At 47.3% G+C, this 1,054,701-nt stretch overlaps 22 protein-coding genes, 2 non-coding genes and 1 pseudogene across 112 annotated transcripts; 11 read left to right on the top strand and 14 right to left on the bottom strand.

The window, feature by feature from the left end:
* Positions 1-115,398: 115,398 nt before the first annotated feature.
* On the top strand, positions 115,399-151,979 carry CREB3L1 (cAMP responsive element binding protein 3 like 1). The gene is made up of 12 exons (XM_005898911.2): positions 115,399-115,987; positions 136,271-136,499; positions 139,664-139,848; positions 141,884-141,962; positions 144,401-144,558; positions 145,191-145,340; positions 145,580-145,638; positions 145,955-146,023; positions 147,878-147,977; positions 148,878-149,004; positions 150,784-151,051; positions 151,227-151,979. The coding sequence occupies exons 1-12, from the start codon at positions 115,886-115,888 to the stop codon at positions 151,261-151,263; spliced, it is 1,563 nt and encodes a 520-aa protein (XP_005898973.1). The 5' UTR covers positions 115,399-115,885; the 3' UTR covers positions 151,264-151,979.
* Positions 151,980-162,780: 10,801 nt separating this feature from the next.
* Positions 162,781-206,718, top strand: DGKZ (diacylglycerol kinase zeta). Of its 13 annotated transcripts, none has more exons than XM_070383443.1 (33): positions 188,437-189,561; positions 192,130-192,232; positions 193,521-194,285; positions 194,590-194,698; positions 195,085-195,180; positions 195,446-195,523; positions 196,729-196,785; positions 196,906-196,974; positions 197,741-197,812; positions 197,925-198,041; positions 198,139-198,210; positions 198,500-198,595; positions 198,828-198,910; positions 199,026-199,086; positions 199,179-199,292; positions 199,402-199,542; positions 199,969-200,047; positions 200,248-200,303; positions 200,464-200,526; positions 200,628-200,701; positions 200,790-200,901; positions 201,345-201,544; positions 201,711-201,811; positions 201,902-201,981; positions 202,071-202,140; positions 202,258-202,298; positions 202,804-202,943; positions 204,384-204,415; positions 204,667-204,710; positions 205,156-205,276; positions 205,357-205,390; positions 205,640-205,739; positions 205,998-206,718. In XM_070383443.1, the coding sequence occupies exons 1-33, from the start codon at positions 189,474-189,476 to the stop codon at positions 206,112-206,114; spliced, it is 3,585 nt and encodes a 1,194-aa protein (XP_070239544.1). In that variant the 5' UTR covers positions 188,437-189,473; the 3' UTR covers positions 206,115-206,718. The 13 variants fall into 13 exon arrangements, with proteins under 13 accessions (XP_070239545.1, XP_070239549.1, XP_070239551.1 ...); XM_070383445.1 differs by having other exon boundaries at positions 188,438-189,561; positions 195,449-195,523; XM_070383444.1 differs by lacking the exons at positions 188,437-189,561; positions 192,130-192,232 and adding an exon at positions 162,781-163,277.
* Positions 206,719-206,966: 248 nt separating this feature from the next.
* On the top strand, positions 206,967-209,892 carry MDK (midkine). 4 transcript variants are annotated; one of them, XM_070383456.1, is made up of 5 exons: positions 206,967-207,112; positions 208,278-208,354; positions 208,454-208,621; positions 208,717-208,878; positions 209,567-209,892. In XM_070383456.1, the coding sequence occupies exons 1-5, from the start codon at positions 207,087-207,089 to the stop codon at positions 209,590-209,592; spliced, it is 459 nt and encodes a 152-aa protein (XP_070239557.1). In that variant the 5' UTR covers positions 206,967-207,086; the 3' UTR covers positions 209,593-209,892. The 4 variants fall into 4 exon arrangements, with proteins under 4 accessions (XP_070239557.1, XP_070239559.1, XP_005898975.2 ...); XM_070383458.1 differs by lacking the exon at positions 206,967-207,112 and adding an exon at positions 207,342-207,360; XM_005898913.3 differs by lacking the exon at positions 206,967-207,112 and adding an exon at positions 207,382-207,534.
* Positions 209,893-210,569: 677 nt separating this feature from the next.
* On the bottom strand, positions 210,570-212,600 carry CHRM4 (cholinergic receptor muscarinic 4). Its single transcript, XM_005898912.3, has one exon. The coding sequence runs from the start codon at positions 212,598-212,600 to the stop codon at positions 211,158-211,160; it is 1,443 nt and encodes a 480-aa protein (XP_005898974.3). The 3' UTR covers positions 210,570-211,157.
* Positions 212,601-222,489: 9,889 nt separating this feature from the next.
* Positions 222,490-394,590, bottom strand: AMBRA1 (autophagy and beclin 1 regulator 1). 7 transcript variants are annotated; one of them, XM_070383439.1, is made up of 19 exons: positions 394,351-394,589; positions 362,881-363,134; positions 362,445-362,503; positions 361,781-361,964; positions 360,998-361,170; positions 359,945-360,011; positions 359,242-359,388; positions 357,935-358,971; positions 330,564-330,650; positions 326,248-326,427; positions 313,698-313,778; positions 313,143-313,243; positions 263,568-263,678; positions 252,493-252,681; positions 251,571-251,725; positions 238,430-238,569; positions 230,826-230,918; positions 229,378-229,571; positions 222,490-223,275 (listed from the first exon to the last, which is right to left on the bottom strand). In XM_070383439.1, the coding sequence occupies exons 2-19, from the start codon at positions 363,013-363,015 to the stop codon at positions 222,785-222,787; spliced, it is 3,624 nt and encodes a 1,207-aa protein (XP_070239540.1). In that variant the 5' UTR covers positions 363,016-363,134; positions 394,351-394,589; the 3' UTR covers positions 222,490-222,784. The 7 variants fall into 7 exon arrangements, with proteins under 7 accessions (XP_070239540.1, XP_070239536.1, XP_070239542.1 ...); XM_070383435.1 differs by having other exon boundaries at positions 357,935-359,388; positions 394,351-394,590; XM_070383441.1 differs by lacking the exon at positions 359,242-359,388 and having other exon boundaries at positions 394,351-394,590.
* Positions 295,941-297,246, bottom strand: LOC102268996 (transcription initiation factor TFIID subunit 9-like). The gene is given in 1 exon segment (XM_014479192.2): positions 295,941-297,246. A coding segment is annotated over 1 exon segment (789 nt). The 5' UTR covers positions 296,942-297,246; the 3' UTR covers positions 295,941-296,152.
* Positions 394,591-401,172: 6,582 nt separating the features above from the next.
* Positions 401,173-410,122, bottom strand: HARBI1 (harbinger transposase derived 1). 2 transcript variants are annotated; one of them, XM_005898917.3, is made up of 3 exons: positions 410,029-410,122; positions 408,228-409,040; positions 401,173-402,072 (listed from the first exon to the last, which is right to left on the bottom strand). In XM_005898917.3, the coding sequence occupies exons 2-3, from the start codon at positions 408,895-408,897 to the stop codon at positions 401,693-401,695; spliced, it is 1,050 nt and encodes a 349-aa protein (XP_005898979.1). In that variant the 5' UTR covers positions 408,898-409,040; positions 410,029-410,122; the 3' UTR covers positions 401,173-401,692. The 2 variants fall into 2 exon arrangements, with proteins under 2 accessions (XP_005898979.1, XP_070239535.1); XM_070383434.1 differs by having other exon boundaries at positions 409,945-410,063.
* A 182-nt stretch (positions 410,123-410,304) lies between these two features.
* ATG13 (autophagy related 13) lies at positions 410,305-452,306 on the top strand. 7 transcript variants are annotated; one of them, XM_070383430.1, is made up of 19 exons: positions 410,306-410,793; positions 411,175-411,287; positions 429,641-429,722; positions 430,692-430,772; positions 431,150-431,269; positions 433,220-433,266; positions 434,718-434,858; positions 437,752-437,792; positions 438,553-438,649; positions 438,993-439,091; positions 439,900-439,993; positions 443,052-443,150; positions 443,896-444,006; positions 444,416-444,552; positions 446,692-446,806; positions 447,334-447,411; positions 447,618-447,692; positions 448,240-448,368; positions 450,085-452,306. In XM_070383430.1, the coding sequence occupies exons 3-19, from the start codon at positions 429,654-429,656 to the stop codon at positions 450,160-450,162; spliced, it is 1,611 nt and encodes a 536-aa protein (XP_070239531.1). In that variant the 5' UTR covers positions 410,306-410,793; positions 411,175-411,287; positions 429,641-429,653; the 3' UTR covers positions 450,163-452,306. The 7 variants fall into 7 exon arrangements, with proteins under 7 accessions (XP_070239529.1, XP_070239531.1, XP_070239528.1 ...); XM_070383427.1 differs by having other exon boundaries at positions 447,531-447,692; XM_070383429.1 differs by having other exon boundaries at positions 410,314-410,793; positions 447,576-447,692.
* Positions 452,307-455,169: 2,863 nt separating this feature from the next.
* ARHGAP1 (Rho GTPase activating protein 1) lies at positions 455,170-474,852 on the bottom strand. Of its 3 annotated transcripts, none has more exons than XM_070383425.1 (14): positions 474,697-474,852; positions 470,785-470,966; positions 470,437-470,532; positions 468,886-468,915; positions 463,826-463,913; positions 459,618-459,749; positions 459,166-459,252; positions 458,875-458,973; positions 458,123-458,230; positions 457,967-458,043; positions 457,711-457,788; positions 457,240-457,368; positions 456,961-457,064; positions 455,170-456,818 (listed from the first exon to the last, which is right to left on the bottom strand). In XM_070383425.1, the coding sequence occupies exons 2-14, from the start codon at positions 470,915-470,917 to the stop codon at positions 456,630-456,632; spliced, it is 1,350 nt and encodes a 449-aa protein (XP_070239526.1). In that variant the 5' UTR covers positions 470,918-470,966; positions 474,697-474,852; the 3' UTR covers positions 455,170-456,629. The 3 variants fall into 3 exon arrangements, with proteins under 3 accessions (XP_070239526.1, XP_070239527.1, XP_005898982.1); XM_070383426.1 differs by having other exon boundaries at positions 470,785-470,984; positions 474,697-474,803; XM_005898920.3 differs by lacking the exon at positions 468,886-468,915.
* A 241-nt stretch (positions 474,853-475,093) lies between these two features.
* ZNF408 (zinc finger protein 408) lies at positions 475,094-486,409 on the top strand. The gene is given in 6 exon segments (XM_070383423.1): positions 475,094-475,254; positions 475,544-475,821; positions 476,690-476,751; positions 476,975-477,234; positions 478,313-478,653; positions 478,656-486,409. Coding segments are annotated over 6 exon segments (2,157 nt in total). The 5' UTR covers positions 475,094-475,205; the 3' UTR covers positions 479,823-486,409.
* A 1,967-nt stretch (positions 486,410-488,376) lies between these two features.
* F2 (coagulation factor II, thrombin) lies at positions 488,377-503,280 on the top strand. The gene is made up of 15 exons (XM_070383424.1): positions 488,377-488,789; positions 489,005-489,116; positions 489,461-489,624; positions 490,237-490,261; positions 490,491-490,541; positions 491,920-492,025; positions 492,123-492,259; positions 493,474-493,788; positions 494,084-494,218; positions 494,294-494,420; positions 495,401-495,568; positions 496,070-496,243; positions 496,486-496,667; positions 502,932-503,002; positions 503,137-503,280. Exons 2-15 carry the CDS (start codon positions 489,038-489,040, stop codon positions 503,278-503,280), a joined length of 1,878 nt encoding a protein of 625 aa, XP_070239525.1. The 5' UTR covers positions 488,377-488,789; positions 489,005-489,037.
* Positions 499,277-611,532, bottom strand: CKAP5 (cytoskeleton associated protein 5). 4 transcript variants are annotated; one of them, XM_070383421.1, is made up of 44 exons: positions 611,459-611,532; positions 572,132-572,205; positions 571,440-571,633; positions 569,452-569,658; positions 566,334-566,505; positions 565,603-565,735; positions 565,253-565,353; positions 563,311-563,424; positions 557,712-557,816; positions 553,772-553,861; positions 553,502-553,666; positions 552,880-553,008; positions 551,977-552,159; positions 549,228-549,341; positions 548,830-548,940; positions 547,760-547,852; positions 545,314-545,499; positions 544,728-544,822; positions 541,029-541,086; positions 540,819-540,944; positions 540,078-540,217; positions 539,791-539,965; positions 538,183-538,296; positions 536,996-537,124; positions 532,356-532,550; positions 531,842-531,977; positions 530,550-530,638; positions 528,352-528,477; positions 526,915-527,064; positions 526,404-526,607; positions 526,060-526,195; positions 525,445-525,638; positions 524,081-524,253; positions 522,730-522,903; positions 522,091-522,211; positions 513,442-513,621; positions 512,681-512,868; positions 512,098-512,173; positions 511,206-511,394; positions 510,988-511,125; positions 510,488-510,571; positions 510,247-510,406; positions 507,291-507,442; positions 499,277-507,144 (listed from the first exon to the last, which is right to left on the bottom strand). In XM_070383421.1, exons 2-44 carry the CDS (start codon positions 572,186-572,188, stop codon positions 506,899-506,901), a joined length of 6,102 nt encoding a protein of 2,033 aa, XP_070239522.1. In that variant the 5' UTR covers positions 572,189-572,205; positions 611,459-611,532; the 3' UTR covers positions 499,277-506,898. The 4 variants fall into 4 exon arrangements, with proteins under 4 accessions (XP_070239522.1, XP_070239521.1, XP_070239523.1 ...); XM_070383420.1 differs by having other exon boundaries at positions 572,132-572,225; positions 611,459-611,520; XM_070383422.1 differs by lacking the exon at positions 611,459-611,532 and adding an exon at positions 586,025-586,065.
* LOC138991026 (small nucleolar RNA SNORD67) lies at positions 525,843-525,953 on the bottom strand. Its single transcript, XR_011467074.1, has one exon. It is a non-coding gene; the product is annotated as a small nucleolar RNA SNORD67 (small nucleolar RNA).
* On the top strand, positions 542,596-542,668 carry TRNAE-CUC (transfer RNA glutamic acid (anticodon CUC)). Its single transcript has one exon. It is a non-coding gene; the product is annotated as a tRNA-Glu (tRNA).
* Positions 611,533-619,673: 8,141 nt separating the features above from the next.
* Positions 619,674-673,169, bottom strand: LRP4 (LDL receptor related protein 4). 4 transcript variants are annotated; one of them, XM_070383417.1, is made up of 39 exons: positions 672,941-673,169; positions 658,881-659,027; positions 657,370-657,486; positions 656,664-656,777; positions 656,167-656,283; positions 655,701-655,829; positions 655,339-655,458; positions 654,587-654,712; positions 653,863-653,988; positions 653,529-653,663; positions 653,034-653,159; positions 651,759-651,989; positions 650,759-650,915; positions 649,434-649,651; positions 649,097-649,273; positions 648,592-648,714; positions 646,522-646,730; positions 646,266-646,347; positions 645,386-645,491; positions 644,442-644,643; positions 642,792-642,981; positions 642,576-642,707; positions 641,526-641,666; positions 641,093-641,179; positions 640,815-640,986; positions 639,761-639,923; positions 639,442-639,667; positions 638,761-639,064; positions 636,869-637,087; positions 636,590-636,724; positions 635,459-635,567; positions 633,629-633,773; positions 633,242-633,355; positions 632,368-632,503; positions 627,627-627,694; positions 626,715-626,901; positions 624,958-625,099; positions 623,671-623,732; positions 622,044-622,178 (listed from the first exon to the last, which is right to left on the bottom strand). In XM_070383417.1, exons 1-38 carry the CDS (start codon positions 672,990-672,992, stop codon positions 623,688-623,690), a joined length of 5,529 nt encoding a protein of 1,842 aa, XP_070239518.1. In that variant the 5' UTR covers positions 672,993-673,169; the 3' UTR covers positions 622,044-622,178; positions 623,671-623,687. The 4 variants fall into 4 exon arrangements, with proteins under 4 accessions (XP_070239516.1, XP_070239517.1, XP_070239518.1 ...); XM_070383418.1 differs by having other exon boundaries at positions 623,671-623,729; XM_070383415.1 differs by lacking the exon at positions 623,671-623,732 and having other exon boundaries at positions 619,674-622,178.
* An 11,789-nt stretch (positions 673,170-684,958) lies between these two features.
* Positions 684,959-893,691, top strand: CSTPP1 (centriolar satellite-associated tubulin polyglutamylase complex regulator 1). Its single transcript, XM_014479182.2, has 9 exons — positions 684,959-685,119; positions 735,093-735,195; positions 773,999-774,129; positions 869,227-869,311; positions 887,595-887,680; positions 889,343-889,538; positions 890,404-890,513; positions 892,668-892,731; positions 892,958-893,691. Exons 1-9 carry the CDS (start codon positions 685,074-685,076, stop codon positions 893,130-893,132), a joined length of 996 nt encoding a protein of 331 aa, XP_014334668.1. The 5' UTR covers positions 684,959-685,073; the 3' UTR covers positions 893,133-893,691.
* Positions 808,494-808,563, bottom strand: LOC138991059 (U6 spliceosomal RNA; annotated as a pseudogene).
* Positions 893,692-895,196: 1,505 nt separating the features above from the next.
* ARFGAP2 (ARF GTPase activating protein 2) lies at positions 895,197-906,140 on the bottom strand. 2 transcript variants are annotated; one of them, XM_070383411.1, is made up of 17 exons: positions 905,574-906,066; positions 905,284-905,402; positions 904,724-904,796; positions 904,070-904,201; positions 903,899-903,979; positions 902,815-902,896; positions 902,459-902,515; positions 901,789-901,830; positions 901,394-901,446; positions 900,852-900,988; positions 900,619-900,750; positions 898,687-898,815; positions 898,473-898,607; positions 897,472-897,598; positions 897,228-897,321; positions 896,996-897,114; positions 895,197-896,516 (listed from the first exon to the last, which is right to left on the bottom strand). In XM_070383411.1, exons 1-17 carry the CDS (start codon positions 905,643-905,645, stop codon positions 896,496-896,498), a joined length of 1,605 nt encoding a protein of 534 aa, XP_070239512.1. In that variant the 5' UTR covers positions 905,646-906,066; the 3' UTR covers positions 895,197-896,495. The 2 variants fall into 2 exon arrangements, with proteins under 2 accessions (XP_070239512.1, XP_005898987.1); XM_005898925.3 differs by lacking the exon at positions 901,789-901,830 and having other exon boundaries at positions 905,574-906,140.
* Positions 906,141-906,418: 278 nt separating this feature from the next.
* PACSIN3 (protein kinase C and casein kinase substrate in neurons 3) lies at positions 906,419-915,666 on the bottom strand. 3 transcript variants are annotated; one of them, XM_070383412.1, is made up of 11 exons: positions 915,550-915,618; positions 912,247-912,318; positions 911,915-912,004; positions 911,601-911,757; positions 910,208-910,443; positions 909,934-910,089; positions 908,609-908,784; positions 908,324-908,444; positions 908,024-908,151; positions 907,532-907,653; positions 906,419-906,904 (listed from the first exon to the last, which is right to left on the bottom strand). In XM_070383412.1, exons 3-11 carry the CDS (start codon positions 911,966-911,968, stop codon positions 906,789-906,791), a joined length of 1,266 nt encoding a protein of 421 aa, XP_070239513.1. In that variant the 5' UTR covers positions 911,969-912,004; positions 912,247-912,318; positions 915,550-915,618; the 3' UTR covers positions 906,419-906,788. The 3 variants fall into 3 exon arrangements, with proteins under 3 accessions (XP_070239513.1, XP_014334675.1, XP_070239514.1); XM_014479189.2 differs by lacking the exon at positions 912,247-912,318 and having other exon boundaries at positions 915,550-915,666; XM_070383413.1 differs by lacking the exon at positions 915,550-915,618 and having other exon boundaries at positions 912,247-913,716.
* Positions 915,667-929,803: 14,137 nt separating this feature from the next.
* Positions 929,804-949,908, top strand: DDB2 (damage specific DNA binding protein 2). Of its 4 annotated transcripts, XM_070383404.1 has the most exons (10): positions 929,809-930,157; positions 931,295-931,428; positions 931,801-931,992; positions 945,204-945,349; positions 946,624-946,723; positions 946,815-946,992; positions 947,298-947,440; positions 949,126-949,290; positions 949,430-949,475; positions 949,769-949,908. In XM_070383404.1, the coding sequence occupies exons 1-10, from the start codon at positions 930,031-930,033 to the stop codon at positions 949,816-949,818; spliced, it is 1,281 nt and encodes a 426-aa protein (XP_070239505.1). In that variant the 5' UTR covers positions 929,809-930,030; the 3' UTR covers positions 949,819-949,908. The 4 variants fall into 4 exon arrangements, with proteins under 4 accessions (XP_070239506.1, XP_070239507.1, XP_070239505.1 ...); XM_070383405.1 differs by lacking the exon at positions 949,126-949,290 and having other exon boundaries at positions 929,804-930,157; XM_070383406.1 differs by lacking the exons at positions 949,126-949,290; positions 949,430-949,475 and having other exon boundaries at positions 929,805-930,157; positions 949,769-949,905.
* On the bottom strand, positions 946,504-957,654 carry ACP2 (acid phosphatase 2, lysosomal). 5 transcript variants are annotated; one of them, XM_070383408.1, is made up of 11 exons: positions 957,379-957,651; positions 956,712-956,807; positions 956,303-956,389; positions 955,237-955,416; positions 955,029-955,127; positions 954,861-954,950; positions 954,287-954,416; positions 953,420-953,502; positions 953,197-953,303; positions 952,897-953,072; positions 946,504-951,152 (listed from the first exon to the last, which is right to left on the bottom strand). In XM_070383408.1, exons 1-11 carry the CDS (start codon positions 957,490-957,492, stop codon positions 951,019-951,021), a joined length of 1,296 nt encoding a protein of 431 aa, XP_070239509.1. In that variant the 5' UTR covers positions 957,493-957,651; the 3' UTR covers positions 946,504-951,018. The 5 variants fall into 5 exon arrangements, with proteins under 5 accessions (XP_070239509.1, XP_070239510.1, XP_070239508.1 ...); XM_070383409.1 differs by having other exon boundaries at positions 953,197-953,276; positions 954,287-954,419; positions 957,379-957,649; XM_070383407.1 differs by having other exon boundaries at positions 954,287-954,419; positions 957,379-957,640.
* A 5,714-nt stretch (positions 957,655-963,368) lies between these two features.
* On the top strand, positions 963,369-970,590 carry NR1H3 (nuclear receptor subfamily 1 group H member 3). 5 transcript variants are annotated; one of them, XM_070383400.1, is made up of 10 exons: positions 963,384-963,593; positions 964,353-964,429; positions 964,957-965,145; positions 965,628-965,921; positions 966,289-966,497; positions 966,605-966,784; positions 966,967-967,066; positions 969,676-969,789; positions 970,009-970,103; positions 970,295-970,590. In XM_070383400.1, exons 2-10 carry the CDS (start codon positions 964,390-964,392, stop codon positions 970,439-970,441), a joined length of 1,368 nt encoding a protein of 455 aa, XP_070239501.1. In that variant the 5' UTR covers positions 963,384-963,593; positions 964,353-964,389; the 3' UTR covers positions 970,442-970,590. The 5 variants fall into 5 exon arrangements, with proteins under 5 accessions (XP_070239502.1, XP_070239501.1, XP_070239500.1 ...); XM_070383399.1 differs by having other exon boundaries at positions 965,625-965,921; XM_005898931.3 differs by having other exon boundaries at positions 963,388-963,593; positions 965,655-965,921.
* A 1,445-nt stretch (positions 970,591-972,035) lies between these two features.
* Positions 972,036-1,013,579, top strand: MADD (MAP kinase activating death domain). Of its 37 annotated transcripts, none has more exons than XM_070383363.1 (35): positions 972,036-972,161; positions 975,828-975,987; positions 976,595-977,191; positions 977,591-977,894; positions 978,602-978,733; positions 979,265-979,378; positions 980,517-980,597; positions 982,298-982,476; positions 982,832-983,067; positions 983,273-983,429; positions 984,025-984,128; positions 984,336-984,526; positions 984,915-985,165; positions 985,411-985,550; positions 986,394-986,495; positions 987,787-987,846; positions 988,202-988,304; positions 988,868-989,054; positions 989,145-989,295; positions 989,762-989,968; positions 992,663-992,763; positions 993,760-993,843; positions 994,190-994,348; positions 997,070-997,178; positions 997,462-997,524; positions 997,764-997,884; positions 997,987-998,092; positions 998,788-998,898; positions 1,001,302-1,001,409; positions 1,006,959-1,007,123; positions 1,007,362-1,007,434; positions 1,007,573-1,007,679; positions 1,009,639-1,009,708; positions 1,011,368-1,011,414; positions 1,011,731-1,013,579. In XM_070383363.1, the coding sequence occupies exons 2-35, from the start codon at positions 975,926-975,928 to the stop codon at positions 1,011,833-1,011,835; spliced, it is 4,887 nt and encodes a 1,628-aa protein (XP_070239464.1). In that variant the 5' UTR covers positions 972,036-972,161; positions 975,828-975,925; the 3' UTR covers positions 1,011,836-1,013,579. The 37 variants fall into 37 exon arrangements, 36 of the variants coding, with proteins under 36 accessions (XP_070239464.1, XP_070239489.1, XP_070239482.1 ...); XR_011466997.1 differs by lacking the exon at positions 1,009,639-1,009,708 and adding an exon at positions 1,009,733-1,009,815 and having other exon boundaries at positions 972,041-972,342; positions 1,011,731-1,011,803; XM_070383375.1 differs by having other exon boundaries at positions 972,058-972,342; positions 984,915-985,039; positions 993,760-993,831.
* A 5-nt stretch (positions 1,013,580-1,013,584) lies between these two features.
* On the bottom strand, positions 1,013,585-1,031,363 carry MYBPC3 (myosin binding protein C3). The gene is made up of 33 exons (XM_070383398.1): positions 1,031,285-1,031,363; positions 1,029,929-1,030,195; positions 1,029,252-1,029,365; positions 1,029,082-1,029,174; positions 1,028,843-1,028,991; positions 1,027,616-1,027,733; positions 1,027,069-1,027,117; positions 1,026,773-1,026,802; positions 1,026,540-1,026,593; positions 1,025,276-1,025,293; positions 1,024,852-1,025,006; positions 1,023,798-1,023,930; positions 1,023,333-1,023,457; positions 1,023,152-1,023,257; positions 1,022,892-1,023,058; positions 1,022,389-1,022,554; positions 1,021,308-1,021,414; positions 1,021,193-1,021,222; positions 1,020,170-1,020,309; positions 1,019,890-1,019,970; positions 1,019,119-1,019,278; positions 1,018,704-1,018,808; positions 1,018,422-1,018,610; positions 1,016,932-1,017,069; positions 1,016,639-1,016,806; positions 1,015,932-1,016,020; positions 1,015,627-1,015,822; positions 1,015,273-1,015,412; positions 1,014,927-1,015,086; positions 1,014,708-1,014,844; positions 1,014,257-1,014,443; positions 1,013,976-1,014,013; positions 1,013,585-1,013,867 (listed from the first exon to the last, which is right to left on the bottom strand). Exons 1-32 carry the CDS (start codon positions 1,031,307-1,031,309, stop codon positions 1,014,003-1,014,005), a joined length of 3,807 nt encoding a protein of 1,268 aa, XP_070239499.1. The 5' UTR covers positions 1,031,310-1,031,363; the 3' UTR covers positions 1,013,585-1,013,867; positions 1,013,976-1,014,002.
* Positions 1,031,364-1,032,856: 1,493 nt separating this feature from the next.
* On the bottom strand, positions 1,032,857-1,049,756 carry SPI1 (Spi-1 proto-oncogene). Of its 3 annotated transcripts, none has more exons than XM_005898946.3 (5): positions 1,049,465-1,049,756; positions 1,047,035-1,047,134; positions 1,035,114-1,035,301; positions 1,034,205-1,034,364; positions 1,032,857-1,033,856 (listed from the first exon to the last, which is right to left on the bottom strand). In XM_005898946.3, the coding sequence occupies exons 1-5, from the start codon at positions 1,049,507-1,049,509 to the stop codon at positions 1,033,537-1,033,539; spliced, it is 813 nt and encodes a 270-aa protein (XP_005899008.1). In that variant the 5' UTR covers positions 1,049,510-1,049,756; the 3' UTR covers positions 1,032,857-1,033,536. The 3 variants fall into 3 exon arrangements, with proteins under 3 accessions (XP_005899008.1, XP_005899009.1, XP_070239461.1); XM_005898947.3 differs by having other exon boundaries at positions 1,047,035-1,047,131; positions 1,049,465-1,049,754; XM_070383360.1 differs by lacking the exon at positions 1,049,465-1,049,756 and adding an exon at positions 1,047,824-1,047,937 and having other exon boundaries at positions 1,047,035-1,047,131.
* Positions 1,049,757-1,054,701: the final 4,945 nt, after the last annotated feature.

The following is a 1,054,701-nucleotide window of genomic DNA, read 5'->3' as shown; positions in this document are numbered from 1 at the left end:
AGAATAATGTACATTTATAGACACTTAAATAGAAAGCTCCCTAAGACAGAATGAAGTGCAAAAGTAAGTTGTAGAATATATATAGTAAAATCTTATTCGTATACATTTATAAACCTGTATACTTGCATATTTAGATTTATATGAGCATCAGTTCAGTTCAGTCACTCAGTCGTGTCCAACTCCTTGCGACCCCATGAATCGTAGCACGCCAGGCCTCCCTGTCCATCACCAACTCCCAGAGTTCACTCAGACTCACGTCCATGGAGTCAGTGATGCCATCCAGTCATCTCATCCTCTGTCGTCCCCTTCTCCTCCTGCCCCCAATCCCTCCCAGTATCAGAGTCTTTTCCAATGAGTCAACTCTTCACATGAGGTGGCCAAAGTACTGGAGTTTCAGCTTTAGCATCATTCCTTCCCAGAAATCCCAGGGCTGATCTCCTTCAGAATGGACTGGTTGGATCTCCTTGCAGTCCAAGGGACTCTCAAGAGTCTTCTCCAACACCACAGTTCAAAAGCATCAGTTCTTCAGTGCTCAGCCTTCTTCACAGTCCAACTCTCACATCCATACATGACCACTGGAAAAACCATAGCCTTAGACTAGACGGACCTTTGTTGGCAAAGTAATGTCTCTGCTTTTGAATATGCTATCCAGGTTGGTCATAACTTTCCTTCCAGGGAGTAAGCATCTTTTAATTTCATGGCTGCAGTCACCATCTGCAGTGATTTTGGAGCCCCAAAAAATAAAGTCTGACACTGTTTCCACTGTTTCCCCATCTATTTCCCATGAAGTGATGGGACCAGATGCCATGATCTTCATTTTCTGAATGTTGAGCTTTAAGCCAACTTTTTCACTCTCCACTCACTTTCATCAAGAGCCTTTTTAGTTCCTCTTCACTTTCTGCCATAAGGGTGGTGTCATCTGCATATCTGAGGTTATTGATATTTCTCCTGGCAATCTTGATTCCAGCTTGTGTTTCTTCCAGTCCAGCGTTTCTCATGATGTACTCTGCATAGAAGTTAAATAAGCAGGGTGACAATATACAGCCTTGATGTACTCCTTTTCCTATTTGGAACCAGTCTGTTGTTCTATGTCCAGTTCTAACTGTTGCTTTCTGACCTACATACAGATTTCTCAAGAGGCAGGTCAGGTGGTCTGGTATTCCCATCTCTTTCAGAATTTTCCACAGTTTATTGTGATCCACACAGTCAAAGGCTTTGGCATAGTCAATAAAGCAGAAATAGATGTTTTTCTGGAACTCTCTTGCTTTTTCCATGATCCAGCGGATCTTGGCAATTTGATCTCTGGTTCCTCTGCCTTTTCTAAAACCAGCTTGAACATCAGGAAGTTCACGGTTCACGTATTGCATAAATGCATAGAAATATGTCTGGAAGTATACTGAGCAAATTGTTAACAATGATTAACCTAAAAAGTGGTTTAGAGTTAATATAGTAAAGGAAGACTCACTTTTACTCCGTATACTTTGAAACGGTTTGCATTTTTCAAACAAAAATGCATCGGTGAATTGTTTAAGTTTTTGTGTTTTAATGCCCATGGAATGAAGGAACCTGGAGATTACTGGTGGTGAATTAGGCAGGTTGTCTCAGGGATAAGTGATGGGCGTGAATGCCATATTGGAAAGCTTTTCCTCTTTACTTCTGTGCTATTTATTCGACTATTACCCCCATTAGATCTGTGATAGCAGAGCCAGGCTCTGGCGGGGCTGTGGAAAGCACACGAGCTCAGCATTAGAAGATTCAGATGGAGATTCTGGTCCTGACCTGTACCAGCTGAGGCTTTTCTTTTCTGTTTGTTTTTAATTTATGTATTTTTAATTGGAGGATAATCGCTTTACAAGGTTGTGTTGGTTTGTGCCATATATCAACATGAATCAGCCATGGGTAGCTGAACCTTTTCTTATCTGTTTAATGGGAGCATTCATTGAGTTTTGTGAGGATTATACGAGATATTATATCACAGACACCATTCAGGTGTTTGTGAATTATATTACTATTGCACCAACCCTGGGGCCACACAGCTCATTTATTGTCTTGCACCTTGACCTCTTCAAGTGCTTCTCCCAGGCACTGGTTTGCCCAGGACCTGGTTTCATGTCAGCGAGTCCATACGTTACCAGTCTGTCCCAGCGGACTGGTAGCGGCACCTTGGGAAGCTATTGTGAGAAGGATGTCCAAGGCCAGCAGGCAAGTGCATCACAGTCTATCAGCAATGTCCAAGGTGGATGCAGGATGGAGGAGTGGACACACAGACCCAGACAGGCAAACAGACGGACACACACACACCTCCTATTTACACAAGGCAGTGAAAGAGATTTGGCCCCTTTTTCTTTCCACTTTTCAACCATTCTCTTACTATCAACTGGTTCTATCTAATCTTTTCTGAGGTTTAGCCTCTCTTTTGTCTCCCAGGGATATCTGTGTTCATGAAGGGCTTCTTGAAAACAGAAAAACCCTTCAAAATCTCCCAAAATGAATCTTTAACAGTGAACTACTAGCACAGTGAAAGGTAGTCATTGAAATCATTTTGAGCCCAGAGTTTTATCTCGAACTTTTAAATCACACCTCAAAGGAAGCCTCCTCTTCAGCTCCTTTTAAAGTCAAAAGGACACTCGAGCAGTGTGATGACTCCTATGACGGCATCCTCCCAGCGGGCCCAGTCAGGCCCCACGGCCTGCCTGGGTCCCAGGGCAAGTGTGACCTGAATACCACCTGGAAAAGCCCCATGGATGTCAGCCTTCGCCTTCCACTGCCTTCTCACTTCGTTTCTCTCAAACTCTCATCTCTTCCCCATAGGCTCTTAACAAACAAGACAGCGTATGGGCCATAAAAGGGTTTGTGTGCGTATTTAACGATGACGACAGTGACGGCAGCTTTCATGGGGGCCGCCTGGGACCAGGGTACAGCACCTGTGCAGCACTTGAGCCTTTTCTTTCCATCTTTCACCTGAAACAGTCCCTTCTCACACACCCTCCTTTCAGAGATTTCTTAATCGTAAAACTGACTTTCCCAGAAGGATGTCCTTTCATTTTGCCTCTAGTGTTAGACTTTTAAAATAATGATTATACATTATTTTTAAAAAGAGGCTATTGAGGACTTCCCTGGTGGCCCAGTGGTTAAGACTCTGAGCTTCCAAGGAAGGGAGTATGAGTTCGATACCTGGTCAGGAAACTAAGATCCCACGTGCCCCACAGTGCAGCCAAAAAATAGGAAAAAAATAACTTAAATCAAAAAAATAAAAAGAGAATTTTTTCCATGGGGAGAGGGAGTAGGAGGAACAGATTTTCTAATAGCTGTCTCTGCCTTCATCCTTTACAGCTAAGTCATTTCCCACTTACTTGAGTTTACTGGATGACAGCTACATGTGGTTTGAATATTTGTCCTCTTATCCACAGCATTTGGTATGATTAGTTCATTAGCATAACATACAAACAACTTTACTTACATTGTTTGAAAGGCTTTAGAGTGAGAAGGTAGGAACACTGAGTGGTAAAGTCCCAGTTAAGAAACCCTAAAGCTGGATAAGAATGGCATTTTGCATTTGTTTGGAAATGAAGCTATTCCATTCAGTTTGTTCTAAGCTGCCTTTTTCTTTGTTTATTGCTGTTTTTTTTTTTTTTTTACCATCTCTATTAGTTCTATTAGTTGCTGCATGATAAATGATCACAAATTTAGTGATTTAAACAACATAAATGTATAATCTTGAAGTCTCCCTAGCTGAGCATGGCTTAGCTGAGTCATCTGCTCAGGGCCTCCTGGATTGCAGGGCAGGTGGTGGCCGGGGCGAGGGTCTCATCTGAGGCTCAGGATCCTCTTTGAAGCTTATGTGCTGGTTGGTAGAATTCACTTCCTTACAGCTTGCTTCTTGAAGACCAGCAGGATCTTCTGTGATCTCGGTCAGTTCAGTTCAGTCGCTCAGTCGTGTCTGACTCTTTGCGAACCCATGGACTACAACACTCTAGGCTTCCCTGTCCATCACCAACTCCCAAAGCTTGCTCAAACACAGGTCCATCAAGTCAGTGACCCCATCCAACCACCTCATCCTCTGTCATCCCCTTCTCCTCCTGCTTTCAATCTTTCCCAATATCAGGGTCTTTTCCAATGAGTCAGTTCTTCGCATCAGGTGGCCTAAGTATTCAGTTCCAATGAATATTCAGGACTGATTTCCTTTAGGATTGACTGGTTTGATCTCCGTGCAGGCCAAGGGACTCTCAAGAGTCTCTGATGTCAGGGAAAACCTAAGTCTTCTTTTAAAGGGTTCACCTGCTTAGGTCAGTCCCACATAAGATCATCTCCCTTTTGATTAACTCAGAGTCGGCTGATTAGGAACTTGAATTACATCTGCAAAAATCCCCCCACCTCTGCCATATGTGTAACCTATTAAAGGAGTGGCAGCTGTCATATTCACACAGCCCACCTATACTCCAGGGAAAGGGATTATACAAGGGTCACTGGAGATCACTTTAGGATTCTGCCTATCACATCATATTTTTATACTTAGGCATCGCAGATAAATGAGAAAATACAAGTAAGCAAAAAGAAAAATACATTAAACAATTGGAAATTCTACCACCTAGAGATAACCTCTCTTGGCTTATTGACTTAGCCCTCGACACGTTTTCCACATGAATATGTATTTGTGGAATACATACCATTCTGTTACTAACTTTTTCTCACTCTAACAATGTCTTCAAACTATCTTTCCATAGCCACACATACATGTCTATTGCATCTACATCAAAGGATGGAGTACATTCCATTTCACGATGCAACTCTGATTTATTTAAGCAGTCCACAATTTGAGGGGGAGGTTAAATAAACTTTTCATATTTGAACAGTTATAGATTTACAGAAAAATTATGAACCTAATACAGACAGTTCCCATAGCCTCACACCCAGGCAAATAATAATTTCCCTCATTATTAGCATCTTACATTAGTGTGGCACCTTTGTTAAGATTAATGAATGCACATTGATACATTTGTTGTTGCTCAGTAGCTCAGTCGTGTCTAACTCTTTGCGATCCCATGGACTGCAGCACGACAGGCTCCCCGGTCCTTCACCATATCCCAGATGTCCATTGAGTCGGTGATGTTTATTGATACATTATTATTAACTAAAATCCATATTTTATTCAAATTGCCTTGCTTTTTGTAACCTAATGTCCTTTTTCTCTTCCAGGATCCCACGTTACATGTAGTTGTCATGGCTACTTAGGCTCCCCTTGACTGTGACAGTTTCTCAGATTTCCCCATGCTTTTGATGACCTTGACAGCCTTGAGGATAACTAGTCAGGTGTTTTGTAGAATGCTTCTCACTTGGGATAGTTTCCCTCACGATTAGATGGGGTACCGTGCTCGTGTTTCTCTCAGGATTAGATGGGGTAAGGTGTCGGGGAAGAAGGCCACGGAAGTAAACTGCCGTTTTCAGCACATCATGATGTCAAGGGTACAGACTATCAGCACAGCTGCTCACCACTAAAGTTGACCTTGATCATCTGGCTAGGCAATGTTTGTCAAGTTTCATCACTGTAAAGTTACGCCCTTTCCTCCTTTTCCATATTGCATTTTTTGGAAGAAAGTCAGTATGTGAAGCTCACACTTCTGAGGTGAGAAGTTAATACCCCTCCTTGAGGATGGACTACCTACATCAATTGTTTGTAATCCCTCCGCATGGAAGCTGTGTCTCTTCTCCTCCACTTATTTATTTATTCAGTTATCAATATCAGTATGGACTCAGGGGTATTTATTTTATCCTTTGGGTTATAATTCAACACTATTTTGTCCCTCAAATTGTTCCATTACAGCCACTGGGAGCTCTTTCACGTGATTCCTGCATTTCTTTGACCTTCCATCATGGTGGGTTTAGCCTGTTCTTGAGCACGTCCTTACTTTCAGGTGCACATGATGCTACAGGTTTATCTCATATTTTTCTTGTCTCGGTTCTAGAATCAGCATCAACTATTTTTTTGACACTTGGATCATTTCCAGGATTTTTTAAAATTTCTAAACAATAACACAATGAATATCCTTGAGAACCCATAAATAGGTGTATTTATCTGACGTTTCATTTGAGTTACAAAAGGGCAAAAGTTGGAACTTAGACAAGACCAGTGAAAGGATTTAGACCAAACTGTCCTCTGTACAGCCACTTTGAAAAATAGCCTGGCAGTTTCTATAAAAGCAAATATACACTTTCCATATCACTGGCAATTCCAGTCCTAGATATTTACCTAAGAGAAATGAAAACATGTCCATCAAAACACTAGCACTAAACAGTCACAGCGACTTTATTTGTAAAAGCCAAAAAGTGAGAGTCTAAATGTCCATCAACAGGTCACTGTATAAACTAACTGAGGTTTCTCCGGACAGTGGAATACAACTCAGCAGTGAAAACAAACTACCCCTCTGTGTAACAACACAGAAATATCTTAAACATATACTGAGTGAAAGAAGTCACGAAAGAGGATCTTCATTATGATTCCACCCATAGGGAATTCTGGAACAGATGAAGCTAATCTATAAGGATTCAGAAACAAACCAGTGCTTGGGGTGGTAGGGAATGGATGGGGGAGACTGACTGCAAAGTACTCAAGGGAACTTTCTGGGGCGATGTGAATGTTGTATGTAGTAGTGGTTACATGAATTTATACAGTTGCTAAGTGCACTTAAAACGGGTACTTTTTTGGTATGTAAATTATACTGTGACAAAGTTGATTAAAAGAAAACAATAGCTAAACTGACCAGGTTGCAAAAAGAACCCAGAGAAGAGGAGGTTAGGCAGGGAGGCCTTCTCAGGAAAGGGGACAGGCCCTTTCCTGACCATCCTTCATTATCTGTGCTGTGCCTAGTCGCTCAGTCGTGTCCGACTCTTTGTGACCCCATGGACTGTATAACCCACCAGGGTCCTCTGTCCATGGGGATTCTCCAGGCAGGAATACTGGAGTGGGCTGCCATGCCCTCTTCTAGAGGATCTCCCCAACCCAGGGATTCTTTAGCATCTGAGCCACCAGGGAAGCCCAAGAATACTGGAGTGGGTAGCCTAATCCTTCTCCAGGGGATCTTCCCAACCCAGGAATTGAACCAGGGTCTCCTGTATTGCAGGTGGATGAGCTACCAGGGAAGCCCCGTTATCTAGAGATGCTCATTCTGCTTCTGAAATGTGCCCCTTCCCATATCTCAGGGATCCCTCACCTGAATCAGCCCGGCAGCAGAGTCTGGGCTTGGAGAGAACGCACAGACATAGAGTGGACCCTCGTACCCAGCAGCCCTAAGGCTGGAGGTGCTTTGTGTCTTGTCTGCTTGCTGGGGTGCAGGGGAAGGGCTGGAATACGTTGAGGTTCAGGCAACTTTCCTGCAGGACACTCCCAGATAGAACTAGATGAAAGTCAGGGTGCCTCACTGCCTGTGCAAATGGGCGGAGGGCTGCTGGCCTGAAATTACCTCCGCAGCAGGGTGATACCCCCAAGTGGAGGCAGCATTAGGGGCCAGGTAGGACAGATGGTGCAGGTGACACGGCAGGAACAGCTCCTTGGAGGCTGTCAGTGAGACCAGGGTTTGTGGACTCTGGTCTCAAGAGACATGCCTGGGTGTCCTCCTCCACCCACTGAGAGGGGTGGTGAGTGAGGACCAGGACTTCTGGAGACTTCAAGGAGAACTTCAGCTGCATGGGAGAGTGAGACATTGGTCCCACTGTCAGTCAAGCAGAGTTTGAGATCCGAGGTATTTTTGTAATGTAAGTTCATTCATTTCCTCACGAATCTTTGTTTTGGGCCTTCAGTGAGTCAGATACTGATTAGTCCCGGGGTGTGGGGGAGGGCGGCAAATCAGAAAAATCCCTGCTATCATGGGAGTCACCTTCTCTGACAGTTCCATCCTGTCACTTCAGCTGGAGGTAGTGCTTTGAAGAAGACAAGGAAGGGTGAGAGGAAGGGGGAACCACTTGAGAACAGCCCTACGGACCCAGCGGCTGGAGAATCCTGGAATAGACTGGTTATCAGATATATTCCTAACCGCGCAATCTCTGGGTCAAAGAACATGAACATGCTAAGGCTTTTGACGAACGGTTGCTGTGCAGTCGCCAAGTCCTGTCTGACTCTACCACCCCAGGCACTATACGCTGCCGGGCTCCTCTGTCTGTGAGACTCCCAAGCAAGAATACTGGAGTGGCTTGCCGTTTCCTTCTCCAGGGGAATCTTCCTGACCTAGGGATGGAACCCACGTCTCCTGCATTGGCAGGCAGATTCTTAACCACTGAGCAACCTGGGAAGCCGCCTTTTGATAAAAAGGTACTGCTAAATTATTCTCCAGAAAGTTTCCAGGGTTGTCTTTTTAAAGAGAGGGGGAAATGCTATGTGTTTTAAGAGTGCTCAGAGAGTTTTAAAAATGTGTGTGTGTGTTTGTGTGTGTGTGTGTGTGTACGATGTCACCTTTTCCAGATGCCACTCCAGAAGGTATGGTTCAAGTCAGTTCAAGTCTGTTTCCCACTCATGTCAGACCTAAGATTTTATATATATTTTTTATATATATATATATATATATATATATATATATATATATATTTGCTGCCCAGGGTCCTGACTGCAGCACACGGGATCTTTCGTGGCAGCACGCAAACTCTTAGTTGCAGTGTGGGATCTAGCTCTCTGACCAGGGATCAAACCTCAGCCCCCTGCATTGGGAGTGCACAGTCTTAGCCACAGAACCACCAGGGAAGACCTGGACCTAAGATTTTAGAAGCTAAATATACGAGTAGTTGAAACGCAGTCAGAAAGACCTGCATGTGTATCCCAGCTTTAGCACTCACCGGCTCTGGTATGACTTTGGACAACTATTGCTGAAATATTGCTTATTACGTAAGCGTTGGTTTTTTCATCTGTAAAATGGTCCTTCTGATAACACTTAGCTCTAAGGGTTATGCCAGTGTCAGACAACATAAGTGAGGTGCTTTGCAGAGTACCCCTCACACAGTAGGTGGTCATGATTCTTTTCTCTGCAAGGTCAGCAGAGCCTCCTGGCCCAGGGTCCAGTGTTCCCACAGGACACCAACACACCAGAGGCCTGCTCTGTGCTTGCTTGCAGATACCAAATCAACGGTTGTCCTGTAAGATTTCCTATCTAGACAAAGTTCCCCACCCAGGTATGCGTAACCTGACTTTAAAAGACCCAGGATGATATGTATGTTTGTGTGTGTGTGTATAGCGTGATTTTTTTTTTTCCTCCCAGAAAAGAATAAGAATTTTTCCACACTCTCCTAAGCGAAACCAGATGAGCAGAGTTAGGTCAAACTTCTCAGAAACAATTCACCTCTGCACTTAGACCAGATATGGAATGCTTCAACCCCAAAGTATACTTGTGTCTGTGTGTGTGTCTGAGAAACCACAAATGGCTCGGAACAGGGTCAGAGTGAAATCATGGTGAGCCCAAATACCCTTAAGCTACAGACGTATAGACGTGATGAGTTTTAATGTTTGCTGGTGTTTTAAAACATAACACAACAAAGTCAACTGCAGATCCAGCCATTATTTTACCTAGAACTCAGACAGGGCAGTACTGCCTCCTCTTGAAAAAATGCGCAGCTCCTCACCCTCCACCTACCCCTCCCCACCTCAGGGCAAGGTGTCCACAGCAGGAAAGGAGCAGCTGGGACGCCCTTCTGAGCTGTCAACTGAGGGCAACAGCTCCCAAAAGCTCACAGCACCAAGTTTCCACTCATCCCTGGTGAGATAAGATAAATAAGAACAATGCAGAGAGGTTTTCATAAGACGAATGTATTTTTAATTCTTAAACTATGTCCTCTTTATTTATTTTTGCTTGCAAATATTCTTCCATAAAATTTAGTGACAAGAGATTAGTTGTGTTGTTTTATAGTGTTCTTTCTTGGCAAAAGAAAAAGTTGGCCAACTTCATGCTCATCACAATGTATTTTGAGATTTCCCTAGCCTACAAACCCCCAAAGTCTGGGGATCGCCTGGAGAAGGAGCCAAGTGCACAAACAGAAAAAAAAAAAATGCATGTGAACTAAGTACCTGCTCCATGCTGTGCTGAGATGACTCATTTCAGCCCATCCTTACAGCAACACTGCAGAGCGATAGTATTTCCATTTGATGGATCAGGAAGGCAAGGTTTCTAGAGATTAAGGGACTCGCTGAAGGTCACTCCAGTAGGAATGGGGAGCAGGGAGGCTGGGATCTGAACCCAGGCTGCATGAAACTAGATCCAGAGTGCCCTCCTGCACCTCACAAAGTCTATTCCAGAATGCACACCTGCAATAGGAGATTCAGAACAGCATCGAAAATTGAAGTAGGTGTAGAGTCTTATTCAGAAGCCACTGTGAGCAAATACATTCATAGATCAGGAACAACCCTGAGGGCTGTTGTGAGGGGTGGGTGGGGGGTGAACTATGGTATCCCGTGGTCGATGCACTTTCAATAAACACAATGGCTGGAATTATGAAAGTGTTAAGGGCTGACCAATCCATCAGTGACAAGCTGATTCATAATGGGAAAGGGCAGGGGCGGGTCCTGAGCACATTAACTGCCCTCTTCAGACCGCTGAGTCCCCAGAACAGGAACCGGACCTGGCAGCCGCTGCCTCATTACCAGACAAATGTAGAGAAAGTGACAGTTTAGGGAAAAACAAGAGTGATTAAGGGATGGAAGAATCCATGAGTAAAGATGAAGAAATAATTACGGCACAGCTCGGCTAACTCATAAATCAAGGACGATCATTCCATCTACAAACACCTGGCAAGGTGAAAAGCATCAAGGGGAGATGGGCTATTTAAGGTGCATTAAAAAGTGAAACAAGGGTTGGAATTAAGAGAGTGCTAGAACCTGAGAGTAAGGGACAAGTGGACTCGCTGTGAAAAGTCACCACCCCTGGGGTGGGGACGGAAGCGGCCAGAACCCCAGGGGGGTTGAGACACCAGAGACTGGACTCCGGGTCAGAAAAGGCTCAGGAGCGAGTGGGCCCCTCTGGGCTGAGAGACGTGACCTGAGTCTCCCCCGAGCCCGGCCTTCTTCTTACGGCTTCCACACCCACCCCCTTCACCTCAGGAAGGCGAGATGGCAATTTGAGGCTGGAAACGGTGTCAACAAATATCGCAAAGCGCAAAGCGTCATAACATCAGACCACGGCCCGCTTTTGAAGTAGGGCGGTGGCCGGGGCGCCGTAATTATCCCCAAGAAGCGGGTCCCGCCGCCCGGCGATCCCGCGCCAGGAGAGCCCCGCTGGCGGCCCCTGCCCTGGAGCCTGCAGGCCTCGGGGGCCCAGGCTTCTTTATCCAGAACCAGCTGTGTCGGGATTTACCGCGGGCTCGCGAGGGGTTCCCCCATCACCGCAGGCACAGGAAGGCGACGTTTGGGCAGGGTTTGGGCCTCTTCAGCCTCGGGAATCATCTTCTTCCGCCTGCAAGGGCCTGAGGACCGTCCCTGTGGCCCGGGAGAAGATGGAAGACCAAGGATTCTGTCTCCTTCCCACCGGGCTCAAAAGCAATTTTAGCCCAACCTGTGAAGAATGGGTTCTTGCCCTGAAATGCCTCCCTGAGCTTAGAGGACGCGAGGTCCGGGAGGCAAGTGTGGGTTTGGGAAGAGGCTCCTATTTAGCGGTGTGGAGGGAGCAGGGGAAGGGTGGCGCCTTCTTGGGAACACAGCGAATGCCAAGGAAAAATCCGGAAGCAACGGGGGAAACGAAAGACAGAGAAATCCAGAATTTGAATTACAAGCCCTCTGGGACCTAATTCCCCTGTGTCTTACATTGTCGGGCATATTACTGATGCTCCACAAAGGTTTATCATGGACACTGCAATTAAATAAACACAAGAAGCAAGGTGAGAATGTGGACTGTGGCCATTCCTAACTCCACTGTGGCCTTGAAAACCAGGATCCCGCAACCAAGATGAAAAAGAAAACCAGAAACAGCATGAGGAATGGCATGACCTTAGGAGCTCAGTAAGGCTTGTGGCATAAATTACAAGCTTATTGAGGGCAGGGGACTCTGTCTACAAATTCTCCAGTGTTTTCTCCCCACGGAGCTCCAAGCATTGAAGGGATAAATGGCTCCAGTTACAAAGTCAAGCATTTTAAAATAGTGACAACCCCCATGAGGTGAATTTCAGTCCTTTTTCAATTTCTCTCCTCAGTCTCTTAGAGATTTTTTTTTTCCCTCATAAAACGAGCAGTCCAAGTTTTTAGTCTGACATGCTTCTCAGAACAGCCTGTTGGTTTTAAATAAGCTAAAGGGAAGTCATATAAAGCCCTCGTTTGGAACATCCGGTCCAGCCATCGACGATGTGGCCACGTGGCATGGCTGGAGAGTCCTGGCCCCTGGCTCTCCATCTCAGGGGCCCCCTTTTAATGTTTACATTCATTGACCAAGCCCGGAGCCAGCAGGTATAAACGATGGGCAAGGCTAGGTACTGGCCTTTGGGGGAGAAACCAAAATACGCGGAACACAAGGAATGGAGGCCGTTGAGGAATGGAGAGGAAGACTGTTCTCTTTTTCCCCTTTCCCCTCAGTATCAACCCCTGGAAAAAGGACACTGCAAGCCACCACGAATGATTTACTACTCAGTACAGAGGAAGGCTCAGAATGAGGTTCGTGTAAGGGTTTTAGAGAAAGAGAGAATGAAAGATAGAGCCAGGAAGAGGGCATGGTACATAGAATGAAGGAGCACAAGGCAGAGTGAGAAGGGGAGCGCCCGAATGGGAAGACCAGAGGAGCCAAAGACAAGTCATGTAACTGCACAAATTCATTAAACACACACGCAAGACAAAACTTCCCTACGTGTCACCTAATGGAATCAAAAATAAAGTTACAAGCTCAGACCCTTGGGGGTGATCGTGTGCATGCAATTACACAGGAGGCAGAAAACTGTGACCAAATATCTATAACACAATGTGACGACTGTTACCCCAATAAAGTTAAAGAAAGGTGTGTGTGTGTGTGTGTGTGTGTGTGCTCAGTTATGTTGCACTCTTTTGGACCCTACAGACCATAGCCTACCAGATTCCTCGATCCATGGGATTTTTCCGGGCAAGAATACTAGAGTGGGTTTGCCATTTCCTCCTCTAGGGACTATTCCCGACCTAGGGAACGAACCTGCATCTCCTGCATTGGCAGGTGGGTTCTTTACCACTGAGCCACCTGGGAAGCCCTTAAAGAAAAGGATAATGGATGAACTTTTCTTTTTGGGGGGGTCACCCCACACCACATGTGGAATCTTCGTTCCCAGGGATCGAACCTGTGCCCCCTGCATTGGAGTGCGGAGTGCACCTGGACTACCAGGGAAGTCCCTGGATGAAATTTTAAAATGAACTGTGGATTAGAAAATGTATTTTTATCCATGATAAATACCCCGATTTTGATGACTATACTGTAAGCTCTGTAAGAGAATATCCTGATCTTGGGAAACAATACACTGAAGTAGTTCAGGGTTGGTTTGTTTGTTTTTAAATAAGATGTTTGTCTTTTTTCAATAGGCACATGTATACAACATCTGAAGAGCAGAGGATGAAAGGATGACTCCAAGCAGGGAAGGAAAGGAAGGAGGTGAGTAGGGAGGAGCTTCACCCAGCATTTGACCTTTGAGTACAAAGGAGATGATAGAGAAGGAGTTCATTTGGAGAAGTGTTTGGAGAGAGGGTAGGCTAGGAAAAGGTCATGGGAAAGGTGTGGCATGAAGCATGGAGGACTTGCCTACTCGGAAACCTTAAAGAGTGAAGCCTACCTAGAGTTCCCAACGTGTGAGGAAGAATGTGGATGAAAACACAGCTAGACAAGACTCTCTGGGCTGGTGACAGGCAGGTTCTGCAATTGGAAAGTCAAAAGAAATTCCTCATCTACTAAATAACCGCTATTTGCCTTGTGAGACAGAGCCTATGCCTGTAACATGTACAAAAAAACTCAAGACCAGTTTGGAAGAAGCATTTAAAAATCGGGGTCACCTAAGCTAAAAGCGCCAAGAATTAGGTTGCATCAGATGGTAAAAAATCTGCCCCCAATGCAGGAGACCCAGGTTCAATCCCTGGGTCAGGAAGATGCCCTGGAGGAGGGAATGGCAACCCACTCCAGTATTCTTGCCTGGAGAAGCCCATGGACAGAGGAGCCTGGTGGGCTACAGTCCATGGAGTCACAAAGAGTCGGACACAACTGAGTGAGTAATGCACACACTAAACTCGGTTTCATAAACATTTATGAGCAACGCCAGTGTGTAGCTGTTATACTGGATCTTGGAGTTATGGAGACAAAAAGATGTGGTCCTGCCCTCAAGGTAGATCACAGGCTAGTAATCAAGAGAGCTTCTCAGACAAAGTGAGTTTTGAGGGGAGAGAAAAGGATGTGAACTGACAACCAACCAAGGGTGTGGTTTCCTCAGGGCTGCCATTGACCTTCAGAGAGGTGTTTGGCCTCTACTGTGGTTAGTACCCAGGCATCAGTGCATTGATGTGAGGAGGGAAAACCAGAATGGGAGGGCCATTTGGTAGCCAGCAAAGGTTTAAAAAAAAGGCCTTCTATTAATAAATTGGAGCTAATTGACTTGTGCTTAGCCACAATGACAAAACTGTTGGAGGAATGTAAAGAAATTAAACAGGTCAAGAAAATTAGAGGCCAATCTCATTTCTTCACCTAGATGCAAAAATCCAAGAAATTGAATTCAGTAGTGTATAAAAAAGATAATGTATTGTGATCAGTTTGGGTTGTTGATCCTAGGAATACAAGAGTGATTTAACATTAGAAAAGCTATTAATATAATTCATATTAATGGATAAGGGAGAAAAATCATATAGTTATCCAAACAAGTGTAGAAAAAAATATTTGCTAAAATTTAAAATGAAATTTCCTACCTAATAAAGACTTTTTATCAAACAATTACAGCAAACACCATTCTTCAAGGTGAAAGTTTTGAGGGGTCCTTTTAAAATCAGGAACAAGACAAAAATGTCCACATCAGCTCTTCTTTCCATCATTGTATTGAAGTCCTATTCAGTGCAAAAAAAAAAATGTATAAGTTTTGGAAAGGAAGAAATAAGACTAATATCTTTATAGATAATATAATTGTTTATTTAGAAAACACAAAAGACTATAAGTTTCTGGAATTAAGTTTTAAAACTTTAACAATGTGGGTGGTAATATAAATTGATTGCATTTATATACTACTCCCAATAAACAATTAGACAGCATAATTTTTTTAAATGTTATGCAGTACTATTTACAATAGCCAGGGCATGGAAGTAACCTAAATGCCCATTGACAAAGGAATGGATAAGGAAGATGTGGTACATATGTACAATGGAATATTACTCGGCCATAGAAAGGAACAAAACAGCACCATTTGCAGAGACGTGGATGGACCTAGAGATTGTCATACAGAGTGAAGTGAGACAGAAAGAGAAAAACAAATACTGTATAATATCATTACATGGAAAACCTAGAAAAACGGTGCAGATGAACTTATTTGCAAAGCCGAAATAGAATTACAGATGTAGAGAACAAACTTATGGTTACCAAGTGGGGAAGGGGAGGGGGCAGTGGGGTGAACCGAAAAATTGAAATTGACATATGTACACCACCGTGTATAACACAGATAACTGATGAGAACCTGCTGGATAGCACGTATATCAGTGCTCTGTGGTGACCTAAATGGGAAGGAAACTTAAAAAGAGAGGGCGTATGAATACATATTACTACACAGCAGCAACTAGCACAACATTGTAAAATAACTATACCCCAATAAAAATTAATTTAAAAAATAAAAAAAATCAATACACACACAAAATTCAAAAATACAAGATGTCAGTTATTACAGCAACCAAAATAGGATACTTAGGAATAAACATGATGCAAGATAAGGCAGACCTTTAAAAAGAAAAATATTAACTTTATTGAAAGACAATATACAAGACTACAAACAAAGCTAGTGGAGGTGATGGAATTCCAGTTGAGCTATTTCAAATCCTGAAAGATGAGGCTGTGAAAGTGCTGTACTCAATATGCCAGCAGATTTGGAAAACTCAGCAGTGGCCACAGGACTGGAAAAGGTCAGTTTTCATTCCAATCCCAAAGAAAGGCAATGCCAAAGAATGCTCAAACTACCGCACAATTGCATTCATCTCACATGCTAGCAAAGTAATGCTCAAAATTCTCCAAGCCAGGCTTCAACAGTATGTGAAATGTGAACTTCCAGATGTTCAAGCTGGTTTTAGAAAAGGCAAAGGAACCAGAGATCAAATTGCCAACATCCGCTGGATCATTGAAAAAGCAAGAGAGTTCCAGAAAAACATCTATTTCTGCTTTATTGACTATGCCAAAGTCTTTAACTGTGCGAGTCAAAACAAACTGGAAAATTCTGAAAGAGATGGGAATACCAGACCATCTGACCTGCCTCTTGAGAAACCTGTATGCTGGTCAGGAAGCAGTAGTTAGAACTGGATATGGAACAACAGACTGGTTCCAAACAGGAAAAGGAGTATATTAAGGCTGTATATTGTCCTGCTTATTTAACTTCTATGCAGAGTACATCATGAGAAATGCTGGGCTGGAGGAAGCACAAGCTGGAGTCAAGACTGCCAATAACCTCAGATATGCAGATGACACCACCCTATGGCAGAAAGTGAAGAAGAACTAAAGAGCCTCTTGATAAAAGTGAAAGAGGAGAGTGAAAACATTGGCTTAAAGCTCAACATTCAGAAAACTAAGATCATGGCATCCAGTCCCGTAACTTCATGGCAAATAGATGGGGAAACAGTGGAAACAGTGGCTGACTTTATTTTTCTGGGCTCTAAAATAACTGTAGATGGTGATTGCAGCCATGAAATTAGAAGATGCTTGCTCCTTGGAAGGAAAATTGTGACCAACCTAGATAGCATATTCAAAAGCAGAGACATTACTTTGCCAACAAATGTCCATCTAGTCAAGGCTATGGTTTTTCCAGTGGTCACGTATGGATATGAGAGTTGGACTATAAAGAAGGCTGAGTGCCGAAGAATTGATGCTTTTGAACTGTGGTGTTGGAGAAGACTCTTTGAGAGTCCCTTGGACAGCAAGGAGATCCAACCAGTCCATCCTAAAGGAGATCAGTCCTGGGTGTTTATTGGAAGGACTGATGTTGAAGCTGAAACTCCAATACTTTGGCCACCTGATGTGAAGAGCTGACTCATTTGAAAAGACCCTGATGCTGGAAGGGATTGAGGGCAGGAGGAGAAGGGGATGACAGAGGGTGAAATGGTTGGATGGCATCACCGACTGGATGGACATGGGTTTGGGTGGACTCCTGGAGCTGGTGATGGACAGGGAGGCCTGGCGTGCTGCAGTCCATGGGGTCGCAAAGAGTTGGACACAACAGAGTGACTGAACTGAACTGAACACAAGACAAGTAGACAGAGAGATGAACTAGGTCTGTGGATAAGAAGTCATAATATGAAAATAATGTCGGCTCTCTTCACATAGATCTATAGAGTCGACCCAACTCAAATCTTTATCTAATTCCAAAATTTACAAGGCAGAGGAGAGTCCTAAGGATAGCCAGTGAGTGAAGGCGCTCAGCTGTGCCCAGCTCTTTGGGACCCCATAAACTGCACAGTCCATGGGATTCTCCAGGGTAGAACACTGGAGCGAGGAGCCTTTCCCTTCTCCAGGGGATCTTCCCGACCCGGGGATCGAACCCAAGTCTCCCACATTGCAGGCAGATTCTTTACCAGCTGAGCCACAAGGGGAGCCCAAGAATACCGGCGTGGGTAGCCTATCCCTTCTCCAGGGGATCTTCCCGACCCAGGAATTGAACTGGGGTCTCCTGAATTGCAGGTGGATTCTTTACCAACTGAGCTATCAGGGAAGCTGATAGCTACCCTGACATTCCTAAAATGTAGGGTAGCCAAGACATTCCTAAAAAAAAGAATAAAGTGTTAGGATCTTCTCTACTATATATAAAATCATATTACAAAGCCACAGTAAGTAATACAGTGTGATATAGGTATATGTGAGTGCTAAATCACTTCAGTTGTGTCCGACGCTTTGTGACCCCATGCACTGTAGCCCACCAGGCTCCTCTGTTCGTGGGATTCTCCAGGCAAGAATACTGGAGTGGGTTGCCATTTTCTTCGCCAGGGGATCTTTCCAACCCACAGATCGAACCTGCATCTCTTGTGTCTCCTGCATTGGCAGGTGGACTCTTTACCACTGTGCTGCCTGGGAAGCCGTGATACAGGTACAAGGACAGAAACAAATTGACCAATGGAACTGAACAGAATGCCCCAAAGTGGAGCTACATGTATATGGAAACCTGACATCACACAGATGGCACGGCCAACCACCAGCGAAAGCAGGGATTATCCAGTAAATGGTACACAATTGTTATTCACATCGGGCCAGGGGGTAGGGGAAGACGGATCCCTATCTCATGCTTCATCCAAAAGTAAATCCTTTGAACTAAAAGCGAAATGTACAAGTCAACACTAATATTTTTAGAAGAAAATAGAGAAGAATTTATCACAGCAGGAGAGAAGGATTTTTTATACAAGATACAAATTGTATTGGCCACAAAATATAAGATTGATCTAATAGATTATATTAAAAATAAGAATGTCTCTCATCAAACTACATCTTAAAGAAAGTGAGATGGCAAGCCACAAAGTGGGAGAAGATACCTGGAATGCATATAACTGATAAATGAATACATAAGAGAATTCTCCTACATCTGTCTGCATGCTCATTTCCTGGTCTCCTTCAGAACTTGCTCACATGTCATGTTTTTCAGAAAACCTTCCCTAATCACTGTTTTAAAAATTGCAAGCTCACTACCACTCCCTGTTCTGGCTATTGCCCTTGCCTGCCTTACTTTTAGCCATAACGTTTATCATCACCATACCTACTATGCAGGTTAAGGAAATGATGATTGCCTCCCACTCCGTCTCCTCAGAAGACTATAAACTCCTAGATGAGGTAAGGAATTTTGATCTATTTTATTCACTTCTGTATTCCCAGCGTATAGAAGAGCGCCTGGCACACAGCAGGTACTCTATAAATATTTGTTGGCTAAAAACTCCTACCAATCAATTATAAAAACATCAACAGCTCAACAGAAAGAAATGAGCAAAAGGCTTAAACAGGCATTTCAATAAAAAAACGAAAAATACAACTTGTCAATAAACATATAAAAAGATGCTCAAATGTACTGATTATTAGGGAAGTGCAAATTAAGACTGAAATGAGATACTGTTTTATATTTACAGACTGGCAAACATTAAGAATTCTGACTATACTAAGTCTTGGCAAGAATGAGGAACACAGGAAACTCTTAATACACCTGCTGGTAGGAATGGAAATTGTTTCTCTCTTTAGAAGACAAATCGGGATTATCTTGTAAAGGTGCGCATGTGTGTGGCCTGTATGTCAGTTTGTCTGTTCTTAGATTTATACCCAGAAACAGTGCTTCTGAAAATTCAGTCCACAGACTGGTGTCAGTTGTAAAGGAACGGTCTAAGTTACCATGAGACAAGTACAAAAATTGACAGTGAAGATTAAGAAAACTCGATAGCAACTTGACACTGCCGTCCTATATTTTTAATTTTTTAGACTTTTTTATCATGGTAAAATATATATAACTAAAATTTGACCATTTTAAGCATACAATTTAGTGGCATTAAAAAATACATTCAGACTGTTGTTCAGTCATCACCATCATCCATCTCTAGAATTTTTTTTTCATCTTTCCAAACTGAAATTCCATATCAGGACTTTGCTAGTGGCCCAGTGGCTAAGGCTCTGCACTCCCAATGCAGGGGACCCAGGCTCAACCCCTGGTCAGGAAACCAGATCCAGCATGTCACAACTAAGAGTCTGCATGCCATGACTAAGAGGTTCCTCACGCCACGACGAAGACTGAAGATCCTGCTTGCTAAGTCGCTTTCAGTCGTGCCCGACTCTCTGCGACCCCATGGCCTGCAGCCCACCAGGCTCCCCGTCCATGGGATTCTCCAGGCAAGAATACTGGAGTGGGTTGCACTTCCTTCTCCAATGCCATAACTTAAGAATCCCAATAAAAAAAAAAAATTTTTTTAATGAAATTCCATACCCATTAAACAATAGCTCCCTCTTCCCCCTGCATCCCTACTCCTGGCAACCATTTTTTCTGTCTATGAATTTGACTAAGTATCTTATATGAGTGGAATATTTGTCCTTTTGTGACTGGCCTATTTCACTTTAGCATAATGTCCTCAAATTCCACCCATACTGTAGCATGTGTCAGAATTTCTTTTCTTTTTAGGACTGAATAATACTCCACTGAATGGATATAACCTACACCCTTCTGTTTATCCAGTGATCCAGTGATGGACACTTGGCTTGCTTCTACCTTTTGTCTATTGTGAATGATCTCTCTACTATACTTATTAAAATATAATTTTTCTGTTGACTATAATAGTTAAAATTGGGCTTTATGTTAGGATGTCTTTGAATTTTTAATAATCTCATTTTCCAAGTAATTCATTTTTATGGTACTTTACAAAAATCATCTGTGACAGTTGAAAAATTTTCTAAATCCACCCACAGATAGTTCAAGAAGCACCACCCTGAAGTAGAGGCTTCCAAATTTTTATAAGATCCAAGAGTAAGAAAAACTCTTCCCATCATAACCCAAGACACATGAATACAACCGAAACAAAAGTCTCACAAAGCCATACTTAATCATTTCTACAGGACATGCACCAAGGTAGTTACTGCTTTGTTTAATTTTATTTTAATCCTCGTTGAATTATGGCAGAAAATGAAGAGGAACTAAAAAGCCTCTTGATGAAAGTGAAAGTGAAGAGTGAAAAAAGTTGGCTTAAAGCTCAACATTCAGAAAAGGAAGATCATGGCATCTGGTCCCATCACTTCATGGGAAATAGATGGGGAAACAGTGGCTGACTTTATTTTCTGGGCTCCAAAATCACTGCAGATGGTGACTACAGCCATGAAACTAAAAGATGCTTACTCCTTGGAAGAAAAGTTATGACCAACCTAGACAGCATATTGAAAAGCAGAGACATTACTTTGCCAACAAAGGTCCGTCTAGTCTAAGGCTATGGTTTTTCCAGTGGTCATGTATGGATGTGAGAGTTGGACTGTGAAGAAAGCTGAGCGCCGAAGAATTGATGCTTTTGAACTGTGATGTTGGAGAAGACTCTTGAGAGTCCCTTGGACTGCAAGGAGATCCAACCAATCCACCCTAAAGGAGATCAGTCCTGGGTGTTCATCGGAAGGACTGATGCTAAAGCTGAAACTCCAGTACTTTGGCCACCTGATGTGAAGAGCTGACTCATTTGAAAAGACCCTGATGCTGGAAGGGATTGAGGGCAGGAGGAGAAGGGGATGACAGAGGGTGAAATGGTTGGATGGCATCACCGACTGGATGGACATGAGTCTGAGTGAACTCCGGGAGTTGGTGATGGACAGGGAGGCCTGGCGTGCTGCAATTCATGGGGTCACAAAGAGTTGGACACGACTGAGCGACTGAACTGAACTGAACTGAATCTATTAAATTGATTTCACAGCCCACCAAAAATCGTGAATCCCAGTATGAAAGCCAGTGCTCTTGAGAAATTTCTGCATATGTATGTCAGCAGCCATGTAACAGAATGTTCCCAGTAGCATTATTCATAAAAGAAAAATAAAAACCAACCCAAATATCCATCAATAGGAAACTAAATGAATAAATTGTGATATATTCACCTAATACAATATTACTGGGGCTCAATCAATGTTTATTGAATGAATTAATAAACGGCTGTGAAAATGAAGTACAACTACCTGGAGCAGTTTGGATAAATCTTAGAAATACAATGTGCAGTGGACAAAGCAAGTCACAGTTGATATTATACTGAACAAAACCACTTTTTAAAAAGCAAACAAAAGAAAACACAGTATTGTTTGAGGACCCATGCATGTGGTAGAACTACCCTAAAAGTCAAGAGAACAATAAACACAAAATTCAGGACAGAAGTTACCTCAGGGGAGTAGGCAGAGGGTGGGATTGGGGAGATCCCAGGCAGCTAACAGAATTGGAAATGTTATTCAGTTGGGTGGTTTACAAATGTTCATTATTATACTTTGTACTTAGATATGCATTGTATATATTCTTTTATCTATCATATTCTTTTATCTATCACATTTCAGTCAGTCAGTCAGTTTGGTCACTCAGTCGTGTACGACTCTTTGCGACCCTGTGGACTGCAGCACGCCAGGCCTCCCTGTCCATCACCAACTCCCGGAGTTTACTCAAACTCATGTCCATTGAGTTGGTGATGCCATCCAACCGTCTCAACCTCTGTTGTCCCCTTCTCCTCCCATCTTCAATCTTTCCCAGCATCAGGGTCACATTTAAAATCTTTTAAAAGGTGGAAATGAAGTTGATGGAATTGGAGAACAAAGAATTCTAGCCACACTGAGCAAGCCATTGACATATCAAAATATCGGTAAAATAGGGCCCCTTGACTTTCTTCCAAGACTGTGAAAAAATAGCTGATAAACATTTTACCGAGCTGAAAAGCAGGGTATACAGACAAGGTGTTGAATTGGCTGTCGTTTCCCCTTGTAGAATAGCCTCCAGTTTCCTTATACTCATCCAGCAAACTCTCACCCCCTAAGTACTTGCACAAGCATGGAATGTTCTTCTGCATCCCTGACTGTTGGTTGATGTTAGAATTCTGAGTTAAGGGTCTTGGGTAGGCAATAGAAGAAGAGGGTGGAGGCCAAGCCTTATTCATCTTTACGCCGCTAACCTTCAGCCCAGTGCCTTGCAGAGTAAGTATCGGATAGCTGTTTTCTGCGGAAATGATTGAAGCACTGAAAGAATAAATGACTATTGCAGTTAGGCTAAGGATGCTATACCATTTCTGTCATTGCCGATATATGAGGTTATTTCAGGCTGTTCTGACTCATGATCTAAGCTGAGACATAGTAATGGGCGTGGCTTCCCCAAAGGTATTTATGAATTAAAGATCTGAGGGAGAAGGTAAAATGAGGTCATGGGATAAAAGTGGGGAAGCAGTCAGTTTTAAAATAAAGATGAGAAATCTTGGGAGTTTTCAAAGTCCAGTTGGGCATAGCAGTAAGTTGGTGGTTATCTTTTTTATCCCCACTTTAATTTTTATCATTGTTAATTACAAAGCATCCTGGAGCAGGGTGCAGTGGTTAAGACGATGGGATGTGGAGGCACTGTTTGGGTTTGACTCCTCCACTTACTGGGTAAGCTCAGGGAAATTACTTAACCTCCTTGTACCTCAGTTTATCATCTGTAAATAGGGATAGCACCAACCTTGGGATTTCCCCCATGGTCCAATGGTTAAGACTCTGCGCTTCCAATGTAGGGGGTGCAGGTGCGGTCCCTGGTCATGGAACTAATATGCCACACAGAGCAACCAAAAGGAAAGAAAACACCAACCTCATAGAACTGTGATGACAGGAAGTGATTCGGTGAGCAGATATTCATAAAGGGAACAGCACCTGGCGTGCAGAAAGCATCAATGTTGTTAAATAAAATCTTTATTGAGATTGACAATATACTTGTGTGCCCATGAGCTTCCTGTACTCTTTCTTTGGGTTAGCTGCTATGTGGGTACTCAGACTTCTATCACAGCAGAACAACTTCTGTGGCCTCTTCCATGGAAAGCCCTTGAGAGATTTCATCTTTATGGAGCTTTGCTATAGGATCCTCTGCTTAATCAGCACCCTTGCAATCTATTGTTGATATCATCTAAGGTCATTGTCTTTAATATACCTATATAGATTCCCGACAGTCTGCCTTCAGAATGCCTGTCCCATCGTTCTTTCTTTTCCATTCTCTCTCTCTCTCTGCTTCCTCTGCCCTCTTGGACTCTTGCAACAGCCTCCTAACAGATTTTACTGCCTCTAGTCTTTGTTATAGCCAGTTCATCCTTGGCCCTGGGGACACACTGAATCTTCCTCAAACAACCCTTTGCACGCATTATTCTCATTCACCAGCTCTGATCAGAGCCCTCCACTCCTTTGCCTCTGTTCAAATTCCTTAGCTTGACCATCAAGACCTCTCTAGTCGACTTCAGCCTCACTCTCCCACTTGATCTCTCGCTGCCTTTACTAACTTTTTTTTTGCAGCCAAATTAGCCTAGTAATTGCTCGATATTGGTCATGCCTACGCCCACCCGGGAAACATCATTTCTTCCACTCCCAAGCCTGGAATGCTCTTCTTGTGACTTCATAGCCTGGAGAAGACACTCAAAGAGGTGAGAGAAGGTCATCAAAACGGAGATTAGGGAATATCAAAAGCAGATTTTGTCTCCTTCAAAAAAGGCATAAAGCATGAGGGTTAAGGGTATGAGCTCTGGCTCTGTTATTTCCTGGCTGCACAAGGTGCCTCTGTGCCTCAGTTTTGTGCATCTGTAAAAGGGGTACCTTTTGGAGTGGATATGGTGATACATCACTCAGGTCCCTCTTCAAGGCTGAGATACATAGTCTCCGAGCTGTAAGAGTGTTGGCACTAACCCTCACACTGAATCCCCTCCAGGAATTGCCCTCAACCAAGGGAGACTGCAGGCTTCCCAGGTAGGTAAAGAATCTGCCTGCAGTGCAGGAGACCTGGGTTTGAATCCTGGATCGGGAAGATCCCTTGGAGAAGGAAATGGCAACCCACTCCAGCATTCTTGCCTGGAGAATTCCTCATGGACAGACAAGCCTGGCAGACTACCGTCCAAAGGGTCACAAGGAGTCGGACACGACTGAGCGACTACCCTAAAGGAAACCCATAAAATGCTGCCCTCTCCGGGGGGCAGCCTGCATCCAGTGCCACGTCAACAGGAAGTACCAAAGCCTGGCCTCTTTGCCTTGATTAGCCAGCTCTAAAGGGCCACTCCCACTTCTGATCCCCCCATAAAGTTCACTGAGGTCTCTGTCGTGGCTGCATCAGAGCCCAGCTTCTCTCTGCCCAATCCAGCTTCCTTTTCTTCCCCTCACAGCTGCTGTTCCCCCAAACAACTCCTCCATAGACTACACACATGCAAAATCTCTGCTTCAGAGTCTGTTTCCCAGGAAACCTGACCTACAATGGTTGGCCTAAGAAAGCAGTCCCCAAAATGAGATTTTGGAGCAGCATCACTTGCTGGCTGACTGGCACTGAGGACCTCATCACTAGTGGGAGTGGGACGCTGAGAGCACCGGGCATGGGGTTCGGGTGCAACTGCTAAAATTTTCACTGGTGTTGGCCTGGCACGGGACACAGTTGTACGTGAGTGCACCGGGGGTGGCAGATTACCAAGTGCTGGAGAGGTTCTGGGACGAACTCTTTGTAAACACTGTAGAATGAGATGGCTGGTGCTGGGGGCAAGGCGAGGGGCAAGGGATTGATTCACTGAAGAAAGACAACGAGAGGCCCAGAGTGATTAATCACCAACATAAGGCAAAGTGTAAAAGCCTTAGGGTGGCCTATATAAGGCAGAGTATAAAGAGCCTCTTAGCTCCTGTACCAGAGGGCAGAGGATCAGGCCCAGAACTTAATTATAAGCAGATTGAATTCTCAACGCTAGCAGATCTGCTGTGCTGAGGTCAGGGATCTGATTGGAAAGAATGGGCCCCCTTGATCTCAGGAGGCTGAAATCAAGATATTGGGCAGGGGCTGCAGTCATCTTGAGGTTCAGCTAAGACTGGAGCATCTGTTTCCATGATCACTCTCATGGCTTTTGCAGGCCTTAGAAGATCCTTTTCTAAGCTTATTCCTGCAATTGCAGGGAAGCCTTAGGACCTGGCCGTGTATCCTGAGTGTCCACACCACACAGCAGCTGGGGATCGGAGACAGAGAACCAGAGGGTCTCCCAAGACAGAACCCACAGCCTTTTTGTATGCTAATCTTGGAAGTACCAGCAGATCCACCAGCATTATCTTCTGATGCTAATAATCCTATGCATTAGAAGCCAGCCACGGACTTCCCTGGTGGTTCAGTGGATAAGAATCTGCCTTGCAATGCAGGGGACTTGGGAGTCGGATCCCTGGTCCAGGAAGATTCCACATGCTGTGGAGCAGCTAAGACTGTGTGCAGAACTACTGAACCCATGCGCCCTAGGGTCCCATGCTCCCCAACAAGAGAAGCCACTACAATGAGAAACCTGTGCATTACAACAAAGAATAACCGCTGCTCGCTACAGCTAGAGAAAGCCTGCACGCAGCAATGCATGAAGACCCAGTGCAACCAAAAATAAAAATAAATTTAAAAATAATTAAAAAAAAAAAGAGGCAAGCCACTAGGTCCAGTCCATCCATGAGGAGAGGAGAATACACACAGAGGGTGTGGCAGGACTCGGGGGTCACTGGGGAACCTCTTTGAAGCTGCTTCCCACAACCTGGCAGACCTTTGCAGGTTCTGGAGACAACGTGTTCTACACTGGAGGATACTGTTCTGACCCAATTACTTGATGACAAGGAAGACTGTCAGCTTGCAGTGGCGCCCAGAGCAAGAACGGGCTCTGCAGCAGGTACAGGCTGCGATGCAATTGCCTCCGTGGTATATGAGGCCTCTATGGTGCGAAAGACACTGTATGCAGTTTGTGACAAACTCCAAGAGGAATCACACCCTAGGCCCCTGGAGTTCTGGACACAGGCCATGTCATCTATAATAGAGAACTATACATCCCATTCAAAAAACAGCAACCAGTGTCGTACTGAGCTCTGGGAAACACAGAGCTTCTGATTATGGGACATTAAGTGATCTTCCAGCCAGAGTTGCCCATCACAAGACTCACCCAGTCATAGAGTCCCATGGCCTGAGAACTCTCCATCATCAGATAGAGGTGGTGTATCCAGATGCACTGTCCAGAGCAGAGAAGGTGTGGTGGGTACCAGAATCAATGGAGACGTAGCAAGTGGGGAGGGGGCACCCGGGAGAAAAGTCTCTGTTCTCTGTATGTTGAGGGTGGCAGCCATGAATCTCCCTTTAATCTACCAGCACCACTCCCCATTCCATCATAATTGTCTAATAACCTTGCCATTCATCTAAAACATGAGAGGGCTTCCCTGGTGGCTCAGACAGTAAAGCATCTCCCTGCAATGCGGGAGACCTGGATTTAATCCCTGGGTGGGGGAGATTCCCAGTATTCTTGCCTGGAGAATTCCACGGACAGAGGAGCCTGGAGGGCTATACAGTCCATGGGGTCACAAAGAATCAAACACGACTGAGTGACAAACACTTAAAATATGAGAAGTGCAGCCTGAGAGTGACATTGAAGCCCAGCTTTCACAAAGCTTGTTTGGCAAAGCAAAAATTGTTTTCCAAGTTGGGTCCCAATCTTCCTGCCTGGATAACTCCAGACATGGGGTTAAGACACCCTGAGTCTTCTTGTTTTCTCCTTCCCAAGTCCTTGAGGAGTATCTCAAAGTCCCCTTCCACCCACATTCCCCTCAACCTGACCCTTCATTTTCTTAAGAGCTTCACCGGGTCCCACATCCATCCAGGCTGTGAGGTCCCAGGGGAGAAGGCAGCAGGCTGGCACATACTGACCCAGGGACCGAGAAGAGCACCACAGTGCATTCACTCACCCCAGCTCAACTTGGCGGAAAAGGGCTCCAGTCTTGCTGCAGGAGGCTGATCTTCACATAATTCTTCCCTACTCCAGGCAGCAGTCTTTGGTTGCAAGCAACAGAAACAAACTTTGGCAGACTTAAAGCAAGGGGATATATTGACAGGATGGGGCCATTCACAGAATCAAGAGACAGCTGAGAAGGAGGCTGGAAGAGTTGGGAACAATGACAGCCATGACATCCTGGAACAGGAGCTAATTAACCAGCTTGTTAGAGGACTGCTTCGTGCACAGTGTTATCTGTCCTTCAGCCATTTTGGTCAAGAGCCCAAGTCCTTGAATCTGACTGGCTTGGCTTGAGTAAAATGCCCTCTCCTTTGCCACCCTGATTAACAACCCAACTGAGACTGCAACCACTGGGGTAGAAGCAATTGTCCAAAACAGAAATTGGGGCTCTTGCCAAAATAAGGGAGCAGAATGTTGGGCAGCCAAAAACCACATGTGTTCAAAACACCCCCAATCTCTCCCCAGTTACACAGTCTACTTGTCTACCAAGACTCCGGGTGCTGTATATGAAAAGCTGGCAGAACTCTAAACTAAAGCGAGTAATAGGCAGGATTGAAATCCATGGAAGGAAGCTCAGTTTGAGGAGAATTTGGGCTTTTTGGATCAGAAGATCCATATTCCAGTCCTAGCACTGCTGCTAATTGAGACCTCTGTTTGTTCATCTAAGCCATGGAGTGAGCAGTGATCTATCCGGTCGGTCATTATAAGCATCAAAATAGATAATGTGTTTGAAGGCACTTGGAAGGCTGTTAAACATGCAAACCTGAGGGGCTGTTATTGGTCATTTGGGTTTTTCTAATTTACTTTGCAGATTGCAGCATATCAACTCCTTAACCCGAGATTGCGTTTGGCCAGAAGCAGGCAGTTCTGACCTTAGCCGGCAGACAGGCTGCAGTGAAGCGAGATGAAGGAGAGAGAGCTCTGCAGGTAATGCAGTGGGCAGTCTTATTTCAGCCTATTTTGCAATGCAATGATCTTGAGGAAATATTAGGATGCAGTTCATAGAGAGTCCTCACTAACTCAGAAAAATCAACTCCAGCGAGAGCCAAGAAATAGAAAACTGCCAGAGTGTAGGAAATAGCCATTTGGAAGAACGCATCAGATATTCAATATTCAACACAGTGGCAGTGGAGCACAGTCGTTCAGAACACGAGCTTTGAGTCATGAAGCCCTGAGTTTGAACCCATCCTTTGCCTCGTCTATGTGAGTACAGTAATAACCCATTAAGCAAATGTTTATTGAGGACTTATTATACGCCAGGTATTCTTTGAGGCACTGATAAAACAACAGTGAGCAATACACATGACAAACCCCTGCTGTCCTCACAGGCTTCACATTCTAGTGCGAGAAGCAAGCAAACAAACAACCAAAAAAGGGGAAAATATGTGGTGTGTTAGGCAGTGATAATGGGCTTCCCTTTATCACTTAGATGGCAAAGAATCTGCCTGTAATGCGGGAGACCTGGGTTCGATCCTGGGTCAGCAAGATCCCCTGGAGAAGGGCACAACAAGCCACTCCAGTATTCTTGCCTGGAGAATCCCATGGACAGAGGAGCCTGGTGGGGTCATGGGGTCGCAGAGTCAGACACGGCTGAGCGACTAACACTTGCACTTTCAGATAGTGATAAATGTGGTGCAAAAAACAAATCAGAGAAGGAAGTCAGTGGGGTGATGGGGGAAGAGTTACTATAATCTATAGGGTGATTAGGTGGTAACGCCATGGTGACACTTGATGTCATAGTGACATTCAAGCCAAGCGTTGAGAGGGGCAGACTGTGCCAGGCAAGGGTCTGGGGGAATCCGAGCGGAGGGAACAGCGGGGGCAGTGGTCTGCCAGTGAGAGCACTCTTGGAAAGTTCAAGGAACATGAATGGGGCAGCCAGGATGGCTGGAGGGGACCCTGTAGCTGGAGAAAAGATGGAGACGAGGTCAGAGAGCTGGCGACAGGGCAGACGCCTGGGGCCTGGTGGGTCCAGGACTTTGGCCTTTACTCTGAAGGAGATGGGGAGCCACGGGAAGGTTTTGAGCAGGAAAGTAACACAATCTAATCTATACTTTAAAGTGTCATTTGAGCTGCTATGTTAAAGTGAGGACAGAAGAGGAAAACCAGTTAGGAGGCTGTAGCAAAAATCCAGGTGAGGGGCTTCCCTGGTGGCTCAGCGGTAAAGAATCAGCCTGTCAATGCAGGAGACAGGGGTTTGACCCCTGATTCAGGAAGATCCCACATGTCGCGGAGCAACTAAGCCCCTGTGCCTCAACTATTGAGCCTGTGCTCTGGAGCCTGGGAGCCGCAACTACTGAGCCCACGTGCCGTAATGAGTGACGCCCCTGTGCCCTAAAGGCCGTGCTCTGCAATGAGAGAAGCCCTGCACACCGCAACCAGAGTGTAGCCCCGTGCACTGCAACCAGAGAAAAGCCCATACAGCAGTGAAGACCCAGTGCAACCAAATATAAATAATTTTTTTTTTTTTAATCCAGGTGAGACTTCCAGTTTCTGGTCTAGCTATAAGGAGCTTGGGAGTTATCATTCTGTCCTAACAAGTAAAAATCTGAAAAACACAGACCTTCTTAGATTCATCAGAGAAGTGAGGTCTCAAGGCAAACTGCTGCCCCTCCAAGTCTGGACAGCCAGCCAGACCAATGCTTCGAGTCACCACTTACAGCAGAGATCACAAGCAGGAATCTCCAAGGGAAGCAGCACTGGGGCAGGAAACCCTGAACGGTCACTGACAAACTGCTGGGGGCTCAGTGTGCACAAGCCCAGAGTTAAAAACTCTGGGGAGGGGGCACCCAGTCAAGGAGAGGTGTCTACAGTTTTGTGAGTTTTATCTCCAGGGACTCAACCACATTCCCTTGGTGAATATTGCAGAAACACCCTTCCAGCTTTTGGTGTGGTTTAAGGAAAAGGAACCGTTTTGAAATATACTGAGCATTCTGCTCCTCTTAATGAGGCTTGCCCTCAAGAGAAGTTATTTTACCAGAGTTTAAACTACTGGGGAGCATAATACTAGAGATCATACTAGAGCATACTCAACATGGAGAAAGGGAAACACCCAACTCCAGCCCTCTCTAATTATCCTTTCCCATTTAAGGGGGAACGATGGGGGAAGAGGCTGAGAAGAACTTGTGAAATTCACAGTCCAGGGGTACAGACCCATTAAAGACTCAGACCTCATCATGAGACTATAGAATGCTTTCTTTTCCCAACACCTTACCCTATATCACTAAAGGCCTATTTACTGCAGTTCCTTTTACCCAATACATCATGTCCTGCTAACAAAAAAAAAACTTCAAGACTATCAAATAGCAAAAAAAAAAAAAAAAAATACACTTGCCTTGAAGAGACAGAACACACATCAAAACCAGACTCAGAGATGGCAGAGATGATGGAATTATCAGGCTGGGAATTTAAGACAACTATGATTAATATGCTAAAGGTTCTAATGGATGAAGTAGATACTGTGCAAGAACAGATGACTAATGTAAACAGATGGTGGTTACAAGAATGAGTCAGAAAAAAACACCCAGAGATCAAAAACACTGTAACAGAAATGAAGATTGCCATTAGTGCATTGACTACATGAAAGCCTTTGACTGTGTGAATCACAACAAACTGTGGAAAATTCTTAGAGATGGGAACACCAAACCACCTTACCTATCTCCTGAGAAACCTGTATGCAACTCAAGAAGCAACAGTTAGAACCCTACATGGAAAAACTGCCTGGTTCAAAATTGGGAAAGCAGTATGACAAGGCTGTCTATTGTCATCCTGTTTATTTAAATTATATGTAGAGTACATCAGGCAAAATGCTGGGCTGGATGAAGCACAAGCTGGAATCAAGATTGCCAGGAGAAATATCAACAACCTCAGATATGCAGGTGACACCACCCTTATGGCAGAAAGCGAAGAGGAAATAAAGAGCCTCTTGATGAAGCTGAAAGAGGAGAGTGAAAAAGCTGGCTTAAAACTTAACATTCAAAAAACAAAGACCACGGTATCAGGTCCCATCACTTCATGGCAAATAGATGGGGAAACAATGGAAACAGTGAGAACCTTTATTCTTTGGGGCTCCAAAATCACTGCAGATGGTGACTGCAGCCACAAAATTAAAAGACTCTTGCTCCTTGAAAGAAAAGCTATGATAAACCTAGACAGCATGTTAAAAAGCAGAGACATTACTTTGCTGACAAAGGTCTGTGCAGTCAAAGCTATGGTTTTTTTCAGTAGTCATGTATGGATGTGAGAGCTGGACCATAAAGAAGGCTGAATGCCAAAGAATTGATGCTTTTGAGCTGTGGTGTGGGAGAAAACTCTTGAGGGTCCCTTGGACTGCAAGGAGATCAAACCAGTCAATCCTAAAGGAAATCAATCCTGAGTATTCATTGGAAGGACTGATGCTGAAGCTGAAGTTTTAATACTTTGACCATGAAGAGCCATGGATGCAAAGAGCTGACTCATTAGAAAAGACCCTGGTGCTGGGAAAGTTTGAGGGCAGGAGAAGAAGGGGGAGGACGAGATGGATGGCATCACTGACTCAGTGGACATGAGTTTGAGCAAGCTATGGCAGATGGTGAGGAACAGGGAAGCCTGGGATGCTGCTGTCCATGGGATCGAGAAGAGTCAGACACGACTGAGAGACTGAACAACAACAATCAACAGGAGGGGGCTTCCTAGGTGGCTTGGCGGTAGAGAATCCACCTGCCAATGCAGAAGACACAGGCTGGATCCCTGGTTAGGGAATATCCATCCCTTGGAGGAGGAAATGGCGACCCGCCCCAGTATTCTTGCCTGGAAAATCTCATGGACAGAAGAACCTGGCAGGCTACAATCCACAGGGTCGCTAAGAGGCAGACACAACTGAGCACACACACAACCAATAGGGAAAAATCAACCAAACCAAAAGCTGGTTCTTTGAAAAGAGATATAAAATCGATACACCTTTACCAGGCCACATAAAAAAGAAAGAGGACACAAATTACTAAGATCAGAAAAGAAAGAGACAACGTTATGACAGATCCCACGGACACTGAGAGAATAAGCAAGGAACAGTATGAACAACCCTATGCTCACAAAGGTGATAACCTAGATGAAATGACCCAATTATTTGAAAGGCACAATCTGCCAAAAGTCTTACAAAAATAAGTAGACAATCTGAATAGACCTACGTATATTAAAGAAATTGAATCAATAATTAATAGCCCTCCAAAACAGAAAGTACTAAACCCAGATGGGTTCACTGGTAAATTCTACTAAAACTTCAAGGACGAAATTATGCCAAACCTATACAATCTCTTTCAGAGTATAGAAGCAGAGGGAATACGTCCCAATTTATTCTATGAGGCTAGAATTAGCATTACCCTAATATCAAAACTATATTTAGCTTTTATATAAAACTAAAACAATATCAAAACTAGATAAAGACATTATGAGAAAACTACAGACCAATATCTCTCTTGAACATAGATGCAAAAATCCTCAACAAAATATTAGCAAATCTAATCCAACAATATATAAAAAGAATTATACACCATGACCAAGAGGGATTCACCCAAAGTATGTGAGGCTGGTTCAACATTTGAAAATCAGTTAATGTAATCCATTACATGAACAAGCCAAGGAAGAAAAATCACATAACCATTTCAATAGATGAGGCGAAAGTATTTGACACAATGAAATACTCATTCATGACATAAAAAAAAAAACCTCTCAGCAAACTAGAAATAGAAGGGAACTTCCTCAACTTGGTAAAGAACATCTGTAAAAAATTATACTTGATATTATACATAAATGGTAAGAGACTGGAAGCTTTCCCACTAAGATCAGGAACAAGGGAAGGATGTTCCTTCTCACCACTCCTTTTCAACATCATCTTGGAAGCCCTAACCTGCAGTAAGACAAGAAAAGGAAATAAAAGGTACACAGATTGGGAAGGAAGAAATAAAACTCTCTTTGTTCGTACATGACATGATTGTCTATAAAGAGAATCTGAAAGATTCAACAACAACAACAAAAGACTCCTAGGATTAATAAGGGATTATAGCAAGTTTGCAGGATACAAGGTTAATATATAAAAGTCGACTCCTTTCCAGTATATTAGCAACGAACAAACAAAATTTGAAATTAAAAATACAATGCCATTTATGTTAGCACCACAGAAAATGAAATACTTAGGTATAAACTAATATGATATGAATAAGATTTATATGATATACATATATGAGAACAGATGGAAAGACAAGAAATACACCAACATAAATGTTGTCAACTGATCTTTGACAAAGAAGCAAAGGCAATACCGTGGAGAAAAGATAGTTTTTACAAAAAATAATCCCGGTACAACTGGACATTCACATGCAAAAAAATCTAGAAACTGACCTTGTACCTTTCACAAAAATTATCTCAAAATGGATCATAAGTAGTTTAGGACATTTGAAAAAATGAACCATTTCTTTACATGTACAAAGTGCGAAACTATAAAACTAGAAGATAACAAAGGAGAAAACTTAAATCTAGATCATAGGCTTTGGCAATGACTTTTTAGCTACAGCACCAAAGGCATGATCATGAAATAATTGCCAAGTTAGACTTCAGTAAAATTAAAAGCTTCTTCTCCGTGAAAGACCCTGTGAAGAGTATGAGAAGTCATGTCCTGTGGAGAATATATCTGCAAAACATATATCTGATAAAGACAGTTATCCAAAATATACAAACAGCTCTTAAAACTCTTTAAGAATAAGACGCTGAACAATCAGATTAAAAAACAGACCAAAGACTTCGGCAGACATCTCCCCAAAGAAGATATACATAAAGGGCAAAGAGCACATGGGAAAAGTATCCACGTTACAAGTCATTAAAGACATAAAAAGTCATTACTCATTAAAACAGTAATGAGATTCCACTGCTCAGCTATTAGAATGGCCAAACCAGATTACTGATGACAGCAGATGCTGCTGAGGCTGTGAAGCAACAGAAACGCCCCTTCACTGCTGGTGGGAATGCAAAGTGGTACAACCGCTCTGGAGGACAGTTTGGCGGTTTCTTAAAAAGCTAAGCAGGGACTTCCCTGGTGATCCAGTGGCTAAGACTCCATGCTCCCAATGCATCTGGATCCATCTCTACTCAGGGAACTAGATTCCACACGCCACAACTGAAAGGCACCACGTGCCACAATAAAGATCAAAGATCCTGCATGCTGCAACTAAGACCCAGAGCAGCCAAATAAATAAATATTTTATAGAAGCTAAACATGCTCTTAACATATGGTCCAATAATCACGGTCCTTGGTATTTACCCAAAGGAGGTGGAAACATCCACACAAAAACCTGCATGCAGATGCTTAGAGCAGCTTTATCCAAAATTGCCAAAACTTGGAAACAACCAAGATATTCGTCAGTAGGTGAGTGGATAAACAGTGATATTAGTACATCCAGGTAATGGAATATTATTTAGCACTTGAAAGATATGATCTACCAAGCCTTGAAAAGACCTGAAAGAAATTTATATGAATTATTACTAAGTGAAAGAAGCCAATTTGAAAAGGCTACATACTATATGATTCCAAATATATGAATTCTGGAAAAAGTAAAACTATGGAGAAAATACAAAGATCAGTGGTTGCCAGGAGTTGGAGGAGGCAGGGATGAATAGGCAGTGCACAGAGGGTTTATTTTTTTAGGGCAGTGAAATTATACAGTATGAACCCTTATGGGATACATGTCATTAAGCGTGTGTGCGTGCTAAGTCTCTTCAGTCTTGTCCCACTCTGCAATGCTATGGACTGTAGCCCACCAGGCTAGTCTGTCCATGGGATTCTCCAGGCAAGAATACTGGAGTGGATTGCCATGCCCTCCTCCAGGGATCTTCTAGACCCAGGGATGGAACCCATGTCTCTTGTGTCTCCTGCATTGGCAGGTGAGTTCTTTACCGCTAGCACCACCTGGGAAACCCTTTACATTTGTCAAAACCTACAGAATACACACCACCAAGGGTGAACTCCAATATAAACTATGGATTTAGGATGGTAATCATATATCGGTATGGCCTCACTGATTGTAACAAATGTACCCTTCTGGTGAGGGATGTTGATAATGGGGGAGGTTGGAAAGGGTAGAAGATATAGGGGCCCCTCTGAACCTTCCATTCAATTTTGCAGTAAACCTTGGTGATAGTTTAGTCACTGAGTTGTGTCCGACTCTTTTTGACCCTGTGAACTATAGCTTACCAGGCTCCTCTGTCCACAGGATTTCCCAGACAAGAATACTGGAGTGGGTCGCCATTTCCTTCTCCAGGGGATCTTCCTGACCCAAGGATCAAACTCAGGTCTCCTGCACTGCAGGCGGATTCTTTACTGACTGATCCATCAGGGAAGCCCCTTTTTAAAATGCTCTAAAAAAATCAAGTCTATTTAAAAAAAAAAAAAGTAAGAATTGATGGTGGTTTGCCAAGAGTAGCAGCTATAGAAGTGTGGAGAAGTGGTTGGATTATGGATTTATTTTCAAGAAGAGCCAACAGAATTGCCAGTGGATGGGATGTGGAGTATGAGGACAAGCAAAGGTTCAGCCCACAGCCTAGATGACATATGACAGTGACTGCACGCAGCGCAGAGGAGAACAAGAGAAAGGGGAAGACTAGAGACCTCTTCAAGAAAAGGAGAGACACCAACGGAACATTTCACGCACAGATGGGCTCAATAAAGGACAGAAATGGTACGGACCTAACAGAAGCAGAAGATATTACGAAGAGGTGGCAAGAATACACAGAACTATACGAAAAAGATCTTCATGACCCAGATGACCACAATGCTGTGATCACTCACCTAGAACCAGACATCCTGGAATGCAAAGTCAAGTGGGCCTTAGGAATCATCACTACAAACAAGGCTAGTGGAGGTGAAGGAATTACAGTTGAGCTATTTCAAACCCTGAAAGATGATGCTGTGAAAGTGCTGCACTCAATATGCGAGCAAATTTGGAAAACTCAGCAGTGGCCATAGGACTGGAAAAGGTCAGTTTTCATTCCAATCCCAAAGAAAACCAATGTCAAAGAATGCTCAAACTGCCGCACAATTGCACTCATCGCACATACTAGTAAAGTAATGCTCAAAATTCTCCAAGTCAGGCTTCAACAGTACATGAACCGTGAACTTCCAGATGTTCAAGCTAGATTTAGAAAAGGCAGAGGAACCAGAGATCAAATTGCCAACATCTGCTGGATCATGGAAAAAGCAAGAGAGTTCCAGAAATAAATAAATAATAAATAAATAAAGTTCATAGTCAATAAAGTTCTGCTTTATTGACTATGCCAAAGCCTTTGACTGTGTGGGTCACAACAAACTGTGGAAAATTCTTAAAGAGATGGGAATACCAGACCACCTGACCTGCCTCCTGAGAAATGTCTATGCAGGTCAAGAAGCAACAGTTAGAACTAGTCATGGAACAACAGACTGGTTCCAAATCAGGAAAGGAGTCCGTCAAGGCTGTATATTGTCACCCTGCTTATTTAACTTATATGCAGAGTACATCATGAGGAACACTGGGCTGTTGGAAGCACAAGCTGGAATCAAGATTGCAAGGAGAAATATCAATAACCTCAGATATGCAGATGACACCACCCTTATGGCAGAAAGCGAAGAAGATCTAAAGAGTCTCTTGATGAAAGTTAAACAGGAGAGTAAAGATGCTGGCCTAAAACTCCACTTTCAGAAAAGTAAGATCATGGCATCTGGTCCCATCATTTCATGGCAAATAGATGGGGAAACAATGGAAACAGTGACAGACTTTTTTTGGGGGGGGGGCTCCAAAATCACTGCAGATGGTGACTGCAGCCATAAAACTAAAAGATGCTTGCTCCTTGGGAGGAAAGTTATGACCAACCTAGACAGCATATTAAAAAGCAGAGACATTACTTTGCCAACAAAGGTCAGTCTAGTCAAAGCTATGGTTTTTCCAATAGTCATGTATGGATGTGAGAGTTGGACTATCAAGAGAGCTGAGCACCAAAGAACTGATGCTTTTGAACTGTGGTGTTGGAGAAGACTCTTGAGAGTCCCTTGGACTGCAAGGAGATCCAACCAGTCCATCCTAAAGGAAATCAGTCCTGAATATTCATTGGAAGGACTGATGCTGAAACTCCAATACTTTGGCCACCTAATGCGAGGAACTGACTCACTGGAAAAGACCCTGATGCTGGGAAAGATTGAAGGTGGAAGGAGAAGGGGACGACTGAGGATGAGATGGTTGGATGGCATCACCGACTCAATGGACCTGAGTTGGAATAAACTCCTGGAGTTGGTGATGGACAGGGAGGCCTGGCGTGCTGCAGTCCTTGGAGTCACAAAGAGTTGGACATGACTGAGCGACTGAACTAAACTGAACTGCACACAATGCCAAGCACACATTAGATATTTAGCAAATACCAAAATCCCAGAAAATTTTGGAAGAGATTATGGTCTTCAGCAAGGTAATATTTTAGTTAGATAACTCATAGGGTGGGGTTTAGGACACAGAAGAAAATCGAAAGAAGAGTGTGACCAAACGCTATTGTGTTAGTCGTTCAGTCGTGTCCGACTCTTTGCGACCCCATGGACTGCCACAGCCCACCAGGTTTCTCTGTCCATGGAATTTTCCAGGCAAGAATACTGGAGTGGGTTGTCATTCCCTTCTCCAGGAGATCTTCCCGACCCAGGGATAGAACCTAGGAATCCTGCACTGCAGGCAATTTCTTTATTGACTGAGCCACCAGGGAAGCCAGGCTCTAGTCAACTCTAATAACTCAATGTTTTCCTGTGGTCAGTAACTTAGTTCTAGAAATAGGAGATAAATGGAGTAGGAACAGAGAAAAACAAGAATGATTCATCCCAGGACCAGTACATAACAATAACTTCAAAATAAATAACAGGGATGTGATGTACAGCACAGGAAACATAGTCAATAATATTGCAATAACTTTGTATAGTGTGAATCTATAAAAATATCAAATCACTATGTTGTATACCTGAAACTAATATAATATTGTAAGACAACTACCCTTTGGTTTAAAAAAAAAGAAAGAAAAATAAAGTACTGTCTGACTTCAAAAAATGATAATAATGCCAAAGGTAACACTTACTAGTAATCACAGTGGCAATATTAGCTAAACATGTGGAATGTTGTATTTTGGGGAGCCTGTGCTAAGCCAGTCTCTTCACTGCAGTGCATTTAGCTTGAGGTAAATGAGGAATCATTTATGCTAAGGTGTGGGGGGCGGGGGGGAAGCAAGGATTAGTTCTCCAAACACTGTCAATTTCCAAAGGATACACTCTAGTTTAGTTGGAATGTATTTATCATTTTTTAACCCCTACTGTACATTAAGCACATACATTTTTCTAGTGCTGAAATCAGCCCAGCTGATTTCAAGGTATATATTATTGTATCCATTTTACAGATGGGAAGAGTAAGGCTTATAGAAGATGATCACTAGCTAAGGAGTCATGAACCTGGATTCAAACCCAAGGCTATGCATCTCCAAAGCCCATGCTCAGCCCACGATGCCTCACTTAAGTATTGTTAACAATGACCCACCTTCGCTGAGCACTTACCTCAAGCCAGGCCCCAGTGTTTCACAGCTATTAATATGGACTATTATCATCCCCATTTTAAAAATGAAGAAATTGAGGCCTAGAGAAATTAAGAAGCTCACAGTAGACCCCTCAGCTGGTAAGTCAGACAGTGTGGTTGTAAGTTGTAGGGTCCATCCCTTTATGTCTTTATAAAAGTACTTTTAAAAAATACAGTAGTAATATATATTCATGGTAACAACTTTAGAAAATACGACTAAGAAAAAAGAAAAAAAAATCACTATAATCCTACCATTCTGAGATAACCAAGATTATCATTTTAGTAGATAACATTTGAATCTTTCTCCTATACACACACACCCACACTGTTTTTTTCTTTTTTTACAAAAATAAGATTGTGGGACTTCTCTGGTGGTTCAGTGGTTAAGAATCCACCTTGCAATGCAGGGGATGCATTTGACCCCTGGTTGGGGAACTAAGATCCCACATGCCATGGGGGAACATAACTGGAGATCCTGTGTGCCACAGCTAAAACCCAATGCAGCCAAATAAATAAATATTAAAGATAAATGTTTTAAAAAATAAGATTGTACTATGTTGGCTTTTGACCTATCCTTCATCCATTTAATAATACGTTGTCAGCATCTTTCTGTTTTAAATATTTGCTACAATGGTGAATTGTTTTACTCTCTTGAGTCATGCACCCATTTAAGAATCTGTAAGAATTCTCCCTTTCACCCAAAAGGTGAACACACATAAACACAAAAATTTTACATATGATTTCAGAGACTCCCTGAACCATGGATCCTGAGAACTCCAGTTCTACATTATGTCTTCTTTTTTTTTTTTTTTTGAAGAGTCAGACATGACTGAGCGACTGAACTGAACTGATAGTTGATTTACAATGTTGTGTTAATTTCTCCTTTACAACAAAGTGACTCAGTTATACATATATATATATATACATTATTTTTCATTATGGTATATCCCAGGATACAATGTTATTTCTAATGCCTGAACAATATTCCATCATGGAAGGATGCCCTATAAGTTATTGAACCAACCTAAGTCAGTCCCCTAAGACTGGACATTTAGATTATTTCTAGTTTTCCACTATTATAAACAATAGCACAACAACTGTTCCTACGGATAAATCTTTGTGTGTAGTCCTATTTATTGCCTTGGGATCCATTCCAAGAGTACGATCACTTTTAAGGCGTTTGATAATACTTCCAAATTGCCCTCCAGAAAGGTTGTATCCATTTATGCTCCCGCCAGCAGCATCTAAGAGGGCCCATTTCCCCAGATCATTGCTCACATCTGGTCTTTTAAAACATTATATTCTGTCCCTCTTTAACCCTGGCTCAGAACTTTTCTTTCTATCTTGAAGGCAGAGATTTCTGGCTCAAGGAACTGGAAATATCAGTCTTTGGGGAAGACTCCAGGTTAGGAATTGCTATCTTTCCTGACTTCAACAAAACCACAAAAGCTTCCTAGGTTTAGCAGAAGACCCTTCCTTGCAAATCCCTTGTCTTTGGTAGAAAAACTGCTACCGGGTGAGAAGAAACAAACAGGCTAAAGTTTAAAAAAAATAATAATAAATCTTGGTTGATTTTTTTAAACCTTTGTATTATGAAATGTTTGTCCCCAAAGGAACCAGGAGGGCTCCTTTTAGTAGATCTTAAAATTCATAGACAAGTAATTCTGTAATGTGACTGCTCCTTCTCTCCCACTTTAGACAGCCAAATCTGGCTTCTGATGTATACAATTTACTAGGTAAAAAAAAAAAAACCTCAGTTTGGCTCGAGAACTCCACAAGCGTGGTTATAATGAGAAAGCTCTTGCATATAGTAGGCACTCAATAAATGTTTGTTGAATTGCACTGGAAGACTGTGACTTGCACCCTGGAGTAATAGGGGATTTCGTGTACGTGTTTAACTACTAAAGCTTTCATTAACTGTGGCAGTGTTAAATACAGCCGGTACTAATGAGGGGGAGTGGTGACCTGAATACACCAAAACAGAGGGAAATCCCAGATCAACTCTATTTAGTCTTGAAATACAGTCCATGATTTTTTTTTTCCTCCAACAAATGTACCTTTCCAATTCTGTTTGGCTTGAGCAAATATTACAATAAGCTTAACCTCCACTGTTGGAGAAGACTCTTGGGAGTCCCTTGGACTGCAAGGAGATCCAACAAGTCCATCCTAAAGGAAATCAGTCCTGAATATTCATTGGAAGGACTGATGCTGAAGCTGAAACTCCAACACTTTGGCCACCTGATGCAAAGAACTGACTCATTTGAAAAGCCCCTGATGCTGGGAAAGATTGAAGGCAGGAGGAGAAGGGGACGACAGAGGATGAGATGGTTGGATGGCATCACTGACTCAATGGACATGAGTTGGAGTAGGCTCCAGGAGTTGGTGATGGACAGGGAAGCCTGGCGTGCTGCAGTCCATGGGTTCGCAAAGAGTCAGACACGACTGAACTGACTATCCTCAGTTAGTCCACAGAGAAGGCCATGCTGGGACAGGCAGTTTGGGGACTAGATTTAAATGCTGGAAAAAAATTTTGACTCGTTAGATGATATAAAAGAATTGTTCATTGTCTTGATTATGATATCAATATTATTTTAGCTATGGAGGGATAGGTTCCTTTTTTTAAAAAAAGATACACCTTGGAATTGACAAATAAGTTATCACAGACCATCTACAAAAGAGATAATGAAGATTTGACTATATTATAACAATAACTACTGTTTATGGGAAGTGTTTTGTGCAAGCCAGTTCATTATATTCACTTGAATCCTACACTAAATAAACTTCTGCCAGGCAGGTATCACTGTCCCCATCTTTCAGATGAATAAACTGAAACTCAAACCAGTCAATCCTAAAGGAAATCAGTCCTTTAGGACTGATTGGGGAAGGACTGATGGGAAAGCTGAAGCTCCATACTCTGGCCACCTGATGCGAAGAACTGACTCATTGGAAAAGACCCTGATGCTGGGAAAGATTGAAGGCAGGAGGAGAAGGGGACGACAGAAGATGAGATGGTTGGATGGCATCACCGGCTCAATGGACATGAGTCTGAGCAAGCTCCAGGAACTGGTGATGGACAGGGAAGCCTGGCGTGCTGCAGTCCATGGGGTCGCAGAGTCGGACACGACTGAGCGACTGAACTGAAACTGAGGCTCAGAGGCAGTAGTGACTACCCAACTCTGCTTCAGGGACTCCCCTCTCTCGCTGATGAAACTGACGGCCAAAGAACCCTGCCCTCCTGCCCAGAAGTCCAGGACGCAGGGCTCCCCCGTAACCCCTGGCCTGCATGGAGTAAGGCTGGGGCCAGCACTGGTGAACACTCTGGCCCCTTCTGAGGTCAGGGACTGGGACTTTTCAGTCCATTCTGTGACCCTCACCACCTCAAGGCAGCCACAGTTGGTTTCTGTTTACGAAACCGAAGAATGCTGACCATCAGAGAACTATTTCTGACTCTCACCCCAGACAGCCCAGCTGGGAAATGGCAGCACAAGGATTTGGCCTCGGGCAATCTGATGTCAAAGCCTCATGCTGCTTCTCAAAGGACATCACAAGGGGTCAAGTTCATGTGTCTTCCAAGTCTCTGCCATCTGCGTCTTCCCTGTGAAACTCTTCCACACTTACTTCCATGTCTCCACCCACAGGGCGTGGCAGTGCATTGCTGCACTAATGTAACTACACCTCCACGTGGGGAACCCGGTGTTTAATTCAGCGATTAATGCATACTCCCCTAAATTAACCACCTGTTACTGCTACTCACGGCGCTCTTTGCAATGAGAAGAACACTGAACGGGAGACATGAATGGGTTGTCCGGTCCAAGCTCCTGTCTCAAAGGAATGCTGCGACAAATCAACAGCCTCAGTCATGTGACGAGGTCACTTTTGCCATCACCATTCAGACAAGTCAACCTTAAGAAGCACCACGTGCTCTTCTACTGTTGCTGCTGCTAAGTCGCTTCAGTCGCGTCCGACCCTGTGCGACCCCTGAGATGGCAGACCACCAGGCTCCCCCGTCCCTGGGATTCTCCAGGCAAGAACACTGGAGTGGGTTGCCATTTCCTTCTCCAATGCATGAAAGTGGAAAGTGAAAGTGAAGTCACTCAGTCGTGTCCGACTCTTCTCGACCCCATGGCCTGCAGCCCACCAGGCTCCTCCGTCCATGGGATTTTCCAGGCAAGAGTACTGGAATGGGTTGCCATTGCCTAAGAAAGCATAAGCCCGGGAAAGACAGCCTAGAAGAAAGAGGGACAGAGAGCCTCGGAGCCCAAGGGTGGTGGGAAGACTACAGCCTCTGCAGTCAGGGAGATGCATCTTGTACCAGGTGTGTGACCTTGGACTTCCCTTCCCTGAGCCTCAGTTTCCTCATCTGTAAAATGGGGATAAAAATAACAGTGCCCACCGCCCAGGTTCCTGAGAGGCTTGTATCAGATGACTGACAGAGTTAAACTGCCTGATACACTGTAGGCGCCAACCCTGTCGGTGCTTCCTTCCTAAAGAATTTAGGACAGTTGATCTCTTATTCCTATTTTTAAAGATCTCCAAGGAAGGAGAAACGATAGCATCCCTTGCTAGCTGGTGTCTGTGTTTCACAACCCACTTAGATGATGTGTGAATATAGCACAGAGGCCCACATCCAAGGAGGCCGGTGGAGGCTGGGAGGCACGCCAAGCAGTTTGCTGGACCGCCACCATCCTATCCCTTCCCCCACCATCGGCTCCTGAATATATATATTAGCTTAGCCATCCTTCACAAGCCAACCTCCTTTTGGAAACCCTCTCTGATAATCCCCTGGTTTGAAAGGTTTTAAGTCTTCTAATTGCTGCAACACCTGCTGGCTGTCAATTCTTCAGGCATTTACCAAAAACAGACTAGTACCGTAACTATTTACCTAATTGGTTAATTCAATAAATATATCAAACACTTCTACATTGCCAGACAGTGTCTTAGGCACTGGACACATGGAAACGAACGAGACAAATGTGGTCCCTGCCTTCGTAAAGCTCACATTCTAGAAGAAGTCAGGGGGACAGAAAATAGAGTATATCTGTTGCTCAAAAGTGCAACGGGGGGAATTCCCTGGCGATCCAGGGGTTAGGACTCCGTGCTTCCACTGCAGGGGGCTTGGGTTCAATCCCCGGTCAGGGAGCTAAAATCCTGCTCCCTGGTGAGCCAAAAAGGAAGACAGAGTGCAATGAAGAAAATTAAATCAGGGTTGGGGTATAGCTATTCCGCACAAGAGGAATGCCAAGACCTGGCACCTTCCCACCTCAGCCTGGCTTCCTCTCATTCCCTGGGCCCCATGGAATGGTCCCATTCACCACACTCAGCTTGTCCCATTCACCACACTCCTTCCAGCCCCAGGACCTTTGCACGCTCCTTTTGTCTGGAACACTTGTCGCTCCCTATCTCCCCTGGTGAACCCCTCTTTTAGATGAAGTGACATTTGAGTCAAGACTGGAAAGCAGTGAGGGGACTACTTACATATGTTTGTTTTCTCTGAGCAACTAGAAGCTCCTGGAGAGGAAGAGGAGGCACAGGAGAGCAGTGGGTAGAGATGTGCTTCTGGAGTCGGGCTGACCTGCTTCAAATCCCAGCACCGCCACACTCTAGCTGTGTGACAAGTTCCTAACTGCCCCAAGTCTGTCTCTTCTGGAAAATCGCATAAGAACAATATTTGTCTCATAGGAATATTGTGATGATTCAGTGAGATCATGGATGTACAGTGTTGGGCACCAAGGGCAGATATCCCCTGAAGCTAATGGAACTTCAGGAGCTCCTCTTAGAGGGGCCCCAGCAGTGGGTTCAAGTGGCCACGTGCTTCTGTCAAATACGCTGACAACAATCAGTTAAGACTGCTGTCTCGGGCTTCCCTGGTGGCCCAGTGGTTAAGAATCTGCCTGCCAATGCGGAGGACATGGATTTGATCCCTGATCTGAGAAGATTACACACGCCACAAGGCAACTAACTCCATGCACCACCATTACTGAAGCCCATACCCCTAGAGCCCGCGCTCCACAACAAGAGAAGCTGCCGCCACGAGAAGCCCCCACTCTCTGCACCTAGAGAAAGCCCACGCACATCAACGAAGACCCAGCACGGTCATGAACAAATATAAATAAATACATTTTTTAAAAAAAAAGCTGCTATCTCTTCCCACTTTGACACCCCTCTGTCATGAAGTGAAAACTGAAAGTGTTAGTCACTAAGTCATGTCCGACTCTTTGCGACCCCATGGACTATAGGGCCCCCAGGCTCCTCTGTCCTTGGCATTCTCCAGGCAAGAATACAAGAGTGGGTTGCCATGCCCCCCTCTCTCATACTTCTCCTCAAGTCAAATGGCACAAGAGAGGACACAGGACTTTTGTATTCACAATCCAGATGGGGAACTCAACCACTGCACCCCAGGAGGACAGGAGATTGGCCTTCCTGGAGAACGGCTGGGCTCACCACTGAGGATCCCTCCAGAGAGCTAGGGGCTCTGCCCCCTAGCTGGGAGAAGGAGGCTTGGGGAGCAGGACAATGCCGCCCCCATGAGATCTCCAGCTCCAAGCCTTCTGCTCAGAGCTCAGGACGCCCTGGGATCTTCCTGAGTTATCGCTCAGGAAGTGATAACTTCCAGCCAGCCCTGGGTTCAGGCACTTTGTATATTTAAGCTGAAAAGCTCCTGAAACTCGCACCCAGCTTGGGAATGTGCTGTTTCCTCCTTCTAAGGGTTGAAAACACCTCATGACCATCTTTCAGAGGAAAAACTTCTCCTTACTTTTAAAAGCAGTTATAAAATCATGTCTCAGCCTTTCATTTCCCAGCCAAATGATGCCAATTACTAATACCAAAGGGAATGAACGTGACTCATGGATGTTCCCAGTTCTGACAGCTGATTGCCATAAATTCCCAGATCCCTAGAGTTTGCTCCACCTTCTCCTTTCTGACTGGTCTCCAAAAATCATCACCCAGAAAGTCACGCTTCCTTCGTGCTTTTCTCCAGGAGACTTCTGAAGGGACCTCTGCAGGTCTGTTTACAAGAGCACACTCAGTCCCTTTGCCCATCTCCCAGCCAGACTCAGAGAAAGACTTGATTTTAGTGTCCTCATGTGTATTTTTGCATGTATGGGCATATGTTTTTCTAGTATCTATTAAACAGGTAATCTTTGGCCATCCTCACCTGCCCCCGGTCCTACTCACTGGCCACTCCTGCCTTCCCCAGGGCTGTGTCTGCCCGTCATAAACTCAGCGGCTCCGTCATCATCACAAGCCCATAGCACCAGCCGGCAGTGGCTTGCTAGCCTGGGATACATCACTGAAGCGGCATTCTACTCAGAAGGAAACGACCCCCTGATCCCTTCGCTCCCAAGAGCTCGAGCCTCATCCTTCTCTCTGCTTTCCTGTCCATCCCTTAGATGAGAGTAAGACTCTGGACTCAGAGGATCGCTTGCTTTTTCTGAGGGAAGGAGGGGGAATAAATTCGGTTGACCGTGAAATATTGTCATAAGGTATTGAACTCATGGCCCCACAGTGTAAGGACTCATGTTGCTCTAAAAATGCGATCATGCAGGACTTCCCTGGAGATCCAGTAGCTAAGACTCTGTGCTTCCAGTGCAGAGCGCACACTTTCCATCCCTGGTCAGGGAGCTAGTATCCCACATGCCACAGGCTGCAGCCAAAAACAAATAAACAAACAGTCAAAGTGTGAGCATGTTTTGGTGAGGATGGGCCAGGGGAAAGGAGAGCTCTCACTTACAGTAATATTTCCCCCTAACTTTCTGAAACAGGCATATTTTTCCTGAACTGAGGCAGTTTGTTTAAAGTGTAGTTAAATGTGATTGGAATGTATAGCTTTGTATAGACTCTAAAAAAAAAAAAAAGTCCTTTGTCAGACCGTGTGCCCTGATGTGGGATTCAGAAAACATGATCCCTGTAACAGGAGAACACTGTATCCTCAAGTCCGGGAGCTGCGTTGACGGGTTCAAGGAGCTGAAGGCAGGGTGGAGGACATGAAAATACTTTGTAAAGACCTTCCAAGATGCAGATGCAAGCGTTGCATCATCATCTTCATATCATCACTATTAGCAATAACAAGTGACTCGGGGGGACCTTTTCAAACGCAAATCTGATCACACTGTGCCTCCCCCCCCTTCCCCTTGCCCCCCCCACCCTTGCCCCCCCCACCCCCCCCCCCCCGTCTTAGGACAGAAGCCAGAGCAGCGCCGCAGCCCTCAGGCCCTGCGTGGCCTGGTGTCCTGCCCATCCACCCACTCCCTCACATTCCCTGGGCCCCCACGCAGGCCTTCTCTCCCCTTGAATCGACCACACTCCTCCCAGCCCCAGGACCTTTGCACACTCCTTTTGCCTAGAACTCCTGTCCCTCCCTCCTGGTTAACTCTCTCTTTTTGTCCCAGCATCACTGTAACCACATTTCCTCAAGGAAGCACTGGCCACCTCTCCTAGCTGGGTGAATCCTTCTCTCCTACAATCTCATCGAGTTGTATACAGCCATCCATCTGTTCGTGAATTCTTATTTCCTGAGTGTCTACTGTGGGTCAGACAGTACTCCGCAGGCTAGAAATATAGTGGTGAACAAAAGAAGGCCCTGGGGAGCTTCCATGCTAACAGGAGAAGAGACAACAATCAAATAAGCACATGCAGTGATCAGTGCTAAGAGGAAGATTAAGCTGGGTAAGGACTGGTGTGGCGTCAGGGGTAATTGGTGTCAATTAAAGCGGTAGAGAGGGACTTCCCTCATGGTTCAGTACTTACGAATCTGCCTTGCAATGCAGGGGACATGGGTTCAATCCCTCACTGGGGAACTAAGATCCCACGTGCCTCAGAGCAAGCAAGCCAGTTCCCCACAACTAGAGAGTACGTATGCCTCAAAGAAAGACCCCGAGGGCCACAACCAAGACCCAGTACATTTGAGGCAGTCAAATATACAAATATTAAAAAAAAAACAAAAACGAGTGAGCTTCCCAGGTGGTCCAGTGGTTACAAATCCACCTTGCAATGCAGGGAATCCACCTTGCAATGCAGGGAATCCACCTTGCAATGCAGGGAATCCACCTTGCAATGCAGGGAACACCAGCTCCATCCCTGACCCAGGAAGATCCCACATACAGCAGAGCTACTAAGCCTGTGACCCCAACTACTGAACCAGGGCTCTAGGGTCTGTGAGCCACAACTACTGAGCCCACGAGCTGCAACCACTGAAGCCCGAGCGCCTAGAGTCTGTGCTCCGAAACAAGAGAGAAGCCATGGCAACGAGAAGGCTAAGCATGGCAAGGAAGGGGAGCCCCTGCTCCCTGCAACCAGAGAAAGTCTGAGCAACAGTGAAGACCCATCACAGCCCCGAAATAAACAAATATATCTTAAACCAGAAAAGAGAGAGAGCTGCAGAGAAAGCCTTTTTGAGCAGATGACATTTAAAGAGAGCCCTCAATGAAATGAGGGAGCAAACCATGCAGAGGCGTGTGGAAAGACGACTCCAGATAGAAAGAACAGCAAGGGCAAAGGCCCTGGGGTGAACGTGGTGAGTTTGAAGGACAGCAGCCGGCCAGTGTGGCTGGGGTGGAAACAGCAAAATGGGAAAGTACTCAATGAGGCTGGAGGACTTGCAGACAAGCCTTTTGAGGAATTTTGCTCAAAACAAGGAGCAGAGAAATAGGTCAGGAGTCAGGGGAGCACATGAGCTCTATGGAGGGTGTTTCTGGTTTGTTCTTTTGTGATAAGATGGAGAGAACTACAGCCTATCTGTATGCTGAAAGGAAGGCTCCAGGAGAGACAGAGAGTCACACTGGCAATTCATGAAAGAGGAGATAACTGTAGTCAGTCCTTGAGTAGGTGAGGGTTCCCTGTAGCTCAAACGGTAAAGAATCTGCCTGCGATGCAGGAGACCAGGGTTCAATCCCTGGACTGGGGAGTTTCTCAGGAGAAGCGAATGGCAACCCACTCCAGTATTCTTGCCTGGAGAATTCCAGGGCAGAGATGGACAGAGAAGCCTGGAGGGCTACAATCCATGGGGTCGCAAAGCGTCAGACACGACTGAGCAACTAACGCGCACGCAAGCATACACACACACACACACGCACACACATCCTTGAGTAGGTGAGGAAGAAGGCAGTCCAGGGCTTAGGCAGAGAGCGTGGCATGACACGGGCACAGGGATGACTGGAAATTTGCAACAAGAGAGAGGGCAGAGCAAACGTATGGATGCGGAGGTCAGGAAGCTTAGTGGTGGGAAAAGAGCCTTCTGATGCCCTGTTTTGCCCTGTGAACAGGAAGATGAGGTCATCAGCTAAAAGCCAGACAGGAAAAGGGCAGAAGAGCTGGAGAAGAGAGGAGAAGGGACAGAGAGTGTCTTGGAGACTGGCAGGGTGACTGGACGCTGTAGCAGGGTCGCTGGGCAGGGCTGAGGCAGTCCACTTATCTGTGCACTTAAATGTAAAATAAAACCTGCCCAGGCTGTTGTGGGTGTTTTCTCGAGCCGTGCTCCTGCGCCCAGATGCAGGTGCAAAAGAGGTGCTCTGTTGGGTGTAACCAAGTTGGGAATTTTGGCAGGTGGACACAGCAGAGCAAGGGAGGTATGGAACAATCATACTATTGATACTAGGCTGCGGAGTCCAGGTTGGATGAGGAGGAAAGGGCAGGCCTGGGTCAGGGTTGGTAAAGGACTGTGAATACAGTGATCGAGAAATTGAAGCTCTCAATAGGATCAGAGAATTGTTGGAATGGGAGTCAGGAAAACTCAGCTTGGACAATGCATGGTGATGGTCTGACGGTTAGCATAGAAACTCCAGAGGTGGTGTAGCTGCGGCCAGGTGTGAGTGTGACTCTGTGGTTGAGGTGGACTGGGGGACAGGGATCATGGTATTGAGGCATCAGGAAATGAGAGGCAGGGGATAGATGATCATCCTGTGGCTCTTACAGTCACCGCGGACAGTGGCAGGAGGAGGGGCTCAGAGAAAGTCAGGGAGTCAGATGGCCAAACAGTCAAGAAGCACACAAACAGGAGGTAGGTGGGGTTAGCACTAGACACGGTCATGACAGGGTTCGTATTTTTCACATTGATATGATTATTTGACTGGTGTCAATCTCACCCACTACACTGGACATTTCCATGTTTGTGTCCACCAGGTTATCTGCAGCTTCTAGCTCGATGGCTCCCATGTAACAGGTACTCAGTAAAGACTTTTTGAACAAATACTATTCTCTGGAATTGGAAAAAGAGACAGGATGGGAGGCTGTGATGCAATAATTTGCCCTCCTCTTCCCATTATGGTTTCCAGTATAGTCCTAATTTTCAGAAATTTCGGTCAATAGTGACTCAACTAACGTTTAAGAAATCCCTGTGAAGTGCCAGTGCTGTGCTATGTGCTTCAAAGAAGAAGATGTGATTTCAGCTCTTGGATGTGTTTAAACTATATCCAGGCAGACTTGATACAACATGGATAGAAAGTGATAAATTCCATGCCCAGGCAAGAATACTGGAGTGGGTTGCCGTTATCTTCTCCAGGGATCTTCTTGACCCAGGGATCAAACCCTGGGTCTCCTGCCTTGTGGGCAGATTCTTTACCGTCTGAGCCACCAGGGAAGCCCAGAAAACTATAACGGTCTGAGCAAAATGCTCCAAGAGCCCTGAATCTGACTGCATGGGGGGAGAGGAGAAGGCTGTGGATTCAGATGGTATTTAGGAATGAAGATGGTCAGCAACGGAGACAAACGGAAGTCAGGAAAAGGACCAGCCTTTCCAAAGGTGAGGGTGAGAAAGTCTTGGTAAACTGAGCAGTCTGATGGAGCTAAAAACGTCATCTGACTCTTATATTTAGGGTCAGTTGGTTTGAAGTGAGTGTGCTAAAATAATTCATTGAGAAAAGAACAGTCTTTCTAACAGTGGTGGGACAACTGAATATCCATATGGAAAGAGTTGAAGTTGGACTCTCACCTCACATCACATACAAAGAGTAATTCCAAGTGGATCAAAGACATAAAGGTAAGTGTTAAAACTACGAAACTCTAAGAAGAAAACCTAAATGTAAATCCTCACGATCTTGGATTAGGCCAAGAAGTCTGAAATTCTAAATAATAAATAAAGCACAAAACAAAAGAAAAATAGATAAGCTGAACTTCATCAAATTTCAACTTATATGTTTCAAAGGAAACCATCAAGAAAGTAAAAAGACTACCCATAGAATGGGAAAAAGTATTTTCAAATTGTGTATCTAATAAGGAACCAGTGTCCAAAATATACAAAGAACACTTACAACTCAACCATGAGAAGACAAATAACCTCATTTTTAAATGGGCACTTTATAGTCACTAGGATTATTGTAATAAAAAAAGACAGACATTAACAAGTGTTGGTGAGGACGTGGAGAAATTAGAACCGTCATACATTGCTGGTAGGAATGTAAAATGGTGTAGGTGTTTTAGAAAATAGTCCCTCAAAAAAGTTAAACATTGAGTTATCATACGACCCAGTAATTCCATTCCTATATATATGTCCAAGAGAACTGAAATCATGTAGACACAAAAATTTGAATGAATATTCAAAGCAGCATGAAGCCCAACAGCCAAAAAGTGAAAACAACTCAAATGCCCATTATTCGATAAGTACAGAAACAAAATGTGGTATAGCCATACAATAGATAGTACTTGGGAATAAGAAATATGAAAGACCGATACAAGCCATAGATAGGTGAATCCTGAAATATTATGCTAAGTGAAAGAATCAGACACAGAAGGCCACACAGCGTATGGTTCCATTTGTATGAAATGCCCAGAATAAAGTATTAGAAACTGAAAGTAATAGATTAGCGATTTACAGTGGCTACAGAAGGGCAAAGTGAGGAGTAGCTCCTACTTGTTAACTCCTAACTGGGGGGTGGGGAGGGCGATGAAATATTCCAGACTTAGCTAGTGGTGATGGTTGTACAAGCTAGTGGTGGCGGTTGCACAACTTTGTGAACGTTCGAAAAACCAGTGAGTTGTACATACGGAGAGGGTGGATTTTATGGGTGGAATTGTGTGTGTGTGTCCCGTGCTCAGTCGTGCCCGACTCTGTGACCCCATGGACTGTAGCCCACCAGGCTCCTCTGTCCATGGGATTTTCCAGGCAAGAACACTGGAGCAGGTTGCTATTTCCTCTGCCAGGGGATCTTAACCCAGCTCGCTTACACCTCCTGCACTGGCAGGCAGGTTCTTTATCACTAGCGCCACCTGGGAAGCCCCAGTAATAGGCTATAATGCAATGTAATGCAATGTGTGTGTGTATACTGCAATGGTGTGAACTGCAGCTTGAGTTTTTAAAATGTCATCTGGTGTCCCTGTGGCATGTAGGCCACACTGAGGGATGCGAATTAAATCCTGAGGGCAATGACGAGTTTCTTAAGACTGTGTGTGTGTGCAGCTGTATACACACACACTCACTCTTTCCCACTATAATTGGAAAATCAGGAAGGCGAAATCAACAACAAAAATGCCATATGGTTCTGTCACCTAGAACAATCAGGATGAATGTTTGTTGTATTTCATTATGCTCTTATTCGTGTCTGTATCAAGAATATGTTTTATTTACAATTTGATATGCTGCTCTTTTTGGTCAGTTACCATACACTTATTCTAAGTGTTACTTAAAAATAAAAATTTTATCTAATTAGAATAGTTATTTATGGCAGAAACCTTGGAAAATATAGAAAATTATAAAGAAGAAAATTAAAATCATCCATAATCCTACCAGTTAGAAGTAATCATTTCTAATATTTTAGTTTATATTATTTTGTCTTACTTTTATATGAGTAAATGTCACTTTTAATGGCTGTATTATAGGCCATCCAGTACCATAGGTTACTTCTATTGTACTGTAGTTAGGTTATTTCCAGTTTTTCTTTATGTAAATAATGCTATAATAAATACCTTTGTGCATGAAGCTTTTTCATAGATGGGGCTATTTCCTTAGCTTCTCAGAAATGGAATCACTGGGTCAAAGACTGAATAGATTTAAGCTCTTATGCTGTGTCCTTACACTGCATTCCATAATGATTGGACAAAATGCATTTCTATTAACAATAAATGAGATTGCCTGTTTCACAGCCTCCTCATCAGCACTGAGAATTATACTTTTAAAAAGCTCTTCTTGCTGTTTTTATTTTTATTCTAGCAGAGGTTTAAGAAAGAAAGTAGCACGCTCAGGTCTGCGTTCTAGATGACAGAGACCGGGCTGAAAAGAGGTGGGAGTGGAGATCATTGAGGAAAATGCTGCGTTAGTGAAAAAAAAGAAATGACACAGCCAAGCAGTGGTGGGTTTAGACAGCCATCCGGGTGGGTTTAGAAGATGTTTAAGGTTAGGAAGACATTTCTAAGAAAGGATTGGTTGGATTTGTGACTGGAATGAAACTGGCCGAAGAGAAGCCAGTGGTCCAGTGGTTAGGGCTCTGCTTTCCAATGGAGGGGTGCGGGTTCCATCCCAGGTAGGGGAACTGACATCCCGCATGCCAGGGTGTGACCAAAAATTTTAAATAGATAAATTAAAAGTGTCAAGTTTCACTCCCAAGTGGAGGCAGAGTGGAGGGTGATGGCATTAGGCAAGACAGGGAGAAAGGAAGGAGGAAGGATCTAGAAGGAAAAACAAAGTTTCCTGTTTGCAACTTGTTACCTCCTGGAGGTCCAAGTGGAGTTGTCAACGTACCCATTAACAACCTGAGTCTGGAACTTGGAAGAGAGAAGCACACTGGGGATTAAAGCTGGGGAATCGCCAGTATGTAATTGGTGATGAGTGAGATCACTGGAGGATGAAGAATAAACTCTAAGGAAAACCTGCATTTGCAAGGCAGAAGTGGAATGAAGGAAGGAAAAAGAGCTGTTTAGGAAGTAGGCAGGAAACCAATAGACACCGGAGCCAAATGCCAGGGGGAAGTTCAAGGGTAGAGACCAGTGTTAAATGCCTCTGAGGTTACCAGGGACAGAAAAGGAAGGCTCCCAGGGAGGAGGTTAGGGAGGAATGGCTGAGGAGGAGGTCAAAGGAGGAGACCCAACTGGGGGTGCAGAGTTACGGTGAAGGCAGTTTGGGGGCGTCGGGAATGTGTGAAAGAGGGTGCTAACCTCAGTGGAAAGTCATTCTCAAGATTTTCTCTCTCCTTTCATCGCGGTGAAAGTCGTCCCGTGAGCTCACCCTTGACTGCTCACCTGAGGCACACCCGGGATGGACCGGAGCTGAGGAGGGGGCCGGGCGGCCCAGTCTCGGTCTTACTCTGCTGCCATCTCGCCACCTCTGATTCACCCTTGACCTTTGATCTGCTCACCTACAACACGAAGGAGTGGGTGAGAGCAAAGGCGCCTGAAGCTGGTCTTCATTCACTGTTTGTTCGCACCCAAGGTTTCACAGGACAGCAGTGAAACGAGAAGAAGGGTTTCTTCTCGTTAGGCCCTCAGGCCAGGGTTGTGTGTTTTCATGAATGACGTTAACTTCTTGCAATGTGAAAGACCATCCTTTATTCTGAGATTATGTCTTTCATATATATATAAATAATTTCAGGATAAAGGATGGTCTTTCACATCGCAAAAAGTTAACCTCATTCATCACTGTGCTAACAAAAGTCAGTATAGTCAAAGCTATGGTTTTGCCAGTAGTCATGTACAGATGTGAGAGCTGGACCATAAGAAAGCCTGAGCTTGGAGGAATTGATGCTTTCAAATTGTGGTGCTGGAGAAGACTCTTGAGAGTCCCTTGGATAGCAAGGAGATTAAACCAGTCCATCCTAAAGGAAATCAGTCCAGAATATTCATTGGAAAGACTGATGCTGAAGCTGAAGCTCCAATACTTTGGCCACCTGATGTGAAGAGCCAACTCATTGGAAAAGACCCTGATGCTGGGAAAGACTAAGGGCAGGAGGAATAGCGGGCAACAGAGGATGAGATGGCTGGATGGCATCAGTGACTTGATGGACATGAGTTTGAGCAACTCTGGGAGATAGTAAGGGACAGGAAAGCCTGGTGTGCTGCAGTCCATGGGGTTGCAAAGAGTCAGACATGACTTAGGGACAACGTCTCTCCTACTTTTCTGATGGTAAGCCATCCTTCTTTTGTGAAACAATGGTCTATGGGAGGTGGTATTTTCCCTCTAATGTTTCTTTTTCATGTCTTTTTTTTTGGTGGGGGGCAGTGCTGAGTTTTTGGAATGTGTTTTTTGATCCCCAACCAGGGATCAAACCTGGTCCCCCTGCAGCAGAAGCATGGAGTTCTAACCAATGGACTGCCAGGAAATTCCCATCTTTTTCATGTCTTTATTTAGCAAATAGGAAGCAGTTCACTCTCTGTGAACCCACCACATCAGCTTGAGGATGTTACTGATTTATGAATTGCCAAAGTGTAGGAATGATTGACCTAGATATTTTGTAGGGCTCTAACATCCTAAACTCCCTGCTCTCTGAAGATAGTCCTAAGAAGGAAAACAGAATGATGGAGCTCGGCCAGTGCTGGGTGGAAGGGACATCAGGGCTTCGCCCTACTGCCTCCCCAAGCACAAGCGCTTTGGTGTGGGGCCTTTGCCCCCTGATGGTACACTCCCAAGCTCTCTTTATCCCATGGTTGTCTGTGTGCTCCACAGGTCTGGCTATCCAGAGCCATGGCCCCCAGCACGGCAGCTTCTGCCCAGCGGGCAGGCTTAGTGCCAGGCTCATACCCACAGTAGATGAATTCCCATCTTATCCATGGGTAAACTAACTCATCCCCACCCTTCAACTCCTCGAGCACAGAGATATGCACCCCCCAATATGTGACAACATCCCTGGTGGGTGCTCAGGGTGTTTGAGATTAGTTATTTTCCTGACACCACTCTGCTAACATGCAGCAGAAACTAAATTTGAACCCACAATCCTTTCACTCCAGCCCATTACTCTCTTTCCACACCGTAACTGCAGAATGGTGGGACACCCATCACCAATAGGGATTTGAGGGTGGGACAGCCTTGCCAGGGCTCCTCAAATCACACTCAGCGAGCAGTATAGACAGGAGCCAAGTCTTACCTCTGGCCATGATTTTATTCCATTCACACTGGGTATGGGGGAAGGGGTGAATCTGAAATGTCTCAATGTGAGATACAGTTTTTAAACTTCATCTTTATTTTTCTCAATGTCACGACTGCTCCTGATTTAACAAGTAAAATTGTCCTAAATACAACTTTTAATGCAAAACAGCTCATCTTTGCCCCACAGGTAACCACTATCAGTCTTCAGTACATTTCCTTCTGGTATTGACCTTCATATGTCTAAAGAACAAGTGTAGAGGCTGTGTCCTGATCTGCCACATTTATCCATCATCTCGTGGCTAGCATGCTGAGGGAGGAATTAGTTCTTCTGAAGCACTACCTGTTGCCCTCTTCTACTCAGTGTAGTTCTAACTCTTGATGAACTTAACACCTAGTTTAGTTCAGTTCAGTCACTCAGTCATGTCCGACTCTTTGCGACCCCATAAGCTGCAGCACGCCAGGCCTCCCTGTCCATCACCAACTCCTGGAGTCCACCCAAACCCATGTCCATCGAGTCAGTGATACCATCCAACCATCTCATCCTCTGTCGTCCCCTTCTCCTCCTGCCCTCAATCTTTCCCAGCATCAGGGTCTTTTCAAATGAGTCAGCTCTTTGCATCAGGTGGCCAAAGTATTGGAGTTTCAGCTTCAGCATCAGTCCTTCCAATGAACACCCAGGACTGATCTGCTTTAGAATGGACTGGTTGGATCTCCTTGCTGTCCAAGGGACTCTCAAGAGTCTTCTCCAACACCACAGTTCAAAAGCATCAATTCTTCGGCGCTCAGCCTTCTTTATAGTCCAACTCTCACATCCATACATGACCACAGGAAAAATCATAGCCTTGACTAGACGGACCTTTGTTGGCAAAGTAATGTCTCTGCTTTTTCTAATGCTTATTTTATTATATTTATTCACCCAAACTAGATATGCTTCTTTTCTTGAACAACTTTTTGTTTACCCTTAAGTTAGTAATTGGTCTTCCCTGGTGGCTCAAATGGTAAAGCATCTACCTGCAATGCAGGAGACCTGCGTTCAATCCCTGGATCAGGAAGATCCCCTGGAGAAGGAAATGGCAACCCACTCCAGTATTCTTGCCTGGGAAATTCCACGGACAGAGGGGACTGGTAGGCTACAGTCCATGGGGTTGCAAAGAGTCGGACACAACTAAGCAACTAACACATTCTAAGTTAGTAAGTAGCTCCTCTTTTACATCTTATTTACCTATTTATTTATCTGTGGCTGCGCTGGGTCTTCGTTGCTATGTGAGGGCTTTCTCTGGTTGCCGTGAGCGGGGGCTGCTCTCCAGTTGTGATTCATGGTTTCTACAGTGAAGACTCGGTAGATGTGCTCCACCGGCTGGCTCTGTTGCTCCAAGGCATGTAGGGTCTTAGCAGACCAGGGATCCAATCTGTGTCCCCTACACTGGCAGGCAGATTCTTAACTACAGGGCCACCAGGGAAGCCCCTAGCGCTTTCTCATGTGCTCAGTATTCTCGATATCTAACAATAACTTTTCTTACACCTTCTTCTAGCAGCCTTTTAACATTTTCAGACACCGAGCAATCAGGTTACCACTCCTTCTGTTTTATCTTCTCAAAGACCCCCTTCCTGGAATCCTGTTTTTCCCCGTCCATTTGCACTGGTTTGCTTCCATTCCCATCATCCTGGAAGCTTCCCCGGCCACTGTCCTGATATAGACCCCCTGAATCCTACGTCACTCTCTTCGTTTATGCTAAGAAAGATAACCCTGCATGTCTAAAAATGCCTTTACTTCCCCTCAACACTTAATTGATCATTGAACTGAATACAGAATTATAGGTAGGAATCACTTTCCCTTGGGATGTTGGTATCTTGCTCTATTTTCTTCTAGCTTCTGATGTTTTTATGGAGCCACTTGAGGCAATTCTGATTGCTGAACCTTTATAAACGCCTACTTTTTTGTGTCTCTAGAGAAATTTTCAGGATCTTTTCTATATCTCTGAGGTTCTGAAATTTCACCATGATGTGCATTATGGGATCTTCTGTCCATTGTGCTGGATACCCAGTGGACCCTGCCACACTGGAAACGTATCTCCTTCAGTTCCAGGGAAACTTTTTCAGATTATTTATTTTAGTAATCTTCTCCCCTCCATTTCTGTTCTCTCTTTCTCAAATTAGGCAGAGTGAGGAGGTGGAGAGTAATGGGAGATACTGTTTTGGACAGAGTGGCCAGCAGAAGTCTCTCTGATGAAGTGACATCTGAGCAGAAATTGGAACAAGCACCTTCTCATCTATCTAGGGGGGATTGCTGTACTTTTCTTTCGTTCCTTGAATTGTCTCTTTTTCTTTTCGGTTTCTTCCATCCACCTCTCTTGATCCCTCTGTCCTGCCAGGAGGCTTTCCTGACATGTCTGGTGATCTTTGGCTGAGCAATCACATTGACAAAGAGACACTAAAAACTGGTGAGCAGCTGCCAGTATGACTGGGCTTGTCAGTGGTGACGGTCACTCTTAGGTGACCAGGAGGCACGTCGGCCTTTTCATTGGGGAGTTCTTTCCTCCGGGATTGCTGAGCCTTTCCAGAGAAGAATCTTCTAGTCTCCTGCCTGGAGGTGGTGAGGGGGAATGGCAGTGCCAGGGGAAGGCAAAGTCACACATCAGTCATCCACGCTTTCACTTAACTCCCCTCATGACACCTCAGTGGTTCCCTGGAGTTCCTGCGCCTTTCTGGCATTCTGCAGGGCAAGCTTTTTGTCTTCTCATGACCACCTCCCCCTGCAGGCTCTGCACTATCTGCTCCTTCATCCCCTTCCTGTCCACTAGGGTCCTCTTTGCCCACGCCGTTCATCCTTATCACTTCCATGGGATTTTAAGGCAGCAGGCAGGGACTTCCCTGGTGGCCCCATGGTCGAGAATCTGCCTTGCAATGCAGGGGATGCAGGTTCGATCCCTGGTTGGAGAACTCAGATCCCACACGTCCTGGAGCAACTAAGTCTGGTACCATAACTCTGGTACCCTGGCATTCTGGAGCCTGTGGGCCACAATTAGAGAGCCCAGGTGCCACATCTAGAGAGTTTGTGCACCTTAACAAAAGATCCTGCCTGACGCAATGAAGATCCTGTGTGCCCCAACTAAGACCCAATACAGCCTAACTTAATTAATAAAAATTAAAATCAATCCTAAAAAAAAAATGACAGCATGTAGGTAAACACTTGCTCAACCTACTATGTTTAACCAGAACGGAAGATCCACCGTGAAACAAATTCTAGCAAACAGATCACCCAAAGAATAATTTTGTAAAAAAGAAAAAGAAAATCCTTGCAGGGTGTCCCTCTACTGAGACCACTGTACTCGACAATCACGGACTTCTACGGGTAAAGTGACCTCAGACGTTATCTATTCTCAATGCTTCATTTTATAGACACAGAAAACGTAAACCCACGCAGCGTAAGTCTTGCCCAGAGTCACAGTAGAGAAAAGAGTATTTCTCTTTTCCACGTGTAATCCTATGCCTTTCACGCTCCCATTCGGCCTTCCCAGAAAAGCCCCTCAGGCAGTAGAAAGATTTTTCTCCTGATGGGGCTTCCAAAGCAAATGCCTTTTTGCCTTCTGGCCCATTCTGACCCTGATCCGTCCCATCTGGAGAAGGACCAGGACAATGAACTAGACACTGTTTCTCAGCAAAACCTGGGGTGTTCCTGGCATTTAAACAGAGATCGTCTCTTAAAGGACAGAGTCAAGATAATAAATCCACCTTAAAATAAACCCCAAGTCAGACCACCAATTAACACCTAAATAAATGTATTTAGTAGAAATAAGTTTAATTGACTAATTAATTTTTCACCAATTAAGTCCATTTTTACATGTTGCTTTTTACACTGGCTTGGCAATGAAAGTAATTGGATCCCTTTACAACCATTTTTCACTTCCTGATTTGCTAAGTAGTTCAATGCTGTTGTCTACAGAAAATATGCATCACATTGCAGTTTTCTGAAGTCCATAATGTATTGGGGGATGGGTGGGGCAAGGAGCTGCAAAGATGAAAATGACAAGATATTGTATCCAGTGGAAAAGGTGCCCTTGGTAGGCAGCTTCTAACACGGTCCCCAGTGATTCGCTCCTCTTGGTTTTCACACGCTTGTGAAGTCCCCTCCCCTAGAGTGTAAGACTGACCTAGTGACTCACTTCTAAGGAGTAGCACGTGCCTGAACTGATGTGATGGAATGTCACTTCTGAGATTAGGATATAAAGAATCCCATCTTGGTTGCTTTTTCTCACTTTTCCTTTTCTTCTGCTCCTCTCTCTCTCTCTCTCAGATCCCTCAGTCTGGGTAAAGCTATGTCACGAGCTGAAACTCCAGCACTTTGGCCACCTGATTCATAGAGCTGATTCATTAGAAAAGGCCCTGATGCTAGGAAAGATTAAACGCAAGAGAAGAAGGGGACGACAGAGGACGAGATGGTTGGATGGCATCACCCACTCAGTGGTAATGAGTTTGAGTAAACTCCGGGAGTTGGTGATGGACAGGGAAGTCTGGTGTGCTGCAGTCCATGGGGTCGAAAAGAGTCAGACACGCCTGAGACACTGAACAACAATGTCACAAGCATCCCTATAGACAGGGACTGAGGCCTCCTGCCAAAAGCCATGTGAATGAGCTCGGAAATGGAACCTCCAGTCCCTGCCAAGCTTTCAAACCCTGCAGTCCCAGCCAACAGCTTGAGAGAAAACTCTTGAGAGACCGGAGTGAGACCACCAGCTAAGCCCCTCCTAGATTCCAAACCGTCAACAACTGTGTGAGATAACAAGCATTTACTGTTTTAAGCAGCCAAGTTTGGTGGGCTTCCCTTGGAGGCTTAGATGGTAAGGAATCTGCCTACAATGCAGGAGGCCGGGATTTGACCACTGTGGTCAGGAAGGTCTCCTGGAAAAGAGAATGGCTACCCACTCCAGTATTCTTGCCTGGAGAATTCCATGGATAGAAGAGCCTGGTGGGCTACAATCCATGGGGTCACAAAGAGTTGGACACAACTGGGTGACTAACACTTTCACTTCAAGTCTGGGGATGATTATTTCACAGGGGAATTATTTGAAGGAAGACCTAGGTATGAGTTCTGACTTTCCTACTTCCTTGCAAAAGTTTCTTGTGTGTGTCCCTTAACTTCTCTTAATTATGACTGCTTCCTCATCTGTAAAAGGGGGATAAAGACATTACCTACTACACAGAATTGCTGTGGAGTTCAAGGACAAGGAAATTTTAAATGTTGGTGAGGCATTAGGCATTTTTATCTAAGCTATCTCATTTAATTTCTTCCAAATGGAAAAAAGCACATGTGAAACATAGCCAGTAAATGAGAACACCATGCTAGCACTATTAGAGCCAATTCGTTTTTTGATTTATTAAAACATTGTTTAAGCAAATATCAATTTTGGATCAACCTTAAATAAACCATATGCCTTTTAGAACTGATGGGTTTTAATTAGTTTCTTAATTAGCATGTGAGAAGTTTGTAAACCTGTTAGTTTTGCCATCAAATTCAGAAGAACAAGCTTTATACAGTTTCCAAGGGAGGTGCTCTTCGGAGCCAAGGCTAAGGCCACAGACCCTTCAGTTAATAGGGCACCAGCACAGCTCTCTTCTGCAACCCTCTTCTCAATAAGCTTCATTAATGACACCACCAACCCCCTAGTCACCAACCTGGAAACCAATGCCACTGTTTTCATTCAGACTAATCTCGTCCATGTTTAATCATTAGTATTCTTGTAACATTGTATAATTGTAATACAATTAACATAATGTTGTATGATTATGCTATTATAATAAATATTAATAAATACTATCTGTTGACAGTGCATTGTGTTTCAGAAGTTGAGCTCTGCATTGGTGGTCAGACTTGCAAAGGCCCACCCTTCACTTTTCCCCTGTCTTCATGGAGTTAATGGGCAGCTTCATTCATCTTGAAGTGAAGTGAAGTCACTCAGTCGTGTCCGACTCTTTGCGACCCCATGGACTGTAGCTTGCCAGGCTCCTCTGTCCATGAGATTTTCCAGGTAAGAATACTGGAGTGGGTTGCCATTTCCTTCTCCAGGGGATCTTCCCAACCCAGGGATCGAACCCGAGTCTCCCGCATTGTAGGCAGATGCTTTTACTGTCTGAGCCACCAGAGAAGTCTCATTCAGCTTTGCAAGGGCTAAACTCAAGGTTGAATTGGCTGCCTCAGTCTAAATCTTGGCTTTTTCACTTACTGTGTGCCCTTAGACAAGTTACTTGACCTCTCTGTGCTTCAGCTTTCTCATCAGGAAAACAAGGATAACAACAGGATGTACCCCACAAAGAATTAAGAGAATTAAAATATTTGAAATGCTCAGACCAGTGCCTGGCAACCAAAATATGTTAACTATTATTCTTTTGGTCCATATCATGTTTTTTCCACCACCTATCTCTCTGGAGGCTAAAACGTCCTTTTTCGAGCTGTCTGGCCCTTCTTCCTAAGAAACCATTTAACCAGGCCATTCACTAGCAAACAGGAGGAACATGGGCTGTGGCCTAGCCCACCTTTCCAGCTCACCCTCTACTTCTCCCCACCCCCAACCCCCACACTCCTGCCCACCGTATGTCTCACCAATCCCAAAACACACCACTCTGAGCCTGACTTTGGGTCTTCGTGCTAAGATACAGTGGAGAGAGGACAGCTTGATCAAGTGGTGGCAAAAACAGTACCCAAGATGGCGGCTGGATGCTCGCGCTTCTCTTCCAAGGTCTGTGAAGAAAAGTCCAAAGTGGGTTGGAACTGAAATACTTCTTTATGGCAGCGGGGTGGGGTGGGGAGTGGAGGTGGGGGTGGGCAGTAGCATAGGCCTTAAAATGGCCGGGGCAGGGGAAGTTTACCAGCAAGAAAAATCAGAAGAAAAGGAGTTCAACTTTTTCTTACCTTCCTTGGGACCATAGGACTGCTTCTGCTATCATCAGACAGAAGAGAAGAAAGCAAGAAAGAAAGAGCTTGGGTTTAAGAGTAATTGAGCTGCTGCTGCTGCTAAGTCACTTCAGTTGTGTCTGACTCTGTGCGACCCCATAGACGGCAGCCCACCAGGCTCCCCTGTCCATGAGATTTTCCAGGCAAGAGTACTGGAGTGGGGTGCCATTGCCTTCTCCAATGCATGAAAGTGAAAAGTGAAAGTGAAGTTGCTCAGTCGTGTCCGACTCTTAGCGACCCCATGGACTGCAGCCTACCAGGCTCTTCCGTCCATGAGATTTTCCAGGCAAGAGTACTGGAGTGGGGTGCCATTGCCTTCTCCGAGAGTAATTGAGACCTGGGTCTAAATCCGAGCTCGAGGGGCTTCCCTGGAGGTCCATCAATTAAGACACTGCCTTCCAATGCCAGGGGGATGTGGCTTTGATCCCTGATCAGGAAGCTAAGGTTCCACATGACTCATGGCCAAAAAACCAGAACATAAACAACAGCAATAATATTGTAACAAATTCAATAAAGATTCTAAAAATGACCCACATCCAAAAAATAATAATAATAAATAAAACTGAAAAGAATAAATCCTGGCTCTATCTCTAGCTAAAACAAACCCAGTACCCTCAGGTTCTTGGGCTAGAAAGTATGTGTGTATGTGTATTCAGTCGCTCAGTCGTGTCCAACTCTCTGTGATCCCGTGGACTGTAGGCCGCCAGGCTCCTCTGTCCATGGGATTTTCCAGGCAAGAGTACTGGAGTGGGTTGCCATTTCCTTTTCCAGGGGATCTTCCCAAGCCAGGGATCAAATCCATGTCTCTTCCTTTGGCAGGCGGACTCTTTACCACTGTGCCACCTGGGAAGAATAGGAATTCTAATCAGATAGGTACCTTTGCAGTGTTGCTGTGAGGATTAAATGAGAAAATGAGAAAGTGCATGCCAGGCTCTAGATTAACCGCTGCCCTCCCTTCTCCTCCTCTCGTGTTCTCTGGGTCTGTGACGGTCTCCCTGCTCCCCTGACCCTGCGTTTCTGATGAACTCTCAGGCCATCGGGGCTCAGCTCAGCTTCAGCCTCCCAGAGATGCCCTTTGCTGGCTGCCTCAGGTAGAGCTCACAGCTCCCGCCACTGTCTTCTGCCGAGCTGGAAACTCCTTTACAGCAGGAATCACTACTTTTAAACACCTTTGGAGCCTCAGAGCCTGGCATCATTCAAAAAATAAACGTCAGGTAGTGTTTTACGAGTTCCTTGTGAAAATGAAGTATTCTTAAGTGCTTTAAAATATTTTTATTATAGTAACTGTTTGTAATAGAGAAAATTGGGAAGTAGCATTCATGTCTAATAATTAGAGGTTAAGTAAATTATGGTTCCTCCTTAAAATGCGGTGGTATGCTGCCATTATAATCATCTTGTAGAAATGTGCTGTTGACATTAAAAAAAAAATGTTCTCAATATACATTGTGAGAGAAAGAAGCAGTTTTCAAAACAGTACTATGTACAGAATGATCCCGTTTTGTGATAAAAATATAAATGTTTGTGTATGCATAAAAAAGGTCTGGAAGGACCCAGTGGTTGTCTCTGGGTGGGTGGAATTTGCATGTTTCTTTTCCTTCCTTATGCTTGTATGTATTTCGTGATTTTTCTATAATGAGCATAAATTACTTTTGTAGTAAGAAAAAAATTTTTTTTAACTACCAAAAATTGTTTTTCTGATTGTAATGCATTTTCATTGTAGAAAATTTGGAAAGTCTGAAAACTATAAAAAAGAAAAGCTAATTATGCAAGTTGTTCTACCAAGGGAGTCTGTTAACATTCTAATATATTTCTTTCCAGTCCTTTTTTTTTAATGCACATATGAATTTTTTAAACTACTTGAGATCAAACTGATCTACAGTTTAATATCCTGCAATTTTTTATAAAATTGTGAACATTTTCAAAAATTATTACAAATTCTAAATATTAGATGTCTTACAAAAGGCTAGAAAAATCAGCTATCCTAGGAGAAAAAAAATATAGGGGAACTAGAAACAGGGTTAATGACATTTTAAAGATTTTCTCAGGCCCTAGAGAGGCCTTATGTTGTATAAAATACCTAAAATACTCCATATTAACAATTTTAACTATAAAATTCTTGAAAAGACTTTTAATACTTTTGCTACTGAATTTGGCTAAACATACTCATTTGATTTACAACTGGTGAACAACTCAATTTACAATTGGCAGTAATTCCTCAGTAACTATTGTGCATATTGGGGAACGCTTAGAAAGTAAACAAAATCCAACCTACAAATTGTTTTCAAATATAAAGAAACACTAAATTTTAACAAGTAATGAAGTTAACACAATATTACATTTTCAAGATTTTTAATTAAACACTTCCTGATCTTAGAGTTTGTTTTCCTATTTTAATACCAATCATGTTTTCCAGATTTCAAATTTTTCCCCAGGCCCTTGAAAAGTCCCTAGGCCTTGGGTTCTGTGTCTGCCCTGCCTCACAGAGGAAAACATCCTGCCTGAGACCCTTCAGCTGCTGGGCAGTCGTAGCAAACCAGTATCAGAAACTTCCAAGCAAGGGCAGAAGTCACTGCAAAAGCCAGCAATGGGAAAGGCCAATGTATGTAAGCAGAGTTGTTTTCTCTGTGCCAACAAACCAAGTACAAAGTGGGAAGGTTTGGGGGACTTCCCTCGTGGTCTAGTGGCTAAGAATCCAAGCTCCCAACGCAGGGGGACCAGGTTTGATCCCCAGTCAAGGAACTAGATCCCACATGCCTCAACTAAGAGTCCGCATGCCGCAACCAAAAAAGATCTCGCGTGCCACACCTAAGACTCAGCACAGACAAATAAATAAATACTTCTTTAAAAAACAAAGTGGGAAGGTTTGGACAGGGATTCCTCACAAGTTTTTGCTTCTCAAGTATAGCAGGTAAATTGGGGAGAAGGGGCAGAGTAAGGAGGGAGAGGCAGAAAAGGAAGAACAAGAAGGAGAAAGAGGGAAGGAGGGAGGGAGAAACAGAGGGAGGAAGTTGTCGTTCATTAATGGCTTGGCGCTACCCAGCACGGAGCTGAGTGGCTTACACACTGCATTTCATTCGGTACTCAGAACAGTCCTGAGAGGTTAAAACCTGTTGCCACTCTCATTTTACAGTTAAGGCTCCTGAGGCTCAGAGAAGTTAAGTCATTGGTCGGAGGTCACACAGCTTAGAAAACGACAGAGCTGGTCCAAGACTGTTCAACTCCATATCCCATACATTAACCCCTATACCACTTGGCCTCCCCAAACTCACCCTGTCCCATCTGGCCCTCCTCCTAGCTCCAGAAGGATGGAAATTAAACTGGAGGAGCCGTGTGAGACGGGCTCACCTTTCCCGTCTCTGCCTCTCCCGGAGCACTGCTCCCAAGGAAAGTTTTATGCCCTCTGCTGAGCCAGCTCCTTCCCCAGGGGCACCGTGCCTGGCCCAGGAAATGTGCTCAGGACTTGCGGGCTGAATTAATGAAATAAATAAATCTCTCATTTTGCTGAGAAGGAAAGCCAGAGAAGGAAATGTGAGGACTTCACAATGGGGGTAATTTGCCCGCGGTCATTGAGCACGGTAGGGACAACGGGTCTGGGATGAGAATCCCCACCCCTGCTTCTTGCACTGCTTTACCTGAAGTTGTACAGGGTTTCCCACTTGATATGCTCTCAGGTCATTCTCACAACAACCCATGTGATTATCATTGTATGTTGTCAGATCTAAGATCGCCAATAGGACACGCCACTATTTTATGTAACAAAAAGAAAATTTTTAAACATTTAAAAAACAGCACTGCCAAGCATCCCTGAGCAACATCAACCGTAAGCTTCATCCCTAGAATGTGAAAACCGTGTGATGTTATCCACCCTTTATAGACGTGGAAACACAGGCTCAGAGGCATAAAGCAGCACGGCATGCTCACATAACCATTAAGGGTCAGACGCATATGATTCAGACTAGTCCTGGGCTCTATTTACAATTGCACCTCAAGGCACAATGACCTGATGGTTGGTTTTTTTGTTTTGGTGTGTTGCTGCCATCTAAGTGTGAATCTTATTTACCTGATGACACTTCTGTCCCCTCCAGGATTGTAAGTGCTGTTTTCCCGGCACCTAGTACCATGGCTGGCCCCAAGCCAGCTACCAAAAATTATCTGAGAGATGGAGTTGGGGGTTCACAGTGTGAGGCAACTCAGAAGTCCAGAAAACAAGAGCCCGAGTTGGAAGTCCACCAGCCGAGGCCGTTCCTCTGCTGCTGACACCAGGGGAGGTAAAAGGCAGGGGCAGAATGAGAGTGGGCTGGGGTAAAGGCCCCCTACTTCGAATGAGTCCTGGGGTGGACAGGCCTGGTCAGAGACCAGCTTGACCAGACCTTGGGCGAGTTATTTCATCTCTCTGAATCTCTGTTTTCTTGTTGGTAAAATGGGAATAATGCAATATTCCCTATCATGTGGGATGGTGTGCAAATAAATGAGAAAAAAAACACAGAAAGAGTTTAGCACAAAGTCTGGCACGTGGAAACAACTGATCACAGGAAAGGCCATGGACACAAAGGAATGTCTTATGTCATCTCGAACAAAAAAGTCCAAGCTGGATGGTCACGGGGAGATTTCACTCTCTGGTACCCTCAGCTTCAGACTGGCTGTCTAAACAGGCAGCCTTGCAGTGGAAGATCCCCTATCAGTTTTTGAAAGAGTGAATACACAAAATAAGAATGAGAGCTGGAAACCACCATGGACACCAAACTAATTAATAAAATCATAAGCAGTAGGTTGGTCAACCCAAGCCAAAATGGTTAAAAGCCCTGGGTTCAATCGAGAATTCCCTAGGAACAGAGAAAATATTATGATGAATTTCAGGAGAGTTTTAAAAAATGTACTCCAAAAAAACTGAAATGAACGAAATACTATAGGATAAATTGAGGACTTTTCAAAGAACTATATCCTCCAAAAGTGTCAAGTCCAGACGGTTTCATGGGTGGATTCTACCTGCTATTTAAATTGTTCCAGAGCAAAGAGAAAGCAGGAAAACTTCCAAATTCTTTTTATGAAAGCTAGCATAACACGGTGTGAAATCTGACAGAGAGAACACAATAAAAGAAAGACTCAGGTGCTGACAGCTGTCTCTCTGCAAAGTCTGTAACTAGAAGCACTTCCTGTAGAGTCAGGAACAAGGCAAAGATTTCCACTAACACCATCATTATTAACACTGTTCTAGAAGCGCTGGCCTATACAATTAGACAACAGAGAGAAATAAGAAGTATTAAGCAAGAAAGGAGAAAGCAAAATTATCATTATCTTTAGATGATATGTCTGTACACCTAGAAAACACAGGATAACTCATTCAGAAATTATCAGTAAAATCACTCAAAATCAATAAAATAAGATGACTTTATACTACTAAGCAGGAGTGAGCAGCTTTCTTACATGGAGTCAGCAACCAGTCAGAAAACATAAAAAAAGATTCCACTCATAGAAGCAACAACACGAAATACAACTACTTCAATGTGTTAAATCAATAAGAAGAACGCTTTACAATGCTCCTGAAGGACATAATAGTCTGAATAAACGTAAAGACATATCCTGTTTCTGAATAGGAAGATGTACGGTTGTAAAGATGTCAGTTCTCACAAATCATTCATATATACAGTGATTCCAATTTTAAAAACATACAGAAAGAATTGCTTTTGGAACAAGATGAGCTGATTCTAAAGTTCACGTGAAAAAAATAAGCGTGCAAGAATAGCCCGGGGGGTGGGTGGGGAGGGAGAGAGAAAGTGGGGATAGACGCTTGGCCAAACGTAATGTAGCTTCTTAGATATGACACCAAAACCACAAACAAAAGGGAAAACTTGGACCTCGTGAAAATTAAAACCTTTTGTGCCTCAAAGGACACCGTTGAGAAAGTGAAAATACAGCTCACAGAATGGGAGAAAATATTTGCAAATCTGATAAGTGTCAAAGTATATGAAGAGTTCTTCAGTTTAGTTCAGTTCAGTTCAGTCTCTCAGTCGTGTCCGACTCTTTGCGACCCCATGAATCGCAGCACGCCAGGCCTCCCTATCCATCACCAACTCCAGGAGTTCACCCAGACTCACGTCCAGCGAGTCAGTGATGCCATCCAGCCATCTCATCCTCTGTCGACCCCTTCTCCTCCTGCCCCCAATCCCTCCCAGCATCAGAGTCTTTTTCAATGAGTCAACTCTTCGCATGAGGTGGCCAAAATACTGCAGTTTCAGCTTTAGCATCATTCCTTCCAAAGAAATCCCAGGGCTGATCTCCTTCAGAATGGACTGGTTGGATCTCCTTGCAGTCCAAGGGTCTCTCAAGAGTCTTCTCCAACACCACAGTTCAAAAGCATCAGTTCTTCGGTGCTCAGCCTTCTTCACAGTCCAACTCTCACATCCATACATGACCACAGGAAAAACCATAGCCTTGACTAGACGAACCTTTGTTGACAAAGTAATGTCTCTGCTTTTGAATATGCTATCCAGGTTGGTCATAACTTTCCTTCCAAGGAGTAAGCGTCTTTTAATTTCATGGCTGCAGTCACCATCTGCAGTGATTTTGGAGCCCCCAAAAATAAAGTCTGACACTGTTTCCACTGTTTCCCCATCTATTTCCCATGAAGTGATGGGACCGGATGCCATGATCTTCGTTTCTGAATGTTGAGCTTTAAGCCAATTTTTTCACTCTCCACTTTCACTTTCATCAAGAGGCTTTTTAGTTCCTCTTCACTTTCTGCCATTAGTGTGGTGTCATCTGCATATCTGAAGTTATTGATATTTCTCCTGGCAATCTTGATTCCAGCTTGTGTTTCTTCCAGCCCAGCGTTTCTCATGATGTACTCTGCATATAAGTTATGCAGAGTACATCATGAGAATATTATATGGAATATGATATGCCACTAAAAAGGGAATGAAGTACTGACACATGCTACAACATGAATGAGCCATGAAAATGTTACACTAAGTGAGAGAAGTCAATCATAAAATGCCACATACCACTTAACTCTACTTATATGAAATGTCCAGAAGAGGTAAAGCCATAGGAACCAAAACAGGGTGGTGGCTGCCAGGAGGTAGGGGCAGGAAGGAGTAGAGAATGACCGCTAATGGGTACAAGGTTTCTTTGTCGAGTGATATAAATGTTGTTGGACTGAATAACAGTGATTGTTACACAACTCTGTGAATATACTAAAAAGCATCCCATCCTCGTCGGCCGGCTTAATTTATGAGTGGCTTCGTCTGGGCTTCCCTTGTGGCTCAGCTGGTAAAGAATCTGCCTGCAGGACGGGAGACCTGGGTTCGATCCCTGAGTTGGGAAGATCCCCTGGGGAAGGGAAAAGCTACCGCTCCAGTATTCTGGTCTGGAGAATGCCATGGACTGTGTAGGCCATGGGGTCGCAAAGAGTCGGACACGACTAAGTGACTTTCACTCACTTCACTCACTGAATGGTATGCTTACAGGGGTGAATTTTATAGTATGTAAATTATATCTCAATAAATCAGTTATTTAAAAAATAATGGAGGGACTTCCTTGGTGGTTCAGTGGCTAAGACTCAGCACTCCCAATGCAGGGGCCCAGGGTCAATCCCTGGTCAGGGAACCAGATCCCACGTGGCACAACTGAGATCAAAGATCCCATGTGCCAAAACCACAAGCTGGTGCGGCCAGACAAATACACATTAAAAAAAAATAACTGAACAGCAGTCAGCTCAAAAGACCAGAAAAGACACAAATACCCACTAGAATTTAGTACATAGTCAAGATGGCATTTTCAATAAAAGGAAAGATGTATTCTACCGAAAATGATACTAGAACAACGGCCCTTGAGGGGTTACAATGTAGGCTGGGGGTGGGAGGAACAGCATTTGGAATCTTACCTTGCTCCTTTCTACTAAATATATCCAGATATTATATGTATCCAGGACTTATATGTAAAAATTAAAGCCATATAAACATGAGAATTAAACAGGAGAGTAAAATCTCAACGTGGGAAAATCAAGACACAAAACAAAAAAGGCCTCAAAAGAAAACTAAAGGCATAAATTTGACTTATAAATGTTTTAAATTTCAACATAGAAAAAAAAGACAAATAATAAACTGGACAAAATATTTATAAAAATATAACACAAATTTCCAATTTACTTGTTATATAAAAAGACTGTATCACTCACTAAGAAAAAAAAAAAGCAAGCAAGCCATTATTAGAATAAACGTGAACAGATCATTGCCAGGAATTAAAACATAAATATAAAAAGACGTCAAGCTTCACTTTTCTTTAAAGAAATGTGCATGAAAACAATGATTAGCTACCACTATCGTCTATCAGGTTAACCAAAATGAAAAAGCTTGTTAAAATACTGCATATTCACTATCGTTGATTTATATTGAGGTTTGGGCTTTCCTGGTGGCTCAGAGGGTAAAGCGTCTGCCTGCAATGAGGGAAACCCGGGTTTGATCCCTGGGTCGGGAAGATCTCCTGGAGAAGGAAATGGCAACCCACTCCAGTATTCTTGCCTGGAAAATCCCATGGATGGAGAAGCCTGGTAGGCTACAGTCCGTGGTGTCACAAAGAGTTGGACACGACTGAGCGACTTCACTTCCACTTTGACAGAACACAGCAAAATTATGTAAGGCAATTTTCCTTCAATAAAAAATTAATTAATTTTAAAAAATACTGTATATTCAAAGGTGTGAAAAAATTGGCACAGTTGAAAACTTATGTCCACACAAAAACCTGCACACAGATGTTTATAGCAGCTTTATTCGAAATTGCCAAATCCTGGAATCAACCAAGATGTCCTTCAGTAGGTGATGGAGGGTATGGCAATATAAACTGAGCTCCTCCATACAATGGGCTATTATTTAGCAATAAAAAAGAGCTATCAAGCCACACACACACACAGAAAACCACGAAGGGATCTTAAATCCATATTGCTAGAAGACAGAAATCAATCTGAAAAGGCGGTTATATCACATTCTGGAGAAGGCAAAACTAGAGAAATAGTAAAAATATCAGTGTTTGATGGACATGAGTTTGAGCAGGCTCTGGGAGTTGGTGATGGACAGGGAAGCCTGGTGTGCTGCAGTCCATAGCGTAGCAAAGAGTCGGACACAACTGAGCGACTGAACTGAACTGAACTGGGGTGGGAAAGAGAGAGGGATAAGTAAGCAGAATAGAGCGGATTTTTACCTCCAGCTACTGTGTACACTGTTATTGTGGTACGTGTCATTATACGTTTGTCAAAACCCATAGAATGTACAATGCCGGGGACTTCCCTGGCTGTCCACTGGCTAAGACTCCTTGCTCCCAGTGCAGGGGGCCTGGGTTTGATCCCTGGTCAGGAAACTAAACCCCACACGCCGAAACCAAAGATCCTGAGTGCCACAACGAGATCGAAGATCCACGTGCCACAGCTAAGTCCAGTGCAGCCAAATAAGTAAATAAATAAAAGTAAACGTTAAAAAAAAGGGAGGGGGGGGAGAATGTACAGTGCCAAGAGTGAATCCTAGTATAAACTAGTGAAGTGAAGTTGCTCAGTCGTGTCTGACTCATTGCGACCCCATGGACTGTAGCCTAGCAGAGTCCTCCCTCCATGGGATTCTCCAGGCAAGGGTACTAGAGTGGATTGCTATTCCCTTCTCCAGGGGATCTTCCCGACCCAGGGATTGAACCTAGGTCTCCCACATTCCAGGCAGACGTTTTAACCTCTGAGCCACTAGGGAAGCCCATAGTATAAACTAGGGACTTCTGTTAATAATAGTATCAACACTGGTTCATCAATTGTAACATACCACAGTAATATAACATGTATATAGCAGGGGGAACCATGGGAGGAGGTATGTGAGAACTATCCTTTTCGATCAAGTTTTCTGTAAATCTAAAACTCCTCTAAAATAATAAGGGCTACTAATTATTTTTAATTGCACTGGTACATGCCTATATGCATGCTAATTCGATTCAGTCGTTTCCAACTCTTTGCACTTCTATGGACTATAGCCCCCCAGGCTCCTCTGTCCATGGGATGCTCCAGGCAAGAATACTGGAGTGGGTTGTCATGCTCTCCTCCAGGGAATCTTCCTGACCCAGGGATTGAACCCGTGTCTCCTGTAGCTCATGCATTTCAGGCAGATTCTTTACCAGTGAGCTACCGGGGGGCGATCGGAAGCCCGCACTGGTACATAATAGATAATAGTTGCTATGTAAATTATTATAATCCCTTTCAAGTAAAATTTGACAATACCTTCCAAAGATTTTTTAAACACACACCCTTCCACATAGACACTGCCTCTCATATTTGATCTTACAATATGTACCGATTCACAGGTAAGAAATGATATTTATACAAGGACATTCATCAGTTCTGTTTGTAACAACAAAAGATAGGAAATAACCTGGTGGTAAGCAGAATAACGTCCCCCCCCAAAAAAAGTCCACATCCTAATCCCCAAAACCTGTGAATAGGCCTGGCAAAGGGGAGTTAAAGTTGCAGATGAAATAAAGACTGTTAAACAGCTGAGCTCAAAACAGGGAGCTTATCCTGGATTATCTGGGTTGGTTCAATGTAATCACAAGAGTCCTTAGACGTGACAGAGGGAAGCATAAAAGGAGAAGTCAGAATAAAGGGACTGGAGAAAAACTCTACCTATGGTTGCTGACTTTGAAGATGAAGAAAGGGGACACAAGCCAAGGAATGCAGGTCTAGACGTGTCTGGAAGCTAGAACGGACAAGGAAACAGATTCTCCCCAACAGTGTCCAAAGGAAAGAAAACCCTGCCAACGCTTCGACTTTAGCCCAGCAAGACTCATTTTGGACTTTCGGTGTACAAAACTGTAAGATAATAGATTCATGTTGTTTTAAGCCACTAAGCTGGTGGTAATAAATAAATAAATAAAACCAATACAGATCTAAATGTCTATCTGCAAAGGACTAGCTACGTAATTACAGTGTAATAGTCACAGCCTTAAAAAGAATGAGATAACCCTACATATCCTAATAGTGGATTACTTTCAAAATACATTGTTTAGTTTAAAAAAAAAAAAAGGCAAATTTCAAAATCCACAAAGAACCTTATACGATCCATAGCCCAGATCTGGAAGGGCACACCAGAGCCTGGTATTTATTGCCACCAGGGGAGGAGAAATTGGTGACAAGAGGCTAAAATGAGGGCATTTCCTGGCGGCCCAGTGGCTAGGACTCTGTGTTTCCACTGCAGGAGGCATGGGTTTGATCTCCAGTCAAGAAACTAAGATCCTATAAGCTGGGTGGCCAAAAGAAAGGGGGAGTTTTCAATGAGAGAGACACTCACTCTTCACTGAATCTTCTTTCATGATGTTGTGAATTTTGTTTTTTGGTTGGTTTGTTTGTTTTAAATCACATACAAGTATTAGTTTAAGAATAAAGAGGGGAAAACTTTTTTAAGCAAAGGGAGAGAGCTCTGTTCAGTCTTGAATTTGTAGTGTTTTCATCTCTTTCATGAGTACTGATTGAATCCCTTCCACAAGCAGCACACGGTCACATGCCTTTTCTTGCCTAACCTCCCTAACGACCCTGACAAGTGGGGATATTATTATTACCCCCCTCCCTAGCTGGGGCACTGGGGCTCAGAGACCAAACTGCCCAGCTGATAAGTTTGCAGCTGGATTTTAAAGCCTGGTCTGCTGGCTCCAGGGCTCACTTCTCCAACCACCACACAATCCCTGCTGGTTCCAACAGCCGCAATAGGGACGGGCTCCACCCTCAGACGTTAGGAAGCCGAGCTGTCAGACAAGGTCTCCCCAACGCTTTCTTTCGGGTCCTTTTCCCAGATCTCTGAAGTGAGGAGAAGGTGAGCCTCCAGAGGGCCCCTGCCTGGGCCGCTGTCTGGGTTCAGCCCACCTTCTCCTGTTACGTCTCTCGGCAAACTTCCTCCTGAACCTGATGTAGAGAGGCTGCTGCCCTCGGTCGCCGTGACTCTAATTGTTCTCTCTGGTGGGCTCGCGTTGCAGTGGGCCCGGTGCAGCCACCTGCTTTCCTCATGTAGAGATGAAACCCTAGAGATGACAGGCCTCCGAGTAGCATGACATCTTGATCAAATAAGGCTGCCCTGAGATGTCTCATCCCTGCGAGCTCAGGGCCGGAGATGAAGGGGGCTTCCCCCTGTCTGTCGGCAACCTACAACTCTGGACCGAAGATCCGCCTTCCTGGGGCCTCACTTTCTGGTAAAAAAGGAGATCAGATCCCTGAGCTGTTTGCACAGATGTTGCTGGACCATTTACCTATTGGGAGTGCTGTGTAAATACAGCCAAACTACCTTCCATGTCGAGGATCTCAAAGCATTTTAAAATGAGTAATTAATGAAGTTCAACCTCCAGAGAAAGCAAGAATTATTCTCTCCATTTTATAAATAGATCAAAGGTCACACAATCAATGGCAGATGTAGGAAACAGATGTAAGCCTTCCGCTTTGTCCCTGGCTGCAGTCACTAAATCCCACTCCCAGTATCACTGACAGACTCTTTTTTCTGCTCTCTGACTTCTGGCCAAAGATGTGGAATTGGCCTTTATATGTTTCCACTTAAAGGTCTGAATTCTATGTATGGTTCATATGCCTTTGATATGTCTGGAATTTATAAAAGAAAGGGAGAAGAATGATATTTGATGCTTTTCAGAGATCGTGTTGGGACTGAGCCTTCTATAGTGGGTCAAATGCCAATAGAGAGAGGGGAAAAAAAAAAAAAAAACTGCTCACCAGATCTTCAGGAAGTTCACTTTTATTCTCTCTCTCTGAAAGAACTCTATCTGTTAAAATTAAATAGTGCGTATCTTTAGTCACCAAAATGATTGTTCTGGGAATAATGAAAGTCACCACTTATTGAGCACTGACGGTGTGCTAAGCACTGGTCTACTTCCTCAAATATGTTGTATCGTGGGATTCGCACACACAGCTGAGATGGTTTTCATTATTCATTTTATAGGTAACATATGACTTAGGGATACAAGATGGGTTGAGAAGAAAGAAAAGAAAACTCAAAGGAAATTAAGCAAAAATGATTGGCTATATACCCTGTGCCAGAGGTGTTGTGATAGAAACAGAGACACAAAAAATGGATAAAAAAGCTCCAGATTCCTGCTCTCAAGGAGTTTATAGCCTTGAGGGTCACTGAAGGTGAGAGTTGAAGCGGGAGCGTGTAAAAGACAAATAATGTCAATACAAGTCAGTACAGGAATGTTTATTATTAAGTTCTTGGTATGTGTTAGACAAGCTTCCCAGGTGGCACTAGTGGTAAAGAATTCACCTCCCAATTCAGGAGACTTAAGAAACGTGGGTTAGATCCCTGGGTTGGGAAAGATCCCCTGGAGAGGGAAATGGCAACCCACTCCAGTGTTCTTGCCTGGAGAATCCCATGGACAGAGGAGCCTGGTGGGCAATGGTCCATAAGGTCACAAAGAGTCAGATATGACTGAAGTGATGTGGCTTGCATGCCTGCTTTAGACACTGCGTCCCTTGCAGGAGATGGTACCTCTTCAAGTGGAGTTTACAGTCTGGTAGGAAAGTCAGCCATTAATCAAACAATTACACAGACTGATTTAACACTGCACTTGAGTGGAACAGACGATACCAGACGGGCTACAGCCTGACAAAGGACTAGTACCCAGAATACATAAAGAACTCCTACTCATAATAAGAGAGAATCCAATGGAAGTACCGTCAAATAAACCAAGGGGGCAATTTAAAAAGACAAGAGGCAAATTGCCAATAAACAAATGAAAGTAAGTTCAGTCTCGCTTGTAAACAGGGAGTTGCGAATTCAAACACTGGAATACCATTTCACACCCACCAGCTTGGCAAAAGTTTTATAGTTTGACATTACCAGAGTGTTGTTGAGGAAGCCAAGCATGGGAACTCATATATTGCTACTGAGGTGTAAATTGGTACAACCGCTTTGAAAAACTGTTCATCCCCAGTAAAGCTGCCAATTCACACGGCCTGAGCCCAGCAATTCCATATCCAAGTATCTATCTGGGTGGCTACTTTCACACAAGGGGATGGGGAAAAAAAAAAAAAAGAAAATTAATTGTACCTTTGTTTCTAACAACAAAAAAATGTGAAAATTAGCTGAATGTCTTCCACAAGGAGATGAGTAAGGAGTGGTGAATGCATTCAATGGGACCCTAATCAGCAGTGAAAATGTATGATTTAGAATCACATGTATCAGTGTGGCTACATTTCAAAATCACAGTGCTGAGTGAAAAAAGCATTGAAAATGCTTTTTCAAAAGAAGAATGCCATTTCTTCAAAGTTTACAAGCATGCCAAACAATCTTATGAAGTGTTTATAGGCACAAATGTTTGTAAGAAACAAACAAACAAACAAAAAATACAAAAGCACATATGAGAATGATGAACCCGAAGTACAGGAGAGTGGGTACCCAAGGGAAGGGACAGAAATGGGTTCAGAGGGCACCACTTAGATCTGTAAAGTTTGTCCTTAAAAAAAGAGAAAAGACTTGAGGGAAAAGCTTGAGATTGACATATACACAGAGGAGCCGCAACTCCATAGACTGTAGCCTGCCAGTCTCCTCTGTCCATGGGCTTTTCCAGGCAAGAATACTGGAGCAGGTTGCCATTTTCTTCTCCAGGGGATCCTCCCAACCCAGGGATCAAACTTGAGTCTCCTGCATCTCCTGCATTGGCAGACAGATTCTTTACCACTGAGCCACCTGGGAAGCTCCAACTACTATACATAAAATCGATAACTAATAAGGACATACTGTATAGCACAAGGAACTCTACTCTTCAACCCCGTGGACTGTAGCCTGCCAGGCTCCTCTGTCCATGGGATCCTTGAGTCAAGAATACTGGAGTAGGTTGCCATGCCCTCCCTCCAGGGGATCTTCCCGACCTGAGATTGAACCTGTGTCTCCTGTGGCTCCTGCACTGCAAGCGGATTCTTTACTGCTGAGTGGGGAAGCCCACTATATATAAAATTGATAACTACTAAGGACCTACTGTAGAGCACAGGGAACTCTACTCAATACTCTGTAATGATCTATATGTGAAAAGAATCTAAAAAAGCGTGGATATATGTATAACAGATTCACTTTGCTGTACACCTGAAACGAACACATTGTAAATCAACTATAACCCAATCAAGGAAAAAAAAAAAAGATTTTAAGAAAAAACAGCAAATGTTAAACTTTGGCAAGGAGGTGGGTGCCAGGGGAGGGGTATAGAACAAACAGGTGTTAAGGATATAATCTCTGTAGGGTTTTTTTTTTTTCTAATATAATTTGATCTATCAAAGGAGAATTCAACTGAATGGGGGGGAGGGTGGGGTCAGGGAAGCGGTCTCTGAGGACATGATGCTTACTTAGGATGAGAGCCAAACACTGAGTAGGTGAGAAAGGACAGAAAGGTAAACCAAACGGAGAGAACAGGCTGTACGGAGATGCTGACATGGAAAGGTGAACATAGAAGCTGGTAACTGAGAGCCCGGTGTGACCAGAGCAGAGGGGGAAGCAGGTGGGGTGCGGGGTGAGGGTGGAGGGTGGTGCAGAGGCCATCTTGAAAGAGCAGGCCTTCGTGCCAAATATGACTCAAGCAGCAGGGACGGAAAGCTCTGGGGGTCCAGAGACACTTCACTCAGCCAGATAGCAGAAGCGGGAAGGCAGTCTTCAAGAGGTGACTCACATCTTAAGCGTTGGAGAATGAGTAAGAGGAGGCGGAGGGAGGTGTAAATTCCCTTGATCAGGCCCCACAGCAGTAAAGATACTGTTGGTCCCAGCAGGGGCCGACACCCAGGACTAGCTCCGGATAAAGGTGTCAGATAGAAAACGGCAGAGGAGGGTGTCCGTGAAGACGGAATGGGCTGGGGTCCCAGTCCGGGCAGCCTTAAGCGGAGAAAGGCATGGCCAGGCATGACTAGGTACCCGCTCTGGCGGGTGCAGAGGCTGGATTTGAAGGAGGCGGCAGTGCGGGGAGTGTGTTACAGCCAGTGGGAGAGGGACACCTGAACCAGGCTGCCTGGAATTAGAATGAAGAAATGGAGAGTGCCTGGAGAGGTGTTTAGAGGGGAACGCTAGGAGTCTAGTTTGATGGCCCTGCCATCACTGAGAGGGACAAGACGCGGCGAGTTGCAGATGCGTGCAGGGTAAGCCAAGTGGAACTGTCCGGCCAGGCCAGCGAAGAGACTGGGCGTCCCGAGGGCTGCAGATGGAGCTGGGAGTGGGAGGCGCCTCCTGTGGGTGGTTGCTAACCACTCACAGCAAACGAGTTGGTCCAGGAGGGAAGAGGAAGAAGAAAGTGAGCGGATCGCTGGGGACGAAAAGGAATCAGAAGGGCGATGCGGGGAAGCAGAGGACAGGAGGGGAAGGAAGGACCACGCAGACGCTGAGCGGCCGCTAGGAAGTCAGCCCTGCGCGGGACTGGGCGGGTCCGGGGCGCGCGGGGCTGCAGGCGGAGCCCGGGTGCGCCCGGGAGCCCGGCAGACGCTGGAGAGTCCGCCCAGGCCTTCCCGCTGCCTCGGCCGCCGCCGGGGATCGCAGGGCACTCGCGCGGCCGGGCCACCCGGGCCGTCCCCGGCTCCCCGCGCATCCAGGCCGCGCCTCCCCACCGCCCGCGGGGCCCGGCTACGTCACTGCGGCTCTGACGCGCGCTAACGGAGGCGCGGGCGGAGAAGGCGCGGGGCGGCGCGAGTGTCCTCGCGGGAGGTCCGGTCCTCGCAGCCCGCGGGCCGCTTTCTTGGCCCTTCTCCAGGGGAACCTCGATTTTTCCAAACTCTGGAAGGCCGGCTGTCCTTCGGCCACTGATAAGGACAGCTAGCACCTGGTAAAAGATTTTAACAATGCCCGCAAAGAAATAGCCGGACCCAGGAAAGACTAGTAAGAGCCGCCAGCTAGAGTTCTGCTCGTGTGCTCGGCGGTCCTAGGAACAATAATAACGACCACAACCACAGTAGCCACCATTTATTGAGCGCTTACTCTGTGCCAGGCACGGTGTTAAATGCTTTGCAGGCAACAAACCCTCGGAGGTAAGTACCGTTATTATCCCTATTTTGCAGGGATCAGGGCACAGAGAGGTTAAGTAACTTGCCCCAGGCGCACAGCTGGCTGATGTCCAGTGCCATAATTTCAGCCCAGACCGTCTGATCCCGTGTAATCGTCAGGTTAACCCGCCAAGGTCGGGATCATTTTCTCCATCTTCAAGATGAGGAAATTAAGGCACACGGAAAATATAAGTACCTTGCCCAAGGTCACCTAGCTGGAAAATGGATGAGGCAGAAAGCGAACCCAGGGCTCCTCTCAGTCCGCAGACCCCGCGGTCTTGGCCAAAGGCGATGCTACTTCCAAACCACCTCCGACAGCCCAGCAGGCTGTGGCCCCGGGTCCCCAGGGGCGCAGCCTCTGCGGGGTTTGGGTGGCTTCCCGCGGCCTCCGATCTCGGATGAATCGGATGTTTCCGAGCATCTTCTCTAATGAGTCCACAGGTGCCAGATAGAGATTCGCCTCCCGAAATCCGGTCGGGGACCAGTCGGCGAGGTCCTCTGAAGGGATGGAGCCGGGGCGGAGGTAGCGGGAGGGATCCCGGGTCCCACCTGCAGAGCTGCGTTGACTGGCGGCTTGCCCCGCGCGGCCGGCAGAGGGCGCTGCCGCACGCGCCTCGGGTCCCACGATCCCCAGACCCTGGGGCTGGCGGGCCTCCGCCTGCAGGCCCGGAGACTCAGAACCCCAAAGTGGGAGCCTTTTATTCCGCGTAGCTGGCAGCGCGCCCCCCCCCCTCCCCATCTGGCCCTTCGTCTCAGCCTTGGGCCTGCTTTTCCTGACCACTCTTCCCCATCGTGTGCGCTCCTTCCACCCCAACCATCTGCCTTCAAGATTTCCCCAGTCCCTGCACTGCTGGTGTGGTCAGCTCTTAAGAGGCAAGAACACCGATCCTATCCCATTAAAAGACATCCCATTATAAGTCAAACTCGGCCTTGTCTCCCTTCCTTTATAGACCCTCTGGTGATGCAAAATTGGCAAAAATCATCCATTGAATGATGAACTTGCTTTCCTTCTCCAAAACCGGAGAAGGAAATTGGTTAAGGAAGGAGCGAATAGATAAAAGGATCTATTTTTGTAATAGCGACAGTGTATTAAGTACTTGTTTTGTGCTGAGCCCTTTCTGCTTGACTCCTTAATCCTCATTACAGCCCCGAGAGGTGTGCATCATTACTCTCCTTTGACAGGTAAGGTCACAAGACTGCTAAGTAGCAATGCTGAGAATCCACCAGGAGTTATCTGACCTTAAAGCCACATTCCTATCACCCATCACCCAGAATGTACAAGCTGATACAGCTGAACAGAATAGTTAAGATACAAACCATGCAAAAACAAATCAAAATCTACTCTAAGAGTGCTCAGAAAAACCCCATGTGAAACAAGGGTTTCAATGCCTTGCTGAGCCCCAGTCTGAGACTCAATTGTCTGAAACAGGAAAACAAATCCTCAAGGTGCAGTGAGAGGAGAATAGGAATGAGGCATTCAGCTTTCCCTTGGAAGAGCATCCAGAGAGGCCCACTCACTTTCTGTGCCTGGGCTCTGAGGAAATAAAGGTGGTTCTAGGAAAATCTGAAAAGTATGAGAGGAAAAAAAAATCCCTTCTGTGGTTTTTACTTTAACCAAGCCTCATTTCGCTATTTGTGTTTTATTTTTAAACTAATGTGGCTCTCTCCACCCTTTAAATTGGCACGTAAATAGCAAAAACAGAAGGAAGGCCAGCTACAAACTTCAAATGTGGTGGATTTCTCAGGAAGGAGGTACCTGACTTGAAGTGGAAATGAGGATTAAATGAGGTGCCTTAAACATTTCAAAGACAGACTTTCCACAAGGAATTTAGATCATAAGTCTTTAGAACGGGAGCTTTGTCTAGGTTTAGGCTGGGGGTAGTGTTGACAATTTGTGAGCGAGCTCTCAGAAGGTGGAAAACGAATCACACTTTCAGTGTCCGCATCATCTAATCATCTGGGCTATCACTTTGCTTATGGCTTTAAAGGGTGGCTTCTGGGGGATTTTTCTGTCCTCTGGATCTCAGTCATACACCCTCCCTCAGACCCCTTACTTTTCCAGAAGTTTGCTCCGGGAATTCAGTTGAGATGAAGCAATAGTTGATGATGTCACAAGCTTGGTTTGAGATTGACTGGCCAACTCTGGACTCACCAACTGGAGATTTTTTTCCAAACTGGGAAACCAAAGCAGAAGGAACTTGTCGAGACTTGTCACTTAATAGCTGTGTCTCTCTTGCCCTATGTCTTTGAACTGGAAGGATTCCCCTCTTACCCAAAACAAGAAAGCCCTGAACATCCCAGGCTGCTGCTTGCAAAATTCTTGGACATTTTTGACCTTTTCTCTCTCTGCTGCTTCCCTCATTCTATCAGTGCATTCATTCTACAAGCATGCATCCAGGGCCTACAATCATAGATCCTAGCAGTACAGCAGAGACCCTAACATGGGCTGAGAAGTTTACCCTCTCCCGTTCCCACCTGTCTTCTGACCTCATGGTTCCAACTTCTGTGCCTGGAGAGGCCCAATAGTAGGAATGACTTCCTTCTCCAGGTGAGGACCGGTGCTCAGACACACCTGAAATTCTGTCAGCAACTCCCTGAGATTCCATCCTGTGACCCCAGATACCTCTGTGGTGACTCCATATTTGGTGGGAGGTTTGGGTCCTGATATACCTTCAGAAGCAAGGCTCAGGAATGCTCCAGCTTCACCACTAGCCCAGGTTCCTTCCATTTCCAATAGTCATCCCTTCAGTTTATAAGATCACTATTGACCAAAGTAGCTCAGGCCATATTCATGGAGCATCTGGTACAGTGAAAAATCCCAAAGTGCCATAATACCCCATTGTCCAAAGGAAAATGTTGGCTTAAACAGACATGTGTGATTAACTGGCAAAAGGATGTGTGGGATAATGCTTATGAGTCTTTTGGGTCTTTTTTTTTTTTTTTCATCTTGGGACTGAGTGATCCATAATAATGAGGGGAAGGAAGAACACTAGGCCTGTTTTAGCTTTCAAGATTATTCAAATGGAATAGATTTTCACCATCAACACCCTAGCAAAGACAGAATGCTGAAGGTAAATTGTCACTTTCTGTCTTTTTGGAAAATCCATTAATACTGAATGATCTTGGTTTTAATCCATTCAAAAATTCAGATTATGTCCCTGGAAATCCCTTTAGAAAGTAGATTCCAAATCAGTACTCATTCTTCTTGAATATCCCACTCCTTCCAGATACAGGAGTATTTTCTCTCCTGTTGAGGAAGGAGTGGGCCAGAGACCAGAAGACCCAGGGAGGGTTAAGGACTTTTCCATTAGCTGAGCTGCAGCGCTGTTTGGATCTAGAGAACGTGTATGCGTGTTGTGTCTGCACTGAGTTCATGGTTGTGCATTCTGGCTCATGTCCAAAGCCTCCATAACACGGGGGCTGAGATTTGCCAAAGAAGGCCGATCCGTAAAGAAGGACGTGTGTCCACTCACCAAGAAGGTTTTGATGGTCAGTGTCTGTGTGTCCAGCTGCTGGGGTGAAGAGATTTGGAAACTCCTGAATATTCCTGCGGGGATCTTTCCAAGCCCTTTTGGGAACCGGCAATAGAGCTTGTCTGGGGAAATTAGTTTTGCACTTTCATAGAGTGAGAGAAATTCCTCAGGGGCATTCTTGTAGTTGGGAAGAGAAATCAAACTCCGCTCATTCCTTCAGGGGCCGTGCCCCTACTAAAGCGCACCGAATCCAGTTCGGTTGGTCCAGTCTGGTGCCTTAAGTGGGGGGTGGGGGGGGAGGAGCAGCGAAGTTCAGCGAATTTCACCTGTGGCTAAGTCCCTCCGCCGACTGGAGCAAGCGTGAGATTTCAGGGGATCGTGTTACCAGTGTGTAAACACCTTGAGTGACGGCCAAGGCTCCCGAGAGACCACAAAGGATCTCAAACCCTTCCTATCTTCCTAGAAACCCTGGCGGCCCGGCCGGCTGCTTGCTGTCTGATGCAACAGTTTGCAACGCCGTTCTGGGAGCCGAGCCTGCCGCGGGGCGCGGGGCGTGCGGCCTATGCGCATGCGCGGGCCGGGGCCCGCCCCTCCGGGCAGGGGAGAAGCTTTTCACCAGATGTGCGGGGGGCGGGGCGGGCAGGGAGACCTTTGGCAGCTCGCGCCGGCGATCTGAGCTTAATTAAACTTCTCCCGAGGCATTGGCTGACTGATTGACCCAGTGATCCAAAAAAATCAGAGAGGCCCAAATCGCCCTAATGCCACAGAAGAGCGAAGTTGGGGAGTTGGCTTTCGGTGTCCAGAGCTCGGCTCCTCTTCCCTGAGCGCCCCCAATCCACAACGCTTTCGCGGCGGGGGGTGGGGGGGGCGGTTGCCAAAGCTCACTAGGATGTCAAGGTCTTGCTGGCCTGGGCCTTCCTACCGAATTCTCAAAGAGGGAAGGACAGCGGTTACAGAAGGGGAGGGGTGGGGGCAAAGTTTTGATAGCATCTACATCAGTTATCTGTCCTTCATTTCCCCACCCATGTGCCTTAGAAGGGTTTTTATAAGCAGAAAGGAACATGGCATCTAGATTATTTTCCAAGTTTGTGAGCCATTTAGGTATTGCCTGCATGATTTTCCTCCATACCCACATTCCTCCAAAGTTGTATATTTTAAATTGACTTTTATTAACTTTTCTTATTTTTAAAATTAACTTTAAATCGATTCCCTTTTTCTCCATAGTCTTGCCTGAAGCAACAACATTAGTGAAACCACAGCTTTGATGTGCTAGTCGTATATTTTAATACACTCGAAAATAAACTCATAACTATTCAAATTAAAAAAAAAATGTATGTGTTAGCTAAAAGTGTTTTGTCTGCTACATTTGAAAAAAAGCTCCAGAGGTAATAACAATAACTAACATATGCTGAGTGATTGCCAGTGTCCCAGGCACTGTTCTAAGATTCTAAGTCCTTAGGACACCTTAGAAGGTGGATGTTGTTTACATTTTACAGAGGAGAAAAGAGCCACAGAGAGGTTAGGTAACTTGCACGAAGTCATGGAGTCAGGATGCAAACTCGACTAACCTCACTCTAGACGGATACCGCTATCTATGTGTGCTAAGTCACTTCAGTCATGTCTGACTCTTTGCAACACTTCCAACTGTAGCCTACCAGGCTCCTCTGTCCATGGGATTCTCCAGGCAAGAATACTGGAGTGGGTTGCCGTGGCTTTCTCCAGAGGATCTTCCTGACCCAGGGATCGAACCTGGTTCTCCTGCATTGGCAGATGGGTTCTTTACCGCTAGATGCCACCTGGGAAGCCCCTGGCCTAAAAAGAGGCTAAGTTACTGCTGAAGATCCCCCAGGTGGTTAACATACTCCAGATTTGAACCCAAGTCTGACTGACTGCACAACTGAGCGTTTAACTGATGCGTTGGACTCTTTGGCCTGTTTTCCCCATTCTCACCTCATACAGCTTTATCTCTGTCTGCTTCCCTAGGAATCCAACCTGTGCTTCCAAGCCTTTCTCTCCTCACTTCCTACTGCTCCCCTTCCACTACCCCCTGGATGAGTCAAAGTTTCTCTTTTCTAGTGTTTTCTTCTTTTCTCTGAACTAAAGTTACCCATACAGCTCTGATTTCCTTGAGAATCCCTCCTCTGAAGGTCCTGTCTTTTTCACTGATCGTGGGACTGCTTAGAAAGTCCACCTATCAACATTGAAACTACATTTCCCAGGCTGCCATGCTTGCCTGGAATGAGAGCAAAACTCCTGTGTCAAACCATGTGGCTCCTATTTTGGGGTTGGAAAATCTGGTCACTAGCTTGGATAAAGATTGGTATGCCCATAGACTAATTCATCTGGCCCCAGGCAGACATGAATTTCCCAGGCCTCAATGATTGGGGGTAGGGGTGAGTTATTTCAGCAAACAGAACCTTCAATTAGGGACTTAAATGAAGCCTTGGCATAAGACTTCTAAAAGATGGCTGACCCCTGCCCCCAGAGATGTATTTTCTTTCTGCAACAGCCCTTGCCACCACTCCTTCCCTTTCTTCCCTCGCCCTTCTTCCAGATTCTTCTCTTAATTGTACCATCGTGCCACTCCCTTGTCCCCACCCCCACCCCCATGCCCACACCCACTCTTTAACTGTTTAGTATAAAATCCAGCCCACCAGACTGAGGTTTTCTTCGACCCAAATGTTATTTTCAGAAGGAGCCATTGAGGTTGGGGTGTAATTGCAGCGTTGGGCCTCTGCAAGCCAAGCTGAAAATAATCAGCGAGGCAGATGGGGTGGGAAGAGTGTGCGGTGGCCGCTTCCACCAAAGAGCAGAAGAAACCCAATGGCATGAGTCAGAGGGAGGTGAGTGCCAGGCTGGGCCTCCTGGGCTTACAGCCGGGAGCTGAGTTAAGGAGAAACTGCCCAAGGTGTTGGGTCTTTGTCTGAGGCCGATCCAAGGTGGCCCCTGGCTGCTCATCACGAGTCCATATTTTTTGTGTGACAGCTGCCAAGCTTCTCTTGCTCTTCCTCGATTGGGTCATAGCAGCCAGTACTCCACATGGGCACTTGGCCATCCAGTTGGCTCATCCATCTCTAGAGCAGGGTTTCTCAACTTGGGCACTACTGGCATGTTGGCCTGGATATTTCTTTGTTGTGGGGGACTGTCTTGCACATTGTAGGATGTTTAGCAACATCCTTGGCCTCTACCCACTAGCCTCAGTAACACACACACACACAAATGCACACAAGTCAGGGTTACCCAAAACGTCTCCAGACATGCCAAATGTCCTTGGCTGAGAAAATCACCCCTGATTGAAAACCACTGGTCTAGAGTGATCCAGGCCTATAAAAGGGGTCACAATCAACTGTCCCCATGGTGGCCTCATTGCTTCACACCTGAATGGGCCCTGGTGAAAACTATTGTCCAACTCCTATTTCAAAAGACAACTATTGAATATCTCAAACCCAGCACAAGTGCCCACAGTGTACCAGGCACTGGACAAGGTGTTGAGAATGAAGCCATGAGCAAGGCTGGTGTGGTCCCTCATGGAAATGACTGAGTGATTAAACCACCCTGATTGAGAGACTTGTAAAAAAAAGACCTGGGATACTATAAGAAAATTGAAGAGGGTTTCTCATCTAGGTCAGAGGGGGCTATCGAGAAAGGCTTTTAGGGGACTTTCCTGATAGCCCAGTGGCTAAGACTCCATATTCCCAATACAGGGGGCCAAGGTTCAATCCCTGGTCAGGGAACTAGATCCCACATGCCACAACTAAAGATCCCGCATGCTGCAACAAAGAGCGTAGATCTCAGAACAGCCAAATAAATAAATATTTAAATTAAAAAAAAAAAAAAAAAGGACAAGAAGAAAGGAAGTCTTAGAGGAAATGAGGAATTAGCCAGTTGGAGATTTGAGGACGAGGCAGTGTTCCATGGAGTAGGGACAGTGTTCAGAAGCCCTGAGTTAGGAAGGAATGTCATACTTTCAGGGACCCAAAGAAGTCTTCCATGGACCAGGCTCAGAAGGGTGGGTCATCGTTTTCTCCTCTCACCCCCAACGCTTGTTTTCCCTGTACTCCTTCTCTAGATGTCTAGCATAAGCATGTAGACTTAGGATCATATTTAACCACACCCAACCCCCTTCCTTATCCTTGCTCACCCCCCTCAGTCACCCAGTTACCAAGTTCTGTCAGTTCTGCCACCAAAATCTCCCTGCAGACTATCTGGTTGTCTCCCTTCCCACCACCACAGCCCGGCTGCAGGCTCTCCTCATTACTCAGCCAAATTTGTGAAATAGCTTCCTAACGAGTCATCTTCCAGCCTCTACCTCAGAGAAAGACGCATATCTCCCCATGTCTCTGCTAGCTCACAAACCCTGCGCGGCTTCCAGAGGCCTGGCAGCCAGGCCGCTGCCTCCCCAGGCTCTCAGGTGGCCTTCCTTCACTACCCTCAGCGTCCCTCCCACTCCCGAGCCACACCAGACCACTAGCCAGACCCCGTGGGCCTTCCCGTCTCTGTGATTTTGCTGTTCTCTGTCTGAAAGGCTCTTTCCCAACCAAAATCATTTGGGGGAATTCCCACATAGCCTGTAAGACTCAGAAAAAAATGAACTCATGATACTCTTTGTCCCTTCTGAGAAGCCTTCTCTTCATTCTTTCGGTTGTTTTCACTGGAACTTAGATATTGCTGCTCGTTTACCGTTTATCATGTTGGCCCATAGTGACCTATTTAAACCCATCCCCCTCCCAAAGTCAGAGGGCCTCAGAGGCAGGTAATATACTGGACCCTGCTGGTTGATTACCTAGCACCCATTCTTCCCTTGCCAGCTTCCTAAGAGATGCCAAAGAAGCGTTGGGTTGGCTAAACAGGTCATCCATAACATGGAGAAACCAAACGAACTTTTTGGCTGACCAGTACAAGACACAGTGTATTGTCTAGCAGACACGCTAAGCTGCCATAACAAGCAGACCCAGGATACAGGGGCTTAGGCAAGCCCATGTGCCTCTGTGGAAGCTGGTCCCTTGCCCAGGGGTGGGCCCACCACCCTTTCTAAGAACTGATTCAGGAATCTGTGCCTAAAATCAGTAAGCGGGAGACACTTCTCTGGTTCCACTCTCCTCTTCTCCAGTAACAGTATTCCTTGTTTGGGGCCAAGCAGACAGCTGCCTGGTAAGCACTACATTTCCCAGCCTCCCTTGCAGCTTGAATGGCTGTGAGTCTTAAGTTCTCACTAACAGACAGTGAACAACAGCCTACCACTTCTAAGTGTAAAAGTGAAAGTCGTTCAGTAGTGTCCGACTCTTTGCGACCCCATGGACTGTATAGTCCATGGAATTCTCCAGGCCAGAATACTGGAATGGGTGGCCTTTCCCTTCTCCAGAGCATCTTCCCAACCCAGGGATCAAACCCACGTCTCACACATTGCAGGCAGATTCTTTCCCAGCTGAGCCACCAGGGAAGCCCACCACTTCTAAGCTGTGCCCTCAAAAAGAATGTATATATGCTCCCCTGCCCTTCCCCAGCCCTTCCCCCTTTCTGAGAGGTGAGCAAAATTGAAGCAGTCTCCCTAGACCTAGAGAGGAAAGCCACATTTGGAGGATGGTGGAGCCCTCCTATTAGTCTTGGATGGCTTTCTTCCAAACTCTTCTGTGATATGAAAGAGACAGAAATTTCTGTTTTGCTTAGACTTCTGTGTTTGGAGTCTCTTAGACCTGTGATCTAGTCAGGGCCAAAGAGATACAAGGAAAGGTTTGATGGGGGTTTCTGGGGAAGAGCTCTCTGGTTTTTATGAAGCAACATCATGGAGCAACCTTCTCTCTTTCTCTAACTCTGGACATTCCCGGGAGTAGAACTGTGGCAGTGCTCTTGCTACCAGCCTTGGAAATAGGCTATACACAAGGAGAGCAGAGCTGACAGAATCCAGGGAAATGGAGTCATAGTTTCTGGACTAAACAACTTTGAAGTCCACTGTCTTGTCTGCTCGGGTTTACCTAACAAAATACTACCAACTGTATGTTTTTTCCAGTAGTCATGTATGGATGTGAGAGTTGGACCATAAGGAAGCTGAGAGCCAAGAACTGAAGCTTTTGAACTGTGGTGTTGGAGAAGACTCTTGAGAGTCCCCTGGACTGCAAGGAGATCCATTCAGTCAATCCTAAAGGAAATCAGTCCTGAATATTCTTTGGAAGGACTGATGCTGAAGCTCCAGTACTTTGGCTACCTCATGCAAAGAGCCAACTCATTGGAAAAGACCCTGTTGCTGGGAAAGATTGGGGGCAGGAGGAGAAGGGGGTGACAGAGGATGAGATGGTTGGATGGCATCACTGACTCAATGGACTTGAGTTTGAGCAAACTCTGGGAAATAGTGAAGGACAGGGAAGCTTGGAGTGCTACAGTCCATGGGTTGCAAAGAGTCAGACAGGACTTAGCAACTGAACAATAAAGGGCCTTAAGCAATAGGAATTTACTTTCTCATGATTCTAGAAGGCTGTAAGTCCAGAGCTGGTTTCTGGTGAGGCCTCGCTGGCTAACCTGCAGACAGCCGCCTTCTCTCTGTGTCCTCACATGGCCTCATCTCTGTGTGTGTGTGAGAAGAGAGTGCTCTGGTATCTCTTCCTTTTCTTATAAAGACACCAGTCTGAACGGATAAGGGTTCCAGTCTATGACCTCATTTAACCTTAATTATCCCTATCTCCAAATATAGTCCCCATTGAAGTTAAGGCTTCAACATACGAATTTGGGAGGAGGTCACAATTTAATCCAAAACACCCACCCTACCTCTCGGCTTCCAGTTGCGTGAGCCAAGAAATGTCCTTTTGTCGGAAGCAGCTCACACTGGTTTTCTCCCGCTTCTTCCCTTACGGCGTTTCACCCCTCTTCATCTCCCCCTGGAACCGGCACAGAAGGGGTCAATACATACTTGTGGAATAAATGTTCCATCGCTATTTTTCTTCTTTTTCCTGGAATGATGACCTCACAGATAAATTATAAGCATTTGCCTCTCTCTGCCCCAGCCTAAACACCTAAAGCAGTCACATGGCCCTCATCTCTAGAAAATTCTTCTCAGACGCACCCATGGCTACTTGCACGGAGAGCTGAGGCTTCAGCTATAAAATCGGAAGTTTGAATTAAACACAGTCCAGTGTGCCTTCCAGCAGAAACATTCCCTGAGTCCGTTCCAGTTCTAAGGTCCCACGTCTCTGCCTGAGGCTCTCGGCAGTAGTCGTCCTGTGTCCAGACCCGGGACCTTTCCAGCACTGACAATGTGCAGTCTATCAAGAGGGCCCTCTGGGCTCCAGCCCCCACTCCCTGATGGTCCAGGATTCTGTCTGAAGCTTTCTCAAGCTCTGGAGTCCCAATATTCTGTAACATTATGCTGAGCACAAGAAAGTTTTCTTTCATTTGTATTTTATTTTATTTTTATTTTATCTGGCTGTGCTAGGACTTAGTTACAGCACGTGGGGTCTTTTAGTTGTGACATATGAACTCTTAGTTGCAGCATGTGGGATCTAGTTCCCTCACCAGGGATTGAACCCAGGCATGCGTAGGGAGGCATCTTAGCCACTGGACCACCAGGGAAGTCCAAGAAAGTTTTTGATTGGCTACTAGGCCTCCTACCCGCCCGCCCCCACCCCCACCCCCCGCCGCCCCCAGCACGCAAGAGAAAGCCCAGGGGAGAGCCTGAACTCTAGCAACCTTGTCCTCCAGATGAGACCGGAGGTAGACTCTGCAGACAAACAGGCAGGGGGAGCCTCACAGTGCTCAGACACCCAGCAGGTCCTGCAGCAGGGACACTCAGCCTCCCTGTGCCCATCCATCAGCATCCAGACAGCCGTCAATGGTGCCCCAAACGGGGCACGTCCCAGTTCTGAGCAACAAACTTCCTTCTTCAGCCGTGAGAACTCCGCTGATGCAGACTGGGGAAAGGGCTGCCTCATTACTCAGCCCACTGGAATGTGGGAGAATCAGACCTCCGGGAAAATGACCAGTGAGTGGACTCTGGTCAGCCAGGACCTTCAAGGTCCAGAGGTGCTCCCTCCTGAGTCAGCAGCAACGCCAAGCCTTTCTTCCCACGCCTTTTGAAGTTACCATCTGGGACACTCAGCACATGCTGAGCACACAAGTTAGCTTATTTTCCCTTCACAACAGCCCTGCAGGTATGCATCGTTGCTAGCCCCGTTTTTTAGATAAGCAGATTAAGGTTTAGAGAGGTGAAACAGCTTTGCTTGGACTGACAAAGCTGGATTGGACCTGAGTTTCAGGCTTCCCTGGTGGCTCAGATGGTAAAGAATCCGCCTGCAATGCAGGAGACCTGGGTTCGATCCTCGGGTGGGAAAGATCTCCTGTAGAGGGGATGGCTACCCACACCATGGAGAGAGGAGCCTGGCGGGCTGCAGTCCATGCGGTCCCAAAGAGTCAGACACAACTGAGAGACTAATACTTTCACTTCTTAACCAGATGCTGGTGGGTGGCTTTGGAACTGGCAGCATCTCCTCTGGTCTTATAACTTGGGTGGGCCTTGTTGGGCCGGGAAGAATGGCGTGGTAAGACCCCAGATCACTGAGGTCTGTGCTGATGGGGAGGAAGTCAGGACCAGAGAGAAACACAGTCACCAGAGTGAAGGACAAGATTGGTGGAGATCACCAAGTGAGTCAAGTACACAGAGGGACACCGGCTCTGTCAGTTAGGGTCTACCAGACCCAACCGGGGTGACCAGAGATCCCCTACCATCAGCCTCCGGAGCCTTCCCATCCTCCCCAGCAGGAGCCCTCCAGCAGGTTGGGAGCTGGAAGCTGCCTTGGAACAGCCTATGTCCTGGTCATCTGTTTTTTCTTTATTGTCACATCCATTCCTTGTGGAATAAATGTTCCATCGTTATTTTTCTTCTTTTTCCTGGAATGATGACCTCACAGATAAATTATAAGCATTTGCCTCTCTCTGCCCCAGCCTAAACACCTAAAGCAGTCACATGGCCCTCATCTCTAGAAAATTCTTCTCAGACGTACCCATGGCTACTTGCACGGAGAGCTGAGGCTTCAGCTATAAAATCGGAAGTTTGAATTAAACACACTCTAGTGTGCCTTCCAGCAGAAACATTCCCTGAGTCCCTTCCAGTTCTAAGGTCCCACGTCTCTGCCGAGGCTCTCGGCAGTAGTCATCCTGTGTCCAGACCCGGGACCTTTCCAGCTCTGACAATGTGCAGTTCTGCTGCACATCTGTTCTGCTCAACATCTTTGGAAGGCAAATGACACACCCCAGACTCCCTGCCAACTGGCTTCTGACCAGGTTTACCCAACGAAAGGTATAGGAGAAAGAGAGGAGTTTGGGTATTGTCCCTACCCTCCACTTGACCCCCAGCTTCCAGGGACGTCTCCAGTCCTGGCTCCCTCCCCTCGTGGCTCCAGTTCCCAGTGGGCAGCCCCAGCCCCTGGGCTCAGGTACCACCCCTCCTCCCTTTATTCTTCCAGCCTCAGGGGTTGTGGCAGTTTCCTGAGGACTAGTTTCCCCCCAGCTCCCCATGTGCCCTGCAGCTCTTGCAACCATTCCCTCTACTAAAAATGTGGTTCTGTTCTCCTAACTGGGCCTTGCCCAGCCTGGGCTGGAAGGAGACAGTCAGCAACCTTGTCTCCTTCCCCAGCTGTGGATGGGGTCAGGGGCTCCCTGGAGAGAACGGTGATGCCTTAGTCTGTTTGAGCTGCCATCACAAAACACCACAGAGCAGGTGGCTAATACACAAGAGAAATTTATTTCTTTCAGTTGTGAAAGCTGGACATCCCAGATCAGAGTGCTAGCATGGTCAGGTTCTGGTGAGAGCCCTGTTCTGGAAGGGGCCAGGGAGCTCTGCGGGATCTCTTCTAAGAGCACTAATAGCATTCGTGAGGCTCCATCCTCATGATCCAGTGCACTGTAGCCCGCCAGGCTCCTCTGTCCATGGAATTCTCCAAGGCAAGAATGCTGGAGTGGGTTGCATTTCCTGCTCCTGGGGATCTTCCCAACTCAAGGATTGAACCTGAGTCTCCTGCACTGCCCGCAGATTCTTTACCATCTGAGCCACCAGAAAAGCCCCTCATGACCTAGGCATCTCCCAAAGCCCCCACCTCCTAATACTATCACATTGGGCATTAGGATTTCTTCATATGAACTTGGAGGAGACACAAACATTCAGCCCAGGGCAGACAGGAAACTCCCGAGCGTGAGGGTGGGCAGAAGATCCATCCCGCAGCTAGGACCCCGTGGACCCCTTGGGTGCCAAGTTAGGTGGCCATGAGCAGAATGGAGCAGTCTCCAGCAGGACAGCATGGATCCCAGACCAAGAGCCCTGGCAACCGGTGCTTCTGAGTCTTCAGGATGTCTTCTTGGTGCATCAAGATCCACTCTGCCCCTGTGTTCTCCCAGCCTCAAAACAATCTCAGCTGGGCCACTTCCATCGTGGCCAAGTCTTAACCCCTCTGGAGCTCAGAGTCCTCCTCTGTTTTCTGGGAAAAATACAGTATCCCCCCCTTGGGTTGTCACGACAAGGAAATAATGCCTGCTGCCCCGCCGGGCACAGAGCCAGTGGTCATTACCTGGGAGCAGCATCCTAATTGTTGTCAACAATAATCATCTGGGCAGCAATCATAATCAACCCTGAATATTCACTGGAAGGACTGATGCTGAAGCTGCAGCTCCAATACTTTGGCCACCTGATGAAGCGAATAGCCGGCTCATTGGAAAAGACCCTGATGCTGGGAAAGATGGAAGGCAGGAGAAGAGGGAGACAGAGGATGAGATGGTTGGGTGGCATCGCTGACTCAACGGACATGAGTTTGAGCAAACCCTGGGAGATAGTGAAGGACAGAGGAGCCTGGCGTGCTGCAGTCCGTGCGGTCACAAATAGCTGGACACGACTTGGCGACTGAACAACAATCACCTGGAGGAACTAGAGGAACTGGTGACCTGTCTGTGAGGATCTGCAGAGAGCAGGGGCAGAAGAGATAAGGTGGGGCCCAGTTAGGCCAGAAAGCAGTGGAATTTGAGGTTCTCCATCCAGGGGTCACCTGTTGGTCTCCCTCCTTTGGAGGCCCATTTTCTCTACCCATTTCCCTGGCATGTTAGATTCAGCCCCAATTCCTCCAGCTGGCCCTCAGACACTGTATAGCTGCCTCAGTCCTGAGCAGGGGAATACTCAATGCCTGAGAAGGGGATGGAGGTTTCATCCCTCCCTTGCCGCATCTGAGAAAAGGCCAGATCCCAAGAGAGGGCTCAGGATGGGAGAGGCCGAGAACGAGGCAAGCGTTAGGTGCCTCCACCAGCTGTTTGCTGCACGCCAGGTTCTCTGTGAAACACACAAACACTTCCTGTGTACTATTGGGTTTAATCCTCCAGCCACTAGAAGAGGAGGTATGTGGTCTGTTATCATCATCATCATCAACAAAAACATCCCCATTTGATAAAGGCATTGAACCTCGGAGAGGTTAGGGAACATGCCAAGATCGCATAGCCAGAATTCAGCAGAGCCAAAATTTCAACCAACTCCACCTGATAAAAGACTGCAGCCTCCCCAGGAGGAGTTAATGTGTGTCTTTCTTGGCCCACGGCGCTGGCATCAAGAAGGCACCCCTCCTGGCATTTGAGTCAAGGAAATAGGAGGCCCACAGGGAGATGGATCATTTACAGAGCTCATCCGTGACTCGGCCTGGGCCTCCAGGCCTGTTCCATCTTTGGGGATCTCTGCCGGGTGTTGGAGACAAGGGCAGGCCTGACAATGGTGTGCACTGGGAGGTTGCTGCTGATGCTTGTGTGTGTGTGTGTGTGTGTGCGCGCACACGCTGCCCACATACACACAGACACACGCGGACATAGCAGCCTGCCCCCAACCTTGGCCCAGGAGCAGACAGGGAAGGGATGTGCGTCTGGCAGGTGAGTGGGAAGGTCTAGGTGGCTCCACTCTCATTTCCCTCCCAGTTCTGGGGAGATGCTCTGATATTTTCCTGAAGAACTGGCTATGGGCCTAGAGGCTTTTGCTTTCCGTAAAGTCAAAAAGAAAGGACCCTGGGAAATTCCTTCTCCAAAATCAGTTCAGACTTGACCAGCCTCTCTGAGCCTCCAAGCCAGACGGTGGCTGATGCCCTTGTCGACTCACACTGAGTGAGAACAGGCTGCCTCAGAAACCTAATCTTCCCATCCCATTGCCTCCTGGAAATCAACCTCCAAATGACCCCAAGCCTTGCTCTAGGCCCTGAGTCATACTGAATGGCTGCCTCCTAACTGCACCATGACATAGCCTGATGTGACTGCAGGAGCATGAGCATTGGGGTCGTCGGAGTCTCAGGCTGGACTGATAGGAGCTGGGAGACCTGGGGCAAGTGACCCAACCCTTCTGAGCCTCAGTTTCCTCTTCTGTAAAATGGACATAATAACTACCCATAGAAGGTCGGGTAAATGTGAATGCTCCTGCCTCTTCCCTTTTCTCCCCCCTCCTCCCCTTCCCCTCCCTCCTTCTGATCCTTCTTAACCTCCACTGACCATTTGACCACCTAGCTGCTGGCCTCTGCTTCCGGCATCCTCCCAGCTGGGGGCCAGCCTCCGAGCCTCTCAGGAGCCAGTGGTTTTGTCGCCCTTTGCTTGTGGGCTGCCGTGGGCCAGCTCCCCTGAGAGCAAAGGCCTCAGAGCTGGGCGACCGGGGCCCCACCCTCCTCATAAACACTGGTTGGGCACCAACTGACCTCAGGAGGGAAGTACTCGGCCGGGACCCTCTTCTTCAGCCCTGCCGGCCACTGTATGCTCCAGGGGAAGCTCCAGGCCGATCTGGCACCCTGGTACCCAGGCCATCTCCATCCTGGAAATAGGCACTTGGAACCAAACCCTTGGCCGAAGGTGGAAGGAAGTGAATAGGCCTGAATGCCTCCGTCCTATCCTCCCACGGCCCCACCCTGGCTGTCCCAGACAGGGCAAGTTCTCTCTAATTTAAGTGTTTTTAGTGATCGTGATAGACATACATAAAGAGGACGTTACTGTTCCTCTTTGTTTCTTAAAAATAAAGACAGGAACTACGTATAACAAAATATTAATCATTTGAGCTCTGGGCAGTGGAGAGGTGTGTGTTTTACTGTTTTTTGGAACACCCCTTTCTGTATTGTTAAAATTTCTCTAAATAAAAACATTTTTAAATACATGAGCTTCTTACGGGTTTATGGGGGAAAAAATTTGAAAATGCCAAAAAGTAGAAAGAGAAAAATAAGAATCACCAAAATCTCTCCTTGGGAATCAGGCAATTTATATATTGGCTAATTTCCTCCTGGTTCTTTTTTCTAGTGTGTATTTATATAGTTTTAATCTTTTTCTAATGGAGATATAATTGGCATATAACATTGTGTTCCTTTTATATTCACTTTATTCTTTTTACCAAAAAACAAAACCCTAGAATTATACTGTTTAATAATCTTTTTCCCTCCCAACAATATATTTTAAACAGTTTCCCATGCCCTTGGAGATTAATATTTACTTTAGCATACTTCTTTTCAGCCTTTTTCCATGTAATCATGAATAAGGTATATATTTTATGATTAGAACCCATATGGATCATATATAGGGGTCATTTATACCTTTTATTATTTTTTCTTATTTAAAAAGAACTGCTTTTTAAATAAGTTTACAGGAAAGAACTTCTTTTTAAATAACTTCTGTTGTAAATCAATGGAAAATACAGATAAACAAAACTACATGTGAAAACCTTGTAGCCTCATCACTCTGAAATAACCTCTGCTGACATTTTAGTTTTTAACCTTCCCATCCACTTTTCTGCATACATATGTCAGTCAGTCAGTTCAGTCGCTCAGTTGTGTCTGACTCTTTGCGACCCCATGGACTGCAGCACACCAGGCTTCCCTGTCCATCACCAACTCCCAGAGTTTACTCAAACTCATGTCCATTGAGTCGGTGATGCCATCCAACCATCTCATCCTCTGTCGTCCCCTTCTCCTCCCACCTTCAATATTTCCCAGCATCAGGGTCTTTTCAAATGAGTCAGTTCTTCCCATCAGGTGGCCAAAGTATTGGAGTTTCAGCTTCAGCGTCAGTCCTTCCAATGAATATTCAGGACTGATTTCCTTTAGGATGGACTGGTTTGATCTCCTTGCAGTCCAAGCGACTCTCAAGAGTCTTCTCCAACACCTCAGTTCAAAAGCATCAATAGCATACATATGTAATATATGTAAACACACATTTGAAAATAAAATTGGAATCATACAATTCATATTATTTTGAACCTGCCTTATCTGTTTACTTAACCAAATATCTTACATTGATTATAATCGTTTCATGAGAAAACCCAAAGTTACAAGTTCATTACTCTCCCTAGGAAATGTCTGGAGGGAAGCAGCCCAGATTGGTACAAAGACTCTGTGACCATCAGAGACCCAGGCTCCTTCTAACTGGGGCTCCCCATCCTTAGCACGTGCTTCCCACTCACGACCTAAGACAGCTGCTCCAGGGGGAAGAAGCAAAGAAGGAGCCCCTTCTCCTCAAAGGACACTTCCTGGAATTCACACACATCACTTCCACTTACACCCTACAAGCCAGCACTCAGTCCCACGGCCCCTGGGAAATAGGATCTTTTCCAAGGAGGGCTTCTATTACTATGGCAAAAGGGGAGAACAGATACTGGGAGACCACTGGCCTCTCTGCCACATTTCACAAACATCTTTCCAGTGCAGGTAACTTTGTATTCTGTCTTTTTTCTTATTTTTGGGGTGAAGATTTTACTACGTCATTAAATATTCTTCAATATTCTTACTTTTCAACCACTGCTTAATAGTCCCTAATAGGCATATAGCATTGCTTATAGATCCAGGCCCTTGTTACTTGATGTTGGGTGGGTTGCTCTGATAAATAAGCCTCTCCTATGGTTAAAACTTGTCAGAGGAAGAGATCCCAAGCTTTCCTCTCTAACCTGTGGGTATCCACCCAAGACATTTGGCTGAGGAGTCAGGGTAGTATTTGCCTTGAAAGCTGGCTTATGTTTCTACACCCCCTGCCAGGGGAGCTTTATGGCAACAGATGTACCCTGCTGCTTCCACTGCAGGGGAAGTCACAGGAGTGAGCAGAGCCTAGGGGCAGTTCTGCTAGGGCAAGGGGTTGGGGTGAGGACATGGGGTGTGGGGGTGGTAGGGATTGGCTTAGGGGTCTCGACAGGCCCCATTTCATTTTCATTCAAATCCAACATACGCTTTCTGAGCCCTTGATCAAGGCCATGCCCTGAACATGCTCTGGGGATGTCTCAGTGAACACATGGTCCCTGCTCTCCAGGAGATTAGTCAACTTTAAATTCCCCAGTGTTAGAGCTCAACATGGAGAGTTGCCCAAAACACAGAATCGTAGGCCCCACACCCAAAAATCTGATGCAATAGATGTTGTTGGGCCTAGAATCTGCATTTCCTTCAGTCTCTCCAGTTGACCCCGATGAGGGTGACTAGGAAACTTCCGGGGGATAAAATACTAGTCAAGGCTCTTGGAGAAAGTCTCTTATACCAGGCAAACCTGGAGCCTCTATCTGCTCAGTCTGTGAAAGTGAAAGTTGTGTCTGACTCTTTGCGACCCCATAGACTGTATAGTCCATGGAATTCTCTAGGCCAGAATACTGGAGTAGGTAGCCTTTCCCATCTCCAGGGGATCTTCCCAAACCAGGGATCAAACCCAGGTCTCCTGCATTGCAGGCAGATTCTTTACCAGCTGAGCCACCAGGGAAGCCCAGGGATACTGGAGTGGGTAGCCTATCCCTTCTCCAGGGGATCTTCCCATTGAATCAAACCAGGATCTCCTGCATTGCAGGCATATTCTTTACCAACCGAGCTATCAGGGAAGCCCACGCTCAGTATGTACTTTGTGCCTTTACCGAGTTTTAGGCAATACTAAAATAATGAGGACGCCTGCCAGATACGCCTAGCCCAAACCCTACTTCCATCCTTTGGTAGCTGAGTGATCTCAGACAAATTCTTTGACCTCGCTAAGCTTCAGTTTTCCCATCTGTAAAATGGGGATAATCACAGTGCTTCCCATGGGAAAATATACATTAGTGCTTAGCAGAGAGTCCAACACTCAATACATGCTAGATATTATTATTAAACTAATTAAAATAAATTTATTAAATAAAATTGCCTGTAGAAAATTAATTACAGCAAGGGAGACAAGGTATATAAAGCTTCCTATACAATGCCTGACTCATGGTGGTAGGCACTCGATAAATGGTTATTATTATTATTAACATCCTCACATTCATTTTAATTCTAACTTTTATCATCTCTGAAGCTGTACCCACCACACAATTTTATCCTCCTGGTAGCAATGAGAAAACTGTTTTAAAATAGATAAACAGCTTTAAAATATGGGCTTCATGTCTGCCCCTAGGACCCCAGCATGAAAGAGACTTTCTCAGGTCCTTCTGGAAGTATGTCCAGGAGGCAGATAGGTAAGCATGAGTGGGAACCACAAGCCCCTACTTTCAGCTTTGAGGGGAGCCCAGGCCTGGGGCCATTCACGCAGCCCCAAGAGTCAGGGAGTGGTAGAAGCCCAGGGCTGCTGTGAGGTAGGAAGGAAGCCGCAGGTTGCTGTTGATAACTTCCTTTTCAAGTGCTCACGATGACATGGTTACCATGGTGATGCTGGTGACTCTGAGCAAGCTGTGGCTCTCTATTGAGTTGTGAGTCAGGTTCAGTTTTGTTTATTAAAAAAAGAAAACCAACACCCTGACCTGCAAAGGACAAAGCAGAGCTCCACATGGAGGCCGCAGCATTCACTACTGGGGGTGATTCAGCAGTGCTGCTCAGCGGCCACCGGTCTCCTGACATCAGCTGGCCTTACCGGCTACAGGGCCTGGAAGAGTTCACAGAGGTGAGTAGGGAGGCTTCTCACTCCGTGACCCAGGAGAGGCAGCACACGCAGAACCCACACTGCCACTGGAAAGCTCTTCCTGAGGAGCAGATTCCATTTTCTCAGCTCTGACCCAAGCGCCAGACTCCTTCAGGTGACTCTGCCTCACGCTGGTATGGGAAGCCACGGGCCCCAAGTGAAGGCCAGGGCCCGGTCCAGAGACGACCAGCGCTGGCTGAACCCCTGACCAGTGTGCACACACTGGCAGTGCCCTCCGTGAGGAACAGGGTCTTAGGAGGACAGGTGAGCCTGCAGAAATGTCCTCCCGAGGCCTGAACTGGGAGTGGGGCCCCTTTCTCAGCACTCCTGCAGGAAAAGAGGGGAAGGCCGTGAGGAGTCGAGCCACAGCAGAGACGTCTGGTGGAGCCTGCCTCGAGTCGGCACGCCATGGGGAGGCCATGGGGAGAGCACCAGGGACACACTGGATTCTTCCTGAGCTTGGACACTGTCCCAGAATCCCAGCCCTATGACTTCAGGGTTCTTCAAACCTGCTCATGTGTTTGGGCTCACTGTTGATCCAATTGACGACCGTCCTGGAGGGCCCCCCCTCCTGTTCAGCTCTGGACTCCAAAACCTTGTCTCCACCCACTGTCCTCAGCACTGAGCAGAGTACTGAGTGCTGATGTCAGGGTCCATGGACTTACGCCTTCCTTCTGCCACTTAGCACAGAACCAAGCCTCTGTGCCTCCGTCTGTAATACGGGGATGATAACCATAGTAGCACTTACTCCCAGGGCAGCTATGAGGATGAAATGTGATAATATTTGCAAGTATTTATCACAGAGCGTGGCTGGCACACAGTAAGCGCTGGAGAATGGTTGGCTGTTGTTAACTTTGCTCCGGATTTTATCACATCCGGCCCAGATAACAGCAGCAGCCTCATAACTCTACTTGCTGATCCTGCTCTCATTCACCTGCAATCTATTGTCCACACCATAGCAGGGTGCTGTATGGAAAAATGACAACCCCCGTCACGCCGTTTTCCTCTGTAAAATCCGCCAGGAGTTCCCGTTTGCCTTCAGGATGGCTCGTAGTGTCCCTTAGCGTCCCTTAGAGATGTCCTGTAGGACTGAGCACTTGGCTACCCTCTCCAGCCCTGCCCCTCACCACGCTCTCACTGCTTCCGACAACTTCAGCCGTACCCAGCTGTTAGCAGTGCCCCAGAGGCGCCGGGCTCTGCTGTACCTCCAGTTTTTTGCCATGCTGTCCCTTGAGCCCAGAATGCTTTTTTCCCTTTTTTTCACCTGGCAAACACCTGCTCATGCTTCAAGACTCACATCAAGAACCCCTTGTACTGTGAGATGTTCCTGTCCTCCCTTCAAATGTAGGGCAGACCACTCCCTCTTCTGAGCCACTTTGGTTCTCCTCGTAAAGACATTTTACCACTTTACACTGTAACTGCTGCAACTCCTGTCGGTGACACCTTTAAACTTCTTGAGGCAGCACTGATTTTTTTTTTAGCCTTTTCTTTTTTTCTATTTGCTGTGCTGGTTCTTTGTTGCAGCAGGCGGGCTCTTTGTGGTGGCAAACAGGTTTCTCTAATTGTGGTGCATGGGCTTAGTTGACCCGCTGCATGTGGGATCTTAGTTCCCCAACCAGAGATCAAACCCACGTACCCTGCATTGGAAGGCAGATTCTTAACCACTGGACCACCAGGGAAGCTCCAGCATCACTGATTCTGATGAATGTCTGTATCCCTAGAATATACCACGGTACCATAGCAGTCACAAGAGTTGATTGACTGAATGAATGCAGACAAAACCCCTGTTTATAGAAGAGAAAACTGAGGCCCACATAGGACCAGTGACTTGGCTAAAGGAGAGTCCAGAAGCCGTGTAACTCCAGGCCCTTCTGATGGCAGAGACTACGGACAATTCATTCATCCATCCATTACTACGAAGCATCCATCTCACACCGGACATTGTATCGCTTCCTGGGGTACAAAGAACAAGGTGTAGTCTCAGCCGACCCCCAGGAGCCCACAGGCAGGTGGGACAGAATGACAGGTGTACAGACAGTCCCCACACCTCTCACTGTGAGCTGGGACTGAGGCTACAGAAGGAGCTATGGGAACCCCAGGGGCCCCAGTACGGATGGGAGGAGGGAAGCCCCTGTTTCCAGGTCTTCCACACCCTCGCCCCAAAGTCTGGAGGTGAAGTTCTCATAGACCACCCAGCCAAGGCAGCAGCCCTCTAGTTTCTGTGACCACAAGTAACAGACTTGCACGCAGGCTCACACATCCCTAAGACAGGCGGCACAGGCGGGCCTTGCCCCGTGGGGCAGGACAGCGAGGAGGACACATTTGTGCTCTGAAGCAGTGACGTCAAGAGCTGTCCTGGGAGTGAGGACAGATGAAATCAGACGGCAGAACGTTTCCTGATACTTGCCAGGGCACAAAGCCCGTCTGCACGCCAGGTCTCATTGGACGCCCACCAGGAGGGGTCCTACAGACAAGACAGGAGTTATCTTCTCCCCTGTTTCCAGATGGACATGCTGACATTCAGAGAAATCTCAGTGACTTCCCCAACCTCATTGCCTGGCCAGGAGAAGTGCCACAACCGATTCCCAAGCTTTGCTGGGCCATCAGCTGTGCCAGGCCCTCTGCTGGGCACGGGGACACTGAGGCAAGTGGCACACAGTCCCTGCCCCTTGCAGGAGACAGCAGCATCCTGGGCCTCCTCAAGTCAGACAGAATCTGTGTTTAAATCTCCATGTCTAGTCATGCGAGTGGAGCCAGCTGCCAGCCCCTGCCACTTACGTTCTGAGTCCAGCTCATGCTCAACCCCAGTCGCTCCCATCACACTCAGAATAAGCTTCAAACTCCTCAGCAGACCCCATAAGACCAAGTTCCTGCTCCCTTACCCAGCGCACTTCCTATCACTGTCCACCTCTCATCCTATGGGCCTCCTGACTGTGCCAGAACAAAACAAGTACCTCCAACCTCTGACCTTTGCCCTTCGCTTCCTTAGTCACATGGCTAATTCCTTCCCTCTGCTCTGGTCTCTGTCTCTTCACAGAGGAGGACACTCTGAGTCCAAAACGGTTGCCCTGTCACTCCAGCCAGTTCTCTTCTTCAAGGCTGTATCTTGACGCTATATAACACGATACAATACGTATTTGACCATCTGTTAATGACCGGTCTCCCCGACTAGCGCAGTCGGGTAGCAAGGCGCCCGCTTTGCTCACTGGCACTTTCCCAGCGCCTGGAACAGGGCACATGGTAGGAACCCAATACATTTTTATGAACGTGAATAACCCCCAGTTTCCACCCCTTTGAAATGATACCCACAGCACATAGTTGTAAGGATTAAATGGTGTTTGAAGATGCTTAGCCTTGTGCCTGGCACTTAGTTGGCATGCAAGAATACTGTTCTTCTCCTTCTTATTTTAATGTGCGCAGTCTCATGGGGGAGACTAGTGTAAAAATAAACTTACACAATGTGTTAACCAAGCTCTTACTTCCGAGCCCTCTCCTCCACTTTGGGGCCCAGGCAGCAGCCCCTCCATCTGCCTCAAGGTCAAGGCCCAAAGCCCTTGCCCTGTGTGCTCAGGTCAGCCTGGGGTCTGGCCCTGATGGTTGGGGGACCTCTGGGCCCCGCCTGGGCTGGGGGCAGTGGGCAGAATCCAGACCAGGCCTCAGAAACCCTTGATTCCTCCCCTGGGAGCAGGCCCCACATCAAAGCTAATCTCAGAGGGGCGAGTCCTCAAGATAAATGGAAGATTAAAGAAGGCGAGGTCTCCACAGGCCACAGGGAGAGGCGGCCGGCAGGCGACCACAGCAAGGAGGCCCCCACGCGGCCCTGGCAGCCGCCATCTTGGGGGCAAGAGGCAGGAAGGGCTCTCAGGCCTGGGCAAGTGGACCCAGAGAGGGGGTACCTTAGCCCTGGCTGGCCCCCACCCCCACCCCCATCATTGCACCTGGGCAACCCTTGCCAGCGACTTCTTAACCCTTTCCCAGCCGGACAGCTGCAGTGATGTACTTTAGAGGAAACCCTGGGCCTCTCTTCGAGAGAGTTTGTTTGGCCATTGGGCTTGGTCATTGGGGTTTGTTCCCTCCAGCAAGTGAGCCTGTAATGAGGACCTCCTGGCCTTGGTCTTCCTCCCCAGGGAAGGTCTGTAATTAGTGCAGGAGGCGAGGCTGGGGAAGCTCAGACAATGTCATTTGAACCAGGATGAGACAGGGCTCAATTGCTAGTCTGTACTTTTTTTTTTCTGGTGCCATTTCATATACAAAACTCTGGCGAGCTTAACCCTTTCTTGGCTGGGCCCCGATGCTGGGGCCTGGCATACCATCCTTTCCTGTGTCTAATGGGCCATTCTCAACCCCCTGACATGCAGGTCTCAATTCAGGTGAGCCCTGGTTTCCAGCTGCGCTAACATCCAACAAGCCTTCACGAGTGTCACCAGATACGAAGCACCAAGTGGAGGGGGGCCCAGAGGAAAGTCTCCCATCTTGCCATCAAGAGATTACAATCCTCTGAGCAGCGGAGGCATGCGCACTAGAAACAGGCTGCAAGAAATGCACGGCAGGGTGCAGTGGATAAGAATCCGTCTGCAATTTGGGGGACACGGGTTCGATCCCTGGACCAGGAAGGGCCCACATGCTATGGAGCAGCTAAGCCCTTGCATCACCACGACTGAGCCTGTGCGCTGCAGCTACTTAAACCCGTGTGCCCTAGAGTCTGTGCACCGCAAGGAAGAGGAGCCCCCACTTTCTGCAACTAGAGAAAGCCTGCTCACCACAAAGATCCAACACAACCAAAAATAAAATAAATATACATAAATAGAAATGCACAGCAGGGTAGTGAGGACCACCACAGGGCAGGGAAGGAGGCTATGTGGGGGCGGGTCAGACAAAATAAGCTCAGAGAAGACTGAGCATTCTGTAAACAGGGACTGAGGGGGCCATCTTCCCAGAGCAGGGCATTTCCGCAGTCTGAGGGCTGGACCCACAGGGAGAAGGGAGGCAGGCAGAGCCTTGGCAACTCTGATCTAGCCCCGGGCGAATGCAGATGTCAGAGTCTATTGGGATATAGACAGTGCCTGTTGCTTCCTGCCACAGGCTCCTGAAGCACTCATTCTGAATCCCTGAACTACAGTTCACCTCCCACTGGACCACCATCTGTCTGATCACAGATGTGGTACCCCTACCGCACTTCCAGCAACCTGAGAACTTTGTCTATTCAACCCCTAGTTTCAGGCACCTAAGCACTGAGCCTAGCACTCAAAAGATACCCAGTGAAGGTTCCTTAAATCAATGGCTGGGCTTGGATGAGAGAGTGGAGGCATGTGGAAGAACGCACCTCCACAGCCTTTCCCAAAGGGGATGCCAACTGTGGCCCCGCTGTCCCTGCAGATCATATCAAAATCTCCCTGACGTATAAAGAACTCCTAGGAATCAGTAAGACAAGACCAGCCACCAATTTTTTAAAAGCCAACGAATACAACCAGGATCTACAGAAAAGGCAGCATTAATTGTTTGAGGACATCTCAAGAGACTCTCAACCTCATTAATGATAAGAGAAATGCAAACTGGAAACCATGCAAAAGCTTGATAATGTCCATCATTTGCAAGGCTGCGGAGAGACCGACAATGTCATATACTGCTGGTGGCAGTGTAAATCGATATGAAATGTTTACCAATATCTGTGAACATTACCGGCTTCCCAGTGGCTCAGCGGTAGAGAATCCGCCTGCAATTCAGAAGTCACAGGAGATGAGGGTTCGATCCCTGGGTCAGGAAGATCCCCTGGAGGAGGGCATGGCAACCCACTCCAGTATTGTTTCCTGGAGAATCTCATGGACAGAGGAGCCTGGTGGGCTAGGGTCCATAGGGTCACACAGAGTCAGACACGACTGGAGCACGCACGCACATAGACATCACAAATGCACATTCTCTTTGACCCAGCAATCCCACTACCGAGATTTTATCCCACAAATATACAGTGCCTGAACAAGACTGTGATTATAGCATTATTTGTTACAGGAAAAAACTGGAAACAATCCAAGTGTTCATCAGTTGGGGACAGGTAAATAAATTATGGTACAGTCACACTGCTGCTGCTGAGTCACTTCAGTCGTGTCCAACTGTGCGACCCCAGAGATGGCAGCCCACCAGGCTCCCCCGTCCCTGGGATTCTCCAGGCAAGAGCACTGGAGTGGGTTGCCATTGCCTCCTCCAACAGTCACACAATGGATAGCTATGTAACTATTGAAAAAAAATGAGGAAGTTCTCTAGGTACTAATGTGGAAGATTTCCAACACAGAGAAAGTGGCGGTGGGGTGTGGGGAGATATAGAATGGTGTATGCTCCTTTTCAGTTAAAAAAAAGAGAGAGAGAGAAGATGTATATAAATACACACACGCGCCACCCACAGAAGATGTCCAAGAAAGTAATAAAATTAATCATATGTTGGTTGAAGGGTGGGAACTTAGTGGTTAGGACATCGGATACAGGGAAGAGAGGATTACTTTTCATTTTTTTTTTTTTTTTTTTTACTTGTGATGTATTAGCTATTCAGCAAATTTAAAAAGACAAAACGAAAACCAAAAAACTCTTCTTCCTAGATATTGGGGGTTCTGGGTTCTCCCCAAGCTGATGGGTGGAGAGGATTTCACCTCAGCTGTCTGCTCCTCACTGTCCCTCCCGTCTCTGCCAGGGTTTCCTGAGGCCTTGGGTCCCCATAAACGGTGACTTTCCTCTGTACCTCAGCAACACAGACTGTGAAGTCAGACCAAGACCCCGCGTGACACTGGGCCAGTGTCTTCCCCTCTCTGAGCCTCAAGAAAACAGGGTAATCATGGTATCTGACTCCAAGGCTTGTGGGGAGGCTTAAATGAGAAGACACAGAGGCTGTGCTTAGCAGAGACCCTGGGACATGAGAAATGGTCGTGTATAAATGCACCAGACTCACTGTTCACATGCTTTGTCAATATTTTTATTGGATTGTTGGTCTTTGTCTTATTGATTTATAGGAGCTCTTTATAGATTCAGAAGATTGAGATACGTGCTGCAAACTGGCAGAGCGTGGAGGGGCAATGGGCCCACAAGAAATGGCAGTTTGTGAAAATCATTGTTTCTATGATTATTTCTCCTCCAGGCCATGCATGCTGGAGTCTGAAGGTGTCCCACATGGAGACTTCCAGGCTTATCTGGAAAGCCCTGAGCAAAGGCGTCTTTACTCACGGTCTCCATGTCGCTATCGGTGTGACAGTGTCCCCTGGGTTGTCCGACACGCATTCTCCACTGCGGCTTTCAGAATAACAGCATCCCTCCCCTAGATTTGGCTCAACCTTTGGGCCCTCCCCAGGGGTCCCCAGGTTTGTGGAGCACATGTGTGGTGCCGCCTCTGTAAGGAATGGATTCACTGGGATAGGTAAGTATAAGGCCTCCCCGGGGAATCCCAAAGTCTTCATCCAGGGGCTGCCCACAGGAGACACATCGCGGGTGGGCAGGTCCGAAGGGCTCTAGAGAGGGATCAGGATCCAGATGCAGAATATGCAGGCTTGGAGCTCCTTCCCCTGATCCTTGGGATGCTTGTTGCTTGCTTGTCATAAAGCTGAGAAAAAATGTGGCTCCCCTGGGCCCCCATCCTTTCCTTTTCTCCAGGGAATTGGTCCGTTCTTCAGCTCTGGAGGCTCCAGAAACATTCCTTGGAGCAACTGGAACGTACCTTTGCTTTCACTGGTGACTGCGACAGCCAGCTCTGCCGGTTTTCTGTTTGTTGTGTTTACTTATGAGGTCAGGGGCTGGTCCTTGCAGACAGGGGAATGCCCAGGATCCCCAGAGCCCCTTCTTTGACCTGGGACGGGAACCCCTACCTGAACCTGCTCCTGAAGGAGTGGAGACTGGATGAGGGCTGGTGAGAGTTAAAGGCTGAATCTGCAAAGACCTCAGGCTCCTCCCAACTCCCTGAAAGCCCCCTGATTGCTGTACAACTTGTCCAGTCCTAGAGTCTGGCTCAGTTAAAAGATTAAGTCTAACAGATCCAAGAGCAAATTCCCAACTCTCTAGCTTCATAGCTGTGTGACCTTGGACAAATAACATAACCTCTCTGAACCTCATCTTCTTCATCTATACAAGTAAAAATATCTTTGTATTTACACCTTATCTCTCTTCAAGGTGTATTAAAGTTACCTGAGAAACCTGACAATGTAATTAAATGGCTTTTAATAGAGGGAGGAAAGATATGGAGAAAGGGGGATTCAAAAGCTAAGAGGAAGCCAGGGATGCAGTGAGCTTGTGAAGTACATCCCCATGAGAGCCTGCTGCAAGAGGCTGGCCCCAGCAAATTCCTCTCTGAGTTTCCTGACACCCCAAGTGGAAAACGACATACAGTGAGTTACAAAGTCCAGAGTGTTCATTCGGTTAAAAATAGACCCACCTTTCAGAAGCAGCCAGTTTTTCTAGGCCCCAGACTCAAAGAAAAATATTCTCACCTGTATCCCCGAAAATGGCAAGTTGCAGAGGGGAGAGTTTGTGCGCAATGAGGGTGATGCTATTTCCTAGACCTTCGTGTGCTTGAAATGAAATAAAACGCCTGACGGTGACCCTTGGAGTGGCCAGCACTTGGCAGGTGCTTCAAACGTGCACACTTTCTTTCCTCCTACTCGGTTCTCCATCTTCTCCCAGGTAAGAGTATCTGTGAGATCTCTCATGCACACAAGCAGTCAGCTATTTAATCATTTGTGTCACGTTGAGTCTCTTTAGTCGTGTCTGACTCTTTGCGACCTGTAGCCCTCCAGGCTCCTCTATCCATGGGATTCTCCAGGCAAGCATACTGGAGTGGGTTGCCATTTCCTTCTCCAGGGGGATCTTCCTGACCCAGGGATCCAACTCACATATCTTATGTCTCCTGCACTGGCACGCAGGTTCTTTACCTCTCCTGCCCCTGGGAAGCCCCATTTAGTCATTCAGCCAGTATTTATTGAACACCTACTATGCTCCAGGCTCTGGAATAGGCAAAGATCGGAATCGCCTTAAACCTATTATCTTCCCAACTGTCCCCAGATCCTTGATCTCAGAACCTCTCTCCCTGCGCTGCCACCCACCCTGAAGGGTGTCAGGGCTCTACCTCCTCTCCAGTGTGCCTGTAAACCCCAGGGAACCCCTCTCCTGTGGCTTCTTCCTCATTCCCCACATAGCTTCAGGCTGCTCCCTCCGACCACCACATTCATGGAGCTCAGCCACGTGCAAAAGCACAATTAATATTCCACTCAGTCTCCCCGCACCGCCCACCCCAGCCCAGCTGCCTATTGGAAGATGAAAACCAGATTTGCAGCCGCATGCGCTGGCATGGACACGCACAGAGGGGTGGGCCCGCTCCTCCGTGTGAACGGCCGCTCTCTCCTCCCGAGGACCGTACATGCGCAGGGATGGCAGGAGCACCACGTGCAGGCCCACACCTCCAGACGCGGGATCACCCGCCCCGCGGCGGTCACACCACCGTGGGCGGCACACTCAGCCTCTCGCCAAATCGATGTCCGGAAAACACACGGGCTCCTCACTCACAAGGCCCATATTTCCTTTCTGGGCAGAAGGAGACAGAATCATAGCGGTTCAGAGCCGGTAGGATGGAATTTGAGAGACTATTCGGTCCAAAACCCTCCTCTGACTGGGAAGAATCTGAGGCCCTGGCTTAACCTGGACGGCGATCAGTCCCTGCTGAACTGAACCGTGCCTGGTGGCATTTTCGCAAAGCCTTTGGTTTAAACTCCCAGCGCTGCCTCTCCAGTTCCCCGTGACGAGCCATTCAGCCTCAGCAGGCTTGGAGGCTGGGACACCGAGGCTCTACACGGGGCGGAGTAGGGGTACTTGGCAAGGGCAGTATGTCATTGGCCAAGTCAAGCCTCTGGCTTTCCAGGCTTCTGCCCTTTCTCTGAGATCCACCGTCCCAGCTCTGTCAGCCCCCGGTGAAGCACGAGTGGCAGCGGAGCATCCCCGACGACACGATGGCTCCCTGAGGCCAAAGACTAGCCTTTCGATTTTTCTCCCTTGACTTTACACTTGGGAGAGAGCAGGATGCAGGACGATATGCCTGAGTGTAAGTCCTGGGGGCTGGAGCCAGCAGCCTGGGTGACAGAGGCATCTGGAAGCCCAGTGGGTGCAGGTGATTCGAGGTAGAAGAAAGAAGGGGGAGATCAGAGCAGGACCCTGAGCAGAGCAGGAAGCGGGTGGAGCCGTTCCCCAGGCCGCGGGGCGGACGCTGGGCCAAGAAGGGGCGGGCCTGCCTGTCGTCGTGGGATGGGACAGCGGAGAGAAATTCAGGGAAAGACAAGCTAAAATAATTACCAGGAAAAGGAGCTGGAAGGGAGACAAGTGTTTTCTTAGTCCTTAAGGAACTTCAGTCTTCAGAGAATTTGGAGAGGGGGAAAAAATTCTATCTTTAAGGCCGTTCTCCAAGGTAGGGTGGCCGGTGACTCACTGGCCGCTGAGGAAGGCCCTCCCCTCCGCGCCTGCCTCTCCCTAGTGAGCAAACCCAGTTCATCTGGGGTGAGTGGAAAGGGCCCCGGGTGAGGAGCCCAGAGGCCCGGATTTCAGTCCTATCTCTGTCTCACTGAAGCTGGCTGACCTAAGGAAAGCCTCCGAGGCCTCGAGGGCTTGGTTTCCTGCAAAATAAAGGACTGGTTAAGTCCGGTGAACTCTCTGAGCCTCCTTTTCTCATCTGCAGACTGGGGATGATAATAATATCCTGTTTCATCGAATCTAAGATGTTATAATCCTACGATTTGCCATTTGTTTGGCACCGTACATTAAGAAGGAAAAAAAAAAAAACTGTCCATTCAAGCATAACATGCTCCCGATTGTAAGACACTTTCTGATTTCAGAGATGTTTAAATGTGTTTCTCAGAATCAGTGAATACGATATTCATCTCCCCAGCGTGTTCCAAGAATTAAACGAGATAATACAAGTCAAAGTATTTAGTGCCTGGCACAAAGCAAATTCTCAACACCAGTTAGGTATTTTACGGTTTCCGGTGGAGCCGGGAAGGAACCGCAGGCCAAGATGATGGAGAGCTGGGGGTCTGAGGCACACCTCCACCCTCCTGGCAGGGTGCCACCCCAGGGACTCCACTTCCACCCCAGCAGGAGGTACAGAGGGGGCAGTCATGTGGCCCCTATGAGGGAGCCACAAGAGAACAAAGGGCCCCCATCTGTGCCCCGGAAGTCAGCCTAATCTCCAGGATGAATATGCTTTCATTTCTCAGAAGTTCCTGGTACAGTGTGCCAAAGCGTTTTTCCCTTTACAATCCAGGCAAACAAGGCAGGTTTACTTTGGGCAACCTTCTCACCACCACCCAGGGCCTGCCTGCCAAATGTAAACACCCAGCCTTGCACCCTCCTCGAGGCTCCAGGGCCAAAGCCTGGAAAATCAGAGCACTGGGCCTCCTAAGGAGGCAGGCCCTTCACCCCATCTCCCCCTACTCTCTACCATTCCTGGCCTGCTAAGGACACATCTGGAAAGTGCTTGGAGAAGACAGGACTCTAGGCATCAAGAATACCTCTCCCATTTGACAGATGTGAAAACTGAGACCCAGAGAAGGGCAGTGACTCTCTAAGGGTGTCAAAGTGTGGCAGTGCCCAGCCAGGCCCCCTACCCTCACACACTCGCATGCACACACACACACACACACACGCGCATGCACATGGACACACACCTTTCCTGCTCACAGCTCAACCTGGCAGATAGCTCTCTCTCCACCTGACCTACAGTGTCTGGGACAGGCAGGAAGCTTATCTCTGAACCTCTCTCCTGTGCGTCACTGCCTGGGTTGGGGCATCTTTATGCATTACGCTTCACAGCTGGAGCTGCTGCAGACAACACCAACCGGATGTTGCTGAGCCCACAACCGGAGGGGCTATGGTCTGTGAGCTTTTCCTGACCTGGAGCGTTTGGGGATGTTTGAAACACCAATCTGGGCCTCCTTTCCCCACCCCTTCAGATGTACAGAAGGGGCCTGAGATGTCTGGGTTGTGGGATCAGGCCTGGCCTCAGGACAGGCCTGGAGGAAGCAGACCCTCCCAGCTGGTCAGAGCCCAGACTGTAGACCCGGTGAGCTGTCTAGTCTTCTTTTCTGGAAAATCTTTAAGAGATATAGATAACGGGGTCTTCACTGGCGGCCTAGCGCTTAAGAATCTGTGCTCCCACTGCAGGAGTGCAGGTTCAATCCTTGGTTGAGGAACTAAGATCCCTCATGCCCTGCGGTATGGGAAAAAAAAGGAGAGAAAGGAGTAGATACAGAGGGGATGGCTGCTATAGAAGGCTTCAGGTGGGCCCTTGGATCTCAACAGGCATAGTTCTTTTTTACCACTTGAACAGTGTCAGTGTATATGTGCATATAGCCTCGGGATTTCACATTCATCTTCTCTCTCCCTTGTCACTGCCTGCCCCTCCCAGTCCTTCTCTTGCTTTCTCTTCTACTTGCTGTTCCCTCTATCTGGAATGCTTTTCCCTCCATTTTGCCCCAGAAATAACTTCAGTTCTCAGTTCACACATCACTTCTTCAAAAAAGCCTTCCTTACACTCCATCATACCACACTTATTTCCTTCACAGTCCTATCACTATCTGAAATGAACTATTTATTTATTTGTGTGCCCATTCCTTCCTCATTCACTCTAGAATATAAGTTCTGAATCACCACTGTACCCCAGGGCCAGGTCTAGGGACTGTTCACAGGTGCTCAATAACACCTGTAGGATGTGTGAAGAAACCCCCTGCCATCCTCACCTTGGCTGGGGACGTGCTAGGCTCTGCACCACCCATTCCTCTTCCCACTCTTCTCTCCTCCCCCCAGAAATTCTCCTGGGAGCTCCCCGCTTCTCAGACTCCACAGGAGGTGCCAGAACCAGAGTGTCTCCCCAGGATTATTTTCAATGGTGTCCTGGGGTGTTCACCTGGGTAAGAATCAGGAAAGAGAGGACATTCTAATCTTATTTATCTAAAACTATATAATCTTCCCCATCACTTAAGTGGTGCCTGTGTCTCTAATTACAGAGCAGGCTGGGAGGAACACAGGCACAATTTCCAGCCAACCTCAGGCAGAGGGGCACTTTTGCTCCTCCTGGGAGCCTGCAGAGACTCCAGCTCAGGAGCCAGGACTCCAGACACCTGTAGTCACAAAATCGCCCACCATGGACTGGCTTGTCCACCTAGCCAGAGATCACAACCTTTGCCCCCCTCCCCACGAAGGGTCAGTCAAATTCTCAGTGTCTGACTGCTCCCCAGTTGGCCAGATGTGACACACCTAGGGAAAACACCCACAGTCTCAGCACCCTCCTTCTACTTGCCACTGTTTAGAGAGTGAACTGATTTCTTTCTGGCCCAGCCTAACTTTCAGAGGGCTTCCCTGTTGGCTCAGTGGTCAAGAATCTGCCTGCAATGCTGGAGATGTGGGTTCAACCTCTGGGTCAGGAAGATCCCCAGGAAGAGGACATGGCAACCAACTCCAGTGCTCTTGCCTGGAGAATCCTGTGGACAGAGAAGCCTATACAGTCCACAGGGTCACAAAGAGTCAAACACAACAGAAGCGACTTAGCACATAGCACAGCTTCTCAGAGTTGCATTGCTGGTGAACTGGTCCCCAGAGCATGGGCTGTATTCCCAGTTTCTTAGGAACAAACTCTCCAGGAGGTCCAGGAGCTAATAGTCATATGACAATCTGGAGGGTCAGAACTTCATTCTCCAGAACTATGTCAACTGGATCAGGAGATGGGCAGAAAGCCACATGCCTCCCAGCCTACCCCAGGCAAGCAAACAGCTGCTATCTCAGCCTAGGTGTGCCCTTTCCCCACCTTGGCACTGAGAGAGCAATCTGGGTGACATCCCTGGCTTAACTGCAATGACATCTCCGCTTCTTAAAGGCCTTTTGGTTCCTGAGCTAATTAAAAGCTCCAAACAAGGAGGACACACTTAATCCTATTAATGACTTCTGGGCAGGAACCATGAGCCCAGCCCTCTGAGGGAGTGACTTTCTGGCCATATCCATTTGCTCAGGTGCCTGGTGATTGTTTATCAGCCCTTTCAAGAGATTAAGCTGTACTCTGGAGCGAGTCACTTAGATAATGGATCCAGGGGGCCTGGGAGTGTCCCGTGACCACGGAGCATGCAGCCAGCCCACATCTTGGCTCACACAGACTACATGGTCACTATTCTCCAACTTCTAGCTCTTCAGAACCATTAGGGGTACTTGATGAGAAGAGGGGTCCTTACCTCATCTCTCCTGCCACCCCCACCCCCCCACCCCACCCCACCCCACCCCACCCCCCCCCGTACCCCCCACCCCCCCCACCCCCGCCAATAACTTTCACGCACAGGAAAGTCGGATACAGTCTTTGCCCTAGGGATCTGAGTCCAGAGGGGTCAGAGATACCGGAGCAAACAATGACTATCAAGGAGGTAAGCACACCATATCCTGTGAATGTATAGCAATGGTAACTGCTTCAGTCTGGGGTCAGGGAAGGCTTCTTGGAGGAGGAGACCTGAAAATCCCCCCATTGAGAGGAGATTTGTGGAGGGGCCTGTGAGATGGAATTCCCTGACTTTGGACTTGGTTCAGACTCCTGCATAAGCCTAGAGGAACAGAAATAACTCAGCTCCCTCGTGAACTTAATGGAGTGTGGTTGGCAAAGCCTTAAGAAGCTGAGGTTCAAAGAACATGGTTACTGGAGCTAGGAAATATTTGCTTCAAGCCCCTACCTCGAGCAACAGAGATTTGCAAGGCTAGCTCGCAGCTGTCTCTTTAAAGGAGTAGGGAAATGATTGCCTAGACCACACCCCTCCTCATTAATATGAAATTATCGTGAATATTGATGTGGGAGGCGTGGCGCCTCGGCCAGCTGGGCTAACCAGCCCGGGGTTCCCGGCTTCGCAGAGAGGAAAAGTGACAGAAGCCGTGCAGAGGGAGACGCAGAGAGAGCGGAGCGCCCGGCAGCCACCCAGTCTCAGGGGGGAGCGCTCAGCTCCCCCGCCCCCGGCTCCCACCCTGTCCGGGGGGCTCCTCAAGCCCTCAGCCCCACTCCCGGGCTCCCCATGGAAGCCAGCTGTGCCCCGGCAGGAGCCAGCGGAGGAGGAGTCGGCTAGATGCCCACGGTGCCCACGGTGCGCCCGGGGCCCCTGAGCGCAGCCCGCTCTGCGCCGCTGCCCTAAAGGCCTCCGCGCCCCCCGCGCCCCCGACCCGGGGCCGCGCAGCCTCTGCCCGCCCCTCCCCCGGGGCTTCGCCCGGGACCTGCCCGCTCCCCCCTCCCACCCCGCCCGCTTGCCAACGCTCGGGCCGGAGCTCTGGGCCCGGCGCGCCGCCGCCCTGGAGTGAGGGGAAGCCCAGCCGTAGGGGGGTCTCCGGAGCCGGCCGCGATGGACGCCGTCTTGGAGCCCTTCCCGGCCGACAGGCTGTTTCCCGGATCCAGCTTCCTGGACTTGGGGGATCTGAACGAGTCGGATTTCCTCAACAATGCGGTAAGATGAAGGGTCTGGGCTTCGCCTTCCACCACTCCTTACGCCTCTTCGCGGTGCACCTGGGGCCTCCAGAAGAACGGGACTATATACATCACAGGGCAGAAGTGGGGGGGAGGGAGGCTCGGCGCTGGGTCCCCTTGAGAGACACGTACTTCGGGCTCTGAGATTCGGTGACCCGATCCCTCGACACTTCCCTGGAACCCCGAACCTGGACCGGAGCCTCCGAGCTTGCGCCAGTCCGCGCTCCTCCGGGGGGCTCCGGTCCGTGTGGATACACCGGCCTCGGCCTTCCAGGGGAAGGGAACTCGTCGAGGAGTCGGGGCCATCCGATCCCCGAATATGAGCTCAAGAGACACGGATTCTGCCCCTGCCCCAGTTCTCCTAGTCGTCCTCCAGCCCCGAGCCCGGGGTTCCGGGGCCAGATTGGACACAAAGTGGTGGCGCCCTTTCCTGCGCCCCCTTTAGGACCTCGGTGGCTCTGCCTCTGGCTCTCCGCTGGGGGGCGCACAGGGGAGTGTTCGAAGGGCCAGAGACCAGACGCCCATGGGGGCGGGGGGTGGGCCAGAGCCAGACCCCGATTTTGAGCCAGACTCGGAAATTCAGGGGTGCTGCCGTGCCTGCCCCCCAGGAAATCAGGCCAGAGATTTCCCCCAGGGAAGGACCTGACCCCCAACTGGTCGGGGGCAGCACAGGGTGATCGCTCAGGAGGAGGGAGGTTTTTCTCTGGGTCTGTTTCTCAGCCCCTCGAGTCTCTCTCCTTGCGGCTTGTAACTATCCGTGTCTCCGGGCTTATGCTTCTCTTCTGTTCCCCGCGCCCACCCCCGGTAAAGAAACGTGGCTTCTTTCTTCTTCCCTCCCTCCTTCTCTCGGGCTCAGCCTTAAGGCTCTGGGATTGGGGGTGGGGTGGGAGATGGGCTCTGTAAGGGGAGAAAGCATTGGGGTTCAGAAGGGCCTGCAGAGTTGAAACGTGGACAGCTTGAGGGTTCTGAGGGGATCCCCACCCCAGGCAGTGAACTGCCTCTCTCTCTCTCATGCACTCAGTAATCATCTCAAGGGTCTCTATTTGCTGACCTCTAACTCCTGGGAGTACTATGAATTTGGCAGACAAGAGTCAAGTGCACACAGATTTAAGGGATTGGGCATCTTGGACTTCCACCTAAACTGTCCCATGCTGCTGATGGGTAAACAAGCCCAAAGACAGGAACGCGAGTCAGGGAGGCACGGAGTGAGAGGTCCCCTGGTCCTCCATTAGGCAGCAGATCCAGGTCACCCTGCTGTCTGAGGAAGGTCCCGGGTTCCAGCCAGAGAAAGCACACTTCTGCAGACAAGGAGGAGGGGAGAGAGCTTGACCTGGTAGCAGGGAGACCGGAGTTCTAGTCCCGCCTCTGCTTCTGCTTCTCCCTGGGAGCCTGGGCTGTGGTTTCCCGCCTGCGCCTGTTTCTTCGTTTACAATACATGGAGAGGTTGGATCAGTCTTTCCAAGGATGCTGTGGCCCAGGGATCTGGGGTTCCACGCACTCCTCCTGAAGCTGGTGACAGACACTGGTCAGAGGGAGGGGGGCTTGCTGGAGCGCATGCCTTTGTTGGTGGAGCCCCCTGTGAGGTTCCCTGAGCCCGCAGCAGCTCCTATTTGGGCTTTCTTCTGAATGAACTCTGCTGCCTACAGCCTCCTGCTGCGGCTGCATTGAGCCTTGTGTCCCCCAGCTGCTCATCTGGGCCTTGGTCCAGCGCAGGAAAGGGTGCGTGATTGTGATCAGACAGTGATATCCAGTACTGGGCCTGGGGAGGAAAAACTCTGCTGAGGGAGCTCCTTATCTCAGGCCCAAGCAAAGCCAGGTGAGGCAGGGGGAGAGGAAAGAATTTCTAAGAGGAAAGAAAGCTCCTGGGATGGGAATCAGGAAACTGGGTTCTAGCTGTGCTTCTGCTGCCAGCCAGCTGGGCAGTTTAGACAAGTGACTTTTCCTCCTGTGGGCCTTGGATTCTTTATCTGAAACATGGAGCTATAGAGGGCTTTCCCGTAGTGTTATTATAGAGATTTAGTGAGAAAATTGAAGATTAATGTAGGATGATGCCTGCCAGGTAAGTTTCCATAGGTAGCATGCTCTGGAGATTAATGGAAATGAATGTAAGGACTACTCCGATAGGAGTTGCTGTGTGCCCCTGAGCAAGTTACCTTCCTTTTCTGGTGCCTCCCTTTAGATATCTAAGATCCCTCCCAGTTGGGAACCCATTCCAACCTCATCCCCAACTCCCTTTTCTTTCTGCATAAGGATAGGAAAGTGTTTCCAGGGTTAAAGATGGGAATGAGTGAGGTCTGTGTGCTTCTCAGTCTGGAAGATGGAGGGTAGGTTATTCACTATCCTTAAAAATCCAGATAAAGGCCATGAAGTCACAGTAGAAACCATATATGCTCTATTACTCTATTAAAAAGGCAAAACATCAAAAAGGATGTTCACCCTGAGCACATGTGTAAGAAATATGCATGCTCTTAGAGACAGGAGAATGAGTTTCATACTCTGCATAAGTCTTGTGTGCTTGGGGGTGGCCAGGGGTGCTGTATTTTTCCTTCTATGAGGACATCTTTATCCTGTGGCAATCTAGTCTATGTGATTCTCAGAGACATCCCTGGAAAGGAGCTCCCTTTCCTGCCCAGTGAGGGGGCTTCTCCTCCCATCCCCTCCCCACTCTCCCACAGTTCCTGATGTCTACCACTCCCCCCAACTACAGCCCTCTTCCCTGGGACCCCTCAACCCCTGGGCAGGTAGGAGAGAGGGCCTGGTGTTCAGAAAACTGGGATAAAGGACCAGAGGGAGAACAGGTCACGTCCCCAGAGAGACATACGTCCTCTGGCTCAGGGGAAAGGATGACTCTGGTTTCTCTAGAAGGAAATGGCTCTGGATCCCAGAGAAGCCCCACAGCTGGGAGGGTGTGGGGAGGAGGGGAAGGCGGAAGAAGAGTTCTGTTGTCTCCGAGGGGCGCAGCAGGAAGCTGCAAGGATGTTTGCCCAGCACACTCATTCACCTCCCTGCAGCTGGGGAGGCCAGGTGTGGGAATGACTGGGACCAGGGACCAGGCCTGGAGAAGAGGGGTGTGAGAGCTAAGGCTGATCATTGTCCCCAGGCCCCCTAGCCTGGCTTCTCCTGTGCTAAGCAGGGCCGCTACCATCACCACCCCAGCCTTTGGGGGATTTAGGGAGATTAGAGAAGTATGTGCATTTGGGTGTTTCTTTGTCTGTGTGTGGGCCTTTAACAGCCCTTAAAAGAGGAGGGGTGTGTGTGTGTGTTTCTCTTTAAATTTTCACCAACAGGAAAGAGGATCCAAGGAGGAAAGAACTCTAGTCTCCAAATAGAATCTACTAGAAAAAAACTAATAGAGAAAAGCTAATGGAGGAGCCCAAATCTCAGAACCCCCATTCAGGAAGGGAGATCACTCCAGACACCTCCTCTTCTTCCAAAATGCTGAGTTTGTTGTGGGCAGCTTTGTATTTTGTTTTCGCTCCCCCTCCGCCCAGCTAGGATGTGAGCTCCTTGAGGGCAGGTGTTTATCTGTCTTGTTCATTGCTGTATCCCCCCAGTGCCTAGGGCAGTGCTTGGCACAAAGGAGGTTTCAACCAACCACTGCTGATGAATGAAAGGGAACCCAGGCCAGGCCGCACGTTCTTTAGGGAAGAGTAAAAAGGATGCTCATCTCCTCCCAGCCATCAGGGTCCTGTGGCCCATGCTGTCTCTGAAATTCAGGAAGATTTCCAATAAATTATCATTGCCTTGAATCATCCCTACCCTCGGTGCAGACTGCCATAGCCCCTGGTCTAGGATGGTCTCCAGCTGACTGATCCACAGCATATTTGAACTTGTGGCTTAGGCCTCACCCTTGAGCATGGGTTAGCTCCAAGGCTTCCATCTTCCCCCGTTGCCCATTGTTCAGGTTGCTCTGGGACACCTGGATCCACACTCACCCAGCTTAAAACTAAATCTTTTCTAGTCCTGCCCTAGGGCCTATGTACGTGCTATTCCTGACCTCTAGAATGCTTGCTCCATCTCATCTTCCTCAGTTCAGACATCACCTTGTTAGAGAAGCCTTTCCAACCACCTTAAGTGACTCCCTCCATCATTTTGTTTCAGTTCTTTGTGGCTGTTGTTGGCCATATTGCATGGCTTGCAGGATCTCACTTCTCTGACCAGGGATTGAACCCATGGCCCCTGCAGCGGAAGTGTGGAGTCAGCCACTGGACCGCCAGGGAAGTCCTTGTTTCAGCCCTTTGATTTCTTCATAGCCTATATCCCAGCTTACAGTTATCAGCTTATTGTCCATTTCCTCTGTGAGTAAGCAAGTTCCCTGAGAACAGAGACCATGTCAGTTGTGTTCATCGCCATAAACCTAGCACAGTACCATGGCACAAAATAGGCACTTAATACAGTAAAACTCTGCCGTGAGACAATAAGCCGAGTGCAGGAATTTTCAATCATGTAAAATGTGGAGTTATGTTATTGTGGGATCAATGAAAAGTAGTACTTTTCAGATGGTCTGTACTATCACAAAAAAACACAAAAGTAAAGATGTGAAACCTCAGTACATGCAGCAGACCAAACTAAGGACATTCTAAAGGAGCACAAGGCAGCCACTTCTTTACCTGCCCACAAAGATAAGAGTTTTGCCCACCTTTATTTGAGGTGGGCCCCAGGTATAGGCCAGAAGCCAAGTCTGGGTCCTGTTGCAGTGTACTTTGCTCCATTTCAAGGGTTTACTGTATTCGTAGAGAAAATGACTGCAGATCAAGGCAGTCCTTGTAAGGGAAGGGGAGACAGTTTTCGTAAAGACAGGCCTGAGTGTTCAGGACGTGTACTGATAATTCCAGAGGGGGCCCTGGATTCTCGGGTCCTGGCCTGGCCAGCCCTGAGGGTAACGGGGATACTGGATCCCACGAAAATGCTGTCTATGCCCCGTTCTGCTGTGAGGGCCCTCCGGCTTCCCTGGCCTGGCCGGGAATTTGCTTGGTTATTCTTCAATACACACATCCCATCCTTTAACAACTGGGAACCAAATGAGCGCCAGTGCTGGTCACCGTGAAGAGTGACCTCCAGCCACTCACGACCGAGTGAGAGAGACAGACATGGATGTTGACAGAGTGGCACGGATGCCACAAGGGAGCAGGGCACCAAGGGAGCCGAGGAGGCGCCCCCAGCTGGGCTGCTGGTCTTGGAAGACTCAGAGGAGATGGCCTCCACTCCCTCCCTCTCCAATACCCCATCCCCTGTTGGCAAAGGAGTTATCAGGAGGCATTTCAGCAGGGAGGACTGGGGCTGTGTCCATTTTACTGAGCCTGGTATACGGGCATTATTGTCCCTTGTGAAGATGAGAAAACCAACACTTACAGAGGAGAGGAGATCTAAATGCTCTTCTCAGGGCAGGGTCCCATGGGGTCAAGGGGGAGAAAGCCCTGTCTTCTCTACCATTCTTGTTCTGATTTGAACTTTGCCTTCTAGGGCAAGGAACGTTTGAGATTGCAGATAGCAGAGGGGCCTCGCCTTCACCCTCACCTACTCCTATCTTTAGGGCACTGTGGATGCCTAGAGCCTTAAGGGCAGAGCCAACACATTGCCTGGCCTGTGAGAGGAGAGACCCCACGTCCCTTCCCCTACGTTCTCTTCATCCTCACTCCCTGGCCTACCTGGGATCTTGGAGCTTTGCTCTCTGCAGCCCCCAGGACTCCCCAGGAGGGTCTGGCTGGCCACTGTACCAGGACAGGGAAAGATGAAGGGCACCCCACTTTGTGTATTCCCCTCCCCCATATGGTGTTTCTCCTGCAAGTCCTGGTCCCAAGTCCTCTCAGAGCATCCCTCTGTGGGACATGGCTTGCCCTTGAACCTCCCTCAAGAAACCAGCTCCAGAAGCCAGAGAACAGGCTGTTCTTCTGGCTGGCTCGGCACTCCTGGGGGCAGGATGGAGGAGGAAGGTCTGGGTGGAGTTAAGTCAAGACCACGAACATTGCTCTGGCTAGAACACGATGTAATCCACTTCAGCAGGCAGAGTAGGTAGTAGAACCCTGGAGCAGGACTGGGGAGAAGGTAGGCTTGAGGATGTCTGGTTCAGGGGAAGCTGGGAGGGCGGGCAAGATACAGCCCAGATCTCTGACCGTGAGAGAAAACAGATCAAAGGGGATATCCCTGGAATGTCAAAGATCCCGAAACTTACAACCTGGACACAGCATGTCATCCGAGAGGCCAGCTTCATGGCTGGAGCAATACTGGGCTTCCCTGCTGCCGGGTTCAGTGTGCCTCGTCCCGCAGCTCTTGCAGGACAGAGCCCTCGCTGCAGCTGCCCTGACCCTTTGGTTCTGGGCCCAGGAGCCGCTTCACCCATCACAGAGCGGCTGACACATCTGGGCTGGGCTGTGTGGTCCGACCAAACAGCTGGACAGCAGCAGCAGCTGTCCCCCACTTCCCCCTTCCAAAAGAATAACAGAAATGAAAGCAACAGTGGAGAAAGGCAGGCTCTTCAGGCCCGCATGGAGAGCCAGGAGGCAGTTTGCTTTGCTTTTCCCTTTAATGCTCATTTACTTATTTTTGGCTGTGCTAGGTTTTCACTGAGGCGTGCAGGCTTACACTAGTTGGGGCGAGCAGGGACTCCTCTATTGTTGCAGAGCGTCGGCTCTAGGAGGGCAGGTTCAGTAGTTGGGACGCAGGGGCTTAGTTGCCCCACAGTGTGTGGGATGCTCCCCTCCCAAGCCCGGGCCAGGGATTGAACGTTTGCCCTCCGCATTGACAGGTGGATTCTTACCCACCGGACCACCAGGGAAGCCCCTGGCAGGCAGTTTTAAAGCAGCAATTGAGGGGACTTGCCAGGGAGGCAGGCAGGGCTAAGCCTTCCCTGTGTGCTCCCCTCTGCGGAACGTCCCCCCTGCTCCTCACCTCATCGCCCCAGCTCACTGTGTGACCTCGGGCAAGTCCCTTCCCCTTTCCGGGCCTCAGTTTGCTTGTTGCTGAACTGGACTGAGAGTTCTTGAGGGGAGGGCAATTATTTTTGTCTACTCCCTAGTCATGGCCACAGTGATTGAGTGCTCAGGAGATGTTTATTTATTAAATAGATGGAAGGAAGAAGTGAGAAGGGGTGACGGATGAACAAGGGGGTGGGTGGGTAATGGAAGAAAGGGTACTTCCACACGTCCAGCTTTGATGGTACTTCAGGTGGCTTTTGTTTATTTATCAAGTAGTGAATCTTCACCTAAATCCCACATATGCCTTTTACTCTATCATGGACCTTTTCTTTCTGTTTTTTTCCAAGTTTCATTGACATATACTTGATTTACAATGTTGTGTTAGTTTCGAGTTTATAGCCAAGTGAATCACTTATACATACATATATATATCCATTCTTTTTCAGATTCTTTTCCCATATGGGTTATTAGAGAATATTGAGTAAAGTTCCCTATGCTACACAGTAGGTCCTTGTTAGATCTACTTGATATACAGTAGTGTGTGTATGAATCCCAATCTCCTAATTATGGTGGCCTTTTCTATATGAAATATGTCACGCACATAAGAGAATATATATATACGCATATATATGAATTACAAAGTGTAATAAAATGGACACCTAGGCACTCACTACTAGCTCAAGAAATTGACCTAGGTCTCAATATCCTGGGATCTCAAAGTTGCATGAGTTGGAAAAGTTGAGCTGCAGACTCTAAATCCACACTCCACTCTGGGCAGATCCTGGATAGGAACTCTCCTGAGACCTGGTGCCTATTCCCAGACCCCACCTAACCTGACAGCAAGTCCCAGGTCAGACGGCAGATACCTCAGAAGCCCTGGGAAGCCAAGCCATACCCGAGGTGGGTGGGGTGGCCACTAGTGGTCGATTTTAGCCCTGCCCAGACCTGGGAGCAAACTGTGGCTCTCACCGCTCGTCATCTGGGTCAGTTTGGACGGCGCCTTAACCTCTCTGAGCTTATTTTCCTCATCCATAAAGGAAAGATGACTGTAGCACACAGGGTTCTTAAGAACTCAGTCAGATAACTCTTGCAGAGTCTAGCACAGCGCACGGCACATGGCAAGCCCCCTATAAACAAAACAGTAGTTGTTTCTGGTGTTTTTATCCTGATTGTCATTGTCAGAAAGGCAGGTCCCCAGCACCGGACAGCCCTTGGAGGAATGTCCCAGCTTCATCCCTTTGCCGATCCCTAACCATGGGGGTTTTATTTGCCTGTCTGTTTGACCTCTCTGAAGCTGAAAAGCTGTCTTCTTTGGGTAAAAGCAGAAGACCCCAGGCCCTTTCTTAGGGCTCTGTCTTCCAGGACATCAGGAGAGGGATGGCCAGGGGTGGGCAAACCCGGAAACCCGGGTGAAGACCCAGTGCATGGAATGGGGGCCCATATTTTGTGTCTGGCCCCGTACTAGGTGGGACTGGGGCGGCAGAAAAATCCACCACTCCTTCTACACCCAGTGTTGTCACGTGTCCTTAAGAGCACAAGCTCTGCAGCCAGAGCTTAGGTTCAAATCCTGGCTCAACCACTCGCTTACTCTCACTTCTCTGTGCCTCAGTTTCCTCAACTGTTAAATGGCAGTACTGATAGTACTTACCTGGTCTTCTGAAATTTGGATCAGGTACTGCATGGAAGGAGCTAGAACAGCTGTTGTTCAGTCTCTAAGTTTATCCAACCCATTGCGACCCGACGAACTGCAGCATACCAGGCTTCCCTGTCCTTCCCTATCTCCCAGAGTTTGCTCAGACTCATGTCCGTTAAGTTGGTGATGCCATCCAACCATCTCATCCTCTGTCACCCCCTTCTCCTTTTGCCTTCCATCTTTCCCAGCATCAGGGTCTTTTCCAATGAGTTGGCTTTTCACATCAAGTGTCCAAAGTACTGGAGCTTCAGTACCTGGCATATAAATATCAACTATCATTATTATTATTAGGTATACTATATGCCAGGCCTATGTGAAGCCCTGCAGTGGGTTCAGGATAAAATCCATCCTGTATCTGACCTTCAAGGTGGTTAAAGTTTAGAAGGAGAGATGGGCCCCATTGTGGATAATTAGAGTTCAAGGCATGATATTAACCAGTGACCTAACCGTCTATGAGTGCTACACTGAAGATGGATAGGATTCTTCCAGCTGGATGATCAAGGAAGGCTTCCTGGGGGAAGCAGCACCAAGTTGGACCTTAAAAGATGATAGGAGTTAGAATGAGGAGATAAAGGGTAAAGGCCTCCCAGGTACAGGGAATGATACAAGCAAAAAGCCCTGCAGCCATGGAGCTTCTAGCCTGTTTAAGGAGCCATCCAACTAGGCTGGAGGGAAAGGAAAGATGAGGCATTCCAGCTACAGTGGGAAGTTGAGATCAATCTGTAACAGACCTTGAATGCTGTGCTTAGGAACTGGGAGTGTTTTCAGCTGGCAGAAGGGGGCCAACGCAAGTTTTCAAACAGAGTTCTGAGCTGGACAGGGTGGTGGTCCCAGCTGTCCTGAACTGTCTCAGTGCTAGGAGGTCTAGCGTCCATTAGGATAACCCAGCTATCTGCCTGTCTGCATGAACAGGGCCTCTCCCACCAGACAGACAGCACCGTGGGCCCTCTCTGTGCCCAGAGCAGGCCGAGGCAGCAGCAGACCCCAGGGCCCTTCTCTCCTCTGATCTCTACCCCCTGCCCTGATGTGACTCGCACACTGGCCAAGAGCACCAGTTCCCTGCTGACTGCCTCATCCCCAGCACTCAGGGCCAGGCTGACCTGGGGAGGCCCAAGGCAGCTCCACCCTTGCAGAGATACAAGCTGTCCTAGCTCTGATCTGAACCATGTCCTGCCTCCTGGCCCAGCCCCAAGACCTTAAGGGGGTTCCCTTACCCCCACATTACAATTCAAGACCCTCCACTATCAGACCAAGTGTGTCCTTATTGACCTTGAAGGAACCTAGAAGGATCTGAGCCCTCCCTCTGAGCCCAGCCCAGCTTGGCACCTCCTCTCCTTGGCCCTCCCACCAATCAGCTGGGACAAGATACCCCTTCCATCACCCTCCCAGAGAGGAGGATCAACCCTGCCCTCTACCACCCCAAAGGCTTCACCCCTCTCTCTCCCAGGGCTGCAAATCAGTTCCACATTTGGGATCTGGCAGGCATTATCTGCTCAGAACTTTCCCCTCCCAGTTAGCTCAGTCTTCCATCTCCCCACCATCGGTCATGGTCAGCCCATGGGGTGTGCAGAAGGGGAAGGGCTTTTTAAAAATTTTTTGGCCTTTGGCAACCCCTTCAGAGGCCTGAGAGGGAGCTGGACTGAGGCAAGGTACCAGAGGGACAGTGGACGCGAGGTTCTCCCGGGGAGAGATGAAAGAGGAAGGGCAGGGGTTGGGCAGAGGCAGAGCTTGAGCAAGCAGATGAGGGGCTGAGGGGCTGGGGGTAGTGAGGGAAGGACCGAGGTAGTTCCCAGCTCAGCACATTCCTGAGACATCTGGACGTGCTGGAAGGGCCCCAGCTGGCCTGATGGCTGTGGCTCCAGCTTCCCCACTCTGTGATGTCAGGACCCAGCGTTTCCCCCTCCTCTCAGAGTCCCACTGGCCTAGGGTCCACCTCGGGGCCGCGTGCTGGACCTCTCACCCCCAGGGAGCAAGAAAGAAACCCTTGGGGCAGTGGAGTCAGAGGAGGGCCTGGCCTGAGGCAGGAGGCAGACATTAAAGACCCAGGGCTTTGCCCAAGCAACTGACTCAAGGAGATTCCTCCTCTGGGCTGATGATGCCTGCCCCTCCCTTCTCCTTGGAGGGGAGATGGAGACAGGGTGGAGACTCTGGGAACAGCTGCATACCTGGGGCGATGTGGTCCTGGGCAAGTCCATTCCCTTTCTGACTCTCCGTTTCCCTCTCCGTAATAATAACAATAATAATAACTACATTTGAAGGGAGCCTTCTCTGTATCCTGCACTGCACAAAGCACTTGGCAAGTGTGACCTCATTTGACCCTCACAGCAACCTCACCAGTGCTGGGGTAGGTATAAATACTCCTAGTTTATAGCTGAGACAGAGGCTCAAAGAGGTTAAGTAATTTGCCCAAGGCTACACAGCAGGCAGCAGAGCTGGGATTAGAACAGGGTCTGTCCGCTCATAACCATTAAACTCCATCGCCTCCACAAGGAAAAGGGGATGGACGTGATGATGCCAGAATTCCTTTCAACTCTTAAGATTGTAATGATTTCTTTTGGCTATCGTGGAGCTCTTCGAGAAGGGCAGGGGCAGGCATTAGTCACACACTGGGTGGGGGAAGGAGAGCAGAGGCCGCTGGCTTTGAAGCATCAGATGGGTCAGGCATCTTTGGAGGTTCCTCCTCCAGAGAAGTCCAACCCCCTCAGAGTCACAGCCCGATCCCCAGCCGAGCCCAGGGGTCCCACACCTTCCCTGAAGGAAGGGAGTAAATAAGGAGAGAGAGAATGCAACTTCTTCCAAAAATAAAACCTGAGGACAACTCAGACAGGCCGGGACCGCTGAGGAAGCCAGAGGCCAAACGCTGAGTGCACAGAGGAGAGGGAAGAGGCCAAGGGAATTCCAGCCAGAGCCCGGTGGCAGGCTCCGGCCCAAAAGGGCCTTCCAGCTGGCCAGGGGCCGGGAGAGCAGCCCAGCCGGCTGGCCACTGGGCTCCATTTATACTCTTGGGCCTGGCCTAAGTCTGGGGACAGTGCCTCCAGCGCTGAGTTGGGGGCTGTGTTCCCCGGGGACCCGGTCTGGCTGGGGCTTAAGAGAGCAAAGCCTTGGGAAGGAACAACCCGGAGAATGGGTACAATGGGCCCCACTAGGGAGGAGCTGAGGGAAGGTGTCCAGACACATGGAAACTCTGCCTGGAGCAGGAGCAAGCTGGCATCAGAGCGGAATTCAGGGCAGTTCATTCCTGGAGGCTCAGCTGCAGAAAAAAACGCCTCCGTCCCTTTGCTCCCTGGCTCTTTCCTTCATTCACCCACTCGCTCAGTCAGTCACTCGGCAAACAGCTGAGCACCTGTGATGTGCTGGGACTGGTGCTAGACTTTGGAGACACAGATGAGGATTGGACACAGCAAGACCCAGAGGTGACACGGCTGGATCATTTCAAGCGACACTAAGGAGCTTCTCAACTAACCTAAGAGCCAAAGGGAGTCATTAGTGGACAGTGAGCAAGGAAGTCGCATCGTCATATTTATGTTAGAAGATCCCTCTTGATGCAAGGTGGAGACTGTTCGAGAGACAGAGCAGAGTTCAAGCCTTGAACCTACCTTCAGAAATGGGTGGTCACACTGCTAGTCAGGAAGCCTTCTGTGAACAGGAACTGGGCTTAGTTCATCTCTGTGTCCGCAGGGCTGGTGCACAGTAGGTCCTCAGTAAACCCTGAACAAATGCATAAATGATGAATAAGTGGCAGGCGGGAACACTCACCACTACACTAACGAAGATAAATGATGAATAGATGGATGGGATTAGACGCCCTGATTCTCCCGCAGTCTCCAGTGCCAGTCCTGGCACTTAGTCTCCAGTGTCCTGAGCTGTCCCGCAGGGATCCTCTGGCCATTGCCTGTGGACCAACATCTCCAGCAGCCAGACCATGGGCTTCTGTGCCCTCAGTGGTGCCAGTCACAGCTAATCCCAGCCCTGGGCGGCGGCACTAACTGCCATCGCTTCCTCCTGCCCAGACAGTACCTGGCACCCGCCCCAGGGTTGGGCCACAGCACATGGGCCGCCTGGTTAGGAGATGCCAGGGGCTGGCTGGGAACCTGCCGGCCAGCTCCCCACTTTCCTGAGGGCCCCGTGGCCTGGCCAGGGATGGGCTCACAAAGTCAGGAGGGGGAGTTGGAGAGCCTAACAGGACAGGGGGAGCTGGAGAGACCGTGGCCCATTCTCTGCACAGTGGCAGCCCGTGGTGGGTACCAGCTGCCCTTCCCTCTCCCCCCTTCCTTTCTCTAGCACACAGGCACAGAAAAGCTCGTTCCCCATGCGGCGCCCTCTCCCAGCCCCAGGCCAGCCCAGGAATCCCAAGGCTCCCTCACTGGGGGGTCACATGACTCAGGCGTGTGGCTTGGCACAGTCGGCATTCGGTTCTGTGGTGGTGTGAGATGTTGTATGTGTTCCTGTAAGAATGTGCATGAGCACGTCTGTGACCGTGACTGGGGTGACCACACGTGTGTGTGTGCGCGCATGGGAGTCTATGTCTGTCTGATCACATATGAGGAGTGTGTCCTTGTTGGTTCTTAGTGGCTGCCGGTGTCAGCCTGTGTGAGCCCAGAGAGGGTATGTGTATTGATCCAACAGCACCTGTGCCGTGCTGTATAGAGAGCAGTCTGAATGTGTCTACGGGTAGGGATCTCGGGCTGCGTGGTCAGGGAGGTGGGGTTTCCCTGTGTAAGAAGGAACCTCACAGCCCACATCTGTGTAGCATGTGCACACGCGTACACGCATGCGTGCACGCGCACACACACACACACACACACACACACGGAAGCGTTTCTGCTTATTTGGACTTGGGCTCTGTGGTGAAGAGTTCGTTCGGTAGGGGGAAAATATGAAACCTCAGCAGCTGCCTTCCCGGGGCCTGTGGGGAATGGGGGATGAGAGTGAGGTTGGAGCTTGGAACAATGTGCTTCCCTTCACCCCCCATACCCTGCCAGGAAGGCTCAGGGAGGGGCTGGCTCCAGGGATGAGGAAAACCAGCTCCATCCCTTCATGATCCCCAGAGAGGCCAGGGCAGAGGAAAGAGCCCACTTTCTGAGGACTAGTCCACTTCACCCTGTGCCTGCCATCCCTGCCTTAATAGGAACACAGGGGAAACAGGCCTGGACAGAAGGCACCACCTGCGCCTGCCCAGATCTCAGAGCACAGCTGGATCTTGAACTGGGGTCTCCTGAGTCTGAGTCCAGGGCAGCCTTCCAGTCTAGCTCTGGGAGGATGCCTGGGTCTCACCTGCAGCCCCCTCCCCTCAAATGACTGGATGAATGTGTGCTAGTCGCTCGGTCACCAGGCTCCTCTGTCCATGGAATTTCCCAGACAAGAATATTGGAGTGGGCTGTCATTTCCTCCTCCAAGGGGTCTTCACGAATCAGGGATCGAACCGGAGTCTCTTGCACAGCAAGCAGACTGGTTACTGTCTGAGCCATCAGGGAAGTCAAATGACTGGAGAGTGATGCTAAAAGGCTGGGAGGGCCTGTTTGATAACTGTGTACCCAGGGGCCCACCTCCCTTCCCCAAGCCCCTCCCTGTTCTCTCTTGACCCTACCCCCACCCCACCCCCACACAGGGCACAACAGTGACTCAGACTGGTGGCCCCTCAGCTTGAAATAGGGGCAATTTTCTAGTGACCACGAGGCAAGTAACCGTCCGGGAATGTATGAGGGGGGTAGCCTGCGGGGGAGGGGAAGGGCTCTCCTCCCGTCTCTCAGCAGAGCTCACTCTCTCGGAAGGAATGTCCGGGCTCGGCATTCCCCGCCGCCCCCCCCTCCCCCCAATCCTTATCCCACAGCTCAGCCTGGACCCACTCCGGTCTCCTCCCTCCTTTCCCCAAACAGACTGCATCAGCCTGGACCCGGGGAGGGGCAGAAGCCCGTGATGGGGGCGCAGCCACGCCGACGTTCTAGGGGGCCTGAGAGAAGGGGGCGCTCTGAGGCTGCGGCAGCTTGAGTGGGGGAGACTCCTTTCCCATACACATCCTCAGCGGACAGCCGCGCCCCCAGAGCTTTCCCCTCGCTCTGCATCGACTCTCTAGAAGGAATTCGAGCTGGGGAACCGAGAGGAACCTCAGACGGCGCTATTACCGCCCCAGGAGTGTCTCGCCTCCCACCTCTCCCAGGGAAAGAGACCCCGCTCCCATCAGTGAGCCCCAAGCTAGGATGACTCCAGGAGGGAAAGAAGGAGCTGGAAGAGCCGCGAAGGAAGTTAAGAGTTGGGATCCAGCCTCCCTTTTTCGAGCTGGAGATGTCCGAGGAGACCCCCTCCGTCTTCACTTCCCCGTGCGGGGCTGAGGCCAGGCCAACTGATAAGGGACTCGGCACCGTAGGACTGCCAGGCCCATGGGCAAGCTCAGATGGGCCGTCTCTGCCTCTGCCCCAGGTGCAGGCAGGGACGCAAGACCAGACCCAATCCATACACTCCGCCCTTATCATCCCCGCGCCAACCGCGGAGGCCGAGGACCCTCCCAGGCAAAAGGCCAGGTTCTCCTCCCACCTCCTTGCCGCCGCTCCAGCGGCAGGCCTCGCGCAGCCTCCTCCCATTGGCCCAGACCTCCGCAGATCCGGCCAATGAGCAGGCTGGATTCCGGCACGGGGCGGCCCCCCGCGCACCCGCGTTAACTTCCCTTGGGCCAACGCTGGGCAGGCAGGTCCTGGTCCTTCTTTAATCTTAAAGGGCCGGCTGCTGAGACCCGGTCTCGGGAGGAGATGCTGCCTACGGGGAGGGGTGTGCGGGACCTCGAGCCCCGAGAGCTCGGGACCTCGCCTCCAAGAGAGTGGAACCGGCGCCGGCTGCGCGTGGCCGCCGAGAGGGAGCTTATGTTGGCAAGACTCTTGGAAAAAGTCTTTTAACAAGGAGGGAAACAAATCATAATATTTCCTTCTCTGGCTTCCCACCCTGGTTGCTTGGAAAGGCACCCCCATAAGAACGCTCACCCCCAGTAGAACTCGGTACCCCTCAGAACAGTAGGTAGGATCCTGCCTCCCACCCCTGTCGTGTCTGAAACCTGAACTTTCTGTGTGTGAACTGGAGGACGAGCTGGTTGTAGTTTTTTGGGGGGTAGGGAGGCGGGACAAGGAGTCTTGCTGGAGCTTAGGAGGCCTGAGATCTCCAGAGGGGGCCGTCTGGGGTTTGGGGTGGGGAAGGTGGTTACAGAGGAAGAGAAGAGGTCAAGAAGAAGTTGCTCCGCTATTCCTGTGCAGCCCCAGAGCTGTTGGTAACCCCTCCCTCAACATCACGGCCTCACTATGTGATGGTCATAGGTCCCTCTCTGGACCTTAGCTTCCTCATTAGCAAGTGGGAGGGGGGGCGTGGACCATGGGTTTTCTCAGGGCCCTTCTGCCTCTAAATTGATGGTGTAAACCATAACTGGCTGAGAGGCCAGGCATCAGATAGAAATAGGGGTGATGGGACATGCCCACCGTCGCCACCGGAGGTCCACCCAGCACACAGGGAAGTCCTGAGCAAGGAAGCCCTGGTTCTCTAAGTGTCCCCTGCCCCCTCCACTGCCTGACCCTTGGCCGCCCTCCCTTCCACTTGGCTCCCCCTCTGGAAGCTCTGTCCGGCTGGGCCTTGGCTGCTGTCTCCAGCAGGTGGGTGGGGGCCACTCACAAAGTGGGGCCAACTGAGCTCCCTCAGCAGGTTCCCTATGGGCACCCCATAAGGGGTCTCTGAGAAGGACTGGCTTATCTGCATGGAGCTGAATCCTTGAGGGACCCTGGCCCAGACTGGAGGAAGCCTCTCTCCTCTCCCAGGCCCCGGAAATGGGCTTGGCAAACCCTTATCGCCTGAGACGCAGCTGCTGAAGAAATACCTTAGCAGCTGACTCACTGGGCTCCTCACAGCCCTCTCCCACTGGGCCCCACATCAGGCCTTTGAGAGACCCTGAGAGAAAGAGAAGGAAAGAGAGAGAGAGGGCGCCCCCAGCTGGGCTGGCCCAGACCCCGCCAGAGGTGCGGCCCGCACCGTCCAGCCTGTGACTGTGTGTTTGGGGGGCCTGGTGGACGGCCTTCGGCTGGGATCGTTATTATTCTTAGAGACTTGTTCAGCCTCTGACGTCCAGGTACTACCTCACCCCAGGCATTGATGGATCATTGACACACTGGTGGTGTTGCCCTCTGGGGTACAAGGCCCTGTCCCTCCACCAAGAGTTGAGTGTCTGTCCTGGGCCAGGGGCTGGGACCCAGCAGGTGAACAAGTGCAGACCCTAGCTCAGGGAGTTCACAGTCCAGCAGACGAGCAATTCCTGACCAGGGGAAAGGCCGGTGCCACTGGGGAAGGACTGGGTGGTGGCGGGTTGTGGACCCTTCACTGCCTTCCTTGGCTCCCTGGGCCTCAGTTTCCCTATCTGCCAAATGTAGATATGCAACTTCCTTGTCTCTTTGGATAGTTGTGAGGATTATATAAGACGGTGCCTATGAAAGCACTTTGGAAAGTTAACATCACAAGACAAATGCAGGCTAGTGATCTTAAGTTCTGACAAGCTGGGGAGAGGTGAGAGTGCTTAAGTCAATGGATTTGTGAACTCATTTTATCCTGGATTCTCTGATTTGGGGGGGAGGACCAAACCACCTCCCTGCATTGGCTCCAGGCTCAGTTCACCTCAGGCCCAGGGTTAGGCTTTTCGTAAAACAGCAATTATTGAGCACCCACTGCATACGAGGCCCTGTTCTCAGTGTTATAGGTCTACTGTGCAGGTGTATTTGTATGTTATTTGGATACATGTGTTTCATGCATTTCCTCACTTTATCCTCATAATCCTATGAGGGTAGCATTAAGCACCTAATGCATATTTGATCCTCATAACAACACTATGAGGTTGGAACTATTATTTTCCCCATTACAGATGAGGAAACTGAGGCCTAGAAAAGTGAATTAACTTAGCAAGGAGTGAGCTAAAAGTCTTGAGCCCCTGAATCTTATTCTTACACCAAGGGCTTTTCTGATCATCCCTTCCAGACTAGGACAAGTGCCAATTATTCCAGGCCAGAAAGCTTCTTACCCATTCACCAGCTTGGACCCCCAGGGTCAGAAGCAAAACCCCAGCAAATTCATTCAGTCAGTGAAAAACGAATGAACAGGAGGCTTCCCTGTGGTTAAGACTCTATGGCTGCCATTGCAGGTGGGGGCAGAGGGGTGGGTTCGATCCCTGACTGGGGAACTAAGATCCCACGTGCAGCCCAGAGCGGCCAAAAAAAGAAAAATGAAGAACACTAACGTGTCCTTACATATTTATAATTTGCTGCAGTCCATGGGGTCGCTAAGAGTCAGACATGACTGAGACATTCACTTTCACTTTTCACTTTCATACATTGGAGAAGGAAGTGGCAACCCATTCCAGTGTTCTTGCCTGGAGAATCCCAGGGACAGGGGAGCCTGGTGGGATGCCGTCCGTGGGGTCACACAGAGTTGGACACGACTGAAGTGACTTAGCAGCAGCAGCAGCAGAGAGAAAAAACAAGAACTTCCTATGTACCAGCTGCTGCTGGATGCTTTATTAATAAGAGGTTTGTTGAGTAATTACTATGTACCAGGAACTATTCTAAGTGCTTTACATATATTAACTTGTTTAATCCTCACAATAACCTTAGCAGATAAGAACTATTATCACCCCCACTGTACAAAGGAGGAAATGAAGCATAGAAACATTGATCAACTTTCCTAGGATCACGGAGACCAGTATTTTTCAGACTATTTTGTTTCTGAGAAATATATTTTACATCCTTCTCATGAACATACACACACCCATAACTGAGATAAAAATTTACCACGTATTTAACTTCCCTATGTGCAGCCACCCTGGTATTTTTCTAATCTATTTTGTTCTGTTTTCTTTTTCCTTAAATTCTGGTCATGACCTGCTTCACAACCCACTACTGAGTCACCCCCTGCAGTCTGAACGGCATTGAGTCATAGCGAGGTCAGGGCCAGGATTCAAACCAAGTGATATGGCCCTGGGGCCTGATCTCTTGGCAGAAAGAATGTCTGGGAAAACGGAAACACTGGAGGCATGAGGACAAGTGAGGACCCTACCGATGAGGGGAGCAGCTGTTCAGTCACTCAGTTGTGTCCGACTCTGTGATCCCAAGGACTGCAGCTCACCAGGCTCCTCTGTCCTCCACTATCTCCCAGAGTTTGCTCAAACTCATATCCATTGAGGGGAGCAGAGTCCTCGATAATCTCCCCACCTTGCATTCCAGCAAAAGAGAATAGAATACAAAAGTCACTGATAACGCCTTCGGAATGCAAACTTGCTGGCGGAGGTAGAGTTATTCTTTAGTACTTAGTTCCTTAGTCTTCTTGTGACAGAAGTAGGGTGGGCTGAGAAGCAGGCTTGGGCAATCTAAGCGATTTGACCAAGGTCACAGGGCCAGAATTATAGCCGTGTGTCCTATCGCTTGGATTCTTTCACACCATCCAGGGCACAACCTTGAGGATACCGCCAGAGAGGTTGGGGACGTCAGTGGAGGTGGTGGTGACGGTAATGTGCTGATGCAGTAACAGTAGAGATAGAAAGGATGATAGTTGGGGGACTTACCTGGTAGTCCAGCGGCTAAGATTACCCCGAGCTCCCAATGCAGGGGGCCAGGTTCAATTCCTGGTCAGGGAATTAGATCCCTCATGCTGCAACTGTGGGATCCTGGCCACCTGGGTTCACGTCCCAGTCTGAGGTACACGCTTTCGGTGGGAAGAGTGATGGGGAGGTTGCAGGTGTCGACTAAAAAAGATGCACAACAGGAGAGTTGGGAGTTAAGTTTTATTTGGGGGCAAAATGAGGACTGTAGCCCAGGAGACAGCACCTCAGACAGTTCTGAGAAACTGCTCCAAAGAGGATGTGGGGGAAGATCAATGCATATGATTCTGGTGAAGGGGGCGTTCCCACTTAACTTACAAAAGGTGTTCTGCTAGTCATGAGGAGCTGATGTCACCAATGAAGAGATTTAGTGCTTGTCTAGATATGAGGAGATGCAAGGACTGGGATCATGAAATCAGTTGCTGAAAATATTTAACTCTCTAAAGACCTGTGTCACTCATTTTTCTGGAGCGTAGAGTGCCTGACTCTCCTCCCTGAACTCCCGTCAGGGCGTGTCAAAGGTCAACAGCTGCAGTAGCACAGCGTTCAATCTCCACAGATGGTGGTTTAGTTGCTCTAGTTGCTTTAGTTGCTTCAGTCATGTCCAAGTCTGTGCGACCCCATAGACGGCAGCCCACCAGGCTCCCCCGTCCCTGGGATTCTCCAGGCAAGAACACTGGAGTGGGTTGCCATTTCCTTCTCCAATGCATGAAAGTGAAAAGGGAAAGGGAAGTCGCTCAGTCGTGTCCAACTCTTAGCGACCCCATGGACTACAGCCTACCAGGCTTCTCCGTCCATGGGATTTTCCAAGCAAGAGTACTGGAGTGGGGTGCCATTGCCTTCTCCATTGGTTGCTCAGTCATGTCCAACTCTTGGTGACCCTATGGACTGCAGCCCACCAGGCTCCTCTGCCCATGGGATTTTCCAAGCGAGAATCCTGGAGTGGGTGGCCAGATGGCAAATAGCCTTGGTAAGCGCCCTTTTGTTGTTGACACAGGGACCACGGTGGATAAGCTGACCCCCTCTTCCCCCCTCTTCCTCCCCTAGCACTTCCCCGAGCACCTGGACCACTTTGCAGAGAACATGGAGGACTTCTCCAACGACCTGTTCAGCAGTTTCTTTGATGACCCTGTGCTGGACGAGAAGAGCCCTCTCCTGGACATGGAACTGGACTCCCCCACGCCGGGCATCCAGGCCGAGCACAGCTACTCCCTGAGCGGTGACTCGGCGCCTCAGAGCCCCGTCGTGCCCATCAAGATGGAAGACACCACCCAAGGTAAGAAGGGGTGGCAGGGCCCAGGACCCCAGACCCAGAAAAGCCACTCACAGCCACCTCTCAAGGGAGACCGTCCTCCATGTTTCAGCTCTTCCTCAGGTCCAACCCAGAAGGGCCCTTGTCAAGAGGCTCTTCCACTGACTTGATGTGCAAAGGGGCAGGTCCCAGACCAGCAGCATCACCTGGGAACTCGTTGGAAAGGCGGGTTCTCGGGTCCCACCCAAACCTGCCAGATCAGAAACCCTGTGGGGAGGGTCCAGGCTTCCAGGTGATACCGACTGATGCTTAGGTCCGAGAACCAGTCTTAGATGAAACAGCTGAGGGGCTGGGGTGGGGAGGATTAAACAGTACATATGAACAAGTTACCAAGACTCTAGAACCTTACCACCTCCTCCCACTGTGCAGTCCTCTGAGACGTTACCTGGGAGAGCCACCCGCACCCCACCTACTTCTACTCCGGAAGGCGGAGTTCCCTAAAGCTCTCCTCTGCCCACCTCTTCCCCTGTTATGCAAAGGACCCTTTGAGTCTTTCCTCTCAGGCGATCAACATTCGAGAACGCCAGCCTGCGCCCTCCCTAGAAATGGTCTCTTGGGGTGTTTCCTCAGATACAGGTGGTGCTGGCTCCTTCCTGTTTGGCTGGGTGATCCTGGACTCAGCCTTTATAAGCCTCAGTTTCTTCATCTCAAATGGGAATAACAGTAAATGTTTCGATAGCACTGTCCAGTCTACAAAGTGCCTTCCTGTTAATTATTTCGTTTATTTCTCACAACTCACAGGTGAGGTCAGAGTCACTTTAATCATACTCCCTATTTGTCTGGTAAGGGAAATGAGACTTCGGGAAAGCTGAGTTGTTTTGGTCACGCACATAGTAAAATGCAGAGCAGGGACCTGGGAGCAAGCAGGCCCCCTGGTTCTAAACCTCATACCCTTGCCACCACCACACTTGCCAGCCTTAAGGGGCAGTAAGGGGTACTGGCTTTGGTGTGCATCCCAGTGCCTCTACCAGCTACTGTGTGACCTTGAACAAGTTGCTTAACTTCTCTGAATCTCAATTATCAAACGAAGACATAAATAGCTTGAGAATTCTGGCTCATATATATATATATATATATATATATGGAAGTGAAAGTGATAGTCACTCAGCCATGTTCCAGACTTTGTGGACTGTAGCCCGCCAGGCTCCTCTGTCATGGAATTCTCCAGGCAAGAATACTGGAGTGGGTTGCTGTTCCCTTCTCCTGGAGATCTTCTGGACCCAGAGATCGAACCCAGGTCTCTCGCGTCGCAGGTGAATTCTTTACTGTCTGAGCCACTAGGGATGTCCCTATATAAATATATTTATGTGTGTGTATCTATATATACATTTGTTGTTATTTAGTCTCTAAGTGTTTCTGACTCTTTGCAACCCCATGGACTGCAGCACACCAGGCTTCCCTGTCCTTCACTATCTCCGTATGAATAATTTGTGGCTATTTCATTGTGTATATAAAGTCCTATTAAGACAATAGTGGCTAGAACCATGAACAGGGTTCCCTTCCCTTCAGAGGACAATGGTCTTAAGTGGAGTTTTTAAATTTTCTCATCTATTAAGTGGACAGAAGAGCAGTGCTGGCCCCCAGAGTTGATGGCAGGAATACACAAATTCATATGCATCGAGAGCTGGGAATCGGTCCCAGTGCACGATGTGTGAGCTGCTTCTGAGGGTCTTTGAGATTGCCCAAGGGCAGAGACAGGCCCTTATACCCTGCCCCATCCCCCCGCTTGAGGGCAGGGACACCTGCTGGGGCTTTAAGAGGCTCCAGGGCTCGTGGCTGTGGAGGTTCCAGCAGTGTCCCTACATGCCCTGACCTCAGCCCTGCCATCTGGAGGTCACCTCAATGGGGCGGCGGACCCCAGCCTGGGGAAGGGCAGCATGTGGGGTGCACCGCTTCCCAGCCGGGCAACTCCTCGCCACCCCAAGCCTATTTTTAGAGCAATTTGTCTGTGGGTCCTTTGCAGGGGGCAGCTTCCCGGAGGCCGGCAGGCTGGCCCTGTAATTTGGGAAGATTGTGGGTGTTCCTGGAGCCCAGGGGCGGGGGCCCTCAGGCTCCCTGCAGGGTGGGGCCTGGCCTCAGAGGTGGGATCAGGCGGCTGCTGACCCTTCTCCCCACCCATAACAGGCCTCAGAGCCTCTGGTCCCTCTAGCCCCTCCGTGCTGGCTCCTCAGACCTCAGCCTCACCCGAGCCAGGTGCCGGGCCACCAGCAGCAGAGCTGACTTGGAGAGGAGGACTGTAGGCACCCCTCAGGAAAGGGGGTGACGCCTTGCAGCCCTGTGGTCCATGTGAGGCCAGGAGGCCCACGAGGTGGGCAGGAGGTGGGCGCTGCCCTGGGAAGCCTGAGCATCACCCACTGTCCCATCCAGGCACCAGACGGCCGTGGAGCCTTCCTTCTTACCTTGCCTCCAGTATATTCTTCTCCACCCCTGCTGCCACTGCCTAAGCACATGCCTCGTTTCCTGTCTCCGGAAACAGCCTCCTGAGGGTCTCACCGCCTCTATCTCGCCTGCGGTCAGTCCAGTCTGCACACTGAGGCAGAGTGATCTTTTTTAACCTCACAACCCCGAGTGTGCTTAAAATCCTTCAGTGTCTCCTCGTTACCTTTAGGACAAAGTCACAGCTCTGAGTCCAGCCTCCAAGGCCAACCCATCCCTGCTGGCCCCTCTGACTCCGTCTTTGTGTTCTAACCGTGCTAAACTGCTCGTGACTCTCTCCAGACCCCCAGCACCTAGCATGGCACTCATTAGATGTTTGCTGAATAAATGTAATCATATTCACAGTGGCTGCCGTTTGTTGAACATTTACTTCTTGACCAGTACTTTTACAGGTGAGGAAGCTAAGGCTCGGAGAGGTTAAGCACCTTGCCTAAGGTCACACAGCCAGGCGGGAGGGGTCTGTTGTCCAAGCCCACTCTGTAAACTGCTGAGTGAAGAAGAGGCCTCTATCTGTTCTGGGCCAGCCCACTCTGCCCTTCCACCTCAGCAGCGCCGCCCCCCATGCCCTTCCCTTCCTGCTTCCTCGTGTACCCTAACATCCCTCCACGGCCCTGTCCAGCAAGGGGCCAGGAGGGGGGCCGAGCCCTCTGCTCTGGGAGTCGCCTGAGCCTGGGTCCTGCCCCCTTCCCTAGATGTGGAACATGGAGCGTGGGTGCTGGGGCACAAACTGTGCTCAGTCATGGTGAAGCAGGAACAGAGCCCGGAGCTGCCCGTGGACCCTCTGGCCGCCTCCTCGGCCATGGCCGCCGCCGCTGCCATGGCCACCACCCCGCTGCTGGGCCTCAGCCCCCTGACCAGGCTGCCCGTCCCCCACCAGGTGAGCCTGGGGTCTGTTTACAGGGGCTGAGGGCGGGAGAGGGGGGGTGGATCTCTGCAGGAAGGGCCATCTGAAACCCTGGGCACCCTGGGGCTCTGAGCAGGGAGCAGTGTGGCCCTGTCTCTGCCCCCACCTTGGGCCACCCTTTCACCAACCTAGAACAGACTCAGACCACGGGGGCCCTCACTGTGTGCGGAAGAAGACGAAGGCACCCAGGCAGGGCTGGGCATTGGGGACCCCACCCAGGGTCTCAGGGTAGGAGACAGCCCAGGCCACATAATTTTCTCAGTGTCCGGATTTTTAAAAACGAAGAAACACCTAAATGGAAATATAAAAATTATACCCTATTTCCATTGTTTATATTCATGAGATGAATATGTTTAACCTACACGCGCAGGCCGGCCCTCCCCCCATGAATGTCTAGATACCATCGCTCAGCTATAGAACCAAAGCGGACCTCTGAAGACCCTTCTGGGGCCGTGAGGCCCAGACTCCCGGCGCCTGGGAGAGGCCCTGCCTGGTCCCAGCTCTGCTCCCACTTGTGCTGTGGGCACGGTGCCTTCCTTCTTCATTCCTCAGCTTCCTTCTCTGTAAAATGGGAGCTTGAACTATGGCTAACGGGCTCCTACTCTTGCGTCTAAAACACGAGTTGTTGTTTAGTTGCTACGCGTTGTGTCCGACTCTTTGTGACTAGCCCACCAGGCTCCTCTGTCCATGGGATTTCCCAGGCAAGAATACCGGAGTGGGTTGTCATTTCTTTCTCCAGGGGATCTTCCCCACCCAGGGATGCGAACCCACATCTCCTGCATTGGCAGGAGCATCCTTTACCACTGAGTCACCGGGAAGCTCTTGGAATCCCTTGAGTCGGGGCTTGGCTGGCACTGCCCCCTGCTGGCCACATGGCTCACCTGCTCAAAACGCACGTGACCCAAGGGTTTCCCAGGTGGCAGCAGCGGTAGAGCCTGCCTGACAGTGCCAGAGATGTAAGAGACACGGGTTTGATCCCTGAGTCGGGAAGATCCACCGGAGGAGGAAATGGCAACCCACTCCACTTCAGCATTCTTGCCTGGAGAATCCCATGGACGCGAGAGAGCCTGGGGTCGCAAAGAGTCAGACACGACTGAAGCGACTTAGCCTGCACACCGAGGCAAGAAAGGGCAATCCTTCCTCCTCCACCAGGGACTGGAGGGTTCAGGGCTGGCTGCAGACGGAGAGGATCTTTGGGGACCATCTTCAGGGCTGGCTCTGTGACTCCTGAGGCCTCCGCAGAGCAGGAAGGGAAGACAGGATGGCCGTGGAGCCAAGGTCATGGAAGTTAGGCGCTGGGCTCAGGGGAGCCACGTCCTCTCCCCAGGTCTTCTGGTCTGTGTCTCGCCACCGCACCTCTGACACAGACTACACTCTGGACGCCCTCTGTGCGCACCGTTTCCGGATCTAGCCAGGCTCTGTCTGGGCGCTGTGCTTTCGCAGATGCTTTTTCCTCGACGTGGAGTGCCTTTCCCCTCACCCACATCCTGCCCCACCCTGTATCTGGAATACTGCTGTTTCTACTTCAGGACTCAGATTTCAGCTGCTCAGGGACGCTTGGGGACCTTTCTATAATGCCTCCTTCGTCGGCGTTGTGATTACCGTTCAGGGAATCTGGCAGTGTATCTGGCAGTGTAATCTGCCAGACATTACATTATGTGGGTCTCATGGCAACCCACATACCCAGGCCTGCATGGTGTTCACAGTCGGTGTAGGGTCACCCCCTCCGAAAAAGACAGTCCTGGCCTCAGAGGCCACAGGAAGCCCTTCTTCCCTGAACTCGGGAGCTAAACGATGCTCCTTGGCCACCACTCTCTTCCCTGAGGCCTGACTTGCCTTCTGCTTGAGGCATAAGAACCTGCCTCTGCTCTCTCTGGGATATGCCTGGAACCCTGAGCCCAGCTACTTTCTTAATGCAGTAGGGCAGACGCCCCCAGGCTCAGGGAGGGCGGGAAGTTGGTGGGGACAGGCCCCCGGAGCAGCTGACGGAGCCCTGCCTCTTCCTCAGGCCCCAGGAGAGATGACTCAGCTGCCAGTGATCAAAGCCGAGCCCCAGGAGGTGCACCAGTTCCTCAAAGTGACACCAGGTGGGTGTGTCTGGAGAGGGGCTCTTCGTCTCCAGTCTTGGACAGACCGCATTCCTTACCCCTCAGTTCAGCCCCTGTCTCCCTCGACACGTCCCTTTTCTCCCCATAACAGCCTCTCCTCCCTTTTGTGCCCGTTCCCTGCCTCTCCAGGCCCTTCCTGCTCATTCTACAGCTGTTGTCACTGTTATCACCAGTTTCTCATCCTGTTTTCCAGTTTCCCCTCCCATCATTCACTAACTGAGGTCCTCTCCATAGCCATCAGCTCATCCATCCATTCATCCATTTACTCATTTATCTGTCCATCTGTCCATTCTTCCAGCTATCCATTCATCCACCCATCCAACAAGAGTACATTGGGCCTCTCCTAGTTCCAGGAACTGGGGATGCACAGAGAGAAAACAGTCATTGTACCCAAGGAGCTCACACAGTAGTGAGGGTCACAGACAAACCACTAATTATACGGTTGTGTTGTGGGTTAAAGATGACAGATCCCAGGAAACACCTCCCCAGACCTGACAGGAGAGGACAGAGGGAGCTTCTTGGGTTGAGCAGGAGAGAGGACTAACTTAATCTTTCCAGTCCCACCGCATTCATTCATCCAACACTGACTAAGCATCAACTGTGTATCAGGCCCTGGACGAACCACCACAAGGTTTAGGAAGATGAATAAGGCCCAAGTTTCACCCTCAAGTTACTCACAACAGCCTCTGAGAGAAGACAGAATTAACTGGAGGTAGAAAGGGACCATCCCATGGATGGAGGACCCTGGTGGGCTGCAGTCCATGGGGTCACTAGGAGTTGGACATGACTGAGCGACTTCAATTTCACTTTTCACTTTCATGCATTGGAGAAGGAAATGGCAAGCCACTCCAGTGTTCTTGCCTGGAGAATCCCAGGGACGGGGGAACCTGGTGGGCTGCCGTCTATGGGGTCGCACAGAGTTGGACACGACTGAAGCGACTTAGCAGCAGCAGCAGCAGCAGCAGAAAGGGACCAGTGTGAAAACACCTTACATCATAAAGCATGGTCGCATCCATTAGCCCATTGCATCCTCCCAGCTCCATACAGGGAGTCATTTCACCCCCAGTTCAACAGGGAAGTGAGGCTGGGAGACGTTAAGTAAACATGAATATAGGTCACACTGTTGTGGGGTACAACAGTCAGGACTTGAACTCGGGTCTGACTCCAAGTTCAGTGGTCTTTACAGTACGGCATCCACGAGAGGCAGATGAGAGCCAAAGAAGACAGAGGGGACTCCTGTAGAGGCAATGGGGGGCAGAGCCCAGAAGCACGCAGTGGTTCCTCCTCCCAATCTCAGCCCAGCTCTGCGGTGCAGTGAGCTCCAGATTCCCGCATGTGCATGCGCGTGTGCTCAGCTGTGTCTGACTCTGTGCAACCCCAGGGACTGCAGCCTTCCAGGCTCTTGGTCGTCTGGGCTCAGCGCAGGCTTCTTCCTGATGCTGCGGCCAAGAGAGGCAGCAGGGAGGGCGTGCTGGGGAGAGCAGTGCTCTTGGCGCGTCTGCTGAAAGCTCAGTGCCTGCTGCCCTGTTACCCTGAGGTGGGAAATGGACACCCTGGTGTTAAATGGAAAGAAAGGGACAGAGGCTGTCGTTTGCCCTGTCTGATCCCCATGGGTATCGCTGTGGGCAGACTCCAGACATCTCCTGGGGTTGCCAAGTTGGAGGCTCACAGACCCTGAGCCCTATGAAGTCAGGGTTTAGTCACTAAGCTGTGTCCGACTCTTGCAACCCCAGGGACTGTAGCCCGCTAGGCTCCTCTGTCCGTGGGATTTCCCAGGCAAGAATAGTGGAGTGGGTTGCCATTTCCTTTTCCAGGGGATCTTCCCGACCCAGGGATCAAACCTGGATCTCCTTCATCGCTGGCAGTCTCCTGCATTGCAGGTGGATTCTTTACTGTCTGAGCCACCAGGGAGAGGAGCCCCGAGAATCCAGCCTCTGTGTTATCCCTGCCAAGTGTTAGTGTTAGTCGCCCAATCATTTCCAACTCTGCGACCCCATCCATGGACTATACCAGGCTCCTCTGTCCGTGGAATTCTCCAGTAAAGAACACTGGAGTGGGTAGCCATTCCCTTCTCCAAGGGATCTTCCCAACCCAAGGATGGAACCCAGGTCTCCTGCATTGTAGGGGGATTCGTTATCGTCTGAGCCACCAGGGAATTCCCACCAAGAATCGGGTTTAAAGGAGCTGGGCTTGGTGGAGTCAGAGAGGGCATGGCCCTCAGATACTGTCTTCTGGGATGTCAACTCTACTTTCTGACATACTAGGGTCTGGGGGGAGGGGGGTCCTGACGTTATAGGGGTCAAGGCCCGAGCAGTCTGCCCAGATGCCTTCGGACCGACTTAGGCCCGCGCTGTGCCGAACTCTGTCTGCCCAGAGCTGGGGCGCCCGGCTAACCTGGTTTCTCCTGCTCCCCACAGAGGACCTGCTGCAGATGCCTCCGACGCCCCCCAGCAGCCACGGCAGCGACAGCGACGGCTCCCAGAGTCCCCGCTCTCTGCCCCCTTCCAGCCCAATCCGGCCCATGGCCCGCTCCTCCACGGCCATCTCCACCTCTCCGCTCCTCACCGCCCCTCACGTAAGCAGCTGGGGCCAGAGGAACCCAGTGTCTGGGGGGAGCCCTAAGCCTGATCCCCACCCGCATCAGAACACAGGAGGTGCCTGCCCCGCAGATGGGAGTGAAGATTTTTTAATTGTGCTTGGGGATGAATAGGAAACAGGAAAAGTCCAAGAGGCCTGCTGAGCCCACTGGCAGCCAAGCTGGGCCTACAACTTGACATTCCTGACCTCCAGGGGGATAGCTCAGGCTGCCTCCAGGGAGCACTGTTTGCAGAGCAAAGTTCAGGAGGCCCAGAAGCCCTGGGATGGGTGGGGGACCCCTCAGGTCTAGAGGTGGTAGGTGTCCGAGGTGGGTGCTGTTCAGGGGGCCCTGGACAAGTAAGCTCTGAGGCTGTGGATTCCACAATGGGATCTAGGGACCAGCCCTTCCCAACACTATATTGAGGGCCTAACATGCCAGGCTGCCAACAACATCCTCAGAACTTGTGACATGTTACTGGATTTAATTCAGATCCGCCCCTTTTTCAGATGAGGAAACTGAGGTTCAGTGAGCTGGGTGCCTTGCCCAGGTCGTGCTGAGGGTAAATGGCCAAGCTCAGATTTGAATGCAGGGCTGTCTGGTTCCTAACTAGTATGTCCCCCTTGCCGCAGAAATTACAGGGGACGTCGGGGCCGCTGCTCCTGACGGAGGAGGAGAAGCGCACCCTGGTTGCTGAGGGCTATCCCATCCCCACCAAACTCCCCCTCACAAAAGCCGAGGAGAAGGCCTTGAAGAGGGTCCGGAGGAAGATCAAGAACAAGGTAAATCTCGAGGCAGACCCTGGCCCTGCCCTGGGGCTTCCTGGGGGGTGGGGGCGGGGCTCTGCTTCCCTGGCCATGCCAGTCCTGAAACTGGGGAGCCCAGGAACTGGATACGTGGCTTGGTAATTCCGTGAGGGACAGGGAAGCCTGGCCTACTGCGGTCCACGGCGTCACGGAGAGTCGGACACAGCATGGTGACTGAACAATAACAACTCCCGTTTGGGGGCTTTCCCCTCTAGATCTCGGCCCAGGAGAGCCGCCGTAAGAAGAAGGAATACGTGGAGTGTCTAGAAAAGAAGTAAGAGGCCTGGGGCGGGAGGACAGTCCGAGTGGCCTGGGCTCCGCTCCCCAACCTGGCTTCCTCTCCCACCCTCTCGGGGGCGGTGGGGGAGTGGCATGGGGAGTAGGATGCTGGTGGGCAGGGCAAAGCGGGCAGCAGAGAGACTTCCTTGGTGGTCTAGTGGTTACGACTCTGTGCTCCCAGTGCAAGGGGCACAGGTTCAAATCCTGGTCGGGGACTAAGATTCAGCATGCCACACCCCACGTGACCCCAAAGTGGGGGGGAAGCCAGGTCTGGGGGCTGGCGCTGAGCCTGTGCCTGCTTGGCCCCCCAGGGTGGAGACATTTACATCTGAGAACAACGAACTGTGGAAGAAGGTGGAAACGCTGGAGAATGCCAACAGGTGGGTGGTGCCGCCTGCGTGCCCCCTGGCCCCTGCCCTTCTGCAGCCAGTGGCTGGCTCTGGCATAGCTCTGGGAAGCAGGAGAGAGGAGAGGCCACTGAGCTCAGAGTAATGCAAATCCCAGAAGCAGGGGCCCTGCAGCCTGGGACCCTCAGTTTCCCTTCCTCCTTTATCCACTCAGAACTCTAAATACTGGACACGGCTGGCGAGATGCTTAAGTGAGGTAATACAAACCAGCAGCAGCCCCTGGGCACTTGTTAGAAATGCTTCGTGCTCGGGCCTCCTGCCAGCCCTGTTGAATCTGGGGAAGGTTCCACAACCTATGTGTTAACAAGCCCTCCTAAGGTGATTCTGAGGCACCCTGAAGTCAGACCACCGGTGTACATGGTGTGCATGCTTACTACTCAGAGTGAGTTTCTCAGACCAGCACATCAACATCAGCTAGGGGCTTGCAGAAGTGCAGAATCTCGGGCCTCTCCCCACACTTAACTTGAATCAGAATCTGCATTTCAGCAACACACTTAAGTCATTCACGTGCACGACTAAGTTTGAGAAACAGTCTGGAGCCCACACAGGGCCTGGCATGCGGTGGCCACAGAAAGTCACAACTCCGGGTGCTGTCTTTGTGATCCTGGGAAAACTGTCATGCATCTCTGGGCCCCAGTTTCTCTGTCGACATGGAGACGATGGAAGTGGTATCTCCCCGGATTCATGTGACAATGTGATAAGACCTAGCAAGAAAAGGGCCAGCACTCTCCTTGGCGTTTGAGAATGCTCCCTTCGTGTTAACTTTCCTTCTCTTTTTTCTTGCTGTTATTCTGAATTCTTGTTAGTGACCAGTCATGAGCCCACAGTAGGTCTTTAATAATTGTTCGCTGGGAGTAATTAAAACAGCACCCTGTTCTGTTGAGCAGGTGCTCAACAGAAGGCTCTTTCCTTCTTTCCTTCCTTCTCCCCCAGCTTCTCCAGCGGGATCCAGCCACTCCCCTGACTGACCTGGAGAATGCCCCTCTGACTCAGGGAAGAGGGGAGGGAGCCTTCGCCCCTCACCCGCTTCCTCTGGCCCAGATTCCTCTCTGGTCCCAAATAGGGCCAGGCCCTTGGAGCTATTTCGCCACCTGCTGTACATTCTGGGAACTGCAACCCCATGGACCAGCTGGGCGGGAGGGAAGAGATGGTTCAACATTTGTTCACCAAGGGTGGGCGGAGTCCTTGCTGGGGAGGACCCAGTCCCTGCCCTCAGGGAGCCCCCACAGTTAGCGAAAGAGACTGACGTCGTTGTTCAGTCGCTCATTCGTGTCTGACTCTTTGCGACCCCGTGGTATGACATACAAATTTGTGAATGAACGAAGTGTTACACGTGCTGTGACAAAATTAACAAAAATGGTAGCTTCCCCCCTCCTCCCCCCCGCCCGCACACTCACTCCTCACCATGTACCAGGCCGCTGCCAGACACGTCCTTCTTAGCAGCTCAGGGTAGAAGGAGGGAAGGTCGGTTTAGCTGCGGCTGCTGCGGGGTTAAAGAAAAAGAAAGTGACCTCAGCCCAGGTGGGCTAGGCCCGCCTCCAGTCTCCGCTTTGGCCAGAAGAAGCCTCACGGGGCTCCTCTGAGCTCCCACAGGGTGACCCCGCTATTCAGCGTGAAGCGGGTGCCAGGTGCCCCGGCCACGCCACAGAGGAGCCAAGCAGGAAGTGACCTTTTCTGCCTTGAGTGAAGCGGGCACCTGGTGTGGAAGCCAAGTCTAGAGCCAGCCCAGGTGCCCCCACCTGCACCCACACCCAGGGAGAGCTCCAGGAGGCAGAGATACCTGCCTGCTGGGTCAGAGCCGCTGGGTGACCGCTGTGCCCCCCTCAGGACTCTGCTCCAGCAGCTGCAGAAACTCCAGACTCTGGTCACCAGCAAGATCTCCAGACCTTACAAGATGGCAGCCACCCAGACCGGGACCTGCCTCATGGTAGGTCACTGTTCCTTCCCCACAGATCCGCAAGAGGCCCGCTCTGCCCCCAGGCCGGCTTTCCGGGGCCTGGGGGGTGGTGTGCAGAGCATTCAGTGCACTGGCTCCAGCAGACCCCCGCCTCTCTCCCCAAAGCCCATGGAACCTTCCAAAACATGACCTTCCCTGACCAGTTCTGACACGGTGTGGATGGTAGTGACTCACACGAACGCTGCTAGGGGATGACAGGCCAAGCGCAGTGAGGAGGCAGCCTCTGAGGATCCAGTGAGGGGATGGGCCTGGGGCGATGCGGGGAAATATGGACCTGTCTCTCTCTACATGCCTGGTGGGATGTCCAGGCTGTGGCCACAGCCTCTGCTTGCTCCTTTTCCACGTCCCCTGTAGCTGTACAGCCTGTGGCCTCTGGGTTAATCACTGTCCTCGGGCCCTCTAAGATCCTCAAGCTGTCAGGATCAGGTGGCAAAGCCGGAGTAGAGGCAGGTGTTAGTTTGGGCTCTGTGACTCTTAGCTCCCGGTGCTGGCCAGTCTTCCTGGGAGTCCTGCTGGGAATCTAGTGTGAAGATATGTCCCCGTCCCTTGCCCCAGCCTCAGTCTCCTCCAGCACCTACCCCTTCCTTCCTTTCCTGATTCCTTTCCACCCCAGAGGTGATAGCCACACTGGCCAACTCCCTCTCTTTTCTAGTGCTGCCTGGGGTGGCCCCTCTCCAATGGGCTGAGATGGCCTGACAGCCTCCACCTTCTTCTCCCGCACATGGCTCTGGGAGCAGATTTCCTGAAAAAATGATGAGCCTTTGGCCCCCAGTGGCTCATGGAGGGGGGAGGGGGGAGGGGCTTGGGGGTGGCCAGGGCTGCCGCCATCCCCTGGCCCAGCTCTGCCCACCACACTCTCTCCACTGCCAGGTGGCAGCCTTGTGCTTTGTCCTGGTGCTGGGCTCCCTCGTGCCCTGCCTCCCTGAGTTCTCCTCTGGCTCCCAGACTGTGAAGGAAGACCCGATGGCCACTGACAGCGTCTACGCCGCCAGTCAGAGTGAGTGCCCCAAGCAGGGCTGACCTCCCCCTACACCAGCCCCAACTTCTGGGCAGAAGACAGACGCAAGTGAGGAGCCAGGTCTGGGGCTGACACCGTCTCATTCTACCTTCCCATTTTGCAGATGGGGAAACTGAGGCCTCTCCCAAGGGTCTATGATTTGTTTGATGTTAGTTCTAGAATTAGAACTACAAGGCAGAGCCCCTGATTCCCAACCCACCCAGGAGTGGCTTGGCCAGGGGAGGAGGTTTAGGGAATAACAGGAATGTTCCCACCCTAGCCCCATGTATTATGGCGCCGGTTGGTAGGGCGCATCTGCTAAGCCACCATCAATATTTTACAACCGGGATAGCGAGTGAGTTTCAGCTCCAGGGCCATTTTCCATAAGATGTTAGTGGCTGCATGAAGCACTGCTAAGAAGGACTCTGAGGCCCCATTCAGGATCAACAGGAAGGTGTGGCAAGATCCACTGGTAATGTCTGTCCCGGGCAGAAGTGTGGGAGTGGTGGTGTGGACTCAGCTAGTTACCACCCCCTGGGGCTTGTGAGGACTGTTAGGAACATGGAGTTTCCCAGTCAGTCATATCTGCCACTCGCTAAGTGCGTGACCTCGGGCATGCGTCTGAAGCATGCTAAATTTTAATCTCTTATCTCGAAAATGGGAGTTACCAGTTCCATGCTTATTGAGCATGTTTGCTGTGAAGACGAAATGGCATGGTGCACGAAGGCTCTCGGTACAGTTCCTAGTACACTGCAGGCTCTACTAAACGAGAGCAGCAGTCGCTCCCTTTTGATGCGCTCACAAGAGGAGAGAAAAGACACAACACGAAGTGGCAAGGGGAGAACCGGCCCCGGGGGCAGCGAAGAATAGGGTGGATTTCCGGAGACAGAGGATACTTCAGACAGACCTCCAGAGGAACTTCCAGACGGTCCCTCATGGCCTCCTGGAGCGTGTCATCCAGCAGGGCAGGAGGAGGAAAAGGAAACAGATGGGAGGTCGGAGGGAGCGAGGAGCTGGGGGGAGTGAGTTTCACGAAGGAGGGATGCTGCAGGGAAAATGAGTTGGGCCTGCAGGCCCTTGAGGGGAGGGAGCGGCCGTGGGGTCAGGGCCCTGAGAGTGAGGAGGGTGCCGGCGGCTCCTGGAGTCAGGCGGGCCAGGGTCTGCAGCTCAGCTACAGTGCATCGTCCTTAGACTGGGACAACGTCCCTGACAACCTGGAGCCTCAATGGCCTGTTTTGTGAAATAGACCTAAAAATATCTCATTCTAAGAGTTTCTGTTAATGATTTGATATAGGTTAAAGGATGCCGACAGTGTCTGATAGGCATAGTAGATATCCAACAAATGTGTTTTCTCTTTTCCTCATCTCCCTGAGGGGTAAACTGGGGCCTCAAATGGGGAAAAGGTTTATTCAAGGTCTCACAGGAAGGGAGTGGTTCAGTAGGATGAAAACCCAGCTCTCAGATGCCCCAGCCCAGTGCCCTCTGCTTAGGGAGCACTAACTTGCTCTGAGTGCTGTTTCAGTTACTCTGTTATCTCATTTAAACCTCGCATCGACAGGAGGTTGGCCCCTAGTATCCTGTTTTACAGATGAGCAAGCTCAGAAAGGTGAAAGCAAAGGCATGGCTTGCCTGCAGTCACACAGCTGGGCATCATTTGAGCTGGATTCAGATCCAGGCCTGAAAGAGTCCAGGGCCCAGGTCCTTGACCACTGGGCCCTGAATGCGCCTAGACGGGGAGGGAGCCTTGGCACCATGGCTCACCCTGAGCTCCTTCTCCAGTGCCCTCCCGGAGCCTCCTGTTCTACGACGAGGGAGCAGGCTCGTGGGAGGATGGCCGCAGTGCCCTGCTGCCTGTGGAGCCCCCCGATGGCTGGGAGATCAAGCCCGGGGGGCCGGTGGAGCAGCGACCCCAGGACCACCTGCAACATGACCACCTGGACAGCACCCACGAGACGAGCAAGTACCTGAGTGAGGCCTGGCCAAAGGACGTCGGTGGGAACATCACGGGTCCTGACTTCTCCCACCCTAAGGAGTGGTTCCATGAGAGGTGGGTGGGTGGCCCCTTCCCTTCCTGGGGCCCCAGACTCCGCCCAGCCCTGGTCCCCATGTTGTCAGCCACACCCTCCCACGGCCCCATCCCTCCCAAGTCCAAACCCAGCTTGCAGACGGGCGAGAGGGTCCTTCCCGGACAGAGTCATCCCTAACTTCTCTTCTCTCTCCAGGGATCTGGGTCCCAACACCACCGTCAAGCTCTCCTAGGCCGTGCCAAGACCCAGGACACAGGGCGTACCCTCTGGTACTCAGAAGAGGGGTCGTCCTGCTCACCAACCCGGATCCGGCTCATACCCCTGCCCCCTGGGGTCCCCTCCCAGGAGAAAGGGTTCCGCTCCCCATCCCCCACCAGCCCCTCTTTGCCCCAGATCTTGACTGGGGCCCCCCCTCCCCCCACATTTGGACTGTTCCCTTGGGCCAACCACTCTGTTCTCACCCCCTCCCTCCCACAACCATCCGTCCTTCTCAGATAAACCACTCACTGGGTTACCCACCTCCTTTCTCATAATGACCAAGAGGACCACTGCCTCCCTGCCCCACCCCGACCACATACACACACAGACACATCAACAGACCGACCCACTAAGCCCCGCCCCGCCCCCCCTCACTGTACAGAGACCAAGAACAGAAATTGTTTGTAAATAATGAGCCTTATTTTTTATTATTGCCAGTCCCTAAGATATTGTATTTTACAAGTCTCCCTCCTACCTTCAACCCTCCCTAGTTTTGTATTTTATGAAGTTAGTGCGGGCTTCGCTGCTCCCTGGCCCAGGAGAGAGGGTCCGCCCCAACCCCTCACCTGGCCTCCCCCTCTGCCGCTGCCCAAGCCGCTGGGCCTTTTTAATTGCCAAACTGCTTCACCCATCAGCTCAGCACATGCTTTAAGAAGGCAAAAGTAAAAAAAAAAAATGATGCAGCATCAATCCCTGACTTTGTGCTTTTCTTCACGGTAGGGGTCGTGGTCGGGGGCGGGGGGGGGGGGCACTGAAGATGAAGGAATAAGAAGGTAAGTTTATCTGGGGGCTTCCCAGGTGGCGCTAGTGTGAAGAACCCACCTGCCAACGCAGGAGACATAAGAGATGCCGGTTCGACCCCTGGATCGGGAAGATTCCCTGGAGGATGGATGGCTACTCACTCCAGTGTTCATGCCTAGAGAATCCCATGGATAGAGGAGCCTGGTGGGCTATGGTCCATAGGGCTGCAAAGAGTCAGACAGGCCTGAAGGGGCTTAGCACACACGCAAGTTTATATTCTGATCAGTAGTGATCGTGGGTGAGGGGTTTGAGAAGGCATTTGTACTGGGTTCCCTGCTCCAGCCAGACACAGAATTCAAATCTGATGGCCAAAGAATTCTGCTGCAATCCCCATACCCCAAGGCTCCTCCCAGCTCCTCCCACTGCTGTGTGTGGAAGCAGAGAGGCATACAGGCCACCGGGTCGGCCTTTAAGGGTGGGATCTGTGAGCACTCGCGTCCAGGGTGGCCAGACGCTGCCGCAGGCACTGTACACACAGTACCCAGGCTGCTGCTCCTCTTCCCTGCCCACTTCTTAGTTTCTTGTATCTTGGCCTCATCTGCATTAGAGGAGCACACTTCAGAGGAAAAAGAGCTGCCTTTGGCGACTGGAACCGCCACTTGCTAGCCATGTGCAGTGGGCAGAATTCCAACATGGGCTCCAGGCATCCTGCACCCTGGGGTGCACACCCAGGGTCATCCCTTCCCCTAGGGTCTGGGGCGGGGGCGGGGGGGGGGTACCTGTGCGTGTCAGGGATGCCACTCCCATAGTTAGGTGACCTTTCAAGGAAAAAGTAAAGGGATTTTGCAGGTGTAATGAAGGTCCCAAATCAGTTAATTCTGAGTTAATTCAAAAGGAGGGACTTCCCTGGTGGTCCAGCGACTAAGACTCCGTGCCCCCAATGCAGGGGGCCCTAGTTTCGACCCCTGGTCAGGGAACTAGATCTCGCATGCCACAGATAGGATGTGAGGTGGCCAAGCAAAGAAATAATAAATAAAAAAAAATTTTTAAGGGAGACCACCCTGGGTGGGCCTGACTTAATCGGGTGAAAGACATTCAAAGAGGGACTGCTGCTGCTGCTGCTGCTGCTAAGTCGCTTCAGTGGTGTCCGACTCTGTTCGACCCCATAGACGGCACCCACCAGGCTCCCACGTCCCCAGGATTCTCCAGGCAAGAATACTGGAGTGGGTTGCCATTTCCTTCTCCAATGCATGAAAATGAAAAGTGAAAGTGAAGTTGCTCAGTCGTGTCCGACTCTTAGCGAACCATGCACTGCAGCCTACCAGGCTCCTCCGTCCATGGGATTCTCCAGGCAAGAGTACTGGAGTAGGGTGCCATTGCCTTCTCTGAAAAGAGGGACTGAGCCCTTCCCAAAGAGAAAGAGAGTCTCCTGCTGGCCTTAAGGAAGCAAACAGCCGTGTTTCGTACCACATGGAGAGGGCAGCCTCTAGGCTCTGAGGGCCTCACACTCCGGAGGCAAGGCACTGGATTCTGCCAACCACCTGAGCAGCTTAGAAGAGGACCCCCAGCTCCAGATGAGGCCCCCGCCCAGCCAACACCTGGGCAGCCACCTGGGGAGGGCCTGAGCACAGGACCCAGCTGAGCTGTGCCCTGAGCCACAGACACGGAGGTCACACCTGTGTTGTTTTAAGCCGCCGTGTTTGTTATAATTCGTTATGCAGTGCTGGAAACTAAGACGCCACGTAACCTGAACCTCCCTGAGCCTCCAGTGCCCCACCTGTAAGAAAAGAATATAAATAATATTCAGTGCACGAGGTTACGGGAATTCAGTGAGCTGTTTAGAACAGGACCCAGTGCACACTGACTCTGAGAAAGATTAACTGTGCCTTTAAAATATGTGTGTGTGTGAGTCGCTCAGTCAGGTCTGACTCTCTGACCCCATGGTCTGTCTATGGAGTTCTCCAGGCAAGAATACTGGAGTGGGTTGCCATTCCCTTCTCCAGGGGATCTTCCCAACCCAGGGATCAAACCCAGGTCTCCTACACTGCAGGCAGATTCTTTACCATCTGAGCTACCAGGGAAGCCCCTTTGAAATTACATATATATATATATATATATGGAGAGGGCAATGGCACCCCACTCCAGTACTTTTGCCTAGAAAATCCCATGGACGGAGGAGCCTGGTAGGCTGCAGTCCATGGGGTCGCTAAGAGTCGGACACGACTGAGCGACTTCACTTTCACTTTTCACTTTCATGCATTGGAGAAGGAAATGGCAACACACTCCAGTATTCTTGCCTAGAGAATCCCAGGGACGGGGGAGCCTGGTGGGCTGCCGTCTATGGGGTCACACAGAGTCGGACACGACTGAAGTGACTTAGCAGCAGTAGCAGTATATATATATAAACTAATTTATCTACTTATTTGTTTGTACTGGGTCTTGTGTGGCATGTGGCATGTAGACTCTTAGTTTCAGTATGTGGGATCTAGTTCCCTGACCAGGGATCGAACCCTGGCCCCCGCATTGGGAGCACAGAGTCTTAGCATGAGGAAGTCCCTAGCTGTGCCTTTAGAGACAGTATTCATACAATGGGCTAAGGGCCAAGCTAGGGGTGCTGTTACAGCACAGAAGAGGGTGCCTCCCCCAGACTAGCGGCAAGGGCTTCCCGGAGTAGGTGACACGAAAGACCATTGGAAGTAGGCAGGAGAGACAAAGGGGCATCCCAGAAAGAAATGGTGTGGGCAAAGCCCTCAAAGGTGGGAGAGAGAGCTGGAAAACTTCAAGAAAATCTCAAATAGTTCAGAATAGCCGGAAGGTAGACAGCAAGAATGCTGAGAACTGAGGCTGGATAGTGATCAGGGGCCAGAGCCAGAGGGCCTCAAATGCCTGGATGTCGAGGCTTATCTCACAAGCGTGATGCTTTCATACTCGGAAGCAGGGACTGTGGTGGGATGCCACCTGGGCCAGCTGCCCACCAGAAGCGAAGATGGACAAGACCAGACAGAACTCTAGAGCTTTGGAACTGGCCTTCAAGGCCCATCCTCTCTCCCCATTCTCCCACAGCCTCATCTTGACCACTTGATGGGGACCTCGGTGCCTGCTGCAGGGCATCAGTTTTAACTGCTAAGATATGCAAGCCTTTTAAAGCAAAGGCATTAAAGTCTGGGCTCTGGGCCAAAGCTGTGATTATTATTAACAAGAACTTTTAGCTCAACCCCCTTTCCTGATTGACTCATCCATTCCCTCTATTGGTCACTCAACAAACTGCTTTCAAAGGTCCCCCAGGATTGTGGAGGCAGCTGGGAAGTGAACCAGTCATCAGGCCCAGCGTGAGGGAGGGGTGCTAAGAAATACAGAAGAGTGTCATGTAGTTCAGATTCCACGGATCAGGGAGGGCAACTTGGAGGAGGCGACCTTTGACTGAGTCTTTTTTTTTTTAATATGTACGTATGTGTGCATTGGGCTGCATCAGGCCTTAATTGCAGCACTCAGGATCTTCGTTGCGACATGCAGGATATTTCGTTGAGGTGCATGGGCTCTCTAGTTGTGGTGCACTGGCTTAGCTGTTCCGCGGCATGTGAGATCTTAGTTCCCTGACCAAGTATCAAACTCACATCCCTGCATTGCAGGGTGGATTCTTAACCACTGGACAACCAGGAAAGTCCCTTGACTGAGTCTTATAGCGTGGCTAGGAGTCGGAGAGGTACCGAAGGGCTTAGAGCGTTTGGGGTGCAGAGAATATCATGCAGACATGTAGCCATGAAGAGCTGAGCTAGGACTGGGGTGAGGCAAAGGGGTGGTTAGGGTGCAAACTTAAGGAGGCCCTTGTACAGCCCTGGGAATGAGTACCTCCTTAAACGTGGCACTCTAAAGTGTCACACTTGCCTCAGCCTCCTCCTGGCCCTGATGGAAAGTATGGCCCTTGCAGGGATCTAAAGAGAAAAAATATTTTATCCTGAAGGTGATAGAGAGTTACTGAATGTTTTTAAACCAGAGAGTGAGATAATCAGATTTGCCTGTCCTGGGGCTCTACAGGGCATAGAGTGAAGATGAGACAGATTCCAGAGATAATTAGAAGGAATTATCAACAGGCTTTGACATCAAATTGGCTGTGGGGTGCAAGAGTGAGGCTGGAGCCTGGCATGACATTTAGATGTCTGACTTCGAGGCCATGGTGGTAGATAAGACCATTTGCTGAGACAGGGAATGCCGGAGGAGGAGCAGGTTTGGAGAGAAAAAGAATTCCTTTTAGCACATCTTGCATTTGAGCTGCCTGTAGAGTGTTCACATTAGCATGCAAGTCTAGGACTTGGCGGAGAGGGATCCCAGGCGGAGATTAGGAAATTGTCAGCGTCCAGGTGGTATGTTAAAATCTTGGATCTGCGTAAAGGGAAGAGAGACTTAGGGGCAGAACTACGGGGAAGGTGGACTTTAAGAGACAGTGGAAGAAGAGGAGTAAACAGGAAGGCTGTGCGGGAACGCACAGAGAGGGGAGAAAAACTGGGAGAGGTGAGTATCTCGGAAGTGGATGGAGAGAGCTTCTAGGAGCAGAGCTCACAGCTGTCAGATGCCGTCTGAGAGGCTGGGAAAGATCAGAAGACAAGGTGTCCATTCGCTTTGATAATGAGGTCACCAGTGGCTGTGACTGGAGCTGTGTAGGGGAGAACTGAGCCAGAAGGGAGACTTGGGTGGAGATGAGAACAGGTGGGATGGATGTGAAGACTGAAGCAGACGGGGGTGCAGTGAACACATGTCACTGAGGGTGGCATCAAGAGGCGGGTGTAGGGGCAATCAAGAGCACTTTGGGACTGCTCTTTCAGACAAGGGAGAGATGACCACGATTATTTCTAGAAAAACATCTTCTGCTTCATTGACTACGCTAAAGCCTTTGACCGCGTGGACCACAACAAACCGTGGAAATTTCTTAAAGAGATGGGAATACCAGACCACCTTACCTGCCTCCTGAGAAACCTGTATGCAGGTCAAGAGGCAACAGTTGGAACCGGACATGGAACCACAGACTGGTTCAAAGTTGGGAAAGGAGTACGTCAAGGCTGTGTATTGTCGCCCTGCTTATTTAACTTCTATGCCAAGTATATCATGTGAAATGCCAGGCTAGATGAGTCACAAGCTGGAATCAAGGTTGCCAGGGAGAAATATCAGCAACCTAGATATGCAGATGATAATACAGATAACACAGATATGCAGATGATAATGCAGAAATTGAAGAGGAACTAAAGAGCCTCTTGATGGAAGGTGAAAGAGGACAGTGAAAAAGCGGACTTAAACTCAACATTCAAAAAAAAAAGATCATGGCATCCAGTCCCATCACTTCAGGTAAATAGGTGGGGAAAAAATGGAAACAATGACAGACTTTTTTGGGGCTTCAAAATCACTGTAAATGGTGACTGTAGCCATCAAATTAAAAAAAAACACTTGCTCCTTGGAAGAAAAGTTATGACAAATCTAGACAGGTATTAAAAAGCAGAGACATCTCTTTGCCAGCAAAAGTCCGTTAGTCAAAGTTATGGTTTTTCCAGTAGTCATGTCTGGATGTGAGAGCTGGACCATAAAGAAGGCTGAGTGCCAAAGAATTGATGCTTTCAAACTGGTGCTGGAGAAGACTCTTTAGAGTCCCTTGGACAGCAAGGAGATCCAACCAGTCCATCCTAAAGGAAATCAACCCTGAATGTTCATTGGAAGGACTGATGCTGAAGCTGAAGCTCTAATGGTTTGGCCACATGATGCAAAGAGCCAAATCATTGGAAGAGACCCTGATACTGGAAAAGATTGAGAGCAGGAGGAGAAGGGGGCCACAGAGGATGGGATGGTTGGATGGCATCATCGACTCAATGGACATGAGTTTGAGCAAACTCTGGGAGACGGCGAAGGACAGGGGAGCCTGGCGTGCTTCAGCCGATGGAGTCACAAAGAGTCGGAGACGACTGAGCAACCGAACAACAACAATAATGTCTAGAAGACAAGGAGTCAACAGAGAGGGAAGGTGATGGCTGATGGGAGTGGGAGTGGAGGAAGGGAAGGGATCCAGGGAGCAGGTGGAAAGATCCACTTTGGCCTGGAGAGGCCTAGATAGAAATGGAGGGCACCATGTGACTGAAGACCATGGGGAGACAGGAAACTGAGGGAGACGCCCTGTGACTGTGAAGTTTGAGGACAAGACAACGGGGAGGGTGAGCATGGGGGTTGCACTGAGGGGTGAGGGGCAAAGTTTGAAATAGTTGCTCAGAGGAATGGGACCCACAAATATTTATAGGGTATCTCTTACATGCACGGAACCATGATGACCTTGGAGCACAAACAAGACCCAGTTCCTGATGGCAAAGGGCTTGAAATCTAGCATCCTCTCATTATTGATTTGTGACCATCTGCCAGGCATTGGACTGAGAACTTTACAAGTCCCAGTTAGGGTGAGCATTTTTACAACTGAAGAACGTGGGGTTCAGAGAGGTGAAATGACTTGACCAAGGTCATACAGCAAATAAGTGGCAAAGTGGATATTTGAAGACAGGTTTGGGGCTTTCCTGCTGGCTCAGCAGGAAAGAATCCACCTGCCAAGGCAGGAAACACAGGTTGGATCCCTGACCTGGGAAGATCCCACATGCAGAGGAGCAACTGAGCCTGTGAGCAGCAATTACTGAGCCCACACGCCCTTGAGCCTGTCCTCTGCAATACGAAGAGCTGCCGCAGTGAGAAGCCAGCACACCTCAAGTAGAGAGTAGCCCGCCACAACTAGGGAAAAGCCTTCACAGCAATGAAGACCCAGAACAGCCAAACATAAACAAAGAAAGAAAACTGCAAAAAGAAGACAGGTCTGTTTGGCTTCAGAGCTCATGTTGCCCCTCCGGCTCTCCAGCTCGCACCCCAGCACCCTTCCACCTTCCTTCCCCCTAACCCAGCTCTTAATCTGGCACAAGATCCAAGCACACTGGGGGGCTTCCTGGAGCCCAGGGTTTGGCAAGCGGGTCAAGGCGTGGTCATCTGCAGTCATTATGCCCATCCAGCCCAGACAGTCCTCCCCTCCTGTGCTGGGAAGCAGGATTACCTCCCTCATGCAAGCCACCTGTTGACTTCCGCCTCCTCAGCACTGCGTCACTGTCCCTGAGGGGGCCCCTCCCCAGGATGTCCCCAGTGATGGAGCTGCAGCCTTTGCACTGTATTGTCAGCCCTGGCAGCTGGCACTGCCACACACACACACACACACACACGTGGTGGCTTTCATGAGGTCAGTCACCCTGCTCAGATTGCCACAACAAACCCTTTGTTACACCTGGAAACCAAAGCTCTGTCAGCACGGAGAGCGGCTGTGAGTGATGCCCTGGAGCTGGGATGGGCTGGGGCAAGGCTCCAATTCCAGAGACTGGACCACCCCAGAAGCCATCTGACCAAATGGGCCACCTATTTGACGAGGGTAACAGGTGCCCGTTGGGGCACTGGGAGGGAGGAGACAGGCTGGGAACTCACCTCCAAGGAAGCCTGAGTCTCTTGGTCATTAGAGTGATAGTTAAGAGCGTGCGTCCGACGTTCCTGCTTCACATCTGTGCGTGACCTTGGCAAATGACCAAACCTCTCAAAGCCTCAGCATCCTCGTCTGTAAAATGGTACCCACCCTCATAAAACTGCTGTGAGGGATAACTGAAAGCTTGCCCACGAAGTTCTTAGCACAAGGTCAGTTAGGCAGTAAACACTTGAAAGGCATTAGCTATTATTTTCTGAGTGCAGAGGCGAGCAAGGAGCCAGCTGCAGCTGGGAGAGGCTGCAGAAGGTGGTCAGGCTGGTGGCGGGGGAGGGGAGCTTTCATTCTTCCCTTGGATTCTTGGGAAGAGGGCAGAGCCACGCAGCTAAAAAAATAACGCAGCAGCTGGTCCTACGTGGGGGAGGTGTGAGGACAGAGGGGAGAAGCTCTCATTTAAAAAGGATTGAGAGGGGCAAGCTCGGCAAAGAGTCGACCAAAAAAAACGACCTGGAACTCAGCAGCTAAGCAGCTGTGAGGGAATGTCAAATCCAGCAGAACGACCATAATTCTCAGTATAGGAGGCTACCCCGGGCCTGGCAGTTTGGAAAATTAGCAATCCTGGAGGCCATCTCAGGGGCAAAGATGTGGGGGCAGGGAGGAGCTCTCAAGGGCCTAACCCCCTCACTCCCTTCTACCCGCCTCCCGCATCCCCCTACGCAGCAACAGGACTTCTTTAGAACTTGGCTTTCCATTGCAAGCTCCCCAGTGGTCAAGATGCTTAATGCAATTCCATTTATTCCATTCATCCAAGGTGGAATTGATAGACCAGAAGAGAGGGGGAAGGCGGAATGGAGGCAGCTGCCTTTGGGGCATTTAAAGATGAGGGAAGCAGGCCAACGTGAGGCTGCTACTGTGTGGCAGGCAGCCCGTGGGGAGTGGGAAAAGGCATGAGTTCTGGGGCCAAAAGACCTAGATTTAAACCCTGGCTCGCCACTCACTCACCTCACCTGAGCCATCTTGGAGCAAATAAATCACTTGAATGACATCTCAGGGTCCTCATCTGTAACATGGAGGAAGCGATAGCATCTACCACCCGGGCTTGTGGTAAGAATCAAATGAGATGTTAGTTATTGTTAGAGGGTGAAGGGGAATGCCCGAAGAGGGGCCCAGGAAGCAGTTATAGGGCTGTAGGAGGGAGACAACGTCTGTAGTGGAGTGTCGGGGAGGGCCTTATGGGGGATGTGGCATCGGAGAATGGCCTTGACAGATGGGCAGGATTTCAGAAAAAGGGACATCCTACCGGCAATGGGAACAACATGAGCAAAGGCACAGAGCAGGACAGCCACTGTAGGGCTGGTGAGAGCCGGAGGAGCCTCGAGCAGTACAGCTCTGCCCCTCTGTAATCCGTTCTTTACCTCTGAGAGTCTGGTCCCTCCCACCTTCCGGGGCTCACAGACAGTGGGGAAAGATAAGACAAACTAGACTAGACACTGGGTGCAGAGGACAAGGGGGCCTGGGAAGAAAAAAGAGTGCCTTTCAGCTGGAGCCATCCAGGGAGACTTCCTAGAGGTGGAGGCATTTCAGCGCATCGAATTTGAAGTACAGCAACAGAAGATTTCAGATGAACGATGGTATACAAGGCTGATGCCAATTCCCAGAATACGGAACACAGATGAGTGGAAGGAAATGGATGGAACTGGAGGATAGGATGTGGGGAGGTGAAGGCAGGCCTTGAATGCCAGGCTAAGTACGGGTAAGGTTGGGGGGGGCACTAAATACTGCAGAGGGAGAGTAAATGCTGTGGTCAGAGTGAGGCGGGAGGTAGATCAGGTCCCCTACTCTCCCAGGGTAAAGCGATTGGAGATTCATTCCCTGTGGGCCGAAACTCCAAGAGGAGAATAGCAGGACAATTAAGAGAGGCAGCTAAGCCCTGCCCAGACCACATATTTCTCATTCTCAAGTCAGGAGACCTCTTAGACTGCACAGGTGCAGAAAAGGCTCCTTGGAGGTCAAAGGGTGAGTTATGTCAAGGGATGTTCTACCAACACCCTCTCCGTTAGAATCCACCTTGGCTTAGAGGAGCGTGTGTGCGCACATTCAAGGATCTTGAGATCTGCCAAATATGGACTGTGAACCAGGCAAATCAGAATGATTGGCCAAAGGAAACCCAGGAGAAACACCCCATACAAGTAATTCAAACTGCCACGGGGCACGACTCAGGGCCTCTTCCTCTAGTTTGCCTGTGTGTCTATTTACAAGTATTGTACTCTTTTCCTCTTAATAAATACTCCACTTGCTTCGATACTGTCTGTCTTGGGTGAGGGCCCTTGGCACTGATCATTGGTCTAGGGGCTAGGATCTGGTGCTTTCGCTGCCACAACCCAGCCCCAGTCTCTGGCTGGGAACCCAAGCCCTGCTCCAAGCCGTTGCAGGCCACCCAAAATCAAAAGATCAACTTCAGAGTCTAGGGTAGTAGATAGGAGGCGTTAGATCTGAGAAGTTACCCAGGGTCCTGCCATCATTCAGATGAAAGGTTCAAGTGCAGAACACCCCAAGGACAAGAGGAGATGCTGCAAGGAGGAACCATGGGATTTCCATGGGGAAGAAGATGAACCTCAAAGAGACCTCTAGTCTTTCCTTCCTGAGTTGGGTTCTCCCCTATCCCAACCCAGAGATGGATTCAATCTTCTGGGAGACCCTGGCCCAGGGCTTTCAGGGGACAGGCCACAGGAGGCTGCAGGCTCTCCATTCCACACCCACTGGCATCTGGGCAGGGTTCAGCAGAGAGCTAGGCCTAGAGAGCTAACACTTTACCTGCAATCAAGTCCATCCTCAAATTCAAGGCATCCTGGCCCATGTTGCCCTTCCTGCGCCCCTTCTTCAAATCTAATTGGGTCTCTCAAGTCCCATGGCACCGACGGGGTTAAAGCCAGCTCGTGTCACCGCCCCCGCCAACATCGCCCCCACCCCCTGCCCGCGCGGCGAATGCCGAAGCCGGAAAGCGCGGGCCGAGAGGGGTGCATCACTGCCTCTGAGTGACGGGCGGGCCGATGATTGGCAGCCGCCGGGCTGCGGGGTACAGGGGAGGGGGCTCGGGGGTGGGCTTTGGCGGGCGCCCGGGGCCGGGATCGTGCCCGCCGCGGCCGGGCCGGGCTCGCTCCTCCGGTGCCCGAGCCGGGCTGGCGGGGTGGGGCGGCGCCCTCCCCTGTACCCCGCGGGCGGGCGGGTGTCTCTAAGGTGACAGTCCGGGTGCGCGGCAGCGGCTGCGGCTGCAGGAGCGCGCTCAGCGCCCGGGCTCGGGCTCCAGCCGTCCGGGGGGCGCCCCCGGCGCTCACCACGCAGCACCCCGACACCCACCAGGACTGCTCCCCCTAGGGGCGCCGGAGGCTCCCAGCCGGCCCTTCCTGGGCGCGGCGCCCAGCCGCCGTCTGAGCCCCTGACGTCGGGAGGGACGTGCGGGACCGCGCGCTCCCCACCCCGCAACCCCCGCCTCGCGGCCCCGGGCTCAGAAGGAAGGGAGACTGAACTTGAGCAAGGAACCCCGAAAGGCCGCCGGAGCCGCGGGAAGCCGGGGGCCGCAGGATGGCCGAGGGGCCGGGCGGCGGAGGGCCCCGCGGGGACGGGGCTGGTGGCGGCCGGGCGGCCGAGGAGGAGGTGGTGCGAAGGCGCTGCCGGCGAGGCCAGGAGGCCGAGGCACCCCGGGACCGGGCCGCCGGACCCCCTGTGGAGGAGCGGTTCGGCCAGATGCACCTACGGAAACAGGTGTCTTACAGGTAAGGAGGATGCGGGCAGAGGGGATCCTGCTGCTTGGGACCACCCCCACCTTCCATCAAGACTCATCGAGCGCCTGCCTGGCACTGCTCTAGGCCTTGGGGATTCAAAATCAACTACCAGGGGGTCTCTGTTCTCTGTGTCCAGGGGGGAGCTTCTGTGGCCCTTCCTCTAATGGACAGTGAAAGCCCTATTCTTTCAACGTGGAGTTACCAATGCCAACTGCGTGTCAGGCTCTGTACTGGGCGCTGAGGGGGGAAAATAATCAAGATATGATCCTTACAAACCTCTGCTGCTGGGGAGACCCGGGAGATGCCCCCCGGCCCTTCTTCTTGGGGAAAGAGGGACGCCCCCCCCCATTCATTCAATAGGCCTTACTTGAGCTTTCCTGGGGGCTGACCCTATGCTAGGCACTGGCCTGTGGAAATGACTGAGATGGCGCTCCCTGCCACCATGGCTGAGACCCTGTTGCCTAGAGAAAAGGAAGGAATCCCTCCCCACCGTGGACCCCTCTGCCCACGCAGATCCTCCCTGGCATCCCGGTGGCAGACTGAAACTTGCCTTTCCACCCTACCTTCACCTGTGCCCGGAGGAATCAGCTGGAGCAGCGGGCCCCAGGGACCACTTTTCTGATTTGGGATGGGGCGCGGGGAGGACTGCCCCTCAAGTAAGGGTGGGTAAGTTACACAGGGGAGGGATCCAAGGTGGGTGGAGGCAGGGCAAGGACAGCCTTTACCATCCCCGTCTCTCCCAGACCACAGCCTCAACCAGGACTTGCTGCCTCTCTCAAAAGCCCCTGGCTCAGAGTGACCTTTGTGGGGTCCAGCAGGGACATGAAGGTATCTGCAGTCCTTGAAGCCATCAGCCTGGTTAGAGGGATCGCCTATCTGTTCACAACCCTGAGGACTTGAGATGTGCGAGGCTGCCCTGTTCCTCCCCAGGGCTTCTAAGAAGGAATATCCTAAAAGTGACCAGTCCTGGGAGCTTGAAGGACTCCAACTTTTTTTTTTTTTAATATATATTTACGTTTATTTATCTGGCTGCACTGGATCTTAGTTGCGGCATGTGAGGTCTAGTTCCCTGATCAAAAATCGAACCCAGGCCCCCTTGCTTTGGGAGCGCAGAGACTTAGCCACTGGACCACCAGGGAAGTCCTGGACTCCGATATTTGTAAAGGCCATGAAGCCATCATAGGGGGAGGTGAGAGAGGAGGGGAGGGGACTTTTCCACCACCATGAAGTGAGATGCTCAGAATAAATGGGGCAAGAGGTGAGGTTCCCATGGCTCTACTTTCACTGTCTGAGACCTATAAGGAATCAAAAGTACACTGGACTACAGTACTGAGTTCTTCTAGAACACCATGCTGAGAGAAGGGCGTCATCTCTCCCCTAGTTGCAGAGAGAGAGGCCCCTGAAAGTCTCCTGGGAGAGGAGAGAGTACGAAGAGAATGATGGGTGATGGGGCATGGAATGAAAGAAATATTACTCTGGGAGTCAGGAGGCCTGACTTGTATTCTCACTTTTGCCAGTGACTTGCGTGTCCTTGAACTAGACACACACTCTTTCTCTCTCTCTGGGCCTCAGTTCTTCACCTGTGACATAAGAGAGTGACCCAAGGTTTTCCTTAAGCCGTTGGTCAGGGCCGAGCAGCATCTGGACCTGAAAAGGAAGCCAGCGTGGAGTAGAGGCTTAGAGAGATGGAGGCAGGGAATAACCAAAGGGCTGAGAAGATGCTGTGCAGGAACACACACACACTCGGAGACAGACACAAGGGCTGGGATTTGCCCAGGGTGGCTCCTGAATGGAGGGCGCGCCCCAGCCCAAACTTGAGGCCTTTACTCACTAAGGACGCAGGGTCACCAAGCTGTGGCTCCCCTCTGGCTGTGAAAGGACCGGGGAGATGGGGAGACCTCTGAGTCACCTGTGTGAGGGCTGCAGAGAACAGCACCATGGTGGATTCCAGCTGTCATCACCCCTGGACAGATCAAGTGAGGCGCCCCCTCACACCTGGAGGCGAGGCCAGACATCTTGTCTTAGGACCAGGGCAGGGCAGAGCATCAGGGCAAGAAGGGTGGAGGAAGGCCTGAGAAAGAGACAGAGCCCGGGTCCGCCCACGGGACCCCAGTGGGAGGACTCAGCCCTCCCCCGTGACTGTCGTCCAGGCCGCTGGGGGCTGGCCAGAGCTCAGGCCCGCCGTAGGCCTTTCCACCTCCTCCGCCTGCCTGCAGTTCCATGCAGCTCTGGCTCGCAGCTAAACCTCCCACCCCGCTGTGAGGAGTTGCTAAGAAAAGCAGTTGAAAACCATTCACAGAGAGAAAAGGCTTTTAGACAGAAATGTGGGGGCAAAAAAATTCGAGGGCGAGGGGTGGCAGCGGAAGCGGGGTCGGGCCTGGCTGCCTCTGACGTCAGTGAGGACGGGGGTTTTCGGCAGGACAGTAGGAGCTTTTAGGGACGTGGGGGGTTCTGGGAAATAGGTTCCCTTCCACCCCGCAGCTCCGGTGGTGTGGGCTGGAAGCGGCCGTGGCAGCTGCTTCAGGGGGATGGAGAGGCGGCAGGTTTCTGGCAGGAGAAACTCTTAGCGGGGAGGGAAGTGGAAGGACACCTTGTTTCTGCATCTGGGCCTGAGGAAAACTCCCAGACACGCAAGGCCTGAGCTCAAGGCCCACTGGGGGTGGCCTCCAGCCTGGGAGAAGCCTGGGGTATGAGACACACTGGCTTTGGTCTGCAAGGACCAGTCAGAAGATGCGGAACTTGAACCTCTGGAGATGAGCCCAGCGGTTCCCAAACCCCAGATCAGCTGAGGATCTCTTTTAAAATCATTTCTAAAGTCCTCCCTAGAGATCCTGATACAGAGAGTCTGGGGTTGGGCCTGGACATCTCAACTTTTAAAAACCTTCCCCACGTGGGACTTTACTAGGTGGTCCAGTGGCTAAGACTCCATGCTGCCAATGCAGGGGGCCCAGATACAACCTAGGGAGCTAGATCCCACATGCTGCAACTAAGACCCAGCACAGCCAAATAAGTAAATAAATCAGATTAAAATAAATAAAAAGAATTTAAAATAGTAAAGTGGGTGGAAAAGAAAAACCTCCCCCAAGTAATTTTGATAGTCAAGTAGGTTTGGAAACCATGGGCTTTACCTATGGAGATGCTGGAGGAGAGAGACAAAAGGTAAAAAGTGAGCTGGATCACCAGGGACGTGGCTGGCAGGGGGCATCCCTGTACTGGGTGCTGTTGTGGCCCTCAGTCAGTCAGTTAGTTCAGTCGCTCAGTCCTGTCCGACTCTTTGTGACCCCATGGACTGCAGTGCGCCAGGCCTCCCTGTCCATCACCAGCTCCAGGAGTTTACTCAGACTCATGTCCATTGAGTCGGTGATGCCATCCAACCATCTCATCCTCTGTCGTCCCCTTCTCCTCCTGCCTTTAGTCTTTCCCAGCATAAGTTGTGGCCCTAGAAAGACCTTCAAGGAGCACCAGCACCTCTGTTTGGAGCTGACCCTGGGCCAGACACTGTATGAGATACAAGTATGAGATAACATTCTTCTCTTGACAAAAACATGATTCAGTCCAGGGCCAGGCAGTAAATAGTTCTAGCTTTGCAGGTCACGTGGTCCTGTAGCTCTGCTCTGCCATCACAGTGCAAAAGTAGCCGTAGACAATATGGAGACCAATGAGCGTGACTGGATTCCAGTAAAACTTTATTTATAGGCACTGAACTTTAAATTTCCTATGATTTCTACTGTCACAAATATTATTCTTTTCCTTTTTTTCCAACAAAGACCATTCTTAGCTCACAGCCACACAAAATCAGGCAGCGGGCTAGATGTAGTCCACTGGCCGTAGTTTGCCAACCCCTGATCCAGCAGATGGCATGAGACAAACACTTGGGAAAGACAGCTGATGGTGGGCATTGGGAACAAACCTGGGCATTGAGCACAGTGGTACATGCATTGCACTGAGAGAGACAGTGTGATGCTTGTGCATGCAGTCTTCAGGGTCAGAGAAACCTGGGTTCGAATTCCAGCTCTGCCCCTTCCTAGCTGAGTAAGTCACTTTCACCTCTGACCTCATTTCCTCTATGGAAAATGGGAACAGTAATACCTGTTCCAGAAGGTAGCTGGCAAGATGAAATAAGACGTGTAAAGTTCCTGACTTTTAGCAGGAGTGAGAAGCAAGTTAGATCTTCTACTCTCTCTAGCTGGATCTCCTTGTGGGTTGGGGGTGCAGGGCAGGCCAGGAAGGTCCCTGAACAAAGTTGGCCTGGAGTGATGGATGCTTGGTGAGACCTGGGAGAAAGAGTTCAACAAAGGGAGGGCTTCCCAGCTAGTGCTAGTGGTAAAGAATCCACCTGCCGATGCAGGAGACACAAGAGATGCGGGTTTGATCCCTGGGTCGGGAAGATCTCCTGGAGGAGGAAATGGCAACCCCCTCCAGTATTCTTGCCTGGAGACTCCCATGGACAGAGGAGCCTGGAGGGCTATTGTCCATGGGGTCACAAAGAGTCGGAGATCACTGAGCAACTGAGTGCAAGTGTAAAGCCTGAGCATGCGTGCATGTCCCCAGACTGCAGTCCTCCCCCTGCCCCCTCCGCCTCTACAGAGAGGCTCGAGGAAGAGCCCCGGGGCGCCAGCTGGCAGGGGAGGGTGCCCCCTGCTGTGGGCACGGGACTGCGGGTACAAAGCTCCTGAGGGAGGGGCACCTGATCCGACTCTCCCTGCTGCTATTTACCAGAAGCTAAAAATAACCCAAGAGTGACAGGGAGATGGGGCCGATTTGTAATTTAAATAGCAACAGGATAAAGCAAGGAGCTGCAAGAGATCACATTCTGTCCTGAATTAAAAATGCAAAAACCGGGGGCAGAGAGCTGAGCTGGAGCTGGAGGAGGGGGCCCACTGCCAGAGGAAGCCGGAAGCTGGGGGGTCTATCATTTTCCTTCCTTTGGGAAGGGCGGGGGCCCAGGCCCAGCCCGGAACTCCTTCCTCCCCTCAGGGACCCGAGGTTCTTGCTGACTAGTGAGTCAAAGGCCGGCAGGGAGGGCTGTGCCCAGAGGTGGGGCCAGGCTTATCGAGAAGGCAGCTGTGTCGGGATTGGGATTCCAGAAAGTGGGCCTTATCAGACCCTATTTTGGCTCAGGGTGCTTGAGACAGGCCCCCTCAGCATCCCATGTCCCCCACCTCTCGCACCAGCGGCCTTTCTGGAGGGGAGCTGGGAAGACCAGTTCCAGCAGAGCCATTGGAACAGGTTCTTCTCTGCTGTGCTGCTGAAAAGGCATCAGGAAGCCTGGGCTGGAGTCTCATTTTCACTTCTACCAGTGCCATTGCAGATCAGAGCATTGAGAGAAGCCCTCAAGGATCCAGGTCTCAAAGACAAGGTTAGCACAGGCTAGGGAGGAAACGTGTCTTCGAGGATGCCCAAAATGGGTAGAGAACGCATTGGGAACAGATTTGTTTTCTGCTGGGCCCCTCTGTGCTTAACCGGGGTTCTTGGCCTATGGATGTTTGGGGAAGGAAAGCTAATCAGGATTCATAGAGTGAGGGAGAATCCGAGGACCGCTGGGCAGCATCTTTCAGATGAGAAACTGAGCCTCAGAGTCGTTAAGCAATGTGCTAAGGTCCCCCAGTCAGTAACTGGGAGAGCCAGAATCCAGACTCAGGTCAGTTTCACTCCAAAGCCCTTTGCAGGCTCCCAAGGCCTGGACGTTCATCGTTAGGGAGCTTTCCTCCTGGCTCTGTACTAAGTGCACAGATCCCTGGGAGGGATAAAAGCAGAGGGGTGGGGGCTGGAAGGTGGTTCTGCAATCAGAGCTTGTGATCCAACAGATGGGGATGAGAAGCTTGAAGGGCCTGCTTATCTTGCCCTGGGAGGTCTGGTGCTACCATCCAAGCTGGAAGCAGCAGAAAGCTCCTGAGGGCAGATCCAGCTAACCCCAAGCAAGGGACAGACATTTAGGCTCCTCTCCCCTTCCCTACGCCCCCCTCCCCCAGCCTGGGGACCTGGGAAGTGCTGAAGGACAGTTTCCAAGAGGGATCATGGTTTGAGGGACCACCCATGACTCTGGAGGTACCCGTGCTATATTCACAGCTCTCTTGCCCCAGAGGGAAAGGGCCCCCAGGCCCTCCTCCAGATTTCCTCCCACACATGACTTTAATGAGGCTACCCAGAAGGAGCCTAATCAAAATTCCATCTGTCAGTAACCAGCAGCACCTGCAGCCCAGCTCAGGTACATCTGTCTCCTCTGTGGCTCAGCAGGTGCTTTGGGGCTCTAGCTTGCTCCCAAGGACTCCACCAGGTACCTGGATCACAGACTTAGCTGGCGGGAAGGGACATGGGCTCCAAAAATCCCCCATGTCTCACCACAGCCACTCAAGCAAACAGGAAGCCAGCTCCCTCCCTCTGCTCCGCTTGTTGGGCTCCTATATTCAGCTCATTTCAACTTCCATAGGAAGTTACTAAGCACATCCTATGCATCCAGCATGGAGCCAGAAGCAACACTGGGGTCAGGAATCCTGTAAGGAGATAAGACTTCATATGCAGAAAAGGTCATATAATGGAGGAGTATCTGGGGGAAAAAAAAAGATGAGTGTCATAGGGACATCAGTTAGGTAGGAGGACTGACTCTAAAACAGCATTCGACACTTCAGTTCAGTTGCTCAGTCGTGTCTGACTCTCTGCGACCCCATGGACTGCAGCACGCCAGGCCTCCCTGTCCATCACCAACTCCTAGAGTTTATTCAAACTCACGTCCATCGCGTCGGTGATGCCATCCAACCATCTCATCCTCTGTTGTCCCCTTTCACTTAGTAGGTCTTTATAAAATATGTGTCATATGAATGAATGAATGAGTGGAAACCTGAAGATCAGGGAAGGAGATTCAGATGAAACTGTCAGAGCTGGACAAGATCTTAGAAACCGTCTGGTCCAACCCAGAGATGTTAAGTGATTTGCCCACCATTGCACAGCAAGGGCTGGGGTTTGACCCGACTCTTTCCACCTTCCCGTTTTTTTGTTTTGCTTTGGGGACCGGGGTTTTGCAAGATGGAGGTTCAGATTGGCCAAGCTCTACGGGCAGATGGGGCAAGGGAAGCAGAATGGAGTGGCGGGGTGAGGGCAGCGTGTTAAAGGAAGTGTGAAGAAAGAGGGAAGAAATGCTTACTGAGTACTTACTAAGAGGCAGGCACCAGCATGGTGTGAGCTGAGAGCAAAATCTCTGCAGGGAAAACTTGGACCAAGAGGCCAAAACGAAAGGAACCAGAACATAAGGAGCCCTGAAGGTCAGGCCAAGGAGGTTGGCTTGGCTGGTTTTGAGAGCAGAGGCTGTCCAGATCGTGGCTTAAGTGTTTGGTGCCCTGGTACATTTCTTTTCCCCAGCTCCCACTTGCTCATCCAGGCCATGGAAAGTAGAACACCCCATCCTCTGGGGCCTCAACCAAGCCCAGAATAATTTTCTTACCCAGATTCCTCTTCCTGTGAGTATCTGCGTGGATTCTGAGGGGTCCCCAGATCCCCAGTGCTGGCACACCTTGTCCCAGGAACTGCCAAGGGCATTCTCCCCGGCCCTGTGCACCTGTCCCTTCCAGCCTCGTCCTCCCCACCCCACCTGCAAAGCACCAACAGCTTCAGTGAGTACAAGCCCAAGGGGGCCGTGGTCCACCGCCAGGCTGCTCTGCCTCTCAGAGTCCCCAGCCTGCCTGGCTTCCCCCCTCCAGGAGTCACATTTCCTGCTCTCTGCTGCTCCAGGGCTGCCAGAAGCCTCACTGAAAACAAGCCCAGCCCCATTTCCTCTGTTTAACTGTTCAAGCTACTTCCAGAATCCCTGGGGGGTGGGGGGGTGAAGACAAGGCCCTGCAACAGCCTCCTTCTAGTACAGGCCTTGGCCTGGCTGGCAGAGTCTCTGTTGGGGCTTTACAGCACACAGGACCTGCCTTGATTGAGGCAGGATGATGGGCTGGAGGTAGAAGCCCTGGGAAAGGGGGTGCCAAGACTCAGCGGCATTACCTGTTTCTGTTCCCAACCCCAGAGGGACAAGAGGATGTCTTTTTCACAAGCACCGACTCAGGGGTGGAAGTCTTATTTCTACCACTCACAGGCTGGGTCCCCTTGGACAAATGAGCTTAGCCGCTCTGTGCCTCAGGCTCCCCATCAGTCAAAGGGGGTAAATAACAAGATCTATGTCATAAGGTTGTCGCAGGAATTCAAAGGTTTGGGGCACAGTAATGTCCAAGAAATATTAGCTATTTATCATTATTATTATTACCAAGTATTACTTATTCATGACATAGCGTGATTTATGAAACAAATAGTTAATGAGAAATATTAAGTTCCAGTCATGAGGGCCACAAGGTGATTACAGCACCAGACGGAGGTTTCTTTTTTTTTTTAATTAATATTTGTTTACTTATGTATTTGGCTGTATCGGGTCTTCGTTGCGGCACGCAGAATTTTAGTTCTGACATGTGAGATCCAGTTCCCTGACCAGGGATCAAACCCTGGCCCCCTGCATCAGGAGCACAGAGTCTTAGCCACCAGACCACCAAGGAAGTCCCCAGATGAGGTTTCTAAGGGCTGGAAGGGCACGGTGTACGTTTCCTGTGTCTGCAGGTTCTGTAGTGTCGATATTTATTGAACTGAACTGAACTGACACCGTTTCTGTCCTCGAGAAATTTACAGCGTAACAAACACATATAGAGCTGAAGAACTAATTATAGAGCAGCGTGATTGAAAGAGTGCTTGAGGAAGGTATGATTTCCACCCCAGAACCAACCCTAATAATAAAGAGTAAGTGCATGCCTTACTATTTATTTAGCAAATTCTCAGAAACGGCCTCAACGTCCACCCAGTGTGGCCGTTTTGCTGTTCTTTAGACACATCCAGTACATTCCTGCTCAAAGGGCCTTTGCTCTGACTGCTCCTTCCACCTGGACTGCTGTTCTGCCAGGTAGTCACACCATTTGCTCTCTCAGTTCATTTGAATCTGTTCTCGACCGTTACCTCTTCAGGGAGGCCTTCCCAGTCCCCCTCCCTAAATAGCATCTCCATTATCCTCCTCTTCCCCCTTCACCTTGGCTTCATTTTTCTCTGTAGCTCATCTCATCTTGTCACCTGCCATTCTTTCATATGGGATTTGTTTAGAATAGAATTTAAGCAACATGAGGTTAGAGCGCTCATTCCTTGCACCCTGCTGTCTAGTCTGATACAGAGCCTGATGCACAGAAGACACTCAGTAACTGTTTATTGAATGAATTAATTTATAAACCCTTTTGCCTCTTATTTAATCCTCCTAAAACTAAGAAATGCAGGTTCAATCCCTGGGTCGGGAAGATTCCCTGCAGAAGGAAATGGCAACCCACTCTGGTATTCTTGCCTGGGAAATCCCACAAACAGAGGAGCCTGATGGGCTATAGCCTATGGGGTCGCAAAGAGTCGGACGCAACTTACCGACGAAACGACAGCAACAAAAAACTCCACGAGCTTAGTTATTACTAGTGCCCCCTTCCACGTTACAGATAAGAAAATCAAGGCTCAAAAAAGCTCCCTGACACGCGTGTTCCCTAGTCTATTCCCTACCTTATTCCTAAAAGGATTTCAGGTGAACTTGGAGAGACAGACCTCTCGGACCAGGGTACACAGCTGGTAAGGGGAAGAAACAGGATGTAGGACCACATCTTCTAGTTCCAGTCCTGGAAACTCCGCCACATTCTGTATGCCTGATCCTGTGTTAGGCGGTGTGGTGCTCACAGGGCTGAGTGGAGACAGAGCTGCGTGCAGGCTGGGCACAGGGCACCTGGTGGTGGCGATGAAGCGGGTGGCCTCGGCAGGACCAAAAGGTGAAGATCAGAGCTGTTAGGCAGAGAGGGAGGCCAGACGGGGGCCGAGGTTCAGATCCCAGCCTGGGCAAGCCTGCCGGCTGCCTGGCAGCCTCTGACTTGGTATTGTCTCTCGGCTGCTGGGCTGGGCTTGTCCTCACCTGCCTCTCGCCCTCTCGGGCTGGCAAGCCCTTCTTGCCCGCCAGCCTCCTGCCCTGGCCAGCGGAAGGCGTCTGTGAGGCCTGTGGTCCTCTCTGGGGCAGCCGGCTGGCCTCTCGCAGGGCCCCCGGGTCAGGAAGTGCCGAAAGAGGAAGAGAGTCGCCGGGCAGGATGAGCGCACGGGGGGCCGGCCGCAGTACTGGGGGAGGCTGCGATGAGGCTGCAGCTCTGGGCCCCGCGGAGCTTCTGGCGACCGAAGAAGGGGAGCGGCCCGGGGCTCTGAGACAGATGTGGCGCTACCGCTCCTGGGACGTCCCACAGATCCCAGCCGAGGTCCCCCAGTCTCAGTAGGTACTTGGGCGGCCTGAGAATGGGCACAAGGACCTTTGGCCCTCAATCCGTCCATGAGTCTTTTATCTGGGGTGGGGGAGTCCGCAGAAGTGGGGTTACCTCTCTCCCTGTGTCCAGTGGCTCTGCAGAGGCTCAGAAAAGGACAGAGGGCTTCTTGGCAGCGTAAGAGGGGCTCTGATGTTTGAATTGCTGGGGGGCGGTGTGGCAGGGGGCTGAGCTTGCAGAAGGCGGAGTCGAGGGAGCTAACAGCAATGGGATCTGGAAAGAGAAGCCCCCACAGGAATGTGGCTGTGCATGTCTTGCACAGAATCAACAGGGTCTTAGCTGCCTCTGATCTCCCCGCTCAGAGGTCCGTCAGAGCCATTGGGAAACTTTCCCAAAGGGTCCCAGGCACCCGAGGAGGACCATGTCCAGCCCCCTGGGGGATTTCACTGCTGCTGTGGCACCTGCTGCTGGTGGGAGCACTCCAGGGGGTGGTACCCCATACCTGGTCCAGGTCAGGAGGAAACTTGAAGGAAGCCAGGAGAAGGTTCTGAGCTTCAGGATGGTGACTGTTGGTTCCAAACGGCAGGCTTGCCCACATGTCACAGCTCCCAGCACTGGCTATATGTAGCTGGCTGAGGCTGGAAAATGGGCTGCCAGAACCCCAGAGAGGGTGAAAGTGAAGTGACACAGGATGTGGCTTTGCAGAGAGGAGTGCTAACAGAAACAGCGGGCACCTCATATGGGCATCAGGGTGGCAGTGCTGGAGGGAGAAGACCATACTCTCCAGCCGCCTGGCCTCCTCCCGTCAGCCCTGCAGGAGCTATCAGAGGCAACCCCTGAGCTGCTGATTCCCAAGTGTGTGTGTGCTGGCCTTGCCAACCACAGGTGACTGCTCTGGTTCCAACGGTTTTCCTCATCTCTAGAAGGGGACACACTTCGCTGTCTGAGGGGCTGTGTTTGTATGTCTGTGAGGTATATTTCTGGGTGAGTAAGGTATATGGAGGGAAGCCCAGGTGACTCAGTGCTAAAGAATCTACCTGGCAAGGTAGGAGTCACAGGAGACACGGGTTCAATCCCTGGGTCAGGAAGATCCACTGGAGGAGGAACTAGCAACCCCCTCCAGTATTCTTGCCTGGAAAAAATCCCGTGGACAGAGGAGCCTGATGGGCTACAGTCCCTGAAGTCACAAACTGTTCGATGCGACTGAGCACAAATGCACAAAATATACTTAAGGGGGATGCAACAACATGTAGCCATTGTCCTGGGTTATATTTGAGCATACAAGAAAGACCTTTGTGTTCGCTGACAGCATGTATGTTGGGGAATGACAGTGCAGTCCTTCCTTTTGTGTACGTATTTATGTGTGTGTAAGAGACGTGCAGGTGAGTCCTGTGGCATAAGAGATCTACAGGTCCCATCGCATATTGTGTTGGGAAAGTGCCATGTACCAGGAGTGTGACAGTGTTAGAAATAGCCTTGAAGAGCTGTGGAAAGATGAATTTGGGTAACAAACGTGTCACTGGTGTGCGCCAGGGTCCTTCAGTGACTTTGGTTCTCGTATAAAATCTCTTCAGTGTGAGAAACTGGGGGTGGGAAGTGTTCGACTGAGTAATGGGTAAGCGTGATCGTGTGTGAGGCGTGTTTGTTTCCGTGTGTACCGGGAGCGCCGTGTGAATTTTGTTCCCGTGGGCGTGATTTCGGAGAGCCGAGCGAGTAGGGGTGGAGCTGCCGTAAGTGGCCGTGACAGGCACCGGGTGTGCGAAAGAGGCGTCTACTCCCTGTAGACGTGGGAAGGGAGGGGGTGATAGCCCCCCTCGCGAGTGTTCACTTGTGAGCATGTGTGTGGTCCGGTGGGGGCGGGGGGAGCGGGGGCTGAGAGGAAGAAAACAAGGTTGCGCGTGTCCGGGTTCGCGCGCCGCGCGGGCGTGTCAAGCTGCAGACTCGATCGGATCCGGGCGGCGCACCCGCTCGGGCTAGTGGGCGGGGCAGCCGCTCGGGCTCGTGGGCGGTGGACCCGCTCGGGCTTGTGGGCGGGGCAGCCGCTTGGTCTCGTGGGCGTGGCCTCGGCGGCTCCACCCCCCCGTCCTCTCGGTCCCGCCCCGCCCTTCTGGTGGCCCAGGCGGCTTGCGTCTCGGCGGGCCGCCGGCAGAGGGCGCGGCGGGCCGGGCGCCGCCGCGTAACCGAGGGGGCGTGCTCGGCGGCGGGGCAGGCAGCGGCCCGGCCAGCTATGCGGGGTCCTGCGGCCGCAGCTGGCGGCACTTCCTGGAGCCGCAGCGGCCGCTTCCCCGGCACCTGGGCGTGGGGCGCGGGGGCGCGCGGCGCGGGGCGGGCGGAGTCAGCGCGCGCCATGGCCGAGGCGGGCGCTGAGGAGCCGGCTTGCTGAGCCCCGGCCGCCGGCCCAGCATGGGCGTCTCCCGCGGGCCCGCCGCCGGCCGGGGCTAGGGCCGGATGGAGCCGCGGGACGGCAGCCCCGAGGCTCGGAGCAGCGACTCCGAGTCGGCCTCCGCCTCGTCCAGCGGCTCCGAGCGCGACGCGGGTCCCGAGCCGGACAAGGCGCCGCGGCGTCTGAGCAAGCGGCGCTTCCCAGGGCTGCGGCTTTTCGGGCACAGGTGAGCGCGGCGGCGGCGGCGGCGGCGGGAAGCATCCCTCGGCCACCTGGTGCTGACCCGGGCGGGGTATCCCCGCGCGCTGGCTATCTGGGCTGTCTTGGCGTTGGGCTCTGCATGGGGGGCTCCGCCCCTGGCGTCCGGGCACTGTCAACGGGTGGGTGAGGGGTGTCATTCTCTGGCACCGGCAGCTCAGCGCGCTTTCCCTGGGGTACTGAGACAGGGGCGGCTTCTAGCTCTCCAGCAGAGGCAGAATCACCTAACTCCCTGGCACCAGCGGGCCGGGCCCCCACGACTAGTCACGCTCCCTTTTCTTGGCACTGATGGGAACCGGGCGCCCTCTGAGTCTCTTGGCCCCAGAGAGGTGGGCAGTCATGTCGTCGTCGTCACCCTGGTCCTCCGGGTGGCTGGGTTGCCTACCACCGCGGTGCATGGCATCCGCAGAACGTGGTCTCCTGGATCGTACTGTCACGACCCATGCCTGTCCCCGCAGCCCTGGTCGCCGATTTAATCGCTGGGCATTTTAAGCTGCTCTTTGGGGTAGGGGGTGGTCTGACCACCTGTTCTACACTGCTCTGAATTAGCAGGGAGGCCCACAACCTCTGCTGGGGAGTAGGCACATACCCCCCTACCCCCATCTAGTCTTGCTGGGAAGGGGATGGGTGCTGGTTCTTTCAAGCTCCGTCTCACCCCCTCCCCCAGCGCGCCAAATGTGACCATCTTGTGCCTGTGACAGGGCTTTGACCAGGACTCTGGGGGAGGGTGTGGAAAGATTGAGTGGAAGGCGGCCCGGGGCCTGTGTGCTGGCCCGGGAGCCGCTTCCTGCCCCTGCAGTCCGGGTGTAAGGTGAGAGGAGGTGGAGCCCAGTGAGTACTGCCACCTGGCTCCCTGGGTTTTCTCCTGGCTTACCCTGGCCTTCTCCAGCGCCGCGGAGCTTGCAGCCAATCAGCTCAGGACCCCAGCGCCAACTCAAATTGGACTCTGACCACTTGGAGTATGCCCAGGGCCTCCAGCTCGCTTGCCCTCAGTTGTCCAGGCTTCATGGTACTGGGGCCCCCCCACGCCCCGAGCTTTGGCCTGCCCCTTCCCCAGGGGTGACCTCACCCACCAATAACATGGGCAGCTTTTTCCTGTACAGGTTGGCGTCCCTGTGATGCGGACCTGCGCCCTTTGGCTGCCTTGCCCTAACCAGGGCCCTGCTCTTTGCCTCTGCACTGTGTCGCCAAGCCTGCAGGTCTGGATCCTCACACGGGCAGGTGGAGCTCCCTCCGTAGGCCCTTGGCAAACCGTGCAGGCTTCAGTGTCACATCAAATGGGAAAGGGTGCAAAGCGACTCCTGCCTCTGTCTTGTCACCCACAGCCCTGCAAGGGGGAGCAGTTGACACCCAGCTCCGCAGGATGTAGCCTCCAGTGTTCACAGGCTCGTAGGGCGGAGGGGGGGGCTCCGCCAGAGGCTTCCTGTCCCTGCCCACAGGGCACCAAGTGCCGGGCTCTTCTGGCCTGTGGCTGCGTCCCTCGTGAAGGGCACAGGCTTGCGCACATAGCAGCAACCCCTCAGGAGGAAGAAAAAGAAGCGGGAGAACGACCGGTACCTTTACATCAGTCTCTCAAATAACCAGGATGGGTATTAACTTCTCCCGTTTTTATAGATGAGAGGAACACAGGCTCAAAGAGATGAGTAGTTTGCCCAGAGTCACACAGCAAGTTTAAAAGTCATAGACAGAGTTTGAACTCTAGTCTGATTCCAAAACCCGCATCCTTTTCTCTCTACCAAACAGAACGTCACAGTGACCTCAGGACCTTTAGGAAGTACAGATTCCTAGCTCTTACTTGGGCATGTCTGACTCATCAGGTCTGGAGGTGGGACTGGGCATTTTCTACAACTTGCCAAGTGTTTCTAAAGTGCTTCCAAGTTTGAGAGCCATCGTATTACGTCCCTCTGGGGATGGTAAGCGATCTGATAGGTTAGTGAATGAGAAGAACCTGCAACAGCCCCTCTGGAAGCATGGCAGGAGTGTCCCTGCCTGGTAGCATTGTGCTCGGGCAGCGGGCATAAAGAAATGAATGTGTTTGGAAAACCCCGTAGAGTCGGGGGGGGGGCAGCCGGGGGCAAAGACTTCCTCCTGGCAGGCTTGGAGTCAGAGAGTCAGATGTCTCCCGGGGCTGATCTCTGTCCCCTTGCTCTGACTGGAGGCAGGGTGGGACGGGTAGTGGGAACGGTGCACTGCAGTGGCACCGCCTCTTGACAGTATCGCCTGGTCCTGCCCTCTTTCTGGTTGCCAGCCTCAGGTGAAACTCCCCAGTGCCCCCAGCTGAACCCAGTCCGCCGTCTTTCCTCAGGCGCTGAGCTCATCCTCAGCCCAGCTCTTGCTGCTCATTGGGCCTCCGCCCTGTGATGATCAGCCCCCACCTTGCTTTCCTCCTCTCCGCCCCCCGCCCCATACACACTTCAGGCCTTGGGACCAACGGTCCCGTTTCACGAATAGACCATGGCTGGGAGAGAGAATAGCGAATAGATTGGTGGTAGCTGCAGATGCTGCGCTGAGTCTTCTGCCTTCCGATCTTGGCTCGATGGTAGAGGTCTAGAATCCACTAGCATTCAGATCTTGGCTTGGTGGTAGAGGTCTGGAATCCCCTAGCATTTGGATCTGGCTCGATGGTAGAGGTCTAGAATCAACTAGCATTTGGATCTTGGCTCGATGGTAGAGGTCTAGAATCCACTAGCTTTCAGATCTTGGCTCGATGGTAGAGGTCTAGAATCCACTAGCTTTCAGATCTTGGCTTGATGGTAGAGGTCTGGAATCCACTAATACTCCGCCGTGGGCTTGGGAGGGGTAGCGAAGGTACATGGGCTGCGTGTTTACCATCTCTGGTGTGGTCAGGAGGAGGACGATCTCCGCCTGGCAGCCTCTTTGGCATCTCCCTTAAAGCCTACCGCAGCCTCTCACACCAGCCTCTCACAGGTTCACCGTCTGGAAGCTGGGGAGCAGTGTGCCACATCTCCTTTTTTATTTAGCCCAGGAAGACACATGGCTGAGCCGTGCTCCTCCCCAGCTCCATTCCACGTCTCCCTGTCCTTGCTGGGAACCATCAGCCTCTCCCTATGAGGAGGTGTAGGCCCCACCGTACTGGGCATCTGGGTTTTCCTCTTCTGACCTTTCAGCCTCCTGGCCTGAGGGGTGGTCAGTCGGAAGTAGGAGGGAAGCTAACTGCCTCCTCTTCCTCCTCTTCCAGAGCTCACCTCCAGAGGACGCCCTCCAGCTTCTGGCCCTATGCCAGCAGCCTGACCCTGGGCAGGTCACACAGCTGGTGGATTAACTGGTTTGGCACCCCAGGGGCATCAGAAATTACCTGACCGTTCACCCGTCTAGACGGAAGGAGCCTCAGCCCGCAGAGCCCATGGGAGCCCGAGCATGGGGTGTACCCGCCCTGCCCTTTATCCTGCTTAAAGTCAATCATTCCCGGAGGGCAGGAGGCACACCTGTGGGATGAGTCGGAGACAATAGGCCCCATTTAGAGGTGATGCCACACTCCGGGCCCAGTGAGCGTGAACCTGGAGTCCAGATGGCGGAGGCTGCCCGCCAGGCAGCCTGAGCAACAGCAGCCCCAGTTGGGGTTGGTTTTGCAACGGTCGGAAGGGACGTGTTGAGGGACGCTTCACGTTCAGAGGCAGGAGCCCGGACTCTGGCGCCCGGCTGTCTGGGTGCAAAAGGCGCCTCTCTGAGTGGTTTGTCTCGCTCAGGCTAATTCTGGGAGCGGCCCCAGGGGCCAGGGGAGGCCGGTGTGAGCCAGGGCCCCTGGGTTTGGGAAGAAAAAGGGGCCTTGGCATGTGAACTGCGGGTTGGCTCACCTGACCGCCCACTCCCCCACTCAATGCCGGGTGCCAGTGGGGGCTGGCCTGGCCGGGACCGCCCACTCCCCCACCCAACACCGGGTGCCAGTGGGGGCTGGCCTGGCCGGGCGCGGGTGTCACCCATGGTCTTCCCCCGCTGCCACACACGCAGCTCTGGCTTAATGGGCAGGGGAGGGGCGTGGGCAGCTCTTGGCACTTTTTTCCCCTCCATGCTGTCCTCCAGAAAGGTCAGATCCTAGGATGTAGAGCCACCCGGGACTGTCACTTGGCAAAAGAGAGCACAAGAGTGGGTGTCCTCCTCAGCAAGGACAGGGGAAGGGCCTAGTGGCCCTGGGAGACGGAGAACCAGGCCTTCCCTCCGCCGCTTTTGGAGCCCTCTCCAGGATCCACCAGTCACCCCCCGAGCAGAGTGGGAGGCGAGTGGGCACTTGACCAAGGCAAGCAGGTTCCCAGGTCCTCAAGCCGAGGGGACCTTTTTCCTGCAGTGTCGCCAGAGTGACACAAGGGGGCGACAGCTACCACCGAGGGCCGGGCGTGATGGGGACATCCCCTCGCCTGCTTTGCTCTGGTGCCACGGGCCTGTGGGTGGGCCCACAGAGACCCCTGCTGCTGACACTCTGGCCGCCAGGGCGCAGCTGGGCAGGAGGTGGCAGGAGACGGGCTGGGGGCGAGCCTCCATGTCACCTGACCCGACCCCCCTCCCTGCCTCTGAAGACCGAGGCCCAGGGCAGCGGCCAGGCTGAGGTCTCACAGCTAGCGAGGGGTCATCTGGGCCTCCAGTGCCGGTCCCCTGACGCCAGGATCATGTCAGTTTGTACCCCATGCCAGAACCCCGGAGGCCTCTCCGCTTTCTGAGAGACCCTCAATCTGGCACCTTCTGGCCTGCCCGCCCTCGCCTCCTCCCCGCTGCCACCTGAGTGATTCTCTCGGTGGGCCTGTGGGGAACCCCCCGCGCCTGCATCCAGGCTCAGCGTCTCCCTCATCCTGGGCGAGATCAGGGTGCATTTCCGGGGGGTGCCCCCACCAAACTGCTGCCTCTGAACCTCCGCTTGGGTGGGGCCCCTGGGGCCCTTCAGGTGTCAGCCCCACGCAGGGCTGCAGTGTGGTTCCCCACGCCCAGGGGTCTCGGCCCAGGGCCCCCCTGGCACTCCAGTCTCATAGGCAGGAGCCTGTGAAGGTGGTTTCAGGTGGCAGGGGGCAGGTCAGAGCAGCAACCACACAGATGCCTCTGAGGAGCACGCATCCTGCCATCTTTTTGGCCCCCTTCCTAGCTGAGACCCCAGAGGCAGGGTTCAGTGGCGGAGAGCAGGTCTGAGGCGACCTGAGGCTCTGGGGCCTGGGGGAGTGGGGAGGGCTGAGGAGACAAGCACGCCCGCCCCCCCCCCCAACCTGGACGCCAGGGATGTGCTTGCTCGTCCTTCTCCGGCGATTCACAGTTACCAGAAGGTTGAAAGTCCATCGTTTCATGTAATCCGCCCAACAACCTTGTAGTTGATTTCATTCCCATTTTACATACAAGACCCCATGGCTCAGAGAGGCCATCAAGGCTCCTGGCCCAGGGTCACACAGTTTATGCTGGAGCCCAGAGCCAAGTATCTTTCCAAACACCAGGCTGCCCTCGGACATACTGGCCCTCCCTACTTCTATTCTTTTATTATCCCATCACCAAACTGGTAGAGTCTAAGAAGGGGTTTGAGGGCTTCTTGAAAGCGAGAGATCTTTCCTGCGTGGGAGTGGAGTAAGACCTCCGCGTGGTCTGTGCCCCAGCCCCACGGGAGGACTGCCACCAGGATCCTCACTCCTGGGAGATCAAGGCCAGGCTGGGGCGGGCGGACCCGCAGGTGGAGAGACCATGTTTGTAAGTAGGAGGCCCTGTGGCTCCCTGGCTGGGTCCGGAGTGGAGGAGCAAGCCTGGGGCTTTTCATCTGGCCTTCAGAGCGCAGGGAACAGATGACTCAAGGGACACACTCAAGGAGCCCTGGGGGGTGGTCAGTGAGTGGCCTGTGGCCCGGGAGAGCAGAGTGCACCAGGCCTCCTGGGGCGAGGTCTGAGAGAGGTGGGGCCTGAGCCCTCTCGCCCCACTCTGGAACCTCTCCTTGCTTGCGCCTGGCCGGGCACCCGCTCCGAGCGCCCACTCGGAGGTCTCTCCCCTGCCAGGGCTGAGCCAAAATAGCTGTCTAGGAGCCTGGGCCCGCACCGCCCACGCCCCAGCATCTCGCGGGTTAACAGCTTGCCTGTCTCTCCACCCGCCCTTCCCCAGCTTGCTGACATTTTACTGAAGCGGGGGTGGTTGTGAAAGGGGGCAAGCTGGTTCCTGCTCCTGGCCCACACAGACACCCCACTGACAGCCTGTCACCCGCTCGCCCTCCCCTTCCAGGGGAGACCTCTCTTCCGGCCCCACCGACGTGGGCTTCCTACTGTGAGGCAGCGTGGGGCATGCTCAGGGTTCCACGCCGCGGCCAAAACCCATCCCTGCAGGACGGACCCGGGCAGCCCTCAGGAACTGTTCTCCCTCTGAGGGGTCTTTTTTTTTTTAATATATATATTAAAAAATCTGTAAAAAAATTTATAAAAATATTTTTTAAAACATTAAGTTTTTGCCACGAGGAAATTATACAGAATAACACCTACCAGTTAGCTTGGCTAGATCTTACCAACATACCGTAGATAGAGACGAAGGCCTCCCTGTCTCCCTCCCCAGAGGAAACCACAGCCCTGATTGGGGTGTTTAGACTCTCGTGCCTGTTTTAAGATATTTTCCCCGCGTATATACGCATCCATAGCAACACGTCGTACGGCTTGGTACGGTTTTGCCTTTTGAGTTAAAATGGTGTATCGTTGATATTCTGAATTTAGATTTTCCCCTCCATATTGTTTTGGAGATTTAACTGTCTTGAAACCTGAGCTCTAGCGTGAACCTGCTTTAATTGTTATATACTATTCCTTTTGTAACTGTCCAGCAGCTTATTTACCGTCTCCTGCTGATGGACATTTAGGTGGTTGGCAGGTTTTTTCCCATTGCAGGTAATCCTTCAGAGATGGCCCTGGCCCAGGGCTCCCTGTGTGCTCTGCCCACCGGCGTGCGTGTCGCGCGGTGCGTCTGCAGCTTTGATTTGCTGTTGTGGTTGTTTAGTCCCTTGGTCGCAGTCGACTCTTTGTGACCCCATGGACTGTAGCCCCCCAGGCTCCTCTGTCTGTGGGATTTCCCAGGCAAGAATACTGGAGCGCGTTGCCATTTCCTCCTCCAGGGATCTTCCCGACCCAGGGATTGAACCCACATTCGCTTAGATAGTTGTAACCAAATGGTGCTCCAGAGTGAGTGTTCTGAGTTTTAGGCCTCTGGAGTTACTTTCTGTCTTTAAAGTTTTGGCAAACCAAGGAATGGGTTACCATGAACACTTTTTCATTCAAGTCTGCAGTAGTGCCCCGAGCAAGACGAGATGGTGTTATCCCCCTTAATCTGTTGGGGAAATTGAGGCCCACCCAGGGTAAGAGACTTGGCTTGAGGTTGCATAGCCAGTCAGAGGAAGAATACATCTGGACCTTTTGAGTCCAAATCCTCAGAAAAGACCTTTGACCCTGGTAACCTCTCAGGGAGATTGTAGGTGCAGGAAAACAACAACAACAACTCTGTATGGAGTGCAGGAAGCCTGGAAAGTAGAGTGGGGCCCAGGAGGCTGACAGCTGATTCTAAGATCTTCTCATAGATGAAGGAGGAAGAAGCAGCGTGGTCAGAAGATTTCAGAGGAGTTAAATTTTGAATGAGGGATAAAGAGTGGAATGCTGCTCCTAGCAGATGGGGAGTGACGGCCTGCTGCAGACACAGGAGAAGGCGACAGGAGGGACCAGTCACAAGAGAAGAGGAAGGCGGGGGCCAGCAGGGGCTTCATAAGTCTCTCGGCAAGGCGTGGAGGGAGGCGTATCGACATCCCCATCGGGGATCAGTTTCACCCTGTGCCTCTGAGACACGAGCTCAGCCCACAGCAGCAACTGGCAGGAAAAGGGCTCAGGACCTGGCTGGCCACTGGGACACTGTGCCGGCCCAGAGCCCTGCCCTCTCAGCCTGACCCAGGAGGCTGCGCCTGGACCGTTCACTGTCCCCTCCGTTCACTCTTCAAACCACGTCCGGCGCTTCTGGACCCTGGGGATGCAGTTACGAGTAACGTGGTCCCGGGGGCACTTGGGCTAGTGGGGAATACTGAGTCGTAAACCAGCGCCAGTGGCCCAGAATAACCAAGGGAGGGCCTGAGCGTGGGAGCAGCTAGCCCCCGGGAGAGGAAGTTGGGGAGAACGTTCCGGCAGAGCCAGTATCTGAGCCAGCTCTGAAAGAAGGAGAGGGGAAAAGCTGAAGGAGAGCTTGCTGAGCAGAAGGGAAGGAAGGGTGTCCCAGGCAGAGAGGCTGCCAAGTGCCACCCGGACAGACAGGAAGAGACCCCCGCACGCTGACTGGCAGAAGCATCTAGAGGTGGAGGGAGGGGTTGAGAGCGTAAACCCAGAGCAGGCTTCTGGGTTGGAACTCTAACCCTGCCCCTTACTGGCTGCGTCACAAGCAAGTTATTTAATCTCTTTGTCTCTCAGTTTCCTGGTCTGTAAAATGTAGATAATATTACTTTTTATGAAGTGAAAAGAGACAGTATTTGTAAAACACTTAGGACCATGGGCTTCCCTGGTGGCTCCTGCCTGCAATGCAGGAGACCCGGGTTCGATTCCTGGGTCGGGAAGATCCCCTGGAGAAGGAAATGGCAATCCACTCCAGCACTCTTGCCTGGAAAATCCCATGGATGGAGGAGCCTGATAGGCTACAGTCCATGGGGTCGCAAAGAGTTGGACATGACTGAACGATTTCGCTTCACTCACTAGGACCGTGTCTGGTACATAGTGAGATGCATATTTGTCAAATAAAAGTATGAAGGAGAAATGGGCGAGGAGGCTGAGAAGCCAGTTGACGGCCAGACCCAGGTCTGCTTTCTGTTCCCTGGCAGTAGAGAGCCACTGAAAGATAGGTGGGCACTTGAAGGTGAAGTCTGGTGCCAGCAGGAGGATGGCTTGGAGGGGAGGCTCTGAAGGAATGAGACAGGCATTAATTCCACAGACGTTTGTCCAGGGCCTCCCAGGAGCCAGGCCCTGAGACGGGGACTCAGGATGAAAGGAGAGAGAGGCTGGGGATGGTTCAGCAAGGAGCTCAGAGCTGGGGTCCTGGCCTGGCCCCCCGACCTCTGAGGCAGCCAGTCTTCTTCCCCTCACCCCTTGCCCACATGCTCACCTTGTGACTGCATGGCACCAAACCCTGAGGCCAGGTCTCATCTTGGAGAGCATGGAGGGGGCACTGGCACCCCTTCTGGAGAGGAGCCCGGCTGTCACTGCCCGGGTCCTCTGGAGAGGAGAGGGCGGCAGCTGCTAAAAACAGAGGCTGCCACCATCCGCTTGGGCCCAGCAAAGAGAAGCAGCCAGCCCTTGTGGTCAGCCCTCGGGTGTGGTACCTGAGGTGGAGGGAGCCCTTCTCTTCCCTTAACTGGTCCCTCCCCCACGGAATTCCCAGTTCCTTCCTCCTCAGCTGATCAGTGGTGATCACTGCACTCGCTGCTAGGCACTGTGCTGGGCATGCCCAGATGCACTGGACCTGGCCCCTGCCCTCTCCCGACCCCCAGCCAGGGGCTTGTCCCGTGGGTGGGAGGAACAAGGCAGACAGATCTGGGCGAGTGAGGATCTCCCGGGGTCCCGTGGCAGGGCAGCCAGATGGGCACCGTGGAGTCATCAGTGGGAGTGATGCCCTGTTGGCTGGGGCAGCTGCGAGCAGGTGGGATTGTGATACGGGGCGGGGAAGGAGACCAGTGTTCCTGGCAGAAGGTGTGCCGTGGGCCAGGACACAGCAGTGAGCTCGAGCTCAGCCAGATAAGGGGGCAGTGAACAGCTTTGGGTAGAACCGAGGGCCGTGCTGGTGCATGGGAGGCTGCATTACTGGTGCACTGCAGAAGCATGCTTGCTAGGGTAACTGGAGTTAGGATTCATTCTGCATCAGGGCTTCCCAAAGTATGGTCCTGGGGGTTGCCCTCGACCCTTTCAGGGGATCGTTGGGATCAAAACTATTTTCATGATGTTACTTTCAAAGCTGCCCTGGTTTATGTCCTTTTCACAGTGTTGGCATTGGATTCATGGTAAGCAGCAGTGGTAAAACGTGGTGTAAAAGCAACGGTAAAACCACCGGAGCCCTGGCATATGCCAAGGCAGCGGCCCCAACATAGACGCACAGCCACTGTATTCTTCACACTCACGGCAACAGCACCAAAAATTGCCATAAATGTATCAATTTTATAAAGCCTGGGTCCTTGAGTGTACATTTTAAAAAATACTGTGTGAAGAAATGTGAAATACACATGAGGCACTTTTGCTGCAAACCGAACTTTGATGGTTGTCTTGAAAAGCACTTTTATGACTGAGTTGCAGGCCCTTTTAGTCACTTTTTTTTTTTTTTTAAGGAGCACCATTTTAGCTTGAAAGGACACCTGACAGACAAAAACCCTTTAAACTTGGATGTTTAGCAGACATTTTCTCAAAAAAGAATGCAGTGAGCTTGTCACTTCAAAAACAGTGTTGCTATTGATAAAATTTCAGCTTTTCAGCGAAAATTAGAATTTTGGAAACCTCGTTGCAGTATCTGGAGATCCACCTAAATCAGTAAACCAGTATATTCCAGTGACCAGTGCTTAATGTTTCAAAATTCAAAATGCAAGATAGACCAGTGAAAAGTTCACTGATAACATTTCGGATCCCACATAGCCACTAACCTTTAAGAAACGACCACTTGTGGTATTTTGGTATAGTAGCAGAGAAGAATATCTGTAATTGCCTGAAAGGGCTATTAAAATACTCTTTCCTTTTCTTATTGTCAGTGTGAGGCAGAATTTTCTTTGTATACTTCAGCCAAATTAACATATCACAACAGATTGCCTGCAGAGGCAGATATTAGGATCCAGATGTCTTCTATTAAGCTAGACATTAGAGATTTACAAAATTAAAACATGCCCCTCTTCTTGCTAGTTTTTTGTCTTGGAAGATAGAGCTTATTTTCCATAAAAGTCTGTTATTTATATTAACATACTGGGCTTATTGTTTTTAAATAGTATTTTAATATATTTTAAATGAATAAATAGTATTTTAAACATTTCTCAATTTTGATTTCTAATATGAAAAAGTGAAAGTGTTAGTTGCTCAGTCATGTCCCACTTTTTGCAACCCCATGGACTGTAGCCTCTGTCCATGAAATTCTCCAGGCCAGAATACTGGAGTGGGTTGCCATTCTCTTCTCCAGGGGAATCTTCCCAACCTGGGAATCCAACCCAGGTCTCCTGCATTGCAGGCAGAGGCTCCAGTCTTAGCCACCACAGAAGCTAATACGGTCAACGTTAATGGCTGTAACTCTCAAAGAACACCTTTTGGCAATCTTCAGTAATTTGTAAGAGTGTAAGAGGGTCCTTGGACCAGGATGTTGGAGAGCTGGTGCTCTAGATTCTGGGGGCCAGGGGTGTAAACCGAGGGTTGGCATGCTGGGCTGGGTGGGTGCAACGTGGCCTGGCTTCTTCTGGACCTGACAGGCCCCTGGCAGGGCTGCGAGGCCCGGATCAGCCCTTCCAAGCTCTGGGCACGACAGGCCTCCTTGAGCCTCAGGTGCCCTGGTGGTTCAGCTGGGACCGAAATGTCACTTGCACAGGGGGGGTTACAAGCCTCCTGTCTGGTAATCCTTGTGAAAAAGCGCTTTGTAAGTTATGAAACACTCCACAAGATATTTGTTTTTGTGGTTATTTTGTCTAGGGCCGGTGCTTAGCTGTCTCAGATGCTTTCCCCAGACCCCGGAAAAACCTGTTCATGGGGAGCTAGAGTGTGTATGGTGACCCCCCCACGTCTAACCCCCCCAGCCCCCTTGCCTTCCTGGAGCTGAGACAGGGGCTGTGCTTGTGACCGGGCTGGCTGGAGGGGAGGCTCCGGGGCTGTTGCCCTGCCAGCCTCTGGAGACGTTGGGAAGAGAAGCTGGGAAGCCAGGCTCGTGCCCATGTGTGCCCGCCCGGCCGCCCGCCCAGCAGCCGCTGCCTGCTTGCTCTGCTGGGAGAGGAAGTGCAGTCGGTTACCAATCGGGTTATTTTCATAACGGCTGTCTCAGGCTGGGGGGCGGGGAGGAAGGTTGGGAGGGGGAGGGGGCAGAGGAGCAGCCTCAGCGGCTCGCTCTCCAAACTAGGACTTGCTCAGCCGGAGGCCGGCAGCCCGGAGCTGGCGCTGCAGCAGTGCAGCGGGGCTCGCCTGCCCACCGGGACCCCGGCCCCCACCCGCCCGCTCTGCCTGCCACCTGAGGGCACCTCCCGCCTGCCACCCTGCCTTCCAGATCAGGTCAAAGGGGCTTCCCTCAACCCTCCCTTGCCTTCTGCTTCCTAACCCTCTTGGACCTGTCGGGGTGGGGTTGTGGGGTCCCCCACAGCGGTCCCCCAGGCACCGCTGTCCCCAAACCAGGCTCCTGGAGCTGATGGAAAGGGAATGGGAAGGGGTGGGGGTCTGAGCTGCTGTCCCCGAGCCAGGGCAGACCCCGTCGTGGTAAACATGACTGGCGTAGTCGCCCCCGTACCACGCAGCCCTGGCCCACCTCTCGCACTGTGAAGTTTGCTTCGGTTTGGTTTTGGCAGTCTCTTTTTAGTGAGTGGAGGCCTGGGCACCCTGCCTCAGCAGCCCCCAGGCAGGCCCCACTTCCAGCCGTCCCTACCCCCTTCCCTCGACCTCAGCCTCAGTGCTGTGGGAGCAGAGCCACCAAGGTGGCTTCTGACCCACAGGCCCTGCTGTGGGGCTGCTGGAGATGACCGCTGTGCACCGTTGCCAGCCTCAGCAGGACGCGGGGCGGGGGGCCCACTCAGGGTGGAATGGGCACTCTGGCTGAATCCCACAGGGTGGCCTGTGCGAGCACCCCGGGAGGCAGAGCAGTCCCTGGGGGCCCGGTCTGGTGCCAGGGGCAGAGGGCATTCGTCCCAGCATGAGCAGACCCCCCATGCATCCCAGGCTGCCAAGCTGTGTTCCTCATATGATGGGTGGTGGCCATCCTGGCTACTCCTGCTTCCCTTTCTGGTCTCCTACCTGCACCGTGCATGCATGCTCAGTTGTATCTGACTTTTGATGACCCCATGGACTATAGTCTACCAGGCTCCTCCATCCATGGGATTCTGCAGGCAAGAATACTGGAGTGGGTTGCCATGCCCTGCTCCAGGAGATCTTCCCAACCCAGGGATCGAACCCACGTTTCTTACGTCTCCTGCTTTGGCTGGCGGGTTCTTTACCACTGAGCCCCCTGGGAGCAGAGACAGACTCTGGTAGGTGGCACGATCCACATGCCCAGGTGTCTGCTGTGGATGTAGGCCCTGCGAAGCCCCTCCTCTCTGCCGGCTGTCATCAGGTACTTCGTACCGTTATGTCATCTGAACCTCTCTCATGTCAAAGCCTCTGGACTAGGTCGTTTAAGCCCTGTTTTGCAGAGGAGAAAATTGAGACTCCAAAAGGTTAGTTGATCAGCCCAGGAAAGCAGTGGCAGATACAGGATTCCAAAGCTTGAAGCTAACATAGCGTGCGCCAGTCTAACTGGGCGATCAGGAGTCCTGGCCTTTCTAGCCAGCAGCCGATGGAGCGGGGGCACTTGTGTCCACTCAGCCCCGGCAGCTGCCTGAGCCTAGCCACCTGCAGCCGCACCGTCTGCTGTTCACCAGGGTGCCCAGCCAGCCACCACTGAGCCCGTCTCCCCACAGACCCTTTGTCCTCCCCCCAGGCTCCTAGCAGCCAGCTGGACGTCGACGGGGCCCCCGAGTCCTCTCCCAGCCCATCCCCTTCGGGTGTGACAGGCTTCCCCCGCCGGGCCCCCGGCCAGGAGGCTGAGGCAGCCATTTGTGCTCTGCTGTCGGTGTCAGAACCCTGTGGGGCCTCCTCCGGTGACCTTTACACGTACTGAGTGTGGTGTGTGGGAGCTGACAGAGCGTGAGGTGAGAGGAAGCTGCCGCCCAGGGCCGTGCCATGAGAAGAGGCTGCAGGCGCAGGCAGAGGAGAGTCCGGGACAGGCCTGAGAGTCGGCAGGGCCTCAGAGCAGACCCAGGAGAGGCCTGGGCCGAGATAGGAAGTCAGGAGTCAGGCCTTTGCTGACCAGGGGACAGAGGTTTCTATGGCGACCAGAGGAACAGGAAGCCTGGGCCTGGGGGGAGGGGGTGTCGGAGTGCAGAGGCGTGGTCGCCTTAGAGGAGAGCAGGTCGTAAACCGTCAGATCAGCCAGCTGACGGCCTCCTCCGACCAACAAGGAAACTGAGGCCCAAGAGGGAGCAGCTTTGCAGGTCACACGGCACCGGCCTGCTCCGGCCCGGCCCGCCCCCGCTGGTGGTGACCGCCCCACCAGGCCACTGGGGAGACTCCGGGGCCGGGCCCGGCGGTGACCCAGGCGCGCGGGGAGCTCCTCTAAGTCGCCCCCGTGTCCTGCGGCAGGTGAGCCGCGAGGCCTCTCCGCCCCCCCAGCCCTTCTTGTCGCAGGCGTGGGCCAGGCAGCCGGCAGGGTCCACCCTCTCCGCCACCCACAGAGCGCCTGCCGCACCTCCCCCCTGGGACTGTGGCCTTTGTTTTCTGGGTGACACTCGCATCAGGCGGTGTGTTCGGGTGACTAATCTCCTCCACGCTGGGCAGCTGTCACAGGGCGGCCTGACCAGGCGGGCGGGGAAAGCTGACACCCTGGGACAGAGCTGGCAAGCCAGGGTCCCGGCGGCAGCGGGCTGCTGGGCCTCCAGGCTCCTCTGGCTGGTCGCAGTGCAGACCCTGCGTCAGGCGGACCTGAGTTCAGGTCCCGCTCCTGCCCGTGGCCAGCCGTGTGACCCTGGAGCCTGGGCCTGATCTCAAGCTGGTTTCCTCCTCTCTGTAACCTGCCCCAGGGGAGGGAGGTAGGCTCAAATGAGATGACGAGTGAAAGCGCTTGTCACGTAGTGGGCGATGGGTGAGTGGACCACTGTTGTCATTAAGGCACCTTAGTCCCAGCTCAGACCAGGCTTTGCCTCGGGTTGAGGTGGGTTCCAGCCCCGGCTCCCCAGGACTAGCTGTGCACCTTGGGCTGGTTATCTCCTCCATCTCTCTTCAGGAGCCAGGCATGATACAGTATCTATTCTTTAGGGTGCTGTGGTTTATAAAACGGTGCACATGTTTGCCAAGGACTTAGTATACTGCCTGACGTGTGTGGGCACTCAGCAAATGTCAGGTGGGACGGCATTGATTCTAGGAAGGAAACCAGGAGCTCTTCTGCCCTCCTCCCTGTCACCTGCAGAGGCTGGCAGATTGTAAACAGCGAGCCCTGGAGCCTGGCAGCCCCCAACACTGCTTCTGCAGGCATGGCTGCCTCCATGTCAGTATTCCTGCACCTATCCAAGGCCCTGGCCTAATGCTGCCTGCCCGGACCCCCAAGTGAAGTGAAGTCGCTCAGTCATGTCTGACTCTTTGCAACTCCATGGACTGTAACCTACCAGGCTCCTCTGTCCATGGGATTTTCCAGGCAAGAGTACTGGAGTGGGCTGCCATTTCCTCTCCTGGGGATCTTTCTGAGCCACCAGGGAAGCCAACCAGGGCAGTAGCAAATCAAGGTGGGAGGGGGAGGAGGAGGCGCTGGCTATGCAGCCCAGCCCGGATTCCTCAAGCCGTTCCTCCACGCTGTCAGGCCTGTAGCTGACAGAAGTGTCTCTCCTGTCAGCCCCAGGCAGGGGTCTCGTGGCTGTGACTCAGACCTCCCTGTGGCTGCCAGAGCCCAGGAGTACCTGATGGTGGACACACATGTCCTTAAGTGCTCTGGAGGCATGGCCCCCTTGAAGCACACCAGGCTCTGTGCCCTTTCCCCACCGTTAGGAGCAGGTAATAGTGCACGTGCTCCCCTTAGCCTGTGTAGACGGGGCGACGAGGCAGGTGAGCTGGTGAAGGAATTGGAGCCCGTGCTCGGACCAGGTCAAGGGAGGATGGCTCGAGCAAGCGTGGTCCCCGGGACTCCTGCAGGATGGTGCTCCAGGTAGCTTAGTGTTCGGATTCTGAGCGCTGGGGCTTTGGGTCTTGGCCCCCAGGTCAAGGTGCAGTTCACGGGCTCCCTCAGCATCCGGACGAAGGTTTTCAGACATCGTCCAGCACTGTCGTACATGGGTTGTCCATCCTGGCCTCTTCAGAAAGGTGAGGCCTGGGAAGTGCTTACCATCAGCCCCTCAGAGCCAGAGCGCACCCACAGAGCCCAGAGGCGCTCTCGTGGCTCTTTCGGCTTCCCGCACAAAGTCCCTCTGGTGGCTTCTCTCCCCGCCCTGTGCATCTGCTTCTCCAGTTCTCAGGCAGCCGGGTGGGGTGAGCTCCAAGCGGCCTTCCACCCGCGAGGCAGATGTCAGATCCTCTCCCTTTCTGGGGCCACTCAGCCTGGCCCCAAGTCTGGGGGTCATGGCAGGGCTGAATTTCCCTTCAGAGAGCCTCATTTTCTTACCATGGCTTGGTTTCTGCAGTGTCTCAGGAAGGGACACCTAAGCCTAACCTGCCCAAGGAGAGGAAAAACCTTGCCCTCAGACCCTCAGTGTCCTATCTTTTTGCCTTTTCACACTGTTCGTGGGGTTCTCAAGGCAAGAATACTGAAGTGGTTTGCCATTCCCCCTTCCACAGTGGACCATGTTTTGTCAGAACTCTCCACCATGACCCATCCGCCTTGGGTGGCCCCACACGGCATGGCTTATAGTTTCATTGAGCTAGAGAAGGCTGTGATCCATGTAATCAGTTTGGTTAGTTTTCTGTGATCGATTGTGGAAATCAACCCTGAACATTCATTGGAAGGAGTGATACTGAAGCTGAAGGTCCAGTACTTTGACCACGAGATGCAAAGAGCTGACTCACTAGAAAAGACCCTGATGCTGGGAAAGACAGAAGGCAGGGTGAGATGGTCGGATGGCACCGCCGACTCAACGGGCATGAATTTGAGCAAGCTTCAGGAGATGATAAAGGACAGGGAAGCCTAGTGTGCTGCAGTCCATGCGGTTGCAAAGTCACACAAGGCTGAGCAGCTAAACAACAGCCCCGCAGTCTGTCTAGGTTGACTCCAGGCTCCCAGCTTCCTTTCTCTCTCCTTTCCATCAGCTTCAGGCAAAGGACTTGGAAGTCCTTAAGGCCAGAGCTTTGTGGATCTTGGTGCCTGGACAGGGGAACCCAGAAGGGTAGCTGGCAGCCCCACTCCCCACTGCTCCTGTGGCTGCAGGGGGGTGGAATTGGGGAGCACCAGGGCGTCCAACAGCGATGAGTGTGGGCTCCCTGCTGGGTCTTCTGGTACGCCACCCACCCCGTTTAAGGGGCTCAGAGGCCACAGAACACCCCCATTTCCTCCCAAGTGTCCCTTCTCCAAGGGCAGAGGCTGAGACTGGGCTCCTGGGCCTGGGATGGAGCCTGGCCTGGCCCGGCTCCTGACTCTTCCGGTCTCTGTGCCCAACAGCCACCCGCCTGCCCCTGCCATGGAGACCTTCATTAAGAGACACTTCCAGCGGAAGGCGCCTGGCCCAGGGGAGGGGCCGAGGCGGCCCAGCGGTGTGGGGCTGCCCACAAGCAAGGCCCGGCGCCGCTCGCCCGCGGGGCAGGCCTCCTCCTCGCTGGCACAGCGGCGGCGCTCTAGCGCGCAGCTCCAGGGCTGTCTCCTGGGCTGTGGGGTAGGGGCCCCGCGCCCCGGCCGCCGCCGGCGCTCCAGCACCGCGCCCCCCGCCTGCAATCCCCGCTTTGCCGTGGAGGAGGTGCCCACCCAGCCGCAGCCAGCCGTGGTGGGGCCCCAGCTTTTGGTGGCACCCCTGCTGTTGGCTGGGCTCGTGGGCATGGAAGAGGAGGAGGGCTTGCAGAAGGAGGATGTGAGGGTCGCGTTGCCGAGCGCCGCCCAGCCGGGCTCCGGGACCCCAGGGCCATCCCCACCGCCGCCCCGCAGCGCGCTGCCCCTGCTGCCCGTTCCGCGCTGGCGCCGGCGCCGGGCCTCCTCCCAGCTGCTGCCCGCAGACGTGGTGAAAGACCACGGGCTCTGGGGCCTGCACGGTCACTACCGACGCCTCAGCCAGCCGCGGCCCGTGAGCCAGAACCCCACCCCAGGGGGTCGAAGAGCCTCGGGTACCGCAGCCGGCCTCGGGATGCCCGCCCGCGTGCGCCCGCTGTGCCGCCGGCGGCAGGTAGCCCTGCGGCGCAAGTCAGCCGGACCCCAGACCTGGAGTGCCCTGCTTGCGTAGGTATAGCTGCAGCCAGCAGGGCAGTGGTGTGACCTCCGGGGGGGCTGGCCCGAGGGTCCCCAGCTCGGCAGCAGCTCTGGGCCAGGCTCGGAAGCCAGCAGGGCAGCAAGGAGAGTCCAGTCTCCTCGGGGATCCTCTCAGAGTTGGGCGGGAGGGGGCGGGGGTTCTCCTGGGAGCCTCCTCTGCCCTCCCTGCCTTGACCCAGGGTTGAGGTCAAGGTGAAGGCAGAGATCCCAGGCGAGAGGAAGGAAGCAGGGGCGCTGCGCGCCCAGCTGGCCTCAGCCGTCTCCTCCTCCGCAGGAAAGCCATCACCAAGTCGGGCCTCCAGCACCTGGCACCCCCTCCTCCTGCTCCTGGGGCCCCGTGCAGCGAGCCTGAGCGGCAGATCCGGAGCACCGTGGACTGGAGTGTGAGTGGCCTGGAGCTGGGAGGGGTCTATGGGGACCAGCTCCCCGCTGGGGGTCGGAAGTACTGCGGGCGGCTGCAAGGGAAGCCCATGGACCTGTGGGGTCAGGGCAGATCCAAGCCTTGAAGCCAACAGTGGTGAAAACAGGATGCAGCGAAGTAGATTGTGGGGGCTGGAGCAGGTTTGTCTTGGGAGAGGGACAGTAGATGGGGCGCAGCAGGTTTGCACTAACCAGGAGGCCACGTTTGAGCCAAGCCTTAAGCCCAACAGACAGCCGGGGGGAAAGCAGGATGCAGGGAGGTAGATTGTGAGGGCTGGAGCAGGTTTGTCTTGGGAGAGGGTTGGGAGCAGAGCAGGCGTGCACCGAGCATGCTCGTCCCATCCTCCAGGAGTCAGCGACGTATGGGGAACACATCTGGTTTGAGACCAACGTGTCCGGGGACTTCTGCTACGTCGGAGAGCAGTACTGCGTCGCCAAGATGCTGGTGAGTGAGCGCGGTGCGGCAGGCCGCCCCCTGGTGGTGGAGCCGGGTCTCGAGCCCTGTAGGCAGGCACTTCCAGGGGAAGGTGGGAACGAGGCTCTCGCCTGAGCCACCCTGCAGGGGGCTGCCCCCCGGTGGCCAGAGGAATGGGACTGGGTCCTGAAGCCGGGACGGGGGCTCGACAATGCTCTCCCAGAGCAGCTGTGCCGGGGCAGGCGTGGGGTGGCACCCTGAGGCCGGTGCCTCAGGGACCTTCTGTTTCCCGCAGCAGAAATCAGTGTCCCGGAGAAAGTGTGCAGCCTGCAAGATTGTGGTCCACACACCCTGCATTGAGCAGCTCGAGAAGGTGAGCGTGGCTGTTCAGGCTTTCCTGCCCCTCCCCCTCGGGCTGCTGAAGCCCTCACGGCACTCCTACACAGGTCTCTGTACACGTGTGTTCACGTCACACAAACAACACCAGCCAGGGGTGCCTCAGTATGTATAGTGGTGAAAAAACCAAGGACCCTGGAGCCGCAGTGCCTGCGTTTGCATCCTGGTTCCCCCCTCATTTGCTGCTGTGTCCCTGCTGCCCAGAACAAGCCTGGCGCAGAGTGAGGTTCATAAGACTATTACTAGACAAGATGAAGTCATGAATGCTGGCTGAGATACCATTTTTATCAGTTCCCAAACTAATACTTAGAGGGGCTGAGCCTTTGTACCTCAGCGCTGTCTGGGCCAGTCCTGTGTGGGCCCTGAAGCCCGGCCCTGTCCCCTCCACGAGTGGAGAGGAGGAGGGCTGTAAAGACCTTTTCCCAGGGACCATTGTCCACGGAGCAGCTGCAGCTAGGGGCGCGTCTGGGCCCCCCGCTTCTAGGGAGGGAGGGAGAAGGACAGCTGGGTGAGTGGGTCCAGGCCCAGGGATTGGGGGGCTGCCGTGGCCCCGCAGGACTCCCCACCAGCAGAAACCAAGACCAGCGTAAGAAAAATCCTGTAGGACTAGGAATGGCTTGAACGAGGCTGACGCAGACGGCTTCCGCTACTCCTCAACTCATACAGTGAACTTTCCCTACAGTTTTCCTAGGGCCGAAGCAGGGGCCCTGAGGAAAAGAGACGCCTGTAGCCCCAAGTCCCGTAGATCCGTCACACCAGCCCCTAAGGTGATAAACCAGGACTCCACAAATGGGCTGACGGCTCCAGGGACCAGTCCACAAGCATGGGCTGGGTTGCCTGCAGGTGCCTAAGTTGGGAGAGCTGGAGGGCGAGGAAGAGTACAGGACGGGTCAGCCTTGCTGCCTTTTAGCGGGGAAGACGGATACAGAACTTGCTGTCTCCCTCATCCCAGAAGACTGGGCAGCGGAAGGGAGCTTCCTTCTGGCTAGTGGAGAGGAGGAGGGATGCCAGAGGGCCTCTGAGAAGAGGTGTCTGATGTTCTCAGGGCCCCCAGGATGCTGGGGGGCCTCTCCCTCCTTTGTGAGGACGCCTCCTGAGTGACAGCTTCTGAAGAGGGTGGCCATGTGCCTGACCCCACAAGGGGCGGTTCTGACATTTCGGCGGTCACTGCGTGTTTCACAGATAAATTTCCGCTGTAAGCCATCCTTCCGTGAATCGGGCTCCAGGAACGTCCGTGAGGTAAGTACCCGGGGTAGTTAGGGCCCCTGGTTTCCCAAGTGGGCCCCTTGGCAGTGACTCCAGAGCATCGCTGGGCTTCCGCCCGGCACTCAGCCCAGTGCTGCTCCTCTCCTCCGCCAGCCAACCTTCGTGCGGCACCACTGGGTACACCGGCGACGCCAGGACGGCAAGTGTCGGCACTGCGGGAAGGTGAGGCTCCACCCAAGCAAGCTGGCCCTGGTCCCGGCGACCCCCGCACCGCCACACGTGGCCCGTCCATCCCTGACTGTGGGCAGAGTCCTGGGCCCACTCTCTCTCTCTGCCGTGCCCGCTCAGTCCCAGAACGCCCAGGTCCCTGGGCAGAGCGGGAGAGCAGGGAGGAACGCCTCTCCTCCAAGAGCAGTGTGTCTGGACCGCTTGGAAGCTGTGAGCAAGCCCTTCAAGAAGCATGGAGGCTTTTTCCATCGCTAGCTCAGCCAGTGCACATTGAGGGCCCACTGGGTGCGAGCACAGCCCACAGCAGCCCAGGTTTCACTGACCCGTCTTGTCCCCCCCGCCCACCCCCCAGTAAGTTCAGGATCAGAGAGATCTAGGGGCCTTGTCCCTTCTCCCTCCATCTACCCTGAGTGTCCAGCACGTTGGGCACAGTAGGCCCTGCGATAAACCAGTGTAGGACGAACAGGGAATGACTGTGATGGTTACTGCACAGAGCTTTGAGAGCCTGGGTTGGGAAGGAGGGACTGGAGTTAGGCAGGAGTTATCTATGGACCCCTTTCCAGCAGATGGTGCAGTTAACTTCAGAGACCCAGCCTGGCTGAGCACCCATGACTTCAGGGACTCCTTTTATAGTTCTTTTCTTTAAAAAAAAATAAGAGTGCTCAGTTGCCCTGGGCAGAGAGATGTTGACGGCAGGAAGGGGCTGGGCCTGCTGCTCTGGGCCCAGCCCCAGGGACCCTCACCACCCTCTGCCTCCCAGGGCTTCCAGCAGAAGTTCACCTTCCACAGCAAGGAGATCGTGGCCATCAGCTGCTCCTGGTGCAAGCAAGCAGTGAGTGCCACTCCCCTGCCGGCCGGCTGTCCCCTGGGCTGCGCGGGGTGCGGGCTGCAGGTCTCGGCCAGGCCCAGCTCAGCTACGCCCCCCACCCCCCCACCCCCTCCAGTACCACAGCAAGGTGTCCTGCTTCATGCTGCAGCAGATCGAGGAGCCGTGCTCCCTGGGGGTCCACGCCGCTGTGGTCATCCCCCCCACCTGGATCCTCCGGGCCCGCAGGCCCCAGGTGAGTCCCACCTGCGCCAGGAAACCCTAACCCCCAGGGTCTGCCAGCCACCCTAGCCCCAACCATCTTGTCACCCACACCTCCACTTCCCTCGCAGAACACCCTCAAAGCCAGCAAGAAGAAAAAGAGAGCATCCTTCAAGAGGAAGTCTAGCAAGAAAGGGCCTGAGGTTAGACCGGGGACCAGGCGGGCAGCCGGAGGGGAACAGGAGAGGGGGGCCTGTTTCTTGGGGCACTGAGGCCCTCCCCGCCGCTGGAGCTGACGATGCGGCTGTCGCTGGGTCAATCTGGGCTCTGGAGCCCCCAAGCAGGGGGAGAAGTCCAGGTCCTCATCTGGGGCCAGGCCCACTGTGAGGTCTGACCCTGCGGTGATACTCACGGGGGCACCTGGGGCGCGGAGAACAGGGTGAGGGTCCCCCAGGGTGGGAACCAGCCTTACGGGCTCTCTCTGTCTCCAAGGAGGGCCGCTGGAGACCCTTCATCATCAGGCCTACCCCGTCCCCCCTCATGAAGCCCCTGCTGGTGTTCGTGAACCCCAAGAGTGGGGGCAACCAGGTACACACAGCCTCCAGTCTCCTCTGAGAGCCTTGGGGCGGGGTGGGGTCTAGCTCAGCCCCTCCCCCCAGCAGGTGTTCCCAGGTTGGCTTTGGCCCCACCCCTTTCTCCCAGGGATGCGGAGAAAGTCCCCTCCGCTCTTGCCTCTTCCTGGGCCCACGCGCTTCTCCCCACCTCTGCCCACCACCCTGATTGCCTCCCCTCTTCCCTGTCGGCTCCTGGTCTCCCACAGGGCGCCAAGATCATCCAGTCCTTCCTCTGGTATCTGAATCCCCGGCAAGTCTTTGACCTGAGCCAGGGGGGCCCCAGGGAGGCGTAAGTACCTTCCAGGGCTCTGTGGGGGCGGTGGCGAGGGCTGGCCTGGCGCGCTCTCGGGGCACAGCTCACGGGTCCTGACCCCTCTGACCCCGTTCCCACCCTCTGACCCCAGGCTGGAGATGTATCGCCGAGTGCACAACCTGCGGATCCTGGCCTGCGGGGGTGACGGCACGGTGAGTCCTCACGGCCTGAGAGGCTGGGCTGCCGGGGCGCCCGCGCCGACCTGGCCCGCACCGACCTGGCCCGCTCTGCCCTGCTCCTCCAGGTCGGCTGGATCCTCTCCACGCTGGACCAGCTGCGCTTGAAGCCGCCGCCGCCAGTCGCCATCCTGCCCCTGGGCACTGGCAATGACTTGGCCCGCACCCTCAACTGGGGCGGGGTGAGTGCCCACGGACGGGGCAGGGAGCCGGGGATGGAGGGGGGCAGGGTACCGGGGGAGGCCCAGACCCCAGAGGAGCTCAGTTCCCGCCGCCCCCCCCCCGCCCCAGGGCTACACCGACGAGCCTGTGTCCAAGATCCTGTCCCACGTGGAGGAGGGCAACGTGGTACAGCTGGACCGCTGGGACCTCCATGCGGAGCCCAACCCCGAGGCGGGGCCCGAGGAGCGAGATGAGGGGGCCACCGACCAGGTGGGTCCACTGTGGGGGAGAGCTGGGGGTGTGTGGGATCTGGGGCAAGTCTTTGTGTCACCAGACTTCGGCCTCTCCTTGGGAAGAGGGAATGGTAGTCCTCAGCTCACAGGAGAGTTGTCTGCAGCCTCTCAGCACATCTTACTAAGCACCTGCTATAGCCAGGCACCACTGGTTCTCAGCAGCACACAGAGCCAGGGCCTGGCGCGTGTGAGGCCCGTCAGGGAGGAGTCGTGTGTTGGGGGGCGGGCGAGGCCTGGGAAGAGAAGCCAGCTGGGCATAGGCCACTTTGGTGTGCAGGCGCTTGACGGGGCTCCCCGGGAGCTGAGAAGGCTGGGCCAAGGCCCCTTTTCTGCAGAGGTGGCTGTGGGGAAGCACAGGGTGCATGCGGGAGCCCCTCATTCCTGTCCCTTGGCCCTCCTCCAGCTGCCTCTGGATGTCTTCAACAACTACTTCAGCCTGGGCTTTGACGCCCACGTCACCCTGGAGTTCCACGAGTCTCGAGGTGGGCGCGTCTTTGCTGAGGAGGCCACCCGCGGGTGGTGGTGGTGGGGGGGAGCCCAGGAGGGGCCCCGAGATGGCCAGACCTTGCCCCTGCCAGTACAAGGCTTTCGTCCGTCATCAGCCATCCCGCCCAAGCCCAGATTGGAAAGCCCCAACAGGCTCAGAGCAGCTGACTGTCCCCTATTTCTTGTCACCACCCAGAGGCCAACCCGGAGAAGTTCAACAGCCGCTTCCGGAATAAGATGTTCTACGCCGGGGTGAGTCCGGGGCCTGCCGCTGCGCCGAGCCGTTGCCACGCCCACCCGTTCTCCCACCCATGCCCCCACCCACCCGTGTCCACCAGGCCTCAGGACCCCTGTACGGCAGCGGGAAGGACATGCCCTGTTACCAGATGGTGACGCCCTCTGTCTCCCACAGACAGCCTTCTCTGACTTCCTGATGGGCAGCTCCAAGGACTTGGCCAAGCACATCCGCGTGGTGGTGAGCGGGCTGTGCCCGCAGGCAGGGTGGGTGGGTCCGGCGGGAGGGATACCCCCTGGGTGCATATGCCCTCAACCCCGTCCGCCTGTTCCTGCCTGCAGTGTGATGGGACTGACCTGACCCCCAAGATTCAGGACCTGAAACCCCAGTGCATTGTTTTCTTGAATATCCCCAGGTGAGGAGGGGAGGGTGTTGGGTGGGCCCTGCTGTCCCTGTCCTGCACGCTCGTCCTCTGAAGCCCATGGCGGTGCCCTCCCCTCCAGGTACTGCGCGGGCACCATGCCCTGGGGCCACCCTGGGGAGCACCATGACTTTGAGCCCCAGCGGCACGACGATGGCTACCTCGAGGTCATCGGCTTTACCATGACCTCCCTGGTGAGTAAGCCAGCACGGGGCCCACCTGGAGCTCCAGGCCTGCCTTGCCCCTGGCACTGGCCCCAAGATGGAAGGGGATGCCTTTCCTGGTGGTCCAGTGGTTAAGAATCCACTTTGCAATGCAGGGGACGTGAGTTTGATCCCTTTGGGGGGACCTAAGTTCCCACATGCCTCAGGGCAACTAAGCATGTGTGACAAAACTGAGATCCAAAGCAGCCAGATAAATATAAAAAAATAAAAATAACGGAAGGGGGTCACCAAATTCCTTTTCATTGGCCAGGACTGGAGAATTCACCCTCACCTCCTTTCTCTGGCTGGGGTCTCACCCTCCTCTGCTCTCCGTCGGGTGGGGGATTACTCACTTTGTTCTCCAGCCTGGGAAAAGGAAAGCCTGCGGTCCTGCCGGCCCCTGGCCCCTGACCCTGAGCCTCCCGTGCCCACAGGCTGCGCTGCAGGTGGGCGGGCACGGCGAGCGGCTGACGCAGTGCCGAGAGGTGCTGCTCACCACGTCCAAAGCCATCCCGGTGCAGGTGGACGGTGAGCCCTGCAAGCTCGCAGCCTCACGCATCCGCATTGCCCTGCGCAACCAGGCCACCATGGTGCAGAAGGCCAAGCGGCGGAGCGCCGCCCCCCTGCACAGCGAGTATGTCCCCCCGCCCCGCCCACATGCCCTGGGCCCCAGAAACTGTGCCCCTCCCCAGCCTCAGTTTTTCCCTCTGGGAAGGAGGCTAACAGTACCCCGGGGCAGCTGGGGCGGGGGGCGGTACATGAGGGCCCTTGCCGAGCGCCACGTGGTCGCCTGCCTGCAGCCAGCAGCCGGTGCCGGAGCAGCTGCGAGTCCGGGTGAGCAGGGTCAGCATGCACGACTACGAGGCCCTGCACTACGACAAGGAGCAGCTCAAAGAGGCTTGTGAGTGGCGGGCGGGGCGGGGAGCGGGTGCTGAGGGGCGGGGCCCGGGCTGGGGTGCAGCCTGCTGCTGACGGCCGCCCTGCCCTGCAGCCGTGCCGCTGGGCACTGTGGTGGTCCCAGGAGACAGCGACCTGGAGCTGTGCCGCGCTCACATCGAGAGGCTCCGGCAGGTGAGGGGTGGGGCCAGGGCCTGCCCAACGGGGCCCCACCGGCCCAGGTCCTGGTGGCCTTCAGCCCCGGCCTCTGCCTCTCTTGCCAGGAGCCCGAAGGTGCTGGAGCCAGGTCCCCGATGTGCCAGAAACTGTCCCCCAAGTGGTGCTTCCTCGATGGTGAGTGGCCCCTGAAGGGCCGGGTCCCGCCCCGTCCCTTGGCAGTCCTGGGTGGGGCGGCTGGAGACCTGGGCCTGGATAGGGGGCCACCTTCCTCAGCTAGCCCTCTCCCCACAGCCACCACTGCCAGCCGCTTCTACAGAATCGACAGGGCCCAGGTAAGCACTCAAGGTCTGCTCCGAAAACCGCTGGCTCCAGGCCCCCATGTCACCTGTCCTGTTTGGCCACCCTGCATGGCCGGGCACACCCGTGTCCACCGATGGGCAGTGCACAGGGATGGTGCTGACAGTGAGAAGCTGGGCTCACGGGGTTGGGTTGTGGGGGAGCCTCAAAGCACAGGCATCTTCCAGCCAGACACTGAAGGAAAGGTGCTTTGGGTCAGAGACAGGGGCACCCGGTAAAGGCTTAGCCGTGGGAAGGGGCTGCAAGCTGGGGACCCCCTGTGTGAGGTCAGGGGATCTGGGGCAGGAAGGGAGAGGAGGGGGTGGGGTGGGGTGGGGTGGGGTGGGGGCTGGCAGGGCCACAGGCCTGGCTGCCCCATCAGTGTTCCACCTCACGGCCGCGGCTTTTCCAGGTCTGCTGGCCTGGCGTCCCCCTGCACCCCCCATCGGCTGCCCTGCAGGGCCCTGACCCTCAGCCCAACCTTCCCCCCCAACCCCGTAGGAACACCTCAACTACGTGACCGAGATCGCACAGGACGAGATTTATATCCTGGACCCTGAGCTGCTGGGGGCATCTGCCCGTCCTGACCTCCCCACCCCCACGTCCCCTCTCCCCACCTCACCCTGCTCCCCCACATCCCGGTGAGTCCCGAGCCTCAGCCAACCCTCCCCCCTACCATTGCCCCAAAGGACAGCCAACTGAAACCCCTCCTCCCCCACCCCGGCCGTGGCCAGGCCATGAGCCCTCCGCCCCACCGGCCAGCATCCGCCCCGCTGTGGTGGCCGGACACCTGGGCTCCCTCCTGGCCACCCGCACCCTCATCAGAGCGCCTTGCAGCCCCCTGGCCTCCTGCTCTCCCCCAGCACCCTGTGGGCACGTGCCCTGCCTTGCTCCTGGTCACTTCACCCTGGGCACCTGTGCCCTCCTCCACCACCACAGGGCAGCCCCGCTCACCTGTCCGTTCTTTGCCGTCTTGTTTGCCCACCTCTGGACTTGTCATTGCCTCCCTGATCTTCACCCTCCACTCACGTCTCAGCTTGGGTGTGCCTTCTCCGCAGTCTCTCGGGAGCCCCCCTGAAGTTGCTGTTCAATCACACCACCCAGTCTCCCGTTCTTCTACACTCCCTGTTCCAGAACACTGTGTTTACTCGTTTGTCTGACTTTGTCTCTCTGACTAGAATGTAAGCTCCCTGAGAGCAAGTTCTCCACCTGTCTTGTTCACGGCTGTGTTGCTGGTGCCCAGAACAGCACTTGACATGCAGGAGGCACTCAATAAACTGTTGAATGAAGCAAGGGTGCCCCGGGCTGGGGCTGGGGAGGGCAACAAGCTGGGCCTGTGCTGTAGCCACGTCACCCTGCCACATCTCACCCTGCCACACCCTGGCACATCTCATCCTGTCACCCTGTCGTTTCATGTCACCTTGTCACATCCTGTCACTGTCACATCTCATGTCACCTTGTCACAGCTCATTCTGTCACCCTCATCTCGTCACCTTGTCATCTCATCCTGTCACCCTGTCACATATGTTACCCCATCACATCTCATCCTGTCACCCTGTCACATATGTCACCTGTCACATCCTGTCACCTTGTCACATCTCATGTCCCTGTCACCCTCACCATCTCGTCACCTTGTCACCTCCTGTCACCCTGTCACATATCATGTTACCCCATCACATCTCATCCTGTCACCCTGTCACATATCATGTCACCTTGTCACATCCTGTCACCTTGTCACATCTCATGTCCCTGTCACCCTCACATCTTGTCACCTTGTCACAGCCTGTCACCCTGTCATATATCATGTTACCCCATCACATCTCATCCTATCACCCTGTCACATCTCGTCACCTTGTCACATCCTGTCACCCTGTCACATCTCATGTCACCCTGTCATTTCATGTCATCTTGTCACATCCTGTCACCCTGTCACCTCAAGTCGTTGTCACATCTCATCCTGTTACATCATCACATCTCGTCATGTCACCCTGCCACATCTCATGTCAGATCTCATCCTGTCACACCTCATGTCACCCGTCACATCTCATTATGTCACCCCGTCACATCTGCTCTGTTTGCAGGTCACTGCCAGGGGACGCTGCGCCCCCTACAGGTGAGGCCTCTCCCTGCAGGGCCCCTGCTTCCTCCCTGATCAGAGGACCCAGGCTCAGTGGGGTGGGGCGGGGCGAGGTGGAGCCCATACACAGCCTCACACCAACATAGCTATAGTCACGTTTGCCACAGCCCTCCGCACACGTGCCCCTCAGGCCCGCTTTGCACAATAATACATCACATACATGTTCATGCACTGATGCAAGCCAAGGCCTCCCGTGCCAGAGTGTAACAGGCTGGTGTTCCGAGCAGGTGAAGAGCTCATCGAGGCTGCAAAGAGGAACGATTTCTGTAAGGTACTAGTGCCAGGCTCAGGCTTCTTCCCCTTGGCAGCCCCAGCGGGGCCTGGGGAGTGGGGCCTCTGGCTGGGCCAGGAGCTGCTTGGTCAAGATGCAGTCATCTGTCATGACCTGGCCCTCTGGGGGGGTCTCCGTGTGATTGTTCCAGTCTGCCCCGCCCCGCCCACAATCATTGTCCCTCCTTAGGGGCTTCCTAGCTCAGTCCGTCTGTCCCCAGGGCACAGAAAGGAGCGAGTCTTAGAGGAACCACAGGCTCCAAGGCTCCCAGGGAGTCCAAGGGCACCTGGGATGAGAGATGCCCAATGTCTCTCCCTTGCACTCCCAAAAGACCCCTGGAGACCTCTAGGGAGCCTGGGGCCTGTGTGAGTTGGAGGGGCGTTTCTGTGGTGGGAAGGAGGGTGGTCTCGAGGTGCCCCAGCCTTGCCCTGCCTCCTGCCCCCAGCTCCAGGAGCTGCACCGAGCTGGGGGTGACCTTATGCACCGTGATGAGCGGAGCCGCACGCTCCTGCACCACGCGGTCAGCACCGGCAGCAAGGAAGTGGTCCGCTACCTGCTGGAGCACGGTGAGCTGTGCCCCTGGGGCCCCCGGGGCCGAGGGGAGGCTGCTGGGCCTCTCTAACCTCTTACCCCCACCCTTCTCCAGCGCCCACTGAGATCCTTGATGCCGTGGAGGAAAAGTGAGTATCTGGGCAGGGCAGGACCCCAGTTACCCTGGAAACCACCCAGGCTTCATCTAGCCCCTCCGAGTGGATCCTGTCAGAGCCCATAAAACCCTTCCTGGCCACATCTGTCGCCCTCTGGGCCACCCTCCCCCCCCCCCGCCCCGCCCCAGGACCCCACACTTCCTGCCCCTTCTGATGGCCCCCGAGGAGACAGGAGGGCCCAGAGGACTGGATGGGGTCCACAGCCAGCCCCTGTTCCCCCAGCGGGGAGACCTGCCTGCACCAGGCGGCAGCCCTGGGCCAGCGCACCATCTGCCACTACATCGTGGAGGCTGGGGCCTCGCTCATGAAGACTGACCAGCAGGTGAGCAGAGGGGCAGGGCGGGCACGGAGGAATCCACGCAGACACAGAGCCACCCTTCCCTGAACTCCGCCCATGGGAGAGGGGAGCCTGGGGGAGGGCGGCCTCGGGGGATTCAGAGCTGGCCTTCAACACAGCCCGAACCCCAAACTTGAGATCACAGAAGGCAGCTTCTCCCGAGGGAAGCGCCCTGCTTTCTAGTCTGTTGGGGCCAACAGGCTCTTGAGGTGATGGCAGCTCCCCGACCCCGCTCCCATCCAGGGTGACACTCCCCGGCAGAGGGCAGAGAAGGCTCAGGACACGGAACTGGCGGCGTACCTGGAAAACCGGCAGCATTACCAGATGATCCAGCGGGAGGACCAGGAGACGGCGGTGTGAGGGCCGGCCAGCCCCCTCCTGGCCTCCGCGCTGCCACATTCCAGTCAGATGGCCACAGAGGGACCCGGCCCCAGGGAAGGAGCCGTGTGCTGTTCCCTGAGGAGCTGCCCAGACCTAGGGCTGGACTCTGAGGAGCTGGGGGGGGTCTCACCCCGTCCCCTGAGGCCACAGCCTAACCCGGAGGGAGGCTCACAGGGGACCAGGAAACTGGACTGGGCTGGGCAGGCCTGGGGGTGGGGGCATGGCCCTGGGGGGGCCCACTGCTATGGGGGCCGTGGAGTTCAAGGGCCGCAGCCAGGAGGGCAGAGGGCCTTGAGGAAGCCCCCAGGAAGAGACTTCGTAAGCCTCCCAGCCCTTTGGGACTGTCACTCTGAGGCTCCTGGGGGCTCAGCCCCCTCTCCTGCCCTGACCCCCCACCCCCACCCGGGGTCTTCTGCTGCATCTGCCTGCCCGCCGCCCTGCTTAGCACCTCCCCTGTGACCCTCCTCCCAAACCCTGTCATTTCACCTCCGACTCCGTGGCCTGGGGGTTGGGATGGGGCTCCCTCATGGTGACATGTTTACAGCTGGGTGTGACTCAGTAAAGTGTATTTTTTTTTCCTTTCTGCTTTTCTTTTTTTTTTTGGGGGGGGGGGTCTTCCTGAAGCAGTGGGATCTGCTGGGTTACCCGCAGGGTTGAGGGACTGGATGCCATGAACGCAGACCCATTTCAGGGGGTCCTGATTCCTGTGTACGGGTGGGGTCTGAGGGCCTGCCCGGGACCTGACCTCGGCCAGGCTGCGGGGCTCGCAGGGGCTGGGGGAGGAGCCAGTTTCCTCCAGCTTCCCGCTTCCCGCTGGGACGATAACAATGAAAGTGAAAGAGGTGGGGCAGGGGCCAGGCCTGGTTTCTTGGGCCCGGTTGCCCTGTGGCTGGGCAAGCCCCCTCCCCCTGGCCTCCACCACTCTGGCTCCTACGGGGACCTGAGGAGGCGATGCCCGAGGACCCGGCTCACAAGAGGTGGGCATTTGCAGCCTTTGCAGGGCCGGATCTGGAACTTCTCAGACGGCTCCTGTCTGCTTTTAAGTCTTAACCAAACCCCAGCCTGCGGGCTCCTCCTTCCTCAACTCCCCCCGCCCCCCGCGCGCCCCCTCCAACTTGCGCTCCGAGAAGAGCGCACCCCACCGCAACACGGAGTAGAGCATCTCCCTGGACCCTTGGTGAAGCGATCCAAGGCGGGACTGGTGCTCCTTCCCCAGCATCTAAGGGTCGCTGAGAGTCTAGCGGGTCCTGGGAGGTGGAGGAGGGGGACGCGACGGGGTTCATCACTGCACCTTCCCGGGGCTCGGCGGACAGAGCCGCACACCGGCTCGAACGCGGGCCCCAGGCCGGGACCTAGGACACACCCGGGGCTCTGTACCCTCTTCTGGTCTCCACCTAAGGTTCCGTGGCCGTGGAGGGAAACGGGCGTCCAGGGGGAAAAGGGGACAGCAAACCGGGGCTGGGGCCGATGGAGCGCCAGATTGAGGCATGGGGAATGGGGTGCGGGGACCAGACGGAGGCCCGGGGCCGGGAGAGCCCGGGATCGGAGGATGGGGGGCCCAGGAGAGCCGGGTGTCTGAGAGCCGAGGGCAGAGGCCGGGTGAGGCGAGGGTGTGGGGCGAGCGGCGGAAAGAGGGGGGTAGGGGCGCGGGGAGGGAGGGGAGGCGGGGACGCTGGGGTCGGGGGCGGCGCGGGCTTGAGGGGAGGGGGCGGGGCAGGTCCTTCCTCGGTAGGGGGGAGGGGGCGGGGGCCCATGTGACCGGCTCAGACCGGTTCTGGAGACAAAAGGGGCCGCGGCCGGAGCGGGACAGCCCGGCGCGGGAGGGAGCGAAGCCGCGCGCGCGGGCAGCGAGCGAGTGAGCGTGCGGGGCTCCGGAGGGCGCGCGGCAGCTTCGGGCCCCCCAGCCGCTGCCCATCTGGGGTCCGGAGGCGGGGAGGGGGTCTGAGCTGCGTCCCGGGCTCCAGGAGGCCCCCGGGGAGATTCCTCCCGCTGTGCGCCCGGGCTGGCGGCGAGGGGCCAGCCCCCCCAAGTCCGCCGCAGTAGCAGCCCGACCCTTTGGGCCTGGCCTGGGAACTGGGGCAAAGTTGGGGGGTCCACGCCTGCGGCCCCCGGGGGGGACTCTGACCCGTGCTCTCCCCTCAGGATGCAGCGCCGAAGCTTCCTCCTCCTCGCCCTTCTCGCCTTGCTGGCGCTCACCTCCGCGGTGGCCAAAAAGAAAGGTGATGCGGCGGGAGCGGGGGACTGAAAGGGGGCCGGAGGCCAGGTGAGGCCAGACCACAGGAAGGGTGAGTCCTGAGCTCTGTTCCCCGGCGTTGCAGACAAAATGAAGAAGGGAGGCCCAGGGAGCGAGTGTGCCGAGTGGACCTGGGGGCCCTGCACCCCCAGCAGCAAGGACTGCGGCGTGGGATTCCGCGAGGGCACCTGCGGGGCCCAGACGCAGCGCATCCGGTGCCGGGTGCCCTGTAACTGGAAGAAGGAGTTTGGAGGTGAGGTGGGGTCCCCGCGGAGGGTAGGCGGGGGCCCAGCTTCAAAGACCCCTTCACAGGCTGCCCAGCCCTAACCTCCCGGGCTCTCCCGCCAGCCGACTGCAAGTACAAGTTTGAGACCTGGGGGGCGTGTGATGGGGGCACAGGCACCAAAGCCCGCCAAGGGACCCTGAAGAAGGCGCGATACAATGCCCAGTGCCAGGAGACCATCCGAGTGACCAAGCCCTGCAGCCCCAAGACCAAAGCCAAGGCCAAAGGTTAGCAAGGCGGGGTCGGTAGGGATGGGATTGTCACAGGTGGCTGCCCCCACCTGGGAAGGCAGTGAAGCTGCCGTTTTTGGATACTGGCCAGTGACTTCTTGATGTCTACACTGTCTTTCTATAGGCAGAGACCTTAGGTGGGTGGTACTGAGAGCTCTGCAGATGGAGTTTGGGAGGTTGAAACCCTGGCTCAAGTAAAGACAAGTCAGTGGTTCTGTTGGAGCCTTTGGCTTAGGATCCAGGGCAGTGGGCCTGGAAGGGCCTGGCTTTGTCATTTCCCGCAGGTGGGGCAGTTTCTAGCTGGGAAGGACTTCTTTACTGCCTCTATCCCTTAGCTTCCTTCCTGACTCCTGACAGTCCTGGAGGCCAACCAGGCAGAGGGGCATATGCCCACTTCCCAGGTGAAGGGACTGAGGCTGTGTTCCAGGGCTGCTGGGGCTAGGACTGAGACTGGGAACTGGGAGGTTTCCTGATTTCCCAACGGAAGTCTAAGCTGGCGGAGTGAAGAGCGTCCCAGGGCATCACAATGGCTGCCCTGGCCCAGGGGCTTCCTGGCGGGCTGATGGAGAACCACCAGGGGGCAGACTTTTGTTTTCTCTAATGTACGCGCTGCAGGGAAGGGTGGGGGGGTCTCCACTGGGTCACCCGAACCCTGCTAATGCAGTGTTTCTTTCTTGTTTTATAGCTAAGAAAGGGAAGGAAAAGGACTAGCGGCCAGGCCCGGATGCCAAGGCACCCCGGCTTCACTCGGAGGCCCGGCCCACGCCCTCCCTCCACAGGCTCAAGATGTTACCCACCAGTGCCTTCTGCCTCCTCGTTAGCTTTATCAATCATGCCCTGCTTCTTCCCTTTCACTTGCCCACATCACCCCAAGTGCCCAAAGTGGGGAGGGACAAGGGATTCTGGGCAGCTTGAGCACCGCCCCCCTGCAAAGGTATTTGATTCCCCTGTACCCACTTTTCTTTTTCCCCTACTGGATGCCATTACTAAGAAATAAATAAAATAAATATCTTTTTGTTCCCAATAAAAGCTTTTCTTTTAATATATAAAAGCCCCTTCCCAGGGAGTTTGCTGTGGTGATTTGTTGGAGGTGGGAGAATGGAGGAGAGAGAGGTATGGAGGGAACAGTGGCTTTTGGGGGTTTGGCGGTGAGTGCTTCTCCAGAGCTCATGGAGAAAGAACGGTTATGAACATTTCTTCCAGGGGCCCCTCTTGACCCCTGGAAGGGTGCCCCCGGTCAAGTCCCCTGAGCCCTTCAGTCCTGTTTCTCCAGGGCCAGGCCAGGGGTGGGAGGGAACCCGGGGGCGATAGGACTGACTCCCCCATCTCAGTTTCCCCCAGGTCAGGATCTTTGGGTCCAGCCCTGCCCATCCCCCCTGCCCCCATCAAGGAAGACTCTTGGGATCAAATCCACCCCACCTGGGGGTTTCTCCCTGGTGACCCACCGAAGCATCCCTCATACTCCGCAGAGGCCAGTGCGAATACCCCTCGCAGTCCCACCTTCACTACACATGACCCAGGACAAGCCCCCTCTTTGGGGAGAGGGTCAACTCCACAGAAGGATGGAACCGCTCAGCTCAGCCTTGGGTGGGAGGTGGCGGACCCCAGTTCCTGAGTGAACCCCTGATCTCCCCACTGGCCCATCCTGAATGTGACCCAGGCGTGCTATAAAGGGTATGTTCAGGGCCCACTCTGCCTGGCTTCCAGCCAGCCCACCCCCCACACCCACCCAACCAGAGCCTGGCTGAGTAGCTGCAGCAAGGGGAGTCTCTGCCCCTGGAGTGGCATTTAGGAGGAGGGGCCGAGCCTACATGCGGGACTGTCGGGGGCAGAAAGCACCGGTTACAGCAGAATAGGGGTCCCTCCCCTTCCATTCCCTTCCTGAGCCTCCTTTCCCAACCACTGGCCCTCTTGCTCCTCCCAAAGGAGGCTCTGCTCCCCTCCAGATGTCCCTTCTTTCAGCCATGCCAGCCAGTCACAGTGGGGCAAGGTGCCCAGGTAGGCCAGTGCCCCCCAGCTCCCTGAGGCAGGACAACAGAGATGGGTCAGACTGTCCGGCTCAGTCACCTTCTGGGGCTGATCCTCCTCGGCCTGAGCAGAGACCTGGTCTCGGAATCCTGCCAGAGCTTCTTCTGAGCCTCACAGGGTCTTGGGGACCTCAGTTCTCTTCGGAGAACCTGAACACTGAGAAGTGCCTCCAAATCTCTCCGGGACATCAGCTGAGCCACGTGGCCACCCGCACACGCACCAGCACCTCCAGCGGCACCCCTGCCTGCCTACCTGGCAGTGCCGATGTTTCGATACTGGCAGAGCAGCAGGTGCCGGAAGGTCTTTTTAAAGGTGGCGTTGCAGAGGGCGTAGCAGGCCGGGTTGATGGTGCTGTTGACGTAGCAGAGCCAGTAGCCGATGGACCACACCGTCTCGGGGATGCAGCTCTGGCAGAAGGTGTTCACCAGGACCATGACGTTGTAGGGCGTCCAGGTGAGGATGAAGGCCAGCAGGATGGCGAAGATGGTCCGAGTCACCTTGCGCTCCCGGGCCGCCATCTGCCGCTTCTTCCGCACCTGGCTGCGGGCGATGCTGGCAAACTTCCGGGCCACGTTGGCTGCCGGGCGCATGCCAGCCGGTGTGGCAGGCACGATCTCGATGGCCGTCACACACTCGTTGCCTGTCTGCTTCGTTACAATCTGGATCTTGGACCATTTGGAGGCCGGGTTGAGGGTCCGTGGCTGGAGGGGGGGTGCGGGTGTGGCCGGCGTGGTGGCCTCTGTGGTTGACAGCTCTGTGGGTGGGCGTTCCTTGGTGTTTTGGGTGGCGCTGCCCGAGCTGGACTCATTGGAGGTGTCCTTGTCGGCCATGGGGCGCGGCGGGGGTGGCAGCACAGGCGGAGGAGCCTCCTCTAGCTTCCCATTGCGCAGCTCGCCCCGAGCTGTGGTGTCTCCCGGGGGTGGCGGTTTCTTGACGCTCTGCTTCATCAGGGGGCTCTTGAGGAAGGCCAGGGTCTTGGCCTTCTTCTCCTTCGGGCCTTCGGGCCGGTGCTTGTGAACTCGGCTGCGACTGGCCAGGGAGATGTGGACGTAGAGCACCGTCATGATGACCACGGGCAGGTAGAAGGCGGCGATGGCCGTGCCGAAGGTCACCGCGGGGTTGGACAGAAACTGGATGAAGCACTGGTTGTCGGGCACCGTCCGCTTGCCCACCACGAACTGCCAGAACAAGATGGCAGGCGCCCAGAGCACGAAGGACAGGACCCAGGCGGCGGCGATCATCAGCCCCGCCATCTTGGTGGTGCGCCGGGCAGGGTAGGTGAGGGGCTTGGTGACGCAGAAGTACCGGTCAAAGCTGATGATGAGCAGGTTCATGACAGAGGCGTTGCTCACCACGTAATCCAGGGCCAGCCACAGGTCACAGACCACAGCGCCCAGGGGCCAGTAGCCCTTGATGATGTACACGGTGTAGAGGTTCATGGAGAAAGCGCCGATGATGAGGTCAGCACAGGCCAGGCTGAAGAGGAAGTAGTTGTTGACCGTCTGCAGCTGCCTGTTGACCTTGATGGACAGCATCACCAGGATGTTGCCCACAACCGTCACCAGGCTTAGGGAGCCTGTCACCGTGGCGATGAACACCATCTCCACTGTCTCATAGCGGTTATGGGTTGACGTGACCAGGCGCACAGACTGATTGCCCGAGCTGCCGTTGATCGGGGTGAAGTTTGCCATTTTGGACAGCGGCAATGGGCGGACAGTGTCTGGAACAAGAGAGGAAGGGGGTGAACTGTTGAAGCGCATGAGAGGCATGAGGTGAGGTGCCCTGGAGTCAAGGTGACAGAGGAGCAACATCGTCCTGCAGAACCTTAGAGAACCCGGTCCCATCACTTCCTCCTGTCTCCACTCACGCAGCATTTACTGGGTGCCTACTCTGTGCAAGGGGACGACAGAGGATGAGATGGCTGGATGGCATTACTGACTCAATGCACATGAGTTTGGGTGAACTCTGGGAGTTGGTGATGGACAGGGAGGCCTGGCATGCTGCAGTCCATGGGGTTGCAAAGAGTCGGACAGGACTGAGGGACTGAACTGAACTGAACTCTGTGCAAGTGCTGTTGTAGGCGCTGCGGTTACAGACATGAAGGAGACACACACAACCTCCCACTCTCATGGAGTTCACAACCCGATCGGGGGAGACATACAAACACATGGACAAGGAAAAAGCGCTAGAATGAAAACAAGGGCAGGTGACAGAGAATGAGTCAGAGAGGGGATGGGCAGTCAGAGCTGCAGAGAGTGGCCTCGGCGAGGGCGATGGCCGAGGCCCAGAGGCACGTGCGAGGTATGGACAGGAGGCCAGTATGGGTGGAGGGGTGGGGGCAAGGGTGGTCCCTGACACCAGCACGTGCCTCAGGTCAGAGGTATTCCTTTATTCACCCTCTTTGTCACTTCTTTTTTTTTTAGATTTTTAAATGTTTTTTTAATTAGAGGATAATCACAATATTGTGCTGGTTTTTTGCTATCCATCCACATGAATCAGCATTAGGTACATGTATGTCCCTTCCCTTTTGAACTTGGTCACTTCTTAACCAAAAGTTGCAGCGGGACTTGCCCACTAATCCCTACAGAAGGCACTGGGGACAAAGGCAAGAATATATACTACCAGCTAACGTGCATTGTCTACCAAGCACTTTCTATGCTTTTTGTAAGTATTAATTCATTTCATCCTCACAACAAACCTAGGAAGTAGACGCTGTTATTTATTTGTTTATCGGTCGTGAGGCATGGCATGTGGGATCTTAGTTCCCTGACTAGGGATCAGACCCACACCCTCTGCAGTGGAAGCATGGAGTCTTAACCACTGACTGCCAGGGAAGTCTCGGACATTGTTATTTCTGACTAACAGATAAAGAAACTGAGGCCATAACCTGCCCAAGGCTCCATAGCTCCTGCAGCTCCTGTTGCTGTCCCAGAGCTAAGGGATCTGGCAGAGGGAGGCCCAAAGAGCTACAGGAGCCAGTGGTCCCAGAGGTGACCTGACCTGATCATGGAACAGGTGGCATGGAACCGGAAATTCAATGAGGAGGGGACAGTGCCACTGTGGCAGCCCCTCTCAGAGCCCTCCCTCATCCCCAGGGTGTGGGGGTGCAACGCAAGGGTAGCTGGGGTCTGTCTGTGAAGAATCAGAAGCCGAAAGGGCCCGTCCGCTGAGGCAAGACTCCCAGGGCTTCCCGGGGGCCAGTGCCCGATGGCCCCTGGAGGAGGAGCAAGTGGCCCAGAGGGACTGTGGCAGGGGCACCCGTGGCCAGCCCCCGAGGGTGCGCCTCGCCTGCCAGTGCACACCGGGCGCCCTCGCCGGAAGCCCCCAAGCCTGGGGCCTCTCCCTGAAGCCTCTTCGCGTCCCCCCACCTCCTCTCCCTCCATGTGAGGGAGGCCCACGCCCAGCGCGCTGTGCCAGGGCAGCCGTTCAGCCCAGCCTCCTTCACACCCGCCAACACGCACACCATTACACACGCACACGGGCCCAACACAGCCCTGCCAGCCCCGCAGCTCCCTGGCGTATATACGTAGTTCTGTGCGTCTGTGTGAGAGAGAGGCGGAGGAAGCGGGGTGTGGAGGAAGGAGCCCATGCCCCGCAGCCCAGGCTCCTAGGGTCTTAGCTGGGTGGCCATGCGCAAGCCACCTCGCCTCCCTGCCCCTCCCGGTCTCCTTTGCAAAGTAGAGAGAGAGGCTGCCTGTCCTGGGACAGCCTCCCTTCCGGCAGCGATGCGGGTCAGCACCTCAACTGCCTCTCCAGCATGAACGTGCACTGGAGGCTGAAGCCAGGTGCCAGGGTGACCCCCCGTGCCCGCCCTCCCCTCCAAGCCCGGCTTCAGTCAGACGCCATCACAGCCCCAGCCTCCTGGCCTGGCAGTTTCAATCTTCACACCCAAATCCTTAGTTCACAGGAGAGGCTCAAAGCAGGGTGGTGCCACCCCCAAGGTGGCAGAAGAGTCAAGGGCAAAGACCAAGTACCATGCTCACAGACTCCAAAATAGAAGCTTGGGCACCACCTTCTGGGCGAGACAGGAGGCAGAGGCACCCGGCCTGGGGAGGCTGCCTTCTATAGGCACGTGCCGGCTGGCTGGCGAGGGCTGGGCCGGAATGGTTCATCCACCAGCCCCAAGGAAACCCTCACTTTAGACCTTCCCCCCAGCCCCCCGCCAGGGTCCAGACACAGGCCAGTGAGATAGGAATGGAGCTGGAGGTACCAAACAGGAAACACATAATAGCTCTTGTTTATTGAGTGTGAACTATGAGTCAGGGATCCCTCTGAGCTTTTTATATAGATTATCGGGTTTAATCCTAACAGCAGCCGAAAAAGGCAGGTGCTATAAGTGTCTTCATCTTACTGAGGTATCTTCTAACATGTGAGGATAATGTGAATTAACTTGCCTAAAGTCACCCAGTGTGTAAGGAGGGGTGGGGGCAGAATTAGAGCCCGGGAGCCACCTTAACCCCAAGGTGCTACAACAGCCTCTTGTTTTCCTCTACTCTACCCTGCCTCAGGTGGCTCAGCGGTTAAAAGAATCCATCTGCAATATAGGAGACACCAGAGACAGGAGTTCGATACCAAGGTTGGGAAGATCCTCTGGAGAAGGAAAAGCAACCCATTCCAGTATTCTTAGATGGAGAATCCCGACGGACAGAGGAGCCTGGCGGGCTATAGTCCATGGGGTCACAAAGAGTCGGACAGGACTGAGCATACAGCACAGGGATGGATCAGGGGAGGCCTGGGTGTAGGGTCTCTTCTCATTCCCTGTGGGTTCCCTCTCTTAGCTTTCCCAGAGAAAAACAGATCTCTTATCTCCATCTGAACAGCTTGTCTCCAATCAGGTGGCCAAGGGTTTACTCGCCCTGGACCTGCTTGGGGAAGCAGCCAGCTGCAGACAGGTCTAGGCAAATACTTTCCCCTCTTCCCGCCCCAAATATCTTTCAGGGGGTCACCCGCAGACATTCCAACGGCAGCCTCTGCTGGGGTGCCTCTCTGGGATTCAGGCCCCGCGGGAACCTGGGGAGCAGCCACCGCCCGGGGATGTGTGCACCGCTAGATGGCAATGTCGGTCCCTGGGTGCAGCTCCGGACCTAGAGCGGGTGGCCGCTATTCGCCCACCGCCCCCAAACTCCAAGAGCGACTGGGAATGCAGGGGAAGTCCCAGGCAGGGCCTCACAGGGGAGGGACTAGGGGCCCCTCGCCAGGCCCCGCCCCGGAGCTGCCTTGGGCTCCTCCAGGGGTTCCACAGTGGGAAGTTAAGGGCACCCGGTTCCATCCGGCACACTGTGAGGCATGGGTGGGCGGGAAGGCGAGTGCGAGTTCTGTTTGTGTGTGATCACTGGGGAGCGCGAGTAGAAGCTAGTAGCTGTCTGCATGTACTGTGTGTGCGCGCTGAGCCACGCCTGGATACCAGTGCGTCCCTGTGCGCGTGAGCATGCTCGCGCGGTGTGGACACGTGCATGTGCATGTCTGTGTGTGCCTGGAGTGCTGCGGCCTGGGGATGCACACGGTTCGGGTGTGCCTGCATCTGTGAGCCTGTGTACAGGAGCAAATGCCGGACCCACCGTGGGTCCTGTGGGTCCCGCCCCTGCCCGGAGGCTCAGCCCATACGTCGGCTGTCTGAGAAAGAAGAAGGTCGGCCAAGAACCCGGGTCTAGATCGCTCCCCGCCTGTGTATGGGGAAGCGTTCCCGGCTGCACCGCAAGACCGGACTACAATCTGAGTTGCCTGGGAGACCCCAGACGTGCGGGCGTCGTCTTAGCCCAGGGCCCCGCGGTGTCTGCGTCCCCGGCGTTGAGGTGCCAAGTCCCGGACTGGGACGGACTTTTGTCGAGGGGTTGCTGTTAGAGTCTCTCAACCTGACTTGCGGGACACTAGGTTCTGCTCATTGTGCCCACTGCGCAGATACCGCCAAAGGGCGCCCAGTCCGCGGGGCAGAAGGCTGCGAGAAGCACCTCCATAACTGGGAGGCCCGGCCGGGACTTGTGTAAGGCGTGTGTAAGACTCTTTCCCATCTCACACTCCTAACCCGCCGAAGAGGCACCGCCTGGCTCCAGCGGCTGGAGAGGGCATCCGGCCTCTCGAGCCCTGGACTGGGGTGGGCCTCGTTGGGAATTATTACTGGACCCAACTGGAGACCACGTCTCCCCGACTCCCTGGTGGTCGAAGGGGCCCTGGCTCCCCCGTGCCCCACCCTCCCCCAACTCCCTGGAACGCAGTTCCTGCAGCCTCTGGGCGTGGGCACCTTGCTTTCCTGAGTCCTGGAGCCCCCCTTTCCCAGGCGCGGTGGGCTCGCATTCCCTGTACGCCAGGGCCAGGGGGCGGTGGTGGTGAAGGGCGGGGGTGGGGGTGGGGTGAGTCCTCGATTCCTAGGCGTTCAAGCTAGGGCTCCAGGAAGGCTGTGGTCTCTGCTGTGTCCCTGGGGCAGGAGAGGAGACTCAGGAGTTGCGGGGAGGAAGAAGGGGCGCAGGGGATTTGGCACCGACACTGCGCGTGACACTTCCGCCATGGGGCTCGGGGCTTGGTGCTGGACCTCCCAGTCTCTGAGCCTGGGCGACAAAGGAGGGGAGTCTTGGAGGGGAGGGCGCCAGGAGAGGGCAGGGGTGTTTTCCGTCAGAGTTCAAGGTCGCTGATGGAGGATTCGGTGGACTGGAGTGGGCTGGCGGCGCCGGGGTGGCGAGGAGACGGGCGGGAAAAAGCCTCTTTGGGGCTTCAGCGCCCGGCGCCCGGAAGAGCTGCCAGTGCAGGATGAAGTGCGGGGTCCCGCCCCCGACGGCTGCCCCGGGCTCCTGAGGGGCTGCGGGCGGGCACACACACCATCACCACCACCGCCGCCGCCCGACCTACTGCCTGTCCATTCCTTCCCGGAGGCGCACCTGGAGAAGCCTCCGAGCCACACTCCGGGCCTTTCTTCCAGCGGGCCCCTCACCCCCAGGCCTTCTGCAGCTCCCAGCACCAGGCTCGCCCCCAAAGCAGCCTGGGGCCCTGTCCTAGTCGGGCCCGCCTCGGGGAGCCTCCGAGGGTCCGCGAGCCACGCGTCCTTCTCTGCCCACCGAGTCCCCCGCCCCCGCGCAGCCGCGGAGTCACTTACCAGACACCTCCGCCCCGTTCCCCTCGCACCTGACAGACGGCGGGACTGGGGGGTGGCCCCGCGGGCCGGCGGGCGGGGCGCGCGGCCGGGCCGCGGGCCGGGGGCGGGGACGGGGTGCAGAGGGGCGGCCCCTGCTCCGCCCGCAGCTCCCGGCGCTGTGGCTGAGACTCGCGCTCACGCTCGCACTTTTCCCTGAGCCGCGTGATGTCACGGGGAAGCAGCCAATCCTGGCGGGGCCGCGCCGCCCGCCCCGGGCCGGCCACCCAACGGGGACGCGCGGGGGGCACCACCCCGGGCGTCCGGGACCCCTACTACGCGCGCCCCTCCCTGGAGCCGGCCGGAGGCTCTCCACTCGGGCACTGTGGGGAGTGGGGCACCGCCTGCGGTCCCCAGCGCGGCTTAGCCGGGGGCGCTGCCCTCCCGGGAGCCTGGGGGTGGGGTGGGGTGGGGTGGGGTGTCCGCGTTGTCATGGGGACGCGGCGCCCCCTCGCGGGCTGGGAAGGGAGCTGGCAGCCCCGTCTGGCTGCGCTCCCGCCCCCGCTCTGACCAAGCACTGGGGACGGGGAGGGGGTCTCGTGCCCCGCCCGGGTCTCTCTCCTCACACCGCCCGGCTCGCAGTGGACCACTGGGGCGCGAGTGTTTGACCCTAACAGGAGGTTATGGGTGGGTGGGTGGGTTCCGTCGGGGCAAAGAGCCGAGGGCCGACTGTTTCGAGCCTCGAGACGGAGTATCGGCCGCCAGGCTGCCAGGGAAGAGGGGGCGCCGTCGGGGCCTGGAAAGGCGCTGGAGAGAGAAGCTAGGCGACAGTCCCTAGGGAGAGAGGAGCTGGCTTATCTCACGCAACCCCGCCCGACCCCCATTCTTGCCGCCCGGCTCCCTGCTCCCGCGCTCCAAGCCGGGGAGCGGGTGCGCGGCCTTTCTCCAGCCCCGGGGACGGGACGCGGCGCCCATCCGGCCTGGAGGGCAAGCTCTCCGATGCCTGTGAGGGAAATCCGAGTGCCCAAGGTCACCTGGGGTGGAACCCGGAACGAGACCCTCGAGGGAGAGAACTGCTGGTCTCTTGAGGTGTCCGGGAACCGCGCGGGCCGAAGCCCTGGGGCTCGGGGCCTTGCCTACCCCGGAGCGGGAGGGCCGGTTGGGGCGCTCGAGGGATGAGCGCTGGGAGGCTTCAGCACCTCGGAGAGCGCCACCTCTGCGCTGACCTCGGCGGCTCCGCTCCGCCTGCGGGGACCAGCGTTCCTGCCTCCCCCGAGACCGCCCTTCCTGCGGCCGGCCAAGGTCCGACTCGCCTCCTCCCCCCCCCCCGCCCCACCACAACGCCCGGGCCCCGGGGCTTGTCACCCCAAACTCTCTGAGCGCGAACATCCGATTAAACCTTAAGACGGATGGTTTCTTTGCTTGAAAAAACAATTCAAGTCCCGCCCCTCCTCCACGGGTTGGGCGGGGGGCTGTGTGCTGGGCGCGGGGAGGTGGAGGGCGTACCGCAGCGGAGGAGGCAGCAGGAGCTGCCAGAAAAGGGGCGGAAACTCAGGCAGGAGCCGGCCCCGTGGTGCTCTTTGTGTGGAGCCCTCTGTGTGAACCCGAGGGCTGCAGCTGGCGGCCTGGGCGAAAGTGAGAAGCAAGCCATCGTCTTTTACCTGAACGATCTGGTATCCCATGATTCCTATAACCAAAGGGTGGGAAAGGCCCTGATGTTCTTGCCCCCACCTCACAGAAGAGGAAACAGCCTTGGTTGGTTCATGTGACAATTAGATGGCTGTCTGCACTGGTTTCCCTTTTCCATGTCCCTCCTAGGGCCCTGGAGAGGGTGGTCCTTCTTTGAGGGTGAAAGCGTGTGTTTGTACACACATGCAGGTTGGGATGAACTGTCAGATGAGGAAACAAGGCCACTGGAGGCCGCAGAAACTAGAAAAGTCTCCTCCAACAACTCCCTTGAATTCCTCCAGAAGCTGTTGGGCAAAGCTGCTCACGTTTTTCCAAAATGCCTATGGTGGGGTAGGTAGGGCCTTGGGGCATCCCCCAATTCCAGATCCCACGTGAACTGTGGAGAGCAGAGCCAGGAACCAGGGGACTTGGTTTAGTCTTTACTCTCTATCTTTGATCCAGCTGGGTCCACAGGCATATTGAAAGTCGCTCAGTCACGTCCGAGTCTTGGTGACCCCATGGACTATTCAGTCCATGGAATTCTCCAGGCCAGAATACTGGAGTGGGTAGCCTTTCCCTCCTTCAGGGGATCTTCCCAACCCAGGGATTGAACCCAGGTCTCCTGCATTGCAGGTGGATTCTTCACCAACTGAGCCATGAGGGAAACCCATCTTGGGTCCACAGAACTGCTGGGAACCTGTTGCCTCATCTCCAGTTGTGATTGCTGAGCTCCGCCCCACTGACCCTGCAGCCTTATCATGATAAGCAAGGGGGCCCATGGAGGCTCTACCTATGCACACAAGGGCTTTCTAAGGAAAGGGGATGGTGTGGGGATGGGAGCTGTTGACAGGGGCCTCCAACAGGTAGGGGCTGGGTTCATGCTTGGCCAGTAAGGACAGAGGCAAGCCTAGGTAGGACTGAATTTAGGTCACTTCATCCACAAGGCCTCTTCATACCCCCTTTTCCCCAAAGTAACAGAGCACATCAGGGTCCCATCTGGGTTCAGACCCTGGCTCCACCAGTGAGCTGTGTGGTCTGGGTGTATCCACCACAGAGAGTTTAAGGTAAGGTCTGAGATGATAAACACTGAATCCTCAGCACACGTTCTACAATCAACAAATTCAGAGCCCCCACTCAGACCATGAAATTCTTCCTCCCTCTGAGGGGAGGACTGGGTGGAGGGCAGGCACTGCAGGGGGCGCCCTTCTCCTTCCATCCTTTAACGTGTAGCTCAAATCTCACCTCACCTCTCGGTCCAGAGCATGCTATAGTAATAATACTTTAAATAAAATTCGAGTGCTCCTCACCATATAATTCTTCACATGGTTTCATATTATTTGCTTTAATCTTGTGGTTCTCTCTCTGCTGGGGCAGAGCAGACTTCTGTATGCCCCACAGTGTCTGGGAGAAAGTTGAACACACAAAAGTTCCTTGAGAAGTACTTGTTGCTGCAAAAAGCCCTGGGGGTGGCTCTGATCTCCACGTCCCCACTGTGAGACAGTGGACAAGAACCCTTCCGCTAACTGGTTTAAAACTCAATGGCCAAGACCCATGGCCACAGCAGACCCCTGGGCCACTGCCCTGACACAAAGCAAAGGGAAACCCAAGCCCCCAGCACATGGCATCTTGGTTTGGGGGGGGGGTACCTGTAGGTGAGGCCCAGCTCCCTGCTGGCCACCCCAGACACCCATGACACGTGCTTTTCAGGACTGCAGGGGAGCCAGCTTTTTGGTCAGTGATTTCTTCTCTCCAGACCCATCATCCCAAGTAGGAAGCAACCAAGATGAGTGACCTCCCACCATTCTTACCCACCTGTTACCGTCAAGGGTGCCCCAAACCTCAGCAGGCCCCTGGAAGCAGGCAGTGGCGGGACACAGACGCAGCATGAAGCAGAGGTGGCAGCCCTTACCTGAGTGGCTTCTGCTGAGGCATCACGGGGCTCCCTGCCGAGGACAGCAGCACCGGAGGCAGTGCTCAGAACCGGGGCGGCTCAGCTCCACAGCCCCCACGCCCACCGCTACCCCCTCCCTCCAGCCGCCGTGGAAACAAACAGAGAGGAGACCGGTGAGGGGCATGTCATCATTTTAATGATGTAGATCTTTGGTGTTTCCCTCATTAGCAGTCAGACCATCCCCTCTCCTCCCACCACAATGTTTCTATGATGAGTTACAAACAGAAAAGTAATCACATTTTTCATACTAAAAACAAAATAATCAGAGCCTTGATTTCTCCACTAGAAACTACACGTACAGTTCAAGATTCCACATGCAACACCTTAAATCACAGACCAAGACCTCACATTCTGACCCGGAGTCTCACCCCTCCCCCAGCCTTGGGCTGGCTTTGGCCTAGGCTCAGCTAACACTGACACCCACAGGTGCTGCTCTGAGGGCCTTGGGGTGGTGGGGAAGGAGGAGCTTGGTGGACAAGCCCTGGGGGCTGGCCAGCCTACACCCCCGACTCCTGAGTGAGGACCTGCCCACTGTCCCTTGACTCCATCCTGTCTTGGGCAAGCAGGCTGCCCCCTCCACTCCATGGATGTCCCCCACCGGTGAGTGTGGAAGTCCCTGTGCTCAGGATCTGGGAGCCAGGCCTGACTCCTGACTGTGGTCTCTGTGGGGGAAGATGATCAAGAGGCTGAAGCTCTGGAAGGCTCAGAGACGGAGGTGGTTTCTGGGGGCCGGGCTGCTCCTCCTGCTTGAGGGCTCCTAGTGGCTCTGCCTGCAAGGTGAACAGGGAGAAGCTGCTCCACTGGCCACTGGCCAGGATGGTCGGGCCAAAATCTGGAAGACTGTTCACCCTCCTGGGGGGTCTCTGCCCAGGGCTGAGTCCCTTGAGCCTTGGTTCTAGAAGGGGCGGGGGGTACGTGGCAGGGATACCCACCTCCTCCTCCACTCGCAGTGAGCACGGCAGTCTGTGACTCCCCTGGGCCCCAGATCCTGGAAGGGTCTAGTCCCCGGAGGCAAGCCTGGCCCCTTGCACCGCCTCACTCCCTGCTGCCCCGGATGGACGCCCTCCTGACCCCCACCCTCGCGCTCCTGTTCCCTGACGCAGCCCGCGGCTCTTCTGCGCGCTCAGTTCCCAGTCAGCTGTGAGGTCCGGTTTCTGCTCAGCGGTTCCCGGGGAGGCACCAGGGCACGCCTGTCTCTACCTGTCCCGTGGCTCCCCGCTGGGGCCCGCCGCCTCCCCCCTGCCGCTGCCCCCGCCGTCAGGAAGGTGGTTGCTGTTGGTCAGGTCGCAGCGCGGCGGGGTTGGTCCCTCGGTGCTGGGGAGGGGAGCGGGAGGAGGGGCGGGGGAGGAGGAGGGCAGGGCGGGCTCCCGCCCAGGGGTAGCGGGCTGCTCCCAGGAGGCTGTCCGGGGGCTCAAGCCTCGCTCTACCAGCTGCCCGGCTTCCGGGAGCAGTTCCCGAGAGGTGGAGGGCTGCGGCGAGGGGGCGTGCGCGGCCCCCGGCTCCGTGCCCGTCTGGGAGCTGCGGTGAATGCGGTGGCTGACAATGATATTGTTTCCGAAGCCGCCCATGGAGGCCATGGTGGTGCTCTGCTCCCGCTGTACCACGGCCGTCATGCCCCCTTCAGCCATCAGCCGCTGGATCCTGCTGAGCGCGTCTTCCCCGCTGGCCCCGTAGTCCGAGCCCTCCCCTGGAAGGTAAAAGGCAGAAGGGAGGGAATCAGCTGCTGGCCTGGGCCTCTGAGTCAGGCAGGCCAGTGCTAGGAGGAGCGGGCGGATTCTAGCTACAGGCAGAAACAGGGCAGTGGCCAGCCCCTGGGTTCAGGAATCAACCAAGTGGATTTCAATGATTAAGGCTCTCTGCTTCCAATGCAGCAGGGGTACGGGTTCCATCCCCGGTCTGGGAACGAAGATCCCACATGCTGCACAGTGCAGTCAAAAGGGAAAAAAAAAAAATCAAGCCAGGGACTTGGAAGCCAGATAAGACGCCCCAAACAATCCTAATTTACACTTCAGCCTAGGGGGCTGAGACTGCTCAGCAGGTTAAGAGTGGGCCTGGACCTGAAGCTGGGAGTCTGCCTTTAACCCCTTGGACACCAGAGGTAGGCTGGTCTTGCATCCCGTGGAGGCGGCCCAGAGAACTGGTGGTGTCTGCCCCTCCCTGTTGCACACAGCCTAGTAGACCTGGGCCTGGGAAAGGGTCCACGCCCGGTGTTCAGAAAGCGAGGGCACTGCACAGGGTGTGGCTAGGAGACAAACGCTCTGCTCCGGACCTTTTCAGAGCTGAGTTCTCTCTCTTCATCGTTCTGTTTATGTCACTTTCTAAAAGCACACGAGGAAGATGATTTTCAAGGGTTCCTTCAAAGACATTCTGTCTCCTCTTATTGTCCCACGTTATTCCCCTCGTACTCTTCTTGCGGGGCTGGATATCTGATACCCTCATGTTTCCCTGGAGGCAGCCACTGCCTCGGCCTGACGTTTCAGTCTGCACCTTGAGGGACACAGAAGGTCCTGCTCTTTCCCCAAGGGCCTGAGCATCTCCTTGTAGGGGGCAGAGGACACTGGCTAAGATCTCGGTCCTGCCATTCACTTAGCTGTGTGACCGTGGATAAACCCCTCGCCACCCACATTCCTCAGTTTTCTGACTTGCAAAAGAGGGATGGAAACACCCAGCCTGCACAGTGCCAGGCGGAGGGAATGAGATGATGCCCGATAAGCACCTGGCCCACAGCGGGTGCCCCGTGCTGGCTGTCGTCAGGAACCCGGGCTCTGCAGGAAGAGCCCTACCCGAGGGCCTTTCTCTAGCTTGGGCTGCTCGCTTGTGCTCAGCCCTCACTGGGCAGTTAAGTGGTCTAAGCCCGTGGGCAGCTATGATCAAGGCTCTCAGGCTGCCAGGGCCGCTCCACCAAACTATGGACAGGCTTGTGTCCTTTGGCGATCTGATGGCCACCTGGGGACTCTGCAGTTTGGGCGGCTCTGATGGTGAGTTTTGAACTTTTGGCGCTATCTGTTGTCAGTTGCTATCTCCGCAAGACTTTCTCTGCTGCCGCACCGTCCAGCGCCTTGTCCCTGCTTGCCTGGTCAGAGCTGGGCGTCCAGGCACCGTCTGGCAACCCAGCTGTGCCGACGTCCCAGTAGGCCCCTCCGTCCTCGGTTGTGCGTGGAGGCGTGTGCTGGTGCTCCATCCTCGGGGAGACAGCACTCCCCAGCGCCAAGCAGGGGCTCCGCCGAAGCTTTTGCTTTTCTCCAGATTTTCTGGTAAATTCTACCCTCCCACCTCCAACCCCTCAAGACAGCTGCCTTTAGGCGCTTCCGCCTTAGGCAGCTCATGGGAAAAGCCGTCCAGCGGCAGGTAAGGAGTGGGAGGAAAGGGCACCCAGGGCCTCACTGCCAGCAAAGCGTCTACTCTGTGAGCCGAAAGGGCTGCAGGGGGAGGGCCCGGGGGACCCCTGCCCTCACTGCCACCCCTACGGTTTTCCAAGCGCTCCATGTACTGAGGCTCCCCAGCCTGGTCAGGGGTGTGCAGCGGGCTGGCCCACGGCCTGCTGGCATTGGGGCTCCCTGGCTGGGCGCCGTGCCCACTGAACACTCTGCTCTTTTCCCGTACCTCACTCTGGGGGCCGGGCAGGGCTGCTTGGGACCCTTAGGGAGCTGTCACAGTTAGGCCCCAGCACAGCTGTGGGCACCTGACTCTGGGCCCTTCTGTCTGTTCCCGCTGCACCGGTACCTGCGGTCCCAGCCGCCTGTCACTGCAGCTGCGACTGTTTGTCCGAACGGGTCTGTGGGCTTCTCTCCCCTTCCACCCAGCCTCCAGGCAGCTACTACTGCTGTCCTAATTCTGCTTGGAGCCACTGGGTTCTGGCCGAGTCCATACTCTTCAAAACACAGCAATCCCGAGTCCTCAAAGTGGTGAGGACGCTCACAGTCATGCTCACGGGCCTTCCGGTGGGGTCCCAGCTCTTTCCCTGACCACCCCTCTTCCCCCACCCCCAGACTCAGCACCGCCATGGGTGTGCAGACCCCTGCCCACACACACCGTGGAGGTCCTCCCCGTTACACACCGGCCTGCTGCCCAGTGGCCCAAGGCCACTTGTTCTCAAGGGCAACCCCCGCCCCTGCCCCGGGTCCTGCTGAGCATGGCTGCCTCTGCTCTGAGCCCCGCAGGGCCCGCACCTCTCCACAACAGAGTCTCTCCCTTCTCAGCTCCGGGTCCCTGATGGCCTCAGACTGCGTTCTGATCCCCTTTGGGCTCGCACTTGAAGTCTACCTGTTAAATGACTGTGTGGGTGACTCCAGGGCTCCCAGACAACCTACAGGCATTCCAGCCTTCAGAGAACCTCCAAAACTGGCCACGTGTTGCCCCTGCTCTGCGGGCGCACTTACACGTCTGTCTCCTTTCTGGACTTCAGGTGTGAGAGAAGAGGCATGGCTTCATCTCTGAATCTGATTCCCTCTGGATTCCTGGTGCCTAATTCAACACTAGTACTAAAAGTACTCAATAATTAAGATTGGATAGAAGTGTTTAAAACATACACACTAACGGTTTCCTCAGGGCTGGGTGCGGGGAGCTTCAGCCAGAGCTGTGAGCTGGGCCTCCCGCTTGGGAGCTCTGAGCCAAGGCTGACAGCCACAGTGGGCCGCCAGCACGTTCCTCCAGAGGAGAACACCCTGGGGCCTGCGGGGTGGCAGCTGCGGTCAGGGATCCAGGCTAGCTCCGGAAGCCGGGCGGCCACAGGACTTAGGTTTGCTGTCACCTTCCCTGCAGCAGAAGCATTTCTTTTTGTCTTTGAAAAATGGGAGACTGATTTTGTGTTGACAGAAGATCGTTTCCTTGGCAAGGTATATTCTGGATGCAGAGGCCAGGGTGGCGTCAGGAACTCCCCGTGGTGGCCGGTTCTGGGGCTTCCCCGCCCGGAAGAGGGGGGCCAGGCTGTGTCAGGGCAGGAGCTGCCCGTCCTGACCTCTGGGGCACCCTGTCCCTCACCCTCACGGTTGCTTTCCCTGATCCACGGACCAGGTTCCTACAGCCATACTATTGTCTTCCCCAGACAACAGAAAGGTTCAGACAACCTTTCCCAGTGGTCAGAGGCAGAGCCATGGGCTCCCCGAACAGTGCGGCACAGCCAAGCTGGGGGACAGGGCCCCGCCCCGGCTCATTTCATTTGTTCCACACTTGCGGAGGGCCCACTGCATGCCAGGCAGGCACAGTGGCAGTGCTAGGAGCAAGCACAGAGCCCAGGGATGCCTCCCCTAGCTTTTGGAGTGACAGGGCAGGGAAGCTTTAAAGCTGGACCAGCAAAAAAAGTCAACACCTGCCAACTCCCCCCATGGAGGGCTCCTCCGGGAAGTCCTAGACAGAACTGCATGGATTTTAATAAAATTCCTACCCAACATGAAGATGAGGAGTAGCTAAGAACCCTTCAGTGCTAGCCAATGGGAAAGGGCTCAGCGAGGGGCCACAGAATGGCAACTGCTGCAAGTGGAGTCAGCTGCCCACCCTAAGGTGCCTGGGCCCCTGGCATGTGGAGGCGTGCACGGGATATCCCCACGGGGCCCAGAAGAAGCGTTAACCAGCTTGATGAGCGGTTTCTTCCACGTGCTTCTGCAGACGTGGCCACTAGTTTGCTGACTGGGGGTGGGGGTGGGGGGGAGAGGAGGGGAGGGGAGATGTGTGTGTGTGTGAGTGTGAGAGAGAGAGAGAAAGCTGCTGTGCTTGCCTGTTAGATGGAAAAAGCAGACCAGGGAGGAAGTCTGAGCCCGAGGAGACTCCTGACTCCTGCTTCCCCTACCAGAGAGGCAGCAGCGGATGGCAGTCAGGGATGAAGCACCCCAGGACAAGGCTCCTGGCCCCAGCAGAGAAGAGGCTGGCTCGTTGGTCAAAGCCCCATGCATCTGCTCCCCTTTTTTCTAGGCATGGGTTTCTGCAAGGGACTATGACATTGTCCCTTTCAGAGCCAGAGGTCCAGAGGTCCAGAGCTCCAGGCAAAGGTCGCTAGGCCACAGAGATGCAGTGAGCTATCTGAGCTACTCGGCCACAGCTCCCCACCCGACTGCCCCTCTGAAGGGCTTGCCCTCCACCAACCACTCTGCTTTCCGGGGAGGAGACTGGGAGAGAATGAAGTTCTGGCTTCTGAAACTGGAAAAGAGACTCTCTTGCCTCCTGCCAGCCCATCCTCCCCACCCTCAAACATGAAGAAAGGCACTCACAATCATAATTGACTAGAGGTCAGAGAAAAGCTGATGGGATTGAGGAAATAATCAAGGCGTCCTTGGCAGGTGCAAACACAGGAGGATGCCCCTCTTCTCTGCTGCTCTTGACCTTCGGGGCGAAGGCCTCCCTCCCGAACCAGCTCCCTGTAAGCCGCCCTCGCCACGCGTGCAGCCTCAGTTCTCAGCGCGCTGACCAGCCACAGACAAGAGCCCGCAGCGGTCCTTGGTGCAGACTCTGGTGGTTTTGAGCTTGGCGCCTTGCAGCTGCCGCCCCTCCGTGAGCAGTGCCTGTTCTCTGCACCCCACTTTGCCTGGCGTTTTCTCCTCATCCTGGAAGGTCGCCTCCTCCAGGAGTCCTCCCCGAGCCCCACAGCCAGGTTGTGGCTCCCCCTCCTCTGCAGCACAGAGGTTCTAACCACGAGAAGTCACTACCCGCTGGGTGCCTGCCTCTGCTCTAGACTGCAGCTCCTCAGGGAAGCACCAAGGCCTGTCTGTCTCGGCACCTGCAGCAGCTGACGCCGGGAGGACAGGAAGGGGCCGCGCGATCGTGGCACAGGGGCCACCCAGACCAGGACTCTGCCCGGGGCTGGCGGGAGGCACTCACGCGCTCTCCTCCTCGGAGAGGCTCGGGCCGCTCTGCCCACACCGGGGGTTTCTACCCAGCAGATGGAGGAAGCGGCCGGGGCACAGACCGAAAGGGGGTGTGGCTGTAAGACGTGGCAGCTCGCGGCAGCCACGGGACAGTGCCCAGGGCAGGGCTGCAGCATACAGGCTATGCCCTGAGGGCACACAGGCAGATCTGCTCCTCTGCCTGAAGTACACCTGTCTTCTCCTGGTCTCTCCTGAGCAGGTGGCTTACCACAGACCTAGAGAAGACGGGGCTGTCTGGAGGCTGCCGCATCTGGAGCTGGGAGCAGCCAGGGGCTGGGGCAGGGGGCAAAGAAAGTGACCAGGTGAGAACAGCCTATTTAATAGAGCTGCCAACACACTCCGAAGGGGGCCCGAGCGCTGAGCGCTACGCAGGGAGGTGCTAATTGGTTCTTAGCAGTGTGAGGCCAGCACAGAGTCACGGCCCAGCCACGCCTGCCTTAGGTGAGAGGAAGGGGCTGATGGTGAGCCAGGTTGCAGCCCCAATGGCTGTGAAGGATGCGTGTGTGTAAGGGCCTCCCGACTTGGCTGGCCTGGAGAGGGGAGACACCTACCCTGGGTGGGGAGGGTGGGGGGTTGCCCTGGCAGCTGTCTGGCATGTGAGCTTGCAGCAGGGTGTCCCTCTTGCCTTTTCTGACCAGGTGACTCTCTGAGCCCTCCAAGTTTTAGAGGATAAGGAGATTAGGGTCCCTGGTGGGGGCTGGCCCAAGCTCTAAGAGTGGCCGGGAGGCTGCAATTGGTGGCCCAGATCAGGGAAGTGATACTTCTGCCCAAGGAGGTGCCACGGGAAGGGTGCCTGCCCTGGTGGCTGTGGTGCGCTCCCAGCCCCATCGGTCCGCATGGGGCAGGAGCCTCAGGGAGTGGCGAGAATGGTCCTCACCACCAGCCTCCCTCCTCCCTGGCTCATTCCCCCTCTAGTATTACACGGCTCCTACCTTCACCAGGACCTGAAGCCGCCACCCCCGGCTCCTGTATCTCCCGCTCCGTCTGGGTCTCCGCATTTTGCAGCTGCAGGGCCAGAGTTTGGGTGCCCTGAGACGTTACCGATGTGGTGGGGTTCCGGGGCTGCAGGCCGATGGCATTCATCAGGCCCATGTCTCTGTCTGTCCTCCACGTGGCTCTGCTGGTTCTAGCGACAGAAAGGCGGATGGAAGTCAGGCAGGGCTGGGGACAGCGGCCCCACAGAGCCCTGCCTGCTCTGCGCCCGAGCTCGGCACAGCCCGGACCAGGGCCTGCAGGCTGAGGCCCACTCCCACAGTGGCCTCCTGCTGCCAGTTAACTTGTACATGTCCTTCTCCTTCAGTTCAGTCCATGTCCTGGGATAGTGAAAAGGAGGTGGGAGAACCATCCATCTTTTGCAAAGACAGCTGGTCCAGTCACTCAAACCGTGAGGGCCTTTCTGGGGGTACAGAGATGGCTGATCTTAAAAGACACTTACTCAACATTCAGAGAGCCACCAGCTGAGTGGCTAGAAGCCATGGGTCCAAGGGTGAGCAGCCAGAAGTGGCCCTCTCTCTCTTTAGCTTTTCCTTCCTTCTAACTACATGCTGACAAGATTCCAGTTTAAATTCTTGGAACTTCCACTACATAGGACTCAACAGGACTCCTACTGAGGCTATAAAGGATCTTCCTTTACAGCCTTCTGAAAACAGACCCTAAGAAGCAGGGCGCACCAGCTGCCGATGCGTGAGGCCCAGGCCCGAAGCTAACCTCCCCTTCCTTGGGCATTTCCTGGGCATGGACCCTCAGCACAGCAAGGGGTGGCAGCGGAGGGAGCCCATGATGTTGTTCAGGACGGGCACCAACCCCTCCTGTCTGGAGCTGTTTCTGGAGACTGTGCCCGGCACTTCCTCGAGGGAGCAGTGACTGCTCTGGCTTTATCGCTGACCCAGCGCTTTGTTTTCTCAGGATGATTCTGTCTCCATTAATGAATTAAATGATGGGAGGACCAGCACCAGGTTCCTACTAAGTGGCCCCTGGGGAGGGTTTGTCCCTGGGCTGCAGCTCTGGGCAGCTTGGTCCCCGAGGCCTGGGTCACGAGGGAGGCTGCCCGTGAGCAATCTCCTAGGGAGGACATCCCTCTCCAGAGCTCTCTCTTCACTGAGGCTCCCCCTGGACACCACAGCCAGGACTGGGGGGCTGGATGGGGTCCTAGCTGGTCTTCAGTCAAGACTCAGAGGGCAGAGGTTCTATTCTGTTTCTTAGCCATGAAACACTTTTCTTGAACGAAACCTTGTACAAAAGCTCAAAGTGTGAAGCCGAGCAAAAGGGGTGATCTTGTTGAGAAGGGATACCCATGGAGCCCCCAGGCCAGGTCCGAGGGCACCGCTCTGGACCCCACTGGAGCGGGAGGGACGGCGGGCCGCCTCCTTCACAAACTCACCCAGGCCTCTCGCTGCTTCGGCTGCTGGAGTGAACAGTGAAGACCGTCTCGTTCAGCTGGTCCCAGTAGTACTCAACACCAGAGTTTGAGGCCCTGGAAATCATTTGGGAGGAGACAGAGTGGAAGGCGTTAGAGAATGGCCAGAACCCCTTGCTCCCTTTCCTTCCTTCCTCTCTCCTGGGACTGGGCTGAGGCTGTCCCAGTGGAAGAGACGGTCCATGAGGATGCTCAGTGCAGAACAGCCCGATGTTATCTCCAACAGCCCCGACGCCTGGAGTGGCGCCTTTAGCCTCTTCCATCGCCCAGAGCCTAACTGGCTCCTCTTGGGGGCTGAGAGAAGCAAAAACATAGACACACCAGTCACAGGCCGTGAGTTCTGCATACTCTTCAGCCGTACGAGGCGGGGGCTAAGATGGCCTTGGAGACGCCAAGTGCCACAGCCTGCCCTCTCTGAAGGGCATGTGAGGAGACAGCGAGAAAAGAGAAGGTGGTCGTCTACCAGCCAGGAAAGGAGTCCTCACCAGACTGCCCTGTCTGAAGGGCGCGCTCAGTGCTCAGGACATGAGTGGAGGCTCTCACCACTAGGTCTTCCCTACAGCCATGGGGCCAGGAGAAAGGCAAATGAGGGCAAGCTGATGTTCTTATTTTGCCTGGAGCTCAGAAGGCTAACAGGAAAAAGCTCCCACTGAGCCAGAGAGGCCCACATCTCGTTCTATTCTGGCCCGAGAGCCTCCTTTGCCAGGTAGAGGCTGGAAAAGCAATGAGAAGAGCTGAAGATGACCTGGGAGGGCTCACAAGATTCTCCAGGGGCTGGGGTGAGGAGAGGAACTCCAGCGGTGATAGGCTGGGCGGCTGATGGCAGAGAAAGGAGTTTCTGTCCATCGAGTTCTCCTGGCTGCTGGCCTGGCCCTGGCTCCTTCTTTCCCTGCAGTGGAGTGTCGGGCAGTTTATCACACTCTCACCCAGGCACAACTGCCAGGAGGGAAGCGGGGGCCTCTTATTTTTCTAGATTGACGTGCCTCCTCAGGCAGCAAGCCTGGCTGCCAGCGGTGGGTGCCAAGACACAAGACGCCTTTAATTTTAAAGATTCCCCACTGAAAAAGATGCTACCTACACCAGTCACAGGGCTCAGGGCGGGGTGGGGTGGGGTGGTGGTGAAACGAGAGGGTAAAGAGTTGGGAAAGAGGTGTTTTTGAGCCCTGTGATTAGCACTCTGTGTCCGTGAAGAGACTCTAAGAGACAAAATGGGCAGCTCTGCTCCGCAGAGGGCCAGGGCGCGCGCACAGTGGCCTGGAGAAGCTCTGCTACAGATGGAGCTCCCTCAAATTCACATGCTGAAACCCCACCCCTGAGAGACAGGGTCTTTAAAAGGTAATTAAGGTTAATAAATGAGGTCATAAGACTGGGACCTTAATCCGGAAGGACTCTGGCCTTATAAAGGAGAGAGAAAGACCTTACTCTCTTTCTCCATCATGTGAGGACACAGCGAGAAGAGAGAAGGTGGTCATCTACCAGCCAGGAAAGGAGTCCTCACCAGAGCTCAACCGTGGCGGCACCTGATCTCAGACTCCCAGCTTCCAGAACGGCAGGTGATTAAGTCACCCTGTCTGTGGTATTCTGTTATGGCAACTTGAACTAAGAAAAACTCCAACGAAAGCCTAGAGGCTTAGGTCACCATCCTAAATGATAACAACACAACTTCTTCAATAAAGAGCAAACAAACGGAAGTCAGAGGGTCGTGAGGATCAGCCAGGAAAAGATGAGTTGTTGGGGGTGATGCAGGGGTATTCCTTTCTAAATGTGAGGATTAGCTAGAATAGGCACCTGATGGGGCCTGCATGGTGACAACTGCATGTCAGGAGGCCACGCCACCTCAGGTGAGAGGGAGCAGGGCCCAACCCATCACCAGAGGGTCACTAAGGTTCTGGGGATGAGGCGTCACCTGTGGGAAAGAGCTGCAGCCACAAAAGGGCTCGTCCTCTTCCTGCTCTGGACTAATCTCACCCCCACCCCCACCCCTCCCACCTGCCAGCCCCCAGCTCCACTAAGAGGGCTGGTCTGCTGTGATCTTCAGACATGCCGTCTAAAAGAACATCAGTGAAGAATTAAAGTTCAAGGTAATGATACCTGGGGCTCCCCTGGTGGCTCAGTGGTAAAGAACCTGCCTGCTAATGCAGGAGACATGGGTTCGATCCCTGGGTTGGGAAGATCCCCTGGAGAAGGAAATGGCAACCTGCTCCAGTAATCTTGCCTGGAGAATCCCACGACAGAGGAGTCTAGTGGGCTACAGTCCACGGGGTGGCAGAGTCAGACATGACTGAGTGACTAAAACGAAAACAACGATGACACCTGCAGGTGCCTCTTGCAGCAGCCCGGAGGCCACGACCGCGGCCAGCGCCCGGAGCCCGGACACCTCAACCCGAGCGCCGGCCGCTCCCACAGACACACGGGGGCGGCGGGCCACGTTTCCTGGGCCTCAGGCAGCGGCTGTTTCTCCTCGAGGCTGCAGGGAGTTGAGTCACCAAATTCTCCGAGGACCTCTGCTTTTGACTTCTGGCCGTTTGCCTCTTCCCTCCCATCAGGTCCTCTCTTTCAAAGCAGAGGTCCACCACTACAGTCTCTAAGGAGCTGATCCGGGCTGCATGAGGTGCTATGTGAAGCCAGCTGCCATGGAGCCTGATTTACAAACTTGTCAAGATTTATTGACAAGTGGCGATACCATGTGGGTCCCCGCCAGATCCTTCCTCTCTAATTCATCTGAACCGCCTGCTACCCCGGGCTGGTGAGTGACAACAAACTGTTCACACCGAGCCCACACCAAACCACATCCTGGGTGACCAGGCCCCTCCCTTCCTGTCTTGGAGAAAAGGCGACCTGAAGGCACTCCCTGAGTGGCGACTGCCAGCAGAACACTGACCCAGAGCCCCTCAGACACTTCCGTCCAGCAGCCTGCGTCCTCAGAGCCCCTCAGACACTTCCGTCCAGCAGCCTGCGTCCTCAGAGCCCCTCAGACACTTCCCGTCCGGCAGCCTGCGTTCTCAGAGCCCCTCAGACACTTCCCGTCCGGCAGCCTGCGTCCTCAGAGCCCCTCAGACACTTCCGTCCGGCAGCCTGCGTCCTCAGAGCCCCTCAGACACTTCCCGTCCGGCAGCCGGCGTCCTCAGCCCCGAGCTGCAAACTGGCCGTCTATGCAGGCTGTCAGCTGCCAAACAGACCAGGGGCCACAGGGACGCTCGCTGTGCTGCTCCCAAGCCCCTCTGCTCCTCACCAAGAAGCCCAGCGCGAGCCGTCATTTGTTCTACCTTCTGGGGTCAGACCAGCTTGACTATGACAAGCTCGTGTGTTTGGCCGAAAGGCCAGGCACCGGACCAGGGAACAGAGTTGGAGATAACCCTCTCTGGCCATGGAAATGCCATTCAGTGCTCAATGTCACTTATTTCCATCTCTAAGCTGAGGAACGGCGCCAACCTTCTCCTCTCTCCTTGGTCCTCAGGGACGATGAGTGAGTCACCACTGTCTGCTCTAGGTCCTTCCTGGAAGCTAGACAAAGAGGGATGGAGAAGAGTGGGAAGGCCAGTCAGGGCCAGGCGTGTCAAACAGACTTCTGTTCAGCACCTGGCTGCCTCTGTGAGCAGTGCTTCTGGGCCTGGCTCAACGACCCCTCACGCCGCTCTCACACAGGGCTCTGGCTCCGAACATCCCAACTTCTAGGGTATAATTCCCTTTGAGGACATTCTTCTTTCATCTATCAGTGGAGGCCTGGAAAGCTCCACACGGCTTTCTCCTAGAAGGTCTTTTTTTGGAGGGAGGAAGAGGGGGCGCAGTCGTGCCATGCCGGGATCTCAGTTCCCTGAGCAGGGACTGGACACGGGCCCTCGGCAGTGGAAGAGCTGAGTCCTAACCACTGGAACACCAGGGGATTCCCCCCGGCCTCCTTTTCTCCTGACGTGAGTCTCTGAATTCTGCCTTCTGAGCAGACTCTGACACGCAGTGGTCTTCCCAGACGCACATCCCCACCCCCCCATCTGTAGGGCTGACCTCTGAAGCCGGAAGTGAGCAAGCAGCACCTCACACCAATCTGGCACTTCACACCCACTGCGGTCATTGGTGGGGGTGTCGGCTGGGCTGGTGATCAGCTAGAGGCACAGGAGTGGCTTGGGAGAAGTGGGGGGTGAAGCAAAGGAGAAAGGAGCCCCTCACTGCTAGAAAGGGGGGAGGGGGGCGGGCAGCCGGGCTATCGGCCACTGAAAGGGCTCTAGGCTGAAGGACAGTGGCTCGTCTCCTCACCTGTCCTGGGGAGACGGAGCGTTTCCTGAGGCTTTTTTCGCCTACTGTCAAGTGGGTTTTTAAAACCCATCAAGAGAAGCCCAAGAAGCTTGTTACCTCTGTCTTTGTGCTTGGAGAGCGTGTCAAGGCTAAGACAATGGAGGAGAAACCAGGAACAGGACTGAAAGCACAGAGCGTGGTGCAGCTGCCTGAGCCTGAGACAAAGGCAGACGACCACCTGGTGTGGAGCGAGGGCGGTCATCGTGGCCCAGCTGGCCGGCCGGCTGGTGTGCCCCTGGGAACAGGGGTGCCAGGGAGCTGTGTCACGCGGGGCCAGGCAGCCGCTGACAGCGCTGGGCCTCTACTTTCCTATTTGTTCTCCTCATCCTGGGCCGGAGAGCACTCAGAGTGCGCTCAAAAGACGTGCGTTCCCTGGGGGTCCAGTGGCTAAGACTCCTGCTCCCAATGCAGGGGGCTGCGGTTCGATCCCTGGTCAGGGACTAGATCCCACATACCACAACTAGAGATCTCGTGTGCCACAACGAAGGGCTGGTGGACCCAAATAAATAAAATATTAAAAAAAAAAGAAAGACGTCCGTGGCCTCACTCAGCCTCGCTCATTTCCTGCTGCCTCAGTCACCTGACCACTTAAACGCCTCCAGGTGATCTGGGGCTGCTTTCTTCACCCGAGGTCTTCGGAGAGTTACAGAGTTGCAAGTGGTGTATTTTTTCTGTGGAAGAGAGTATGTTGCTTTTGTTGGAATTCTATAGCAGTTTTTGATTGGAAAAAACGTTAAGAATCAGCTACAGGAAAGAGTTCTGGATGGCAAACTTAGGAAGCCTCATTCTGTCACTGATCCGCTGGAGACCCGTGGTGGGTCTTCACTTCCTTACCTGAATATTGTTCACGGTACTTCCTGCCTGGAGTACAGAAATGAAGGTGACGGAGACCTGGAGAGCCTTTGGACAACCTGGGACAAAGTCTTGCCCATCTTGATTTACCCTGAAATATCAGCCCTAAGGTATGGGGCGTTAACCCACATGACCCAAGACATCAGGAGCAAAGAACACCACCAAAAAGGCAGGCTTAACTCGCTCGGAGTCCAGCACAACTAGGTCTGGGATGGGGCGCTGCTCATTGTGTCAAACATAACTGCTCTCCTGCCACGGAGGAGACTTGACTTGCTGGTAGGGAAGAGAGCTTCCCAGGCTCCCCTGGTGGCTCAGTGGTGAAAAATCCGCCTACAATACAGGAGACACGGGTTCAACCCCTGAGTTGGGAAGATCTCCTGGAGGAGAAAATGGCGACCTACTCCAGTATTCTTGACGAGAGAATCCCGTGGACAGAGGAGCCTGGCGAGCTACAGTCCATGGGGTCGCAGAGAGTCGGACTGAGAGACTAAAGAGCAACAAACCACAAGAGAGCTCCCCAGGCAGCCCAAGATGGCTCCCGCCTGCAGAGACGCTGGATGCTGAAGACGACATATGGGGAGAAGAGAGGGGCCAAAGCCAGCTTTGCGTCTGGCTGAGGAGTCTGTGACTCACACCGAGCGTGTAGGCTGGGGTTTCAGATGTAAAAGCCTCAGTGGGGCCAGGACAAACCGGGAGTAGAGAGCCTGCCTCTGCTAAGAGCAGACCACTGTTGCAAGAGAGGCTGGGAGCCTTGGTGGGGCAAGGTGAGCAGCCGGAGCCAGAGACAAGACTGCAGCGCTGAGAAGGACGCCCTGCGGGAGGAGGGGCGCAAGGCCCGCAACCACGGGGCTGCTGAGGGGGGCCGCAACCCGGGGCTCTTGTCCAGTCTCGGGAGAGGCGCCTGGGAGAGTCCTCTCGTGAAGGACTAACAAAGGAGGAGGCATCAGACCACCAGCGCCATGAGCTCTGGGGAACGGCGGCAAGAAGGGTAAAATCGTCCAGGGCAGACAGATCCAGGACTACGGACAGGCTGGGGGAGGGCAGAAATGGACAGATCCAGTGCCTGAATTAACAGCGGCACAGTCGTGAAGACGAAGGCTGTGTTCTGCAAGGGCACCAGGAGCTGGTGAAAGGGCAGGCTCCACAGTCCTGGAGTCCAGGAGAGCGTGGCTGGCAAAACCAAGCAGCCCCTGGCGCCTGGAGCAGCCTGACTAGGTCGGGCTGAGCCGGCCGCCTCCCTGTGGAAGGGGCTCTGAAAATTCTAGGTGGGATCAAAGAGCTGTCGTCAGAAGCAGACGTTCTTTCTCCTGGGCCACTGACCTAGCTCGGCTGACCAGGGCTCAGCCACCTGTCCCTTGCTGGTCCACCAGAAGTGACTCAAACACACATTTTGGGAAGAATCACCAAGGGCCCAATTGAAAGGCAACGTGGACACACCCAACGACCAGAGACCCTAGCAGACCAGCCAGGCCACGCCTGCTCTGCACTCTGCAGCTCCCCTCGGACGAGGCTCCGCGCCCAATGCGAGGGCCTGGAGGCAGATGTGACACTTAATCGGCTGGACCCCTGCACTGGTCCACGCAGCCCTCAGCCTGGTCTGCACTGAAGCACAGAGTTCGAGTCTCCCCACCTGGCTGGCTCTGGAAGCGGATGACACACCTGGAGGACTCCCAGGGCTCTGAATGACAGGAGGCCTGAACCGACCTCTCTGCCCCAAAACACCAGAGGAGAGGGAAGGAGGTGTCATAAGGATGTAGGGCAGCAATGCTCTGGTTCCCCACTGCCCCCCCACCCTCTCCTTCAATCAAGACCAGTGAATTATCATTTTCATTTTAAACTGAGCTTTTCAATCTGCCTTCAGTGTTATGAGATGGAGGCCCAAGCAGAAAGGAAAACAGGCAGAACACAGATAGAGCCAGGCTGTCAGAGATCAGTGGCTTGGCAAATTAGGGCTTTAACGCTATACTCTTGGTTTTATTTCTTAAGTTAGGGTCTGTGGCATTTACACAAACCCAAGACCACCTGCTGAATTTTTCAAAAAGGGTTTAGAAAAGAACTGTTGATATCTATGCTTCTGCCTGCAGGGAAACTTGACTATCACTAGGAAACCAGAGAACAAGGGAAAACAAAGAAAAAAAAACAATACTGCCTTAGATTTAAGAGCACTTGGTAACTACACCAATCTTTTGAAGATTTCTGGAATGGAGAGCTACCATTCCCGAGGTAGAAAGGACACTTTAAGGAGTGAGGCCAAGAACGAGGCAGGCTCTAGCAAGGTTCGGATTTCCCCTCTGGAAGACCGCACCTCACCAGCCAGACCTACAGGTGAACGCTGCTGACCCCAGTCCTCCGCCGGGACGCCCCCCTGCACACCTCCCCCAGACGCCCCCTGCACGCCCTCCCCCCGGCCCCCTCCAGCCACTCACTCCGGTCGGCAGATCACCAGGTCTCCTTTGTTGGTGCCGTAGGCCAGGCCAAGCCCTGGCTCGGGCAGCCACCGGGCAGAATTGATGCTGACATGTCTCCGCTGGTCAGCAGGCATGGGGTAAAGGACGTTGAAAACTCTCTGGGTGGGGGAGAAAGAGGAAGAAAAGAGAATGGGAGGAGAAACAGTCTGTTACCAAGAATAACAAAATCCAGGGGGAAACCAAGTCCCTCGTATGGCCTGAAGCAAGTTAACCACAGGGAAGAAAGGAAATGGTTAGACTGGGAATGTATCTGAGAGCCTGGGGACGCACAGGGGAGGGCGGGACCCTCTTACCTGAGGTGAGGGCTAAGGACTGGTCAGGAAATCACAGGGCACATGTGGACTTCTCTGCGTGAAGCTTCGCTGTGCTCACCTCACAGCCTCTAACGTGTCTCACTTCATCGCTTTCACTTAAGCCCCTGGAAAGCCCCATGCAGAGCCCAGCACAGCAGGAAGCATTGCCCCGAACTTTCCTCTGACCAGACAAACCAGGGAGAGCCAAGCTCCCCTGGTAGCCCCGTTACCACGGAAACCACAGCACTCTCACAGCAGTGGGGAACTGAAGGTGATGGGGGGGCGGGAGGGGGTGATAACATCAGAGAACATTCTTAATTCACCTCATTAAGAGCAACGTTAAAACTGCTATTCTTAAGGAAAACGAGAAGGTGCAGTAAGATGTAGGAAGCAAGGCAGAGGGAACTCTTGAAAACACAGGTACATGAGTTCTTTCTAGCGTATATAAAATCACCATTAAACAGACCAGTTCCCAAAGGGAATCTCCTTTCATCGGTCTACATCTTTCCAAAGCTACTATTTTCTCAGGGGGCAGCTTAGCTCTGTCTCAGGTTGGGCTGAAGGTGAGATCTGGCTACTGATCGATACGATGTTCCAGAATCGACTTCAGTCAGAGGCAATGGAAGGGTGAAGGGCAACATTTTAGAGTCAGAAAGACCTGCGTCTGAGTCCTGACATCACTGCATTAACAATGTCTCTGGATCTCCGTTTCAACATAGACAGCTGCTGCTGCTGCTAAGTCACTTCAGTCGTGTCCGACTCGTGCGACCCCAGAGACGGCAGCCCACCAGGCTCCCCCGTCCCTGGGATTCTCCAGGCAAGAACACTAGAGTGGGGTGCCATCGCCTTCTCCAATGCAGGAAAGTGAACACAGACAGCACCAGCACTCAAATAATGGGGCAGATAAAGAGAAACTATGTACATAAAATACCTAGGCCAGGCTCAGAAATGGTAACTCTGGTTATTACAATATTTCCAGGAACCAGCATCTGGGGCTTCAAAAAAAGTCATCAGGGCCTATGAGAAGGACACAAAACTGAGAATTTATACACTAGAGTTTTAGTCAATATAAAGTTTTCTCTTTTAGCCTCTTTTAGGTTTTTTATAAGCTAAGGATGAACTTCATCTGCCTTTACCTGTCGCTGAAGGCTGACGGAAGGGGGAAAAATGAGAGAACAAAGGACAGTGTAGTTTAGAAAGCGATCTTAAAAATGAATCTAGGGCAGCATAATAATAATTGCTTTTCTCATCATCCTGATGAGAGACCCCACTCCTCCCAAAAGTTAAACACTGAGCTAAGGGTCGACACCATTTACAGAAATCAAGTGATAAGAAGCCCTGCATTTGGGAACATATGTTCACGTGCCTTGGGTGTCTATCTGAAAGGTCTTCAACAGGACAGTCTCTAGACAGGAGAACTCAGTGGCGTGTGCGCTCGAGGTAGACACACACACACACAGAATCCCGTTGTAAACATTCTCCAGCTTTTGTGGTGCTGAGGAATGTGCCTGGGCAGCTAGTAGCACGCTGCTGGACGGCGCTGCTGCGGTCCTAAGGTCAAGTGGGTCTGTAACAGACGAGGAACCGGCTCTGCTTTGAGGCCTAAGACCGGCTGCCCTGTGGCCGCTGCTGCATTAAGAATCTCCTATGCCCTCCCTACCTCACTTAACTCCAGATGTAAGAATTAACCAGGGCTCCTGAAATCTTTGGTCTGAGGCAACTACTCAAAAAGGGCCCAGTGGGGTCTATGAATTTCTAAACGAGTCACTGCCTTTGGGTAATCTCTTCCTTGCACGTACATGTCTGGTAGGAGCTGGGAAGGATCCACGGCCACTCCTCTCCACCAGCCTCACTAGGTGACTGTCCACGTGATGGCAGGGCCAGTGTTCTGCCCTTTGCACCTACGCAACTCTTCTCCTTCAAGTCAGGGGATGGGTGTGGTGCCTTCATCCTTTCTCACAGAGGTTTTCCCTTTTCCAAAAGATAATCAATAGTTTCTGTCCACCCTATCGGCTCTCTGGTAAATATGACTCGGTATATAAACTCAAAGGACAAAGTGGTTGTCATCAGGCAACTGTGGCTGGGATCTCTTAAAGTGTTCATGTTTCCTTCTCCAAAGGTCCGATAATTTAAGGTGGGGATACACCCAGAGTTCAGAAGGGATGTGTGTTCATTTCAGTGGGTGGATGAGGGAAGCTTCATTTTTCACCTGTGGCAGCTCTAATGGGCCTCACAAGAGTCTCCCCTAAAATCATAACGATTCATTATTGCAGGCAATGAGGCAGAAGGGCCAGGGAAACTGGTCTTGCAAGAAGGGGGACGATATGGTTTGGAAATTAAATGCTTTAAGGTCGTGCTGAGTGTTTTGACCGAGGGCTCATAAGAATAAGGGGACTCTTTTCTAGAAATGTTCCTAAGAAAGAAGCAAACAAACACCTCACAGGTCACAAATTTAGCTTTTATGGCCTGCTACTGCAGAGGGATTAACAAGCAAATACTATCAATTTGCTTTCAAGTACAGGAACTTGCTTAGGGGACAAAACTCTCAAGAAGCCAGTATGACGGGTGACCCAGCTTAGGCGTGGCAAGGTCAGAGCGATTGGAGAGAAGTAATTACAGGCTGAGACCCCGAGACCCTGCCACACGGCTGTTCACAACCTCCATGGCTATAGGAATCACGGGGCATCAATTTGTCCTCTGGCTATGGCACACCACCCCCCTCCCCAAGTCCTTAAACAGTGTTGAAAGGGCAGCTCCCAAGAGCCCATCTCCTCCAGCGTTTGGGTATTAGGCTAAATCCTGCTTTGTGGCAGGAAGCCAGAAAATGCCACGTGAAGATCAGCAGCCTCCAGAATTCCTGATAAGCACTTGCTTACTTATCACACTCTAATGTGGGGATGGGAAGAAGGGAGATGAGGGCAAAAAGACAAGGGGGGATAAGGGCAGAGAGGAGGCAGGATCCCTGCTGTAAAGGTTCTGAGCGGCCATCGGATCCAGTGCTTCTGTTTAACACATGCCTGGAACTAAAGGACCCTCAAGGAATGAGCATCTACTCCGTGTGGAAAACCACCGAAAGGTGGGGTTTCCATTCCTTTCTCTGGATGCAGTTTAACAGCTCAAAGCATCTCAAGGGCCGGGGATGACTCCTCACAATCGGCCCCATAGATAACTGAATACCTGGGCAGCAAGTTCCCCGATGCTGACAGATGGTTGGGTAGCTCTGGCTACTCCCAGATCATTTATGGTTCCAGCCATCAGTCTTTCCAACCCTGTGACTGGGTGATCTGTGGGTTCTCCTCCCACACTTCCAACAGGGCTTGGCACTAGCTCTGCAAACCCGAAGTCCATCAGCACCAACAAGAGAGAAGATTCGAGACAGCGCAAAGGAAGCTCTGGCCTTTATTTTAAGGCACCCCAAATATATCTCCAGTAGAGCCTTCCTTAACACTAGTCAGGTGTCTAGAAACTCCCTGCTGGATGTTAAGGACAAAGCCGGGGGCCTGCCAAAAATTCCTCCCCGTCTCTGACGAAAGACAAGCTACACCACCATTATATACTGGAGGAGGACGATCAGGTCCTGGGTCCCTCTGGGGAGCTGGACATGAAACCCAGCTGCTGAGTCACGTTTGCAGAGCCCTGGTTTTAACCTGTCTCTCCTGCAGGTGTTCCCTGCTAGACGACAAACACTGAGGGGAGCCTCCCCCGCCCCCCCCACCCCAAGGAGGCTGTTCTTATTTCTAACGTCTATGAGCGGAATGGGAATCAATAAGCCAGAAGGAACACACATTTCAGTCATTGCAGTCTCAGTGTGTCAAGAGGGGATGAGTCAGGTCTCCAGGATCGTTACAGTTCTGAGGCAGTGGGAGAAGACAAGGATTCTTCTACTTCTGGGGCCCAAGATGGTCTCTTGTACCACTCACCTCTCCATCCCTCAAACCCTCTTAACTAACAGGAAGTAGGAACAAAAGCAATCGGTTCCAGGATCAAAACTAAAAGGGTCCTGTTTCTTCTTCAAAGACAGACAGGAAAAGAATGAGAGGCAGCCAGAGGAACGCAGTGGGGAACCTTCCTCTTCATCCTTTTAAAATTTAGAGGAAAAATGAATTGCTGCCCTCAACAAGATGCTTTCTTTTCCACTGCGTGTCAATAAAGCTCAGACCATTAGTCCAAACAGCAAACTGCGCTGCTCACATCAGCCAAGAACAGAACTCTGTGCTTATCTTGCTTATATTTGGGAACCTCACCATCCTGAAAGCCAGGACCCTGACACAGCGGCAAGAGGTCAAGAACTGCCAGCAGGTCGCCCTTGTTTTTAACTAAGACAATGAAGGCCTCTTGAATGAAGGGGACAACCAGAAATGCGCGGAAAGGCCGTGGGAGGAGTCACCAAGCCAAAGGGGCTTCGGGGCAGAAAGAACTGTGAGGAGGAGAGATGCCTTCTGGGTGGCGACGGGAATCAAGGGCAGCTTTAAGCTCTTAGAGAGGGTTCCTAGAAGAGAATTAACTCTCTGGGAAGTGGGAGAAAAATCAATGGAAAGCAGATGCTAAGAGACAGCTGACCTTTTCAGTGGAAATGGATGGCTACACATCTTGTCACAGGCTGAGAAATGCACGTATCCCAGAGGAGGCTGGGGGAGGAATACTGCGGTCACCTGTTCCTTCTATTGGGCTGCTGATTTGCTTTAGACGCATGTATTATTTATTCAAGTTTCTTCATCCCTAGGAAAATCTGACTGCTTTTCAGAAACTTTCATTTCTTTGACTGTCTTCAAGCCTTCTTTATATACTACATTGGAGTTTAGAACTCATAGAATATTGGTTTTGAAGTGGTTATTTAAGAATAAAAACCAGAATACCAAGTCATTTACTCTTTACTCAGCTGAAGCAGGAACAAATCTCCTAGATCACCCGTGTTTAAACCAAAGCTCTCCTAGCAGAAAAGAAGAGCAAACAGCTCCTTTTCTTAACTCTTGGGAACCTGTTGCCCTCCTCTGCTCCTGATAAACCTGGTGCCTTGAAGTCATTTCCAGCCAATCTCCTGTGATTTGTGGAGACCTACAGACTTTGTCTTATTCACCTGTTCCTCTCAAAGGGATCCCAAGGACAGTCAGAGAACAAGAATTTTCTTTTTCAGTCGGCCTGATGCTTTCCAAAGACCATCTCTCAGCATTAGGACGGAAGCACAGAGATATCTGACTTCAGCTGAGGGATCCCGTTCTGTGCTGAATTGAATACCAAGGCATGCAGGACTCCTGGAACTTCCAGAAGTTAAAAAGAATTACTGCCTCCTGTGCCCACACCTCTGTGTACAGCACAAGTTCTTAAACTTTTCTTCAGTTTTCTAAATCTCAAAGGAAATGGCCAAATGCTTAGCTGTTCTAGACGTTCGGCTCAGATAAGAGAGTCTTTCAAATATATTCATATACTTTGCTAAGTTTGCGACCCTATGGACCACAGCCTGCCAGGCTCCTCTGTCCATGGGATTCTCTAGACGAGAATACTGGAGTGGATTGCCACTGCCCTCCTCCAGGGGATCTTTCCAACCCAGGGATGCAACCTGTGTCTCCTGCATCTCCTGTTCTGCAGGTGGGTTCTTTATCACTGAGCCACCAGGGAAGCCCTCATCTATTTCACTTGATCCATACTTTTTTGAAAGAAGAAAGTTCAAGATGGGGGTAACATTAATAAAATACTTTCGGCTTCTAGAGATGGAAAAGTTGGTTCTCCAACCAATTCTTAAAAAAAAAAATAACAAAATGGTTCGCCTTTCACTTCTGAAACATCCACTGGGAACCTCTCAGCATGTCTCAGGGCTGGGACTAGAGCCCTGAGAGACTCGCTGATGCTGGGCAGAACTCTGGATAGCGGCAAGACACCCCATTTACACGAGGATTCCATCTAACACTTACGTCCAATCGCCATCTCGTGAGGCACAGGCCAGGCGCACCAACGGTGCCGGTGCGTAGGGGTGTGTGTTCACACACGTGCAGGGCACACACGGCACACAAGACTTCAGAGCGACGTCGTTTCCCAGAACGAACGCGGAGTGCCTCCTGGGTGCCAGGCACAGTGAAGGCTGGGGATGCCGCAGTGACAAGGCCAATAAGAAGCCAGACGTTGAGCGTGTGTGCACCAGGACAGCAGGGACCAGATCCATTCTGTTCACTGTACTCCCAGACCCGAGTATCTGGCCCAGGGCAGGGGCTCAGTAAGATTTTGAGTGAAAAGAATAAAATGCAGCACAGGCTATGTTCTACTAAGAAGCCATGGAGGGGAAAAAAGAAAAAAACCTGTCAAAGTCGAAGGAATCTGTCATGGAAAAAATTCGCCTAAACGAATGGCTTTGATTGCAGCTCTAACGTTATTTTCAATTTTGTATCTTGCCCCCTCCCTACTCTGACAAATCACATCAGAGACACCCCTGACTTCTCCCATACCTCCTCCCCCTTTCCTACGATGTGCTGAAGAAAGGAACTTTCCGAGGATGGATGCTTTGCAACCACATCTCTGAAGTCAACTTTAAGATAATTGCAGCGGAAGCGGCTTTTAATCAACTGACAAGCAGCTTTAAGAAAATTAATGAGGACAAAAATCTTAGGAAGGAGTAAATCATTTCTGACAACAAAGCTGTCTCTCTTTTATCCCCATCTCTCCTTGAAGAAATAGTACCCTTCCAGGATACAAAAATAAAATCTCTTTATTTTCTGTGTCTGCCACTCCCAAGGCCAGACAAGATTAAGAAGAGGCTCAGTTCTCTGAAGATTTCTGGAGAATACTCTGGATTGAACTAGAGTTATAGGTCATGTTTGAATATCAGACTTTTAGAATCTAAGTAAGTGCAGATGATTGGATGTGATCACAGGCTAAATTCAAGGCAAGGAGGAAGCCTTGGTAAAGAGTATATGTTGAAGACTGGAGCAAGGACAGGCCAAAAGAGCCTACAGATGCTAGTTACATAATGCTTGTCAAGTGCTGACAGCACTGGCCACCCTTCCTGACCCAGGGTCTCTGCTCCAATTTAGTTATGACTGATTTGAGTACTCTGGATGCCAAGTCTTTTCTGTGGTCCATTTTAATGAACCTATGGTAATAATCATTATCATCAGTCATCCCTAGGCTGTTCTGTGAAGATGGCTATGAAATGGTATGAAACAAAGCCAACCAATGTTTCTTTATGACCAAGGTGACACTAAGATAGCCATTAATGGGTATCCCAGCAGCATCTCCCATCCAAGGACAACAGTAAGTTGAATGTTGGGAAAAGGAACTCAACAACTACTCCTTCAGATGGGGAAGGTCCTAGAGAGAAAGATAAAGCTGCTGCTTCTCACTTTGTAAGACTAAGAATCTCCGTATAACATGCAGGCCAACAGTCATGGGCCTGAGTGAAGTCAACTGTGGGCAGGTAAGAATCTTAATTAGAACTGGGAAGAAGGCCCCACAGCCTTGGTCCTTAAAGTGCCATCACTCGGATGCCAGCAGGATCCAGAAATACTGAGGGGAGGAGGTCCTCATCAATTTTTCAACTTCTTGACGGTGTCTGAGAGATCTGGCTAAAGGAGCCACAGAAATGAACCAGATGAGGTTTCAGAGACAGGAGGAGACAAAGTGACAGGAAGAGAACAAATAACAGGCTAAACTGACGGGTCTGACTAGAAGCTCCGTGCAGCTGACGGCTGGTCCTCAATCTTGACTCAGCCGTAGACTCGGCTGGAGGGCTTGGTAAAGCAAGGATGGCTGGGCTCCACCCTCAGAGCTTCGGATTCAGCAGGTCTGGGATGGGGCCGAGAAGCTGCGCTTCTGTTAAGTTCCCTGATGATGCGGACTCAGTCCTGGGAATACACGCCGAGACCGACTGCCCAGTTAGATATGAGTAGGTTGCAGGTCTAAAAAGCCTGCCTTCCTTTTCTGCTGCCTAGGAACTACTGAGAATGACCTGGGTGCATATCTTTTTTTTTTTTTCCCTTGGTGACACCCTGAGGCATGTGGGGTCTTAGTTTCAAAGCCCCCTGCAGCGGAAGCATGGAGTCTTCACCACTGGACCACCAGGAAAGTCCTGGGGGATGCATATGTGTGGAGCTGGAGCGCTCGAGGGAGCAGGTACAGCAGGGGACAGCCCAGCACAGAAAAGCAGAACTCTCAGGGTCAAGAAGGGGCGCGGGGCGGTGGGAGAGCAGAGAGGAAGGCGGTGAGTAGGGGAGAAGCAGGAGGGAGAGAGAGAGACAGCGGTGAAGGGAGGGAAGGGCAGGTTCTCTTCCCCACACCCCCTCCAAACTAACCATCTGTCTGGGTAATGGATGCTCAATCCTTGAATACAGATTCACCACATAGCCACAAAGAAAAAGCTTTCAATAAAACTGGCCCTTAAGTTATTGGAGGCTTTGCCTTACAGAGCACGATACTGTTTCGGGAGAAAGGAGGGCTAAACTGCTCTCCGTCCCAGGGCTTGTTTCTCCCCCTCAAGTCCCTCGTCCATCACTTCTGCCGCACCACCCCCCACCCAAAAAAAAACGATCAGAGAAAAGCAAACCAGCACGGCTGAGAGTCAGGCGGCCAGTGCCTCTAGGATAAGCATGGGTTATGGGATGAGAAGCCCTGTCAGTTCTTATTAAACCACTTACATGCCTACGACCCCCACCTGCTGTGGGGAGGGCTGGTCTATGCATCTGGGAGAAGAAACATAACACCTGTTAATTCCTGGGTGGAAACCACGAAATGTATTCTTGCTTTCCAGCTCAAACTGCCCTAGCACTGCCCCCCACACCCCCACCGCTGACTCCTGCCCCCATTCCGAGGTAGAACAGCACTTGTCACCCATACAAACTGGAAGAACGGTTTGCTGTATGACTACTTCTAGTTTCATTAGTAATTTTATATTCTTGTTATTTTATGCTTTCACTGGTTACAACCAAAGTTATTACACTGTGCAAGTTGCCACAATTTTAGAAAATTAATTGCTGTTTTCAGTTACAATATTGTGCTTTGTTCCAATTAGGAAATGAAAGCAGAGAAGGAACTCAGGCAGTTTAGTGTTTTGAGAATTCAGCAAAACTTCAGCTTGGCAATCCCTAAATGTCCAACTTAGAAACAAAACAGAAATTAACAAAAAGCCCCACTGGAGCAAGTGTGAGGGAGTCAGGCAGCAAGTGGGGCCCTGAGGCCTGGACAACAGCATATCCAGCCTGGAGGGGCCTCAAATGGACAGAGGGAAGGGAGATACAAAATAGGCGTCCAATCTTATTTCTCCTGATTTGCCAATGATACTAAGATTGGGAAGACTAAGCCTAGCCTTATTCAGCAGAGAAGGCAAATATCTGAGGACCCTAGATCCCAGAAACAAGGATAATAATTAAACTGAGCATGGGGAAGAAAAGAATTCAGCACACAGAGATATTCAAGGGAGAACCCTGGAAAGCAATTACAGCTGAGAAAGGATGGAGGTGAAGCACGGACAGCCAAAAAGCTAAGAGTCTGATAGGAAACAACACAAAGGCACTGTGCCTTCAACAAAATCAGCAAAGGATCAGAGCACCACACACAAAATCACGGTAGGAAGGGAACCCGAGACTGTCTCTGCCTTGCTGGAGCGGCTGAGGGCAGAAACCTAAAATGAAGAAAGCAGTCATTAAGAACAGCAGTTCTCAAACTCAAGTGCATATGAGATCATCTGGAAGCTTGTGTGACAGACACAAATACCTGGTCCCCTCCGCCCAATTCTTACTGACTTCAGGTCTGAAGTAGAGCCTGTATTTTAACCAGGACCCGGTGCATTCTAATGCAGGTTGTCCAAGGAGCACAGTTTGACAAGCACTGATCCACAGGTCTGAAGAACTGCTGTTAATAAGTGCACCCAGGCTAAGAGCAATTAGCAATTCATTTTCACAGTGTTCATATGGGATTGGGTAAGGAATCATCGCTTGGGGAGAGCCGGTCCCTCAGTGGGAATTAAAATAAGTCAATGTTCTTGGGGATGTTCTCCTAGGAACATCTGCTGGCCCAACAATTTCACCTCTCAACGTTAGCACAGTGACTTCCAAGAGCTAACCCCATGGAGAAGGGGGTCTGACAGGAGCTCCAGGACAGGCCCAGGACCCACAGGCCCTTCACGGACAGAGCCTGACACAACGGAGGGAGACACCCATCCACACTCACCTGTGCAAAGAGGGAGAGGCTCTACGGTCCCATTAAACCCTAGCTCCCTGTTCTCAGACAAAAATGGCACTTCTTGCCTTAAACGGTGGTACAGCACAGCTGTCCCCAAAAGCTGGTGTCTTCCCTCCCACCAGGGACTGAATTCAGGGACACGTGCGGAGCGCTTTGGTGCCTTCGGAGGTAAGGGGCAACCAAGACCTGGAAAACCAGAAACCTTTCTGTAGTAAGGGAGTTTACAGTCAGACTGGGTGGACACAGGGTGAGCAAAAACCTTGCTGAGAAGCCCGGATCCTGCCTCCCGTGTGAGGGAAACACTTCCCAAATGAGAGCTTTCAAATTACTAAGCTCCTCTCCTAAGCGGTGTGGACGTCCTCAGTCGTGTCCAACTCTTTTGCGACCCCATGGACTGTAGCCCACCAGGCTCCCCTGTCTACGGAATTTTCCAGGCAAGATTTCTGATGTGCACTGCCTTTCCTACTCTGGGGAGTTTCCTAACCCCAGCACCGAACCCACGTCTCCTGCATCGGTGGGTGGATTCTTGAACACTGAATCACCTGGGAAGCCCCTGTTAAGCAGCAGGTGGAGCCTGTTGAGAATCAAAAGCCTGACAAGCCTGGGAGGCCTGAGAAGCAGCTCTTGTTGTTATGCACGCAGCAGCTGGTGGGGTGTCCTGCGCCCCTCATCTCCACAGCAGACTTCAATTGCACCCGCTACGAGGCGGGCCCCATCTGTGACAGCATCTTGGCTTCTACCCTGGAGCTGTCTGCCTTCAGCCAGGTGTTTCTGGCTACTTATGGAAGGGAGGAACCTTGCTAGGATGGCAGACTGTGCCCAGAAGTTGGGCAGGAGCCCTGGCTTCTGGAAGAGGCTGGAGATGTCCATTACTGCTCCTGTCTCTTAACGATTAGAAACCATTATTTCATAGTTAGGCAGGAAGGGTAAGAAGAACAGCAAGGACCACGACTCTAGGTGGTGAGAAGCAGACGCCAGGTACTTTTACCAACCAAATCTGCTTAACATAAGAATACTTAAAGTTCACCTTCCATCCTCATTTCTCTAGGTAAGAAAACAGGCTCGATGAACTTCCTGCGAAGTCCCCTCCCAATCACTCAGTGTCAACCATTTCCAGTCACACGGAATTCAAGAATCAGAACCTTCCTGTCATTATGATGTCAAAAGCAGACAATGCCTCGTTTCTGCCCTTGCCAGAGGCATGGTGGTACATGAAGTCAGCCTTCACTGGTCCTGCTAGTGACAAGCTGGAAATGACAAGGATGCTTTTCTTAAGATTCTCTTCTATTTCCTCAGCTTCTCCTAAATATCAGGTTCCTTATTAGGTACTTGGACTTCACAAAGATGAACCAGACGGGGTCTTTATTCTCAAGGAGCCGAGAGAGGAGAATGACATGGAGATACGGAATGGCAGTTTGGTATGACGAGTGTTAACCCAGACAGGGTGCTCCCTACTGGGGAGTGATCAGCCCTGTTTAGAGGATTCCACAGCAGGGAAGCAGCCTGCATGCAGTTGGGTTTCAGGGAGAAGAGGGCACTCCAGGTAAAGGCACCCAGGCAGGAGAAGGCCTTATTCGTTCCAGGGGCTTGGAAAGTGGCTCAGCAGAGTAGGGCTTCTTCCCTGTAGAAAACTGCAGCGAGAAGAGGCTAGAGATACCACATCTGGTCACCCGCTTTCTACTGCTTTGTATATCATGGGTCCTATCTTTAGGATTTTTCTTTAAACCAATGCTTCAGATTCCAGCCTGAATTCCACAAGCATCCACATGTGTGGCACTAAATGAGCAGCCCTGGGGGATAAGCCCCTATGGAGCTTAACACTGAACCTAATTGGGTGGATTAAACAGACATACCACACAGCTAAAGAAAATACAAAACAACACATGAGCAAGAGCATAAACTATAAGTGGCCCAGCACACAGCGCTGGGGGAATTCACAGGTTCTTAGCTTGAGACAGAGCTTAAATACCATCTAATTAGAGAACCGTTCAAACGCTCAACTCCCCTTGACAAAACCCTGGCCAAATGAGCCCCCGTGGGATGTGGGAATCTCAGTCAGAAGCTAGACTGGTTGAGTCCAGGAGGCCACTAACCCCATGCCAGAAGCTTTTATGGCAATACACGGAGGATGGCTTCAGACAAGAGCAGGTCCTAAACACCACCTTTCCCTGCTGGTGAAACGGACGGGACAGTTAAGGGCACGGCAGCTCCGCAGAGTCCGCATCTTCCACTGTGATTACAACCTCAGGAGAGGAGCATTTCATAGTATACTACCTATCTCTTTCTGTAGCCTGCCTCCTCAAAAATTAAAAACAAAACAAAACAAATATTTCACTGGGTTCTTTATGTATCTCCAGACTATAGGCCTCAAGTTGAGGTAAGGAGGTATTCAGTTTGGTCTCTACCCCAAGATCCCTTCAGGCCTCTGGGGCCCCAGCTCATGATTTAGGGTATGAGAAAGACTGCCTTTGAATAGCCCAGAGCGTCCAAAAGTGAGGCCGGCTGGTCAGGACTGGGCCGGCCTGGAGTCCTTCCTGGCTCCTTATGGGCGTGACGCCTCTGGCCCTGCTGGGAGACTGCAGCTCTGGCCTGCATGGTGCTGCTGGGCAAGGCCTAGGAGAACCGCCACGCAAGGCACTCACCCGCATGGAGGTCTCACCACCGTGCGCCTGCTGCAGCCGGAAGACCTGGGCCACCATGTGCTCCGTGGAGGGGTGCAGCAGGATCCTCCGAGAGGCCAAGCCCACCATCACGTACCGGCCCATCGGGGACAGGCTCACTGAGATGGCGTTGGGACCTAGGGCCAGACGGACAGAGAGACGCTCCCTAGAGCTCTTGCTATTACCAGCAAATAATCTTCCTGTAGTCTTTTTTCTTTCTCCCTGGTCTTCATCTTTGTTTGCTCATCCTGGGGTTAATCTCACAGGATGGCAGTGAGGAGTACAATGAGAAGGTGTGTAAAGTACTAAGTCTAGCTCTTGACATATAAAAAGTACTTCATGAATGCTAACCCGTATTAGCACAGAATCACATTAAAAATTATCATACTGTAACTGCTATTTTGAAATCCACTTTTTTCACTTCATACATTACAAACATTTTTCACCATTAAATATCCCTCTGTAAGAGCGTTCTAAAGGCCAAGTGGTATTCTGTCTTGTCAATGCACCATCATTTATTTAAGCAACTCTTCAGAATTTGACATTTTTCTCTGTGACAAATAATACCGCTGTGAACACCCTTGTACATAAATCTATACAATGCCAGACTGGCTTGCAGCGTGTGAGTGTGCCCACTTCCCCGAGCCATGACCAAGAACAGAGCTCCTCCCCTACCCTCGCCCCTCACAATGGGAACATGCTGGTGATGCCACGGTGGTGGGGAGGACTCTTACTCTGAGACTCTCCTGCAACGCTACCAGCTAGGACAGAGCATCTTCCTCTGACCTGTGCCTGTGAAGCAGGGGGGTAGCGTGTGACCATCACTCCCACCTAAGCGGTGCTTCATCAGGGAATGCCCAGGCCAAGGTACTAGCGTCACTACGCTGGGCGTCCCATCCCTTACCAAATCGCTTGGTGTAGAGCATTTCGCCCAGGTTATGGGGGGCCAGGGAGTACACTGCCAGGATGCCTTCGTCAGGAAAGCCCCTCTGACTGCTAGGGATGAACGCTGCCAGGAGCTGGCCATCTGCAGAAATGTCACAGCTGGCATCATTGTAGATCTTGCAGTTCTGCACCAGCACATTCACGGAGGCTGCAGCAGACAAAGAAATAAGAGAGGGTAAGGGAGTCTGGAGTTAACGGTGTGGAAAGTGCTGGGTCAAGACATTTGGGGGCGCCTCCCTAAGGGCCTGAATCCGAACCCTCTCCAGAAATAATAAAGGCTGCCTTATCCAACTAAAGCCTTATCCAACTAAAAGGTCATGAAACAAGCAACACAAGACACCGAAAGATACGTCTCTTCTACCCCTGTAGTAGCAAACGAGAGTCAACACAACCACAACCACCTGCTGAGTCCTAGCTCACACCTAAGAGACATCATCTGAGAGATGAGATAAGGAGAAAGTTATTAAAAATTGTTCCTGGAGAGCCACTCACCAGCTGTTATTGTCCAAAAGATCAAAACTGAGATGAATAAAAATGTAAACCCGCTGATTCCAAGAAAAAGGTGATACAGGTAAAACTTGCTTGGGGGTGACAGTGCTACTCTCCACCTCTATGTGACCTTGGAGAAGGGAATCATCTCACAAATCTTTGTCTTATTTTCTCCTTTAAGAAAACTGGAGCATTTAGAGACTTCAGTCTTCTGGACAGCTCCTTGCTGACACTAATCCCTAATTTCACAGGAGAGCATAAAGGCTGGAGGGCTGGAACTGTGTTCACTCTGCTTGTCCCTCCAGCCACGCCAGAAGCCGATGACCACGGGCAGCTCCAGTCTGCACCTAGCACTTCCTGAGAATTATGCATGGTCAGGCGGGCTCAGCACGAGGGACTGGGTGGGGCGGGGTGCAGGACTGGCTGTCGGTGGGGAGAATCCATTCCAAGTGACAGAACTAAGGCGATGTTGGCCAGCTCTGGGACTGGGCCTGCATAGCTGTTTCAGTTTCCATTTGAACCCCTCTCTGAGGCCCACTGTGCACATCTCCGCCCACAGGAAGTGGTCCACCCTCGATGTGAGCCTGGAACCAGTGCATGAGCGGAACAGCACAACACATCCAAAGGGCATGGATGCACAGCACGTCCAAGCGCCTCTGGGCTCTGTCTCCTTTAGATCGACCTTACGTGCATGTGCAAAGAGACTGATTTACTTTTTCTCTCTCTCCTGTAAAAATTCTTCTTGGCTGCACCATGAGGATGTGGGATCTTAGTTTCCTGACCAGGGATCGAACCTGTGCTCCTTGCACTGGAAATGCGAAGTCTTAAACCATGGGACCTCCCTCTTTCTCTTATTGGAAGATTACTTAAACAGCCACTGTCAGAGGCATTATAGTTCAAACAAACCAACAGGCAAGCTCAAGAGCCCTCACCAGATTTCTGGGTGATCTACTCCAGGGAGCCAAACCCTTTGACCTGGAATGTCAAGGGTGAGTTTCCTCAGGAAATTACCCTAAGGAAAATAAAACAAAGAACTGCCTTCCAGGGGTGGGTGGAGGGTGTGTTGAGGTTTATCAGGAACTTGGGAGTGATTTCTACAGCTCTGTATTCATCTCCCTTTCTCTGTGTGTTGTTAATGAAGCCACAGAGATGACAGAGTAGATCAAAAAAGACATCCGAACACACTGATCGGCTGCTGTGCCAATTCTTGGGGGCTGACACCGACAGCACCATCACACGCGGCGCCGAGAAGGGACCACAAGGATGGTTCTGTTTGCCAACTAATAAAATAATGACATCCAAATGCTCAGTGCTACCACCATTAGGGCTCTGTGCCGCTCAACTTCCAACCCACCATCTGCTCGAGCCTGTACGGCTAGATCGATCCAGTTAGCACTGAGACCGTCTGCTCCTTACTCAGGGTCCCAAGCCTGTTGCCAGAAAGACGACAATCTCCTCCCTTCCCTGAATAGACACATCATTACAGTTGGGGATACAGAGTCAAAGGAACTGGGGGAGCTTTAAGAGTGAGTCCATCTTGGTTTTCTAACCTTGATGTTGGCACAGTTCTCAGAAAGGTAAAAAGAAACTGACCATCCAAGGTGGAGAGAAAAAGTAATCACAAATATTATGTAGGACATGAAAATAAACACAGAAGGAAATGGACTCTGTGGGCTTTAAGACAGCTTTGCACGGTTTCCATCTTTTCTACATTTAACATCTCAAAAATGCATGTGAGTATTTTATGAAAGTAGGCTTTTCTATCTTGTTGTTGTAGAGCTCTGGTTCATACGTGTTAACCTGCAGTTTAAACATACAGAAGCCTGCACTGACCCTCACAACTCACCACCAACATGAGAGAAGCACCACGAGACTGCTGTGGTTCAGTCACTAAGGCGTGTCCGACCCTTGTGACCCCGCTGACCGCAGTGTGCCAGGCTTCCCTGTCCTTCACTATCTCCTGCAGTTTGCTCAAACTCACGTCCGTTGAGCCAGCAATGCTATCCAACTTCCAGATTAATTTCTAAGGTGGGCTGGGGGTGGGGAGGATATTACAAGTAAGGTTTTTCTTCTTCTGAGAAGTTTGGCTCTAACTGCCTGAAAAACTGGGCATATAGACAAAAAGCATTCTGTGAGCCCCCAAATCCAAGCCATTGCGTTTGTGTTTGTACTGTATTAGGATGAATCCAATTCAATGGCCAGCTCCCAAATTTTGTCCCCTCCCCTCAACTCCACCCAATTTCACAACTGCTCCCAGTTCCTACAGTGAGCTCAGAGAGAGATGCAAATAACATGTGGAACAAGAATGCTGGAATTAAAGTTGAGTTTCTCCAGCAGCAGGCTCAATTTGGTATGTAGCTAGGGATCCAGGGTTTTACTTCTCCCCTAATGATGGCGACGTAGTAGGCAAAGAGTGACTTGGTAGTTTCAGCAAGCTCTGGGTGGTGTGTTTATAGTTTCATTAATATTTCAGAGCTCCAATTAGCAATTTACATTTGCTGCTTGTTGTCTATTAATTTCCCACATGGAAATGGAAATGTTCAGTTACAATGGTGAGTGGTCACTGCTTCATTTCGTTCATGCAGCTTCTTCTCAGAAGGCTGAAATTTTGATGAGTTAATTTACACAGGGAGAGATTTCCTGGCTCTCTTATTTGTTTTCTCAGGCCATAGGAAGGTAATGCACTAATGACAAGCACAGCTCATCCTTTTTGGACTCGAAAATAATGTAAGCAGGTGGAGAAAAAGGTGAAGTGAGACACAGCCTAGGATAGTGGCAACCCGCGCGCACCAGAGCCTTCCTTCTGCCTCCAGCCTCGCCTTACTACGGTGGTTCTCAGGTGGTAGCAGGCACCAGAATCACCTGGACTGACTGCTGCAGTGAGGCCTGAGGATCTGTATTTTGAGTGAGTTCCCAGGTGTCCCTGATTTAGGACCACACTTGAAAACTGCTGCCTCACCAAACACCCCTTGATCCCTGAGCTGGAGTTCCAGCAAACAGCCCTGCACAGAAAGGCAAGACACACATGGGAAATGATGATGGAGCAGTTAGCTGGGCAGCTGAGGATGGAAATGAGGGCTAGGAAAGCAAGGATTTTTCAAATCAGAACTGCTTCAGAGCTTCAGTGGGGCAGCTCCAGGGGGAATGAGAACGATGCAGGAAGACAGCAGGAAGCCATGTTCCAGGCTTTGCAGCATAATCGCCTCCTAATTATAAACTATTTCCAAGTGAAAATGCCCTAGCAGGGAATGGGAGGGGTAAGAAATACTGATGCCTGGAGGAACAGATGGCTCTGCCTTCCTATCAGCTCCATAAATTATAAACAAATACCTTGTACAAAGATCGATTTGCAGCCTGTTGCTGGCTGGCCAGATGAGGCCACAGGAGCGATTAGCGGCTGCAGTGCTTTTGCAAGTGCATTAGATCCTGATTTGGAAAACCCAAAGGAGTTTAAATCAGCAGGAAAATTTCCTTTTGGCTATCTCTGAGCCCTCAGATTTCAGAATAAGGCCTCCTGCACAGAGCTCCAGATGACACTATGTAAGCATGCCCAGCAGTGGCAATCACAACATCCTCTGTGGGTGTGTGTGCGCCCCCACCGCTCAGCCTCTGGGTTTCTTAAGGTCACCGGGGCACCCAGAAGACCAATGCTACTCACCGGTAAGAACTTACTCTTTAAACACCTAGTAAATCTAATGAGCTTTTTTTTCCCCATGACAGCAGTTTCAAAGTTATCTATGTTATACAAGGCCTTACTCACAAACTTAACTCTTTACAGATAGAAATTCATTAATACTACATCTCAACTAAGAGAAACAGGTGGTGAGACTCTTTAGCCTAATTCTAGAAAAGGGCTGAATTCAATGCAGATTAAGTCAGATGACACAGCAACACAGAGGCTGCTGATCACACATGAGTAAAACTGAGGGCCAGTGGCTCCCAGGTTCGTGCTGGGCCCAAGCCAAACGCTACCATCCTCTGGGAAGCAGGCAAGCTTCAGAAACGAATGCTACTGCATTCGTTAAGAGATCCCCAACTTAACTCTGCTGACAGCCGAATCTATCAAAACTGTAATGAGAGGTTATTCAGGCCAACCAAGAAAATCAGTTAATGACAGGAACCTCAGGTAAAAGTGACTGGCAGTCTAGAGGGTAAGACCAAGGCAAGGAACGTTGGCCACTAACAAACATATGAGCCCTAAACACCTGGAATGCCAAGTTTTCTTCCTAAGTAACTCTTGAGTAAAATAGGGCACTTTTAAGAAGCAGAATTCTAACACCACACAGGACTTAAATGAGGGGGACAGGTGAGCCAAGTTAAATGAGTCAATCTGGTTGTACCATAATGCTCTCTGATCAGCTCAGGTTTTACAACAGCCATGATCAAAGGAAGCAGGAAGGACCATAGAAGGAGAATGACAGGAAGCTGCAGTCAGAACAAGTGGAGGCTTAGACAAAGAACGTTAAGGACAACCAAAAAGACTGTGCTAGCAGTATGTCCAGGGCCTGCATTCTGCAGAATATTTGGTTTTTCTTTCAAAGAAAATTGTCTCCAACTGGGGAGAAAACAACATGCCTCAGAATGTTGGATCAGAAGCCAATTACAGATGAGCCAACAGGTTAAGACAGAATTATCTTCTTTACATGAACGTCACTCTCCAGAAGTACCTCTTGGAGTACCGAAAACAGGGCAGGGTGACTTTAGAATTATAGCTGTACTCTCAAAGAGTCATGGTATAATTCCCAAGAAAAAGACATGATAAAAAGAGCTAACATTTATTGACCATTTACTACAGTAAGTGCCAGATGTTGTTCAGAGTGCTTGATGTGTACTAATTTAATTCTTGTCACAGTCACATGAAGTTGGCCCTATGATGACCCTCATTTTATAGACAAGGAAACCAAGGTGCGGAGAGATTAATTAACCACGGCTACACTGCTAGAAGGCGGCTGAGCAGACCTGAGCCCAGACAGTGTGGCTCAAGAGCTCATCTGCTTAACCAGCATAGGGCAGCTGACAGAATGTTACTAAAGAACGACCTCTCCCTATGTTTGTGAACAAAAAAAAGGAAAGAAGCATCCGGCTCAGACTTTAAAATTATAAAAAGTACAAGTAATTATAATACTATTTAAACTGTTCCAGACAAAGAAAAACTTTATTCAAGGGAGGTAAGGATGGGTTCAATATTATAGAATCTATTAACATAATGATCACATTGTTAGGCCAAAGGAGAAAAAAACATATGGTTATCATCATAGATGCTGTTACGACATGACTGAATTTATTATCTAGTCTCTCTTTTTTGGCCACGCCACGCAGATTATAGGATCTTAGTTCCCCAACCAGGCATTGAACCTAGGCTTCAGGCAGTGAAAACATTTAAGTCCTAATCACTGGATCACCAGGCAATTCCCAGTATCTATTCTTGATAAAAATTAACAATAAAGTAAGAATAGATAGGGGTATCTGCCTGTAATGCAGGAGTTGTAGGAGATGAAGGTTTGATCCTTGGGTTGGGAAGATTCCCTAGCGGGCATGGCAACCCACTCCAGTATTCCTGCCTGGAGAATTCTATGGACAGAGGACCCTGGTGGGCTACAGTGCCTGGGGCAGTTGACTATAGTATATTACCCCTGGAGAAGGAAATGGCAATCCACTCCAGTACTATTGCCTGGAAAATCCCACGGACAGAGGAGCCTGGTAGGCTACAGTCCACGGGGTCACAAAGAGTCGGACACGACTGAGCGACTTCACTTCTCTTGACTGCAGCAGCGAGTGCACTTAGACAAGAAAAAGAAATCACAGGTGTACAACTTGAAATGGAGAAGGTAAAATTAATACCATTTACCGATAACATACCCAGAGACTGAACTGAATAACAACTAAAATTAGTAAATAAATGCAATAAAATAGCAGAATTTTTTAAAACGCTTTTAACAATAAACTTTGAAAATGTATAAAATTACATGAAGAAAACTTTAAGAACATAAGAGAGACTTGGAGAGACAGAAAATCATGCCATGTTCTTACATAAGAAGATACCACAAAAATACTGAATCTCCTTATTTCATATATTCAATGGAACCACACTAATTACACTGACAGGACTTTTTCAGGGCAGTGAAGGGAAGAAGCGAGGTAGTTTTATAGTCCATATAGACTACCAAAATGTTCAAGCAGGCAGGAAATTTTGGATTAAAAAATTACAAGAGAAGACCAGTCCTACCAGATACTAAAAGACAGGGCCTCAAACTTAAACCAATGTGATACTGTTATATGAATAATCAGACAGATTCCTGGGGCAGAAAAGACAGGAGAAATACATCTATATATTCACAGGATGCTAATAGGATGAAAGTGACATCCCAAATCAATGGGGACAAATGAATCTTTTTATAAACTGGTTGGGACAAAGGAGTGGCCACATGGGGGAAAAGCTGGGTCATACTCTGCTTATTTAGGACTGGGTTAAACTTCTGATGAATCAAAGATTTAAAGGAAAAAATTAAAATACAAAAGTACTATTTGATCTTCTGGATGCTGCCACAAAATCTAGGAACCATAAAAGGAAAGTTGGATAATTCTGACTACTTAAAATAAGTCCTATGACAAAAATAACCTTCAGCAAAAGACAAGTGACAACCAGGAAACTCCTCCTATGAGTTAATTTTCTGATTTTATAAAGAGCTCCTGTAGAACTGATAAGGAAAGACCAGCAACACACACACACACACACACAAATAGGTGAGCCCATGGACAAGCCAAGAAAAGGAAACACAAGTGGCTAAATGTATTAAGAGCCATATAACCTGGCTTATAATACGAGAAATACAAATTTAAAATATCAACATACTATATACATATTTTTTGGCCACACCACACGGCTTGCAGGATCCTAGTTCCCCAACTAGGGATTGAACCTGTACTCTCCACAGTGGAAGTTCAGAGCCCTAACGACTGGATCAAGAGAGAATTCCCACTTACATACTATTTTTACTATCAGATTTGCAAATACTCCAAAATATGACAGAACAATCTACAAGCAGGAGTTTAGGCAAACAGGCACTCTCATGAACCACAGGTGAGAATATACATTGGTATGCTCTCTCAGAGGGTGATTTAGCAGTACCTGCCAAAGTCACAGATCTACATATTCTTCCTCCCTACATAGGGTTCCATTTCTAGGAATTTATCCTATGATATTCTTGCACATGTGCAAAATGACAAACTGTGGCACAGTTTGTGTAGTCAAAGACTGAAAACAGCTTAAAAGTTCCTCAGCGGAACACTGGTTGAAAGATGGAATCTAGTGGGACTTCCCTGGTGGTCCAGTGGTTAAGAATCTGCCTACCAACGCAGGAGACACGGGTTTGACTCCTGGTCCGGGAAGGGCCCACATGCCCTAGAGAGACCGAGCCCCTGAGCCACAACTACTGAGCTTCTTCTCTGGAGCCCGGGGAGCCGCAACTACTGAGCCCACGTGCCTACAGCCTGTGCTCCACAGCAAGAGAAGCCACCACAACGAGAAGCCCACGCACCGCAGCAGAGAGGAGCCCCCACTCTCTGCAACTAGAGAAAAGCACACACAGCAACGAACACCCAGGACAACAACGACAACAAAAAGTAATCCAGAGGCTGCATTTGGGCAGTGGAATGCTGCTGCTGCTGCTGCTAAGTCGCTTCAGTCGTGTCCGACTCTGTGCGACCCCATAGACGGCAGCCCACCAGGCTCCCCCGTCCCTGGGATTCTCCAGGCAAGAACACTGGAGTGGGTTGCCATTTCCTTCTCCAACGCATGAAAGTGAAAAGTGAAAGTGAAGCTGCTCAGTCGTGTCCGACTCTAGCGACCCCATGGACTGCAGCCTACCAGGCTCTTCCGTCCATGGGATTTTCCAGGCAAGAGTACTGGAGTGGGGTGCCATTGCCTTCTCCGAGTGGAATGCTAGGCAGTCGATAAAAAAGAATGAATAAACTATATATGGATATGGAAAGATCATCAAGATATAAAGAAAGCAAAGTACAGACAGAAAGTATGTACACTGTGCTGTGTTGTTGCTGTTTAGTCACTGAGTGCCGTTCAACTCTCTGGGACCCCATGGACTGCAGCACACAGGCTCCCCTGTCCTTTACTGATCCCAGAGTTTGCTCAAATGCATGTCCATTGAGTTGCTGATGCTATCTAAACATTTCATCCTCTGCCAACCCCTTCTCCTTTTGCATTCACTCTTTCCCAGCATCAGGGTCTTTTCCAGTGAGTCAGCTCTTTGCATCAGGTGGCCAAAGTATTGGAGCTTCAGCATCAGTCCTCCCAATGAATATTCAGGGTTGATTTCCTTTAGGACTGACTAGTGTGATCTCCTTGCAGTCCAAGGGCCTCTCAGGAGCCTTCTCCAGCACCACACTTCGAAGCGTCAGTTCTTCAGCCTTCTTTACGGTCCAACCCTGACATCAGTACATGATCCTGGAGAAACCACACCTTCGACTACACACGGGCCTTCGTCAGCAAAGTGCTGTCTCTGCTTTTAATATGCTGTCTAGGTGTGCCACAGTTTTCCTTCCAAAGGGTAGAATACGCTACCACCTAGCTTAAACAGAGGTGGAAAAACATACATTTCCATGTACTTGTACATATATATATAATATCTTTGAAAAATAAACAGGAAACTACTAACTGTGCCTATGGGGTGGAGAGGTGTGTAGCTGGGAGCAGGGTTGGAAAACTTTTCACTGTATACCCTTTTATATTTTAAAAATCTTTGGTAAATGTATTTCAGATTGTAATTTAAAAAAAAAAATCAAATAGAATAAAGAAACAAAGTACCTGGGGAAAATTATGGCAAATAGGATCTGGGCCAGAGATAGGTAAACAAGCAAACAGTATTTAACGAGGTAAAAGGTAGACTGCATTTGATTTCTAGTGGGGTTAAAGAATAGATTATTGACCACGTGGCTTAAAAGCACTTGGGAAGAAAACGATTGCTACTGAGGCTTCACTAACATCAGGACATGAAAAACTGACCTCATTTTTATGGTCTCATAAGGATACCACAACCGGCATACTGGGAAACGCCACAGACAGAGGCTATCTTGACTATTTCAAAGCATCTGACAAGCTCTCACAATACCCTATAGACAAGATGAAAAATACGGGTTTCACGAGTGAAGAACCAAGCCCAGGTGCAAATTCATGAACCAAAATCAACAAGAAGGAAGTCCACAGGAACATAGCACGAGGCTTGGTGCAAAGTCCTGACGCACCACTTCTGCTAGCAATCCAAAGACAGGCAGAGAAAGCACGTTTATCAAATTAGAAGATGATGTAAACAAGGTTGGGGAAAAAAGACTGAATCAAAGTTTGAAAAGATGTTGAGAGGCAGAAACTAAGAAGTACAATTATTAGTACTTATTAAGTACACTACTAAGATAAAACTTAACAGAAACAGATATAATCCTTTGGTTTTTAAAATATTCGAATTGCACAAGTTAAGTACAGGATGGTAGAGTTCTGGTATTAACAATTATCGAGGAATTATAAGTGACTGCAAACCCAACAGTGGCTTCAGAAAAGGCTGCTGCAACACTGGGCTGAGCTGACGCTGCGCAAACCGCCACTGCGCTGTTTTGCACAGCTCTCACCTGGAGTGTTCTACTTTGTTGTGCCCCCCTCAAACGTAAAAAGGGGAATGAGCAGAACTGTCAAGGATCTGAAAACCAGATCTTAAAAGGAACCTCGGGAATTCTGGCCTAAAAAGAATGATTTAAAGCAAGTGGCAGTTTACTTTCAAACAGCTGAAGGACTGTCAGTCAGAAGAGACATCACCAGACTCACTCTGTGGAGGCTCAGAGGCAGACCCAGGGCCAAAGGGAGGAAGTGACAGCAAGGGAAATGGCGGCTGGGTATAAGAAAAAACATCCGAAAAGGAGCTGAGCAGTGGTGGGCTAGAGTTAACTTATCAGACAGTGACCTATCACTGCAAGTAGAGGCTGAAGCTCCACTTCTCAGGAATGTGTGAGAGTGCAGCATGAGAGAAAATGAAATGAGATGTCTAAGATGCTGTGATTCCAACTGAACAACTGGGACATGGGATTGCAGAGTCCTTTAGAAGCTGGGAAAATGGACTGTCAGACATTCTGCAAATCACACATCAATCAGGCCACTCCCTTTGTTCCATTCAAATCTAGATTAATATGAGTTTATCATCACTGTAGTCTTTCCTCAAGGGTCTGGCTCTCAGCTCCTATACTCCCTTCCCCTTCTCTTCCTCTCAGTTCCACCCAACCTCTAGGCTTGAGACAACGGACCTGGGGCAGAAACCTTCATTTTGGTGTTCACTTTCTCATTTAGTTCACTGCTCAGGGTGGGTGCTCAATAGACATTTGCTGAATTGCTTAGTGAGAGCTGAAGAACAGCTACAGAAATGGCATGGAGCCGTGAGCTACTTAATGAGGTGATGAAAAATCCCGTGCTATTGCAGGTCTCAGAGATCCGGCTCACCAGTGACAGACAGACCTTCCACCAGGATCCCCAGTTCTATGCTGGCTTACCATTACTGATTTCCGGGAGGTCAAACTTAGTGAAGTCCCACCACTGGAGCCGATAGGTAGTATTGGCAATGTTACTGGCCACGGCAGACTGTCCATCACCAATCACTGCCCCTGGTCAGGGAGAAGACAAAGAGAGCACGTTATAGATCTATCTATATATTTCCACTGCAAACAGGAGGCAAAACTGGGGTCAGGAGGAGAGGGAGAAAAGGCAGATGCTGAAGGCTGAAGACGGCTGACAAGTCCTATCTGTCAAGTCTCTATCTTAAAGAGAAACCAGACATGTTTCTCAAGAAGAATTCTGCTTGTAAATACCATATTACGTTATGGTATATTAATCAGCCCCCCTTTCCACTATTACTTAACACTGACTGACTGCCACCAGTGTGGCAACATACTATCTGGTAGGCTTAAAGAGACAATCTGAAAAGACAAATGACTTTTCATAAAAATGCTGGGAAAGAAACGTGAAAAATGAGAGGACACCGTTCACACAGAAAGGCCCCGCAGAAGAGCATTCAGTCCCTGATGTCTCTGCGGTGAGCGGTGCTCTTCCAGAGAAAGCCTCTCCTTTGTGTATGACCTTCCTCCCAGGAAAACGTCTCAAAAGGAGAGGCTTCCTCCAGGGAACAGGCAGCCAGCATTCGGCCGATTGGACAGACAGAGACAGTAAAGAACAAATGAGGTAATATTTGTTCATTTTTTCTGGACCCCTGGCATGTAACACAACAGAAATTTATGAGCCTAGCTTTTCCGCATCAGAATATTTTTATTAAGGCAATATTTTATAACCCTCCTGCCCGGCCCCACCCCTACTCCAGGAGAACTTCCTTGAATCCAGATTCACTTGTAAAATCTCACGGTTTAACTTTCCCTGAGATATACGCTTCTGTATGACATTTTTTACCTTGGTAACCAATTAAATAAAAAATGGATTTTTTTTTTTAAAAACAGGGTGACACTTTAATTTGCAGTTGTATTTCATTTTACATGAACATGTCATTTCTTCCTCCTCCTCCTTCCGAGGTGCGTTTCATACACAACCACCCTTCTGATCAGACAGAGCCAAACCCTCTTGGGAGAATAGAACGTTCGTATATGCTATACAAGCTAAACGGTGTTTTCTGCTGCAAATCAACTCCGATTTTGAGAAACTGAACTTGTTAGAGCTGACTGGCCTTGGAACAATGGACAACTCTACACCCAGATTCTTCCACATTCTTCCATCTTCCTCCTATGCATGTCACTGCAAGAAGTTTTTTTTTTTTACCCCCCTTCTCCTTTTAGAGAGCTTCATTTATTGCTCTGCTCCTCCTGGTATTTCCCTATTCTTTCCTCAGATGGTCAAGACTGTTCAGAGAAAAGACGATCTCCATACAAGTCATGAAATATAAGAACAGTACTCTGCTCGCTGCCCCCCAGGAACTGCAGGCCACTGCATGAGAACTCTTTTCGAACAGTAGTGAATTGGTAGACTCCTGTTTCAATTTGTTAAGAAAGGCACATACAACAATTCATTTCCAAGATGATGATACTTCTACCAATGGATTAACATATCCTCAACATGGGCAGTCCTGCCCCTGTGGGGGTGAAAACTAGTTCGGAGTCGGGGGAAAATCTTGAGAGAGTACAATCCCCAGGTTCCCATCAAAGTACTGCAGTATCTGAGCAGATATGCAGCATATCTGTGATATTAAAATTTCATGGGAGGGATTGATTAGGGGAAAAGTGTCTAAAAAGGCTTCTTCGGAGGGTAATGATAAAATAAAGGTTGAGAAATACTGTTCTAGATAAACCAATACCATCAAAATAATACGTTCCTTAAAATCTTGCAGATTCAAAGACAGTCCAAAATGGTCATGATTTCTCCGAAGGCCTAAGCAAGACAGCATTTGAGTGGTCTGTCAATGAGCCCACTGACCTCAAACCCCTACTGAGGGCCCTGGGGCATATCACTTCAATGAGACAAATACATGCCTTTGCTTTTAACCTTTATAGAAAATTCTGTAATGATGGTATCTGACTTGGGAAATTTTGCTGAACCTCTGGGTCCTGAGGAGGATAAGCTACCTATAGGACTTTCTTAATAGGAACTTTGTTGATTTCTCCAGGCTTCCCTGACAATGAAAATAATTCTTAAAATTCCAAGGTCCACTTCCCAGGAAAAATTACTTACTTTCACTTGGACTCAGGCTCAATTCCACCGAGTTTATGAATTGTTCCTCTGGTTTGGTTGATATCAACCTCTGACCACTAGTCTCTCTCAAATTACTTTAGTTCCTTAAAATTTCCTTCAACTTTTAGCAGACAAGCACATAACCCAAAATGGAAGAAGCCAAGTTGATTTTCTTGGTATATGATGAAAGAAATGCTAGTTGCTAATAGGGAAAAAAAAATCTGAAGAAACAAACTCCATATTGTAGGAGCTTAAAATCTGGGGAAGAGGACGAGAGCTACAAATAGGAAAACAGTTACAGAAAATACCAGATGCTTTAAGAGCACTGTGGCTCTATCTGCAACTGGAACGCAAATGACTGAGACTCCAACCCACAGCTCCAGAAGTACCCCACAGGTCCACGCCTCAAGAGACATCTTCTGGAGAATAGCTGGGCAATAAAACCATCATGCGTGGTCGGACTGTGGGGAAGAGACTGGGGAAGTATTCTCTGCCAGTGGTGCCAGACTGCTGAGGTGGAATGGAACCTGGCACCTGGGAGAGTTGATTTTCAGGGCCGTGTAAACACAGATTAGGGAGCTAAAGATGCTAGCAACAGATTGGAGTATCGTCACCAGGTTCTCTTCCATAAGAACTGCAGGCCAACTGAGCCTGTCTCTTGGAAACATCAGGAAGAAAAAGTATCACCTTATTAAAAAAACAGTAACAAAAAACCCCCAACCATTTAACAGGCCTCCGGCCGCTAAGCTGAAGGTATAGGCAAGGTGCCAGAGTGAATTAATGGACGGAGTTACAGCAAAGTATGTACAGAGGAGGCACTTAGCCTTGGTAACCAAACCCTGACAGCACGGTGAGGGTGAGGGCTCGAGGTTTTCTCAGTCACAGCAGAATGGAATGAGCCAAGACTCAGGGTTTCTCAACCTCCGCAACTGGTATACTGGGTCAGGTAATGCCGGGAGCCAGCGGGAGGAAGTCTGGCCGTGGCAAAGGTCATGAGGAAGGAGGCTCGGCATACGCAAAGACGGGATCGAGCCTCAGGAGTCCCCCTGGAAATTCTCGAGCATCTACCCCCAAAACCAGAGTCTGCCTACTTTCTGCTTTGTGCTCTCACTTACACCTCTGACTTTACGGGGGGCTGTCCCCCACTACCTCTCTCTGAAAAAAGAGTTAACTTACAGCTCCAGTTAATAAAGTTCCTGGGTGTGATAGTGTTTCAACCTACGAACTCCTTTGGAAGTCCTCTAGCCTGCCTGAATAGGTTCTTCCGGCCACATGTGATTGTTCAGAGCCTCCCAACTGTGAGAGGCATGAGATGTTTTAAACTGTCTAAATACAGATTCCTTTGAGCAGTTAAAAGATTGATTAGAAACTGTACTGGTGAAGGATTTTTCACTTGTTGGGCCAATGTTTGCTGCTAAGTCTCCGTATCCCTTACCTGCTGTGTCCCTGGCAGTGTATTGATTAATATAATTGGTGTAAGTAGTAGCTTTAATGTTTGTAACCTTGGACCCTTGAGTTAATTCTTTTCTTGTTGTAGCCCACCACACCTCTGCCCTGTAGGAATGCAACTTTATCTAATGCTTTTGGAGGGTGGTGCCTGACTAATCACCTTTAGAGAAAAATAAGTTTTCTGAAGAAAGGATCTTAAAATGTTGACAGGCCCCCTGGCCAGAAGATGATGTAATTCACCTCAACTTTTGCATATGATAAAGTTTGCAGGAAGAAAGCCTGGCTTACTGCTAACTCTACCCCTTCCCCCATTATCCTCCACGCACAACTTAAGGTATAAAACTACTTTGGAAAATAAAGTGCGGGCCTTGTTTACCGAAACTTGGTCTCCCCATGTCGTTCTTTCTCTCACCTTCTGGCTGAATTATTCAGCCTCTTTTCTCCACTGAATTTTCCTGCTGAGCTATCCTTATTCTATTACTCTTTATATCCTTAATTAACGTTTAATTAAGCAATTGTTTCCTGACCCTCGCCAATGCCGTCCCGCTTCGAATTCCCTGGAAGGTAAGCCTTCCTTTAGGGGTGGGGTGGGTCTTGTGCGTGCTGGGATGCTCAGGACTTGTGCTCACGGACTGCCAGGAGCACACCACCCCTTCACACCCAGCTGTGACCACCAACAATGTTCCCTGGGGATCAGAATCATTCCTGGCTGGGAAACTCCAAGTTAGATAAAACACAGCCTGTATTTTAACTTCAAGATCAGTGTTCACAGAAAGCAGTACTACTGGGATGCTCACTCACTGCTAAAGGCACCAGAACTGTCGGCGACACTGATTTTGGAGAGAAACTAACAAAAGGCACACAAATATTCCTTCGGCAAACTTCCAGTCTCCCGTTTTGGCCACGGATTAGAGTCTGCCTTGAACTGGGATCTTATGAGTTACCTGTTTTTAACGTGGTTTCTGAGAATATGGGCTTCAGAATCAGATGGGTCTGACTTTGACACTTACTGCTAGTATCTATATTTGTATGCCTCTGTAAATTAATCTCTCTGAATCTCAGTTGCCTTATCTGTAAAAAGGAAATAAAAATCCTTTCAATTTACAGGGCTATTTGGAAAACTCACTGAAAAAATACTTGTAAAGTGATGGCAAATAGTAAGTGTCTAATAAATGTTATTGTTGCTGAGTGGCTAAGTTGGGCCTGACACTTCCATGACCCCACGGACTGTAGCCTGCCAGGTTCCTCTGTCCATGGGATTTCAAAGGCAAGAATACTAGAGTGGGTTGCCATTTCCTTCTCCAGGGAATCTTTCCAACCCAGGGATGGAACCTACGTCTCCTGCATTGGCCAGGCAGATTCTTTACCACTGAGCCACCAGGGAAACCCATCTAATAAATGACTGCCATTAAAATTATTTTAATTATTTACACCAATCTCTACATGCTCTTCCTCTGTAGGTATGGCTCTGTAAGCAACAGCTCAGAGACAGGTTCTTGTGTAAGAGACGGGTCCAAATAGTGTGCCAGGACCAAGAAAGGGAAGCGCCTCATTTCAGAATTAGGAGCAAATGCGTAGGACCTAGATTCCTTAGGAACGTTCCCCTTGAAAGACAGCTCAAGCAAAGACAGTCCACATACTGGTCCACAAAACACACTGTAACAAATTTAAAAGGACTGAAATCATTCAAAACATGCTGTCAGAAATCAAGGAAATTAAACTAGAAATCAGTAATGGAAAGACAACTGGTAAATTCCAAAATACTTGGAGATTAAGCAACACACTTTAAATAACACATGGCTCAGAGAAGACATCTCAAGAGAAATTTTAAAATATTTTGAACTAAATGAAAATGAAAATACAGCTTATTAAAACTTGTTGAATGCAGCAAAAGCAGTGCTTACATGGAATATTACTGCTTTGAATGCATACCCTAGAAAATAAGATCTAAAATCAATAATTTAAACATCTAGTTTATGAAATAAGAAAAAGAGCTAGTTAAATCCAAAGTAAGCAGACGAAAAGAAATAATCAAGATTAGAGTAGGAATCAGTGAGACTGAAAACAGGAAATCAATAGGGAAAAAAAAAAAACCCAATGAAACCAAAAGCTGGTTCTTTGAAAAGATCAATAAAATCAACAAATCTTTAGCCAGGCTAACTAGAAAAAAAAAAAAAAAGAGAGAGAAGACACAAACTACTAATATCAGAAACAAAAGAGAGGCTATCACTACTGATTCCATGGACACTAGAAGAGCAGTAAAGAACTTTACAAGTAACTCAATGTCCACAAGTTTGATAACCTAGGTGAAATGGACCAGTTCCTGAGAGACAGTCTACCAAAATTTACACAAGAAGAAATAGATAACCTGAATAGGCCTGTATCTAACACACTGAATCAATCATTAGAAGGCTCTTAAAACAGAAAGTGCCAGGCTCACGTGGGTTCACTGGTAAATTCTACCAGACACTGAAGGAAGAAATTACACCAAATCTCTATAACCTCTTTCAGAAACAGAAGTGGGACTGCTTCTGAGGCCAGTATTACCCCAATACCAAAACCAAAGACAATGAAGAAAGAAAAGCTACAGTCTAACATCTTTTATGAATACAGAAGTAAAAATTCTCAACAAAATGTTGGCAAATAAAATACAATAATGTATATAAAAGAGTTATACAAAGGGGAATTTATCCCAGGTATATAAGGCTGGTTAAACATTTCAAAGTTAATATAATCAGTCACATCAACCTGATAAAGAGGAAAAATTGTACGATCACATCAACAGACGCAGAAAAGGCATCCAACAAAATCCAACACCTGTTTTTGACAAAAACTGTCATCAAACCAGAAGAGTGGGATATTTCTCGATTTGACAAACAATGTCTACAAAAAACTTGTAGCTACATTTAAAGGTAAGGAAAGATAGCTTGACCCTTGAAAAATATGAGTTTGAACTATAAGAGTCCAACATACACAGAGATTTTTTTCAACAAATATGTACAATGGTACTACATGATTTGCAGGTGGCTGAATCCAAGGGCATGGAAGAGCAGGTACGGAGAATTGACTAGAAAGTTATACATGGATTTTCAACTGTGTGGGGGTCCGAGTCCTTTTCCTTCACACTGTTCCAGAGTCAACTGTATATGCTTTCTCCCTAAGACTGGGAACAAGCACTTTTCATCCCTCCCCTTCAGCACTGTACTGAAAGCCTACTAAATGCAATAAGACAAGAAAAGCACATAAGAGGTATCTTGATAGGAGAGGAAGAAATAAAACTTTCTTTGTTCACAGGTGACATACTGTTTATGTTGTGGTTGTCATTGTTCAGTCCCCAGTCAAGTCCAACCCCATGGACTGCAGCGTGCCAGGCCTCCCTGTCCCTCACCTTATCCTGGAGTTTGCCCAAATTCATGTTTGTTGCATCAGTGATGCTATCCAGCCATCTCATCCTCTGATGTCCTCTTTTTCTTCTGCCCTCAATCTTTCCGAGCATCAGGGACTTTTCCAATGAGTCATCTGTTTGCATCAGATGACCACAATGCTGGAGCTTCAGCTTTAGCAACAGTCCTTCCAGTGAATATTCAGGGTTGATCTCCCCTAAGATTGACCAGTTTGATTTCCTTGCTGTCCAAGGGACTCTCAGGAGTCTTCTCCAGCACCACAGTTTGAAAGCATCAATTCTTTGGCGTTCTGCCTTCTTTATGGTCCAGCTCTCACAACCATACGTGACCACTGGGAAGACCATAGCCCTGACTACACAGACCTTTGTTGGGAGAATAACGTCTCTGCCTTTCAACGCACTATCTAAATATGTCATCGCTTTCCTGCCAAGAAGCAATCGTCTTCTGAGTTCAGGGCTGCAGTCAGCATCCGCAGTGATTTTGGAGCCCAAGAAGAGGACATTTGTCACTACTTCTACATTTTCCCCTTCTATTTGCCATGCAGTAATGGGGCCAGATGCCATGATATTAATTTTTTAAATATTTAATCTTAAGCTGGCTCTTTCATGCTCCTGCTCCTCCTTCACCCTCTTCAAAAGGTTCTTGAGTTCCTCTTCACTTTCTGCAATTAGAGTGGTATCATCCACAAATCCCCTTCATGGATCACTGCCTTGCTGTGGTGAAGGGGCTTGCATAACTGAATGAAGCTATGAGCCCTGCCGTGTGGGGCCACCCAAGACAGATGGGTCACAGCAGAGAGTTCTGACAAAACATGATTCACTGGAGGAGGAAATGGCAAACCACTCCAGTATACTTGCCGTGAAAACCTCATGAGCTCTTTAAGTAGAAAATCTCAAAAAATAAAAAACAAGCAAAAACAAAACAAAAAACTCCTGGAACTATGAAGGTTGCAGGATATAAGGGTGATATACAAAAAGTCAACTGCTTTCCTATATGCCAGCAATGAATAAATGGAATTGAAAATCTGAAGTTAAAAATACAATACCGTTTACATTAGCACCAGAAAAATGAAAACTTTACATATAAATCTAACAAAACATGTACAAGATCTATCTGATGAAAGAAATCACAAAAGATCTTAAAATATATGGGTGAGATAGTCCATGTTCATGGATAGGAATACTAAGTACTGTTAACAGATTGTCAATTCTTCCCAACCGGATCTACAGAATCAGTACAATCCCAGTCAAAATCCTAGAACATTACTTTGTAAATATTAGAAAACTGATTCTAAAGTTTATATGGAACTGCGAAAGATCTAGAATAGCCAACACAATACGCAAAGAACAAACCCAAATTTGGAGGACTTATCTAATGTCAAGACTCACTATAAATCCAGAGTCATCAAGATAGTGTGGCACTGGCAAAAGAATATGTCTATTCTAGACGTTTGTCTAGATCAATGAAACAGAAAAAAGAGACCAGAAATAAACCCACACAAATATAGTAAACTGATCTTTGACAGAGAAGAAAAGGCAATTCAATAGAGAATCAAATCTCTTCAAAAAAGCACTGAAACAACTGGATATCCATCTACAAGGTAGACAGACGCAAATCTTACACTTAAAAAAAATTAACTCAAATTGGATAGACCTAGATGTAAAACACAAAATTCTAACTCGTAGGAGATAATATAAGAGATAATCTAGGTGACCTTGAGCTTGGCAAAGACTTTTAGGATACAGTCCATGAAAAGAAAAAAACTGATAAATTTTACTTCATTAAAATTAAAAACTTTTGCTCTGTAAAAGACACTGTTAAAGAGAATGAGAGGACAACAGATTAGGAAAAGATCTCTGCAAAACACTTTTACTGATAAAGGACTGGTACCCAAAATATACAAAGAACTCTTAAAACTCAACAATTAAAAAAAAAAAAAACAATTTAAAAATGTGCAAAGGATCTGAACAGATACCTCACCAAAGAAGATATACAGATGGCACATAAGCATATGAAAAGATGCTCAAAATCATTCCTCCTTAGAGAACTGCAAATTAAAACAACAATGAGAAACCACCACACACTTCTCAGAATGGCTGAAATCCAGAACTCTGGTAACACCAAACGCTGAACAGGATGTGAAACAACAGGAGCTTGTCTCTCCTTGCTGGTGGGAATGCAAAGTGGTGCAGCCACTCTGGAAAACAGCGTGGCGGTGTCTTGCAGAATTAAACATACTCTGGCCATATGATCCAGCAGCCATGCTCTGTGGTATTTACCCAAATGAGCTGAAAGCGTATGTCCACACAAAACCTACACCGAGACGTTTACAGCAACCTTACTCATAACTGCCAAAACTTGGAATCAACCAAGACGTCCCTTAATAGGAGAATGGATAATTGTGGTACATCCATACAATGGAATATTACTCACTTCTAAAAAGAAATGAGCTACCAAGCCATGAAAAAACACGGAAGAAAGCATATATTACTAAGTGAAAGAATAAAAAAGTTGTATTTCACATGATTCTAAACTATATGTCATTCTGGAAAAGCCAAAACTATGGACACAGTAAAGATCAGCGGCTGCCAGGAGTCTGGCGGGAGAGAGGAATATATAGGTGGAGCGTGAGGAAACTTTTCTGGGGCAGTGAAACTATTTTGTATGGTACTATAATGGTGGATCATGTCATCATGTATTTGGCAAAACCCACAGAACTTACAACACTAACAGTGAGTCCTAATGTAGACTACAAACTTTGGGTGATGATGCTGGTTCCTGGATTATAACAAATGTACCACTCTGGGGCAGGATGGTGATGGTGGGGGAGCTTATGGATGTGGGGAGAAGGAAGAAAATATATGAGAACTGTCTGTACTTTCCATGTAAATCTGTAAACCTGAGACTACTCTAAAAAAGAAAAGTCTATTATTTGAAAGAGAAAGAGCCCCCAAGATTCTCATTCATGTTCTAGGAAACAGTGGAAAGAGGAGCTGTCCATAAGCATACTGTTAAGTCAGCAGACCACGTTCTGTTACAACCACAGAATTCTTCCTCCAGAACCTCAGAGCAAAAGAGTAAATGAGGATTATTCTGATGACAGATAATATTAGAGGAAAAAGAAACTTGAATCCAGTGATCCTGGCCAACCATCAGAAAACAATCATGGCAAAAATGAAGCTGCCAAGTCTCATTCTGAGTCAGGTCTTTAATACACAGGCTGGAAGCCTCAGGAATGTGTCTAGGGGTAAAACCTTAACAATCATGACAGTCATATGGTAGGTGAGCTCTACCAAGGCTGGTAGCCTGCATGCATCTCTGCTTCTGCTTCTCTCAGACTCTTCTCTCCTGTTGCTTGGAAAGGAGAATTAGGGACCTTTTGTTTCCCTAGTAAACAGCTTTTTAGCCTCTCTCCAAGATCTGTTCTAGGAGCAGGAATATGAAGAGTATGATTCAACAGTACAGTGAAAATATGGAACAATAGGAATCATTAGCAAATCTATCAGAAAAGCTAATTCGGGAGGGTAGAGAAGGTCAAGTTACAAAGAAGGAAACGATTAAATTATATTTCAGTCCTATAAAATTGCTGCATTTGAGGCTGCCTAATTCAGAACGGCTGTCTCTGAGTATGCTGCTGCTGGGAAGACAGAATAAGAATGAGGCTGGGGGTGCAAACACCCATCAGCCTGGAAGCACAATCACTCTCCTTCTGCTTGGTTGTGATATGAAGTTCAGAGCCAGCTTGCTAATTGGTCAGTAGAACTGACACCAGACCCCTCGAGGCAGATCCAACTAAACAACTAATCAACTTTTCAAAATTCTTCTTAGAAATCCAGCCACAAAAGACCACACACTGTATGATTCCATTTACATGAGATATCTAGAATAGGCAAAGCAACAGTCAAAAAGTAGATTAGAAATTGCCCAGGGCTGGAGTGGGCAGCAAAGCGGAGGGGGAGGGGGACGTGGCTGCTAATGGGTATGGGGTTTTTACAAGGTGATAAAATGTTCAGAAATACACAGACAGCGGCAAAGACTGCACGACTCTGTGAATATATTAAACCACTGAACTACATATACTTTATGCAGGTAAACTAGATGGTATGTGAATTGCATCTCAACAAGGCTATTATTAAAAACACTATTCAATACACATTTTGGTCACTTTATGAAATAAAATAAGGCAATTCCATTTTTGGTATCCTTTTGCACTTCTTTTATAATTTTAGAGTCTTGATGAGCATTTCTTTGTGCCATATTTGTTTACTGGCTCATTGTATTTCTTTTAGTGTGTGCTGCCTACCCACATATCTTTTGTGTATTTTCATGTTTGGTTATTTTTAAGTGTGGTGTTTTTTTTTTAATAGATTGAGTTCTTTGTAAATTAATAAACTGGTTTCTGTTCGTGAAAAATAACTTACAGCAATACAACACAGTATTATTTGGACATAAAAAGTATGCTTCCTAAGTATATACTGAATAGCATTCTAGGAAGAACACTTCTTTGCAGAAAGCTTTATTTAAATGCAGTCTTTAACTTGTTCTCTGAAGGAGTATATAACAAAGCACTCTCTAACACTCACTTTATCACATTATCACCATTTAAAAAGATCTCATCTAAGACCATAGTCAATTATTCTACAGCCGGGGGACCTGGGCAGAGTTCCTGGTGGCAGATGATAAGACTTTCTCCAAAGGCAGAGATTGCTTTTAGTTCTCATTATGGTTCTGACACAGAGGAGAATGACCAAACTCTATGCAGTTTGTTTACAAGTAGCAGCTTTATTATGATATAATTCACATACCATATGATTTACCTACTTAAGAGTATATAAGTGGTTTTAGGCTAGCTCATAGCTGTGCAACCATTATCAAAACCAAATTTACAAAAACCATCACAACTATCTAATTTCAGGCCATGTCATCATTCCCCACCTTCCAAAACACCTTACTCGTTAGCAGCTGCTCCCCTCCACCCTTCCCCACTTGCTCCTTTTTCCAAAGCAAGTGAAGAGATCAGTGGATCTATTTTCTGTCTACATAATTTTGCTTCTCCTGGACATCTCACATAAATGGAATCATATGATAAGTGGCTGTTTGCTTCTGGTTTCTTTCATTTAGCATAATGTTTTCAAAGTACATCCAGGTTTTAGCATGTATTGGTATTTCATTCCTTTTCATGGCTGTAACATGCCATTGCATGTATGTTTTTATAAATGAACCACAGGTTTGCATGAGAATAAGATAAGAGTTTTTATTTATAGGAAACACACTGCATGGAAACAAGAAATCATGAAAGTGCCGAGGGAAACATTTATTTCCTTTGGAAGGAAGAAGTATGTTTTCAAAGATCAAATCTGAATATACCATCTACAGCTGAAACAAACCTTCACTTTTTCCTGAGGCTAAAAAATAAGAGAAGTATTAGGGGACATAATTTTCTATAAAGACATAATATTTATGTATTTTGTTTTTTATATTCCACACGTGACACTTACATAATGTTATAAACCAATGTTAGCTCAATAAAAAATAAAACAAAATAAGGGCCTCAAAAATATCACTTGGGTGACTATAATTACAACACAGGAAATATTCTCAGTAAGGTATGTGGTCTTTCAGACTTAGACTGTTTGGTAACTGCTCTAACTGGTCACTGAAACTGATGTTGAGATCACTCATTATACAATAAAGGTTATAGACACACACACACACACACACACACACACAATTCTTTCCCCTCGCGTGTTCAGCTCGTGGGATCTAAGTTCCCCAACCAGGGACTGATCCTGCGTCCTCAGCAGTGGAAGCATGAAGCCTTAACGAATGGAGCACCAGGGAATTCCTTGATTTGAAACATTTAACTTCATTTAAAGGGTAAATATTTAGTAGATACAGATGTCATTGACTAGATGTGCTTCTTTTTTGGCTGTACCCTGAGGCTTTTGGGATTTTTAGCTCCCTGACCAGGATCAAATCCAGGAACTTGGCAGTGAGAGCAGGCAGTCTTAACCACTGGAGTGCCAGGGAATTTCTGACTATATGTGTTCTTAGCAGGAACTGGGCCCCTGCTGCTGCTAAGTTGCTTCAGTTGTGTCTGACTTTGTGTGACCCCATAGACGGCAGCCCACCAGGCTCCCCCGTCCCTGGGATTCTCCAGGCAAGAACACTGGAGTGGGTTGCCATTTCCTTCTCCAATGCATGAAAGTGAAAAGTGAAAGTGAAGTCGCTCAGTTGTGCCCGACTCTTAGCGACCCCATGGACTGCAGCCTACCAGGCTCCTCTGTCCATGGGATTTTCCAGGCAAGAGAACTGGAGTGGGTTGCCATTACCTTAAACCAACATAATTTTATTGTCCAGTAAACATGTAAAGGCTCTAAAGCTCCTGCTCATAAAAAACAAGGGTAGCATTAGTCCACACACAAATCCTGAACTTTAGGAGCAGACCCAAGAAAGATACTGTTGCAGTCTAAGGCATTAGATGAGGCCAACAAAGTAATAAATTATAGTCTGTGAACTCAACAAGGATCTTAGTAAGGCCTAGAACACAGACACTATGCAACGAAGAGAAAAGGAACAGCTGTGAAAGATTTCTACATATCACAGTGTCCTCAAAATTTTTCTCAAAACAACAATTCAAACCAGGATTATGTGGCCATAGCAGAGTCAGCTTTATAATAGGCCAAGAGAAGGAAGAGAAATTTAACCAGATGGTCATCAAGGCCAGAGCTGTGGATAGAACCTTCCAATCTGGAGTAAGCAGCACAAAGAATCTGATATTATGTTTTTTAAAAATTACGGCAAAAAGCACATAACAAAGTTCATCATCTTAGCCATTTCTCAGTGTACAGTTCAGTAGTTTTAAGTATATTCACGTTGTTGTGAAACCGATTTCTGGAAATTTTTCATCTTACAAACCTGAAACTCTACCCATTAAACAACAACTTCCCATTTTACTCCCTCCTCAGACCCTGGTAGCCACAATTCTACATTCTGTAAGTGGAAGTATGTGGTATTGGTTTTTTTTTTTTTTTATGCCACACCATGTGGCATGTAGGATCTTAGTTCCCTGATCAGAGATTGAATCCATGACCCCTGCCTTGGAAGTGCTGAGTCCTAACCACTGGACTGCCAGGGAAATCCTGGAATTAGTTTTTAACATGTCTTAAAAGACAGAATGCACACAAAGTCATTCACAGACATGGTGTGAAATCATAATCAAATTCAGACCTACAGGAGGTCATTAGGTCTGATGGAGGAATGTAACTTCTAGTCCTGGCATGGGTATTTTCCCTTAAAAAGCCATTCGAAGAGGTCAAACAGGGCACAGGGCTCATGTCATTAGACAGAGTTTCGGAAAGTTCAAAGGTCGAGGGGCTGCCATCAGGCTACTTTGCTTCCTAATTCAGAGACTGGCAATGATTCAATCAAGCTGCCTCAGTGGTACCAGTGTCAGCGGGAGTTAGCGATGCACCGCCAACCTCAAGCAAAGGAGTAGGCTGCTCTCCACTGGGTCCTCACTCCATCCTCCCATTCACATTAAAACTCAGGATTAATCCTGACTGTTGGCAGAGTGACTGGTACCTCCTAGCTCTCTGATGTCAAGCTAAGATGCTCCCGTGTGGGTAGATAAAGATGCCAAGGACTGTTTTCATCACCACTCTGAAGACCTGCCCTTCTTCGACATATATGTCCTAATGAAGCAATTATCTACACTTATACTAATGATGTAACTGGGACAAGTAATTATGAAAGCAGAACATCCATTTTCAAAGAAATGAATATCATTACGTTTCTTCTACCCACAGACATTATTGAAGACAAAAAACCAAATAAGCTCACAAGAACACAAGCAACTGAAAGATTAGGAGCAGCATTCCAGACCCGACGGTTCCAAACTCGATGGTTCCAAACCCCGACAGTGTCCAGGAGAAACAGAGACACACACAAAAGCCCAACAGCCCCCAAACAAAAGCAAACATCCCTGCACTGACTCCCTGCAGGCAGGAATCTCCTCAAAGCCTCTACTCTGAGAGAAGACATGCAGGTTGGATGCGAGTATGAAGATCATTCGACCTCCACTTCCACATGCCCTACAACCTGGCACTTCCTATCTTTAGGTCCCAGCAACCACTGTGCCTGGGAGGACACTGGGTCAGGCAAGTCCCCGAGAGAAGGCAGGAAGGGTGTCTGGAAAGTGGACATCATCCTCTCACTGCTGCAGATGGGGCTGCTGGCAGGGGCGCCTGGGCAGCAGAGGATGGGCAGGGACAGGGGACGTGGGACGGGGAAAGGGCTCAGGGAGAAAGAGGTGAGAGAGAAAAATAAAGAGAGCGATGACCGACTCCAGCAGTGCCCGGCCCTCACCAATCACCGGTCTCAGACTGCTGAGCTCCTGCCGCCTTTACTGTGTGCTGGACGTGCAAGTGAGAGGGATGGGACAGAGGGTCCTGGGCTTGTCAGCAGCAGGAGGAAAACAACCTTTACTGCTGCAAAGACGATGCAGATTTCAAAAGCCTAAAATCTGCAATGAAGGGAAATGGAAATGTGCTGAACGTGGGTTTGACTGGCAGCTTTCCTCATCTGTCGATCACAGGGTAATAAACACTGGGAGATGGCAGAAATGAAGACAAATGCTTTCAGCAGCACCAGTCCCCACCCTCCCCTCCTCTTCCGCCCCCACTCAGCACATGACGAGAGACTTACAGCAAGAAAATAAATCGGCTTCTTAACCAACTCTTTTGTTAAAACTTTCCTTACAGGCCACCTACACGTGAATTATTGCTCTATGAGCCCACATTCTCATTAGGGGGCCCAGTTTGTAAAGGGTGAAAAGCTCCTGTCAAATCACACCTGTACACTTCAGGGAACAGCACTACTGGGCTGAGTCAGTTGGGGCCAACGTGTAAGAAAGAGGCCAGGCTGCTCCCAGACGTGAAGGCGCAGAGGTCCCGAGCCTGTGACACTGTCTATCTCAAGCCTGGCTCACTCGATCTACAGGAGACGCTGGAGCTCCAAGGACAACACGGTGTCACTTCACTTTAATCACTGCCACATCACTATTTACCCAGGGACAGAAAGGCTGAGTAAGCTCTGAGGGCCAACAAAGATGCCCCATGGGCTTGGAGGGCAAAGGTGAAGTCTGATCTGTATCTGTGGATATAGAAGACCACACTCAAGTCTTGACTGCCAACTTCGCCATCACTTTGCAGTGCAGGAAACATCTATAAGGTGGATGACCTTATGGACTTCCCACAAGTAGGTCCAAGGGAAACATTGCGTATTTTGGGACTTGTGACGTTGAGATAAAGCATCCAGGCAACTTAGTTTTTGTTAAGGGACTAGGGCTGACCTAACAGAAGCAGAAGAGATTAAGAAGAGGTGGCAAAAATACCCAGAAGAACTGTTTAAAAAAAATCGGTCTTAATTACCCGGACAACCACAATGATGGGGTCACTCACCTAGAGCCAGACATCCTAGAGCGTGAAGTCAAGTAGACCTTAGGAAGTATTACTACAAACAAAGCTAGGAGAGGTGATGGAATTCCAGCTGAGCTATTTAAAATCCTAAAAGATGCTGCTGTTAAAGTGCTGCACTCAATGTGTCAGCAAATTTGGAAAACTCAGCAGTGGCCAAGGACTGGAAAAGGTCAGTTTTCATCCCAATATCAAAGAAGGACAATGCCAAAGCATGTTCAGACTACTGTACAATTGTGCTCATTTCACATGCTAACACTTCATGGTAAATAGAAGAGGAAAAAATGGAAACAGTGACAGATTTTATTTTCTTGGGCTCCAAAATCACTGTGGACAGTGACTGCAGATATGACACCAAAAGACACTTGCTCCTTGGAAGGAAAGCCGTGACAAATCTAGACAGTGTATTAAAAAGCAGAGACAACTCTTTGCTGACAAAGGTTCCTATAGTCAAAGCTATGGTTTTTCCAGTAGCCATGTACAGATGTGAGAGCTGGACCATAAAGAAGGCTGAGCACTGAAGAACTGATGTTTTTGAATTGTGCTGCTGGAGGAGACTTTTTAGAGTCCCTTGGATAGCAAGGAGATCAAACTAATTAATCCTAAAGAAAATCAACCCTGATTATTCACTTCAAGGACTGATGCTGAAGCTGAAGCTCCAATACTTTGGCCACCTGATGCAAAGAGCCTACTCATTAGAAAAGACCCTGATGCTGGGAAAGATTGAAGGCAAAAGGAGAAGCGGACGGTAGAGGATGAGATGTTTAGACAGCATCACTGACTCAATGGACATGAATCTTGGCAAACTGTGGGAGACAGTGAAGGACAGGGAAGCCTGGCGTGCTGGAGCCCAAGGGGTTGCAAAGAGTCAGACACAACTTAGTGAAAGAACAACAAAAGGGTTTTTTAAGTAAGGTTAAGAGGTTAGTAATTCCTAATCCATGTGGTGCAGTTGCTTATAGGAAGATGGCTGAGCATTCTGTCAAAACTACACCCTGATTCTGCTAAAGCAAACCTGACAAAAATCTTAGTAACTAGATTCTTTAAGGTTTTAAAAAAAACATTCTGCCCTACTGGCCCAGCCAGGCTGGTTTCCTTCAGATCCTGAAGAGGAAAAAAAAAGATTTGAGACCTTTGTTCTAAAGTGCAGGCACCAACTAGTGTAAAGTGGAGCAAAAAATAAGTGGGAGAAAGCTTGGTAAATGGGTCTGTTTCCAACCACAAACTGCTTAGAAATGCGAGCAGTCCCCAGAGCCATGCCTGTGCTCTGTGATCCTGGGAAAACAATACTTGTCACATGGAAACAGCTAATTTGAAATAGTTTCTAATTAAATTCACTGTTCAGACATTAATATCAGGCACAAAGTGGGAAAGCATTATTAACAAGCCCCATATTGAGACAACTGCTTAAAGGATGCAGTCAGGTTGTTGTCTACAATCCGGGTAAAATCTAAATAAAATCTCACGTCCTCTTGGAAGCTTCTCAGAATGAGAGAGAAATCCCTGCCCACACACTATTAGCCATTTCCATAACACAAAACATTCGTCATCTTGTAGGTTACCTGGCTCTAACTACATCAAATCTGCAGTGAGTTCAAGTGTTTATGTCTCTGTGTACACTTAACCATCAATTTTCAATTGGTATTGCCTTGGTCTCTTTCCTGCTTTAAGACAGAATTTCTTTAGAGAAGGAATCAACATTTCACTTAAATTTTGGATACTATACAGTATTAGTATAGTATCTAAATACTATAGATTTTTAAAAATTTATTTATTTTTAATTGAAGGATAATTGCTTTATAGAATTTTACTGTTTTCTGTCAAACCTCAACATGAATCAGCCATAGGTATACATTATCACCTCTCTTTTGAACCTCCCTCCCATCTCCTCCCTATCCCACCCCTCTAGATTGATACAGAGCCCCTGTTTGGGTTTCCTCAAACAGCAAATTCCCCTGGGTATCTATTTTACATACGGTAATGTAAGCTTCCCTGTTACTCTCTCCATACATCTCACCCTCTCCTCCCCTCTCCCTGTGTCAGTAAGTCTGTTCTCTATGTCTGTTTCTCCACTGCTGCCTTGCAAACAAATTCTTCAGTACCACTTTTCTAGATTCCATGTGTATGCGTTAGTATACGGTATTTATCTTTCTCCTTCTGACTTACTTCACTCTGTATAATAGGCTCTAGGTTCATCCACCTCATTAGAACTGACTCAAATGCATTCCTTTTTATGGCTGAGTAATATTCCATTGTGTATATCTACCACAACTTCTTTATCCATTCATCTGTCAATGGACATCTAGGTTGCTTCCATGTTCCGGCTATTGTAAACAGTGCTACAATGAATAATGGGATACATGTGTCTTTTTCAGTTTTGGTCTCCTCAGTAAATACTATAGATTTTTGACTTAGAATTTTGCCATTCATACAGTTACAAAAGGTGAGGAACACCAATGAGAGCAATAAGAAAGGTCACTGCCAGTCTTACGAAGTGCCCTTCCACAAGCAAGAAGATATGCCCCAGACAGTCCTTACTATCTATTATCCTATCTACAGGGACAGGCGGAATTATAAAGAACCAAATCACATGTTAATTTTCAGTCCAGTAATTACATCCAGGAATAGGAATAAGCAACACAGTTTGCAAAAGGAGCTTATCTTTAATTATAAACATAAACATCCATCAAGGAAAAAAAACAGTCTAACAAACTATAATCAATAGTACTATGGAACGCCAAGCAGCCAGTAAAAAGAATAAAGTAGATTTGTTTGTACTGATATAGAAAGATGTCCTTCATATATATTGTTCCCTATGAGCCCATCTCTATTAAAAACAAAACGAAGAAAACTATGTAAGTATAAAAATATACATATGTGTGTGATTAGGCATAGAGAACGATTTGGAAAGACACCTTCCAAAGATAGTGAACTCACTGAGAGTTAATCTTTTACTTAAATTTTAAATACTATACAGCTGTAGCACTTAAAATTCCCTTTGGGGAATGAGACTGAGTATAAGAGTGATGAGGAGAGACTCAAGCATTTTATAGTACCTATTTTGACACTGTCTAAATTACCTACAATAAATCAGTTTTAAAAACAAAATATAAAAGGAAAAACACAAAGAGTGAGAAGTTACCTTTATAATGATTTATGGCAAAATTCTGCATTTTATCATTTAATATCCCCTATATTCAACATATACATTTATTCCACATAGCTAGTTTGAGAAAAGCCTTGAGAAGACTCCTTGAGAAAAACTCCTTGATCCTGGGTTTGCAATAGAATTCACAAATCTTAAGTTTTCCATTTTTACAAAGTGCCAGTCAGGATGATAACTCTGAGATGCCCTTCAAGGATCTAAGAAGAGGGTTATGTCTTCAGTAGCCAATAAATCTGTGCTATTTGACTAAAAAAGGAGCCAAAACAATTCTATCTCTGGGTAAACATCTTACCAAAAAATGCCGCAGATGTTCACAAGGACATACGTCAAGAAAATTCAAGGCACACTGGTATAGTAAAAATCTAGAAAGTTTCATGTTCATCAATAGGGAATAGATAATGTGTATAAATGAATCTGTGTTAGTAGCTCAGTCGTGTCCCTCTCTTTATGACCCCATAGACTGCAGTCCGCCATGGTATCTGTCCATGGGATTATCCTGGCAAGAACACTGGAGTGGGTTGCCATTTCCTCCTCCAGGGGCTCTTTCCAAGCCAGAGATTGAACCGGAGTCTCTGGCCACTCCTGCTTTGGCAGGCAGTCCACCACTGAGCCACCTGGGAAGCCCATGGATGAATATTAGGCGACAATTAAAGGAGCAAGCGAAATCAAACTATGTCATTGTGGACTGATGAAACCAGGTAACACCGAATTTCAAAAGCTGTAAAAACGATACATACGGTATCATTTATTAAAATGCAACTCTTAAAACACAAAGCAATAACATTTTACTAATAGATTAAGTTATAAAAAAATAGACTGCAATTATATAAACCAAATTCATGATAGGGGTTTCCTCTGTGTAGAATAGGAAATACAATTATGGAGGTCAAAGGGAACTCTGACTTTATCTGAAAAGATTCTATTTTCAGGAATTAAAGGAGGAACTCCTCCATGGTCCATTGGTTATGGCTCCGCAATTTCACTGCAGGGGAACCAAGATCCTGCAGGCCACGAGGCTGCCAAAAAAAAGAACTGAGGCAAGCAGTGCAAACTATTAACAACTATTACATGCTGGTTGTGGAGGCACACAGGCTTGCTATATACATAGATGTGTGTGCCTGTACAGAGGTATTTATACTGTTTTATATGAAAGTTTCTCACTATTGAAAGGAAAAAAGGGATATGAAGGAAAGAGACAAACAAGAAGCTGGGGCACACAGTGAGGACCTTTAAATGTGTCCCCACAATCTCAGGGCTTGTCCAACCAAGTGTGGGTGAGACAGTAACTGGCAAACATGAAATACTCTGGGATATGGAGTCCCAGTAAATTCCAAAGGTGGGCAGAGATGGCCATATTCTGTTTACTTGGAATTCTTGACAAAAGATTTCTCCCACAGAAACACATCCTGTGTCTCCGTGAATCAAGTTTATACCATGTAAAAGCCTGAGCTACTGCACTGGTGAAACCACCCAGCAGACAGCTATCAATGGCACACGGGCACAAACTTCGCACTCAACAAAAACAAGGGTTCTTAAGGCCACAGGCTTCCTGGGTTCATCCTAGGAACAGTCTGTCTGCACAGATGAAATACACAGATGCCCCAAGCTTTTCTCTTAGACAGCACCTTAAAACATCTTTTCTTGAAGAAAAGAAAGGTTTAGTTTTAATGTCAGGTTAGATAAATTTCTGAGAAAGGCCTGAGGCAGAGTTCTAGGTTTTGAAAGAGATATTTCACAAGGGAAAGCAAAAGGAGTTTTAAGACGTTTTAGTCTCTTCCTTTCTGCCAGAGCTGCTGGATGCACTCCTAAGGAAACACTGGGTCTGCTATCACTCTTCAGGGAAGCCTGAAAACCAAGTACGGCGGTGCTTTTCAAGGCAAGCTCTGTCCCTGGTTGTCGTAAAGAATGCATGACAACCTGCAAACTTCCTGATAGGCTGCTTAGGGTGTGGGTAAGTAACAGCAAGGAGGTCAAACCAGTCGATCCTGAAGGAAATCAATCCTGAATAGACATTAGAGGGAGTGATGCTGAGGCTGAAGCTCCAACACTCTGGCCACCTGATGCAAAGAGCCGACTCCCTGGAAAAGACCCTGATGCTGGGAAAGATTGAGGGCAGGAGGAGAAGGTGATGACAGAGGATGAGATGGGTGGATGGCATCACCGATTCAACGGACATGGGTTGGAGCAAGCTCTGGGAGATGGTGAAGGACAAGGAAGCCTGGCGTGCTGCAGTCCATGGGGTCACAAAGAGTTGGACACAACTGAGCGACTGAACAACAAGCAACATCACCAAAGAATCTTGCGCTTATCACTAAGCTATGGGCCCTGCCCTTTACAAAACCACCTTTCTCCCTCCCCACTGTCCTCACCCCGATCCTTCTCCCAATCCAGACGGATGACTTCTAAAGCGAGCTTTGACTGCGGCACTCACCTTCTCCCGTCTCTAATGGCTCCGAGACGCTGAAACCAGACTCCTTGGTCTGTTACTCACGGCCCTCAACAGTCTGCCTGCCATCTACCTTTCTTGCTTATCTCCCACATTATTCACGTTTCTGGAAATATGCTTTAAATATATCTCCACTTTTGTACTTTGGTTCATACTGTTCCTACTCTCCAGGCTCCTTCCTCTCTCCTCTAACAAATGCTTCCTAAAATCCCCCAATCCCTGCCCCCAATCAAGGACTTTCTCAATCCTTTTTTACAAGAACTCTTTTCTGATCTCGTTAGCCTGACATGATCTTCTCTTTAGAAGCCCCAGAGCATTTTGTTTCTCTCTTGCTCTGTCATATTCCTTCTGCTCCATCTCCCGCCTTCCAGTCCAGGCAGGACTCTTGTCATTACTCAGTCCACTTAAGACAAGCACAAAATTCAGTCCACCGGAGGTCTAGCTCAAAATCTAGAAACTAAGTATATACTTGCTCTGTTCCTGCTCAACACTTTTCCCTGAACCTGAATCCATACAGGCCATTATAAATAGGTTCTTTTCCTTGTTTTGGCCTTGTCGTGTGGCTTGCAAGATCTTCATTTCCCAATGAGGGATCAAACCCAGGACCTTGAACGTAAAAGTACTGAGTCCTAACCACTGGAGCACCAGGAAATTCCTACAAATAGGTTCTTTTGATGGGAAGGAAACACATGATTTTCTCATCTTTATATGAAATATCTTAATGCTCCGCCACAGAAGCTGTGCGTTAAGTCCATACTAAACAGAAACAAAGAGTTTCCTCAATATGCACAGACTCTTACTACTCAACTGTTAACCCTTTAGGAGTAAGGGCTATCTTAAATCCCTCGGCTAGACTTAAGTACCTCTCAGTCCTTGTACCCTAGAAAGAGCACCCTGCACAAAGCACACGGCTGCAACTCAATTCATTGCCTTGGAGCCACAGTACCTCTGGCTTTGAGAAATATCCATCCAACCAGCAAAAGGACACCTCCAGAATGCCTAAAGCCATTTCTGTTTGATTTTTGAACTCTAGGAAACTACCCAACCTCTGGAATCTATAAAATACAGTACTCAGGGCACTAAGAAATTGATGGTTACATGCAGGGGAAACACACCAAGAATTTACTTCCTTCTTAACTGCAGCCAAAACAAAGCAGGGGTGGGCAGATTTTTGACTGCAAGTTAGTAAGGTTAAGAAGTTTCTCCTTCTGGCCTCTGGAGAATCCAAGCTGGGAGCACGCTGTCCCCTTTGTCTGCCTCTGCAAGGCTCTTGCCTTGAGGCCAGCAGGGTTAGCACAGCCATTTCATGCTCTGAAAAGTCAGAAAAGGCGAGATGGGGAGCTTTTCATTCGAGGAAATGCCTAGTAGTCAGAGCCGGTTCTGTTTCTGTTGCAAAGATAAGCGGGGATGCTGAGGTGAAAAAGCAAAATTTCCAACAATGCTTAATGAAAGGCTTGGAGACAATGTACAGAATTAGGCAGCGGGATAAACTCCAAGAAGAGAGAAGCAGGTGCCAGAGCAGAAATGCAGCAGAGACTCAGCACCAGACAGTTCATGCATCCAAAATTTTCCATGTATTTAAAATGTCATCAGGACACCCTGTGAGCACAGACTCGAGGCAGCAATTACGGGATACAGGCTTATCCTTCCTGGCACGAAATACCCACAAATAAGCTCCTAGGGTAAAAGTCAAAAGAACGTAGAAAGAAAAGCTTTACCATAAAAAAACTGAGCAGTTGCTACACTTTCTTGCCGAAATAGATAATTAAATACAGATCTTCTTGTGAAGAGAGTAGTCTAAAATCAACTACTATATTCAAAGGCACAGAGCTCCCAGGCCCATGCAGGGTTTTAAACCTTGCTTGGGTCTACAGACGGCCTTCGGAAGCTCCAAGAAACCACTGAAACTGCAAATTAAATTGTGTGTATGCGTGTGTCACTGGATGAGGCCATTTTTGTTTTTTACATCTTATGGTGCTTTGATATTTGAGGTCCTTGTGGACTGCCGGACTGCCCCTCTCCGGGTTAGCTAATTTCCAGAGACAGCAAACAACTGTCTACAAGCACGCAAACCAACCCATCCAGATCCCATTCCCTCCTGACCAATATACCCTCTGGCCAAAACCACTCCAGAGCCAGGTACAAACAACTGGGGACCATCCTGGGGTCTGTCAAAATTATCCGAACTGTCTGATCCTGAATTTATTCAGCACACTTACCTCGCCTCACCCATTCCTTCCCCTGAGAATATGGAGAAGGGCTCTGGCTCGGGCATTCCCTTCAGCTCCCCCTGCCTCCTGGCTGACCCTGACACTACCCCACGCGGCCCTGCATGGCTCAGTGAGTCCCCCTACTCTCAGAACTGTAAGTAATGAACCATCTTTTCGACTGACTATCCTTCTCATCTGCGGGCCTTATTGTACCTGAATAAAACCCAAATCCTGGTTACTCTTTATTACAGTTTTGCATATACCTTTTTTCTGAGGGGAGAGTCCAGGCTTTTAATACGCATTCTCATAGAAGTCACTGGCCTCCAGGAGATTAAAAACTAGCATCTCAGGTCACTCTGGGCTCTAGATTCAGATGAGAATCTATCACTGATGAAGCTCTGGAGGGCACCTGTAAAGGCCAGGTGGCTGTTCTTAGTGCAAAGAGAAAGCAGTGCAGACTGCAGAGGGCTTTGTTTCTGTTTTTCCTGGCTTTTTGCAGGACAGAGAATAGTGACACATGGGAGTTTAAAGGAGAAGGTTCGCAAATTCCCAGAGGGGTGACAGTAATGATAAATTAGCATTTCTCTCAAATAATACAAAACATCTGAAATGCTTAAGCATCCAAAGGGTTGGGGAGATTAGGAATTGTCCATGTTATGTTTTGTTAAAAACAACAGGCACACCATGACGATCAAAAACAGTATCATCCGCAAAGAGATAAACCTTTTGGCCTTCAGTCTCACTAAGGCTGACAGAGATAGAGAGATTTTTCAGGCCAAAGTACAGAGTCTTGAGACATGCCCAGAATAAAGAGTAGTGAACTCAAACCAGAGAGCTTTTTGATGGCTGAATGAGAAATGAATGTTAAATAGGTATCTATCAAACATAGCACAGTGGAAGATGTATATAAAATGGTAATAAGATGTCCTTTTTGCTTGGTTGGAGCCAATAATCCAGTTGGGGAGATAAGAATTCTGTCCAAAACATTACAAACAAGAAAAGCAACTTAAGTGTCTAATGAAAGGCACAGACCACGCGAGCCACAGCTGTTGAGGAAAGGCCACTGGACTTGGGGAGGGGAAGCCAGGAAAGCTTAGGGGAGAAACAGAAGCTAAGGCTTACAGGAAAGAGCGAACGGGTTTGGAAAGGAGGAGAGGAAGAAAACGGTTCAAGCCAAAAAGCAGCTCTAGCTGCTCAAGGTGGTTTAGGGTTCAAGGGCTAATATCAGTTCAGTGGGAAGCAGAGGCTCATATAAGGCAGAATATAAAATCAGGCTAAAAAAAGACAAGGAATTTGTCATCTGTACAGCAAGAAACAGAAATCCTTTGAAATTTTGTGAGTAAGGGAATTACAAAGTGGAGTGCTTTTAAATTTTAATTTTTATCAAAGTACTACATACACACAATTTTAAAAGTTAAAGAGTATTACAAGGCTAATAAAGTTAAACAGCAGCCTCCTGCCCTATCCTCTCCCTTGATTTGCTTTTTAAATCTTTTAGCTGTTTTTCTTCTGATAATTAACTGTCATATTTCTGCTGTTACTAATTTTTCAATTTTCACAATTATCTACTGGTTTCCTAAGACGGGACATGATTTCTCCTGCCCTTTTCTTCCCCACTCTTCCAAAGAAGTTATACCCCATTTTTACATTTAACATTATTTAATATTAATTATTTACAGTAATTTGACCATATATTCATAACATAAACAGTATAATAAATTTATATTTCCTTTCACATACAATTTTGCGTCTTCTGGAGAAGAAATGTTCCTGTCGTAATTTGCCAGTCATAACCCTCCTTTCCCCATGAGACGGATGAACGGGGAGTTTGGGATGGCTGGTGGGGACCTACTATATGGCACAGGGACCTATATTTATTGAATACATAGCTTATAATAGCTTATAATTCCTGGAGAAGGAAACGGCAACCCGTTGAGTATTCTTGCCTGGGAAATCCCATGGACAGAGGAGCCTGGTGGGCTACAGTCCACGGGGTCGCCAAGAGTTGGATACGCTTAGTGACTAAACCATCACCACCACCAATAGCCTATAACAGGAAAGAATCTGAAGAAGAATACACCCCCACACACATACATATGTATGCATTTTTTTATTTATTCATAACTGAATAGCTTTTCTGTGCACCTGAGACATTACATTATAAATTAACTACACTTCAATTTAAAAAAATGGTTTTAAAAAAAAGTGCTAAGAATTTGTGCTGGTAGTTATTATTATTATTATTTTTTTTTTTTCAAAAAAAAAGAGGGCCAGGCATCACTCTTAAGGAAAAGGAAGATGTAATCAAATGTTAGGTTTGGTTTATATCGATATTCATATAGTTGTAATACATTTTAACTGAAGTTGCCTCATGTAAAATGTGTTGCTGTATGTTGAACTCTCTAACTCTTAGAAACCTCCCTCCTCCAAATGAAACTACTGTTTGTTTTTTTTTTTGTTTTTTGGCCATGTTGTGAAGCTTGCAGTATCTTAGTTCTCTGACCAGGGACTGAACCTGCGCCCTTGGCAGAGAAATGCAGGAATTCCACTGCACTGCTGGAAAATTCCCCAAAACTCTGTTTTTATAACAGGATTTGTTTTATTACACTGAATGTCTTAGGAACATAACCCTTGCATTACAGCAAAGCAGGCCATAACAGAAGCACTGGGCACTAGAAATATGAAAAAAGACAAGGCTCTTGACTTGAGGAAACTAATAATTTTAGAGAGAGACACGAAACTTGTATACAAATATGGGAATACAAGGAAAAATATTGTAAAACCGTAAATACATTATACATCCTAGGTACAATTTGAATATAAGATACCTTGAAAGTAAAATAAGACATAGCAACAGGGGGCTTCCCTGGTGGCTCAGTAGTAAAGAATCCACCAGCCAACGCAGGGGACATGGGTCCAATCCCTGATCTGGGAAGATCCCACTCGCTGCAGAACAACTAAACCTGTGCCCACAAGTAATGAATGTGTACCCTAAAGCCTGGGAACCAAAACTCCGCAACTATTGAAGCCTGCACACCCAAGAGCCTGTGCTCCGCAACAAGAGAAGCTGCTGCAACGAGAAGACTGTGCTTTCAACTAGAGAGCAGCCCCTGCTCACCGCAACCAGAGACAAGCTCGTTCAACAACGAAGACGCAGCACAGCCCAAAATAAAAGAATAAACAACATTATAGAAAACAACACAGCAATAGTTTACATTTCGTATTTTTAAGTTGCATGCTATGTGCTTAGTCGCTCAGTCGTGTCCACCTCTTTGCGACCCCATGGACTGTAGCCTGCCGAGCTCCTGTCTGTGGAATTCTCCAGGCAAGAATACTGGAGCGGGTTGCCATGCCCTCCTCCAGGGAATCTTCCAAACCCAGGGACGGAACCCAGGTCTCCTGCACTGCAGGTGGATTCTTTACTGTCTGAGCCACCAGGGAAGCCCCACCTAATATCCATACATGGCATTCTGATATAACAACACTATGGGTTTTGTTCATTTTTCAAAAATATGTAGCAAGATGCTTCGTGTGCAATAATTGCTACTATTTTCTAAGTATTTATCTTGTACCAAGGGACACATTAAGTTCTTGTTTCATAAATGTTCCCATTCAATCTTCACAATTACCCAACATGAAGTCCGTTTATTCATTAGACAAATATATAGTGAGTTTCTACTACATGCCAGACAGTGAACAAAACACATAAAAATTCCTGCCTTCATGGGAATTACATTCTGGGGAGCGGGGAGGAAAAGCTACATAACAAAGACATGAGTTCACATAGCATGTTAAAATTACATTAAGTGTCACGGAGAAATATAAAACAGAGAAGAGGAATGGAAAGTACCAAGGGTAAAGTACTGGCAATTTTCAATAGGGTAGTCACTGAAAGGCTTTACAGAACCCCTCTTCTACAGACAAGAAAACTGAGGCTTAGATAAGTTAAACAACTTTCCCATGGTCACCCAGTTGGCAAGAAATGAGATGAAATTTGAGTTCAGTTGTCCTTAGTATTAAGCTCTATGGCATCTCCTCAAATCAAAAATAAATGACCCAATCAAAAAATGGGCCAAAGAACTAAATAGACATTTCTCCAAAGAAGACATACAGATGGCTAACAAACACATGAAAAGATGCTCAACATCACTCATTATCAGAGAAATGCAAATCAAAACCACTATGAGGTACCATTTCACGCCAGTCGGAATGGCTGCGATCCAAAAGTCTACAAGCAATAAATGCTGGAGAGGGTGTGGAGAAAAGGGAACTCTCTTACACTGTTGGTGGGAATGCAATCTAGTACAGCCACTATGGAGAACAGTGTGGAGATTCCTTAAAAAACTGGAAATAGAACTGCCTTATGATCCAGCAATCCCACTGCTGGGCATACACACTGAGGAAACCAGAAGGGAAAGAGACACGTGTACCCCAATGTTCATCACAGCACTGTTTATAATAGCCAGGACATGGAAGCAACTTAGATGCCCATCAGCAGATGAATGGATAAGTAAGCTATGGTACATATACACAATGGAGTATTACTCAGCCATTAAAAAGAATACATTTGAATCAGTTCTAATGAGATGGATGAAACTGGAACCTATTATACAGAGTGAAGTAAGCCAGAAAGAAAAACACCAATACAGTATACTAACGCATATATATGGAATTTAGAAAGATGATAACAATAACCCTGTGTACGAGACAGCAAAAGAGACACTGATGTATAGATCAGTCTTATAGACTCTGTGGGAGAGGGAGAGGGTGGGGAGATTTGGGAGAATAGCATTGAAACATGTATAATATCATGTATGAAACAAGTCACCAGTCCAGGTTCAATGCACGGTACTGGATGCTTGGGGCTGGTGCACTGGGACGACCCAGAGGGAGGGTAGGGGAGGGAGGAGGGAGGAGGGTTCAGGATGGGGAACGCGGGTATACCTGTGGCGGATTCATTTCGATATTTGGCAAAACTAATACAATATTGTAAAGTTTAAAAATAAAATAAAATTTAAAAAAAAAAAAATTCAATCACATAGGTTTGCTTCATCAGATTATTTCTTTAAGATTATGTTCACATTTTAGCGTCCCAAGGGGTTAAGAAATAACTTTATATTTTCAGGATTTGATGTCTTATTTCATATCTACACTAACTTTTGCAAAGGAGTAGAGAATGACCTAAGATCTTTGGTTGGCTTTATATCCCTGGAAAAACTGAGAAGAGATCAAAATAATAATTAGTCAAGGAGAGTCAAAGGATACTTCACAAACTACATTCAGTCTATGAGAAGACTATGCACAAACCCGAAGCAAGTCCTGCTTCCTCTTTCTGTTACTGTGACCACCTCTATTTAGTTCATCAGGAAGTATTTCTTTTCTGTCCCAAGGGTGCCTAGCACAACTCAGATGTGCTTCGGCAACTCCGTTTATTAAGCTGAGATGGGTTCTTTACAGCCACCTGAGCCTGTCTCTTAGCATCGAGGCGTTCCTGTCACCAGAACATCTAAAGTTGGTGATCTCGGCTTGTGCCAAGTAGTTCAGGTACTGCAAATAACCTGGGTGCTAAGGCAAATATCTACTTTTATTCCTTTTAATTTCAGGTAATACATTTTTCAAAAGAGTTAAGAGTGCTTTACCATTTCTACCCTCCCCCCCCAACTTAACTAATCCCTGGAAGGAACACGGAGGTAAGGCTAACCTCATCCTCACCTGTCAGAGACAAAGAGACCAGGTGACTCACTCAAATCACACTGTGAATTATTGAAGGAGCCTGAATGACAACGACCCGGCCGCCAATGTCTAGCGCAGATTCTAACACACAAGATCAGTAGCCCTCAGTGTTTTTTTGTGTCCGTAACATACCACTTGTGGGGGGGGAGGGCAGTATTTTTGAAGCGATTAGAAGACACAACACGGTAGTAAAGCCATTTTCAATAATGAAGGTGCTGCACCAGTTGAATAAGACAGTGACTCCCAGTGCCCATCTGACAGCCTTGGTGCTGCTCTGACTGCATACTCGCCACGCTAGCCTCTCACACTCTAGGGAACACGAGGTCTGTCTCCTACCAACTTATATCCTACTCTGAAACATAGGTGCAACTTCACAGGCCCAAAGTTAAGCTTACACTGCAATAACGATTTTATTTAGCACAACTGCATTTTACCAACCAGTCAAAACTTGGTGGATTACCAGTGTGTTAGGCCGTACACAAAAAACCCAATCTCCCTTCAGGAAAACAAAGCTGCTTCTTTGACTAAGAGGTCAACTTGGATTTAGTGGTTAATTAATACTTTATTGCAACATCACCAGGAAATCAGCAATTAACGATCAGTGCCAAAGACATTCATTAAAGCCTACATCCTCCTGTATCACATCAGAATGACAGCCACTCTGATATAATAATCAGGAATAAGGAATCAGATAAAATCTAGGACTTCTGGATACAGTAATTTAAAGCACTTTTGAAAAGGTATGAAAATAGTAATTGAACTTGAAAGTTAATCTATTTTTTTCTAGTAAAAATCCCCAGCGCTTAGCGTAGGGCCTGGCAAATTGTAGCACTCAAGTACATTCCAGACATTTCCCTTATAGTCCGGTGGTTAAGACTCTACACTATCAACGCTAGGGCTGCAAGTCTGATTCCTAGTTGGGCAATTAGGATCCACTGAATTCATAACACACAGACTTAAGAACACGACTATATTATCCGTCTGAATAATGGCAATGAGAGAAGTAGTAAAATTGGTCGGTTTTGGTATTTTTCTTGGTTGATTATTTTCATGATAAAGTTAATATATATTAGAACCACCAGAGGCAAATGGTTTTCAACGAATAAGGGAATAAGTGAACAAATAACTGTTCTGAGGTATACGATCAACACGAACAGAAGAGATCCATTCACATCCTTCTCATATGCAAAGAGAGACCCTAACTTTTTCTGTCTGTTCTAACGTAGCTCTGTTGCCTCCTGGACAGAGTGGGGGAACCTACAGAGGGCGTGTACTCATGCTGGACTTTCCCCATGCCTAGCAGATAAAGTGAGGCTCAAGGAGAGCAGTACAGTTCTAGTGCACCGAGGACATCTAATCACTGTCTATCGTCTAAGCAGACGCTGGACATGGTCTTCAGAGCAAGAGAGATGGTGGTGGGGCTGGGGATCGGAAGTCAAGAAAGCCAGAAGAGAAGTGACACAGAGTGGAGCTGAGAAATGGAAGCTGTAAGGTTCAGCTTGAGAAGGCCCACAGGTATCTACAGGATGAGGACGGTCACGCTATATTCCCACAGGATCAACCTGAGCACCTGGAGGGAAGCTGAGGAGAAGAGAAAACGAGTGAGGTGGACTGAATACGTTTTTAAATGGAAGAATAGTCTCATCAATAGCAAAAATTTTAAAATAAATAAAGTATTTTAGGTCCTTCTGAAAGTGGACCCAAATAGTTTTAAGTCCTGGTCAACTTAAATGGCAGGCAGCCTCCAAGGCCCAGTGCTAGGCATGATTTGGAATACAAAAGCTTAATTATGATTAAAAGAAGAATCCAAACCTTTGGCTTCTCACAAGAAAGCAGCTATGGGTGACTTCTTGGTAGTTCCTAACGTGCACCATTTATGAATACCGAAGCCAAGGGAAAACATAAGTGAAATGTTCATGTTTAATGTACAAGTCCTAGGCTGAGAAAGGAATGGGCATGGATTTCTCTGGGAAGTAGACTAGACCTTAACCTTGTCTGTCTTTGTTTGCAATATTCTTTGACGGAGTCTATCTATGCGCACACACAAAAAAACCCCTCCCATCACAGACTGCCCAATTAAGAAACAAAAAAGATTTCAGAGGAGCAGAACTCTTTTCAACATTCTCCTTCAGAGACAGGGCCCGAGGCCACTTCAAGTTTGATAGTTTGTTTCAGTTATACTCCCCACACAAAAGTTATGAGTCATGTAAAATTGTAAAATGTGAAATAGTCAACTTGTAACCAATACTGCTTAGCTCTTGCTGTAAGAATCCCATAATTTCTTTTTTTTTTTTAATGCACGAATTGCAACTTTATTTTTTACACTTAAAGGCTGAGGAGAAACCATTACTAATCCTATTAAAGAAAATCTAACACAACAGCTCAATCGAAAAGTATGGTAAGCATATTTACTCATTAAATACTATTTTTTCTAGAACACAACATGGAAACATCTAGCATGCATGTTTAATCTCAGTACAATAGATTCAAAACCAAGTATACATGTTACATGCGTCAAGGCTAGATTACAAATTATCATAGTCATCGTCGTCATCATCGTCGTCATCATCATGTTTTCTTTTCAATGCATTTGATGCTTCACTGGCAGTATTTTGTGATGAGACCATGTTAGTGGTAATAAGAATATTTTTGGACCCAATTAATGACAGATTAATTAGAACATTCTGAACTGCTGATGTTGCAGGAATTGAAGCTTTTACAGCTGGAGACTGTGAAGTGGGCATCTATACTGTGAACCTTTGCCCTGTGAGGGACACTGGAGTCCCTACTTTAGTTGAAATGGACATGGCTTGTGGGGTTGGTGTGCCAAGCGTGGGAGTACTTGGTCTGCTAGTAACTGAACCAACACTTAACTGTGGAACTATTATTCTTCCTGCAGAAGTAGATGTCTTTTTTTGTAAAGACTTAAGTCTATAATTTGGAGCAGTCAAGCAATACCTATCAGGTGGCAATCTAGGACCTGAGTAAGGCTTGATCAATGGGAAAGGGGTTTGATCTCTTTGCCTTGCAATATCCAATAAAAAATCTCTTGGTGGAGGAGAGGTAAAAGACTGGTCAGCACGACACTGCACTGCCAATCGCACATCATCTGCATCAACAGTAGCTTTCTTAGCATAACTTGAATAAATTTTTGCATCATCTAGAATTGTGGTCACATATCGGAAGGCAAACTCCAACATCTGATTTATAAGTCTCGGTTCATATTCTGTAATCCCCATATCCTTCAGGATTTGTGCCATCATCTGTGCATCTTTCGGCATGCTCTTGGGAGAAGCCATCTTGCCAGACTCCATGATATCCGGTGATCAAACTTCTCGAGCTAAATCACCCACATTAACGTATTTCAGTCCTGATCTTGATGCAAGTTCTTTGCCTAATGTAGTTTTTCCAACCCCTGGTGTACCAGTGAGCAGGATGTTCGGAAGCAACATGGTCCTCGCCGCGCTGGCTCCGCACGCCTCTGCACACGCGCTCTACACACTCCTGGGAGGGGCCAGCAGGGGCGGGCAACGGCAAGCGCCAGCGGCCCGGGGTACTCGAGGCCTGGAGGGGCACTCGAGACCCACCTCCGTCGCCTCGTCACCCACAGTTGGTTACCCGGCCCTCGAGGACACGCTTGCATCACAGGGTCCATAATTTCTTGCCTTATCCTTTTGACTCTTAACTTTAAAGGTCTCAGAACAGGAGAGAGGTAGAAGAGGGAAGTCTAGCATCCAAAATGAGGAGGACAAAGGAAGCAGGCATCTTTATTTTTTTTTAATTTTACCATGCTGTGTGGCTTGTGGGATCTTTGTTCCCTGACCAGGGATTGAAGCCTGGCCCTTGACAGGGAAAGGCTGGAGTCCTAACCACTGGACCGCCAGGGAATTCCTAGCAGGCATCTTTAAATAAAGGAGATCCCCAGAAACCAAGACTAAAATGATTTTTTTCAAGATTTCTATACTCATAACAATTTTTCTTCAGGTGTCAAAAAAGAGCACTGTCTCTACGCAGTACACTAGCCTTTCAGGAAAAAAGTCCCTCTCACATGCAGAAGAGATGCTAATAACACAAAGGAAAAGGTAGGCAGCTGCACTTCATGCCTGAAAATGAAAACTAACAGTAAGTCCACACTAATCAAGGTCTGTATAGCCAAAGCCATGGTGTTTCCAGTCGTCATGTATGGATGTGAGAGCTAGACCATAAAGAAAGGCTGAGCACCAAAGAATTGATGCTTTCAAACTATGGTGCTGAAGAAGACTCTTGAGAGTCCTTTGGACTGCAAGGACATCAAACCAGTCAGTCCTAAAGGAAACAATGAATATTCATTGGAGGGACTGATGATGAGGCTGAAGATCCAATACTTGGCCACTTGATATGGAGAGCTGACTCACTGGAAAAGACCCTGATGCTGGAAAAGATTGAAGGCAAAAGGAGAAGGAGGAGGCAGAGGATGAGACGGTTGGATGGCATCACCAACTCAATGGACCTGAGTTTGAGCAAGCTCCGGGAAATAAGGAAGGTCAGGGAAGTCTGGCGTGCTGCAGTCCCTGGGGCAGCAGAGAGTCAGACATGACTTAGTGACTGAACAACAACAAAGCTAAAACATGGTGTACTTAGAAATTACGGTAGAATGGGACAAAAAGTAAACCTGACTCTAAACATGTCCTTCACAGCTCTCACCTCCACATTCTCTGGCCAATTCCCTAGTACTTCCATCCAGTGGCAGCTTGAGAAATTCTATAAATGAGTCTTAGAGTTGGCAGTTCAATAGGTGAAGTGGGGACATTGAGGTCTTAAAGCTGCCAGCAGGGCAAGCTCACTGTTTTCACCTAGATGGTATTGTTTTCAAGGGCGGTTTGGCTTGCTTCATAGCAACAGAGGGGTATTAACCACTCCCAAGCTAACTCTTGGTGCTGGCTGCTTCTATCCCACAGGACTTTAGAGCTCTTCCTCGGCAAGACAAGATTAGAACAGCTGGAAAGTTCTTCAGATCAGGTGTTCTTAAGTTGTCCCTGTAGTCTCTCTATCTGGACCATGGGAGTGGAGGAACTGGGGTATTTGAAACAACTTATTTCAAGCTTTGCATTGGTATGTTCAGTTTTAATTAGTTTCCTAAGAAGCAATTTAACATTTTACCACTTTCCCCAGTCATCTCACTTCAGCAGAATCAATGAAAATATTTAGGCCAAGAAACACTTTGTGACTTTTATAAGCTCTCAATTAGGTCTTATGTTAGCTGTATTTGCTGTGCTGTAAAGAACATCAAGTTTAAATTCGGTGACCCATGATGGATAAAGGTCTAAAGGTAGGTGAGGAAGGGGACCCAAAAAGCAAAGGCAGAAGACAGGAAGGATACTGGCTGAATCCCATCACTACACATTCTAACTTCTTATCAGGAGAGAAGAGATAAGCTCTAGTTTTATTTGGTTTGGCGAGCATCTCTGCCTCTTTTAACAGTCTGTACATTTCCATTCTCAGCACTGTTCTTCCCAAGACATACTGCTGCTCCGTTTCCTCTTGTGAGTGGAATCTTCCCCAGTGCGGGCCAAGTTGCTTCTCTTCACTTTCTAGGAGCAGACAAGGCCACGCACATGCATTGCAAGCTGCAGCAGCGGCTCCCTGACTGCCTCACAGTCATTTCACGAATCCTGGCTGAGCTTTAAGGCAGAGCAGCGAGATGCTCAGGGAACACACTAAATCGCTGGGTGCCCTGCTGAGCTGGGTGAAGTTCTTGAGAAAGCCAGCTTAAATCTCCAATGAGAAGTACACACCTTTCTTGTACATAGGCCATCCTATTTTCGAACCCAACTGCCCAGTGCAAAATTCAGAGTTCACTAACAGCACAGCTTGCGTTCCACCAAGTTATGGAGATGCTTCTGAACATCAAGCATGTTCTGAAGGAATGACTAGTGAATATGACATTTGGCTCTACATGCCTGAGGCCCAGTCTGTGCCTTCGTATCTGGAGCCCATAAATTAAGTTTCTCACCAGTGTTATCAATAAGGCCAAGCAAAAGCTAACTCCTATGCTTGAGAAGAACTGAATTCTACCTCCTCCCAACAACTGCTCTAAGAAAGCATAATGTGCCATGGTCACTGGCCACGCAAAGACCCTCTGCCTTAGTTTTTAGGCACTTTTCTTCCAATTTGCTTCTGTTACAGAAGCTGCGGATTATAAATGATGCCATGGGCACAGGTTCACTTACAGCCAATTTAGTAAGTGCCTGCACAGTTAATCCTGTCAGTCTTGCTCCCACACAGAAATACACGTGGCCCCAAGGGGCCCAGCCACCCACAGAGCTCTTCTGCACATCTCTTACCCTCCAGCACACAGAAATAGAGGGCTGCATCCCAGAAAACAGAGAAAAAAGGTAGTTCTTCTGAAATGCTCTGTCTAGAAAACCAGGATCTAGCTTTCCATTTGGATGTCATTTCCAAATGCATGTCTCTCTGAATAAACCAAATAATGATTTAAACCATTTAAATAATGAAAAATCAAGACATTTCTCTGGAATTCAAAATCTATACATCGATATCCCTTGGTGTGCTGAAACTTTCCTTTCACGTATATGTAAGGACACTCTAAAAAGCAGTTTGCTGACAGTGAGTTACTAGGCTACTGCAGATCTCAAAAACTGACTTCATTGTGGTATGTCCCTGTAATGACCCCTCATGATTCAAGCCTCTCCTCTGAAACCATGTGCTTAGAGACAGTCCCCTCTTTGACTCTGGAGTTAGCCGAGTGGCTTTCGTTAGCTGATGGGATAATAACAGAAGTAAAAAAGCAGAGACTCGCCGAGTGCGCGTTGCGTTGGGGCCTGATGGCTCATTCTCTCTGGAACTGAGAGGCTTCTGAGGAAAAGCTGGTGAAGAGAGAAGAGACGAGCCACCACAGCCGAGGCCAGGGACGTGGGAAACCATCTGCACTGGTTTGCCGTGGCTACAGCCACAAATCACCACAAACTCAGTGGCTTAACACAAATGTACTAGTTTTCATTGCTGCAGGTCAGAAGTCCAGCAAGTGTCTCTTGGGCCAAAATCAAAGTGGTGGCAGGATTATGCTATTTTTCTGGAGGCTCTCGGGAAGGGTTTGTCTCCTTGCTCATTTGTCTTGGCAGAGTTCAGTTCCTTGCAGTTTTAGGACTGAAGTTCTGGTTTTCTTGCTGACTGGTGGCTGAGCGCCAAACAACTCCCATCTTCTTCCACTGCATCTCACTGACTGACCTATCTGCCTTTCTCCTCTGCTTTTAAAGGCTCATGTGATTAGACTGCGTCCACACAGATAATTCAGTGTAATCTCCCTATCCCAAAATCTCAATCACTTGTGCGAAGTTCAGTGATGTGGTGATCTTCAGCAGGCCACCGTCCTATCTGTTACATCAACTACGACCACCCATACCCAGTCAAGCCATCACCAGACACAGAGAGCCATCAAGCTCGCTCAGATCAGAGAAATATACGTTGGATCCACAGAATTGTAAGCAACAACACTTTTTAAAAGCCAGTGAATTTTGGGGTGGTTTGTGTGGCCAAGGCTACACCCCTCCCGAGGGGTCTGTGCAACCCTCAACCTGATAACAGGGACACTGTTCTCCTTTCTCTGCTCTAGTTCAACAAGCATGCCTAAGAGGTCACAGGCAGTTTTCTGTCCTCTGAATCATGAAACAAAACGATTAAATTAGGGTTATGTCTTCTTTCAATCCAGATCTAGGGATAACTGCTGAAATTTCACAAAAGTCAGCCTTATAATCTCAACAGAACCAGAGAGGGGCTTCCTGCTCCACAACTAGAAGCTATACACACAAGACATATATAATAGATGTATATACATACACACACTTGAATGTGGGGGAAAGATTTGAAGGAAGGACCAATCTCTGATAGAGCAAAAGCTGCTGGGGATGACAGGGAAATTTCACTGCTACCTAACTGCCTCTTCTTCAAGTACAAAGACCCATGAGGGCTTGGGGGCACACCTTCTAAGCAGGGGTCTCTAACCCTCCATTAGCCAAATACATTTCTTCAAATGGGCTCATCCTCAAATCTGCTGATACTTAAAGGTCTGGAAAGTGGTGGGAGGAAAACGCTAAGAGCAAGTTAATGTCCTCTTGGCTCTTTTGGCTGACTTCCCTGTGCCTGGGCCTTGCCTATTAATTGAATGCTATTCGGATTCCATCTCAAAAACAAATGAGGATGGAGACCAGAGGCCTGCCTTCCCCAGACTGATAAGAGCAGCACAGTGCAATTATACTCGAACAGCTTTGTTTTGGAATGTAATCACCGCCCCAGCCTTCTTCCCAATGGGATGGCAACAGTGTAATTACCGCTTCAGGAGTCATTGTTTGGGAATGTATTTCTTCTACAGGGCTCTTTCGAGGGGAAAGGAGCTGCAACAAGAATATAAGAGAATTTGCAGCCCGCTCCCCAGTAGCGGTTTCATAGGCTGAACAAATTATTTTTTGTTTTCTTACAGAAACACCAGAGTTTAACTTTTCAGCCTCTTTTTCTGCCAACAAGGCATCACCCTATACCCCATGACGGTTCTGTTTGAGAAGTCCCAACCTAAAGCTAGACAGCCTGAGTTCTGATTCCTACTCTGTCAAGTACAAGCTGTGGTTGTGGGCAAACTACTTCATCTGCTTATGCCTCGGTTTCCTTATTTGTAAACAGGAGTAATACCAAGGCATCACTGGAATACTGTGAAGACTAAGTGAAATAATATATGAACAGTGCTTAGAGCTCTCCCTGGCACTAGGAAGTGCTCTTGGGTCTTTGTTTTCAGCCCATTTGAAGCACTGCATTCCACCACAGTCACCACATTTTGCAAATATGATCTAACATCGTGCTCAGTCGTGCCCGACTCTTTGTGACCCCATGGACTGTAGCCCGCCAGGCTCCTCTGTCCATGGCATTTTCCAGGTGAAAACACTGCAGTGGGCTGCCATTTCCTCCTCCAGGGGATCTCCCCGACCCAGGGAGTGAACCCACGTCTCCTGCGTCTCCTGCATTGGCAGGCAGATTCTTTACCACTCCACTACCTTAGTTCATGGTACTAAGCTTGAGTTATTGCATTATTTCTGTCCACAACCCTTTTACCAGTTCAGCATGAAGACAAATGTTCTGGAAAATTTTAAATGCTGCTATAGACCTGTCACAGTCTCTAAGCTAATTTACTCTATTGAGTAAGAGTTACTAGATATGTCCATGTCAGTCCTCAGTTGTTTACTAGTCCAGGGAAATTACAATAAAGACACTGTTGTGAGCTTCCTGTTGGAAAAATGACCAAGTACTACCAAAGCTGCCACTGGCTGGCAATATGGCAAATTCGGAAGAAAATTCACCTTCTTAGGCAGATTTATTCATGAAAACGAATGCTGTTTTATTTTCCTCACATGCTTCCAGCACATCCAACCTCCCTGAAAGACTCTTATTGCCACTGGGAACCTAGACCTTTTACCTCCTGTCTGGTTTTCCCCCTGTTGCTTTGCAGCCTGGACCAGTTAAATTCTCTGCCTAGGAAGAACATTTTGGGGCATGAGCCATAAGAGTATAAATCATGAGTTTGAACATGTGTACACCCGTGGTGGATTCATGTTGATGTGTGGCAGAACCAATACAATATTGTAAAGTAGTTAGCCTCCAATTAAAATAAATAAATTTAAATTAAAAATAAAAAATAAAAAAAAGAAATAAATCATTAGTTTGCTTGCCAAGCAATTCCAAAGAATATAACCCCACAGCTCAAGGCACCAGTAGTGAAGCTGGCCCTTTCTGCATGGCACACAGCTGCACTGAGTCAGGCTTCAGACAAACACAGGGGTTCTTCATGGTGGCCCTGTAATATGAGACACTATTTTTACAGGCTGGAGTATGTCATTACAGGATAGCTTTCTGGCCCTGAGGTGACACCCCATGGACTGTGGCCTATCAGGCTCCTCCGTCCATGGGATTTTCCAGGCAAGAGTGCTGGAGTGGATTGCCGTTTCCTTCTCCAGGGGATCTTCCCAACCCAGGAATCGAACCCGGGTCTCCCATGTTGCAGGCAGACGCTTTACTGTCTAAGCTACCAGGGAAGCCTAAACACCTGACCAAAACAAACACCCCCCAAAAGTCTCAACGCTTCAAAAGGTCCCTGGTCAGCCTCGTGCAGGTGCCTCTCCACCTCATGACTTACACCAAGATATCTATCTGTGCTTGCTCTGGGCTTCCAGCTGAGTGCCACAAGGACCCTGGGGGAAGAGCCAGCCTTGTGGATCAGCAGGTGTTTAAGAAAGGAAATTAACACCCACAGGTTGGCTCTACTTTGGTAGAGAGGGTGAGAGGTGCTGTCTGCCAGCTCCCATGGCATTTCCAGCCAGTTTGGAATAAATGAGACTGCCTGAGGACATGAACTGAGAAAGGGAAAGAAAAGCCAATATGAGATCAGAGTTTTAAAAAGAAGGAGGTGGAGGGGTAGCATTCCTATCAAGGACTCAGATAGAAAATAATGGAGTAGATGGGATAACAAGGAAGACTATTTCAAGTCTTTCCAGAGTATGTATAAGATCTCTAATCTCAAACAAAGTGAAGACTGGCTACTGCCTCCACTGGAAAAAAAGGGGGGGCTTTGATCTCGTATTGCGCTTATTCTTTCCTCACGTCTCCTCCATAGCTTTCTGTATTGTTGTATCATGTGTTCTGAGGGGTTGCAAAACATATCAAAGCATGTACTAATCATAACCTAAGAAGACGGAAGTAAAAGGGTTCTGGCATTATAGTGGGTCCTTGGGAGATTAGAGGGCATCTTCAGTTGCATCTGCAAGATAAGAAATATTCCTAAGAAGTACACAAGCCACAAGACTCAGATGCTCAGCTCTCTGGGTCTAGGGAGGCCCCAGGCACAGAGAACTCACAGCACAAGTTACACAGCAGGTCCCAGCCCGGATACCTTGATGCCCACCTTCTCTTTCAGGAGGAAGAAGGGGGACTGGCAGGAGACTAGTTAGGAAGTGAGAAGAAAGGCTACAGGTCAACTTCGCCTAGGAAGAAAACTCCTAGCAGAGTCGACAAGAACCTGCGGTCCCAGCAAAAAAGCTTAATAGACTCCTATTTTCCACTATAGAGACACTGGCAGGTTCTGCACTCCCATGGCCAGTTTTTTGTGTATTCTTCTTTTCTGTGTATACACTTAGCACAAGATATACTGTCCTCTAGCCGTTTCTGAGTATGATGGGCTTACATAGTAGGTGGAAAGTGTATGGACAGCAGAGATCATGTCTTTTTCATCTGGGTACTATCATATACCTAACACTGTGCCACAGAAAAAACAGAAGCTCAATACATGTTTATCAAGTAAAAATTGATTATACGCCAGCTGAGCACTCTGCAGGCAATAACAAATTCATTCATTCCCCGCCCCGCCATTACTCATTACTCACAGCTCCAGATAAAGAAGACTTATATACCAGGGGCTCACCAGGACCAACGCATCTTAGATTCCGGGCACGCACACTCCTTAAATGTGTTAGCAAGTCGTCTCTTCCCATTTCTTCCTCTCTGCCTCTGTCCCTTGTTTTAATTAGTTAATCTAGAGCAGTTCTCAATTTTTCAAGTGCACCAGGATCACCTAGAAGACCATTTAAAACACAAATTCCTAAGCCCACAACCAGAATTTCTGCTTCAGTGTATCTGAGGTAGGGATCAAGAATTTGCATTTGGAACAAGATCCCAAATGACGCTGATGCTATTGGTCCACTTTGAGAATCCTATGTTGCCATGGTTACATAGGAGCAAGTACTTGGTCTGGAGAGTAGATGCTTATTTCATGAGAGCAAGTTCTGATTAGAGACAGAAAAGGGTTACTCAAATGCAAACTCTGTGACTCCTCTAATCTAACCCTCTTGGTTGACATGACTACAGGCAACAATGGATACATTAGGTTGTCAAACTATCAACATAGGGAACTTCAGGTTACCATCTGCTGGTGTCTTAGAGCACAAGTCCGAATTTTTTCAACTCACTGACCATAGCAAAGGGGAGAAAGCACTGCTTGGGACCCAGGAAGCGCACTGTTGAGGAAGACAGAAGAACAGTGAGAGGTCAGCAAGGTTATAATCAGTGCGGAGACTAGCACGGCTCTAACTCAATGCTGGCCCCAAAGTCTTACAGTCAAAATCCTAATGAAAATAGCTAGAGTCTACTGAACACTTACCGTGTGCCAAAAAAACCCCCAAACATGCTAAGTGCTTATATTAGCTCATTTAATCCTCAAAACAATTCTCTGAGCTAAATACTATTCTTATGCCCATTTTACAGATGAAGAAACTGAGTCCCAAGAAAAGATTAAATTAACCAAGATTACACTGTGAGGAAGTAGCAGCATGAATATCTGAACCTAGATAGTCTATCTCTGGAGCCCAAACTCTTGAATACTTTGCTCTACTGCCTCTCAAGCCAACTCTACAATGCAAGTAGCAGCTGTCATTTTTGAGCTCCACTCAGGCTCACAGACCCATGCAAAAGAGACATGGAGACACATTCCGAGTTACTTCAAACTGCATCAAAACTCATAAAATTCCTGGTTCGAGCCCAGGTTTGAGTTACACACACACACACACACACACACACACACACACACACACATCTATCAGGATTGGCAGTTAAAAGTCTCAGAGGAATTATTAAAATTTTAGTGAAGTCCCCCAACCCCGCCCCCTGCCCCCCAAAACACACACACACACAAAATATAGAAAACCAGGCTACTCCCTGGCTAGACAGTAAACTCTGCAAGGGCAGAACCATTAAAATCTTTTAAAAGACTGAAAGTGCTCTGGAAAATGCTAAGCTTTTAGAAAGTGGTATGTACATTTCAAAGTGACAGTACAGAAAGAGCACAGGTGTAAAGCATCAGCAGGGAGCTATCAAGAGGAAATTTCCTAGGGCCGAGAGAGACAGAGGCACAGAAAAACGTAGTCACACATTACAAAAGGAAGAGAAAAGTTCATCGACAAGGCCTGCTATTTTCCTCTAGAAAAGCCTGAAGAAGCAACAGACAAGCCAGCTTAGAAACTAGAACCTACATTCTTGACGAGCACACTTCTCACTAGTGGAAAAAGGAGATGCAATAAAAGGCTGGGGTAGAGACAGCACGGGTGCTCAGTGACTGATGGAAGCCAAATAAGTACAAGGCCCTTGGTGCTGAAAGGCGTCTGTGAAAGCTGGGTTCTCTGGGAGGAGTGCTGCATTTATTTCTCTGTTTCCCAGGCAACCAAGCCAGCCCCTTATTGCCTTTACTTTCATCACTGGAGCAGAATGAAAGGTAATTGGGTTAATTATTAAAGCGGTCCTAGCTAGTACCACCACCACTAATTGTCCATTTATCTGGGATTTACAAACAGCTGTCTTAATTGATGTTGAGCTGGAATGTGCCACTCACTTTATCAGCCTGGCTACTGGAGAGGTCAAGAACATGGAGAATGGACCAGCCAAGGAGATAAAGGGTCTAACACCAGAATTATCCTTCATTTCTGCTCATACTCATGTAAGTTACCACAATAGCCTTCAACTATATTCACTATTTTTAATCTTTCCCAGATTTGCCAATTCAGGTGAAGATATGGTATACAGTAATTAAGCTGTTTTATTAGGCAACTGCGATATCAAGTTAAGAAATTCAACTATTTTTTAAATGTCGGCACAGCCAGCAGCCCAGATATCCACTTAGTTGGCCAAACTAGACTAGATAGGGCTCCTAAAAGTAATTTCCTAACATACCAGGAAAGTGGGAAATATCTAGGAAAGTGGACCTGTGTTTTTAAACCAGTGTTTTCTAAAAAAGATGAGAGAGTCAGAAAACAACCAAAAATAAAGTTAACAAGAAAAGTAAATTCTTATAAAAGATGTATCCCAGTTGTACCCACAGCACACAATCAACAGAAGGATGCCTGGAACATGACATAACATACAATAATAGTTAAAATGATAACAATAGTTATAACAACTATAGCAATAGTTATAACACTGTACCATTGGGTTTATTATATAGACATAATATATATGGCAATAATAGCACAAAGCAGGACTGTAAGAATGTAGCTATAATGGAACAAGGTTTCTATATTTTACCAGAATCAGGTTTGTGTAAGTCTGAGGTAGATCCTGATACAGTTTAAAATCAAGAAAGGAATTAAAACAGCACATTAGAAGCTATCCACTCAATACAAAAGAAGTCAGTAAAGGAGAAATAGAGTAATAAAAAAAGACATTAGAAAGACAAAAAACAAGCAGCAAAATGGCAGGGAAAAATCTGACTACATCAATAACATTAAATACGAATGGACTAAACAATCTAATCAAAAGGCAGAGACTGTCAGGCTAGACAGAAAAATAAGATCCAACTGCATGGTTTCTATAGGAGACATACTTTAGATTCTAAGATATAAATAGGCTTAAAGTGAAAGGATGGGAAAAGATATATTATGCAACCAACAAACCACAAAAGAGCTGGAGTAGCTATACTGACACAAGGAAAACTAGACTACAGACAGTATTACTAGAGAATATAACCTTTAAAAGTGTGAATCACTGTCTTGTATACTTGAAACTTATTTAACATTGTATATCATCTATACCAGAAAAAAAAAAAGACAATCATTACATGAACAGAGGGACATTTTATAACAAAAAAGTTGCTTCATCAGGAAGGCAAAACAATTACAAACATATATGTACCTAATAACAAGGTCCCAAAATATTTGAGGCAACAACCGACAAAACTTAAGGGAAAAGTATACAATTCAGGAATAATGAGTAAAAATTTCAATATTCTACTCTTAATTGTGGGTAGAACAACTTGACAGAAAATCGGCAAGTGTACACAAAACTTGAAGAACACTATCAACCAAGCAGACCTCCCTGTCATCTATAGAACCCTCCACACAGCGACAAAAGAATACAGTCTTCCCATGCACACGAGTAACATTCTCCAGAATAGACCATATGCTAACCCATAAAACAAGTTTCAACAAATTTAAAGTAACTGAAATCATACAAAGCATGTTCTTTGATCACAGTGAAATTAAATAAGAAAGCAACAACAAAAGGAAATTCGTGAAAATTGGAGAACACACTTCTAAACTAATGGCTCAAAGAAGAAGTCCTAAGAGGAATTAGGATGACTGGGCACAAGGCCATCTCTAGCCCATGACACTCAACCAGGCCCCAATGACCTGTGGCTAGAAGCAAAAAAAAAAAAAAATCCCTGACACTTCCCATTGATTTTAATCAAAATACTAAATTAAATACATCAGGCTGACATCTGTTGAGAGCAGATGCTCATTAGGATGAAAGTCAAAAAGATTAGGCAGAACAGATAACTAATACCCTGCATTACCCAGGTCCCCATCCCTCAGAAGTTTTCCTTCCAGTAATTACCAGGAAGATGTCAGATGCAGGGCTTCTCATCTCACTTGTATGAGGCCTCAAGCATGCAGAAAAATATTACAGGCTGAAGAACCTTTTGGCAGATACTCCCTACTGAACTCAGGCAAAACACGGCACAGAAGACAGGACAGAGTTATTATGAGTAAAGCAGACAGACCTGGGCAAGCGACATTTACTTCTCTGAGCCTCAGCTTTGTCTCCTGCAGAATGGAAAACACACCATCTACTTCACAGTGCTGTCAGAATCACTGAAGGAGACAGTGTATGGGAAACCACTTTGGGCTGTACCTGGCCCACAGCAGGCAGTCACTGACTTCACTTCCTTCTCTGTTATGGACTGTTACTACACAGAGCTAGAGCTGTCTGCTAAAAGGTCAGCAGAGGGAGTTCCCCAGACTTTTGCAGGTTTCCCCCAAAATATACCCGTCAAGTTGCAGTAGCTTTAAAGGTAGTTATATCTCTTTAAGTACAGGTTTAGAATTTGTGTTGCTGAAGAAGGGGCTTGGTGTGGGTTGATGGGTGACTGGCAGCCACTGGGAACCTACGGAATTGTGGGAAAGGCAACAAGATAAGGCAGAAGAGATGAAGATTAACAGACTAGCAAAACACTTCTCTGTAGCAGCTTCTGTTTTATATTACTGCTTTCAGGCTCTTGTGGGAGGAAGTGGGCAGAATGGATCTTAATTTTCTGCAAATCCATTTTTGTTGATGATTCTGAATGGTTTTGGCTAGAGTCCACTGAAAACTCATTTGCCACTGATCATGTCTCCTAAAACTGCAGGTGTGTGGATATGCTTTGTCCCTCCAGATCTGCTAAATTTTCACGCTTCACCTCTACAAACAGCCACTTGCCATACAAAGGGTTTTGACTTATGTTTGGACCTAAGAACCAAACAGCATGATTAAGGTATGGCCAACCACATAGACTCTGAGCTACAGAAACACAGGGATCTTGTCTGTCTTATTCACTCTGGTAGCCCACAACACTGCCTGGCACACAGGTACGGAACAAACCTCTATTGAACGTAACTGTTCTGAGACCATCACAACCTCATTCCAATCATATACGGGAAAAGTGTCTTTCCAGGAAAACTCAGAGTGCTTACTGCTAAAACGCTAATTTGCCTTCACTTTGAAAGCCATTATTACAGCAGCTCTATTATATGATCACAAGTAAGTTTAATAAAAAGCAAAGCATCTGTGTCCAGGAGGGCACAAAGGCGCAGGGAAGGGGTTGTTATATAATGAGATTTTCCTGAGCAAGCAGCACCAGGTCATTAAAAAGCTATGTCTAGAATCCACTTAAAATGGAGGCATTAAAACAAACAGGAAAATCCCCTGAAGATCAGCCAAGTTCCCTGGGACCTCTTTCCCTCTTCCACATTAAGGACCTACAAGAAGAATGCTATTTTGATGCTTTGCACTTAAAAATAGCTGTGGGGAGACAGGCAGACTAGGAAACTGGAGTCCCACTGCCTGGTTCAGCTCCGGCTCCTTTACTTCTAGCTCCATCACTCTGGGCAAGTTAGCCTTCTGGGCTTCAATTTCTACCACTGTTAATTAGATAACAGCACCCATCTCATAGGATTACTGTGAGGAAGAAATGAAATAAGGCAAGGAAGAGCACTTAAAACACTCTCCAGCATACAGCAAATACTCAATGAATGTTAGGCTTTTGTTGTTGCTATTATTATTATTATTGGAATTTTCTCAAGAGAAGGAATAAAGAAACACAACCGTCATGGAATCTGGAGGGACATCCAAATATCTACAAATAATGAGGGCGTTTAAGAAAGGCCCGATGGAAAAATAAAAACAAATATATATTAATACATATATATATACAGAATCTAGAAAGACGGTATGGATGAAGCTATATGCGTGGAAGCAGTGGGAATGCAGCCATAGTGAACAGACATGTGGACACAGTAGGGGAGGAGGGGATGGGACGCACCGGGAGAGCAGCACTGGAACATAAACATTACCGGACGTGAAATCACCAGCCAGTGGGAATGTGCTGTATGACCGGAGAGCTCATAACCAGTTCTTTTGTGACAATGTAGAGGGAGGGGTAGGATGTGGTGGGAGGTGGGGGGGAGGTTCAAGGGGGAGGGGACATATGTATACTTATGGCTGATTCCTGCTGATGTATGGCAGAAACCAATATAATATTGTAAAGCAATTATCTTCCAATTAAAAAAAAACAACAGTAGGATAGATGCAAACTATTACACACAGGATGGATAAACAACAAGGTCCTATTCCATAGAACGGGGAACTATATTCGATATCCTGGGATAAACCATAATGAAAACACAGACAGGTTATACACATACGTGTATAACCGAGTCACGCAGCTGTACTGTAGAAAGTAACACAACACTGTAAAATCAAGTATGAGAAAATGAAAAAGACCAATGGACACTTTCTAACTGGTATCTTGAGAAAATGAAAGAAATGAGCTTAAATGTGAATGGAAACCATCCACTAACCTAACTCAAGACTGAACGTCTCCAAGAGTCTAGATTTTCTTATCCTTAGGGTACTTTGCAGTTTCTGTTAGAGAAGTTTTCTCAGTAGATTTCATACTTGTTAACAACTGCCTGCTGGAATATAACCCCTTTATTCAAAACTATCCATAAGTGAAAGTGAGCCATTTGGGGTCAGACCTTTGGACATAAAGAAGGGAAGAAGAAATAGAGGTAAAGAGTTATTAGATCAAAGGAGACAAAAAACAACACAGAGCTGTTAAAAAAAAAAAAAAAAACGAAATGCCAAGGAAACAGAGACTTCCCAGCAGTAGAGGAGCAGGAGCTGCTGTGTGGGGTGGTGGAGGCAGATGTCTGGAACAAAGAAGGGTGGAGAGGAGCTCTGTAGTACTGTCTGGCAGCAAGTGATTATCTGCTAGTCAGGAGCTTCCACGTGCCATTAGCCAGGCCACACAGAAGTGCCCGGTAAGGAGAGGCACAGAGCCGTGGGGTCTGTTCACCACCGCGGGCCATAACCCTCCTGAGTGGAGGCCATCAGGACACCATGGGGCAGTCTGCTCCTCTACCAAGCCTGGGCCTATGAAGCCCTGGCATCCAGCAGAGAAACCACCGAGGTTCCTAGTGGTTTCTAGGCCTTGACGCTGGCTCAAGAATACTGCTACTTAAAGGACGCCAGGTCCCACGGCCCACCCACCAGCTGTCACCACAGCTTGGTCAGAAATCACCTTCCTGCAGCTCGATGGTGCCACTGCCTCACACAGATCCCTCTCTACCTTGAACCACCACATGGCCCAGATTTTCCAAAACATATTGTCATTTGAATTTTTTAAATAAGGGTGCTTATTAAAGATACACCAAGATGTGGCTTGATTTTTATAGTTTTTAATGCCTTCACGTACATAAATTTACAAGTTGGCAGTGGAAGTGGGGGTAGGGCAGACGAAGAAGGGGAGGAAAGAGAAAAACCTTTTGTTGGAAAAAAAAATGCATCTGCTTTGTTTCCTTCTCTAGAGACTGCCCAGAAGCAGCAGGACACCCTGTGTCTCAGCCCAGTCATGTCATACATCTTAGGCCCCAAACACTGGTCACTGCTACTCAACCACCAGGTAACTGCCTCAGCCGGCTTGTCCAGCCCACTTTCTATTCTATGGAAATTTTTAAGCCAGCTCCTCCAAGGGTCTCTCTGCTTCCTCTGAAGACTCCACAGGGCCTGGGAACTCCATGTGCTGGCAGCAGACAAGGGTCAGAGAGGTGTGCCTTCAGCTCCTAATTAAATCAGAGGATCTGGCTCATGAGTTCCTTGCCAATAAAACATGAACAAGGCACCTTTATCATTCCATTTAAAAAAGTCTATTTGCTGGATTAAGAAACAAATGGTTTAAACAAATTAAAACAAAAAAATGTCTGAAGGAAGAGGGGATGGACAAAAAGCAGCAGCTTCCCTCCATCAGTAGCTTCCTGCCCTGAAGTAAGGCATCTGAGTACGAGACTTTCCACCAGATGCCAAGATGCCATCGTAACAACGCAGGTAAAGAAAGGAAAGCTCTCCTTGACTCCCTCTTCCTTTAAAATGTCAAAATCCAAAGAAACAACTCCTTCTTACCTGCCAGGACCCTGTTAACAGAAGAGTGAGTAGCCAAGCCAGGCTGTCCACGTTCATGAAAAATCCCAGCATAAGGCAAGTATTCAGGCAGCAAGAAACGCCTGTAAGAAGGAATCGCATGTTAAAAGCCTACTATCTTAAAACAAAGGACATACACCATCTACCAACCCTCAATCAAAGATAAGGGATCCACTAAGCCTAGGAATCCATAGAAACCTAGAGCAGAGTGAAATTTCTAAGACACATCCCTTAACACATGTCACATCTTCTTCCTGGATCGTGCTTCTAAGGTTTCCTGGGGCTTCTTTTCTTGGAGGGGTGGCGGGTGGGGGGCCTCCTATTCTTGAACAGGATGCTCCCAATGCCACTTTTCTATGCCTTTTCATTGTGGTTAATCATCTTCTGGGAAGTTTTTAGGTGGCAGGGCTTGACTGTAGGCTCCCTAGGACATAATTCCAGATATGGACAATCCAGACCAGGAAGTAGGTTTAAAAATCCCAGTCTCTCGTAAAGGCTCCTTTAGAAAAGCCTAAGAGCTGACTACCCGGTTCTTACCTTGGGACAAAGCGTCCAAGCGAAGGTGCAGACATGCGGGCATTGCGAGGAGCTCGGTGCCTGGATCTGTCACCACTGTCCCTGGAGAAAAAGAAAAAGACTGCACGTGAGAGAGTCACGAAAGCAGAAGCAGACACCAGCCCCAGAGACAAGACGCCCCAAACTAAAGTCCTGCCCTTCAGTGAGGGCCCCGGAGAAATCAGTCATCCTGGTTGCTTACTAACTTGAGTGGCACATTCATATACTGCATTTCTGGAGAACCTCGATTAAAAAATTTATGAGCATTTACTAACAGTTCAGTAAGAAGGAAGATTTTTCTTGGGTTAATGTGGTCTCTGAACTCTGCAGCGTCTGAAACTGAAATCAAGTTTAGATCTTCTAAAGGGATTTAGAATGGATATATATAAACTTTTTGTTTTCTAGATCAAAAGATGAGAGAAACTTTGGCTTTAGAGGATCCTGAAGGAAGAAAAATTCTCCCATTGATTTCATTCAACAACTGATTATCTCTAAATACACCTGTTTAGGTCTGTGGTATGGAAAAATTATTGATATGCGAAAGAAAAACAACACAAGAAAAAGACTAGGCAGTCCTTTCTTTTAGAGACTGAAAAGTTAACAATGATGAAGATGATCAGACAATGCAATCCTAAGCTAGGTCATTTTAGCAAAAAGAAAAAATGTTTAGTGTTTTCTTTATGGTCTGTTAGAATAACAGTAATAACCACCATTATAAAATAGCTACTAAGTCCTAATACAAAGATTATTAATTAATATGTTATTTCATTTAATCTTTTGAGTTTTCCATCAAGAATCATTAGACATGTTCTACAGATAAGGGACTAAGGGCCAGAGAGGGAAATGCCCAAGGTCACATAACTAGTAGGTGGCTGAGGTAAGATCAAGGAAGATCCATCTGACTCTAAAGCCCTGGCTCTTTTCACTATGCTTCACTGCTTCCTACAAGAGAAGAGAAGACAGAACCTTCATGTGGCTTAGTTTCCAATGCATGAAAGGAACAATAAGCCAAAGGGCACTGGCTAGACACAGTAGTTAATTAACTGCTCAATCAACTCTACAAAATAAATGAACCTCTTGAGAGCTTGATTTGGGGTATTTTCTGAATTCTTCCTTTGGATTATCTTCAACTTAATGAGATAATCTTCAAACTGGCCCTGGAATCAAAGTTAAGACAACACTTTGGCTTTCAAGGGCACTACTGAGAGCCTTACAAACCAGAAATGAAAGCCCAGGAAAATTTTTATATCTTGGTAGAATTGGATGCTGAGCATTTAGAGACAAATCAATATCAGGGATCTTGGAAGTTGATCCATTAAAAGTCAGTACTTGGTTTTTATCTTCCCAGAAGAGACAGCATACTGCTGTTTTCTTTAACAGAGCAAATTTCTTTGACTTGAAACTCTACAGATGAAGGGAGATGCAAGGAAAGAGAGATAAGATCATATGGAAAGTGAAAAGGGGATTATAAAGAACGAGATCAGAAGTTCCTGACCAGTAGACCGCAACTCTGGGGAACGCACAAATTATTATAAGGAGCAGCTTATTATCAAACAAAAAAGGCAGCTCCCAAACTAAGTATATTATTATTTTTCAATATGTAGATTCAAGTTGTGATCAAAGTACCAATTCAGTTAAAAGTACAAGGGAATTCATGACAGCTCTTCACATATTTTACTTATCAATGGGCACTGAAAGTGCAACTAATTATCATGAGAGGAGTTAGAAAATATTTTGAAGTTTTAAGGGTTCTAAGGGGGAAAAAGGGGTCCTAAGCCTCAAAACGGTCAAAAATTAAGTTACAGAAAGAAGCATCATGGGACAAATCCAATTACTTTATTCTACAGCTATGAGAGAGAGCTGGCCTTCCCAGAATCACAACGCGGAGCTGACAATTTACTTCTGAACAAGGGCCAAAGAGCCCTCTCCCTCTGGACAATAAACAGCACTCTATCTGGCATAAGCAGACTTGAAGAGCAGGAAAGGGGGGTGGGCAGTGCAGGAGGCAGCGGTTGTTGTTTAGTTGCCAAGTCATGTCTGACTCTTTTGCGACCCGATAGACCATAGCCTGCCAGGCTCCTCTGTCTGTGGGAATTCCCAGGCAAGAATACTGGAGCGGGCAGCCATTCCCTTCTCCAAGGGAACTTCCTGACCCAGGGGTGGAACCTGCCTCTCCTGCATTGGCAGGCAAATTCTTCACCACTGAGCCACCAGGGAAGCCCGTAGGAGACAGTACGAAACAGCAACTGCCAGAACCCAAACAAGACACACAGCCGGGTGAAAGGACATATGAAGATAACGCAGAAAGATGGACGAACACTGTGGCTGGGAGAAAACGTGGGCTCCTGTGACATATTTCCTATGGCTCTTTTCATTGTTATTAAAACCTAAAAACAATTAACTTCCTTCTGATTCAATTTCTCCTTCCATTTAAAAAAAGAAGGGAGGAAGGAGGACAAAACGTGGTCAGAGATAATGGCTTTATGTTACTTAGAGATTACTGGAAGATATATACAGATGTAACTATATATAGCTATATCTTCCAGTAATCTCTGAGTAACATATCATAACAATCTTCTTATATATATACACACACATAGAGAGAGAGGAAAATAAGATGCATACACAGGGAAATCAGCTGGCTCAGATACAAGCAGTCTCAGACTGACGGTTACATTAGGAACCACAAAAAAGGCAATATATTAAGTGATTGGAGATGTAGCTAACATTTTGATTAATGACAGAGAAGTCGGAGTTAAACAGCATTTCAATAAAATGTAGAGAAGACTTCAAATTCAAATTGTTGGGCACACCAGCAAAGAAGCAGAAATGACAGAACTGTACACAGACTGATTGGAAAAGTGGACTGTGGTGAACACACAAATGAGATGCTGCCTATAGAAAAAAAAAAAAATCACAAAGGCATCTGGGGGAAAATAGCCTGTAACAGTAACAACTCAAACATTTCCTGACTGGAAGAAACTTGAAAACATAAATGAGCAAGGTGGCAAAGGCCAGAATGCCCAACCAGTGGACAAGTTAAGCAGGAAGAGGGCACAAGACCCAGGTTTTCCTGCTGGCACACAAAAAACCTTGACTAAAGGCATGGTTCCAATAAGCGAGAGGTGAAAAGAGCAACTAATGACTCTAGCTGCTAGTTCTTCTATAGTTCAGAAAGGAGAGAAAATTCAAAATAAGGAGCTGAGATGGGGAAACATATTTCAATGTAAAGGACATTGGCAAAGGCTCGGCGGAGGGGGTGGGTAGAAGTGAGGGGAGAAAGGAAGAGTGGTAAGAGTGTTAGGAAAGGACAAAGAAATTAAAAAAAAAATACTTAACATGTTCAATTCAGAAAACTACAGACTCTGCCACTCACTTCAGTGCTGATACAAGATCAACATGGAGCAAGACTCCACAAGATGAAGGAGGCAAATTTAGGCAGAGACTGACGGTTAAAAAATGTTTGCCAGATGAGCAATGCGTGAAAGGTAGACCCAGAGAGGCAGTTCACGGAGGAATAATGGAGGGTGCTAAATACTGGAGACTAACATAACACAAGGGCTTCCCTGGTGGCTCAGAATCCGCCTGCCAATGCAGAAGATGCAGGTTCAATCCCCAGGTCAGGAAGATCCCCAGGAGAAGGAAATGGCAACCCACTCCGGTATTCTTACTTAGAGAATTCCATGGACAGAAGAACCTGATGGATGGACTACAGTCTGTGGGGTCGCAACACAGTTGGACATGACTTGGCGACTAAACAAGAAGAACAAGGACAACGTAACACAGACCATGCCCTTTTCAAGGAGGGGGCGGGGAGGGACTTAAACAAAAACAGTGAAGACCCGAGTATGCAAACATGCTGGCACTGCTCCTCTCACTGGAGGACTCTTTCTCACCAGAATCCTTTTCAGGGAAACACCTGAGAAATCCTCATCAATTTCCTCAGCCAGAAGCTGCCTTTAAGCCAGCGGGACAGAAGCTGGCTGAGTTATTAATGGCTTTCCCAGCTGTTGAACTCTGTGCATCTCTGATTAACTCTCAGAGGGGTATTTGGGAAGGAGAGAGAAAAAAAAATCAGACTTTCTTATAAAACATTTTATAAGGAAAAAAACACCCTTCAAACAATTAAGCGTCTAAGACGAGTGCCGAATACAAGAAAAAGCAATCTCTGGAACAAGGGAGAAACACAGCAGCTACCCTTGCTAAATGCCTGGGATTAATTGCCTCAGAGAGAGGCTATAATTTAAAGGAATGGAAAACACACCTACAGGCCGCCGTCTGAGTCCTGACCAGACAGGCGGGCTGCCATCACCCTCATGACAAACAGCTCTGACTTGGGCCTTTGTCAAGGCAGCTCTGGCAGCACAGAGCTCAAAAGGCCATTGTCTTCTTGACAATACACAGTTGACTCTGCTGAAAATTAGACTATTAAAAAAAAAAAAACCTGTTTCCCTGTGTTCTTCGGTTTCTACTCAATCTCCAGACAATAGAAGGCGTACTCCATCATTCCTGCCCCTGGATACACAGAGAGCTTGCCCCAGTCCTTTCCTTACTCGGGTGCCATTAGTGAGGCTCTAAGGCAATGGCACCCCACTCCAGTACTCTTGCTTGGAAAATCCCATGGACGGAGGAGCCTAGTAGGCTGTAGTCCATGGGAGCGCCAAGAGTTGGGCTTGACTGGGTGACTTCACTTGCACTTTTCAGTTTCATGCATTGGAGAAGGAAATGGCAACCCACTCCAGTGTTCTTGCATGGAGAATCCCAGGGACGGGGGAGACTGGTGGGGGGCCGTCTATGGGGTCGCACAGAGTCAACTTAGCAGCAGTAGCAGCAGTCTCTACTTTGAAGGACTGTGTATGTGTGCCAGGGAGAGATTTCTGGGAGGGAGGCACAGGCCCAGCAGGGATTATTCACAGGGGATATCTAATAGCAGAGGTCTCTTGGAAATGCAGAGCCTTAATTCTTCTCCAAGGAATAGTAATATAACAGATAATTACCACTTACAAATTCTTCTCCTCTCTTATTCTACCTTTAACTTCATCTGCATACATTATGCAAATCCATATTCCTATTGTGCATTTTATATTAAAAAATAAATACATAGCTCTAAGTGATAGTTACCCTCCTTTCCCTCTCTTCCCTCGTGGCTGTTTAATTCTTTAAACCCAGACATATTTCATTTTTCTCTTCCCCTAGCATTCCTTATAATAAATATTCATATGTATTATACTTGCCCAGAAAGAATACTAATTCTAAAGCTGCCAAGCAATATTATATATTTCTCAGCAATAGAAAAGAGCTGGAATTCTCAGGAAAGAGCTGGAATTCAGGCAGGCATATATTTTATAAATATGCTGGGGCTCCATAGGTACCAGATATCCTACTCCTAATCCTCAGGAGGGGAATCTGAACCCTGGTGGTTCAGATGGTAAAGAATCTTTCCTGAAAGGCAGGAGACCTGGGTTTGATCCCTGGGTCAAGAAGATCCTCTGGAGAAGGGAATAGCTACCCACTCGAGTATTCTTGCTTGGAGAATCCCACAGACAGAGGAGCCTGGCGGGTTACAGTCCATGGGGTCCCAAAGAGTCAGACACGACTGAGCGAATAACACCTTCACAATCCTCAGGAGGAAGTCTCCCCACTTTGCTGAGACTTCTCATTATTCTACGTCTGCTGAGTACAAGGTAAAGTCTTCTAAGACAGTTAGTTAGCTCCAACAAAGATCCAAGAGCTTTAGGGCTGAAATAAACTTCAGAGATTATCTAATCTGATTTTACAAGATCAGACATTGAGGCCTGGGGTAGGAGAGGGACTTGCCAAAGATCAAATAACAAATCACAGGAGTCCCTAGACGATAGGCGTTAGGCTCTGGGGACCAGCGGGCTCGCACAAGAGATCCTGGTTCCACTCACCGCTGCTCTGGGAGTCACTTGCTACTTTTATAAACTTAGTTCAAAATCAGTTCCAGTGAGAGTAAAAAAGGACTTGGGCAACACTGTGTGTGGAGAAGTAGGAAGTGAGACAGCGCAGCACTCAGGCGGCTCGTCTCCCAGGAACATTCACAAATAGGCCCCTGTCTTAGAAAACACCGAGGCCTCTCACACCCAATACTTAACATGCAGTCCTCATATGTTCTCGTGTGGATTTCGCCCACTGCTTTCTAACTGGTTTTCCTGCATCCGTATACTTGCAACTTGCCTAACCAGTGCTGTCAGAATTCACTGCCTAAAATACATATTGAATAATGGCTGCCCTCAGATAAAAATGAGGTCAAAATTTCTCAGCCAGGCATTTCAGGCCCTCCACAGCCCAGGTCTTTCTGATCTTCTCGCTCGAACACACCATTGCTCTGAAAAGTCAAAGTCGCTCAGTCCTGTCTGACTTTTTTTGACCCCGTGGACTGTACAGTCCATGGAATTCTCCAGGACAGAATACTGGAGTGGGTAGCCTTTCCCTTCTCCAGCGGATCTTCCCGACCCGGGAATTGAACCGGGGTCTCCTGCAAAGCAGGTGGATTCTTTATCAACTAAGTTATCAGGGAGCAACCTATTGCTTCCATTGCTCTAGCCACGGATCTCTGCAGAGTCTCCAAATACAGCCTATTAATCTTCCGTGTTTAGGTTTTTGCCTAAGCTACTCCTTTGTCAAGAGCCTCCTTCCCTACTCCCATCCTCCACATCAATCCATCAGAGTCCTCGGCCGTCTTCACACCCAGCTGAAATCCACGAAGCCTTCTCACATCTCCCCTAGCACCCTCTCCCATGTGCGTTGGTGGTATCGTGGCGAGCATAGCTGCCTTCCCAAGTACTCGCTCCTTTCACACAAAGCTGTCCTGTACTTCAGTTCAGCTCAGTTCAGTCGCTCAGTCGTGTCCAACTCTTTGCAACCCCATGAATTGCAGCACACCAGGCCTCCCTGTCCATCACCAACTCCTGGAGTTCAGTCAGACTCACGTCCATCGAGTCAGTGATGCCATCCAGCCATCTCATCCTCTGTCGTCCCCTTCTCCTCCTGCCCCCAATCCCTCCCAGCATCAGAGTCTTTTCCAATGACTCAACTCTTCGCATGAGGTGGCCAAAGGACTGGAGTTTCAGCTTTAGCATCATTCCTTCCAAAGAAATCCCAGGGCTGATCTCCTTCAGAATGGACTGGTTGGATCTTCTTGCAGTCCAAGGGACTCAAAACAATCTTCTCCAACACCACAGTTCAAAAGCATCAATTCTTCGGCACTCAGCCTTCTTCACAGTCCAACTCTCACATCCATATATGACCACAGGAAAAACCATAGCCTTGACTAGACGGACCTTTGTTGGCAAAGTAATGTCTCTGCTTTTGAATATGCTATCTAGGTTGGTCATAACTTTCCTTCCAAGAAGTAAGCGTCTTTTAATTTCATGGCTGCAGTCACCATCTGCAGTGATTTTGGAGCCCAAAAAAATAAAGTCTGACACTTCAGGGTACCTTATTACAGTCTGTTATAAGATACTATGTAAAGATCTGATCATTCAACAGCTTAAAACTCTTCAGTGACTCCCTCTCACCTACAGGGTAAAGGTCACCTCCTTTGCAAGGCACCTGAGACATCCCAAGATCTGGCGCCACTCTAACTCCCGGGCTCATCTCCTGCCGTATCTTGGACTTGAGAACCTGCCCATACTTGTCAACAAGGGAACCCCTGACAGACTCCAGAAGGTTTCATGTTTCTATGACTGTGCATTTATTTGCCTTTCTTCTAAGTATATTGGGAGGAAAAATCCTATTTTAAGGTATATACTTTGTCTTTTATAAACCCACCCTGTAAAAACAAGCAACCATCACAAAAATCAATTATGTGAAATTATTTAATACTCTGGTGAAAAAAAGGAAGTGAACAGTTTCTTATCTCATCTCAGTTTAAGGCCTGCTTCCACGTAACACCACCACTGGATAAATGTCCTAGGGTGCCTGACTTGACTGCTTTGGCAGGTTCCAGTCAGTAAAGAGAACAGTCACTTTACAGCATCTTCCCTCACAGTTTCTCTTGCACTTCTGATATCAAAGAGTTTACAGTCTGTAAGTCAAAGGGAGAGACAAAGGCAGCCTCATTTCAAAATGAATAGACAACTTTTTCCACTGAAGGTTCACCCTTTCCTTTCTTGGCTACAAGTAACGCATTTGTTATTAGCAGTCACCGACTCCCACGGGAGTCCTGGAAATCTGGCGCACAGAAGAGAGAACGGGGTAAAGCCACTGCCGAGGACACGTGGCTTCACTCGACTGCAATGCCTAGCCCTGAAACTGGACACGAGCTTGTGGGCCCCACAGAGCTGTCAGGACTTCATCTGTAGACGCAAGATGAGAGCAGCATGACTGGTTTTCTAACGTATGTTCTTGGTGTGACTTAATTAAATTTTAGTCACAGCAAAAGGGCAGATGAAGAATATTAAATTTCGAACTATAAAGGCAAGTAACTTCTCCTACGCCACACCCAATCAGACGGCAGAGCTGAGTGACAGCCTTCAGAACCCTCCTCAGCTATGTTATATATACTAAGAAGACCTTTCGATGACTTCCTTGCTAGAACTTCCCTGCGTCTGGCAAGGGGAACACGAAAGCCCGCAGGTTGAGGCTCCTCTGCACGAATGGACGTGGTATGGCGACAAACACATCATGCCAAACCGAGGAACCAGCACCCATCCTGAGCTCTCAGAAACGACTGTCAATCATTTCACAAGGAAACGGTCTGGCGTATTTACTCACAGCATGGATTTCTAGGTAAAAGGAGACCAAATACAACCAGATATATTGGAAGAGTTAATAAAATACATGCAACAGACTTAAAGAGACTTCATCTTAAGGCTGAAAGACTAGGATTTCTCACTGAGATGTTTTCCCAAAGTACAGCCCAGTGTCACAAGTGTGAATGAACGACTATTTCTCTCTGTGCTGGCAGCAACTCTTAAGAAGTTGAATATAATTTCCCAGTGTTGGGAGATATTTGTGACTGATCTAATCTGAAGCTTCTCCAGTTCTGACTGTCATTAGCACAGGGTATCTTTGCCTTGGAAGGCAAAGTAGTTACAAAAAGAGGCAAGAATCAGGAGATGATTCTGAGACTGTAATTACGTTTAGAATAACAGATAAAATGAGGAAGAGGAGCTGAGGATAGTTAAAACTACAGTCATAAAGTCACAGACACCACGTCTTTTGCAGGACTTAGGAACTACGGGAACACAGAGCTCAACCTGGGCTTCACAGAAGCCTCTCTCCATCTTTTTCCAAAGGGATGGTGAAAATAAAAATGTGTGTTTTCCTTCGGCTTCTTTGCCATCTACATTCTAGTGGGTGGTCTGAGCTCAGAAGCAGGCAGACAGCAAGGTCAGGGGCAGCCACATCCTGCCCCTGCTTGTGAGCATCTTTATGCAAAGACAGACGCTGAGGGCTTCAGGACGGACCTCCTGACAGCAGGTTTCTGGATGTCCTGTTTGTGCATTTTAACAAACACGGGGTGCCTGCAGTCTCAATCCTTGCTGCAGACAGAGACGAATGGTAAGAGAAAATTGCCTCCCTGGGAAGATGGTCATCAATCCAAATACAAAGAATGGAAAATTTAACCTGATGTTGACCAACCTTCAAAGCTATCCCCCATGAGCGATTAATCTAGACAGTCTTGTTCCCCCAGCAAGCTCACAGAGCTAGGACTCAAATATGGTTGTACATCATTTTTAAAGGGTTTTACATCTGCAGGACAATAAAGTCAGACACTAAATATGTTTGCTCCTGATCTCTAATCTTAGATATGCCTAATTTTGGTCAAGCTTCAGTATCCTTACTTTAAAAAAACCACACTGAAAGGAACTACTATCTCAGAGGGTTATTATAACGAGTAAACTAGATTTTTAAATATACAATGTTATGTCTGTTATTAACTAGTGTACATGAAAAATATGGTAGCTGACTGATCCCTTTCATTCGATGGAAGATTAAAGAGAACCAAAACAGAAGGGATATGGGGAATGGCTCCCTTTGTTTTTTGAGGCCACTATACACCTGGATGGGACATGCTGGAGAAAGGCAAAATGATCTCCGACTCCGCAAATGGGAGGAGAGAGAAGAGGTCATGCTGGAGGGGCAGAGGCAGGCACGCATTGTGCTGGGAAGGCGAGGAAGCCCAGCAGGGCAGTGTCTCTGAATGGTACTCTAAGTGCTAGGAGGATCCCAGGCCACACCTAACTTACCTGCGCCTCTGTACTTGAAAGAACTATAAATTACAGGTGTACCTTCCCTTCTGGTTGAGGAAAAGGATTGGGGAAAGAAATTAAAAGGCACAGTCCCTAACTCTCTCACCCTGTCCCCTCTCAGAGCCCCTGGAGACTAACAGAGGGGCAAGCACAAGCAGCCCTCGGCCTACAGCAGGGGAGGAGGGGGGAAGGAGAGGACGCACGAGCAGACGGTAACTGGGCCTCGAGCAGCCAGCAGTGTCCTGCACGGGAAGGCCTGGACGGCTAACACTGAGGTGACTGACCCACAGCTACTCTTAAAAAACAAGATCATGGTCTGCTCCAGCCCCCAAAGAAAGGCAAACGCCAGGGGAGGGGCTTTTGGAGGGACTGGAGAGAAACCAGTCCACCGTCACTAACCAGGGAGCCGTGTGAGACCCCAAGGGAAAACAACGGCTAAGTCAGTGCATGAAAGGTGAAGAAGGCGACGTAAATTCAGGCCGTGCTGAAGCCAGGGGGCGGCGAGGGCACAGGGGGACCGTGGGGAGCACAAGGAGGAGGCAGTCTGACACAGGGAAATGGGGGGAGGAAGGGGAGAGGGAGGAGGCGGAACAGAAGGAAGAGAAGGCAAGGTGGGAGCAGAACGTTTTAAACTAACCCAGAACTCCACTGTGAAGGACAAGTCACGAGGCAAGATACAGCTCAAAGGCACAAGTCCCACGTTTCACCACGGCGAAGAGATAACAGCCTTCCACATGTGCATGGAGAGAGGGCTCTGCAGTCTGCACTGACTCCCAGGGCTCCATGGGATTACCGAGGCTTCTCAGCAGCCCCGAGTCCTGGCAGCCTTGGCCTTGTACGCTGAGACTGCGTCGCTGAATAGCCCCTGGGGCTGGAAGAACACTCATTTCGGCAAGGGAACAAATCTCCCTACAGGTGTCTGCCTGGCTAAAGGCGGACTGGAGACTGTCCCTTCACTGCTGGGCCCACATCCACCCGCCCCCGCCAGCAGGGACTTAAGCCAGGAGGACACATGCCGAGAGTCCCAGAGCGGCTGGGCCCTTCTCGCCCCGCCACCTCTCCTCCGTTTGCCACAGCACAGCTGCTTCAGGGCATCCTTGCATTTCCTCCACATTTCCATCTTCTGCAGACAAGTGAACCTCCCACTGAGTGTCCCTTCTGCCTCTAAGCACACACTTGCTGCGTGTTTAAGGACTGAGTCACGAGGGCAAATTGGTACGACGGGCGTCCCCATCTTCTTGGTCCTTGGAGGCAAAGGTATTCCTCAAACACCTTAAAGCTCCACTGCAAGACGGCTCCTGGGGAGCTACCCATTCAGCTCACGAAAGAAGGCAGAAGGGAGGCAGGAACTCTCAAGATCCCAGACTTGACCAGGCCATGTCAAGATGAATGGGAAGAAAAAGGAAGATGACTGACAGGCTGTCCTGTTCCAGTACTGGCAGCAAAAGAAGATGCTCAGCCATCCTTCTCTCTTTCTTATTTTGCATGTTTTGAGAAAATCAAAATGTAGGAATCAAAGCAAGAGCCAAATGTCCAATTTGATACGAGCCAGGAAAACTCAGTTTCAGGATGGAAAGAAACACAAGAGGTGGCTAGAAAGGTCAGGTATGGCAGCTGAGAGATTGTAAAACCCGGCAGCCACACTGCGGAGCTTGACCCCACAGCCCAGGGCTGACACTGCTCCTTCAGTTCAACCCTGTAACCCAGCTGACCACTCGAAGAGGCTCGAAGACGGAGGAAACACCTCTCAACCCCCATATTAATCTGACAGGCCATCTCCAAAGGATCCTTGCTAGGGGTGGAGGGAGACAGGACACTGAGAGGCAAGGGACCAGGACCTCAAAGAAGCAGTGTGATCGAGGGTGTAAGAGAATTCTGTCTCCTGGGGAAATTCAAGACTTTTATTTTTAATCTCTATATCCACTTTTTTGTAAGAGAAAAAAACACCAACCCTCCTGCCTCCTGGATGGTGTGAAGTCAGTCCACATGAAGCATTTCCACAGTCACTGTTCATGCAAAAGGGAAGTAGAAATGTCGCCTGAAGTGCAGCGGCCCATCTTCTCCCAGCCTGGCCTGGGCCCCGTGGGCTGTCTCTTCCCCCAGGCGCCAGGCAATCAGCAGTGCATTGGCCAGAGGTGGGGAGTGCCCTGGGCATTTTAACCCTCTGTCCCTCACCCCATGCTACTGCTCGTAAGTAACAACTTAGGGGTGTGAAGCCAGAATGTCAACCACTGTTGCTCGGACAGTGGCCAACTTGGAAGTACTCATGACTTGGGAGGAGGGGGAAGAAAGCAAGCTGAACAGATACTTACTCAAAGTCCTCAAACTCCAAGTCGGTTCCCTCCACGGTTGGACCCTGGTTGTCTGAGGAAGAGGAGGAGGTGGAGGAACGGAGGCGGTTCTGCTGGTAGCGCATGGAGCGCTGGCGGATACTGTCTCTCCGTGACAGGTACTGGATCATTCTCTGGGCATAGTATGCAGCAGGAGATAATCTGAGAGAGACAGAGAGGAACAAACACAAACTAGCACTAATGCGGGGAGCACTGTGCAAGACAGTAAGTCCAGCTCTCCCGTCACATCTCCCTGAAAGCCAGGAAGCCCAGCTCTCCCTCACATCTCCCTGCCGAGGCGAACTCCGGGGACACGAAAGACAAAGGGCATTTAACTCCCCAGGAGGTTTGTGCTGCAGCGTGCTTATCAGACTGCCTTATCTTGGAACAGAAATACTGGTGGCTAAAGAGGCTGTGTAATCAGCCATCATCTGATCAACAGCTGCCCCCTCCCACGAGTTTAACACTGGACTTTTCTTTTTTAGTTTCTCAAGGGACCTCTTTTAAACTTCTCAGGGTGCCCTTTATAAAGACTCGCAGCTTTCCCCTAATCGTCCATACTCAAAATGTAAGACACGAAAGGGACCGCAGCTTCTTCCACTTTCCAGATGAGAGAACAGGCTGAGAGACGGTGAACCCAGGACGACTGAAGAAGGCATCTTCAGGCGTCCCCTTCACCAGGATTCCTTTCTTCTCCAACAAACATTATAGTTCCAGAACCGTCCTAGTTCCTTAGGATTATCTCTTTGAACTTCTTATCTCTCCTTTACAGATTATCCAGATATTTTAACACAGAGAAGATATTCAGGATAGAGACAGAGTACAATATACTCAGGAAAAACACAAAATCTGAAAGATTCGTCTATTTCTTAAGACAGAGCATCAGAGGCTACATGGGCACTGAGCAACACAGACGACAACAGTCACTCTCCTCCATACGGTGGCTGCTCTCATCTAGACAGACCTGCATTCTGACCCTGGGTCAGCACCTTCATACTCCTCCCTTACGATGGCTGCTCTCATGTAGACAGACTTGCATTCTGACCGTGGGTCAGCACCTTCACACTCCTCCCTACGATGGCTGCTCTCATGTAGACAGACCTGCATTCTGACCCTGGGTCAGCACCTTCATACTCCATGAAAATATCCATGTCCTATACAATTTGCATAGTCCCTTCTTTCTCAAGTTTTTCCTCTGTCTTTCACAACACATATAATTTGAGGCTGTGAATTGAGAAAGTGAAAGTAAACCAATATCAGAAAAATGCTTTATATATATATCTTAAGTGGATACTAAGCAATTTCAAGACTTAAAACCTGCCCAAGGCACATACGCTTCAATTCAGCAATTCCATTAGTGATTTTATCCCACAGAAACACACAAGGATATTGAAGATAAATATATAAATTGTTGGCATTAGTGAAAAATCAGAAACACCTCAAATGTCCATCAAAAGATTAAATAAATTATACCTATACAAAGAAACACTATGTAATAGTTGAAAAGAAAAAGTTATCCCTACATATGCATACCAAAAGCCCTCTAAAATAAAACTTTATGTATGATGTATGTGTGTGTATATATATACACACACACACAGATATATATATTTCTGTAATTAGAACAAAAAATAAAACACAGCAATCCTGATGAGGATTCCCGGGGACCTTAACTTCTACAATGTTTGAATATAAAAGGAAAAAAAGCATCTTCTTTAACAATGGAACTCTGGAAAAACTGATTGAGAATGGAAAAAGAAATACTTATATCCAAATGGTAGGAAAGTATTTACAAACATCTTGCTGCCCGATCTTTCATTACTCCTAGACAAAGTAAGACCCTGGGCAAATCCTCAGTAAATCTACTCACTCAGATCAAAGAAGATCCTGCAGTTAACACGAAATAAGGCTGCCTCAGAAATGACTGCCATCCCAGGTGGCGCCCTTCTGACCAGCCATCCAACAGACTTCCAAGGAGGCCAGGACACAGTCTTTGGAACTCAGAAGGCTGTGTTACGGAACAATATGCTGCCTTTGGTGCCTCTGATTCCAAATTATCTTTATACACTAGGTGGGCACGGAAGGTACAAAAGCCTTGGCCGAGATCATTAGAGTGTAAGAATTAACGTCTCAACTTGTGGGACATTCACTGTCTCTTTGGGCACCTGGTGCCATGCGTTTGGTGAGGATGAATCAAGAACCCTACATTTTCAACGGACAGAAGTCAATACTGTCTCTACCAAATACACAGAAATCTGCCAGCAGAAATCAACTGCTGTTGGTTAAATTCTCAAGTTAATCAGACTAGAAAGGAATGCAAAACTGAAGTTTAAAGAAAAAATAAAGTTTTAAGAGAAGAATGAAGATTCTTTTTTTAGAAATGATACTGAGAAGTGACCACAAAAACACTTGTTCCTCAGTTGACAACCTACCCTAATGGAAAACTCATATTAAGGTGAGAGAGGTAGAAATAATGCTGATGCTAACAATAATTAAATAAAGACTGTCCTTTTATGTAGGGGTAAAAATTCAGCACTAAGTAACCTCAATTGTTTAATTTCACCATTGAACAGGAATTCCCTAAGCTATGAAACTATGCATCAGTGGTAAAGAAAAATACTCTTGGCACAAGTCTTAAGTAGAAGTATATCCTAGTCTTGTCTTTTTAGGTATCCAAGGGAAGCTAAAGATCTGAATGCTGAGATGTCTCATAAAGGTTCTGATCTATACATATTATGCAGGGTGAAGTCTAAGAGGAAAAAGAAATTAAAGAGCTAATAATGAGGTAACAATCATCCTTCTACTTGAGAGCTTGATAATTATCAAACTCTAAAAATGTTCCAAGTGAATATTTTAAATAACTCAAGTTTTCTTCAGGAAGAATACTACCCCCCTCGAAAAAAAACCTACTTTACGTTTAAAGGGAAAAATGTAAAAATACAAACACCATAAAGCCTGGTGTTTCTGTGATAAAGATCTGAGTAGGAATAAACAACAAGTTTATTACATGAAAGGGGGACAAGTAATGGTCTTTATGAATCACTGTTAAACTTTGTCAGGTTAAAAATTCTGGGATTGAGATTCCCACTCTGTCCTTAAAAAAAAAAAAAAAACTGTTTCACAGCAAGAAGTTCTCTCAGTGTTTCAAAGAAATTGGTTTATGCAAAACAATTCCTTCTCTTACTGAGGGCTTATCATTTTCAAATATGACTACAGACTAACTTCCTTGTTTCAGTCTTTGTCAGAGTTGTCTACCCGTTTTAAAATCATAAACCCCCAGTTCCCTGACCCTTGGATCGGCTATTCCTGGGGTATGGAAAAGGAAGTAACAGGATGGTGGGGAATCTTTTCATTAGTGTCCTAGAAAGAATGCTCAGAATCATGACGTAACTGTGGTAACAACGAAATCGTTCAATATCCTTGAAATCAACTTGGTCTAAAGGTTCCAATCCTGACTTGAAATTCTTGATCTACAGCAAAGCTCACTTACTTAGCCTTTTCCGACCCACATTGTTACCTTCAACCCCACCATTATAAACTACCCTCTTCTTTCGGCAAAACTTCACAGTGTGTGTTCTGGAGTTGCTTAAAGAATGTGCAGGTTATCCCCCTTTTGGATCACTAACAGAATTATTAGGCCCAGCTGTGACATCCCCAAAGGGCTGCTCACCATAAATAAATATTATACATCAACTCAATACCCCATCCTTGGTCCTGAGTTACCAGCATAAAGGTGGGCCTTAAACTCATGAGAACTTTTTTTTTTTTTAATCTCTTCAAGATCTTTTCAAATGTCTGCTGATTGGTGTAAAGCAAGCTCTTTAATAACATGCAACTTATTTTACTCAGTTACCCTCGTCAGCCATCTCTTTCTTCACGTAGTCTCCAAAAAGTCAACATGTGAATGACCTTGATTTCTGCCTTATAATGTTCTAAAGTCTCTCTCAAATGAGGATTTTTTGGTTTGTTTTTAATTCGTTAAGTGATTTCCCTATTAATAAAAACTCTCATTTCCCTTTTGGCTGTCCATCTGAATGGTAACGGCAGAAAAGAAATATCCTAGGACTCTGCCAGGGAGCCCCAAAGGCTGAAGGCTCGGTCATAACCCTCTGCCACCAGAGGCGCTGTTCACTTACCTGGAACACTTCCCCTTCACCTGAACCACCTGTCTCAAAACTGTAACTGAAGAGTCCAAGAGCACCAGGACCAGAGAGGCACAGGACGGGCTTCCAGCAGCTCGGCGACCCCAAGGGCAGCCCCTCCCCCCCACCTGGTGCCATTGCTCACTTTAGCCTTACCTCGCTGGGTCTGGGTAAATTGGGTGCTCTCTGGATCCTGCTCCATCATAACGGGATAATGAAATGAGGGAAGACTCCAGCAGCCTCCTAGCAGAGATTAAAAAAATGGCAATAATCCCTGTCAATTACCAACTCAGAGGTCATTCATAAGGAAAAATGGGGGAGAGAGATAAATAACATCCCCCTTTGCAGCTAGCTAACACCTCTTGTCTGGGCTCGCATCCTTCCTACCAGCACTTAGAGGTGTAAGGATATGAAGCACTCCAGAGTGCCCACACTGGATATGGCCACTGTATGATCCTGAATACTGCTCTTCTGTGAGAAACGAACAAGTCCTTTAGAGACATGATCTTATTTTCATCTGCAGTACCTCCAGCAGACAAACAGGAGGTTGGGATCAACATGAGAGAGGAAAAAGAGGCATACCTAGAGATTACCATGGAATGCCAACATTTTACTTTGGTGTTCAGTTCCCCCATGTTATCCTCATCCACATCCCATTATCTTCTAGGCACTCTGCTCTGCCCACACCCTTTGTGTGAGTACCCTCTAGGGCTTTCTTTGGTGGTTTAGTCACTAAGTCATGTCCGACTCTGATCCCATGGACTCTAAGTCCTCCAGGCTCCTCTGTCCGTGGAATTCTCTAGGCAAGAATACTGGAGAGAGTTGCCATTTCCTTCTTAACAACTGATAAAAAAAAAAAAAAAACCTTCAATTATATAATCTAGCCCAGCCATCAGTTCAATGATCATATGTGTTAATTTACTGAGCATTTTTTAGTGCCGGGCAATACTAAGCACTTCCTTTAACCTCGCCGCAGCCTGGAAAGGTAAGCATTACTGCACAAAAAGGAGATCGACGGGCCAAGGAGTTAAGTGCACTGCATGGCAGCACACCACTCCTGCGCGAGAGCACCAGAACCCTAGGGAAGGCCTGAGAACTCCAAAATGCTTGCAATGACCATGCACACGAATTCACTGCGAGTCCAAACTGGAATGTGGATCCAGTATCACTGGCTCTTCCTATTTTTTAAAGGGATGCCAGAAATTTGGACTTTTGCACGAAGTCTCCTGTTAAGTTTTACTAAAACATTTTTCTTCCTTTCCGTATGGGAAGGACCAGTGAAAACCCATCTGATAAACATGGCTCGGGGCCCCCTAGTTTGCCGTGTCTGCCACACTGCTTCCCAACTCCAGTGTGCCTTGGCGGCCAGTCAAGCTCCTGCCATGAACGCGTTTCCAAGGAAGAGGTCTCAGGAAGAAATGCACACTGTTCCCCTCCGGCAGCATCTTGCCTGGCTGTCCCAGGAGCGGGTCTCCGGCTCCCTGCCAGACTCTTCTTTAAAGCAGATCTGTAGGGTAAGGACAGCAGCTACCAATCTTTTCCAATTGAGTTAATTCAACTCACTGTTATTAAAACCAGCTGGCTTTAGGTAGAGTTGTGTGCAGTCACTTTATCTGGGATAAAGTCGCTGGGCGACTGGCTCACTGGAGCATTTTCCCTAACAGTCTGGGGAAGAGAGAACAGCAGAGGCCTGTCAGCCTGGCTTCCCACCCAGGACAGCCAAGTGTTATATCATATTCTTGATCTACACAAGGCTTATCATCCCCACACTTAAGACAAGTTAAACAATCCCACCCCTGAAGGGAGCGAACACAGTGAAACCAATGAGGAAGAGAAGAAAGCAATACAACACTTTTCTGTGGCTGAAAACCTGAGTCTTCAATGATACCACTGTTTACAGCAGCAGACATTCTGTGCTTCATCAATTATAAGACATGCTTTTCCCCCCCACGTTTTAACATGTCTGAAGCAGGGATACATCTTATAATTGTGTGACGTAGTTTAATTGGCAGGATTTTTTTCTTTCATAGGCGCATATAAGATAACAGCATGTCTTTGAATCTTGAAATATGGGATGTTTCTGGGAGGAGGGGACAGTGAGAGGTACACAGACTGCAAAAAGAAGAAGAGTGGAATTTTGAGAAGTGTATCAATTTAGGCCATCGTATGAGGTGGTGCTAGTGGTAAAGAACACCCCTGCCGATGCAGGAGACACAAGAGACGCGGGTCCGATCCCTGGGTCAGGAAGATCCCCTAGGGGAGGGCACGGCAACCCACTCCAGTATTCTTGCCTGGAGAATCCCATGGACAGAGGAGCCTGGTGGGCTATAGTCTATAGGGTCGCAAAGAGTCAGACATGACTGAATCGACTTAGCATGCACGCATGTTCACTACTAATAAATTTGTGCTACAGGAATTAGGTGGGAGCTGAAGAACAGAAGTAAGATCTGGGAACAGCTGACTGCCTTGGAACACCCAGAAGCTTGTTCTATCCCAATGGGTTCTGGACTGAGTCTTGAGTATCACTGAGCCCTGCTGTGTTACCCTCCATAAGCAGAGGGTCTTTGACAAGGGGCATCGTCCAGGGTAAACCAGTGTATATCTTTCTTTAAAATGATCTTGCCAAATTAGGAGGCCAATGTTACCCCCTACTCTGCCAAGGCAGTGACAGCATTCAGAGAAATCAGATGAGTTTTTAGGCATGCTGTAAAGGAGATTCCTGAGCCAGAGGAGCGTAGGTCAGGTCATTTCCATTTTACTAGTTCTATTTTATAATCCCACAAACTCTACTCCCCACCCTAAATCCCGATCTTAATTAGGAAGACTTCTTAAAACAGAGTTACACCAAAATGTTAAGTTTTGTCTCTGGGGAGTCCCTGATGAGGTTCTTTTAGAAGATTTTCCAGTGGTCATGTATGGATGTGAGAGTTGGACTGTGAAGAAAGCTGAGCACCGAAGAATTGATGCTTTTGAACTGTGGTGTTGGAGAAGACTCTTCAGAGTCCCTTGGACTGAAAGGAGATCCAACCAGTCCATTCTGAAGGAGATCAGCCCTGGGATTTCTTTGGAAGGAATAATGCTAAAGCTGAAACTCCAGTACTTTGGCCACCTCATGTGAAGAGTTGACTCACTGGAAAAGACTCTGATGCTGGGAGGGATTGGGGGCAGGAGGAAAAGGGGACAACAGAGGATGAGATGGCTGGATGGCATCACCGACTCGATGGACGTGTTTGAGTGAACTCCGGGAGTTGGTGATGGACAGGGAGGCCTGGCGTGCTGCGATTCATGGGGTCGCAAAGAGTCGGACACAACTGAGCGACTGAACTGAACTGATACCTACTTACTAGAATCTGTTGGCACCATTTGCTCCCAGGCAATACAGTGGACTAGCAAGTCATACATACATGGTATTTTAACTCTAATACACAAAATCAGGAGAGCCAATTACTATGAAGAGCACCCCCAAACATGTATCACTGATGAAACATTAAGCTCTCTACAGTTACAACACAAACACTATCTGAAAGATTAGAAAAGACTGTTACAATTGGTGTTGAATAAAGAAAGAACTAGAGTGACTAGACAAGTAAATACCACCACCACTCCTAGGAAACTCAAAGAAAGATCTTTCTCTCCCGCAGTTAGCTTCCTGCCAAGAGCCATCAACGGGGAAATGATGCAAGAGATTGGAACAGAATGGCAGCTGAGTGCCTTCTGCTCTGGTGGCTACAAGTTTCACTTGACTTAATGGTTAATCAAGCAATTCAGTAATATGAAACCAGGTAGGACTTAGGAGGGCTCAGGCAAGTTGGTGGAAGTTGGAAGGTACCACTTCATTCTGACCTGTTAACTCCAGTTAGAGATGTTTTAAAGAGTCATTGAAGCTATGACAGAGGAAAGAAACTCTCCTTTACAAGGTTGCCTAGTTCATTCTCTAAGCCAGTGGTGTTCAAGCGAGGTACACCACGGGCTGTGCTATTGTGATCCACCGGAGAACAGGAAGAAAACATTACAACATTTGATTTAAATGTATAACCATAAAGTGTACCACACACACACACATACACACAAGCACAAGTGCTCAAAAGCCTTTTACTAACAGGAGTATTTCTTTTTAAGTCTAAAGGCCGCTGTTCTATCAAACTACACACTACTTTAATAAAATTCAATATTGAACACAATAATCACAAACATAAAATATTAAAACTAAACAAATAAAAGCATAATCATGTTCATATATAGATATAGCAAAAGAGAGAAAATAATACAGAAAATGTGGTAAAATGTTAACATACAGTGAATGTGAGTGAAGAGTATAATGGGAATTCTTTGCACTATTTTTGCAACTTTTCCGCAAATCTGAAATTATTTCAAAATTTAAAACATCAAATATACAAAATCTAAAAGTAAACCACTGAAAACTAAAGAGAAAACTACTCATTTGCAAAAGAATCACTCACTGCTTAAAAAGACTGTCTTCAAAATAGCAAATTGCCTCTAAAAAGCAGGTTTGGCAAACTACAGGCACTCGGCCAGCTGCCTGCTTTTATAAATAAAGTTTTATCCAAACACAGCCATAACCATTCATTTAAATATTGTCTGTGACTGCTTTGGAGCTAGGAAGGCAGAGTTGAGTAGTCTAGATAGGGAGGCCTATAAGAAGCCTCTAATACATACTGCCTAGCTCTTTACAGGGAGAAGGCAATGGCACCCCACTCCAGTGTTCTTGCCTGGAGAATCCCAGGGACGGGGGAGCCTGGTGGGCTGCCGTCTGTGGGTCGCACAGAGTCGGACACGACTGAAGCGACTTAGCAGCAGCAGCAGCCCTTTACAGAAAAAAAAAATCTGGCCATTCATGCTTTAAAGTAAAAGGTGGAGTCACTATGGAAAGGAACAGAAAAACTTAAAATCAAAGTATTACACACTAGAGTAAGTCATCAAAAATTAACGTTACGCCCTACTAAAATCATGTCAACAGGAAGACAATTTAAGCTACAAAATTCCTAACGCTTTATATGAATACAACTATTTCTTCCTGCCTTAATTAATACCCTGAATCTGTACAAGGGTTCCGTAGATCAGCTGTATCCTTTGATGACTAAGAAAACAATAAAAAATAGTAGAAGAAGAAAGCTCTGGAAAAGAACAAAGTTGCTGTCAGGGCAGATGAGACGGGTCATCCAAAAGGAAAGAACTTTCTTTCAAATTCACTGGATATTAGGATTGAGAAGCAGGAAGTCTGGGTAACAGTCTAGACAAAATAAACAAGCCAGGGACAACTCTTCCTTAATAAACAACTATATCCTAAAGATATGCTTTTAAACTGGTTGTCAGATCACACAGAAAATCAACAAACTAAAGCCAACAAACATGTACAGACTTCTCCAACACTAGAAACAATCAACTGCTAAAACTCTTATATACTGATAAGGACAACTGCTGCTGCTGAGTCACTTCAGTCGTGTCCAACTCGTAGCGACCCCATGGACTGCAGCCTACCAGGCTCCTCCGTCCATGGGCTTTTCCAGGCAAGAACACTGGAGTGGGGTGCCACTGCCTTCTCCACAACTGCTCCTAGGAGCTACTAATAGGACGCCACTGGTGCCCCACACCTAATGAGTAATTTCTCAGTCTGGCTCTGGTGTGTGGGTGACATCTGCTAGTCCAGTTCAGGGGAGCCAAGCTCAAAGGAATAACTCCCTCTGCTTAGGGAATAAACTCCAAATTCCTCAGCATGGCACTCAAAGCTGTGCAGTCCAATTTCTCATTAATTCTGAATGTACTATATGCTCTGGTCCAGTGGTTTTCAAACTTTTTGGTCTCAGAGTTCCTTTAAAACTTAAAAAAAAAATTTTATTGATCTCCAATGTTGTACAGTTTCAGGTATACAGCAAAGTGAACCAGTTATACATATATCCACTTTCTCTGATTCTTAACCCATATAGGCCATTACAGAGTATTGAGTCGAGTTCCCTGTGATACACAGTAGGGCCTTATTAGTTATCTATTTTATATACAGTTAACACTCTTAAAAATTATTGAGGACCCCAAAGAGCTTTTGCTTATATGGGTTTTATTTCCCAATATGTACTACATGTGTGTTGCAGAAGACTCTTGCGAGTCCCTTGAACTGCAAGGAGATCCAACCAGTCCATTCTAAAGGAGATCAGTCCTGGCTGTTCTCTGGAAAGACTGAGGCTAAAGCTGAAACTCCAGTACTTTGGCCACCTCATGCGAAGAGTTGACTCATTGGAAAAGACTCTGATGCTGGGAGGGATTGGGGACAGGAGGAAAAGGGGACAACAGAGGATGAGATGGCTGGATGGCATCACCGACTCAATGGACGTGAGTCTGAGTGAACTCCGGGGGTTGGTGATGGAGACAGAGGCCTGGCGTGCTGCGATTCATGGGGTCGCAAAGAGTCGGACACGACTGAGCGACTGAACTGAACTATATTTGAGATTAAAACTGAGAAAAATGGAATACACAAGCACAAAGAGTGAAACGGACAAAGAATATCTCAGCATTGTTATAAAGATAGTTTTGCCTTCAGGGACCCCAGGCCACTCTTTGAGAACTACTACTCTAGCTACACTAAACACACCCCTCACTATTTCACCCTTGTTTTCAGTTTGGCCATTCCTTCTTTCTGGAAAGTTCTTCCCCATCTCTGCCTATAAAAATCCTTCAAAGCTCAAATATCTGACTCCTCCGGTCAGAAGCTCCCCCTTGCTTCCCTCATTCCCCATAGCAGTTGAACCCTCTCTTAAAAGGCCTGTCCCCTGTCACTTGGTACTGCAGTTCCTTACGTCTTCTTGTTCCTACCACTGGACTACAAGCTACACGAAAGCAAGTACTGGATCCAAGTCATCTTTTTATCCCCATTAAAACTCATATCCTAATGAGCACACAAACTGCTAAGTCACTTCAGTCGTGTCCAACTCTGTGCGACCCCAGAAACGGCAGCCCACCAAGCTCCCCCGTCCCTGGGATTCTCCAGGCAAGAACACTGGAGTGGGTTGCCATTTCCTTCTCCAATTCATGAAAGTGAAAAGTGAAAGCGAAGTCTCTCAGTTGTGTCTGACTCTTAGCAACCCCATGGACTGCAGCCTACCAGGCCCTCCATCCATGGGATTTTCCAGGCAAGAGTACTGGAGTGGGGTGCCATTGCCTTCTCCGAATGAGCACACAAAAGGAAGCCAGTAAATATCTAAGGAGAGTAAATCAGCAAAACTAAGCAGATTTGGAAAAATAAGCAAGAAGACATATCTGATTGCCTGTCACTGACCCCGTGCCTTTCAGACAAGGTTCCTGGATGTCCAAAACCTCACACAGAAATTCCTGAAGGAACTAGTTTTTCGGAAATTGCTGACATCAGTCTTCACCCCTCGGGTCACTTCAGCCGTTCAGGTTAAAGTGCTGACATGTTTGTCCTATTAAACGCAGTGCAGCCTGGTCCCTGGGAGGCTTATTAAATCGTAAAGTCAGAGGCTGGCTACTTGCCTGGGAAACTACCACTGATTCTCCCCGACAGCTTATTGCCAAAAGAGAGCTCGCAGGGGAGAGAGGGCAGTGTTTTCAGGGGCAGTGAAGGGGTGGGAGGCCAAATAAATCTGGATACACTAATGCCTTCTTCACTTCTGCATCCTGCTCTGCAAGCCCAGGTCTCTGCCTCAGTGCATGCCAGGGCTGGGAGATGACAAGCCCTTATTCTTAGTAAAAAATAATTGTGTGTTCTGAAACGACACCTCTATTATGATTTCCAAATTGACATCTCTGCTTTACAGCGGAGGCATCCAAGCCTCCCCATCTCACACAGTGGCAATTATCATTTAAGTTATCCGACGATAGGCACTCATCTGATCCTTGTAGGGCCCCCGAGTTCTAGGGGGTGCGCTTACGGCACGTGATGCAGCTGCCAGCAGGGCCCGCCAGGCGATTCCTGCCCCTGCTGTGGAGCAGACCAAGGCAAGGCGGCACTGCCAGAAGGCTAACCTCGGGGAAAAGACAGACACGCGACAGAAAGAGCGCACAGCGCCTGTTGTGTGGCTCAGCCTTATTTTACCACCATCAAGCATAAACAATTCACAGGGCTCAAAATAAAGGCTTTTTACCAGAAAAGCTTGAAAACATCTTTACAAAACATTAACATATTCCTCAATGTCTCTCTGCAGTGAGCAATAGATGGCAAAACATCAGAGCACAGCATAGTCACAGACACCAAGAGGGAAGAAGCTGGAAACAATTCATATGGGATGTGCAACCGTGTGTCTAGCTGCACAAAAGTCTTTCCTGAAGAGTCAGCTAGATCCCTCTGCAAACATCTGAGCCTCTGCTGACTGTGAGGCCCTCAGGTATTTTTATTTTTAAATAAATTTTATTCTATATTGGAACATAGTTGGTGGGTTATTTTTAATACTTTTGTAAAAAGATTGGTTAGTGCTATACTTAGCTCCTGTGTATCCTCAACACATCACACTATAGGTATCAAGCTTCCATTTACAACAAAAACTCACTTTTGTGAATTGCATCTGAACTCAAAGGTCCAAGGTCATCTACATGGACATGTTTATGCTGTCCCGAATTCTTTCTTTGTGAGACTTGGGAGGTGGGCCCACAGATCAGACATTTTTAAACTAGGAATTTAAAAGAGGCTTTTCACCAAAGGATAAGTAGGATCCTATCAATGACAAGTTCCACAGCTGGTTCTGATATTCACACGCACATGTTCTAACAAGCCGCAGCCACGACCTGCAGGTGTGGACTTTAATTAAGAGGCGGGGTATCCTCCTTGACCGGTTTCCCCCCAAATCAAGAAGACATTTACAGAATTCAATAATCCTGGAATTCTCAGCTCATTTTTTTCAGAATAATAGATAATTCAAAAAAAAAGTCTACCTCTAGACCTACTAATACTATAAAGGCTGCAGGATATAATCCTTGACGGCTTCAGTAACAGCAAACCTTGTACATTTCTTCTCAGATGATTTTTCACATTCATATTCCTGACCTGAAATTTTAAAAACCCTCAACGAGGGTCATTTGTTCCACTGACCTGGGTATACTGCAAACACTATACTCTATAATATGAAGTAAAACCTTAGGGTCAACATCAGGATGGCAAAGGCAAGTTAGTAAATGAAGCCTAACAAGAGAATGAGGAAAAAAGGATCGCACAGTGAGCTGGGGCATTTATTAACCAGAGGCCAAGAGGCAGCCTTCCTGGCACATGTCTGTTCAAGTAATGAGGTTTCTGGAGTCTATAGAAATAGAAAAGAGGGCAGAGATTCCAGCTGGGCCCCCAAACAATCCACTGTTAGCCCTGGAGCTAACCCGAAGCTCAGAGTACAATCACTTTTCTTATATCCTGGGTTCACACTGAACTGCTTCTCTTAGTGACATTCGATTTTCACTGATTCGCCTCTGGGAGTATACTACTTGCCCTTCCACCCTGATCCTGACTTCAGCAACCTTCCTGATTCCCTCTGGACTGAGCATTTGACTCCACTGGGATAATCTCTCTACCATTTCTCTGTCTAGACAACACAAAATTGTCATAAATGACACCTAAAGTACAATTAGGAGAAAAACTGCAATTTCCACTCTCCACCCCCGTTTTCCAAAAGAACTGCACATGCACATCAATCAACTCTACCATGAGGATTAACTCCATGGAGTCTGGAAGCCATTTAATTCCCAATATGCTACCTCATATGCATCCCCCTCCCCTCCACTATAATCAGAAGATGCAAACTGCCTTCTTTCCACTAGCACCAATGGTTATAATCTCAGAGATGTAAATGCCTGCAGAATCGATACCTGTGTAACAAGTCCCTACAAACACTCGATCCACCTGCATTTTGTTTAGCAGAATCAGACAAAAGCAAATAGACAAGGCAAAAAAGGAGAGAGGCAATGAGAGAAAGGCAGGACTCAAGAGTATCAGAACCAGGCAGCATGATTACAACAATTATAAAAATAAGACAGTTTGAAGCCACTGCGAGCGCTTTGTGAAATACAGTATCAAAAAACAGCCAAGGTCAAAGGATAGAAAATCATGAAATACCTTATCAAGGATTTTCAGTGGGAGGGGGTGTCCCCCAGGGGACCTGTATCTAGAGACATTTTCGGAAGCTGAAACTGGGTTGGGGGATCACACTGGTACCTAGTGGGCAAGGGCCAGGGTGCTGCACCCTAAGATGCAGAGATATTCTTCCCCAACTCCCTGACAAAGAATTATGCAGCCTGAAACGTTGAGAGTGCTGCTTTTGAGAAACCCTGTGACATATCTTAATACTCTGAGATTAATGAAGGGAAGCTCTGAATAACTAATGTATGAGGCAAGTCAATGCTTTAGCTTTAGAAACAAATTGCAGTTTAACTTGTGATCTTGGGTCACTTAACAGCTGTGTGACCTCTGGCAAGTTCATTATCCTCAGCGTCCAAATTTAATGGGAAATGCCTATTTCACAAGGTTGTTATGATTACGTAAGAACATGAGTAGCCAGTACACAGCCTAATAAATAGTGGGGGTTTTTTTCTTTCCCTGGATGACAATTTCCAAAAGTAACTGCAGGGAACACATGGCCACGCAAGTCAAAATTCCTAAAAAGTTGGTTTCCCAGAAAGACACGTGTTGAGGAAGGACCAGTTCTATGAAGGCATAAACATGGGTATGTCAGCCCTAAGAATCACATGAGCCTCACCCAAATAAACCAACGAGAGCAGTCAGTCAACCAACCACCAATTTGGCTATTGGTCCATCCAACCACTGATTCAAACCACAGATAATTATTGAGTGTCTTATTATTGGGTATACAGTAGCCTATAAAATGGACATGGTCTCTGAAGTAGCTAGTATCTGAAGAGGGACCAGAGAACAATACTTCTTGGCATCTTGCCCTTGTGTGGTCTCCTCTCGAACTGAATGTAGACTAGCCAGTTATTTGCTTTAATCAAGAGAACGCAGAAAGTTCTGGGTCTAAGCCTTGAAGAGAACTGACGGCTTCCCTTTCCTCCCTCGTGGAACTTTTGGAAGCCCTAAGCTGCTATCTTAAAAGTCTGGCTACTCTGCTGGAGAGGCCACAAGGAAAGAGGAGTCCTGGAGAGGCCTGGCTGCTCTAAATGCGCTTCCGGTTGATTTGAGAAAGATCCCAAGCAAGACTAGCAGAACCTCCCAACTGACCTCCCTTCTACCCAAAGAACAATGAAAGACAATAAAACTGCTATTTTAAGTCACTAGGTTTTTTTGTTTTTTGGTTATCCAACAGTAGATGAAGGAAACAGGTTCTGATCTTCTAGGACTTTCAAGCTAGCTACAACAGCAGCATAAAAAGTTAGCTTACAAGCCTAAATTAATTGCATTGGTACTCAAGGGAACTTCGGCTACCAAAACAGAACACTAAATAAGACATTTGGAAACAGACCTTAAACAAGAAAACTCAGGGCAAACTTGCTCACTGTGTCCAAAGCATGAGGTCTTGGTCCTGGTCAAAAGGGTCAGTGTCAAAAGAAGCACCTTCTGCTCTTCTCTACCTGTCCCAGCCAGGCTCTCCCTTCTGAGCACATTTCTGCCCTGGCTGGCTCGCTCTCAATACAGAAGGAGCCCTCAGAGCTTGGGAAATTACGGCTGTTTGTACTCCCTCTCTTATCAAGAGGCACAACCAGTTTCTTTTGCACATATCATTATAATAGAGTGCAGGAAAAATGAAGATAATATTCCATTCCTCTGCTGTGAAGCAGACCACTTTCTGCATTACTGCGCTTCCTAAAACAGAACCTCTCTGTGTCTGCTGCAAGTGACTACTGGAGTAGCCAGCACCAGCGCCACCACAGCAGCGTCCTCAGCCGCTCTTCTTACGGCACCTCGCTTTTTTACGTACTGGGTTTACTTCAATTTTATATGGTGAGATTTCACAAACACACCATGAAGGCTGAAGTCTTGGGGGAAAAACGAAGGATACTAACACAGAACAGAAAACGACCTGTAGGAAATGCGTCACAGCAAAAGGAGTTTTTTTGTTGTTGTTGTTTAGGGACTTTTTTCATTTGTTTGTTTTTTGAGCAGAGTGATAACAAAGAAAAGAGAGGAAAGCTGGCATTTCCTGAGCATCTGAATATGTAAAAGCAACTGATGCTTACCTCATTTAACCTGCATCACAACAACTTTAAAATTGAGGAAACTATTAAAACACATTTATATAAAAATTTTTTTAAAATAAAATTGAGGAAACTGAGGTTCGGAGAGGATTCTCAACCTCCTCAGGGTCACAGAATAGGGCCAGAATTTGAATCCAAGGTTGCTCAAATTCAACTCCTTCTATTAGAATCCATTGCAAGAAAAGAAAAGAGGGGGAACGTAAGGAGATTACGAGTTAAAGCAACACTGCATCACACACGGGACAGGAGGAAAAGGAAAAATAAAGGTGATGGATAATGCAAAGGAATTTTAGTACACTACAGAGATTTAGGGATGAGATGGTGGTTGTGATGTTAAGAGTTTCTAGATGGTCTAGGACTTTTCGGATGGTGCAGTGGTTAAGAATCCACCTGCCAATGTAGGGGACATGGGTTCAATCCATGGTCCGGGACAATTCCACATGCTGAGGAGCAACTGAGCCCACGAACCACAACTACTGAGCTGGCACATTGCAACGACTGAAGCCCGAGCGCTCAAGGGCCCGGGAGCCCCAACTACCGAACCTGTGTGCTTCAACGACTGAAGCCCGAGTGCTCAAGGGCCCGGGAGCCCCAACTACCGAACCTGTGTGCTTCAACGACTGAAGCCCGTGTGCTCAAGGGCCCGGGAGCCCCAACTACCGAACCTGTGTGCTTCAACGACTGAAGCCCGAGTGCTCAAGGGCCCGGGAGCCCCAACTACCGAACCTGTGTGCTTCAACGACTGAAGCCCGTGTGCTCAAGGGCCCGGGAGCCCCAACTACTGAACCTGTGTGCTTCAATGACTGAAGCCCGAGTGCTCAAGGGCCCGGGAGCCCCAACTACCAAACCTGTGTGCTTCAACGACTGAAGCCCGAGTGCCCAGAGCCTGTGAGCCCCAACTACCAAACCTATGTGCTTCAACGACTGAAGCCCGAGTGCTCAAGGGCCTGTAAGCCCCAACTACCGAACCTATGTGCTTCAACGACTGAAGTCCGAGTGCTCAAGGGCCCGTGAGCCCCAACTACCGAACCTGTGTGCTTCAACGACTGAAGTCCGAGTGCTCAAGGGCCCGTGAGCCCCAACTGCTGAACCTGTGTGCTTCAACAACTGAAGCCCGAGTGCTCAAGGGCCCGGGAGCCCCAACTACCGAACCTGTGTACTTCAACGACTGAAGTCCGAGTGCCCAGAGCCTGTGAGCCCCAACTACCGAACCTGTGTGCTTCAACGACTGAAGCCTGAGTGCTCAAGGGCCCGGGAGCCCCAACTACCGAACCTGTGTGCTTCAATGACTGAAGCCCGAGTGCCCAGAGCCTGTGCGCTGCAACAAGGGAGGGCATCGTAATAAGAAGTCCGCACACTGCAACAAAGCGGAGCTCCTGCTCGTCACAGCCAGAGAAAACCTGTGCAGCAACGGAGATCCAGTGCAGCCAAAAACAAAGAAAAAAATAATTATAGAAATAAATTAATAAATAGTAAGAGTTCCTAGATGGTCTAAAACAGTGTTCTCTAACTTGGTGCATATCAAAATCATCTGAAGAGCTTATTAAAAACAGACTGCATGCCTCCCACCCCCAGTTTCTGATTCAGTAGGTCTGGAATGAGCCCAGAAACTCACATTTCTAACATCAGCAGGAGTTGCTGATGTTCCTGGTCTGAGGACCACACTTTGAGGACCACTGGCCAAAAATCGCACAACAAACACATTCTCATATATGGACACCTCTCTCCCACCCCCAGTCTTATCACATCCAAAATAGTACCATCTAACACAGCTGTCAAATTTAGTTGCTCTAGGAGGGTCTGAAAATTCAGCAACTCTTTGTAAATCAGCTATGCTGCTGCTAAGTCACTTCAGTCATGTCCAACTCTGTGCGACCCCATAGACGGCAGCCCACCACGCTCCCCCGTCCCTGGGATTCTCCAGGCAAGAATACTGGAGTGGGTTGCCATTTCCTTCCCCAATGTGTGAAAGTGAAGTCGCTCAGTCATGCCTGACTCTTAGCGACCCCATGGACTGCAGCCTACCAGGCTCCTCCGTCCATGGGCTTTTCCAGGCAAGAGTACTGGAGTGGGTTGTCATCAACTATACTTCAATTAAAATTTAAAAAATTAAATAAAAACAAAACAAATTCAGTAATTCTGTTAGGATGACCATTATAGCAATGGTCCTTTGTCTTCAAGGAGTAACAGAAAATGATGAGTCAAGCTTCTGTCTCAATTTTGAGAACCCACAAGAGACAGTAGGAAAAGGAATCAGAAAAGCATGCAAAAAAGAAAGAGTGCTGTACTTCTGGGAAAACACACTTCTGAAGTTAAAAAAAAAAAAAGGTCCTTTTTGTTTTAAAGATTTACATCTGCTAAAAGGGAAATTAAGAAAAAACTCCTACTTATAATAGCATCAAAAAGAATAAAATACGTAGGAATAAACTTAACCAAAGAGGTAGACGATTTATACACTGAAAACTATAAAACACCACTGGAAAAAATTAATGAAACAATAGAAAGACATCTCATGTTTATGGATTAGAAGACAATATTGTTTAAATGTCTATAATACCCAAAGCAATCTACAGATTCAATGAAATCTCTATCAAAATCCCAATGGCTTTTTTTTCTTTCAGAAAGAGAAAAAAAAATCCTAAAATTCATATGGAAGCTCAAAAAGAGTTCTGACTAGTCAAATAATCTTGTGAAAGAGGAACCTAGCTGGAAGCCTAACACTTCCTGATTTCAAATCATACTGCAAAGCTACAGTAATTAAAACAGTATGGTACTGGCATAAAGACAGACATATAGACTAATGGCATAGAATAGAGAACCCAGATATAAACCCTTGTGTGTATGGTCAAATGATGTCTGACAACGAGGGCAAGAAAGTCTTCACAAAAGGTACTGAGAAAACTGTCTGTCTACATGCAAGAGAATAAAGGTGGACCCTTATCTTATGCCACAGGTGAAAATCAACTCAAAACGGACTAAAAACCTAAACTATGACCTAAAACTATAAAATTCACAGACGGGGGAAAGTTTTATGAGAAGATACAGGGGGAATGTTTTATGACACTGGAATGGGCAATGACTTCCTAGATATGACACACAAAAAGCACTGGTAATAAAAGTGAAAACAGACAGCTGGGACTGCATCCAATTTTTAAAACTTAAGCAAAGGAAACAACAGAATAAAAAGGCAAACTACAGAACAGGACAAAATGTCTGTAAGCTATTTATCAGATAAAGGGTTAATATCCAGAATATATAAAGAACTCCAATAAGTTAAAAACAACCAAAAACCCAATTTTAAAAAATGGCCCAAGGACTAGAATAGACATTTATCCAAAGAATATATACAAATGGTCAACAAACATATGAAAAGGTGGTCAACATCATTTATCATCACGGAAATAACCCTGCAAATAACCCACAATGACATATCATCTCATGAATATTAAGATGCAGCTCTCCAAAAAACAAAACAAAAGAAAAAACCCAAAACAGAAAATAACAATTCTGATGAGGATATGGAGAAATAGGAACTCTTGCACACTGTTGGTAGAACTGTAAAACTGTGCAGTTGCTGACACAGAGCATTGCAGTTCCTCAAAAAATTGAGAATATAGCTACCATATAACCCAGCAATATCACTTCTGAGTGTATATCCACAGGAATTGAAAGCAGAATCTCAGAGACATCTGAACACCCATGTTCATTGCAGAATTATTCACATAGCCAAGGTGTGGAAGCAACCTAAAGGCCCACACACAGATGAACGGATAAAGCAAATGCGGTATATATACACAACTGAATATTATTCAGCTGTTTAAAAGGAGGAAATCCTGTCATACGCCAAAACATGGAAGAACCTTGAAGACATTATGCTAAGTGAAATAAGCCAATCACAAAAAGACAAAGACTGCATGATTCCACTTATATGAGGATCTAAAGCAATCAAACTCATAGAAAAAGAAAACTGAACTGTGGTTGCCAGGGAATGGTGGGAGGGGGAAATGAGAATTGTTCAATGACCATTTCACTCTTACAGGGAGAAACAGTTCTAGAGATCTGCTGTGCAGCTCTGTGCACAGACTTAACAAGACTGTACATTAAAAAATTAACAGGGTAAACTTATGTGTTTTTTTTTAATCACAGTAAGAAAAAAAGACCCCCCAAACAGGTTACATTTGCCATCAGAACAAAGAAAAGAAGAGGTGAAGTGACCCAAGGAGACAGCAGGGAGATAGAGGAAAACAGAAACGTGCATGAACATTTGGGGGGGGGGAGTAGAAGAGGCAAAAAGACTCAAACTCATACTCTGTGACGCGGCAAAGGCGAAGGACACGAGGTTAACAAGCTGCAACTCTCCCTCTGTGACTCGGCCACACTCTCCGCCTTTGACTCCTTTATTATTAGTCTTCTACTCCTGCTCCTAACTTGATTTTAATTCTCTGGCAGGTTGACATCCAAATCAACCGACCTCTTCACTGAAACCCACGCCTCTGTCCAAGGCGCTCTGCTCACAGGGAGACGTGCAGACAGTCTTGTCCCAGATTTTTTTACACAAGTCCATCGTTAAAGAAAGGTTATACTGCATAACCTGACATGACAGAAATCAGCACACTCAACTGTGTCCCAGCCAGCAAATGCGCTTGGCACCCCCACTTTCCCTCTTTGGAAACAGAGGAGGAGTTTATTAATTGTTGCTATTAAAAAAAAGGCAGTTTCTCCTGTCAGGTGAGGAGGTTGTCGGCATGTCGGCCTACAGCCAGCAGGGGCGCCCTCGGTGGGTGAATTAGGCAGGAGGGGTGGGATAGAGAAGAAGAGTCCTGCCATGTCCAGTGTCTCCCCCTGGTGGAGCTAAGTGGTAGGAAACTTAAGAAGACTTGCTTTAGCTAATTAATGCAGTGGGAACCAACACAGAATTGGAATTAAGCAGGAAATGGAAATGGATGAGGTCCATTTTTGTGTTTTTTTTACCTATAGAATCCAGAAATCTGGATTTATGTAGAAAAAATGAAATTTTTAGTAATAGTGTGAGTGCCAAACAAATGTATCTGAAGGCTATTCTGCGATCTCTGGGCGAATGTTACAGACCCACCCACTAGAGCCAAATGTGTTCATGTGAACACACTGTCAGGTGCTTCCAAGGAGGAGCAGAAGATGTAACTGGAACTCCCCCCACCTCCACCCCATAAATATATAAGAAGCCCAAGAGGAGGGAGAGAAGCTACCTGCACAGCCCTAATGGGCTGGGACCGATTACAATAAGCAAAATATATTATGCAAACAGAACCCCATACACCTGGTGTTATCGTCTTCAGCAAAACCTCCAACGCATCCTTTAGAGCACTACTCTGAACAGATCCAGTAGAGAAGGGGACCTGAAGGGGGTATATGAGTACACGGGAAACTGCTCCAAATGTATTCTGCAGTACACATACAGATCCCACCCGAGTCCCTGAGCATTCCACCACTCTGAACTGACAGAAGTGATTACATCTCTTCAGGCTCTCCATGTGTATCTACAAAGCACACAGCCTTCCCTGCACCACTCAGCCCCAGAGAGAGGGATGGTGGGGGATAATTTACATCAGCCCAACAGGTACCGACCTGACCTACAGTGGGGGAAAGGCTGTCTGTGGACCCAACTCTGCCTGGACGACCTGGAGGCTCACACCCTCCCCAACACCAGGGTAAGCCTCCTCACTTGCCAAGATAGATATGGAGCAAGGTTAAAAAACCTTGCTTCTGGGCAGAAAGCAGAGAAAACAAAGAAATTCTTCCTGCACTTAAGCCAGCTCTTCACCATCAAAGAAATCTCACAAGAGCAAGTACTTAGGACATCCAGTCCAAAGTACAGACAGAGGGAACAAGTGCGAGAGCCCACGACCTACCTCTTCCGGGACTCTCATTATCATAACGCCTTTTATTACCATAGCACCTGACTCTCTTCCATTCCAAGTCATGTTCACATAAGCAGGGATTGGCAAGCCACAGCCTGTCGGCCAAATCTGGCCTGCTGCCTGTTTTTGTACAGCCCATGTGCTAAGAATGGCTTTTATATTTTTAAATAGCTGAAAAACATCAAAGGAAGACTATTTCATGACATGTGAAAATTATATAAAAATCGCATTTGTGTCCATAAGTGAAGTTTCTATTGGCACAGAGCCACACTCATTCACTTCCATATTGTCTGCGGCTACTTTTGTGCTACAATGGCAAAGTTCAGCATTTGCGACAGAGACCATATGGCCTATGCAAAGCCTGAAATATTTACAAGCTTGCCCTTCACAGAAAAAGTCCCAATCCCTGATATAGAAGATACAACCAGGGATCACTCAGAATCCAGAGGCTCAAACACAATGTGACTTGGCTGGGCAGATGAGCAGAGAAAGGGGAAAAGATGAACAGCAATGGCCACCACCTCTTCTACTCTATCCTCACCCTCAAATTGCCAAAGAGAGAAATGGGTTTTAACCATCCCTGCAAACAAATAAATATCTAAATGCTAACATCTCATGATGGGGCAACAGATACCCAGATTCTCTGGATCATTTAGGAAGGCCAGGAAGACTAGGTGACCCAGAGCCAGTAAGTCAAGTGAATGTCAAAGATGAAACCAAGGTTACGTCTCCCTCATACACGGCTGTTGGAGAAGAAAAGCACAGGAACACCTCCAGGTGGCAGACGTTTAGAATAAAACCCACACAGAAGTCATTCTCAACTTGGAGGATCAGACTCCTGAAAAGCCCAGTGGTAGGATTTACTGCTAAGACACTTAAGAATTTATGCGGGGGGACCCACAGGATTAAAAGCTCTAATCTATGAATTTACGAATATCTATGAAATTATGTTCACTAAAACAGAAAATGTTATATGTTTTAAATTAGTAGTAATGAATAGAATTAATTTTCAATTGCCATTAACAATGTTCATACTCTTCAGCCCCAGCGACTGAAGTTCTGAAAGTGCATTCTCCTCTAGAGGCACCCGCACAAGTACACAAAGACGCTGCAGCACTGCTTCTGTGCACAAAACCAGAAACAACTCGGATTCCAGCAGCAGAGGACTTGAGCAGGGTGCATTCGACTGTGGGACTACTATACCACTGTTAAAACAGAATGGAGCACATCCATGCACATCAACATGGAAAAATGTCCATGACACAAGAAGCAAAATATGTAAATGGTGGAACAGTAGACTTAGTATGATCCCATTTTTATAAATAAAGAAAAATGTGTTTGCATTTGCATAGAAAAAAATTCTGAAGTTAACACACAAGTTGTTAACAGCGGTTAGCACTGCAGAGGATATGTACTGCTACTGCTGCTGTTAAGTCGCTTCAGTCGTGTCCGACTCTTGTGCGACCCCATAGACGGCAGCCCACCAGGCTCCCCCATCCCCGGGATTCTCCAGGCAAGAACACTGGAGTGGGTTGCCATTTCCTTCTCCAATGCATGAAAGCGAAAAGTGAAAGGGAAGTCGCTCAGTCGTGTCCGACTCCTAGCCAGCCCATGGACTGCAGCCCACCAGGCTCCTCCGTCCATGGGATTTTACAGGCAAGAGTACTGGAGTGGGGTGCCATCGCCTTCTCCGGAGGATATGTACTATAGATAGACAAATCGCATGTTTCTATGTTTGAATTGTTACAAATGAATTCGTATTAGTTTTCTGAGAAAAAAAAAAAACAACCAGGCATCTCACAATTTCCATTTATGATCCCTTGCTCACTATAAAGTTTTCAAGATCTCCCTTTCTCAGTTTTAACAACATGCTGTCATGGTTGGGGAATGGGGGTGAGGCGTTGCAGATAATATGCCTGCCAAGAGGCTTTATTTCTTTATTTATTTGGCAACTCTCACCCAAACATTTAAGGTCCTTCTAATTCTGACACAATGACTGACTCCCACCTTCAGGTTTTCACCACAAAATCCAGACACAAATTAACCCCAAAGTGTGTGCTGTTGGCCTAACTTTAATTTACCCTATTTAGCAGAGCCTCTTCAGTCTACTGTCAATCAGCAGCCACAGTGATCCTTTTAAAATATAAGATCATGCAACTCCACTTCCCAAATCTCTCAGAGTAAGACGTAAAATCCCTTAAATGGCTTAGAAGGCCCACATAGCTGGTCCCCATTACCTCTCTAACTTCATCGTCTATCACGCCAGCCTTCGCTGTGCTCCAGCCAAGCATTTCAGGGAATTTGATTTGTCCTTCTCTGCCGAGAACGTCCTTGCCCCCATCTCTACAGAGGTTTCTCCCTTGCTTGCCTAAAGGAAGAGGTGTCTGCGCCAATGTCACCTTACCAGACTTCCTCTGATGACCCCATTTAACACTGCAAACTTCCACCCTAGAAACCCCTACATTTCAAAATATTTTTCTCCATGGAATTTACCACCACCTGGTATCCTAGGTATCTTATTTATGTGTTTATTTACTTTCTCCCATTAGACTGAGAGACTTGATGCTGGTGTTTAAATAATATATAGTACACCCTGCAGGTACTTAGCAAATAGTTGTCAATTTATGAATGAATAAGTTGAGGGATTATTTCACCAACCCAGGGTTATATAAAAAGACCCGTACTCCCTCAGAGGAGCCTCCTCCTTTAGGGCCTGGGTTTATCTTTCCCTAGATTCCCTTACTCTCTTAAAACTAATTTGCTTAATTCCACCATCAGCTTTTTTGATTTCTCAATACCTGGTTCTCTTTCCCCAGAAGGACCAAGCCCAAGATTTGCCCATCCAGATATTAAATTCCCTTGGTGAAGAATTCTCCTCTATTCTTTGTCCTCAAATCCTAAACTTCTGAGTAAGAACTCAAAAGTTAGAAAGGGCTTATTTTAATTTGACTATCAAAGACGGCAAGCCCACCAAATTTTTAGGGGCATAATCACAGAGGTAAAGCAAAATTCTTTCTTAATATAAGGACTCTGCCCCCAGGCAACAACACAAAACCTAAAGTCATTTCAAAACTAAAAAAAAAAAGGATTCAGTTTAATAATGTTCAGACGCTCCCAAAACGGGGAAAAAAAAAAAAGATGAGAGAACCCATTTTCCTCAATCCCCAAACATCCAACTTCCAAGCAAATCCAGTGCAAGCTTTCCACAGAAAACAAAAAGAAACATAAAGCAAAAATGGGAACCAGAGCCTTCACATCTAATTTGAACTTGATGAAGTATTCCATCTCAGAGACTGCAGAGAGTATTTAAGGAGAAAAACAAAACAGAAGCACTGACTGCTGGAGACACCGACATGACTGGGGCGCAGCGCCGATTCCAGCCACACGGACCCAGGAGGCGCTGGAGTAGCGTCCGAGTGTGCAGGGCTGGGGGCGTCAGCACGGCCCACCTGCAGGTCAGCGGACCGGGCGCGAAAGACTGACCACAGGCCTCAGCACAGGCAACGCACAGGCTAGGGACACGGCTCAGGGGTGCAACAGCAGAGAACGAACTCCAGGTCACCCGAGCTCAAGTTATAGACAGTGTCTTTACCATGTACAACTCTGGTCACGCCACTTGGTTTATTCAACAAGCACTCACTGAGCCGATGACTCTCCAGGAGACTAAGGATGTGATACGATTTTTTTTTTCTCCTTTAACTAAGAAAGCCAAAAAGGATATACACTGCATACTGTATCACAGAGTATATAACTTCAATTCAACAATGTGAATTCAATTTATTGAGCACCTACTGTGTGCCAGATACTATCTAGGTACAGTAAGGGATAAGGCACAATCACTGCCTTTAGGGAGCTCGCTGACATGGTTCTCTGTCATGGCCATGACACTACAAGGAAGGTTCTATGTCTGGACACAAACAGCAAAGAGGAGAAAGTGATAATCTGGGGCAGTCAGAGAAGGTTTCCCAAAGGAAAAGAGGCCTCTGGGCTAGGTTCTGAATAAGCTGAGTCTGTTGTGTTCAGTTGCCAAGTTGTGTCCGACTCTTGATTTTAGATATATGAAACCCTGCAGACTCAGGTCAGTGGCACAGAACTACTTGAGATGAACCCCTGCAGATGTTACAATCACACTGAGAAGCCTGGTATTTTCCTAATTTCTTGTCTGCCTCCTGCCTCTTGTGGACCCAGGACTAGCCCCATGAACATAGCCATTCATGTATCTCCCTCCATCAATGACATTCTGCTGCAGCTCCAGGAGAATCTCCATGTGACTAGCGCTGAGAAACTAAGGGGTTAAGCACGCTGTTGGCTCATGAAGCCTCAAGAGGTTTCAGGCTGCTCCAACAAAGCAATCCCCTCACAAAAGTCTTAAAACAACAACAGCAGCAACAACAACAGAGAAATCTAATGAAGACTTTCAATTCTAACCTTCTAGGGTCCGGGTCAAATTCTAAGCTTATAACCAAGAATGTCTCCCCCTAGTCTTCATCTATCATATGGAAAAAGTACAGATCAAAAGACATCTATCTGTTCTCAGAACACACAAAATTTTATAGTAAATATTTCAAACCCAAGACATCACTGATTCAATGGATATGAGTTTGAGCAAACTCTGGGAGATAGTGAAGGACAGGGAAGCCTGGCATGCTGCAGTCCATGGGGGCTGCAAAAAGTTGGACACGACTGAGAAACTGAACAACAAAAGGCCTTGTTACCTTTCTGGAGAAAAAATGCAGTAATTTCAGCTAGGGAAGATTTAGCCCAAATTTGATTCCCCAGTTGTTGAGATTTTAAAAGTGAACTTCCCTAACAGAATCACTTTAAAAGGAATAATGAGGACTTCCTGGCAGCTGAGTGGTTACAACTCCTACTTCCAATGCAATGGATGCAGTTTGATCCCTGGTCAGGGAACTAAGATCCCACATGCTGTGCAGCCAAAAAAAAAAATTGGGGTCTTCCTGGTGGCTCAGCGGTAAAGAATTCTCCTGCCAATGCAGGAGACATGGGTTCAATCCCTGATGTGAGAGGATCCCAGATGCTGTGGAGCAACTGAGCCCGTAAGCCACAACCACTGAACCTGTTTTCTAGAGCCCAGGAGCCGCGACTACTAAAGCCCAAGCACCAAGGGCCCAAGCTCTGAACTAAAGGAGCCACTGCAATGAAAAGCCTGTGCGCTGCTACGAGAGCAGCCCCTGCTCGCCATAGCTAGACGAAGCCCGCACAGCAACGAGACCCGTGCTGCCAAAGATAGATAAATAAAATTATATATAGAGAAAAAGGGACTTCTTTGTGGTCCAGCGGCTAATGCAGGACTCCCAATGCAGCTGGGGCCTGGGTCCAATTCCTGCTCAAGAGACTAGATCCCGTGTGCTGCCACTAAGCGTTTGCATACCACAACTAAAGATCCCAGACTGAAGACGCCCAGTGAGGCAGCTAAGGCCCGGCACAGCCAGATAAATACAACTAAAAATATTTTTAAATAAATAAAAAATATGTATTTTTAAATAAATAAAAGAACTAATTAACGCAGTTCTGTGGCAAATAACTAAAACAGTGTTTCTCCCGTGGCCCTATTAAACATCACGTTGATTACATTTACCCAGTGACAATAATCACAAATGAGCTATCGGAGTTCCAGTTTCTTACAAAGAAAAGTCCACTGAAGAGCCCCTCAGGCAATGATCTACAAGAGCTTCAGAGGTTTTCACAGAGAAAACTGACGGTTAAAGCATTCATTTCAAACGAAGAGGAGGAAAGAGTGCCCTCTTTAGGACCCAGGAGTTCTGACTCCCATGTTTGCTACAGGCACCTCTGTAAGCCACTTCCCCTCGCTGTATCTAAGTTTCCTCATCAATTAGAAAAAGAGAGAGAGAGACAGAGGCTGAGCAACATAAACTCTACACTGTCTCCAGTTTTAAGATGCCATTTAAAATAATTTTCTCTTTTCCTTAATAGCAGCCTTTCAGGGCCATAGGGACTCCTGCTGCCAGGAGCCAGAGTACCCTCATTTTCTCCTGCTAGCTCAAAGGCAATCAGACCCCAAAAGAAGCTTCTCGTGGTGAAGCAAAGGGCCTGCCATCCAAGTTATAAATTGTAATCTGGAGTCAAGACTATAGAAACAGTTGCTTTCCACTGCCCACAGGCAAAAGGAGATAAACTGTGAGCTGGTTATCACTGTTAAGTAACACAGAGCTATACTGAAATACACACCTTTTTGCTTCATATTCTCACTATCTGAAAACACTATAGATTGTATCAGCAGAGACAAGGATCAAAACATGCCTCCTTAGACTATCTCCTACTATAAAGCTTAAGAAGAAACCCCCTCCCTTCAAGCAGACGTGCACACACAGCAATTACACCCTTGTCCCTGCCAGCCCAGCGGCAGCAACAGCCCAACAGTGACACCTGCTGGGGAAACTCCAGCAAGGGCCACTTGACAGCCAGAGAGCGTGGGACCCCCGGGAGGAGGAGGAGCTGCCGCTTCATCTACACCAAAATGCAAGCTCTCAGTTTATGAGGAAGTGGTGGCCCTTCTCTAATGGGTGTGCACTTAAAATATTTTATAATATACCTCATTTTTGAGGAGGCTGTCAACCTTCATGGTACACACCTCATTTCATTCAAGCTCATCTGAAAAGAAGCAACTCCATAAATAATGTATCCAACCACCGTATTAATACATTATTGTACAACGAGAACCATGCATCTGTGTATTTTGAATCTAAAAAGCATATATATAATTATTTACAGCAAGATGACAAGGGGTTTCATCTTCTGCAACATACATTTTCTAAATACTTGAACTCTTTTTATTTAAACCACAAATACATACTACCTCTTGTCTACAAAAAATTTTGACAGATCCTTAATAATAGTTTCAGGGTTTTAAATGGCATACATTATTAAGAAGTAACTATTAATATTTTAGTCACATGTGGTTACCTATGTAGTTCCTCAGATTACACTTGTCACATTTCAAAAGCTCAACAGCCATATGTGGCTGGTAGATACTATCCTAGATGGCACAGATACAGAACATTTTATTAGACAGCACTGCTCTAGAAACACATTGGAGTATTTTCAAACAAAATTATGTGATGACTGGATGGAAAGGAAGGGTAGGGAGTACAGACAAAAGTGTTGAAAATTTCTGGAGTCAGGTGATAAGCATATTATGGGAGCTCTATTTTTATTTTTATGTTTGAAGATTTCTATAATCAAAAAATTAAAAGAAAGAAAACAAAAATGGTTCACCTAAAAATACATCATCACTTTAAGAAATACACCATAGACAGCAGCTTGGAAAAATCTTTTTTACGCACACCAGAGTTCAAATTCCCATTCAGCAACCTACTGTGTGACCTTTAACAAGAAACTTGACTTCTCTGAGCCTCTCCTTCCTCAACTTAAAGATGGGAAATTTAATACCTGCTTTGCACAGAGTTACTCTAGAAATTAGAAACAATGCAAAGCTAGAACACAGGAGTAGGCTCTCAGTTATTGGTATCTCTAATTATTATCAAACAGTAGAGTTTGTTTTAAATGACTCAGGTATTTCTCAGCACAGCAACACATGAAGAGTTGTTCTGCTAGAACAGAATGAACAAAGGCTAACCACAAGCCCACTGGTGCCAGAGCACCAGGTCCTCGTAGACTTTCAGAGCAGTAACTGAAGACAGTCCTTTCTGGTTGCCTTTAAACACACTTCCTGAATGCCGATGCATGTTGGGTACTATGCTTGCTACCATCTCGTGTGCTCAGAAGCTCAGTCATGCCTGACTCTGCAACCCCGTGGACTGCAGCCCACCAGGCTCCTCTGTTCATGGGATTTTCTAGGCAAGAACACTGGAGTGGGTTGACGTTTCCTTCTCCATCTTACCTCTTGACAAAAAGGAAGAACAGAGTCTCCGGCTCCTGACAGGGGTCATTACACAAAGCAAAATATTACAAAGACGGCAATGTAGGAGATATTAATCCAGAACTGGCCTCAACCATACGGGCACAGTATCAATCATTTCATCTATCTTTCCTATCATGACCAAGTCTCTCTGTGTTCTCAGACAGTAACTGCCCTTAAGTAACCGCTTTTATCTAGAATTCACCACACTCTTCCCTTCCTCAGGAGGCTATTTATTTAGGTGCTATTCCCCTAAAATAAAAAAGGTCTTTCCCTTTCCAGATCCTACCCTTCTTTCAAGGCTTGATTTCGCAACGCCTTCTTTGATGATACTTCCCTTTCTCTGAAATTAGACTACACTGAGTCTCAGTACCATACAATGGAGCATTTGGCTCATTTACATTTTTTATATAATTACATGTAAATAAGTCTTGCCTCTACAACAACACTCTATACTGCCAGTGGGCAAAGACCAGGTATTGAGCTTCTTTTGTATTCCTGACAGTGCCCAGCACAGTGCTGGGAAAAAAAAATGTAATTCAACAAGACTTATTAACTGGGCAACTCTCTAAAGCATCCTCCCAAAATAACAAGTACATGATGTGCACAATCCATATTCCCACCCTTGTTAGAAGCTTATGTCAGAGAAATTTCAGTTGCTTCAACAGAGGATGCAATGCAGAGAAATATGCTGCTTGAATCCAACAGGCATATTCTGGGAGTCGGTGATTACGCTAGATCTGACCTTTACAGAATTACAGAAAGAAGTCCCTAATAAATCAAGATAGATGCGCACGCAGCCATATACGGAACACGAGGTGGGCGATCAACTACACCCACGCTGTGTCTTCCATGAAAGAGCTGCCTGGGATGCCGAGCCGAGTATGGAGAGGCCTTCCTTCTATGAATCTCTTCTTCCCCATCTGCAGGTGATGTCCCTCTGGAAGATCTACTCAAAAAATCTTAAGTAACTTACTGTCCAAAACATATATATATATATAGCTACAGGAAAAAAATAGTCCTCAATATATATCTATACACTATTTTATTTTCCTTTTGTCAAGTTGCAATGTTCCAAAAGATGAGGTTTAAGAAATTGTCCAAAGCAATACAAAGACCCAATACACTAATCTGTCCCAAGTACGGCTCTCTTCTACTATCAGAAATTTTTTTCCCTCTAGCCTCTCTGGGATATTGTGTTGTTTAACGATAACCAGCCCTGCACAGACAATCCTTTTAGGAGGCCAAAAAGCAGAGTGGAGGAAGTTCATGGTTCTACCTCCTCACGCCTCTCTAAGCTCACCCACAACTCTCCTTTAAGGCTACACGTCACGTGAGCCGAGCCAGAGTCACATGAGAGAGCAGAGTCGCTGGACTCAGGCTGCCAGGCCTTATCCTCTCTCTGCCACCACAGCAAGCTTTTCCACGAAGACGCAATGGAAGCTCAGGAGATCAGAACCAGATGCGTGGGTCCCAGATGCTCCAGATGCAGCCACCGAGACCCACAGGGCTGAAGAAGAGGCACCAGGAGAAAAAGGGGCGTGGGAGGAGACCGGGAGGCCTCTGCTTACCTCCTGAGAGAATCCTCCTCAGAGCTCTCCTCCGGCAGATCCTGATGTAAGGCCTCCTGTGACACAGTTCCAGATCGGCTGGCCTGGGTGTAAATGCGTTCCCAGTGGCCCGTCTCCTGGTTGAAGGCCACCCCCACAGTCCTCTCCTCCTGTGGGCTGGCAGAGTTGCCCAACTCCAGCCTGCTGGAGCTGGCCGTCTGGCCCTCAGTCCGCTCGAGAGGGGGCAGCTGGCTGCCACTCGCGGCCATGCCCTCAAAGGTGCCAGGGACCTGCCAGGAGGCGCTGGCCTCGCCAGAGGAGTAGTTAGGTGTGCTTCTTTCCCAGCGCAGAGTGTCGTTGTTGAAGGTCAGCAGATTGTGGCAAGCGCGGCAGCGGTTCAAGTGGCCACGGGACAGGTTGGAGTTGTTCTCGCTGCTGTGCGGGGTGGGCTGGTGGGACGGCCCTGGCCGTTCGGATTCAAGGTTATTGTTGAGCATTTCCTGGGCCTGCTGGGCCTGGGGGGCCTCCCCGCTGAGGCTCTGGTCCAGCTCCTGAAGCCGGTCATACTCCAGAAAGAAGCGTCTCAGGTCACACTGAAGCTCGTGGCGGATGCTGCCCGAGTTGTTTTGGCTGGAGCCGTTCCCTCCATCTGACTCAGCTGCCAACCCCGAGGCTGGAAAACCCCTCCCTTCTGTGGCTGAAGTGTACACAGAGGCTTGAGAGCCACCTTCCTGCTGTCGCAGCACAGAGAGTAGACTCACCGAAGAGGCGCTGGTCCTGGGCGGGGGCATGGACTCCGCCTCGGAGCGAGAGTTCAGACTGAGCACTGTCCGGGTCCACTCAGATCCCGTCAGCCCGGAGGCTATGTCCCGGTGGTACCTGGAAGGGTGGCCAGACAGAGGGCCTCCCAGGGAGCGCCGCGGGGGACCCAGGCTGAGGTTGCGGAGCGTGTTGCCGGCGGTGCTGCTCTGGACCGTACTGAAGGCAGACGGCCGGCTCAGGAGGCCCGGGTCGTGCGGCGCTGACGAGGCCTGCTCCGGGGGGTGGAAGGGCTCGGTCTGCACAAAAGAAAAGGAAGGGGTAGTAGCCCTGGCAGAAGCAGGGGGGACACTGTCCTGGTGTGGCAAGAGGGAAGGAACTCGAGTGCCCGAGCAGCGGCTGCAAAGGCACAGGATCCCAAGGTGCTGGCAGCACTCGGCTGTGGGGTAACTGACCCGCTGTCGGAGCCGGATGTAAGCGGAAGTCCTGGGGCGCTCCGTGGAGGGCTGAGGGGGAGGCGGTGGGGGTGAGGGGGTGGCAGGATCTTGCACTGTGCTTTGCTCTCCCACCTGGATGCAAGAGGAGCGGGAGGACAGCATGTGCAGGAAATTGTGGAGGAGAGGCGTCCGGCGCACGGGCTGTGACTGCAGGAGGGCCCGCTGACGGTAGTGCGACAGTTCTGCTCCGTCTACGGGGATCTCTGGTTCGTCATCACCCTGCAACATGGACCAAGGTGGGGCAGGGGCAGAACCAGGCAGTTAGGTAGAACTTCCAGGTAAATCCAGAGAAATTACTGATAATCATCCAAGGACAACACACATTCTAGAGAGGCAACAATGCCACCCTTGAAGCACTGAGAACTAACGGGGTCCAGATTCGGAATCATCATATGGTATCAAATCATTCACTTGCAACTAGCAACATTTCTCAACGAGTTCAGCTGGCAACCCAATTCTCTTACAATAGGCATTTCCATGACACGGAGGCTGTGAGGGGAAGCAAGACGTCAACCAGCCAAAGGCACCCGAACAACAAGTTATCCAACGCAGTCTGGTTACTTCTACTGGGACTATCACTCGGGGGTTTCGGAATGGACTCCCCTGTCAAGACCTACAGTTCTAACTTTGAATATGGTCTGCGGCTAGTTTTAAATCTTGACTGGAAAGAAACACTCAGACGTTGAAAATTAAAGTCCAATACCATCAGAATCCGAGCACTACTTCAGCAAACAACCCACAGTTTAGATGGAGCTGGACCTGCTGACTAACTTACCTGCTGATTAGAGGGGTTAACAATTGCTGTGAGTAAGTAGTGTCCAAGAGGATCAAATCTCACCAGACTGAAAACACAGAAGAAACGGACAGAGACATGGAGAGAGAAATTCTGTTAACTGAGGAAAGGAAACCCGGCAGAAAATTTCTAGTGATCGTTACTGACAACTGTGGGATTTACCCAGGCATCCACCTAATGCTAGAGACTTCCAAAACTTTCAAAACCGATTAAAATACTAAAGCTCACTCCTTCCTGTTGCATCCTCACACCTGCCAGAATAAGGGAATACATTTCACAAAAAATAATTTCAAGAACACCCCTGGCTTCCATCTCAGGAAGCAGCTACATTAAGCACACAGCCGCTCACGGCCAAGAGCCCATCATAATGGTAAAGCAGAGGACGCTTCCATACTCTGCCACAGGTTCGCGCCTCCCCTCACACAGCTGCTACACTGGCGAGAAGCATGAGGGCTGGTGACAAGGAATAGTCCTGGTGTCAAGCAACCCACCTGAGGCTAGAAAATTAGTGAAGATCCAATGGCAACACCAAGAGGCCCAAAGGGAAACAGAGCCTCGGCTTCGGTTCAGGCGGTATGTGCGCTGACTTTGAAGGCCACGTATGGCAGTATTAGCAGACTTGATATCTCTCTACATCTCCACTTTCCATTGTGACTAACAGAAAACCAGGGGTGAGCAATTTACCCACCAAGCTCCCCACCACCTGAACACCTTTTAAGGTTCAAAACAAACAAACAAACAAAAAAAAAGCCTTTATCCCAAACCAGATAGCTTTGAACCTAAAAAAGATTCTAAAGGCCTTCATCTACAAAGACCTGAAGATGAGGCCAATAAGGAACAGATGAAATGAACAACATGCACTGCTTCCCAGCTGACTGGCCAACAGTTTAAAAAGTATGAAGAGCCACAGGGATAACACCCCTGCCCTGAGCTGGGATAATACAGAGATAATCTACCTCTTGGGGCAAAAGCACCCTTAAATGTTCTCCACATGTTAATCCTATGCCAGACACTGCTGGTGCCCAGACTGCTCACCGGACCCGTTCCATCTCGCTAGCTGTCTTCACCACGGCAAAGGGTTCCCGGCGACTCCAGTCCCAGAAGTGGATCTCGCTGGCAGTGGCAATCAGCAGAAGCTGAGCCGTGGGGTGGAAAGCCAGGGAGGCAATGGCATTGTTGCTATCTGTGAACCAGCTCTCACTGCCACCCTGTGAATGAACAAATCCAAGGCATTCTCAAGTTACAAGCTGCCAGCGAAATAAGTCAATTTCAAAAAAAGGGTCCAGGTCGAGTAAAATGACTACTTGTAGGGCCTACTTTAAATATGTCTTCTGAAAACCAGATACAAAACCAGTGATCTGGCAGTGTCACCAAATATACTAGAAAAACATTACTGTCAATTCAGTTCTGTTATCTACAATGTATAAGCAATGAGCACCTGTTTCTATAGTCCGTGAAGACTCAAGCTTTGGTGCATACCACGGTACACAACAGCCCACTAGCCAGTCTCCAGGACAAGGAGCACACTGCTTTGACGATCGTGATCAGAAAAACAGTACAATCCTTGATCTAAGAAAAGAGAAATCCACCCTGAAGACGTCTCAGCACGTCCGGTGCCTTGTCACCATGGGCAGACAGTTACAGGGTGTTCATCTTGAAATGGGGCACTGTGGGCTCTACTCCCTCTCAGTAAGTGAACAGTAACTATTAAGTACCCAGGGACGGTCCTGGAACATGGCCAGTCTCTCCTTCAGAGTCAAGAATGCAAGGGTAAATAAGCCTCTGCATCTAGAGTACCAAAGAAAAGGAAACGCTTACGTGTAAATCCCAGATCCGAACCTCCCCATCTAGGCAGCCAGAAGCGATGAGGCCTGAGATGGTGGGATGAAACGTGACACACCACGGCGTGCGGCGGTGTCCAATCAGAGAGTGAACACACTTGCCCGTCTTCACTTCCGTGATATAGATGTTATGGTTTACGTGAGTGGAAGCCAAGAGAGTCCTAGGGAATCAAGGAGGAGGAAGCCAATGTAGAGAACGCGGGAGGGAAACTGATACTCATTCCCCATCCCCACAGGGAAAACTACACCTTGGGCTTTCCTAACAACAGAAACATTCTCATCTTTAAAAGCTTTTGGCTTCTCCATTCTGTCCCTAAACGACACATAACCCCTTCAAAAGAATACTTTTTCCAGCAGGGAAAATTATTATGCTATTAGTGGCCTATATCACACAGGCAAAGGATTGAGAATCTTTCCAAGTTTTGATCCTCGACGTTTCACAGGTTCCTTTGTTTATTCCCATTATTTTAATGGCTAGCACTGGTCATCTATTTCCCCCCTTTCTGATAACACTGGCAAAGTTCTGTTCATACAGTGACTCAAAGAGTCTTCAGGGATTTCACTTGCATGAAGCTCAGCAAAATACACAGAAACCAATGCTACCGCAAGTCTCAGGTAAAGCTTAGGTAAGAACTAGGTACCTGTCTGGGCTGAAGGCCAATAAAAAGGTGGAGCGTGGACTATCCGGCAGTTCTACTCTCTGAGAAATAAAACAAACAAAAGTTAAAACACATTACTTATAAACTATGGCTCACTCTATCTCAAAAGCACCATTCTACAGAGATTTTACAGTATAAGCTGAAAAACTGGAGACAACGATCAAGCTACAAATTGAGAGAGATAAATCTAAATTACCTTCAGGAAATCTAGCTGCAAAGGAAAAAGATATTTCTAGCCCATCCGTATTTGTAAACACAAAAACACAACACCCCAAAACAACAAAAAACCTAAGTTAGATATATCAGTTCTGCTACACAAAATAAACTGTGTGCCAGCTCTGCGTCATTAACTCACTCTAAGGCCTCATTCTACTGTCATCCCTACAAATCCTATGTGAAAAATAACCAGTGTTCTTACCTTGCCCTCCCATTTCATACACCGGGTTTTATCTTCAACCAGCTCCTGCAGAAGTCGCTGAGCTCCAAAGGTCCGAGTGCCCCGTTCTCTCCCCCAGAGAATCCGGACAGCATTCTTCTCTGGAACAACCTTCATGGCGCTCAGTAAGCACTCTCACACCAGGCACGGGAAGAGGAGGAGCGAGCAACAGCTCCACACGCCGAAGCAGCTAAACTGAGGCCATTCAGATCCTTGTAAGTTGTCTTCATGGAAATCTAAGGTAAGACATTTAATGTCAAAGAGCATCTATTCTGCAATCAGAGGAAGTTCCCACCTCAAACACGACTCTAGTTTAGAGACGAAAGTACTATTCTCTTCATGTGTAATGACACCTTCTCAGAAAAGCCGCTTCTTCCGTAACTTTTCGTCCAAGAATATTTCACCCTTAAATTCCTCTTCCATCCTCCATAGCTCAGCCTTGTATCTAAAAAACAGAAAGGGACTTCTCTGGTGGTCCAGTGGCTAAGACTCCTGACTCCCAGCACAGGCTCGGGTCTGATCTCTGTTGGTGAACTAGATCCCATATGCCACAACTAAGACCCAGTGCAGCCAAGCGGAAAAACAGAACTTCAAAAACAGACCACTGTCAAAAGGAGTTAATTCTTTTTATCAGGCAATCAAGAGCTTTTACTACTAAACAAAAGGGCTAAAACCGTGTCAAAAACAAGACAAATCACAACACAGTATTTGCACTCCCAGCTCTGTGCCGCGCTGCCTGCCTAACTGCTAGGACCCCTCTGATCACTTGGGCAGCCTCCAAGGCAAAGGATGGGTTACTGATTTCAAAAGGTATTACTTGAGGTATGGTTCTTATGTACTAGCTTCAGTTCTATCTCCTGCCTAAAAGCAAGAGCACAGAACTACTTTGAGGTACCTTTCTCATTCTCTTTTTCTCATCTCCACTCAAGTTCCGGAATAGAGGATAGAGGAGGAAGAAGAAGAAAAATTTTTATTTCCTTTTTAATCATCCACTGCAAGCCTTAACGGTATAAAACTGTCACAAAATAAACACAAATTCCACTAAAATGTCAACTAGCAGCAAAACAAACACACGTGAAAATTAAAGAAATCTGAAAATACATATATAATTGTTATTCATTGCGGCACTGTTTCTTCAACTCTGCTATGAAAAAATTCAAATAGAAAAGTTGAGAACACAGTAGAATAAACACATACTGCTCATTACTTAAGACTCAAGAACTGTTAATATATTGTCAAATTTGCCTCATCTGTCTCCATGGATAGAGATATAGAAGGGTCCCTTTTAATTTTCCTGTGAACCACTGCAGCAGGCATGGGGACAGCCTAACCCTATAGACCTCACTGTGCATTTCCTACGAATGAGGACATTTAGCTTCATAACTACACTATTGCCACCATTATCATTTGTGCCTTTAATACACCAAAAAATACTCCCAAAAGTGTCTTTAATAGTGGTTTAAAAAAAAAAAAAAATCCAGAACCCAATCAAGGCTCAAGAAATGAATCTGGATGATGTCTCTTTAGCCTCTTTTATTCTAGAATGGCCTCCAAGTTTTATTCTGGTTGGTTTTGTCTATGGTTTGTTTGTTTACAACACAAGCTTCCTAAAAAGACCAGACAGGTGACTTGTTGACTTGCAGCTGACTGTTACATCTCAGTTACGTCTGATTATTTCCCCGCAGTGCCATTCAGCTTGCCTCTCTACCCCTAACACCTCCTGTAAACACTGACTCGATCGAGGTTGAGAGGCTCAGGAAAGGATGCTTCACAGGTGATGCTACCTGCGTCCCTCACAAGGCAGCCCATCGTGCTCTCAACTGCTCCACTCGGTGAGACCTGGTAAGCTACACGATTGTCTGGCAAAACATGATCACCTGATCGAGTCTTAACAGCCAGAGCTCTATAAAGGTATGTTTCCTCCTTTACAGTAAGCAACCTGCGGCTAATGTTTGGCACCATGTGAAATGCTGTTCCTCGTCAACCTTTTGCTTCATAGTTCAGCAGTTACTGATGATTCCTTCGTAAATTATTTCATTTGGGAGCTGGAATATGTTGATTTTCCAATTCCATCATTATTTCTACATTAGTGGCATTCTTTTGGAAAGAATTTTCCCTTAATAACTGAAGTAGAGTAAATGCTTAATTTTTTCCTTAATTACTACTTATTATCTGTAATAGTAAAAACTGGGGACAACCCAAGTGCCCGTCTAAAGAGGACGAGATGACTAACCTATAATAAGGAAGATTCTCTGGGTATTGATAACAAAAGATCTTCAAGATACATTGTTCAGAGTGGGGAAAAGCAAGCAGCAGAACAATATATATAGCAAGGCTACCTTTTGAAAAAGAGGAGAAACTAATGGGCGTTTATTTGAGACTGAAGGGACAAGGTGACCAGAGACAAAGATGGAAGCTGGACTTCTCAGTGTTCCCATTTTGTCATTTTCATTTTTTAAATTACCTATTCAAACTTTATTCTTAAAATATTTGATGATGTGAAGAAGATGTTAAATGATAAAGACAAAACATAAAATTTATATATACAGTGTGATCTCAATTTTGTTTTTTAAAAAAACTTTAAGAATAATGATGCAAAAAATTATAAAAAGCATTAACCATGGTTCTCTTTGGGTGGTAGGATTATAGATGACTTCATCATCAGAAAAGGCACTGTTGATTTTTAAATTTAAAAAGTAATAACTGCTTATTGTAAAAAGTCAAATAAACTCTTTACATTTCAGGAAAGGTTGCAATCTAAAAAGTACACAATAAGACACATCCAAATACAGTAGGGAAAATACTTACTTGCCTGTGCCGAAATGAGATTTCTCTTTGGAACATTAAAATAGAAAGTCGGAAGGAGCCTACAGAAAGATGTAACTCTGAGTTCCTAGCTGCATATGGCACAAAGTTCGTCAGGAGTGACTAAGGAACACACTCCGGCCTGTATCCTCGGAGCACAGTTCTCACCCACCAGCAGCACACAAATGTAAGGATGCACACACTGACTGTGCCAACACGGTGCCAGCCAGCCTCCCGCAAAAGCTAAGGACGAACTAACTCAAAGGAAATTGTCTCCTTGGTGACTGACAACTCAGGGTTCAAAACCAAAAGTCTGGAAGTGAAACTGCCACAAAGCTGAATAATTACTAACCAGGAAGGTGGCAGAAATACAGTTTCCATCCATTCACTTTAATCCTCAACTGAGCCTGTAATTTTTCTTACAGCCAATCATTCTTTTACCTAATTTAGAGGTCTTCAGCAGAAATGAGTTCTGAGGGCTCCTAACAGTGCTGTGTTTAGTCGCTCAGTCGTGGCCGACTCTTCGCGACCCCATGGACTGTAGCCTGCCAGGCTCCTCTGTCCATGGGGATTCAGGCAAGAATACTGGAATGGGTTGCCATGCCCTCCTCCAGGGCATCTTCCCCACCCAGGGATTGAACCCAGGTCTCCCGCACTGCAGGCGGATTCTTTACCATCTGAGCAACCAGGAAAACCCAGTGTTGTCCTATGGTGCAACGTTAAAAGTACTTTGAGAGAAACGTATTTAAACCATTTATAATCTTATAATATGTGGTGAAAACAGCAACAATCCAATTTCAAAAAAAAAAAACAAAATCTGACCTTCTGACCTCATGTAACTCAAGAGGAAGAATACAGGTCACAGACACCGGTGATTCAGAAAACTGTGATGCAATCTTAAGTTCCTACACGAACCAGAAGGACAAGGGAAGAGCTGCTACAAATACCAGTTATCAAGAAAACTCAAAAACTAAAGCTCGGGATTACCACAGAGCCCGTCTACCACTTCCCAGAGACCTAAACACACCAACGGTTCAAAGAAGAGAAGTCTGAGGGACGGCGTGAAGTCGAAGGGACTAAAACAACTTCACAGTCTCTCTTTTGTCGGAAAAAAAATATTTGCTCTGTTTCTTTAAAAGGATAAGGGGCCTTCTCCTGATACACTCCTAATAGCCGCATGAGAAGAAATTCTACTTTGTTCTCCGTAAAGAACAGAAGCTAAATCAAACTGCAGCTGGGCGGGCCCGTGGCTGAGGAAGTCCCAGTCAAGTGTGGTTTTCATTCCTCTCTTTAAAAAGGAGAAAGACAAGTTTCCTGATCTGTCCCTTAAGCTAGACTGGGACAAAAGATGCCAAGAACAGTCTTTGTGACACCGTTACACCGGCCCCCAAGTCAGTTCGCAACCACCGAAAGCTGTGCCCACGTACAACCAGGACACGATTAGGGTACGTACGCAACACAAACGCCAAGATCCACGCACCCCATCTCTAACCACTTCCCCTGTAACACGACCCAGAACTCTAAAAGATGGGGAGGAAACCCTGAAAGGCTGTTAAGGTTATACTTAACAACCACTTATAAAAATCACCTAGAGGGGACTTCTCTGGTGGTCCAGCGGTTACAATTCCATTTCCAATGCTGGGGGCATGAGTTCGATCCCTGGGTGGGGAACTAAGATCCCACATGCCACATTGCACGGCGCCCCCCCCCCCCGCCCAAAAAAAAAAAGTCACTAAGATTATGCACAACCCAGTGGAAACTAAAGTTAGACTTATAGGTTCCCCTTGCAATTAAAAAAAAAAAAAATTTATGTATGGCTGTGCTGGGTCGCCAGTGCTGTGTGGGCTTTTCTAGTCTCAGCAATCGGGGACTACTCTCTAGTAGCAACACACAGCCTCCCCACTGCGGTGGTTTCTCCTGCTGCAGAGCACTGACTCTAGGGTGCTTCGGCTTCAGTTGTGGCGGCACGTGGGCTCAGCAGTTGCAGCTCCCGGGCTCCAGAGCACAGGCTCAACAGTTGTGGTGTGCAGGCTTAGTAGCTCTGCAGCCTGTGGGCTCTTCCTGGACCAGGGATTGAACTTGTGTCTCCTGCACCGGTGGATTCTTTACCACTGGGCAATCAGGGAAGCCCTTCCCCTTGCAATTTAATCACCTTATTATGCTAGCAATTTCACTCCCCCTTCTAGCAATATGACTTTGGACAAATTATTTAAGCTCTTTGAGACTTGGCTGCCTCCTCTGTAAACAGGAATCATGCTACTGGTCTCATCAAGTTGCTGTGAGGTTCTAAGAAAAGCATGGTGGAGCATTAAGAACTCTGCTATTACTGTCATTACTGAATCCTCTTTGGGGTTCACCATGGTTTCCCTCACCAAACAGTGTGCCCAGCTATCAATAAAATCTGAGACCTGTGATGCCATGATTCCCAACGGAAGCAGACTGCTTAAAAAACATTTCAGAGCTGTTACCAGACAACAAATTAAAGGAAAAGCATTTATTTGTGTGGCAAAACATAATTAAATGAGATACGGGCTACTTATACATAAAAAGTGAATTAAAATAGATTCAGTGACTTTGAGCTGTATCTGTAAAACCTGGCCAATAATTCACACCCCAAATCTTCCCTACCAATAGCATTCCAAGGGTATGAATCAGAAAGTTATTAGGCTTGGAAGGGACTGTGAGAATGTAGGCCAATGACCTCATTTATTTGAGTAACTGCATCTCTCCCCACTTCACTGTGCCCATGTAGGCAAAGTCTAAGAGTCAAATCAGCCATGTAACGCCAATGTATAGCAAAAAACAAAAAAAAATTCAGGATTCAACCCAAGGTTAGCTCTTTAAAAGGAAAAAAAAAATCCTTTACTCAATCTAGGATCACCTGCATAAGTAAAGTTCTCCCAAGAACTGGAAAATTAACTACAAACGTCAGACCTTTAATTAGAGGCCTACAAGTATCCAAGTACTCTTTAGAAACTCCATGTGGGTGGAAATACACAGGGTTTTTCTAAAGGGTTTTCTAAAAAACTTCAAAAACTAGCAGTTTTGTTTTCATCAATAGGACTTTCTACAGGGCATTTCAGGACACTTCTTAGGATGCCATATATGATCCAAGTCCAAAATGTCAGCACCGTAGCAGCAACCATCCCTGCCTCTACACAGCTCCTGCCCGACTCTTGGAGTAGACTGAGTGTGGGAGTGGGGCAGGGCATCTGGGGCGAAGCATCACAAATCTAGAACTGTAAAACAGGTAACAAATTCTGAAGGGAGACATATCTGGAGACATACAAATTTCAACTATTACTTGAACTGTGTGCAGACTGCTAAAGCAGATCCTAGGATATACCAAACTGCTAACTGTGGCTTAAGTCTACATAGAGAAACTTCAATGTTTAATCTTTTTATCCATAATTTCTAAATAAGAGACAGTGTAGTAGATTTATATACGGGTCCTGACAGGCCAATTGAACCCAGCTCTGTCACTTTCTCGGTGAAGTGTTCAACACTGAGTCGTGTCAGACTCTCTGCGACCCCATGGACTGTATGTAGCTCGCCAGGCTCCTGTGTTCATGGGATTCTCCAGACGAGAACACTGGAGTGGGCAGCCATTCCCTTCTCCAGGGGAATCTTCCCGACCCAGAGGCTGAACCTGGGTCTCCTGCATTGCAGGCAGTCTTCACCGTCTGAGCCACCAGGGAAGCCCCTGAGCCACCAGGGAAGCCCATTTTCTCAGTACATGACAGTTTCTTGGAATAGTTATTTAACTTCCTTGTACTCCAGTTTCATCATCTGTAAAACGCAGCATGTATATGATAGGATTACCACTAGGATTAAAAGACTTACCAAATGAAAAGGGCTTGCTATTATATAATTCCAGTGCTTGTACCAAATAATACCTTCTTTCTATAATGAAGAATTACAGAATGGCAATAAGAAAAATATATTTAAGGCCACAAAGTCCTATAAACAATCAGCCAGGGACTTCCCTGGCGGCCCACTGGTTAAGACTCTATGTTCCCAATGCAGGGGACGCTGGTTTGATCCCTGGTTCAATCCCTGGTCAGGGAAGATCCCGCATGCTGTGTGGCGCAGCCAAAAATAAATGAATAAATAAGTATGCAATTCTAAAAAAAAATAAAAATCAGCCAAAATAAAGAAAATTATTCTAAGCAAATTGAGACTGTCCATTGCAAAGGTCTCCAACTCATTTTGTATTAAAGATATCTTACTACTGTCCCCTTTAAAAAAATAATAAGAAAATCTCAAGATAGTGGTTAAGACAATAACAACACTTTCATCATCTTATTCATTCCCACTGCATTTTACATTTTAAATAAAAAGTAACTCACTTATAATCCTCAGATACACGAGGCCCTAAGAGAACAAGTCACACGGTCAGCGGTGGGTTCAGAATCCAAACCCAGGCAGTCTGGCTCGTCTACACGCTTCATCACTACAGAACACTCCTTACCGCCTGACACAAAACCTCCCTTGAGGCCTCTCCTACTTCACATGCTAGTCTCACATACAGTAGGCCCTCCAGCAATGTTTCACTGTCTTACCATATCAACTGGAAATCAGCCTGCTTTGTATTTTTAATGTTCATTTCCCCAAAGGTCAAGAAATTGAAGAATCATGCTGAGGGGAATTCCCTAGTGCTCTAGTGGTTAGACTAGACCTCACTTTCACTCCCAAGGGCACAGGTTCAATCCCCAGCTGGGGAACTAAGATCTCACAAGCTACAGGGTATAGCCAAAAAAGAGAAAAAAAAAATGATGCTGAAGAAAAATGAAAAGAAAAAATTCTCACTCCTTCCTTTATAGCAATTTATTTACATAATTTCTGGGAGAAAAGAGGACTTTAAAACCTTCAACCAGAAATAAATTTGATAAAGTACCAAATAAAACTACACCATGAAATTCAGTTACTATGTAATTACACTACAAACCCACCAACTCCATCTAAGTAAGAAAATTACCTATCAGGAAATAGAGATCGATGCCACAGTACATCTACTTTTGTAAGGCAACCAGAACAGAACGTAAATCTCAAAAAACATAGTCAACAATGAATGTGATTGAACAAACTCTGTCATGTCTGTGCATTACCCCTTCATCCAACATGAAGTATGACATCAACACACCAGGCAAAAGGAAACGCAGAGCCTGCATGCAGAGCCCCCCGTATGAGCCCTTTCTTATCCACAAAACAGATGCATGTGCTAGTGGCCTCCCTGCACTGCCAGAGCTAGGATTCTCCACACCTTGGTCTGCCTGCCTGTGACAGAGCCTCTCCAAGGACAGTCTCCATCAGTTTCTTCTGCCCTGCTCTCATGCTGCCCTACCCACGAGAAATAAGAACATATCCCTGAACCTGGGCTGACCGTGTGACTTGCGTTGACCACAGAATGTGGCAGAAGTGATGATATGCCAATTCCAGGCCTGGCAACATCCACTTTCACCCTTGGAAACCAATCACCAGGCTGCAAGGAAATTCAAGACATCACTCTGGAGAGAGAGGCCATATAGAGAGGTCCTAGATGATAAGACATTACTTAGAGAGAGGCCACACTGAAGACTATCAAGGTCTGAGACCAATGAGTTGAAACTCTGTTGTCCTGTCTAACCCAGCCCAGACACCAGCTGAAAACAGACGAGTGAGCGACCCCCACAGATGTGACACAGAGCAGAAGAGCCGACCAGACGAGCCCTGCCCAAACTCCTAAACCACAGGGTTGTGAGAAGCAACAAATCATGATCGTCCTAAGCCACAAATTTGGAAGTGGTGCGATACTATGATTTATAATAAGAAATACACATTTGGTCTTTGTCCCCACTTTTGGCACAGATTTCCTAAAACCCTTGAAATTTCCTGAGTGAGAGAAATCTTCTGTCATTCATAAGGAGCTTCTTTTAAACTTATAGGTTGACTTAGGGTGGTACCCTAGAAAGCCTCAGGATGGGGCTGGTCACCAGAAAAACCAAGTGATTAGAGGGAAAAGAAAGGGGAGAGGGGTTAGATGGGTGGGGAGATTAAGCACTATAAAAACTACTGAACAAGATTTGATGACCTTCCAGACTGGTGAACACATTCACAGGCCAGGAGGGTGATACACCCCAGTTCTATGAGGACAGAACCTCCTATGTTTCAGACCCTTCCAGATCTTGCCCTATGCACCTCTTCATCTGGCTGTTCATCTGAATCCTCTATAATAAACTGCTAAGTGTAAGCCTGAGTTCTGTGAATCACTCTATCAAATTAGTCCAACTCAAGCAGGGCGTTACCTCCCACCTATAAGCCATCAATCAGAAGCAGAGGTGACAACCTGGACCTGCAATCAGCATCTGAAGTCCAGGTGGTACAGTTCTGTGGGACTGAGCCCTTAAACTTGTGGGATCAGATGCTATCTCCAGGTAGAGTGTGTCAGAACTAGTTAAATCTGTAGAACACCCAGTCAGTGGCTGCTGAGATTTGGAGAAATGCTTGCCAGTTTTGGAAAAAACACCCACTGAGGTTGTTTTTCCATAGCAACAGATAACTAAAGCACTACCTACCTAATATCCAGTGCACCTAATTCCTTGTTAGGGCTCTTTCTTCCTCACTAGACTACAAACTCTGGGACATGTCTATCCCAGTCCAGTACTTAGCCCAGTGCCTAGTACAGAAGAGAATGAAATGTGTGTTTATTTATATCCAGCTATGAGGGAAGCCCCAAAGCAAACTCTAAACTGTCATAAAGAGCAACACCTCGGTGAAAAAAAAATGTGGTCAGTTATAGGTGGTGCTGATGGTTCAAGGTCATCAATTCAATTTCTACAAGTCAAATATCTCCAAAACCAGAGAACTTTGTACCATTATCTAATCTCAACCAGTAATTTTATCATGCACGTGTCATGAATCAGGAGAGAGCCAGGCAACAGAGTATGCACAGCTCAGATCTATCCCCACCACTCCTAACTGGGGGGAAAGAGGGTGGGACCCAAACCTAAAAACTGTATACCCCAGGGAGAACAGGAGTCTTTTGTAATTTTTATACTCATGTAACAATGCTTCTTTATACTCATATTTGAAACAGGGCACATTCATAACAAAATACAGAAGCAGTGGATTTTCTGAGAGCTGCTGCTGCTGCTGCTAAGTTGCTTCAGTTGTGTCCGATTCTGTGCGACCCCATAGACGGCAGCCCACCAGGCTCCCCGGTCCCTGGGATTCTCCAGGTAAGAACACTGGAGTGGGTTGCCATTTCCTTCACCAATGCATGAAAGTGAAAAGTGAAAGCGAAGTCGCTCAGTCGTGTCCGACTCATAGCAGGGCTGGGAATATGGGCTACTGTATATTCTGAGCTTGAGAGTGCTGGATATAAAAGTGATGTGATTTAATTGGTAAAGCTAAGACTAAGAGATAAGAAGCTTCTATGACTGATTTCTACCACTGACGTGTTACATAATCTTGGACAAATCACACTCCACGTATAAAAACTGAAAGTAGTAACACCCTCTCTTCCTATCTTAAGGAATAATATCTCTGGAATATCTCAGGAGTTACAAAAAGCTCAAGGCAAGATTACAACTTTTCAAAGTAAAAGGCAAGTTAGGAACCAACAATAACCAGAATACACAATAACAGGACTTTGCACAAAGAAGTCTGGCACACGCAGCTCTGAAAGTGCAAAGGAAACTACACTGGCTATGAAGCAGAAACAGAGAGTACCTACCTCTAATTAATCACCTCACATACTAAAAGCAACTAATTTGATGGAATCAAGACCTATACAATCAAAATTAATACAAAGCCAAAGCAGCAGCCAAAGACTAGAAATATTAATAAAATGCTAGTGGAGGACTTCTCTGGTGATCCAGTGGTTAAGAATTCACCTTGCAATGCAGGGGACGTGGGTCCAATCCCTTGTCAGAGAATTAAGATCCCACATGCCAAGGAGCAACTAAGCCCGCCTGCCTCAACTAGAGTCCGCCCACCGAAATGAAAGATCATGCATGACGCAACAAAGATTCCGCTTGCTGCAACCAAGACGCAACACAGCCAAATAAACTAAATAATTTTTTTTTAATGTTAACAGAACCTGCACCTGTACTGCAGACATGCACAGCATTTATGTTCAGAATTACATGTATAAAATCATCAGAATTACATGTACAATATCATATAAGAAACAAATTGCCAGTCCAGGTTCGATGCAGGATACAGGAAGCTTGGGGCTGGTGCACTGGGATGACCCAGAGAGATGGTATGCGGAGGGAGGTGGGAGGGGTGTTCAGGATGGGGAACACGTGTACACCTGTGGCTGATGCATGTTGATGTATGGCAAAACCAATACAATATTGTAAAATAAAAAAAATAATAATTAAAAAATTAAAAACAAAAACAAAAACAGAATTACAAACACTCTAAAATACAACTGGTCTGCTTTTAGAAAGTTAGGCTAAGAGGTTACAGTGAATCAAATACCTGTACAAAGGTTGTCAGCCCAAATTTACCAAGAGATAAGCAAGCAATGTGACCTCTTTTTCTTATATCCACAGCCCCCAACAAGCTTTTTAAATATATAAACTCAGTGTAAGGCAGACCACTAAGGGTATATCACAAAGAAGCTGACAACTTTCAAAATGCTTTGAAGATAGGAAACTAAATAAATTCGAGTGATTGTTATTTTAATAAAGGGGAGGGAAAAAACACCAGCTTTTCTGCTACAGATTTTGCTGACTAGAGCTTCCAAAAGTAACTCACAAGGATGTAACCTAATGTCTGCAGGAAAGTATGCTCAAAAACAAAATATGATCAAAACTGGAAGCAGAAGGCTGTAAGACCCAAATTTGAGACTGACAATCTTCCTTATTCTCACCTCAGAAGAACGAAAAGAAGTTTTTAACCTGCAGACTCTTCTGGGGCAAAGAGTGAGCTGAAACCATAAGAACCCCTTCAGGTTCTTGGAAGAATACAGAAGAAATCACTGAACCGAGAAGAAACTGAAGCTCAATTTTTGAGTCACAAGCCATCAACAGGACCAGGAAGGCTACCGCTAAGTGCACAAAAGTGGCAAGAGACTTCCTACTGGCAAGTAAGAGAAAGAAAGACAAAAAGAGTAGCTTTTGATGGAAGAAACTTCACAGAGACAAAAACAGCTTAACCGCAGAATCGAGAAGGGACCCCAGCTGCTTCAGGCACGCAGGCCTAACAGCTTTGGCAACAACGTACCTCTCATCTACAAACAGCATTAGGAGGCTGAAGTGGAGCTGCTTTCAAGTCACGAAGGATCACGTCTTTCTGTTTTCTGCATAGTCTTTGGGGACAAGAGAGTCCAGCTCTGCTCCCTGGAGTACCACACGGCTCCCAGTCGTTCCTGGACACCCCTGGAGCCATAGCGACAGCACTGTCAAAAAAGCTTTAAGGACACTAAATCAGGTGTCCTCACAAGCCCAGACAGATAGGATTACTCACCAGGCAAATAAGAAAATTTAAACCTGGAAGAGGTTAAGAAATTCATCTAGGTTTGCAAGATGAGTCAGTAGGCAAAGCAGGATTTGAATTCAGGCTTTCCCTTCAGATAGTATCAGAGCTCGACTCCCAGTCCTTGGCTCAGCAGATACTGTGTTCAGTGTTCTCCAGTGTTAGAGTCAGCCCAGGTCAGGTTCTTGGCTGACTAGAACAGGGAAAGGAAAAATTTCCCTCAAGGCTTCAGGAAAAGGAGAAGTCAAATTATTAAACGCAGAGCTCTTATGCTAAAAGGTCCAGATGCCCTTCTACCTCGCCAATCACATTCCTCAGCCAATCAAAATAAGGCACTGGATTTTAAGAAACTAGTCGTTTTAAGCTCTGACTGGAAGTTGGATTGCATTTCCCCAAATTTCCAAACAAAAAACACTTAGGGGGGACAAGAAAGATGCAAAAGCAGTTACAGCCAGCCAGCAAGTGTTTACTGAATATCTAGGCGCTCAGCACTACTCTAGGTACTGAGGATCCTAGAGCCAATGAGAGATTCCTGCCCTTTATTTTTATTTATGCAATAAAAGAGTGACACTTTCAAGTACTGATAAATGCCAGGAAGAATATATAAAAAGTAATGTTGTTTAGAGGGGACAGATTAAAGGGAGGAAATCAAGAATTCAGAATCATTTCTATTTTTCTATTACTATGAGCCTGAGAAAATATGAATAAGGAGAAACGTTAAAATACTTTCATTCAAATTAATACTACCATATAATCCAACATCACTTCCTATTTTTAAATAACTACATGGTGCTGCTGCTGCTGCTGCTAAGTCGCTTTAGCCGTGTCAGACTCTGTGCAACCCCATAGATGGCAGCCCACCAGGCTCCCCCGTCCCTGGGAATCTCCAGGCAAGAACATTGGAGTGGGTTGCCATTTCCTTCTCCAATGCATGAAAGTGAAAAGTGAAAGTGAAGTCGCTCAGTCGTCTCCGACTCTTAGCAACCCCATGGACTGCAGCCTACCAGGCTCCTCCATCCATGGGATTTTCCAGGCAAGAGTACTGGGGTGGGGTGCCATTGCCTTCTCCGAAATAACTACATATATAAGACTAAATTTGAAATAGCCTTCAAAGGAAGCATTCTTACCTCAAAAGTTACAGCAAACTTAAGGCCTTTACACACATGGCAGTAAGATCCCAATATTTATCCACCAATATTTATCATCCACTGACCGCTAAAGACGAGTGGTAGAATATAACATATTTAAAACAACACTTTCACGGAACATTCGCTGAATGCAGCATACCTGACAGTACTAGCTAAGCCTCTTTCTGCACATTATCTCATTTACTTCTCACAGTGACGCCATGAAGATAGTACAGTGTCATTATCCCCACTGACAAACCACAAAACTGAGGCTTAGAAAGGTTAAATGATCTGCCCATGTGGAGGGGAGACTCAAATTCAATCAGATGCCAAAGTAGATGCTCTAACCACTCTGCTATACTGCTTCTACAGAACAAGCAGTAAACCTCAGATACAGAAAAAAAAAAAAACCAAAAACCTTTTTCATGTCTTCACACCTATGTGACAGAGAGTTAATTCAGGAGATAAAGAGAAAAGGAATAAATCTGAATAACTCCAAGTCAGAACACAGGGCTATAACCTAATTCCACAAGATCCACAACTTAACCTCCCTATCTATAACAGAGCTAACCTCACCAGTGCTAACCATTACTTGTCCCCTGGTAGGCTGTGTTAATTATTATTTGTAATATATACACAGATCATCCGTTGAAAGAGACAAGGAAAACTACAGTGTTATGATTATTACTGCCTTGATGCTAGAGCAAACAATCGATGTAAGTAAATTATGTGCACCAAGAATGCAGGGTTTGAGGGACTACCCTGGTGGTCCAGTGGCTGAGGCTCCGTGCTCCCAACGCAGGGGGCCGGGGTTTGATCCGTGCTCAGGGAACTAGAGCCCACAAGCTGCGACTAAAGACTCTGCACGCCACAACTAAAGACTTCACACCCCGAAAGGACGACTGCAGAGCCCGTGTGCTGCAATTAAGACCTGGTGCAGCCAAGATTAAAAAAGAAAGAAATGTAGGGTTAGGGAATCATTTAACTAGTTGTTTTACCTCTAATTTTCTTCCTTTTAAAAAAAATTTATTAAAGCAATACATACCGTATGACCCAGCAATTGCACCTGGGCATTTATCCAGAGAATGTACATTCACACAAAAAAATTATACACAAATGTTTATAGAAGCTTTATCTGTAATAGTCAAGAACTGGGGAAAAACTCAGAAGTTATTCAGTGGGCAAGTCATTAAACGAAACTAAGGCATATCCAAACCTGGGAATACTACCCAGCAATTAAAAAGAAACTATTGATACATGCAACTTGGATGACACTCCAGGGAATTACACTGCACTGATCAAAGAAAAACTGATCCAAAAGGCTACATTCTGGGAATTCCCTGGCAATCCAACGGTTAGCACTCAGTACTTTTCACTGTCTGGGCCAGGTTCAATTCCTGCCTAGAAACTAAGATCCCACAAGCCATGGAGCGGGCCCCCAACAAAAAAATTTTAATTAAAAAAAAAAAAAAAAAAAGGTTGCATACTATATGATTCTATTTACGTGACATTCTTGAAATGACAAAGGAAGACAGATCTGTGGGATTACAGAGCTGGGGGAGGGAGATATTGGCCGCCTTCCCCCAGAGAATATATTTTCCAGATTCTCTGCACAAAAACTCTACTGCCACTTCATCGACTGCAGCGTCACCTCACGGTGGCGTGGAGGTGGGAGTGACTATAAAAGGGTGTCAGGAAAGGCCCTGCGGGATGGAAACGTTTGCTGTCTTGGCTGTATCAGTGGCAGCACCCCGGATGTTAACAGTGTACTATGGTTTTTAAAGATGCTACCATTGCCACTGGGGGAACTGGGTACAGGGCACATGGATCTACCTCACTATCATTTCTTAAGACTGCCTATAAACCTAAAATTATCTGTAAACAAAGGCTAATCAGAAAAAAAGGGAAAAAAAAACACGCCTCTTGCAACAAGTAAAACAACAGTCTGTGGTCAACAGATTTTGTTTTCTGTATCAAAATGGTATCATATATACTACGTTAACCTAAAGCCTACCTTCTTTACCTGTCACACAGGGACTCCCCTGGCAGGCCAGTGGCTGGGACTCTGTGTTTCCAATGTAGGGGATATGGGTTCAATCCCTGATTGGAGGAAATAAGATCCTATATGCCACATGGCCAACTTTTTTTAAAAATCACTGCATCATAGAGAACTGGGGGGGAAAAGTCTTTAAGTGCCAAGCAGGATGGCAGGTATAGAATATTCTCTGACTGGGGCAAATGTTTCTAATGCTCGCGTGTTGTCGCTGAGTCAGGTGCCTTCAGTGAGAGCACGATATAGAAGTGGCATTCTAAAGAGATCTGCAGAAATGCAAGGTCTGCAGCAGCTCTTCCAGGATCCTACCCCCTTCTCTGCCTCCTCAAAGTAACCATCCTTATGGGCCCACAGAGGAAGAAATGCCAAATGATTTCTTTTGAGCAAAAACTTGCAAGAGGGGATAATTCTCCCACATACTGAAGCCACAGCAAACAAGCTTCCCTTCAAGCAGAAGTGCAAAATATCTTGTTAATAACAGTGCAGACTACCACTATTAAGTGCTTCATGTTTTGCGTACTCCATCTCCAGAGCCCCTTGCTACCCCTTTGCCATTTTACAGACCAAAAGCTGGCTTGATGTGAAATTACTCGCCCGTGATCAAACAGCCAGTACGTGGTGAAGATGGCATTCAAAGCTACAAGCGTTTTTCCCATTTTATCAGATGCTTTTCCATTTAGCATGTCTGGGGGGACTATATATGTACCAGGACCTATTATAGGTGACAGTGACAGAGAGATAAAAAACCAACAAATACAACACAGAAAAGGTCTCCAACATCAGAGTTTTCTGAAGGCAGCGGCAGTATACTGGCACTATAACTACCATACTGAAACATGGCAAGTGTTACACAAAGTGCTGTGGGTTTAAAAATCCAACCATCAGCCCCAAAGCAAGAGACACTCTCTCACATTAGCCTCCTTACAACTGTTCTTAGTTTCAGTTCCATTTGGATATTCTACAAGTCACATGTTTCTCTCTGTGATCCTTGGCAAAAGGTGTGCAGTGGCCTTCTATACAAAACACTGCCCCAGACATGCTCAGTATGAACGGAAGCTTGCCAGCTCAAATCAGCGGAAAGCTCCTTAATGCTGTAATGCTTTGAAATTTTGGCAATGAAAAGAAATGAATGTTTTTAGTCAAATCACAGATGTACAAAGTTAAATGTGACTTAGATATCACTTTGAATACAGAGTCTTAAAAAGGTATAAACCCACCTGCCCATTTTTATAAGACTCACAAGGGCAGCTCTCAGACAAAAAGCCCAGGTCTCTCAACTCATTGTATGGCATTCCTTTCCACTCTTTCTTCTTTATGGCCAATGAAAACAAACTTAGTGATGTTCAAGTTTTTCTCCTTTCATCAACAATAGATGCATTCATGAATCATGTGCAGTTTAAAGAGATCTTTATCACAAACAGGAATGCTAGGCACCCCTGAGATATATACACACAGAGGTAAAGGAGACCCTTTACTCTACCCCACCCACCCTTGATATGAAGCAGCTCTGCAGGCATTTGGGAGGGAGATGTTAACACACTAAAAACTGCCATCACCACGTATGTCATCAGTATCTTAGCAGGAGCTAGTAGTGAGGGGGTACCTACTGATACTATGAGCCAGGCACTCAAGAGTATTTACATGCTATTCCCTATCCTTACGAATACTCTTGAAAAAGGTGTTACATCGTCATGTATATTGGTGCACACCAGGTTTAAAGAAGAATCCCCAAACCCCACAGCTGCCAGGGGCTGGGCTAGAATTTAAACTCTAGAGTCCATACTCTTCGCCCACTCCATGCTCCCTAGGGATAGAATATCTGTCCTGTCTGTACATGTGGCTGTGACATCAAGTAGCCTCAAACTTCAACATTATTTCTTGAATAGCAATTATGTAATTTAGCCATCTGTTCAATCTTCTGGTTGTCTTTGCTAATTTTCTTTCATGATTCCTTGGTGGTCTTCCATGTTTTCTTCCTTTTTTTTAATTAGCAAAATCCTTTGTCCAAATGATATCTTATGCGAAAACACTAAAATATAAAACAGATCAAACCAAATATAACATATAAAACATAAAATATAAAAATAGCACATATATATGAAATGCCAACCTGCTCCAGTATTCTTATCTCAGAAATTCCATGGACAGAGGAGCCTGGCAGGCTTCAGTCCGTGGGGTCCCAAAGAGTCAGACGTGCCTGAGCACACATATACACACACACACACCCGTATGAGAACCAATGGACCTCACCACATGATTTTCGTAAGAGCCCAGAGATCCCTCAGGAGGCATCACTTTTTCTTATCCTTTACAACAGAGATGTTGCCATCCACCTTACAGGTTTCTTATGACTATTAAGTGAAGGAATAAATATAAACTTCCCAGAATGCGGTAAGTATTCAAAAGTTGGCTCCCCTCTCTTTTATCCTGCAGAGGTAATAGTTGTTGCCAATTCAAGAAAGCTCAATTTGATGGTATTTTCAGTAGCGGAGACATAAACAAGTAAATGCTCCCATAGCTCAACTAAAATAAATAAACTAGCAAACCTTTCATTAAAGAGACCAATGGTAATACTCCTTCCCAGCCAAGTTTCCAGTCAATGACCCATGGATCTCAGAGCACAACTTTCCTAGCAGACCTGAGATACCCTACAAGGCACCATAATCCAGACCAAAAGTGTCACGCGACTGAGTTAGTGTTGATCTAAGCACCTTAAATTTGGCACTTCCTGAGCTGAGCATATAAATTGGCAACTTAATACTGCATTTAATGAGTAATTTTATGCTTACGTTCTGCAACAGAATCTAATGTTCATTTTGCCCATCTTCTGGCTCCTATTCTTCCAAGCACCACAAACCAAAAATGGGCCCATCTCATGGGCACCTTCACCCAGGCAACATTAGCCTGGTCCTTCCTAAACTCTCCACTAAGCCTCTATCGCCTTATCGATGAACCTATTTGCAGGGCAGGAGTAGAGACACACAGACGTAGAGAAGGGACTTGTGGACACGAGGGGGAGCAGGGGAGGGTGGGATGAATTGAAAGAGTTGCACTGAATTACATACGTTACAGTGTGTAAAAGTTCAGTTCAGTTCAGTTCAGTTGCTCAGTCATGTCTGACTCTTTGCGACCCCGTGAATCGCAGCAGGCCAGGCCTCCTTGTCCATCACCAATTCCATCACATTGTAAAAGTTACAATGTGTCAAACAGACAGCTAGTGGGAAGTTGCTACACAACACAGAGAGCTCAGCCCCAGAGCTTATCTGAACTAGAGATGGGGGATGCGGGGGAGGGAGGCTCTAGAGGGAGGTGATACATGGGTATACTCATGGCTGGTTCACACTGCAGAGGCACAGAAACCAACACAACATTGTAAAGCAACTATCCTCCAATTAAAAATACATTTTAAAAAAGAATCTATTATCTTAGTCTGCTACTGAAAATGTGCTCCCTTTTCTGTATGTGTAACAGGAGACTAAGTCCATTTTCACAGGAAAAAGGTTCTCAGTTCCAATCTAAGCCCGACCAACAATTCTCAAATTACCAACTTTATGGAAACTGCAGGTGTTGGCTTTGACCCCTACAGCTTAGAGAAGAATCACAACAATAATACATCATACCGTCATGAAAAGGCTCGTTTATAATAAACCACATCCCTAAGCGTTCAACATGTGAGCCAAGAAGGTTCAGAATGCTAATCTTCTATTTCACCAGGATACCTTGAGCAATTCACCTACTCTGTAACGATGATTTCTTCATAAGGAAAATGAAAATATACTCATTAAAATGCCAGCAACACTGCCTGATTAACCATCACACTACTATTTCCTGGGGTTAACAGGGACCTCAGCAAGTCATCTTTGTCATTGCCCTCATTTCTTAACAAGCCCACACCAACATCATCCTAGAAAGATCTTTACGAAGTCTTTGGGAAAGATAGTTCACAACCCTCCTTGGTTAACATTTAAGTATCTTGTAGTCAGGAAGTTCTTTCTAATTTGTAATCTATATCCCTTCTGTTGCAATTAAAACACATCTCCTCTTGTCTTGTCCACTATGGAAAGAGAACATCTGCTTAACACCACCTGAACAACATCCCTTCAAGAGGATTATAAAATATAGGAAGCCTATTTCAAACGACTTCATGTAAATGCAACATGGCTTTAAATGGGTCACTGAGACAAAGGACATAATTAGGAGCCTTCAACTACCAGTTCCATCACTGACTTGCTCTGAAGATGATAGGAAGTTAAAATCATGCAGATGCTGTACCTCCATTATGCCATCAGTAAAATGCAAAGAATAAAACCAGTAACGGAGAACTCAGTTCCTGAAAAAGTTAAACATACAGGAAAGAGAGTCTCAATCCCAATCTAAGCCAACAACTCACAAATCACACACACTCTATAGAAACCGCAGGTGTTGGCTTTGATCCCTACATTTCAGAAAGAATCATTAACAATTACATTAGCAGAGGGCTCTGCAATTCCACTCCCAGGTACATACCCAAAACAACTGAGAACAAGTGCACACACATCCATGCTGACAGTAGCCCTATTCACAACACCCGAAGGTGGAGCCAAGTCCAAACGTTCGTTAACAGACGACGGACCAACAAATCACGGTGTGTGTGTACACAGACACCCAAGGCTGCGTATCGGATGATCCCACTGACACGAACTGTTTAGAATGTATCAATCCAGAGAGACAGAGTGAAGGCTGCTGGATTTCAGGTGGAGAAAAAATTTTAAAAAACTGCTCAATTGGAAAGAGGATTTCTTTGGAATGATGGAAATGTTTTGAAACTAGACAGAGGTAGCGGTTGCACAATATTATGCGAATGCCACTCAACTGTTCACTTTAAAATGGTTAATTTTATGTTTTGTGAATTTTACCTCGATAAATTATTTTAAAAGAAAAAAAAAAACTGCTAGGAGAACTAATGGGCACAATTACTATAAAATCCTTAGCCTTTCCCAGGAAAGTCATCATACAAAATTCTAGGTAGAAAAGTAGCCAAAATTTTAATATTACCTCAATATATCCAATTAGACTTTGAGTAAAGAGTGTGTAAAAGGCAAACAAAACAGAAACTGAAATAAAGTCTATAGTCATAATTACACAGTATCCTACATAGAAAGAAAAGTCAATAAACAGGTGAATGAATAAAGAGAAATAAAATAAATAACCAAGCATATCAGCTAATTAGATATGGAATGAGCTTTAAAAACCAGTAATACTGAAGTACAAAAGACCCACTAGGTAGGGAGTAAGACAGAAAGGCTAATGATAGCAAAGCTGAAAAGTACCTAAGCCTTAAACTCTGAGGCCACATATAAAAACGAGAATCTTTATCTCATCATTGCAAATATCCTCATTCCCTCTCCCCTTTCTGCTTTAATACAACTTTTTTGCAAGACATGAAGGTTAAAAGCAGCCAAGGACACCAAAATGAAATGGTATGGTTCCTACGTTCCTGGACATTCTAATAGTACTTCATTTTCTTAAAAGTCTTACTTTAAAAAAAAATTTTATTCATTTATTTGACTGCATCACATCTTAGATGTGGCATGAGGGATCTAGTTCCCTGCTGCTGCTGCTGCTAAGTCGCTTCAGTCGTGTCCGATTCTGTGTGACCCGAGACGGCAGCGCCTTCTCTGCACAAAACTCCTAGAAGACAGGAAAATCTTCATGACCCCTTGGATTTGGCAACGGATTCTTAGATATGACACCAGTAGTATGTAGGTAAATCAAACTTCACACTTTAAAACTTTTGTGTATCAAAGGACTATCAAGAAAGTAAAAAAGACAACCTAAGAATGGGAGAAATTTTTGTAAACTATATACCTGATACAGTATGCATAATATACAAAGAACACTTGGGTCAAACCCAGGCCCCCTGCATCGGGAGCCCGCAGTCTAACCACCAGGGAAGTCCCAAAGTCTTACTTCTTATGGGAAGACAGACATGCTAATCATCAAAGTACACCAACCATTTCCACTTCCTCCCTTTTCACTTCTTCAACGCTGTTCTTGCTATGATCATCAGTGATCTCTGTTTTGCTAAATCAAACAAAATATAGGGGGGGTCACTTCCTCTTTGAAACACACTCCTCTCTCAGTTTCTGAGATTTTCTCCGAACTTCCTTGGAGCTCAGTGCTGAGTGATCTTCTAATCCTAGTCTTGGACACCTTTCGTCTGCGTAAATGCATCCATTTTCCTTGGCTGTAAATACTACCTGTATACCACGGGCATCCAGATTTATTTCCAGCACCACTTCTGAGCATTAGCTCAGTAACAGCTTGCTTACTTCATGTCTCCATTTGTATTATTTCACAGATAACCCACACTGAGCACGACTGAAACTGAGGCCTTCCCTCAATTTTCCTAATAGTTGGAATCTCCTCCTCCTCCTATGCTTCCATCTCAGAACTAGCAATTTAATCTACCTAGATACTCACACCAGAAATTTGGGAATCATACCTGATACCTCTCTCTTCCCACATATCTAATCCATCATTAAGCCTTCCTGTTCTCATTCTAAAATATCTACTGTATCTTTCTGCCTTCCTCCGTCTCCTGTGCCTACAGCCTAATCCAAACCATCACCATCTTCTGCCTGGACCACTGTGTGTGCGCACGTGCTAAGTTGCTTCAGTCGCTTCCAACTCTTTGCGACCCCATGGACTGTACCCCGCCAGGCTCCTCTGTCCATGAGGTTCTCCAGGCCAGAATACTGGAGTGGACTGTCAGGCCCTCCTCCAGGTTAGATCTTCCCAACGGTGTCTCCGGTGTGTCCTGCGCTGGCAGGTAGGTTCTTTACCACCAGTGCCACACGGGAAGCCCCTGGACCACTATAAATCACCCTAAGTATTAGACGTCCCCCAACTTCCTCCTCTTTCAGATTTTCCACAATTTCCAATTTTTTCCCTCAAAGATTCCCAAAAATTTCCACAACGTAGCCAGAATAATTTTTTAAAAATCATATATTAGGTCACAACACTCATTCTTAAAACCTTCAAAGGCTTCCAATTATACTGAGGGGAAAAATACAGTATCCTTGACACAGTCCTGCCTAAGTCCCTCTCTTCTCCCTATGCCCGCATTCTCCCTCCTGCTCACTGCATTCAAACCACACCAGGCGTCTTTCGGGTTCTCCAACGTGCCAAGTTCTTTCCCACCCCAAGGCTTTCACGCATGCTATTCTCTTCCATTCCCCTTTCGTCCTTCTCACGTCTGCCTAAACCTCACTTCTTCAGAGAAACCTCCCCCAAAGCTCCAATACAATTCATGCCCCCCCCACTATAATACTTTTTACTTTTCCATCATAAAACTCTGCACACTATATAATTATATATTTGCATATTTTTTTGTTTGCTGTCTCTCTCTCCCTCTGGATCACACTCTGCATAAGGGCATAAACAATGTTTTTTTTTTTTTTCCCCTCACTGTAGTCCTGGTATAGTAGCAGTAATTTAGAGAGTTTAGAATTGTTTAAAGTAGTTTAGAATCAGAATAATTTAGGGATCTGGAGCAGGGGAGCCAGGCTGCTTGGATTCAAATCCTGGTTCTGCCACTTACTTTCGAGCTCCATGACCTTGAGCAAACTGCCTAGCCTCTCTGTGCCACCATGTCCATATCTGTAAAACGGGGAGAACCAAAGCCCCTGCGCCATCAGGCTGTCCTAAGAATGAAGAGAATCAGTGATGCAGCGCCTGCTGTGAAGCGCTGCTGTGAGCACGGGCTCTGACCAGTGCTCACTGCGGCGCCCTCACCACCCGCCAGAGGCATTCGGGAGACGTTCCCTGCATGAACGACTGGAGAAAAGACTTTACTACCATCTTTAACAGGCTTTTGTAAATGATACAGCAGGAATATTATAGAGATTTGGACATAAAGACATAAACAGTTAACGCAAAGACTGAACAAACCCAAAGTTTATAATGGCATAAAGGGATAAGAGAAAAAAAAAACAAAAAAAAACTAACTTGACTGGATGCTCAGTCTTCATAGCTAAGTAAAAACACAGTTCACTTTTCCAGAAATTTACCCAAGGAGACTTGGTAGCTTCAACTTTTCTCTGAAGTATCACCCTCTTCCACAGCTTTAATCATTTTCTTCAAGATCCTTCAAGCACCAATCACAGTCCAAAATAGATGGTAAAATTCATCTAACTTTACTAGATACTAGTATTAGTAGAAATATTAGATACTGAATATTTTCTACCTGTTTTGCAAAGAAGTGTTTTTCTGATCCTAAAATAGCTCTGGACTGTTTTGCTACATATATTACAAACTCCTCCAAGTCTCAAAGTCTGTCTTGTATCTGGAGTCCTTTCAGACACTGTTCTTTGGAGGCTCCCTCCTTTCCAGCAAGGCTCATCCTCTTACTCTAAGTTACTCAGAAGGACACTGAGGGGAAGGAGGGACAACTTATATGCTTTGTCCCTTATTCCTACTTCTTATTCAAGCTTTCTCAAAAGACCCTAAACTTCAATCTCCGCATCACTATTATCTGTTCTGCTTTTGAGAAACATATGATCTTTAGCTTGCTATAATGATATTGAAAACAATTTGGCAGCTGGAGTGCACAGTGCAATGTGCTACTCTAAATGCTTTACATATGTCAACTCATTTCATTCTCACAACAACTGTATGATGTTCTACAGATGAGGAGAGGCACAGAGAGGTTAGGTAACTTGCCTAAGTCACAGAGCTAGTAAGTACTGGCATTGTGATTTGGACCCAGACTGCCTGCCTTCAGTCAGGACCACTATGCTATTATTCCAAGAGTTTGGCAAGACACATTCTTCTGCCTTGTTTCCACAGGTCAGCTAGACTGAAAACTCCGATTCTCTCCCCAAATCAAGGACGCAGATGAATCCTCTCCAACTCGGCAAAATTTCAGATGTTTCATTATATCATTGGCATATATACCTAAAGCAACATAATTTTGGTTCATGGGACAATGTGTGTTCTATCCTGGGAAGTAGAAATTAACAAACAATGAAATCATGAAATGTGAAATTTGCCTGAGTTAATTCTGCAGACATAAATATGATTCCAGTGAGTAGCTGAAAAAAATGTTTGTAAAATGCTTTTAATTTTTTGAAGGAAAAGTACCAAACAAGACTGTAGGTGTTATTATTAATATATACACACTCAACAGCAGCCTACATTTTCCCTCTCCTAATTTCACAATTCTCCTAAGTCTCTCCCTTTGCGAGTGTGCCAAATCGCTTCAGTTCTGTCCAACTCGTATGTGACCCCATGGATTGTAGCCCACCAGGCTCCTCTGTCCATGGGATTCTCCAGGCAAGAATACTGGAGTGGGTTGCCATACCCTCCTCCAGGGGATCCTCCTGACCCAGGGATAGAACCTGAGCCTCCTGTTGCTCCTGTATTACAGGCGGATTCTTTACTGCTAAGTTATAAGGGAAACTCCAAGTCTCTCCCTTTCAGTTCAGTTCAGTCGCTCAGTCGTGTCCGACTCTTTGCAACCCCATGAATTGCAGCACACCAGGCCTCCCTGTCCATCACCAACTCAGACTCACGTCCACAGAGTCAGTGATGCCATCCAGCCATCTCATCCTCTGTCGTCCACTTCTCCTCCTGCCCCCAATCCCTCCCAGCATCAGAGTCTTTTCCAATGAGTCAACTCTTCGCATGAGGTGGCCAAAGTATTGGAGTTTCAGCTTTAGCATCATTCCTTCCAAAGAAATCCCAGGGCTGATCTCCTTCAGAATGGACTGGTTGGATCTCCTTGCAGTCCAAGGGACTCGCAAGAGTCTTCTCCAACACCACAGTTCAAAAGCATCAATTCTTCGGCGCTCAGCTTTCTTCACAGTCCAACTCTCACATCCATACATGACCACTGGAAAAACCATAGCCTTGATTAAACAGACCTTTGTTGGCAAAGTAATGTCTCTGTTTTTCAATATGGTATCTAGGTTGGTCATAACTTTTCTTCCAAGGAGTAAGTGTCTTTTAATTTCATGGCTGCAGTCACCATCTGCAGTGATTTTGGAGCCCAGAAAAATAAAGTCTGACACTGTTTCCACTGTTTCCCCATCTATTTCCCATGAAGTGATGGGACCAGATGCCATGATCTTCGTTTTCTGAATGTTGAGTTTTAAGCCAACTTTTTCACTCTCGTCTTTCACTTTCATCAAGAGGCTTTTTAGTTCCTCTTCACTTTCTGCCATAAGGGTGGTGTCATCTGCATATCTGAGGTTATTGATATTTCTCCCGGCAATCTTGAGTCCAGCTTGTGCTTTTTCCAGCCCAGCGTTTCTCATGATGTACTCTGCATAGAAGTTAAATAAGCAGGGTGACAATATACAGCCTTGACGTACTCCTTTTCCTATTTGGAACCAGTCTGTTGTTCCATGTCCAGTTCTAACTGTTGCTTCCTGACCTGCATACAGATTTCTCAAGAGGCATATCAGGTGGTCTGGTATTCCCATCTCTTTCAGAATTGTCCACAGTTTATTGTGATCCACACAGTCAAAGGCTTTGGCATAGTCAATAAAGCAGAAATAGATGTTTTTCTGGAACTCTCTTGCTTTTTCCATGATCCAGCGGATGTTGGCAATTTGGTCTCTGGTTCCTCTGCCTTTTCTAAAACCAGCTTGAACATCTGAAAGTTTGTGGTTCACGTACTGCTGAAGCCTGGCTTGGATAATTTTGAGCATTACTTTACTAGCGTGTGAGATGAGTGCAATTGTGCGGTAGTTTGAGCATTCTTTGGCATTGCCTTTCTTTGGGACTGGAATAAAAACTGACCTTTTCCAGTCCTGTGGCCACTGCTGAGTTTTCCAAATTTGCTGGCATATTGAATGCAGCACTTTCACAGCATCGTCTTTCAGGATTTGAAATAGCTCAATTAGAATTCCACCACCTCCACTAGCTTTGTTCGTAGTGATGCTTTCTAAGGCTCACTTGATTTCACATTCCAGGATGTCTGGCTCTAGATCAGTGATCACACCATCGTGATTATCTGGGTCATGAAGATCTTTTTTGAGGGCAAAGGGTCTCTCCTTTAAGTAAAGCTAAATACTTCAGTTTATTCCCTGCTATGAACACTTGAAGGCCCATACGCAGTTTTCAAATTCACTGAACTCAACTTTCAAAGAATAGCTTCTTCAGGGAAAAAACTAATAAATGGAAACTATAAGAAGTAAAAATTAAATTCATTAGTCAAGCATGCTAGATATTCATTAAGTCACGGTTATCTTGTGGTCATGTATGAATGTGAGAGTTGGACTGTGAAGAAGGCTGAGCGCTGAAGAATTGATGCTTTTGAACTGTGGTGTTGGAGAAGACTCTTGAGAGTCCCTTGGACTGCAAGGAGATCCAACCAGTCCATTCTGAAGGAGATCAGCCCTGGGATTTCTTTGGAAGAAATGATGCTGAAGCTGAAACTCCAGTACTTTGACCACCTCATGCGAAGAGTTGACTCACTGGAAAAGACTGATGCTGGGAGGGATTGGGGGCAAGAGGAGAAGGGGAGGACAGAGGATGAGATGGCTGGATGGCATCACTGACTCAATGGATGTGAGTCTCAGTGAACTCCGGGAGTTGGTGATGGACAGGGAGGCCTGGCGTGCTGCGATTCATGGGGTTGCAAAGAGTCGAACACGACTGAGCGACTGATCTGATCTGATCCTTTACTAAGCCAAATCCAGTGTTATCATACATTAAGTAACAGACAAACATTACAGACAGCAATCTATGAAGACTTCCATTGTAATGGCAACAGGAGAACTTTAATTCTCTGAATCGTGGTATGTTGTGACTGCAACTTTTTAGGGGACTTACTGTCAACTCCCACAAACGCCCAGTGCATTCCTCATGCCTTCATCTCTCTCTCTCTCCCCTCAGCCCTTGTCTGTTTCCTTTACAGCACAGCCTACATTTCAATCTTTATCAGATACCTGGTCAATTCTGCTCCCCACTCAAATTAATTCCATCAGGTCAGGAACACTCATGTCTTACTTTTGTACCCCAGCATCTAATAAGCCTTCCGTAATTATTTGTTAGATGAATAGAAGTCTGAAAAGGTGAGGCTTGAAACATACAGTTGCAATCAAGAAAGAGTTCCAAAAGGTCTGACTGGAGTATTTCACACCTCAGAACAAAAACACAGTACCGCAACAATGCTCAGTGAAGAAAGGAGAAAGCTTAGGCAAAGAAGTGAAGATTATCAACCCTAAGAGCAAAGGCGACAGAGAACAAGCTAGAAAAGACTACACTAATCCACAAACAAGCCAGGACTAACTGGAATAGAGGGAGTATCAGGCAGCACCTAAAACTTCTCTCCCTCGCACTTCCAAGGACGTGCCCCTTGACACAAACACTTTAGTAAGCTTCTCCAGGGCACTTAATGTTTGTCGCTTCTGTTTTCCATGACCGTCAGGCACAACGCTGCCTTCAAAGAAGCAAGCGGACCGAGAACCCAGACGACATCAAGTCATTGTTGCTGTAAGATAGCACAGACGTTAACACTGGAGGAGCACCTTATCTTTTCAAAGCAGCTTCAAGTATCTTCTTTTTATCAACAGAAGTTATTACAATAGCAGCATTATCTTTCCCATCCTTTCAATACAGACACATAAAAGTGCTCAAAGCCTTGAATTTGAGTCCTACCTCTGCTACATACGTGCTGTGTGATCTGGGACAAATCATTCACTTCTCTGTGATCTGAGTATCCATGGGGAAAATAATATGTACCTTCAAGGACTGTTCTGAGCATTAAGTGAGATTAACACTTGTAAAGAATACAACACAGTAAATGCTCAATAAAGGAAAGTAATCTTCCCTATGGCCTCCTTAAATAGTCCGTACAAGATTTCTCAGCTAGTAAGATGGTAAACCTAGGACTTAAACCCAGGCCGCCTGATTCCTTAATCTGTTTTCTTCCAGCCACATCGCTCTGGCAGTCTGCCGCATACTACTGACACATAAATATATTGACAATAACTGGTCACAAAATTTTTATCTATCAGTAACTAATTTTAGCTTTGAGAAAAAGGGACCAAAAAAAAAAAAAAAACCTGATCTAATTAACTTGGGGGGAGGAGGGGTTTGAAAATATAAAACATCAATTATATCCCCAAGCCGCAGCAGAGGTGGTACCACAGCACTTCCGTACAAACAAAAAAATATGACAAGAAACAGAAAGTTCTCTCTGGGTTTATGAGGAACAATTGGAGAAAGAAACGAGCATGACTATGATTAAAGGAACTGAAAAAACCTTAGGTTTTTTTTTTTGGTAAACCAAACCACTGGGCAAAAAGATCTGCATCTCATTCCAAAATAACTCAATCAGGGCTGAGAAGTATCTTTAAAAAAGAGGCCGCAGTGTGCTAACAACAAACTTTTCCTTCCAAGTCTTTTAAGAGTCAGATAAACGGGAAGAGTGAGATAAACCACCCATGTAAACTGTCAACGTTCAACAAGATCCTTGAAGACCATAAACGTCTGTTTTGGATTCAGTATTAATAAGCAGCATAAAGGACCGTGATCAAAAGGATAAAAGTCTCATAAGTAACCTAACACAAGTTGCAAAATATTTTGAAAATTATACAGTATAAAACTAAGCTATTATTCTGTTAATAAAAATAACCAACTGCTTTCAAGTGATATATATAATGAAACTTTTTTAAGTGGTATACATAACTCCTTTCAGGATAAGTTCTAAAAGACATTCAAAGAAATTCACATCTTTAACAATCCCCAAGAACTTTCTTACTAAAAGAGAAGACAGAATAATTCAGCCACATTCGGAATTTGTAAATTCTGAAAGAAAGGCCAGAAGAGAGCTTGATCTGACATTAGCAGAACACAAGAGTTAACCCAGAAAGGTAAAAGTTGAGTGAATGTCTACCACAAAGCAGGGGGGAAGCTGATAAGAAGTTCCACCCTTTCCACCACAACCAAATTTCTTGTCCTCTTCAATTCAACTTAAACCTCTGCTAATTATTTTCCACGAAAGCATAACAAAATACTCCTAACATTTCTTCCTGACACTCACAGCAAATTTCATTTCTTATTTAGCATTCATTAGGAGCCACTAACTCTAAATTCTATGCAGAACCTATCAATCTCCAGGGGAATATGTCCCTCCCTCCTCTAAATTCTTTGTTGTTGTCACTGTTCAGTGAGTTGTGTCTCTTTTGCAACCCCATAGACTGTAGCCTGCCAGGCTCCTCAGTCCATGGGATTTCCCAGGCAAGAGTGTGGGAGTGGTTTGCCATTTCCTTCTCCAGACGTTCTTCCCGGATCAGGGATGGAATCGGGGAAGCCCTCTAAATTCTTTTCTCTGATATTAAATTCTCTTCTGTCATAGAAACTTTTTCAGAGAACACACATTAGCCTAACTTCCCAATATAGAGTCTCCATAAAGACAGTCTAGTAACTCTTCATTAATCTCTTCCTGGGAGCACTCAGGATCTGGCAATTAGGAAATCACTCAAGATCAAGGGCCCCTATATTTAAATCCTGCTGACCTCACTAAAATGATGATGATAATGATAATACAAAGAAAAAACAATAATCCTTCCAAAACTCAGGTGAGAAGTCTAAATTTGTTAAAGTACATAGACTTGTATAGTCTCCCTCCAAGGACTACAAATTTAGTCTCTTCTCCCTTAAGAAAACCCAACTCCTACTGATTCTAAATTTGTACTATGGAAATACTTATTCAACCTAGAATGACCTCTAGGTTGATTATTTTTTTCAACAAAGAAATTACACAAATTAGAATCATGCCACTAAATCCAATGAAAATAAAATGAGGAAGAACATTTAGTCTCCAAAGTTTCCGGGCTAGGAGAGAAAAGGAAAAAATAATGGAGTTCCCATATTTAAACTTTCGATTTAAATATGTCAATATGTGAATGATTTCTACACATAGTCTTTTAAACTCTAGTATACGCAGTAACTAAGTCACTAATGAAATACAACAACACTGGCAAAAAAGAGACTCCTTGGGTTTTATTTGGATTCTTCCTAGAAAGCAGTCTCTCAGGACAAATATCTGACTTCAAAATCTTGACCATCCTCTTCAGGACATTAAGTACTTAACACCACAGTAGAAAGACTTCCAGTGAGAAACAGGCTGCGAGGAAGGAGGAGACAGAAAGTACCAAACCGAAAGCAAACCAGGGAGCAAACAAAATTTTCTATCAAGAAACAAAAAGAAATTGTCATGACTCCTCCCGCTAAAATGATACAGACTTTCAACGCAAAACCAGCCGCAAGACTGCGTGTTCCCTTTACTTCTGAAGTCTCCAGGGACGGAATCTACCTATATTCCTCGGAAGGAGGGACTAGAGAGACAATCAAACGACAAATCACTATGTGGATAAAATGACTGGTTAAGTATGGGGCGGGGGGACACACACAATGAACTGGTAAACAACGAAAAAATGAACTCACAGTACATTTAAAGATCTGTGCCGGATATGGGGAAAGTCACGTCCCAGATCAACCTCAGTTTCCCTACCCAAAAATAGGCGAGAACGTGACACTTGGCTCAGAGGAATCGGAGGGCCCTGCGGCCGCAGGCCTCCACCTAGTCAAGGGTCCCTTCGAAGGCCGGACTCGGAGAGTGTCCCCCAGTGCAACTGAGTCGTGACACCCGGAGCCTTTGGGGGGCGGGAGGCCAAAGCGCGCAAAGCTCTATCCGCTGCTAGAAAGAGGCTTCTCCCACACACTGGGGGTACCGACACCCTCCCCGGACCCACCGAGCCCTCGCTCCCGGACCACTCCAGGCGGCAACCCCAGCATCCCTTCCCTCCTTCCGGTTTCTCCCTCCGTTGCCCGCCGCCTCTCCGACCGCGCCCCCGAAAGCCGCCGCCGTGTAGCTCCTCCTCTGCCTGAGTCTCCGCGGCCGACCGGCGCGCCCGCCCACCTACCCACCCGCCGGCGCCAAGGTCTTCCGAACCCGGCAGGGGAAGGATGCCGGGCCGGGGCCTCCCAGGCTCCTCCCGGGCCTACCTGCGAGGCGGGCGGGGGCTCGGTTTGCAGCCCAACGGGTGGACTGAGCCGCGCACTAGAAGGAGAGGCAAGAAGGAAGCGAGAGGTCCGCTCCGCCGACCGGCGGGAGAAAGCAGCCTGAGCGCGGGGGCCTCGCGGACGAGAAGCCTTCGACCCGGCGCCGCCGCCGCCGCCGCCGCTGCCGCTCGGGAGACATCAAGCGAGAAGACGGCGCAGGAGATCACCGAATAGACGAACGCCCCAGACCTCAAAGGAGGAGCGCCCAAGCAATCGTTCAGGGAACCGCAGTTGAGCGTCGAGAAACAGCTTCGCTCCAACTTCAGGTCCGGCTCCTGTCCAAGGCGTAAATAAACGAACCCAGATCATAAGCCGTGGAGTCAGAGTAGACGGGCTTCTGCCATTTTCTGTGTCGAGTGCGGGCTGTCTAAATTGTTTAGAGAACCGGAATTTCTCTTGAGAATGTTGAAGAGCAAGTCTTAGTATAATAACACTTTGTTACTTAACTGTAATTCAGCGACTACCTTATGGACTCTCAACAGTATTTATCCCACCTGAGCCAATTTGACCTTACTGGCTCAGTGAGGTGAATTTTAAAAAAGATAGATTAGATAGATAAAGATATAGCAGAGGCACGGAGAGAATCCAGGCTGAGGAACAAATAATCTCTATTTAAGCTCCAGTTAGCTCCCATAAGCATAGCAGAGAAAAGCTGGGAACGTTCAGGGTTGTGCAGTCTGATCTTACAGCAGGAAATATAATAGACATACTGCTTTAATTTTATTCCAAAGGCCTAGAACCACAGCTGTGCTTCTTAATAATACATAATAACCAATAGACTCTTTGGGTTCTAAACTCAACAAAGTGTTATCGGCACAACTATGGCCTGTTTTTGAACTCTCTTAGTAGACAGACTAACATGGTCAGCACAAATATGGTAATATGTTCATTCCAAGCATAATTTAATAAATCATGTAGATCACCACAGTATGGTTTACCAACTGTGAGCAATAATAGTTTATCTTACCCTCCTTAGGTTTAAAAAGAAAAGACAGTCCCAGCCCTTATTAAAGAGTATATAATCCAGTCAAAGTGAAAGCCCACATACTTACAGCATTAGTTTTATTTACAATTATTTACAATTTTCTGTAATTTTTAAAAAATCCTTTAAACGCATGAAACTATTTAAGGGGCAATTCATATACATATATAATGCATGATAAGACCAGCATCCAAAATATGAGGACAAAACGCTTTATTGTCTATCATTGTTTTAGAGGACTTTTCAAATGAGTAACTATTATAGCAACATTTATAAAGGCCTAAAACAAAAGAATGTGATCATCTTCCAAATTATTCATATTCCCATGAAGTCCTTGGATATATCCTATAGTAATTTTTTCTATTTATTCTTTTGACCTCGCCATGTGGCTTGAGGGATTTTAGTTCCTCAATCTGGGATTGAACCTAAGCCATGGTGGTGAAAGCCCGGAGTCCTAACCAGTAGAGGGCCAGGGAATTCCTCTACATAATTTTTGTTCAATTTAAGCAGAAATACAATAGCATTATTGTTTTGCTTTGTATCGTTTCCCTATTAAAGCTTTTAATAGTTGTTACTTTAAACGATTGCACAATATTCTGTTGAGAAGATTTACTGACCATGCTCCCCATTTTGAATATGTATGTTACTTCCAAATATTTTCCCTGTAATTGCATCTCCTGCAAACAGGCAGCTATAATCTTATTATTTATGATTAGGACCTACTACACATAAACAAAAAGAGCAAAGAAATAAGGCAGAGGTTTATTTCTCTGTCATGTAAAAGAAATCCAGAGATGCACAGCCTCCAGGAAGGTGCAGCCGCTCAGCATCAGGGCTCAGGTTACTATCTTGTTGCTGTGACATCTTCAATAAGTGGTTTTCATCTTAGGTCCAAGACAGCTGCTCGAGCTCTAGTTATCATGTCTACATTCCAAGCAGCAGGAAGCTCAAAGAGGAAAGGCATGTCTCCTGGCCATAAGGCCACATCTTGAAAACAGCACAGGACATTTCCACTTACATTCCAGTGGCCAAAATAGAGTCACGTAGCCACACCTAACTAGGAATTTGTCTTTACCCTGGGAAGCCATATACCCGTGAAAAGTCATGGGCAAGAGGACCCTGGAGAAGAAAATGGCAACCCACTCCAGTATTCTTGCCTGGAAAATCCTATGGACAGAGGACCCTGGCGGGTTACAGTCCATAGGGTCGCAAAAGAGTTGTACTCGACTTAGCAACTAACAACAATAAGCAGTCTCTGCCAAGTTCCTGGAGCAAGTTGAGGAGCAGGCAAATTAACCTTGTTTTGCTGTTATCTCAGGGCTGGGCTTCTACTCCTAGAATACATGTTTTAGAGAAGCTTCTTTCTTGGAGAGCCTTGTGGGGCTTAAGTATCTAAAGCTACAGCCCACACTCAAACTTGACCTATGCAATGACTTTATTTTGAAACCTTGATTTCAATGAGGAAAACTAAACAAATTAATTTCAAGGCGATAGGAAGCTTTTGGTTTTTCGAATCTGGAGACTTTTATTTTGGGAAAAACACTTGAAGGCTATGCAAATATAAATCTAAAATCCACATCTGAAAATGCAGATGTTTGAGAAGTTGAGGCTACACTGCTCTGTGAAACCATGGAAAACGGTTTTTATTCTGCAGGCAGACTTGCATCTTTACAGAAAAATTTCGTTAGAGAAACTGTTTCAAGTGTGACAATAAACCATTACTTATTCTTATCAAGTCTATTGGGGCAGAAGAGAAGATAACAAAAGAGCCAGGGCTGAAACCCTCAAACCTACAGAAATCTTCTCATGCTGGAGGGAGACCTGAAAAAAGAAGCCAGATCATCTGGGATACATAACACAGACACCTTCAACTTGGTGTTAAAAAACTCAACGACTCATTTTTATGTTGATTGTTCATTATTGTATCCTGGTAGGAGTCTTCTGGAGGAGTCACCCCCTTGAAAGTAAGAGGAGGCTTCCCCTGAAGTCGGGTGACCAACTGTCTCAGTTTGCTAAGGACTAAACAGTTTCCCAGGACACAGGAGTTTCAGCGCTAAAACTGAGACAACAGAGGGCAAACCAGGAGAGTTGGCCACCCTAAGAATAATCAAAGCCGCTGTCAATCGTGTGGAAAAGTTTGGAAAGACTAAACCAGGAATGAGGACTGGGACTTATTGACCTGGGGGAGTTGCTTGTGATAAAGGGTGAAGGGAAGGGACACAAGAGAAGGGGAGGAGACTGTTCCTTATGTTGCTCTGGGCTCTGAGAAATTTAACACACTTGGTGGTAGGAATCAAGTCTGAAGCTAGGGTGAGATAACTCTGCAGCAGTACCACGAGTCATCTTATTAGGAAGCCCAGGAAGAGGGGGCTTCCCAGGTGGCTCAGTGGTAAAGAATCCGCCTGCCAAGTAGGAGACGCAGGTTAGATTCCTGGGTCAAAATGATGAGCCAGTCAGAGGCTCTGCTGTTGCAATCCTATTTTGTTCTTTTGTCCTCTGGTCTCATGGCACCTTGGGAGAATGTACACACTGCAAGCTGGACAGTAAAGGTAGAAGCAGTGTAGCGACGGAGGAGCTGCCAGGGAACAGGAGAGTTCCAGAACAGCAACTAACCATTCACAAAACAGCAGCAGGCTTTTCCTTCTCTGGGATTATTTATATAGGATCAATTTCTAGTAGTGGAATTAGTGAATGGATTGAAACATATGAGCATTTTTAGACTCTAGAATGGCACCAAGCTCAGTCCTTCTATAAAGACACCTGTATATGTAAAGGCTAGATAGTCTCAACAGTATGAAACTGAATGTTTTGCTGGGCAAACATGAAGATTCCTTTCCAAAGGACTTTGAAATTTACCATCCTATGATTTCAAGGTCTAGTTTGCTTGTACCATATATCAGGGGATCTCATATCTCCTATTTGTTTATCACAACGTGGGATCTTAGATGGTAGCCACATTAAAAAAAAAAAAAAAGCCTGTGAATTTTATGTGTTAGATACCTGGAGTGTCCCCAGCCTTCAACTCATATTTTTTCTTCCTTCTGCACTGCCATTCTTCCTTAATGCTGAGTCCATGATCTCTTATACTCACAATTTTGTAAAATCTAGGTGGGATCTAGGGAATAAAAGAGCCCCGAGGATATGTGCATGCACAGTGGTTAAAACCCCTGCTTTCTTATTATTTTGACTTCCTCTTAACTTCCCCTCCATTTGCTAGGGAAATCAGCAGACACTTAGTTCTTGAGTTTTCAGTTTATTTCAGGTAGGGATAGTATGTCTATTCTCTATCTAGCCTCTGTTTTACTCCTCCTCATCTCTTATACTGTTTCATATCTGATCCCATTAAGATTGTGACTTGTTTCTTTGTTCCTGAATTAGATGAACTTGCTATAGATCCTTTATAGTTCAGGAAAGGAGCTCCATCTCTGCTCAGTTCCTTTTAAACTAAGAATATGTTTATGTTCCCTCATTTGTGTCATTTGGAACAGGGAAACCAATGGTGACCCAATATTGTAGTTTTTCCTTAGTATAACCTGAGACTTCCACTGTTTTGCAACAGCTAAGGGCAAATCTGGAAGACTCTCAGGCTGGCCAGATGGAATCATCTATGGGAAGATGAAGCTTACATAAGATGGGCAAAATCCTTCACTCTTTCCCAAAGCTATACCATGAAGATACTGCTGCTAAGTTGCCTCAGTCATGTCCGACTCTGTGCAACCCCATAGATGGCAGCCCACCAGGCTCCCCTGTCCCTGGGATTCTCCAGGCAAGAACACTGGAGTGGGTTGCCATTTCCTTCTCCAATGCATGAAAGTGAAAAGTGAAAGTGAAGTCGCTCAGTCGTGTCCGACTCTTTGTGGCCCCATGGACTGTAGTCTACCAGGCTCCTCAGTCCATGGGATTTTCCAGGCAAGAGTACTGGAGTGGGTTGCCATTGCTTCTCCAACGAAGGTACTATATATCCACAATAAGGCCCTCAAGAGAAGACTTCTCAGGCACTTATAAAAAGCTCCTATGAGCAAACCCTTGGTAATGTGGAAATACAGATCCTGATCCCTCCCCTAGATCATTTTGGGTAATAACTATGGACTGAAAAAAAAAAAAAAAAAAAACCTGGCCTATAGAAATCCAGATCCAAAGGAAATTAAAGGAATAGATTTGAACAGTTACTCGGTGAAATTATTAGGGAATGAAATGCTCCTGGGGAAAAACACTGCCATCCAATGTTTAGTCTGTGTGCTAAGTCACTTCAGTCGTGTCCGACTCTGTGCGACCCCATAGACGGCAGCCCAACAGGCTCCCCTGTCTCTGGGATTCTCCAGGCAAGAACATTGGAGTGGGTTGCCATTTCCTTCTCCAATGCATGAAAGTGAAAAGTGAAAGTGAAGTCGCTCAGTCGTGTTCGACCCTCAGTGACCCCATGGACTGCAGCCCACCAGGCTCCTCCGCCCATGGGGTTTTCCAGGCAAGAGTACTGGAGTGGGGTGCCATCGCCTTTTCCATTAGTCTGTTTAGCACTCAGAAATTACCTTTGGTGTGCAAGTAACAGACTTGAAATTGCTAATGAAATCGCCCCTAGACTGTTCTTCCCATTGAGGCTTCCTGTCACCAACTAATGAGTTAAGCTGTAAAACCCCCAATTTCCCTTTAATGTAGTTTTTGAAGGCTAAAAGGCTAGGCACTTTTCAAGATTACACTCCACCTTGCCACTTAACATGCACAGATGGCAGTAAGCCTTTCCTCTTGCAATATTCATAATGGAACCAAAACTTTATAGGGAAAAATACCCATCTCAGGAAACTTGGAAAGACAGAGTTAAAATATTGTCTTATGAGGGAGACAAAGCAAGCCTGGGTCACAAGTTAAAACTTCACAAAGGAAAAAAAAACAACAAAACATAACCAGGCACCTCTATTTCATAATGAATAGAACTAAAGTTTCCAGTCTCCTCTTCCTTGTCCACTCCCAGCTCAATGATCACTATACTTGTCAAGCTCCACCTCCTGCCAAATGGACCCACTCTTTATAGAGTAGGATGGTGATGGGAAATAGCATTTGGAGTAGAAATAAACAGCAGATAATAATCCATAATTGTTTTTAATCTTGAGGCTGAGTCACCCTCGATTTATTTCCAAATTTCTTCTGTCATCAGCTGTTCATTTCTTTACTTTGAAAATCACCAGATTAACACTGCCAGAGGCAGGTAGGAAAAGATCCAAGAGGACAATTCAGAGTGATCACATGGTGAGTGGCTGAGAAACCAGGAACAAAACAAACCTCAGGAAAGTCTCTTTTTGGTCCCAGCAAAGGCACCAATGTGTGAACCTAATTCACACTTTCATTATTCCAATCGGGTTATTTTTATATCAGTATAATTTTAGAATAAGACTTGGTGGGGGATTATTTATTTCCTGAGAAATTCTGTCCATCACTTTGCACACAAGATAATTCAAGTAGATCTAACTTCAAAATTAATTTCAAATCAAGGAATTATATCCCTTTTACCGCTCTTTTTTTCTTAATACTTTATTCCATCAGGGTCTTTAGATCCTCTGTAAAAGTGTAAGCTTTCTGTTTTATCTATATTTGACTTGTCTTTTTTAAGCTGATTGAATTCCTAAACCCACTTAACCTTTAGCACCTACTCAGGGTTGGAAGTAGGAGATTGGAGTCCACATGTTCTCCTTGGGAGCTAGGTCCAAGTCAGCTCAATTACTGCAGACAGATTAAGATGGAGGTTTCAGACTGTCCCTCACATCTTCTTAAAAACACACACTGCAAGCTCAGATTAGTAGCCGTTTATTTATGTCAGAAGCCCATTCCCCAGCTGAAAATCACTCTTCACACTTGCCTCATATTATGTCTTCATAGGTAGGAAATTAGAAAAGCTAAAATACCATCCAAATAATTCAGGACAAATATTGCTTTCTTTTGAAATCTCTAGATAATTGCAACAAACAAAGCGTTCGTCTGGCTAGATGCTGTTTTCCTCTTTGATTCTGTAAGCATGAAATAAATGTCTACAACCAAGGAACTTTCAATTGAGTGAATGGTGCTAACCTGGTGTTCAGTGCATAGCAGGGAACTGTTGGTCTTGGGGGTTTCTGTTTAGTTAATAAATTTGCAAATGAATCAAGATATTCTGGTGTTGACCCAACCCTTCTAAAACACGCAGATTATATATCAGTTTGTGACAAGTGTCCACACACTCAGTCATGCTAGGCGATGGGACTGTGGAGGGGGTACTGAGAGGGGAAGTTTGTCACAGCTCCTGGAAAGCCTCGCTCCTCCCCACCTTCCACATTAGCTGAAGTGAGTGAGCATCAGCTCTTGACGGATACGATCAGCCTCCAGGTCCAAGGACTCCATGTGCTCATATTCCTCCTCGGGGGGCTGTTCCACCGGGCCGGTCACTGGAGAGGACCACACATCCATCCCGTGCTCCAGGGAGATGTTGTGGAGGACGCAGCAGGCCAGGATGATGTGGCTGGACTTCTCCGGGGAGTACTGCAGTGCCCCCTTGGATCCATCCAGGCAGCGGAATCGGGAGCAGAGCGTTCGGAAGGTCTTCTCAATCACACTGTGAGTTGCAGAATGGGCCATGTTATAGCGATATTCAGCTGGAGTTTCAGGAATGTGAAGTGGGGTCATGAGCCAGGTGCGGAGAAAGAAGGAACTGTCACCTGTGGGGAAGGCCCAAAGAAATCACAGACGTTTATAACTGGATTACAAACAAAAAAAGAAAAGCCAGGTGCATATACTGGAGAAGGCAGTGGCACCCCACTCCAGTACTCTTGCCTGGAAAATCCCATGGACGGAGGAGCCTGGTAGGCTGCAGTCCATGGGGTCGCTAAGAGTCGGACACGACTGAGTGACTTCACTTTCACTTTTCACTTTCATGCATTGGAGAAGGAAATGGCACCCACTCCAGTGTTCTTGCCTGGAGAATCTCAGGGACGGGGGAGCCTGGTGGGCTGCCGTCTATAGGGTCGCACAGGGTCAGACACGACTGAAGTGACTTAGCAGCAGGTGCATATACAGAGAATGGACAAGAATATGTAACTGTTTCTGGAGCCAAAGCAGAGCAGGGAAACAGAGAGAGAAATGCTGTGGTATAGAGAAGGCATGCCTATGTCAGGAGCAGGAAGACAGGCATCTTGGCTGGGAATACCCTTGGTTAAAACCAACAGGGAAAAAAAGCTGACATGGCTAAAGAAAGCTAAGTCTGATGGAATGTGGGATGGAGGTGAAAGCACTGGAGCAAATGAAATTCTTGAATATTCTTTTTTTTCGCCGTGATATGTGGCTTATGAGATCCTAGTTGCCTGACCAGGGATTGAACCTGGGCCCCCAGCAGCAGAAGCACAGAGTCCTAACCACTGGACTTCTAGGCAATTCCAGGATTTTCTAAATTCAGAGATATTGTTCTAAAATAAAAGGTTAGTTTAAACTATCACATAGCAAGCCAATCTTTAAAATCTCTAGGGACTTCCCTGGTGGTCCAGTGACCAAGACTCTGTACTCCCAATGCAGGGGCCCCAGGTTCAATCCTTGGTCAGGGAACTAGATCCCACATGCCACAACTAAGAGTTTGTATGCCACAACTAAAGATCCCCCAGCTGCAACTAAGACCCAGAGTGGCCAAATAAATAAACATTTTAAAATAAAATAAAATCTCTAAAGAGCAAGAGTGCAAGAGAGAAATAGGAAGTTCTGCCAGAAGACCTCAAAACATTTATGAGGAAAAAAATCTCTAACTTTACCATTAAAATGTCAGGTATGAAGGCATTACCAGGCGATTTCAGAGGATTTTATAGACAATAATCATTCATTCTTCCAGTGCTCAGGAGAATAAAAGTGCCAGCAGAGATGTTCTGCCAACCTAGAAATCACACTCATTAGGACCACACCTTTGTAACAGAGGAACTGGTAGAATTTCACATTAACAAGGAAAGCATAAATATAATGATGCAAATAATAACAGTCAGGGATAGGGAAGTAAAATCAGAAGTCAATTAAAATTATATACACAAGGCATCTCCTTTAAATGACTTCTGCACCAATGATCCTGGGAAGCACTACAAACAAAACCGGTGTGCAGTGTCCCATTACAATAGCACAATGTTTCTACAATGTTTACTTGTCTTGATTCACTAAATTTGGAAGGTGAAATGTCTCAGATAGAAGCACAAACCCTTAGAAATTTGAGACAAATAGACCTAAGGAATACCAGCTTGCATACTTGTTGTGTTCCTCACCCACCATCAATTTCAGTAAATAGTTATGGACTGTTCAGAGAGTGCTAGGCACTGTTCCAAATATATAGAACTCCTTTCTTTTAGGAGCTTACATTTCCAAGAACTGTGTTAACTTTAAATGCAGTTTTTTAACTAAAAACATTACTGAGATATTGACATATAACACTGTATTAGTTCTAGGTAGACTGGATTAACTTTAATTTTTTAAAATTTATTTGCGGCCGCACTGGGTCCTCATTGCCGTGCGCCGGCTTTCTCTAGACGTGGTGAGCAGAGGCCACTCTCTAGTTGCGGCGTATGAGCTTCTCGTTGCAGTGGCTTCTCTTGTTGCGAAGCCCTGGCTCCAGGCACGAGGGCTTCAGTAGTTGTGGTTTCCGGGCTCTAGAGCAGAGGCTCAATAGTTGTGTCACACGGGTTTAGTTGCTCTGTGGCATGTGGAATTTCCCCGGATTAGGGATCAAACTCATGTTTCCTGCGTTGGCAGCTGGATTCTTTACCACTGAGCCACCAGGGAAGCCCCTGGATTAACTTTAAGTATCTGAGATATCAAATATCTTCAAATTGTATATTTGGCTGACTTTTTTCCTCCTAAGTACAACCTTCTTTAATTGAACTTGTCCCTAATATATACTGTATATAAGCAACTGATGTTATAAGTCATAATGAAAATAATATCTATGACACTGAATACCTACTATGTAGTAGGCATTGTATTATCTCTTTTCCAATCCCAGCTCTGCCAGGCAGATATTATTGAACTCATTTTATAAATGAGAAAATAAAAATATATGTCGGCCATCCTATGATCTGTCAGGCACAGGAAGAGGAAGGAGCTAGTCAACTAATGCTAATAATGTCAGACGCAGAGTCACTAAAACAATGGTATAATGCTGCAAGAGACAATTAAAAAACATTTAAGATGGATGTTGAGGGACTTCCCTGGCAGTCCAGTGGTTAGGACTCTGTGTTTCCAAGGCTGGGGGAATGTGGGTTTGATCCCTGGTCAGGGCACTACGATCCCACATGCCTCGTGGACAACAAATAAATAAATAAAAAGATGAATGTGAAAACACAGACATGCTAAATATTTGTTAAATGTCACTCTAAGAAACAATATGAGCTTTAATTGGGTAAACATACAAGATCAGCTAGTTAGTGGTGACCTTTTATAAAACGCCCCATCACCATTAACTGGTTATAATCCAGAAAGACAGACACTCAGGAGGGGATTAGGATCAGAATTGCTAAACAGATTATAATTGCTTATATGATCAGTCATCCAAGAGACATTCTGGCAGAGCTTACCCGAAGCTGCTTAACAGGACTAGGTCAAGAGCTGAAGGAATAACTCGGGCTGAACTGTGTGTAGGAGCAGGTACATTTAGAGAAGAAGAATTAGCTGATGCCCTCTGAAGGGGCAGACAAGAATGACATGAAGGCATGACAACCCAAGGTGAAAATATGCTCAACAAACAAACAAAACCCAAGGGGGAATCACAGCTAGTTCTAGGTTTAGCAAATCTAGAACCGCTCTACAAATCTGATGGTGTACTTAAGATACAATCAGTCATCTTATCTCTCTTTTTTTTCAACATCTTGTCATTCCTCGGAATCCTACCAGTTTTCCCTATATGTGAAACCAGTGTTTTCCAACCATCTATTCATTACAAATAATTTGGGCCACCTGATAAAAATGATGATGGGATTCTTTTCTTGAAGAATCTCATTTCTGAAGTCTGAAGTGGGTCCCTTTATTTTAAACAAATTTCCCAGATAGAGGACTTCCCTGGTGGTCCAGTGGTTAAGAATTCACCTTGCCATGCAGGGGATAAGGGTTCGATCCTCGGTCGGGGAACTGAGACCCCACATGCTGAGGGGCCGCCTGTACACTGTCACAACGCAGCCGGTACTCTGGAGCCCATGCTCCACCACTAGAGAAGAGCCCATGTGCCCAGTGCCTCAACTAAGACTTGACGCAGCCAAAAATAAGTACATACATTTTAAAAATTCCCCAGATAACTCTTTTTGATCTGTAAAAATTGTGAAACACTACACTAGTTCACATGTTTTCAAACTAGTTTGCCTGTTACAGCTCATGGAGGCTTTTCAAAGGATCTGTGCTAGAACTGAGGATACTAAAGGAATTAATTTCCATAGCATCAACTTCTGTGGGTATACTTCCCTGGCATCATTAGTGTCTAGCATGTGGCCGGGTACCAAAACTGGCCTTAATAAACATCTGTTAAGTGTGGTTGAAATGTTTCCGTCTCTCCCACTTGCACTCTTTCTGTCAAGAGGGCAATCAGAAAAATACATAAAAATTTGTCCAAATTTTTACGTATTTTCAACTATGTCCTGTAAACAACTGAAAAACTACTTTAAAGCCATAATTCCAACTGAAACTGGGGTCCCCAGTTGTGAAGGAAAAGAAAATCAGTGATTGGTACATGACCTTGAAGTCCTAGCAAAAAGACCATTTGCCAAATAGAGTAACTCCTCATAAGATTCATTCTAAAAAAAATAAACACAAATGGCACAGATGTTCTGTGCCTTAATTTCCTCTTCTGTGAAAATGCTGACATTAGCATATAACTCCTTACAAGTTTTTATAAGGATTAAGTGAGATAATCCAAGGCAAAGTACTTACAAGATCGCCTGACTAACTTGACTAACGTGCTCAGTCATTTCTAGCTGGCGTTAGAGTTAGGGTACCCAGGTGATGTCACAAGAAATCAGCTTGGAACCCAAGTACTTCCCCAGCTGTGGAAGAAGAAGCTGGATGAGACATTTGCAGTCTTTCCCTCTCTTCTTGGTATGAGTTGATTGAAAACAGAATTTACAAATTCAGACTAGGCAAAAGGTGGGATTAACACAAACATCCAGTAAGGCAATGAGAAGGCGATGTACTGGCAACAGTGTAGAAGCGACAACTGAAGAGAATCAGTTCATCTCCAAGCTGTTGCCCGTGGTGCCCTGGCAGTGCCAAACCAGCCAGTGTGACAGTGGTCTCTTTTCACCTGGAAGGGGGGAAGGGTTCTTTTTCTTTTTTTGACCACCTTGTCAGGCATGTGGGATCTTATTTCTTCGACCAGGAATCAAACCTGAATCCCACGCATTGGAAGCACAGAATTTTAACCACTGGACTTCTGGCAAAGTCCCAGGGAAGGTTTTTCTTTAACTGTCAGTAAGCACATTAAAGAAAAAAAAATTCCTGGGCATCTATTACATGTGAAACACTGCATAACAAGCATGTGCAGTGCAGACTGGCCTTAATAAACCAGGTTAAGATTCATGGTTTTGAAAGGTCTTCTGATGCTTAATGTGCTCCTTCATCTCTCACATATGTTGTATACAAGATAACCCCTGTCTTGTTGCTCACAAAAAGAGCAGTGCTTTAAAAATAAAACAAAAAGAAAGCTGCCAGGCTTGAGGGTTTCATCACTGCTAACTAACTGTATTCCTCTCAGCTCTACAGTCACATTGGTTTGCACTGCTTCGTACCGAATGGGTTCTTGTTCTACTCAGATTATTAAGCCTGGCTTTCCGAGGGCACTTGGGCAGGCAGGTCTATGAAGCGAGTTTCCATAAGAACTGTATAAACGCACTGTCTACTGTCATTTTCATATAGACGTCATGGAGACAGTCACCGATGGCAAAAAGAATACATGTGCACAATACTTCAGAGTGAACTTGCGTATATATTCCCTAATCCTAACAACAGATATTACTGCCCTTAGCATTACTTTCACTATTTTACAGACGATAAAAATGAAGGCTCTGGGACTTCCCTGGTGGTCCAGGGGTTAAGACTCCATGCTCCCAATGCACAGGACCCAGGTTCGATCCCTGGTCAGGCAACTAGATCCCACACGCCTCAACAAAGATTCCATGTACTACAACTAAGACTGGCGCAGCCAAATAAATTCTAACAAGTTAAGGCTCAATCGTATGAAGGTACTGTATTTAACCAGATCTGCACTGATAAGTACTTTGGCTTTATTTAAGGGGAATTTTTGTTGTTGCTACTGTTGTTTGGGACTACAAAATACTGTTGTTATGCAAGTTCCTGTGTGTAATTTTGTCTTACATATTTCTGAATATGTACCTCCAAGATAAATTCTTAGAAGAACTGAGTCAAATCATATGTTTTTAAATGTTAGTGTCTTTTGGGACTTCCCTGGTGGTCCAGTGGTTAAGAATACACCTTCCAATGCTGGGAACTCAGGCTCGATCCCTGGTCCAGAAACCAAGATCTCACGTGCCGAGGGGCAACTAAGCCCACGTGCAGCAACTCCAGAGAAGGCCCTGAACCTAGAGAAGCCCTCACACTGCAAGGAAGAGCCTGTGTGCCCCAACTAAGACCCCACACAGCCAAATAAATAGATAAATATTTTTTATTGTTAATAAGTGTCTTTTAAATGTTGATTTAAAAAAATTAGGGCTCAGAGAGTTCTCAACCGAGGTCATGTTGAAAAGAGAACAGGACTGAGACTCAGGTCTATAGACCTCCATATTTCATTCTACTGTCCCAGGTATTTTTTCACTATCTACAGAATGAAGCATTTATACCTCAGACTTACCAAGAAGCCAGCTCTCTTTGTGCATCCCAGCTTCAAACTGACTGCTGAGAGAAGACTGCTGTAGCACAACACAGTCTTGGAGGCTCCCTGGCCAGCTTGTCTCCACAGTCATCAGTGCCCCTCTGATGTCACACACCATCAGGCAATTTAAAGAATGAAGACCTTTACGGTTCACATAGGAAAGGTCTTCAGCATTTGGTGCCTTGATTGCTACATGCATACAGTCAACTACCCCTATGACTCCTGGTATCCCTGCCAACCCATAGAATTCATCCTTCAGAGCCTGCACAGAGGCTTCATCAGCTGGAAAGTGGATGAACTGTGAAGCTCTTTCCACAAGCGCCTCAGTGACGTTGGCAACACATCGACTCATAGATGCCTGACTGATTCCAATAGCGTCTCCCATCCGAGTCTGGAAGGAACCTGAGGTATAGAAGCCCAGTGCTGCAAGGATCTGTGTCTCTGGGCTAATAGCCCTGGATCTCTGAGTAGGTCTAGAAAGGCTCGCCCCCAAGAGCTCCACCAAGTAATAAATGAACTGTCGTGGAAACCCATACATGGACATCAAGTATTCATCCGTCACATCATCCAGCTTAAAGCGGTCCAATGTCCGGTGACCTCGGCCATATAGCAAGAGATCACAGTCAAGTACTGTTATTGGTATAGCCATGGTACATGTAAATGTTGTTTCTTTCCCTCCGTTATTTTTCCTGAACTCTTTCCAGTGAAGATGCTGATGAAAGAAAGTATTTAAGTGTCAGAATTCAACGGCTAACCGTCATTTAAGTGGCTGTGCTATTTATAATCTTCTCTCTGTAAAGGTTAAACAAAACAAAACAAAACAAGAAAGACGTTAGAAACCCACCAAAGACTTTAAAGCGATTCAAAGACCACAACAGATTCTTTTCTCAAATTTCCATTTTGTTCAAGCAAAAGGTGCTATAACTGTAACTCTGGGTTTTTCTCCACTAACTCACGACCACAGGACGGGCTTGCTTTGGCTTGGAGAATGGGAGTCGAGTATTGGTGGCTCATTTAGTGCCTGCCTGGTACTTGAACTGCTTTCCTCCTAGCTCAGTTGGTTAAAGAATCTGCCTGCAACGCAGGAGACCCAGGTTAAATTCCTGGGTTGGGAAGATTCTCCGGAGAAGGAACTGGCAACCCATTCCAGTATTCTTGCCTGGAGAATCCTATGGACAGAGAAGCCTGGCAGGCTACAGTCCATGGGGTCGCAAGAGTCGGACACGACTTAGCAACTAAACCACCACAACTTGAATTGGGAAGAGCAAAAGGTTAATGGAGGTGATGGCATAATTATTCACAAAGTAAGAGGTCTGCTCCTAAGTAGACAGGCCACGAAGCCGCTGACAGACGTCATAAGTACTCAGGACAGAGATTAGTCACGGCGGGATTCATGACCCAAACCCTTCTGACTCCACAGGATAAGTAAGGGGTAAAGAGACGCGGGGCGGGCGGGGGTGGGGGGTGGTGGTGTTCAAACCCGTCTAACAGGGAAGGGGCAAAAAAAAAAAAAAAAACCCGCCCACGACCCAGGCTGGTCGAGGGAGATTACGTGCTTTTAACAGAAGGCTTTCCCCTCACCCCAAGAAACCCAAATCGTGAGGCTGAGGGCTAGGAAGCAGAGAAGACCAGGCAGGTGGGAAGGAAGGCGCAGAAGAGGAGGCTGGGAGAGCTAGGGGCTGACAGGCGACTCCACCTCAAAGGCTTTGAAAAGCTGACTTAGAAGTGGATACGGAAGTGTGATGGTCCCGGCCCAAGTCAGCCGAGGCCGCTCACCCACCTCTCCGCGGCTGCCAGGTTACCCGTCACACTCCCCACCCACCCAGCCCAGCCCGGCCCGCCTCCGGAACCTGCGGCCGAAGACGAGCCGCCACGGCGCTCAGTGCAGGCCCCGCCCCTCCGCGTCAGCGCCCGCCCCGAGCCGCGTCCTCTCTGCGGCCGCCGCCGCGATCTGCGATTCGTCAGCGCACATTCCACACACGGCCCAAGCTTTCGCGCTCTTCCAACCCCCGTCTTCCCCCCGCCGCTGGGTTTACCCCTTTCTTTTCTGAGACCCTTGAAGAGATTGGGGACTCAGACTTTGGTAAGGAAACCAGTTTTTACGGACACATCAAAGAGGAAGAAGATTAAGTAGGGCATCCACTTTGTAGAGAAAGTGCGACTGATGTTAGGTAGCTGTACTTCCCCCGTAGCCCTCTTCCTCCCCCAGCCGTCACCGAAGCGGATGAAAACAAACACTAGCGATGGCGGCGCCGGGAAGCGACCAGTGGCTGGGCTTAAGGCAGGAGTGATCGCTTGAGCTGTGAGGGAAGCCTTGAAGAGCGCCTTGTAGACGTGAGTGCGACGACTCGCGCAGTCTTGGGAACGAAACTCCCGGGGCCTGCGAGCCACGAGGCTTCCGAGGTGTGAGGTATTATCTGCGACCCGTGCTGTCACTGCAGCTCCGGAGCGCAGAGCCCTCAGGCAGGAGGCGCAGCTGGCCGGCCCCAGGCCCCGGCCTCCGTAATGAGAGCCCCGAGCCACTCTCTGTGTCGCAGCTTCACAGGTACTAACTTGAGGGAATACCCCCCGCCCCCGGGTCTCCCAGCGCCCCCGGGTCTCTCAGCGCCCCCGGGTGGGAGGCTATGGATCTGCGGCCTGTCGCGTACCTCCTGGCGAAGCCGAAGCCTGCTAGCTGTAGGTCAGTCCCCTGAGCTTTCTTTGGGAAGTCGGGTCAGTGTAGGCCCCATTGGCCCTTGATCATTCCCAGTCCTTACCAAGATCCCCAGAGCTTCTGACTACTTTCTCAGTTCTTTGGGTTAAATCGTAAGGCTTTTCTGGAGGGAATTTGTGGGACCATACCTCTGTGGTTGGGTACCAGTATGAAAAAGATAGATTTTCAGTCAATCAAGATTTGTTGAGTGCTAAATATGTACTCCGCGTGTAGGTGAGGGAGACTGTTGACTAGTGAAAAAAGGGACCCAAGGTTCACGACTCTCTTACTGGCAGTGGAACGACCTGTGGAAACCTGCGATCCATTCTCATTAAATAAATTTCTGGGTAAGTGGCCAAGCACCTTCTTGGGATTCATCACTAACTTATCTCAGTTTTCACTTTCCCAGTCAGTTATTTACCAAGTTTTCCTGATCAATTCATGCAGCGTTTCACTTTTAGTATTTCTTCCTCTTCTGGCCATCCCACAGCCAGAGAGAAAGGGGTGTAAGGTGGGGCGGTGGGATAGGGGGGGGAGATAGGAATGAACGAATATGTGAAGAACAAAAGTACCTATTTTTTCATTATAATTAGTTTAATACGTTTAAAAGTCATCTCCTAAGGTGGTAGAATTTATTGAACACTTCAGTGGGAGATGTGCAATAATATAATAAGCAACAGATCCTTTCTTTACACTAAATTAACTCCAGGTTGTTGTGCATTGTTTTATGTTAGTCCTTTTCAAAAAATAGGTAAATATTGTGGCTCCAACTAAATTATAAGTTTTTCTTTGTTTCTTTAAACTCCATTGTTCAGCTGAGCAGAAGTCTTGTTAAATGCTTGCGGAATGGAATCCTGAGTTAGTATTTTTAATACCTAGTGGATGATGAATAAGTGCTAAAGCAAGTGTCATATATACTCATCTGTATAGTAGAATGTGTGTAGTTAATTCTCTTGCTGTTTTCAAATTGTACGCCTTTGGGTCTAAAGTTAAGACTGCTATGGCAACTTTTGAGATTTATATTTCATGAAAGTTGCAATTACTGTACTTACACCTAACAGTTCCTGTTGTATGTTTGTATTTTTTTCCTTGGGTTGTTATTAAGATCTGCAAAAACTACAGGTCTGCAGCTATTAAATAATCCAAATTATATTTTTTTTATTTAAGGCCTAGGAATCAGCTGGACACAATTCAGTCTTACTATATACACATCCTGGGGCTGTACTGTATGGAGGTAGAGGGCAATAATCTCTTTTTTCCCATTGTCTTACCTGCTTGCATCTACTCAACTGCCTTAGCTTATGACCTCCATGACCCAGAACAAGGTGTCAATAGTCTAAATGCAAAAAGAAGCCTAAGACATTAATATTGAACTTCCAAAGACCTGATTATACATGAGTGAGTTTTCAAAGATAATTTTGACTAATCAGAAAATGCAACCACTATAGAACTTATTGCTCTCACTTGATAAGGTTCATTACAGTTGTTCTGCAGTTACATTTTGTTCCAGCTGTAGTGGAAGTTACTTATTTCGGAATTTTCATCTGGAGGGAATTTATTTAATCTTAGTAATACCTGGAAATCCCTAAAACTTTATTTTTAAATATTTATTTTACTTTTTAAACACTTTTTACTTTATTATAGAAGAGATGAAAATGACATCATAACACTATGGTTGGAGCACTGCTTAGATCCCAGAGAATGAAGAGTACACCTAAAAAATTCTTCACTGTTATGACCCTTTATTATTCAACTTCAGTGTTTTTCTTTTTTAATGAAAAAAGGTACAGAAACTCACTAATAAGAAATACAAGTTATTCAGGTAATATTTGAATTACCATATTGTTTAAGACTCTCTTGACTTGTTTATTGACTTGAGAGTCTTAAAATATGTATACTAAAAGTTTATTCTTGGACAAAGCTTACCTAAACTTTAAGTGTGGATGATTTAGAAGTAATTTCCAGTTTTCGGTGATGAGTTAAATAAGGTGAATTTCCATAGGGCACCATCTTTTCTTGCATGGATTTAATAGAGGAGAGAGTTCATGGGGTTTTGATCTTTGCCTCCTCTTTGTTAAATCATAGACAACAATAAAAACAGCAAGTAGTCACTGATGGTATAAAGGCAGTGTAGCCAGGGAGAATACAAAGAAGGCTAGCTAGTCCACTATGACCAAGGGGAATAGAGAAAGTTTTCTTGGAAATTCTCTAGCGGTCCAGTGGTTAGGACTCTGAACTTGCCCTGCAGGAGCCATGGGTTCTGTCCCTAGTTGGGGAACTAAGATCCCTCATGCCACGCAGCAGACAGATGAAAAAAAAGAAAGAAACTTAAAAATTTAGGTTTTAAAATTAGTTTTAAATTGTTTTTAACTGTAGAGTAAATGTGGCCCAGTTTACTCGTGAAATCCCTGAAGTGCCAGAGTAAGTGGCACCAGAAATTTAGATTTGCCCTGGTCGTGTCCCCCATATGCCCTTGGTTACAAGTGATGGGATAAGAGGATAAGAGGGACCTTCCCCGGTGGTCCAGTGGTTAAGACTGAGCTTCTACTGCAGGGGGCATGGGTTTCATTGCTGGTCAGGAAACTAAGATCCTGCATGGCCTGACACAGCCAAAAAAAATTAGTAAATAAGAGAAAGGATAAGATCGTGAATCACTATTACATAGAAAAACAACTAAATTAACATGGAATAGTTAATCTGTCAATAGTTTCTTAGTAAAAGTAAAGGTAAATAAAGAATTTATAAGCAACCTAGATGTCAACCGACAGATGAATGGATCAACTAGTTATGGTACATATATTCAATGCAATATTACTCAGCCATAAAAAGGAATCAATCTGAGTTAGTTCTAGTGAGGTGAATGGACCTGGAGCCTGTTATACAGAGTGAAATAAGTCAGAAAAACAAATATCATGTATTAATGTATATATATGGAATGTAGAAAAATGGTACTGATGAACCTGTTTGCAGGGCAGAAAGAGAGGCTCAGACATCGAGAACAAACTTACGAATACAGCGAGGGGAGGCCCCGGATGAACTGAGAGAGTAGTGTTGAAATATATACATTACCATGTGCAAAATAAATAGATGATGGAAAGTTGCTGTATAACACAGAGAGCTTAGCCTGGTGCTCTGTGACAACCTAGAGGGGTGGGATGCGGTGGGAGGTGGGAGGGGGAGGTTCAAAAGGGAGGGGCCATCTGTATACCTATGGCTGATTCATGTTGTTTTATGGCAGAAACCAACACAACATTGTAAAGCAATTATCCTCCAATTAAAAATAAATTATCCTCCAATTATAAATAAAATTTAAAAATATTATGTAAATTTTAAAAAGGAATTTATAGAAGTGATAACCCAGGATTCTTGATTTGGAAGATACTGCTTTCACATTCGACTTTTGATTCATACAAATGTAAAAGAAAGAAAGTTAAAAATCGTATTATACCCTCAGGCTTAAGCTTTGTACCCAGCCTCACCTTCCTTCTGTGTTGCCCACAGCTATCAGGTCATTGGAAGATATTATATTGAGAAATACTTGCAGAGGTTTAGAAGTCTTGTTTTAAGTATAAGCTTAAGGGGGTTTTTACCCTTTAATCTATTTCTGTTGGATTTTTCAAGAAATCAGATATTGGCCTTATTTATTCTTTGGACTAGTTTTTAAATTGTTCATAATTAATCAGACACAGCTTTTATCTTTATTCCCACCTCCCATTTTCTGTTGGTTTATTTTACTCTGGTTTCTTAAATTGGATACTTATTTGAGGCTTTTGTTTTTTTTAGTTATAAATGCATTTAAGGCTGTAAATTTTCTTCTGACTTCTTTGTCTCATTTGTTGTCAAATATTCTTCATTTTGTTAATTTCTCGATCATTTGTAACTGTTTTTATTTCAATATTTATTATAAAAAGATTTCTATTGTATACATAGTTAACTTTTTATTATGTTTCTAGTTTGCTTGGAAAGAAAATTTTTTAGATGGTCAAGAACATGATCAATTTATGGTGTCCCTTGAACTGAGAACCCTCATGCCACACTGCGTGACCTAAAAATTTTTTTTTAATAAAATAAAAACAAAACTCTATGTTAAAAATTAGAAAACATAGAAATTATTTTTTCAGTGATCAATGTTAACTTTTCCCAGTTTTAAGGGCTAGAGCTATTATCTGGGATCATTTTTGTATGTTGTCTTGCCAAATTATTCAGCTTTTGCTTTAAAATTATTTGCCTCTTCCTTTTGGAGAGGGAAATGGCAACCCGCTCCAGTATTCTTGCCTGGAGAATCCCATGGACAGAGGAGCCTGGCGGGCTACAGTCCACAGGGTCACAAAGAGTCGGGCACGACTGAGCGAGTTCACTTTCGCTTCTTTATTGACTGCCTCACCTTAATCCAGTGTTATCACCACTCTCATCTGGATTTACTGAATGTCTTCCTAGATGGTCTTCATCTCCCCTTCTCTGTAGTCTGATTAACATCCTTAAATTGTTACCTTAGAAGAATTTCCATTGACTCCCTCCTGATACACTGTTAGTCTCTTTTGCCCACTTTTATGTCTCCCTACTAATCTGGACTGATTGTACTTACCTAATTTATTTTGCTTTACCTCTTTACGTGAAAATTCTCAGCTGTATAGTTCCTAATTTGCTTCTCCCTCTTTCTTTTTCCTCTCCCATCTGGGATTCCAGTCACACATATGTTAGACCTTTCCCTGTGTCCTCAGTATCTCAGATAACCTCATGTATCATTTTGTACCTACTGTCATGATATAACTAAACACCTTAAGTAGTACCCTTTCACACTCAAAAGTATCCCCAGTTTGTGGGCAGTCCTTATCTCTCATACACTTTTCCATATCTCCCATCCTTTTGTCTCTCTATGCTTTGTTTTGGATATTTTCTTTCAGTCTATATTTCCTTTCAATATTTCTGTCTTCTGCTGATCTGATCTGCTGTTAGACTCAACCATTGAGTTCTTAAATTAGCGTTTTATTTTTTAGTTCTAGAATTTCTGTTTGGTTCTTTTTATAGATTTTTGTTCTCTGTCCAAATTCTCCATTTTGTCCTTCATTTAATTGAACATATTGCATAGTAATTTTGAGGTCTGTGTTGATAACTGTTAATGTTTCTGATGTCTTTTGGATTTTGGTCATTCGTGTTTGTCTCTGTGAGTGCCTAATTTACTTTAACATATGCCAGAAATTGTATATGAAAAATTATAGAGATAATTTGTGGGCTAGGATAACATAATTTTCTTTCAGCAAGAAAGTACCTTTGCTTTTGTCAGAGGCTAAGGGCCCATCTTATTCGACACTGTTGAAGCTGAATGATGTTTAAAATTTTCCACATACAAGTGAACTACAGCTATGTGCAACTATGATCAATGATGCTCACAAATATAATATTAATAGTAAATGAAATAAATCAGACACAACCATTTATATGAAATTTTAAAACAGGTAAAGCCAATCTGTGGTGACTGAATAAGAACAGTGGCTTCTGTTGGGAGGTAAATGGCTAAAAGAAGACACTCGGGGAGTCTTGGGTGCTGATGTTGGCTGTGCCTTATCTGTGTGCCAGTTGCGCTGGTGGGATTGGCTTGTGAAAACTTACCAGGTTGCAATCTAATGATATGTACACTTCTCTGGGTGTGTATTTTCAATTAAAAAGCTTACTTTAGTGAAAAAATTTTCATAATAAAACTTAAAAAAATTAGCTTGAAGACATGCAAATTACAGCTACATTGGTTTTCTGAGAGAAGAACTACTATCCATTGTTTTTGGAAATTAAAAAAAAAAGTTAGCAAATACAGCAACAGCCTTTTTATCTGGGTTATTTATTATGGGTTAAAAGGGAAAAGAGTAATAAGGAAATACAAGAGAATCATATGTTAATACAAAAACTTGCCCATGAGTGTTCTTAGCTGTATTGTTCACAGTAGCCAAAAAGAGGAGGCAACTTAAATGTCCATCACTTGATGATTCAGTTAACACAATGTAATCTGTCTATTCAGTGGAATATTATTCAGCCATAAAAAGGAATGATGTACTGACATATGCTCCAATATAGAGTGAACCTGGAAAATATGCTCAGTGAAGGAAGCAAGTCACATTTCCTTTATGAGAAAATTCCAGAATAAGTAAGTCCATAGGCATAAAGTATACTAGTGGTTGCCAAGGAGAATGAGAAGGGGAATGACAGATAACAGACGTGGGATTCTTTTCAGTGTGATAAAAATGTGGGGATGGTTGCACATCCTTGTGAATATACTAAAAAACACTGAACTGTAAACTATAAAACAGTGAATTTTATGGTGTGTGAGTTATAACTCTGTTAAGAAAAGCTATATAAAGTGAATCTTTAAAAACTGTTGACCCACCGCCTTTCTCAGCATTCTAAACCAGCATGTTTAACAAGTTCACAAGTAAGCATATTTCCTCCTAGGGCGCCGACTCTCCTGCCTCAGAGGTATAGGCTCTTACATTGTTTTGTTCTTTGGAGTTCTTGGTGTTTTATTTCCATGTGCAATCCGTAAGTTTTTAAATTCTGAAATCATCTAGCTAAAAGTTGGAAGGAAGGGTTGTAAGTGGCCTGGCTGTCAATGATCCAAATCTGTGAAAGTTTCTCTCAAGTCTGCTTCAAACTTTCTTCTGCCTGTTTCTAGGGGTTTTGGTGGTTCTAAACAAGTTTTTAGGTTAGTTTATTGGCTTTTTGTTTCCTTACTCTTCATGCACAGGATGTAAATTTTGGATCTTAGATCTTTGTACCTTACTGAGTTATGCTTTTGAAGTTTTAGGGTGACTTCCCCACCTCCCAACCTTGCCCTGATAGATGGCAAACCTGCTTATTGCTTCTCTAGGGTTCTTCTGGCCTCTGATGAGGAGCACTTGACTCTGGGGTTTTCTGCAGGTTTCTACCTGCTTGTAAGCTTGAGATATGATGCCCACCCGCTGCAGTCTTGTTCTCATGTGTTCATTACAAGAATCTGAGCTTGCTCCCCACAGGCCTCAGCTCCCTGTCATCAGTTTTCCCTTATATTTATGGCTTTAACTCACCTTTTCTCTGGAACCTGGAATTTTTCAATCTTTCTAGTTTAGCTGTGTATCAAGACCTTTTTTATTTTCATATTTTATCTGCATTTTTATGTGCTTGTAGTGGCGGGTGGTGGGGGCGACTGATAACATCAGTTCAGTCCATATTGCTGTCAGACCTCCTCCTCAAAGATTTTAAGCTCATGTCTGTCATAGTGCAGTGCATTAAACCCTATGTCTTATTTACTCTCAAGGCAAGGATATCCTGTGATGGGATCTTAGAAGTACAGCTAGAGCAGTCATTCAGATGTTTGAAAAATTGTATTTGCAATAGGTCTACAAGGAGATAGAAAACTTTTATGCCGGGTGAAAATTAGTTAAGATCTTTACCCTACTATAGCCCATTTGATGAGAATGAATTTTGTTTCTGAATTTAAAATTTTTTTTTAAATGAAAGAAATACAGAAAAATTGTAAAAATATAACTCTTCAGCTTGGTTCACATAGGGTTCGCTCTTGGCCACACTGCTTTACTTTTCTCTGTCAGTGGCAACATAGTATATAACAGAGTGATACACAATTTCTTTTTTTTCCTGGATTCTTGAGAAAGGTTACTTGTATCTCTTTAGAATAAGTATATGACCAAAGTGTAATTGTATCAAATTCAAGAAATTTAATATTGATGCAATGCCTTTAGTAGTGTATAGTCAGTATTCAAATGTTGCCAAATAGTTTTCATACTGTCCATTATAGCAAGTTTAAAAAAAGTCCTGGATCAAGCATTGCGTTTAGTTGTCATACCTCTTCTATTGCCTTTATACTATAACAGTTCTTGAGACTTTTTCTCATGTTAAGATTGACAATTTTTGAAGAGTAAGAGCCTCTTATTATGTAAAAGTTCCTGTTTTGCAATATAAGCTCATCTGATTGCTTCCTTGTGGTTAGATTTGGGTTATACAATTGACTAGAAAAGCTCCATAAGTGTCATGTCGTTCTCACTACATCACATCAGGAGAATGTAATGTCAGTTTTTCAGTTGTGGGTATGTTTCTCTGATTTATTTATTTATTTATTAAGATTGTGTTCACTGATGACTCTGTAATTAATAATCATCCACATGAAGACTGTTAATATACCATTTGCCAACAAACACATTTTCATGTCATGAATTTATCATCCACTGGTGATTTGCTTGAACCAGTTAGTCCTGCAATGGTTGCAAAATGGGTGATTTTTCTAATAATTTTTATTTCTTATACATTTACTAATTGGCAGTTTACAGGGAAGAAGTATTTTTTTGTCCCCATTTATTATAGAATTGCCTTTGAAACCAGTGTTGGAGAAAATACGACAATTCTTCCTATATAATAATGACTGTGGCAAGAAAAGATTATCTCTGCTCTTTCGCACTGTTATTTGAAGAAGTAAATGTAAAATTGTCAGTTTTCATTTCGGTGTTCCCCATACTTACATACTGCATGATAAGCATGAGTTTAAAAACACTTGATGGTACAGAGTGTTATTTAAATACTTATCAATCTTGAAAATGTTTGTGCTAAGTGTTTGTCAGCAAAAAAAACTTTTTTTAGTTAAAGGCAAAAGTATCCTGTTATCTCTGTAATAGTTTTGAAGTTACTATTCTGTAGAGTATTGTGAATAGAAATACGCATTAAAGAAATGTGAAAGCAGTGTTGATAATATGCCAGGAGATGTTACTCAAAACAATGGAATTTGCTTAATAACATTCATCCTTAAATCAAGGAAACTTTAACTCTTTAATATTAGAGTGGTTCAATATATAAATTTGTTTAAAAAGAAAGTAAGCTAAAGTTGTCTAAGAGAATTAGAAGATAAGCTACAGGGGCTTCCCTGGTGGTCCAGTGGTTAAGAATCCAGCTGCCAATGCAGGGGACCCGGTTCGATCCCTGGTCTGAGAAGATCGCACATGTCGCGAATCAGCTAAGCCCCTGAGCCACGACTACTGAGCCTGCTCTCTAGAGCCCACGAGCCACAACTACTGAGCCCATGTGCTACAACTACTGAAGCCCTCGTGCCCAGAGCTTGTGCTCTGCAGTGAGGGAAGCCATCACAATGAGAAGCCTGTACACCGAAATGAAGAGTAGCCCCTGCTCACTGCAACTAGAAAAAGCCCATGTGCAAAAACTGAGACCCAGGACAGTCAAAACTTCAAATAAATAAATAAATCTTTTTTAAAAAGAAAAAGCTACAGAATGGGAGAAAATATTTGCAAAAGACATATCTTTTAAGATAACAATGAGTTACCATTTCACACCTATTCAGTTCAGTTCAGTCGCTCAGTCATGTCCAAGTCTTTGCGACCCCATGAATCGCAGCACGCCAGGCCTCCCTGTCCATCACCAACTCCTGGAGTTCACTCAAACTCATATCCATCGAGTCAGTGATGCCATCCAGCCATCTCATCCTCTGTCATCCCCTTCTCCTGCCCCCAATCCCTCCCAGCATTAGAGTCTTTTCCAGTATTTCAACTCTTCGCGTGAGGTGGCCAAAGTACTGGAGTTTCAGCTTTAGCATCAGTCCTTCCAATGAACACCCAGGACTGATCTCCTTTAGAATGGACTGGTTGGATCTCCCTGTAGTCCAAGGGACTCGCAAGAGTCTTCTCCAACACCACAGTTCAAAAGCATCAATTCTTCAGCACTCAGCCTTCTTCACAGTTCAACTCTCACATCCATACATGACCACTGGAAAAACCATAACCTTCACTAGATGGACCTTTGTTGGCAAAGTAATGTCTCTGCTTTTGAATATGCTATCTAGGTTGGTCATAACTTTCCTTCCAAGGAGTAAGCGTCTTTTAATTTCATGGCTGCAGTCACCATCTGCAGTGATTTTGGAGCCCCCCAAAAATAAAGTCTGACACTGTTTCCACTGTTTCCCCATCTATTTCCCATGAAGTGATGGGGTCAGATGCCATGATCTTTGTTTTCTGAATGTTGAGCTTCAAGCCAACTTTTTAACTTTCTTCTTTCCCTTTCATCAAGAGGCTTTTGAGTTCCTCTTCACTTTCTGCCATAAGGCTGGTGTCATCTGCATATCTGAGGTGATTGATATTTCTCCCGGCAATCTTGATTCCAGCTTGTGCTTCTTCCAGCCCAGCGTTTCTCATGATGTACTCTGCATAGAAGTTAAATAAGCAGGGTGACAATATACAGCCTTGACGCACTCCTTTTCCTATTAGAATGGCCCAAATCCAAAAACACTGACAGCACCAAATGATGGAGAGGTTGTGGAGCAACAGGAACTCTCATTGCTGGTTGGAATGCGAAATGGTTTAGCCACTTTGGAAGACCATTTGATGATTTCTTACAAAATAAACATACTCTTCCCATATTATCCAACAGTTGTATGCCTATTCCTTACTGAAAGGAGTTGAAAACTTGTTTTCAGCAGGAGATTGGGGGCTTCTTTGGAGAAATTCTTCTTTGGAGAAATTCCCTCAGAGGGAAAATATATTGTAACAATTTTTCTGTTTGTAGGTCCCTCAACTAGAGTCATGGGTCTTGACTCTATTAGGACTCCCCACTCCTACCTGTCACTCTGTGATTCCTTCTTTCTATCTTTAGTTGTGGAAGATCTTTTCTGATAGGTTCTGGTCTTTTTCCTCAAGAATTATTCTATAAATAATTGTAGTTTTGGTGCTTGTGAGAGGAGGTGAGCTCAGAGTCTTCCTACTCCAGTACCTTGCTGCTGCTGCTGCTGCTAAGTCACTTCAGTCGTGACCAACTCTGTGTGACCCCATGGACAGGCAGCCCACCAGGCTCCCCCGCCCCTGGGATTCTCCAGGCAAGAACACTGGAGTGGGTTGCCATTTCCTTCTCCAATGCATGAAAGTGAAAAGTGAAAGTGAAGTCGCTCAGTCATGTCTGACTCTTAGCGACCCCATGCACTGCAGCCTACCAGGCTTCTCCAGTTGTGCCCGACTCTCTGCGACCCCATGGACTGCAGCCCACCAGGCTCCTCTGTCCATGAGATTTTCCAGGCAAGGATACTGGAGTGGGTTGCTTTTTTCTCCTCCAGGGGATCTTCCCAACCCAGGGATCGAACCCCGGTCTCCTGCACTGCAGGCAGATTCTTTACCGACTGAGCTACAAGGGAAGCCCTTAGGACCTCCCAAAGGCCAGTTTTCTGACATTAGGGAGGAAGGGCACTTAGAGGGTTTAGAGTGGGCTCTGACTGCTTCTTCTGGGACTTTCAATCCTGTTTTCAGCCCCGTCTGCCACCCTACTTTAGGAGCTATCTGGTGACTAATTCCTTACCCTTTCTCAGGTTATTTGGTTCAGATGAGCTTTCTTTGCTTAGGGTTTCTCCTGCTGCTGGCCTGGATATCAGCTATGCTTGGCTTATTCCGTTATCTGTTTGTCCTACTTTGCTGGACTTTGATGCTGTTATCTCTTGTCTGTGTGTATGCTTTTTAAGTTCCTCACTCTTTGTTTTTTAGAAGTGAGTAGAAAAAAACAAACATCAAAACCTTTATTTGCCTCTCCCCAGTATTTTGTTGACATCTTTCATTGTTATTTCCTCTTCTGGCTTTATTTATAGCTTTTATATTTCTGTACTTTGAATTCAGGATTGGTAAAATAGTGAGATGAATGGTTTCTATCTGTTTATTTTAAAGATTTATTATTTATAAAACATTTATTTCAAATGCTAAATTTAGCATTTCAGTGTGAACGTAAGTAAAAGATCTGGAAAACCTGTCTACCCAGATAAGTGTGCTTTTCCCTTAGCTGATTATATCATTTGCAGTTAAGCCATGTTGTAGAATCTCTGTCTAGTATTTGGATGTTGGTGCTTATCTACATCCATTGCATAACAGTGGGAACTTTATTTATTTAATGGCATCTTTGTGTGTTAAAATACAAGTCATCTAAAATTTACCGTCTTAACCATTAGTGAGTGTGCAGTTCAGCAGTGTTAAATGCGTCCACACAGTTGTTCACCCTTCTCCACTGTACATCCTCATAACACTTCATTTTGTGAAGCAGAGTTGACCTGCTACATAGTAACTCCCCATTCTGTCTCCCCCCCAGCTCCTGGGAACCACCATTATACTTTCTGTCTCTGCAGTTTTGACTTTTCAGTACTTCGTATAAGTGGAATCCTACAGTATTTGTCTTTTTGTGACTGACTTATTTCACTTAGCATGGTGTCCTCAAGGTTCATCCATGTTGTAGCATGGTCAAATTTTCCTTCCTTTTTATGGCTGACATTTCATTGAACATATATACCACATTTTGCTTATCCATTATATTTTCAGGTAATTATTTAAAGACATTAGTATGGTACAAGTCTGCACATGTTCTAAACACTGTGGATACAGATATGCATACAGATTTCTCAGGTTTCGGCAATAGGTGAACTGAGAACTTTCAGGTGTATAAGTTGGGTTTAGAAAAGGCAGAGGAACCAGAGATCAAGTTGCCAGTATTCATTGGATCATAGAGAAAGCAAGGGAATTCCAGAAAAACACCAGAAAATTCTTAAAAAGGTGGGAATACCAGACCACCTTTACCTGTCTCCTGAGAAATCTATATGCAGGTCAAGAAGCAACAGTTAGAACTGGACATGAAACAATGGACTGGTTCAAACTTGGGAAAGAAGTATGATGAGGCTATATATTGTCACCCTGCTTGTTTAACTTACATGCGGTGTACATTGTGTGAAATGCTGGTCTGGATGAATCAAGCTGAAATCAAGATTGCTAGGAGAAATATCAGCAACCTCAGATATGCACATGATATCACTCTAATGGCAGAAAGTGAAGAGGAACTAAGGAGCCTCTTGGTAAGGATGAAAGACTGAAAAAGCTGGCTTGAAACTCAGCGTTAAAAAACTAAGGTCATGGCATCTGCTCCCATTACTTCATGGCAAATAGAAAGGGAAAAAGTGGAAATCCTGACAGATTTTCTTTTCTTGGGCTCCACAATAACTGTGGACAGTGACTACAGTCATGAAATTAAGACACTTACTCCTTGGAAGGAAAACTATGACAAACCTAGGTACTGTATTAAAAAGCAGAGATATCACTTTACTGACAAAGGTCCATATAGTCAGAGCTATGGTTTTTCCATTAGTCATGTATGGATGTAAGAGTTAGACCATAAAGAAGGTTGAGTGCTGAAGAATTGATGCTTTGGAATTGTGGTTATGGAGAAGACTCGAGAGAGTCCCTTGGACTACAAGAAAATCAAACCAGTCAATCCTAAAGGAAATCAACCCTGTGTATTCATTGGAAGGACTGATGCTGAAGCTCCAATACCTTAGCCGCCTGTTTTGAAGAGCCAACTCATTGATAAAAGACCTTGATGCTGGGAAGGACTGAAAGCAACAGGAGAAGGGGCAGCAGAGGCTGTGACAGTCGGGTGGCACCTCTGACTCAATGGACAGGAGTTTGAGCCAACTCCGGGAGATGGTGAAGGACAGGGAAGCCTTTTGTGCTGCAGCCCATGGGATTGCAAAGAGCTGGACATGAGTTAGTGACTGAACAACAACAACAAACCTGCAAGCCCTACTTTGGCTTAGTCCTCTAGAAGCTGATGTATTTTCTTAGGCTTCCCAGGTGGCACTAGTGGTAAAGAACCCGCCTGCCAATGCAGGAGACTAAGAGAGACAGATTTGATCCCTGGGTCGGGAACATTCCCTGGAGAATGGCATGGCAACCCACTCCAATATTCTTTCCTGGAGAATCCCATGGATGGAGGAGCCTGGTGGGCTATGATCCGTAGAGTCACAAAGAGTCAGACAAGACTGAAGCAACTTAGCAGCGTATTTTTCTTAAAACCTGTCCCATCAGGGGTCTTAATGTAGATAGTCATTTTGGCAGTTATAACATGTTGATAACAATGACTAATGTTGGTACTTGTCTGTAAAGAAAAGAAAGTCAAAAAAAGAGAAAAAAGTCAAGTACATGCCTTGTCAGCCAAGAAGAAGACCCTGTCTAGCCTCTTGGTGTCAGAATTCCAACATTCTTGCCCCCAAGGTGGAGAAAGCTATATGAAGCTAATAGTGGATTGATAGAATTTTAGTTTCCCCAAAATGGTCTCCTTTTAAGAAAGGCAACATGTCAATCACTTGATGCTTCCTTTCTCAGTTTTATTTCTCAATTAATAAATTTCATTCATGTATATAAACTGTCTCCTGTAACTGAAGTCCCCCCAGACCTTGACTGAACTAATAAAATTAGTTTCTTTTGAGCCTGTACGTCCAAGCACTAGACCCTGGGCCAAGATAATCATTTATTTGCTAGTTTCAGTGACCAACATCTTTCCTGAAAGTGCCAGCAGGCTTCCAATTACCTTTTCAAAAATCACTTCCCTGTTTTCCCTACTGATTTTGCATATATAAATAGTTCAAAGAAGTAGTAAAATTTTGGAATTTCTATGCCTGACTTAATAGAAGAAAGAGAGGGGGGAAAAGGCTTTTATGGGAAGAACAAACAAGTTTCTTTAGGAAACACGAGTGTTGAGGAGAACAAATGGGAGAAAAGAAAGTTGGTGATAATATTTGCTTGTGTGGGTGCAAATGGTCTTTGTGTCTTTTTCATGACCATGAAACTCCCCCAGATGGGGGATTTATATTAGGTTTACTCTTGGTCTCTCTCCTGGGAGTAGACGCCAACCTGAAATGAGAATTTATGGCAGTCCTCATTTCTTAGAAGTTGCTGCTTTTAGTCAGATAAGGGAAGCGCTGAAAAGGTTTTCTACATCTGTTGAATCTCAAATGTCTTTAGCTTAAAATAATCTTTATGCCAAAGTAGCATATTTTAGAATGGCATAGCCTGATCCTCTTCAAAGGTAAAGTGAGATCTGGTATCTCTTCCAGATAAGAAATGAGGCTTGAATTAAGGTGGTTATCTATGGAAATGAAAATGCTGCAAATATAAAGGATTTTATATAAGCAGAAGTTTGAAGGATTTAGTAATTGGTTAGCATAGTAAAGAGCAGGAAGAAAAGTTCAACTGTGGGTCTCTCTAATGTTCGTACCAAGTTTCCCTTTATAATCCTGGGAGCACTCAAAGAAGGAATTTTGTAAGAGCAAAGCAAAGGTAAACCACCTATTACTTGTAGAGGATGAATTAACATCCTTGGCATCCTAGGCCTAAAGAGACAGTAAGTGCTGGTGTCTTTCTCTCTGTGGAGACACCCCCCCCCCCCGACTTTGGGGTCAGTAGCTAATTCTAGTTATTGGATAATCCTTTTAGTGCTTCCAGTGGTACAAAAAGTCGCAAGAGTCATGCCATTATAGTGTTTGTGTCGGTAGATTCTCTGATAGTAGGAACACGTCCCCACTTTAGGGGCAGCACAGTCCTCCAGCACTATGCTTATCTCAGGTCTATGGCTGGGTTGCTTCAGGGCCTTAAGCTGTTTAAAGCTTTAAAAGATCTTTTTATTTTTACTTTAATATTTGTTTAAGTGGGTAAAGGACTTCCTCAGTAGCTCAGATGGTAAAGCGTCTGCCTACAATGTGGAAGACCTGGGTTCAATCCCTGGGTCAGGAAGATCCTCTGAGAAGGAAATGGCACCCCACTCCAGTACTTTTGCCTGGAAAAGCCCATGGATGGAGGAGCGTGGTAGATTACAGTCCATGGGGTCGCGAAGAGTTGGACACGACTGAACGACGTCACTCACTCTTAAGTGGGTAAAGGCTTGAATTAGCACTTTGTAAAAGAGGAGGATATCCAAATGTCTAACAAACACATGAAAAAAGTGCCAGGAGGGGAAAGGCAGTCATTTAGGCATTAAATTAAATGCCTTTAAAAAGGCATTCAATTTAATCATCAGTCATTCAGTGCAGATTAAATGAGATACCACCACACTCCTACCAGGATGGCTAAAATGAAAGAACCAGCAGTTCCAAGTGGTGCTATAGCTGTGGATCCACAGGAGCCCCAGTGTGTTTGTGGTGGTGATAAAAATTGGTACAAACCCTGGAAAACCGTTTGGCAGTAATTGTCAAAGCTAAATACAGGCATACCTTGGATGTATTGTGGGTTGGTTCCGGATCACTGTGATAAAGTGAATTATATGAATTTTTTTGGTATCCCTGTGCATATAAAAGTTGTGTTTTAAACTATAAACTATTAAGAGTAAAATAGCGTTATGTCTTTAAAACACAACATGTAGGAACCTCCCTGGCAGCCCAGTGATCCCAATGCAGGGGCACGGGTTAATCCCTGGTTGGGGAACTAAGATCCCACGTGCCCCACAGTATGGCCTTAGAAAAACAACAACAACAAATGTACAAAACTTCATTTGAGTTTTGGGGCTACAATACTTTGGGGCTTCCCTGGTGGCTCACTGGTAAAGAATACACCTGCAAGTGCAGGAGACACATGTTCAATCCTTGATCTGGGAAGGTCCCACAGGCTGCAGAGCAACTAAGCCCGTGCGCTACAACTGTTGAGCCTGTGCTCTAGAGCCAGGAGCTGCAACTCCTGAGCCCACGTGCTGCAACTGCTGGAGCCTGCACACCCCAGAGCCTGTCCTCCGCAACGAGAGAAGCTCCCACTTTGTTGCAACTAGAGAAAAGCCCACACGGCAACAAAGACCCAGCACGGCCGAAAAAAAAGAATATTGCTAAAAAATGATGCTAACCATCACCTGAGCCTTCAGTGAATTGTAATCTTATTGCTGGTGGAAGTTTCGAAATATTTGAAGAATTGCTAAAATATGACACCAAGACACAAAATGGCGCTGATGGACTTGTTCAACACAAGGTTGACACAAACCTTCAATTCGTTTAAAAAGGGGGAAGCAGCATCTGTGAAGCACAGTGAAGTGAGGTGCAATGAAACAAGGTATGCCTGCTGACCCAAACTCAGCACTCCTGGCTTTACATGGGACACCAGCAAGGGTTTTTATTCACCAGAAATGTCATGCAAGAATGTAATAGCTAAAAGCAGGAGACAACCCAAATGTTCATCAGTAGAATTTATAGATGGTGACATATTCATAACATGGAGTGCCACACAGCAATGCAAAGGAATAAACTGCATGCATTATGAATGGATCTTACTAAGTACAGGAAGCTACACAACAGAAGAGTTAAGACCACTTGATTCCACTTAGAAGAAATTCAAAACAGACGAAGCTAATATGGTGATAAGAGGTTAGAATAATGGTTACTTCTTGGTGGGTTTATTGACCAAGGGGACACAAAAGGAGCCTCCGGCTTATAGGAAATGTTCTATAACTGCATCTGGGTTGTCATTGTATGAGTGTTCATATATAAAGTATTTACTGAGCTGTACACCTAAGGTTTGTGCATTTCACTGCATGTAAGTTCACACCTCAATAAAGAATAGTGTTGTTTTAAACTTGTACTCATGATTTCCTGTTTCAACTCTATCCTTTTCTTAAAACTAGCTTTCCCTCTCACTTTCTTTTTTGTTAACTGAAACCCATTTAAACTTTTTGCACTCAGTCCTTAAATCCTGTCAGCTCTTCCTTTAAAATACCTCCCATCCATATTTCCAAATCACGTCTCTATTAGACTTTTAGCCCTGGCCACAAGCCTGAATTAGTGCCAAGGACCTAATTGATTTCCCTGCTCTTCCTACTCAAAACTATTCGACAGTGTGCCAGCAGTGCTATCTTTCTGACGCACCGTTTGGATTGTGTTGCTTCGTCTTCTCAAAAGCCTCGAGGGTGTTCCCCTTCCTGGCGTCAGTCTTTAGCACTGTGTTTGAGACTCTCGTGGTCTGGCCCAAACCAGCCATACACAATCACTGGAAAATTGGAGTACTTAATAGTTTAAAACCCATTTTTCTCCTGTGGCTTATATGCCTTTGTTCATGCTCTTCTCTGCCCTAAATGCTTTCTTCTTCATACCAGCCCCTTCTCATCCCACCCCCACCCTGCTGCTGCTAAGTCACTTCAGTCGTGTCCGACTCTGTGCGACCCCATAGACGGCAGCCCACCAGGCTCCACCGTCCCTGGGATTCTCCAGGCAAGAATACTGGAGTGGGTTGCCATTTCCTTCTCCAATGCATGAAAGTGAAAAGTGGAAGTGAAGTCGCTCAGTCGTGTCCAACTCTTAGCGACCCCATGGACCGCAGCCTACCAGACTCCTCCATCCATGGGATTTTCCAGGCGAGAGTACTGGAGTGGGGTGCCATTGACTCCCACCCAAAGTTAAACTGATTTAGTGGTCTTTTGAAGGAATGTTGGGCTTCCCAGGTGGCGCTAGTGGTAAGGAACCCGCCTGCCAATGCAGGAGACATAAGAGACGCGGGTTTGATCCCTGGATTGGTTGAAAGAATGTTAACTTATTTTATGTTTTAATAAAGTTTTTGCCTCATTAAAACTTAGTCTTCAATATGCTGGGTAATATAACTTTTTAAATGCATAAGTTTAAAAGCTCAAAGTTTCATATTCAGGTAAAATGGCTTTTCTCATCTTTGTTCTAGGTCTATAGATTTAGCTCTTTGGAGTTTATTTTCCTCAAAAGATAGTATCTTCTGTTTTTCATGTTGGTGTCTTTAGTCGAGGGGAGGGGAGGTTTTACCTCCTACATGACTATTCATACAGCTAGTAGACAATGCCATCTCTGTATGCTTTGTTGTAGCAATCCCTTTTAAAACACAGTCACATTATTCAACACTTTCTTTTTTTTTTTTTTTTTCTGTTTTAGATTCCTATAGGCAATGGAAACTGATCTTAATTCCCAGGACAGAAAGGACCTGGACAAGTTCATTAAGTTTTTTGCCCTCAAGGTAATATATCCGTTCTCTTGAGCCTAGAACTGTTAGAAATAACTTCCATGCCTCTCCCTTTTTGGAAATACAGCATAACAGCTTGCAGCTTGCCCATTTTAAGGGATACTTCTGTCTGTTGTAAACCAAACTGTGAAATTTGGGGGCGGTACTGGGGGTGTAACTAAAAAGCTTCCAATTTTCCAAAGCTACTTGTTAAAAAAAATAACATTTTTTTTGCAAGCCTGTTTGCAGAAATGTCAAACTTATTATGCCAGGTTATTGGCACAGTATGTTCCCTTGGGGTGAGAACAAAGACTGGACTAGAATGGACAGCAGTTTGGGCATCTTTCCCTAAGCATCATCTACCTCTGAATTCTCTCACTTTCCGCTTATTGTCCCCTTCTGTGTAAATGAAAAATTAAAACTGAATTTTGAGTGCTATAGAAGGCATCTTTTCCTAAATCTAAAAATCATTTCCACCTCTATCTCTCCTTCCTCTCAACCATTGCTATGTAAGAACAAGCCATGCAGTAGATTCTGGTTGTAAAATTAGCCGGAAGACTTTTGCCATATGGGCCAAGTCATATGAATAATTGTGGATTCCTTGGTTTAAATCTACTATGATTACATAAGTGTATGGCAGTGAATATTTAAACCTACGATTGGACTTGTTTCTTGATGAAAGTCAGAGCCCCCACGTGCAGCTTTCCTTCTGCCATGTGAGTGTATTATAGATTACAAGCCTCAGACTATGGTTTCTCTTAATTGGTTGACACTAGGTCCTCAGGAATATTTACAGTATTATTTTTGTGCCCTTTTTTTTTTTTTTCCCTGTTCTTGATGGTTTTAAATCTTATCCTTTCCTGAAGTATAGTTAAGATCATTGGCACCTTTTTAACCCTTCATTGAGAGGGTTTTAATCTTGATTAGGAGCCAAATCAGTTTGTTGAAACGTCACCTTTGATTTTTTTGTTTGGTTTTTTTCAGACTGTCCAAGTGATTGTCCAGGCTCGACTGGGAGAGAAGATTTGTACTCGTTCGTCTTCTTCCCCAACGGGTTCAGACTGGGTAAAATTCCTGTTCTTTGCTGAGGGATATACTATGGTGTTTGTCACAAGGAATCATGGTGTAGTAATAAATAATAATATTTCTAGTATTACTAAGTCATAACATTAAAATGCCTAATTCCATTTGATCCATTCACTTGGAAAATTCATTCTTCATTGAATGTTAGTCCTGGATGTTCTTTGGTTTTCCTCTGTGATGAGTGAAAACTTATCAACCTGAGTTTTGGGGCCTTGATGCAAGACATCTCTTAAGGGGAAAGGAGAAGTGAATGACTGTCCTTAGTCAGGGTAAGGCCTACGTTACTCAGTATCCAGTCTTACTACTTTGATTCCATAATGTTCCTTGCGAGTGTTTAACACAAAGTTCTTGTATTCTAGTTCAATTTAGCAATCAAAGACATCCCAGAGGTTACACATGAAGCAAAGAAGGCCCTGGCAGGGCAGCTGCCTGCTGTTGGGAGGTCTATGTGTGTGGAGATCTCACTCAAGACTTCTGAGGTAAGGTTATGGCCAGGACAGGGTCTTAACTCAGCACCCAAAGCACTTTACACTCTGGTTCCAACTCAGCCTTGTTCCTACGCTTTCCCTCTCTGATCGTCTCATGGTTCTCTGAGGAGGTCATGGTTTTTGTACTTATTCTTCCAACCACTTGGAGTAGATTCTTCACTCTCATCTTCATATATATATCATCTGTAAGTGATGTGTTTCTACTCATCCTTCAACACTCATATGCTCTAAAAGATCTCCCTTTCTAACCACTCTCTAGATTTCCTGTGTGCTTTGTTTATATTTGTTTCTTAGAGTATAACTTGCTGGAATGTGATTTTTTTAATGTGTTTTTCCACCTTTTTCCATGATGCAAATAGTTTTTCTTGTATGTTTATTAATCTATTTCCACTACAGGATTGTGAGGCTGTGTGGAATAATAAAAGGCTAATGGAGTTTAGAGCTATACAGAACCAAATTCAGAGCCTAGCTGAGTAACTCTGGCCAAAGTACTTAGCCCCACCTCTACCACCACCACACTTCACAGTCTTGTGGGGCTATACTTCTTCATTTCATTTTTATTTGTAAAGTGTATAAATAAAATATGGTATACAGTTATTACACGTTCCTGTTGATACTTTACACTTTTATTCTTGAGGTCAGCAGCTATGCCACACCTTTTTATCTGTGTAGTTCTTCAATTCTCTTTGAAACGAGGCAGGATATAATAAATAATCATCTCTGTGCCTGTCACAATGCTTTGGATGGCACATAGTAGGCTCTTAATTTTTTATTGTGTGAATGATGTCAGTATGTAGTCTGTAGAAATCTTAGTACCAAATAAAACAAAACATCCTATTCTCTTTATTGAATTACTGGTGTATACTGTGAGTTATTTTCCTTAGTGATCCTTAGGGAGTCCAAAAGGAAGAACTCTCTCATCTCTCAGGCATCTGTGAAATCAGATTCTAAACTGTTGTGAGTGGACTTCCCTGGTGGCTCAGTGCTAATCTGCCTGCCAATGCAGGAGACACAGGTTCGACCCCTGATCCAGGAAGATCTCACATGCTGTGGAGCAACTGTTGAGTTTGTGCTCTAGAACCTGTGCTCCGCAACAAGAGAAGCACCACAGTGAGAAGCCCCTACACCCCAGCTAGAGACTAGTCCTCGCTTGCTGCAACCAAAGAATTGCCCTCACGTAGAGCCTGGGTCTCCTGCACTGCAGGCAGATTCTTTGCTCCTGAGCCACTGGAAAGCCCTGGTAGAATACTATGTGGCCATTAAAAATAATGTAGAATTTTTAATTATAAGGAGAATTCCATGTTGTACTTACTGATTAAAAAGTGATCAGTTCAGTTCAGTCTCTCAGTCGTGTCCAACTTTTGCAACCCTGTGAACTGCACCTTGCCAGGCTTCCCTGTCCATCACCAACTCCTGGAGCTTTGCTCAAATTCATGTCCATTGAGTCGGTGTTGCCATCCAACCATCTCATCCTCTGTCGTCCCCTTCTCCTCCTGCCTTCACTCTTTCCCAGCATCAGGGTCTTTTCCAAGGAGTCAGTTCTTCATATTAGATGGCCAAAGTACTGGAGGTTCACCTTCAGCATCAGTCCTTCCAATGCATATTCAGGATTGATTTCCTTCAGGATTGACTGGTTTGATCTTGTAGTCCAAAGGACTGTCATGAGTCTTCTCCAACACCACAGTTTAAAGCACATTAAAAAGTGATAAAAATAGTATATACAAAAAAAAAGATAAAAAATAGAATGTATGGTATGAGCTCACTTTGATTTAGGAAAATCACTGATTGTATTATAAGTGATGTCTTCTTTTTGCTTATTTATACTTTGTAATATTTTTATAGTGGCTGTATTGTGCTTTATAATAAAAAAGATTATCAAAAGCAAAACTGAAATATCTTTTAATAATATCTTAACAATACCTTTTATTGTTCCATTTACAGGGAGATTCCATGGAGCTAGAAATCTGGTGTCTGGAAATGAATGAAAAGTAAGTGCTCTAGGGAGCTCAAACTGATGTTCTGTGATAACCAAGAAGGGTGGGATGGGGTGGGAGACGGGAGGAAGTTTCCAGAGGGAGGGGACATATGTATACCTATGGCCGACTCATGTTGATGCATGGCAGAAACCAATACAGTATTATAAAGCAGTTATCCTTCAATTAGAAATAAATAAATTTTAAAAGTATGTAAGTGCTCTATCTTAGAATCCTTGGTTGTGGTAGCTGAGGATGAAGTGCACGACATCACGTGAAAAGCAGGGCTTGTATCAGTTACGGAGAGTGTTCTGACCACTTAACAAAGCTGGTAGGTCTTTCCTACAGTTGGCTTCGTGCTTGGCTTCCAGCCCAGGCACAGCAATGACCTTCAAAAGGAGTGTCGGTCCAGAGAGATTCAGACAACACAGAGGAGCAGAGAGAAAGCTGAAAAAGGATTTGTTGTTTTCCCAGAGTACACATAGTTCTCTGATTAAATCCCTTGAGCTCTTGTAACATGACTACTCTGTTTTGTCTGTTTTCTGGGTGGCAGATGTCCAATAAGATTTCCCCTCGCCACTCCTTCAGACATGCTGTGTTGGTCACGGACTAGGAATGCGTGTTATTTTCCCCTCCATTTTCTTTTTTCAGGGCAGATTAGCTGAATTCCTGCCCGAATTTCAAGAAGAATATATAGGAAAATTGAGGAAATAGCAACACATCAAAATAAAAATCTTTTTAATAAGTATGAGTGGTATAGGCATTATTTTTCTTTCTTAAAAAGCTATTGCCAGGTTATAGTCCAAAATTTTCGTACCAAGCACTTCTCCACATTTCCTGTTAGATGTATAGAAGTAGACTGCTGTAAGATAGTACACTGAAATTATGTTTGTACTTTCAGTAATACAACTGCAATATTGAATTACTGGTTTTTAAGTGTTCTGCTTTATTTCTTTGAAAGATAACTGCTTCAAAGCTAGAAAAAGATATATTGGAGACCTTTTGTTGCCCACCTGCCTTTGTCTGGTGCGTGGAAAGTAAAACTTTGGTCAACATCAACAATTTGTTGATGAGCTGACAAAGCGCTCTGATTACAAGTTTAGTTCAGAGGATGTTTTAATTATAAATTTAATCTTACACAGTTCCAGTTTAATTAGCAACTATCTCTTTTGACTGTAATACTCTTTAAAATGTTATTTAGGCTGCAAATCAGGTTATATTCTATCCAAATTTATGAATAATGTTAACATTTTTTTTTAGACTTTTAAAAATTGAAGTATTAAGTTGATTTTTAATGTCGTGTTAATTTATAGTGTACAGTAAGGTTATTCAATTATATGTTCTAATGCTGACAAATAATGTCAGTCACTCCATGGAACATAGCTAATGTCTCTATCCATTGCATTTTTGTTCTTTGTTTTGTGATAGCCAAGCAGGAGAATGCTGATAGTGTCTTTGCTCCGCAGGTGTGATAAAGAAATCAAAGTTTCCTATGCTGTGTACAACAGATTGTCGTTGCTGCTGAAGTCTCTGCTTGCTATAACTAGGGTGACACCAGCTTACAGACTCTCCAGAAAGCAGGGGCATGAATATGTCATCTTATACAGGTAAACAGCTCACCTTCATGATTCACACTTTGGACTCATCAATTTGCACATTGTCTGACCAGCATTCAGGTATTCCATGATTAATTTTTGGACAGATATTTGGATGGTTGATGCTATACCTTTACTGTGATTGCCTATCTATTCTCCTTTATGAACCTCAGCTTTTTCCAAAGCAGCCAAGTTCTTTATCCTTTTGTTTATATACAGTCTTGATTGCTATGGAAAGGATTTTTAAATTCTCGGGCAGTTTGGTGGCTCAGTCATGCCTAACTCTTTGCGACCCCATGGACTGCGGCACACCAGGCTTCCCTGTCCATCTCCACTCTGGGAGCTTACTCAAACTTATGTACATCGAGTTGGTGATGCCATCCAACCATCTCATCCTCTGTCATCCCCTTCTCCTCCTGCCTTCAATCTTTCCCAGCATCAGGGTCTTTTCCAGTGAGTCAGTTCTTCACATCAGGTGGCCAAAGTATTAAGTTTCAACTTCAGTATCAGTCCTTCCAATAAATATTCAGGACTGATTTCCTTTAGGATGGACTGGTTGGATCTCCTTGCAGTCCAAGGGACTCTCACGAGTCTTCTCCAACACCACAGTTCAAAAGCATCAATTCTTCAGCGCTCAGCTTTCTTTATAGTCCAACTTTCATTTCACATCCATACATGACTACTGGAAAAACCATAGCTTTGACTAGACGGACCTTTGTTGGCAAAGTAATGTCTCTGCTTTTTAATATGCTGTCTAGGTTGGTCATAGTTTTTCTTCCAATGAGCAAGCATCTTTTAATTTCATGGCTGCAGTCACCATCTGCAGTGATTTTGGAGCCCCCCCCCAAAAAAAGTCTCTCACTCCTTCCATTGTTTCCCCATCTATTTGCCATGAAGTGATGGCATCACCGAGTTGGACATGAGTTTGAGGCAGCTCCAGGAGTTGGTGGTAAACAGGGAAGCCTGGTGTCTTGCAGTCCATGGGGTCACAGAGAGTTGGACACGACTGAGCGACTGAACTGATAGAGGTTGTTGAATGGACCAGCGTGGTGGTGAAGAGGACATGTAGCAAAGTGTGAGAGCAGAGCCTGGAAAGTCAGGGTTCCCAAATTAGCCGGGACTCTGTTTCATGTTAATGATGAGCCATGGGTGTTGGCCTTTGGCTTACATGCAAAGAGCTGATTTTGAGAATTGGTATAACAGGATGGAAGGACCATGGATTAGAGAATTAACTAGTTCTGTTGAAGTAATCTAGCAACCCTATGTGTGTTTACTTTTCTAGGCCTTTTTTTTTTCTTTTGACCAAGTTGTAGAACTTGCAGGATCTCAGTTCCCCCCAACCAGGGGTTGAACCTGGGCCCCTGACAGTGGAAACAGAGAGTCTTAACCACTGGACCACCAGGGAATTCTTCCCCCATCTGCTTGTTTTTATAAATAGAATTATTTTACAAATAATTTTATAAATAAAATTATTTTACAACATAGCCACCCCATTCATTTACCTATTATCAGTGGCTACTTCTGTAGTATGAGAGCAGAGCTGAGTAGTTGCCCCAGACTATATGGCCCACAAGTCTAAAATATTTACTAACTGATCCTTTAAACAAAAGTGGGCTAACCCCTGTTTAATGGTATCTGTCACTTTCGTGCATGTAGTTCAGATATGTATATACATTTCTTTTCTTCCATTCCAGACTGTAATCTGTGAGACCTAGGATTCAGATTCATCCTAGGACTTGTCCCTAGTTTATCTTTATCTCATCCCTAATATCTAACCTTAGGGCTTTGTAGATTGTCAGAGCTTAGTTTTTATTGAACAAACCCATGTATGTGTTTAATTTTCAACAGTATTACTTGAAAAATATGAAAATACATTTTAAGTGTTTTATAATTCAGACTTTTTGCTAATATAGACTGGCCTTCCCAGGGAGATTCATGGAAATATTCTACTGTGTTTAGATTTTTATAGTTTTAGAATAGTCTTGCCTGTTTATTCAGTGGTAGAAAAGATATTCTAATTACTTAGTTTACTTTGGAATGATGGAATGACTTTCAATAAGCAGAGTGAGCCCACCTTGAAGATCACATTTCAAAATCTAGTGACTTCTATCCCATGTTTGAAAGTTGCTAGGAAAGTGGATCTTAAGAGTTCTCATCACTCTTAAGAAAAACAATTATGTTACTGTGAATGATAACAGATGTTAACCAGACTTAGTGTGGTGATTATTTTGCAATGTGTACAGATATTGAATCATTATATATCCTTGAAACTAATATAATGTTGTGTGTCAATTATAGGTCAATTCTAAAACAAAAATGTCTTATATCTGGTAATAGAAGTTCCAGAACTATTTGCCAATTTTGTCCGTATATTCTCTATTTCCCAATAGGTGTACTTTACAAAGGGCTCCCAGGTGGTGCTAGTAGTAGAGAACTCACCTGCCAGTGCAGGAGACATAAGAGATGCGGGTTCAGTCCCTGGGTCCGGAAGATCCATTGGAAAAGGGCATGGCAGCCCACTCCAGTATTCTTGCCTGGAGAATCCCATGGACAGAGGAGCCTGGCGGGCTATAGTCCATGGGGTCACAGAGAGGTGGACACAGTTGAAGCAACTTAGCAAGCATTCATGCATATAACTTTACAAATATGCTGCAGAAGCAGGAATAAGGAACTTAAACAGCAGGTCACACTTAATTTTTATTTTTCTAATTTTTTAACCAGTCCTCTGCATAACCATCCTCATGCCTACAGCTTAATCGAAAAGTAGCAATACTGCTCCATTCGGAGAGATGTTCATGCAGATGAGAAAAGAAGGGTTGGTTTTGTTGACTTTGTTTCTAGGTGTTTAGTATGCAGGCCCTTATAATAAAGAATCAAGCAACATTTTTTTCTTTCTTCCCTACAGAATATATTTTGGGGACGTTCAGCTGAATGGCTTAGGGGAAGGTATGTATCAAGGTTAAAAAACATTTGTAGTGTTGCTAAGTGTTCTCCTGACTTCAGAGATGTGCTTGGATGCTGCCTGTAATATTACATAGCTTGTGATTTTAGTATGTGTGATACAAGTAAGGAAAAGACAGGTCTGGAGAGCCACCAGGGAATGACTGAATAATTTTCCCAAAAGTTCTAGTAACTCAGAATTCTTTGTTGTTCTTTATATGATTGTCTGTTTTCCTAATTTTCTACAGTGATCATGTTAAACGTTTCTGATGAGTATCAACAATTTTGAAAAATTGGAAGTGAAACCAAGAAAACTAGGAAAGTTTTATTGTAATGCCCTGGCTCTTTTCTGTGCTTAGTTCTGGGGTGGCAGCTTGGCTGGGAGTGCAGTTGCTTTATAAATTGAAGTATTTGTGTGAGGAACTCTCTGTGCCCCTTTAATGTCTTATTGGCACATCTGGACAGGGTTGGTTAGGACTTGTTTAAGTCCTAACTTGATTTAATAATCATTTTACCTCTTTGAAGGTAGTTTTATCAGGAAATAGATGCTTTTTCCCCTGCCAGTATTAGGTCAACATAGAATAAATTAAAATAAAATTGTATGTATATACATACACATATGTATAAAATTGAGGCTGCTGCATTCAAGGTAGCTAAGTGAGTCATGCCAGAGGTTGTACAAGTGGCTGAATGGTTCAGGGAAAGACGTACTGACGGTAGTGTCATTATTGTCTGGAAAAAAGCTAATTATTTATCTCTTTTCTAGGTTTCCAGACAGTTCGTGTTGGGACAGTGGGTACCCCTGTGGGCACCATCACTCTTTCCTGTGCTTACAGGATTAACTTGGCATTCATGTCCACCAGGTGAGGAAAGAGCCTTGGAATCCAACAGAACTCTTCCAAAAAAAAAAAAAAAAAGGAATTCTTCCAAAGATATTAAAGTTGTTTTTCTTCCAACCATCCCCCCTCGCCTCAGCTGGGCCTAGAGTTCACCGTTGCCATTGCTGAACTGAGACAACCCAGTCTCCAGACTGGAGAAGCTGAGTGTCCCAGAGCCAACGTAGAAGTGATGGCTTATTTTCAGGGATGCAGGAGTTGAGGTTCTGTGGTTCCTTCCAATAGATAAGAGGCAAAGGGATCTCTGAGGGCTGCAGGGGGCGTGACAAGGCATTCTAACAAATGTGGCCATCTGCTTACTGCATTACAGGCACTTTGAGAGGACCCCACCTATCATGGGCATTATTATTGATCACTTTGTGGACCGTCCCTACCCCAGCTCCTCGCCCATGCACCCCTGCAATTACAGGTGAGGAATGTGGAAAACTCTTTTCCAAACTGTGGCTGGTGGAAACATCCATCTTGCACAGGCCCGTAGAGCGCCTTTATCCACACTCACCGATAGGCAGGGCACACGGATGGAGACCCCACGGGGAGGGAAGTGGAGTGGCTGGCTGTATCCTTGCTGCTGCCTGTCAGGTACCCCAAGACGAAAGGTAGACCACGTCTCAAAAAATCCTTTGATATTTTGACCTAGACAGTACTGATTTGACTTTTGGTTTGATTTTACTTAGAAACTCTGAGAGTGGCAGTAATGTGGAGAAAGAATGTTCTTTGCAAATTAGGTGGTTTTCAGGTCACCATTGGCACAGTTCAGTTTTATTCCTCAGAATCAAACATCTCCAGGCCTAGATCCCAGAAAACAGAGTTGTTGAGAGATTGGAATAGATGTGTACCAAGGAAGATGCTGCCTTTCTGTGAAGGATTCGTGAAGTTGGATTGTTTTTTGTCTTTGGAATCTAGATTTTTATTTCACTGCATTCTCTGTTGCTGATGATTCTTTGGCCCTACATTGGCCAGGCTTTAAAAAAACGCTCTCAAATGATATGTCAGGTGAAATGTTTGGATTTAAAAAAAAAAAAAAGCCATTGTCAACCTCTAGATGTTGCTTTCTGAACATATTTGAAATTATCAAGGACTCAATGCACCTCTCTTGAAATTAGGGACTGTCGAAAGGATTCTTAGCACAACTCGCATCCATATCTCAGCTCTCTTTGTGTCCTTTCTGAAATTGGCTGCCATCAGTCAGTTCATGATTTCTCTCCCCCTCACCACAGAACCGCCGGCGAGGACACTGGAGTAGCGTGTCCTTCTGTGGAAGACTCTCAGGAAGTGTGCGCCACCTCCTTTTCCACCTCTCCTCCCTCCCAGGTAGGGGGAAACAGGTTCTGGTGTGGCGGTAGTTATTTAGTACATATATGGGCCTTATGATATGAAAATTTTATGTGAAAATTTAGATAACAATCTCTTCTGGTGGTGGTGGTGGTGATTATTTCAAGGAGTTATTTTGAGGAGTAAAGGAGAACCTTCTTACCCAGCAGATAATACTGTAGTATTTCTAGTCTGCAATCTTAACATGCAAGATTCCATGTAACTTTTACCTCCCTGGTGACATCTTAAAATTCCCTAGAAAATCAGCCACAGAAAACCCCTACAAAATCAGAATTGTGTTCTGGCACCAGAGAGACACTGAAAGCAACACTTGTTAGAACTAGCAGCTACTTCTTTTTTTTTTTTTTTGGCCGAACCCAGCGGCACATGAGATCCGGGATCCTCATTCCCTGACCAGGGATCAAACCCATGCCCCTGTGGTAAAAGCATGGAATCTTAACTACCGGACAACCAGGGAGGTCCCAGTAGCTGCTGCTTCTTTGAAGTGGTTCCTAAATATGGTTCCTAATAATGGAAGGAGCAAAAAAGTAGCCAGTGATCATTTAGCATAAAATGCCATTAAGACCCCAGCTATGCAGTTTTCCTTAATAGTTACATAGACATCTGTTTGTCTGCATTCCCTCTCTGAACATGATTAGGCTCCATCTTCAGTGTCACAGCCAGTTTCAATAAAACGCAGGCTCCAAGCAATGTGAACACTTCCCCCAAAGAAGTGTATGATATACATGTGGTTCTGAGACTGCTTCAGATAAGGAGTTGTTTTTTCCAGCTGACTGAATTTTAGGGCACGTTTCTTCCCTTCCACCCCAGATTGTTTATCATCTACCCGTTGCCTGCCTCTATTTTTTCCCTCCTCTTTTCTTTCATATTAGATGGTTCCCTAAGTGAATTCTATTTTCCTTTAAATTAGACCCATGCATGTGTGCGTGCTAAGTCACTTCAGTTGCGTCCAACTCCGTGTGACCCTATAGACTATAACCTGCTAGGCTGCTCTGTCCATGGGATTCTCCAGGCAAGAATACTGGAGCCCTTCTCTAGGGGATCTTCCCAACGCAGGGATCGAACCCACGTGTCTTACATTTCCTGCGTTGGCAGGTGGGTTCTTTACCACTAGTGCTGCCTGGGAAGCCTAAATTAGCCCCTGATTATCCTTTTTCACCATCTTACTTTCACCATCTTACTCGGGGGTGTTGGACCCAACAAATTAATTAGCTGTCCGTACATTTTTATCCTCTATATTTTCTTCATTAAGAAAAAATTTAGATTTATTCCATCCTGTGCTTTTAGATATTAAATTAAAAGTATAGTTCTGATTTGTTTTAAAAGCAGGGGTTAAGCACAAAAGCTAACTTATGTGTGAAGGACTTTATAGAAATTCATGGATCACTGTTATTTCTAATGTGACTATTTAAAGTTTAAGAGAGTCTTGTGAAATTGTTTGAACAGTTTGGTTTGGGTGTGTAGGAATTGTTATTCACCCCCTCTCCCCGTTAATATATGTAGGCATACAGATCGCTGTTGCTCTGGAAGAGGGTGGCTTCTGGTATGCTTGCTGACAGGGAGCGATACTGACCCAAAAAAAGAGGAAAGCCCACTTTCTTACTAGTTCACATTCGTGAGTTGATGGTTTTTAAATCATCAAAATTTGAATATGTCATTTAATGCTCATTTAACAACTGATAAACTCATAAACCATACATAAACTTGGGAGATGTTAGGGGTGGTGAGCCTGGGGCTTTAACACATCAGTTTTTCTTTTTCTCTGATACAGTGGAAATTCAGCCAGACCCCAAAGGTAAAGGGAAGTTAAGTCGTTTCTGTAGCTGAGGTTTGCAGAAAGGTTTATTAACCTGTGTAAGGAGAGCCTGTGTGTTTCATGTTATCAGTTGCCTATTGTGTCTTGTTACAGTTTAAAGGTAGATCTTGTCAAGATTTCATCAGAGAGAGCACCCAGTGGGTGAGCCTTGTCACTGCTCCCTGAGTACTTGTAATCAAGACTATACAGTTTGGTGCAGAAATACTCATTTTGAAGCTTGATGGTAGAACAGAGGAAGAAAAATCATTTACCACCTGGTCTCTTTGTTCCTGTAAATATTGAAATAGTTTCTTCTTTTGTTTAATCTAGGGAATCACATAATTGTTCAACAATTTCTGTTTGAGCTTTTGCTGTGATCCAGTAAATACTAATGGGCTGGTTTTGTTTTGTTTTTCTAGTAAAGTAAGGATCATTGTATCATTTGGGCACAGAGCTAAGTTAATAAATAGCTGTGACTCAGAACCTGTACTGTATCTTGGGGTCCTACCTCCAATTCTAGGCATTAATTAATTAGCTGATTGGCGAGACTTAAAGATGGAACAGCAAGACCCAAAACAATCATCTTGCCCATAATTAGCTTTGAAATCCTGAGTTTTGAAAATGCCCCAGCCTTTACTCCATCAAGTTCTTCTACACCCTCAGGGACTGTGAGCGTGTGCACACACACACCCTGATGCCTACACCTGCATACCACCTCATCTTCCCTGAGCTGATGCAAGAAAGTTCACCGCTGGGTTCCTGAGCATTTTAAAAGCACAGCCAACAAGCATCAACTGTTTAAACCTGAGCCTACAGATTCTGAGTCCCCAGAAGAAGGCTTTCAGTCTAATATCTTAGCCTCAGCGTCCTCATTCCTGTTTAGCATACCCTGTGTACGTTCTCAGGACCCTCCTGTTGGAAATTTTCTAAAAGAGACCCTCTTTTGACTAAAGGCAGACTAATGCTTGGTTCAGGTTTCACCAAGTCATAGCAGCTCGACTCAGCTTTGCTTTCCACCTGCGCATCAGGGAGAACGCCAGGGATAAACTCTCTTCTTCACACCTTTCCAAGCGGTCCTTTTCAGAAGGCAGTCATACAGCTTTCTCCCTGCTTCCCTCCTGACGTCACTGTACATTTCAGCCTCTATTGCTACTGCCCTTTCCAGAGTTTTTTTCACTTCTTTCTCAAGCCCCTTTTCTTTTTTCTCCCCTGTTTCTCCTGTCTGTGTGTATCTGTGCACAGTGTGTGTTTACGGTCACAAAGGCACTTTTTCAGACCCCTACTCCTGTGGTGACGGACACCCTGAGGGTCCCCACGGCAGGACTGGCCTTTTCCCATCAAGTGAGTCCATACTGGGAAGAAGGGGATACTATCAGATGGTTTCTTTTTATTTGAAAACTATAAATAAAGTACAGGGTATAGTTATTTAAATATCCCCAAGTGTTCTGTGGGTTATTTTGAGGTGCGGTAATTGATTTTCAACAGGATGCAGCCATTGCACCAGCGGCCCAAAATAAGATTCATCATTCGCCCCTCCTCCTACCATTGATGTGAAAAGTACATGGAGTTGTTTAGATCTTTTTTTTTCCCCAGATAAATCATCCAAGAGTGGTTTTCTTTCTTTTTCACTATAAATAGGAACCCTCCCAAACCCAGTGGTGATGGAGGGTGTGATTAAAGAAGATGCCTTGTGTTTCAAAGAGACCTCAAGGTCAAAGAAGAGACTAGAATGACCTGGGAAAACTGATGGCTCTGGTTCCCAGTTCTGCCCAGACGGTGCTCCCCAGATCTGCTGGGCTGGAAACTGAGCCAATGTAGCTGAACCCCTGGAAGAAGGGGGAGCAGGGAACTCACGTGAGGCCTTGGGAGGGCACGGAGCTGAGACTGTCCGCCCCACTGCGGATCAGTCTGTTTTCCTACTTTCAGAGGAACGGCCTGGTCTGTCTGTAAGCCTCACATCAGGCCCTCCCCCGCAGCGCACGGGACCCGCTCCTCGCCCTACTGATCTGATCATTGGTCACACTCTAGGAGTGCCTGTTTCTCCCTCCTCCTTTCCGCTGCCCCTCTTTGTTTTTCTCTTGCTTAGCTCTCCAGCTCTCGCCTTTCCTATCAGCCTGCTGCCCTGGGCGTTGGATCTGCTGACCTGGCTTATCCAGTAGTGTTTGCTGCTGGCTTAAACGCCACACACCCTCAGCAGGTATCTTTAAAGGTGGGAGGGCACCAGGGGCTCCTGTGCTGCCTCCCCTGCCCAGACACACCAGAGGGCCTCTTAATACACCCGTGTCCTACGTGTTCTGAACCAAAGCTCTTCTGTAACTTCGGAGGACCAGATGGTTCTGAGAGGCCGCCTCTTACACTTCAGAAAGAAAAGAAGAGCTTCCCGAGTGTTTCCCCCCTCTCTTTCCCTCTGTAGTCACTTCCGTGCATGTCTTCCATTAACTGAGCGAGCCCCAGAAAGGATCAAGATTTCCAAGGTTTCCTGCCCACTTGGTGGCAGCACTGGTGATGGGAAAGCTGGACAGCTGATGCCATCGTGCTAGGCAGCAAGTCTCCCCTCCTGCCTGATGTTGCTGTGATTCACTGTATTTTTTCGTTTTCCCCCAAAGCTAATGGTCCCCGGGAAGGAAGGTGGGGTACCCCTTGGTCCCAGCCAGCCTGCCCATGCTGCCCAGGCTGACCAGGAGAGACTGGCAACCTACACCCCTTCTGATGGGGCCCACTGCGCCGCCACGCCGTCCAGCAGGTGAGTTCACGTTTTGGCTCGGCCACTCTTCAGACCAACCAGGGGCCTGTCCTCCCCAACACATCTGCTTATTTGGTATCAGCAAGTAAAGAGTAGCTTTCAGCATTGGCTCAGGCTTGGCATTTGCAGGGAAAATGTGGAATCCTTCAAATTCCCGATAAGAATCTTGCATTGCAGCTGGTGTGTGAGGGGGGCTTGCCCTGGGCACCACTACTGTCTTCTGACAGCAGGCAGCCGGGCTTGGCGCGCCTTACCCTGATGCAGGAAGGTGTTTTGAGATGTTCCTCTCGTCCCCTGAGATGGGTTCCCTGGGTGTCCTCAGTATTCCCTGAGACCAGAACAGGGTGGTGTTAACCACACCCGTGACATCGGAGTCATGGTGTGTCTGCGGTGGTAGTTATGATCCATTATCTTTTTCTGCTGTGTTCGTGCCTCCTGGGGATCCTGTAGAAACAACTGTTTTTCCTTACTGGAATACAAAAAGAAACCTTTGTCTTTTCTGATTGCAGAAGTGATACAGTCTGTAAGTCAGATTTTGAAGACATGGATTGGGTGGAAAGTTCTCATAATCCCACCCTGCAAAAATCACCATGTTACCTCCCTTTAATAGGCGACAGGATCTCAGAAGGGTTAAGTGATGGGCCTAAGAGAACAGTTAGCTCACAGAATGGCCAGGCACAGGCCTGGCTTCTTGGATTGCAGAGCCTAGACTCACTCTTTCCATTTCACCGAAAGTTCTGTGGGAAGCTGGGCCTGTCTTGACCTGCACTGCCCTCTCTTAACTGGAAGGCCCCAGAGTTACTGACGTCGATTGCCCCATTGCATCTTAAATGAACTTTCAGATATTAGAAATTCCTGGTTTTTTTTTTTCCATTCCCACAGTGGAGTTGGGGGAGGGGGTTTATTTGGAAGGATCTTTCCATGTCATCCATCAGGAAAAATAATTACTTTCATGCCTGGCCCCTCAAACCGCCATCCTCTTTCCTCCTGTTAGATAATCAGAGGGGGAATCCTCTTAGTGTTGTTTTTTGGCAGCATGCAGGGTCTTAGTTCTCTTACCAGAGATTGAACCTGTGTCCCCTGCAGTGGGAGCAGAGTGTTAGCCACTGGACAGCCAAGGAAGCCCCATCGTAGTCGTTTTACTTGTATTCTGAGCCTAGCTTCCTGGGGTATGACCTGAAGACAGAGGGCCCTGTGCCGGGGGCTCTCAAACGCTGGTCCCCCCTGGTGTCTGGAGGCCGGGAGCCATTTGGACTGCATAGTCCTCCCCATCTTGAGCCCCTGCCTTGGGGCTTTCCCGTCCCCGGCTTCTCACAGGGCTGTGACTGACAGTCTGAGCTCCTGTTTCTTCTGCTTGGTGTCCCCCACCTTTCGGGACTCAGCATCAGCCTGGAGGGTGGGAGGGAGTCATTTAGTTGCTTCTGTCGTATCCCACTCTGTGACCCCTTGGACTGTAGCCCTCCAGGTTTCTCTATCCATGGAGTTCTCTGGGCAGGAATGCTGGAGTGGGTAGCCATTCCCTTCTCCAGGGGATGTTCTTGACCCAGGGATTGAACTCGCACCTCCTCCTGCGTTAGCAGGCGGATTCTTCATCACTGTGCCACCTGGGAGGAGGGGGAGGGGCAGCCAGGTTGGGTGTGTTGTTGAGAGACCTTGCTGAACAGAGAGAGGACTCGGGGCAAGGGGAGGGCGGACACGTGGTGTGGAGCTTCAGGCAGCAAAACGACAAAGTGAAGAGGGGGGTGTAAGATCTCGAGTCTGGCTCTGTAACTGGACTGACATTAAAATTAGTCGTTTATGAGAGCTGCTTGCCCATGTGTATGATAGCTGGATGCACGGTGACTGATGCTTATCCCTGGTATGATAGAGTAAATTTTATGGAAGCTTTATACAATTGTGAGTTTCATTCACATATGCCTGTTTTTAGCTCTTCCAGGAAGTGCAGTCCTGTGCTCTCAACTCAGAAGTGAGGGTGACGGGGACCCAGGCAGGCTTCATACTGCCATTTCCCACATGCTTGGGCTGGTGGGGGCAGCTCCTGTCCTGGGCTGTGGCCTCACAAGGTGGTGGGTTTACGGGGAACCCAGTAGGCTCTGCTGTGGTTTGAGAAGGAGAGCCGACATGACCTTTCTTCTCCAGTGAGGACGCTGAAACTGTATCAAACAGCAGCGAGGGACGGGCCTCCCCCCACGATGTCTTGGAGACCATCTTTGTCCGGAAAGTGGGGGCTTTTGTCAACAAGCCCATCAACCAGGTGATTTTTCTGCCCCCGCAACCTGTGAGAATGTGTGAGCCCTTAGAGTGAGGTCTTACCTGGGACCTGTGGAACCACTGAAATCACATGCAAAATGGTGTGAATTTTCTATGGGGAGGATTAATGACCTGTGACATCACTCCAGAAACGTTAAGAACTGTTGCTATGTGGTCTCGTAGGAGAGGAGACCACGCCGTTTAGCACACATGTTGCACTGCAGTGTCATCGCCTCAGCACTACTTGAGACAGGAAAGTCCTCCTCAGTTCTGCCAGTGAGGAACACTTGTTACTGAACTGCTGTGGGTCAGGCTTCCAGAGCTGAATCCAGGGTCCTGTGGATGCTGTGGGCACGTGGTGGAAAGCAGGGGAGACCAGAGGGGTCTCCAGCAAGACAGGAACCTGAGGGTGGCATGGTCAGCTGAAGTGCGTGAACCTGCTGGATGCCCCCCCATCTTCTGGCAGCCCCTAAGGAAGCAGACGAGCTGGGGGAAGGGGGCGCACTGATACTTTCTCCTGCGTCTCTCCAGGTGACCCTAACCAGTTTGGACATACCCTTTGCCATGTTTGCTCCCAAGAACCTGGAGCTGGAGGATGCAGATCCCATGGTGAGTCCGTCGCTGAGTCGAGTTTGCAGGGAGACAGCGAACAGTGGTTGTCCTTCTTGGTGGGCCGCTCACTGTTCCTCCGCGGACTGTTAGCCACACCCTTGGCTCATGGTTTACAGCCAGTGCCCAGGACCAGCCCCTGCCTCCGCCTTGTTCTGAAACAGGTGAATCCCCCAGATTCCCCAGAGACTACATCTCCTCTCCAGGGCAGCCTGCACTCTGATGGCTCCAGCGGGGGCAGCAGCGGCCATACCCAGGACGACTTCGTCATGATCGACTTTGTAAGTTGGCAGCATCTCCCTTGCCCATTGCTGCTTCAGAGGCAGTAAACCTAGAAGCATCTGTTGCTCTTGAGTAGGCCTTCGGGGATCCGATGGGCTGGTCCAGACAGAGGGAAGGGGGGTGCCTGGCTATGCACTCTGCGTGGGGAACCTGGCCTTACACGCCGCCTGGGGAGACGTGTAGAGGCCCGTGAGCAGCGAGGCATTTGGTGCTGTGTCTTTGATTCAAATTCACCTCTAAACGGGATCGGATTGTCTAGTCGGACCTGCGCAGGTCCTGTTCATGAATGGATAGCCCTTTGCTAAAGAGAGGAATGTAAAGGAAGAGGACAGAAATTTGCCCAGGATAGAGGGAGGTCATCCCCAGGATGAATTTAGCTGCCCAGAAGAGAAAACTGTAAAGATTCCACAAAGGTCAGCCTGGAGGAGCCCTTTCTCCTCTAATTCCTGAAAGGAAATAGGGTTATTAATAGTTAAGCCCGTCTGATTTTCCACTGTGGTTTAAGGCAAGCTAAACTTGAGTCAGTCTCTTTTTTTTTTTTTTAAGAAACCAGCTTTTTCTAAAGACGACATCCTTCCGATGGACTTGGGGACCTTCTATCGTGAATTTCAGAACCCGCCTCAGCTGAGCAGCCTCTCCCTCGACATCGGGGCCCAGTCCATGGCCGAGGACTTGGTACGGAAGCCCCTTGCCTGCTGTCTCGCCCTCTGGCCTCCTGTCCTCCTTCCATGGCCATTCCTGCTCCGCAGGCCTGGAGAGTTCTTCCCGCTGCTCCCCCACGCTCACACCTCCCATCTTGAGGTCACAGGACAAGACGGTTGAACCGTTGCCTTCCTGCGATCGCACTCGAGCTATGCGTTGCGCCCCACAGTCGCTGTCTTGAAATGCTTGCGCTTGTTCCTCCTCTTCCCTGCACTCTGATCCCAGCAGTTCTCACTCCCCTGTTGTTTGCCTGATGTCCTCTACTTGCTGATGCCACTCAGCCAAGCTGCCTCAGCAGCTCTTGCCATCAGCTGTCCAGCTTGCCAGGCAGGTGCCAGGGACACAGGGCAGAAGCAGCAGGAGGACCGAGTGGTGGTGTTCTTGCCCTTTGCTCACTCATCCCCGTGCTCCCGAGTTCAGCCAGGTGTCCCGATACTAACTGTAATGACCGTTTAGGGTGTTTTCTATTTCCTGTCCTCAATGGGCAGAGGAGTGTCTGGCACAGCCACAGATCCAGGGTGCCTGTGCCACGAGATGTTGGGGTCCCCCTGCCTGAGGTGGAAATATTGACCTCCTATACTGCAGTCAGGAGTGGCTCTAGGAATAGGCATCTTGGCTCAGCTGCCCTTGATTTGCCTTAAACAGAAAAGCCTGCGTGGTAAGCTGCTCGGTAATAATAATATAGCAAAAATGTCATTATTAACATTTATTGAAGCTTTCTAGGTGCCAAGCATGAGACCCCAAGAGGTAGGTTTTCTTCTTATCCGAGTTTACAGATGAGAAGAATGACGTTGGGAACAAATAACTTGCTGGTGATTACACTGAGCCAGCAAAACAAAGGTTTGACCCCTGAGAGTCGGGCTTCTGATTTTAGGCTTTTAATTGACTCTCCGGACTCATTTGAAATTTGCTTGGAAGGAGCCGGAGTCCAAAAGCTCTTAAGATGAAGCTGCAGCCGGCCCTGGCCGGTTGCTCCAGCCCCCCAAACCCATCCGGGCAGCCGGCGTGTCTGCGCTGCTTCCGAAGAGCTCCAGGTGCCCCCAACTGGCAGGGCGTCCTCTGTGGGGGGTAAGCTCTGCCGCTGCACGCTCGGCAGTGGGGCCAGACCACCTGCTTAGGGCCAGGCTTTAACTAATGGTTGAAACCTGTGGGCAGTTACACTTAACTCCGCCTGTTTCTGCCTCATTTTCATTGTTCTCTCTCAATGCCCCAACCCTGACCCAGCCCCTCAGCTGGTGTAAAGATGCAGACTTCCAACCTGGCCACCGACCCGCAGGGTCAGAACCTCCTGAGGGTGTGGCTGGGACTGCCTGGTGTGTGCCCCCACGGGACTCTGCCACCAGCCCAGCGCAGGCTGTGAGGATAGCGTTCGCTTCCTGAACCTGTAGGGCTCTAAACCCACTGTCTTAATCTAACGTTAGTCTAATCTGTGCCAAAGATATTTCACGTTGGATTCCTCTGTGTTGTCCCATTGTGGGCGTGGCCCTTTTCCATCTCATCGCGTGTATGGCCAGCCTGGATTCTCCAGGCTTTTCTGTCTCCCTCCTCAGCCCCCACTGGCCAGTGCCTGCTCAGCTGCTCGGCAGCCCAGCCCTGCGGAGCCGGACAGTACCCTGCTCCCTGCAGCCCCGGCTAACAGCTGGCTTCCCGGCCTACTGAGTAAGCAGCTCCTCTCCCCCCCCCGCACAGGACTCACTCCCAGAGAAGCTGGCTGCGCACGAGAAGAATGTCCGAGAATTTGATGCCTTTGTAGAAACCCTGCAGTAAAGTTGGTGTCCTTGAGTCCCAGCAGCATCCCCTTCTTGTGGCCCCAGGAGACAGAGCGCCTCCCCCTCGGCAGCTGCTCCCACCCCTTGTCCTGCTCCAGGCCAGGCCGAGGGGAGGCGGTCCCCTTGGGGGACCCGGAAGCCCCTGCTCTGGCCCCTCCCGGAGACCGGTGGCAGCAGCGACAGCCCATGACGGCATCCGCGAGGACCCCCGCCACCCGCCCTCTGCCCACCCTCCGCTCACGCCACCCTCAGCGGAGGCCTCATAGGCCGTCCTCCCGTTCCTCCTGCCAGCCCCGCGCCCCGGGGCTGCCCAGCAGCTGGCCCCTTGCCGGCCTGCCGTGGCCATCGGCCAGGCGACATTCCAGCTGGTAGCCCCGAGGCTGGAGCGGAGGCAGGAGGAGGACGGAGACCGTGCCGGGAGGAGGGAGGCAGGACGCTCTCCTTCAGGGTCTTTCCTCTTAGTTCTGGTATCTTCTTCCTCTCTGTCTTCCTCCCTTTGTCCCGGGCCTGTATTGTTGGCAATGTGGTGGGCTTCCCACCCCAGGTGATGAGAACTCGAAAGTCAGCCGTGCCCGCCCATCCGAGTAGCCCTGGCGGCTGCCTGCCCAGCAGTGTGGAAGCAGAGTCCTGCGTCTCTAGGAGTTGTCACTGGAGTCACAGCACAGGTTCTCCTTTCTCCTCCCCTCTTCCCCTGTTACAGGACACAGTCACTATTTATTACTTTCAGAGAAATCAGATATTTTATAGAGAGAACATGTTTCACTTGGGAAGGTTGGAGGCTCCCTGGGGCAGTGCCTCTTTCTCTAGCGGCTCCTCACACTCGGGGCTGCTGCTCTCAGATCTTCCTTCCGAGGCGTAGAAGGTGGGATCCCAGAACAGGGCTGGCCGGGGCGGCGGGCCGCAAAGCCTCCCAGAATTGCTGCATGTGAACTGACAGCTGACCACAGACTCTACCTTAGACACGTGCACCTTCAATCGCCCAGCTTCTCCAGAGAGACTGACCATGTCCTGGCAGCCCAGGAAGTCTTGGATTCAAAATGTGATGACTCACCAGGGTCATGCCACTGGTAGTGCCCACGGGGTGCTGTGTGTGTCCCCCGCTATGGCCCTGGGGTAGGCTGGGCAGGCCCCTCCTCCTGGGGTACTGTTCTGGTTTCTCGGGGCGGGGTCATGGACCTTCTCCTCCTTCCACCTGGGCCTGGCCACCAGCTCTCTTTAACCCCAGGGTCTGTACCCTGCCCTGAGGTTTACTAGTTGCATCGATTCCTTGTTGAGAAACCAAAGCTGGGCATTCAGTTGACTTAACCCTTCAGGTATTGTTACTTGAGTCGGCCAAGAGCCCAGCCTCACTCACGGACCATCTGTTCCTGGTCGCCTCATCTGTAGCCCCATCTGAGGAAGGCTAGGCGTGCCCTGCCCGCCGCGGCCACCTGGGTGTTCGTTGGCAGAAGCTGTTCTGCAGCAGAGCAGGTGGCCCTGTGTTGCTTGTTAGCGGGGGCGGGGGGCGGCGGCCTCCCCCTACGAGGCTGATCTCAGCGCTGGGGTCAGCTCTGTCCTCACCTCCATGGGGCTGAGCCCAGCCTCGTGCACACCCGCTGCTGCCACAAAGGCACGTTTCTCGAAGTGGCATCCAGCTGGCCCTCCTGGTGTGGGGCCGAGCACACCTGTGGCCTGCTACACCAATCCTGGTTTACCCCCCAGGGCCCCAGCACTGAGGAGGGTGGAGGCCCTGGTAAGTCATTGATACCCCCCACTCCCACCTCAGCCAGCCTCTCAGCCCTCCTTCCAAGGCCGAGCAGGGGAAGACCTCTGAGCCGTTGTCCTCTTTGAACTGTTGGCCTCTGCAGGCAGCAGCCTTTCTTCAGGACCCCTTCCGTGAGAGGCCAGGGGGGCTGAGCCGGACTTGGAGCCGAGCCTGGGAGGAGCAGGGCAACTGTCAAGGCCGGCCCTTGTCCCTCAGCCCTGTGCAGTGGCAGGTATGAGCCCTAGACCGACTTCCACAGCACCCCCTGATGGGGCTGGGACCAGTCGCGTCTCCAGGGGGAACAGCCCCTCCCTGCCTCCAGCCGAATCCATTTGGAAATACTAAGCTATTACTTTAAAATGTATTCAAGAGATTTCCAATAAACTTTTTCTGTACTTTATGGCCTCCTGTCCTGCAGGTTGTCAAAAAACCTACCCTCTTCCTCCAACGTCGCACAGCCCCAGGTTGCTGACAGGCTCCGGGGAGGGAAGAGAAGTGCCATGTGAGGCACAGCAAGGGTTCAGAGCCTGACCGGCTGCTAGGGGTCCTGGGCTGGTCAGGAAACCTCATTCGTTTTCTTGTTTTTGGTCGCACCGTGGGGCACGTAGGGTCTCAGTTCCCTGGGTGGGGATCGAATCCACGCCCCCCTGCAGTGGGAGCTGCTAGTCTTAACCACTGGATCACCAGGGGGGTCCCAGCAAACGCCTCTTAGAGCCTCGTTTTCCTTGTCTGTAATGTTCCCATTTCAGGGGTTGTGTGTGAGTAATGTGAGACACGTGTTCAGTGAGGTGACCTGTGTGACGGAGACATGCGTGTGAAGTAAAGCCCTCGGGACAGCAGGCCGTCATCTTCGGCTCCTCCGGACCTCACCTGCTCCCTGCACCATAGCTCCCCACTCACCCCAGGCACCAGCCTTTGGCTCAGAGGGAAAGACAGCAAAAGACAGCTGGCAGTGCTCTTGTCCTGTTTCCAGAGAGACCAGGCAGGGGGCGGGGGACTCCCCAAACCACCAGGATGTTTGCTGATCTGGTATGAGGGGTTGTGGCTGAGCAAACCAGACGGGAGAGGGACTGAGTGAAGTCCAGGGCCCAGGCAGTTGCGTTGCACTGCCCCGATCTGACCTGGGAGCTTCCACAGCCCTCAGCCAAGCCAGCTCCTTCCTCTGTTTTGCCTGTGGTAGGAACGGGAGCAGAAGGTGGAGCTGCTGACAAACCCAGGCAAGTGCTGTCTCGGTTGCCTCCCATGCCCTTCAGGCTGAAGCCAGGCCCCAGGGGAGGAGAGGGCAGGTTAGAAAATTCTAAATTCAGCTCCAAGGGGCTGGAAAGGATGGGCCCGCCCACTGCCGCCACTTTGAGCCCTAGAGCCCTTGCTAGTTAGCGAACTGCATGTGACGCTGCCCATGACACCTGACCACGCATGCGTCCCACCCCGGGGTCAGAAATGGTGGTTAAGACTGTCCTTGGAGTCCTCACTTTCAGTTGGGCCCCCCCCCCCACTCCAATAAAGCAAAGTATTCAACTGCCCCACGTCTGGTGGTATCCTGCTCCTTTAAAGCGCGTCCCGATGTTCTGCCCCAGAGACCCAGTGCTGCCAAGGCAGGGGTAAACTGGCTCTTGAGTCACTCAGCAGAGGCCCTGCCGGAGCTCAGCCCAAACAGCTGTCTTCTGACCGCCTGCCTCATCATCTCCTTGGGTCACCGCCCCTCTGTTCCAAATAGTCACCCAGCTTAGAGTTGGGCAGACCCAGGGAGACAGGTGGCCAGCACCTTCTGTTTGAGCTACCTGGACAAAGGGTAGCTGAGGACAAAGGGTAGGCTGAGGGGGACTGGCTTCCTGGAGCTCAATGCGTCAACATTTATAACCATTGCCTTGATCGTACAGCCTTGGCCCACCTTCCTCCGCCAAATCAAGCAATGAGGAGATAAAAGAACAGGCCTGACTGAGGCCACCGTACCCTCCTGATTGCAATCAGCCGGCAAGCAGCTAACAGCTGGAACTTGGTCACTGTGCCAAGTGAAACTCTGGCCTGTGCTCCCTGTGACATACCATTTTTTTTTAATTGTGGTAAAATACATATAACATAAATTTTACCATCTTAAACTTTTTTTTTTTAATATTAATTTTGCAGAACCGGGTCTTAGTTGTGGCAGGTGGGATCTTTTAGTTACAGAGTGTGAACTCAGTTGCGGCAGGTGGGATCTAGTTCCCTGACCAGAAATGGAACCCAAGCCCCCTGCACTGGGAATATGAAGTCTTAGCTACTGGAGCACCAAAAAGTCCCTAGCTTAACCTTGAAATCAAAGCCAAACCTGCTCAAAAGAGGAAAACTGGATCTTTCATAGCCTCCACGCGACTGGGTAGCAGATGGAAACAGCCAAGCTCTCCGGCTGAGGGAAGTATGGGGAGGACCACAATGGTCAGGAGGCGAGGGCTCCAACCCTGGCTGCTACCAGAGGGTGGGCCTGTCACTTCATTTATCTGTGACATGACCATCATCCCAGTGTCCACCGGGCACTCATTCTGTTATGCCGTGTGTACATTATGGTTGGCCCTTGCACCTGTGGGTTCCACATCTGAGAGCTCCCCCAAACTTGGATAGAGAAATATTTGGAAAAAGGAAATTCCAGAAAGTTCCAAGAAGCAAAACTTGAATCTGCTGCATGTTCGAAACTATTTACATGGCGTTTACATTGTATTAGGTATTCTAAGTAATCCAGAAATGATTTAAAGAAAAGATGTATGGAGGTTATATTGCAACTACTGTGCCACTTTATATATGGGACTCACGCACCCTTAGATTTTGGTATCTCGGGGTGGGGGTGGCTGGAACACATCCCCCACATCTAGAAAGGACAACTATATTTCTGATCTTCTGAGACACGAAGCGACAGTCTCAGTGGTGGGACCAGTTGCATGACAATTACCAGTCAGAGCTGGTTGCGAGTGATGGAACCAGGATTCAAACCCCGGTCTGACTCCAGAGCTCGTGCTGTGGTCCACCACAGTCCGCTCTGTTTGGGGAACAGAGGTCCTGGTTAATAGGATATAGCGCTTGGGGGCCAGCTGGAATGCAACAGGTGCAGAAAGAATGGAAGGTAAGCCTGGAAGACAGAAAGCTGGCTTCATACCAGCAGGATGTGGAAAGGGTCAGACGGACGGGGCGGGGGCGTCCTGCGGCCCCTCTGCCCCTCTGCCCCTACCCCACACTGCACCTCCCACCCGGTTCTGAGCCTCCATGCCCACTTCTATGATCAGCCAGATGCAAAGTTTTCCATCTCGATTTTTACTGAAATATAAAAAGTGCAAAGGTAAAATACACGATTGGTGCCAAGGAAGCCATTAAGCATGAATGTGAACGCTTGATTCACAGCACAGGTCCCCGCACCCCCAGGGTAAAGACTAGTGGTGAGGGCGGGGGACAGGAGAGAGACCAAACAGATCCACGAGGCTCCCCAGTAAATGGGATGGTGAGCAACACCTGATACACAAAGGAAGGTAGACAGCAGAAGCCTGGGCCTGGCCTGGAGACACAGTGGCTGGCAACAGCCACATCCGTCCTTGGGGGTCCTGACACGCCAGTGTCCTGGGGACAGAGCCCAGTGAGGTCAGGGCCCAGGCCACGCCCAACTCGCAGATGGGGCAGGGCTGGTCAGTGAGGCCTCCACGGTGTGGACTCTGACCGAGGCCTCAGGAAGGAGGTTCACCAGGAAGGGACAGCTGGAAAGAGGGGCCTCTGCCATTACCAGGTCCTGGGGGAGGCTGCTAGAACTTACCTGGCAGGGGCCAATCTAATCAGCAAAGTCTCTACCCAGCCCCTCCAGGAGTCCGCAACTGGAGGAAGGAGCCACCAGCCATCTGAGGCCCTGAGTCAGCCAGCAGGGCCCCCCCTGTGCCTCCACAACAGACGAGGCCAAGGATCTGTCCGACTAGGGAGGGAGGAGAGGCAAGGCGGGGTGTGGGCGGGGCGCTGCTGGTCACCGGTCTGACCGGACCCTAGGGGACTGCCGGGCTGAGAGTGGGGCTTCTCTTCTGAACAGAGGCAGGGACGCAGCCCTGTCACCCAAGCTCCCAGTCCTGGCAGGAGAACCAGGGGGGGGTGAGGACGCCCTGGGGGGCAGTACCATCTGGGAAAGGCGGACCCAGGATGTGCGGAAGAGAAGGCCGCTGTGGGACTCCAGCCTGCTGTCCGTTCACTGTGGAAGTGCCAAAGGCTGAGCCGTAAGAGGGAAGATGACAGGAACAGGGTGCTGTCATCTGGGTGCTCCCTGCACCCAGACAGGGAGGAGCCTCAGCAGGGCCAGTCCAACCAGCTTAGCCTTTCTTTCCCCAGCAGGCAGAAGGGGGAGGACCAGCCCCGGCTACCAGCCCAGCCGGCAGTGACTCTGGCATCTCCAGTTGCCAGGGAGAGAGGCAGGAGGAAGCAGGGAAGTGGCTGCTGGAGCCAGCTCCACAGAGCCTCGCAGGAGCCAGGGACCCAAGGAGGCAGTGAGAAGAATAAGGCGAAGAGACAAGGTCTTGTGGTTACAGTGAGGCCACAGGGCCGGCCAGGTGGGCCAGCCAGAAAGGGAGGAGGAGCTGTCTGGGGGCGGGCTCCAGCTTCCCTCTCCTAGGGGACTCAGAGCCCCTTTTCCGGGCAGGATCCCCTGGCTCCGGTAAGGCTGAAGCCAGGAGGGAGAGTCCAGAGTGGGGGCTGCCGGAGCAGGGGGCGGGCGGGGCGGGCACTCAGAGCCCCTTGGCATCGGGGCTAGGAAAGAGCTCCCCTTGGTGATCCAAGAGGAACTTAGTGAAGGTGTTGATGGGATTAATAGCCTTGAGGGTGATGGCGGCGTCCTTGGCCCATAGCAGGTTAGGGCCGAAGACGACGGCCAGGTTAGTGTTGGTCATCTTGTTCTGGTCAGAGAGGGCCGAGATCTGCGGGAGGAACGGCGGGGTTGGAGCGGGGAGCTGCAGCCGGAAACCACAGACCCCTGCCTCCCGCGCCGGCACCCAAGTCCAGGAGCAGCGCCCCCCACCCCCACTCCAGGGGAGCGGAGAGGCCGGCCCCCAGCCCTACCTGCACGAGGAAGGCAGTGAGGAAACGCAGCACCAGGTAGTTCTCCTCAGGCAGCGTCTGCAGGGCCTGCAGAGTGGCCTTCACCCTCTGACTCTCGTCGATGTCTGTGAGGAACGGGCGCCTGGGTCACACGGGCCCATGGCCAGACTGGTTCAGGAAGCCCCATCAGGAGGCTTCGAGGGAGACCCCCAACCAGACTTTTCCTGGGCGGACAGGCGCGCTGAGGCCAGCTGTGACCCCACCCTGCGGACGCTGGGGAGGGAAGAGGGGGCCACTCACTGAGGAAGCCCACCACGTGCGAGTAGAGGTCAAAGGTGAGCAGGGGCTCGGGGAGCTCGCGGAGGAAGGTCTTGAGGATGACAGCCGGCAGGTGCAACTCGTTGTACTGCTCGAAGTCCACAGACAACCCTGGAGACGCGAGGGCGGGGCGCGGAAAGGCGCTGGGCGGGGCCCGGAGCCCAGCAGCCAATCCTGGCCGCCCCCTTGATCACAAGCCCCGGCTCCCACGAGACAGGGGCACAGGGCCGGCTGTCTGCCGAGTGGGGCCCCTGAACACACACCACGGCCGTTCCTCGCCTCCCTCCAGAAACCTCATCTAGGAGGAAGTGGGTCTGGGACAAGCAGGCAGGAGTGAGACCCGTGTAATCATACCAAATGCCAAAGAAACCACACACACACGCGCGCGCGCGCGCACACACACACGATCTGCACCGGCCCTCGGGGTTCAGCACATCTCTGAGGGCCACTCACCCATGTTGTACTTGTGCTGAACTTCCCGGACAACCTGGGTGTTGGCCGACCTCCGGAAAATCCCCTCAGTGGTGAGAGCTGGCAAACGGCCAGACCTGGTGAGTCTCAGAGCTCTGGGGCGCCGTGTGGACTCCCCCAACCCCTTCCGCGCGCCTTGGGCTTCCCATCCGGGTCAGGGCGGGTACTGGTGCACGTGGGACCCCACCCAGCCCTGCCCCGCAGCTCCCCGAGGGCGGAGGGCGCGCCGGGCACTCACCGTGGGCCCGCAGGTAGGCAACGGTCTCCCGCAGCACAAGCGGAATGGGCTGCTGCTCTGGGTTCTTCTCCCGAAGCCTGTGGGCACGAGGTTGTGAGGGCCCTGCCGCCCTCCCCACCCCGGATGCCGGCCCCACCCCACCTTTCGCGTACTCACTGCTGTAAGGAGACCCCGAACTGCTGGTTGGGCAGAGGGGGCCGTGGTGGCATGGGCTTGGGGGCGGTCGCGGGGCTCTTCTGTGTAGACTTGAGGAAGTCGTCATACCTAAGGGAGCAGTGGGGAGGGTCGGGCCCCTGACCTGGCTGGGCGGTCACTATGGCAACTCTTGTGTGTCAGACACTGGGCTGCCTTACATGGGTGACCTCATACAGTCCTCCAACCAACACAGCTTTGCCCAGGAGCAAGTGAAGACTTCAAAAAGACTCATCACACGCAGGGAGCTGAGCTCCCCCTGTCAGACGGCAGCTTCCCACTGGCTCTCTGTTTTACACAAGGTGTGTCTGTATCTCAGGGCTACTCTCTCACCTGTCCACCCCTCCCCCTCCCCTACTCTGTCCACCAGGGAGGAAGGCTCCAGGGTGAGGGAGCTGTACTGTGCACACAGAGTGTATTCACGTGGCCGTACAACAGAAAGGAGCACAACATTGTAAAGCAATTACACGCCACTTAAAACTAAAAAAAAAAAAAAAAAAAAGATTCAGTGACATAGCTTCTCAGCGGCAGATATGGGACCTGAACTCGCTCACTCTGACCCCAGGTACTGCCTCTTTCTCATTACATCTGCGTCCTCAGTGTATCCGGGGGGTCTCAAGGCTGCTTCTCCCCTTGGCCGGCACACTCTCCCCACACAGGCATGACCTGCATGTGGAGTGCCCGCTGGGCACACACAGCCCCAGTCCCGGCCTCACTTGAGCACTTGGCGGGGGATCCCCAGTTGCTCCAGCTTCACATGCTCGCTCAGCTCGCTCAGGTAATTCACGTAGAAGATCTTCTGCCCGAACTTGAAGCTGTCGGTGGGACAGAACACATGTGGGTCCAGGGCGGGCCGGCTCCAGCAGGCCTCCATGCACTCTCAAAGGCCCACCCGGGTCAGGCAGAGGCCTGACCAGTCTGTCCCCAGGATGGGTGGCTTCCTGGGGACCTGCTTCACAGCACACAGTGGGGCATGAGAGACCAGGGCCCGCCCTGGACCCACACACCTAATGATGGGCTTAAAGAGGATGAGCAGGGTCTTGATGAACATGGTGGGGTGCACGATGTACAGAGCCTTGATGTTCTTCTTGTACCTGCAGAGACAGAACAGGCGCTCAGGGGACAGGCAGAGCTGGGCCTTGATGTGCGTTTCCTGACTCGATGACTCGAGGTAGGCCTGCCAGGTTAAGTGCCACTGCGGCCCTATTTTACACATTAGAAAACAGGCTCGGAGAGCTTAAGGAGCATGAAAGGTCACGGAGGGAGTCAGCAGAGAAACTGGGATTCAAGCCCAGGCCGTTCCAAGTTGGGAGTCTTAGTGTTCCGTCTACCCAGGTCGGGGGGCACCTGCCTCCCCCGGGGCATGGAATACACACTCCTGCCCAAGCAGAGGGCAGCCCAGCATAGGGCAGAGGTGCTGGCCCCGGGCCCTGGAGCTTCCCCCGAGGCCCCCACCCACTTGCGGTCAAACTCCCGGTAGGCATCCCGGAGCCAGCTGAAGGAGGGCTTGTTGTCGCTGGTGAGGCCGTGGTGTAGGTAGAGCAGTGTGTAGTCACTCTCCACGTACTGGTCCAGGGTGTGCTTGAGGTACCTGCAAGGGACAGCCCCACTCAGGCCTGCTGTGTCCGTAGGGGAGGCCCGGGTAAGACAGACCCCGTGCCCCAAGAAGCTGCCCCCTCCGCTGCCCCCGCGGCCCGCCCGGTCTATTCTGGCTGCACCACTGGTCACAATGTTGTGGTGGACGAGGAACAGCCGGGCTGGGCGAGGAATAACAGTAGCAACAACAGTTCTCCTGAGCACTGACCAGAAGTCAGGAGACCAGGACTCCTACTGGAGCCACCTCACATACCTCCAGTCAAAATGGTAACAGTCTTTCCCCTCACGGGACTGCTGTGAGTCAATGATGATGGCGGTCACCATTTGTCAGGATTAAGCTTTCAGTGTCTACCGAGCACTTGGCATACACTATCTCACGCCTTCCTCATTATAATGGAGGCTGACACTATTCCCCTCTTACAAGTGACAGCAGTGAGGCTCAGAGAGGTCAAGCTTGTGGGAGAGCCTGGAGGTGAACTGACTCCCAAGTTTGGCCATGTTGACCATGGGACAGGTCTGCCTTTTACACCTGCAGGGCTGGCTGCGGAGCACTGTAAAAGGGGATCAGAGTGGACAGAGGACCTTCTCTCCTGCTCCAGTGTTTTTTCTGGACAGCTTGTGGACCAAGGACCCACAGTTCAAGTTCCCAATCCTCACAGCACAATACCTACCATCTAATACAAACACACAGGTGGCTGCTGGGCTCATCTGAGGTGGGGAAGTAGGAAGTGAATGAATATGAATTCCAGAGAGGGAGAGGAGCCCTGGGGAAAACCCTTGTCCTGCCTGGCCTACAGCTCCCAGGTCCCAGGAGGAACGCTGCTCCATGTGGGGAGGCTGGGCACACAGGAATGCTAAGGGCTTCCAAGGAGACGCAGGGAAGGAGGAAAGGAGCCGGAAAAGTGGCCAAGGATGGGACTAAGTGCCCAGACACAATCTGACCTAACCCAGAGAGGATAACCTGAACGCTGGTCCACGGGTGCCCGGCTGGGACAGCACTGGTGGGCGTGTGAGGTGCCTGATGCCGGACTGATTATCTTAATTCTGATCATCATCACTGCCCAATAATTTACCCCTTATACACACTGAGCACTTGGCAAAAAAAGCTGTCACATAAAAAGAGGGCATCTCGCAACTGTAAAACAGCAAAAGTTAGGGACTTCCCTGGTGGCCCAGTGGTCAAGACTCAGAGCGTCCGCTGCAAGGGGCATGGCTTCAATCCCTGGTGGGGGAACTAAGAGCCTGTGTGCCGCACGATTGATTTATTTACAAAGACAAGTGAAATAGCAAAGGTCGTAGTGAAAATACACTCATCCTTTGATAAATGTTATGACATTTGGGAGGGCAGTGAAGTGGTGTTTATCAGAAGCTATAAAATGTTCATACGGTTTGACCTGGTAAAAATGTGTCCAGGAATTTATCCCAAGGAACTACTCAGAGATGGACAGAAGTGTTTTAATAAAAGTCTGTTCATTATAGCCTGTTTTATAATGGGGGGAAAATGAGCAGCAAACTCAGTGTCCAAGAGTAGGGAATTGGTTAAATAAATCACAGGACATCTATAAATACAATACCCCACAGGATGTTTCTGCAGATAGAACCAATCTGTGAAGCCTGATGTAAGAACAGTGGTCACACTGGGGCAGTGACTGGAAGAGCAAAGAGAGGTTTGTGGGTGTGGATGACTTGGGTGTATTTAATTTTTGAAAATTCATCAAGTAGTGTACATAATGTGCTTGCTTTCCTGGACACATATATATCGATAACAATTTTTTAAAAGGATGTCCTTGAGGAATGTCTAATGCTCAGAAGATAAAAACATTATGTAATACATAAAACTGACTATAGAGTCCAATATATGTTACAGAAAAAAAAAATAGGACGTGAAATATTACCAGTGGTTTTTCTCTCTAGGTGGTGGGTTTATGGGACATTTTATTGCTCTCTGTACTTCTTCTTAATTGCTATCTACATTTTTCTAAATTCTTGAAATCTGTGATACAGATGAATACAATAGCATTTCATGTATATTTTCTTACCTAAGGCCCACACCAACCTGGTGAAGTGAGCACAATTCTTATTTTTATAGGGCTCAGGAGAGACCTGACCCAAGCACACAGCTAGTTAATGGCAGGGCTGGAGTTTCATTGGTCTTCTGCATCCAAGCTTCAGGCACTTTCTGTTTCAACCCCCCAGATCTGACTGGACAGCTGGGAAAAGCCAAGCCTGAGATAATCAGGCTGGAAACAAGATGACAGGACTGATGCGAGATGAAAGGTTTCCTTGCCAGGCTGGGTGGAGGTGGTAAGACAGGATGGGTGTCTTCCTGGGTAAGACAGAGGGCTTCCGAAAGCCCCCGAGTAGGGGGCAGCCTTACTCGCCAAGCTGGCTCCTGAAAATTGGGTGCTTTCCCACCTTCCTCCTCTGACTTCCTCCCACTCAGACCATCATTCGGCCAGGAGTCTGTCCCATGCCTTGCCAGATGCTGAGATAAAATCAGAGAGGAGGGCATGTGAGTCAGCCCCCCTCAGGCAGGGGTCCCTGGCCTGTTCCTGGCTGGGCCGCAGGACAGGCCCGGGCAAGGCTCTGCCTGCCTGCGCGGCTCAGGAGCCCCAGGAGGAGGGCTCCAGAGACTAGAGGGAAAGCAGTCATATAGGACTGCAGAGACGCGGCCCGGCCCTGGCTCACAGGACTGCAGAGACTGTATGCCGCCACCCCCGCCCCGCCCCCACGCCTTTCTGCTGCAGCAGCCCCAGACTGTCCCTGACCCCACACCAGCCCCTCCACATACACAACCGTTCAGGACCCCCAAAGAGCTGGTAAGGGCAGGGCAGATATTCTCAACCGAGCGGAGTGCTTTGAAGTGGTCGGGAAAGGAGTACAAGATGGGAATCTGTGCACACACGGAGGAGGAGCCTCAGGAGGAAGGCAGCTATGGCCTTGCCTCCACGGGTCCTGCACACACGCGCTGTGGGCCCAGCGCAGGCCTGGTGGGGGCCCAAGGACCCACACTTATCAGAACAGAGCCTGTCAAACTTCTGCTTTCAATCAGCCTTCGAACTTGCCCCTGGAGATTTCCAGACCAACCAGAGCTATTTCATCCATTTCGCTATCAGAACCCACATACGTACAGAAGTCATTTCACCAGATGTGGCACAAAATACAATTAATGGTAATTATTCATGTAAATGGTGAACAACTGTAACCGCCTCAGACTGATCATCATCTTAATCAGGCCTCATGTTTGGACAGTATCTGACTTTTCAAAGTATTTTCCCAAGCAGTATCTCACTCCTCCTAGGAACAAGGGCTGTATCATCCCCTAAGAAAAGTGAAAAGAAGCTGGAAAAGATGAAGACACTTGCCAAGGTCACGCAGATGGCTTCCAGGACTAGAAACCAGGTCTGATTCCTAGCCCACCCCACAGATGTCAAATGGCTCGCTGAGGAGCTGCAGCTCGTGACGCCTGTGCGCCCTGGAGCCTGTGGTCTGCAGTAAGAGAAGCCCCAGCGAAGAGAAGCCCTCGCTCACTGCAACTGGAGAAAAGCCCGCACGGCAACGAAGACCCAGCACAGTCGAACTTCAATAAAATTATTAAAATAAAAAAACAGGGCTTCCCTGATGGCTCAGTGGTAAAGGATGCACCTACCAATGCAGGTTGCACACCTGGTCTGGGAAGATCCCAGATGCCACGGAGCAACTGAGCCCGTGTGCCGCAACCACTGAGCCTGTGCTCTAGAGCCGGGAGCCGCAGGTACTGAGCCCACGTGCTGCAACTGCTGAAGCCCGAGCACCCTGGAACCCGTGCTCCGCCACAACAGAAGCCACTGCAATGAGGAGCCCCCCGCGCTTGACACAGAGAAAAGCCTGTGCAGCAGCCAAGACCCGGCGCAGCCAAGGACAGATAAACAAAGTGAGACAACCGGCTCGGCAGAAGAGGGGAGGCCTTGAGGGAGGTGGCTGGCTCGGTGCTCCCAGGGCAGGAAGGGGCAGGAAGAAAAATGGCCTCGCAGCAGGACAGATCCAGGCACGCGGCCCACCACTGCCCCCCCACCCTCCATGGGCACTCACCCCAGGAGCTTGCTGTGGTCCAGCTGGTGGCTCGGGGGCATTCGGCAGGCACTGAACACAATGATCTTCCGCCCGTACTTGTCATCTCCTAGGTGTGGAGAAAGACAGAAGACAGTAAGTGTGTAATCAGCCATGAGCAGTCAGGCGAGGATCTGAAAGGGGCCAGGCCTGGAGACCCGTGCCGTTTAGCTCGGGGGCCGTGCAAACAGACCTCTGTGCAGCTGCCTGCACTCGAGGGCACGTCACTGAAGAAAGAAGGACAGGGTGCTCTCAGGGTTGCTGACCCGGGGTATAAAAAATACAATATGACTTTCTGAAGAGTCACGCCTGGTGGAAAACAACCCAAATGTCCATCAGAGGATGGGTGGATAAAGAAGATGTGGTGTCTCTGTGCAGTGGACTGCTGCTTGGCAATAAAAAGGCAGGGAGCATGCATGCCACATTGTGAGTGAACCTTGACACCAGGGTGCTAAGTGAAAGAACCTGAATGGAAACATGCTGTTTGGTCCCACTTATATGAGCTATGTAGGTCAATTTGTAGCAAAGGAAAGCAAGTCAGTGGTTACAGGTGCTGGGAGGAAGGGAGACTAGGGCCTGACGCTCATGGTTATGGGGGGTGGCACGGGTGAAACTGTGGACGAAACGATGGAACTAGACTGAGGCAGTGGTAGTACAACAGTGAGAACGTGCTGCTGCTGCTGAGTCGCGTCAGTTGTGTCCGACTCTGCGACCCCACAGACGGCAGCCACCAGGCTCCCCCGTCCCTGGGATTCTCCAGGCCAGAACACTGGAATGGGCTGCCATTTCCTTCTCCAATGCATGAAAGTGAAAAGTGAAAGTGAAGTCGCTCAGTCGTGTCCGACCCTCAGTGACCCCATGGACTGCAGCCCACCAGGCTCCTCCGTCCATGGGATTTTCTAGGCAAGAGTACTGGAGTGGGGTGCCATTGCCTTCTCCAGAGAATGTACTAAACACCACCAAATTAAACACTTTAAAACCGTTAATTTTACATTATGTAAATTTCACCATAACTAAAGAAAACAAAACAAGTCACAGCCGCCAAAGCAACTGCCACACATCATCTTATAATTCCACGCTTATCCCAGAAGCACCCGCTCTGAACAGCCTGTATGTGAAAAACTTCTTGGAGCCACCTTCTCAGAAAGCCTGGAGCCACCGAGGAAATCAGTCTGATGACTTAATAGTTATGTCTTTGTCTTGACTACTAACAGCACTTTCTGATTTTTACTATCAGAACTATTGGCCACAGTTGATTGATCTCTGGACATTTCTACAAATCATTTCTTTCTCCTTAAGGATATTCTAAAGAACGTGGAGTTCGAAGGAGTTTATGATGCTTTGGAAAAGCGCTCATGGTGTCCCTGAGGGATGTCTGTCTAAAATGAGTCACTATTTCATGGTCTGACCATCTGGCCTTGTCATGAAGCCAGGGAGCTTCTGAGACATGAGACAGCCTCCCAAGGTGAGACGCTCTTCCAGGGTGTGGACCAGGGACCCCAAACAAAGCCGGGTGGGGATAAGGCTTGGCCCCCATGCCCCATGTCCCAGGGCCCTTCCCTTCATCTTTAGCCTCACACTCTCCAGAGTCACAGACCACACTCACCTAATGCCCCTCCTGCAGAGGCAAATAAAAAGCCATTTACACAGCCCACATGGCCTGTCTGCCTCTCACCTCTGAGGACTAAGGGATTCCTTGACACCTTACTACTGAGTGTTCTCCATGTTTAATGAACCATGGTCTTCATGATCCTTCTGGTCAGTGACTTAACCCAGGACTCAGTGCTCTGCCAACGCTCTGCCCTTCTGCTCAAGGCTGAGGCAGGCTTCTGGAATGTGGGCGGCATGGCCTCAGTCCCTGCTGGTGCTCTGGCTTGAGCCCGCACCTCCCAGGCTCCTAGGAGTCCGACTATCATGTCCAGCCTCTGGATCAACCCCTCCAACAATCCCATCTCCACTCAGAACACTGCCAAGCCTCTGTTGGCCCTGAAAGGTGCTAGCCAGGGCCCTCCCAGAATTTCCTGGGTCAGGTTTCCCATCAGGCCCAGAGACTGGTTCCATTCTTCTTTCTAAACTGCCCCAACTCCCAGCTGTGGAGAATTAGAAACATCTACCTGCGCCTGTCTCCCCTGCCTTGACTCCCCTTTCCTCTGAACCCCATCCTGAGCTATGTAAAAGCCCCTCAGAAAGGCTCACAGGACTATCCAGGCTTGGCCCCATATCCCCCCGTGGCAGGCTCACACTTCACACGCTTTCAGGCCAGTGCACAGCAGGCGGCTTCAGCATCTGCCTCTCATGCCAGACAGACAGGACTTCCACCAGGCAATTCTGCTCCTCTCCGCTATCTCCTCTGAACCCTTAAGACTTGTCCCAAGCAGAAGCCTGTGTCTCTCCTCCTTCCCTGGGGCAGGCCAGGGGCAATTCCCCGCGTGAACTGTCACCCGTCTTTGTCACGACGATTTAACTCTCCTGTATAACTGTCTTCGTGTCTGTCTCTTCTGGGGGTGATGAGCAGCTCACAGACAGGTGCCACCGTGTCAGTCTTTGAATGTCCAGGGCTGGTCCAGAGCCCAGCAACGTGACGGGGATTCAGGAAGCGCCGGTCGCCTGGCACAGGTCAGCCCGGCACAGTTCTATTTCTGAGTTTGCTCACAGTGCTATCTGGGTTATGAGACTGCTCTAGGCAGTTTCCCAAAGCGCAGGGCAGACTTTCTCCAGACTTCACAAGCCGAGATCCTTCTGCAAGCGTTCCTGAGGAGGAGACGGTGCCGCTCCATCCAGCAGGTCTATTTTGAAGGAGCAGGTGTCACCTGTTCTCCTTCCCAGCCTGGCCCAGATCCTGAGGCGCTGGGTTCCTTCGCGGCCAGCGGCGGGTGGCTCTGCTGCCTGCTCTGATTCACTTCCCACTGACTCCGACAGAAGGAAGAGCAGGCTGGCAGGGGGCAAGGACGAAGGTTAGACTTGTGTACAGTCGGGAGCTTAATAACCCCTCGGCCTCCTACTACGAGCCTGTGGCTGGGGGAGGGGGGAGGGGGAACGCATCATCTCTCTACTCTTCTCTGAATAGAGGAAACACCCAGGGTGCAGGGGGAATGCTGGGAGGAACATCGAGGATTCTGAAAGACTGTCATCACTGCCTTCCAACAGTAAGGTAATCCTCACTGGCTGGTGAGTGCAGCAGACCCAGGTTCGATCCCTGGACCAGGAAGATCCCCTAGAGAAGGGAATGGCTACCCACTCCAGTATTCTTGCCTGGAGAATTCCACGGACAGTGGAGCCTGGTGGGCGGCAGCCCATGGGGTTGCAAAGAGTTGGACGCGGCTGAGTGACTGACACACACACACTGGCTGGCAGACTTGAGGACTCTGGCAGGGCGGGAGGTCTGAGCTCACAGGGCCCTGGGATTTAAAGAGCTGGTAACAGGTTAAGCAAGCCGCTGAGGCGAGAGGCCAGAGGCCTGTGGTTCCACCACTCAGCTGCCCCAGCACCTTGTAAATGGGACACTGGATCCTCAACCGGGGTTCCACCAATGGGCACCCACCAACGCCATGATGTTAGAGAAAAGATATTACCAGTCCATGCATGTGTTTTCTGCAAAAGAGGGCCATACCTTTCATATCCCCAAGGAGGCCGCCTGACCACTTCAAGAACCACTTCAGTGGACTGTATGATCCGTGAAAGAAGGAGTGTACATTTTTCCTCAATGAATCCTCAATGCTGACTACTGGGCTTGTTCCAAAGTAAATGTTTTACAAATGCAAGTGAAGTCAGGATGGGGATGAGGGACAAAGTCGGGGGTAGGGGGGCGGTCAGGGAGAGACTGGGTGGCAAGAATCTCAGAGCAGCAAGGAACGAGACGTGGGTAAGCCCCAGGCCCAGGGCCTGCCCTCTCCTCCTTGGAGTGGAGCCCCAGCTGCCCAAGTCCTGGGTAGCTCGGGCATCTGCCAGTAGGCAGGGTAACTGCTCCTCCAAGGCGCATGCATAAAAAAGGCCTGGGAGTCCCCTCTTGATCTCAGAACAGACTTCTACCCTGGAGACTGAAGGGAAAGAAGAAGCTGTGTCCCCAGAGCACTGAGGGAGAGGGCTCAGAGGGCGGGCCGGGCACTTGTGGAACAGCGCCAGGAAAAGACCAGCCGCCTGAGAATGAAACCTCTGCCTTCCCCAGACACCGATCAGGAACTTCCCAGGGGAACCTGGGGGTTAGTCAGCCACAGCGCGCCTCCTCCAGCAGGCATTCTGGATGGGCCGGACCAGCACCCTCCCACAACCTGAGAGCAGGCAGCCGAGGAGGTGGGAGGTGGGAGCTGGGGCACGTTTGCACAAAGGTTAAACTGCCGGCGATACTGCAAGCCAGCTGCCATCACTGTTGGTGGCTTGAAATCTGCTATTGGCAGGTAGAAACTGAAAATGCTACAAATAGTACAGTAACAGTTTTTGGGTTTTTTTTTTCCTTTCTGGAGGACCAACTATTAAACATTTACCAGCACGCCACTGGAAAGAACCCATGTGGACCAGTCAGCTTTGACTGTGGAGCATGCCAGCAAGGACAACAGAGGATTGCAGAGGAGCTGGGGACGTAACGCACTGCCCCTTGCAGGAGGGGCTCCAAGGCCAGGAAACGACTCCCTGGACGTTGCCATAGTCTTCATCAAACAACTTTTGCTCGGGCAGTGCCGATCTGAACGCCTCTCAGCACTCAGAGAGGCACACGCACGGGGGATGCCCCCTGAGAGGGGCCCCGAGCCAGCACTCAGGCCAGGCCATGGCTCCCAAGCAGCCCCAAGACCCGCCGTGGACAGGGCCTCCTCCCTCCTCTGGGGCACCGTGCCCTTGGGGCTCTGCACGTGTCCCCGCACAGCTCCCACGCTGTCAAACCTCCTATAATCCTCTGTGATCTCCACCCGGCCCCCACCGGCACCACCAGCTCCCAGCTCCTGGGAGTGGGGCTGCAATTAAGCTGGCCCCACCTGGCTTCCACCAAGAGCCCTTCTTGATCCACAGCCCAGAGAAGGCCAAGCACGGAGAGCCAGCAACACACCTACCTGGCTGGGCCCCCTCAGGCTCATCACACCCTGGAGAGACAGAAACAAGTTGCCGCTCGGCTCGCGAGGGTCACATCCGTGGCGGGCTGGGGGCAGCCTACCCTGCTGTGCCGGTGAGTTGGGCACATGCGCCAGGAGGAGGTCAGGAGACAGACTCCTTCACATCAGACACTCCCAACCAGGTCCATCTCCTGGAGCGGGGAAAATTCTAAACCTTCAAGGGACCCTCCTGTGCTCAGGGCAGGACCACATCACTAAAGAACTCTCTGCCTTGCTTAAGTAGGGCTGAGAGAGGCCACCACCAAGTTCTCTAAACCAGACCAGGGTAGGCGTCAGGGACATCGATGCCAAGGAAACACCTTGAAACGTTAGGGACAACCCTCTCAACTTCCCCACCCCTCCCCGAGCCCAGCATTCAGGAGAGATGGGGCTCCCTGCCCCTTCCCTGTGGCCAGATGCCTCCAGGTACCCCTCGGCCAGCAAGGTGCAGGGCTCCGGGGGCCACAAGCCATCTGGCTCCCTTAGTCCACCCTAAGACCTCAGAGCAGGGCCATGCTGTCACCCTGCTTACAGCTGAAGGAAAGACAAAGGATCCTACAGTTTCAATTTCCTCCTTCAGCAGGAGGACCTTAAGGGCAGAAACCAGGTCATCAACGTCTCTGCTTCCTCCCTGCTGCAGGGGTCTTCTGGGCCCCGTGTTATGAACAGCAGGGTGGGCACTCACTGAGGCCAAGACTTGAGGGGGCCTCCACACCTGTTCTTAGCAGGTAGGACATGTGTGGGGAACCCGATGCCCCAGGAGTCACGTGGCTCCTAATTCCCGCAAGGAGGCTCTGCCATTCCAGACTTCCTTAGAGTTGGGGTTTCCCCAGAGGGACTGACACCTCCCTGGGATTCCTCGGAATTCCTGGGGTAGCAAAGTTGACCTGAGGCAAAGGGCAGGGAGCTGCATGAACACGTGTTCAGGGCCAACTATGTTCTGGCTGTGGGCCAGGCCCTGACATACATTCATTGCCGTCATCGTCTCAGCAACCTTGTGAGGAGGAAAGGCGCTCAGAGGCAGACCTGGGAATCACACCCAGGGCTTTCAGCATGCCTCCCACACGCCATTCGCCAATGGAGACCAGGTCACAGGTCGGGAGGTGGTTGTGGGTGACCAGACCCAGCGGCCCTCACAACTGAGTCTGCTTGTTGAAAGAATGCGAAGTGCAGGGAGCTCGGCTCGGTGCCCTGCCGTGGCCGAGAGGGGCGAGGTGGGGCTGGGGGGTGGAGGGAGGTCCGAGAGGGAGGGGGTGTGTGTATACACATGCACTGATGGCCGATTTCTGTGGCTGTATGGCAGAAACCAGCGCAACACTGTAAAGCGATCATCCTCCGATTAAAAAACAAAAAACAAAAATAAAGTGAACTTGAAAAGAAAAAAAAAAATGGTACATGGAACCGGAAGAGCTCCCCAGTCAGGGGTCACGCCTGGCCCTCCCTGCAGCCCCTTGCCCTCAGGCAGAAGGGGCTGGCTTCCTTAAGTGCGGGCTGGGGGGCAGGGGCACTCACCTGCCACCTCCACGATCTGGTGCCGGGCGATGTCGTAGTAAGGGTCATCCCACTTCAGGTGTGTGACAGGCTCTGGGGAGCTGCTCTTGGAGTCATCTGAGGAACACGGCAAAGTCAGGGGACAAGCCGGGGGCTGCGCTAACGTCCCCCTCTGAGATTCGTGCTCTCTGGCCCTTTCCCAGGTAAGGCCTGTGCCCCAGCCCCACCCTCATCTGATTTGACCTGCTCTGATGGGGGCTGATCTGTTTGCCCCCACCTCGTCCTCCCAGGGTCTTCCTTCCACAGGAAGTGCGGGGGAGTCTCCCCTTCTAAGGCACCCAAAGGCTGCTGACATTGGGCTGCACCCACCTGACTTGGGAAAGTCGGGCATTTCGTCTGAGGGCCAGTTCTTCTCATCGATGGAAGCTAGCTTCAGCTGGTTCAGAGCCTGGCTGGGGTCATCCAAGGTCAGGTCGTCCTGCAGCTCTGAGAGCGGGTCCATGGCCAAGCCTGCACCCCACAGCTCCACACGGCAGAACCCACAGAGAACCCTGAGAGACAGAAGGGAGCTGGCTGCTCAGTGAGACACTCTCTTCACCCATGTCTTCTACGGCAAGCCCTCCGGCCCCCACTCTTTGCTCCCCTGTTCTGTCCCTGTTCCTCAACATCTCTCCCCCGTGCCAAGAGCGCCATGGAGTGCCTGGCTTTTCTGGCTCCATGGTTTTCTGGCACGCTGTCAGGAAAGGCAGCTGGGGCAACAGAGGGCACGGCTCAGTGCCCACCGTCAGGCCCCTCCAGCTGGATGTGGAAGGGCTGCGCCACACCCTGCACTGCCCATTGCCCCGCTGGGTCAGCCTTGCCATCCCAGCTGCGGAGGGTCGAGGCCCGTGCCTCTCTCCTCCAGGGTCACAGGGCACGGACGCCTCCCAGACCCCAGTAGTTATGGGGAAAAGATTGCGCAAGAATCTAAGGAGCACAGGGTTGCTCCAGATCCCTGCCTGAAACGGGTCAGCTGTGGTCCTGGGAGCAGGAGGTGGCCAGAGGCAAAGGAAAAAGGCCAGAGCCACGGGGCCCAGCTGGGTTTGCCCCAGAACAGGATCGAGCAGCAGGAAATGCAATCTGCCTGCCAGTCACTGCGGACAATCTGCAGGCTCCTGGAGGCTCCCAAGCCCACTCTACTCTGTGGGGACCTCCTGATGCTGGTTTCAGACCACCTTAAGGATCGGAGGGTACAGGTGGGGAAGGAGGAAGCCCACGATACCCAGAGTGCAGAGACCCGGGAGGTGGAAACTAGCACAGCAGCTGCCACAGGCGGGCAGGGAGAAGAGCCAGCTCCGACGTTGGGTCTGCTCGGGTCTGGGGTCTGGCCTTAGGGACGCGGCTGCATGCAGCCTGGAGGCAGCACCTTCTGCCCTCGGCCCTGACGAGAAGTTCACCCCTTCTGCCTTCACCAGCTCACCAGATGTGTGAGGGAGGGGAGTTTTAATTCAACCCATTCGGCCAACCCCGCAGGAGAGGCTGCTCTAAGTCCACTGCATTCCTGGAGCCCCGAAAAATGACATATATGGTCAGAGACTCAGCAGGGCAGATAAGGAGTGCAGACAAGACCCAGACGCGGGTAGGGGAGAAGAGGCGAGAACTGTGGGCCCAGATCCAGACCCTGGACACCTCTGAGCAACGTGACAACCTCCTGTGCACGTCTTGGCAAAGATTCTGGATGGCAAACCAGCAGCTCCCTACTTCCTTATGTAGCAACAAACTAGCAACAACTACCCTGTTACCAGAGCAACCACACTGCTTCAGTGGTAAAAGCTCTTTGAAGGTCTGAAGCCAAAACTGAGCTGCCAAACAACTCCCCTGCCCCACCCAAAAAACACACACCACAACTTCTTTTTCTTCCTCTTCCTGTCCTCTGGCCTTACCTGCTACCCTTATTCACTGCTTATCACCAGAGCAAAAGTCCCTTTCCACAAACACAAGAAAGATGTCCTTTCTTGTTTGGGAATGCATTTCTCCCACTGAGTGCCGCTGTACCCCTCACCCCAGCTCCCCATTCCGTTTCGACCCTCCAACACCTAATTCAGGAATAAGCATTGCCCCAGCATTCAGCCAGGAGGCTGTGAAGGCTCCCCCAGGGAGACCCCTCTCGCCAGGTAACAGGGACAGAATGCAGCTCACAGGAACCCTCTCCAGGCCTGAGCCTTCTCTCCATCCCTTCTGCTGGGTTATTGCCCAGACACCAAGAGTTCCTTCAGCCCTGCCCCCAGCTGTTCCAGAGAAGTCTTCCTGCTCACGGTGGGTATTTGATGCTGTGAAAAAGGCATGGGATGAGATACACCAAGACCTGGGCCATAGAGCTGTGTGGGTCACAAAATGCTGAGCAAGTCCTCTTCCTATCTAGGCCTAATTTCCTCATCTACAGAAGTGAAGGTTCCTCCTAGAAATATAATTGTCCAGTGTTCTAAAATACTTATGCTAAAGTGGACAACAGGATTAGAAGAAACAGCTGGGAGTTGAAGTATGTATGAGGGAGGGAAAGGGACACTTTCTCAAAGGGAGATGAGCTTAACCCCACCTCTTCCAGTAACTGTCGCATTTTGCCAGTTCTTCCAAACTGACCTCTCCCCTGCCCCATAACCTCCTTTTCCAGCGCAACTAATCATTCTTGTTTCCCCCTCCCAGCCAGTCCGGCCTCTCTCATCACTTTCCAACCAACAGCTCTTGCCCAAGTGAGCCCAGAAGCTCAGCTCCCATTCAGTGGGAGGGGAAGGGAAGCTAGTACAGGGAAACTGGAACATAAAATAGTGGAAAAGAAGTATCCTGGCTGCCCAAGACTCCTGTCACTTACAAGTCCTGCACCACTCTGCAAAACACTCTTTTTGTTGTTATTTAGTCACTCAGTCATGTCCGACTCTTTTGTGACCCCACCAGGCTCCTCTGTCCATGGGGATTCTCCAGGCAAGAATACTGGAATGGGTTGCCATTTCCTTCTCCAGAGGATCTTCCCAACCCGGGGATGGAACCCATATCTCCTGCATTGCAGGTGGATTCTTTACCACTGAGAGACCTGCGAAGCCTTTACTTTCAGAGTAAATTTTCCCTTCTCAGTTGGTAAAATGTTGAACTTTACAAAAATCTTCAAGAATCATTTTAGGCAGAAGTCCTGGAGCTCTCTGAAATTCTGGAGAAATTAGTGGCTTTTTCGCTCAGCAAAATCAGCACATGCGTGAAATCTTGCATGAAATTTAAGGGATTCACAGGCCCTGTTTAAGAAAGCCTGCCTGACCTACTCAAAATTACATTTGGCACAGAGTAGATGCTCAGTTATTTTTTTGAGTAACAGAACAAGTCAATTTGTATCCTAAGAGGAAAAGGGAACCAACCATCCATGAGCTGGATACAAATTATTTTTTCACAACAGCACCAGTGAGGTTATGTAAAACAAGAGAGGTATGTAAAACCCATTACAGTTTGAGAAACCTCTATGGGGTCGCACGGAGTCGGACACGACTGAAGCGACTTAGCAGCAGCAGCAGCAGCAGCACCAGAAAAAAAAAAAATAATAAGGCAATTGCTTAGGGTCATACAGCAAAGTCAAGATTCTAATCCATGTCTACCTTAAGGTGGTCCCTTTGTGCAGGTCAATTCCTTCAATACTTCTCTAAGGGACTGTTATTCAAGCGATTCTCAAAGTTCTACAAAAAGGGCAAAGTAAAGCTTCTTCCCTAATCTCCTCCGTGGATAACTGGAATAAACAACATGAAATCGTATTCTCTGGCGTTGGGATCGCCCTCCTAGGTGGGACTCCAGAACTGTGAAAATGCAAATCTCACAACACAGCGGCAAAACTTCCAACTACAATCACATCTGCACAGAAACTCATGGTTTACCAAACCTGGCTTGGGTTTAAGTATCCCATGTCACGAATACGAAAATGTAATTTGCCGAGAAATGGCAAAGGTGGAATACTTCTTCCCCAAAACCTCTTGGTCTTCGTGCTTGCCCAGCTGGGACCAGGGAGACTTCCCCTTCCCACGAGCTTGCTCGATGACAGCCAGCGAGGCGGCCAGGAACGAGGAAGTAAAGTCCTCTCACTTCAGATCCGAGTGAAGCAAAGCCCGCGCAGCGGGAAGGCCAGGTTCCCAGGCCCCACTCCATCCTCGCTCCCTTCCGCGGTTCTGCTCCGATCCTCCCCATCCGAACCCCCTTCCTTCAGAAGATCTGACCGGTCCCTTTCCTGCCCCCGTCACCCCCAGGGAGACCCAGCACCCCGCAGCTCACCGTGGAGGGGCACCGCTCTCCCTGCCACGCCTGTCAAAGATCTGCAAACATCCGGCTCTTCTGTCTCACGGGGAACCGCCCCCTCCCAGTCCCTTCACTCCCCAGCCACTTCCGCCACACCTCCAACCCACTTCCGACCTGCCGCCGGGTCCCAACGAGGCCTTCGCGGAAGCTCCTCCCCTTCCGTACGTGCCTGAGTACGTGCCCGCCAGGAGGAGGAACAGTGTCACTGTCCCAGTGGTCCCTACCGGGGGAAGCGCCTAGAACAATTAGTTCCTCTTTACCGGATACTCAGATCCCCGGGGGGACCTCCCGAATTCTAAGCTCGTATTGTTCTCGGACAGAGATTGGCCTCACCAAATACTCCCAAACCCCGGTCCTGTGCACCCGTGAGGTCTTACTCTTTGGATTCTTTCCCGAAAGGGAATTTGGATGTCCGTGACGGTTCCTCAGGGGGAAGCTGAGAAGGCGAAGCTCACTTCCGGCGGAAGGAGGCTTTCTGACCCGGGATGGAGGCGACAGAGGAGCTGCTCTCGGGGAGGGGGAGACTGCAGTTAGGTGAGTGACCTGCGGGTGTTTCCGACCCTCCGCTCTGCTCTGGCAACCCCGGACGTTCTCTGGTCAACTCTTTCTTCCCTGACCGGTTTCATCCCGAGCCTGGCGTCCCCCTCCGGTGCCCTCCGAATAATCGCTGGGGCCTTCTTAAGAGCCCTCAAAGCGGAGGGCTCTCTTGGAACCCGTAGAGATCCCTCAGACTCCTAAAGCCTAGCTGGACCTCGCGTTTCCTTCCTCACCCCACCTTTCGGCACCCCCACCACCTTTTGGGCCGCTTCCTCTCTCCCCGCAGCCCCCGATCCACGCCTGGGCCCGGAGTCGGGATGGAGCCCTCCCAGCGAAGGCTGTGCACCGGGACTCAAAGACGTCCCGCCCGGACCGACCCGAGCCATCCTCGCTCTGAAGAGCCTCCCCCGGGGCTTGGCCCTTGGCCCCTCACTCACCGCGGAGCAGCGCTTGGGGGTCTGGTGTGTCGGCGAGCCCTTGCAGCCGGGACTGCTCTGGGGGCCGCTGGAAGAGGGGTCTGTCTCCGAGCAGAAGGGAAATGGAGTGGAACCAAAGCGGAAGGAGGTATTGAGGGATAGGCGTCTCCTCATCGTGGTTGAAAATTAGACGTTTCCAGATAACGTTCCAGTTTGTTAGAAGGTGCAGAGTATTTCAAGAGATAGGAGGTGGTTTGTGCCCGGTCTCTCGGGGATTGTTTCCCCTCTCTTGTGGTAACTAAGGAGGTGCAAAAAGTTTTTAAAAGGTAGGTTAGTAGAGGGGACTGACGATCCAGTGGTTAAGACTCTCTGCTTCCACCGCAGGGGGCAGGGGTTTCATCCCTTATCCTCTGGGAACCAAGGTCCCACGTGCCACTGTGGCACTGCCGAAATGTAAAAAAGAAAAGAAAAGGTGGATTAGAGGAGTGTCAGTAGTCCCAAAAGTCAAGAGCAAAGGTTTTTGGAATTACAAAGCCATGGAGTTAAAGCCTTGTCATATAACTAGTTCTGTGCCGTGCCTCATTGAACTCATAGGTAAGTCTTACTGCTTGTGCTGTTCAGTTTAGTAATCCTCCACACGACTGAGTGACTTCACTTTCACGCATTGGAGAAGGAAAGGGCAACCCACTCCAGTGTTCTTGCCTGGAGAATCCCAGGGACAGGGGAGCCTCGTGGGCTGCCGTCTATGGGGTTGCCGAGTCTGACACGACTGAAGCGACTTAGCAGCAGCAGCCACACCTTGGGAGGAGGTGAGGGACAGTTTTTTGGTTTTGGCCTTTATTGAATGAAAACTCAAACAGCGTAGTCCTGGAGCAGCAGACCAGCGACCATTAACCTCCCAGGGACTTCATCTTAGATCTGTCTCAGGAAAGCTTCCATCAGGGTTTGTTGTTGTTGTTGGTTTCACCCTGGCCCCTCCAGCACGTGGGAGAAGGACTTTTATTGGTTTATTTCAGGACGTGTCACTAGGCTCATGGGGAGACGTGTGTGCTTGTGAGCAGAGTGCAGGCTGGACTAGGTAAGTTCCAGGAGAGTGTGTAGTGGAGATGCTCCTCTGGGGCCTGGTGTAGTGGCAGGGGGTGGAGCCGGAAGTGGTCTGTAAGTCCCACCCAGGGATCTTTTGCAGTGAGTGTTCCCAGAGGCACGGGGTCCTCTAGGACTCAGACTGTCCAGGAGCTGGGGCTTTCAGGGAGGGCCGCTGGAAAGGGAGCTCCTGGGCTAGCCCGTGCTCTGCTTTGCAGTTTTGTGCAGCTGGGCAGGCTGGAGGGCGAGGGGAACGTGGCCCCGGTGCGGATCGGCGAGAGGCTGCACCTGCGGGTGTCCCGGCGCGTGCCGCCGGGCTTTGAGCTGCGGCTGTGGCCCCAGCTTCCCTCCGAGGGCCCGAGCCCCCCCCAGCCCAGGCTAGAGGAAGCGTCGTCCGCAGCAGCGGTGACAGAAGTGGAGTCTGCCGTGCGACAGGAAGTGGCCTGCCCTGGGGAGGATGCAGCGGAACCTTGCCCAGGTATGTGCCAGATAAACGCTGGCTTCCCACGTTTTCACCGAATTACCTGTGTTGATAAGATAAAGCAGAGCTCACGGTGTAAGCTGGCAGGGGAGAACAGTAGCTTTTCTGAGGGGAAAGGGCAAAGCATGGATATTTGTTGAAATTTGAAAGTGTGGTATAAGGTGGATTTTCCAGTATGGGATAGGGGTGGGGTATGATCAGGCTTGGGTTAAGGATCATGACATAATGACAGGGGCTTAGGATCATGGAGGCAGCAAGACTAGAATTTTCAGGTGAGAGGTTTAAGGAGTTTGGGGATGTAAACTCACTGGCTGCTCTTTTTGATGAATAATGAGTCTTTTCCATGGAATGAACAGTATAGTTGACTCTTGAACAGCACAGGAGTTAGAGACATTGGCTCTCTCTGGGCAGTCAAAAATCTGAATACAACTTACAGTTAGACCTCCATATCCAAGGTTCCGTATCGGTGATTCTGCATTTATAGAGTCATCTACCCGTGACTACGTAGTGCTGTGGTTGAAATTTCTGTTGAAACAAATCCACGTATTAGTGGGCCGTGCAGTTCAGAGCTGCGTTGTTCAAGGGTCAGCTGTATAGATGTTTGCATGTTTTATCTTTCTGAGTTAAGTTTCCCAGAATAGTAGGGTTACCTGGATGAAGACAGCAAGCTGTGTGTAAAGTTCCCAATTTTCTTACTTTTTTTTTCTGTCTGGGCTGGGGATGTGGGTTCCTTTATTTTCAGAGGAGCTAAATTGAGGAGGTGGTGGTCTCAGCTCATCAGAAACGCCTGCCTGTACCGAAAGGGAGCACGAGGGCACTCTGGGATGGCCTTCTCTAGGAATCACTCAGATGTCTAGAACACCGCGGTTCTCGGGAGAGTCTCCCCAGAAGGCCCCTGAGACTGGCCAGAAACAGAGTGCGTGGCTCATGCTCCAGGGAAGAGTCAGTGTCATGGCTCCCTCCGTGGTTCAGGGGCGGAGGAGGAGAAGATGTATTCTTAGAACTTCCTGGTGAGACCACCATGACCACCTGCTACCGTCTCTACTAAGCCCAGTGCCCTTCTCTTGCCTTGCAGATCCCGGTCACCACTCACCCCCCAGCATCCAGGCAGAGAATGTGGTGAGCCCTGGACTTACGCCCCAGACCCAGCCCCCGGTTCCCAAGGAGAACCAGCCACTTGGCCCGCTGCCTGCAGATGACAGCGTGGACGAGGAGGACCCGCCCCAGACCCAGACGCCACCTGAGCCTCAGAGCAGCTCCGCTCCCCAGCAGGGCCCTGCGAGGGGTGAGGCCAGTTCCTCCTCTTCTGACAGGGCCCCCCAGCTGTGTGCTCACCTGGTCAAGAAGTTGCGGAGCCCCAGCGGTCAGCACCCACCCAGAGCGAAGACCTCAGAGCCGGGGCCCAGGCGACTGGAGAGCCGCAGCGCCCTGGCTTCCCTGCACGCCTGCGGAGCCCCCCTGGCCCGGCGGGAGGTTCCCCAAAACAGGGCCGACGGTACCGCTGTGGGGAGTGCGGCAAGGCCTTCCTGCAGCTCTGCCACCTGAAGAAGCACGCGTTCGTGCACACGGGCCACAAGCCCTTCCTTTGCACTGAGTGCGGCAAGAGCTACAGCTCAGAGGAGAGCTTCAGAGCCCACACGCTGGGCCACCGCGGCGTGCGGCCCTTCCCCTGCCCGCAGTGCGACAAGGCCTACGGCACCCGGCGGGACCTCAGAGAGCACCAGGTGGTCCACTCCGGCGCCCGGCCCTTCACCTGCGAGCAGTGTGGCAAGGCCTTCGCCCGCCGGCCCTCCCTGCGGCTGCACCGCAAGACGCACCAGGCGGCGGCGGCCCCCACCCCGTGCCCCTGCCCCGTGTGCGGGCGGCCTCTGGCCAGCCAGGGCTCGCTGCGGAACCACATGCGGCTGCACACGGGCGAGAAGCCCTTCCCGTGCCCACACTGCGGCCGTGCCTTCCGCCAGCGGGGCAGCCTGCGAGGGCACCTGCGGCTGCACACGGGGGAGCGCCCGTACCGCTGCCCGCACTGCGCCGACGCCTTCCCACAGCGGCCCGAGCTGCGGCGCCACCTCATCTCCCACACGGGCGAGGCCCACCTGTGCCCCGTGTGTGGGAAGGCGCTGCGGGACCCGCACACACTGCGCGCCCACGAGCGTCTGCACTCGGGGGAGAGGCCCTTCCCCTGCCCGCAGTGTGGCCGGGCGTACACGCTGGCCACCAAGCTGCGGCGCCACCTCAAATCCCACCTGGCCGACAAGCCGCACCGCTGCCCCACCTGCGGCATGGGCTACGCGCTCCTACAGAGCCTCAGGCGGCACCAGCTCAGCCACCAGCCCGGGGCCCCCGCCAGCCTGCCCTGCGAGCCGCCCGCCACATCCGAGCCCACCGTGGTGCTCCTGCAGGATGCAGGCAGCGAAGGGGACGGCACCCCGGCCCGGGACATCTTCGAGGTCACCATTTCCCAGAGCCAGGAGAAGTGCTTTGTGGCGCCTGAGGAGCCGGGCCCTGCCCCCGGCCTGGTGCTCATCCACAAGGACCTGGGCTTCAGCACCTGGGCGGAGGTGGTGGAGGTGGAGACGGGCAGCTGACAGCCTCGCCTTACCCCACAGAGCTCTGAGAGAGGCTCGGGTGTCTGAGCGTGGGTGTGCTTCCTCTCTGGGCTCCCGATAGAGGCCAGTCTGTGACAAGCAGGTCAGGGACTTCCCTTCCTGTTTCCAGACAACCACATTGTTCCCCAAGACCCTCAATAAGGTGAACCACTTACGGATCTTCTGTGAAGTTTTCCTGTCAGCCCACAGGGGGCTTGTTCTGCCCGCCTCCCTGGGAACTCCTCGAGGTGCCTGTTTGATCATTGCGGAGGTGGTCCTGCCTGGGCACGTAGTACCAGGTTCTGTCTCTCCCACCCAGCTCCCCGAGGGACGTCTGTGTACTTCTCTTTGGTCCTAAACAGGATGACTCTGAGGGTTAAAAGGCCAGAGAGACTTGGCTCACTGCTCACAAGTCTCTGGGTCAGACTGAAGGTTATTTTGGCAGCTTTTGTCCCTACCTAAGGGCTGTGAGGGTGGCTTTTGTTCTGTGCTGAGCTCACCAGGTGTCTGGGGCCAGGTCTGCACCTTCTGTGCATCTGGCCAAAGGCAACTCTGTGGAGGGAAAGAGCAAAGAACGAACATGTGTTTTGAATCAACACAGTGGGCCTGGCCTGCCCGAGTTGCTGGGGACGCGGCTGTGAATGAGGCACAGGCGGCGCGCTTTGCAGAGCACGGGTCTGCAGGAGCGAAGAGCACTGGAGGAGCTCAGGGAGCAGTGCTTCCCAGTGCTGTGGACCTGTTGAATGGGGTGGGTCAGCTTGGCATCAGGGAGGGCGCCCACGGGAGATGATAATAAACACCCTTCTTTGTGGGCCAGTCTGTTCTGTGAGTTTACTTATATAACCCTCACAGCAGTCCGGTGAGGTAAAGCGGAATGAAGAGCTTTCAGCGTCCTGCCCAGAGTGACAGAGCTGAGATTCAAACCCATGGAGTCTGGCGCGGGAGTCAGGCTCTTGCCCTCCACGCTCTGCTGCCCTGCATTTCAGCTGCCATGTGGTGGATGAGTCGGTGCGGGGGAAGGTGGGCATGTGGGGAACTGGTTGTGAAAATACCCTGGTGAGGGTCTGGGGCGTGAGCCCCTGAGACCAGCGTGGCTGGAACGGAACGAGGGGCGAGGAGGCAGGGCCAGCTCACATGGGCCTTGCTTCGGGAGTTTGGAGTTTATTCTCAGGACGTTGAGGGGCTCTTTGAAGGGTGGTGAGCAGGGGGATGGGAGATTGGTATTTAAAGAAACCCCTGGAGAGGATGAGTGGGTGAGAGGCAGGTGTGGGAAGTCAGTGAGGTGGCGGGGAAAGTTGGCAGCAGTGGGAGTGGTCACTGACCGAGCAAACGGCGCTTCCTGTGTGCCGGGCGTCTGGGGTAGCAGTAACAACTGTTTCTGTAAAGAGCCAGGAAACAAATACATACCAGGTCACGGCCCTTGCAGCAAAGAGTAACGCAAGGAGGGGCTGGAATGGGGCGAGACTCCATGAGGGTGATCAGGGAAGGCCTCCAGTAAGTAGACAGACCACACCGTGGAGAGGAGGGAGCCTGTCTGCAGACAGAGCCGGGCTCCAGGCGGAGGGAGCAGGGCCGCCAGGGCCCAGCGAGTTCAAGCAAGAGCAAGGGCCAGCGTGGCCCAGGCAGGGTGGGGAAGGAGACGGGCTGGGCAGCGACTGTAGGTGGTGGCCAGGGCTTGGGGTGACGTGTTCTCTGGAAGGTAGAAGCGACTGAATTCAGAGAGGGAGAGAAAGCTCTGGCTCCCACTTTTTGACTTAGGAAGTTAGGTGGCCCTGGGGTGGGAGCAGGACAGCTGTGATGTGGGCTGGGCTGGGCTGGGTTAAGGAGATTGCCAGTTAGCAGAAATGGCACCACCTGTGGGGAGAGGGGAAGCCCCGCAGGAGGGACTAAGGCAGCCTCTGATGAAACCGGAGAACCTGGCACGTATGAGTCATGGAAACTGATGGAAGAGCATCTTGGCAAGGAGGAAGAGGAGGGCGCCGATGGCTGTGCCTGTTGAGAAGGTGGAAATTTGCAGAAGCTGCCAGCGAGCTGAGTGAGGGCAGCTGGAAGCCAGACTGGAGACTGCTCTGAGAAGGAGGAGACAAGAGAGACAGGGAGCTCACATTCTTGTTCCCTCCTCCTGGCCTGCAAATTGGGTGTTGTGCCCCCCATTTCACAGACAAGAAACCGATTCAGAGCGGGGTAGTCCCAGCCGAGACCAGTCAGAGCCAGGATTGCAACGTGGCATGCCCTCCGGCTCCCCATCACTCGATCATGGTGCCACAAGCAGCCGTGTGTCTCCTGCTTAGCCACTGACTCATTCATCCACCCACCCAGCCTGAATAACTTCTTGGCAGAGCGTCATTCTGAGATTGTCCAAGGAGAGGGAAGACATGGAGAGACGGTGACGATCTGCGGAAAGCAAGCCCACACCATCCAAAACCTGAAAAACAGCTTCTAATAATAGTTTTGAGTCGGCCAACCCCCTGACTTAGCCTGGTAGGTCTTATTCTTTTCCATCTGCAGTTTTGGGCAGGTCATTCCAACTCAAGTGACCACTCAGCTGTGTCTAGCCAGTGTTAGGTAACCTGGGACATGACTATCGCTTGAGATTGAACTGCGGGGAAACAGGGGTACTGTGGATTGCTGGGAAGGCCCGTCAATCCCCACAACCATCCTCAGGCCAGAAGCTGGGATGTTTATCTCCCACTTTGGTACATCCTCACACCGATGGGGGCCTTTTCTCTGCACTGATTGTCCCTGGAGATGCAGAGCAGTGTCAGATCATGTCACCAAATTCAGAGGCACCTGGATTAGCAGCCTGTCCTCAGAGCGCTGACGGCTGAAGTGGGAGTGGGTGTCAAAGAGCATCATCCAACTTCCTCCCATTTCAGATAAGACAACAGAGGCCAAGAGAGAAGTCCCCCACGGAGGCATGAGACCAGTGAAGAGAACCAGGACGGCCCCAGGCCTTCTGAAGCCCACCTCAGTGCTTCTCCAATGGAAATAAAATGCAGTGACAGTTCTTGGGAAAACATCATGGGAATATGGTTTGAGAAAATATCCCCTCCCACATACCAAAACAGTTCCTGTGTGATTACAGTGTTCGGAGTCCTTTATTCCCTACTTCTCTTCTCCATCCACTGATGGAGTCACTTTGAGCTGTTTGGTGTACTTAGCACCGAATGTGAATGCTGCTGCTTGCTGTAGAGCAAAGTTGCAATGAAAATGTTGCTGGAAGCTTTTTCACAGATCGAACCACGCGGTGTGTACAGCTGCTGAGCAAACATCAGAAAGGGCGGGAGACAAGGGGTCTTTTATCCTAACTTGCAGCTTTAATACTGTCAGAAAAATCTTCACAATACAATAAAATTTGATTCGTGGACTAGACAAGTCCAGGTGTGGATCACAGCTTCACCCTGAACTAGCAGCATAAACTCAAGCAAGGTACTTCTCCGTGCCTCTGTTTGCTCATCCAGGAAATGGGACCAGCCGTAGTACCTACCTCATCAGTACTGCATACCTGGCACATGCTGAGCACCTAGTAAGTTGCAGCTGGTTATTAATAGTGTTGGAGGGACTTCCCTGGTGGTCCAGCGGTGAAGACTGCACTCCCAATGCGGGAGTCTGGATTCCATCCCTAGTCAGGCAGCTACATCTTGTGTTTCAGCTAACCAAATTTAAAGAAGAACAGTGTTGGGCCCAGCCCCCTTACCTTGAGGACAAGGTTGAGGTCCACGTTGCCTGTAGGTAGTGCTTGTTTAGGTCAGCAGCACTCAGTACTTCTGTGTTCAGGTACTCGTCCTGTGGGTATACAGTCATCCCCTCCTCCCCCACCTTGGTTTCACTTTCTATGGTTTCAGTTACCTACAGTCAACTCCCATCCAACAGCATTAAATGGAAAATTCTGGAAATAATTTGCAAATTTTAAGCTGTGAACTCATTCTAGGTAGCACAGTGAAGTCTCTTGCCCTCCCACCCTTCGTCCAGTGTAGACGACCCTCCTGTTAGTATAGGAAAAAGCAGTATGGACAGGCTTCAGTACTATCCATGGTCTTGGGCATCCGCTGAGGGTCTTAGAATCCCCTTCGGATAAGTGTGTAGTGCAGTTAGGCTGTACCCTGCCAAACTGTCAGGACGGGGTCATATGAGAAGACCGATCGCCCAGGAGGCGGGAGGCAGAGCCTGGTCCTCGCTGGATCACCACCTCTCTGTAAGACCTTGACCATTAGCTTCCCAACTCTGAGGCTCCCTTTCTTCAATGACCTGGGAAACGACCAGATCAGTGGATCCCAATGTCAGCTTCATCATGAAGCCTTTTTTGGCTCACTTTTTCTTCTGTGGGTCTTATATTTTTTTTTAAAAAATGTAAGAGAAATTGATTTATATTTTTTGCAAGAAAATAGAAAACTGCTAATCAGCTTAAGGAACAAAAGACAAGGCAACCACTAAAAAGATATAATTTCAACCAAAAGGGGGAAAATTCCTTTTTTATTTTTTGGCCCCACCACGTAGCTTACGGAATTTTAGCTCCCCAATGAGGGATTGAACCGGGGTCCTCGGCAATAAAACCTTGAGTCCTATTCACTGAACTGCCAGGGAATTCCTGGGGAAAAACATAAAAATTACTTTTATAATTTTTTGAGTTTTTTTTTAATATGCAAAAACACAGGCCACCATGTGGTACATGCCCAGAGGCCTAGGTTTCAAAATGTCTGGATTTAGTAATATCTGATCTTTCCGGCTCTGAAATTCTGTAATTCTATTGTAATTACAATTCTGTAATTGTCCTGGAACACAATTTGGCTGTTTTCAATGATTATAGAGCTCTACTTTACGGCATAATGTTGGCTTCCCCCATGGTTTTTTTTTGATGCCAACATGCAACCCTTCATTATGGCCTTGTTCTCAAGAGGAAAATTCAACCTGCTTGAAAGGTGCAGGTATGTGTTTGTGGTAAAAGCAGGAATGACAAGCTTGACTGTAGGTACCTCCTGGCCCCAGAGAATTCCAGGGAAAAGGTCCCTGGAGGCTGGGCGGCTTGTGGTGGGCCCTGAGGCTTGAGCCTGTGCTTGATACATGGGGGCCCTTCACCCATGGAAGTGCCACCCTGTCCCTCAGAATTCTCGGATCCCCCCAGAGCCACATTCACAGAGGGGTGCTCTCCCCCGGTCCTCTCCACAAAATAAAGAGTGGGTGCAGCTTGTGTTCACTCAAGAGAGCAGGGAGGCTGTCCAACTAGGACCCATTTGATAATCCCTGCCTCCATTTCTTAAGGAATTAAGTCCACTTTCATCATGAACGTTTTCAGACACAACACATGTAAAAGAATAATGTAACAATCCCTACCACCTAGATTTAATGATCATTAACATTTTGCCCTGCTTGTTTCATCTGTTTATTGTAAATTCCTACATATAATCTGTAACTTACAAGGATTTAAAAGCACTATGTCAGCAAACTAAAAATAACTCTTCCATAGCATTGCATATCTAACCTATGTTTAGATTTTACTCGTCCAAAATCAGTCTTTTACAGTTGACGTGTTCAAAGGTCTGAACCAGTCATGGTCGTTCTGTTCCCTTTGAGCGTTTGCTGTTAGGCCTTTTCTCATGCTTCTTTTCTGAACGGTCTTTGCCACCCACCCCTTTCCTTTCCACATCATGAATTTGTTAGAGAAACCAGGGTCATTTGTCCTGTCAGATGTCCCTCCTTCCTCGTGGTCAGTGTCTTACTCCTCTGTTGTCTGTCCGTCCTCTAAACTAGTAATTAAATCGGGAGGTTTGATCCAGTCCAGGTTCACTCCTTTAGGAAGAACCCTTCATTGGCATCATTGTGGATTCCTTGTTGCATCATATCCCGTAATCCATGCTGTCTATTGAGTGCTTATTGTGTGGCAGGCCTTGTGAGACTTTACAAACATAACACGCTTTGGGGAGTAATTTAGTTTTTACTTCACAACAGTAAACTGAATCCAACTAGGCCTGGAAGGAGACAAGAGGTATTTGGAATTCAAAGAATTACAGTGAGAGCACAGACACAGCAGGATGTGAGCACTGGGAGGTGGTCTCTGCAGGGACAAGAGGGACCATGGAGATAAGATAAAACACAAAATCAAGTTGATCATAAAGGGAATTCCCTGGTGATCCAGGGGTTAAGACTCTATGCTTCAATGTAAGGGACGGAGGTTCAAGCCCTGGTTGGGGAACTAAGATCTCACATGCTGGGTGGCATGGCCCAGAAAATACTACCAAAAAAAAAAAAAAAATCAGAATGGCTGAGAGTCTTCTTGCTGGTCTTGCCATCCCTGGCTCCAAGTGCTCATGGCCTCCACAGTATCCACACCGTCTGTCTCCTGACCAAAGAACCCAGTCTGGCCATCCAACCCATCGTTCTTAACTGTGCTGACAACCAGCCGAACCATTTGGGTTGGGTCCAGCGTTTGCCAAGGACCAGATGTCTGGACATGCTCAAAGTGAAGTTCTCGTCAGAAAAGTTCTCCCCTCTACATAGACATGGCCATGGGGATTATCGCGGCTTGTAAATTCATCATCCTGGTTCATAAATCCAGGAACAAGCCTGGGAAAGCAGGAATCCTTATAACCAAATCTCATGTTTTCTCCTTGGGAACATCGTCTGAAAACAGCTCCAGGAAGACATGGCCAAGCCTTGCCCCCGCACAGCCGTGTCTGTGCACGAGCGTGCCATGGACTTGACAAGGCTGCAGCTCCAAAGAAGAGCCTGTGGAGAGACCAGTGTGACCTTAAGCTTCTCAACAACAGCCTTGCGAAGTGAATGTTGTTGCCTTTCTGGTTTTACAGGTAGTGAGCCCCAGGACCAGCCTCCCAAGCCAGCACTCTCCTGCATGCTGCGGTACCTGGCTGTCAGGATGGGGGTTTCTGACAGTGAGGGAACCGGCAGGGCAGTCAGTAGCCCACGCTCGGCCGGAACTTGCAGGGGAAGGGGGCCTGTTGTGTCCTGGCCAACACCCTCTCCTCCCACTCAGGTTGACTCAGCACTGGCTCAGGCTGCTGCTCAGCAGAAGGAAGAGCGCCGTCCTTCGAGCAGGAAGGACGAGGACTTTCCTGGTAGTGCAGGGGTTAAGACTCTGCGCTTGCGGTGCAGGGTACACAGGTTTGATCCCTGGTCTGGGAAGTTCCGCATGGCCACGGTGAGGGGGCGGGGCCCCCCTTCAAAAAAAAAACAGGAAGGATGAAACTACATCCCTCTTCAGCTCTACCCCCTTCCCTACTCGTATGGAGATTTTAAAGAAATTAATGAGGTGAGATCTTTTCACCATTCCACTACAAGAAAGAAAAAAAAAAATGGAGTAGGCTCAACATCATTAGTCAACAGGGAATACAAATTAAAACCACAACGAGACATCGACACATCCCTCAGAATGGTCGCTGTGAAGTGGAGAGATGAGCTGGTGTGATAAGAGCCGCTGAAAGTCTTCAGACTGGTGGGAGTATAAACCAGTACAACCACTCAGGACGACTATTTATCAAAGTGTCTCAATCAAAACAAATGCCTGCCTTGGGACCCATCCTGGATCTTCTGTATGCAACACAAATCAGTGCTCATCTACACCAGAGACCTGTCCACGAACATCCACAGCAGTACCATTCGTTATAGCCCCGCATGGAGGCCTAATTCTGGCCCCTCTGTCCTTGAGATTCTCCAGGCAAGAATGCTGGAGTGGGTTGCCATTTCCTTCTCCAGCGGATTTTCCCAACCCAAGGATCGAACCCGTGTCTCTTACGCGTCCTGCATTGTCAGGTGGGTTCTTTACCACTAGCACCACCCAAGAAGCCCACCAGGTGAATGTGTAAATGAAATTGCAATATTCATGCAATGAAATATTACACAGCTTTAAAAAGAGCAGATTGCTGATATACGCAGTGGAGGTGAACCTCAGAGACGTGCTGAGTGAGAGAAGCCAAACAGGTATATGCTGGTGGTTTTGGTTTACATGAAGTGCAAAAGTAGGAACACTGATCTATGGTAATAATGATGGTGGTTAGAGTAGTGATTATCTCAGGAATGACTCAAAGGAGTCTGTTGGGGGCTGGAAACGTCCTCTTCTTGAGTTGGTGGTGGTCACGTGAGTGTGTGTATAATAACAGTTTGAGTGAAACGCTGTGAGTTGTTTCAACATTGTTGTATTCAAGCTAAACCTCAGTTTTTAAAACACATAGAAAAGTAGGAATGAGTGCGTGTATAACGTAAATATATATATACAGTGGAACGGGGCCACCCAGGAGTTGAGCTGACTCCTTGGAGCCCTGGTCGCTAGTTCCCTGCCACCCCTCCATCCCCCGCTCTGCCCTGGGCCTCTCCCTGCGATCTTCCCACACTGGACATGACCTCAGTCCAGACCCCAAACGGCTAGGCCCAGAGGATGGCGAGGCAAAAACCCGTGCTCCCTGTGTTCCTGCTCTTTGGCCCTCTGTCCTAATTAGACCCAGGACTAATATTTACCTTTCATACTGCAATCGGGGAATGGGGGAGGCCCGGCCCCAGGGCAGACAGGCCGGGGGAGAGGGAGGGCCCTGCCCTGGAGGTCAGTGGGTGTGGGGGTATGAGCTGCCCCTGCAGGCCACCGGTCCTGGGTGACCTGGGAACGAAGATAGACCAGAGGCCTGGGAGGCCCAGGGCCCGACTCTTCCTCCTGGCAACCGCTACACACAAACACGCCTCCCCAGCTCCCAGGCAGGGCGGGGACGTGGGACCCTCCGTGTGCGGCCGGGTGGCTGGCCCTGCCCCCGGCTCCCATCTGGCCACACCCTGCCCTCCATTTCCTTACATGTGGACGGTGGACTCCACAGCCCTCCCCGCAGGCTTTCCTGCACACAGCTGCTGCTCACTAAGCTCCCCTCTAAATTAAGAATCTCCTTCAGTCTCTACAGCAGGACACTCTCCCCACCGCCCAGAGGAGGAGACAGGCTCACAGAGGTCAAAGCAACCATCACCGTGTGTTAGGTAGGAAGGAGCCTGCAGGAGAACCCTGTGACCCCACTGACCCCGGAGAGGGAGAGGCTGGATGGTGGCAGCACCTCTGGGCTCCGCTCTGGGGCTTCCTCCCAGGATGGCGGGGGTGGGCTCTCCATCCACGTGTTCCTATGGCCCTGACCCGCTGACCTCCGCTTCCCGGCTGATTTCTTCACGTTGGTTCAACATTAACCCGGTGGGGTCAGGACCAGCCCGCAGAGTGCCGGAGCGGATACACCATGGCGCGCGTCCGAGGCCCGCGGCTGCCTGGCTGCCTGGCCCTGGCTGCCCTGTTCAGCCTCGTGCACAGCCAGCATGGTAAGGGGGGCGCTGGAAGCTGTGATAGGCTGGCGGACTGCGGTGTGGGTCTGTGGGCTGGGGGTCTCCACCGAGAGAAACAGGGCTGGTCCCCAGATCCTCACCATGTCCAGCTCAGGGAAGGACACGGCCGCTCCGGGCCGGACAGACAGTGACTACTGCTCTCAGGCAATATGGAAGGTGGGCTGGGGGTGACCCATGAAAGGAGAGGGCTAGTGGGCTGCCATTAGCAGCCTTCCGGGGCCTGCCGCCATCCCGGAGTCCCCCTCCCCCGTTTCGGAAGCCAGCAGAGCTTGCCTCCTGCCCCCACGGTGGCCATCGTCCCACCCTCCTCCCCCCTGCAGTGTTCCTGGCCCATCAGCAAGCATCCTCGCTGCTCCAGAGGGCCCGCCGTGCCAACAAGGGCTTCCTAGAGGAGGTGCGGAAGGGCAACCTGGAGCGAGAGTGCCTGGAGGAGCCATGCAGCCGCGAGGAGGCCTTCGAGGCCCTGGAGTCTCTCAGTGCCACGGTGAGGCCCCGGTGAGGCAGGTCCTGGCTCCCTCCAAGGGGTCCCAGCTGCAGGAGCACAGAGGCGGGGATGGAGGAACCCGGCAGCTTTCTGTTGATCGCGTCGTGTGGGCCCTGCTTCACTGGGCCGCTGGGGTGAACAGCTCGGTCTCTCTGGGAGGGCCCAGCGCCTTGGCTCTGTCAAGGCCCCAGGGTCCGGCAAGGCTCCAGGGCTTCGAGGGAAGGGGACTCCTCAGTCTTTAGCCGTCTGTCTGCGTTGGGATCTCTGGAGCGGCTGGCGCTGGCCGCGTGGCTCAGCTTTAGGTCTGCTGTGACTTCTGTGCCCTGGGGTGCTGGGGCTCCCGTCAGGCGTGGGGCTCAGTGTCCCAGGAGCCCTGAGCAGCCTTCCCTTCCCCGGGGCTCCGCCTGGGCCCCTCCGCCAGTTTACCCCCCCGACAGAAATCCCTTTCGGTCTTGGCTGACCTGGGAGGGTGGAGGGGTACAGGCAGCTCCCCTCATGTCCCCGGGGAGTAACCAGAGTAAGGGAAAGGGGGGCGTATAGGGAGAAGACAAAGTTGACTCTAAAAAGCAAAAGGGATCCTGGCACAGCCTCATACTCAGCCTTGTTTTTCAGGATGCGTTCTGGGCCAAGTACACAGGTGAACACGCGGAAGACTTTGCTCTGGGAGGGGAGTCCTGGGGACCCCAGCTGCAGAGTGCTCCACCCCAGAGAGGCTTCTGGTCCGCCCAGCCGCCCATCCCTGCGCCCCTGCCTCGTTCCTCCCTTCCTTCCATCGTCTGCCCGCCCCTCTGTTTCTGAGCGCTGTCCTACCCTTTACTTGTCCTGTCCCCACCTCAATCTCAGTGGTGTCTCTGGGTCTTTTCTAGCTTGTGAGTCAGCGAGAAATCCTCGAGAAAAGCTCAATGAATGTCTGGAAGGTGAGGAACTGACATGGGGGTGGGGAGACCCCCGTGTGCAAAGTAGGGGTGGGGTAGGAGTCGAGGCCCGGGGGTGGGGGACGGTGGCCTTTCTGTTCCTGAGGTCAAGGATGCGTCTTTGCCCCTGGCTGTATGCCTGGCAATCATCCGTGCGATGATTCATTGTGGAGGAGGAAATGAATGAACGCGTCATGAGTTAATGCTAAGGCCTCATTCTCAGCCAAGCCCCTGCCCATGCCAATCAGTCTTCCCCGTGTCCCTAAGGCAGAGCTTCGATAACGTCACATTCATTCTCCAACACCGCCCCTGTTGTCCCCAGAATAAAGCACAGGCTTCTTAGCCTGGTGAACTTAGTGGGTTCTGACCTTAACCTTCCCTTCTAGCCTTCTCTCCCATCTCACCAACCCTGAACCCAGAGCCCCCGCTTCCTGAAAGCAAGCATTTCTCTAAACAGGCCAAGATATGTCAGATCCTGGCCCCTGTTAGCACGATTATCTCCCCCGGAGAGCCCTCACTGGGGAACCACCCCACCCCGAGCCGCCCCTCAGGAACTAGTGCAAATGCACCACCCTGCCAGGCCTCCCGGGCACATCATCCCTCCTCCATCGCGTCCCGAATACACCATTAGTATGGCAGTAGGCCCCGCAGCACAGCTTTAACCACTGGCCACGCTTTCGTGGGTTAAGGGTTTATTCAGTAGACCTCTCATCAAATCTCTGCAATCTGTCAAGCTCTATGGTCAAGTGCTGGGAATTTTAAGAGAATGAGGAAGCTCATAGTTTCATAGGAAAGCAAAAATACAAAACATCAAATTAATTGATGGAAAAGTTCTGTTCCAGGTGCCCAGAGAATTCCAGAAGAGGGAGAGTTTCGTTAGCTGGCAGAATCAAGGACCACTCCCCAGGAGTAGTTTTACTTGTATGGGTGGGATGCACTGATGAATAAACAGGAAAGCAGGCCAAGGCCAAGGCCAAGGCGTGTGCAAAAGCATACGCAAAGGCCCTTAGGCTGGAGGACGAAGACAACAGGACAGGCAGACCAGGGCCAGATTCTAAGGACCTTGTTCACGCTTTCAGTCCGTGGTGGGGAGCCGCTGGATATGAGCTCCGTGAGGGCAGGGACCTATCGTGGCTCCGACCGCCTTATTCATCGCTGTGTTCTTGGTCCCGGGCACAGCGCCTGGCACATGGCTGTCACACAGGGGGCGCTCAGTCAATGTTGGGTGCCTGCTGGGTACAAAGGAAGTGCTGAGTAAAGGCAAGTTAAGGGTCATGGAGCAGAAGTAGCTTGGAGGGGAGGGACCAACAGAGCTTTACGAGGAGAGAAGGGCGGGTGGACAAGTCCTCAGCGGCAGACACCTGGACTGGGGTCTCCGCAGGAAACTGCGCTGAAGGTGTGGGGATGAACTACCGAGGGAACGTGAGCGTCACCCGGTCAGGCATCGAGTGCCAGCTGTGGAGAAGTCGCTACCCACATAAGCCAGAGTGAGTGACGGGCAGGCCTGTCTGCTGAGACGCCGGGGGCGAGGAGACACTGCGGGTGGCGGGGGCGGGCTTCTTGCTGAGATGCTTTCTATTCCAGAATCAACTCTACCACCCACCCGGGGGCTGACCTGCGGGAGAATTTTTGCCGCAACCCGGATGGCAGCATTACTGGGCCCTGGTGCTACACCACATCCCCGACTCTGCGGAGAGAAGAGTGCAGCGTCCCCGTGTGCGGTGAGCGGGGGCGGTCGGTGGCCCAAGGCCACAGCCAGGACGGGAATCGAGATGCCAGCGCCCTCTGACCCGGGTTAGTTAGACACTTTCCGGTTAGTGACGTCAGGAGGCCAGAGCGAGTCCACTTCCAGCCTCCTCCTCTCCCTCCACAGCTTTTGCTTCATTACAATCCAGGACGTGGCTCGTTCTAAATATGCTTTCCTTCCTGCTCCGGGCCTTCTTCTCTCCAGGAAGCCCTTCCTAACCATCTCAGTCCACATGCCCTTTTTTGAGTGCCAACAGCAAGCCTCGTACAGTCCAGCCCTGCATGATTCTCATTATTAATTCCCATCTCGTGGCAGCTAGCTATAGTCACAATAGTGCCGCAGAGCCCACAAAATGACCAACAAGCCACAAAAGCTCGGGGGCAGACACCAGTAAGCGTGTATTTTTTAAGTGTCTGCTGGGGTCGGCTGGGGTGGCTCTGCTCCTTGCAGCCACACTCGCTCATGCGTCTGTGGGGTCCAGATGTAGGCTGGGCTCGGTGGGGGGCCCCGCTTCAAACAGTGGGTCCAGCTGAGCTCAGCTCCTCGGGTGGGTGGGTCTAGGTCTGCTCTTCCACGGTGAGGGAGGCAGAAAGGCTGCAGCTTCTTCCGTGGGGATGGCAGAAATACCAATCAGTGAACAGAAGCACAGACACTGGCAGTCAGTTCTGCCCACATGCCTTTGGCCAGAGCAAGTCAAGTGATCAAGGCCAAGGTTGAGAGGTGGAGGCTACGCTTTGTTTATAAAATAACAGGACAGAGGGTGTGGATTCAGGCAGGGATAAAGAATTAGTGCCAGTAACTCAATCTAGCAAACATGGGTTGCTCTCTTTTGTCATCCTCAGTCGATCCAGCTGTCTTTCGTACTGGGTCTTTGTGAAAACACAGAATCCCTTAGACTCTGGGCGGGCACTAGCAGTAGAGTACAGATAGCGCAGGAGGTGAAACCTGGGTACCATCCCTGGCTAGTCACGCCCCAGACACTTGCGCCATATCTTTTGTTTAAATCTCAACAACCCTGCAAAAAAAAACCTCATTAGAGATCCCTTTCACAGGCAAGCCGAATGCGGCTCAGAGAGGTTAAGTGACTTGACATCGTACAGGTCAAAGGTCAGGGGGCAGAGCTTCCCATCCTGTCTGGCTCCACTGTGGTCCAACGCTCTCTGCCCCCTCTCTCTCCTCACCCACCAGGCCAGGACCGAGTCACAGTGGAGGTGATCCCCCGGTCGGGAGGCTCCACCACCAGTCAGTCGCCTCTACTGGAAACATGCGTCCCGGACCGCGGCCGGGAGTACCGGGGGCGGCTGGCGGTGACCACACGCGGGTCCCGCTGCCTTGCCTGGAGCAGCGAGCAGGCCAAGGCCCTGAGCAAGGACCAGGACTTCAACCCGGCCGTGCCCCTGGCGGAGAACTTCTGCCGCAACCCAGACGGGGACGAGGAGGGCGCCTGGTGCTACGTGGCCGACCAGCCTGGCGACTTTGAGTATTGTGACCTGAACTACTGCGGTGAGAGGGCAGGGCCGGGGCCGAGAGAGGACGGGGCCTGGCGGTCAGAGCGGGAGAGGAGCCTTCCCTGGCCTCGGGCTTCCCACGTGGGCACAGGGCCTTCCTGAGCCAGGTAGGGGCGAGCCTAGCCCCTGCCCACAGCTGAGGCCAGTGAGGCCCGCGAGCTGCGGTTCGCTAGTAAGGTGGGCTCTTAACCGCCGCCACACGGCCTCCCCGGGGTGCGGGCTGGGGGCAGTCCAGGCAGCGGGTGTGGCATGGCCCGGCCCAGCCGCAGCCCGTGTCTGGGTCCCTGCAGGGGAGCCGGTGGATGGAGACCTGGGAGACAGGCTGGGTGAGGACCCGGACCCGGACGCGGCCATCGAGGGACGCACGTCTGAGGACCATTTCCAGCCCTTCTTCAACGAGAAGACCTTTGGCGCCGGGGAGGCCGGTAAGGTGTGGGGGTCACGGCGTGCGGGCGGGGCGCGGCGGCGCTCCACCTCTCACGGTCCCGCTTGCCCCTTAGACTGTGGCCTGCGACCCCTGTTCGAGAAGAAGCAGCTGCAGGACCAAACGGAGAAGGAGCTTTTCGAGTCCTACATCGAGGGGCGCATCGTGGAGGGTCAGGACGCGGAGGTTGGCCTCTCGCCCTGGTGCGTGCTCCTCGCCTCCCCCGTGCCCTCTCCCCGCCCCCCACCACGCGCCCCGGAGCCTTCTCCGCGCTCACAGACTTAGGCTCCACTGGTAACCTAGCCACACCAGCATCGCATCAATCCTCACTGTCACCTACTTAGATTTGGGTTTGTTACTTCTCCAAATCAGATGGTGAAGCTGAGGCTCAGAGCGCTTAAGGGACTCGTCTAAATGATGCTGTTAGTGAATGGGTTACATAGCAGGACTCGATTCCAGTTCTTTGATTCTCTGCTAGGCTGTGCCAACTGTGGCCTGGAAAAAGCTCAATGCGGGGGAAGCAAAATCCAGGTGGCTGCCTCTTCGTGTCACATGGATGCCCTGTCCCCAAGGGTGGCCAGGTCAAGCTGGGGTCTGGGCCCAGCAGTTAGCTCTAATTAGTTCTTAAACTTGGGACTTTCCGCTTGTTTTTGTTGTTCAGTCACTAAGTCGTGTCCAACTCTCTGCAATCCCATGGACTGCAGCACGCCAGGCTTCCCTGTCCTTCACTATCTCCCAGAGTTTGCCCAAACTCATGTCCATTGAGTCGGTGACACCATCCAACCATCTCATCCTCTGTCGTCCCCTTCTCCTCCCACCCTCAATCTTTCCCAGCATCAGGGTCTTTTCCAGTGAGTCAGCTCTTCGCATCAGGTGGCCAAAGGACTGCAGGGTCGGCATCAGTCCTTCTAATGAATATTCAGAATTTATTTCCTTTAGATTGACAGGTTGGATCTCCTTGCTGTCCAGGGGACTCTCAAGAGTCTTCTCCAACACCACAGTTCAAAAGCATCAATTCTTCAGCGCTCTGCCTTCTTTATGGTCCAATTCTCACATCCATACATGACCACTGGAAAAACCATAGCTTTGACTAAGATGGACCTTTCTGCTTGTAGGGCTGGTGAATGGGGCAGCCCCCCGCCCAACCCTGCCACCACCTAATGCTTCCGGCTTCCCGCCTCAGGCAGGTGATGCTCTTTCGTAAGAGTCCCCAGGAGCTGCTCTGTGGGGCCAGCCTCATCAGTGACCGCTGGGTCCTCACGGCTGCCCACTGTCTCCTGTACCCGCCTTGGGACAAGAACTTCACCGTGGATGACCTGCTGGTGCGCATCGGCAAGCACTCCCGCACCAGGTGCGGAGGGGCCCCCAGGTGTGCGGCGGGACTGTGCGGGCCCCGTGGCTCTGAGACACCGGGGTATGTCTGTGTACGTCTCTCACGGTAGAAAACCCAGCAGTCCCTACTGTAAAGTCGATTTGGCCATGTCCTGACTAAAGCTTGGACCTGGGGACAGGGAAACTAAAAGGCTTGGCAGAGAGCAGAGTCCTGGCCTGCCCTTGGCGCCCCCCAGGCATCAGGACGCCGCGGCCCAGGCGTGAGCCCTGAGTAGAGGTCGTTTGGGTCAGGGCCTGCAGCCTGTGTCCCTCCCGCTACTGCCTGGGCTGCTTGATCCTGAAGCCCCGGGGCAGCTTCAGGCTGAGAAGAAGCTGCCTGGGGCCTGCCAAGGCGGGAGCTGGTCCGCTGTTTACCCTGACTTCCAGCCCCTGAGGGCAGGCAGTTTGCCTCCTTGAGGAATCTGCCGACCTCCCTGGGTGGCCTGCAGCTTCTCTTTTTTCTCTGCTGGGGTCTGCACAGGTATGAGCGGAAGGTTGAAAAGATCTCCATGCTGGACAAGATCTACATCCACCCCAGGTACAACTGGAAGGAGAATCTGGACCGGGACATCGCCCTGCTGAAGCTCAAGAGGCCCATCGAGTTATCCGACTACATCCACCCTGTGTGCCTGCCCGACAAGCAGACAGCAGCCAAGTTGGGCAGCCAGGAGGGCAGCGGGGGGGTGGTGGAGGGGGCGGCTTGAGGCTGAGGGGGCCTGGGCTGGGTTCTGGGCCCAACTCTGACATCCTGTCGCCTTGCCGAAGCTCCTTCCCATTTCCAGGCCTCGGGCCTTCCTGCCACGGGGGTCTTAGGCTCGGGTCTCTACGGGGTGGTGTTGGGGCCAGGAGGCTCCTGGGCGGGTGTGTTCTCACTGGGTCCTTCTCCCTTCCCCAAAGGCTGCTCCACGCTGGGTTCAAAGGGCGGGTGACGGGCTGGGGCAACCGGAGGGAGACGTGGACCACCAGCGTGGCCGAGGTGCAGCCCAGCGTCCTCCAGGTGGTCAACCTGCCTCTCGTGGAGCGGCCGGTGTGCAAGGCCTCCACCCGGATCCGCATCACCGACAACATGTTCTGTGCCGGCAAGTGCCCTGGGCGGGCGGGGCTGCGGTGGGAGGATGAGACCTGTTAACAGCGCAGGCCTGTGTTCAAGGCCTGGCTTCGCTTTATTTGCTTGTGTATTACACATTTTATTTGAACATAGTTGATACACAATATTAGTGTCAGGTGTACAACACAGTGATTCAGTGTGTCGATAGCTTATACTCCATTTAAAGCTATTACAAAATGATGGCTGTATTTCCCTGCGCTGGCCAGTGTATCTTGGTTATTTAGATGGGATGTGGTAGTTTCTCTCTCTTAACCCCCAGCCCCGTCTTGCCCCTCCGCACCTCCCTCTCCCTGCTGGCAATTCCTAGTTTGTTCTCTGTCAGTGGGTCTGTTTCTGTTTCATTATATTCATCTGTTTTATTTTTTGGATTCCACAGATAAGTGATAACACGGTATTTGTCCCTGTCAGTCTTTCTTATTTCACTAAGCACGCTGCCCTCTAGGTCCAGCCATGTTATGGCAAATGGCAGAATTTCATTCTTTTTTAAAGGCTGAGTAATATTGTGTGTGTGTGTGTGTATGTATATGCTATATCTTCTTCATCTGTTCATTTGTAGATGGGTGCTTAGGTTTTTGCTTTGCATTATTGCCCTTCCCAGATATTGTGGGTTTTTTTTGTTTGTTGTACAAATTGAAGGTTTGAGTCAAGTCTACGGGAGCCATTTTACCAACATTTGCTCACTTCATGTTTCTGTGTCACGTTTTAGTAATTTTTTTAAAAAATTTTATTTTATTTTTTAACTTTACAATATTGTATTGGTTTTGCCATAAATCAAAATGAATCCGCCACAGGTATACATGTGTTCCCCATCCTGAACCCTCCTCCCTCCTCCCTCCCCATACCATCCCTCTGGACATTTTAGTAATTCTTACAATGTGTAATTATTTCATCATTATTATATTTGTTATGGTGATCTGTGATCAGATGTTACTATTGTAATTGTTTTGGGGCATCAGGAGCTACACCCATATAGATAGCAAACTCTGTTCTGACTGCCCCTCTTTCCTCTGGCCTCTATTCTCTGAGACACAACACTATAGCAATTAGGCCAGTTAATAAGGCTACCATAGCCTCTAAGGGTTCAAGTGAAAGGAAGAGCTGCATCTGTCTCATCTTAAATCAAAAGCTAGAAATGATTAAGCTTAAGGAGCAAGGCATGTAAACCTAGGCCTCTTGTGTCAAACAGTTAGCCAAGCTGTAAGTGCAAAGGAAAACTTCTAAAGGGAAAGTAAAGGTGCTCTTCTAGAGACTTCCCTGGCGGTTCAGTGGTTAAGATTCCACGCTTCCACTGCAGGGGCACAGGCTCAATCCCTGGTCAGGGGACTAAGATGCTGCATGCTATGCAGTGTGACCCACCCCCCCACCAAAAAAAAAGTGCTACTATAGTGAACATATAAATGATAAGAAAGCAAAACAGCCTGATTAGTGACATGAAGAAAGTGTTAATGGTCTGGATAGAATTAGCCACAACATTCCCTTAAGCCAAAACTTAGAAGCTAGCAGAGATTGATTCATGAGGTTTAGGGAAAGAAGCTATCTTCATAACATCCAAGTGCAAGGTGAAGCAGCAAGTTATTCAGAGGATTCAGCTAAGATAATTCATGACAATGACTGTACTAAACCGATGATTTCCAGTGCAGACGAAAGCGCCTCATCCTGGAAGAAGATGCCCTCTAGGACTCTCATAGTTAAGAGGAGAAGTCAGTGCCTGGCTTCAAAGCTTTAAAGGATAGACTGGCTCTCTTGTTAGGGGCTGATACAGCTGGTGACTTAAAGTTGAAGCCAATGTTCCTTTACCCTTAAGAAAATCCTAGGGCCCTTAAAGAGTTAGTCGCTCAGTCATGTCCAACTCTTTGTGACCCCATGGACTGTAGCCAGCCAGGCTCCTCTGTCCATGGATTTTTCTAGGCAGGAGTACTAGAATGGGTTGCCATTTCTTTCTTCAGAGAATCTTCCTGTCTCAGGGATCAAACCCAGGTCTTCTGCATTGGAGGCAGATTCTTACCACTTGAGCCACCAGCCCTTCAGAATGATGTTACATCTTCTCTTCCTGTGTTCCCTAAATGGGACAGCAAAGCCTGATGACAGCGCATCTGCTTACAATATAGATTACTGAGTGTTTTAAGTCCATTGTTGAGACTGATGCTCAGAAAAAGATTCCTTTCAAAATATTCCTTCTCCTTGACAATGCACCTGGTTACCCAAGAGCTCTGATGAAGACACCCCACAAGATTAATGTTTCCATGCCTGCTAACATAATATCCAGTCTGCAGCCCATGGGTCAAGAAGTGGTTTTGGCTTTCAAGTCTTAGGATTTTAAGAAATGCATTTCATAAGGCTATAGCTGCCAGAGATGGTCATTCCTCTGATGGATCTGGGCAAAGTAAATTGAAAAGCTTATGGAAAGGACTCACCATTCTAGATGCCATTAAGAACATTTGTGATTCATGGAAAGAAGTCAAAATGTCGACATGAACAGGAGTTTAGAAGTTGTTCTACCCCTCATGGATGACTTTGTAGGATCAGTGTAGGAAGTATTAATAGGTTGGTGCAAATGTAGTTGCCTTTTTTTTGTGTGTGTGTGGTTTTGGATCACGAATTTTAAATCATTATGCTAAGTCACTTCAGTTGCGTCCGACTCTGTGCGACCCCATAGACGGCAGCCCACCAGGCTCCTCCGTCCCTGGGATTCTCCAGGCAATAACACTGGAGTGGGTTGCCATTTCCTTCTCCATTAAATCATTATAGCTAGGCTCAAACACATCTTTATTAATCAAAATTGGAACCATTACTATCAACATGTTTTTGTCAGTGAGAAATAAGTTTGCTTATTCCTGTAGCATAAGAATCCGTGCTTCAGGATTCAGTGAACTCTCAGAAAGCGTTTTCTGCCTCTTCCTGGTTGTGGCAGCATTATTCCCTGCAAAGAGTCGTTGAGATGCTTGAAGGCATGGTCGTTGGTTGGCGAGAGGTCAGATGAATGTGATGGATGAGGCAAAACTTGAGCCCAGTTCGCTCAGCTTTTGAAGCTGGGTTGTACAGTGTGCGGTTGAGTGTTGTCACCAAGAATCGGGCCCTTTCTGCTGAGCGATGCCAGCGCAGGTGTGCAGTTTTGGTGCATCTCGTCAATTTGCTGAGCATACGTCTCGGATGTAACAGTTTCTCTGGGATTCAGAAAGCTGTAGCGGATCAGACGGGCAGCAGACCAGCACACAGTGACCGTGACCTTTTTTGGTGCAAGTTGGCTTTGGGAAGTGCTTTGGAGCCTCTTCTTGGTTCAGCAACTGAGCTGGTCATCGCTGGTTGTCACATAAAATCCACTCATTGAGCACATCACAATCCAGTCGAGAAATGATTAGCTGTTTTTGTGTGGAGTAAGAGAAGACGATGTTTTTGATTTGTGGTCAGCTCATGAGACACCTACTTACTGAGCTTTTCCACCTCTCCAATTTGCTTCAAATGCCCAACGACTGTTGAATGGCTGATGCTGAGTTTGTCAGCCTCTTCTCGTGTAGCTGTAAGAGGATCAGCTCTGATGATCCTCTCAATTGTTTTGTCAGCTTCCAATGGCTGGCCACTATGCTCCTCATCTTCAAGACTCTCGTCTCCTCTGCAAAACTTCTTGAACCACCACTGCACTGTACGCCCATCGGCAGTTCCTGATCCAAATGTGTTGTTGATGTTGTGAGCTGTTTCAAACCATTCCATATAACTAGGAAGGGTTGCACTTTTGCTCTGGTCATTATCTTTGGTCTTTTCCCCTTTTTGAAACGCCCTTAGTTTCTTCTAGTCTTTTAATTGTTGTGTGGATGGGAACAGTGGAGACAGTGGCTGACTTTTTCTGGGCTCCAAAAATCACTGCAGATGGTGACTGCAGCCATGAAATTAAAAGACGCTTACTCCTTGGAAGCAAAGTTATGACCAACCTAGACAGCATAGTCAAAAGCAGAGACATTACTTTGTCAACAAAGGTCTGTCTAGTCAAAGCTATGGCTTTTCCAGTAGTCATGTATGGATGTGAGAGTTGGACTATAAAGAAAGCTGAGCACTGAAGAATTGATGCTTTTGAACTGTGGTGTTGGAGAAGACTCTTGTGAGTCCCTGGGACTGCAAGGAGATCCAACCAGTCCATCCTAAAGGAAATCAGTCCTGAGTGTTCGTTGGAAGGATTGATGCCGAAGCTGAAACTCCAATACTTTGGCCACCTGATGTGAAGAACTGACTCACTGGAAAAGACCCTGATGCTGGGAAGGATTGAAGGTGGGAGGAGAAGGTGACGACAGAGGATGAGATGGTTGGATGACATCTTCGACTCAGTGGACTTGAGTTTGAGCAAGCTCTGGGAGTTGGTGGTGGACAGGGAAGCCTGGTGTGCTGCGGTCCCTGGGGTTGCAAAGAGCTGGACACGCCTGAGCAACTGAACTGAAACTGACGCTGAATTGTTGTGTAGTCAATAGGAGGGAGTCAATAAGAGGGAGTGTGCTTTCTTCTTTCTTTTCTCCTCTCATACTTTTCATTGTATTTTTTCTACTTGTTGGCAGTTAATCAGCCCTTTTGTTGAAGCATCCATCTCCTGGTTGGATGAAGCTTTTCACTAGTAGATTTTTCAAGAGGGTTATGGGTAAAGAATTTCCTGAGTTCTTGTATGTAACTAACTGGTTTTCTGTAGCTTTGATACCTCAAGTTCAGCAGCATTGGATTTGAAATCCATGGTTTAAGTTTTCCTCCCTTGAATTTATTTTTACTTACTTTGGATGTTGTTTTCAAAGTCTGATGCCAAGTGTAATTCTTTTGCTCTTGCAAGGGAGTTGGTTTTTTTGCTTGGAGGCCTTGAAGGTATTTTCTTCATCTTTGAAGTCTCAATTTTTTAGACTAGGTCTTAGAGTTGAGTGTTTTAGATCAGCTTTGCCAGGCTCCCAGTGGGTCCTTTCAATATGCACATCTGATCTTTTATTTCTATGAAGTTTTCTTGGACTATATTGTACATATTAATTCTGTCCCGTTGCTTCCTTTCTTTCCTTAGTCTGAGTTCCATTTCAACCACTTTCTGCTTTTAACTACTTACTGTTGTTTTATCCATTTAATTTTTGAATTTCTGATTCATTCTTTTTCACATACCAAAATTTTGCTTGAGGATATCTTGTCTCGTTTTTGGCCGTATCGTGCAGCTTGCAGGACCTCAGTTCCCTGACCGGGGATTGAACCGGGGTCACGGCAATGAAGGCCTGGAATCCTAGCCTCTAGGCAATCAGGGAATTCCCCACGTGACACTTAATTCAGTCACAGTTTTCTTCTGTTTCATGTTTGTGTTTGCGGAATTTTTGTTAGCTGAGCTATTTTTGTTCATATTCATTGTTGTCTTGTTGTGTCTTTGTATAGATCTACTTGGTTTTCATCTATTCATTTTGCAGATCTGGGGTTATTTACAAGATTCCTAACTCATATGCGTCTATTTCTTTGATCTAGTATTTTTCCCTCCTCATCTCCACATAAGTTTTGATATTAAATGTATAGTTAGATACATTAGTAAATGTACATTAATTGATGTATCTAACTAATGGGCTTCTCTGGTGGCTCAGATGGTAAAGAACCTGCAAACCTGCCTGCAAAGCGGGAGACGTGGGTTCGATCCCTGGGTTGGGGAGGTCCCCTGGAGAAGGGAATGGCAGCCCACTCCTGTATTCTTGCCTGGAGAATTCCACGGACAGAGGAGCCTGGTGGGCGTCAGTCCGTGCGTTTGCAGAGAGCTGGACACAGCGGAGCGACTAACACGTTAGCCTTTAGATACATAAAAGCGGCTTGAAGTCTGGGTGTTCTCTGGGTTACACGTATGTCAATGGTGTAGCGTCTATTGTTCTTTAAGTTCCTCTGTGTTGTTTGTGGAGGGTGTTGGGGATGTTTGGATAAAGGCAGCTGCCATTCTTCTCAGCTGCCTGTCAGTCTGGTGGGTTTTGTAAGTCACTCTGCCTGTTGGGTGGAGACTGGATTGGAGGCAGCGAAAGGAGAGGCAGAGAAAGCAGCGGTTCAGGGAGAAAGTGGTGTGTGATGGGCCCGGGTGCGGAAGTGGCGAGAGTGGCTGGACTGGGGCTGCATGTTGCAGACAGAGCTGACAAAACCTGCCTGGGTTGGATGTGTGCGGGGAGGCAATGCGCAGTCAGGGAGGGCTAGCAGTCGGGGGGCACTCTGGCTGGAGCGTGAGCTGGTCACTCCCTGAGCACTGCGGTTCTCTCTCAAGGTTACAAGCCTGGTGAAGGCAAACGAGGGGACGCTTGTGAGGGCGACAGCGGGGGACCCTTCGTCATGAAGGTAAGCGTCTCCGAAGGCCCGGAACTGGTGGGGAGATCCTTCTGGGTGGACGGGAGGGACCCGAGGATTCAGGAACAATCAATTGACCCTACCTTGGACTTGACTCTATTGGAAACCCCATATTTCTTCCTCAGAGCCCCTATAACAACCGCTGGTATCAAATGGGCATCGTCTCATGGGGTGAAGGCTGTGACAGGGATGGAAAATATGGCTTCTACACACACGTCTTCCGCCTGAAGAAGTGGATACAGAAGGTCATTGATCGGTTAGGAAGTTAGGGAGCCACCCACATTCCAGGCTCCTCACTGCAAAATCACAGAGGCCAATCCAGTGAATGAATTATTTTTGTGGTTTGTTCCTAAAACTATCTTTCTCAATAAAAGTGACTCTATCAACGAGCCTCGGGACTCCCAGTGCTGTTCATGGGGCAGCTCAGGAAGCGCCAGCCCCACCCCTGGACAAGCGGCACGTGAGGGACCTGCCACCCCTAGAACAGGGCCAGGTGAGAGGGGACATGGCAGCCTGAACTTAGCATTTCAGATGTTCCAGGCTTGGGGCGTCCATGGATTATTTCATGCGATCCTCACGCGAGGTAGTAAACCGAGACTTGGAGAAGTACCTTGTTCAAGGCCACACGGCTACGCAGGGCCTACGTCTGACTTGAAATATAGGCGATACTGAGGCCTGTGCTGCACTGTGAAGAGCTTGTCCTGCGACAAGCCTCCAGAGAAGAGGAGGGCAGGCTTGTGAGGGGGGAGTAGTTACATCCATCTAACGTCTTTAAGGGACGTCCCAGGTGGCGCTACAGATAGAGTCCCCCTGCCAATCAACGCAGGAGAGGCAAGAGGTGGGGACGGCAGTTCACTCCCTGGGTGGGGAAGATCCCCTGGAGTAGGAAGTGACACCCCTCTCCAATATTCTTGCCTGGGAAATGCAACTGGCTACTCCATGGGGCTGCAGAGTTGGATGTGACTGAGCACAGATTATTAAATTATCAGATCTACGCCCCCCAAAGGCTCGGTATTTTAAGCATCTTCACTCTCAAGGGTTGTGGGATAGCAGATTGGAGTAGGGGCCCTAGCATCAGACTGCCTGAAAGTGTTAGTCGCTCAGTCGCGTGGGACTCTGTGACGCCATGGACTGTAGCCCACCAGGCTCCTCTGTCCATGGAATTCTCTAGGCAAGAATACTGTAGTGGGTAGCCATTCCCTTCTCCGGGGGATCTTCTCAACCTAGGGATCAAACCCAGGTGCCCTGCATTGCAGGCAGATTTTTTTACCATCTGAGCCACCTGGGAAGTCCATATTTTGGCGTCAGCCTTAAAAAGGATAATCATGGGAATTCCCTGGTGGTCCTGTGGTTAGGACTCTGTGCTTCTAATGCTGGGGCCCAGGTTTGATCCATGGTCAGGAAACTAGGATTCTGCAAGCCGCCACTAAGCGCAGAGGGGAAAAAAAAGGGCGGGGGGATAACCACGGTTAAGTCGCTTGACTTCCCGGAGCCTCGGTTCCCCTATGTATAAGATCTATATGATGACATTAATAAGGTTTTGAGGATTAAAGGAGACCATTGGCATTGTGTACTTAGCAGAGCGTCTGGCACCTGGTCAGCTCTCCACGAGTCACCACTGCTCTTGTTCTCCCTGCTGCCTGGTGTGGTGAAAGTTCCTCAGCCACTTCCTTCTCTGGGCCCTGAAAAAGCCAGGTGCTGGGGTTGTTGCTGCCTGGAATTTCCACTCCCACCGTGGTTATCAGACTGGAGTAATTTGTTTTCCTAAAAAATGGGAACACGTTGTGGAAGTGGATTCTTACAGGGTTTGGACAGTCTTAGGAGCCGTGGAACCTTGAAGGTGTCTTCACAGCACGTGCCTGTGTGCCGTGCTCGGAGGGCAGTGTACGGGACGGCTCGTAGCTCTGACACATCGTTGCCCTTCTACGTAGCTCTAGTTTCTAGCTGACCTCGGCGTATTGCTCTTCCTGTTGGGTGTATGTTTGACTCAGGGAAGCGGGCACTGCAGCCTACGATGTGTGTGCCAGGGAGTTGCCTCCGGTGTGAGACGCTGATCTCTCGGTGACCACCTCTAGGACGCGGGATTCTCAACCCCGGGCTCAGAGGTGGGTGGAGCATGGGCGGTCACCTTCTGGGCCTAGGAGCTAAGATCTTTAGATTTCACGGTTTAAGGCTGGAGGGGACCTAAGGTAGGTGTCTTTATCCACCTCTCCCCTTCCTCTCCTTTTTTCCCATTCTCATTTTTAAAAAATACATCAAGGAAGAATTAGGACTGAGTTCCTCATTCTTAGGTTCTCGTTGACCAGAAAGTAGGGTAAAAACTGGAAAACTCAGTGAGCATGTAGGATCTTGGCAGCCCAGAGCAGGGGGAAGGCATTGTTAGTTGTAATACCCCAAATCTGCTTTTTCAACAAGGGCGTACCTTCTCACAAGACTGATGGCCACTTTGCTAATTCAAGATCCAAGCACAGCCATTCTTCTAAATACATTCCTTCTGTCTTCCTTTCAGTGAAAGGCTTACTTCTATGTTCCCATTAGAAGGGAGAGGCAAATTTAATTTTATTTCAGGCAGCAGGTGGACCATCTGAAAATCATGACTAGAATCAGTAGAGGATTCATTTCCCATCACCCTTTCATTTCTTGAACACCACTTAAGAGGTGTGTAGAAAAGTTCTTTTGACTTAAATGTTTTCTGACTGTGGAAGGGGGCTTTGTGGAACGTACTGCAGAGGTGAATTCTCAGTTTATTTCTTTTTTATTTTTTAAACATGATTTATTTGACCTTATCAGATCTTAGTTGTGGCTAGTTGTATTTTCAGTTGAGGCATGTGGGATCTAGTTCCCTGACCAGGGATAGAACCTGGACACCTTGGAACTGCGGAGTCTTAGCCAGTGGACCACCAGGGAGGCTCTATTTCTAGGCTTTACTGAGACCGAGTGTGAAGCAACTGTTAGTCTAGATTCAGAGACTCCGCTGACCGGGCAGGAAGCCCCTGTGCTCTCCGTATTCCGTTAGTAGGGTGACCCCCAGTCTAGTTGTGCTGTGACAACCGCTGGGGCCCAGCTGGTCCGTGGGCACAAGGTCACACGCGCCCGGGCAGCAAGGTGGCAGGAGACCTAAGAGCTCCCTGGAACCATGGTGATGATGGGATGGGCGTCGTGACCGAAAATCTCAAAGCAAGGAGGAAAGATTTCTTTGCCCCCCTAGGAGCTGCATGTGGAAAGCAGGAGAGTTGAGTTCCTCTTATTCCAAAGGAGTGAAAGAAAGCATCAAGCCTGTGGGCCAAGAAAACGCAGAGCTCTGTAAGGAGCGGTGATGATCCTTTCTCCAACTGGCTGAGCACCCAGCAGGTCTCAAGAACAGGCAATGGACAGCTGCCCAACACTCCCTGACACGGAGCATCTTGGAACACAGTTATAGTTAATGCAAACTTTATTTATAAAAGACTCTTAAATTAGTTGTTTCATGCCATGCATTCATACAGAATACAGTGACCCTTCAGGGCTACAAGGAGAAGAGCTCACAAACTCAAAGGAAAACTAGTCAAGAGTTTCTAATAGTTAAAAGCTAGGAAAGATTAGGACAACTTTACAAATGAGCAATTAAAAAGAAAAAGGATATGGAAACTAGTCTGAGCTGAGAGGAGGCCCGCTGTTTACAGGTCTGTACACTAAACTAAGACACGGACAGCCTTCTAGAGAGGCAGGATGCTGGCGGAGAGAAGCGGACGATGTGCCAAAGATTGTGCCCAACGGCTCCTCCCCCAGGTCCACAGCATGATACACACAACCGGCCTGCGCACACTAGGCCTGCCGAGGCCGCCGGAACTATGAGGACTCCTAGTTTAGTCAACTAAAGCTGCAGGGCGCCAGGGGAGCGGGGCGGTTCATTTGCGACTGCTCTTTATTCTCTCCAGTCTCTTTTTCAAGTCGTCAATGTTAGCTGTGGAGGAGGAGGAGGTGGTCGTGGCTCCTGAAGAGCGGGTCTGGTTGGAGTCCAGGTCTGAGTGCTGGTGCTGCTCCCGCGACTCGCGGAGCTGAGAGAGTTTGCTGTGCAGCATGTCTGTGGAGGAGGCCACAGTGGGAACTGCTGGTTTGGAGAGCAAAGAGGTCAACGGAGGTCGGTCATCCTGCTGTCGAGAGAGGGAGACGTGCTGTCAAGCGGGTCGGGAGGCGGCTCTGGAGCAATACACTCCGAGGCTGGGTCGCGGCCTCTCTGGCCAGCCTGGCCTGCTCTGCTGGTCACCACCCTCCCCGCCCCACAGGGGACGAGCAGTACCTTTGTATTGTCCAGACCGCATCGCTGCCGGAGGATTTTCAGCCTCTCCAGGTAGACGGACGGCCCCACCTCTTCTCCGTTTGTGTTGCCTAAGGAGGACACTGTGCTTGTGGCGGTGGGCACGCACGTGACCTCCATCTGAGGGGAGATGCCTAAGGGGGAAAAGTGGGAGTATTCAGATATATACCCCCTGCCCCACTGCCCTTTTTAAATCTTCCACCGAAGGGAACACTTTGGGGCTTGAATAGCACCACTCTACCTGATGACTACCTGGAGTTGGTGATAAAAGGTATTCTGAAATACATAAGATATACTTAATGAGAACTTCCAAAACTGTTAAGAGAAAAGCATTGAATTTTTTTTTTGGCCTCATCCTGTGGCATGTGGGATCTAGTTCCCTGAACAGGGGTTGAACCCACACTCCCTGCAATGGAAGTGAGGAGCCTTAACCCCTGGGCCACCAGGGGAACCCCAGAAGGGTGCTGAGTGTTGAGCTGGCCATCCTTCTGCCTCCTGAGCTGCGCAGAGGTTTATCCTTGTCACCCCTGCTGAACTGGGCAATCCAAAGAGCCTGAGCTACTCCTGAGTAAATGCTAAGTGCCCAAGTAAAGAACCTGAAGGACTTTAAATACTCTCAAGAATCAGACTGATTTCGACCAGGTGATACACAGGGGAACGCTCTTATTCCAACCAGGGAGGACAGCAAGGAGCTCAGGAGGAAGAGGAGGAAACTGAGGTGTTCAAAGAGGAGGAGGAGGAGCTGGAGCACTGAGACCAATATTCTGGGAGGAGTGGGGACAACCAGAGCCAAATCAAACCAAAACAAAATCTATCACAGTTCTAAATTTCTGAGCAGAACCACAAAATGCAAGCATTTAAAATATCCAATTTGATATCAATGAAAAGGCATCACATAAGCCAAGAGAACTGGGAAGAAAAGCCTCTATGGCAAACAGAACAAAGTAAAGCAGGCTACTCCTGAGAAACAGGGATCCTTTCAGGTACAGATGAGAATACTCTGAGGGCAAAGAGTGAAGAACAACGCAGTGATGCGGGAAGCCTGAGCACTTTCAGGCATTCAGTTACTGGTGGGGTCACATGCCTGCGCTGCAAACATCGAGCTTTCCCAGAAAGGACTCTGGACATGAGACGGAGGCCCCGTCCCGATGACCTCAACCAGGGACGCCCGCGTGCAGCCCCTGACACCGCTCACTGCGCTTCCAGAAGGGACTCTGGGTCGTGGAGAGGCGTTAAGTTAAGGGATTTAAAGACAAGACCAACTATGGGGAAAACAAAAACAAATAAAAAACCCAGTAACAACAACAACAAAACAACAAGAAGATACAAGTGACACTGCAGCCTAGAAAGGCTCGTGGTGAGAGAGAGCCTGAGACGCGCAGAGGACAGCTGCACAGGCACAGAGCCTGGGGCTAGAGTAGCCGAGGCCACTGCACTTGCCAAGAACTAAACGCGGGAGCGCTGTGAGGGCTCTGCCTGGTGAGGGCTGCAGCAGCCGGACCTTGTTTTGGGTTAAGGCTCTGGGCTATTTTTTGCCACTGATACCTCCGAAGTCTTCCTTTTGTCTCTAGATCCTTGAGCTGTAATTCTCCAATACAGGCTTTTTTCACTGTGCGGACAGTAATATTCCAGCTTAACATCAGGACAGGCACTTGCTCATATATAGTCAACAAAATACCTACTGAGTGCCTACTATGTGCCAGGCAACAAAACGGATAAAAATCTTTACCCTTGTGAATTTTAAATCTTAGCAGAAACAAACATCCATCAATCAATCTAACGAACATGATGTCTCATGGTGTGTGTCATGGCAGGTAAAGTACTAGGAGGAGTGAGGTCCGGTAGGTCGCAAGCTGTAATCAGGCCTCACGGAGTGACACAGATGAGGAGGAGGAAACAAGACTGTCGTGGAGAAGAGCAATCTGAACAAGACAGCCAGTGCAGAGGCCTTAAGAAGGTGTGTGCCTGGTGCGTCCCAGGAACGGCGAGGGGCTGGTGGAAGCTGCAGCGGCACAGAAGTCAGAGAGGGTAGCAGGAGGGAGACAGTTCTAGAGGGATCAGGAGGCCACATCATGTCAGACCTTTCGTGTAAGGCTTTCTGCTCCGCTGAATGAAAGGGAGGGCCTTTGGAAAATGTTTGAGGAGCGTTGTTTTGATGTTGTGTGTGGAAGTGACTACAGGGAGATGGGACAGAGCGCTATAATCCACGTAAGAGAAGCAGGCATTTCTCTCTGTTTTTTGGCCGCACCGTGTGGCAAGCGGGATCTTAGCTCCCCAGCCAGGGACTGAACCTGCGCCCCCTGCACTGAAGTACGGAGTCTTAACCACTGGACCGCGCGACAAGTCCCTCAAAGGATTCCCTGACAGAGCGGAAGAGAAAACGTAAAAGTTGGGGGTTAAGCAAACCAGAAGGACAAAGTTGCCATCCAGTGAGACGGAGAGGAACGCAACTGGAGCAGGTTTTGGGGACTACCAGGAACTTGGTGTTTGATGTCAGGCATGAGCTGTCAGCTGGGAGCAGGGAGGAGGTCTGAGCTGGACAACAGAGAAAATTGGGCTTTGCTGGCATAGAAACTGTATTTAAAGTGATGAGAGAAGATGGATTAGTTATGGGGGTGAGACTAAGAACCCAGGGCGACACCAACATTAAGAGCTCGAAGAGGAAGAATCGGCCGGAGAGCCCCGGGGGGCAGCAGGGAGGAACGCGGGGACCGAGAGAGCGCAGAGGCCCCGGCCCAGCGCAGAGGCTGTTTCCAGGGACAGCGCGCGGCCGGTGCTGGACCCTGACACGGATTGAGGCTGAGTGAGGGCTGGCCTCTGCCTCACTGCGGCCGTTACGCCTGAGAGGCGGGGACAGAAACGCAGACCCAGCGGCAGCCTGGTGGTGAGGCGGGGAGCGACTCTGAGCCTGTCCTGGAGGCGCCGGGGGGAGCTGTACCTGCCGAGGTGGGAAGGCGGCCTTTGCCCTCCCTCTCCATCTCAATCACCCGAAGGCCTCTCTCAACATAGCTCTGGAAGAACTGTGAGGAGTTTTTCAGAAATGGTTCAATGTCAGCATCTGAATATTTCTTCTTGTATTCATATAACTCTGCTAGGCCCTGAAAAGGAGGTGGAGACAGATGTTAGTGACTCTTTTCCATAAAGCAGATCCCCATTTGGGTCAACCTTTTTCCTCTCACCTCTTTAGTATTCTCTTTAGAGCCAATCTTCTTAAAAATCTCAGCTAAGAAATCGTTCACTTTGGCCTTTGATGATTTTTCATCCTAAAGACACGAGGAAGGAACCATTGGTTAGATCTGAGTTATTAGTTAGGAACCAGTGGTTGGAAAAGAACTGAATATCTTCTCTCAGACTTCAGCCCTTCCTGGTATGTTCCTGCAGATAACAGAAGCAGAGCTGCGGAGGCTGCAGCAGAAACAGTAACAGTCTCAGGTCTTCAGCTAAACTTAGGGAGGAAAGTCCCTCCCTAAATCTATCTGGGCACCAATCGATGCCTTAGGCACGGACACAGAAACTTTTCTTAGGGACAAAAAGCACAGGTGAGAGTTGGTATTTGAGAACTTCAAGGTGACTAGACTAATCCCTGAGCCTTCACCTTAGGCCCTAAGAAAGACAGGCTCCAGTGGCCTATCCCTTCGGCAAGATCACTTCTCTCAGTCTTTTAAGTCAGGACACTCACAATTCGAGATGCTCCCTTTTCTGTTTCCTTATCAGACTTGCTCCCGGTCTGGTCCATACTGTGCTTCATCATCCGGCAGAGGTGGGCCTCCAACTCTGACTCGTTCTTGTTGTCAATCATAGTCAGGTGGTCCAGGATCTGAGGGAGAAACGTGTACGGTGAATGGCAGCGGTGCCGTTCTCCCAAGCTACCACGGGATGGTTGCTGCTCTCACTCACCTTGGGCCCTTTCAGTTTGCATAGAGTGTGCAGCAGCGTTTTTAGGGTCCTTATGGGAAATTCACTTTTGCATTGCTTGAGTTTTTCTTTGGGGAAGACCTTCATGAAAATGTGTATATCCAGAAGAATTCTGTCCAGATTAATGCTGTTGATGGTGTCAGGCAGTAGTCGAACCATCCTCCAGAGACACTATTTAAAAAGCAAACGAAAGTCAGATGGAGTCGCTGAAGAACGAGGATAGCCTGTCACCATGCTTCCCTAAGCTCTGGGGCCACCTCCAAAGGACGGTCAGGGACGTGCAAGTGGCACCTCACGAACTGCCGAGTGCGGCTGCTAACTGGGCACTGTCATTTACCTCAACCGTGTCCCTGGCTAAGGTCAGACAGGTCGTCTACCTGACCACTTCATTCCTCTTGCCCACACCCTAGAGAGGGGACCTTGAACGATAAGGAAATGTGGAAATTCTGTCCTGGGTATGTTTGGTTCCTGAGAGTAGTTCATATCACCTAATCAAATCTACTCTGAGGAAACAAAAATATTTTACACTATGACAGTGCAGTAACAGTATTATAATGTTACAGATATGTTCATCTGCAGCTTTTCAAAAAGAGACCAAAACATTATAAATCTATACATATTTTTCCCCCCATGAGAAATGAAATTTGTCTCATCAAACTTCTTGCCTTTACATTCTAGGAAAACTGGAGACATTCACAAAATAGTTCTATCTTTTCACTGTTTGAGACCAGGAATTTTTTTAGGCCTGAACTGGGGGTATAGCAGGAAAGGAAAAATGGACAACAACTGTATTATTCAGGCGTGCCGGCTGACTTACTTCAATCCTCTTTCCCTACACTTTAAAAGAAAAGATACCAAATTATGTCAACTTCACCTTCATAACAAGCTCTGAGAACTTGGGAGAACTGGCTGTTGCTAGGAGACTGTCTTGGAGCAAAACAAGAAGGGCACTAGAAAACAAACCCAACACAATAGCATTAATGTTTCAAGCCTGCATTCCAATTAAAATCAGTAATTGAAAGGCCAAGTGTAAGCAGTCTCTATCCATCTGAGAAATGAAGAGGTCATGCATCAGGAACTGTCCTTGATTACTCAGTCATTAAGAAATAAACATCATCGAAGCTTTGTAAGTTACCACTTGGTAAATGGTAAAGCTTGAAGCTATTTCTCATTGTCACTGGTAAGAAAGGAATGTACATGCAATGAAATGTATACCAAAGAGGAGGTGACTGACAAATTCCACGGTCCTGTTCTAGAAAACTCATAACATTGGCTGGCTTACTGAGCTGTTACTATAACTGCTGTCTCAGGTTGGAATAACTTTGGTTCTTGAGGAAGAGAAGAGTAGTAATTTATCAGACAAACCTAAACTTACAACTGCTCTAGTACCTTTTGGTTTCTATGCGTAGACAAAAGAGAGGCTGTTCCAGACTCTAATGCTCATAGTACAAATATACCTCAGGATGTTGGTCTGGTCTGACTTCTCCAGAACTTTCACCACCAAGAGGTTCACAGAGCGGACCACCTGCTGCCCTTCCTCCAGATCTTCAATTCGAGAATCCAGCATTAAGGTGATGAGGCCATGCATCAGGTCTTTCAAAACTCCAGTGGAGGCCTCCCGGGCGAGGCTTTCTATCTGAAACAGCTATCCGATGAGAATTCTGTTAGAGAGGCGTGAAACTCAACGTACACAGTGAGGAAGAGAAACCTGGGCGTCACAGTCTAATAAACGATTACACTGTATTTATAAAAATTCACAGTACTAGGTGAAAAATAAAGATCACTACTCTCCCAAACCTCCAGTAATAGCGAAAATTAATTGGTGTGCTTCATTCCTGTTATGAAAAGTATTTTTAATGTGAACACATACTTCCTATTCATTACTGTAAAAAGATCTTATTTTTATGATTATGTAAATTACACCCTGAGACAGTCATTACTGACAATCAGTTTCTGTGAAAAGCCAGCTAGGGCCCAACCATAACCAATGAAGAAACTGGCAGAAAGCAGAATTCCAGGTAGTCTGTAAGTCTCCTCACAATAAGGTGAGGGGAACGCTGTCCAGCGTCCAGTGGAGTAGCCAATAGCTTACACGGAAAAGTCCCACAAATGACCTGTTTCCCATGTTTCACTGGAACATCAGAACCGACTCAGGCTTGAGAACCTGGGTGGGATGAGAGACTGAAGGGAAACTCAGGCTCTGCAGAGGTAGCCTTACCGAAATCATGTTGCCAATGATACAGCTATACAACTTGATGATTTCATCCTTCTCCAGCTTCTCATCTGCCATATGCGTGTTGTAGATGAGTCTCAGCTGCATGAACGTAGCTATGAGGAACTGATCAATATGGCCAGACATGGCTTCAGCTTTGTCTTCCTGTCTCAGGACCTCATCGATCTGATAACAAAAATCCAAGATGTATTTTCCAAGCTTCATACTTCTAGGTAGCAGGAAGACACTACAAGTCTCTGTAATATTTATTAGCAAAGCACTTCTAATATCTTAGCTGGAAAAAACTCAATTACTTATCATACAAATAACTAGTCCTTAAGGACTCATTCAATAAATATTTACAGAGCAAGATACTATGGTGTGAGCTATTATTCTAAGAGGCTTGCCATCTAGTTTAGGAGATAATAATCCTTGTGTTTAAATGCTAATTTATTAAAGAGAGTGTTTTTATACCCATTATGTCATTTGATTATTCCAACAGCTCTGAGAGGTAGAAACAGACAGGGCTGGATGTAAGACCTTCATTTACCAGATGAGAAAATGAGGCTCAGTAAAATCAGGCTACTTAGTTCAAATTCAATACTCAAGTTTTCCACATCTCGGTCCAGGTTCTTTTTGGTTCAGTAGACTGGTTGTTACTAATAGTAAAATTTTACTATGGGAAAAACACATACTTCCTATTCACTACTGTAAAAAGATCTTATTTTTATGATTACATAAATTTCACCCTGAGACAATCATTACTGACAATCACAATATTCATGCCCACTCTTTCCTGCAAGGATGCTACACTGCACAACTCCAGGGGCACCATCTATACAAAGTGCAACGTGAATGGTGCCATCTTGTGTTGAGAAGCTGGTGGTCCTTCTTTAATTTCTTTATGCATGTATACCCATAAGCACATACAATTTTATATCATTGGAACAGTTTAATAACAGTTTCAACGTGGACAAAATAATTAAAAAAAATATATATATATATATACACATTGGGGGGGGCTTACTCTTTTTCCAAGGTAATTAACATCAACAGCCTGATATACTTTCATGCTCACAGAATCACATATAACCACACATGCACACATACACAGGGTCAAGGTTTAGGGCACTGTTTATTCCATAAGAATATTTATAGTATACACAGTTCTCTGCATCTATCTTTCCTAACAGAAAATTACAAAAATCCTTAAAGTCAACAATTCTACTCTTAAAGGCTGTATAATAGTCCACATATAGACACACCAAAACCTAATCATTCCCTGACCAATCAACTAGTTTGGATATCTTGTTCACTACAATTTTACAATAAACATCTTTGTGTGTATATATATATCCCAAGGTACTTGTCTTTTAATTTCTAAAAAAAAAAAAAGGATAAAAACTCTTTGTGCCAAGAGTTTAACTTTTAGGTTGAAGGATAAAACATTTAAAATTATAATAGATATCAGTACTGTTTTCTTTAAAAACGCACTAACAGGTAATTGACATTTCTACATGTAATGTGTAAGAGGACTGTTTTTTCAGTGTCTCTATCAGCTGGAAGTATTATTACTCATTTTACCTTTTGTCACGCTCAAAGTTTGAATGTGATGATCTTACTATTTTAATGTGCATTTCTGTGGTGGGGAGGTGCTGGACATCTTTTCACATGTGTTTATTGGCCATTTGGATATCATCTGTGACTTGCCTATTCTTTTTTTTTTTTTTTTTAATAAATTTTATTTATTTATTTATTTTTTTTTAATTTTATTTTATTTTTAAACTTTACATAATTGTATTAGTTTTGCCAAATATCAAAATGAATCCGCCACAGGTATACATGTGTTCCCCTACCTGAACCCTCCTCCCTCCTCCCTCCCCACACCAGGGTGCCTATTCTTATCCTTGATCTACTTATTTTTTTATAGGTTCTCTTTTTCTCAAGGTAAGTTAGTAAGAGTTCTGTTTCCTGTAGTTACTGGTCCTTTATTGGTCATATGCAAATATATCCCACAATATAACACTTGTTTATTGACAGTATACAGTAAATTTCTCCAAATTAAAATCTTAAAATTTTTATATGATCAAATTTGTCTTTTCATTTTAGGTTCTGGGTTTCCTTCCTTATTTTTCAATGGTTTCCCCAAATTCCTTGGTTATTTCAAAAAATTTAAGAGGGGGATCAGCTGAAACAAGTTTCCACAGAGTTGCATGAATGCTTAGTTCGCTTCAGGGTTCATGTGTGTTATCTTATTTTTTAGAAGAATCTCTTCCACATCTATGGTTAGTTCCTTTTTCACCCCAGTACTTATATTTTTGCTCTCCAATCAGGCTAGTAAGGGAATTTTAACCTCAAACTTTTTTTTTTTAACGAGAACTGGCTTTTAGAATTTCATGAATTTTAGCTATATTACTTACTCGCAAATTTTTAATTTTTTTATTTTTCTAATTTCTAAGTATAAGTACTAAGTTACTTTATTTTAGCTTTTCTTCACTAATAAATGCACTTCAGGCAATATATTTTTCTGAGTTCAGTAGCTTCAGTATAGTTGTAGAGGGGAATTGTTTCCTTCACTGTTGCTGCTGCTGCTGCTAAGTTGCTTCAGTCGTGTCCGACTCTGTGCGACCCCATAGACGGCAGCCCACTAGGCTCCCCCATCCCTGGGATTCTCCAGGCAAGAACACTGGAGTGGCTTGCCATTTCCTTCTCCAATGCAGGAAAGTGTTAAGAGTTTCGATTTTTTTTCCACTTTTTTATTTTTTAAACTATGAAAGTATGATAAGACATTTACATAAGACTTGGAAAATACAGAACAAAGTTACATATAGTGCCCCAAATATTACAATTATTTAAGTAGATAAGATTTTTAGTTGGAGTTTCAATATCAAACTCTCAAAAGTTAGTAGAACAAATATACAGAAAAAGCAGAAGGATACAGCAGACCTGAAAAACGGTATGAACCAATTCAATATAATTAAGATTCATACAATTTTCATACAACAGGACAGACTTTCAATTTAAAGTTCCCATAGACAATAAACTAGGAGACACTGGACCATATCCAGGGACATAAAATAAGGTGAAAGTTTCAAGGTCTAAAGGTGTTGAAATCATAATCTGTTCTCTTACCAGTGTGGAGTTATGTTAGAAATCAATATCAAAAGATATTAATAGCCCACATATTTTCAAGTGCAGTGTGACATTTACCAAGGGAGAGCTTTGACTCAGCCATGGAAAGCCTCAATAAAGTTAGAAGACTGAAAAAACAGAGGCGTGACTGCAGAGAAGAAAGTGTTTACGAATGAGTATATTAGAAATTAATATAAAAATGAGAAATTAACATTAAAGACACTTAAAAAAACTCCATGTATTTGGAAATTAAATGTCCGCTTTTAAATGATGGGTATACCTAACAAGCCATAACAAGGAAAATTAGAAAATATTTGTAAAAGAATAAAGACGATAAGAGAATTTACCAGAGTCTGTCACATGCGGCTGAAGCTGCTCAATGCAACTAAATACACTGCGGAACCTCGAATGAGGTATGAAGACACACCGCGGGCACTGCGTAGACGCTGTGGGACCTGAGCACAACCTGCACTTCAATCGCGCTATCTCACATGCTAACTTCTTTTTTTACAACATAGTATTTCTTTATAGTCTCAGAACTGGATTAGAAGTTTTAAGCCTCAAAGTTTTAAGCCTTAGTCACTAAGATAATAAACTTTCTAGTTTTTTATCCATATATTAGATGCCAAAATATATGGAACAATTTCGAATGACTATAAATAAGAAATGTTCCTTTGGTATCTCTGATTTTCTTCAAGAGATCCCTAGTCTTTCCCATTCTGTTGTTTTCCTCTATTTCTTTGCATTGATCGCTGAAGGCTTTCTTATCTCTTCTTGCTGTTCTTTGGAACTCTGCATTCAGATGTTTATAACTTTCCTTTTCTCCTTTGCTTTTCGCTTCTCTCCTTTTCACAGCTATTTGTAAGGCCTCCCCAGACAGCCATTTTGCTTTTTTGCATTTCTTTTCTATGGGAATGGTCTTAATCCCCGTCTCCTGTACAAAGCTCAAAGCCTTTGACTGTGTGGATCACAATAAACTGTGGAAAATTCTGAAAGAGATGGGAATACCAGACCACCTGATCTGCCTCTTGAGAAATTTATATGCAGGTCAGGAAGCAACAGTTAGAACTGGACATGGAACAACAGACTGGTTCCAAATAGGAAAAGGAGTACATCAAGGCTGTATATTGTCACCCTGTTTATTTAACTTATACGCAGAGTACATTATGAGAAACGCTGGACTGGAAGAAACACAAGCTGGACTCAAGATTGCCGGGAGAAATATCAATAACCTCAGATATGCAGATGACACCACCCTTTTGGCAGAAAGTGAAGAGGAACTCAAAAGCCTCTTGATGAAACTGAAAGTGGAGAGTGAAAAAGTTGGCTTAAAGCTCAACATTCAGAAAACGAAGATCATGGATGGCATCCGGTCCCACCACTTCATGGGAAATAGATGGGGAAACAGTGGAAACAGTGTCAGACTTTATTTTTCTGGGCTCCAAAATCACTACAGATGGTGACTGCAGCCATGAAATTAAAAGACGCTTACTCCTTGGAAGGAAAGTTATGACCAACCTAGATAGCATATTCAAAAGCAGAGACATTACTTTGCCAACAAAAGTTCGTCTAGTCAAGGCTATGGTTTTTCCTGTGGTCATGTATGGATGTGAGAGTTGGACTGTGAAGAAAGCTGAGCGCCGCAGAATTGATGCTTTTGAACTGTGGTGTTGGAGAAGACTCTTGAGAGTCCCTTGGACTACAAGGAGATCCAAACAGTCCATTCTGAAGGAGATCAGCCCTGGGATTTCTTTGGAAGGACTGATGCTAAAGCTGAAACTCCAGTACTCTGGCCACCTCATGTGAAGAGTTGACTCATTGGAAAAGACCCTGATGCTGGGAGGGATTGGGGGCAGGAGGAGAAGGGGACGACAGAGGATGAGATGGCTGGATGGCATCACTGACTCGATGGACCTGAGTCTCAGTGAACTCTGGGAATTGGTGATGGACAGGGAGGCCTGGCGTGCTGCGATTCATGGGGTTGCAAAGAGTCTGACACGACTGAGCGACTGATCTGTCTGATCTGATAAATAAGAAATCTAGCATTCTATTCATACTAAGTCAAACAAGTAGAATCAACATGTTGATTTAGGGTGTTTCATACTCTTCGAATAGCCAGTATCTTTTGTGGTATTAATATTATTTATTAAAAATTTTGTTGGGTTATCAGCAAAGAATTTGGTCAGTATATCTTCTACTTTTTGCATTTGTTAAGAGATGTTAATGACTCCTGTGCTTTAAGTTTCCTTTAGATGTGAGTCTGTCTCTGGGCTCTCTGGTCCATCCTGATGGTCTGTCTGCTTTTCCTTGGGCCAGTGCTATGCTGACTTAATTGCAGTGGCTCTGTCATCACTGCTAATACCAGTGGTCTAAGTCCTTTCTACTGTGTTTTTATTTTAAAACACAGTCTTTACTATTTTTAGGCCCTTTGATTTCCCATATAAATTTTAGAACCAGCTTCTCAACTTCAGAAAGAAAAAAAAAAACTGTTAAAATTTTGATTGGAATGGCATTGAATTTACAGATATAACTTGAGGAGAAGCTGGTGTCTTCATGATATTGAATCTTGAGAACACAGTATATTTGTTTATTGGGGAATGTAACAAAATAATGTCATTCAACAAAATTTTAAATTTTCTCTATAAATGTCTTATATGTATGCTGCTTGATCATTCCTAAGTACTTAGGGTTTTATTGTTCAGAGAAGGGGACGACAGAGGATGAGATGGCTGGATGGCATCGCTGACTCGATGGATGTGAGTTTGAGTGAACTCCAGGAGATGGTGATGGAGAAGGAGGCCTGGTGTGCTGTGATTCATGGTGTTGCAAAGAGTAGGATACAAGTGAGCAACTGAACTGAACTGATACATTATATATGTATAGTGTATATATCAGATCAGATCAGTCGCTCAGTTGTGTCTGACTCTGCAACTTCACGAATTGCAGCACGCCAGGCCTCCCTCCCTGTCCATCACCAACTCCCGGAGTTCACTCAAACTCACGTCCATCAAGTCGGTGATGCCATCCAGCCATCTCATCCTCTGTCGTCCCCTTCTCTTGCCCTCAATCCCTCCCAGCATCAGGGTCTTTTCCAACGAGTCAACTCTTCACATGAGGTGGCCAAAGTACTGGAGTTTCAGCTTTAGCATCAGTTCTTCCAGTGAACACCCAGGACTGATCTCCTTTATGATGGACTGGTTGGATCTCTTTGTAGTCCAAGGGACTCTTGAGTCTTCTCCAACACCACAGTTCAAAAGCAGCAATTCTTCGGTGCTCAGCTTTCTTCACAGTCCAACTCTCACATCCATACATGACCACAGGAAAAACCATAGCCTTGACTAGATGGACCTTTGTTGGCAAAGTAATGTCTCTGCTTTTGAATATGCTATCTAGGTTGGTCATAACTTTCCTTCTATATAATGTGTATATATATACATACACAACGAAATGTATATATATGGTGTGTATATATATATACACACCCAATTTTGTTTATTCATTCATCTGTTGATGGACACTTGAACTGTTTCCACCTCCTGGCTATTGTCAATAACGATGCTGTGAACTTTGGAGCATAAGTATTTGTTTGAATCTCTGCTTTCTAGAAGGGGATCTGAGGATCTTATTCTAATTCTATATTTAACTTTTTGAGAAACCACTAAAGTATTTTCCACAATGGTTATAGTATTTTATGTTTCCACCAGCGATACACTCAGGTTCCAGTTTCTCCATATTGTGACAAACATTTGCTATTTTCCATTAAAAAACAAAATTCTAATGGCTGTGCAGTGGTAACTCATTGTGGTTTTGATCTATGTTCCCTGATGACTAATGATGGTGAGCATCTTTTTACTTGCTTATTTGCCATGTGTATACTGTTTTTTTTTATTTTTAAACTTTACATAATTGTATTAGTTTTGTTAGAGAAATGTCTGTTCATGTCCTTTGCCACTTTTTGAACTGAGTTTTGTTTTTTTATAATGAATTATAGGAGTTCTTAAGTATTCTGGATAGGTATTCTATACCTATATAAGCATATTATCTGTAACATCATTTATTATACACCACATATATACATAGGCACATACATTTACATTGACATTTATTTCTGTATCTGTATATTGAAAACCATGAATTCACACTGACGCATCTAATTCCAGTCCAATAGCAGAGTTCATTTTCTTTCCTTGGGCTTCCATATTTTATCACCCTTCTCTGGCCCCCATTTTCCTTATTATATTTATTTGACCAATCCCTTTATATGTAACCAATCTCCCATCTCTGCCACAAGCCCTTCCCCAGGCTAACCTCCACTGTTTGGGCTCTGAGTCCCCATTCTGAGCCACCCACACGCTGCCCTGCTCCCCTCCACCACACAGGAATATCCTCTTCACCCTGCCTGGGGCGTCCTAATACCATGCCATGTCAGCTCCCCCCATGGATGTCTTCTTCTGGCTTTGGCTCTGCGTCATCCCTCCCAAATGACAGCCTCCTCACAACATTCGGGCTTGGAGACCCTCACACTGGGCTGCTGTGGCTCTCCACTCCCACCCCGAGCTACAAGGTAGGTGCCTTCCTTGTGTTACCCTCCTCCTGGCTTTATGACTGGATCATTAGGAAAGGGAAGCAGAGGAAGAAGAGAACGATTTTTAAAAAACACGTAGTTTCTCTTTGCTCAAAAGTCTCTAATGACTTCCGATAACACTGAAAATCCACACAACTCACCCCAGGGCTTTTACGCTCTCTATGACCTGGTCTCTTCCACCCCTCAAGCTTCACCCTGTACCATTCTCCTTCTCCCACCTACGCTCCAGGCACGCTGGCCTGCGCTGTTTGTGAGCACACCAAGGTCGTTCCCACTCTAGAGCCTTTGTACTAACTGTCCTCTGCTCGAAGCCCAGCTACCCATCTAAGTAACTAGTACTTAGTTCCCTCTCTCCCATTGCCCCATTTGAGTTTTATTTGCACAGTAGTTACTATTGATAGTTTGTGTTTGTCTCTGTCCACTAAAATCTAAGAAAGCTCCATGAAAGCTGGTTACTACCCATTGCTATGTTCCAGCCTCAGGTGAAAGAATGCAGTTGTAAAAAGCAAGGCTCTATTAGAGGTCTACCCTATAGAGCTTCCCTGGTGGCTCAGAAGGTAAAGCGTCTGCCTGCAATGCAGGAGACCCAGGTTCGATTCCTAGGTCAGGAAGATCCCCTGGAGAAGGCAATGGCAATCCACTCCAGCACTCTTGCCTGGAAAATCCCACGGACGGAAGAGCCTGATAGGCTACAGCCCACGGGGTCGCAAAGAGTTGGACACGACTCAGCGACTTCACTTTCACTTTCGATAGAGCAAGCTCTATCCGCGTGCTCTATGCAGCAAGTGATGTCTGAGAGTGGTCCCGTGCGCTTTTCTCATCAGGGTGGCACTGAACACTGCCTGCCTCCCCCTATACTGTACTCAGTGTGCAGCCACCTCTATTACTGCCTCTACAGTCATCTGTGGAATTACCGTCATGGGCAATACCACCATTACCTGTGTCAGAGCTTGGATGCTTGTGTTGATGTCACCACTGGCTACTTGAGAGATAATAAAATTGATTGTGGATGCTGTATTACTGTGCATATCATCAAAGTGTGGAGAAACAGCCCGGATCCTAGAGAGCAGAGCAGAGGAAAACATTCAATTATTACAAGGTATCCTATTGAGTTGGAATTATGCAATTCCCCACTAGATCCATGTTTCAGTAAGGAACCACTATTAGCCAGATAGTAACCTATTCTAAAGGAAATCAGTCCTGAATATTCATTGGAAGGACTTATGCTGAAGCTGAAACTCCAACACTTTGGCCACCTGATGTGAAGAACTGACTCATCTGAAAAGACCCTGATGCTGGGAAAGATTGAGGGCAGGAGGAGAAGGGGCCAACAGAGGATGAGATGGTTGGATGGCATCACTGACTCAATGGACATGAGTTTGAGTAAACTCCGGGAGTTGGTGATGGACAGGGAGGCCTGGTGTGCCGCAGTTCATGGGGTTGCAAAGAGTCAGACACAACTGAGTGACTGAACTAAACTGAATCTATTCTAATAAGTTCTAATTGCACAGAGAACTCTTTTTAATATGTACACTCCGATGATCACGAACTGCTTATACTTAAATGGGTTAACTTACTTGGGCTCAGGAATAAGGACTGGTTCAAAAATGTCATCCAGTTTGTGCTGAACAAGCTCTGGCATTTCACACCGCACTGTACCACTGTCATTCTCAATCTCATCTAGGTCCAGCTGGAATTCTCGGCGAACCATCTGGGCTGCCTCAGGATGCCCACTCATGCTTCGGGCTTGGCTAAGGGAAGCAAAAGGAGGCTCCTGAACTAAAAGAAAGAGACTTCTGAACCTAAGGGCAAGAGCAGCACTGCCAACCGCCCCAAAGCTGTAAGACAGATGTTCAACTTCTGGTTTCAGCCCCCCTGAATGATTTAAATCCTTGCCTTTAAGCAAGTGTCTTTAATGGGCAACAATGTTGGTTCATGAATATCCTGAGAGAGTAGATTAACTTGTACTTACAGTACTGCCAAGTTATAAGTATTCTCTCTAGTTCACTAAAACCAACCAACCTTGTACTGCTATTCCAGTTGCAGCAGTAAATAATAAAAGAATATTTATATTGACTCAAAGGTCACGACTTCTGGGCAAATCCTAAGAAATATCTAGACTGCCTGGATCTTTTCCACCAATTTAACCAGTGTTTATGTTTTTCTAATTACAAGCATCATCCCATGCAGTGTTCAATAAATTTTATACTTCAGGGACAATCAACTCTTTTTAGGAATATTCACTCTTGACGAGTTGGGACCAGCATTACATCTAAGCAGTAGATATTCAGTTTCCAAATTCAAATTGGTTAAAATTATACTCATGATATGACCCAAAATAGATTTGTCTTGCTTAGAAGGCAGTTTTTTGAGTCCCTAAGCCAATTCTGGGTTGCATGCATTTTACTCAGCTTTATGAGAAGAACAGGAACCTGTGCATGACCAAACACTGCACAGGGAAGAAGGCGAACCAACGCTTTGGCCGCATGGCGTTGAGCTGACACCTCTGCTAGCCAGTGGACTTTCAGGGAAGGCTTGACTCGTGGCCACTTGGACACCCTCCACCCTGGTTATAAACTCTACACCAGTAGCCCTCCAGAGGGGATGAATCCAAGTCAGAAGTTAGAAAGATATAAGAGCCCTGCTAATGAGAAATTAGCAGGCAGTACTTACATCCTATAAGTGCGATACATAATTCTGTCCACGGAAAAGCAGTGAAAGAAGGCACAAGACTATTTAGAAGTGGTTTTGAGACAAAGACAATGAAGACTGAAGGATTAAACATTTGGTTACAAGACATATACCCAGACACTGTGTCATGCATGATAATGGCTACAAGAACTCAAGATTATGTTATAGGATAAGCTCTGAGCACACAGAGGCAAAGTCCACAGAAATACCCTCCGACAAGCATCTCAACCCACATACTTGAGTTTGGAGGACATGTCCTCAGCTGGTCCCTTGCGCAGCATGTTGGTGTTGGAGCTTATGCTCTGCGTGCGCTGAGGTTTCTCTTCCACCTGTTTTACTGGTGCAGCCGAAGGCCTTTTCGCTGACCGCTTAATCCTCTCCTCAAGCATGCTCATATCTTTTTCAGAAAGCTGTTAATAGAATCCATATTTATTAACTCACCTCTCTACTAGAATTTCAGAGAATTAAAAACATCATATGGTGGTTTAGTCACTAAGTCGTGTCTGACTCTTATGACCCCATGGACTGTAGCCCACCAGGCTCCTCTGTCCATGGAATTCTCCAGGCAAGAATACTGGAATGCGTTGCCATTTCCTTCTCCAGGGGATCCTCCCGGGTTTCCTGCATTGCAGGCAGATTCTTTACTGAGTGAGCTATGAGGGAAGTCCAAAAACCTCATATAATCTTCATATAATTGGAAGACCCAAGAATTAATTTCCATTTTCATGCTGAAGCAAACAGAATCTCCTAGGTTAGGGTATGTTCACTTTCAAACACTACCTATACTTTAAAATCAACTGCTGCTACAACCTGACTTGCTTTAGTAAGAGAAGATATGAAACAAGGAAAGGATACAAAAGGAAAGACCCCATGAATGACTACAAATAAAAAGGTCAAGAATTAAACAAAACTTCCTCATTTTTGTGGTATCACCACTAAACTAGTGGTGTGACTACGGGCAAGAAGCTTCACTTTTGGTCATCTGTAAAATTCCCATCTGCTTTATCTCCTTCACTGGCCTCACAGTGAGGAGTAAATGAGATAAATGTAAATAAAAATATACAAGCATAGGGTAAATATATGTGCTACTAAGAGGTAACTAGAGTGAAGAACAGGTCCAGTCACGGTAGTGATTGGCTCAGAGGAACTAAGGAGTCAAAAACAGAACCTTCTATGTTTGGAGAGTCTGGCTCATGGCTCAAGACCCTTTTGATCTGACAGGTATCAGAATCCACATTATACATAAGTACTTGTTCACTAAAAAATAAATGCAGTAAAAATTATCAAGGAGATTGCCAGGCACAACTTAAATTCCCAGACTAGCTTACATTTCTTGATTCAAAAATAGTTTTCATCTAAAGCAAATTGGTAAGAGGAGAATGCTCAGAAAGAAAATCTAACTTCCAGTACAATACAGCCTTAAGTGTCCTAAAGTAATCAGATGCGTCGTCAAGGGTTTATATGGATTTCAAGATGTATCGAGAGGTTGAATTTTAATAAAAAGTGGTAAAAACTTAAGAGTTGAGATGGGACGAAATTTGTCACCTACATGATCTTTCAATTCACAACATGCTGAAAATGCTCAGAGAAAAGTGACTCACGGTTCCAATCAGCTTGAACACTTGATCCCCGTGTACATTGTACACCGTGACGATGGTGTTGAGCGCAGCATTGCGCACAGCATTGTCACGGTCTCCTATGTGAATCGCTATCTCCTTTAAGGCTTTTCCTGGGGTTGGTTGGCAAACATTCATGCCATAGGACTCGACCAGACACCCCAGTTCTTCCAGGCACTCTGATGGGGAAGAAAGGCTAGATTAAGGACACTCAACACACATTTGGCACAAAGACCTATCTTTACTGGATACATTTCCCTTGGCATACATGAAGGGCTAAAGTTTTACTCTGGCTCTCCCTTGAATTTCTTCTCGTTTATTGACGTCTACAAAATATACAATGAAACAACGGTGCTGTAGCAAGTACTCCTAGAAGGGATGCCTGTGAGTCAGATGGCCCCTGTGCACTTGACTTTGTCACCAGGGAGGTACTGGGTGGTGCCTGTATCACCTGATACTGTGGCTCCACCAGTGTGCAACTCATCACTCTCACAGTCCAAATCAGAAGGCTGGAACCAAGAAATTTCCTGGTTCCTCTATAAACTACTTCTTTGAGAGGTCACTGTTGCAGACATAGGCATCAATCAATAGTTGCTTTACCTGCTCTCTGCTTGGAGTTTTTGGATTTGGTTCCTTCCATGATGAAAGGGAACATCTTGCTGGCTGGGTAGACAAGGCACATCCGGTTCAGGATGGCACGGACATCTTTACGAATGACATCCTTTGGTTCTCCGACCTGGTCAACAAGGAAAATAATAATAAAGTGAGGCACTGTCTGAGTAGCAAAGGCACCCCCTTGTGTGTTACTACATCTTGAAAGAAGAAAATGAGTGGTGGAAGGTTATCATCATACAACAGATGGAAGACGGGAGAGGGAATAAAAATACAGGAACTGAAGTAGCTGGGAACTTGAGTAATCTTCCAGAGTGAGAACAATGCATTACCTTGAGGATGAGATAGGGGATGAAGGAAGATGCTTCGTTCTCAGTAAGATGATATTCCTCATCACTTAGCAGGGTGAAGAGCAATTTTAAATATTCTAGGGTTTTCATGAGGACGCTTGTATTGGTGTCAAAAAACCGCAACGTAACCCACTTTAAGATAAGATCCAGGCAACCAATGACACCCTCTTTTTCGCTCTCCAAGTGCTTGAAACAAAACAATACAAACCCCCACAAATTAGACTGTGTAAAAATTTAATTTCTATTAGGCAATTAACTCTTAAATTTTACTACAGTCCAAAAAAAAAGATGATAGATTTTTAACCCTCCATTTAAGACCCCAAACTATAGACATGTAGTCATTTATTCAATCAGATTAATAAGAAAGCTGTAAGAACAGAGAACATGGTGTATTCTAGTTCCTTCTAAGTCATGCAAACTTCTAATTATTTCTCAGAGCTCAGTATTTTCACACGTCCAAGATTCATGCCCACTTATTTTGTTGCAAACTTACATCAACCATGACAGCAAGGGCCTTGTTATGATGCTGAAAGTCTGAGTGAAACATCTCATCTTGTAACCATTTAGCCACACAGCTAGACATCTGAGTTTTTAACTGCTCGATGTATTCATCCCGTGGAGTAGTAAAATTCCACTTTAGTACCTGAAAAACAAACAAACAAAAAAACGAACAGTGAAATGGGCTGTAAGGGGTTCAACCGAAATGCACAGAGACGTTCTATTCAAAGCAGCTGCAGGAATCAACTTAATAGGATATTTTAAAATTCACCAAGATTAATTTGTAATTAAATATGAATGCAAAGTGCACTTTCAATCTGTCATACTCTGGAAGCTTAATTCTGAAAATCTTTTAGGAATAGAATTTTCAGCAATTTTTACAAAAAAAATCAACGCTCTGTTATTGTATAACATGGTGAATACTGTTGGCATAATTTTAATAAAGGGAAAATTTGAAATGTGTATAAAAAATTTTAATGTACACACTAGTCTAGGCATTTATTATAAATATACTTACATACATACACAAATTGACATTCAAAGATGCCTATGGTTGTATAGTTTATAAGAGCAAATACTAGAAGCAACTTCTAACGTTTAACATAGTGGGTTGAGGTATGTGTACCTGTAAAGACAGGTGCACACATACGATGTACCAATAAACTGAAAGCACATACGTGTACAGATATGGAACAATCTTCAAGACAGTATTTCAAATACCATTAAAAGAAAAAAGTAAGATTCAGAACAAAGAGTATGGCATGTTCCCCCCACTTGTGTATAAGGAAAGCTATGTATTTATACATATGTGATTGTATAGGAACGGAATATTATTATTTTTAGAGTAATAAATTTAAAAACTGGTATTTTCCCTGTTCAGGGAGACTGGAGTAGGAGATATGCTTCTCATACTTTCTATACTTTTTTTGCAATTTGAATTTTTAAAAAATTATGTGTTTTGAAAAAAATTTTAACTGATTAATAAAACCAAAACATCAAAAGATAAATTACTGAACTAGCCATATATAGTTATCAAACCTATCTTTTAAGGTATCAGGTACAAGAAAGATTAAAGGAGTGGCATATTACATATGCGTTAATTGATAAAAATCAATGACTATTTTCCAGTCTTTGATTCTAAACAAAATAAAAACCCCACAAACCCACCAACCCCTCCCCAAAACTTCTACTTCTTTCTACTGGGAGACAAAAAGGCAACAGCTCCATTCCATAGTTTCTTTGGTAGAAATTAATGCTGTAGGATTTAATACTTCCATAATGTATTCTTAGAGAAACAAGATATAATTCACAAGCAAAAGATTTATTAGATATTTCACAATGATACGAATTTCAGACAGAAACTTTAATTCTTGATTATAAAACAAAGCAAAAACAAGCAAAAACTTCCTGAAGACTTTAATTCTTTCCCTACCTTTAGTCCTTTCTCATCTTTCATCCTTTGCTCCTTTCCATTTGGAACAACAATAAAAATAGGACCGGATTTGTCGTCATCCTCCTTTAAGCTGGTTTTGCTCGGAACTTTCTTTCCTTGTGCAGTCTACAACCAAGGTGCAGGGGATACTGATTAGACAGATTACTACTCCTTAGGACTCACTGTTGCTGCCTATTAAAGGGTGCCATGTAAACCAGACATCTTTCTATATCATATTCCAAATGGAAGAAACTAATGAACAGAATCTTGCATGTGATATGTTTGTGTACAGGTTTTCTAGAAATGTTTCTGACAGCAGGCTTAAGTAACTGTTGTTAGTGCTTGCGCTGGCACGTGATATGGTTGGAAAAGCTCTATCAAAGGTCTGGGTCACAGGTTATTTTTGTTTACTGGACAATTCTTTAAAAAGAATTGAGAGATAAGTGACATATAAAACTATGGTTTTTCCAGTGGTCATGTGTGGATGTGAGAGTTGGACTATAAAGAAACCTGAGCACCGAAGAATTGATGCTTTTGAACTGTGGTGTTGGAGAAGACTCTTGAGAGTCCCTTGGACTGCAAGGAGATCAAACCAGTCCATCCTAAAGGAGATCAGTCCTGGGTGTTCATTGGAAGGACTGATCTGAAGCTGAAACTCCAATACTTTGGCCTCCTGATGTGAAGAGCTGACTCATTTGAAAAGACCCTGATGCTGGAAAAGATTGAGGGCAGGAGGAGAAGGGGATGACAGAGAATGAGATGGTTGGATGGCATCACCGACTCAATGGACATGGGTTTGGGTGGACTCCGGGAGTTGGTGATGGACAGGGAGGCCTGGCGTGCTACAGTTCACAGGGTCACAAAGAGTTGGATACGACTGAGCGACTGAACTGAACTGAACTGAATGGCAGTCACACATTTAATACCACTTAGTTGAGAAAGCTCTTCTGTTCCTCTGCATATAAAATCTCTATCACATCATTCTAACCCAAGACACTTTGAGAACCTGCTTCTAGAGAAAACTGCTGAAACATTTTAAATACTTAAGTTACTAAAGTGGCTCTTAAAAATAATCCAAGATTTAGAATCTTTGTATCAGATGGAAAGAAACTGTGAACATATAGTATACATATTTAAGGTAAAATTTGAATTTCATTACTGGAATTATTATTATAACAAATGCAGCAAAAGTCTGCTATTTCCAGTAGGCCAGCATTTCTTTCTATTTCAAAGACTGAAGCCATTTAGTCAAAACAAATAAGAGATGAGTTATGTCCAATTGCTTCATAAACTGCAGAAGTCTGAAAAAAAAAGTGGCATTAAGAATAGAGTCAAAAACGACTTTAAAGCACTTGTGATCAAAAAAGTAAAATCAGCACTTGTTAAACATGGGATGAGGAGAGGGAGGAGGGCAGGAAAAGAACAGTTTCATTGGACAGTTTGGAAGATAATTACCCATTTAAATTAACTCACTGAATTGAAGGACCCAAGCACAGGGAAGGAAAATGAGTAATTAATAGTTAGAAGAACGGCCACAGGACGGCCCTTCTATAATGGGGATATAACAATAAATGTACTGGATAATAAAACATGTCCTCCACTGACACATTTGCATCAGTTACATATAGTTAATAGTTTTCTCTAGATTTATTATTGATTGCACAGTTCTGCAATTTCCCTTTTGTAAATATAAAATAGTCAATACTCTGAATACAGTGACAAGCTCTGAATCTTGATACAGAAATCGATGACAATTTGCTGTGATTAAAAAACTTAATTAAATGAAAAGACACCCAAGGATATTTAAGGCTGAGCATTTGAAAACATTTCTTTAAACTTCAATTCTGCATGCATGCTAAAAGGACTGGTGATCCATAAAATCTCACTGGTGTGGGGACAGAAGGTCCTTTGAGTATAATTAGAACACTTTGTTGTATGATGACTTAACAGCCAAATGTGAAGGAAGTTGCTTACTACTGAAAATCTCCCCCAAAGACCTGGATGACAGAAACCTTTGCAGTAGCTCTTGAGAACAGGATGCCTCTGTTTTATAGCATCATTAAAAGTCAGCCACAGAAAGCTGTACAAGCACTTCATAGATAATATCCCTTCATATGTAGTGTATTTCTTAAAAGAACGACTTAGTGTAAAGAAATATTTAAAAGAAACTCTACACTTAAGCTGCAGAGTTAACATACCTTTGTTTTAGAGGAAACTCCTAGAGCCTTGGCCTTTTTCGGATCAGGCTTGGAGTCTAGAGTGCCAGAAACAGAATCTTCAGCAGGTGCTTTGAGAAAATAAAAACACATACTGTAAACACAAACTTTAACTAATATCACTATGTTCTGAGCAGGTTCAAAATATAATGATGGTGAGAAAGCCTACAGTTTTAAATGTATCCCTTTCTAAAGTGTTTTTAATTAGATTTTTTCCCCCTAATCTTTTTTTCTCCACAATTTCTTCTTTAAGCACAACCTCATGAAATTAGTTCAGAAAATCTACATCTGCTTTATCAACACTTAAACTGTAGTTTAAAAACTATTTTCTAAATAGCAATTAAAAATTAATATTAATTTTAAGCAATTAATAGCAATTAAATCCGTCTACCTTTTTGCTAGACGGATAAGAGAAGGGTTTATCACCTTTGAAACCATAGGAAATCATATATACCAATAACAATATTCCAGTAGATGTTATAACTGAATATACACTTTTATACTAACAATTTTACACATGTAAACTTTTTAACTTTTTAGCACCCCACTAAACAGATTATTGCTTTGTTTAAGCACTAAGTCTAGAAGAGCAGTGGTTACAGGTTAGTGTTCTGTTTATGTTATGGAATTTTAACATTAGGATGAAGAAGTCAAGAATTTTTCCTTGACAAAGTTGAATAAATATTTGAATGCTGCTTTTTTTGTTGTTGTTGTGACCAGTGGGGATTGAACCAGTACCCCTTGCTTCAGTGGAAGTGTGGAGTCCTAACCATTGGACTGCCAGAGAATTCAGTAAATATTAGAATCGATCAGCAAACAGACAAGTGCAAGGGAACGAGAACTCATTTGTGAATAAGGAGGCAGAGTCCTCTGCCGGTTCAGACACTGACAGGCTGTTTGGCCCTGTGCAAGTCACTTAACCTTTGGTATTCCCTGTCTGTTAATAAAGGAGATTCAGCTAGATGGCCCCAATTCCCCTTCCAACTATAATATCCAATAGCAGAAAATAGTTATGGAAACCTTAAAAATTGAGCACTTGCTTTCTGGAGTATTCCACTGTACTACTCCAAAACTGCTTTTTGGAGCTGGAAATCAAGTTAATTATCTTCAAACCCTCAGCACAGTTACTGGCAGAAAACAGGCAACTTGAGGAGTTGGAGGGAAGGCTTGGGATCTAAGCCATGAGAAACCATGATTTAAAAACGAAGGTTGGATTTCTTTAAGAGTTCCCTCGCTGTTTTAATTCCCCTATAACCCATTCAAAATGAAGTTACCTGAGGCAGGCTGGAATTTGGCTGGAGCTGACCCTCCCACTGGTCTGGATGTTGCTTTAGCAGGTGCAGTGGGCTTGGCTGGCATGTTAGCTTTGGCTTTCTCTAACATGGCCAACACCTGATCTTTAGAAGTTGGCTAGGGAGACAATATAATAGAGGTGAGAGGCCACAGAAACGATATACCCATACTATGCTCACTAACAGATCTGCTGTCAAACCAATCTTTGAGCTCCTGGTTTTGAAATACCAATGAAGGGAGGCAGCACATAGTGCAAGGGAAGTAACACATTATGAAGTCACACTAAGGTAGCTGCCATTCTAGAAGGTCACAATTTTCATCCCTGCAAAGCCAGCAGATTCCTTAGAAGTTCTACACTACTAAATATTTGATCTGTGCTCTCATTGGGATTTCAAGTTGAAACTCATAGGAGGTAATACGATCTTTTGCCTCTATAAATTCATGTTCAATATTTTTCTAATGGCTTTTAACAGCAGCAATAACAAGCAGAAGTACTTTTAGTTTCCCAGTAGCCTTGGCCATTTTCTCATATCCTAAGTGCATCATGAAGAACGGCAAGGCGTCCTGGGCCTTCTTTCGCACGTCTCCATTGCGGTCCTCAAGGCAGGAATAGAGCTGGGGAACACAAAGGATAAGGTCTGTGGGGGTGGAACGGAGAGTCGGTAGTTTCTCAGCCAGCCAGCCCAGAAGCTGTCAAAAGAAGTAAAGACCAGTTATATAATTTGTGTAGAAAACTGTTATTATTTCTGATCTTAAGCTTAATGATTTCATCAGGGCCAAACACTGAATTAGTTCTCACACTACAATTTTCCAATATGAAATCAGTTATTTTCTTGTTCAATGAAATAATAAATTTGCAATGCTGACAATCAGTTAAAATAAGGACAAAGTTTTCTGGACCATATTTGAGCATTAAGCTATAAAGTTTTAATTGTTCTAAATAAAGAGTCGGACACGACTCAGCAACTGAACGGAACTGAATGAATTTTAAAGAAGAAAAACTTTCAATTTCTTTTTTTTTTTAATTCTAAGAACTATTCAGCTAGAGAAGATCCAAAATATTTATTTGATCAGAAGATGACAAGTTCTACCAGGACTTCTGTTTTCTGCCTCACATAAGAGAGTTTTTTCCTATACCTCTAAAATAATTCATATTTGTATTTATTTTCAACTGAAATATTTATCCAGATGATTGCAGTTTCACATGCACTTCTAAGAAATAATACAGAGAGATCCCATGCACTCTTTATTCCATTTCCTCCAACAGCAGCCCTTTATGAAACTATAACCAGCAGGATTCTGACATTGATACAATCCACTGATTAGATTGTTCCAGTTGGACTTTTTCTCATTTGTGTATGTGTGTATATTTAGTTCTCTACAATTTTACCATGTGTTAATGTATCCACCACCACTGTCAAAATTTTGAATAGTTCCATCCCAAGAATCCCACATGTTGCCTCTTTTATAACCACACTCACGTCCCTCCTCCTCCTCCTCCTCTCTAATCTCTGGCAACTATTAATCTGTCATCTATTTCTAAATCACGAGATTTCAAAGTTATCTAAATGGAATCATATATAATATGGAACTGTTTGTTACTGGCTTTGTCACTCAGCACAATTCCTTGGATATTTAACTGACTTGTTGCATGTATCAGTGATTTATTTCTTTTATTGCTGAACAGTATTACATATATGGATATATAATAGTTCGTTTAAATATTCACTTGTTGAAAGATATCTGTTTCCAGATTTGGGCTATTTTGAATTAGTTGCTATGAACATTTGTTATAGGCTTTTGCATAAACATAAATTTTCTTTTTTCTGGAATAACTGCTCAAGATTTGTTGGGTCATATATGGAACAACAGACTGGTTCCAAATAGGAAAAGGAGTATGTCAAGGCTGTATACTGTCACCCTGCTTATTTAACTTCTATGCAGAGTACATCATGAGAAGTGCTGGGCTGGAAGAAACACAAGCTGGAATCAAGATTGCTGGGAGAAATATCAATAACCTCAGATACGCAGATGACACCACCCTTATGGCAGAAAGTGAAGAGGAACTCAAAAGCCTCTTGATGAAAGTGAAAGAGGAGAGTGAAAAAGTTGGCTTAAAGCTCAACATTCAGAAAACGAAGATCATGGCATCCGGTCCCACCACTTCATGGGAAATAGATGGGGAAACAGTGGAAACAGTGTCAGACTTTATTTTTTGGGCTCCAAAATCAATGCAGATGGTGATTGCAGCCATGAAATTAAAAGATGCTTACTCCTTGGAAGGAAAGTTATGACCGACCTAGATAGCATATTCAAAAGCAGAGACATTATTTTGCCAACAAAGGTCCGTCTAGTCAAGGCTATGGTTTTTCCAGTGGTCACGTATGGATGTGAGAGTTGGACTGTGAAGAAGGCTGAGCACCGAAGAATTGATGCTTTTGAACTGTGGTGTTGGAGAAGACTCTTGCGAGTCCCTGGGACTGCAAGGAGATCCAACCAGTCCATCCTAAAGGAGATCAGTCCTGGGTGTTCATTGGAAGGACTGATGCTAAAGCTGAAACTCCAGTACTTTGGCCACCTCATGTGAAGAGTTGACTCACTGGAAAAGACCCTGATGCTGGGAGGGATTGGGGGCAGGAGGAGAAGGGGACGACAGAGGATGAGATGGCTGGATGGCATCACCGACTTGATGGACATGAGTTTGGGGGAACTCCGCGAGTTGGTGATGGACAAGGAGGCCTGGCATGCTGCGATTCATGGGGCCGCAGAGTCGGACACGACTGAGCGACTGAACTGAACTGACAGTAACTACATGTTTAGTTTTATAAGAAACTGCCAAACTACTTTCTGGAGTGGCTATAACATTCTACATTTCTACCAGGAGAGTGTTCAAGTTTCTCTACATTCTTGTAGATGTTTGGTGTTATCACAGTTTTTAATTTTAGTAATTCTGGTAGTTGTCTATCTCATTGTAGTTTTAATTTGCATTTCCTTGATGACCAGTAACCCTGAACATCTTTCATGGGCTTATTTGCCATCTGTAATCCTCTTCAGGGAAATGTCTGTTTATGTCTTTTGCCTAATTTCTAACTAGATTTTTTAACTGTTGAGTTTTGAATTTTTTAATATATACATTCTTGATGATAATTCTTTATCAGACATAGAGTTTGCAAATATTTTCTCCCACTCTAGCCTGTCTTCTCATGTTCTTCACATGGTTTTTGGCAGAGTAAGAGTTCTTAACTTTGATAAATTGTGGTTTTGGTGTCAAGTCTTATGAATACTTTGCATGAAGAACTTCTATATCCTGAAGGTTTACCCCTATGTTATCTTTAAAAGTTCCATAGTTTTATGGCCTATGTTTCAGTCCATAGTCCATTTTGAGTTAATTTTGGTGTAAGATGTGAGATTTAGTTCAAAGTTTAATTTTTTGGTCTCTGGACGTCAAGTGCTCTGGCATCACGTGTTAAAAAGGTCACACTTCCTCCACTGCATTACTTTGGTAACTTCAAACTTAGTTGTTCATATTTGTGTGGGTCTGTTTTTTGGGTTTCCTCTTCAGTTCCACCTATCTGTGTCTATCCTCCTCCTCCTTACCCCTGCAATCACGGTCTTTTTTCTTTCTGACCACACTGCTTGGCTTACAGGATCTTAATTCTCAAACCAAGGATTGAACCTGTGCCTGTGGCAGTGAGAGCATGCAGTCCTAACCACTGGACGGCCAGGGAATTCCCCACAGTGTCTTGATTATGTTAGCAATTTAGTAATCTCTAGTACACGGTAGGGAGAAGGCAATGGCACCCCACTCCAGTACTCTTGCCTGGAAAATCCCATGCACGGAGGAGCCTGGTAGGCTGCAGTCCATGGGGTCGCTAAGAGTCGGACACGACTGAGCGACTTGACTTTTACTTTTCACTTTCATGCATTGGAGAAGGAAATGGCAACCCACTCCAGTGTTCTTGCCTAGAGAATCCCAGGGACAGGGGAGCCTGGTGGGCTGCCGTCTCTGGGGTCGCACAGAGTCGGACACGACTGAAGCGACTTAGCAGCAGCAGCAGCAGCAGCAATATGTGGTAGAATGGTTCTTTCCATTTTTTTTCCTTTGTCAAGATTGTTTTACTAGACTATAAGTTTTAAAATAACCTTGACTTTGTCTATGAAAAAAAAACTTTCTTGAATTTTGATAGGAATTACATTAAATGAACATAAATGACATTTCTATTATGTTAAATCTTCTAATCCACAAACATCTCTTTGGGTCTTCCTTGAATACTTCATCAACATTTTGTAATTTTCACTATATATATTTTGTATTTGTTTTAAGTATATATCTAAGGGTTTCACTTTCTTTGGAGTGACTGTACATTGTACTGTTTTTAACTTCAGTTTGCATGTGTTCAATGTATTTGACTTTTGTCAAATATGATTATTTTGTATCCTGCAATCTTATTGAACTCATTTATTGATTTTGGTTACTGTAGGTGTCTTGGGATTTTCTATGTAGACAGTCATGGTATCTGCAATTAGGGATAGTTTTATTTATTCTTTTTCCAGCTATATGCCTTTCACTTTTTTTTCAGGTCTTACTGCAGTGACTAGAACTTCCAGTTCTACGTTGAGTAATAACAGTGAACGTGGACATCCTTGCTTTGTTCCTGATCTTAGGGGGAAACTGTTCAGTCTTCAACCACTAACAATATCATTTACAGATGCTTTTTTATTTAAATTGTAATTCTCTTGTATTATTACTTACTGAGAGTTTTTATCATGAATAGGTGTTGGATTTTCTCAAATCCTTTTTTTGTGTCAATTGATAGGAATTTTCTTTAGTCTGCTGGTATGATGGATTGCATTGATACATTTTTGAATGTTGAACTGCATTTTTATGTCATGATTAAAACCTCTTATTTTACCATTTAAGAGTTGAAGAAAAGAGAAAATGTCACAAATTTTAGAAAATTATTGCTAAAAAAGCACATGAAAAGGGAAAAAAAAGCATATGAATAAAAAAGCTCCAGGGATTTGGTTTCATTTTATTAGCTATTTTATAATGGAACTCATTCTATCCACAACATATATATTTATTAGGTAGCCTCAGCAGCAGCAGCAAAGCACATCATATTTGGAGTACTAACCTCTTGCCTCAAGAAAGGATTTTCCTTTTTGAGCTCTTCAGAAAGATCTTCCCCCTCCAGCCATTCCTTCATGCCAGTCTGTTCTGCCCAAGCATTCACAGTTGCTAGGGCAGCAGATCGAACATTATTCTAAACAGAGGAGAAAATCAGTAAACTATCACTATGGCTTGGAGGTAAGCAGTGAAAAATGTATTACTTTGTAAACATGAACAACAGAGGTTTCTCTACAGATCTACAATAAACATACTTGGAACATTCTTCATCTTCTCTGAAACAACAAGATCTATGGGTATACTCCAAAGTAAAGTAGAAATTAAAACTCTAAATTGTAACAATCCTATACTTAGTTAATTAGGCAAAACATTGAACTGGGCATAAAATATTATGTTAGGGGAATAAACCCCTAGGTTTTGTTTCCTGAACCTCTGGGGACTCTCATGTCCCTGGTTATTTGCTAAAGGATGTAATTCTATGTGTTAGAGAACTCATAATGGTTAGCTTGAAATTATTAACTATTTGAATATTTTGTTTTTATATTAACTTGTACTCACAGAATAAGAAGGATTTAATGACATGAAAAATATTAAAATAGTCCAATTCCTTAAATTAAATGAATTACACCAAAATAGACATTTAAATATTCAATCTATGGATACATATAAGAGCTTATAATTTTCATTGAGACAAATTCTAGGACTGTGCAACTGCAAATATCTTACTGAAGTACCAGAAGACTGTACTCTAGTTCAGGGGAAAAGGTAGAAAATAAAATACATTATCTAAAAATTTTTGTTTATTCACTCTTTATACCAATACTTTAAACAATGATATCATAATCATAATAGCAACAATTTTTTAGTATGTACTATATGAGGCAGATACAGGTACTTTATGTACAGACTCTTATTTAATCCTGTAAGAATTAAATTCCACAGATAAAGCACTGAACCACAAAGAAAATAAGTAACTTATCTAAGAGTCACAAAGCTAGTAAGCAAGGTATGTGGTCACCTTAATACTGCCTGGGAGGTAAAAATGTTTTATAATTTTCCTTCCAGTAGTCTCTTCTCTACAAAAAGTTTAAGACTGTTTACATGCACTCTTATGCATAAGAAAAGGATTATTCTTAGCCTAAGTCGTGGCTGGCTGTTCCATAATGGAGCTGTGGTGAAGAGAATTAGGAATACCTTGCTGTCTCCAAGCACTGTGATGACAGGGATTCCTAAGTTCTTCACATGCTGCTTGATGTTGGGGCCCATGGCTACTGCCAACTGCTGGAGGATAGTCAACGTCTGCTGCACCTGCGTGGGAAGAGCGGCACCTTATGTCCAAATCACAGCAGTGTGTCCAGAGTTTCAGAAGTCTGCTGCTATATGGTCAATGCAGTAAGAAGTTTCTGGCCTACTTAAAACAAACAGCTGGTTATGATACTAATCAGCTTTGAATAATTTTCAGGTGATGGCCTCTCCATTAATCATCATAAAAATGGAGTATTAGAATTTTAGACTAGATTATAATGCTTTATAATTTTTTTTTTACAAGAAGCCATTCAGTTTTATTGATTAACATGTATGAACACCACACACAGTCAGAATAAAACATTTTACACTCCACTGTGTAACTTTGATTAAAAGACAGATTACAAGCATAAACAATGATATTCATTCCTCTGATATAATGATCTGAGAGTTGTGATTTCTATGATTACAAAATGGAGGCCAATCATTTAAGAAAGAAGACTTACAGTAATTACAGGAATTTTCTGGGAAGGGTTCCCCATACATTTTAGGGTATCAGAGGTTATTTGAAATATGTCAGATATTCATAATTTCTGTTGATATTATAAAACACAGCAAGATTTCAGTGAACTGTCATTATATTAACCTTTAAAAGCATAACTTGATAAATTACATCTTTAGTATGTGGAATTATTCCTTGAACACTTACATCATGGTGACCTACAGGGATGTCTGACATGAACGACAGACACCTCCATTTAGACGTTTACTGTGCATGCTGCACTGCTGTGCCCTTAATCTTCTAATGGAGAATACATATCAATGCTTTCTCCTTAGATAGAAGGTATAATGCTTTCTAATTTTAAAGTAAGGTAACACCTAGTTTAAGAAAAATGTGACATAAAAATCCAAATCTAAAAATTAAACATTAAGCTTGTTTGTATTACAAGCAGTTTTATATACAAATACTTAATAATATCAGAGGTCTTGTGAACAGCAAGTCAGGTTCCTGAAAATTTGATTAATAAACTTGCCATCTTCCAACAAATCTTGAGGCACACTCAGAATGAAAGGAAGCTATTTCTAGTTCAATTAAATAGAGTGATCATTCTCTTCTTCCTTTTTTTACTGGTGAAGGTTACTGAAAAGGAGCCCCTTACAGAGGGGGAGAGAGGAGAGGGAAAAAAACAGGCGTATGGTCTTTTTTTCTTAACTGGAGTACAGTTGCTTTATAATGTTGTGTTAGTTCTGCTGTGCAGCAAAGTGAACCAGCTGTATGTTTACATATATCATCTCTTTTTTGGATTTCCTTCCCATTTAGGTCACCACAGAGCAATGAATAGAGTTCCCTGTACCATGCAGGAGGTTCTGTTTTAATAAATTGGTTCTATTTATTAAAATAGTTATATATTTTATACATACATATATATATGTATAATATATGTCTATATATCAATCTCAATATCCCAATTCACCCCACCCCTCCCTTCCTCTTTAGTGTCTAGTTTGTTCTCTACATTTGTGTCTCTATTTCGAGGAGAGGCATGTTCTACGTACCAAGATTTTATTTGAATCATTAAGTCGACCCTTCAAGGCTGTTGGAAGTTCACCTATGTTTGGCTGGATGAATTTTGCTTCATTGATAATAGCTGCTACTTCATCAAGGCCTTCTTTCCTGATCTTCCAATTCTTGTCACCAATCTTAGACACCAACTCTGAAGTGATTTTATCACTGAAAAAACACAGAAGACAGAATCCTTAATTCCTGACGCCTAAAAGAATGTCATGGAAGTCCCCTTGACTAAGAAGTGGAAGGCAGCATGAAGAAATCATTAGCAGTAAACCTGATTTCTGTCCTTGGCAAAAGATCCACAGCATCACTGCCCCCATCATCTGGTTCATCTCCATCTTCCCCTTCGTCTGTCCCACTTGTGCTGTGTTTAGAAATCCCTCTGGTTGGAGCCGGTGGGTTCTGTCCCTGCATCTACACACAGATAAGTCAGTGAGGCTAATAAACTCAATGAAGAACGTGAGAGCAAACTGGTGAGAGGATGGTGCTTGTGTCAAACTCTCATGTTCCCTCATAACACAGTATTCACACGGCACATATTTTAATTAGACTTAGACTTCAATTCTGAGACCAAGTGACAAAAGGTATTTTGATACACACCTATTAGAATCTGACTTCTCAACCATAAAGCTGTGTTGTGACTTGTACGTCCAACACAATACAGAGCAATCAAAATTTAGCAATTTCAACTAGAAAGTTTATTCAAGGAAGGACAAGTTTATTTTTAAAAAATTGTTACATTTAGTGTGCTTTTTGAATATGTAATTTTTTAAAAATGTTTGATATGTCAAAGCTACAAAGGATTCCAAGGGGAAAATGTCCCATCCTGTATTATAGCTATCTTGCTCTCTTCCTCGCAAGGTCATCCATTTCTTTTGAACTCTTCCCAGTGATACTTTATATATATAAATGCAAATACATACATATTCTTCATTTCAAACGTTTAAAAGTTTAAACTTAACCATATAAACATTCTCAAGTCAACTATGGATTGAATCATCTGTGAAACCTTTACCTTCTCAAATTCTGCATCTATCTGGGATAGGAGGGCAGGCTTCTCATCCTCAAAGAACATTCGCAAAGAAGGACCAACGTACAGATACATCACACCAAGCAGAGTGATGGCAGACGTCCTCACAGCCTGGCAGAACAAAGAGAACCTTTCAGATCAGAACAGAGCCACGAAGATGGCTGTTCTGTCCTATATGTGCTGCTATGTACTCACTGGGTTTGTTGCAGCAAGAGCTGTCTTCACATTGCTAATGAAAGCTTTCACATTCAGCCTAGAAGAAATAATACTTAGAATTAAAAACAAACAAATGAAACCCTCAACACACTCACTGGGGTTTTCTAAAGCTAGACTCTAGAACTGGCTTCCTTTAGATACGTCCTGAATTTGACTTACTCTCTTTCTACACTCATCTAAAGCTAGCTTTAAATACTATCGATACGTTAATTTATGCCTAAATCCACAGAATCGTACATCGAACTGCCTTTGTGACATTTCCATTTTTATGTCTAGTAGACGTCCTGCTGCTGCTAAGTCGCTTCAGTCGTGTCCGATTCTGTGCGACCCCATAGACGGCAGCCCACCAGGCTCCCCCGTCCCTGGGATTCTCCAGGCAAAAACACTGGAGTGGGTTGCCATTTCCTTCTCCAATGCATGAAAGTGAAAAGTGAAAGTGAAGTCGCACAGTCATGTCCGACTCTGTGCGACCCATGGACTGCAGCCCACCAGGCTCCTCTGTCCATGGGATTTACCAGGCAAGAGTACCGGAGTGGGGTGCCATTGCCTTCTCCGAGTAGATGTTCTACATCTGTCAATACCAAACTCCTGACTGTCCACGCCCCAACCCCCAAACCTGTTCTTCTCATCTTCCCTATCTCGGTAAACAGTTACTTCATCCTTTCAGTTGCTCCCAGCCTTCTTTGAAAATTCCTCAGTCAGCCTTGACTCCTCGCTCTCTCAAGCACAGTATCCTGTTTAGTTTTACTTTCAAAATATATTCTAAGTCACAACACTTCCAAGCCAATATAATTCCCTGACAGAATTATTTCTAATTAGTCTCCCTGCTCCTGTCCTTGATCCCATCTATTCTGACTGTAGTCTAAACAACCCTGTTAATCTTCTGCTCAGAACCCTCTAATGGTTTCCAATTTATTCAAAACTTTGAGGCTCTACAGGACCTGCCCCCTGTTCTTTGAGCTTTCTCTCCGACCACTCCCATCTCCCTCACTCAGTCCGCTCCCGCTGCATTCTGAAGAACTAACTACCCGACTGTTACCATCAGCCCCTCATGTCCTGAAGGTATGTCTCACAGGTGTTATTTCAGAAAGGATTTCTGTCTTACAGAAAATAACACTACACTAAACCCTCCAAGGTGTTACCACTAACCCCCTATCTGGCTTTATTTTTACTCCACTGTTCTTATACTTCCTGATGTATTTTTTATTGTTTACTGTCATCTCCCCTTACTCAAATAAGCTCCATGAAAACAGGAATTTAATCTTGACCATACTGTATTCCTGAGGGTCTGGAACAAATGACTAGAATATCACAGGTACTCAATATGTAGTTGTTGAATAAATGACAGATCACAGATGAATTAAAAAGAGGAAAATATTCACACGGCTTTTATGTCATTCATGCCAAAAGGTAGTTTTTACATCAACGATTCTACAGTTATGAAGGGATTATAACAATATCCTCAACTACAGGAGGACACCACAGATACTGACGTAACAAACAATTCTTTGCCTGAATAACACTTAAATGACACGTTCTAGGGAATTCCCTGGTGGTCCAGTGGTTAGAACTTGGTACTCTCACTGCCAAGGGCTTGGGTTCAATCCCTGATCAAGGAACTAAGATCTTGCAAGTCACGTGGCATGGTCAAAAACACATAATTTCTAGAGTATTGTGTCTTTGTTTGGTGGAACTGAGAACACTGCAAGCAGCCTATTGAGAACATGTGAAAAGCATCAGGGGACAGAGAAAGGCAGCACAGAACAACAGTTAGAGTCTTTCCTCTCAGAGCCAGAATGCCTGGGTTCAGATTTTGGCCTTTGCCACTGCAGCAGCAGCAGCAGCTGTGACTTGGGCAGATCACTTTCTTTGCCCTAGTTTCTTCATCTATAAAACGAAGAGAACATACCTCACATGGTTTTTATGATGATTAAATCAAATGAATTATTATTTGACAGTGCCTGGCATAAAGTAAGCTGTATAAAATTTTGTTAAATAAAACACTGTAGTCCGTCCTTATCTGGGAGGGATGCATTCCAAGACCCCTCTGTGGATATCTGAAGGTATGGATAGTACTATATAGAGTATTTTTTCCCCTATAAATTTGTATCTATGATAAAGTTTAATTTATAAATTAGTTTACAATTTATAAATTTATGAACAGTAAGAGATAAATTATAATTATAGAATGATTATAATAGTATACTGTAATACAAATTATGGCAATGTGGTCTTTCTCCTTAATCAATTTTTTCAAGTCTACTAGAAATGTGGCAGCAGATGCTCCACTGGTAAATGCAGCCACTCCAGTAATTATTATATTTTTCAGTCCAAACCTGTTTCTGAATCCGTCTAACCATTCTTACTTGCAGTGAATGCCTTGGTGTCACTTGTTTCATGGCATTCCTTACTGAAGTCCTCACATAGACTCCATGCTTTTGGGTGGAACACATACCCATCAATGACATTTTCTGCTCATGCCTTGCATCCACAAATTTAATGACTTTTCTATCTTAACTAAGCAGTTACAATGCTTGCAGTTTGAGGTGTGAAATTTCTTTTTCCTTTACAATTTACTGATAGAAGATTTGCTCTTACTGTAGATCTTAGCAACCTTAGCACATTATTTTCCTCTTTCCTTACTGAGTTAAGAACTTACCCTTTGTCATGTAAAGGAAGCACTATGCACTGTCTCTTTAGCATTTCCAAATTGCCAGCATCTCTGTTCTTGCCCTTTGGGACCATTACTAAGTAAAATAAGGGTTACCTGGACAGGAGCACTGCAACACCACAGAGGTGAGCTGATAACTGAGAGAGCGCCTCAGTGACTAATGGGGGAACCCACTGGACAAAGGCATGAATCATACCCCGAGCAGGACAGAGATTTCATCATGCGACTCAGAATGGTCCACAATTTAAAACTTATGAATTGTTTATTTCTGAAGCTTTCCATTTAGTATTTTTTGACTGTTGCTGACTGCAGGTAACAAACTGTGGAAGGAGAAACCAGACAAGGGGGGACTACTGTAACCGACGTGTGCAACAAGCAAATGACTTTGGGAAAGAGTGGGTTAAACAAGCGTCTGTGGGACTTCCCTTGGGGTCCAGAGGTTGAAATCCATCGTGCAGTGCGGAGGAGAGGGATTCAATCCCTGGTCGGGGACCTGGGATCCCACGTGCCGCAGAGCAACTAGGCCTGCACACTGCAGCTGTTGAGCCTGTGGGCTCTGGAGTCCACGTGCCTCGACAAAAGATCTTGTGTGCTGCAACTAAGGCCCGATGCAGCCAAATAAATTAATGAAAGTAAAGAAACAAGCGCCTTTATTGCAGGACTTCTAAGAGCGTTTAATTTTCCAAAGTGCACTACAGATTTCTAAACAAATGTGATTTTATATAGTAATTTTCAAATGTATTTAACTACAAATCCTTGGAACTGGCTTTTCTGTGGATCAATCATAAATACCGAAGAAAAATAACTTAGAGAACCCTAATGTTAGTGGATATCAAAATGCAGGAGAACAAGCTAATACAGGCTTTTTAGGAACAAAGGTAGTTTTGTTTTACATAAATTAGACAATCGTGCTCTGGCTTCTCAGAAATAAGCAGAGATAGCTACAACAAATATAATCACCAGTTAAGAGAGTGGCAAAACAAGTACTTGATTTCTTTCTGACTTACCCAGAAAAACCAAATTCTTTTATTGCATTTGATAGCCAGTTCAGAGTTTCTGATTGATTCTTGGGATTCTTCTGTGAGAACGCCATTGACATAACCTGGAACAGAAAAACAAACATACGAAAAAACAAACAGATCTGAGTTTTCTCTCATATTTCTTGTAGAACCACGGCTTGACATTAAGGTAGAAGTGGACTGAGCATGCCTTTTCCGATGCTACAGCAACACCTCAGAAATGTTTCACTTGAGAAAACACGGTAAGCGGCAGCAGTGTTAAGAGCGTTCTGACAGGGCTGTGAACCAACCCTACTTCAATAAAAATTAAAAAGGAATTCCGGACAGTTCACAACTTTTCATTGGTGGTCTCTTATAATGTCATAAGAGAAAACTACTCTCATCCTTAATAGAATATTCTTGACTAAGACAATTTTAATTATCATACAACAGTTATTACTAAAGGTAAAAATTAAAATGCAGTATCAGAGTGGTTTTACTTGAGAAGAAAAGAACTAAAGTTTAACTAATAACCTTAAATTAAAACTGGGGGGAAAAGTGGGGAAACCTGAAGAAAGAGCACTCCGTCACTAACCTGTTCAGCTGTCCACGGCAACACACACGCTTCAGCTATTGCTGTCATAGCTTCTTTAGCATTGTTCCCACATTTCACATCTCCAATCTTGTCTACAAGTCCATCCAAGACGATCTGTGCTGAAGTTTTGGAAAAATTTCCCTTCTGGGCAATCAAAGCAACTATGTGAAGCTTCATTTGCATCACCTGAACAAGGGTAAGTATCAGGAAATTATAAGTAAGCCAAAGACATCTTTCTTCTGCAGGCTATGCCATGTGGCTTGTAGGATCTTCGTTCCCTGATCAGGGATTAAACTCAGGTCCTTGGCAGTGAGAACACAAAGTCCTAACCACTGAACCATCAGGGAATTTCCCCTAAATATTTATCTACTTATTTTTATAGTAGCCTGCAGATGTAACAGTTAGGGACAGCTGAGAACATGACCAAACTAGAATCAAATTTTAGACCAAGAAACAAAATAATTTTTATCCTTTAATTATTATCAACTAAAGTAGCTGATTTTAAATTTTTAAATTTACAATTTTAAAGTAGCTAAGACAAAAAAACCAAACCACTCAATGTTTTAAAATACTAACAAGCAATGTTATTGTGTGAAGTTTATGAATGGAAAAACGTAATTTCTATATTCTCCTCCTCTTATGGTTATTTGCATATAGTACTGAGTGCACATTCTGAAATCCATAATAAATGACCGTACTAACTCAGAGTCCTAATAAGAGTTGCCCACAAAAAAAATTACAACCCTCATGTATACACAAACATACACCACCCCCCCGCCCTCCACCCCAGAAATTGAGAGATTTAAAGGACTTGTAGATTTTTAACAGGAGGAATGGAAGGAACTGTGAAAAACAATTTAAAGATGTTAAAGTGATGATGGCAGATGTTTGGGATTTCAGACCCTTTTGACCATAAATGTTTTCCTTTGTCCTGTTTGAATACTTAAAAAACAGGTGTTGGCAAGGAAGCAGAGAAACAGGAGCTCAGCTCTCTTGCACTGCTAGTATGAATAAGGTTTGGCAGTTCCTCGAGAAGTTAAACACAGAGTTATCATAAGCCTTAGCAATTCTGCTTCTAGGTATGTACATGTGTTCACATGAAAACCTGTACATGAATATTCACAGCAGCATTACTTCCAACAGCTCCAAAGCAGAAACAATGCAAATGCCCATCAACTTATGAATGGGTAAATAAAATGTTATATATCCACACAAGGAATACTGTTTAGCAATAAGAGACTATAGAGTTAATACATGCTGCAATATGATGAACCTTGAAAACATTATGCTAAGGAAAAGTCAGACACAAAAAGTCACATCATCCCATTTACGAAATGTCCAGGAGAAGTGATACACAGAAAAAGTAGATTAATAATTGCCAGGGACTAGGGGTGGAGACTTGGGGAGGAATAGTGAGTGGCTGCTGATAGGTATGGGGCTTTTTTTGGGGGGCGATGAAAATATTCTAAAATTACATCGTGGTAGGAGCTGCAGAGCTATGTGAATAGACTAAAAACAGCTCCACTGTACCCTCTAAAAGAGTGCTATATGCTCAGGAAGTTATTATAAAAATAAAATAAAATAAAATTGCCTCTTGTTATGGATCTAACACCCAGAGGGCTATCAGCTCAAGTCAGGTGTGCTTCCTTCAACTATGTGAGAAGCTGCATTGGGAGAATTTTAAAAGTGGTGGTGTGAGGGGAAGAAGGCAGCAAAGGAACTGCTTGGCATGGGAAACCTTTGAGCACTGGACGGCACAGATGAGGTGCTCTATAATGCAGCGCTAAGAACAGTGTGCTTGGGAACTAAGGATCCTGAATGGAGAACAAGAGGTGGCAGCACAGAAGTAAAGAGGAGACTAGCAGGGACCCAGAAATAAACCTGATACATTTCAAACTTTCATCTACCATCTAGAGGAGGAGAAAACTCTTCTCATTCTCCTTCATGTATCACTTTCCTACATCTCCCTTTACACCTACTTTTTAAGACTAGAAAATGGCACTGCTCAACTTCATCTCTAGTATCAGTTAATGAGTTAAACTGATTATGCGGTCATTTTTTATCAGCAATTTAACGATTACATTTACTTTTTATCCAAAGAAATAAGAAAGCTATTTCATTGTTTTTCCTCTCTAGATGAGAGTAGAGGGCTTCTAGGCCCTCTAAATAATGAGAAAAATGCATATATATGAATTAGCAAACAATAAGTATTTGTATGTATATATACACAAATAACTTATTTATACACACACACACACTCCTAAATGTACGAAGTTAGAGTTAGTGTTTAATCAAAATGCATACATCCTATCATTCATTTAAAATTAGATGACACGGTGTCTGAATGACTTAAATCATTACCAAACTATACCTGTCTAATACTCCATAGGATGATGTAATGAAAATTACTTCAATAAAAGACATTAAATCTCTAATTTAAAAATACCTGAAAATTAGTTTCTTTCCATCCAGGTTTCTTGGCCAGCATCCTCACTAATGCCTGGCAAGGCATTTCAGTTCGGTCCATTAGTTCAACAGCCTTGAAGTAACACAAGATAGTAAGAGAATTAAGGGATTAAGAATGAGTTCCAAGGGAAGAGCATATCCAGAATCAAGGAAGTGTTTACCTCTAAAGGAGGGAGGGGAATGGAAATGAGGTGGGTCACAGAGAGAGCTTATTTATTTTCTGTTATAATGCTTTGTTTCTTGAGGTGGATGTTTGGCATACGGTTGTTAATAGTGATGCCACCGAAACTCTTTTCCCCCCACATTTCAGGAATTCACAAAGTTTGCCCCATGGAAAGTAATGTTAACAGTTTCAATTTGCGTAGTGTATGGCAGAAACTGTTTATATATATTTTGACTTATTTGATTTTCCTAAAAACAGAGCATAGTAGAGTAGATTAGACGTGTATAAATACAGGTTTCAAAGAAGCACAAATTCAGGTCTAAATCTGAGTGGTGGATGCAGGACTGGAAGCCAGGTCTCCTGGCTGAAGTCTCAGGATTCTTTCAGTTTCTCCACACCCCTCCTCATCAGAACCAAAGAGTGTGTGCCAAAATGAACTACTCTGCTCCTGTCCAACACAGACTTTTTTTTTAAAGAAGCTTATCATACCAAGTAATAATGTCTAGTCTTCTAAGAATCATGACAACAAAAAGGGAAACATAGAAAATCGATGAGGGGTGGTTTAAGTGAAGAGACCTGTTTGACAAGTAGGTTTAATACCATATAATATTAAAATTCATGTAAGTCTTATAATTCAGAACAAACCTAATTTTCTTGAGTAAGCACTAAGTTATGAACTGACAGAAGCCACAGAAAGCAGATGTTGAAAGATAAACCCAACACTGCTAAAAAGCAAACAAAAACGCTGCCTCATCTTTAGTTAACATCCATCAAACATGCTCACTGGTTATAAAACACAGCAATTAGGGCTAGTCCTTCACCGGCCAAGTCATCACTTCTCTATAATGTAATTTTCTTTCACATTCAACTCATCCTCGTGCGCCCACCTTCTGGAACTCTTCCATACAGGCCAGCCTTTCCTTCCAGTTACTGCTGTCGAGAAGCTGTATACAGGTAGCAGGAAGGACAGCTGAAGCTTTTTCTTCACATACTTCGATCTGTAAGATACAAAACATTAACACTAATAATTGCTTAAGGAAACAGAAGAAAAGAATGTAGGAATACTCCAACTAAAACCACAAGGACACTCCCATAGGTGTGCTTTAGTATCTGAGGATTCTATTTCACCACTATAAAGGGGAAGTTTGTCCAAGGCATGGTTTCAGTAAGTTAAAAAGGTATCAATTAACCGTGTTATAGAGTTCAGCAAAGAAAGAACTCGAATCTCCTCGAAGGCACTGACTGTGTGCTGTCCCGACTGTGAGGCATGCTGTGTAAGACTGACCGAGAGCTCAGGCTCCACCATTTCTTTAGTCTCTACTGCTTTCTTGCTCTTGGTCCCAGTGCCTCCTGTGCCTCCTTGAGCAGCCGGTTTTCCCTTCTTTGGTGGCCCGCCAGGCTAAAAGTGAACAGAAAAACATTAAACCAGGTAAGGATTCAGAATAGTGATTCTTAGACATTCTTAGACAAATCTGATTAAAATGAGGGATCACTCAACCAACAACAAAAAAAAAACATATTTTTTTTTGCCCACAGAATTTAGCAATTTCAAGGGTAAACTGACTTCCTGAAGGTCACTCATGGGGAAATCTACAGAAGCTGTATCAAGGACCTCAAATTCTAAATGAGCTAATTGAGACTAATGAAATACAAATGGTGAACTGGTTTTATACTATATGTATTTACAGATTAATTTGAGAATTAATGTTTGGTGCCTAAAATGCCTCTAGATCTTTCCTACACTAGTAAAGGACAGTTCCTGAGTTATAATATTTACTCAGTATTTGACCACAAGGAACTCCAGTAACATGAGATTATATTATTATTCACTGTAGAACTATCTGCTTTGTGAAGGAAAAGAGGTGCTATGCCAATTTCAGTGAGTGTTCTAGTTATGTTGAAGATGGCTATCTCACTGAATTTTTTTTTATTGTTTCATAAAAGTTTTCCAGATGACTTGCTTGGGTTTCCCAAGAATATACTCGTATAATCTATAAAAATGATATATTTAATCATGTCAAAGTTCCATCCATTTCTTTATGGTTAACAGTTTTTATCAAGAAGACATACTGAAGTTTATTATGTTCCTTTTCAATGTCTGAAATTAGATTTCTTTTGATCTATAAAGTCAGTGATTTTTCTAATATTAATATCAAACTATCCTTGCAATCCTGGAATAAACTTCAGTTGGTCATACTTTTTATTGTACCCACTGGATTCTATCCACTAATACTCTATTTAAATATCTTGATTTATTTCACCTATATACTTTTTATTGTACCCACTGGATTCTATCCACTAATACTCTATTTAAATATCTTGATTTAAGTTTATTTCACCCCAGTTTTGAACAGTCGCAAGAAAATAGCAGTTTATAATAAGGTACACAGTCATGGGCAGTAACATGAATATGCCAACACACATCACTCCTCTACCTATTTTGGGTATCCATTAAGCAATGCCTAAAGGTTAAGAAATGCCTAAACCTAAAAAGAAAAAGATAAAATGACAAAGGACCAAATTAGTCTTGAACATGCAGACCTGTTCTGAAACCACTGTTATCTTGAACATACTCTGAGCTTTTAAGTGGGGTAATGAGCAAAACTAAGATGCTGGTTTTTAATCAAAGAAAACCTCTAACACTTGCCAGTTCACATTAGCAGTAACTGTGCTGATTCAGAGTAACTACCCCATAAAGAGAAATTTATTTATTTTCTAACTGTAAAAGTAGAAATTTTTACACTCTGATTTATTACAACACCTTTTCTGGATCTTTTCCCGTAATAGTACTCTGTTTAGAGAGGTAACTCAGTTAACAATCTTCTACTTTCTTTTTTTAAAACACATATACGTTTATTGGCTTAGTAGATTTATTGGCTGATATTGTCCTACTTATTTTTTCAAAAGAACAAAAGCAGGTCCTCCCTACCCAATCCACAGCTTATTTTGGGGGGAAGGAAAAGAATCCCTTATAAGAGAAAGCCAGCTAACATGGTAATGTTCGGCAAGATAAGAAAAGGTCTTAAGGTGTGGTGCCCAGGTCACTGTCCAGAGAGGCATGAGTTGGTGAGAAAGGAGAAAACAGCTGCCAACTCCCTATACTAGAGTACTGTAGAGACAGCATAACATGAAAGAGAGCACACAGGCTCTGTAGCTAGAGATACCTGGGTTCAAATCCCAGTTCTGCAACTCTGGATATTCAACAAATATATGCAGAATTCCTGTTGTATGCCAGAACCTCTTCTGTGCACAAGGGGTCACCCGTAATAAGCTCTCTCCCCTTGAAGGCTTGTAGTACAGTGTGGAGAGACAGTAAACAAACAGGTGAGCTGTAAGAGCACGTGCAGGACACGTAACCTTGCTGAGCCCTAGTTTGCTTTTCTGGAAAAACAGGGATCACAAAACACTTATCTCAAGGGTTATTATGACAATTAAATGAGATTAAGTAGGTAAAATGCTTCACAAAGTGAGGTTCACTAAATATTAGTTCTTTTCTCCTAATTCCAGGCTGGGGTTCAGGGCAGGAAAGAGAATCAAACTTCTAGCATTTGCAGCAGATAACTTTATGCCTAAGAGAATCCAGTCCAGGAAAAGTGTTCACTGTAAGAAAGTCGTATTTGCCCTTGAGCATTTCCCCCCTTCTACACTACAAGGTGAGGGTGCGGGGGGGAGGCCCTGACAGAATGAAACTTGGTGCAGCAACTTTGGAGCATTATTAGCAAAATGACCAAGGTGACGTTATTAATGTTAAGTGGCCAGTCACACTATCTCATCATTTAATGATACTTTCTGATGCCTTAAAATATACTTCCATATCTTCATTATCATTTTTATCTCTATACAGGTTTCAAATAACCAAATGTACTATTGGAATATTCTGTCTTCATTGAAATATGCTCTGCTGTATTCTGAATGTTGTAATGAGTTCATCTCTCAAATAAAATCATACTGAAGAATGACTATGAACCTGAGATCCAGACCCTACCTTACTACATTCTAGTTTTTAAGCCCCATTTTCCAAGTCATTAATTAACCTTCGCAGCAGGCGCCTTTTTTAAAGGTCCTGGTTTGGGTGCTGAGGCGTCCTTTGTGTCCTTATCTCCTGCAGCCCCTGAAGCAGCCGCCCTTCCGGGCACAGGCTTGAAATCCTTCTTGTCAGCTGCAAGTCCAGCTTTCTTACCATGTACCAGCTCTACTTTTTCTGAACATTCTTTGATCTGGAAAACAAAATTGAGATAGACATTATTGAGCCCAACTTTGAAACACAATCACCACATTACTAAGTCATTTTTAAACCACAACTACATGAGAATTCAGACAGAAAAGCTTCCTTTTCAACAAAGATAAACTATCCATATTTTCTGGGCAGTAGATATTATATTTCTATGCAAAGAAAAATTTACGAAGTTTATAATGATCACATTTTTGTAGAAAACAAGTTTACGATTAGTGGGGGAAACGGGGAGATAATTTGGGAGATTGGGATTGACATATATACATTACTATATAAAAAACAGATAACTAATAAGAACCTACTGTAGAGCACAGAGAACTCTACTCAATACTCTAATAATCTATATGGGAAAGAATCTAATGAAGAGTGGATATATGAATAACTGATTTACTTTACTGTACAGCAGAAACCCATACAACTGTAAATCAATTATACTCCAATACAAAATTTAACACAAACAATAATCACACTTTTGGTGGTAGACATTCATATTTAGAAAGGCAATTTTCCAGATATTAGAAATGAAATTAACTTAAGACATCATTTTTACTTCTTCTAAAGATTGGTCCAATTTTATTTTTTATAATTTGAAAATATTTCTACTAATCAAGAAACTCTGATCAAAAGGACACCAGTAGACAAACCTAGAATGCACAGAGATAGGACTGTTATCCAATTTCATTACAATCCATTATTAACCTACCTTATCAAGCTTGAGTTTGTCTACATCAGCTAAGAATGGGTTTACTGCTTTCTCACCAACCACCTTCAAAGCAGTACCTAAAGCTTCAAATGCAGCATCTCTGACTTCAGGAGCAGAATCATTGATGTGCTATAGTCCGGAAATAAGCAGAATGATCTTAATACAAGGTACTTCAGGTATTACTGATTCTACTTCAGACTGAGGGTTGTCAGATAAAGAATTTGCTTTTTACAATTCATAGAAACTAAGCTTAGCTTTCTTTTTGCCAGTTAACAGTTACTCTTCCTCTCACCCTCTATCCAAAATGCCTCACAAGCAGATGATCTTCAACGACTCTCAACTGGATGCCTGTGCTTGACCTGATTCAGCTTAATAGCTGATACCAGTTTATGGGACACATAAATAAAATTTTTAGTAGTTAGGGGAATTATAAATTTATGCTTTTCTTCAAGAATGGGAACACAAATGGTACAAGACTTTGGATTCAATTTCCAAAGCTACAAAGGGTCTGCTCCTCAAAAGACAATAATCTATAGTCACGTAGTCAGTGCATACAATTAGTAGAGAAAAAAAATCTTGCCGAGGTATAAAACAATCCCCCAATTTCAAAGAGAGTCTATACCTTCAGTAGAGCAGCACAAAAGGGCTTTAGTAAGCTCTTTGGCAGGGTAGAAGCAGTGCAGTGGCGGAAGCTTCTTGCAATAAATAGAGATGTCTGTTGCTTGATGGTTGGATTTTTATTATCCATTACTGCTAAAACATCCTCACTGATGTTCTGTAGTGTGGTCTTTAGAAAGAAAATGTGGTGAATAAGCTTTTTTCAATTGTAAAGAGCAATCAAAGTATCACACTGACAAACTTTACTTGAGACAAAACCACAAACTCAACTTACAGTAAGGAAAATTGCATCAATTGCCTCCTGCAGGGCTTGTACCACTTGAGGCTTCTTCTCTTTGAATTTCTCCAAAATGGTTGGTACAACCTTTACAAGTGAACAGTTGAAATATATTCGGGAAAAAAAATGACATACTAATTAATACATGCTACATCATGAATGAACTTTGAAAACATGATGCTAGAAAAAGACGTCAGTCATAAAGGAGCACACCACACGTGTATTATTTCATCTATGCAAAACATCAGATCCACAGAGGCAGAAAGTATACTAGTGGCTGCCAAGGTCTAGAGGGAGGGGATAATGGGGAGTGACTGCTCACAGATACAGAGTTTCTTTTTTGGGGTGGTGAAAATGTTCTGGAATTAGTGGTTATGGTAATACACCCTTATCGATATACTAAAACCACTGAATTATATACTTTGAGAGGGTGAGTTTTATAGTATATAAGTTATATCTTAATAAAACTTAATAAAACAATGTCTGGATCTACCAAAATAAACAAAAAAAAGTAAACATCTAAGTTGGATTAAAAAATCACTTCCTTTCTTAAAGGGCACAAGAATCTTATGCTGGAACAATCTTATGCCTGTACCATCACAGCAATGCTTCTCAAACTTTTGTTTTCGCATTTGTACCTTACATGCAACCTTACAATCATTTTTTATCAGTAATAACTCTTACTGGACAAAATGATTCTCAACTAAGTGGATTTAGGGTAGGGGAACAGGTATAGTGTATAACTCTTCCTCCTCACTCAAGACTCTGGTAGACCTCACTTGGACTGAGATGTCTCCTGCCCCTTTACTACACTAAAGAAAAAAGAAACAGTACCAGAAATTATAGCAAGTTTTATCAGAATAATATTTCCTATTCAAGTACTAAGTTTAGATCAGTAAATCTGAGAATTTTTATAATGCTTATTTTGTCTTATAAATTATCACTAATTCATTAAACATTTAGTGACTCCCAAGAACATGTATGGAGAAGGCAATGGCACCCCACTCCAGTACTCTTTCGTGGAAAATCCCATGGATGGAGGAGCCTGGTGCACTGCAGTCCATGGGGTCACTAAGAGTCTGACACGACTGAGCGACTTCACTTTCACTTTTCACTCTCATGCACTGGAGAAGGAAATGGCAACCTACTCCAGGGTTCTTGCCTGGAGAATCCCAGGGAAGGCGGAGCCTGGTCGGCTGCCATCCATGGGGTCGCACAGAGTCGGACACGACTGAAGTGACTTAGCAGCAAGAACATGTATTGAATATATGTAACCAGGCACTGTGCTAGCAGGCAAATTAAGGTTATTTTTTAAGATCTAAAACAATATATGGCAAAACTCAATGGCACCTCCTGCCACCCAATTTTTTAAAAAAATTTCACAGAAGTGATACAGATCAGAAGAAATACAGTTTCCATGGAAAATATAAAACTGTTTATTTGTTTTTACTGTTTCATAACATTATTTAAGTTTCATGTGTACCACATGATAATTTGACTTTTACGTACACTACGGCATGCTCACTACCAAAAATCTAGTTTTAATTTGTTACCATACAATTGATTATGGCATTTGATAGTTTTTTTTTTTTTCCTTTGTTTTATGGACAAAATCCCATGATCACACTAAGCTATCATTTAGATTTGTTTGGGGAAGGGTGCTTTAATAGTTGAGACTGAACCCACCCCCTGCCTCTCCCATCCATCACCCAAGACTTCACTCCCACTGTGTGCACGTTAGTTAGAGAGCAGGGTGTTGGGCTACAGTATTTGTTTAACCTCCCTAAGAACTGTGCAAGGTATCTGTCCTGAAAGCTGCGAATTTATGGTCTAGCAGACTTACATTATATACAGATAATGATTAACTGGGAATAAAAGAATGAGAAGTGTGATGCAAAGCAGCAAACTGAATGCTTCACCAGTGGCAACCCAGAACTGTCCCCTCACCCTGCGTCTTGTAGGGAGGCAGGGAGTTTTTTTGCTGTTGTGTTTTAAAAGCTGGAACTCAATCATGCCATATTTCCCGCTGCTGCTGAAACAATCCATAGAAGACACGCCACCTATGTGCATTGTCATGTATCCTAATGTCAGTCCTTGGTTTTACATGACATAAAATAAGTTGGTGGTTTTGTTTTAGTGTGGTAGAGATTTTTTGTTGTTTTTTAGTTTTGCTTTTACAAATGGTAAAGAGTCTGCCTGCACTGCGGGAGACTCGGGTTTGATCCCTAGGTCAGGAAGATCTACTGGAGAAGACAACGGCAACCCACTCCAGTACTGTTGCCTGGAAAATCCCATGGACAGAGGAGCCTGGCAGGCTACAGTCATGACTTCACTTTTTATCCATTTTGCCTTTCACCAATCAAAAAAATCAAGATATTTTAATAGCTGTAAAGCTAAAGTTCACTTTTACATATATTGCTAAAAGGTTGTTTATAAATAACGAAAATAAAACTGAACCACAATAACATACTTGATATCAAACATAGTATATAATTTTAAGGGGGGACAAATACCCCAAACTATAAAGCACGAGAGATAGTCTTTATGCTGCACGCAAAAATCAGAAAGCCAGAATCAGAATTCAAACTAGAGGGCTAGGTAATCATCTATAATCAACTATAAAATTAGTAAATTAAAATGTATTTTAAGAATTGTTTTCCAGCTGAAAAATTATTTCTAATACAAAAGTATAAAATATTCTAAGCAACACAAAACTGACTAAAAGCTAATCAATACATTTGATAGCACACACACACACACACATACACACACTATGTAATAAGTAATGAATGCTATAAAATACTGAATATAATTTTACTCCAATTTGTGATTTACATGTCTAAGGGTTGTATAGACCCTTATTTTTATTTCCCTGGTAACAAGCTAGTCATGATTTATTTTTATTTGGTAGTGTCTTGTTTTTTTTAGTTAAGTTCTCCGAAATTATTTTTAATGCTATGAGTAAGCAAGCTCCAAATACCATAACTAAGTGAGGTTAGATGTTTGCTTCACAATATAAACTGACACATGACTAGAGACTGTTAGGAGACTCTCAAGTCAATCTAGGGAATCAAATGATCAAGTGGCTAGTAAGTTAACCCTAAAGTTCAGTGCAGTCAATTTACAGGAGGCTTAGCCAATCTAAGTAATACAGATAAGATTTAGAGATCAATTGACAGAAGCCAGAACTAAAGAAAACATCCCAAACTTGAGTGCTTCCAAATTTATATTCAACAAATGTCTCTAGTCAAGAGTTTCTTATAATAAACTGATATATCACCAACAGTGCAACCTACATAAAACATCTCAAGTATGTGAAAGTGAAAGTCGCTCAGTCGTGTTCGACTCTTTGCAACCCCATGGACTATACACAGTCGTTGGAATTCTCCTGGCCAGAATACTGGAGTGGGTAGCCTTTCTCTTCTTCAGTGGATCTTCCCAACCCAGGAATCAAACCCAGGTCTCTTGCATTGCAGGCAGATTCTTTACCAGCTGAGCCACCAGGGAACCCCACCTCAAGTATATAAGTAAACCATTATTTTTTAAAATAGAAAAACACTATACATTTTATACATTAATCTCATTTCTGGTTTTATACTGCCTCTCCTATTCTCATTTTTACTCTGTTCTGGTTATCACAAGTTATATTTCATCCTGTTATACTGTACATCGTATTTTAAGAGCAAAACAGGATATTAGTAAGTAAATGAATAAGCAAATCAACTCAATTAAGTACTTTAGGTCAAGTGCCTGATTTTCTACATAAAGCTAGTAAATTTAGTTACAACTGACATCTTTATTGTTAAATAAATGTTTTAATGAGCTATGCTTAGTACTAATAAAACTTATGCCAAAAGCTGTTTTAAAGCATAAAGCAAATTAGCCATCCATTTTTGATAAAACTGTTAATCTATATCGAAAAAGGAGTGTTACTTACATGTCCTGCGTATTGTCCAAATTTCTTTCTTAGCCCAACAGCCAGGCCAGTAAGACATTTTGCTGCCAAAGCTACCAACATGACATTGGTGTCCTTTCCAACAACCTACAAAGGGTGGAAAAAAAGGAAAACAAAGGAGTCACAGTCCCAAAGAAGAAGAGTAAAAATTTACTCTTAAAAGAACTCTGAAAGCTATTATGTAATGGGCAGCCAACTTTGTTCTGTACAAGTGGAAAGATTCTTCTTTGACAATATAAAATTTGGGAGCTTCTCTTCCTTATGTCTAGTCTCCTACCTTAAAGCTCTACCAACAAAATATACGTACAACCACATCAAATCTTTAACTCCCCACTGGTGGTAGTCTGGGCTGTCAGCACTGCACAACTGTGCAGGCGACTCTCATACTGGCAGCAAAGCTGGAGGCCTCTTGACTTTGCTTTGGGGAAGGCAAAGTCAAGACAGTATCTCTGCAAGACACCACGGAGTAGCAGCTCTAACATTTATACCCAAGAAGCACCAGTAGAAGTGCTGTTGGTACTTTCAAGAAGCTGATGAGATGTAAACTATTTTTATAGGATGGATAACAACAAGGTCCTACTGTATAGCACGATCTCTATATTCAGTGTCCTGTGATAAACCATAATGGAAAAGAATGTTTTTTTTTAAAAAAAAAAAAAAGTGGATGAGGATTCTAAATTGCAAATACCTCTGCAACCATTCCTGAGGGGGCTTACGGCCTTGCAGCTGCTGTTTTAGTTCCCTAGTGACCATCTGGCTTGTATTCAGAGTCTCTCATCAGAGTGTCCTCCAGGAGCGTTAATACTACCACCCTCCTACAGCATACCCTACAAAACCCAGAACTTAGCAAAACTCATAGGTAGTAGCTGAATTTGTATCAACTTAGCAAGACAGTGACTACTATTGCCTCAGTTCCTTTCTGCTAGGATTTTACTGTGGTTTACTGTTCAAGCCAGCTGATGCTAAAAGGATGCTTTACTTTTAAGTGCCCCCAAATCTTAGCTTTTTCATGCTTTCCCCAGGTAGAAGAAATACTTTCATTCTATTTTGTATTTTATCCCTAAGATCTGGTATTTCATGAGCAGAAGATTTCATTCCAGATTCCCTGAATTAAAGAACCCTAATGCACAGCATTATGCATAGCAAGACAGTCCTATATATATACATTCCCTACCGAGGAGTAAGGATTAAAAGACCAACATTTATTAAAAACAAATTAGATGCTATAATTTTACAGGTGCTTTATAATCTTTATAGGTGCTTTATAATCTTTATTCAATTTTTACTCTATAAAATAAGTACTATTATTATCTCAATTTTGTGGATTTCAAAAATTAAATAGAGATTAATACGTTCAAGATCACAGAGTTGGCAAATGGTAGTGCTGTGATTCAAACTCAGTCTGCTTTGACCCCAAAGCTTTTGCTATCTTTACTAAAGCACATTCTCCTTCTAAACTCATGGCAAATTTATTTTCCTTATGAGAAGATGAGACCAGGGTCCTAATAAATGTTTTGTAAAATCTATAATTAAGTCTAGGTATTAAAATTCTATTCATTTTTGTATTGAACATATTGGCATTTGTGTCTGGCTTATTTTTCTTTACTAAAACATCTCTAAGGTATTATTTACATGCTAGATTTTGTATTTAGCATCTGAACATATATTCTAGAAAAGGTTATCAAAAACATGCTAGACCCCATTGCAAGAGATCCTACTTCAATGAATTTGGGATTGGATTTGGACATCAGTATTTTAATACATTCAAAGGTGCTTTTGTTATACTGGCCTAGTTAAACGACATCATTCAATCGAATTCTTAAGAGACTATCTAACATTACCATAAGAGCAGTAGCCAGTGGAAATTGAATCTTAGACACTGATGACCCCTAATGCAAAGTTTTGAAAAGGATCTTGTGAACCTATTATAGTTCAGGATATAGCAAAAGACTGAGTGCATTTATTGGTAAGTGATGAACCAGGCATACAGTACAATATTTGCCTATTAACACTCATTCTCACCCATTTCAGTTTGACTAAACAAGTGGTTCTTAACTGGGAAACAGGAATGGGGAAAACGGAAAAGTGTTTATTTTTAAGAAAAACAGTGTACACGGAGGGACTCCATTTCAGGGTTGAAGAAAAAGTCAGTAATTCTGTTTGAGATCAGGGAAAGAAAAGTTATAGCTCACAATGTTAATTTAATCTAAATAATGGGAACTGCTCTATAATTAAAATTGCTGTCACTTCTACCTAATTGATTTTAAGTAATAATCAATTACTACTTATCTTTAACTAGTAATGTGACCCACTAAACAGTAATCAAAACAAAAACACTGTTGACAGACAATACAAACAGGGCCACGGCCACCAGAAGTCTACCACTACAACAAAGCGTGGCCCCTGCCACCCTGACTAAGGAGCCCACGTGCAGCAATGGGGATCCAGTTCAGCCAAAAACAAATAACAAATTTTTAAAAAATTTTTAAAAGAAATTATTTCAGTAACACTGAGGAATTTCAAAATGAGTAGCTTTTTACTACTTGTATTTAAGGAAAAAAACTGGGAAATTAGTAAGATTACTTGACAAAGACAACAGAGAGAAGAGACTATGGAGGGAAGAGGGATGGGTCCACAAAGACCAATTAAGTCAATATAACATGGATCTGGGGCTGGACATGGGGTGGGGGCGTGGGGAGAGAAGGATAAGAGTGGGATTAGCAGATGCAAAGTAGCATACGGAAGGTCAATAAACAATAAGGTGCTACTGTACTGAACAGGGAACTACATTCAATTTCTTGGGATAAACTATAATGGAAAAAATATTAAAAAGAATGCATATATATATATATGTATAACTGAATCACTCTGCTGTACAATAGAAATTAACACAACACTATAAATCAACTATATAATAAAACAAAAAACAATATGGATATGAAGTTTATTTTGTCTACAAGTAACTAAAATAGAAAATAGAAAAACAAAAATATCATGTTTCATGTTAATTTATATTGACATTAATTTTTCATGGTTTTAAATATTTTAGCCACAAAATTAAGTTTCTTTTTACTGGTTTGTAGCCTCTGATTGACTGCCCCAACTCCACCATGTGAAGAGGGAAAGACGTGCCTCCTGCTACCATAAGATCTCACACAGATCCACTGTTTATGTCTACCCAGATATAAAAATCCATGACCTTCTCTGTATAGAACACAGTGAAAGTTTATATTCACAGTCACAAAACCAATGGAAATCACAGAACAGTTTTCATCTGAAAAGCTAATATCCTAAGAAAATGCATGTAGAGAACATCAATTATTAACATTCCTGATTCCAATTAACATTCCTGATCATTACATGAGGAAAAACAAAAGCTTTTATTTGAGGCATTGAGAATTCAGTGCAATGTATCATGTTTCCATAAGATTCCTGATTTTAAAAATTATATGCTAGAACTTACAGAGAATCTGAAGCTCTCTTCAAGGTCACTAGAATCCCTCTTACTGCCTTCTACCCTTCCTCTTTCCTCCTAGGCTCCAGGTTGGTGAATCTTTTCCCTAGGGCCATTCCCTTTTAACAACAGTCAGTCCTTTGTAACTGCAGATTCCGGAGGCCAACAGTACTCATTGCACTATGCCCTTTTATACAAGGAACTTGAGCAGATTTTAGTGTAGATGGGAGGTCCTGGAACCAACCCTCTGCCCCCCTTTTCCCCCAACCTGGGGCTATCGAGAGATGACTGTAGTCTTGCCTGGGTCTGTGGCTCTTCAAGATAGATGACAGAGGAACAATGATTTTGACAAATTATATCCCTGTCTCCAAATCCTACTTGGAGGAAAGCAAAGGAAGACTAACTATGAGAAAATACAGTCCAGCCTCATTATTCACGAATTTCACATTTGCAAATTCATCTATCCATTAAAATTAACTGATAAGCCCCAAATCAATAATCGAGGCACTTTCCTGGTTACTGACAGATAAGCACAGAGCTGGGAAAAATCTGAATTGCCTGATATGCACATTCCCAGCTGAGATGAACAATGCAATACTCTGCCTTTGTCTTTTAGCTCTTACACTGTAAACAAGTGTCTTTTTCATAGTCTAGTTTACTGCCATGGGTTTTTTCCTGCATTTTTGTGCTTTTGGTTGGTGCTCCCACTGTTTAAAGTGACCCACAAGTATAGTGCTGAGGTGCTCTCTGGTGTTCTTACATGCAAAAAGGCAGTGATGTCTCTTTCAGAGAAAATAAATGTGTTAGGCAGACTTTGTTCAGGCATGAGTTATACTGCTGTGAGTTCAATGTTAAGGAATCAATCACATATAGTGAATAAGACATCCTCAAACAGAATAAAACAAGGTTATGCATTGATCAGTTGATGAAAATGTGATGATAGGGCTGCAGGACCTTAACCCTGTATATTCTCTTGGAGCAATGGTTCAGCATTTGCTAATTCAGTGTTTGTGGTGACATTATAGAATATAACTACTATGAATAATGAGAATTACTCTACTTACATATTCATTTAATTAAAGAGTAACTTCCCTCACCCCCCACCATGCTGCTGCTGCTGCTTCTGCTAAGTTGCTTCAGTCGTGTCCGACTCTGTGCGACCCCATAGATGGCAGCCCACTAGGCTCCCCCGTCCCTGGGATTCTCCAGGCAAGAACACTGGAGTGGGGTGCCATTGCCTTCAATGCATAAAAGTGAAAAGTGAAAGTGAAGTCGCTCAGTCGTGTTCGACTCTTAGCGACCCCATGGACTGCAGCCCACCAGGCTCCTCCACCCATGGGATTTTCCAGGCAAGAGTACTGGGGTGGGGTGCCATTGCCTTCTCTGCCCCACCATGCTAATCCTCTATTAATTTCAAGCTGAAGAAGCAAATAAAACATTTTATCCTTGCTATATTCAAGAAGGCGCCTTAAAAAAAAAAAAGGAAGACACCTTCAGTCTCTTAAGCTCTATTAAAACGACATCCACAAGTGTCTGACCTGACTTACAGATTTTATGAAAAGCCACTACATACAAAAATATCCACCCCAGCATTCAACTTGCTTGGAACTAAGTAATACCAAAGAGTATTTTCTAAAATATTTCTTTCTTATTTAGTACTTACCTGCTTTATAACTGACCACATATCCCCAGGTCCTGTGCTTCACTTTACATGTTAATAATGTGGTATCACTTCCTACCTACCTAATGAAAAATACTCTTCATATCTAATATTTGTTCCATTAAATACACCCAATTTAAAAAGCTCATTCTGTAGAATTATAAAACTAGAGTATTTTGTTCTAGATCAGCAAGATTCTCTATTTCTTAACGTTTGTGTATGCTATCAAATAGCATATTTACAGTCAAAGTGATAATTAGCAAAGATTAAAAACCAATCCCTCTAAACTAACCTAAGACCAATCATTTTAAATAATCCTTAAAAAAATATGTATGCATATAATTAAAAAACAATCAACAGTGTTCCCTAAATGGCGGTGCTAACTGTGATAAAAAAGATGACTGATGAAGAAAAATAACGGCCTGGTCTGTTGTTGGGATACCAATGCTGAAACTCCTCATATTTACCTTCTTCAAAGCTTTTACTAAATCTGCATAATCGCCTGCTTCCAGTTTGGGGTTTTTCACTAGTACTTCCACAGCTTCCAGGGCTTCTTTTCTTTCTTGCCATTTTTTTGCCTCCTACAAGACACAATATGAGTCACGTGGAGAACAGAAAACAAGAAAGCAAAACAAAAGTCTATTTCTTGCGTGCTACTAATTCAAAGATATCTGTTTTTTTGTTTTTTAGAAACTTTCTAAAGCTAGTTAGAAATCAACATTACAAAACTATGTAGCCAAGCAGAATGTTAAATTCATGTGTATAAAATTTTGTTCATATGTAAAAAGTATTTTTGTAACATTTCATAATCCTAATGTTCTACAATAAATAAGCAGGATGAAACACCACAGATCGTTCTTCTCATTTTCTAGGTAAATTTTAAGCAAGTGTTAAACAGAAAACACTAATAGAAGTATTTCTAGCATATCTCACAGTAGCACATCTACAGGAGAGAGGAATTTCTATACTGATAACATTAGAAACACCAGACAAGAACAAACATATAACCAACAACCAATACTGTTCTAATTCTGGATATCAGTTTTCCAAACTGTAGGTATAGTGTTATTTTTTTTTGTTTCCTTTGTGGTCATAAAGTAGAAAATGCTTCACTAGAATTTGAATTCGAATATTCACTGTTGGAAAGAACTAGGGATACAAAGATGACAAATGCGTCATCTTGGAGGTAATTATAATTCACTTCAATTTATCAAATATATATTTGTTCATCAGAAGATAACAGAATACCCAAGGAGCTGATAGTAGAGATAGATCTTCAATAAATAACTATCAGGTCATGACCACGGGGAAAGGAGAAGTACAAGCTGCTTTGGGATAGCAAAGGATTTAACTCAGTTTAGGTTATCAGGTAAGACCTCTTCCCCAAAGTGATGCTTAAGGTGGGATCTGGATGATGAAGAGATACTATGGGGTAAATGGGAACGGGGGGAAATAGTGTTATAGGCAGAAAGAACAGCATATGACAAAGCCCAGAGTTTAGGGTGGAAAAAAAGTCTGGTGCGTTTGATACCAGGAGAAATTCAGTATGACTGGAGCGTGGGAAGTGACAGCAATTAGACATGTGGCTGGAAGGTACATGGAGGCCTCAAAGGTACCATAGATTGCCTCAATGACTACAGTATGATTTCAAACATCATCTTAAAACCCATGGAAGCTGTTGAAAGATTTTAATGAGGCAATAATATAGAAAGATTTCCATTATCAGAATGAAAATGACACCTCTAATTATACTGTGAAATATAATGGGAAGGAGGCAAGAGCAGACAGGGAGTCTTGTGGAAGATACTGCAGCATATATGGCAAGAGCTGATGGTAATGGTTGGGACAAGACTTTCTCAGTTGGGGGTAATTTTGACTCTTGGGGTATACCTGGCAAAGTCTGGAGACATTTTTGATTGTCATGACTTGGAGGAATGGTATTATTAATATCTGATTGATAAAGGTCAGAGATGCTGCTAAACATCCTACAGTGTACAGACAATCCCCCAAACAAATATCTGGCCAAAAAATGTCAACAGTGTCAAGTTCAAGAAACCTTGGGGAAGGGGAAAAAAAAAAGCAGTTACCCTTGGGTAGAGAAAGAAACCCTGGGGATGGAGAAAAGAGAATGAATTTGAGATATATTTAAAGGTAAGACCAGACAGAAAATGAGGAAAAGTTAAAAGTCAAGAATAATGTTTGGGTTTCTGGCAAGATGTGAAAAAATGGACTAATGTAGGCACTTATTCAAACTAGTATGGGAACCAAGAAGAAACCACTGACTCATTCTAACAGGGGAGATATGGTGGAAGAGGGTGCACCAGGAAGAGGGCTCAGCAGGGCATTCTCCAACAATATTCAAGTAACTATTAAACATGAAATAAATCAAAGAAGTTTACCATTACTTACAATTTTGTCATAAAAGTCTTTGGGAAGCTTGGAAAGAATTTCTACTGCTTCCAAAAGCTCATAAGCATCTATCTGTGGTACCTCATCACCATCGTCACCACCTTCCAGGAGGAAAACAAAACAAACCTTAAAAATGGATGAAATGGTTTTACTTACCAAACAGTCGTCAGTTGTCCTTTCACACTCCTGATGCAATCTTGCCACAGGAGGGACCAGAATTATTAATCCTATAAACAACTTGTATTTTATCAAATGGCGGTCCTATAAAATTTACCTTGTGAACACAGGTTCCTGTTACAGGGCCAGTCTTGCTAATTTTTTACAGAAACCAGTGTTGATAAGTGGCTTACCTCCCTCAGCATCTCCACCAGCAGACTGTTGCTGTTCCAATTTAGCTTCTAGTTCTTGCTGGGAACGCAGAAACCTAGCTGGTCTAGGAGCACCTGTTGGCAGCTTGACCCACTCTTCTTCTAGTTCTTTCAACTGCAAATACCATAAAATATTTTAAAAACATATCTAGATCTCTGCTATTAGAGAACGTATTTATATTTACTAACAGACCTGAACCCAATTTCTTATTTATGTGGCTCTAATACGGCAAATCAGAAAAGATAAACTTAAACTGTGTACATTTTGTAGTAAAAGTCAAACCAACGTATACCTACTACAATGAAGATGTGTGACTAAACAGTTAGAAAAGAATAAAATCCACTTTTTAAGACACTCTTATTATTTCATGAATTCACATATATTTGCATCAAATAGTATCTCTAAAACCAACCGAAATATAAAAAATAAGTAGAATCCATTCTGTTCAAATGGATATTAAGTCCTACAGTATTATAAAAGGATCTTTTAAACTGTTATAGTTTTGACACTAACATACTGGTATCACAGAATACACAGTATTTAACTTGAGTGGACAAAAGTAACAGCAGAAACAGGTATGTTTGGAAAAAACAGATTTCAAAGTAAAGAATGAAAAATAATTATTTGTAAGGATAAAATAACAACAACGACAGGAAGGAGCTATCTCCATATCAACCTTATATAAAGGCAACCAGAAAACGTAGTGCCTTACCTGGACAGGGTTTATGTTTTGTAATGGGGGTCTCAGAGCATCTCGAATCCATCTATAAATCTCTACAGCAATTAATTTGGCTTCATCTCGAACAGCCTTCTCTCGAGATTCAAAGAGTTTTGGCAACACTTTGATAATTGGCTTCAGTAAGATGATTTTGGAACCGAATTCACTGGAATTAAAAATTGGGGGGAAAAACCTGTCACCATTGGAGAAGGCAATGGCACCCCACTCCAGTACTCTTGCCTGGAAAATCCCATGGACGGAGGAGCCTGGTAGGCTGCAGTCCATGGGGTCGCTAGGAGTTGGACACGACTAAGAGACTTCGCTTTCACTTTTCACTTTCATGCATTGGAGAAGGCAATGGCAACCCACTCCAGTGTTCTTGCCTGGAGAATCCCAGGGACGGGGGAGCCTGTTGGGCTGCCGTCTATGGGGTCGCACAGAGTCGGACATGACTGAAGTGACTTAGCATTAGCATGCACTATGCTTGGGTAAAATATTAACTTGAATTCACTCAAACTCAGTTTTATATCTATATACAATAGGGACATATATAGGTCAAGTTTTTTTCAGGGAAGAAGAAAAAAGGAACTTATAACAACATCTGTATTTAGATGCCATTCTTCCAAGAATGTTATTGAATGTCCAGAGTCCAAAATAATACTACCATTTAAAAACTTTCTAGGTAATCAGTCTAGGAATTACTTAAATCTAAAATAGACCAACACTCATGTAACATCTTAAATATATATGTATGTACATATAAAAGCTTAAAATACAAACAAATCAATTTATAAATAGTTAAATGAGTGAAATTTATTTTTAATAATCTTTTATTAACTTTCTATGTAATTATGGGGATTCACTCTGCTTGACAGATCACTAATCCTGGCAGTGCATCTTTCATTCAAAATACAATGGAAACAGTGTCAGACTTTATTTTGGGGGGCTCCAAAATTACTGCAGATGGTGATTGCAGCCATGAAATTAAAAGATGCTTACTCCTTGGAAAAAAAGTTATGACCAACCTAGATAGCATATTCAAAAGCAGAGATATTACTTTGCCAACAAAGGTCTGTCTAGTCAAGGCTATGGTTTTTCCAGTGCTCATGTATGGATGTGAGAGTTGGACTGTGAAGAAAGCTGAGCGCCGAAGAATTGATGCTTTTGAACTGTGGTGCTGGAGAAGACTCTTGAGAGTCCCTTGGACTGCAAGGAGATCCAACCAGTCCATTCTGAAGGAGATCAGCCCTGAGTGTTCTTTGGAAGGAATAATGCTAAAGCTGAAACTCCAGTACTTTGGCCACCTCATGCAAAGAGTTGACTCATTGGAAAAGACTCTGATGCTGGGAGGGATTGGGAGCAGGAGGAGAAGGGGACGACAGAGGATGAGATGGCTGGATGGCATCACTGACTTGATGGACGTGGGTCTGGGTGAACTCCGGGAGTTGGTGATGGACAGGGAGGCCTGGCACGCTGCGATTCATGCGGTCGCAAAGAGTCGGACACGACTGAGAGACTGAACTGAACTGAACTGACTGAAAGCTAACATAGACAGCTTGAGGAAGCTCTGGAACCAAGGACTGAACAGTTTGGCCCGAAGGTTCCATAAAGTCCCAGAGAGCTATCTAGTAGTTCTACTATAGATTCTGAGATGCTTTAGAATAAATACACAACCATAGAGGGATGGGAATAAACAACATCTATTAGGAAAACATAAGAAAGATTACCTAACTTGTTTTTTTTCCCTACCTTTATTCTCCCAGTCAGCTTAAAAATGAAATAGCCAGAGTTTACAGAATTCCAGATTAGAAACTTTTAATTTTAAGGTAGAATATAGTATGATATTGATATATATATATATATCTTTTATTAAGAAACCAATTACTAAGGATAAAACTGACTTCCCTGGTGGCTCAGACGGTAAAGTGTCCGCCTACAATGCGGGAGACCTGGGTTCAATCCTTAGGTCGGGAAGATCTCTTGGAGAAGGAAATGGCAACCCACTCCAGTATTCTTGCCTGGAAAATCCCATGGACGGAGGAGCCTGGTGGGCTACAGTCCACGAGGTCGCAAAGAGTTGTGTCCAATTCACTCACTCAATCTTGACAATGCATCAAGTCACTAAATTTCTAAAATGATAGTATATCTATTACACTATAATAGGTTAGGAATGAGGAAAATTTTATCACAAAAGAATCTAAGTAAAAGCCAAATTTTATGAAAGAACGTTATGAACGAAGTGAAAGACAAAGTTTACAGACTTATAAACTGAAGACAGCTTAACAAATTTAAGAATTTTGATATTTTCATGTAAGATAAACACCAAAGGCAGCATATTCTGCAAGAAATAGGTCATATACAAAATCAAAAGAGAACTGAATTAGGAAGATCTTCACACCCATAGGTCACACATTTAGGATTTCACGAGAGCTGCTTCCTGAAGTATCACATGTAGATGTATTGGGGACAGGATATCAGACGAGAAGGACTGTGAGATAAGAACAAACTAGTGGTTTGTCTAATTCAGACTTCCATAGAAAATTACAGCCGCTTGTTCCTGAAAGAGATCCCATTCATGAAAAACTTCACTGTCAAACAACATGAAATCCTAGGGTTGAAAATAACGTATTACATAAAAGTTATTTCCTATTTCTGTTGCTATGCCTCTGTTTAAAAGCACACAGCATTTCCTTCTATTTTAAAAGCACATAAATGAAGGTTGCTTTAGCCAACAACTATGTCTTTAGCCAGCATTTCAAAGTACATACATTTATGCTTGAGGATAAGAGAAAAAGAGCTGTTAAATACCCTGAGAAGTGCTTTTCCAGGAAAAAGTCAATTCATAATCTTAAAACAGGTCAGAAATATACCCCATTCATCTTCCTTAGAAAGAGATTTAGATAAATTAACTATGCAACACACTTCAAGGCTAAAATTACTGACTACAAAGTATCAAGCCTAAAGAATGGCTCTGGTTTTTTCAGGTCACTTTTCTGGTTAGTATGGCCTGCCAAGTCAACCCCAACAGTTTTCATTTCTGTTTAAACCAGGTAGCCAAACTCAATTGAGAGATTATAGTCAACAGAATCGAAGCAAAAAGAAAAGGTCTTACCTTAAGGCTTTCCTCAGTGTCTCTATACAGGCCACAACGATCTTGGGGTTCTTATTGTCCAGGCCTTTCAGCAGCTCCTCTTGTACAGCTTCTCCTTTCTCAATCTCTATGTACATTAGACAAATCTCCATGCCTAGCTCCTTGGCTTTGGCTTTGGGTTGGTTGAATACTTTACTTACAACACCTGACACAACCTCTCCCGTGGTTCTGTAACATATAGATTACAAACAATAGCAACCATGCTCATAAAAGCACACGTGAGTGGAAAGAGCTGGAAAGGCTCATGCAAAGTGGGGGAAACAAATACTTTTTTAAAAAAACACTTAGAAATAACGTAAATGAGACTCTAAACATTTATATTCAAGAACATTAAAAAAAAAACTTATGCAAACTATTTCCATTTAAGACATGTCACAGCAGATCAGTTTCTATTTATACAGAGAAGAAATTTAAATAAGAAAGCAAAAATACCTTGAAATCTCACTACCCAGAGAAAACTACTTTCAACTTTATGGTATCCATCCTTCTAGACTTTTCTATATGCACATATAAACAGATACACATATATTTTATAAAAATAAGATAACAGAGTTCTTGCTTTTTTTGGAAAAATTTTAAAAGTCATTTTAAACACTTTTTAGGACAGAGAATTTCTTCACAGAAGGAATGGATATGCACCTTTAATAACAAAAGGCTGCTCCTGACTCCTTGGCAAGACTTTACAGTATCTTTATTGCTTTGAGTCTCTTCTAAATTAAATGAAACCTGTACTGCTGGAAATTAGAGAAACTGAGTGGGTTTGGATCACACACAGCATTTATCAAAAAGTATCTAGTATCAGAAGAAAAATGAAATTAAAAAAGCAACTGTCTCACTGATGGCAAGGGAAAGTTGGTGATGCTGGTTAACAAAACTGTCAAATTAATGACTGTCTTTCTAGGTATAAATTTTGAGGTGAGTCAAGTACATATTGGTGTCTTCTTTATCTATACTGGTGTCTTCTTTATCCATGGGTTCTTCACCTGTGGATTCAACTGAATTCAGGTCAAAAATATTTGGATAAAAAAATTCTGGAAAGTTCCAAAAAGCAAGAGCCATGCAGCCAGCAACTACTTACACATCATTTACATTGTAGTTAACAACTGATTACATAGTATTTATACTGTGTCAGGTATTAAGAGTAACCTAGAGATGGAAGATGGATGTGGGCTATATGTCATATGCAAATATTAGGCCATTTCATGTAAGGGACTTGAACATCTGTAATTTTGCTATATCCTAAGGCATGGGGGGGTACGGAGTTTTGTCCTGGAAATAATTCCCCTGGAGACACTGAGGGATGGATATACATATTTCTTGTGCAATTAGGTCAAGGGTCCCCGTTTTTTTTCAGTATGGAGGACTCCTTTCAATGACATAAAGACTAGTGTTAGAAAAGTCATGTTTATGAGGTATGGGAGACTGGAGTGACTAGATACATCTATCAACCAATAAACTGGGAGTTACAGAGGTTGTAACTTACCTCTCCTAAGAGAGAAAAATGTCTAATGACCATAGGGAGAAAGATGTGACTCTAAGATGACGCAGCCTGGAACCATTGTTAAGAAAAAGATTTTAGTAATGCTCAAATGTTTTCAGTGAAATTCTGATGCGTTTACTAACCACCTCAGTTTCTTCTAAAAATTTTTCCTCTTAGAGTAATTCTCATACAAAAATCTCAGCAGGAGAGAATCACTTGCTCATCAAACCCTAAGGAAAAAACTCAAGTGTCTGATTTCTAATTTGCTCCTCTCTAAAGATCTCATGTACCATTTATACTTCTGAGAGCAGATAAAGACTGAATGAGAAACAAGGGTCAAGGAGCTATGAAAGTTAAGAAATGAATATCCTCCAAAAGTGCTAAGCACAGTGATCCATAAAAATACATAATTAATCCATGTAGCACCAGACAGGGGTTTTTACCAGAAAGTTGGAAAGAAAGTACTTACTTTCCTGCTACATGGGCATTTTCAACATAAACAAGTGCAGCTTCTAATCCTTTCAACTGAACCACTGCATTGGAATCCGTCACAAACTTTTTGATCAATCCTAAAAATTTGGACCATTCTGGGCTCTTTTCATCTTTTATTTTCTGGAAGATCTTCAGGGCTTCTTCATACCCACTTAACCTTGCTTTCCACAGCTAAAAGAAAAGTATTTTGAAACAACTGAAACAAAACAAAATTTACTGATATTATCATCTACTATTGGGGGTGGGGGTGGTGGTGACTATCTTATACCAGGTAATTTGAACAAAGGATCCCAGATTAGAAACAAAAACGAAGCTTAAGAAATCCAGACAGTTGATTTTCTTTCTTTTTAAAGATTAGCTAATAAACTTTTTCTTGTGTTTAATATTAATGCTATTCTACCAAAGCCTTCTAGAATTCATAAACTGGCCACTATAAATGTATCACACTTTGTATCCAAGTATTAGTCATTATTTCTTTGTAACAGGACATTAAAGAGGTAACGATTCAAACATGAGACAGTTTCCTACTCAAAGTGTCCAATCTCCAAAGCAGGCTGTTTTTCTGGTTGTATTGTGTAATCATTCAGCAGCTTTATACTACACTATGCAGTATAACTGCTGACAAAACAAGCCAATGACAGTAAAATTTGAGTTCCAGAAGAGTCTTACCTTGTGTTCACATTTCTGATCAACCGGCAGTTTCATCCACTCACTGTCATCTCCCATCGTGCTTCCAGTTTCTCCTTAGAATTAAGAGTAATTCCTGGTCAGATAAACATCGGAATCCATTAACTCTAGCAACCAAGCTCTCTTTTATCAAGCACACACCAACAAAAGAATCTCATTCTTCTGTCAAATGCCCATTTAATTCTATTAATAGAACATTTAAAAAGTAAACAAAAAATTAATAAAAATCTAAATAAATAGAAAGGACAGATACTATTTTTTTAAAAAGATGCTTATATGTATTTTCCCAAATGAGAACTTCTTAGATCTGTGACAAAGCTAGAATAAAACAGAAGAGCTAAACTATTTGGCCTTTTAAAAAAGACAAGAAAAGTTTCAAAGATAAATCATACTTTTAATTCAAAATTCCGTAAGGCAAATAAGCAACATGAAAAAAACCTCAATGCTACCTAGCTCTCTACCTAATCCTGGTAAATAAATATGTCTATATAAACTAAAGGAAATAAACCCTGAATATTCATTGAAGGACTGATGCTGAAGCTCCAATACTTCAGCCACTGATGTGAAGAGCTGACTCAATGAAAAGACGCTGATGCTGGGAAAGATTGAAGTCTGAGACACTGGGAAAGGAGAAGGGTGTGGCAGAGGATGAGAGTTGGAGAGCATCACCAACTCAACGGCCATGAAATTAAGAAAACTCCAAGAGGTAGTGGACGACAGAGGAGTCAGGAGTGTTACAGTCCGTGGGACAGCAAAGAGTCAGACACGACTGACAGAACAACAACAAAATATAAACTAGCAAAAAATTAAATCCCCCAATAAACTAATTCTTCATAAACATTAAATCATTTTTTAGTTAGTGAGGTTTATAGTCAACATTCCTTTAACAATTTTATGCTATTCATTTAGATAACACAGCTGTAGAAAATCTCCAAAGTACAGAAAATAGATAAAGAAGGAAAGTATTAAAACACAATTTCACACCAATTAGTAACCATGATGAACACTGACATGTATCCACTTGAATCTTTCTAGATTTCTTTCAATGTACATGCAGTGTATAAATTATACGAAAAAGGGCTAATCTTCTTGTAATTTTTTTCTTACATGGTCACAAACATCTCCTCATATTTGAGAACATGATGTTTAAAGGTGGCATTGCACTTTATGTGTGTGTTAGTGTTTCAGTCATGTCCAGCTCTTCGAGACCCCAGGGACTGTAGCCCGCCAGGCTTCTCTGTCCGTGGAATTCTCCAGGCAAGAATACTGGAGTGGATCACCATTCCCTTCTCCAGAGGAACTTCCCAACCCATGTATCGAACCTTGGTCTCCTGCCTCACAGGCAGATTCCTTACTGTTTGAGTTAAAGTCTAAATGCACTGCATTTTATGAATGTACCATAATTACCAATTCTAACAGTGGACATTTAAATTGTCTCAAATTTTTCAATATTATAAATAACACAAAAGAGATCTTGTTTATCTCTCTGTCCTCAGGCCACGTCTGACATAAAATACGTCTTCAATCAATATTTATTTAAACTTGAATATATGCCTTGATACTGTCTGCTATGAGTCAGGCACTGTGAAAAGTACTTTTTAAAATTGTGGATTTTATACTAACAACTACACGAAAGAAAAATATTCTTCCCACTTTAAACACTAGGCTCACAAAGATTCAATAATTTGCCAAAAACAACAAAACTGGCAGGCAGCAGCTCACACTAAGATTCTTCCTTTGCAACTTGTTGCCTCCCATTTAAATGCAGGAAATATCCCAGGAAAAAATATTAGAGATTGAATTGTAAAAGTTTATTAGAGTAAATGAAACTTCCATTAAGACGTCTCTTCAAAATCCCCAAGACTCTGTGAAACAACAGCACTGAGTTTTAGAGTAGGAGTCAGAGAATCTTTGAGAAGGCTAATAAAGCAACAGTGAGAAGATACAGGAGTTTGGAGAACAGTATTATGTTATTTAACTTGAAAACGCACATTCTCTACTGTCTGGCAACTCCATTGCTAGGTGCACACCCTAGAAACTGACACCAACTGCAGATGCACCAGAAGACACTTACAGCGACGGTGGCTATCAAAGTCCAGTGTTGAAAACACCTTATACATTCATCAGAAGGAGAATGAACAGTGACATATTCACTGGATATATTATACAGCACCTAAAAGAGCTGAAAGTGCTGAAAGCAGCTACTCCAACAAGTACATGAACATGCCAAAAGTTAGCCCGAATGTCCAGTGGTGGATGAATAAATAAACTGATACGGACATACAACGGACCATTACTCAGCCTTCGGTGAGAAGGAAGTACTTACTGATACACGTTACAACATGGACGAACCTCACACACACGACGCTAAGTGAAGGAAGCCAAACATGAAAGGTCTGATGTCACACGATTCCACGCATAGGAAATATCCAGAATGTATCAATCCATAGAGACAGATTCAGATTAGTGGTTGCCCGGGGTTTCGGAGAGAGGAAGAATGGGGAGAAACTGCTTACTGGATAAGTAGTTTTACTGTGATGTGATGGAAACGTTCCTGTGTCAGGACTAGACAGAGACGGTGGTTGCACTACATTGTGAATGTGTAAAATACCACCGAATTGTTCACTTAAAATGGCTGACTTTATGTTACACGAATTTCACATCAATAAAAACATTTTTTTTAAGTTCCCAGGTGATTCTAACATGCAACCGTGGGTTAAAAACCTCTAACGTTATCTTCTTGGCACAAGTTTGAGCTGCAAAAGCAATCTTTCCTATCTGACTGATTTTCAAAGAGAACCAGTCAATGAGAGCTTTTAAAGCGTTTTCCAACCAAGAGAATGTGAACAACATTCAATTGTTGGTATTCTATCAATTCACTGCATACTTTTTTTTCTTGTTGGTTTCTTTTTGAAACATGAAGAAAAAGGTGACCCAACCTAACCGTACCATGTAAAATACTGTTGGCACTGTGCTGTTTCCTGAAATGGCTTCTACCACTTCGTAGCCTCACCTTAAAAAACTACTGCTTTATGATTTTGTTGCTTTCCATTCAAAGGAAAGGCTTGGTTCGTACCAAAACTTTCCCAGGCACTGAAATAATAGATACGGTATTTTGTGTATTCATGTGACACTGAAGACTCTTGCTCTGTCTTTATCTTTTCCCAGATTAATATACTAAGAAAAAAAGGACTTCACTAATTTTTCTCCATAATTAATTTTAAAATTAATTTTAGAATTTAATTTTTTACATATCTAAGATGATATACAATATATGTGTTAGGAGGCATTACAGTAAAATCGATACACTGACCTACCATCCAAATTAAAAATCGGAACTCTATCAATATTATTGCACCAGTGCAACTCTTTCCTACCCCCATCCTTCTTCCCAAAGAAGTACTTTCCTGAAGTTTGCATGGTTCTATGCTGTGGTCAGTCACATATTCCTAAACAAAATTTGCTTGCTTGTGAGCCTTAGAAAATGTTATACTGTTGTATAACTTGCCTTTTTCATTCAATGTTTCATTTGTAAAATTCACCCATGTGGTATAACATAGCTTAAATCTACTAAAATTGTGGTCGAAAGACTTGTGCTGGTACAAAACTTTATCATTCCAAGATAAGTATAAAAACAGAGATAAGTGTTTAGAAACTGCCATAGCATCTATTCTAACTTCTTTTATTATGGTGGTCTGAGGAACTGAACAATGTTGAGTGAGGCTAATGTATAAAATACAACAAGAAAAGTAAGGGAAGACAGAGAGTAAGGCTAGAAGGTAGTCTAGATCAGACCCTGGAAGGTCTTGTAAGTGATGTTAAGAAATTTGGACTTTATTCCAAAGGCAGGAGACTTTGATTGAAGGACTATAAACAAGAAAATTTCATAAGGTATCAAATTCTTATTTTTCAAACTATATAATGTAAATATAAAAGCAATATAAAGAATGTCTTAGAAGGCAGTAACAACGGAGGGAAATCAGAAAACTAATCTAAATGAAGGATGATGATAACTTGGAACTAAGAACAGCAGCAATGCAGGTAAAGAAAAGGGAATGGATTTTAGAGACATAATGAATGTCAAGGACTGTCTTTATTGAGTGACTGTAGGAGTCTAAGATCAGGATAAAGATGAAGCTTTGGACAAGCTGTGTTTGAGATGTTCATTAGACAAGGGCAGATGTGGAAAGCAGTTGGAGATTCAAGCCTGGTGCTCAAGAGAGAGAACTGGTCTGGAGATAAAAATTTAGTTAGGAGTTATCTGTGTGGCTCAAATGGTAAAGAATCTGCTGCAACGTGGGAGACCTGGGTTTGACCCCTGGGTCTGGAAGATCCCCTGGAGAAGGGAATGGCTACACACTCCAGTATTCTGGCCTGGAGAATTCCATGGACAGAGGAGCCTGGCAGGCTACAGTCCATGGGATCGCAGAGTTGGACACAACTGAGTAACACACACAAGAGGGGGATGAAGAGTACTGAGGAAGAGTGTAGTGAGAAGAGCCCCAGGTTAGAGTTTAGATGTTTCAAGTGTAGAAACCAGAATCCATAGGACCTTAGTCCACCATGTATAGTGCCGGATACATAAAATGACCAGTTAATGCCTGCTGGCGGGGGACACAATAATCCAAAATGCGGTGAACAGGCTTATCAAATTTGAGTTTTTGTTACTTGAGGGAAACTTTGTTACTTTCAATTTCTACCTGCAAATCTAAATTAAAAAAAAAAGAAAAGGAATTCTGTATCTTCAAAATCACCAGTAACTTAAGGTCGAGACCTTAGGTAAGTTACTTACCCAAATGTACACTGCCTCGGCATGCTTGTGTGTGAAGTGGGAATAACAGTACACACCTCAGAGGACTGTGTGGATTAAATGAGTCAGTACACGTAAAGCTGTTACACTAGGAACTTGGCTCAATAAATGCTAGCAAATTTACTATCATTATCAGTATTTGGCATTGCAAATTTGAAAATATTTATCTCATTTCTAAATTACAGTCAACTTTATTTTGGAATTGTATAGCATTAAAAGAGCAAGTCTACAAGCATGTGAAGTCAAGTGGGCCTTAGAAAGCATTACTAGGAACAAAGCCAGTGGAGGTGATGGAATTCCAGTTGAACTATTTCAAATCCTGAAAGATGATGCTGTGAAAGTGCTGCACTCAATATGCCAGCAAATTTGGAAAACTCAGCAGTGGCCACAGGACTGGAAAAGGTCAGTTTTCATTTCAATCCCAAAGAAAGGCAATGCCAAAGAATGCTCAAACTACTGCACAATTGCACTCATCTCACATGCTAGTAAAGTAATGCTCAAAATTCTCCAAGCCAGGCTTCAGCAATACATGAACCGTGAACTTTGTGATGTTCAAGCTGGTTTTAGAAAAGGAGAGGAACCAGAGATCAAATTGCCAACATCCGCTGGATCATGGAAAAAGCAAGAGAGTTCCAGAAAAACATCTATTTCTGTTTTATTGACTATGCCAAAGCCTTTGACTGTGTGGATCACAATAAACTGTGGAAAATTCTTCAAGAGATGGAAATACCAGACCACCTGATCTGCCTCTTAAGAAATCTGTATGCAGGTCAGGAAGCAACAGTTAGAACTGGACATGGAACAACAGACTGGTTCCAAATAGGAAAGGGAGTACGTCAAGGCTATATATTATCACCCTGCTTATTTAACTTATATGCAGAGTACATCATGAGAAACGCTGGACTGGAAGAAACACAAGCTGGAATCAAGATTGCCAGGAGAAATATCAATAACCTCAGATATGCAGATGACACCACCCTTATGGCAGAAAGTGAAGAGGAACTCAAAAGCCTCTTGATGAAAATGAAAGAGGAGAGTGAAAAAGTTGGCTTAAAGCTCAACATTCAGAAAACGAAGATCATGGCATCCGGTCCCACCACTTCATGGGAAATAGATGGGGAAACAGTAGAAACAGTGTCAGACTTTATTTTTCTGGGCTCCAAAATCACTGCAGATGGTGACTGCAGCCATGAAATTAAAAGACGCTTACTCCTCGGAAGGAAAGTTATGACCAACCTAGATAGCATATTCAAAAGCAGAGACATTACTTTGCCAACAAAAGTTCGTCTAGTCAAGGCTATGGTTTTTCCTGTGGTCATGTATGGATGTGAGAGTTGGACTGTGAAGAAGGCTGAGCCCCGAAGAATTGATGCTTTTGAACTGTGGTGTTGGAGAAGACTCTTGAGAGTCCCTTGGCCTGCAAGGAGATCCAACCAGTCCATTCTGAAGGAGATCAGCCCTGGGATTTCTTTGGAAGGAATGATGCTGAAGCTGAAACTCCAGTACTTTGGCCACCTCATGCGAAGAGTTGACTCATTGGAAAAGACTCTGATGCTGGGAGGGGTTGGGGGCAGGAGGAGAAGGGGACGACAGAGGATGAGATGTTTGGATGGCATCACTGACTCGATGGACGTGAGTCTCAGTGAACTACGGGAGTTGGCGGACAGGGAGGCCTGGCGTGCTGCGATTCATGGGGTCGCGAAGAGTTGGACATGACTGAGCGACTGAACTGAACTGAACTGAACTGAACAAGCACCTTAGAATATTGCTTAATGCATAAGATACATGATTATATTAAATCTGTCATACTGAAATATAGTATTAATATCAAAGTATTTTGAAATGTGAGTATATGGGTTTCTATGTTAATACATTAAACAAAATACAGCAGCATATTTAATAACTACTGTAATTATGAAGTTATGATGAATATTTTTATATATGACTACAGATATGATTTCTATTGGTGACAGAAGCGTTATATTCTTCTAATATTACTGCAGTTTATTGTCTACATTATTAACTGAAGAAAATGTCAAAATTTCAGTTAAAAGGTTAGTGAAAATAAGAGGTAATTATTTTTCCATATAAATGTACAGAGTCCCTGAATTCTAACACAGGTTAAAATCTGTTAGTCTACAACCTTTCAAATTCTATGATCAAAGACTTTAGGGCACTGCTTACACTCATCTCAAAGTCCCTTGTTAAAATAACACCTAACACCCATCCAATACTTAAGTGGCACTTTATCTTTTACAGGTATTTTTATAATCATTCATCTTCTATGTATTTCATAATGTAAATGCAAGTATACTATCTCATTTGGGTTTATTTTCTTTTTTTATATTATTTTTAGTTATGTGGCTCTTTCTTACTAAACCGTAAGATACTCTTGAGCAAAAGCTTTTTGTCTTATTAATCTCTATCCTCACAAGGTTCAAATAAATAAATAAAGCATCATTATCCTCTTTTTTCAGGTTTATTTTCTTTCTTTTTTAAATATTATTCTTAGGTAACTCTTTCTTACTCAACCATAAGATTCTCTTGAGCAAAAGCTTTTGTCTCATTAATCTCTCTTTTCATGAGGCTCAAGTAAATAAATAAAGCATCTTTATCCTCTTTCTACACATGGGGGGAAAAGAGGTTCAGTGTCCCACCAAAGGTCACCTAGGTGGAAGAGAATGGTCTAGAGGAGACTTCTTGATTCTTAGTTCGGTGAATTTTCCAGGAACTTACCTACACATGGTTTCTATATGATCTACAGTGAAATCTTCACCCTATATCTATTCATACAGTGTAAATAATAAGAGTGATTTTGGTGCTTACCTAACTCAATAAAAATATAAACAGCAAATAGGAGTATATGTGAAAGACAAGTTTATTTGCCTCCAAAGGACTTAAGGTAATTTAGAGAAATTTAAAATACAGTTAGTTGGTAAGGGGGAATCATCCCTGATCAGCAGCTGCCAAATAATCAAGCTAACTATCTAGCTGGGTCTCAGACACTGTTCACTTGTCTTTGCATAAGAAATAACTACAGTTTTAATTATAATTTGGGGTTATTCACAATACTTATACCACTGAGTATTTACTCTACCAGTTGAAAAAGAAAATCTTTCCTTGAAATTGGTTAAAAACCCAAGAGTAGTAGACTACAATCTACAGTTCATACTAGTTTTAAATTTATAACTACAATTCTAGAATATTTGTGGGAGGGTAGGAAAAAGGTCTTTAAAGTGGCCATTTGTTTTAAAGTTAAACTTTGCCTCTATCTGCACATTTTAACTAACCATTATCAGACAGGCCTTAGGAACATTCAGAACATATTCAGGAAGTAATGCAGAGGACCCTCAGAGTTCATAAAATGAAATATGTATAAAATAAACCAATAATTTCACGAAAAGTCGCACAATCTAAAGGCCTGAATGATCTCTTCTGAGAAACGTAGTGCTATTTTCAAAACACACAGCAAACTAAAACCAAATTAACCTTCATAATAGCTAAGAGTGGAAACCACCCATATCTCCATCCACTGATAAATAGATAAATAAAACGTGGTAAATCCATAGAATAGAATATGATTCAATGATAAAAATGAGGTACTATAAAGAATTCCTAATACTCAAAAACAGGCAAACAACATGATTAAAAAGTGGGCAAAGAACTTGATTAGACACCTATCCAAAGAAGACAGACAAAAGGCTAATAAGCACACGAAAAGAAGTTCAATACTACTGAACATTCAGTTCAGTTCAGTCGCTCAGTTGTGTCTGACCCTTTGCGACCCCATGAATCGCAGCACGCCAGGCCTCCCTGTCCATCACCAACTCCCAGAGTTCAGTCAGACTCATGTCCATCGAGTCAGTGATGCCATCCAGCCATCTCATCCTCTGTCGTCCCCTTCTCCTCCTGCCCCCAACCCCTCCCAGCATCAGAGTCTTTTTCAATGAGTCAACTCTTCACATGAGGTAGCCAAAGTACTGGAGTTTCAGCTTCAGCATCATTCCTTCCAAAGAAATCCCAGGGCTGATCTCCTTCAGAATGGACTGGTTGGATCTCCCCTTGCAGTCCAAGGGACGCTCAAGAGTCTTCTCCAACACCACAGTTCAAAAGCATCAATTCTTGGCGCTCAGCTTTCTTCACAGTCCAACTCTCACATCCATACATGACCACTGGAAAAACCATAGCCTTGAACATTAGGGGAATGCAAATCAAAACTACGAGACACCACTTCATACCTATTAGGACAGCTACTATCAAAAATCCAGAAAACAGAAAATGATGGCAAGGATATGGAGAAACTGGAGCCCTTTAACACTGTTGGTGAGAATGTAAGATGGTACAGCTACTGTGGAAAACGGTATGGCAGTTCCTCCAAAAATTAAAAATAGTATGGCCATATGATCCAGCAATTCCATTTCTGGGTATATTGAAAGCAGGGTCTGGGTTTCCCAGGTGGCACTAGTGGTAAACTGCCTGACAATGCAGGAGACATAAGAGATGCGAGTTTGATCCCTGGGTCGGGAAGATTTCCTGGAGAAGGAAATGGCAACCCACTCCAGTATCTTTGCCTGGAATCCGACAGACAGAGGAGCCTGGAGGACTACAGTTATGGGGTTGCAGAGTTGGACACAACTCAAGCGACTTAGCAAGTACAAAGAGATATCTGTATACCCATGTTCATAGCAGCATTATTCACAGTTAAAACACGGAAGCAACCCACGTGACCATCAATGGATGAACGGCTAAGCAAAATGTGGTATGTACACACAACACAGTATCATTCAGCTTTAAAAAGGAAAGGAATTCTGACACAAGCTTATAACCTGGGTGAACCTTGAAGATACTGTTAACTGAAATAAGCCAGCCACAAAGAGACAAACGCTGTGTGATTCCACCTATATGAAGCACTTACTGTTGTTGTTCAGTTACTCAGTCACGTCCGACTCTTTGTGAGCCCATGGACGCACCACGCTTCCCTGTCCTTCACCAACTCCTGGAGCTTTGTCAAACTCATGTCCATTGAGTCAGTGATGCCATCCAACCATCTCATCCTCTGTCGTCCCCTTCTCCTCCTGCCTTCAATCTTTCCCAGCATCAGGGTCTTTTCAGTGAGTTGGCTCTTCGCATAAAGTGGCCAAAGTATTGGAGCTTCAGTTTCAGAATCAGTCCTTTCAATGAATATTCTGGACTGATTTCCTTTAGGATGGACTGGTTGGATCTCCTTGCAGTCCAAGGGACTCTCAAGAGTCTTCTCCAACACCACGGTTCAAAAGCATCAATTCTTTGGCACTCAGCTTTCTTCACAGTCCAACTCTCACATCCATACATGACTACTGGAAAAACCACAGCTTTGACTACACGACCTTCATCGGCAAAGTAATGCCTCTGCTCTTTTTAGAGTAGCCAAAATCATAAAGAGAGATAGAAAGTAGAATGATTGTTGCCAGCAGATGCAAGGAGAGGGGAATGAGGAGTTACTGTTAATGGGTATAAAGTTTTAGTTCTACAAGGAGAAGAATTATGGAGATGGATGGTAGGGGCTACACAACATTACAAATGCATTTAATGCCACTGAATTGTACATTTAAAAATGCTTAAGATGGTAAATTTATATGAAATGTTCGGAACAAGCAAATCTACAGAGACAGAAATTGGATGAGTGGTTTACCTACAACTAGAGCGTTTGGGAATATTAGAAAAGTGTGAAGGAAGGTGGGGTTTCTTTTTGGGGTAATGAAAAATGTTCTAAAATTGTGTTGATGGTTGCATAAATTTATGAATATACTGGAAGTCACTGAATTGTACACTTTAAAAATGGGTGAAAAGTATATAAATTATATATCTTACTAAAACTGTTAATAACAACAACAACAAAACTAACAAAGTTTACTTAAAAAGAAATCCTTGGGAGATAAGAGTGATTTGTAAAACCTGCCAATCATTTCACACTTGAATGGCCTGGCTATAATGGTTAGACTCCTTTCTAATAACAGGATCTAATACTCCAGTTTTACCTTAAGTATTCACTCAATGAATTTCCCTCTGGGCAAACCATGATGGTTCAATGAGTTCACAGGAGTAAAAGTAGATACCTAAACAAATAACCATATCCACTTGAAACTAGCACAACACTGTTAATTGGCTATACTCCAGTATAAAATAAAAAGTAAAAAAAACCAAAAACCAAAAAACACAATTCTAAACAACCATAATACAAAATGTAGTATATATGGAAAGTGCCCTAAGCAAGAGACAAATAAGGGTTAGGGAGATCAAAGATACGATCAACTGCCAGTGAGTAAGGCATGGTCAGTGAAAAATCTTATAGAAAGGATGACATCTGAGCTCAGTAATAAATTAAGGGTAGATTAACAAAAAACAAACAAAAACAAAACCAGGAGTGGAGAAGAGATATTGAAGCTGAGAAAATGAGAAACGCAAAGTCTTGGAAGTAGAAAAGTACTAAGCATGTTTAGGGAACACTAAATGGCTCCACTTAACATAGACCAGAAAGATAGACTGGGGCCAGATCATGTATAATCCTAAATATGAAGCTAAACAGCAGAGGATGCTGATGACGTGAAGCAGCAATGACACGATCCTATCTACTTTAGAAAGATAAATCTATGTAGAATGAATTGGACGGAAGAGAAAGTAGAGTCCTGACAAGAAATTATTGCAGTACTCGAGGACAAAGTTAAATAGAAGCCAGAACTCCTAGGAATGGAAAGGATGAGCAGAGGAGATTGAAGGGAGTTACATTAAAGAAACAGAATCAGCAAGCCTTAGCAACTAAGGATGTGGGAGTAGGAAAAAAAGTCTAGGAGGAGGCTCCAGTCTACATGACTCGGAGAACAGTGGTGCTAATGACAGAAAAATGTCAGAAGAAAGTTCTGAGAGTTGTTTAGGGGGAGTAGAGGAGAGGTTAAGAACATGATGAGTTTGGTTTTAGATTTGAAATTCACGTGGGTGGAAATGTGGTACCAGGAATGAACAGAGGGATCTGGATTTTATAAACAGGAAACCAAGTCTTCATTTCATAGCAAGGTTTGATGTTTTAAGAGTGCATAACACCGCCAACAAAAAGAAGCATTAATAAAATTAATTTGACCTATATATGATGTTTGCTATGGTTCATTCAAGTTAGTCCATACTACAAATACTCAGAAATTTCAAGTTCATTATCATTATGGCTCATTCAAGCTAGTTCATACTATAAATACTCAGAAACTTCAAATTACTCAGCACACTGTTTTTACCCTAGTCTAAAACAGAGGCAAACTAAATCTGTTCTACAGAAATAATATAATTTTAATACTACTGTTGTATCTAAAAATCTCTTCTAAAGAGCTCAAATACCGTATAGTTCACACTATTGCTGAAGAATGTTTATATGTAATTATTTATTTTTAGACCAGAGATTAGGAAATGTTTTCAAAGTCACACATAAGGCCACAACTTAGAGTAAACTCTGAACTTAGAACAGATTTCAGTTTAGTGTCCAATTAAACATTAAATGTGCTTTATGTACTGTCATTAGTATATAGACCCCAGGAGTCTATGCATTTTCTCTTTCATGAACCAGCTAAAAGCAAGGCACTGAGAGAGAAAGTCATCAGTAATACAGTAATGTTAGACCTGGGGCAGAACCTGTATCTCCTATTTCTCAGTCCACCATTCTTCCCCATCACTCAAGGGTCCGTGTATAGTGAGTGTCCTTTTACTTTAAATTCCTGCACTATGACAGCTAATGAGAACATTTATACAGCTACTCAACATACTGTTTTAGCTTCCAACTTGGGCAGAAGGTACGGCAGTGAAACTATCTTATGGCTAGCTCCCAAACTATCTTATGCAGCTCTTGACCTACAAAAGCTCTTCACTATCACGATACAAGAGATCTGGATCTGATTACCATTCCTGGACTCCTGACTTCTGTCTAAGGAAATATTACTGCAGAAGCACAGAATGAGTCTGAGGGAAGTCTGAGGAAAAATTCCCCCCACTCAAAAAGAAACCCCTCTGAACGATTAATAAAGAATGATGTGAACTTGCTTAAAAAAAAAAGGAAATTATAAAACAAAGATAAGACAAAATACACATATATGCCCAGAAATCTTTACTCAAACTGTCTAAGAAGGACAACTGGATTAAAGAAGTATAACAATTATGTAACTGTCATAGAAAATTTAAAAACGTATTACTTGGCCAAGCCAGACAAAATCTCATCACTTAAGTAGCCAGTAACAAAAATGACAAAACTTCCCCTCTAACTTAAAAAAAACTGCACTCCCTCCAGGTAATTCTCATTAACAAGGACAAGTGTTACCCTCTTATTGGAGTATTTTGCATATGGGGCCAGAAATGGGAACTGCTCCTCTAGTAGGTTATCTCAACAAACTTGGGTGGGCTTGCTGTACTAGAGCTGAGATGGTGACCTCCCACCAACTCCTTCAGAGAGGGGCAAAAGAGCGGACTCTTTCATTCTGCTATTCATATCAGTGGGAAAGGTTAACTGGATTCTCCTCAATAGATGATCACTGTCAGTGTCTCCAAAAGTGGGGGATTCAATAGCAACACAGGCCTCTGGGGAGACAGAAAGCTAAACCTGGCTGTGAATTAGGTCTACTTTGAGAGTTACCGCTCAGTTGTACCAAGATAGCTGAAAATCTAATCCTTACTCATCTCAGAGTTTGCCAGGTCTCCAAATGCCAGGCTAAGGACCCAAGGCCCAGGACCGTAGATTCCAGCTCCACCCATCTAGCTCAGCGGGATTATACTGGGCAAAAACAATCCTCTCATTTCAAGCAGGAACCAGACTGGGGCAAAGCTAGGCTGTGGGCACAGCTCAACCACTGCATATCCAAACCAGCACCCTAGAGCCGCTGTCACCACCCAGAAGCAGAGCAGATGCCCCAGGCTTTAGCTCACTGCAGCCGGCATTGTTTACGCTCTTTCGCCGCCTTAGCCTCCGATAGGCCAGGAAAGTCCCCTGTATAGTCCACCAGGACTTCCGGCATGGGCGCGGGATGCTTGACCCTCGCCCGCAGTTTGACACTTACGCTCCCCAGCAGGGAGAGGTCGCAGCCCTACGGTTCGAGGCGGAATCAGCAGGAATACCGGGCGGGCGGGGGTGGTGGCAGCATTGGTGCGAGGGCCGCTGGGAAACGCCTCCTCGGGGGCGGGGCCCAGAGCGCTGTGTCAGAGTGCCCGCCCCACCCCGGCCCGGCCCCGGCCCCCGCCCAGCACACACCGACAGCTTAAAGGGGCCGCACACGCCTGTGCTCAGAGGTCTGCAGCACTGGGCGGGCGCTCCTTCCATCCCACAGGGCTTTCAAGGCGAGACGCTGATGTGAAGGGCCAACTAGGAACACTCTACTTCGGTTAGGTGTGGACCTCTTCTTTTGTGTGTGGCAACACAGATAATGTTCCAGAAACAAAGGAGGTGACCTGTTCTATCACAATCTTAATGCCTCCTTCAGAGGTGAAAAAAATTGCGGCTGGAAACAAAGCTTCAGGGTAAATATATAGCCCCCATTATGTTAGTGGCTTATTCCACTAACTGCTTATTAACTCGAGCAGTTAGCATTTTTCAAATGGCAACTCAAAGGCACAGAAAAGAATTCTGAGAGCCTGCACTGCTTCACCTCACCCTTTCACTGACTTCCTTCTCTTCCGTACAACGAGGAATCCTAGACAACGACAGAAGATGGATGTGTGTGCATGCCAAGTCGCTTCAGTCGTGTCCCACTCTGTGACTCCATGGATTGTGTCCACCAGGCTCCTCTGTCCATGGGATTCTCAGGCAAGAATACTGTAATTGGTTGCCATGCCCTCCTCCGGGGGATCTTCCCAAACCAAGGGATCAAACCTGGGACTCCTGCATTGCAGGTGGATTCTTTACCATCTGAGCCACCAGGGAAGCCCATGTAATATGAAGAGTTCTTGAGAAAATTGTAGTAGAAACTGGACTAAAATCTCAGGGAGTTAAGTAATGGTCTCTGATCTCTCTGTAGGTTATTAGAGAATTTTAAATTTCTTTTCATAGGAGGAATTTTTCCTCAATCTCAACTTACAAGGTCTGTATGCATTTCATGTCTCCTTTATACTGTCAGGAAGAGATTTATATATTTATTAAGCCTGTATTGTTGTTCTTCAGTCACTAAGTTGTGTTCGACTCTTTGCGACCCCATGAAATGCAGCATGCCAGTTCTCCACCTTCTTCCTGAATTTGTTCAAACTCATGTCCATTGAGACAGTGATGCCATCTAACCATCTTATCCTCTGTCCTCCCCTTCTCCTCTTGCCCTCAATCTTTTCCAGCATTATCTTTTCCAATGAGTCAGCTCTTCAAATAAGGTAGCCAAAGTACTGGAGCTTCAGCTTCAGCTTCAGCACCAGTCCTTCCAATGAATATTCAGGGTTGATTTCTTTTAGGATTGACTGATTTGATCTCCCTGCTATCCAAGGGACTCTCGAGAGTCTTCTCCAATACCACTGTTTGAAAGCATCAATTCTTTGGTGCTCAGTCTTCTTTTTGATCCAACTCTCACATCCACACACGACTACTGGAAAAATCATAGCTTTGACTACACGGATCTTTGTCAGCAAAGTGATATCTCTGCTTTTTAATAGCTTTTCTTCCAAGGAGCAAGCGTCTTTTAATTTCATGGCTGCAGTCACTGTCCATGTTGATTTTAGAGTCCAAGAAAATGAAATCTGACACTCTTTCTACTTTTTCCTCATCTATTTGCCATGAAGTGACAGGACCGGATGCCATGATCTTCGTTTTTTGAAGGCTGAATTTTAAGCCAGCTTTTCCACTCTCCTCTCTCACCTTCATCAAGAGGCTCTTTAGTTCCTCTTCACTTTCTGCCATTAAAGTGGTATCATCTGCATATCTGAGGTTGATATTTCTCCTGCCAATCTTGATTCCAGCTCCTAAGTCATCCAGCCCAGCATACCTTCACCTAATCTTGATAAATAAGCATACCTATTAAAACCTTAAGTCACCCCTAAACCTATACAGGAATCAATTTAGTAAAGCCAAAAACCATTTATGGGCTTCCCTGGTGGCTCAGTGGTAAAGAATCTATCTGCCAATGCAGGGGATGCAAGTTTAGTCCCTGGGTCAGAAAGATCCTCTGGAGAAGGAAATAGCAACCCACTCCAATATTCTTGCCTGGGAAATTCCAGTGACAAAGGAGCCTGGCGAGCTACAGTTCAGGGGGTCACAAAAGAGTTGGACAAGAGTTAATGCCTAAAGAACAACAACAAAAGACCATTCATAAGTGCCCGAACATCTTCCACCCCAAATAGGAGTTCAAGTGGAAATTTCAATTCCAAAGGACAGGCACAAAGACTGCTCTAATATGGAGCAGACCCAGGTTACCCTTATTCTGAAGGTTGTAGAAAATTCTAGGCTAAGGTTGCCATGAAAAGAAGCTGATTCAGATTAGAATAGTCTGATTTTGAATTGCAAAAAAAGAAAAAAAAATCACCTCATTTCAAAGTGCATTTAACTGTGAATGATACTTTTGAATTAGGTAATTAAGACCTTCTTGCATTCTATCTGTATCAAGCTTATCACACTGTTCTGAGAGCAATGTAGTAGATCAGCCTTCCCACTAGACTGTGAGCACCTCAAGGCAATGGTTGGAATGTATCTCATCTTTTCTCCCAGTACATGATACCAAATGAATACTCAGTAAGTATTTACACAAACGGTATGACCAACACTTATTTGACAAAGGAGTCCAGGTAACTTCAATAAGCCTAGTGCAGTGAGTATACACGTGCATGTTCACATACAAATGGACAATACCCAGTGCTGCACTTACTACGGAATTAAAAATTTAGAGAGAAAAAATCCATTGATTGTACAACTCAGTGCAATCAGATTTATGTATTTTGTCCCAAAGCAAAGACATTTTATATAAATATTCCTGAATAATAATTAGATATCTCACCCAATGTCACAGCCCAAAATATTTCGGTTATTGTGTCCTTTTCTCTATAAACCACAAAGAGACTAAACTGGACATGTAAAACCTTCACAATTAAACAAATTACCAGAAAGAAGTATTCTCCAGGGCAAAGTTGAAACTGTTTAGGAAATGATTCAGCAAACATTATATATGGAAGAGAATATGGGAAAATGATAATTCATTTATCAGAAAAGTGGTTATTTCTTGTGCTTTTAAAAAATCCTTCTTCATTGTAATGTTTTTTCCTGAAACAAATCAAGCACAGATTAAGGAAAATATTTATTTACACATAGCCAGAGTGAAGGGGGAGAAGGCAATGGCGACCCACTCCAGTACTCTTGCCTGGAAAATCCCATGGACAGAGGAGCCTGGTAGGCTGCAGTCCGTGGGGTCACTGAGTCGGACACGACTGAGCGACTTCACTTTCACTTTTCACTTTCATGCACTGGAGAAGGAAATGGCAACCCACTCCAGTGTTCTTGCCTGGAGAATCCCAGGGACGGGGGAGCCTGGTGGGCTGCCGTCTATAGGGTCGAGCAGAGTCGGACACGACTGAAGCGACTTAGCAGCAGCAGCAGAGTGAAGGGGGGAAAGTTTTAAGCATTAACTGGAATTCTTTATTAGATCATATTCAGTGAAGGGAAGAAGCCAAGTTAGTGATTAAGAGCGAGGACTCTGGAGTCAGAATGCTTAGTTCAAATCCTGGCTGTGCCATTTATTAGCTGTGTGGTTTTAGACAAAAACTCTTACCTCTTTGTGCTTCTGTTTTCTATTTGTAAAATGAGGAATTTTTTACCTTACTGGGATAATTAGGAGAATTAAATAAGTTTCTTTTACTTAAAAGTGCCTAGAATTAATTGCTGAACATAAGTAGTAAATAAAATACATAATGTTCAACAAATACTGTCGACCTTTTCTATCACATTGCTCCACTAAAAAGTAAATGAATAGCCCCTTCCCACTGACTGCTCCCTGTGTTCCTCCTAGCTGTCAGAAGTTAACTGAGGATTAGAGGGAGAAGAGGTCCTCCAACCCAAGAGCTTTTAAGTCAGGTTTACTGAGGTATAACTTACATATACTAAAATTCTTTAGTGTAACTTACATATACTAAAATTTACTTTTAAAAATTCTTTCTTGGAGTAGAGTTGATTTACAATGTTGTGTCAGTTTAAACTTCACTCTTTAATACACAGTTCTATGCACTCTGACAGAAACATAATCATGTATCCATCACCATAGTCAAAAACATCTCTACAAGCCCCACCAACTTTCTTGTGCCTCTTTGTAATTAGCCTCCCCCCCAGACCATCATTGATCAGTGTTCTGCTCCTACAGGTTTGGTTTTTCCACGACGTCACGTACAAAGAACCAGATAGTGTGTAGTCTTTTGAGTCTGGCTTTGTTCACTTAGCATAACTGAGATTATCCGTGTTTTTCACATGTCAGTAGTTTCACTTTATTGCTGAGCAACATTCCCTTATATGATCTAACACATTCTGCTCATCCATTTACCAGCTGAAGGACGTGTGGACTGTTTACAGTTTTTAGCAGTTGCAAAAAAAAAAGATAAAAAACCCAAACAGCTACAAATTTTTATATGAACATAACTTTTTATTTCTCTTGGGCAAATATCCAGGAGTGGGAAAAATGGGTGATAAGGTAAGTGCGTGTTTAATTTTATAAGTAACTGTCAAATTGGTTTCTAAAGTGTCTCTTTGAACTCTTTCATGCTCTTTTTTCTTTCTTTTCTTTTTTTTTGTTGTATCTTTCTTTTTTTTCTTTTTTTTTTGTTGTTGCATGCTCTTCTACTAACAATAAGTCAAGGGTAACTGGATTATTACTTACTACTGATTTTCAGTACGGATCTGTATTTTTATACCTATCAATTACAATCAGTTCTTTCTGCAACTTAATATTAATGGTGTGTCATTAGTCTTCTATTTATGAAGAATCATTGATCACTTCACATGAATCTTAAATGTTACTTTATAATACTTTCAAAGGGAAATATCAATGAAAATTACTCTTTCAAATCTCATCCAAAAGTAGTCATATCTGGTAATTTTTTCTGGATCAATGAGCTATAAGAATTAACAAAAACTACTACTAGTAACTAAATACATTAGGTATACTTCTGTTAATCAAACTTGTAACATTCAGACAAGAGTTTCCAGAGCCTAAATAAAATTTATCAACAATGTATATAGCAAGTATTATTTAACATCTTTAGCAAAAGTATAATTCTCCTCATTAGGAAACAAAAAGGACACATACAAGAAAATGTTTGGAAACTCATTATAAATACTATGTCCAGAGACTTCCCTGGTGGTCATTGGCTAAGACTCCACACTGGCAATGTAGGGGGGCTCAAGTTTGATCCCTGGTAAGGGAACTAGATCCCAGGGGCCATAACTAAGACCCAGCACAGCCAAATAAATAAATATTATAAAAAATAAATACTACTTCCAATATCACATCAAAATGCCGCTGCTGGTTATGCAAACTGGCACATCCAATTTCGAAAATATTTGATATCAACAACCCATTCCCAAGAGAACTGAAAGTCCACACAAAAGCTTGTATATGAATGTTAACAGCACCATTACTCATAATAGTCCCAGAGTGGCCTATCCATCAACGGTCACTATCATTTTATCACTATCAAGATAAATAGGTGAAACAGATTGTGATCTATCCATTCAATGGAATATCATTCAGCCATAAAAAGGAATGATATATCCTACAACATGGGTTAGCCTTGAAAACACTGTAGTAAGTGAAATAAGCAAGACACAGAAGGCCACATATTGTATGATTACGTTGATACGAAATGTCCAGGTTAAGCAAATGCACAGAGACAGACAGAGCCAAGGGCTAGGGGTGGGAGGGCAGGGAGGGAAATAAGGAAGGGGAGTGACTACTAGTGGGTATGAGGTCTCTTCAGGATGATGAAAATGTTCTGCTATTAGATAGTGGTGATGGCTGCACAACTATATGAATATATTAGGAAGCTGCTGTACACTTTAAAAGAATAAATTTTATGCTGTGTGAATTCTATCTTAATTTTTAAAAATCCCATTAATAGGAGACAAATAAATAAGCTATAGTATATTCACAGAAAAGATATCATACAGCAGTGAAAATAAATGAAGACAGCTATTAGTTAAAACATGCATAATTTCACACACCACGCTGAGAAAATAGCTAGTTACTGAACAACATCAGATCAGATCATTATGATTATTCAAACCCAAATACTATACTGTGTAGGGATACATACATTTGTAGGTAAATTTAAAAGACAAGTATGAGGATGATATCCTGAAAACAGCAAAGCAGAAAAGGTAGAGATGCAGTCAAGGAAGGGTGCACAGGATATTGATATGATCTATTTCTTAAACTGGGGGTAGGAATACTAATGTTTCTTTTTGAAAATTCACAAACTAGACAGCATATTAAAAAGCATAGATATTACTTTGCCAAGAAAGGTCCGTCTAGTCAAGGCTATGGTTTTTTTCAGTGGTCATGTATGGATGTGACAGTTGGAATGTGAAGAAAGCTGAGCACCGAAGAATTGATGCTTTTGAAGTGTGGTGTTGGAGAAGACTCTTATTTATTTATTTTTACTTTACAATATTGTATTGGTTTTGCCATACATCAACATGCATCTGCCACGGGTGTACACGTGTTCCCCATCCTGAACCCCCCTCCCACCTCCCTCCCCATACCATCCCTCTGGGTCATCCCAGTGCACCAGCCCTAAGCTTCCTGTATCCTGCATCAAACCTGGAGTGGCGATTTGTTTCTTATATGATATTATACATGTTTCAATGCCATTTTCCCAAATCATCCCCCTCTCCCTCTCCCACAGAGTCCAAAAGACTGTTCTATACATCTGTGTCTCTTTTGCTGTGGAGAAGACTCTTGAGAATCCCTTGGACTGCAAGGAGATCCAACCAGTCCATCCTACAGGAAATCAGTCCTGAATATTCATTGGAAGGACTGATCCTGAAGCTGAGACTCTAATATTTTGGCCAACTGATGTGAAGAACTGACTGAATGAAGGCAGGAGGAGAAGGGGATGACAGAGGATGAGATGGTTAGATGGCATCACCAACTCAATGTACATGAGTTTGAGTAAACTCCAGGAGTTGGTGATGGATAAGGAGGCCTCGTGTGCTGCAGTCCATGGGGTTGAAAAGAGTCGGACATGACTGAAGGACTGAACTGAACAAAAATGACTTATTATATTTAAAATACTAAATACCCCATGAGTTTCAAAATGAAAGGCGGGGGGGAAGCTCTGCCTCTAGCTAATAAAATCTTATAACTATAGTGTTCAGGCAGAAACTTGGAGCATACTTTTTATATCCCCAAATCCCTGCTCTACTTAATTAGCTGTGAAACCTTATGGAAGTCATTTAATCTTTGGGGGCTTTAGTATTCTCATGCATAAAACAGATTTTATGGAACAGTATTCCACAACAATGATTTATATATAATAAACAGCAGGCTTTTGCAATTCCAGATTTTTCAGTACCAGGATATATGCGGCTTACATTAGATGTGTGGAAAGTGCTTTTGCTTCAGTGGTAAAAACCTCACAGTCCCATTCCCTTTGGCCCTTGGTTAAATGACAACAAAGGAATGGTAGTTTGCTTTATGCTAGTATCTCAAATGTGGTGATAATTCAAAACCATAGTTTGCAAAAATGTGGGTTCCCCTATCATTTTCCTTTTTCAGGCATTATACCCTGGTAGAAAATATTTTCTCCCCAGATTCAAAAAGTAGAGATTCACACAAATCACTCAAAAAGCAAAAATGTACTTAGCAGCTACTTATGCATGGCAAAGAAAGTAAATAGTAAAAATATTCATTCAAAAAGTCAGAAATTTGAATTGTATCTCCTTCTCCTAACACTCAGTACTGAAAAGTGACTTACTAAGTCATCTAGTCACATCTATCTCAATTTGTGACACCAAATAATCAGAATCACATACAGAGCAGGCCTTCCTATAGCCTGTACTCAGGGCACCAACTGCTGAACTTTCACTATCAACCATCACTAGAATGGTATTGAAAGTAATGCATTAAAAGCCCCAGACAAGTGGCTTCACTGGAGAAGTCTACCAAACATTTAAAGGAGAATTAACACCAATCCTCCCAAATTTTCCCAAAAATTAAAGAGGATGGGACATTTTGCATCTGGTCCCATCACTTCATGGCAAATAGATGGGGAAACAGTGACAGACTTTATTTTAGGGGGTTCCAAAATCACTGCAGATGGTGACTGCAGCCATGAAATTAAAAGACGCTTACTCCTTGGAAGTAAAGTTATGACCAACCTAGACAGCATATTCAAAAGCAGAGACATTACTTTGCCAACAAAGGTCCATCTAGTCAAGGCTATGGTTTTTCCAGTAGTCATGTATGGATGTGAGAGTTGAATTATAAAGAAAGCTGAGCACTGAAGAATTGATGCTTTTGAACTGTGGTGTTGGAAAAGACTCTTGAGAGTCCCTTGGACTGCAAGGAGATCCAACCAGTCCATTCTAAAGGAGATCAGTCCTGGGTGTTCTTTGGAAGGAATGACGCTAAAGCTGAAACTCCAGTACTTTGGCCACCTCATGTGAAGAGTTGACTCATTGGAAAAGACTGATGCTGGGAGGAATTGGGGGCAGGAGGAGAAGGGGACGACAGAGGATGAGATGGCTGGACGGCATCACTGACTCGATGGACGTGAGTCTCAGTGAACTCCAGGAGTTGGTGATGGACAGGGAGGCCTGGTGTGCTGCGATTCATGGGGTCGCAAAGAGTCGGACACAACTGAGCGACTGAACTGAACTGAACACCTTCAATGATAAAAACACTCAAACTAGGAAAGAAACTATATAATCAAGGCCATTTAGGAAAAGCCCACAGCTAATATACTTGGGGTACTTTCCGAATGGCTCAGCAGGTAATGTGCCTGCAGGAATATGCCTGCAATACAAGATACACAGGTTTGATCCCTTGGTCAGGAAGATCCCCTGGAGAAGGAAATGGCAATCCACTCTAGTATTCTTGCCTAAAAAATCCCATGTACAAAGGAGCCTGGCAGGCTCTAGTCCAAAGGGTCACAAACAGTCAGATATGACTGGGCACACATAACATCATACTCAAGAGCGAAAAACTGAAAGCTTTCCTCTAAGAGTAGGAACAAGGCAAGGATGCTTGTGCTAACAATCCTATTCAATATAGAATTGAAAGTTAATGTTCTCTGCAGGAAAAAAAGTCTTACGCAGAGAAATTAGGCAAGATGAAGAAACAAAAGAGATCTAAGTCAAACAGGAAGAAGTAAAATCATCTGTTTGCATATGACATAATCTTATATCTAAAAAACCTTAAAAGATTCTACAAAAGAAAATTGTGAGAATGAATGAATTCAGTAAATGAATAAATTTTGTGAACAGAAATGAATTCAGTAAATGAATGAATTTTGCAAAATACAAAACCAACACACAAAAATCAGTAGTGTTTTTATATACCACCAATGAAAAACATGAAAAGAAAATTAAGAAAACAACTCCACTTAAAATAACATCAAAAAGAATAAAATACTTGGGAATACACCTAACCAAGGAGATGAGACTTGTACACTGAAAGTTATAAAACAATGCTAAAAGAAACTATAGAAGATAAAAACAAAAAGACATCCCATATCCATGGCCTGTAAGATTTAGTATTATTAAGATTCCATATATCTGAAAATAATCTATAGATTCATCATAATCAAAATTCCAACAGCATTTTTTGTAAAAATAGAAAAATTAATTTTAAATTTCATATGGAATTTCAAAGGACCCTGAATAGTAAAAACATTTTTGAAAAAAAAAAAAAAAACAGTTGCAGTACTCCTCCTGATTCCAAAGCATATTAAAAAGCCTCAATGATCACAACAGTGTGGTAATAGCAGAAAGACAAATAGACCAATGGAACAGCATAGAGAACCCACGAATAAACCCTTGCGTATAGGGTAAAATTATCTTTGTTTGACAAGACTGCCAAGACCACTCAGTTGGGAAAGGATGGTCTCTTCAACAAATAATGATGGGAAAAACCAGATAGCTACATGCAAAAGAATGAAGGTGGACCCTTATCTTACATCATACACAAAAACTAATATGAAATCATTAAAAATCTAAATGTAAGATCTAAAACTACAAAACTCCTAGGAGAAAACATAGAGGAAAAGCTTTGTAACACTGGAATGCATAATGATACCGTAGATATGATGCCTAAAGCACAGGCAACCAAAGCAAAAAGGGCCAATGGGGATTACATCAAACTTAAAAACTTTTGTTTATCAAAGGACAAAATAAACAGAGTAAAAAGATAACCTACAGAAAGAAAGAAAATATTTACCAATCATTTATTTGATAAGTGTTTAATATCTACAGAATATCAAGAACGCCCACAACAAAACTCCAAATAATCCAATTGCTAAGTCTCTTCAGTCATGTTCGACTCTGTGTGACCCCATGGACTGCAGCCTACTAGGCTTCTCCGTCCAAGGGATCCTCCAGGCAAGAACAGTGGAGTGGGTTGCCATTTCCTTCTCCAATGCATGAAAGTGGAAATTGAAAGTGAAGTCACTCAGTCGTGTCCAACTCTTAGCAACCCCATGGACTGCAGTCTACCAGGCTCTTCCATCCATGGGATTTTCCAGGCAACAGTACTGGAGTGGGGTGCCATTGCCTTCTCCGATAATCCAATTAAAAATGGGCAAAAGACTTGAATAGATGTTTCTACAAAGATGAGTATTTTGCATATTTATTGAAATTCACTGGAAGGGCTGACGTTGAAGTTGCAATACTTTGGCCACCTGATGCAAAGAGCCAACTCATTAGAAAAGACTCTGATACTGGGAAAGACTGAAGGCAGAGGAGAAGTGGGGGTAGAGGATGAGATGGCTGGATGGCATCATCGACTCAAAGGACATGAATTTGAGCAAACTCAGGAAGATAATGGAGGACAGGGGAGCCTGGCATGCTTCAGTCCATGGGGTCACAAAGAGTCGGACAAGGCTTAGTGACTGAATAAGAACAACAACAAAGATGATATATCAATGGCCAATAAGCATATGAAAAGATGTTCAACATCACTAATCATCTGAGAAATGCATGTCAAAATCACAATGGGATTATCTCTTCACATCCAATAGAAGGGTTACTATCAAATAAACAAATTTTTAAAAAACAGAAATAACAAATGTTGGTAAGAATGTAGAGGAATTGGAACACTTGTATACTGTTGGTGGGCTTGTAAAATGGTGCAACAGCTACAGAAGACAGTATGGAGGGTTGCTCAAAAAAAGTAAAAATAGAGTATCGTACTATCATATGATCCAGCAGCCCCACTTTTAAGTGTATGGGTAAGTGTGGGTATACATATCTCCAGAAGAACTGAAAACTGGGGCTCAAATTTACACTCATGTTCCAAGCCGCAGAAGCAACCCAAACGTCCACTAGAGAAAGAGTGAATGGATAAGTAAAACGGGGTAAATACACACAATGGAGTATTAGCCTTAAAAAGGAAGGAAATCCTGTTACATGCCACAATATGGATGAACTTTGAGGATATCATGCTAAGTGAAACAAGTCAGCCACAAAAAGACAAATACTGTATGAGTCCACTTACAAGAGGTACTAAACTAGTAAAATTCATAGCAATAGAATCGTGGTTATCACCGGCCAGGGAAAGGGGAAAAGAAGAGTTGTTTAATGGATACAGAGTATCAGATCTGCAAGATTCAAAAGTTTTGGAGATGTGCTTCACAACAACTGAATGTAACCACTAGTTTAAAATTATGATGGTAATTTTTATGTCATATACTTTTTAAAAAATATTACAGTTTTTAAAAAGTAAGACACTCATCTGTTCAAAATGCTTTGTAGGTATTTAAAGAAAAAAAGATAAAGAAGACTGGAGAAAATATTTAAATACTCATGTGGAGGAAATCTATTATGAAGTTTTAAAAAGAGTTTTGGAAGCTAGCATATGAAGCCTAACTCCTTTTTTGTGTGTTTAGTAAAAATATAAAAAGAGGGTCATACACATTGGTGGTAGGCTGATAATGACCCCCAAAGATATTGGGCTGTAATCCCCGAAAACTATTAATGTTGTTTCATTTAGGAAAAGGGTCTCCACAGATGTGATTAAGAATTTTGAGATGGGAAGATCATCCTGGATCATCTGAGTCAGCCTGAATGCAACCACATGTATTCTTACAAGAGGGAGACTGATGAAAAGCTGACATATTCAGAGGAGACGGTGATGTGAAGACAGAGACGAGCAAGACTGTAAGAGGCTGGAGGGATGTGACACAAGCTAAGGGACACCGACAGCCGCCAGAAGTGGAAGAGGCGAGAGCCGGGCACGCCCCAGGGCCTCTGGAGGAACACGGCCGTGCCTCAGTATCAGCCTCCAGGAAGCCTCATCCTAAATTTTTCTAAAATTCTTACTGAAAGTGTTGATTTACAATGTTGTTAGTTTCAAGCATACAGCAAAGGGATTCAATTGTGTGTGTGTATACAAAAAATAGCAAGAAGAGATAAGAAAGCCTTCTTCAGCGATCAATGCAAAGAAATAGAGGAAAACAACAGAATGGGAAAGACTAGGGATCTCTTCAAGAAAATCAGAGATACCAAAGGAACATTTCATGCAAAGATGAGGACCTAACAGAAGCAGAAAATATTAAGAAGAGATGGCAAGAATACACAGAAGAACTGTACAAAAAAGATCTTCACGACCCAGATAAAAACGATGGTGTGATCACTGACCTAGAGCCAGACATCCTGGAATGTGAAGTCAAGTGGGCCTTAGAAAGCATCACTACGAACAAAGCTAGTGGAGGTGATGGAATTCCAGTTGAGCTATTCCAAATCCTGAAAGATGATGCTGTGAAAGTGCTGCACTCAATATGCCAGCAAAGTTGGAAAACTCAGCAGTGGCCACAGGACTGGGAAAGGTCAGTTTTCATTCCAATCCCAAAGAAAGGCAATGCCAAAGAATGCTCAAACTACCGCACAATTGCACTCATCTCACATGCTAGTAAAGTAATGCTCAAAATTATCCAAGCCAGGATTCAGCAATATGTGAACTGTGAACTTCCTGATGTTCAAGCTGGTTTTAGAAAAGGCAGAGGAACCAGAGATCAAATTGCCAACATCCGCTGAATCATCGAAAAGGCAAGAGAGTTCCAGAAAAACATCTATTTCTGCTTTATTGACTATGCCAAAGCCTTTGACTGTGTGGATCACAATAAACTGTGGAAAATTCTTCAAGAGACGGGAATACCAGACCACCTGATCTGCCTCTTAAGAAATCTGTATGCAGGTCAGGAAGCAACAGTTAGAACTGGACATGGAACAACAGACTGGTTCCAAATAGGAAAAGGAGTTCGTCAAGGCTGTCACCCTGTTTATTTAACTTCTATGCTGAGTACATCATGAGAAACGCTGGACTGGAAGAAACACAAGCTGGAATCAAGACTGCCGGGAGAAATATCAATAACCTCAGATATGCAGATGACACCACCCTTATGGCAGAAAGTGAAGAGGAACTCAAAAGCCTTTTGATGAAAGTGAAAGTGGAGAGTGAAAAAGTTGGCTTAAAGCTCAACATTCAGAAAACGAAGATCATGGCATCCCATCCCACCACTTCATGGGAAATAGATAGGGAAACAGTGGAAACAGTGGCAGACTATTTTTCTGGGCTCCAAAATCACTGCAGATGGTGACTGCAGCCATGAAATTAAAAGGCGCTTACTCCTTGGAAGGAAAGTTATGACCAACCTAGATAGCATATTCAAAAGCAGAGACATTGCTTTGCCAACAAAGGTTCGTCTAGTCAAGGCTATGGTTTTTCCTGTGGTCATGTATGGATGTGAGAGTTGGACTGTGAAGAAGGCTGAGCCCCGAAGAATTGATGCTTTTCAACTGTGGTGTTGGAGAAGACTCTTGAGAGTCCCTTGGACTGCAAGGAGATCCAACCAATCCATTCTGAAGGAGATCAGCCCTGGGATTTCTTTGGAAGGAATGATGCTAAAGCTGAAACTCCAGTACTTTGGCCACCTCATGCGAAGAGTTGACTCATTGGAAAAGACTCTGATGCTGGGAGGGATTGGGGGCAGGAGGAGAAGGGCTGGATGGCATCACTGACTCGATGGACGTGAGTCTGAGTGAACTCCAGGAGTTGGTGAGGGACAGGGAGGCCTGGTGTGCTGCGATTCATGGGGTTGCAAAGAGTCGGACACGACTGAGCGACTGATCTGATCTGATACAAAAAATATTTTTTTCCATTATAGGTTATTACAAGTATAGTTCCCTGTTGGTTATCTTTATGTATATATAGTACAGTGTATATTTTAACCCCAAACTCCTACTCACCCTAAATTTTAGACTCAACTCCAGAACTGTGAGAGAATAAATTATCATTGTTTTAAGCTGCCAAATTTGTGGTCATTTGTTTTGGTAGTCATAGAAAACTAATACATGTTTGAAAGCACATAAAAATTTTCTGGATGGATCCACAGAAAATTGTTAACAATGACTATTTTTAGAAGAATGTATATGGGACTAGCTAAAGAATTTTTACTTTTCATTTTAATACATAGCCTTGTCTTTTATTTTAATGAACAAGCTTCAATATTTTTTATCAAAATGTTTTTAAAAGCTCTAAAACTTTAAAATTCCAGCCTGGCACCTTGAAGCTGAATCTGTCTATACATATCCCATAAGCCTCACTTCCTCCCCTTAGTATTTTTTGGACATCGTATCTCCCTTGAAAGAGAGATCTGAATCTTATTGCCCCAGCATCTAGCAGAGTGCTTTGTCCTCTAACACATAATTCCTAAAACAGTACAATTTCATCAAATTATAGAACTCTTAAATATACAATAAATGTGTTCTGAGTTTATAAATAAAATTTTGCATGCGGAATGTATTTAAAATGTGAAAGGAAAACATGATATAATAGAATTCTAAAGCAAACCCTTTTTTGAAGTGAAAAATTATTAAGTAATAGATTTCAAAAATTTAGAAGATTTTTGTCACTGTTTTCTTAGTACCTACTAAGAATTTTGATTATGAAATCCATTAAAAGAAGGAAATTTTAATTTTAGATCATTCGTTTGGTAAAGTCATGGCAGGAGAGCAGTTGCTTGCAATGAATCTTATTGTAGAGTGCTCTAGTCAAAATTAAATTCAACCAAAACCGTCATGTTGGCTGCTGGAGTAAGATCTGAGTTCTAGCACTTGCTTTGTCACACACTAGCTGAGTCTCAGTTTTATCACCCATCATTACAGTACCATCTTCATGTGGTTCCTTATTTAATACACAGAGCATTCATTATGTGCCAGGCAGTATCCTAAGCACTTCACATACATTAACTGGTTTATTTCTCATAACTCTGAGATTGGCGTTATTATTCCATTTTACAGATGAGAAAACCTAGGCATAGAGGCTAAATAACTTGCTTCACGTGATTCAGCTAATTGTCACGGTGAACTGTTGAAGTGAAAATGAGATTTTGCCTTACATATGTTAAGAATATCTCCAAATACCTGTATTATTCCCCTGCCACATAAGTACACTCAGTATGTAGCTAAGTGCCTAATACAGAGTAGCGTGAGATCATAAGATGTTACTCTGTATTAGGCACTTAGCTACATACTGAGTACAGGAAGTGAAATACAGTAGCCCAGTGGCAATGTACTATGAGGGTGTAACAGAGGCAATTAATCTAGACTGGAGGGTCAGGGAAGGTCTCCTTGAGAAAGTGATATTTAGGCTGAGAACTAAAGGAAATTAATAGTGATTAGCCAGACCTAGCCACAATGACTAGATATAACAAGAGAATGTTTCAGGGACCTGGGTGAAAGCTGACAAGAGCTAGGCAAGATAAAGAAAGAATTGCAACTTCTGTGGCCAAAACAGAAGCTGGGCAAACTAAAAAGGGTCGGATCATACAAAGCCAGGGACTTTATGCAAGGAAGTAGTACTGTGTGTTAGTTGCTCAGTCATGTCCAACTCTTTGTGACTCCTTGGACTGTAGCCCTCCAGGCTTCTCTGTCCATGGAATTCTCCAGGCAAGAAGACTAGAGTAGGTAGCCATTCCCTTCTCCAGGGGATCTTCCCGACTCCAAGGATTGAATCCAGGTCCCCTGCACTGCAAGCAGATTCTTTACCATCTGAGCCACCAGGGAAGACCCATCATGGCAAACAGCAAGCACTCAAGAAACAGTAGCTATCTTTACTATATTATTATTATAAGCATCATCTCAGAGTCATTTAGAGATCTTAGACAGACTTCAGTTCAGTTCAGTTCAGTTGCTTAGTGGTGTCTGACTCTTTGCAACCCCATGGACTGCAGCACGCCAGGCCTCCCTGTCCATCACTAACTGCCTGAGCTTAATCAAACTCATGTCCATTGAGTCAGTGATGCCATCCAACCACCTCATCCTCTCATCATCCCCTTCTCCTCCCACCGTCATTCTTTCCCAGCATCAGGGTCTTTTCAAATGAGTCAGTTCTTCACATCAGTTGGCCAAAATATTGGAGTCTCAGCTTCAGATCAGTCCTTCCAATGAATATTTAGGACTGATTTCCTTTAGGATGGACTGGGTGGATCTCCTTGCAGTCCAAGGGACTCTCAAGTCTTCTCCAACACCACAGTTCAAAGGCATCAATTCTTCAGCACTCAGCTTTCTTTATAGCCCAACTCTCACATCCATACATGACTACCGGAAAAACCATAGCTTTGACTAGACAGACCTTTGTTGGCAATGTCTCTGCTTTTTAATATGCTGTCTTCAGACTTAATCAAACCTACACTTTAATCTTCTGGTTCAAGAAAGGCCTAAGTTAGCTTAGGGTTCTCGACCGAGTAAGGCAAGTCTCTGATTTAAAACAAGTCTGTTGGTTGTATAAGCAATCTATTCCTTCTTATCCTACAGAAAGCAGATTTACTGAAAGTTAAACAAGTAAAGCCTGGATAACTCAATCAGTAGAGCACCAGACTTTTGACTTCCCTGGTGGCTCATATGGTTAAAAAGAAAAAAAAAAAAAATCTGCCTGCAATGCAGGGGATCGGGGTTTGACCCCTGGGGGAGTAGGAAGATCTCTTGAAGAAGAGAATGGCTACCCAATCCAGTATTCTTGCCTGGAAAATTCCATAGACAGATGAACTTCACGAGTCACAAAGAGTCAGACATGACTTACTAACACTTTCACCTCTCAAACAAGTAAATGTCATTTTATATTACTCAGGAGACTATCCATATTTCACTTGGAGGAATTCCCCATATTAAATGTAGGGCAAAATAAGCAGGCAGTCCTCTAAAGCATAAGAAACTGTTTTCCTTTACTGCCTAGAGGTTTCTGATATGGGATTTGATCTTTACTCACAAATGAAGAACTCATGCTAGTTCAGGACTGGGGGTTTTCGTGAGGCTTTCTTTTTTTTTTTTTTTTAAAGGAATGTATCACATAAGAAAGGGCCAAAAGAAAAGTGTGGAATTACAGTATTGAAAAAGACACCTAAAACACAAGAATGAGAGACTTCATATAGCAAATGAATAAGGACATGAAATGATGAAAAACAAACACTGCAAATAAATACATAAAAGAAATAAAATAGCAAAATGAATTAGAGAATAAGATGTTCTAGATAGCCAAGTTTGCTAGAGGTTTGTCCCTGAAATACCGATTATTTTATATAACTTTTTTCCATGTAAAATAAATCTAAGAAAATACATAAGCTTCACACTCTTCTTAAACAAAATCGACTGATAATTATTTAAAATTTTCAGGATAATCCATTTGAGCAATCAATGTAGCAATACCCTCAAGATGTACTGCCGAAGAGTTATGAGGGAATCTTGTATCAAAATCAAGTGGTTCCAGTATGGCTGTTTTGAATTTTAATGTTCTGTAGCTTTCCTTCCTCAAACTTCCTGATCAAACTAACACTTCTAGTTAACTTGTAGCAGTACTATCTAATTTTAGCTCTTGATTTAAAGAAGCAAGCAGGGTGAAACTGTGCATAAAGAGCAGGATCTACTTGAAGGAAGTCAATAAAATTTAGAATGCAGAAGACTTTTTTGGTTTATTTCCTGGCAGTTAACTTTCAGATAAATAAAATGCATCTTTAAGTCTTACGATTGAAAAAAAGACAACTGATTAAACAAACATTTTCAAGACATACTTGAGACTATTCCACTTTTTTCCTCATCTTCATAGAAAGAATTTTAAGCTCATTTTAATTAATAACCTCTAAGAAATATAATCAAGATGGAGAAGGAAATGGCAACCGACCCCAGTATTCTTGTCTGGAAAATCCCACGGACAGAGGAACTCGGTGGGGTACAGTCTATTGGATCACAAAGAGTCGGACACGACTAAGCAACTAAAAAACAACAAGAAGAAATATAATCAAGATATTGAAGAAGTAAGTTTCTAATCTCTTAATAAAATAAAAATCACTTTTGAAAAGACAGAGGTCACCAAGGCTTATCTGAGATCATATTTATGCCAAAAATGTCTGACCATTCCAACAAAGTCAGAATTTATACTTTGCATCTCTGAACAAAGATCATATTCCAGGAATAAGCAACTGCTGTTACCAATTAAGTGAAAATAATGTTTTCTGTGGCACTTAAAAAGAGTTATGGAAGAAAAAAGAAAGAGCTCAGTAAAAAGCATATCACAAAGAGGACATTTGTTTGGGACATGAGTTTCCTTGGAAAGTTGGAGACCTGTATGAAATCATGTTTAGCTTAATACAGATAGAAATAAATAAAACAACTATATATGTGTGCATATGCATGAGTTAGTATACAAACATACCCAGCTCTGTTTACTGAGAGGACCTCGGAACAATGACACCAGAAATAAGCGCATCTAGATCTTGGTTTCTATCAATAAATATCACAGTCTCGTAGAAGGAACCAGGGCTGAGTCTACGGCTGGGATGGGGAAAATACTAGATCGGTCTGGAGCATCTTGCTCTCCCAGAAAAGTGCTCAGAATGAGCTAAAATAAATAACATAGAACCAGATTATAAAACAGATATTCATATTTATATAGATAACTGGTTAAATACAAAAATAAATGGGGGAGAACAGACAAATTTTTGTTACAAAATTCCAAACAATCTATGTAGATACTGTTCCACCCTCAGTAAGCAGAACTTATGCCCATCCATTTTGAGGATTGGCTAGACTCAGAGACTCACTTCCAAAGAATAGGTACAGAAAGGAAAAAATAGTAACTTTACTTCTCAACCTGGCAAACACTACCTTAACCAAGTGTTCAAGGTTGACATCATCAGTGATATCATATAGTCCCTTGATAAGAAATGATGGTGTTCTGTGACATTCTTTCCAAAAACACATAACCCTTGTCTGATAATGAGAAAAACACGGGACAAACGCGGAAGAAGAATATTCCACAAAATAACTGACTAGTACTCAAAACTGTCAAGACCGTGGAGACAAAGTAAGACTGAGAAACTGTCAAAGACCAAAGGAGACTAAGAGAGATGACAACTAAATGCAATAGGTTACCCAGGATTGGATCCTCAAACAGCAAGGCGATATGAATAGAAAACTACAGATATCCCAACAAAACCTGGAGTTCAGTTAAAAGTAATGCATCAATGTTGGTTTCTTCATTTTGACATATGTACCATGTAAGATATTAACAATAGAGGAGATTGGATAAGAGGTATACAGAATGCTATATCTTAGCAACTTTTCTGTAAATCTAAACTTATTACAAAATAAAAAAGTTTATTTTTTAAAGGTTTTGTCAAAAAAAAAAAAAGCCCGAAAAACAAAAAACCCTATCATTTACCTTCAAAAAAGTCATGTCTTGAAAAACAAAATTTTTAAAAAGTGAGATACCTCAGACCTACTAGAATGGCTAAAATTTTTTAAAAAACTGATGAAACTAAATGCTGACATGGATGTCAAGCAAAAAGAACTCCCGTTCATTGCTAGTGGAAACGCAAGATGGTATAGCCACTTTTGAAAAGTTTGGCAGTTTCTTACAAAGCTAAACATTGTCTTACCAAGCTAAACACTGTCTTACCCTATGGCCCAGCAATCACATTCGTAGGTATTTACACAGGAGAACTAAAAGTTTATATGCCACACACAAATATTTATAGCAGCTTTGTTCATAATTGTCAAAAACTAGAAGTGACCTAAATATCCTTCAATAGGTGAATGGATAAACTGTGGTACACACACAATGAAATCTTATTCAGTAATAAAAAGAAATGAACTACCAAGCCAAGAAAAAGCATGGGAGAACCTTAAATAGATACTCCTAAGTGAAAGAAGCCAGTCTGAAAAGGTTACGTAGTGTATGATTCCAATTATATTACATTCTGGAAGAGTCAAAACTATGGAGACAATGAAGAGATCAACGCTGCCAGAGGGTGGGGGAGGGAGAAAGGATGAATAGGTGAATTATAAGAGATTTTTAGGGCAATGAAACTATTCTCTACGATAGTATAATGGTGGATAAATAACATTATAAATGTCAAAACTTACAGAAGTTTACAACATAAAGAGTAAACTTTAATGCATGCTAATTTTAGAAAGTCATTTGGGAGACTGAGGAATCCCATAAAATGTGTGAAACCATCTCACTGAAGTGGGTGGGGAAAAAGAACTGACTTAAGCAACTTTGGAAATGAATGGACTTTAACACTGAAGGCAAAAGAAACTGGACGTAAGCACTGTATTAGTGTTGTTTAATCACTGAGTCATGTCCAACTCTTTTGCGACCCCATGGGCTGTAGCCTGTCAGGCTCCTCTGTCCATGGGATTTCCCAGACAAGAATACAGGGGTGGGCGGCCATCTCCTTCCCCAGGGGATCTTCCCAACCTACCCACCTCTCCTGCTTGGCAGGCGGATTCTTTACCACTGAGCCACCTGGGAAGCCCTGTACTTTTAGTTAATAGTTATTTTTTATGGGAGTATGGATTAAAAATTCAGATACTGCTACACATATCTACTGGAGCTGAATAGAACTCCTGTTTAATTTGGTATAGAAACAGATAGCAACATATAGGAATATCTATAGATGTCTATACACACCAGTTAGTATATATACCTATTAGTTCTGTTAGTTGAGAGTGCCTAAAAGAAATGACACCCAAGTAGCAATGAGAACATTTACTGCCCAGATCTTGGTTTTTATTACCATTCTCCAATAAAAGGTCCCAGGATATCTGGGAGAAATGACTAATTCTAGCACTGTGACAAGAAATATACAAGATGAGCTTACTGCATCTTGTAGTGTTCAGGTTCAGGTTCAGTCGCTCAGTCGTATCTGACCCTTTGCGACCCCATGAATCGCAGCACACCAGGCCTCCCTGTCCATCACCAACTCCCAGAGTTCACTCAGACTCACGTCCATCGAGTCACTGATGCCATCCAGCCATCTCATCCTCTGGCGTCCCCTTCTCCTCCTGCCCCCAATCCCTCCCAGCATCAGGGTCTTTTCCAATGAGTCAACTCTTCGCATGAGGTGGCCAAAGTACTGGAGTTTCAGCTTTAGCATCATTCCTTCCAAAGAAATCCCAGGGCTGATCTCCTTCAGAATGGACTGGTTGGATCTCCTTGCAGTCCAAGGGACTCTCAAGAGTCTTCTCCAACACCACGGCTCAAAAGCATCAATTCTACGGCGCTCAGCTCTCTTCACAGTCCAACTCTTGCATCTATAAATGACGACTGGAAAAACCATAGCCTTGACTAGACGGACCTTTGTTGGCAGAGTAATGTCTCTGCTTTTCAACATGCTATCTAGGTTGTAGTGTTGGGAACTGCTAAAAAAATTAATTAAAACACACATACACACACACACACACACAGATGTGGGAATGTTAAAGGGAATAAGAGCCAACTGAGAGAATACTAAATGGATAAAGCTGGAACAATTCGAGCAACAAAGTAAAGCAGTACTGGAATATAACTCAAAGTATAAAATACCCTTCAGTTTATACTGATATAAATCCTTGACTAAACTAATAAATGGGGAAAGAGGGACAAATTTTTCACGCAGAAGAAATTCAAATAAATTATCTAGCTATGCCGCCCCAAGGACAGGGAGCACAATCCCTCACTTCCTAAGTGGGCTGTACTTCCTTCCGAAGACCACAGTACAGAAAGAGGAAAAGAGTTAACTCTGTAGTGGAGAAACCAGACAAACACTACTTCATCCAGATGATAAAAGTCAATACCAACCGTCATAAATCATGTTGATAGTACCCTTTATATGATGGGATTAAAATGGCATTCTCTCTGTGATCTTCCTACCCAAAACACATAACCCCAGTCTAATTATAAGAAAAACATCAGATAAATTGCAACACATGAACATTCTACTAAACAATACCCCTAAAAACTTCTACATATTTTAAAGTTTTTAAAAACTAGGGGGAAACAGCGAGGTGGGGAAGCCAGATCTATCTTCTCTCTCAGTCAACACAAACATAAAACTATCATTTTTCCATGATTCTTAGTTGAAGACTTTCCAAATTAGTCTGCTAAGATATTGCTATATCCAAAGACACAGAAACACTGGTTAGTTGTACAGTTTATTACATGGAGAAAACTACTCCAGTTTTGGCCAACAAACATTTTCTGGCCACCTTATTTGTCCTAAGCACCGCTTGAAGCATTGAAATAACCTCACAGATTAAAAAAAAATAAATAAAAAAAAGCTCCTGTGCCCTGCTTTCATTTCTGTGAGGAAATCAGACAATATACAAGCAAACAATAAATGACCTATCATATAGCAATAAATGGTATACAGTTTAAAAAACAAAGTGAGGTAAATATGACCAAGAGGGCTACATTAATTGGAGCTTGGAAAATGCCTCTTTAAGGAGATGACATTTGAGTTGAGACCTGAGTGATGCCTATACACAAAGACAAGCTTGAGGCAGGGTAGAGCAGGTGGGAAGTTCCAGGCAGAGAGAACACACACAAAGGCCAAAAAGAGTAACTTTTAAGTATTCGAGATAAATCAAGTGGGCAAGGCAACCGCCCTGATAGAAACAAGGTAAGCAACATATCCTGAACTCTACAGGTACAAATATGCATTTAACAATAATTGAAATAAGGTTAAAAAAAATTCAAACCTCCAACACTGATCACCAGGAATTCACCAATCATTAGATCCACGTCTAAACTCTACGCCCCCATTTAGTGCTATCTCCCACTGTCACAACTGTCCATCTTTCATATGGTAAATATGCCATTTTGAACTGTTCTTCCACCTTCCCTCTAAAACCCACCATGCCTGTGGTTCACATTTTCTTATGTCTCTGATAGAAGTATTTAAGAAAAAAAGGCAAGAGGGAGAGTCTACCCAGAAAATGATCCCAAGTTATCCCTAACAGATCTCATTACGTCACACAGTACAACCAGAAGTTATGTGCAACGGCACTGAACAGACTAACTTGGGTTCAAATTGAGGTGCCATCAGTTGTATGATTTTGAGCAAGCTGCATAAGCTTTCAAGACTCAGTTTCCTCATCTGTAAAAGGTTGTGAGAATTAAAAAAGATAAAATGTGGCACCCAGTAGAATATTCAATAAATGTTAACTACTGCTGGGAGAAGTAGCTGAGCATTTACTTTGTTCAAGGACTAGAGCTGGCCAGAGGGATTATAGAAATGACAATTTGCTACAGCAAACTGTTTGAGAGATAAAATTGTCAAACTCCCTTAGGTCAGGGGCTTTGTCTTTTTCTGGTTCACCAGTGTATTCCCAGAATCTAGAACAATGTTTAACACACGGTAGGCATCAATATTTGTTGAATGAATGAATGAGACTCCATTAAGACAAAGGAGCATAAAGGAACTTGACTTTGCTCCAACATAAAGAAAAGTTTTCCTTCCCCATCAAGATTTTAAACAATAACCTAAGGCACTGTTAAATACATTTATTATTTTTCATTGCTTTCCCAAAACCTAAGACAGTGTTCATAATATTAGGGTACTCAAATTTATTGCCGTTAAAACTCTGCTGTTAAAATTAAGCTGTTGATCAAAAATTTTAAAGTAATAAATTATACAGTTTATTGTTAAGGAATATTTTTGCTTGCTGTTGCCTGAGTGAACAAACTTTAAAAACTTGTGTAAATTTTTTTCTCATGGGTTTACCCATTATGTTTAATTTATGTTGGCAAATATATATTGATTTCACCTTTCTTTATGTCATTTTATAAAAACATTACAGTTTATCCAGTCATTTAAGAAAAATCCAAATCTTTTACAATTTCTTAAGTTTCAAAGATTGTTACCTTCATTATCAGCTCTTTAGGTCAAAGAAGGACTTTTCAGGGTGATAAAAATGGAGAAAGGAGGAGTTCACCTCTCTCAAAATGAGTTTTCAGTTACTATAATTATGCATAAAATAAGACAGGGAGCATTTCTGGGCCAACACTTGAAGCCTTGAGTCCCATAAGAATTAAACTGGAGCCATGCATAAATTTGGGGCAAGTTCTACAAAAACCTCTTCTTCCTCTATTTTCGCTGAATGAAAAACTCATTGCTCAGATTCATCAACACGAGTGTATTTTCTAACACATAATAGCCGCTCTGGCCACACGATTTTCACCATTTTCTATTCCAGAAACAAAAACGGGCGCGTTTAAATCCGGCCTGACAATTACCACAATGGCAGGGTCGCTATCTCGACAGCCACAGTGGTTAAGAGCTTAACAAGTAAGAATCTAGTTTACCGAGATCTCACGTTAAAGTAGCAAGGCCTGATTAACCTACACTGCTGGCTATTGTATGGGTCCCCCAAAGCTTCAAAGCTGGAAATATACCTGAACTCTACTGACACCTTCTGAGAGAGAAAGCCAGGCGGAAGGGCGGAGCGATGCGATCCGAATCGTTTTAAATCGCAGCAAGCCGGCGGGGCCGCAGGTGCGCGGGCCGGGCACAGGTGCGCGGGCAGGCCCGGGGACTACTGTCCTTGTCACGCTCTGAGGCGACCAGGGCCCTTCACAACCACCACAGCCCACGGAGGTTCTCTCTCATTCATTCATTTGACAATTACGCGAGGGGCGCCGTAGCAGGGCCGGCTCGTAGGCTCCCCGGCCCCAGCACCCGAACACCCTGAGCCGCCAGACGCGGCCCTGCGCCGCACGCATCCCTCGGGCGCGGCAGCCCGTACCCCGCCGCGCCGCGCCCCGGTCACCCGGATCCCGGCTCCGGCCTCAGCCGCACCCGAGCGCCCACGCCCCCCCGCCCTCCCTGCCGCCCGTCCCCCGGCCTCCGCCCCGCTCCGCCGCCTCAGACCCGCCGGGTTTGTGGGGCGAGGAAGGCGCGCGTCCGCGGAAGACCCCGCACCCCGCGCCCGGGGTGAGGGGCCGCTCCTCGCGCGCGACTCGTGAACCTGAGGGGCCTAGGCGGGTGGGTCGGGCCCACAGTCCACTCACCTCCGCCGGGCCAGAACCGAGAGGTTGCTCTAAGCCGTTTGAAACCGCTTGGGCCGCCGCACACCCCGCAGTGTCCTCGTTGTTTATTGGTCCTGGGCGGACCGCCCATTGTCCTTCCATTGGTCCGTTTGAAAGAATTGTGGGCACGCGCCGCCCGCAGTCTTAAAGGGGCCGTGCGCAGCCGTGTTTCCCTTGGAGCCTGACTCTGCTTGGTCCTGTGGGGAGGTCACCGGGCGAGAAGCGAAAGATTGAGACTGTCCTGGAAGAAAGGTGTGTGAAGAGCTAGCTGTGCCTCCTGGGTGGTCAGCAGGTTTGCTTTACTTAATTGCAGGTATTTAAACTCCTGTCAGCCAGTCAGTTCAGTCGTTCAGTCTTGTCCGACTTTTTGCGACAACATGCCAGGCCTCCCTGTCCATCACCAATACCTGGAGCTTGTTCAAACTCAAATCCATCGGGTCGGTGATTCCATCCAACCATCTCATCCTCTGTCGTCCCTTCTCCTCCTGCCTTCAATCTGTCCCCAGCATCAGGGTCTTTAACAATGAATCAGTTCTTCGCATCAAGTGGACAAAGTATTGGAGATGCAGACAACACCTGGCAATTCTTTTTCCGAGTCATTTTATTCACAAATATTTATGTGCAGCAGAGTGAGTGCGGGAAACCAGAAAGGCAACTAACATACAGTGGAAGGAGAATGAATGGAGCCAGGACGATGGATCCTGGTCTTGGACCTGCTCTGAGTAAAGCACTTTTCTCAGTAAATCATGTGGAACTTAGTTTCCTTATCAGTGAACCGGGATAATGATGTTTCCCTGATAAATTTAGTGTGTTGAATTAATATAACTAATTGAGTGTCTAGAAACAGCCTTTGAACAGTAATGCATTCTTTAAAGACTTAATACTCTGGTTATTTGTAAAAATGAGAGACTTGGTTAATATGGTTCCTGAAATTCTTGTTTTGTCTCTACAGTCAGTGTTTCTATGAATAAGACCTGATCCTAAAGGAATTTGCAAACTACAGTTGTCAGAGGAATAAAACGTATAGAACTAGTCACTAAAATTCAAGCAATATGAGAACAATATAAAAGAAAAGCTGTAGATGTTTAGGGGAAGGGAGAAAATAGATGGAGAAAGATCTGTGAAGGGGATGTATTTTTAATCTGAGATTTAAACTGTATGTAGGCAAGAGGGTAAGAAATGGAGAAGGGATGAGTGAAAGTAATAAAACAATAGTTTTTGTTTTAATCTATCAAATTGGCAAAGATGAGAAAGTTTAACAACTTTTGGTTAGCTAAGAGTTAGAGAAATATACATTCATTTGCTCAAACTCATGTCCATTGATTAAAAAAAAAAAAAAAGAAATATACATTCAAAGTCACTTGTCAGTAAAAGTATAACTGGTACAAACTTTTAGGAGGCAAATTTAACAGTTATTAAAATGTAAAATGTATATAATCTCTGGCCAAATAATGCTACTGATGGGAATTTGTCATATAGATTTATGAATGTATGTAAAGAAAAATGTACAAATACATTCACTACACACTGATTTAGAAAACAAACACATCAACAAAAAAAACGCCTAAAAATTACATGTTCATTTATAGGGAACTTATATAAATAATGGTATATCCATTCAACAGAATACTATGCAACTGTTAAAAAGAATATGGTTAATCTATATGCGCCAGTTAGAAAAATGCACAAATTTTATTTAATTGTAAAAAAGGCAAGTTGCAGAAAAGCATACATATGGACTGATTTGGGGGTTTCCCCAGTGGCTCAGTGGTAAAGAATCTGCCTGCAATGCAGAAGCCACAGGAGACACAGGTTCAATCCCTTGGTTGAAAAGATCCCCCAGAGAAGGGCATGGCAATGCAGTCCAGTATTCTTGCTTGGAGAATCCCATGGACAGAGGAGCCTGACAGGCTATAGTCCCTCGGGTTGCGAAATAGTCAGACGTGACTGAAGTGACTTGGCACATGGAATAATTTTATTATATATGGTTATAATTGTATGTGTATATGTGTGTCTGCCTGGAAATGATTAAAACAATACTGGAATTTCAAAAAAGGGGATTGGGACTCATCAGGGAGGGAAATGAATTTTTTACCACTGACATGTTAAAAAAGTTTTTTTTAATAGAAGGAGAAGGGAGAATGTCTAGTAGTGGGAAAAGTATGGGCACAGAGACAAGAAAGTACATTTTATATTGGGGGTTGAACCTGTGGGCTGATTTTAGAAGTGGGTTCATATTAGGAAGTTAGTGGGACACAAGAGTAACTGAGAAAGGAACACTTTTTGGAGGGTCTTGAATATTAGGGTAAGGAATTTGTACTTTATTAAAGTAGGCAGTGAAGAGCTACTGAAGATTTCTGAGCAAGGGAGTGACAAAATCAGAATTGCACTTTGGAAAACTAACTAGCTTGATTGTCTAATTCTAAAATGGTTAGAGTTGAGAGCCCAGTTACGAGTCTGATATGAGCAATGGAAATGATGAGAAAAGATCCAAGAAAGGGGGAAAGTTTTGGCAACAGACTAAGTTAGGAATAAAGGTGAGGGTGGGACCCATTTAGAGAGATGAGTCAGTGTGGCCAGGATTGGAGCCTAGGGAATGGGAGGCAATGGTTGCCCAAATGGAAGTAGAAAGTCAGGAGAAGCCAGTCTCAAAGGTTAGACAAGATGTTTTGTTTCAGACCTGTTTACTTTTACATAGCAATGAGACATGCAAACAGAATCGCGTAAGTAGGCCTAGGGAGTCCAGGACGAGAGTTGTGAGAAGAGACTGGACTCAAGTGATACAGATTTAAGAATCACCTCCATGGAGTGAAAAGATGAAATTGTGGATGAGACCACAGAGTGAGAGAGTGGCCAGAATGAAACGATGAGCGATGCGGACAGATCCACAGGCAGAGGGGGCGGGGAGGAGCCGATCTGAGCAAAATGTCACCCTAATCTTTGAGAAACAGGCTAGCAGTATAGAGAAATAGTCTTCTTCAATCATTGATCATTGACATGTTTACTTTATTTAAATATTATCAGAAATAAATTGAAGATTACATGTAAGGAGAGAGTGATGGTAACCTGGAATTTGGTGAATTAACAATGTGCAGAGTCTAGATCCCAGAGATTTAGACTTTAGAACAAGATGGCAAAATCCCTTTTTGTCTTACTTGGTTTAGGTGCAACCCCACTAGAAGGTGGGCATTAAATGTCTGATTTATTCATTCATTCAGCAAATATTTTTTGAGCACCTAGTATGTGCAGGGACTGTTCTAGGCATTTGAGATTATCCATAAATAAAATATATCCCCCCCCCAAAAAAACCCTCCTCTTATGGTGTTCACATTATAATGAGGAAACATAAACAATCAACACTTAAGAAATTGTGTAGTATGTTATTGACAATATGTGCAATGGGAAAATAGAATGAAACAAGGTAGAAGGAATTGGGAAGTGCAGTTGGAAAGACTATAATTTTATGAAGGGTGGTCAGAGTTTCATTGAGATCACATCTGAGCAAACGCTTGAAAAAGGCAAAGCAGTTCGCCATGAGTATATCTAGAGGAAGAAAGTGCTAGCCAGAGGGAACAGCTATGCAAAGACCCTAAGTTGGGTGCATACCTGGCAGGTTTGAGAAAGAGCAGAGTATTTGGCAACAGGAAGGTAGTAGCAGCTGCGGTTCTACTGATAATAGAGAGAAGGGAATGGCAGATTCTGTAGAGCCTTGTAGAAACCTAATATAGTACTTTGCCCATAGTAGATGCTCAGTGTTTAGCAAGTCCAGAATTATCATCAAATGGCATTTATTTATGTATTTATTAGACTTATGTGCACCTACTTCATTCCTGGGATCTCTCAATAGTTCTACACATGGAAGTTAATAATGAAACCCTTGTGGACATTAGATATCTAAGTGAAGACTGTATTATTGCAACCGGAAGCAGGAAACAAATGCCAAACATGGTGGCTGCTGAGTAATTGTGCCGAGCATTTCTGGAAAGTCTGCAAGGGTTAGGACAGTGCTCATTCCATCACAATCACAAGCCATTTTGGTGGAAACATCCCTACCATGGGACATGGATCCATCCAGCCTAAAAGGAGCAGCTTCAGTGATTAACTTCAGCTCTCAGTCCAGGTACTCCCTGCATTATTCCCTGGAGACAGCAGTGGCGACATTAACACAGATCTTATATGGCTGTGGGTTTTAATGCCTTGACTGGCCTCCAAGACGGCAAAGCCTATCCCAGCTTGCACTTGGTTGCATTTAATAGGTGCTGGTTGAATGAAGGGATGAACAGCTTTTTTTTTCTCTTATAGTCCATTTCTCCTTAGGCCCCAAAATGCAGGCTGTCCAAGAACTTTGACCACAGAAGCATCAGCTCCACCAAAGAGGAAATATGCAGAAAGGAGAGATTATGGACTTCTCTAGCAGTCTGTCAGCAGGCTTTTAAGGGCTGAAGGAAAAACCACTGAGAAGGGCAGGATAAGTGAAAGTTCTTGGCTCTTTGTGTCTTGTAAAATGAAATAAGCAGATTGGATAGCCTTGGGGCTAACTTCAGCCTTGGGTTTAAATGCAGACCCTTAATTAGGCTGTCTGGATCTGTTTTAACATCACATCAGGGTGTCTAAAGTTGTGACGTGGAGCCTTGACAGGAAATAAAATTCTGTCCTCTATGCAGAGCTCTACTTAGCCTCTGTCACCTGGTTAATGGGAGAATGAGCTGGAGAGGAAAAAAGTGGGTGAGTGAGGGAATATTTCAAAACAAAGGCTGCCTGAAATATCCCCCAGCACATATCCTACTAGCTGGATCAGTTGAGTCATCTTCAAATATGAAGAAAAGATATGGACTGTTTCTTAGCCACAAAAAGGGTTCAACCACATTTCTTTTATCATTATATCCATTAGTAGAAATGACTAAAGGTACCCTTGAATGTCTGGAGAAGGCAATGGCACCCCACTCCAGTACTCTTGCCTGGAAAATCCCATGGATGGAGGAGCCTAGTAGGCTGCAGTCCAGGGGGTCGCTAAGAGTCAGACATGACTGAGTGACTTCACTTTCACTTTTCACTTTCATGCATTGGAGAGGAAATGGCAGCCCACTCCAGTGTTCTTGCCTGGAGAATCCCAGGGACGGGGGAGCCTGGTGGGCTGCCGTCTATGGGGTCGCACAGAGTTGGACACGACTGAAGTGACTTAGCAGCACCCTTGAATGTCAGTGCATTATGCTTAGAACCTCCTATACCCTCAGCTCTTGTAGATGCTCTTTCCTGGTTCCTAGGCACCACTGACTGTTTTCTTCTGGCCTAGGTTTGATGAAAGCTTCAGTTCATGCCTTGGAGACCTTTTATGGTTTACAGAGATCTGTTCATCTTATTCTGCTTTATTGACTCTGCCAAAGCCTTGACTGTGTGGATCACAATAAACTGTGGAAAATTCTGAAAGAGATGGGAATACCAGACCACCTGACCTGTCTCTTGAGAAACCTGTATGCAGCTCAGGAAGCAACAATTAAAACTGGACATGGAACAACAGACTGGTTCCAAATAGGAAAAGGAGTATGTCAAGGATGTATATCGTCACCGTGCTTACTTATATGCAGAGTACATCATGAGAAACGCTGGGCTGGAAGAAGCACAAGCTGGAATCAAGATTGCTGGGAGAAATGTCAATAACCTTAGATATGCAGATGACACCACCCTTATGGCAGAAAGTGAAGAACTAAAGAGCCTCTTGATGAAAGTGAAAGAGGAGAGTGAAAAAGTTGGCTTAAAGCTCAACATTCAGAAAACTAAGATCATGGTATCCGGTCCCATCACTTCATGGCAAATAGATGGGGAAACAGTGGAAACAGTGACAGACTTTATTTTGGGGGACTCCAAAATCACTGCAAATGGTGACTGCAGCCATGAAATTAAAAGACGCTTACTCCTTGGAAGGAAAGTTATGACCAACCTAGACAGCATATTCAAAAGCAGAGACGTTACTTTGCCAACAAAGGTCCATCTAGTCAAGGCTATAGTTTTTCCAGTAGTCATGTATGGATGTGAGAGTTGGACTATAAAGAAAGCTGAGCACTGAAGAATTGATGCTTTTCAACTGTGGTGTTGGAGAAGGCTCTTGAGAGTCCCTTGAACTGCAAGGAGATCCAACCAGTCCATCCTAAAGGAGATCAGTCCTGGGTGTTCATTGGAAGGACTGATGTTGAAGCTGAAACTCCAATACTTTAGCCACCTCATGCGAAGAGCTGACTCATTTGAAAAGACCCTGATGCTGGGAAAGATTGAGGGCAGGAGGAGAAGGGGACGACAGAGGATGAGATGGCTGGATGACATCACCGACTCAATGGACATGAGTTTGGGTAAACTCCGGGAGTTGGTGATGGACAGGGAGGCCTGGTGTGCTGCGGTTCATGGGGTCACAAAGAGTCGGATACGACTGAGCAACTGAACTGAACTGATTCATCTTAGGTTGCACAGTTTGCTCAAATAATATAGAAAGAAAGGCAGTGACTGTATTTTGAACATAACTATTAGTAGTTTGCAAAAATGTGTCCAGTTTGTTAGAATTTGACTCATTATCTCCCTACTTAGCAGTTCTAGATTTTATATCCAGAAAACCAGACAAGGAATTCTCAAGTCTTGTTTCATCCCTAAGATTTCCTGGAAGGAACATAAATACAAGTCTCGGGCCAGAAAGGACCTCAGCAATCACCTGGTTCAACCTTTTCATTTTACTGATGAGGAAGCTAAGAGTGAGCATACATGAAAATAGGGTGCTAGTCCCTGACGCTGTTACAGAATTCTCACTTGCCACTGGTCAAATTCTTGTCAAGAACTGGGCCATCAGGCCAACCCTGTTCCCCTCTGCCACCTCCTGCTGAGACAGCAGGACAATCACAGGTTAGCAAAATGCATCCACCAAATTTTCTTCTTCCAGAAACACTTCCAGTTTTCCAGGCAAATGGTGTGTGTTCAATGCATTCATTTTTTTCTCCCTATTTGAAAGGTTCTTCCTGGCTCTAGTGGTCACTGTTCATAGCCTTGGCCTGTAATTCTGAGGCTCTGGAAGGGGGCACTTACTACAGGTATATACGCTTGTGCACTAGACTGGATTTCATTTCTTCAAATGTCCTCCTTTCCTGTCTGTCCAAAACAGAATGGTGGATGGTTGTCCTTGAGCTATTCTACTTGTTTTTGTTCTAGCACACCAATCCCTCAGTAGAGTTAGAAGAAATACACATGACAGTTTATACTCAGATCTCATCACTTATATACAAAAAGATTCAGTCCTTCTTGCTTCCTTTTTCTTCTTTGAGGGGTGGGGTGGTGTTGGTGGACTCTGACCTCTGTGATAGTCTTTTTTGGTAACGCTTGGGCAGTGTCCAGCCCCTCGCAGATGAATGAATGAATGAATGAATGGGAACAATATTCTAGAAATGGTTTGTGGCTTAGAAAATCAACTGTTGATCCCTGACATCAAATTGTGTATCTGACATTAAGACTTGCATGATTCCCAATCTTCACTGAAAGGTATTATGTCCAGAGGCTGAAATGGGATCCCCAATGCCTTGTTCTAGCCTTGAGATGTAATGGATGGGCTATGAATAGACAGGTTCTTAAAAACAAAAGGAATTGTAGTTCATTTGACCCATTCTCAGAGTAACTGTGAAACACAACTAAGATCAAACAGAGCTAGTGGTAGACCTGGGACCAGAATCAACCCTTCTTGTCCCCATCCCCGTGCTTTTCTTTTAAGACATCAGTCTTCAGTGACCATCCCTGCAAGGCAAAGTCAAGTTCTGTGACACCAAAGTCCTCATAGACCTAGAACAGAAATAGAATGTATGTCATGGCCGTACATGCCATGACGCTTCCTTTTGGTGCCCAAAGAAGACTCCACTAACCATCATGACACTTTTTTCCACTGTGTCTGGACAGAACCTCGGGCAGCCATGACCAACCAGAGTTGGCACTCAGAATGAAACCTACCAGCCACCCTGCTCTAGAGGACATGAGGATTTCAGAAGCCAATGAACTCTGGTCTTAACCTGTCTTCTCAAGATGAGCTGAAGCTCCAGCCAGGAACCTCCCACCCTTTATCGCTCTTCATATCCCCCAAAGGGCTTAGTGGTGATGTCTGAAAGCAGGTCTCCACAGCATGTTTCAGACAGAGCAGGTGCAGTTACTAGTCATGACTCCAAGCCAGGCAAGGTGATTAAGAAAAGCTAAATTTATATTAAATTATCATGAAGTCCTAAAATACTGAACATAGTGGTTAAATAACTCCAGAAAGTCCAATCTCTCCAGTGAGTAACGTTAAAACCATTACACGTGAGCGTGGGAGAATCACTTCCGTTAGTTCAGGACAGAGAGATTTTGCTTTTTACATAGTAAATCAGTGCTCAAATAGATATTTCTTCAAATATGTCCTTTCTACATTCTGAACAGCCCAAGTGCAATAAGATCCTTCCCCCTTTCCACATGAGAAGATACCGTTTGGCTACTTTCTCTCCGCATCCCCAAGCCGCGAACCCGAGGACGCAAAGTGCTCCTTCTTCTACTGCCCCGTCAAATGTGAAATGCCCCCCTTTCCTCCCAGGAGGGGGACCGACCTTTTCCTGTTTTGTGTTCTGGGAAATCCTGCTTGGCCTGGCCTGGCTGTCCTTTGAGGGTCCAGACCTGAGGCTGGCTACTGAGAGCAGGGCTAACAGCCTGGCACCTGTCTCAAGCGATCTTAGAACCGACAGGAAAGGGTTAGCTCTGGTCTTCCCTTTTCACTCACATGTTTGGCGGCTGATTTCTCAATGCCAGGAACCCCAGGACATGCTTCAAATTTGGAAACACCCTCAAGGCACCCCCATCCATCCTCAGCTCCTGTTGTGGCTTCTCATCCCTGGGTCAAAGAAGTCTGGGTGTGCCCTGGGCTGAAAGGGCCTCCTCATTGTTTCTCTCTACTTTTCTATTCCTTGCCCCCCACAGACACACACACTTCGCATCTTTATTTAGGCCTCTTCACCACAGGTGCCCACAAGGCTAGATCAGAATAAGCACATTAGGCACCGAAAAACAAACAAACCCAGAAGAGCTAAGTAGAAGTTTAGGACAATAAGAAGTCTCAATTCCCCCAACATTTGTGTGACACACATGCCTTTTCTGTGAATAAGCATGAAGCCAGTGATGGCATTTCAGCATGGAATGGGAGTCACCTAGCTGGGAGGACTCGGAGTGGGTACTTCACCACCCCCAGCTGCAGGCTCTCTGTCCACTCGCTTAGATCCCTGAGCACCTGAGAGAACGCAGGAGGCTCAGCCTCATGGACACTTCACTTTAGGCCCTGGGGGCCTCGAGTCTCTGACCTGATCACTCTTCCCAGCCATTTGTTGAACTTTACGGCTCTCCTTTGAGAAGTTGCTCCAGGATCTCTGTGCTCAGAATCCCAGAGAATGAGGAGGGAAGAGAGTGGCAGGACATTAAAAGTTCAGGAGATGTGCTATGTTTGGCCTAAGAAGCACTTCTCAGACATGGCAGAGACCCTGTGCTGAGGGCCGCCACACTTACTCAAGCCACCGGCTCACAGCCTGGAGGCAGCAGGAGGGGATTCGTATTAGCCAGCAGCCCTGTGGTAGGGACCCCACCCCAGTCATCTGAAGGTAGAAAAGGCTCCAGGCATTCTGGCAGGAGGAAGAACAGCTTGAGCCAGACCCAGATAGATCTTTTCAATGCCTGCAGCTGGAAAAACAACAACTCTCAGGGCATGAATCATATCCACTGCCCGCAATGGACAGGACACCCGGCCCAATCACCCTTGAAATCTTATTCATGTTGCCAGCGCCCTCGAGGCTGGAGGTTCCCCAGATGCCCATGCCAGCTGGGCTGACTCCTCCTCCTCTCAGCCTCTATCCTTCATCTCTCTCTCTGTACATGACCCCAGCCCCAGGCTCCAGCCCCCAGTCAGCAAGTTCTCCAGAGAAGCGGTCAGGCCAGCTCTGATGAGGGGAGTGCCGTCTTGGGTGGTCAGCTCTGGCGGGGCAGGCACTGAGGGTACCAGGGGAGGGAGGTGGAGCTCTGTAATGACGAGGAATCGTTACCAGGCCTGGTTTCGGGGCGGCGGGGTGGGATTGGGGGCGATCAGGATGGAGTGCAGGAGGTGAGGTTCATGGTACAGTCCAGGTCTAAATTCTGAGGACGCCCCATCATTTCTGGTGCACAGGTAGGTAAGAACTCGGGTGGAAACAGCTCGCGCAGAGGGCTCGGGGAGCAGTTAACGGGGTGGGAGGAGGAGGAGCAGGGCCAGCACAGAGAAAAGGGGCCTGCCGTGTAAGCGAGCACGAGGACCGGGAGTCCACCAAGGAGAAGGAAGAGGCAGGGAGGGGAATGCGGGCGTTTAGACCTGGCTCTCCGAGGAGAGCTTGCGTTCGTGTCTCCAGCCTGTGTCGGGCAGGGAGCCCCGTCTTTCGGGAGTGGCTGCGGTATGGACGCTGCTGCACTCGGACTGCTCTTCCTGCAACAGCTGCTCCGTCTCCATGTCGTCCAGGGAGCCAGAGCTGGCCTGGATGGACACGGTGTCTGTCTTCATGCACACGTGATCCCGAAGAAGGCCCCCCCGGGAGCTGCGCAGTTGCTTGAGGTCATCCCACTCGGCATCGTCACCAGACAGGAGGCAGATGCCCTCGACAATCTTGACCTTCTCCTTGGTGTAGTTATGGTCAGGTCCACCCTGGGGTGGAGAGCGGAGAGACAGGGTCAGTTGATCAGCTCTCTCTGAAGTGGGTGGATGGAGTAGGAGTGGGTGCGAAGAGTGCAAAGATCTCACAGACAAACGGGGAAGTTTAGTCAGAGCCAATGTATAAGGCTGAGCCTAAAAGGAAAGGAGCAGCTTTGATGATCATTACCATTTATCATACTGGGAGGCGGGAGAACCGTGGCTTCTGGCCTTGCGTGAGCCACGCACTGGCTGCGTCACCTGGAGCGAATCACTGAACATCTCTCAAACTCAGGCTCACCTCTTTAGAGCAACAGTACCCATACCTCATAACCTATGGCTGTGAGCGTCAAAAGAGGTGATCCATGAAATGCAATTAGTAGGGACCTAACACATAAAATCTAACACATGAACATGCACTAAGTCGTGTTAGCTATTGCCACATCGCTAATGTGGTTTATTAATGGGACAGCATGCTAAGATACTGGTCAGAAGCAATTGAGGGAAGCAGTTAAATGTTCACTTATCCAAGATTTTAAACCACTTTTGTGCTATTTTATTCTTTTTCTTGTTTTTATTATTTTTTATACATTTTAAATTAAATTTACTTATTTTAATTAGAGGCTAATTTACAATATTGGATTTATTCTTTTTCTTGTTTTTAAAGTAGAGTTGATTTACAATTTTGTGTTAGTTTCTGGTGTACAGCAAAGTGATTCAGTTAAAATTCTTTTTCAGATTCTTTTCCACTATAGTTTATTACAAGATATTGAACATAGCTCCATGTTCACTTTAGTCTTAATTCTCTCCTTTCTAATATTCTTAAGAAAAGTTCAGAAGGTAAGGCAGAAAGACTCTAGAAAACCTTCTCATTTGGGTTCTAAGTGTCAATCCACTGGGGACCTGTAACCTACAAGCTTTTGTGTGAGGTTATTCTGACTCTGCTCCCATGAGCCTTGGGGCCATTCTCAAGCAACCAGGGATCCTTCCAAGGAAGCCTTAAGTTCTGCTCAGGCTTCTCCCTTTTTGGATTCCTCAAAGGATAGCCTTACTCCTGGTTTCTGGGGGATACCAACCAACATGCCGCCACTGCCAAGAGAAAAATGGGCCATGGCTTGGCTTCTGTCCCTGGGATAGTGTTCCTGCCAAGAGCCCTGCAACTGCTTCTTTATTTTAGTAACAATTCAATTCCACAGATATTTATTGAGCCCCTACAATAAGCAGGATGCTTTGATGGTTACACAACATAAAATATGGTCCTCCCTACACTCTGGGAGTAACAGCTCCCTCGATCAAGCAGAGAGAGACACAGCACACAAGCCCACAGGCACGCACACACATGCCCAGTCACCAAGCACACGCTCCATGCCGAATTAGTGTCAGATAAGATGCAGCCCATTCAGCGTCTTCATCACAGAGATACGGGGGGTAAGTCAGGAAGAGGTGGGTGGCATGGCACTAGCAATGGGGGATACCACTCCCTCTACAAACACACAGCAACAGGTACCTGAAATGGAGAGGAAATCAGAAGAGAAAGGGTGAAAGGCTATCAGAGGGGTGAGAGAGCTGCTGAGGAGAAAGCATACAACAGGAGAGAGAGCCACATGATTTTAGTGTCTAACCGAGGGCCCTCACTGGGCTTCCTTTCTGGGGCATCAGACAAGCCAGGAACCCAAGCAGCTTCAGGAGTCTTTCTCTCAAAAGATATTAACAGAGAAGGAGTCTGTCATCCCTGAATCTGCAAGCTATCCCTATAGGTTCGGTTTTGGCTTGTAGCAGGTTTTTTTAATAGGGGAATTCGTGGATCCTGAAATCACATGATTATTATGTAGAGCGTATTAGTTATGCAGAGGAGCCCTGTCAGTGTGAGGGCTGGTTCTGACTGTGCTAGACAGGCCAAGAGAATGTCATATGGTCCCATTCAGGATAATTTCTAATGAAGGGTTGCAGGATTTTAGGAAAAAAACAAGAGTCATATTAGACTAGGAAAATCAAAGTCCTAGGTTATATGCCCTCATTGAAATGGGACTATTTTTCATGCCTAAACATTCAGCAAATAATTTTTCACAACAAAGGGGTTAAAAGAACAAAATCACATAAACTTTCAGAATTGTAGAGAAATTCCTTTGGATTCTGTGATAAAAGGAAGAATAGCAAAACACCAGCCATTCCCAACTACAGCTTGGGTGCCAACAGCTTGGATCAGGGGTTAGAAAGCGGGAGTCCAGGAGTTCTAGGAGTTTGGGGTCATTTTAAAGGAGCACAGCCTCACTGCTGGGGAATGACAACTCTAGAAGAGAAGGAACATCTGAGCCTGGGAAAACATGTTCAGGCAGGGAGGTACACACCCACATGCCTTCAGACCTAAACCTCCTGGGATCTGCTTGCTTGCTTTTTTTTTTTAAGTTTTTATTTTTTAAATTGAATTTGTTACAGTATTGCTTCTGTTTTTATGTTTTAGGTTTTCGACCCCAAAGCATGTGGGATCTTAGCTTCCTGCCCAGGGATTGAACCCACACCCTCTGTGTCGGAAGGTGAGGTCCCAGCCACACCAGGGACATCCCTGGGATCTGCTTTCTAACCTTGCTCTCACCAGGGCCCCTCAAGCTGGTCCCTCGCAAGCTGCCAACTGCTCCAGAAACCCAAATCACATTCCAGTCTTCTTTTCACTGTTGCTCCCAAGATGGCAGGACCACATCACACCCCTCCCTGCGGCCTCACTGCTCAGGTGACTGGAGCGTGATCCCCCGCCCGCTCCAGAAACAAACTCTCAGATACAAGTCTTCACGCTCACCTCTTTCTTATAGCACAGTTGATTGTACATGGCCGGTTTGGGGGTCGCTTCGATCTTCACTTCCTGAGTGGAAGTTCGGTAGGAGGGGTTGCTGTAGGTCAGGTTCCCCATTCCAGGATCAGTTAACTTGGACTTTTTGTGTCTTTGGAAGAAACGGGTATGAGAAATTAGTTCAGATCTGTATGGGGAGGATATCTGGGGAAGCTGTAACCCACATGCGGCAGGCAGCCTCGCAGTGGGCCCCATCTCCTGGTTCTCACACCTTCTGAATCCCTGCCCCGTGAGTGTGGGCTGGGCCTGCTGACTTGCTTCTGTGGAACAGAACATAGAAGAGTGTGGGATACTAGATTTGGTTACAAGGAAACTCCTGACAAGGAAACTGGCTTCCCTCTTGGCTTGCCCTCCCTCTCTGTCTCTCTCCTGCTTTTGTTCTGAGGGATGCAAGCTGCCATGTTGGAAGTTGTTCTATGGAAAGGTCCACAATGCAAGGAACTGACAAGGGAGGCCTCCAGCCCATAGCCTGCGAGGAACTGAATCCTGGGCTTAGAAGGGGCTTGCCCTTCCTCTTCCAGTCAAGTCTCCAGATAAGACTGGAACCCTGGCTGACACCTGGATTGCTGCCTCGTAAGACAGCCTGAGGCAGAGGCACCAGCTAAGCGACACCCAGATTTCTGACCCACAGAAACTGTGAGGTAATCAGTCGTTGTCACTTTAAGTTGCTAAGTTTGGGGTTTATGTTGTACAGCAATAGAAAATGAATACACCAGTTTTAGTGTCGAGACGGACCTATGTTTCAATCCCACTTCTGGTACTTATTAGCTTTTAGGGATGTTGCTGGACATAATCTAAACTTTCTGAACCTTAGATCCTCATCCGTAAAGTGAGGAATGATAATACCTGTATTATAAGGTGGTTGTGGCATTGAGACATATTCATTAAATGGTAGCTGTTACTATTATTACTGTCATGGTGGTGGTGGTTTAGCTGCTAAGTCGTGTCCGACTCTTGCGACCCTGTGGACTGTAGCCTGCCAGGCTCCTCTATCCATGGGATTCTCCAGGCAAATATACTGGAGTGGATTGCCATTTCCTTCCCCAGGGGAATATTCCCAACCCAGGACTCGAACCCGGGTCTCCTGCACTGCAGGCAGATTCTTTACCGACTGAGCCATAAGGGAAGCCCATTACTGTTGTAGCTGTTGTTATTAGCAGAAGGACATTTTTGCTGTGAGTTGCATTTAAAGCATTTAGGGGAAAATATATATAGAGAGAGTGATAAAAAAAATATTCTAACTTGAAATTTAGGATTCCCAGGATGATTCCTACCGAGCAATGACACATCACCCAACATCGCCATAAAGGGTTGTGTCTGCGTGAAGAGAAAATCACTTCCAGCTTCAGTGGTTTGAGGCAGTGTGGGATGGTGGCAGAAAAGCAAAGCTGCTAGGTCAGTGCCAGCTTTGCCTCCTACTGTGTGACCTTGGGCGACATCCCGTGTCCTCAGGACCCTAGCCCACAGGGAAAATCCCGAGGGTTGCTGGGGTCATGAAATGAGGAAATGACCTGTGAAGTGCCTGGGGAAGAAGGGTACACATTCAGGCGTCTGCCCTTCCCTTCTGCTGCTCTGCCCAGGGACCCAGCTGTGAAATGAGGTTGGTCAGCAGCTGAATCAGTGAGCGGTCAGCTTCAAGGGGGTCCCAAACATGCTAGCAGGGCCCCTCAGCGAACATGTGGCCCCTGCAGTGGGGCTGAGGTTACCTGTACAGCATCAAAGCCGCGATCACCACCAGAATCAGCAGAACGCTGAGGAGTCCACCGATGATGTAGCTGGCGTGAAGTCCTTCCCCTGGGAAGAGCAGAGGGACGCTAGGCGGGGACCACGGATGGTCTTCTAGCTGGCGTGGGGCGGGGAGGATGGAAGGCTCCTTTTTGCCTCCCACACCATCTGAGGACAATTACAGGCCTCCTTCTCAGGGAAGAGGCGGCAGGGGGTGGGCGGAGGGGCTGAGAAGAAACCTATCACTCTGTCAGCATCTCTAACCCCAGTTTACCACTTACTAGCTGTGTGACTTAAGGCAAGATGCTTAACTTCTAAGCCCAAGTTTTCTCATCAGTTAAATGTAAATAATAAATTCCTCATTTATTATTTATATTTAATAATAAATATATAATATCAAATAAATGTATTACATCTGGAGATTGAAAGTGAGTGTGTATATACAAATACATACGTATACACGTGTGAACACATTTGTCGTTTAGTCACTAAGTCATGTCCAACTCTTTGCAACCCCATGGACTATAGCCCACCAGGCTCCTCTGTCTGGGATTTCCCAGGCAAGCATACTGGAGTGGGTTGCCACTTCCTTCTTCAGGGGGTCTTCCTGACCCAGGGGTCAAACTTGCAGCTTCTGCATCATCAGGCAGGTTGTTTACCACTGAGCCACCGGGGAAGCCCAGGCACACACAAATATGGCTTAATAAATAGATGCCTGGCATACAGAAAGCACTCCAGAAGTGGCAGCGATTTATGGTTGTTCTTTCTATGAATTTAGTCTAAGGAAAGGGTTCATCAACCCCAGAGTCCCTGTGAAGGTTCCTCAAGATCTCACTGGAGACTTCAGTTTCTTACCTCTTGTTTTTCAAAGCAGATGGACACTGGGGGCTTACCTGGAGCAGCAGGCACGGCCTCATTGGAATGTGCACAGAGGCCCAGCCGGGCATCCTTTTCAGAGCACCTGTGGGGCAGAGAGAACCGAATGTGAAAGCTACCCGTATTCAACAAAGATCTTGCCTTCCTCCAGGAAAAGGGGAAAGTCCTGGGAGGACTGGGCAAAAGCCTGTGGGGCAAACAGAACCGAATGTGAAAGCTACTCGTATTCAACAAAGATCTTGTCTTCCTCCGGGAAAAGGGAAAGTCCTGGGAGGACTGGGCAAAAGGCCTGGGATCAGGGCTTTCAGATAGGAGACTGTACCAGACAGGAGAGGTTAGAAGGAAGGAGAGGGCGGGACCGGGAAATACAGAGCAATCAGTGTGAGTCTTCAAGATGCTACATGGAACTCTGCTCAGTGTTATGCGGCAGCCTGGATGGGAGGAGCATTTGGGGGAGAATGGATACACGTACACGTGTGGCCGAGCCCCTTTGCTGTGCGCCTGAAACTGTCACAGCATCGTTTGTCAGCTATTTGTTGTGGTTGCTCAACTGTGTGCTACTCCATGGACTGCAGCACACCAGGCTTCCCTGTCCTTCACCATCTCCCTGAGCTTGCTCAAACTCGTGTCCATTGAATCGGTGATGGCATACTCCAATACAAAATAAAAAGTTTAAAAAAAAACAAACCCTGGGCTTCCCTGGTAGCTCAGTGGTAAAGAATCCGCCTGCCAATGCAGGAGACACGGGTTTGATCCCTTGTCTGGGAGGATTCCACATGTGGCAGAGCCCATGCTCTGCAACAAAAGCTACCGTATTGAGAAGCCCATGCACCTCAACTGGAGAGTGGCCCCCACTCACAACTAGAGAAAAGCCCACGCAGCAACGGAGACCCAACATGGTCAATAAATAATTTAAAAAAATTTTAAAGACGCTATATCATGTTTAAATGTTTTAAAATATGTACTCTTTTGTTGTTTTTTGGCCACAAGGTTTGTAGGATCCCAGAATCCCCAACCAGGGATTAAACCCAGGCCCTTGGCAGTGAAGGGGCTTCCCAGGTGGCACTAGTGGTAAAGAGTCTGCCTGCCAGTGCAGGTAGATGTAAGAGACCCGGGTTCAACCCCTAGGTCGACAAGATCCCCTGGAGAAGTAAATGGCAACCCACTCCATGTTCTTGCCTGGAAAATCCCATGGGCAGAGGAGCCTGGCGGGCTGCAGTCCATGGGGTTCCACAGAGTCTGACACGACTGAATAGACTTAGCATGCACATGGCAGTGAAACAGTCACAACACTGGACTGCCAGGGAATTCCCAAAATATGTACTCTTTAAATAGGAGTCTTTAAAAAGAAGAAGCAGGTCTGGGAGTGAACTGAAAGCCTGCTGAAAGAATACTAAAGACATCCAATGGTAGGCTTTATTAAACTACCAGGATGAGTGGGAAGAAGCTACCAGTCAAGCAGACCTCTCATTGGGTAAAGATTATCACAAAGTCTAGAAAGACCTGAAAAAATATATATATTGTTTTTCTCTCCTTCATTCTTTCACATGGGAATATGCAAGACATCCAGAGAGAGGGCTTAGATAACTAACTTGAAATGCTCGTTCTGAGCTGGCAATTAAAGGTATGTCCTAAAAGGTTAGAGCCCCCGGAGAGGGAAACGGCAACCCACACCAGTATTCTTGCCTGAAAAATTCCATGGACGGGGGAGCCCAGCAGGCTACAGACCATGGGGTCACAAAGAATCAGACATGACTGAGGGACTGACACTTAAAAGGTTAGAGAAAAGCTGCCTGCAAAAGCATCTGAAACCAAGGCGTACTGAGTCTTCAAACAGAACTCTGAGAGGAAAAAAATATCTGAGTATATTTTTTCAAAAGTTCTCTGAATAAACCCAAATGATTTTTAGTGCTTAAAAGTTAGTGAGAAAGGTCCGTGTTTATATCATATAATATTTCTATATAAACTCTCCTAACAAGAGAAAACAGGCCAACACAATGTTCAAAGCAATTATCCTCTAATTAAAAGTAAATTTAAAAAAGAGAAAATGGGGCACATAGAATAAACTTGATGTAATTTCAGGGACAAGAGTCTAGAGTTCTCATTAGGGCTTATTACTATGTTTCTGTTTTCACAATTCAAGTATTAATTACCTTTTAAGCTACAATTGATATTAAAAATAATATGACAGTGAAAATGATCTAATAGAAAAATGCCTGGGAAGATAGACATCAAAATAGTAAAAATAGAACATGAAATCAATATCTCAAAAAGGTATCTGCACCCCACGTTCAATGTAGCGTTATTTATAATAGCCAAGACATGGAAACCACCAAAGTGACCATCAGTGGATGAATGGATAAAGAAAATGTTTGTATAGGGATACAATGGAACATTATTCAGCCATTAAAAAAGGGCGGGGGACATTCTGCCATTTGCAATAACATGGATGGACCTTAAGGGCATTATGCTAAGTGAAATAAGTCAGACAGAGATATCACTTATACGTGGACTCTGAAAAAAAATTAATAGATATAATTAATATCATACAGATTGGTAGTTGCCAGCGATGGGGGGCTTGGGGTAGACAAAACAAGTGAAGATGGTCAAAAGGCACAGATTTCCAGTTATATGTCCCGGGAGCGGAATGTACATCATCAGATCAGATCAGATCAGTCACTCAGTCGTGTCCGACTCTTTGCGACCCCATGAATCGCAGCATACCAGGCCTCCCTGTCCATCACCAACTCCCGGAGTTCACCGAGACTCATGTCCATTGAGTCAGTGATGCCATCCAGCCATCTCATAGCATATTGGGCACCTACTGACCTGGGGAGTTCCTCTTTCAGTATCCTATCATTTTGCCTTTTCATACTGTTCATGGGGTTCTCAAGGCAAGAATACTGAAGTGGTTTGCCATTCCCTTCTCCAGTGGACCACATTCTGTCAGATCTCTCCACCATGACCCGCCCATCTTGGGTTGCCCCATGGGCATGGCTTAGTTTCATTGAGTTTCATAGTGACTACAGTTAACAATACTGTACATTTGAAAGTTGCTAAGAGAGTAGTTAAATTTTTTTTAATTAAATTTACATATTTTTAATTGATGGACAATTGCTTTACAGTATTGTGCTGGTTTCTGCCAAACACCGGAGTCAGCCATAGGAATGCCTCTGTCCCCTCCCTCCTGAGCCTCCCTCCCACAGCCCTCCCACCCCGCCCCGCTAGGTTCTTACAGAGCCCTGGATGAGTGCCCTGAGTCATATAGCAGATTCTCAGTGGCTATCTGTTTTACACATGGGAGTGTGTATGTTCCCATGTTACTCTCTCCATATGCCCCACCCTCTCCTTTCTCCCCTACCCCACCCCGTGCCCGTTGGTCTGTTCTCTGCATCTCCACTGCTGCCCTGCACGTAGGCTCATTAGTACCATCTTCCTACATTCTGTATATATGCACTGATAGACGACATTTGTTTTCCTCTTCCTGACTTATTTCACTCTGTATAATAGGCTCTACAGGCTCACCCACCTCATTAGAACTGACTCAAATGCATTCTTTTTTTATGGCTGAGTAATATTCCATTGTATATATGTACCACAGCTTCTTTATCCATTCATTTGTAGATGGACATCTAGCTTGCTTCCATTTCCTAGCTATTGTAAATAGTGCTATGGGGTCATACAGAGTCGGAGACGACTGAAGTGACTTAGCAGCAGCAGCAGCCATTGGGGTACATGTGACTTTTTCAATTTTGGTTTCCTCAGGGTATATGCCTAGTAGTAGGATTGCTGAAAGAGTAGGTTTTAAAAGTTCTCATTATAAGGAAAAAAACTGGATATGTGTGGTAATGGATGTTAACTAAATAGACTTATTGTGGTAATCATTTTGCAATATATATATATAACAAAAAAAAACACTAAAGGTAATTATATATGGGTATATGGGTACTTCTTCTTTACTCCTATCTGTATTTCCAGATTATTTTTTTTGCCAAGCATAAATAAAAAAACATATTTATTAGACTTTCTCTAAGTTGAATATAACATATTTCATCAACTTTAAGATAAGCATTTTTTTCTATATTCTTACATCTCTGAAATAGGGCTATGTCTTACAATTAATGGCATACCACAATTGCCATTGGTAATTTTTTTCAGTTTAATCTCTCAAATCAGGATGCATTTTAAATTGACAGCACTTTCAGCTTAACAAAATACAGTATTTTATGCTTAATTTGAGAACTGTTCATGGCTATGCTTGTTTATTTAATAGTGGAGAGTGTGTGTGTGCACGTGTGTGCACATGCCTGCCTGTTGTAGTGTTACAGGTCATTATAAGCTAAGGCCATCACATACCTGGGAATGTCTCAAATTAAAAAGCCCCAGCCCAGAGACCACTATGACTTGGTGGCTTCTAAGTAAAATGTAGGAGAAGACCATGTGCTAAACCTGTTCTGCCAGAGCAGAAATCACAGAAAGAAACGAAGAAGGAGGAATGCCAGGGGGAAACTCTTCCTGAATGATTTCTCTCTAAAGCTGCTCTTGAAGCTTCTTGCTTCCAGAGCTATAAAAAAAAAATACACTTGCAACAATCTGCAAGACTAAATATCATCTCCAGTTCCAAACAGCAGGGACTAGTGGATCATGATGTAATCCATTTCCCATCTGCCAGAATTATCAAGCTGGGACTGTGGTGGTCTCTGGCAGGGGATGAGATTTGGATCAAAGAGTCCTCAGGCCCATACTAAATGCACTTACCTCCCTTCCACCTCCTCCAGAGATGTACGGGTCCGGGTGGTAGAAGAACGCAGGGTAGTCGGTAATGTGTTGGGTAGCACGGGGCTCCTTTCACTCATACTGGTAGCCCTGGGAGCTGGGGGCACCAGGCCAGGTACTGGAGAGAAAACAAGGGCTGGAGTGGACCACTGGAGCCCCAAATATCTACCTGTGGTCCAAGAGTAGCATCTGGAGAACCTGACGGAGCCATCTTTTAGCTGCCCTCATCCTAGACATGCCTGTTAGATGTCCTTCTTGCTAAAAAGGATTTGGTTTCCAATATTAACAGCTCTGGATGGGCTAGCTGGCCCACAAAGGGCAGGAAGAAAGAGAGTCATGCACGGGTTATAGCAGGGATCAGGGACTCAAGAGAGCTGATTTCCATTCTAGTAAATGCCAGAAGCCAGGGACTTCCCTGGTGGTCCAGTGGCTCAGAACCTGCCTTCCATTGCAGGGGATGTGGGCTGGATGCCTGGTTGGGGAACTAAGATCCTACGTGCTGCAGGACAACTGAGCCCATGCGCCCCAGCTAGAGAAAGCCCATGCACGGAAACTACTAAGCCGCGTGCTCCAGAGCCCGAAGCCCATGTGCCACAACAAGAAGCCAGCGCACCACAACTAGAGAAGTCCCCACGTGACAAAGGAAGCCCCAGCACAGCTGCGCACATACACACGTACGCACGCACCAGAGCCAGACGAACCCACTCTGTGCCGTTCCAAACCTCAAGCTCAAAGCTCCTAGTCACTCTGCTGTAAGATCCCCTGAGGGACAGTCTCACCCAGATGGAAAAAGCTGCTGATCCCCTGCCCTTGCAAGGGCTCCGCTGTTGCAGGGGGGCCCGTCAGTCCAACTCACCGAGGGAGCAGGGCCGGCCGTCGGGCTCATCAGGACAGGCACACACAAAGTCCGAGGTTCTGGCAAAGCAGAGGTGAGTGCATCCGCCGTTGTTCACGCCACAAGCGTTGGTCCCTATGAGCAAAGCAAATGAACATCTGGCCTGGGGTAGAATCAAGTCTCCCAGTTTGACGCTTCTCCAAATGGAGGAGATTCAGGGCTCCCTGACTCCCAGGGACAGTGGGGCAGGAAGGAGGGGTATAACAACAGGGGGCCGAAAAGGACTAAGAGCTTCAGATGTGAACGTGGCTCTCCGGTGGCTCTGATCGTCTTGGTTATTAACAGTCCTTGGGGTGACCAGTGAACCCCACCAGTGGTACGGAAGCAGCCTCAGGACTGGGAGCCCACCTGTCTGCCGCTGAGGGGAGACCACGATGATGTCCATGAGTCCCTCCACATTCGCCAACACTGTCTCCTTGTTCCGGCCTGAGTACTTGTCCACACGCTGAATGGACTTGGTCTGCCAGTCTGTCCAGTAGATCCACCTGTCCTGCTACTCAACAAGGGGACCCCAAAAGGGTAACTATTAATAGGCAGACCCCACCACAGCTTCCGTGCCTCAGCCCATTCATTCCTGCTGCCCAGGTGCCCTCTTCTTCATATATCCGGATCAACTTGTATGCATCCCCACATATGACCTTACCCAGGAGATCTCCCCCTGGTAGCAGGGAGATCTCTTACCCACAGAGAATTCACCCTTCTGTCCATGCTGTTCTCAGCTGCGTCCTCACTTTTGCACGCAAGTTTTGACATTCTGTGGTCATTTTTTACATGTCTATCGGTCCTGCCAGATTAAGCCCTTCAAGGACAAGAATGTGCTTTATTCATCTCTCAGTTTCCAGCATTAACATGTAGTCCTCAGTCAACTCAGTGGCTCAGTGAATAACTGAGTTCCTGTACCTAGCAAATAGGAGTAAATTGTGGAGGTGGGGGGTCCTTCTGGGTCCCTGTTCTAAGCCCTTCACTCACAGCCCTGGCCCAAGTTCCCTGGTTACCTCTGCAGGCAGCTGCCCTCTAATTCAGTGATCTTGAGATTCTCAACCAGGGGAGGAAGGGCGGTGTAGGCGGTTCCCCTCCCATCCCTAGGGTATACATCAGAAACCCCAGGGAAACTTGTAGACGAGAAAACTAAACTCAGTATAATCCTGTAGTTTTACATGTGGAGTATGAGGGGGGAAAGCCTATCATTAAGTAAAGTCAGAGAAAATCTTTTGGCTGGTAGGATATAATGCAGAATATAGATAGAGTGGATGTTTTGTCAAAAAAAGGACAAAGATACCTTTTTCCTTCCTTGAATTGTTTTACAAGGTTAGAACTCTTAAAAAATAATGTCAGCCAATACTAATTAAAATGATCAGAAATAACACACACTGAGTGGCAGGTACTGTGTTAATGCTTTGTGTATATTTTGGGCTTCCCTGATGGCTCAGATAGTAAAGAATCCGCCTGCAATGCAGGAGACCCGGGTTCCCTCCCTGGGTTGAGAAGATCCCCTGGAGAAGGGAATGGCTACCCACTCCAGGATTCTTGCCTGAAGAATTCCATGGACAGAGCGCCTTGCAGGCTACAAGTTCGTGGGGTCACAAAGAGTCAGACACGACTTCAGGAGAACACTATTATTAAACTCATTTCTTTTACAGGTAAGTGAAGTGTAGAGAGTTCACTGTCTTGTCCAAGTTGCCCAGTCACTTCATGACACAGGCAGAACTTGAACCCACAGAGCTGGCTCGTTGGGAGGCACTCCCCCAATAATTACTGACTGGCTTGTTGCCTCAAAACGCTGGCTCTCAGCCACTCCACTTTCTGGCTGTTAAGTGAGCTGCCTGAGTTTTCTTGCTGGGACCACAGCACTGGGATCAACTGGGGAACTTGTTAAAATGAATATTCCCAGCCCGACCCTCAGGAGGCAGATTCTTTATATCCTCTGCCCAGGAATGTGCATTTTCACAAGTCCCACGGCTGACTCCGTACGCAGCTGTGGGACAGCCGCCCCTCTGAATGCTAGAATGTGGGCAAGCGGGAGCAGCAGGGCGCATGGCGGCAAGGCTTCCGTGTACAAGAATCACTCCTAAAATGGGCTTCCGTAGCACATCTGTTCAGCAGCATCTGGAGCAGACACAGAGCCCAGAGGAAATACGCCCCATCAAGGAGGGTGAGTCCCGTTCTCCGAGTCAGTACCTGCGTGAGAGCAAAGGGGTGAGACACGTGGCTGACCAGGACCTGTCGGAGCTTCCCACTGAGATCAGCACTCTCAATCCGATCCAGGTGGGCATCCACCCAGTAGATCCTGTGAAGGAGAAATGGTAGCTGCTGAAGACACGAGCGGGGGACCCAGCCCTGCCCTCAGGGAGCTGGCTGTCCCCTCCTGAGCTGAGCTGGCAGGTGCGGTGAGCAGTCGTGGTGACCTGATGAGGGGGTCACTGGGAGTCCCTAAGCTGAAGAGTGGAATTGGGATGGTGACTCATAAGTGGGGAGGCCAGGGCGGTTCTGGAGAGGGGTAGAAATTGAGTGACCTCAGGGGAGCCAGCACCCCGTCTCATCTTCAGCAACTCGATCACCCTTTGACTCTTACAGAGACATCACTAGGCTGAAAAAAGTCCATCTAGTCAAAGCTATGGTTTTTCCAGTAAAGTATGGATGTGAGAGTTGGACTATAAAGAAAGCTGAGTGCCAAAGAATTGATGACTTTGAACTGTGGTGTTGGAGAAGGCTCTTAAGAGCCCCTTGGACTGCAAGGAGATCAAACCATCCTAAAGGAAATCAGTCCTGAATATTCATTGGAAGGACTGATGCTGAAGCTCCAGTACTTTGGCCACCTGATGAGAGCAGTTGAATCAATGGAAAAGACTCTGCTGCTGGAAAAGATTGAGGGCAGGAGAAGGAGATGACAGAGGATGAGACGGTTGGATGGCATCATCGACTCAATGGACACGGGTTTGAGTAAACTCTGGGAGATAGTGAAGGACAGGGAAGTCTGACGTGCTGCAGTCCATGGGGCTGCAAAGAGTCGGACATGACAGCAACTGAACAACAACAACAAAATAAATTAAAAAATAAAAACACGACGTAAACCAGATAAACAAAGCCCACCTGAGGGTCGAATGCTGGGTTCAGCGACTCCTGTTCCAAGAATATGTTACCTCATTCCTTCTCGCTGCTTGCTCTTCCCTACCCACCAAGGAGCTTTCACCCCCATCAAGGAGGGTCAGTCCCATTCTCCGGGTCATTTTTTTTTCACTACTTCAATCTCAGTCTTCCTCTCCTCTGCCCACCCGATTTCCAGGATGCTGTCTGGGACAGGATCCCCACCTGCGCGTATCATAGTCCAGGGTAAGTCCATTGGGCCAACCCAGGTCTGTGTTGATGAGGACCTTCCGCTCAGAGCCATCCAAGTTCGCCCGTTCGATCTTGGCAATGTGGCCCCAGTCTGTCCAGAAGAGGTACCTGGGACACGATGGTGGCATCAGCAAGGCATGGGAAGATGGCACCCAGAGGTCGAGAGAATACCATTAAGAAAGAGGCATATTCAAGTGCCTCCTCCCCAGGCCCTTCTCCCCTGGGTCTCTTTCCTGCTGGCCAAAAACTTACCCCTTCCTGGGGAAAACAGCGATGGCCCGAGGCTCATCCAGGCTATTGTTGATCAGCACTTTGCGGCAGGAACCGTCCAGCCTTGATGCTTCGATGGTGTTTCGGCCCGTATCTGTCCAATACAAATTCCGGGCCACCCAGTCCACCGCCAGCCCATCAGTGGTCTTCAGCCCACGCCCAATCACCGTCTCCATGTTGCTGCCGTTCAGATCTGCTCGCCTTGAGGAACAGCCCAGGGTTAGATGACTGATCAGATCAGCAATAGGCTGATACCCCTTTAATCCACATTCCCAGAGTTGGATTCCCACTACACTGTAAGCTCCAAGGGGCAGGGACCAAGTATTTATAAGTACATGCATGCATGTGTGCATGCTAAGTAGCTTTTCTGTGACCCTGTGGATTGTAGCCTGCCAGGCTCCTCTGTCCTTGGGATTCTCCAGGCAAGAATACTGGAGTGGGTTGCCATGCCCTCCTCCAGGGGATCTTCCTGACCCAGGGAGCAAACCCACATCTCTTAAGTCTAACCTGCGTTGGCAGGAGGGTTCTTTACCACTAGCGCCACCTGGGAAGCCCATTTGTAAGTACATTCCTCAGCGTCTAGCACAGTAGGAATTCAAAATACTTGCAGACCTAATGAATAAAGTATTGGGAGGACAGAGTGTTTCCTGCTCTAAGTAGGTGGCATTTGGGCCCATGTCTTGCCAGAAGGCAGGTTAATAAGCCCCATACACCTTCAGGAGGAGACAAGGATTGCCAGGTGGTGATTAGAAGAAAGGGAAGATTTTTCAAAATCTACCTGTGCATTTTTTATAACAGTCTGACCTATAGGAGGGAATTCAAGCCCAGGATGGGGGAAGGGGCATGTCACCACACATGGGGGCCTTCTCTAAACTCTACATGCCCACCAGCTCTCAGGATGAGATTCTAATGCACCCCTCAGGGAGAAAAAAGGGACTGCTCCTGTTCTTCCACATGAGAATCTCTGCCGTGGTAAACCCCTCTAACGGTACGTGAACGTACGTGAACGCAGGGTACCACGTTCCTTGGCTGTGCTGGGTGAAAAATTGAAAGAATAAAAATTTAAATAAAACAAAAAATATTTAAAAAACAAAAACAAGCACAACCTTGCAAACCACCATAAACCTTGCATTTGGCTGGTATTTCTGTATTACAGTACACCCAGTTTGGCGATGTGGCCAACTAATCAGTGGGTCTTAGAGGATCCGTGGAAGTCCTGTAGCATCCAGTAGTAGGGGTAGAAGGCGCCGGGTCCCTAGCCTGACTTTATCTGTTTGTTTTACACACTGGACTTCTAGTCCTCCTTAAATAGGGAAATTCCCTGGAGGTCCAGTGGGTGAGACACTGTTTGCACTGCAGGGAGCATGGGTTTGATCCTGGTCAGGGAATCCCGCAAGCTGCAAGGTGCGACCAAAAATATAAATTCATGAAACACGAGATAGGCCGTGCGTGTGCTCAGTCATGTCCAACTCTGTGCCACCCCATGGACTGTAGCCTGCCAGGCTCCTCTGTCTGTGGAATTTTCCAGGCAAGCATACTGGGGTAGGTTGCCATTTCCTCCTCCAGGGGACCTTCTCAACCCAGGGATCAGATGCAGGTCTCTTGAGTCTCCTGCACTGGCAGGTGGATTCTTTTATCACTGTGCCACCCGGGAAGCCTGGCAAAGCACATCAGAATCTCCAAACAAGCAAACAAACAAAAAAGTTTGAAACTCTTCTGGGATAACACTGCAAAGCAACAAATCCAGGTCAGAACTCCCTATCCAAGTTGCCAAATCACTCAGTCCGTTTAGAGGTGAACCCAGGCCATGACCTCAGCCATCAGAGACGGGAAGCAGGTCTGTGTCCTCTGGAGGTTTTCAGGGACACTCATACCTGATAACATCCAGGAACACATCTGTGTAATAGACCTTGCCATCCACGCTGTCGTAGTCCAGGGAGATGACATTGTTGAGCTCGGGGACCGGTACATGCACATCCGTGTGGTCGCTGGTGTCCAGGGAGATACGCCGGATGGAGCCGCGGCTCGAGAAGAGCAGGTATGTCTCAGGAGCGGGGTCGCAGGTCTTCCCATCTCCCTTCAGCTGGATGCCGGTGGGGCAGGCACAGGAAAAGCCCGAGGGCCGGGGCAGGCACAGGTGAGAGCAGCCACCGTTCCTGGGTCCGCACTTGTTCACACCTGGTGACGAAAGAGAGAGAAAGGGGCAAGTTTTGACACCCGGCCCGGAATATGGTCTGAATCTTAACCGAGGCACAGGTTTGATCATGCCTGATGGTCTACTGTTCTGCATAACAGGATTTGGTGCCCAGCAGGGATGAGCTGGAATGAGCAGGGGTATCTCCGGGAGTCCTTTAAAGGGGACAGCACCCTGCCGTGGGAGTATGCAGTACCCGTCGTACCCAGAGGGAACACAGCCTGATCCTGGAGGAGGAGCTTAGGTAGGTCCCTGTCCCTCTGGTTGTAAAGGCATCTCTCTGCTCTGGATAGATCTCTGATGCTGAGACGGCCCCAGAAAGTCAGAGGCCTCTGGCTCACAGCCCTCGGGGTCTTCTCACCCAGGGGCTGTGACCGGTCCACAGCCTGGATGTCCATGAGGCCTGGCAGGTTGGACCTCACCAGGATGACGTTGCTGCCAGTCCCCTTGTCGGCACGGTGGATGCTACGGGTCTGCCAGTCAGTCCAGTAGATATAGGCATCGAGCAGGGTGAGGCCATACGGGTGCTGCACAGGCGATACCAACGTGTGCCGATTGGCACCGTTCAGATCCGCAGCCTCAATTCGCTGTGGAGGAAGGAGAGGGTACCGGGTGGCTGTTAGGAGATGTCCCACGGCCCCCCTATACTCCCAGACTCTGCGCAGGAGCAGGACCCCCACCTCGGTGTGGGCGTCAGCCCAGAGCAGCTGGGAGCTGGCCTTGTCCACAGTCAGTCCGTTGGGCCACCCGAGGTTGCTGTTGATGAGCACGGCGCGGTCGGAGCCGTCCATCCCAGACCGCTCCAACTTGGCATGCTCCCCCCAGTCCGTCCAGTACATGAACCTGGGCAAGAGACGGTAATAGCTGGTTCCTCCCACAGTTCCTGTACACTGGGAGTCCTCACAATACGCCAAACACCGTGAAAAGCATTTACACGTACAAACGGGAGTTGTTTAATGACTACAGAGTTTCAGATTTGCCAGACGAAAAAATTCTGGAGACCTGTTTCACAATAATGTGAACGTACTAACACTACTGAACTGTATGCTTGAAAATAGCTAAGATGGTAAATTTAATGTGATGTTTTTCACGATTAAAAAAACTACTTTCAGGACTTCCCCGGTGGTCCAGTGGCTAAGACTCAGTGTTCACAATGCAGGGGATCTAGCTTCAATCCCTGGTCAGGGAACTAGATCCCACATGCCATAATTAAGACCCTGCACAGCCAAATAAATTTTTTTTTTAATGATTAAAATATTTAAAAAATTAAAAGAAATTTTTAGTACTTTCCATGCATTATCTCACTTAATCCTTACAAGGTCCACAAGGCATGCATTTTCATTATCACCTCCACTTTACAGGTAAGGAATTTGAAGACCACACGTGTGTGCTAAGTCGCATCTGTCGTGTCTGACTCTTTGGGACCCTATGGGGTGCAGAAGCCAGACTCCTCTGATCATGGGATTCTCCAGGCAAGAAGAGTGGAGTGGGTTGCCATCTGAGGACCAGGGAGGTTAAATATTGAACCCAAAGTGACAGACGCAGCTAATAAATGGTGAAAAAATTTGAAATCTGGGTGTCTGATTCCAGGGTTCATGCTTTGAACCTCTATGCTCTACGGCCACCCTGAAGGCCATCACAAGGGAGAGGAAGCGCCCCCGGGAGGTCAGTCTTGGTGCTCCTGCGGGGCGGGCGCGCTCATCCTGCCGCCCAGGGCCCCGGAGCCGCTCTCACCCCATCTCGTGGTACAATACGATGGCGCGCGGGCTATCAAGGTTCTGCCACACCAACACCTTCCGCATGGACCCGTCCAGGTTGCCCACTTCGATCCGGTTGGTTCCCGTATCTGTCCAGTACACTTTCCGGCCGATGGCATCCACTGCGAGGCCATCTGTGGTCTGCAGCCCTGCAGGAAGTCAACAGAGCACACTGGCTCCTGCCTTGAGACAGATGGGCTCTCTCCCCAGCGCTGTAGCCAGACAGGCGGGCCCAAGGCTGGGAGCAGGGCCCACCTGTGGTGATGAGGTCTTCATGCTGCGAGCCGTCCAGACGGGCACGGCTGATCCTGTGCAGCGTGCTGTCCGACCAGTACACTCTTCCTGGAAAGGAAAGGCAGGGCTCAGCCCGGACCTTCGCCCCGCCCCGCCTCCAAAGGAACACACACCGCTGACTCGTGTTCTGAGACGCCTGGGCACGTCAGAGAGCCCTGTGTCCCCAAGGAGAGGAAATCAAGAGAAATATTGTAACAGGATAGCCCTTGGCAGAGATGAAGAACGTGGCCCCCAACCCCATGCCCTCATAACAAAAGAGAAAGTGCTACAGAGATGGGCAGGGGTTGTGCCAGAGGGAACGGGAGGCCTCTAGGCTCTTAGCAGGAGGCAAAGGTGGTAGCGAGGAGAGAGCCGTTGCTATAGGGGCCAGGAGAGCAGGGAGGATCACGCAGACCTTCCTGGGGATCCACTCCAATGGCAATGGTGTTCTTCATGGTGATGTTAATGGGTACCACCACGTCGGCAAAATAAGGGATGTCCAAGGAGACCATGCGGATGTCTATCCTCCTGGCGAAGATGAGGAAACTGTTCATGCCTGCCCAGGTGCGGAGAGAAGGAAAGAGGACAGTCATCCTAGCACTGCCGTGAGAGGATCTGGAGTAAGGCAAGCTGAAGTTCACGCTTTCCGCCTCCATTAGTTTCTAGTTGTGTGATCCTGAGCACATTATTTAAATTGTTTAAGCCTCAGTTTCATTATCTGTAAAATGGGGACAATGACAGGGGGCTGTAGGGATAAAAGGTCAATACAGAAAAACCCTTAGCATTGGGTCTGATTCATGGACACAGTTCTGTATTATTGTCACAAAAGTGAATCTCTTTGAAGTTTAAAAAACTTCACGTTAAGTGAAACAGAGCTTTGCCCACAGCCTGGGACGATTTAGAGCTCCTTTCTCACTCAAATTCCCTAGGAAGTTTGGGTTCAAATGTAGCCTACCATGAAGCATCCCCTAGAGAGAAACATCGGCTTCCAACATTTGGGCAGCCAGCTCCTGCTTCTGAGACCTTTCAATTCAGATTATCATGAAGGTTGTGCTGGTCGTGCCTACTCACACAAGTGCCATTTCCAAAGGAGGTACCACTACCTTGTAATTTATCACATGTTCTAGTATTTACTATACCAATTTGAGGCAGATGGAACTAAAGTGATTTAGTCTAACTGAATCAGTATATTATAACAATTTCCCAACAGAGGAAAATAAAAAAGAAAGGAGCATCTTTTTCTAATATGCATGAAGATGCCATGAGACCTAGTTGGACCCTGCTTCTAATCCTGCCTGCCTGTTCCCTTGCATCTCCTCTTTTTTTAAAAAAGCTTTATCTTGCCCCTAAGCCTCTAGAAGCTTAGGTCCCTCAGACCATATTAGAGTCCACTTGCGAGGAAGGTAGAGAGTCACTGCCCCTGTCCCAAAGAGGCTCTAGCCAGGTCTGTGATGCCTAGACCTACCTGGTGAACAAGTCTTGCCATCAGGCATCACGTTAATGCCTGTGGGGCAGGTACAGCTGAAGCCACTTGGATTTGGGGACCGAAGACACAGGTGGCTGCAGCCGCCGTTCTCCGTAGCGCATGGTGTGGACACTGGGTGGGGAGGAGGGAGTCAACGAGAAGGACCGTGGCAGAGGGAAGCCAAGGAGAAACCAGTGTGGGCCAAGGGCCGGTCACCTGGGGGCCGCCGGCGGTGGAAGACGTGGATGTCCATCAGGTTCTCCAGGTTCTCCTGCAGGGTCTCCCGGTCCAGCCCCGTCAGCCGGTCGGCACTCTGGATACTCTTGGTCTGCCAGTCGGTCCAGTAGATGCGCTCCCCATACAGGGTCAGCCCAAATGGGTGGGGCAGCTGGCTTCCGATCAGTACCTGCCAGGGCCCCAGCGCTTACATCATGCCCCAACCAGGTCTGACAGTACAGGCGTCAAGGGCGCACTCTGCCAGTACCACCTGCTGTGTGACCTTGAGCTAGAGCTGGTTATAAAATATCTCGAGCCTTGGTCTGCCAATCTGTAATAGAATCATGACAGTGCCTGGCTCCAAGGGTTGTGTGATGATTCTAACAGATCATGTATTATTTATATAATCTCAAAGGATCTCTGTACAAGTGACTTACTAACTACAAAAGGAGAAACAGCAACTTCACAGTGGACACCACCTTCACCACACAATCAAAGATGGTGACTTGCTTGGTGGTTCAGTGGTTAAGACTTTACCTTCCAACGCAGGGGATGTGGGTTCGATCCCTGGTCAGGGAACTAAGATCCCACATGCCTTGTGGCCAAAAAACCAAAACATAAAACCGAAGCAATATGGCAACAAATTCAATAAAGACTTTCTAAATGGTCCACATTAAAAACAAATCTTAGAAGAAAAAATTGGTATTGCAATGATGAGACAAGCTGACATCTGCGGCTACTAATAAGACATACTGAGAACTCAGGACACGACTTAATGTAGTATTCCTGCCCCAGATGTATAATCTGAATCCGATCACAAAGATACGTCAGACAAATTGAGGGACATTCTACAAAATAACTGGCATTTACTCTTTAAAGATACAGAGATCAAGAAAGATAAAGAAAAGCTGAGGAAATGTTCCAGATTAAAGAGACATCATGACTTAAAACAACTGTAATCTGGAACTGGACCCTAGACTAAAAAAGAAAAAAAAGTTATAAGGACATCATTGGGGCAATTGGTGGTGACGCTGAATATGGACTACGGATTAGACAGTAATATTGTATCAATGTTAAATTTCCTGATACTGATCACTGAACTATGATTATGAAAGACTGAGTTCTTGTTCTTAGGAAATACGCATTGGACTCTTTGGACTCTCTGGGGTTCAGGGCAGGATATCTCCAATGGAATCTCAGACGGTTCAGAAAAATAAGGTCTGTGTGTGTGTGCGTGTGTGTGCATGTGTAGAGAGAGAATGAGAATGGTATAACCATGTGGCAAAATATCAGTTATTGGTTCTTTTGACTCTTCCTGCAGCTTGTTAAGTTGGAAATTATACCAAAATTAACAGAGAGAGAGAGAGGTCATGGGCCTAGTATGTGACTGGTGATAAATTAGCATTTGTGGTGATGGTTATTAGGAAAGCGCTTATACCCTGGCCCACAAGCCACATGGTCCCTAGTTCGCTTTTATCATCAAGGAGCAGGGACCCCAGGCTCTGGAGTACAGCCATAGTCTCAGAGAAATAGCATTCACCCCACACTGGATATGCCCTAGGCCTCCCTGGGTCCCGTCAGCTGCCAGCCAGGAAGCCCCGTTGGGGAGGCGGTCGGGGCTGTGGGAGGATGCCCATGTGCCACGCTTACCTTCCTCTTGCTGCCATCAAGTCCGGCAAACTCAATCGTCTTCATGCCGGCATCAGCCCAATAGAGCCGCTGGGACCCATAGTCGATGGCTAATCCATTAGGCCAAGTCAGATTGGAAGAGATGATGACCTGCCGACCTGAGGCATCCATGCCGGCTCGCTCAATCTTGGGGCTTGCACCCCAGTCCGTCCAATACATGTACCTGGGCACAGGCAAGGGCGGTCTTACAAGCCTTCCAGTTGAGGATTCAGGGTTCCCAGGGCCCGAGGGTTTCTACTTGCAGTGGCTGCCCCACAGCCTCCCCAGCCTCTTGCCTCAGTTTCCAGCTCCCTCCTGGGTTCAGAGCTGTCTCTGAAGGTCTTACATCTTATATCACTACCAAAAACCACCAAAGGTCTTAAATATTTACTTGACTGGATAGGTTAAAGAATTACGGTACATTAACTTAACAGAATTCTATATAACCATCAAGAAAAAAAAAATCTACTAATCAAATGGGAAGATATCCAAGATATATAGCCAAGTGAAAAAAACAAGATACAGCTACAGTATGTTGTCAAACAAAAACCACCACCACCACCATATGTGTGCATACACAGGGAAGAAAATCTGGAAACACTACCCTCCACTGTTAACAACAGTTACTTTTGGAGAGTGACATTGGAGAGAATTGTCACTCTCGATAAACTGTTTAAAAAGACAATGGCTTACTTTAGTAAGCAGACCAAAAAGCAAAAACAAAAAAGAAAAAGAAGGAAAAAGAATTTTTAGATGTAAAAGATTTCCTTGGCCATGAAGGAGACAGATTGGTCACGATGCTCTGAGGCTGCTCGTGCTTCCTCGGTGTGCCTGTAAGATCTGGCCTCTCTCCCTAGGCTCCAGACTGCACTCTAGTCCTCAGATCGGGGGTGAGGGGAGCTTGCTCCAGAGGGGCAGGCGCTCACCCGCCCATGGGCTCCACCACGATGTCCCGGGGGCGATCAAGGTTCTCCCAGAGAAGGACCGTCCTCATGCTGCCGTCCGTGTTGGCCACTTCAATCCGGTCTGTCCCTACCAAGAAGTCAGTGCGGGCAAAGATATCAACTCGAGTCTTGGTCGTTCACCCTCTTACCTTCCATGCCCAGCACAGAGCTCGGTGTGCCACAAATCCTCAAGAAATACTTTGTGATAAAAGCAATGAACATGGAGGGACCTGAATTTCAAGAAGAAATTCAAGGAATTGATTAGCTCCGTTTCTTGGAAGACTAAGGCTTCTTCAACCCAAGTAACCCATTCTGATAATTTAAGGCCATGCTTCTCCAACTGTACTGTGCCTAAGAACCAGAAGAGCTTGTGAAAATACGGATTCCTAAGCCCCAAAGATTCTGATTGAGCAGGTCTGGAGCAGGGCCCAGGAATCTGCATTTCTAACAAGTTCCCAGGTGATGTTGACGCTGCTGGTCCAGGGACCACACTTTGAGTAGCTCTCATTTAAGGCACTCTCCCTGCCTCCCACACTTACCTGCCTAATAGAAAATGCCTCTTTCACCAAAACAGTGATGGAAGGAAAACCACAGGGTATAGGCTTCTCATCTGAAATGCCTCAAAACATTCTCAAGCATCAGCTGCACAGCAGAAGTAGCTGCCACTTGAATGGCAAATGCCAAACCCTCAGATGTGAGCTTCTAACTTCAGTTCTGCAGCAGCCCAACCACTCCTGACTGACCAAGGACTTCAGGTCAAGACGGAAATGAGCTAGGAGGGACACTAGGTTCTTTCGAGCTGAGGCCAGGGCTTTAAATAAGAAGATCCCAGAGTGTCAGGCCACACGTGCCCTTTACATACCTGCATCTGTCCAGTAGAGCTTGTTGGTGGCCCAGTCAATGGCCAGGCCTGCCGGGCTCTCTAAACTGGTGTCCACTACCACCTGGGCGGGAAGCAAGACTGTATCACCAACCGGACTTGCACCCCAGCTCTGGAGCCCAAACGCCAGCAACTGGCAGGCTGGCAAAGGTCTGGGAGGCCCTTCCCTGGGAAAGGGTGAATCCCACCCCTTCTGCCCTGCCCTCCCTGAGGGCCTGTGCCCCACGTCCGGCCCTACCTCCTGCCCTGTTCCATCCCACTTGGCCCTGCTGATGGTGTCAGTGCTGACGTCTGTCCAGTACACGTGGTCATCCCGCGAGTCCCAGTCAAGGGCCACAGCGCTGCGCACATCAGCCAGTGGGATGACATCGTCGGACAGGTCCTCTGTGTCGAAGCTGATCCGACGGATGTCCATCCTTCGGGCAAAAAGCAGGAACTTGTCAAGACCTGATCAAAGGCCGAAAGGGGTCTTCTTTTAATGCTCTAAATCCGATAACAGTGGCAGACACAGACGCTCGCCTGCGGGACATCTGGTTCAACCACACTTCCTGGGGTCTGGTGCCCTTTGTTCCCTTTGCTTCACACCTCAGACCCCCTCTGAGCGCTGGGCAGCCCGTGCTGGCACCATCAGACTTGAGGAGCCAATGGAAATAGACGCCAGCAGGGCCCAGAAGGGCATCCTGTTCAAGTGTCTGTCAGCTGTATCTCGACTCTCCTCCGCTCTTACTTTGCTCAGGGTCCCCTAGTGGACTGGGCTAGATCCCTGTCAAGCCCCCACCCCACCTCTCTGCCTTCCGCGTCTGCTTCAGGACTTCTGCTCCACTGTGTGGTCTAAGACCCCTTCCTCTATGCTCTTCACGACTCGGGCCAATAATGACTATTTGCTGAGTACCTGCTCCTTGCCCGGCACTGAGCTTCCTGTTTTCCTTGACTTGTCTCATTTACCCTCCTAACAGTCCTTTGTGGTTCACACTATTCTTATTCTCATTTTCTGGATCAACGATCCAGAGGCTAACAGGGGCCCAGGAACTGGCCCAGGATCCCACAGCTACCAAGCACTGGAGCAGGGGACTTGAACTCAGGTCTGACTTCAAAGGTGGAGTTCTGGCCACACTCCTATTCAGCATTTTCCCAGCTGGCTCTTCTCCATCCCCTGCCCCTATTCCAGTCTGTCTGAATATTTCCCAGTCTACTATTCTGCTTAGAAAGGCACTTCCTGCGTCACTTTATCAACTGAACTTCTTTTGGGGGAACTTCCTTGCATCTCATCAAGACCACATGGGAAGAGCTGGGCACAGGAGAATGCAAGGAAACAAGGTTCTCAATTCAAAGTGCGTTGAATGACTCCTGCCTCTGTTCCCTGGAATAGTTTCACTCTCTGGAAAGGACCTAGGTCCTGAGAGAAATTTGGTTTTCACCAGAGACAAGGAGGGCAGCAGGCACGCAGCAGTAACAGAAGAGCCATGATGTGTGAAGCATCTCCCCGGCCCCTGGCTGGGTGTGCCACCCAGTTGGATCACTCCTCTCTGGACTATTCTTAGGAAAAAAATCACCTGCGCCTCTGAGCTAGACAAGGCCCACCCTCTCAAGGCAATATACCTTCAGGCACTCAAAGGAAGCCAAAGCAGCAGTTCAGGGAGCCCCCAGGGAACCCATCATCTTTCACTCACTAGACACTTATTTATCCTGGGCCTCTGTATATAGAGCATCATCAGATGTCTTTACCTTACTCTCTGGCTTAGGGGCTAAGACAGTCTCTAGGGTGATGCTAGAGGTAAAAGTGAAGTCACTCAGTTGTGTTCAACTCTTGGCGACCCCATGGACTATACAGCCTACCAGGTTCCTCTGTCTATGGAATTTTCCAGGCAAGAATACTGGAGTAGGTTGCCATTTCCTTCTCCAGGGGATCTTCCTGACCCAGCGATCGAACCTGGATCTCCCACATTGCAGGCAGACGCTCTACTGTCTGAGCCACCAAGGAAGCCCCAAAGGTAAAGAGCTAGGAAACCGTTCCCTTGCTTTATAGAAGGGTCTGGAAACCTCCTGCTGCCTAGGGACAAAGCGTCCTGGGTGAAATGATCCACAAGCCTGTTTGCAGGGGTTCATGCTTGACTCTGTGGTGTCCCTGAGCCTTCAGGGATGACCGCTGGGCCCTCAGCCCTCAGCTCCTTACCTTCTTCCTCTCCAGGGGCTGCCTGAGGAGCTGGCTCCTCCCCTAACCAGGCAATTCCCAAACTCCTCCCCCTTGTTTGCTCCACCCACCCTCACAAGGCAGGTCCACTGAGGCAGGGGCCCTAAACCCACTTACTCTGGGCACAGGCGTGGCTGCTGATCTTGCGGAAGCCGGTGGGGCAGGCACAGGTGTAGTTCTGTCCACTGGGCAGACACAGGTGGGTGCAGCCTCCGTTGTTGTCCCCACAGCGATTTTTCCCTGCTCAAAAAGCCCAGAGCAAGAGGGTCAGGTGAGGTTGGCAGAAGGGGTCCCAAGGCTAGTGAGTGGGAGTGTAGCAAAGGCACGATCTTCCGGAAGGAAGAAACTATGTCTTCTTATTTTGTATATCTGCCCCCACCTACGAGCAGAGTGAATACCTGACACACAGGAAATGTTTGCATGAATTAGATGGGGGATAGCAAAGCAGAATGAGTCTTTCCTAAGTCTCCATGTTGTACCCTACGGGTCCAGCAGAGGGCGGAATGAGTCCACACCAGCACCAACCTTAAATTTCCTTGCTGGGAAACCTGGCAACTGTTGACAGGTGCAAGGAAGGTTCTCAGAAGCACTGGAAGCTCACCAGGTGGGCGTTCTTTTTTACCTGCAGGCTGGCGCTGGGGGTGCAGGGTGTGGATGTCCATGGGGAAGTGGAGTTTGTTGCGAATGATCTCCTGGTTCTTGCCAGTAAATTTGTTGGCACTATTGATGCTCTTGGTGTGCCAGTCTGTCCAGTACAAGCTGTCTTCAAACACCGTGATGGCAAAGGGATGCGGGAGGCCTGGGGAAAGTCCAGGACGACCTCAGTCTACACATGGCCTGCCCGGCCCCTGGGGCCAGGCCTGGCATCTGTACAAATCTCACCCTCTGCCAAAGGCTTCTGGGGTCTGGGACAGGGTAAGCAGAACGAGAGATGAAGGAGAGCGAAGGAAGGGCCTCACCCTGGCTAATGACAGCCTTGCGGTGACTCCCGTCCAGATTGGCCCTCTCAATGACGTGGTGCTTAGCGTCCACCCAGTACATACGGCGCCCGGCATAATCGATGGTGAGGCCGTTGGGCCAGAAGAGATGGGTATCAGCGATGATGCGGCGGCCAGAGCCATCCATGCTGGAGGCCTCGATGCGGGGGGTGTTGCCCCAGTCTGTCCAGTAAATGGTCCTGGGAAGAGAGAAAAGGACATTGGGAGGCAGGCAGTAGAGGGCAGGTAAGGTACCCAGCATAGTAATCAGGCAGGGGGCTCTTACTGATTTCACCCAGGGAACTCCAACTGGTGGGAAATACATTCTGTTGGGTTTACAGAATGTTTTTCAATGTTTGAATTATTTATTTTATTATTATTAAAAAACAAATTTTTGGCCACATCGCATGGCATGTGGGTCCTTAGTTCCCTGACCAGGGATCCAACCCATGCCCCCTGCATTGGAAGTACGGAATCTTAACCACAGGACCACCAGGGAAGTCCCTCAATGCTTGAATTTAAATGTCTCTAGACAGAGAATGTATTCATTTAACAAAAATATTTTGGAGTATCTGCTATGAGATGAGCATATCTTTTCGTATTGAGAGCATGGCAGTGAACAAAACAGATGAAAATCCTGACCTTGTGAAACAAAAAATACTAGTGGGCTACGACTCGGGACAGGCATTTTCCTCTTGGTCACAGCTCTGCCGCTGCCTTTTGTCATTTTCACACCCGCACACGCACACACATGCCACGTACCGCACACGCACACACATGCCACGTACCACACACACACTACGCTTCTAAACCAGGGGACCTATAACTGTAGGGTCTTAGAAGACACCCCTCTCAATTGACTGCACTTAATTTTTAAAAGCCAGAGGCAAAGAACTTCCCCTGCAAAAGACCTTTCTTCTAATGATAAAATTACTAATTTTTATTAATTCGCTCAACCCTATAAACTAATAACAAAGGTACTAAACAGCTACCACTTACATAATGTGTGTTGTGCCATTTAAAATGCATCACCTCACTTCATCTTCACACAGCTGTGAGGTAGGTATATTTTTATCACCAGTTTAGAAATAAGTAAAATGGAAGCCTAGAGAGATGAACTAGCCCAAGGCCATACAGTCAGTTACCGAAGAGCTGGAAACCCAGGTGCGTCTGGGTGCAGAGCCAAGGCTATTAACACCACACTGTGAGGTCCCCTGGCCCCCCAGTAAAGCCTGGCCCAGGTGGCGGAGGAACTGTCCCTAAAGGATGTAAGAGGAACGTGGCAGCTGGAGTCACAACTCGCTCACCCCTCCATGGGGTGCAAGGCGATGGCCCTGGGCTTCTCCAGGTTCTGCCACAGCAGCACCTTCCGGTGGGCCCCGTCCAGGTTGGCCACCTCAATCCTTGAAGTCCCCGAGTCGGTCCAGTAGAGTTTGTCATGGACCCAATCCACAGCCAGGCCCCCTGGAGGAAAGAGGTCATGGAAAGAGCGTCAGGGCTTCAGCGGGGGCCCCTGTGTGCTATAGAAACAAGGGCAACTCTTGCACGAAGCTGTTTCTTGGGCCAGGCACTCTTCTCACCATTTTACAAACACACGTTTTACCTTGAATTGTTACAACTGTGTGAGTTAGGTGCTATAATAATCCCCATGAGGATGAAGCAACTGAGGCAAAGAGAACTCAAGTAACCATCCAAGGTCATGCGTTTCCTCCTCTCAGCCAATCACATTCCACTTCCGGAATCCTAGCTCCCTGACCCCTACTGGCCCGGGGTTTGCAATTTGTGCCTCAGGGTTTTACAGGGGAACATCATCAGTTCCATAAGCATCTGAGTCAAATGTGCTTAATTAATACCGAATTCTAACCCACTTCCCCTGCTTGTCGAATGGCATGAGATGGCAGAGCGAGCTACTGTTTTTCTAATCTGCAAACATTTGGATGCTATCTATCTGGGTCCATCAGAATATTCCTAATATGAAGTAATCAAAACAAAAGTCAGAATTAGATGGGATGCCAGGCTGATAGAGAATTACAGCTGTCATCCACAAATCTCTGGTTTCAAACAGTTCCATTCAACGAAATGGTCTCAGTATTCTCAGTGATCGAGCTCAATAACAAGCAAATATTACAAATCTGAGCCTATAAAATGACTGTAGACTAATGAACATTTTCGGTATTAGAGCTGCATGCAAGGCCTCACTGTGAGACGTTCTGCTGCCTAAAGGTTTGTGGCCACTCCCGTGTTCCTCCCTGGGTGCTGTTGCACATGGTGTGGCCCTGCCCCTCCCCACGGGTCCCCGTTCCTTACCTGGGCTCTCGAGCCCTGTAGACACAACCTCCTCCACGTTGCTGCCGTTGAGGTTGGCGCGGAGGATCCGGTCCAGGGTGACGTCGGACCAGAAGACAAGCTCGCGCCGGTGGTGGAAGTCCAGGGCGATGGCGTTCTCCAGGTTGTTGAGCAGCAGCGTGTACTCGGAGCGGTGCGGCAGCACCTGCCGGATGTCGATGCGATTGGCGAACAGTAGCACAGGCTCCGGCCCTGGGACGTGGCATAGAAATGGGGCCCCAACTGGGCTCCAGAGCTGCTCCCTGGCAGCCATCAGCATGCACCCCTCCAAGCTCCAAGGAGCCTCCTGGCCCACTAGGGCATGTCTCAAGCTGTCAGCATCCATCATTATGAGAAGACTGGCAGCCTGCAAAGCGTACACCTCATCCCATTCTTGGGGCCCAGAATGCAACTCACAATCCATTTTAATGCTATGGAAACATCTCTCTGGAACAAACTTATGGTCCCCAGGGAGGAAGGATACGGGGAGACAATAGTTAGGGAGTTTGGGATGAATATGTACACGCTGCTATATTTAAAATGGATAACCAACAAGGACCTATGTAGCAGAAGGAACTCCGCTCAATATTACATGGCAGCCTGGATGGGAGGGGAGTACGGGGAATGGATACATGTACATGTGTGGCTGAGTCCCTTTGCTGTGCACCTGAACTATCCCAACATTGTTAACTGACGATTCTGTTGTTCAGTTGCTCAGTCGTGTCCGACTCTTTGCGACCCCATGGACTGCAGCACGCCAGGCTTCCCTGTCCTTCACCATCTCCCAGATGAAGACAAGTTTGCTCAAACTTGTTATTCGGCTATGCTGCTGCTGCTGCTGCTAAGTCGCTTCAGTCGTGTCCGACTCTGTGCGACCCCATAGACGGCAGCCCACGAGGCTCCCCCGTCCCTGAGATTCTCCAGGCAAGAACACTGGAGTGGGTTGCCATTGCCTTCTCCAATGCAGGAAAGTGAAAAGTGAAAGCGAAGTCGCTGAGTCTTGTCTGACTCTTAGCGACTCCATGGACTGCGGCCCACCAGGCTCCTCCATCCATGGGATTTTCCAGGCAAGAGTACTGGAGTGGGGTGCCATTGCCTTCTCCGGTTAATCGGCTATACCTCAATATAAAATTAAAAGGCAAAAAAAAAAAAAAAAACATCTCTCTAACTCTACCAATCTCCAAGCACCAGAGCCCCTGGCTGCCCTGCTCAGCTCTCTGCCCACCCAGCCAAATGCCAACCCCCGCTCCCCCTTACCCAGAGCCTTGCAGCTGCGCCGGTCAGGCCGGAGTTCGTAGCCTGCTTCACACCAGCACTGGAAAGCCCCCTCACTGTTGGTGCAGCCCTGGCTGCAGTACCCCTCCTCGGCACATTCGTTCACATCTATGACGACGGAGCAAGGGCAGGTGATCTCGGTTCTACCATCTTCCAGCCCGAGCTCCCAAGCTGACCAGCTCTTTCCTGCCCACACACCCGCCTACTTCCCAGGTCCAGCGGGAAGCCTACAGAGCAAGTGGTTAAGGGTTTTGAGCTGGGCTGGGGTCCCAGCTCTGCTATTCATCGGCACTGTGACCTTCATTAAGTGACAACCTCTCTGAGCTTTCATTTCCCCCCGTCTTCGAAATGAGAGGGACAACAACCCCCAGCTCCCGGGGCTATTGAGAAAATGACACACGGTCACGTCTCTCAGAGGGCTGACCCATGGCTAACCCAGCCCCCCGCCCTGCTCCCGCCCAGGGGGCCCCAGCTCACCCTGGCAGGTGCGCCCATCCTCAGTGAGCCGGTAGCCAGTGTGGCAGGTACACTGAATGGCCCCCCGCACCATCTGGCACTTCTGGGCACAGCCGCCGTTGTTAACACTGCAGTTCTCCTCACCCGTCCGGGGCCCTGTGCCAGCCAAGCCAGAGATGGGAGTTGAGCCCGGAATCCTCCCCCAGACAGCCAACTTGGCATTCCACCTGGACCACGAAGAACAGCTCCCGGGGCTGCAAGCGTCCCTGGGGAGGACTCTCTTTGAAGCAGATGGGTGGGGCGTGGCCACAAACCATGGGCGGGCGCACCCGGGGAGTGGGGTGGGGACACTCACGGCAGTTCTGCTGGGGGCTCTCATCGCTGTTGTCCCCACAGTCGTTGACCCCGTTACACAGCTTCCTCTGCCCGATGCAGCGCCCGTTCCAACACAGGAACTGGTCCGAGGCACACTGGGGGCTTCCTAGAGAGGAAGATGAGGAGGGAAGGACAGCCAGGTCAGTGCCAGGCAGGGCTGACGGGGCTTGGGTCAACAACAACAAAAAGATGGGAGCCTGTCATTTTCTATGCTGAGCTGGAGACAGATGAGACTCAAGGTGGGAGGGTCGGGGTCCAGAGCAGGAAACAGCTCAGACAGGGCTGTCTGCATTCGTGTTCTCCCCAGGACAGCACAGTGGCACGGTAAGATGGGACGTGGGGCAGAATGAGAGAGCCCACCCATGTGTTAGGCACCTGTGCGGCTAGGGGAGGGGGCGTAGGGCTGTCAACCGGAGAGCAGGCCAGAGGAACAGGCGCTGGCCACGTGTGAGTAAGAATGTGAGAGGCCGTTGAAACTCCCGGCCCTGATATTGTGTTCCGGGCTGTGAGGCTTCGGGTCAACAGATGCACCTGATTTGACACTGGTAACTGAGACAAGCAGGAAGAATCCAGGCCATGGGCAAGACTTGATGAAAGCATCATGTTGGCCCGACTGGAGAGGCAGCAGTAACACCCTCTTTCCACCTCCTTGCTCCAGACTAACTACGGGCTAAGGGGCCTGGGGCTCTCCAGGGAGACCCTACCCGTGTTCTCACAGTTCTCTTCATCGCTGTTGTCCGCACAGTCGTCCTCCCCATCACAGCGCCAGGACAGACGGACGCAGCGGCCCGACCGACAGCGGAACTGTTCCGCTGTACACACCGAGGTGGCTGGGCAAAGCACAGGGCTGATGAAAGGCTGACCCCGCTTTAGCCTGAAGCCCCACCCTGCCACCCTAGGCTGCACTTTACGCCAGCACCCACGCCACTTTTTTTCCTAAGATTTTTTTTTTTTTTTGATGTGGACCATTTTTCTTTTTGGGGGGCTAAAGTCTGTATTGAATTGTTACAATGTTGTTTCTGTTATGCGTTTTGGATTTTTTTGGCCAGGAGGCAAGAGGGAGCTTAACTGCCTAAACAGGGATCAAACCGGCACCCCTGTCTTCAAAGTTAAATCTTAACTAAAGGACTGCAGTGAAATCCCTTTGACACTCTTCTTGACACCAGGGTCACAGTTGGTCTCTATGGCATCTCTGTGGGAATCAAAAAAAGGTGTCTTTTCCTCAAGACATTTTACTGCCATCTGCTGGAAAACTGCCATGATGACTATATAGATCTAGAGAATTATGGAATAAAGAAGTCTACTGGGGGACTGGCATCCTTTGGACCTAGCACCTTTGTGCAGTGCCCAGCCTACACGACTGTATATGGTGGACCTGTCTTAACTATCTTGGAGCTTTATTAGAGGTGGCCTGTCCCTGCTTCCGGCCCAGACCTTGGCACTGCCCCCCACTCACTGCAGTTGCGCTCATCAGACTGGTCATCACAGTCCGCGTCGCCGTCACAGCGCCAGCCCGCGTTGATGCACAGGCCACTGTCACACATAAACTCGCCAGAGCGGCAGGGCTGGTGGGAGGCTGGGGAGACACGCCAGGCTTCTGTCTTAAGCCAGTCTACACACACAGCGTCCCACCGTGGACCAGGAAGCAACAGCCCTGGCACCCTGGCTCCTCCAGGTTGGCCCCATAGGGAACCAGGGACTCTAGAAGCTCCTCTCCTGAGCTCCTGCCCCAGCTGGCAACCGGGCCTCACCCCCGCCCCCCCAGGAGCTCCTCCCAGCCGGCCTCCCCTCCTCCACCCCGCTGGCCAGAGTGCTCACAGCAGTCAGACTCGTCCGACCAGTCTCCGCAGTCGTCATCACCGTCGCAGTGGTAGATGTCGAGGATGCAGCGGCCGTAGGCACACTGGAACTCCTCCAGGTTGCAAGGGGGTGCTGGCACTGCTGAGGCTGGAAGGAGGGCAAGGCGGGGAAGGGCACGCACTCAGGCCCCCTCAGAGGAGAAGGGCCCGGACTCCTCCAAGGGGCCAGGCACTCAGACACAGAAGTTTCCTTGGGCGTGGCCCTGATACACGCCCATTTGCCAGAGGACCAAAGGGAGGCCTCCCTTCTCACCTGGGGCACCTGTTCCCTCCCGGCCCCGCCCAGGAGGAGCTGTTGCCTAAGAACCCACCCTCCCGCCGGCGACCTGCGCTGTCCTTTCACTCGTCGGCCTGGCCCTCAGCCCACCGCATGGCGCCCTCTGCCCCCAGCCCAGCCCGGCAGCCTGAGTCCTGGGGCCACTTACGACAGCTCTCTTCGTCGGAGCCGTCTTTGCAGTCGGTGTCTCCGTCGCAGTACCAGTGCTCAGCAATGCAGCTTCCATCGCTGCAGCGGAATTCCTTGTCCGAGCACTTGCGCATGTCTGGGGGGTGGGGAGGGGGGTACACAGTGGGACAGCAGTCCTGCAGGAGCCGCACCGGTTACCCTCCGGTCATCCTCCCTGACTCCCACCCTCGCTGCCCCCTGGGAGTCTGACCCAGGCCCTGCAAGACTCCGTGGGTTCGGTATAGACTCCTGAGGGGAAAGAAGAGGCTCTGGAGACACTGGCCTCAGGTTCCCGTTCTGTGGTCCCCGGGGTGTCGGGCCCATCTCCCCGTCCTGCTCTCCTCCAGCTGCTCCAGATACCCAGGCAGTTCAAGGGTTGGGCAGTGCTAGGGCCCCTGAGGCTCTTGCCCCTGCCTCGGCCAGGCCATCCACCAGCCTCCCTGCCTGTCCCCGCCGCCCCCCTGGAGCACCGCTCACCACACTGCTCATCACTGTTATCGCCACAATCATTGTCACCATCGCAATGCCACAGGCTCCGGATGCAGTAGCCATTCTGGCAGGGGAACTCGTCCTCCTCACACTCCCGGGGGGCTGTGGGCACAGAGCAGTCAGGCTGCTGCAGGCCGGGGCAGGGGGCCGGCCAGCGCCCGGACACCCAGCAGGAAGCCTGGTGGAGCAGAGCAGCTCCGATACTGCCCTAGGGAGCTGGGGAGCTGGCTGTCCCCCACCTCCAGGGGGGCTTAGATAAGCCGAGAGAGGAGGTGGAAGGACAACAGCCAAAGACCACGGGCTGGGGCCTCATTTTCTTTTCTTTTCTTTATTTATTTTGTATTTATTTTAATTGGAGGGTAATTACAATATTGTAGTGGTTTTGCCGTACACTGACATGAATCAGCCATGGGTGTATGTAATACACCACATTAACAAATTGAAAGATAAAAACCACATGATTATCTCAATAGATGCAGAGAAAGCCTTTGACAAAATTCAACATCCATTTATGATAAAAACCCTCCAGAAAGCAGGAATAGAAGGAACATACCTCAACATGATAAAAGCTATATGTGATAAACCCACAGCAAACATTATCCTCTATGGTGAAAAACCGGGGCCTCATTTTCTGATTGAAACGCCTTGCCCCGCCCAGCCGGCCGTCAGCCGCCCAGCCCCGCCCAGCACTCACGACAGTCCTGCTCGTCCGAGTCATCCTCACAGTCGTTGTCCCCGTCGCACACCCAGGAGCGGCGGATACACTTGCCGTTGTCACAGTGAAAGTCGAGAGGGGAGCAGGTGGGCAACTCTGAGCCCCGGGAACGGGAGGGGAACAGGGGTCAGTCTGGGGCACTTACTCAGGCAGGCCCCATCTTTCCCTCTGGCTCTGTCTGAATTACGGTCCCTCCTCACTGGCTCCTCCAACTGCCCCTGGCGCCCACTAATACAGAACCAGGCAGAAACAGCAGCTAAGAAGAGAGAGCTTCCTCAGGGGTTCACAGGACAGAAGAGTCCGAGGAACTCAAAACCACCCGGAAAGCAGTGAAGGAAAGCATGAAAAGAGAAGCAAATGTATTCCGCACCCCGCCCCGCCCCACGCCATTCCTCTTATTAAATAATGGCTGACACACCTGGGCTCGATGTCAAGTTCTAGAACTCATTACTTTTATCACACAAGCCAGTTACCCTCACCTAGCTCCAGGTTCTTCCGACTGTACAATGGGGATAATTATAACTGACTCAGAGAGGTCTTTTGAGATAATGCATATGAAAGTGCTCCATGAAAGTGAGCCATTTACCACCATCGCAATTAGCTAAACTGGTTAGGGGTAATAAGGTCCGGGCTATAGCTTCACTCTTACGAGACTAATTAGCCTCCCTCAGACATAGGTGCTGCCGGGGTGGGGGCCACACCCCAGAACCCAGACACATAACTGGCTCAGGAGCAATATTGCTACAGTCCAGGACGTGTATCCAGGGCACCCTAGCCTGTGGCGTACGTTATCACACTATGGGAAAGGGGAGACTTAACAAGAATATAAAATTTCTTACCAAGTTTATGTTATTTAAAAAGGTGTGATTACACAGAATACCAACGTAAGAAATAAACAGTCTGCATCCACGTATAGTGTGCACATTTAAAAATACACAAATATGCATCACAAATACACACGCACACAAATACAGAGATCTATTCAAGGCTGTTTTTTCCTGTGCTTGTTTAAAGTCTCTGTTTTATTGGCTATATTGGGTGTGCTCAGTCGCTCGGTTGTGTCTGACTCTTCGTGACCCCATGGACTGCAGCCCGCCAGGCTCCTTTGTCCATGGGGATTCTCCAGGCAAGAATACTGGAGTGGGTTGCCATGCCCTCCTCCAGGGAATCTTCCCAATAACCCAGGGACCGAACCCAGGTCTCCTGCATTGCAGGCAGGCTCTTTACCATCTGAGCCACCAGGGAAGCCCAGGAATACTGAAGAAGGTACCCTATTCCTTCTCTAGGGGAGCTTCCCACCCAGGAATCGAACCGGGGTCTCCTACATTGCAGGCGGATTCTTTACCAGCTAAGCTACCATTTATTGACTATACGTGTGTGGAAATATGGGAAACAGGGGAAGGTTGAAGCCATACACACTGTGAGGAAACCTCCCATCTGTTTATATCCATCACCCTCCCAAGAGCCCGGGGCAGGGGGAGGGTTCTCACTACATCCGTCCTCATCGCTGTGGTCCCCGCAGTCGTTGTCTCCATCACACTGCCACTGGGCAGGGATGCAGGTACACTCTCCGAGGGCGCTCACTGCACACGTGAAGTGGCTCCGACCACAGGCACACTCGGGGCTGCTGGCCAGTCCTGGGCAGAGAAAAGAGGAACCAGTGAGGGCTCAGCTCCCACCCAACCAAAACCCATTCCAGGTGGGGCAAGGTAGAGGAGCCGAGTCTAGGGGCACTGTTACCCAGGAGGTCACGGAGACAACTGCGGGGAGATGTGGGTGACGTCATGGTGCCGTCCCCCTCCTCTAGGCACAAACAGTCCAGAAGATACTGTCTGACTTTGGGCTCACAGACGGCCCAGGTCTCCCCTCTATGACAGGGTTTTCTGCACACCCGCAAAGGACCAGAGACAAATGACACCAATTGCAGGGCTACTGGTCCCGAGGAAAGGGAACCAGGGACAGGAGGCCAATGCACAAAGGCTTCCAGGTCCTTCCCTCTGAATCCAGGTGGCTTTATGGATGCTTTTGCCTCTATTCAGGACCCGGACGCTGAATTAAAATGCTGGCGCCCCTCTGGGGATGAGAAGTCACACCGAGGAGCAGGAAGCAGCAGACACTGCTGGGAGTCCTACAGTCAGAGCGCACCTCTAAGGGGGGCGACCAGGAGAAGGGGGGACGGGATACAGGGTAGGGAGACCAGGTTCCCCTGGGGCAGAGCGACTGGGGCCAGCCGGGGCCTTCCTGTCTGCGGGCCTGGCCGTGGCCCGGAGGAAGGATGGCAGGGGCTGCCCCGCCCCCAGCCCTCACTGCACGCAGCTGGGCTTCCCTATTGAGCATCCAGCTATCTGCCTGGCCAAGTCCCATGACCGGCCGCTGCGCCCCCTCCCCAGCGTGCCCAGCAGGATGCCCTGGGATGGCGTGTGAATGGCTCGGTGCCCCCGCTCCAGCCTCAGCTGGAACAAAGGGTTCTGCCAGGGTCACTCTTCCCACCCCCCACACCAGCATTCATCTAACCCGCTGGGCTGCTGCAGCTGGGAAGGATGGGGGCCACCTCTCCCTTGCTCATCTCCCCCACTTGCTTTCTTCTCCTTGTCCTCCCCTCCGCTGGGTGCTGCCCTCGGGCTGGGCTGGAATGGGGAAGGAGTCAGCTCCCAAATGCCACCCCGCTTCCTTTCCTATTTCCCGGGGCCCAGCATTCCTCTCTTGGCTCATCTCCTTGACATCCATCGTCACTTCACATTATATTCCTGGGGCCAGCTTTAGGGTTCAGGGCCCAGAGTGAAAGGGTGGATTGCTATTCCCACCGAAAGCAAAGGACTGCTGTTCCCTAGACCCCTCCCTCTCCACATCCACCCCCAGGACAATGATAAGCAGAAAGCAGGGGTCCCTAACCTGCAGATGGATGGGGGGGTGGGTGGGCAGCCTTTATGATCTGTGAAGCTCTGAAACTACAGGCAAAACGTATGTCTCTGGAGTAGAGGACCACAGCTCTCACCCCACCTTCAGCGGAGGACTTGCCCTCACCTTCCACATGCTGAGGGAATTGGCTGCCCGAGAAAAGATGCAGGACTTCCTGCGGAAGCCACAGGAATCCATCTGGGAGAAGCTGCACATCTACTCCAAGGCCAGTTCGCCTGTCTCTCCAGGTCTCCCCAAGTGCAGGACGGAGAAACTTTTCTAAGTGTGATCAGCTCATCACAGCTATAAGCACTGTTTTCGGGGACTCTGGCTGGGATGGAAGAGCAATAACTAAGTATTCCAGAGGACTCCGTGCCACGGGGCTCACCAAGACACTGACCCCCTTCGTGGGGAGGAATGATGAAGAGCAAGAATAGGCTGCCACAGTGGTTTCCAGTGAAGGATGTTTTTTTCTCCCTGGGGGGCATTTGGCAACGTGTGATGACATTCTGGGTTGTAACTGGTGATGCGGATGGAAGTCAGAGGATAAAGGCCACAGACGCTGCGGATGGAATTCAGGGGATAAAGGCCACAGACGCTGCGGATGGAAGTCAGAGGATAAAGGCCACAGACGCTGCTATTAGTCCACAAAGTACAGAACTGCGGCTGCTGCTGAGTTGCTCAGTCGTGTCTGACTCCGCGCGACCCTATAGGTGGCAGTCGGCTAGGCTGCTCCCCGTCTCTGGGGTTCTCCAGGCAAGAACGCTAGGCTGCTCCCCGTCCCTGGGGTTCTCCAGGCAAGAACGCTTGGCTGCTCCCCGTCCCTGGGGTTCTCCAGGCAAGAACACTGGAGCGGGTTGCCATTGCCTTCTCCAATGCATGAAAGTGAAAAGTGAAAGGGAAGTTGCTCAGTCGTGTCCGACCCTCAGCGACCCCATGGACTGCAGCCTTCCAGGCTCCTCCGTCCATGGGATTTTCCAGGCAAGAGTACTAGAGTGGGGTGCCATTGCCTCCTCCGAACATACAGGAAGGTGCCCCCAAACAAATAAGTTATCCGGCCTAAAATGTAAATGGAAGGTTGAGAAATACTGCTAACCACACAGAGCAGGGAGCAGGGCCACACCAAGGAGGCGATCAGGGTAAGGGGGTGAATGGAGAGGAGAAGGCATGGGAGGGAGGGGAAGAGGAAAAAGCTCTGGACCTGGAGCGGACAGAGTTGGGACCCCTGACCAGTTGTGCTACCTTGTATTAAGTACCATAGTCCCCTTAGCTTGGTATATAAAAAAGTCACAGACTTAGATGAGAAGATGAATGTGGGAGAGGCTGATCCATGCCTGGGCACACCAAGGATGCTCCAGAAGTGCAGGCTGGAGGTATGGGGACATGAGGATTTGGGGGCTAGCTTCTTTTCTAAAAGGCCTTGAAGCTAAGAACCTGAGTACCAGGATCATGGACAGCAGCACCTTAGGCTACATGCAAGTCAGAAGAAATCCAGGCTAGTGGTTAAGAATTTGCCTGCCAATGCAGGGGCACAGGTTCAATCTCTGGTCCAGGAGGATTCTCCAGGAGGCGGAGGAGCTGGGCCTGTGCTCCAGAACCTGTGCCTAGAACCTGTGCTCCAGAACCTGTGCTCCAGAACCTGTGCCTAGAACCTGTGCCCTGCAAGAGAAGCCAGCGTGGTAAGAGGCCCGCGCATCGCAAGGAAGAGTAGCCCCCGCTCACAACTTCACAACTATTAGAGAAAAGCCCCCACACAGCCAAAAATAATTAATAAATAAATAAATCTTAAAAAAAAAAAGGGGAATTCAGTAGGTAAAGAAGAGCCTTCAGGGGATTTTTTTTTTTTTTTTAAGCCTCCCCAACCCCCTTTGGCTGAGTGATAGCAGAAGTCCTGACTTCCCCCTGCAGACTTGGAAACAAAGCATTCCATCCGGTGGGCATCAAGTTGGTTGTTGAAAAGGCACGACTTCCTGCCTGTCAGAGCAACATCTGAACGTTGGCATGTGAAGGTCAGGCAGCCGGCGACAGGCAAACTCTTGGCTTGGGTGTTCATACGGTAAACAGACACATTATCCTCCAAGACTCAGCTCTTCTGGACAACTGCTGCCCCTCTGGGATCCTGGGAGGTGGAATTCTGCCTTTTCACTCGAGTCCTGGCTGTGATCATAAAGGACAGCTTTTAACCCTTTTTAACTGAAAGAATGGTGAGTGAAGAAAGGAAACAAATGACCGCGGGTGGCAAGACGCGGTCTTCATTTCAAGAAGGGTTCAGTTAGAGCGCTCCCCGGGGCTTCTGGCCTTAGGCATGGGACCTTAAATTTAATGCTGTTCAACAAGGAAAAGATCTCTTCCCAAAGTGTTCACTATCCCTGATCATCCGGTAATCCAGCTTTTGGGATACATGTTACTGTGCTCATAGGGCCTTCCTAGGAGGTTAACTCGAATCTCAGCCATGTTACCTACCACTTTCTCACTGCTTTCTTCAGAAAGAAAGAGAGACCTCCACCTGCTTATACTACCAGATACTGCGGAACATGTGAGAGAACATAGATTCCAGAGTCAGAGAGGCTGGAGTTCAAGTCCTGGTTCTACCACTAACTCTACAACTTTGAGCGAGTTAGTTCATGCCAGAGTCTCAGTTTCCTCATCCATAAAATGGGAATAACAATAGTTTTACCGCAAAGGGTTTTGTAAAGATCAAACGAAATAATCTGGGACTTCCCTGGTGGTCCAGCGGCGCAGACTCTGCAGTCCCAGTGCCAGGGGCCTGGGTTTGGTCCCTTGTCAGGAAACTAGATCCCAGTGCCGCAACTAAGACCCCGTGCAGACAAATACATAAATAAATGCTTTTTTTTTTCTTTTTAAAAAATGTTTTAAATTTTAAAAATCCATGTAAACTTCTTAGCAAAGGGCCAGCACACAGCGAAAGCTTTATAAAAATACAGCCACCACTCACTGAATATTTACCACGTGCTCTCCAAATACTCTTCTAAAATACTTTTCTTATGCTACATCACTGAAGGCTCTCAATAGTCCTGGGAGGTGTCTGTTATTATTATCACCATCTTACAGGTGAGGACTCTGAGACCCAGGGAGGAGTAGTCTGTTGACAAGTCATACAGATACTAAGGGTTGGAGCCAGCACTCACACACAGGCAGGTCAATTCCAGACCCTCTGCTCTTAATCCCCTCATGCTCCTGCCTCCCAATACATGGTATTGCTATTATGAGAGTTTCCAAATCTCTGAGATCCAAAAAGGGAATTGGTAATACTGGAATTTCCGAGTCCTTCTTTCTGCAGTCTCATTTAGCAAATGCACAGAGAGTTTATGGATTTCAAGCAGTGACCCCTCCTTCTGGCTACTGCCAAGGCTAAAGGCCCATTCCCCTTGCTCTAAGGTCAAGTAGCGAAGCAAGGAGAGTTTGGAACCCTAGGCCTTTGAATGAGCGCCTCAGTATTGTGTTGGTCCAGAAAAAGGCAGGACTCCACACAACAAATGATTAAATTCCGCGGTTTCTCTTAGCAGTTTGCAAGCTACTTTTGCACACACACTTGTGTTCTCATTTAATCATTACAGCCGTACCCTTTTAACAGGTAAGTCATCTGCTTTGGCCGAGGTCATAGGTTAAGTAGGAGAGCCAGGAGGGCAGCCCCATTCTGATCCTTAGACCAATATTCTTCTGTTCCTATGGTCTCAGCATCCGGACTTTCAGTAAAGCTTCTCACTGAGGCACACTCAAGTTGGAGAGGCACTGCTCCTCACCACCTCACAGAACGCTCAGCTCAGGAGGGACCACACCTTCCCGGAGGCCCAAGGTGTCCAGTGACTATACACAGCTACAGAGCAGCTTTTTCAAGTTGAACCAGAAATGAGAAGGCTTAAGGGCTGTCCTATGAGTACAGGGATATGACAGCTCTCGCAGCCTGGAAGTGATTACAATGGGAAAGGGAGAGAGCATCACTTATATAAGTGAAAGACGTTTTTCTTTTTTCAAAAATATTTGTTTGTTTGGCTGTACCAGGTCTCAGTTGCAGCATTTGGGATCCTTCCATCTTTGTCACAGCATGCGGGTTCTTTAGCTGCAACATGCGGGATCTAGGTCCCTGAGCAGGGATCAAACCCAGGCCCCCTGCCTTGGGAACACAGGGTTTTAGCCACTGGGCCACCAGGAATGGTTTTCTTAAACACTGTTCTTTTCTCCAATGCTGTCTTCTTTTCTATCAACTGGCAGCCATGATGAAGATACAAACCTTATTTAATGAGGATAAGTTGTTTGAAATGACCCTAAACTACACCCAGGCCAATCAAGAGACCAATCCTTGGGCAGGTTACTCAGCTTACTTGGGCAGTATCTCCCACTGAAAGGGAGGCCCGTGCCGCAAGACAAAACTGACATAACCGAAAGGGGTAGCAGCCAAAAGCCACATGGAAATGGATCTGGTCTCACCCAAGAGACACCTGGAGTCAGGAGAGACCCGGGTTTCTATACAGCCATTGTTTGAGAGGACAGACCTTGCACACGAAAAAAAAAAACTCTGGAACCAATACCAAACAAGGAAAATGGTTGAGAGCAGGAGGCCAGGACGTGAACCCCCTCCTGATGCTGCCCAACCTGGATCCGTGGAGCCTGACTTAACTGAAAGCGTCTGCCCTGTGCCCAGGGGCCCCTGGTGTCTCCTCTATGGCAGCACTTAGCCCACTGTGGGACCACTGTTCTCCTACTAGACCAGAAGTCTCTTGGCAGTTGGAACTGTATGATATGGAGCTTTGTATCTGTATTCAGTGCGTCGCTCAATGCTTGCATGTAGTATGGATCATATAAGTTTGTAAAATTAAAAAAAAAAAAAAAAACAAATTCCTTGAGAATCCTGTGAGAGCTGAAGTCAGAGGAAAAGAGGAAGCCCAGAACATGAGTAATAAAAGTGGTTATTTCCGACTTACCCTATACTCAAGAAAGCAAGAATCTTCTTTTTAAAGAGGCTACCTACTTGTATCCAGGCAAAGTTTAAGTTCACTCCTTTCTCCAAAAAGAGTTCCTTTCATTTGCTGTGTTATCAGGCTGAGTTACTGACGTCCATAACTTTCCGTATCTCTGTCTCTTGATCCCTAGAGGCCAATCTTACCTAGTTTGAAAATCTATCTGATAAACTCTTCTCCTCGAGGGCCCTCTCAAAAGTGACACCATGAGACACATGACTATCAGTCCCAGCAAGTTCAGTCCTCTCTTGCCAGTTTCAAACACAGAAAAGAAGTAAGGTCAGCTTCCAAAGTTTTGAGGCAGAAGAGCATAGTGTCAAGAACACAGGAACATAACGAAGCTAGTTACTGGCCATCGGACCTGGGCATGTTATTTAATTTCTACCTTAGCTTTTCATTTGGAAAACTGGGATAAGAGCCCCTACCTCCCATGGGTGTTATGAGAATTGAATTAGTTAATTCATAAAAAACCCTTAGCATATACTAAGCTCTCAATAAATGACGGCGCCTACTATTACTTTTACAGAATCTGACTCACTCAGCCTGTCTTATCCAGCCACCCCTTGATTAAGCCCTAATATTTCAGGGCTTGAGACGTCTAAAAACTCGACTGTCTGCCAAGCTGCAGTGCTGCTCCCATGTGTTAAGTTGGCGGCGTAAGTGGCCTCAGGAAGAGACGGGGAGAGTCCTGTGACCACGGTCCCGCTTTACGGCCCTTCTCTGGGGGAGCTTGAAGTACATGGCATCCTTTATCCTTACCTAATCTGTCATCATCCAATTCCTAGGAGGCAAGCATAGACAAGAGCATTTAGAACCTAAATTTCAGAGCAACTTAGACATGGATTAGTTTCCTTTTTTGTGAAATGGGGGTGGTGGTAGTACCCATTTCATAGGGTTGATAGGAGGTTTAAATGAAATAATACATACAAAGTACATCATAGCAGCTACTTTTTGTTGTTGTTGCTGTTAATACCACCATCTCCATCTGCATCTTCTCTCTCAACCCAGTAATGTAGCTGTGTCTCCGTACAGGTCTTCAGAAGTCTCCTCACCCTGCCCAGGAGCTCAGTCAACAAGACTCCACAAATCCAGCAGGGCTTGGAGGCGGCTGTGCTCACTGAGAGGCTGCTCAGAATATTGCTCTCCCCTCCCCCTACATCTCAAAACCCAAGGCCCACAGGATAACACATGGCTTCAAAGAGCAACAAACCACATCTCCTGGGAGCTTTTTAAAGCCTCCCTCCATCAAAAAAAAAAAAAAAAAAAAAGCACCCGATAGGTAATTCTTTATGCACTGGGATTCTCTGAGAAGATGAAGACTGAAAACAGAGAGGAGAGGTCAATCTGAGATAAAACAGAGACCAGTCCTGATCAGGGTCTTCTGGTTTAGGATAGATATAAAAGAGTCTATTCTAAGAGCCAGTGTGGATTAGAGGGTTAACAGCTCAGGCTCTGGGTTCAGATCCTGGGGCAGTTACTCACTAGCTGTATGACAGCAAATGGCCCAAGCCTTACCTTCCCGTCTGTAAGACAGGAATCTAACAGAATCTTCCTAGTAAGGATACGGTGAGGAGTAAATGTGATAAAACATGCTAACACTTATCACAGCGCCGGCAATACAGAAAAGAGATTCACCAGTGTTAACTGCCCCAGAAGTCCATTTGTCATTTTTGGACTACATGTCCCAACTTGCTATGCAAAAATGGTCGCCAGAGATCACTCCCAGAGGAGCAGAAATTCTCATTTGGGGGAGGTATATTTTAAAGCCATTCACTTTTTTTCCTTCTCTGAACCTGTGGCTGAAATTTCTTGTTTAAACAGCAGGTAAGTGTGGGGTTGTGGGGAGGGGGGAGTGGAAAGAGGAGGAACCTCTCCTTTCTTATTTGCTTTGTTGCTGTTGTTGCTAAGTTGTGTCCGACTCTTTTGCGACCCCAAGGACTGATAGCCTGCCAGGCTCCTCTGTCCACGGGATTTTCCTGGCAAGCATACTGGAGTGGGTTGCCAGTTCCTTCTCCAGGGGATCTTCCCAATCCAGGGATTGAACCCACGTCTCCTGCTTGGCAGGCAGATTCCTTACCATTCAGCCACCTGGGAAGCCCTTCTTATTTGCTAGATGTATGGCTATTAGAACCCAGCATCTGTATTTGATTTCCAGCAGGCCGTAGTCAACCCAACAGAAAAACTCTCTCTCGTCCTCATCCAGGCCATGGTGACAGTCGGCTCCCCAGGCTGGGGCCAAGGAGGGGACTATTCGGAGCATTTCCCCTACCCCTTGCCCTGCAGGCCGGGCAGGAAGTGGAGCAACTGAGCAAGGAGAGATCACTGGAGCTCCTTCCAACCTCGAAGCGTCTTTGCTGCTGCTGCTGCTGTGTTGCTTCAGTCGTGTCCGACTCTGTGCAACCCCATAGACGGCAGCCCACCAGGCCTCCTGTCCCTGGGATTCTCCAGGCAAGAACACTGGAGTGGGTTGCCATTTCCTTCTCCAATGCATGAAAGTGAAAAGTGAAAGTGAAGTCGCTCAGTCGTGTCCGACTCTAGCGACCCCATGGACTGCAGCCTACCAGGCTCCTCCGTCCATGGGATTTTCTAGGCAAAAGTACTGGAGTGGAGTGCCATTGCCTTTTCTGAGAAGCGTCTTTATTTCACTGCTAATCAGGTGTCTCTCTACCCTGTACCTGCCTGGCCCTTCACCCAGATGGGAGGCGGTGGGGGACCCTCTCCTCCACCAAAAGGTTCTAGGGCCAGGAGCTTCCCCAGCCCCAGAAAACCTCCAGTGATAAATCATGCAGCAGCACCTTTGTGCTGCCTCTCCGCCAGATGGGAGGTTTGCTCCCAGGCTTTTGTTTCCGGCTTTGCTCGCAACTCCGATCCTCCCGGCTCTGCACAGAGGTGAGGGGGGAGCTCCGGTGGGCTGTGTCTGGGCTTGCAGCGAGTCCCCGGCGAGGCTTTCTTCACTGGGGCTTGGGCAGCGCCCTTCCCCTCCTCACTCTAACCTGAACGAGCAGGGAGCAGGGTGTCAGGGCAGCTGGTGGGCGATCCACTCAGCTGTGAGCGAGGATGGGAATGCCTACGTGCCGTGAAAGAATGAAGTTTGCTCTGAAGGGCGTAAAAGGTGCCCAAGGGCACCAAGGATGTTTGCTTCTTGCTAAATCAAAAATGCAGAACAGAAAATGGAGTCAAAGGACTGCCGGGAAAGCTAGAGAATCAGCTCTTTTGAACGGCTGCTCTTGGCTGCTCTTGGTTACGGTCAACTTTCCGCAACTCCCCCGCACCCCCCCACCCAACCATCACATCAGTGGCACCAACTTATACGGAAAAAACAAAGACACTACAGGGGTCAAACTCGACGGGTGGAGAGGCTGGGGGCTGGGTCATGGGCTTGAGACTCCAATCTATTCTCCCTGCATCCCGACAGGATTCCGGATTGAAGACAGTAGTCGTGAAGGAAGGCAGCCCCACAGCGGCCCGGCCCCCAAATTGGGGCAATTACTACCTTATGAGCTCTGGGGCTTGTCCTTTCCCAGGCCAGTGGGAGGAAGAGCCTGGAATTCTAAATGGTTGCAGCTCCAGGAGACCTCTGCCAGCACCTCTCACCCTGGGTCACAGCAACCTTAGGGCGAGATGGCTGGCTGCAACCCCGACTACGGGGATGCTCTCAGAGGAAAGCCCCGCCTCCCAGGCTCTGACCCAGGGGAACTGAGTCAGAGTGAGCCCGCTAGACTCGCAGCAGAGCTCCACAGACTTCTTTTCTGAAGTGTGGATAGGAGAGAAATATGCTTAAGTTTCATTAGATGTTCAAGGGGGTAAAGAAAGGGCATGATCTTAAAAAAAAGAGAAAGAGCAAAAACCAGCTTAACTGAATGAAGGGCTGAGCCTCCATTTTAGCACAAGACACTGCAGTTTAACTACTTGTTTGCCTGATTCCCATAGCCCAAAGGTGAAACCCATCTCTAATCCATTTCTGCAAGCACACTAGCAAACAACCAACATTTATCTGTGGGACTCTGTGCTGAATGGTTTGAACGTACTATTATCTCATTTAATTTTTACAGGATCCTTGCATGATAGTTTATTACTATTCCAGCCCTTTCCTTACAGATATGAACCCTGAAGTTCAAGGTGATCAAGTGTTTTATACAGGATCACCAAGACATGGTGGAGCCAAGATTCAAACTGCCTGCGCTTCTTGATCATGGAGCTGTGCATGCAGGGATTAGATTAGCACTTGACAAATGTGTGTCCAGGGAATGAATGAACAAATGAATGGGTGCAGAGCCCAGTTCAGGGAATGCTCCTGAGTGTGCTGGGGAAAAAGAACCTGACCCTGTCAGCTCGAAGCTGGAAGGAGAGTGGCAAGCACAGGCATTCATCAGAGCTATTTATAGGGCCAAACCCTGGCTCTGCCAGCCAACCAGTCGTCATGAAGTCTTTCCTGGGACACTGAATCCCACCAGGCTGAGAAAGGGAGAAAGGTTTCCAATATTGAAGATGAGATGGTAATCCAGACACAGTCTGGGGCCAGATGCCCCATGTCCAGACAACTGTGATAAAACTCGTAGTAAATTGTGTCAAGGAATGTAGAGACCGTGGTTGGAACAGGCTAATAGACCTAGTTGGTCACGGGCACGGAATGGTCACGAAAGTATGAGATGTGTCCAAACACAAAAAAAGACAAGACTACTTCTTAGAGTAGTCTCCAAAATTCTGCCCCTCTTTTGGAAGCCCCTAGGATTGATCCTGCCTTCAAAGGAGAAGCAACATAGCCAGCCTCTCACATCTTCCTTCTTCTTAGGGATCAAGATTAGCAGTCAACCCGTAGAAAGAACGAGAAAGGCCAGTAAAACATCCTGTCCTCTGTAACGTCCTGTGTTCTCCGCTGGCCCAGAAGATGGGAAAGTCCAACGTGCTCAGTATCAGACATGGCCTTACTCAGTCGCCTTGCACCTGTCATTCTTAATACCATGTGCCAGTCCCAAAGATGTTATCTGATACTCAACAGGGGACAGAAGAGGAAATCCAAAATCAGCGACAAGCCAGGCATCTTTCACAAGCCCAGTAAGATCAGGGACAAGGTCAACAGAGCACCGTGACAACACCAGACAGAAAGGAGACCAGTCTCAGCTCCACTCTTTGTCACTCAGCCTCACAATAACCCTCTATGTACCAAAACTTACCTGAAAGAGATCTCCAAGACAAACAGGGTTTTCGCTCTTCAAATGGTGGTGGATTGTCTGAGGTCTCACCTCAACCCTCAACAGGAAGATACCCAGAGCTATTACCAGTTATCAAGTTTCCTTCCAAAAATCTTTAGGAGTATTACACAGGTTCAGGCCAATCCCACAGGCTCTAGGAAAAGTCCCAAGTACTAGCAGCATCCAAATAAGTGCCTTGAATTTTAGTGTCTTGAATTCATTCCTAGTTGAGGTCAGATCTGTCTAACTGATCGACTATGACACACTGACTTCCCCCTTGAGCCCCTGGAACATAGGTATTTTTGGTTGAGTGACTGCTCAGTCTCACTGGTGAACCATGAATCTGTCTCTTCCAAGCCTCCGAGGATGGCACAGCAGCAGGCTAGGCAAAGTTTAGATCTTGGTGCCACTGAGGGTCCTTGGGCACATACACAGAGAGCCTCCCATGCCTTGAAGTTTCCATTAAATATCTTGACCTTGAAAAGAACCCGAAGAGTGACCAAGAACCCTCCTATCCTTCTTTTGTGAAGCACAGAATATACACAATTTTCTACCCCGGTTCTCAATGCAAATGTAGTGTATGCAGTTTTGACAGCTCTGGAGCAATAAAATCCTCTTGGCCAGTCTCCCCCGGAACCTTCCAGCTCCCCTTTCCCTAGGGCAGAAGGCGACAATCTCCTCTCTGGCTTTGTTGGTATCCGTTTTAGCGCCCGCCCCACCCCCCCTTTTTTTTTCCTTCAGTGCCATGCCATTTCCCTTGATCTTTTTCAAAACTTCCTCCAGGGGGCAGGGAGGAAAGCTCCCTCCTCTTGCTTCGCAGCCCGAAGGGGAAAAGCCCCCAAAAAGCATAGCTGTCCCTTTAAGGGGCCCATGTGGTGGGAAGAGCAGCTACATTCCTACCCTAGTAGGGCCGCTGTCCCGACACGCCAAAGAGGCTACAAATAACCTTCGAGGAGAGAACCCCGGAGGGGGAGAGACAGTCCAGAGAGGAACGTGGTTACCGCGCTGCTACTCCGAGAGGAAGAGTTAAGCGCTCGGTGGGCTTAGTGTGGGCATGGAAAAAGTCACTGAAAACCCACGGGTTGTCTAAATAACAGGCAGAGAACTCTGTTTTGGATTTGGGAGGTAAACCAATCTTTAAAACAAGTGCTCAGGCATCTCCACGCCCTGCCAGGCAAGTTCCGAAATCTGCACTATTTCCACACGCGCTCCCTTTACGTTAAAGAAAGAATCGGCTACGAGGCCGTGGTCTCCAGTCCCCATCACTCTGAACCCCGTCCAGCGCCTCATCCCGGCGGCGGGGGGAGACTGGGAAGACTCAGATTCCACCACCACCGTCTCCCCACCCCCCCACACCTCGGTTGAACAGATGTGGGTGAATAGGGTTGGGGTTCAAAGATCAAAGTTCTTTGATCTTCGGGCACCAACTAGAGGCAGCTGCTAAATCACGGGGTGCACCCACGGTCGTAGCCGGCTGCCGAGAAACAGATTCCACCGGAGCCGTCATCGCACACAACAGTTGCGTTGGGGCACCAAACAAGTTATTAATAAGGAGCAGATGAGGCAGCAGTCCTTTTGCCATCCCTCCAGCTCCCCCGAGGGCCACCGCGCGGGCCGGGGGCTGGGGTGGGGGGCTGCCTGGTAAGGTTCGGCGACACCCGCCCCCCTGTCCCAGCAAGGACGGATCTGCGGGAGCCTTCCAGCAGTTTCTTCCCTCTGTCCCTCTGCCCCCTTTTCCAACCCTGTTTCCCCCTCCCCCTCCTCCGGGAAGGATCCAGGGCAGGAAACTGATTGGTCACAGCCAGGAGAGGGAACCCAAAACACCACTAAGTGGGGATGCTGCGAGCGAGCAGTGCCCGAGGACCCTCGGCGGGAGCGTGGTCCGGAGTCCGAGCAGCTGCTCCTCGAATCGGGAGGAATCCCCTGAGCTCAAGTATTCAGATTCCACTGGAGCCTCTCTTCTCAATCCTCCTGAGACCCCCCTCCACCCCGGACCCTGGAAGGAAGACTATTTACAATTTGTGTTTTAGCGACCATCCTTCCCCGCCTTTCTTCGCACACATTCATTCGCACCAAAGACACAGAGACCGTGGGTCAACCCGAAACGGAAAGCACCCCAGCTCTTCAAAGAGCAGCGAGGGAAGGAGGGGGCGAGCGCCTTGGATCTCCCCCCGACCCCCTCCCCCCCCCCAACACACACACCCTCCACCCAGCCTGGCCCAGACCCGAGCCCGGGGAGCTCCTCGGTCGCCACTGCCCCATCTCGGGCTGGAGGAGTCGGGGGCGGGGGGGTGGAGAGCTCCCGGTCCCTTTCCCCGGCACACGATCTCCGGGCGAAATGCTTGGAGTGAGAGGGCGAGGGGCTCTCAGGCCCCAGCCCGCGCCGTTCAGCTCTCGGAAGGTTGAGTCCTGCAGCGGCCGGAGCCCGGGGACAAACTTTCCTGGCTGGCGGGTGCGCGCGAGCGCGGCGGCGCCGCTTACCGTGTGCGCAGAGCAGGGCGCCAAGCAGCAGCGCGCCGCACGGCCGCCTCATGGTGCCGCCGCCGGCGCTCCCTGCCGGCCCGGGGGTTCCGCCGGCTCCCGCGGGACGGCGCGCCGGAGGGTATCGGCGGAGGCTCCCCGCTCAGGGCCCGCGTCCCGGTCCACGGCTGCGGGCGCGCCCCGCCGGTCGCCTCCGGCTTGCTGCTGCCTCCAGTGCGGGCCGAGCCGAAGCCGCCCCGCCAGGGGACCGGGAGGGGGGTGTCCCGGGCCCTGCCGCCCCGCCCCCAGCGCCGCAGCCCCCGCCACCGCCACCGCGCCTGGTCCCGCCCCCCGCGCCGGCCCGGCCCCTTCCCGCCCTCGGCCCCCGCCTCCCGGTCCCCGGACCCCACCCGCCGGCGCCTCCAGCGCTGGCCCAGTTCCTCTGCAAGCCACCCCCACATTCCTAGCCCTCGAGAGAGCCCCCCCACCCACCCCACGCACTGTCCCCGTTACTACTGCTCGAATGTCCTTAACTTAAAAAAAAAAAAAAAAAGGGTGTCATCGAAGCGGCAACTCTCGGATCCCCGCTCACTCTAGTTCTGGGCCAGAGTGGTGCACCCAAGCTGACCCGAGTCGCCTGGACGTGACCCCGGCCCCTCTACCGGCCCCGAGTCCAGACTTCATTGATGTCTCAGGATACGCAAGGCTTGCTAATGCAGAATCCTCTCGGGCTTTACGGACATCAAACAAGGGCCATCAGGAGGCCTGGAGTGCTGCATCTTCACTAGCGTTCCCACTGTCAAAATTCCTTTTCTGAGATTTTTCTCCGCCCCTGCCCTCCCTCCCGCCACCCCGGCCCCCAGTCTAGGCAGCGCTGTTCGAGGGCTAAAGAATTCCACGACCTCCCCTTTTCATGTACTCATTTCCTGAGGTGGTTGTCTGGGTCCTGTCGCCCCAGCTCAGACGTCCAGAATTGGCCAGACGTAGTTCCTCCTCGCTGTCTTTGTAAATCAGCGTGGTTAGCCTCTTCACCTTCTTTGACTTTCTGATCCTGGCAAGGAAGGAAGGGGGTAAGGAAGTTAAGTCTTTACTTGCAGTGGTATCCTCTCAGAGACCTCAGCCTCCTCCCAGCTCCAGTCTCTAGAGCCTTCTAGCAATATTTAACTTTGGGGTTAGTATATAAAGTTATAAATTTCTCTCTTGTCTTTGCTTCGTGGCCTGTGCCTCTCTCTAGCATATATTAATAATATGGATTAATTTTGTTACCACCTTCCATTTTCTAGGTTGAATCTTGTCCTGCTTCTTTTGTCCAAGTCCCTGACGTCCTTCGGTTCGGTTCAGTTGCTCAGTCGTGTCCGACTCTTTGGGACCCCATAGAATGCAGCACACCAGGCCTCCCTGTCCATCACCAACTGCCAGAGCTTACTCAAACTCATGTCCATTGGGTTGGTGATGCCATCCAACCATCTCATCCTCTGTTGTTCTCTTCTCCTCCTGCCTTCATTCTTTCCCAGCATCAGGGTCTTTTCCAGTGAGTCAGTTCTTTGCATCAGGTCACCAAAGTATTGGAGCTTCCTTAAGGTCCTGTATACCATTTTTCTATCCAAGCTAGTATGCTAGCAGTTTCTGCCTTTGGGTCATCAGCGATTTTCTTAAACCACTTTCCTCTCACTAGTAAATAGAGTCAGAAAGCCCCAAATACCTCATGTTAGCCGAGGGGAAAGTAATTTGGTACAGTGCAAAGAGAATATTAGATTTCTCCGATGCATTGGTCACCATTTCATCCTTGCTTGTCTGCAATTTTTCCAAGGATTTCACTTCAAATTATCATCTTTGACCAAAGCTAACATTAAGTTCGCAATAGCAAGAAAGAAATCCAGTATTCACTACTTCTTAGCCAGTATTTCTCTATTCTGTTTTGCCTGAAATTTTTACACAGATGAAATGTGGTTAAACTAACGTCACCATGGTAACTAACACAGGCGTTTTCTGTGTGTAGTTCTTCTTGCTGTCTGATGGCGGCAGTCGAGTCAGATCAGGTTTACTTGATCTTACTGCTGGGAAAACAGTCAACCTTTAAGACCTGTGTCATCTTAGCCTAAAATCCAAGGAGAAAAAAGTGAAAAGTAGAGGCTGATTCTCAATCCCTCTCCCCACAACATTTTTGATGCAGCTTTCATTGGTCTCAGGGTTTCAGTATATGTTGCTTATGAAGGCTTGCTTTTTGACCTATTGAGGAAGACCTCGTGATTCTGGAGGCCATATTTTTTTTCCCCCACATGAAAACTGAGGACATGTGGTATAATGAATACATTTGTCCCAAAAAATCCAGAACAGGCGGTCACCATACTTTCAGTGTCAGGGGCTTAAGAATTTATAAACAGTTTCCACTCTGCATTCAAAAGACAGGTTCCTTTCCAGAAGGCATGATTTGTGTTGTTTTTCTGGGAGCAAGGAGGCTGGCTGTCCCTCTCTGACTCAGGCTCAAGAGACTGCATTTTCTGTGTGCATCCCAAGCCCTCCTCCTCCATGGTTCGGCACAGTCCTGGTGTACAGAGCCGTCCCCGGCTGCTGTGAGTCACTGGGAATATCAATGGCTAGAAACGAACTTCGTGCATGGTCCCTGGCTGGGTCACCCCCTAGAGTGAGTTAAGTCTTGGCTGTCAGAAACTGCTCTTGTGCCAGGAGGGCTAAGCCATATTTATTTTTACCAGGCCTCTCAGACTTTCTTGTTTGTAGTGAGAGATCCTGAAGAGCATGCTAGAATGGGCTGTTTGTCTCCCTTTTATTGTCCTCTGGGACATGCCCCTAGGAAAGTCGTAGGGGATTGCCAATTCCAGAGGGGGTCTCAGAGGCATTGGTTTCCTCAGAAACACCACCCCCATTTCCTTCATCCTTCTAGGACGGACCAGGGGACTGCATTTCAAAGATCAGAATATTGCCTTGAATTAGACCGTCACTAAATGGCCTTTTCAAAGGACACACAGGAAGTGCTACAGAAACAAAATAGAAATGGGCATTATTTTGATCCATTTGGGTTGGTAGAATCCTCCTCTAACCCAGGCATCATTCGACAACCTGAATTCTAAAAGTAATTCTTCTAAGAGGCTTGACACTTCACACTTTAAACCAGTGATTCTCAATCAGGAATGATTTTTGCCAATATGGGGCAATACCTGATGACATTTTTGGGAGCAAGTATTACTGGTGAATGATGAACAGAGACCAATAAGCAGGATATCTCTCCCCACAGCAAATAATTATCCAGCCCAAAATGTTAATAGTTCTGAGGCTGAGAAACCTTGGTTAAAAAAATTAAGAACATGAGTCTGCAAAAAATTGCTCCATCTCTGGACTCACGTTCTTGTGTGAATGGAGGCGGGAGATCTTAAAGCTATAAAATGGAAAACAAGAGAAAGCACAACTAAAGGAGCTGAAGAGTCTATACCTATCTGTCCAGGGTTGGCTATTACTAGTATTAACTCACCTAGTGGGGGTATTTATTATGAGTATCTTATGTCCCAGGCACTGTAGAAGCAATGGTAACTAGATATATTGCGTCCCTGGAACTTAAAGTCTATGTTGGGGAGGCTACAAGTATACAGAGGCATTAAAAGAATAATCTCACAAATGAATTTAAAGCTATAAATGCTATGGGTATTCAAGGAAATGGACAGAGCCTGTTTAGATTTGGGGGTTCAGGGAAGGCCTGTCAGAGGCACTAACACTCATGCTGAGTAAGATTCACAAGACTAAGAGTGGATGGGGTGGGTCTTCTAGGCAGAAGGAACAGTATGTACAAAGGCCCTGAGCCAGGAAAGAGTCTGTAGAGTTTATAGAAAAATATCAGTAACTTTTTAGTAATGGGTATGCTTCTATCTGGGCTTCCCTGGTGGCTCAGCAGTAATGAATCCGCCTATAATGCAGGAGACACGGATTCGATCCCTGGGTGGGAAAGATCCCCTGCAGGAGGGCTTGGCAACCCATTCCAGTATTCTTGCCTAGAGAATTCCCAAGGACAGAGGAGCCCGGCGGGCTACAGTCCATGAGGTCCCTAAAGAGTCGAACACGACTGAGCAACTAAACAACAACAACAGCAGCAAATGCTTTTATCTGGGTTCAGGGAGCTACTACCAGAGACCAGAAGAGAAAGGTATAAAGAAATAGTCCAGTTTGTATTTCTATGCTTTCTTTAATTCCAGATGCTCCACAAAACCATTTCTAGCACCAACACTTTTCACATTCCAGGTCAACAGTAGTATTTGAGTCAGGATCTGAGTACCATGGCTGATACAGTTCCCTGGTGTAACTTGAGGCACATGCTGAAAAATGGGACTTCCTAGCACATTTTTAAAAAATCTCCTGAAAGCTTGATAGTCACACACCTGACCTGATACATATAAATAGAGCTTTTGCAGCAAACGTCTCAGTACATCTTGCTAATTTCAGCGGCCAAGTTGAATGTAGAATGGTGGATAAACAAATGGACCAATGAATAAATACTCATTGGTAACAACCGTGACTCAAACATCTCTGTAAATGGTCTGTTTCACACATGCCCCTTATAATTCATTTTCTACACAGCAGCACAGTGACTTCCTAAAAAACAAATCAGATCATGTTATTACTAGGCTAAAAACCTTCCCATGCTTCCTACTCAGAATAACGGCTGTACTCAGAATAATGGCTGTACTTCTCACATGTTCTTTGAGGTCCTTCATGAGCTGACCCCCACTTAATTCTGTGACCACCTTTCCCCTTGTTCATTCTGCACTAGCCACACTGGCTTTCTTTCAGCTCTGCAACACACTACCATTTCTCACAACTTTTGCACAAGCCATCTCCTCTACTTAGCATATTGTTTGCCCAGACCCTTCTATGGCCACTCTCAGCTCAGTGTCATAGCCTCAGAGCTCACCACACTACGTGTGCCTTGTCCTTACTCATTGCCTTTACTCTGTTTTATATCGGAGATTGAATAAGAATTCATGGAGATGGGGCCATTTTGCCAAAGTCTTATAGGATGTGTAAGAGTTTGCATGGGTGCATGCTTAGTCTCTTCATTCATGTCCAACACTTGTGACCCGATGGGCTGCAGTCCACCAGGCTCCTCTGCCCATGGGATTCCCCAAGTAACAATACTAGAATGGGTTGCCATGCCCTCCTCCAGGGGATCTTCCCCACCCTCCCACCACCCACCGCCAGGGGTTGAACCTGAGTCTCCTGCATTCTAGGTGGATTTTTTTACTGCTGAGCCACCAGGGAAGTGTTATGTACAAGTTTACTAGGCAGAAAATGTGGAAGAGGTACATTCTAGGTGGAGAGAAGAGCTTATCCCAAAGCAAGAGGGTGTGAATGAGCTCAGTATGTTTGGGAATAGTGAGTAGGAAGGAAGGTATGGCAAGAGAATTACGTGTGTAGGAAAGAGTGAATGGCATAGTGGCTGGAAAACTAGATTGGAGCCAGACTGTGAAGGAATATATGTGTCTGCATGTTAAGGAATTTTGCTTCATCCTAGCAATGGTGAGTCAGCAGTATTTTCAAAGTAAGGAAGTAACATGGTCAAATTTCAATTTTAGAACAATAAACTCTGTGACAATATAGAAGATGACTTGGGGGAGAAAAAAATAGACACCAACTGCAGCTTTTTGTCCTGAGATTCTAAACTTTGGGAACTTCCAGTTCATATCCTGAGTTTCTTTAGTGATTCCTAGTAGATTCCCTTTCATCTTCCTAAACTAGTTCTCTTGTCTATAGGCAGCATCCTCTCTACGCCTGTTGTTGAGTTAGTTGCTTTTTTTCTGGGTATTTCTTAAGCTATGATGATCTGTCACATATAGTATTTAGGTGTAGGGAGGAGATACCAATGCTGTCTGATTGATTTTTAATCTTCTCAATGATGCCTCGCCGTTTGCTGACCTCTTTATTTAATGAATTTGTTTCATGAATTGGTTCCTGTGAGGCAATCGTAAGTCCTATGGATTGGATGGCCTTCATTCTCTAGACTATTAATCTAAAGTAGAGGGGAAAGTCTGTTTGATAGGCACTGTGCATGGTTCTGGAAATTGAAAGATGAATGAAGACTGTCTCTGACCTCCAGGAACTCACAACTTAGTAGGATAATTCAAATCGTGTTTTTTTTTTAATGACATAATTTTTTTAAGTCTACTTTTTCTAATATATTGTTTACGTTTTATTTCCAGTCCTTAGCTACATGCATAACCTGTGAAATTAACATTTATAGAGCACTCCACCCCACAATAGCAGGATAAACATTCTTTTCAAAGTGCACCCACGACATCTACTGAGGCATATTTACTAAGGTAGTCCATATTCCAGATTGTAAAACCAGTCTCAATAAAGGCAAAAAGATTCAAGCCATATAAGATTTTATATCTGATCACAGAGGAATCAAACTAGAAATCAAGGAATTCCATGGTGGTCCAGTGGTTAGGACTCCATGCTTTCACTACTGAGGGCCTAGATTTGGTTCCTAGTTGGGAATACCTGACCACCTGACCTGCCTCTTGAGAAACCTGTATGCAGGTCAGGAAGCAACAGTTAGAACTGGACATGGAACAACAGACTGGTTCCAAATAGGAAAAGGAGTACGTCAAGGCTGTATATTGTCACCCTGTTTATTTAACTTATATGCAGAGTACATCATGAGAAACGCTGGACTGGAAGAAACACAAGCTGGAATCAAGATTGCCGGAGAAATATCAATAACCTCAGATATGCAGATGACACCACCCTTATGGCAGAAAGTGAAGAGGAACTCAAAAGCCTCTTGATGAAAGTGAAAGAGGAGAGTGAAAAAGTTGGCTTAAAGCTCAACATTCGGAAAACTAAGATCATGGCATCTGGTCCCATCACTTCATGGGAAATAGATGGGGAAACAGTGGAAACAGTGTCAGACTTTATTTTTGGGGGCTCCAAAATCACTGCAGATGGTGACTGCAGCCATGAAATTAGAAGACACTTACTCCTTGGAAGGAAAGTTATGACCAACCTAGATAGCATATTCAAAAGCAGAGACATTACTTTGCCAACAAAGGTCCGTCTAGTCAAGGCTATGGTTTTTCCAGTAGTCATGTATGGTTGTGAAAGTTGGACTGTGAAGAAAGTGAAGTGAAAATCGCTCAGTTGTGTCCGACTCTTTGCGACCCCATGGACTGTAGCCTACCAGGCTCCTCTGTTCATGGGATTTTCCAGGCAATAGTACTGGAGTGGATTGCCATTTCCTTCTCCAGGGAACTTCCCGACCCAGGGATTGAACCCGGGTCTCCCACATTGTAGACAGACGCTTAACCATCTGAGCCACCAGGGAAGTCAAGAAAGCTGAGTGCCAAAGAATTGATGCTTTTGAACTGTGGTGTTGGAGAAGACTCTTGAGAGTCCCTTGGACTACAAGGAGATCCAACCAGTCCATTCTAAAGGAGATCAATCCTGGGTGTTCATTGGAAGGACTGATGCTAAAGCTGAAACTCCAATACTTTGGCCACCTCATGCGAAGAGTTGACTCATTGGAAAAGACTCTGATGCTGGGAGGGATTGGGGGCAGGAGGAGAAGGGGATGGCAGAGGATGAGATGGCTGGATGGCATCACCGACTCGATGGACATGAGTTTGGGTAAACTCCGGGAGTTGGTGATGGACAGGGAGGCCTGGCGTGCTGCGATTCATGGGGTCGCAAAGAGTCAGAAACGACTGAGTGACTGAACTGAACTGAACTGAACTGGGAAACTAAGATCCCACAGATTGCACAAAGAAACAAAAAATTAAACAAAACAGAAACACCTCTGGAAAACCCTCTGGTGTATGGAAATCCTGAATAATACATTTCTGTATAAACCATGGGACAAAGAAGAATTCCAAAGGGAAATTAGATAATGTTTTCTATTTTAATTCATAAACTTAAATGTTTAAAAAATACAAAATCACATTTTGGAAAATTGGAGCTCTCTTTGTGGGAAGATTTTTAACTAAAAATTGCATTTCTTTATAAATAGACAGGTGTTCAGGTCATCTGTTTATTCTTGAGTGAAACTTGCTAGTTTGGATTTCAAGGAATTTTTCCATTTTACATAATTTATTAAATGAGTAACACTGTCCTACTATTCCCTTAGTGAAAATGACATAAATATTTATCCAGGTGCATACTCCAGGACAGAGGAAGGCATGGCTAATTTTTGTGGGCTACCAAGAAGGGTCAAAAAAAATTTTCGTTTCTTTTAAATTACATGAAAGTATAATTTCCAACTCTTTTTGCAGCACAGAAAATATAAAATAACAAGAAGGTACGAGTCTGTAATTGTCTTTGGGCTCCAGTTGAATTTAAGCCGTGTCCTCTAAACCACTTTCTTGCAATGCATTAGTTTTCTTTAACTGACCAAGAACTTGTGACCATTCTTTGCAAGTTCTCCCAAAGTTCTGGTCTGCTGATCTGGGGCAGTCTAAAATGATTTGTCTGTGAATAATATTTTAAAGTAAACATGTAAATCTCATGCAGTGGCATCACACTTAGTTTTTGCTTTTCTCTTATGGAAGATGAGTCTTCGAAGAAGAGCCTTGTAGCTCAGCATGAATTTCATGACCTGCATTTCTTAGGAGCTGCTTCGCCTTTAGCATCTTTCTGCTTGATGAGTTGATAAAAGCTTGTCCTAGTTTCTTGAACCTGTTTTGTAGCAATAACTCAGACTGCGTTTTTTTCTTTCTATTGTTTCCTTGAGGTTTAAAACTATTTGGTACATTTATGTTTGCTTTTCCGTGGTTTTCAGTTCCAAGGAGGATTTTCTTCCCTATCCATCTCTCCACAGATCCTCTGCAGAGCCAGAGATGTCTGTTCATTTTCTGTTTATAATTAGAAATTATAATCTGATAAATTGATGTCTCAACATATCCTCTCTCATGGGCATTTTTTCTATTGAGTTTGATGTTTCCATTCTTTATGCTGCAGTATTGACTGTCACATCTTAAGCCCTCTCTATGTTTTGATCAATTTCATATCACTTGCTTATATTCAGGATTGTGGAGTTGATCTCTGATTTATTGGTTTACCTTGATGATTATTTGTTTGGGTAAAAATTTCAGAAGTATGTAATGATAATTGAAGAACCTGAAAAGTCCATCTAATTGAAGGCTGAGATGTTTTTCTTTTTTTTTTTTTTAACATTCAACAGGTTCACAGAAATACACTTGACTCTAACAATTCTTGTGTATTTCTCCTTTTCTTAAGATCTGATGTTGTAAAGGTTTCACTAGAAAACTTCCTTTGCTACTGATGGGTTGCCAAAACATATTCATGTGATGTACAGCAAAAAAAGAAATCTAAAAGTAATGGCCACTTTTGGGGAAAAACAAACTCTCTATGAAGGGTCATGACTTCTTAAAAACATTTTAAAGATTTTCAAGCCACTTCATTTTCAGGTTGTTTGTATGCCTATTATAGATCATTTTAAGGATAAAGAAAAGTATAAAGAGGAAAAATGTAAGCAGTACTTCCATCACCATTTAAAGGCTACCTGCTATTTCTGTGCAACCTCAAACTTTCTTGAAGGCTTAGCCTAGCGACCACCTGCCCTTTTCTGAGTCTTCCGCCTCAATGGATTGTTTAGGACATTAAGAGTGGAAGACCGACTTTAAATATAAGGGCCCTTAGGATTTTTATGGAAGGGATGGAGCTGTAGGAAAAACCTACAAATTGCTCCAGAGATGACATCTTGTTCTTATTTAGCTTTCTTTGAGTCATTAACAGTCGGGCGCCACTGGTGCTGAAACTTATCATTATTATAACCGCAAATGGGTTAATGCCCAAACAAAGCTATATTCTTGGGGCTGGTTCCCAGCTCCACCGCACAGACCCCAAGAGCAGCACCCTCCAAATCCCAGGATAATGCCCCACAAATGAGGTGATGTCAAATGTTCAGCCTGAACTCAAAATTCTCTTCTTTTATCTGGGAGCTCACATTTGCTGGCAGGGAAGGGCCAAGGGGAAAATAAATAAATAAACGTCAAGCCAACAAACCCTAAAAAAAGAGGCTATGTGGTTTAGCGGTCAGACCACTATCCTGGAGGTTGAGATCGCTGCGATACAGTTCCAGCTCTCCCACTGACTGGCTGGATGATGCTAGACAAGTCATTTTCCTGACACGGTCCTCGGTTTCCCTACTTAGAAAAGGGAGCACTGCTTTAGAAAGTTTTTATGAGCACAAATGAAATGACCTGTGAATAGCTTCAGGTTGCTTGGAAATAAAATGAAATTGCAATCCTTAATAATTACCATCCTATTACTTAATTAATAATACAGTAAAAAGCCACAGGTGTTAAAGTTATGAAACTCCCATACCCTCAAGGTGCATGGGGGATGGGGCAGGGCAGTGGGAGGCAAGGGTGGAGGAAGAAGGCAAAATTTTTCAAATAAAATTTGCAGAACTTCACATCAAATACCAAATTAGCAAATTTATTACCTCAAGATAATAAATGCTGCCCTGAGTTTGGCTTTGGCCCTTTATCCTTACCACATCTAAACTCAGAGTGACTCACAGGAGCCTAGAAATGAGACATACACAATTTTAAGGGAAAGGGAGAATTAGGAGGTTTGAAGCTTCTGCTGGAGGAGGCTAAGAATAGACCCACTCAGAACACAAAGAGAGCCTCCTCTTTCCTCTTCCTCCCAGTGTAGGTGGTCTACTGGTTTCCCAGTCATTCCTTTGAAAAAATGATTTTTGTTTTCTTTCTGTCCGCAAAACCCCACCTTGTGTGGGGGAGAGCTAGCTAAAAATGTGAGGACAGAGTCGCTTTTTCTACTGCGTTAGAACTGTGACAAGTACTGTACAATACTAACCCCTTGTTGGGTGTGGAGAGGGGCTGAAAGACAAATACTGAATGTGAATATCTGGAGACTTGAAAACCACGGAGTTCTCTACCTTCTTAAAGGAAAAGTGAGCAATTAGGAATATGAGGGGGGAAAATCCAATAGGTGTGCTTGTTTGTGCATCCCACTCCCCCAAGACGTGGAGCGTCTTTTAGGGGGAAAAAAAAGACATTTGGGAAGGATATCAAATAGTAAGAGACAGAAGTAGAAGGAGGGGCTATAAAGATAAAGAGGAATTTGAGACGAAATGTCCATGAAGTCATAGATGATTTAATGAGCACCTTCTGGATGCCCAGTCTTGTCACAAGCAAAGACATCTCTGACCTCAAGCAGCAGCTGAGATATGGGCATGTGAAAGCACTTTGTAGTAATTTAAGACGGTAAATAATCAGATAAAATAGAAAGAAAGTGAAGTCACTCAGTCGTGTCCGACTCTTTGTGACCCCATGGACTATACCTAGCAGGTTCCTCCATCCATGGGATTTTCCAGGCAAGAGTACTGGAGTGGGTGCCATTGCCTTTTCCAGGGGGTCTTCCAGACCCCTGGAACCCAGGTCTCCTGCATTGCAGGCTGAGGCTTTACAGTCTGAGCCACCAGGGAAGCCACCAAAAAAAAAAAAAAAAAAAAAAAATTGATGATGGGATGTTAAATGTTTATGGAGATTTAGAGGTGGGAGCTACTATTGTGGGGCTTCCCTGGTGGGTCAGTTGGTAAAGAATCTGCCTGCTATGTAGGACACTGCCGGCAATGCAGGAGACTTGAGTTCAATCCCTGGGCCGGGAAGATCCCCTGGAGGAGAAAATGGCAACCCACTCCAGTATTCTTGCCTGGAGAATTCCATGGACAGAGGAGTCAGATGGGCTACAGTCTACGAGAGTAGGACACAACTTAGCGACTAAACCATCAAGTCTACTATTAGGATAACAGTTGTATAAAGCAGGAAGAGTCATGAAATTCAGAAATTGAGGGTATATGGAGGGCTGGCAATAAGTTTTCCACACCGGGAAATATGATGGTTTCAGAGGAACTCTCCGCCTCAAATTCCTCTAAAACCATCGCCTCAAGAACGGGAGTCCAAAGAAACTAAGACCGCCGCGAGGCAACTGCTCCCGGAACTGGTACGGCCAGCTTGGAGTTGCGATACGGAAACTGTTTGCGTGACACCTCCTCCGCCTCCTGCCTCTCCCGCCGCGTGGGTGCCATGGCAACCGAGAGAGCCGGGAGACCTGGGTTCCGGAAGCCGAGGAGCTGGAGCTCTGAAGCCACCCTGATCAAAGGATGCTGAGTCCGGAGCGCCTAGCCCTACCGGACTACGAGTATCTGGGTAGGCGCTTCCTTCAGCTTTGGGGAAGGAAAGAAATGCCAACGCATTAGGCCAGGGTCTGGGGAGGAGGATGGGGCGGGATCTGAGTGTGAATGGGTTGGGTGGGCTAGGGAGGGGCGAGGAGGGGGCGCTGATCCAGGGGCCTGAAGGTGTAAGGCCCAGCGAAGAGGAAAACAACATCTGGGGAATAAAGAATGCTGAAGTGTACCCGCTGGAGCTCAGGCAGTGTGGACTGTGCTCACAGTGGGCTAGGTTGGAGTTGAGAATTGGCGGGGGTGGGGGGCTTTGGGGATGTTATGATATGCTGCTAGTGGAGTAACCTTAGAACCTTGAAGCGCCACATCAGTCATTCCGTGAGCCGTCATAGAACCGTCACGGCGGCGGCAACTACACTTTCGAGTGTTTCTTTTACATTAGGCGCTATGCTAAGCATTTTACATGCATTCTTTATTGAATCTTCGTAACAGCCCTAGGAGGAAACTTTTCCTTCCATTTTGCAGACGGAGAAACTGAGGCTGAAGAGATAACTTACACAAAGCCACACCGCTAGGAAATGGTATGGCCTGGATCAGAACCTAATTTGCCCACTCCTGAGCTTGAGTTCTTGATCAGTAGGGCTGCGGCTGTAATACGTAATGCACACTTAGCACCTTCAGGGTGGATGAAAAAAGGGTGTGTGTAGGTATATGCATACGTGTAAGGACACGTGTTTTAAAACGTTGTTTAATCGCTAAGTCATGTCCAACTCTCTTGCAACCCCATGGACTGTAGCTGGCCAGGCTCCTCTGTCCATGGGGGTTTCCCAGGCAAGAATACTGGAGTGGGTTGCCATTTCCTTGTCCGGGGATCTTCCAGACCCAGAGATCGAACCCACGTCTCCTCCATTGGCAGGTGGATTGTTTACCACTGAGCCACCAAGGAAGCCCTTTAAAACATTAATAGACTTTACTTTTAAAGAAATTTTAAGTTTACAGGAAATTAAGCAAATATTATAGTGTTCCCATGTACTCCCAGTTTCCTGTTATTAACATCTGACATCTCTTAGTATAGTACACTTGTTACAGTTGATGGACCAATATTGATACGTTATTATTAACTAAGATCCACAGTTTGCCTTAGGGTCAGTCTGTGTCAGTACAGTTTTATGGGTTTTGACAAATGCATAGTGTCAGGTATCCACCATTATAGTACTGTGCAGAGTAGTTCCACCCCCTGTCTATTCATCCTTTCCCCTGTCCCCCAACCATTGACAACCATTGACCTTTTTACTCTCTCTAAAGTCTTACTTATTCAGAATATCATGCAGTGGAGTCACAGAGTGTATATCCTTTTCAGACTGGCTTTTTTCACTAAGCAATAATGCATTTTAGGTCCCTCCACATCTTTTCCAGGCTTGATAGCTCATTTCTTTTTATCACTGAGTAATATTCAATTGTATGGATATATCGATACTATACACATTTTTTTAAATGAAAAACAATTCCAGTTTAAATTTCTGAATTTGTCATATGGAAACTAGATTAAAAAATATAAAGAAGTTTATAAGAAAAAGTCTCTTCCAGCCCTTTCCCCCTCATCTGCCAGTTTTCATCTGTCCTCAGCCCACTACTAGTAACCACTGTTAACTGGTTTCCTGGTGTCCTTCCAGAGTTTAGTTTATTATGTATATAAGAGGTAATGTATTTTTTTCTTTCTATATATCTCATAGTGATTTCTATATCAGTGAGAGCTTTCTCATTCTTCTAAAAAAATTTTTGGCCACATAGTATTGAAATAATTTATTTGACCAGTTCTTGGTTGGTACACATGTTGTTTTTAGCCTTTTGCTATTACTGAAAATGTGTGTATTGGTCGCTCAGTCATGTCCAGTCACGACCCTGTGGACTGTAGCCAGCCAGGCTCCTCTGTCCATGGAATTCTCCAGGCAAGAATACTGTAGTGGGTAGCCAGGAGATCTTCCCAACCCATGGATCAAACCCAGGTCTTCCGCACTGCAGGCAGATTCTTTACTGTCTGAACCACTCTGTCTAACCAGAGAAGGCCATTACTGAAAATGCCCCACTGAATAACCTGTAATTTTGTGCCATTACTAGTATATCTGCAAAGATAAAACCAAAAAGTAAAATTGGTGGGTCAGAGATATATGCATTTTAAATATTGGTAGACATTGCTAAGTCATGTTTCACAGGGGTTGGACTGTTTTACACTGCTGTTAACAATGTAGGAGAATCCCTGTTTCCCTATGGTCTTTCCAACAAAATATATCAAACTCAAACCATCGGATATTTTCAACTGGTTAGTGACAGATAGTCCCAGGGTAGATTTGATATGCGTTTCTCTTATGAAGTTAGGACTCTTTTCACCAAGGTTAAGGGGTATATGTGGCTTTTGAAAGGAGTATATATACCTACTTCTCCTAATTGGAGAAGGAAATGGTAACCCACTCCAGTATTCTTGCCCAGAAAATTCCACGGACAGAGGAGCCTGGCGGGCTATGGCCATGGGATCTCAAAGAGTTGGACTCAACTGAGCGATTTCACTCACTCATATATACCTAAAGAGCATAATTAAGTCACAGATAATTTTGCATCCAATGAATAATAATGTCTAGCAATGCCTAGACTCTTGCTAAGAATTTTATGTTTTTTCTCTTACTTACTCGGTACTAAAGAGTCTATGAAATATTTGAAAAGCCTAGTCCTTTGTTCAGTTCCTTGGATATTTGTCTCAAAGTCTTGACATATTTAAATTATATGCCTCAAAGGCTTGACATATTTAATATTACTGGTTCTTTGGTGAGTAGAAGTTGATGGTCCCTGCATAAGTGGCTTTTTTTTTCAGGGAGACTAAGCCAATGGCATTATTGATAATGAATTTATAAACAGAATCAAAGTTTCAGATTGGCCAAAAAAACTTCAGCATCCAACCACTTACCTAATTATTGAACCCTGGATTATTGAAGCTCTTTCAGGTTCTGTTGCATATTTAAGTGTCTTAACTCCATGTCCCAGTCACTGCCTAGACATTCATATTGCCCTAAGCAGGGTCATACTACTCACTGCCTTCCTCGTGGTTGCTCAAACCATACAACTCTGCTGAAATGCATTTGTCTTTAGTTGAGAGCAACCCTGCCCATTTCAGTTTGGTCTCTTTTAGAGGCATGCTGTTGCTGTTTGAAGCATTCACCCTCCATTTAACAACCACTGAAAATCGTCCCTTATAGATTAATTTAATGAAATATTTTCTGGTTTGAAAATTTAAATACTTGTGGAGGTTTTGTTTGACTTGATTTGGCTCTTCTCCTTTTCTTCTTCTTTTTTTTTTTTAAATTATAAAGTCACGTGTGTAGAACTAGACAAGAAAATGCATACAGAAAAAGAAAATTGGGGAGACGGGAAAGCTCTAGGTATTCAGTGCATGGGAAAAGTGAAAGTTCAATATCCCTTAGTAAGTGTAAATGGAGACCTCTTTTTAGTATTATGTACAAATTACAGGGATACCTATTCAGTGAATATCTATAGGTTTTCCTTTCTACCTGTTAGCCAGGACTTCTATTTGCCTTTTTCACTACTAGTGAAGAAAAGAATCTTTCATCATGTTGGGTAAACTGATCCGTTCCCTGCTGACTTGGTGGATTTGGAACCTGTAATCATGGCCTGGAATGGCTTTAGTATCTTAAGATCATCATTACAGAATCAGCTCTGTGATGTTCATGCCTGCAGTCATCAGAATGGAGTGACAGAAACTGTGTTAATGCCCAGGCATAAATAGAGAGAGGAGAATCTGGAAAAGAGATGAAATAAATATAGAGCCCTTGAAAGAGTTCCAGCTTCATGAAAGCTACTTATTGGAAGCTTCTGCCAGAGGCTGAGGTGTGTCTGTGTATCTGGTTGGGTGTGGAGAGTTCTGTAGAGCCGAAGGGCGGCCTGTTCTGGTCCCAGGTTTGCAAAACACACTCCCTACTTGCTGACGTGAGTATAAGCAAGAGGGTGTGAAGTTTATCATCTTCCCCCACCTAGACTGGGGAGGTGCTTGCTCTCACTCATGCTCCTATTTACCACTTCTGTTTCTGTGGAAAGTGTTTGTTCTCACTAGGTTGGTAGTGGACCGGCATGATAGGTAACTCCAGGGAATCAGGGGTGGTCTTTCTCCTTTGCAGGCTGTACTTACAGAGGAATCATAATAAATTGGATAGTTTTTTTTTCTTAGTGTGGATCTTTTTTTTTTCTTTTTTGAGTTTGTTACAATATTGCTTCTGTTTTATGTGTTGGTTTTTTGGCTATGAGACCTGTGGGATCTTGGCTCCCCAACTAGGGATTGAACCCACACCCCCCACATTGGAAGGTGAAGTCTGAACCACTGGACTGTCAGGGAAGTCCCTGGATAGTTTTTTTGTTTTTTTGATTGGAAGATAATTGCTTTACAATGTCTCGTTGGTTTTTGCGTACAACTGCGTGAATCAGCTGTAAGTATACATCCCCCCTTCTTGACCCTCTCTCCCACCCCCAACCCCCACAGTTATTTTGAAGCTATAGTTTTTGAACACTTCATTTATGCTTAACACTGTGCCTTAACTCGTTTCATCTTCACAACCGTCATACAAGGTATTATTAGGTAAAGGAGAAAGGGAAGGATATACCCAACTGAATGCAGAGTTCCAGAGAAGAGCAAGGAGGGATAAGAAAACCTTCTTAAGTGAACAGTGCGAAGAAATAGAGGAAAACGATAAAATGGGAAAGACTAGAAATCTCTTCAAGAAAATTGGAGATACCAAGGGAACATTTCAAGCAAAGATAGGAACAATAAAGGAGGAGGAAATGGCAAGGACCTAACAGAAACTGAAGAGATTAAGAAGAGATGTCAAAAATACACAGAACTATGCAAAAAAGGCCTTAATGACCCAGATAACCACCATGGTGTGGTCACTCATCTAGAGCCGGACATTCTGGAGTGTGAAGTCAGTGGACCTTAGGAAGCATTACTACAAACAAAGCTAGTGGAGGTGATGGAATTCTAGCTGAGTTATTTTAAATCCTAAAAGATGATGCTGTGAAAGTGCTGCACTCAACATGCCAGCAAATTTGGAAAACTCCAGCAGTGGCCACAGGACTGGAAAAGGTCAGTTTTCATTCCAATCCCAAAGAAGGGCAACGCCAAAGAATGTGCTCATTTCACGTGCTAGCAAGGTCATGCTCAAAATCCTTTAAGCTAGGCTTCAACAGTCCATGAACCAAGAATTTCCAGATGTACAAACTGGATTTAGAAAAGGCAGAGGAACCAGAGGTCAAATTGTCAACATCTGCTGGATCATAGAAAAAAAGCAAGGGAATTCCAGCTAAACATCTACTTTTGCTTCATTGACTACTCCAAAGCCTTTGTGTGGATCACAACAAACTGTGGGACATTCTTAAAGAGATAGGAATACCAGACCACCTTACCCGCCTTCTGAGAAATCTGTATGCAGATTTAAGAAACAACAGTTAGAAACGGACATGGAACAACAGACCAGTTCAAAAATGGGAAAGGAGGACTTCAAGGTTGTATATTGTTACACTGCTTATTTAACTTATATGCAGAGTACATCGTGCAAAATGCCAGGCTGGATGAATCACAAGCTGGAATCAAGATTGCTGGGAGAAGTAACAATAACCCCAGACATGCAGGTGTGTGTGTGTGTGTGTGTGTGTGTGTGTGTGTGTGTGTGTGCTTGTGCTTAGTTGCTCAATTGTGTTACCCTTTGCAACCAGGCTCTTCTGTCCATGGAGATTCTCCAGGCAAGAATCCTGGAGCGGGTTGCCATGCCCTGCTCAAGGGCAGAAAGTAAAGAGGAACAAAGAGCCTCTTGATGAGGGTGAAAGAGGAGAGTGAGAATCTGGCTTAAAACCCAGCATTCAAAAAGCTAAGAATGTAGCATCTGGTCCCATCACTTTATGGCAAATTGATGGGGAAAAAGTGGAAACAGTGGCAGATTTTATATCCTTGGGCTCCAAAATCACTGCAGATGGTAACTGCAGTCATGAAATTAAAAGACCATTGCTTCTTGGAAGAAAAGCTATGACAAATCTAGATAGCATATTAAAAAACAGAGACATCACTTTGCTGACAAAGGTCCGTGTAGTCAAAGCTATTATTTTTCCAGTAGTCATGTATAGATAGATGTGAGAGTTGGACTATAAAGAAGGCTGAGCGCTGAAGAACTGATTCTTTCAAATTGTGGTGCTGGAGAAGACTCTCGAGAGTCCCTTGGACAGCAAGGAGATCAAACCAGTCAATCCTAAAGGAAATCAACTCTGAATATTCATTGGAAGGACTGATAATGAATGCAAAAAGCCAACTCATTGGGAAAGACCCTGAAGCTGAGAAAGATTGAGGGCAGGAGGAGAAGTGGGTGACAGAGGATGAGATGGTTGGATGGCATCACCAACTTAATGGACATGAGTTTGAACAAACTCAAGGAGATTGTGAAGGACAGGGAAGCCTGGTGTGTTGTAGTCCGTGGGGTCACAAAAAGTTGAACACAGCTTAGCAACTGAACAACAATAATTATTAGTCCTATTTAGTAGTTATTAAAATCTCATTTTACAAATAAGAAAACTGAATCTTAGAAAGGCTAATTGATTTGTACAAAGTCACATAGGTGGTGATGCACACAGGTGGTGATGCAGATTCAGATCCAGGTTTATGGAATTCCATGCCTGTTTTCCCCTCTCTTCAGTTCAGTTCAGTTCAGTTGCTCAACCATGACTCTTTGCGACCCCGTGGACTGTAGTACGCCAGGCCTCCCTGTCCATCACCAACTCCCAGAGTTTACCCAAAGTCATGTCCAGTGAGTCGGTGATGCCATCCAACTGTCTCATCCTCTGTCATCTCCTTCTCCTGCCTTCAGTCTTTCCCAGCATCAGCATCTTTTCAAATGAGTCAGCTCTTCGCATGAGGTGGCCAAAGTATTGGAGTTTCAGCGTCAACATCAGTCCTTCCAATGAACACCCAGGACTGATCTCCTTTAGGATGGACTGGTTGGATCTCCTTGCAGTCCAAGGGACTCTCAAGAGTCTTCTCCAACACCACAGTTCAAACCCAGAGATAAAAATAAACAAACCAAAATAGCTGCTGCCTGTAAAGGGTGTGATCCTTGCTTCCCTTTTAAGACTGGAGCTCTTAAACAGTTCATTAGTTGCAAACAAGTGTCCTGAGAACAGAAATTGTATCTTACTCATCCTTGTATACCTGCCTTTCACAATACAGACACCTTATACATACCTGTGTGTTACATAAAAGTGAAAGTGTTAGTTGCTCAGTTGTGTCCAACTCTTTGCAACCCCATGGACTGTAGCCCACTAGGCGCCTCTGTCCATGGGATTCTCCAGGCAAGAATACTGGAATGGGTTTCCATTTCTTTCTCCAGGGGATCTTCCCCACCCAGGGATTGAACCCCGGTCTCCTGCATTGTGGGCAAACTCTTTACCACCTGAGCCACCCATGCAACATGAATAATCTGACCTTAGGGTCCCCCAAGTGTGAGCAGCTACAACAATAACTGACTTATTAAGTACTTAGTATGTACCAGGTGACATTCTATATACTTTACATATTAATGCACATGAAGATAGTTTCAGTTTTTATCTCTATTTCATAGATGAGGAAACTGCAGCACCAAGGCATTAAATAAATAGTGAGTCCTGGAGGCAGGATTCTAATCCAGCAGTCTAATTTCAGAGTCTGCATTGTTAAACTCTATGCTACAAATACCTTGAACAACTCCAAAAAGGAGGCTCCATGGTTGCATGGATTCTGGAGTCAGTTCAGATGACTCCAAGGGCTTAATTTAACATTTCTGCCAGGAGGGGGCGTCCTAGGAACCAGGATGGATCAAAGAATAGTAAAATTCCAGTTCCTTCTTCCACTGGGCTCATCTCTCAAAGGCAAGCAGTAAGGAAGATTACGACTAAAAATAGACCGTTTAGGGGAGCTTGCGTGACCGTAATCTATGTACTTTGTGCAGCTGTGTGACCTTGAGGAAGTTACTCAACCTCTCTGTGCCTCAGATGCCTAATCTGCAAAATATAGATAATAATACCTCATGCGTATAAGCTTTTAGAGCAACACCTGGCTGATACATTATGAAAAGAGGATATACAAAGATGAGTAAGATATCTTTTCCTCTAGAGCATCTAGGTAGGTGCTCAGTAGATATAAGCTGCTATTATTATTCCTGTTTTTTAATAAAAACATGTAATACATCTGTGGCAATGGGTCACGGAGCCCGACACGACTGAAGCAATCTAGCACACACAATACATCTGTGGTACCCATGAAACTGCCTCTCAGATCTCCTAGTGTGGGAGGGGAAGATCATTAACTCCAGCTCTCAATCCAACACCTTGTTCACACTGAGGTCATACTTCCTGCAGGCTGCTCCCAGCAGATGACTGGGTGAGGCAGGCAGACCCACTTTTATGAGAAGTGTGACTCCTCTAATGGTGACTTAGGCTTGAGGACTCCCACCGCACCGCAGTCTAATACTCCCATTCTCTTCTCTACGCGGGTCAGCCCTGCAGTGCATCTGTCACCTCTCGGAGTCTCTTCCAGCTCCCTCCGCATATTCCCTCATGGGCTTTTCATCCCCTAAATCTCTTGCATGTCTGATCCTGTCTTCTTGTCTGCTTCTCAGAGTCCCTGGACTAAAACAGCCTCCAACAGTCACTGATATAGTCCCTTTCAGTCATGAGGTTAAAATTTCTTCAAGCCTTGGCAGAGGTTCTGACATATGACTGCTTCTATGTTGAAGATTCTTAAGTGTTACTAATCTTGGTTTGGGGTTTGTTTTTTTTTTTTTTTGCATTTGCTGATATCAACTTGTTTTATTGCCAGACATAATTTCTCTTTTTGCTTTTGGATGAGTCTTGATAAGCAAACGTAATTTTGTTGGAATATAATCAGTTCAGTTCAGTTCAGTCCAGTCGCTCAGTCGTGTCTGACTCTTTGCGACCCCATGAACCACAGCACACCAGGCCTCCCTGTCCATCACCAACTCCCAGAGTCCACCCAAACCTATGTCCATCGAGTCAGTGATGCCATCCAACCATCTCATCCTCTGTCGTCTCCTTCTCCTCCTGCCCTCAGTCTTTCCCAGCATCAGGGTGTTTTCAAATGAGTCAGCTCTTCACATGAAGTGGCCAAAGTATTGGAGTTTCAGCTTCAACATCAGTCTTTCCAATCTCCCAAACCCAGCCTCATGCTAGGAAACATTGCCATTTATAGTAAGTCAGAAGAAATACTCATAGGATTTTAGAGAGCTCAGGTTGTTGCAGAAAGAAAAGGAATAAATACTATAGGTGTTACACTGATTCTCTAAATCTTTGGAAACTAGGTTTATAATAATAAAGCTGGTCACTTAGAAACAGTAATGCATATGTTCACATAATCATGAACGTAATATTCATAAGTGACTGTAACACAAAGTAACTGTGTAATAAGTGCCGACTGGGAAAAATTGAGGGCAGGAGGAGAAGGGGATGGTTGAATGCCATCACTGACTCAATGGACATGAGTTTGAGCAAGCTCTGGGAGTTGGTGAAGGACAGGTAAGCCTGGCATGCTGCAGTCCACGGGGTCTCAAAGACTTGGACACGACTGAGCGACTGAACTGAACTGAAACTGGGAAAAGAGCGGAGACACCTGCCTACATACAGTTCACTCAGTCTGTTATAGCACTTAGATCCCATCTCCCATGTATGGCGTAAGTTTCCTGCAGGGAGTGGCACGTTATATTCATGCTTTGCTTTATATAGAGAAGCTATTCAGGGAACAAGAAAGAAAGAATGGAAGGAAGGAAGAATTAGGAAGAGAAGAAAGGAAGGGGAAAGGGGGAAGAAGAAAGAGATGATTTTGTGGACATGTGCCTTACTGTTTTTAAGTGACCAGCTTCATATATTGTAAACCTATGAATAGTATCCAGAGACTTAGGAAGTCAGCATTTAACATCTATAATATTTATTTATTTTCCTTTCTGCAACAACCCGAGCACTCTAAAGTCCCATGAGCATTTCTGTTGACATATTGTAAACAGCAATGGGTTGGATTGGCACTAGCATAGGGTTGGATTTGGAAGGTTCACTAATCATATTCAAACAAAAGTAAGTTTGCCTATCAGGATTCATCCAAAAGCAAAAAAAGAAATCGCCATCACAGGGGCAGCAGCTCCCTAGGCAGCCCAGTTCTGGGGTGTGCCTCTGGGAGTTGTTCCTGGAAGTTCAGCCTAGACTCTGCTTCAGTCATCTTTCTAAGGATTCCATAAGCTACTTAATAAATGTAATCAATGTTTCTGTTGGAGGGGGTTAGGGATGGGGAACGGAGGCTGTCGGAGGAGAGCAAGTGAGTTCTAAGGCATGCTGTTTGTTGACCATTACCCACCTCTGTTTCTCCTGGGTAACTGACTACAGGTGATGTCAGTATTATTCTACGGATTAAAAATAGTTCTGTAAATTTTTTACTTTGCCTATCATTTATATATTCAGGTAATCTTAAAGTCTTCCCTCCAAATGCTATCTAAAAGTTGGAGATCACTATTTTTTGTTATAAATACCACATTTGCTAAATGAGTGAATTTAGGAAGCTGACTAGGTAATCAAAGTTTTAAAAAGTAATAAAAAAGACTTCAGAAGAGATAGATGATCAAGTTATCTCTGGTTCATCTTCCAGTTTATATGCTTCTTAGCGCTTATCACAATTATCTTATTAATCTATTCGTGTATCTTGTTACTGTCTGTTTCTTACTAGAATGTAAGCATAAGGGCAGGCTCATTCTCTCAGTATCTCCAAAATCTAGCACAGTGCTTGGCCCAAGTTAAGTGCACAGTTGTTAAATGAACAGCGTGCTTTATGTGGGCTTTCCAGATGGTGCTAGTGGTAAGACCCTGCCTGCCAATGCAGAAGATGTAAGAGGCTTGGGTTCAGTCCCTGGGTCAGGAAGATTGCCGGGAGGAGGGCATGGCAACCCACTTCAGTGTTCTTGTCTGGAGAATCCCATGGACAGAGGAGCTTGGCGGGCTGCAGTCCGTGGGGTTGCAAAGAGTCGGTCACGACTCAAGCGACTTAGCACACACGCACACTGCTTTAAGTAGCAAAATAATTTTTTTTTCAAATGAAAGAAAGGAATCCAGCTCAGAAAATAGTTATTGAATTCCTGCTGTGTGAGAGACACTAGGGTTTTTTTCCCTTCTTCCATTGACAACCAAAGGAGAACTGATTAAAATCTTTGCTCTGAATGCTGTCCAAATGTTGGGGATCACCATTACTTGCATATATACTATGTTTACTAAATGAGTAAATATAATTTCTTGGTTGACACCATGTTTTCTCTGTTTTGATTACACAGCAGTAAGATTTAGTTCCTTTTTTCAAATGGTTTCTTATGAAGGAAGGAAATTTTATACCATTTTGAGGCATCTCCTGGAGATCCCGTTTTCAGTTGGGCAGAGTAACATGCTTTGATTAAGCCTGGAATTACCCTTGTCAGCCAATTGCTGGGTGCTTCCCTACGGGCCTTAGGAAATAGCTCATCCTATGATTGGAATTTCAAGTCAAAACACATTTATCTGAGCAGAATTTTAATGATTTATCAAAGAGAGGAGGGGTTTTCCCAAACACATCTGAACTTACCAAATTACTGATCCCATTAGCTATGTTTTCTCTTAAGCACTTCTCTTTAAACAAAGTAATTACAGCTGAAATCATCCAATGTATTTTTCATAAAAGCTTTTGACTAAGTTGTGTTTGATTAGCAGGAACCCAGTAAAAGTAAATATTGTTTGAGAAGGCACTTTCTGAGCCCTTTCTTTTTCTTCATTGAATTAGCTTTTTTGAAAGCACTGTTCTTTGGAGAGAGTAAGAGCCTTTTTCCAGCTGTCCTATTGTGTAGCCCAAGGTCTTGTTAATACTATTATCTGGCCCTGAGATTACAGGTAATTGTGATAAAACACAGGCTTCAGTTTCTGTAATCTCAGACAGAAATCTGTTTGTGCCCTGGCCTTCACATCAGGTGTTTGTGAAATTCAGACTTCTCTCACCTGGAATAGCACCCCCACCCCCCGCCCCGGCCCCCAGTAAACAGAGGTATCTGGCAGGGAAAGGGCTGTATAAGAGCCATTGCCTTTATTTATTTATTTTTTTTAATCATGTGGCAGAACTCCTCCTGTGGCCAACTTACATACAACATGTGCCCTAAATGGGAAAATTATATATTTTAAAATAGGCATGCTTAAAACAATAACACTTTTGAATGTGAAATGTACCAGAAGGCCGCATGTCTCTGGCTTTGCTTGTCAAATGGAGAGGCTGCCAGAACCACTCGGCTCCATGGTTCTCATGCCCTAAAGTCCTGGAAACTGACACGTAAGTAGGCAACGCACAAAGAAGCTCAGCCCATGAGAATGAGTTTGGGCGCCCGGCTGCCCCCTTTCTCTCTGTGTGGAGTTCTTTCCAGCTTCGCTTCTCCTGTCCCATCACAGTGGTTTTCAGAAAGGAGAGATTAAACGCATCTGGTATTTCAGCATGTTAGCTGCACAGGCAACATGAGGCTAGCACTCAGGCCACTGTTGAGCCTGTCATATGGAAGGAATTGCTTTTCAGGGGAGATTATAATTGTGTATGTAGCCACACAAATGCACATTCTGCCTGGAGGGAAATGCACAGAAGAGGAGGCCTTATGCTGCCACTCAGGTCTCTTTGTGGAGGGCTGCATAAGGAGCCCTTACATGGCATAGTCAACTCTTCTGGGCTTAATGAGTCATCTTTTTGTGTGATGCCTACTTCAAAAAAAGAAAAGGTGGGGGGACGGGGGAGGATGGGAGTAGAGGGGGAGAAGAAGAAACACACTCTTCCCCAAGTGAGTTGCTTTTATTGGCCCTGCAGCTTTGTCTAAGAGTTTTGCAGATTCCTGATGACATCATTTATAATGCTAGTGCACAGACAGTAAACAAAAAAATAATTTAGCTTTCAGGCATTTTGACAAAACTTGAATAGTCCAATTTAGAGAAATGATAATGAGCTTTATGAACAGTAAGCACATGAGCTTAAACAGCAAGCATGACCCCAGTCTTTCTTGGAATGTGACACATTGAAAGATGACTGTAGAGAAAACCAGAAGCTTGACACTTTTGAATCATGTGCAGTTCAGACTGGAGCCCACGGTCTAGTGTTAATCCCATGCAGTGTGTTCTGGTTAGTGGCTGAAGTACAGGCTACCAAGTGAGCAAGTCATTAAGCCCCTTGAGCCCTAGCGTTGTACCTGTGAGAAAGGAAAAGGTAATATTACCACCTACCTCACTGGAATGTTAGAAGATTGAGACGATAAACATGTAGAACTCTTTATAAGAAAGATATTTTGTAAATAGAAAATACCATTATTACTCTCCTTGATCAAATTTCCCCAACACGAGGAGTTGATAAAAGCTACCTCAGACTGGGTTGAGAGGATGAATTAATTAATATATGTCAGTTATCTTACAGTAAGGTATTTAATGAGACCTAAAATTGTCTTTCTTGATAGTCTGTAGACCACCAAACCTGATATTTAAGCACATGATTAACTTACAAAGTCTTACACGTGCCGTCGGTCTTTTGCCTTGCCTTCGAGAATTGGCATGGTAGGGAATGGTGCATACTCTACCATGTGGTGGTGGAAGAAAATAAGTTAGGTCTTCAGGAAGCATGGCCCTGCCTCTTTTCTTTTCAAGGTTATGCCTACAGATGATCTTTGGAGTCTTGCTAATCTTTGTTGCCCTGTCTGAACATAGGTAGTGGCTGTTTGGACCTTTATTCTTCCAGTAAATATTTGGTTTTGATTTCATGTTTCTAAAGAAGAAACAAGCTTATAAGGAAAAGAAGTGATTGATTTATCTTACATTGTGAACTTTTCTTATCATATTTCTTAGTAGTTTAAGAGAAAATAATTGTTGTTGAAGGACCTAACTCTGAGTTCCCTAACTGGAAAGGTCTTAAACTAAGCCAAGTAATAAAAACCGCTTTGGTTGTTATCTTTAAAGAAGGGATACCGGAAAAGACTTTATATTTTTTAAATGACAAAATTATCGCTGACATCTCTGCTTCCATTTATGTTGGTATTTGCATAAGGTTTTAGGCAACAAAACCTGAGACGACCCCCTTGAAAACAGTGTACTTTTCAATGTAATTTTCATCTTCTGTTTCCAAGTACACTAATGTTTGGATAACCTCACTTCCCAGATTTCATTTTGTATTAGATGACACAAAATGGGAAACGCTATTTCATTTAAACTCTAAACCCTCAGCAGAGATTCTCTCTCGTACATTTTTTTTAATTAATTAATTAATTTTTTTACTTTACGATATTGTATTGGTTTTGCCATACATTGACATGAATCTGCCACAGGTGTAACATGTGTTCCCCATCCTGAACCCCCCTCCCACCTCCCTCCTCATCCCATCTCTCAGGGTTATCCCAGTGCACCAGCCCCGAGCACCCTGTCTCATGCATCGAACCTGGACTGGCCATTCACTTCACATATGGTAATATACATGTTTCAATGCCATTCTCCAAAATCATCCCACCCTCGCCCTCTCCCACAGAGTCCAAAAGACTGCTCTATACATCTGTGTCTCTTTTGCTGTCTCGCATACAGGGTCATCGTTACCATCTTTCTAAATTCCATATATATCCATATATATGTATTGGTGTTTTTCTTTCTGGCTTACTTCACTCTGTATAATAGGCTCCAGTTTCATCCACCTCATTAGAACTGATTCAAATGTATTCTTTTTAATGGCTGAGTAATACTCCATTGTGTATATGTACCACAGCTTTCTTATCCATTCATCTACTGATGGACTTCTAGGTTGCTTCCATGTCCTGGCTATTGTAAACAGTGCTGCCATGAACACTGGGGTACACGTGTCTCTTTCAATTCTAATTTCCTCGGTGTGTATGCCCAGCAGTGGGATTGCTGGGTCATATGGCAATTCTATTTCCAGTTCTTTAAGGAATCTCCACACTGTTCTCCATAGTGGCCGTACTAATTTGCATTCCCACCAACAGTGTAAGAGGGTTCCCTTTTCTCCACACCCTCTCCAGCATTTATTGCTTGTAGACTTTTTGACAGCAGCCATTCTGACTGGCGTGAGATGGTACCTCATTGTGGTTTTGACTTGCATTTCTCTGATAATGAGTGATGTTGAGCATCTTTTCATGTGTTTGTTAGCCATCTGTATGTCTTCTTTGGAGAAATGTCTGTTTAGTTCTTTGGCCCCTTTCTTGATCGGGTTGCTTATTTTTCTGGAATTGAGCTGCAGGAGTTGCTTGTATATTTTTGAGATTAATTCCTTGTCAGTTGCTTCATTTGCTATTATTTTCTCCTGTTCTGACGGCTGTCTTTTCACCTGCTTATAGTTTCCTTTGTTGTGCAGAAGCTTTTAATTTTAATTAGGGCCCATTTGTTTATTTTTGCTTTTATCTCCCATATTCTGGGAGGTGGGTCATAGAGGATCCTGCTGTGGTTTATGTCGGAGGGTGCTTTGCCTATGTTTCTCTCTTTTTAAATACAGAGATAATATTCCAGCTTCTAAGTAAGCCCAGCCCCCCAAATACTGTCTTAAGTGGGAAATATATTCAAACAGATGTTCTTGGTATGCCAGCTGGAGTCATTCTCATATCCAGGAGGACTAGAATCAGTCCTTATATTTGTGAGGTAGGTACCAGCTTGACCCTCACTTTTCCATGAGGAAACTGAAATTTAGGTTATGTAACTTGCCCAAGGTCATCCAGCTAGTAAATATGGAGGTGAAGCTTGAATGAAATTTATCTAACTCTAGAGCCTGTGTTGTCAGCTACTTTGCTTTTAGGTCTGATTTCTCAAGGCCTGCTTTCTTACTCAGTTCATAAGGATTTAAGGATTAGAACTTAGTATTTTAACAGAAATGTCAATGGAATATATGATATATTCCCCATATTCCCTGATATATAATAGAACATAACGTTTTATTGATGACATGGTGTCATTATTTTAGACGTTTGTACTGTAGATGTGTTATGACATTTACTCGTGAGGGTGTATGTTAGGAAACAGGGACCCAGAGAGCTTAAGTAAAATTTCCAGCGTTCATGTAGATAGCAGTAGGTGGAGCTAAGATTTAATTCTAGTTCTTCTGATTCCAAATTTAGTGGTTTAGGTGCCACTTAATCAGTGTTGGTTAAATCTGACTGGTAGCTGTCATTGATTAATGACAAGAACATCCCCTGTTGCTCAAAACTCCTCTCTCTCCAGACTAATGTTTCCTACTAGGTCAGTAAGCTGGTGAGTGTATTGAGGTTCTGTACTTTAGGTGATTTTGTGCCACTGATCTCAGGGTGATGGTTGAGCAACTGCCCCCTCCAGTGCAATGGCTTATACAGGAGAGAACTTTATTTCTCTCTCCCTTAACCTAGGTCCAGGATGCAGAAGGCAGAAATCTGCTCTAGGAAGCCATCGCAGGATTTCAGGCTAGCAGGGTAGCCATGCCATTTGAAATCCGTGGTTTCTGAGGATGCCTCCGTTGTAGCCATTTCCTGTCACAAAAAGGAAAAGGGGAAGGAATGAGTCCAGGGCAAATAACTTTTAAGCAAATAAGGCAGAAGTTGCAAACATCACTTGTGCTCACATTTCATGGGTGAGGACTTAACATAAGACCACCACTAACTGCAGAGGAGCTTGGGAAGTCCAACCAGACATCGTGTGTGAGAAGAATACGAGCACGTATTTTGCATAGGAGCACATATATTCGGAGTGCCGACAATAACCTACCATACCTGGTCTGTGCGTAGTTAGTAGCCGCTTGCCCTTGTTCAGAGGGGGAGCGCAGATACTCCAGTAGGTGTTTGGCTTTTCCTCCCCTATGTCTGCCTCTTCAAGTACAGTGTATTTTATCTGTTGTCCCTGTTCTCCACTCTTTTACCTTACACTACTACTGAGCTTGATTGCTCCCTTTTTATTATTATTATTATTATTTTCATAACTCTGTGTCTCCAGTCATTTCTCTTGGATCACTTCTCTGTCCTTAGTAAACATTTCCAACTAATCAGAATAGTTCCTTTCTACACTTCAGGGAGCACATGTAATTGTTGGAGTTTTAGTTCTTCTTTATTGTGTTGCTTGCTGTCTGTTGGAGCTTACTATTGCTGCCAAATAAAAATTTTTTGAGTGGGGAGTTAGACCCATGGTAGAAACTTAAATCTTGTCTCCAGAGAGAGAGTTTTACAGTGAATAAAGATATTTGTCTTCCTAGGCTGAGAGTAAGAGATTTAGAAGGACGAGGAAAATGTGGGGATGCAGAAACTGGGGGAGGAGTGAGTTTCAAGATGGAGGGAGTGTTCAGTGCTATCAGCTGCCTCCAAGAGGTCAAATGAGATAAGAGCTGCAAAAGGGATTGTTAGTGGCATTAGGTGAGAAGTGTCAGTGGAGCGCTGTGGCAGGATGCCAGGTTTGCCTGTAAATGGGAAGGGTGAGGGATTTGAGACAATAGGTAGGATAGACTTGTTTCCAGAAGTTTGGTGGACTGGGAAAGGACAGGGGGTGGTAGCAAGGGTAGGCGAGAGTTTATTGTTGTTTTGAAGTTTTTAGAGTCTTGAATATGTTTACAGGCTGAAGGAAAGGGAGCCATTGTAGAGGAGAGAGGGATGATCCAAGAGAATAAGATGATTAAATGATGCAATACTTTTTTAAAAGAGGTGGGAGAACATTTCAGGATCAAGGGCAGAGGTGCAAGCTTGTTTTTAGAGGTGGGATTCAGGACCATGTTTATTCATTAGGCACTACAGGCATTGTGCCAAATCTATAAACGGTTTTGAAATTTTTGGAAATATTTGATAGCTAAAAAATACTTGTGTGTATGTGTGTGCTCACTTGTGTCCAACTCTTTGTGACCCCATGGACTGTAGCCCGCCAGGCTCCTCTGTCCACAGGATTTTCCAGGCCAGAATGCTCAAGGGGTTGTCATTTTCTGCCCTTGGGATCTTCCCAACCCGGGGATTGAACCTGCATCTCTTGTGCTTCCTGTATTGGCAGGGGGATTCTTTATCACTGTATCATCTGGGAAGCCTCCAAAATAATATTTATTGACCCTAAAATATGGGTAAATGTTTAATTATACATTTATAAAACATAGTATAATACCACTTTTATTGTTATATTTAGTATGGAAAAGCATTTTATTACATTTAAAAGCAACTTTTACATGCTCACAAGGTAATGCTCAAAATCCTTAAAGCTATGCTTCAGTAGTAGGTGAACCAAGAGCTTCCAGATGTATAAGCTGGATTTTAAAAAAGGCAGAGGAAAAAAAAAAAAAGGCAGAGGAACCAGAGATCAAATTGCCAGCATCCATTGGATCATAGAAAAAACAAGGGAATTCCAAAAAAACATCTACTTCTGTTTTATTGACTACTCAAAAACCTTTGACTGTGGATCACAACAAACTGTGGAAAACTCTTAAAGAGACAGGAATACCAGACAACCTTACCCACCTCCTGAGAAAACTGTATGCAGGTCAAGAAGCAACAGTTAGAACCGAACATGGAGCAACAGACTGGTTCAAAATTGGGAAAGGATAGGTCAAGGCTGCATATTGTCACCCTGCTTATTTAACTTATATGCAGAGTACATCATGTGAAATGCTGGGCTAGATGAATCACAAGCTGGAATCAAGATTGCCAGGAGAAATATCAGCCACCTCAGATACGCAGTAGATACCACTCTAATGGCAGAAATCAGAGAGGAACTAAAGAACCTTTTGATGAAGGTGAAAGAGGAGAGTAAAAAAGCTGGCTTAAACTCAGCATTATAAAACTAAGATCATGGCATCTGGTCCCATCACTTTATGGCAAATAGATGGGGAAAAATTGGAAACAGTGGCAGATTTTATTTTCTTGGGCTCCAAAACCACTGCAGACCATGACTGCAGCTATGAAATTAAAAGATGCTTGCTCCTTGGAAGAAAAGCTATGACAAACCTAGACAATATATTGAAAAGCAGAGACATCAACAAAGGTCCATGTAGTCAAAGCTGTGGTTTTCCCAGGAGTCATGGATAGATATGAGAGTTGGACCATAAAGAAGGCTGAGTGTGAAAGAATTGACGCTTTCATACTGTGGTTTTGGAGAAGACTCTTGAGAGTCCCTTGGACAGCAAGGAGATCATACCAATCAATCCTAAAAGAAATCAACCCTGAATATTCATTGCAAGGACTGATGCTAAAGCTGAAGCTCCAGTACTTTGGCCACCTGATGCAAAGAGCCAACTCATTGGAAAAGACTCTGCTGCTAGGAAAGATTGAGGGCAGGAGGAGAAGGGGCAACAGAGGCTGAGATGGTTGGATGGTATCACCAACTCAATGGACATGAGTTTGAGCAAACTCAGGGAGATAGTGAAGGACAGGGAAGCCTGATGTGCTGTAGTCCACGGAGTCACAAAGAGTTGGCCATGACTTAGCAACTGAACAACAAAAGCAAGTTATAGGTAAGATTTTTTGCAATTAGCAGGAGATCCTAAGTGTGAATTCATGTCCTAACATGGTTTTAAAAGAACTCTGCTGCTGCTAAGTCACTTCAGTCGTGTCCGACTCTGAGTGACCCCATAGATGGCAGCCCACCAGGCTCCCCTATCCCTGGGATTCTCCAGGCAAGAACACTGGAGTGGGTTGCCATTTCCTTCTCCAATGCATGAAAGTGAAAAGTGAAAGTGAAGTCGCTCAGTCATGTCAGACTCTTCAAGACCCCATGGACTGCAGCCTACCAGGCTCCTCCGTCCATGGGATTTTCCAGGCAAGAGTACTGGAGTGGGTTGCCATTGCCTTCTCCGTTAAAACAACTCTACAAGAATATTATTCAGCATAAAAAAGAAGTCCTGCCACTTGCAACAGCGTAAATGGATGTTGAAGGCATTATTTTAAGTGAAGTAAGTTAAAGACAAATACTGTATGATCTCACTAGCATGTATGTAATATTTAATATATTAAAAAACCCCTAGACTCATAGATACCAAAGAGGTGGAGGGTGGGTGAAATGGGTAAAGGTGGGAAAAAGTACAAATATCTAGTAATACAATAAATAATCCCTGGGGATGTAATGTACAGCATGGTGACTGTAGTTAAGTATACTGTATTTATATTTGAAAATTGCTGAGAGTAGATCTTAAAAATTCTCATCACAAGAAAAAAATTGTAGCTGTGTGGTGACTGACGGATGTTAACTAGACTTACTATGGTGATCATTTCACAACATACACAGATATCCAATCATCATGTTGTATACCTGAAACTATTAATAATACAGTGTTATATGTCAATTATGTATCAACAAAAAAGAAAAAGAAGGAAACCCTGACTCTGCAAAGAATAATTGCTTTTGAATAACAGAGACAGAAAGTAAAATTGGTGAAGGGCAGAATTGAAATGGAGCTGAAAGTTGATGTTCTTTACCTGGCCACCTACCTCGTCTTTGTCTTTGAAGTAAGATTCCAGGTTATCTCCCTAGAGTTAGGGAAACAAAAGTAAAAGGCATAGGAGAACAAAGAAAATTTGTATTACTGTGGAAAAGAAGAAATAAGTTGCTGTAGGAAGGAAGAAAGAGAGCTTGACTAGGAACAAGTACAAGAATTCTGAGCAGCATTAAGACATTTGAAGTAAAGATGTATAATGTGCATGCTCAGTTGTGACCCCATGGACTAGCCCACCAGGCTCCTCTGTTCATGGAATTTTCCAGGCAAGAAGACCGACTGAAGTGGGTTGCCATTGCCCACTCCAGGGGATCTTCCCCACCCAGGGATCAAACCCACATCTCTAGCATTAGCGGGCACATTCTTTACCACTGCACCACCTGGGAATAAATAAACCCTTTGAAAAAAGAAGCAACAAAAAAACATAAATAGGAACAAAGTGGACTATGTAAATTCTAAAAGAAAAAACTACAAAAATATTGCAAAGTAATAATTAGATGAAACAACTGAATAACTTCTAGGAAAACAAGGTGTCACAAATAATGGGTAAAGAGAGGGGAAAATCCAAAAGAACAAAAATTATTTGATTTGATGTTTATTAGCTACAGAATTTTATCAGCCAACTGGATTTATAAAAGCTGTAGTAAAACAGTAGTACCATACCCCACAAACTCTCACCTCTAAATCCCCCTCCTCAGAGGAGACTACTTACGGATTTTTTCACCATGTCTTTTGCTGTTTTGCTGCATATCTTAAAATACCATGCTTACACTGCTCTTCTTGATTTTTCAGTTGCGGATATTGTCTAATGACTGCCTGTGATGGATTTAGCGCTTTTATATCCTCTTAACTTCCCTTCCTCCTAGCCTTGCAATAAATTATGATTTTTGGTTAAGTCAATATCCAGTGTTTATTATCACTAAGACAGTGGTATGTATACATTAGTCATGCAGTACTCTATGATTACATTTCCCTTTTTTGCATAGTTTTCCCCCCAGAGTTAATCATTGCCTTGTCTTTTGTTTGGTTGATTTTCTATGAACTTGTCTCTAGTTTCTGCCCCAGCTCTCCAACCAAAAGGCTAATCTTCTCCGAGCTGATTCAGACACATCAGGTATTCTCTAAATTTCAATTTATTTTCTTCAAGATAACTCCCTGGGGTACTCCTTTACCTGATTGGCCCTCCTGCTGCCATCTGGCTCGGTTGCTGTCTAAATCCTTATCCTTATCTTGAATATTACTTGTCTCTCTCAAGTGATACTCCATACGACCTGAAGCCTCTGTTTTCCTTTTCCCCAAATAATCCTTCTTTTTCTTAGGTTGTATCCTCCAGCAGCTTTCTGAGAAAGTTTGCATGCAAAATAAATTTAGAGTGTCTTGTATCTCTGAAAATGTCTTTGTACTACCTTCACACTTGATTCATAATTTGTGTAGGTATAAAATTCTATGTTGGAGATAATTTTCCCTTAGACTTTTAGAGGCATTTATCCCTTATTTTTAGTTTCCCATATTGCTATTGAGAAACTGAATGCCATTCTTATTTGTCATATTTCATAAAGATATCCCTTGGTGTTGATTTGTCATTCATTTCTTGAGGCCCTTTCAATATGGAAATTTACATCCTTCAGTTCTGAGATGTTTTCTTGAATTTATGTTTGGCATTTTCTCATGTCTATCTCTGGAATTATTATTACTCAGACATTGGACCTTATGGATTCATGCTGTAATTTTCTTACCTTTCTTTCTCCTTTTCTGTATTTTTTGGTTTATTATATTTTATGTGAATATGTTTGACCTTTCCTATCCTATTGAATGCTACAAATATCTATTATATTTTAATTTTCTATTCATTTTTCCTGGATTCACAAACATAAGATTTTAAGCTTGTCTTTCTGAGATTTTTTTTTTTTTAATTTTAGGATAATTGTTTTACAGAATTTTGTTTTCTGCAAGTATCAGCATGAATCGACCATAGGTATACATATGTCCCCTCCCTCTTGACCTCCCTCCCGTCTCCCTCCTCATCCCACCCCTCTAGATTGTTACTTTCTGAGATTAGTAATTGTGGTATTTCTTTTCTTGTTTTGTTGTTTTTTTGTGCTTTGGTTTGGTTTGTTTTCTTGCTTTTGTGTATGTCTTCTGCATTTCTTTCTTTCAAGTTTATTTTTTTCTGTTAGTTATTTTTGGTGTACTTTTTAGATAAGAACCTTTCCTCAAACTTGTGAAACTTCTTGGATATCTGTTTATGTGCTAAGCAGGGGAGAGTCTCACACAGGTCAGTAGGTAGGCTTTAATGTAGTCATCTGGCACCTCTGTCCTTAACTGTTCTTGAAGTCCCCAAGTTCAAAGACCTGATGATTCAGTTTCTTAATAGAAGATAAACCTTTAATGTCATATCTAAGTAAAGGGAGGGTGATAACTTTGCTCCATAAAGTTGGGGAGAGGATCTAGAAGTATGAGTGGTTCTTATGTAGACTTTTTGCCCAACATATTAGTTAGCTTAGGCTGCCACAACAAAGCGATCACAGTGTGCATGGATCCACTTCTGTATGTGGATCCCCAGCTTTCCCATCACCGTTGTTTTTTTAAAGATCGCCTTTCCCCCTTGAATAACGTTGGCATCCTTGTCAAAAATTGACATATATGTGAGGGCTATTCCCAGGCTCTCTCTTGTATTCCATTGTGGGTTTGTTTTTGTTTTCATGCCAGCACTGCCCTGTTTTGATTCCTATAACTTTGTAATAAGTTTTAAAATTAGGAAGGGTGAGTCATCCATTTTTGTCCTTTTCCAAGATTTTTTGGCTATTCAGAATCTCTTGAGATTTCATTGGAATATTACAATGGAAAAAAAAAAGAATATTGCAGTGGGTTCCTACTTGTTCAGGGTTCAACATGACTGCTCCTCTGAGTAACTTTTCGGTCCTGTTTGGGCTCGTCTCATCCACACCATACATGTGCAGCTTCACTGTAGTTTTCACTATGTGTTGATTGTCGGTGTGCTTACTTGTCTCCTTAAGGACAAAGAGCATAGTTCTATTTGTTTTCATTTTCCCAGTGCTTAGCATATTCTAGATTTTCCATATAATGTTTAAATGAATGAATGAAGCATAAACAAGTATTATGTTAAATTTAAGTGGATTGGGCTATCACCCAAATATAAATAACTGATACTTGTATAGTACTTTATTGTTTAAAGTACATTTAACTATACTGTAGTACTATATTGTTATAAAGCACATTTAGGTATATTATCATATTCATCTTAACCTATGAAGAAAGTCTGATTAATATTGTTCTTTTTTATAAATCTGATATTACAGACAGTAAGGTAAAATTAAAACATTTAGGAAAAGAATAAATGAGAAAATTTAGAAATTAAAAATATGTGGATCCTTTGCAAACATTTATTATATACAAGGTACAAAGAAGCTTTTGATTAATAAAAGGCAGAAATCATATATATTGCATCCTCAAGCTATAATACTATAAAATTAGAGATAATGAAAGTATAATTTAAAAGTACCTAACCACAAGGATAATTTAAAAATTACTTTCCTTTACAACTGGGTTAGGAAATAAATTTGAGAAATAACAATAGACTATTTATAACCACAACACAATTAAAATCTATGGACATTTACTAAAGCAATGTTCAGAGGAAAAGTTACTGCTATAAATATTTAAATTAATAAGACATAAAAACATAATTAAGTTTATACTTAAAGACTTCAGAAAAGGAGCAAAGTAGCAAACTAAAGAAAATATAAAATAAAATTAAATAATAAAATACAGTACACAACAAATGGTGATTTTTTTGATCTTTCAGAAACAAGTAGTTCAATTACAAAGTTTGTAATTAACTCAGAAAAAACCGTCATCTCTTTTTTACTGACAGTTTTATGGATGTATAATTTGAATATAATAAAAACCATATAAGGGTGAGATTTAATAAGCTTTGATATATATATGTTAATATATAGCCATGTAGTCATCACCTCAGTTAGGAGACATAGCATTTTCATCACCTGAAAGTTTCCTTATGCCCTGCTCCTATGCTGAAGCCTTGATTCCCAATGTGATGGTATTTAGAGGTGGGGCCATTGGCAGGTAATCGGGTCATAAGATGGAGCCTTCATCATGAGATTATATTGGGTTGGCCAAAAAGTTCATCCATCTTTTTACATAACATTGTATGAAAAATCCAAACAAACTTTTTGGCCAACCCAATACAAACAGACTCAAGAGAGATAATTTCTGTTTTTACCACCTGAGGAGGAAGGTGGCCATTCTGCAAACCAGGAAAGCTCCTTGGCAATATATACAAAAGTTGAACCTACTCATCCCCTGTGGCCTAGTCATGCACTTCAGGGCCCAGAACCAGCTGAAAATACAGACATGAGTTTACTAAATTTTGGCACCAGGGACCAGTTTCATGGAAGACAGTTTTTCCAGAGACTGAGGAGGGGGTAAGGTGGTTTGGGGATGATTCAAGCACATCACATTTATTGTGTATTTTATTTCTTTTCTTATTATATCAGCTCCACCTCAGATCATCAGGCATTAGATCTCTGAGGTTGGAGACCCCTGTACTAAAAGACTTATACTAGGGTGTCATAGTGATACCATTCATAATAGACCCAAACTAGAAACAAAAATGCTGTCAGCAGGGAGTTGATAAATAAATTCAGGGCACAACAGAGGACAGAAACGGTATGGATCTAACAGAAGCAGAAGATACTAATAAGAGGTGGCAATAATACACAGAAGAACTATACAAAAAAGATCTTAATGACCCGGATAACCATGATGATGGGATCACTCACCTAGAGTCAGACATCCTGGAGTGTAAAGTCAAGTGGGCCTTCAGAAATATCACTGTGAACAAAGCTAGTGGAGGTGATAGAATTCCAGCTGAACTATTTCAAATCCTAAAAGATGATGCTGTTAAAGTGTTGCACTCAATACACCAGCAAATTTGGAAAAGTCAGCAGTGGCCACTGAACTGGAAAAAGTCAGTTTTCTTTCCAATCCCAGAAAAGGCAGTGCCAAAGAATATTCAAACTACCACACAATTGCACTCATTTCACAGGCTACAAAGGTCATGCTCAAAATCCTCCAAGCTAGGCGTCAACAGTATGTGAACCAAGAACTTCCAGATATATAAGCTGGATTTAGAAAAGGTAGAGGAACCAGAGATCAAATTGCCAACATCCATTGTATCAGAAAAAGCAAGAGAATTCCAGAAAAACATCTGCTTCATTGACTACGCTAAAGCCTTTGACTGTGGATCACAACTAACTGTGGAAAATTCTTAAATGGATAGGAATACCAGACCACCTGACCTGCCTCCTGAGAAACCTGTATGCAGGTCAAGAAGCAACAGTTAGAACTGGACATGAAACAATGGACTAGTTCCAAACTGGGAAAGGAGTATGTCAAGGCTGCATATTGTCACCCTGATTATTTAACTTATATGCAGGGTAGATCATGGGACATGCTGGGCTGGATGAGTCACAAACTGGAATCAAGATTGCCAGGAGAAATATCAATAATCTCAGATATGCAGGTGACACCACCCTAATAGCAAAAAGTGAAGAGGAACTAAGGAGCCTCTTGATAAAGGTGAAAGAGGAGAGTGAAAAAGCTGACTTAAAATTCAACATTCAAAAACTGAAGATCATGGCATCTGGTCCCATCTCTTCATGGCAAATAGATGGGGAAACAATGGAAACAGTGAAAGACTTTATTATATTCTTGGGCTCCAAAATCACTGCAGATGGTTACTGCAGCCATGAAATTAAAAGATGCTTGCTCCTTGGAAGAATATCTATAGGAAACCTAGACAGAATATTAAAAAGCAGAGACATTATTTGCTGACAAAGGTCTATACAATCAAAACTATAGTTCTTCCAGCAGTCATGTATGAATGTGAGAGTTGAACCAGAAAGAAGGCTGAGTGCCAAAGAATTGATGCTTTTGAACTGTGGTGTTGGAGAAGACTTTTGAGAGTCCCTTGGACTGCAAGGAGATCAAACCAATCAATCCTACTTCTGGGAATATATCTTAAGGAAATAATTCAAAAGAAAAAATAAATTGTAAAAAAAATTTTATAGCCACATTATTTTTAATAAAAAATTGGAAATAATCCAGAAGCAAACTGAGGTAAATTAATACAGTGGAATATCATATTACTATATCATTATGTAATTCCTAAGAAGACTTTATGTGTGTGGGTGTGAGTGTGTATGTGTGTAAAAGCATGTAGAAACAAACAACAGAAAAAGGTAGAACTCTAACATAAACCTGTGGATTTTAGTGAAGATGAGGCAGGACCATAGAGATATGTAATCTCTTGCTATTTTATGATCGGAGAAGGCAATGGCAACCCACTCCAGTACTCTTGCCTGGCAAATCCCATGGATGGAGAAGGCTGGTAGGCTGCAGTCCATGGAGTCGCTAGGAGTCGGAGACTACTGAGCGACTTCACTTTCACTTTTCACTTTCATGCATCGGAGAAGGAAATGGCAACCCACTCCAGTGTTCTTGCCTGGAGAATCCCAGGGACGAGGGAGCCTGGTGGGCTGCCGTCTATGGGGTCGCACAGAGTTGGACACGACTGAAGTGCTTTAGCAGCAGTAGCAGCAGCAGCTATTTTATGATAGAGGAATTCTGTGTTTAAGTAATGTTTTAAAATGCAATAACAATGTTGATCTTCTAATTTTAAAAAAGTATTAAACTAGATGACCTTAATATGGTTGCCATCAGCTCCATGCTTTTATAATCTCAGGAAAATGAACTTGAAAGTCAAGTTTCTTTGATCTTTTCCTTCTCCCTCTGGTGCCATTCAGATCTTTCTCCTTAGATTAACATTTTCTTAAATTCGATCCATTAATGAGGTTCTCTACTGACTTGTTTTGGAAAGACAAAGTATAAATTCAGAGAAGTAGAAGAAAATGCAGTTATTTCATTCTCCATATCTATTTATATTAACTGTTACAAAAGCAAAATATGCAGTTATGCTTAATCAAGCTTCCAGATAGTGCCGGAGAGCAAAGTATCCTTCTCCCCCATAATCTAATGAGGAAATTCAGCTTGGAGGGAGGCTCAATAACTTGCATAATGCTCTGAGGAGCAATCTAAGACAATGATTAGAAACCGGGGCTCATAGAACAAGACCCTCTTGCTTAGGCTGTTAGCCTGGGGGCCTCTCTGTGGAATGGCAGTGCAGGGCTGGGATCAATTCAGTGTTTAAGAGCTGGACTAAAGGTCAGTTCACCTTTCCTTGAAGTGTTGGATTATTTGAGCAATATAAACTTTCTGATTAGAGATTTCTGGAAGCAATTGCAGAAGTGTCTTATGCCACCAGCAGGAGGACCTGAATGGACTCTGACCTAGGTTGTCCAGAGAGAAGGGGCCTGTAGAGAGGAGTTCTGCTGCCCCTTTGCTGCCTCTGACTTCATGTGCTGCCCTTCGTTTGCTCATTTTCCTCTCTAGTGCAAAAGGCAGGATCACAGGAAATGCTACTGTCATCAGCTCTGAAGTTGAACAGACTGCCTCCTCAGTTAGTAAAGGGAAAAATTAATTTTAAAATGTCTATACAAGTTCTGTGAAATACTAAGACATTGATTTGTGATCTGTTGTCAACACACACACGTACAAATCATGGTATTTATGTTCATATTAGTTAGTATCAATCATGGTCATTTTTAAAAACTTTTGAATATCTGTAAGAATCTCTCTAGAAATTATCCACTATGATTCAGTGGGGTATATTTACACTTATGAGATTAAATTTTAAATCTTTGCTTTACCATTTATAAACTGTATGACCTTGGGCAATTTCCTCATTTGTAAAATGGAGAGAATAATTCCAACCTTATCTGATTCCTGCTACTGCTAAATCGCTTAAGTCGTGTCCGACTCTGTGCGACCCCATAGATGGCAGCCCACCAGGCTCCCCTGTCCCTGGGATTCTCCAGGCAAGAACATTGGAGGAAAGTGTTTTTTCCAATGTTTTTAACAATGCAGGAAAGTGAAAAGTGAAAGTGAAGTCGCTGAGTCTTGTCCGACTCTTAGCAACCCCATGGACTGCAGCCCACCAGGCTCCTCCGTCCATGGGATTTTCCAGGCAAGAGTACTAGAGTGGGGTGCCATTGCCTTCTCCATATCTGATTCCTAGGTTGGTTGCAAGGTTCATTGAGATAATGTAAGTGAAAGCATTTAGTGAACTTTCAGGGGTGTTACAAATCTGAGTGTTCAGTTAAGAGTCAGGAAGGCCTTACCCTGTGTGCAGTGATTCAGCATGGAAGGCAACAGTGCATTTCTTCAGACTCTGGGATGATTCTGGAAACACGTCATGGTGGCCCAGTGTGCGCTAACCTAAATTAGTGGATACCAATGAGCTTTCTGATTGGTACATTAGTTTAATCTCTTCATTTATACTTTAGGGCAAATACATAGGCATTTCATGTTTATATTAGGTTTCTCTAAATACAACAGAAAACCCTAAAACAACATGATTTAAATGACTTAGAAGACTGACAATAAGCAGTCCATGGCTGGTATGGTGTGTTCCAAGTGTAATCGGGAACTAAGGCTTCTGTCTTCCTACTCTGACGTCCAACCATAGACTCCCTTTTTTTTTTTTTTGCCTCATGATCCATGAGGACTGAAGTAGCTTCTCTGTTCCTTTCTGGGATGGATAAGGGACATCTTTCAGCTGAATCAGTTTCATCTAAATACTTTCTAAAAGACCCTCACAATATTGTGCTCACATTTTATGGCTTAATCACATAAGGAAAGCCTAGCTTCAAGAGAAGCTGAAAAATATGATCTTTATGCCAGTGGCTATGTACCCAGGTAAAATTGGAGTATGTTTCTAAGGAGAAAAAGGTTACTAGAGTTAGCAACCAGCAGTCTCTGTCACAGCATTACATAAATATGGATGTTTTGCTCATAAACTGCACCCTCCCACCCCAACACTTACGTGCACACACACAGACACACATGTACCTCACATTCACACAAGTGTGGCCTATTTTACTTGTTTCCTGGGTAAATTAGTCCACTTCAGTTATCCTGTGCCCAGGAATCGTATCAGTGCATGGTGATTGATGCCAACTTTAGGAACGTGACCAAAAGGTCATTAAGCAAAAGGTTCTGTTGTCTTTTTCAAGACAGCCAGTTGGCCCAGGGAATGACTTGACTCTGTGCGTGCTCAGCACTGTGCTCAATCCTGCACAATGCACAGAAAGGTTATCATTCCGGCTTCTGGTCCTTTATTTGGTCTTGTGAGTGGAATCATCGTATTCCCAAATGCCCAAGAAAGGAACCCAGAAATCATCCCAAGTGCCCTCCCATCCTTGAACCTCTCATATCCAGTCAGTTACCAGCTTCTGTTGATTTGATCTGTCATTTCCCTTGTTACTCCCCTACTTTGGGCCTTTAATGCCTCGGGCCTGTACTGTTTCAACAGTTGCCCTCCTGGTTGTCTGCACCTCTAATCTTTCTCCCTCCAGCTCTTCCACGGTGCTGTCAAAGTGATCTTTCAGAAATAGTAATATGACTGTCACTCTCCAGCTCAGAATCCTCCTGTGGTTTCCTAACATCTGTACTCTTTATAAAACCCTTGATGATGATGATGCTGTCCAGCTTTATCTCTTAGGAATACTCAACTATTTGTCGCTTTCCAGATCTCCCATGCTTTTCACATGCTGATGCTTCTGCACGTGCTGATGTGTCTGTGTTAAATATCCCTTCTCTACTTGTTCACCTGGAAATTCTTTCACATTCTTTGAAACATTCTTTCTCCCAGACAGACATAGGCCTCTTTATCTTTACCTTTTTTCCATGCCTCCTTTGTAACAATGATCATACTGTGTTATCATCTTTGATTTATATATCTGCTTCTCCAGTCAATCTTAAATAATCTCTTCGAGGACAAGGACTATGCTTAGGTAAATTAACTAATTATTAAACAAAGGAATGTCTTCAATTATATTATAATTTAGTTGAGGTTACTTACAGATGAAGTAAAATACTTTAAGTCAATATGAAATCAAGTGCTATGTAATAAGTAATAGTTGAGGGGGAGAAAAGGAGATCACTGGGGGTTGGAGGAATTAGACAAGGAGTCAAAGAGAATATATCTCCTTAGGAAGGTAGCAAGATGATTTGGGCAGGGGAAACCGAAAATTCCAGGGACGTATTTTTATACTTGGCAATGTTTATAAAGCAATATTTCTAATGTCAAAGCATTACATTTTGAAAAATATAATAAGTAAATTTAAAAAGGAGATAAAAACGAGAAAGGAAAAACCCTAGGAAATACTGTACTGGGGCTTCCCAGGCGGCACTAGTGGTAAAGACCCCACCTGCCAGTGCAGGAGACGGGAGATGCGGAGTCAACCCTGGAGAAGGAAACGGCAACCGACCCACTCCAGTATTCTGGCCTGGAGAATCCCATGAACAAAGGAGCCTGGCGGGCCACAGTCCACAGGGTTGCAAAGAGTTGGACTTCACTGAAGCAACTTAGCACACGTGCACATACACTGTATTGGTTTAATTTGAACCCTCTTATCTGTAAGTGTCTTTAGTTCCTTTTAACTTTAGCCTTTTCTCATCTCCAAGGAAGTAAAAGTCCTATTGAATAAATGCTTTATGGATACTATATCAGTGCTAAGATTCAGCCTCTTCTCAGCCTGCAGTCTTTTTAGAATGTGTGTATACCTCACAGTACTAATATGTTTATTACATGTATGTTTATATATGTATACACACACACACACACACAGTAGGTAACACATCCACAGGTTCAAAAAATATAAGGTTGGTACAAAAGTAATTGCTATTTTGGACCTGAATTTTAAATCATTATAACTAGACTTAAACATATCTTTATTAATCAAGATAGGAGCCATTACAATCGACACATTTTTGCCAACAAGAAATACATTTGTTTATTCCCGTAGCATAAAATCCATGCTTCGGGATTCGACGAACTCTGGGAAAGCATTTCCTGCTTCCTGCTGGTCGTGGAAGTGTTTTCCCTGCAGAAAGTTGTCGAGATGCTTGAAGAAGTCGTAGTAGGTTGGTGAGAGGTCAGGTGAATGGGGCAGATGAGGCAAAACTTTGTAGCCCGATTTGTGCAACTTTTGAAGTACTGGTCGTGCAGTGTGTGGTCAGGCGTTGTCGTGGAGAAGAATTGGGCCTTTTCTGTTGACCAAAGTGGGCTGTGGGCATTGCAATTTTCAGTGTATCTCATTGATTTGCTGAGTGTATTTCTTAGATGTAATGGGCTGCGATTCAGAAAGCTGTAGTGTATCAGATTGGCAGCAAACCACCAGTGACCATGACCTTTTTTTTAGTGCACGTTTGGCTTTGGGAAGTGGTTTTTGGAGCTTCTTCTGTGTCCAGCCACTGAGCTGGTTGTTGCCGGTTGTCGTGTAAAATCTACTTTTTGTTGCGTGTCAGAATTCAATCGAGAAATGATTCGTTGTTGTGCAGAATAAGAGAAAACAACGCCTTAAAAAGATGTTTTTGATTTGCGGTCAGCTCATGAGGCACCCACTTATCAAGCTTTTTCACCTTTCCAATTTGCCTCAAATGCCAAACTTGGCAACTTCTCTGGTAGTTGTAAGAGGATTAGCTTCAATGATTGCTCTCAACTGGTCATTGTCAACTTCCAATGGCTGGCCATCCTCAAGGCTCTCGTCTCCGTTGCAGCACTTCTTGATCCACCACTGCACTGTACATTCATTAGCAGTTCCTGGGCCAGAGGCGTTGTTGATGTTGCGAGTTGTCTCCGCTGCTTCGCTGCCCATTTTGAATGCAAATTTAAAAATTGTTCTAATTTGCTTTTTGTCTAACATCATTGCTGTAGTCTAAAATAAACAGCAAGTAATAAATCCTAACCAAAAAAATCCCGTGAGGAATGCACATTAGAATGATGTATAACCTAACCACATTTATTTAAGAATGTATTCCAACGTCAAATGGCAAAATTCAACAATGCAAAACCACAATTACTTTTGCACCAACCAAATAGCAAGGCATACATTGAGAGGAGTTGTTCTCACCCTGCCCTATTTCACCCCTTTCCCCCTCTCTTATGTTGTATGGACAACTGCATTTAGTTTTTTCAACCACCTCTTTTAAATCCATTTGATATGATTATGTTTTGATTCTCCAATTTTCTAGTAGTGTTGAGCTTTGCCATTTACCCTCCTCCAAAATAGCTTCCTTCTTTACTTTCTCTAGAATACTTTTTCTGCCTTTTTATCATAAACGCATGTAATAATTTTCCTCATCTGGTATCTTCATGTTAAAGGTTCAGTATAATTCAGTAATCTGATTATCAGTACTTTGATTATCTTTCAGCCTAGCATTATATTAAAGAAAGTTAAGGGGCTTCTCTGGTGGTCCAGTGGCTAAGACTCCACGCTCCCAATGCAGGGAATCCAGGTCTGATCCCTGGTCAAGGAACTAGATCCCACATGCCACAACTAAAGGTTTGCGTGCCTCAGCTAAAGATACCGAATGCCTCTGTGCAGGTCAAAGATCTGGCGTACCACAGCTAGGACCTAGCACAGCCCAATAAATAAATAATAGATGTAAAGAAAGTCAATAATTTATTAAACTTAGTATCACTTATTATAGGACAAAAACCATGTTTTGTACTTGATCCTGTATTATGATTAGTACCAGGGGCCTAAATGGACTATTAATAGGATAAAAGGAGCCTGGATAATATCATTTAACTATTACTTTTGTGTGTTTTCTTATTTATTTACCTATGGCTGTGCTGGGTCTCCCTTGCTGCGCAGGCTCTTCTCCGGTTGTGGGGCGTGGGCTCTCAGGATAAAAGGAGCCTGGATAATATCATTTGACTATTACTTTTGTGTGTTTTCTTATTTATTTACCTATGGCTGTGCTGGGTCTCCCTTGCTGCGCAGGCTCTTCTCCAGTTGTGGGGCGTGGGCTCTCACTGCAGTGGCTTCCCGTGACGTGGAGCACAGACTCTAGGGTATGCAGGCTTCAGTGTTACGGCACATGGGCTCAGTAGTTGAGGCTCCCGGGCTCTAGAGCACAGGCTCAGTGGTTGTGGCACGCGGGCTCAGTTGCTCCTCAGCACATAGGATTTTCCCCAACCAGGGATCCAACCCATGTCTCCTGCACCGGTGTGCGTGTGCCCGTTTAATCACTCAGTCGTGTCGAGCTCTTTGCGACCGACGGACTGTAGCCCACCAGGCTCCTCTTTCCTTGGGATTTTTCAGGCAAGAATACTAGAGAAGCTTGCCATCTCCTCCTCCAGGGGATCTTCTCGACCCAGGGATCAAACACGTGTCTCCACTGGCAGGCGAACTCTCCCACCGAGTCACCAGCGAAGCCCATGCATGCCATTTGACTATTGCTTTTAAAAAGTTGGGTGCTTTCAGGGAGTTGGGAAAAAATATTTGAAAATAATTCAGTTATTACCATGATTTATTTTGTTTGCTTTGTACAAAGAAAAACTTTGGCAATGTGGTTCTGGATAGAAATATGGAGAGCTTAAGAGATGCATTTGAGCAAGCCCAAGAACTTTCTATTACTGAATCAAGGGCAAAAAGAAAGAAGAATGACTTCAATTTCTGTATCTGTAAAATGATTGGAGTTGCGTGATACAACCTTTAACTTAAGGACTTATCAACCTTAAGTCCTTTAACTCCTAAGCTTTTATAATTCAGGAGCAGTGGTGAGAATGCAGTGACTGGCTACTGATTCAAGTACAGAAAGAGAGGCCAATGGGACAGTCTGTGGGAGGACATAAGTGATTTCAAGTCCTGGTGAAGAGGAATAGTGTGTTCAGTGAAAGCTGAGGAGGACAAGGAATTGTCAGGTTGGGACTTGGTAGCTCATCATTGTGAAAGAAAACTGACCATGTACTTCCATGAAGAGAAATTTGTTTTTTTTTTTTTTTTAAACATGTAGGCCCTGAATCCTCAGAGGAGTTATAGATGAGCCTTTGGAAGTTCTTCAGTGTTCTAAAATTGTAACATGTTAAACTATATACATTTTTCTTTGAGAAAGCATTTGCAGCTTTAATTAAATTCTTATCATGACCTAACAAAAAGCCGCTCACTCTTAAAAAAAAAAGTGAATGATAAAGATTTAAAATGATTAAAACAGAGAAAGAGTAATACACTTCAGTGGACATGCAGTGGATGAGTATGGTCATTGTAACATTTTCAGAATAAACTGGGTTTCAGTCACAAGAGACACAGAAGTAAGGGCTGACAATTTAAATTTTTTAAAAATAGAGAGGAGTTTGCGCATTAGATAGCTTTTAGTTTTGGCTTGCCATTGTTGGCTGTGTGACCTTGGGCAAGTGAATTACCTTCAAAACCCTCAATTTTCTCCGCCTGTAACGGGGATAAGAAATATCCACCTTAAACGGTGACTGTGAAGATTAAGGGAGATAATGCACGGTAGCATTAATATAGTGTGTCAGTATTTGGTAAACGTCTCCCCTCACGCGGTTTTTGAATTTTCTGCATTTATTTTAAGGCCCTTATTGTAGATTTCACTTGGAAGGGCTGGTTCTCAGTCAATCTGTCTTCAGAGAACTGCTCAGTGATGCTAACAGTCAAGAAGATCATATCTTATTAAGTGGTTAGTCTAGAGGCTCTTTCCAATGCAGATTTGCAAGCTGGGTGTGTAAAAGTCACACACTGCACTTGTTGCCTGGCAGCACGTGTCCCTGAGTGGTGGTACATGGCTTGCATTGTAATGCCATCAGTGCAGGGGCCAGCTGGCTGGACATGTACTGCCACATGGGCTGGGGACTCCATTCCTCAACAACACAGCAGCCGCCCCCAGGGTTAACAGAAAATGACAAACCAGGCAGGGATGAGGAGGCGCCAGCAGAACAGCGGGACGTCCTTTGATTTGCTTCTGTTATTTGCATGTCTTTCTTGTGATGTCTGTGAAATGTTCAGAATGACAAAGTTTTTAAAAGACCTGCTGACTCCGCCTGAAAAATGTGAAAAACCTCCCGTTTAGAGACCCATTATGTCCAGCTAGCCTGCGTTTTCTATATCTTTTCCTTCGTTTTTTATTAATGCAAACATTTGCATGGAGACAGAACCTTTGTTTCTTAAAGAGTTCATCTGCTCCTGCTGCTTACTGGCCCTGCCATGCAAGCGCACAACAGAACCTTTGTTACGCTTTCAGCAAAGCTGTTTATGAACGGTGGCTTACTGAGGACTGCTTCCTGTGCTGTGTGCTTCCATTTTGTCTAAAAGAGAAAAAGAAAATAGTTCTTGGGAGTGAAAAGAATTTGGACTTTTCTTCTATTCACGTCTTGAATGTTGAAATGACAAGTAGCCCCCAAATTTGTGGAGGAACTGGTAATTGCATCAAATGCTTTTTTTTTTTCCCACTTTACCTTGAACATAATGAGGCTCTTAGTAACAATAAAAGGAACAAGTGCTTCCCCTGGAGTGGAGGGACAGAACAGTAAAAAGGCAGTGGAAGGAAGGGCTGAGAGCAGGACGCAGTGGCTTCCTGTCAGAACCCCAGCGTTGCCACAGAACGCGTTTTGGCGCGTAGTGATGCCCACCTGGGAGGCACGGTCCTGCTGAAATGGCTGAGTTGAATGAAGAATAGCGCCACCGTTTATAAATAGTGATTCGAGTTATGTATTCATTCAGTAAATATTTGAATGACTGGTATGTGAAAGACGCTGAATGACCCAGAGTGTTATAAGGGATAGAAGATAAATGACTTATGGTTACCTCTGTGTCTTTAAGGAGCAAGAAGTCTTAACAAAGGAGGTAACACATGTGTAACAGAAATAACTCTATATCAAAGTAGAAAGTGCCGTTGGAAATATTTAAAATTGGTATTTAGGGAGTTCAGGAAAAGGAAGATTGCTTCTGGCTGGGAGAGAATCTGAGAAAGCTTCCTGGCCAGGTGGCATTTGAGTTGAGCCCAGCAGGAAAGGTAGGCTTGGACACTGCAACATTCCAACATTCCAACATTAGTCATTTGAGTTACGAGTCAGAAATTATGTGGCTGAGGTAAAATAGATCCAAAGCCTGTCTTTATAGGGTACTTTGGTGGGAGAAGGCAATGGCACACCACTCCAGTACTCTTGCCTGGAAAACCCCATGGACGGAGGAGCCTGGTGGGCTGCAGTCCATGGGGTCGCTGAGGGTCAGACACGACTGAGCGACTTCACTTTGACTTCACTTGGTGTTTTACACCATTAATTTAGATGATATGTTAAGTGCTGGCATGAATTTTCTGTGTACATTAGTCTGGGGCCTCTCTGTCTAGCCTGTGCTGTTCCAGTCATTCATTGCATGTGACTTCTTGTGCACTTTGACCTAGGCCTCTAGGCATCTATAAATATCTATGTTATAAAAAAATAGAAACTCAGAGGGATTATTGAGCATTATTACAGCCTTATCCCATAAGCAGGGTGTAGACATAGTTCTGAGTGGGGATTTGACATGTGAGACTCTCATTTGAAAAAGAATCCCACCTTCATACAGAAGAAGCAGGATCACTCAGAAGAGAGAGGATTGGAAATTCTAAGCCCGTGAGTTTTCAGCTACCTTAAATTGGAACTCCTCTGTATCTTTCTGCCACTAGATTAAATGAGACCCTACTGCTGTTTTGTGAGTTGTTGCGAGTGCGAACTAATTTTTATGAAATAGTTTGAATATAAAATGCCAAATAATTGATAAATTATTGCATTAGTACCTTGTTGCATTAATGTAACTGATCTGTATATCATAGTTCAATTGCATATTACCAAACATAACTGCTGATAATGTGTAAATGCGTGGTTTGCCCCAAATGCTACAACCTTTGATGACTCTATGTAGCACAATTAGTTTTCACCCTATAACATTAATACTTCTCTGCCTGATATGACATTATGAATGGCACGTGACTTGTTCCATGTTTGTCAATTTATAGGTTGTGTTTTCTGGAAAACGGTATTGTGAATGTTTATGGAGTTGATCTGATAACTCTCAGTTCAGTCGCTCAGTTGTGTCCGACTCTTTGCGACCCCATGAATCGCAGCATGCCAGGCCTCCCTGTCCATCACCAACTCCCGGAGTTCACTCAGACTCACGTCCATCGAGTCAGTGATGCCATCCAGCCATCTCATCCTCTGTCGTCCCCTTCTCCTCCTGCCCCCAATCCCTTCCAGCATCAGAGTCTTTTCCAGTGAGTCAACTCTTCGCATGAGGTGGCCAAAGTACTCGAGTTTCAGCTTTAGCATCATTCCTTCCAAAGAACACCCAGGACTGATCTCCTTTAGAATGGACTGATTGGATCTCCTTGCAGTCCAAGGGACTCTCAAGAGTCTTCTCCAACACCACAGTTCAAAAGCATCAATTCTTCGGGGCTCAGCCTTCTTCACAGTCCAACTCTCATATCCATACATGACTACTGGAAAAACCATAGCCTTGGCTAGACGGACCTTTGTTGCCAAAGTAATGTCTCTGCTTTTTAATCTGATAACTCTGCTGCTGCTGCTAAGTTGCGTCAGTTGTGTCCGACTCTGTGTGACCCCATAGACGGCAGCCCACCAGGTTCCTCCATCCCTGGGATTTTCCAGGCAAGAACTCTACTGCTCTATGAATAGCTGATTTTGCAAAGCTATCATCTTGATAGTTATTACTTCTTCATAATCATAAATCATAACTATAGGAAACTTAAGTGCTTCTTTAGATTTCTCTGCATTTTGGCAGTAAATTTTGTTATGGTCATCTAGGTGAGTGCTTCACATTTTGACCTCTGTAAAAGCCTCCTTTTTCTGGCACTTCAAATTATAAGACTCCAATGTACAAATTCTGTATAATGAGATTTAGGCTGGAAACACTGAAGCAGTAAGATTTAAGTACTTAGCCTTTTGACATTCACTCCCCGTGCACCCCCCCACCCCCAAAGCCACCAGTTTTAGGAAGGAAAAGGGAAGAGGGGAAGATTAATGGTTGACTAGAAACTGAATGTCAAGGGACTGAGCTCTGCCCAGCTGTTAACTTGTACAGTTCTTTGATTTGTTGAGGGAAGTAGACTTTAGTGTTTCGTCCTGTACTTTACACAAAGGTCTTTAGTCACTGCTTGTTTTCTGGTTGTCACAGGTGATGTTGACATATGTGTAGTGTTTTGTTTGCTCCTGGCTTATCTTTTAGTATTTGAGTTTGACTAGCTGTATAGCAGCACTGGGGCTTCCCAGGTAAAGAACCTGCTGAGAGATTCAGGTTCGATCCCTGGGTCAGGAAGATCCCCTGGAGGAGGGCACGGCAACCCACTCCAGTATTCTTGCCTGGAGAATCCCGATGGGTAGAGGAGCCTGGTGGGCTACAGTCCCTGGGTCTCAAAGAGTCGGACACGACTGAAGGGACTTAGCACGAATGCACGCATAGCAGCAGTGTGGTGGTTTGGGTGCTCACATGCAAAGTATTCCTTTTGTCTGTTTTATAACTATCAGTGTAAAATATCTTTCCTTAACCTGTATGTTTGTTCTTAGAAAATTCCATTTGATATATATGCTGCATAGCTCTTTGAGGGCTGCAGATTCACATCCTGTCTCTGCCACTTACCAGCCCATTGACCTTTGGGTAAATTACATGTCTGAGTCTTCCTTCTGTCACCTATAAAATGGAAATAAACCCATCTCATAGGATTGTTGTGAATAGTAAATGAATTAATACCTGTACAATGCTTAGAATACTGTCTTGCATGCAGAGCTTAATAAATGTTGACTGTCATTTTATTATATCTATAGGTTTAGCTACCATTAAGCAAATCTGTAGTGATCAAGAGCTAGTAAAAGAGGGAGGCCTCCTGCATTTATATAAAGGATATTTCTCAGGATATTGATCTGCAAGGTATGACTTATTTACAGTTTTTTTCTGGAGGTCCAAAAGGTCCGTCTAGTCAAAGCTGTGGTTTTTCCAGTAGTCATGTATGGATGTGAGAGTTGAACTATAAAGAGAGCTGAGCACTGAATAATTGATGCTTTTGAACTGTGGTATTGGAGAAGACTCCTGAGAGTCCCTTGGACTGCAAGGAGATCCACCAGTCAATCCTAAAGGAAATCAGCCCTGAATATTCATTGGAAGGACTAATGCTGAAGCTGAAACTCCAATACTTTGGCCACCTGATGCGAAGAACTGACTCACTGGAAAAGACCCTGATGCTGGGAAAGATTGAAGGCAGAAGGAGAAAGGGACGACAAAGGATGAGATGGTTGGATGGCATCACAGACTCAATGGACATGAGTTTGAGCAACCTCTGGGAGTTGGTGATGGACAGGGAAGCCTGGGGTGCTGCAGTCCATTGGGTTGCAAAGAGTCAGACATGACTGAGCGACTGAACTGAACTGAAAGTTAAACTTGACATACCACTGTTTTATATTCAGAGCTAGTAAAGGCTTGATTTTGGGTTAACACTTTTACTTTATGTTTCTTTCTTGCAAGTTTTAAATTTCTTTTTGTATTATACTATGTTAATTGTGAACTCATAATTTTGGTAAAGAACATAACTAGCTTAAATTAAATATCATCAGAGAAAAATATAGAGGAATAGGTTTATACACCTGGAGTGCAGGCCTGTTTGAATAAGACAAAAAGCGCAATGTATACAGATATTAATAAATACTGCTGACAATATCAGCATTTTAAATTTTTGTGGTGAAATTTAATGAAAGATACCATAAAAAAATGATAAGAAAACCCCTAAGGTAGGTGTATATTTGCACATATAGAGAATTAGAAAAGCCTCCAAATCAAAAAGAAGAAAAAAGATAACCAGAGAGGAAAATGGGCAAAGGATGTTAGCAGATTATGCACTCAATATGCCAGCAAACTTGGAAAATTCAGCAGTGGCCACAGCACTGGAAAAAGTCAGTTTTCATTCCAATCCCAAAAAAGGGCAATGCCAAAGAATGTTCAAACTACCATACAGTTACACTCCTTTCACATGCTAGCAAGGTCATACTCAAAATCCTTCAAGCTAGGCTTCAACCGTTCTTTTTTTTTTTTTTTTAAACTTTACAAAATTGTATTAGTTTTGCCAAATATCAAAATGAATCCACCACAGGTATACATGTGTTCCCCATCCTGAACCCTCAGAACTTCCACATGTACACTCTGGATTTAGAAAATGCAGAGGAACCAGAGGTCAAATTGCCAACATCTGTTGGATCACAGAAAAAGCAAGAGAGTTCCAGAAAAACATCTACTTCTCCTTCACTGACTGCACCAATGCCTTTGACATGGTTTGTTGAATCACAACAAACCATGGAAAATTCTTAAAGAGATGGGAATACCAGACCACCTGACCTGCCTCCTGAGAAACCTGTATGTAGGTCAGAAAGCAACAGAATGGTACATGGAGCAACTGGTTAGGCTGGTTCCAAATTGGGAAAGGAGTACGTCAAGGCTGTATATTGTCACCGTGCTTATTTAACTTATATGAAGAGTACATCATGCGAAATGCCTGGCTGGATGAATCACAAGCTGGAATCAAGATTGCAGGGAGAAATATCAATAACCTCAGATATGCAGATGACACCACCCTAATAGAAACTGAAGAGGAACTGAAGAGCCTCTTGATGAAGGTGAAGGAGGAGAATGAAAAAGCTGGCTTAAAACTCAACATTCAAAAAACTAAGATCATGGCATTCAGTCCAGTCACTTCATGGCATATAGATGGGGAAACAATGGAAATAGTGAAAGACTATTGGGCTCCAGAATCACTGCACATGGTGACTGCGGCCATGAAATTAAAAGACGCTTGCTCCTTGGAAGAAAAGCTATAGGCAACCTAGACAGCATATTAAAAACCTGAGACATTACTTTGCCGACAAAGGTCTGTATAGTCAAAGCTATGGTTTTTCCAGCTGTCATGTAACGACAACAATTCACAGAAGAGAAATACAAATGACCATGAAAATATGCTTAACTTAATTAAGTAAGAAGACTAGAATACTGAAACAACAGTGAGAAACTATTTTATAACTGTTAAATTGGCAAGATCACGAAGTCAGTGAAAACAGTCATAGTGAAAACAGATATTCTTATGGTGGGGAGGAGTGTAAATCAAAACATACTTTGTAAAGCAATTTTGTATATCTAGTAAACATGATGATGTGGAGAAAAGGAACTTCTTATGCACTGTTGTTATGACTGTAAGTTGGTACAGCAATTATGGAAATCAGTATGGAGGAGCCTCAAAAAATTAAAAATAGAACTACTACCATAAAATCTGAAGAATTGATGAGCACCAAAGAATTGATTTGTGTGGTGCTTTTGAATTGTGTGGTGAACTGTGAATTGTGTGGTGAATTGTGTGTGAATTGTGTGATGCTGGAGCAGATTCTTAAGAGTCCCTTGGACAGCAAGGAGATCAAACCAGTCCTAAAGGAAATCAACCCTGAATATTCATTGGAAGGACTGATGCTTAAGCTGAAGCTCTAATACTTTGGCCACCTGATGTAAAGAGCTGAGTCATTAGAAAAGATCTTGATGCTGGGAGGGATTGAGGGCAGGAATAGAAGGGGGCAACAGAGGATGAGATGGTTAGATGACATCACTGACTCAGTGGACCTGAGTTTGAGCAAACGCCGGGAGATAGTGAAGGACAGGGAAGCCTAGAGTGCTGCAGTCCCTGGGGTTGCAAAGAGTCAGACGTGACTTAGCAGCTGAACACCAACACCATAAGATCCAGCAATTCCACTTCTGGGAATATATCCAAAGGAAACAAAGCACTAAATGGAAAAGATTCCTACACCCGTATGTTCATAACAACACGTTTACAGTAATTTAGGTAAGGAAACCACCTGAGTGTCCACTGATGAATGAATGGATGAAGAAGTTGTGCAACACACACACACACACACACACACACAGTGGAATATTATTCAGCCACGAAAACGAGGAAATCCTGCCATTTGCAACAACATGGATGGACCTTGAAGGCATTATGCTAAGTGAAGTAAATCATAAAGTAGATTTACACTATAGATTACACTAAACCTATCTAAATAGATTCAAATAAAATAGATAGACACTATGATCTCAGTTATATGTGGAATCTAAACGACTCCATCAGACTCTGGAAAAGAGATCAGACATGTGATTGCCAGAGGCAGAGGGTCGGGAGAGAGGGAAGAGGAGGAAGGTGGGGGTGATGGTGGGGCAGAGTACAGATTTCCAGTAATAAGGTAAATGAATACTGGGGGTGTTAAATACAGCACAATGACTGTTGTTAACACTGCTGTATGATATATGGAAAAATTGTTAAAAGAGTAAATCCTAAGAGCTTTTACCCAAGGAGAAATATTTCTTTTTTTTCTTTTCATTTTATGTATGTTAGAAGATGGATGTTAGGCTTAACCTATTATGATAACCATTTCATAATATATGTATAAATCAAGCCATTATGCTGTATTCTTTAAACTTTCACAGTAGTGTACGTCAATTATTTCTCAATAAAACTGAAAAGTAAAACCCATGAGGATACGTGCATCCTATCAGATGTCACTTCCCTTGTGGCTCAGCTGGTAAAGAATCTGCCTGCAATGTGGGAGACCTGGCTTCGATCCCTGGGTTTTGATTCCCTGGAGAAGGGAAAGGCTACCCACTCCAGCATTCTGGCCTGCAGAATTCCATGGACTGTATAGTCCATGGGGTCGCAAAGAGTCGGACACAAGTGAGTGACTTTCACTTTCACCTTAAGAAAAACTCTTGCACATATGCACAGGGAGACAAGTACAGGAACGTTCCGCCAGCAGTTTGCTATAGTGGGTATGTGGGGACAGCCTGAGTGTTTACCAATAGAAATACACTGGCAAATAAGTTGGTACCATATTGTTTCATAAAAGATTTCCAAACATGGTCAAGTGAAAAAAGTAAGGTACAGAAAAGTATATGTCATTTACTTAAAAACAAAACCAAGTTCACAAACTGTGTATTTCTGTATTTTTTAGATATGCATACCAAACTGGGAACTGGGATTGGTTTTTAACTTTTTCTATATTGTTTGAATCTTTCAAAGTAATTAAATATATAATTATAAATAATAAACATTAAAAAAATTAAAGACCATGCCAACATTTTATCTGATTAACCAAATGAAATTTCTTTTCTAGTGTTAACAATGGAGAGCCAGCATTTTCTAGACAATGCAGTGTAAAATGGAACACATTGTCGGTTCTTGGCTTTTTCTTATTTTGTTTTGCTTTTGAGAGCTAAGGTTGAGATGGAAAGGCATGGGCTTTGGAGTCAAATGTTAAGTTTCAATTCTAACTTAGTCATTTTTTAAGACTGAGCAGGTTTCTTAACCTCTCTGAGCTTCAAAAAAAAAGTCTATTACCTACCTCACTGGGTTGTATAAGTATTACATATGCTAGTTTTCCTCATTTCCCCATCTCCTTTGGTCAAAGGAAATTGGTCTAGTGTGGTCTAAGATCAAAGATAGTCTTGTATGGGTGATAAAATATTTTACCAGAGCATACTGTATCCCTGGATGAGAACATACCAGTAAAGATGGAGAATGTAAATGATTAATTTTAGAGGTTTAACTTTTTAAGCCATTAAGCTATCTATTTGTATTTTACAAGATCAAATACTGTATCATGTTAGTGATTTAGAAATGATATTAAACTTGAAGCTTCTAAACAGTTTACATGACAGGTTGTTGGTTAAAAAGGTTACTTTTCTAATCTCAGAGAACAGTCTTAATTTAATTCAGCACTTATTTGTTCCAACCAGCATCTGAGTCTCCAAAGGACTCTGACAAAGGAGAAAAGTCGGATATAAATGTGGATATATGTATATGCTTTGCTTTTCACTTACACTGCTATTGCTCTTATATCTAGTAATACCTCATATTGTAATTCATGTGAATGTTTTCTAGTGAAACTTGTTTATTCTAGTCCAGGGACTCTGTAAAATAATAATCATATAATAAAATGAGTGGTCTAGATAATTGAGGTAGCCCCTCAAGCAAAAATTTCCAAATGGGACCCCTTACCATTTAATTGCAAAATAAACAGCTAATACTTTGATGGTATTTATGCTTGGGAAGAGAGTAAAAAGAAATCGTTTTGGATTTTCCCCATATAAATTAGAGTCTCCTGAGTAATTAGCAGTTAATAAGTGAATGCTTACTACAAGTTTAAAGGCTATAGCTGAAGTGAGTCTAAATTATGTGTATCGTTATATGTGTAGAGTTTTATGTAGCTCAGTAATCCTTGAAGATGATCTGTAAACATCTTTGGTTAGATGGGCAAACTTTAAATAAGTGAGCAGGAGTTATGGTAGGTTGATGCCTTGGTGTTCGTTAGAGTTGAAACCCATTGTTTTGTGAGTTGCGATGTCTGGCAGAGAACAACTGTCATAATAACAACAGTAATGAACATACACACAGTAAGTTTATTGCACACTTACTGTGTGCCCAGTGTATGCTGAGATTATTGTTGTGTGTGTTGTGTTGTGTGTTAGTTGCTCAGTCGTGTCTGACTTTTTGCGACCCCGTGGGCTATAGCCTGCCAGGCTTCTCTGTCCACGGGATTCTCCAGGCAAGAATACTGGAGCGGGGTGCCATTCCCTTCTCCAGGGGATCTTTCTGACCCAGGGATCGAACCCACGTCTCCCACATTGGAGGCAGATTCTTTACCATCTGAGCCACCAGGGAAGCCCCTAAGATTATTACATAAGTTATTTTATTTACTCCTCACTACAACCTTAAGTGGTAGGCATTAGTCCCCAGTTTTACAGAAAAGGGCAGAGAAATTAGGTAACTTGTTTCAAGTCACACAGCTAAAAAGTACCAAAGCTAGAAATTAAATCCAGTTCAGCTTGACTCCAGAGCCTATGTTCTTAACCATTGCAGTGAATTGCTATATGGTTTTGATCTGTAAAATCTGTATGTAGCAATAATAACATAATCATTAATATGTTATCTTTTGTATATATCTGATATTTTCTAAAGAGGCTAGCTTGCTCCTTGCAAGGAAGTGCATCTGTGTGCTTAGTCTCTGAGTCATGTCCAATTCTTTTGTGACCCCATGGCTATAACCCCCCAGGCTCCTCTGTCCATGGGATTCTGCAGGCAAGAATACTGGAGTGGGTTGCCATTCCCTTCTCTAGGGGATCTTCCCAACCCGGGGATCAAACCCGCGTCTCCTGCATTGCAGAGAGATTCTTGACCATCTGAGCCACCAGGGAAGCCCTTTTCTAAAGAAACAGTTTATTATTAGACATAGTCTTCACGTCATACTCAAGTCACAGCAAGCTTGACTGTGGTATCTAGAGATTAAGTGATCAGCAGGAGGTGATTCAACAGAGAACCAAGAAGTTTCTGACCCACAATTGCTTTCACCCACACGGTTTATATAAAGATCACACCGTGCTTACTTATATTTTACTCAGTCATTTCAGTGCAGTGTGTTGAAGGTTTAAGTGCTTATCTCAGACCGCAATGCTATCGTGAGCAAGACATGGATCCTTGGGCCTTAGTGTAGATTTCAGAACAATAGAGCCTATTGGTTCACGTTAGAAAACTTAATCCTGGCCTTGTGAAAATCACAGCAAAGCAGAAGAGGAAAAGTCAATCTGAAACGTTTTTCCTTCTCCGAGAGGGCAACTAAGGTGCCCAGATATCTCTGCCCTCCGGGGATGCAGGTGTGCAGTTTTTATTCTTTAATCATTCGCATAAATTAAAGCCTATTCCTTTGCATCTTAAAAATAATATGAAATGACACCCACCATGTTTTATTGCCAGACAAGAGCTTTGAACTTCCGTCTTATTGACGTTTGATAAAGTGCAAGGATTTTCCAGGGCTGGGTGGTACCTTTAACCACAGAAGGTAGCATGGGACTGATAAGAGCTGCACGTGGAGGAAGCCACCAGCGAGAAAGCAATTAGCGAGGAGGGCTCTTTGCACTAGGCTTGTGTGAAATCCTCAGAGAGGAACTTCCTCCTGCCTCTGCGGGCTCTTCTTAATTCCTTCACTTCACCCACGGCTGAAAAGAGCCCTAGGTCTTTCTGTTTCTACTTTCTGAGCTAGGGGTGGGTGGGGTGAAGACTTTGTGGTGGGCAGGTTCTTTGTAAGAAACTTTGAAACTGGGGACATGTCCTGACTTCACACAAATGCCGATTGGCATGCACACCTGTGCAGGCGGGGACAGGGTAAATACACACAACACACAAACACACTCATACAAATTCACATATGAATTCACATGGACACAGGTGGACCACACCTCTCATGATTTTACTACCAACATACACCCCTTTCCTTTGTGCTCCATGTAAAATGAAGATCATATCTATTATAAAACTTATTACAAGGTGTCAGTGATGAGGCAGTGTGGTATACAGTGTTAAGAGCATGGGTTCTTGGTAGGACATACCTTGACTCGAGTCTTGGCTTCTGTTTTTACTAGCTGTGTGATCTAGAGAAAGGTACTTTATAAATCTCCATTCTCCCGTTTGTATAATGGAAACGTGATCAAAATATCTATCGTAGGATTATTGTGAAAATGAAATAAAATAATGCATGTAAAACAGCACAGTTTCTGGCACATGGTTATTCAGTAAGTTGCACAGGTGCTCAAAATTGGTAGAGCTGTTATTGTTATCATCATTATTATGTGTAATATAAAGTTCTACATATCTAATTGGTAGCTGAATGTTAAATAGGTATAGTCCTTTATTTATATTTGTTTTCTTTTTTCCTTTCCCTGCTCCCCATCCCCCACCTTTTTTTTTCTTGCTGCAAAGTCTGTTTTCCAGAAAATTCCTCCCTTTTTTGAGGAAGACAAAAGTACTTTGATTTTAACTGCTCTGAAAACATTTCTCCCTTAAAGGGCTTTCAGATTGACTTTTAGTCCCTGGAGCTAAGACGGAGAAGAAGCAGGATTTGCTTCTAAGTAGAGCTCTTTCATTTTTGCTGTCAAAAAACAAAACAAAAAAACAAAGCAAAAAGAAACCCTAATCTTTTGTAGTAGCCTTAGGTAGTTCCAATTCATAAAAGCCTATATATAGCCCATGGAAGGAATCTTTTTGTAAGATAAGGATAAGTGGGTGGAATAAGAGAAGGAAAATACAGAGGTGAAGGTATAGCTGATTTTAATGTTAATTTGGCCACCCGCACCCCCAGTTTCATATATAATTAATTATACAACGATTAATGCCAGAAATTGTCTGTTGTTGTTTTGTTGTGCCGTGAAACTTGCAGGACCTTAGGGACCTTAGGACTTCCCACCAGGGAGGTCCCAAGAAATTCTCACGTATCATCTCACAACTTCACTGTCAGTTTGGGCCATTTCTTAGTGAAATAGTTTTCCAGTTGGATGAACCGTTGATGAAGCCCGGGTTTTGTTTTCACATCTTTTTGTGGGGTCGGAGTTGGAGAATGTTTGCAGTAGCTGATAGTTGTTAGCTTCGGGAAGCACTCAGATCGATAGAGTAAGTCATGGAATGTAAACATGTCATTCATCTGGACTTTGGGCTGGTGTAAACAGTGAAACTGTAGGTAACCACTGTCAAACAAAGGCTGTCTCGAGTACAGCTTGGGTAGATAAACGTATTTGCTTTACAAGTCTCACTAAACTACCAGGACTTCAGGAATGTTTTTAAGTATCTAATTTTACAGATTTTAGGTAATTCCCTCATATTTTCCTGAGGGATGAAAATATGAAAGAGGCAAGTGTCCATCTTGGTAGCAACTTTGTGGAACTGCTGTGGCAGGATATTTATTACTTTGGGGTTTTTTGTTCTTACTGCTCCAGACGAAAATTGTTTTGTTTGTTTTGCTTTTGAAAAAGAAAAAAAATAGGGTGGTAAATGGAAATACTGAATTGGAAGTTTCTACGTGAAGTGTGCCAGGATACCGTTGTCATACCTAAAGACGAAAGTCAGGGAGGGGGAACAAGCGTCTGGGGAGCACCTGCTGTGTTAGAAGCTCTGCTGTATCACTGAAGCAGACTTCCAATAGCCCTTTGAGATAGACTTTTAATGAGATATATCATCAAGAAAACAAGGCATTGTGGTTTAAGAATAGTGACGATGTTATTACCCACATTTTACAGGAGGAAATAGGCTTGCAGGCTAATTTGCCCGAGGTCGCACAGCTAGGAACTTGGTGGGCTAAGGATGAAACTCAGGTCTCTCAGAACTCCAGAGCCCAAGTTCTAACCAGCGATTGTTAAACTTCAGGATACGTAAGAAACTTCAAGGGTACCTGTTAAAATTACTGGGCTCCGGTTAGAATTTTAAGATCATGAAGTCTGAGATAGTGCCAGGTGAGGAATCTGCATTTTAATAGGGTGTCTCAGGCGGTTCAGATTAAGTTGATTGACCACTTTAGAGAAAGAATTAAATTCTGTTTCTCTCATCACTCATACGTGGAATCTAAAATACGACGCAAATGAACTTATTTACAAAACAGAAACAGACCCACAGACACAGGTAACAAATTTATGGTTACCAAAGGGGAAGGCGTGGAGGGATAAATTAGGAGCTGGGGATTAGCAGATACAACTACTATTTATAAAATAGATAAATAGGGTTCTACTGTATAGCACAGGAAACTAGATTCAAGCTTCTGTAATAACTCTAATGGAAAAGATATGAAGAAGAACATATGTGTATATAACTGAATCATTTTTCTATACACCAGGAACTAACACAACATTGTAAATCAACTATACTTTAATTTAAAAATAAATACATAAAATTACGTTTCTTTCCACACTTGATAAAGAAGGAAATAGGCGCAGATTACATAACTATCCAAGATTATGCTGTCAGACAGAGTCATGATTCCAGCCCGGGTCTAATTCTAGTACTCATCACATCCTTTATTACAAGCCCATGATGAAGTCACACATCTGCTAGTCACAACAAATGTGGGAAACATGGCTTCTGATAAATCGGGCCACCCAGATTTCATGGTCTTCTTATTTACTAAGGTTAATAACTTTTAACATCTTTACTGAAATCTTCATGGTCCTTAAACTTTTTCAGTTACTTTTTTTTTTTAATGGAAGAATTGAGTTTTCCTTGCAGTCAGGCATAGAATCATTACTCCCTAGGGTAAATTTCTGAGCCATGCAGAAGTGGAAGGAGGTGGGAAGAAAGAATTCCCAGGTGTATCTGCTAAATGGTGCTAAAGCTCCTCACCTTTATCACTGAAATAAAGAGCGAATGGCTGATATTAATACTCACAGCCAATCAAATGGCAGCAGGTCTTCTCCAGCATCTCCCTTTCTACCCACTGAGACTGTAGCTCAGCGAGGGCCGTGAGTGGATTTACCTATTGCAGTCCACTTCCTAGAGCAGAGCCAGCGCCTCGATTGACTTTCATGCCTTACTGGGGTTTGGAGGGTTGTTTTTTTTTTTTTTTTATCTCCCTCTCACTTTCTCTCTCTCTCTGTCTCTTTTTTTTTTTTTTGTAGCCCAGCGACATGTCCTCACATACGTGGAGGATGCAGTCTGCCAGCTGCTAGAGAACAAGGAAGATATTAGCCAATATGGCATTGCCAGATTCTTCACAGAATAGTAAGTACCTGAGTGCTTTGCCTCTAGGGCAGGTCCAGAAGAGGCTTTTGGAAGCAGGCAAGATGCATGAAAAGTAGAGCAGGGCAGCTGATGAAGCAGTGGCGGTGGATGCTTAGTTTTGGTGGATGAGTTGAGGGCTGCCCAAACACGTTTTGGAACACGCTTTTGGTGCAGCCAGTTTTGTCTAATGATGAGTCTAGTGAGTAGTCACAGCTCTAGAAGCTCAACAACTGCTCATTTGATCCATCGCTACTACTGCTGTTCAGTCGCTCAGCTCTTTGTGACCCCATGGACAGTAGCCCGTCTGGTCCTCTGTCCATGGGATTCTCCAGGCAAGAATACTAGAGTGGGTGGCCGTTTTCCTCCTCCAGGGGATCTTCCCGACCCAGGGATCAAACCCCCATCTCCTGCTTGGCAGGATAATTCTTCACCACTGAGCCCCCTGGGAAGCCCTGTTTGATCTTTTAGATCTGTTTTTTTGTTTGTTTGTTTGTTTTTTTAGGTTCCTCTCATAATTTTTAACTTTTCCCATTATTCAGAATATTCACTCCGATTTCCTTTAGTCTGTTTCCTGTTAACCTGTGTTTTTCTTGGCTGGCTTTTTTTCACGGAAATGTTCAGGATGATATTCCTCTGCAGTTTTCCTTCCAGAGGATGCTTCGTCCATCACTTAAGAATTTAAGATTATTTCTAGAGGTAGGACATCTTTCATAGATTATATCTGTAAGGAATTGTGTTTCTTTATAAAGTATGTTTGGAGGGGTAAAAGTCAAGATGATTATCCATTTTTTTTAATTTATAAAAAATGGTTTTCTTCAAGTTTTATTGAGATATAATTGATATACAGCATTGTATAAGTTTAAGATGCAGAGCATAGTGATTTGATTTACATACATCATGAAGTGCTTATCACCATAAATTTAGATGAACATCTATCATCTTAGATAGATAATTAAAGAAATAGAAAAAAACTTTTTTCTTTTGATGAGAACTCTTAGGATTTCCTCTCTTAACAATTCTTATGTGTAACATATGAAATTTTCATATGTAACATACATTTTTATATCCCCAGTACTTGTTTATCTTGTAACTGGAAGTTTTGATTACCTTTATCCAATTCCTCCTATCCCTCCCCACCTCTGATAACCCCAAATCTGATCTCTATTGCTGTTTGTTTTTGTAAAAACTTTTTGTTTTGTTTTGGAGTGTAGCCAGTTCACAATGCTGTAATAGGTGAACAGCAAAGGGACTCAGCGGCATGTGCTGGAGCAGTTTGATGTGCTGTACATTAGGTCCTCGCTGGTTATCCATCTGCAATATAGCAGTGTGTACATGTCCATCCCAAACCGAGTTTGGTTTTGAATTACAGTTGACCTAGAACACTGGTTGTTCCTGTTATACTGCATAGCGATTTAATACTTCTTGTACACTTGACACTGATTACTACCACAAGTCTAGTTATGATAGTTCACTATACAAAGATATTACTTAGTTTTTAAAAAAATTTTAGATATTAGTTACCATATTTTCCTCACTGTACACTTCATACCCATAAGTCACTTTTTTGTTTTGCCACCAGAATTTACCTCTTAAACTCTCTTACCTATTTCTTTCTTTTTGATATCACAAAACTGCTTTTAGGCTGAATGAGATAATCAGTTTAAAATACCTTGGTCTTCATGAAAGGATATGCTAAAGAAATTTAAAACATTATTTTTATTACCAAATTGCCATCACATATTTATATAATCATTTTTGTATTCTTTTCTCTTTTTTCCTGGTTTATTGTAAGCTTTTTAAGAAAGGAAGAATAGCTCTTGCAGGCTATCCTATTCTAAGGTGAATCATGAGCTCAGGTCTATTCTTGAAAACAATTTTTTTTCCTTTCTATTCTCCAGAGGTTCCTTGAAGATTAGACATCTCTTCTAATGGCCTAAACTTGGGTTGCTGTTAGGGGAATTCTTGACTCACTCTCATTCTTTTGCTGAGCTATAAGTCTTGCAAATTAAATCTAGATTTTTTTATGGGTTGGAATTTCAAGTTCCTGGGAAAAACAGGCTTTCCAGGATCAGAGCTGGTTCTTTGGCTTCCCCCAGTCGTCTAAAAGAGGATGAAGTAGAGCAAGGCATCTTCCTTGTTCTCATGGTATGGGCTGAAGCAAACGAAGTGGGCTGGGAATAAAGACCGAGATCAAATAGCCTTGCTTGCTTTACAGAACTGACAAGCCTAGGGGTCAAGTTTCTAGGCCATTTAATCTGTACCAGCACCCTTGAGCCTCCTTGCCAAGTGAAATATGATTCTTCTGGGGGCAATGCTTCTTCCTGGCTTGGTTCATTTTGCTCTATGCTCCCTCCCCCATCTCCTTTACGTCTCTTCCCTACTATGCTGGTTCCTGAGGGTAGGCACCATTTCTCCTTCATCTCTGCATTCCCAATGCCTGGCATGCATGATGCCTCGTATATGATAGATGTTAGGTAAATATTTGTTCAATCTATAGCTGTATATATATTTTAAGTTATTGAATACTATCTACCTGGTGGCTCAGTGGTAAAGAAATCTGCCTGCCAATGCAGGAGACACAGGTTCGATCCCTGGGTCAGGAAGATCCCCTGGAGTAGGAAATGGCAAGTCACTCCAGTATTCTTGCCTGGAGAATCCCATGGAAGAGGAGCCTGGTGGGTTACAGTCCATGGGGTTGCAAAAGAGTCAGACACGACTTACTGACTAAACAGCAAACATTTCTATCTACCCTTTACTCTTGATTTTAGTATGAATAAGGACTATCTCTTGTTCTTTTTTTCTTTTTTGTTGATTGTTTTTGATAAAGTTCTATATCCTGCCATTTAAGAAGCTATGTACCAGAATTCCCTGGTGGTCTAGTGGTTAGGGCTCCTCACTTTCACTGCAGGGGGTATGGGTTATATCCTTGCTGGGGAACTAAGGTCCTGCTTGCTCTGCAGCCTGGCTGAAAAATAAAGAAGCAGCTGTATACCACGGATGTACCATGTAGCGTGGGTTCCAAAAGTGAACCCACTAGTCTATGTAACTAATACTGAACTCTAATAAGGCTTATAACTATTTCCAAATGCTATTGACTATAGCTTTTATCTAGCAGTACACTGTTGGGGAAAAAAGAGTCTTAAGATTTTCCACAGTGCTGATAGAAATCTAGTTACCAAGCAAGCAGTTTCTTGTCCTCAGAAAACTAAAAATTACATAATATATGTGAATGGCACATACTTGACATTTCTATAACTCTAAGACAACTGTATTGGCCTGAGGCAAGTTATTTTGAGAAGTGAGCCAGCATCAAAGCTCCAAAATCCTTTAGGAAAAAAAAAAAAAACTTGGAAGATGTACGATTAAATGGGAAGTGGTATTTGGTAGGCAAGGAGACCTGCATGGTAGAAGCTCCTGACTTTCCTTTGATTGTGAATTTAACTTATGTAGTGAAAATCCTTCTTTCACAGGCCTCAGTTTTGTATTGATTTGTAGAAGCATAAGGAAGTGAAAAGCTTCCCAGATGGCTTAGTGGGTGAAGGATCTGCCTGCTATGCAGGAGACACAGGAGACACGGGTTTGATCCCTAGGTTGGGAAGATCCTCTGGAGGAGGAAATGGCAACCCACTCCAGTATTCTTCCTGGAAAATCCCACGGACAGAGGAGCCTGGTGGGCTACAGTCCATGGGGTCCAAAGAGTCAGACAGAACTGAGCAACTAAGCACTGCTGCTGCTGCTGCTGCTGAGTCGCCTCAGTCGTGTCCGATTCTGTGCGACCCCAGAGACGGCAGCCCACCAGGCTCCCCCGTCCCTGGGATTCTCCAGGCAACAACACTGGAGTGGGGTGCCATTGCCTTCTCCAGTGCACACACACACACAGTGAAGTGAAAAGAACGGAGCCCTGGGAGGAAGAGCTGCTATCCTTGTAAGTCCTCACTCTATAATCTTGAGCCAATTGCTGAAATTTTCTGGGCTCAGCTGCCTCATCTGTGAAATGGGTATAATAAAGTCTAACATGCTAATAAAAATGATGTGATAGTTATATATTATAATAAAGTTTTTATCACTCATACTATATTTCAGTAACTATAATTCTTTGAAGTAGGTAATATTGTTATCTCTGTTTTATAGATGAGGAAACTGAGACTCAGAAAGGTTAAAATAGCTTCTATCAGTTCATGAGCTACAGAATTAAGAACCAAGCTTCACCTGCGGTATTAAAAAGCCACTGTTCTCTACTGTCTCCAAGTCGCTCTAATGCCTAATGTTACTGGAGGCCTAACCAGATAATAATTTGAGGTCTCTTCTTGCTATAATTTCTAAATTCTTTGAGGTTTCCCTTATGAATTATACTTCACACAGGTTATCACACAGCTTTGTCTGGTGACCTCAATACATTGCCATTTAAATGTTTAACACTGGCCTTTTGGAGGGGATAAATTGGAGCTATCTCTAAACAATAGGAAACATAATTTTTTAAAAAATGTGTTGGGCTCCCCCCGTGGTCCAGTGGTTAAGAAGCCGCCTTGGAATGGAAGGGACACCAGTTTGATCCCTGGTCTGGGAAGATCTGGCACGCCGCAGAGCAGCTGAGCCCGCGCACCAAAACTACTGAGCCAGTTTGCTAAAGCCCGCGAGCTGAAGCCGAGAAAGCCCACACACAGCAGTGAGGACCCACCACAGCCGAAAAACTAAATGCAGAAATCTCGTAAAAAATATGTTAAGTGCGCACTTCCATCTCCCAGTTTCAAGTTCAGAGGTTGATATTTTCATACAATAAATGGTGGATAATTTACCTGTTTTTCAGTTCAGTTCAGTCGCTCAGTCGTGTCCGACTCTTTGCGACCCCATGAATCGCAGCACACCAGGCCTCCCTGTCCATCACCAACTCCCGGAGTTCACTCAGACTCACGTCCATCGAGTCAGTGATGCCATCCAGCCATCTCATCCTCTGTCGTCCCCTTCTCCTCCTGCCCCCAATCCCTTCCAGCATCAGAGTCTTCTCCAATGAATCAACTCTTCGCATGAGGTGGCCAAAGTACTGGAGTTTCAGCTTTAGCATCATTCCTTCCAAAGAAATCCCAGGGCTGATCTCCTTTAGGATGGATTGGTTGGATCTCCTTGCAGTCCAAGGGACTCTCAAGAGTCTTCTCCAACACCACAGTTCAAAAGCATCAATTCTTCGGCACTCAGCTTTCTTCACAGTCCAACTCTCACATCCATACATGACCACTGGAAAAACCATAGCCTTGACTAGACGGACCTTTGTTGGCAAAGTAATGTCTCTGCTTTTGAATATGCTATCTGGGTTGGTCATAACTTTCCTTCCAAGGAGTAAGCATCTTTTAATTTCATGGCTGCAATCACCATCTGCAGTGATTTTGGAGCCCCCCAAAATAAAGTCTGCCACTGTTTCCACTGTTTCCCCATCTATTTCCCATGAAGTGATGGGACCAGATGCCATGATCTTAGTTTTCTGAATGTTGAGCTTTAAGCCAACTTTTTCACTTTCCTCTTTCACTTTCATCAACAGGCTTTTTAGTTCCTCTTCACTTTCTGCCATAAGGGTGGTGTCATCTGCATATCTGAGGTTATTGATATTTCTCCCACCAATCTTGATTCTATCTTGTGCTTCTTCCAGCCCAGCGTTTCTCATGATGTACTCTGCATATAAATTAAATAAGCAAGGTGACAATATACAGCCTTGACATACTCCTTGTCCTATTTGGAACCAGTCTGTTGAACAATGATAAAGATTACTCTTCCAAATTGTTTTTGGAAGGTTTTTCTGCCGATTTTCTTCTGTGGATTGGCTTGCCCTCTCACCTGTGCCGTTGCTCCATGGAGGTTGGTGTTTCCAACAAATCCATGATTGTTCCAGCAAATCTGGATAAGCTGTAAAACATGAGTAGCTAAGCTGTACTCTGTGTGTGTGTGTGTGTGTGTGTGTGTGTGTGTGTGTCTGTAAGACTGTGAGCTCTTCAGATCAGATTCCTCTGGACACTCTTGAAAGAAGGATACCAGATCCCGGAGGATTTTCTTTTATGTTGTATGCAACCTCTACCTCTGAATGTTGTCTTTCAACCAGTGGAAGGTAAAAGGAATTGACATTTAGAGGTGCCGCTCTAAGAATAGACCAAGTGTCAGCACCGGGTCAGGACCTTTGAAGAAGTACATCCAAGAAAAAGAGGCTAGAATAGAGTAGCTGTAACTTAGAAACCGCAGTAGAGTGTGACCAGGTTCTTGTGGCAAAGATAAAATGAGAAATGTGGTTTTTTAAGACACTGGAAAATAATGATGAGAGAAAAACAGGCTGAAATCTGAGAATTCCTATCACGATTGGGAACCATTCTTCACAGGCTAAATTGATAGTTACAACCCTGTGGCATCAGGGAGCTTGACCTCCACGTACTAATATAGAAAAGAATGGTACTCTGTGGTCTTGGTTGGTGGGCCCAGGAGGGCTCTTTTTTATGATCAAGTGTCTTGTTTTTGTTTTTTTTTAATGATGATTTTAGCTTCCTAGGGAAGTTTGCATGACGACCACTTTGGTTACAAGTACATATACAGATTACCTTCATTGACGGAGGTTTATCTTAAGGATATGTGAGACTATATGACAACACTTCTTGAATTCATTCATGCAGTGATTATTTTTGAGCACTACTAGTGTCTGTGTGTATTTGGCAATGAAGGAGAGTGGTGAACAAGACAAATAAGATATTAATAATTGCCCCCATGGACCTGGAGGTTTAGTGAGAGATAATCAATAAACAAGTAAACTGATGATGATGACAGTAGCTAATAGTAGATAAATACTTGCTGTATTCTGGGCATTGTTCCAAGTCTGTAACATGTATTATGTCATTTAATTCTCAAAAATACTATGAGGTGGAGTATTAGTATTATCTTCATTTTATACATTAGGAAATTCAGGCACACAAGAGTAACATTCCCCAGGTTATACAACTGATACTAACAAGATAAACAACAAAGAAGTAACTAGAATAATGTGATATATAGAATGGCCAGGAAGGCCCCTGGGAGGGGATGGCATTTGATGGCTTATCAAATTATTATTGATAATTTATCAATTTATAATTTATCAAACTTATTATTTGAGGGCTCAAATTATAGAATGATTGGCTCCTCATCCGAGAGCTGATAAGTTACTTCAGCTCAGGTGACTTACCTTGTTTTTGTCCACCTTTATCACCTAGGCTTTCTTTGTCCAAAAAAGAAAATTTGACTAATTTTATTTGCTGCTTCTCAGAGTGGAATACCTTTAACAGGTAGTAGTCATAGAAATCTACCTTATAGGTAATTGGCCTCTCTCTTGGGCGCTGCTTGTATATAATAAGTAAGAATAATAAAATAATTAGTCATAAAATTATTTGTGTTATCTAATATATACTATATATAGTTTAAATATGGAGATGGAAGTATTTATCAATTTTCGAAAAAATTATTAATTCCATTCTGATACATATCAATTATCAGAATTCAGTTGGGAACTTGCATGCTTGTTTTATATGCTTTAGTAGTAAAAGGTGCCAGCATCAAATTCCTTTTTTTATTGTTTTAGTTAGAATAAGTCCATGAAATGTGAGTTTCATTAATTTACTCTTGGAGGAAAGGAGAGTCCAATAGTGCATATTCTTAAATCATTTAAAATGTAACTCTAATGAAAACAATCCATGGTTATAAAGCATGTATTACTTTTTCTTTTTTAAACAGGTGCTCTAAGCCCTATGAAAGATGACCCACTTCTCTCCTCAGTAATCTAGAACGATCAGGGCGTAAACTTGCAGTTCTAAAGTTGGCAGGTTTTGTAGGATTATCCAGCACCCAGCATTTAAGTCGTGTTTGGGCTCTTCTTGTGCCCATGGTAACAGAGGAGCAGGTCTGGAGCACTGAGAAGCACATGAGAACAAACTAGGACCTTGCTGAGTTTCAGGCTCGTAGCTCTGATGAGGAGCGGACCTGAGACTTCTCTGGGCCTTTTCTGCTCCACATTCTCCCGACTGATTGTTGTAAAGTTGAGCCAAAGTGTAGCATGATGAAGTAATGGTGACTAATCACATCACAGGCGTCTTCATCAGGGGTAATGCTTGTCCTGGCCTGCTGCTCATCCCCATCTTTTCTCCACAGTTCAGTTCTTAGCTGCAGTTGACATTCTGTAACAGAAAGTTATCCACTTTTCACTGTCACCATCTGCATCCTCAGAGGGTTGCCTGGAATAGATTTTGCCATAGCTGAAGCAATCCTGCCCTCACTGATCCTGGCCCAGGCATTTCTGTTAAGCCATCATTTAGGAAATCCGTGGAGGATTCTGGCTCTTTTCTATATTACCAGAGGCATCTTGTAGAAAAAGGATGCCAAGGAAACATAGTGGTGGGTTTGAAAGTCTTTTGAAGCTTAAAAATCCAGGTTCACTGAGGATGTAAGAAGCTGCTTATTTGCTTAGAATCCATCTTTCTCCTCCAGGCCCTTCATGTCTTGAGCACAGGAAACCATCCAGCAGCACTTGACCTGGCGGCTGAGGAAGGCATTTCACAGCCCAGTGGCCCCTGACTCCTTTAGAAGTCGGAGTCAAAGGCTATGGAAGTAATAATTGGGCCCAGATTCTCCCTGTCAGGATAGACCTTACTTCCCCACCCCCTCCCTGCTACAAGTTAGGAGGAGTTTAGCTGTCATGAAACCGTTCAATAAGAGGAAATGAAGGAACTCCATCCTTGGCTGAAGTATTCTCAACACCCAGTGATACTGTTTCTGCTTTCATAGGAGCTGCTCTTACAGCCAGCTAGTATAAATGTTAGGTATCATTCTCCACACTGAACTTTTCCCCTCAGAGGAATTACTTGATTTATTTTCATCTATAAATAATATAAAGAACCTTTACTTGGCCCAGTCCAAGCCCTGATACTCCTTCTCACTCTGGTCATTCCCTGAGTGCTCCTCTGGCAATCGTAGACACGCAAATCTGAGGTAGCGTGTCAATAGTGCTATTGCTAATCAGAAGTTAAGACGCTTTACCTAATCAACAGTAGAACCATTTAAATGAATCAGGGCTTCCGTCCTGGCTCAGTGGTAAAGAATCTGGCCTGCCAGTGTAGGAGACACTGGTCGGATCCCTAGGCCGGGAAGATCCCACCTGCCACGGAGCAACTAAGCCCGTGTTGCCACAACTCCTGAGCCTGTGCTCTAGAGCCCCGGGAGCTGCAACTCCTGAGCCCACGCACCACAGCTACTGAAGCCCGGGCACCCAGAGCCCGTGCTCTGCAACAAGAGAAGCCACCCCAGTGAGAAGCCCTCACACCCCAACTTGAGAGTAGCCCCTACTCTCCACAACTAGAAAAAAAAAAATCGCACAGCAGCAAAGACCTAGCACAGCCAAAAATAAAGAAATAAAAAAATTATTAAAAAAATTCATCAGTGGTTTTAATTTCTCCCATAATTTGCTGGCAACTCTAGAAGATCTGCGGTGCTGGCAGCACAGGCCTGGCATGAGAGCAGGGAAGAATGACATAGTCTGGGACCTTGAACCAGAAGGTTGTTAATGAACTGAGATTGGGGTGGGAAGGAGACAGGGGAAGGAGGATGGACAGTCAGATTTTTGGCAGCCACACAAAGGTCTTTCTTCCCGGAGAAAAGGGAAACGAAAGTCAAATGAAGCTTCTCTCTGTTACTATGATTTGTTTAGATGTCCGCCTGTGCGTCGCTTCCAGCCCCCTGGCAGGTGCATCTCTGCAGTCAGTGACTTGCCCACAAAACAAACTGTTTCTCAGTATCCCTCAAGAAGGGTCGTATCCAACCAAGTTCCTGTCTGAGGTCAGAACTGAGCGCTCTTTTCTTCAGCTAACAGGTGCGGCTCTGCTCAGCATGGTGTGTGTACGCATGCATGCTCAGTCATATCTGACTCTTCGCCACCCTATGGACTGTAGCCCGTCAGGCTCCTCTGTCCATGGGATTCTCCAGGCAAGAATACTGGAGTGGGGTGCCATTTCCTTCTCCAGTATCTGACTTTATGTATTGATGATTCATTTTCATATAAGTCTCATTCCTGTTTAGCTCCAGTTTTCTGGGATGTTTGCATCCCTCCTATTTCATGGCGTTTTTGGAAAGTGATAGTATTTCTCTTTAAATAGTATTGGAGATGAAGATCCTTAGGACTTGTTAGTCTCTCTTGTTTCCTGTAACACTGCACGCACTGTTTGGATTAAAGACATTTGATGATTTTCTACATGACTGGTAGCCGTTTAGTGTTAGTTTATTCAGAGAATAACCTAAGGAAGCTTTTTTTTCCCCCAACATATAAGCTATTTCCTCACTTCCTGTCTATACCCTCTTTCCTCTGGCTGCCAAGGTTTTAAAAATTCAAGGTGTCATGGGAGACCTGAGTCAGTCAAGCCTATCCAGCTTGTATTGTTCCTGTTCTTAGCTCCAGCAGTGCAATGATGTGCTGAGGGTAATGAAAAGCAGACATTCTCTGCTGAGGTCATTGCTCGTCACACTGGCAGCTTGCTCCAGGAAGCTGTTTATCTGTGCTTGCTGAGCCAAGCTCCAGCCTCCAAACAGTTGGAATGTATTGAGAAACCACAGAGCCCAAGGAGAGACTGTTACACGGGCAGTTCCAGGCAGGGAGAGTATATTCACACCACACAAGTTACAGTTTACATGTTCCTGCGCACGGCCTCAGACTTCACTTTCTGTGCAATATATGTGCCCTCTCAAAGGGGGTTAACCGAGAGAGCTCTGTTCACATTGCCCTGAACATCCACGAGCTTGCTGTGAGGAAAAAAAGATATTATAGAAAACTTGATGTAAAAAGCACCTTTTTTAAGGTAGTGTTTTTCGGAGTCAGGTTTGTTGTTTAGAATCTTAAACCATATAGGCCCAATCTCTAAGGCATCCCCAAATGATATTCCATGCATGGTTTTTCCAACTAAATATTTTTCTTCATGCCTTTACCAAAATAGTAAGTATTGTTACAGAGCTTTAAATGTGGTCTATATCCATAGGAATATAAGATATGGTCACGTGGCTTCGCGCGTGTAATCTGGTTGAGGAGTTAATGCTTATTGATTAACCACTAGAGAACCATTCAAGACCTTATATAATGGCTTTAAATCGTGCTTGGAGATCTGAGAGTATGGTGAAATAATGGGCACTAGAGTAATTACATCATAGAAGAATTTGTCTTGACCTGTGTGATGGTTAATTTTATGTGTTAACTTGACTAGGCTAAGGGGTGACCTGATAGCTGGTAAAACATTATTTCTGGATGCATCTATGAAGAGGTTTTCAGAGGAGATTAGCATTTGAACCAGTAAACTAAAGAAAGATTGCCCTCCCCAGTGCATTTGGGCATCATCTAATCCATTGACCTGAGTAGAACAAAAAGGTAAAGAAAGGTAAATCTGCTCTCATTGCTTGAGCTGGGAAGTCCATTTTCTCCTGCCCTTAGACACTGGTATTCCTGGTTCTCAAGCCTCTAACCTGAACTAGAACTTAAACCACTGGCCCCCTGCTTCTTGGTCATTCAGACTCAAACTGGAACTTATACTGTTGGCTCCTCTGGCTCTTAGGCCTTTAGACTTGGTTGAATTTACCAGCTTTTTTGGTTCTTGAGATTACAAATCGCAGATCATGGGACTTTTTGGCCTCCATAATCACATGAGTCAATTCCATGATCAGGTAAGCTGATTTTACCTCTGTTCCACTATCTTCACTTATATATATATATATATATATATATATATATATATATATCTGTTTCTCTGGATAACCCTGATTAATACACCCTGGAAAGGTGAGTAGAATATGGATAAGTGAAAAGGAAAGAAGTATTTTTATATGACTTGAAAACACTGTAGCACAGTGGTGAAGAACACAGACTTTGGAATCAGATCTCTGTTCAAGATCTGATTTCGAGCCTGCCATTTAACTCGTATGTGATCTTGGGCAGGTTGCTTACCCTTACCTATAAAATAGGGAGATTCATATAAACATAAAATTATATGTTACATGATTGATAGAAGGTTTAAATAAGATAATGAGTATAAAGTGCTTGGCATTCTACCTAAGACATACTAAGTGTTGGATAAATAATAGCTACTGCTACTATTGTTCTTTCATTAAAAATATTTACTGACTGCATTTTGTTAGTGTTCTGGACACTAGGGGATACAGAAGTGAACAGAACAGCCAAGATCTCAACCTTCATGGCACTTCCACTCTAAAGTTAGCTATCATTCTGAAACTATCTTTGTTTCATTATTTTGTCTTGTACCTATTTTAGACTTACCAAAAAATCACAAAAATATTATTGCGTCTCTGTAGCCAGCTTCCATGCTTCCATTCTTTCACCCGGCCCCCATTAGTGCTGACAGTTTCTATAACCGCAGTATAGTTATGAAGATCAGAGACTTACTGATTGAAAACTATGAATTATAGGCTTTATTGGAATTTCCACTCCATTTCTGAAGGCCAGTTTTTCTTGTATAAATTCTAGGTTGGCAGTTTGGCACTTTGCATATTCCATTCCGTTATCTTGTTTACACCATTTCTGTTGAGAAGTGAGTTATCACTCTTATTATGCCTTTGAAAATAATCTATCCTTCTACAATAATCTCTGACTACTTTTTGGATATTTGGTCTGATTTTTGCTAGTTTTTCTGTGATGTGCCTAGGTTTGCTTTTCTTTATAAACTATTTGGGATTCTTAAGTGTTTCTTGAACATGTAACTTGACATCTTTTATCAGTTTTGGAAAGTTCTCCATTTTTAGCTTTTCAAATTTACCTCTGTTCCACTATCTTCACTTCTTCTGGAATTCTGATTACACAACCATTAGACTTTTTCATGGTGTCCTCTCTTAGGTATTTTCTGCATTTTTTTCATCATTTTGTCTTTCAGTGTGAATATTTTTTTCTGAACTATTTTTACAGTTCATCAATTCTCCTTTTCTTTATGTCTAATTTGCTGTTAAACCCATCTATTGAGTTCTTACCTCCCAATTATTGTATTGTTTTTTGTGTGTGTGTTTACTGGGCACTTTTAATCAGTCTTTTAAATACAAAAGAAGGAAAGGGAAATTGCAAGTTGGGGAAACTATTAGTATAAATGGTTGAAAGTTAGTCTGAAGAAACTAGTCTCTTCTGAAAACATCTTCATAGACACATCCAGAAATAATGTTTTACCAACTATCGGAGCACCCCTTAGCCTGGTCGGATTGATATGAAAAGTAACCATCACACAGTCTTGCCTCCCCTACACTGCATCTTAAATCTTTCTTATTTTTATTTCCAACAGCAAAATAGATTTTAATTAGCTTACTTTCTATAATTTATTCTTCTAGATTATTGTGAAAACCTTAGTTTTCAAATAGTAGTCCAAATATGGGTTTTTTTGGTTTGTTTCGTTTTTTAAAGACTTACCTTTAGAGCAGTTTTATGTTCACAGGAAGGTAGAGATTTTTTTATATATCCTCTGCTCCCCCAAAATACATGCTTCTCTCATGCCAACATCCCAGCTGCTTGTTACAGTTTATGAGCCTATCTTGACACGTCATTATCACCCAAAGTCTACGGTTTACCTCAGTCGTGTCCGACTCTTTGAGACCCTGTGGATCGTAGCCTGCTAGGCTCCTCAGTCCATGGCGTTCTCCAGGCAAGAATACTGGAGTGGGGTCGCCATGCCCTCCTCCAGGGAAATCTTCCCGCCCTGGGGATGGAACCCGCATCTCCTGTGTCTCCTGCATTGCAGGCAGATTATTTATCCACTGAGCCACCTGGAAAACCCAGTTTGCCTTAGGGTTCACTCTTGATATTGTACGTTCTCTGGGTTTGGACAGATGTATAATGGCTCATATCCATCATTGTAATATCATACAGGATATTTTTTAGTGCTCTAAAAATCCTCTGCTCAGGGACTTCCCGGGTAGTCCAGTGGTTAAGAACCTGTCTTCCAATGCAGGGGACGTGGGTCTGATCCCTGTTCGGGAACTAAGATCCCACGTGCTGTGGGGCAACTAAGCCTGCCCACTGCGACTGCTGAGGCTGCGTGCCACAGCCAAGACCCAACAGCCGAAAGTGAATGGATAGGATTATTTTTAAACCTCTGCTCTGCCTGTTTATCCCTTTCCCCACCCCAACTTCTAATATTTTTTAGTGTCTTCATAGTTTTTCCTTTTTCAGGATATCATATAGTTGGAATCATATAATATGTAGCATTTTCTGATCATTATATTTTCTAGTTGAAGAACGGCTATTCAGCCATCATTTTAAAAGCCTACAAAGAGCACATGCTGGAGAGGGTTTAGGGAAAAGGCAACCCTTTGGCATGTTGGTGGGAATGTAACTTGGTGAAGCCACTATGAAAAATAGTATATAGGTTCCTCAGAAAAACTAAAAGAGTTGTCATATGATCCAGCAATCCCACTCCTGGGCATATATTCAGAGAAAACTATAATTCGAAAGGGTACATGCATCCATGTGTTCACAGCAGCACTATTTACAATAACCAAGACACGAAAACGACCTAAGTGTCCATCAGCAGATGAATGGATAAAGATAATGAGGTACATGTATACAATGGAATATACTCAACCATCAAAAAGAATGAAATAATGCCATTTGCAGCAACATGGACAGTTGTTGTTCAGTCCCTAGGTCATGTCCGACTCTTTGCGACCCCTTGAACGGCAGCGCATGAGGCCTCCCTGTCCATCACCAACTCCCGGAGCTTGCTCAAACTCATGTCCGTCGAGTCGGTGTGCCATCCAACCATCTCATCCTCTGTCTCCCCCTTCTCTTCCTGCTCTCAGTCTTTCCCAGCAACATGAATGGACCTAGAGATTATCACACTAAGCAAAGTAAGTCAGAAAGAGAAAGACAAGTACCACAGAAATCCCATAGGATATCCCTTGTATGTAGAATCTAAAATGTGACACAAATGAACATGTCTGTGAAGCAGACACAGACCCACAGACGCGGGAGCAGACTTGTGGTTGTGGGGGAGGGGAGTGGGGAGGGGGAGTGATTGGGAGTGTGGGGTTAACAGATGCAAACTATTACGTATAAGATGGGTCAATAACAAGGTCCTACCGTATAACACAGGGAACTGTATTCAATATCCTGTGGTAAGCCACAATGAAAAAGAATATAAAAATTATGTATAATGTGTATAATTATATATTATATACATATAACTGAGTCACTTATAGCAAAAATTAAATCTGTACATCAGAAATTAACAAAATTATAAATCAACTGTACTTCAATAAAATTTTTAATAAAAAGGACTGCCATTCAGTTCTCTTTTAATGGCTTCTTTACTAGATCTTATCTTTCATTTGCTGACCATACTAAAGCATATGGTTATAGGCAGTCCATCAGTCATTATTTGGATTCTCCGAGGTCTGTGTCTATTATCTATTCTTTCTCTTGGATTTTTACTCCATTGTCTTATTTTGTAGTATACCTTTCTCCCTTTAGTTGTGTTATATATTGTATATGAAAAACTGTAGAGATAATGTGAGGCCTAGAATGATGTTATCTATTTTCAGAGAGGATTTATATTTGCTTCTGGCAGATGGCTAGAGCACTCACAGTCCTGGATTACCTCAATCCAATCAGGGGTTGAAATCATTTGAAACTGGGCTTAAGCGTCAGGGAGGGCTGATTTATCCCCAGTCACAGTTTTCACGGAGCCTTTCCCAGAGCCTTAGAGAATTTACCAAGGTCCCTGGGTCCTGAACTCCAGTTTTTTGACTGCCAAGTCTTAAGAATCATTTGAAAATTCAGGGACTTAACAATAATTCACAACGATTACCGCTCAGTCTATCAGCTGCCTCTTTTATGACTAACACAGCTCTTGGAACTACTAGTGGGTATAATATTACCTTGTTTTTGAAGTGGTAATGAGTATAAATGATATTGTGAAGTGTCTGGAACAACTTTAATATGATATGAAAATATCTGAGGTTTCTGTTGTTGAAAAAAAAATCGCAGGCCCTGCTAATTCTGTTACGTTTACTTTCATACTTGAAGGAAATGCTAAATTCCAATGAAAGGTTAGTAAAGATAAAGATGTAATTTTTTTCCTATCCACGTTTGTAGAGTCGTCGAATTCAATCCATGGATCCTTCTATTTAGAATCCCTGCCCATGGGGAAAAATGACTCCAAACACTAGACTCACTTCTTTGGATTTTATTCTCCTCTTATACCTACCTGGCCTTGTCATTCTTCATTTGACTTGGTGGCTTGCTGATGACTTCAAATGAGTGCTTTTAATAATTCATCCAGTTTTTCCCGGCCAGGAGGATTGGTCTAAATTCCTTGGTCTACCTTTATTGTAAGAGGGAGTGTTTGGAACTTTCATTCTAGTGGAATATTATTACATTAGCAGAAGGAGAAAGTACCGTACACTGCACGGAGTCATAACAGAGTCTCCCTTGACTTGTGGAGGACCAGCACATGTTGAAAAGGAACTAACAGGAAATATGTAATTAGGATAGGGCCAGTTTGTGGAAGGCTCCATTATATTGAGATAAGAAGAAAGGCAAAGTGAAAGACAGTACCTTATAAAGGCTGAGAAGCAAACTCACTGTTTGGTCTTTTAATTTTTAAAACTTAGTTACTCGAAAAATAAATAAATAAATAAAGGGGAAAAAAAAAAAACAACTTAGTTACTATTTCTTAAGCCCTGTGCATGATAAGTCGCTTCAGTCATGTCCAACTCTTTGCAATGCTATGGACTGTAGCCCTCCAGGCTCCTCTGTCCATGGGTTCTCCAGGCAAGAATACTGGCATGCCCTCTTCTAGAGGATCTTCCCAATCCAAGAATACTGCCGTGCCCTCTTCCAGGGGATCTTCTCGACTCAGGGATCGAATCTGTATCCCTTATGCCTCCTGCATTGGCCGGCAGATTCTTTACCACTGGTGCCACCTGAGAAGCCCTTATTAAGCCTTTAAACCTTAAACCTCTAAGCTAGAGGTTACCTCTAGTTGGCATTTAGTAAAATGCCAACCACTGTGTCAGACATGGTCCTCGAGGAGTTCACTGTCAGTCTTACAGGAAGCAGAAATCACGACAGTTTACATACCAGGATGCTTGTGGGTCCACTATACGCCAGACACCATGTCAGTGAAGGACAGAAGATGAATAAAGCCAGTTGAACTCGAGGAACTAATGAACTCAAGGAGAGAATCAGATGTGAGCATAATTATTAAGATACTGCTCAGTAAGTGCCGAGTAGAATTTCAGGCAGCATGTTTTGGGATAAATGGAAGAAGAGATTTATTCTGACTATAAATTTTGAGGAAAGCTTCAAACGGTCTTTAGAAAATGAATAACGGAGAATAGGAACTGAGCAAGGAGAGCATCTCTAGCTAAGGGAATAGCATGAGCAAGGGCACAGAGGGTTGGTGTATTCAGAGAACAAAGGGTCTGTGGTCTGTGCACCAGTCTGTTCGACCTGCTGTAACAAACTGCGGTAGACTATGTGGCTTATAAACAGAAATTTACTCCTCACGGTTCTGGATGCTTGAAGTGCAAGGCCAGTTCCTTGCAGAGGTTGATGGGATTCTGTCTGTTGAACCCTGCATCCTGGTTCATAGATGGCCATCTTTTTGCTGTATATTCCCATGGCATAAGGGGCCAGGGAACTCCCGTGAGCCTCTTCTGTAAGGACACAAGTCCTGTTCATGAGAGTTCCATCCTCCTGACCTACCTCCCAAAAGCCCCGTCTTCAAATACCATCACCTTGGGAATTAGGTTTCAATATATGAATTTTGAAAGGGCCACAAATATTCAGCACATTGCAGTGAGGTAATAGAGCTTAGGAAGATATTTAAGTGAGGGGTTAGAAAGACAGTTTTCTCTCCTCTGTGACTGATAGGGTATTGGTGCCATTGACTGAGATCATTCAATTTAGGAAATACTTCTTAAATACCGCTTATATACGTCAACCGTGAACTACCAGATGTTCAAGCTGGTTTTAGAAAAGACAGAGGAACCAGAGATCAAATTGTCAACATCTGCTGGATCATTGAAAAAGCAAGAGAGTTCAGAAAAACATCTATTTCTGCTTTATTTTCTATGCCAAAGCCTTTGTGTGGATCACAATAAACTGTGGAAAATTCTGAGAGATGGGAATACCAGAACACCTGACCTGCCTCTTGAGAAATCCATATGCAGGTCAGGAAGCAACAGTTAGAACTGGACATGGAACAACAGACTGGTTCCAAATAGGAAAAGGAGTATGTCAAGGCTGTATATTTTCACCCTGCTTATTTAACTTATATGCAGAGTACATCATGAGAAATGCTGAGCTGGAGGAAGCACAGGCTGGAATAAAGATTGCCGGGAGAAATATCAATAACCTCAGATATGCAGATGACACCACCCTTATGGCAGAAAGAAGAACTAAAGAGCCTCTTGATGAAGGTGAAAGAGGAGAGTGAAAAAGTTGGCTTAAAGCTCAACATCCAGAAAACTAAGATCATGGCATCCGGTCCCATCACTTCATGGGAAATAGATGGGGAAACAGTGGAAACAGTGTCAGACTTTATTTTGGGGGCTCCAAAATCACTGCAGATGGTGATTGCAGCCATGAAATTAAAAGACCCTTACTCCTTGGAAGGAAAGTTATGACCAACCTAGACAGCATATTGAAAAGCAGAGACCTTGCTTTGTCAACAAAGGTCCGTCTAGTCAAGGCTATGGTTTTTCCAGTGGTCATGTATGGATGTGAAAGTTGGACTGTGTAGAAAGCTGAGTACCGAAGAATTGATGCTTTTGAACTGCGATGTTGGAGAAGACTCTTGAGAGTCCCTTGGACTGCAAGGAGATCCAACCAGTCCATCTGAAAGGAGATCAGCCCTGGGTGTTCTTTGGAAGGACTGATGCTGAAGCTGAAACTCCAATACTTTGGCCACCTGTTGGGAAGAGCTAACTCATTTGAAAAAGACCCTGATGGTGGGAACGATTGAGGACAGGAGGAGAAGGGGACGACAGAGGATGAGATGGATGGATGGCATCACCGACTCAATTTGGGACATGGGTTTGGGTGAACTCTGGGAGTTGGTGATGGACAGGGAGGCCTGGCGTGCTGCGGTTCATGGGGTCGCAAAGAGTCGGACACGACTGAGTGACTGAACTGACTGAACTGACTGATGCCTTGGTTTATCACAGGTGCTGGAGAACCAATGATTAACAAGGCATGGTCTCTACTTTGAGAGGACTCACAAAAAAGCCAGTGGTTAAATTACTTGTGATTTGAGCTAACTAGAGGTTTAAGATGTAAGAATAAGACTGTCCAGAGGACAGACATCTTAATTAAACTGGAAGAGTCACAGAAGGTGTCACAGAACAGGTAGCCCTCTAAGCTGAGTATTCTTTTCCTAATTTATTTATTTTTTAAAAATCAAAGTTATACATGCATTAGGTTTAAAGAATGAAATAGTTCTATAAGAATTGTAAAAAATAAAATTCTGCCAACTCTCAGTTCAGTTTCCCATTCCTCAAAGATAACCACTTTCAACTCAGAGTGATTTATTTGGCGTTTATTTCCAGATCTCTAAATTACTAGCTTATGTTGCTACTTCTTGATTTTTTTCAAATTCAGGCATTCCCTATTGACTTCCCACTCTTAAGATATTATTTCCTTTACCACACATATGTACCTTTACTTACTGCCCCCCCAATCTCCCAATATACTTATGTCCAGATTTTTGTTATTATTCAGTGTTTATATTTTATAATTATATAAACACTATCAACCCCTGAACTATGTTGTATAACCTTCTTACCCCTAGGATTTCCCCTGCTACTTTTTTTTCTTGTTTGGTTAATTTCCTATAGATTTATCACTAACTGAACCAAACTCTATCCAGCTGCATAAATTTCCCTGAGTGCTGTGTTGTTCCACTTGCCCCTCCAGATCCAGTCTCCACTTTTCTCTGCTCTGGAGGACTGATCTGTATGGATTTGAATCCATAGACTCCCTTGCCCTGTGGCTTCCATTTGGATTAAAGCCAGTGGGAGGTACTGGCGGGAGATTGAAGGGCAGGAGGGGAGAGAGTGAGATGGGGGTATATGTCCATTTGTTTCTCTTTCTACCAGTCTGCTGTGGGCTAGGTTGGCTCTTTTCCTCTACTGACGGTCACAGCTCAAGTTGAATGGTCCCTACTCTTTCTGGGTTCCGGAAAGCTTTCCCTCCACCTGCCTCTCCAGGCCTAGGGGCAAACACAGGTCCTAACTAGCCCTTAGGTAATCCAGTCTCCCTCAGCCCTGTCCACCCCTTTGTAAATACCCTTTTTCTAAAACACATTCCTCAGCTATCCTCTTTCAATGCATTGTCTGTTCACTGCCAGGACTCTGACGGAAGCAAATGCATGAATATTTGTATGTATGTATTCTCTCTTTTCTAGCTCCTTAAAGAAGTCTCCTCCAGAATCTTGTCTTCCGCTCTGTCTTTATGACTTGATCTCTCTGTGTCGTATATAGCTGCTGTCAGGGATCTCTGGACTTTCACCAGTACCCTTCAGATTCCCTATCTTCTTTCATCTTTATTTTTGGTATAGTGGTCTTAAAAAAGGATCCCACATTCTTTGATATTCCTGCCTTGGAGAAGTGGGGTCTGTGTGCCCTCTGCTTGAATACGAATATGATAGAAGAAAGGCTTTGTGACTTCCCAGGGCTAGGTCACAAAAGGCTGTGTAGATTCTGTAGGACCTCAGGCTTCAGCCATTGCCCCTCAGGACCCCTCTTACTGACCAGCCGCCGTGCTGTAAGAAGCCAAGCCACGAGCCTGGTCTTCAGGTCGTCCCAGTCCAGGTGCCCAACCTGAGAGTGAAGAAGCCTCCAGCGGATTCTGTCCCCAGCCCTTTACATTGACCCCAGCCACTCAGGCCTTCCCAGTTTAGGTTCCAGGCATCGTGGAGTAAAGACTGGGCATCTCTGCTGTACTCTGTATAATTCCTGAACCTACTGAATCCATGAGCATAACAGCATTTTTATTTTTTATGCCACCAACTTTGGTGTGGTTTGTTAAGCAGCCATAGAAGTCTGGAACAGCATTTGTTCCTAGGAATGAGGAAGCTCAGTAACCTAAAACATGCACCATTGGCCTGGAGACCAGGCAGTGGGCAAGAAATCAGGAGGACCTTGAGAAGAAGTTAGTGGAAGTCTCCTTCATGGATAGGAGATTATCCATGAAGGCTGAAAAAAAGGTAGGAAAAATGTTTTTGGAAGCTGGAGATGGGACTTTCCTGGTGGTCCTGTGGCTAAGACTCCATGCTCTCAGTCAATGCAGGGGGCCTGGGTTCCACCCCTGGTCAGGGATCTAGATCCCACATGCTGTAACTAAAAGATCCTACATGCTGCAGCAAAGATCAGCTATGACCAGGCACAGCCAAGGAAATGTTGGCGGAGGGGAAAGACCCTTGTTGTACAGAGACAGGAAGTTTGGCGTACTGTCACCGTTGGTAATGTGAAAAAAATAGGAAATGTACCTGGTGAACACAGTGGGCTAGCTATAGAGATTTCTGGGCCGCCTGTCTGTCTTTTCCTAGCTGCCTACAGTAAAACGTGTGGGCTTCCCTGATAGCTCAGTTGGTAAAGAATCCTCCTGCAATGCAGGAGACCCCAGTTTGATTCCTGGGTTGGGAAGACCCCCTGGAGAAGGGATAGGCTACCCACTCCAGTATTCTTGGGCTTCCCTTGTAGCTCAGCTAGTCAAGAATCCACCTGCAGTGAGGGAGACCTGGGTTTGATCCCTGGGTTGGGAAGATCCCCTGAGTATGGGAAAGGCTACCCACTCTAGTATTCTGGCCTGGAGAACTCCATGGACTGTATAGTCCATGGGGTCACAGAGTCGGACACGACTGAGTGACTTTCACTTTCACAGTAAAATGTGAGAGAGATGAGCTAAAGAAATGAACTATTTTGTTTTCAAGTAGAATTTAGAGGAAATACAGAGAGCATGGGTAGTGTTTCCAACCAGCAAAAAGTATTCAAAGTAAGAAAGTGCCTCAGGGCAAAGATCAAATCCAGAGTGCTGTCAGAAAAATGTGGTCTTAGAGTAAAGAGGTACTGTTTGTTAAAGCCTCAGATTTCAAGGTGGAGCCTCTTAGACTGTTTCAGAAGACCTCATAAGAAAACCCAAATAGGGCCTGCTTCAGGGAGATTTGGGTGTATAGCTTTGGTCTGATGAAGTAAACTCCAATTAAGGTAATAGAAAAACCCATGTTTTTAAGAGAATTGTATTGGTGGAAGTGCCACCAGTTTGGACTCAAGAAGATAGAGATAATACAAAATAAAAAAGTTACCTTTGGACCCCTAGACTTCAACGGACAGGAAGTAAGCCAAGAAAGCTACTCAGCTACAAACTGAAGCAATGTTTCATGGAGATGAAAGTAGGATTCAGAAGATGGAACCAAAAGCTCAGAGCACAGAGTCAAAGGCCACAGAACATCATTACCGGGAAGAAGGATTGGGCCCAAATCAAGGAAATAAGACCTGTGCCTGGATGGATTTCAGAGCTGCAACGGACCAATGACTACATCCTGTCCTCCCTGTTTTTGAATAGAAGTCTGTTGTGGTTATCCTATGCCTGTACCGTCATTGTACATACTAGATGTAGGGGAGCATGTATTAATAACTCATCTCCTTGGTGTACAGGTGTTTAGATGAAGAACCAGACTCAAGGAGCCATACCCAAGAAATTGTACTGAAGGAATTTCATCTGGACCTGGTTTTGATTTATACGACAAGATCCTAGACTTTTGGGTCGACGCTGAAATGGAATTAGACTTTAGGGGTTTCAGAGAGCAGTTGGGAAGAATGTAAAATTGTTGTGGCCAGAGGGAAACTGGCAGGTTCTATTTTCCAAAGACAGCTGCACCAGTGTCTCCTGTCATCCATTCTGCTACAGAGTGATCTTGCCACACTCCCAACAAAGGCAGAGTCTGCATCTTTACAGTGATGAACCTTGGCATGCGTCTGTAGCCGTTCATCGCGCTGGGCTTTTAAGGATCCTTTCAATCTGGGAACTCATGTCTTTCAGTTCTGAGAAATTTTCTTCAATTTTTTCCTTGCCTTCATTTTCTCTTTTCTTTCAAACATCTTGTCTACTTGCATATACACCCATAGACATGTAGTTTTGTATCAATGGTATTATACTATCCATGCTGTTCTGTGTAAAATATTATTTTTCAGATTATATAGGCTGTATGTCTTTTAATATTTATCAGTACTTCCCTGGTGGTCCAGTGGCTAAGACTCCACACACTCCCTCCCAATGCAGGGGGTCCAGGTTCAGTCCTTGGTCAGGGACTCATGTGTTGCAAGTAAGAGTTAACATGCCACAGCTAAAGATCCTGCATGCTGCAACTGAGAGCTGATGCAGCCAAATAAATAAACAAATAAAGATTTGGGTTTCCCCGGTAGTCTAGTGGTTAATAATTCACACACCAATGCAGGGGACATGGGTGTGATTCCTGGTTCGGGAAGAGCCCCCATGCCATGAAGCAGCTAAGCCCATGCACCACAGCTACTGAAGCGCGAATGACTAGAGCCTGTCCTCTGCAACGAGAAAGCCGCGCACTGCAACCAAGAGAAGCCCCCCTCCCTTGCCGCAACTAGAAAAAGCCTGCTCACAGAGCAGCGAAGACCCAGTGCAACCAAAAACAAACAAATCTTTAAAAAAAATAAAGATTTATCAAATGATATGACATTTAATTTTTATCAATTAGCATGGCATGTAAACATAGCCATTACACCTGTATCTATATGTAAAATCTTTAGACCGTTTCTCACACCTGGAAGTGGCCCACACACCAAATAAAAAACTTTTTTAGACTCCGTGTCCCAATTTGAACTTCTGAAAATATGGTCACCATATGCTTAGGCATGAGTTAGGGAATGAGTGTGGTGTTTGATGTTCCCCATTACTCTTTTCATAGCTCTCCATTGCTCGTCCCTCCCTTCTTACATGATGACCCCATCTGAAATGAGTCTACGTAATGGAGAGTAGTTTAGAATTGTGATATTTTATGGAAACAATTATCTCTAATAACTTTTTGTAAAAATCATCTGTTTGTTTTGGAGTCTTAAGCCTAGTGGTGAGGCAGAATTTTTTTTCTTAGGAATCCAGATTTTCTCTTTAATCAGCAAAACCCTTTAATTTGCAAAAGATCAGTTTTGTGCCCCATTGACCGCTCAGTGAAACAAGCAAGTGTTAGAGAGCCCTTGTGTTTTTTCTTTGCTTGTAAATTCCATCAGGCTAGCCCATTAATTGCAGTGGATGGGAACTGGAGAGCTGTTCATTTGGCAATTAGCAAAGGGTGGTGGAGGAAAGGAAAATACCTTTCTGATATTTCTGCTTAGGAATTTGGGAATTCAGAATTTAGTCATAAACAACTAGATTAATGTGTTTAAATAACTTGAATCACTCTTAAATCCTTCCTTGTTTTGTAACATACTAACAAGATCTTAGAGATAGCTGAAACAGTGGTTGGAAAATTCTGTTGTGGATTTAAGATCCTGGAAAAGCATCATCCATTAATGGGCAGAGTGTTTTGGCGCTAGACAAGCAAAGATGGATTAGCTAATAGAGTGAGAAGTCCCATGTCCTGTGGTTACCTCTCTGCACAGAGGAAGTGTGTAGTTTGTAGGCAAGAGGCAATTGGAGTTTACTGTCTTTGTTTTGCAGGGCTTTTTCCTTTTTTTTTTTTTTTTTTAATATATCATCCTAGAGAGAACAAGAACATTTAGTGACACTCAATGGTACTAATCAGGAATTTAGGATGTTGACATGAGAGGTTGTTTAAAACAAGACAGAAAAGGTTACTCTTCGTCAGCTGCATCATTCCTGGCGAGAGCTAGTAAGTTCGCTGCTTGTTTTTTGTTGTCGTTGTTAACCCATTAGAGAAACTAACCACTATATTAGTTCCGGCCAAATCCTGTCATCACTGGTCCTAAAAACCTCGGGGGGACCTCAGAGCACCTGGCCATTCTGAAAGCCTCTACTCAGTGATTGATGCGCGTCTCTGCAGGCTCCCCAAAGCCCTCCCCGCTTTCCCTGAAGCACCTTCAAGCATTTCTGCATGGCTACCCACTCTCTTCTATTCTATATCCTCCTCCTGCCTTACTGAATACTGGATTTCCCAGCTCACAACTCTTAAGAAGGAGCTTTATTTCAGAGTAGAAAAGGGCCCCCATATGTGGCCTATTATATCCATATCAACTTGCTTACCCTTTTCAAACAGCTATTGTCTTTTAATAGGGTCTGGCCTGGCAGGGGGAGTCCTTAATTCTTGCCATATAAGAATGGGCAGCTTGAGTTACAGCGAACTGCAGTTTGGTGCTCTGATCAAAAGGCTTCTGTTGTTTTTAGGGTTTCTTTTTTCCCCCTCTCCTTCCCTCTCTCTCTCTTTCTATATCCTAGGCTAATAATTCAGCACAGCAAGGTCATTACTGGCTTTGAATTGAGAGCTGAGAGTGTTAAATTACTGACCTAGAATAAAACAGATCTGGGGGGTTCTCAGGAAAGATAAAGGGATTCCGGCTAGGAAAGTGCAAGCCCAGCAACCTCACTTCTTAACTATTATTTTTTTTAATCCTCTCTGTCTCCAAAAGTCTTTTCTGGGACAAGGAAAGATCTCCAGCCAGAGAAAGTAGGTTAGGAACTCAACGACGTCTTCTGGGAATCGTGGCCCAGGTGCTAGCCGTTTACGGGGCCTGCGTGACTGTCGTTTTTGTCTCCCCACCTTGTGAATATTCCTCCCTCTTCCAGCTTGCTCCTTGGCCAGATACTGGTCCTTTATCACAGAAGTCAAATATATTTGTGATATGTCAGCAGAAAGATTATATCCCTCAGGGGGATTTCCAACATGTGAAAAGCATACCATTGAGCCCCTAAAATATTTTTCAAATACTGTCTTTAAAAGCTACTTCCATTCCATTTATATTTTGTAAATATTATTTGTCTGGTCCTCACATACTGTAACAAGAAAAATTTCCCCCACTGTGAACAAATTTGACACCTTCCCTCAACTATATTAGGTCTTCTTGAAGAAAGTCACTTCCATCCCTTTGTGCTTTGCCAAAACTATTATCTCCCATATATCTTTTTTTTCACTATTACCTCTTAAAAGCCAGGCACCATTCGTATCCTCTGGAAAATACTGACTTCCTAAATTTACTATTTTTAGAAAAGACCCTGAAATCTACTTTCACAGATTTTCTATAAAGCAAAGTAACAGTAATGAGCTTCCTTGGTGAGTCAGATGATAAAGAATCCACCTAAAATGCAGGAGACCTGGGTTCCATCCCTGAGTTGGGAAGATCCCCTGGAGGGGGGCATGGCAACCCACTCCAGTATTCTTGCTTGGAGAATCCCCATGGACATAGGTACCTGGGGGGCTGCAGTCCACGGGTCTCAACGAGTCAGACACAACTGAGCAACTGAGCACAGCACAGCAAAGTAATAATAATAGCTAGTGTTCCCTGAATGTGACAAGCATTATACAACAGGCATTATTGTCACATTTAATCTTTGGCAACCTTATATGGTAAGCATTCCTATTGTCACCATTTTACAGATAAAAAAATAATTGAGGCAAAGAGTGGTTAAGTACCTGGGCCAGAGTCACACAACTAAAAAGTGGTAAGGTGCAATATGGTGTGCTCCAGACTGCTGGTGCTGCTGCTGAGTCGCTTCGGTCGTGTCCGACTCTGTGCGACCCCAGAGACGGCAGCCCACCAGGCTCCCCCGTCCCTGGGATTCTCCAGGCAAGAGCACTGGAGTGGGGTGCCATTGCCTTCTCCGGTGCCCCAGACTAGTGCTTCTCACACTTCAACGTGTGTGTGAATCACCTGGGCATCTTGTTAAAATGAGGAATGGGATTCAGTAGGTCTGGTATGGGGTCTGAGATTCTGATTTCTTAGGGGCTTCTGTGTAACACCGATGCCGCCATCCTCGGTCCACACTTTCAGTAACAAAGCTGTAGTCATTCTTACTTCAGAACCACTCTAAAAATGTTTTAGTTATAACTAAATTTCTCATTCCATCAAGCAGTTCTATAAATACACATACTGGGCTTTTGTGTTACATTATTATTATCATCTTAACCAGTATCTTCATTCCTTTACTTTTATTGTGGTAAAATACATATTACTAACATTTCCCATTGTAACAATTCTAAGTCTACATTTCTGTGACATTAAGTACATTCACATTATTTTGCAGCCATCACCGCCATCCATCTCCAGAACTTTTTCACCTTCCCAAACTGAAACTCTAGCCATTGAACACTAATTCCCCATTTCCTCCTCCCCTGTTCCCTGATAACCACCATTCTGCTTTCTAGCTCTATGAATATGACTGCTCTAGATACTGCATCCCTGGGGAAGGAAATGGCAACCCACTCCAGTATCCTTACCTGGAAAATCTCATGAACCAAGGAGCCCGGAAAGCTACAGTGCCTGGGGTCACAAAAGAATCAGGCAGGCTTAGCAACTAAATAACAAAAGGTACTGCATGTAAGTAGAGTCGTGCAATAGCGGTCTTCTTGTGACTGGCTTACTTTATTTAGCTTACTGTCCTCAAGGTTCATCCCCGTTGCAGCTTGTATCAGAATCTCCTTCCCTTTTGAGGCTAAATAGTGTTTCATTGTATGCCAGTACCACATTTTGTTTATCCACTCACTAGTCGATGGACCCTCGGGTTACTTCCACTTTTTGGCTATTGTGAATAATACTGCCATGAACACAGGTGTACAAATATCCGAGTACTGCTTTCTTTCTTTTTTTTTTTTTGACAATAAAGCTGGAAGTGAAATTGCTGGAATATATAGTAATTCTGCCAATATCGTACTTCCTAAGGTACAAGTTTATGTTCAAGGTATTGTTTGTATCCCTCTTTTTCAAAAAAAGAAAAAGAATTTCTTACTTAAATGAATCTTTAAAGGTTTGGCAGGAAAAGTGAGTTTCAGTATAGATTTCCATTAAGTTCTGTCATCTATAACTGCTTTGTGATTTTCAATCACAAAAAAATATTGAAAATGTCCTTTGTGTTTTAGAAGATTGGTAACTGGTTAAATGATACCAAGTAAAGAATTAGAGAATGGTAGTGTTCTAAAATAAATCAACATTAAGAAGGTCTGTATCACAGAGAAAGTTTAATGAGAATGAATTCAAGACTGAGCCTGACAAACAGGTGTCTGGGGAATGGGAAAATGAAAGTGAAAGTCGCTCAGTCGTGTCTGACTCTTTGCAAACCCATGCACTATACAGTCCATGGGATTCTCCAGGCCAGAACACGGGAGTGGGGAGCCTTTCCCTTCTCCAGGGGATCTTCCCAGCCCAGGGACTGAACCCAGGTCTCCCACATTGCAGGCGGAGTCTTTACCAGCTAAATTTTTACGTTCTTCCTTTAAGATTTCCTGAAGTAACTCTCCCAGGATCATCAGAGACTTTGTGGTACCCTTTTCTCTGAGGTTTTTAACTAAATGACACATTAGATTCTCATGTGTTTACAAAGCTTTGTGTAAGACCCAACCTACTATCTCGAGTTCTTTCCTCATGTATCTTTAGAAATAAAATTCTCTGTTGGAAATAAAGTAAATCAAAGTGATATTGGAATCTGATAAGTTAATAAGAAAATTTGAAGGGATATTTATAAAGGTATCAGGAAGAAACAGACTTCTTTCCATCATAGACCACTGAATCATTAAGACTGCTTTAATCATGTATGCCTAGAGCTCTCTCATTTTAGGAGTTCCCAGCTAATGCAAAAAATTTAAAAAGAATGGACTTGAATTTGGAAAGGTGAAAGAACACAAAATAACTTTTACCTAAAGTCAGGAAAATGAGTATTTTAAAAGTATAAATGAGTCAACTAGCAGCTTTTAAAGATAAGTATACATACCAAAAGACACTTTATTTTCTAAAAAGTAAGACCAACTTTGGAGATAAAACAAGAAATAACACAAAGGAGATAACTCTGGAAATAGTGGTAGTAATGTAGCACAAGACATGATGAGACGAGATGATAAGCCCAAAGAAAATGGAATCAGCAGCTGCAAGTCTGATGTACATGATTCCAACAGAGCAAACCCTGCACCACAACTCCCCTTCAACTTTATTTTCATTTTGGTATGATCAAATCCAAGAAGACTTTGTCCTGTGACTAAAGCATTTGTATGAAGCTTTTTTTTTTCCCAGCTTAATTCATATCATCTTGAACAAGAACAAAAGATGATGGTTTGAGAATTACTTGCTGGCTTTGAACCGAGAGAGCTGATAAATGTAATGCCTCCAGCTGTTGAATGGGGTGGAGGAAAGTATTTTTAACATTTAAGGGACCCATAAAAGTAGTGTTGGGTCTTCAGATCTTAATGAGAATAAAGAGATGATAAAGAAAAAAACCTTATCGTGGTAGGCAGGAAATAGAATATTCCTTAAAATGTCATCTATTGTTGTATTGATTCAAAGCTCAGACTTGCAACGGGTGGAGAAAACCTGAAAGGGAAGTTAGTATTGAGTTGAAAAGGCTAAAGAAGAAAACTGACAAGAAATTAAATGAGAATATGATTTGCGATCTGGCAGTAAAACAGATGAAAGCTGTTTTGAGGTCCGCAGGTAGAGAGTCACTGTGAGAAGGGGATGGCAGGATGTGTTGAGGGTGACTAAGGAGAGCCCTACCTGAGGCACTAAATTTAACTTCAGTAGCAGAAAAAAGGGCTTCCCCTGGCGACTTAGATGGTAAAGAATCTGCCTGCAATGCAGGAGACCTGGGTCGGGAAGATCCCCTGGAGAAGGGAATGGCACCCTACTCCAGTCTTCTGGAGAATCCCATGGATGGAGGAGCCTGGTGGGCTGTAGTCCACGGGGTCGCCAAGAGTCACACATGATTGAGCAAAAAAAGTAGTACAGATGGGATGAGCCTGTTGATAAAAGAGATACAGAGGCTTAAAGATAGAGCCAAAGAGAAAGAAACAACAGATAACAGGTTTAGCGACCACATAAGAAAGTATGTGAGATACAACATGTAGCACGAGGTAAGACACAACAGAAATACTGCCGCTTTCTAAAGAGGAGCATGCTTCGTCCAGAAAATTGTCCTCTACGGGTAGGAGACGTTTCCCCAGAGAAATCATCAAAACAAAATTACTCTGAATTTCAAGTGAAGTTAGACAAGCTCCTGGAAGTTCTGTTATCAAGAACTCTATTTAGAGACCAAGTAGCAATAAAGAAAACTAGAGATCTATGGTAACTCTTGTTAAAAAATGTCTTTACGACAGAAATATAGATCAATGGAACAAAATAGAAAGCCCAGAGATAAATCCACACACATACGGACACCTTATCTTTGACAAAGGAGGCAAGAATATACAATGGATTAAAGACGATCTCTTTAACAAGTGGTGCTGGGAAATCTGGTCAACCACTTGTAAAAGAATGAAACTAGAACACTTTCTAACACCATATACAAAAATAAACTCAAAATGGATTAAAGATCTCAACGTAAGACCAGAAACTATAAAACTCCTAGAGGAGAACATAGGCAAAACACTCTCTGACATACATCACAGCAGGATCCTCTATGACCCACCTCCCAGAATATTGGAAATAAAAGCAAAAATAAACAAATGGGACCTAATTAACCTTAAAAGCTTCTGCACATCAAAGGAAACTATTAGCAAGGTGAAAAGACAGCCTTCAGAATGGGAGAAAATAATAGCAAATGAAGCAACCGACAAACAACTAATCTCAAAAATATACAAGCAACTCCTACAGCTCAACTCCAGAAAAATAAATGACCCAATCAAAAAATGGGCCAAAGAACTAAATAGACATTTCTCCAAAGAAGACATACAGATGGCTAACAAACACATGAAAAGATGCTCAACATCACTCATTATCAGAGAAATGCAAATCAAGACCACTATGAGGTACCATTTCACACCAGTCAGAATGGCTGCAATCCAAAAGTCTACAAATAATAAATGCTGGAGAGGGTGTGGAGAAAAGGGAACCCTCTTACACTGTTGGTGGAATGCAAACTAGTACAGCCACTATGGAGAACAGTGTGGAGATTCCTTAAAAACTGGAAATAGAACTGCCTTATGATCCAGCAATCCCACTGCTGGGCATACACACTGAGGAAACCAGAAGGGAAAGAGACACGTGTACCCCAATGTTCATCGCAGCACTGTTTATAATAGCCAGGACATGGAAGCAACCTAGATGTCCATCAGCAGATGAATGGATAAGAAAGGAGTGGTACATATACACAATGGAGTATTACTCAGCCATTAAAAAGAATACATTTGAATCAGTTCTAATGAGGTGGATGAAACTGGAGCCTATTATACAGAGTGAAGTAAGCCAGAAGGAAAAACACCAATACAGTATACTAACGCATATATATGGAATTTAGAAAGATGGTAAATAATAACCCTGTGTACGAGACAGCAAAAGAGACACTGATGTATAGAACAGTCTTATGGACTCTGTGGGAGAGGGAGAGGGTGGGAAGATTTGGGAGAATGGCATTGAAACATGTAAAATATCATGTATGAAACGAGATGCCAGTCCAGGTTCGATGCACGATACTGGATGCTTGGGGCTAGAGCACTGGGACGACCCAGAGGGATGGTATGGGGAGGGAGGAGGGAGGAGGGTTCAGGATGGGGAACACATGTATACCTGTGGCAGATTCATTTTGATATTTGGCAAAACCAATACAATTATGTAAAGTTTAAAAATAAAAAAAAAGAAAAGCATTTTCTAAATTGCTACATTGTCTTTTTATAATTTAAATTTCTAACATGCCATAAAGAGTATGTATTTAGTAATTGTCTCCTGGTGCTCTGTGCATTGATTTCCCGTCCTGAGTTACATGTATTTGCCTGTTTCTACTGGCATGAAGTAAACAACCATTTTTAAAAGTAATGTTCCTTAACACTTACAACTACAGACAGTAACAGATGTTAATGAATCATCTTACTTCTCCATTAATGCAAGTGGGTAAGGAGTTTATATGCAGTTGGGAGTTTACTGTAGCATACCAGGCCTTCAGCAATAAGTTTTGAAGTTGGAATACTTGAAAAGGGAGTTTAAAACTTTTTTTTTAACTCTGGCAGGGGGTCCTTACTGAATTAGAAACAAAGATCCAGTGGAGGGCAGTTTACTTTCAGAGAAGCAGCATGTGAGAATTTGCTCAGTGATCACCCTATGTACAAACACTCTCCTTTCCCCTTGGCATCAGATGCCCAGGGTGGCACAATCCATGGCTTGAAGTAGATTCTTTCTGCAGTTTGGTGACAGAAGAGCACTTGGTGAAGTAACTGAGGAAAGAAAACTCGACACTACTTATGCCTCCCATTGCAAAACTTTTCACAGCTCTCGGGGCCTACGAGGCCGTCTCATGAGTTTTTCTCTTCATAATGCAGTTCGATGTGATCTCACTGATATCATGATCTGAAAACTAACTCTGCTACTGAGGATTACGCAGTCAGGCAGGGAAAAAAAAAGAATCCTGGTATGAAATGCCAGTGCTGTCTTCAGAGTGAACTGATAAGCTTCCGGTTCAGTGGTTCCGCTCTTGCAGAGATTACTGCTCTCATCCACCACAAGGGCAGCTTGGGTCTCACAGGATGGTTCACCTGTCCCTAGTCAGTGACTGAAGATCAATTTGTCCCTGTTGAATTTTTTCGTCAATTGGAGATTTTTTCATTTGTTTGTTTGGAAGCCAGTGATCTCAGATACTCTACTCCTAATTTAGCTGAGAATGAGAAGATGAAGAGGATGGTGGACACCCGCCTGCAGCACGGCAGATGTCCATTTTCTATACTGCTGACACTCACATCTTCCTGCCCAACAGAGAAGAGACCCTGCAGCCAGCTCACCTGATGCATGAACTGGGCAGAACCTATTCCACACGTACTGTACAGTAAAGACAGTAAAGACTTGGTCGGATTTCCCTGTGGACACAGAATCGAATTGTTCATTGATTTGTTTCCTGTTGTGAGTACATTGTATATTGAACAATAGATTATAACAGCCCGGGAGAGTTAGAAGGTTTAGAAATTCCGCAGTAAACTTTTGTGCAGAAATTCCTTTGTAGCACTATGAGAAAGAAACTGGTATGAGACAACTTCTGCTCAAGTGTGTTGTCTAAGCTGCAACATAGGCCAAGCTGACATGCTTCACTGACTTCTCTCATCAAGTTGGCCCTGCAGAACTCTATAGCAGAAAAGCAATGGAAAGAAAACATTTAAGGGCTTTAGGCTTCATCTGAATTTCATAAGGCGGGAAAGAACAAATACAGGCATAGTTAGTTCAGGGGACCAAATCATGCCACGGGAATATATCTTTAGGGTTTGGCGACTTTTTGCAGAACAAAACTCCAGTCTGTTAGTCTTGCCAATTCGATAGTGGGAAATAGGCCACAAAAGATTTCTTTTCTATTCCCTCTATAGGGAATATCTTTTTTCCTTCTGCTTCCAGAAACAGTAAAGGGCTACTTTAAACCATGATTCTTTCTAAAGTATGTTGGATCTCTGATCTTATTTATTTTTCAGAGCTTGGTCTACACCCTGTATATTTATCACCTTGGTGTGGCCAGTTTGTTCTGCATAATGGGGTGTGGTCTGTTCTCATAGATTGCTTCTTTGATAAATCTGTTTAGGATTTCTTGCAAATAAAACTCATCTTGAAACGGCAAAAGGCAGTTCCAATTCTAAAAGAAGATCATATACTCTAATGAGCTAGCCTGATTTTAGAGAGAAAAAAAGGAGATAAGTGACTGGCCTAAGAAGAAGGAACTGTTGCAATCCAATTTAACTGTGTAGGTCAAGATTCATTGGCTGTTTTCATTTTGAGGAAGAGCAAAGAGTATCTGGAAGATATGAAGTATTATAGGAGCTTTGAACTTTTGCCTCTTGGCACATTGAACATGAGCTGGAATATTTTAATTTGGTCCTTTTGCTCTTTGCTATTTCTCTATATAGAATGTGAATGGCTATGTATATAAATCTACTATGATTACATTTATATTTAATTCTTTCTTTGACAGTCCTTCAGTTACTGACTACTTAACCAAAGTAACTTAAATCAGTTCTAACCTTTTGCTTTTTAATATTCAAAATTAAGATATTTATGTGAAATTTATATCATAAATGAATCCTTAGAACTTCTTTAGTTTTTCTGGAGAAAACAGATACCACTTAATAGAAGTCTGTTGACTTTTTTCTATGTAAACAACCTTTGTTATTAAATGAGAAAATGAAATTGTATCAAAACTATTTAACATGTTTACAAATGTCTGGTTATAAAGGTCATTAATTTTAAACAGCTTCTGCTATATTTTTTTGATATGATACTCTAGAATTAATTAAATAGTAAGCAAATAAAATGGTAAAACTGAAATTTAATTCACTTATTTTCTTGTTAAAATCAATTTGAGACATTTCTTCTCAGACAACTTCGTTTTAATAAATTTATTTATACCTTTTAGGATTAAAAATTATTTGCAAAGATCCAGAGAGTTCCTGAACTTTTTATTCATGACATCTTAAAAAGAAATCATCAGATACACCTATGAACTGGACGAAAGAACACCTGTATTATGCTAACTTTAGCATAAGAAAGAATAGGAAATAAAAACATATACATCTACCTATTCTTTATTATAGAAAACAAACTTGTAGATGAAATGATGTAATTAGGTAGAAAATCACCATTTGGCAAAAGCATCATAATTTTTATTGCTTCTGGCAAGGATTATCATTAGATGCTGAAAGTCGTAAATGAAGATTTGAAGAGTAACAGTATATTTCCCACAAGATACTTACTCATTACAAAGGATGAGTTCACCGCTCTACAGTGGGTGAACCTGGCAGACACTGCTTTACCTAAATAATCTAAGTTAATATCACCATAATTAGATTAATCCACAGCAAGTGCCTCTTGATATGATGCGCTAGGAAAACTCAGCATCACTTCCGTGATAATCCTGCCAAAAGAGTATAACCTGAACCTAATAGTGAGGAAACATTAGACAAACCCAAACTGGAGTAAAATCTGTACTCTTAAAATGTCAGTGTCATGAAATACAAAGACCCAGGAACTGTTTCCAATTAAAGGAGACTAAAAAGTCATGACAACCGAAGGCAATGTTTTGTCTTTAATTCTCTTTTCCTGTAAAGGAGACATTATTGAAACAGTTGGTGAAAACTTAATAAGGTCTGTAGATTAGATCAAAGTATTATATCAATTTTATTATATAAAATAAGGTGTTATATCAATGATATTGTATTGTTCATTGTACTATTGTTACATAAGAAAATTACTTATTTTTGGAGAAATACATAATGTGTTTAGGGTAAAGGAGCATCATGTCCACAAGTTATTCTTGAATAGTTGTGAAATATATATATATATATATATATATTTATACATGTATGTATGGGTGTGATAGAGACTGAGAGAGGAAGAATGTTGTAGTGAAAGCAAATGTAGTAAAATATTCACAACCAGGTAATCAAGGTGAGGGATATTCAGGAATCCCTTGTGCTATTCTTGTCACTTTTCTGTAAATTTGAAATTGTTTCAGAGTAGAAAAAAAATGAAATCTCAAGGGAATAAAACTAAAAACTTACAGAAAATGAAAGAATTTACTGAATGAAGTTTAAACAATGGTTTTGGAGAACTCCATTTGAGGCAGGCATCTGGTATACTTTTGCATGCCCTTTTAAGATATTTTTAGGAACTTTTATGTTTGGTTTTACAGGTAAGCTTGAGGACATTTTTTTTTCAAAATTTGTGATCCAATTTTATTTATTTATTAATTTTTATTAACGTATAGGTGACCTACAATATTATGTTTCAGATGTACAGCATAATAATTCAATATTTTTATAGAGTATACTTCATACAAAGTTATTATAAAATATTGGCTATATTCCCTGTGCTGTACATTGCATCCTTGTAACTTATTTACTTTATACCTTGTAGTTATACGTCTGAATCCTATCCATTTATTTTACCCCTCCCTCTACCCCTCTCCCCTCTGCTGCTGCTAAGTCACTTCAGTTGTGTCCAACTCTGTGTGGTAAAAAAACAAGATCCAACTATTTACTACTCAGAAGAGTATTTGCCTTTTTAAAATTAGCAAAAAGATTGAAATTAAGAGCATGGAAAAAAATATGCCAGAGAGCATGGAAAAAATACGCCAGGCAAATACCAATCAAAAAAAAATGCTAGTATTGCAGAATTACAACACTAATATCAGACCAAAGTCCTGGACTTTTAAAAAGATCATAGAATGTTGACTTTCAGTATCACTAGTATGGCTGGCTACAAACATAAATCCTAATACTTTCTTCCTGGTATCATTCATCTGTTTTTTTCTTATCTTTCTTAAGCGGTATCTACTACATGTTAGGTAATGTAATGGAGACAAAGATGAGTACAAACGAATTGATTACTGTATAGAATCTAATAGAGAAAATAAATCCAGTCACTTTAAAACAAGGCAGCAAATTGTGAGTATCATCAAGAGAGTTGTAAGTGATATATGATGGGAATTGGCTGTGGTGGTGGAATCAGGAAAAGACTTCATACACATGGTATTTGAGATGGTCCTAGAAGATTGGATAGAATTTAAGAGGTGGGGGTGGTAGGAAAAAGATATTTCAGGTTGAAGAAAAACAGTGAAGTTTGGAGTAATTGTGTTTTCTACTTTTTCTTTACAGCCATCTTATCTAAAAGAATTTCACTGGCTGTGTTAAGATTGTCTATTAACTCCTTAGGTAGTGATTATGATCTCCATACTAATAAGCTGCCACGCTAATTCCTGCTTATTTTTATTTTTAATTAAATGTGAGTTTTATTGGTATGAGTTATCTAAAGATGGTAGTGTAAACACAATTCTAAATCTTTTTATATTCAATATTATCTGACTTACCCTGTTGTATAAAATTCCTATTTTATAAATTCTTGTGTATATTTGTATTCATCTGTAAATGAGGCTCAGCTAGATTCTTCAATGCGTAAATTACTCCCTAGTTTTAAAAAAGCTATTTTTTTAAAAGCTGCACGAAGAATAGAATTTCACTAGTATTAGTTCCATTTTACCCTAGACCATGACCTAGATACCAGCTTGTTTCCCTTGAGGGGCGTGCAGTACACTTTGGGACTAATTCTTTGCTGGTAGCTTCATAAATTTAGGCTCAAATGTTATCATTTGCTAGACTTCATTTGCTGGAAATGTGGCCTACTCCATTTACCTGTAACAGCTCATTTGCTTTATTTTTCATTTTCCTTTACTCAAGACTACAGCACTGCAAACTGCATAATTAGGTTAACACTTTCATTGCTTTTTAAAAATCTCTCTTCTAATTCTTTGCCAGATGTTGTCCTCATACTTCCTCATAGTATCTTAGTAGTAAGATTTCTAGGCTCGTTTTCCATAGGGAAAGAAGGGCATGTAATTTTCTTTTTCATACAGTGTTGTTAATATTAACAGAAAGAGGCTAATTTTATCCCAAGTGATAATATGCTCCATGTTAAAGACAGATTAGACACTTCCCTCTAAACTTGGTCAAGGAAAAGGAAAATGGATTAGATGGCTCCTGACATTTTTTTCCTGTTCAGTTCGGAGACTCAGAATATTTTCCCCCTTTAAATAAACAAATGAAAAGTGGCATTTGGAATTACCACTATCCCTCTATTGCTTGCCCTCTTCAGTTTAATGTCTGCTTCTCTACAAAGATTAACATGTTTTCCACTCATGATTTATTTGTCAGGGACTTTAGGAGTTTTCTGGAACCAGAAGTCTGTCTTTGGTAGTGATGATTACTGGATAATTGCCTATTCTTTGGTGGATTTTCCATTTTTAGATTACGCCAGGCTCTGCAGTCTTTATTTCTTTGGCAGAAGAACCCGAAGGCAATGGAGTGTATTTTTCCCCTTCCCCAGCCCAGCTTAAACAATGACTCACTCGGGCCCTGGGGCTTTGCTTCTTACTCCCATTCAGGGGCCACTTTCTACCCTTGTTTTCCTTATTTGCCTTTAGTGTCTGTCTGGAACCTTTTATATCTTTGGCATGTGGACTTTCCTCTAAGGTGATTGTCAGAGAGGTCTACAACGCTACCCCCAAATTGGAACAGACAATCCAGTTGTGTTTTCCATAAGCCACGTTGTTCTTAAGGCACCTAATATAGGTCAATTGTTTAGCCGCTCAGTCGTGTCCCACTCTTTGCAACCCCATAGGCTGTAACCTGCCAGGCTCTTCTGTCCATGGGATTTCCCAGGCAAGAATACTGGAGTGGATTGCCATTTCCTTCTCCAGATAGAGGCCAGAGAGAAGATAAAAAGAATGTCATTAAGGAAACGTAATTTCAAATGGGGTAGAAGGAGAAGTATTCTCCAAGAGGATATGAGTGCCAGTTTATCATCGAGCTAAAGACAAAGATTTCCCTCTATATGAGATGTTCCAACAACTGATTAAAGCTTCCTTAGAGTGTACACACACACACACACACACACACACACACACACACGAGGTGGCATTCAGAGGAATTGGACTCCAAGAGTTTCCAAAGAGATATAGTTATGTGAAGAGAATTCCTCATACAGCAACTTGGTCTAATCTGTAGTACAGAGTTTTGTTGGAGAAAAGATTTTTCTCTGGGCAGTCGTTCTATATATTCTTGACTTTTTATTCTAATTCCAGTCTTCTATAACTATCCATCTAGTGATGATTTCTTGCTTTTTCTCTTTGCAGTTTTAACAGTGTATGTCAGGGAACTCATATTCTTTTCCGGGAATTCAGCTTCATCCAAGCCACCCCTCACAACAGGGCATCATTCCTACGCGCCTTCTGGAGATGCTTCCGAACTGTAGGCAAAAATGGCGGTAAGTCTTCCCGAATTCTTTCCTAGCCTTCCTTTATTCCCTCTAAACTTCTTTCTTCTTGCTCAGCATAAATACTGTTTTAGTGCATGCGCTTCAAGGCTCTTGGAACACGTTACTTTTAAGGAGCTATCTGTCTGTATCAGAGACACTGCCATCAGTAATACTATCACCATCACTGACGATACTCGTTAAGGTCCAAGTGTAGCTTTATGTGCAGTAATTCATTTAATCTTCACAGCATCTCTCTCTGGTAGATACTATAATTCCTATTTTACAACAAATTAAACTTAAGATCAATTTGCATGTTGGTTCTGCATCTTTTTGATTATAACCCAAGGAAAATATTAAGAAAAATGCTGATTGAAAATGCCTTATATTGACTAAGACCTTACTTTGCTGAGGTGAAGTGTGAAAGACCCTTAGTGAGAGCTTCTTCTTAAAAAATGACACTAGATTAAATTCTTACATTTAGACTACTAAAATAGATTTAATTACTCCAAACTTTTCAGACCTAGACTATATCAAAACCTCTGTTCACATCTGTTTTCAAGGACTTGTTTTTATTCCTGTTTTCATATTATGTGCTTTTCCAAATAAGTATTGAATGCCTTTAAGACAGTTTCTATAGGAATGGTAACTTAAAGTAGAGAGGAAGGCCAAAATGATTTCCTCATTCATTCAACAAGTATTTCTGGTAAACTTGCCATGTGCCTGGCTCTGGGGTTATAGTAAGTGAATAGGTATGCTCCCTGCTTTTATTGAATTTGCAAGATTTCCTACCCTGATCTAATTGATGGTATTGCTATTTTATATATAGACACTGAAACTTTTTTACTTAAAGATCTTTCTGCCTATTTTCTTATTAAATCATTTCACTATCCTAAGAAATAGATAAGGTAGATATTATTGTGCCTATTTTATAAAGTGCAAAATTGTATAACTTGCAAAATGATTTCACAGTAGCAAAGATGGAAATAGAACTCAGATTTACTGGTACTCTATTTCTACTGGTACTCTTTGCGATCCCATGGACAGTAGCCTGTACCAGGCTCCTCCGTCCATGGGATTTTCTAGGCAAGAGTACTGGAGTGGGTTGCCATTTCCTTCTCCAGGGAATCTTCCCGATCCAGGGATCGAAGCCAGGTCTCCCGCATTGATAGACAGACGCTTTACCGGCTAAGCCACCAGGGGACCTCTATTTCTGCTATTGACATGTAACTCGAGAGATCATCCGTCTAAGTTACACTCTCGTGCCAGTGTACTGAGAATAGCATTGTCTTCTTTACAAATGACAGTAGGCAAAAATCAATGTGAATGAGATTTTAAGTGAACTGGATCAGAAACACTATCTCATTGATCTCCACATAAGCTGGGAGCTATGAGTGTACCGGTGAAGTTTGTACTATTTCATCTTTCCTATCTTTCCTAATCCCTTCTCTGTCCTTTAACCAGTCAGCAAATATATATTGAATACTCACTATATTGAAGAATGGTGCGCATAGCTAGAGTTGGTTTCTGTGAAATAGCACAAGAAGATAACTATGGAAAACAGTCCTCAGATATCCTTAATTCTTCTCATGATTATGGATCATGATTATGGAGCAGTGGACTATACGCAGTGTCCTTTTCTTTATCTTTTGTGTGTGTGCATGCTCAGTTGCTTCAGTCGTGTCCAACTCTTTGGGACCCCAGAGACTGTAGCCCACCAGGCTCCTCTGTCCATGGGATTCTCCAGACAAGAATACTGGAGTGGTTGCCATTCCCTCCTCCAGGGGATCTTCTCGACCCAGGGATCAAACCCAAGTCTCCTGTATTGCAGGCAGATTAGCTTACCCCTGAGCCACCAGAAATTTGGAGAAGGAAATGGCACCCCACTCCAGTACTCTTGCCTGGAAAACCCCATGGATGGAGGAGCCTGGTGGGCTACAGTCCATGGGGTTGCTAAGAGTCGGACACGACTGAGTGACTTCACTTTCACTTTTCGCTTTCATGCATTGGAGAAGGAAATGGCAACCCACTCCAGTATCCTTCCCTAGAGAATCCCAGGGACAGAGGAGCCTGGTGGGCTGCCGTCTATGGGGTCGCACAGAGTCGGACACAACTGAAGCGACTTAGCAGCAGCAGCAGCATCAAGTAATGATTGATTCATTCAGCTGCTGAAAAGAGGCAACCCCAGATTCTCCTTATTTCTCCTGTGCTACCAAAAGGACCTAGATTTTATGCTGGATATCTATTGTCATGCTTCTTAATCAGTCTCTGATTTCTTAAACACCGAAGACAGCATTTATGTCTAGGTGACCCTCAGGTCTTTGGTTAAATAGTTTTAATATATTCTCAGTTTCTTCTAGGAAACTGTAGAACATCATTCTGCCCAGAATGTGTCAGTCCCCAGTTTTCATCCAGAATGAGCAAAAACACTCAGAGGCATGGTTCCAAAGGAAAGTATTTATTAAGCCCCATTTTTTCAATTAGAATGCCAAGTACCAGACGCCTATTCAATGGAGCTGCTATTATATTGTTCTCCTGCAGATGACTTCCTTAGAACATCATGTACATGTTTTAGCATCATTGAGAGGAAACTAACTCTTCTGGGAGGTAGCAAGAGAAGCGCAGAGTTCCAGCCTAACATATCTAAAAATGAAGTCACCTGTAGAAAAGTAAGGCTCTGACCCCTTCTGGCAAGAAAAGTTTCATCCCGGGTTCTAGCAGCACAGAGCTGCAGTGTCGTTCCTGCATGACTGAGTCCCGAATGGCACTCATCTCCCTAGGTTTGGAAGTCAAATAACCTCATGAAAACTGTAGTGAATCTCTTGCTATCTAGACAACTTTAGACTCTGGGAAGCAAAAAGATCTACTCAAATGTAATGAGCCTTCAAAATTCGACTTCTCACTTTGGTATTTCTTTCAATACAGAAAGATTAATCTAAATTTTCCACGTCTGGCAAAGACTGAAATTCCCCTGAAGTAAATCTTTACTTCTGTTTAGGGATGTTGGCTCAAAGAGCTTTTGTCCACAGTTGATTTTCACAGTTTATGAGAATTTAGTTTTGAGCTTTGTGCTTTTACCAAGGAATATATATGTTTTCTTTAATAAAATAATTATGCTAAAGGAAGTGTCCTCCTGCTATAAACAACTAGAAAATCAGACAAAATGTCTGGAACAACTGTTTCAGAAACTGGACCAACAATCAATGTGGAACTGTGGTCTCTGAGAGGCAGTTGCCAAGTGACAGTTCAGGGAGATCACGAGGGTCTTACGAGTTGAGGAGACGAGGGCTGGGGTTTAGGGAGGCCGCGGTGGCCAGCATTTGCAGGGCCAAGTACTAGAGAGGAGTATGTTGCTCACTTAGCTCCAGAGATGCAAGGAGGTATTCGAGTCTTTGGCTACAAACTATGCACATGTGTGGGTTGGAAAAAGACCGACCGGAAAACAGTAGGCAAGACGATTCCTGGCATGTTCACAGGGCTAGTTCACACTTCTACCAGTTGGAGTGGAGAAACCTCAAACTGCACAGGGCATCGGATTGAGTCCTCAGCCACTGAAGTAAGCATCAGGCTGATCTGCAAGTGACTGCACACGAAAACACAATTCAATACTCCTTAAAGGAATTCAACAAAATCCAGTGCTCTGCAATGTAAAATTCATGAAGTCTGGCGTCCAACTAGAACGTACAGGAAGCAGGAAGATATGACGCATAACGGGCAGAAAAAACAAATCAGTAGAAACACAGACTCAGAAATGACAGAGATGGGGGACTAGCTGCCTAGGACCTTTAAACAGTTAAGTCGTACAGATGTACTCAAGTATGTAAGGAAAACATGAATATGACTAGGAGGTAAATGAAAGATGTTAGGAAGACCTAAATGGAATTTCTAGACATATAAAATATAGTATCAGAAATAAAAATATTGATAATGATAACATTTAATATTTATTAAGTAGATTATCTCACTTTTTAATCCTATGTATTAAGTAGATACTTTCATTATCTCCTCTGCACAGAAAACGAAGCTGAGATTTTTGAAATTTAAATAACTGGTCTAGGTCACACACCTAAAAGTGTGTGATCAAGGAATGCCAGAGAAGCCAGAGAAAACTGACTAGAGACAGTATTGTGTTTTTAATGTAAAGGTGTTCTCTACTGGAGGGTGTGTAAGATGCTGGAAATACAGATAAGTAAATGACAGTGCTTGCCCTCAAGGAGCTCGAGTTCTGGGAGAAGAAACAGAGCAGCCTGGAAGTAGTCTCCATGCAGCGTAAGTGATCACTGAAGTCTGTATAAGAGTCAGTGACCGCACAGGAGAGAAATAGTCCTTCCTGCAGACGCTGGAGAAGCTGTAAAGAAGTAAAGAGAATGAGGCTGGACCTTGGACTAGTAGAAGGCTATTGAGCAAAGGAGTACGTTCTAAACAGAAAACTCTCGCAGTTTTGAAAACATAACATGAAACACCACGGTTCCTTTGGGAAATGGTAAGAAGTACTATGTGGCAACAGAAAATACTGCTGAATGCTTATTGTGCCAGCCACTGAACAGAAATTCTGTTCACGTATTCATTTATTTCATTCACACGACAAACTTGAGTTGGTGTGATTATTATCCCATTTCTCCTAAAGAAACTAAGAGAAGTTAAGTGACTCGCACAGGCTATACGGTTTGTAAGTAGCACAGCTCATATTCAAACTTCAGTCTTGACAAAGGCCACACTTTTTTTTTATTGAATTGTAGTTGATTTACAATGTTGCCTTAATTTCTGATGTACAGCAAAGTGATTCAGTTATACATATATACATACTGTTTTCCATTATGTTTCTTTTATCTTTGTTACAAGATATTGAATATAATTCCCTGTTCTATACAATAGGATCTTGTTAATCTGATTTGCTAATCCCAATTCTAATTTATCCCTCCCGCACTCCCTTCCCCTTTGGTAATCAGAAGTTTGTTTTCTGTGTCTGTGAGTCTGTTTCATAAGTTCCTTTGTGTCAGATTTGAGGTCCCACATGCAAGTGACATCATATGGTACTTGCTTTCCCTTTCTGACTGGCTTCCCTCACTATGACAATCTCTGGGTCGGTACTTGCTTTCCCTTTCTGACTGACTCCCTCACTATGTCAATCTCTGGGTCGGTACTTGCTTTCCCCTTTTCTGACTGGCTTCCCTCACTATGACAGTCTCTGGGTCCAGCCATGTTGCTGCCACTGGCAAAATTTCGTTCACCAAGGCCACATCTGAACGACCGTTAGACTGACTGAACACGTGCTACCCCCAGTGTCAAAGGGCTCTGTGTCCTCTGAAGTTCGTGCCTTCTCCTGGACATGGCAGGACTCTATCGATTTGTGTGATGTTTTCACTTCTGACATTGGCACAAGCATGGGAAGCAGAATGGAAGGTGGATAGTAAGCCTGAAGCCAGAGACCAGACAGGAGATAATTGTAATCAAACAGGAAGTGGCTGTGGAGATGAAAAGTTATTTAAGGAGTTGGTTTGACAGGACTTGCAGATTTATTGTGAGTGTAGGGTATGGGAAAGAGTCGAAAATGAATGCCAGAAGCTGAAATATTTCCAATTTTATCCCTCCCCTCCTTTTTTCCTTTCCTTTTATTTTCCCTTTCACCTTTTAGGTTTTACTCTGGATTCGCTGAGGTTTTGTCTTCATTGTCTAGGTGTATTTATTCACTAAAAAAAATTATGTATGGTGGGCTACAGTCCTTGGAGTCGCGAAAGACATAACTTAGTGACTAAACAACGATCAGCAGTGCGTGGGATTAGACAGAAATTCTTGCTCTCATGGAGTTTGTGGTCTGATAATCAGAGATTGAAAGTGAACGTGAAAGTCGCTCAGTCGTGTCCGACTCGTTGCAATGCCATGGACTATATATATACAGTCCATGGAATTCTCCAGGCCACAATACTGGAGTGGGTAGCCTTTCCCTTCTCCAGGGGATCTTCCCAACCCAGGGATCGAACCCCGGTCTCCCGCATTGCAGGCGGATTCTTGACCAGCTGAGCCACAAGAGAAGCCCAAGAATACTAGAGTAGATAGCCTTTCCCTTCTCCAGGGGATCTTCCCAACCCAGGGATCGAACCCAGGTCTCCCACATTGCAGGTGGATTCTTGACCAGCTGAGCCACAAGGGAAGCCCAATCAGAGATTAGGGGGGACAAAAAAATCCCTGCTTTTATAAAAGGAGTTCACATTCCCGGAATCGGGGGAATTGCAGTAGGTCTTGATGACCATATGATAAAAACCTGTTACTTTTTCCCTAAAATATCGAACGGTATGGTGGGTTTAGTGATCTCAAGTGAACACGCAGACGTTTTAGGCTGAGATGAAGCTTCTGTTCTGACTTCTCTGTGTAATTGCATCAAACTTCCACTTGATTATGCTTGTCACTAATCCTCATCCTCACCACTAAAGAGCCATTCTGTGAGGATTAACGGTGCTTACTGCAGGAGTGGGGTGGCTGTCTTGTTTGAAATATTAAAGAGCATTTGCTGCTTTTGTAATTTTGTAAACAAACACAAAGTGAAGTGTGACCTCTTCACTCTGAGGCCTCCTCTCGCCCATTCTCTCCCCTTGCTCCCACCAGTTCTTCACCTCTCGTCATTCTCCCCAGGAGCCCAAGACGGCCAGGAAATAATTTCTTCAACGTCAAGTTCCTGTTTCCTAGCTCCCGTTTTACTTATTTCTTCTCTCTTCCTAACTTTCTTCTTTTTTCATTTTTACTTCCTTCTTCAGAACCTTTTCTCCAGAGAGAACACTGATGTCGCCTCGAATCTGTCCCCTCTCTCCGTCCAGTACCTTTCATCTTTTCCTCTATTTAATTTCTCCTTTTTTCTATTCTGGTCATTTGGGGCTGTCACGCACGTCACATAAGCGTTTCTGGAATGCTTTTGTCACCACCTCCTCTCCCACCCGAGCCTCCTCAGCCCGCTTAGGTTGCTGACCTCTCTTTATCCTTTTAGGTCTTAGTTTAAAGGTCAGCTCCTTAAAGGGGGCTTCTCTGTGACCCTTCCTCATCTGAATTAGATGACTTCATTACTCTTTTCAAATCATCCTGTAATTTTTTAGTCATCCTGTATTATAGTTTCTGACTAAATTATTTTTTGCATGATCCTTAACTTAATGTACATTTCTTTTATTAAATTGTAACCTTTATGAGGCTATTCCTGACACCTAACATATGTAAGTGATTTGTTATTTAACATGAAGGTTCACCATTTCCCAGTCACTGGACAGAGGATAGAGTATTGAATGGTTTACATTATCACCCCTTTTATTAGGGGTAGGGTCGGTTTCAAATATCTGCTTTTCATATCTAACTTTTCAATATTGTGTAGGAGACGATTTAAAATAATAGTAGCTGCTACTTATTGACCATCTCATATATGCAACACACTAACACATCATGTTCAAAGTGCCCCAGTGGCAACTGAACCCATTCAAAGCTATACTGTATTATAACGTCTTCTGTTTGTTTATTTTTGACCATGCTGGATCTTGGTTGCTGTGCGCAGGTTTTCTCTAGCCGTAGAGAGCAGGGGCTGCTCTCTAGCTGTGGTGTTCGGGCTTCTGACTGGGGTGGCTTCTCTCGTTGCAGAGCACGGGCTCTGGTACCCGGGCCTCAGTAGCTGCGGCGCGTGGGCTCAGTAGTTGCTGCTCCCAGGCTCCAGAGCACAGGCTTAGGAGGTGCGGTGCACGGGCTTGGTTGCTCCATGGCATGTGGGTTCTTCCTGGACCAGGGATCGAACCTGTGTCTCCTGCATTGGCAGTCAGATTCTTTACCACTGAGCCACCAGGGAAGTCCAAAAACTAGACTATTTTAAATGACACCTAATTAAAATACTATTCAATACCCACTAGTGCTTTTAAACAAGGATTAGAAAGATTTATGTCATGAACTGTAAGCCAACTTTAAATGTTGGTGAGGGTCTGGTTGGCGATACTTCTTTCCCTTCTTTTGTATTCTGGTCCAATCTTTATGCTTTGAAAGAGATCACAAACTAGTGGTCAGCTGACTAGACGTGCCTTGGCCTGCAGATATGTTTTCTTTGGTCTGTTGTTAAAAAATATGTATTTTTAATTAGATGCCAACATTTAACAAAAAAGTCTCGATTCAGTTTCACTTAAAAATGGAAAGTTCTTCCAATACTGCAACCACATTCCAACAGAGAGACAGTTCGCCAGGGCGGAGGTACAGCTGCTCTCTTTAGACAGGGCATGTGGCCTCAGATTTACCACCATCCCCAGCTGCCTGGCTTCACCTGCTTACGTTTCCTGCCTGGCCTCTGTAGACATTTGAATTTGCTATCATTGCTAGAACTTCTTGTTCCATTTATAATCACTTGAAAGGTAAAGTTACACTCTTAATTCAGAACACGGAGTTAGGATCCTATTCCTCAGCTAGATTCTCTTTTCTCCTTGTTATCATGATGTCTCTCAAAAAATTTCATAATTAGAAGGGCCCTTAGAAGTCCTCTCATCTTGAAACTAAGTCTAGGGGGGTTTTAATATTCTCTTTTTTATAGTAAAATATGCATAACATAAAATTTGCTATTCTAACCACTTTTTAAGTTGAGAAATCTTCTTTTGGTGGTAAAATATAAGTAACCTAAAATTTACCATTTTAACCATTTTAAGTTACAGTTCCGTGGTATTAACTATATTCACATTGTTATGAAACTATTACCAGCATCCAGGTCCTTGTCTGCATCTTCCCAAAATGAAACACTTTACCCATTAAAAAATAATTCTCCCTTCTGTGCTCCTCCAGCCACTGATAACCATTGTTTTGCTCTCTGTCTCTGTGTGTTTGACTATTCTAGGTACCACATATTAGTGAAATCATACAGTATTTGTCTCTTTGTGTCTGACTTATTCTACTAAGCATGACTTTTCCCAGTTCATCTATGTTGAGTATCAGGATTTCATTCCTTCCTGTGGCTGAATAATATTCCACCATGTAGAGTTCATGCTTTGTTTCTTCATTCATCTGTCGGTGGCCACTTGGGTTGTTTCCACCTTTTGGCTATTGTGAATAATGTGCAGCACAACCAAACAAGAAAAAAGTAGTGATAGTAAATTTTTGTGTCAAAGCTAATTTACTTGCCTAATTGGTGAGTAATCACTTTGGAGAACTCAATGAACAATTTTCCCAGCTAGTTTAAAAACTGTATTGTTTGGAGAAAAATAAATGTATCTTATAACATCTCATACGAGTTGTCCAATAGTGTTATTTCGTAAAAGATCAGATACTTCAGGGGCTGCTGTGAACTGCATTGTGTCCCCCCAGATTGATATGTTGAAGCCCTAAGCCCCAGTATGACTATGTTTGGAGGTAGGGGCTGTCAGGATGTCATAAAGACTCAGTGAGGTCATTAGGGTGGGGCTCTTCTCCAGTATGGTTAGCATGCTTGTAGGAAGAGACAGCTGAGAGCCTGGCCTCTCTCCCCCATGTAAGGAACGGTGAGAAGATGGCCTTTTACAACCAAGGACTGAGTCCTCCCTAGAACTGACCCTGCTGGCTCCCCGGTCTTGGACTTCTAGTCTCCTCGACTGTGAGAACAAAAATTTCTGGTGTCTAAGTAAGTCACCCACTCTCTGATATTTTGTTACAGCAACCTGAGCAGACTAATACAGAAGCCATCTTTCTACTCACAGTTTTTAGACAGAAAAATTAATTTTACTTTGCATGTTGAAGCCAAATCCTGTTTTGATTCATCACTAATGTTTTATCTCATTACAACCACTAATGAGGTTGTAAGTATGTTAGTCTTGTAAATGTAAACTGTGCTATTCAGTTTATTTAAAATATTAGCAAGATTTCCAAGTTGATAAACTTTAATGGATATACATAAGGCAGAAATAGGAGTAATTTTTTATTTTATTTGACTATTATTTCAACAACTTATATCAGTCAGAAAACTTTAGTGCAAAAGAATAAATTCCAGTATCACTACTGATACATCTACAGATAACTCTGAAAGGTCTAATTTAAAAGACTCATCCTAATAAAATTAATGCTGCTGCTGCTGCTAAGTTGCTTCAGTCGTGTCCGACTCTGTGCGACCCCATAGACGGCAGCCCACCAGGCTCCCCCGTTTCTGGGATTCTCCAGGCAAGAACACTGGAGTGGGGTGCCAGTTCCTTCTCCAGTGCATGAAAGTGAAAAGTGAAAGTGAAGTCGCTCAGTCATGTCTGACTTTTAGCGACCCCATGGACTACAGCCTACCAGGCTCCTCCATCCATGGGATTTTCCAGGCAAGAGTACTGGAGTGGGTGCCATCGCCTTCTCCCAATAAAATTAATAGAATGTATCAATTTATACGTTATCCAATAGAGTTTTGAAAACTGCCTGCGTGATGTTAACTATCAGTGCTTACCCACACAGCATCCGATGGCACTGCAGGGCCTGTGTTTCCTGTGGTCCACTATGCTATAAGCTTTTTTCTGATCCTGCTTTTCCAGTCCCAATACAAAAATGACTACATTTATCGCACTTTAAAGACTTCTGTTTTATAGTTATCAAGCTATGTTGTTGTTGTTTTTGTTAAGTCGCCTCAGTCGTGTCCAACTCTGTGCGACCCCACAGATGGCAGCCCACCAGGCTCCCCTGTCCCTGGGATTCTCCAGGCAAGAACACTGGAGTGGGGTGCCATTTCCTTCTCCAATGCATGAAAGTGAAAAGTGAAAGGGAAGTCGCTCAGTCATGTCCGACTCTTCGAGACCCCATGGACTGCAGCCTACCAGGCTCCTCCGTCCATGAGATTTTCCAGGCAAGAGTACTGGAGTAGGGTGCCACTGCCTTCTCTATCAAGCCATGTTATGGAGCAATAGATCTACTTTGGTTCTGTGACCGCATCATATAGGAACAAGGAGAGGGTGGTAACATCTGTACTCTCATCCAGTAGAACTGAAGATGTTATGTAATCATAGCCTTTATACTAATGTAGTCCTGGGTTGAAAAGAAAAGGAAAAGACCAGAGCAGACGAAAACCTTCCCCCGTGCGTGACACGTCTACCAGTGTGCCGTTCACACGTACGTTTATGGAGGAGCTCCAGGAGAAGTTAACCCGAGAGCGCAGGTTGGTGGGGTCCATATCTAAAAATTTACTACTAACCTATTTAGTGTGCATTTTGTTTTTCTTATAAATTTTAAATAAAGGCATATTTTTTAACAAGAAAAGTATTAATATTAAACATCTGTAGAACCTTACAAGTGTCTCTGTAAAAGCTCTAGTCTCCTGCTTCCATGGCTGATTCGTGTCAATGTATGGCAAAAACCCCTACAATATGGTAAAGTAATTAGCCTTCAATTAAAATAAATAAATTAATTTTTTTAAAGAAAAAATAAATAAATAAAAACTGCTTCCACGCACCCCCTATCACACAGGTATAAATTGAAGCCTCAAATCTCCCAGTCCTCTGACTCTCACCAAGTGATCTTGCCATTAGCATCACGTTCTCTCTCCCTGATGCTTAACGAACATATATATATTTTATGTCATTCAGTCTCTGAGGTCAGTGTATAACTTTCTAGCCCAGAATGTGATCAAATGAGTTAAGGTTTAAGAATGCATCGCAATTATATGTGATTTTCTATCTTCTTTCATTGCCTTAGCAGATGGAGGAAAGTTTCTTTAAGTTCCACTCTGCCTGTCTTCAAGAGAAAGTTATTCCATCTTTTATTTAAAATAAAAAAATCATGATTCTTATTACTGAGGGAAGTATGGTACTTGTGTTACTGCATATTTCAAGCTTTGAAGGACATAAGCAGAATTTTCAAGTTCTTTGAGAATACAACTGAAGGTTTTGTTTTTATTTAATTAGGCTAAAAAGTGAGACTTTACCATGGGATGTTATTAAAGCCATTCTCTACAGCAGATCTACCCCAAAACCAAATGGTACCTCTGAGGCTTCTGAAATCTCTTGCTCTCATGATTCAGTTAGAAACAAAAGTAAATGACTAAATTAAAGTTTACACACTGTGAGTCAAAGTAAAACCACCTTAGGTTAAAGATGTCAGTTTAATAAAGCATACTCAAATTTGGTTGTTTTGGTGGGTTTTAAGCTGGAAGTGTATAAAAGCAAGTGTAAGTAGTGTTGAAAATTTAATCTTTTCCAGTTTTATTTTGCTTGGCATAACCTGCTCTTCCTTCCCACTGCCGCCACCTGACCCTAATTTAGAGCCCTAACTAACCACATCGGAGAGGTTGTCAAACAGACAGATTCCTTGATCCCGTCTCCAACCTACTGAATCAGAGTCAGCAGGGGAGGGACCTGGGAATTTATTTTTTAACAAGCATTTCAGGTGATTCTTAAAATCACTCAAGTGTGCGAAGTATTGAATAATTTCTTCACTTTTTTTCCTTTGCTCCAGTCCTTGCTGTACATCAGCAGTTTTTAAGCCGGGTTGCATGTCAAGTTCACTCAGGGAGTTTTTAAAAACTGCTGGTGCCCAGGCCCCATCCCAGAGCGATTTAATCAGAATCTTATGGTTTGGGACCTATGCTTTTTTCTTTTTTAATAAGTAAAAGAAATTTTATTGCAGTACAGCATTTAGAGAAAAATGCAAAATAATAAATGTACAGCTTAATGGAGTTCTTAAAAACAAACATACTCATGTGATGTCCCTCCAAATAAAGACAGAGAACATTACCAGCACCCCAGCTGTCTCTCCCAGGTCCCCCTCGTCATGAATCCCCTCTAGGTCACCGCTAGTCTAACATTTATCACCATAAACTAGATGTGTCTGATCTTGAACTTTATGTATCGAGAATCATAGAACATACAGCACTCTTCAGGGTCTGGCTTATTTTGCTCAACATCATACTTCTGATTTGTTGGAGTTAGCTGCAGTTTGTTCTTTTTTATTGTTGTACAGAATTCTATTTTATATAAACCACAGTTTTTTTTATCCCTTCTGCAGTAAGGTGGCATTTGGGTTGTTTTCAGTTTCAAGCTAGTATAAACAGTGTTGCTCTAAACATATTTTTGTACGTCTCCTGGTACACAGATTTCTGTTAGGTATGTACTTAGGAGTGGAATTGCTGGGAATGTGTATGTTCAGCTTCAGCACATATTCCCAGGTTTCCAAAATGACTGCACCATTTTCCACATTTTACTGTAGCTTGTGAGAGTCCCTGTTGCTCTGGAACTTTTAGTGGGGCCCATGTGTTTTCAAAGCTCTGCAGTTGATCGTGATACACACTGAAGCTTGAGAACTACTGCGAGACCTTGTATAAATACAGCTCTCTAAAGCACAGCCCTGGAAATGTGAATCCCATTACATTACATCCACACCAGATCTAACCTTTCCACCCACCACTTTCCTACTCACAGCTGACGCTCACCACACACAGTCATTCACTTTCCCCCAAACACTCCTTACGCTTTTTCCCAGCACACCTTCGTTTTTTCTTTTCTATTTGGGCAGAACTTTCTTGCAAATCTGTCACATTCCTGCGCATCTTCAAACAAACCCAGCTCAAGTCATGCATCTTTTAAAAGTCTTCGTGATTCCCACATCCTCCCCTCCTTGCAGGGCTTCCCTGGTGGCTCACTGGTAAAGAATCTGCCTGCGGATGCAGGAGATGCAGGTTAGATCCCTGGTTCAAGAAGATCCCCTGGAGAAGGAAATGGCAACCCCCACTCCAGTGTTCTTGTTGGAGAATCCCATGGACAGAGGAGCCTGGCGGGCTACAGTCCATGGGGTCACAAAGAGTCAGACACAACTTAGCAACTAAACAAAAACAACCCCTCCTTGCCTTACTTCTCTCCACATGTCATCTCTCTTACAACACTTGTTCTATTATGTTTACATTTAGTTATTAGCAAACATATAATCTCTTTCCTAAGACATCTCACGGGTTAGAGTAAATCAATTTTTATGTCTTTCCTACCTCTCACTCCAGCTTGTAAATCTGTAATGTCAAGCTCCATATGAAACCCTCAAGAGAAGACTTTAATTTGGGTACAGCTGTGTAACCACGGTTAAGTTACTTTTTCCAGGCCTTAGTTTTCTCATCTATAAAACGGAGCATATACTACTTCACCATTGTGAAAACTAAATGAGATAACAAATTAAAGCAGTTATTAATCTTGGCACATAGTAACTGGTTCATCAATGCCCGTTGTCTGTGTCATGTGGTGAGTATCATTGTTCGTTTCCTTCAGGGTAGAGACAGCATGGTTTTTCTCTGAAGCTCCATTCAGTGCCTTTGCTTGTTGCCGGTGCTCAGTACAGGCTGGGAGAATAAATCAATGAATGTCTGCTGAATGGTTGCATGGGCCAGGCTTATTTATAGTACCTTTCCAGAAAGCCCATCTTGGAAGAAGTCAAATTTCAATTTAACCATCAGAGATAGACAGAAAGTAGGATTTTTACTAAAAACTTTAAAAACTGCATTAAAAAGGCCAAATCCCCAGTTTAACCATACAACAGCTGCTCTCCTTCTGCTGCCAGGAAATAGGGAAAACCCTCCAAGAGCTATTTGCTGTTTGTTTGTTCACCTTCTGATAAACATGCCGTGACTTGGGGAAAGCACACACTTCGCCTGCAGGCAAGCGTGGGTCTGGGAAGTTGCAAGTAGCAGTAATGAGGAAGAAATCCCCAACTCTGTGGGAGAGGTTCCTGCAGGGACTCAGCTAAAGCCATTTGCCGCTTTGCTGAGTTATTTACCAAGATGAAGGGACTGGGTGTGGCTGGCCTGCGAGTCCTCCTGGGAAGTCACTTTAAGAATCTCTCTAATTTCCTCACCCTTCATCTTTGTTCTCTGGCTCTGCTGCGAGGGCGCAGGCAGTCGCACCCACCTGGCTGTGGTTCCCAGCACACTGAATTCTTTGGAGCTGGCTGTTGCAGCCAAGGATTCCCTGCCCTGCTCTTTCCCCCTTGCCCTGATTTGAAAAACAGTTTGGGAAATTCTCATCTGGCATGGAGATTGATGAGAAGAAACCCCATGGGCTGTGTGCTCTTTTTCTAGATACACAGGACCAAGAAGGGTCTTTTGAGCTTTAAATTGTCCTTTCTCAAAAACCCAGTATTGATAGACTACATGTGAACAAGTTATACAAAGTAGGATCTGCCATCACCACTCTCATTTAAAGGCATTTTATTGCTAAGAGGCTGTATAAGTGAGACAGAAGCGATACCAGAGAGCATTTATCACCATCTATGTCGCTTGCAGAAGGAATATAACAATATACTTAACTAATGAAACCTCATGAAAGATGTGTAACAAACCATATGAAGATTAATGGGTAAGTCCACGAAAATGTTTACCAGGTGTCTAATATCGTTTAAAATATGAACAAATAAATGACTTTAACCAAGTTATAATCAAAATGGGTCTGATGACAAAAGAATTAGCAACTTGAAAAATATATAAGCCCAGTGTCCAAAACCTTATTTGTCATGTAAGTTGGCCAATAATTCCTTGGAAGTGTGTTTCTGTTTTTAAAATAAAATTAACTTCAGGAAGCAGTGATAGACAAGGAAGTAATACGATTTTAGGAAGACTCTGAAAATCTACATTTATTGTCTCAAGTGGCAGAACAGCAGAATGGTATAATACCATTTATATATATTTTATGTCTGTATGTATTTATATGCATACAAAAATGTTTGGAGAGAGGTTTACCAGAATGTTATTAGTGGTTTTCTTTCAGTGCTAGGATTTTACTTTTTTTTTTTCACACATTTTTATATTGTTTGAGTTTTTATAATGACTGTGTAACATTTTTATAATCACAGTAAAAATAAAGCTATTTGGGGGACTTCCCTGCAAGTCCAGCCGTTAAGACTCCACACTTGTACTGCAGGGGGCGCAATTTGAGCCCTGGTCAGGGAACTAGGATCCTGCCAGTCTCATGGTGCGGCCAAAACAAACAAACAACAAAAACAATACCTGAAACACAATAAGCATCAGCTGTCATCATGTGAAAAAATAAAGCCATTTTTGTTTAAAAAAAAGATTTTGTTCGACCATCTGCCGTGGGCCCACAGAGGTACTAGGAGCTGTAGGGATTAGAAAAGAAGGCTGTGGCCTAGCCACCAAGATGTTCACATTCTAGTTGGGAAGACTCCTAAGGGGCGGTGTGGTAGAGAGTGAGCAGGCGTCAGGACGTGCGGTTCAAAGAAGTACTAGAGGCTACCAGGAAGAGGAGAGGTCGTGTGGAAGTTTTCACTGGAAAGAGGAGGTTCGAGTTGGACCTTGAAAGATGGACAGAATTTGACCAGGAGTGGGGCAGGCGGACGTTTTAGGCAGCTTGAGCACTGAAGCAATAATAATGGTATTTGAAAAGACAGTGGGGAGCCAGTTTATCTAGAATAGTAAGCAAATATAATTTGAGGTAGAGAAATTTGCTTTCTTGCCAAGTTTATTCTATATCTTTATTTTGATACATTGCAAATTATATTTTGGTGTACTTGAGCATTTTAAAAAAGGATATCTTAGGAAAATAAACACAATTATCCTGAATATTGACTCTAAAGTGACATAGAAATTAGACTGCTCTGAACATTTCATTATTTTTAGTGTATTGAGAATGAAAGCCCTCAGTACATGAGCTCTCTAATGCTGTCATTTCAATCCATATTTCAATTCAGTCAATGGCTTTCTGTACAGGTTTTTAATTCGTGATTAATAATGTTCCTACTTTCTTGTACTAAAAGTCAAAAAGTAGAGTATGAAATATGAGGGCCAAAACAAAAACAAAATTTTACTTTAAAAAGAGACATTAAAGTACACTGCTGGTGGGAATGTAATTGATACAGCCACTATAGAAAACAAGTATGGCAATTCCTGTAAAAACTAGGAATAAAACCACCATCTGATCCAGCAGTACCACGTCTAGACACATACCCTGAAGAAAGCAAAACTGAAAAAGACACATGCACTCCAGTGTTCATTGCAGCACTCTTTACAGTAGCCGAGACATGGAATCAACCTAGATGTCCATCGACAGATGAATGGATAAGGAACCTGTGGTGCACATACACGATGGAGTACTACTCGGCCATAGAAAGGAACACACTTGAGTCTGTTCTAATGAGGTGGATGAACTGGAGCCTCCTATACAGAGTGGAGTAAGTCTGAAAGAGAAAAACATGCTGTATATTAACGCGTATATATGGAATCTAGAAGGACGGCACTGATGAACCTGTTTACAGAGCCGCAGTGGAGACACAGACCATGGTCAGGGTGGGGAGAGGAGAGACAGGGTGAGGCAAATGGAGAGAGCAGCGTGGCTGCATGTGCACTAACATGTGAATAGAAGGCCGGTGGGAATTTGCAGTGAACTCACACTGGGGCTCTGTAATAACCAGAGAGGTGGGAATGGGCAGGAAGTAGGAGGAAGGTTCGAGAGGGAGGGAATATACACCTATGGTTAATTCATGTTGATGTATAACAGAAATCAAACCAATATTGTAAAGCAATCATCAGTCAAAAATAAATATTAAATAAATAATAAAAAAGACATTAAGGGGCTTTCCTGGTGGTACAGTGAATAGGAATCCATCTGCCAGGGCAGGGGATACAGGTTTGATCCCTGGTCCAGGAAAATTCCACATGCCTCGGAGCAACTAAGCTCATACACTGCAACTCCTGAGCCCACACTCCAGAGCTCCCAAGCTGCAACTGCTGAAGCCCTCATGCCCTAGGGCCTCTGCAACGCAACAGGAGAAGCCACCACAATGGGAAACCCACGCTCCACAGTGAAGAGGAGCCCCACTCATCGCAACTAGAGAAAACCCATACAGCAGTGAAGACCCAGTTCAGTTCAGTTCAGTTGCTCAGTCTTGTCCGAATCTGCAACCCCATGAATTGCAGCACGCCAGGCCTCTCTGTCCATCACCAACTCCCGGAGTTCACTCAGACTCATGTCCATCAAGTCAGTGATGCCATCCAGCCATCTCATCCTCTGTCGTCCCCTTCTCCTCTTGCCCCCAATCCCTCCCAGCATCCGAGTCTTTTCCAAAGAGTCAACTCTTCACATTAGGTGGCCAAAGTACTGGAGTTTCAGCTTCAGCATCATTCCTTCCAAAGAACACCCAGGACTGATCTCCTTTACAATGGACTGGTTGGATCTCCTTGCAGTCCAAGGGACTCTCAAGAGTCTTCTCCAACACCACAGTTCAAAAGCATCAATTCTTTGGCGCTCAGCTTTCTTCACAGTCCAACTCTCACAACCATACATGACCACTGGAAAAACCATAGCCTTGACTAGATGAACCTTTGTTGGCAAAGTAATGTCTCTGCTTTTGAATATGCTATCTAGGTTGGTCATAACTTTCCTTCCAAGGAGTAAGCGTCTTTTAATTTCATGGCTGCAATCACCATCTCCAGTGATTTTGGAGCCCCCCAAAAATAAAGTCTGACACTGTTTCCACTTTTCCCCATCTATTTCCCATGAAGTGATGGGACCAGATGCCATGATCTTAGTTTTCTGGATGTTGAGCTTTAAGCCAACTTTTTCACTCTCCTCTTCCACTTTCATCAAGAGGCTTTTTAGTTCCTCTTCACTTTCTGCCATAAGGGTGGTGTCATCTGCATATCTGAGGTTATTGATATTTCTCCCAGCAATCTTGATTCCAGCTTGTGCTTCTTCCAGCCCAGCGTTTCTCATGATGTACTCTGCATAGAAGTTAAATAAGCAGGGTGACAATATACAGCCTTGACGTACTCCTTTTCCTCTTTGGAACCAGTCTGCTGTTCCATGTCCAGTTCTAACTGTTGCTTCCTGATCTGCATACAGATTTCTCAAGAGGCAGGTCAGGTGGTATGGTATTCCCATCTCTTTCAGAATTTTCCACAGTTTATTGTGATCCACACAGTCAAAAGCTTTGGCATAGTCAATAAAGCAGAAGTAGATGTTTTTCTGGAACCCTCTTGCTTTTTTGATGATCCAGCAATTTGATCTCTGGTTCCTCTGCCTTTTCTAAAACCAGCTTGAACATCTGGAGGTTCACAGTTCACGTATTGCTGAAGCCTGGCTTGGAGAATTTTGAGCATTACTTTACTAGCATGTGAGATGAGTGCAATTGTGCGGTAGTTTGAGCATTCTTTGGCATTGCCTTTCTTTGGGATTGGAATGAAAACTGACCTTTTCCAGTCCTGTGGCCACTGCTGAGTTTTCCAAATTTGCTGGCATATTGAGTGCAGCACTTTCACAGCATCATCTTCCAGGATTTGAAACAGCTCAACTGGAATTCCATCACCTCCACTAGCTTTGTTCGTAGTGATGCTTTCTAAGGCCCACCTGACTTCACATTCCAGGATATCTGGCTCTAAGTGAGTGATCACACCATCGTGATTATCTGGGTCATGAAGATCTTTTTTGTACAGTTCTTCTGTGTATTCTTGCCACCTCTTCTTAGTATCTTCTGCTTCTGTTAGGCCCATACCATTTTTGTCCTTTATCAAGCCCATCTTTGTATGAAATGTTCCCTTGGTATCTCTAATTTTCTTGAAGAGATCTCTAGTCTTTCCCATTCTGTTGTTTTCCTCTATTTCTTTGCACTGATCTCTGAGGAAGGCTTTCTTATCTCTTCTTGCTATTCTTTGGAACTCTACATTCAGATGCTTATATCTTTCCTTTTCTCCTTTGCTTTTCACTTCTCTTTCCACAGCTATTTGTAAGGCCTTCCCAGACAGCCATTTTGCTTTTTTGCATTTCTTTTCCATGGGGATGGTCTTGATCCCTGTCTCCTGTACAGTGTCACGAACCTCCATCCATAGTTCATCAGGCACTCTATCTATCAGATCTAGTCCCTTAAATCTATTTCTCACTGCCACTGTATAATCATAAGGAATTTGATTTAGGTCATACCTGAATGGTCTAGTGGTTTTCCCTACTTTTCTTCAATTTAAGTCTGAACTTGGCAATAAGGAGTTCATGATCTGAGCCACAGTCAGCTCCTGGTCTTATTTTTGTTGACTGTATAGAGCTTCTCCATCTTTGGCTGCAAAGAGTATAATCAGTCTGATTTTGGTGTTGACCATCTGGTGATGTCCATGTGTAGAGTCTTCTCTTGTGTTGTTGGAAGAGGGTGTTTGCTATGACCAGTGTGTTCTCTTGGCAAAACTCTATCAGCCTTTGCCCTGCTTCATTCTGTATTTGCCTGAATTTGGGCCTTGCACTCTCTATCAAACATACTGAATTTATAATGAAAGGGGAGAAGAGATATAAAGCCAGAAGAGAAGAAGAGATGACAGTGATTGTTGTTGTTGTTGTTGTTCAGCCACTAAGTCATGTCCAGCTCTTTTCTACACCATGGACTGTGGCAAGACAGGCTTCCGTGTCCTTCACTATCTCCCGGAGTTTACTCAAACTCACGTCCATTGAGTTGGTGGTGCTGTCCAGCCATCTCATCCTCTGTCACCCTCTTCTTCTCCTGCCCTTAATCTTTCCCAGCATTAGGGTCTTTTCCAGTGAGTCATCTCTTCTCATCAGATGGCCAAAGTATTGGAGCTTCAGCTTCAGCATCAGTCCTTCCAATGACTACTCAGGGTTGATTTCCCTTAGGATTGACTGGTTTGATCGCCTTTCAGTCCACGTGATAGGTGTGAAGTAAATTTTACACCTATCTGCAGGTTGACTGCAGATGGATTAGTAGGAACTGTTTTAGCAAAGAAAGCTGCTGACTCACTTACAAAAGAGAAAGATATCTGTTCATGCTGGGTCAGGCACTCTGAAACTAGGGGTGTGAGGAGAGCTGAAAACAGGATTTGGTGAAAGCCCTTATACAGAACTGTTAGCACCTGAGAACTTCTTCCCCACATAAAGCATCAAGGTCAGTACTTCTTTCTCTATCCAGTTGAAGGCTGGAGCAACCAAACCGAAGACGTCTCAATTCAAGAATACCAGGTTCAGAGCAGAGGTGAGATAGCCTCGTGAAAACAAGGAAATCAACCAGTGTCTACAGGCTGTGTGTTGATACCTATCCCTACTTCCCTTGCTTAGTTCTCAGAATGCTGGCTGCTGAATGGATACTCCCCAAGCGTGAGTCTGGAATATTACCTGGGGAAACGAAAGTAGCCCCTGAAAAAGTTCCCACAAATCTGACATTTAGGAGTTCCACTGTGAAATGACAGGTCTCAGCCTATTCGTTCTACAATGGAGTGCAGTGTCAGCAAGCTCCATCCATTGAGAAAACCAGCTTTTTGACACCTTACTCTAAATATGAATGGATATATTCCTGGATCACCAGCCATGTGGAAGAACTCTCTAACACGATAGCCAGAAATGAAGGCCAGACAAGAAGGGTAGACAAAGAGGCAACTCAGAAGAAGTGGCGACAAGGCCAGGATCAGAAGAAAACTTTAAGAAGGCTCTCGTTAATATCATCAGGGAAAACAGAGAAGGTATTGGACCCACTAAATGGGACTAGCCTGCCATATGTGGATATACACTCACACATACATATGGAGAAGGAAATGGCAACCCACTCCAGTATTCTTGCCTGGAGAATCCCAGGGAGAGAGGAGCCTGACAGGCTACAGTCCAGGGATCGCAAGAGTGGGACACGACTTAGCGACTAAACCACCACCACCACCACCACACATACATATAAACATAAATACACATATATATGTATTTTCTTCAAAGAACAAGAAGGAATTTTTGGAAATTAAAAATATAATAGCATAAATTAAAAATTCAGTAGAAAAGCTGGAAATGGCCCAGAAGAGGCAAAAGAATTAGAAAATAAGAGAAAATTACAAGGAATTAGAGGCCTGCTCCAGAAATGTAATGTCTGAAAAATTGGACTTGCAGAGAAAAGGAATTAGAATGTGAATGGGCTTCTCAACAACAATGCTGGAAGTTGAAAATCAGTAGAGCGATAGAGCAATGCTTTCAGAATTCTAAGGGAAAATTATCAAATCAAATTATTCATCAACTATGAGAACAGAATATAGATTTTTAGATAGGCAAGAGCTTATAAATGTTAACTCCCATGCAGCTTTTCTCATGAAACTACTGGAGGACGTGTTTCACCCAAAAATGAGGATAAATCTTAAAGGTGAAATTATAGGATCTGGAAAAAGCTATCCAACACAGGAAGGAAGTAAAGGGGATTCTCAGGATGATATTGAAGGTTAGTCCCAGGATAGTCGTTTGTGCAGGAGAGGTAGATAGCAATCAGCTCAGATTGCAGTGTCAGAAATCTCCAGGAGAAATGCCTACAAGAATACGTTAAAAATAGAACTGATGAAACTGTTGTGTTAGATTACATTCGGCTGGAGAATTAGAGATGAACACTTCAGTCAAAGAAATAGTAATTAATACTTACAAACTCCAAGCAAACCAAGAACGATGTAACTCCAAAAGAAACAAAATGTTGTATAAAAAAAGAATATGTAATAATAGCACGGCTTGTGGCTTGGCTGTGAATAATATTTATGTAGTATAAAAGTTATAAACACTGCATATTTCAAACTAGAATTGTTACAATTGGTTCAGTTCAGTCGCTAAGTCCTGTCCAGCTCTGTGCAACCCCATGGCCTGCAGCACTCCAGGCCTCCCTGTCATCACCAGTTCCCAGAGCTTGCTCAAACTCATGTCCATTGAGTCTGTGATGCCATCCAACCATCTTATCCTCTGTCATCCCCTTCTCCTGTCTTCAGTCTTTCCCAGTATCAGGGTCTTTTCCAATGAGTCAGGTCTTTGCATCAGGTGGCCAGAGTATTGGAGTTTCAGCTTCAGCATCAGTCCTTCCAATGAATATTCAGGACTGATTTGCTTTAGGATGGACTGGTTGAATCTCCTTGCAGTCCAAGGGACTCTCAAGAGTCTTCTCCTCATTAATATATTACAAAGATGGAGGGATGGAAATATGTGTGGGTGGTAAAAAAGATAATCTACCATCTTCAACTAAGAGTCCAAAAATAATATCTAAGATTTAAAACTCGAGGAATAGCAGCATACATGTTATTAAGAAATGACAAGTGAAGAACAGAAGACTCATGGAGTTTAAGTGGAGCTGGTTACAAGCATGCTACTGCAGTTTGGTTTGGAATCAGCTGAGTGTGAAAAGCCAGTGAACCTTCCAAATGAACTTGTCCAGCGGGATTCAAGACTGATGACGAGATTAGAAGTGGGAATATAATCAGAATTTAAAACGTGAATGGATGAGATCACCGGGGAACGAAAGTGTAGGGAGTGAGAAAGGAAAGGACAGAAGTTTGGGGAATGCGTATATTTAAAGGGTGAGAGAAGGAGAAAGAATCAGGGAAGAAGCAGGAAGAAAAACAGCATAGAATACCACTGTATAAGCCAGAGGAGGAAAGTTTCAAGTACTGGAGGGACAGCAGTATCAGAAAAATGTCCTTTGAATCTGTGGCAATTGGGAGTTCATCCATAACTTTCAAGAGGACAGTTTTGATGCGACAGAAGTGACATGGAACGGGCTTCTGAGTGAGTGAATGAGTAGTCAGAGGTAATGAATGCAGCACACTCTTCTGAGAAATTTGGCTTTGAAAAGCGAAAGGAGAAGCAAGTAGCTTTAGTAAGTAAACTATGAAAGATGTTTAAATTAAGGGAGCACTCAAACTTATGTGGGCAGATAGCAAAGAGCTAATGGAGAAGGTAAGAGGAAAGATGCATGCATAAGGCGGATAACTGGCAGAGCAGGGTCCCAGAGAAGCTGAGAGAACATGGACTCGGGAACACAGATGGAGAGAGAGAGAGAGGGAAGGAAGAGGTGAGGGGAAGTGAAGACACGGGGAGATTTAAGGTATGGAGGAAGGAAATTGAAGGATTAAATTAGATAGCTTCAATCTTCTCAATAAAATAGGTTGTCTGCTTAGAGTGGAGGGGTGGGAGCAAAGGGTTAGTTTAGAAATTTGAGAATGGAAAATGTCTGGGGCAGCTGCTGTAAGGAATGCAATACAAAGTTCAAAGGAGATGACTGAAAGGATTACCCGGTAGCCATGAGCATCCAGTCGAAGTTGGATTGTATGAATTTGTAATAAAGCCAATCAGTATGGTTTCTGGACTTCCTCCAAGAACACTGTATCTCCAAAAATTGTATAGGCCATCATCTTGGCTAGGGAAGGGCTTCCTATGAGTGTCTTAGGAGACATGCTGCTGCTGCTGCTGCTAAGTTGCTTCAGTCGTGTCCGACTCTGTGCGACCCCATAGACGGCAGCCCACCAGGCTCTGCCGTCTCTGGGATTCTCAAGGCAAGAACACTGGAGTGGGTTGCCATTTCCTTCTCCAATGCATGAAAGTGAAAAGTGAAAGTGAAGTCACTCAGTCGCGTCCGACTCTGTGCGACCCCATGGACTACAGCCTACCAGGCTCCTCCGTCCATGGGATTTTCCAGGCAAGAGTACTGGAGTGGGGTGCCATTGCCTTCTCCACTTAGGAGACATCCCAGGGTTCAAAACCTTCAGAAAAATCCTTGCTTAAGAAAAGTTACTGCTCAGGAGTACCAAAGAGCAGGTTTGCTTGTGGGTCATGCAGGGGTCTTCTGGAGAGAATCATGGGCAACAAAAAGCAAGGTATTCAAGAGACTTAAGAGAAACAGGGCAGCTTGGTATCGAAAAGATCTATAGCTGCATGGATATCTAGACACAAATCTGGGGGTGGGAGCATGTTGGAGAACATCTGGAGTCAGATGAAAGAAGAAAGTGACATCATGTGAGATTACCCTGTAGGCTACCTAGCCGGATGGAAGAACTAGATGAAGCATTCTTGATACATATCATAAAACTGGCCTGAGTCAGGAGAGCATGGCGACCGGGATTTGAACATCAAGACATAAGTTCCAAGCCACATTCAGCAAATAAGCAATATACTTGATTGATTCTTTTTATCTCCTGTTTATGTTTTTCTGATCATTAAAGAAACACTTGCCTATTATAGAAATGTAGTAGTACAGCGAAGTATAATGAAGCAGAAAAATAATTGCTTATAAATCCACTACTGACAACACTCACCATTAATATATTTGCTAATTATTTCTAGGTTTTTTTTTTCTTTTGTGCTTAAACAATAGAATTTTATTTTCTCGCAGTCTGAAGACTCGGAGTCCAAATCAGGGTGTCAGCAGGTTTGATTGCTCCTGAGGCCTCTCTCCTTGGTCTAATATTTTTTATACATTGTTTTTACATAGTAGAGATTATGCTGAATAACATTTGTATACCCAGTCGGGTTTTTTTAATATAGAAGCTTTTCCTCATGTCTGTTTCTCATATATCTCATACATATCTTCATAAAGATCTGAATTTTTTTAATTTTAAATCTTTGATTTGCCTTCATATTATGTCCCTCTCTCAAAAGGAAGAAATATGAGATAGGAGTTCTAGCTGTAATTATAAAAACAAGTTCACTATTTACTGTTTGCTATCAAACAGTAAATTTACGCAGCTTCTCTGGTGGCTTGAATCCACCTCCCAGTGCAGTGACGTGGGTTCGATCTCTGGTCCAGGAAGATCCCCAGAAGGAAATGGCAACCCACTCCAGTATTCTTGCCTGGAAAATCCCATGGACAGAGGAGCCTGCTGGGCTATAGCTCATGGGGTTGCAAAAGAGTTGGACGTGACTTAGTGAATACAAAACAACAACAACAAATAATTATTTACATTTTTCTAAAGATACCAGTCAATACTACTAAGCAGGACATAAAAAGGAATGAATTTGAGGCAGTTCTAGTGAGGTAGATGAAACTAGAGCCTGTTATACAGAGTGAAGTTAAGTCAGAAAGAGAAAAACAATATCATATATGAACACATATATGTGGAATCTAGAAAAATGGTACTGATGAGCCTATTTGCAGGGCACCAATAGAGATGCAGACATAGAGAACAGCAGGGGAAGGAGAGGGTGGGATGAACTGAGAGGAGCATTGAAGCGTATGTATTACCGTGTATGTAAAACAGATTGTTGTTATTCACCCACCAGGTTGGTCCAACTCTTTGTGAGCCCATGGACTGCAGCACGCCAGGGTTCCTGGTCCTCCTCCACTAATTCCTGGAGTTTGCTCAAACTCGTGTCCATTGAGTCGATGATGCCATCCAACCATCTCGTCCTCTTTCAGCCCCTTCTTCTCTTGCCTCAATCTTTCCCAGCAGCAGGGTCTTTTCCAATGAGTTGGCTCTTTGCATTTGGTGGCCAAATTATTGGAGCTTTAGTTTCAGCATCAGTCCTTCCAATCACTATTCAGGGTTGATTTCCTTTAGGATTGACTGGTTTGATCTCCTTGCAGTCCAAGGGACTCTCAAGAGTCTTCTCCAGCACCACAATTCGAAAGTTTCACTTCTTCCATCAGATCAGATCAGTCACTCAGTCGTGTCCAACTCTTTGCAACCCCGTGAATCCCAGCACGCCAGGCCTCCCTGTCCATCACCAACTCCCAGAGTTCACTCAGACTCACGTCCATCGAGTCACTGATGCCATCCAGCCATCTCATCCTCTCTCGTCCCCTTCTCTTGCCCCCAATCCCTCCCAGCATCAGAGTCTTTTCCAATGAGTCAACTCTTCGCATGAGGTGGCCAAAGGACTGGAGTTTCAGCTTTAGCATCGTTCCCTCCAAAGAAATCCCAGGGCTAATCTCCTTCAGAATGGACTGGTTGGATCTCCTTGCAGTCCAAGGGACTCTCAAGAGTCTTCTCCAACACCACAGTTCAAAAGCATCAATTCTTTGGGGCTCAGCCTTCCTCACAGTCCAACTCTCACATCCATACATGACCACTGGAAAAACCATAGCCTTGACTAGATGAACCTTTGTTGGCAAAGTAATGTCTCTACTTTTGAATATGCTATCTAGGTTGGTCATAACTTTCCTTCCAAGGAGTAAGCATCTTTTAATTTCATGGCTGCAGTCACCATCTGCAGTGATTTTGGAGCCCCCCAAAAATAAAGTCTGACACTGTTTCCACTGTTTCCCCATCTATTTCCCATGAAGTGATGGGACCAGATGCCATGATCTTAGTTTTCTGAATGCTGAGCTTTAAGCCAATTTTTTCACTCTCCACTTTCACCTTCATCAAGAGACTTTTTAGTTCCTCTTCACTTTCTGCCATAAGGGTGGTGTCATCTGCATATCTGAGGTTATTGATATTTCTCCCAGCAATCTTGATTCCAGCTTGTGCTTCTTCCAGCCCAGCGTTTCTCATGATGTACTCTGCATATAAGTTAAATAAGCAGGGTGACAATATACAGCCTTGACATACTCCTTTTCCTATTTGAAACCATTCTGTTATTCCATGTCCAGTTCTAACTGTTGCTTCCTGACCTGCATACAAATTTCTCAAGAGCCAGTGGTAATTTGCTGCATCTTGAAGGAAGCTTAGCCCAGTGCTCTGTGACAACCTAGAGGGGTGGGATGGGGTGGGAGAGAGGTTCAACAGGGTGATGACATTTGTATACCTATGGCTGATTCATGTTGATATATGGCAGAAAGCTACACAAGATTGTATCCTCCACTTAGTGCTTGCTTCCGCAGCACATATACTAAACAATTATCCTCCAATTACAAATAAAATTTTTAAAAAGGAAAAAAGATAATAGCCCTCTAACAAAACTGTATCTTTAGAAGAAGAGGTGATACATTTCCATTGTTCAATTATAAACAGGAATCTTGTGTCACTAAATTTAAGAGAATTTAGGAAAATTTACTTTCTTGTTGAAAAAAAATACTATTAGGCAGGAGAAAGAAATAAAAGACATAAAAATTTTAAAGAAGGAAAAATTACATTATTTGCAGGCAATACAGCTGCTTACTTGGAAAGCCAAAGACAACCAAACTGAAATCTATTATAAACATTATGAAAGGGACTTCCCTGGTGATCCAGTGGTTTAGAATCTGCCTTCCAACACAGGGGACACAGGTTCAATCCTTGGTCAGGGAACTAAGATCCCACATGTCCTGGGACAACTAAACCCAAGCACCGCAACTCTGAGCCCACATACTGCAATGAAGATCCTGTGTGCCCCAGCTAAGATCTGATGCAGCCAAATAAACGAACAAACCAAAAAATTTTATGAAGATTCAGCAAGGTGGCTGGACAAAATATACTAAAACCAACCATTTATTTTAAAAATAATAGCCTTTATATAGTCAAACAAGAAGAAAAGTCCTTTCCTCTAGCAAAAGAAGATAAAATACCTAGGAATAAACCAACAAGAATATGCAAGAACTGTATGAAAGAAGCCTTAAAACCTCACTGAAGAACTCAAAAAGAAAACTTGGGCATATGGAAAGGCATACTCTGTTCTTAGAAAGACTTAGCCATCATAAAGCTATCAGTTCTCCCTAATTTAATTTATAATTACCATGATCTCAGAAGAATACCAAGAGGATTTAATTTTGTTTGCTTATGTTTTGTGAGACATGCTGATTGTAAAGTTTATACAGGAAAACTAAATAGGCTAGAATAACCAGGACTATCTTGAGAAAGAAAAAAAATAATAGAGTAGTAGCTCCTTCCAGATAGTAGAAGCTATTCTAAGGCTATAATAATTCTACTAATAATAACTAAGGCAAAACACTGTGTGCCAGGTACTGTTTTAAGCACTTTTGAGATAATTCATTTAATCCTCACAACAGCCCAAGGAGATTAACTTGCTCAAGCTCACAGAGTTAATGAGTGGCAGAGGTTGAACTTAAACTCGGGGTACTGTGGCTCCAGTGTACATGCTCTTCATAACCATGCCATACAAACATTCATCACTAGAACATGAATAGGTAAGTGAAAAATCAGTGAACCAGATTTTGAAGTCTAGAAATTGACCCAAATATGAAATGGAGTTAACCTGTGTTGGAGAAGGGAGGACATTTAAAATCAATGAGCATAATTGTTTGCCATCTTTTAAAAAGTGAAGTTGGATTCCTTCCTCACACCTTACATGAAAATAAATTTACAGATGGATCAAAAATGTCAGTGTGAAAAAATGAAACCACGGGGCTTCCCTGGTGGCTCAGTGGTAAAGAATCCGCCTGACAATGCATGAGACATGGGTTCGATCCCTGATATGGGAAGACCCCACGTGCCTCAGAGCAATTAGGCCCATGCGCCACAATTATTAAGCCTGTGCTCTACAGCCTGGGAGCTGTAGTACCGAGCTCACGTGCTGCAACTGCTGAGACCCACGTGCCTAGAGCCTGTGCTCTGCAACAGGGGAAGCCCCCCAGTGAGAAGCCAGCACACCATAAGGAGAGAGGAGCCCCTGCTCTCCACAACTAGAGAGGGCCCTAGCAGCAATGAAGACCCAGCACAGCCCAAAATAAGTAAATTAAAAAAATTTTTAAGTTAAAAGGAATATAACTCTTTTTTTTAAAATATTGAATCTATAAACATGCTCAAAGAAACCACAGGAAAATACTTTTATAGTTTAATAGAAGGAAAAGCCTTTCTTAATATGACTGACAAAAAAACCATCAAAGCCATAAAAGATTGGTATATTTCATTAAATTAAAAAGGTAGAAAATCTGCTTGACCAAAAAATTCTGTAAATAAGATAAAAGATTAACAACAAACAAGGAGAAGTATTTGTAACATATCATAAGTGAAGGGCTAATTTCCTTACATACAGAGTTCCTAAAAATCAATAATAAAAGTTCTAAAAATTCAGTAGAATATTAAATGAAGAAAACAAAATTCACAGCAAAGAATGGTAAAAGTGATTCTTTAAAAAATATTTAATAATAGCTTGATTGAAATATAACTCACATGCCATACAATTATCTTATTTAAAGCATGCAAGTCAATGGTTTTTAGTATATTCACAGAGTTGTGCAACAATTACCACAATCAGTTTTAGAGCATTTTCATCACCCCCTCACCCTCAGAAGAAACCATAATCAGAAGGAACTCTAATTACTAATTACCCCTGCTTCCACCAGTCACGGACCTACTTCAGCCCGAGGCAGCCACTAGTCTACTTTCTGTCTCTGGATTTGCCTGCTCTGGCATTTCATATAGAAGGACCCGTACGCATGTGAACTTCTGTGTCTGGTTTCTTTCACTCAGAATAGAATTTTCAAGGTTCATCCATGTTGTTTCATGTATCATATCCATACTTTAGTTCTTTTTTATGGCCAAATAGTATTTCATTGTATGGGTATACAGTTGATATTTATCTACTCACCCATTGACAGACATTTGGGTTGTTTCTATGGTTTTGGCCATTATGAATAATATGCTGTGAATATTTGTGTGGAAGTTTTTGTGTGAACATAACTTTCACTGGGCTTCCCAGGTGGCGCTAGTGGTAAAGAACCCTCCTGCCAGTGCAGGAGACATAAGAAAGGTGGGTTCAGTCCCTGGGTCAGGAAAATCCCCTGCAGGAGGGCATGGCAACCCACTCCAGTATTCTTGCCTGGAGAATCGCATGCACAGAAGAGTCTGGCGGGCTACAGTCCACAGGGTCACAGAGTTGGACGCAACTGAAGCAGCTGAGCACGCAAACACACGCGATTTCTCTTCTCTTAGATGTATAGCTGGCAGCGGGATGCTGGATCATATGATAACTCTACGTTTCACTTTTTAAGGAACCGTTTGCCTGCCTGTGCGTTCGTGCTAAGTCACCGCAATCCTGTCCAACTGCTTGCAGCTCTATGGACTGTAGCCCGCTAGGCTCCTCTGTGCATGGGATTCTCCAGGCAAGAATACTGGAGTGGGTTGCCAAGTAGATTGCCATGCCCTCCTCCAGGGGATTTTCCCAACCCAGGGATCAAACCCATGTCTCCTGTGGCTCCCGCATTGCAGGTGGATTCTTTACTGCTTAGCCACCTGGCAAGACTGCCTGCCTACTAAAATGGCTACACCATTTTACATTCCCACCAATGTATGAGAGTTGCCATTTCTCCACATTCTTGCCAGCACTTGTCTTTTTCTTTTTTTTTTTAATATAGTTGATGTACTGTATTATGTTAGTTTCTGGTATACTACATACTGATTTGACGTTTGCATCCATTATGAAGTAATCATCATAGTAAGTCTGGTATCCATTTGGCCCCATACAAAGTTATTATGATATTACTGACCATATTCCTTATGCTGTATGTTACATCCTTGTGGCTTATTTATTTTTTAACTGGAAGTTTGTACGTCTTAATCCACTTCACCTCTTTTGTCCCCCCACCCATTTGTTCTCTGTGTCTATGAGACTTTTCATTTTGTTTTGTTTGTTAGATTCCAAGTATAAGTGAGATCACATAGTATTTTTTCTTTCTCTGTCTAATTTATTTCACTTAGTGTAAAACTCTCTAGATTCATCAGTGTTCTTTCAGATGGCAAGATTTCTTTTTTATGGCTGAGTAATATTCCATTTGGAGAAGGCAATGGCACCCCACTCCAGTACTCTTGCCTGGAAAATCCCATGGATGGAGGGCCTGGTGGGCTTCAGTCCATGGGGTCGCTGAGGGTCGGACATGACTTGAGCGACTTCACTTTCACTTTTCACTTTCATGCATTGGAGAAGGAAATGGCAACCCACTCCAGTGTTCTTGCCTGGAGAATCCCAGGGACGGGGGAGCCTGGTGGGCTACTGTCTCTGGGGTCGCACAGAGTCGGACTCGACTGAAGCGACTTAGCAGCAGGAATATTCCATTACATGTATGTATGCCACATCTTTATCCATTCATCTATCAGTGGACACAGGTTGCCTCCATATCTTGTCTGTTGTAAATAATGCTGCAGTGAACACATATATTGTTGTGCAGATATGTTTTTGAAATAGCATTTTTGTTTTCTTTGGGTAAATATCTAGAAGAAATTCGTGGATCATATGTTAGTACTGTTTTTAATTTCTCAAGGACCCTCCATACTGTTTCTCACAGTGGTTGCACCAATATGCCATTGCCCCAGTAGTGCGCACGTGGTCCCTTTTCCCCACATCTGTGTTGTCTTTTTTGATGATAGCCATCCTGACAGGTGTGAGGTGATACCTCATGTGGTTTTTATTTACATTTCTCTGATGATTAGTGATGTTGCACATTTTCATCTGTCGGCCATCTATGTCTTCTTTGGAAAAATGTCTGAGTCTTCTGCCCCTTTTAAATTGGATTATTTGGCGTTTTGCTATTGAGTTGTTTGAGTTCCCCGTACATATTGACTATTAACCCCTTATCAGATACACGACTTACAGATATTTTCTCCCATTATTAGGTTGCCTTTTCTTTCTTCTTCTTTTTTTTTGATCATGCTTGGTGGCATGCAGTATCTGAATTCCACTATCAGGCATCAAACTTGTGCCCCTGCAGTGGAAGCATTGAGTTCTAATCACCAGGCCAACAGGGAATTCTGCTTTTTCACTCTATTAGTTGTTTCTTTTGCTGTGCAGAAACTTTTCAGTTTGATATCGCTCTTGTTTATTTTTGCTTTTGTTGCATATGCTTTTGGTATCATATATCCAGAAAAATTGGTGCCAAGATCAATATCAAGGATGTTTTCCCTTATGCTTTCTTCTAGGAGAAGAAGAAAGTTTCAGGTCTTACATTAGCCTCCTTTAAACCATTGTGAGTTATTTTTTGTGTGTGGTGTAAAATAGAGGTCCGATTTAATTATTTTGCATTTGAGTGTCCAATTTTCCCAGCACCATTTATTGAAGAGACTATTCTTTCTTAGCTATCTTGCCAAATGTTAGTTGACTGAACACGTGGGCTTATTTCTGGGTTCTCGAGTTTGTGCCGTTGCTCTACATGTCTGTTCTGATGCCAGTACCGTACAGTCTTGATTACTTTAGCTTTGTAGTATTGTTTAAAGTCAAGACGTGTCATGCCTCCTGCTTTATTCTTCCTTCTCAGAATTGCTTTAGTTCTTCAGGGTCTTTTGTGGTTTCATATGAATTTTAAGATTTTTTTTCTATTTTTTCTGTGAAAAATGCCATTGGAATTTTGATAAGGATTACATTGAATCTATATATGGCTTCAGGTAGTATGAGCATTTTAACATTATTGATTCTTGCAGTTGGTGAACATGGATATCTTTGCATTTGTTTGTGTCTTCAATTTCTTTGATCAAACTCTTGCAGCTTTCAGTGTACATATCCTTCACTTCCTTGAATGAATTTATTCCTAAGTATTTTATTGTTTTGGATGCTACTGTGAATGGGATTGTTTTCTTAATTTCTTTTTCAGGTAGTTTGTTGTTAGTGTATTAAAATGCAACTGATTTTTGTATGTTGGTTTTGTGTCCTATAACTTTACTGGATTTGATTTATTAATTCTAACAGTTTAGGGATTAGATTGGAGTTTTTAAGATTTTCTATATATAAGATCATATCATCTACAAACAGAGATAGTTTTACTTCCTTCTTTCTGATACGGATGCTTTTTATTTCATTTTCTTGCCCAATTGCTCTGGTTAAAAATTGCAGTACTGTGTTGAACAGGGATGGTGAGAATAGGCACCCTTGTCTTGTTCCTGATCTTTAGAGGGAGAGCGTTCAACCTTTCACCACTGAATACGGAATAAGCAGTGGATGTGTCCTGTACAGTCTTTATTTGGTTGAGGTACTTTCCTTCTATATCCAATTTGTTCAGTTTTCAATCATGAAAGGAAGATGAATTTTGTGGATATATGTTTTTATTTCTCTTGCATAAATCAGATCAGATCAGATCAGTCGTTCAGTCGTGTCCAACTCTTTGCAACCCCATGAATCGCAGCACGCCAGGCCTCCCTGTCCATCACCAACTCCTGGAGTTCACTCAGACTCACGTCCATCAAGTCAGTGATGCCATCCAGCCATCTCATCCTCTGTCGTCCCCTTCTCCTCCTGCCCCCAGTCCCTCCCAGCATCAGAGTCTTTTCCAGTGAGTCAACTCTTTGCATGAGGTGGCCAAAGTACTGGAGTTTCAGCTTTAGCATCATTCCTTCCAAAGAACACCCAGGGCTGATCTCCTTCAGAATGGACTGGTTGGATCTCCTTGCAGTCCAAGGGACTCTCAAGAGTCTTCTCCAACACCACAGTTCAAAAGCATCAATTCTTCGGCACTCAGCCTTCTTCACAGTCCAACTCTCACATCCATACGTGACCACAGGAAAAACCATAGCCTTGACTAGACGAACCTTTGTTGGCAAAGTAATATCTCTGCTTTTGAATATGCTATCTAGGTTGGTCATAACTTTTCTTCCAAGGAGTAAGCGTCTTTTATTCTCTTGCATAAATATCTAAGGGTAAAATCACTAACAAACTGTTTTCCACATTGGTTGTACTGTTTTATACTCCTATCAGCAATGTCTGAAAATTTCAGTTGTTACACATCCTTGCTAATATTTGGTGTTGTCAATCTTTTTTCCCCCAACTTTGAGATATAATTGGCATGTAACATTCTGCAGGTCTAACGTGTACTATGCAATGATTTGATATATGTATATATTGTGAAATGATTACCACAGTACAGTCATTTTTTAAAATATGGAACGTTTCACAAGCTTGTATGTCATCCTTGCACAGGGCCCATGCTAATCTCTCTGTGTGTGCTCTTTCGCTCAGTCATGTCCAATTCTTTGTGACCCCAGGGATGTAGCCAGCCAGGCTCCTCTGTCCATGGAATTTTCCAGGCAAGAATACTGGAATGGGTTGCCATTTCCTACTCTAGGGAATCTTCCTGACTCAAGAATCAAACCCATGTCTCTTGTGTCTCCTGCATTGGCAGGTGGGAAGCTCCAGTTGGCTCAGTGTTGTAAAGAATCTCTGTATTGTGCCAGTTTTAATATATGTTCTTCTGAAGCAAGCAGTCATTTTTTTTAACTTCTTATTTTATATTGGAGTATAGTCGATTAGCAATGCTGTGATAGTTTCAGGTGGACAGCAAAGGACTCAGCCCTATACATACATGTAGCCATTCTTCCCCAAACTCCCCTCGCATTCAGGCAAGCATAGTCTTTAATTTCAGCCTTTCTAATGGGTCTGAAGTAGCCTTTCTAGTATCTTATTGTGGTTTTGATTTGCGTTTTCCTGATGACTAATGATGTTGAACACTTTTTTATTGTTTATTGGCCATTTCCTCTGTGAAATGCCTCTTCACATCTTTTGCCTGTTTTTTATTGGGTTATTTATTATAATCATTAAAACAGTTCTTTATATATTCTGGTTCGCAGTCAGATGTATGTATTATAAATCTCTCTCACTCTTTGGCTTATTTATTTCCTTAATGAAGTATTTTATAGAGCAGAAGTTTGAAGTCTATTTTCTGAATTTTTTCTTTTATGGTTAGGTCTTTTGGGTCCACTCTAAAAAAATCTTTGCCTTAAATACGTTTACAACACTATTACTCTACATTTTCTTCTAAAAGCTTGAGAAATTTACTTTTACATTTAGATATATAATCCATCTTGAATTAATTTTTGTGTGTGGTTTGAAGTTGAGATCAGGATTTTTTGTTTTGTTTTTTTTCCATATGGATAGCTAGCTGTTTATTTCAGCACCACTCTTTGAAAGACTGTACCTTTCCCACTTAATTTTTTTGGTTTGTTTGTAAAAGAAATCCGTTTATACAAGTGTGGGTGTATTTCTGGATTCTCTATTTTGTTTCATTGATCTACTTGTTGAACTTTAGTCTTGATTACAACAGAAAGGTACCGTCTTTAATGTCTCTCAGCAATACTTTATAGTGTTTAATATACAGATCTTATACATTGTATTAAATCAATTTATATATTTCAAGTTTTGTGCTACTATTTAAGTAGCATTATTTTTAAAATCTATTTTCTTTACAACTGTTCATTGCAAGAACTTAGAAATATAATTGCTTTTTGTATATTTCTCATATCTTGAGACTTTGCTAAATTCACTTATTAGTTCCATAGCTTTTTTGTAGATTCCTTAGAATCTTCTACATGCAAAATCATGTCATATGCCAATTAGGGGCACTTTTATTTCTTCCTTTCAGGTCTCTGTAGGTTATTTTTCTCTTTTTTTCTTTATTGCCAGAGTAGGACCTCATTACAATGTTGAGCAGAAGTGGTGAGAGCAGATATCTTTGCTTTGTTCCCAATCATGGCAGAAGAGTTATCAGTGTTTCAGATTAAATATGAGGCTTTTTGTCAATGTCCTTTATTATGCTGAGGAAGTTTACTTTTATTCTTAGTTTGCTGAGAATTTTTTAAATTTAATTTAATTGTTTTAATTGAAGGATAATTGCTTTACAGAATTTTGTTGTTTTCTGCCAAATATTAACATGAATCATCCATAGGTATACATATACTGAGAATTTTTATTGTGAATTGGTATTCAATTTTTTATTGTTTTTCTGCATCTATTGAGATAATATATGATTTCCCCTTTATGCTATTAATGTGAATAAATCTACCTTAGCCATGATTTATTATTATATATACATATATATATAATTGGATTCCTTTTACTAACATTTTATTAATGATTTTCAGCTCTCTGCATAATGTATTTTAGTCTGTAGTTTTCTTTTCTTGTAATATCTGTCTGGTGTGAGTCTCAGGATTATGCTGGTCTCATAAAATGAGTTTGAAAGTATTTCCTCTGTTTTTAATATATCTTTTTTTTTGGGTTGGGGGGGATGGTTCCAATCCAATTTTATTACAAAAACAGGCAGGAGCCCAAGTTTGCTGACCCCTGGAATCTATCAAAATATCTTACTGCTTCTCCTACTAGCTATTAAACATGCTCAAGCCTCTTCCCATCTCGTTGCAGCTTCTCCTTTGTCTTTGGACATGGGATGTCTTTTTTTGATGGATTTCAGGGTCCTCCTGTTGATGGTTGTTCAACAGCTATGCAATTTCAGTGCCCTCACAGGAGGAGATGAGCGCTCATCCTTCTACTCTGCCATCTTGAACAAATCTCAGTAATATATCTTTTTTAAATGTCTCTTTTTCTAGGAAGACTTTTCTGAACTTTTAAATAAGATTTAATATGCTTCTTATAAGCTCTTTTCCTAACATTTTTCATACATATAAACGTTTACTTAAATTCTGTCTTCCTCATTAGACTGTAAGCTTCATTAGAACATTTTTATGTCTTTCTTATCCCTGGGCTAGCATCTAGAAAAGTGCCTTGTTCAGAGTTCAGTTGGCCCTTGAACAACATGGATTTGAACTGTGCGAATTCTTTTCAATAAATATATTGGAATTTTTTTTATAGATTTGCAACAATTTGGAAAAGCTCACAGATAAACCATGTAGCCTAGAAATATCTTAAAAAAAATTAAGTTAGATATGTCATAAATGCCAAATAAATGTAGATGATAGTCTATTTTATCATTTGCTACCATGCATATGTGCTAAATCATTTCAGTCATGTCCAACTCTGTGCAACCCTGTGGACTATATAGCCTGCCAAGCTTCCCTGTCCATAGGATTCTCCAGGCAAGAATACTGGAGTAGGTTGCCATGCCCTCCTCCAGGGGACCCTCCTGACCCGCAGATCAAACCTGTGTCTCATGTCTCCTGCACTGGCTAACAGGTTCTTTACCACTAATGCCACCTGGGAAGCCCAGTTGAATATCACCATGACAAGTGAAAGTGAAAGTCGCTCAGTCGTGACCAGCTCTTTTCAACCCCATGGACTATACAGTCCATGGAATTCTCCAGGCCAGAATACTGGAGTGTGTAGCCTTTCCCTTCTCCAGGGGATCTTCCCAACCCAGGGATCGAACCCAGGTCTCGTGCATTACAGGTGGATTCTTTACCATCTGAGCCACAAGGGAAACCCATAAAAATAGTCAAATAAAAAGTTTATGAAAACTTATGCACATACCTACATAGCATCATTTGTGGTCTAGAGAAATATAAACAAACACAAAGATGCAATATTAAATCATAACTGTATAAAATTAACTCTAGTACTCACTGTATTACTGTAATAATTTGTAGAGACCCCCTGTTGCTATTGCAGTGAGCTCAAGCATCGTGAGTATCCACTTAGAACGCCATGTGACACTAACTATTTCCACCTGGGCAGTTCATAGCTCCAGTACTGCTTATCACGTTAAAAGTGATCCCCTGCAGATCTCATGTATTTTTCATCACATTTAGTGCAATATTGTAAACCTTGAAAGACACCATTGGACCCATATGAAGAGCCACTTGTGATGCTGGAAGTGCTGCTAAGAAGCAGAGAAAAGTCATGACATGACAAGAAAAAGTTGAATTGCTTGAGATGTACCATAGATTGCAGTCTGCAGCTGTGATTGCCCACCATTTCAAGATAAATGAATCCAATGTAAGGACCATTCTTTAAAAAAAAAAAAACACTTCTTCTGTGTGAGTCATTGCTGCAGTTAGGTCAGCAGGCGCAGAAACCTTGCACTTTTTGAGAAATATTGAATATTTCTCTTTTTATCTCTTTGAAAATTCAGCTTTCATGTGGGTGTAGAATTACTGTAAGAAAGGCATACTGATAGACTCTAATATGATTTGAGAAAAAGTGAAGTCATTATATGACAACTTAAGGCAAAAGGAAATTGAACGATCTAAAGCTGGAGAATTTAATGCCAGCAAAAGGTGGTTTGATAATTTTAGAAAGTTTTGGCTTAAAAAAATGTCAAGATAACAGGAGAAGCAGCTTCTGCCAACCAAGAGGCAGCAGAAAAGTTCCCAGAAGCAATTAAGAAAGTCATTGAGGAGAAAAGATATCTGTCTAGACAGGTTTTTAATGCAGACGAAAGTGCCCTATTCTGGAAAAAAAAGAATGCCATAAAGAACATTTATTAGTAAAGAAGAGAAGTGAGCACCAGAATTTAAGGCAGAAGGAAATAGGCTAACTCTACTGTTTTTTGCAATTTCAGTCAAGTGTATCATCAGGACTACCCTCATCTAGGCTTCAGACCTTGAAGGAAAGAGATAAACACCAGCTCCCAGTCTTTTTAAGTTGTACAGGAAGAAGACCTGGACAACAGGAGTCCTTTTTCTAGATGGGTTTCATCGACATTTTGTCCCTAAATCAGGAAGTACCTTGCCACTAAGGGACTGCCTCTTAAAGTTCTTTTGATTTCAGACAATGCCTCGACCACCCAGAACCTCATGAATTCAATAATAAAGGCTTCAGAGCGGTCTACTAGCCCCCAAACACACTCTCTAATTCAGGGGATAATAAGGACCTTTAAGGCTCATTACACACAGTACTCTAGGGACAGGATTGTCAACACTATGAAAGAGAACCCCAATAGAGAAAACATCATGAAAGTCTATAAGGATTACACCACTGAAGATGCCATTGTTGCTATAGAAAAAGCCATGAAAGCCATCAAGCCCAAAACAATAAATTCCTGCTGGGGAAAACTGTGTCCAGATGTTGTACATGACTTCACAGGATTTACAACAGAGCCAGTCAAGGAAATCATGAAAGAGATTGTGGGATGAAAAAGAAAAAGTAGGCGGAGGGGTGAAAATTTTAAGATATGGAGAAATTCAAGAACTAATAGACACCAAATGAGAGGAATTAACAGAAGATGGCTTGATGGAGATGAGTGCTTCCTAACTGGTGCCAGGCAATGAAGAAGACGAACACGTAGTGCCAGAAAACGTATTGATATGAGACAGTCTGGCAGAAGGTTCCAGTTATTCGTGATTGCTTCTGACTGCTGCGACGTGGACCCCGCTATGATACAGCCGCTGAAACTAAAGCAAACAGTAAAAGGAGGATGAGTACTATGTAGAAATATTTTCAGAGAAATGAAAAAGCAAAAAAGGTCAGGCAAATTTCCGATATATTTCCGTAAAATTACGCCCAGTGTGCCTGCCTCTCCTGCCTCCCCTTCTACCTCTGCCACCCCTGAGACGACAAGATGAACCCCTCCTCCTCCTCAGCCTGCTCAGTGTGAAGGCCTTTATGATGGTCCACTTCCACTTAATAATGGTAAGCAGCCACCTCATGCGAAGAGCTGACTCATTGGAAAAGACTCTGATGCTGGGAGGGACTGGGGGCAGGAGGACAAGGGGACGACAGAGGATGAGATGGCTTGATGGCATCACCGACTCGATGGACGTGAGTCTGGGTGAACTCCGGGAGTTGGTGATGGACACGGAGGCCTGGCGTGCTGCGATTCATGAGCGACGGAACTGAACGGAACTGAATCATGTTATACAGTTAAACTTAAGTGTTGTGTATGTGGAGGCGGGGTATGTGTGTGTGAAAATCTAATAGCTGAATAGCAAGAACTGTGTGAGATTTTGTGCTGTTACCATTATCATCACCTAAATATTCATCACATAGAACAGTGTGTGCAACAACGAAGGAGACTATAAGCAGGTGAGAAGACAGCCTTCAGAACAGGAGAAAATAATAGCAAATGAAGCAACTGACAAGGAATTAATCTCAAAAATATACAAGCAACTCCTGCAGCTCAATTCCAGAAAAATAAGCAACCCGATCAAGAAAGTGGCCAAAGAACTAAATAGACATTTCTCCAAAGAAGACATATAGATGGCTAACAAACACCCGAAAAGATGCTCAACATCACTCATTATCAGAGAAATGCAAGTCAAAACCACAATGAGGTACCATCTCACACCAGTCAGAATGGCTGCTGTCAAAAAGTCTACAAGCAATAAATGCTGGAGAGGGTGCAGAGAAAAAAGAACCCTCTTACACTGTTGGTGGGAATGCAAACTAGTACAGCCACTATGGAGAACAGTGTGGAGATTCCTTAAAGAACTGGAAATAGAACTGCCATACAACCCAGCAATCCCACTGCTGGGCGTACACACCAAGGAAACCAGAATTGAAAGAGACATGCGTACCCCAATGTTCATCACAGCACTGTTTATAATAGCCAGGACATGGAAGCAACCTAGATGTCTATCAGCAGATGAATGGATAAGAAAGCTGTGGTACATATACACAATGGAATATTACTCAGCTATTTAAAAAGAATGCATTTGAATCAGTTCTAATGAGGTGGATGAAACTGGAGCCTATTATACAGAGCGAAGTAAGTCAGAAAGAAAAACACCAATACAGTATATTAACGCATATATATGGAATTTAGAAAGATGGTAACGATGACCCTGTATGCGAGACAGTGAAAGAGACACAGATGTAAAGAACAGACTTTTGGACTCTGTGGGAGAAGGTGAGGGTGGGATGATTTGAGCGAATAACATTGAAATATGTGTATTATCATATGTGAAATAGATTGCCAGTCCAGGTTTGATGCATGAGACAGGGTGCTCAGGGCTGGTGCACTGGGATGACCCTGAGGGATGGGATGGGGAGGGAGGTGGGAGGGGGTTCAGGATGGGGAACACATGTACGCCCATGGCTGATTCATGTGAATGTGTGGCAAAAACCACCACAATATTGTAAAGTAATTAGCCTCCACTTAAAATAAATGAAAAAAAGAAAAAAAAAGATCTCTAAGTTCTGCAAAGTTCTTACTCTTTACAGGAAAGTATTGAACTTTTTTCCAATTAAAAATTAGAAAATACATTTTTCCTTTTTGTTAGAGATTCCCTTGAATCATATAATAAAATAAAGATAAAAAGAATGTAAAAAAAAAAAAAAAACTGTGTGCAAGACTGGTATTGAGGCCGATAGCCTGTCCTTACACAGGCCTAGAGTGATATTTAATACAAAATTAACAATCTGTTAGTCTTCTTCCTAGTTTACTAAAACTTTGCTTTCAGAGAATTACATTACCATACAGCCTGCTTCTCTTTCTTATAATTGGAGAAACTTTGTTTTATCCTGTCATCACAAGTAAGTGGGTTTTTTTAATGTAGCAATATTTCCAGTACTGAATGAATATGACTGTAATATTGTATGCCATAAAATTTTTATAATGATTCATTCATTTGTACATAGGTTAGGCTGTTGGAAGGACTGATGCTGAAGCTGAAACTCCAGTACTTTGGCCACCTCATGCGGAGAGTTGACTCATTGGAAAAGACCCAGATGCTGGGAGGGATTGGGGGCAGGAGGAGAAGGGGATGACAGAGGATGAGATGGCTGGATGGCATCACCGACTCGATGGACATGAGTTTGGGTGAACTCCAGGAGTTGGTGACGGACAGGGAGGCCTGGCGTGCTGCGATTCATGGGGTCGCAAAGAGTCGGACACGACTGAGCGACTGAACTGAACTGAACCATAAAGCAATTGTATTGCTGCTTCTTCGTTATCAATACATGAACCATTCTACCTGTAAATAAATATGGATTTCTTTTTCACATCTTGTTGTTAAGCCCCTAAGTCGTGTCTGACTCTTTGTGACCCATGGACTGAGCACGCCAGGCTCCCCTGTCCTTCACTATCTCCCAGAGTTTCCTCAGACTCATGTCCATTGAGTTGATGGTGCCATCCAATCATCTCATCCTCTGTTTCCCCTTTCTGTTCTTGCTCTTAATCTTTCCCAGCATCAGGGTCTTTTCCAATGAGTCAGCTCTTCGAATCAGGTGGCCAAAGTATTGGAGCTTCAGCTTCAGCATCAGTCCTTCCAATGAATATTCAGAGCTGATTTCCTTTAGGATGGACTGGTTGGATCTCCTTGCAGTCCAAGGGACTCTCAAGAGTCTTCTCTAGCACCACAATTTGAAAGCATCAGTTCTTCAGTGTTCAGCCTTCTTAATGGTCCAACTCTCATAAATGTTAGTAATACATATAACATTACAGTGTTTTGTATCATACAAGACAATATGTAGGTACTGACAGATGATTCACTTGTAGACAGACTATTTAAACTTTGTGGTATAAATACATACAGTGCTATAAATGTGTTTTCTCTCCCTTATGATTTTCCTAATAATGTCTTCTTTTCTCTAGCTTACTTTATTGTTAAGAATACAATATATAATAATATAATATACAAAATATGTGTTAATTGACTGTTTATGTCACCAGTAGGGCTTCAGATCAATAGGAGGCTATTAGTAGTTAAGTTTAGGGAGAGTAAAAAGTTCCGCAAATTTTCACCTGCGTGGGAGGCTGGTGCCCCTAACACCTGTGCTGTTCAAAGGTCAACTATATATCCATATATATGTACACACACATATACAAGTGAATATTTATACTTACATTGTATTAAAGGGAAGATAAGAGACTAGGAAGACTTGAGAATTGTGACAAAATACTGAAGACAATGTAAAAAGTCTTCCTTTTAAAAAAATTACATCAGAGCAGAAAAACCACAGTGAGGACTAGGTGGATGGTATCATATTAATGAGTGAAAGCGAGAAAAGAGAGCATTCACCTCTTATTTTGATTTAGTCTCCTCATCAAAGAGAATGCTTTTTGGATTGGAAAAGATTAAAAGAAACACTGGTTCCAGGAAATGAAATCAAATATAGCTGAGATGTAAGAAGTCACCTAACTGCTTTAAATGAGCTCAAGTTTCGGGCCTGATTTACTTTCTGAGGCGCGGAGGCCCAGTGGATAAGCAGGCTGAACTGCTGGGAGTCTCTGGGAAAGCGGACCGCGCAGGATGTGAGGAGAGGGCGGCCGGGCAGAGGCAGGGTGGCCGAGCTGCTGGGAGAAGTTCCAGAAGACCCGAGTCAGCAGGCCAGTTCAACAGACTGAGGGCGGGTGACCTTGCCATCAGTCCTGGGATATTCTTTCAGTTCAGTTCATTTCAGTCACTCAGTCGTGTCCGACTCTTTGCGACCCCATGAATCGCAGCACGCCAGGCCTCCCTGTGTATCACCAAGTCCCAGAGTTCACCCAGACTCACGTCCATCGAGTCAGTGATGCCATCCAGCCATCTCATCCTCTCTTGTCCCCTTCTCCTCCTGTCCCCAATCCCTCCCAGCATCAGAGTCTTTTCCAATGAGTCAACTCTTCGCATGAGGTGGCCAAAGTACTGGAGTTTCCGCTTTAGCATCATTCCTTCCAAAGAAATCCCAGGGCTGATCTTCAGAATGGACTGGTTGGATCTCCTTGCAGTCCAAGGGACTCTCAAGAGTCTTGTCCAACACCACAGTTCAAGAGCATCAATTCTTCGGCGCTCAGCCTTCTTCACAGTCCAACTCTCACATCCATACATGACCACAGGAAACTATTTGTTAAAGAGTAAGTTGTCGGTGTTTAGAAAAGGACGTTGTAGTCACTGTAAGCCTATCAGAGTTTATTGCAAGAGAAAGGGCTGGGAGGGGATGAGGGAAGGAGGGAGGGGAGGAGAGAAGAGGGGAGAAGGAAGAGAGCCCAGGCTTGGTGGGTAAAGAAGGCCCCAGCTGTTACTTCTGAATAAAACAACATTAGGCTAATTATTTATCTTTATAAGCCAAATTGCCTTATCGGTAAAACAGAAATAATAAGAGAACCTACTTCATAGCATAGTTCTGAGGTATAAACCAAATAATGTGTGTAAAATATTCATCAAAATCATTGGTAATTGTGAAGGGAGTGACAAAGACAAATGATGGTAATGGCCATAATACTGAAGGAGGAAAAAGTGAAATAGTCAATGCAAACTTAGTCCATTTTTGAAGGGATTACTAGACTGTTAAATTGAGAAGAATCTATACTTAGCTATATTTATTTATGAGCTATATTTATTGTAGAATTATTATAAAATGTAGCTATATTTATCCTGTTGGTTTGGGATTCCCAGGTGGCACTAGTGGTAAAGAATCCGCCTGCCACTTCAGGAGATGCCAAAGACACGAGTTTGATTCCTGGGTTGGGAAGATCCCCTGGAGAAGGAAATGGCAACCCATTCCAGTATTCTAGCCACAAAAATTCCATGGGCAGTGAAGTCTGGTGGTCTGCAGTCCATGGCGTCTCAAAGAGTCAGACACGACTCAACACCCACTCTCTCACTCACATTGTGTTGGTTTAGTTTAACTGGACTTCAACAAGACCTTGACAACATCTCCATGGTATCCTTGTGAAGAAGCAGAAAGGATGCAGGGCTGGATGGTATCTAACAGGTTGAACAGTCATATCCAAATGTGCTAATTAATGGGTTTGTGTCATGCTGAAGCGAAGACTCCAGAAGTATAATTCTGGATTATGTCATTTTTTTCTAATCCATTATTTGCATGAAAGCGTGGATAGCAGGCTGATCAAAGGTGGAGACATAGCTGATAAGCTACCTGAAAGAAATAGCACCTGAAAAGCCATCGTACAATATACTACAGAGAACGTGGGGGTGGGTCTACCACTACTAGCTTATGACCTTGAGTAAATTACTTAACCACCTGAGCCTTTGTTTCCTATTTGCATGAGGATAATACCACCTATTCCATGGTGGTTGTGAGAATAAAAAAGATATGTGTACTAGTTAAATATATTTTAGTTATCTATCACTGTATAATAAATTACCACCAAAGTTTGGAGGCTTAAAGCAATAAATACTTAAGTCACACCGTTTCAGAGGGTTAAGAATCTAGGAGCAGCTTACTTGGACGGTTCTGGCTCAAGGTCCCACATAAGGTTAAAATCAAGATTTTGGGGCTTCTGTGGCGTGCTTATGAATCCACCTTCCAATGCCGGGGACGTGAGTTTGATCTCTGGTCAGGGAACTAAGATCCCACATGCCACAGAGCGACTAAGCCCATGCGCCACAACTAGAGAGCCTGCAGGGTGTGAGTAGAGAAGCTCGCTCACCCACAGCGGAAATCCCGGTGAGGCAGCTAGGACCCAGTGCAGCCAAATAAACAGATTTTAAAAAAAGAAGACAAAATCAAGATTTGGGTCAGGGCTGCAGTCGTCTGAAGGCTTGACTGGGACCAGAAGATCTGTTTCTAAACTCACTCATATCACTGTTAGCAGGAGGACTCAGTTCTTCATCCCGAGTTCCTCATGATATGGTAGTGGCTTCCCCAGAAACAGTGATCTCAGAGAGAGCAAGAAGCATCAGGACCTCTGATGACCAAGTCTCTGAAGTCACATCATGGCACTTTCATTTTACTCTGTTCTTTAGAAGTGAATCACTAAGTTTCACCCATACTCAAGGGGCAGAGAGGGGAGTATCATAGAATCTTGTGGACATATCTTAAAACCACCACATTATAAAAAGTACTCTGTTAGTGCTTCGCACAAGGTTCAGTTCATTTCAGTTGCTCAGTCCGATTCTTTGTGACCCCGTGGACTGCAGCACGCCAGGCGTCCCTGTCCAACACCAATTCCCAGAGTTTATTCAAACTCATGTCCATTGAGTCGGTGATGCAATCCAACCATCTCATCCTCTGTTGTCCCCTTCTCTTCCCGCCTTCGATCTTTCCCAGCATCAGGGTCTTTTCCAGTGAGTCGGTTCTTCACATCAGGTGGCCAAAGTACTGGAGTTTCAGCTTCAACATCAGTCCTTCCAATGAACACCCAGGACTGATCTCCTTTAGGGTGGACTGGTTGGATCTCCTTGCAGTCCAAGGGACTCTCAAGAGTCTTCTCCAGCACCACAGTTCAAAAGCGTCAATTCTTCGGTGCTCAGCTTTCTTTATATCCGATTCTCACATCCATACATGAGCACTGGAAAAACCATAGCCCTGACTAGGCCTTTGTTGCTAGGTGCTCCATACATGGCAGTTGTTTTTATGCTGTTACTACTATACCCCTAACACATAAGGTCTTTTCTATAAAGCCACTATGAGCAGGACAAGAAAACCTCATGGTTCTTTAGATTCCTGGAAAATACAAAGAAGGAAGTACCATATATCACAAGATTCATTATATCTGTTTTGTAAACTAAAATGAATGAACTCTTTTTGTACTATTGCATTAAGAGCAGACTGATAAAATTAAATTTCAGTCACACTTAATAGTCATACCTAAAGTGTATAGTCAGCTGGCAAATACCAGTGACATGGATAGTTTGAATTGATGGTTAATCCAAAAATTAATTTTGTTTGGTTAAGACAAAATATGAACACCTATATTTATATTTAACACATATTACAATTCTTCCAACTTTAACTGTGTAGTATACCAACTTGTCTGAGTGTCCTGCTCTCCTTTCCAGCTAGAAAACTGGCCACCGCTAAGACCGAGAGGACCCAGTCTCATCAAAGATAAGAAGACTTGCTAGTTCACCCACCTTCCCTGAGGGCAAGGAATAATTTAGGCAGAATTAAATCAACAAGCAAAAGAAGTATATCAATCAACAAAGGGCTCAATTAAGCCAGAGAGTTGATGTTGATAGTAAAAACTCAGAAACAAGAATCGGTATAGCTACGTCGCTGGATAACCTAGTGTTCCTCTGCTTGTGTACACATATGGATACCTGGTGTCCATCAGTGGCCTCAAGGATTGTCTAATGCTGGTTGTAAACAAAAGCATAAGAACTCATGAACTCCAGGTGGACAGAGTAATTTACTGGGCCACTTTGGTAAGATAAGATCATTAAATTGAAGATATTGTCACACCCAAAACTGGTTTATTCACAAGTGTTTTGATTTGCATTAATCATTAGACAGTTCCTCAGGCTAATGTCTGGAATTATGGAACTCTCCTTAGCAACTCACCAACAAAGCAATCAGACTTCTAACATGTTCACAACACAGTCACGGATTTGAAAGTCAGTAAAAATGGCCCCCAAGGAGCCAGTGTTTACAGAGTTTATATGTGTCTTTGTAAAAGAGGCAGAAAATCTGCCCAGAGCTCCGCAGAGAATCCGATAACTTATAAATGCATAACTTTCAGGTTCTGATCAGGTCAACAGCAGCAGATAACAAGGTGGTGAGGAGGGTCTGACAGGCGTGATAAACGTTATCAGGAAAAAAAGTCACTAAAATTCAAACAGTGAAGAGAAAATCCATGTTAAAAACAAACAAGAGAAAATCTATATATATTTTTTTAAATCAAATGGTATTTTAGGGTCATTTACCATGCAGGGGACCTGTAAAGGCTTTATCTTTTTTGTTCTTTGAGGATATCTTTCCATTATGGTCCAAGGCAATAAGCAGTTGTCATCATATTGAACCAGAGTTGATAAACCAAATGCTACTTATGTTTATTATCATCTTTTAGCAGGCCAAGGAAGTTTGTGATGCAGTTTAGAGATAAGATATGCTTTAAAAAAAATTTTTTTTTTAAGTTTGGGCACTTAAGCTTTACTTATTGACTTAGAGAATACACATAGAAGAAGGGGTCCCTGGAGCCTCCGGGAAAACTGTGTACTGATTCAGCATCATGAGAGCTGCACAGCCTGTTCTGTGAATAATAAAATAATTATAATAATAGCCATCATTTGATGAACACAGAGAATGAGATGGCTGGATAGCTTCACCAAGTCAATGGACATGAACTTGGGCAAACCCTGGGAGATGGTAAGGGACAGGGAGGCCTGGCATACTGTAGTCCATGGGGTCACAAAGAGTCGGACATGACTTGGCAACTGAACGACAATGAAAACTCATCATGTGTCAGGAACTGTGTTAAATCTTTACATGCATTATGGTATTGAATCTTCTCAACCACTATTTTGAGTATTATTATTATCTCCATTTTTAAAAATGTTTATTAATTTATTTGGCTGTGCCAGATCTTAATTGCAGCACACAGAACCTTCCATCTTCATCGTGGCATGCAGGATCTTGAGTTTTAGCACCTGAGCTCTTAGGGACAGCCTGTGGGATCTAGTTCCCTAACCAGGGATCAAACCAGGGCCCCCTGCATTGGGAGCACAGTCTTAGCCACTGGACCACCAGGGAAGTCCCTGTCTCCATTTTAAAGATGAGGGAACTGAGGTCAGTTCAGTTCAGTCACTCAGTTGTGTCCGACCCTTGGCGACCCCATGGACTGCAGCACTCCAGGCTTCCCTGTCCTTCACTATATCCCGGAGCTTGCTCAAACCCATGTCCATTGAGTCAGTGATGCCATCCAACCATCTCATCCTCTGTCATCCCCTTCTCCTCCTGCCTTCAATCTTTCCCAGCATCAGGGTCTTTTCCAATGAGTCTGTTCTTCACATCAAGTGGCCAAAGTATTGAGTTTCAGCTTCCACATCAGTCCTTCCAATGAATATTCAGGACTGATTTCCTTTAGGATTGACTGGGTAGATCTCCTTGCAGTCCAAGAGACTCTCAAGAGTCTTCTCCAAAACCACAGTTCAAAAGCATCAATTCTTTGGCGCTCAGCTTTCTTTATAGTCCAACTCTCACATCCATATGTGACTACTGGAAAAACCATAACTTTGACTAAATGGACCTTTGTTGGCAAAGTAATGTCTCTGCTTTTCAATATGCTGTCTAGGTTGGTCATAACTTTTCTTCCAAGGAGGAAGCGTCTTTTAATTTCATGGCTGCAGTCACCATCTGCAGTGATTTTGGAGCCCCAGAAAATAAAGTCTCTCACTGTTCCCATTGTTTCCCCATCTATTTGCCATGAAATGATGGGACTGGATGCCGTAATCTTACTTTTCTGAATGTTGAGCTTTAAGCCAACTTTTTCATTCTCCTCTTTCACTCTCATCAAGAGACTCTTTAGTTCTTCACTTTCTGCCATAAAGGTGGTGTCATCTGCATATCTGAGGTTATTGATATTTCTCCCGGCAATCTTGATTCCAGCTTTTGTTTCTTCCAGCCCAGCGTTTCTCATGATGTACTCGGCATATAAGGTAAATAAGCAGGGTGACAATATACAGCCTTGACGTACTTCTTTCCCAATTTGGAACCAGTTTGTTGTTCCATGTCCAGTTCTAACTGTTGCTTCTTGACCTGCATACAGATTTCTCAGGAGGCAGGTCAGGTGCTCTGGTATTCCCATCTCTAAGAGTTTTCCACAATTTGTTGTCATCTACACAGTCAAAGGCTTTGGCATAATCAATAAAGCAGAAGTAGATGCTTTTCTGGAACTCTCTTGCTTTTCCAATGATCCAATAGATGTTGGCAATTTGATCTCTGATTCCTCTGCCTTTTCTAAATCCAGCTTGAACATATGAAAGTTCATGGTTCACATACTGTTGAAGCCTGGCTTGGAGAATTATAAGCATTACTTTGCTAGTGTGAGATGAGTACAATTGTGCAGTAGTTTGAGCATTCTTTGGCATTGCCTTTCTTTGGGATTGGAATGAAAACTGTGGCCACTGCCTAGTTTTCCAAATTTGCTGGCATATTGAGTGCAGCACTTTCACAGAATCATCTTTTAGGATTTGAAATAGCTCAACTGGAATTCCATCACCTCTGCTAGCGACATGTTATGTCTTTGCTTCAGCATGATATGAACCCATTAATTAGCACATTTTGATATGACTGTTCAACCTATTATATGTCATCCAGCCTACATCCTTTCTGCTTCTTCACAAGGATATCATGGAGATGTTGTCAAGGTCTGGTTGAAATACAATTAAACTAAACAAACACAATGTGAGTGAGTGAGTAGGTGTTCAGTCGTGTCCAACTCTTTGCAACCTCATGGACTGCAGCCCGTCAGGCTCCTCTGACCATGGGATTCTCCAGGCAAGAATACCGGAGTGAGTGGCCATGCCCTCCTCCAGGGGATCTTCCCAACCCAAGGATCGAACCCAGATCTCCCGCATTGCAGGTGGATTCTTTACCATCTGAGCCACCAGGGAAGCCCAAGAATACTGGAGTGGGTAGCCTGTCCCTTCTCCAGGGGATCTTCACAACCCACGAATCAAACTGGGGTCTCCTGTGTTGCAGGCAGATTCTTTATCACTTAGGCACCAGGGAAGTCCTGTAATGTTATCTTATATGGCAAGAAGAACTTTGCAGGTGTGATGAAGTTAAAGATCTTGAGATGAGGGAGTTTATCCTGGAATATCCATGTGGACTTAATGTTATCTCAAGTCTTCTCAGAGGCAGACTGCAAGAGATTTGATGATAGGAGAGGAAAGGCAGTGTGGAAGCTGGAAGCAATGGACAGGGGAAGGTGATGCAGCATCCCAAGCCAAGGAATGACCACAGCCCCTCGTGGCTGGCAAAGCCAAAGACTAGATTGTCCCCAAACCTCCAAAGGAATCATGCCTGCTGACACCTTCATGTTAGCCCTGTAAGACTCATTCTGGGGGCCTCCCTGGCAGTCCAGTGGTTAAGACTTCACCTTCCAGTAGCGGGGAGGTGCCGGTTCAGTCCCTGGTCAGGGAGCTAAAATCCCACCTGCCTCAAGACCGAAAACCAAAGCATAAGAGACAAAAAAACCAAAATGTAAAACAGGAGCAATATTGTAACAAATTCAATAAAGACTTTAAATGGTCCACATCCAAAATAATCTTTAAAAAGAAAAAAAAAAAAGATTTATTTTGGACTTCTGGCCTTCAGAACTTTTTTTTTTTTTAATATATCAACTTAAGAATGATTTTATTTTACTTTTTAATTTTATTTTCTTTTTTAACTTTACAATATTGTATTGGTTTTGCGGATGGGGAACACGTGTATACCTGTGGCGGATTCATTTTGATGTACGGCCTTCAGAACTATAAGAGAATAAATTTCAGCCGTTTCAGGCTACCAAGTTTGTGGTAATTCATTACAGCAACCATAAGAGTCTCATACAACCATGTGACTGTCTTCATGGTTTGCTTGCTTCACACTTTGTCCTTATATTTTTCCTACACTTAGTAATTATATTTCCTGAATTCGGTTATAAAAGCATCGTTTCGGATCAGGTTTGAGGTGTGTTGAGAATTTAGCTGAGCTACCTCATGCTATTGCTGCCTTGGCATCCGTTTTGTTTGGTCCACAGAGACGTTAAAAATTATGCCAGCCCCTCAGCAAGCACATGCCCTGGATAATAGCCTGCAAAGTCACAAGTAAACACAAGGTCCTGATGCGACTTTCCCCTTGTGTTCAGAGGCCGCCCCTTCCTCCCAGGGCTTTCACCTCATCCCTTAGATAAGACCCAAGTGGGAGCTTACCAAAAGCCCACTCTTTTGGTTTGAATTGACCAATCCAGCCTTAGCCCATAAATCCCAAAGTTCTTCACCCACAGACCCTAATAAGGACTTGTTACCCCAGGTCCTGACGGTCTCGTCTGCACTCTGCCCTGACCTCCCGCTGTGGCCCCATGAGATGTGCTTTGTGCTTCTCCAAGACCTGTCTGTAATAAACGTCTCTCTTTCAGTTTTTTCTGTGGTCAGCTGTTGAACAAGACTCACCACCTGCTATCCTATGCTCCACTTAACAAATGTTGGTTAACAAAATCATAACAAAGAGGTACTTTATGAGATTATCCAGTCCTATGGCTATCCCATATCCCAGCCTTTTGTATTCCTACAGTAGAACAGGGAAAGTGATGGGACCAGCGTTGCTATATGTATAATGAAAGAAAATCTTTTCAAGATGAAGGATTAACACACTTGTGGAAAAATACTGAATATCAAAAGTCAAATCCGTAATCACATCCCACATCTCTCACTAGAAATATAGTAGATTTCCCCTACACCCTCCACTCTTCATTAAAAAAATATTTACAACCTTCAAGAAAGCTATGGAAGTAACTTGGATTCACCAAATGCTACCAGCTATTACATTTGTGCACAATAGGGAGGTAGACAGATAGATAATTCAAAACTAAGTTATAAGAATCATGACACTTAACCCCTATGTCAGTGAAAATGAAGCCACTCAGTCGTGTCCGACTCTGCGACCTCATGGACTATAGCCTACCAGGCTCCTCAGTCCATGGAATTTTCCAGGCAAGAGGACTGGAGTGTGTTGCCATTTCCTTCTCCAGGGGATCTTCCCGAGCCAGGGATTGAGCCCAGGTCTCCCGCATTGCAGGCAGACGCTTTACTGTCTGAGCCACCAGAGAAGATGCAACCCCTATACACTTAATATAACTTAATATATATAACCCCTATATACTTAATCTCCTAAAAGGAAGCATTCTCCTCGTCTGCGTAACCCCAGTTTCATTATTTAAGAAAATGAACAGTAATTCCCCGGTTGTTCTCAGATATATTAAAAGAAGTTTGTTTTCTGACCCAGGGTCAAATCAGGGTTCACAGTTGTACTTGGTAACGTCTCTCTAGTTTCTTTTAAGCTGGAGCAAACGCTGTGCTGTTTTGTTTTTCACGCTGTTTTTCTGGTGCTTAGCCTGACCCTCCCTGCGCTCTCATGTAAACTCCACGGGGGCAGGGATTTGGGTCCCTTTTGTTCCTTGCTATGTCCTCAGCACTGAGAATAGGGCCTGGCACTTATTAAGACTTAGTAAATATTTGTTAAATAAATAGATGAGTGGATGAATAAGCAATGCAAGTGTAATGAGCATCATGAGAGGTGATCTAGAGGATGCCAAAGAGGCTGATCTGTTGTTGTTTGTATATTAACTGTTACCTCTGTGTTCCAGGGATTCGTGTTCCAACAACAGGCTCATTTTACAAACCAAATAGGAAAATATAAATAAAAATTGTTTAAAAAAATAACCAACTGAAAAAGTTGGTCAAGACAAAAGAGGTATGGGAATTCCCTGGCAGTCCAGTGGTTAGGGTTCTGCAGGGGTCACAGGTCTGATCCCTAGTCGGGGAACTAAGATCTGCAAGCCGTACAGCATGGCCGTGATACCCGATGACATGTAACTTAACAGGAAGACTACAAAGACACTTAAATTGACTATTGGGTCACAGAATGATGTAACCAGCACACACCTAAGTTAGCCTTAGAGTAATACAAAAATAACAGAGGTCTTAAGAAGAAGATGGTTGTTTTGCTCTGTTTATTCATTCTTTCATTTGACTAGTATTTTTTGAGGGCCTACTGTATTCCAGGCACTAGTTTATAGATTCTTAAAGGTAATCTTTTTTAACCATCAGTAATAATACAGAGATAGGCACAGTTTCATTTTGGAATAAAGGAAAGCAATTATCACAGAAATAAAACTATTGTGTTATTCGGAGATATTTTTATTTCGTTGACTTCAAATTGCTTCTTTTGAGCTCATCACTCCAATTAAAGAAATAAATTTCTAACAGGGAAATGGCCTACCCAGAGCATAATCAAGACAATAATCATTGTATCTTTTTCCTGAAAGAATTTTCCCATGATTGTTTAGTTCAGCCTGAAAAGCCTTTTGTGACACTTAAAAATCACTGAGGGGAAGAAAAGAGCCTGAGCTGGGCTGGTTTTGCACAGGACATGAGCTGTGAGTCTGGTTTCGGCTGTCAGTATTAGACAGGATGCCATCTACCAGCTTTGTTTCTTGTCCAACTCCAGTCTCCACAGGTTTCCGTTTCCCTTTGCTCTCCAGTCCAAAGGAAAAATACTCACATGATTCTTAGGAATACTGGAGCAGGAAATTGTTTGAGGGACTTGAAAAACCCTTTTTTCTCTCCCTTCAAAGCCTTAAATGATGCTTGCTTCATCGAAGCTTCAGTTCAGTTCAGTTCAGTCACTCAGTCGTGTCCAACTCTTTGCGACCCCATGAATCGCAGCATGCCAGGCCTCCCTGTCCATTACCAACTCCCGGAGTTCACCCAAACTCATGTCCATCGAGTCAGTGATGCCATTCAGCCATCTCATCCTCTGTCGTCCCCTTCTCCTCCTGCCCTGAATCCATCCCAGCATCAGAGACTTTTCCAATGAGTCAACTCTTCACATGAGGTGGCCAAAGTATTGGAGTTTCAGCCTCAGCATCAGTCCTTCCAATGAACACCCAGGACTGGTCTCCTTTAGGATGGACCGGTTGGATCTCCTTGCAGTCCAAGAGGCTCTCAAGAGTCTTCTCCAACACCACAGTTCAAAAGCATCGATTCTTTAGCACTCAGCTTTCTTCACAGTCCAACTCTCACATCCATATATGACCACTGGAAAAACCATAGCCTTGACTAGATGGACCTTTGTTGGCAAAGTAATACCTCTGCTTTTGAATACGCTATCTAGGTTGGTCATAACGTTCCTTCCAAGGAGTGTCTTTTAATTTCATGGCTGCAATCACCATCTGCAGTGATTTTGGAGCCCCAAAAAATAAGTCTGCCACTGTTTCCACTGTTTCCCCATCGATTTCCCATGAAGTGATGGGACCAGATGCTTACAAATCATTAAAAGCAGAACTGCCAGATTGATGTAGTATATGTTTTAGCTTCCAATAGAAAAAAAGAATCTCTATAAAACTAATCTTTGAGCCATGGAGAATTTTTTCTTTTCTGATTTTAATGTTTTGGAGTACTCTAGCACCTTTTCACCGCCTGCCATACACAAATCTCCTGTGTCTTCCTTGAGCCAAAGATGAACCTGGTGTCGCCTCTAGCAGCTGTGTATTCCTAGTCCTTTTCAAATATGTTATTATTCACCCATTTTAGCCGTCGCAGAGCAACTCCCAAGGACCAGTGTCTTAGGAAACCAGAAACCACACAGAAGAGCAGCAGTTGTTGGATGTCGAGAATGCCATTGCAGACCTGAATTTCTTGCATCTTTGTGGCTTCAGTTTAGGATAAATGTAGACGGACAGAGGCCGAGCTCTCTCCAGTGTGACCCCTGGTTAAGCTAAAAACTATATGAAAACTAAGGATACTCTACTTCCTGTTACTCACAGAGAGAGAGACATGAAAGGACCAGACTAACAAGAAAAAAGGAAATAGCGTTTGTCGAGCGCCTCCAGTGAGGTAGGCGTTGTGACAGGCGCTTCTTAAAGTTAAAACTTCTGCAGTATCACATCTGATCCTCATCACAGTCTACAAGGTATTGTCTCTATATTATAGACAAGAAAACTAAAGCTCACCACTAATTTGTTCAAGGCCATGCAATAGGATGCAGAGAAGAGATTCTAAACATTCTCTGTGGCTTCAGAGTTATGCCCTTCCCACTCACTCATTCTTCCTGCTCCTCTGACCAGTCCTCCTCTTTAGAAAGTTACTCTCCTCTGTCTTAAATGTTGCTGTGTCCCAGAATTCCATTCCTGACTCGTTACATTTCTCACTGAGTGTGGTTACTGAGCAGTCCTGTCTCCTTTGACTTCCCCTACTATCTTGGGCAAATGACTTCTAAATCTGACTGTCTAGCCCTGAACTCCCCCTGAGCCTCAGAACCACACATGCAGCATGCTACCAGCCTCAGACACCACTACTTACACATATGTCTGACAGTCACATGTTTCGGAAGCAGAACTCCTCACCCTCACCCTTGAATCTGCTTCTCTTGGGCTCCCCAGAGTTACACTTTTATCATTCTAGATTCCTCTTTCCCCCCTCACCGCTCACATGCAGTCAGCTAGAGTCCCACTGTTCTCCCCTTCAAAATAGTTCTTAAATTCCTGATCTGTCTTCTTGATTCCGGTGATCAATGGTACGGTTCTTTCTTGAACCTTTGATATTTTGCTCCCTTTATAGTTGAGTGATCTATATGCAAAGAAAATCTGACTGCACTGCTCTTCTTCTTTTACTTGAAACCATTTAAAGATGCCCCCACCATCTAAGAGCCCATTCACTGGAAAAGACCTTGACACTGGGAAAGATTGAGGGCAAGAGGAGAAGGGGCGACAGAGGATGAGATGGTTGGATGGCATCACTGACTCAATGGACGTGAGTTTGAGCAAGCTCCGGGAGTTGGTGATAGACAGGGAGGCCTGGTGTGCTGCAGTCCTTGGGGTTTCAAAGAGTCGGTCACAACTTAGCAACTGAACAGCAAACCATGAATGAAGCCCACAAGACTTTCTGTGACCTGATCTCTGCCTCCCTCTTCAGCCTCGTTTCTAGCGACTCCTTAGCTGGAAATCTTCTCTCCAGTTATACTGAACGCAAGCACTGATAGTCCCCCCTCACCTCACGTGTTGTTTCCCAGCAGGATGCCTGAATTGAGGCCCTGCCTGCAGCCCTGCCACCTCATCTTTGCTCCTGGATAAACTCCCACTCCGGTGCTCATCGCCAGTAGCACCTCCTCTCAAATCCTGCCCTCAGCAGTCCTCTGCCACAACCCACCAAGGAGGCTAAACCCTGTCCTGCCTGTCAGTTGCGTCACCAGCATGTTTCAAAATCAGTTGTTTGTCTTGTCCATTAGACTTTAAGTTCTTTGGGCACAGAGATCATAACGTACTGAATTTTGTAATCCTAAGGCCTACCCTGGTATAGAGAGGGCTCTTAAAAACTGTTTAGCCTAAGTTAAACAACAGCACGGGTGGGTGCTCAATCACTTCAGTCATGTCCAACTCTTTGCGACCTCATGGACTGGGACACACCAGGCTCCTCTGTCCATGGGATTCCCCAGGCAAGAATACCAGAGTAGATTGCCATTTCCTTCTTCAGGGGATCTTCCCAACCCAGGGATCAAACCCTCGTCTCATGTCTCTTGCATTGGTTGGAGAGTTCTTTATCACTCTCGCCACCTGGGAAGCCCCAAACAACAGCATCAGTTCAGTTCAGTCACTCAGTCGTGTCCGGCTCTTTGCGACCCCATGAATCTCAGCACGCCAGGCCTCCCTGTCCATCACTAACTCCCAGAGTTCACCCAGACTCACGTCCATCGAGTCAGTGATGTCATCCAGCCATCTCATCCTCTGTCATCCCCTTCTCCTCCTGCCCCCAATCCCTCCCAGCATCAGTCTTTTCCAATGAGTCAACTCTTCGCATGGGTGGCCAAAGTACTGGAGTTTCAGCTTTAGCATCATTCCCTCCAAAGAAATCCCAGGGCTGATCTCCTTCAGAATGGACTGGTTGGATCTCCTTGCAGTCCAAGGGACTCTCAAGAGTCTTCTCCAACACCACAGTTCAAAAGCATCAATTCTTCGGCGCTCAGCCTTCTTCACAGTCCAACTCTCACATCCATACATGACCACAGGAAAAACCATAGCCTTGACTAGACGAACCTTTGTTGGCAAAGTAATGTCTCTGCTTTTGAATATGCTATCTAGGTTGGTCATAACTTTCCTTTATCTCTCAAAAATTACTTCTATATTGGAGGCTCAAATCATATCCTTCTCCATGAAAAATAAGCCTGACAACTATTAAAACACAAGAACATCAACCATTTAAAAAGCCACCTGATTTAAAACTTGGCAGAGAATTCAACAGGTATTTCTCCAAAGCAGATGATGAAGATATGCAATGATCAATAAACCATGAGTGAAATGAAGAGACACTCAACATCACTAATCGTTAGGGAAATGAAAATCAAAACTAATCATTAGGGAAATGAAAACCAAAAAATCCATTAGGAGGGCTCCTGTTACAAAAGCAGAGAACACGTGTTGGCACGGATGTGGAGAGACTGGCACCGGAGCCCTTGTACACTGTTGGGGGGATGTACCACGGAGCTGCGGCTGTGTGCGGCAGTACAGTGGCTCCTCGGAAAATCAAAAATAGGCCCACCACCTCTGGGTGCTTATCCAGAAGAACAGAAAGCAGAGTCTCCAAGAGATACTTGTACTCCCGTGTCCTTAGCAGCTAAAGCACGGAAGTAACCAAAGTGTCCATCAGCGGGTAAGCCAACAGTGGTACGTACACACAGTGAAGCATTACTTGCCTTAAAAGGAAGGAAATTCTGAATATGCTACAGCATAGATGAACCTTGAGGACGCCTCGCTGGATGAAATAAACAAGCCACAAAAACACAAATACCGCTGATATGAGGTACTTAGAGTTGCTAGGGGCTGGAGGAACTGAGAGAGTGTTGTTTAATGGATAACAGAGTTTCAGTTTTAGAAGATACAGCAGGCACTGGGGATAGATGGGTGATGGTTGCATAACAGTGTGAATGAACCTAATACCCCTGAACTGTCCACTTAAACATGGCTAAGATGGTAAATTTTTTGTTATGTGTATTTTACCACAATAAAAAAAAATTTAAAAAAAAAGCAAAAACAGGACAGAGGAAGAGGTGTAAGGGTGAATAAGCTTCTTGAATTGGCACCATGGTGCCCCAATGCAGACAGCATCCAGCTCTCCGTGATCCTGTCTTAGGGCCCAGGAGTTCCCACATGGCCAGAGAATGTGTGACTGTGAACAGTCACTTCAGATGATTCTGATGAGCAGACAGATTTGGGGAACTGCCTGAGCCACATTAGTATAAAAGAATGACTGAAGAACCTTTTATCTGGATATTTTTGAAAACAAGACAGATCATTTTTTACTGTAGTAAAATACACGTAATAAATTCACCACTTTAACCGTGGATAAGCGTGCAGTTCCGTGCCATTAAGTACATTCAAGTACATTCCCAGTGTTGTGCCACCAGCTCCACTATCCATTTCCAGCACATTTTCAACATCCCACCCTGAAACTCCGTACCCATTAAACAAGAACAGCCCGCTTCTCCCTCTCCCAGCCCCAGCCCTGGGTGTCCTCTAGTCTCCTTTCTTCCAGGTACCTCATAAAAGTGGACAGATAATTGATTTCTATCCGAAGTTTAATTGCTTTTTTGCCTGGAGGCATGAGTCTGGTGAAGGGAATCAAACATCGTAGGTCCCTCGATCTGCCAAGCCAATGTCATATTCAGATTTATTGGATTTATCTCAAGCAATAGAAAATTATATTCATGAACTTTGGTTTCATGAAATCACGTAGATTCCTTTTATCCTAATCATTTTTATCATAGCCTGTGTGTTCATTATAAAGTCTATTCATTCGAGATGGTTACTGATTAGTTAGTGGTGCTTTATCTGACTTTTCTCATAAAAATTAATAAGCATCTTTCAGTTACATTGTTCTAAGATTTTTCTGTCATATCAAGGCCCAGAGAAAAAAAATTGAGGAGAATATTACTATTAAAATGGTTCCAAAGTTCAAAAACAGAAGAACTAGGACTCTTTAGGCTCTTTTTATAAACAGCATTTACTTCAAGCCATCACAAATTGGAAATTTCAAGTCATCCTGTCCACAAGACTTAGCTCTTGAGTGCAGCCCTACTGACTTCTTCCAGATGTCCCAGTGAAGCAAAGAACATCTTACATGCTCAGCATGCTATTCTGGGGAAAAAAATCTCTCCTCTTGTCTAGAGTAGGACATCTGTGCCCAGGAAAGAGGCCCAGGAAATAGCCACTACTTGAAATGTTTATTTTAACCATATTCTTCAAGCTTTTAAATATATATATAAATATATATATATTATATATATAAATATATATATATAATAAATAATATATTATTTATTTTGGGCTGTGCTCAGTCTCCACTGCTGCACGGGCTCTTCTCTAGGTACAGCAAGTGGGGGCTCCTCTCTAGTTGCAGTGCTCCGGGTCCTCATTGCCACAGCTTCTCTTTCTGTGGAGCACATGCGCTGGGGCACGTGTGCTTCCATGGTGGTGGCATGTGGGCTCAGTAGCTGTGGCTCCCCAGCTCTAGACACAGGCTCAATAGTCGTGGCCCACGAGCCTAGTGTCTCCTCAGCATGCGGGATCTTCCCAGATCATAGATCAAACCCATGTCTCCTGCCTTGGCAGGTGGATTCCTTACCACTGGACCACCAGCAAAGCCCCAACTCCTCAAGCTTTTAAGACTATCCGTGACATCCCCACCACCTTCACTGTCTGACCGTAAAAGTCTGATCCTTAGTAACCTAATTATGTGCTTCCCTGGTGGCTCAAATGGTAAAGAATCTGCCTACAACGAAGAAGGGCACTCAAAGCCAGTGCTCTGGGACAATCCAGAGGGATGGGGTTGGGAGGGAGGTGGAAGGGGGGTTCAGGATAGGGGGGACAGATGTGCACCCGTGGCTGATTCATGTCAATGTACGGCAAAAGCCATCACACTGTTATCAAGTAATTATCATCCAATTAAATTAATTAATATTTTAAATAAATAAAATATGCCAAGAGACTAATCCTAAAAAAAAAAAAGAATCTGCCTACAATGCAGGAAACCAGGATTTGATTCCTGGGTCAGGAAGATCCCCTGGAGAAGGGAATGGCAACCTACTCCAGGATTCTTGTCTGGAGAATCCCATGGACAGAGGAGCCTGGTAGGTCACAGTCCATGGGATCACAAAGAGTCAGACAAGACTGAGCAACTAACACTTTCACTTAATATGTTTTGTGTAAAACTATGTAACTACCTGTTAAGTACTTAAACCTTGCATTGTAAAATTGTTTTTAATCTCTCTTCCCATGGGGTTGGACCACTGTGTCATGACAAGTCGTTGGTCTAAGGTCTTCCTACACATTCTTATTCACCATTAAAAAAAAAAATATTCCAACTTCTAATTCACAAACCTGTAAGGGCCTTTCCGATAACCTCCATCTGTTCACTTTTTGAAGTTGACCCTTGGGTTCTACAATGCACTTTGTTACAGACCTACTTTGTAACTTTGAGCAAGTTATTTCTTGAACACTTAACTTTCCACACAACTTCACTGAGCATAAAACCAGGTTAATAATACCATCACTTAGAAAAAGAGATTAGTGAGTCCATGGGTTTGTTTCCTTACTTATCTCTGGATGGGAAAATGCCATCTTACTTTTCCTTCTGTATTCTCCCTCTTGATACCTGGCCCAAATGAAGAATTGTTCTTCCTGGCAGCATCTATGGCTACCAAGAAGGACTTGCCCCCGCCGCCCCCTACCCCCCGCCTTTGAAATGGTAGAGCCAAGCCTTTACGGAGAGCTTTCGTACAAGTTCCCACCAACAGCCTCTTTGGGAGGTCCTTTTCCTAAAGTTATCTGCGGACTTACATCAGTTTGCAGAGGAGACATCCTTCCCACAGAAAGTTGGCTTTTCCTCCCACAACTGGGAGGAAGATGGTAAAGGGGAAGTGAAAACAGGGTATAACGTAGGTATATGTTTTAAGCGCTTTGGATAAAAACGTTTGATAAGTACCAGCTTGTTTTTATTGCTTTATTGTACTGCTTGTTGAAGAATGTGTTTTCTTTGGTCACCTGCCAATGAAAACAATAAGCCTTTCCCCGAATCTAGGCTTTTTTCTGTAGCTAGTTATGTTGGTAGAACAAGATAGACAAATGCTTCTGAAATAAACGAATCAGTCTCGCAGTGGTGCTCATTCCTGTTCATTGCCCTTTTCCAACTCATTGACAGCTGCTGCCACCAACATGAACGGGGTTTCCGTGGGGCTCTTTCCCTCCTCACCAACCCCAAGTTGGAATGTTTTCAGTTGGTTCCTTTGTTCTGAAGTCCAAGACTTTAAAGGACTTGCCCCTACCTCCACCCCTGTTTTCCTGTTTTATGGCATCCAGTAGGAAATGGTTTTTTGTTTGTTTGTTTCAATGCCTGTCTGTAACAGAAGAATCCCTTTTTAGATATTTGTACCTTGTATCTTCTAGTTTCTGTTTTAGTTCAAAATAGTTATAATTTTATTTTTTTAAGGCAAAGCCTGAAGGGTTTTTTGTTTTTGCCCTCTCTCAAATTTGTTCCTGGTTTATAGAAAAAGAAGCAGCTAGAATAACATATCTGTATCAGAAGCTAGTTGAACTGAATGTAATACTACTTTGAAATTCTCCTTAATGTGTTCTCATTGATCTGAGGTGTCTCTTTTGGCTCTGGGCATTCTCAATTAAAATTAAAGCCTTTTACACATCATTAACTCATCTCCACCTCTTCAAACAAAAAAGAATGAATTCCTATTGCAATGTGAGGGACAGAGGTCACATATGTGGGCAGATTTATTAGAGATAATGTTATCCGATGTCATGTGAGGTTCCTAACCAATATTGCAGAATATCCTTTCCTGAAGTTCTTTGTTTTGTTTTAATAGAGTAGACCCTGGTAATAAGGAGTGAATTACATACAGATCTACTTGAGAGCCTGAGATGGATTTTATCTCTTGAAGTCACTTACTCTTTAGGGAATTTTAATGCTGATTAACTGGGAGAATTTAAATGAACCTAAGTCTAGTTTACAGAGAAGAGGCCTTTTAGATAGCCGTTTTTATTTGGTCTGCCAACCTCTGACTCCCACCCTCTTACGGTGAGTTTCAAGTATGGCTAGTTCTAAGACATGATCTGTTTCTGTGACTACTAAATAAAATACGAATTTTTCATGTTACTTGAAGACTCTCTGTGAGAATTCTCTTTTATTTTTCCTGGCCATGTGGGATCGTAGCTCCACCAAGGATTGATCCCAGGCTCCAGTGAAAGTGCAGAGTCTTAACCACTGGACCGCCAGGGAGGTCCTCTGTGAGAGTTCTTGATTTGAGTCTTTATATATCAAGGTTTACTCTGCCTTGTCTAAACCCAGAAAGATGATGGAAAAGAGAAAACTTGTGTGCCTCCCTATACAGTGTGCTATGCTTTGCTCAAATTCACGTCCATTGAGTTAGCGATGCTATCTGTCTCATCCTCTGCTGTCCCCTTCTCCTCCTGCCCCCAATCTTTCCCAGCATCAGAGTCTTTTCCAGTGAATCAGCTCTTCACATCAGGTGGCCAAAGTACTGGAGCTTCAGCTTCAGCATCAGTCCTTCCAGTGAATACTCAGGGTTGATTTCCTTTAGGATTGACTAGTTTGATCTCTTTGCAGTCCAAGGGACTCTCAAGAGTCTTTTCCAGCATCACAGTTCAAAAGCATCAGTTCTTCAGTGCTCACCCTGGGTTATGGTCCAACTCTCACATCCACTCATGACTGCTGGAAAAACCATAGCTTTGACTATAAGGCATTTGTTTCCAAAATAGAAACCTTTAGAATAACAGCCTGAGTTCTCTTCCTTTCTTCCCATCAGTCAGTCAGTTCTTATCTGTTAGCACCTTCTTTTGCTTTTCTGCTGTTAGATAGAGAAAACGGGTCGTCTGAGGCAGAATGACCTTTTTAAATTTCTCTCTAGCAGAGTACCATGATTCTAGATTAAAGTAGGAACCAGAAGACATAAGGTCTAGAAATCCTCATAGAGACTTTGTATGACAGATAAGGTATTTATACGAAGAAACATCAGTCCCTGTGACCTAATTTAAGCTACCTAATCTCTCGATGTCATCATTTCTCTGCTTGTAAAAGAGGAATAGCAACACCAATCACTGTCTTACTCTGGAGTTTGGGAGAAATTTAATGAGATAATGAACTTAATTCTACTCTTACAAGGGAATATATTGTTGACTTTTAGGAAAGTTAGCTATTTGGGGGTCCCCAAGGGACTTGACGCTCTGTTACCTTTTCTAGCACTCAAATGGAACTATTGTAAAACGCTAACCCACAGCCAAAAAGTAAGCCATTTATTCTGCGGATAGATCAGGTCCAGCGCAAAAAAAAAAAAAAAAAGGATTTTGATCTCTTCTTTGGAAAAACTATCACTGGATAGGCCCAAAGATGTCCTTTTTTCTTTCTTTCTTTCTTTTTCTGAAATCAGAACAGTGGCATAATTGGGTTTGATGGTTCACTTTGAGAGAATGTTGGGTTCAGTCCTGGAACATATTAAATCAGATAATATACTTTTTTAAAAGTCTCTAGAACATGCATTTTCAATGGGAGAAATATTTACCCTGAAGGGGGAAAATATTAGTTCTCTGAGAGGCAAAAAAAAATTCAATAATATAATGGTCTGTGGCCCTCCACTAAAAAAAAATAGACATGCAGTATTTCTATGGTATTAAAATTTCATGGTGGAAGAGGGCACTTGGAAAAAAATGTTATTAAAAGACTAGGGGTGGGGGATGGGATTTTAAAAAGTCGGGAAACATGGCTGCAGTCTAGAACAAGCTTGTTTGACTCTCAGTCCTGCCCAACTCTTTGGGACCCCATAGACTATAGCCCACCTGGCTCCTCTGTGAAATTCTCCAGGCAAGAATACTGAGTGGGTAGCCATTCCCTTTACCAGAGGATCTTCCTGACCCAGGGATCAAACCTAGGTCTCCTGCGTTGCAGGCAGATTCTTTACTGTCCGAGTCGCCAGGGAAGCCCAGGCATACAGCTTCGGTTAGTCTCCTAGAAATGTATGTCCCCACTCCAGTACTTTTGCCTAGAAAATCCCATGGACAGAGGAGCCCGGTAGGCTGCAGTCTATGGGATCGCTAGAGTCGGACATGACTGAGCGACTTCACTTTCACTTTTCACTTTCATGCATTGGAGAAGGAAATGGCAACCCACTCCAGTGTTCTTGCCTGGAGAATCCCAGGGACGGGGAAGCCTGGTGGGCTGCCATCTATGGGGTCGCACAGAGTTGGACACGACTGAAGCGACTTAGCAGCAGCAGCAGCAGGGATAGGTGAGCTGCACACAGTCAGGCTGAATGCAGATTGCCATTGATTCCTTCAATCCAACAGGAACTGAGTTCAGAGGAAACTTGAAAGAGATTCAATTCATACCCTAAGGGATAATGATCTCACACAAACAACTCAACATAAAATCTACCCTTTCAGAACCAATACTTTGTACTTAAATGTGGTTAGATCCTTAAGGTAAGAGATTCCTTTTTTCTCCTGCCTCTTTAGTCTTGCAGAAAGGCACATCAAGGGTAGAAGCGATCTTCAAAGTGGTTCACAGAAAAAGTCAGATGGAGAGAAAAGAGAGGGTGTGGACCCCGCAGGCAGGAAGGGAATAGTTGTCTAAATAGTAATGTAACGTGCAGAGGAATGAAGACCAGAAATATGGTGGGGAACTGGCATTTAAGCGTTTAGGAAACTTTAAGTTTGATGTTGGTGCTGATATTAATAAACATATATCCTTCCATCCCCCTTGTATGTCTTACATAGTCTTTTCATGCCTTTTGAATGGATGAGACGTCTCAAAATTGACTTGCTACATACTATGAAGTTTGGAAGAGGCCCTGTGTTCTTTAGACTCAGCAGCCCCGAAAAAATAGAATGGCCATATTTTTTGTGACTGATGTTACAAAAATTTTTTTAATTTACTTTTGGCTGCAGTGGGTCTTCGTGGCTCAGGCATTCTCTGGTGAGGGCTGCTCCTTGTGATTGGCGGGCTTCTCATCACGGTGGCTTCTCTTGTAGCGGAGCACAGGCTCTAGGTGCAAGGGCTTCAGTGGTTGCAGCCCACAGGCTACGCTGCCCCACATCATGTGGGATCTTCCCAGACCAGGGATGGAACCCGTGTCCCCTGCATTGGCAGGCAGACTCCTAACCACTGGACACCAGGGAAATCCTGGCCATATTTTTAAAAAATATACCCCCCAACCCCTCACCCCCATCTCTGACTCTTCTTTCATCATCCTGTTCTTTGATATACATAACATATCCGTAACTTGGAGAAAAAGAGAAAGTGATGTTTTTCTCTCCCCACTTACCGATTTCACAGTGATGTTCTGGACAATGAGTGCTCTTTCCCCAAGCCAAGCCTTTGCTAAGCATTCATTACTGTGGGCATTTAACTGCCTTACAGAAATCTACCCCAAACCCCTGTTTGTTGATTTCCTTAAGATCTTAGAAGAAAGTGAAATGACCTGAGAGGGGCCTTCAAGGCCACTGACGCCCAGGGGACCCCCTCATCTCCACCTCCCACCCCAGGTGCAAATGCTAACCTCCTGGCCGTCTCACTGGTGCTCGGATCCCCAGCCGTCAGCTCCCTTCTGCCACCCGCTGGGCCACCCCTCGGCCCCAGCAGCGGGCTGCTCCCCCATCGCATTGCAGACGTTCTTTTCACATCGTCGTGTCCCCACTGCCACATTCCCTCCGTCTGGCATCCTTCCCTCTGCGCAAACTGCTGTGGCAAGGGACAGGAGTTTGCCAAGGAGATGCTGGCAGAGAGGGTCCATTTCTCTCCTTTCTATCTGAAGAGCCCAGTGTCACTCGTTAGCATATGAGAAGAATGGTTGTAAATAAACATCAAATGAGGTTAACGAGCTGCAGCTCATCAATATTAATGAAGTCCACCCCACAGCCGTGGAGTGAGGTCCTGACGGCTCAGATCACAAGCAGCAGCTTCACAAGGCCCCGGTTACAGGCCAGGAAGGACTCGATTCAGCCTGCTGGAATGTTTGTCATTTTGCCACCCCAGGAGTGCTGCAGGGAAAGGCTGTCTGATGCCAGATCTGTGCCTGCATGGCCCCTCTTGTGTTCAGAAGACATGTGTTTGTCTCAACAGGCGGAAGCCATGAGGAAGGTTTTATCTGCTCAGCCACACTCTGGGGTGGGAAAATGCCAAGTCCATCTGCCATGTCCAAAAGGACATCCCCAAAGTACCAGGATTGAATCTCTCATGGCCCTTTCATCAATAACCCCATGAAATGCAAGCTCTTGTTTCCAGTGTACTAAGGGATGCTGTGGAGGCCTTCTAAGCCCAGCCCAATAAAAAGATGAAGAAACTCCTGTTTCATGAAGCTCGTGTGCCCACTGCCCCTTAGGTCCCTCCCCAGAGCCATGTTTGATTCCTGTGCCTGTTGGTGGCTCAGGCAGTAAAGAATTTGCCCAAAAAGCGGGAGACCCACGTTTGTTCCCTGGATCAGGAAGATCCCCTGGAGAAGGGAATGGCTGCCCACTTCAGGATTCTTGCCTGGAGAATCCCATGGACAGAGGAGCCTGGCAAGCTATAGTCCATGGGGTCAAAAAGAGTCGGACATGACTGAGCAACTAACACACACACAAAGAGAAATGAGTACACCTATTGTTTATTGAGCATTTACTGTGTCCCAGGCACCGCACAAAACCCTTTTCGTATGTTATATAACCCTCATACTAATCCTATGAGGATGATTCCCATTTCACAGGTGAGGGAGCGAAGCTCACTGATCTTATGTGACACGTCAAAGATCACACACAGCCAGCAACAGGGCTCCACCTTTGTATCTGCAAGGCCCCTGCTTTCTGCAAGCCCCAGGCTAATCACTGTGTCCTGTGGCATCTCAGCATCACTCACGGGAAGTATGTGAGCTTCTGTGCTGTCCTGCCTCTTTTGTAAGATGCTTGTCCTCTCTTCTCCAGTTCAACAGACCAAACACCATATGGTTCTCTGAAAGTAGAGTCAGAGGACTTTAGAATTAATTTTTTTTTTTAATCAAAGCACCTCTTTGAAATTATTTTTAGAAAGGATCCTTTCTAAAATACTTTCTGAAAAAGTTTCATATTTTCCTGTGTGTATAAATTTGAGGTCAGTGGGTGTGTGCTTTGAGGTTGTGTGTGTGTGTGTGTGTGTGTGTGTGTGTGTGTGTGTTGAGTAGCACTGATGCTGATTTATCCAGCTCACCAGGTCAGTTCCTTTTACGATTAAGCACACACCTGTGTGAGATCGGTGACTGTGGACACAAAGAAGCCACCTGGCTCCCAGGGCTGACTTGAGCTTATGATCTTAGCCTCAATCACACCATTTCAACAACCGAACCTGGTTTATTACTTAACGTTCAGACTATCGGCTTCTTTATCTATGATTTCCTTGGGGGCGGGAAGGAGGACCTGATGCTTCATCAAATGGTTGTTATCACAAAAGCTACACCTCGTTGTTTTTAAAGCACACCTCATAGAGAAAGGGTCTGAGAGAGAAACGGTCACTTATCTTTCTTCTCCTTTCCTCCCTGAAAACTCAGAGACCTCGCTTGGTCATTTTTACTTAGGCAAAATGCCCAGGAATATTTCCACAGAGCGGCACCCCAAGCCCACCCTTCTCGCCACCAAGGTAACCAGGACTGGGAAGCAATTGAAACTGGGCCTTCCTTTCCCAGGCCTGTGGCTGTCAGCTTGGCTCAGAAAGAGGCAGACTGATGGCTGCAGCTCCTCACCCGGGCGCACTACCACACAGCCTCGTTCAAGTCCCGTCACATGGTTTTGCTGCTCGTGGCCAAACAAGGGTGCGCTGTTTCCAGTTCTTTGCACCCGGGGTTGGGCCTCGGCATCCTTAGTTGAAACCACCAGGGCCCCCAAACCTGAAGCTTTTCCAGGGACAAATCGCATGCTGCGGTGGAGACGGGGAGCGGAGGGGTGGAGCGCAGCAGCGGATGGTGCACTGTCGGGCCGTGGGCGAGAGCCAAGGGGTTACTTCACTGCTGTTTAGTATACTCAGGCACACCAGAAGACTCCGATTAATAGGCTGTTTATTCTTCAGCATGTTCCTTGAATCAAAGGCTCTGGATGCCGTTATTGAAGAGTGTTTGTGAGAGTGCCCTGGAACACTCCTCCTGGGCTCCGCTTGCTGAAGAGGAACGGGGGAGTCCTTTCATTTCCTGGGCAGCATCCTCACGATCACCGCTCACTGCAGTCTAAAGGTCTGCACAGCCTTTGTGAGAAACGGGATTTTTTGTTCTGTCTCCACGAGGTCCCATTCCCTCCAGCACCTTGCTCTCTTAGAGTCTAATCATTTCATGTTCTTGTCTTTGAGCCTCCTGAACCTGATGAACGCAGCCACTTTATCTCAAGTTTTTGCTGTTGTTGTTTGGGATTTCTGGCGGTTTTGAGTTGACTCTGTTTGGCACCAATTCTCTGCCTGGGCAGTATTGTCATCTTTTCTTTTCATGGTTGTTTAAAGGCATTTTTGCCAAGGGTGAAAAAAAACCATCCATCTGAACCCTTTTCTGTGAAGCAAATGAAGATCTTTTTTTTAAATTTGACTATTAGAAATACAATGAGACTTCTTCAAACCTTGGAATTGAAACATACTTATTATGAAAGAGTTACTTCCTGCATCACCACCCCCTGCAGTAGACATCTGTGTGCACGTGCGGGTATGTGTATGTATTAGTCTCTCAGTTGTGTCCGACTCTTCATGACCTCATGGGCTGTAGCCCGCCAGGCTCCTCTGTTCATGGAATTCTTAAGGCAAGAATACTGGAGTGGGTTGCCATTCCCTTCTCCAGGGAATCTTCCCAACCCAGGGATCGAACCTGGGTCTCCTGCACTGCAGGCAGATTCTTCATCATCTGAGCCACCAGGGGAGCCCTTTATATCAGAAGTCAAAAAATTAGGAGGGACACCGCTTCTCCAGTCCCCCAAGAAGTCACTGTCAGCTTGGGGGACACGGAAGGGATCGCCGTTTCCTATTCCCTCTGGCAGTTATGCTTTTCCGTGGCCTGGAAAATAATTGTATTTCAGGCCTTCCATGACTTCTGTGCACACACGGACAACACAACCACGACCCTCATGGGAATGCCCTCAGCACAGAGGCATCCAGTGTATTGCAGAGGTGCTCGATGCTCTACAGGCCGTGCAAACACTCAGCATGCTGCGGGCGCCCACATACATCAGACAAACGCAGCACAAATCATAAGCAACAGTTTTGAATCTGGCACAACCCTTAATCACCACAGCCAGAGGCCAGCAAATGAAACCAGGGTCACGTATCTGGGGTTAGAACTCTATAAACCGTCGGGCACCCCATGGCCCAAGATTCTGCCGGGGAGGTGCTCCTCGGAGGGGATCCTTGGAGCACCACACCTTGGAACAGTGGGAGTCCTCGAGTGCACAGGATACTGTCCCCTCACATCCCTCCAAAACCAGCACAGCTGTGTGGATGGGAACCATTTGCCGTATATACACTGAGACCAAGATATATACACACACCCTGGCATTTCGCCTGATTCCTTCCATGAAAGCCATCTGTTTATCCAGTTCCAAATCCCAGAAGACAGTCACCAAAAAGTAAATAGCGAGAAGGGACAGGATTGTGGTTTTTTTTTTTTTTTTACCCCTTTCCTTCTAGATAAACATGTTCCAATGAACAAAACAGATTTTGCAAACACATTCTGCCTACTAAATCTTACCTAACAACTGTGTGAGAAGGACTTAGAGGAGAGAAGGATGAGGCATGGGAGGGTGGGCTTGGACTTGATGAAGAGAACTAGAAATCCACAAGGTGGGACAGTTGAGTCCCACCTACGTCTCATTAGATGGGGATTTCCTCCTTCCCTGTATTCTGTCCCTTCATCCCAACCCTGGGACCTGTGGTGGGCTTGCCAAAGATAAAGATCTGGCTACAAATATCTGTTTCTTCAACTGAAAAACCAAGCAATCAGAACTTGTATCTTTAGAGGACACAGCCTGTCTTCTGCCTGCACCCTCTTCCTCTCCCACCAGCCCTGCCAGCGTCCACTGCAGCCATATGGCTCCTCTGGAGTCAGACCAGGGAGTGTTGCCCTTGAGCAGCCCACCTGGCCCGACTCTGCTTGGAAATGAGGGACCGAGCTCAGATCAAGAACTTGGATTCTGAAGATCAGGGACCAGCACGAGAAATTGACCTCTTGCCTCCGAGGCGCCCGGATATGTGTGTGTATCTCTGTTCGATGTCGAATTGGCTCACTCTACCATTCAGGAATGGTTGTTGTTTGGTTTGGGTTTTAATGCTCTCCTCGCTCCTCATTTGTGGGTCAGATGCTCTGGGTAGTCCAATGGAATTCTCTCTGCTTCCCTCCTGGTTGCTGCCAGACACAGAGTGCTAAATCCTGTCCGGCTGGTGACTTGAAATGATGATGTGTGAAATAGCGCTGCTTTCTGGACATCCTGCGCTCATTCACACGAGCCTCTTTGCCAGTTAACCACAGTAGGGAAGAGCGGCCACAAAGTGGAGGGTGGGGGTGTTGGGGGATTCATTCCTACAGCCCTTGCCTTATCTTTGCTCTGGGATCAGAGTATCTACTGATGCTCCCAATCCTTCCCCCAAGGTCAACACGCGTCTCCAGTACTAATCGGTCAGCCTTGGGATTCCATTTCGTTCAGTATCGTTCCTTTCCCAGGCCTCCTAGAGCAATTTCTTTAGCAGATGGTAGCATGGTCAGAGACAGAGAAGTCGTACTTGTGTGCAGAGCAGGGACCCGGGAAGCAAAGCAGCATTGCTGCCCCTTCCCACCTCCTGGCTGTGCGAGTGCTGTTCGCGCTCCCCCTGATTGCATGCCTGGCCCCTTCTCATCCACCAGGCCCCGGCTCAGACAACACCTGCTCCCTGACCGCCCTGTCTAGAGTCTCACGTTCGGTCACTCCACATACACTGCCCTGCTTTACTTATGCCGTCGCCCTTCTCACTCTGCAAGTATTTCATTTATCTCTCTCTTCACCCAGGCACCCATGCTAGCGAGCAAGCTCCATAAAAATAGGAACTTTTGTCTTACCATTCCTGTTCCTGCAGAGCCTCGCCTCACCCCTGGAACACAGTGGGCACTTAAATATTTATTAACTGAAGAAATCGGTAGGAATGTAGCAATTAAGAACTCCCAAAGCAAATATATGGTTTCTCTCAGGAGATGGAGAAGGCAGTCTGACGCATAGTTTGAGGAATGGAATAAAAGCCCAGGGGTTTCTCGTGTTGGTTTTCATAATGGTTTTAATTCCAAACCGAATGTGTTGAGTCAAACATCACAGAAAGTGAATTGCTCTCTTCACTTCCTCTGACTCAGACTAAACTGCTCGCCTTTGAGTAGATTAGGTCAGGGTCATGGAGACCAATATGACACCCTTCCCTCCCAAGCTGGCATAACTGAGGCCTCAAAGGATGCCCACTTCCAGATTTCCACTGGATAGTGCCCCCGACTTAGCTTTCCCGAGGGCAGGTGCCAGAAGAAACTGGCATCAAGGTGTACAGCAGTGTAAAGCCCAGCCTGGGTATCTTTATCTGCTTTTTATTACACCTTTTATTACACCCTTGCTTGCCTCCAGGTCCCAACGAGCTCACATTCCTCTCCAGAGCTCCGGGGCTCTGCAGGCAGCTCTTTCCACTGTGAGAGCCCTGGAGGGTGGGTGGGTGTGTCTTAGCTCCGATCTGCCCAGCTGTGAAGGGCTTTCCAGGTGGCTCAGTGGTAAAGAATCCACCTGCCAATGCAGGAGATGCAGGTTTGATCCCTGGGTCGGGAAGATCCCCTGGAGGGGGGAAATGGCAACTCACTCTAGTATTCTTGCCTGGAGAATCCCATGGACAGAGAAGCCTGGCGGGCTACAATCCATGGGGTCACAAAGAGTCAGACACAACTTAACGACTGAGCACACACTCATGCCCAGCAGTGAAACAGTAGCACTGAGACAATGCATCCTTTTAGCCTGGCATCCACATGGCAGTCATCTCCTCGGGAGTCCTTTGCTGGAATGAGAAGTGCTAACTTCACAGACACCATCCTTTGTCTTGTTGGGGCAAGATCCATGCCTCGTGTCAGGCGAGAGATATTAAAGATTAAAGAGCCTCCTCCACCAGGAAACGGGATAGTTTTGCCTGAATCTCTTAATTTGTTTTTCCCCCCATACAAGTGCGTTCATGTTGCTGGGCTCCCTGGCTCACTCCCCAGCAGTTTGTAGTCATTATTCTCTGGACTTTGTGGTCTCATTGATATTAGAATGTGTTTCATCTGCCGTAGGTGACGCTTCCACGCTCCACTGCTTTTGCTGTTGCATTACTAATGACTCTTCTGTTGGTTTCAGCCTTTAGCCAAGCCCACCCCATTCACACCCCACCCTCTCCCTGTCTTTTATTGATGCTATGTTGACTTTGTGTGTCTCTGTTAGTTCAGTTTTCTGAGCACCTGCAGAGAATTAACCATCTCTACTGGCTGCTGGGGATCACCCAGGCCTTTGATCTGTTTGGTTTCTGTACTTTGGGAGACGTTAAAGGACTCTGAAACCGCACCAAAGCACATAAAAGGTGCTGTTATCCCTGTAGCCTGACCTTCCAGACTAGCTCCACTTAGGGACCAGAAGGTATTCATGTCAACACAGATGTAGATACCGTCCGTTAAATGTTGGCTACGTACCACATACTGTTCTATGCACCTAACATGACTATCTTATTAAATCCTTACGTGTAGGCCTAAAAAGCCACACATGAACTGACTCCAGTTATCTCTCCAGCTCCATCCCTCAGTCCTTTCTGCTTTGCTCTGGCTGTAGCCACATTGGCTTCTATGCTGCCCCTCTTACCCACCAGGCACGTTCCTCCCATGCGGCCTTTGCAGTGGCCGTCCCCTCTGCCGGGAAGGCTTTTCCTTCAGATGTCTGCCAAAGTTACTTTTTAACTTTCTCCAGGTCTTTGCTTGGTACCATCTTCATGAAACCTAACTAGACTCCTTTCTATAAAACGATGCTACAACTGCAACCTCACACGCCTTCTCCAATTTGCTCTATTCTGTATTTTCCACTCAACTTACTATATAGTCAATTATTTTATGTCTTCTCCCAACATAAGGTAAGCTTCAGAAGGGCAAAGAACTTGTCTGTTTGTGCCCTAATGTATCCTAAGCACCTAAAAAGCAGTGTCGGGCACATTTTAGACGTTCCACGATTCCTGCTAAATGGATGAACTTTGTCCCTTCAAGAATCCTGTGAGGTGGAGGTTTCTGTTGTTTCCATTTTAAAGATGATGGAATTAAAGCTCAAAGAATGTAAGTAACTAATTTGCCCACATCACTCAGCTATTAAGTAATGGAGCTGAGATCTGAAGCCAGGATTGACTAACTCCAAAGAATGTGCTTTCAAACACTAGGTCAATAGTTCTCAGACTTTGTGTTTTTTAATTTTTTGGCGGCGCCATGCAGCATGCAGAATCTTAGGCCCTGACCAGGGATGGAACCCACGGCCCCCTGCAGTGGAAGCAGAGTCCTAACCATTGGACCACCAAGGAAGCCCCATCAGACTTTTTTTTTTTTACATTATTTTAAAAGAGTTTTTTCTTAATTCATTTATTTTTGGTTGCACTGGGTCTTCATTGCTGCAGGCAGGCTCTCTCTAGTTGCCGTGAGCGGGGGCTGCTCCTCTCTTGGTGCGGGGGCTTCTCGCCATGGCGGCTCCCCCAGTTGCAGAGCTCTGGCTCTTATTGCTCGGCAGCGTGTGGGATCTTCCCAGGCCAGGGGTCAAACCCATGTCTTCTGCATCGGCAGGCAGATCCTTACCCACTGTACCACCAGGGAAGTCCTCCCATCAAACTTGGATACACATTAAAAGTCACCTGAGCTATTTATTTAAATGCACATTCACACTTCCTAACCCTGAGGAGTCTGATTCTGTAGGTCTGGGATACAGATGCTCCATGAACCGTACTGGGAGAGACGTTGGGATACACTATATTGCATTTAAGGGCTTGGGATCTTTATAAGGAGATGTAGAAATGAAGTCCACGGGACAGGTTCTGAGTGCCTACTATGTGCCAGTCACTGTGGCATATAAAAGCAAGTGAGATGGACTCCTCACTCTCAAGATGCAATCTTTTGGTAGTAATGGGGCAGCCAGACACATATATTATTAATAAATCATGGAATACTAAAAACCACAGGCTTCAGATTCAGGCAGACCCACGGTTCAAAGCCGGAATGGCAAATGACTTAACCTCCCCATGTCTGCAACTAAAATGAGAACAGCAGTATTTACCTAATACGACAGTGATGAGGGATTAAATGAGGTAATGTGTGTATAACATTCAGAAAGGTAGTTTAAAAACAGATAACCAACATCAGGAGGCAGTGGATAAAAAGTGATAAATAAGTGGCTTAGAAACAGTAAACATAGAAAAACTCAGATGGAGAGTTTTACCGTTTTACAGCCTTCTGTTTTATGGTTAGAGTACCAAAATTTTTTATTGTTTTTAATATAACTTACATGGAAATCTTTTCAAAATACATTTAAATAAATATATAATACTACTCTCTGCATCCTTTTTTTCCCCCTGCATTCATAAATAGAATTTATCTTGCATCTAAGTATATACTTATGAATTACATTATGCTGGAAAACACTGCTGCCATCAAAGCTCATGGAAGTGTACTTAAAAGCATCGATTGTCTTTTAAATATTTCTCCTCTCGATCAGGTTTCTGTCGTGCTGTTAATGCCTAACTTCTCCCTGCTGTCCTAGCACCTACCTTTTATACCTCCTTTCCTCTCTCGGGTTACTTCATCTAGTCTGTACTGGGCTTAGGAACTAGACGGCCAAGCTTGTTAAAGACTATGAACATAATTAGGGCATTTCTCGAAAGCCTGTACGTTCACCACATAAGCTTTAGTGTGTGAACTTTGTGACATCTCTTTTGCCTACTTAGAGGCTTACTGGCATCTAGGTATTTGAGACTTCCTGTTAGTTAAGTTATGAATACATTTGGTGGGACTTGCTTGGTGGCCCAAGGGTTAAGATTCCACCAACCAATGTAGGGTGTGCGGGTTCTGATCCCTCCCTGGTCAGGGAGTTGAGATTCCCACATGCCTCATGGCCAAAACACCAAAACACAAAAAAAGGAGCATAAAAACATAAAAAATATTGTGACAAATTCAATAAAGGCTTTAAAAATGGTCCACATCAAAAAAAAAATACTTAAACTGCATTAGGTATTATTGTGTAGGGTACAGACACCTAGAAAGTCCATTTTTGTTCTCAGGATTGGAATTTAGTCCATTTTGTGGCTGTGTAACTTAAAAGAGCCTTGGAGATCACAAGGCCATAGATCTGGCCTCTTGCTCTCAAGTAGGTAACTGATCATTACCTCCATTTTACAGATGAAGAAACTGAGGCCTAAAGAGTAAGGAGCTTGCTCCAGTGAGGTAGCCCAGCAGAGCCAAGGCAGGGTTCCAAGTCTCCTGAGCCTCCCTTTCCCTCTGCTCAGCCACACTGTTCCCAGGAGGAAACAGAGAATCATCGTAGGCTGTAGAAAGGAAGGAAAACCATCAATAACTGTGACTAAAAGGCATGAAGTCTGATTAGTATTGTAACTGATCAGTTTTAGCCCTGACTTTGATAGGTGTCTCCCCCCGCCCCCAGCCCCCTGCTTACCGTGCCCCATGGGCCCAAACTGTGAGCATGTATAAGGCAGAGCCAAACAGCATTATAACAAGATCCAGAAGCATGTTAAGGGTTTTAAAAGATGATTATCAGCTTTGCAAACCCTTTTCATTATGGACAAAACCAAGTGACAGAGAGGGCAGACAGAGCCACTGGGAATGAGGGACATGGAAGTGGCTTTCTGAAGGAAGATGCAGAATCGACATTTTCTCTGGATGGATGGCTGCTCTGCTTGCTTGCTTGGACAGCTTTACTGAGATATAATTTTCATACCATTAGCCTGGGTGCCTTTTGTGAAATACATTTTATTCTGATTGTGAGAAAATGCAAATCACCCATAATCCCCAAACCCAGAGTTAACCACCATTATTAACACTTTGATGTAGCCCATTCTTTTTTCTGTGCAAGTTTATAGTCTTTTTTTTTTTTTTTAAAGCAAAGATGAGATCATACTGTATAGAATTTTTTTTTGCTCTCTCCCTGAATAATTATGAGGTTATCTAGTTTATTTCTTTTCATCTTCAACTTGTTTAGTCAGATGGCTCAAATCTTTATCGTAAATGCTTCCAGAGAGAAATTCTACATCTGGGGTTGAAAACTGACATGCCTGCAGCAGCCAGACAGGTAATATATGGAGCACAGGTGTTAGTGCAATGCATTGTGGGTACCTGACAAGGACGTCCTCTGCCCGGCTTAGCTGATCGTGGCCGTGAAGGAATGGCCTTTCTAAGAATAATTTTTTTAGGGCTTCCCTGGTGGCTCAGTGGTAAAGAATCTGCCTGCCAATGCAGGAGACACAGGTTGGATCCGTGATCCTGGAAGATTGATCCAGGATTAGTTGAGGAGCAACTAAGCCCATGCACTGTAACGACTGAGCCTGTGCTCTGGAGCCCAGGAGCTGAAGCTACTGGAGCCTGTGCCCCCAAGAGCCCACGTTCCGCTCCAAGAGAAGCCACCGCACTGAGACTCCCACAGTGCGTCTAGAGAGAAGGCCCCGCTCTCTGCAGTTAGAGAAAAGCCAGCGCCGCAACAAAGACCCAGCACAGCCAGAAATAAAATTATTTTTATAAAAGCTTTTAAAGGGATATCTGAAACCTAGATTGTATTATGGGAATTGTCTTCATTTCTTAATGATTTAACTCAAAAAATTAAAAAATACAGTTCAAACCAAACAAAACCTGTGTTACAGCCATATTCTGTCTCAGTGAATGCCAAGAGCTTCCCAAGCATCATCTCACTTAATCATCATGGAAGTCTTGTTCATCTAACAGTTACTTATTGAGAACCAACAGTGAATAAAAGAATCAAAATCTTTGCCTTCCTGGAGCTTACATTCTAGTAGGGAGATGAATAGTACTGTATCCTAGTAGGTAATACCGTTAAAAAATATATAATACATCATACAGTGATAAGTACTATGGAGAAAAATAAAGCAGGAGAATGAGACGGGGATAGGGCTAGGGGAGTGGCTGTTTTAAATCCTTGCGGCCCCAAAGGCTTTACTGCTAGGATGGCATTTGAGGAGAGACCTGAAGGAAGTCAGCGCAATACAGGGACAAGTAGAAGACAAGAACACACGTGACATATTCAAGAAATAGCAAAGCCGTGTGGCTGGAATGGTCTGAGCAAGGGGTGAGTAAGAGATGCAGTTTGGGCCCCCACTGGATGGAGTCGGAGAAGGATAAAGTCTTACCCGATGTTACAGATGTGAAAACTAGGGCTCAAAGAATTTTGCCCATGCTACATAGCAAGGAAATAAGAGGCGTTTTGAACTCAGGCCTGTCTTTTATTCCAAATCTCATGCTGTTAGTGACTACGTGTGCTGCACTAGAAGGCAAGCACATGGGTTTATAGCATCCCCATCTTCTAGCAAGTTCTGTGCTCAGTTCAGTTCAGTCGCTCAGTCGTGTCCAACTCTTTGCGACCCCATGAACCGCAGCACGCCAGGCCTCCCTGTCCATCACCAACTCCCGGAGTTCACTCAGACTCACGTCCATCGAGTCGGTGATGCCATCCAGCCATCTCATCCTCTGTCATCCCCTTCTCCTCCTGCCCCCAATCCCTCCCAGCATCAGAGTCTTTTCTAGTGACTCAACTCTTCGCATGAGGTGGCCAAAGTACTGGAGTTTCAGCTTTAGCATCATTCCTTCCAAAGAACACCCAGGACTGGTCTCCTTTAGGATGGACTGGTTGGATCTCCTTGCAGTCCAAGGGACTCTCAAAAGTCTTCTCTAACACCACAGTTCAAAGGTATCAATTCTTTGATGCTCATCACAGTCCAACTCTCACATCCATACATGACCGCTGGAAAAACCATAGCCTTGACTAGACAGACCTTTGTTGGCAAAGTAATATTTCTGCTTTTTAATATGCTGTCTAGGTTGGTCATAACTTTCCTGCCAAGGAGTAAGCCTCTTTTAATTTCATGGCTGCAGTCACCATCTGCAGTGATTTTGGAGCCCCAAAAAATAAAGTCTGACACTGTTTCCACTGTTTCCCCATCTGTTTCCCATGAAGTGATGGGGTCAGATGCCATGATCTTCGTTTTCTGAATGTTGAGCTTCAAGCCAACTTTTTCACTCCCCTCTTTCACTTTCATCAAGAGGCTTTTTAGTTCCTCTTCACTTTCTGCCATAAGGGTGGTGTCATCTGCATATCTGAGGTTATTGATATTTCTTCCGGCAATCTTGATTCCAGCTTGTACTTCTTCCAGCCCAGCGTTTCTCATGATGTACTCTGCATAGAAGTTAAATAAGCAGGGTGACAATATACAGCCTTGACACCTAGATTCAAATTTTGTCCTCCCTGTTTTTTAGGTTACTGCCTTAACCACAGAGAATTACAGTTAACGAATCCTAGAATGCTAGATCCAAATAGAACTCTGAGGATTATTGAGCCAAATAATTTGCAGTTTTTTATATAGTTCTGAATGGTCTTACTTTTTTTTTCATTTCTATGGTCTTACTTCTTTAAGAGCCGTTGATATCTGCCCACTGCTTATATTTTTGTTTGATTTTTCTAAAATGGGTTATACATGAATGTCACAAAATTCAAAAGGTATGATGCTTACATACTTTAAAACATATTTACACTTAGTCTAATTGACCCTGATCATTTATATGTGAGGCATGACAGAGGAAGAAACTGAGACACAAAGAGTTGGTGCCCAGTTGGGACTTCCTTGGTGGTGAAGAATCTGCCTTGAGATGCAGGGACATGCGTGCGATCCCTGGTCAGCGCACTAAGATCCTACATGCCTCAGAGGAGCTAAGCCCAAGCACTGCAGCTAGAGAGTCTGTGCTCTGAAACTAAGACTTGAAGCAGCCAAATAAATATTTAAAAAAAAAAAAAGTTGGTGCCCAATTGAAGGCCACACATCAATGGGCACGCTGAGTACCTTATCCAAACTCTGTAAGACCAGACTTTGTCTTCTAGTGTATTTTTGACTGAAAGAAACTGGGTGGGTTCATCCTTTGATGCCACTGGGGTATTTTTTTTTTACCTGTTTCCTTTCCTTTTGTATGCCTGCCAGCTACACTGAAAGATGAGGATCCGAGTTGAGACAGCCCAACCATTGTGTCGTTTCCCAGGATGGAGAGCCGCTAGCATTTGGTTCTTTATTAAAGTGAGATGAGTGATTCGCTCGTGTTACAGGCAAAGCCTCTCCTACCAGGAAAACCATACTCTGACGAACAAAGAGGATGGCTTTAAGGGACAGAGTGCTAACATCAATTTCCTTTCCCATCCAATCCCAAAAAACGTCAGACCCTCTCTGTCTCTGGACACCTCTTTCTCTGACCCACACATATACATATAATTATAGAGACAGTGCATTATATATGCCCACAGAAGACAGAAAACAGCTGGAAAGACAGAGGTGGATTCATCTCAAGAAATGCATGTGTTTATCTACATCCAACCCTCTCTCTGCTTCCTGCTGTTTTTGTTTGTGAAATCTGTCTTTTCAGTTCATGGGTAGCCAGAAATGCATCATCCTTGGTGGAAGTTAGTGGATTCTGACAAGAGAACAGGCTGTGGTCTTTATAAATACGCCTACAGGCTGGCAACAGCCTTCCCCTACTCGCGCCATCATTGAGAACCAGGGAACTTAGATTGCTTTTTATTTTTAGTCTGTCTTGGTTCAGCTCACCCTCAGTGAGTAACTCTGTTAGCCACTGCTTCTTAGTATATTTATTTAGAAAAGAAGGAAAATGCATTTTAAGCAAAACAAATGCATAATCTGTCCCACTTCTTATTTATTCTATGGCTACTTTGGACAGTAGAAAGCCCAGAAAAATAATAACTTTTATTGGTTTTTGTTTTCTGTGGCTTGCTTTCTCAGACAAGTCATCAGACAGTTTTGCTGATAGCTTATAAAACTCCATGCCAATTTTTTTTTAGCCTTATTTTATTTTTTATTTTTTTAACTATATATGTTTTATTGAAGTATAGTTGACTTACATTGTTTCAGGTTGTCAGCCTCATTTTAAATTGGAAAAGGAAAAAAGGTAGTTGGAAGTATTTTTTTATGTACATTCAAATATACTTTTCTCTTGCTAACCTATGTCTGGGCCTGTTACCATTGCAGACACAGGCTTCTAATGACTCAACGTGTTTATTGTGCTTGTTTCCCTTCTCTATTTTCTTTTAGAGATTAGCAGCAGGTCACCTAAAATAGAAGGGCCCTCTCAGTTTGAGGGGGTGGGGGGGGCGGCAACCAGGAAGCTGGGAGCCAGACAGACTACATCTGGCCCTGGGGTCAGCCTAGGAGAAGGATGCTAGAAAGAGGTAGAATGCTTGGCGGTAGACTTCAACGTAACAGAAATGACAGTAATAGCATTGCAGCTAACATTCACTGCATTCTCACTACCGAATTCTCTAGGAGAAATAAAAGCAGGCCGAGAGCCCGGGGTCCCAGGGACCGTATGGACCGAAAGAAAAGGACATCACGGGGAACTGGCCTCCATAGTAGAAAGAGGCCATGCCCTGGAGTGGGAAGGCTTGATCTCATCCTGTCTCTACCACTTACTTGGTGATTTTATCCCTAAATGAGGCTGACTTTCCTCATCTATAAAACTGGGAATACTTTTATTACCACTTTCCTCTCTCTGCCCCACAGGTTTCTTATGGAGATCAAAAGTGGTAATGCATATGAAAATGGTTTGCATAATTATACAGTCTCTCTGTAAATATGACTCATCATTACTTTTAATTGTAAGAAGAGAGGATTGGCAGCGCACTGACTATCCAGGAAGGTGGTGTGCACCTGCCTTGGGGCAGGAAGTCTGTTATTCACTCGTCAATAAGAACAAAGGCAGCCAGATAAAATAATTATGAGATAAGGCGTAAGATCGTTCTAGCCACCCACTGGCTGGAGCTGGAGAGCTTCCATGAACTGAGCCTTTTGTTCTGCAGGTGCCATCCCACCTGCGTGCCTCAGACACAGGAGTAGACACTCTACTGAACGTTTCCGCGTGCCGTGCACTAGAACGTGAAGTTTACTACCCCTCTCTTTTTTTTAATCGCCTGTTCGAATCCTCTCAAGAGCTCTTCACGATTAGTATTAGCATCATCTTTATTCATATTCATATGATGATGATTTACTGCCATTTCTAATGGGCATGCTCATTGCTACATGACTACTTAGCTTCAGCACCAGGATTTAGATCCTGGTCGGCTGATTCAGGAGCCCGCACCCTTAGCCATACGCTATATGAGACCCACTGAGCGGTCAGGGCCAGCGATCCTGCACAGAGCCCGGCATGTTGTTTTGCTTGCGTGGGTATTTGTTTCTTTGGTTGCGTCAGGTCCTAGTTGCGGCACGCAGGGCGCTCGCTGAGGTACGTGGGCTCCTTCCTCTCCTTGCTAGTGAAGGCTTTCCTCTAGTCGCCGCGCAGGGGCTCAGGAGCTGGGGTGCGTGGGTAGAGCCCACCGTTTTAAAGGAGTTCCAGGCCTTCTCCTCCAGCCTCCTCACCCCCACACCTCTAGTGAAGGCTGTTGAGGACAAAGTTAGGTAAGAAGAGGCTTGTTTTTATCTGTTATACGTTAAGTTTCCTTATAGGATTTCCTTTTTGGGGCGAAGAGCAGGGGCTGCTCCTCGTGGCTGGTGTGATCTCAGTTCCCGGACCGCGGACTGAACTCACACCCTTGGCGGTGAGAGGGCGGAGCCCGAGCTACCAGATGGCTGGGGAGCTCCCAAGGTTTCCTTTTTTTTTCTTTAAGTGCATTGTTGTATTGTTTAGTCACAAAGTCACGTGTGACTCTTTTGCGACCCCATGGACTGCAGCCCGCCAGGCTCCTCTGTCCATGGGGTTTTCCAGGCTAGAAGACTGGAGCAGGTTGTCATTTGCTTCTCCAGGGGATCTTCCCGACCCAAGGATCCAACCCACGTCTCCTGCGTTGGCAGGTGGATTCTTTACCACTGAGTCACCAGGGAAGCCCCTTTAAAAAGTGTTATCTATTTTAAAATTTTGTTCAGCCCTCACATACCACAATGTTCTTATTTTACAGGTGAGGAAATGGAGGTCCAGAAAACCTGTGGCCAGAATCACAGAATTAGTTCTTTGCAGAACTCAGACCAAGTTCTTTTCTGTATATCAGGAGGTATCTTTGTGGGAAAACAGACTTTAAAAAAAAAAAGGCATGAAAATCCTCATTTCAGCCATTAAAACCCTAGGTGACTCAGATGGTAAAGAATCTGCCTGCAGTGCAGGAGATTCAGGCTGGGTGGGGAAGTGCCCCTGGAGCAGGGAATGGCAACTCAGTCCAGTATTCTTGCCTGGAGAATTCCATGGACAAGAGGATCCTGGCAGGCCGTGGGGTTGTAAAGGGTTGGACATGACTGAGCGACCAACACACACACAGCAGAAAATTTAAAATACTGCCTGTTTTTCAAAAATTGAGTGAGGTGTTCCAGATACGCACCATCGAGAGGGCAGGATTTTCCTCTCACCTTTACTTCATGCTCCAGCTCTGGTGCCTGTTTGACCATTTCTGTTGTATTAAGAACAGGAGTGGCTCACAGGAGTTTGCGGCGGTCCCTGCTTCTTCCTGGATGAAAATTACACCTCGGCTCTGAAACCTCTGCCTTCAAAGACACTCCCTTTTGTGAGCAGTAGCGCAACGCTAGGCTTGAGATAGCTTCCTTGAAGGGCTACTGGGCCCTTTGGGAGAGCTGCCTCCGTGTCCTCAGTAAACCGTCTGGAGACCATGCCCGTGCCCGAGGAGCTAGCCCTGTTGCTCCTGGAGAGACACTCTTCTTTTCTCCCGGCTGGTGCCTCCTTCCACAGTGCCACCTGGCTCCCCAGCCTGGGCACGGGCAGCCTGTTGGGTTTCACGTCAGCATCAGAGCTAAGGCAGTGCCCCCGCCAGCCCCAGGCCTTGCCCCGGTCCTCCACCTCTGAGCAGCTGCATCATGACGTCCAGAAGAAAGGGTGGCACCCTGAGGGTCTGGCCCAGTCTGGAGGGTTCTTCCGTGCCAGCCCAGCCCTCCAGTCCAGTCGCGCAGCCCCTCACCTGATCAGACTGCTGGGATGTGCCGAACACAATCCCTGGGGAAGAGTTTTCAGACCCTGATTAGAAGTGCTCACGTCTCTTTAAATCTTTGTATAATATAAAGAGTTTCTGGGGATTTACGTAATTATCTGTGGATGTGCTGTGTCTTCACTGCTATGCTCGGGGTTTTTCTAGTAGCGGTGAGCCGGGAGCTGCTCTAGCTGCTGTGCGCGGGCTTCTCAGCGTGGTGGCTTCTCTTGTTGCAGAGCCCGGGCTCTAGGGCCCACGGACTCAGGACTTGTGGCTCACGGGCTTAGTTGTCCCCTGTGGGATCTTCCTGGATCATGGATCAAAGCCATGTCCCCTGCATTGGCAGGTGAATTCTTAACCACTGGACCCCCTGGGATGTCCCCCTGGGGAATTTCTTTTGTTCATTCTAAAATTTGGGGTGAAATTGTTACTGTACCTGATTTAATACTTTGCCTAGAATGTATATACTGGTCAAGAAGTAATAGTCACTTGGTGTTGGGCTTTGTCATAATCAAATATGAAAAGGAAAGAGTCTGGCTCTCTGCCCCTGTTTGAACACACCTCGCATAGTCCAGAGACTAATGAGTTGGCAAAGAATAGTATTAATAATGCCCCACAGGTGTCACTGGAAGCCATTGCTGCTTCTCATTCCTTTTGTAAAATCATTTCCCTTTCAGTAAACTATCATTTCCCTCCATTTACAACATAAAACAACCGTGCTATCAGAGAAGATAAAATTTAAGAACACAGCCTGCCCTTCTTCTGAGGTTTTGCTGGACAAGAACATCCCCTGTGGCTGTTTGCAGTTTTCCTGTGTCTCATGGTACCCAGTGCTACATGAAGGGTGGAGCTGTCAGATGTCTCGCCTCCTCCCTACTCCCCCCTCTCTCCGTTCCCCTCCTTGCAGAGTAGCACTGAGATATTTACTCAGCTGCGGACTGGTACCAAAGCCTCAGTGCCCTGGGGAAAGGAAGGGGTGGTATGGTCATGCCCTGAATTATCCATGTCCTTCCGAGCATCTCTTGGCAGAGCAGCCTGGCTGGGGGGCAAGTGTCATTTGGAAGGAGACTTCATAACCCCTGCATGAAAGAACATAAAAACAATGGCAGCTGAAAATTGGAGAGTCCACTCATGGGCTGTGGTGTTCTCTGGGCTCTGTGGTAGTTCCTACCGAGATCATGCAGCCAACCAACTAGAGGCTATTCAGTCCTCTGGGATTCCCCGTGGCTTGGGAGCATTTCATTATCTCCGGCTCCTGTCCCAGCCCTCAGCCTGAAGGCTCTCGTGCAAATGAACTCAGACTAAACCCCAGTTCCTCCTCCAGACTTTCAGAGGTAAAAAAAAATAAAAATAAAAACAACCCTCGATTCAGTCGGGCTTGGGGGAAGGCTTCTCTGAGTAAGGGACAAAGATATGGCCCTTGTTCCTTCATCCTTGCTCTCATGACACCACTGTGACACTCGAAAGGGCACCATTTCCCAGGAAGAGCAAAGAGACATCTGAATCTTCAACCACACACCGCCGCAGTTCTTCAGAGCAAATGTGTGGACCCACATGGTGGTCTGTGAGGAAGATGTAGAGATGACTCAGCTGCCCCCACAGAGCTTCAGAGCCTAGAGTTTCCACAGCAGGAAGGCAAGACCAGATGGAGAAAAGACAAGAGAAGGTCTTCAATCCTTCTTTTCCAAGAAAGGAGGAAGTGAGAATGAGTTAGCCTTTGAACATATTGGGCATGACTAATTTCTGACAAGATGAGTTTTCTTAGCCATCATAACCTCATCCATCACTCTCTAGGATTAGAGTGGGACAGCCAAGAGAATATTTTGAGTCGGGATGGGTATGTTGAAAACTCCAGTATTCTTGCCAGAGTTGTAACAGTGCGTGCATGCTAAGTCACTTTAGTCGTGTCCGACTCTTTGAGACCCTGTGGACGCCCTCCAGGATCCTCTGTCCCTGGGATTCCCCAGGCAAGAATGCTGGAGTGGGTTGCCACACTCTCCTCCAGGGGATCTTCCTGACCCAGGGTCAAGCCTGAGCCTCTTTGATTTCCTGCGTTGGCAGGCAGGTTCTTAACCACGAGCGCCACCTGGGAAGCTCCAGAGTTTAACAGTGGTAAACTGAATGCCTAAGAAGTGAACCCTAGGCTGCTTCTGATTTTCATGGTAAAACTGGTGATCTGTTCCAGTGAAAATAAGTATTCAGGTTGACTGGATTGAGCGCTTGCTAAGAAAGTGCTAGGAGCCAGCAAGGCCATGGAGTGTAGTTACACCTGCTGTAATTCATTCAGTTCCCCGAGAGCCGGGTTACCTACCCAGCCAGGACATGTTCCATCCCCAGCACCCGGCACCTCCTCGCACCACCCTGAGTTTACAGTCACGCCTCCTGTGTCTGGAGATCCCCCGTCTCTGTTCAAACGCTGACCGGAAACTCGTCCCTGTGAATTTTCATTCGGGTCACTGTGCAGTGCGTGTTTTATTCATTTGCTCTTTCAACGGGTATTTAGTACTATAATCCGGACATTGTGCTGAGGACTTCCAAAGATGCCTTAATTTCAGGACTTCAGTTAATAATTATTAAACAGTTCTCCCATTTACTGAGCATTTTGATAATTTTTTAGAAAAACACCTCATATACAAAGTACCTCCTTTTCTTTTTATAACAATCCCTTTAGGCAGGTACTGTCATTAGTCACATTACTAAGAGGAAATCAAGGTTCAGAAAAGTTGTCTAGGGAATTCCCCAGTAGGCCAGTGGCGGGGACTCCAAGCCTTTACTGCTGAGGGCACAGGTAGGTTCTATCCTGGTAGGGGGACCAAGATCCCACAAGCTACAGCCGAAACCAGGAAAAGGAAACAAAAGAAGAGCTGTCTAACTTGTCCAAGTCGTGCTGGTGGTAACTAGTGGGACCAGGTTTTGAAGCCAGGTCATCTGATTACGAAGTCTGGGCTCTGCACTAACACAGCTGCCCTGGCCACCTGCAAGCTATCTGTGTTTTTGTTGTTGTTCAGTGGCTAAGTTGTGTCTGACTCTATGACCCCATGGCCTGCAGCATGCCAGGCTCCTCTGTCTTCCACCAACTCCAAAAGTTTGCTCAATTTCATGTCCATTGAGTCAGTGATGCTATCTAACCATCTCGTCCTCTGCTGCCCTCTCTTCCTCCTGCCCTCAGTCTTTGCCAGCATCACAGTCTCTTCCAATGAGTCAGCTCTTCGCATCAGGTGGCCAAACTATTAGAGCTTCAGCTTCAGCATCAGTCATTCCAGTGAATATTCAGGGTTGATTTCCTTTAGGATTGACTGGGTTGATCTCCTTACAGTCCAAGGGACTCTCAAGAGTCTCCCATATCACAATTCAAAAGCATCAATTCTTCAATGCTCAGCCTTCTTTATGGACCAACTCTCACATCCATGCATCCTGCTAAGTCGCTTCAGTCATGTCCGACTCTGTGCAACCCCATAGACGGCAGCCCACCAGGCTCCCCCGTCCCTGGGATTCTCCAGGCAAGAACACTGGAGTGGGTTGCCATTTCCTTCTCCAATGCATGAAAGTGAAAAGGGAAAGTGAAGTTGCTGAGTCATGTCCGACTCTTAGCGACCCCATGGACTGCAGCCTACTAGGCTCCTCCGTCCATGGGATTTTCCAGGCAAGAGTACTGGAGTGGGGTGCCATGCATGACTACTGGAAAAACTATAGCTTTCACTATACAGACCTTTGTCAGCATAGTAATGTCTCTGCTTTTTAATACACTGTATAGGTTTTCATAACTTTCCTTCCAAGAAGCAATCGTCTTTTAATTTCATGGCTGCAGTCACCATCCACAGTGATTTTGGAGCCCAAGAAAATAAAATTTGTCACTGCTTCCACTTTTTCCCCTTCTATTTGCCATGAAATGATGGGACCGGATGCCATGATCTTCGTTTTTTGAGTGTTGAGTTTCTAGCTAGCTTTTTCACTCTCCTCATCAAGAGGCTCTTTAGTTCCTCTTCACTGTCTGCCATTAGAGTGGTATCATCTGCGTGTCAAAGGTTATTGATATTTCTCCCAGCAGTCTTGATTCCAGCTTGTGATTCAGCCAGGCTGGCATTCCTCATCATGCACTCTGCATATAAGTTAAATAAGTAGGGTGACAATATACAGCCTTGACATATTCCTTTCCCAATTTGCAACCAGCCTGTTGTTCCATGTCCGGTTCTAACTGTTGCTTCTTGACCTGCATACAGGTTTCTCAGGAGACAGGTAAGGTGGTCTGGTATTCCCATCTCTTTTAGAATTTTCTACAGTTTGTTGTGATCCACACAGTCAAATCCACACACCCAAAAAAATGAAATGGTTGGATGGTATCACCAACTTGATAGACATGAGTTTGAGCAAGCTCTGGGCCTTGGTGATGGACAGGGAAGCCTGGCGTGCTGCAGTTCATGGGGTCGCAAAGAGTCAGACAACTGAACTAAACTGAACACAAAGGCTTTAGAGTAGTCAATGAAGCAGAAGTAGATGTTTTTCTGGAACTCCCTCGCTTTCTCCATGATCCGACAAATGATGGCAATTTGATCTCTGGTTCCTCTGCCTCTTGTAAACCCAGCTTTTACATCTGGAAGTTCTTGATTCATATACTGCTAAAGCCTAGCTTGAAGGTTTTTGAGCATAACTGTATCAGCATGTAAAATGAGCACAATTGTGCAGTAGTTTGAACTTTCTTTGCCCTTCTTTGAGATTGGAATGGAAACTGACCTTTTCCAGTCTTGTGTCCACTGAGTTATCCAAATTTGCTGACATATTGAGTGCAGCACTTTAACAGCATCATCTTTTAGGATTTGAAATAGCTCAGCTGGAATTCAGTTACCTCCATTAGCTTTGTTCATAGTAATGCTTCCTAAGGCCCACTTGACATCACACTCCAGGATGTCTGGCTCTAGGTGAGTGACCATGCTATGGGTCATATCTGGGTCATGAAGACCTTTCTTGTATGGTTTCTCTGTGTATTCTTGCCACCTCTTCTTAATCACTTCTGCTTCTGTTAGATCCTTGCTGTTCCTGTCCTTTGTTGTGCCAGACCTTGCATGAAATATTCCCTTAATACCTCCAATTTTCTTGAAGAGATCTCTAGTCTTTCCCATTCTGTTGTTTTCCTCTATCTGTGTTTTACCTTAGATATAAAGTCTGCAAGTCACCTGGCATAAACAATCCTATCATCAGAAGTCAAGTGCCCCACAAAACCAGTCAGATCCTACCTGGTAGAGTACCACTCGCTGGACCTTGAATGCTAAACCAGCAAACATCTGAATCTCAATCTTCCCTCCTCTTATTAGCTCTGTCTCTTTGAAAAGTCATTAACCTTAAAGAAACCTTGTTTCTTTATTTCTGAAATAATAATATCAAATACTAACAGAGCACTTATGATGGGACCCTTGTTCTCAGTAGTTTAAACAACTGTATGATGTTGGTTATCCTTATCCCCACTTTATAAATGTTGAAACTGAGGCATAGAATGCTTAAAGGTCAGTAATTTGAAATCAGTGGCAAGGCTCGGATCTGGACCCAGGCAGTCTAACTCCAGAGTCCATGCCGGGAGCCACCATGCAGTACAGAGCTCCTCCTGAGATGATACGATGGAGCAGGGTTGAGACCTCTGGTCCCCGAGCCAGGCACACAGTCAGTGGGGCTCTTAGGAGGTTTAGAATAAGAAAGACGAACAGCTCTGGCCACCCACAAAAAAAGCAGCACCAGTTTGCAGGGGATGTTCTGATTTTGATCTTATACCAAACTCGTCTCATGTCTTTGCCTTTGAACTTTCAGGACCTGGGGGGTTCCTTTAGAGCAGGCGTCTGGCGGTGCGCCGCTTGCCTTCCTGCACCTGCCGGGGTGGAGCGCCGGCAGTGGGCGGGATGCACAGTGTAGCCGCCCGCAGAGGTGTACTCGTCCCTGCCTCCCCGAGGCCCCCAGCCCAGCACACGCCGCGATGCCGGAGCTGCAGCCTTTCCTGTTGACAGTAATTAGAACCTTTCAGACTCAATTTCTTATGTGCAAAAAAATCCCAATTCACTTGAATTGTCTCCTTGATCCAGTTCACCTGGAGCTATTTAGTCCCTACAGTTTGTTTGGAGTGGAGAACAAGCTTTTAAGCCTTCACCCATTACGGTTGATAAGATCAAGGTGCGGAAAATGTTAGTTGGGTAAACTTTGGAGCCAGACTGCCAGAGCTTGGATTCCAGTTCCACCAGTTAAGCATGATCTGAGTTTTTGTGTCTGTGAAATGGGGATAACCACAGTGAGGACTAGATGAGACGGCACAGGTAAAACCCTTGGAAGAACTGTGTCTGGTCCAGAGTGAGTGCCCAGTACATGTTCACTCTAAGTATTATTATCATCATTAAGCCCATCCAGCCCTTAGGCCCCAAAGGCTATCCACTCCAGTATTCTGGCCTGGAGAATTCCATGCACTGTATAGTCCATGGGGTTGCAAAGAGTCAGACATGACTGAGCGACTTTGCTTCACTTCCTTTCCCCTCCCAGCCTAGGAAGCCAAGGCTCTGGGAAGCCAAACGTGCTCCTCCTGTCCCCCACGCTCTGGACCCTTCTCTCCTCACTTCCTAGATAATTTCATCTCTCTAAGCCTTCATGTCCTTATCTGTGCAGTAGGGCTGGGATTTATCTTATGAGGTTGTCATGAGGTTAAGCAAGCTACTTCAGAGCCTGAGCACAGAGCTCAGTGACTGACTCACTATTGCTATTCCTGAAGCACAAAGGGGCTGCCTGCAAGGCTGGTCTTCGAGATCTTGGAGAGCTCTTTAGAGCCAAAGGACCCAAAGGCAGGAGCGTTTAGGATTAACCAATGGCTGAGTTGGAGCCTCTGAGCTGGGGAGGCCACCAGCTTGTTGGGAATGGTGTGCGTGCTAAGTCCCTTCGGTCGTGTCCAGCTCTGTGCAAACCTATGGACTGTATAGCCCGCCAGGCTGCTCTGTCCATGGGCTTCTCCAGGCCAGGATACTGGAGTGGGTTGCCGTGCCCTGCTCCATGTGTTGTTGTTCTTGTTGTTTAGTTGCTAAGTCATGTCCAATTCTTTTGCGACACCATGGACTATAGCCCGTCAGGCTCTTCCGTCCATGGGATTTCCCAGGCAAGAATACTGGAGTGAGTTGCCATTTCCTTCTCCAGGGGATCTTCCTGGGAACGGAGGAGGCATAAAATGCAGACTGCAGAAGAATATTCAAGAACAGGTTTGACTCAAACAACCTGACAGAATTTTCAAGGCAGAACTCTCCCAGGGGTTTAAGCTTTAAACTCAGCAAGAAGCTCCTTCCTCCGCTCATCTCCTGCCTTTGCCCCCAGGATTTAAAAAACAGAACCAAGCGATTTCCCTGGTGGTCCAGTGGCTACGACTCCGCACTCCTGATGCAGGGGGCCTGGGTCCAATCCCTGGTCAGGGAACTAGATTCCACACGGCCCAACTAAAGATCCGGCATGCCATGACTGAGGGTCCCGAGTGCCACAACTAGGACCCAACACAGCCAGAAAGTAAACAAGTAAATGAACGAACACTGAAAACAAACCCAAATAGCTCCTGTTGTTTGGCGTTACTGTGTCCTAGACATTCCACCGAGTACTTTCTAGACATCATCTCTTTTAATCTTGACTTGAGCCCTGAAAGGTAAGTGTCATCATTCCCATTTCACAGATGAGAAACTGAGATTTAGAGGGACTGAGCAATTTGCCCAAGGCTGCCTACCTGGGGAACCGAAGAGCCAAGGTTTAACTCCGAGCCAGAGGGCCAGGGGAAGAACAGCTCTCCTTTGCTCATCAATGCTCTGATTCGGGGACAAGACTTAACTGCTCACCCTTCTCCCAGATACCCAATGTGCAACCCAGGAGTGTTTCCAAGTGACAGATGCCTCTCCCTTGAAAGCATCTGGCCTTGATATTATCCTGAGTCTGCTTTAATAGAACTGCTGTCTTAAAGAAATAGAACTGCTGTCTTCCACAGTTAAGGTAGCCAAAGTTGTGTATTTGCCTGCACTTTCACTCATCTCTTTGTCTTCCTCGCTTTACATTTGGGAATGTCAAGTTCCAGAAGTGGTGAACAGGATCTATTCTGTTTTTCTGATGTATTTAGTATTTCCCAGAACTGTCGATGCTTTGGAGAAGAACAAAATTATTTTCATAAGTTACTCTTCTGTCCTTAGGAAGCAAGTATTTGAAACACGTGAGTTAGAATATCATCAAGAACCTAAAAAATGCTGAGGGCAGGAAAACCAGGAGGCTAGAAGCTAAGATGGAGTCCCAGCATGGTCTTTCTTGATTAAATAAGCAGGGGGTGGGGGGCAGGTGTCACAACTGTCTCTCAGCTTCTCACTTTCCTTCATGTTGTTTATCTTCCCAAGAGTATCTTGCAGATAATTTGGGGGATAAATATGAATAACTGGGAAATACTTTGGCCCACCCTAAGAATGGTATCAGATCCATCCACCAAATCTTAGCCTCAGTTCAATTCAGTTCAGTAGCTCAGTCGTGTCCGACTCCTGCGACCCCATGGACTGTAGCCCACCAGGCTCCTCTGTCCATGGGATTGTCCAGGCAAGGATAAGGATACTGGAGTGGGTTGCCATTTCCTTCTCTAAATCTTAGCCTAGAAGAGCTTTAATGATTCAAAGACAGAACTCACTCCTCTCTGCACAGGGAGCTTTGGAGTGAGAGGAAAGCAGGAACGCATTCAATTCAGTGGCTTTTCTCCGCTTCGTTTTTCCTGTCCCTCACCCCAAGTCCGCGAGCCCACAAGTAGCTGTTACTCTTTCTGCTGAAGAACAAAGCCTCCGACTAGGCTGGTGCCCGAGGTCAGGCGAGCAAGGAGAGGGAAGCGCACCCCCCCGTTGTGGCCGAGACGAAGGCCGCAAAAGCCATCTTGTCCTCTGACCCACGCTGACGCTGTCCCCTTGCTGTCCCTGACTGGCAGTGTGGTTAGTCTGACGCTGTGCCCTCACCTTGAATGGAGCCTTGATGAAAAAGGATAGGAAACCCAGGCCTGTCCCTGGGGATTTGGGGTTTTTTATCTTGGAAAAGCATCAACTGAACTCGCAGGGACAGGAGATCTGGATTCCTGTGGCTTGAGCTAACTTAGGTCCAGAGAAACCAAGTGCCTGTGATCACCATCTTTGTTCCCCCAGTGTGGCCTTGCCCTCGGGGCTCCCTCCTCTCACCCAGGCTCCCAGTTAGGAGGGCTTCTGGGTTGCTCCATCCTGCTTTACCGTCAGCACGTCCTTCCGTATTTGAAATGCTTTGGTATATGGAATACTTGTGGATTGAAGCTGCCTGACTGATCTAAAATCCCTCAGCTTTGGGACACGCAGTAACAAAACAACTCTTTTTTTTCTTTTTTTAAATTTTAATATGGAAGATCTGGTTTCTGCCATCAGATCAGATCAGTCGCTCAGTCGTGTCCGACTCTTTGCGACCCCATGAACCACAGCACGCCAGGCCTCCCTGTCCATCACCAACTCCCGGAGTTCACTCAGACTCACGTCCATCGAGTCAGTGATGCCATCCAGCCATGTCATTCTCTGTCGTCCCCTTCTCCTCCTGCCCCCAATCCCTCCCAGCATCAGAGTCTTTGCCAATGAGTCAACTCTTCGCATGAGGTGGCCAAAGTACTGGAGTTTCCGCTTTAGCATCATTCTTTCCAAAGAAATCCCAGGGCTGATCTCCTTCAGAATGGACTGGTTGGATCTCCTTGCAGTCCAAGGGACTCTCAGGAGTCTTCTCCAACACCACAGTTCAAAAGCATCAATTCTTCAGCACTCAGCCTTCTTCATAGTCCAATTCTCACATCCATACATGACCACTGGAAAAACCATAGCCTTGACTAGACGAACCTTTGTTGGCAAAGTAATGTCTCTGCTTTTGAATATGCTATCTAGGTTGGTCATAACCTTCCTTCCAAGGAGTAAGCGTCTTTTAATTTCATGGCTGCAGTCACCATCTGTAGTGATTTTGGAGCCCAGAAAAATAAAGTCTGACACTGTTTCCACTGTTTCCCCATCTATTTCCCATGAAGTGGTGGGACAGGATGCCATGATCTTCGTTTTCTGAATGTTGAGCTTTAAGCCAACTTTTTCACTCTCCACTTTCACTTTCATCAAGGGGCTTTTGAGTTCCTCTTCACTTTCTGCCATAAGGGTGGTGTCATCTGCATATCTGAGGTTATTGATATTTCTCCCGGCAGTCTTGATTCCAGCTTGTGTTTCTTCCAGTCCAGCGTTTCTCATGATGTACTCTGCAGATTAGTTAAATAAACAGGGTGACAATATACAGCCTTGACGAACTCCTTTCAACATAAATCGGCCACCGGTGTACATGTGTCCCTCCGTCTGAACCCCGCTTCCAGCTGCCTCCCCACCCTGTCCGTCCAGGTTGTCCCAGAGCACCGACTTTGAGTGCCCTGCTTCATACATCAAAGTCACACTGGTTATCTGTTTTGTATATCGTAATGTATATGTTTCAATGCTATTCTCTCAAATCATCCCAAAACAGCTTTTAAGCATCAGTGTATTTCCTCTCCCCTGACATTCTACAAAGCCCTCTGAGTTTACCTCTCTGGGTTTTCTGCTGAGCCACGGAGCGTCATCCTGGCTCATCTCTCCCAAAGCACTGCTTCTGTATATCAGGAGTCATTTGGTCGCCTTGATTGTAGATCTCGGGTCTTGGCTTCCTACAGTAGGATGACCAGATCTGTGTGTGGGCATCCAAAAGAAGCCAGCCTGCCCAGTACTGGATGAAGGGCAAGAAGGGCTCGGGCCGCCCTGCTAACTCTTCTCCCCTATACACTACAAGACTGCCTCTGCCTTGGCACTGCTTCCAGATATTCTGTGCATGGTCTTTGGGCATGTTGTGGTGAAGGCTACCGTGCCAGAGAATTTCAGCAAATGTAGCCAGCTTTGAAATGACTCATTTTTGTGGATTTTCAGACACCAGGAAAATCAAACTGAGAAGGCTAATAAAGTTGCGCCTCTAATTCTCCCTTCTTACCGAACCATCCCTCAAACCAGTGAAGCTCCTTTGGCCAAAATGTTGTAGCTGGGTGCCTCCCATCCTGGAAAAACTTTGTAGAAATATTAATCTTAAAATATCATCCTTGGGTTAACGCAACCTTAATAGTGACTCACCTTGATCCATGTTGATGTGTGGCAGAAACCAGCATACTATTGTAAAGCAATTATCCTCCAGTAAAAATTTGTTTAAAAAAGAGCAGTTCTACCTAGGGTAGGTCTGAAACCCCTGAAATGACCGAAAAGACTGCGGTGACTTCCCACTCTGAGGCCTGACGCCTTCCTCTCCATTTCACTGCAGATTTGCTGACCATGAGGGAGTATCACTGCTTGCTGCAATTACTGTGCCCGGATTTCCCCCTGGAGCTCACTCAGAAGGCCGCCAGGTATGTCTCCCGGGCTCCTGAAGTCAACTGTGCCCTCTCTCTGGCTCAGGCTTCTGAGAGAGAACTGCGATGTATGCAGACAAACACACGTTAGGAGAGAGTAACAGCGACGGGAAGGAATTGGCATTTGGAGAGGGGTCTATTTGGGATTTGCCCCAAAACATAATATTCACTTTCTGCATCTCCAGGAGGAAGCCAAATGATCTTTGGTGGTTTCTGTGGGGAGCCTTAGGGTCTGCAGATAGAGTTGGGGGTGGTGGTGAGATGAAGAGGCAAACACACTCACACCAGCTCGCACACTCACATGGGCACACACACAGATAAACATCCCTAGAGGGCATTCTGAGAAAATATGGTGCAAGCTTTGGCAGCGACTTGCGATGAAGGGGGGTGAAGTTCGAGGCTGGAAAGCGTGAAGGTGATAAATTCCGACTGAGGGGGAGATAAATTGTATTATTTATGCTAAAAGACGGTTTTCAGTATTAGTCCAGAACCAGGGAGACTTGGCAGAAATAGTTAGAGCCCCTAATTTCTGTGTTTGGTTACACTGTTATTCGCATCCTTTAAGCAAATGCGGTAGCTGGGCTATGCCTCAGTTAACTTTTACTTATTTAGGTGAAAATCTGAGCTAAGGCAACAAATGGGAGTGTAGCAAAAATCTCGTCTTTTGAAAAATGCCAAAACAGAGGATTTTTAGAAAAATATTCTGTCTTATACACGGTAGATGGCCTTCCCTGGTAGCTCAGCTGGTAAAGAATCCACCTGCAATGAAGGAGACCCCAGTTTAATTCCTGGGCCAGGAAGATCCCCTGGAGAAGGGATAGGCTACCCTCTCCAGTATTCTTGGGCTTCCCTTGTGGCTCAGACAGTAAAGAATCCACCTGTAACGTGGGAGACCTGGGTTCGATCCCTAGGATGGGAAGATTCCCTGGAGGAGAGCATGGCTACCCACTCCAGTATTCTTGGGCTTCCCTTGTGGCTCAGGCAGTAAAGAATCCGCCTGTAATGTGGGAGACCTGGGTTTGATCCCTAGGATGGGAAGATTCTCTGGGGGAGAGCATGGCAACCCACTCCAACATTCTTGCCTGGAGAATCCCCATGGACAGAGGAGCCTGGAGGGCTACCGTCCATGGGGTTGAAAAGAGTCGGACACGACTGAGCGACTAAGCACAGCACACAGGGCACAGCATACATGGTAGATACATCTGTTCACACCCGTGGAATGTAGCTCCAAGAGTGAAGCGTGGCTCCAAACCTGGACTTGGGGTGACGATGCGTCCGTGGGTTCAATGGCTGGAGCAGATGTGCCGGCAGGGTGGGGGGCTTTGATTACGGGGGAGTCTGTGCACGTGTGGGGGCAGAAGGCATTTGAGAAATCCCCTCCAGTTCACTGTGAACCTAAAACTGCTCTAGGAAAGTCTAAGTAATAATTTTTTTAATGCCCAGCTTCCCTAAACCAATTGATCAAGTATGCGTACAGAGTAGAGTTGACTAGTAAACAAGGAAGAGGTGAGAGACACCGGCCTCTCTGTGCAGATGAAAACCCAAGTGGAGCTCTTAGTCCACTCTCCATACGCACAGGACTTCCACACACGCGGTTCCATATATGCGGGTTCAGCATCTATGGACTCAACCAGCTGCCCCTTCTGTATTCACTATTGAAAAAATAGTGAGCCTGCACAGTTGAAACACAGGTTGTTCAAGGGTCAACCATATATTCACATCGCCACAATCCATTTTAGAGCATTTTCAGTTCAGTTCAGTCTCTCAGTCATGTCCGACTCTTTGTGACCCCACGGACTGCAGCACGCCAGGCCTCCCTGTCCATCACCACCCCCCGGAGTTCACTCAAACTCACGTGCATCGAGTCAGTGATCCCATCCAGCCATCTCATCCTCTGTCGTCCCCTTCTCCTCCTGCCCCCAATCCCTCCCAGCATCAGAGTCTTTTCCAATGTTTCAACTCTTCGCATGAGGTGGCCAAAGTACTGGAGTTTCAGCTTTAGCATCAGTCCTTCCAATGAACACCCAGGACTGATCTCCTTCAGAATGGACTGGTTGGATCTCCTTGCAGTCCAAGGGACTCTCAGGAGTCTTCTCCAACACCACAGTTCAAAAGCATCCATTCTTCGGCGCTCAGCTTTCTTCACAGTCCAACTCTCACATCCATACATGACCACTGGAAAAACCATAGCCTTGACTAGACGGACCTTTGTTGGCAAAGTAATGTCTCTGCTTTTCAATATGCTATCTAGGTTGGTCATAACTTTTCTTCCAAGGAGTAAGCATCTTTTAATTTTAATTACCCCCAAAAGAAACCCTGCTGCTCTCAGCCACTGCTCCCTAATCCCCCGCCCATCCTCTCTCGCCCGCAGCAACTACACTCTGTCTCAGTAAATTTGCATGTTCAAGACACTGAAATGGAAGCACACGATATGCGGGCCTTTGTGACTGGTTCCTTTCGCTTAGCCGTATGTTTTCAAGGTTCATCCACGTCATAGCAGCTCTCAGTATTTCCTCTTATCAAATATTTTTTAAAGGTTTCTTATGTGGACCTTTTTTTTTTTTTTTTTTTTTACTGAATTTGTTACAATATTGCTTCTGTGTTAGGTTTTGCTTCTTGGCCCCAAGGTATGTGGGATCTTAGGTCCCTGAGCAGGGATTGAACGCGCACTGGAAGGTGAAGTCTTAACCACTGGACCGCCAGACAAGTCGTTCATCAGCTATTTATTGAGTGCCAGTTTTGTGCCAGGATCTAATCTGCACACTGGGGGTGCAGTGATGAATAAGATTATAGTTCCTGTACCAAGGAGCTTGACATCTGATTTAGAAGAGGGTCGCTTGGGTACCGATCACAGCCTGCCATCTCTTTGTGACACACCGCCTTGGTCTCTGTCACTCCACAGCAGCTGCTGTCCCCGTTTCTCACACCTGAAAGGTAGTGGGTGGGCCCGAGGGTGAACCTTCTGTATGGTCTTCAGCCCCACCCACCTCCCAGATGCTTCCAAACAACCTGATGTAGTAAACACTGGAAGGTTAGACTAGAAGGAGCAGAACCCTCTAAAATCCACAGATTCTTACAAGTTTTGATATCCAGGGGCTTCTGGAGTGACCTTCCCCTGGCTGTGGTCAGAAGCTTACCGCCCCTCCCCATCACCACCACCACCAAGAGACCCTCTTGTTCTTTAGAACTTCAGACCTTTCCATTTGAGCAGGGGGGAAGCATGGTGGCCTGTCCATGCTAATAGCCAGCAACGAGAAGGGATGGTGGGGACGCCAGAATCAACAGCAGAAGGGCCCAGGGCAAGCGTCAGGAGACGGGCTACAAAATTAGAGATGACTTCAAGACTCAAGCTTCGGTGTCGACCCCGCCTCCCCAGCTCCATTCTCTCCCCACCCCACTCCAGCTGCTGTGTGCATGTGTGTGTCTGTGTGGAAAAACCATATCCATCCCAGAATGTGCCCCTCTGACTGCCTGAGCTCTTCCCTTCTCATCCTGAAGGTCAGGATCCCAGCTTCCTCACACGCGAGCCCCGGCTTCCGACCAAAACTGCAGGCCGGGGGTGCGGATGGTGAGGCCCCCCCAAGGCAGTGGCCATGGCTGGAGGACGGTCTTCGTGGCCCCGAGGTGGGGACAGGCCGTGGGAGCAGGCGGCAGCCCCTGATGATGTGTGCGTAAAGGAATGTGACCCACACGCAGCTGTGCACCAGAGCCTGCCGAGCACAGAGCAGCCCCACGTGCGCCCAACTGACGGGCGGCACCTCGGCCGGGCCTGGGGCGGCAGGTGTGAGCCGGAAACACAACTGGGGAAGAGCCAGCAGACCCCCTGACCGCGCCCGGCCAGAGCCCCGCCCCACCCCCCACTCCTGCAGAATGGAGGTCGTTAAGTTACATATCCCTAAACGGTCACCATAGCATCTTCGTCTCCATCCTCCATGGACTGGGCGGCTTTCCTGACGGTTAAAAGCGCTCAACTAGAGCCAAACTGCTTCTTTTTTTAACAAGTGAGAGGCCACTTTTGATGGCATTTTAATACCACGCCTCCCCACCTTCAGGGAAGGTCCTTTTTATTTATGTGTGTTTTGGCTGTGCTGGGTCTTCATTGCCATGTGTGGGCTCTCTCTAGTTGCACCGAGCAGAGGCTCCTCTCTAGGCGCGGTGCGCAGGCTTCTCTTTGCGGTGGCTTCTCTCGTTGCAGAGCACGGGCTCGAGGGCTTCAGTAGTTGAGGCTCACGGGATCGATAGTAGTGGCACATGGGCTTAGGTGCCCTGAGGGTTGCAGAGTCTTCCCGGACCAGGATTGAAGCTGTGTCCCCTGCACTGGCAGGCAGATTCTTTTTTTTTTTTGCTCCTTTCATCCTTTCCCTTTCAAGTTGTAAGAATAACACATTTGCAGTAAAGAAATCCAAGAAATTTCAGAAAAGCCAGAAGAACATAGAAATTACAAACACTTAGAATCAGGAGTTTTCTGATTAGTCAGCTTGTATCCATCCAGCACAGGTTCCTGGCATCCCAGTGCCTGGCTGTCATGTTCAGGCAGAGTCTGGGCTTTGCTCTGAACACAGTGGCAGGCAGATTCTAAACCACTGGACCACCAGAGAGATTCAAGCCAGAACTCTTGAGTTCAAATCCTGGTCCCAGCTTATATCCTGGGGAAAGTTTTTTAATTTCTTTGAGCCTCAGTTTCCTCATCTGTAAAGTGGGAATAATTTTAATAGTTGTAATAATTGAAGCCGCATATCATGTGATTAAAACAATGCCTGGCATAGAGCAAAAATGTTAGAAGCAGTGGTGTTAACCCTGACCTCTAAGAGCACAGGCACCAGAGGATTAGAAAGACCTGAGTATCCACACCACCTCTGTCTATTGACTGCATGACCTTGAGGATCTTTCTCAACTTCTCTAAGCCCTGTTTGCCTTGTCTGTAAAATGAGGCTAATAATTAAATCATAGGGTGGCTGTAAGATTTCAACAAAATTATATATATATAAATTGCTTAGCACATTATGGACATTCAATAAATAATATTTTCTTGCTGTTAAAATAATGTTGGTATTATTATTACCAGACTTTTTTTTTAAATCAGTGAGAAGTCAGACATTGAGAACAGACTTGCGGTTGCCAGTGGGAAGGGATAGGCTGAGAGTTTGGGGTTAGCAGATGCCAACTGTTACATATAAAATGGATAAACCACACGGCCCTACTGTAGAGCGCAGAGAACCGAACCCAGTCTCCCGGGATAAACCATAATGGAAAAGAATATTAAAAGGAGAACGTATGTGCGTATAACTGAATCACCCTGCTGTACAGCAGAAATTAGCACAACGTTGGAAATGAACTGTACTTCGATGTAAAAATTAAATAAGTGAGCAGTTCCTGGGTTCCCTAAGGCACTGCTTTCTGGCCTTCTTCCCCTTCACAACACTCAGAAAATAATACGTAACAAAAAGTAGGGTAAAGACAAGACTGCCTGTGATGAGCCCCCTGGGCCAGGGGGCCCCCACACTTGTAGCCCGTCCAAGGCTCACATGACACGAGTGGGAAGCCTCGCCCCAAGGGTGGAGATTTCAAGCAGTGGCCCTCCAATCTGAGAGAGCGCCAGACTCACCCGCAGAGCTTAGTGAACTGCAGATGGCCCAGGCCCCGTCCTCAGAGCTCAGGGGGTCTGAGATGGGGCTCAAGAATTCATGTTTCTTAGAGGTTCTCAGGTGGTGCTCACGGGTCTGGGACCACTCTGAGAACCTCTTTAGAGCTTTGCATGCCCATCTCATTCTGCCATTTTAGAACTGATTGCACTCAAAGGAATTGCGTTTCCTTCTCACTCTTGTCATCGGAAATCGTATTTAACTCGCTTCTCTGTCTCTGAAAGCCACATTTCCTAGTCAGTAATACATGTTTAATAGGAAGAGCTCTTCTGTCATGGTTGTATGCTGAATACATACAGCGCTTTGAAAGCATGTAGACCCCTAAAAAGTCTAGAATGTCTTTCCTCATGCCTCTCGCCTGCAGCAGCGTCCTGCACTTCATGCCTCTCGCCTGCAGCAGTGTCCTGCACTGATCTCCCCCCAGGGCTGACCTGCCACCCGACAGCGTCGCTGTTGCCCCGAAGGTCTTTCTCCCCATCCTCTCATTTCCCAAATGTTTATTGAGTGCCTGTTACGTGCCAGTCAGCGTGCTTGTGGAGGAGCTGACAGTGAGCAAAACAGACGTGGGTCCAGCCCTCAAGGAGCTTGCCAACCAGTAGAGCAGCAGGCGTTAAGTCAATGAAGAGCCAAGTGCTGCAGGGACACGTAAACAGGTTACAGCCTAACCTGGTCGATTAGAAGCTGGTCCCTAAGGCAGAGATAGACATGTTGCATCGGGGACCCGGAGGGTCTGTAAGAGATGAACTTGCTCTGCCAGCTCTGTGTTCTCTGAGTGCCTCATCGCTCAGGCGTGTCCAACTCATTGCAAACCCCCTGGACTGTAGCCCGCCAGGCTCCTCTGTCCGTGGGATTCTCCAGGCAAGAATACCAGACTGCCGTGCCCTCCTCCAGGGGATCTTCCCAACCCAGACCTGGAATCGAACCCAGGTCTCCCATATTGCAGGCAGATTCTTTATCACCTGAGCCACCAGGGAAGCCTGTTGGTCTTGCAATAAGTCTTAGCCCTTTCAACTACTAAGACTTACTGTAAGGCCATCATGACAGTGAAAGTCACTCAGTCATGTCCGACTCTTTGTGACCCCATAGACTATATAATCTGTGGAATTCTCCAGGCCAGAATACTGGAGTGGGTAGCCGTTCCCTTCTCCAGCAGATCTTCCCAACCCAGGGATCAAACCCAGGTCTCCTGCATTGCATCGGAACCACCAGGGAAGCCCAAGGCCATCAAAATGCCCACTAAAAATTGGGACTGCCATCTGTCTGTACGAAGATTAAGCCACTGCAGCAGCTGACCTTCAACGCACCCTGAATGGGGTTAATTAGGAATGAGGCACTCTGTGTTCTGGGAAAACTAGCAGAACAGGCCTTCAAATAGTTAGATATTTTCAAGAAAAGATTTTATGAGTCCAATCCTTGCCTCTCCTCATACCTAGAAAAGCACTAAAATCACACATGGAGACGTCTGCTCCTCATGGCTAGCAGTAAACTTCACAAGACTAGCAGCAACTTCTGCAAAAATGCGTGCTTGATGGCATGCTCCCCCTTCACCAAAACCAGTACATACGGAGCTTTCCCCCAGCTCTTCAGAGTGGTTTCTCAGAGCTCTCTGAGGTGCTGTCTCCCAGGTTGTAGTCCTCATTTTGCCCCAAATAAAACTTAACTCACAATTCTCACATCGTGCATTTTTTTTTTCAGTTGACGTTTATCCTCTAGGATAAAATAAAATTAGATCACTACTTCAGACCATATGCAAAAGTCAGTTTCATATAGATTACAGAAAAATCCTTGTGTGCATGTGTGATCAGTCTTGTCCGACTCTTTTGCTGCCCTGTGGACTGTAGCCCACCAGGCTCCTCTGTCCATGGAATCTGCCAGGCAAGAATACTGGAGTAGTTTGCCATTTCCTCCTCCAGGGGATCTTCCTGACCCAGAGATTGAACCCAAATCTCCTGCATTGGCACCTGGATTATTTATTAACTGTTGCCACCTGAGAAGGCTGGATTATAGCCATAAGTGTAAAATGCAAAGCTATAATACTCTTAAAAGAGATTAGAAGAAAATATTTTATTGCCACCGGGTAGTTAAAAAATTCTTAAACGAGATATAAATTCTTTAAGCCCAACCCCAATGGACGAGGTTGATAAACCGACCACAAAACTGCATTCAGTCATTCAGCCATCAGCCAGTGTTGAAGGAGAACGCATCACCTGCTGCTGCTGAAAGCAGCGAAGAAAACAAAGCCCCTGCCCTCGTGGAGCAGACATTCTAGAGAAAGAAGCATCTGCTGGGAAGCAGGAGCTCCCTGATGGCAGACTGAACCCAGGCCACAACAGTGCAAGCGCTGAGCCCTCGCCCAGCGGAGAGTTAGGATGAAAAACGTCTGTCCAGCAAAAGATACCATAAACAAAGTTGAAGGACAAGCCAGAGACTTGAAGAAGATATTTATCACCTACGTAACTAACAACAAATCAGTCCACAGAATTTTTTTAGTCTCGAGATTGTCTATAAAGAACTCCTACAATTGCGTAAGAAAAAGATGAAGGACCTCAGTAGAAAAACAGTCCAAAGATATGAAGAGCTAATACACAGAAGAGAAAACCCTAACAACTACCAAACATTCGGGCATATCTTCATGGCCAAACTCGCTAGTTATCAGGGAAGTGCCAGTTAAGTTGAGATACCCGCTCACAGTCATCAAATTGGCAAAAATTTTAAAGTGAGATAATGCAAGTATTGGTGAGGACGTGGAACTGTGGGAACTCGCACACTCGGCTAGTGGGAGTATAAATTGGCATAATCACTTGGAAGCAATTTGGGCAAATCTTAAAAAGTTCAAGAAATGAGAGGGCATATGTGTATACATACAGCTGACTCACTTTGCTGTACAGCAGAAACGAACACAACATTGTGAGGCAACTATATTCCAATACATTTTCTTTAAAAAGAGGAAAGTGTTTGGAAAAAAAATTCCAGAAAGTTCTGAAAAACAAAATAAATTTGAATTTGCCATGTGCAGGGAACTAGTTACATAATAGTAAAAAAAAAAAAAAAAGGTCATGAGGTGTGGCTGAGTCTAAGGAGACAGGCAGCATTATTTGTAATAGCTACCAGTGAAGCCCTATGCCTGTTGCCACTCAGTAGAAAGGACAAAATGTCTTAAATCCGTTCCTTGGAATTCTATACAGCAGCTAAAACGAATACAGGGACGTAGGACTTCCCTGGTGATCCAGTGGTTAAGAATCCACCTTCCAATGCAAGGGACGCAGGTTTGATACCATGGGGATCCTACGGTGCCAAATGGATGTTTTTTCTTAAATAATAAGGTGAATACAGGGAGATATACATGCATCAGCATTGATATATCTCAAAATGGCGAGTTGCAGAAGAATACACAGAGCTTGATAACAGGCAAAGCAAAGTGATATCATGCTTTAAGAATGTAAACATTTGTGTGAGTCAACAACAGTACGAAAGCACGCAGAGGCATGCCGAGCCCAAGTTTCCGTGAATGAATGAAAGCTAAGCCCTCAAGTTCCAGCGGGATCTCAAGGAGGAAGGTAGAGGGAGGGTGTCCTGGTGTTCTAAACAGTACGTGTAATCGCTTATAAAGCTTTTAAACACTGAAGCAAGGGTGGGAAAATGTGAAGATTGGAGAAGAAGTTAGCTAGTGGGTACACAGGTGTTTTTTCTGTTATTCTGTGTAATTTTCTGAAGTTTTAAATATTGTATTTAAAATGAAAAAGGTGTGGATAAAAGAACACTCTGTGTGATTTCAGTACCTTTAAACCATGAAGTTTTTCCACCTTGGTCTATGTCCCTGGATATGTTCCAGTGTCTTCTAGTTTATGATCTATGGTAACTTGAATTTATACCCTACTGTTGTGTGAAAATTGTGTAAGCTTTATGTTGAATTGGTCCATGGTGCTTTTCAGGTCTACTCCATCCTTCTGCTTTTCTGTATTCATTCTATTAATTTTGAGAGTTTGATATTGAAACTCCAACTAAAAATCTTAATTTATCTACTTAAAAAGTAGTTGTAATATATAGTGAAACTATTATGTAACTTTGATCTGTATTTTCCAAGCATCCTGTAAATGTCTCATCATGCTTTCGTAATTCAAAATATAAAAAAGAGAAAAACAAATAAAAGGAAGAAGGTGGGCAGGATTTAGGAAGGGAGCAGGGAGAGGGAAAGGCCATCTCGGGCAGGTAAGCAACCTGGAAAGGAGCCAGTGAGGACCTGGGTGCCCTGGGGGAACCAGGGGGCCGGGAGTTTGAGGAGCCTGGAGCTGGAAGAAGGGAGGGCCCCGCAGACGATGCACTGGATGTGGGTTTTATCTTAAGAGCGTGGAACAGTTGCCCCCAGCCCCAGCTATGAGGCTTCTGGGGAGAGACCAGCATCATGGAGCCAAAATGGCCGAGTGGGGCCTTCATGGTATCTGCAAGGAAGAAGCAGCACCCAGGCCTCGTCGGCGTCCAGCCCGCCTGGGGGCCATGGCTCTACAAGAGTGGGAGAAGGGACAGCGCCACCCCCGGCAGAAGGTGTCACGGCCACGTCTCACCTGGAGCCGCTGCAGCTGGCCCAGGAGCTGTGACTAGAGTCAGAGAGGCCTGTGTTCAAATTACAGCTCTTTTGAGTCTGGTTTGAAAACCCTGGTCAAGTTTCTGAGGCCCTGTGTTCTCAGTGAAGATATCCATCGATCTCACGTCACAGGATCAATGGGAGAAGAAAGTGCAATACCGGATGCAAAGCGCTGACCAAGCAAGCCCTTACTGGACGCCGTGTAGCTGTAATTGTTGCTGCTGCCCAGGCTCTCTGGGTCCAGTTTCTCAGGCACTGCAGGGCAGGGGGCGTTGGGGCCCCCCGGAAGTGCAGCCCAGAGCCCAGGGAAGACCACAACTTGGACGCCCCACGCTGCTCAGAGGGCCTGGACTGGAAGCGGCTCGTGCAGCACGGGGGGTCTCCAGTGCAGCCCAGCGGGCCGGTAGCCCTAAGGAAGTGTCGCAGGAAACCGTGTTAATACCTGGAGAAGGCAGCCAGGCTGTGGTTTCGCCCTCGCTCATGGCCCTGACATTAAGGCAGACTCCACAGAGGTGTCCCAGGATCCCAGACAGGCCTGGAGACGCCCTTCACCCTCACCCATGAACGGCGCGGCTCATGTGACCTCCCAGAGGAAGTGCCGGCATGGGAGGCTTCACACCAGCCCCAGCGCCCCCCAAAAGTGGACTTGAAACAGGATAGCTCGCTTCCGCCTGAGAGCCTGTGCCCAGCCAGGCACTGGCTGCACTACCTCTGAGCTATATTTTTATTCGCTATTTTGAGCTCTTCCATCACCTGAAACCAGCTAGAACACACTTATGGGTGGCCGCTAACACTGATTTTGAGTGATTACTATGTATACCAGTAATATATAACAGTAGAATAGACGCAGCGTATCACCATATTGAATCTTCACCAGAATCCTGTAAATTGGGAACTAGAATTATCTCCTTTCTGCAGATGAGGAAACTAAAGCTCCGAGAGAAAAACGTGACTTGCCGAGAAAAGGAAGCTTGGGCAGGGAGTTCTAGAGCTGGTGGGATTGGATCCCGCTGAACTGCAAACAAAACAAAACAAAACACGCCTTCTGCCACTCATCCCAGGGATGCTGACCTTTAAGGGGGAATAGGAAGTTGGCAAGTCGCAGATTCAGGCTGAAAACTGTTGTTTCGTTGGCACCCACCTAACGTCCAACCAGCCAGCCCATCCCAGCTGTTGGAAGTCAGCATGGGAGGGCGAGAACAGCCAGCCCCCTCGGGACGGGCTCAGACCCTGCCAAGCGCTCTTTTCTTTCTCCATTCCAGCCTCTGCCCTGGACTCCACCCTCCACATGTTTCTGCTCAGAGCCAGCCTCTCCTTCTCCCCCAGAGCCCCCTCTCTCCAGCCCCGAGGCCCAGCCTGCCAGGGTCCCTCCCCGACCCAGTGGATCTGTACAGACTCTCGCTGGCAGCCGCTCCCTGCTGGCTCCCCTTCAAAGCCAGAGCCGGCCCCTCTCCTCCAGGTGTCAGGAGCAGCTGGCACGTTAGCAGCAGGCCGCTGGCAGGAAGGGGTGTCGAGCCCAGGAAACTCCTCCTCCTGACCCTCAAGGGGGTGGGGCCAGGTTCGGTTCAGGGTGGAGCCGCTGTCAGTGGGGTGATGGGCCTACAGCCTGGGGTCATCACAGTCACCACAGGCAGAGACAAAGCTGCAGCCTCCTGCCTGCCTCTCCCCACAGTTGTGAGATCCCGGTGCCAGATGCCCAGGACTTACGGGTCAGAGCGCTAGCCTGGAGGTGGATGGTGTGGCATTCGATGTTTCTAAAAGCACCTTTTTGTGAGGTTTTTCAATAGCAAACTTCTCCCCAGTGAGAATCAGAGTTACCAGAAGCTGTTAGTTCTCTCTGCCCTTGGGATGCCCTTCTGTCAGAGGTAGAAGTCCACTCAGACTTTGGGGAAGTATTCCGCTTGAATATCTCCAGCAGCAGGCAGCTCACTTGCTCACAAAGCAGCCATAATCCCAGAGCTGGGCATCTTCCAGTCTCCCAGAACCCTGTGACGTCTCCCTCAGAGGCAGCCCTTCAAGAGCCACGGCCCAGCGCCACTTACCCTTCATCCTCTCTTCCCACTAAAGGATCTAAAGGCAGTTGTTAGCCTGACATCCTGGTTTGCAGACTCTGCCTCGCCGACCCCCTGTTCTGTGACTCTAGCTCATCCCTCTTAAATAAACCGCCCAGAGCCGAACGTAGTGCCCAGATGTTACCTTGCCAGGAGAAAAGAAAAGGGTACCACACCTCTGTTAGTTATGCGTTCACACTTTCCCTCTCATTCAACTAATACTGGCTGAGGGCCTACTGTGTGCCCCCCCCCCACGCTGGAGCATCATGGGGGACTGACTGGGGCCTCCTATGAGTCCAGAAAGGTGAGCGGGAGCCAAGGGCAGGGCATACAGGCTCATATGCCAGGATAAGGATGGGAGACGTTGCTCTAAGGACAAGGGGAAACCCGTAAAGGGTTTAGAACAGAGTTGTAAAACAGTCAAATTCGCATTTTTAAAAAGGTCTTTCTGGGAGGAAGGAGAGGGTGAGATGAATGGAGAGAGTAGCATGGAAGCATATATACTACCATATGTAAAACAGATGAAAAGTGAAAGTGAAAGGCGCTCAGCCATGTCCGACTCTTTGCGACCCCGTGGACTATATGATCCATGGAGTTCTCCAGGCCAGAATACTGGAGTGAGTAGCCTTTCCCTTCTCCAGGGGATCTTCCCAACCCAGGGATCAAACCCAGGTCTCCCGCATTACAGGCGGATTCTTTACCAGCTGAGCCACAAGGGAAGCCCAATAGCCAATGGGAATTTGCTGTATGATTCAGGAAACTCAAACCCGGGCTCTATGACAACCTAGAGGGGTGGGATGGGGAAGGAGGTAGGAGGAAAGTTCAAGAAGGAGAGAACATAGGTAAACCTAACTGTGGTGTTGAAGAAGACTCTTGAGAGTCCCTTGGACTGCAAGGAGATCCGACCAGTCCATCCTAAAGGAAATCAGTCCCGAATATCCATTGGAAGGACTGATGCTGAAGCTGAAACTCCAATACTTTGACCACCTGATGTGAAGAACTGACTCATTGGAAAAGACTCTGATGCTGGAAAAGGTTGAAGTCGGGAGGAGAAGGGGACAACAGAGGATGAGGTGGTTGGATGGCATCACCGTCGCGCTGGACATGAGTTTGAGTAAGCTCCAGGAGTTGGTGATGGACAGGGAAGCCTGGTGTGCTGCAGTCCATGGGGTCGCAAAGTGTCAGACACAACTGAGTGGCTGAACTGAACTTATGGCTGATTCATGTTGATGTTTGGCAGAAACCAACACAATATTGTAAAGCCATTATCCTTCATTTAAAAATAAATAAATTTAATTAAAAAAAAAAACAAAACTCTTTCTGACCACAGTATGGTTACCCAATTAGAAGGAGGCAAAAGTGTTACCGGAAACCAGGTAGAAGGTCGTCCCATTGTCCTGGAAGAGGAGGTGGACGTGGGCATCAGTGGGGGCCTTGGAAATGGAAAAGAGTAGACAGATTCTAGAGAAATGTCTGGAACAGGACTGATTGGACCAGGTGATTGGTTGATATGTGGCGGGCAAGAGAGGGCATTTCCTGGATGTCGGGAGGACTCCCAGGCTTCTGGCTGAGCAGAGGAGCATAGCTGTCAGTGACAGCTGAGACCCAACTGGCTTCTCTGGCAGCCAGGCCCACTGCTTGCAGTCAGGAAAACACTTCAGTCCTACGTGCACGTGCTGCCAGGGATCCAGCTACCTGTCCCCAGAGAGAAAGCCCCTGTACCGCCTGCCTCCTCAACTAGCCCCATCCACGCGTCAGCCCCCCGAGAAGCAGGGGTCAAAGCAGAGTGCACGCCGGGCTTGCCCTGCTTCACCCTGACACCTCCGAGGCCTGTGCCCTCTCTCTTCCCCAGCTGCCCACCTCAAAAGAGGGAGCTGGCGTCACAGTCAAGCCTGGCTGCTGACAGCGGTGGCCAGCTCTGGGGCTGGAAGGGCGGGCCCTCTGCAGCTGACAGTCCTGGCTGTGGCTGAGAAGGGGAGATGCTTACGGCAGTTGGCCTGGCAGCCCTGGCGTGGCCGGGAGCAGGCTGTTCAGCAAGAATGACCGCTTCTGGAATTAGATGGGGCTGGTGACTGTGCAGCTTTGTGAACGCACCGCCCTGTGCATTATGAAAGGGTAAGTCCTATGGTATTGGAGTTACATTGCAATACAGCTCTTCCTTGACTTGCAAGGGGGTTATGTCCTGATAAAATCTACTGTAAGTTAAAAATATCAAGTCAAAAATGCACTGACTACACCCGACCTACCAGAGATCATATCTTAGCCCAGCCCTACCTCAGCTGTGTCCTCAGCCCACAGTTGGACAACATCATCTAACCCAAAGCCTGTTTTTTCATAAAGTGTTGAATCTCACATGTAATTGACTGAACACAGTACTCAAAATGAAAATAGAATGGTTGTCCATGTCCCACCCTTGTGACTGCACAGCCGACTAGGAGCTGCCCCTGCCCAGCATCACAGGAGAGTACGTACCTTGCATTGCTAGGCCAGGGAAAGGTCAAAATTCAAAGTCAAAAATTCAAAGTTCTTCTTGCTTTCACACCATCATCGGTGTGATGACCTGTTGGGGACCGTCTGTATAAAATAAGTAAATAAATAGGTGAAGAGAGAAATAGTCAGACTTCTCTGATGGTCCAGGGGTTAAGATTCCGAGCTTCCACTGTGGAGGGCACGGGTTCGATCCCCGGTTGGGGAAGTTCTGCATGCCCGTAGCATGGCCAAGAAGAGAGAGAGAGAGAGAGAGAGAAAAGTAAAGGGAGGTAACTGCTATAAACAGGAGCACCAGGTCCCAGGTTGATGATAAACAAGAGGAGCCAAGTAACATCTTCAAAGGCTTTGGTTCCCCTTCGTGGTTTCCTGCTTGGGGATGTTCTCAGCCCAGCACTCTTCCCTAGCAATTAACTTCAAGCCATTCTGGTTCTTGGCTGTCCCGGGAATTGGGGCAGGAAGGAGCCGGCACTGCCTTCTCTCCTCGGGGGGCCTGTCCCTCCGCTGTGGGCCGGGGAAGGGAGGACATTGAGGTTCTCCCTGGGACTCTGGAAAAATGCACTCTCCCTCTACAGTTTGGGGTGCCTCTGCTACCCCAGCCCCCTCTCCCCACCCTCTGTCTACCTCTCTCGCCCCTCTGTCCCCATCCAGATATTAAAGTCTGGGCTTTGTGCCCTCTCTCATCCCTTTTGCCTGCCCATTCTGCTCAGGTTATAAGAAAAGAGGTAAATACTTGGCATTACCGACGCAATGGACATGAACTTGGGCAAACTCCAGGAAATGGCGAGGGACAGCGAGGCCTGGCCTGCTGCAGTCCATGGGGTCGTAAAGAGTCAGACTCGACTGGGTGACCAAACAACAGCTAACTAGGCCTAAGTCTCAGCTCTTCGTCCCAGGAGCCTCTGCCAGAAAGACTAGGGCGCCCTCTTCTGGCCTTTAGCAGCATTGCTTGTTCCCACTCTGGCCTTGAATTTTTTTTTTTTTTTCCTAGAGGTAATTTTAATGTTGAATTCTGGAAGTTCAGTTCAGTTCAGTCACTCAGTCGTGTCCAACTCTTTGTGACCCTATGGACTGCAGCATGCCAGGCCTCCCTGTCCACCACCAACTCCCGGAATTTACTCAAACTCACGTTCATTGAGTTGGTGATGCCATCCAACCATCTCATCCTCGGTCATCCCCTTCTCCTCCCGCCTTCAATCTTTCCCAACATCAGGGTCTTCTGGTAGAGGAGGCAGCTTTTTTCTTCCCCAAGAGGTACATGAGAAACAATTAAGGCCCTAAGGTATAGGTGAGAAGAAAAAAAGATAAGTTAGGCAGATAATAAACTAAGAAATAAAATGCAGGTGTTTGTATCCTGTGAAAGAAAGAAAGTGAAGTTGCTCAGTCTGTGTCCAACTCTATGACCCCATGGACTGTAGCCTGCCAGGCTCCTCCGTTTATATCCTGTATCTTTATTTTAAAAGAGGTGGTGAGACCTAGTAGGAAGCAAGCCCATGACATGTGAGTAATGTAGTAAATTTACCAGCTGTACAACCTTATTAAGCTGACTTCTCTGAGACTTAGTCTCTTCACCTGTAAAATGGAATAATCACAACACCTGTCTCATAGGATTGTTGTGGGTAAAATTTAATTGTTGTAATCGTTCAGTCGTTCAGTCATGTCCAACTCTTTATGACTGCATAGACTGTAGAACACCAGGCCTCCCTGTCCATCACCAACTCCTGGAATCCACCCAAACCCATGTCCATTGAGTCAATAATGCCATCCAACCATCTCATCCTCTGTCGCCCCCTTCTCCTCCCGCCTTCAATCTTTCCCAGCATCTGGGTCTTTTCCAATGAGTCAGCTCTTTGCATCAGGTGGCCAAAGGACTGTAGCTTCAGCATCAGTCCTTCCAATGAATATTCAGGGTTGATTTCCTTTAGAGATGACTGGTTTGATCTCCCTGCTGTTCAAGGGACTCTCAAAATTTAATTAACATAAGTTAAATACCTTGTAACTCAGGGCTTCCCTCGTAGCTCAGTTGGTAAAGAATCTGCCTGCAATGCAGGAGACCCAGTTTGATTCCTGGTTTGGGACGATCCCTTGGAGAAGGAAATGGCAACCCACTCCAGTATTCTTGCCTGGAGAATCCCATGGATAGAGGAGCCTGGAGGGCTACTGTCCATGGGGTCTCAAAGAGTCAAATATGACTTAGCGACTAAACCACCACAGGTCCATCCAAATACCTTGTACGGTGCCTGCCATGAAGTAAGGACTCAGTAAATCCTGCCTATTTCTATTGTTATCGTTATTACACCTGGAGACTAGATGTAGGAACCATCTCTCTCTTCGGGGAGACCTGAAGCCAGGCCTTGCACACTCCCAGGGGCACTGTCCACATCATAGTCTCTCTAAAACCCCTTCCCCAGAGGCAAAAAATGCCTGCAGTCTCTGGAGCTGATCCAGTTGCCAGTCTGGGGACTCTGACCCAGTGAGGTGGAGAGAGAATTCGAAAAACCCATGAAGGAGCAAAATAAGTTGGTTTCTTGGGGTTTTTTGTTTGTTTGTTTAAGGAAAGATAGGGCCCAGTCAGAAACAGATTGGGCAGGGAGGTAGGAACTCCCTGACGGTCTGGTGGTTAGGACTTTGCACGTCCAGTACAGGAGGGCACAGGTTCGATCCCTGGTCAGGGAACTAAGATTCCCACATGTCTCATGGCTGGAAAAAAAGAGAAAAGAAACAGATTGGAAGCCCAGCTGCCCGTCAGTAGATGAGTTTGGCATAAGGATGGAGCCCGGCAAGTGCTCATTTCCATCTCTTCCTGTCCTCTCTCCAGCTAGGGCCTGAGCAGAGTATGAAGGGGGCTTTGGTCCGCTCCCTCTAGTGGTCACGGGATATTCTTCCTGCGAGAAGCGGGGAGGGGGCCACCCTGTGCGCATGGACAGCGTGGAGGAGCAGCGGCCGCCTGGCGTCACTGGACCCCCTCAAGGGCAGGCCCCAGGATGTATCCCCGGCCCTCTGTGCCGCCCATGCCCCAGGATAGAGGTGCCTATGGCCCGTCTGGCCCTCGGTCGCCTATTAAATCTCGGGGCCACTTGCCAAGACTCTTTAAAGCTCTTGGCTGTTCTTTTTGCCTTTGCCGATCAGCTGTATTTATTCTGAACTAAATGGTCCTTGCCGCAGGATGAAAGGATTTACTGCTGAAGGATATGAAAAGAAATCTTGGCTGCATTACAATTGCACCCCCTCCTTGCCACCCCCGCCCCCCGCCAGCCCATGTTCCATCCACTTGCTGGTGCCACAGAGACTGAAGTGGGAGCCTGACCCCCCACACCAGTTCAGTTTGGTGGCATAGCCCAGTTAACAGAGAAGTGCAGTGACAGGGAGGAGCTTGTCTGGGGGAGCCATCTCTCCTTGCTGTCCCAAGGGGGACTGGAGCCCCAAGAACGGCTGACTCCAACACCCCTCCATCACACGCACGCACGCGCACACACGCACCCACTCTCTCTCATATTCTCTTTCTCTCTGCCCCTCAGGATTGTGCTCATGGACGATGCCATGGACTGCTTGATGTCTTTCTCAGATTTCCTTTTTGCCTTCCAGATCCAGTTTTACTACTCAGGTGAGAGTCTTCCGGGCCCCCGCGGCTCCTGTGGGACTACAGTCCCCGACTCCCGTCCCGCCCTGTGGCCCCTCCGCCTGCTTCTCTGGCCCGCACTTTCTGCGCCGCCTCCCTTCATGGCGGGCTTCCCCGCAGGATGTGCCGTTCTCGCTGGTGGTCACAAGACTCGGCCCGCAGGGCCGACCCACTCAGCCTCCTCACGACACGGAAAGCCACGGTGCTTCCCGCCAGCGGGGGGACACACATCAGTTTAAGTGACAGCCACGGTCACACCACACCGGCACACGCTGCTGCGGGGCGGTCCCCGCGGCGTTTCCCGTTAGCGAAGACGTGCTGCGGGCCGGGCCCAGCGCTAGGCACCTTCGTCCTCACCGCAGCCCTGAGGGGCAGGTGGCCCTTTTAAGGGAGAAGCGGACAGAGGGGAGCTGCCAACGCGCCGGGCTGCCGGGCGGACCAGAGGGCCCGTGCCGCGTCAGCGGGGTCGGAGGTCTCTTCCTGGGCCCGAAGCAGCCGTGTGAGCACACAGCTCATCAGCACACGCCAGTCCTCTCTCACACTTCCCCCTCGCCCCCCTGCTGCCCAGCAAGCACCAGCTGCACCCCGAAATCCCAGGTGGAATAAAGATGGCTGACTGGATGCCAGCACACACCGGCTCACACATGGCAGCGTCCGATGGAATGCTGGGCCCTGAAACTGCTGACTGTGTCCATCAGCAAACTTGTTTCAAACAGGCTCTTCCAGTAAACAGGGCTGGCTGTCCTTGGAGCCTGCCCGTGGCCTTCCGCCAGCGGCTGGCCCTGGCCGGCCGCAGCCTCACTCAGGTGCCGCTTCGTGTCCTCTTGAGGGCGGCCCCAGGGCCCGGTCAGGCAGGGGCCGCAGTCTGGGGTCTCGCCTCCTGCTCTCAGCAGCTCCGGGCGTCCATTTCCCATTTCTCTGAAGCTCTTGGGCCCTGGAGAAGGAGCAGCCGTGTGTGGAGACCCTGTTCCCCTCACCATGTGTCCGGGCTCTCTCCTCACAGCGCCCCCCAGAAAGGGCAGCCGTGGGGAGGTGGGCCGTAAGTCCTGGCTCACTGACGAGGGCTCGGGGACTAACACCTGAAAACTAGTTCAGCTGTTTAATAAATCAGCAGTTCGTAAGCTTTCCTGCATGGGTATCTCCAACCTGCTTCCCTTAGTCACAGAGGCAGGTGGCCTCACAAGAGAGGTTTGCCAGCAGGAATGTGTGCCTGTTCACCTTTTACGTTTTTCAAAAGTATTTATTGGATTTTCTATGCACCAGGCACTCTGCTGGGTGCTGGGGGTGGGGAAGGTGGACACGGCACGATTCAGGCCTGGGGACAAGATCTGCCATCCGAGCAAGGAGACAAAGCGAACCAGTCACACACAGATGCCCTCACTGGATAAGCGCCCAGAGGAGTCCGGGTTGCCTGAAAGTATGTCACGGGGTCTCACCTGGTCTAGGAAGAACTGCCAGAGGAGGGGACGTTCGCGCTGAGACACGTGTCATCTCTCCTGAGCGTGGGCCATGAGGGCCCCTGCTCCCTGGATGCTGTGCATTGAGGACTTGCTGGGAGATGAGCTGACCTGGAGAGAGAAGGGGCGCATGGTGAGGGGATCCAGGGTGCCCTCCCACCTGACCCGCGCCCCTCCACCCTGTACGCAGAGTTCCTGGAGAGCGTGGCCGCCATCTATCAGGACCTGCTGTCGGGCAAGAACCCCAACACGGTGATCGTGCCCACGTCATCCAGTGGGCAGCACCGCCACCGGCCTTCCACGGGCGAGGCGGGCACACCAGAGGGCGTGGAGGCCTCGCTGTTCTACCAGTGCCTGGAGAACCTGTGTGACCGGCACAAGTACAGGTGAGAACCCGCCCCAGCCCCCGGGGCCGCGGGCGCGGGCACCGGCTCGGACCCCCAGCAGGCTCTTCTGACAGCCCAGGGTTCCGAGGCCCTTGACGGTCATCATATTGAATGTGAATCAGCCGCCATTTGCCCCCCATCAGTCCAGGCTGATGATTGACAGGCTTCCCAGGTGGCTCACGGGGGCCAGATTGCTTCCATTTGGGCAAGACCAGCTGTTAATGACCAGCTTGGGCCCCTTCTTGCCAGGAGATAGATTGGTCTTGACTTTTCAGAGAGAAGGAGAAAAATACCCACCGTGCGCAGAATTCACCCTCCAGAAAAAGAGGGTAGCTGTCCTGTGTAGCACAAAGTCCCCTTGGGGACAGAGCAGCCAGCTTGTGTCTCCTCCGAGAGGAGGCATCGCCCAGCGCCCTTTCCCCATCCCCCACCCCTGCCAGTGAAGCACCAATTGGTGAACATGCCAGCCTTTCTGTCCACAGTCAAGGCCTTGCTCCAAGAGTTCTGCCAGGCTCCCCAGGGCCTTAGGGTTCCCAGGGCAGGCAGGTTCCTTGGTTTTCACCCTCCTAAGGGCTTCCCAGGTGGTACTAGTGGTAAAGAATCTGCCTGCCAAGGCAGGAGACGCAAAAGATGCAGGTTTGATCCCCAGGTCGGGAAGATCCCCTGGAGAAGGAAATGGCAACCCACTCCAGTATTCCTGCTTGGAGAATCCCAGGGACAGAGGAGCCTGGCGGGCTACAGTCCACGGGGTCCCAAAGAGTTGGACCCGACTTAGCGGCAGAACACAACCTCCTAAGCCTGAAGGTCTGGATGAGAAGATGGCGTCAGACTTAACTAGTGTTTGAATCTGTGTTGTCCCCTCTAGCTGCCCACCCCCGGCGCTGGTCAAAGAGGTCCTCAGCAACGTTCAGAGACTGACCTTCTACGGCTTCCTCGTGGCCCTCTCAAAGCATCACGGGATCAACCAAGCCCTAGGTAAGCCGGAGCCGGCCACCTCCGCCCTGACAGCAGGCCACGTAGGAGCCAGAGTATTGGTGGACAGAGTTCCCACAGGGGACGCAGATTTGCCAGGTCTGCCTTGACTTCTCAGGGTTGGACTCTGAGGCCTCTCCCACTCCCGTGCTCACAGATGGCCTCCCCGACCTGGGTCCTGCCCCGACATGAAGCAGCCTCCCCAGGGCAGAGGCATGCTCAGCACCCCCCACCCCATAGGGTCCCCGGCTCTGCTGTGGGCACTGGCCTGCAGGCTGGGCAGACACAGGCTATTTAATAAGTGGCTCCGGAGCTTATATTTCAAAGAGACCTGAACCCTATTTGTAAGCAGGGCAAAGGTGTGTCTTGGGAGACCTTTTTTTCCCATCTGGAAAAAAACAAATTCTTACTAGTCTGAAAGGGAGTGGGGAAAAAAAGGGCGGTGGTGGATGGAGGCCGGCTCCGCCCCAGTTTTTCCTGTTCATCGTTTCATCCTCACTGGTCCGCCTTCTCCCGCCCCCTCCCGCATGTGCTGCCCTCCTGGGGAGGGGCCACCAGGCTGACATCACCACCCACAGAGCTTGAGAGGGTTCTTCCTATTTTTTAAACAAGAAAGAGCACATCCGCCCGCTGTTTTTTTAAACTGTTTATTTTTTGGCTATACTGGGTCTTTGTCGCTGTGTGCAGTCTTTCTCTACTTGGGAAGCCGGGGCTCTTCTCTAGTTTCGGCACACGGGCTTCCCTTTGCGGTGGCTTCTCCTGCTGTGGCATGCCAGCTCTAGGGCAAGTGACCTTCAGTAGTTGTGGAACGTGGACCTTAGTTACCCGACCAGCAATGCCGCTCACATCCCCTGCAGTGCTGGGCCAGTGGGAGACGGAAAGAAGCACAGGGTCTCTGTCCTCACCTGCGTCTCCCGTGTTTGAAAGAGAGACTTGAGCTACCCCAGGTGCAGCCAGCTGTGGAGGGAGGCTGTCCTGTTCCCTTAGTCCTCAAGGCAACACACACACACACACGCACACGAGGGCTCCATCAAACACAGCGTGATCACCACTAACACCAAAGGGGCCAGGAAGCATCATCTAAAAAGGTCAGGAACCGTAGAGCCAGATGGACAATTTTAAGATTGAGGATTTCTGGGGACCAGCGCTGTTCACTAGCTTCTGGCCAGGAGTGTGGCTCTTTTCTCGTTTGCTGGTAAGAATCTATCTGCAGACTCCAGCTCTACCTTCACTCCCACTGTTAACAGCCCCAGGGAGCACCCTGGACCCCTCCTGTCACCTTTCCCGATATCCCGAGAATGACTGCCCTGGGTTTGTAGCCGAGGAAACCTGCAGTGATCTGTCAGAGAAGGGATAGCGCCCCTCCTGGCGGCTCGTGGCCAAGGGAGGAGAGCTGAGTCTCATCCTGACCCCGCCTTCCCTTCTCGCCCTGGGACCCTCCCGGGAGGAGCTGAGACAGCATGTTTGACCATTCTGTCCCCAAAGTGGGATCCCCCTGATCTAGAGGCACAAAACTAGGTAACTTCTGGCCTTTGGGGCCTTGGCCCTGTCCTGTGTCTCTGGCTCCTTCTCAGCACAGTACCTGGAGCCCCAGGAAAGGACTAAACCCTCAGCACCAGCTCATGCATGAGTGCTAAGTCCCTTCAGCCATGTCTGACTATCTGCGGCCCCATGGACTGTAGCTCACCAGGCTCCTCAGTTCAAGGGATTCTCCAGGCAAGAACACTGGAGTGGGTTACCATTTCCTTCTCCAGGGAATCTTGCTAACCCAGAGATGGAACCCGTGTCTGTCTCGTCTCCTGCACTGGCGGGCGGGTTCTTTACCACTAGCACCACCTCACAACATCCCATCTAGTCTTGGAAGGAGATCATTCTCTTTGTGCAGTGACCTTGAGTTTTGGGGCTGTCTCGTAGTTATGATCGGGGAAGGTAGGAAGGGGGTTCACTAAATTTCTCCAGCAGCACCTAGGGCTTACTGCCCCCAGAGAAGATCTCTTAAACCTCTGTTCCCTGAATCTAGATCAGCTCTCCCAGGGTCAACAATGTAGGCAGACATGACGAGGAGGGGCACAGAGGCAGCCACTACAGGGGGATGTCTGGCTGAAGCCTGGGTGGAGGACCCTCAGGTTAAGTTCTGTGCCCCCAATTATTCCCTAGGAGCCTTACCCGACAAAGGGGACCTGATGCACGACCCAGCCATGGACGAGGAACTGGAGCGGCTGTAAGTGTTGGGTGGGAAGATGCTGCCCCCTTGTGGGCACGAGACCTCAGTCAGATCAGAGCCCGACATGGGCCACACATCACTTGTCCGTCTGTCAGGGAAGGGTTGGGGGGCTGGCAGAAGCCTGAGGCAGAAGCCCGTGGTCTCACACGCGAGAGTGAGTGAAGGGGTCCTGGTCTCTGGACAAGAGGCACCTCGCTCCCTCTGGGCATCTCCCCTTCTTCAGGCTGGCACAGATCCCAGGCCTGGTCACCTCGGTCACTGCCAGTCCAGAGGCCAGCTACCTGCCTCCCCGGACCCCTCCCCGGGTTGGCTCCCCCTGGAGACCCCTCCATCATGCTCGCAAAGTGGATGGAGAGAGCGATGGCTCCACTGAAGAGACAGATGAGTCCGAGACTTGACGAATCTGAAGGGTCCTGTCTACAGCACAGAACCCAGCCCTGGGTCCAGTTCCCAGCTCCCCACCCGCTCACCTCCCCACCCCCAGAACCCCAGGCATCTCTCCTCCCACTCCCTGTGCCAAGCTGCCCTCCACTGGTGAGAAGGCCAAGTGACAACCCTAGCCCAGAGACCCGCCAGAGAGGTGCTGATGAGCAGCCAAGCTACAGTGACCCTAGAAAGTTAACAGCCGACTTTCTCCCGTCAGCCTGCCTTTCACCAGGCCCCAAGCTGACGGTGGACTGAGCTGAGGCCACAGGAAGGGTGACTGGGTTTTACCCTTTTGCTGACCATCCCCATCTCCTCACAGCAATCCCAGAACCATGCAGTGCCTTGCATGGTCAAGGGTGACACCCAGTGATGCGGGTATTAGGATACAGCCATGGTAGCCTTCTTCTGGAGGACTAGCCACTAGCCATAAGATGGAGGGTGGGCAAAAAGAAATTTCAGAAACCGCTTCAAGTCTCCTCTGTGTCTAATAGTTAAATATGTGAAACAAATAAAGTCCCTTGTGTCTGGGAAGTGGTGAGTCTAAAGCCATGAGACAGGGGTGAAGGGAAGGGGTGTTTGAGAATTTGGTGCCAAGTTCCAGCTTTTTCTGGCAGGACTGGGAAGTTGGGGGACACAGGACCACTTGACCTGGAGACCTGCCTCAGATCATGAGCAAAGAGGGACTCACCAGCTGCACATGAGCTCTGCCTTTCATGGGAAAGGTGGCCACAGCTGGACAGAGCTTTCAGGAACAAGCTCAGATGGTTCAAGGTCAGGTGCCTATAACTTGAGAGACTGGCCACAAGGGGTTGCCATCACAAATTCATTAAACATTTTCTAAGCACCTGCTCAGGGTTAGGCCAGTAGGGATGCAGCTGTGAACAAGACAGGCGGAGGAGCACCAGCTTCCAGCCAAAGCTGGACAGTAAGACGGGTGGTCTGCAACTTCCAGGAAATAAAACCACCCCAGGACCCAAGCAGATCAGGCTTCCTTCTCTGCAGCTGCCAGACACCCACATTTTTCTTGGCTCATCCCTGCCCAGACCCACACCCCCTGGAGAGTTACAGGACTGGCTCCCACAGCTCTGCCAGGCCAGGGCCCAGCAGTTCCAGACCACATGGTGAGCGCTTAGGGATCTGCACCCTCCAGCTGACTGGGAGCCACTCAAAGCCCCTGGCTGCCTCAGTCACCCCGGGGGGCTTGTGTACAAGGCCCACGACCACACCCCTCTGGCCCACGACCACACCCCTCCAGCCCGGGGGCAGGGCAGAGAAATCTCTTTATGAGCACCTCCCGAGGATTCCAAAACTTCTGATGACTCCGCACTTAGGACATAGCTGCCTTAGAGCCCTGTGGCTGCCTCCACCCATCCGTTCTCATCGCCCACCTCCCAGACCAGTGGCTTACAACTGTCGGCCGACGGTGGCACAGAGCTGTTCCAGGAGTCCCAGCCGGGGGAGCTGCCAGGCCACGGGTTCACACGCACACATGCACACACCTGCCTAGGGCTCCATTCAGGTTTTTTTTCCTAACGCCCCTGAGACAGACAGACACACACAGACACACACACAGACACACACACACACACACACACACACACACACACACACACACACACTCTCTCTCTCTCTCTCTCTCTCTCTCTCTCTCTCTCTCTCTCGCTCTCTCCCCCACCCACCCGAGACACCCGCCCCCAGCCAAGCCTACTGCTGGGCCAGTGGCAGGGCTGCAGAGGCTGCCCGCCTGCGCACAGCTCTCAGGGTGCCACGAAGGACCAACTAACGCCACCTCTTTCCCCCGCGTGCAACAGGGTGCTGAGGTGGAGGCCGCACCGGAGCTCGCGGCAGCACAGGGCCAAGGAGCCAGGGGCCTTTGGCTATCAGAGGAGAGACAAGCTGGAGGCCCTGCAGACAGTGCCCCCCCGCTTCGGCACCAACGCCCTGCCTGTATCAGTGGGAGCCCAGAGAGTGAGGCCAGGGGCCTGCATGGGGCAGGGAGGCAGGATCCCGAGAGGACACTCCTCCACTCAGACCAGCAGAGACCCAGGGCCCCGTCGGGGCTTTATTCGACACCACTTTGTTTCAATACAGTCCAGAAAGAAAGTCACGTCCCTTTGGGGAGGTGCTGGGAACAGCGGTCTGCAGCGCTTGGGAGCCCAGCCCCCGTCACGGTGGGGGGACCCGGGCTGCCAGCAGCAGGGGCAGGTGGCACCAAGGATGGCACAGTGTGTGGCCCAGGGCCAAGACCTGCCGCCCCGCAGGTGCCACGAGCTCTCCGTGGGGGGTGCTGCCCAGGGTCCTGAGGCCAAGATGGTGCAGAGGAGAAAAGCCGAGCCCAGGAGCCTGCTTCCATCCCACGCATCCTCTGCCTCCTCGGCCAGCACTACGTTCACGGCATCCAGAGCAGAGCCCCGGGCAGAGCAGACACCATGGCCACCAAGCAAGGGAAGAAGGGGCAGAGTTTCCGAGGGACCGCGGTCCACCACGGATGGCATGGGAGGACTCCCTCACACCCGGGAGGAGGACTCCCTCACACCCAGGAGGAGGACTCCCTCACACCTGGGAGGACTCCCACACACCCGGGAGGACTCCCTCACACCCGGGAGGAGAAGTCCTCCGAGCAACCGCTGTAGAAAGGGTCAGCGAGACAGGAGAAGATCACTCAGGCCTCTAGTCTGATCCCAAATGGAAGCTTTAGGTACTGGATCAAGCTTCTAGCCCTTCTCAAGTCTCAGACAGAGGGTCCTTCCCCTCCCCTGCCCTCTCCTGGTGCCGGAAGAGACCACAGGAGCAGCAGCACATCCACAGCCTCCCACCCTGGAGGCTGATCTACAGCAGAACTCTCCAGACCTCCTGCCGCTTCCAGAGCCGGGAGCCAACCCCCGGGACCACCTGGAAGGATCCTAGAGCCGGCAAAACAGCCTTCCACTTTTTACTCTCCCTCCTCGGGGAAGGCCTGAACCCAGAATAAGCCATCCTGAGGGAATGCCCTCCCCTCACCCCCAGGGTGGCAGGCCAAGTGAGCAGCAGCGTGGGGGGCAGGACCAGAAGCACGGAGCACACAGGGTGGGGTGTGTGGGGAGGGGAACGAAGGGCCCGATCTCCAGGCAGAGGTCAGTGTGTATGGGGAGGGGAACAAAGGGCCCAATCTCCAGGCAGAGGTCAGGGGCCGGCACTGCCCCTCCCTCACCGGAGCTCCTCGCAGGCCACCCCACTCACACCACAGGCAAAAGTAACAACGCCTCCCTAGCTTCCACAAGGCAAGCATCCCAGGCCGAGGAATCGTGAGGTTTCTGCTACTGCCACCACCCAAAGTCTGAGACACGGAGCCTGGGTCAGTAGGAACCGTAGCGATCCTGGGGATGATGAAAAAAAAAACCCAAGTCAGAGTCTCTGACCTGCAGCAGCTTCCCAGCGAGCACACCCTTCCCCAACACACCCCAAGGGCTGGGGGGCTGTGGGGAGGGGTGAGTGAGGGAATCAAGCGCCCATCTCACCCATGCAGAGACTGTCTCCTATTTACTGTGGCCCAGGAACGGGGTGTGGTCAGACCCCCAGGGGCCCACCCTGCCTGATCTCACAGAAGCTGGAGAGGGAGGAGAGCCAACACAGAGGAGCAGTGTGGGGGAGATCAGTGTAGACACGACACCATCTCAGGGAGAGGCCCAGCCCTGGGCCCAGCTCAGAGGGAGGAAGCTGTCCTCCAGGGAGAGAAGAGGCGCCCTCTTGGGCTGAGGGCCACCCCGGGGCTGAGTCTGGACGTGGTGGAGAAAGCCGCCTTCTCAGCACTACCCTCCAGTCTCCTCCCACCCCAGGCCATGTGGTCCAGACTCACCTGCAAAGAGTTCATCACGCCATTGGCCAGCACAGCCATCTTCCCGGCCACAGACTTGACGCCCTGCTTAAACTGGGCGATGTCAGCCGTGGGCAGCACATTCCCCAGGGACACGCTGCCTGTAAGCGAAGGGAGGGGGTGACCCAGCGCCTGCAGGAAGCCCTTCCCAGCCCACAGGGCCCTCCCGCTCGGTTGGCAGGCCCTCCTGGGGCCTACTCCGCCCCGGGCCCACCTGCTCCATGAGCTCCATCCACGTCCCCGAAGAGGTCTGACGAGCTGATGGCGCTGCTGCCCGAGAGCTGCTGGAGCCGGGACCTGGCTTCATACTGTGGCGGGAAAAGGTGAGGTCTGTAGCTCTCTGCACCGCTGACCCTAGGATTCTCGCGGGCCAAGCCACCCAAGTGCCAAAGCCCAAACAGCAGGGCAGACAGTCCGCTTCTGCCTGCTGCCTCCAGGCTCAGGGTGGACCACCTCACCTCAGTATCCACCTCCCGCCCGAAGAACATGTCGGAGGAGATGGCTTTAGCTCCTGCAAATTTCTGACGTGCTTCACTCGACTCCAGGCCCGAGCTCCGGCTCTCCACTTCCCTCCGGTTGGTGACTCTGAGGGGTGGATATGGGACAATGGCTCTGACTCTCCCACTGCCTCCAGGGAAGTGTCCCTGGAGCGCTGCGACCCTATGACTACCCGAGGCCCCCCCGGGAGCGCTCCCCACAGTCCCACCTGACTGCAGCTCTAGACCAGGCCCTCTCTCCACACTGAGGCCACGACACAGAGAACCTCTGTTCCCTTCGCTAGGCAGCATGGAAACGGGTTGGAGGGGCCAAGGCTTCTGCCCCAAACCACGAGGATGATCCAATTCTCAGGCTGCCTGGGTATATACCTCCTTTCTTGGTGTGATTATTAGTACCACCCTTTTACTCTCAAAAGCACCTCAGTCTGGCTGAAAAGGCGTAAGGTCACTGCCGCCTGACCCTGGCACACACACACTGAGCTCGCTGTGTTGTCAGTTTCATTTAACCCTAAGGCGGCCCTGTGAAGTTATTAGTTATGTCCCCATTTTACTAATGGGTTATTTTCAGATATTTATCAGTTAAGCATTACCCAGGTCGACATGGAATATACTTTTTAAAAATTCCCAGATGAGGGCCAGAGACACATCATCATCGGGAGGTCGGGAACCGAAGCATAAAATCAGGCTCCCCTGGCAGAAAAGGACCTCAAGCACAGCAGGCTAGTTCAGCCTCCTGAGACACGAGCACTGCTCAAACCCAGGCCTGGCTCCTGCACTCTCCAGTCTGGCAGCCACTAGCGGCTATCCAAATTTATTTAAATCAAGTTAAAAACTCAGTTCCTCCATTAACACTGGACACTCCTGAAGGGCTCGGGAGCCGCGTGCGCAGTGGCCAGCACACCGGCAGGGCAGCTGCAGAGCGCGGCCACCAGCACGGGGCGTCCTAGGGAACAGGCCTCCACCTTTCTGAAACGGGCCGGATGCTGGAAACGGTCACTTCCGGCTCCTTCTCCTCCATCCTGTCCATACCCCAGGCAGTGTCCGTATCCCAGCGGGAACCGAAACTCTCCCCCAAGGAGAAGGGGTTGTCCTTGTACCTAGGGAGACAGTAGAGGGGCTCAGAGAACCTGAGTGGGGAGCACAGCAGCCAAGTCTGCACCTCAACAACAGCCTTACTTTGGAGGCCCAGAGGCGAAGGTGCCAACGTCATCAAATAAGTCCAGCTGCGAGCGGGAGGACTTGGCACTCACTGGGGTTTCCTGCTCGATCACCTGCATCTCAGACAGCACCGAGTGCGAGACGGAGCTGCAGAGACAAGTGGGGCCGGGGCAGGAGAGCAGGGGTGGGCATCCGTGTCGCCGCACAGAAGGCGCCCAGCCGCGAGTAGAAACCTGCTTCTCCCTCACTGAGCACCACCCAGAGCCTTCCCCTCCCTGCGCCTGGGGCTGGGCGAGGCCCCGCAGGGAGTGCTAGAGCCTGTGCTGAACTGGAGCGCACCTCCCGTCAACGTATCAGCTCGTCTTCTCGAAATAGGGTTTCCCTGACCAATGACCGTCTGCCTAATCTCAGTGATACTATGCACCAAACGAGCGCTTTCTGTCCTCCGCCTGCTATACCATGAGCTACATCCTTCACCGTCAGGGACACAAACGAAAAGATGGAAAATGCCCCAGAACCAGGGGAATGAGTCTAATGGCATCACAGGATGAGTTCTTAATTAACCCATCCTTTTTTTGTTGTTTTAGAGAACAAAGCATTTCAAAGTAGAGAGTCCAGCCTTACGCACTAAGACCTGAATCTGCCATGTGGTTTCCTAGGGGGAAGAGGCAGTGAATTCGGCAGGCAGCACCGACTCGTGACACCTCTCTTTCCTGCTGTGTGACAACTCCACAGAGGCAGTTTAAGGACTAGTTTCATTTAAATAAATTCATTAAGATCTACAGCTTTTGGCTGGCAGAACTCCACGGAGTGACTATTTTGCTACAGAGTTTTAAACAGGGTAGGCTAGGTTTAAATAAGATTCTACTGCACACAAAAAATAAAAAAAATTAAGTATAACCTTTAACCCAGTAACTCCTGAGACCAAAACAGGGACGAGAAAGAGACGCAATCTGGAGTAAAACTGTGTCTCCCTGATCAGCTGTGGGTCACACTAGCAGGGCACGGACTGACAGGGAGTGACTGGATCCGCCTCGCTGCAGCCTGGGCGATGGAGCAGAGACACCAGCTTTCTCTTTCACCTGAGGAGCACAGTATAATGGCTCCAAATGCTAAGTATGAAAGAGTTCTAGGTTCAAAATCTAGTTGGACCAATTACTAGTACTTTGGGCTTCAGGCAAATTGCTTAACTGCTCTGAGTCTCAATTTTCTCATTTGTAAAAAGGGATAAGAGTACCTCCCACCTAGGACTGTTGTGTTTAAGTAAATAAAGCCACTGGTGAAGCTCACACCCTGTGGAAAGGAGCAGCCGCCACTTGGCACAAGCTCACTGGAGCCAGGGTTTCTCACTCTGGCCCTGCCAGATATGCCGATTTTTAAGAAAAAAATCTCGTATTACTGAAATCTCCAAACACTCTCAGTGTAAAGCAGACAAAACACCTAAGAGAACTGGTGAGCAGCTCTTGTTTTTGTTTAAGAAAACCACAGCAACCTAAATCCAGTGGTCCTGACACAGGAAGGGCACCACCCAACCAGGGCACCTGAGAGTCTGGGAGTACTTCCAGGTGTTACAGGAGCTGTCAGCACTAATGGCCTTTAGAGGACAGGGGCCAGAATACTCAAAGCCCTGTGATTCCTGGGAAGACCCTCAGAAAGAAAGAACTGTCCTGCCATCCTAAGAGCTGTTATCGCCCTCATCAAGAAACACGACCCTGGTCTCTCGGACGTTCGAAAGAGCACCTGATCCTGTGTTTTGACTCGTTCAACAAATACTTGGCGAGCACAAACCTACTATGTGCCAAGCACTATACTAGGCGCTTGAAGACAGTAAAAGCGAGGCCATCTATTCAGCCTCAGAGGAAGACTAAGCTGAGAATACTAGGAAGAACCTCCAGGGGTTCCCGGGAGAACAATGGCATTTCCCTGCTGCACCCCAAAGCTGAGCCTCACCTTCGGGACACCAGTCCCATGCCCAACCTCTCGGCCTGCTCTCGCTTCTTCCCTTCCAGGTTCTGTAGCTTCTTCTCCTCCTTCTTACGGTCAATCTGGAGCTCCTGGTAGGCCAGACGCATGGAGGCAACCCTTCGAGGGAACGAACATGCCAGAGTTCAGCACACATTCTGACCTGTCCTGCCTGCCCGCCCAACCCCACGTAAGCTGGGGCCTCTCTGGCAGACACACACATGGACTCCTCGGCCTGCTTCTTGGCATCAGCCACCTGCTGCTCACGGAGCTTCTCTGCCACCTGGGCCTGCCGCTCAATCTCGCTGAAACTCTGGCTGCTCACCTTCTGGGCCCCTAGGCCCTTCTTGGCACCCAGCTGGGAGGAGAATCATGTGATGAGAGCTTTGCCAACCACAAAGTCCTCTGTCCCCTCCTCCCCTCCCTGGCATGGAGGGGACACCCCTAAGGAAAGGGCTCCTTCTTAAAGTGTTTATTAAAAAAAAAAACAAAAACAGGAGCCCATCCACATGGTAGAGAGGCAGAAGAGGGGCTCTGCCTGGAGGCAGGCACGAGGCGGCCCACACAACCCCAGCGGAGGCCCAATGCTGCCAGGCTCGGGATGAGCCAAGCACCGAGGCACACAGTCTCGCTCTTGACAGCCCTTTCATAGCTGAGCTGCAGAGAAGCTGTGCACCTTTACCAAAGTCACAGTCATCTACCAAAGTGGCCGGGTCTGACCCCAGCCCCTAACCACCCTGCCATACTGCCTCTCCCCACCTACCCCCTTCTTCGCTGCTGCTGGCTTCTTCTTGCCAATGAGGGAGGTTTTCGGTTCTGTGTGAGGAAGAGGGTGGGGCATGAGCAGAGACAAAGGGACTTCGGAGGCGGCAGCTCGGTCCACACCATGCAGCTTCGTGGCAAGAACTTCTATGAAGAACAGCTTCAGGCAGAAAAACGGAGAGCTGCCACCACCAGCTCCAACCAATGGTGTCAGGACGTCCAAGCCAAGACGGACACGGTTAGGGGCGGTTACTGACTCCCAGCACATGGACGTAAGAACCCAGACCTGAAGCACCAGAGACAAAGGCCCTGACCCAACACAAAGACTGCCAGGCCGGGGCGGCGCCACACACAGCCTCTGGCATGCAAGGGGCTCCAGAAGCAGCGGGCGGTTACCTCTGGCAGGAAGAACCCCTTTAGGTGACAGATACATGGACTCTGGAGAGAAACAGATTCGTGGCTAACAGCAGGCCCTACCCCAGAGCCTCCATACAGCTCCCAAGCCCAGAGGCCTCTACGGAGCCTCACTCCAGACCAGGCCACACCAGCCTTCTCACAGGGTCGTGATGGTCACTCTGCTGGTTTCCGGTCCCAACCCCTAAAGGTCAACAAAACCAACCAGGGCAGCAAATGGACTGTTCACCCTGAATTAAATCTGAAGGACATCAAGAAGAACAGAAAAGAGCCAAAAGGCGAGGAACTGGCTGAGAAAGGACAACGTCACCTCTAGCCATTAACAGCTCAGAGCTATCTCCCTGTATCATGAAATGGACCAGACAGGCCGATCCTGCGTCAGCCCCCAGGTCTAGGTGTCCAGCCTCATACTGGCCAGACCCAGGCCCACTCTGAAGCAGACCCCAGGCCTGGGACACCAGCCGCCAAGGGCCTGCTCTGAAGTCCCTTTGGTCAACGTTGAGGCCACAGCTTCAATCTCAGGCCCCACTCCAGAGACTAGAAGTTCAGTCTTCTGGGACCTCAGTCCACACAGGCAGCAGCAGATCTGAAAAGAACCCCCGCGGCCCACCCTCTCCCAAGGCAGCCCACTCCTGCCAGCTGGTATACTGACCCAGAGAGGCTTTGGGTGAGGTGCCAAGCAGGTCCATGTTGGGGCCATGCTCCGGCTCTGTGGATGCAATGGTGGGAATTAGGTGTGACACTCAAAACTTCCAATGAGCTACCCTTAAAAAGTGACGAGGTAAGAGCAGAAGCTCAGCTTTCTTCAGCAGCTTTCCTCAGCTTTCTGAGGCCACCAAATAGAAAAGGAATTCCTACCACTTTCCCTAGGGGACTTAAGTGACTCCCAGCCCACCCAGAGATAAAGGAGACTCCTCGTTTCCATTCCCTTGGTCAGGTGTCCCACTCCGCTGCCCCAAGCCCTTTGCCAAGACCAGGGTACATGGCTGGAACATGGGCTGAACTCACGTGCCAGGCCACTGCTCTCTGCAGATGGGGCTGGCTGCTGGGTCTCTGACAGGTCGGTGACTGGTGCATTCCAGGCAGGGGGCTGAAAGAACCAGATGACAGAAGCCTCAATGAGCCATTCCTGCTGGTAAAGAGCGCCAAGTACCTTGGGGGTACAAGGCCCTACTCCAAGCCCATGAGGAAAGGAGACTGGAGGTTAGCAAGTAAAATTATAGTTGCTATTCACTATGGAGGGCTTCCCCAGAGGCCCAGACATTAAAGAATCCGCCTGCAACATAGGAGACCTGGGTGTGATCCCTGGGTTGGGAAGATCCCCAGAGGAGGACATGGCAGCCCAAGCCAGTATTCTTGCCTGGAGAATCCCCATGGAGAGAGGAGCCTGATGGGCTACAGTCCATGGGGTCGCAAAGAGTTGGACACAACTGAGCGACTAAGCACAATGGAAAAAAGCAAGATGAAACTACAGCCATCACCACCTCTTCAATACTTACACCCAGAACCCATTCCCCTAATTGAATAACAACAAACAAAGGCACTCATCACATGCCAGGTACAAGTCTAAGGGCTTTTCACGTATAAATACGTTTTAACTATCACAACAAACCTATGATGTAAATAGTTCTCCATCTTAGAGACTGAGGTTTTAACAGGTTAGGTATCTTACCCCACACTAGAAAGGCTAAGCAGAAGAGCAGGGATCCAAACAGAGAGTCTGACTTGAGCACCCAGCACCAACAGAGGGAAACCTCTGGGAGTGGGTTGCTTGGGAGGGAATCCTTTCTCATAGGGGAAGAATCCAGCAAAAGTTATTTGGGTTCCTGATATCTCTTGAGCCTTCAAGAATCTTCTCATCCTCCATAACTCCCCAGTTTATAGGGTTCTGTTCATAAGGAGGGCCATACTGCACCCCTGTTCATGGAAGGAGGAAAAAGCCGGCTTTACCCAGCAGTAGGCCCCACACATTCCCCATAGGGAATATCACACCAAGGCAAACAGGATCCATGCCTGTGACTGTGGGCCTTGGCCTCAGTCAGTAAACCACCTGTCAGGAACAACTGTGGGAAACATTCCTGTGGGCACTCACTTGAGTGTGTTCCAAGAAGAAATCGGACTCCTTCTTCTCTGGGGAGTGACTGGGAGCAGTACTCACACTGTCTGTCCAAAGCTAGAAAGAAGAAGGCACCACTGAAACACAGGACTCTGAACATGCCCACTCCCGCCACCCCGACGCCAGCCCCAGGGAACAGGCACTCACATCAGTGCCATGCCGAGCCAGGGCCGCACTGCCCAGCTGCCGGATCTTCTCTCGGTACATCTGGGCAGCTCGACTGTTATACTTGGTGTTAGCATCATTGGCTGTGCATCCATGTTGGCGGAAGAAGGCTGTCTGGTGAGCAAAGAAGCGAGAACATGCTACAGATTTTCCCAGAGCAAACGAGGCGCCCCCCACCCCACACACACACACGCAACAGCCCTGTTATTACTCGAAGAGGGTGATGCACACTACTGACACCAGCAGCTTTTCACAAAGTTCCTCAGAAACTCCCGCAAAATAACACAGCATGCACCCACTAGGATGAATGTCCGAAGCCTAACCCTCACTCGACTCTGCCTGAGAACAGCATGATACACCCACTCTGCCCATCGTCCCTCCAGGCCAAGACCCAGTCGACCGTGGAGACCCCAGCGCCATTGGCCTCTCCCCAAGAATGTCTGTCCCGTTAGTTCGAATCCAAAGCCCCTTTAAGAAGAACAGTGACCAATGTCCAAGTTTAGAGAACAGCGTACAGAGCTGCCATAGACTAGAGAACCCTCTGAACAGAGAAACAGAGGGCCTCCAAGAAGTCACTGAGAAGTCAGTACCCAGACAGAAGAATGGAGGCAGAAGGATGGTAAGAAGGAGCTTTACCGCATTGGCATTCCCGCCGACCTGCATACACCTCAGCTGGAACCAGCTCCAGGTGGAATCCAACTCTGTGGACCTGTGTGCAAGGGCTGTGTGTCACCTACCAGCAGGTTCCAGGAGACGCTTCCCTGAGTGACCCACACCTGTCATTTGGCCCCGGGTTGCAGTAGGCACCCAAAAACATTCACCAGCCACCACCCCATTTCCTCCACTCTACCCTGTCCGGGAGAACTCTGCTCTACCCTCATTTAGTCAAAAGGGTACTAATTATTTTCCAGATGCGAAAGGAAATGGAAGGTTGGACTCAGCGTTCCTCTTGAGGACAACCAGAGTCTCGCTCCAGCGTATCACCAACTAGATCAACGCAGGTAACTCTTCCCCCTGAACCAGGAAAGAGTTCTGAGCCAGACACGGAGACGAACCGCCAGTGTAACAAGAGGCCCACACCGGCGGTTCCCTCGCGTGAGAGTCTGGCGAACACCAAACTCAGCGCGGTCCAAGTCCTGGCAGCTCACTCTCCCCTGCTGAGCACTCAGTCCCGGCCGGCCGCGAGGAGACCCCACCTGATGAAGCTGAGATGGACGCCCAGGGAGCGATGCACCCCGGAGCAGTCAATGCACAGAAAAACACCGTACGTGATGCTGGCCCAACTCGGATTCTTAGCGCCACAGTCGAAGCAGGCCTGGGCAGAGAAGGAGATGAGCGAACGGTCAGGGGCCTCGAGTCGAGGCCGGGCGCTGACAACCCAGGAAGAGAAGCCCGCGCCGGCCCCTCCCCGTCCCTCAGACGCCAGGGGAGCCGGGAGAGACCCTCTCGGCGCCCCCCGGGCCCCGCACGCCTCCCTCTCTCGCACCTTGTTGGTCGGAATTGCGCGAAGCCTCTTAAAAAACGTCTGGATCTCGGTCTTGTTAGGCTCGGCCGCCATTTTCTCTCCTTCCCAGAACAGCAGCGCGACCGACGGGTCCCGCTACGGGCCAATCCGCGGCCGCCAAGGCGGGTCAGCGGGCGGGCCTCAGCGGAGGCCGGTCCGCCGAGGGGCGGGGCGACCCGGCCCGACGCGGGCCAACGGGCGAGCAGCCGGCGGAGCGTGCGCCGTGACGTCAGGGGCCCGGGCTCCACGCGCGCGCGCCCGAGTCCTCGCAGCGCCGCGCCGGAGCCAATCCGCGGGCGGGGCGGGGCGACGGCTCGCCCACAGGCCCAAACCGCGCCGCCCGCGCGCTCCCCAGCCCCCCTGGGGGCGGGGGGCGGAGCCACCTCCCAGAAGCGTGTGTTCTGCGAGGCTCGGCCCTCGGCCTCGGTTCGGGCCAGTTCCCGAACGGTGAGTAATGATTAACAGTCCCTACCAAACACGCGGTGCCGCCGGCCTGAATGGGAAGATCAACTGGCCGGGCCCCCAGCTCCGCTCAGAGCTCAGCTCCTGACCTCCACGCATCCTCGGATGGCTCGCACCAAATCTGATCACGAGTCCCCTGCGGGACCCCAGGTTAGGTTAGGTTAGGGTCCCGAAGTCCCAGAGCAGGTAGCAAGCTGGCACACCTCCACCCAACCCCCGCCCCCGCAATATACTGCAGGCCCACCACCTACCCCCTAGTGCCTCCAGATGTCCACTGCCGCCTGGCAAGGGTGGAATATCGAAAAAGATGCACAGAAGCCTTTTTTTTTCTTCGAAGTTTAATACACACTAGAACAAGCCGCAAGAGTGCTGCTAGCCCAGAACTACACTCACCCCAAGCCAACCCATGGAACCCCAAACAGAGAGACTAGGAGCTGGGTCCACAGCTCCGGGGGAGACTGGAGGACTCTTTGGGGAGGCCCAGGCACCCGAGCCCTTCGGTCACTTCCTGACCTCCCCATCTTCTCCTCAGCCTAGACTCAGTTGGCCCTTCCGTACCAGTCCCTTCCCAGACACAAGGCCCCTCCCCTCCCTGGGTCCCAGGACTTCTCCCTCCTGGAAGGACAGAGCGGTCGCAGGGGGCAGGATGGTTCAGGGCCCTCAGGTCCGGCTGTGCAGACAAGCCGGGCTCTGACTCAGGGTGGAGAAACATTGCACAAGGGCTGCCAGGGCAGGTCAGGCCCCCACACACTCCACGTAGTTGGCAGGGTACAGGCCAATCCGGCCACTCTGCAGCTGGCCCTGACACCAGCCCTGTTCATCCTCCTCGCTCATCTTCAGCAGCTCCTCCCCTGAGAGAAGGGGGATTGGTCACTGGCAATTGCCCGCCCCATTCCTGTAATTGGGTCAAGGACTAAGGGGGAGGGGGTAGTCCGAGAACCCAGCTAGAAGAGACCTGGTTCAGGCAGAGGGAGGTCAAAGTCAGCCACTCCACCCCCAACCCCTACCCCACCCCACCCCACCCCCAGGCCCTGAATTCAGCAGTCAGGCCCCAGCTGGTGACTTTGAGAGGCAGGTGAGGCTCCAAGCAGACACTCTGACTCCTCGGGGATGGACCCAGAGCAGCCTTTTTTCTAATAGTTTTTAAAAAATATTTATCTGGCTGCACCTGTCTTAAAGGTCACATGCAATATCTTCGATCTGTGTTACAGCATGCATGAAGGATCTTTAGTTGTGGCATTCAACTCTAAGTTGGATCTCATTCCAGGGATCAAACCCAGGCCCCCAGCACTGGCAGCATGGAGTCTTAGCCACTGGACCACCAGAGATGTCCCTAGAGCAGCCTTACAACTCAGAGCACTGACCCTTGGGAACTGAGCGTCTGGCTTCCCTTTCTCCACATTCCTGCTCAGGCTAGTAAAGGGGCGAAGGAGACGGGCTGCAGCCTGGAAAGGACCAGGAAAGGGGTTCTAGGGTACCTGCTCGGAAGCTCAGCTCATCGGCTTCTTGCCCCGCGTAGTCATAGAGCGCCCGCACCCGCACGCCTGTGGCAGCCTTCAGGGGGTTTTCCTCATCTGACCACTCCTCCTCGTGTCTGCCACTAGAGAGGGGAGGACAAGGGGGCAGGCTTGAGTAGGAGAGCCTGGGACTCAGGGCCTAGGGCTCCCCCCTGCAGGAGCCTGGGGAGAGGCAGGTGGGGGAAAAGCTGCAGGATTCTAGCCTGACTTCTGCCATGAATGCCTGCAAGCTCAAGCACACATCCTGCCACTCAGAGCTGACACGGGCAGTATATGAGAGGGAGTGTGGGGAGCGCCTGGCAGACCACCATATAAACTGGCATCTTTACAACTCAAAACATCAGCTTTGAAGCCACTTCAGGTGTGAAGGGCATGAAGGGAAGGGACAGAGGAAGGATGGCACAGCAGGGGGCAGAGCGGTGTCCTTCCCACAGCCTGGATCCTGGCTCTCACCGCGGGGACTGGGGTGGGGGTGCAGCGCCATCTCTGGTGGGTACGATGCTGGTCAGGGTAACCTCGTCAGGGCTCCGGCCACCCTTCTCCTTCCGGCTGATTGTCCTCTGTGTGTCCAAGGACCACTCCTATGGGGACAGTGTTCAGGGCCAGGCTGGGCTGTAGGCTTGGTGGCAGCCAGGACCATCCAGACCACCTCTACCTCCTACATCCCAAACCCCAGCCTCCAGCCGGAGCACCAGGGTGAGCCCGGTGGGAGCCTACCCCACCTGCCAGCCCCAGCCTGCCAGGAACAGGTACCTCAAACTGGGGCCAGTTCATGGCCATGCCCGGCCCATGGGTGCTGCGCCACCAGCGCAGGTCCTCCTCGTCGCTGGCTGCCTCGATGCCCCGATGCAGGTCTCGGTGGAGTTCGTGGAACCTGTGTCCCGGGTATAAGCCTCAGGCCAGGAAGCCCTGGGTCTCGATTCCCCAGCCTACCCCTCTAAACACACCCTGCCTGCTCTCATTCAGCCAGCCAGAGTCCAGAGGCGAGGGGAGAAAGCCAGCCTCACCCAGATCTCCAGGCCCACCCAGAGGCCGTACCTCTCACTGCTGGAGAGGTCTAGGTGCTGGTGTAAGGTGAGCAGCATGTCCTTGAAGAAGAGGAGCCGCTGGCGCTCGGCCGCCTGGCAGCTCTCAAAGGCCTGCTCCATGTCCTCCATGTAGCGTGGGGTGTAGCGGTGCAGCTCCGCCAGGCTCTGCTCATACTGGGTCTTCGTCTGGGTGGGGAGAGGAGGGGCTCTGGTGAGGACAAGACCTTCTTCTTCTTCCACTCAGGACTCTGCTAGTCTTTCCTGCACACCTGCTGTGGGCTAGGCACCAGGGGCTGGAAACCTGGCTCCTGCCCGCTAAAACCCCAGGAGCCTAACAAGGGAGGTGACATTCAGGCCCAGCGGCTTGAGAGTCCAGTGCAGGGACTTCCCTGGTGGTCCAGTGGTTGAGATGCTTTCCAACGCAGGGGACGTGGGTTCAATCCCAGGTTGGAAAACTAAGATCCCATATGTCTTGGAGAAACTACGCTTGAGCACCACAACTAAGACCCAACAAATAAATTTTTAAAAATAAATTTTAAAAAAGTTAATAAATAAAAGAAAAAAAAAAGGTGGTACAGAGTGAGATGAGGTTAACCTCATCTCAGAAAATGGCAACCCACTCCAGTATTCTTGCCTGGAAAATCCCACGGACAGAGGAGCCTGATGGACTATATCGTCCTTGGGGTTGCAAGGCAGACACGACTGAGTGCACACGCATGGGCACACACACACGGGGCGCCATGGAAGAAATCAGAAAAGGCTTCCGGGAAGAAGTGGAAACAGAGCAGCACCTCAGAGGACAGGGAGGCTCTGGATATGCAGGGCTGGAGGAAAAGCACTCTGGCCGGGCGAGCAACATGAGAACTTGTCCCAGGGGGCACACCAAAAGGAAAGCAGCTGGGAAGGTCTCCTCAACTGCTAAAATTATCCCAGTGCCCCACACTGCACCATTTCTTTCCTGGGTAAAGCATCCTCTTTCCCTGGTGCGTGTGCACTCCGTCGCTCGGTGGTGTCTGACACTGCGATTCCATGGACAGTAGACTGCCAGGCTCCTCTGTCCGTGGGATTTCCCAGGCAAGAATAGTAGAGTGGGTTGCCATGCCCTCCTCCAGGGGATCTTCCCCACCCAAGGATCAAACTCACGTCCCCTGCATCTCCTGCATCAGTACTGGATTCTTTATCACTAAGGCCATTGGGACGCCCCATCTTTCTCAGGGTCCTATGTTACATGATAAGCTGGAGAGCAGGGGGCAAGTGAAGACGAGAGCAATGCTGGGGGCTGGAAAAGGCACTCAGGGAGCCCTGACCTGGGCTGGCGGGTCCCTCAGCCTGTACCTTCTCGGCCTCCTTGGAACACCGTTCCACCCGCTCCTGCAGCTTCCGCAGCTGCTCCTGGGACACGGCGCTGTCTGCCTTTGCGTGGCTCTCCCGCGTCTGGGCGGTCTTCTCCTCCTTCCGGGCCGCGTGGTAGCTCTTCTTGGAAGCCTCAACCTGGCGCACACGCAGGGACCGTGCTGGACCCAGGACCCTGCGCTGTGGCCCCTTCTAGCCCCAGGCCGACCCAGGAAGGGGGCGGACCTCTGCGGCCCCTCCTCCCTGCCGGGCTCACCTCCTTCAGCCTCTTTAGCCAGGGCTTCTGGGCCTTGCGGAAGCCGTCCTCGGCCGCCCGGCTCTCGCGGAAGCCGCCCAGCACAGGCCGATGGAAGGCGCCCCGCTGCCAGGAGCGCACTCGCTCGCTGTCCTGGCCCTGCAGCTTCTCCCGCACCTCCAGGTGCAGCGCGCTCAGCCGCTCGGCCGCCGTGAAGAAAGCATGCCAGGCCTTCTCCAGCGTGCCATACTGGGGGCCTGCGGGGAGGGGTGAGCTGGGGCTGGGCCCACCTGCTGGCAGCGAGCCTCCCCCTCCACCAGCAGGGGCTTCTGGGCGCCAGGCATGGGGCAGAGATGCGAAGATGAACGACAAATGGTATCAGCTACTGCTGACTGAACACCTACTCGGTGCCTGGACACACGGTCCCACTGAGTGCTCGACTCATCCACCACCGTGAAGACGGCGTCACCAACAACGTGGAACAAGCGAAAAGGCAGCCCAGAGAAGTGAAATTCGTTGCCCAAAGCATTCCAGCTACAGGTGGAGCTCAGATCCAAACCCAGGTGTGTGGTATAAATCACTACACTCTGTTGCCCCAGAGAAGAACTAGTGTCTGTCCCCAAGGAAGGCAGCTTGTTTGGACAGAAGGAGCCCAAGCGCCAGAGCCAGAAAACCTGGGCGCAAGTTTTGCTCTTCTTAGCTGTGTGACTTCAGGCAAGTCAGTTGGCCTCTGTGAAGTATCCCATTCTCCTCTAGCAGATAGTTAGAACAAGACCGTCTCCATGATAGAGCTGTGATTGGTTGGTTGTAAGTCACATCTGACTCTTTGGCCACCCCATGGACTGTAGCCTGCCAGGCTCCTCTGTCCATAGGATTTCTCAGGCAAGCATACTGGAGCAGGTTGCCATTTCCTTCTCCAGGACATCTTCCCGACCCAGGGATCCAACCCACATCTCCAGATTCTCTACCACTGAGCCACCAGGGAAACTCATAGGGTTATTCAGTTCAGTTTAGCTCAGTCGCTCAGTCGTGTCCAACTCTTTGCAACCCCATGAACTGCAGCATGCCAGGCTTCCCTGTCCATCACCAACTCCTGGAGTCCACCCAAACCCATGTCCATTGAGTCAGTGATGTCATGCAACCATCTCATCCTCTGTCGTCCCCTTCTCCTGCCCTCAATCTTTCCCAGCGGGTTATTAGAAATATCAAAATAACTCATTTGATGGTGCTTGGCAAACCCTAACAGCACAAATGTAAAGAATAACTAGGAGGATCTTCTCTCTTTAAAGGGAGGGCAGACGGGGAAGCCTCCAACTTTCCACAAGAGGTGCAAAAAGAAGCTGCCCTGCCTGGCTGCCCCTGCCCCCCAACTCGGCGGTCCTCTCCTCTCCACGAGGCCCGAGCGCTGGCTCACCCTTCTCCACGGCGCCCCTCCACTTGCGGGCCCAGTCGGCCAGCTGCTGGGCGTAGGCCTTCTCGATGCGGGCGCGCTCCTGGAAGCAGCTGACCAGGTCCCCGCACAGCCGGTGCCCGTCCTCCACCCGCTGCACGGTCCGCCTGTAGTTGCCAGCCTGTGCAGGAGACGAGAAGCCTGGTGTCGCCCAGGGGAGATGCTCCCCTCCCCGGGGGCCAGGGCTGACGCGAGGCTCCTCCTTGGGACAGGTGGCTGGGCCCAGAGAGGGGTGGGCATTTCAGCGCCAGCCCCAAAGCTGGCACCCAGCTGCTCACCTCCCAGAAACTGCCCTCCAGGGCCTCCCCTCCAGCCTCTTCCTCTGGAGCCATGGTGTCCCCGCAGCACGGAATGGTGGCGGATGGGGGCTGCAGAGGGCAGAGGGGTAAGCAGGAAAGCCAGGCGCACTTCGGGGGTGAGGCAAAGAGCCCTGCTACCCCTGGGTTCTGCCCCTTCCCACTGCCATCCCCACTCCCCAAGGAACTGTCAAGAGCCAGGACTCAGGCAGGGGTCTGGAAGTCCCAAGAGGGGCCCGAAGCGGGCAAAGATGGTGGTTCTATGGCTGTTCCTCTTGCCCTGGCCTGCCCTCCCACCACCTCAGTTCATGTACCTGGGCCTAGAGTTCACTCCGGAGACCTGGGTGTCCGACCCTCACAGCTGCTACCGTGATCCTGCCTCAACGCTACCAAGAGCAAAGCAGGGGGTGAGGGTGGGGCTGACCGTGTCCAGGGCGGTGCCCAGCTCCCCCGATATAGCAACTGCTGTCAGAAGCGCCAGATTCCAGCCAGGAGAATGCCAGTCAGGTCACACGGTCCAGCCGGGGATTACATGGCAGGCGGGGGTGGGTAGTGGGCAGAGGGCCCTGCTGCCCCGACCGCAGATGAGATAAGGGGATGCCTGCCCAAGCCAGGGCTCTGTGGCCTCTCCTTGAACAAGGCGACCCCTCCCCAGACCCGGCCAGGTCAGAGGGTACCCAGCCACACCCCAGGAGCTCCTGGGGTGGCAAGAGCAGACTGGGAGCCAGGAGGCCTGAGGCTTATCTTGGCCATGAAGCTTGAACAAATGCATTATACTGTCGTCTCCTAAGGGGCCTCGGCTCCCTCCCAAGATGGAAATCCCGCCTTCTTCCCTCTTTCTGTGCCAACACTGGCATAAGACTCAAGGCAGCAAACAAGAACTGTGAGGAGCCTGACGGTCACAAGGGACACTCGTCCTGCTCCACAGCATCCCTGAGGTCCCACAGGATTCCGTGAATAATGAGTAACTCAGCCCCACCCTCCAAAAGCCCAGAGTCTGGGGCAGCACAAGGTGTCAGACAGGTGATCAGCCAGTTACAATAGTGCGTTCCAGGACTGCGGGGGAGGGCAAGGCAGATTCCAGCCCCAGAGCTCCCCCTGGGGGAGCTAGAGGACCCAGAGGCACGCGGCCACTCCCTGCCTGTCCCTGGGCAGGGTCTCAGCTGTCCCCAGCATCAACCCCCTAGAAGGAAACCACTTCCCCCTCTGAACAAACCCCAGGGACATGGCCAGGCCCGGGAGAACAGTGTGTTCATTGCCTCCAAGGCAGGGCTTTATGACAGTTCTCCCCCAAACTAACTCCCTCCCCACCCTCCAAAACTTGAGTGAGGGCTTCCCGGGTGGCTCGGTAAAGAATCCACCTGCCAATACAGGAGACTTGGGTTTAATCCCTGGGTCAGGAAGGTCCCTTGGAGAAGGAAACCCACTACACTCTTCTTGCCTGGGAAATTCCATGGACAGAGGAGCCTGGCAGGCTATAGTTCATGGGGTCACAAAGAGTCAGACACAACTTAGCAACTAAACAAACGATACTTTAAATGGGTGAATTGTGTGGTATATGTCAATAAAGCTGTTATTACAAAAAAGAAAACTGGGTAGGCATCTTCTCCAGGCACCATCCCATTCCTCCATCCCCAATCCCCACCCCTCTCTCCGGGTATATATCACATTGGGTATATATCTCCGGGTATATATCACATTGGCTTGCGACTACAGGCCAGGATCTGTCCTCAGTCACTGGCAGAGACTTCCTGAGGGTCCAGTTTGTGTTCCTCCAGGCACTGGAGTTAGTAGCTGAATTTAAAACACACACGACATCCACCTGAAGACCAGGAAACACACAGGATATGGCAGCTTTGAGAAAACATGGCCTGCGTATGCTTCTGCCTCTCAGCTCACAGCGGGGAGAGCTCAGGCCCTCAGGGGAGATGCCTGGGCCCAGAGTAGAAGGATGGAGCAGCCCGCCCCACCGGGGTCCTCAACGCTTCCCCCTTGCTTCTGAATCTGTCCCATTTACCCAGAAAGGACATGCCAACCAGATGGAGAGAAACAGAGCTGCAGCTGTAAACCCCAGGGCCTCAAGAGCTGTCCCAGCCAGGCATCCAGGGGCCGGGGCCCCCTGCCTGCCCCAGCCTCCTGGCTCCCGGCTCCCAGGAGAGCTGCCCCCCACCCGTTCCCTCTCTCTGGCCCCAGAACAGAGCGAGCTGTGTGTGCAGGGCTGGCACCGCTCCCTCCGGCCTCCTAGAGCAAACACGAGCCCAAGCCCCAGGCACAGCCAGCCCCACTGCCCCAGCGGACCCAGCAATGGGGGAATGGGCCTGTGCCTTGACCCCTGCTGAGGAGGGCCAGTACCCTATGCCTCCTGACCCCGGCAGAGACCCAGCCTGCTCCCCAGAACACACTCTTGCCATGGCCAAGAGCTCGGGAAGCAGATCATGAACCTTCCCAGCCCAGGGAGCCAGCACCTAACTGGGCTGGGACTTGCCGCTGGGGCTTGGCAGGGTCTCCTCACAGCGTCCTGAGCCAAGGTAGGGAGTCTTGGGGTCCAGGGAAGAACCCACTTTCCCTTAGGAAGCCACTAGGTACCCCTGTCCAGACCGGCCCCAACCCTGTCCCGAAGTCCCCGGGCATGGCCCTGGGAGGGAGCCCTGCTGTCCTGCCCTGCCCAGGCTCCGTCCTGAGTCACAGGCTGCGCCCAAGGACCTCTTCTCCGGCAGCCCCTCCCGATCTGCCGGCAGATTTGACCACACCGAGGTGGGCGGTAGACCGGTCCAGAGAGGGGTGCTCAGGCAAGAGCCACTGGAACCTGCAGCCAGGGAGGCCCCGGAGGCTGGGGGAGGGGTGGCCCGGGAAAGGGGGAGGAGGCCGGCCCGGGAGGGGCATAACAAAGGGGCACTTTTGGAAACCCGACCGGCCCCGCCTGAGGTGCCAGCTCCCCGATGACGCACTCCAAACCCAGAGCCCTCACACCAAACCTCCGAACCCAGGGGCCGCCGGTCTCTCGCCTCAAAACCCTTATGGACGGGCGCTCTGCTTGCGGGCCAGGCGCTGCACACCTCGGAGCCGCTGGAGCCCACGAGGAGCGGCCGGGCCAGGCCTGGCCCTGGAAACTCCAGGACTTCTTGGCCAAACTCGCTGAACTCGGTCTCGGCGCGGGGTGGGGGCCCGCCGGTAACCGCTGAGGGGAGGGGGTGCACCCTGCCTTGGCCCGCGCCGCCGGCAACTCCAGATGGTGGCCCGGGACCGGCGGCCCCAGGAACTGGGGCTCTTTGCTAAGGGCGAGGGGTCGCTGGGGAGCGAGGCCCCTGCTGGGGTCCCAGGGCGGTCTGGGGCCTTTGAGGGACCCCAGGAGATGGGATGGCCCGCCAGCCCCGACGCCTCCCTACCCCCCCGCGGCGGGTCTGAGAAAGTGCCGGGCGCGCGGCGCCGCAGAAGGGTCACCCCCTCGGCGTGGCGGTAGCTCTTGCCGCGCTCCCGCAAAGCACAGCTCCCCGGGGGCTCCCGGGGCCGGAGCCGGTCCCACAGCAAACCAGGAGCGGGAGGAGGAGAGGGCGTGCTCTATCTAGCTGCGGCTCCCGCCACCGCCTCCCCGCCGTCCCCGCCCGGGCAGCACTCACCGCGTCCTCCCTGGGCGCCTCGGCGGGTGGGGGGGGTCCGGCCACGCTCCGACCCAAGTCCTGTCGCTCCCGGGCCGGGGCCGCAACCGCCTCCCGGAGCGCGCCGGGCCCTCCCCCCGGGAAGCCCAGCCCCCAGCCCCGCCCTCTCCTCGCGCCCGCGGGCCCCAACCCCACCGGCCAGGAGCTGCCTGCATCGCGGCGACCCGCTCGGCTCCCGGGGCGCGGGCTGTGGGGTCTCGGTTCCCGCCCGAGGAGCGCCAGGGCCGCCTACCCAGGGTGGCGCTGTAAGCAGTCTGATTTCGGCTTTGCCTCTCCCCGGCCTCGGCAGAACCTGGGAGAGCCGTGGAAGCGGGAAGGAGTCCGGCCTGCACCGGCTGTCTTTGGAGGGAGGCCTGGGGGAGTGCTACACTGCCTTACTCTTTTTGCTGAGCACAGCTTTCTTAAAAGTTATAAGTTAACTTAGACGTTTACTTAGGCGTTAACTCTGGAGAGGCACATAACCATCCACTTGTAAGCGTTAGGATTCCCATTGTATAGATGCAGAAACTGAGGCTCAGAGACCTTTAGCACCTTGCACAAGATCTGTCGTCGAGCAGGGCCGGGACTCCAAAGCCTTGCCCTTTCCTTGCACAGCCCTCTTGGCCAATCTGATGGCCCATTCTGAGGACTGGGTACTACACGCGGTGGAGGTGGGGCAGAAAGTCATGACCTCCTCCCCCGCACGTGTTTTTATTCCCAGATTTTGTACCACGGTTCATTCTTAAATCCCTTCGCCCCTCCACCCCCTTTGTTAGTAGATCTTTCCAGATCGCCACGATGCGACCCCCCCCCACCCTTAATAAACCCCTGCTTCCTCACCCCCTTGCCCCGCACCCTGGGATTTTTCGGAGCCTGCCTGTCTGTTATTTATATCCACTGGAGCGGTCCAAGAATGTTCTGAGTCTGACCTAATCGCCACCTGCTCGGTCTCCCGGCCCCTCCCGCTTCCTCCTGGGCCCGGTGACCCGGCGGCCGTGCCCTCCGCCTGGCAGGCGAGAGGGGGCGCAGGTCTGCGCGGTCCGACGCCCAGGGCGCTCAGAGGGTCTGGATCGCGCAAATTGCTGGGGGCCGCAAACCCTCCCGCGCTCTCGGAGGAGTGCGCCCCCAGGGGACGGCGTGCGCGCTGGGAAGCCGAGAGCCAAGCTGTTCTCTCTCTAGCACGTCCTCTCGGTCCCCACGCCCCCACCCCCACCTCTACTCTCCCCGAGGAGTGTGAGTCCCTGTGCACGGATTTTTAAACGACAGCTTTAAAAATAGCAAAATTATGTAGTTTCTAAATCCCCGAGGAATCACGGACGCGTTCTCTGCGTAGATAAATCCGCTCATAAAATGAAAAGGGGGCTTGCAGAGAATGAACGAGGATAATTTCAAACCGGCATCTAAGTCTCTGAGGACTGACTTGCCCCGCAGTCCTCGTGGGAGGGTGAAACGGCCCGTGGGGCACCCTAGACAAGCCGCGTTCGGCCCCTCGCACCTGAGGAGTGGATCCTCGCCTGGGCGCTCGCAGGGTGTGAACCCAGCAGGAGGTAGCTCCCGAGACAAGTTTCAACACCCACTCTCTTGGGGCTTGGACAAGTCCCTTTTCTCCGTATCTCTGTTTCCACCTCTATGAAACACGACATGTGACTGGGCTGACCTCCCAAAAGGGCCTGTGCAGCAGCTAATTAATGATTGTAAAACGACTGCGAATGAGAGGAGCTGAGGTAACATCTAACGACAGCCATACTGTTTTGTATTATTTAAAATCAGTTACCATCCCACCTAGTGCCCGGAGGGGCTTTAGGCACCTGGACAGAAAGTGTGAAATCACAAGAAAGAAATGAATTACAGGAGCCACCTATCAAAAACCCATTAAAAATAAAGGCTGCAAGCCAGACTCTGGGATCTAGAGAAGTCTCTCTAGAAACTCAAAAAAACAGGGCCATTTGTCAGACCACAAAGAGAAGGGAATGCGGAGTGGAAAACATCTGGCATCCCTCGGGTTCAAATCTGGAGAAATGCTGCAGCTGATCTTCATTGCCCCTAAGGTACTGTAGGGAGAAAAAAATAACCCAAAACCCAGAGCATAGTGAGCTGCTTCAAGGGTCAGAGGAGACAGAGCTGACCTTGGAAAGCCAAAGTCCTGCTAGTACTGCCCCAGGGTTCAGATTTCTGTGCTCCGCAGCCAGAGCCCCTGAACACTCACGGGGCTCCATCAGTGGGTTCCCAACTTGAACAGAGCTCAAGATGAGATGCCCAAGGTCAGGAGGACCAGATAGACAGAAACCCAGAGGGGCAGCTTGGCTCCTGGCACCAGGTGGCAGGTTGGTCCTCAGCCCAAGTTCACAACACTCACAGACTCACTCCCCTTGAGTTTCTGGAATGTCCTAAGGACTGTTCCTTTGTTTGTTTATTTATTTATTCACTCAGCCAATCAAGAAAACATTTGAATTTTTGCTTTATGCTAAGCCCTAGGCTGGGTGTTGGGAATACAAAAACAAAAAAGGCAGAGTCCGAGGTGTACGTTAATGATACAATATGCGCAGGAAATGCTATGGGAAAACAGAAGCAGAACAGACCACCTTTCACCGGGCGATGACACTTGACTGGTCTTGATGAGCAAGAATTAGTCATGTGAAGAGGCATTCTAGGCGGGAGCATCAGGGTGTGCCAAGCGCCGGAGGTGTTAGCATATGACATGGTGACCCAGCAATTCCACTTTTTGGTATCTACCCCAGCCAAACGTGTACAAGTCTAGGAAAAGGTCCGAGGATGTTTGCATATAGTATTGTTTGCAGTAAGGGAGAAACTTGAAAACAAATGGGTAGTGGTTGGGTGACATCCCTGGGGGTCCAGTGGTTGGTTGGGACTCTGCCCTTCTACTGCAGGGGGCCATGGGTTCGATCCCTGATCAGAGCAATGAGATCCTACATGCCATGTGGTGTCGTCAAAAAAAATTTTTTTTAATGAAGAAAAAAAAAAAAAGAGGCCATTGGTTGAATAACCTAAAGTCCATTCATGCTTTTGGATTACTCTGCAATAACCTAAGAACAGGAGAGATAAAGATATGTTCCTATATGAAGACATCCAAGATACTGTTGCATACAAAAAAACAAAGTGCAGAACACTCAAAAATTCAAAGAATATGCACCAAACTGATTTTGGTGATTTTCTCTAGAGAGAGGCTTCCCAGATGGCTCAATGGTAAAGAATCTGCCTGTCAATGCAGAAGACGCAGGAGACACCAGTCTGATCCCTATGTCAAGAAGATCCCTTGGAGTAGGAAATCGCAACCCACTTCAGTATTCTGGCCTGGAAAATTCCATGGACAGAGGAGCCTGGCGGGCCACAGTCCCTAGGGTTGCAAAAAGTTGGACTCAACTGAGCATGCACACACACTCTAGAGAGAACTGGTGAAGGAGATCTTTGTAATCTTTGAAAATTAACGATGGGTATGTACTTAAGCGTAAATTGTATAAACAGTTTTGTTTTAGGAGATGGTGATGAGTCGTATTGTCTAAAATGGTGCTGCTCCTTTCACACTTCTCATAGACAATCTCACTGTGTGGAAGGAAGTGACTAGATCAGATTTGTCCTTTAAAAAGATAACTCTGGCAGCCCTTCAGAGTGTAGATTGGAGTGGGCAGAGGGCTGCAGGCAGGACTGATCTTCTCTGAAGGCTGCTGTTTGTCTCTGTGGCCTCTGGACATTGCCCCAGCATTCCAGACGGGCAGCTAAGTAAAGTATTCTGGTTCAATAGCTATGTTTTTAAGATCTCAGGCAACCCCAGGTGGAAAAACTGGTCCTAGTTATTGAGAAGGGTTAACCTCAGTTGATCGTGGAGGGTGGGGCTGGGGGGTGGCTGTTTCTGGGCTGAAACACAGGAAGAACAGCAGATGGATGGCATTAGAGTGAAAAATGTGCGGCAGATTTCAGAGCGGGGACTATAGAGAAAGCCTCTCTGGGGTCAGGAATTTGCCTGGGGCAGAGTCTTTGGAAGGTACTATTGCACAGTCCACATTACAGCTCTGCAGGCAAGGGTTCTGCTCAGGAAGCCTGCCCTGCTTCATTGGGACCCTTCCCCAAAGTCCACTGGGGACCTCCTTTTTGGTAAAAGAGGAATTCTAGTGGGGGATCCATTCATTCAGCTGACTTTCAGAGAACGCCCGCTATGCCAGACACCATGCTGGATGCTTGGTCCAGTGCAAACAAAGCAGATATGTTTCCTGATTCTGTGGATATGATAGGATAGGATAAAGCGACCCCATGGACTCTGTGACCACATGGACTGTAACCTGCCAGGCTGCTCTGTCTGTGGGATTCTCCAGGCAAGAATACTGGAATGGGTTGTCATTCCTTTCTCCAGGGGATCTTTCTGACCCAGGGATCAAACCTGAGTCTCCTGCATTGCAGGTGGATTCTTTACCATCTGAGCCACCAGGGAAGCTTCATGGAGTTTCCCTAAAGTCAAAAGCCTGCATACACAATTAGAAATTGTGATATGTGTTTTAAAGGGGAATAAAAAGGATAGCATAAAAAAAAAAGGATAGCATATTCAAAAGCAGAGGCATTACTTTGCCAACAAAGGTCCATCTAGTCAAGGCTACGGTTTTTCCAATGGTCATGTATGGATGTGAGAGTTGGACTGTGAAGAAAGCTGAGCACCGATGAATTGATGCTTTTGAACTGTGGTGTTGGAGAAGACTCCAAAGAGTTCAAGGAGATCCAACCAGTCCATTCTAAAGGAGATCGGTCCTGGGTGTTCTTTGGAAAGAATGATGCTAAAGCTGAAACTCCAGTACTTTGGCCACCTCATGTGAAGAGTTGACTCATTGGAAAAGACTCTGATGCTGGGAGGGATTGGGGGCAGGAGGAGAAGGGGACGACAGAGGATGAGATGGCTGGATGGCATCACTGACTCGATGGACGTGAGTCTGAGTGAACTCCGGGAGTTGGTGATGGACAGGGAGGCCTGGCGTGCTGCGATTCATAGGGTCGCAGAGAGTCAGACACGACTGAGCAACTGAACTGAACTGAAAAAGGATACAGTGCTATGAAAGAAGAATAACAGGGGAAGCATAATTTCAATGCGTCAGAAGGTCAGAGGACACTTCTCTCAGAAAGTTTAAGCTTCTCTACCCCTAGAGGCCCAAAAGACAAATGAAAGTCAGCTAGGTAACGATGGAGTCTAGAAGATGGCGTTCCAGGCAGAAGGACTGATGTGTGCAAAGTCCCTGTGATGGGAACTTGACCTGGGAAAGAAGGGCAGAGTGGTGAACGAGAGGGCGAGAGGGCGAGGGTGAGGTAAGAGGGGCAGGCAGCTCTCAGACACTGCAAGCTTTGTTTTATACTGAGTGCAGAATTTAAACAGAAGAGAGACCTTGAAGATCTTTCTGGATGTTGTGTGAGGAATAGATTAGAGCAGGGGATCAGCAAACTGTAGCCTGGATGGCCCATAAGGTAAGATTTTTATTTTGGGGTTTTTTTCTGTTTGTTTGTTTTCAAAGCTATGAATCCTTTAAAGATTATTATTATTTATTTATTTGGCTGTGTCAGTTGCAGGATCTTTCCTTTTGGCTTGTGGACTCAGTAGTTTCGGAGTCAGGGCCTAATTGTCTGGTGGCATGTGGACTCCTGACCAGGGACTGAAACTGCAAGGCAGATTCTTATTTTTTTCTCTTATGGTCAATTGATTTTTTTCTTAATTTTTAAACACCAAAACCATTTTGTATTGGGGTAGAGCCGATTAACAATGTTGTAGTGGTTTCAGCTGAACAGCAAAGGGACTCAGCCATGCAAGGCGGATTCTTAACCACTGGGCCACGAATGAAATCCCTAAGACAACTTTCACTTAATTAAATGGTTGAAAAGAATCAAAAGAAGAATACTCTCTGTGTTACATGAAGGTTAGAAGGAATTCAAATGTCAATGTCCATAATTTCAATTATTTATTGAAATTAAAATTTTCCATAAAGTTTTATTAGCACACAGGCACTATCCTGAACCTTACTGATGAGCCCGAGACCTGGGAGAAGGAACAGAAATGGTGCAGAATGGGAGCCCTCTGTACTTGATGTGAGCCCGTACCAACCGGGTGGGAAGCGGAGCTTACAGAGTGTCTATGGAGTTGCAGGTGATCTGCTGAGCATCTGGTCACCCCAGCCTCGTAACAACCCTGTCCAGTTGGATTTATTCTTCCCATTTAACAATGGAGGGAAGAGACTTTGAGAGGTGCGGGATCTGCTTTGGGACACAGCTAGGAAGTAGGAACCTGAGGGCTCACCAACAGCAGGGAATAATTTTTCCCTCTTGGTGATACCAAGCACCCACAGCAGAGATTGGATATATTAGCTTCTGAGGGCTGCCGAACAAAAAACGGTGACTTAAAACAGCAGAAATGTCTTCTCTTACGGTTCTGGAGGCCAAAAGTCCAAAACCAAAGTGTTGGTAGGGCCACACCTCCCTCTCCAGGCTCTGGGGGAGAAGCTTTCCTGGTCCTTCTGCTGGCTGCCGGTGGCTGCTGACAACGTGGGGGCATATTTGGTGTCCCCTGGGCGACAGCCATATCACTCCAGTCTCTGCCTCGATCTTCACATCATCCTCGCTATGTGTCTGTCTCTTTGTCTTCTTCTCTCTCTCTGCCTCACTCCTATAAGGACACTTGCCACTGGATTACAGTCTAATCAGATAATCCAAGATGATCTCCTTATTTTAAAATTCTTAACTACATCTGCAAAGACCCTCTTTCTAAATAAGATATCATTCACAGGTTCTGGAGATTCAGTTCAGTTCAGTTCAGTTACTCAGTCATGCCTGACTCTTTGCGACCCTAGGGACTGCAGCACACCAGGCTTCCCTGTCCATCACCAACTCCCAGAGCTTACTCAAACTCACATCCATTGAGTCGGTGATGCCATCCAACCATCTCATCCTCTGTCATCCCCTTCTTCTCCAGCTGCCTTCAATCTTTCCCAGCATCAGGGTCTTTTCAAATGAGTCAGTTCTTCACATCAGGTGGCCGAATATTCAGGACTGATCTCCTTTAGGATGGACTGGTTGGATTTCCTTGCAGTCCAAGGGACTCTCAAGAGTCTTCTCCCACGCCACAGTGCAAAAGCATCAATTCTTCAGCGCTCAGCTTTCTTTATAGTCCAAGTCTCACATCCGTATATGACCACTGGAAAAACCATAGCCTTGACTAGATGGACATTTGTTGGCAAAGTAATGTCTTTCCTTTTTAATATGCTATCTAGGTTAGTCATAACTTTTCTTCCAAGGAGTAAGCATCTTTTAATTTTATGGCTGCAGTCACCATCTGCAGTGATTTTGGAGCCCCCCCAAAATAAAGTCTGTCACTGTTTCCACTGTTTCTCCATCTATTTGCCATGAAGTGATACGACCAGATGCCATGATCTTAGTTTTCTGAATGTTGAGCTTTAAGCCAACTTTTTCACTCTTTCACTTTTATCAAGAGGCTCTTTAGTTCTTCTTCGCCTTCTGCCATATGGGTGGTATCATCTGCATATCTGAGGTTATTGATATTTCTCCCATCAATCTTGATTCCAGCTTGTGCTTCATCCAGCCCACCGTTTCTCATAATGTACTCTGCATATAAGTTAAATAAGCAGAGTGACAATATACAGCCTTAACGTATTCCTTTCCTTATTTGGAACCAGTCTGTTGTTCCATGTTCAGTTCTAACTGTTGCTTCCTGATCTGCATACAGATTTCTCAAGAGGCAGGTCAGGTGGTCTGGTATTCCCATCTCTTTCAGAATTTTCCACAGTTTGTGGTGATCCACACAGTCAAAGGCTTTGGCATAGTCAATAAATCAGAAATAGATGTTTTTCTGGAACTCTCTCGCTTTTTCGATAATCCAACGGCTGTTGGCAATTTGATCTCTGGTTCCTCTGCCTTTTCTAAAACCAGCTTGAACATCTGGAAGTTCACGGTTCACATACTGTTGAAGCCTGGCTTGGAGAATTTTGAGCATTACTTTAGTAGCATGTGAAATGAAGGCAGTTGTGCGATAATTTGAGCATTCTTTGGCATTGCCTTTCTTTGGAAGCTTCAGCATCGGTCCTTCCAATGAATAATCAGGACTGATTTCCTTTAGGATGGACTGGTTGGATATCCTTGCAGTTCAAGGGACTCTCAAGAGTTTTATCCCACACCACAATTCAAAAGCATCAATTCTTCGGCACTCAGCTTTCTTTATAGTCCAACTCTTACATCCATACATGACTACTGGAAAAACCATAGCTTTGACTAGATGGACTTTTGCTGGCAAAGTAATGTCTCTGCTTTTTAATAGGTTGGTCATAGCTTTTCTTCCATGGAGCAAGCGTCTTTTAATTTCATGGCTGCAGTCACCATCTGCAGTGATTTTAGAGCCCAAGAAAATAAAGTCTCTCACTGTTTCCATTGTTTCCCCATCTATTTACCCATCTATTCTGGAGATTAGGATATGGGTATATCTTTTCAAGGGCCATCATTCAACCCTCCACACAAGGCTGGAGGAGCCCACAGCTGTTAGCCTTGGACATCTAGTACAATGCTTCTTGAGCTTAAAAAGCAGACTGCCTTTTCAGAGACCTTCTTCATCCAGTTTCATAAATCTATCTGCCTCTTTGCGGGATGGATCAGCAGCCTAAATGCTGTCAACATGAATGGGGTATGCTCTTCCAGATTGCCTATCTCTATGACAAAATGCTCAGATTCTGGGGCTTTCTAACACTGGGCAAGTCTAGCACAAAGAGGAATCACAGTTAACATGCCAGCGATGATGCCCACGCAGGGTGTGGAGTGTGGGTGAGGGTGTGTGTAAATCGGTACTAAGAACACCCCCTCCCCCAGGCTATTGGCTTCACCTGTAAGAACTACGGCTATCCTGGCAGCTTATCACCTTCCTTTACAAAGAGAATGTTAACTGCGGCTCCTCCGGTAAGTTTTTTGTCACATGCTGCTGGAGTTACAACGTCCTAATAACAAGACCTTGGCTCCTAGGGACAGGAGCCAAAGGCGGGCAGTGGGGACGGGGTGGGGAAGAGGGAAAAGTACAGAGATGTAAATGCAGTTCTCCCGGTCCCACCAGCGGGTGACTCATCCACTCAGGGAGAACTGGCTTGTCTGTAACACAGAGAGAACCATTTTTATTTCTGCCACTTGGGATTTTTGCAGTCCCTAGAAGAGACCTTTGGCTTGAGAAGAGCAAGTAGAAGGCATGGCCTGAACTCAGATGCCCGCTTTCTCATTCTCTGGTCCCCGCTCTTTCCATGATGGCTCAGTGACTGGTGAGAATTCTGGAGAATAGTCTCTCCACCACCTTTTTCAAACCTTATCAGTAAAAAACATGCTGCCAGGAGATTATATAACAACTTCTATTTGTAGAGTGCTTTACAGTTTGCGAAGCACTTTCATGTATTATTTCAGCACTCTGGCGAATGCCCTGCAGCTCTGGCTGCCTAGGGAAGTTTTCTGGCATCCTATGCCAATGGTATTTCATGACAGGATATTGATTTAGTGTGTGGATGGTGCTTCATGCCCCACAGCAGAGAGAGAAGGTAGGGTTTGGGGGTATTTACACAGCTGTCTGACACTTCCAAAGCTACCCCAAATTATTATATTTTTGAAAACTGATGCTGTTCCCAGAGAGTGGGAGTCATGCCCTCACTTCACATTATTACAAATCTATTCATATTTGGGCAGTTAAATATGTACTGGAGATGCCAAGTAACAAGGACCCTGGATGCTGTATTCAGTCTGTCTCCAGTCTTTTAGGAGGAATTTAAACTTCAGTCTCCTGCAAATGCTGCCGAATCCTTGAGGCTGTCATTTGCAAACCACTGGACGCAGTAACTGTGTGTGGGAAGCCTGCACACGCCATCCATGTGGATTATGGATGGTTTTGCAGACTCAGCGGAGTGTTTGGATCCACAGACAGCTTGATCAGAATCGGAGTCATGTATCAGCCTGCAATAGGAAAATAATCCCTACTAGATGGAAACTTCCCACAGGGAGACCAGAGTTGAAAGCAGTCCCTGGTTTCTGCGGCTTTAACAGCAAGACAGTCACAGGATCACAGATTTTAAAATCAAAAAGGATCTGAGAGACCCGCCTCCTCTCTCCCTTTCATTAGACGATAAGGCACAGAGAAGCGAAATGACAGCTCCAAGACCACATACGCAGTCTCAGTACAGTGCTCTCTCCACCGTGCTACATTATTTGTTCCAGAAAACACCTAAGCCACACATTGTTTTGCAGACCAAAGAAACTGGCTTTATTTAGGGCCATGCTCACGGTCTGCCAGGCTTCCAGTGTGAACGCGAGGCCTTGATTTGCTACCACCAGCAGCTTTTGAATGAATTACCTTGTGATGCCTTATGTCAAAAGTAGTGTCACAGATAGAACCCAAACATCTGTAAAGGGGGTTACCTGGCACAACCTCTCCACGGCATGAAACCAGAGCAATGCTGTGCCATTCACCCCATTATGAGAGGAGCCGCATCCAAAATATGTATGAAATAGTTTTGTCCACTGCGCACCCAATGGTTCATCAGATGGGAATGGACCAAGCCCCTTGTGAAACAGCAAAACTCAGGGTAAGAACGGCCCATAACACAACCTGAGGCAAAGTGCTTTACTGGTATGTGCAAGGTAGGTTTTCACTGCTCACATGTGGTTGGTTTGTTGTTGTTGTTTTATATCCACCATGGAAGACGCCTCAGTCCTAAACAAAGATTGTAGGAAAATCTGGTATTAAGCGGGACATTTCCTTTGCTCGTGAGTCCATTATGGCTAACAGTTACCTCCCTGCCATTCTGTCTTCTACTCCTCCTGCCTGGAAGGTTCTCCCCATCTCCCCTGCCTCAGTTTCCTCTCAAGATTTAAGTGTCACCTCTGGGAAGATTTCCTTAACTCTGTTTGTTCACTTAGTAAACATTTTTTGGCACACCCACACAGCATGTGCGATCTTATTCTCCAACCGCAGATTGAACCCCCTGGGGGCATTGCGTCTTAACCACTGGAAGGCCGCCAGTAAAGTCCCAACACTGTCCCTTATGTACTCCACTCCAAAATGAGTTCAAGTGTCCTTTTCCTGTGCCCCCTACCCCCCATGAATCCCGTGCTTCCTCTCTCACCCAGCTTATCACACAATACTGTAGTTGTATGTTTACTTGTTGATTAAAAGGCATACTCCATGGGGGAAAAGAGCATTTTTTTCCACTTCAGCATTCTTTTTGACTGGAATAATGCCAGGAACAGTGTGGGTTTTGATAAATGTCAGTAGGATGAATTCTTCTGCTTACCATACCACCTCCCCCTTTATCTGATCTCTCTCTCACTTTCCACAATCCTTTATTGACTTACTTTTCATATTTACTTGGCCGTGCCAGGTCCTACACGTGGCACTCGGGATCTTCAATCTTCGCTGTGGCACACAAACTCTTATTTCTTGACCAGGAATTGAACCTGGACCCCCTGCATCGGGAGCACGGACTCTTAGCCACTGGATGGCCAGGGAAGTCCCTGCACAGATCTTTAACGTGATCAGTTGTCTCCTCTTCAAGCTGCCGCCTATCCTGCTCATGAATATTCATGCCCCCAAGCCAAATACCATCAGGGACACACATGGAGTTGAACTCTGAGTCTACTGCCATTGCAACAGAGGATGCATACCATGGAGAAGGGCGGGACACCTCTGAAAGAAGGTGTTAGAAAGAAGTAGGAGGAAATTCCCTGGTTGTCCAGTCGTTAGGACTCCATGTTCTCACTGCCAAGGGCCCAGGTTCAATCCCTGGTTGGGGAACTTAGATCCTTCATGCTGCTCTGCTGAACCAGATGGTTTGGATAAGGGATCAGAGAAGTGGGCCTTTGCTCTGGATTGGAGGCTGTCAGGACACAGGAATGGTTCTATGATTGCATATGATTACATATCAATAAGAATGAAGCAAAGCTAAAGCTGTGATTAGCAAAGAATCTGCGGTTATTCATATTAGCCAAAATCATAGGGGAATGTTTGGTTCATTTCTGTGGTTTGGGCAGCGAACTGAACTGATCAAGATTACACAGGCCAGTAGCTGTGGCGCACAGTCTTAGTTGCTTTGAGGCATGTGGGATCTTCCAGGACCAATGATCCCACTCACGTCTCCTGCATTAGCAGGTGGATTCTTTGGGTTTCCCACAATGCAGAGACACAAGAAACGTGGGTTCAATCCCACGTCTTCAATCCCAGGGGGTCAGGAAGATCCCCTGAAGAAGGAAATGGCAATCCACTCCAGTATTCTTGCCTAGAAAAGTCCATGGACAGAAGAGCCTGGTGGGCTACAGTCCATGGGGTCACAAAGGGTTGGACACAATTGAGCATGTGTCCACGCGCACACACACACACCATGATTATAGAATGGCCTCGTCTGTCTGTGCTGATATTTTGCAAAATTATTTCAACACATGACTAAAACCTAGCTAATAGTACTAGGTCAGCTTCCAGATGCCAGCAGCTGCTTTTTTTTTTTTTAATAATTTTACTTATGTGTGGCTGTGCTAAGTCTTCATTGCTGTGCAGGCTTTTCTCTACCTGTGGTGAGCACGGACTTCTCTTTCTTGCAATGTGCAGGCTTCTCATTGAAGTGGCTTCTCTTGTGGAGAATGGGCTCTAGCGCTTCAGCAGTTGCAGCATGCAGATCTTCCCTGATCAGGGATGGAACCTGTGTCTCCTGCATTGGCAGGCAGATTCTTTACCACTGAGCCACCAGAGAAGCCCAAGGAGCTGTTTCTCTCTTTCTCACAACCCACACCCACGTCTAACTTTTATCAGTCTGCTTCTCCTCTTAGGATGCTATTCTGCCTCCCCCAAATAACTCCACAAAACCCCATCTTTCCCATGAGGTTTTCCTAAATACTTCTTTCTCCATTAGATTATCTTTTCTGAATGCATCTAAAAGTATTGGTTGGCATACCACAATTTAGTACTCACCTGTGTTCTTTTTTTTTTAATCTATTATTTGACTGGGCTGAATCTTAGTCGCGGCATGAGGGATCTTCTAGTTGCTAACAGAACAATTTACTTGAGACATGTGGGATCTAATTCCCCCACCAGGGATGGAACCCAGGCTGCCTGCATTGGGAGTGTGGAGTCTTAGCCAAAGGATCACCAGGGAAGTCCCCTGTGTCCTATCTTGACTTGTTTCACATGTATTTTTCTTCTTAGTAGGTTGTAAACTGACTACAACAGTTTAGGGGCAGGACAATTTCTCATACTTCAGGATCCCCCAAAAATGAATGCCCGCTGACGTGAAACTAAGGACTGGTCTGAGGAAGGGAGAGGGGGCATCTTGCTTCAGTAACACAGCTCTGAAAACACAGCTGCAGGGAAGATGCCATCACCTTGCGCTTTTCCGTTGTCTGCCATTTCTAACACCCTGAGCTGATCTTCCCATCAAGAAACCATTTTCCAGTTTTTCTCTTGGAGCATTCCTTTCTTTCCAAGAGTTGTTTGTGGTTCTCTACCTGTCTGAAAGCTCCTTTAGTGCACTATCTACCACTAACACATTTTTGTCTCTGCTTGCTCTCCCAAAGCACCTGGCATGGGACAGCCGGTGGAACCAAAGAACCAGAAGTTCCCAACACGCAGTTCTGCCTGGATCGAGGCATAAAGTGGGATGTATCCCAACTGTCTCCTCTCGGGCCAGATAGGACACCGATGAAGCTCACCACAATGGCCCTTGGCTGAAGTCGGGGGCACAAGACCTCTCAGCCCAGGCAGTTAGCTTAGCCGCACTCTCTCCGGTCCATCATCACTGCCCTAGGTTACTCCTGAGGAGGACGCTAAGCAGGCTTCGGGAAACTTTAGTTAAAAGCTGAGGGCTTCAACTGTTCTCCATAGACAAGCTGAGTTTCGGCGGAGCTGGAGAAATAAGAACTAATTGACATCAACCGCAAAGCCAGCCGACAGACACAACTTAATTTCCCCCGCCAGGATGTGGTTACTTTCTACGAAGCCGCCTCACGCCAACTGTAGGGATCAGCCAATCACAAAGCCCGAGAGGGCGTGGTCACCAATTAGAAGGTAGAGAGGTGGAGCCGAAGTTTTGATTGGCATCTAGTCTAGGGGGTAGGGTGGGGCTAGAGGCCTGGCAGCGTGGCGTCTGAAGAGGCTTCAAGTCGGGAGGTCCAGCGCTGACGGCCATCTTTACTTCTGGCAGGTCAGCTGACTTGGACCAGCTCCGAGCCAACTTGTAGGCGGTATCCCTTTTCTCTAGGGAGCGGTGAGGCTCTGCCTTCACACACTTCCCATCCGTCCGCGCGCGCCCCCGCCTTCCCGGTGAGCCTGTTTGGCGGGAAGTTGGCTTAGTTGGCCTACCTGTGGCTGAGCGCTTTTCCTCGTCCCCGCCTTGTTCTCCCCAGAGGCTTCTTAATTCTTCCTCGGCATAGGGCATAGTACCCCTTCGCACGGAGGACGCCATGGCTCCCAGGAAACGCCCAGAAAACCAGAAGACCCCTGAGGTGGTTGTGCGCCCCAAGAGCAAGAGGAACAGAAGCCCCCGGGAGCTGGAGCCCGAGGCCAAGAAGCTCTGTGTGAAGGGCCCCGGTACTGCCTGTGCCTGCTGCTTTAATTAATTCCGCAATTTGGGGTTCTCACGCAGAAGGCTGGAGTGGGGGATGGGTGCGCATAGGTTCTGAGGCTGGCCCAAATTGTGGGCGCCTCAGGCTATGCATTTTGTCTGTAGGTCCTTTGACACCCTTAGAGCTTGGGTTTAACCTCCCTCAGGTGACGGGACGAGGCAGATGACCTACGTTACAACAGACACAACCGACTTTTCCAATTCCTTGTTTGCATCGGCATTTTTACACACTGAGAACTGCTTAAGATAATCCTGCCTTGCGTGGTGGGGTGTGTGCTTAATTTCGATAGTTACTATCTGTCCTTGGTTTAACTGCGGGAACCTTCAATTTCCTTCCTTCCTCTGAAAACTCACTCTTAGGGTTTCTTGGGGCTAAAACCTGGGGCTGTAAGGAAAGTAGAGAACTCAAAAGACGGGATTGTCGATGAAGTGTTTTTGTTGTTGTTGTTCATGAGAAGAAAGAAAGGGTTGTCCAGAGGCAGGATTTATAGAGATCAGGTCCTCAAATACAGGTTAGTAATCCGGAGTTGCTTTATTCCTATTCTAGGTGCATCTTCCTCTCCAAAAGTAGCCTAGTGAATTTAGCCCCATGCCAGACCCCGTGGATCCTGCTGGTTTTCAGGAGAACAGATTAGACTTGGGGCCCACAGCTGGTCACTTCTACATTATTGTAATACAGGATTTTGGAAAAAACTGCTTCTCTTACTCACTTCCACTATATCATCTTAAAATCTTTTTATTGTGCTTTACATATGACTTTTAAATTGTCACTCAACCCTATCACCAGTTTTCCACCCCAAACTGAGAAGAGTTCTGCAATTCTTGTGTGTTTCTTGGGCTCACTTCTCAGGAACCCTGCAAGATCACAGTTTCACTTCAGAATTACTGTTTTGGGGAATGTTTTTTTGGAAGAGATTGAATCCCTGCTCACTGTTTATTTGTTGTGCTGGGTAAGACTGAGCAGAACCTGAAAAGATCTTAGGAGGTGATAGAGATTGTCTCTGCCAAAAGAAGCAATAGGGCTTTCTTTCTGGCATATTCGGCAGAAAAATCTTGCCTTCGTGAGACTGGAGCGGAAAATATGTGTCTGTTCTGCTTGGCAGGTTCTAGCAGAAGATTTGACTCAGGCCTTTGGGCGGGGTTGGCTAGCCTGCGGGTCCCGCCGCTATGCAGCAGCATCGTCAGGGCCCTCCACCAGCATAAGCTGGGCACAGCTGCCTGGCCATCACTACAGCAGGTGAGGCGTTTCCTGGCTGAAGAATTCAGGGGTTTGTATGGTGCCTTTTTAAGCCTCTGGATGCTCCAAAATTAGATGCTGGGTTGGTTCACCGGGTTGTCAGAGAGATTATCCCCACCTTGGTGACTGGCCTACTGGGCTTCTAACAAGATAGAAGTCCTATGCTGTAGGGGTCCCAGCAGGAATGCACTCTGCCTCCTTGATTTCTGTGGTTAGATTATGTGTATTGCAAATCTTTTTATGCACAGAGCCAGGCAGTTAGTTTTCCCTTAGTGGGAGAACTTGGCCCCAGGCCTCATCTATGGAGGAGTCAGAGATAGGCAATTTACCCTTGTGTTTTAATTCAACTTAATTCTTTTCTCTCTGTATTAGGGTCTCCAGCAGTCTTTTTTGAACTCTCTGGCTTCTTACCGGATATTCCAAAAGGCTGCCCCTTTTGACAGGAGGGCCACATCCCTGGCGTGGCACCCAACTCACCCCAGCACCCTGGCTGTGGGCTCCAAAGGGGGAGATATCTTGCTCTGGAACTTTGGCATAAAGGACAAACCTACCTTCATTAAAGGGGTGAGCAGTACCCTCTGCCAGACAATAGTACTGAAGAGATGTTTGCTGAAGGGATGAAAAGTCATCCAGTAACAAGGAGATAATTGGGATCAAAAGTAACTGGGTATTTTCAAACAAGTAAACGGTGATGGTACTCAACTCTTTATTGAATGCCTGCCCTTAAAATATTAGCAACTATGATACACTAATCATCCTCATAAGTTACTTATAGGATCTAAGCCCCTTCTTACCTCCTTGACCTTGCTGTTGTCTTCCTCATTGCCTATGCTTTAGCCATACTAGATACTTCTGTTTCTGAAATTGGGTCTTTGGACTTGCTGTTCCTGTTGACTGGAGTCCTCTTTCCCGTGGTTTTTCTCATGGCTGGCTTCCTCTTACCATTCAGGTCTCAGCTTAATATACTTCTTCTACAAGGCTTATTACTGACCGCTCTGCTTACTCACTAATGACTCTCTACCTCATTATTATCCTCCATCACTTTCCCCCCACAATGTTTATCAATATCTGAAATGTTTTACTGATTTGTATGTCTTTGTCCATTATACAGTAAACTCCATGATGGCAGGGACCTTGTCTTTCTAACTCACCACCGTATCCCCAGTACTTAGAGTAGCTGCTTCGTATTTGCTGAATGAATGAGGGCCTTGTGATATAACTGGGCAAGTCAGATGTATACCTACAAGATCACTGACTGTACAGCAATACAGATGCTAAATGCTACAGAAATGAGGGAAGGAAGAATCTCTGGGGATTAGAGTCGATAGGGAAGGTTTCATGGATGAGTGAGATGTGAGGAAGAACAATATTTAGGTAAATGGAGAGAAAAGGAGGAAAGGCAGAGTGTGTTTGGGGCAAGGTGTGGCAAAGAGCTTTTTAGGGATGGTCTTAATTGTGCTAGTGTTTGCCATCAGTCGTTAAGGGGTTGAGAGTGTTGGTTTCTCCACCAAAGAGAACACTCTTACCTTGCCCAGTAGGGGACTGAGATTGGAGGGCTATACTGTGAAAGGTGACACTCTGGGTTTAAAGCAGGAGCTGCAAATTCACATACCTAAAGAAGCCAGACAGATAAAAGAATGATGCAGGATGGTGGTTAGCGATAAATTGGAGATGGTTGACAGGTGAGAATTGAGGTCCTGTGGTATCAGGTCTGAGTTTTTCAAATGAAGTCTGAAATGTTTGGATTTTTAAAAATTGTAGTGAGACACGTAAAGTTTACCACCTTAGCCATTTTTTAAGTGTACCGTTCAGTGTGAGAACATTTACGTTCTTGCATAACCAGTCTCCAGAACTTTTTTGTCTTGCAGAACTGAAACTCTGTAAACATTAACGCAGACTTCCCGTTCCCCCTTCCCTCCAGACCCTGGCAACCGCATGCTGCTTTCTGTCTCTCTGATTTTGACTGACTGTCTCATACAAGTGGAATCAGACAGTACCTGTCCTTTTCTGACAGATTTATTTCACTTAGCATCATGTCCTCAGGGTGCATCCATGTTGCAGCATGTATCTGAATTTCTTTCCTTTTTAAGGTTAAATATTATTCCTCTGTATGTATACACCACATTTTTCTTTTACCCATTCATCTCTTGATGGACATTTGGGTTGCTTCCACCTTTTGGCTTTTGTGAATAATGCTGCCGTGAACAGAGTTGCACAAATATCTCTTCGAGTTCGTGCTTTCAGTTCATTTGGTTTTGTACCTAGAGTGGATCACATTGTAACTCTTTAATTTTTTGAGGAACCACCATACTGTTTTCCATAGCGGCATAGTCCCATTTTACATTCCTGCCAATAGGACACAAGGGTTTTAATTTAAAATACCTGATTTTTAATGTTGGGAATCAAATGAAATTGAACATGCTCTGTAGCTAAACAAAACACATTTGTGAACTGGATTCTTCATTAGCTCACTTTTTCTACCTCTGGTTTAGAGGCCATAGCTAAACCCACGATGAGTTCTTTGAAATGGACGGTTTGGAGAACAGCTCATCAGAAAAGGCCAGGTTAGACAGACTTGAGAGATTAGGATTCAAGCTATGAGATTATTCAAGAAAGTAAGTGCCTGAAGTCCGAAGAATGGCTTTCTGTCCAGCTGGTGAGACAGATGACCACTAGGAAGTGGAACTTTAAGTTAAAGTCAGAACCCAGAGCTCAAACAGGAAGAGATTTGTTCACTGCTGCTGCCGCCACCGCCCCACCCCGCCCCCACCTTCCCCAGCAAGCAGCCAGGATGCGAGAATAGAGAAATTTAAGAAATAGCCTAAGAGTGTCCTGGGAAGGGCTTCCTGACTAAAAGAGGAATGATAACTGCTTTGAACTTGTGTTAGGGTGAAGGTGCTTTGGGATTTATCACCCTTCCTTACAATGTGTGTTTACGTGAAGCTTCCTCACGCTGTTGTGGAGATTGGTCTGGGCATTTAAACTGTGTGACTCGCAGGGAGGTAGGCTGTAGCAGAAGAAAGGTTTGGTGGTCTGGAGAACTGTCTGTACTCCCAGAAACCGACAGCAGAAGGTTGATTTGAAACCAGTGAGGAAGGGAGAAGCAGTGCCTCATTTTATCTTTTCTTTAGTCATCTGACCTTGGTTCTGATCTTGATATCTTTCAGGCCCTTGGCGAGGGGACATGTGTTTAATTTTCAAAATGATCATTCTCATTGTAAAAATTACCTGTGCTCATTGTAAGAAATTCACGCAATACAGGAAAAATACATATATAAAGAATAAAGTAATTGTTACCTGAAATCCCCATATGGGGCATCTTTATATGTGTGTAGACACTATTATACACACCCATTCTTTTATTTATGTTTTTATATAAGTGTTCTACCCTAGAATCTGTTGTATTTTACTTATTAGATCATATTCTGGTTTAGTCATCTTGTACCAGATGATGACCACTTAAAAATATCTTATTTCCTTTTTTTTTTTGTAATGTCTTTGGTTTTGGTATCAGGGATGTGTTTCCTCTACTTGAATTTTCTGGAATAGTTTGTGCAGAGTTAGTACTATTTTTTTTCTTAAATTTTTCATAGGATTCACTAGTGAAGCCATCTGGATCTAGAGTTTTCTTTGTTGGACGGTTTTAAACTATATTTCCAATTGTTTAACAGCAGTAAGGCAATTTAGGTTATTTCTTCTTGAAGGAGCATGGCAGTTTGTCTTTCAAGTAATTTGTTCATTTTATCTAAGTTGTTGAATTTAGAGGCATAAAGTTGTTTATATATTCCCTTGTGCTCAGATGTTCAGTCATGTCCGACTCTTTGCAACCCAGTGTACCATAGCCCACCAGACTCCTCTGTCCTTGGATTCTCCAGGCAAGAATACAGGAGTGGGTTGCCATTTCCTCCTCCAGGAGATCTTCCCAACCCAGGATCAAACCTGAGTCTCTTACGTCTCCTTCATTGGCAGACAAATTCTTTACCACTAGTGCCACCTGGGAAGCCTTGTATCTTTTTAATATTCATAAGATCTGTTGTAATGTTCTCACTCTTTTTATTGGTACTGGTAATTTGTGTCTTTTTTTTCTTTTACCCCTAATCAGTCTTGCTAGAAGATCATCAGTTTTGTTGATATTTTCCAGCTTTTAGCTTCATTGATTTTTCTCCATTGTTTTTCTGTTTTCTTTATTTTTTTTTTCTTTTTGCCCCATTGTTTTCTTTCCTGTGGGTATAATTTTCTTTTCTTTTTCTGGCTTCTTAAGATAGAAACTTGGATTTTTATTTGATTTTTTTGTTGTTGTTGTTTTCTAATACAACCATTCAATACTATACATTTCCCTGTATTTCTCTAACTGAATCTTACAGATTTTGTTGTGTTTTTGTTTTCATTCAGTATAAATTACTTTCCAGATTCTTTATGATTTCTTCTTTTACCTATGGATTATTTTGAAGTATCTGTTTGATTTCTATTTGGGGATTGTTGCGATATCTCTGTTACTGATTTCTAGTTCAATGCTGTTACGGAACAAAAGACATTTCGTGATTCCAGACCTTTTATAACTTAGCATGTTGATTGTCTTTGGAGTGTTCCATATGCATTTGAAAAAAGATGTGTACTGTGCTATTTTGGGGTGAATTACTCCTTAAATGTTAATTAGGTTACATTGGTTAATAGTGTTTTTTTAAATGTTCTATAGCCTTACTGATTTTATATCTCTTATCAGTTATTGAGAGAGGAATATTGGAATCTCCAACTATAAAATTGTGGTTCTGTTTATTTTCCTTTAGTTTTTGCTTCAAACGTTTGTTTGTTATTAGGTGCTTACACATTTAGCATTATGTCCTTTTGATGAATTGACACCTCTGTTATTGTGAGATGTCTCCTTTTATCCCTGATAATATTTCTTGTTCTGAAATTTTATTTCTTTGATATTAATGTAGCCATGCAGCTTTTTTATGATTAATACTTGCATTGTATATCTTTTTTCATCCTTTTATTCTTAATGTATTTGTATATTTGTATATAAAATGTTTCTTGTAGATAGCATTTAAAAAAAATGCAACCTGCTAATTCCCTGGTGAACCAGTGGTTAGGATTCTATGATTTCACTGCTGAGGGCTGGGATTCAAGCCCCTGGTTGGGGAACTGAGATCTTGCAAGCTGCATGGCATGGTGAAAAAGGAAAAATCCATTCTGACAGTCTCTACCTTTTAATTGAAGCATTTGTCCATTTACATTTAATATGATTAATTATAAATATGATTGGATTTAAGTCTGTCATCTTCTATATTTGTCTCATTGTTTTGGTCCATTATTTTTTCTTGCCTTCTTTTTGATTGAGTACTTTTTGTGATTCCATTTTATCTTCATTATTGGATTATTAGTTATACTTTTCTTCTTTCCCTTCTCTCTCTTTTAGTAGTAGTTCTAGAGTTTGCAATGTACATCTTTTTTTTTTTGACCATGAGACTTGTAGGATGTTAGTTCCCTGACCCAGGGATTGAACCTGGGCCCTCAGCAGTGAAAGCACAGAGTCCTAACCATTGGACCGCCAGGGACTTTACCACAGTCTACATTTTTAATGTAAGAGTGAACATTCAAATAGTATCATACAACTTTATATGTATTGTAACAGTCTTACAACTATGTACTGACTTTCATTTTCTCCCTTCTCTCATTGTCTTTAATTTTACTTGTACATACTTTGTAAAGCTTACATTATGATTTTTGCTTTACACAGTTAATTATCTTTTTGTTTTTATTTAAATATTTATTGAGATATAGCTGATGTATGATAAATTGCATGTTTAAAGTGTGCAACTTGATGAGTCTTGACATATATAAATATGTATACAACCATGAAACCATCACCACAATTAAAATAATGAACATATCCATCACACCTCCAAATTTCCTTACACCCCTTGGTAATCCTTCCCTTTCTACTCTCTGTCCTGTCACCTGAAAACCACTGATCTGCTTTCTATTCCTATTGATAAATTTGCATTTTCAAGACATATAAATGGCTTGCATGCCAAGTTGCTTCAGTCATGTCCAACTCTTTGTGACCCCCATGGACTATAGTCCTCCAGGTTTCTCTGTCCATGGGATTCTCCAGTCAAGAATACTGAGGTGGGTTGCCATGCCCTCCTCCAGGAGCTCCTCCCCATATAAATGGCACTATATGATATAGACTCTTTTCTTTTCCCTGACTTCTTTCATACAGTATGAATATTTGAGGTTCATCCATATTTTTGCCGGTATCAATAGTTTGTAGTAGTATTCCAGTGTATTGATATACCAGTTTATTTATCCATTCATCTATTGAAGGGCATTTAGGCTTTTTCCAGCTTTTGACTGTTACCAATACAGCTGCTATGAAGATTTCACGTACAGTCTTTGTGTGGATATATGTCTTCATTTTTCCCGAGTAAATACCTGGTGGTGGGATGGCTGGGTTGCAGGGTAGGTATCTTTTAAAGATGTTTTTTAAATGAGAAAAAAACTTAATATTTACCCACATATTTGCCATTTCCAGTTTTTAAAATTCTTTTGTATGATTCAGACTTCCTTTTGATCTTCTGCTTAAAGAGATTTCTTTAACATTTCCTATAATGTAGGTTGGTTGGTGATGCATTTTTTTCCCTTTTGTTTGTCCAAGGAAGTCTTTATTTTGCAGTTTCCTTTAAAGGTATTTTTGCTGGGTATAGAATTCTAGGTTTACAGGATTTTTTATTCTTCTTTTAGTACTTTGAAGATGATTTCTGATGTGAAGTCTGCTCCCATTCTATGTTCCTCTTCATATGATTTTTCTTTCCCTTTGTCATCTAAATATTCACAGGATCCAGGGATCACAGCATAGACATTTTGGGTAATTGAATAAATTACCCATTATTCAATCCACTCCGGTTAGCATGGGTCTAAAGCAGCCTATGGAGAAGGCAGTGGCACCCCACTCCAGTACTCTTGCCTGGAGAATCCCATGGATGGAGGAGCCTGGTAGGCTGCAGTCCATGGGGTCGAGAATAGTCAGATACGACTGAGCGACTTCACTTTCACTTTTCACTTTCATGCATTGGAGAAGGAAATGGCAACCCACTCCAGTGTTCTTGCCTGGAGAATCCCAGGGACAGGGGCGCCTGGTGGGCTGCCATCTATGGGGTCGCACAGAGTCGGACACGACTGAAGTGACTTAGCAGTAGCAAAGCAGCCTATAGTCTAGATTTTGGCCTCACCCTGAGACAGTACCCTTCTGAGGACTCTGCTTGAGCTATGTTAAGAATCTTTTCATTCTGGATGGTGAGAATATAGACCGTTCTGAGGATTTCTCCTTCTGTTAATTTCTGACGTCTCCCTTCTCCTGCCCTAGCTTTATACAGTTTCCTTATACACATTTACACAATATTATTTACTCAAAGGCCTGAGGGGACCCCTCTGAAAATATCCATAATGCTCTCTCTCTGCACATCAGCCTCTCTAGCATTTTGCCCTGCTGGCTTTCCCAAGTGTCTCCTGAGCCCATTGAGACTATTAGGCTGTTTGGGTCCTCCCTGCCTATGCTACAGCCTGGGTACGCTCTCCAAGCATTAAATTGGGGCAATCACATGGCTGCCTCACTCTTTTCCCTCTTGTGCTGCCTGTTGGCCAGTGTGTGAAAACTTATTTCATGTATTTTTCCATTTTTTTAGTTGTGTTAAGGCAGGAGGATATATCTGGTTTCTGACACTCCATCATGGTTGGAAGTAGAAATTCACATTAATTTTAATAGTTTCTCTGAGGGATTTAAATTTTTCCCCTATACAGTTTTTCATCTGTAAATCATGAGAGTTTGATTTCTTCCTCTACCATTTTTACACTTCTTTTTTATTTGCCTTATCTCATTGGCTGAGGCCTCTAGTACCTTGTTGAATGTTTGCTCTAACAGGCATTCTTATCTTGTTCTTCATTATAGAAGGCTTTTATGTTTTATCATTGAAATATCTGCTGCGTTTTATTGTGATAGTCTATATATAACATGAGAATTACAATTTTAACCATTTCAAAGCATATAGTTCAATGGCACTAAGTACATTTATATTGTGCAGTCATTGCCACTATCCATCTCCAGGACTTCTTCATCCCCAAATAAAACTCTATACCCATTAAACAATAACTGTCTTATTACCTCTTCCCCAGCCCCCCTAATCTGTTTTTTGTCTCTGAATTTCACAGTTCCAGGTACTGCATGTAAGTGGAATTATACAGTATTTTACCTTGGTGGTCTGGCTCCTTTTCCTTAGCATAATATTTCCAAGGTCCGTCCATGTTGTAGCAGGTTTCAGTACTTTATTCCTTTTTGAGGTTGAATAATATTCCATTGTACAAATATACCAAATTTTGTTTTGCCACTCGTCTGTCATTGAACATTTGAATTGTTTCTGCATTTTGCTATTTTGATTCAGCTGCCATGAATGTTCGTTTATGTACAAGTTTTTGTTTGAACAACTGTTTTCAGTTTTCTTGGCTATGCACCTGGGAGCTTGTTTGTTTTTAATACCTTTTATCAGATTAAGTAAGTTCCTCTTCTATTCTTAGTTTGCCAGAAGCTGTTATCATGAATGATAATTGAATTTTTTCAAATACTTTTGTGTCTGTTGAGGTCAGCATATGATTTTCCTTATCTGTGCTGTTAAAAAAAAACTACACTGTTTTTTGTTTGTTTTGGTTTATTACCAAATAAACCAAATTTGATTTTTTAATTTAAATGTTCTTTTCCCCACTTTTTAACCTTTACAATTATATTTCTAGCAAGTCGTACTGCTTCTTTTAAAAACTGTGGTAAAAGCACATAACCTGAAATGTGTCATCTCAACCATTTTTAAGTGCACAGTTAACACTGTATTTCCATTTTTAGCAACAGAGTTCTAGAATTTTTTTTTTTTTTAGAATTTTTTTATCTTGTAAAACTGAGACTGTGTGCCCACTGACTAACAGCTCACCATTTCCCCTTCCTTCCAGCGCTTGGCAACCACAGGTTTACTCTCTGTTTCTATGAGTCTGAACTACTTTAGATACCCTAAGTTTTGCTGGTTTTGCTGGGGCTATGTCAGAGAACATTCTTTTAGGAAGTACACAGTAAAGTATCTGAGTGTGATGGGACTTCATGTTGGGAATTTATTACCAAATGGTTCCAGAAAAAAAACAGTGCTTTGTGCTGTTCTCACAACTTTTCTATGAGACAATTTGAAAATAAACTTTTTTTTTTAAAAAAAAGATTGTTTCTTCCTCAAATATTTAGTACATTCACCACTGAAGCCATTAAGATCTGGAATTTACTTTGCAAAAAAGTGTTTAGTTGTGACTCGGTTTCTTTAACAGCTATCAGACTATTCAAATTTTTCCTTTTCATCTTCTGTCAGTTTGGTAAGTTTGTACTATTCTAGGAATGTGCTTATCTCCTCTGAATTTTCAGTTTTATTGGCAAAAGATTGTTTATGATGTCCTCTTATTACTTTTTAAAATGTCTAAGATATCTTTTCCATCCACTAAATTGGTTATTTGTGCTTTCTCCTTTGTTTGGTCATTCTCAGCTGGGATTTATCAATTTAATTATATTAGTCTTTTCATGGAACTAACTTTGGCTTTGTTGATTTTTCTCCACAGTGTATTTATTTCATTCATTTCTGTTTTTTCTTCTTACTCTCTGGTTTTAGCTTCTTGTTTGTTTTACAGCTTCTTGAGATGGATGTTTGGGTCATTGATTTTTAGGCTTTTTTAACTTTTATTGTGAATAATACTCCTGTGAATATCTACATACGAGTTTTTATATCAACATACGTACTCATTTCTGTTGACTATATATTTTCTTGGGTATATGTATCTTTGGGGCCATATGGTAATTGTGTGTTTAATTTTTTTGAAGAATTGCCTATGTTCCAAAGCACTCCATTTCACTTTCCCACCAGCAATGTAGGAGGGCTTCAGTTCCTCCACATCCTTGACTGACAAATAAAAATTGTGCATATCTAGTGTACATCATAGTGTGGTTTTGTTTTTGCTTTATTTATCATTTTTGGCTGTGTCATGTGGATCTTAGTTCCTGACCTGGGATGGAACCTGAGCCCCCTGCAGTGGGAGCACAGAGTCCTAACCACTAGACCACCAGGGACCCAACATGATGTTTTAATACATGTATATATTGTGAAATGATTTCCACAATCAAGCTAATTCGTTAACATCCATCATCTTACGTAGTTTTCTATGTGTATGCTGAGAACACTTAAGATCCATTCTCTTAGAAAATTTCACATGTAAAATAGTTATTAACTATAGTCACCATGCTATACATTAGATCTCATGAATAGTTGAAATTTTGTGTCCTTTGACGAGTATCTCACCATTGCCCTACCCGCCTTCAGCCCCAGGCAACCGCTATTCTCTTGCCTTTGTGAGTGACTTTTTTAGATTGCACATGTAAGTGAGGTCATGCAGTATTTATCTGTGTCTGACTTCGCTTGGCATAATGTCCTCCATGTTCATCCATGTTATCAGAAGTGGCAGGATTTACTTTTTTAAGGCTAATATTCCACTTGATACATATATATATCTCACATTTTCTTTCTTTATCCATTCATTGATCAGCAGACAGTTGTTTCTATATCTTGGGAATTGTGAATAATGCTGCAATGAACACAGGAGGACAGAACTCTGAGAAACTGATTTCCTTTCCTTTTGATACATACTCAAAAGTAGAATTAACCGGATAGTTTGGTAGCTCCTTTCTGAGTTTTTCATGGAGGAACCTCCATACTGTTTTCCATAATGCCCCTACCAATTTACATTCCCATCAACAATATACCAGAGTTGCCTTTTTCCACACCTTGGCCAGCACTTGCTATCGCTTGTCTTTTTTATAATAGTCATTCTAACTGGGCGTGAGGTGATATCTCCTCGTAATTTTGTATTTCTGTTAGTGACCTTGAGCACCTTTTCATATACCCTTTGGCCATTTGTATGTCTTTGGAAAAATGCCTATTCAATCTTTGTCCATTTTTTTTATCAGATTATTTGTTTCTCCTTTTTTTGCTATTGAGTTGTCCAAGTTCCTTATATGTTGTTGATACTAATCCCTCGTCAGATATAGTTTGCACTATTTTTTTTCATTCTATAGGCTGTCTTACAACACTCATTATTGTATTTTGGTTTATAGCCTCCTATGGCTATGAAATAGTATTTCACTGTGACTTTTATTTGCATTACCTAGTGACTAATGAGGTTGAGCATCTTTTCATGTGCCACTATTTTTATATCTTCTTTGGAGAAATGTCTGTTGAAATCCTTTGTCCTTTTTTTGGTTGCACCATGGGGCTTGTGGGATGTTAGTTCCCTGACCAGGGATTGAACCCCAACCATGGGAGTGAAAATACCAAGTCCTAAACATAGGACCTCCAGGGAATTCTCTTTGTCCATTTTTTAATTAGGTCTCTTTTTAAAATGTATACTAATTACAATTATTTTAAAGCCAATGTCTAATAGCACCAATACCTGGATCTTCTGTGTCTTTAAGCTGGTGTTTTTTCTCTTGGTTGGTTATTTGATCTTGATTTCTGATATGCTGGACAGTTTTAGATTTGATGCCAAATATTGCATATGAAAATTTGCAGAGATACAATTTTAAGTTTTGAGTGCTCTTACAAAAAGAATTTTTTCTCTCTGCCAGGCAGGTCAGGTAGAATCAGATCATCTTACTCAGAGACGGAAATGATTTGTATGTGGACTTCAGTCTTCATGAGGGAGGGTCTGTTTCGTTTGCTCTTATTTCTGGGGTTTCAGGGATCCTAACTAAAACCTGCATTTTTTTTTTTTTTCTAAAACCTTTCCTCTCTGACAGGTCTGGACTCTGTTTTTGCCTCCCTTGAGATTGACAGAACTTCTGCTGAACTTCTCAGCTCCTCAGCCATACAGCTTTCTCACCTGCATAGGCCTCAGGAGCAAAAGCAGCATTGAAATGTCAGACTTACCTCTCTGCTTCTCTTCTCTCTAGGAGGCTGGACTTGGTAGTCCTTGGTGCCTTGATAGCTCTTCGTTGACTTCAGAAACTTTCCTTTGAGAACATACACCTCATCTACCTTTTCTAACTTTTCTTGACAGGTTGGCCTGAAACCAGCTAACCCACCATGACTGGAATTGGAAAGTCTCAAACACATTTTCTTTTTTGTGTTGTGTCCAGGTTTATGTAGTCCTTCTCAGTGCAAGAGCTGTCGTAACTACTTAATCCACCCTTGCTAGAAGAACACGCATGCATTTTACCTGAAAATGTTTACATAAGTGCTTATTACTAATGTTTTGACATAGGGCCAGTCCTTTCTTGTAGTAAGTGCTCACTGATTCGGGTTCACCTGATCTTACATAAACCGAATCCATAATGCATACTTTACAGCGTCTAGTTTCCATTTCCCAAAAGTGGAGACATAATTTAAAATCAGTTGTGAAGCAGTCTGATTGCAGATTCTCTTAAGTTTTCACTATTTCCCACCCTAATTGTTTATAAGTATCTCTTCCATGCTTAATTCAGCAACTCTTATTTTAGCAAATCTTTTTAATCTAGTTTTTCCAAAGTGTTCAATGTGGATTTCATAGAAACCACAGTGGTCATTCTTTTCGCACATATTTCATCAATTTTAATTAAATTACATTTTAATGAAATGTTTTGTGTTTAAAGTTTAAATGTTTAATAAATTACATGTTAAGTTACATGATTACAATACAAAGTACAACTGACATATCTAGGTTTAAGAACAAACACAACTAACCCTTCATAAGCATAGAACTCAGCTAGTGGGAGCAGATTAACTTACTAGCAGCAAGGGTTCGATGAACCGTGGGCATCAGTTAGAACGTTTTATAGAGGGAATGGGAAGTACCAGTTAGTGTGCTGAGTGAGTTAAGTGAATGTTGTGTAAGAGGCCTTGTAGAAGTAAGGCTGGGAGAGCAACAACATACAGGAGAACTGGAGGAGGAGCCTGGAGGATATAAAGTTCGTAAAACAGTGCACTTGATATGTAATAAGCACTTAATAAGGTTATGCTGCCAATGTCATCATGATTATCTTCATCATCGTCTGGTATGTCTGCAAAAAATGAGCTCAGGTCTGACACCAGCCTACCTAACCCAGCCATTGTTCCAAGCTGAAGCTCTTCTGAAAAGAGCACTTGTATGATACATTATGGTACATCCACACAATAGGATATTCAACAATAAAATGGGATGAACTATAGATTCACAGAGCAGGCTGGATCAAACTCAGGGGCATTACACCGAGTGCAATTAAAGAAGCCAGTCTCAAAAGGCTGCATACCATGAGTCACTGATCCGACAGTCCATCAAAGGCAAAACTTGTATGGTGATGAAGAACTCATCCCTGGTTGCCAGGGGTGAGGAGTCGGGGGAGGATGTGACTACAGTGGGAGAACGTGAGGGATTTGGGGGGGAAGTGACACAACTTCTGCATCCTGATTTTGGTGGTGGTGGTGGTGGTGGTGCGAGTCTCTACATGTGTTAAAATTCATAAAGCTGTATACCAGAAACAACCAACTTACTGTATGTTCGTTAAAAAGTGTAAAATGAGAACCTTAAGAAGCAGTACTGTGGAGAGCACCCTAGTGTCTAGGCATCCAAGCTGGCCCGGCCCCAAGTGTGGCCTGGATGGCTCTTGTGTCCAATCAGAGGATGTGCGCCCAGGCTTTGTCCGTTCATGGGCCAGTATCACTCACTGACTTTTTTCTTCCTTGTGTTAGATTGGAGCTGGAGGGAGCATCACTGGGATGAAGTTTAACCCTCTCAATACCAACCAGTTTTTCACCTCCTCAATGGAGGGAACGACTAGGCTGCAAGATTTTAAAGGCAACACTCTCCGAGTTTTTGCCAGCTCAGACACCTGCAAGTGAGTAGTTTTAACTCAAGAGGGGAAAGGGCTTCTAGGCTCTCGGTGTAGTTGTGGCGAGAGCACCCGGATCCCATTTCTTTTCCCTAAACCCGGCACAGGGAAGAAAGGGATTAGCTCCTTTTCACCCTTCCCTCTGACTCTTTAGCTGCTATTCCTCTGGGCCAGGTGGGTTCCTGTTTCAGGGATGGGTTCTAGAACCTCAGCTTTTCTCGGCAAGGGAACAGTCTCAGCTCTTCTGTCAGTCCTTCCTGTATCCGACTAGACCTGGATTCTCACTGGACAAGTCAACGTGTTATTAGTCTAAAAGACTACTTCAAGCCTGGAGCAGGAACTAAGACCTTAAGACTCCATTCCCTGCTTTCACTGGGGTGTAATGACCTGGCCAGCTCCTTGATGGAAGCCGAAATGGATAGAATCATGTCCACAAAGCACTTTGGACTCCCCAAGAGCATGTGGCTAGAGAAATTACAAAATGCTTGTCACTTCGGTTTTCAGTCGGAGATATGACTCTGCCCAAGTGTGTGAGGGTGTGGGGTTCTACCTAGCACTGGGCTGCCACACAGGGGTAAGAAATACAGGAGCAACAGGACAGGTGACAGGCGACCTTACTCTTCTACAAGGAGCCCTCCTCCTGCAAGATGTTTACAAGGGATGCAGAAAGCAGGGTAGCAGAGATTTGAGGGGAAAATGTGAATCTGGGCTCTCCCGACTGGGTATCAGGATCCCTGACGTTCCCCCCACCCTGACCCGTCCCTTCATATCAAGTGGTCTGAGGGACAGAAACAGCAGGTAGTTCCAAGTTGGTGTGGTTTTTCCCCTAAGTGCTCAGAAGGGGGCAGGAGTTCCTTTCCAGCCAGCAGTGAGGAAGAGTTGGGCAGTCCCTGTGTGGAGTGTCCTCTCCTTTGACCCAGAGGGTGGAGAGTGGAGAGAGAAAAAAACAGCTGAGTCTTCCTCAGGGCTCCAGGGGGCAGGCCCGGACTTGAGGACTCGCCTTACGGCTCTGGGTTTGGCTGCTTCAGGGACTCTTACCACATGAGGATCCTGAACCTAGAAGTAACTGGACAAGTTTCTGAGCCCCACCACCCCCATACCCTTTGTCGGAATGGTGGACGAGTCTTGAGTGCTCCTCACTGGGAGTCCATGACAAGATATTCACTCACTCAACGGATATTTATTGACTGTCTGCTGTGTGTGAGACATGAGCTGCAACAGTGAATAAATGCAACTTGCCTCTGTCCCTAAGAGTCTTACAGCACAATCTCTCCCTCCAGCGTCTGGTTCTGCAGCTTGGACGTATCTGTCAAAAGCCGAGTGGTGGTCACGGGAGACAATGTGGGGCACGTGATCCTGCTGAACATGGATGGCAGGGAGGTGCGTTCTCGCGAGCCCAGGCCCTCCCTTTCCCTTCCCAACCCCCAGCCTCGGTTCTGCACCCCAGCCTGAACCGAGCTCTCGTCCGCAGCTTTGGAATCTGAGAATGCACAAAAAGAAGGTGACCCATGTGGCCCTGAACCCGTGCTGTGACTGGCTCCTGGCCACAGCCTCCGTAGATCAAACGGTGAAAATCTGGGACCTGCGCCAGGTTAGAGGGAAATCCAGCTTCCTCCACTCGCTGCCGCACAGGCATCCTGTCAACGCAGGTGTGATATACCAGACCTCGGCCTTCCTGCAGACCCCGCCGACCCGCCGTTTCAGGGCCTTTCCCGCAAAGCGTAGAAGCCACTCAGCCAGGCCTTAACCCCGCACAGCGTTGGCCAGGCCGAGGTCCCGAGCCCTCCTGTCTCTAGCCGCCCTCCCAGCCGCTGAGCCTCTTGGGTGTTTGTTCACGGCCCAGATCATGGCCCTGCCACCTGTCTCTAGGAAGCAGTGGGAGGGAGGTGCCCCTGCAGGCCAGGATAGGGCCCACCTGGGGTCCCTTGAGCTCAGGGGCTTTTCGCTTTGCCAGCTCACTTCAGTCCCGATGGAGCCCAGCTCCTGACTACTGACCAGAAAAGTGAGATCCGGGTTTACTCTGCTTGCCAGTGGGACTGCCCGCCAAGCCTGATCCCACATCCTCACCGCCACTTCCAGCACCTGACGCCCATCAAGGTAAGTGATGGTGGGGAGGCGGCGCTGGACAGGGCAGCCGCAGCCCCAGCCCTCTTCTCACCCTGGCTCACTCTGCACCTTTGGTCCAGCTCTGTGAGCCCGTTTTGCTGAGTCTTCGTCATGTCTCTTTGATAAGTGGATTTTCCTGAGTTCTTTCCACGCAGCCCAGGCATTTTCTGAGATCCTGACCCTCTGTTCTGCCCTCAGTTTTGGTGACCTGTGTGTGCAGCTGACCCACGAGCTAACTTGGATTAGTTAGCCAAGCCATTTATGGCTTCTCTAGCCTTAACCCCCAAGGCTTCCAACCTTCAAGTCCTCCATGCCTGCTGCCCCCCGTCCCCCCCGCTGCTGCCAGTCTGAACTCTGCCAGTCCTCCTGCTGCCCAGGTTATACTCTTCTAGAACCACAGTCCCTCTTCGGGCTTCCGGAGCTCAGGCCTGCACTTGTATGGTCAGGAGAGCACAGTTCAGGCGGGCAGAGCCCATTCCCCCGCCCCCCAGGTTAGACTCCTTCAGCAAATCACTCGCAGTAGGGATCCCAATGTCCTCATCTATAAAGAGGGAATAATAGTATCTGACTGACAGGTGGTGGTTGTGAGGTTGAACCCAAGTACTTAAAGCATGTAGCAACATGCTTGGCGCCTAGGAAGTACTCAGGAAATAATGATTTGGTATGAGAATGGCCCCCACGTCGTACCTCAACCCTAGAGTAGGAAATGGCAGCCCACTCCAGTATTCTTGCCTGGAGAATCCCATGGACAGAGGAGCCTGGTGGGCTACAGGGTCACATAGGGTCACAAAGAGTTGGATACGACTGAGCAACTTAGCGTAGCATAACATACCTCACATCTAATCCAAGCTGTCTGTAATGTCGGCCCTTCAGCGGTTGGTGTTCCCGTTGACCCTTTCTTCCTTATCTCCCTCTTGGTATCAATCAGCCAGACCAACTAACAGCATCCCAGGTGTGACCTGTGACTTATTTCCAAGCCATTGCCTGTAGCACCTCTTTCTTCCTGCTAACCGTGTCTTGTCCCCTTCAGAACTTCCTTGAAAAAGCTTTCTTGGGAAAATCCCATCCAGTTCTGTCATCCCAGTAGCTGCTCAGTTTGTTTTGAGTGGGGTGATCTGGGAACAGAGAGGTCCTCCCCCGTTTCAGCCACTTGCCATTTTCTACTCAACTCCCTGATGTTGGAGGGAGAGCTGTGGGATGAGCTCAGAACCGAGGTCTAATTTGCAATGCAGATCCCTGGGTCGGGAAGACCCCCTGGAGAAGGGAATGGCAACCCACTCCAGTGTTCCTGCCTGGAGAATCCCACGGACAGAGGAGCCTGGCGGGCTACAGTCCACGGGTCACAAAGAGTCGGACATGGCTGAGCAACTATACCATCGCTTTCGCTCGGGTCGCGCTGATGTTAAAATACTTATCAGCTGGTGCAGTGTCAGAAAATGCAGAGAGAAGGCCTGCATGTGTCCTGAGGATCACAGGAAGGTCAGCTGGGGATTTTACATTTTCGATGGTAGATGCACATGCACTTCAAAACCATTCTTGTTTCATGTAGGTCTTACCTCCGTTGTTAAATTGCTGGCAGTTGTATTAACCATTGTTGTCAGTGGCAAAGGTACTTCTGCTGTCCCTCTCAATGCTGTTCTGCATTTACTCCTGTGACCTGCCTCTCCATCTCCTAGGCAAGCTGGCATCCTCGGTACAACCTCATTGTCGTGGGCCGATACCCAGATCCTAATTTCAAAAGTTGTTCCCCCCATGAATTAAGGACGATCGATGTGTTTGATGGAAGCTCAGGAAAGATCATGTATCAGCTGTATGACCCAGAATCTTCTGGTATCATGTCGGTGAGGCCTGGGCCCTCAAATAATAAATGGGAGGAGGCAGGGATTCAACCTCATGGATCAAAAATGACCAATTACTCCTCACATGCCCTTCTTCTGCTACCTCCACTCCCTCCTCATGCTCATCCCCTTGTCTCTGCAGCTCAATGAATTCAATCCCATGGGGGACACGCTGGCCTCCGTGATGGGTGAGTGTACATGAGGCCGGTCAAGCCCAGCCTACTCCCCAAGGTTCAGTGCAGGCTCACCCCAGCTTAGCATTGCTCCAGCCACCCCCAGGATATAGTCAGTGAAGATGGCAACCAGGAGCCCATGGTCTCTTTGGACCGAGGGCCGTCCTTCTCGCTGAGTCTTGGCCACAGCAATGCCTGGCTGCTGCCCGGATTCCTGGTGTCTCCTGACCAAGTGCTAGGTTCCCCACGCCAGCTCCAAGTTCTCAGAGGCTGATGATGGAAGGTGCCTCTGGTCTCACTCCTCCTAGGTTATCACATTCTCGTTTGGAGCCCGGAGGATGCTGGGACTCAGAAATGAGAGACGTTAATGAAGCGGGGGCGAAGCAGGGGCTTGGAGCCCCACGAGAACAAGTTCTTTGACAAGAGGCGGCTTCGTGTTAAAGGGCCGAGGTATCGGAGTCCCAGCGTTGGAGCTGGGGCACTGGGACCGTGACATGGGGACTGGACACGCGTGGGCTGAGCTCCAGGAACTCCAGAGTTGGCAGACTTGCTGTGCCAAGGGCCTCTGCTGTACGTGGCCTGGAGCCGAGCTTCTCTCCTTTCTCCTCTCTGACACTCAGTGCTCAGGTAGTGGTTTTTGATCTGTGCTCGCTATTCACATGGCCAATAAAACATACCCAGCTGAGCTTCTAAGTGGATCTTCCAGCTCCGATCTGGTCAAAGGGCTTCTCAGCTCCCCAGAATGAAGAAAAGGCATAGAACCAGCACTGGGAGTCCCAAACCTTCATTCTCTGGAAGCTGTCTCAGTCCTATTCTGGGCCAGTCTAGAGCTGTTCAGCTCACAACCTAGGGATCCCAGCCCCACTAAGGGTGGGGACAGTGGTTTCAGGATTCTGTACCACAACTCACCGTCCCCTCTCCGCCATCCCCGACTCCCTCCCAAGCACAAACCTCCTTCCAACCGGCTCAAGGAGAGGGGTGACAAAGATGCTGAAAGCATCATGTCTCACTGGAGTTAACGGTGGCGTCAGCTGGACAAACCACTGGCTGGCTCCTGGGTGACCTGGCTCCCTGGCGGGCAGTGTTTGTGCCCCCAGTGTTGGGCCGTTCTTCCCGCTAAAATAAGCACTGAGAGGTGAGAGGCAAGACCGTGTCCTTGGGGCCATCTGCCAAAGACTCTGGGTTGGAAGAGAGAGCAGGGTTTGATGGAGAGGCAAAGCAGATCAAGCCCCGTCTCCTTCAGTCTTTTTCTCCGAGGTCCTGAGTGAAACCGGAGCACTTGTCTACATTTCACGTCCTTAGAAGGGAGCACGGAGGAGGCAAATCCTGTTTGGAGGAAGCCAGTGTCCGACACAGTACTTGGTTAACGTCGGGCATGTGGATGCCGGGTGACAGGTGCCTCGGGCCAAGCTGAGCCTCACTTGTTCATCTAGGTGCAGTGATCAGAGGGAGGCCCAACCCAGGGTCTCCTGTCCATGGGCTGGGGAGCAGCAACAGTCAGGAGCAAGGGCCCAGCCCACCTCCCCTAGGAGGCAGAGGGAAGGGGGCTGAGTGGTTGTCAGGCGTGGTCCTCCCCATCTGGGACGTGGCGGTAGCCAGGAGGCTGGGCCTGCACCCGGAAGAGGACGGTGAGGAGCAGCACTATGAGGAGGAAGAGGATGGAGCCGCAGACGGCCAAGGCCACAATCACCTCTGAGCACAGCGCCAGGGGAGGAGAGAAAGGTCATGTCAGTGTTCGTTCAGCAAATGTTTGGGCGCCTGCCACATGCCAGGTGCCATTCCTACAACGGGGAGACCACAGGCGGCCAAGACACAGTGTCCTGTGTGGCTTTTCCCTTCTAGGAGAGGAGATGCCATGACAGGCAAATGACAGAAAGGACAGGTTAGCGGCAGATGCCGTCGAGAGAACCAAAGCCAGGCAGGTCACAGGCAAGGTGTCACCAAGAAAGCAACACACTGACCTGAGCCTTGGAGTCAGTCAGACACACAGAAGATCTGAGAGAAGAGTGTCCTCAGGCCAGTGGGCGGGGGTGGGGGGAGGTAGAAGCAAATGCAAGAGGGACTTAGCTCGACATGGTCTAGGAAAGAGAGTCAGTATCACCGGAGCAGACCGAGCAGGGCCTGAAGGCCACAGTAGAGAATGTGGGTTTTATTCCAGATGACGGGAAGCCCTTGGACAGTTCTGAGAAGGGTAGTGATGTGAACCGATTCATGTTTTTAAAAATTTAACTCTGCTGTGCTGACAGACTGGTAGGGCCAAGAACAAAATCAGAAAGAACGTTGGGAAGCTTTTCAGTACTTCTGGCAAGAGATGATGGTAGACTGAGCTAGGGAGCCAGAGCACGGATTTTAAAGACTGGACTGGCAGGATATGCTGGTGGTTGGAGGTGGGGGTCTGAGGAGAGGGCACTCGGAATGGCACCTCGGGACATGCTGTGCACCTGCGTGGCTGAGGCTGCACTAACTAAGGCGGGGAAGCCTTCAGGGAGAGCATGTGGGCTTAGACCTCCACTGTGAGACGGCTTAGCTGACATCCACATAGAGACCTCGAGTCCACAGCTGGATGTGCAAACCTGCGGCTCAGAGAGAAAGAGGTCACGAGGCATAAAAAGAACTTAGCATGGAAATGGCAACATGAGGCCATAGGGCTGGGTAAGCTCACTTGAGTAGAGGGCATCAGTGGGGAAAGAGCCAGGCTGATGAGCCCGGGGCCATCTGCTGGTTAGTGGAGAGGAGAAGCCAGTAAAGAAAGCTGCCTGCGGGGAGGAGGAAGGAAACCAGAGAAAGTAAGAAAGTGGTCAAAGAAGGAGTGACCGACTCCATAACGCCGCTGACAGGTGAGAGGAGCTGACTGAAGAACTGGTTAGCTGGCTTTGGGGCTAGAGGAGGTCACTGGTCCTCAACAACAGTGACTTCTGTGGAGTGGCAGGTGACGGAAGACTGTCCAGTGTGAGTCTGAGAATGAGTGGCAAGGAGGTGACAGCAGAGTCTAGGCAACTCTTTGAAGGATCCCATCCGAAAGGGGGAGAACGGGAGTGGCAGCCGGAGAAGGAGGTGGGCCAAAGGAGTCTCTGTTAGGCTCTGCAACGGGACTGATCTGGCAGAGCGGCGACACGCGAGCACTGGGGCCCACGTGGAGGTCAGAGGAAACGAACCCGGGGTGTAAGTGGAAACGCGGGCCCCCAGCGGGGGCTCACGCCAAGGAGAGGGCCAGGACACCAGGTGGGGGAAGGATGAGATGGTCCTCTCCCTCCCAGCTGCAAGGCTTTCCTCACGCTGTAAGAAGGGCATCGCCTGAGGGTGAGGAGTGCGTCTCAGGGTGGGAAGGAGACTGTCTGGGAACCTGCACCAGGATTGGAAGTGCTCTGGAGACCTCTGGGTAGGAACCAGGAGCCGTTCTGGGCCTCGGCCAGCACAGAGGCAGACGGCAACTCACCTGTGTCTGCGGGTCCACCTGCCAGCTGGCACTCCTGCAGCCAATCCTTGGGCACGACCGGCTCTGTGAGGTGGAGGAAGTCCTGCAGCGGGCAGCGGTGAGAGCAGCCGGGCAGGGTCAGGGGCCACGGGGCCCTGTGACTCTCATTCCGGAAGTACATCTCCACCGAGAAATTCCTGCGGGTGGGTGGGAAGCACGAGGGCAGTGGCTCCCCAGGCTAACAGCGTCCCCTCAGGCTGCCCACAGCCCCGCCCTCCACTTGGGCGCCCCTCCCGAGGGCAGACTGCGCGCTCCACTCACCCACTGTCCTCCTGGTACAACTCAAACATGTGGCAGGATGCATAGGGGGCCTGCTCGCCGTTGTAGACGCCCAACGCCATCTGCAGAGCCACCAGTGTGGTGTCGTGCTATAAGAGGAAGGGCTTCCCATCAGCACCGCTCCCCCCGCCAACCCCAGATACTGAAGAGAGGAGGAACCCAGCTTCCGCGTGCCCTGAGCCCCCTGAGGGCCGTGGGAGCTCACCGCAGAGTAGACCAGCAGCTTAGGGAGCTGGGAGGTGGTTGCCATCAGCGTCAGGTTCTTCCGTATCTGAGCCAGCAGGACGCCTGAGGGAGAGAGTCCCCCCGTGTCAGCGGCTGCGGTCTTCACCATCTTCTGACCGACCTACCTGAGGGCCTCTCACCCTCTGCCAGCCCTGGGTCTGATCCCAGCAGAGAGGACACGTCAGAGGAATCCCACTTAAAAACTTTCAAATTTACAGAAGGAAGCAAGATAAAACAAGATACCCCTATTTCAACACAGACGCAGAAACCTGCCCATTTATTCATAAAGGGGCAATGAGGCCCTGCCTGTGTTTGAATGATTACTCCAGTTGGGAACAAATGTAAACCTAAGGCTGCTTCAGGGAGCATCAGACGGCGGCACCAGGCCAGGGGCACTCTGTCAGGGGCAAACTCGGAGAACCGAGATGCTGGGAAGGTCTGGCAGCTGGCATTCCCTTGAGCACTCAGATCAGCGTGTGGCCTGTGTATTACTCTTGGCCTTCTTTCAGAATGGCCCCTGGTGGTCCTTTGGGGGAGGTGGGAAGTTATTTGAGGGGACAGAGGGTTTCCTGATATGGGTGAAACTAAGAATATGAATGGACACACACACGCACACACACACAAGATGCACACCAGCCTGTGGTCACTGGTACTAGTGACAGACGTGCTAAGCACCTGGGGGACTAGGGAGGCTTTGATGACTGATGGGATAACTAGGGTTCACTGGTCCTCAAAGAGCGGAGAACTCTTCAGGTAGAGAAGTGAGCGTGTGAGAAACCCCCCTGCAGAAGGTTTCTAACGCTGTTGGGTTCTTTCAGGGGAGTGACATGCTGGTCTTGTCACTCACCCCCCTGCAGCCGGGCCTTCTCTGCCTGCTTGTAGATCCCGAAGAGGAAGCGGAAGCTGAAGTCCTTCAGCCGGCTCAGACGCTGCATGGTTTGGGGCGAGGCCCAGGGCGGCAGGGGCAGCCCATGTGTCTGCTGTGTGCGGCAGCGGGCAGGTTAGCTCCCCGGCCCCGGCCAGAGCCTCTCCCGGGAGCAGCTCTCTTCCCCGCTGGGATGGTGCCTGCGTGTGTGTGAGGGGAGGCAGAGGAGAGGCAGAGGGTCTGGAACCGGGAGACGTGGTGGAGGGTGTCGAGGAGGCAGGGAACAGGAAAGGAGGCTCGGGCCCCAAAAGTGTGACTCAGCAGAATGGAGTCGGATACCACGAGAGCTCTGGGTGGGGAGAAGTGGGAACTGCTGACCATCAACAAACTTGTTTCCCACTCTGAGGTTCTTTCTCACCCGTGAGGGAAATTCTTCTGTTTCACAAGAGGTGGCTTGCCTGGACCACCCCAGGGGCATGGCATCCAGGCACAGTGTTTTACTTGGCCTGGCCATGCAGGCCTGCCGAGCTGTGAGAGAAGACCTGAGCCGGCTCACCTCGCAGAATAGCGTGTCGTAGACATTCCAGACGGTCTCCAGGGACAGGTCCGTGAGCCCCGTCTCATTGGCCACCATATCCAGGAATTGCTATGAAACACGATCAGGGGGTCAGTCCTGCCCGGGGCTGAAGGTCGGGGTGGTGCCCTCCACTTCAGCCCCACTCACTGCATTCTGAACACTCTCGTTCTGATACTCGGGCGTCCGCCGGGTCTCATTCTGCAGCTGTTCAAAGCGGGGGCATGGGCCCAAGGGGAACTTCAGCAGCTGCAGGCCAGAGCGGGTAAGCAGAGGCAGAGAAGGAGTCAGGGATCAGCAGGCCAACGGCCAGAGTCGTTCCTGCCGTCGCCTTGAGGGAAGGGCGGGCCAGGCTTACCCTGTCCTCGGCAATGGGCACGGTGTGGACGGGGATAGGCTGCCAAGAGATGTTTGGGTTAAAGCGCTGGATCCCGTCGGGCGGGAAGAGTCCAGCCAGGTTGGCCTCCGCACTCATAAGCGTCCGGTCAAAGTCTGTGCTTCGCACATAAACCTGCAGAGATGACAACACCAGTCCCACCTGTGGGAGTTGGGGGGTGGGGGCAGCTCTGGCCTCGCAGTGGAGCCCCAGTTCTTGCTGTTCACCCAGCAAATTGTAAATCCACCAGGCATCTGCCCCTCTCCCCTTCTCTGGCCTTCCCCACCCCTCTTCCAGCCTAGACTGGTAGGGTTGCTATCCCCGCCATCTGCAAAGAATTCCTGCAGGAACGGCTATAGGTCAAATGCCACTCCCAGTCCGAAGTGCTTACTCAACAAGGCTCTCGGGTCTGCCGGCCTGCCTGGTTTATTACAACACCTGTCTCCCTTATCGAGGCCCGGGTCCTTGGGGGCAGAAACTGTCTTTAATCACACACACACACACACACACACACACACACACACTGCCCCCTCCCCACACACACACACACACCCCCCTCCCCACCCTTAATAACTGGCTTAGAGAGTAGGAGAGGAAATAAGATGAGGAACAGAGATAACTACTTGTGAAAAGGGAGGAAGAAGTGAGAAAGGGCAAAATCAGGACAGGGCCGGCCCTCAAGGAAACAGTAACATGAGAGACAAAGATTGGATCTGGCTGACACACTGTTACACACAGTACCAGCACAGTGCCTGGCCCAAAACAGTGCTTGGAAGGAAAGCCTGAGTTACTTCACAGAGTCAGAAACTACTCTGCAAGGCCCTTAAGTCTGCGCTTGGATGCTTGAACAGTTTGGCTTCTTCCCAAGCCAAGCAGGGGCAACTCAGCCTCCAGAGTTTTGCTCCAGACAGCCCGTGGACGTCTCGTCCTGCAGCTGTAACCAGAGATGCATGGAGGAAGGCCACAGTGCCCGGGTCACTGGTAGTCTCCCTGAGGGCAGAGAGTGAGAACAGCCGATCCCCGCTCCCTCTAGAGTTCCCAGCCTTACCTCTTGTCGGTGGTAAGAGGTGTTGAGGAAGCCATGGTAGCGCTGTCGCAGAGCCTGGCCCAGCTCCCAGTGCTGCAGCATCCCCTCCTGTGGGCAAACCCAAGGGTTAAGAGGCCCAGGGGGAGGGGGATGGCTCATGAGAACAATAGGGCTTAGCCACGGCTGCTTTCCACCTTGTGGTTGGAAGCAGGAGTGGGTTAATCTGATCCCACAAGTCGTTTATTAAGGGGTTGATTGTGCATGCATTGTGTGTGCTCATTTTAATCTGGGCACGGATGAAAGTAAGCTGAAGAAATGTGGCCAAAGTTAGCATGCACATGGGGAAAAGCAGTTTGGTGAGTTCTGCAGCCTGCTCCAGAGGTCACCGGTTCTACAGCTCATCCTGAGAGAGAGCTGGCTCCTGACCCACCTTGGTTAGCTGACCAAAGCCCTGGGGCCATTTGTCTTCCTGATGGGGGTCCTTGGGATACGCTTTCACTGGAGAGCGGTCTCCATGTCGGTACAGCTGAGGAAAGAAAGTGGTTAGCCCAGAGGTCAGAGGGTCTCCTTGGTGTGGACACAGAGCCAACCCCTGCCCCATGTTGAGAACCTTAACTCTACCCACTGTGAAAAACCCCAACCTAGAAGTCACTAACTTCTTGCAGCCTCCAGAGACTCTAACTTGGCTAAGCAATGCCGCTGGAGACGTTGGGAAAACCGAAAGTACAGGAGGGAAAGGGAAAGAAATGAAAGCAATGCAGGTGTATGTGTGGGGTGGGTGGGGGCGGGGGAACTGGGGAAAAAAATCACCAAAGGTTGCTTTAGAAGTGAATCTCTTATTAATCATTGAACTACATCCCAGTCCCAAGGCAGACTCACCAATCTATCCTCTAATACAGATCTCCGTGCACCCTGCCCCCTACCCTAAATACCCCAGGGCGTCACAAAACTGCGAACCCTGGCCCCCAACCCCGCAGGCCAGTCGTCTCCCCACTACTCCAGACCCCAGACCCCAGCAAAGCCCCGCCCCTCCCTCCACCAGCAGGCCGGTGCCCACCTAGCACTGGCCAGCCCTTGGCGACCCCATCTCTCATTACCAAAGTAACGAAACGCAGAGTCCGGGCCTGGGTGGGTGGCATCACCATCAGGTTCACACCAAGAATGAGCTGGAGAAGAGCTGCCCGGCTCCAGCCAAACCGCCTGCCCGCCATCACCGCTGTAGTCTATGCAGCACAGAGGCTGGAACCCTCTGGGTGACACTTGCAGCAGCCACCCGGACGCACCCTTAAGAACACACGCCGGAAGTCCGCTCGCCGCCATCCTGGTAAAGGCGCGGGGCAGGGATGGTGGGAGGAGGAATCCCGGAGGGAATTCCTGTAGGAGGTTCGCGATCCTGCCATGGAGGAGGAGCGTGGGAATGTAGCGCGACCTCGCCCTGCAGAAAGGGTTTGAAGACCTCGTCTTGGTAAAGAGACCCCTGAACGTGGATTTTGCCTCTGCTCACGGAGACCCCCGTACCAAGGTGGCTCTTGTATTCGGCTGGACCGTAGCCGGGAGAGCGAGCGCCCCCTCGGGCCTGGGGGTGCTTCCGGGCTTGACCTAGAGCCAGAGCCGGCGCCGAATTGAGGCGAGGGGTGGCCCAGGGCGGCTGTCTCCACACGCCTTACTTAGGGTGGAATTTGAGCCTTGGCCCGGGCTCTTATTCCCTGAAGGAAGGCTTGTTCGGGGTGTAGGGCACAGGGTGTACCAGCCCTTTGGACTTCCCGTGTGCCTGAGGTTGGTCCCACTCTAGCCTACTGCTCATTTCCTGAGCAGAGCTTAAGGTGCTCTCTCACTTCCCCTTCCAGTCCTTTTCCCTCTCCTCCCACCCGTCCACTTCCAAGTTTTAGATGATTAGAATCAAGATGCCGTGCCTCTTCTCAAAGGGGTTGGGTTGCACAGGATGTTCAGGCTGCAAAACCAAAGCAGTGAATCCTCAGGGGAGACGTTTCAGACCAGTGGGGAGATATAGGGGTAAGGGAAAAGAGAATATCATACAGTAGGAGTAGATGGGCTTTCCACAGAATCAGACAGAGGCCCGCTTGGCACTCATTGCTAGGATATAGATGCAGCCAGTCTGGCTTCAGATCTTTGTGACTCTGAACTTGGGGAGGGACTCACTGCTCCAGGAAGTCAGGTCAAAGGCCATTGAGATGCTTTGATTCAGATCTGCCCCCTAGTAGCCAAGTACCTCAGATCATTGGAGAAATAACACCTGATCAGAACATGTGGAAGAAAGCAGAGTCATTATTTTGCCCCAGGACTCCAGATTGAATTATTTACATGTATTTCAGGATCTAAACTTTGCTTCCAGAATTGTTAAGGAGGAGTGAATAGAAATTGAGATCTGAAGGCTGGGTAGTCAAAAAGTTCTTAGCCGTATTTAGTCACAAGCCCCTTTATGAATTAGATGAAAATTTAGTCTCCTCTCCTCCAGAAAAATGTCCACACACAAATAGAATTTTGCACACAATCCCAAGAAGTTCATGAAGACCATTAATAAGCTTCATAAATCAGCACCTCTGAATCCTTGATGTAACCTAGTCCCCTTTTCTTCACAGATAAGAAAACAAATCCTAAGAGAGGAAGTGACTTGTCCAAGGTCACACAATTCAGGAGACTGGATTAAAACTCAGGTTTTCTGATTTCTATTCAAATTTTCCTTATAATGGGCTATTTCTCACAGGCTACTCAAACTGCATTGTTTAACTATATTCAGTGGCCCCCAAATATTTTCAATAAAGAGATTTCTAGCAAAGGAAACCTTTTCACGTGGGTGGGGTTGAGTGGGACATGGTTAATTGGCAAAATTCTGCATATTAATGGGAGTTGTTGAATATTTCATTTTAATATGCCCCTTACTCTCCTTGCAAAGTAACCAGACTGTTGTGATATCAGAGTGTAAATCCCAGGCTTACTAAATTTTGGCACGTAGAACAAAAATCCCTTAAATTCATCTTTTGCTTTTCTTCCCACTTGCTCAAATATTTCTGTTTTCTTTGTGCCTGCAAATATCCAATGTAGGAAGTATTGATGGAGAAGATATTATTTCAGTTTTGATGGTGAGAAATAAACCCAGGAAGGGTGAGGATTGCATCACAGTGCATGTTAGAGCCGAGAGCAGAGCCCTGGCTTCTGGACCCCCAGCTTCCGCCTGTTTTCCACCAGATGGTTCTGTGGTTCCCAAACCTTGGTTCTTAGCTACAGCTGCTAAAAGAATGGATGTGTAGATGGATACATGGGCCTCAGTTCAGTTCAGTTCAGTCACTCAAGTCGTGTCGGACTCTTTGGGACCCCATGATTTGCAGCCCGCCAGGCCTCCCTGTCCATCACCAACTCCCGGAGTCCACCCAAACTCATGTGCATCGAGTCGGTGATGCCATCCAGCCATCTTATCCTCTGTCATCCCCTTCCTACCTCAGGCCAAATAAATCAGAATCTCTGAAAAGGAGGCCAGGTTTGGGAACCACTGCTCTACCCTTTGTTGGCAGAAGTGAACCTAAATCCGTGTGAGTTCATTGTTTTTCCCAGTTGGGAAGGTAGTTTTGTGTAATGGAGTGAGGTGGAAATTTTGTTTGAGTTTGAGCTTTTGAGTCAGCTACACTTGTGTTCAAATCTGAGATTTCCCCTCCTGCTAGTAACTACCTCTTGGGGTTTTATATATAAGGAGAAATAAAATAATACATGCAAAGATAAATGTATGTCGTAGGGCCTAATAAATGTTACTTTTCTTTTTTTCCTTTCTGCCATCTGTATCATCTCTGAACTCACCGACCTGGAATTCCTGGGTTCTTCCCTGTCCTGTGACTAGGGGTTTGAGAAGTTACTTGGTTGGCCTGAAAGATGACCGCCCCCCCACCCCCCACTCCCCACACTTTGCAGCCTTCCAGAATCGTGAGGGAGGCAGCAGGAAGCACTTGCCCCCCTCCTCCATACCACCAAGTGTACCCTGTGGCCTGCTTCAGGGGAGTGCTTTGAGGGGAGTTATCTAGTGGTGCATGTGACCACGGGCTGGGGTATGTGCCTGTCTTGGCTTCAGATTCCCTCTGCAGGTTGTGGGGAGCTGGAAGATCTTAAATGGAGCTCCCAGGCAGGATGCCTCCTCTCGGGGTGGAGGAAGCACACAGGAAAGCCCCCTCGGGAAGGGGAGGCCTTGCACCTGACACCTCCTGGAGACTGGTAGGTAGGTTTGGGGTCTGGCAAAGTGAGAAGTGATGCCCGCTGCAGATAACTGACTGCTGGCCCTGGCTTGGGGAACATGTCCCAGTCCTTAGTCTCCAGGACCCCTGTGGAGAGACCACCAACAGGTTTTGGTCTTTGCCCATTTTGCTCTCCCCTCATGCGGGGGAGGCTCCTGAACCCCTGTAACCTGAAGGGGTAACTCAGGCAGTCACGCTTCCTCCTCCTCTGAGACGAGGCTGAGGCTGACTCCCTGACGTGGGAGAGATGGCGCCCTAAGCTGCTTGTTCAGCAGCCGGCTCTGGCCCAGGTCAGAGGGTGACAGAACCAGCTCGTGTGTGGTCCTCGGTCCTGGCCTACGGGGAGATGAGGGCGTGAGGAGAGGAGTTGAGGATCTGGAGTGAACGAGGGTCTTCTCCTGACTCCCAGAAGAAAAGTCATCAGACCCCAGACCAGAGTTCCACCCGAGTGCCCATCACCAGGTGTCTCAGTGGCACCGCTGACCCTCCCTGTGCACTGGAGGAGGAGGGAGCCGAGAGAGGGTGTGCGTGCTTAAGACGGAACCATTTCAGTTGCCCAAGAGCCAGAGTCCCTGGTTTTTTACTTTCCCAGGACAGCTGGGCCTTGTGCTCATGACTCAGAGATGCCCAGCCTGGGGTGCCGGCCTTGTGAGGGGATGACCTTGTGATGAGAGGGAACAAGAGCAAAAGCTGGAGGCAGAACTTTGAGATGGGGGATGTCAGAGGGGCTTTTCTGAAATGTGAAAATGAATACATGGGCAGATTTTGCAACACTGCCCAGCCTGCTGTCTTCTCAAGTTTTGGTCCCCAACTTCCACCCGTTCCCCCTGTCCCACCCTGAGCTTCCTCCCATCTTTCACTAAGCTCCTTTCTGTTTCTGCTTGCCTGGTGCCTCTCCCACCCAGTTCCCCCCACCCCTTGTCCACTCTTGCCCTGCTCTCTCTCCTCTTCCCTGGTGCCCTGTTCATATCCGTGTCTGTCCCTCTGGCTGCCCGCCCTGGCCTCCTGTCCTTCTCTGCTTTAATGTGGGACCCATGGGAACGAGTTCACAGCAAAACAGGAAGAGCCTGTGAGCAGGAAACTGGGAGTGGGGCGGGGTGGTGGGGGACAACCAGCAGTAACCTCAGCCCCTTGCTTCCCACATCTGCACTGAAGCATCCCCAGGGCCCTCTGCCTCTCCCACTGCAGCACCCCGGCCACCCCCCACCCCCGACCCCGCTCCCGCTTTGCCCATCTCAGTGCTTCACTGGTCCAGCAGACCTGAGAGGCATCCTGGACTCTGACGCAGGAGAAGGAGGACGGGGACTTGAGTGAGGACATCTGGATTCCGATCCCAGCTCAGCCACTGACTGTGTGTGGTCCCGGAAAAGGCTCCGCCCTGAGCTCAGTGTTCTCCGAGAAGAAAACGGAGCTCAGAGTTACTGTACCCTCCCTCCCTCCTGGGACGGCTCCAAGGACCAGAAGAGGGGGATGTATACGGAAATAAGCACTGGAAGGTTAATAGTGTTCAGAACCAAGGTGATGGGAAGACCCATTGCTGAAGGAATTGGGAGGCTGATCACTGCTACCATCTCTAGTACTCTTACTGGGTGCGATACATCTGATATATTGTTTAATTGCCACGACAACCTTCTGTGGTAAAAATCATTATTATTATCCCTGTTATAAAGATAGGGAAACAGGTTCAGAGACATTAAGTAACAGTTAATCAAGTGCTGTGTGCTGTGGTTAGTTGCTCAGTCGTGTCTGACTCTGTGACCCCATGGACTGGAGCCTGCCAGACTCCTCTGCCCATGGGATTCTCCAGGCAAGAATACTGGAGTCAGCTGCCATGCCCTCCTCCAGGGGATCTTCCCCACCCAGGGATCAAACCCAGGTCTCCTGCATCACAGGTGGATTCTTTATAGCCTGAGCCAGCAGGGAAGCCCACTTAATCAAGATCACACAGAAAATAAGAGGCAGAGGCAAGGCCCAAATTTGAATCCAAAACCTGAGCTCAGAGCCCCTGCACTGAAGCAGTGTTGTGGAGATGAAACTGACTCGAGGTAACAAGTATAGGATAGAAGAGGATCATGCTGTTTTCCTTGTTTACTTATTCATTCAACAAACAGGACCACAGTACCTACTCTTGTTTCTTTCTCTACGTCAGGTTCTGTTTCAGGGGAGGTAAAATCAATAAAATGAGGCGTCCACCTTCAGGGTAGACCTCGGTGTTCCAGGCAGCGGGGCAGGAAGGCAGGGATATGGTCTCAGGAGCAGCGCGACAGGGCCTGCCTTCACTTGTGATGGAACCGTTCCTATATACACACCCTCTCAGGTCCTCCGGGCTGGTACCCAGATCTACAGCCTCCCATCCCAGACCATCCAGTGTTGAAGCGACTTCTTTCCACCCCAGCCCCCCCTCCAACCTCTTCCCCTCGCGGAGGGCCCCCACACCCCCCGCAGGGCACCCACAGTCAGAAACTCCCTGAAGGCCCAGCAACCTGCCCGTCTCCACCCCTGGAGTTCTCGCAGCTTGGCCCCGGCCTGGAGATGGTGGGGAGAGCTGCTCAGCCCCTTCCCGAGGCAGGGAAGGCGGAGGAAGACTGGGAAAGCAGGCTGGGGCTCGGTGTCGCAATTCCGGGCCGGGCCGGGACCTTTGCTCTGCGAGATGTCTCCGGAGGGGAGGGGACGACTCTGGAGGCTGCGGGGAGTGGGGTGGTGGTGGGGGGTGGTGCCTGGGATGCAGCGGTTTGTGTAAGAGCCGCTCCGAGCCGCCGGGGTGAGGAGAGGAAGGGGAGACCCGCGGCCCGCTCTGCGGGGACATGCGGCCGCCGGGCTCGGGGGGCAGGGGCCGCGGTGGCGCCGGGCCGAGGGGGCGGCCGGCCGGCAGGGGCGGAGTCAGCGCCGGGGGCGGGGGCGAGGAGGCCCGGGCTCCAGTCGGTCGGCACCGGGCTCCCGGCCCCCGTCTCGCTCAGTTTGGGCGCCTCGGCCGCCGCCGAGGCCTGCGGACCGGGGGACTGCAGCATCCTGCTTTCCCAGCAAGGGGGCTCCAGAGACTGCCCCGGCCGGGGAGTCTGGCGGCCCGGGCACCGGTGGGTCTGCGCCTCAGTTCTGCCCTGGGGCTCTGCGTCTGCGTGTCCGGGAGTGGGGGCGGGGGTGCGGGGTGTCTCGGGGCTTTAGAAAGGGGGTCTTTGGGGAGCAGCGAGGGAGGGTGGTGATGGAAGCGCAGCGCTCGCTCTAAGCCCCAGAATAACTTGTCGCGATCAAGGGAGGAGGTCCTCTATGTGAACTGGGGTGACTCCCGGAGGCGAGAATTTTGTCCCGGGAAGTGGCAGGAGGGAGGTTTGTCTTAACTAGCGGTGTTTATCGCGGGGTGGAGGGAGTCTGGATCTCAGAACTTGTCCCGGGTTCGGCCCAACGCCTGCGGTCCCCAGTGCAGGAGTAAGGGGAAGGGGCTCTGACAGAAGCCGGGCGCGGGGGCGTCAAATGTTCCCTGACAGCCTGGAGCGGGGCCTGGGGAGAAAAGGTGGCACGGTAGCCAAGACATGAGAGTTTTCGGGTCGGAGAGACCAGAGTTGGGAGTCTACCTCGGCTCTACCGCTGCCTAACTGCGTGGCCATAGGCAGTTTTCTTCGTGTCTTGTAACTCCAGTTTCCTCATCTGGAAATTGGGTTTAAGAGTAGCTCTGACATCACAGGGATGTTGTGAGGAAGGCATGGCAAGCCTTGGCACAGGCGCTAACACATACATGGCAGGTAAACATAAGCTGATATGTGAGGATAGATAAAAGGCAGGATCAGGAGGGGAAGGGACCCAGTTTGGGAATAGTGTAACCTGGATCCTTCCTGCAGGACAGTCCCTTGGTAATGTCCAGGGCTCCGGGAAGAGATGTCTTTGTGGCTGGAGGCTCCTGTGCCTGATGTTTCTGGTAAGCGTCTTCACTCCAGCCCTCTCCCCTGAGCCTGGGCGCCGGCTCCTCTCCTCCAGCGGGAATCAGCCTCCTACATGACCTGCCTTCTGCCCACCCCTGGAGAACAGTTCAGAGCTGCTCTGGGTGTTGCTGACCTCCTTCTGCCCGGGATGCCTCTGTGCTGGTTCTCGTGCCTGGCCCTTGCAGATAACCTGCCATCCTTCTCAATCCGGGCTTGCTGCTGGGGAGGCTTGGCATGTCCAGGGCTTACCCAGCTTGGCTTTCAAGAGTTCTGTCTGATCTCTGAGATGGACGAACTTCAGCCCCCGCCCAAAGGACAGAGTTTAATGTCCTCATTTAAGGCATTGAGGTGCAGGGGACTACAAGTGGCTCACTCTAGAGCCCATAACAATCCCAGGGTCCCAGAGCCAGAGCCAGCGTTTTGCTGCCCTCTGTGGGCGGAGATAGACTTGCAGTTTCCCAGGAGAATGCAGGAGGGGTGGGGGGGGGCCTGAGACCCCTTGTGTCTCTCTTTCGGGGTTCAGACTCTGCAGTGGAGCTGTGGGAACCAGATGCACAAGATGCAAGCAGCCAGCCCTTGGGAAGCAGCAAGTGCATCCTCAGGGAGGAGTCCAGCACGCCGCAGTCCGCTGGGGACACTTCGAGGATGGGGCTGGAGGCGCCAGAGCCCACGGCCCTGCTCCCTGGTGTAGAGGCCCCTCCAGAGTCCACAGGTGAGGAGCTGCCAGATTTGGAGGCGGGGGCTCCTGGATCTGGGATCAGGACTCTTTACCTTATGAGATCAGGGTTAAGTCCAAAGGCTTTGGCGTCAACTAGACGTAAGTGATCTGAGTGTAAATCTTGCATCTGTCTTAGGCTCTTCACTCCAGTACTCTTGCCTGGAAAATCCCATGGACAGAGGAGCCTGGTGGGCTACAGTCCATGGGGTCGCAGAGAGTCGGACACGACTGAGCGACTTCACTCACTTTTAGGCTCTTCTGAGCCTCAATAAAATGGAAATAATAAGAGCACCCATCTCGTAGGTTGTTGTAAGGATCAGCACCTGTAAGGGCTCAGACAGTACCTAGGACAGCGTGGCGTATGAGAGCTACTTTCTTAGAATAGAGAGACTAGTCTTGGTATAATGAAGTGAATGAAGGTCACTGAGTACTCAGGGCAGTGGCCAACTGAGCACTAAGCCTTCTCCCCAAAGAAGAACATGAAGGCTCTTCCCTGCATCCAGAGCTTCGTCCACAAAAGCGGAAAAAGGGGCCCGCCCCCAAAATGCTGGGGAACGAGCTGTGCAGCGTGTGCGGGGACAAGGCCTCCGGCTTCCACTACAACGTGCTGAGCTGCGAGGGCTGCAAGGGGTTCTTCCGCCGCAGTGTCATCAAAGGGGCACGCTACGTCTGCCACAGCGGGGGCCACTGCCCCATGGACACCTACATGCGCCGCAAGTGCCAGGAGTGCCGCCTTCGCAAGTGCCGCCAGGCGGGCATGCGGGAGGAGTGTGAGTGTCTGGACACCGGAGCTGGGGGCGGTTAGGCTGATGGGGAAGAGGGGACATGTGGCTGCTAGGGTCTGGGGGCAGACAGGCAGCTGAGTTGCAGGCCTTCCTAAGAGTGGATTAAAGTTTCTTCTTTAGGGACTTCCCTGATGGTTAGGACACTGAGCTTCCACTGCAGGGGGCTCAGGTTCCATCCCTGGTCTGGCAACTAAGATCCCACATGCCACATGGCATGTGTTTTTTTTTGTATCTTCTTTGTCTTTATCCAACACTCTCCACTTTTCTGGAGCCTCAAACTATTCCTGTGCCCCATCCCCGTTTCCTGTCTCCCCACTTCTCCCCTCCTCACCCTGTCCCGCTCTCTCCTCAGGTGTCTTATCAGAAGAACAGATCCGTCTGAAGAAAATGAAGCGGCAAGAGGAGGAACAGGCTCAGGCCACATCTGCACCCCCGAGAGCTTCCTCACCTCCCCAAGTCCTGCCCCAGCTCAGCCCAGAGCAGCTGGGCATGATTGAGAAGCTGGTGGCTGCCCAGCAGCTGTGTAACAGGCGCTCCTTCTCAGACCAGCTTCGAGTCACGGTACCTGAGAGACTTGGGGAAGAGACGGCTGTGCCCAGAGCCCCAGGTGGCTTCTTGACATCCAGCTCAGGGCGCTTTGTTTCCTTCCTCCTTGCCTTTCCGGGCAGCCTTGGCCAATGGCACCAGATCCCCAGAGCCGGGAGGCCCGTCAGCAGCGCTTTGCTCACTTCACTGAGCTGGCCATCGTCTCCGTGCAGGAGATCGTGGATTTTGCCAAACAGCTGCCAGGCTTCCTGCAGCTCAGCCGGGAGGACCAGATCGCCTTGCTGAAGACGTCTGCGATTGAGGTGACTGGCGGGGACGGGGGTGAAGGGAGGACCTGAACAGGATGTCTGTGGGAGGAGCCTCCAGCCAGCCCCCTGGAAAGCCGTGTCCTCCCCGCTACCCCCCGGCCCGGGAAGTAGGGTTGAGGGGCTGCCCTTTGCTCGAAGGTGCCCCGGCCCGAGACCAGCCTGATCATTGTGTGCAGGTGATGCTCCTGGAGACCTCTCGGAGGTACAACCCTGGAAGTGAGAGTATCACCTTCCTCAAGGATTTCAGTTATAACCGGGAAGACTTTGCCAAAGCAGGTGAGGACTGAGCTCACAAAGGGGCTGGGCTGGATGGACACATGCATTTTGTCCCATCATGCAGGGGGTCCATAGTGACTACAGAGCTGCAGGCCCAGGGTTTGAGCGGCTCCAAAGGGAAAGACCCACCTGTTTTTCCAAGATGGAAAGTTGAAATGCTGATAGTTTTCCCTTAACTGCCCCACACCAATTCCTGGTCTCTGTTGCATTAGGCCAGCGGTTCTCAGACTGTGCTCCCAGGAACCTGAGGCAGGGTTTCCACAGTGTCACCTTAGAGCAGACATATCCTTCACCCTAACTTTAGCCAAACAAGAAGCTCCATTTAAATCTGCATTATATGTTGTGCTTATGAATAATATTTTGCTTGAAGAAAAGCTAGGAAAAATCCTCGAAAACCTCACTGAGCCCTTTAGTAGTCAATCACGAAAAACCTTTCACAGACGTGCTCTTTAAGGATCATGCGGACTGATTTCCTCCTTTTCAACTGCGCTTTCTGAGGAGCCGTGGCATTGGCGTTAAAACACAGCAGACATGCCCAGATGGGGCAGTTTTAGGATAAGAGGGAACACTTCTGTCCCCATCCCATAGCTGGAGTACTTTCTCCAAGAATTAGTTCACAGTGCGGTTCTCTAGCTGATGTTTGCTTGCAGGCTAAGCAGCGTTGGTTTCCTCATATTCGGTTGCTGCTGATGTTTGTGCTGTGGGAGAAGGGTTGGAAGGTAGAAGGTGTTTTGGAGAGACCAGACTGAGGCTGAACAAGAGACTGAGTGGTTTAACACCTGAGTCAGTGGGTCTGTAAAATAGGGCTGATGCTGACTCCATTCTCAGGTTTGGAGGATCCTGGTTTCCAGGGCAGAGTTCAAAAAGGTTTCTGGTGACTCAGGCCAGCTCTTGTCTGGTCACAGGCCACCCAGTGAGCTTTCTAGGTAGGCCTCCCTTCACCATAGGGCATGGGAGGGCTGTGTGGGCACCTCTAGCCTTCTATAGCACCCAGTGCGCTGCTTGAACGTAGAGACACCTAATAGGAGTGATGTAATGACTTTCCTGCTTTAGAAGCCCAGCCCTGCCCCCTTTCTCTACCCAACCACGGCCTTCTCCTTCATAACATCCTCCCTTCTGAACCCTTGCCTGTTTTCACGTCTGCACGTATCTTTGGGCACTTACGGACTTGGGCTATCTGAATCTGCATCTATTTATAGATTCATTTATATAAGCGGTTTTCATGTCCTAGTGTTTGTCTTTCATTTCTCATGTTTTCAGTGAGGGGAGCAGTGCTCTTTGGGTAGGTCTCCCTCCCCCTCTACCTCCACTACCACATGCTGCACGTACGTGTGAGTGGCTAGTGACGTGAGCCGACCACAGTGGGGGTGCTCACTCAGCGAGCAGCAGTGGACCCTCACAGGAGGTGAAACTCCAAAACTGGCTCGTCCTCCCAAGGGGCTGTTCAGCGCCGTTCAAGGCTGGACACCTCACCAAGAAGGGCTTTCTAAACAGAGCTTGTCCATTAAGTGTATCAAGACACACTTGATAAACATCGGGGTGAAAGTACAGGAAGTGACTAATCGAGAAGCCTGGAATGGAAAAGTTAGCAGATGGTTGCTAAAAGACATCTGAGAAAACCTAGGGGATGGGTAGGGTGGAGAGAGTTTGACTGTGTTTGGGAGAAACGTTCGTTAGAACGCTATCCTTTAGAACAAGTCATGATTTATTGAACTTCAGTCTTCTCAGTAAGAAGACTGGTTCTATTTTTTTTTTTAATTTATTCAACACTTATATGGCAGTTATTTTATGTGCCACTCATTATTCTAAGGACCCATTATGAGATAGGTAGTATTATTTCCATCCTAGAGATAGGAAAACCAAAGCCCAGAGAGCTTAAATAACTTACCCAAGGTCACACAGCCTAGGAAGTGGTAGAGCCAGGACTCAAACCCAGGGAGTCCAACAACAGAGTCCACACCCTCAACACACTGCTGTCTCCCCTGTGATGGAAAATGAAATGTTGCTACTATTCAAAGTAAGGCCACTTGTCAGTGAAGAAGTCTTTTTGTAAACAAACATAGAGTTGCCTCTATTTCTAGTAATGTGGGGCCCTGAAGAGTTCTAAGAAGAATTCTAACAGAATTATTATTGTGATTATTTAATTTAGCATGTCCTATATGCTGGGTTCAGTGCAAAGGGGTCTGTATGCTTTACCATTTAACCATCACAATTCTGTAAGTTCAGATATGATTCCCACCTCACATAAGAGACTTAAAGAGGCTAAGAAGCTTATCCAAGGTTACACAGCAGAGCCTGGGGACTTCTGACTGAGTTTCCTGGTATCTTCCTAAATTGAGCTGTGCTGCCCATGTCACGGGACTCACCTGGTGGCTCAGTGGTAAAGAATCCGCTTGCCAGTGCAGGAGACCCAGCTTCAATCCTGGGGTCAGGAAGATTCCCTGGAGAGGGAAATGGCAGCCCACTCCAATATTTGTGCCAGGGAAATCCCATGGACAGAGGAGCCTGGTGGGCTACAGTCTCTGTGGTTGCAAGAGAGTCAGACATGACTTAGGGATTGAACAACAAAGCCCATGCCACAGTCCCCAGCCTCTCTTCTTCCTCCCCAGGGCTGCAGGTGGAGTTCATCAACCCCATCTTCGAGTTCTCCAGAGCCATGAACGAGCTGCAGCTAAATGATGCTGAGTTTGCCTTGCTCATTGCCATCAGCATCTTCTCTGCAGGTGCGGAGGAGGGGCGAGAGGGAAAACCAGTGAGAGACTCAAACCAGAGAGGGCTGCAGGCGCCTTAGGGCAACGATCGTGGGGGTGGAGGCCCTTGCTGTGTTCCTGTGGGATAGGAGAGGTTGGGTGCGGCAGGTCCCTATTTCTGGGGTTGTGATTTGGGGTATGGAAATGAGACCCTGGCCAGACCTGCCACTCAACTCTGTTGGTGACCTGTAGACCGGCCCAACGTGCAGGACCAGCTCCAGGTAGAGAGGCTGCAACACACATATGTGGAGGCCCTGCATGCCTACGTCTCCATCCACCACCCCCATGTGAGTCTCCCCACTGCTCCTCCTCCGTCCTCTCCACAGCTCATCCCCAGAAAACCTGCTGTCCCTTCTAGAACCCCTCCCTGACTGCATCGAGCACAGACACTTCTCTGCCTCTCCCGCAACTCCCCTACCCCTGGCCCCTCTTCCCTGGGGAGAGACAAAAGGCCCTACTTGTCCCTCTCCTTTCCTAGGACCGACTGATGTTCCCAAGGATGCTGATGAAACTGGTGAGCCTCCGGACACTGAGCAGCGTCCACTCAGAGCAAGTGTTTGCCCTGCGCCTGCAGGATAAGAAGCTTCCCCCGCTGCTCTCTGAGATCTGGGACGTGCACGAATGACAGTTCCTCCTCCGTGTCTTCTGTTTTCCTGGGCTGGATGACTGAGGCTGGGTGGCTGCCTCCTAGAGGTGGAGCCAGATGAAGGACAAACATTCCTGAGGGCTGGGCAGAGGAGATCCTCACGTGGCATTAAAGGAGAGTCAAAGGGTTGGGAGTTTTGTGGCTGCTGAGTAGTCGGGATAGCCACACTGTGCTCCACGTGAACACTGTGTGAACCCTGTCAAATGGATGAACCTGGGGGCCCCTTTGCACTAGGCTCTCCGGGCGCTGCCCATGCTGCTTCTACCACTTCCTGTTTTTCCCCACAGGGCCCCCAGAGAAATTCTGCACTGTCCCTCCTTGGCTGTAAGCGCCTCGGGGCTGCCACATTGAGAGGTCTGGCACTGTTTGTATCAGTTCCGTTCAGTTCAGTCGCTCAGTCATGTCTGACTCTCTGCGACCCCACAACTGCAGCACGCCAGGCCTCCCTGTCCATCCCCAACTCCCGGAGTTCACTCAACCTCATGTCCATTGAGTCGGTGATGCCATCCAACCATCTCATCCTCTGTCGTCCCCTTCTCCTCCCGCCTTCAATCTTTCCCAGAATCGGTCTTTTCAAATGAGTCAGCTCTTCGCATCAGGTGGCCAAAGTATTGGAGTTTCAGCTTCAGCATCAGTCCTTCCAATGAATATTCAGGACTGATTTCCTTTAGGATGTTTGTATAGGAAGACCAAACTGAATTCAGAAGGATAGAAACCGATTTCTGGATTGGTGGGTGGGAGTGGGGCCGACCACCGGAGGCGGGAAGCTAGTGTGTCCTTGAGGGTCCGCTTCCAGACTCAAGAGGAGGGAGGCAGGTCACAAAGTGACAGCCTCGGCCGTGAGAGGGGACCTCCTTTTACAATTCCCATTGCGCCGTAAGGGGTCAATGAGGTGCTGAGGCTGGGAGGCCTGCTTCCCCTTCAGGAATCCCGGTGGGATCGCGCGTTGTCTTTCTCTGGGGAGGAGTGTTGGATTTATTTTTCAGAACCAACGCCTCAGTCGCGCACCTGTATTAGCGCGTGCAGGTCCAATGCCTCGATTTTCCTGAAAATCAAAGGACAATAAGTCCTTCCTCTTGGCCCGCAGGCCCTGTGGGACTGGGGCGGGGGGGTGGAGGGGGGTGGGGGTAATGTCCTCTGAAGCCAAGGGGAGGCTGCCGCGTCTCGGGTTGAGCCTCTCAGAAGGGCTGGACTGCATTTCCCAGCGGGCCCCGCGGCGCCGCCCACGCCCCCTTCCTTGGAGAGCACCGGGCGTAGGTGATAACGCGGCCGCGCCTTCCGGCCTCAAGCCGCCCGGCCCCCCCCCGCCGTCCCGAGTTGGTAGGCTCCGCCGCCTCAGCCGCCGGCTTCCCTGCACGGGCGGTTGGGCGCTTCCAAACCGCGAGCGGGGGGTGGGGAGGGAAGTGAAGTAAAGGGGACGGCGAGAAAGTCTGAGAGCAGCTTATGTTGAGAAGTCGCTTCCAGGGTGAACGTACCATCATTGAAATGGGCTCTATTACCGTGTCGAACTGAAATGTTTGCGCAACCCACACCCACAGCAGCGTTCCCGTGGGCCCTCCCCTTGGCACGTACGCGCCCCATCGCGCTCCCACTCCCTCACGCCTAGGTGTGTGCGTAAACGCCCTTCTCCCGAGACCGGCTCCGCCCTTCGGCGCTCGGCTTGGTGCAGCCCTGTCCCCCCCACCCCCGGGGGTGAATGGTACGGCCCCCGGCGCCCCTCAGCCTCCCCTTCCTTCACCTAGTCGGAGAGGTGCGCGCCCCCCTGGTGCAGACGCGGAACTGGCTTGCTCTCCGAGCGGCGCCGGGGCCGGGGAGCCACTGACGCCCGGCTTGCCCGGGGACGTCCAGCCGAGCCCGGCCGGTCCCCCTAGGCCCGGGAGGTAGGAAGGTCCGGACCGCTGGGGCCCTAGGAAGGTGTTGGGAATTGGGTTCCCCGGGGGGAAGCGGATCCTGGGAGGGAACAGGAGCTCCATGGGGAAGGGGTCTCTAAGGAGGCCCCAGAGGCGTGTGAGAGGGTATGGAGGTCTCGAGAGGCAGAGCAGGGGTCGGTAAGGAATAGGGCCGGTGGGGCTGGAGGAGGGGGCGTCCGGGCCGCTGAGGGGGTTCGGGCTGCGAGCCTGGGCGCAGCTTGCGGCTGCAGGGCTGGGTTCCTACGGGGCGGACTGGCGGCCCTGGTTCCGGGGCGGGGGCGGGGGGAGAACTGTCCAGCAGGTGAGGGGGTGGGCAGAGCTGTCCAGCCCGGGGGCCCGAGCCGTGCTAAGCACATGGCGAGCCTGTGTGTGTCTGTTTCTGTGCGCGTGTGTATATGTGTGTGCGCGCAGGCGCGCGGCTTATCTTTGGTTAGGTTTTGAAGAAGGACATTTGGTTCTTCAAAAATATATATATATATATTTTTTTTAATTCGGTGTTTCAAAATTGGCTTGTTGGTGAGTGGAGACGCCGTTGTTCATCTTTACTGCAACAGCTTCCCTGCTCGTCCTCGTGCACCTCTAAATTCGCCCTCCTATTCCTGTCCTCCCCTCTTCCCCATCCCTGCCTAGCGCCTGCCTCCTTGCTCTCATTCTTCCCCAAGCTGGACCAGTCTGTGCTGATGCGCTTGCAAGGTCACTGCCTGGGGAGGAGGGGGAGGGGAGAGAGCCTCCTGTCGTTGCTCACGTCAGCGAAGATGTCATATCGCTCTCTGGTTCCTGTGGCTTTACTATTAACATCCTGCCCCAAACGGGGGACAGATCCAAGGAGCTGGTCCGTGTGACCATTTGTAAGCTGAAAAGACACAGATAATTTAAAGCTCTGTGGATGCAGTGGATGGTAACTGTGTAGAACTTCAGCAGGTAGGTTTGCGTTTGGAGCTTGATGCCTTTGGAATATAGGGGCTAATAATGATGGGTTCTACGTTTTGTAAATGTGGTTGAGGCTAGAGGCCGAGTGGGTGGATGTGAAGACAGAGTGTTGAGTTATAGGTCATGTTAGAGGATCCAGAGTCTTTGTGAGGAGGGGAGAAGGGTAGGAAAGCCTTAGTTATCTCTGCAATCTGAATAACTGAAGGCAGTGGCTGTTGATGAGATATGAGCCGAGGCTAAAAATCCATCCTGTCGCTAGTGGCCGGAATGGTCACGTCGTCTCTGGGTCCTTGTGGCTTTGGAGGGAGATGAACACTGTAGAGCATGATAATGATTTCAGTTTTATCAAGTGATTTTCAGTTCAGAGGGGGCTGGGATCCCACCAAGGATAGAGGTCCGATGCCTAGTATATCAGTAGAAAATGCTTCAGGTGTGATCTTCTAGATTTTTGGTTGTAAAGGGCTCCTGGTTTTCAGTGTAAACATAGATTTCAAGGCTCAGCCTTGAGCCCTGGTCCTGCGAGTTCTGTTTTATTTTAAGGTGCTTTGGCTCTCATTAGGCATTTTCCACATGATTCTTTTTTTTTTTTTTGAGCAAACATTTTTATTGAAGTGTGGTTGACAGTACACTGTTATGTTAGTTTCAGATGTACAACAGTGATCTGATGTTTAAATACGTCATAAAATGACCACCACAAACACATAATTGTTTAGAGAATGAGTTATGCTTTTACCCATCTTCCCATTTCATTTCTGTGTTCCCCTCCCCTTCTCATTCCGCTTGGGAGGAGCTCTGTTAACAGTGCTCTACATTCTGCGGTATGCTCATGATTCCATAGCAGTGGGGAGACCCAGAGGGCTCTTGTGGTGGCAGTGATGCCTAGAAATGAGTATACAGCAAGCTTGGGAACTTGGTTGTGGTTGTATAGAAGGGAGATAATCTCTTAACAAAATCCAGAATTAGGACCAAGTGCAAACTAAAGGCACATGAGGGAGAAGATAACCTGATAATCAGTAGATGCTGTCAGTGGAAGAGGCTTCTCTAGATTCAAGGAGAAGGAATTGTTACGGGCACCGGGCAGCTCTGGGGTAGCAGCTGCTAGCACTGTGCGGTCACCACGCAGGGGAGGGGTGGCAGCTCTGCTATAAATACTGCTGGAGCCAGAGTTGCTATGGAGACAAAACCGAATCCTATTACCTGCAGGCCCTCTATGGGGAGCAAGGGAAAGGAGGGAGAAGTATTTTGAGGATTGAAGAGGTGCTGTAAATAGTTTTTAAAAATGGTTAAGTAGAGAGAAAAAAGATATAACTTCTCATCTAGATCAGGTAGAGCCTTAAGCCTACAGGGAGTGTTTGCATTGTACATGCAGCAGCAAAGAAGGGAGTGGTGTGTAAGAGTGTGTGTAGTGCAGTGGGGTTCTGTGTGTGCAGTGAACAAGGTCCTAGTGTGGCCATGTGTTGGGCACAGAGGTGCAATGCGGGAAGTGCTGAAAGTGGCCTTGGCATGGAGTGAAACATTTTATTTAGGGAAGTATATGGAAATTGAACAGGAAATAAATTGCAGTTAAGACATGGAGTGAGTAAGTGCTCAGTCGCTCAGTCACGTCTGACTCTTTGCGACCCCAAGGACAGTAGCCCACCAGGCTCCTCTGTCCATGGGATTCTCCAGGCAAGAATGCTGGAGTGGGTTGCCATTTCCTTCTCCAGGGCAAGACATGGAAGCTTTTCCTAATTTTGGACTGTGGTTTAGAAATTTCCCTGAGCACCTCTCCCTCTCCTCACAGAAATCCTGTTGTTTCTGCCTTTAGATTCTTTATCTCTAAGATCCAGAAGGACAGGGCCTCATCCGTGTGTATTGTATCACTGATTCAAATCCCGGAACCAGAGTAGAGGCGGAAGACTATGATTCAGCACCAAGGGCAGAGCTAGTATCTGTAGCCACTTGGCCCCTTTCTTGCTTAAAGAGGGAAGAAAAATGGAATGGAGGCAGCAGCGGGGCAGGGAGAGCCCTCGTTTGAGATCACATGGGGTAGAGTAGCCGTCTGTTGTTGTCTGAGTGCAATTAAGTATAGTCTATAGGGTGATTTCACATCAAGCTGAACGCAGAATGTTGGAACAGAATAATTAGGTTTCCACCTAGAGCTAGGAGTGCAGATTAGTTCTGATTACAGAGTCTGGTTTGATCCTGATGTACCCTGCAGCAGTCCTGAAAGTGACTTAATTTTTGTTATTATGATAATTGAGTCCAGATTGGACTGACCAGGCCTCTTTTTCAGAAACAGCCCCAGAAGTGAGGCTGGAAACGCCCTGGTTTGTAGGGATGGGAGGTGGGCCATTATTTATCCTACTTCTTGACATGTGACTCTGTGAGCTCATAAGCCGGGACAGAGCTCTAGACTGAGAAAAGTGTCATGTTCTCCTATCTTTAGTAGTAAAAAGGAAGATCTTCTGACCTGGGTTGACGTGGAGAGGGATGAGTCCCTTAGGTGAAGCAGTGGATCTTATCAGTACTTTGTTTCCTATTAGACTTGGCTTTTCAGATAACATCAGAATTCGTCCTGCGAACGTTGACTCCATGCCTGGTGCCTTGAAGTTTCTCTGAGATGAACTGATGAATTGGAGCCATGGTGCAAAAGAAGAAGTCCTGTCCTCGGTTACTTGACTACCTGGTGATCGTAGGGGCCAGGTAACCAGGAAGTGACTGATTTTGTCCAGTCATCTGGGGTAGCCACAAAATCTGTAAGGAATCCCCTTCCCTACTCCCACATTGCTTTGCATATCTCATTCTTCTGTTATTTGACCCTGATGGGAAATTTGCTGCCAGTTGGAAAAACAGAACAGGCGGATCGAGGCTACTGGCCTGGAGGAAGAGAAAGAGCAAACCTCTGCTCTTAGATAGCATCTTTGTGATTTTGAGCAAATACACTCTTATCTACTTCAGCTTCCTTATTTCGGAAAAAAGGAAAAGTACGTTGTGCTCCTTTTCTGTCTACCTATGCTCCTTGGGGAATTCATTAGCTAACTCACCTTGAAAGATGCTAGTCATCTTAAGGTGTGGTGACAATTTTACTGTCGCCACTTGCCTTTCATTTCAATATAGGCATCTTCATGGCAGCACAGACCTCAACGTGGCATGCTTTCCCAGATCCTGCAGCTAGGTTACTTTATCCAAAGAGCATTTACTTCTCCACTGTGGTTAAATTATTATTATTATTATTTTTCTTTACTGTGGTTAAAACCCAAAAGAGCATGCTGTCCCTTCAGGCTGCTGACCTTGTCTGTATGTTCTCCAGGCACCCGAGCAGTGACAGTGTGGCCCAGACTCCGGAACTGCTACGGCGGTACCCACTAGAGGACCACGCGGAGTTTCCCCTGCCCCCGGATGTTGTGTTCTTCTGCCAGCCGGAAGGCTGCCTGAGCGTGCGGCAGCGGCGCATGACCCTGCGGGATGACACCTCTTTTGTCTTCACCCTCACGGACAAGGACACTGGTGTCACCCGATATGGCATCTGCGTCAACTTCTACCGCTCCTTCCAAAAGCGCGTGCCTAAGGAAAAGGGGGAGGCCGGGCCAGGGTCCCGGGGGAAGGAAGGGCCCCGAGCCCCCTTCGTCTCCGAGGAGGTGGGCCCCAAGACGTCGGAGAGCGGCCCATCCCTGCAGCCGCCCAGTGCCGACTCCACCCCAGACGTGAGCCAGTCTCCTCGGGCCAGACGCCGGGCCAAGGCGGGGAGCCGGTCCCGCAACAGCACGCTGACGTCCCTGTGCGTGCTCAGCCACTACCCCTTCTTCTCTACCTTCCGCGAGTGTCTGTACACCCTCAAGCGTCTGGTGGACTGCTGCAGCGAGCGCCTGCTGGGCAAGAAACTGGGCCTCCCTCGAGGCATACAGAGGTATGGTTCGCTGCCGCTGCTCGAAACAGGGGAGGCATCTGGAGTTGAGGTGTAGTTGGATGGTGAGGGGCGTAGGGATTTCCCTCTAAAGCCTGAGGTCCCTCAGACCTCCTTAAACACTTAACGTTAATCCATGGAAGCGAAAGACTGCTGCAGAGTTAGACCTCCTTCCATGATCGTGCTTGGAGTGATGCTGAGGAGTTGGGTGTTTCAGGATGGGCAGGACTTGAAGTCCTTGCTGCATGTACGTTTTTGCACTTGTCATCACCCTTGTGTGCATCCTGTGGTCCTGGCTGAGCCCATAGTGAAGTCTTCTCCGTGGCCATCATTAGACGCTCTGTGGTTACGCGGGGCTGCCGTGAGGTGTCAGCTCCCACTGCTTATGTGTCTGCTCCTTAGGGACACCATGTGGCGCATCTTTACTGGATCGTTGTTAGTGGAGGAGAAGTCAAGTGCCCTGCTGCACGACCTCCGGGAGATTGAGGCCTGGATCTACCGGTTGCTGCGCTCCCCGGTACCTGTCTCGGGGCAGAAGCGAGTGGACATTGAGGTCCTGCCCCAGGAGCTCCAGCAGGCTCTGACCTTTGCTCTCCCAGACCCCTCTCGATTCACCCTAGTGGACTTCCCGCTGCACCTCCCCCTGGAGCTTCTGGGTGTGGACGCCTGTCTACAGGTGCTCACCTGCATCCTGTTAGAGCACAAGGTGAGAGGGCAGCATTCTAGGCCGTTCTAGGGGAAGGGCTTCGAAGTGTGGCGGAGGCTAGACCATCAAAGATGAGGATTAGGGACCACATCTTTTTCATCACCTTATCTCCAAGAGATAACATGATACGAGGTATACAGTAGGTTCTCAGCGGGTGAGGGTCGAATTACGGTACCAGCATCACGTGGGTTAGGGGGCCCAGTGCAGGAGCCATGGATTCAATCCCTGGGTCAGGAAGATCCCCTGGAGTAGGAAATGGCAACTCACTCCAGTATTCTGGCCTGGGAAATCCCATGGACAGAGGAGCCTTGGTGGGCTACAGTCCATAGGGTTGCAATAAGATTGACATGACTGAGCAACTGAGCATCATGTGGGATATATTCAGAGAGCTTGACACTCAGCTGAATTATCCTCAACTGTACCAGCCTAATTCTCTGGAAATCTCAGTAATTCTGTACTGATGAGTGACCCTGGGATTTGGGGAACAAGAACTAAGAAGGTAAAGGAATGGCTCAAGGGAGGATTTGGGCAGTGCTTACACTGGGAGGTGACAGGCAGGGCGGGGTGTAGGGCAGTGATAAGTGTGGAAACTAAGATCCCAGGGCCATGGCCTTGGTGAAGAGAGATTAAACTGTAGTGTCAGAGGCTCTTTTCACTTCAGCCTTACTGATTCTGTCGAGAAATCCCTCTGGTACGGTTTGCGGCAGGTTGTGCTCCAGTCCCGAGACTACAATGCACTCTCCATGTCCGTGATGGCCTTTGTGGCAATGATCTACCCCTTGGAGTATATGTTTCCTGTTATCCCACTGCTGCCCACCTGCATGGCGTCAGCAGAACAGGTGAGTCTTAAGGCGTCTTCTGGCTTTGTCATCTCTGTTCTGACACTGTCCAGGTGAAGGCTCTGTGCCCAAAGAAGTTGTAAATCAGTCCTGGTCCTGAATTCCTTGTCATAACTTATTTGTCCACAAAATGTGAACTGATCTGGTGGGAAGACTTAGGCCATTTAGGCTTTTTTTTTAAACTTCTTGTTTTGTATTGGGGTATAGCTGATTAACAGTGTTATGATAATTTCAGGTGAACAGCGAAGGGACTCAGCCATATATATACATGGATCCATTATTTATAGTTTTTACTTATCACAATTAATGTCAGGGATTATAGGCTACTGGCTACCTCGCTGCAGGTAGTACATAACATGTAATATATATTATTACTGCTCTAAGATCTGAAGCATTCTGAACTTTGGAACACATCTGCCTTCAAGGGTTTTGGAAAAGGGATTGTGGACCTGTGTTTTCCTCCCCTAGAAAAATCTTGACCTGATAAGTGATCACAGTAGATTGTGGTTTTGTTCCCTGTCTTTTGCACAGCTGCTCTTGGCTCCAACACCATACATCATCGGGGTCCCTGCCAGCTTCTTCCTCTACAAACTGGACTTCAAAATGCCTGATGACGTGTGGCTAGTAGATCTGGACAGCAATAGGGTGAGGCCCTTGTCTGAGGCTCCATGGGGCCTAGAATAGGCCAGGAAGGTCCTAAATTTGTGGGTGATTGCTACTGTGAAACTCACTGAAACAAATTTTTTTGAAAAAAATGCTGCTTTTACTTTATTGTCTTGATAGGCCCTTGGTTAGCACCCAGAGAATTATAAGGTTTAGTTTTTCTGGAGTTAAGTGTTTCCCCGCATCTTCCAAGAGAAGCAGAGCAGTTATGGTTGCAGAATTATTACCTACGGCGTAGGTCATTTACTGGTTTTCTGGGAGTGTAGTTTCTAGTAAGAAACTGCCTTTCAGTGCAGATTTTAAAAAAGTATATTACTAACATTCTGTAATGTGAATACATTCAAGCTTCGGTAGGTAGCCCTTATATGTGTTTTCCATAAAACTTTAGAGAGTAAAAATAAAAGTACAAAGAACGAAACAAAAAGCATGATCCTGGTACTGCCCTGGTGGTCCAGTGGCTAAGAGTCCATGCTCCCTCTGCAGGGGGCCCGGGTTCGATCCCTGGTCAGGGAACTAGAACTAAGAGTTTGCGTGCTGCAACTAAAGGATCCTGCATGTTGCAACTGAAGAACGCATATGCCGTCACAGAGATGGAAGGCCCCAGTGCCCCGGCCAAGACCTGGCACAATCCCATGAGCCTGTGGGCTAGGGAGAGTCACCAAGAACATTTAGGTACACTGTTTCCCTTCAGGTGTGTATGTCTGTCATATACATGCATATATATATTTTTATGTACATGCATATATAATGTATGTGTTTGCATGTATATAACAGTATTGTATACATGTAAGGAGCTTCCCTGGTGGCTCAGATGGTAAAGAATCCGCCTGCCAAGCAGGAGATGCAGGTTTGATCCCTGGGTCAGGAAGATCCCCTGGAGAAGGAAATGGCAACCCACTCCAGTATTCTTGCTTGAAAAATCCCATGGACGGAGGAGCCTGGCGGGCTCCGGTCCATGGGGTCGCAAAAGAGTCAGGGTCCGTGGGGTCGCAAAAGAGTCAGACACGACTTCGTGACTAAAAACAACAGCATTGTGTATCTGAGTTCCTGCTCTTGTTCCTTACTCTTATGTAAGAGCAACTCATTCTGAGGCCGCACCTTTGCTCTTTCTCTGGTGCAGGTGATTGCCCCCACTAATGCGGAAGTGCTGCCTATCCTGCCAGAGCCGGAATCGTTAGAGTTGAAGAAGCATTTGAAGCAGGTGGGTGAAGGGGATCAAGAGGAAGGGGAGCAGCAGCAGCTGTAGCACTGCTGTCGGAAGACAGCTATTGAGAGACCCAGTCTCCTTGCTGACTTCCAGTCGAGCAGGTCTCCTTAGCTGTGGGCGGGCTCCAGAGAAGTGGGGTGGCAGGGTGAATCTCAGAAAAGAGCCACTTAGATTCCTTTTCATTCACTGTGTGCGCCCCTCCCACCACCCTCTAGTGCATAAAACCACCTTCACCTTCTGCTGTTTGTCACAGCTGCCCTTCTTAACGGCCCCAGAATATTCTCTGTCTCCTAAGGAGGGAGTCAGCAGTTTGGACAGTCTGGCTCCTTTCATGTTTTTCTCTTGAATTGATCTCTGGTCCCTACAGAATCATTTCTTCAAAAATTCCTTCCTTTGAGTAAACCCCATAAACGCATTTTCATTGATTGATTTTCTTCTTCCCCTGCATGCTGAACACAGTACCTGAAGGTAAACCGTGATGAGACCCTGGCCCCCTGCCCTGCTGTGTGTCTTGTGTAGGACCACCAGTAGATAGCTCTGTGTTTCTTTTAGGAACTCCTCATTTGGAGAGTCTTCAGAAGTCTCTCTCTGTGTTGTCTCAGTTACTTAGCAATACCTCTAGGTGAAACCTGTTTGGATTTACACGAGTCATTTTGTGTCATCCCTCTCTCTTTCTCTCACTTGGTTCCATCACCACTGATACAATATGATATCTTGTTACAGCTGAGTCTGGTGAGGATAGCAAGTTCAGAAGATGCTCTAGCTGTCTTCCTGTGTTGTGCTTTCATTCTCAATGATTGTTTTAGTATGACTAATGGGATGGAGAAGTACAGTCAGAATTGTACTATACATGTTCATAGGAGCTAAGACCTCTGGGCTTACAGATCCTGTATTCTGACCCCTGTCACTCAAAGCGAGGTCCCTGGACCAGTGGCGTTAGTGTCACCTGGGCTTGTTAAACGTGCAGAGTCACCTCAGACACAATGAATCAGAAGCCACGTGCAGGCACATACCCAGGTGATTCCTGTGCTCGGTAGCATTGCAGAAACACTGCTGGGACTGCCCTGGTGGTCCCGTGGCTAAGAATCTGTCTGCCAGTGCAGGGAACACGGGTTCAGTCTTGGGTTGGGGAAGATTCCACATGCAGCTTCTGAAGCCCATGTGCCCTGGAGCCCACACTGTAACTGGAGAAGCCCCAGCAGTGAGAAGCCTCCTCAGCACAAGTAGAGAGAGCCTGCACGCAGCGACCAAGACCCAGTGCAGCCCCCCAAATAAACTAATTAAAAAAAACAAACACTGCTGGTTTAAACCAGTGGCTTTAAACTGGCCCACGGAGCCCCTGAAGGTTGATTTAGATCGGGACCACTGAGCACATGAGGCTCTGGGTTCCATATGTGCTTCAGAGAAGCTTTACTTTTACAGGTTTCAACTGTTGATGTTCCTGCCTAGATCTCAATTGAAAAACAAGATTTCATAACTAAAACAAATTTGAAAACTATCGCCTTGGACCTCAAGTGTGATCAAGTGGCCTTGATCAGATTGGCTTAAGCTGAAGATTGCGTAATTCAGATTGTTTTCTAAAGGTTAAAGTTTTTGGATTCTTGTTTCAGAGAGGAAGGCTCTTTCCTAGGAATTGATGTTGGCTGGCTGCCCAGGACTCAGCCATTTGTGCGGGACTTTTTCTTCTTCCGCAGGCCCTCGCCAGCATGAGTCTCAACACCCAACCCATCCTCAATCTGGAGAAATTCCACGAGGGCCAGGAGATCCCCCTTCTCCTGGGAAGGCCTTCTAATGACCTGCAGTCCACACCTTCCACCGAGTTCAACCCGCTCATCTACGGCAATGATGTGGATTCGGTGGATGTTGCAACCAGGTACAGGCAAGCCAACCAGACAGTCACAAGCTCTTAAACTGGTCCCTCCTCACTCAGTGACCTTGGGGCGAATTACTTCCATGAGCCCAGAGATTCTTTATTTATAAAATGTGGATAATATCTAGTTATATTTGCCACTTTAGTAAAAGCAGAGGAAAATGGTCCATCATATTCTCAGGCCTTTTAGGCCTTGGGTGCAGAAGGGGGTTGATGATTCTTTAAGACACCTCTCCCCTGGCTGTTGGAAGCCTGTTAAATGATGACCTCGGGAGGTGGTCTGAGGCCTCAGATCATAGGGACCCTTGCTCTGCAGGGCGCGAGACTTGGGTCATCTCACCATCCCCTTCTTCCCCAGAGTGGCCATGGTCCGTTTCTTCAACTCCCCCAACGTGCTGCAGGGCTTTCAGATGCACACACGTACCCTACGTCTCTTCCCCCGGCCCGTGGTGGCTTTCCAAGCCGGCTCCTTTTTAGCCTCACGCCCCCGGCAGACTCCTTTCGCCGAGAAACTGGCCAGGACTCAGGCCGTGGAGTACTTTGGAGAATGGATCCTGAACCCCACCAACTACGCCTTCCAGCGGATTCACAACAGTGAGTCCCCATCCCTCTGCACTGCCCCACCTCCTGTTCTGTCCTCCTGACGGCTCTTCCCCTTGCTGTCTCCTCTGCCAGTCTGCAGGCTGCTCCTGCCATTCTGATTTTGCTTGAGACTTTCTCCCACCTGTCTTTTACACTTTGCTTGCTTTTACTCTGCCTGTTGCCCACTCGAGTCTCCTTTTTTTTCCTCCATGGGTAGACATGTTCGATCCAGCTCTGATTGGCGACAAGCCCAAGTGGTATGCCCACCAGCTGCAGCCCATTCACTATCGAGTGTATGACAGTGGTTCCCAACTGGCCGAGGCGCTGAGCGTGCCGCCCGAGCGAGACTCTGACTCTGACCCAACTGACGACAGGTGAGCAGCACCTTACAGCAGCAGGAGGGTTCTCAAAGGCTAGAAGGCTCTCACTAGCACAGTGGCCAGATTTCATAGGGTTTAGACATCAAGGAGATCCAACCAGTCCATTCTGAAGGAGATCAGCCCTGGGATTTCTTTGGAAGGAATGATACTAAAGCTGAAACTCCAGTACTTTGGCCACCTCATGCGAAGAGTTGACTCATTGGAAAAGACTCCGATGCTGGGAGGGATTGGGGGCAGGAGGAAAAGGGGATGACAGAAGATGAGATGGCTGGATGGCATCACTGACTCGATGGACGTGAGTCTGAGTGAACTCCGGGAGTTGGTGATGGACAGGGAGGCCTGGCGTGCTGCGATTCATGGCGTTGCAAGGAGTCGGACACGACTGAGCGACTGGACTGCACTGAGACATCAGTCTGCAAAGCCTTGTCATACATAGTTCAGTTGATTTCGTGTTCGTTTCCTCATTCTGTATCTTGTTCCCCGATCTTGAGTTACAAGTGCTCCTCTGTTGATTTTCCCTAATGCGGGTTGCCGATTCTTATCTCTGCCCCCTTTTCCTGTTTTGTTTTTCTTGATCTTCGCTCTGCAGCGGGAGTGACAGCGTGGATTATGACGATTCAAGCTCTTCTTACTCTTCCCTTGGTGACTTTGTCAGCGAGATGATGAAATGCGATATCAACGGTGATACTCCTAGTAAGTATACTTGGAGAAATTAGCCGCTCTGGGCGGGGTTTGGGGTTCTGCGATGGCGGGTCTGCAGCTGCCATCCTTGAAGTTTTTTTTTTTTTTTAAGACTTATAAAAATTAGTCTTTTAATTGGAGTACAGTTGATTTACAGCGATAGCTTCTACAGCACAGCACAGTGAGCCCACCAGACATGTCCTCCTTGGGTTTTGGCAGACGTGGACCCTCTGACGCACGCGGCACTGGGAGATGCCAGCGAGGTGGCGATTGAGGAGCTGCAGAACCAGAAGGAGGCAGAGGAACCCGGCCCGGATGGCGAGAGCTCTCAGGAAAACCCGCCCCTGTGCTCCAGCCCCAGCACCACTGTGAGCAGTAGCCCCAGCACCGTCATCCACGGCGCCAGCTCTGTACGTGGAGACTCGGAGGAGGGGCTGAGTGAGAACGGTGACATGGGGTGTGGGGCCTCATCTCTGCCAGGAAAGCTGGGGTGAAACTGTCCACTCAACTTGCTACTTTCTCCGCACTTCCCCCAGCCTCCTCTCCATAGATCCTGTAGTTTAGAGCCTATGAGGTACAGTCTGACCCCAGAAGGAGGACACACAGCCCTGTTCAGGAGTGAGCTGAGATTTCCCCCTTGCATAATTTGTGCAGAGAGAACAGGGGTGTCACGGAGATGTTTCTCACACACGCCTCAGGCTCAGAATCTACCAGGCCTGGCTTGGCCCTGCCCAGCTGAGAAAGATGGGAAGGCACCCCAGGCCCTGGGTGACTTCTTTGTATTTAATATGTTCCCAGGAACCTGTTGACTCAGCAGAGACCGACGATAAGGTGGCAGGAGGCGTCCCCAAGTCCCTACCCACCGTGCCTCCCGGCGTGGGCAAGTGCAGCATGGACGGGCATCAGACAGAAACCGGAGAGGGGTCAGTGCGCCAGCAAGCCTCTGACAGTCCGTGCCTCCAGCCCCAGTATGGCTTTCCCCCTGAGGAAGACGATGAGCAGGGTGAAAGTTACACCCCCCGATTCAGCCAGCATGTCAGTGGCCATCGGTGAGAGCCTGCGGATGCCCCTAGAGGGGTGACGGAAGGGCCTCACCCCCATGGGCTCTGGGGCGAGGGTGGACCAGAAAGTCCAGGCAGTCCGAAGGCTCGTGAGGCCCGGCGTCCCCAGAGGCTCATGCTTTGATCTAGACCTGCCTGTAGGCACTGCGGGAAGGGAGTGCAGTGTAGTCAGGCCCACCGCCCAGGACTCAGTAGCCCTGCCTGGGGCTCAGAGGTGCCACTGTGTGTTCAAGGGCTCAAAAGCTGCTGCGGCCCAGCAGCTTGAAGCTGGCAAGTGACTCAGACGCAGAGTCGGACTCTCGAGCGAGCTCGCCCACCTCCACTGTCTCCAACAACAGCACGGAGGGCTTCGGGGGCATCATGTCTTTCGCCAGTAAGTGCCTGCAGCTCCCTCCCGCCTCGGTCCCATCTCCTGTCCGGCAGGGCCTGACCACAGCAGATGCTGCTTACGACTTCAGACGTAGGGCTGGGTTGGCATTGTCAAGCTCCTCTTCAGGTCGTTTGAGTGATGCCAAATAAGGTATTTTCGGGGGAAGTCAACAGAGAACAGGGACAGATTAGTCACTGTCTTTATGCCTGGAGGTTTCAGTCTGTTTGAGGGTAAGACAGCTGGCTGTTGAAATGAAAAGGAATCATTTTATTAAAATCATGACCCTCGTACATGTATTTCGTGGAAACGTTCTGGTCAAATTTGATTTGAGATTTATGTCTAATACCTTCTCTGCCTGGGGGAAGGACTTTTTCACACATATGCGTTGAAATCTACGTGACATTGACTTGTACATAGAGAATATTACCAGAAATGAGGGTGGTGTCAGTTCAAGATTAAAGACAGACTAGGGGCCAGAGAAGGCCATCATGGGGGGATCACTGTGATGGTGAGGGTTTTTTTTTTAGAAGCCGGAAGGGACAGTACCAGCGTCAGACGGGAAGTACATTATCTGCCAGGCGTTTGCACTGGGCTGGCAGTAGAGGAGAGGCTTGGGTGTTACCATGGGAGGCAGCCAGAGAAAGTGGTTCCTGGGGGTTCTGAGCATTCCTGGCAGTAGCTCTTCTGTTTGTCCTAAGTTAGCAGTGGTCCTTTCTAAGCTTAGATGAGGGGCTCTGGGATTACGTCTGAAGAGGAGGAGGGTGGAAGTGGTGCTCCAGCCCCTGGAGGGGAGTGCTCTGACGCTTCACCCCCCTGACGCATGGCTCTCGCCCGCCCCCTGGACAGGCAGCCTGTATCGGAACCACAGCACCAGCTTCAGCCTTTCGAACCTCACGCTGCCCACCAAAGGAGCCCGAGAGAAGAGCACGCCCTTCCCCAGTCTGAAAGGTGACTACCGCCCTCCTTCTGCCAAGCCAAGGTTCTCCGGGAAATATTTCAGGCCCGTGGGTACTTGTCAGGAACCCCGTGTATGATGAATTATCTGACCCGGCCGTTGCCTCTCATGTAACGCTTCTCATGGCTCTCACTGCACATCGTACGAGTTCTCCTCTGGTTTTCAGGTGGAAACTGTCTTTCGTAGCTAAAGAAAAGGCCCTGTCGTATCATTTAGGATAATGGCAACCGGGGGATTACTGCTGCTTCTGGGAGCAACCTTTGTCAGAGGCACTTAATCCACATAGGGCTCCTTGGCTGCCACCAGTCTTCCGCCAGCTTCCTCCTGCAGGGGCTTAGGACAGACTCCATCCTAAGGAGCTGGCCCACCAGGGGATGGTTGTGAAAAGACTGGCAGTGTTCACAGCGTCAAGAGACCTCTTACTTTGGCTTCCTGTCAGCTCAGGGCTCCATGAGTGTAGCATTGGCTGGCATCGAGGGGCAATTAAGACCTCAGTGGATTTTCATTTGTGATCTCCCACAGTTTGACGGGCTCTTCTGAATTTACTCTGCTTTGTTTGTTTCCTTTGGAGTTTGTGCTGAAATATTTAATCAAAGAAGAAAGCCAAATGAGCAGCAGTTTCGTGTATTTTTTAACTGGCGTGTCTCCCCACCAATTAGTAAATGTTAGGGGTCTCAGGAACGTTCTTTGGTGGGGATGGGGGTGAGGACATCACGTCTAGTGGCGCGTGTAGGGAGCTCACCAGGCCTGCAGGGCGGATCAGCCCAGGCACGGCAGGTTAGGGACGGAAAGGCGGCAGCGGCGCTGGCTCTCGTTTGACACAGCTGCAGGGGACAGGCATCGCCTCGCTCTCATTGCATGCGGGCGCTTCACTCCATCCGCTGCACTGGTCCCTCCCACCCACTCCCATCCTCAGCCCTGCCCCCTCCCCATGACGCATCGGGGGCACTTCCCTCTGCCTCCCTGTGGGCCCTCTGGAGCCCGGTGCTGGATGTTTCATGAAACAGCTGTCTCTCATGCATGCGTCCGTGAGTACCTAAAGGCTCCTGGTGTCGTTCCCCTGCCTCTGGCTAGGAGAGGCCATAGTCTTAAGGACAGTCTTTCCCAGAGCCTGGGCTTGTCCCCTTGGCCACTCGGCTTCCAGCCTCTGGAGGTGCCCGAGAACAAAGGTCACGGGCACTAAGCTTCGGGAGGATGCTGAGACGACCTGACTGGCAGCTCCATCGCGGGGTGCAGGGTGGTGGTATCACGGTGCACCTACTAATTGTGTATTTTGTGTCCCAGTATTTGGGCTAAATACTCTAATGGAGATTGTTACTGAAGCCGGCCCCGGGAGTGGTGAAGGTGGGTCTTGCCCGTGAGCTCTGCATGATCTTTTTTCTCCTAGCATCTCCTGTGCCTGCCCGAGGGCCATCCTCCTCCCGGAGCAAGCGGCATCACCTCGAGTGGCCCGCCTTGCCCCGCCCCCCCGTGCTTGCCCGTGGGGCGCGCTGCTGGTGCATGTGGAGTGGCCTGAGCCTCCATCCCCACCTCCTCCACGTGGCTGGTCTCCACCTGTGTGTGTGTGACACCCCGGGGCTGCCCGCACCCAGCCCCTCCAGGGAATGGGCGCGGAGCGTGGCTGCCCGGGGGCTGTGCTGAGCCTCGCCCCTGGACCCCAGGAGTGACGCCGCCGTCTGTTCTGCCTTCCTGACTGCAGGGCACAGGCGGGCCTTGGTGGACCAGAAGTCGTCCGTCATTAAACACAGCCCGACCGTGAAGAGAGAGCCCCCGTCACCCCAGGGCCGAGCCAGCAACTCTAGGTAATAAAGGGCAGCACTGTTACCTTGTTTTTTGTTTTTTTCCCCTGTGTAAATATTGACTTACTTATTTGGCTGCTCTGGGCTTAGTTGCAGCACTCGGGACCTTTGATCTTCATTGTCATGTGGAATCCTTAGTTGTGGCACGTGAACTCCCCCATAGCATATGGGATCTAGTTCCCTGAGCAGGGATCGAACCTGGGTCCCTCGCGTTGGGCACGGCCAAGAAGTCCCCAGGGCCATTTGAAAGGTTCTCAGATGGAGGTAGCGATTCCTGTACCAAACCTGAGGGGTGCTGAAGAGAGAGAGAGAGGTGAAACCCCTCCCCACTCAGACTCGGCCCCTGTGAGGCAGCCGTCGCTGGTGGTGTGGAGGAGGGTGGGGTTGGTACTAGGTCGTTGGGCACACCTGGCCGTCTGTGGGGGGCTTCGCAGAGGACCTGGTGCTTTGGAAAGGGGCTTCGTGTTTTTGCCCCCGGGGGCAAACATCTAGCATGGTGAAAGTGGGGGATGCTCTGCCAAGGAGCCGCCGACCCCAAAAGTGGTGTGTGGACTCCCCACCTTCAGTGAGAACCAGCAGTTCCTGAAGGAGGTGGTGCACAGCGTGCTGGACGGCCAGGGCGTCGGCTGGCTCAACATGAAGAAGGTGCGGCGGCTGCTGGAGAGCGAGCAGCTGCGCGTCTTCGTCCTGAGCAAGCTGAACCGCACGGTGCAGTCCGAGGACGAGGCCCGGCAGGATGTCATCCCCGACGTGGTCAGGGCCGGGGGTCGCCCGGGAAGCAGGGGTGGGGACGCCATGCTGGAGAGAGCGGTGCCCACTCTCGGCCCTGGGCTGTCGTTGCAGGAGATCAGCCGGAAGGTGTACAAGGGCATGTTGGATCTGCTCAAGTGCACGGTCCTCAGTCTGGAGCAGTCCTTCGCCCACGCTGGCCTGGGTGGCATGGCCAGCATCTTCGGGCTTCTGGAGATCGCCCAGACCCACTACTACAGTAAAGGTAGGGGTGGGACCAGCAGGGGGTGGGACCAGTCCCCTTGACGGGACTCCCAGCGCCGGCTGCTTCCTCTGAGGCTCTGGGCTTTTCTAGCGCATGTTTTTACCTAGCGGGTGTTCTGTCGTGGGAGAGAACGAGGCCCGCTTTTCTTTCTCTGTGCTTCTTCCCTTCCACCTTCTCCTCTGTCCTCGCTTCTCTCACCTCATTCCACACCTGGACTCTCTCTCTTTTTTTTTTAAAGAAACACTTATTTACTTATTTGGCTGCGCAAAGATGGTCTTAGTTGCAGCAAGTGGGATCTTTAGTTACAGCATGCAAACTCTCCATTGCAGCACGTAGGATCTCATTCCCTGACCAGGGATCGAACGTGAGCCCCCAGCATGGGGAGCTCGGGGTCTTAGCCACTGGGCCGTCAGGGAAGTCCTCTCTGTCTCTTTTGACCTCTTCGTGTGTTTCATCTTTTCCTCAGAACCAGACAAGCGGAAGAGAAGTCCCACAGAGAGCATCAGTACACCAGTCGGCAAGGATCCTGGCCTGGCTGGGCGGGGGGACCCAAAGGCCATGGCACAGCTGAGGGTCCCCCAGCTGGGACCTCTGGCACCGAGTGCCCCAGGAAAGAGTCCCAAGGAACTGGACACCAGAAGTCTAAAGGAAGAGAACTTTGTGGCATCTATCGGTGTGTATCACGTGTTGAGTGTGCTGGAGGAGTTCTGGCTTCTTCAGTGTCCCTGCCTCCTTTCAATCCATCCAGAATCCCGCCTCTCTCTTCCCCACGCTTTGCTTTCCAGACAGGGAGACAGATTTGTGTCCATTCTGGCCATTCTTTATACTTCTTTATCCCTGATGTTTCGTTTACAGTCACCCTCACCTGAGCCTTAAAGGAAGAGCGGAAGTTTTGTTTAGGGGGCCCAGTGGAGCTTACTGCCGGAGTCTGAGCTGGACTCCCCCTCCCTCCCTCTCTTATAGACATCGGGATTGCTTCACTTAGTGGAGAGTTCCTGGAAGCTATAAGGCAGTTTACGGACGCATCTCTGGGCTGTAACACTGTGATGGTTTGGGTCTCTACAGCCAGCTTCCCCCCCATCCAGGCATCACACTGCCCTCGGACTTGCTCCTCTGGGGCATGTCCGGCCACCCCATCTCCCTGGGCTCTAGACCTTGAGGTCCAGAGTTCTGAGTCCGCTCTTCCTCACTGGACTTGGTGTTAGAGTTCGCTCTACTTGTGGTGTTTCTCCGTTCCCACTGAGGCAGTGCCTTGGTGAGCTCTCGGGGCGTCTGTCTGACTCACTCCCCACCTGACCTGGAGTCATCTAGATTGTATCTCTCTCTTTTTCTGGTTCTAGATCCCTGGGGAACATGCTTCTAACTGAAGCGTGTTTTTGCCACATCCATGAGCCAATAACTTTTACCCCCTTAAATGGTAATGTGGAGCGGGAAACTGGCCTTCTCTAGCCGGCAAAATACTTTCCTAGAGGCAGCCAGCCTGTTGTGATGCTCTAGAAACTATACTGACCCGCCAGTCTGGAGATCTGGAGTTTTAATCCTAGATCAGCCCCCAGAAAAGAAAATGACTTTGGACAGATCGCTTCCCTTCAGGGTCTGTATCTCCTCACCTGGGAAGCGAGGAGATTGGACCAAGTAGACTTTAAAGTTCTTTCAAGAAAAGAATTGCTGTGATGACTATTTCCTCTTCTCTACCCCCACTAAGATGCTCTTCTTGACCATTTAGGGATCTCTGTCCACCTCTACTGGCTAAGATGGGTCTTTTGGCAGGGCAGGCACTGATTCTGAGGGTAAGTTGGGTTTTTTGGTAGCAACAGGGAAGGATGCTAACTGCCTGCACAAGTGGCCTCTGTCCAGTCCAGAGAAGCACTAGATCTGTGCTGATGCTTCTGGGGCCCTTTGGCTGCACGAGGTGATCATCTGTCTGATCTGGAATCTTTAAAGTTTGCTGTTGCCTGGCTCATTTGGCAGAGAGAGCGCGGTGTGGTAGAAGTTTCCCCTGGGTTATGTGATCTTGAGCAAGTGTTTCAGCCTCTTTGGGATCAGTCTCCTCGCACCAGAATGAAGGAGCTTGATCAAAGGCTTCTCTGGCTCTGACATTCGGAGGGATTTTTACTGATGCATTGAGATGCGGAAAGGAATTTAGTTCTTGAGCTGGGCGGCAGGGGGAAGGCTTTAGAGCTCTTGATGTTCCCCCCCCTTCCCCTCAGTGAAGATCTCTCTTGATCTCTTGATTTGTAGTCCTGTGCCTGAGACAGAAGCAGCTTGGGTGGGTGGGGTTTCCATTTCATCTGTCTGACCAGCCTCTGACTCTCTCTGTCTTTCTCTCCTGCTTACATTGCATCTGGGGTAGAATTGTGGAGCAAGCACCAGGAAGTGAAAAAGCAAAAAGCTTTGGAAAAACAGAGTAAGGAACAAATGCCCCTTCCCGTTCCCAAGTCTCCCATACCTGCCAACTCCCCAGGCCCAGTCGGGGCAGGCCCCCTTGGTCAGCCCCACCCCAAATTTGCTCTTGGGGGGTATTTGGAACGAAAGCAGGTAGGTGGTGTGTGACACCTAGGTATGTGCTCGTAGGCTGCTTCTGCCCCTTCCCCTTGTGGTAAACCAGGCGGTGATCAGGGCATCCGCTGCGTAAAGGCCCCCAGGGCTGGGTTCTCTGTCGCCCCAGAGTTGGTGGGGAGAACATTTGCCTATTTCAGCGCCCCTCATTGGCTGAATCTCCCGCACCCACTGGAAGGCCTGTGGGCACAGTTGGCAGAGATGGTTGCTGTCCCTCCGTGTTGAGTCTGCAGCTTCCCGACTCTCTGGTGGCTTGCCTAGGCACGCTTTCTCGCTTTCTGTCATTCTGTCCTTCTGCCATACCATTGTGGATGGGTGGGAAAGACGGGGTTGCCTTTTAACCCTGGACGTAGAAGCTGTGGGGGTTGGTGGGCAGTGTCCACTGAGACAGCTGGTGTTCTTTAGTCTCCCTGGCTCCTCCTGCCCTGGTCCCTTCAGACGTATTTATGGGAAAGCACAGGGACCGGGGGACCCTTGAAGGCTCTCAGGCCCTGGTGGAGCGCTGACCCTGAGTGCAGTGGAGCGTGGTTTGTCTGTGTAACTTTTCCTCCTTAGGATGATGCAGTCAGAGTCTTCTCTAGTTAAGAAGATGGCTGCAGAACCCCTTGAGACCAGGTCTGATTTTTCCCTGCCTGGTTCTTAAGGCATCTGGGACTTCTTCCAGTGGGGCCCGAGTGAGTGGCAGTCCCTGGAAAGGTGACTGGGACACGCGGAACAGGTCTGGGACCAGGCTGTGCCTCTGTCCCACTCCCTTGGCCAGCCTGCCCCTAGCCTGTATACCGAGTAACACAAGTCTTCCCCTCCTCAGGGCCTGAAGTAATCAAACCCACCTTTGACCTTGGTGAGACCGACGAGAAAAAGTCCCAGGTCAGCGCAGACAGTGGTGTGAGCCTGACATCTGGTTCCCAGGTTTGTGACAACCTTGTTCAGAATCGTGAGTGTTAACAGTTCGCTATCTCAGAATACTTTAAGACCAAAATAAAAAGACAACCTTGAAACATCATGAATATCCAGTCGCAGAGGAATGGTGAAATAAGTGGGAGAAGGCAATGGCACCTCACTCCAGTACTCTTGCCTGGAAAATCCCATGGATGGAGGAGCCTGGTAGGCTTCAGTCCATGGGGTCGCAAAGAGTCAGACATGACTGAGCGACTTCACTTTTACTTTTTACTTTAATGCACTGGAGAAGGAAATGGCAACCCACTCCAGTGTTCTTGCCTGGAGAATCCCAGGGACGGCATAGCTTGGTGGGCTGCCATCTATGGGGTGACACAGAATCGGACACGACTGAAGTGACTTAGCAGCAGCAGCAGCATCCATGTAATGGAGAAGGAAATGGCAACCCACTCCAGTATTCTTGCCTAGAGGATCCTGTGGACAGGGTAGCCTGGTGGGCTGCCATCTATGGGGTCACACAGAGTCGGACACAACAGAAACGACTTAGCAGCAGCAGCAGCAGCATGCATGTAATGCAGTATTAGTATCCATTAATGACTATTTTCAAAAATTTAGTGACATGGGAAAGTGTTTACAAAGCCATATACAGTGTGAATCAGATTTTACTTTTAAAATATACATAGAAAAGACTGAAAGGAAGTTTGCTAAGATTAAATAACAGTGATTAATGTGGGTGGTAAGTTTATGGCTTTTTTTTTTAAATCTCCTTATTTCTTTCATGTATTTTCCGTAGCAAGCGTGTATCTGTTTTACATTCGTTGTTTTTCTTATTCTGTAAGTCCTACATATTTTATATTCAGGAAGAAGAGCTGATTTGTCATGACCTATCCGGGGATGACAACAGAAGGGTGGGGATGGGAGGAGGAAGAAGATACAGTGTTTCTTAGGGAAGCAGAGCATGGGTGGGCCACCTCCCTGCTGTGTCTGAGTCCGCATGTCTCATTTCAGAGGACCGATCCAGACTCTGTCATCAGTGTGAGTCCCGCTGTGATGATCCGAAGCTCAAGTCAGGACTCTGAAGTTAGCACCGTGGTAGGGGAACACCACGCTGGCACCTTGGTGGGCGGGGTGTGGGTCGCCCTTTGGAAAAAGGGGGTTTCCTCTCTCCTATGGAGGCTGTTCTTAGTCTCAAGTCAGCTTGGTTCTCTCGGTGGAGACGTGTCCCTGTCGTAGGTCTTTGTCCGTGGGCTCAGACCCTGAGATTTCACCCAGGGCGTCTCCTCATCTTATAAAGAAGGTATTTCCAGAGGCTGTCTTAACACGCCTTTGATGCTGGGTCTTTTTTTTTTTCTTCACGGCAGCAGAAGGCTCTAAGAAGCTTGGCATCTCTGGGACGCACCCCTGGGGGAGATCCCTTACCGCCTTTCTTCTTTTGCAGGTGAGCAACAGCTCCGGAGAGACCCTGGGAGCAGACAGCGACCTCAGCAGCAGTGCGGGCGATGGCCCAGGCGGCGAGGGCAGCGCCTACTTGGCAGGCTCTCGAGGCACCTTGTCTGACAGCGAGATCGAGACCAACTCTGCCACCAGTGCCATCTTTGTAAGCTCAACGGGATGGGGCTAGGTTAGAAAAGGTTGAAACTTAGGAGGCAGTTAGGAGGCAAAAGGGAAGGCAGGCATGGATAACCTTCATATATCTGACCCTCAGGAAAATGTTTCTTAAATTAGCTCTTTGCAGAGTCATCCAGTGCCATGCTCTAGGACTTTCAGAACCTTCTCCTGAATCATTGATGAGTTAGGCTTCCTGCCCAGTCACATAAGGGCTTCGACTCCTATGTGGCAATAACCCCTGCGCTTAAAATAAACAACGTGATGCCTTTGTGGCCGTGTCAGGGCAGCTGCAGCTCTCATTCTGTCCCAGTCAGCCTGTTTTCATTCTGGTCACTGCTTTGTTTGTGTAGCACCTTAAAATAGCATTCCATTTTAGTGTGTTCCTAACAGGTATTCGAAGCTTTCCTTTGTGAATAAATGTCTATTAAGTGATTGACTAAATGCCAGATTCTGTAAGAAAGAATCAAGGGTGACAAGGCATGATTCCCCTTCTCAACAAGTTTGCAGTTCTGTATGTTGCTATGACTGATCTCTTCTGATAGGTGAGGGAAACAAAGCCTTAGGGGGAAAAAAAAGATCTTGCCCTAGGTTATACAGTAAGCCAGTGATCAGTAGGAATTAAATGGGTTCTTTTTAGTCCCTGTCTGTAGACACACTGCCCTGCAGTGTATACAGGCATCCTCAGGCAGCGTTAAGGGTTCTGACACTCTCGCCACTTGGTTAGGCAGAGCTCAGGATGGGTGTTCTCCACCTGAGCTCAGAGGTCCTCATCTTTGGTCTGTGGGGAGAATGGGAGAGGAAGTTTAAATGAAATAAATCATGCAGCCCTGGCGATCACTCCCACCCCAGGGCCTTGTGTAGCCCTGCTTCTGACAGAGCCAGTGATATCCCAGAGTGGGGGGTAGGGGTAGGCACCAGAGCCATTCAAACTCATGCACTGTAACTTGCCCTGAGTCTAAACAGACCCTTTTAATTAAGAGCATCTTAAATCCTTCTAGTGTGCTTCTGTTCTGGAAGCTGAGGTACATGCTGTGCCGTAGCTGTCTTGCAAGAAGCCGCTCAGCTGTGGCCTCCCTTTCCTGGCACCTTCCCGGGACAGATTCTTACTTGTCCTGTGCTTCTGGGCGAGGGCGCTTCCTGCGGTTGAGTTGCCGAGAGCAGTTACCTAAATTTCTTGGCTCAAAAAAATAGGCTGCTTTGGCAAGAAATGGCATTATATTAAGTTAATACGGTTCCCTGAACGAAGTCTTTGGCCGTGAACCAGGCAGTGGCGTTTGGACACACTCATCAGGCATTTATTGCCCAGGAGCCTCTGATCAGTGGCTTCTCTGCTTGTGCTGCCTCACGTGTTGTGAAATGGGTGTGAGAGCTACCCCTTCCCCAGCTAAAAATCTTTCCCAAATGAACAGAAAGCCTAATGTGCAAATGGCAGATAAAGTGCTGTTTTTATGTGGGAAGATATTTCTAAGAGATGGTAAGAGAGAAAACATTAACATTTGTCAAACACCAGCCATGCGCCAGGGGTAAAGAGCCTGCCTGTCGGTGCAGGAGGCGTATGAGACGTGGGAGTTGGAAAGAGTCCCCCTGGAGGAGGGCGTGGCAACCACTCCAGTGTTCTTGCCTAGAGAATCCCATGGACAGAGGAGCCTGGACACAACTGAAGCAACTTAGTGCACGCACGTGTGCCAGACACTGAGTGATTTATATGTCTTTTCTCATTTTATCCCTGGAATAGTCTTGTTGAGTGGGTATTATAACCTTCCTTTTACAGATGAAGAAAATGAGTCTGAGAAGCTAAAAAGTTTTTTTTTTATTTTTTTATTTTTAAACTTTACAATATTGTATTAGTTTTGCCAAATATTGAAATGACTCCGCCACAGGTATATATGTGTTCCCCATCCTGAACCCTCCTCCCTCCTCCCTCCCCATACCATCCCTCTGGGTTGTCCCAGTGCACCAGCCCCAAGCATCCAGTATCGTGCATCTAACCTGGACTGGCAACTCGTTTCATACATGATATTATACATGTTTCAATGCCATTCTCCCAAATCTTCCCACCCTCTCCCTCTCCAACAGAGTCCATAAGACTGTTCTATAAGCTAAAAAGTTTTGTACCAAAGATCACATAGCTAGCAAGAGGCAGGAATCTGATTCTTGGTCATTCTCAGTTTAAACCCAGTGTTCTTTCTCTGTGTCACGCTGCTACAGAGAATTTGTCTAATTTTTAAGAGCAAAGAGTCTTATAGAAATGAAAGGAGGTAAAAATAAGTAAAAATGAAAGGTCGATTACCTGTTTCGGGAGGCAGTAACCGAAAGCAGTTTTATCAGATTGACTTCTTTTTTAAAAAAGTTTCTTTTATTTATTTTTGGCTGTGCTGGGTCTTTGCTGAGTGAAGGCTTTTTCTCTAGTTGCAGTGCATGGGCTTTAGGGAGCACGGGCTTAGTTGCCCCGTGGCATGTGGATTCTACCCAGACCAGGGATCAAACCCGTGTCCCCTGCATTGGCAAGTGGATTCTTAACCACTGGACCACCAGGGAAGTCCCAGAGTGACTTCTGTTTGAAGTGAGCAGAGTGGCAAAGGCAGGGCTACTGGAATACATGTGGCTAATGATGGTGGCCAGTGTGTGAGCCTCTTTTATAAGCTGCTTGGTTTCCTTTGCGCCTGTCCCTTGGTGCTTCGGCAGCTGACCTGTTGTCTCTCCTGTCTAGGGTAAAGCCCATAGCTTGAAGCCAAGTGTGAAGGAGAAGCTGGTGGGCAGCCCAGTTCGCTTTTCTGAAGACGTCAGCCAGCGAGTCTACCTCTACGAGGGACTCCTAGGTGAGAAACAGACCGAGAAGGCCTCTTGCACAGGAAGGAAGCAGGCTTCAGCCAGGGAAGAGGGTGGCACCGGACAAGTAGCTGCGTGGCCATTGGCTGATCTCAGTGCGGACATGAAAGGGCATTTTTATATCTGAAGCCGGCGACTGTCTGGGTCTGGAGAGAGGAAGGCAGTGGGAGAACGCTAGGAGAGACTGAAGTCCAGTATTAATCAACAGTCTCTATCTTTCTGTCTTCTTTTACTTCCTTGCTACCATGGTCCTTCCTGCTCACAAACTGGCAGGAAGGGACAAAGGATCGATGTGGGACCAGTTAGAGGACGCTGCTATGGAGACCTTTTCTATAAGTAACCACCCTTCTGTGTGTGCTGTTCATCCCTCCTCCTCGGGAGGGGCTGGGCCTCACTTGGAGGCAGCCGGGGCTGGTGGCAGGAATGCTGCATCTGGGGTGGCGAGTCTGATGTTTCCTTTGCTCTGGAATTTGTAAAGACTCCCTTCTTTGCTGGAAGTTACTCTTTATCTTAGTTTGGCAGCCGCCTTCTTTATATGTTATATAAGCCACTAAGAAACCCTCTCTTCCACACAGGCAAAGAGCGTTCTACTTTATGGGACCAAATGCAGTTCTGGGAAGACGCGTTCTTAGATGCCGTGATGTTGGAGAGAGAAGGAATGGGCATGGACCAGGGTCCCCAGGAAATGATAGACAGGTGTGAGGTCTATAAACCCTTGGAAAAGGCAAATTTGGCCCCTTCCCCGTTAATTCTGCATCCTCCCACCTGGGGGCTGACGTGTCCTGGTCTCCCGTTCAGGTACCTGTCCCTGGGAGAACACGACCGGAAGCGCCTGGAGGACGATGAAGACCGTCTGCTGGCCACACTCTTGCACAACCTCATCTCGTACATGCTGCTGATGAAGGTAGTGTCAGTTCTGCTTACATCCAGCTACTGCCAATGCTGAGGACAAGGCTTGTTCCTGTTGCCTGGATCCTGGGGCAGTCGGGAAGCAGTCAGGGCGTCCTGCTAGGGCCCTCTTCCTCACTGAAGGTCCGAGGCCTCTCTGCAGCTCATTTATCCCCTTCCCTGAAGCAGCCAGGCTGCTGTACAGCTGGGGAGTGCTGTAAAGGTGAGGGATGACGGTGTGCTGTTTGTTTCTTTTGAATTTTAAGTGGGCTTCCTTTGCTGAATATTTTTAGGATGCCTGTCGAACTCCCCAGAGGATTCAGTGGAAAGAGAATGTTTTTTCAAGTAGTAGATTCTGAAACCTTAGAAAGGATGTTCAGAATTTACTTTTCAGCACTAGTCCTTCATCATATTGACTTTCCCGTGGATGTAAAAAGCACTACTCATTGGAAAAGCAGTGAATGGCAGATTCTAGTTTGACTTGGTTATATTTGGTTTTTATAGCGGTGGGAGAGAACTGTGTTCCCAAGTAGAAGAGTCCTGTTCTGAAAGGACCTGGTGGGTAGAAGAGAGTTGTTTTGAGAATGAGTTCCTGAGTTTTTCCTCCGCCTGTTCTCCCGGCCTCTCTTAATGTGAAGACATGAGTTGATCCAGTGGAGAGAATACCCTGCAGTCACTCTTGGTTATTGAGGTTCTGTTTTGGCTTTCCAGGTAAATAAGAATGACATCCGGAAGAAGGTGAGGCGCCTGATGGGAAAGTCCCATATTGGGCTTGTGTACAGTCAGCAAATCAATGAAGTCCTTGACCAGCTGGCCAACCTGGTGAGCACGTCTCAGCCATTCTTCAGGCTCCTTCCATCGCACTGGTCAGCTGCCTAGGCGTGGGCCCCGAGGCCTAACGGAGAGGCTTCCCTGTAGCTCATTTCTTGGCTCAGATGTTTTCAGAATTCCTAGTTCTGAACATCGGAGAAGGCAATGGCACCCTCTCCAGTACTCTTGCCTGGAAAATCCCATGGATGGAGGAGCCTGGTGGGCTACAGTCCATGGGGTCGCTAAGAGTCGGACACGACTGAGCGACTTCACTTTCTCTTTTCACTTTCATGCATTGGAGAAGGAAATGGCAACCCACTCCAGTGTTCTTGTCTGGAGAATCCCAGGGACGGGGGAGCCTGGTGAGCTGCCGTCTATAGGGTTGCACAGAGTCGGACACGACTGAAGTGACTTAGCAGCAGCAGCAGTTCTGAACATAGGGCTTGGCCTCTAGATGAGGCGTTTGCCCTTCTGTTCTGTGATAGGAGTCTCTGCACTGAAACCGTCCCAGTGCAGCCTTTTCAGCATCTGTGTGGTCTGTGGACCCTTGTGGATCCACAAGGTGAATACTGTTTTCTTGACAATACTGAGATGTTATTTCCTTTTTCACTGGGTTGACATGCACACTAATGGTTCAGAAGCAGTAGTGGGTAAAAACCGCTGGTGCCTTAACGCAGTGTAGACAGTGGCACCAAAGCATGCTGGCGGCCCCACCTCTGTACTCTCTCGGTTAGGAAGAAAATGAAAAGCCAGTTGACTTGCGAGTGTCCTCGATGAAGCAGTTAAAATCATCAGTTTTCTTAAATCTGACTATTGATGATACATCTTCCTAACATTCTGTGTGGCAAAATGAGAAATACACATAGAGCATTTCTGCCGCAAACCAAAATGCAATGATCATTTGGAGGAAAAGCAGTTTGTGACAATTTTAGCTGCACGGTGAACTGGCAGCTTTGTTTATGGGACATCATTTTCACTTGAAAGAATGACTAACAAACTATCATTGTTTGGACTTGGGTACTCAGCAGACTTTATTTATTTATTTATTTATTTTTCTCAGCAGACTTTTGTGCTCAAAGCTTCCCAGTATTTTAAAGACTTTTCTAGTAAGATTGGTGATGGAATTAATGAATGTGATTTTTTTTATATTATGTCATGAAATGTGTCAGCACTTGAAAGAGCTTCATAACTTGAAAAACCAGTATTTTCCAGATGCTCAATGTGTGGTGTTGAAAATTCAACTAACCACTCCAAGTGTAACTCCAAGTGTCAAGCATACAAATGGATTGCACTGTAGCAAAGTACAAAGTGTTCACTGATGTGTTTTCAGATCCCACATTGCAACTAAGCTTAAGAAACTACTTGAGGTTCTGGTACAGCATCAGAGAAGAATATACATATACATATGGAAAGCCTGGTAGAATACTCCTCCCTTTTCCAGATAGATATCTTTGAAGTCAGGTTGTCTTTAATATACCTCTGCCAAAGCAACATGTCACAATGGATTGAATGTAGAAGCAGATATGAGAATGCAACTATTTTTTAATAAGCCAAACATTAATGAAACTTGCAAAAATGCAAAATAATGCTGCTCTTCACTTTTTTTTGTTCTGAGAGATATAGTTATTTGAAAAGTATATGTTATGTATATTACCATGCAGTGGATTTATTGTTGCACTCTTGTACCTAGTCGCTCAGTCGTGTCCAGCTCTTTGCGACCCCATGGACAGTAGCCCAGGCCTCTGTCCATGAGATTTCCTAGGCAAGAATACTGGAGTGGGTTGCCTATTTCCTCCTCCAGGAGATCTTCCCGACCCAGGGATCAAACCCGCATCCCTTGTGTCTTCTGCATTGGCGGGCATATTCTTTACCACTTGCACCACCTTATTAATGAATTACTAATTCCTTTTAAATGAATTGGGTTTCCCTGATGGCTCAGGTAAAGAATCTGCCTGCAATGTGAGAGACCCAGGTTCAATCCCTGGGGTTGGGGAAGATCCCCTGGAGAAGGGAATGCCTATCCACTCCAGTATTCTTGCCTGGAGAATTCCATGGACAGAGGAGCCTGGCAGCCTGTGCAATCTGTGGGGGTCACGAAGAGTTGGACACGACTGTGCGACTAACACTTTAAATGAATTAATAAAAACTTAAAACTTTTGTCAATGATAATTTCTAATATGGTAAATATCTATAAATTTAACTCACAAAAACATAAGCTCTTGGGGGTCATCAATAATGTTAGAAGAATCCTGAGACCAAGAAGTTTGTGAACACGTCCATGGTGGTCAGTGGCCAGCAGATGGCGCTTCTCTGAGGAGACCGATAGGAATTGAATTGCTGAATGGGGGATTCTGGGCCCAGACTGCTCTATGAGAGGGAAGCTCGGATGTCGCTGAAGGATCTCTCTTTCCTCAGAATGGACGCGATCTCTCCATCCGGTCCAGTGGCAGCCGGCACATGAAGAAGCAGACATTCGTGGTACATGCAGGGACAGACACGAATGGAGATATCTTTTTCATGGAGGTAGGTGCTGCTGGTTCATGCCCAGAGGGACATTTGAAAGTCATTTGAAAGTCACAAGAAACTCCTAGAACGGATGCCAGAATATTTTTCCCCACTTATTCATTTTCATGGTCCATTTATCATTAATTTTCAGTTCAGTTCAGTCGCTTAGTCGTGTCCGACTCTGAGACCCCGTGAACTACAGCACGCCAGGCTTCCCTGTCCATCACCAACTCCCGGAGTTAACTCAAATCCATGTCCACTGAGTCAGTGATGCCATCCAACCATCTCATCCTCTGTCATCCCCTTTTCCTCCCACCTTCAATCTTTCCCAGCATAAGGGTCTTTTCCAGTGAGTCAGTTCTTCGCATCAGGTGGCCAAAGGATTGGAGTTTCAGCTTCAACATCAGTCCTTCCAATGAACACCCAGGACTGATCTCCTTTAGGATGGACTGGTTGGACATCCTTGCAGTCCAAGGGATTCTCAAAAGTCTTCTCCAACACCACAGTTCAAAAGCATCAATTCTTCAGCATTCAGCTTTCTTTATAGTCCAACTCTCACATCCATACATGACTACTGGAAAAACCATAGCCTTGACTAGATGGATTAATTGTCAGGCTCTTATGCAAATAAGTAATGTAATAGACGATTCCCTGTCTTGTCTTTTACATATAGATTGAGTAGATGATACGGTCGCATTGTCCATAAGTCAGAACAACATGAAATGGTATACACTGGCAAGTCTTGTCTCATTCTTATCCCCTTCCACTCGGTTTTCCAACCACCTCACCCCTTCCTCTCGTAGGCAACCACTTTTATTTATAACCACTTTATGTCCTCCAGTGGTTTTCTACGCAAACACAATAAAATATAAACATAAATTCTTATTTTCCTACTCTTACATAAAGGTTCGGTTCAGTTCACTAGCTCAGTCGTGTCTGACTCTTTGCGACCCCATGGACTGCAGCACGCCAGGCCTCCCTGTCCATCACCAACTCCCAGAGTTTACCCAAACTCACGTCCATTGAGTCAGTGATGCCATCCAATCATCTCATCCTCTGTCGTCTCCTTCTCCTCCCACCTTCAATCTTTCCCAGCAAAAGGGTCTTTTCCAATGAGTAAGCTCTTCGCATCAGGTGGCTAGAGTATTGGAGTTTCAGCTTCAATATCAGTCGTTCCAATGAACACTCAGGATTGATCTCCTTTAGGATGGACTGGTTGGATCTCCTTGCAGTCCAAGGGACTCTCAAGAGTCTTCTCCAACACCACAGACATAAAGGTAGCACTTCATATCTGCTGATCTGAACCTTTTTCTTTTTTTCCTTAAACATATCCTGGAGATCTTCCGTATCAGTAGAAAAAGAATGTTCTCATTCTTTTTACAGCCGTGTGGTGTTCCACCATGTGACTAGACCGCACTTTATTTCGCCAGTCAGCATATATACACCCTTGGTTTTCGCCCAGGTTTTTATATTGTTAGTAGTGTGACTCTGGGTGATGCTGTGCCTGCTTCATTTCATGCGTGAAAGGAAGCTTCATCTAAGAGTTCCCGGAAGTGGGATAGCTGGGTCAAAGAGAAAATGCATTTATAGTTTTGGTTGCTGTGACTCTAAAGTATGTCTTAGCATCCAGTTTCTCTTCGTGTTGCTGTTTGTTTTGTTGGAGAGCATAGGCCTGTGGAGGGGCCATCTTCCCTTTTCGGTTTTGCTGGCCGCATCTCCTTATGTCGTGTAGCCTGTTTCTCTGTCACTTGTGCTTGTGCACACTGGCGGTTCAGTCTGGAGGTTTGTTCAGTTGTGGTTTCAGTATTTCAGAAGACTAGGTGGTCGCCTCGTATGGTCAGCTCCCTGCTTGTGGTCAGAGGGTTCACACGTGGGAATCTGGCCTCTGCTCTGCATTAGTTTTCTGATTTATGGTATTTTTTGTCGTGCAGAATTTTTTTTAACTGTTTTTGTAGTTGAATTAATTAGTCGTTTATTTTCTGGCTTCTGGATTTTAAGTCATAGCTATAAAAATCCTTTCTTAATCCAGTATTATGAAGGAAGTTGGCCACGTTTTCTTCATTTCTGTGTTTTTAATTCTAAAATGGCTAAGATTCTTTCTCAGTACTTTTAGGGGCCAAGTAAAGCTCCTCTGTAAAGCAGTGAGATTAGCTAACACCCTGTTGCCTTTTGGTTCAGTCAAATTTGATTTTCACAGTCACAGCTTTTTGAAGAGGTAATCTAGCAAACATTGGGGGGGTGTCTGCTCTGCAGCAGAAACTTACATGTGATGCAGCTCAGAAGGCTGTTGTGTTCATGTCCCCTTGAAGTGATAGAATTTGTCTGAGTGCCTGTTGGAGCTGAGGGCTACTTCAGACACCTGCAGCAGAGTAAATTTCTAAAGAGGATTCTCTGACGTGTAGGACCCACTCCCACCACTGTACAAGGAGCCTCAGACAAGGGCGGTGGAGCTTGGGGTGGTTCTGTCAACTCATAGATGCTCCGCCTTGTACTGCAAAGCATGGGTACCGCGCTCACTCTGTCAGCGCCTGGCTACTGTGAGGCTATCGGAGTTAACCGTTCTCAGCACAGGCTGCTGGCTGTGTGATCAGCTGGATAACAATTTGCAAAGACTTTTTAAAAATCACCTTTATTACCTGTTATCTTAATTACAAAAGTAAGAGTATATGCTGGAAATGTTTCAAACCATGTAGAAGTGAATTAAGTAAAAAGTAAAAATTTTCTTTCACTTCCTGCCAATGCCATGTCTCAGAGGTAACCACTGTTAGAGAATTTGGTGTGAATCCCTTCAGATTTTAAAAAAAATGCGTATTTGTTTGAATACAGCTTACTATGGAATTTTATTTCAGTGTTTCTAAAAGTGATACCAGATTACAAATATTATTATATAATTTGACTTTTTTCACTTAATGTATCATAGATATATTGATAGTATGTCTCCATATTATAGAAATCTGTCTTTTTTAAATGGAGGCTCAACCGTTAGGTTTTCTCTGGATGTGCCATGATGTATTTAACTAGTCCCTCCCACTTTTTCTTTTTTTTTTTTTTTAACAAGGATTAACTGGTCATCCTTGAACATAAATCTTCGCACAGTCACATGAGAATTTCTACAGGATAGATTCTTGGTGTGAAATTTCTGGGTCAAACTATGTATAAGATAGATGACTAAGGAGAGCCTACTGTGTAACACAGGGAACTCAATGCTTGCGGTGATCTAAATGGGAAGGAAATCCAAGAAAGAGGGGGTAGATCTATACCTACAGATGATTGACTTTGCTGTACAGCAGAAACTAACACAGCATTAGTAAAGCGACTATACGCCAATAAAAATTAATTAAAAAAAAAGACATTTCTGGATCAAGCTTACATATGTTTACAACTTTTTAAAAGCTTTTCATTTTGCACTGGAGTGCAACCAGTTAATGATGTTGTGGTAGTTTTGGGTGGACAGCAGAGGGGCACAGCCATACAGACACAGGTGTCCACTGGGTACGTTTACAGTTTGATAGATTTTGCCATTGCCATCCCAAAGACTACACCAGTTACCCCTCCCCCAGCACTGACGAGTGTGACACGTCGCTACCTTTGTGTCTCTAGCCTAGAAATTGTGTATTCTTCTCAGTGTCTTTTCCCCACCGTTCTTTTAAAATCAGTTGTTTTCGGCTGCTCTGGGTCTTTGTTTCTGTATGGCCTCGCTCTAGTTGCAGCGAGCGAGGGCTGCTCCTCATGGCAGTGGCTTCTCTTTTGTCGCAGAGCACAGGCTCTAGGCGCACGGGCTTAGTTGCTCCGAGGCATGTGGAATCTTCCCGGACCAGGGCTCGAACCCATGTCCCCTGCATTGGCAGGCTGCTTTTTATCCACTCTACCACCAGGGAAGGCCCTACATGATGTTCTTAAAGGGTTATGCAAAGCAGAGTAGTTCTCTCCATCTTTCAGATCAAGAGAAGCACAGAGTTCAGCTACAGTAGAATTCAAGTTTCTAAATTCCCACTCAGCTACTCTGGCCCTTTTCTTCCTTGGGCTTTTGAACTCCAGTAAAGTCTTATGTAGGTAGATTAAACTGATAGTCGTGTGTTCCTTATTCTTTCACCCAGTTTTTAGGGAGCACACATTACAGCCAGGCACTCTGCTGGCTTTGCTGGCTTTGGGGTTACAGTAGTGAATCAGGGAGGTAGGTCTCTGTTGCCCTTATAGGGTTGATAAGCCATTGGGAAAGTCAGGTAATTAAACACCCAGTGTCCTAAAGGATAATGAGCATTATGAGAGATTTCTGGGGGGCAGATGTCATGAGGATACACAGCAGAGGGCCTGGGCGTTGTGGGTGATGCCCAGAAGTGATCTTTGCGCTTAAGACTTGAAGAAGAGTTAGAACTTAATGGCTGGAGTAGGGGAGGGGAAGAGTGTCCTGGGGTGTTTGGGGCAGAATGGTGGGGTCTCACATCACACCTTCTTTCCTGGCTCAGGCAGCTGGGGGGACAGAAATGCCAGTTACTCAGGGAGCTTAGAGGGAGGAGCTGCCCAAGAGATGTGGAGTCCAGGATGAGTTTGAGGTGCTGCCAGTGTGACACCAACACAGAGCAAGGTCAGGACTCAGGAAGACAAGTCTCCTATGCAGGAACGTTTGAGGACCATCAGAATGGTCGTCAGAATTATTATTCTGTTTCCTACATCACAGTTGTATCATTGGTATAGCAGCTGACTCTTGGGTACTTTCTATGTGCCTGGCTTTATTCTGAGAATTTTATGCACATTAACTTACTTAATCTTCACAGTAACTCCATGAAGTTATAGCTGTCCCCATCTTATACATGAGGACATACAGACACGGATTAACTTGCTTAAGGTGACACAGCTAAGTAAGGTGATAGCCGGAATGTAAACCCAGGCAGTCAGATCTTAGACCGGTGTTCTTACCCATGGTGCTGAACTGCCTCCTCCATAACTGAAGGCAGATGGACATATTCATTGGCCTGTGGGAGAACGTTGAGCAAGAAAGAGGAACTCTGTGGAGGAGAACTTGGCCTTTAATTTATACCATCCTGTGCTGGATAGTTTTTTATTATTGCATTAAGCAGTGTCCACGTGTCACTGTGTAATTAATTTTTGAGAAGAATCTATGCAGAACTGGAGTTGAGCCAAGATTAGGAAATGTGTTCATGTCGCTTTTTTTTCCTCCTGGGTTAAGTCTGCCCCAGTCCCCTGCCTTTGTGCCCCATCACTAAAGAGATGATTCCTAAGATTGAAAGGTAGAGGCGGGAGATGGCCTCCGCACTTATCTCCAGAACGTGTGAGAGGCAGTCGACCCTGAGGTGAGGTGCGGGCCTCCTTCCGGGCCCACGAGTTCCTCTCATTGGCCTCTCCCCTTGCCAGCAACCCTTCCGGTGGACGCGTGCCCAGCCGTTCAGGGTCTGCGTCTCCGCCAAGTTAGGCTGAGTGTCGGGTGAGAACCCTGACCTGGGGGATGCTCCTAGCACCCGGTACATCTGTCCTGGGGGCGGGGCGGCCCACGGCGTGGCCCGGGGAGGAAGAGACCCAGGAGACCAGGGCTGCCGACCGCCCCGCAGGTGTGTGACGACTGCGTGGTGCTGCGCAGTAACATCGGGACGGTGTACGAGCGCTGGTGGTACGAGAAACTCATCAACATGACCTACTGCCCCAAGACCAAGGTGCTGTGCTTGTGGCGCAGAAATGGCTCCGAGACTCAGCTCAACAAGTTCTATACTAAGAAGGTACCTACCCGTGAGCTCCGTGTGTCCGGGGCGGGGCAGGCGATGAGGGCCACACCTGGAGTTCCCTGCAGGGAAGGGACCCTTAAGGGAGCCACGCTGGCCTCCCCCACCACCATCCACATGCCTCTGGCTGTGGCATGGGCCACATAAAGCTGCCTCCAAGGTCCAGGGTTCAGGGACAGAGGGGTGGGGCGCCCGGGGGCCTGGTCTGACCGGCCGGCCGCCCCCTGTGCCGCAGTGTCGGGAGCTGTACTACTGCGTGAAGGACAGCATGGAGCGCGCCGCCGCCCGCCAGCAGAGCATCAAGCCGGGTGAGGAGGGGGCGGCCCCGGAGCCCATGCCTTCCGTTGACTTGCATTGGTGTTCATCCGCCCGGAGAGCCCCGCGGAGGTCACGGGCCTCGGGGCTCGCCCCCTCCATTAGCTGATAAGGCCCCTTCCTTGCCGCAGGGCCGGAATTGGGTGGCGAGTTCCCCGTGCAGGACATGAAGACTGGCGAGGGGGGCTTGCTGCAGGTCACCCTCGAAGGGATCAACCTCAAGTTCATGCACAACCAGGTGGGTTAGAGTGGCAGCCTGAGGCTTCCAGCCCCGGCGCTGCAGGCGTCGTGTCCAGGTTCCCCCGCGAATGGGAGCCAGGCCTCCGGGGCTAGTGGGAGCATCCGGGGCTAGTGAGCGCATCGGGGCAGCTGGGCCAGAGGGCAATCCGAAGGGAGGGCGCAGGGACACTGGCTGCCCCCACCCGCGAAGCCGCGGCAGGGAGCCGTTGCAGGGGGGCGGGGAGAGGGGGCCGCGCCCCGCCCGTAGACTCAGCTCAGTGTGAGTGGGAGCGTCTCCCCGGCCCTTCTCTTGCTCCAGGGTGTGCTTTTGCTTGTGGTTTCGCTGTGAGTCTAGGCCAGCTGGTCCTCTTGTGTGCGTGGAGTGTGTGTGTGAATTCGCCTTTCCAACCTGCTGATCCTCCTTCCTGTTCTCTTCCTTCCTCTGAGCGCCCCACTCCGTCCCCTGCTCCGCAGACCCCACTCCCCCGCCCGCCGGCCCGCGACCCCAACGGGGAGCACTTCGGGATCCATCTTGCCCTCCCTGTGGTCCCACCGTAGGACCTGACCGTTTCTCCTCTTGATCTTCTAACACAGCATTACGTTTTCTCTCAGTGGACGCTCCTTAAGCTAATTCCTTTCTGAGGCCCGCGCGTCATCCCAGGTCCGTTCCCAGTCCTGGCTCTTCACACAAGTGCCTTCCCTCACCCTCCCGAGGCTCTGAGCCAGACCCGAGTGTGCAGTGAACGCCTGGCCTCGGGGGCTCCCTCCCCGCTTCCATTTTAATTCTTCTTTCAGGACCCCCTCAGGGCAGCTCGGTGTGCTGGGGAGCAGCCCCCCGGTTTCCCGGCAGGGTACGTGCAGAAGCACGTTTACTATCGTCAGAGTAGTGCATTAAATAGTATACTCGAGACCCGAGGCTCCACCCGCAGAGGGTTTACTTAAGCGGTTTTCTGGACCATGAAGGCGCCAGCAGTTCTTGGGGACCAGGCTTCGGACTGCACTTGAGGGTTGCGGCCTCCCCCAGAGCCTCACCTTCCGAAGAACAGGTCTCAGTGAATGACCCCCGTCCTCCCCTTGGTCCGCCCCCGCCCCAGACCGACCTCCTGTCTAAGCGTTACACGGTGTGTACAGGCCGGTCTGTGGATTACGGCTTTGCCCCAGGAGGTCAGACCCTGACTCACTTTGAGATCCTGGCCTCGGGGCCCATCTTCCACCTCCTGACAGTCAGCTGGAGTGGACGAAGCGGTGGTCCCCTGGTGGGACTCTGCTGAAGGGGGGAAAGCGTGGCCTTTGGAGTCAGGATGTACTCAGATTCAGATGCCAGCTGTTATCCTCAGGAAAAACCTTCCTGACCCTCAGTAGCCTCATCTGTGCAACATGGGTGATACCACACCTGTGCGGATGCCCCACCCCGGAGACACGAGGACAGACAGACAGACAGTGTGTGCAGACTCCCAGTAGGCTCTCCCGAGTGGTAGCTGTCACTGCCAGCACCACGCACTCCGGGGAGAACCTGGATCCTGTCTCACAGAAGATGCCCCCACCTCCCCCAGGACAGTGTGAGGAGAGCTTTGTGCGTGCCAGCCCTCTGCGCCGGAGGAGGACGCATGGCGGGGTAGAGCGCTGAGGGGCCGGGGCGGGGGCCCCGGGGTGCCGGGTCCTGCCAGCGCTGCCCTGGGCAGAGGGTGCGGGCAGGCAGCCCAGGCCGGCAGAGGGGCCTCGGGGTTGGCTTTGACCGTTAAAACTAACACCTTCCTTTCTCTCCCATGCTTTCTCCTCCGGCCAGGAGCGGAAGGTACTGCCCTTTCTGCTGTCTTTGCTTCTTGGCGCTTCTGAGCTGTGTGTGTGTGGGTTCTGGTGCCCTCCCTTTGGGACATAGGTTTCCGGTGTGGGCACGGGGCTACAGCTGGGAGAGGGGGCTCTGCGGGTGGAGGGGGAGCGTCTGGGCCTTACCGCTCCCTCCCTCCCTCTCTTGCAGGTTTTCATAGAGCTGAATCACATTAAAAAGTGCAATACAGTCCGAGGCGTCTTTGTCCTGGAGGAATTTGGTAATTACACTATTTTGCTCTTAGGTCTGGACTCACATGGCAGTAACTCAAACCTCGGAGCTCCAGAGGAGGGACTAGAGACAGAGAAGAAGCGCCTCTGCAGAGAGGTCAGGAGGAGCAGGAGCGTAGGGAGGATGAGAGAAGGGAGGCAGGAAAGCTAGCCAGTGCTGCCAGGGAACAGGCCCCAGAGCAGCGGCTTAACGCCGGCCCAGAGCTCCGCTGGTGCTCAGGGGGCTCCTCCAACCAGCACGCCTCCCCTGGCTGGGCCTGGCCAGGCGGAAGTCAGAAAGTCCTGGGGGCAGAGCGGCCCAGCCGCGCCCCCGCTCAGCTGTGCTCACGTAGCCGCCTCAGTCCCTCTAGCAGCCCAGCGCCTCGTCCAACTGCCCCGGGGCCACGCCAGGGTCCGTGCAGCCTCCAAGCCAGAGGAAGGCGCGCAGGGGCGCAGGCAGGCCTAGGGAGCCGGGAGCCAGGCTCCCCCCCACACCCAGGGCTGAGCGGCATCTGGGTTCTCACCCTGGGGCTTTGAGTTCCTGCTGTGTTTGTGCTTCATTCTTTTGTGCCCCTCATCGCTGCTATGAAAACCTTCGTTCTCCAGCAGGTAAAGTGACCTCGCCGCGCTGCCTCCCCAGGCCCTGCCCGCCACCTCGGGCCTGGGTGGGCAGGCTCCCTTCGCCCAGGCCAGCTGCTCCCATCGCCAACCTTCCCTAACCTTCCCTCCACCCTCTTCCTTCCCCACGTCCTCCACCTGCGCTGGCTCACCGGTTCTGTACGCCTTCCTCTCTTCTGCCAGAGAGATGTTTTGGGGGGCAGGGGGGGGGTCCTCTGGCTCAGGAGAAGGACCTGGGCTCCTTGTTCTACCTTGGACGAGTGTATTTACTCCCTGTTAACCCTGGGCCCCAAACTCCCCTCCCAGGGTCAGGAGGAGGAGGGGCCCTCTGGGGCGTGATGCCCCCCACTTCTGGTCTCGGGGCTGGGATGGGGCTGAGGCCAGGAGACCCACTTCCCTGCTCTGGCCGCGCAGCAGCCCCGCAGGGCTGGGGCCAGGGGTCTCAGTCTTGGCCCCTGGGCCGTGGACCTGTGTGTATCTTGCCTGACGCTCCCTGTCACTTCCCCCGGGTGCCGTCCTCGCCTGTCTCTTCTGCTCGGTGTGTCTGCTCCAGGGCCCTCTGACGCTCTCCCTCACACGGGCAGGCCTGGGCCTCTCCTGCCATCAGGGAAGGAAACTCCCGAGTCTGGTGGGTTTAGTGTCCCGCCCCCGCTTCATCCTGCCTCAGGAGCCTCCGTGTCTGGGCTGGGAGCACAGGGCATCTGCTGCCTTGACCGGAGGGTGGGGCTGGGCAGGGGGCTGAGCGCTCGGGGGTCCCAGCAAGGCGAGGCACAGGCTAGAAACTGCTCTTCTTCTGGCCGAAAGCTGGGCGCACCCGCCGTGGTCCTTGGGGGCCAGGACTGGAGTGGCGGCCAGCGGGGTCGAGCCGCAGCCGTAGAGCCAGGGGCCATTGCGGACCTCAGGGCGTCTGGGCCGGTGTCCCCTCGCAGGGGCTGGGTGAGGCCCAGAGGGGAAGGGGACCCTGTGCCGGGCGCCGCCGCCTGGGGGAGCGTGGCGTCATTGCTCTGAAGTGTTGAACTCTCTTGTTTTGTCTCTTGCCCGTCCGGTTGTAGTTCCTGAAATTAAAGAAGTGGTGAGCCACAAGTACAAGACACCGATGGTGAGTGTGCCGCCAGCCCCGCCAGCCGGTCTGCAGAGGGCTCCCAGGGCGACTCCGGCAGGAGGGGGGCGGGCCTCGCAGGGCGCGGGCGATGGCGAGTGGTTGAGGCGAGTGTGGTCTGGAGGCCAGAGGTGCCGCTGGAGTGGAGCAGGCCTTTGGCCCGGCAGAGGCGCCCGCCTCCCCTCCTGCAGCCCGCTCTGGCCTCGCGGGGGCTCTTCGGCTGGAGGCCTGGAGTCTCCCACTTGGCAGCCGTCCACGAGTGAGGATGGCGGGGCCTGCGTCCCCTGCGCTGACCCGGCTGGTTCTCTGCCTCCAGGCCCACGAGATCTGCTACTCCGTGTTGTGTCTCTTCTCGTACGTGGCTGCGGTCCGCAGCAGTGAGGAGGACCTCAGGACCCCGCCCCGGCCCGTCTCTAGCTGATGGGGAGGGCCGAAGGCTGCCCCTCGCTGCTGCCCTGGCACAATGCTGCCGAGCGCGCCAATGGCGTGTCCTCTGCCAGCCTCTCGCCGCAGCTCAGACGGCTCTCAGTGTGTGTGTGTCTCAGCGTGTCCACGGGGCTGAGCTAGTCTCTCCCGCCTTTCCCTCCCCTCCCCCAGAAGACCAGCCTGCTGTCCCCTCGGGGCTCAAGGGTGAGTGTGTGTGTGTGTGTGCGTGCACACGCGTGTGCGTCTCGGGCCAGTGGCTCCCGAGATCGCACGAGGCCGCAGTGCGAGCCCCTGCTGCGTGCTGTTGAGCTGTCTGTTGTGGTTCTCGTCCGTGACATCGTGGGTCTTCAGGGCAGACCTGGCCTCTCCTCCCTGTGACCCAGCAGGCTCGTCCCCGCCCCCGGCGAGGGGTGGGTGAGCATGGGAGGGGTCAGGGGCGGCAGAGCCAGCGGGGCCCGCCATGCTCCTCGGGCAGTTCCCAGGCCGAAGCTGCTGCCCGCGGGCACAGGCCTGCCTGGCGGCTGCTCCCACAGCCTCCCCCCGCAGCGGTCTGCGCCGACCCCCTTCGCTGCTGAGTGGCGAGTTCCCTGCGGCCTGCCCGCCTCGGTAGGAGACTCCCAGGGCCGTGGGCTGCCCCGCCTGGAGCTGGGTGGGGTGGGGAGGGGAAAGGCCATTTCGGACCCCACTCGTGTGTGAGGGCAGGCGAGCCTGGGAGTGGGCAGCAGGGGACTGTAAATATTTCGGCTCCACACTATTTATAGAAGGTGTACAGAGGTGTGAATGTGAAATAAACGTCCTGAACTCCCCGTGGGTTCCTGGCTGCCGTGCATTCAGTGAGGCCCCTCAGCCCTGTGCGAGGAGGGCCAGCCCTGGACTCCACAAAGGCACCTCCACCAGAGGCAGTTGGGGAGGTGAGGCTGTGCCCGCCCCACCTTGCCCCGCCGCCCGCTCCAAGGGGCGGCCCCAGGGTGGCTGTGCTCGAGTGGGCCACTAGAGGGAGCCGCCAAACTGGGCTTTGACAGGGAGCAGGGATTCAGTGGGGCTGGACAGAGACCGAGGCCTGGGCCTCAGCTCCCCAGAGAGGTGTCAGGACTGGGCCTCCCCCAGGGCCTGGAAACCAGGAGTGTCTGAGGCAGGGCAGGAGTCCTTGGACCAGCCTTCATGGAACTTCTTTTCTATACCGTGGAAAAACCACTCTATCAGAGGACCTCTGAAAGCTGCTGGCTTCCTCCTCCCAAAAGGACATCAGTGGTGGGCTTCTGACTACTTGGCGAGGGGGGGAGCAGGGCCCTGGCCCCCGCACACCTTCCTGGTCCTGTCTGGTCCAACAGCAGGACCCTCTCCCCGTGCAACACAGCTGTGTGTGGGCAGCGGGTTCTTTGCCTACTGGGACCCCAAAGCCGCTGGGATGCTTTCACCCCAGGCCTTATGGGCAAAGAAACACAGACGCCCGTCACTATCCCTCACCAGGCCACCGTGACCACGGTCGCCAGGACAACAACGGCAGAGCCTGGGGCTTCTGGCCTTTTTGCTAATAACAGTGCACTTTCCTCTGTCACAGCTCCTTGGTTTCCTCAACGGAAGGTCGGGGAGACTGAGTTCCTTCTATTATTGTTTCGTGAATTTAGGACCCTGTTCTGGTCCTCGTTTAATTCATCCAGGAGAAAGAACACCGGCCTTGTTTGTTTTCAATATAAATTTTCCTGTGCTTCTTGTGAAAACAGGCACCTTGGACAAAAGTCAGTTCTCAGTGGCTGCACCGATCTTTTATTGCCCTTACATGCTGAGAAAGCACGGCAGGCCAGAAAGGCCCGTCCCAGCAACCACTTCCAAAGCCCACACAGGGTCTGAGAGCTTCCACATGGAGCTCTGAGGTCAGAATGTGCCCGCTTGTCGTGACTATGCTGCCCTACGGGTGCCCCCCCCCCAACTCCAGTGTACACACTTGCACACACATCCAGCAGCAGGAAGGCGGCCTATCCAGCTTCCTTCCAGGCTCCTGGCATACGGGCCAGCTCCAGCTGCATCTGTAATACAGGTTCCCATCTGAGTGAGCTGGGCTGAAACCCTAACAGCCTCTTGGACCCCACCTCCTGGTGGCTGCCCCTGGACCAAGGGTGATCTGGAGCACATACCTGGCCATCCACAGGGAGCCAGCCCGGTCACTGAGGCACTGTGGGAGAGGAGGCGGCCATGCCGAATCTGTGCTGCAACCTCCCAGCACCACGTGTAGCCCCCGCCCCCACCCCCAGCCTTCGGGAAGTCTCAGGGAACAGCTCTGGCAGCAAAGTGCAGGGGCCAGTACCACCCGGCTGTGCCAGCCGCGCTCTCAGCCAGAGCAGCAGCTTGGGCCCGCGCAGCAGGGCAGAAGCCCAGCGTCCCCGGGGCACCCGGCCTTGGCCCGGTGGCTCCTCACCTCGCACCTCCAGGCGGCACTCGCACTGGGCCTCCCCTTCTAAGTTGGTGGCCCTGCAGGCGTAGATGCCCCCATCGAAGGGGCAGGGCTTTCTGATCTCCAGGGTCAGCACTCCCTGCTTGCTGAACATGCGGAAGCGGGCGTCTTTGCCCAAGTCCAGGCCATTCTTGAACCAGGAAATCTTGGGCTGCAGATAGGAGGGCAGGAGGGAGCGCACTCAGATTGAAGGAGACCCGACGTTTGTTTCTCCTCTGAGCACCTGCTAGAGTCCCAGACTGGCCAAGGCTGAGGACAGACGGAGCCAGCAGGACTGCCTCGGCCCTGTTCACAGAGACACCTGACCCCTGGGGTGGAGAGGAAGTAGGGGCAGCCCGCGAAGAGGACTGCTCGGGGTGGGGGCCCACAGGCAGCTCTCCTGGATTGGCCTGGACCAGCGCCCCCAGGTCCCTACCTTGGGGCTGCCCCGAACAGCACAGCAGAGAGTAGTGTTATAGCCGGCAATGACCGATCGGTTCACCAGCGGGCGGGTGAAGCTGGGGGCCTCAGAGAAGTCCAGGGCCTTGTACTTGGGCAACTCATACGTGATGCCTGTGGGGGTCAGAACTCAGCACCCAGCCAGGCTCGCCTCCCAGCCCTGCCCACCCCGGGGACCAGAGTGAAGGCCCAGCACCTGGTCTGGGGATAAGGACCGGCTCCTTGGTGGTGGCGGCTGTGTCGCTGGGCCCCACTGTGTTATGGCTGAAGACCCGGAAGTAGTAGCTGTTGCCGATGATGAGCTCCGACACGACGCAGTGGGTGCGGCGGTAATGCTCCAGGACGGTGAACCACTCCTGGTGGGCAGCGAAGGAAAGGTTCCCTGAGGCAGGCCCTACGCACTGCCAGGGCCTCTCTCGGGCACCCCTGTTGTCTGCGCCCTCACTGTGGAGGGAACCAGGGCAGAGAGGAGGGCCCCGCCCAAGGGCGGGGAAGGGCAGCTGGGCCCCGGGCAGGGACCTGGGGCCTGGCCCCAGGCTCACCATGGTCTTCTTGTCGGCCTTCTGAACCGTGTACCCCCAGAGCTCTGTGTTCCCATCATCTTGGGGTGGCTTCCACTCCAGAGCCACATTGAACCCCCACGCCTCTGCGACCTGGATATCCTGGGGCGGACTTGGCTTGTCTGCAGGAGACAGATTCAGCTGGAAGCCCACGCCTCTGACACTGAGTACAGGCAGGGGACGCAGGCTCCAGGGGCCGCCCTGCCTGCCAGGACCCGGCCGCCATCCTCAGCAGGGGCTCTGGGCCTCCCAGAGGAGGGGCCCCGGGCCTGCAAGATGGCGAGCGGCAGCCCTGCTCGGGCTGGAGGGGCTGCAGGGGTGCCCTGGGCCACGCACCAACGACCTGCAGCACCAGCTGGGCCTTGTCCTCCATGTCCTCCACACGCAGCGTCACCTGGTAGGTGCCCGAGTGGGCGCGGTGCGCGGCCCGGATGAACAGGATGGTGTCCGTGGGGCTGTTGCGGATGCTCACCTCCTCGCCCGCCAGCGGCTGCCCCTCCTTGGTCCAGGTCACCTGAGGCCGGGGCTTGCCCTGTTGGAGGAGCACAGCTCAGCGGCGAGCCTGGCCCGCCCTCCCGGCCCCTGCCCCAGCCCTGCTGAGGACGTGCGAGTGTGCCAGGGCAGGGGCCAGCCAGCCCTACCTGGAAAGGAATGAGGAGGTTCACGGGCTCCCCGACCTTCTTCTGGATGGTCTGGCGAAGGTGTCTGGGCAGCTGCAGCCGAGGCCGCTCTGTGGGCACAGGAGAGCGGCTTGGTGGGGCCTGCAGGCCCAGGCAAGGCTGGAGAGCCGTGGCTGGGCCCCCCTCTCCTCCCGCCGCCCAGCCCCAGCCCCAAAGGTCCCAGGGCTCCCGCCACCACCAAGCTTCATGCTGCGACACAGGCACGGACCAGAGCGGGTGAAGGACTTGTTCACGGTCCGACAGCCAGTCTGCCACAGGCCGGGATGCTAATCTAGGCCTTTGCCTCTACGCCCCCTGCTGTTTTCTCTGTCCACTCTGAGCAGCAGTTCCTCAACGATCCACTCTTTGCTGGTGACAGACTAATGGAAAGTGGATCCCCCCAGGGGCCAACCTGACGCCAAGTGACCTCACTGCTCTGTACTGAGCACGTGGACAGCGCCGAACTGATGGAGCTGAGAGACCCCCAGAACAGCTCGACGGTGATGGTGCAACAACCTGCGCCTTCCCTGGTCCGAACCGGGGACTGACAGGGAGCAGCCAGGCGGGAGGCCCCACACGTGCCACCCCCGGGGTAAGGGGGCCGGCCCCTCGTCCCTGCCCGGCACTCTCCTCCCTCTGGCAGGCTCTCCCCAACCGCCCCCCCCTCCCTGCATGCGGGGGGCACTCACGCAGCAACTCCTGCACCGTCACAGGCTCCTTGGTGGTGACGGGGGGTCCAGCCCCCGCCAAATTGTGCGCCCGCACACGGAAGAGCACGCGGGCGCCAGTGGGCAGGTCCTTCACCAGCAGTGAAGTGCGCTCTATCAGCCCTGGCAGGGCAGACACCCACGCCGAGCCTGCGGGTGGGGCGGAGGCGGCCGTGAGGCGGCAAGGCCGGCAGGGTCTGCAGCCTGCTGCCCACCTCCCGGTGGCTGGCAGGCCCGGCAGGGGGCAGGGGGCCCGGGCCCTGCAGCGCCCTCACCGGAGCCCTCCCGGCGGTACTCCACGCTGTAGCCGTCCAGGCCTCCGGCTCCCGCGCGCTCCGGGGGCCTCCACTTGAGGGAGACGGTGGTGTCGGAGATGTCCTCCACCGCCAGGTGGGTGGGCTCACTGGGCGGGCCTGGGCAGAGGGGAGGCAGACGGGGTCTGAGCGAGGCTGCACCCATCAGTGCAACTGAAGGATCCAGGGAAACCCTCCCCCTTCCACTGGCCTTCAAGCACTTGAGAAATAGCCCAGCTTTGTTAAAAGACATGTCTCTAGAAAGACTTAGAAACAAACACGCACCCAGACAGCAGCAGCAATTACAGAAGAAAGATCTAAAAAGACACCCCAAATACCAACATGCTTAGAAGGAGTCGCTTCTTTCAGACGGAGCAGAAGACGCTACAGATGTAATTTAAGGGAAAACTAACCCAAAACATGGAAGTTTCCTGGCATTGTACAAGTGAGCTGAGAAAACTGCAGTCAGTACCTAAAGAGGGAGGCTTGAGCCCTTGCCCCCAGAGCACCTTCTTCCTGCCATCTCACCAAACCTTGCCCCTCCCTGTGTCTGCCCCACTATGGCCAGCCACCCTGTCCCCTAGACCTATGGGTCCTGACACTGACAGGGATCCTCAAGAGTGCCACACCCTCGGGGGCTGCTCTAACTTCTCAACCCCCATTATACAGATGTGGAAACTGAGGCTCGGGGGGAGACCATGACTCCAGACATTCCTCCTGGGGACTTCCTCTACTCCCATTATGCAGATGCACAAACTGAGGCTCGGGGGACACCATGACTCCAGACATTCCTCCTGGGGACTTTCTCAACTCCCATTATGCAGATGCACAAACAGCGGCTCGGGGGACACCATGACTCCAGACATTCCTCCTGGGGACTTTCTCAACTCCCATTATGCAGATGCACAAACAGCGGCTCGGGGGACACCATGACTCCAGATATTCCTCCTGGGGACTTCTCAACCCCCATTATACAGATGCAGAAACTGAGGCTCGGGGGAGACCATGACTCCAGATATTCCTCCTGGGGACGAAGGTGCTGGCTCTGGTTCCTGGTCCAAGGCGCTTTCCACAGACAGACATCCCTCACACCCTCAGCAGCCCCCTGCCCTCACCCCTTCCCTGGCTCACAAACCCTGGCTGAAGAGAGGGGGTCTAAGGGGGGAAAAGAAGCATCTACGCCAGATGCTCCCCCTGCGTGCTCTCACTTCATCTTAACAGCAGTTTTGTGAAACAGACACTGTCATTACCCCCACTTCACAGATGCAGAAAGTGGGGCTGGAGAGGCGAGTCTCACCCGCTGCCAGCTGGGCTCCCAAGTAATTTACTTCCCAGAGCCTCCCTTTCTTCACCTGTGAGATGACGGGAATGAAGGAAGTCGAGGGGTGTGAACGCAGCCCGAAGAATGGCTGTGGTTACTGCACCCTGGCCGCGGTGGCCCGGGGCAGGGCTGGGGGCACTCGCAGGCTCACCGATGGGCATGAAGGGCTGGGAGGCAGGGCTGGGCCTGGACATGCCCACGGCGTTGACTGCGTAGACCCGCATCTCATAGATCACGCCCTCGATCATGCGCCGTGCCTCGTGGCTCAGCTCCCGAAGCAGGTCAAAGTTCAGCCGCATCCACCGGTAGCTCTTCTTCTTCTTGCGCTCCAGGATGTAGCCTGGATGGGGAGGCCGGCGCGCTGGTCTGCCTGCAGCTCAGCCCCCCACCCCACGCGCCCTGCCCAGGGCTCAGTCCCATGCCCGCAGCTCACCCAGGACCGGCTGCCCGCCGTCGTAGGCTGGGGGCTCCCAGCACACCGTGCACGAGTCCTCGCCCACCTTGCTGATCTCAGGGGCCGCGGGAGCATCCGGCACATCTGGGGGAGTGGACCCTCATGTGCCCTGCCCAGCCGGGGCCAACGGTGCCCATCCCCTCACCACCCTAACCAACAGGCTCCCCCGTGCCCCCACAGGCTAACACCATCTTTCCAGAATGCAGTTCTCATCAGGTCACCAGCCTGCAATCAGCCGACTACGGCTCCCCACTGCCTGTGTGCCCCCAGGTCCAAGTCCCAACCCGCTCTACCAATCTGAGAGGGCCCCGCGACGTCTGCTGAGAGCCTAAAGGACTGAACAGCCGGGTCCTCCCTGGTTACCTCCGTGCTCTCCCCTGGACCCCCGCCTCACCGATGACCTTGACCGTGAGGCTGACTTGGTCCTCCCCCACGGGGTTCTTCACCGTGACCACGTAGACACCCTCGTCCTCCCGCTCGGCCCCCTCGACGGTGAAGATGCTGCGGTCCTTGGTGGTCTCCACTCGGACCCGGCCCTCTGTCTCACACAGCAGCTGGCGGGGGAGGAGGAGTTGGGGGGGGGCTCAAGTCAGACCCCAGGGGTTCCTGCAGCCGCTGACAGCCCTGAGGTGGACACGCAGCTCAGCCCGGGTCTGCTGGGGAGACACAGCCTCAGTGGAACCACCGTGTGAGTGTCTAATCCAAGACCCTTTCCCACCACCTGCCGGAGCACGGCCCTCGCTTTGTCACGGAACTTCAGGCAGTCACCTGTCCTCTCCATCCTCAGTCTGACTTTCTGACCTAAACGACCTCACACAATTACTGTGAGGGTCTCAAAAGACCTCAGCTGGGCAGAGGAAGCAGCAGTGCGTGGAGGAGAAAGAAAAGCCAAGAGCGGTGCCCTGGCTGCGACTCCGACCGAAAAGGGCCAAGGACCTACTCCCCCACGGGGAGGGAGCACAAAGTCAAGGTGGGCTCAGGAAGACAAGAGCCAGGGAGCCCGCAAGTCCGAACGACTTCCTGGGGTGTGGAGGGTGGAGACCCTGCCTGGGGCAGGAACACAGCTGGCCCAATGGGGCATCTCAACAGAGACCTCGCCTGAGGGCGGATCCCACGTGGACAGAAACTCACGGCAGCCAAACGAGCCTCCTCCAGCCTCACTCACCTTCTTGTCAAACACCCACTCGTCACCGGCACCTGACTCCTCTGATGCATCGGGGGCTGGCCCTGCTGGGACCTTATTCCCCTGGAAACAGGACGGGAAGGAAGGAGGGAGGGCGGAGGAGGAAGGTCTGGTTTGGCCTGGAGGGAACCCTGCCAAGCACCCTGTCCTTGCTCTGCCCACCCCCGGCCAGCTGTAGGGCGTGCGCAGGTGGGGTGGGGAGCGTGCTGGGCCCACGCGCCCATTTTACAGATGGGGGCGTGGGGGGAGGGGTCCACAGTACCTTTGTGATGGCCTTCTGCCAAATCACAGTGGGAGCAGGATCCCCGGAGATAGGGACGTCCAGGCGTAGCTTGTTCCCGGCCACAACCACGATGGTGTCCGGCACGCGGCCCGGGCAGTCCAGGTGGATCTTGGGAGGTTCTGGCAGGGAGACAGAACAGGTCAGAGAAAGAAGAAAAGGGCCCCAGGCCTCTGAAAGAAGGGAGAACTGGAAAAAGCACATGCCCCTGGGAGTTGGTTTATCTTCTGAATTTATTTTCTCGAGGTATAGTTTGCATACAATCAAATGCCAACACTGAGCACACTGCTTAATGAGTACTAACACACATATACACCTGTGTAACCCTGCCCGATCACACCTAAAACTGCCATCTGCCCAGGAAGTTCCCAGGGAGGTTCGTAACGTTGGGTCACCTAGGATGGCATTTCTCAGATTGTGTTTGGGGGAACACCAGTGTCTTGCTAGAAAAAAAAAGTTTCCATGGAAAATATTTAAGAAACCCTGGGTTAAACCAACTTGAGTAGGACTTTTCAGAGCCTCTGACATGCCCATGCGCTTTCTGAAGCAACAAGCAGTAGGACAGACGGACGGCTCAGAGTTTCTCAAACTTACTGAACCCTGTTTGGAAAGCCCTGGCCTAGAGCCCGCCTCAGCCTGGACAAGTCTCCTGAAGTTAAAATCCTAAAATCCCTGATCACAGTTTAATCTAAATGCAGGAGAGGTACTAAAAGCAAAAAAGATTAATAATAAAAGCCCACAACTGTGATGTCCTCTGCAAGCTCACACATACCACCTTAGGTCATCGTTCCTATCACCCCACTGGGGAGCCACTTCGGGGTCCCCGTTTTAGAGGTGAGGAAACTGAGGCTGAGATAGACTGCAGCTGGCCTGCGGTCAGAGTGGCAGAGCTGAGGCTGGGCCTCAGGCTGAGCCAGGTCCCAACTCCCGGCTCCCTGCTTCTGTTGAGTGGAGAGGAGACCCTGGCGGGGTGGGGGAGGCACCATGCCGGGGTCCGAGACTCACCCTGCCTGGGCACGAAGTCAATCTTGACCTCTGCAAGAGATGGAAGAGCAAGTGGCACCAGGGTGCAGGCTGGGCCCAGCAGCAGGGGCCCCTCTGCCCCTCAGCACCGGCTCACCCATGAAGTGGAGCTTGGCAGACAGGTTACAGGCGAAGCCTTCCGGCACAAAGCTGTAGTCCGCCTCGTCTGCGGGCGTGACGTCGTCAATGGTCAGCTTGTGGACCCTACAGGGCAGTCGTGGCTCAAGGGACCCTGCTGGGCCACGCACCCCTTGCCTCACCAGACACCCCAGCCAGGGCTCCAGGGAGCCCTCGCCCTGCCCTGGCTCAATGGTGTGCAGAGTGTTTTCTCGGACTTCCCTGGTGGTCTAGTGGTTAGGAATTCACCTGCCAACGAAGGGACATGAGTTCGACCCCTTGTCCGGGAAGATCTCACATGCTGAGGAGCAACTAAAGCAGGTGCACCTAGAGCGGGTTCTCCTCAAAATGAACCACCACCGCAATGAGGAGCCCCAGCACTGCAACCACAGGGGAGCTCCCGCTTGCCGCAGCTCGAGAAAGCCTGTGCACACCAACAAGGACCCAGAACAGCCAAAAAATAAAAATTTTTTTTGAGTGCTTTCTCTGCTTTTGAATTTTTCCGCTCCCTTGCCTGCTTTCAGAGGTAGGCAGTGTAGACATGTCCCTTTGGCTGGGCCCTTGGAGACTGGGCAGGGGCTTGTCACATTAATCTCTGTGACCTTGGGCCCAGCACGGGCTGGCCCAGATACTCAGGGTATGAGTAAGAGAGTGGGAGACAGTGAGGGCCCCTGGCCAGAGCCATGCCCCGTGCGCCCTGCCCCGCCCTGGTCCCGAGCTGGGGGTCCCAGCCTGTCTCTCTCACTGCCTCATCTGTCTCCGACTTCCCCCTCCATCTCTAAGGGGCCCTCCTTTTCCGTACGCTTCTGCCTCTCCACACTTGGGTGCGTCCCTTCTCCTCTTTGTCTCTGTCCTGACCGTGTGTCTGTCCCTTTCTGTTCATCTCTCTCTCCCGTCTCTCAGTCTCTGTCTCTAGCTCACTCTTAGCGCGCTCTCTTCCTGTTCGTCTCTTTTTCTTTGCTTCAGTCTGTTTTTCTGTGTGTCTGTCCCTCCCTCTGCCTGTGTCTCTCTGTTTCTTGCTGTCTCTCTGTGACTGTCCCTGGCACATCCTGCACACTCACCGCCCGATGTGGGACACCTTTATGCGGCTGTCAGGCACCAGCTCCTTTCCGTTCTTCAGCCATACGCCCCGCACGTTCTCATCTGACACCTCACACTTGAACACAGCCTGGTCCTTTGAGCCCACCGTCAAGTCTGCAATGCTCTGGTACACCTCCAGCTTCTTCTCTGTGGGGCAGGGCAGAGCCAGTGAGCTGGGGCGGGGGTGTGTGGGTGGGAATCCCTGCAGAGATCTCCTGGGCTTGTGAAAACACATGAGTGCGTGCATGAGTGCAATGCCTGTGTGCCTGTGATGGTGCTGTGTACACAAGGAACCTAAGTGCGCCAGGGTGGGTGACGCTAACCAGGCCCATCTGAACCTCCCAACACTCTCCAGGTGGTCACCCCAGCATCCCCATTTTATGGATGAGGAGAGTGAGGTTTGAGGTATTGAAGTGGCATGTCCAGGACCACGCGGGCCTTGATGCTGGCTTTGCTTGATCCCCGCCCGTGGCTGGGGGCTCACCCTGCACGATGAGCTCAGCCAGAGCCTGGCCCCCACTGGTGCGCAGCGCATAGTGCCCGGCGTCCTCCAGTGTCGCCTCGTTGATGATCAGATGGTGCTTCTGACCGTCCTTCTTGAACCGGTATTTAAAGGTCTCCTCCCGGGTCAGCTCCACCCCGTCCTTCAGCCTGGCCAGAGGGTGGGCAGCAGGTGCCAGGGCCCCCTCTGGGGACACCCCAGGCCCCCGGCCCTGCCCGACGACCCCCTGCCTCGGCACTCACCATTTGACCTGCGCCCCCTCCTCAGACACTTCACACTCAAACTCCACTCGCTGTCCCACCATCACCAGCTGGTCCTCCAGAGGCCGCGTGATCAGCACGGGGGGCTCTGTCAAGCGGAGGGAGCGAGATGGGCGGGCCGCTCTGTGGGTCCCCTCTCGGGGTCTCAGGGCCCCAGGCCCACCTTTGACGAAGAGCTCGGTGCTGCACTTTTCGCCACCCACCGCGCACTGGTAGGCTGCGTCGTCCGCCAGCGAGCACTGGCTAATGGTCAGCGTGCGCTTGGCGCCGATGGACTCGAAGATGTACCTGGGTAAGGCCAGGGTGGGGGCAGGAGACCCATGGACTCCCCGCCTGGGCCCTGGGTGCCCCCTCAAACCCCCATCGGGACCCCTGTGCCCCCACCCCAAGGAACCTTACTTGCTGCAGAGCAGAAGAGGCCCGTGGAGCATTCCCGAAGCGAGGAGCGAGATCGAGAGAGCCGGGAAGAAACAGAGACGAGAGTTAGAACCCAGAGAAATGGGGAGAGACAGAGATAGGGAGTGAGAGCTGGCCAGAGGGCAGGGGCGGAGAGAGAGGCAGGGAACGCAGGGTTGGGGGGCAGCCCTTCCCGGCCCCAGCACCCCCAGGCCCCAGCACCCGCCCTCACCTGCCGCTCATCTGAATCTCCTGTCCGTTCTTAAGCCACTTGACCTCGGCGTCAGGGTCGGCCAGCTCCACCATCAGCCGGATCTTGTGGCCCTTGCTCACCTGGTAGGCCGGCTGCAGCTTCTTCTGAAAGGCTGAGCACCCCCACCCTCAGCCCCCGGCTCCCCAGGCTGGCCCAGGCCAGGAGGACACGGTCCCACCTCCCCACGTCTCTCTCTGTGCCTCTGCTGTGACTGTCTCCTTATCTCTGTCAGCTCCTTGTCTCTCTGGCTTCCTTCCCTGGGGTCCACTTCACCTGCTCAACTCAGAGCTAGGGTTCAGGGCTTCCAGAAAGGCAGGAGCTTGGCAGGAGAATGGGTGGTGGGACAAATGGGCCTTCTCTTCCTCTCCGGTCTGTTTTTGTGGCAACCCCCAGGTTCATGCCCTCCTTCTAGGTGCCTCCTCCGTCTCAACTCAGGGTCTCCATGTCAAGCCCGCGATGGGGAAGGGCTGACCCGAGCCCTCGCCTCTGACCCACCTAGGGTGGGGGCCGGGGGCGCTCACCTGCACCCACCTGTTCTGTTGGCCTGTGAGGGGGCTTAACCAGGGTTTTCTCTTCCCGGGTCGGGGGAGGGGGCGGTGTCCTCTGGGCTAAACTGGCTTCCTCCCCTTCTGGGGGGTATGGGGAGAATCAAGCAGGCTACTTTTTTCCCCAAGGGCGGGTCGGGGAGGAAGGGGCCTCCTGGCTTTGGCTGTGGAGAGGAGGGCTGGCCTGGGCTCCGTCCTCTTCCTGTGGCATCTCGGGGCTAACTGCCCTTTTCTTTTTCTGTGCGACCAGATGCCAACCCGGGCACCCCAGCTTTTTCCCCCCACAGAAGAGGACGTTCACCCAAATGGTCCCTTCCCGGGTGTCTCTGAGTCAAGCTGGATGCCGCTCTTTCCCGGCAGCGCGTCTGCGTGCCGCGCTGTGTGCACATGCCTGCGTCTGCGCGCCGCCGTGCGTGCACGTGCCCACGCACATCTAGGCAGGCGCTCAGCCAGCCTTCGCCTCGCCTGGCTCTGCGCTGGAGGCTCACCTGTGCTTTTCTTCTCGTCCCGCTTTATGCCCTTGAGCCTCTTGAGCATGCCCCGCAGGTCGGTGACTCCATGCTGGAAGGCGATGCGCTCGTACTCCGACGGGGGTGCCTGCCGCAGGATCTCCCACACGTCCTCCTCGGCGGGGGCCTCCAGCCTGCGTCCACGTGGCAAGGCCTCAGAGCCCCCGTGGCCAGGACAGAGTTGCTGTCCCCCTGCCCTTCCCTCCGCAAGCGGGAGCTGCCCCCGCCCCGCTGACCCTTCCCTTCTGGTGGGGCAGCTTGAACTGGAGTGGATCCTGGACCAGTTCTGGGGATCATGAGGCCTTAGGTGCTCAGTGTGGGGGACTGGGACGGGGAGGGGCTCCTGGCTGAAGTAGGGGTGATAAGGGCGGCGGGGGGGGGCGGTGCTTCCTGGGACACTCACCTCGGGGTCCGTAAACTGCTGCTCCAGGCAGGAAAGAAGGGCAGTGTACACATTAGAGACGGAACAGAGAACAAAGGTGACTCCATATTGAGTCCATGCCTTTAGCACTAACCCTTGTGCTCTGTTGCCTGTGCTTCGTCAAGCTGGCTCTGCACCCTTGTAAAAGCATGTTGTCTATACCCTGAACTATAAAGTATATGACATTCTCCATTCTCAAGGCTGTGTCTCTCTGGCTGGACCTTTAAAGGTATAGAACGCTTTTCATTCGTATGGAGATAAAAAGTTACAAAAGATAACAATTATCTTGTGGGGAGTTTACAAGAACAGTGTGACCAAATCTACCTAGAGGGCTGCAAGAACAAAGCATTCTTCTAAGAAGTCTGCAATAACCAGCCACACCCCCTCCCCCTTTCAGTAGAAGAGACCAGAATTCTAACTGGGGTAAGATGGTTCTTTGGGACATTAGTCCACCATCTTTGGTTTGCTGGTTTTCTGAATAAAGTCCTTATTCTTTGCCCCCGACAAGTTGTCCTTCGACTTACTGGCCTGTCATGCAGCACACAATACAAGTGTGGACTCAGAAACAAGGCACAGTCATCCCTCCGTGACCCACAGCACATGGGGCCTCACCTCCACTTTCCTCCCTGCACTCACACCTTTCCGTTTACAGGGCACCCGTGGCCTTGTTTATTCCTCCTGAGCTCTGATAGGTGAGTGTCAGGAAAGCCGGAGGCTCAGAGACTCCCCAGTCAGTGGAGATCCTCGCCCGGATCCTCACCCAGGTCAGTCTGATCCCCAGCCTTGTCATCTGTCATCTGCCCTGGTGGGGATGGCCCTGCTACCCTCAAAGCACTTGACCCCAGTGCTCATTCTCTGGGCTGAAGCAGCACTGGCCGTAATGCAGGGTCCAAGAGAGGGAGGGACAGGACACAGAGCACACGGGTCAGTTGCACTGTGTGGCCTAGGTGGGCAATTCCTGAGGCTTTGGAACCCTCTCCCAGCTTGTGGGTCTCCAGAGCCTATTGGGAAGAGCCATCACAGACTCAAGTGTAGGCTGGTAACGGGAACAGTGTGAGGATGTTAGTACATGGGATGTAACCTCTGCTGAGCCCTCTGACTCTTCCCAGCACCTGGACTGTCCCGTCCGACAGACAAGGAAACTAGCTCCAAGAGGTGCATGACCTGCTCGGGGTCACACAGCTGGAAAACCACAGGGCTGGCATCAGGGAGCCACGTGTTCTGGGAGCTGCTTCCCTGGGCTTACCTCTTCCTCAGCAGCGAGCTGAAGTCCAGAGTCCCAGCGTCTTCATGGCTGTCGCTGCGGAGAGGAACCCCCAGTGAGGCCACGACAGAGCCAACTACGAATAGAAGGGTCTGGGAGCGGGGTGGGGGTGGGCTGGGGCGAGGGAGAGACAGGGACACTGACGGAGCGGGCGTGCCCCCCCCGCCCCGTCTCAGACCCCTGGGGTCACCATACAGGTGGATTGGAAGGGGCACCTGATGCGCCGACCGCCTCCAGCCAGGCTCCTGCGGGGATAAGACTCAGATTTTTCACCTGCCCAGGGAGCTTACTCTCTTCCACACCCATCCATTTCAGTCTGGCCATTCACATCACCCCAAGCCCTGGTCCCTATGTTATGCCCCTGCTCTGACCCCCGTATCAACCCCAGTCCTGGTCCCCCCAACATCCCACCCCAGCCCTGGGCCCCCACATCACCCTGGCCCTGACCCCAAGGGGCCACAGACCCCAGCACTGGCCTCCCCCACAGCCCCGAGGAGAGAGGGCCACTCACGTGCGGCGGAAAGTTGATCGGAGGTCCACATCTCCAGGGCCAACGGCCTCTGGTTTCAAAGAGGGGGGACGAGAGTCAGGGGGAAGGCTTTAGAGGGGGCCTGCCCAGGAGTCCTGCCCTGGGATCTCCTGGTGTCACAGGCCTGCCCACCTATGACCCCTTGACAGTGGGCATCTGTCCCAGGAACCTGCCCCCTGAACCTTTCCCAGCCCGCGTTGAGGAACCAGGGACGTGGCGCAGTTCATGGTCCCCAATACCTTCCAGATTCATCTCCCTCCCATGTCTTGACTCACCCTTCACCTCTTCACCAGTGCCTAATCATCAGATACCAAGATGATACCCAGAGGAGATCTGAGGTCAAGCCCCACCCCAAGCCTAGAAGCCCCGATGTATTTCTTGCATGCTTCTGTGTGAATAGCACTGAGCGTGTGATCAGCGGGCGTATGGCCAGGCCTCAGCATCCCCGTTAGTACTGGGAAGTGGAGGCGGGGGTGGGGACCGGACCCACGGGGAGCCTGAACCCAACAGACGCCACAGGGCCCCTCACCATGGACAGTGAGGTTGAAGTTGCAGCTGTCAAATTTGTCCTTGGTGGACACCTCACAGCGGTAACCACCGGCAAAGGTGGTCTGGGCATCCATGATGCGCAGCTCAAACAGGTAGACCTGTGGAGGGCAGGTGTCGGGGAGGCTGGAGGCCGGGAGACAAGGCTGAAAAGGAGCCGGGGTGGCTGGGGACCACCGACCTTCTCACCCTTCGGGGCTTAAATGAATCCATTCCGTTTTGGATACATAAAAAAGGGACCCCTTCTCAAGACACATTGCTGTCTGCTGGCACAGGGTGGTGATAAAATAGAAATCAGGGGTGGCTATAAGGCACGTGGCATTCACTTAGGATGAGGCATTTTGGGGGAATTTCCTGGCAGTCCAGTGGTAGGACTCCATGCTTTCACTGCAATGGGCCCAGGTTGGATCACCAATTAGAGATTCTGAGAGCCACGCAGTTCAGCCCCCCAAAAAAGGCATTTTTGCTCAGGGAACTGCCCACACAACTGAACATGTCCACCCTATCCTTCCAGAAGCCCCCTTGCCTGGGCCAGGACTGTGGAAGAGTGGGAGGAGCAAAGGCTGGGAGTCAAAGCACAGGTTCCAGGCCTGGCTCTGAGTGACCTGGGACCAGCAACAGCAACCTCTCAAGCTTTGGTTTCCTCGTGTGTGTAGAGAATTGTGGTTGCTCATCGAGGGCCCCGTGAGCTGATAGCCGTCCATATGGGGCCTTTGCACCCTCACTGACTGGTGCCCCCAGGCTTTATTATGCCCCCTTGAGACTATCACAGCTTCCCTAGTGGTTCCGTGGTGAAGAATCCACCTGCCAACGCAGGAGACATAGGTTTGACCCCCAGGTCGAGAAGATCCCCTGGAGGAGGAAATGGCAACCCACTCCTGGGAAATCCCATGCACAGAGGAGCCTGGCGGGCTACAGTCCATGGGGTCGCAAAGGTCGGACACGACTGAGCGCACACATGAGACTATCACGCCTCTGAGCCCCCATGTCCTTCTAGGCCCCCAATAACCCTCCTCTGAGCCTCGCCAAGCTCACTGTGTGCCACTGACCCCCCAACCAGCTTTGCAGGCTTTCCACACCCCTTCTCTGCACCTCCTCTGTGGCTCAGGTCTCAGTGCCTCCCTGCCTCTCTGTGCCCCCCCGGGCCTTCCAGGGGCTCTCCACATCCCCTCGCTGTGCATCCCTGTGACCCTGTGCCCGCGGGCCCCACCTTGCTGGTCCGATCGTAGCTGTCGTGCAGCTGCAGATGCTGCCCCACCTTGCTGCTCAGGTCCACCCACTTGCCCTTGAACCACTTGACTACGGGCGGTTTCAAGAGGCTGGCTCCGGCCACGCGGGCTGAGAAGGTGATGGTGCCACCTGCCGGAGAGGCGTGACCGTCTGGGCTTGGGGGACGCCCTGTGCCTCCGTCCCCCACCTCGCCCCTGGGGGCAGCAGCCCCACACTCACCCACGGTCACCTCGCCATCCTGTGGCCTCATCACAAAGAGGCCGATGGGGTCGCCAGGGGCACTGGGGCCCTCAGGGGCCGCTGAGCTGGACCCTGTGGTAGAGGCATTTGAGACCTGCCCTGGGACACCCCCATCCACCGACCCGGCCTCCCTGCCCCGCTCCTCTCACCTTCAGGACTGGGGGCGCCTGCTTCCACCTCAGGGGCAGAGGTCGGGGCCTCTCCCGGGGCTCCAGGGGCCTCGGTGGGGGCGGGAGCAGGGGCTGACACAGGCTCCGTTTTCCCTGGAGGGGATCAGGTTGGGGGTTGTGGAGCAGCTTCTAATCAGAGCCCCGCTGCCCCCACACCCCGGTAATCTTGTCCCTGGTCCTTCCCATCTTTGCAAGAAGTCCATCCAGCCTGCGTTTCACCTTCTCCCTGCCCTCACCAGTTGTCTGTGCCCTCATCTCAGAGGGTCGGCCTGAACATCCCTCCTCTCCTTCTCCAGGGTTGGGTCTTGGTCCAGCCCGTCAAGCTGGGCTGGGGCTCGGCACACAGCCATAGGGGCTTCCCTGCCAGCACACCCAGCCCACCAAGTTCCCATCCATGTGGGGGTGTCCAGCGGGAGGTCAGTGTTACGTCTGACTCATCTCTGAACTTCCCCCACCTCCAGATCGGCCCAGATGGGCCAGGGAGCCTCGCGGGGACACTCAGAAAGGTCTTGCTACAGAAAACGGGAAAAGGCCACGGCGGGCTGAGGGTGCAACCAGGGCCAAGGTGAGAAAGTGGGAAGACAGCTCCTGTGCCGTGATCGACAGAGAGCTGGCGGGGCTGCTCCAACTTCAGGGAAGGCTGCCCAGGCGCTTACCTGCGTCTACAACCTTGAGGTCAAACTTGACCTTGGAGGAGCCAGCGATGACCGCGTAGGAGCCCTGGTCGGTGGGACCCACATCCCGCACGGTCAGCGTGTGCCGCGTGCCCTCGGCTGCCAGGCTGTATTTGTCGCTGGCACTGATGTCGCTGCCCGCCCGCTGCCAGCGCACCTTCAGTCCTGCCCGCTCTGTCTCGGCCTCGAACACGGCAGAGCTGCCGGCGGCCACCTCTGCGGACCGTGGCTTCTTGCTGAAGGCGGAGGCTGAGGGGCCAATGGAGTTTGCAGGGGTCCCCTGGCTTGCCCCTGGATCCCACTCCTACATACCCTCTTATTAAATAAGGTGGTGAGCACTTTAATGGATCACCTCGTTTAATACTCCAACGGCTCTATGAGGTAGGTGCAGTTATCATCCCCAGAGGAGGGCTCTGAGGCTCAGAGAGGTTAAGTGACTTACCCAAGATCACACAGCCAGGAAGTGGGAGAGCCAGGCCTGAGGAATTTTGCTAGGTGTGTCCCTGAAGAGCCCACCCTCTCTGCTTGTGGAAGCCCAGCCCCCACCAACTGCGGCCCTTGGCAAGGGGCCAGCACTCTGCCTACTTGGACGTGGCTAAATTTGTCCTCTAAGGGCCTGGGGCTGGGAATCAGCAAGTGAGATAAAGCTGGCCTGGGAGAGGGCTGGGGCTGGGGGGCTGATCCCTGACCTGGACAACCTTGGAAGGCCAGGGCGGGGACTCCGGGCTGTGACTTTCTCTGCCCTTGGCGGTGGCTCAGGGACCTCTTGCCCACCCTCTCCCCAGAGCAGAGGCCCTGCATCACCTCAGTGTGGGGGCCATGCCTGGTGTGGGGGCCACAGGGGTGCAGGCTGGCAAAGCAGAGACTCTCAGAACTAGAAGCAACCCACCGAAGCCCTCTTTGTACAGTTGGGGAAACCAAGACCCAGAGAGGGGAGGGGCCCATCCAAGATGTTCAGGGAGATGGGCTCAAGTCTGGGGTCATCCTGTGGTGCCTCCTGTGGCAGCCTTTCCCCAAAGGGCAAGCCGGGACCTAACCTTGCTGCAGAAGATGGGGATGCAGGCAGGGAGGGGTCCCCGGGCATCCTGAGAGTGGGGCGATGGCCCTGGGGGCTTCCTGCCTTGGCTGTCTCCCCCTCTGGGCCCCTGATCCTGGTTTACCCTCACTCTCATCAGAATGATGAGAAGGAGAAACTGAGAATCGAAAAAGGACCCAGGAGGACAGAGCCCCTGTCCTGGGAACCCCCTCAGGAGCTCATTCCTGGGCCCACCCCCTAACCGAGGATGTCCCCAGCCCTCCCTACCCCACGGTCGGTCCCCAGCCCAGGTCTGGAGCTACCTGGTTTCTTCCCTGGCTCGGGCATCTTGAGAGAGGTCACAGCAGGAACCGAGCAGGCACGGGCCACCCAAAGAGACTCTGAGCAGGGCTCCGGTCCCGAACTATATAAGGGGCCGCCCCCTCTCCAGACCTTCCTTATCTGCACCCTGCCTGGCCACCTGCTAAATATAGACAAATTCCTGAGATCAAGGGCTCTCCAGGAGAATGTGTGGCCCTGGCTTTCTCCGCTGGCCCCGGCCCCTCCCTCAGCAACCCCACAGGACAGATCCTGCCCCCCCAACCCTCAGTGAACACAGGGGCACCCCAAGCCCTGCCGTGTGTCCTTGTGACAAGCAAATTGAGCAGTGGGGGTGTGTGGGGCCCAGAACCCTGAAGCTGTCGGGTCAGAGGCGTCCATGTTGGGTGATGGTTACACCCACAGACCCCGAGTCCCGGCTTCCCTCCTGAGTGTCCTTCTGAACCCCCGCAACTGCCTCCACACCCCCACCCCACCAAAGTCGCAAAGAACATCAGCTGCTACACAGGAAGAAGTGAATCACATGTGACCTACTGTGAGCAAGACCCACTAATCAGGGAAGGTCATTTGTCCCCCCCCATCATCAGGAGAGAGCAATTCTATATACAAGCATTGTCCGTGTGGTCAACACTTGCCATCCCTTTCAACATAAATCCATTCTCTTATGCCGTTTTAACCATGTTTAAACCGCCTCTCATGTCCCTGGGCCGTCTTTCAAAAGCACTCAGGACTTTGGGACTCCCCAGTGGTCCAGTGGTCAGGACTCTGCGCTTCCACTGCTGAGGGACCAAGATCCCGCATGCCATATGACACAGCCAAATATTTAAAATAAATTAATCCATAAAAATTCAAAGAGACGGGGCTCCACTCTCCCTCTCTCTCGGGGCTCAGAGATCCATGCAGGGGTGTTACGATTGAGTTTCCCAGCCTGAGGGCTCAGGGCACTCCGGAGGGTATCTGCCCCAACACAAACGGCCCCAGAATCTGGATTCTCTGGGGTCTGCAGATTGCTGACGAGTTCCCTCACTCCCAGACTGCCGGCTGCCTCTTCTTGCTACTGTTGGAAGCAAAACCCTTACAGGTTTCACGGCTCATGTTTTTCTGCCTCTCCCCTGCTGTGGGCCAGAGGCCAGCGCGACCAGACGCCAGGGTACGTGGGAGGAGTTCACTTGTCTCAGGGTCCTGCCAGCAGGGATTCCGTGAGCTGCTCTGCTGCTCACGGGAGCTCTGGGGCTTCATTCTTGCTCCTGATCAAGCTGCACTTTACCCTCTTCCAGACACATGAAGCTTCCCGCCTCACATGGCCATGGCAGCCTTTCACTACATGTGTAACCTTGGACAAATGAGTTGACTTCTATGAGCTTCAGTTTCCCAGTCTATAAAATGGGGCATTAGATTCCACTTCTCAAGGTTAACATGCAGTAAACGGCTAGAATATCCAGTGTTGTTGCCCTTATCATCATCATCATCATCAACATTGGGCTCATAACAGAAAGACTCAATGAGTTTAAGCCTCACTGAAGCATTAAAAAAACAGCCATTTATCGGGTACAGAGAGCTTTTTAATGATTTATTCCTTAAGAACAACTGAGAATTCGTTCCTTCCATGGATCGTGACTTCTGGTCAGGCAGTGTCAACTGTCTAGACAACCGGGCAAAGCGTCAACCATCCTGAGGTCCGCAGCATCCAGCACTGGTGCGGATCCTGAGTAAACGCACAGTGGATACACGAGAGGGCAGATCAGATGTCGGGGGTGGGGCGCATCAGACAAGGTGCACAAAAGATTCTAAAAAACGGGTCTGTGCTGAAGAGAACTGACTGAGAATAACTTTAGGTAAATGGGTTTCTTAAGAATGCTGATGGAGGGGGGGAGAGGTGTGGGGCGAGAGGGCCACTGAAAAAAAAAAAGGGGGTTCAATATACACAAATAATGATGGCTTCCAACTCCCAAGGCCGTGTGCCCGGCACTAAGCAAGCTGACCCTTCGCTGGGGCCAGACGCCCAGATGGCCTTCTGGAACCCGGGCCGGTGCCCTGCTGGGAGGCGAAGCAGGGGATGTGGGGCGGGCAGGGGCCTTGGAGGAGGAGGGGGTGGGCAGGGAGGCGAGGCCTGGCCCGCCACAGTCCTGCCCCTGGCCCCTGGGAGCTTCCCTCCTGTGTCCGGCCGCCCGGGCGAAGGGGTTAATGCTATGGCCAACGGGGCGGCCTGGCGGGCCCGGTGGGCTCAGGCCTGGGCTCAGTGGGGCGGGTGGCGCCGCTCGGCCAGGCCCCCGCGGCCCAGCACCTCCCCGCTGAACTGGTAAGTGAGCTTCTTCTTGACCTTCTTGACCTCGCCCGTCTTGCCGTAGTTGCGCAGCGCTCGGGCCATCTTCTGGTAGGTCATCTTCTTGCGGTTGCCCTTCTGGATGCCCCAGCGGTGCGCCAGTGCCTCCTTGTGCTTGGACGAGAACTGGAACGTGCCCTTGTCCTTGTCCACCCACCAGATGCTGTCCTTCATGTCGCCGCTGCGCAGCAGGTCCAGCAGGAACTGGTACAGGCGGATCTTCTTCTTGCTGCCTGCGGCCGGAGACGGTCAGCGCCCACGCGGGGGACCCAGCCCGCCTCCCGGTGACGTGGGACCGCCCCCTCCTTCCCTTCCCGGTGGGGTGGTCGCAGGGGCGGGGCTACGGCCAGCGTGGCGCATGCGCACGCCCACAGCGCAGGTGCTCACACCCGGACGGGGGGACACAGGCCCCCCCACCCCCACCCGCGGAACACACGCGAAGACACGTGTTGGCAAACACACACCCATATGCAAGCACTCTGCTCTGTGGCCAGGCTGCCGCGTCCGTGGGCCTTGATCGGGGTGGGGATGGGGCACAAGGGTGGCCAGGGTCAGGGCTGGTCCCAGGCTGGGTCCCCTACCTGTCTCCCCGTGCAGGAGGCCAGGCCCTGGCTCCAGGCCGTCGGCCTCCCCGTCGGACACCTCCAGCGGGGGGCTCTGCCGCTCCCCCTCCTCTTCATCCGAGCTGGGCCGGGCGGGAGACAGCGAGGGGTACGGCAGGCACATCCGGGGCAGGTAGACCTGGAAAGGAGGCAGAAGTAGGGTTGGGGTCCCTGAGGGACGGTGCAAAGCTGAAGGCGGCCAGGTAGGGGGGGTTCCGTGGGGTGAGAGAAGAGGGGGTCCTGGGGCAGGGTGGCCAGGGAGGGGCAGAGGGATATGGGAGAAGGCTGGGGACCCTGGAGGTCGGGCTTGTTACGGGGTCAGACGGGGTCCCCACACACAGAGTGCCGGTTGTGGGGACAAAGTGGCTCCTGACACCCAGCCTGTCTCCCTGGTTTGGGCGGAGGAAGGTGCCATGTGGACAGGCAGCTGCCCTGGGGTGAGGGGCTGAGGAGGAGGGTCGGTAAAGGGAGTCAGCGGGGAGATGGAGAGATCAGCGGATTTCAGGACTCAGTGACTTGGATGCCAGACCCACGAGGAGCCAGTGAACGGGGTGGGGGCACTAGCCCCGGAGTTTCAGAGGGCCCGTGATGAGGCCCCAGGGGGTCAGAAGGACCAGTGTGTGTGTGTGTGTGTGTGTGTGTGTGGGGGGGCGGGGTGGGAATGGTCCGGGCTCTGTCCTCGGTGGGGTGAGAGCAGATAAGGGGTGTGGGGTCACGAGGTCAGCCGAGGGGTCAGGAGGCAGCCGTTGGGGCTCCGGCCACCGTTGGCGCTGTGGGGCAGGAAGCCCAGTTGAGTAAGAGCCTGTGTCAGCTTCCTGCGGAGTGCCCGCCTCACCACAGGCACAGGGCCGGGCCGGGGCGGGGCGCGGCGGCCCTGCAGGCACGCACCTGGTGACTGAGGTTGGCGTGGGGAGGAGCCATGGGGGGTTCGAGCACGTGCATCTGCTCCAGCTCCATGTGGCGGTAGAGCTGCTGCAGCTGTGGGGGCTGGACGCTCTGCAGCTCCGTGAAGTGGTTCTCGGGGAAGCTCTCAAACTCGCTGTGCACGTGGTGCGGATGAAAGTCCCAGTAATGGTCTGCGGGCCAAAGCAGGAGGGGCTTATGATTGTATAAAATATGAGCAATAATAGTATACATTATATATCATTATATATAATAATGATATTAATATATGTAACAATAATAGCATATATAAAAACAATAGCACCAGGCTGTGTTCCCTATCATAATCACCACCGCCATTCTGGACTGCAGATTGGCATTAATCGTAGCACCACCCACCCTGCTATTTTCTGATCCCCAATTCCACAGATGGGTCTTCCCCAGGTAGCTCAAAAGGTAAAGAATCTGCCTGCAATGCGGGAGACCAGGTTTCGATTCCTGGGTCGGGAAGATCTCCTGGAGGAGGGCATGGCAACCCTCTGCAGTATTCTTGCCTGGAGAATCCCATGAACAGAGGAGCCTGGCGGGCTGCGGTCCATGGGGTCGCAGAGAGTCAGGCACGACTGAGGGACTTTAGAATACTCAGAATATGCTATGGATGAGGACACTGAGGCTTGGAGAGGCTACATGACCCACCCCCGGTCAAAGGCCACATTGGAGGCAAAGCCTTTGTTCTCAACAACCAATCTACCCTGCCTCCCACGCCCATCATGAGGATGCTGGCTTTTGAGCCAGAGTCCGAATCCGGGCGTTTCCTTTCTGTGTGGCCTCAGGCACAGGCATTGACCCCTCTGTCAAATAGGAATGCTAGAAACTAGGAGGACCCATGCAAGTTCACAGTTGTAAAACCCCCTAGCCCCAGAGGCCGCACTCGGGAGTGTGTGGAGTCGCTTCTCCTCCCCTTCAGACGCAGCAGAGGTTCCTGAGCTGACTGGCTGCCCGTAGTCACAGCTCACCGCCCCGTCACATGGCCGAGGTGTGACTGCAGAGTCACAGGGCTGACATTCCTCAGCCAAGCCCCTCCAAGGCCGTGTCCTTGGGGAGCTGCACCTGAGTCCCAGGGAAGTCGCCACGGCACCTGAGGCTTTCCCGGAAAGCCCCTGGTGGGTGCTTTCAGAGTCTGCGGTAGGGTGGATTTGAGTTTGGGGAACAGCTCCATGCCACTGGGAGCCCTGCCTGGGCCTAGAGCCGGTCTTCAACGTGGTTACTCTGGGCACCTTTTCCAGGAACAAAAACCACCACACGTCTGAGGACTTCCTGGGTACAACTTGGAGTCCAAAAGAAGATGTGACAAAGTGCCAAGAGGAATTTTTCTCGTGTCACCCAGAGAGGGAGAGTACAGGATGCTAAGACAGGCCACCATCTCCGGGACTGGCACAGGGCCCTGCAGGGGGACCGTCACCAACGCCTGTGCGTGTCTCTGTGTGTCTGTCTGTCTCCCCCCTCTCTTTCTCTCTCACAAACACATCGCTGCTCACGCATCCGTGAGAAATGACACGTGTTGTCTTGGCTCTGCACTGGCTCTCAGAAGACTCACTCATTTTCCAATCCTGCTCTGTGGTGGCTTTGCCTTGTGACCCTGAGCAAGACATTTTATCTGCCTGAGCCTCTGATTCTGCAAAAGTCAGAGACCGAGCTGGGCGGTTACTGAGGTCCGATTCACATGTGGAATTGTTTGAACCCACAGTCCAGACTCCCACTTCCGTGAAGCTGCATGGCATAGGGGAACTAATTGGGGCAGAGCTGGGTTTGAATGCTGGCTCTGCCACTCACCCTTGAGTGACACTGGGCAGGTCGTTCTGCTTCTCTATGCCTGTTGCCTCCGCTGTGAGATGGGGTTAATAACTACACCCAGCTCACGTCATAGCCTTGCTGTGAGGATTAAATGAGCTAATGCTTGCAAGGCACTTTGAATGGAACCTGGCACAAAGTAAGACTCAATAAACATTAACTATTATCATTCCAGGCTTCCCAGGTGGCTCAGTGGTAAAGAATCTGCCTGTGTAGGAGGAGTTGCAGGAAACACAGGTTCAATCCCTGGGTTGAGAAGATCCCTTGGAAGGAAATGGCAACCTACTCCAATATCCTTGCCTGGAGAATCCCATGGACAGAGGACCTGGTTTGTTACAGTCCATGGGGTTGCAAAGAGTCGGACACATGAGCGACTGAGCACACACACCGTTATCCTTATAGTGATAATTATTATGAATGTTTAATGCTGTCTTTAGAGAGCCTAAATCAGCACCTGAGCAAATAGCAGATACTTTAATACTTATCAATTCCTCATCTTCCCCTGCTCTCTGCCACCTTAGTCCATGGTCCAGAGAAGTAGTTTGAGGGATCCTGGCTGTCTCTTTCTCCCAGAAGCTCAAGTTGGGACCCCAAGGTTGCACCAAGGGCAGAGGACTGTTTTTTTCACCTTCATATTCCCAGTGCCTGGATGCAGTAGGTGTCTTGATGCTTTTGAACTGTGGTGTTGGAGGAGACTCTTGAGAGTCCCGTGGACTGCAAGGAGATCCAACCAGTCCATCCTAAAGGAAATCAGTCCTGAATAATCATTGGAAGGACTGATGCTGAAGCTGAAACTCCGATACTTTGGCCACCTGATGTGAAGAATTGACTAATCTGAAAAGACCCTGATGCTGGGAAAGATTGAAGGTGAGAGGAGAAGGGACGACAGAGGATGAGATGGTTGGATGGCATCACCAACTTAATGGACATGAGTTTGAGTAAGCTCCAGGAGTTGGGGATGGACAGGGAGGCCAGGTGTGCTGCAGTCCATGGGGTTGCAAAGAGTTGGACACGACTGAAAGACTGAACTGGACTGAACTGCAATGCAGTAAGCACTGAACAAGCATTTCCTGAGTGAATGCATGAATCCTAGCTTCTTAAGAACTCTGACTCTCCTCCACCAAATTATCCAAATCTGAAGGGAAAACAAAACAAAATGACACTTATTTTGTACTTTCATCTTGCCTTGCATTAATAAGACCCAGAAATTCTCCCCTTGCTGAGAGAGAGTTGGCTCTCTGGGGCTCTGGGGTCCTTGAGTGGATCCAGGTTCCTTTCAGCTGTAGATCTGCCCTGGAGCCTCACTCCAGGCCCTTCCCATTTTGCCTTCTCCTGCCCAGGCCGAGGTGCCCAGATCTTCATAGAATGCCTTATCCTGCCCCTGCATGCATGCCAAGCCCCTTCAGTGGTGTCCGACGCTTTGCCACCCCATGGGTTGTAGCCAGCCAGGCTCCTCCATTTCGGGGATTCTCCAGGCAAGAATACTGGAGTGGGTTGCCATGCCCTTCTCCAGGGGAACTTCCTGATCTTTATAGAATGCTTTATCCTCCCCCTCAAATCTTCACACCTACTCCAGGTCTTTTTTGGGTTTTTTTTTGGAGGGGGCGGGTTTTGGCCGTGCCGTGTGGCATGTGGGGTCTTAGTTCCCCTACCAGGGATCAGACCCGTGCCACCTGCATTGGAAGCACAGACTCTCAATCCCTTGACCCCCAGGGAAGTACCCCCTACTCAGTTCTGGCTTGAGGGCTCTGAGTTCTCTCTCTCTCGGTCCCCACCTCTGTCCCAGCTCCACGTGAGACCCACGGGCTTGTTCTGGTGATCCCAGCTTAGGGCCAGCACTTCCCACAGCAGGTCTCAGCACCCCCCGATTCGAGTCACTTTGGGGGCCAGAAAAGCTTGCAGATTTGGGGCCCATCGGAGACCCATGCGATCTGCAGTGATGGAAGGAGACGGGAGAGTCTGGCCTTTCACAGCACCCTGCAGAGGTTCGTTTGCTCACTGAGGCTCAGGAATCCTGCCCCAGGGTTGCTGAAACCTGCAACAGAGACTCTTGGGCTACAATTAAGGTTTCAAAAGGCCCAACGGAAACCTTTCCTCTACCCTTGATTTTGAGTGCTCCGGCAGTTATACAATAAACACTGGTAGGCAGAGATGAGTCGTCTGAAGGAACATCATGCCACAAGTCCATCCTTAGGCAAAGGTCAGCACTCTGGGCTCTTTGACTGCCCAGGAATGCTTTGCTAAATCCCTGCTTGTCACTTTGAGAGGTCATCAGACTCTCCTGCCACTTATGTCCCCTCAGTATGACTTTCTGCTCCTCAGAAGGACATAGTGTCAGGACTGCCCTGGTGGTCCAGTGGCTAAGACTCTGCGCTTCCGATACAAGGGGCCAGAGTTCAATCCCTGGTCAGGCAACTAGATCTCACAGGCTCCAGCTAAGACTTTGAACGCTGCAACTAAAAGAAAAAAAAAGAAAAAGATCCCACATGCCGCAATTGGATTAAAAAAAAAAAAAGACCAGGCATGAAGCAATGAAGATCGAAGTTCTGTGTGCCACACCTAAGACCAGGTGCAGTCAATAAATAAATATGAAAAATTATAATACAGAGTATAGCGTCATTCGCATATCCAGAGAGAGCTCTGGACCTTCCCTTCTGGAACCTGTAGGGCATTCAACACGTACTAGGCTTCAGTCAATATTTGGTTAAATGACCAGTGGAAGCTTACTTTTAACCTGTTTTTTATGTACCAGGCACTGTCCTAAGTACTTAAGCCACATTATGTCCCTCAGTCCTCACCATAGCTCTGACAAAGTGGCCACTATGGTCTGATCTTCCTTTTGCATATGAGGAAGCTATGACTCAGAGACATAAAGTCCCTCGCCCACAGATAGTCATTGGTAGAGTCAGGATCCAAACCCACCTGTGTATGACTCCAGGGACTAAACTCTTATCCCTATGCCATACCTCCACTGAGGACCAAGACAGCCAGTGAAAGCTTTAAGTAAGACGCATGGTGACAGAATTTACGGACTGCTACTATCCATCTGTCTGTCTACCATCATTTACCCCTCATTCATTATTCATCCTCTATCCATCATCCATCCACCATCCAGCATCATCCATCTGTTATCCATCCATCCATCTATCCATCCATCCATCCATCCATCCATCATCCAAATATCATCTATCCATCGTTCACTCATTCATCATCCATCATTTAACCCACCCATCCATCCATTTATCCACCCATCCATCACTGAACCTTTATTCATCCAGCCAGCAATGACCCATTCATCAACATCTTTGACTTCCACCCTCTAAACCAGCTTCCAGTTTGGAACCAAAGTCCTACCCACACATCCTTATTGCTACTCAGTTTTTTGTGTCACTAACACCTAGATGTCACTAGGACAAAAATAAAATGATATTCAAAACAATCCCCCCACACACACACAAAATGCAAGCCTTAAGTGTCATTCAGTTGACCTTATCTCCTTCAAGCAGAAACCCCAGCCTGAAGCCATGGCTCTCACCAGGAGAGGAGAAGTAAGATCAAGACTAAGAAGGAAAATGAGGAATTAAGAAAGCAAGGAATGAGGAAAAAAAACCTTCTCAGGAAATCACAGACCACTGGACAAGGGCTCCTTAATCCCAGCCCTCCTGCACATTATTCAAACATGGAAACTGAGGTCCCAGCAAGCAGAGAGCTCCAGGTCTCACAATCCTTATTATTTCTTACACTGTATCCTAATTATTACGATTTTAGTTCTTTCCTTTGTTAAAAAAGATAAATCTGGCAGGGCCTATGTTTTATTCATCCTACAGCACCTGGCAATGTCCCTGGGATGGAAGCAAGGTTTGGTAGGGGAAGGAAGGACACTTCAGAAGGTGAATGAAATGAATGGATGATTAGAAGACTCTGAATAAACTGTGGTATGTGAATAATAATAAACTGTGAATCTGTGGGATGAAAAGATGAAAAGTGTATAGACAGGTGGAATGATGGAGAGAATGGTCATACTTTGGAACTCTATTTCCTCCATCAATCCCACTGCAAATAGCATTAGGATGGCTATTATCTAAAAACAGAACAACCCGGGCTGACTGTATAGTGCAGGGAACTACATTCACTATCCTGTAATAACAGAATGAAAGAGAATCTAAAAAACAATACGTATATACATGTATATATACATATATATAATCAGTGAGTCACTTTGCTGAACACATGACATTGTAAATTAACTACACTTCATTTTTTTAGTGGTTAAAAAAGCAGAAAATTATGAATTTTGGCAAGGATGTGGAGCAGTGGAATCCTTGTGCACTGTTGGTAGGAGAGTACAATGGTGCAACCGCTAAGGAAAAACAGCATGCTTGGTCCTCAAACAATTAAAAATAGAATTATCTTACAACCCAGCAACTCTACTTCTGGGCATATAGTCTCAAAGAACTGGAAGCAGGATCTTCAAAGAGGTATTTTAACACCTATGTTCACAGCAGCGTTATTCACAGCAACCAAAAGACAGAAGCAACCCACGTGTCCATCAACAGGTGAATGGGAAAACAGAATGTAGTATATCCACACAACGGAATATTACTCAGCTTCAAAAAGGAAGGAATTCTGATGTACACTGCAACACGGATGAATCTGCAGGTTTTATATGTTAAATAAAAGAAGCCAGTCACGAAAAGAGAAATACTGCATGATTCCACTAAGATGAGGTACTTAGTGCCGTCAAAGTCATAGGAATGGAAAGTAGAATGGTGGTTGCCGGGGGCTGAGGGGAGGGGGCAATGGGAGGCACCGTTTAATTGGTCCAGAATGCCAGTTTCGCAAGATGAACAGCGTTCTGGAGCTGGATGGTGGGGGATGGTAGCGCAGCAACATGTCCTTGAGCCGCCGAACTATACATGTGCAGATGGTTAAGATAGTACATGTTATACTGTATACATTTTAATCACAACTTAAAAATGATAAACAGCAAGTTCTATGAGCCCTACCTTGAGAATCTATCCTGAATCCGTCTGCTCTTTTTTGTCTGTCTCGCCACCACCCTTGGCCAAGTCACCATCATCTCGTGTCTGGATTATTCCAGTGGTTTCCTCCTGGGCTTACCCCTGTTCCTACTCTTGCCTCCTCTCCAGCTATTCTCCACCCAGAAATTAGAGTGATTTAAAAAAAAACAAACTTATTCAGTGGAACCACTAGGTATTGGGAGAAGACACTAAAAACTTCCAGAGAGATAAAACAAAACTAAACAGGAAAAAAATTAAACAAAACCCCAAAATGGTTACATTCAAAAAAGAGGATATGGAATGACATCAGATTTCCTAAGAAAAACTGTAGTAACCTGAAGACAGTAGAGAAATGCTTTCAGTTTCAATGAGAAAAAAAATTTTTTTTTCAACTTAGACTTCTATACACAGCCAAACTACTGTTAATCAGGTGAGACCAGAAAGACAGCAGGTGACACAAACAGCAATAAAACCTTACCTCCCAGACATCCTCTCTTAGGAGAGCATAATGCTATGAGTAACAGATCCTTACATAATTTTCACTTTCTAAGCCTCTTATATGGAGTAGCTCACTCCATCCTTAGGGCAGTCCTGTGAAGTAGGTCTCATGAGTGAGAAGCTGAGGCCCAGAGGGGTGAGACATCTTCCCTGTGGTCACCCCACCCGATAATGGGGAGATGGGGCGTGACTCCCGGCAGCCTGGCTGCGGGGTGGGGGCCTCCGTTACTGCTGCTCAGCCCTCACACACAGCGATGAGAACGTACAGGTAATCAAAGCACGCAGCGTGGCTCAGCTGTGGGCCATGTTCACATGGTCCAAACCATGGAAAATTCAGACGTCAATTTAACAAACTTAGAACACAGACAAAGGGACTTCCCCGGTGGTCTAGTGGGTAGGACTTCATGCTCCCAATGTAGGGGACCAGGCTTGGATTCCTGATCAGGGCACTAAAAGCCCGCATGACGTGAATGTTGAGTGTTAGTTGTTAGGCCGTATCCGACTCTTTGTGACCCCATGGAAGGTAGCCCACCAGGCTCCTCTGTCCATGGAATTCTCCAGGCAAGAATACTGGACTGGGTAGCCATTCCCTTCTCCAGGGGATGTTCCTGACCCAGGGATCCAACCCAGGTCTACCACATTGCAGACAGATTCTTTACCCTCTGAGCCACCAGGGAAGCCCCCACAGGTGGGACATGGCCAAAAAGTGAAAAAAAATTATTAAAAATAGAATACAGAGGAAGACAAATGCTGTATGATCTCACTTATATGTGGAATCTTTAAAAAAAAAAAAAAAAACAATTCAGAAAAGGAGGTCAGACTTGTGTTTGCCAGAAGTAGTGAGAGATGGGGGAGATTGGGTGCCGGCGGTCTAAAGTGCAAACTTTCAGCTGTGAGATAAATAAGTCCTGGGGATGCCAGGCACAGAATGACTAGGGATAACTGCTATATGGTAACTTCGAAAGCTAAGAGTAGCTCCTGAAAATTCTCATCACAAGGGGAAAAACTTTTTGTAACTGTATGAGGAGACAGATATTAACTAAACTTATGTGGTAATCATTTCCCAACGTATAGGTGTGTGAAGTCATTAGCTGTTACACCTTAAACTCATACACTTATGTTGTATATCATAACAGCAATAAAATGAAAAAAAGGGGAAAAGTTACTGTAACTATTTTGGTATGTGTGAAGAAGTATGTGTGTGTGCTATAAATAACTAGAAAGTCAAATACTCATCTTTCATAGTACAATAGATTTCTCTAAGTAAAAAATCAAGCTAGATTCATCTCCACCTGGCATATAGAAAGTCCTCAATAAATGTTTGTGAATTAATAAATAAATGCTGTTCTAAGTCTCTATTTCAAACTTTCATGTATATACTTCCATTGCCCTGTAATAGAAAGACTGGAAAAATAGCTTTTAACTATCTCTGATGTGCTGGATAGGCCATAGGGAAACAACTCTGATAAATTTATGTAAAAAGTAGCAGATTGCAGAACAGCATGATACTGCAGTTCATTTCTGAATGGATAGGATATGTGTGGATGTATACACTTACAAACATGCAGGATTATACACCTCAAATAAGTATCTGCTAGAATTGACCAAGATGGCTATCGGTGCGGGGTGAGAATGAGAAGCAGGTAATAATATTTTCCTTCATACGCTGCTGTATTTTAAAATTGTTTGCAACGGGTATTTCTTGTTTGAATAATTAAAATTAAACATCTATAATTTCTCTGGATATTTACCAGACACACACACACACACACACACACACAAGGTTACTCAGATCGTGTCATTTCTTTCCTCGGCCCCTCCAGTGGCTTCCCGTTAGGCGTGGGAACCACGACAAGCTCCCGCTGCAGTCCTCGGGCCTGTGCGGTGCTACCCTGCAGACCGGCCTCCCTTCCCGTCCTTTCTGCTTCCCGTGCTCCCTGCCCACCCTGGTCCCCACCCAGGTCCCTCCTGCTCTTGCACCTGCTGTTCCCACTCCTAGAACACTTGTGCCTCCCTGTCTGTGCATTCATGTGCCTTCAGGGCACTCAGATTTCCACCCGAGGGCCTCACCCGGGGGCCGTTCACCCCTGGAGCTCTGTTCTGCGGGCATACCCCTGGCAGCTTAAACCTGACATCTGTACCCAGAGATGCCATCTGTGGCAAGTCCTTCTTTAGGGCCCTCACATGCAGATGGCAGAGCCTCACTCACGGTACTCTGCTTTCTACAGGACGTCTTTAGAGCATGTCTGCTAATTCAGCTGTTCCCCGTCTCTCTCCCTCACTGGACTGTAAGCTCCACGAGGGCAGTGGCCTTGCCCGGCCTGCTCCTTGTGGCAAATCCAGCGCCTAGAACAGGGTCAGGTCCACAGCATGTAATCAGGGGCTATTTGGCAGATGGACAAGAGGGGGATGAGTGGACAAGTGGACTGGACAGCAAGCATTGGAAGGACAGGTGGCTGAGGGGGAGCTGGGCGGATGGCAGGGAGCGGACGGCTGGGTGAATGTCTGCTGGGTCATCGGGAGATGAGCCTGTTGATGTCACAGAACCTTCTGTGCTTCTCCACTCCCTGTCGACCTGCTGGCTTTCTCTACAGTGCTCACTCCATGAGCCAGCCCCAGGCCTACCTGGTTTCTAGAGTATATAAATAGCATCCCTGTATTATAGGAAGGGAGAATGCAGCTTCAGTAGACCCAAAGGAAAGGCACCCAGACCCAGGGAGACTGAGAAGGGGTCAGGCCAGGGGAGAAACGATCCCTGACACTAGCTAAAAGGGGTCGGAGGCCTCCCTGCGTTTGCAAGGACCTGAGCGGACCTGCTGCCTGGAGCCACCAGGGGGCGCCAGTCCTCAAGCAGGGACCTGCTTAGGTCCCAGACTCTGGGCAGAAGCAGGTGTAGGGCTGGTGTGGAGTCAGGGAGAGTCAGCCCCCGACCCTGGCAGTGGGAGCTGGAGGTAGAGCTGGAGAAGGGAGACTCTCTAAACCATCTCTGGATTTTCCCCAGAAAGGGTGCATTTCTTGTAGAAGTATAAAATTTAAAAGTATGGGGGTGGGGCGGGGGGAAGGATGTTTTTAAAGTCTTTCTAGTCCTCAAGTTCTGAAAGGAGTTTGTGTGTTCCCAGATATGGCCTCAAAGGATGTTCACCCCTTACTCCCAAGATACGGTTTCCAGCTGTAGTCTTTAGAATGGATGTCAGGTGTGAGTTCCACGCAAAACTGTTTGCAGGCTTTGCCATCTGGATGTGAGGGCCCTAAATAAGGACTCGCCACATATGGCATCTCTAGGTACAGACATCAGGCTTAAACTGCCAGAGGTGTGCCAGCAGAATGAAGCCCCAGGTGTGAGCGGCCCCCAGATGAGGCCCTCGGGTGAAACCTTCCTTGGCTGAGGCAGAGCATGCCTGTCCCTGTGGGGTTGCAGACACCCCGCTGTCTGGCTTGCCTAGGCCTCCAGACCCCCTGAAGAATCCCTCAGTGAAGACCCAGTAACCAGGCCACCTCGCCTTTGGTTCAGAGATATTCCATCAATACACCGAGATCTACCACCAGTGATCTCTCTTAGCGGTCCCAGACACTGAAGGTCTCTCTCCCTTCCCCTGAATTTGCTTCAGGATTGACCTGGGCTTTGGGGTGGGGGGAAGTTAGACCCAGATAGAAAAAAGCCCTGGCCCAGGCCCCATCCTCACCGCCCCGCGCCCCCACCGGCAGACAGGGTTTCAGCCCTGCTGAATGAACAGCTCTCAAGTGGGAGCGGTTCTGCCCCGCCGCCCCCACCGCCAGGGAACATTTGGCAGCTCTGGAGACATTTTTGGTTGTCATGATTGGCAGGAATGCTGACAAGGCGCAAGACAGACCTCGCAGCGTGGACCTATCCAGCCCCAATGTCAATAGACAGACGCTGTTAGTCACACACAGCAGAGCCTGGGGCTGCACCAATGGAGTTCAGGGTCACGGGCGGTGACAAGAATGGAGAGGGAGAGGGGGGGTTGGGGGAGGAGAAGACCCAGGGTTCGATCCCTGGGTCGGGAAGATCCCCTGGAGGAGGAAATGGCAACCCACTCCAGTATTTTTGCCTAGAGAATCCCCAGAACAGAGGAGCACAGCAGACTACAGTTCCGTGGGGCCGCAAAGAGTTGGACATGAATGAGCGACTAAGGAAGCCAAAAAAAAATGAGAGAGCACTGGACCTGGAGCAGACAGAGCTGGGTCGCAGCGACCAGTTGCACCTCCTTGTACAAGTCCCGTAGCCTCTCCGCCTGTTTCGTCAGGTGTAAACAGGCCAAAAGGATTGGATGAGAAGATAAAACAGGGAAGAAGCTCACCATGCCTGCACACTAAGGCTGCTCCAGAAATGTGCGCTGGGGGTGTGGGATATTGGTGGGGAGCAGGAGCATGGGGATTTAGGGTAGGGAATTCACGTCCCTGAGAGCTAACTGGATCCGATCCTCGGGATTCCAAAGAAGCCTCAGGAAGGGTATGCTTTTCCTTCCCCCAGAACGCAGCGGCGCTGGGGCCAGGCCAGGCTGGGGAAGTCAGGGCAGGGCGGGGCCCGCTACTCACCGCTGTGGCTTTCTCCATCACTGCTGAGATAGGGGTAATATTCGTGTGTTTGGCGTTGGTAGAGATCCGTGTCATAGGGAACTAGGTCTTCCGATGGCTGCTGAGAGAGGAGGGGGTCAGAACTCGGAGTGCGGCGGGGAGACCCCAGCCAGGTTGGCAGGACCCCCCCCAGGATGTTGGGTCCACACTGAGCCTCTTTATCAGGCCTACAGCCCTCGCTCTGCTTGCAGCTGGGAGAGGCCACGCAGAGCGCAAGCGGGGGACCCAGGGATGCAAGGGCCTCGGCTCCGGCAGAAAGGGGATGACAGAGACCCTGGGGGTCAGAGGTCAAAAGAAGACAGGTCTGAGGGGACAGCCCAGTGGCTCCCCTGGCCACCTTACACTCACGCTCCACTGAATGCCCAGGTCCCAGCCTCATACACTCACCCGCTCACGGTCACACTGACATGCCTACACCACCCCCCACACACACATCCACTCACAGCCCTCACACTCACCCCGGGCACACATGCCAGTACACACCCGCCTGTAGGCGCTCGCAGAGTCCCTGGGGTTGACACGCGAATCCAACCCCTTGCCTCCAAGCGCACTGACACACACACTCACGCCCGTGTCCTTGCTCGGTCACTCATGTTCCTGCACGCCCATCGCCAGCACACAGGCTTGTCCTCCTGCCGTAGCCCCCCAGGCCCCCAGGCTCTCTGGCTGCCCGATGTCCAGGTCCCAGGCCGGCTCAGGGCCCCCACCCCCACGCTGGCTGTTCACGCCGATGGGCTTTATAGGGCTCACCCTGCGCAACGCTGGGGCCATGGCTTTGGGGGCCTCTCCCTCCTCTCCTTTCCTCCGGGGACACTCCCTGGTCCCCCTCCCTCCGTCTCCCCATCCCTCTCCCCTCAACCCCACTCCCTGGCCAGGCACTGGGACATGCACCCAGAGGCTTCCCAACAGTCACCAGGCCTCTCCCCACCCCCGCTTGCGTGCCCAGGGATTGCACAACTGCCACCCCGGCCCTCAGGGCTTGATTTGGGGGCCAGAGCTGCCTTGGGAGCCCACCCTCCCAGGACCCACTCCGCGTCACACCTGGACTGGGCCAGGGGGCTCAGAGGCTCGCGTGGAGCCCAGGAGGACATGTCTCCCGCTCAGCTCTAGCTGGGGTTCAGGGATTGAGAGGTCAAGGGTCAGAGACAGGGTGGCCGGGCCCCGGGGCCTCTGACTGTCTTGAGGCAGAGTGGGCTCCTCCTGGGACCACCCCCCTGTCACCCCCTGCCTGTCCCCCCCCATCTTCTAGGTGCCAGGTGGGGGTGGGGGTGCCAGGGCCAGGTCAGAGGCTGGCTGGCTTGTCCCATCTGTGGAGGCCCTGCGTGGAGCCTGGCGCTGGGTCTGCAAACAGCACAGCCCTACAGAAGGGTGTCAAGCTGGGGTGCCTCCCTGGGGCTCTGGGGCCTGCCTGGGGTGGGGTGGCCGGGGGTAGGGGGAAGGGAGCTGCCTCCAGGCCGGGAAAGCTGAGTCAGATGGGCAGGCCTGGCCAAGCCCTTCCCAGTTACCCCCAGGGCTCCCCGTCCCCAGCTGAGTGGGGAAGGGGGTGAGGAAAGGGAGAGGGGTCCTCTCAGAGGGGACCGGTGGTGTGACACCTGCCAGAGGCTGCAACTGTCACTGAGGGCGGGAGCGGAGGGGCTGTGCCCCAGACGGCCGCCCTGCCGTCCCTGGGGTCCCCTGGGACGCCCGCTTCTTCACCTCCGGCCTCAGCCGCTGCCCTCACTCCCGTCTCTCCTTGGACGAGGTCCTCCCCCAGCCCCAATCTCAGCCCCAGGAAGACGCTGCCCTCCTCTCCGCAGTCCCAGCCCCAGCTGCCTGGCCAGTCTCTGCTCCCCTTGCTGTCCCGGCCCCTGCCTCTGCCTCCACCACTCAGGGCCCAAGGCCCAGACCTCTCGGGTCAACAGGCACGTCCTCTGCGCCTGGTGGCGGGGACCCAGGTTTAAGGCAGCCTTGGTCTCCAGGGCACCCAGTCCAGGGCCCGAGACCTCCAGCCTCTTGCCTCCTGCCCTCCAGCCCTTCACCGTCCCAGGGACCGGCTTCCCTCCACACCAGCCTTCCCAGCTCCTCCACCACCAGCTCCCCGCTGCCCTCGCCACCCTCAGCCCAGCCCCCCCACCAGGCCCTTGGAACCCCGGCTGCCACCCAAGCCCCATCTATAAATAACCGTTCAGGCCCCATCGATTACAGCCCCACCGTGGGCCCGGCCCTCAGCCCGCCGGGGCGTGCTTGCTCCAAGGAGGCCGATGGCCCTCTTGCTTGGGTCTCAGGCCCTGGGGCTCCAGGGAGGAAACACCAACTTCCCACTGATAGGGGAAGGCAGGCGGCGGGCTGGCGGGCAGGTGGCGGGCGTCCGAGGGCCGCGGGCTGGGCTGGTGGAGGAGTCCCGATACTCACAGGGGGGACGAGGGGAAACCCTTCCATTTTGCACGCCTGTAACATCCAGCCGAGCTCCGAGCCGGTCAGGTCCCCTGCCTCGGTGGGGGCCAGTGCGGAGCCCCTGGGGATGGGGCGCCCCGTCGGGGGGTGTTGGCGGGGGGGCTGGACCGCTTCGGGGCGGGTGCAGGGCTCAGGCCTGCCCCTTGAGCTACAGGAGCCCTGGGTGAGCCCCCTCCCTTGACATTGCAGGGCCAGCGCAAGTTCCTGATTTTATCGAAGGCCTGCCGCTGGGAGATAGTCCCCTTGGGGTGACATCACCACCCCAGCCCGTTTGCATAAATCTCTTGCGCTACAGGAAGTCTCTGGCCGGCTGGGGCAGGTGGTGCTCCAGGGGCTGGCCTGGGAGGCTGAGGGGGCCAGGCCCCCTGCCCAGAGGAAGCTGGGACTGTGAGGGGCGGCCTTGAGGCCTGGGGTGGGGCGGGAGAATGGGAGGGCGGAAGGCTGGCTGCACCACCACGAGGAGGGCCTTGCTGCCCCCCGGGGTCTGCGGAGGCTCTTTCACCCCAAACCCCGCAGATGCCTACTACTTTTGAGACCCCCCACGTGGCCAACAGTCACTTCCTTGGGGGATCAGAGCTGGTAAGGGTGTCCTCTTGGGGCCTCCATGCTCTGGGGTCAGCCTGGCTAGCCGAGGGCTCTGGTCCGGCTAACTGCCAGGCCTGGCTCTTCCTGGGCCCCTAGGCCCCCAACCCCTCAGTCTTACCCAGCCTGGGGCTGGGCCCTGGGGCCTGGTCTTCAGCATGGTGCTGGTTTCTCTTTCGTTCCACCAGCTTCATTTCCACCAGAAGGATTCTTACACCCTCCCCTCCCAGCTTCCTAAGGATCACCATGCCTTCCACATCTCTGTTCCCAGCCCAGATTTCTCAGTTTCCCCACCCCTTACCAATGCCTGACTGTCAATCGAGTCTTCCTAGTTTACAAACTTTGTCTGTCCATCCATTCATCTATTTTCCCATCCATTTACTTATCTGTTTTGTCAATCCATCTATTCACCCATCAAGCCAGCCATACATTTGTCTTTTGGTTTAATCCAGCTCTTCATTCATCCATTAATCTGTTAGTCTATTATCCATCCACCCATTTGTTTATCTTCTCATCCACTGAGCCATCTATACGTTACTCATCCACATTTCCATCTGTGTATCCATTGCATGTCCAGTGTCAGTCTGATCATTCATTGGTCCATTCATTCATCTAGCCATCCATCCATTTATGCATTCTACCATATCAGTTGAGTTCTAGGCTTCATGCCCATACGATATGGCTCAGATGGTAAAGCGTCTACCTGCAATGTGGGAGACCTGGGTTCAGTCCCTGGGTTGGGAAGATCCCCTGGAGAAGGAAATGGCAACCCACTCCAGCACTCTTGCCTGGGAAATCCCATGGACACCGGCGAGTGGCAGGCTACAGTCCATGGGGTTGCAAAGAGTCAGACACGACTGACTGGCTAACACACACAGGGCTTATGCTCAGTCCTGGGGAAAGAGAAAGGTGCTGGACAAGACTCCTGCTTCAGGGAGTTCCTGGTCTAGTCTGCAGGGCAGAAGGAAGAATAGAGGTAATTTTTAAATCTTTGGTCTCTGGTAAGCCCACTTCTCCAACTCACTGAGAGCTCACTTTCCTCTCCTGTGTAGTCTTACCCTTTGCTCTAAGTCCCATTCGCACTAACACTGCGTCCTCCCTGTCAGTGGAACCCCAGATACCCGAGTGCTTCTTCACTTGCAGCAAAAGCCAGGGATTCGCAGGCCTGGATTCACCATTAGACCCAACCCACCTACATCTTCACTGATTTTTTGCCTCCACCTTTGGGACTCTCCAAGGAGTTCAGGTCACTGGTCCTCAGGACGCCCTAGGAACCTGACCAAGGCCCCTCCCCAAGAAGAGGGGAGAGGTGGGCTGACTTGGCATCTGTGCCATCCCTGACCCCACTTTCTCATCAAGAAGGCCTCGTCCCCACTGACTGCATGGCTGTGAGGGTGGGCTCTACTGCACGAGAGCCACGTCCTGCTTGATGTGTTCCAGTATTCTTGCCTGGGAAATCCCATGGATAGAGGAGCCTGGCGGGCTACAGGGGTCGTGGGGTCACAAAGGGTCGGACACGACTGAACGACTGAGCATACACACACACCAGGAGGGAGTGCGTCGCTCTCCTCCATGAGTGCAGACAGCAGACCAGGCCGGCTCTGTCCTCCTGAGCCCTAAGTCTCAAAGGGCCACAGAGAAGTAAGAGACTCCGATGTTCCAAGTCTGGCCAAGCCCAGGGTAAGAAAAGCCCCAGGGTCCCAAATCTCGGGAAACGGGCTGAACTGATTCCTACTTTCTGTGCAGCTTGAGCATCCTGTATCCATTCCCATGTCATCAAGTCCTCCCCATCCTTCCTCCCAATGCCCGTCCTCCCTAAGTGCACCAGAAACCTCTGCCCAAGGCTCGGATTCCAAGGGACCTGCTGAAGTCTGAAGCCTTAGGAATAGCAGGACCCAGCTTCTAAGCAATTCCAAGCAGAGCAGGAACGGGCTGATCATCCACAACCCCAGGAGCTAGCAACTCCTTCAAAGGGGTGAGGCGGAGATAGTTATTTTCTGCATGTCCAGCACTGGGCTGAGTGCCTCCACCCTTGTGATCTCATGGAATGGGGACAATCATCTGTTATCCTGAGGCCCAAGAGGTTGATGACTCGCCCAGGGTCACACAGCTTATGAGTGGGGAGCTGGGGCCTGGACCTGCTTTCTGGGGCTCTCAGAAGGGCCGGATCCCAGGGCAGGGGAAGGAGGCAGAAGGAAGAGGAGCCAAGTGTGGAACAGACCGGGGGGTCGGGGGGACACAGGGGCCAAGGCAGTCAGAATTGGGGAGGAAGAAAAGGCAAAAACATAGGAGAAAGAGTCACAGAAGGCGGTAGAGCGGAGTGAGGCGAGAAAGAGCGGGGAGGCTTTGGGGGGACACAGAGGAGGGCGAGAGGGGACAGCGCCGTGGGTTCTGGAAGGCTGCAGGCCCTGAGGAGCCCGCCTCCGTCTTCCTCAGCAGAGGAAAAGGGACCAGAGAGAGTCCGCAGTTTGCTGGAGGTCACCAGGAGCGTCTTGTTGACCCCACAGCTCGAGTTTTTGTGGGCAAGAAATCGGTTTGAGATTAAAAAAACAAAACAAAACACTTAGGTGCTCCAGGAGTGAGAGGCGAAACTGTTTTTTATTTTTATCTTTTTATTTGTTATTTATTTTTGGCTGTGCTGGGTCTCTGCTGAGGCATGTGGACTCTCTAATTGTGCTGTATGGGCTCAGAGGCCCCACGGCATCATGCAGGATCTCAGCTCCCCAGCCGGGGATTGAACTTGTGTCCCCTGCATTGGAAGGCAGACTTTTAACCACTGGACCACCAGGGAAATCCCTGAAACAGTTTTTTAAATTACGTTAATGTTTGAATAGGTAAAGATACACGTGGTATGAAATTCAAAAGATAACAAAAGGGGAAATGGTTCTGTTCCCTGTTACCTGATTCTTGGATATTTTTTCTGGAGGAAGTCTAGCAGACAGAAGCACAGAGGCAGATAAACTCTTTTTTTAATTTCACACAGCAAGTAGCACACCAAACACACCATACTTTGGTTGCTTTTCCCCACTAAATCCATGCCCATGCCCACGCATATAGAGCCGTCTTGTTCTTTTTAATGACTATATAGTATTCTACTGTTTGGGTAAACTGTGGTAGATTCACATCCTGAGAGACCTCATTCATTCAAAACACTGCAGGAAACATTTACGTACAATTTAAAAGATAATTATAAAGCGCACACGTATGTAACCACCATCCAGGTCAAGAAATAAAACACTGTCAGCACTCCAGAAGCTTCCCCCAAATGTCCTGCCTCTCTCTAGAAGGAAGACTATCCTAACTTTTCCAGTAATGATTTCCCTGTTTTCTTTACAGCTTTCCCACTCAAGTAAACATCTCTAACAATACAGTTTTTACCTTAACAGGTTTTAATCTTTATATGAAGAGAATCATGGTGTAAACATTCTTGTTGCACGTAGCTGCTGTCCATTTTCATTGCGTATAGCCTTCCATTGTTGCAAAAAGCTATTTAACCAGTCTCTTACTGATGGATATTCAGGTCATTTCCAGTCTTCTGCTATTACAAATAATACTGCAATAGGCAAAATTTGCTCATTTACGCACACGCAAGTATACGTCTAGGATAAATGCCCCAAAGTTGAAATACTGGGTCAAAGAGTAGTGCTTTTTTTTTTTTTGCAGGAAAGCTAGAGAGGAGTGTCTCCTGGAATAGTTGGGGGACGATGTGAGTGAAAGTTCATTTCCAGGACTGGCGGGATTGCAGTGCTGGCTCCAGGCGGCAGTCCTCACGCCTTTGCCTCTGCTTGTTTCTAAAAACACCCTTCATCTGTAAAGAACAAAACCCATGTTTCTGCCTTACACGAAAACCATGTAGGAGAAAGGCCTGCTTCTGCAGAAGCACATGCTCAAAGGGAGAGACACTACAATGTTACAAAGTCTTTCTCTGTATTTAATTTTCCAAGTCTAATCTTGACAGTTAAGAGACTTGACAGTGCCAAGAAAATCACCACAACCAAGTACAGGCTTGAGTCAAAAACCTTTGTGCACCTCCCTGCAGACACTAATAAATAGTATCAGGAATTACCTAAAATAGAAACAAAAACTCCTTCAATTGTAAGTAATATTGAAAACGCCACAGCTTTCCATCTTAACTCATTGGAAAAGAGACCAGAGAGTTATTTAGATGCTATCAATGCAGGTGCCCAGATAGTTCTTTAATTTTTAAATTTTCATTTTTATTTTTTTTATTGAAGTACACAGAAATTTTTGACTTACCTCTTTTGAAGTCAAAAGAGACATTTTTTTTCAGTTGATATATAAGTGATGTATATAACATTTTATTAGTTTTAGCCTGTGTGCTGCATGCATTTTTAACTCTTAAGTAAATAGGTAGATAAACATGGGCTTCCCAGGTGGCTTAGCAGTAAAGAATCTGCCTGCCAATGCAGGAGACACAGGTTTGATCCCTGAGTTGGGAAGATCCCCGGGAGGAGGAAGGGGCAACCCACTCCAGTATTCTTGCCTGGGAAATCCCATGGACAGAGGAGCCTGGCAGGCTACAGTCCACGGGGTTCTCAAAAGAGCCGGACACGACTGAGCGATTAAACAACGAGACGCATGTAGAGATACTG

The sequence above is a fragment of the Bos mutus genome, chromosome 15 (assembly GCF_027580195.1).
Source record: "Bos mutus isolate GX-2022 chromosome 15, NWIPB_WYAK_1.1, whole genome shotgun sequence".
NCBI classification, from domain to species: domain Eukaryota; kingdom Metazoa; phylum Chordata; class Mammalia; order Artiodactyla; family Bovidae; genus Bos; species Bos mutus.
Note: the sequence above shows the minus strand (reverse complement) of the source record. Positions and strands in the feature narration are given on the sequence as shown.

Excerpts from the sequence above, each read along its gene's own strand:
- MDK (XM_070383456.1), top strand. The coding sequence starts at position 207,087 with ATGCCCGAGGACCCGGCTCACAAGAG. Across the intron at positions 208,622-208,716 it reads CTGGAAGAAGGAGTTTGGAG|CCGACTGCAAGTACAAGTTT; the intron begins GTGAGGTGGGGT and ends CTCTCCCGCCAG. Across the intron at positions 208,879-209,566 it reads GACCAAAGCCAAGGCCAAAG|CTAAGAAAGGGAAGGAAAAG; the intron begins GTTAGCAAGGCG and ends CTTGTTTTATAG.
- NR1H3 (XM_070383399.1), top strand. The coding sequence starts at position 964,390 with ATGTCTTTGTGGCTGGAGGCTCCTGTGCCTGATGTTTCTG. Across the intron at positions 965,146-965,624 it reads GGCCCCTCCAGAGTCCACAG|AAGAACATGAAGGCTCTTCC; the intron begins GTGAGGAGCTGC and ends TTCTCCCCAAAG. Across the intron at positions 969,790-970,008 it reads CATCAGCATCTTCTCTGCAG|ACCGGCCCAACGTGCAGGAC; the intron begins GTGCGGAGGAGG and ends GGTGACCTGTAG.
- ACP2 (XM_070383407.1), bottom strand. The coding sequence starts at position 957,492 with ATGGCGGGCAGGCGGTTTGGCTGGAGCCGGGCAGCTCTTCTCCAGCTC. Across the intron at positions 956,390-956,711 it reads GCTTTGGTCAGCTAACCAAG|GAGGGGATGCTGCAGCACTG; the intron begins GTGGGTCAGGAG and ends GTTTGCCCACAG. Across the intron at positions 953,503-954,286 it reads GAAGGCCCGGCTGCAGGGGG|GCGTCCTGCTGGCTCAGATA; the intron begins GTGAGTGACAAG and ends TCTCTCCCTCAG.
- CKAP5 (XM_070383421.1), bottom strand. The coding sequence starts at position 572,188 with ATGGGAGATGACAGTGAGTGGATGAAACTGCCGGTTGATCAGAAATGT. Across the intron at positions 526,608-526,914 it reads CCCTTGCTGTCATGGTTGAT|CACTTGGAGAGCGAAAAAGA; the intron begins GTAAGTTTGCAA and ends TTTTGTTTCAAG. Across the intron at positions 507,443-510,246 it reads CCGCCTTCCCACCTCGGCAG|GCATCTCCCCTCAGATGGAG; the intron begins GTACAGCTCCCC and ends TTTCCCCCTTAG.
- ARHGAP1 (XM_070383425.1), bottom strand. The coding sequence starts at position 470,917 with ATGGACCCGCTCTCAGAGCTGCAGGACGACCTGACCTTGGATGACCCC. Across the intron at positions 459,253-459,617 it reads TACCGGGAGTTTGACCGCAA|GTACAAGAAGAACATCAAGG; the intron begins GTGGGTGGGGGC and ends CTGTCTCTGCAG. Across the intron at positions 456,819-456,960 it reads TCACTGCCTTCCTCGTGCAG|ATCTCGGCCCTCTCTGACCA; the intron begins GTAGGGCTGGGG and ends TTCCTCCCGCAG.
- AMBRA1 (XM_070383435.1), bottom strand. The coding sequence starts at position 363,015 with ATGAAGGTTGTTCCAGAGAAGAATGCTGTCCGGATTCTCTGGGGGAGA. Across the intron at positions 359,389-359,944 it reads TTAACCCCTCTAATCAGCAG|GGTGATGACGAACCAGAGAT; the intron begins GTAAGTTAGTCA and ends TCCATGTTGCAG. Across the intron at positions 230,919-238,429 it reads CTGGTGATCTGCCGACCGGA|GGCCTCAAACTCTGGTGTTG; the intron begins GTGAGTGGCTGG and ends AATGATTTCCAG.
- LRP4 (XM_070383415.1), bottom strand. The coding sequence starts at position 672,992 with ATGAGGCGGCCGTGCGGCGCGCTGCTGCTTGGCGCCCTGCTCTGCGCA. Across the intron at positions 642,708-642,791 it reads CCACCGCCGGCGGCCCCCAG|TGTCCACACCATGCGCTACG; the intron begins GTGACCGGCCCT and ends CTCCCCACCCAG. Across the intron at positions 641,180-641,525 it reads TGGAGTGGATCCCCAGGAAG|GAAGAGTGTACTGGTCGGAC; the intron begins GTCTGCGTGATC and ends TTTCCTTTCCAG.
- DDB2 (XM_070383403.1), top strand. The coding sequence starts at position 930,031 with ATGGCTCCCAGGAAACGCCCAGAAAACCAGAAGACCCCTGAGGTGGTT. Across the intron at positions 930,158-931,294 it reads GCTCTGTGTGAAGGGCCCCG|GTTCTAGCAGAAGATTTGAC; the intron begins GTACTGCCTGTG and ends TCTGCTTGGCAG. Across the intron at positions 946,993-947,297 it reads CAGGCATCCTGTCAACGCAG|CTCACTTCAGTCCCGATGGA; the intron begins GTGTGATATACC and ends TCGCTTTGCCAG.
- CHRM4 (XM_005898912.3), bottom strand. The coding sequence starts at position 212,600 with ATGGCAAACTTCACCCCGATCAACGGCAGCTCGGGCAATCAGTCTGTG.
- ARFGAP2 (XM_070383411.1), bottom strand. The coding sequence starts at position 905,645 with ATGGCGGCCGAGCCTAACAAGACCGAGATCCAGACGTTTTTTAAGAGG. Across the intron at positions 904,202-904,723 it reads TCGGCGGGAATGCCAATGCG|ACAGCCTTCTTCCGCCAACA; the intron begins GTAAAGCTCCTT and ends TTTGCTCACCAG. Across the intron at positions 897,322-897,471 it reads GGCGGGAGGTGGATACTGAG|TATGAAGCCAGGTCCCGGCT; the intron begins GTGAGGTGGTCC and ends TTCCCGCCACAG.
- PACSIN3 (XM_014479189.2), bottom strand. The coding sequence starts at position 911,968 with ATGGCTCCAGAGGAAGAGGCTGGAGGGGAGGCCCTGGAGGGCAGTTTC. Across the intron at positions 908,445-908,608 it reads GACCTCTCCAGCAGTGAGAG|GTTCCACGAACTCCACCGAG; the intron begins GTACGGCCTCTG and ends CCCGGGACACAG. Across the intron at positions 907,654-908,023 it reads CCCCCACCCCAGTCCCCGCG|TGGCAGACACGAGGAGGAGT; the intron begins GTGAGAGCCAGG and ends TCCCCTCTCTAG.
- CREB3L1 (XM_005898911.2), top strand. The coding sequence starts at position 115,886 with ATGGACGCCGTCTTGGAGCCCTTCCCGGCCGACAGGCTGTTTCCCGGA. Across the intron at positions 136,500-139,663 it reads GATGGAAGACACCACCCAAG|ATGTGGAACATGGAGCGTGG; the intron begins GTAAGAAGGGGT and ends CCCCTTCCCTAG. Across the intron at positions 144,559-145,190 it reads CGCTCCTCACCGCCCCTCAC|AAATTACAGGGGACGTCGGG; the intron begins GTAAGCAGCTGG and ends CCCTTGCCGCAG.
- DGKZ (XM_070383444.1), top strand. The coding sequence starts at position 163,087 with ATGGCCGAGGGGCCGGGCGGCGGAGGGCCCCGCGGGGACGGGGCTGGT. Across the intron at positions 200,304-200,463 it reads ATAAGATGTTCTACGCCGGG|ACAGCCTTCTCTGACTTCCT; the intron begins GTGAGTCCGGGG and ends TGTCTCCCACAG. Across the intron at positions 204,711-205,155 it reads AGAGGAACGATTTCTGTAAG|CTCCAGGAGCTGCACCGAGC; the intron begins GTACTAGTGCCA and ends TCCTGCCCCCAG.
- SPI1 (XM_005898946.3), bottom strand. The coding sequence starts at position 1,049,509 with ATGTTACAGGCGTGCAAAATGGAAGGGTTTCCCCTCGTCCCCCCT. Across the intron at positions 1,047,135-1,049,464 it reads GGTTTCCCCTCGTCCCCCCT|CAGCCATCGGAAGACCTAGT; the intron begins GTGAGTATCGGG and ends CTCCTCTCTCAG. Across the intron at positions 1,033,857-1,034,204 it reads CCTCCTGCACGGGGAGACAG|GCAGCAAGAAGAAGATCCGC; the intron begins GTAGGGGACCCA and ends CTCCGGCCGCAG.
- CSTPP1 (XM_014479182.2), top strand. The coding sequence starts at position 685,074 with ATGCTGAGTCCGGAGCGCCTAGCCCTACCGGACTACGAGTATCTGG. Across the intron at positions 869,312-887,594 it reads CTCACTCAGAAGGCCGCCAG|GATTGTGCTCATGGACGATG; the intron begins GTATGTCTCCCG and ends TCTGCCCCTCAG. Across the intron at positions 889,539-890,403 it reads TGTGACCGGCACAAGTACAG|CTGCCCACCCCCGGCGCTGG; the intron begins GTGAGAACCCGC and ends TGTCCCCTCTAG.
- MYBPC3 (XM_070383398.1), bottom strand. The coding sequence starts at position 1,031,309 with ATGCCCGAGCCAGGGAAGAAACCAG. Across the intron at positions 1,026,594-1,026,772 it reads GGAGGCGGTCGGCGCATCAG|CGACAGCCATGAAGACGCTG; the intron begins GTGCCCCTTCCA and ends TCCTCTCCGCAG. Across the intron at positions 1,021,415-1,022,388 it reads AAGGTGTCCCACATCGGGCG|GGTCCACAAGCTGACCATTG; the intron begins GTGAGTGTGCAG and ends ACTGCCCTGTAG.
- F2 (XM_070383424.1), top strand. The coding sequence starts at position 489,038 with ATGGCGCGCGTCCGAGGCCCGCGGCTGCCTGGCTGCCTGGCCCTGGCT. Across the intron at positions 495,569-496,069 it reads GGCAAGCACTCCCGCACCAG|GTATGAGCGGAAGGTTGAAA; the intron begins GTGCGGAGGGGC and ends GGGTCTGCACAG. Across the intron at positions 503,003-503,136 it reads GGGGACCCTTCGTCATGAAG|AGCCCCTATAACAACCGCTG; the intron begins GTAAGCGTCTCC and ends TTTCTTCCTCAG.
- ATG13 (XM_070383428.1), top strand. The coding sequence starts at position 429,654 with ATGGAAACTGATCTTAATTCCCAGGACAGAAAGGACCTGGACAAGTTC. Across the intron at positions 433,267-434,717 it reads TGTCTGGAAATGAATGAAAA|GTGTGATAAAGAAATCAAAG; the intron begins GTAAGTGCTCTA and ends TTTGCTCCGCAG. Across the intron at positions 438,650-438,992 it reads TTGGCATTCATGTCCACCAG|GCACTTTGAGAGGACCCCAC; the intron begins GTGAGGAAAGAG and ends ACTGCATTACAG.
- HARBI1 (XM_005898917.3), bottom strand. The coding sequence starts at position 408,897 with ATGGCTATACCAATAACAGTACTTGACTGTGATCTCTTGCTATATGGC. Across the intron at positions 402,073-408,227 it reads CAAAGAGAGCTGGCTTCTTG|GTGACAGTTCCTTCTTTCTC; the intron begins GTAAGTCTGAGG and ends CCTTCCCCACAG.
- MADD (XM_070383363.1), top strand. The coding sequence starts at position 975,926 with ATGGTGCAAAAGAAGAAGTCCTGTCCTCGGTTACTTGACTACCTGGTG. Across the intron at positions 980,598-982,297 it reads TGAAGAAGCATTTGAAGCAG|GCCCTCGCCAGCATGAGTCT; the intron begins GTGGGTGAAGGG and ends CTTCTTCCGCAG. Across the intron at positions 989,296-989,761 it reads GACCCACTACTACAGTAAAG|AACCAGACAAGCGGAAGAGA; the intron begins GTAGGGGTGGGA and ends TCTTTTCCTCAG.